The 1126167-nt window shown below is 43.7% G+C and overlaps 23 protein-coding genes, 5 long non-coding RNA genes, 1 other non-coding gene and 8 pseudogenes across 79 annotated transcripts; 17 read left to right on the forward strand and 20 right to left on the reverse strand.

Moving 5' to 3' along the window:
* The first annotated feature begins 25453 nt into the window (after positions 1-25453).
* Positions 25454-54311, forward strand: BNC1 (basonuclin zinc finger protein 1). 3 transcript variants are annotated; one of them, XM_034939295.4, is made up of 5 exons: positions 25454-25588; positions 41924-42023; positions 43087-43322; positions 45376-47240; positions 52064-54311. In XM_034939295.4, exons 1-5 carry the CDS (start codon positions 25490-25492, stop codon positions 52746-52748), a joined length of 2985 nt encoding a protein of 994 aa, XP_034795186.2. In that variant the 5' UTR covers positions 25454-25489; the 3' UTR covers positions 52749-54311. The 3 variants fall into 3 exon arrangements, with proteins under 3 accessions (XP_034795186.2, XP_008966475.3, XP_034795187.2); XM_008968227.5 differs by lacking the exon at positions 25454-25588 and adding an exon at positions 26689-26990; XM_034939296.3 differs by lacking the exons at positions 25454-25588; positions 41924-42023; positions 43087-43322 and adding an exon at positions 44033-44282 and having other exon boundaries at positions 52064-54305.
* A 52644-nt stretch (positions 54312-106955) lies between these two features.
* On the forward strand, positions 106956-201043 carry HDGFL3 (HDGF like 3). Of its 2 annotated transcripts, none has more exons than XM_034939302.3 (6): positions 106956-107505; positions 150611-150687; positions 156649-156787; positions 157117-157275; positions 163325-163471; positions 198917-201043. In XM_034939302.3, the coding sequence occupies exons 1-6, from the start codon at positions 107422-107424 to the stop codon at positions 198947-198949; spliced, it is 639 nt and encodes a 212-aa protein (XP_034795193.1). In that variant the 5' UTR covers positions 106956-107421; the 3' UTR covers positions 198950-201043. The 2 variants fall into 2 exon arrangements, with proteins under 2 accessions (XP_034795193.1, XP_034795194.1); XM_034939303.4 differs by lacking the exon at positions 198917-201043 and adding an exon at positions 175385-176482 and having other exon boundaries at positions 106959-107505.
* TM6SF1 (transmembrane 6 superfamily member 1) lies at positions 177295-207112 on the reverse strand. 7 transcript variants are annotated; one of them, XM_003815291.6, is made up of 10 exons: positions 206840-207102; positions 201750-201853; positions 198716-198813; positions 194955-195058; positions 192643-192725; positions 191784-191905; positions 189892-189996; positions 187821-187913; positions 187189-187308; positions 177295-178172 (listed from the first exon to the last, which is right to left on the reverse strand). In XM_003815291.6, exons 1-10 carry the CDS (start codon positions 206929-206931, stop codon positions 177981-177983), a joined length of 1113 nt encoding a protein of 370 aa, XP_003815339.3. In that variant the 5' UTR covers positions 206932-207102; the 3' UTR covers positions 177295-177980. The 7 variants fall into 7 exon arrangements, with proteins under 7 accessions (XP_003815339.3, XP_034795188.2, XP_008966477.3 ...); XM_034939297.3 differs by having other exon boundaries at positions 206726-206861; XM_008968229.6 differs by lacking the exon at positions 206840-207102 and adding an exon at positions 202942-203092.
* Positions 207113-218673: 11561 nt separating this feature from the next.
* Positions 218674-218763, reverse strand: LOC112437230 (U7 small nuclear RNA; annotated as a pseudogene).
* A 12825-nt stretch (positions 218764-231588) lies between these two features.
* Positions 231589-232297, forward strand: LOC100990258 (V-type proton ATPase subunit F). The gene has a single exon (XM_008968230.4). It carries the CDS (start codon positions 231628-231630, stop codon positions 231985-231987), a length of 360 nt encoding a protein of 119 aa, XP_008966478.1. The 5' UTR covers positions 231589-231627; the 3' UTR covers positions 231988-232297.
* A 13705-nt stretch (positions 232298-246002) lies between these two features.
* On the forward strand, positions 246003-299790 carry BTBD1 (BTB domain containing 1). 2 transcript variants are annotated; one of them, XM_003815293.6, is made up of 8 exons: positions 246020-246632; positions 259714-259870; positions 266092-266197; positions 274314-274511; positions 285902-286094; positions 295474-295561; positions 297364-297510; positions 297984-299790. In XM_003815293.6, the coding sequence occupies exons 1-8, from the start codon at positions 246226-246228 to the stop codon at positions 298140-298142; spliced, it is 1455 nt and encodes a 484-aa protein (XP_003815341.2). In that variant the 5' UTR covers positions 246020-246225; the 3' UTR covers positions 298143-299790. The 2 variants fall into 2 exon arrangements, with proteins under 2 accessions (XP_034795198.1, XP_003815341.2); XM_034939307.3 differs by lacking the exons at positions 295474-295561; positions 297984-299790 and having other exon boundaries at positions 246003-246632; positions 297364-297466.
* LOC117976083 (fatty acid-binding protein 5-like) lies at positions 271247-274255 on the reverse strand (annotated as a pseudogene).
* Positions 299791-299920: 130 nt separating the features above from the next.
* On the forward strand, positions 299921-324383 carry C16H15orf40 (chromosome 16 C15orf40 homolog). 4 transcript variants are annotated; one of them, XM_057299922.2, is made up of 5 exons: positions 299921-304696; positions 305832-305958; positions 307520-307647; positions 322142-322257; positions 323537-324383. In XM_057299922.2, the coding sequence occupies exons 1-5, from the start codon at positions 304604-304606 to the stop codon at positions 323592-323594; spliced, it is 522 nt and encodes a 173-aa protein (XP_057155905.1). In that variant the 5' UTR covers positions 299921-304603; the 3' UTR covers positions 323595-324383. The 4 variants fall into 4 exon arrangements, with proteins under 4 accessions (XP_057155905.1, XP_057155906.1, XP_003815342.1 ...); XM_057299923.2 differs by having other exon boundaries at positions 322142-322233; positions 323537-323656; XM_003815294.6 differs by lacking the exons at positions 322142-322257; positions 323537-324383 and adding an exon at positions 310501-311558.
* On the reverse strand, positions 323156-327999 carry RAMAC (RNA guanine-7 methyltransferase activating subunit). 2 transcript variants are annotated; one of them, XM_034939312.3, is made up of 5 exons: positions 327839-327976; positions 327012-327107; positions 326824-326872; positions 325012-325190; positions 323156-324319 (listed from the first exon to the last, which is right to left on the reverse strand). In XM_034939312.3, the coding sequence occupies exons 4-5, from the start codon at positions 325179-325181 to the stop codon at positions 324133-324135; spliced, it is 357 nt and encodes a 118-aa protein (XP_034795203.1). In that variant the 5' UTR covers positions 325182-325190; positions 326824-326872; positions 327012-327107; positions 327839-327976; the 3' UTR covers positions 323156-324132. The 2 variants fall into 2 exon arrangements, with proteins under 2 accessions (XP_034795203.1, XP_003815343.1); XM_003815295.6 differs by lacking the exon at positions 327012-327107 and having other exon boundaries at positions 327839-327999.
* A 14-nt stretch (positions 328000-328013) lies between these two features.
* HOMER2 (homer scaffold protein 2) lies at positions 328014-473897 on the forward strand. Of its 10 annotated transcripts, none has more exons than XM_057299918.2 (10): positions 361885-362397; positions 421773-421929; positions 433187-433318; positions 444329-444421; positions 449388-449527; positions 453759-453915; positions 456308-456418; positions 457327-457407; positions 458655-458869; positions 470760-473897. In XM_057299918.2, the coding sequence occupies exons 1-9, from the start codon at positions 362363-362365 to the stop codon at positions 458841-458843; spliced, it is 1095 nt and encodes a 364-aa protein (XP_057155901.2). In that variant the 5' UTR covers positions 361885-362362; the 3' UTR covers positions 458844-458869; positions 470760-473897. The 10 variants fall into 10 exon arrangements, with proteins under 10 accessions (XP_054954856.1, XP_008966484.3, XP_008966485.3 ...); XM_057299919.2 differs by having other exon boundaries at positions 472696-472835; XM_057299920.2 differs by lacking the exon at positions 470760-473897 and adding an exon at positions 461308-464039.
* Position 473898: 1 nt separating this feature from the next.
* On the reverse strand, positions 473899-558040 carry WHAMM (WASP homolog associated with actin, golgi membranes and microtubules). Of its 2 annotated transcripts, XM_034939304.3 has the most exons (14): positions 556025-556504; positions 553792-553947; positions 506654-506924; positions 498261-504501; positions 495316-495489; positions 491770-491920; positions 490522-490691; positions 489783-489833; positions 489124-489289; positions 485334-485521; positions 482088-482174; positions 481738-481833; positions 477481-477979; positions 473899-475331 (listed from the first exon to the last, which is right to left on the reverse strand). In XM_034939304.3, the coding sequence occupies exons 4-14, from the start codon at positions 498867-498869 to the stop codon at positions 475024-475026; spliced, it is 2499 nt and encodes an 832-aa protein (XP_034795195.2). In that variant the 5' UTR covers positions 498870-504501; positions 506654-506924; positions 553792-553947; positions 556025-556504; the 3' UTR covers positions 473899-475023. The 2 variants fall into 2 exon arrangements, with proteins under 2 accessions (XP_034795195.2, XP_014197048.3); XM_014341562.4 differs by lacking the exons at positions 489783-489833; positions 556025-556504 and adding an exon at positions 557732-558040.
* Positions 519145-553786, forward strand: FSD2 (fibronectin type III and SPRY domain containing 2). Its single transcript, XM_008968241.5, has 12 exons — positions 519145-521826; positions 521972-522067; positions 525548-525778; positions 528307-528329; positions 529678-529799; positions 536340-536495; positions 538684-538818; positions 539550-539700; positions 542545-542678; positions 543278-543410; positions 546299-546475; positions 548981-553786. The coding sequence occupies exons 1-12, from the start codon at positions 521188-521190 to the stop codon at positions 549231-549233; spliced, it is 2250 nt and encodes a 749-aa protein (XP_008966489.1). The 5' UTR covers positions 519145-521187; the 3' UTR covers positions 549234-553786.
* LOC112437340 (small Cajal body-specific RNA 15) lies at positions 552503-552629 on the reverse strand. Its single transcript, XR_003025963.1, has one exon. It is a non-coding gene; the product is annotated as a small Cajal body-specific RNA 15 (non-coding RNA).
* Positions 558041-558095: 55 nt separating the features above from the next.
* On the forward strand, positions 558096-579790 carry LOC117976084 (uncharacterized). Of its 2 annotated transcripts, XR_008621197.2 has the most exons (3): positions 558096-568843; positions 569994-570094; positions 577660-579790. It is a non-coding gene; the product is annotated as an uncharacterized LOC117976084 (long non-coding RNA). The 2 variants fall into 2 exon arrangements; XR_010109982.1 differs by lacking the exon at positions 558096-568843 and having other exon boundaries at positions 568874-570094.
* A 6544-nt stretch (positions 579791-586334) lies between these two features.
* Positions 586335-598211, reverse strand: LOC129394019 (uncharacterized). The gene is made up of 3 exons (XR_008621198.3): positions 595860-598211; positions 589064-589110; positions 586335-588423 (listed from the first exon to the last, which is right to left on the reverse strand). It is a non-coding gene; the product is annotated as an uncharacterized LOC129394019 (long non-coding RNA).
* Positions 598212-598743: 532 nt separating this feature from the next.
* AP3B2 (adaptor related protein complex 3 subunit beta 2) lies at positions 598744-649119 on the forward strand. 2 transcript variants are annotated; one of them, XM_034939314.4, is made up of 26 exons: positions 598747-599029; positions 619159-619234; positions 619380-619454; positions 619781-619876; positions 626854-627014; positions 627256-627322; positions 627415-627597; positions 627679-627962; positions 628199-628253; positions 628628-628699; positions 630261-630323; positions 630626-630758; positions 631046-631155; positions 631792-631968; positions 641495-641681; positions 642853-642971; positions 643459-643567; positions 643912-644035; positions 644427-644601; positions 644781-644841; positions 645170-645276; positions 645481-645709; positions 646151-646235; positions 646481-646578; positions 648419-648557; positions 648692-649119. In XM_034939314.4, the coding sequence occupies exons 1-26, from the start codon at positions 598917-598919 to the stop codon at positions 648840-648842; spliced, it is 3249 nt and encodes a 1082-aa protein (XP_034795205.1). In that variant the 5' UTR covers positions 598747-598916; the 3' UTR covers positions 648843-649119. The 2 variants fall into 2 exon arrangements, with proteins under 2 accessions (XP_034795206.1, XP_034795205.1); XM_034939315.3 differs by lacking the exons at positions 645481-645709; positions 646151-646235; positions 646481-646578; positions 648419-648557; positions 648692-649119 and having other exon boundaries at positions 598744-599029; positions 645108-645197.
* Positions 610277-618690, forward strand: LOC129394018 (serine/arginine-rich splicing factor 9-like; annotated as a pseudogene).
* An 802-nt stretch (positions 649120-649921) lies between the features above and the next one.
* LOC117976085 (uncharacterized) lies at positions 649922-659738 on the reverse strand. The gene is made up of 3 exons (XR_004666634.3): positions 659600-659738; positions 658467-658637; positions 649922-658379 (listed from the first exon to the last, which is right to left on the reverse strand). It is a non-coding gene; the product is annotated as an uncharacterized LOC117976085 (long non-coding RNA).
* Positions 659739-659832: 94 nt separating this feature from the next.
* CPEB1 (cytoplasmic polyadenylation element binding protein 1) lies at positions 659833-764325 on the forward strand. Of its 12 annotated transcripts, none has more exons than XM_063596887.1 (14): positions 661028-661270; positions 667551-667759; positions 679916-680108; positions 681104-681278; positions 736034-736222; positions 749576-749802; positions 751440-751692; positions 753571-753684; positions 754005-754094; positions 754945-755081; positions 757896-758094; positions 760297-760391; positions 761013-761093; positions 762835-764325. In XM_063596887.1, exons 3-14 carry the CDS (start codon positions 680013-680015, stop codon positions 762943-762945), a joined length of 1767 nt encoding a protein of 588 aa, XP_063452957.1. In that variant the 5' UTR covers positions 661028-661270; positions 667551-667759; positions 679916-680012; the 3' UTR covers positions 762946-764325. The 12 variants fall into 12 exon arrangements, with proteins under 12 accessions (XP_054954860.1, XP_034795211.1, XP_034795209.1 ...); XM_055098884.2 differs by lacking the exon at positions 661028-661270 and adding an exon at positions 664106-664720; XM_055098882.2 differs by lacking the exons at positions 661028-661270; positions 667551-667759 and adding exons at positions 664115-664720; positions 675219-675268.
* A 2639-nt stretch (positions 764326-766964) lies between these two features.
* On the forward strand, positions 766965-770766 carry RPS17 (ribosomal protein S17). Its single transcript, XM_008968251.5, has 5 exons — positions 766965-767094; positions 767388-767539; positions 768535-768640; positions 769149-769214; positions 770638-770766. Exons 1-5 carry the CDS (start codon positions 767092-767094, stop codon positions 770716-770718), a joined length of 408 nt encoding a protein of 135 aa, XP_008966499.1. The 5' UTR covers positions 766965-767091; the 3' UTR covers positions 770719-770766.
* An 8875-nt stretch (positions 770767-779641) lies between these two features.
* Positions 779642-783909, reverse strand: LOC100969284 (putative golgin subfamily A member 6-like protein 19; annotated as a pseudogene).
* A 273-nt stretch (positions 783910-784182) lies between these two features.
* On the reverse strand, positions 784183-787006 carry LOC134729052 (putative golgin subfamily A member 6-like protein 3). The gene is made up of 4 exons (XM_063596500.1): positions 786904-787006; positions 785959-786161; positions 785010-785090; positions 784183-784345 (listed from the first exon to the last, which is right to left on the reverse strand). The coding sequence occupies exons 1-4, from the start codon at positions 787004-787006 to the stop codon at positions 784238-784240; spliced, it is 495 nt and encodes a 164-aa protein (XP_063452570.1). The 3' UTR covers positions 784183-784237.
* On the reverse strand, positions 786480-788144 carry LOC134729180 (uncharacterized; annotated as a pseudogene).
* Positions 788145-791463: 3319 nt separating this feature from the next.
* LOC117976088 (golgin subfamily A member 2-like) lies at positions 791464-852813 on the forward strand (annotated as a pseudogene).
* Positions 822836-868485, reverse strand: LOC117975951 (chondroitin sulfate proteoglycan 4-like; annotated as a pseudogene).
* A 672-nt stretch (positions 868486-869157) lies between these two features.
* Positions 869158-880075, reverse strand: LOC100975034 (putative ubiquitin-conjugating enzyme E2Q2-like protein). The gene is given in 4 exon segments (XM_063596898.1): positions 869158-869680; positions 877417-877566; positions 878988-879038; positions 879040-880075. Coding segments are annotated over 4 exon segments (396 nt in total). The 5' UTR covers positions 879073-880075; the 3' UTR covers positions 869158-869518.
* Positions 877866-885021, forward strand: LOC129394022 (uncharacterized). Its single transcript, XR_008621200.3, has 3 exons — positions 877866-878634; positions 880084-880208; positions 880477-885021. It is a non-coding gene; the product is annotated as an uncharacterized LOC129394022 (long non-coding RNA).
* Positions 885022-885117: 96 nt separating this feature from the next.
* Positions 885118-916479, reverse strand: LOC117976090 (putative golgin subfamily A member 6-like protein 3). 3 transcript variants are annotated; one of them, XM_063596893.1, is made up of 9 exons: positions 916395-916479; positions 905500-905548; positions 905340-905363; positions 904672-904767; positions 892785-892904; positions 891837-891917; positions 891085-891172; positions 889674-890701; positions 885118-889407 (listed from the first exon to the last, which is right to left on the reverse strand). In XM_063596893.1, exons 8-9 carry the CDS (start codon positions 890568-890570, stop codon positions 889231-889233), a joined length of 1074 nt encoding a protein of 357 aa, XP_063452963.1. In that variant the 5' UTR covers positions 890571-890701; positions 891085-891172; positions 891837-891917; positions 892785-892904; positions 904672-904767; positions 905340-905363; positions 905500-905548; positions 916395-916479; the 3' UTR covers positions 885118-889230. The 3 variants fall into 3 exon arrangements, with proteins under 3 accessions (XP_063452963.1, XP_063452962.1, XP_063452964.1); XM_063596892.1 differs by lacking the exon at positions 916395-916479 and having other exon boundaries at positions 905055-905363; positions 905500-905554; XM_063596894.1 differs by lacking the exons at positions 905340-905363; positions 905500-905548 and having other exon boundaries at positions 885118-890701; positions 916395-916465.
* LOC134729053 (uncharacterized) lies at positions 891065-904665 on the reverse strand (annotated as a pseudogene).
* On the reverse strand, positions 915927-949195 carry LOC117976086 (ubiquitin-conjugating enzyme E2 Q2-like). The gene is made up of 7 exons (XM_063596895.1): positions 948891-949195; positions 947685-947863; positions 932809-932913; positions 924087-924143; positions 920014-920153; positions 917568-917652; positions 915927-916479 (listed from the first exon to the last, which is right to left on the reverse strand). The coding sequence occupies exons 1-7, from the start codon at positions 948937-948939 to the stop codon at positions 916396-916398; spliced, it is 699 nt and encodes a 232-aa protein (XP_063452965.1). The 5' UTR covers positions 948940-949195; the 3' UTR covers positions 915927-916395.
* A 27193-nt stretch (positions 949196-976388) lies between these two features.
* On the reverse strand, positions 976389-985892 carry LOC117976091 (uncharacterized). Its single transcript, XR_010109983.1, has 4 exons — positions 985792-985892; positions 984941-985042; positions 982415-982540; positions 976389-978396 (listed from the first exon to the last, which is right to left on the reverse strand). It is a non-coding gene; the product is annotated as an uncharacterized LOC117976091 (long non-coding RNA).
* ZSCAN2 (zinc finger and SCAN domain containing 2) lies at positions 978447-1002271 on the forward strand. 7 transcript variants are annotated; one of them, XM_034939346.3, is made up of 4 exons: positions 978447-979712; positions 982375-982888; positions 983023-983115; positions 999154-1002271. In XM_034939346.3, the coding sequence occupies exons 2-4, from the start codon at positions 982483-982485 to the stop codon at positions 1000590-1000592; spliced, it is 1938 nt and encodes a 645-aa protein (XP_034795237.1). In that variant the 5' UTR covers positions 978447-979712; positions 982375-982482; the 3' UTR covers positions 1000593-1002271. The 7 variants fall into 7 exon arrangements, with proteins under 7 accessions (XP_034795237.1, XP_034795232.1, XP_063452961.1 ...); XM_034939342.3 differs by lacking the exons at positions 983023-983115; positions 999154-1002271 and adding exons at positions 993206-993378; positions 994858-995159 and having other exon boundaries at positions 978466-979712; XM_034939341.3 differs by lacking the exon at positions 983023-983115 and having other exon boundaries at positions 978448-979765.
* Positions 1002272-1010266: 7995 nt separating this feature from the next.
* LOC134728393 (putative SCAN domain-containing protein SCAND2P) lies at positions 1010267-1011760 on the forward strand. The gene has a single exon (XM_063596897.1). The coding sequence runs from the start codon at positions 1010451-1010453 to the stop codon at positions 1010880-1010882; it is 432 nt and encodes a 143-aa protein (XP_063452967.1). The 5' UTR covers positions 1010267-1010450; the 3' UTR covers positions 1010883-1011760.
* LOC100974697 (egl nine homolog 1) lies at positions 1010715-1019738 on the forward strand. Of its 2 annotated transcripts, XM_055098897.2 has the most exons (5): positions 1010715-1010849; positions 1012378-1012934; positions 1015907-1015980; positions 1016853-1016969; positions 1017994-1019542. In XM_055098897.2, exon 2 carries the CDS (start codon positions 1012428-1012430, stop codon positions 1012896-1012898), a length of 471 nt encoding a protein of 156 aa, XP_054954872.2. In that variant the 5' UTR covers positions 1010715-1010849; positions 1012378-1012427; the 3' UTR covers positions 1012899-1012934; positions 1015907-1015980; positions 1016853-1016969; positions 1017994-1019542. The 2 variants fall into 2 exon arrangements, with proteins under 2 accessions (XP_054954872.2, XP_054954875.2); XM_055098900.2 differs by lacking the exons at positions 1010715-1010849; positions 1017994-1019542 and adding an exon at positions 1019642-1019738 and having other exon boundaries at positions 1012107-1012934.
* On the reverse strand, positions 1017769-1032830 carry WDR73 (WD repeat domain 73). Its single transcript, XM_003807460.6, has 8 exons — positions 1032746-1032830; positions 1032137-1032204; positions 1031197-1031285; positions 1027015-1027103; positions 1026368-1026432; positions 1024662-1024826; positions 1023949-1024314; positions 1017769-1022208 (listed from the first exon to the last, which is right to left on the reverse strand). Exons 1-8 carry the CDS (start codon positions 1032784-1032786, stop codon positions 1021955-1021957), a joined length of 1137 nt encoding a protein of 378 aa, XP_003807508.3. The 5' UTR covers positions 1032787-1032830; the 3' UTR covers positions 1017769-1021954.
* An 810-nt stretch (positions 1032831-1033640) lies between these two features.
* On the reverse strand, positions 1033641-1036801 carry NMB (neuromedin B). 2 transcript variants are annotated; one of them, XM_034939352.4, is made up of 3 exons: positions 1036506-1036801; positions 1035686-1035858; positions 1033641-1033916 (listed from the first exon to the last, which is right to left on the reverse strand). In XM_034939352.4, the coding sequence occupies exons 1-3, from the start codon at positions 1036660-1036662 to the stop codon at positions 1033782-1033784; spliced, it is 465 nt and encodes a 154-aa protein (XP_034795243.1). In that variant the 5' UTR covers positions 1036663-1036801; the 3' UTR covers positions 1033641-1033781. The 2 variants fall into 2 exon arrangements, with proteins under 2 accessions (XP_034795243.1, XP_034795244.1); XM_034939353.4 differs by having other exon boundaries at positions 1033641-1033921; positions 1036506-1036798.
* An 11242-nt stretch (positions 1036802-1048043) lies between these two features.
* SEC11A (SEC11 homolog A, signal peptidase complex subunit) lies at positions 1048044-1119340 on the reverse strand. 4 transcript variants are annotated; one of them, XM_063596896.1, is made up of 9 exons: positions 1119323-1119340; positions 1115181-1115302; positions 1101422-1101539; positions 1094623-1096160; positions 1070135-1070244; positions 1066218-1066367; positions 1059327-1059446; positions 1049222-1049279; positions 1048044-1048569 (listed from the first exon to the last, which is right to left on the reverse strand). In XM_063596896.1, exons 4-9 carry the CDS (start codon positions 1094671-1094673, stop codon positions 1048519-1048521), a joined length of 540 nt encoding a protein of 179 aa, XP_063452966.1. In that variant the 5' UTR covers positions 1094674-1096160; positions 1101422-1101539; positions 1115181-1115302; positions 1119323-1119340; the 3' UTR covers positions 1048044-1048518. The 4 variants fall into 4 exon arrangements, with proteins under 4 accessions (XP_063452966.1, XP_008957833.1, XP_008957834.1 ...); XM_008959585.5 differs by lacking the exons at positions 1101422-1101539; positions 1115181-1115302; positions 1119323-1119340 and adding an exon at positions 1093328-1093463 and having other exon boundaries at positions 1094623-1096142; XM_008959584.5 differs by lacking the exons at positions 1101422-1101539; positions 1115181-1115302; positions 1119323-1119340 and adding an exon at positions 1058547-1058584 and having other exon boundaries at positions 1048479-1048569; positions 1094623-1096142.
* Between the last annotated feature and the right edge of the window lie 6827 nt (positions 1119341-1126167).

Raw genomic sequence — 1126167 nt, forward strand, 5'->3', positions numbered from 1 at the left:
AGAAAGGAAACTAGCTGAAAATCTATGACCCAGGGTGTGTTCCACAAGGCACGCTTTTCTCCAAATTAGCTGTTTCCCTTTACCTGATGCTAGGCCACATGGACAATGGAAGGGGCACCTACTTCACCAAGACCCTCACATTCAACCTACCCTGATGGACTCCAGGCCAAACTCCCCAAACTATCCCTGGTGATTTGGGAGATAATGATCCCTTTTGAAATGATGGGTTAGGGCCATTTTCTAGAGCTTTTAGTAGTTGACAGGTGATTTGGCCACAAGCACAGAGTCAATCATCTTGTATTAGTAGGCATGAGGTGCCTTTTCATTTGATTCATATTAGATTTATAACAACATCATGAAGAAGGTATTACTCTCCCATTTTATAGATGGGAAAATGGTGACACTTAGCTCTGGGGCTATAAAAGCTTTACTGTACACTCAGTAAGTCAGGCTATGGTTGATTTTATTTCAATAAACATTTGGTGGCTGTTATGATGCCTGTGGAGAGCTACATCCCAGAACAGCCCTGACAATTGTTTACAGCCAGCATGTGCTCTGATTGGTCAGTTCCTGTGTCACATTGGATAGTAAATACTTGAATTTAGAGTCATTGGACTTGTATTAGGCACCAGACAGTTTTATCATGTCTTTTATAACTAAAGTGATAAGATGTGGTCCCAGTGCCTCAAGGCTCAAGCATCGAAGGGGAAACAGACACTGAAAACTTTGCAATAGGATGTAACGCATCATAGAAAAAGATGGAAACTGACCAGACGCAGTGGCTCACGCCTGTAATCCCAGCACTTTGGGAGGCTGAGGTGGGCGGATCACCTGAGGTCAGGAGTTCCAGACCAGCCTGACCATCATGGAGAAACCTCGATTCTACTAAAAATACAAAAAAATTAGCCGGGTGCGGTGGCGCATGCCTGTAATCCCAGCTACTGGGGAGGCTGAGGCAGGAGAATCGCTTGAACCCAGGAGGCAGAAGTTGCGGTGAGCCAAGATCGTGCCATTGCACTCCAGCCTAGGCAACAAGAGCGAAACTCCATCTCAGGAAAGAAGGAAGGTAGGAAGGAAGGAAGGAAGGAAGGAAGGAAGGAAGGAAGGAAACTGAGTGTTATGAGAGCATCAAGCATCTATCTCTACCTCTGCAACACCAAAGAAGCCTCCACACAACAAGAGATATTTAGACCTACATCTTGAAGGATGAGTAGGAGTTTCTCAGGCAGAGAAGTGGCTAGGTGGGTGAAGGTACTTGCTGAGCAAAGGCATGGAGGTACACCAACGCACGGCATGTTAGGAAAACTTGGCTTGGAGTCAGGAAAAGAATTGCAGATTCCCTTGAAGGTCAGTTTATCCTGCTTATCTATAAACTTAATGGTTCCGAATGGCCTTAATTATTTTTTCAGTATTTGGACCGTCAGGTCTGTTGTAGATGAGTTTCCCAGCTGCAGAGATAGAACTCACTATTGTGGCAACATCCCTAGTCTTTTACTGAGCACCTTTCTCCTTTCAAATAGCATTCCAGAAATCTGAAAGTGTCCCTTATCTCTAGCAGAAAGCAATCTATTTTTCTCTCCCACTACAGTCAAGAGTACAGTGGCATTGCCAATTATCTTATATTAGCTGGTGCCAATGGCAGCATTATTTTTTTAAAAATCATAGGAAGAGATGGAAATCTCAGAAAAGGAACACACAATGTAACACTAATACTTTGGATATTTCTTTTTTTTTTTTTTTCTTTTGAGATGGAGTCTCGCTCTGTCACCCAGGCTGGAGTGCAGTGGTGCTATCTCGGCTCACTGCAAGCTCCGCGTCCTGGGTTCATGCCATTCTCCTGCCTCAGCCTCCCGAGTTGCTGGGACTACAGGCGCCTGCCACCACACCCAGCTAAATTTTTTTTTTTTTTTGTATTTTTAGTAGAGACGGGTTTTACCGTGTTAGCCAGGATGGTCTCGATCTCCTGACCTCGTGACCTGCCTGCCTCGGCCTCCCAAAGTGCTGGGATTACAGGCGTGAGCCACCGTGCCCGGCCTGGATGTTTCTTTAAAATTTTCTTGAGACGACCATAATCTGTCATTCCACTAACACATTAGTGTCTGTAATTCCTCTTAGCATGTCTTTTAAAATCCATCCTTTGTACCTTACTGTGGACATCTTTTTTAATGCTATGGAATACAGAAATTGTGGATTTTTAATATTCAGACTTAGTGAGTTATCTAAATGAGCTCACAAAAGGCTTTCATTTGATCTAATTATGGTTACACCTTCCAATGCATCATCAGAAGTAGCATTGTCCAAGATCAGCCAAGACGTCTGTGCATGAGCCTGCTCTCCCCTTTTCACGTGCATGTGTTTTAGCCTGGAGTGATGTACATGACTTTGATATTCTTCAATATTTTCAAGCGGGAAGGTCTGTACAAGATTAATTACAAACTTAGGGCCTAGTGTAACCCAGTCTCTCATTATCATTAATGAACCTCTTCTTCTGTACTAAGAAGAGACCTCTAATTGGGTTTATTTCTTAGAGTAGATATAAAGGTGCCCTCGGAAGTTTACTGTGATGACCCATTATGTGAAGTCAACCTGCTAATCTATGCAAACTGGAGGATCCACTGAGAATAATACTTTTTTGTCACATTAGTCTGTTGGGGGAAGCCACAATGAAAATCTACTGCATCATTATATATACTTGGTTGATTAATCTGTAAGTACAACTTGGCTTTAAATTATTCATGATAATAGCCCTTAATATACTAGTTTACTGTGGCATATTTTGTATCAGTAATGGAGATCTCAATCCTTTAAGAACATATTACAATTCTCCACTATTAAACCTTCCCTGAGAGGTGGGGTAAGAGCCTGACCAGGACTTTCATGGGAATGTCATGTTTGCAGCATAATAATCAAGCTTTACTGTTCTGAAGAGACTTTCATCCTAAGGATCTCAAAGCACTTTATGAGCCTTCATTAGTGCCAGGAATACCCTGAAGGCACCAGCGTTTTACTATCTTCATTTTATAGGTGAAGAAACAAGACCGGCTGATGAAGTGACTTGCCCAAGGTCACATACCCTATCAAAAGGACATCTTGGAGGGCACAGGTAGATTTAAGTCGTGACTGTTTTTCTTCAGCCTTACAAGACACTATTCATGTGTCTTTTGAGCTAGAGAACCATGGCCATGACTTTCAACGTTTAGGTGACCTTCATCCATCCTCAATCCCCTTAATAGGCCCTCAGTGCCTGCTGAAGGGAGGAATAAACCATAGTCTTACTGGTGCTTCCAAGTCCAAAAAATTCCTTATTAGTTACTTAAACTCTTTTATTTGAAATTTCTCTCCCACTATGTATGGCTTGAGGAAGACTCTTGTGAAGTATGCTAAATATGCCACTGCTATCACTTTCACATTTGCACTCTCTAAGAAGAATGGAGTGTTTGGGAATGCTTATTCTTAAGAAAAGCGATTTCCATCTCCCATACATATTATTATAGGGTTGTAATAAAGGACTTTTGCTTAAGTTATATTCTGCTGTTACGTTGGAAAGTTCTAAATAATTAAGTGGTAGGTTTCTCCTTATAAATCTGGCTCTTCTTTCTAAACCCTCAAGCTTCAAGAAAACTGAGGAGCTTTTTAAAAATTACTTTTTATTGCTGGTGACATCTATAATATGGGTCCTACTTTGAGGTGGGGGAGGGGATCTTTTTTGTTTGTTTTGCTTTAAATGTGTGTATTTGATCCCAGCTCAGCTTTACATTTAAACATTTTTAAAGTGCATGCACTCCCAATTGTGTGGAATGCCAGGAAACGAGTTCATTCTGCGAGGAATGAGCTTTCAGCTCTGTCCTTTGTGACAGATTCCAGAGCGTCTCTACCTTAAGGCAGGCGGGTCACCGGGCCGCTTCAGTGACCCCCCCCTAACCTGTACCAGGCTGCCGGCAAGCACTCCTGTCAGCTCTGTTTACTCTGGCAAGACTGATGGCATCCAGGTGGATTTCCCAACCCCCGTGCCTCCTCATTCTCCGCCCCCACTTCTCCTCTCCAGCCCACGACCACGGCTGCATTTGCCAATGGAATAGTTAGGCAGTGAGTTGCTGTGCAAAACTCCCATCTGTGAAAGCGGCTTTTCTCCTGAGTTAAATCACTTGCTTTGCATTTAATGTGTGTAGGGCCTCCATCTGATTCCCTCCTATCCCCATCCCCACCCTGAAGTGTCCTCTGAGCTTTAGGAAAATGTGTCCTGGTGCTTGTTACTGCTCCTGCATTTCCCTAGATGAAGTCACTCGCCTGGGAGGGCTGTGCTGTTAGGCAGATAATCCTGTTAAGCATCTGGAGGGCCTGGTCAGGAGATGTTCAGCTCAAGAATGTCAGAAGTAGATAGAATGGTGCTGGAGGTGGGCTCCAGGGGCAGTGCTGAGGGTAAACAGGCTGCTTCCCTGCTGGACATCAGCCTCGGGTCTGCCAGCTTCCCATTGCCAGCGACAAGCTGCTGACCATAAGGAATCGTGATTAGTGGATGACTGTTACATGTTAAGCTAGCCCCTCGGATGTGGCACTAAGCCCTAGAGACTCAGACATGAGTAAGACACGGTTCCCAGGTAATGTGTGTGGAGGTGGGGGAGGAAGCGGTGAAGTGAAAGGGCAAGGTAGCAAATGGGAAATGATGTGTTGCGGAATCCAGAAGGGATGATCCCTGAGGAGTGGAGGGGCTAACTGAAGGAACAAAAGTGATCAAGGCCTGGGGAGAATGGGGGTGTTCCGGACAGGAGAAATTACATAAGCAAAGGTGCTGAGGCAGGAATTAATATGCTGTGTTCAGGGAACAAGAGAGGGAGGGATATGGCTGGTGCAAGAGTTCACACGGGGGAGTAACGGAAGAGTAACTCTGGAGCCAGGGTAGGGCCACATGAAAGGGCCTCAAGTGCCAGGCAGAGAGGTTATTCAGCAAGCAAAACTAAAAAAAAAAAACAAAACAGAAGTTCTAGAAGAACTAGCCAGGAAGGTGGGAGGGTGACATGATCCAGGTGGTGTTCTAGAAAAATTAATCTGGCATTAGCTAGAGACTGAAAGCAGGAAGCTGTTTGACTGTGGTAACCCACATAGGGCTTGATATGGGCTGGGCAGTGGCTGCTTAACTTATTCGTGGTCCCCCTTGCTGTCTAGTGTGTCCTTCAGCCCCTACCCTCTATACCCTTCTGTGGCTAACTTCATTCATTCCTTAGATCTTGGCTGAAATGCCACTTCCTCAGGGGAGCCCTCTCTGACTGACCCCAGATATATTCCTACAGAAGCCCACTTGCTTTCTCATAATACCCCATTGTGTTGTTTTGTGTTTTAATTGTTTAAAAAAAATCATAATCTAAAATTTACCATCTTAAACATTTCTAAGTGTAGTTCAGTAGTGTTAACTGTATTCACATTTTTGTGCAACCAATCTCCAGAGCTCCTTCATCTACACCCATTAAAGCACAACTCCTCATTTCCCCCTCCCTCTAAGCCTCTGGCAGCCATCATTCTACTTTCTCTCACTATGAATTTGATTACTCTAGGGACTCATATAGTATTCGTTTTTTTGTGGGTGACTTATTTCACATAGTTCAATGTCCTCAAGGTTCATTCATCTTTAGCATATGACAGGATTTCCTTCCTTTTAAGGCTGAATAATATTTTGTGGTATGTATATACCACATTTGGTTTATCCATTCATCTGTCAATGGACATTTGCAGACTTTTTTTTTAACAAAACAAACTGCTAGATAGGACAGAACAGAATTAAATTATCAGAGTACCTTCTTGTAATAGGGATAAATATTGAGAGGGAGAGTCACTTGTCAGAACTCCAATATAATAAGATTAGCAAAATAGGGAACAAATTTTATATCATATACCCAGAATTTAGGGACACAAACCAATTCCTTTTTCTATCCTGTATATAGTGCAAGTATCAAGGCAGGTATTGACGAACTTATACATCTAACTCTTCTTACCTTAAACTGCCACAGTAGAAAATGAAAGTGAATTGAGGAGTGAAAGTACTATTTCTCCTGGCCACATTTTCCCAGGCATTTTTCATTCTGTGACATTCACATCCTGGCTAGGTAGGCCCAGTCCTCTTAGCTGTATGACTCTAGAGGCTCTCGGAATCAGAATGCAGTTCTCTGTTACTCAGCTTCATTGACCACTGAAGTCTGGGCTTAATTTCTAATATGAGCCCCAAAGTTCTTTCTTTCCCGATGCCCTTCTGATCTGTGCCCCCAGCATCTTATGTTAAACCTTGGACTGGCATCCTCCCATTAGAGGAAGGGGTCTAAGACAACTCTGTGATAAGTTTTTGCCTTGCAGCTACAAGTATTTAATACATAAGCATGAAGGAGGACACACACATTCATACATACGCACACACACAGAGGCAGACACGCATACAGCCTGGGGCCTGTGAAGCAAAGAGGAGACGTTGCAACTATTCCTTGGTGACTGTGGGAGGGAAAAGAGAAGATATGGGTGACCATCACCTTAAATCTTTCTTCTATTCATTGGCAGAGACATCATTCTTCTCCACCCCACTCCTATACTACCACCTTGTTCTGGCTGTTACACAGATGTTATAGTGGACACAGAATAACAAATGTGCACTGAGGTCCAGAGCCTTTCTGGGTGCAGAGGAAGCCTCTGCTAACTTATTTCTAGCACACTTGATTGGCCCTAGGCCCTGGTACTTTACTGGTCCAGGAGCAAAGTCATCAACAAACATCTCTGCCTGAGAGACTCAACCAAATCTGTATAAACAAGAAGAACTGTGAGCTTGAAATAACTTACAGTGGTAGTTGTTTAATATAATGGTCACATCCCTGGACATACAGTCACAGTTCAAAGATTCATAAGGCATTTAAGTTTATATCTAAGCAGTTGTTGGGGGGATAATGTGTAATATGATTATGCTAATTTTCAATGCAGATAATAATAAAGTCAAAATTAAAGAATTATATCTAATGCTTATTGTAAGTGAATGCTCAAATTGTTATTGGAAATCAGAACATCTTATTGAAATGTAGAGACACTGAAGATATGAAATTGATACTGAAATTTTAATATAAATTATGCATTTGGAAGCAGGAGTTAGTCAAAGCTGAGTTGTTTCTACTCTGAGCCCCTCTCCAACTCTAAACACATGACAGTGATAGATAAAATGTAAAAATAGAATACTAAAAATTTATAGCCATGCTTGAAAGGAAAATAAGCACCTCCATGGACTAGAAACTTATGAGAAATGTAAGCTTATAAGTGGTAAGCAGAGTTGGTAGGTTGAAAATTACTGCATGAGAGATGGAGAATTGAAGCCAGGATTATTGCAGAACTGCACAGATCCAAACACTGGGCAATGAGATGACTTTTCTCAGGTCCTGGATGTAAGGTGAACTTTTCCCCATCTCCATAGGTATGTTACTTTTTAAGAAACCATAGGTTCCGGTGGCACGCTTAGTATTTTTTTTCAGGCTTAATTAGTAGATAAGAATGTCCCACCTTAATCTCAGTTTTACATGGTGATCTTGGGTCTGGTCCCCACTCTTGCATGAAGTTCTAAATCAATAATCAGTAGGTGAATTCATTCCAGTGAAATGACAATAATACAGCTCTCTAAAAATGACATTAAAATACCATTTTAAGGACTTCAAAAAAAGTGAAGAAATAACATTCATAAAATAAAAAGTTATGAAACAAAACAGGCAGAAATTACATAACAGAAATATGAAAAATAATTTATAATAAATCTTAGAAGTAAAAAAAATTCCTTGATGTAAAAAATAATTGGGTCTAATGGACACAAAAAGAAAAGTAGCGGGAGATACCAGAAATTTTTCCAGAATTCAGCACAGAAAGATAAAGATAAAAAATAACCAGCAGCAGTTCAGAAAGCCAGGTAGAGAAGTTCCAGCATATGTCAAGAATAGTTTGGAGTAAGAGGGTAGAGATAATAAGGGAGAGTAATAGTTAAAGAAGTTTTGGCTGAGAATTTTTCCTAATATCGTATAAGCGCACCAAATGCCAATCAGAATAACTCAAAATAAACCATTCCTAAACATATCATTATAAAACTGCAGAAAACCAAGGATATAGAGAAAAACAATAAAGCTATGTAAGAGGCAAGACAGACTACTGGCAACAGAACAATGGTTAGACCAAGAGCAGAGCACTCATCAACAATATCAGAAACCAGAAGATTTTTTTTTTTTTTTTGAGACAGAGTCTCATGCTGTCACCCAGGCTGGAGTGCAATGGCGTGGTCTTGGCTCACCGTAACATCCACCTCCAGGGTTCAAATGATTCTCGCACCTCAGCCTCCCAAGTAGCTGGGACTACAGGTGTGTGCCACCATGCCCAGCTAAGTTTTGTATTTTTAGTAGAGACAGGGTTTCACCACGTTGGCCAGGCTGGTGTCGAACTCCTGACCTCGTGACCCACCTGCCTCGGCCTCCCAAAGTGCTGGGATTACAGGCATAATCCACATCCGGTCTGGAAGAATTTTAATGGAAGAATTGTCTTCATCAGTGTGCTGAAGAAAAAATACCATCAGCCGGGTACGGTTGCTCATGCTTGTAATGTGAGAACAAAATAAAAATCTACTCAGATTTATAAAGTCTAAGGGCATTTGTCATTCACAGATCCTCACTGAAAAGACTACTAAAGGATTTACTTCAGCAAGAAGAAAAGTAAGCCCAGAGGAATGGAATAGGATGTAAGGAAAGACAGAAAGCCCCAAATAAGAAAAAATATATTGACAGATTAACTATTGACTGTACATTTGGACCTGAAGTTACCTGAAGAACCATAAGATAAAAAGTTGAAACATGAGCCAAAACAAAGAAATAATGCATCAGCATTATTAAGAAAGAACTTGGTATGCTCTAGATTCTCTTTGCTCAGCCATGTGGCAGAGAGATGAGTGACCTGCATCTATTGATTGATATACTCCAGTCTTATTCCCAGAAAGATTTAGGTTAGCTAACCTGCAACTGTTCCTAGTCTATCCTTCATTTTCAGAACCAAGTGCTTCCTAGGGGAGTCACTGGCAGCTTTTGATTGAACCTTTGGCACTAGTCCCAGGGAGAGCTCTCCATATTCAAATGAATCATGGGATGTGGGTTCATTTTTTTTTTTCCAACAATTCAGTCCCTCAAGTCTTCCAGACAAATACAGTAAAGACTTTTAGAAAAAAAATATGCAAATGAAAAGGGAGCATGGGATATATGAAAAAATTTTGCAGCATTAAAGAATATGTAAGACTTCCCCAAAGGAAAATTTTCCTCATAAAGTAGGTTAACCTGAAGATAAACCTGCTTTATATTTCAATGAGATATAGGAATTCATCACATCAATCAATGAACAGGTCAGCATAAAAGGAGAATGCAACAAAATTATATTCATAATAGCTGGAATTGGGTCTCCATAAAAAGCAGAATTAAAACTACAGAAAATCTTTTCATCCAAATAAATGATAGTGTCAAGAATGTTATGCCAAACACAAAATAAGTCAATAAAATATTTTAAAAGGAGTAAAAGAAGACAATAGATATGAAGAACAGGACACTGACCTGATAGCCAACCTGTGGATAAAACATTCCTGATAAAGAGAAAACAAATGGTTAAGACTTAATTATCAAAGTTTTCAGAATTAGGGGTCTGGAGGGGGAATCCTGATATTAGAAATCAAGAGGACTTACTGTATCTGAGATAAGAGCAATAAAAAGGGAACAATATTAATATAAATTCTGGTGAATTCTTAAACCCAAGAGATAAAAATACACCTGTAAGTTGGTAAGAGTTTGGGGAGGGTGAACAAGGATTTAAGATCAATCTTGCTGCCTTATATATTTCTTCTGAAACTGTCAATGTTAAACTATTAGTTGGGAAGTTATGATTGAAAAGAAATAGTGATGGTCACTGATATTAAGTTTCAGAAATAAGTATAAAATGCTCATAATGTTTTTACAAGTAACAGGGAAAGAGTATAATTGGTGTCTAAAATAATTAATACAGATATTGGAATAAAAGGAAAATGACTTTGAAAGAATAGAGACAGGAAGTTTTCTACTGTGGTATGCAGCATCTGAGATGGCTCCCAATGATTCCTTCCTCCTGATGTTCACCCTTTGTGAAATCTCCCCTGCAGGGTGGGCTGGACCTACACCCTCTTCTAACAAATAAAATACAGCAAAAGTGATGGGATGTCACTTCTGAGATTTGGTTACAAAAATATTCTGGTTTCTATCTTGCTTACCATCTCTTGCACTCTCTTGCTTGCGCTCTCACTTGCTCTTTTTGTATCTCTTCCTGCTTTCTCTCTTGCTTGCTCTAAGCACTGCCATGTTGTGAGCTCCCCCATGGATAGACCCATGTAACAAGAAGCTGATACCTCTGGCAAACAGCCAGCTAGAACCTGATGCCTTCCTGCCAACAGCCATGTGAGTGAGCTTGGAAGTGGATCTTCTGACGCTGCCAACAGCCACATGAGTGAGCTTGGAAGCAAATCCTCTCCTTGTTGAGCCTTGAGAAGACTGTAGCTCCAGCCAACACCTTGATTGCAGATTTACTAGCGACCCTGGACCAGAGGACCCAGCAAAGCCACATCCCAAGAGATAATAAATGTTTGTTGTTTTAAGCCACTCAGTTTTAGGATAATTTGTTACACAGCAACATATAACTAAAATACCTATTATCTGATTATATTTTAAATTTTAGAAAAATGGGGAAAGGGAGAAAAAGTAGAGGGAAGCCCTGAAGGGCACAATATTTCTTTTTTCCGTGAAAGTGAGCCAAAAGATACCAGTTTTGATTAAGCACAGAATGAAAAATGTCTAAGATGTTTTAAGAAAATTATTACTAGGTTAGCAATATGGTGATTGGCTTCCAAATAGCTAAAAGTAAACAGAATATATTGCATATGCCAGCATAAAAATAGAAAAGAAACACTGAGAGAACAAGTACCAAAATCTCTGAAGTCAGAGCAAGTGAAACAATTAGGCCAGGTACCAAGGAATCTCAGGTTAGTTTTAAAAAGAGGATCCAATGATATTTACTTATTTGATGAGCAAATAACTATTGAGTGACCACTGAGCTAACTGTGGTAAACAAGTCTGATTCAATATGATGGAAAATATAAACAAGCAATTATAACACAGAATAGTAAGTGCAACAAGAGGGAAGTACAGGACAAATGAAAAGTTGATCAATGTAACTTTTCCTATCTTAGTATATTTAACCCCTTTTGTTTTAGACCAAGCTTGTCCCACAAGTGGCCAGGACGGCTTTGAATGTGGCCCAACACAAATTCATAAATTTTCTTGAAACATTATGAGACATTTTGCCTTTTTTTTAAAGTTTATCAGCTATCGTTAATGTAAGTGTATTTTATGTGTGGCCCAAGACAATTCTTCTTCCAATGTGGCCCAGGGAAGCCAAAAGATTAGACACCCCTGTTTTAGATTATGTCCATATCAGCACCCCACTTCCAGGGATCCTTCCAAGATTCCTAAGCCCTAACTATAAAACACACACACACATACACACACAGATGACTGCAGTGAAAGATTTTAATTCATTGTTATTGGGCTGTGTCAGATTAAATAGAGTAAGTACCAAAAAAGAATTAGAGAATATGAACAAAATAATTTTAAGGTACAATTAATAAATTATACTTTATTACTTTATGAACAAGAACTTATATTTTTAAATAAGACTCTCTCAATAAATTCAAACAAGTAGAAATTATATTGGTCATAATTTCTGATCATATGTAATAAAGTGAGAAATCATAAAGCTTAAGACAAAAAAGTCATTAAAAGATTGAAAAGCCTTATACGACATCTGGTTCAAAAAAATAATAATAAAGATATTTTAGAAAAAATGATTACGGAAACATTACATAAGCAAATACAGGAAATGTGGTTAAAGATATACTCAAAATTGAATTTATGAAGTGATTTTTTAAAAATAACTTAGCATTCAATTTAAACTTCTAGAAATAGAACACAAAAGAAATCCTAAGAAAATAAGAGTAGGGAAATAATAAAGATAAAAGAAGCAGACTTGTTGAAAAAACAAATAAAACAAGCAATATAGTAGCCCATCTAAGAGAAAAGAAGGAAGCAAAATTAGAATTTAGAAAATTGATATAACAGTAGCTACAATTTTTTTTTTTTTGAGACAGAGTCTCACTCTGTCACCCAGGCTGGAGTGCAGTGGCGCGATCTCAGCTCACTGCAACCTCCACCTCGCGGGTTCAAGTGATTCTCCTGCCTCAGCCTCCCAAGTAGCTGGGACCACAGGCACATGCCACCACACCCAGCTAATTTTTTGTATTTTTAGCAGAGACAGGGTTTCACCGTGTTATCCAGGATATTCTTGATCTCCTGACCTTGTGATCTGCCTGCCTCGGCCTCCCAAAGTGCTGGGATTACAGGTGTGAGCCACCACGCCCAGCCTTAGAATATCTCTTTAAGTTGGTATATAATTATGAATTTTGAGTTTTGAATTTAAAAATAGCAATTAGGTGATCATTTCTCCCTAAAAATAAAATAATGAAAGTATAAGAAACAGAAAATTTGGAAAAGTGTAATAGAGGAAAACAAATAGAAAAAAAAAACTATTAAAAAAAAGTTAAAAACACTCTATCCCCACTACCAGTATCAGGAATCCAGGTGAGCGCTGTCAAATCTTAGAGAAAGATGATTTCCATGTTTTAAAAACTTTGCCACAGCATTGGGAAAATGGGAGATGCCAAATGATTTTACAAATTAAACAACAAATTAAACATGTCAGTGGACTCCAGGCTTCTTTGACTTGATTATAGACCAATTTCACTTATAAATACAGATACGAAAACCTCAAGTAGGATAGAATTCCACAGGACATTAGAAAGAAAGTCTACAATTCAGTCTTTGAACAATCTTTTCTTGAACAACTATTATTGGGCACAGATGATACACTGAGCACTATGTTAAACCCTGGGAAATAACAAATTAGTAAGATATGGTCCTTGCCCTCAAGGAGTTCAGATTCTATTGGAGAGGGGGACACATAAAAGAACAATTAAAATAGTTAAACACAAATGAAATCTACTCAGAGTACAGCCATGGACTGGAGTCAGTAGCCCATGAAGGAAAGATAAAACAGGGGTCTATTAGCAAAGACTTCTCAGAGAACAGTGTGTTTGAACTAAGTTTAAAGGAGGAACAGGAATTAGCTAAAAGGGAAGTGCAGGGAGCATTGTTCCACCTCAGCAGGTGAGGCTATTGCCAGTAGAGGAGATAGGAGTAAAAGCATGGAGGCAAGAGATTGTTTAGTGCTTACAGAGAACTATTAAGTGTTCACTGACTACAGGCCTAGGACTGTGCCTATTTTTCATACTGTACTCATAGGATCTAAACCAATGCCCAGCACCTAGATTTATGGATCATCAGTTATGGTTGAAATCATACAACAAATGAGATCACCAAGACAGCGTATGAAGTATTTTTTAAAAAAAGAAAAGAAAAAGGTAGCTGAAGATAGAACCTGAGCCTGAGGAACACGAAAAGAGCAAGTGGAGGAAGAGGAGGCCATTAAGGTAATGGAAAATGTCCAGTGAGAGAGAAATGAGGAGAATCAGGAGGCTAGGAGTCATGGAAATCAGGGAAGAAGTCCCCAGAGACTAGTACAGCAGAGAGGGGCAGTGCAAACAGCTGAAGAACGCCTATTAGATTAGAAATTGGGGAATCCAGGCATCATGGATAGACTACTTCCAGGCTGGGCGTGGTGGCTCACGGCTGTAATCCCGGCACTTTGGGAGGCCGAGGCAGGCAGATCACTTGAGGTCAGGAGTTCGAGACCAGCCTGGGCAACATGGTGAGACCCTGCTCCCCCCCACGTCTCTACTAAAAATACAAAAATTAGCTGGGTGTGGTGGAGTGCGCCTGTAGTCCAAGCTACTTGGGAGGCTGAGGCAGGAAAATTGCTTGAACCCAGGAAATGGAGGTTGCAGTGAGCCGAGATGGCGCCATTGCACTCTAGCCAGGGTGACAGACAGAGACTTTGTTTAAAAAAAAAAAAAAAGGATATAGACTATTTCCAGAAGCTTAGCCAAGAACAGATAGAGAGTGAGGTTAAAGGAATGTTGTTTCTTATTTTTAGGATTGCTTCAGTTATCTGCTTCTGCCCAGCAAACCACCCTGAAACATATGACTTTTTAAAACAAAAATTTATTATTTCTCAGAATCCAATCAATTAACTAAGTAGTTTTTCTTCTGGTCTCTCCTTTGGTCACTATTCAGATTACCTTTAGCTGGTAGGCCAACTGTTTGGGCTAGTAGGGACTCGAGGTTTCTTTCCATGTGCTCTCAGAACCTTCCTCTCAAAGTGGTCTCTCACGCTCTGGAGCCGATTCCACATGGCCGTTCTCTCCATCAGGACAGCCTGGACCTCTCACAACATGGTGGCTGGGCTCCAAAGGGTATAATCCAGGAGAGATAAGCTCAGTGTGCAAGCAATTACTAAGCCTCTACTTGCAGCATACCTGCTAATGACCATTAGCCAAAGCAAATTACATGATCACGGCTAGAGTCTACACAGGAAGGAACACAAGGGATGAACTGCAGGGGGGTGGTTGTTTATCCTTTTAATTGTCCACTATATAAGGGTATTTTAGAATTTAAAATGTTTATAGGCTAAGGAACTAATTGAAAGGGAGATGCTGAATGCACAATAAAGAGAGGCTATTACTAAAAGGGTCCCAAAAGGTATGGTGGATGGGAGAGGGGGATGAACACCATCCTCTGAGCCTGGTGGAAGAGAGATTTAAAATGGGTTATGTATGTATTTCAGTTTAATCACTGAGGGGAACAGAAAAGGGAGTTGTTCATGGAAATGTAGCCCTGGGGTAAAGACTTGGAATTTGTGGTAACACCAATTCTGCCATCATTTTGCTTCTCCATCAATACTCAAGTGTGCATGTTGAGGCTGAAAAGCCTGATTACAGCATTGATCCAGGTTTAGACTTTGGTTGGTGGGTGCTGCAGAAGGATAATGGTGCCAGGAATCATGGGTTATTGGCGAGGGTAATTTGATAGAAAATCCAGGAATTGGGTGCAGTGGCACATGCCTGTAGTCCCAGATACTCAAGAGGCTGAGGGGCAGGAAGATGAGACCACAGTCCCAGATGAGGAGAGAACAATGAGATGTTGGCAAACTGGCTAGAATAACACTACAGGACCAGCTTCCTTGGATGTGCCTTGAAAAGACATGCGGTGTATTTCCAATAAGTAAATCCCTCTAGGCATTGAGTACAGGAGTTCAAATCCAGCCTGGGCAACTTAGCAAGACTCCACCTCTAAACAAACAAAAATGAATGTTGTTAAAAAAAATAATAAAATTCAGGAATTAATAAAGGTTGAAGGGGGTTGAGTGTTCTAAGCCAATTCTCAATGACTTCAGTGAATGATGGAAAGTAACCAGGAAGTGATAGTGCTGCTGAAGGGCTGCTCATGAGTACAAGGACTGGGTCCATTGTATCCTCAGATGCAAGTACAGTGCACACAGAAGATACTCAATATTAGGCCAGGCGAGGTGGCTCATGCCTGTAGTCCCAGCACTTTGGGAGGCCGAGGTGGACTAATCACTTGAGGTCAGGAGTTCGAGACCAGCCTGGCCAACATGGTGAAACCCCATCTCTACTAAAAAATACAAAGAAATTAGCCCAGCACGGTGGAGCACACCTGTAGTCCCAGCTACATGAGAGGCTGAGGCAGGAGAATCGCTTGAACCTGGGAGGCAGAGTTTGCAGTGAGCCGAGATTGTGCCACCACACTCCAGCCTGGGCGACAGAGGGAGACTCCATCTCAAAAAATAAATAAACAAAAATAAAAATACAAAAATTAACCGGCATGGTGGTACACACCTGTAGTCCCAGCTACTTGGGAGGCTGAGGCACAAGAATCACTTGAATCTGGGAGGTGGAGGCTACAGTGAGCCGCGATTGTGCCACTGCACTCCAGCCTGGACAACAGAGGAAGACTACGTTTAGAAAAAAAAAAAGTCCCGGCGTGGTGGCTTATGCCTGTAATCCCAGTGCTTTGGGAGGCCGAGGTGAGCAGATCATGAGGTCAGGAGATGGAGACCATCCTGGCTAACATGGTGAAACCCTGTCTCTACTAAAAATACAAAAATTAGCCGGGCGTGGTGGCGGGCGCCTGTAGTCCCAGCTACTTGGGAGGCTGAGGCAGGAGAATGGTGTGAACCCAGGAGGCGGAGCTTGCAGTGAGCTGAGATCGTGCTACTGCACTCCAGCCTGCATGACAGAGCGAGACTCCATCTCAAAAAAAAAAAAAAAAAGAAAGAAAAAAAAGATGCTGTTCAATATTAGTAATAATTTGTGGAATAAACAAATAACTTTAATTCATCTCCCTCATTTTACAGATGAGAAAACTGAGGCCCCCAAAAGGGTAAATGTATTGCTCAGTCACCAAAGCTAGTGTACACCTAGCCAAGGCTTCCTACTTCCTGACAAAACCATACCCAATGTGGAAGTCCTTCTCAACATTCCCAGAGGCAGCTCATTATTTTATTATCTCACAACCATTTAAGTGGCATTTGTCATTGTTTGGTTGATGGGATGAAATATCTTTGAATGAATACAGTTGAATGAATAAAGGGAGTGGTGAAAATGTTCCTTGAGGCCTAGAGGGATTTACTTATTGGAAATACACCACATGTCTTTTCAAGGCACATCCAAGGAATCTGGTCCTGTAGTGTTATTCTAGCCAGTTTGCCAACGTCTCATTGTTCTCTCTTCTTCTGGTACTGTGGTCTCATTTTAAGACTCAGAAAATCGGGAAGAAACACACACACACACACACACACATATCAGCTATCTACCCATAGTCACTATGGATTTTTCCAGACTCCCTAGGATTAAAGAAATTAATGAACTTTCAGCTGAATAGGACAGAGGCTTTTAAAACCTTACCAACTACTATCCTTAAAGAAAAATGGAAACATCTTCCCCAAAGGCTATTGTCAGTTATGGAATTCAACTTAAGGAGGAAGGTGGTGACATGCTCCTCTTTCCCACTGGACCAAAATTTCAAAGCTTCAAATGTGTGGTAAATCCAACCAAAGATAAAGATTTGCAGGTGTTTTTTGCATAAAAGCAAGAAGGGCAGATGTATCTGAAACGTGCTTCTAACCAAATACGACATCTGCAATCCATTAGGGGTGTCCTGATGAAGGAAAGTGAGAGGAGAGGTTCAGGCAGAAAGCCTGCTCTGCACAAACATCAGCCTGAGGATGTGTCCAACCCTCTGTCAGAATCTCAGGACACCAAGGTCCTAAAAAAGGTGACCTTTCCGGGGGAAACTTACATTTCTGCCAAATAACCCAGTTCCTCTTCTTTCTTGCCTTCTATCAAGTTATCTTTGAAATGTCAGTGCTTTCTCTTTACTCAAGTACACCTACATGTTTTAGTATTTAAGACTTGGCAGCCACCTCAGATAAAGAGAACACTCCCTGCTTTGAGTGTGCAGACCTTCCTTTCCCAACACTCACAGAGAGCGATCTGTGTCCTGATTCAGCTACTTACACTCCCACAGAACAAAGCAGAATTGTCACCACGAACATTACTTGCAGGTTACTCAGTGGTTGTTATACGCCTGTCCTGGACTCCCAAGAAAAACCACTAACTTTTATTAAAGTGTTTGTAGCAAAGCCTGTTGCAAAACATCCATGGCTGTGAAAATGACTCCAAGGTATGTGATTCCTAGAATGGACGTTCAGAAGGACCCTCAATTTTGTTCATATATAGGATCCATGGTCAGGGCTTGCTTCAGACCTCCCTTTGCAAGTCTTACCTTGAGCTTCAGCAACTGGGCTCAAATTAAACATAGCGTGTAATTGGAGTGCTCCTTAAATGAATTCTCTCAATGAGCATACCAAGTCTGTTTCCTGTATAATGTCTCTTACTTGCTTACTGGCCTTTTGATAAACCATTAGAGATGGAGCATTTTGTTAATTACTAAACTCCTGGTGACAGACAAAACTGGCCTGTTAAAACTTGTGCTGTAATTTGAGGATTAAAAGCCACACCTCTGGGAAACATCAGTATCAAAACTGATTTGGTGTTGGAGACAAGGTGTAGAAGCCACAGTTTGACAAAGTAGATTTCCAAGCACAGTTAGCAATTACATTTTTAGAAGTCTTCTATTACGCCATTTACAAGAAGGTACTTTTAAGGAGCTACAAGTCAGGAATATGTGTTTAAATCTCTTCATTTATAAATGTATAGGTAAAGCCCACATTTAAGAAGCACCTACAGTGTACAGAAGAGCACTGTGCTAGATACAGCAAAAATCAGTAGTCCTGGGCCGGGTGCGGTGGCTCATGCCTATAATCCCAGCACTTTGGGAGGCCAAGGCAGGCAGATCACTTGAGGCCAGGAGTTAAAGACCAGCCTGGGCAACAGGGTGAAACCCCACTTCTACTAAAAACACAAAAATTAGCTGAGTGTGGTGGCACACACCTGTAATCTCAGCTACGTGGGAGGCTGAGGCATGAGAATCGCTTGAACCCAGGAGGCAGAGGTTGCAGTAAACCAAGATCACACCACTGCACTCCAGCCTGGGTGACAGAGCAAGACTCTGTCTCAAAAAAAAAGGCCGGGCACGGTGGCTTATGCCTGTAATCCCAGCACCCAGCACTCTGGGAGGCCGAGGTGGGCAGATCATGAGGTCAGGAGTTCAAGACCAGCCTGGCCAACATGGTGAAACCCCATCTATACTAAAAACACAAAAATTGGCCGGGTGTGGTGCTGGGCGCCTGTAATACCAGCTACTCCGGAGGCTGAGGCAGAATTACTTGAACCTGGGATACAGAGGTTGCAGTGAGCCCAGATCACACCACTGCACTCCAGCCTGGGTGACAGAGCAAGACTCTGTCTTGGAAAAAAAAAAACAAAACACAGTCCCTAACCTCCTAAATTTCATAATCCAATGAAGAAAATGTTATTAAAAAATCAAAGTATGTGGTCAATGCATTTCTGGAAAATATTTTACTTAATAGTAAGGAAAAAACTAATGATTACAGCATCAATGTACTTTGATTGGAAAAATCTCTTCACTTGACCCAGGGTTTGTGGATTGAAGGTCTGTGTCAGGAGGTTCTCTCCTAATCCTCCATCACCAATGTCATCTAAAAGTGCAAATAATGAACAAAGACTGTAATGACAGAGAACAGTTGGTATGTCACTTATCCTTCATCCAGAATAATCTTCCAGTAAAACTGAAGGTAAGTTTCTATATCAGTTGAGAAGCTTTCTCTTAAAAATAATTTTTAAAAAAACCATCTCAAACTGGCTTAAGTGACAAAAGTGATTTAATTTTTCACAGATCCATGAAGCCCAAAGGCTTCAGGCGTGAATCAGAGCTCCAGCTGAATTTCTCTACAATTCTCTCAGCTCTCATCTCCACATGTCAGCTCTATTCCCAGCCTGATTTCCCTTTATTATTCACAAGATGCCAGGAACAACAGGGATTACATGTTATCCTTCTTCACCCGCTATGGGAAAAAAAGAACTCGGCATTTCATGCCCATCAAACAAAAGTTCTGAGCTTTAAGCTGATTGGACGACCTGGAACCAATTCCTGTGCCCAGGAAAATACCTTGGTGCTGATTGGTTTAGGCATGGGTCACCTGAGCCAATCACCTCTGGGACTGGGGTTGATTACCCAGAGAACATAGCTGCTACACTGTGGAGAAGGAATGAAAGGAAGGGTGAAGAGGCCAGTCACACATCATACTGCCTGCTATAATCTTTTTTCATGCACAGCCTGGATTGCTAATTAATTTTTTTATTCAATATCAGACATAAACTCTATAAAGGGGAATCTGTTTTCTATAAAATTTCTAAGTCAGACATTTAAAGTGGTTTTACTTTTTCAAAAACAACAAAATGGGTAACTCAAATTTTTTTTGCAGAGTTCTCTCTTCCCTTAAGAATATACAAAAATTATCCCCCTAAAAATGTTTTTACCATTTGATATCAGTGAGTGAGAATGATTCAAAATTTGTCCTATAGCCCATCTTCCCTAACCCTTTTATCCTCAGTTTCCGAAAGCAATACGACCTAACCAAATATATCCTCCTTCACCTTGGATAATGGATCATTAAATCTGCAGAAGACACCATGTTCCAAGGCATAATAAACTTTAAAAGTTTTCTGATATATGTTCACCAGCCTCCCAAAACCCATCCAAGCAGGACCTGTCCTGTCCTCATGAAACTCGCCCCAAATTCACCAACTCAATCTGTAAAGTGCCTAGTTTAAGGGATTTTCAACAACTAAGTATTTCTTCCACATGTGTAGTACTAAATCAGGGATGTCCAATCTTTTGGCTTCCCTGGACCACATTGGAAGAAGAATTGTCTTGGGCCACACATCAAATACACTAACACTAATGATAGCTGATGAGCAAAAACCAAAACAAAACAAAAAGCAAAAAAACTCGTAATGTTTTAAGAACGTTTAAGAATTTAAACTTTGAATGTTGGGCTGCATTCAAAGCTGTCCTGGACCACATGTGGCCCACAGAACTTAGATTGGACAAGCTTATTACTAAACAAAGTGTCCAGGGTCAAGTTAACCTGTGGTATTTTCTTCCCACTGCCTTGGTGATGAAAGAATGAGTTGTCTGGAAGGCAAGCCATTGCCTTCTTGTGACTGTTGCTGACTGTTTAAAGGCCATGGACAACAGCCTAAATGAGAAGCTAACTTCACACACCCCAGACATACCAAAACAATGGTAGCCAAACTTTCAATATTTGCTCCAAGCATTCCACTTGAAAAAATCATTATAAACCTTCGTCTGTTTCAGAAATGAGAATTTTCTGGTTGCAGAAGATGCCACTGAGGCTCACAAGTTGCATCACTGGCAGCCACATTCAGGCAAGCAGTAATTACGAATCAGGCCTGGGTTTGTTTTCACTTTGGAATTTACTATTGTATTTATCACTTCCTCGCTGACACCAACTCCCACCACCCCCTTGAGATTTGGCAATCTTTGGCAAAACCCAAAATGCCAGGCACAGTGCATTCGCCTCTGTGTAGCACGACCTGCAGGGTATTTTGCTCCCTTCATCCCCAGGCCTTGTGTGAGAAATTGAGGAACAGGAACAATCTTTTGTCACCAAAACCCTGGGCCACATTTGGGATGGCCTCATGTCCTCTCCCTCAAAAGGGAGCAGCCCTGGAGCTGAAGAGGGGAAATTGTGACACCTGTGCCAGGTTTGTGGCAGGCCAGCCTGTCCCCCAGCAGACAGCTGCGTGGGGGGGCCAGTTTGGCCCAAGTGCTGCTTAGTCAGGCTCTAACACCGAGCCAAGCTGCAGATGTGCCCAGACCTGCCGCCACCAGGTGTATGTCTCTGGGCCGGGAGGTGACGGCACAAATGTGACTCTTGCCTCCTGCTGTTTCCTGACACCTCAGAGGAATGTGGAGGACTCAGGAGAGGACACCACAGAAGGCCACCGACAGGGCCACTGCTCTCTGCCCACCCTGCTATTTTAAAAGGCCTGCCCTGACCCTTTGGCCCTCACCCTGTCTTTCTGCCAACAGCCCCAGGGCTGGCTCCTCCTCCAGGCCGCTGGTGGGCTCAAGTGAGAGGCGGCTACCTCCTTAGGCAGATTACCTGCTTGCCTGACCTGCTGTAGTATCATGATGTTCCCACTGTTAGTGCCCAAACCTCTACAGCTAAAAGGTGCTTTTTTTTCTAATACGATTTCCATGATTAAAAATATTCTTTAAAATTTTTTTCAAGCTCATCTGTCCCCACTGGGGAAAAACTGCTTGTGAGATTTAGTTTCCTAAGAAGAGGCTATTCTGTATTTAACAGAATTATTTATTGACAACCAGAGGGGGTCTTCTAGGGTGTAAATATTAGAAAAGTTTACCTGCCCATTTGCGGACTTCAGATCCAACACAAAAGGTTGTGTCTAATCTCAGTGTGTTTTTCGAGAATTCCATTTAAAACTTAGGGAGGTTATAAGCTGTTCTCCATCAGGAGTGATGTTCACACTACAAATATTTATTGCACGTCTATCATGTGCTACAATCCCAGGCCTCAAGAAGACATCACTATATAGCAGAGTGTGGAAATGAATAGCACATTGGCCAGATTCAGCTCGCAAACATTTTCTTTGACTCATACTGTATTTATCAAAAATTTGAATTGGTTGCCAATTTTTAAACATCAGAACATTTACAGTTTCTCTTGAAAACGCAAGAAATCTGGCAAAACTGAGCCCACATTCCTGGCTGATGACAAGTAGAGTTAACTACTGCCCACTTCAGACAGGCACTGGCTCTGGGTTCACATGGCCCCCCACCTCCCCACTTCCCCCTGACTCAGCCTGCCCAGCCCCTCAGCATCTGTCATTGATTCTCAGGATGGAAAGTGACAACACATTCACTCTGGGAAATGCCTCAGTCAGAGACACAGCAACCCAATCAAGCCCTGCATCTCAGAAGAGCTGATTCTTACCTCCTTATCATCAGGTCACAAAGATTTCATTATTTTGTTATCTTCTCAATCTTTCCAATTTTAATAAAGTTTCTTTTAGTACTTGATAATGTAAAGTTAGGGAAGACAATCTGTTTTTATCACTTGCCAAGACAAGGAACTTGCCACAAAAGAAAATGGCAAGGTTGAAACATAGAAGCAAAACGTGAGGACTTTGCAAGAGCAGGATGGGCTCTCAGAGATGCTCTCATTTGCCAGATGAAAAAGGTGAGGTCTAGAAGAGGGAAAGGCCATACCAGACCCCACTGGTAACCAGCAGGAAAACAGGAAGATGGTCTGGGTAGTCTTTACCCAGCCAGTACCACACTCCTGTCTACAGGCACAGGTGGTTTCTCTGTTCCTGTTTCTACTTACATTTCCAAGGAATGGCAGAGAAGCCCATCAGACCTGAGAAATAAATTTGAGGACTGATTTCAGAGGTCACATGGTACTATCAGGTACATGATTTAAAATGAAACTGCAAAAGATTAATTAGTAATTTTTATCTCGACCTACTGATTCCCTATATGTCGGTCCAAATTGTCACATTTGAAAAAAATGTATCTGTCGATCCCAACGGTACATGTTGGAAGAGGCAGCTTGTTTTCATGTTTTCAAATTATGTACTGCCAGAATCCTTCTTGTGTTTGTAGCCAGGAATAGAGTTACACAGTTGATTCTGATATTTGTTGCTAGCAGAAAGTTTTACTAAAACACATATAATTTAGTTGCAATTAATATAAAGATAATGACCAAAACTTTCAATTGGACAGATTAAAGTTATTTAAGTGGGCCACCGCCTGGGACATAGACATTGTGGTGTATTTATAATAGGCATAGGTGGCATTCAGTAATATTGTCATCAAGGATCTCTCTTGGTTACAATATTACTGTAGGTAACAAATTTAAGTTAATCCAAAAATTGGTTTTAGATGCAGCAGAAAGGAAAGGGGGAGAGGGTTTGCAGAACAGAGACTATTTTATTTAGTCCTACCAATCTGGCCTGAGGCAGGCTTTCATATCTGCTTTTATAGAGAAGAAAAGAGGGGCCAAGAAGGCTGACTTCCTCAGCCAGTTTCCAGTTGCTAGGAATGAGCTATCCCCGGGTCACTATGACTGCAAAACCAGAGGTTTATCTGCTACCGTATCTCATAGCACAGAAGCCACTAAGATGAGTAACGACCAAAGGAATTAAGACAAGCACACATCACAACTAGGCTACAGAATGCTACTGGCACGATGAAAGAGGCAGAAAAAAGTGCCTGGGGGTCACAACAGGGCAAAAGCACATCGAGTGGAGGCTTGGTGGATCAGGGAAGGTTTCTGAGATGTGGTAACATTCCAGAAAGTCCTTCAAAGATGCACTGTGTTACAACAAACAGAGAAGGAGGTGTTAGAAGAAAGGCCTCAATACGGGGGCACGGAGGAATGAGAGGTAAGCAGTTTAGATGCGGAATGAATCTAGCAAAGCTACATCATGAAGTTAGCCACGTGGAAAAAAAAAAAAAAAAGAATCTCCCCCCACGGCAAGGTCCATCACGTGAGGCCAGGAGACTTCAAGCCTACAAGGAAAGGCACCACACATCAGGCCCAGGACACTCACCTGTGTGTCCACCCCAGGAAAGGCAGAAGGACCCGCTGGACCCCAGGACGCCCAGACACCCACACATTCTTCCTCGTACACCCTGTTCCCTCCTTTCCCTTCTCTTCCCCTCAGAAGCCTTCCACCTGCCTGTGCCTTCCATAGCCACAACCAGGCACACTCTGGGTGGCTGAGGGCAACTCACTTCATCTTCCTTTTCCTCTCAGAGAGGGAAGGAAGAGCTTTGTTTCCTTTTCAAGGATCCCCACCAGCAGCAAGGCAGGTGGAAGAAACTGAGGGAAGAGGAAGCAGGACCCCCGCCGCCCCCCCAGTCTACCCTTTACAGACTCCTTTTAAGGAGCTGAAGAGGTTGGGAGAGGCTTGCCCTGCCCCGGGGCAGCAGAAACCCGGACGCTGCTGCAGCAGCTGTGGGCGATCTCCGTCAGCTCCTGGGCTCCAGGATCCTGCGGCCTCAGCCCCTCCGCGTCTGCTCTCGGGGCCACCACCTCCAGTTGGCTTCTCCAGGGCACTTCATTTCATTCCGTCCCTAGCATCCAATAAGACGCGAAAAACTTAATCCCATTTTACAACTGAAGCCACTGAGAGGCCCAGAGAGCAAAGCCATTTGTCCTGGGAAAGTGGTCAAGCTGGGACTTTGACTCTTCAGACCACCCAAGGGAAGGGGTGTGTGTGTGTGTGTGTGTGTGCGTGTGCGGTGGGGGGGGCTTGTTTTGAGTTATTAAGAAAACCTCCTGGCGACCCCCTTCTTCCACATCCCAAGACGCTCGTCCCGCACTTTCTCGGGAATGAGGTTTCTGCAGGCGAGGGCGGCGCGGCCTTCTTCCTCGGCGGCAGTGAGACCCCGAGGGCGCCCCAAGGTAGGAGGGGAGGCCGAATCATCTCCTGAGAAGAGCGCCAGAGAACTTCAGAGCGTTTCGCCCTTCCCCGGGAGAGGCAAACACCGACACGTCTGTGTCTTTTACCAACAAGTGCCTTCAAGCCCGGCGGGGGCAGACACCTCCGCGCCGGCCGCCGGCGAGGTCTCCGCGGTCTGCGGGGGCCACGGCCTCGCCTCAGCTGCGCTGATTTAGGGCGTTATCCGGTCCCGGGGCGGGAGGCGGCCTCCCGGGCGGCGAAGCAGCGCCCGCGGCGTGGGGCGACCGCGCGGTGGGCGGAGGGGCAGAGGGAGGGGCGGAGGGGCGTCCCCGGGGCGCAGGGGGCGGGCGTGCGGGCACACGCGGTGCGCGGCGGGGGCGGCCATCGTGCTGCGCAGCCTGGGCGCTTGGGGAGCCGCCCACTTCGCCGGGTCGCGCCCCGACGGCCGGAGCGTGGATGCGGCGGCGCCCGCCGAGCCGGGGCGGACGCGGGGCGGCCCGGGCCCGGGAGACGCGCCGGCAGCCCCGGCACCGCAGCGGTCACAGGATGGCCGAGGTAAGCGCGGCGCCCTCCGCGGGCGCGGGGATTCTCTGTGCGCGGGGCAGGCGGCCCGGGACGCCGCTGGGCTCCGGCTCCCGTGGGTACCCGAGGGCCACCTCCCGAGGGCCAGCTGGCTACCGGCGCGGCAGCGCGGCCCCGAGGCGCGGCGGGAGGGACCGTGGTCTCCGGCCGGGAGGCGGCGGCGGGGGGGTTGGGGCTCTGGGACCCGTCCCTGCCCGACGTCCCGGAGCTGGCAAACGGTCTCCGCGCCGGATCAGCGGGCGCGTCGGAGGTGCCGGCGGGCCAGCCTGTGGAAATCGGCGGCGGCACTCGGCGGGTACCCTACACGCCACTCTCTGCCGCCCGCACCCCAGACTTCAGCCCAGGACGTTAGGACTTGCTGTTTCCACCTGTGGGGGTCGACTCCTTTTTTTTTTTTTTTTTTTTTCTTTTACCTCAGAATTTGTGAAACAGCTGATATTTCACACTGGCCGTCTTTCTCTCCGGGGATTGTTTCTCTGGAGAACGGGGCGCGCGGCAGCCTCCGGTCACTCCGAGGAGAATTGCGGAGACGGGCGGGTGGCCGTGAGGAGGCTCCCGTCCACTGCGGGACAAATCTTTTGTAGAGCAACAACAACAACAAAAAACAAAACAAACCCACAAGAACAAAAAACCCACGACTGAAAATCGCTATTTAGACAGGTCCGGTCCGAAAGCTTCCGGGACATAGACCGAGCGTTGATCGTGTGCGGGGCAGATTTGACCAGCTTCACTGCGGACCCTGGAGTCCTTGTCGCGGCTCCGCGCGAGGTGGCCCGTCTTTCAGAAAGCGCTGGGACGGGGCTAAGGCGTTTGGGCTCAGGGCGGGAAGCCGGGCCGAGCCGCGTCCGCCGCTCCGAGGTTTTCCTGGAGTGACAGGAAGTGGGCCTGGGCTGCGGAGCCCGCGGCTGCGCCTGCCGCTTCCTTCAGGGGTTTGCATGGGAAGCGCCGGGACGGGAAGCCCCCGGCCCCCGACTTCGAGCTCCCTTAACAGTCCCGCCCAGCCTGGCCTTGGGACCTGCGAGCGCGTGGCTCGCCCGTCTCGGGAGCGCCCCGTCGGTTCCGTGCTGGGAGCCGGGCGGCGGCGGCGAGGCTGGGGGCCGCGGGCGGAGAAGGAGGAGGCCGCTGCGGGGTCTCCCGCTGCTCCTCCGGAGCCGCCGCCCAGACCCGGAGCCCCGCCGCCGCCTGGCTTTGCCGGAGTTCCTCGGGATTTGTCAGCCAGATGTGACAAGATTGTGGCGAGGCGAGTGAAGGAGATCTGATATTAATCAGCGCGTAGCTCCGAGCCAAACTTTCACAAATGCGGTGTAGAAACATGTTCTTCTCATTTAAGGCATCTCTTTGTGGCTGCGGGGCTGCCACCGCTCCCAGTCTGACAGTTAAGTGGAATGCCATCTCCCAGCCTTAATTGTGTGAGTGAGGTTGTGTGTGGTTGGGGGGTGGGGGGCATCAGACGCTCGGGGGTTCAGTAACGTCCCCTGGTTTTATGGCTGTGCTCGCCGCAGTCCTCTGAAGGCCAGGGCATTTAAATCGGCCCAGACGCCTGGTCTCAGCCAGGCCTCTGCTGTTAACACTTAAGGGGCCTAAGAGAGGCCCCACCGGTGTCCTGGGAATCCCTGTCAGGGAGAGAGAGAGTGTGTGTGTGAGGGAGAGAGAACATGTGTTACTGCATAGGACCACAGAGCAGATGTAGCAACAATTTTTTTAAAAATATATTCTTTTCATCAAAGCGACAAGATTTTGGCTTGACAGTAAGTGAATTGAAAAACAGCATTTGGCAGATTTTTTTTCATTCGCTGTTTATTTAATTTGCTATTCGATTTTATGGGATCTCTTGATAAGATTCTAAGTCTTCGACCCTGAGTTTGCAAATACGTGTTTATGTATTGAAACTTTTGTTCAGTGATGGATACACTGACTCTCTTTTCATTGATCCCTTCCCAGATTCGTTGATACATATTAAAACCTTGTTAAAATAGTTTGTCAAAATAAAATTTTGTACATCATATAAAAGAACATTACTTCAGATGTTACAAATTGTACTGGATTTGATTTGCTCTTTAAAGAGGTGTGAAAAGATAGCTTCTCCTTTTGTGATGATGAATTTTGAGAAATAACTATTCTTTTTGGCATACTTTCAGATGGTTAAAGCGAATAAGATACGAGTCATCGTTTGATTTCTCATCTAATAAGTTTGCTAACTAATTTCACCAAGAAACTATTACTATTTCAAGTCAACTGTTGGTTGAACGTGTTCCTGTTGTAGTTAAATGCTGAGAAGAGGTGGTGAAATCTTCACCTAGCACACATGATGCTCACACTTTGGGAACTCGTAATTATGTTCAGGCATCTGCATAATTTAATATGAATATCATCTGTACCTATAGTGTCCCTTCAGACTAGTAAGGATTTAGGGACATTCTCCTCCTTCAGAAAGTGGTTAAAGTTCTTTGGCCATTGATACCTACAGTGATCTGTTTGCTGTGGTTATAATTCTCATTAGAAATATTGACTAACATGAAGTAATTGCTTTGGAAGCATGAGATTTACTAGAGGGCTATTTTATTTTTTATTGCATCTCCCCCATGTAGCAGTTAGGCCTGCATCCCAGGCCCATGCCCACTTTCTGTACCTCAAGATCATCAGATTGGAAAGACGATCCAACCCGATAGATGAGAGAGAAAACCATACAGGTTTCCCTGTGGAACAAAGTAATTGTCCCTAAGCACACATTTGTCATTTATGAATGCCTAGGGATAAGTATAAACGGGGAAACATTTTAAAAGTTCAATTTGTCAGTAAAATTAAACTGCAGCTTATGGAGTGGGGGGCAGAAGTGTCTTTTAGCTTCTGTATGTGGCTTTAGAAGTAATTTTGATGTGGCCATTAAAAGGGATGCCCTGAAGGTTCCACAGGGTAAATTACTTACAGGAGTGTGCTTCACCCCAGGGTGAATTTTCTCCTCTACAGATGTCATTTAGAGTGGGTTACTTTTGTCAGAAACTGTCCTTTTTAGAAAGAACTGAAAATAACTTAGCTAAGGTAAAATCTCAATGATGAGACACCCATCTTTTTAGTATCTAAAATCAAGATTTAGGGAGTTAGTACTTTTCTTTTAATTACGTAATTCCAAGTGTTCTACTGCAGAGTTTTTGTTTCTTTATTTTTGATGACTTCCTGAGAGATGTTAAAGACAACTGGATTCTGCTCAAAAGAAGCATCTGGAAAGCATTTCTTTTTCCTTTTAAACTGGTTTCCACCTGAAAACCTTATTTCTGCATATCTTGTCATTCTTTGAAGTCCTTTTCCTAATTCTGGAAATTCCAAGATTCCACTGTGGCACCATTTCTCTGCACAGACACATGCCTATTTTAGCCGAAGAGGGTGGGTATAAACAGAGAACAGATTTGTTTCTCCAGGGTCCAATTTTGGGCCTTCTCAAACCTCACATAGTTAGTTATCGGCAAACAGACTGTCACTCTTGCCGTCCACACATGGACTTATTATTATAAACCAGCCTAACAAATCACAGGAGGACTCTGCCTTGGGTAAATGATAATTTCATTCAACTAATGTGAAACAAAAGAGAGATGGAGAAATAAAATGTGAGGGTCAGGTCCAAACAGCCCTGTCCATAGGGAAATAGTTGCCTCAGGTAAACTCTTAATTCAGGGTTCTAACATTTTTTCATATAGTTAGATTAGTTTGATTGTCTCCTACAGATTATTTGTGTGATCCTACCAAATACTCAAACCTCAAATTTCTTTTCTAGTTGTACATCAGCTTCCGGAAGTGTTGTCCTTTTTCTGTAGTCCTCTAATTGTTTCTTGCATTATTCATTATGAAGGTAAAATTTTTATACTGTCAACTCTTAACATTTCATGATACTTCACACTGAATTTGAAGCAAGGGATCAGGATGTCATAATTAACTAAGTTTGATCTTTTCTTTTTGAAAACTTAGTTTCAAAAACCTAGTTCTCAATGAGTCCCCAAAAGAATGTTTTACAAAATCTTACTTAGAAATGTTCACAATTTCGTCTTTATTTTGTATCAGCAGCAGTAGTGAAGTTGCATTGCTTATGTAACTTAGGTAAAATTATGCTAAAGTGTAAGTGTTTTGCTCTGTATTTTTTTCCTCAGGCTGATTCAACTATGTTCGGAAAGTTCCCTTTACATGCAATTAATATCTTTTGGTTTTTTGTTATCAAAGGTTTCTAAAGATTACCTCTGAGGTTTCCCAAATTTAGGTTATAAAGGAAAAAATATATCCATATAATTTACATTTCTGTACAGTTCTTAAATTTTTTTAAAGAAGAAATATTTGGCTTGGCTTTTAAGGTAACGTTTGCATGTTTTTCAGCTATTTCATAGATTTTCAGTTTTTGAAACTAATAATTTTAAGAAAAAAAGCTCAGACATTAAATTATTTTGGCACAGAGTTTATACTTTGATTCATAGACATCAAAAGAACAAGTATTTTCCCCATCACAGTCTTTGAACTAAGCAGCTAGAGAACACTACAAATGTGTCATGCATACTTTAAACTCACAGGTAGACTCAGCCCAATCAATATCTGTCACTTGAAGGAGCTCTACCTCCCACCTGCCCTTTCTCTGCCAGACCCTTCTCCATGCCCTCAGTCTTTGGTCTCTCATTTCATCCTCATACTTGCAGTGAGAAACCAGATTTTGTCCATTCTCCTTTAGTGTTGTGTTTATATTGCAAATGCTGACTACCTGGTTTCTGAGGCTCCCCACATCTCCTTTTAACCATGCTTGTGGTAAACAGTGCCTCCCCATTCTTTAGAAAGCCAATGATCCTATGAACCCAATAAAGAGACTCCTGGCTGCTCATCTGGACAGCCCAGGCCCACCTTATTTTGTCTTTCAAGGTAGGTCTCACTGCCCATAACAGAGACCTGTGCTCTGTGGCCCAGGCTCCTTGGCCTGACACATATGTACATGGTAAGCTTTACTTTGTACCTAGGCTTGTGGTATTTCTTGCATGCACTGATGAGAGCATGCCTTCTTCCTGGAGGAAGCCCTCTCTGGCCTCTCTGTACAACCTTGACTTCTCCATTTCTCCTATCCCACTCAAACTATTTAATTTGGGGGAGAGTAGGAGTTTGACTTATTTTTTCACTTTTTATTATAGAAGATTTCAAACAATCAAAATTAGAATGAAACGATGTAATATGTGCTTGGGGATTCAACAGTTACCAACTTTGGGCCAGTCTCATTTCATCTGTATTTCCTACCCATCATAACCAACACTAGATTACTTTAAAGCAAATCCTAGGCATTATATAATTTCATTCATATATATTATAATATGAAGCTCTAAAATACAAAGCCTCTTTTTTAAAAAACCAGGGCAGTATACCATAGAGCACCTAAAAAATTAACAATAACTGTAATGTCATTAAATTTCTAATTGGTGTTCAAATTTCCTTGATTACCTGACAAACTTTATATTACAGTTGGTTTCTTCAAATCAGGATTCAAGTAAGGTCCGTACATTGTCTTTTTTAATATATAGGTTCATACTTTACTTTTTTCCTTGCAATTTATTAGTTGAAAAAGCTGGATCATTTGTCCTGTAGAGTGCTCCCTGGTCTGAATTTCAATGATTATTTCCTTGTAGTATCATTTAAACATTCCTGTATCTCCTGTATATTCTTAAATTGGAGTTGAGTAAGAGGCTTGATCCAATTCAGGTTTGAACTTTTTTATCAAGAACACCAGATGTGTGGTGGTATGTATCCTTCAGTCCAGAGACAAATGGCCTCCTATTTTTCATTAGGAGTTGCGGAATGGTGATACTCTAGTTCTTCATTTATTTGATCCACATTCAGAGATAATCTTTGTCTCATCAATGATTTTTTTACCCTGAAATACAGGTTATATAGCAAAGGATACACACTTGATTTTTTTCCTTTGTTTACCAATTTTCAGAATAGTTAGTTGGTTTCCTAGCATTTTCTAAAAGTGGCCAATGAGTTCTGTTTGTTTTGAGTATATTTTGAATTCCTAGATTTTAACACAGTGAATGACTCATGCTAATTTTTGACAAATCATATTCTCTACTCTGCTGTTTTTGACCAACCCAGTTGTGTGATTTTTTCTTGCAGTCATTCAAGTCTTCCCTAGTGTCAGACACTGGCAATTACTCATCTTTGTATCTCCATGAAGCTCCCCATGGTTACCAAGTACATAGTAGATGCTTTAGAAACAAACAAATAAAAACCTTGTTAAATAAATGATTATCATTTTCTTAAACTATTAGTGGAAGATGATGGCATGATGTGTTGAGTGTCTGCCCCATGTGTGTTTCTCAAGGTCAGCTAAAGTCCGACACTCTCACCTGCAGATAAGCTGCCTCACATTAAAGGACTTAGTGGGCTTCACCTCTCTTCTTCCTGGTTGTCCTTATTACCGATTTGGCAAAGGGTGATACTATTTTTCAGAATCCTAGTTGTACCTCTGTGGGTTTGCATATGTAAGAAAAACAGTGGGAAACTTAAAAAGAAAAAGTGAAAGGAGTGAGTGAAAAGTGAGAGGTGGGAAGGTAAGGAGAAAAAAAAAATCCAGTTCTAATAAGGAAAATAAGAAGTGCAGAGGCAGAGCAGCTCCAAAGAGCAGTGGGGTAGAGAATTAACTCCCACCCTTGAATGATGCAGTTTCCTAAACCAGGAAGGCTAGCTCTGCAGCCACAGAAAGAGTAAGAATGACAATTTCACAACAGGTTAAGTGAAGCCAGGCTCTCCACCTAGACACCAAAGGTAGCCCAGCTGCTTTAAAAGATGTCTTGTTTTATGTGTCCTGATTGGCAGTTTTTGATATGCACGTTAGCAACAATTATCTATATTCAACATTTAAAAAGTACTACTTAGAAAAAACTGGCCAGGCGCGGTGGCTCATGCCTGTAATCCCAGCGCATTGGGAGGCCAAAGTGGGCAGATCATGAGGTCAGGAGATAGAGACCATCCTGACTAACACGGTGAAACCCCATCTCTACTAAAAATACAAAAAGTTAGCCGGGTGTGGTGGTGTACATCTGTAGTCCCAGCTACTCAGGAAGCTGAGGCAGAAGAATCACTTGAACCTGGGAGGCAGAAGTTGTAGTGAGCCAAGATCCCACCACAGCACTCCAGCCTGGGTGACAGAGCCAGACTGTCTCCAAAAAAGAAAAAAAGTGAATCAGGAGTTCAAGACCAGCCTAAGCAACATAGTGAGACCCCCATCTCTATAAAAGCATTTTTTAAAAAATTAGCTGGTTATGGTGGCATGCACCTATGTGGGATTTGGGAGGGCGAATAAAGTGGGAGGATCCCTTGAGCCTGGGAGGTAGAGACTGCTGGGAACAGTGATCACTGTCCTCCAGCCTGGGTGACAGAACAAGACCCTGTCTCAAAAAAAGAAAATCCTGAAGCATTTTTATTGTAAAGCTTGGTGGCTGTTAAAAAGTGATTTGTGGTTTGCCAGACTGGGTTTTTAAATTTCAAGTTGAAGAGTTACGATTTTTTTCCACTGAGAATCTGGCATAGCCTTAGAATCTCACACGTAAGAGAGGACCACAGACTCTAAAACTTAACTTCGGTAATCTCTGCTAGTGAGTCATTTTCCATGTGGTTTTTACATGGCCCTCTCCATAGTCAACTGGAAGATCAGTGTGTAAACTAGAAACTGCGTTTGGCTGCAAATTAAAAGAATTCCTAAATAATAGTTGCTACTCTTTCTTCTCAGCCATCCTTAGGGCATGACCTCGGTATTGCCTCATAGTCACAAAATGGTATCTGAGCTCCTGCCATCAGGTTCTTGTTCCAAGAAAGAGGAAGAGGGAAAGGCAGACAGGTCTTACAGTAGAGTCATCTGCTATTTATGAGGAGTTTTCTACAATACTTCACCCAACAATTTGTATTGTATACCATTGGTCAGTACTTAAGTCACCGGACCACCAACTGAGACTTGGAAATTAAATTTATTTTTACTAAGGCATATTGGGGAAAAAGATAACTGGGGGAAAAAGATTAATAATCAGTAAGCATAGTACAGTTCTCTCATTGATTTGTTCAATCATTCATTTACTTTCTCAGATAATACCAGTGGAGGGCTTACCAAGTATCAGGCCCAGTGCTAGGTGTTGGTTTGGAGTTTTAGTTGTTTCATTGCCTCTTGCAGGAATGATTCATTGTGAAGCAACTTTTTTAGGGGCTTTTACCTTAGATATTTTTGGTAGCTCTGTGCAGAGTCGGACAACCAGAGCCCAGAAGACCGAAGAACTTACTTGTTGTGGGTCTGGCAGCAGTAACAGTCTCACTGTTTTGATTGATTGCTTCAGCTCCCCATCTGTGTATCCACATTAATATGGCTAACAGGCCTCTGAGGTAGGCAGGAGTAGGTTTCCAGCCCACGTGATGGCCAAAGGCACCAAGGCATGGAGCTGAAGTTTTTACATGGCTTAACTGGAAGTAAGACATAGGTTGAGGCCAATCCTAGGTTTTACTACCTCTCAGTGAAAGGTGCCCAGTGAGGTGAACGGGAAGGAGCTCGGGCTCCCCAGCCCTGCAGCCAGAGGTATCTTTTTAACAGGGAGATTATATTCATTTCATACATTAAAAAAAAAAAAAGGCTTACTGTTAAAATCCAGACTCCTTCACCTGCCCCACAAGGTCCTATGCACAGTGGTCTCTGACACCTGTCTTATTCTCATTTTCTGCTAATAACCTCAACAACTTCACTCCAGCTACATTGGCCCCTTAACTGTTCCCTGAACACCCATCTCTATTGTGCCTCAGAGCCTTTGCACTTGCTATGCCTTCTCTCTTAAATACTTCCTCTCTCTCCAGTCTGCACATGACCAACTCCTTGGCATGCCTTGGGACTCAATTCACATGTTACCTCCTCAAAGGCTCTTGATGATGACTCAGTCTAAAACATTCTTACTCCTGTCCCTATCCCTCCATGCCACCCAGTTAAATCATTAGCATAGCTTTCTTCTTAGTTTTTTTTTTTTTTTTTTTTTTTTGAGATGGAGTCTCTGTCGCCCAGGCTGGAGTGCAGTGGCACAATCTCGTCTCACTGCAACTTCCACCTCCCGGGTTCAAGCAGTTCTCCTGCCTCAGCCTCCCAAGTAGCTGGGATTACAGGCATGCGCCACCACGCCTGGCTAATTTTTGTATTTTTAGTAGAGATGGGGTTTCGCCATGTTGGCCAGTCTGGTCCCGAACCCCTGACTTCAGGTTCCCTGCCTCGGCCTTCCAAAGTGCTGGGATTACAGGCGTGAGCCACTGCGCCTGGCCTCTTAGTTCTTTCATAACACTTGCCTTATTCTGAAATGATACTGTTTGTTGTTCATTTCCTGTCTCTGCCCTCTAGAATATAAGCTCCTTGAAGGTAGGGACCTTATCAGTTTTGTTCAACATTTTAATCTGTAGAATTTAGAACAATGCCTGGCTCATAAATGCTCAGTAAATACTTATTCAATGAATGAAATGTCTTTACTGTGTGGAACTTTAATGTCCCCATCTGCAGAATGTGTATGATAATACCTAACTCTGAAAGTGGTTGTAGGAATTAAATGAAACCATAACTGTAGTTAGCACCAAATACTGATATTTCAAGACGTAATCCTCCCCTAGTATCCAAATTTGAGACCATCCCAGTAGCCTGTAAGTTCTTTACCTTCCTCATCTATAAAATCGGGATAGTAATACCTAATCTCCCTGGGTAGTTGTGAGAAAGAAATGAAATAATTCTTGTACACTGATTAGTACAGTGTCTCACATGTAATAAATGCTCAATAAGGCTCACCAACTGCATGACCCTGGGCATGTTACAAATCTTCCATAAATTTAAGTTTCTGAGAAGAATTCTCTCCTCACAGTACTGTAGTGAGGTTTAAAATAGATCACATGTTAAACCACGTCAAAAAGCAGATGCTGGAAGGGTGGCTAATCTACCCACCACTGAACTCAGCCTTGTCCAGTAGAGCTTTCTGTGATGATGGAAATGTTCTGTATCTCCGCTGTCCAATAGAGTAGCCACTATCTACATGTTGCTACTATGCACCTGAAATGTGGCTAGTGTGACCAAGGGGCTGAATTTTACATTTTATTTATTTATTTATTTTGAGATGGAGTCTCACTCTGTCACCCAGGCTGGAGTGCAGTGTGGCGCGATCTCAGCTCACTGCAAGCTCCGCCTCCCAGGTTCACACCATTCTCCTGGCTCAGCCTCCCCTGTAGCTGGGACTACAGGCGCCTGCCTCCACGCCCGGCAAATTTTTTGTATTTTTTAGTAGAGACAGGGTTTTGCCGTGTTAGCCAGGATGGTCTCGATCTCCTGACTTCGTGATCCACCCACCTCGGCCTCCCAAAGTGCTGGGATTACAGGCGTGAGCCACCGCACCTGGCCATTTTATTTAATTTTAATTAACACAAATGACTCCCTTCAAAGGGCCAGTGCTGTGAATCTGGGAACCCCAAAATTCCCTCTTCCCCTTACCAGTTAGTCCCCCAGGAATATCCCCCTGGGTTTATCTTCAGTGAAATGAAAGTATATGCACATACTAGAGATGAAAACAGCCTTGAACTAAACAGTTTTTATTCTGAGCTCAATTCAAATCCCATGAGAGACCTACTCTGTCTGGCACTGAATATCTATGTATATACCCAACTATGTGCCTAGCCTGATCACTGCCAGGAATTCAACTCAGCATCTCCTGACAAGAGGCCTGTGGTAGCATCTCCTCAAGCCAAAGGTAGAAGAGGTGTCCGAGAGACGAAGTGGGTCCAGGAGCATGCCTAAAAACTAGGTCATAACTTTCTATCCCAAGACTGCAAAACCCAATCTTCCATCACATACTAGGTGTGTCAGTAGTTTTTAGATAAATGAGAAAACGATAGTTACAAAAAAGCAAACCAGGATTTTGAATGTTGATTTGTAGCACATCAAAGTGATTAATAACAATTCTGAAAATAGTCTGATTAAGATGAGTGCATTAAAAAGCAATGATCGTGTCTTGATGAGTTCAGAATGTTGTAAACATCTGCTTTATGTTTCTGAAGAATGGAACAAGAATGGATTCCAAAGACTATACATTTTAAGAGTTTTCCATTTTGATTTACATGAGTACTTTTTGTCCTGTAATTAGAATATTTTCGTTTAATTTCATTTTAGAAGTTTTCATTTATCTTTAGATAATGGTGCTGTAATTTTACTATGTCGTGGAGTTCTAAGATGGGTGGAAAAACCCAAGGGCCTTGATATTGGAAGTTTTCTTAGACACTGTAATTAGCTTTTTTAGTTCATAAATAATTCCTCTGAGATTTATTTCCATAGATGTTTAATGAGCTTTATTAAGCCTTATTCAAATGGGCTCATGGAGAACCACAAGAATATTTCTCATAAAGCTGCATTCATTCATTGAATTATAGACAAAATTATTTAAAATTGTCCCGAAACGGAAGCTAAAATTGCCCCCAAACTAAAACTATAGGCCCCAAATGCCCATGGGAGTGGTATAGGCCCCCCCAAGGGCATTTGGCAGTGTCTGGAGACATTTTTGGTGGTCACAACTGGAGGGTAGGGTGTAACTGGCATCTGGTTTGTAGCAGTCAGGGATGCTGATCAGATGTCATACATACAGAACAGCCCCCCACTACAAAGCATTATCCAGCCAAAATGTCAGTAGTGCCAAAGTTGAGAAAACCTGACCTAGGTGACGAGATGCAAAAAATAAGTTTCAGTATTAATCTATGAAATATGCTTGGAATTGTTCCCTCTATGATTTTGCTGTGCTGAACCTGAGACAGTCACCTGGTTTCCTGGGTTGCGTGAGCCTTTTGAGCAGAGTCTTCAGGAAGCATGTGCTTAAGGACATCTCTACTTCTGGTTAAAGCAGGTCTTATTTTCCAAATAAGCAAAATGTGAATTTACTCATATAATTCCAACATCTTGTTTTTAAAGAGTGAATGGGGCCTGGTGCAGTGGCTCACACCTGTAATTCCAGCACTTTGGGAGGCCGAGGCAGGTGGATCATCTAAGGTCAGGAGTTCGAGACCAGCCTGGCCAACATGGCAAAATCCATCTCTACTAAAAATACAAAAAAAAAAAAAAAAAAGCCAGGTGTGGTGGTGCATGCCTGTAATACCAACTACTCAGGAGTCTGAGGCACAAGAATCACTTGAACCTGGGAGGTGGAGGTTGCATTGAGCCGAGATTGTGCCACTGCACTCCAGCCTGGCCAATAGAATGAGACTCCGTCTCAAAATAAATAAAAAATTTTTAAAAAGGAATGGCATTTTGAGGGATATAATCCAAAATAAGAACTTTTCTCCCTTTTAAAATTTTTCTGTAAAATGGTCATATTTATAGAATCAAGATTGTGAAATATTTCAGAGGTTTAGTACTGAGTGTACTGGTGCTATAGAGAATGTAGCAATAATTGGTTCATCCGTGAGCTGATGTTCAGAGGGTTGCAGCCAAGTTTGAGATGCTGAACAACGTTTTAGGTGTATTACAAACTAAGTTAATCGTGCCTTTTAGAATTTTTGTTTTGACAGTGTGTAATGTAAATTCGACCATCACTCACTTGTATCCTTTAACTTACATTCAAGGTAACTATATAATTATGTATATAGGTATACTTACATAGATGTATACTGTTCATGTATTTAATACATTTGTACGTGTATATGCAAGTATAAACTCTGTAACCAAAAAGTAAAATAATTTCTGTCATTAGAACAGTGTTTCTTGATTTTTTTTCATTAACCTCCACACCTAAGGAGATTTTAGACATTTTTTCTTAATTGTGCCTCTCCAAAGAAATTTTAGGATCACACCATTGCGATATAGGTTTATGTATGTATGTACATCTGTGTTTATACATAGAGTAATTCTTTCACCCCCCAAGACCAATTTTTATTCCTTTGGGGATGATAGCATCACCCTTGAGAATGCATGCATTATTAAAGTGAGTGTTAATCACATGGAGTTTTTTGTATTATACTGTACAGTTTACAAGAGCAAAACCTTTTCTCCCACATTTCCTGTTTTTTGGTAGCCTCTTGAATGGATTAGGTAATGCTGTTGCTATTTACTGTACACCTCAGTTTTAAACAGCCCTATTCCGCATCACCTGAAAATGCCTAGCTGCAGCTGTGTTCAAACCCATTCTAGTCCAAAATAAATCGTAGAAGACAGTCAAATCATGAAAAATTTAACCTGTATTTAAGCAGGGTCACTGGTTTTTTTGTTTTGTTTTTTGAGGCAGAGTCTTGCTCTGTTTCCCAGGCTGCAACCCCTACCTCCCAGGTTCAAGCGATTCTCCTGTCTCAGCCTCCTGAGTAGCTGGGTCTGCAGGTGCATGCCACCACACCTGGCTAATTTTTGTATTTTTGGTAGAGACAGGGTTTCACTATGTTGGACAGGCTGGTCTTGAACTCCTGACCTCAGGTGATCTGCCCACCTCGGCCTCCCAGAATGCTAGGATTACAGGCATGAGCCACTGTGCCCAGCCTGTGTTTTAATAATATTTTTATTGAGATGTAATTGACATACCATGAAATTAACTTACAGAGTGTACAGTTGAGTGGCTTTCAGTATATTCATAGAGTTGTGCAGCTATCACTGCTATCTAATTTTAGAACATTTTCATCACCTCAAAAAGAAACCATGGTCAAAATTTGAAACTTCTGTGCTTCAAAGGATACCATCAAGAAAGCGAAGATAACCCAAGGATGGGAGAAAGTGTATGCAAATCATATATCTGGTAATGCACGTATATCTAAAATATATGAGGGTCTTGTATAATTCAATACTAAAAAGGTAAACAACCCAATTTAAAAATAGGCAAAAGATCTGAAGAGACATGTCTCCAGGGAAGACATACAAATGGCCAATAAGCACATGAAGAGATGCTGAGCACCATTCGCCATCAGGGGAATGCAAATCAAAACCACAATGAGATCTCACCCACAGTCACTAGGATGGCTCTGATGAAAAAAACAGACAATAACAAGTGTTGATGAGGATGTGGAGAAATTGGAACCCTCATACGTTGCTGGTGAGAATGTAAAATGATACAGCTGCTTTGGAAAAGTTTGGCAGTTTCTTAAAACATTAAACAAGAGTTACTATGCAATCCAGTAGTTCTAGGACTATACCCAAGAGAAGTGAAAACATGTGTCTACCATATTATTGTACATGTTCCTTTTGGGGAAGATGAAAATGTTCCAAAATTAGATTGTGATGATGGTTGCATAACTCTGTGAATATGCTAAAAATCATTGAATTGTGCACCTTAAATGGGTGAGTTATATGGTATGTGTGAATTGTATCTCGATAAAGCTGTTTTTCTCAAAGATGAAAGCAAACCAAACAAGAACACACTCCCTCCAACTACTACCCACTAGCAGTCACTTCTTATCCATACCCTACTCTCCACAGCCCCAGGTAACTACTAATCTGGTTTCTGCCTTTATCAATTGGCCTGTTCTTGACATTTCATGTAAATGGAATCACACAGTCTGTGACTTTTGTGCCTGGCTTCTCTCACTTAGTACATATTTTCAAAGTTCATCCATGTTGCAGCATGTATCAGTATTTCATTACTTTTTATTGTTCAGTAGTATTCAATTGAGTGGATATATCACATTTCGTTTATCTGTTCATCAGTTGATGGATGTTGGGGTTTTTTCTACTTTTTGGCTATTGTGAATAATCTGCTATGAACATTCATATACAAGTTTTTGTAGACATGTTTTTGGTTATTTTGGGTATATACCTAGAAGTGGAATTTCTGGGTCATATAGTAACTCTATGCTTAACTTTTTGAGGAACTGCCAGAATGTTTTCCAAAGTGGCTGTACCATTTTACAATCCCACCAGCAACCAATTTTTAAGTGGAGACTGATCATATACTCCTTAAAATGAATTTCCCAAGTCTTCAGCTAGATTCTCCTTTCCCTCTCCCCCATGCAGGGCCACATAGTCCCTCAATTGGCAGATTAGAGGTTTAAACCTTAATTGTAAGGCTTTTTTATCCCTCCTCCAGATGCGCGCGCACACACACACACACACACACACACACACACACACACACGCACGCACTTCCCAGTTTCAAGACTCTTGTGAATCATACAAATTCTACCCAGCAGCTCTTCCCAGGAACCTCACTGACAAAGCTGCTTTGAGGGCTTTTTCTGTTTAATAATAGATTATATTCTTCAGGACTGTATCTCCTTTGAGAAACTCGTCTTAAAAATATACGTGAAGCTTTGTGGGTTTTGTCATTGTTGTTTTTGTTTTTTTGAGAGGGAGTCTCGCTCTGTCGCCCAGGCTGGAGTGCAGCGGTGTGATCTTGGCTCACTGCAACCTCAGCCTCCCGGGTTTAAGCGATTCTTCGGCCTTAGCCTCCCGAGTAGCTGGGACTACAGGCCTGTGCCACCATGCCCGGCTAATTTTTGTATTTTTAGTAGAGATAGGGTTTCACCATATTGGCCAGGCTGGTCTTGAACTCCTGACTTCGTGATCCACCCACCTTGGCCTCCCAAAGTGCTGGGATTACAGGCGTGAGCCACCACGCTCAGACAAAGCTTTGTTTTTAATACTAGAACTTTGTTGGACATGTACATCTCTATTTTCAATTTCAGCTATATTTTTGTACATTCTATGCCCCCACATAAAACATGGCACCATAACATGCAAGGGGCATTGATGCAAGGCTTGTTCAGCCTGTGTCTGTCTCTTGACAGTCACATAGTTCAGTGAGTGGCGTCAGGGAATCATCCTCAGTGTAGTCAGCTATTACATGTTCTCAAATCTTATTTGTATTTTCAGCTTCTACCATATCTGTGGGTGGGGGGAAATAAATTTTATATTTAGATTACTCTCAGTTCATATTATTCTCCCTTTTACTTGTTCCAAGACAGCTTCTGTATACTTTCCAGGGTTGCTGCTTTAGTCAACTTAGAAATTTGGTGAAAATATGTTTACCCTTTCTATGAGCTTAATAACAGTGCAGGAGATTTCATTCTAACCCATAATCTTTTCTTATAAAAAGTTCTGATGTTTAAACTGATTCTTGAATGTGGAATATCTGTGTAATGTGTTCACGGTCTCCAGGTGCAGGGGTGGCTGCTCATCTTTCCAGAGTACAACATACACTTCTGGGCCTGGCACACAGTGGGCACATATTGCTCAATAAATGCTGCCGAATGGAGGAATATGTTTTGTTTGAAATACAATGAATGTTTCACACATCACTTACATGCTCCACATACCTGTTTTCTCCTCTTTTTCAGGCTATCAGCTGTACTCTGAACTGTAGTTGCCAAAGTTTCAAACCCGGGAAAATAAACCACCGTCAGTGTGACCAATGCAAGCATGGATGGGTGGCCCACGGTAGCTTTATTTTTCACCCTCTCTTGGCCTGTAGTGTTACCTCTAAGTAACTTAGAGTTATTCAGGAACTGATTTAATATCTTAAGAATGACAACTAACTAGTAAACTAGTAAGTTACTAGCATGCCCCAGGTAACAGGCTAAGATTCAAGGAGTCTTGAATCTTAACTACTCTATATGGGAAGTGTCTTATTAACCTCATTCTAAAGATGTAGAAACTAGTGCTTCATTGCTATCATTCTGTAATGATAGAAGTATTCTGTTCTATCTATTACAGCCTCTAGGCTAGGATTGCCAGATAAAATACAGAACGCTTAGTTAAATTTGAATTTCAGATAAACAACAGATTGTTTTTTAGCCTAGGTATATCCCAATGAATATTTTTAGTATATATATATATCCTACCCATTCATTGTTTATCTCAAATTTACATTTGGATTTAACTGGGCATCTTTTTTTATTTGCCAAATCTGACAACTCTACAGTAGTCACTTGTGGCTACTGAGTACTTGAAATGTGACTAGTGTAACTGAGGAATGGAGTTTTAAATTTTGTTTAATTTTAACTTAATCTAAATGTAAATAGCCATATGTGACTGATGGCTATTACATTGGACAGCGTGGCCTTAGGGGGGTTAATTTGTTAAGCCCCACAACTAGAAAATGTCAAGCCCCACAACTAATGCTCAAACTCAGATCTCTCAGATTCCCAAACCCAGATTCTTTACCCCCAGACTCTATGCTTCCTGATTAGCTATTCTCTTGATTATGCACCTCCCACCTCAGTTTTTACCCCTTTTCCTTATTCCTTCCTTGTTTGTGACTATTTCTTTCCTTAGCAAGGCCACAAGAAAGGGAGAAAAGTCTCAGGCTAGTTCATGTATTTTAGAAGTTCCTGTAAATAATTTGAAGTTTCATAGCTATTAAGGTATTTAATCATTTGTATATTCATGTATTTTCTGTGGAATAAATAACCAAGAATTGGTCCTAACCTACTTTTTTTTGCAGTGTTTCTCTTACAATTAGAACTTTTCAAAATGACATTTCCTCAATTTGATTTTTCAGCTCTAAGTAAGCTAAGGATCCCCCCCATGTATCCAACAAGCCAGGTGGAGATTGTCCAGTCCAATGTAGTGTTTGATATTAGCAGCCTCATGCTCTATGGGACCCAGGCCATCCCCGTTCGCCTAAAAATCCTACTGGACCGGCTCTTCAGTGTGTTGAAGCAAGATGAGGTTCTCCAGATCCTCCATGCCTTGGACTGGACACTTCAGGATTATATCCGTGGATACGTACTGCAGGTACAGTAAACATGAACATTGTCCTCCTAGGGTGTTTTCTGAAATTTGTGCCCATATAACTGACGTAACCCAGTTACCTCCCAATGCTACAGCCCTTGGTGGCCATCTTTCCCTTTAATACTTCTTTTCTAATGGCCTAAGCCCCTACCTCATGTTCTTGGGGGGAGTCCAAGGCTTTCCTCCAAGATACCTATGAAGCTTTAGGAGCATTACATATTCTCTGATTTGGCTTTTACTAAACTACCTCTTCCACAATAAACCATTTGCCCCATTTCAGGTGCTGCCTCCATGTCTTTCATTAGTCCCAAACTACTTACTGACACAAGATGCTGTCTGTATCAGATTTTACTGAGAGTTTGGGATTGAGAAAGGGAACTTACATGAACCACACAGCAAACAACTTATAATTTCATAGCACACCTTCCTGTTCTTTAAAGCCTTCTGCCATCTCACTGATGTTCTTCCTTCCTAGGCTCTATTTTTTATATTTCTGTGTTCATGTATGCATTTGCTCATTCTCAGTCTCTCTCTCTCTATGTGTGTGTGTGTGTGTGTGTGTGTGTGTGTGTGTGTGTATGTGTGTATGTCTCCCTCCTTCCCTCCCTCCCTCCCCACACCCCAGTTTTCTTTTGGCATCTTCATATATTCTCTTCTTTTCTGCAGTATTCCAAGCCCTTCATCCTCTCTGTCCTCTTTATTTTGCAGAGTAGTTTACCTCTGTTCCCAGATCATGCTGAGTGTGTAGGCTTCATGTTTCATTTCCAAAGAGGCTATCAAGGTGTTTTTAGAAGCAAAGAACATGTTTCCTGAGATGAAGCGTCATTCCTTTAAGATATGAAACAGCTACAGCATTGTATTTTCTTGCCATTACACTAGAAAATGTCAAAGTTTGGTAAAAATTTCAATGAAATGGGAGGCGAACATATTTCCAAGACCAACATAGATGTCAGTCTTACTGAGGTAGGCCATGTAATTAAAATGAACACTAAAAACAATTTTATAGACCTAGATCCTCTCCCAATAATCTTAAGCTTAGGCATATTATCCCCATTTTCCAGTCAAAAAACCAGAGACTTAGAGTGCCTCAAAATCATGCTGAAAGTCATTTCACTAGTATGTGGCAGACCCAGAATTTGTACTCACTTCTTTTTAACTCAAAAGACCATAATCTTTCCCTGTAAAAATGTTTGCTCATCTCTAGTGCAGGACCCCCAGCAGACTAGAAACAACCGTTTATGTAGAGTAGCATTATGACCTTACGTTACGACATAGATCAATATTTAATGATCCTAATAATCTTGCTTTCTAGTGTTAGGATTAAAAATATGGAATCAATTACCTTGAACCTCTAGTGCATGAAAAATTTATGATGTTACATTCTTCATCATCTTCAAAACTCTTACATGCACTGTGAAAAATCTCAGTAGGCCATCAAATACATGGTCTGTGATAAAATATTTATTGTAGTTTTGGGAAAAGTTAGGCCTTGCTAGAGTTTGAAAGATCTCCAACACTCCAGTGTAATGACAGCCCTGCTTTGTGAATGTGTGCAGTAGATCAATACAGTTCATTTGTTTTCTGATGTTAGTTGCTTAGGAAGATTATTAAACTTGCAGCAAATGAATACTTGAGCTGCATCTAGGCCTGATTGTTCCATCTATTCTCTTTAGATAAAGAAGTTACTATTGTTCAAATGATACATATTTTAATTTTAGCAGGGAAAATTATTATGTCTAATGCTAGACAAGCAATTGGTCTGAAATGAGGTGAAAAATAATCACTACATTTCCCTGACTTCACTTGAGTAATATGATTTTATTTGTCTCTTTTGCACCAATTGTAGGACTACTGCTAATATTTGTGCAGCTTATGTTCTGCACAAAGCTTCTGGCCTGGGAGAGTAGGGTGAGCAGGGACTAAATTCCCCAAAGCCCTGCATTCATCTTTTTCCTATATGCACAAAAGTTTCCCATAGTCTAGTGGACTACATTTTTAGAGGAAAGGGTAAGGAGTTGTAAATTGATCACACTTCTAACATCTGGTTTGGGTTTAGGATGCATCAGGAAAGGTGTTGGATCACTGGAGCATCATGACCAGTGAGGAAGAAGTGGCCACCTTGCAGCAGTTCCTTCGTTTTGGGGAGACCAAATCTATAGTTGAACTCATGGCAATTCAAGAGAAAGAAGAGCAATCCATCATCATACCACCTTCCACAGCAAATGTAGATATCAGGGCTTTCATCGAGAGCTGCAGTCACAGGAGTTCTAGCCTCCCCACTCCTGTGGACAAAGGAAACCCCAGCAGTATACACCCCTTTGAGAACCTCATAAGCAACATGACTTTCATGCTGCCTTTCCAGTTCTTCAACCCTCTGCCTCCTGCACTGATAGGGTCATTGCCCGAACAATATATGTTGGAGCAGGGTCATGACCAAAGTCAGGACCCCAAACAGGAAGTCCATGGGCCCTTCCCTGACAGCAGCTTCTTAACTTCCAGTTCCACACCATTTCAGGTTGAAAAAGATCAGTGTTTAAACTGTCCGGATGCTATTACTAAAAAAGAAGACAGCACCCATTTAAGTGACTCCAGCTCATACAACATTGTCACTAAGTTTGAAAGGACACAGTTATCCCCTGAGGCCAAAGTGAAGCCTGAGAGGAATAGCCTTGGTACAAAGAAGGGCCGGGTGTTCTGCACTGCATGTGAGAAGACCTTCTATGACAAAGGCACCCTCAAAATCCACTACAATGCCGTCCACTTGAAGATCAAGCATAAGTGCACCATCGAAGGGTGTAACATGGTGTTCAGCTCCCTAAGGAGCCGGAATCGCCATAGCGCCAACCCCAACCCTCGGCTGCACATGCCAATGAACAGAAATAACCGGGACAAAGACCTCAGGAACAGCCTGAACCTGGCCAGCTCTGAGAACTACAAGTGCCCAGGTTTCACAGTGACGTCCCCAGACTGTAGGCCTCCTCCCAGCTACCCTGGTTCAGGAGAGGATTCCAAAGGCCAACCAGCCTTCCCAAACATTGGGCAAAATGGTGTGCTTTTTCCCAACCTAAAGACAGTCCAGCCAGTCCTTCCTTTCTACCGCAGTCCAGCCACGCCTGCCGAGGTAGCAAACACGCCTGGGATACTGCCTTCCCTCCCGCTGTTGTCCTCTTCAATCCCAGAACAGCTCATTTCAAACGAAATGCCATTTGATGCCCTTCCCAAGAAGAAATCCAGGAAGTCCAGTATGCCTATCAAAATAGAGAAAGAAGCTGTGGAAATAGCTAATGAGAAAAGACACAACCTCAGCTCAGATGAAGACATGCCCCTACAGGTGGTCAGTGAAGATGAGCAGGAGGCCTGCGGTCCTCGGTCACACAGAGTATCTGAGGAGCAGCATGTACAGTCAGGAGGCTTAGGGAAGCCTTTCCCTGAAGGGGAGAGGCCCTGCCATCGTGAATCAGTAATTGAGTCCAGTGGAGCCATCAGCCGAACCCCTGAGCAGGCCACACACAATTCAGAGAGGGAGACTGAGCAGACACCAGCATTGATCATGGTGCCAAGGGAGGTCGAGGATGGTGGCCATGAACACTACTTCACACCTGGGATGGAACCCCAAGTTCCTTTTTCTGACTACATGGAACTGCAGCAGCGCCTGCTGGCTGGGGGACTCTTCAGTGCTTTGTCCAACAGGGGAATGGCTTTTCCTTGTCTTGAAGATTCTAAAGAACTGGAGCACGTGGGTCAGCATGCATTAGCAAGGCAGACAGAAGAAAATCGCTTCCAGTGTGACATCTGCAAGAAGACCTTTAAAAATGCTTGTAGTGTGAAAATTCATCACAAGAATATGCATGTCAAAGAAATGCACACATGCACAGTGGAGGGCTGTAATGCTACCTTTCCCTCCCGCAGGAGCAGAGACAGGTAAGGCATCTGTAGGCAATCATTTTTTCTAAGGCAGTGGCTCTTCAAGTTTAACATGCATCAGAATCACCCGGAGAATTGTTAAAACACAGACTTCTGAGCCTCACCCTAGAATTTCCACTTCATTAGATCTAGGGTGAGGCCTGAGAGTTGGCATTTTTAACAAGTTCCCAGATGATGCTGATGTTACTATTCTGGGGGCCACAGTTTGAGAAACACTGTTGTATGAATTTTCATATTACAACATTCATGAATACAAGTTCCCAGATGATGCTGATGTTACTATTCTGGGGGCTACAGTTTGAGAAACCGTTCTATGAATTTTCATATTTCAACATTCATGAATTTTTACTTCCAAAAACCTAACCTAATTTGGCTGCAAAACCTGACCTGAAGTGATGTGAGGCTACTTGTAATCTTCTTTAATCTCCTTTTGTGTGGATTTATAAATACATATATAGTACAAATAGTAATGGATTTATTATAGGGCATTAACAATGTTTCATTATATGCATCATTCTGCCTGTCTGAAGTCTGAGAAATTCTGAACTCAGAAACACATCCGGCCCGAAGGGTGTGGGATAAGAAATCATGAACTATGGCCAGGCGCGGTGGCTCATCCCTGTAATCCCAGCACTTTGGGAGGCCAGGGCGGGCAGATCACAAGGTCAAGAGATCGAGACCATCCTGGCCAACATGGTGAAATCCTGTCTCTACTAAAAATAGAAAAATTAGCTGGGCGTGGTGGCATGCACCTGTAGTCATGTCCCAGCCACTGGGAAGGCAGAGGCAGGAGAAACGTTTGAACCCGAGAGGCAGAGATTGCAGTGAGCTGAGATCATGCCACTGCACTCCAGCCTAGCGACAGAGCGAGACTCTGTCTCAAAAAAAAAAAAAAAAAAAAAAAATCATGAACTAGTTGTCACATTAGCAGGTTGAGTAAAGCGTAAACAACTATTTGAATAAGAGTGAGAAGGGAGCTTTTTAAATTGTCACTATAGCGTCCCAAAACGTGACTCATTTTCATTTGATAATATGAAATCCATAGAATAAAATATTTTCCTTTATTTCTAGTTACCCAGCTACATTTGAAAGGAAGAATCACTGCTTGATTGAAGGTTTTTTAAATATTAAGTTATAAAAGAATAAAGGTGATTGGCAGGTTGTTTCAGGGACTGTGATTTCTGGTTGAAAGATCCTGAGTTTTCATGACACACACATGCAGGCAAACTGTTTACAAAGTCCCCCGCTATAGAGCATATCTCATCACCGTGGGGATAGCACTGGTGTTACTGTCTTGCTTGTGCTTTTCTTCATGAACTTGAGTCACCTAACCACTCTTCAGGTCACCTTCCTCCCCAGCCTATAAATGGAAGAGCAAGCATACCAAAAGATGGCCCCAGGAGGCTTATGGAAAAGATCAGCTGCCTGATGAAATGGAATATGATAAATGTTAAATGGTACACTGAATATTAAAATGCTACATTTGCAGAAACAAGCTTGACTTGAAGCAGTTCAACACCACCACTTGGTCCAAGTTGTAATGCCTAATTTGTTAAGAGGGTGAAAATGTACAGACTCCCACACACATTCCTGGACAGGGCTCATAAGAACATACTTATTGTCTTTAGCAAAGTGGATAGAGCACAGGAGATATTAGTTAAATGTTTATATTAAATCAGTGTTTCTACTGATAGGATGTTGAACCAAACCACCAAGGTACCCTAATTAGTGAACCAGTCCTTCTTCAGCCTCCAAGAGGAGGAGTGTTTGTTCATGAATAAGCTGTTGTTACAGAGACAGTCATGTTGGTCATATTATCTTTGATATTTATGATACTGTTCTATCCTACAATATCTACTAAATTAGAAGGCATATTGGATTCAAGATACTTTTTCATTTGATATTTATTTTTTCATAGATTTAATATTTCCTTATGTTCTGACCTATTTGTATTAATAGATCCGAGCCTTCCCCCACCACAACAGGAAAGCATCTTGCGTTATAAATTAAAACCACTAATTAGTCTAGAACTTGAAATGCATTTTACCTAGAATCTATGATTTAAGTTACAGTATTTTAAATTTGACTTTGTGGGCAGGCCCAGACCTGACACCATTTCTCTCAGTCAGAGATTGAGAACCACATTCCTGTAGGGACATTTAACTTCTCTTTGAGCCACTGCTACTGCCAGCAACAGTTACCAAGACCCATCAGGAAGGGACTGGGACAACACCCTGGATGCTTATTTACCCAGCAAATATTAAGAACTGTCTATGTTAGGTGCTGGGGACATAATCCCTGCCCATAGAGGCCTTCTGTAGTGGAGGAGACAGACCAGAAACAGGCAATTACAGTTGAATGTGATTACTTCTGCAGTGAAGGAAATGTAGGCTGTTGTGGGAGGGCACCTTGAGAAGTTAAGGAAAGCTTCCTGGAAGAAGGGATATGTCTACACCAGTAACTCTGAAACGTTTTGGTCTTATAACCCCTTTACAAATACTTAAAACCTAAGGTTACTCAAGAGCTTTTCTCTATTTGGGTTATATCTATCAAAATTTATCATATTAGAAATTAAAAATTTAAAAATTGTAAAACTTTAAATTATATATTAACATATGTTTATGAAAAAACCCTACATTTTCCAAAGCAAAAATTTAGTGAGATGAGTGGCTTTGTTTTACATTTTTGTAAATCTCATTAATGTCTGACTTCGTAGAAGACAGCTAGATTCTCATATCTGCTTCTGCATATGCTCTGTTGCAAAATTGTGTTACATAGCCTCTGAAAAACTCCACTGTTCACTCATGAGACAATGAAAGTGAAAAAGGCAAATAATATCTTAGTATTATGAAACTTTGACTTCAGGAACCCCCTGAAAGGGCCTCAGAGATCACTAGGGGTGCTCAGACCACACTTTGAGAACCACTGGTCTCAACTAATCAAAATAGAAGCCAAGAGGAAGAGTTGGAGGGGAGAGGTAGAGGTTGTAGGGTTGAAGGGAAGAGATGGAGACATGGGCAGTGAGTACAGGATTAGCAGAGTCCTAGAAACCAAAGCCTGGCACATGATCCAGAGGGTTTTTACAGTTGTAGTAGTTACTGGTCTTAGGGGACATGGCACCTCAGGAAATGTATCTAACCCTCTAAGGCTTGAGAGGAGCGAGAGCCCACAAGTTAGCCATTAGTATGCGTGGAATACTCAGGAGTTGAGTATGAGTCCCAGAGGTTTGCTTTGTTCCAGTAGGGACCTTTCTTTACAAGGTTCCAATAAAAGTGTTTGTCTTTCTTTTTAACCACTTGTATGTACTGGAACCTGTACGTCAACCCAGTGTCTGGTTTTCTGTCGGCACATACCAGCCCCTTCAACCCAGAATGCTGACATAATCACAGGGCAGAGTTGGAGTTAAGAAGGGCTGCTTGCAAAGTGGGTGATCTGGGAGTATAATTCTGATTATGTCCAGAATATATGTGTAAGGGAATAGAAGACAGAAGTTGAACAGTAAATTTTGTACATTTTATAAAACATAAGCTTCCCACACACATCTTTGGGGATTTAAAAAGTTCAATTCTTAGTTATTTTGGTGAAGGTGTTTTCCCAACTTGACTCTGCCATACATTCTGATATGTACTGGGGGAGTGTTTTCTCTATTTGGAATAATTCTCCTATCACCTTTAAGATTGTAACCCCCTTGGTAAGGACTTTTGCTTGTCAAAAGTTAGCAGAGGATTTCTGAGGAAGACCAACATTGATTTACAAGTTAATTCCAAATGATAACATATGACTAAAAGGCATGTGTCATAATGGATACTCATTATCTGTCCTTCGAGAGTAATCATTGGGTAGAAGATTGGTAGTATGCTTATTCTGCTGCATTTGCAAAACTTCTGTCTGGTATAGGATAGTGAAACGTTACAAATATGAACTAAACTACATACACACACAATTCTAGCCAATTGGATTCTCAACCACACTTTTAGAATTTTTGGGATGAAGCGTATGTCAATGCTCTTGACCAGTGCTATCCAATAGAAATACGATGCAAGCTTCATATGAAATTTTAAATATTATAGCCACTGTAAAAAAGCAGATGCAGTAAAATTTAATAACATTTAACTTCAGTATATCCAAAATATTATCCTTTCAACATATGGTACTAGCCACATTTCAGGTGTTCAGTATCCATATATGGCTAGTGGCTATCATTGGACAGTGCAGCCCCAGAAGGTAATGTTTCCTGATTTCATTGAAATAAAGTCCTTTTCTTAGTTCCTTATAGTTTGTGACCAGTTTTCTCCTGGGATCTCCTGGTTCCAGTGTCCTAGTTAAACTGGTCTAGTTGATGTAGTCTAGTCATTCTGGGAGACAGACCAGAAATAGGCAATTACAGTTGAATGTGATGACTTCTACAATGGGGGAAGTGCTGCTGTGGGCACATGGGAGGGCACCATGAGAAGTTAAGGAAAGCTTCCTGGAAGAAGGGGTATGTCTAAACCAGTAGCTCTGAAACAGTGAGCTCATTTACAGAAAGGACATGAGGTACAGAAAGTACATCAAACAGACACTGGAAATCAAAGAAGACTACATATTCTCAGTTTCCAGACTGTCGGCTTTCCTGGTGAACACTAACTTCTGGCAAGCAATGAACAACAGTGGGTCTGTATCCACCAGACAGGTGTTACATCCTATGGGGGCCTACCCCCTTATCATCGGTGCTCCCATACCACATGTTTTTCCTGGTATCTACCAAGTCTCTCCACTCAGAATGATGACTGTTTCTAAAACAGCCCAACCCATTACTAACCATCTTTTCACTCTTGTAGACACAGCTCAAACCTAAACCTCCACCAAAAAGCATTGAGCCAGGAAGCATTGGAGAGTAGTGAAGATCATTTCCGTGCAGCTTACCTTCTGAAAGATGTGGCTAAGGAAGCCTATCAGGATGTGGCTTTTACACAGCAAGCCTCCCAGACATCTGTCATCTTCAAAGGAACAAGTCGAATGGGCAGTCTGGTTTACCCAATAACGCAAGTCCACAGTGCCAGCCTGGAGAGCTACAACTCTGGCCCCTTGAGCGAGGGCACCATCCTGGATTTGAGCACTACCTCGAGCATGAAGTCAGAGAGTAGCAGCCATTCTTCCTGGGACTCTGACGGGGTGAGTGAGGAAGGCACTGTGCTTATGGAGGACAGTGATGGGAACTGTGAAGGGTCGAGCCTTGTCCCTGGGGAAGATGAGTACCCCATCTGTGTCCTGATGGAGAAGGCTGACCAGAGCCTTGCTAGCCTGCCTTCTGGGTTGCCCATAACCTGTCATCTCTGCCAAAAGACATACAGTAACAAAGGGACCTTTAGGGCCCACTACAAAACTGTGCACCTCCGGCAGCTCCACAAATGCAAAGTACCAGGCTGCAACACCATGTTTTCGTCTGTTCGCAGTCGAAACAGACACAGCCAGAATCCCAACCTGCACAAAAGCCTGGCCTCATCTCCAAGTCACCTCCAGTAACAAGATGGCAAACCAAGTATGCTCAGATAAGCTTTTTTCATAATTCAGGAATAAAGTAGTCCATAGAAATGTTTCTGTTTCATATCATTTGGGGCGAGTCAGGCAAAAGTATTTGATTTGACTTTATAGTTTTCCACAGCACAATGAGCAAAAGACAAACCTCGTGGGAAGATGACACTGGGGCAGCCCTTCCTATTATTTTTTTAGCCCAAGAGGTCTTTCACTGATACAAGGAAAACTTGCAGAAATGCGATTTTTCCCAGATTTGTTTACATGTTCCCTGGGACAGATCCAGGTCTGCAGATCGACACCAGTGGGCCCAGGACCTGGGGGTGGCTTTAAATGAGGCTTGCAGTGTTAAGGGTCTTGGATAAGAAGGGTCCTGGGGAAGAAGACTCACTGTGGACAAGATACCAGTCCCAAAAATAGCATTTTCAGTTCCTTCTTCAATTAGTTTGAAATCCAGACCTGAGTTTGGAAGACTGATTTTTTGAGACCATCCCTGTGTTTGGAGTGGATAATTGTCCCTCCCCTCAGCCCTGCACCAAAGGTCTCATATGTTACCCCAGGGAGTTCTCAGAGGATTGGGTTGGCCTCTAACATGTTCCTTGTTAATTCTTGTTCTGTAACATGCATTCAAGAAGCTAGGGGGAAAATATCTCATGCACTTAAATAATGGTCTTCAATTTAATTTAAAAATATTTTGATAATATTTAATTTGTGCTTATGTGGTGTTTGGTGTGAGTGCAGATATTGCACTGTGTCACCTCTGGATCTCTGCTCAGAAGCAGAACAAGTGATGACCTAAATGTCAAAATCACTGCTCGTTTTCATTTGGTGAACTTCAAACTCTTCTTTTTGGTCACCTGTGGAATGAATGCAAGCATGATTTTGGCAGGAACATTTGTACATATTCTGCCATAGATAATGTGGTTCTGATGGTTGTTGTGTATTTTCAGTATCACTGGATCCCTCAGTCTTCACCGTTTTATAAACGTATAAGATTAGGATGAACTTTTGAATTTACTTGGTAGGAAAAAAAGTAGGACATTATTGCCATATTATATGTCTTAATATTTAACTTATTCTGAAATATATTCCACACTGTTACATACATTTTCCATGGTAGAAAGGAAGTTCAGTCAGTCCTGTGGAATGAAACCATCTCCTAAAATTCAGCATTTGCAGTATTCTAAAAGCCTGTGTAGGTACAAGGACATTGATTTTGTATTCGGAATTCAAGTTAACTATCTTTTAAATTCGTGGTTGATGTAAGTAATAAAAAACATTCTTAAAGTTGAGGGTTATAAGAGATATTATTTCTGTGGTCTAAAGGTTAAAAAGCCAACAACCTGTTACCAATTATTTCAACTTTTTTTGTTTTAATAAGTGTGACAACTTAAAACTTGTTTCTATTTAAAGTGAAATGTATCTTTCAACTGTTTAGTTACCCAGCTGTTTAATATTCCAGTCTTCCCAAAGTGAAAAGATTTGTATACAAATGTTTTCTATGATTTAATAAAAATATATGGCACACCTTTTGTTTAAAAAGGCAAACATTTGTAAAAATGGTTTTGTCATATGGGCTGCGTTTTGTACAAGTGTATATCCTTATGCACACACACAGAGATGCATTATGAATTTGACAGAGCTGAAAACCCTGGAGGGTGGGGGAGAGTTTGATGGACAGGGAAGAGTGTCAGTAACTACTGACACATCAAACAAAAGTTGCAGAAATTAATGAGTTCAAAAAGAAATGAAGTGGTTACTTCATTGGGAGGGGGATTTGGGTGTGCTGATCTTTTATCAAGAAAAATACAGCGCGGTCCCGCTGGCTTATGCCCGTAATCCCAGCACTTTGGGAGGCCAAGGCGGGCAGATTACTTGACATCAGGAGTTCGAGACTAGCCTGGCCAACATGGCGAAACCTTGTCTCTACTAAATATACAAAAAATTAGCCGGGCACAGTGGTGCATTCCTGTAATCCCAGCTACTCGGGAGGCTGAGGCATGAGAATCACTTGAACCCGGGAGGCAGAGGTTGCGGTGAGCTGAGATCGCGCCACTGCACTTTTGCCTGGCAACAGAGCAAGACTCCATCTCAAAAAAAAAAAAGTGATTTAAAAAAAAAATACAGTGCTATCAAAGAGAAGTCTCCAAATGCTCCAAATAGAGTGCAGTGAAAAAAATGTTAAGCCTCTTCTTAAAAATGCAGGTTTTTTTAAAAAACAGATTTTTGTAACTTTCAATTTTTTCACCTTTTTTCCTAGTCTTCCAATATATAGATAAGAGTATGATCCTATCTACCCATCCAGCCCCACTCTCAGTTGATGTTCTTGCTTCATATTTCACTGGGAGAAAAGTTATCAGAGGGAAACTAAACACATCTACCATCATCTGTACTGTTCTCCCCCTACTCTAAGCCCTGTCTCCTTTCTGAATGATTGCAGTTGCCTCTTAACTGATCTGTTGTTTCCATTCATACATTCTACAATGGCCAAAGTGGTCCTTCTAAGATGTACAACAGATGATGTAGTGCCTCATCTCAAAACCATCCAGTGGTTTCCCTTAACAGTTAGTATAAAATCCAGTCTCCCAAGGCTTACAGCTTTGTCATTTGGAAGGTTCCCACCCCTGCTACTTCTCCATCCCCTTTTCCCACTAGTCTCCTTACATTTTATCTGTTACCAGCTTTATCTTCCTTCTCCCACAGTTCTTCTAAAACCACTTTGCAAGATCCCACCCCACCAACTCTCCATATTCACAGTAGCTGGCCTCACTGCCTACTCTCGGATAATTGAGAGACCTCCTCCCCCATTGCCCACCACCTCCTTTTCAGTTTGTGTATAATGACACCCATCTTCATGTGGTCATATCTGCCTCAACCTCCTGAAAATCCACCTTATGCCTGGTGGGCCATCACAGTAAGCTGCAAACATCTCTATGAGAAAGTTACCAGGATCCCACCACCACCCATTTTGCTGTCACATTCAGAACCATCATGATCTCCCTGGGCTCAACACCTGTCATTGAGGGATCTGAAATTCCCTGGCTCAGCCTTTCTGGTTTTATCCACTTGCGCCTATAAGGGGCTGTGTTTGGGTCCTCCATGATGCCGATGCCAACAGGGCTAAATGTGCATGGATTTTATTAAGATAAATTACTTTGAGATAAAATAGCCGGGCTGGGCACAGTGGCTCACGCCTGTAATCCCAGCACTTTGGGAGGCCGAGGCAGGTGAATCACAAAGTCAGGAGATCAAGACCATCCTGGCTAACATGGTGAAACCCCGTCTCTACTAAAAATACAAAAAAATTAGCCGGGGGTGGTGGCAGGTGCCTGTAGTCCCAGCTACTTGAGAGGCTGAGGCAGGAGAATGGCATGAACCGGGGAGGCAGAGCTTGCAGTGAGCTGAGATTGCGCCACTGCACTCCAGTCTAGGTGACAGAGCAAGACTCCGTCTAAAAAAATTATATATATATATATATATATATATATATATATATATATATATATATATATGGAGAGAGAGAGAGAGCCAAGGAAAGCTGGGAGAGCCAGCCTGTGCAACAGAGTTTTGGCTCTCAGTGAAGGGGAGAGGGAGGGAAGGTCAGGTGAAAGTATCCAAAGCTGACACAGTCTGAGGAAGTTCAGGAAGGCCATAAGGAGCTCTTGAGCCAAGGTCAACCATCAGAGTAGTCCTGCGTCTCCGGGGAATGGGTTCCCCACAATTATATTCCTGCCATGATCAGTCATTGGCTTTGAGCAGCCCATGGGAAGGGTGCCACAGAGCAAGTGTTAACAGTGGATTTCAGAGTATAGTAGGGGGAGCCCTTGGCCAAATCTTACCTTTCTAAAGCCCCTATATGCTGTTAAAGGTGCATTCAAACCAATACTTAACTTTTCTCTGGACTCAAAAGAAGTTTCTCTATTCTTTCTGAAGCCTGATGCCCTCACTTCACCCCTTTAGCTGCCTCAAGGGTGTGGTGGCAGCCCTTCTTTCCCATTCATTATCAAACTCATCCTTTCCATCTCTCTAGGATGGCTCCATCTCTCTAGTTTATGACATTTGCAGATCTCTCTCATCTTAATGATTAAAAGAAAGAAAAAGACAGCCTTCTGGACCCTGATTACTGATCCCTTCTAGTGATATTCTCTCCTCCTCCTTCTACAGCCAAGGACCTTAGAATAGCAGATTTGCCTCTCCCCTAATCACTGCACTCTTGTTTCTTCCCCTTACCCTTTAGGGTCCCTTACCATTTAGGAAACCAAGGTTCCCAGTGACTTCCTAATGGCCACATCCAAAAAGACACATTTGGTTCTTCGGTGTCCCCTAGTCTTGTTCTTGACCTATTCCTCTCCTCACTCTCATTCTTTCTCCTAGCTTGTCTCATTCATTCCCATGACTTTACTGTCTGTAGGCTGGTGCCTCCTAAGTCTACCCCTCCAACAGAGTCCCTCCATAGCTGCACTCCTGACTAGCACATACCTACTGGATATCACAGAATAATCCACAGCATCTCCAGCCCAACTTGTCCCAAACTCAGTTTGTCATTTCACCACCAATCAACCATTTTCCTCCTCCTGTTTCCTTGGATTGAAGAATGGTGCCACCACCCACCCAGCCAACCCAAACTAAAAACCCAGGGTCAATACCAGGAATGGTTAAGAGCATGGCTCTTCAGGTCGCTGGGGTCAAACCTTGGCTACTCCACATACTAAATGAGTGGCCTTGTCCAAGTCACAGCTTTTTGGGTCTCAGTTTCTTCGTCTGTATAATGAGGATAAAAACAACGCCTGTAATCCCAGCACTTTGGGATGCCGAGGCAGGCAGAACGCTTGAGGCCAGGAGTTTGAGACCAGCCTGGCCAACACAGTGAAATCCTGTCTCTACTAAAAATACAAAAATTAGCTGGGTGTGGTGGCGCACCCCTGTAGTCCCAGCTACTCAGGAGGCTGAGGCACAAGAATCACTTGAACCCCGGAGACAGAGGCTTCAGTGAGCCGAGGTCACACCGCTGCACTCCAGCCTGGACAACAGTGCAAGATTCTGTCTCAAAAAACAAACAAACAAAAACAGTCTCACCCCTCCCCCCCAAAAAGAAAAGGTACTGATCAGAATTAAAACACCCATCAACGATAACAAAATAGTCTGTACTTTAGTGGTTTGTGATGAGGCTCAAATGACAAGGTGTTTATGAAGCACTTAATGCCTGGAACATAAGCACTCAACAGATGTTAACTACAATGTCTTCGTCATCCTCATCATCATCACTATCCTAGGCTTCTTTTATTTCATTCCCTATAGCCAGCAATCAGTTGCCAAATCCCAACAAGTCTACCTACCAAAAAACACTCTAAAACCCCTTTTCATGTGCGTAATCAATGTTAGTTCAACAAGACAATCCTCTCCTTCTTTCTCTTCCTTCTCTAAGGCTATCTCAACAGCCTTTTGACTTACTCTCAAATCCATCCTTCTGATGATGTCCCCAGGGGGTTCTACAGTAACAGAAAATCCTTTGTGACCATACCTGGCCTCAGCAGGCTGACCCCAGCCCTTGCTCCACAGTCTCAGCTGGTCAGCTGCCTATGACCATGCATGTATTGCTGGCTCTGCGGGAGCTGCCTTTGCAGTCCCCCATAACCCTTGAGCCTCCCCTTGAGCCTCAGCTCAGGTATCATCATTTCCAGGAAGCCTCTTTTCACTCCTTCCCCCACAGTGCTGGGCGAGCCTATGGCACCGTGTGATCGAGGTTTGCTTACAGACTTGCTTTACCACCGCCCCCCAACCTCATTTGCAGTCCTACTGTCAGCACTCCCCCGTCAACAAGGGGCTTTACCCGTGGCCTCCAGTTTTCAATCAACAGATCTATTGAGAACCCACCTACTATGTGCCTAGCACTGTTAATCTATGGTGGTAAGTATAATATACACCGTCCCTGCCCTTGTCCACAAGGCTCTGAAAATGTATTTACACCCTACCCTAGCAAGGGTCCAAGAATATATGGGCACAGATATGGCAGATTGTCTATTTTAGGTTGTCTTTTTCCTGAGTGACCTGATTCACTCACATCCTGATTTTGCCTCATTTCTTAAAATCTACCTCTATTAGGAAAGTTTATAAGCCACTGATTCTTTTTTCCTTTATGATAAAATTTGCATAACATAAAATTTACCATTTTAACCATTTTAAAGTATACAGTTCAGTGGCATTTAGTCCATTCACAATGTTGTGCAACCATCACCTCTATCTAGTTAAAAAGCATTCCATCACCCCAAAATAAAACCCTGTACCCATTAAGCAGTTTTCCCCTCGCAGCAGCCCCTAACAACCACTAATCTACTTTCTGCTTCTATGGATATGCTTATACTTGATATTTCCTGTAAGTGGAATCATAAAAGCCAGCCTTTTGCAACTGGCTTCTTTTACTTAGTATAATATTTTCAAGCTTCATTCCAGTTGTAACATATATCATTCCTTCTTATTGCTACATAGTATTTCATCATGTGGATATGACATATCCATTTTAATTTGTTTATCCATTCATCAGCCAATGGACATTGGATAGTTTCCATTTTTTGGCTATTATGAATAATGCTGCTATGAACATTCATGTACAAGTTTTTGTGTGGACATATGTTTTCAGTTCACCTGGGTATATACCTAGGAGTGGAATTGCTGGATCATATGGTAACTGTGTGTTTGACTTTTTGAGAAACTGCCAGACTGTTTTCCTAAGGTCACTGATTCTTAAACATAGCTACACACTGGAATCACCTGGGCAACTTTTAGAAAGTGCTGTTTCCTAGGTCCCACCCTCGGAGGTTCTGATGTAATTGGTCTACTTTGTGGCCTGGGCAGGGGGAGTTTCAAAGTTTCCCAGGTGATTTTCCCCAGCCTGGGTTGAGAATTTCTGATATAGACGAAGGGGACTCAGAGGTGTTGTATGCATCAATAACTCTTGAATCTGCCCTCTGAAGCCAGTGTTTTTAGATCTGTTTGATTGTGAGAATTTTCTGGGACACTTAATAAAAATACGTATTCTGGGCAGGTGCAGTGGCTCATGCTTGTAATCCCAGCACTTTGGGAGGCCAAGGCTGGAGGATTGCTTGAGCCTGGGAGTTTGAGACCACCCTGGGCAATATAGCGAGACCTCATCTCTACAAATAATAAACAAAATTAGCTGGGCATGGTGGCACATGCCCGTAGTCCCAGCCACTCAGGAGGCTGAGGTAGGAAAATCACTTGAGCCTGGGAGGTTGAGGCTGCAGTGAGCCATGATCACACCACTGCACTCCAGCCTGGGCAACAGAGTGAGACCCTGTCTCAAAACAAACAAACAAACAAACAAAAACAACCTAGGCCCTTCTTCTGGAAATGTCCTACGTAGAGGGTCTCAGAAGGGTACTGGGAATCTGAAGGTTCAACATACACTTCAGGTGTATTTTATGATCTGGCAAATTTCAAAGCAATATCTTAGATCCTCCTTGTTTCTTAAAATGTGGGCCCTGACCAGTATCGTCAGTATCACCTGGAGCTTGTAAGCAATGCAAATTCTAACAACAACTAAATCAGAACCTGCATTTTAACAATTCTGCAGTGACTGTAAGCACATTAATAACTTAGAAGCACAGTGTTAGACTACCAGCCTCAAGTAGTATAGTCCCCAAACAAGCGGTTCTCATACTTGAGCATGCCTTAGATTCTCCGAAAGGCTCATTAAAACACAAGTTGCTCCCAGAGCATCTGATTAAGAAGGTCTGAGATGGGGCCCAAAAATTTCCATCTGTAATAAATCCCTGGTGGTGATGATGTGCCATACTGGGGACTACAGTTTGAGAATTTCTGGTCCCTCGTCTGGACCACAATTTCTCAAACTTGGCACTATTGACATTTTTGGACCAGATCATTCTTTCTTGTAGGGAATTGTCCTGTGTTTTGTAAGATGTTCAGCTGCTTCCCTGGTCTCTACCCACTAAATGCCATAGCACCCCCAAAATTATGACAACCAAAAATATCTCCACGCATTGTCAAACATTCCCTGATGGGAGTGGGTGACAAAATAGCCCCCAGTTGAGAATCACTGGTCTAGACTCTTCTTAAAAGGGAAAAGTCCTGCTACTCATTCCGTTCATGGGAAGAAAAGACTCAGTCCCTGACTTGGGCAGCCTCTCTCAGCCTCTCCTCCCACCTCCTCAGATGCTGGGGCATCTACAGAGGAGCTTGAGACCCCTGAGGGAAAACCCCTTTGGACCAGGATTTCCTCATCTGGGGAAATGAGAGCCTGTTCTTAGCTCCCTGGCAATCGTGGGGCTAGAAGAGAAGCGTCTGACTGAGTCTCTGGACACCAGCTGTGCATTCCTAAGCAGGTAGCCCAGCCTGTCACCCCCCTTCTCACCCACAACTCTCTTTTTTTCTTTATTTGTCGGTTCACAATGCCTCCACGTTTATCTATTGAAATGTGTGGGTTGTTCACTGTCCCTATGCTTCTATCTACTTATTGAAATGTGTGCATGTTGGTTCACAGTGTCTCAAAATCTACATATTTATTGAAATGTGTGGTTGGCTCAGTGTGCTTCAACGTCTTTTGCTCTTTCTTCTGCAAGACATGCTCTGGCTGATCATTAAAGCCAGATCAGTCAAGAAAGTTTAAAAGCAGCCACAGGCAAACTGTTTAAAGAACAGAATGCCTATTGGTCACCTGATTCTTTTAAAACTACACCCTAGAAATCTGTGTGATTGGGAATTTTAATTAGTCTGAATTGCTATACTTATGTTCTTTGCAGAGAGCTAAGACTACTGAAAAAAAATTTTTTTTTTTTTAAAGGAGCTTCCTAGCTTTCCAATCTTTGATTCTGGTTAGCATTTCAGATTGTTAGGAAATAGTGCCCTCTGCTGGAATTACTTGGTTATTGCAATAGGCATTGTGCGCTACTTCTGAGTCCTTTCAGACCTCCGAGATGTACTATGTTTGGAAAGTCCCCTGGTGACCCCATGTACCTCTTCCAGTTACAAGGCTAGCTGAAAAGAGGACATATTTTCTGAATGGTCTTAATCCTGCTTCCAGGAATTGAGTGCCTCAGCCTAGAACATTGGATTGGAGTAGGTTTCCCACGGGCTTCCCCCGCAACTCCCGAGATGGCATTTGCCTTCCCGGAGAAGAAGCTGAATCCAGAGCCCCTCCGGGTCACCAGCCACACCACACGCAGAGGACTGATGTGGTGGAAAGAACACGTTTGGGGACTCGAGGGTCCTGGCTTCAGCTTCCACCTCTGCACATCCCTAGCTGTGGGGCCTTAAACATCTCTAATGCTGGAGCCCTCATTTCCCCATCTGTAAAATTGCCGTTTCAGACTGTACTTTGAGGGTTTCTAGGGAACCTCACAGGTGCCTCACAGGCCGTTCTGGAGGGAGAGCTAAAGAGGAGATAAGAAGTAGCTTGGACAGCTCCCAAGCACCACACGAGCTCCTTCCACTTCCATCTGGTTTCATGTACATTTAATATTTTGTTTTGTGTTCTGCGGCTAAAAAAGACTTTCCTCTTGAAAACCATGCAGTAGGTGACCTCTAGAATTCTTCCAGCACTTTCTCTGATTCCTACCATGAGTGTTTCTGTGAGGAGGTGTGTCTGTGTGTTAAGTTGCTCTAACCTGCACCACCCTGCCCTGCTTTTTGAGCCAAGTTAAGGAGAATGGTAAGGGCTGAGGGTGTTCTCTGTCTTCTTCCTGAAGAGCATCCAGCCCAAAGTAAATGTTCAGTATGTGTGATAAAAATGGCTCCTTCAAATTTACAGCCCTAAATGCCCACATCAAAAAGTTAGAAAAATCTCAAATTAACAACCTGACATCACAACTGAAAGAACTAGAGAAGCGAGAGCAAACCAACCTCAGAGCTAGCAGAAGACAAGAAATAACCAAAATCAGAGCTGAACTGAAGGAGATTGAGACATGAAAAACCATTCAAAAGATCAACGAATCCAGGAGCTGGTTTTTTGAAAAAATTAATATGGAAGACTGCTAGCTAGACTAAGAAAGAAGAACCAAATAAACTTTGTCATTTACAGAAATACAAATAACCATCAGAGACTACTATGAACACCTCAATGCAAACAAACTAGAAAAATCTAGAAGTAATGAAGAAATTCCTGGACATATACACCCTCCATAGCTGAACCAGGAAGAAATTGAATCCCTGAATAGACCAATAACAAGCTCCAAAATTGAATCAGTAATAGGTAGCCTGCCAACCAAAAAAACCCCAAGGCTAGACAGATTCACAGCTGAATTTTACCAGATGTACAAAAAAGAGCTGGTACCATTCCTGCTGAAACTATTCCAAAAAATTGAGGAGGAGGGACTCCTCCCTAACTCATTCTGTGACACCAGAATCATCCTGATACCCAAACCTTGTAGACACAACAAAAAAGAAAACTTCAGGCCAATATCCTTGATGAACATTGATGCAAAAATCATCAACAAAATACTAGCAAACCAAATCCAGCAGCACATCAAAAAGCTTACCCACCACAATCAAGTAGGTTTTATCCCTGGGATGCAAGTTTGGTTCAAAATATGCAAATCAATAAATATGATTCATCACATAAACAGAACTAAAGACAAAAACCACATGATTGTCTCAATAAATGCAGAAAAGCCTCAATAAAATTCAACATCCCTTCATGTTAAAAACTCTCAACAAACTGGGTATTGAAGAAACATACCTCAAAATAATAAGAGTCATCTATGACAAACCCACAGCCAACATCACACTGAATGGGCAAAATCTGGAAGCATTCATCTTGAAAACTGGCTCAAGACAAGGATGACTTCTCTTTGCACTCCTATTCAACATAATATTGAAAGTCCTGGCCAGAGCAATCAGGCAAGAGAAAGAAATAAAGGGCATCCAGATAGCAAGAGAGGAAGTCAAACTATCCCTATTTGCAGACAACATGATTCTATATCTAGAAAACCCCACTCGGCCCAAAAGCTCCTTGAACTGATAAACAACTTCAGCAAAGTCTCAGGATACAAAATGAATGTGCAAAAATCACCAGCATTCCTTTACACCAACAACAGTCAAGCTGAGAGCCAAATCAGAAACACAATCCCATTCACAATTGCCACTAAAAGAATAAAATACCTAGGAATACAGCTAACCAGGGAGGTAAAAGATCTTTACAAAGGGAATTCTAAAACATTGCTCAAAGAAATCAGAGATGACACAAACAAATGGAAAAAATTCCATGCTCGTGGACAGGAAGAATCAATATAATTAAAATGGCTATACTGCCCAAGGCAATTTACAGATTCAGTGCTATCCCTATCAAACTACTAATGATATTCTTCGCACAACTAGAAAAAACTATTTTAAAATTCATATGGAACCAAAACAGACCCTGAATTGCCAAGGCAATCCTAAGCAAAAAGAACAAAGCTGTAGGCATCACGCTACCCAACTTCAAACTATATTACAGGGCTACAGTAACCAAAACAGCATGGTATTGGCACAAAACCAGACACATAAGACCAATGCAACAGAATAGAGAGCTCATAAATAAGACCACACATCTACAACCATCTGATCCTCAACAAAACTGATAAAAACAAGCAATGAGGAAGATTCCTTATTCAACAAATGGTGCTGGGAGAACTGCTAGCCATAAGCAGAAGATTAAAACTGGACCCCTTTCTTATACCATATACAAAATCAACTCAAGATTGATTAAAGACTTAAATGTAAAACCTAAAACTATCAAAACCCTAGAAGACAACCTAGGCAATACCATTCTGGACACAGAAACTGGCAAAGATTTCATAATAAACATGCCAAAACCAATTGCAACAAAAGCAAAAATTGACAAATGGGACCTAATTAAGCTAAGGAGTTTCTGCACAGCAAAAGAAACTATCAACAGAGTAAGCAGAAAACCTACAGAATGGGAGAATGTATTTGCAAACTATTCCTCTGACAAAGGTCTAATATCCAGCTCTATAAGGAGCTTAAACAAATTTACAAGAAAAAGTTCCCATTAAAAAGTGGGCAAAGGACACGAACAGGCACTTCTCAAAAGAAGACATACATGTGGCTGACAAGCATATGACAAAAAGCTCAACATCACTGATCATTAGAGAAATGCAAATCAAAACCACAATGAGATACCATCTCACACCAGTCAGAATGGCTATTTTTAAAAAGTCAAAAAATCACAGATGCTGGCAAGGCTGCAGAGAAAAGAGAATGCTTATACACTGTTGGTGAGAGTATAAATTAGTTCAACCATTGTGGAAAGCAGTGCAGCGATTCCTCAAAGAGCTAAAAACAGAACCACCATTCAACCCAGCAATCCTATTACTGGGTATATACTCAAAGGAATATAAATCGTTCTATCATAAAGACACATGCACGCATATGTTCATTGCAGCACCAGTCACCACAGCAAAGACATGGAATCAACCTAAATGCCCATCAATGGTAGAATGGATAAAGAAAATACGGTACCTATGCACCATGGAATACTATGCAGCCATAAAAAATAATGAGATCATGTCCTTTGCAGCAACATGGAAGGAGCTAGAGGCCATTATCCTTAGCAAACTAATGCAGAAACAGAAAACCAAATACCACATGTTCTCACTCATAAGTGGAAGCTAAATGATGAGAACATGTGGACACAAAGAGGGGAAAAGCAACAGACATAGGTCCTATCTGAGGGTGGAGGTTGGCAGGAGGAAGAGAATCAGAAAAAAATAACTATTGGGTACTAGGCTTAGTACCTCTAGCTAACTTTATTATAAGAATACAGTGTCTAATACATGTAACATACAAAATATGTGTTTTAACAACTGTTTATGTTATCTGTAAGTCCTCTGGTCAATTGTAGGCCATTAGTAGTTAAGTTCAGTTCTGGGGAGTCAAAAGTTACACGTGAATTTTCCATGGTGTGGAAGGGGTCAGTGCCCCTAGCCCCTGTGTTGTTTAAGGGTCAACTCTACTTCTTGTTGCTTTATCTTCCATTCTAGGCATCATCTTTTTCTTCCTACTTTAAAAAATGAAGATTTAAGTCTGCTGTTTATGAACAATAACTTTTTAGAAAGTTATCACTATGCCTATTGAAATTCTTTAATTGAATCAATAGTAGCTGCTGGAAAAATCCAATTGTCTTAGTCATGAAAGACCCAAATCTCAATGTTAAATACCTGAGAGGATTCCAAGCAAAAAGTTCGGGGATAAACTGAGCCAACCCCACTGTTTCATTACTAACAATAAACTATCTCGATTAATAAGTCCTTGTAGTCTTGAAAAGTACCATATAGTTTCTATACAGTTCACTTAATGTAGTTAATTTTCACATCAGCCCTGCAAGGGCAGCTCTGTTTTACAGGTCAGCAAGGAACAACTGGGAGAGTTCCCAGGCTTAGCATTTCTCCCGCTATACCACATGACCTCTGGGCTCAGAAAAAAAGGACACACGGGAAGTGAGAGCCCTCAGCTGTCTGCTCTCTCAGCTTTCAGAACCAGTCCCGCTGTCCTTTCCTCCTTCACTTTCCACTCTCCCTCTTCCTGAGCTGGGTCAATGGACCAAAACGTGGAGGCTTGCTTGAGTTTCTGGGTGAGCAGTTCTCCTTGGCTGGTTGGTCATGGGCATTCAACCCAGCCAGGTGCTCTTACTCAGCTCCACTTTCATTGCCCACAGCTCGGACCCCACTCGGTTCTTCCAAAGCTAGTCAAGTGAGGACTCTGCTGGCCGCTGACAGGGACAGCCTGAGGTCAGGATGTGCAGTAGGGTGTACCCTGAATAGCTTCCTGAAGGACAGGGAGAAAAACCTATTGCACAATGCTTGAGTGAAAAAATAAACACGTATGATAGTATGACTTTTGTTAAAGAAGGAAGGAGCTTCTCTGACCCAATATCCAAGCCACCAGAGTAGAGATCTAAGGATATGAAGAAGTGTTAGCTTTTCCTAAATATTGGGAATTTTTTCCTGAATGCAAAAGTAATACGAACTAATGGGAGGTAGGGCGGGAGGAGGTGCATGGAAACAGTAAAAGACAAAGATTAAAAAAAGATCACTCTAATGCTACCACCCTGCCAGCATCCTTCCATCTTCTTCCTTTCTTTTGTTAAAAGAAAAAAAGTGTTTGTTTAATCATCTACTTTTCATTTTTATCTAAGTAATATATGCACGTAATTTTTAAAGTCAACTAGCACCAAAAAGCTTTTACAATAATTGGAATTCCCTGACCCCCACTGCCTCCCTACCCCAGTATAAATTAAGTTTATAATTGTGTACATTTATAGGGAACAAAGTGATGTTATGATTTATGAATACAAAGTGGAATAATTAAATAAGGCTAATTAACATATTCATCACCTAAAATACTTATGTTTTATAGTGAAAACATTTGAAATTTACTCTCCTAGTAATTTTGAAATGTACAAAACACTATTATTAACTATATTCACCATGCTCTGCAATAGATCTCAAAAAAAAAAAAACCTCATTCCTCCTCATTGAGATTTCGTACCCTTTAACCATCATTTCTCCATTTTCCCCTTACCCCACTATTTGGAGTTATGCTTGATTCCATAGCTTGGCCATTGTGGACAGTGCTACAATGACAATGGAAGTCCAGACATCTCTTCAACAAACTGATTTCAAGTATTTTAAGTAAATACCCATAAGTGGGATTGCTGGATCATATAGTAATTCCATTTTTAGTTTTTTGAAGAACATCTATATAGTTTTCCATAATGACTGTACCAATTTACATCCCCACCAACAATGTACAAGGGTCCCTTTTCTCCACATCCTCACCAATACTTGCTATCTTTTGTCTTTTTGATAATAGTCATTCTGACAGGTGTGAAATATCACGTTGTGGTTTCAACTTGCATTTCCCTAGTGATTATCAATATCAAGCATTTTTTCATATACTGTTGGGCATTTGTATGCCTTCTTTTGAGAAATATCTGTTTAAGTCCCTTGCCCATTTTTAAATTATTTTGTTTGTTTGTTTTCTTGCTATTGAGTTGAGTCCCTTATATATTTTGTATATTAACCCCTTATCAGATATGTGGCTTGGAAATATTTTCTCCCACTCTGTAGGTTGTCTCTTCACACTGTCAATTGTTTCCTTAGCTGTGCAGAAGCTTCTTAATTTGACATAATCCCATTGTCTATTTTTGCTTTTGTTGCCTGCCCTTGTGAGGCCAAATTCAGAATATTATTGGCCAGACCAATGTTGTATAGTTTTCCCTCTGTTTTCTTTCAGTAGTTTTACAGTTTCTGATCTTATGTTTCAATCTTTATTCCATTTTGAGTTGATTTTCATATATGGTGTGAGATAAGGATCCAATTTCATTCTTCTGCATATGGATTTCAAGTTTTCTAAAACCATTTGTTGAAGACTATCCTTTTCCAGTTGTGCATTCTTGGCAGCTTTATTTAAAGCCAATTGACTATACATGCATAAGTTCATTTCTGGGCTCCTTATTCTATTGCATTGGTTGATATGCCTATTTTTTGCCAGTACCATACTGTTTTAATTGCTATGGCTCTGTAGTATAGTTTTCAGTTGGGTAGTGTGACACCTCTCCAGCATTGTTCTTTTTGTGCATGATTTTCTTGACTACTCAGGGGGTTTTGTGGTCCCATATGAATTTTAGGTTGCTTTTTTTGTTTCTATGAAAACTGACATTGGAATGTTGATAGAGATTGAATTGAATTTGTAGATTGCTTTGGGTAGCATGGATATTTGAACAATATTAATTCTTCCACTCAATGAACACAGGATATCTTTCTATTTATTTATGTATACCTCAATTTGTTTTTCCTTTTTTTTTTTTTTTTTGAGACAGAGTCTTGCTCTGTCACCTGGCTGGAATGCAGTGGCACAGTCTTGGCTAACTTCAACCTCCGCCTCCTGGATTCAAGAAATTCTCCTGCCTCAGCCTCCCCAGTGGCTGGGACTACAGGCGTGCACCACCATGCACAGCTAATTTTTGTATTTTTAATAGAATTGGGGTTTCACCATGTTGGCCAGAATTGTCTTGATCTCTTGACCTCGTGATTTGTCCACCTTGGCCTCCCAGAGTGCAGGGATTACAGGTTTCTTTTTTTTTTGAGACGGAATCTTGCTCTGTTGCTCAGGCTGGAGTGCAGTGGCGCGATCTTGGCTCACTGCAAGCTCCGCCTCCTGGGTTCATGCCATTCTCCTGCCTCAGCCTCCCAAGTAGCTGGGACTACAGGCACCCGCCGCCATGCCAGACTAATTTTTTTTTTTTTTGTATTTTTAATAGAGATGGGGTTTCACCATGTTAGCCAGGATGGTCTCCATCTCCTGACTTCGTGATCTGCCCACCTTGGCCTCCCAAAGTGCTGGGATTACAGGCGTGAGCCACTGCACCCAGCCCAATTTCTTTTATAGTTTTTTGTATATAGGTTTTTCACCTTCTTGGTAAATTTATTCCTAAGCATTTTATTTATTTTTATAACTATTTAAGTGAAACTATTCTTTTTGGATAGTTCATTATAAGCGTATAGAAATACTACTGATTCTTTTTCTTTTTTTTTTTTTTTTTTTGAGACAGAGTCTCACTCTGTCACTCAGGCTGGAGTGCAGTGGTGAATCTCGGCTCACTGCAACCTCTGTCTCCTGGGGTCAAGCAATTCTCCTGCCTCGGCCTCCTGAGTAACTGGGATAATAGGCACCTGCCATCACGCCTGGCTTATTTTTGTATTTTTAGTAGAGATGGGGTTTCACCATGTTGGCCAGGCTGGTCTCCAATTCCTGACCTCAGGTGATCCACCCACCTCGGCCTCCCAAAGTGCTGGGATTACAAGCAAGAGCCACCATGCCCAGAACGACAATTTCACTTCTTCCTTTGCTATTTGGATGCCTTTCATTTCTTTCTCTTGCCTAACTGCTCTGTCAAGGACTTATACTACCGTGTTGAATAGGAAAGGCAAGAGTGGACATCCTTGTCTTATTCCATGTTTTAGAGGAGAGACTTTCAATTTTTCCCCATTGAGTATAAAGTTAGATGTGGACTTCTTGTACGTGGCTTTTATTGTGTTGAGGTACATTCCTCTATACCTAATTTAATGAGAGTTTTTATCCATGAAAAGATGTTGAATTTTGTCTAAGCCTTTTTCTGCATCTAAGAGATAATCATATAGTTTTTGTTCTTCATTCTGTTAATGCGATGTACCACGTTTATTAATTTGCATATATTGAACCAATATTGCATCCCAGGAATAAATTCCATTTGATCACGGTGGATGAACCTTTTAACGTGTTATTGAATTCAGTTTGCTAGTGTTTTGCTGATAATTTTTGCATCTGTGTTCATCAAGAATGAACAAGGATGTGTTTCTTTCCTTTATTCTGCTGCCTTTGGGCTTAGTTTGTTCTTTTTCTAGTTCCTTAACATTAACTTGTTTGAGTTTTTTTTTCTGATGTAGGCATTTATTGCTATTAACTTTCCTCTTGGAACTGCTTTTGCTATATCCCATAAGATTTTGGTATGGTGTCTTTTTATTAAGATAAAATTATCTCAAGATCTTTTAAGTTTTCTCTTGTAATTTCTTTATTGACCCATTGGTTGTTCAGGAGCATGTTTAATTTCCATGTATTTGTGAATTTTCCAAAATTCCTCCTGTTATTGATTTCTAGTTTCATATGATTGTGGTCAGAAAAAGATACTTTATATGATTTCAATCTTCTTAAATTTTCTAAGGCTTGTTTTGTGCCCTAACATGTGATCTATCCTAGAGAATGTTCCATGTGTGCTTGAGAAGAATGTATATTCTGTTGCTATTGGGTGGAGTGTTCTGTTATGTCTGTTAGGTTCATTTGGTCTAAAGTGATGTCAAGTCCAATATTTTCTGTCTGGATGATCTGTCTGTTGTTGAAGGTGGGATATTAAAGTCCCCTACTATTATTGGACTACAATCTATCTCTCCCTTCAGATCTTTTAGAGGTATCCAATCTTTTGGCTTCTCTGGACCACACTGGAAGAAGAATTGTCTTGGGCCACGTAAAATACACTAACACTAGTGCTAGCTGATGAGCTAAAAAAAAAAATCACAAAAAAATCTTATAATGTTTTAAGAAAGTTTACAAATTTGTGCTAGGCAGCATTCAGGATTCAAAGCTGTCTTGGGCCACATGTGGCCTACAGGGTGTGGGTTAGACAAGTTTGATTTTTTTTTTTTTTTTGAGACAGTTTCTCTCTGTCGCCCAGGCTGGATTGCAGTGGCATGATCTCGGCTCACTGCAACCTCCGCCTCCCGAGTTCAAGCGATTCTTCTGCCTCAGCCTCCCAAGTAGCTGGGATTACAGGCGCCAGCCACCAAACCTGGCTAATATTATATAGTATTTCTAGTAGAGACAGGTTTTCACCATGTTGGCCAGACTGGTTTTGAACTCCTGACCGCAAATGACCCGCCCACCTCGGCCTCCCAAAGTGCTAGGATTACAGGCATGAGCCACCACATACGGCCAAGCTTGCTTTAATTTTTTTAAATATATTTAGGTGCTCTGATGTTGGCTGCATATACATTTATAATTGTTATATCCTGTTGATGAATTGACCCCTTATTATTATATAATGTCCTTCTTTGTCTCTTTTCACAATTTTTTTACTTAAAGCCTATTTTATCTGATAAAAGTAGTTACCCCTGCTCTCGTTTTTTTGTTGTTGTTGTTGTTGTCGTCGTTGTTTTCTGAGATGGAGTCTCACTCTGTTGCCCAGGCTGGAGTGCAGTGGCGCGATCTCGGCTCACTGCAAGCTCTGCCTCCCGAGTTCTTGCCATTCTCCTGCCTCAGCCTCCCAAGTAGCTGGGACTACAGGTGCTGCCACCACCCCAGGCTAATTTTTTGTAGTTTTAGTAGAGATGGGGTTTCACTGTGTTAGCCAGGATGGTCTCTATCTCCTGACCTCGTGATCCGCCCGCCTTGGCCTCCCAAAGTGCTGGGATTACAGGCATGAGCCACTGTGCCGGCCTCTTTTGGTTTTCATTTGCATAGAATATTTTTTTCCATCCCTTTACTTTCAGTCTATGTGTGTCCTTAAGAGTGAAGTAAGTATTATATACATACCACATAGTTGGGTCTTGTTTTTATATCTGTTCAGTCATTGGGTGTCTTTTTATTGGAGAATTTAATTCATTGACATTCAAAGTAATTATTGATAGGTAAGGACTTCCTAGTGCCATTTTGTTAATTGTTTTCTGGTTGTTTTCTGGATGCTTTCTTTCTTTCTTCCTCTCTTGCTGTTTTCTTTGTGGTTTGGTGGTTTTCTTTAGTTATATGCTTTGGATCCTTTCCATTTTGTTTTGTGCTTCTTCTAAAGATTTTTGTTTGTGGTTACCATGAGGCTTACATAGCACATCTTATACTTATAATGGCCTATTTCAAACTTATAACAACTTAATTTTGATTACATATAATAACTCTACACTTTTACTCCCACACAAACATATTTTGTTTTCAATGTCAGAATTTACATCATTTTGTAATTTGTATCCCTTGACAATTTATAGGTCTAGTAGTGATGAACTCTCTTAGATTTTGTTTGTCTGGGAAAGTTTTTATTTCTCCCTCATTTCTGAAAGACACATTTGCTGAGTAAAGAATTCTTGGTTGCCATTTTTCTTTCCTTTGATATTTTGAATATATCATCCCACTCTCCCCTGGCCTGCAAGATTTCTGCTGAGAAATCAAATGATAGTTGTATTGGCATTTCTTCATGATGTGTTTATCTCTTGCTGCTCTTAGAATTTTTTCTTTGCCATTGATTGTTGGTAGTTTATTATATGTCTTGATGAACTCCTCTTTGGGTTGAATTAGATTGGAGACCTCTGTGCTTCCTGTACCTATATGTTGGCATCTATCCCTAGATTAGGGAAGTTTTTAGCCACTATTTCTTTAAATATGCTTTCTAACCCTTTTTGTCTTTCTTCTACTTCTACGATTCCTGTTATGTAAAGGTTTGGTCTCTTGATGGTGTCCCATAATTCCCATAGATTTTCTTCATTTTTTAAAATCTTTTGTCTTTTGCAGCTCTAATGGGATAATTTTAAATGCTGTGTCTTCCAACTCACTGATTTTTTCATTTGCTTGATTGAGTCTGCTGTTGTAGCTTTCTATTGAGTTTTTCAGTGCTTCATCTCCAGGATTTCTATTTGATTAATTTTCATTGTTTCTATCGGTTAAACTCCTCACTTTCTTCATGTATTATTTTCCAAATGTTATTTAATTTTCTATCCAAATATTCTGGTAGTTCACTGAACTTCTTTAAGAGGATTATTCTGAATTCTTTTTTAGTCATTTCATATATCTCCATTTCTTTAATGTCCATAACTGGAGCTTCATTTATTTCTTTTTCTTTTTTTTTTTTTTTTTTTGAGACGGAGTCTCGCTCTTTCACCCAGGCCAGACTGCAGTGGCGCTATCTCGGCTCGCTGCAAACTCCACCTCCCGGGTTCCTCAGCCTCTCAAGTAGCTGGGACTACAGGCGCCCACCACCACGCCTGGATAATTTTTTTTTGTATTTTTAGTAGAGACGGGGTTTCACCATGTTAGCCAGGATGGTCTCGATCTCCTGACCTCGTGATCTGCCTATTTCTTTTTATTGATACATAATTTTGAACATATTATGGGGTACATGTGATATTTGGTTATATGCATAGACTGTGCAATGATCAAGTCATGGTATTTAGGGCATCCATTACTTTCAGTGTATATTATTTCTATGTGTTGTGAACATTTCAAGTCCTCTTTTCCAGCACTTTCAAAGTGTCATTCCTCTCTCCTGGCTACAAGATTTCTGTTGAGAAATCTACTGATAGTCATATGGAGTTCCCTTGTATGTGATGAGTCACTTTTGCTGCTTTCAAAATTATTGCTTTGTCTTTGACTTTTAACAGCTTAATTATAATGTAGTTAAATATCATGTGTCTTAGTGTAGACCTCTTTATGTTTAACTTCTTTGGGGTCCTATGGGCTTCATGAATCTGAATGTCCATTTCCTTCCCCAGATTTGAGAAGTTTTCAGTTATAATTTTTCAAATAAGCTTTCTACCCCTTTCTTCTCTCTCTTTGATAATGCATATATTGGTTTGTGTGCTGGACTCCCATAGATCTTGTGGGCTTTCTTCATTTTTTATTCTTTTTTCTCCTGTGACTGCATAATTTCAAGTTATGTGTGCATTTGAAGACAGTCACCTCTTCCAGCCTTTGTGGATTAGCTTCAGTAATAAAAGACCTTCAATTTCAGGAGAAGGTGTATAGGGGTGCCAACTGGGGGTGGAGGCACTGGAGCATGCTGTGGCATCAGATCTAATGACACAGGACACCAAATTTGGGAGGGTGTGGCAGTTCCTAGTCCAGGGGTATGTGATGATGTATCAGCTCAGGCAGCTGGGTCTGTGACTTCAGCAACTGCGTGGTCTATGGTGGGTCCATGGTGACTGTGAAGGGTCTTAGGGTCCTTAGCAGCACCTCTGAGTCCAGCAACAAGCACTGCTCAGTAGGCAGGGCCAAGGCAGGCAGTGATGGGAGCCAGGGCCAGCATTAAGCATGTATGTCAGGGGCCAGCTGAGGGGTACACACAAGGCAGTGGGGGCCAGCAATGAGGTTTGGGACTGGCTACAGATACACATGCAGTAGCCATGCTGGGCCCTGGGGCCAGGGTGCCTGTGGTAGCACTGACTGGGTTGGCTCCATGTGGGGCAAGGGGCATCTGCTCAGGCAGCTTGGCTCCACAAATGCAAAAAATCTGCAAGGCCTTCAGCAGCAGCAAAAGCTGGAGGGAGTGGGGGATCCATGGTAGCTGTACTGGCTGTTGGTCCTCAGTGGCAAAAGCTGCTGGGGTCCTCTGTGGAACAGGCACTGGGCTCTGTAATGGCAAACACTGCAGGGTCCTCAGCAGTAAAAGCTATAAGGTCCTTGATGGCCAAAAGGGCTGTTGAGGTCCTCAGCAGTGAAGTCATCTGGGCTTCTGTGCAGAGCAGGATATTAGGGACTACAGTGGCACTCATCAGTACCATGGCTGGTACTTTTCTTCTTTGTTCCTAGCTGTCTCCAGATGTCTTGGCTATGCCAGTCTCCCCGGCAATCTGGATGGGGTGAAACCAAAGCAGGTCCTTCAGGCAGTGCCACAAAATGCTGAGGAAGCTGGATGCTCACCCTGTTCTCCCTTTCCCCCATGAACTGTGCCAGCCTAGGGGATGGGATGAAGCAGGCAAAATGAAACTGTCCTTTCTACGCTTTCTCCCTTTCTGTGTGATTATTCTCAGAGTTGTTTCTGTTTTCTTTCTCCACTGTGTTGCTGCAGCTTCTATACTGGACTCCTGAGTTCTCCAAGATCTATTTTCATTCATGCATAGCTAATTGTTGTTTTCTGTGGCAGGATGAAGGCTGCGATCTCCTACTCCACAGTCTTGCTAACATCCTTTACTATCTAGTTTTAAAAGCCATCCAGTACAAAGTGAGCAAAGAATTTACAAAAATTCCTGCCAGAGCAAAACAAACAAGAAAACTGTGGAATGAAGATAATAATAAGCATATACAAACAAAACAATAAAGCAATGACAGACATAACAATTTTTTTTACTGGTAGAAATGAACTTTTATCAACCACATTACAAAGTGTATAGAACAAATGTATTACAATGATCTAAACAGATCTACTAAAAACTCAGTCCCAAAAAAGTCAGATTTGATCAGGAAAAGTATTTGAAATCCAATATCAGTAAAGTTGTGCTGTGAATAAATAAAATAAAGATGATTTGGTCTTAAATGTTGTATAGTCCATTTCTATCTCATCATTTTATATTTTTCTATCTTAATGTGTTTTATCTCTAACATAATTCATAAGCATACCTGTATATAAGTTACAAGGGAATAAAGAAGCATATATTGGATATATCTAAAATATTTTATTCTGTTAGTTATCAGGGGAACCAGCCCCCAACATTTCAATGTAGGTTCTTTCTATTTTCCCTAACTGTCGGCCAGTCTGAGAATAAAGAGAAAGAGTACAAAGAGATGAATTTTACAGCTGGGCCTCCAGGGGTGACATCACATATCGGTAGGTCCGTGATGTCTGCCTGAGCCGCAAAACCAGCAGGTTTTTATTAAGGACTTTAAAAGGGGAGGGGGTGTACGGACAGGGAGCAGGTAACAAATATCACATGCTTTAAAGGGCAATAAAGATCACAAGGCAAAGGGCAAAGCAAAGATCACAGGGCAAAGGGCAAAATTAGAATTACTGATGAGGGTCTATGTTCAGCTGTGCACACATTGTCTTGATAAAAATCTTAAACAACAGAAAACAGGGTTCGAGAGCAGAGAACCGGTCTGACCTCAAATTCATCAGGGCAGGATTTTTTCCCCATCCTAATAAGCCTGAGGGTACTGCAGAAGACCAGGGCGTATTTCAGTCCTTATCTCAACTGCATAAGACAGACACTCCCAGGGCGGCCTTTTATAGACCTCCCCCAAGGAATGTATTCCTTCCCCAGGGTATTAATTATTAATATTCCTTGCTGGGAAAAGAATTCAGCAATATCTCTCCTACTTGCACGTCCGTTTATAGGCTCTCCGCAAGTAGAAAAATATGGCTCTATTCTGCCCGACCCTGCAGGCAGTCAGACCTTTGGTTGTCTTCCCTTGTTCCCTAAAACTGCTGTTATTATGTTCGTTTTCAAGGTGCACTGATTTCATATTGTTCAAACACCCATGTTTTACAATCAGATTTCATATTGTTCAAACACACATGTTCTACAATCAGATTTCATATTGTTCAAACACACATGTTCTACAATCAATTTGTACAATAGTGGTCCTGAGGTGATGTACATTCTCAACTTATGAAGATAACAGGAGTAAGAGATTAAAGTAAAGACAGGCATAAGAAATTATAAGAGTATTATTTGGGAACTGATAAATGTCCATGAAATCTTTACAATTTATGTTCAGAGATTGCAGTAAAGACAGGGGTAAGAAACTATAAAAGTATTAATTTTGGTAACTGATAAATGTCCATGAAATCTTCACAATTTATGTTTCTCTGCCACGGCTCCAGCCAGTCCCTCCATTCTGGGTCTCTGACTTCCCGCAACAGTTAGTGGTTTGGAGCATCTTTTTTTTGTTTTTGTTTTTTGAGACAGAGTCTCACTCTGTCGCCCAGGCTGGAGTGCAGTGGCGAGATCTCGGCTCACTGCAAGATCTGCCTCCCGGGTTCGTGCCATTCTCCTGCCTCAGCCTCCTGAGTAGCTGGGACTATGGACGCCCACCACCACGCCTGGCTAATTTTTTGTATTTTTAGTAGAGATGGGTTTTCACCATGTTAATCAGGATGGTCGCGATCTCCTGACCTCGTGGAGCATCATTTTTAAAAGCCAGTTGGTGGCTGGGCACAGTGGCTCATGCCTGTAATCCCAGCACTTTGGGAGGCCAAGGCAGGCAGATCACCTGAGGTCGGGAGTTCAAGACAAGCCTGCCCAACATGGCGAAACCCCATCTCTACTAAAAATACAAAAAATAACCAGGCGTAGTGGTGGGCACCAGTAATCTCAGCTACTTGGGAGGCTAAGGCAAGAGAATCTCTTGAGCCAAGGAGGCAGAGGTTACAGTGAGCCAAGATTGTGCCACTGCACTCCAGCATGGACAACAGAGCAAGACTCTGTCAAAAAAAAAAAAAAAAAAAAAAAAGCCAGTTGGTCAGAGAATCTGGGAAATCTAGTTTGCAGAGGCCCGCCCCAGTATCACATAGCAAAGCATAGAAAGGGGAATTTGAAGCTAGGAAACAATAGGTAAATAACTGGAACAGTTCTCTCTACTAAGCATTCATACACACTCTTCTGCTCATATTTTAAATTTCCAAGAAAAATAACAACTCCATGCCTCCACCTATCAAGACACAACCAAGAACAACAAAGAAGTTCTCATCCTCTTCCCCAAAAAAATAATAGGTAAACTCATAACAGTCCCCATATCCATCTCTGTGTGATGCTACTTTCTCTTCTAGTTTAGTTGGAATCCCATGAGAATCATTTGGAACCTAATTAGACTAACAGTAACCCTTATCTAAAAAACAAGGGAGAAGTAGGGAGGAAAAATAATATATACAGATGTATATGTACATATCAAGCAAGGAAAAAATATACATAGCTGCTTCACCCCATTTCTGTACGTGGTACTGAAGCTGTAGTTGTTATATAGAGCTTCCTATCTCACTGTACATTTCAACCCCCTTTATCCTCAGCCAGTATCTCAACTGACCCAGATTCTTTGGAGTAGCCCAAACCTTCATTCCTGAAAGATCTGATCCCCATTTGTCTTCATTTAGTTTTTCATTAGCTTTTTTTCTACTGGACATGGTACTAAGAGGTACCCTAGAGAATCTACTGAGCTTTATTATGTCTTAGCAACTAAATTCCCCTATGTAATTGGGATTACTCCAGCCAATACAATAACCTCCTTTGCCTGTTAGTTGAGAGACATACAAAGTCCGAAATGGCCAATGGTAGTCCCAACTCATAAATAAAAAATGTAAATCAATTATGTTCCCTCATGGAAGCATTCCTCCGTGGAGAACTAAGACTTCTAAGCCAGCAGAACCTTATCAAGGATAGGAAACAAAAATTCTGTGAGTGGGGCGTTAGGATATGCTCCCACTTCTGCACCTGCATCCCCAGACTTGAGTATTCTGGCTGTGGAAAAAATAGCACATATGTTGATTACTGGTTACACACACACACACAAACACACACACACACACACACACACACCCTGTAGAATATACCCCAAACCTAGAGTGTTGTCTTCTGATTTATACTGTAATTCTCTTTGGTAGGCTATTTCACTGTTCTCTCAGGCCACTGGTTTCTGGGTGTTTGGATATGTGGTACAACCAGTAAATGACATGGGCATGAGCCTCTGTGACTCTTCTATTTCTGTAAAATGAATTATTTAGTCAAAAGTGATGTATGAAATACTTTGGTGATGAATAAAGCATTCCATAAGTCTAGGGAGGATGGTGCTATCAGAAGCACTGCAGACAGAAAAGATAAGTCCATGTCCATATAACAATTGATTATTCAATGGGAACAAATTATCACCCACTCCACATTGGGGATCAGCACTGGTCTGTGCTGCTGGGAGGTGAGACATGTAGCAATGGTTGCTGGATCATCTTTGGTGAGGGAAAGTCTATGCTGTTATGCCCATCCCTGCCATCATGGCCACTTTGAACATGAGCAATTGAGCAAACATTGGGTGGGAAAGGGGCTGGCTAACCTCCTCAGAGCATGTCTTCCTGTCTACATGATTATTCTATAGTAGGTGCCCTTGGTGAACATCCACATTGGACACAAATATCCTCACACTCTGTGCACTTTTAAATAGGTCCATCCCCATATCTCTTCCCTAGATCCCTTCTCACTGATTTGCCAATCTTATTTTTTCCAATGTCCCTGACCAACTGGCCAATTCTTTAACCCCTGCCCATGGGCCAATACAGATTCTCTCCTCTGAGTATTTCACATTGACCCAGTTGCCAGTGAAATGGACTGCTTGAAGTTCTGCTAGGTGAGACAATTTCTCTTCAACACTGTCTTTCAGGAATCCTTCTGAGGTTGTAATGCTACAGCAGTCTACTTCCTGTTCGTACAAGTATCATTAGGTTTCAGTTTTTCTTCCTAAGCCAATTGGTAATAAGGAATTCACCAGCAAATTATAGGACTACACAGAGGGAGAGGAACAGCGAAGCAGGGGTAGGTGTCATATGTAATTTCTTTGTGCCTTCAGGTTTGCTTAATTTTGATCCCCATTATACAATTTCTATTTAATTAATAATTGGTGCTGTGAGTGCTCACCCTTATTGCTTAATGAATCAGATAACACCTAGTTCATAAGAGGAAACTAAGATTACGTGGTCTCTTGATGTTCCATGGTTAAACAATCTAGCTCTACAGGAACCCAGTCAGAGTTAGTTCTCAATTGGAGAATGGAGCATGACTTTGCTTTCAAATCCTAGAGACCTGCTCTGTTATTCTCCTTCAGGGCTTTTCAGGAGGCCTCACTGAACATCTCTTTGTGCCATAAACCTATCAAATACATCTCGCACAGAAGGTCCAAGTAGCAAAACAGCTTGTTACTACAGCTTGGACCTGATGCAGAGACTTTTCGTGTTTGGAGCCCCCTTCAAAACTATCAAGGTACTGAGTTGGAGCACACTCAAATATACCATACATTGACCTCCAGAAGCAAGTCAAGCATTAAAAAGGAAACCTCTTTTTTAATGGTAGAAAGTGCAATTAGAGTAACATGTCAATCCCTTTGGAAGAGATATTCCAACATGCTTTAGGCCCATGAACTTCCAAAAACCTCTCTAAGTCCCTGAATTTGTGTGGTTTTTATCTCCCACCTTTTGGCACACATGTGTCTTAATATGACATCTAGGATACCTGCTACTTCCTGGTCATCAGAACCAGTCATCATTGTATCATTGATGTAGTGGGCTATTTTTTTTTTTTTTTGAGACGGAGACTCACTCTGTCACCCAGGCTGGAGTGAAGTGGCGTGATCTTGGCTCACCGCAACCTCCACCTCCTGGGTTCAAGCGATTCTCCTGCCTCAGCCTCCCGAGTAGCTGGGATTACAGGTGTATGCCACCACATCCAGCTAATTTTTGTATTTTTAGTAGAGACGGGGTTTCACTGTGTTGGTCAGACTGTTCTCAAACTCCTGACCTCAGGTGATCCGCCCACCTCGGCCTCCCAAAGTGCTGTGATTACAGGTGTGAGCCACCGTGCCCGGCCTTATTTTGATTTTCTGTAAAATGTTAAGACAACCACGATTTCTACTGATTAGGTGATGGTAGAGAGCAGGAGAGTTGACATGGCCTTGAAGCAAATGACGGTGTACCATTATTTCTGCTAGGTGAACATAAACTGCTTCAGGTGACTTTGCAAATTGACATAAAAATGAAAGCATATGTTATATTAATACTAAGTATGAGAAGCTGAGTTGATTTGCTCCAGGAAGGATATTAGATCTGGAACAGCAACTGGCAACTTCACCTGATTAAGCATATGAGAATCAAGTATTTTTTTCCAAGATCAAACCACCTTCTCTTGCAGGCCAAACCAGCAAGGTAAATGGGGATGCAGTATCTTTTAAATCTTTGATGATGGCACTGACCTCTGAAATTCCTCCAGAGATGCTTTTGGTTTACATCCTGGTAGGGAAGGAAAGTTCCAAGGTCTTCTTCCAGTTGGTTCTTCCTGTCATAATAGTCCTCACTCAGTAGATCAGAGGGCCAATGTAGGGATTCTTACAGTTGCTGAATAGGCCTATTTCAATTATACATTCAAGAATCGTGTAAATAACCTAATTTTCTATTAATTTCAGAATGTATTATTGAACAAAACACAACTCACATCTAAAATAAAATGTCTCTGAAAGGCTGAAAGTCAAAGTATGGCCATAGACATAGTAGGCAAATGACAGCATAAAGAATACAATCCTAGCTGGGCACGGTGGCTCATGCCTGTAATCCCAGCACTTTGGGAGGCTGAGGTGGGTGGATTACCTGAGGTCAGGAGTTCGAGACCAGCCTGGCCAACATACTGAAACCTCATCTCTACTAAAAATACAAAAATTAGCCAGGTGAGGTGGCTCACACCTGTAATCCCAGCTACTTGGGAGGCTGATGCAGGAGAATCGTTTGAATCTGGGAGGCAGAGATTGCAGCGAGCTGAGATTGCACCACTGCACTCCAGGCTGGTCCACAGAGCAAGACTCTGTCTCAAAAAAAAAAAAAGAAACAAAGAAAGAATACAGTCCTTAGTGCCCAGATTGTGGTCTCTATATACCTTTACCCACTAAAAAGAATCAGGGCTTCTAGGATAAATGACTGATTCCACATCTGGGACAAGAAAATTAAAAGATGAATCTGAAACATCTGGTACCACAAAGCACAGAATGTCCAAAGACTACTATGATTGTCATGTCAAAAAGACTCATGATATAACTTGAAAGAGCACCCAAAGACCAAATATGGGACAATTTTGGTAGCAGTTTAAAATGATGATTTCCATTTGTTGATTGATGGGCATTTGGGTTGATTCCACAATTTTGGAATTGCAAATTGTGCTGCTATAAACATACGTGTGCAAGTATGTTTTTTGTATAATGGCTTCTTTTCCTCTGGGTAGATACCCAGTAGTGGGATTGCTGGATCAAATGGTAGTTCTACTTTCAGTTCTTTTAGGAATCTCCACACTGTTTTCCATAGTGGCTGTACTAGTTTACATTCGCAATAGCAGTGTAGAAGTATTCCCTGATCACTGCATCCACACCAACATCTACCGTTTTTTGATTTTTTTTTTTATTATGGCCATTATTGAAGGAGTTAAGTGGTTTGATTTGCATTTCCCTGATCATTAGTGATGTTGAGCATTTTTTCATATGTTTGTTGGCCATTTGTATATCTTCTTTTGAGAACTGTCTATTCATGTCCTTAGCCCAATTTTTGATGGAACTGTTTATTTTTTTCTTACTGATTTCTTTGAGTTCCTTGTAGATTCTGGATATTAGTCTTTTGCCAGATGTATAGATTGTGAAGATTTTCTCCCACTCCGTGGGTTGTCTGTTTACTCTGCTGACTGTTCCTTTTCCCATGCAAAAGCTCTTTAGTTTAATGAAGTCCCAACTATTTATCTTTGTTTTTATTGCGTTCGCTTTTGGGTTTTGGTCATGAAATATATAGTATACATACTATATATATAGTATATATACTATATACATACTATATATATAGTATATATACTATATACATACTATATATATAGTATATATACTATATACATACTATATATAGTATATATACTATATACATACTATATATATAGTATATATACTATATACATACTATATATATAGTATATATACTATATACATACTATATATATAGTATATATACTATATACATACTATATATATAGTATATATACTATATACATACTATATATATAGTATATATACTATATACATACTATATATAGTATATATACTATATACATACTATATATATAGTATATATACTATATACATACTATATATATAGTATATATACTATATACATACTATATATAGTATATATACTATATACATACACTATATATAGTATATATACTATATACATACTCTATATAGTATATATACTATATACATACTCTATATAGTATATATACTATATACATACTCTATATAGTATATATACTATATACATACTCTATATAGTATATATACTATATACATACTCTATATAGTATATATACTATATACATACTCTATATAGTATATATACTATATACATACTCTATATAGTATATATACTATATACATACTCTATATATAGTATATATACTATATACATACTCTATATATAGTATATATACTATATACATACTCTATATAGTATATATACTATATACATACTCTATAGATAGTATATATACTATATACATACTCTATAGATAGTATATATACTATATACATACTCTATAGATAGTATATATACTATATACATACTCTATAGATAGTATATATACTATATACATACTATATATAGTATATATACTATATACATACTATATATAGTATATATACTATATACATACTATATATAGTATATATACTATATACATACTATATATAGTATATATACTATATACATACTATATACAGTATATATAGTGTATATATATAGTATATATACTATATACATACTATATACAGTATATATAGTGTATATATATAGTATATATACTATATACAGTATATATACTATATATACTATATACAGTATATATACTATATACAGTATATATACTATATATACTGTATACAGTATATATATACTATATATACTGTATACAGTATATATACTATATATACTGTATACAGTATATATACTATATATACTGTATACAGTATATATACTATATATACTGTATACAGTATATATACTATATATACTATATATACATGTATATATGTATACAGTATATATAGTATATACTACTGTATATAGCATATATAGTGTATATACACTACTATATATACTATATACCGTATATAGCATATATAATATATATACTATATACTATATATGCTATATACCGTATATAGCATATATACTATATATACTATATACCGTATATAGCATATATACTATATATACTCTATACCGTATATAGCATATATACTATATATACTATATATGCTGTATATAGTATATATACTATATACCTTATATATACTGTATATATAGTATATATACTGTATACAATATGTACTATATATAGTATATATACAGTATATATAGTATATATACAGTATATATACTATATATACAGTATATATAGTATATATACAGTATATATAGTATATATACAGTATATACAGTATATATAGTATATATAGTATATATACAGTATATATAGTATATATACTGTATACATAGTATATATACTGTATATATAGTATATATACTGTATACATAGTATATATACTGTATATACAGTATATATAGTATATATACTGTATATAGTATATATACTGTATACATAGTATATATACTGTATACAGTATATATAGTATATATACTGTATACTATATATAGTATATATACTGTATATATAAGGTATATATACTGTATATATAAGGTATATATACTGTATATATAAGGTATATATACAGTATATATAAGGTATATATACTGTATATACAGTATATATACTGTATATGCTGTATATATAGTATATATACTGTATATACAGTATATATACTGTATATACTGTATACATAGTATATATACTATATATAGTATATATAAGGTATATAGTATATATACTATATACAGCATATATAGTATATATAGTATATATGCTATATACGGTATATAGTATATATAGTATATATGCTATATATGGTATATAGTATATATAGTATATATGCTATATACGGTATATAGCGTATATAGTATATAGTATATATATTATATATGCTATATACTGTATATAGTATATATATTATATATGCTATATACTGTATATAGTATATATAGTAGTGTATATATACTATATACCATATATAGTATATATAGTAGTGTATATATACTATATACGGTATATAGTATATATAGTAGTGTATATATACCATATACCGTATATAGTATATATAGTAGTGTATATATATACTATATACCGTATATAGTATATATAGTAGTGTATATATATACTATATACGGTATATAGTATATATAGTAGTGTATATATATACTATATACCATATATAGTATATATAGTAGTGTATATATACTATATACCATATATAGTATATAGTATATATATGCTATATACCATATATAGTATATAGTATATATATACTATATACCATACATAGTATATATAGTAGTGTATATATATACTATATGCCATACATAGTATATACAGTAGTGTATATATATACTATATACCATATATAGTATATACAGTAGTGTGTATATATACTATATACCATATATAGTATGTATAGTAGTGTGTATATATACTATATACCATATATAGTATATACAGTAGTGTGTATATATACTATATACCATATATAGTATGTATAGTAGTGTGTATATATACTATATACCATATATAGTATGTATAGTAGTGTGTATATATACTATATACCATATATAGTATATATAGTAGTGTGTATATATACTATATACCATATATAGTATATATAGTAGTGTGTATATATACTATATACCATATATAGTATATATAGTAGTGTATGTATATACTATATATAGTATATATAGTCGTATATAGTATATATATCATATGTAGTATAGTGTATATATACACTATATACCATATATATATACACCATATATATACACACATATATGATGGAATACTACTGCCATAAAAAGGAATGAATTAATGGCATTTCAGCAACCTGAATGAGATTGGAGACTATTATTCTAAGTGAAGTAACTCAAGAATAGAAAATCAAACATCGTATGTTCTCACTGATATGTGGGAGCTAAGCTATGAGGATGCAAAGCATAAGAATGATACAATGGACTTTAGGGACTTGGGGAGAAGGGTGAGAGGAGCAAAGGATAAAAGACTACAAATAGGGTGCAGTGTACACTGCTCAGGTGATGCATGAACCAAAATCTCACAAATCATCACTAAAAAACTTATTCATGTAACCAAATACCACCTGCATCCCAATAACCTATAAAAAAGATGACTCAAAAAGTAATTCATTCTGATAAAAAATAAATAAATAAAAATGATGATTTCAATGGATTGAAATCTATCAAACATTCTAAATCCATGCATTCCTATAATAACACAAGAAAAAGAGAGAAATTAGTAGTTATCTTTGGTGAATACTAGAGAAACAACTCATTATTCTGCAATTATTATTATTATTATTTTTTGAAATGGAGTTTCACTCTTGTTGCCCAGGCAACAAGGGGCAACACCACCACGGGGATGAACTCTTCAAAATCAAGGCAATGGGAAACTGCAGAGAAATAATCTGATCTCTGACAAATGCATTGCAAGGAAAAGAAATAAATGAAGTGGAAAGCCTATAGTTTAAATTACATAATTACTACGTATGGGCTTTAACTAGCTCATGATTTGAATGAAAAGACCATTAACAAATTTATAAAATAATTAGGTGAATTTGAACTCTGGCTATTTTACTGAATGATGTTAGGGAATTATTGTCAATTTTAAGGATGATAATGGTATTGTAGTTATTGTTAAGGGTCTTTATCTTTTAGAGATACACACTGAAATATTTACAGATGAAATTATATAATATCAGGGATTTGCTTCAAAGTAACCTAGGTATAAAGGATGTGTACAGAATACAAACAAGATTGTCCAACAGTTGATATTTGCTAAAACTGTATAATACAATGTATATCCATTATACTGGTTTCTTTTCATATTTTTGCACGTTTGAAAATTTCCATAATAAAAATCTTTAAAAACTTAGCCAAAAGAATACAAGGATAGTAATATTAAAATTGGGTAAGGTTAAATTAAATTTTAAAAGTAGTTTGCAAAACAGAGAGAGACTTTAAAATGTTAAAGGGAACAATCCACAGTGAAGTAATAGCAGTCATGAATCTTTCTGCAATAAATAAAATTCATAAGACAAAACTGCAGAAAATAATAAGAAGAAATTGCCAAAAACATAATAGCAGTAAGAGACTATAATTCATTTACTCTGCACATGATAGACACAATAGACAAAAAATAAGTAGGCCTATAAAGGCTCTGAATTATATAATCAATAAGGTTGAATTCTATATCCTGAGCATAGTGAATACTTTCAAGTACCAACACATTTATAAAAATCAATCTTTTGTAAGGCCATAAAGAAAACCTACATAAATTCCAAAATGTAGAATAAAATCTGACTCCATTGTGTTTTAATAATACAGTAAAACTAAAAAGCAGGATCCAAAACAATCTTACACATTGCTGATAGGAATATAAAATGATTACAGCCACTGTGCAATATAGCTTGGCAGTTCTTTTTTTTTTTTTGAGACAGAGTCTTGCTCTGTCGCCCAGGCTGGAGTGCAATGGTGCAATCTTGGCTCACTGCAACCTCTGCCTCTCAGGTTCAAGCGATTCTCTTACCTCAGCCTCCTGAGTAGCTAGGACTACAGGCACGTGCCACCACACCTGGCTAATTTTTGTATTTTTAGTAGAGACAGGGTTTCACCGGATTAGCCAGGATGGTCTCTATCTCCTGACCTCGTGATCCGCCCGCCTCAGCCTCCTAAAGTGATGGTATTACAGGCGTGAGCCACCGTGTCCAGCCAGCTTGGCAGTTCTTAATAAGGTAAGCATATATCTATCGCATGACCCAAACATTTCACTTCTAGGGATTTGCCAAATAGAAAAGAAAGCACATGTCCATGCAAATATTTATATAGAAATATTCATAGCAGCTTTATTTTTAATAGCCAAAAACTAGATACCACCCTAAGTCCTTCAGCAGCTGAATGGATAAACAAATTGTGGCATATTCGTACAATGGAATACAGTTCAGCAATGAAAAAAAGTGAATGATGGATACGCAGAACAACATGAATGAATCTCAAAATAATTATGTCGAGTAAAAGAAGTCAGACAAAAAGAGTACATGTTGTATGATTCCATTTACATGAAATTCTAAAAAATGCAAACTAATCTATAGTGACAGAGTAGATCAGTGTTTGCTTGGGGAACTGGTGATTACAAAGGAGTATTAGAAACTTTTGTGTATTATGAGTATATCACCATATTAACTATGTTGGTGCTTTCATAGTTACATACATCTGTCAAAACTTATCAAATTCTATACCTTAAATATGTACAGTTTGTTGAATGTCAGTTATACCTGGTTTTTGAAAATCCTAGGAATAAAGTGAATATATAGGACCTATATAAGCTAAGCATACATCTATCATATGGATGTAAATAAATAAAATCTTTAAAACCTATCAAAAAACAGCATAAAATATGGCAAAGCGTAGTGGCTCATGCCTGTAATCCCAGCACTTTGGGAGGCCGAGGTGGGCAGATCACTTGAGGCCAGGAGTTGGAGACCAGCCTGGCCAACATGGCAAAACCCATCTCTACTAAAAATAGAAAAATTAGCCGGGTGTGGTGGTGGGTGCTTGTAATCCCAGCTACTCAGGAAGTTGAGGTGGGAGGATTGCTTGAGCCCAAGAGGCAGAGGTTGCAGTGAACTGAGATCGCGTCACTGCACTCCAGCCTAGGTGACAGAGTGAGACTCTGTCTCAAAAAATAAAAAAGAAAAGAAAAGAAAAAAAACTTAAAATAGACATGAACCAATACAAAGACAGATTTAATCTTAGATAGAGATGCTCAATTTCATAAATGTGGTGTAATAAAAAAATCAATGAATATTCATTCACTTTTTTATTTAAGTTGAAAATGTTTGCAAAATTATTCTAAAAAACACACACACACACAAAAATGTCCCAGATATCCAGAAATAGAAGAGTAACATTGGTACAGGAATAGATAAATCAATGGAGGAGAATTAAGAGTACAGAAATAAACCCAAGAATAGATAGGAATCTGGGATATGATAAACAGTATTTCAGATCAGTGGGGAGATGACTTAATAATTGAAACTGTACAATGGCCTAACTATTGGAAAGTAGAGGAGTTATATCCATACGCTCTCGCCACCAAAAAACAATTCTAAAGAAATCAAAACTTGTATTTAAAAATGAAACTATCAAAGTACTACAGCTAAACGTGGAGCTGGGGAGGTTCCAAGATGGCTGAACAGGAAGAGCTCCAGTCTGCAGCATTCAGCGTGAGCGACGTAGAAGACGGGTGATTTCTGCATTTCCAACTGAGGTACCGGGTTCATCTCACTGGGGATTGTCAGACAGTAGGTGCAGCCCACGAAGCAGGGTGGGGCATTGCCTCACCTCGGAAGTGCAAGGGGTCAGGGAATTCCCTTTTCTAGCCAAGGGAAGCTGTGACAGACAGTACCTGGAAAATCAGGACACTCCCACCCTAATACTGCGCTTTTCTGCATCTATTGAGATAATCTTGTGGTTTTTGTCTTTGGTTCTGTTTAAATGATGGATTATGTTTATTGATTTGCGTATGTTTAACCAGCCTTGCATCCCAGGGATGAAGCTCACTTGATCTTGGTGGATAAGCTTTTTGATGTGCTGCTGGATGTGGTTTGCCAGTATTTTATTGAGGATTTTTGCATTGATGTTCATCAGGGATATTGGTCTAAAATTCTCTTTTTTTGTTGTGTCTCTGCCAGGCTTTGATATCAGGATGATGCTGGCCTCATAAAATGAGTTAGGGAGGATTCCCTATTTTTCTATCAATTGGAATAGTTTCAGAAGGAATGGTACCAGCTCCTCTTTATACCTCTGGTAGAATTCGGCTGTGAATCCTTCTGGTCCTGGACTTTTTTTGGTGGGTAGGCTATTAATTATTGCCTCAATTTCAGAGCCTGTTATTGGTCTATTCAGGGATTCAACTTCTTTCTGGTTTAGTCTTGGGAGGGTGTATGTGTCCAGGAATTTATCCATTTCTTCTAGATTTTCTAGTTTATTTGCATAGAGGTGTTTATAGTATTCTCTGATGGTAGTTGGTATTTCTGTGGGATCGGTGGTGGTAACCTCGTTATCATTTTTTATTGCATCTATTTGATTCTTCTCTCTTTTCTTCTTTATTAGTCTTGCTAGTGGTTTATCAATTTTGTTGATCTTTTCAAAAAACCAGCTCCTGGATTCATTGATTTTTCGAAGGGTTTTTTGTCTCTGTCTCCTTCATTTCTGCTCTGATCTTAGTTATTTCTTGCCTTCTGCGAGGTTTTGAATGTGTTTGCTCTTGCTTCTCTAGTTCTTTTAATTGTGATTTTAGGGTGTCAATTTTAGATCTTTCCTGCTTTCTCTTGTGAGCGTTTAGTGCTATGAATTTCCCTCTACACACCGCTTTAAACGTGTCCCAGAGATTCTGGTATGTTGTGTCTTTGTTCTCACTGGTTTCAAAGAACATCTTTATTTCTGCCTTCTTTTCGTTATGTACTCAGTAATTCAGGAGTAGGTTGTTCAGTTTCCATGTAGTTGAGCAGTTTTGAGTGAGTTTCTTAATCCTGAGTTCTAGTTTGATTGCACTGTGGTCTGAGAGACAGTTTGTTATAATTTCTGTTCTTTTACATTTGCTGAGGAGTGCTTTACTTCCAACTATGTGGTCAATTTTGGAATAAGTGTGATGTGGTGCTGAGAAGAATGTATATTCTGTTGATTTGGGGTGAAGCATTCTGTAGATGTCTATTAGGTCCACTTGGTGCAGAGCTGAGTTCAATTCCTGGATGTCCTTGTTAACTTTCTGTCTTGTTGATCTGTCTAATGTTGACAGTGGGGTGTTAAAGTCTCCCATTATTACTGTGTGGGAGCCTAAGTCTCTTTGTAGGTCTCTAAGGACTTGCCTTATGAATCTGGGTGCTCCTTTGTTGGATGCATATATATTTAGGATAGTTAGCTCTTCTTGTTGAATTGATCCCTTTACCATTATGTAATAGCCTTCTTTGTCTCTTTTGATCTTTGTTGGTTTAAAGTCTGTTTTATCAGAGACTAGGATTGCATCCCCTGCTTTTTTTTGTTTTCCATTTGCTTGGCAGATCTTCCTCCACCCCTTTATTTTGAGCCTATGTGTGTCTCTGCATGTGAGATGGGTCTTGACTCTTTATCCAATTTGCCAGTCTGTGTCTTTTAATTGGGGCATTTAGCCCATTTACATTTAAGGTTAATATTGTTGTGTGTGAATTTGATCCTGTCATTATGATGTTAGCTGGTGATTTTACTCGTCAGTTGATGCAGTTTCTTCCTAGCCTTGATGGTCTTTACAATTTGGCATGTTTTTGCAGTGGCTGGTACTGGTTGTTCCTTTCCATGTTTAATGCTTCCTTCAGGAGCTCTTTTAGGGCAGGCCTGGTGGTGACAAAATCTCTCAGCATTTGCTTGTCTGTAAAGGATTTTATTTCTCCTTCACTTATGAAGCTTAGTTTGGCTGGATATGAAATTCTGGGTTGAAAATTCTTTCTTTAAGAATGCTGAATTTTGGCCCCCACTCTCTTCTGGCTTGTAGAGTTTCTGCTGAGAGATCCGCTGTTAGTCTGATGGGCTTCCCTTTGTGGGTAACCCAACCTTTCTCTCTGGCTGCCCTTAACATTTTTTCCTTCATTTCAACTTTGGTGAATCTGACAATTATGTGTCTTGGAGTTGCTCTTCTTGAGGAGTATCTTTGTGGCGTTCTCTGTATTTCCTGAATTTGAATGTTGGCCTGCCTTTCTAGGTTGGGCAAGTTCTCCTGGATAATATCCTGCAGAGTGTTTTCCAACTTGGTTCCATTCTCCCCATCACTTTCAGGTACACCAATCACACACAGATTTGGTCTTTTCACATAGTCCCATATTTCTTGGAGGCTTTGTTCATTTCTTTTTACCTTTTTTTCTCTAAGCTTCTCTTCTCACTTCATTTCATTCATTTGATCTTCAAACACTGATACCCTCTCTTCCACTTGATTGAATCGGCTACTGAAGCTTGTGCATGTGTCACGTAGTTTTCGTGCCATGGTTTTCAGCTCCATCAGGTCATTTAAGGACTTCTCTACACTGGTTATTCTAGTTAGCCATTCATCTAATCTTTTTTCAAGGTTTTTAGCTTCTTTGCGATGGGTTCAAACATCCTCCTTTAGCTCGGAGAAGTTTGATTGTCTGAAGCCTTCTTCTCTCAACTTCTCAAAGTCATTCTCTGTCCAGCTTTCTTCTGTTACTGGCGAGCAGCTGCATTCCTTTGGAGGAGAAGAGGCACTCTGATTTTTAGAATTGTCACCTTTTCTATTCTGGTTTCTCCCCATCTTTGTGGTTTTATCTACCTTTGGTCTTTGATGATGGTGACGTACAGATGGGGTTTTGGTGTGGATGTCCTTTCTGTTAGTTTTCCTTCTAACAGACAGGACCCTCAGCTGCAGGTCTGCTGGAGTTTGCTGGAGGTCCACTCCAGACCCTGTTTTCCTGGGTGTCACCAGCAGAGGCTGCAGAACAGCGAATACTGCGGAACAGCAAATGTTGCTGCCTGATCGTTCCTCTAGAAGCTTCATCTCAGAGGGGCACCCAGCCGTGTGAGGTGTCAGTCAGCCCCTACTGGGAGATGCCTCCCAGTTAGGCTACTTGGGGGTCAGGGACCCACTTGAGGAGGCAGTCTGTCTGTTCTCAGATCTCAAACTCCGTGCTGGGAGAACCACTACTCTCTTCAAAGCTGTCAGACAGGGACATTTAAGTCTGCAGAAGTTTCTGCTGCCTTTTGTTCAGCTATGCCCTGCCCCCAGAGGTGAAGTCTACAGAGACAGGTAGGCCTCCTTGTGCTGTGGTGGGCTCCACCCACTTCGAGCTTCCCGGCCTCTTTGTTTACCTACTGAAGCCTCAGCAATGGCGGACGCCCCTCCCCCAGCCTCGCTGCCACCTTGCAGTTCGATCTCAGACTGCTGTGCTAGCAACGAGCAAGGCTCTGTGGGCATGGGACCCTCCGAGCTAGACACAGGATATAATCTCCTGGTGTGCCGTTTGCTAAGACTATTGGAAAAGCACAGTATTAGGGTGGGAGTGACCTGATTTTCCAGGTGCTGTCTGTCACAGCTTCCATTGGCTAGGAAAGGGAATTCCCTGACCCCTTGTTTTTCCCGGGTGAGGCGATGCCTCGCCCTGCTTTGGCTCTCAGTCGGTGGGCTGCACCCACTGTCCTGCACCCACTGTCTGACAAGCCCCAGTGAGACGAACCTGGTACCTCAGTTGGAAATGCAGAAATCACCCATCTTCTGTGTCGCTCATGCTGGGAGCTGTAGACTGGAACTGTTCCTATTTGGCCATCTTGGAACCTCCACAATTGATTTTTTTATACTGACCTTTTGGCCTATGAACTTGCTGAATTTACCTGTTGATTGCAATAGCTTAACTATAATCATTTAGTCTTATATACATAATCATGTCATCTGTAAATAATGGTGTACTTATTATTTTCCAATCTGAACACTTTTTTCTTACCTTATTTTCCAGGCTAAGAACTCTAATACAATCTTGAATAGAACAGGTGATAGCAGATATCCTTGTCTTGTTCACAAGCCTAGAGAAATGTTTCAGCATTTCACCATTAAGTATGTTGTTTTTGTAGATACCCTTTATTTTATTAAGAAAATTCCCATCTATTCCTAGTTTACTGTTTTTTTAATGTATGCTTCATTTTATCACTTTTCCTTAATGTCTAATCATGAGATTTTTCTCCCTTTATCTATTAATGTGGTAAATGACACTGATTGTTTCCTAAATGTTAACTTCTAGATTATATTCAATTTTTCCATATGTTATCTTTTTTATGTATACCAGAATTTGGCTAGCTTATATTTTGGTGGAGATTCTTTAAATCTATGTTATGAGAGAGATTGGTATTTTCCCTTCTTGTGTTTTACTTGTCATGTTTTAGTATTAAGATTGTGCTAGCCTCATAAAACAAGTCAGGGAGTATTCCCTCTTTTTCTATTCTCTGAGTTTGTGTGATATTGGCATTATTTCTTCCTAAAATGTTATGACTTACTAGTGAAGCCATCTGGGCCTGGAATTTTCTTTGGAAGAGTATTTTTTTTATTATGGATGAAATTTACTTTCCTTTCTTTTTAAGAGAACAGGTCTCACTCACTGCAGCCTCAAACTCCTGAGCTCAAGTGATCCTTCTGCCTCAGCTTCCCAAGTAGCTGGGAACACAGGCGTACATCACCACACCTGGTTATCTTTTTAAATTTTTTTATAGAGACAGGGTCTCACTATATTGCCCAGGATGGTCTCAAACTCCTAGGCTCAAGTGATCCTCCCACCTTGGCCTCCCAGGGTGCTGGGACTACAGATGTGAGCCACTGCACCCAGCCAAAACCTATCTCTTTAGTAGCTTTAGGACTGTTCACATTTCTCTTTCTTCTTATGTCAATTTAGTTAAGATGTGTTTTCTTGTCCATTTCATGTATATTTTCAAATGAAACTTAAAATTTTTAATGAAACTCAAAACTTAAAATTATCCACAATGGCCTTTTTGTTATTTTAAATATCTGTAAGATTTGAAATGACGTGCCCTTTTTCACCCTTCATATTTGTTATGTGTGCTTTCTGTACTTCTTTTGATCAGACTTGACAGAGGCTTGTCCAATTTATTTTTTTTTATAAACCAACTTCGGGCATTTTTGATTCTCTCTTTGAAATATTTTTATTGTTTATTAATTTCTGCTCTTCATTCTTTCCTTCTCCTTTGTAAGGTTTAACTTTCTGTTCTTCATCCTTTTTTTCTAATATATGTATTTATGATTCCCTAAACAGCTTTAGCTCATCCCCCAAGTTTAGATACATTGTGTTCCAAATATTATTCATTTTTTAAAGCTACACACAAATTGTATTTGAGATCAATTTATTATTTTTTCCTTTTTTAAATTTTAGTTTTAGGGGTACCTGTGCAGGGTTTTTTTACATGGATATATTGTATGATTCTGAAGTTTGGGATTCAATTGAACCTGATACCCAAATAGTGAACATAGTACCCAATAGGTAGTTTTTCAACCCTTGCCCTGTTCCCTCCCTTCCCCGTTTTCCAGTCCCCAGAGTCTATTTTTCCCATCTTTATGCCTGTGTGTACCCAATGTTTAACTCCTACTTATAAGTGAGAATTTATGGTATTTGATTTTCTGTTTCTGCATTAATTCACTTAGGATAATGGCCTCCAGCTACATTCATGTTGCTGTAGATGACATAATTTTGTTCTTTTTTATGGATCCATACTATTCTGTGTATATGTATCATATTTTCTTTATCCAATCTACTGTTGATGGTGACCTAGGTTGATTCTATGCCTTTACTGTTGTGTATACTGCTGCGATAAACATGAGAGTGCAGGTATCTTTTTGGTAGAATGATTTATTTTCCTTTGGGTATATAACCAGTGAAGAGATTGCCGAATTAAATGGTAGTTCTATTTTTAGTCACTTGAGGAATCTCCAAATTGCTTTCCACAGGGGATGGACTAACTTATAGTCCCACCTATAAGCATTCCCTTTTCTCTGCAACATTGCCAACATCTATTGTTTTTTGACTTTTTAATAATAGCCATTCTGACTGGTGTGATATGGTGTCTCATTGTGGTTTTGGTTTGCATTTCTCTGATGACTAGTGATGATAAGCATTGTTTCATATGTTTCTGGCCTCATGTCTTTTTTTGAGACATGTCCTTTGCCCATTTTTTAATGGGGTTGTTTTTTTCTTGTTGAATTGTTTAAGTTCCCTATAGACTCTGGATATTAGACCTTTGTCAGATGCATAGTTCATGAATATTTTCTCCATTCTGTAGGTGTCTGTTTACTCTGTTGATAGCTTCTTTTCCTGTGCAGAAGCTCTTTAATTAGGTCCCACTTGTCAAATTTTTTGTTTTTACTGCATTTGCTTTTGAGGACTTAGTTATAAATTATTTGCCAAGGCCAATGTCCAGAATAGTAGTTCCTAGGTTTTCTTCTAGGATTTTTATAGTTTTAGGTCTTACATTTAAGTCTTTACTCCATCTTGAATTAATTTTTGTATACAGTGAGAGGTAGGGGTTGACTTTCATTCTTCTGCATATGGTTAGCCAGTTTCCCCAGTACCATTTATGAATAGGGTGTCCTTTCCCCATTGTTTATTTTTGTTGACTTTGTCAAAGATCAGTTGGTTGTAGGTGTGTGACCTTATTTCTGTGTTCTCTGTTCTGTTCCACTGGTGTATGTTTCTATTTTTTGTACCAGCACCATGGTGCTTTGGTTACTGCAGAATTGTAGCATTGTTTGAAGTCAGGTGATGTGATGCCTCTGGCTTTGTTCTTTTTTTCTTTTCTTGATACGGAGTCTTGCTCTGTCACCAGGTTGGAGTGCAGTGGCGCAATCTTGGCTCACTGCAACCTCCACCTCCTGGGTTCAAGCGATTCTCCTGCCTCAGCCTCCCGAGTAGCTGGGACTACAGGTGCACGCCACCACAACCGGCTAATTTTTTTTGTATTTTTAGTAGAGATGGGGTTTCACCATGTTAGCCAGGATGGTCTCGAACTCCTGATCTTGTGATCTGCCCACCTCGGCCTCCCAAAGTACTGGAATTACAGGCGTGAGCCACTGTGCCCGGCCTTGTTCTTTTTTCTTAGGATTGCTTTGGCTGCAATATTATTCAATTCAAAATATATTTTAATTCCCATTGTGATTTCTTCCTTGACTCATAGGTTATCTTAAGTTAGGCAATAAATATATTGTTTAATTTCCAAATATTTGGGAATTTCCTAGTTTTCTTTTTTCTTTCTTTTCTTTTTTTCTTTTCTTTTTTTTTTTTTGAGATGGAGTCTTGCTCTGCTGCCCAGGCTGGAGTGCAATGGCACGATCTCAGCTCACTGCAACCTCTGCCTCCTGGGTTCAAGCGATTCTCCTGCCTCAGCCTCCCAAGTTAGCTGGGATTACAAGCACACGCCCCCATGCCTGACTAATTTTTGTAGTTTTAGTAGAAATGGGGTTTCACCATGTTGGCCAAGCTGGTCACAAACTCCTGACCTGAAGTGATCTGTTTGCCTTGGCCTCCCAAAGTGCTGGGATTACAGGCATGAGCCACCGCGCCAGGCCCTAGTTTTCTTTTTGTTATTGATTTCTAGCTTGATTCCACGGTGGTCAGAGAATATACTATGCCTAATTTTAATAATTTGGAAGCTACTAGGACTTACTCTATTGCCTAGCATATGGACAATTTTGGTAAATGTTCCATGTGTATTTGAAAATAATGTGTATTCTGTAGATGTTTAGTACTTTATTCTAAATATATCAATAAGATTGTATTTATTATTTGTGTTGAGTCATCTATATTCTTACTGATTTTTTGTCTACTTGTTCTATCAGTTCCTGAGAGAACTGTATTGAAACCTCCCACCATAACTGAATTTTTCTTTTCCCCTTTTAATTCTGTCAGGTTTTTTGCTTTATATATTTTGAGGTAATTTTATTAGTGTATATAAATTATTTTATTTTTTCTGGTGAATTGACCCTTTTATTTTTATGTAATGTTTCTTCATCTATAGCAGCATTTTTCAACTGTGCACTATTGACATTTAAGACACGGGCAGGAGAATTCTTTGTTGGGTGGGAGGTGCTGTCCTGTGTACTGCAGAATGTTTAGCAGCATCTTTGTCCTCTACCCATTAGATGGTAGTAGCATCCTCACCACAAGTCGTGACAATCAAAAATATCTCTAGACATTGCCAGAAGTCCATTGGGGGGCAAAATCGCTCCTGGTTGAGAACCACTGATTTGTAGTAATGCTTTATACCATAAAGTCTACTTTATCTGATTTAGCAGAGCCACTTTCTATCGGTATTTCCAAAGTTTTTATTTTTCCATCATTTTACTTTCAACCTTTCAAAATTGTTACTCAAGATATATCTCTTGTAAACAGTATAAAGTTAATTGTCTTTTTAATCAGCCTGACAATCTTTTAATTGTAATTGGATTATATCTTCCATTTACCTATAATGTAGCCACTGATTTATTTGGGTTTAACCCTATCATGTGACCATTTATTTCATATTTAATTAATTATTCCATGTTCTTTCTTCTCCCCTTTCATGCCACTTTGGATTATGTGTTTTTTTCTTATTTTGTTATCACTCCATTAGTTGAGCATTCTTTTATTATTCTTCCACTGGTTATCTTAGAGACCACAACATATATCTTTAACTTATTAAAACGTAATATTCAGTAAACAAAACATCATGGTACTGGCACGAAAATAGACGCATACACAAATGGAATAGGATAGAGAATCCATAAATAAAGCTGCACACCTATTAATACAACCATCTGATCTTTGACAAAGTCAACAATAACAATAACAAGCAATGGGGAAAGGACACTCTATTCAATAAATGGTGCTTGAATAACTGGCTAACCACATGCAGAAGACTGAAACAACCCGTTTGTTTTGCCATATAACTTTTATAAGTTTTAGATCCTTTTGCCATATACAAAACCCAAGAGTTAGTTTTGTCTATGGCAAAAGGATCTAAAACTTATAAAAATCCTAGGAGAAAACCTAGGAACCTAAATGTAAGACCTAAAACTATAAAAATCCTAGAAGAAAACCTGGGAAGTACCATTCTAGACATAGGCCTAGGCAAATAATTTATGACTAAGTCCTCAAAAATAAATGCAATGAAAATAAAAATTGACAAATGAGACCTAATTAAACTAAAGAGTTTCTGCACAGCAAAAGAAACTATCAACAGAGTAAGCGGACAACCTACAGAATGGAGAAAATACTCACAAACTATGCATCTGACAGAGATCTAATATCAGAATCTATAAGGAACTTAACAAGAAAAAAAAACAACCCCATTTAAAAATGTGCCAAGGACATGAACAGACACTTCTCAAAAGAAGACATACATGTGGCCAACAAATATATTTTAAAATGTTCAATATCACTAATCATTAGAGAAATGCAAATCAAAACCACAGTGAGATAACATCTCACACCAATCAAAATGGCTATTACTAAATGGTCAAAAAAACAATAGATGTTGGCAATGTTGAAGAGAAAAGGGAATGCTTATACACTGTTGGGAGGAATGTAAATTAGTTCAGTTTGGGGATTTCTCAAGTAAATTAGAACTACAACTCAACCCAGCAATCCCCTTACTGGGTATATACCCAAAGAAAAATAATTTGTTCTACCAGAAAGACACATGCACTGGTATGTTCATTGCACCACTGTTCACAATAATAAAGACAGAGAATCAATTTAGATGCCCAGCAGCGGTGGACTGGATAAAGAAAATGTGGCACCTATATACCAAGGAATACTATGCAGCCATAAAAAAGAACAAAATCATGTCCTTCCAGCAACATGAATGCCGCTGGGGACCATTATCCTATGCAAATTAACACAGAAACAGAAAACCAAATACTGCATGTTCTCACTTAAAAGAGGGAGCTAAACATTGAGTACATGTGGACACAAAGATGGAAACAATAGACACTGGGACTCCAAAAGAGAAGGGGGAAGGAAGGGGTGAAAACTACCTACCATGTACTATAGTCACTACTTGGGTGACGAGATCATTCATATACCAAACTTTAGCAACACACAATTTACTCATGTAACAAACCCGCACATATAAACTCTGAACCTAAAACAAAAGTTGAAAATAATAATAAAAACTAAAATGTAGTATGTTCATATTTTTGTCACTTTCTGTATTATTCTGGGACCTTAGACCTTTTTATTTCACTTACCTCAATCTCACTACTTGAGTGGGGACAGCCTGTAATCCCAGCACTTTGGGAGGTGGAGGTGGGCCAATCACCTGAGGTCAGGAGTTCGAGACCGCCCTGGCCAACGTGGCGAAATCCCATCTCTACTAAAAATACAAAAATTAGCTGGGCATGGTGGCGTGTGCCTGTAATCTCAGCTACTCGGGAGGCTGAGGCAGGAGAATTGCTTGAACCCAGGAGGCAGAGGTTGCAGTGAGCCAAGATGGCGCCACTGCACTCCAGCCTGGGTGACGCAGTGAGACTGTCTCAAACAACAACAACAACAAAAACACCCTATTTGTAAATTTTTAATTCCCCATATATATAACCCAAGTAAGTGATCATTATGTAATTTTATAGTTTATTTTTCTTTAGATTTTCTCAAATATTTATTCTATCATTCTTCATTTTGTCCTGCATCTTGCTGTTTGTCTGGGATCATTTTCTTTCCACCTGACTAGCTCCCTTTAGTTTTTCATTTAGCGCAAGTCTGCTGCTGATAAATTCTCTAGGTTTATATTTGTCTAAAAATTGTCTTTCTCTTTTATTTGAAAGAAGTTTGCTTTAGAATTTTAGGTTGCTAGTTATTTTCTTTCTGCTGATTAATCGGCTATCATTCTTTGTGCTGTACCTTTGAAGATAATGTGTTTTTGCCTTGGTCTTCTTTTTATATATTCTCATTGTCTATGGGTTTCAACAATTTTACTATTATGGTTGCTGGGTTTTGTTTTGTTTTGTTTTGTTTGAGACAGGGTCTCACTCTGTCACCTAAGCTGAAGTGCAGTAGCACAATCACAGCTCACTGCCGCCTCAACCTCCCAGGCTGACGTGATCCTCCTACCTTAGCCTCCCAATTAGCTGGGACTACAGGTGCATGCCACCACTGCTGGATTTTGTTGTTTTTTTTTTTTGTTAGAGACAGGGGCTCATTATACTGCCCAGGCTGGTCTCAGACTCCTGGGCTCAAGTGATCTTCCTGCCTTGGCCTCCCAAAATGCTGAGATTATAAGCATGAGCCACCACATCCAGCCTACTATTATGTTCTTAGGAGTGGTTTTAAAAAATATGTCATGATTGATGTTCAAAATACTGTTTAATCTATGGCTTGATATCTGTCTCATTTGATTTGGGCTGCTATAGCAAAAATACTGTAGACTGAGTGGTTTAAACAGGCATTTATTTCTAACAGTTCTGGAAGCTGGGAAATCCAAGATCAATGCACCAGCAGAGCTGGTGTCTGGTGAGGGCACAGTTCCTGGTTTGCAAATCACCATCTTCTCACTGTATCCTCATAGGGTAAAGGCAGAGAAAAGAAGCAAGCTCTTGGCCTGACACAGTGACTATGCCTGTAATCCCAGCACTTAGGGAGGCCAAGGTTGGGCAGATCACCTGAGGTCAGGAGTTCAAGGCCAGCCTGGCCAATAAGGTGAAACCTCGTCTCTACTAAAAATACAAAATTAGCTGGGTGTGGTGGTGCACACCTGTAATCCCAGCTATTCGGGAGGCTGAGGCAGGAGAATCACTTGAACCCAGGAGGCGGAGGTTGCAGTGAGCCAAGATCATGCCATTGCTCTCCAGCCTGGGCAAAAAGAGCAAAACTCCATCTCAAAAAAAGAAAAAAGAAGCAACTTCTTTTGTATCTCTTCTTATAAAGGCACTAACCTCATCATGAGAACTCTATTTTCATGACATAATTACCTCCCAAAGGCCCCACCTCCAAATACCATCACACTGGCGATTAGAGTTTCAACAAATGAATCGGGGGTGGGAGGACACAAATATTCAATCCATAGCTGTACTGTTAATCAGTTTTGGCAAATTCATGACCATCACTGCTTCAAATACTGCTTCTATTCCATTCTCTCCCTCTCATCATCTTTTGGGACTTCATATTAGATTTTTCACCATATCTCAGAGAAAAAGAATACTAACTTACAAATACTAGCTAATAGAAAGTTGGTGTGAGTATACTATGTTCTTTTCTGTTTTTTCCTCCCTTTTTTTTCCCTCTGAGCTTCTGTCTGAATATCTTTCCTTTTGATCCATCTTCCAGATCAGTAGCTCACTTCAGCTGTATCTAATCTGCTATTAAACCCTGCTTCTGTTGTTTGTTTCTACATAACAAAACAGCCCCAAATTTTGTGGCTTAAAACAGCTGCCATTATTTACTTGCTCATGGTCTGTGATTTGGGTGAGGCTCAATGATGATAGTTTGTCTCTGCCACATGGTGTTGGCTAGGATAGCTTAACTGAGGTTGGAGGATCCAACATGGTTTTGCTCACATGTCTGGCTTCCAGTCAACAAGAGAGACTGGAAGAGTTGGGGACTGGCTGGGCCTCTCTCTCCTCTCTTTCATTTTTCATTCTCCAAGACCTATCTCTCTCCATGTGCCCCACTCCTCTTCCATACTAGCAAGGTATTTATGATTCTTTACACAGTAGGTCAGCACTTCAAGAGGGTGAAATTAAAGCTACTAGGCCTCTTCATGTCTAAGCCTCAAACTATCAAAGTATCATGTCTCCCACATTGTTCACTCTACATGGTAGCCCTTCAGACGGTTAGCTATAGATACCCTAGCCTCCTGTAACACTACTTCATTTGGCATAGTTTTGATTCCTTCATTATTCCCCATGGGTCCTAGATCTAGAACAATGATGACACATAACCATACTCAACAAATACTTATTCAATAAATGAATGAATGCTAACTAATAATATAATTGTAATCTAATGCTCCCTTCAGCAGCATATACACTACTATTGAAACAATACTAGCATAAATGGTAGGCAAACTTGCAAAACTCTTCAAACCTTTAATATCTTCTACATCTTGAACCCCCTCTCTCCAATTAGCTAGTCATTCAGTAAAATTACCCAGTTTGCTCCTCAGCCTGCAACACAACAGTGAAGGGGTAAGAATGAAAACAACCTAAACTGAAATAGTCCTTAGGCACACAGTCTCATGAGAATTCCTAGGACCTAAAGCAATCCCTATTTCCATCCCCAAATAAGGTCCCAGGTAGCTCAAGCAGTGCCTTCCAAGACCATTAACATTTCTGGGGTTATGATTGAGGTGCTATCTGTATCTCTACTTGGTGACCTAAGTGCAGTTGCTGCTGTTACCCATCCCTACTCAGGCAATTCTGGTTGACCCCAACATTTAACCCTGGACCTCTCCCCTCATGGCCCATGTTGACTCTATGGTGCCTTTTACCAACTTAGAACTGCCCCTGATGCTCACACCAACATGGGAGTTGTCTCTCTCACTACAAGTAGTATGTTACAGTTCTTTTATTTGACTCTCAAGAGGGTGTCAATATCTTACAGACCTTTCTCTTTCAAGGAATGTGAGACCAGTCCCCTGGGATTGGGGTGAAAGACATTTAAGAGATACCTCTAGTGGCAAAAGTAATGGAAATGGACTCTGATGCAAGGCCCAGGGAGCTCTCTTCTAACATGCTGTGTGTGTGTGTGTGTGTGCGTGTGTGTGTGTATGTGTGTGTAACACCAAATTTTCCTGAATCCCTTTCCACAGTTCTTTTCACCACACCATGTAAACAACAAAGATAACAATATCGACTAACATTTAATGAGAATTTACTATGTGCCAGGCACTGTTCTAAGTATCTTGTATGTATCACCTCATATATAACTTGGACAAAGGAACAGATTTTAGGCAATTGAAGCATTATGGAATGGGTGAATTTGGGGGCAAGATTTGAAGGAACTGTTAGAGTTTTACTAGAAAGCTAAGTGAAGATATGAAAGGAGAAAGTGACAACAGGATCACGTCAACAATATACATATATGTGTATGATTGAGAAGAGGATGGCAAAAATACATCAAGAAGCCAAAGGCAAGGAGAAGTACTAGCCTGCAGGGATTTGAGGATGCTGAAATAAAAAGTGATCAAAGAAAGTTGGTATTATCACCATTTGTGAATGGATTTCCTTCTATGTTTCAGAAGTAAAATTAATGTATGCTATTTTGATATAGCAAATAGACCAGCTCCTGGGGCCACACTGACTAAAATAAAATACATCAGACTCTTTTAATGGTCCTAATTATATCTCTAAAGAGTTACATATTATCTGTTAAATATTTGAGTAGAGCGTTGTTCTGGAATAGCCACAGCTTAGTCCTTTGCATAAAGTGGAAGAACCAGTCTGAAAGCTCTGTCTGCAGTGAAAGCCACAGGGCAATGCTTCATCCCCAGTCACAATGTGTTGACAAGGTGGTGTGCATCCATCCTGGCTGCAGAGACAGATGGGCTCTTAGCCAAGAGCATTAGGCGATTCCTGATGACCAGCCAGAGGGAGCCCATGTGGGTGTATTATTAAGTCTGACTTGGTTAGATGAAAGATTGAGAGTCAGGCAAATGATGTGTGCTGAGCAAACCTGAAACCAAAGCCTAGATTGGGAGAAATTTCCACCTTCTCAAAATTACCAAACTCTATCAGTTATGCACTCTACTGGCTACTTCTCCTCATTACAAACTAAAATTTCTCCTAGCTATAAAAACCAGCCAGAAATCACAACAGAATAACTCTCCCTTCATGTTTTTTTAAGAGATGAGGTCTCTGTTGTCCAGGCTGGAGTGCAGTGGTGTGATCACAGCTCACAGCAGCTTCGAACTCCCAGGCTCAAGAAATCCTACAAGCGCACTCCACCATGCCTGGCTCCTTCATCCTTTCTTGCTACTCCTTCTCCACTGCTGGCAATGAGCAATGAGTTGTCTATACTGCCTCCACATTTTCACCTCTTACTCACATCTCAATCCACCACTCTGGTGTCTTCCCAATACCATTCAGTGAAACAGTTCCCAACTGTTTCATCAGTGACTTCTCAATCACCAGGTTTAACAGACTTATCTCCTTCCATATCTCACTTGACCTCCTTGTGGCACCTACCCAGACATTTCCTTCCTTCTGGAAAATCTTTTACTCCTTGGCTCCTATGACACTACGTTCTTCTTCTACCTGACCCTTAGATGTTGGTGTTACCTGGCTCCAAACTTGGGCACTGCTTTTCTCATTCTACAGTTTCCTGGGCATCCTCCGTTATGGTTTCAGTGACCACTTATATACTGATATCACTCAAAAGTCTACATTCTGTCTTGACCACTTTCTCTAAGCTGTGTATTTAGCTGCCCACTAACTAGCTCTCTGGATGGCCCATGGAATCTCAACACATCCCAAACCACTCAAGATCTCATCTCTAAACCTGCCCATTCTTCATGGATTTCTGCACCTTGGTGAGTGTCAAAACTAATCATCCTGTTGCTCCAACCAGAAACCAGGGAATCAGTTTCTACTCTTCCTCCTTCCTACCCACCTACCACCCAAAGAATCAGCAAGCTCTGTCTCAGCCCTTGTCTTATCTCTCCTGGGGAGAGAATATCAATGCAGGTCCTGCCCCAAGCCTCTCACCCTCAAGTCTAGTCCCATGCTGGCCACCAAAGTAATGTCTAAACCTGAACTGTGATCGCATCCCTCCATTGTTTACTGCCCTCCCCTGGTTGGCTTCCAACTGACAACCTTTCCCCTCTCATTTCTCTCCTCTTCCCTATATCCACCCCGTGCCCACAGGGAGGCTGGACTGTAGGGGCAAGCAGGCAACAGCTAGGGCTTTGACAGCTAGTCAGAGGGATGTGAGTTTGACATATGAGGATACAGAAATCATTCTACAGCTTCATGAGCAATGTGTGACATCATGGCAGCTGCATACGGTAGGTTCTAGGAGAGAGAGATGTTAGCAGATCATTACAACTGAGGCAAAGAGGACCTAGACTCATCTTCCACAGTGAGAAAAGAGGAAAAAAACGAACCTGTAGGACAGGTGAGTACAGGTCAATACCAAAAAAAAAAAAAAAAAAGAAAAATCATGAGATGCAAGTAGTAAGGAAATGCATTAGTAAAGTAATGTAAAAGCACTGCTAACAAAGTAAACAATCCACAGGAAATCTAGAGACTTTAAAGCCCCATCATAGGAAGCCCAGCACCACAGAACAAGAGCAGGAGTTAAAACACACACACACCATTCTACAAGGCCAGAGAGGGGGGCGGATGGTGGGGAAAACTGTAGCTTCTGTAAAAGGGAGAGAGAACAGACACAAATGAGAACTGTCCGTGTGACAAGGTGAGGGCCACAGAAAGCAGCATTTAGGAGCTATGCCAGCTGACCCCTTAAAGGAGGTGGGTTACAGCATGATTAAAGAAGCAGCATTCATTCATTGGACAGACTCCAAACGATTCCTTGAATTATTCTACTTACTCCTCACAAAAGAGAGTGTTAGGAAGATTCCTACTCTCAAAATGTCTTTGAAAGCAGCCAGCTAGGGAATTTAGAGTAAAATGGTGGTAAATGAACATGTTCTAGAGCTAATGAACTGTATATGTACATAAATCTCCAGAAAGGGATGCTAATTTCAAAAACGTTGTCCAAAAGGTTGCCAGGATTGGAAACAAGTGACCGGCCAGTGCAAGTCCTTTTCACAAACACTGCAGGCCTAGGAAACGCACACAGAGAGAAACATAACCGCTTATGGACTTTGGACTCATGTGGATACAGGTTCGAATCCCGTCTGTGCCATTCAGCAAATGAGAAAACCTCCCATGACTCCGATTAAATAGCTCGCCCTAGGTGGGTCACACTGCATTGTTAAGGGCAGACCTGGGGCAAGAATCCAATAAGGTCGCTGACTCCGGAGCGGTGCTCTTTCCGGCAGCTTGGTGCCCAGCAGAGGGTCCCCTCGCGCCGCCGTCCCCTAGGCCTGGAGCGCCTTTGTCCCCCACTCACCAGAGAGCAGCCGCGGAAGTGGCTGGCTGGGGGTAGCCAGGAGAGGGTCGAGTCAGCGGGAGGTGGGCGTGGGAGCGGGGGGCGCGAGTGGGGAGAACCCCCAGAGTGGCACGGACGGGAGGGGAAGGGGGCGGCCGGGTGGTGATTGGCTGGGCTGCGGCAGGCAGCTCCGGGCCAAGAACAAAAGAGAGCAGGCGGCGGGCGTCCTCCGGAGTAGGCACTCCCGCCCGCCCGGCGCGGGCTTCGGTGCTGGGGGAGGACGCGCCCACCGCCCGCCCGCCAGCCGAGAAGCCGGGCTGGCGCGCTCGGTTTCTCCGCGAAAGCCGGCCGTGTACCTAGGAATTAACCGGCCGGCGCGGGAGGGAAGGGGAGGGGAGCGGGAAGCGGTAAGCGGGGCGGGGGGGATGCTGAGCGCGCGCGAGAACAATAATAAGATCGTGTTTGCGGTCGCTGCCCGAGAAGGAATTCGGAGCAGACGCGAGGCCCGGCGCTCGCGCCGCGCCCGGGAGCCCGGGAGGGAGACCGGCAGCGGCGGCATGAGGCAGGCGACGCGGCGCTGGTGAGCAGCGCGCGCGGCGGCGGCGGCGGCGGCGGCGGCGGGGACCTTGGCGCGGCCGGACGCGGGCGAGCGCCGAACGGCCGGGGGCTCCCCTCCCCCGCTGCCGGGCCGTGATTTGCCGGGCCTGCTGCGCCCCCCGCCCACCCCTTGCCTCAGCCGCCGCCTCGCCGCTTCCCCTCGTCGGAGCGGCCGCTCGTCCGCCCGGCTTGAGGCCCGCGGGGAGCGCGGCGCAATCCGTCGGCCCGCGGGGGGGCGGCCTCCCGGCATCTTCGCGGCGACCAAGGACTACCAGGAAGGGGAGCGGCTGGGATGGCGCGTCCGCGGCCCCGCGAGTACAAAGCGGGCGACCTGGTCTTCGCCAAGATGAAGGGCTACCCGCACTGGCCGGCCCGGGTGAGTACCGCGGCCGCGCGCGGGCCCGCCCGCCCACCATTTTCCCCTTCATGATGGCGCGCCCGCCCCCTTTCCCCATCGCCTCAGCCCCGAGCCCGCAGCTCGCGGCCGGCTGTGGTGAGGGCTGAGGGCGGCGCGGCACGAAGAAGACGGGGCCGGGGCTGAGGCAAGGGCTCCCGGCCTCGCCCGCACTCCGCCAGGGCGGCCATCCTTCCGCCCACTTTCGAAGGCGGGTCCGGCCCCCGCAGGCCCGACGCTGCCTTCCTCCTGGAAAGCCGGTGCCGACCGGGAAGCGACGCCGCCGGGCAGCGGGCCTGCGACGGAGGCTTCGGCTCCGGGCAGGGTCATTGGTGGATACCCTGGGTCCCGGGCGAACGTCGGGGCAGGCACGGCAGCGGGGTGAACGGCTGTCCGCGAGCCGGCGAGTGCCGGCGGGCAGTAAATCCTGGAAAGTGGTAGTGGTCATCCAGAGGCCAGCGGGAGCCTCTTGGCAGTCATTCATCCATCTCTTTGCCTTCTAGACTTGTTGAGTTTTCCCTGAGCGCGATTCCCGGTGCCCCGCCTGCCCTATCATTGTCCCGGGGTACGTGCCTCTCTGGTGCCCATCGTTCTTTTAAACCGACCTCTGATAGCCGAGAGCTTGCAGCCTACCTCTGACTGGTGGGTCCAGCAAGCTTCTTGTGCCTTTCCACCTCCATATTTGTTTTAGGTAGAATCTCAAACCTTATTCTTGGCCTCCTGCTACAGTCCACAATAGCTCTCTCTTCCTACATAACAAGGTTGTCTTTGGGCTCTTTTTCTAGAAAGCGTCTGCATGTAATACGTAGCATTCACAATTTTTATGAAGCTCTTTGAGGAAGACACACAACACTGCCATGTGTGCTTTGTGTTTTAGAAGAAATCCTTTTTATTTTTATTTTTGTATGGTTGGCAGTTGATTGCTTGAAATAAGAAATCTTGTGAAAAGGAGGGTCAAGGCATTCTAGAGATTATATTGGTATCCTTTAGGAACGGAAACAGGCATGGAGAAAATTGGCATAAATATAGTGTGAGCTCTAAGATGTTGTATTATAGTCAAGTGAAGATAGCAAGATCAAGAAAAAAAAAATACACCCATTCACAAAAGGAAGTGACATCACGAGTGGCCAGACTGAAATTTAGTGAAGTTGAAGTAATGGATGGACATAATCACTTTTTAAATATTTGGTTTGGCATGATTGTCAAATGGAAAGAACACTAGGCCAGGAATTGGGGGACCTGGTGTCTGGTTCAGGCTCTGTTATGGACTAATCATTTCAACTGTCTGCATATCCATTTCTGCAACTATAAAATCATCTCTAGGATCCTTTCCAACACTAACAACCTCAGATATCAAGAGGAAAAAACAGTCTTATTCAGGTTCCAGTAGACTGAAAATAGCTTCGCATCTGAACTGTAGATTGTCCTTAAGATAAGGCAAAGTTTTTAAGGTAGAATAACTGGTTATTTTTTATGCTGTAATACAGTATTGCTTAGAGAGGCAAGATTTGTGACTTTAGGAGTCCCTGAATATATTTGTGACTTCAGAAAATCCCCGAATCTGTTTGCCAAGTAAGAAATGTATAGCTTTAGGGCCATATGTGTATAAACACAGTCAAAGCCAATTAAAGGTTACCGTTACTAGTTGGTCATTTCCTAGTAACATAATGGCTTTTTAAAATCTTCCCTTTGAAAAATATCTTCTGATAGTCAAAAAGAAAATAGACTTAAAATTTCATTAATATGTTGCCTGTACAGGTTTGCCACCTGTAGTAATTTGTGAAACAGAAAAATCCTACGGAAGTGGTCCTAGTTGTATATCTAATTGTACATAAAATTCCTGGAAGTGATAATTCCAAATAAGGCAAAATGGAAAATAAAATGAGGAAACAAAATTAAGTTTTTAGATAAAATAGGTACAAGAAAGAAAAATCTGTATCTATTCACATTTAACGAGCTCCTCAAGAAACAACCTAAGACTCAAAAAAAGAAGTTTTATTTTCTCGTTAGTGGCATGCTGCAATTTCCAAAGGTAAAGGTTAGAAAAAGATTTGAGTCCCCTTTTTTACAGTGCGTATACTTCACATATGTTTTCATTTTTTTTCATCCCAATTCTATGAGGCATTATTCCCATTTTACACCTAGGTATAGCTGTGTAGATGATAATGTTATAAAATGCTAACTGGGAAAAAAAAGTCTTGCTTATTGAAATTTCAAATATTATCACTTGATACGAAGGCCATTCATGTGGGGATTAGATACTGTGGGGCGCCAAGGACTCAAACTTAGGAGGGAAACCAGGAAGAAACAGATTTCAGAGTACATGTTGTAGGAAGGCACTTTGTATTAGAGCTGGTTCATGCAGGAATGGAGAAGCAACTTCCTTGCTCTAGGGAAGATGTTTGGTCCTAGGCAGCCCTTTGTGAGGAATGTAAGTCAAGAGGATTCAGAATTCCTACAGGTTGGATTCAGCTCTTGGCTGGGCTTCACACTGTGACCTTGTGCATGTTCTGTAATCTTTCTAAGTTTCTGTTTACTCGTCTGTAAAATAAAGATAATTCTCACCTCACAAATACAGAGTATCTAGAAGCACCAAGTGATGGTACTTGTATGTTCCTACCTTTTTCCTTTTTGAATTTCTAACTTTCCTTTGTATCACTACACTATTTTAAATTATTGTCAACTTTCAACTCAGATTTATTTTTCCAATATTTTATCCTGAAAAATTTCGAATATATAGATAAGTTTAAAAAATTGAACTGTGAAGACCCATTTATCTACACCTAGATTCTACAATTAAATTTCATTCTACTTGCTCTTTCATGCATCTGTTCGTATATCCATCCCTCTATCTACATAATAGTTCCTCTTGTTTTAATGCATTTCAAGGTAAGTTGCACACATCGCCATAATTTACTCCTAGACACATGCATGCCATTAACCTAGTGGTTAATACTTTGAATGGATCCTTTTCTCTTTTGAGGTAAAATTTACATGGAATGGAATGTACTTACCTTAACTGTACCATTCGGTGAGTTTGACAAATGTATACATTGGTATAATATAAATATAGCTCTCTATATGATATATGTCTGATATATATAAGTATATGTGATACATATATGTAATATAAATACATAAATACATTGGCATAATACCTACCAAGGTATAGAACAGTGCCTCCGAAAGTACTCTCATGCCTCTTTCTGGTAGATTCCTGTCCTCCTCCTTCCTTCTCCCCCATTGTTCAGATGTATTATTCTAACATTAAATAGCAGCTGGCTGTTTCTCATCTAGTATGCCTAATTTTGTGTGGCTTTAAAAATTAGAAGTTCATCTATGTTATGGATTAGCTAGCTTAATGTTAAAAAGTACTGAGGCTAAAACGAGTCTCTGATTGCTTTTGTTTGTGTACCCTGTTGGTAAAATAATTTGAGCATACATCACTAATATATCTAAATTTTCTTTATATATACATGTGCTTTCTGTTACTACTATATACAGCATAAAATAAACACAAAAACTAAAAGGGATGACATGATGAAAACAATATGTTTTAAAATTTTCATTGCACAATATCGTTAACAGTAATAATACTTATTATTACTTATAGGTTAAGTTCATATTTTTTAAAGTCTTAATTTTTGGAATATTTTCTGCCTGCTTCTTGTGAGATTTGACTAGATGGATGGTCATTGTTCTTAACTTCCGAAGAGATTTTCTAAAATAGAAGTGTCAGCTTAGACATTTACCTTGTTGTTTGCTTGCATCTACATTACTAATATTCTTTTTGTGTAGGAATCTTTCTTTTTTTAGCCACCTGTTCATTTGGTGAGAGCTAGTTCAGTTAGAAGTAGATAGTCCATAATCCTGCTCAACCGGGCACACACCAAATGGCAGTAAATCACAGTATACCCAACGTGAATAAACATAACCATCTGAATAAGAATACTATTAATAGTGTCAACTTGCATATAAAATATTAGTAAAATTTACTTTTTAGCTAAAAGAGTAAGAAACTGAAATCGAAATTCTGTTTTCTTCCCATACCCCACCCAAACCTTCCGCTGAGATGTGAGCACTCTGCTTATGTTACCCCCTACTCTAAAAGGTCAGAAAACAATGTAAACAAAAAGCCTCAAAATTCTTGTGCTTTAACTAAAGCACTTTTTTACATTTAAAAACTTTATATGAGAATTATCAAATATTGCTAGTAGAGTGTATTGATAGTTACTTAAGAAAACTGACTTAATCTACATATGCTTACCTTGTGACCTAGCAGTCTCTTCTAGGCATATACCCAAGAGAAATGAGTGTTTATATTCACCAAAATACTGTACAAGAATGCTCATACATAACAACTTTCTTCATGATAGAACAGGAAACAACCCAAATGTCCATCAACAGGAGAATGAGTAAACAAATTTGTAGTATATTCACATAGTGGAGTACTATTTGACAATAAAAAGGAATAAATTACTGATACAGTGGTCACTGGTTTGTAGTGGGTAGAAAGGAGTTATTGAATAGGAGAAGGCACTGGAAATGTTCCCTGTCTTGATCTGGATGGTGTTACATGGATGTGTACATATGTAAAAATGTATCAAGCTGTACATTTAAGATTTGTGCACTATACTGTATGAAAGTTATACCTCAATTAAAAAAACACATTTTATATGAGTTAGGGAGAAAGGAGAACTAATACTTCTACATGGATTAAATTTCACTATTTTTAGCTTTCAGTGAGTTTTTTTTTTCCTTCGAGTCCTCACTCCTACCAAGCTGCATCTTCCTATTCCCTTATGACTTATTATAGAAACTTCATTTTCTACTTTAGAGCATTCTCTTTAGACTTTCTTTGAGTTCTGGTTTCAGCCTGTCTGGTTTGTTTACCTGCATCAGTGTCTTTCTCTTCCTTTAATATTAAATCACTGCTTATCATATTTTTGATCTAGCTTTCTTTAACCTCTCACTTTGTAAAGCATAAGAATAAAGCATTTGACCTTCCTATTTATACAGCTTCAAGAGCTGAGCTCTTACTGAACTTTTGTTGAGCACCTACTGTATGTAAGGCACAGGGGTATAGTTTTTTCATATCTCTAGCAATAGATTAAATTTGCAGCAATTCTAAAACATGATTATGAAGTGTTTCCATACCCTTTATTAATATAAATATTTGTTGGGAATCTTCCTTTTCTGATCCATAGCACTTTCAGGTTTTTTGCATTTGACAATGATCTACTAAGAAGGTGATAAATTTATTTCTGGAGACCAGGCCACATTATTTTCAGAGAATCATTTGGGACTTAAGTTCTTTTTAATCTCAACATAAAGTAAGGTGTTTATAATCTTCATTACTTTGGCCTAAGAAGTACATCAGTTGTTCAGTCCTGGCACAAGCTCACTCAGTCTTTTTCCCAGGGACTACTTTCACTTTGCCAAGGATTTGGCAAATTGTCTCATTTTCTCCCACTTAATCTGGGAGCTAATAGGAACTTTAAACTTTTGATACCAATATGTTCATTTTCCGATGCTCCTGTTTCAACCAGATGAGTCTCTATTCCTGGCACATCCCCTTTGGAATTCTCTAATGACTACTGTTCCTCCATGATTTGGAAAATAATATTAATTCTCGGAAGTCAGTTTTCTACTATTAGAGATTGTATTTGATTCTTTTGGGAAATGACTGATGGTTTAAAATTATGTACAACTTCATTGAAAAGCCTGTTCGCATTAGAAAAGTATTATAGGCTTGTAAGTATAATAAATATAGTAGGAGACTAGCCCGAATATATTTATTTATTGGAGAAAGTTTTCTGTTTCAAAAGTCTCAGATGTTAGATCAGAATCCAACCCACTTGATGTAGTTATTCATCCACTACAAAAAGGTGTTCTAATCACTTGCAGTGCTACTGAAAGCATGTCCTGTGAATGTTACTTGTCAGTGACAAAATAGGTACAGAAATTGAAATAAGAGTTTAGAAATTTTTAGAGCCGTTTGATGGAGTAGCTTTGTGAATCTAATAATTGAGGCTTACATTTTGTATGTCTTTATTTTTCTCATAATTTATTTTTATTTTATAAACATGTCTGTTTGCAACTCATTAGAACTTTAAAAAAAAAAAAAACTAGTCATTCACTCTAGGTAGAGTAGAAGTACTGACTATGAAGGATCTTTAAAGGTCAACAGTGGTCCTAATACGTAAAATAATTTGCTCATATGGTGTATTTAAACTATTGGCAACTATGTAAAAGGGGGAATAGGTTGACCTTCATGTTACAAATATTAATTTCTCCTGCATAAAAATACCCTCATTGAAATAGAGGATAGAGATTGTAAATTATTTTTTTCTGTCTTCTTTTTACCTAGATAAGAATTTACCACAATTAGTCTGGTAAATAACCATCTGTATGGTCACAGAGAGCCACACAGAAGTGGAAAAAAAAAAAAAAGAATAAAGTAATCTAATGATTGGTGAGCACAAGCCTTCAGAATGACATCCTCCAGATTTCTGAGGAAGTCCTGCAATGAAGAGAAAGAATCAGACCAGGGGTTAAAAGACAAGTACTTCATTCCACTACTATCTTGGTTTGTTAGGCTGGGCATCTTTTTTATTGTGAACCTCTTTGTAAAATAGGATGGATGATAATTCTTACTCTTTCCCTTCTTTTTCCTAAGGATCAAATGTTAAAATGTATATGAAAGAACTATTTGCTAATTAAGTTCCAATTAAGTTACTAAATAATTATCTCCCAAGAACACAAAGCTTCTTATTTATACAATGCAGGGAACGTAGTAAAGTCTCAGTAAATGCTTCTGTGGTTTGGAAGGTATGTTTTTCAGCAGCTGCTTTGTGGCTTTATAATAGTGAGTTGGCTCTAGACTCTGGGAATTTGGGGACTTCCCATTGTTACCCATCCTGATTTCTGAGTGTGATAGGCCATTTCTTTTTTTTCTTTTTTTTTTGAGATGGAGTCTTGCTCTGTCATCAAGGCTGGAGTGCAGTGGCGGGATCTCTGCTCACTGCAAGCTCCGCCTCCCGGGTTCCTGCCTCAGCCTCCCGAGTAGCTAGGACTACAGGTGCCCACCACCATGCCGGGCTAATTTTTTTGTATTTTTTTAGTAGAGATGGGGTTTCACTGTGTTAGCCAGGATGGTCTCAATCTCCTGACCTCGTGATCTGCCTGCCTCGGCCTCTCAAAGTGCTGGGATTACAGGTGTAAGCCACCACACCTGGCCTTTTTTTTTTTTTTTTTTTTTGAGATGGAGTTTCGCTTTGTCGCCCAGGCTGGAGTGCAGTGGGACAATCTCGGCTCACTGCATCCTCTGCCTCCTGAGTTTAAGCAGTTCTCTGCCTCAGTCTCCTGAGTAGCTGAGATTACAGGTGCCCACCACCGCGCCCGGCTAATTTTTTTTTTGTATTTTTAGTAGAGACTGGGTTTTACTATCTAGGCCAGGCTGATCTTGAACTCCTGACCTCGTGATCCACCCGCCTCGGCCTCCCAAAGTGCTGGGATTACAGGTGTGAGCCCCTGCACCTGGCTTGTGATAGGCCATTTCTAGAAGTTCCACAGAGCTTCAGGATTTGGGGACAAGATAAACTGGACCACATTAACATACAAAAAGGGTCTAAGAATAAACTATTCTTCTCATTTGATCATTGAAACTCATATTCTGAATAGATTCTCTAAGTCTGAATATAGAGTCTATACAGCTACCCAGAAGTAGAGGTGTCAGTGTAGGGGAGTCAGTGGTAGCTGCCAGGTTGCCTGTATGGGGACTGGAAAATTTCTGATCACATAGTAATAACTTCTCAGTTTCTATTGCAAAATATGAGATGAGAGTGGTTTTAAGTGATAGTTTCAGTAGTGGTTAGCACATATAAAAATGAGTTTCACAGAAGATTAAGGATTTTTTATGATGTAGACAGGTCAGAAAATAAACTTAACTTCAGATCTCTATTTCCTTTTCCTTTGACACTGAAGTAGTACTTTATTATTAATAACATGTTTGATATTGGAGGAAATGCTTGTTCAGAGGGAGTAGTAGTATAAATTCTCAGTTAATCCTTTTAGAGTTACCATATGTTGAATGGATTGAAAATTCCCTCTAGACCACTATTTGATGTTCCAAATGAAACCAACTAATTTAAAACAAGTTATAACTTTTCTTATCTCCTTCCCTGGACTACTACATGATGATGAAGTCAATAATTTTGAAAAAAATATTTAGACTTTGGAAATGAGTTGTTGTTGCTGATTGATTGCAGTCTAACGGCTTTCAGGTTTTTTGACTGTAACCTACAGTGAGAAATAAATATTAATTCCCATCCCAGTACGTGCACATGCATGCACACACACACTCTGCTGAGATTTTTATATGATCCGTTTGTCCCCTCCAAAACTCATGTTGAAATTTTATCCCCAGTGTGGTGGTGTTGGGAGGTGGGTTCTAGCGAGAGGTGTTTGGGTACTGTTGCTGGTCCTGTGGTAGTGAGTTCTCCCTCTCTGGAGACTAGATTAGTTCTCTGAGAATAGATTAGTTCTTGCAAGAGTGAGTTATAAAGCAAGTTTCTTCCTCCTGTTTGGTTGCTTTTCACGTGTCCACTTTCCCTTTGACCTTCTTTGCCATGTTTTGAGTTAGCACGTGGCCCTTACCAGAAGCTGAGCAGATGCTGGTACCATGCTTATACTTTCCAGCCTGCAGAACCATGAGCTAAATAAAGCCTGTTTTCTTTATAAATTACCCAGCCTCATTTATTGTGTTACAGCAACCCAAAATGGACTAAGATGCACCTATAACAAAAAAATTTTCAAGTTGTACTTACTATATGTGATACATTCTGATATTTTTATATTTCATTTTATGTAAAGTCAGGTTGCAACCTGCTAAATGAGTTTCATTACCTACAGTTTGAAAAACACTGGTCTGGTCAGTAGGCCAAAGGGAAAGTAATCTCTGTGAGTTGTATGCGTTTATATAGAACAGAAGTTGGATTTTTGAGAGGATGATTTGTTAACAGTCCTGAGCTTTTTATTCTGCTGTAGCCACAGTCTTACATGAAGGTCACACGAACATAAATTAAAGCAATAGTGTATTAGGTCATTGAACTATCCAGGCCAATATGTCCCCTGATCCCAAAAGGTTAGTTATATAGATTTTAATTCTCATCTTCCTTTTAATCTTTCAACTGCAAATGTATCAACAACTATATATATAATTAATTGGCTTCTTTTTTTTTTGAGACGGAGTCTCTCTCTGTCACCCCAGGCTGGAGTGCAGTAGTGTGTTCTTGGCTCACTGCAAGCTCTACCACCCTCCTCATCACCCCCTCCCCGTCGCCCCCAGGTTCTCCTGCCTCAGCCTCCCAATTAGCTGGGATTACGGGCGCACACAACCACACCCGGCTAATTTTTTAGATGTTTAGTAGAGATGGGGTTTTGCCATGTTGGGCAGGCTGGTCTCGAACTCCTGACCTCAGGTGATCCACCCGCCTTGGCCTCCCAAAGTGCTGGGATTACAGGCGTGAGCCACCGTGCCCGGCCTATAATTGACTTCTTAAAGGTAGTAAGTTCCACACGTTTGCTGACTACCGAGTTATATACAGTGTTTGACAAACTAGTGTTCCGTGGCTGATGATATCGAGGCTGTGGAGTTTTCCTGGTTTGTGGGACTAGACTGTGGAGGTATCAAGCTATCTATGACTGAAGATGATGAGCTTTTGTGAAGTTCAGAAACTCGAAGATAGGGCAGGTTTGTGGTACCCTTTAAAGTGGACGTAAAGTTTTTGCGATTAACATGTTTCTAATGGTTTTGTATTTCCTTTTTAATTATTTTGTCCCATCAAAAAGAGATTGCCTTGCTACTGTGAGATATAGCAGTCTGAGTAGAGAGAACCTGGTATTGATGATAGGAAGGCATTCTTCAATTTTTTAAAAGAAACATTTCTGAAAAGTTACTGTAAGCACAGTTTTATGTCTTACATCTGGCTCACTGACTCACATAAAATATGTAAAATGTTATTAGAAACAGACCCACTATACTATTATAAATGGAAATATTTTGAAGTAAAAGAAATAAGATTAGATTAAATTTTATGATATGCCAGGTGTTCAAGAACTCTGGCTGTTCTCCAGCTCAGCACTGACCCTATCTTATGCTATGTGTGATGTCAGGGGAAGGACAAAGCCTTAGGTAGAGTTATGAAATATCATGGTCTCCATTCTTCGTTTTGAGTACACTCCTGGGATAAAGATTTATTTAACTACAAAGGATCAGGTAACCCAGAACAAATGTGTCCCTTATTTTTATATTGTAAAAGCAAATGACAAAAGTAGTGCAGTTTAACAAGAGTGGGCATGCCCTAGGTCAGTTCCTTGTACATCTTCCTCAGATGTTAGTAGATACATTTACTATTCTCTTCCAGCCTTTCCCCCTCATTTTCAGCAAATTGTTTTACCTTCATACTTCATAGAGAAAATAGATGCCAACAGGCTTTAACTGCACCTTCCTATCTTTTGCTTATAAATGAAAATCATCTCTCTCTAACCTTCTCTAATCTTCTTGGATTTTTGTTTCCCCCTTTTTTGTTAATCAATTCTATTTTTTTCTCTAAATCATTAATTTCTGATCTCATCTTCACTACCTTTCCCCAAGTATATTTTTCCTTTCTTCTATTTCAAACTTAATGAAATAAAGTCTTATTTAATTTCTTTGAAATCTTTTTGAAAATGAAAACTTTTAAAGCTAGTTTTCCTCAGGTCATATTTGGCTTCATGATGTAGATTTGAATAATTGGTGTTTTATAGTCATTTTCAAAATAAGTTTTGTGATTTTCATTTCTGAGTTGGCCCAAGAGATATTTAGGAGAGAATTTTAGGAATTATAACTGGCTAAAGAGTTTGTATGTAATGCTTTATTGTTTTTTAATATGGTTATCTTGTAGTCAGATTATGTATCCTTTTTAACTATTTTAATTCATTTAGTGTTCTTTTCATATGTGATCAACTTTTAAAAAATGGTTTTTGTATTCCTGAAAAGAAAGCTTCTTTAGGAGTCAATAAGTATATTGACTTAATAAATAAGTCAATAAATATAATGGACAAATATAAATATATTGATATTTACTAATATATTTTTTAAAATTCTTAATGTTTATTTTTTGTCAACTACTCTCTCCAAAATGAAGAGGTATATAAATCTAACATATCTATTATATTTCTACATATCTGTCCCTTTTTTTGACTGTTTATTTAATGTCAGGGCTTTATTTGGCACATAAATGTGTATAACTTGTAACTTCAGGATGGAGTCAAAATATAGTGATCTGCTATTCATACTTTCTAGCACATAAGTTATAGTACTTCATTGGATATTAGTTTTGTAACCTGTTTTCATTTTTGCTTTTATTTCACTAATACATCTTTATCCAGAATTTTACTCAAAACTTTTCTGTTTTGTTTTAAGATATAAGTATATGTAACTTAATTTTTTAAACCATTCCTAGGAGATTTTTTTCCCTTTTTTCACTCTTTGCCAAATTTTGTAAGAACCTGGGTTTAAGCATTTAAGCATATAACATTCTTAATTTCTGTCATTGAAACTTTTACTTTTTAAATTTTCAGTTATTTCCATGTGAAGGTAGAACTATGTGAATTGGGTAACATTAATGTTCTACCATTATAATCTCATTAGGTATTTATTGAGTATCTCTTCTGGGTTAGTAACTGTGATAGACTTAGCATTATAAAAATTAATAAGACATGATTTTACCATTAAAGAGCTTGAGATAGATTAAGGAACAGAAACATGTACATAGAGGAATACAAGTGCAATATATGTAGATCTCGATGACAATATTTTTCTTTTATTTTTTTAAAAAGACACATTTATTCAGTATCATGATCAGACTATTACATTTAGCAATCAACAGCATGGGTGCAAAAAAAAATCTACATTAAAAACCCTTTGTTGGAATGTTTTACACTTTCCACATAATAGAAACTAAAATAACCTGTTATACAATTAGTCACAAATACAATCCTCAAGTTTTTTGCCCAATATTTGTCTGAAACATGATGACAGGATTTTTCTATCTTTGCAATTAGACTAAATGAACAAGAATGAACCAAAACTGACTAAGAAAGAGCGTGGAAAAGAGAATACATGGAGACATTTTTAATTGGCAATTTATTACAAAAAGACTGGGTTTCAGCTTTTTTTGTCATACGATATTGAAATGTAGTTTTTAGAACTGTCTACATTATTTGTAATACAACTATATAGTCTTACCATTAGAAAGAGATAACACTGCATCCTGAGTGAGCCCTCCTTTACATTTTGTTCTATTGCTTTTTCCTTCCCTGCAGGCAATTTCAAAGTCTTTAATGAACATTTAAATGATAGTACCTTCTGAGACATAAGATTTAAGATGATTTTCAGTGTTGTTGTTTTCGAAGGGATGAGAAAGCTAAAATGCATTAATCTCTTTTACCAACTGACTTGCTCAGTTACAGAGCAAGTAAGTGGAAGGGAGCTGCACTAAAATTCATTGCTGTCTGCACCCATCTCCATAGGATGCCAGGAGGAAGTGAAAGGAGATAAGGAATTCACACTAACCACTTTGACAATTAGGCAGAAACCCTGAATTTATTTTAGGTAAAGAAAAGGTGAAAACCAGACTTGGAATAAGCTTTTTATGTGCTCATTGTAATTAAAAAAAAAATTTAATTGTAAAAATACATAGAATGTAATTTATACCATCTTAATAATCATTTTAAGTGTATAGTTTATGTAATATTAAGTACATTGTTTTGTAACCATCACCACTCTCTATCTCCAGAACTCTTTTCATCTTGCAAAACAAACTATACCCATTAAAAAATAACTCTACATTCCCTGCCTCCTAGTCCCTGGCAATCACCTCTCCACTTTGTGTCTCTATGAATGGGCTACTCTGGGTACCTCATATAAATGGAATTATATGGTATGTGTTTTTTTGTGACTGGCTTATTTCACTTAGCATAATATCCTTGAGGCTCATGTATGTCCAAATTTTCTTCCTTTTTGAGACTGAATAACACCCCATTGTGTATATGTAAAACATTTTGTTTATTCATCCATTGATGGATACCTGAGCTTTTTTCACCTTTTGGTTATTGTGAATGATGCTGTTATGAACATGAATGTACAACTATCTCTTAAAGACCCTACATTCTGTTCTTTGGAGTAGGTAGCCAGAAGTTGAATTCCTTGTTCATATTGATGCAGGACAGGTGAGCCCCCAAATTGGGGCTTAGCTTGGGAGGGTTCTTGGCTTTGCCCAGGAAAGAATTCATGGGTGGGGTGGTGGTGGTGTGAGTCAGCAACTCTTATTAACGTGGCAGTGTATAGCAGCAGCAGCACAGGTACTGGCCCATGCAGAGTGCAGCTACGCTATAGGCTACCCTGTAGGCAGTGTACCCAGAGTAGCAGTTCAGGGGCAGTTCTGCAGTCATGTTTATATCCACTTTTAATTACATGGAAATTAAGGGACAGATTATGCAGAAATTCCTAGAAAAAGGATTGTAACTTCTGGGTCATTTTGTCTTTGCCATGGAAAGGGGCAATAACTTCCAGATGTTGTGCTGGCAATGGTAAATTGACATGGCACTGGTAGGTGTGTCCTACGGAGAGTTGCTTTCGTATTTTTCCTGTTTCTGCTAGTCTTCAATCTGGTCCAGGGTCTAAGCCCTGCCTTCTACTTCAGTATGGTAATTGTATTTGTAATATTTTGAGGAAACACCGTACTGTTTTCCATAGGGACTGCACCATTTTACATTCTCACCAACAATGCACAAGGGTTCCAATTTCTTTACTTCCTCGCCAATGCTTATTTTCTGTTTTTTTCAAAGTAGGAATCCTAATGAGTGTGAGGTGGTATCTTATGGTTTTGACTTGCACTTCCTTAATGAGCAGTAATGTTGGGCATCTTTTCGTGTGCTTATTGGCCATTTGTATGTCTTCTTTGGAATAATGTCTATTGTCCTTCATCCATTTTTTAATCAGCAAAAAATGGTGGTTGTTGTTGAGTTGTAGGACTTAATCATATGTTCTGGTTGTTAGCTTCTTAGGAGATCTATGATTTGCAAATAATTTTCTCCCATTGCACGGATTGCCTTTTTTTACTCTTGAGTTTTGTGCTTATTGTAATTTATTCAAATAAGCAGAGAACGGGACTCTGGAAGAGATGTCCCATGACAGTGAGTTTTTATGGAAGTCCATATGTGGTAAAGGCAGGAGCAATGAAGTAAGGTCCTGTGGTGACATTGCGTTACATGGAATAGAACAGGAGAGGAAGTTACTGGAAGATAAAGAGCTAAGACTAAAGACAAACCTCAGAAGTTTGCCCAGGCCTGTCCTTAAATGAGGCAATTGGTTAGAATTGAGAACAAAGAAAGTAAGATAGTGTTCAGAAAATGTCTGTGTTTGATTATTTAAATGATTGAATCAGATGTTGTACATATAGGGTGGTCAAGATGGATTGGTTGTGCTACCACTTTTATTTGTTTTTAAAACAGGCATATCTTAAGACTCAAAAAACCCAAAACTTAAGATTTTGTTTTATGCCTAGAATTTTTCAAATTTTCCTGTGATGAATTTCATCCTTGAGACATAAACTCAAGGAGATTATTTCTGAAAAAATTATCCAAAAAATGCTGTCTTTTCTGGACATTTATGTTCCCACAACCAAGTCTTAACCTGTACTTATGGAAATATTACAATTAGCTCATTCATCGTGCCTTTTTTCTTATTTTATTGGGAACTACATTGACTCATCAAAAATTAATGTTAGCTTCCTAATCAAAGTACTCACCATGTCTGCTCTCTTAACTGTGGCATATATTGGTATTTTCTTCCTACTGTTTGCTTTCCATAATTAAATGTTTGTTTAGCAACCCTGTCAGGAGTGCATGTCTATCAAAATTTGTTTTGTTTTGTTTTTTATTTTTAGATTGGAACTTTTGGCAGAAAGTCAAAACTGTCTTCATATCTGTATCCTTAGAAAGAGGTGAGTTACAGTTCAGGCACAGTGGCTCATGCCTGTAATCCCAGCACTTTGGGAGGCCGAGGCAGGTGGATCACCTGAGGTCAGGAGTTCGAGACCAGCCTGGCCAACATGGTGAAACCCCACCTCTACAAAAATACAAAAAATTAGCCAGGCATGGTGGCAGGCATCTCTAACCCCAGCTACTTGGGAGGCTGAGGCAGGAGAATTGCTTGAACCTGGGAGACAGGGGTTGCAGTGAGCTGGGATTGCACTATTGCATTCCAGCCTGGGTGACAAGAGCGAAACTCTGTCTCAAAAAAAAAAAAAAAAAAAAAAAAAAAGGAGAGATAAGTTACAATAGGATGCATTTAACAGATGGTTCAAAATCCTTACAATGTTATTAATGCTACCATAGGTTAAGTTTTTGAGACATTTGATGGATTATCATGCTTGTGCTTTGATTCGGTGATTTTTGCCTTTTGTCTGGTATCAGTCTAGGATATACATCCAAAGATAACAAGCAGAAGAATCAATGTTACTGAAAATAAGTTAGCCAAATAAATGACAGACTTTGAGGAACATATCCAGAGTATAATAAAAGAAAGTTTTCCTCACCTTAATAACAGACATAGTTGGAAATTGACAAGGTTTATAACATGTTAGATTCCAAGACATACTTTAGTTAAAGTCTTAAACTTACAATTTTATATGTTTCCAATAAAAAATTGGGACAAACAGAATTAGCTTGTTGAGATTCACAATTAACTGTTGGAATTTGGATTATATCTTTGGATTAGTATGGGAAGAATTGACATCTTAGAATATTGAGGCTTCTAATCCATGACTGTGGCTTATTTTTATATTTATTTAGGCCTTCTTAAATGTTTTAAAATTGTTTTGTAATTTTCTGTACATATATTTTAGATATATTCTTAGGTATCTTTTAGTCCTTGCTGATTTTATAAATGCGTGTTTAATTGTGTTTTCTTTTTATTTCTGTTCTTTCAAATGCATGTATAAAGACAGCCAAAACAAGACATTTCTGAACAAGGAGAATAAGGTGGTGAGACTTGTCCTATCAGTTATCAACACACAGAATTGTTCAAATAGTAATTAACAGTAAATTAAGACCGCTTTTGGCTCAGGGAGAGATGTATTAACCAGCAGAATAGAAAGTGAATACAGAAACCGGCCCACAGATAGATGGAATTCTTGATATGGAATTCAAGATCAAGGGGAGGAAAGGAGAAACTTTTTTAAAAACACTGATATGATTAGTTATCCATATAGGTTAAATATCCATATGGGTTAACTTTCATAGTATCCATATGAAATTAGATCCTTAATTCACACCATGTACAAAAATCGTTTCTACATAGATAAAAGTGTGGAAGGCTTTCAGGGCCTGTGGGAAAATATCATTGTGTCCCTGGAGTAAGGAAGAATTTCCTGACAAGACATAGAAAGAACTAGCCATAACAGGAAAGATTAATAAAATTGTGTACATTAAAATCAAGTGCTTTTGTTCACTGAAAAACTCTATAATGAAATTGAAAAGATAAGCCACAAAATGGGAGAAGATGCTTACCATACATAGAACCAATAAAGCTTTAGTATACAAAATGAGTCAGTAAGAAAAAGACAAAAGCTCAATGGGAAAATGGGCAAAAGACATGAACAGCCATTTCATAGAAAAAATACATAAGGCCTATAAATATATGAAAAGATGCTCTGCCTCATAAGTAATCGGGAAATGCAAAGTAAGATCAATATGAGACTGCCAAAAATTAAAAGGTTTGCCAGTATCATATGTTAAAGAGGATATGGGTGAACAGAAACTCTTATACAATACTGAAGAAGTATATACTGGTCCAACCCCTTTGGAAAACAATTTCACTTTATGTTGTAAAGTTGGATTTTGCATACTTTCTGACTTAGCATCTCTAATCCTAGTTGTACACTCTAGAGAAATACATATAACAGAAGATATGTACAAGAATTTTACAACAACAGGATTCATAATGGTGAACAAAATTTGGAAATGAGCAAGCTTTTTTTTTTTTTTTTTTTTTTTTTGAGACAGAGTTCAGCTCTGTTGCCCAGGCTGGAGTATAGTGGCACGATCATGGCTCACTGCAGGCTCCCAAGCTCAAGCAGTCCTCTTACCGCAGATTCTGTGCCTAAGTAGCTAGGACTACAGGCACACACCACCACACCCAGCTAATTTTTTTGTTTTGTTTTGTAGAGATGAGGTCTCACTATGTTGCCCAGGCTGGTCTTGAGCTCCTGGGCTCAAGCAATGATCCCACATTGGCCTCCCAAAGTGCTGGAATCATAGAACCCAAGCTTTTTGATGGAGGATGAAAAGTTAAATTGTAGTGTATTGACATAACAGGATATTATGCCGCATTAAATATGAATGAACTACAGCTATACATTGGTTGCTTTCAATGTAGTTAATCAGAGTACCTTTGCAATTATCAGTGTCAAAAATAATAAAGCAATATTTACCCATTATTTTAAAAAAAATGATTGAATTCCCACTGTATGCCAGATTACTGTTCTGAGTGCCAGGGATTTAACAGTGAACAAGAAGGACACATCTTCTGTCTTCATGAAGCTTATATTTTAGTTTAGAGGGGGAGATATGAATTAGTAAGCAAGCAGAGTAATATGTAATTTAATGTAGCCAGGAAAGGTATGGAAAAAGCTGAAGCAAAGTAAGAGGCTAGCATGTATGTGATGTGTGTGTTTCTGTATAATAAAGGAAGACTTTTGTGAAAATGTGACACTTCAGCAGAGTTGGATGTTCTGAGGAAAAGTAGGAATGAGCTCAGCATAATCAAGGAAAAGCAAGAAGGCAAATGAGGCGCAGAGTGAGCGAGCTAGGACCTGGGGGAGAAGGACAGAAGATGAATTCAGGTAGGTAGACAAAGCCATATCATGTAAGGCCTTATAGTTTAGTAACAAGTTTAGAGTTTTTAAAGTAGGATGGAAAGTCATAGGAGAGTTTTAAGCAGGGGAATTACATGATCGGATTTATATTCAGGGACTGAAGAATTGATTGTTGGGGGCAAAGGGAGGGGTGGGGTAGGGGAAGGTAGATTCAAAGGGCCCAGTTGGGAGGCTTTCATAGAAGTTTGGATGATAGTGGAGTAGATAGGGATGGGGTAGAGTAGCAGTGGATGTAGAAAGAAGTGGTTAGTTTGGTGACATGTTTTGGGGTATAATTGAAGGACACAGTGATGAATGAGATATGTCTGTGAGGGGGAGGAATAAATCCATAATGAATTCCAGGTTCTGGTAAGGGCAGCTGGATGGATGGTGATGCCCTTTACTCACATGGAGAATCTTGAAAGCTAAGTAGATTAGGCCACAAGATGTTAAGAGTTCATTTTAGAAATGCCAGTGAGACACCCAATATGTGAGTCTGAAGCTCATATGAGAGGTCTGGAGTTTGAAGATAGAAATATGAGACTCATCAACATACAGGTGGCATTTAAAACCATAGAACCAGATGAAATCACCAAGGGAGTAAGTGTAGGTAGGTAGAGAAGAGAAGAGGGGCTATAAAAGGAGACTCATAAGAAGTGGATGGTAAGATAGGGAAAAAGTATATTACGAGACTATGGCATCCTGGAATCCAAGAAGAAAATACGTCAATGGATACATTACATAATGAATAAATATGCAGTGGAAATTGTACATATCAGATGAGTATATTATACATTAATAGTTGTTTTTAAAAAATACTGTAATCCCAGGTTTTGGGAGGCCAAGGTAGGCGGATCATCTGAGGTCAGGAGTTCAACCTGGCCAACAATGGTGAAACCCCATCTCTACCAAAACATACAAAAATTAGCTGGGTCTAGTGGTGGTGCACACCTGTAGTCCCAGCTACTCAGGAGGCTGAGGCGCGAGAATTGCTTGAACCAGCAGGCAGAGGTTGCAGTGTGCTGAGATCACCACTGCCCTGCAGCCTGGGCGACAGAGTGAAACCCTGTCTCAAAAAATTAAATAAAAATAAATAACCCTGTAGGGAAATGCAGAAATGATATTAATAGGCAGTTCACTGAAAGGCAAATCTTGATGGCCAGTAAACTTATGAAAAGATGCTTAACCTCACCATTAATCAGGGAAATACAAATTTAAAAGAGCAATAATGTCTAATGCTGTCAAAGATTGGAAGGGAAGTCATTTTCATACTTTGGTTGAAATGTAAATTATTATAGCCTTTAAAAAATATGTTCTGGTAATATCTGCTAAAACGGAAAATACCTCTAATCTATGATCCAACAATCTCCTCAAAGTCTATCCCATGTAAATAGAAGCGCCAGTGCATAAAAATGTGTGTTTACTGCAACCTTTTCCTTTTTTTTTTTTTTTTTTTTTTGAGACGGAGTTTCGCTCTTGTTGCCCAGGCCAGAGTGCACTGGCACGATCTCAGCTCACTGCAACCTCCGCCTCCCAGGTCAATCACTTCTCCTGCCTCAGCCTCCCGAGTAGCTGGGATTACAGGCATGTGCCACCATGTCGGGCTAATTTTGTATTTTTATTGGAGACGGGGTTTCTCCATGTTGGTCAGGCTGGTCTCGAACTCCTGACCTTAGGTGATCCGCCCACCTCAGCCTCCCAAAGTGCTGGGATTACAGGCGTGAGCCGCCACGCCCGGCCACTGCAGCCATTTTCTAAGGGGAAAAGCACTGAAAACAAGGTAAATGCCCATCCCTGGGGAAAGGTTAAATAAATTATAGGTTATCCAATCACTGTATTATTATGTGGCCATTAAAAACAAATTAATTAAATTTATGGCAATTGACTGCAAGGACTTTTCATGATGCAGAGAATTTTATAAAGTATGATTCCTGTGTGTGTATTTGTGGTGGTGTGTGTTTGAGAGAGAGACACACACAGAGAGTAGTTCTCCACACACACACACACACACAAAAACTCTGCCCGTGTAACATTTGTATATGATTATGTATATGAACATGGAGAAAAGCATACTTTGTTATAAGTAGTGATTACCTGGGGAAGAGTAAGTCTGGGGGAAGATTTAGCGGTAAGCCTCCACTTACTCAATTAACAAACAAACAATGTCTCTGTTTAAAAAAAAAAAAAAGAATTTCCAAGAAAAGTAGCTTCTGTGACATACAGCCCATTTATGTAAAATATATGTGTGTATATATATGACATGAAAAGATAGTCACCAAAATGAGAATCCTAAAGTATAATTAATTTTTTAAAGTAAAATGCTAATTTGGGATATATTCATCACCATTTTTTTTCTCCTTTCATTGCTGGTTCAGATGGAGAATGCTAATATTGATCAGATAAATCCAATTTACAGATAGAATAAAGATAATTTTGTTTTTAAAAAAATGTATTTATTTACTTATTTTTCAATATCTTTATGGGGTACAAGTGGTTGTTGGTTACATGGATGCATTATATTGCGGTAAAGTCTGGGATTTTAGTGCACCATCACCTGAGTATGCATTGTACCCAGTAGGTAGTTTTTCATCCCTCGCCCCCCTCCCACCCTCTTCCCTTCTGAATCTCCAGTGTCCATTATACCACTCTGTGTGCCTTTGCATACTCATAGGTTAGCTCTCACTCATAAGTAAGAACATGTAGTATTTGGTTTTTTATTCTTGAGTTACTTCACTTAAAATAATGGCCTTCGGTTTCATCCAGGTTGCTGTAGAAGATATTATTTCAGAATACAGAAAATTTTGAAATAAATTTACCGGATTACTATTTTGTGCTCTTCATTAACTTCTATTTGAACATCTATGTTCTTTTGCTGTCTTAGCCTTCCATCTTTAACCAGTAGTTTGAGTATAAACTAAATGAGACTTAGAATGGAAATTACAGTAGGTTAATATCAAATCCATAAGCAGCTAGTAGTGTTCAGTTGAGCGATAAGTCTAACTGAATATCTGAATCATGAACACACTTGTCTGGTATCTCCTGCTTTGTTCTTGAACTCTTTTTGTAGTTTCTTCAGAGCTACTCCATATTAATTATATTTTGCTGTATAACAAGTTGCTCTAAAATTTAATGGCTTAAAACAATACACATTTAGTCACGATTTCTGTGTTTCTGGAATCCAGGCATGGCCGACCTGGATCCTCTGGCTCTGGGTCTCCCACAAGGGCAGTCATCTTAAGGCTTGACTAGAGAGTAGATCCATCTTCAAGCTCACTTAAGTAGTTGTTGATGGGATTCAGTTCTTCATGGGTTGTTGGCCTAAGGGCCTCATTTCTTCATGAGATGTTGGCCAGAGCCTGCCTTAGGCTTCTTGCCATGTAGGCTTCATAGAATAACTGACAACATGGCAGCTGGCTTCCTCAGAGCGGACAAGCAAGAGAGCAAGAGTCAGCAATATAGAAGTCATAGTTTTTTGTAACCTAATCTTAGAAGTGGCATCCAATCCCCTTTGCCATGTTCCATTCATTATAAGTAAGTAACTAGATCCAGCACATACTCAAGGAGAGGGGATTTTATGTAAGGATATGAATATCAAGAGTGGGGATCACACAAGCCATTTTAGAAACAACCTGCCACCTCCATCACCAGTGTTCCTGGGATTATCTCATCTTCACTTCTCAATACAGGCAAATGCATCTCTCTTGAAGTGGTCACTTAAACTCCCTCTTCCCAGGACATCTCATGGTATATTTTCAGCTTTTTTCTGCTATGATCCTCTCGCCTCCGGGTAGCCTCTTTGACGGGATTTAAGACAACCTCACACAGTCTCTAGCTGATGGTCTGTGGAAAACTTACATTCTTTACCACAAGAAACTCTGAGAGTGCAAGCCAATCCCAGTGCAGTCACCCATTTCACTGTGCCATCAGACCAACTAACCAGAAAGTTCTGTGCTCTTAAGATTTCTTGGGCTTGAGTCAAATACCAGCATTCTATGACTTCTAGGCTCTTGAAGACTTATCTTAAGCTCTCCAAGCAGTCTTCTTAAAGCTTCTAGGCCGGGCACACTTTGGGAGGCTGAGACGGGCGGATTGCCTGAGGTCAGGAGTTCGAGACCAGCCTGGCCAACATGGTGAAACCCTGTCTCTACTAAAAATACAAAAGTTAGCTGGGCGTGGTGGTGGGCGCCTGTAATCCCAGCTACTCGGGAGGCTGAGGCAGGAGAATTGCTTGAACCCAGGAGGCAGAGGTTGCAGTGAGCCGAGATTGTGCCACTGCACTCCAGCCTGGGCTACAGAGTGAGACTCCGTCTCAAAAAATAAAAATTTAAAAAAAGGGTGCTGAGACCCACAGCATACACATAGCTTTTACTAAAAATTATCTCCTAATAACCTCCAACTCTCCTCTTGCCTTCTCCAAAACCGTTTGTTGTTGTACGAGAGTGAAAGTTTACAAGGGTCTTTACCACATTCTTTGCAAGTCTGGTAATGGTTACCCACCTCTTAATGGAAATGTATTATCTGTTGTCTTGGATTTTCCCTTGCAACTGACGCTCGAGTAGTTCCATATTGACATCTCATTTCATCTGCCATTTGCCTTCTTCCTGCTCTTTTTTTGAAGACATCTGCCCTGGGTAGTTTCCTGAAGTTATTGTAGCAATAAAAGTGATTACAGTACTACCTAATATATTAAACCAAACAGTGGAACCTAGTAGAGAAGACGGAGGAAAGATTCATAAAGAATGGGAAAGGGAAAGGAAGAGAGGAAAGCACTAAGTACCTTATTTCAGATTAGAATAGATAAAATATTTTATAACAGTAATTATATTATTAACAGTGATTATATTTTATAAGTTGTTTTAATAGTGTTCTTGAAATATCTAATTATAGAATTAAGAATGAGGTGTCTGAATACCTTATTCATAGAATAAAGATAAACATGAAGAGAGAAAACAAGCATAAAAAGCCAGACATCATAGTACAAGCACAAATGGTTTCCTTTTGGACTGATAAATAAAATCCAACAATATGTTGCTTATAAAACACTGACTTAACACAGATAGCAGAAGGCAAAAATTACCTCCAAATTGGAAAGCCCTATTTATCAGACTTGAATAAAACAAAGAGTTGGCAGTATTTATGTAAGAGAAAACAGAATTCAAGGGTAAAAAAGTTGATATCGCATATCATTTTTGTGTTAACAACTTAAAGCCCTCTGAAATTGACACCACAAATAAAAGATGTGCCCAAATTGGCACAACTGTTATGAACTGGATTTACATGTATCTGAATTTAGCTTTTTGTACATGATTATCTTTCTTTAAATTTTTTGGTGGGAGAGGCAAGGCTTGGAAGATCTGGGTAAAGCAGTGAATTCTTTTCCCATTAAAATGAAATATATAAAATCTTGCATATAACTAGGGAAATTTTGCTGGAGGAGGGCCAGCTAAGAGTCATTATTGGGGAGATGGCAAAGGTAAGGTTAAAGTTCTGCAAATAAAGGTTCCTAGAAATTTAAACCAGGTTTAGAACTGGAAACCCCTACCAAACTCTCTTTGCAGTGGGAAAAGATACTTTTTTTTTTTTTTCTTTTTTTTGAGATGGAGTCTCACTCTGTCGCCCAGGCTGGAGTGCATTGGCACAATCTCTGCTTACTGCACTGCAACCTCCGCCTCCGCCTCCTGAGTTCAAGCAATTCTGCCTCAACCTCTGATTACAGGTGCGTGCCACCACAGTCAGCTAATTTTTGTATTTTTAGTGGAGATGAGGTTTCACCATGTTGGCCAGGCTGTTCTCGAATTCCTTACCTCTAGTGATCTGCCTGCCTTGGCCTCCCGAAGTGCAGGGATTACAGGCGTGAGCCACCATGCCCAGCCAAGGTGCTCTTTATATTCAATCAGACAAGGTTCTTGTTGGTTCAGTTTTTTGAGGGCCTGTTAAAGGAGAAGTTGTAGACAGCAGGGCACAATAAATTTAATTGTCCAATTATTTAGCAATAATTTCACTCTACGATTTTTGTTTTTTTGAATGACACTTTTTTCTGGGGCAGGCCCTGTGCATGTATATTATTATTGGTTTCTTTTTGATTTTTATGTCATGGGGGTTTGGTGTACAGATTGTTTTGTCACCCAGGTAATAAACATAGTACCCAATAGCTACTACTGTGGTTTCAATCTGTACAGGGTTTTAAAAATCAACCTCGGCTTGTAATGAAGCATAGTAGTCTCCTGATTTATTGACTAGATAATATCTGTTGACTTTACATTTTAAGAGAAAAGGATATAGCCAATTTGTTAACACTAGTCTCATCCTCTTCTTCCCTCTCTATTTATATCAACGTATTATTTTGAAAATACTCAAATATACACAAAAGTTGAATATCACGGTGAACACCCATACACCCAAGACCTACATTCTATAGTTAGCATTTTGCTAAATTTGTTTTATCACATTTCTGTCCATCTAACAATCTCTGTTCATCCATCAAGCTATCTTATTTTTTATTTATTTTAAAGTGTAAATTGCAGACATTAATTTACTTCATCCCTAAATACTTCAGCATGCATATAACTAACTAGAGTTTAATATTTATTTAAACTTTTGAGGTAAAATTTACATACAGTGAATGCATAGATCTTAAGTGTTAAATTTCATGAGACCTGTATAAAATATTACCGTTACCCCAGAAAATTCTCTAATACCCTTCCCAATCTCCAGAGGTAATCATACTCAGATTTTTTTCACCATAGATTTGCTTTTCCTTTTCTAGAACTTAATATAAGTGGAATCATCCAATACGTACTCTTGTGTAAGTCTTCTTTCAGTTAGCATAGTGTTTTAAAGATTCATTCATGTTATTGTATATATTAGTAGTGTTCCCTTGTATGAATATGCCATAGTTGGTTTGGCCACTTTCATTAGGACACCTGGGCTATTTCCAGATTTAGGCTATTAGGAATAAAGTTGCTATGAACAACCTTGTACAAATCTTTGTGTGGACATACCTTTTCATTTATTTTGAGTAAATACATAAAGCATTATAACACTTTAGTTTGTTAAAAGATATCCACAGAAGATACTACTTCATGCCTACTAGAATGACTAAAATTTAAAAGACTGGCCATAAAAAGCCATAAAAAGACTATGAGAAAAGGGAAATATCTGGTAGAGAGTACAGGGAAAATGTCTGAGATGACTTAAATGTTCTATACTTGATTTAGGTATTCGTTATATAGGTATATGCATTTATCACATTACCAAATAATGAAATACACATTTAAGATCCATGTATTTTACTGCATTTAAGTTTTACCTCAACAAAAGTAAAAATAAACCCTAAAAGCAAGTGTGTTTTATTTTATGCCTGTTCAAAATAGAATCTATGTGGACAATAGCTTTGAAGACCAAGGGGGATTGTGGAGGAGGAGGGTGCAGCGTTGGGGGAATAAGCCAGATCAGACAACTCAATTTAAAATGTGACTATAAAGGCCAGGCATGGTGGCTCACGCCTGTAATCCCAGTACTTCAGGAGGCTGAGGCGGGCAGATCACTTGGGGTCAGGCGTTCAAGACCAGCCTGGCCAACATGGTGAAACCCTTTCTCTACTAAAAATACAAAAATTAGCCGGGCGTGGTGGCACATGTCTGTAATCCCAGCTACTCGGAAGGCTGAGGTAGGAGAACCACTTGAACCCAGGAGGCGGAGGCTGCAGTGAGCCGAGATCGCACCTCTGCACTTCAGCCTGAGCAACAGAGTGAGACTCCATCTCAAAGAAAAAGTGACTACAAGAATTAAAAAGGATAAACCCTGGAGGTTTAAATGAAGATCATAAATCGAAATGCCTCACTTTTAACTATTCGAGCTGTGTTCTTTCAGTTGTCAGAGACTACGCCTCTCCCCAGGTATACTATGAGGCTGAGTCAATGCCCCACATATATTCTTCCTCCAGAATCAGCAGTGTAACATGCTAATGAGAAACCTCAGTAAATCATCTGGCCCATCCCCTTTATACAGCCTGCATACATCCCCTGTACATCTGCTATATACAACTTAGTTAAAAGCACTAAGTTCTAGGTATATCATGACCTCTCAAAATTATTTATAATCATTTTAAAGATTAAAATGACAATGTTTTTAGGGTTTTATTGGGTGAAAAAATGTCTGTAGCTATAAGATTGTTCTATCACTAGTAGATGGTCGTTTTTATATATTTGAAGATAACTCAGCCTGATATTTCATACATTTTTTCAAACTAGTATTTTGGAAGGTGTTTCCATATCATCATGCTTGCAGTTCTTTTAACAGTGTTCTTTTCAAATATTAAATTGCCGGGCATGGTGATTCACGCCTGTAATCCCAGCACTCTCGGAGGCCAAGGTGGGTGGATCACTTGAGGTCAGGAGTTCGAGACCAGCCTAGCCAACATGGCAAAACCCTGTCTCTACTAAAATTAGCCGGCCATGGTGGTGTGTGCTTGTAGGCCCAGCTACTTGGGAGGTTAAAGCAGGAGAATCGCTTGAACCTGGGAAGTAGAGGTTGCAGTGAGCCGACATCATGCCACTCCATTCCAGCCTGGGCAGCAGAGTGAGACTCCGTCTCAAAAAAAAAAAAAAAAAAAATTGTTAAGTTACATGTTTATTAAACCAAACAGACTCTTATTTTTAAAATTCTTTCCCCTTTCTCCTGTATGCATTTCCTTTTTCATACTGTGATTTTCCCTTCTGCCCCTATGGTAAATTTGTTGACTGATTTGCAGACTTCTCTTTATCCAAATCCATTTTTATAACAACATCACATGTTTGGGTTTTTTCCCCTTTTCTAATTTACCACACCTCATAAACTTTTTAATAGCTAAAATGTTTTTTTCTCTACGTTTTTTGTCAGCTAGCCCAAAAAATTCTTCTCATTGGCATGCTCAGAGACAAGTTTGCTTGCCCTTCTTCCATTCTTTTCTTATGCATAGAGACTCCTTTATTCTATAACCTCATAATAATTTTTCTTAGTAATTTGTTATTGAACGTTATTCCACAACTCTCCTTTCTATTCCCCACCACAGCAGGGATTATGGATTCCCTCCATGTGTAAATGTGGGCATCGTCAGATCCGGAGTCAATCAGGACACTTTGGTCTTCCCTATTTTTTTTTTTTCCTTTTCCACTATTGAATCCTGAAATAAATTCCTCAGGCTAGGTTTGGCATCTACTGTTTCAGCTGTAGTCTTGGATTTCCACCCACCACCTCCCTCTGCCCCCCGCCACACACACACACACCCCAAGTGACAATCCTTATACTTCACTCCTTACTTTCTCCCTTTCTCTCTTTCCCTTCACACACAACACACACAAAGAGCTGGCCAGGCCCATAGGACTAGACTTATAACATCATGCATTCAAGGGATATTTATTATGCACCTACCATTTTGTCAGGTACTGCTTTAGGCAGTAGTGCTACAGGGATGAACAAGTCTTCCCCTCATGGAGATTATTCTAATGTCAAGAGACAAACATATACTGAATATTAGAGAAATGCTAAAAATAAAAATCCATCAGAATAAGGGAATAGAAAATAATAGGGAAGGAGGTGCTACTTCAAGTTAGGTTATAAAGGAAGTATCTCTGATGAGATGATATTTAAGCAGAGATTTGATTGGACTAAGGAAGTAGGCCATGAGCACTTTCGAGAGAAGAGGCTTTGCCTATGGAGAACCTTGGTATCCTTGCCTAGCCCTCTGGTTCTTAGGACTTCTCACCCCCAACTACCATCTGGACTCCTACAATGAACAAAACCACTAAGCTACCACACATACAAGTTTGAGCCATGTGGAATTTCCTTGCCTCTGTTTCCTAATTAGATTATCGTCATGTTGGTACCTATCTGTGTTTTAATCACCTCCTATTTACTCTATTGGTAAAGGAGGGATTCCCACCCTGTGGTTATAGGCATGGCTGAACACACAACACCCAACACTGGACAGATGAGACAGACAGCAGTTTATTCGTTACATATACTCACAGCTCAGGAGAGGAGGGCACTGCACGCTACATGGGCCACATGGAAATTGCACTCTGAAACAGAATGCCCCACCAGGGGCAGTGGGAGGCAGGTTTTGTAGTATCAAGAGGGTAAGGTACCACCTGGTTCCTACAGGAGAATGTGATTGGCTTATTTGAATAATTCTACAGACTGGCAGGAAACTGAAGCCTGCTACTTGGGGATAAGTAGGAACTGTGCCTGTTCTGTTTGATAAGGAGGGTTTTTGGCTAGGGGTCTTTATCTATAGAAGATAAATAAGAGTAGGGAGGACAACTTGCAGATAGGCTCTCCTGACAAGACAACACTAATATCAAGCTTTAGGTCTTACACCACAGTAGAAGCCTGATCCATTTCGCAGTGAATACTGTGAACTCAGTGACATTGGAAGAGTTATCAGAGAAGAATTAATCACTGATTTAACGTAGGAGCATAGACATCTGAGAATAATAAATAATGAATTAATTGAAACAACAATATAATGTTTTAAATAGACATAGAAAATGGTAACCCAATTTTTCTAAAAGAAACTTAGCTCTGTGAGAAGTGAGGAACTTTTTTTTTACTTCTTTATTTTTTGAGACAGGGTCTCACTCTGTCACCCAGGCTGGAATGCAGGCATGGCTCACTGCAGCCTTGACCTCCTGGGCTCAGGCAATCCTCCCACTGAAGCCTCCTGTGTATCTGGGACCACAGGCATGCACCACCACACCTGGCTAATTTATTGTTGTTGTAGAGATGGGGTCTGCCTGTGTTGCCCGGGGTAGAAGCGAGGAACTTTTGTTTATTTAAAAACAAACTTAAGAGTATGACAAGAGTCAACACAAAGTTCAGGAGGTTATTCTAGTGAAATATATCATCTCTGCTACTTAGATTATTTAGAGGGTGAAGAGTAACTCTTACTATATCTTTTTAAGATCAGACAGAATTCTCCAAGACCAATTCATTATTTTGACACAGAAAACAAAATTCTAGCTTTGTATTAACAAATATTTGACATTGGTAGATTCAGAAGCTTTCCCTTTTTAATCTTATGAAGAAATTCATTAAAACTGAGCCAACTTCAGCAATTTTAATATTTCATTGTGTGTTTTCGGACTGTTATTTGCAGTTATTATAGTTCAAAGCAAATACATTTTCCTTTCCACAAACCTTCACAGCTTTCAGTATTCATCCAGGTTTTGTCCTTCATTATCCTCTTGCGCATTTTGAAAGAAACCCAGATACTTGATGAACAAAACTAATCTTTTCCCATTAATAAACAAAAATATATCCATCATCTTGCATATGCAGTTGACTTCTGTACCACTATTGTTTTTAATATTGTCTCAATCTTCTTGTTAATTATAACAACCAAAGCAACTAGTTTCTGTTTCACAGAGTTAAGTAACTGAGAAATTACGTCATATGAAATTGTAGCAAACCAGTAAAGTTCATGAACGTGCATAATATACATATTATACATCCTTTCTATATCTTCCTAAAGTGCAAAAATAGCCACTACATAACATATAAAAATTAAAAGCAGACACACACACACACACACACACACACACTCAGTGACCAATGTTTTTATATTTCTATCTTAAAAATTCAAATATGCAAAGATTATCCATTGATTAACATGACAATGTTAGTGTAGGGTCTTGAAGCTAACCAGGAATATTAGAAATTATGTTTAATCTAACAAACTACGGAACATAATTGCTGTTGAAATTTTTTAAAAGTGTGTCAATTCGAAGTTTATATTTTGTAATTCAAGTTTATATTTTTCTTAATCATTAAATGGAAGTAATACTAGCTTAACAGTGGACCTTATATAAGAAGTTCAAAAATGTTATTTGTGTCTTTATGAGCAAACAACCCAAATCTTATTTGAAAAATAAAACATTTGCTTATATTACACACTCCATGGCAATTAAATTCAGACAAGGACAAATAGGTGTTTTAAAACCAAAAATTCATCAAACCAGTCTGATTTGTTCAAGGATTCACTTGGATTATTTGAATTTTGATTCTTATATAAAAATGCAAAATGGCTCATGCCTGTAATCCCAGCACTTCGGGAGGCCGAGGCGGATGGATCATTTGAGGTCAGGAGTTCAAGACCAGCCTGGCCAACATGGTGAAATCCTGTCTCTACTGAAAATACAAAAAATTAGCCAGGCATAGTGACACATGCCTGTAATCCCAGCTACACAGGCGGCTGAGGCAGGAGAATTGCTTGGACCCAGGAGCCGGAGGTTGCAGTGAGCTGAGATTGCACCACTGTACTCGAGCCTGGGTGACAGAGCAAGACTCTGTCTCCAAAAAACAAAACAAAAAAATACCTTCTAAGCTAGTAGTTTTTGTGAGAAGGGGTTTTTAGGATACCACATTTAATATAGTGTAGTTCTTCTTTAATAAAAAATAGGAAATTTGACATTTTGTACTTTTTTTAAAAAGAATTAGGGAAACCAACTTGCACCAATGCATTTTTGCAATCTCAGTGCAAAAATCCTGCCGAGTTTGAGGAGATGCATGTTAATTACAAGAAATGAAAGCAACCCATCCGCAGGAACCACAGCAAGAGGATGAAATCTCTTAAAATATGCATCAAAATCACCTGGAGGCTCCTAAAAACACTGATTCTTCCCCAAAGTCTATAAGCCTTTGTTTTGGACTGAGAATAAGCATTTCTAATGAGTCCCAGTGACACTAATGGTGAAGGTCCAGGGATGAAACTCTGAGAATAAGTTTTCTATGGAAAATGAGGCTGCCTCCCCCCGGGCTCCAGTCCATGGGGCTGCAGATTTGCAGGCTGTAAGGGAAGAGCCTAAATTTCTAATCTGTATATCCCCTTAGTATCTCTGCAATGAGCAAAGCAAGCAAACAACAAAAATGCCACCACATTTTAAGTATTCAAAATTCAGTTTTTTATTTCCTGAAAATTCTTATATTCATTTTATGTTAGATTTCTTAAGTCTTACCGACATCTATAAACCAATTAAAAACAGCTTTTATTTTAAGAGATTTATATCTAATTTGTTAATACCCTTTCCAGTGGTAGGACAATGTTTCAAACTCAAAAAGGGGTAAAGGCTTTCTCAAGTACAGTCACACATTGAGGCTTACCTTCAGGTGTGCAACTTCATATACAAGTGAAAGAAAACACAGGACACACATAGCAATCTAGATCTCAAAGGGCTTTTCTTCTTCCCAGTTGAAGCAAGACATGTTCCTCTACAAGGCAAAAGACTAGTGTATCAGATTCTTTGCCATGCTGCATCCAACAGAGATTAGGTACCTATCATCCCATTATAGGGAATAAACTTACTGTCTGTGCAGAACCAGAATCAGAACCAAACGTGGCTAAATCTGTCTCATCTGTCCAGTGTTGGGTGTTGTGTGTTCAGCCATGAATGTTTTAATGTGTGTTTTTTTTGTTTGTTTTTTGTTTTTAAGACGAAGTCTCGCTCTGTCGCCCAGACTGGAGTGCAGTGGCTTGATCTCAGGTCACTGAAAGCTCTGCCTCCCGGGTTCACACCATTCTCCTGCCTCAGCCTCCCGAGTAGCTGGGACTACAGGTGCCCGCCACCACACCCGGCTAATTTTTTGTATTTTTTAGTAGAGACAGGGTTTCACCGTGTTAGCCAGGATGGTCTCGATCTCCTGACCTCGTGATCCACCCACCTCGGCCTTCCAAAGCGCTGGGATTACAGGCATGAGCCACCGCGCCCAGCCAGCCATGAAGTTTTGTTGCATCCGAACAAAAGTAAAAATACAAAGTCAGGAAAACAGAAATAGTAGAGAAACAAAGTCAATAAAAGTAAAGTTCTGTTGCCACTTGATAATCACTTTAGAAGCTAAGAAAAACTGTGCCTGGGAGGTGTACACTTTAAATGGCTTAGGAAGGTGTAGATACTTGAACATCATGGTGTATTTCCAAAGTTGTCAAAGTATAATTTTCAAAAAAGTTAAAAACAAGACTCATAAAAATATAAAGTGAGTGCATGTCAAAACATTAAATTCATGAGGGAACCAACGTAATGTTAAGGCTGGCTTCTGTTTTTTACAATATTTGTTCCAGGGGGTACAAACTCAAATACTCAAAGGGGCTAAGCAAGCCATATAAATAAGGAAAGAAGAGATTGACAGTGTTAGAGAGTGGTAGAGAGTGTGACAAACTTGAGAGCACATTCTTTGTCTAAAGTGGGCAACTATGGTTGACCATCTTCAGCTAATTGTTACCATGTGGGAATGAAAGCTTAGTGTTGCTAGATTTTTTCACTTTCATATTCTTTTCACAGAAGTCATTAAGCTGGATTTTAATCTGAATCTTCTAGTTTTTAGGTGTTTGTAACTAATTCAAATGTTTAAAAACACTGTATGAGCCAAACAGAACATATCTTCAGGCTGTAAATGGCTTGAGGGCCACCAATTTGCAACCTCTGCAGTAGATATTAGTAGTTATATAGCAGAGGAAGAGCTTAACCAAAGGTTGTTTTTGTTTGAAAGAAGTTTCAAAAGATTATTTTAAACCTTTCACTTTGTTTCTCACAAGAGTAAAATAAGTACATTATGTGATAATGTTTTACCAGCTAGTAATTCAGTGCCTATCACATAACCATATACATACATTTTAAGTTTTATTTTTGGCCATTTAAAGCATGATCATTTTCTGGAGATCTGTTTCACAGTAATGTGAATATACTTAATACTACTAAACTATACATTTTAAAATGGTTAAGTTGATACATTTTATGTCGTGTTTTTTACTACAATTCATATTATATATTCAGATTCATTTTGAGGTTTTTTTTTTTAGGGTGGTGCTCAATGTAACATATACAAGGTTTTTACAGAAGTTTTATAGTAGGTAATGGGAAATCCTGGGAACAAGGAGACATTTTGAAAAACTGTTACAATAGCCTTGCCAAAAGATAAGAACTTGATTTAGAGAACTAAATTTAGTAATGGGAATGGTGCTCACTTTGAGAGACATTTCAGGGGTTAAATTGACAGGATTCAGGGAACAGCGGAATGTGGGGCTCGAGAAAATACTCAGAAGATCAGAGTATGACAATAATTAAAGTAGGAAGAAAAACAGATTCAGAGGAAATTAATTCAATTGTAGACAAACCATGGAATTTCAGGACTTGAAGGAAATCTAGAGGTTACCTAATCCAACCATCTTATTTTACAGATTTGAAACTCAGGGCCCCAAGAGATTGATACCTTCAGTATCACAATTTAAATAAAAAGTAGGCTTACTTTAATAATAAGTTTCTAGACTGAAAGTCCATCTTTTCTTAGTACACCAGAGCATCTTTGCTCTGTGACAGATGGTTCATTCAGTTCAAAGATGACTTTGGGATGGTACTGTAATCCTCAGGCTGTTGCCGTATGTTAGTTAAGAAGGCCTGCAGACTTCTTCAAGAGAATGGATACCAGAGCCTTTTTCTTATTCTTTAAACTATAAGTGTGCCTCCTTTCCTATTTGTAGTCTTTTCTTGGGTTTAAGTTACTTACGGGACCTGTAAAGGAGATGGTTTGTAGATGTTTGTAATTTCATCCCTAGAGTTCAAAGGAAAATTTGAGGCTAGAGGTAGAGATTTGGGAGTCCATAAAAATAATGGCAAAAGTTAAAATCATCTAAGTGAATGGGGTTGCTTGGAAAGAGAACATAATTTCAGAGTAGATGAGATCTGGAAATGAAATCTAGAGAAACATAAAAAATCGCTAGATTAGAAAGAGAAAAACCAGAGTTTTCTCTGGTTTTTACATATTGGTAAAAGTAGCTAGAAAATAAGAGAACCAGACAAGAGTACAGATGTTCCTCAACTTACAAGGGATTATGTCCTGATAAACCCATCTTAAGTTGAAAGTATTTTAGGTCAAAAATGCTTTTAATACACCTAAGCTACCAAGCTTCATAGCTTAGCCTAGCCTGCCTTAAATGTGCTGAGAACACTTACATTAGCCTATAGCTGGACAAAGTCGTCTAACAACACAAAGCCTATTTTATAATAGTATTGAGTATCTCACATAATTTATTGAATAATTCTGTGCTGAAAGCAAGAAATAGAATGGTTGTAAGGGTATTTGAAGTATGGTTTCTACTAAATGTGTATGAATTTAGCAACATTATAAAGTTGAAAAATTTTAAGTCAAACCATTATAAGTCAGAAACCATCTGTAGTACTGTGGAAACCAAGAGAAAAGAAGGTTGTCAAGAATGATAAGGGTTTGTTTTAGGCTGTTTTGTTTTGCTACGACAAAATACATGAAACAATACAGTTGACTCTTGAACAACACAGGATTGAAGTTTGTGGGTCCACTTCTACGTGAATTTTCTTCCACCTCTGCCAATCCTGAGACAGCAAGACAATCCCTTCTTTTACTCCTCCTCCTCAGTCTACTCATTGTGAAGACTACAAAGATGAATACCTTTATGATGATCCACTCCCGCTTGATGAATAGTAAATACAGTTTCTTTTCCTTTTTTTTTTTTTTTTTTTTTGAGCTGGAGTCTATTGCTCTGTCACCCAGGCCGGAGTGCAGTGGCGCGATCTCAGCTCACTGCAGCCTCCGCCTCCTGGATTCAAGCGATTCTTCTGCCTCAGCCTTCTCAGTAGCTTGGATTACAGGCATGAGGTTTTGTATTTTTAGTAGAGACGGAGTTTCACCATGTTGGCCAGGCTGGTGTTGAACTCCTGACCTCAGGTGATCCACCCACCTTGGCCTCCCAAAGTGTTGGGATTACAGGCGTGAGCCACCACACCTGGGCTGATTTTCTTAGTAACATTTACTCTCTAGCTTACTTTACTGTAATAATATATAATACATATATAAAATATTTGTTAATCTACTGTTTGTTATTGGTAAGGCTTCGTAGGCTATTAGTAATTAAGTTTTGGGGGAGTCAAAAGGTATATATGGATTTTCAACTGTGCAGGAGGTGAGTGCCCCAATCCCTGTTGTTCAAGGATGAATTGTGAAATTTATTTCTTCACAGTGCTGGAGGCTAAGTCCAAGAGGAAGGCACTGGCATCTTGTGAGGGCATTCTTGGTGTATCGTTACATGGCCAAAGACAGAAGGGCAAGAGAGAACCAACTTCTTTCTGTCTCTGTCCAGCCCCTTTATTTATAAGCATCAAAATTCATTCATGACAGAGAAGCCCTCAAGGCCTAATCACCTCTGAAAAGTCCCTCCTCTTAATACTATTACATTAACAGCACCTGAATTTTGGAGGGGAGCCCTTCAAGCCATAGCAGAGCCATAGAGAGGGCAAGAGGATATAGACTGGGAAGGGGAATGTTACTGGTGGCCTTTGAGATAATTACTTTAGTATTTTGGTGATAAATTTAAATTGCCATGGATGAGGAGAAAAGGGGAGATAAAAAGAGGAAACCACCATGTTCATACAGTGTTCTTTTTTTCTTTTAATTTTATTTTCAACTTTTATTTTAGATTCAGGAAAACATGTGCAGGTTTGTTATCTTAGTGTATTGTGTGATGCTGAGGTATTAGGTATGAATGATCCCATTACCCAGGTATCCAATGGTTAGGTTTTCATCCCTTGTCCCCCTCCCTCCCATCCCCTTTTGGAGTCCACAGTGTCTACTGTTCTCAACTTTGCGTTCATGCATACTCATTACTTAGCTCCCACTTACAAGTAAGAACATGCGGTATTTTGTTTTTCGTTCCTGCATTAATTTGCTTAAGATAATGGCCTCCAGCTGCATCCATGTTGCTGCAGAGGACATGATTTTGTTCTTTTGTATGACTATGTAGTATTCCTTGGTGTATATGTACCACATTTTATTTATTCCACCACTGATAAGCACCTAGGTTGATTCCACATCTTTGCTATTATAAATAGTGCTGCAGTCAACATGAGGGAGCAGGTATCTTTTTGGTAGAACAATTTGTTTTCTTTTGGATATATACACAGTAATGGGATTGCTGGGTCAAATGGTAGTTCTATTCATAAGTTCTTTGAGAAATCTCCAAACTGCTTTCCACAGTGGCCGAACTAATTTACAGTCCCACTAACAGTGTGTAAACATTGTTTTTTCCACAACCTCATGAAACATACATTGTTTTTTAATTTTTTAATAGTAGCCATTATGAGGTGGGGGGAGGGGGGAGGGATAGCATTAGGAGATAGACCTAATGTAAATGACAAGTTAATGGGCACAGCACACCAACATGGCACATGTATACATATGTAACAAACCTGCACGTTGTGCACATGTACCCTAGAACTTAAAGTGTAATAAAAAGAAAATAGTAGCCATTATGACTGGTGTGAGATAGTATCTCATTGTGGTTTTGATTTGCATTTCTCTGATGATTAATGACAAGTTTTTTCATGTTTCTTGGCTTGTATGTCTTCTTTTGAGACGTGTTTCTTCATATATTTTGCCCATTTTTTAATGAGATTATTTGTTTTTTGTTTTTTTTTTTTTTTTGCTTGTTGAATTCTTTAAATTCCTTATAGATTCTGGATATTACACCTTTGTTGGATGCATAGTTTGCAGATATATTCTCCCATTCAATGTAGGTTGTCAGTTTGCTCTGTTGATAGTTTCTTTTGCTGTGCAGAAGCTCTTTAGTTTAATTAGGTTCACTGGTCAGTTTTTGTTTGTGCTGCAATTGCTTTTAAGGACTTAGTCATAAATTCTTTCCCAAGGCCTGTGTCCAAAATGGTGTTTCTTAGGTTTCCTTCTACGATTCTTATAGTTTGAGGTCTTACATTTAGAACTTTAATTCATCTTGAGTTAGGTTTTCTTATGTGGTGAATGTTACAGGTCCAGTTTCATTCTTCTGCATTTGGCTAGCCAGCTATCCCAGCACCATGTATCAAATAGGGAGTTCTTTCTCCATTGCTTATTTTTGTCCACTTTGTCAAAGATCAGATGGCTGTAGGTATATGGCTTTATTTCTGGGTTCTCTTTTCTATTCTATTGGTCTATGTGTCTGTTTTTGTACCAGTACCATGCTGTTTTGGTTAATGTGGCCTTACAGTATAGTTTGAAGTCAGGTAATGTGATGCCCGTGGCTTTGTTCTTTTTGCTTAGGATTGCTTTGGTTATTCAGGTTCCTTTTTGGTTCCATATGAATTTTAGAGTAGTTTTTTCTAGTTCTGTGAAAAATGATCTTGGTAGTTTGATAGGAACAGCATTGAATCTTTAGTGCTTTGGGTAGTCTGGACATTTGAACAATACTGATTATTCCAGTGCAGGAACATGGAATGTTTTCCCATTTGTTTGTGTCATCGGTGATTTCTTTTAGCAGTGTTTGTAGTTCTCCTTGTAGAGATCTTTCACCTCCTTGGTTAGATGTATTCCTAGGTGTTTTATTTTTTGTGCGGCTATTGTAAACTGGATTGCATTCTTGATTTGGCTCTCAGCTTGGATGTTATTGGTATATAGAAGTGCTACTGATTTTTGTACATTGATTTTGTATCCAGAAACTTTACTGAAGTCATTTGTCAGTTACCAGGAGCCTTTTGACAAAGTCTTTAGGGATTTTTGTTTGTTTGTTTTGAGATGGACTCTTGCTCTGTCGCCCAGGCTGGAGTACAGTGATGCAATCTCGGCTTACTGCAACCTTGCCTCCTGGGTTCAAGTGATTCTCGTGTCTCAGCCTCCCAAGTAGCTGGGATTACAGGCATGAGCCACCACTCCCAGCTAATTTTGGTATTTTTAGTAGAGACGGGGTTTAGCATGTTGGCCAGACTGGTCTCGAACTCCTGACCTCAAGTTACCCTCCCGCCTCGGCCTCCCAAAGTGCTGGGATTACAGGCGTGAGCCACCGTGCCTGGCCTAGGGTTTTTAAGATACAGACTCTATCATCAGCGAAGAGAGATAATTTTGACTTCTTCTTTTCTTATTTGCCTTATTTCTTGAAATTCTTTCTCTTGCCTGATTGTTCTGACTGGCATTCCAGTACTATGTTGAATAGGAGTGGTGAAGGTAGACATCCTTGTCTTGTTTCAATTCTCGAGGGGCATGCTTCCAGTTTTTGCCTGTTTGGTATGATATTGGCTGTGGGTTTATCATATATGGCTCTTATTTTGAGATATGTTCCTTCAATACCTAGTTTCTTGAGGGTTTTGATCACGAAGGGATTTTATCAAAAGCTCTTTCTGAGTCTTTTGAGTTGATCATGTGGCTTTTGTTTTTAATTCTGTTTATGTGGTGAATCACATTTATTGATTTTTATATGTTGAACCAACCTTGCATCCCAGAAATGAAACCTGCTTGATCGTGGTGAATTAACTTTTTGATGTGCTGTTGAATTCAGTTTGCTAGTATTTTGTTGAGGATTTTGCATCTGCTTTCATCAGGGATATTGGCCTGTAGTTTTTTCCTTTTGTTGTGTCTTTGCCAGGTTTTGGTATTAGGATGATGCTGGCTTTGTACAATGAGTGGAAGAGGCATCCCTCCTCAATTTCTGTGATAGTTTCAATAGAATTGGCACAGTTCTTCTTTGTACCTCTGGTAGAATTTGGCTGTGAATCCATCTAGGCTGAGACTTTTTTGGGGTAGGTTTTTATTACTGATTCAACCTAAGGATTCAATATTGGTCTGTTCCGTGTTTCAATTTCTTCCTGATTGAATCTTTCCAGGAATGTACCTGTTTCTTCTAGATTTTCTTGTTTGTGTGCATAGAGGTGTTCATAATAGTCTGAGGATCTTTTGCATTTCTGTGGAATTGGTTATAATGTCACCTTAGTCACTTCCGATTGTGCTTATTTGGATCTTCTCTTTTCTTTGTTAATTTTATTAACGATCTATGGATCTTGTTTATCCTTTCAAAGAACCAGCTTTTGGTTTCATTGATCCTTGCATGGATTTTTGGGTCCAATTTCGTTCAATTCCACTCTGATTTTGGTATTTCTTTTCTTCTTTCAGCTTTGGGGTTAGTTTGTTCTTGTTTTTCTAGTTCCTCCGGGGAAGATGTTAGATCATTATTTTGAGATCTTTCTAGTATTTTAAGGTTGGTGTTTAGCACTGTGAACTTTCCTCTTAACACTGCTTTTGCTGTATCCCTGAGATTTTGGTATGTTACATCTCTGTTTTTATTTATTTCAAAGAACTATTTTATTTCTGCCTTGATTTCATTGTTTACCTAAAAGTCATTCAGGAGCAATTTGTTTAATTTCCATGTAATTTGTGGTTTTGAGAGATCTTCTTGGTATTGATTTCTGTTTTTATTCCACTGTGGCCTGAGAGTATGGTTGATATGATTTTTTGTCTTTTATTTTTTAGTTTATTGAGACTTGCTTTATGGCCAAGCATGTGGTCTATCTTGGAGTATGTTCTGTGTGCAGATGAGAAGGATGAATATTCTGTGGTTGTCTATTAGGTCCAAGTGTTGAGTTTAAATCCAGAATTTCTTTGTTAGTTTTCTACCTTGATGATCTATCTAATGCTGTCATGCTGTCAGTGGGGTGTTGAAGTTTCCCATTATTGTGTGGCTGTCTTTTCATTGGTCTGGAAGTACTTATTTTACGAATCTGGGTGCTCCAATGTTGGGCATGTACATATTTCGAATGGTTAAACCTTCTTGTTGAATTGAATTCTTCATGATGTACTGCCCTTCTTTGTACTTTTTTTTTTTTTTTTTCTTGAGATGGAGTCTCACTTTGCCACCCAGGCCTGGAGGTGCAGTGGTGCAGTCTCGGCTCACTGCAATCTCCGCCTCCTGGGCTCAAGCAATTCTCCTGCCTCAGCCTTCCAGGTAGCTGGGATTACAGGCATCCGCCACCACGCCCAGCTAATTTTTTTGGATTTTTAGTAGAGGCAGGGTTTCACCATCTTGGCCAGGCTGGCCTCGATCTCCTGACCTCAGGTGATCCCCCTGCCTCGGCTTCCCAAAGTGTTGAGATTACAGGGGTGAGCCACCACGCTCAGCCTTCTTTGTCCTTTTTTTACTGTTGTTGACGTAAAGTCTGTTTTATCTAAGTACAGCAACTCCTGCTCTTTTATGTTTTCCATTCACATGGTAGATCTTTTTCCAAACCTTTAGTTCAAGCTTATAGGTGTCGTTACATCTAAGATGGGTCTCTGGAAGACAGGTGACAGATAAGTCTTGTTTTCTTATCCAACCTGCCACTCTGTGCCTTTTAAGTGGGTCATTTAGACCATTTACATTCACTGTTACTATTGATATGCAAGGTTTTGATTCTGTCATGAAGTTGTTGGTTGCTGATATGGTTTGATTTGTGTCCCTGCCCATATGTTGATTTGTCTCATGTCAAATTATAATCCCAGTGTTGGAGGAGGAGCCTGGTGGGAGGTGATTGGATCATGGGGTTAGATTTCCTCTTTGCTGTTCTTGTGATAGTGAGTGGGTTTTCATGAGATCTTCTTTAAAAGTATGTAGCACCTTCCCCCTTTTCTCTCTTCCTCCTGCTCTGGACATGTAAGATGTGCCTCCTTCCTCTTCACCTTCCACCATGATTGTAAGTTTCCTGAGGCATTGTAAGTTTCCTGAGGTCCCCTGAAGCCATGCTTGCTGTACAGCCTGCAGAACCATGAGCCAGTTAAACCTCTCTTCTTTATAAATTACCCTGTCTCGGGTTCTTCTTTATAGCAATGTAGGAACAGACTAATACAGTTGTTTTGTACTTTCTATTGTGTGGTTACTTTATAGGGTCTGCAGGCTCTGTACCCAAGTGTGTTTTTTTGGTAACAGGTATTATTCTTTTGTTTCCGTATTTAGAACTTCCTTAAGGATCTCTTCTAAGGCTGGTCTAGTAGTAACGAATTCCTTTAGCACTTGCTTGTCTGGAAAATATTTTATTTCTCCTTTATTTCTGCTCATGAAATTTAGTTTGGCAGGATATGAAATTTTTGTTTGGAATTTATTTTCTTTTTAGAATGCTGGAAATAGGCCACCAGTCTCTCCTGGCTTGTAAGGTTTCTGCTGAGACATCTGCTGTTAGCCTGCTGGGATTCCCTTTTTACATAATCTGCCCTTTTTCTCTAGCTGCCTTCAATATTTTTTTCTTTAGAGTTGATGTTGGACAGTCTAGTGACTATATGCCTTGGTGATGTTCATTTTGTATAGTATTTTACCAGTATTCTCTGGATTTCTTGCATCTGGATGTCTATTTCTTTACTAAGATTTGGGAAATTTTCTTGAATTATTTCCTCAAATATATTTTCCTGGTTGTTTCCTTTTTCTTATTCTCTCTTAGGAATGTCAGTAATTCTTTGTTTTGGTCATTTTATATAATTCCGTATTTCTCAAAGACTGTTCATTTTTTATAATTCTTTTTCCTTTATTTTTGTCTGCCTGGACTAGTTCAAAAGACCAGTCTTCAAGCTCTGGAATTCTTCCATCTGCTTGGTCAGTCTATTTCTTTCCTTTTTTTTTTTTTTTTTTTTGAGATGGATTCTTGCTCTGTCATCCAGGCTGGAGTGCAGTGGCACAATCTCGGCTCACTGTAAGCTCCGCCTCCCAGGTTCACACCATTCTCCTGCCTCAGCCTCCTGAGTAGCTGGGACTACAGGTGCCCATCACCATGTCCGGCTACTTTTTTGCATTTTTAGTAAAAGAAGTGATTTTTAAAATGTGTCTGCACCCAGCCATGTCATGTAGCTTTACAGGGCAGACAGGAACAATGGGGGAAATTCAGAGAAGTCAGTTGATAAGAGGTGGGTTTTGGAGGGTTTTGTAAGCCACATGGGGAGAGCTGCTCTTTCTCTAGGGGTTCTGATAGCTAATAATAACAGTTAACAACTACCTGGCATTTATTAAGCAACTGGTATGTGCTAGAGATTCTAAACTACCATTCATTTGCCCACAGCAACTCTGTATGCTGAGTGTCTGTAGTTATATGTGACGAGATAAAGAAACTGCAGTTGAGTGACTGGCCCAAGATCACACAGCCAATAAGTGACAGAATTGTACCCAAGACTTGTACATAGATCTTGCTTTGAGAGAGTGACATACAGAGGTGGATTTACAATGAAGCTAATGAAACGTAAATTTCAGGGTTCCCCACTTGCTAGACACCTGTGAATGCTGGGAGTTGTCATGTTTGAGGTAGAGAGGGGAAGCTGGGGTATAACCAGAAAGCATTTCTATGTAAGCATTTCTGGGAACTTGCCTGATGGCGTCTCAGAAGAAAAGTTCTGGCAGTTTTGTTGTGGTTTATTTTCTTCTTGTAAATACTCACTTTTGTAATTGAACATTGTATGTCTGAAAGATGAGAAGTTCAACCATCAGAGAAGGCTACATGAAATAAAATAGCATGCTTATAAACAACTCCATGCAGTTTCACACTGCCGAATCATGGCATGAGGAGAGAAAAGTGACAGGAGTTTAGACTGGTCAAAACCTTTCTTGAAACATTCTAAGGAATAATGTATGTGTAATTATATAGTATTCTAAGGAATTTTGACTTTATCCTATTAGAGATTCTCAACTTCAGCTATAAATAAGAATTGGTAGATCTGAGGAAGGAAGGGCTGAAATATCTTTATTTTTTTAAAGCTCCATAAGTGAGTCAGATGTACAGCTAGGAATGCTGTAAGCAATGAGAAGCTATAGACAGATTTGAAGTAAGGAAGTGACATAATCAGATGTGCATTTTCAAAGGGAATTCTACTTTAAATGGATGGGAGGAGAGACTTGTAGTAGTCCAGGCAAGAGATGATGTCTTTTAATGACTGCATAATAGTTCATCAAGTTAAGTTTTTATAATTCTGTTATGCATTATTTATGTTTCTAGGGATGTATATGTATTCACTGTTACTCAAAAGAATCACATCTTTTTGTATTCTTTTTTTTTTTTTTTTTTTTGGTTACTCTAATTTTTCACTAGGACAGATTCCCTGGAGTAATTCTGTTGAGTCAAAGGAAATGAGTAGTTTTGGCTCCTGCTTATAAATTATTATAATGGTTGTAATCCATTCCTAGAGTTGACTTCCATGTGGTGGGCCAAATAGGAAATTTAGAATCATTTTGTAAAGTTCTAAAAAACTATCTGAGTTTTGATTGATTTTATTTTGAAATTAGCAGTAAATTATCAGAACAATGCTCACATTGTATTTATGATAACCACTCACTCAGTAACTAAATTTATCTTTCATAGATTGATGAACTCCCAGAGGGCGCTGTGAAGCCTCCAGCAAACAAGTATCCTATCTTCTTTTTTGGCACCCATGAAACGTAAGTTAGCAAAAATAGTTTCAACAGCTCTAACTTGACTCTGCTACGCTACATGGTTACGGATGATCTCTGACATCTTACATCTTATTAAAATCATTATAATCAGTTATATAAAATTGCCAAAGTTAATAATGTATTTTTGTTAATGTAAATAGTTTTCATGATAGAAGTCTTTATGACTAAAAGCGTATCTTTGCTTTTGAATGTCATTTGTGTTTCTGCTTAAATGTTGGTCATCACCCACAAGTCTCCTCTAGGACACTTTTAAGTCCTAGAGTGGTTTCTGTACCACTCCCAGTAATTTCTTCTATTGCTCTTATATATTTCCCTTCCAGAGAAGTTTTTTCCATTCATATTTCACAGAACAAAGTTATGTTCTCTCTGGCTCTTTCACCTTGTTGGGCCCTCAAGGAAATATACCACCTTTTTTAGGTTTTCTAACTGTATTTGTTGGTGTACTGACTACACTGATGTAATAAAGGAACCTAAAAATACAATGTCTCAAATAATATAGAAGTTTATTTCTTTCTTTTGAAATAATTCAGAGGTAGGCAGGTAGATTGGGGTGGGTAGACTACTTTGCCCTAGGGACCGGAGCTGCTTCTGTTTCTTGTCCTGTCATTAACCACTAAAACAAAACTGGCTCAGCAGCACATGTGCATCTTGCAGGCAGTGGGAAGGAGGAAAGAGAAGAGGTGAAGAACAAGTAGTTCCTTGTAAGGAAATGACAGGAAGTTACATACAGTAGATCTTCACTTAAGTTGATAGGTTCCTGGAAACTGCAACTTTAAAGGAAACATCAGACAGCAGGCTGTCAACTAACTTCTTTTTGTTCAGTGTTGTCACAGTTTCCAAAAACCTATCGACATTAAGTGTGGACTTACTGTACATCATTTACACTTGCATTCATTCCAGTGACAAGAACTTGGTGATGTGGCCACATCTAGCTACAAGGGAAGCTGAGAAACAGTCTCTAGCTGGGCAACTCTGTATCCTGCTTTAAAAATTGGAAGGAATATTCAGTATAGGAAAAAAGAAGAGCATGAATACTGTGGAATAGTTGGCAATCTTTGACACACTGGGAACGGATATGGTTATTTACAACAAAAAACAAATGGAACAAATTGGAAATGTGGAGAAAAGCTAAAAACTGTCACAAAATTTTTAAGTCTTCAAATTCAGGGTCATCACTTATGTTCATTTGAACGTTAGTAGAGCCTAGCATGAACTTTCTTAGCTTGTTGTCTCTGCCACCCAACATCTTCCTCATTCTTGTCTTGAAAGAGAGTTAGGAGAAGCCTCTCAAGACAGACTTTTTTTCATGAGAGAAATAATTGTAATTTCTCTCAGGAAGTTTTATTTACTTTTGTATTATTTTTATGTAATAGACATTATGGACTATGCAACCGATCATGTTTTCCTCCTTAAGAGAGGTTGCTAGAAAGCTTAGAAATAAGTTTTACCTATAATAAATGTATAGGGCTTTATGATGCATATTTTTGCATTTTCCTTATTCCCGCCCCCATTTTATTTTTGTACCATTGGTTTGATTTTTTTAGAACCCATCTCCAAGTGATCTGGTTGTACAGTAGTCTGTATGTGATTTTTTTGCTGGTTTGATCATCCAGAGGCAGATTTAAAAATACCTGGGGGAGAATTAACTTCAAAAAACCTGTCATAACATTGATTCTACTGAACTTAGTTACTAAGTATTGGGTGTCCCTGAACCTGAGATTATACTTGCCCTGGCAAGTATGAATGTTCACCCTCTCTGAAGGCAGAAATTATGTCAGTGTTTCTTACTCTACTTACACAGTGCTTAACACAGTGCCTGGCCCATGGTAGGTGTTTAAAAAATAGCTATCAATTAAATTAAAATTAGTTAAATGATGCAGGAGAGGTATGTGAAAAGTGAGGTGAGCTTAACAAGAAGGCTACGTTTGGTTCAGCTAAAGGAGTACCCTAGGCACGACCAGAATTTTCCTCAGAACATGACTTTGAATCTGTTCTAATTCTGAGGTAGGTGACTGGAGCCTCAAGTTCTTCTGCTTCTAACATAAACCCAGTAGTTTTAGTCTAGACAATTTTCAAGGAACCCTTAACATGGAAAAATATATCATCCTCAGTTCATTTAGCTTTGAAAAAATGTATTTTCTTTTCTACGCTTAAAAAATTTTAAAACATATAGCAATTAACCAATTGAGAGGGGATTTGATTTACACAATTATCTATAATCCAGAAAAAAACAGGGTTGTTTATCAAAAAATTACAACTTGTTTTAGAACAGTTCATTCAGGCTCCCTCTTGCTGGCAGTAGCTAACATGGCCAGTTGTCAGTTAAAGTCATTCCTGCGGAATGCTAGTAAAAATGTATCATTTATTCATAAAAGAATGCTTCCTGTAACAGGAAGACGTCCATCTCATACATCCAAAAGTGGGACAAGATAAAAATAAAGAGGGCAAAAATTGTTAACTCTTTCATCAAAAAATAATGACCATTAGCCCTGACTCTTGTGGCATTATTACAGTATAGGCAGCTGAGTGCAGTGGTTCATGCCTGTAATACCAGCACTTTGGGAGGCCAAGGCTGGAGGATCACTTTAGCTCAGGAGTTCGGGACTAGCCTGGGCAATATAGTGAGATCCCGTCTCTACAAAAAAATAACATTAGCCAGGCGTGGTGGCTGTAGTCCTAGCTACTCAGGAGGCTGAGGTGGGAGGATCACTTGAGCCTGGAAGCCAAAGCTACAGTGAGAGACCCTTTCTCCCCTGCCCAAAAAAATAAGTATAGGCAAGCCCTGATTAGCATCAAGTAGCTGATGTGAATACCAGGCAGCTTAGCCCACAGTTATTTCTTAAGCATAGAGTCAAAGACTGGGGAAGGTCAAAAGCTAGAGTCTAATAATTCACGACAAATTCTTCTAAAAGTGAAGTTGCCATACACAAAGTCCATTTATTGTGTTCAGTTTATCAAGCAAGACTTTGACTTTTTTTTATTAAGATGTCCAGTAATGTAATAAATTATTTCTGGGTTTAATGAGGTAGAATCATGCTGACTGAGCAATTAAAGGTGAACAATAAGGAAAAGGTTGGTGCTTCTTAAAAGTTTGGTGCTTCTTAAACCGCTCTGGGGTCAGAAAGCTTACCCAGGAGTTTTAATGAACTTGAAGTTTTTGATCAGCTGCACAATGCGAGGGATCAACCCTGAGACCCAGGCAGAAAATGGAATTTACAGAGATCAATAGTAAACTGTTAACCTCTTGTCTGAAAGCTTTCAGTATCTTCTCTTTACTGATAATTTCCAAATTTACATCTCCAGCTTACACATTTCCCCTCTACTCCAGAGTCCTCTCTCCAGCTACGTGACATCTCCACTTGGATGTCTAAACTGGATTTTAAATGTAGCATTCAAAACTGAGTTTTTTGCCCCCAAATATTGTTCCCCCCCAAAATATTTCCATTTCGGTAAATACCAACTCCTTCTTATTTCTCAGTCTAAAACCTTGGAGATGGCCAGGTGTGGTGGCTCATGGCTGTAATCTCAGCACTTTGGGAGGCTGAGGTGGGCGGATCACAAGGTCAGGAGATCAAAACCATCCTGGCCAACATGGTGAAACCCCGTCTCTACCAAAAATACAAAAATTAACTGGGTATGGTGGCGTGTGCCTATAATCCCAGGTCCTCAGGAGGCTGAGGCAGAAGAATCGCTTGAACCAGGGAGTCGGAAGTTGCAGTGAGCCGAGATCGTGCCACTGCACTCCAGCCTGGCGACAAAGTGAGACTCCGTCTCAAAAAAAAAACAAAACCTTAGAGATATCCTCAACTCCTCTACCCTTTCTCACATATGCCATATGCAGCCCATCAACAAATCTTGATGCTCTTTCTTGAGAATGAATTCAGGATCTGACCACTTCTTACCAACAGTACTGCTTACACCCTGGTTCAAGTCACCATCATTACTTCAGAAGCCTTCTAATTAGTCTCCCTGCTTCTACTGTAGTAACTAAGTCTTCAGTCTGTTTTCAGTACAGCAGCCAAAGTTATCCTATTAAGACATAAATTGCCACTTCTCAGAACCTTTAATGGCTTCCCATCTCACTCAAAGCCTTTATAGTGGCCTTCAAGGCCCTAAATAATCTGTGCCCCCACTCTGTTAACCTGTCTTACACCGGTCGTCCTTCACTCATTTCACTCTAGCCACACTGACCTCTTCTGTTTCTCAAACTTATGAGGCACTCTTCCTCTCCCACCTGAGGGACCTTGTACTTGCTCTTCTTCAACTTGTTCTTTTCTTCTCCAGGTAACTGCATGAGTTGTTCCTTCACTTTCTTTGTTCTTTACTTAGCTATTCCCTTTGCCTTCCTTGATCTGTATATCTATAATTATAAAATCCATCTCCTATTCTTCCCATCCTTCTCTGCTTTATTTTTTTTAGCACACATACTATATATTTTATCTTTTTATTGTCCAAACCCCCACCCCTGCCACTAGAACATGTGCTCCAAGAAAACAGAGATGTTTGTCTCTTTGTTCCCTGTAGCTCCTCTGGAATAGTGCCTGGCACATTGTATTAACAAACGTTCAATCAATGTTTGTTGAATGAAGGAATGTGTGAATCTCAGTTTGAGAAGTTAGCTCTAGGGGTGTCAGCCAGAACTGTGGCCTAATGCTAAAGACTCTGATTTGAATGCTCACATCTATTAGCCAGGCTCAGAATTTGTTCTAACTTCTTTTTTTTTCTTGGTTGTGATTAATTTAGGATGTGGTTTAAATTGGATAAAAGTCTATCTGCTTTGTCACTTCTAATTTTTTTCTTAGTGCCTCATTAAACACTAAAATGATTTTTTAATTTATAGAAATAATAGGCTGGGCACGGTGGCTTATGCCTGTAATCCCAACACTTTGGGAGGCCGAGGCAGGTGGATCACCTGAAGTCAGGAGTTCGAGACCAGCCTGACCAATGTGGCGAAACCCCGTCTCTACTAAAAATACAAAATTAGTCAGATGTGATGGAGCATGCCTGTAATCCCCTACTTGGAAGGCTGAGGCAGGAGAATCCCTTGAACCCGGGAGATGGAGGTTGCAGTAAACCGAGATCATACCATTGCACTCCAGCCTGGGCAACAAGAGCAAAACTCTATCTGAAAAAAAAAGAAAGAAATAATAGTGAATAAATATACTAACGTGGTACAGTAGTGCCCCCTTTATCTGTAGGGGATACATTCCAAGACCTCCAGTGGATGCCTAAAACCGTGGATAGTATGAAGCCTATATATACTATGATTTTTCCATCTGATAACAGAGATAGCTATTAAGTAACTAGTGGGAAGGTAGTGCAAATATGATGGATATGCTGGACAAAGGGATGATTCATGTCCCAGGCAGGATGGAGTGGGTGTGAGATTTTATCGCCTACTCAGAGGGGTGTAATATTTAAAACCTATGAATTGTTCATTTTCCACTGGACCACAGTTGACCATGGGTAACTAAAACCACAGCAGGCAAAACCACAGTTAAGTGGGGAATTACTATATAGAGAGTTAAAATCTTTTTTTATTCTAGCATTTATATTTTTACTGTGAATTTCACAAAACCCTTACCTGTGGTAAGATTAACATAGATAAATCTTAGTTTAAGATGATGATTTAAGTGGCCAAAGTAGACATATTTAATTCTACTTATGTAACTAAAAATCAGTTTTTAAATGAAGATATTGATAATTTAAAAGTAAAATCAAAGTAGCGCAATCCAGGTGGCTGGCTTGTATGCTCAGCTATCCATTTTTTCTGCCTTGAAGTATGTGTCTGAAACACCTCGTAATATGTGCCTAACTTGAAGGGTTTATATGTACTTTAGATTTGTTTGCTATAGTATGCTGTGACATCTTCACTGATACTGATATTTAAAATATCTTACCTTTGAAGGTCAGTGTGTCAATTCTATTTCTAATATGTCTCTGCAGTGCATTTCTAGGTCCCAAAGACCTTTTTCCATATAAGGAGTACAAAGACAAGTTTGGAAAGTCAAACAAACGGAAAGGATTTAACGAAGGATTGTGGGAAATAGAAAATAACCCAGGAGTAAAGTTTACTGGCTACCAGGTAATGGTTTACTTCCTTGTCACTTGCTATATCTCATTTCTTTGGTTTTAACGCTTTTTCAAATCTTTCTTATACGTCCTTTCTACTAATAGTTACCTTGAAGTCACAATTCTTTTTGACTCCAGTAGCATTTTGGATTAAATGTACTTCTTAATCAGAAGGGTTCAAATCAAGTGTCCATTGGAAAATTCAGTTTGACAGCCCTTTGTTTTTGAAAATCTTCCGAGTAAGTGGAACCCTTTCAAATGAAAACAGAGTAGTTCTTTTCAGTGTTTGTTCTTTGCTATTTTTTCAAAAATGTAATCAGCTAATATTTTATTATTTCTTAGGCAATTCAGCAACAGAGCTCTTCAGAAACTGAGGGAGAAGGTGGAAATACTGCAGATGCAAGCAGTGAGGAAGAAGGTGATAGAGTAGAAGAAGATGGAAAAGGCAAAAGAAAGAATGAAAAAGCAGGCTCAAAACGGAAAAAGTCATATACTTCAAAGGTTACTAAGAAACTTCTCATTGTTATTAATGTTATATGCATATCCATTAAACATTTTTAGATTATTTTCCATGTGTTTATTGGGTACATAGAAATATACTAAATTCTATGGAGCCTCTGCCTTTAGGGACAAAATACAGCAGAGGGAAGTCAGATAACCTTAGATATTAGAGCAATCTGACTGTTGACTCTTTAGGGCTGATTTGGCCCTGAAAATACCACCTTTTTAGTTGGAGGAGGACTGACTGTTCTTTAGTTAAGGATATATGAGTAGCTTTGCCTCCTACAGTAACCTCCAGACGAGCTCTAAAGAATTGAGAAATGTAGGAGACACAATATAATTCAAGACTATGTCTATGTACTATATGTGTAAATGCATCACATGTAACTTAACTATGGGGTTCTAAGAAATGCATCATGGCTGGGCACGGTGGCTCACACCTTAATCTCAGCAGTTTGGGAGGCTGAGGCAGGCGGATCACAAGGTCAGGAGATTGAGACCATCATGACTAACACGGTGAAACCCCATCTCTACTAACAATATAAAAGCAAAATTAGCTGGGCATGGTGGCGGGCGCCTGTAGTCCCAGCTACTCATGAGGCTGAGGTGGGAGAATGGCATGAACCCAGGAGGCGGAGCTTACAGTGAGCCAAAATCGTGCCACTGCACTCCAGCCTGGGTGACAGAGCGAGACTCCATCTCAAAAAAAAAAAGAAATGCATCATTAGGCAATTTTGTCATTGTACAAACAACATAGAGTATACTTACACAAATGTAGGTGGTACAGCCTACCACACATCAAGGCTTCGTATATGTGGTCTGTCACTGACCAAACATTACTATGTGACATGACTGTAAAAAGATATATTTTTACTTGTCATTCTGCTTCAAAGAATGTGCTTTGGCTGTTTATTTATTCAGTTCTTTTATTTCCTGATCACCTAGTCTATTCCAGACACCAGACTAGGTATACAGCGGTGAGCAACTCCATTCCTGCCTTCACATAAATTATAGTACAACAGAGAGTGGGGGTAGCACACAGTAATCACGTAAATAATAAATTGTGAAAGGGTGTGAAGGAATTGAATGGGAGCAGGGGGACCTAAAATAGGTCCCCTGTTTTAGATAGGGTGGCCAGGGCTTTCTGAAAACGTGTAGTTTATACTGAGACCTCAAAGAAGAGAGTAGGAGGAGAAGCCATATATGGCAGAGGGAAAGGAATGTAGCATCAAAACTCTGAGGCAGGGAAGAGTTTAGCATGTTTTTCCTGTATTGAAAGAAGGTGTGGCTGGAGAATCATGACCAAGGGGGAAAGGCTGGCAAAGGCCTAATTATGCAGACTTGTAGGCCATAATGAGAAATTTGGATTTTATTCCGAATCTAACAATACTTGAAGATTTTAAACAGAGGAATGACATGATCCTAGATTTACAAATTGAAAGTCTAGGTTTTTTCATATGGTAATTCAGAAATACAATGGAAAGAACTCTGAGATTGTGAAAATTATTCACCTTTTAGAAACTGAAAGCAAGATAAATGGATCCTTGAAGACCAAAGATTGGTACAGGTTTCACTATAATTGGTCTGTCACATGATTGAATACCTGGATAAATTACTTCTATTTAAATTCTGGTGTTTAGTGACTGAATACACTTAGGAAACTCTAAAAACAAGTACCTAGAGTTTATTAGATTATCAGCATTTATTTTGGCAGTATATAAAATCTTACCCAACTGGCATACAGGCAGAATTGTGTGAATGCAGCATTGTTTCCTGTGTACCTAATGAAAAACATGTGATTGCCTTGGATGGGGATAAAGTTTGCAAATGACGACAAAGTAATTAGAATTTTTCTTGTCAGACTTTATCTTCCATTGTAATTACTTTTTTAAGCTGAATTTCGTTTAGCATTTTGGACTTCATATAAACACCTACTTGAATTGATTTTACTTAATTTGTGATTGCCTGCTGAGCTTCCACCTAATGTGTTGTGCAACCCTAAATTATCTAAGCTACCTAATGTTGCCTAGGCATTTAATAGTGTGGATATGTGGCTTTTAAATGCCATTATTTTATTGCTTGTTACAAAGACCAAAAGTAATGGGGCTCCACCTGGGTGGACTTAAAATTTAAAGCAGAGAAAGGGTAAAGACACACTTAGCTTACTAATGTTTATCTATTTTAAATTAAGGGATCATTTCCTTTGCTTTCCTTGAAGATTACAACTTCATGATCATTTAATAGCCTTTTGGCTGGGCACAATGGCTCATACCTGTAATCCCAACACTTTGAGTGGCTGAGACAAGTGGATCTCTTGAGCCCAGGAGTTTGAGACCAGCCTGGGCAACATAGTGAGACCTCATCTCCACAAATAATAAAATTAGCCAGGAGTGATTGCTCACACCTGTAGTCCAGCTACTTGGGAGGCTGAGGTGGAAGGATTGCATGAGCCCAGGAGTCCAGGCGAGTACTGAGCCATGATCATGCCATGGCCCTCCAGCCTGGGAAACAGAGTGAGACCCTGTCTCAAAAGGGGGAAAAAAAAAGAATAGCTTTTTATTTTTAATATCAATGAAATAACCTAGCATAATGGTTCTCAAACTGTTACATGTTTTAGAATTACATGGAAGACTTATAAAGACAAGCTTACATTGTTTGACAAGCTTGCCACATTGAATAGTTATACTGTATTTACTAGGAGAACAAAAAGTTTTTCACTTTTACTATCATTCTTGATCTTAACTGGAAACACTCCACATTTGTATCATTAAATCCCTGTTTTCCCTTCTTGTAAAAAGTAAAAATCACCACATTTTAACATGACATTTTAGGTTTGGTTGGTAGTTTCAGTTAAGTAAAATAGAAACATTGTTGAAGCCCATCCCCAGAATTTCTATTTCAGAAGGTCTAGGGTGGGGTCTAGGAATCAAATTTCCAGGTGAGGCTTATCCTGCTGATCTGGGAACCACATTTAGAGAACCGCTCGCCTAGCATAACTTCATTGTTCTCTTTTGCTTCCCAAATGCTTTTTAAAAAACAAATACGGTGATTTTTCCTTTTTTTTTTTTTCTTTGTCTTGAGACAGGGTCTTGCTCTGTCACCCAGGCTGGTGTGCAGTGGTGCAATCTCAGCTCACTGCAACCTCTGCCCCCTGGGCTCAAGCTACCCTCCCACCTCAGCCTCCCCAGTAGCTGGGACCACGGGCGTACATCACCACACGCTGCTTTTTTGCTTTTTTATTTTTGCTTTTTTTTTTTTTTCCAGTAGAGACCGGATTTTATCATGTTGCCCAGGCTGGTCTCAAACTCCTGAGCTCAAACAGTCTGCCCGCCTCAACCTCCCAGAGTGCTGGGATTACAGGTGTGAGCCACTGTGCCCGGCCAGTTTTTATGTCTATTTCTTAAGAGTTGAATAGTCTTCCTTTGCATGGAAAATTAGTGGCTCACAAACTTTTTTTTACTACATTCCAGTTGGGTAGAGGAAAAGGCCCCACACCTGTCTCCTCTACCTCACCTAATTTCAGTTTTCTAAGGAAAACGCTCAGTAATCATAATGAAAAGTCATGCTATAGTAGATTTGAGGGAGATTATATGTCTTCTCTCTTTAGCAGTAAGGCTATGGATTATTCATATTTGAGTCATAGCAGATACTGGAAAATCATAGGTCAAAAATATTTTGCATACAAATTATTTACTATTTACAATAGGACTAATGAGAGCCTCACAATAAACTAAACTGATGTTGATAAACCACCAGTAATTTTAGTTTAAAAAAACAAAGATAGCAAAAATCAAACACATAACCAATTTAGGACCACACTGATAAAACTGAGTCCTTCTCCAAAATTACAGGAGTTTCAGTAATCTGAAAAACTTTTCAAGATTACCAAATAGAGCTTGGCAACCAGATTTCTTCATAGAATACTAAATGTTGTGACTCATTAATAAAACACTAGTAATGCCCTAATTCTATTCTGTATATCCCAAATACATGCCAAATTGTAATACTTATAAACTAATTTATAAGGTTACTCATAAAGATCCTTTATGAGCATTAGAAATTTTAGGGAGTTGTTCATTATTATAAGAACTGCCAGGGGCCAGGCATGGTGGCTCACGCCTGTAATCCCAGCACTTTGGGAGGCCGAGGCGGGCAGATCATGAGGTCAGGAGATCGAGACCATCCTGGCTAACGAGACCATCCTGGCTAACACAGTGAAACCCCATCTCTACTAAAAATACAAAAAAGTTAGCCGGGCGTGGTGGCAGGTACCTGTAGTCCCAGCTACTTGGGAGGCTAAGGCAGGAGAATGGCATGGTGTGAACCCAGGAGGCGGAGCTTGCAGTGAGCCGAGATAGCCCCACGGCACTCCAGCCTGGGCAACAGAGCGAGACTCCGTCTTAAAAAAAAAAAAAAAAAAAAAGAACTGCGTATTGAGGACTGTTATTTGAAAATCACTATATAAAGCAGTTGCTACATTTTAATAATTATACTATAAAGAGAAAGTGTTTCACTTTTACTATTGTCATTCTTGATCGTCACTTGAAATACTCCACATTTGTATTATTAAATCCCTGTTTCCCTTCATGTAAAAAGTAAAAATCACATTTTAAACTGACATTTTGGGCTTGGCTGGTAGTTTCAGTTAAGTAAAATAGAAACAGTTTAATTATATATTCTGCCACACAGCTAGAGGATGTTTTCTCTTTTTTTGTTTTTTTTTTTTTTTTCGAGACAGAGTCTAACTCTGTCACCCAGGCTTGAGTGTCACTGCAACCTCCACCTCCCAGGTTCAAGTGATTCTCCTGCCTCAGCCTCCCAAGTAGCTGGGATTACAGGCCTCTCGTCACCACACCCAGCTAATTTTGTATTTTTAGTAGAGACAGGGTTTCACCATGTTGGCCAGGATGGTCTCAAACCCCTGACCTTAGATGATCTGTCCACCACAGCCTCCCAAAGTGCTGAGATTAAAGGCGTGAGCCACTGCGCCCAGCCCCAGGTAATTTTTGTAGTTTTAGTAGAGACAGGGTTTTGCCATGTTGGCCAAGCTGATCTCAAACTCCTGACCTTACTTAGGTGATCCACCCGCCTCAGCCTCCCAAAGTGCTGGGATTACAGGCGTGAGCCACCATGCCTGGCCTATGTTTTCTCTTTTAAAGTTGCATTTTTAAAAACTGATTATCTGAAGAAGCTTCAGTTTGCTCATTCGTTTCTGGAAGACCAGAAGTAACTTGGCAAAATCAGTTTTGCCTTACCTCTTACTTGCAACGTGCTTGAAGACTCTTAAAATGTCTCAAAGAGGAAGTGTAGAAAAACACTATATTTTACTTTCTTAAGGCGCACAATTGGGGCCAGCTTTCTATAATTTTAATGCAATGCTGCCAAGCAACTCTTGAGGCAAACTAATTGTATTTTCATCTTCCTCTAGAGTTCATCTTGTTTTCAAATGCAAGATGACAAGGAAAAAGGACTGGTTCACCAGTATGGCCTTGAGTTCTTAAATAATGCTCCACAATTGAAAAGATTAGTTTATATCAAACAGTTTTATCAAGATGATTCTGGGTATCCCATTAGCCAAACAGCTTCAAGAGGTGTTCCAGCATGAATATCTATATATTCTCTTGGATAGTTCACCTCACTTCTTTCAATTTCCACTACTATAAAATGATGGGGAGGACAAGATGACCTTTAGGGTACCTTCCAGTTCTGTAGCCTTCTTAAGGTGGTGTCCATCCAGCTGTATTTATTCATTGACAGTGTTCTAGGTACATTAATCTTCATTTTGTGCTTTTAATATCACATTGCTGGAAATAACTAAGAGGTCACCTAGCCCACTTCTGCTTCCTTTCCAGCTAAACTGAGGTCCAATGAGGTGAAATGATTTGTCCAATGTCACCTAGCTCAGCCTTGGCATACTACATGTTGTGTCAGTATATCCTCTATCAACCACTAAAACTAGATAGATACAAGTCAGCTATTTCTGCATCTCTTACTTGTACATTTGGATTTCTGCTTTTGACTATAATATTTAACTTGTCTAAACATTTAGAAATCCTCTAAACAGTCCCGGAAATCTCCAGGAGATGAAGATGACAAAGACTGCAAAGAAGAGGAAAACAAAAGCAGCTCTGAGGGTGGAGATGCGGGCAACGACACAAGAAACACAACTTCAGACTTGCAGAAAACCAGTGAAGGGGTAAGGATGTGCTTATAATTTCTCTTACCTTCTATTAGAAGACATTTTGCTTCAGATTCAGCATCCATATGTCAGCATTAGTAAACATTGTGTTGATAAATGGAGAAGTATTCTCAGCCTATTATATGCATCCACTCAGCCCTTTAATATAATCAAATTCTTAGAGTCTGAACAAAAGAGCCAAGTGAGAATTATACCTGCCTGTCAATTTGGATCTCTATGAACAGGTACATTTTTCTTTATACTAACTTTAGAGTCTTTTTAAAGTACAATGTGAAATACTGAAATTATGAAATGCCACCTCAAAATTCAACAGTTGTATTTCTTTTATCACAAAATCAATGGCATGTTCAAAATAGAGTATTACATACTGCTGCTTCTTTCCCAGAAGCAGTGTGTAATTCAATGTACCCATGAGGACTTTAAATATGCAAGCAATGTTTGAATATTGATATTTAAAGTACCCCTAGGGACAAATTTGTCTACGATGACTCTTCATAACTTTTGTTAACCTTTGTTAACTTCAAAGCACAGGTAAGTCCACCTTTGTAAAAAACTTGGTGAAGGCAAATTTTGCCCCCATGCATTTTCCATGAGTCTTTCCTCTATGAAGACTAGTTAGACAATGTCAAATCATTTAAAAATAATGACCTAAGAAATTTATCTGGTTTCAGCCGAGTTCTTGCCTGTTCATGTCAGTCCTGTTTACCTCTCAACTCTTTTCTTCCTTCCTCCCAGTTATCTATAATTACTCCCAAAGTATTATGATTCTGCCTATTCCTCTCACCCAGCTCAGCCCTACTCTGTCCTCTGCTTATCTTCATCCTCTTGACTTTTCTTTAATAAGTAGTCCTCTATCATTACTTTTGCCAGCAGCCTTCCCAGGGACATATACCTGCTAACAGTCACTGAGAACTTGAACACCTGGCTCACTTGATTTTCTTTCTATTCCACCTGCTACCTTTATGTCAGGTCGCTTCAATATGCAAATAGCAACAACTCCAACAATTTATCTTCCCTTTACTACCAAACTTATTTCTACATGCACTTCTCATGACAAAGGAAGAGTTGTCCTACCCCCTTAATACTCAGAATGTGGTCAGTGAACCAGGAGCATCAACATTAGGTAGGAGCTTGTTAGAAATGCAGAATCTCAGACCTGCCCGAAACTCCAGATTCTGAATCGGAATCTGCATTTTAACTCAACCCCAAGTAATTCATATGCACATGAAAGTCTGAGAAGCACTAATTTACATCTTTCTATTGTCATGGTTCAGAATATTATCTCCTCCTGTTTTCTCCAAAGCACACCCAGTCATTTGTCCCCTTCTTCTATACCACACCTTCTTTTCCACTGGCTCCTTCCCCTCTGCCTATAAACAGCCTAAGGTCTCCCTTAATCTTGATGATACCTCCCTTCAACCTTATATTTTACCCTTTTCACTTTTCCCTTCATCTCTAACTTCGTAAAAAGAATGATCTTTTCTCCCAGTCTCCATTTCCTCTCCTCCTCCTGATGACTTAACCCATTGCACTCTTATTTCTTCTTTGACCACTTCATTGAAATTGCTCTTGTAAAGGTTCCTAGTGATCCTCTCCTTGCCCGATCCAACGTCTCATTTAGTCTTCGTTTTCACCTCTGCAAAATTTAATACTATCAGACATTTCTCCTCCTGACTTTTCCTCCAGGTTACCAATCTGTTCCGCTTCCTCTCCCTGTTCCTTCTTAGTCTCTTTCTAGAGCTCCTTTCTTCAGTCTGACTTGGCACACTTCTACTCTGAAAACATCTTGTGTTCATCTTATCCATTCATATGATTTCAACTTTACTGATTACGTTTTCATTCTATATATCCTATGCATTGTAGATTCATTGTTCTAACCACTAATAAAACCATTTCTTCTTGAAAGCACCTTAGAACATAATAGCTGCTACAGCTAGCACTAGTATCCTGTGTGCCACATATTGTGCGTGCTCTGCATTCATTATCTCATTTAATCCTCATACAAACTTCAGGAGGTAGGTGCAGGTATTGCTTTTGCTTTTTAGTTGGGGAAACTGAGACTGAAAGAATTGGCCTAGGATCACACAGCTAGTAAGAGCTCAAGTGGGAAGCAAGAGCCTATTTTTAATGATATATTTGTTATATACAAAATAATATATATAAATATAAGGTTATAAAGCTATAAAGTGACCCTACCACCGAACCTAAAAACTAGAACATCACAATTAACTTGTATCTATTTACGTATTCTTTCCAGTCCCTCTTCCTACCCAGAGATGAGCACTAATGTTGTATTATTTCCTTTTCTTTTTGAAATGTTTGCCCATGCCTAACATATAGGTGTATAAACAGTATATTGTTTAGTATTACTTATTTTTAGCTTTTTAAAAACTTAAGACATTCACTCAGCACTGTTTTCCCAAGATTCCTTCATGTGGTTATGTGTAGCAGTAGTCTATTTTAACTACTGTATAATATTCAGTTTTATGGGTATACCACAACTTATTTATCCAGTCTCCTATTGATGGGCAGTTGGGTTGTTTCCAGCTTTTTGCAATTATTATTATTATTTTTTTTTTTTTCGAGACGGAGTCTCGCTCTGTCACCCAGGCTGGAGTACAGTGGTGCGATCTCGGCTCACTGCAAGCTCTGCATCCCAGGTTCACACCATTCTCCTGCCTCAGCCTCCCAAGTAGCTGGGACTACAGGCACCCACCACCACGCCTGGCTAATTTTTTTGTATTTTTAGTAGAGACGGGGTTTCACCGTGTTAGCCAGGGTGGTCTCGATGTCCTGACCTCGTGATCTGCCTGCCTCGGCCTCCCAAAGTGCTGGGATTACAGGTGTGAGCCACTGTGCCTGGCCAGCTTTTTGCAATTATTATGAACTGTGTGGCTGTGAGCATTCTCATGCCTGTCTCCTAGTATACGTGTACAAGAGTTTATTTAGGATATGTAACTAGAACTGAAAATACTGAGCCGTGAGTTGATGGATTTTAACTTTACAAGATAATGCCAAATTATTTTCCTTAGTAGTTGGACATTCTCACCAGAGGTGTGGAAGAGTTCCCTGTGATTAACTTGGCATAGTCAGGCTTTTTAATTCTTGCCAATATAGTGAGTATAAAATGGTCATTATAGTGTTAATTTATAATTCTCTGATTAATGATAAGGTTGAGCTGCCTTTCATGTTTATTGACCACCCATGTTTTCTCTTCTGTACAGCGTGTGTTTTGGGTTTTGCCCATTTTCTTATTGGATTTCATTTCTTACTGATTTGTAGGACTTCTCTATATACTCTAGATCCTAACTAACATGGATCATCACATTTCTTGCAGATATCCTCTCCAAGTTTATGGCTTGTCTATTCAATTTCTTTCTGATATTTTTAGCAATCAGACTTTTTAAATTTTATTGTATTGTAGTCAGCTTTATCAGACTTTCCTTTTATGGCTAGCATTTTTCTGTCTTGTTTAAGCATAACCATTTGAACCAGCACCATTTATTGCATAGTCCTTCCTTTTTTCTCTGATCCGCAGTGCATCTGTCGTATATTCATAGGTCTCTCTCTGGGTTCTCTATTCTGTTCTGTTGGTCAATACCACACTCTCTTAATTATAGTAGCTTTATAATGAGTCCTGATATCATGTAGGGCTAATTGAATAGTTTTAGTTTTCAAATATTTAATAGTCATGGTCTGGGATAGAAGTTCAAGGAAGGTCTTTTTTTTTCTTGATGAGAGAATTTACATATGCTAGTAAGAATGATCCAAGTCAGAAATGATCACAAAATGATAATGTAAGAAAGAATTGCTGAAGCAGTGTCCTTTAGAAAGCAAGAAGGTAGGGCCAGGTGCGGTGGCTCACACCTGTAGTCCCAGCACTTTGGGAGGCCGAGGCAGATGGATCACGAGGTCAAGAGATCGAGACCATCCTGGCCAACATGGTGAAAATACACCATACTAAAAATACAAAAATTGGCTGAGTGTGGTGGTGCGCGCCTGTAGTCCCAACTACTCGGGAGGCTGAGGCACTAAAGTCACTTGAACCCGGGAGGTGGAGGTTGCAGTGAGCTGAGATTACATCACTGCACTCCAGCCTGGTGACAGAGCGAGATTCTGTCTCAAAAAAAAAAAGAAAGAAGGTATAAGATCTGGTGCACATCTGGAGGGGCTACCTTGGTTCATCCATTAAATTGGAAGGAAAGGCAGAGTATTTGGGCACGGATACAGGTAAGTAGATACTTGGGGTGAGAGCTTGTAGAAATTCTTACCTGATTGCTTCTATTTTCTTAAGGAACAAGGTTAGCATTTGAGACTGAGAATAGGAAAAAATGTTGGAAGATTCAAGAGAGAGAAAAAGGTACAAAATAGTCATTTAGAAGAATAAGAGAATGAATGAACTTGGGAAATGAAGTTGAATTGCCAGGTAATACTAAAGGCTTGCTTGAGACCAGTGGTCTTGAATTTGAAGTGAGAGGGGTCACAATGGTTGTGTGTTTTTCTCCAGGCATATTCAATTATTCAGTCACAGAGAGGACAGATAATTGAATTTAACTAGAATTAAGGTTTTCGCAGAGAGTAGGGTAAAGAAGATTAGAGGCCAGGGAATCAAGGATGTGTACAAGGATTATAACAATGGACCATGGAATCCAACATATGTTAAGAGGAAAGATGTAAATGAGAAAGGGAGAGAGTCAACAGAGTTTGAGTATGAGCTGGAAATATAAATGGTGATAGAAGAGTGAGGTATTTGAATAGAATCATGGAAAGGTTGCAGTAGTTGCCGATGACAGTGCAGGTGCTACTAGTATTTCCAGTGGGACACTTAATTCTTCATTGTACGAGCACTGTCTACATCACAAGACATTTAGTACCCATGGTCCTGTGCGTTAAATGCCAGTAGAACCCCAGAGTTCTTAGTAATAACCTAAAATGCCTACATAATTTTGCTTTCAAAACAGTGGCTTAAGACAGTATTTACAGTTACTCCCAGTGGTTGTGAATCACTTGTTTTAAGAAAGAACCATGGACTTTGGGAGGCTGAGGTGGGCCGATCACCTGAGGTCAGGAGTTTGAGAGCAGCCTGGCCAATATGGTGAAACCTGTCTCTACTAAAAATGCAAAAATTAGCTGGGCATGGTGGTGCACACCTGTAGTCACAGGTACTCGGGAGGCTGAGGCATGAAAATCGCTTGAACCCGGGAGGCAGAGGTTGCAGTGAGCCAAGATCGAGCCACTGCATTCCAACCTGGGCGGCAGAGTGAGACTCTATCTCAAAAAAAAAAAAAAAAAAAAGAGGAAGAAGAAAGGGAGAGAGAGAGAAAAAAAAGAGAAAGAACAAACCATGGGAGCGAGTGACTGAGGTAGGGTCTTAGAAGACAAGATCTTTGGCAGAGAGGACACCAAGGAACTGAGATACCAGAATGTTAGAAAGATAATCTATGTAGATATTGAAATCACAGGAATTACGATGAATGACAGAGGGCCAGAAGTGAAATCTTTAAAGAGTAAGGAGAATAATCCAGGGAGTCTGTAGATGATTGCAGGAAGGAGGGGAGTAGCTTACACTGAGATTCAAAACTGGGAGGCTTTTATTTTCAGGGAGTGTAGGGCACAGGGGAGAGAATGAATAGCTTATAAATAGTAGGGAGGAGCAAGAAGGACACCTTCTCCACCTCCAGGGCAAGTGGTAGTACAAGAGCTGTGGGAGAGAACAGAGCTACCATTTGAGAGGGTTACAGGGAAAGAGGCAGCACTGCCCTTAGAAGAAAACAGGTTTTAGTTAGAACAAGTTGTTGAGTGGAATTTCTTGGAAATTCAAATTGAGAATATAGGAGTTTTGCTAATGGCTAACTGTGGTTTTCAGGGGGCCCAGTAGAAGAGATTAAAGAATGGGGTTGGGGGTTCTGTTAAGAAATGAGGCCGTAAAAGGACCTGTGCAAAGCTGACTGGGGATATGAGTTCAGGAAGTGATGGGTGCTCTGGAGCCCATCTTGTAGTATCCAGAGTAAGCTAGGATAAAGGGCATAATGATAAAAAGCCTGATGGTCTCAAAGCAGATGATGGGTTGATGTTATGCATATTGTTAAGGGAAAGAAAGAAGAGATTTTTACGAGGGTCCCTTTTTGCTCCCAGAGGCTTTCTGAGTACTTCCTCCCTTCTGCCACTAGCAGAAGGAGACAGAAAGGAGCAGGCGCCCTTATCTAGAATGCTTGGAGTTCCTTCGATTCATATGGATAGAAGGTGAAAGTTACTCATCTGTGGCCAGGAGGACACCATGCACTGATTGGCTTACACCTGCTGTATTAGTTATCTATTGCCATGTAACTGAAACCTAGTGACTTAAAGCAGCATTTATTATCTCATCTTTTCAAGACTCATCAAGAGTCCATTCAGGTGCAACTTGCTAAATCCTCTGTCTCTGGGTCTCTTGCAAAAGGAACTGAGTTACCAAAATGCAGTCCAGGTGTCAGCAGGAACTCAGATCATCTTAAGGCTCAACTGGGGATGGATCCTCTTCTAAGATCACTCAAATTGTTCCTGGCAGGATTCAGCTCCTCACGGTTGTTGGACTGGAGGCCTCAGTTCCTCATGAGTTGTTTCCCAGAGGCCTCCTCTGATGCCTTGCCCCATGGATCTCACCATGAGGCAGCTCACAGCATGGAAGCTGGCTTCATCAGAGTAAGCAGTAAAGTGTCAGTAAGAGAGAGTGCTGGCAAACAGAAGTCAGTCTTTTGTAACCTAATCTCAGAAGTGACATCCCATCACTTTTGCTTCATTCTGTTTATTACAAGCAAGTCACTAGGTCCAGCCCACACTAAAGGGGCGGTGATTACACAAGAATGTGATGTAGAGATACCGGAGGCAGGAATCATTGGAGACTATATCAGAAGGCTACCTATCCCTAAACCAACTACTGATACAAGAGGATTAGAACTGGCTCACACCATTCAGGTTCTCCACACCCCTGGAGCTGGATTCAGGTCGCTAAATCACAAGGTTACCACACAGCTATGGCATCCGCCTGTAGTCCCAACTACTTGGGGGGCTGAGGCGGGAGAATTGCTTGAGCCCAGGAGGGCTGCAGTGAAAGATACTAGTGGTGGGCAGCCTTGTCTGGTGCTAACGATTGCCTGGCAGTCAGTGGAGGGGAAGGTCTGAGAATCGTGCCGTATCGGTAAGTTGGGACTTAAAATTTGTAATTATTCCAATATATTTACTAGAGATTATTTGGAAAACAGACCCTCAAATGACAATAAAGTCTTATATCATTAAAAACAAACAAACAAACAAAACACAAGGCTACCACACAAATGGAGGGAGGGACAGAGGATAAACATTGGAATGATAGCTACAATGTTTACTGTAACGATTTACCATGTGGCCATGCCTTTATTCTTCTGACCCTGAACCCGTTCTTTCTACAATATAGTGGCTGCTGCCTTATATCTCCCCAGTGCCCCACAAGATTAAGTCTGCGTTCCTTGTTCCGTCATACAATGCCTTTCACAGCTGACCCCAGTTTATCTTTGCAGTCTTACCTCTCACCGTTTACTCTCATTTATTCTTGGTCTCAGGACCTCTTTAATACCATTAAAAGTTTGTTTGTTTGAGATGGAGTTTCGCTCTGTCGCCCAGGCTGGAGTGCAGTGGCACGATCTTGGCTCACTGCAACCTCCGCCTCCTGGGTTCAAGCGATCCTCCTGCCTCAGCCTCCTGAGTAGCTGGGATTGCAGGCACGTGCCACCACGCCTGGCCAATTTTGTGTTTTTCGTAGTTAGGATTTCACCACGTTGGCCAGGCTGGTCTCGAACTCCAGACCTCAAGTGATTCGCCTGCCTCAGCCTCCCAAAGTGCTTGGATTACAGGCGTGAGTCACTGCACCTGGCCCCCTTTAAGGGGCCTGTAATCTCAACACTTTGGGAGGCCAAGGTGGGTGGGTCACCTGAGGTCAGGAGTTCAACACCAGCCTGGCCAACATGGTGAAACCCCATCTCTACAAAAAATACAAAATTAGCTGGGCGTGGTGGCATGTGCCCGTAATCCCAGCTACTCAGGAAGCTGAGGCAGAATTGATTAAACCTGGGAGGCGGAGATTGCAGTGAGCTGAGATTGTGCCACTGTACTCCAGCCTGGGTGACAGAGCAAGACTCTGTCTCAAAAAAAAAAGTTATTGAGGGCCCCAAAGAGTTTTGTTTATATATGTGATCGTTAATGATATTTATTTAATTAGAAATAAAAACAAATTTTAAAAATACTTAATTCATTTAATATAATAAATCCATTACTTAAATAGCATTTTTATGAAAATAACATTTCACAGAAAAGTTTGCAGAATGACATTTTTACATTTTTGCAAATCTTTTTAATGTCTGATTTGATAGAAGACAACTAGATCCTCATATCTATTTCTGCATTCTCTTTATTGTAATATGTAATTGTGGTTGAAGGTATATGAAGAAAATCTGGTATTATACAGATATTTAATTGAAAAATGGTGATATGAGTATCTTAACTGTCTTGCTTTTTTTTTAAACTTCAGGGAGTACATGTGCAGATTTATTATTAAAGGTTAACTCATGTCACAGGTGTTTGTTGTTACCCTGGGTTCTAAGCCTAGTATCCAATAGTTACTTTTTCTGATCCTCTCCCTCCTCTCCTTTACCCTCCAGTAGGCCCTAGTGTCCATTGTTCCCCTCTTTGTGTCCATGAGTTCTCATTATTTAGCTTCCACTTATAAGCAAGAACACGTGGTATCTGGTTTTCTGTTCCTGTGTTAGTTTGTTAAGGATAATGGCCTCTAGCTCTATGCATGTTCCCACAAAAGACATGCTCTCACTCTTTTTAATGGCTGCATAGTATTCCATGGTATATATGTACCACATTTTCTTTATCCAATCTGTCATTGATGGGCATTTAGGTTGATTCCATTTCTTTACTATTGTATATAGCGAGTGCTGCAGTGAACATTCTCATGCATGTGTCTTTATGGTAGAATGATTTATATTACTTTGGGTATATAAGCAGTAATGGGATTGCTGGGTTGAATGGTAGTTCTATTTTTAGCTCTTTGAGGAATTGCCCTACTGATTTCCACAATGGTTGAACTAATTTACACTCCCACCAACAGCATATAAGCATTCCCTTTTCTCTGCAACCTTGCCAGCATCTGTTATTTTTTGACTTTTTAGTAATAGCCATTGAGTTGTGTGAAATGGTATGTCACTGCAGTTTTGATTTGCATTTCTCTAATGATCAGCGATACTGAGCTTTTCTTCATATGCCTGTTTGTCTAGCGCTTTGAATAGCTTTCCCCCAGTTAGAAAATATAGGTTTTCTGAATTACTTGGGTCTTCCAAATATTCACTCATTTCAGTACAAAATGTTTTTAATCACATTTTTAATATCACTACCTATCTCATCAGAAAAGTCTTTAAGTATTGGGGCCAAGTTTGGTGGCTCACACCTGTAACCCCAGCACTTTGATAGGCTGAGGCAGGAGGATAGCTTGAGGCCAGGAGTTCAAGGCTGCAGTGAGCTGTGATCACACCGCTACACTTAGCATGGGCACAAGAGCAAGACCCTGTCTCTAAAAAAAAAGTCTTTAAATATTGGAAAACTGTCAGTCATGGAGGATTTGAAATTCTAGTTTTCACTGAACACTCATATTTTATCATTGGCAAAAAACAGTTGTTTTTCTGCAAGTAATAAGTTACTTATTTGTTATAACGTGCCAAATTGCCGAGTCTGCATAGCCATATTGAATATTATCATTCCTTCATATCAAAATGGTACTCCTTGAAAAGATCCTTACGGCTTCTGTTGTTTCATAGCTTCTGCTTACAGTGTTCTGGGTATCCTTCAGTTTTGCTGCCACCCTATAGCCTCTCAGTGTGCCTCACATTTAGATACCTCCAGAGAGAATCCGATTGGATTCTCCAGCCATTATCTAATATAGGGGTGCATGGCAACCAGTGCATAAGGAACCACTTGTGGCTACTTACTCAGAGGAGACTTCAGATCTAGGAGACAGTCAGAGTACCATGTCCAGAATATATACCATGATGAATTAGCAAGATGCAGTTTTCAATACATAGATGCAAAGTGATTATGGTATGAGAATTTTTTAATCTCAGATTTTGTAATTTGCTTTTACAAAGCACCCATTTGACAGCACCTTGTTTAAAGACCACAAAAAGCATGTCCTTAAAACTATAGTCACATTCTTGGTGCTCCCTTCACTTTGTTTGGGGTATTAATACTACTATGAGGCTGCCATGGGACCACCTGTTCCAAAAATATTCTTTGATGTGGATTGAGTAGTTTTTACTGTGATTATTCTACCAAGATAAACATAGAATTTATTGCCTTTCACAGTAATAATAAGAAAACATTGTTAAAGAAGGTTTCGGCCAGGCACGGTGGCTCACGCCTGTAATCCCAGCACTTTGGGAGGCCGCCGAGCCAGGCAGATCACAAGGTCAGGAGTTTGAGACCAGCCTGACCAACGTGGTGAAATCCCATCTCTACTAAAAATACAAAGATTAGCCGGGCATGGTGGCACACACCTGTAATCCCAGCTACTCAGGAGGCTGAGGCAGGAGAATCACTTGAACCAGGGAGGTGGAGGTTGCAGTGAGCTCACATCACGCCATTGTACTCCAGCCTAGGTGACAGAGCGAGACTCTGTCTCAAAAAAAAAAAAGTTTCTTTGGTTGACTAACAATTTTTCATTGTTCTAATGGGTGTCTTCCTCCTTCACAAGGGAGGAAGATCCTCCAAAGTATCTGTGAGTATAATCTTATAACTGGTGTTTTTGTTAAGAAATAATTAGGAGTCACCAGGCACTCCATTTTTTAAGTTCACAAATTTCAAACTTTTTTTTTTAAAGATTTACTTCCTCATTTTAATAGGGACAGAAGGATAAAAAGTATATTTCTGCCATCTTAGGGGGATGGAAGTTTTGGTAACTCTCTCCTTTGAAGGTCCTGGAATCGTTTATTATAATATATACCATTTAGTATACATGTTGGGCTGTCTGAATGAGAACATACCCATCAGTGTGCACATGTGCTTACAAACATGTTCATTCATTTAGTGAAATTAAGAGTGGAAGCAGGCTGTTTTTAGAAAAAATATTTGAGGGCTGAGTTCCCTCTTTCATTCATCCCATGAGGGTATTACTAGGGGGTTTAATATATTTGGGTTAATGATGAGGGGGAAAAAATAGCATCCTTTTGGGGAAATAGAACCAGACACAATTTAAAGTGGGACCCAAATAGAAACATAATTCTTTTATGAAACAAATGTTTTATTTTCTGTTTGTCACACGGATGCCATCTAAATTTTAAAAGAAATCTAGGCTTCCTCTTATCCTTTATGTTTTTTTTAAAAGCAAGAAGTCAGAGACTTTGTACATCGTGATTAACTTCTACATTTGTTTGAGCTATGTGTCACAAGTAATTAAGTTATAAATATTCTGAAGATTAATTGGTGCACACTCTAAGTGCTTTTTAAATTTTACACAGCTTACCTTTCTTTCTGAAGAATGTCCTCACAAAGATAGATTATATCAATTTCTCCACTGATGATGTATTCCAGCAATAAACATAGTCCTAGAATTGTAGAATGTGCACTGCTGCACTCTGTCCTAACAGACAGTAGACAAGGTTTATAATTTTTTTCTATGGGACACTAAAAATACCCTAGTATTTCCTTTAACTTTTTGCACTGACAGGTCTAAAGCAAAGCCACAGAAGCTGCTCTTGCTCAGTAAGTATTGTTAATGCTGCAGTGCATATTAAAATTTCAGAAAACCCAATTATGTACTATCTAGGTGTGGATAGCTCTCATTGTTAGTATCCTAAATCATCTAAAGGCTTGTTTTCTTTCTTTTTTTTTTTTTTACAGACCTAACTACCATAATGAATGCTGCATATTAAGAGAAACCACAAGAAGGTTATATGTTTGGTTGTCTAATATTCTTGGATTTGATATGAACCAACACATAGTCCTTGTTGTCATTGACAGAACCCCAGTTTGTATGTACATTATTCATATTCCTCTCTGTTGTGTTTCGGGGGGAAAAGACATTTTAGCCTTTTTTAAAAGTTACTGATTTAATTTCATGTTATTTGGTTGCATGAAGTTGCCCTTAACCACTAAGGATTATCAAGATTTTTGCGCAGACTTATACATGTCTAGGATCCTTTTATCAAGGCAGTTATGATCATCGTTTTCCTGCCTTGACCCCACCATCATCAAACACTCAGTTAAATATAAATTAACATTTTTTAGATGACCACTCAACATAATGCTTAAGAATGGGATTTCCTCTCTGTGACAGAACCCAGGAATTAATTCCTAAATACATAACGTTGGTATATTGAAGACGAAATTAAAATTGTCCTTCAGTTTTGAGGCCACGTGTAAAGTTTAACCATATTGTAAAATATCTATTCCGTATTAGAAATAGCTAGTTGACAGCTTATACTTCTCAAAATTCATATTGTTATGTACACAAACTAAGTTTCTATATGTGAAGTTAGTGAGTCTTTTTGTGTTACTCCAAAATAAAGGCAATGATTTATTTTTTTCCCAGTGCCAATACAATTTTGAGCTAAGCACTCAAGGTGGATACTTTACATTTTAAAGCTGGAATCAGCAACAGCCCTATGGGAAACCAGACAAAGCATTGACTTTTAAATGTAGACTTTTAAAATAAACTGTTTTCTTTTGGAACTACAATTAGAATAGTTAATATTCATCCTTAAACCATTATTATGTGTACATTATTGTTGCTATTGTGATAATAGAGAATTTTATTTATTTTTATGCCAGCTTATATTGTGAGAACACATTTAGTCAGTTTGGGTTTTATCAATCCTGTTAATGCTTGTCCTTGGAACATCTTTCGCGTATTCAAGGTTTGTAGTTGAAAAGTTTACTGTAAAAAAATCAAAAACAAAAAAATGTATTGTTTTTACAGAATAAATTTATTGGAATGTGTACTGGGAGTAAGATTTGAGGTTGTAAGCAAACTAAGTTAGTGTAATTTGGCTTCATATATGTAACGTGAGGTATTAATGTAATTCATATATTAAAGCAAAAATTGTTCACAGCAAGCTGACAATAGAATCAAGTGCAGGTGAGGGTTTTTCTTTTTCTTTCTTTCTTTTTTTTTTAAACACTCTCTGGGTTTTAGATTATTTGAAAACACTGTAGGGGATGATGGGGAGATGACTACATGATTTGCTTACACTTACATATTTACCAGCCCAGTGGACCCTAGATTTTGTAACTTGATATTATCCATGCATTGATTTGTATCCCATTTTCTTTTGGTTTTCTTGATGAGAGCTAATAAAAACATGAGAAAATGTGAGCAGACCTAAAAGCCTAGGGCCATTAATAATGATGATGGTGATGATGGCAGCTAAGGGTATGAAAGCACCAGTCCATTTATCATTCCAGGGCACAGTGAGGAGGTGGCTGTTTGTATTTTTGGTGTGTTTCTTTCATTTAGTGAATACTGATTTTCTCTAGTATACTCAACATACAATCCCAAACATGAAAAGTTCATAAAAAGATAGTAGGGATGTCAATCTAATACTTCTTCCTTAAAAGGTCCTTTTTAATTTTGAATATTTGAATGTATTTTTTAATTAATGAAATTTAATTCAAAAGACCTCTTCATTGCTCACACTGAAACATAAGGGGAATGTAGATGACATTTTGAATTGGAATATACAACTCACAAATTTTCTTTAAAAGCGTTTTATGTGTATATATGAAATGTTTCAAATTTAATAAGATTTGTCTTTATAAGAGGCCAAAAATAATTTTATTTAAAATATACACAGAAATACAATAGAAATATTTCCAGCCACCAATAAAACAAGTGTTCATTAAGGATAGAGATAAAGTTACTGATCCCTATTTAGCTGTTTAAATTCACACAAAATAGTAAAAGTAATTTTCTTAAAACAGCAGCAAATAATAAACTTTCCTTGGGAAAACATTTTTCAAACAACATTTAAAAATATTCTGATGATTTGCCTTTTATATTGAGTTTAATAATGAAGCATATTCATCTTATTTGCAAAAGTTACTCCTCCAGTCTGCATTCACTGTTTTGAATTTTTTAATATGCACAGGCCGTATTCTCTTTTGAATAGTTTCATTTCATGCTCACTACTGTTGGCACTAAATTGTAATTTTTTACACTTATAATTATTTTATATGTCAAACAATATTGAGATGGATGATCAAGTTTATTCACAAATGATTTTGAATATATTTCTTTAAACAAACTGTTTCTCAAGAATTTCCATTTTCCTTCAAAAAAAATTTACACAATACCATATAGCTCACACATACAGTGCAGAGCAAGAATGTACATATTCTTAAGTACTCACGTATGAGAAGAGAGTGAAATGGGACAAAATATCAGTACCAGTATAACAAAAGTTAGTAATTTAGAAAGGAGGAACATGAAGTAATATTTTTATTCCACTTTTTCTTCTGCCTTTGTTTTTATGAAGAACTCTGGTTTGTAGATACAACGATAGGCCAAGAGCTGAGGAAGAACTCCATATGCTATGTTTAATGCTAAAAAAAGGATTTTTGCTTCTTCAGGGACTCTGTAGACATAAGCAGTTCTAGCATGAAGAGATGCACCAATGTGAGAAAACTGAGCCTGTTGCATTTAAAAAAAAAAAAATTGGGTAAGCATGAAACGTGTTCAGTTGGATGCATGATGAGTTCTGAATGGTTCATTGAGGCTACGTTTCTGTGCCCTCAAAACCAGTCTCACCTGCAGGCAAAATACCTTCAAACAATCCAGAGTCTTTAATGTCAGAGACTTTCATTAAATTTAGTCCTTGATTAAATTTAGGGCCATTCTTGATATGACTGTTCAAATAAAGTAGATATTATTTAGTGTAGTTTTATCATGCCAGTTGTGTTTTTTAACCATCAAGTGCCCCTTACTGAACATTAGTGGCTCAATCTAATAGAAAAATCTGAATAAAATCTCAAATTTTTTTCTGATTTGTGTTCTGGAGATCCTACATACAGACTCAGTTGTGGTTCACAAATTGTGTTCCAATAAAAATGAAGAAAGCGCAGAGTTTTAAAAAACAAATATTTTTAGCATAACAAACTATTGAAAGGGAAGCACTAGGGGGACCTCAGCTTCATTTATCAGTCTTTCATCTACTCCTTGGAGCAAGAGCTCATACCCTTTCCCTATGTGTTTTTTGTTTATTCATTTATTCATGTATTTGTTTTCTGCAGCTTTTAAAATATTAAGGGTTGTTTGTAAGATAAGGTTGTTACCAACTTGGGTGGAGGTAGGAGTACGGTTGCTCTTTGTAAAATGGCAAATGTACATGCAGGCAACCTTTTTAAATCAAATTATAATTTATTTAGAAGTATGACTTGTCAGCATTATCCACATTTGCAAAATGGCCTCCCTCTCTACTTATATACTTGTTCAGAAAACACATTCAGAATGTGCCAATTGGTCTTTTTTGATATTTTTCGCAAGCACAGAGGAAAACTGTATTGGAAAGGGTAAGACAGACCACAGCAGGATTAAAAGCTCCTGTCAGAAAATTTCCTCAGAAGGCTTGTATCATTACAAAATGTACCCCTGGAGTCTGCATTTTCATATCTTGCTGAAATTCAAGATACACATGAATAAAGGATTGGGAATCTAAATGTAATAAGTAGTAAATTATCAGTTCATCAGGATCAAAGAGACAAAAGACTGCACTATAGAGAAGGCATAGAAGTAACAAGAATGAAGAACTAGATAATTTGCTTTAAATACATATAAGTTATTTTACATTTCCTTCCATATGAAACCAATTTATTCTGCTGAGTGATTTCACAGATAAAGGTGTTACTTACTTGACTTCACCATGACAAGAAAAGGACAAGTTTTTTTAAGCAGCATCTTTATGAATTTTTTATCAGTGGCAGATATTTTAATGGGCTGCATTTTTACAAATTCCTGATATATTCTGGAGATCTGTGGTACATTTTTGCTACTCTGGAGATATAAATTAAATTAGCATGATGTATTGCCAAGGACCAGCACGTGGATTGTCTACATTGTGATCCATGAGGCACTGAGAGGACTCGGCCCTCAGATACACCTCCCCTGGGTAGATGCCCAGGCAGACCCCAGCAAATGTATTTGCATCTCTGGGCTCCGAGGACAAAAAAGCCTTGAGAGTAAAGGGCACTTTCAGGGCTGCCCTGAGGAGGTGCTTTCTGGACATTCTAGGAGCTCTGAGCAGGAGCATGGCTCCTGTACTGTTTTTCCTTAGGGCCTGTTTTGAATAATAGTGTTTTTCTGAATATATAACCAAGCATTTTCTTCTGGACTGGAAGCCAAATTTGATCCCTGGTTCTCAGAAATCTGGGTTTGGTGGTTCTGTCTTTATAGATACTTGTACACATCACAAAATCACCAAATTTGGGGAAATGCCAACCATACTTTGAGAGAATAAATATGAGCAGTTGTGCCTACTTGCATAGGGGAGCCTGTGTAAAAAGTCAGTGATTCCGTAGGCTCTTTTCCTGCACTAACCAGTGCAGTTAATACCTCATTTTCATGAACAGCAAACTCATGGCAACATTAAGTGAATCACGGCCGGGCGCAGTGGCTCACGCCTGTAATCCCAGCACTTTGGGAGGCCAAGGCGGGTGGATCACCTGAGGTCAGGAGTTCAAGACCAGCCTGGCCAACATAGTGAAACCCCATCTCTACTAAAAAATACAAAAAATTAGCCGGGCGTGGTGGCAGATGCCTGTAATCTCAGCTGCTCGGGAGGCTGAGGCAGGAGAATTGCTTGAACCCGGGGAGTGGAGGTTGCAGTGAGCCAAGATTGTGCCACTGCACTCCAGCCTGGGTGACAGAGTGAGACTCTGTCTTTAAAAAAAAAAAAAGATTCATGTCCTTAGATTAGATTGTAAGCCCACTGGGCAGGTACTGTGTCTAATGTTTTGTGTGGCACCTGTCACATTGTTAGAGCTCAATAAACGTTCAACAACAATGGACTTGTGACTGTCAAAATACAAAAAGGGTCTACAAAGCATTTCTCTAGTTTTGTATGTATTTTAGTAGGCCTCTTTATTCAGAATTATTAAACAAGGCACAAAAATTTTAACATTCATAATCAAAAGAGGCATTTGTATGTGAGAGAAGAACTCTAAGGCCAGTTGTGTGCAGCTCCTAGTACTGCTCATAGTCCTAATGGATGTACTTATGGTGGCCACACTTCCAGCTGAGTGAGCACCTGACCATAGCTTTCTCCTAAGGCATAGGATGTTAAGTGTTCAGGGTTCTGAAGTTCAGAAAAACAGTCTCACCTGAGGAGTTTTCTCTTCCCAAGCACATAGCTAATAAAGGGCTGCAGGTTTTCTCCTGGGTGATGTTCCCAGCAGCACAAGGCCTCTCATGGCAGGACCTGAAGAGCTCAGCCTGAGCCTGTGCTGGGGTCAGGTGGCTCAGTGAACTCAGTGCTGCTGAATTAACAGGAGGCCCAGGATTACAGATATGAGTTGTTGATCCTAGAAATTTCTCCAGAATTTAGCAATGTGAGGTTGAGTCCCTAATAATTTTTCTTCTGCTTCATTCTAAATCATTTTCACCTTACAGAAATAATTAAGAGATATACTCTGATTTTTTTTTAAGAATGGATGATTGGAATGGCACATGAGACAATAAGGTGAACAAAGGTTAAATTTTAAGAGCTGTTTTCTTACATGTATAGAGACAATCTGTAAAGGATAACTAAAAAAGTTAATCGTGGTTCCAGAAGGAGGAACTGAAAGAGTGTTATATGTCCATGTGAATGTTATAGGCAGAAAACTTAGGTGACCATTGGGATGATAGCCAGGGTCTTTTGCTAATACAGTATAAATAGCTAATCTAGAACTGTGTTATCTTTTCTTAGAGTTTTCTGAGCAACATAGTTCATTGGTTCAGAACACTGACTTTGGAACTAGACATCCAGAGTCAAATCACAGCTCCACCACAAACCAGCCGTATGGCCTTGGGTGAGGTGTGGAACCCACCTCATAGGTTGTTATGAGGGTTCAGTGAGGTGATGTTTGTGACATGCTTAGACAGTGTCAAGCACTTGGGGCTATTCTGTAGACACAAATACAAAACTGAAATACCCATTCATGATCTGGTGCTCGACTCTAGAAAATCTGGGCCCTTTGTTTTTAGATTCTCTTGACCTTTTGACCTTTTTACTGTGAGTGTCTCCATGAAAGGATAAGTACATAAAAGATGTTAAATCAGTATAATTTAATACTAAATAAAGATGTTTAGCAATGAATCACACCAGAAGCAAATGAAGAAAACAAGATTTGCATTAGTATCCCAACTATCCATGTTCTTCCTAAACTGTTACTTTCAGATTTTTCTTAACGTCTCCATGAGGGAAAAACCATATGAAATTTACTTCCAGGCTGAGCGTGGTGGCTCATACCTATAATCCCAGCACTTTGGGACGCCAAGGCAGGAGGGTCACTTGAGTCCAGGAGTTTGAGACCAGCCTGGGCAACATAGCAAGACCCTGTCTCAAGTTAAAAAAAAAAGGATAAAGAAATTTACTTCAGTAGAGTTAACTCTTCACAACCAAATTATTCACACGTAAGTTTCCATATCTCTTTGTGAGAAAAAGACATGACATAGCACCTACATAGCCAGGGAGTTAGAGAGTCTGAGGGCAGCACCTGACTGAAGTAACTGAACCTCCTTCACTGGCTGTGGGATGGCAGGCTCCTTACCAAGCCCATGGTGAGTCTGTCCCAAAGCTTTCACCCAGTTTCTTTGTTTTCTTGGTAATTATATACAATACACTTAATTTAATTAGTTTGTCTTCAGGTTAATCTTCGGAACAACATAAGGCATATCTCCAAATTCTTACTGGGAATCTTCTACCAGTAATAATAGCAACAAAGGGTTACATAGCTGTTATGTGCCAGACACTGTTTTAAGCCCTTTACATATATTACCTCATCCAGCCCTCACAGCAATTCCATGAGAAAGCTACTGTTACTATCCTCACTTTACAGAAGAGGAAACTGAGGATCAGAGAGGTAAAGTAGCCAAGGTCATTGTGCTTATCAGCAACAGGCTAGAATCTGAACCAGTTCACCTCCAGAGCTTATGTTCCTAACTATATGAACTCTACTGGCTTTGGCTTTTTTTCATTTTCATTGATATTTTAGCAGAGAAAATGCTTCAATTGATAGGAAATGCTAATAAGTGGATCTAAGCAGCCTATAATGCCTTTCAGATTACACTTGCAGCTTTAATCCTATGGTTAGCATTTTATATGAAAAGATACCTGGGTTATGAGTAAGTCCCCAGTGGAACTCTTTGGTCTAAAATGTGTCCTGGTTTCATTTTATTCAATCTTCTTTTACTCTTTCCTTGATCTTTTGATTTCTGAAGGCAGCAGATTTGGCAGACTCCTACATGGTCTGAAATCAAGGCCCCAATAACTACTCACTCTTTTTTCTTTCTTTTTTTTGAGACAGTCTTGCTCTGTCACCCAGGCTGCAGTGTAGTGGGCGTGATCTTGGCACACTGCAGCCTCTGCCTCCCAGGTTCAAGCAATTCTCCTGCCTCAGCCTCCCAAGTAGCTGGGATTATAGATGCCCACCACCACACCCAGCTAATTTTTTGTATTTTTAGTAGAGACGGGGTTTCGTCATGTTGGCCAGGCTGGTCTCAAACTCCTGACCTCAGGTGATCCACCTGCCTGGTCCTCCCAAAGTGCTGGGGTTACATGTGTGAGCCACTGCGCCTGGCCACTACTCAATATTTCTTCCATTGGCCTATACTGATCTAGAACTTTTCAAAGGTGGTTTTTTTTCCCTTACTAAGTTGCATAGATTCTTGAGAGTTTACTAGATGTTTCAGTAAAAGTAAGTTTTAGTAAAGTTAGTAGGATCATGAATGCATAAGGCTTCTAAATAAGAATGGCAATTTTAGCAAGCAAAGATGCTGATTAAAGTTACAGAAAAATGCCTATTTTTGTTTTGTTTTGTTTTTTTGTGGTGGTGGGAGAGACAGGGTCTCTCTCTGTCACCTGGGCTGGAGAGTGCAGTGACACAGTCTCGGCTCACTGCAACCTCTGCCTCCTGGTTCAAGCGATCCTCCCACCTCAGCCTTCCTAGTAGCTGGGACTGCAGGCATATGCCATCACGCCAGCCTAATTTTTGTATTTTTTGTAGAGATGGGGTTTTACCATGTTGCCCAGGCTGGTTTCAAACTCCTGACTTCAAGCAATCCACCCACCTCGGGCTCCCAAAGTGCTGGGATTATAGGTGTGAGCCACCGTGCCTTGCTGGAGAGTGCTTTCTGTGATGAATGTGTCAGATACTCCCATAAGATGAGACTCCATTTCATAAGCGAGTATTTGCTAAGTACAAAACAAATAACGTAATTCAGTATTCTGGTCATATCTATTGTTTTGTTGCGGCATGGCTTCTAACTTTTCCTTAGCCTACACACTATAAGTGGGTAGATATTAAAGCTCAGCCAAGAGCTATGGGAATCAGACCCATAATTCTTTACTCAGTCTGTCTTCACCTGCTGGGCTGGGAGAAACATCCTTCTGACATTTACAGGATCTGGTCCTTAGCCTTAGGCTCTGGATCTGGGCATTCACCATCAAGAGAGGGGCTTCAGGCTGCCTTATCAACTGGGCAGTGATGGATAAGCCCCAGGATGCCTGACGTCTGACATGAACGAGGTAATGCCCCTGCGGCTGCCAGCTGCTCTGTAGTCCACACTGCCCTTCTCAGAACCACTTGGCTGGAGTAATAAGTGCCCATCTGCAAGCTTAGCTTCACCAACAGATTAGGGTTTGTCTTATTGCTACAGGCTTACCATGCCCATTTTCCTCTAAGCTATGACCTTCCTAAGCTTCCTGACTGTTGACCCTGGCCATGTGACTAGGCTTTTGCCTAGGTTTTCCTGCTGTTTCCATTTGTCTCCTGAGACTTGACCAGGTCCAACATCTGGTCTCTTTAACCAGCCTGCTGGCTGATGACACTTAGCATTCCTGCATCAGGGACTGGTACCAGGCCGACCAGGCACATGGCAGGCAGAGGAGGCCTGATTGTGCAGGCAAAGCACACAGGTAATAGGTGTCAAACTGAACAGCTGTCAAACTGAACAGTCTAATCCTCTAAAGAAAGGGCTGGCAAGAGTGAAGTGGGTATGCGGCCATCTGTTCTGAAGGATACAGGAGAATAAGGCAGAGGAACCAGGCCAAAAAAAAAGGCAAGGCTTACTCTGCCCTCAGACCTGCTGCATATGCCCACACCTCAGTGTTTCCCTGGGTTATTCCCTGGAGAGGCTCAGCCTAATAAAGCCCCACTTGGCCCTCAGAGTCCAACTCAGAATGTCACTGCCTTCCACCCACAAGGTTCTCCAACACCTCGTACTACATACAGTCTTTTGTGCTGTAGGACTCTGTGCCATAGTTCATTGTTTGCATGGGGTGGGTGAGATAACACAATGGTGAAGAATATGAGCTTTGGAGTCAGACAGGATTTCATAAACCTATTCTGCCATTTAATAACTGTAATCTTAGGCAAATAATTTCAGGTGGACTGAGCCTCAGCTTCCTCATCTTTAAATTGGGGTTTTTTTTTTTCCAGAGCTATTACAAAAGATAATATTATGTGTCCATTGTGCTGTTTATTCTGAGGCAGGCAGGAAGACCACAGTCAGCAGCCTCCCCTCAGTTGACCTGGTGCCAGGCCTGGACCTTGAAAATATCCCACATGATCTTGGCATAAAAAAGAATTAAAATTTTAATTGTGTTAAGCCACTCTGAGTATTTGTTACAGCAGCAGAGCACATAGCCTATCCTTAGACAAATAGGTAAGTAAAACTTTTAACGTGGTTTGCCTGGCATGAAGTAAGGTAATGAGAGCTCAGACTAGTGTAGGGGCAGCGGAGCTGGAAAAAAAAAATGGGTTGGAGAATCACTGGAGTAAAACTAACTGGACCTGGTTGGGTGTGGTGGCTCACACCTATAATCCTACCACTTTGGGAGGCTGAGGCAGGAGGATTACTTGAAGCAGGCATTTGAGAATAACCTGGGCAAAAAAATAAGATCCCACCCATCTCTTTAAAAAATTTAAAAATTAGCTGTGTGCGGTGGTGTATGTCTGTAGTCCCAGCTACTCTAGAGACAGAGGCAGGAGGATTGCTTGAGCCTAGGAGTCTGAGGCGCGGTGAGCTATGACTGTGCCATCACACTCCAGCCTGGGAGATGGAGCAAGACCATGTCTCTTAAAAAAAAAAAAAGGACTTAGTGGTGGTCTAGATGTAGAGGATGAGGAGTGTAAATAATTACTCCAAGTTTCTGGCTTGAGTTGCTGGATGCAGTTGGACTATTTAAACAGATAATGAAAAAATGGAAGGTTGTGGGGAGGATCAGGTCCTATTTTATATATTAAATCTGAGGTGCTAGTGAGGCATGCAAGTAAAAAGACTGAGTTTGGAATGAAATACAGGAGTCTGGGAATGGTGTGGGCCGAAGGTAGAAAACTGGAAGTCATCAGCTTATAGTTGGTATTGAAAGATACAAAGATAAAGACCTAAAATACAGAAATAAACCCCAAGGACTGAGGAATCGGGTATTTAGAGGTCTGCAAAGGAAAAACAACCAGCAAAGAGCAATAAATGTTAGTTCTCTTCCTTCTTAAGCCCCTCAAGAAAAGGACAGGAACCATTACTTCTGGATGCTACATCAACTTTTTCGATACTACTATGCTAATTTTATAATTAAGAATTACCTCAAACTGAAAGGATTTAATGCATTGACCCCTTAAATACTATATTTTTCAACCGTGTGAATTCTAGTATGTCTTGCGATCATGGTTATTATACCATGCATATAATTGACTGTACAAGCCTACAGTTTCTAGATGAACCTCATTCTTATAACTGCTTGAAAAGAACAAGATGAAGCTAATGTTTTTAAATGATAAGTTCATTTGTTTTATTTCTAGTAAGAAAAACAATGAAATTAATTTTCTTCCTTGTTCAGAAGATTGATTTGTTTTGCTAATTATCTTGTAAAAATGTGCTTTATGTTATGTGTGAAGTTCTCCATAGATAATTTCATTTTCAGTTAAACGCAGTAAGCATTCACTGAACACCTACTCTAGGCCAAATATTTGGCAAGGTGCCAGCGGAAAAGGAATGAAACGACAGGCCCAGAACATTTTTTAAATCAGTTTCCCTGGTTCTGTATAGCATAGCGTAGTGGAATTCTGAAGTCTTAAATTTGGATGGACATTTTGAAGGTGACAGCTCTCAATCCTTTTTTAGTAGCCATGGTATTCAGAGATTGTGAAACAGTCCAATAAAACAACAATGCCACATGCTGGGTGTGTAACCTTGGGCAAATCATTTAACTTCACTGGACCACAGATAAATTCCTCATCTGTGTAACTGGATGGCACATCTACCATATAGTTATTGTGAGATTGAAATAAAATGTACTTGCAGAAATGTCTTCTGAAGAACTGCAAAACAAAAGGTGACATGTCTAATAGCTATCTCCTAGTCTAAAACACTGAGCAGAGAAGTTTTTCATATATTCAACAATTGACACCTAGACCACAAGTAAACCTTCACAACAGAATATTCTTAGTACCTGAGCCAGACCTCCAGCATGTATCAATGTGATGTCAGGCATCCAGGAACATCCAGGAACCACTAAGCCATACAGTGCAGTCACAAAGTAAGGAACAGAATAGAACATATATGCCAGCATCTGTATTGAACAGAGAAATAACATCATCAGCAAATTGGCAGTTAACTTGGCCTGACTAAAAAGTACAAAAAAGTAAACATTTTCATCTTTGAAAATATTAATTCCTATTTCCTATATGGGACTCTTTTTTTTTTTACTTTTATTTTTATTTATTTATTTATTATTTTAGGTGGAGTCTCACTCTGTCACTCAGGCTGGAGTGCAGTGGCGCAATCTCGGCTCACTGCAACCTCCACCTCCCGGGTTCAAGCAATTCTCCTGCCTCAGCCTCCTGAGTAGCTGGGATTACAGGCATGTGCCACCATGCCCGGCTAGTTTTTTGTATTTTTTCAGTAGAGATGGGGTTTCACCATGCTGGCCAGGCTGGTTTCAAACTCCTGACCTCGTGATCAACCTGCCTCAGCCTCCCAAAGTGCTGGGATTACAGGCGTGAGCTACCGCACCCAGCTGGGACCCATTTTTTAAAAAGAAAATTAATTTTAGAAAAATCTTAGGCTTCATAACTACTTGACCTGAATTTTCGGATAAGCAGCAGGATCCTTTAGATAGGGCTCTTGAAATTGCGTATATAATCGGCAGAGCTCAGATGGGCAATCCAAAGCAATCTAAGGACAAAAATAAACTCATTATAAAAATACAATCACATCTGGTTCTTAGGTTTGCTGATAAGGCTAAATGTGCCAGGTTTAGTCACAAGCTGCTTTGCTGTTTAACAAAACGTATGCATTGTAGAGGTTCATCAATGATGGAAATATTTTGCAGATTTGTTCTAAGGAGATTAAGCAAAGGTTAATTATGGTGCAGGAAATGGAAACTAATGCCCTATTCTTGGGTATTTTTCAGATATTCAGAGTTTAAGTATCTAGGTTTGGCTAGCCAAAGCACAGCTTGCTTTAAATTATGAGTTTCACTTTTCTTGGAAATAACTTAGCCCACTATTCCCTACAGGAAGAAAAGTATATTTCTACACCAAATTCATCTTACTATGCATTGCAAGATTTGAAAATAGCACCTTCCTGTCTCCAGTGCATCATAGAGTATATGGCCTTTGGAGGCAGTAAAAGATGATTTGAAAGCAGGGTCCTCTTGCCGGAAAGTCTCTTTGGCACTTTACTAGGTCCCCTCTGAGTCACCTTCCTCCCCTCAGGCACCATTCCTCATGTCTTTGGCCATAAATGTTGTCCCACCTAGATGGCATATATGAACACAGGCCAATGGCAGAGTTGGTAAAAATGGCCCCAATCCAAAAGCCCTACCCACCTTGCATGCACCCCCACACATGCACACATTTTTCTCCTGCACAGGGAAGGGGATATGGCCGTGCAAGAATACAGGTGGGGCCCACTATTTTTTGTTGTTTGAACTTTAAGAATTACAACAAACTAACCAAAGAACAGTTTCAGTGGCCCTGTGGTCTAAGCAAAGCTATGGCCTTGCCTTCTTTACTTCTCTTCCCCATGCCCCTCCTCCTGTTAGCCAGCTCTCCTCCAGAAAGTTTCTGACATTTCACAGATAAAGATAACTCTTAAAACAGCTTCTCACCCTGAACCCAGCCTGCTGCACAGGCCCCCAGTAGCCCAAGACCCTGAAATGAGAAAAGTCACCCGCATGGGCTTACACTTGCCACTCTACTGTCCAACTGTTATGCGCGCCAACAGGCTTAGAATAGAAATTGTCACTGAAGCTGAATATAATTAACAATATAATTCTAAACTTCCCAAATTCATTTCTACTAAGAAGAAATCATCAAATTGGGGCATTGTGAAGGATCACTGATCAATAAAAATCCTAACAGTAATCATTTACTATGTATAAGAGCCTCTACCAAGTGTTTGATGTACATTATTTAATCTCCAAAACAATACTGTTAAGGTAGGTAGTGTTATTTTACAGAGAGGAAAACAGAGTCCAAGAGGTTAAGTAGTTTTTCCAAGGCCACACAGCTAGTAAGTGGCCAGGATTCTAACTCCAAAGCCTGTGAGTCTTTTTCCTAACCTCTGCAGTAAAATATTAATAAAGAGAAAATAGAAAACATGAAATGCCCATGTGCCCTTAATGTATTTCAGTCACATCAATACAAAGACTTCAGGCCTGAGATGAATTTACTCAACACTACTCTTACCAGTGAGACATTCCCATGACCCTACATACACGTGAATTGTTGAACTGGTACGCCTTCCTCAACCCCATTGCCCCTCCTCCTGAGAACACAGGGATGCTCTGTGCCACAGTTGTGTTGCAGTCCTAGGGTGCCATCCTTACCAAAGATATTTACATTTAAATCAGAAACATCAAAAGAATAAAAAAGAGAGACTCTGATGGCTGATTTTTTAGATGTCCTAAAACGGGGAGGAAGATGCTTCTGAGTAGAGCTTGATCTAAGGACAGGAGGAGGTGACAGCAGGAGGCTGGGGTTGGGAGCAGCAGGAAGCAGGTCCAGGGCTCCAGGCTTTGATGGGAGGAATGGTTTGTTAGTTTTCTAAGAAGTCTGATGGAAAAACAAAAACATATTTCTAAGTTTTTTTCCATTTGGAAATGTGAGTAGTATCACAATGTTACGTTATTATGATCTGTTATGCTTACCAAGCCTCTGAACAGGCAAAATCCAGTTGCCAGGAGGAGACACACAACCAACATTAAATCAAATGGTCTTCTCAGCAGGTCTTTCGCTTGGGCTTCTTGAATAACCTAAAATAGAGTTTGTACCTAAAGAGCAGGCCCAAAGTGCCAAAGAAGAATCTGAAATCTGAAACATTAAATGTCATGATGATGGATAAGAGAATTTTGAAGATGCACAATTTATATCATAAATCACTGGCCATGGAACTTTAGGAAAATCATTTCCTTCCTCAAGTCTCAATTTCCTTATCTGTGAAATGAAGAATTTGGGCTAAATGATCTCTCGAAGGGCCCTTGTAGCTCTATGAGTCCACTTTTTTTCTTGAAATGACATTTTAATGATAATAAATTTTAAAGGTAAACCATAAACCTGCCACACCACTATTAACCGTTGGTATACTTTTCCAGTAATACATGTAAATAGATACATACACACAACATACATATATACACACACATATATCTACATTTTTCACAAAATTAGGAACAATTTTATATATAAAATTATTCCTGTATATAAACAATTCTGTATTTGTTCTTTTTGCTCTCAACATCTGCCTATATTATAAACACTTTCCCACATGTTTAAAAATTTTCTCAAACTGAATACCATATGGAAACACCACACTTTAGCCATTCTCCCACTGTTGGATATTTAGGCATTTTTCACTGTTATACTTAATGTAATGATGAACAACTTTGTAAATCTTTGGTGGTATCTGTGTGATGATTTCCTGAAGATAGGGCTCTAGGAGCAGAATTATTGGGTTCCAGAATTATTAAGGTTGATAACATTGCCAAATTGCTTTGCAGAGCAATTCTGAATTTATGTTTCTGTCAGCACTGTATGACAATGCCTGCTTGGCCCTGGCTGTCACTGTGTTTTCACATTAAAAATAATGATAAGTAATTCTGCATGCCTCATGGCATACCTACTCTGTTGACACACTGACATGGAACCTTTAAAAGCAGTGGAGCCGGGACTAAGGGTGGACTGACTATTTGCTTTTTCTTTTTAACAGCCACCTCTTTCCTCAGAGGGAAGTTAGTACCAGCTGTCAGTGTGCCAGCCTGAGTTTATATAGAAGGTGTCTAAATGTTTACAAATGAAGTATTTGTCAATTAAAATGTATTTTAATGAATTATACTGAAAATCTTTTGTAAAATGAATAGTCATATTCTGATTATCTCTAGTAATTCATATTTTCATATATCAGTTTTGCTTAAAAGATCTTGCTAAATGATCTAATACCTAGAAAAGTAAAAGAAACAGAGAGAAACTAGCTTAGAAATGAAGGCCTTAACAGAGTATCTGCCAGGCCAGTGTTGTTTCACCTTGACTACCTTGGCTGTGAATGGAAGGGAGGTGTCTCAGATGTCCTGTAGCCAGTCTCTATGGGCCTGGATCTCTGCAGTCAAGATTGTATGGCTGTGTAGACTACCTTGAGGAGCAGTATCCCTCCAGTGTCCTCTTGGGGTAGTAAATGCATAGGTGTCACAGAGGAACCCAGGTGTTCAACGTCCAGGCCATTAACAATCCTAGATGAACCACACACTATGGACTTCACTTGACACACTAATGCAGAATCTGATGGTTAGAGCCAGTGTGACCACTGGCACAGGAAGCTCCCCAAAGTATGGCCTTGCCAACAGAAGCAGATGTATTCAGACAGAAACAGACCTTCTTGCCTACATTAACTAATATGTAAGCTAATGCTACATAATCAAAACAGTCGCACTGTTTGGATGCCCCAAATGCTCCAGTCCACAGAGGCATGGTTCAATTCAGTGGCCAGTGGATGCGAAAGAACCCTATGAGTTTGAGAACAGGGTACATCAAAGCTTAATAAAATCACCTTTGAGGGGTAATTATAATTTTCTGATGGCTGATTATAGATTCTGAAACCAGCCCAGACAGGAAGACAAGTGTATGGTATGCTTAAGAAAAAAGCAGGGCAAATTCGTGTTCCATACTTCCCTATTTAAAAGAGAGAAAGAGAAAGAAGTTACCAAAAGCATATCTAACACAAGTAATATTTAGGATACCTCCCCATCTCAGGTCATCTAAAATTTTGCTATGGGCCAGACAATATTTTTAATGAGGCCAAATTAAAAAGGTCAATTTAAAATACTAGATATGTATTAACAGGCATGTCCTATCTACAGTAATCTGCTTGAGCCCAGGAGATCAAGGCTGCAGTGAGCTATGGCTGTACCACTGCAACCCAGCCTGGGCAACAGAGTGAGATCCTGTCTCAAAAAATACATCTAGATAGGTATCTATATATGTTTGTATATATCTATCTCCCTATATCTATATCTATCTATCTATCCTGATTTCTTGCATACATTAATAATGTACTTGTAATTTCCAAGTACATTTTTGGAGTTCTCATAGTGTGTCAGGAGTTAACATATTTGCACACTAAATATAGCCATAAACACCATACTCACTCCCTCAAGATCCTTCTAAAAAAACAGGAATCCCTGATAACTTGACTGCCAAATTGTTCAATGCACACGTCTGAAAATTGCTCAAAGCACTTCTTAAAAAGTACTTTTTTTAAAGGTAAGAAAAAGGAATTATTCTGCAAAACAGGTTTTTAGTAAGCTTGGAATCACTTGGTTCTATTATAACTAAAAGAGCTTCTCTATTTAAAAACAAGCCCCATTGTTTTAGAAAAGGAAAGTGAACTTTAAGATAAAGTTTCTTACCTACAATGTTTCCTGGCACAAAAACAACAACACTCATAATAATAGATCCAACCCAATATAGGCCAATGGTTCTATACGTTTCCCTGTAACAACAACAACAAAAAAATCTTGACTTGGTATGTTTGTCTTAGAATACTAAGCAAAAAATGATCTTCAATATTATTTTGTATTCAAACTAGTAAAGTACATCAATCAAAACATATTGAATTGAGAGGAATAAATCAAACACAAGGAGCCCTGGTTATGTAACTTCATTGCCATGTGATATACTATAGAACCTTCTTCGTGTCCTTTTAAATAGGAAATTATGCCTGCTATGTCTTCTGTTAAACTACAACATGATCATCCCTGCCACAGGACTCCTGCATTTCCCTATTGTGTGTGAAACTCAACAGCATGAAAGGAAAAAGAAAGTTGAAAGAAGAAATTGGATCCATATTTTTAATCATTATAAGTATGAGTTATACTTACAATGATAATGTTAAATGGACTTTTCCTGGGGTCACAGAATTTTGGCCAAAGCCCCAAAGGTGAAGACAAGTGACATGTACCCCATGTTGCAAAGGAGCTGCTAGACATATACCCCAAATCTTCAATGCTGACAAAAACTTCCTTCAGGCCGAGCATGGTGGCTCATGCCTGTAATCCCAGCACTTTGAGAAGCTGAGGTGGGCAGATCACTTGAGGTCAGGAGTTTGAAACCAGCCTGGCCAACATGGTGAAACACCATCTCTACTAAAAGTACAAAAAAAAAAAAAAAAAAATAGCTGGGCATGGTGGCATGCACCTGTAATTCCAGCTACTCGGGAGGCTGAGGCAGGAGAAATGGTTGAACCTGGGAGGCGGAGGTTACAGCGAGCCAAGATCGCACCACTGCACTCCAGCCTGGGTGACAGAGCGAGACTCCGTCTCAAAATAAAAAAAAAAAAAGTTCCTTCAATTGATAACCCCAATAACCCAAACTCCACACTATGTAACAGGCTATGAGAAATTCAAAAGGAAATTCTCTGAAGGGAAACGAGAATACTGTGTGCGTCCTGCCCCACCCCAGCCCTCAAGCCAAATGTAACCAGACCCCAAGAGGCCCATTCACAATGACTGGGATTGTAAGCAGGAGAACAGATAAGAATGAGCTGGAGCCGGGCACGGTGGTTCACGCCTGTAATCCCAGCACTTTGGGAGGCTCAGGCAGGCAGATCACCAGAGGTCAGGAGTTTGAGACCAGCCTGGCCAACATGGTGAAAAAAATGTTTAGATTTGTGTACTAAAAATACAAACTTTGCGGGTATAGTGACACACGCCTGTAGTCCCAGCTGAGGCATGAGAATCGCTTGAACCTGGGAGGCGGAGATTGCAGTGAGCTGAGATTGTGCCATTGCACTCCAGCCTGTCTCAAAAAAAAAAAAAAAAGAATTAGCTGGAGCTGACCTTGAGTGCATGTTGGGAGTGAGGTAGTTGGGTAAACTACATTTCAACCTTGTATGGGGCAAGAATGCATGACTTTCTGTAACCCAGAAGCAAGTGGAGGCCTGAGAAGATGGCCGGACTTGAAACGTTTGGAAAAGATCCCTCCCCAAAGGGTGTACCTTCTGGGTTACAGGGGCCCCAGCAGAAAAAAAGCTGTGGGTGTGCCACCATGGGCAGAAATTCAGCCCAAGAGCATGTCGTTCACTTCAGGGATTAGTGCAATGCAGAAGCTCCTGTGGTTGGGGTCTCTAAAGAACTCACATGTGTGCCTCCCAAGACCAAGCTAGCATATCATGATGGGGGTACCAATACCCAAAAACCAGCACCTTTCACATAAGACTCTGCTCCTGTTCCTTTAATCCCTTGTACATACACATCCACTGCCAAGGGGCCAGCCGCAGAGTGAGACAGGAGGAGTGAATGGACAAGCCATGTAGCCAAGCCTTAGTGCGAGCCAAGCCGCAGAGCTGTGCCTGATCTGGGGAAGGACAGAAGCTTTGAACCGAAATGAGATTGCTGTTTGGAAATTTTGAAGTTTTGAAATGAAGTTTAAGATGTGCTTAGCTTTAATTGCTGAAAATAAAAATTATTCTTGTAAGACAACATAATCAGAAAGCTTAAAGGGTCTGCCCGAGCTGTCACCATGCTAGGGAGCAATTCAGAGGGACATATTCAAAAGGCAGTGGTACAAGGAGGATAAAGCCACGTCTGACGTGCACCCATGGAACTTATATTCATGTCCAGTATACCTGCTTGTGTATTTGCCTCTATGCATAATGTTTCCTTACATACCCGCTTATCGGTTGCTAAGGTGGCAAAGGCACACACCAGGTGAACTGACTTACTCCCATGCTATGGCTGCCACCATCACCAGGTACATCAGATAATGAGCAGAGCCATCCCAGTAGCAGATCATGTGCCCATATGCAGTGTTCAGATACGGTTCACCCTAAAGAAAGCATTAAAAAGAAGTCCACTTTAAATAAGACCTGTAAATGCAGAACATCAGACCTGTATTGCAAGTAAAATAAAACAGCAGAACTAACTTGTGTTCATCTGCTAAGATGAAACTATTTCTTCAAAATTGGTAGGAACATGAAAATACAACTTTACGCTGGAGCTGCCAAAACCAGGGTCTGGCCACAGAGGATGGAATTAGAGAATGCCTGGCCAATTGGCCCATGATGCATCAACATAGGTTTGTACTGTGATGCGAAGGCAGATGGCATGATAGGCAATCCTGGCTGTATGGCAAACTCATGGAGACCAAGCCAAATCTTTGACACAAGGTGCTTGGCAGTGACCAGAGAGGTGGCCAGGGATGACCCTGCTTTCCAGAACCAGTGGCTAGCCTTAATAATTCATGCTGATCCCGTGGCTTGCTGGGCTGGGCATGGCACAGCACTCATTCCCCACATACTGACACATAGGCAGGCAGGCACCGAACTCGGAGCTTCACACCCAACCCCTCCTTCTACCTTCCCAACAACTCAGTGGGATGGACAGGATTGAGTCCATTTTACAGATGAGGAAACAGATGCTCTGAGAGATTACAAGACTTTCCTAAGGTCACATAGCTAGTATACCTAGCAGAGACCAAGAAGAGCCATACTTCTCCTGGGCAAATGTTAATGTTATGAACACAAGATTATATGACGAACTACATTTCCCTTTTCTAGGTGGTTACATTTCCAGGTGGCTTCTAGAAAGTCACTGTCATCAATTTTCTGTGCATTTTTACTGTTGTTTTGGCCCCACCTTGTTTTCCTTTCCTCTTTCTCCCACGTTCATGCTGTCCTGGCTTGTTTCACGCTGTAAGATGCCTTAAGTCCTTTCTACAACAAGGAAGAGTGCAGATCAACCAGCCCATCAATCAGCCAAGCAAGCAGGGCTTTCTCTTAAGCTTCATGCTCCCCTGGGGCAAGGACTGCTCTGTCATCTCTCCCACAGATCAAATCAAATTAAAATCAGAGAAGCAGGAAACAGAATCAAGGTTCTGCTTCTACACCCATGCCAGGCCCACGTCCCTTCTCTTGGACTTGCTCTGACTGAAGAATACATCCGATTTATGGTTTCAGACTTCCATTGCTAACACACCTGGCTCTCTGAGCCAGTGCTGGCCTCTCCTGGTAGCTTGATGAGCATCTTTAACTGCATGGTGCACAGGCCACAGGTCCCTTCAACTCGCCTGAACTCTTAATTCATCAGCTTCTCCCCTCAACCAGCCTTCCATCTTGCCTCTCTCTCTCTTGCTCTCTCTGTATGTATGTGTGTGTGTGTGTGTGTGTGTGTGTGTGTGTGTGTGTGTGTGTGTGTGTGTGTATAGAGACAGGGTCTCACTCTGTCACCTGGTCTAGAGTGCAGTGGTGATCATTGCTTACTGCAGTCTCAACTCCTGGCGTCAAGCGATCCTCCCGCCTTTGTCTCCCAAAGCACTGAGATTACAGGCATGAGCCACCAGGCCAGCCATGGCCTCTCTATATTAATGGTGAAACCATTCGGCTTACCAAGGTCAAAACCACATGGTCATTTTTTCATTCCTCATTCTCCTATGCAGTCTTTCAGCAAATCTATCAACTTTATTGCTATGATGTCACCCCGGCAATTCTCCCTCTTCTTCACAGCATTAGGTCTAGCCCTCAGTGTCCCTCACTGGACCACAGCTATGTTCCCAAATGGTCTCCCTACCTCTGTCCCCTCCTTCCAACCCATGACACTCCTCCTGCCAGATAAAGATTCTCAAGGCCTGGCTCTTGGCATGTTGCTCCTCTACTCTAAAACTCCCCAAAACTTGTCACAGCCTGCTGGACCAAGCCCCATCTCCTCTCTATCACAGCTGGGTCCCCAGAGCCTGGCCCTGCAGACCTTGCCACCACAGTTACACCCTAGTCCCCCTTCTGATACCCTGTCTGCCCCAATGCTTACCACCCTTGCCAACTCAGCCTCCAGCCCTCTCGTCAGCTGCCTCCTTCCTAAAACCTCCCTCCTCTGGGCTCCATGGCCCCCACTTTCCAGGTTTTCCTTCTGCCTCTTGGCCTGCCCCCCATGGTCCACTTTAGGGGCTTCTCTTCTTCTGGCCATGGTCTCTAAAGTCCCAAGCTCAGCCCTTTTCTCTCTCTACCTTCTCATAGGCAAGCCCCTCTCCTCTCAGACCTTCAGGTACCAACTGCACTGAGATGGCCCGTGACTCTCTCTTCCAGGACTGCTCCTCAGAGCTCAAGACCTGCAAAGCCCTGCCAGCTTCTGAAACTCCACCTCCCCATAGAAACTCAGCCTCATCCTTGCAGATTGGTGCCCCAGGGAGAGGCACATGCTCCTTCTCCTCTCCAAGCCTTTGCCCAAGCTGTCCCTTCTCTCCGGAATTCCCCCTACCTCCCTGGTCCCTCTGGAAATGTCCATCTTCCACTGCCATGACCATTTTTAAAATGCTACAGCAGTGTCACCAACTCAATAAGCCTTCCCCGACTGCACCCAGACTTAATTCCTCCTCTGAGTACTTCTGTGCCTGGAGTGAGTCTCTCACTGTGCCCGGGACAATTCCATCTCCCCACCCTTTCAGGCAGGGAGCTCCCAGGGGGCAGGGAGCAGGTCTTCTGACCACAGAGTCCCCTTCAACAAATGTCTGCAGAAATAAATTCCTCCTGTCATCCCTCTCTGGTGTAAAAACAGCAGCATTCTTCCAAATTCCAAAGCAGGAATCAGGACATTGTCTTAGGCCTCATCCTTCCCATCATTCCCAATTTGTCACCAAGTCTTATTCATTCCAGCCACTCCGATTCTCTAAAGTTCATCCCTCTCTCTACTTCCCATGCGCTGCCTCCATCCAGCCACGTTTATGCCCCTGCTGGTCCCGAGGAAGCCTCCTGACTGGTGCCCCACCTTATGGCATGGACCCTTCCCTGCAAGCCCATCCTTCCCAGAGCTGCCTGTATTCTTCACTGACTTAAAATCTTCCCTCACAGACAGGATAAAACCCAAACTCCCACAGCGTACATACAAAGCTCCCCATTATCTGAACATGGATGAAGAATCTGCTGTGAGCCCTTTTCCTCATTTCCTGTGTCACCTTGAATAAGTCACTTAACCTCTCTGGGGCTGGGTTCAGCCCACCATAAAATAAGAAAATAGGACTAGCTCTCTCGAGTACCAGGTAGTATCAAAGCTATGATTTGGGCAGCGTGGTGGAGAGTGCAAGCCATCACAATCAAATGACTTCATCAAGTGCCTCTGTGTTGGGTACTTTACAAATTTAAGACTGACTTGGGGTTTCTGAGATAGTCATGTATTAACAGACACATAAATACTAAATCCATTTAAGGTACCTTATTTATATTAAATACAAATAAAGGGGAAAAGCAGGTCATGTGTGCGGTCATGAGTGAGAGAAGCCGTGAGAGCTGAATGTTGCAGAGAATTGCCTCCTGTGATCTAACCGTCCTTTCTGCTCCACTTTCCATGTGACTAAGCGACCTAAGGCTATTATAGGAAATGAAAGCCTGCGTATCGTACCTGTTCACACTAAATGAGAGGACTTCTGTCTCTGAGTAATGTGATCTGGGTTGTGGCCTTTTGGTTGAAACCTCATAATCACTAAGTGATCCCATACCTCTCTCAAGTAGTGTGTCATGAACCCGTCAATGATTCCATCTTGCTCCAGTCCTATGATGAGGTTCACCACGCTGGTAAATCCAAAAACTGCATACACTAGAGCAAAGAAAGCAGCAGTTTAAAAAGCAATAGCTCAGGAGACAATTACTACAAGCTTGGCATCAGCTAATAATAATGGAATGTTTTTCATGTTTTCCAGAAGATGCTGTGGACAATTATCGAGATAGACTAACAGAATACCCCTTCTACACACCCAGCTGGACCTCCACCTGTGTTCGCAGCTCTCCCCATCCCTGCCTAAGTACTCTTATCAAGGGAACACTCATCACAGGAGTGGAGAATGATGGTCACTGCCGGCTCAGTCACAGAAGATTCTAGCAGGCCAACTCCACCCATCCTCCACTCCCCTACAAGTGGCTGCCCAGAATCAAACCCACATCCCACATGGGCAGTGGGAGCAAAGCCAGTAACTGAGTGGCCAAGGAAGCATAGAAGTGACCACTAAGTTTAAGACAATGATTCAGGCTGGGCATGGTGGCTCAAGTCTGTAATCCCAGCACTTTGGGAGGCTGAAGCAGGCAGATCACCTGAGGTCAGGAGTTCAAGACCAGCCTGGCCAACATATTGAAACCCCGTCTCTACTAAAAATACAAAAATTTTCTGGGTGTGGTGGTGCACGCCTGTAATCCCAGCTACTCCAGAGGCTGAGACAAGTGAATTGCTTGAACCCAGGAGGCGGAGGTTGCAGTGAGCCGAGATCACGCCACTGCACTCCAGCCTGGGCAACAGAACAAGACTGTCTCAAAAAAAAAAAAAAGACAATGACTTGACAAAGTGATTCATCTCAATGATTCCCAAGCAGGCCACCTCACAGCGTGTCCAGTGTGGTTACCCTATTCCACATGGCGTATCCTAGAGACAGACAGGTGGCTGATGTGCAAGTGACAATGGCTTTCAGAAAAAAGACTAGTGATGTTAAAAATGAATACAAGAGGGTATAATTGAATATGACAGAAGGAAAGCTATACCTGTCAGAGAATCTTACCAGAGTTGTGAGCATCTCCTAAATGGGCTTAAAACTACTAGCACAAATAACTAAGAAATAATACTTTTTAAACAGCAGGTGATCAAATTTAGTGCATGTTAGTTTGTCAAAGCTGCATTTTCAATTTGTAACAGATTGGTGCCTTAGACTATGGGATGGACATGGACAGTAGAAAAATCTGATGGTGAATATAAGAAAAGCTGTGAAAAAAGAAATGGAGAGGAGTGTGGGGATGGTTAATTCACAGAGAAGGGAAGCTGGCCTTGCCTGGAGTCAGCAGCCAGGAGTCCAGCATTCACATTCTCCCCAGAAGGAACAAAAGGCCACATGTGCCCTGTTTTGCAGATGTGCCTTCCCCACGCCTCCATGGGGGCCTTTGGCCCAGTTCTCATTGGCAGTGTCACTTCCTGATACTCATTTTCCAGAAGCCTCCCAGGTGATTAGCCATCATATGTCTCCAAGAAAGGAAGTGTTCGGCACATAATCTGCCAATGATTGCTGATGCCAACACAAGTGTCAGACACTGTGTTAGCAATGACAAGGACATGGTCTCTGCCTTCTAGTACATGAGGAGTCTGGCCTTGAGCCTCACCCTGAGGCTGCAGTGTGCTCAAAGTTGTAACAGACCAGGACAGAGGGCTGAGGGTACAGGAGAAAGGGTGCCCAGCCTTGAAGAGTCAGGAGAGACATCAGTACAGTTAATACAGGCTCCATGGAGTGGGGAGGAACAGGAGGGACAGACAGCAGCAGGAAACTCATCTGGAAAGGTGTGCAAGGGTCAGAGCACAGGCCAGTGGAGAGAGCCAGGAAAAGGGATGTGGGCCTTGAAAGCAGACGGACCCAGCTCATCTAATGACTGGCTGTAAAACCTTAGGCAAATTACATCATTTCTGAAGCTTCAGAGCTTCTTATATGTGGATTGGGAGAAACTAGTTACTCACAATTCTTCTTTCCCACCCCACCTTTCCCAAGGCCCACTGTAGGCAGAGAATGCTCCCTATGCTGTTGCTGATGGGCTTGGCCCTATGCCTCATCTCAGCCATTGGAACATGGGTGGGAGTAAGATGGGGCAGCTCCAAGCCAAGGCCTGAAGAGCCACCACTTTCTTCCTTCTAGCCCCACTGTGCCTCTGTATCTGCCATGAGAAGGGCATGCCTGGGAGCTGCTGGTCCAAGAACAAGGAGTCAGAGAACAGCCCTGAAATCAACCCACAGCCTGATGCAGAGTGGCCCCAACCCACAGACCTGTGAGCAAGAAAAATAAATGTTTATTGCTGTAGGACTTGGGGTGCATTTGATATGCAGCATTACTGAAGCAGAAACTACAGAACAAAATGCCCAGCAAGGTACCTGGCACAGGAAGTGCTCAAAGGCTGGTAGCAGCTTGGCTGGGGCAGCACGCATGATGGAAGGGCATGGGCTTTAGGGGTCAACAGCCACACGACCTTTGCCACATTTCTTAGCATCTCCAAGCCAGCTGCTTCACTTTCAAGTGGAGGGATGGTGAGGATTAGGTGAAAGCCTGCTGCTAAAGTGCTCAGGGTCATACAAGGTGCACTATAGGTGCTTGTCTCTATGGCAGGTTCCATTATTTTCCTCTTCATGCATATGTGCAGACCCAGACACCACACAGTTAAGTTCTGCACTAAGTGGGGGGGACTGCTAGTAGCAGGCTGAAGACAGGAAGCCCAGGAAGGAGCTAGCATGAGAGTCGAGGTCAGAGGTCAAAGCATGCTGGGGTTGGCAGGGTGCCCTGCCTGGCCTGGCAGTAACTCTCCACCGGGATGCCACCTGGGAGAGGGTGGAGTCCACAGCCTGAGAGGCAATAGCCAGAGGCGAGGGCCAGATTGTCCTGAAACACCCCTACACTTGCAGCCACTGTTACCAAAGGGCTCAGAGTATTCACAACCAAGGAGGAATATGTGACTGAGGCCGAAAGTATTGTGTTATTAATCAGATACAAAAGATTTCCCTTTGTGGAGACGTACCATAGAACAGTGGGTCCCGGGGTGGTTTTCTTTTGACGAGGACACGAGCCAGCAGTGCTACCAGGAACAGGATGAGGGCAGCAACCCCTACAATAGTCCAGGAACTGCAACGACCAGAACAGGGAGGTGGTCACTATCAAAATAAACACATTGGTGCCTGGAATTTCCTGACTATTGAATGTATTCGCTCCTAGTGCTGCATAATTCATCCATAATTCTGCCTCTGCCTGCAGCTCACAGCACTGTAGAGTTAGTGAAGTTTATCTGCAGCTCTTTGGCCCATCTGGGCTGCAGCCCATGACTTTCAGGGACCGAAGCCATCAGGTCCTCCTCCTTCTCCTCTTATCCTGTCTCATGTGCACAGATGACACGTCTGGAGCTCCCTCTGCCTCACCCCACCCTGCTGCACGTATGGCCACTGCCCCACTGCCTCCACTTACACGTTCCTCTAACCCCTGCTCCCTAGCAGCTGACAGGCCTCACCACTGACTCTGCCACCTCCCTCAGGGCCAGTCAGAAACCCTCAGACTGAGCTCCAAGGAATATATAGACATTACAACTAAACATGCCTTCCAGGGGACAAGAAAGACCTTATCTTATGTGTATAGTCAAATGGGCCAGAGAATGAGGCCAGGAAATCCATAGAGAAGGAGTCTGGACTAGACCTGAGGCCAGAATGAAGATAGCCCAACACCCCAGAACCAGGGCCAACAGACCAGCATCCAACCCCAAACCACAGAAACCAAGGTGAAGCTTAGTTGAGTACATCCCCTGGATGTTCTACAGGAAAGGGAGTGGCACCAAGGACAGCAGGGACCAAAGCCGCTACTCAGTGGGGCAGCGATAGGGCACGAGGCTTGGTAGAGTTATCAGTCAGGAAACCGGGATCCTGGTACCCATTCTGTTGCTAACTGTGTCACCCTAGGAAAGTCACACCATTGCATCTATCTGTTTATTAATTAATTCAAAAACATAGCAAGCAAAAAAATGTATTCCGCACCCCTATGTGGTAGCCATTGTTGCAGGCCCTAGGAGACTGGATAAATAAGAGAAGTCCCTGCCTACATGGAGGAACCTATCTCAATGGACTCTGAGCTCTACCCACTAGGAGTTCTCTTGCAGTCCAACAGCAATACTCTCCCTCTCACACCTCCAGCACTGACAGGGCTTCCAATTCTAGACAAAATACTACCTGGCCCACTCCAGTGGCCTGCTACACCAGGACCTCTTCAGCTTGGAGCAGCTACAAGCACCACTCCTCAACTGAGACCCCTCCACACCATCACAGCCCAACATCGGGACCTTTGGATAACTATCACCATCCCCTAGGAGAGAGAAAGATAAGAATAGAAGGAGGGAGGGAAGGGGGGAACAAATAGATGATGAATGGATGGATAGATGGATGGATGATGGGTGAATGGATGGATGATGGATGAAAGGATGGATAGATGATGGATGAATGGATAGATGATGGATGAATGGATGGATGGATGACGGGTGAATGGGTGGATGATGGGTGAATAGATGGATGGATGATGGATGAATTGATGGATGATGGAGGATGATGGATAAATGGATGGATGGACGATGGATGAATTGATGGATGATGGAGGATGATGGATAAATGGATGGATAGATGATGAGTGGATGGATGGATTATGGATGAATGTATGGAGGATGGATGGATAAATGATAGATGGATCAATTCTATGATAAGAATGAGGCCGGGCGCAGTGGCTCACACCTGTAATCCAAGCACTTTGGGAGGTCGAGGCGGGTGGATCACCCGAGGTCAGGAGTTGGAGACCAGCCTGGCCAACATGGTGAAACCCTGTCTCTACTAAAAATACAAAAAATTAGCCAGGCGAGGTGGCGGATGCCTGTAATCCCTGCTACTTGGGAGGCTGAGGCAGTAGAATTGCTTGAACCTGGGGGTTGGAGGCTGCAGTGAGCCAAGATTGCGCCACTGCAGTCCCGCTTGGATGACAGAGCAAGAGTCCGTCTCAAAAAATAATAACAATTAATTAAATTTTTAAAAAAAGAATGAGGGTGGCTGTTTCAATGTCCAGGTGAGAAACTGAAAAATAGGAGGTTTCTGGTGATTGCACTTCAGTGGTTGCTCCAGGCTCCTCCTGTGGGGATGAGCTGAAGAAGGAGGAAGCCAATGTGGGTCAAGAGTATGATGCTGGGCTGAAGAATCCCATGAGGGAAGAGGTGGGTGTGCTGGGTCAGCTGACAGGCATTTTAATGGTGAACAGCCTGAGGCAGGTGGTGGTCAGGTGACAACTCCAGTCTTCACTCCTACCAAGGGCCTGCACTCACTGCCAGCAGGATCGCGTGGTTGGTGCTCTTCTGCAGCAGGACAGAGCAGTGTAAACTGGTTCACAGCGTCCTCTCATGCTCTTAGCTCCAGGAGAGGAGGGAAGAATGAAGGGAAACTAGGGCAGCAGATTGTCTCTGACTCTTGGCACTGTCCCCAGAGACCCTCCTACAACAGCCAAGTGCAGGACCTGCTCACCACAGGAAGAAACAGGTCCTGCAGGGACTCAGGGACAGGTAAGGGCTGCGACTAACCCCAGGATGAGAAAGTTGCTAGTCTTGGGGGGTGGGAAGGGCTGCTGATGCCCTTCTATGAACAGACACCTACTGAGAGGGGACATGCAAGGATGAGTGTGAGCAGTGTGTCTCTCTCAGTGAGAGAGGGAGACAGAACACGCTCAATCCTTTCCTGACCTCTCAATCTAATTTTCTTTTTCTGGTTTTCAGAGTTGCATAAAAGGTTTGGTGGGAAGGAAACTCGATTCAACAAAGTCAAACATACCTGAGTGCCTACGATGCACATGGCGCTGGCCTGGGCAGGACAGTACAGAGGGGTGAGCTATAGCCGGGGCAGGTAAGTTCTTACCACAGGAAAGTAACTCTCGGGAGAAAGGTGCAAACAAGGGACTGAGGGAGCTCAAAGGAGAGAGAGGGAGGGTCTGCAGAAGGTAGAAGTGGCCATAAAGTCCAGGTGTGGCTTCAACAGTCTGCGATAGGAGGAAGGCAGCATCCCTGTCAGGGAGCAGCAGGAGTCCGGGCTAGAGGCTGGAGAGGAGGAGGAATGGTCAAGGAGCAAAGGCAGGCTGGTGCGGCAGGAGCACTAGTGCGTGGGCTGGGACTGGGGGGCCGAGGCCGAGAAACACGCAGCGGGGCTGGGCGGCGAGACTTGCACCGGAGCCTTTGCCACAGTCCAGGTCAGAAAGGGCCAGTGCCAGGGAGAACTGAAAGGAGGGAACAGACACTAGAGCCCCAGGACTTGTGGGGAAGCAGACAGTAGGAGGAAGGGAGTGGAGAAAGAAGAGAGGAATCAAAGGCCACGGGGGTTTTAACCTGCAAGAGGACAGGAAGAATGGCTGACACTAATTATTCAAAATGCTGTAGTGCTTGCCAATGCGCTCCATCATGCACAGCAATACATAGTTCAGTCTGTATTCAGTAAATGCCATCACCATCTTCCCAGTGGCTGAGGCCAAAACCTAGGGCTCATCCTCAAATCCTCTGCTGCCATGCAACCCTCTTCAGTAAGCCCCGTCTGTTCACCTTCCAAAATACCTACTACGCCCATCCAATTCCTTCCCCTGCACTGCTCCATTTTCCTGCCCGACAGGCTCCATTCCCAGATCTTCCCATAGCTCAAGTGTTACCTCCTCCTAGAAGCCTTCCCTGGCCACCAGCCCCCTCCCCAGTCACCCTATTTTATTATCTTCATAGCATGTCACTATCGATGTATTAATGTTTGTTGATGTCTATCTCATTACCTGCCTCCACAGCCTCTTCTGGCTTGTTCATAGCTATGTCACCAACACTTGGAACAGTGCCAAACACACAGTAGGCACTCAGTATATCTTCACTGAACTACCCGTAATGCCATTTTTTGGAGCACAGGGTCCCCCATGCACTATATTGACAGGCATGTAATATTGGGTGGCCCAGAGCAGCTGCCTCCAGGGGATGCCTCCAGAGACTGGGCCAGACCAAGGGCAGACACTGCTGGTGCCTGGTGAGCACTCAGTGTGGGTGCTGCCTGGATCAGGCGGCCAGGCAGCTGGAGAGGAGGAAGTTACCACCCTATGTACAGACGCTCCACGGCCTGACCAGCTGAAGGGGGTTTGCAGCCTACAGACTGATGCAATTTCCTTAGCACCAACAGCTGAGAGACATAGCAGGTTACTTCCTCCTCCCTCCAGACAGCAACCAACATCAGCAGGAACAGAGGCTGGCGCCTGTCCCAACACCCGGCGACCCTCAGGCCTTCAGCTGCCCGCTGCAGGTTAGTCCGTGATCCCTGCAGTGGAGTGGGAGGCAGGGCTTCGAACCCAAGCCCTGTCCCCCTCCATCAGCCCCACCCATTTCCTTCACATTGAAGTGTTCTGCCTCTGCTGCCTGTCCCCATCCTACCCCAGCGCAGGCACTGGGAAGCACTTCTCCATTCACAACGCCCCTTCACAAACAGGTCTCCGTGGAACCTTACAATAGGACGCACACAAAGTCCACTTGACCGGAAAACCGAGGCCAGACCACACCGTCAGTGCCAAAGCCAGGCCTAGAACCCACGTCTCTGCCTGTTGGTTCTGGGCTATTTCTGCTAGTCATTCACAACAGTTTCTAAAATTAATAAGAAATGATAAGTATGCGAAAGTCCATACATGGAAACGTTCCCGTGAGATGCAAAAAGAACAAGGCACAAACGAGCTGACACGGCCAGGTTCGTAGTGTCCGTGTTTGTTCCGCTCCCCACCGGCCCCTGGGCCCCTCCAGGGCAGGGGCATGGCCGTATTGACGCCTGTGACCCCGGGCACCTGGCGCGGTGCTGGCACCAACATCCCGAAATGCGCCAGCCTGGGCACCTCAGGGCCCGGCTCCAAGACCCGGCGCGTGCGACCCCTGGGGCGCCCCCCTAGTCTGGCCAGGCGCGGGGAGCCCCTGCGGCCACGAACCTCTGTCCCGCGGCGGACGGTCCCAGCCCCCTCGGAAAAGTTGCGAGGCTCCCGTCGCGCCGAGCCAACTCCCGCCGCCCCTCGGCGCGACCCCCGCCGCGCCGGCTCACTCACTCATGCTGGGCCGCCAGGTGGTTGAAGACATAGGTGACCGGGATGGCCGAGAGGGACAGCACGAAGACCCCGGTGGCCGCAGAGGCACTCATCGCAGCCGCCGCGCCGCTCGCCCTTCACCGCATCCCGCTGGGCGCCCCGCCCCAGCTTCCGGCGGCGCCCGCGCCCCCTTGGCGCTTGCCCTTCGAGGCGCCCCAGCCGCGCCCCCCGCGTGGCGCCCTCAGCGGCGTCCCCTCAGCGGTGTCTCCTCCGCGCGCCCTCCCAGCCCGCAGCCGTCCCCCGCGCCTGGCCCCGTCGCCCCAAGTGCGCAGGGCCGCGGTGCAGTCCCGGGAGGCGTCCTTGCAGTGCTCCTGCCAGGGGCGCCACTGCTCAGCGGCAAGCGCCCGGCGGCGCCGAGGGGCGGCGACACCCCCGCGCGGGGACAGGTGCCCCTGGCGGCGCGCGCTCCGAGGGAGGGCCCGGGGCACGGCCGGGAACCGGTCATCGACGAGCTGGAGAGGCGCGGGGCTGAGCTGCGGTCTGGGAAAGGTGGAACCAGATCCGAGGGTGTCAGAGCAGGAAGGGCCCGCGGGATCGTCTATGGGGGAGCCCACGGCCCAGAAGTGGGAAAGGACAAAATGGCCCTGAAACCTCGGAACCTCTCCGCTCCAGTAGCCATCGGCGGGCTGCTGCACGGAGCCGGCATCCGGTTTTTAAACCTGGCTCTCCACTCACCAGCTGTTGACTTTGGTCAAATTACTTAACCTCTCTGTCTTTTCCCTTATCTGGGAAATGGGGATAACACACTTCATAGTGTGACTGTGGGGTTAACTGAGTTCATACCTACGAAGCGCGTTATCCTGTGCTGCTGACTACACCACCTCCTGCGATTCTTTTTTTTTTTTTTTCTTTAATTGAAATGGACGTAAATGCTGAGACTCTAAGAGACTAGAGCGCCATTCATTGCTATTCCAGGCATTCCTGGAGGCCAGGTTGCCACCAGCCAGCCTGCACTGGGCCCTGCAGGGTACAAAGACTGGAAGATAAGCCTCTTCCTCTGAATGATAGATGCCTACGGGTATGGAAAATATTGTGTGTCAAGTGTTGTGGCTATCTGAAGGGCAGTGAGTTCCAGGAAAACAGCTCAAGCAACTGAGGGAGGTACCGGCATGTACTTACTGTCTTTACAACTTCCAGGGAATTTAAGAGACCATTTATGTGTTTTTGCTGTTGCCATTTGAGGGGTTTATTTTATTTATTTATTTATTTATTATTTTTGTTTTTTTTTTTTTTTTGAGACAGAGTCTCGCTCTGTCACCCAGGCTGGAGTGCAGTGGCGCAATCTTGGCTCACTGCAAGCTCCACCTCCCGGGGTTCACGCCATTCTGCCTCAGCCTCCAGAGTAGCTGGGACTACAGGTGCCCGCCACCGCGCTGGGCTAATTTTTTGTATTTTTAGTAGAGACGGGGTTTCACCGTGGTCTTGATCTCCTGACCTCGTGATCCGCCCGCCTCGGCCTCCCAAAGTGCTGGGATTACAGGCGTGAGCCACCGCGCCCAGCCTATTTTTATTTTTATTTTTTTAAGACAGGGTCTCACTCTGCAAACCAGGCTAGAGGCAGTGGAGAGATGAGGGCTCACTGCAGTCCCCACTTTCCCACGCCAAGCCATCCTCCCAGCTTAGCCTCCTTAGCTGCTGGGACTACAGTCTCACACCACTTCTTTGTAGAGGCAGAGTCTCACTATGTTGCCCAAGCTGGTCTCAAACTCCTGGGCTCAAGTGATCCTCCCTCCTCGGCCTCCCAAAGTGCTGGGATTACAGGTGTGAGCCACCGCACCTAGCCTCTAAAAGACCATTTGGCTCATTTTAGACATGAGGAAAATGAGCTACAAGGAGGCTATGGCCTGCTCCAGGGCCACTCCACTTTTCAAATGCCAGTTCTCCTAATCCTTCATCCTAGTTCTTCTTGAAGGCTTCTCCAAATCTGAGTGCATAACGTTTAAGCCTTGGCCCACACTGTGACATATCCAAAGTTTCTCCAAGAGGTGTCCTCACCTGTTACCTGCACATCACCCTCTTCCACCCCTAACCTTCACCACTCTCCTTAAACTCCTACTTCCTCCCTGACAAGAGACACCTCCTCCTATACCTCTGAGCTCCCAGCCAGGCTCCCAAGCCAGCCCATCCCTTCCATCAACACCCAACCTTGTTGCATCAGTCTCAGAGCTGCTCCCTCAGAGCCCACAAGGGACCCAAGTGACATGGCAAAGTTTCAAGGTATTGTGATATACATATTGGGAATTGCATGATTTTTTTGTTGACAACAGTTTCTCTCTTAATGCTGAAAATATGAGTGGTCAGAATGCTTGTAGTTGGGAAGAGTTTTTCGCAGGAACCTTCCCTGGCTTTTGGGATAAGTGAACCCCTCTGGCTGCCCTGGATCCTTCCGCTCAACCTAGACACATGCTCAAGTAGCTTCCAATTTAGAAATCTGCTCCCTGAACCTGAGTGTCCTGGGTTTTTTTTGTTTGTTTGTTTTTTGTTTGTCTGTTTGTTTTTGAGACAAAGTCTCGCTCTTTCACTCAGGCTGGAGTGAAGTGGCACAATCTCAGCTCACTGCAACCTCTGCCCTGCCCCCCGCCGGGTTCAAGCAATTCTGCCTCAGCCTCCCAAGGAACTGGGATTACAGGTGCCCGCCACCATACCCGGCTAATTTTTGTATTTTTAGTATAGATGGGGTTTCATCATGTTGGCCGGGCTGGTCTCAAACTCCTGAACTCAGGTGATCCACCCGTCTCCATCTCCCAAAGTGCTGGGATTACAGGTGTGAACCACCACACCTGGCCCTGAGTGTCCTCTTTTGCCTACCATCTTCTCTCGTTTCTTTCTCAGACACACTTGGTTTTAATGGCCACATCTATGATGCTAGATCCCAAATAACAAGCCCTGACCTGTTATTCCCTTAGCATGGCTGCCTGGGCATCCCGGTGGCACCTCACAATGTCAAAACAGAGTTCCTCATTTCCTCAAGACACACTCCTGCTTTATTTTATCTGGTGGCACCACAATTCGCCCACTCACCCAAGCCAGAAGCCTGGGAGCCATCAGTTCCCACCTCTCCGGAATTCCTTTTGTTACACAATTCTCCCAGTGTGACTTTCCAAATATCACTCAAGTCTGTTTGCTCCTCCCCATCCGCACCTCCTCTTAGTTTTGGTCTATACTGCCTCTCATCTAAACATGTCCTAGTCTCCTCCCTCTGATTCCTGCCTCTGAGCTCAGTTGACTCAGCTGCTATAGAAGGCCTTACCTGACCACCCTCCTGAACTTTCACCTATCAAGCGCCCTGCTTTATTTGATTCAGAGTACTTTTACTATCTAAAATTATCTGGCTTACGCCTTTGTTTACTGGTCTGGATCTCTCCTCCATGATAATGGAAGCTCCTCGAGGTTGGGAACCTTCTCTGGCTCGTTCATTGTTCCATTCCCATCATCTAGATTAATGCCCAGTACATAGGAGGTGCTCAAGAAATATTTGTAAGCCAGGCGCAGTGCTTCAGCCTGTAATCTCAGCACGTTGGGAGGCCAAGGCAGACAGATCACTTGAGGTCAGGAGTTTGAGACCAGCCTAGGCAACATGGTGAAACCCTATCTCTACTAAAAATACAAAAATTAGTTGGGCATGGTGATGTGTGCCTGTAGTCCCAGCTACTCAGAAGGCTGAGGCACAAGAATCACTTGAACCCAGGAGGCAGAGGTTGCAGTGAGCAGAGATCATGCCACTGCACTCCAGCGTGGGTGATAGAGCAAGACTCTGTCTCAAAAAAAAAAAAAGAGAAAAAGAAAGAAATATTTGTTCAGTGATTGAATGCTCTAGATCATTATTGCTCAACAGAAATATACTGTGAGCCCAAATGTGAGCCGCATGTATTATTTTATTTTTATTTATTAATTTTTTTTCAAGACCTAATCTCACTCTGCTGCCCAGGCTAGAGCGCAGTGGTGCGATCTCGGCTCACTGCAGCCTCCGCCTCCCTGGTTCAAGCAATTCTCGTGCATCAGCCTCCCAAGTAACTGGGATTACAGGTGTGCGCCACCACACCCAGCTAATTTTTTGTATTTTTAGTGAGATGGGGTTTCTCTATGTTGCCCAGGCTGGTCTTGAATTCCTGACCTCAAGTGATCTGCCCAACTCGGCCTCCCAAAGTGCTGGGATTACAGGCGTGAGCCACCGCGCCCAGTCACATGTATAATTTTAAATATTCTTGTAGCCACATCAAAAAGTTTTAAAGAAACAGTAAAATTAATTTATAATATATTTTATTTAGCCCAGTATATCCAAAAGATTATCATTTCAACAAGTTATCAACATGAAATATATTAATGAGATAGTTTATAATCTTTTTCATTCTGAGTCTTCAAAATCCCATGTGTATTTGACATAGCACATCTCAACTCAGACTAGTCTTATTTCAAGTGCCCAACAGCCACATGTGGCTAGTGGCTTCTGTACTGGACATGGCAGCTCTAGACTTACCCCTCCTGTCATACTGACCTGGCTTCAGTTGTGCTCTCTACTATTGTAAAAATAGATATGATAATTACATCACTAATCAATTCATTTTATCAACAAACATCCTCAGACAGTCTGCCGTGTTTCCGTCATTATTCTAAGAAGTGAGCATACAAAGATGAATTACAAATTGCCCAAGAGGACCACAGACTAGTATGAGAAAGACATGTAAACAATTACCATATAATGCAATAAAAAATATATAAGCCAATTGCTATAGGAAACAGCAAATTTGGTCTGAAGGATCCAAGAAAAGCCTCAGAAGGAAGTGAGGCTTTAGACTAGCCTTGAAGAACAAGTAGAAGCTGGCCAAACAGACACAGAAGAGGTTGGGCTTTCCAGGCAACAGAGCCAAAACATGTTAAAGGCAGAAAGAAATGTGTGGGAGAGCTTGCCACTTTATGAAGTGCAAGTAATTTGCGCTGGTTGGAAATACTGGGATGTCGTGTGTGAGTGGGGCTGGCAGGAGGTGAAGATGGAGAGGGATCAGGGGCTCAATCTCAGAAAAGATTATAAATCTTAAATTATTTGTATATGAGGCTGGGCATGGTGGCCAGTACTTTGGGAGGCTGAGGGGGGAGGATCACTTGAGGCCAGGAGTTGGAGACCAGCCTGGGCAACATAATGAGACCCCATCTTTACCCCCCACCCCGCCAAAAAATTAGCCAGGTGTGGTGGCACACATCTATAGTCCCAGCTACTCTGGAGGCTGAGGTGGGAGGATTACTTGAGCCCAGGAGGTCAAGGCTGCAGTGAACCATGATTGTGCTACTGCATTCCAGCTTGGGCAACAGAATGAGACCTCATCTCTGAAAAATAAAAAATAAACCGTATAAGTGGGAGGAGGGATGGACTTGATCAGAGTAGCATCTTTAAAGCTCTGTCTGGTAGCTGGCATGGACCATGGTTTACAAGGAAGGGGGATAGGAGGCAGAAAGAACAATTAGGAGGCTCCTACAATTGTCCTGGCAAGAGAGGATGGGCCCTGAACCAAGGCAATGGCAGTGAGAGGGAAGAGGAGAAGAGGAGGACACAGGTGTGAAAGATCTAGATAGGAATTGGAGACGGCTGGGAGGAGGGCACTAGAGGTGATTTTGGTTGTGGACATGTGGGTTTTTCAGTACCCAGGGGCTTCCAGGAAGAGCTGTCAACTGTTTGGATACTCATCTGTGGCACCAAGAGAGGCACAAGCTACAGAGAGTTTGGGGGTCATTAGCAAGAGGTGGGGCTTAAAACAAAGGAAATGAATCAATGTCCCAGGAAAAGGAGAGAGCCAAAGAGAATGGTGAACAGAAGCCACTTCAGAGGGGTCGGTGAGCCTTGCCACCAGCAGAACAGCCATGGGCATCTGAACTCAATAACAGAAACATCCAACAGCCCAACACTGAGAGCTGCTCCCTTAGAGCCCACAAGGGACCCAAGTGACATGGCAGTGTTTGAGGTATTGTGATGTGCGTATTGGAGACTACATGATTTTTGTTGACAAGTTTCTCTTAACGCTGAAAATATGAGTGGTCGGAAGGCTTGTAGTTGGGAAGAAGTTTTCAGTTTTTACAGGAAACTTCCCTGGGTTTTGGGGTAAGTCATAAACCCAACAAATATAATCCGATTTTGTGACAATATAGTATTCTGTAGATTAAACAGTAATTCCATCAATTCTATCTCCTGTAATCCTCACAACAGCTGTCTGAAGAACATAGAGCCATTTATGGATGAAGAAACTGGGGCTGAAAGAAGACAGATGACTTGCCAAATTCAAATGTCTAAGAAGACACAGGGGAAACTTGAATTCACATCTTCTGACTTAAAGTAGCTAGACTCATGATATCACAGCTGACCCCCAGCAAAGCTCCATGCCCAGCACCTTAGACAATGGTGTTTGGACACGCTTTGATTTGATCATTTGACTCATTGCCCAGGAGATTAAGGTCTGAAGTTCTGCTCAGTGTAGGTCAATTTCAAAATCATTGTTTGAAAAAGGGTTGTATATGGCTTTTTAAAAAGGCATTCAGGCTGGGTGTGGTGGCTCACGCCTGTAACCCCAGCACTTTGGAAGGCCCAGGTGGGCAGATCAGTTGAGGTCAGGAGTTCGAGACCAGCCTGGCCAACATGGTGAAATCCTATCTCTACTAAAAATACAAATATTAGCTGGGCATGGTGGCACACACCTGTAATCCCAGCTACTTGGGAATCTGAGGCATGAAAATAGCTTGAACCCTGGAAGCCAAGGTTGCAGTGAGCCAAGATCATACCCACTGCACACCAAACTGGGCAACAGAGCAAGAAAGACTCCATCTCAAAAGAAAAAAAAAAGTCATTCAAACAATAAAGATGTTTTTTGATTTTTGTTTTCTGCTTTTTAAGGAGCATCAATCTTGCAAGCCATGAAGGCTAATATTGCAGCTGTGACGAAGCATCGAATTTGACTCCAAGCTTCCTGGAAGCAAAAATAGAAACATAGAGGCTGTACAATGCCGATTACCTGAGAAACACACAGTGTTTTGTAATGCAGATTCAAAATCACTGACTTAACTGACTAATCAGGAATTAAATGCAAAGCCCCCACCTTACCATGCCTGTTTCTGCCACAGAGGGGAAGTGAAAGCAGAACTTTGAGGAGCTTGGTCACATTGGAAGCAGGAACAATGGAAGAGTGGGGCTGGGCAGATTAATGATCTTCAGGAAAAGTTAAGTGGAAGTCAGCTTTCATGCTTTAGCCCCCAGCTCCTGAACATTCATCCTCTTCCCTTCATCACGTGCTTCCATTCTCCTTTTTCAAAAAATCTTTTTGATAAAAGTTGTATTTGTGTACTCATGAAAGGCTACCCACTCTAGATGAATGTGCAAGAGGCAATTAAACAGATTGATCTATGGGGTGTATAGGGACAGAACAAATGATCTGAGAGAGACCAGGGCAAGGATGATGTGCTTAGTGTGTAGGTCACTAGAATCCTCTCTGAAGAAGAAACCAGGGAGGGCCCAGCCCACCTGAAAAAAAACTCTGGAAGAATCCCTCGGTGCATGTATCTCCCTAAGTCTTTCCAGCAACCCCAAGTGCTGTGACTAGGGCTGCAATTATTAACGTGGGTTTGAAGGGGGGTGGGGGTAAAGGTGGCTGTGTGTCCAACCCCCAACATGGTGCCAGGCATACAGCAGATGCACAATTAATGTTAACTGAGGAGGGGAAAGGAGAGATGAAGAAAGAAAACGGGGGAAAGGACGGAAGGAAATCGAGAGGGAAGGAAGGAGTTCTAAAGAAAAAGTGATATGAAAATAAAATGACAGGAGAGGTAAAGTTAGCATGTCAAATGTTTTTCAAAGGTCTTGTGCAGTTGCCAGAGGAGGTCTGCAATTTTGTCCTGGGTTTCCTAGCAACCAAAGCAAGGAGGGAAACATAATCAGTTATAACATTCACAGTGTCCATAAGATAAAAACAGATCTGTTGCTCAGAAAAACTCTTCCCTGGCTCTTCTTAAAGGGAACACCATGTCATATAGTTTATCCTCAGCAACATTTCTGCAATAAATATAGAATCAAACTCTGAACAATTGTCTCCCAGAACATCCTCAAGGCAGGTGATTGGCATATTGTCAAGTGCCACTCAGGACACTCAAGTGGTCAAAACAATTACATACAGAAAAGCAACTTTCTGAAGTTCTGGCTTGTTTTCAGTGATACATTTTACAATATCTGGGAAAAGGGATGAAAATGCCTTCCTGGCACCCACACCATCACTTCTAGTCCAAGCCCAGGACAAACATCACCAAATGATCACTGAACTTTTTCCCGTTGAGACTGGACGTTGCCTCATAATCCTTTCCAACCGTACTCATTAATAGGGTTCTTCTCCCATGCCAACTTGAATCTATCTGCCAGCTCTGATCAAAGGGAATTGGTGAATATCCTTCAAGCAATGCTCTATGAATATTATTTCATATAATAAAGCTTGAATACAAATGAGGCAAGAGGAAGTGTGCAGTTACAGTGGCTGGCCAGAAAGAAGAAATATTATGTATTGATAAGTAAGGATAAAATGTAATGGTTTGATAAGCAAAGAAATGGATAATTTGACATTCTGTATGAAAAAAGTGAATTAGAGTAAGAACTAAATCAAAACCCAGTGTTGTTGTAGTATCTAGACTGTTCCTGGGTATGTATCTCTCATACATACACATACATGCACACACACATTTTTTTTTCTTTTAGAGACAGGGTCTTGCTATGTTTACCAGGCTGACCTTGATCTCTTGGGCTCAAGCAATGCTCCTACCTCGGCCTCCTGAGTATCTGGGACTACAGGTGTGCACCACCAATCTCAGCTCTGTTTTATTTTTTAAAGAAGAAAAAACACAGTACTTGAAAACAGGAAAGGGTTCTACTAGTGAACCAGAAAATGTGAAGGATACATAGAATATTGTGCTGTTACTTTGGGTGCCCCTAATAAACAGCATCTCTCCTACCACTTGACTGTGAACTTGGCTATGTAGTTTGTTTTGGCCAGTGAGACATTAGGAAATGTAAGCAGAGGCTTATAAAACTGCTTGTACATTAGGGTTTAATCCTCTTAGAATGCACCTTCTTGGAACCTAAGCCACCATGCTGTCAGGAAGCTCAACCAGCCATGTAGAAAGGCTAACATGGAGAAGAACTAAGGTCCCTGGCTGACAACCTGAATTGAGATCCCAGCCAGTAGGTATCACTAAAAATTAGCCATGGGAGGATGTCATGAACCTTTCAACACCAAATAAAGCAAAACAACTGCATAATCAACCCACATGAGAAATGATACTTTTTTAAATGTTTTAAGCCACTAAATTTTGGGGTGGTTATGCAGCAGTAGATAACTGAAAAATACAAAACAGCAATGGAGAAAGAATAGAGGATTAAGACTGAAGCACCAGAATTCTTCCTAGGGGACATAGGTCCAAGCTCAGAATCAACAAATGCAAAGAGTAGACGGAGACTTTGGATGATCATTCAGGAACAGCACTGAGAATAGCTCAGATAGTCAGCTCTTATCCTCTTCTGTGCATGAACATGTAGTAACTAGAAGCAATGGCTTTCACACTCAAGATTAATCAGGAAAACTGCTTTTTAAAGAAAGTGGGCAAACTTCCTAAGGAGTGTTTTTTGTTGTTTTAGAGACAGGGTCTTGCTCTGTCACCCAGGCTGGAGTACAGTTGTGCAGTCATAGCTCACTGCAGCTTCAAATTTCTGAGTTGAAGTGATCCTCCCACTTCAGCCTCCAGAGTCTTGGACTACAGACTTGCACCACCACACCTGGCTAATTTTTTGTAGAGACGAGATCTTGTTATGTTGCCCAGGGTGGCTCATGGAGTGTTTGAAGCGGGGTATAGGGCTTGAGAATGAAGCAGACCCCAGTTTGAAATACTAAAGAGATCTACCCCTCAGTGGAGGGTAAAGCCCACTTGAACTACTGTGAATGTCTCTAACCTGACTGTTTGCTTCTCCTTCAGACAACCTAAAAGGGTTTCTATCTTTTGATAGGCCCCACCTACTTACAAAGAACCCTCAGATGATTCTGTCAGCCAAGGAAGGGGCCTAACAGTGACTTACACATCTCTGCAAAGACACTCATGGAAACTACCATACTAATGAACATAGTCCTTTATTCATCAATGTAAACAGAAAACCAAAGATTGCAAATATATTAGGAAAACCAACAGCATGGAAGAGAAGATCCAAGTTGGACCAATAGAAAAATTGACCTTGGAGGAAACAGAGATAATTTAGGAAAGAAAGATTTTATAAAAATTGTGGTCACTATCTTCAGAATAATTTGAGAAGATGCTGCATTCAAGAACTGAGAAGAGGTGGCTATGGGAAAGGAACAAGCAAAGAACAAGAAAAGATTCTTGGGAATTAAAAGTGGGATTGCAATAGGGAACACTCAATAAGTGCACAAAATAATAAATTGGATGCAGCGAAAGACCAAGCAGTTGATCTGGAATCAAGGAATCTCAGAATGTAGAGCAAGAAAAACAAAGAGACAGCAAACATAAGAGAGTGCCAAGGACAGACACAGAGATCCAGCATCTGTCTGATTAGGAAAGAACAGAGAAAATGAAAGAGAGAGAATACCCAAAGAAGTCACAGAACAACATTTTCTTAAGCTCAAGAAATATGTGAGTCTTTAAGACTGAAAGTGTTCACTGAACAAAATTAAGGTAAAAGGGTTAAACTCTTAGGCATGGTGGCTCATGCCTATAATCCCAGCACTTTGGGAGGCTAAGGCAGGAGGATCACTTGAGCCCAGAATTTCAAGACTAGCCTGGGCAATATGGTGAGACCCCATCTGTACAAAAAATTTAAAAATTAGCCAGGCGTGATGTCGCACACCTGTAGTCCCAGTTACTCAGAAGGCTGAGGTGGAAGGATCACTCAAATCTGGGAGGTGGAGGCTGCAGTGAACTATGATTGCACCACTGCACTCCAGCCTGGGGCAACACAGTGAGACCCTGCCTCAATAAAAAGAAAAAAATAAGATTAAACCTCCCTCACTAGCATTCTCAGTTCTCCTTACTCTATTTATTCCTTTTTTTGATAGCACTATATAATACTAGCACACTACATAATTGTCTTATGCATTATGCATATTATTTATGACCTGTCTCCCCTGCTAGAATGTAAGTTCCAGGAGGGCAGGAATCTTTGATTTGTTCCCTAATGAAGCCCAGCACCTTGAACAGTGCCTTGCACCCTGGAGCCATCAGTAAAGATACGTCAAATTGAATTAAAATCCAGACACATCTTGGTACAATTTCACAACTCCAAATATAAATGGGAAATCTTAAAATCTTGGGGATTTCCTAGAAAGAAAAAGAAACAGAACTTTCACCTGACATGAACAACATTGGATCCTGGACAACAATGAATAACATAACATCTTCATAGTTAGCAAGGAAGAAAAGCTTGGTACAATCTAAACCCTGCCGAAGTACCAGTTATTTGTAAAGGCAATCGTAGGGCATTTTCAGACATACAAGAACTTGGAACATTTACTGTTCATATTCCTTGGATGACAAAATTATTCAAACATATTTTCCAGCAAAAATTAAAGGAGGGTCCAAGAAAAAGGACAACATGGGATACAAGAAATTGAAACCCCAAAGAAGTGAAAGAAGCCAGCAAGAGATTAAGAGGATTCATCATTTTCAGATGCCCAAAAGGATTTCCTTGGACCAACATTTCAAATGGCATGAGGATTTACATTTATTAATATTCCCTGGCTCCAGTCATATTAATTGGTTCTTTTTTTAATGGGGGTTTTCCAGTAAAAAAAACAAAAAACAAACAAACAAACAAAAAACAGAAAACCTGCTAGACAAATTCTAAAAGAGCTGTAACAATTGGTTATTTAGTTAATAATATTTACATAGTCACAAAGCTGAAATGCTATTTAAAAGTTTTTAATTTTTGAAACAATTATAGGCAAAACATAGAAAACTTACTTGGAGTTACAAAATAAAATGTAAATTGTATAAACGTTTACCCTGTAAGAACAGTAACTGACAAAAATTGAGGTGAGGGCAGGGGGTGAGCAGAAAATATGCTTCTTTTAAAAAAAAACAAAATTGAAATCCCCTCTGCAGTCCTGGTCCTCTCTCTCCATCTGTAGAAGCAATCACTCTCCTGAAACTGGGGCATGATCAACCCGTATTTATATACTTTACCTATAAACAATATATAGTTATTTTATAAAAATTTAAAGTTTATGTAAATAATATCCTTACTTTTTTTTCACTTAAGTTTTTGAAATCCACTGATTTTTATACATTTGGTCACTCATTTTCACTGTTAGAGTATTGACTATACCACAATTTTTCATTCCCCTCACTAATGGGCCACTGAGTTGTTTCACTACTCCAAACCACGTTGTAGTGAATATCCTTGTACTGTTCGCCTTGTGCACATGCTCAGGAGTTTCTCCAGGGCAGCAATGCCTAAAAGTGAAATGGCCAGGTGCTGGGTGTGTGCACGTTATTTGGAGCCTCTTTATACTTGGTCGGTCCATCGCTTCTCTGTGATTTGGCTGAGATCAAGTGTGTACTTGATCAGTCCAGGACCAGCTCCAGCCAGTTCCTTTACTGACCTGCTGAGCTTTGAAAGCAAAGGCCCTTTAAGAGTCACTCAGCTTGGCTTTAATCAAGTGGCCTCAAGTTTTAGTGTGTCCAAGGACTGCTTGGGAAACTTGTTAAAAATGTAGTCTCCCGGATATTCTGATTTGTTAGCTCTAGGGTAAGGCCTAAGAATCTGAATCTTTAACAAGTTCCCCAGAGATTCCAATACAAGTAGTCTGTAGCCTACACTCTGAGAAACATTCTCCTAATCCGCAGCTACAGACAACACCTTTTAACCTAAACCAGACATCCACAAAAGGTGCTATGTGTTGCCAGAAGAATCAGATGGGTAAGGGGAGTCATTGCTTCCAGAATGTGCTGGTAGCAGAAACTCAAATCTCAAACAATGGTATACAATGGCCACAAATTAATAAGCAAGAGTTTTCACCCTACTTTGAGTCCAGGCCAAGACGTATAGTCTTCATTCTTGTCTCCCTGTGTGCAGGGACATTTTTTTGCTAGTTCACCCTTTTATCCCCACATCACCTTTAAAAGCCCCAGCTCTCTGCAGAGATGTCAGTATCCATTTTCTGCATCCAGTAAACTCAAAGCCTGCTCTTCTAACTTGGTGTAAACAAAAACCAAGCTTCTAGGTTACTGAGCTGGCAACCTCCCTAGAGCTGTGCCACGTTGCTCATAGACTCTAGGTCCCAGAGTTTAGTTTTCTCCTAGCCTCTGGGGCTTTTACCTATTTTCTTGGATGCTTGGATGTGTGTTTAAATGATTTTGTTCTATTTTATCCAGCTTTTTTTTTTTTTTTTTTTTGAGACAGAGTCTCGCTCTGTCACCCAGGCTGGAGTGCAGTGGTGCAATCTCGGCTCACTGCAAGCTCTGCCTCCCGGGTTCACGCCATCCTCCTGCCTCAGCCTCCTGAGTAGCTGGGACTACAGGCACACGCTGCCACGCCCGGCTAATTTTTTGTATTTTCAGTAGAGACAGGGTTTCACCGTGTTAGCCAGGATGGTCTCAATCTCCTGACCTTGTGATCCGCCTGCCTCGGCCTCCCAAAGTGCTGGGATTACAGGTGTGAGCCACCGCACCCAGCCTGTATCCAGCATTTTTAGGTGTTTTGTAGTGGAAGTGTTCTCAGATTATCTAATGAAGATAGTTTGAGATTTGAACTTGAAAAATTAAACTATCAGGTAAGAGGAGCAAAAAAAGAAGCATTTTCAGAGATGCAAGATTTCAAAAAAAATCTACCTCCCAAGGGCCTTTACTCCACCAAAACCAGGCAGTACACGATGCAGAGGAAGATGTGGGGTTCAGGAAACAGGAGCTGCAGCCCAGGAGTGAGGCTGAGGGGTCCCCTAGCATTGATGGGGTGACAGCTGTACAGCAAGCCTGGATGACAAACAGTCCTGCTTAGGGCAGGAGGGCTGCCTCCAAAGAAAGATGAAATTATTAGGTTATCTAGTATGTTTGAAGGTCTTAGAGACAAAAACTTTTTCACCAGAGGATTTGAGGCAGAAGTAGTGAGAGGAAATAAAAAACTAAGCAAACAGGCTTATATTCCAAATGAAGACCCAAAGAAACAAGGAAACTTGGCCAAGTGCGATGGCTCACGCCTGTAATCCCAAAACTTTGGGAGGCTGAGACGGGCAGATCATGAGGTCAGGAGATCGAGATCATCTGGGCCAACATGGTGAAACCTCGTCTCTACTAAAAATACAAAAATTAGCTGGGCATGGTGGCGTGGGCCTGTAGTCCCAGCTACTCGAGAGGCTGAGGCAGGAGAATCGCTTGAACCCGGGAGGCAGAGGTTGCAGTGAGCCAAGATCACGCCACTGCACTCCAGCCTGGGTGACAGAGCAAGACTCCGTCTTAAAAAATAAAAAAATTAAAAAAATAAAAGAAAAAGAAAAAAAAAGAAACAAAGAAACTTGCACATTTTTGTGCTAGGTTTAAATTTTTCACTACTATAAACCATGTTGTAGTGAACATCCTTGTACTGCTTGCCTTGTGTACATGCTCAGGAGTTTCTCTGGGGCAATGATGTATAAAAGCAAAAGGGCCAGCTGCTGGGTGTCTGCACGTTGTCTGGAGCCTCCTTATACTTGGTCAGTCCGTCGCTTCTCTGCTCTTTGGCTGAGATCAAGTGTGTACTTATCAGTCCAGGACCAGCCCCAGCCAGTGGGTAGTCATGAGGAAGTATGATTAGACAAAGAGGATGTGATCTAATGGAAAGAAACTGAGGGGAACTCAGCAAGTCCTGTTTGTTCAGATTCTTCTTGGTGTCTCTTCAGGATTAGGATGTTCCTAATGCCCCTTTCCTCTGCACATAGGAAGGCTACTTCTGGAGTGAGGGTTTTATGATTCACTCCAAAGAAGGGCAAGAGGGAGGTGAGAGTGACCTTACTAATTCTGCTGTTTTCTCAAATGCCAAGATGCTATCTTTTGGGGTAACATGTCCTGAACCTCATCAGGAGAGAGTGATTAATTCAGCTAGGGAGGCAGGCTAGTTAGATAGAGACTGTGAACCCTGAAAGACCAGGGCAGAGAGTGCCTTTCAGAAGAAAGGTAGTTAGAGCAGGTAGAATGGCCCAGACGCTATAATCCCACAGCATAATCTAGGAACTCCCAGCCACCTGGCCGGGGGAGGAAGGTTAGTGAAACCATTTTTTTTTTTTTTTTTTTTTTTTGAGATGTAATTTCCCTCTTGTTGCCCAGGCTGGAGTGCAATGGCGTGATCTTGGCTCACTGCAACCTCTGCCTCCCAGGTTCAAGTGACTCTCCTGCCGCAGCGTCCTGAGTAGCTGAGTAGCTGGGATTACAGGCACCTGCCACCATGCCCAGCTAATTTTGTTGTGTTTTGTTTGTTTGTTTGTTTGTTTGTTTGTTTTTGAGACGGAGTCTCACTCTGTTGCCCAAGCTGGAGTGCAGTAGCCTGATCTCGGCTCACTGCAAGCTCCGCCTCCCAGGTTCAAGCGATTCTCCTGCCTCAGCCTCCTGAGTTGCTGGGACTACAGGCAGGCACCACCACACCCAGCTAATTTTTAGTAGAGATAGGGTTTCACCATGTTGGCCAGGATGGTCTCAATCTCCTGACCTTGTGATCCGCCCACCTCAGCCTCCCAAAGTGCTGGGATTACAGGCGTGAGCCACCACACCTGGCCCAGTCTCCTAAATACTTATTGATGGCATTTACAATCAGAAAGATAACAAAAAGCCCTTATTTATGCAATAATTTACCAGGATATAGCTGATCTGTTAGCTGTGTAATTACTGAAGTATAAAACAAAGGTGTTTCCTGACCTCTTTATGTAAGTTATATCCTGCATGCATCACTTAAAAACCTCCTATGTCCATTTTGTGCCAGGGTGCATCCTAATATGGCGAGAGAGGACCGGGAGCTGCACTGGTGGTCCTCAGCATCTCTGTGCTTGGCCCAAGTCTCAATATCATGTGTATCTTTCAAATTCTCAGTAAAGGCCAATAGTGGATAAGATTACTGAGTCCTGTGAGTCTAATTGAACAATCTGATCTTTTATGTTATCCTAGGTAGGTAAACAACAATGTTATTATCCCCATTTGACAGAAGAAGAAATAGAAACCTAGCAAGGTTTAAAACCTTGCCCAGGCCAGGCACAGTGGCTCACGCCTGTAATCCTAGCACTTTGGGAGGCCAAGGCAGCCAGATATCCTGAGGTCAGGAGTTTGAGACCAGCCTGGCCAACATGGTGAAACTCCGTCTCTACTAAAAATACAAAATTAGCTGGGCGTGGTGGCGCACACCTGTAATCCCAGCTCCTTAGGAAGCTGAGGCAGGAGAATCACTTGAACCCAGCAGGCAGAGATTGCAGTGAGCTGAGATTGCGCCACTGCACTCCAGCCTGGGCAACAAGAGAGAAACTCTGTCTCAATTAAAAACAAACAAACAAACAAACAAAAATCCTTGCCCAAATTCACCTAGCTGTTGATGAGTAGACCAGGATAGCAGGATAGCAACCGGGGCTTAGCTAGTTTCTACCACAGCATGTGGCTAACTGGTTGGTGGTGTTATTCCCTGAAATAGGAATGTGATGAAATCTTTCCCCTCATCTCTGGACACAACTGTATGACATAGCTAGCACATTTCTGTCACATTCTTATATAAATGATCTGTTGAGGCCACAGGCTATCGTCAGACAGCCAGACATTCTTCCCGCTTCACTACCAGGATTTTGGCTGGATTTTTTTTAAGGTAGCAGAAATTTGCTTACAAGGAATTGAAAGAGGCTCCAGGGAAGGAGATGTAGTCAGTTCAGTTTGACATGTCTGTAGGACACCAACAGATTTCTAGACGTTTGAATATTCAAAACAAGTATTATGCTAAGAATGATCAGGGCTGGAGATACAGCTTTGGAGATCACCAGCACTAGCTGAAATCATGGGAATCCATGAGATTAAGCAGAAAGTGGGTTGAGAGTAGGAAGTAGACAGCCAAGGATGGAAGCATGGGTAATACCAGTGCCCAAGGTGGGGCAGAAGAGGAGGTTGTGATACAGCAAACTGAAAAGAAAACATTAGAGAAAGACAAGTGTGAAAAATTATAAAACTGTGTTACAAATTCCAGGTAAGGAGAGTTTCAAGGAGTGAATGGTCAACCACCAAGCCCAGTGAGGTCAAATAACATGACAGAAAAAGACTCATGGACTTGGCAGGTAGGAGATCACCAGCCAGTGGCCTTAGAGCCACTCAGGGGAGTGGTGGCCAGAGCCAGACCACAGTGGCATGAAGACTGTGAGGAGATGGAAATGTGGAGTGAAGAAACTTTGATAGGAAGGAAGAAGAAAGGAAGACACTCAGAAGCTGAAGCAGAGGCTTTGAGGAGATGTTTTTCTGTTAGGGAAATTAGTTATGTATTTGTGGATATCAAGGAAAGGAACCAGTGGAAATGGAGACATCAAAGTCACCAGAAACGAAATGGACAGGCCAGGCACGGTGGTTCACGCCTGTAATCCCATCACTTTGGGAGGCTGAGGCGGGTGGATCACCTGAGGTCAGGAGTTCGAGACCAACCTGGCCAACATGGAGAAACCCCATCTCTACTAAAAATACAAAATTAGCCGGGCATGGTGGCGCATGCCTGTAATTGCAGCTACCTAGGAGGCTGAGGCAGGAGAATTGCTTGAACTCGGGAGATGGAGGTTGTGGTGAGCCAAGATCGCACCACTGCACTGCAGTCTGGCCAACAAAAGCAAAACTCCGTCTCAAAAAAAAAAAGAAAAAAAATGGACAGGTAATTTAGCAAGACAGCAAGGGAATAAACTCAACAGCAAAGATGGAAAATTTAGCCTTGAAAAGAAGGGAAATTTCTGAGGCTGGAAGGAAAGAGATAAGCAGACCTACTTATAGCTGGGTTGATTTAGTTTCTGTTGGCTGGGAAATGAGTAAAGATGGGCAAAGTTAAATAAAATGTGTTCACATAATCAGTCTGGTCTATATTTATTTCCCTGTAACCAGAGAGGCAGCATATTCTAGCATCGTAGACTCTGAAACCCAACCTGCTGCTTTGAATTTTACTTCTGGCCATGACATGCTTTTTCGTGGAAGGTCATATTTATATCACTGCAGTAGAATCACAGCAACTGTGCCTAGTCTTCATAGATTATTTAAAAGATTCAGAACATGTGGGACAGATAATTTCAGTCCTTGAAGCCCTATTATTATTTTTATTGACACAACAACAGCCTTGATAATGTGGTATAAACTGGCCTAAATTTAGTTATTTATCTTATATTTGACTGCATCAAAGCAGTGGGTAAGACAGCTAATAATAAAAGCACAATTGGACAGTTAAAATGGATTAAGAAGAAAAACAACTATGACAAAAATGTAAACAATAACAATTACAGAAATGTAAATTTGAAAAATGAGGCATCTTGTGTTAAACAATCAAAAGCGAAGTCAAATTATTAAATCCTTGTAGGGTAGACTTTAGGAAAAGAGTAATACAGAAATTGCCAGCCAGTATTGAAATTGGTTTGGTTCTTTGAATACTTGCTAACATTTGTTGAGCACTTATCCTACATTGGGCACCGTTCTAATATGTATTCATCTCATTTTAATTTAACCCTCTGAGGTAGATCATGTTACTATTATCGTCATTCCTATTTTCCAAGTAAGGAAACTAGGGCACAGAAAGGTTAAGTAAATTGGCCAAGGTCTTATAGCAAATAAGTGGCCCAGCTGCAGTTCAAAACCAGGTAGACTAACTTTACAGCCCTTGCTCTTAACTAATACTCTAGATCTACAGTTCTCAAACGGGTCTCACGGACACTCCACGTTCTTAAAAATTATTGAGGCTTTCTTGATAAAACATTCAGCAAACTAGGAATAGAAGGAGACTATCCTCAACCTGATGAAAAACACAGCTAACATCATACTCAATGGTAAAAAGCAAAATTTTCCTCTTTTTTTTTTTCAGGTGGAGTTTCATTCTTGTTGCCTAGGATAGAGTGCAATGGCGCGATCTCGGCTCATCGCAACCTCTGTCTCCCGGGTTCAAGTGATTCTCCTGCCTCAGCCTCCCAAGTAGCTGGTATTACAGGCATGTGCCACAACACCTGGCTAATTTTGTATTTTTAGTACAGACGGGGGTTTCTACATGTTGGTCAAGCTAGTGTCGAACTCCCAACCTCAGGTGATCCACCTATCTCGGCCTCCCAAAGTGCTGGGATTACAGGCATGAGCCACCGTGCCCGGCCAACTTTTCTCTTAAGATCAGGGATAAGACAAGGATGCCTGTTTTCACCACTGCTATTCAACACTGTACTAGAACTCCTAGATGGAGCAATTAGCCAAGAAAAAGAAAAAAAAAAGCATCCAAATTGGAAGGGAGGAAGTAAAATTATCTTTATTAACAGATGACATGATCCTATATATAGAAAACCACAAAGAATACACACACACACACATACACACACACACACACACACACAAAACCCCTGCAAAAAGGCTGGGTGCAGTGGCTCACGCTTGTAATCCCAACACTTTGGGAGCTCAAGGCGAGCAGATTACCTAAGGTCAGGAGTTCGAGACCAGTCTGGCCAACATGGTGAAACCCCGTCTCTACTGAAAATACAAAAATTAGCTGGGTGTGTTGGCATGCACCTATAATCCCAGCTACTCAGGAGGCTGAGGCAGGAGAATTGCTTGAACCTGGGAGGCAGAGGTTACAGTGAGCTGAGATTGCACCACTGTACTCCAGCCTGGGCAACAGAGTGAGACTCCATCTCAAAAAACAAACAAAAAAAACGAAAACAAAAAACACACAAAAAAACAAACTCTTCAATGTCTGGCTTAATAGGAGACAGCAGGATTCTCTGCTTCTGCATTCCATCTGTTTCAGTATCGCAAGTCAAGTAGCCTTTGGAAAACCCCACTGCACGCTCCTGAGACAATGAGAGTAAAAAAGGCAAAAATGTCTTAGTATTTTTATGAAAATGCTTTTGACCTCACAAATCACTTGAAGGGTCTCCATGATCCTCAGGACCCCAGACCATATTCTAAAAACTTCTACCACCTACTATATAGACAGGGACTGCTTCATGGACATAGGACAGGTGCAGTCTCACAGGGCCCTGTGCTCTGAAGAGCCCCCTATTTGAGGTTTAGTGCTTTGCAGTTGCCATCTTGAAAAATTCTTAGTCATGTTATCTTCTTTTTTTTTGAGACGGAGTCTCGCTCTGTCACCAGGCTGGAGTGCAATGGTGTGATCTTGGCTGACTGCAACCTCTGCCTCCCAGGTTCAAGTGATTCTCCTGCCTCAGTCTCCCAAGTAGCTGGGGCTACAGGTGTGTGCCACCACACCTGGCTAATTTTAGTATTTTTAGTAGAAACGGGGTTTCCCCACATTGGCCAGGCTGGTCTCAAACTTCTGACCTCAAGTGATCCGCCCACCTTGGCCTCCCAAAGTGCAGGATTACAGGTGTGGGCCACTGTGCCTGGCCCTTAGTAATTTGATCTTTGAATCTGTGTGTTGTAAGTGAAGTCTGATGAAACAACAGGGCATGCACTGGAGCTTGCACCCTGGCTCATGGAGGGTCCCACCTCCCGCTGCCTCCCCACTTCCCAGGGACCAACCCAAGCCACTTGCTTCCTACCCCCTGGTGCCTTGGGCCTCACTTGGCCTGTCTCCCCAACTCCTGCCCAGCAACCACTGTCACCCTCCATCTCTGGTGGGAACCTTGGCACAGGAACCAGAAGGTCAGAGTTAGGCACGGGCACCCAGGTTGTAACTCATGGGAAGGCATGGCAGCAACCTACCTCACCCAGACTGGCAATGCCATGAAGTGTTCAGTAGCAACTCTTAAGGTATTTTAACAGATGTACTATACATCTATAGCAACTATAAAGGTATTTTAACAGATGTACTATACATCTATAGCAACTATAAAGGTATTTTAACAGATGTATTAGTTATTAAAATCAAAAATATAAACTAGGCTGGGCGTGGTGGCTCATACCTGTAATCCCAGAACTTTGGGAGGCCAAGGCGGGCGGATCATAAGGTCAAGAGATCGAGACCATCCTGGCCAACATGGTGAAACCTCGTCTCTACTAAAAATACAAAAATTAATTGGGCATGGTGGCGCACGCCTGCAGACCCAGCTACTCGGGAGGCTAAGGCAGGAGAATTGCTTGAACCCAGGAGGTGGAGGTTGCAGTGAGCCGAGATCATGCCACTGCACTCCAGCATGAGCAACAGAGAGAGACTCTGTCTCAAAAATATATATATATATACTAAATGATTGATAATAGAAAAATTTTTCTATTGAAAATAGAAAAATGACCTAGAAAAAGTAGTTTTTTCTTCATCTCCTACTATATCTCCTCACCTAATATTCACCATCTCAGCTCTTATCCATTGAGAAGTCCTGGAAAAAAATCATGAGCACAGAAGAAATGAGCTCCCCTGGGGCCACATTCTGGTTTCTAGATATATTTCCCACTGAAGGGAACAAACGGTCCTGGGAGAAAGGGCTGATTCCAGGTCTAGGAGAGGAGATATACCTCTTGGCATACTACAAATCAAGGAAGTGCTCAAAGACCACTGCCGTTGTGTCAAGAGACTCAGAAATCCAGGACCTAGAACAATGCCTGGTAATTAAAATGCCTAGACACCGAAATTGAAAATAAGCCCATGTGGATGTGTGCAGGAGGGAATAGGGAACAGTGTTTGCTACCTGCTCATTCTCTGTATTCAAAACCTTATGGCAAGGATGGTCTTACTCATCTTCTAGCTGAATACCCGATGCATAGCTCCAACGAAATGGCTATTGCTTGGGTGGGTGGATAGATGATTAGACGATGAATAGAGTGAAAAAGTAAGAGAAATTATAAAAATTGTTTAACTACTAAATAAAATATTGTGGGGAGTTCCAACGCCAGGAGCTTTCTTCTCAAGTTATTCTATTCAAATATATACAAAACTTTCTATCATAAACTACTTTCAACAGTAACAAAAGTCTGCAAGGTGGGAAAATCAAGGAAAAATAAACAAGAGAAAGAAAGAAGGCTGCGAATTTATTCACGCCATACTCAGAAGTGCTGAAGAAATGTTTTATTTCTCTGTAAGTGATCTGATCTTTTCTTTTTTTTTTTTTTTTTTTTGAGACGGAGTCTTGCTCTATTGCCCAGGCTGGAGTGCAGTGGCACGATCTCTGCTCACTGCAAGCTCCGCCTCCTGGGTTCATGCCATTCTTCTGCCTCGGCCTCCTGAGTAGCTGGGACTACAGGCACCGGCCACTACGCCCGGCTAATTTTTTGTATTTTTAGTAGAGATGGGGTTTTGCCATGTTAGCCAGGATGGTCTCAATCTCCTGACCTCGGGATCTGCCGGCCTCGGCCTCCCAAAGTGCTGGGATTACAGGCGTGAGCCACTGTGCCTGGCCAAGTGATCTGATCTTACCAGGTCCCACCCACTAGGTAACAGGGAAAAAATGTATTTCAGTCTATCCCACTGCAATTAGTCAAAGACAAGAATGTAACCAATCCATTTAAGTAAGGCTACCCCATAAGCAAAATGTCTCAGCCTGATTCCTCTCTCCACTTCCAGCTTATCTCTAAGGTAGCATCTGGGTCTACAGAGAAGGGGCCGATGTCACTTTGAGATATTGTGGGTTTAGAAGTCTCCCTTGGCCTCATGTTGGCCCTTTGGTATGTGCAGGCTGGTGATCACTGAGGGGCAGTTGGACCTGGCCCTGGTGTTCTGGGGTCCACAGCTAATCTCTGCAGTTGGTCTAACCAGCTTTGTTCCTCTCGGTCAGAGCCAAAGGGCCACTCTCCAGCTGGCTCAGCCTCACCTTGGCTTTCACTGACCCCATGAGCTCCACTGAATCACTGCCACATTGTCCATCTGGCCCCTGACCAGGAGGTCGAGCAATAGGGTCACCTCACCCTCTCCCAGCAGGTCCATGGCTCTTCATTCTGCATTCCTGGGAGCTAAAAGAGGCTTGGGAGCAAACACCAGCTCTTCTCCCTGGCCACCCTAATGTTAAACCAATCACCTTGATAGGGAAGCCAAATATTCACTCTTTCCTGCTCTGGCAAGATAAGGCTTCTGTCTTATAGGAGGAAAGCTGCGCAGGAATATTAAGAGGGAAATCAAGGCTGGGCGCAGTGGCTCACGACTGTAATCCCAGCACTTTGGGAGGCCAAGGTGGGCGGATCACCTGAGGTCAGGAGTTTGAGACCTGCCTGACCAACATGGAGAAACCCTGTCTGTACTAAAAATATAAAATTAGCCGGGCGTGGTGGCGCATGCCTGTAATCCCCGCTACTCGGGAGGCTGAGGCAGAAGAATCGCTTGAACCCAGGAGGCAGAGGTTGAGGTGAGCTGAGATTGTGCCATTGCACTCCAGCCTGGGCAACAAGAGTGAAACTCCATCTCAAAAAAAAAAAAAGAGGGAAATCAAATACATAATTTATTGTGTGCACAAATATTGTCATCGTTACTCAAGCAAGCAAAAAGTAATTTAAGGACATTGACAGTAAAAAGCAATAAGAGCCTAAGGAATATCTCTTAACCAAATCTTCCAGAAGAAATGCAAGAATTTAAAGAACAAATCTCCAGTTCTTTTTTTGAAACTTCAATAAAGTCTAACATATACACAGAAAGGTGCATGAATCCTGAAGTGTATAGCTCAGTGAATTTGCAAAAGTGGATAGCTCTTGAAAGCACACAAAGAGATGTTGGACATAAGGAGCTGCCTCAGTAGCGATATTCAGACCCCGAAATAGAACAGTAACAGCACCCAGAAGCCCACCTCTTGTCGTTTCCATACCTTGCCTTCTGACACCATAGATTAGGTTCTTGTTTTTGCACTTTATATATATAGTACACACTCTTTGGGATCTGGCTCCTGTTATCCAATATTATGTTTGTGATATTCATCTATGATGTTGCATTTCATGGCTCATTTTCATGGCTGTTTAGTATTCCTCTGTGTGAATATACCACAATTTCTATTTTCTACTGAAGATGAACACTTCAATAGTTTTTAGTTTTTATTACAAATGATACTCTTGTGAACATATTTGGACATGTCTTTTGGTGAACACAGGTGCATATTTCTGTTAGGAATATCCCTCGGTCACAGATTATATTTATGTTCATCTATAGGTGATAATGCCAAACAATTTTCCAAAATGGTTGCACAAATTTATACTCCCACCAGGAGAGTATGAGTGTTCTGATTGTTCTATGTCTTTGACAACACTCGTTATTGTCAGCCATTTAATTTTTAGCTATTGTGGTTCTGGTGTAGTGGTATCTCACTGTGGCTTTAATTTGCATTTCCTTGATGACTCATTATGTTGAAGATCTTTTTGTGTACTTGTTGGCTATTTGAATACCTCTTTAATGAAGTGCTTGTCTTTTGCCCATTTTCTGCTTGATTGGCTTCCTTTCTTTTAACAATTTACACATTCTGGTTGCCAGACTTTTATCAATAAAGGTCTTTTCCAAGACTATGGTATGCCTTTTCCTTCTCTTGATTGACATCTTTGATAAACAGAGGTTCTTCATTTTAATATAGCCTAATTTATAATTTTTTTCTTTTACAGTTAAAGCTTTTTATTTCCTTTTTAAGAAATTTTTGCGGGCTGCAGGGATGGCGGGGAGGGGTAAGCTCATCGCAGTGATCGGAGACGAGGACACGGTGACTGGTTTCCTGCTGGGCGGCATAGGGGAGCTTAACAAGAACCGCCATCCCAATTTCCTGGTGGTGGAGAAGGATACAACCATCAATGAGATCGAAGACACTTTCCGGCAATTTCTAAACCGGGATGACATTGGCATCATCCTCATCAACCAGTACATTGCAGAGATGGTGCGGCATGCCCTGGACGCCCACCAGCAGTCCATCCCCGCTGTCCTGGAGATCCCCTCCAAGGAGCACCCATATGACGCCGCCAAGGACTCCATCCTGCGCAGGGCCAGGGGCATGTTCACTGCCGAAGACCTGCGCTAGGGGACTCCTCATAGCCCTCAGCCCTTCCCTCCTTTCCAGGCCTCTCCCCAGGCTTGCCATCAGCCTTGTTTACTTTTTGAGCCTCTGATTTCCAATTCCCTGCTCCTTCCCACTCCATTAAGAGGCTAGGTGAGGCACTTCTAGGTTGCTGGGGCTCTGCTGTTAAAACCAAAGCTGGTTAAGGAACAGGAAGCCTGACCATCTCCCTCCACTACCTCTTCCCTGTGCTGTCACAGTGTCATTGTTGATGTTAAATTAAAGTCATATTCTTGCTTCTCTCCAAAAAAAAAAAAAAAAAAAAAAAAAGAAATTTTTGCCTACTCCAATGTGTCCTATGATTTTACCTATAAGATTTTTTTATGCCTTTCACATTTGGATTTCTTGTGTGAGGTTCATCATTTATAAAAGAGATAAAGGGAGCATACACCCAAGAGCAATAAGGGCAAGATTTAAAAAAATTTATTATAAAAAAATCTATGATAGACTCTTTAAAGTCATCATTAGAAGTGGAAATCAAAATTGACATGGTAGAAAATCAATCAGCAAAACAAGTCTAATTTGAGAAACATTCAGAAAATGAAAGAAATCTACAAAGAAAAACATACAGTAAAACAAGAAAAATAAAAAAATACTATAGTGTGCAGAATAGCTTATGTGTAGTGTATTTTATGAATTATAAATATATATTTCTTTACATTTTAACATCTCTGAAATTTGAATGAATCTTTTTTTTTTTTTTTTTTTTTTTTTTGAGACAGGATTTTGCTCTGTCTCTCAGACTGGAGTGCAGTGGCATGATCTCAGCTTATTACAACCTCCACCTCCCAGGCTCAAGCAATCTTTTCACCTCAGCCTCCTGGGCTGGGCACGGTGGCTCATGCCTGGAATCCCAGTGCTTTGGGAGGCTGAGGTGGGCGGATCACTTGAGGCCAGGCGTTCAAGACCAGCCTGAGCAACATGGTGAAATCCTGTCTCTACTAAAAATACAAAATTAGCCGGTGTGGTGGTGTGCACCTGTAATCCCAGCTACTCCGGAGGCTGAGGCAGAATGGCTTGAACCTGGGAGGCGGAGGTTGCAGTGAGCTGAGATCGCACAGCTGCACTCCAGCCTGGGTGACAGAGCAAGACTCCGTCTCAAAAAAAAAAAAATGGAATTTTTGAAAGAGAAAGGTGTAAAAAAATAAGTGTAATGTCAAAAGGAGGAGGAGGAAGAAGAGGAGGAGGAGGAGGAGAAGGGATGACCAAAAATAATGACCTCAATACGTTAAGTAAATATGCTTATTGGTATTATTGTTGCTTCTAAATAAGCTGTCCTCAGAGTGTCCTGCCTTCTATTTCCATTTCATTAACAAATCAATCTCCCCTCCACGCTCCTCTTTATGTAACAAGCCGCTGGACATAATTTACTTAAATACGAACCAACATTTAGTTCAGTTCTACTGGTCCAAGCAGAGGCATACTCTCCCAGGGCCAGAAGAAAGGAGGAGAAATTTTGATATAAGATGACACATTCAGGGAGTCCATGAGAGCATCGTGGGATCTGGAGTTTGTAAGAAAAATGGTGGGATGGAAGTAAATATAAACCATGCCTAGAACCCTGGTGCCAGCCAGTGCAACAGATGCTTGGGTTAAGAAACCAAGGCTCTTTGGAAGCTACAAACCTCAGCTTCCTCCAGTCATCCCAAGAAAACTGGATCCGAAGGAACGTTATTGCCTCAAGGAACCTAGGAACAGGAATTTTCCACCTCTTCAATCCAAAAAGATAAAGGGCACAGATAGACAGTATCTCCTGTTCCCACCCACATGTCGAATTCATCAGGGAAAAGGTGCCAAGAATCTGTTTAGGATGGGTAGACGTGTCGCCCATCCTTCAGTTGGGTCACAGACTAAAATTGTGTATCAGCTATTAAATAAATTCTTACTCAAGCCCAGAAGAGTGGCTACCAGGTGAGGCAGAACAGAGATATTTACTCTAACATGCAGATGAGGCATGTCTGAAAAAGAGCTAGCGAACTGAGAGAACCTGAGTGGACCTGGGGAACTGACAGCTCCTTCTTTCCACTCATCTTTTTCTTGAGACGGAGTCTCCTCTGTCGCCCAGGCTAGAGTGTAGTGGCACAATTTTGGCTCACTGCAACCTCCGCCCCCAGGTTAAAGCAATTCTCCTCCCTCAGCCTCCTGAGTAGCTGAGACTATAGGTGTGCACCACCATGTCCAGCTAACTTTTGTATTTTTAGTAGAGACGGGGTTTCGCCATGTTGGCCAGGCTGATCTCGAACTCCTGACCTCCAGTGATCCACCTGCCTCTGCCTCCCAAAGCGCTGGGATTACAGCCGTGAGTCACCGCACCTGGTCCCTTCTTTATCCTCTTCTTGAAGAAAAGGTCTGACCATTGAGTCATGGGAGTGACGTGTAAAGAAGAGAACCTCTCAGAGAAGGATGAAGAAGAGGCAGCAAACTCACTTAGCACTGCCACTCAATGGAGTGTGGCACAGTGGGGGAGCCATCAGTGAATGTGGCTGGGCACAGACAGCTGGGATAGGAGCCTGAGACAGAGGGGATGGGCAAGGGGATGGTCGAAGACAGGACAGCAGAGAAGGAAGGCTGAGCGTCTCTGTGCTGAGCGTGGCAGGCAGATGGTGGGAAATCTGAGATGGGGGGGGTCTGCACCATGGGGAGACGGGGTGGAAAGATGGGGGGATCAAGCTGCTTCACACTAGGGGTGACCCTTTTTCTGTTTGTTTGTTTGTTCGCTTGTTTAATTCCTAGGGCCATGCCTCTGGGAAAGGCTTCTCAGAAACTCTAGATCTTGGAGAAAGAGGGAGTGTTGGGTTTTGGGGCTTAGGTCAAACACATCTTTCTGAAAAGTGTGAATTCTCAGTTGAAAAAAGGTGAAGTATTGGGAGAAATTAACCCTATGGGCTCAGAGATCTTAGAAATCAGACTCTACTGTGTGTTAGTGTTACAGTAAAGTGTGTTGAAGGCTGGGGCGGGTTTTAGATTTATAGGAAGGAGCCGGGCACAGTGGCTCACATCTATAATCCCAGCACTTTGGGAGGCTGAGGTGGGCAGATCACCTCAGGTCAGGAGTTCAAGACCAGTCTGGGCAACATGGTGAAACCCCGTCTCTACTAAAAATACAAAAATTAGCCAGGCTTGGTGACGCGCACCGGCACCGGTGGTCCCAGCTACTTGGGAGGCTGAGGCAGGAGAATCGCTTGAACCTGGGAGGTAGAGGTTGCAGTGAGCTGAGGTCGTGCCACTGTACTCCAGCCTGGGTAACAGAGTGAGACTCCATCTCAAAACAAAACAAAACAAAAAAAGATTTGTAGGAAGGGCAATGTTGGGACCCCTGGCTTTTATCCTGCACTTCTTTCCTGGAGCTCAAAGTCGGGTCATGGGCATAATCGCAGCCTTATGAATAGAGGATATTATTTTACATGCTTATCGGTCTCTGCTGGATGTGTGAGTCTTTTTCTGCCTTTGGCTTCTTGACCTTAGCTTCTATTTATACCTACAATACTCATCCTTTCAAATAGAGGGTAATTCAATAGCAGCTATATTTTCATGCACTCGCTGAAATATAAAAATCCTAAGGGCATAATAATTACCTTTTATGCTTTTTAAATGTCTTATCTTTCTTTGGCATTAAATTATTTTCCAAAATAGATTTCTTCCTTCTTCTTTCTCCTGACTGCCTTTTCTAGAATTTTACTCAATGTTTTTTGCCAATAGGTCTTTTTCTTATAAGTCCTCACATTTGTTCTAATTATAAACTAGCACACATGGTGACATATATTACTTTCCTAGGCTGGATTCCAGAAAGCAATGACAAGCAAAGAAAGAAGAGCTCCAACGTAAGCTGAATTTAGTCTAGGGTATGACAAATTGCCTTTGCTGTTGCATTTTTATTTTTTCAAATCCACCAAACATCAAGAGTTTTATTTCTAGCTGAGCAGGCTCCAGTGGGCTTCCCCCTTTTCTACTAAATTATAAGCTTCTTCAGGGTGAGTAACATGTTCTAGTCATCTTTGGAATCTCACCTCTAACTGCCTTGCAATGAGCATCGAACTGAATTAAATTGCATTTAATCGAATGAAAGGTGAAACCTAACAGCATTTCAGAGGAAGTCAAGGAAACAAACTGTGTTCTATGGCATAGACATGCCTAGAGTCCCTGCTATAGTTGACCAGTTGGATAATTCAAAATTTGTATATAGTCAAATCTCACAGTGTTTTTATTTAAAAAAGAAAAAAAAAACCTCTTTCTCTAAAATAAGAAAAGTAATAGATTTGGAGGCTGAGATGGGCAGATCACGAAGTCAGGAATTCGAGACCAGCCTGGCCAACATAGTGAAACCCCGTCTCTACTAAAAATACAAAAAATTAGCCAGGTGTGGTGGCAGGCACCTGTAATCCCAGCTACTCGGGAGGCTGAGGCAGGAGAATCGCTTGAACCCAGGAGGCGGAGGTTGCAGTGAGCTGAGATTGCACCATTGCGCTCCAGCCCGTGCAACAGTGCAAGACTCCATCTCAAAAAAAAAAAAAAGAAAAGAAAAGTAATAGAAAGTGGGGGAAATCACCCACATTCCCATTATCCTGCAATATATCAAATTCATAACAGTGGTCCTGCTTTGTCTCTTTATACACATATATGTGTGTGTGTATGTGGCATTTAAAACAAAATGGTATACTCCGAGCCCAAAAGACAAAATGGTATGCTACACGTCTCGTTCTGTAGCCTGTTTTTACTTAGCATTATGGGTTGCGAATATTTTTTCACATCAATAGAATTTTTTCAACAGATATTTATCATTCCATCATATGATTGATTGTACCATAATTTAGTTAACCACTGATCTAAGTTGTTTCTATTTTAAAAAATATTATAATGCTTTGATATCTTTGTTATTGTTGCTTTTAACTCTACACCCAGCTCTTATTTCTTTAGGATACCATAGGTAGAATTACTGGAACAAAAGATATGTAGGTTTTAAACTGTGGGCACATTTATGAATTGCTCTTCAGAGAGGTTATATTTCTGTGAGTTCCCTGTTTGTGTCTTTTGTCCATTAAAAAGAAAGAGTATTTGTCCTATTGATTTGTCAAGGCTCTTTATATATTAAGGATATCATGCCTTTGTCATAAATCATGCAAACATTCTTCTCAGTTTGTGTTTCTTTTTAATTTTATTTTGCTTTATTTTCATTTTTACTTTATTTTATGTTTTTCTAATCCCAGCACTTTAGGAGGCTGAGGAGGGCGGATTGCCTGAGCTCAGGAGTTTGAGACCAGCCTGGGCAACATGGTGAAACCTGTCTCTACAAAAATACAAAAAATTAACCAGGTGTGGTGGCACATGCCTGTAGTCCCAGCTATTTGGGAGGCTAAGGCACAAGAATTGCTTGAACCCGGGAGGCAGAGGTTGCAGTGAGCTGAGATTACACCACTGCACTCCAGCCTGGGTGACAGATCGAGACTCTTTCTCCAAAAATATATAAAATAAAAATAAAAATACATAGCACCAGAAGCTAGTCTATGGAAAATCCTTCAAAGTATAAAGTTGTAAACAAAAGATTTGATTCTCATTAACACTTGGTGAAAACAGAAGTCTTCTCCTTTCAGGAACATTCTTGATAATTTATTGATTATAACCATACCCTTGTGTGACAGGAATCACACAAAATAGAACTTATCAGATTCCTTGTTTGTAGGGCACAATAATTTTTTTTTTTTTTTTGAGACAGAGTCTTGCTCTGTCACCCAGGCTGGAGTGCAGTGGCACGATCTCTGCTCACTGCAAGCTCCGCCTCCTGGGTTCACGCCATTCTCCTGCCTCAGCCTCCCGAGTAGCTGGGACTACAGGCACCCGCCACCAAGCCTGGCTAATTTTTTTTGTATTTTTAGTAGAGACGGGGTTTCACTGTGTTAGCCAGGACGGTCTTGATCTCCTGACCTCGTGATCCACCCGCCTCGGCCTCCCAAAGTGCTAGGATTACAGGCGTGAGCCACCACACCCGGCCTGTAGGGCACAAATTTGTAGCAGTTCTCTGAATGTCTGATACAGCTCAGACAGAAAAGAAACACCTGACCTCAGGCGATCTGCCCACCTTGGCCTTCCAAAGTGCTGGAATTACAAGCATGAACCACTGCACTCAGCCTATTCCAATGTTGTATTATCACAAATAATCCTGCACTGTTATCTGCTGTGGTTTGGATGTGGTTTGTTTGGCCCCACCAACTCTTGTGTTGAAATGTGATCCCCAGTGTTGGAGGTGAGGCCTGATGGGAAGTGTTTGGATCACAGGGCAGGTCCCACATAAATGTCTTGGTGCTATTCTCATGGGAGTAAGTGAATTCTCACTCTTAGTTCTCATTAGAACTGATTATTGAAAGAGCCTGGCACCTCCTCCCCTCTCTCTTGCTTCTTCTCTCACCATGTGATCTGTACATGCCAGCTGCCCCCTTTGCCTTCCACCATGAGTAGAAGCAGCCTGCAGAACCAAAAAAACCTCTTTTCTTTATAAATTATGTAGCATCAGGTACTCCTTTATAGCATCACAAATGGACTAGGACAGAAAATTTGTACCAAAGGTCGGAGGTTACTAGGAAGATACCTGAAAATGTGGAAGTGGTTTTAAAACTGAGTAATGGGAAGATGTTGGAAGAGTTTGGAGGGCTCAGAAGAAGACAGGAAGACAAGGGAAAGTTTGAAACTTTGAGACTAGTTAAGTGGTTGTGGGCAAAATGCTGATAGAAACATGAACAATGAAGGCTAGGCTGATGAGGTCTCAGTTGGAAATGAGGCACTTATTGGGAACCGGAGCAAAGGTCACCCTTGTTAAACTATAGCAAATAACATGGCTGCATTGTGTCCATGCACTAGGACTTTGTGGGAGGCTGAACTTCAGAGTGATGACCTAGGGTATCTGGTAGAAGAAATTTCTAAGCAGCAAAGCATCCAAGACATGGTGTGGCTGCTTTTAACAGATTATGAGCAGATATAGGAGTCAAGGCATGATCTAAAATTGGAACTTAAAAGGGAAGCAGAGAGTAAAACTTTGGAAAATTCTCAGCCTGGCCATGTGGTACAGAAGGAAAGAACATTTTCAGGTGAGGAATCCAAGAGCACAGCTGAGCCACCACTTGTTAGAGAGATTATCACAGATAAAAGGGAGGCAGGTGCTCAGGCCAAGCGTGGTGGCTCACGCCTGTAATCCCAGCACTTTGGGAGGCCAAGGTGGGCAGATCACAAGGTCAGGAGTTCAAGACCAGCCTGGCCAACATGGTGAAACCCCATCTCTACTAAAAATACAAAAATTAGCTGGGCATGGTGGCACATGCCTATAATCCCAGCTACTTGGTAGGCTGAGGCAGGAGAATAACCTGAACCCAGGAGGCGGAGGTTGCAGTGAGCCAAGACCGTGCCACTGCACTCCAGCCTGGCAACAGAGCGAGACAGTCTTTAAAAAAAAAAAAAAAAAGGAGGCAGGTGCTAATAGTCAAGACAATGGAAAAAGTCCCTGAAGGCATTTCAGAAATCTTCAAGTCTGTCTCTCCCATCACAGGCCCTGGGGTCTAGGAGGACAGAATGTTTTGGGGGCCAGGCCTGGGGTGCTGCTGCCCTGCAGCCACCTTTGGACTCTGCTTCCTACATTCCAGCCCTGGGTGCTGCTCAGGCTGCCTATCCAGAGGATGCAAGCCATAAGCCTTAGTGGCATCCACGTGGTGTTAAGTCTGCAGATATGCAGAATGCAAGAGTAGCAAAGGCTTACATTTCCTTGTAGTTTGATATATTTCATCAGTATGGAAATTTTCCAGCCAGTATTTTTTTCAAACGCTCTTCTGCCTCATTCTCTATCATCCTTCTATGACTCCATTATACATATGTTAGTCCTTTTCACTTTGTCTCAGGATTAACAGAATTAACAGACATATGTTGTTTCCTATTTATTTATTTATTTTATTGAGACAGGATCTCATTCTGTTGCCCAGGCTGGAGTGCAGTGGCATGATCATGGCTCACTGCAGCCTCCACCTCCTGGGTTCAAGTGATTCTCCTGCATCAGCCAGCTGAGTATCTGGGATTACAGTTGGACACCACTATGCCCAGCTAATTTTTGTATTTTTTGTAAAGGTGGAGCTTTGCCATGTTGCCCAGGCTGGTCTCAAACTCCTGGCCTTAAGCAATCTGCCTGTCTTGGGCTCCTAAAGTGCTGGGATTACAGGTGTGAGCTGCTGCGCCTGGCCTGTTTTCTGTATTTTCTATGCTTTTTTCTCTCTGTGTTTCAATTTAAACATTTTCTACAGGCTTGTCTTCCAGTTACATTAATCCTCTGTTCTGCTATATCTAATTAGCTATTAAACACAAATTAGTTATTAATTTGTTATAGTACTTTTTCAGGTCAAGGATCTCCATTTGACCCTTCTGCACAGATTCCAATTCTCTGGTAAAATTCTTCATCTTTTTTCTATCTTTTTCATACAGTAATTATAGTTATTTTATTTATTATTATTATTATTATTATTATTATTTTTGAGATGGGATCTTGCTCTGTCAGGCCCAGGCTGGAGTGCAGTGGTGCAATCTTGGCTTACTGCGACTTCCGCCTCCCAGGTTCAAGCAATTCTCCCACCTCAGTCTCCCAAATAGCTGGGATTATAGGCACCCACTACCACGCCCAGCTAATTTTTTGTATTTTTAGTAGAGATAAGGTTTCGCCATATCGGCCAGGCTGGTCTCAAACTCCCTACCTCAGGTGATCCACCTGCCTCAGACTCCCAAAGTGCAATCATAGTTATTTTAAAGTCCTTGTCTGATAAATTCAATATCTGAATCCTATAGAACTGATTCCATTATCTTCTCTCTCTCTCCCTCTCTCTCACCTTTTCAATATGCCTCATAATTTTTAATTTTCTTGACAACATTGTAGATGAAAAAGTGTAGGACAACACATATGTCTTCAAACAGATCACCTTGAACCTGTCAAGGATTAGTTTTAAGCTATTGAATTTTGTTCTTACTAGTAAAGTATAATTCTTTTTTCTAGGGCATGTCCCTATGGGATTTCAGCCAAAAGTTTCGTGTTTGCCAAGGCTCTCCCATCCCGGTGGAGCTTGAACCATAGCCTCCATCTCTCCAGCACTGTGCAGCACATAGAAGTCTCTACTTAAATCTTAGTCTCTCAGCTGCCATTGTTTCTCCCTGCACAGGGCAGCTTAGAAGTTATCCAATAGCATGAAGTGAATTTGTTTGCAGATTTTTAGATTTATGTCTCTGCAGTTTCCTCATTTCCAGGACTTTCCCCCAGTTACTTTGGCAGCCTCATACTCTGTCTCCTTATTTCTTTCTGCTTGGGAAACAAGCAACAAATTAGAAAATGCCTTCAGAGGAAAAGTTGGAGTGAATCTCACACACTTCTTTTAAGGATCCTGATCCCTCAAGTCTTATCTGTATCCTTTATTTTTTTTTTTATTTTTTATTTTTGAGACAGAGTCTCACTCTGTCACCTAGGCTGGAGAGCAGTGGCGCGATCTCAGCTCACTGCAATCTCCACCCCCCGGGTTCAAGCAATTCTCCTGCCTCAGCTTCCCAAGTAGCTGGGATTACAGGCGCCTGCCACCACACCCAGCTAATTTTTGTATTTTTAGTAGAGACAGGGTTTCACCATCGTGGCCAGGCTGGTCTTAAATGGCTGACCTCATGATCCACTTGCCTCAGCCTCCCAAAGTGCTGGGATTACAGGTATGAGCCACTGTGCCCGGCCATCTTTTATTCTTTTTTAAAAAATTCATTTATTTATATATTTTTTGAGATGGAGTTTCATTCTTGTTGCCCAGGCTGGAGTGCAATGGCACAGTCTCAGCTCACTATAACCTCCACCTCCCGGGGTCATGCAATTCTCCTGCCTCAGCCTCCCAAGTAGCTGAGATTATAGGCGCCCCCCACCACGCCTGGCTAATTTTTTTGTATTTTTAGTAGACATGGGGTTTCACCATGTTGGCTAGGCTGGTCTCAAACTCCTAACCTCAGGTGATCTGCCCACCTCGGTCTCCCAAAGTGCTGCAATTACAGGCATGAGCCACTGGGCCTGGCCAGCATCTGTTATTCTTTAATATTGACAAAAACTCCCTTGACCAAACTTTTTATTCAGGCTCCTTAGGACTTTTTTCTCAACTAGGCCTCTACCTTGGCCCATATCCTGTCTTTGGCCTGCCCAACCCAGTCTTAGAAAGACTCTCCCCACCCTTAATGCATCATCTTAGTAATTTTCCACCCATTGACCCCCCTTCACTTTGTTCATTGGCTATAAATGCCCAGCTGTTGATGTTGTTCTCAGAACTGTGCCTGATCTCTCTCTACTGTTGCAATGCTTCCACTGCAATCATCTTGAATAAAATCTTTCTTACCATTTTAACTAGTGTCAGAATAATTTCTTTCTTTCTTTTTTTTTTTTTTTGAGATGGAGTCTTGCTCTGTTGCCCAGGCTGGAGTGCAGCGGTGCGATCTTGGCTCCCTGCAACCTCTGCCTCCCAGGTTCAAACGATTCTCCTGCCTCAGCCTCCCAAGTAGCTGGGATTACAGGCGTATGTCACCACACACGGTTAATTTTTGTATTTTTAGTAGACATGGGGTTTCACCATGTTAGCCAGGCTGGTCTCAAACCCTGACCTCAGGTGATCTGCCTGCCTTGTCCTTCCAAAGTGCTGGGATTACAGGCGTGCGCCACTGCAACAGCCCAGAATAATTTTTTTCTTTAACAATGCCTTCAAACAGTTGTTTATATACACACACACACACACACACACACACACACTCCAGCTTGTATAGTTGTTTTTGGTGGGAGGGTTAGACAAGTTGGTACATTATGGCTGAAACTGGAAGTCTACTTACTTCTATAACAAACATGTATTATTTTAAACATTTCCTTTAAAACAATAATAACATGTTTAACGAGCTCATCTGGAACCAGTCTTCCCTGAAGGTTATTATTTTGAAAGTTTTAATGTCCTGTATAGATAATTGAATTGTCCAGGTTTTCTAGACGAGTACATTCCTTTGATATTTTCAAAGCCACTAATAGAATTACTCATATTTTTAAACTCCACAATTATGTTTATATATCCTTTCTTATGTCCAATTCTATGTTTTTTAATCTCTTTCCTTTTAAACTAGCTAGTATAGTATACTATAGAGTGTGATCTATGAAAGGCCTGCATTAGAATACCTGGGATGACACTTAAAAGTAGTAAGTGAATTAATTTTCTGAATCATCAATGGATACTGAAATCAGTAGGTGAAAGCTTTTTGGGGAAACAGACTGGTCAAACAGTCTCAGAGCATCACCCTCATGGATTACTTATTACATAAGAATCATACACCTTCATAATGGAGGGATCTGACAGTCACAGCCTCACCAGGTCATCAAGCTTAGCATCACCAACATACGCTTTCTGAAGTGAGGCAATGAAGTACTTAACATCACCAGCATATTCTTGCCTAAAATGTTTAACCTGGACTCTAACCATGAATCATACAGAATCCTCCAGACAAATCCAGATTGTGGAGCATTATACTCCACAATTCCAGACCTTCAAAGAAGTCAACACAGTCAATAATATGTGAACATTGATTTGATCCTGGATTGGAAAAAAAGTCATCTGTGAAAGATATTTTTGGCCAGGCGCAGTGGCTCATGCCTGTAATCCCAGCACTTTGGGAGGCCGAGGCGGGCAGATCATAAGGTCAGTAGATCGAGACCATCCTGGCTAACACGGTGAAACCCCGTCTCTACTAATGACAGGTGAAGCCAACTGGACTTCTGGGTAGGGTGAGGACTTGAAGAACTTTTCTGTCTTACAAGTGGTTTGTAAAATGTGCCAATCAGTGCTCTGTAAAAACACACCAATCAGCACTCTGTGGCTAGCTAGAGGTTTGTAAGATGGACCAATCAGCACTCTGTAAAGTGGACCAATCAGCACTCTGTAAAATGGACCAATCAGCATTCTGTAAAATGGACCAATCAGCACCCTGTAAAATAGACCAATCAGCACTCTGTAAAGTGCACCAATCAGCATTCTGTAAAATGGACCAATCAGCAGGACATGGGCGGGGACAAATAAGGAAGTAAAAGCTGCCTCCCCCCCCCCCCCCCGCACCCCCCGCCCAGAGGCTGCAACCCCTTGGGGTTCCTTTCCATGACATAAGGGCTTTGTTCTTTTGCTCTTCAGAAGAAGTCTTTGGGTCCCTGCCATCTTAAGAGCTATAAAACTCATCAGGTAGGTCCACGGCTCCATTCTTGAAGTCAGCAAGACCACAAACCCACCAGAAGGAACGAACTCTGGACACACTAAAAATACAAAAAAAAAAAAAAAAAATTAGCGGGCTTGGTGGCAGGTGCCTGTAGTCCCAGCTACTCGGGAGGCTGAGACAGGAGAATGGCGTGAACGTGGGAGGCAGAGCTTGCAGTGAGCGGAGATCATGCCACTGCCCTCTAGCCTGGGCAACAGAGCAAGACTCCGTCTCAGAAAAAAAATTTTTTTGAGACAAGTGGGGAAACAAATATTAACTGTACATTAAATATTATATATAGGACCAGGCATGGTGGCTCATGCCTGTAATCCCAGCACTTTGGGAGGCCGAGGCGGGTGGATCACGAGGTCAGGACTTGGAGAGCAGCCTGGCCAATATGGTGAAACCCCGTCTCTACTAAAAATACAAATAATTAGCTGGATGTGGTGACACGCACCTGTAACCCCAGCTACTCGGGAGGCGGAGGAGGAGAATCGCTTGAGCCCGGAAGGCAGACTTCATGCCATTGCACTCCAGCTTTGGCAACAGAGCGAGACTCCGTCTCAAAAAAAAAAAAATTATATATAGATGATTTGATGATATGGTTAATTTTGTTAGGTGTGATAATGGTATCATTAGTAGCATGATGTCCCTTTGTCTTTAGGAATTGCCGGCTGGCAATGGGGAAGGGGTTGTGCATCCACTATTTCAGTCCCTACTACTTTAAGTCTCTTCCCAAGCTCGTTCCTCTCCCAAAGAAGTTACCATTCTAAATGCCTAACAGCTGGAAGTCCCCTCTGGTGGTTTCACAAGTGGAGTGATTTTACAGGAGAAACCCAGGTTTGGGGTTTACTATTTAGTTGACGGCATTTGTAATCTGTAAGGCTCTTCCTGCAAAGAACAGGTGTTTCCAACTATACGTGCCTGGTCAAGGACTATTTCTTGGGTTTTCTACGTTCTGCTTTTGACAGCTGACTTAACTCAGGGCCTGCCTCACTGAAGGGAGAAAAAGGAAGGCCTCGGTCCCCCAATCATGATGGCCGGGTTGTAAATACTGCCTGGGAAGGGATAATACAGCCTTTTCCATTGTGTGTGTGTTTTAGTTTTTAATTTTTTAAATTTCAAGCTTAGGCAGTGGTTCAGTGCAAGGACTGAAAAGCGCTACAAGAGAAGGTGGCTAAGCACGAGGGGTTTCAAATACAGGGATGGAAGCAGTAGAAGGAAATGTCTCTTAGGCCCGGAGGACGGAACCAAAGGGTCAATTAGAAGGGAAAGGGACCTGCGGACCTGGGGAGAGGTCACTGGGGTTCTAAGCCTTCCACCTCTGCTTCCGGAATTTCCACGGGTTTCGCGGCCTTCTGGAGCGGCGACTTGGCCACGCTTGGGGTACAGGGTTGTGGGAAGTCATGTCATCCCCTCCCCATGTGTTCCCTTGGCCATACTTTCCTGCCTCTCCACTTCCAGGCAAAACACTCCTCGGGACAGGCCTTGGGACATGTCCTAGATACACAATGGGGGCGCTGGACTTGGTGATAAGGGGCCTGCAGGAAGAAAGAGGCAGCCGTGAGAGCCGCCTGCAGATCCACGATGCATCTTAAAATTACAAATTCTGAGGCCCTACCCCAGACCTACTGAGTCAGAATACCCAGGGCACTGAGCCAGGGGGTGGGTGCCCGTAGGCCCGGCAGCACCCAGCCTGCAGAAGCTCCACCTCCGGGAGCGCTGAGCTAGGACCAGCTCCCCACGCCCCTGCCCTGGGGCTGCCGGGAGTCCAGTCCTGTTACACCTCCCGCGGCCGCGCGCGCGGTCAGGGAGGGGCCTGCGGAGGCGCGAGGCCCCCGGAAGCGCCTTTCCCGGAAGGCAGGGAGGCGGCGCCGGCCTCCGGAGGCGGCCTGGGCGATGGCGGCGGAGTTTTGTCCATAACCTGGGCAACCGCGCAGCTGGAGGATGGCCTCACTCGGGCCTGCCGCAGCTGGGGAGCAGGCGTCGGGGGCTGAGGCGGAGCCGGGCCCCGCGGGGCCGCCGCCGCCGCCGCCGCCCTCACCGTCCTCTCTGGGGCCCCTGCTCCCCCTGCAGCGGGAACCTCTCTACAACTGGCAGGCGACCAAGGCGTCGCTGAAGGAGCGCTTCGCCTTCCTCTTCAACTCGGAGCTGCTGAGCGATGTGCGCTTCGTACTGGGCAAGGGTCGCGGCGCCGCCGCCGCGGGGGGCCCGCAGCGCATCCCCGCCCACCGCTTCGTGCTGGCGGCCGGCAGCGCCGTCTTTGACGCCATGTTCAACGGCGGCATGGCCACCACGTCGGCCGAGATCGAGCTGCCGGACGTGGAGCCCGCAGCCTTCCTGGCGCTGCTGAGGTGAGCGGCAGCGCGGGCCGGGCCGGGCTGGGAGATCCCCGGGGCCCGGCCTACTCCGACTCCCGGATGACCTTGGGCTGGGCTCTTCTGACCCGCCCGGGGCCTCAGTTTCCTCCCGAGCCGTTGATGCTCCGGAGGGTCGAAATCGAAATCTGTGAACCAGGACCGCTCAATCGCCAACTAAACGTTAGTGTCTTCATTAGGCAAGCGTGCGTTTTACCGTTGAAAGGCGTTTCGCATTCCAATTATGGATTGTCGCTCAGACTTCAGAATTAGACAAGTGGCAAGGATAGAGGGGCAGATCAGGTTGTCCTGATTGCCCATTTGCGAAGTTTTATGTTTTTGTTTGGGGGAAGAGAGTAGTTGAAAAATCTTGCAGGACTGATGTTTTGGGGTTATTGTCACCCCCCTCCCCCCGCTTTTTTTGAGACAAGGTCTTGCTCTGTCGCCCAGGCTGGAGTGCTGTAGCGCGATCATGGCTCACTGCAGCCTCGACCTCTCCGGGCTCAGGTGATCCTCCGACCTCAGCCTCCCGAGTAGTTGGGACTACAGGCACGCGCCACCACGCCCGGCTAATTTTTTTTTATTTTTATTTTTGGTAGAGAGAGGGTTTCACTATGTTGCCCAGGTTGGTCTCGGACTCCTGGGGTCAAGCGATCCGCCCACCTCGGCCTCCCAAAGTGCTGGGATTACAGGCGTGAACCACCGCGCCTGGCCACTTTTTTGTTTTTGTTTTTCATTAACGTATTAGTTGTCAAGACCCAGGAAAGTAAATACCAAAACAGATAAGTGAGGCTTTACCTGCTTTGTGTTCCTACACACAAGGTCACATTTGCTTATAAATGAATCCCTCCCTTGATGTTAGAATTTGCTTGTTGGTTATTTGAGGATAGTAGATTGACATCTAATGGAAAGATGTGATTGTTTGGCATTACTAGCTTTTAATCACAGCCATCCTGTTAGGGAGGCGTAAGAATTGTTTACCCCAATTTCACAAATGGGACTGAGGCCCAGAAGAGTCAAGTATCTTGCCCAAGGTAACAAACAGCTAACTCACACTGAAGACCATGTCTGTTTCATTATACTAAGATGGTTTTAAATAGCTGCCTGAGTAGAACGTGTTGTTATTAAAGTGGCAGAGTCTTGGGTAGTACTGAAGCAAAAACAGGCAGGTCAGTGGGACAGAATTAGATACAAAGGTTCACAGTTGAATCAGAAAGATCAACAAGAAAATGAATGTAAAGTTCACACAACTAGAAACAAATAATAAGATTCCATTGACAAATGGATAAAGGACAGGATAGATAACTTAGAGAAAGAAAAAATACAACTAATTAACGAATGTTTTACCTGGCTGGTAATTAGGAAGTGCAAATTAAAAGACAGTGGTATTTTTTCCTTCCATTAATCCCACCAAAAAATTTAAAGGTAACATCTGAACAGCATTTTCTGACAAAGATGGTGGTAAAAACCCTTTTGGAAAACAGTTTGGTGCTACAGATTTTCTTTCCACACGTAAGAAGCATTCAAGTATTGCAAATTGCATACAAAAATATTTACAGCTTTATTTATAGTAGTGAGGGAAGTAGTCAGCTGTAGGAAATGGTTAAACAGTGGTAGGTTCACTTGATGAGATATAATGGAGTCACTAAATATGACGGATAGCACTTGAAACTGCACCATGATTACAACGTGAAAAGACATGGAACAAACATATACCTAGAGACCGGGATAAAAGGAAACATACCAAAATGCTAAGCAAAGTCACCTGGAGTAGTGAGATGAAAGTACCTTTTTTTCTTCTTTATTCTTTGTTTCTGATATTTTCTGTAATTTAGTTCAGTTACATTTATAAAGGGGGGGGGACCTCAAAAGCTAAAATCCAGGTAATTTTAGTTTAAAGTTCACCAGGAGGATTGGGTATAGTTCATTTGGATTTTCTAGACTAGAAGTAGTTTTCAAAATGATCTGTGGGCCGTCTGCATTATAATCTTCTGGGGTGCTTATGAAATGTGTAGATCTCATCCTCATTATATACCGTAATATTTCGAGGTGAGACCTTGGTAGCATTTTTAACACTCTCCCTGAGTGATACTTATACAAACTAAATTTGAGAACCACAAATCTAAAACTATTTTGGGGCAATTTTTTACTTTGAAAAAAATATTGAGATTACTAGGATAAGAATGTAGAGGAAAAATACATATTTTAATATTTTCACTGAAGCTGCTAATTAGTGCTTTCCCATCAATAGAAAGTAAGTTAATTTTAGAATGTTTGAAATGTAGGACAATGCAATTTTTTTTTCACATTGTAAAACATTTTTTACATTTTTAAACTTTTTTTTCATTTTTACATTTTCAGTGTGTTTTATTTTCCTGGTATTGTATTTATCCTTCAGGTTCTGGTCATTGTTCTATTTTGAAATTGATATCTGGACTGATTTCTAAATTTAATGTTGGCTGGCTGTGTAACATAGATGTTGTTTTTAGCTAATACGTGACAAAAAGATGCCTGATAGTACTTGCTAAGTTGGAAGAGCAGGTTAGTTTGGGCATACTTGTAAACATCTTGAATTAGTTAAACATTACTTACAGGCTCATGAACTTAAGTTTGAAGCCCTTAAAGAAACTGTGCACTTTGAACTGCCTGACCTTTAAATGATGTTCTTCAGTTGTTTGACAAATACTATATGCCTCCTTTTTGGGGCGCTTGTGAAACAGCGAATGGCTGTTGTAGGTGTTTGGGACACAGCAATAAACAAGAAAAAGTCCTTGCCCTCATGAAGCACATAATCTAGTAAAGGGAAACTAAAGATACAATGTCAAGTACTGATGAATGTTTTGAAGAAAAATAATCAAGTTATGAGAGAAGGAACATTCTCAGCAAGGGAACGCATTGTTTCCGGCACTAAGGATCTCCTGTTGGAGGAACACGAGTGAACCAGTGTGCCTTAAGCACAGTAGAGGGAAGTGGTAGAAAATGAGGTCAAAAAGATAGGCCAGACAGGATGGTGCAGGGCTTTAGAGACTGAGCGAAGACTTTTTCAGCTGGTATTTGATGGAAAGCCTTTGGAGAGTTTTGAATGAGATTGGGGAGGTGGAGGTGGTGGCAGGAGGTTGTGATCTGATTTACATTTAAAAAAAAAAACTCTTTCTGGCAGTGGTTGGAGTAAAATAGGCAGCAAGGTGATAGATGAAGAGGCTTTTGCAGTAGTCCAGGCAAGAGGCGATGGTGAATTGTACCTTGTACCAGGGAGGTAGCAAAGGACATGATGAGACATGGTCAAATTCTGGATATATTTTTGAAGGTACAACCAAGAGGACTTCCAAGACATCCAAGTAGGGTCATAGAGTAGACAGAAATATGAATTTGGAGGTGAGGGAACAGCTTGCTGAACATAAATTTGAAAGTAAGAGTGAATGGTATTTAAATAGATCAAGTGAGATTACCTAGGAAGGCATGTAGACTGTGAAGAGAGGTACAAGGATGAGCTCTGGAATCTTCAAATATGTAGAGATGTAGCAGAGAAAAAGCATAAAATGAAACTGAGAAGCAACTGTCAGTGGAATTAGAAGAGAAAGAAGGAGCATTATATTCTGAAAGTCAAGTCAAAACATTTCAAGAAAGAAGAAGTGGGAAATGTCAACTATGGAAAGTGGAAAGTGGTCAGTTATGCTCAATGCTATTGAGAGTCAGGTATAATGAAGACTTTGAGTTGATTTTTAATCTTGACAAGGTGGAAGCTATCGACAACCCTGCCAAGAGTGATTTCAGCTGATTAGAGTAGGTTAGGCAGAAAATGGGAAGTGAGGAGCTGGAGACAGTATAAACAGTCCTCTCAGGAGTTTTGTTGCAAAGGGGAACAGAGAATGACATGATGGCTGGAAGGGGCACGAGGTAAGTGTTCTTCAGTATTCAGTCCTCAGCTCTCATCCTTTCTCCCATCAACCAAAGTGAGAGCTTTACGCACTCATCCCCCCACATGTGTCTCCAAAGCTCTACTTAGCTCCAGACCCTCATTTCCAACTGGACCATCGCGAAGTAATGTTTTATACCCATGCAGATGGACATGTTATTAATAAAAATATCTGACATTTAATGAGTACTTTTACTGTGTGCCATAGATTGTTCCTAAGCCCCTTTGTGATCTCACTTAAATTTCAGGAAAATCCTTTGAGACAGGCATACTTCTTATCCCCCTGCAATAGCTTTTGCCATATTAGTGCTATAAATAAAGCAACCCCCAAAAAGCAATAATTTATTCTTGCTTATGATTCTGTAGGTCAGCTAGGAAATGACTTCATGGGCTTAGCTCCAAATTGTAGTTTCGTTTCACTCCATTCTACACATTTCTTGTCCATTTTAGACCATTCCTGAAAATTTTACCTGCCTCTCCATTTTTTTCTGCATTGCTTCAACCAAACTACTGCGTTTAGACTTAACTCTCTCCATTCACCCTGTTAACAGTGATCTCTCCAATATTGGTATATGGTCATATAATTCCCCTGAATCTTTTAATGACTTCTTTTTACCTACAGGATGAAGTTTAAACACTTTAGCAGGTACATGAAACCTTTGTGATTTGATCTCTCTTTCTTCATCTCCTCTCCATCCACTCAGTGTTTCAACCCTAATTACTAATGGCCTTTTTCTTGTTTTAGTGCCTGCTTCTAAGGCCTCCTTACCTTTGTACTCCTCAGTCTTTCTGCCAGGGCTCCACACTTAATTACTACTCTTCAGATAATCTTCAGGCTTTACTTCCTCTATAAAAATTCCACCCACAGGCAAAATTGCACACTGGCTCATCTAATTAATCTCTCACAGCATGTTTTGGTTATCTGTTGCTGTGAAACAAATCACTGGAATATGTAGTGACTTAAACAACTTTTATTATCTTTTACAGTTGTGTGGGTTGACTGGAATCACCTAGGTGGTTTGTCGTCTATGTAGCTGTAGTCAGATAGCAGGTGGGGTTGGACTCATCTGGAGGTTTAACTCACAGTCTGGGATGGCTGAGCCTTAAGTCTCAGGTCCTCTTCAAGAGGCTTCTTCAGCTGGTCTCTCCAGCAGGGTAGCTTGACTTCGTGGCTCATGACTCCGAGGAACACAAAAGCAGGAGCTGCCAGGCATCCTTAAGGTGTAGGTCTCAGACTGGTGCAATGTCACTCTGCCACAATCTGTTGGTTCAAGGGGCTCACACAGGGACAACCCAGATTGATCATGGGACAGATCTATGTAAGGGCATGAACACAAGAAAGTATGATTTCTTAGGGCCATCATTAGAGATTAGTTATTAGATATAAGTGCCTAATATATACTTCTGTTATTAGGACATTACTTTTTAATCATTTCAGTACCAGACTATAGTTGCGTGCTGCATAATGGCATTTTGGTGAACAGTGGACTGCAAATAAGATGGTGGACCCATAAGATTATAATACGGTATTTTTACTGTGCATTTTCTATGTTTAGATACACAATACTCACCATTGTTTTAAAGTTGCCTATAGTATTCAGTACAGTAACATCCTGTACTGGTTTGTAGCCCTGAAGCAATAGTCTATACCACATAGCTTAGGTGCGTAGTAGGCTATACCATTGAGATTTATGTGAGTGCAGTCTATGATGTTTGCATGATGATGAAATTGCCAAACAATGCCTTTCTTAGAATGTATCCGCATCATTAAGTAATGCATGACTGACTGTGTAAGGTTTTTATGGGCAAAGCTATCTTACCCATATTTTTATCTCTAGCACTATTACAGTGCCTGCTATATAGTCCCTCAATAAACGTTTTTGAGTAAAATGAACAGATAAGTAGTGATACAAAGTTTCTTACACATATCTTGTGATCATTCTTATATAAAATCAAGTATTCACCTTAGGCTTTTAAAATTTATTTTATTTTATTTTATTTTTTGAGATAGAGTTTCACTCTGTCGCCCAGGCTGGAGTACAGTGGCGCGATCTTGGCTTACCCAATCTCCGCCTGCTGGGTTCAAGCAATTCTCCTGGCTTAGCCTCCCGAATAGCTGGGATTACAGGTGTGTGCCACCACGCCTGGCTAATTTTTGTATTTTTAGTAGAGATGGGGTTTTACCATATTGGCCAGGCTGGTCTCAAACTCCTGACCCCAGGTGATCCACCTGCCTCGGCCTCCCAAAGTGCTGGGATTACAGGTGTGAGCTACCGTGCCCGGCTTTAAATTTTTAGTTAGATTAAATATAACCTAAGTTGTTTTTTTTTTTTGAAAATTATTAATTTGGGGGGAAAAATAGGACTAATTTGAGGACATGTAATAATTTTTCTGTGCTCTCGTCCTTAGAGGTTGTATATGAGAGCTTAAATGGTCACTTTAAAATACGAAGAATTGTGGTAATGTCATGTTTAATCTTTACATTTTAAAAACCTTGGCTTAGTTTTTTTTTAAATATTATAAAAACTAATAATTAAATAGAATGTAAAGGAAATGTATACATATGAATCAAGAGGATTCTTGGATTTTTAAGTAACTTTTTTTTATTAGAAATGAAAATATTTTCCCTTTTGACGTTACATAGAAACCTATGCTGAATTGTCTAGTCAATTAACGTGTATTTATTGAGACTTAAACACATGCCCATAATGTGCCTGGTACTGTTTAAGAAATAAATTAAAAATATAAGATACACAGAGATCCTTTTCTTACTGTTTATTGTCCAGTATTTATTTTTAATTTGCAGTGCACCCAAAAGAACTTAAAATGTCTTATAAGAAACACAAGGGTAAGAAATAAACTAGAGTCAAGGGTGAAGCTAATAGAAAAATGTATGCTGTCAAGCTGGGTACAGTGGCTCAGGCCTATAATCCCAGCACTTGGGGAGGCTGAGGCGGGAGGATTGCTTGAGGCCAGGAGTTTGAAACTAGCCTGGGAAATATAGCAAGACCTGTCTCTACAAAAACATAAAGCATAAAAAAAAATGAGCTGAGCCTAGTGGCATGTACCTGTAGTGTTAGTTACTCTGGAGGCTGAAGCAGGAGATTCACCTGAGCCCAGGAATTTGAAGATACAGTGAGCTATGATCGTGCCACCACTCTCCACCCGGAGTGACAATGAGACCCTGTCTCAAAAATAAACAAAATGTATAAGCTATAAACTTTTGTTGTTGTTGTTGTTGTTGTTGTTTTTGAGACGGAGTCTTGCTCTGTCGCCCAGGCTGGAGTACAATGGCGTGATCTCAGCTAACTGCAACCCCTGCTGCCCGGGTTCAAGTGATTCTCCTGCCTCAGCCTCCTGAGTAGCTGGGATTACAGGCGCCCGCCACCATGCCGGCTAATTTTTGTATTTTTAGTAGAGTCGGGGTTTCACCAGGTTGGGCAGGCTGATCTTGAACTCCTGACCTCAGGTGATCCACCTGCCTTTGCCTCCCAAGGTGCTGGGATTACAGGCGTGAGGCACCACGCCCGGCCAACTTTGTTTTAATTATCTGAGCAGCTAATGCAAAAAGAGAAACCTGGGTGGATGTAATTATTTATAGATTAAAAACAAGGCAACTGCTTAGGAGATGCACAAATCTGATAATTAGATGAGTTTTTAAAAAAATCCTGATGAGATCCCCTCATACAGAAGACATTGCAGTAATGAAGTGTCTTCAATCTGTGTCTTCAGATACATACTTGTTTTAAAAAATGTTCCTTGATAGAAAGCAAAAGTATATTACTGAAGTATAATTTGATAAAAGCAATATGAATGGGAGATCTCACACAAAATAATCTACAAACTTGATTCTCTCTTGTTCCTGGAGTGTACTTCCCACCGTCCTTTTAATCTTTAGATCTAATCTCAAGCAGAAATTTCTCTACAAACCTTTTCCACATCTTCCTAAGTCAAAGCCTGCATTTATAGATTCTCATAGAACCATGTATAGGTTTGCGGCACTTGTCCTGTTAAGTGTGAATCTACTCAAGGGCAAATGGTGATAAAGGCCTCACATTGCTGCTCTGTTTTACAACTCTAGTAATTTTTACCTGACAAAAATACATAAAGGCAGGCATGTAAAGACTTGTAGACTGCTACCTTGTCCTTCAAACAAAAATTTCTTTTTTTTTAATTAAAAAATTTTTTTTTAAAGTCTCACTTTGTTGGCCAGGCTAGAGTGCAGTGGTGCGATCTCCGCTCCCTGCAGCCTCCGCCTCCCAGATTCAAGTGAGTCTCCTGCCTCAGCCTCCCAGATAGCTGGGATGACAGGCATGAGCCACCGTGCCTGGCCTAAAACAAAAATTTCATAGTTTTCTAGTTTAAGAAGGGAATTGAGCATGCTGTTAGCATTCTCTCTCTCTTAATTAAAATGACTATTAAGAAATTTTTAAAAAATAGTAAGTCCATTACAATGAAGAGAAAAAGAGAGGTTGGAAGGGCCAACAGAGTAGAAAGGGACAGAGAAGTTGGAAGCTGGTTGATGGATGAACTAGAGTAGATGAATCTGGAGCCCAGAATCCAGAGCTTTCAAAGCTGCAGCGGAGCTGGAGCGCCTTTCCTGGCAGAACCCCCACAAAGTTCTTGGCTAGCAGTTGGAAGTAAGGAGGGTGGAAATGAGAAGGTAGTGCTAAAATATGGAAATTAATTTAAAGCCTGTGTATAGACCATCCCCTTAGCCAGCTGTCCATGACAATGGACAGGCTTTTTGAGATAAATTGAACAAACTGCCTGAGAAGAACTGGGACTGCTGGGTATGGCTTTGGGACCCCAGGGTTAAGCTCTCTTCCAATGGCTTTGAGGGGTCCCTGCCCTAGGGCTGGCTTCCCACTCTAATGCCAGGTGCCAGTCAGCAAGCCTCCCACATACACAGAGCTCCCAGCCAACATTTCTGTTTTGGAGATAGTATTATCTTGAAAACAGACCAGCTGCTTAGAATAGTGAAGTTGGAGACGGAGTTTAATCATCTGACATATAAGGAAAAGCAGAACGTGAATGACAGAGACCAAGAGAAACACAACAGCGGATCCTCAAGGAAACAGACGAGAACTTTTAAAACTTTGGTTAATGTCATCTTGGAGACTTCAGAAAGTTTTTGCGTTCATAAAACCAGCACATGGTGCTGTGGAGAAAAAAGGAATGATCAAGAAAGAAGCAAGCATTCTTAGAAATTTAAATGTGATTGCTGTAGAGAAAAATAGGAAGGCACCAGAAGATAATGGCAAGGAAATCTTCCAAAATGCAGAGGGAAATAATGATAAAAAATATGAGACAACATACAGATAAATAGCTAATATTTACTGAGGCAATTTTTTTTGTCAGGCGTTATTCAAAATGCTTTGTGTTTTAATTTATGTTAATCCTCACAACCACATTATGAAGTAGGTGCTCTTATTCTCATCTTTTTAGAGAGGCAGACATTGATAATAAGTCACATGGCTCGCAAGTGACAAAACAAGCTCAAACCCAAGCAGTCTATTTCCTCTTGGCCTTACTGTATGGCACTGAAAACAGTCAGAAGCCCTGAAATGGTGTGTTATGGTAAACAGCTCTCTTGTTTCCTCAGCCTTGGTTTTCTTATTAAAATGCAGGGAATAGCACCTTCCTTCTATGTGAGAGGATTAAATGAATTGGCATTTGTCATACGGCAGACACTCAACAAATGGTAGCTTTCTCTCTGGTTTTATTCATTCCCCTCTCTTTGGCCATGAGGGACTGTGCCTTACTTAGCTTTTAATTCCCTGTATTCATCACAGAGTTTGCTACATAATGTCAAGTGAGCATTATGAGGGTGATACAGTTGACTGAGGAGTCTCTAAACGGAGTGTTCAGGGGAAAAAAGTATGTAAGAACAATGTGATCCTGAAATACAGCACCCTTACCTTTGAAAATGAGATATAGGGGAGTATACCTCCACTTGAGATAGTTGTAAAGATAACTGATCAGAGGAGTGCCAGGATTTGGTTAGGGTGGGGAGTGAGGGGGACGTAACAGGCTAGCGTTTTCATTGTGCATTGTGATTATGGCCATAGGAATAAAGTGAGGAAATTGAAAGGTAGAAGGTAGGGACATGAAATAGAACTTAACTTTCATCACTCACCTCAGTGTAATAAGAGTATTCTGAAAGAAGATAATGGGTTTTCTTAAACCTGTATTTTACAACTTGGGTCCTGGAAATACAAATATAGTAAGTGTTCTGGGAGTGCATATCTAAAGCTACTTGGGTCTGAGTCTTCCGGGCAAATGATTTGAAAAAAAATTTTTTTTCTAAAGTGTTCTTATGTCTTTAAGTATCACCAAAATGAAATAATGGTTCTTGCCGGGCGCAGTGGCTCACAGCTGTCATCCCAGCACTTTGGGAGGCCAAGGTGGTCCTGAGGTCAGGAGTTCAAGACCAGCCTAGCCAACATGGTGAAACCCCGTCTCTACTAAAAATACAAAAATTAGCCGGGCATGGTGGCATACTCCTGTAATCCCAGCTACTCAGGAGGCTGAGGCAGGAGAAGCTCTTGTACCCAGGAGGTAAAGGTTGCAGGGAGCAGAGATCACACCAGTGGACTCTAGCCTGGGCGACAGAACAAGACTCTGTCTCAAAAAAAAAAAAAAAAAAAAAAAAAAGGCCAGGCACAGTGGCTCACACCTATAATCCTACCACTTTGGGAGGCCAAGGCTGGTGGATCACCTGAGGTCAGGAGTTCGAGACCAGCCTGTCCAACATAATGAAGCCCCGTCTCTACTAAAAATGCAAAAAATTAGCTAGGTGTGGTGGCGGGCGCCACTCAGGAGGCTAAGGTAGGAGAATTGTTTGAACCTGGGAGGTGGAAGTTGCAGTGAGCCGAGATCACACCATTACACTCCAGCCCGGGCAACAAGAGTGAAACTCCGTCTCAAAAAAAAAAAAAAAAAAAAAAGGAAAAAAAAAGAAAGAATGGTTCTTTTTTTTTTTTTTTTTTTTTTTGAGAAGGAGTCTCGCTCTGTTGCCAGACTGGAGTGCAGTGGCGCAATCTTGGCTCACTACAATCTCTGCCTCCCAGGTTCAAGCGATTCTTCTGCCTCAGTCTCCCGAGCAGCTGGGATTACAGGTGTGCGCCACCACACCTGGCTAATTTTTGTATTTTTAGTAGAGATGGCGTTTCACATGTTGGCCAGGATGATCTCAATCTCCTCACCTCGTGATCCGCCCACCTTGGCCTCCTAAAGTGCTGGGATTACAGGTGTGAGCCACCGCGCCTGGCCGAAATAATGATTCTTAATGCCATACTTCTCCAGGAGCCTCAGCTATCTTAAGTGTAGCTGAGAACTGGGCAGTAAGCACAAGGGTCTCTGAGGAGCCACAAAAAGGGGCCTAAAAGTGATATGTACAAGTTCAAGTATAGTTTAACAAGAACCACCCAGGTCTTCACTGAGAATCTTAGCTTTTTCTCATTTTTTTAAATTTCATTTTATTATTTACTTATTTTTGAGACGGAGTCTAGCTCTGTTGCCCATGCCACCATGCAGTGGCACGATCTTGACTCACAGCAACCTGTGCCTCCCAGATTAAAACGATTCTCCTGCCTCAGCCTCCCGAGTAGCTGGGATTACGGGCATACACCACCACGCCCGGCTAATTTTTGTATTTTTAATAGACTGGGTTTCGCCTTGTTGACCAGGCTGATCTCGAACTCCTGACCTCAGGTGATCCACCTCAGCCTCCCAAAGTGTTGAGATTACAGGCGTGAGCCACCATGCTCGGCCTGTTTTTTTAAATTTTAAGTTCCAGGGTACATGTGCAGGATGTGCAGGTTTGTTACGTAGGTAAAAGTGGCAATGTGGTTTGCTGCACCTATCAACCTGTCACCTGGGCATTAAGCCCAGCATGCATTAGCTATTTATCCTGATGCTCACCCTCCCTCATTTTTCTCAGTTCTGTAAAGCTGATTTATCTCTCGGCCTACCAGTTAGAAGCAGTGAACTAGGAGGAAGGCAACATTGGGCTGCTGGATAATATTTTTAGAGAAAAATTGGACCTAAATACTACAAAGTATGTAGCAAGATGGAGTCATTTAATATAGTATTAAGTTGCTTTATTCCTCCCAAGCCCCAGTACTCTAATCTGTGGTCATTATGCTAATTCTGGGATAACAGTGAAAGGTTAAAAGATGCCCAGAATAAGAAGGTACTATTATCAAGAAATCAATGAATATTTTAACATCTAGAGATGCGACTTTAGCCACCTGCAGATTTACTTAAGTGGACATCTTTTGATGAGGGAAAGATAAGTGAACCACTGTTGTCCTAAGGAGCAGTGGGGTGCTAGAAAGAACTCTGAGGATGGCTTGGAGACATAGATTTGTCTCATGATTAAGTAATAATATTAATAATCCTCAGGATTAAGTAAGAATAAAATGAGATGATGTATGTGCAAATGCCCTGTAGATTGCAAAGGCTGATGCAGATTTATTTTTATTTCAATAGTTTTTTAGGAACAGGTGGTTTTTGATTACATGGATAAGCTCTTTAGTGGTGATTTCTGAAATTTTGGTGCACTTGTCACCTGAGCAGTGTACACTGTACCCAGTATGTAGTCTTTTATCCCTCACTCTTCTCCCACCCTTCCCCCCGTGAGTCCCCAAAGTCCATTATATCATTCTTATGCCTCTGTGTCGTGATACAGATTTCAGAATATTTTTCAGTTTGCTCATTACGTTTTAAAATATTCTCCCAGCACTTTGGGAGGCTGAGGTGGGAGGATAGCTTGAGCCTAGGAGTTCAAGACCAGTCTGGGCAATATGGTGAAACCTGTCTCTACAAAAAATAAAAAATTAGCCAGGTGTGATAGTGCAAACTTGTAGTGCCAGCTACTTAGGGAGCTGAGGTGGGAGGATGGCTTGAGCCAGAGAGGTTGAAGCTGCAGTGAGCCATGCACTCCAGCCTGGAATCGATCAAGACCCTGTCGATGGATGGATGGATGGATGGATGGATGAATGGCTGGGTGGGTGGGTGGGTGGGTGGATGGATGGATGGATGGATGGAAACATAAAATAAAAATATAAGTAAATACTCCTCAGAAATTTAACTGTGATGGATTGCTTATCTAAAACATTACTGACCATGTCTGCAAATATGCCAATTGTTTTCCAGATTTCTATATTCAGATGAAGTTCAAATTGGTCCAGAAACAGTTATGACCACTCTTTATACTGCCAAGAAATACGCAGTCCCAGCCTTGGAAGCACACTGTGTAGAATTTCTCACCAAACATCTTAGGGCAGATAATGCCTTTATGTTACTTACTCAGGTAAGTAAATGTAGCTAAGGTATGTATCATTGTAGTTTTAAAATTGAGTAAACTATATATGGGCATTTAATATTTCCTGGAGAATTCTAGATTATAATTTTAAAGTATATAAAATGATTTTTATAATACAAATCAGGGAAACATGTCAGATATCTAAGATTTTAGAATTGAAAAGTGTATTAGAGGCCATGGATGGTGGTTCACGCCTGTAATTCCAAGACTCTGGAATGCTGAAGCGGGTAGATCACTTGAGGTCAGGAGTTCAAGACCAGCCTGGCCAGCATGACCCCGTCTCTACTAAAAATACAAAAATTAGCCGGCTGTGGTGGCGCGGGCTTGTAATCCCAGCTACTCAAGAGGCTGAGGCAGAAGAATCGCTTGAATTGGGGTGGCGGGGCAGACACCCTGGGAGACAGAGCGAGACTCCATCACAAAAAAAAAGCATGTTAGAGTTAATACGGTGCTGAATCATATAGGTGAAGAAGCTAAAGCCTTATATATATAAGTGGGGTGTTGTGACTCAAGGTTAGATAACTATTTAGAATTGGAGTTGAGATTGAGATCCAGTATTGTTTCTACTTATGATTGAGAGTATGATAGCATGAAATTTTATGAATGTCTTTGTTCTCAAATTTTGCTGGATCTGGAATAAAGATGGAATATTTCAAGTTCTGAAAAGTTCTAAAATTAACGATCTTTGGACCTGTAATCTGGAAACTTGCTGATCTACTCCTGGAGGAGTTAAAGTTTTAGGTTTATGTGAAATATTCTTTTTCTGACATTTTTAAGTTTTCACTAAGTATAGGATCCATATAGAAAACTACATAGATTGTGGCTGGGCAAGGTGGCTCAAGCCTGTAATCCCAGCACTTTGGGAGGCCAGGTGGGCGGATCACTTGAGGCCAATAGTTAGAGACCAGCCTGGCCAACAAGGCAAAACCCAGTCTCTACTAAAAATACAAAAATTAGCCGAGCATGGTGGCACATGCCTGTAACCCCGGCTACTTGGGAGGCTGAGGCAGGAGAATAGTTTGAGCTTGGGAGGTGGAGGTTGCAGTGAGCCGAGATTGCGCCATTGCAGTCCAGCTTGGGTGACAGAGGGAAACGCTGTCTCAAAAAAAGAAAGTACATGTATTCTAAGTGTATAGTCTAATGAATTTTTACAAACCGAACACAACTGTGGAACCTTTAACCAGTCCTTAACATATAGTATTTAGCATTTGTTATATGTGTGTAATCTGAGCTTTATACTTTGTATATCAACGGTTTTTTTCTTTTTAGACAGTGTTGTAATCCTATGTAAAAATTGTTTTTAAAATTCTAAGGTGATAAAATATCCCATTTGACATTAGTACTGGAAATAATTATTGATGGCCCCTAGCTCAACCCTCTCATTTTACAAATGGGAAAATTAAAACCTGGGGTAATTAACTGCCTTTCCAAACCCTCATAGGCTAGGTAGGGCCATGGCCCAGAGCTCTTGTTTTCCAGTTCAGTGTTCATTCTATCATTTAGAAAATGTTTGGTACCAGCCGGGCGCGGTGGCTCATGCCTGTAATCCCAGCCCTTTGGGAGGCGGAGGCGGGCAGATCACGAGGCCAAGAGATGGAGACCATCCTGGCCAACATGGTGAAACCCCGTCTCTACTAAAAATACAAAAATTAGCTGGGCGTGATGGCACGTGCCTGTAGTCCCAGCTACTCAGGAGGCTGAGGCAGGAGAATCGCTTGAACCCGGGAGGCAGAGTTTGCAGTGAGCATAGATCACACCACTGCATTCCAGCCTGGCGACAGAGCGAAACTCCGTCTCAAAAAAAAAAAAAAAAGAAAAAATGTTTGGTACCTTTTAAAAACATCTTCTCTCATGAGGTATTTGTAGTTACAGAAGAAAGAACATTCTGATGTCACCTCTTCTTGGACATAATTATAGAACTCCACGTATGCCAGACCCCAAGCTATCCCCTTTACATATATTATGGCACTTACTCCTCACTATGATGCTGTGATGTAGTTTAATATTATTGTCCCTTTTTTTCTTTTTTCTCTTTTTTTTGAGGCAGATTCTAACTCTGTTGCCCAGCCTGGAGTGCAGTGGTGCAGTTCGGCTCACTGCAACCTCCACCTCTTGGGTTCAAGCAATTCTCCTGCCTCAGCCACCCGAGTAGCTGGGATTACCAGTGCGTACCACCACGCCTGGCTAATTTTTTTATTTTGGTAGGAACGGGGTTTCCCCATGTTGGCCAAGCTGGTCTCGAACTCCTGACCTCAAGTGATCCACCCGCCTTGGCCTCCCAAAGTGGTGGGATTATAGGCGTGAGCCACCGTGCCTCGCCTATTATCTCCTTATCCTCTTTTTAAAGATGAAAAATGGAAGCTTACAGAAGTTAACGTCTTATTACACTAGACAGCAGTGGTAAAACTAAGGTCTCACCTAAAATCGATAGTTGTGAAGGTTTAGTGATACTGATAATAGCAGAATGTACTGGGAGCTGATTGTATGCCAGGCACCTTTCTCAGCACTTTGTGTACATTAATTCATTTAATCCTCACAATAACTTTATGAGGTGTAGGTTTTCAAAGTAAAGGTTTTCTTATTATCACCATTTTTAAGTAAGGAAATTGAGGCACAGAGAGGTGAAGTAACTTGACCAAAGTCATATAACTAATAAGTGATATCTCTGTATTTTTTCTTCTTTTGAATTTGTCATTAAAATCTAATAAATAAGTTGATATTCATAAGATTCTTTATTGTCCAAGGAGTTTTAATGCATGTAGAGACGATCACTTAACTACTTTTATTTTAAAGGTGAGATATAAATTCAGAAACCAATAAACTAAACTTTGGCAATTAAAATGCAGATACTGGTTCAGTAGGACCAGAATAGGGCCTCAGAGTACATTTCTAACAGGCATTCAGATGACACCAGTGTTTCTGGAGTACATGTTGGGTAGCAAGGATTAACAGGTGTCACTATGAGAAAAAAAAAAATTTTTCAGTATCTTATTGGTCTGAGATTCCAGTATTACATTTTTCACTGGTGGGGTCATGTGAATTAGCCCATAAATTGTCATGTGAAACTTCTTGTTCCTGCCAAGTGAGTCATTTGAACTGAGCATGTTCATTTACTTAAGAGGGCGTTTGCCAGCTTCTCTCTAAAGCAAAGTGCCAGTATACTGTACCAGCATGATTTATAGAGGGAAAAACACTTTTTATGAAGTGTTATCAAAGAGAATGCCAAAGTCAAAGTCCGTTTTGAGAAAATTTATTTTACCCTAAATAGCAGCAGTAGATTCCATAGGAAATTTGATATTGCCTGTGTAAGGAGTGACAGACATTTGCTACCCTGAATAAGATAATTTTTATAGAAAATTGTTTTTCCTAGAGTGAAAGATCAATTTTTATATGAACGCCAACTAAAAATATAGTTGAGTTGGCCAATTAAAATGTCTTTTGAGGCTGGGAGTGGTGGCTCACACCTCCCAGCACTTTGGAAGGCGAAGGTGGGCAGATCACGGGGTCAGGAGATCGAGACCATCCTGGCTAACACAGTGAAACCCCGTCTCTACTAAAAAAAAAAAAAAAAAAAAAATTAGCCGGGCGAGGTGGTGGGCGCCTGTAGTCCCAGCTACTCGGGAGGCTGAGGCAGTAGAATGGTGTGAACCCGGGAGGCGGAGCTTGCAATGAGCCGAGATCACGCCACTGCACTCCAGCCTGGGCGACAGAGCGAGACTCCATCTCAAAAAAAAAAAAAAATCTGTTGATATTAGAATTTCACTTTATAAAAATGTACTACTTCATAACTTGAAAATGTATAACTGTGATCCTAGACTAGATGCCGTAGTAGAAGGAAAAATGTTATTAAAAAACGTTGGGGCAAGTGACAAAACTGAAATACAGCCAGTGGATTAGGTAAAGATATTGTATTGATGTTAAATTTATCAAAATTAATTACTATGATTATGTAAGAGAATATCCTTAATCTTAATCTTAGGAAATTTAAGAGTAAAAGCCCTTCAAACCTGATGGCTCACACCAAAAATCCCAGCACTTTGGGAGGCCGAGGTGGGTGGATTGCTTGAGCCCAGAAGTTGGAGACCAGCCTGCACAACATGGTGAAACCTTGTCTCTATTAAAAAATACAAAAGCCAAGCACGGTGGCCCATGCTTGTAATCCCAACACTTTGGGCAGGTGGATCGCTTGAGGTCAGGAGTTGGAGACCAGCCTGGCCAACATGGCGAAACCCTGTCTCTATTAAAAATTCAAAGATTAGGTGGGTGTGGTGGCAGGCGCCTGTGGTCCCAGCTACTCAGGAGGCTGAGGCAGGTGAATCCCTTGAACCTGGGAGGTGGAGGTTGCAGTAAGCCGAGATTGTGCCACTGCACTCCAGCCTAGGTGACAGTGAGACCTTGTCACTAAAAAAGAGAGTAAAAGGCCATGATGTGTGCAACTTACTCTCAAATAGTTTAGTCTCTCCTCCCAGATAGATGTGTGTGTGTGTGTGTGTGTGTATATATATATATATATATATGGAAAAAAAAATAATAAATGAGGCAAAATGTTAAATAATATTTAGATAAATCTGGATAAAGGGTATATGGGTTTTCATTGCACTATCTTTTCAACTTTTCTATAAATTTGAAATTCCAAAGTATTTGTGTGTCTAAACAAAAAAGGTACAGTTAAAAAAAATAAGGAAATTCCAAATGAAAAATAGTTTGAGGGAAAATTGCATGAGATAGATTTAATATTTATTAATACAAATTTTTTATTTAGTGCTAAAATTTATTTAAAATTTGACAAAGCAAATTATTGTAAACAGGCTCAGTGTATAATCTAGGAAGTGCATTTTCAAACATTCGAGTATTCTATACATATTTTATGTTATATGTAAATGTTTTAAACTTAAAAAATATATATATATATAATTTTAAAAATATACTTAAATTTAAAAAATTTAAAGCCAGTGTGTTTAATGTTTTCTTTTCTCCCCCATAAAACACATGATAATTGTTTAGATATTTATCAGTTGTTCAGTAGTATCTGAATTATTGAATACTTTAAAATGAATTTTACTTTAAAATTAAATGAGTCTTCATCATGCCAAATAATTAGTGTCATTTATGATATGGTTAACTAATTGGCAGTATTCTCAGAAAGTTTCTGCCCAAGCCAACATAAATACCTTTGGGCATTTAGTGTTTGCCCATCCTCTAAAATGTGAAGAGAACTAACCCCAGGCCAGAATGAAAGGTTGGTCATTGGCATGCCTATCATCATACCTCCTTTTTCAGTGTTTCAGCTTGTTAAAAATCTTGCTTGAGTTTAACTTGGACTCCCCCTGCTTATAAACTGTTTTTTTTTTTTTTTTGTGGGGGAGGGTTATAACATATGTATTGATAAAGCACATATTGTAAGCTTGACTTCTAACATCTTAAAGCCAAAATTAGTTCTTCTGGAATTCTACAGTACATATTCTTGCTCATTATATATTCTGGCTTTTTTGCTCATCATTAGGTTTGTGTGGTTCATTTATATTGGTTTGTGTAGTTGTAGATTGTTCATTCTCATTGTTGTATAATATTCCGTCATGTGAATTTTATGTATTTGTTCTTGTGTTGTTAGACCTAATTTTGCTTAGGTTTCCAGAGCTGTCATGCTCTAAAATTCTAGTACCCTATTCTCTCCTCAAAATCAAAACAGGCAATGGAAGAGAAAATCTGATATTTGTACTGTTGTGCTTGACAATTGATATTATAATTAGTGAAAAGACTATAAGATTTAAGTACTAGCTTTGCAACATACTTAACTAGATGATCTTAGGCAAGTCACTGTACCTCTCCAAACCTCTGAAAATGGGATAATAATGTAAGCCTTATCTAACATAAAGGGTTCATTAAGGATCAGAATAAGTAATGTATAAGAATATAGGCTGTACACACACACACACACACACGCACACACACACACACAAGCACATAAAAATAACAGGATTGGTATTGGTAATGTGAATTTGTTCTTAGCAGGGCATTTGTATTTTTAGCTTTTCATTTCTGATTGTAGAATGAAAAGTTTTAAGAATATGTAGACATTATCGCGTGTATTTTAAGTAGATATTTTTACATAATTAGCAATTATAACTTGACAATATTAATTTCAAATATGTACAGTCTGAAGGTAAAATAACTATGAAAGTTAAATAACTATCTCTTTATATGTTTAGGCTCGATTATTTGATGAACCTCAGCTTGCTAGTCTTTGTCTAGATACAATAGACAAAAGCACAATGGATGCAATAAGTGCAGAAGGGTTTACTGATATTGATATAGGTAAGTTCGCTATGAAGTAAATTGTTACATTTTAAGTACAGTTAATGCCTTACTTGTCAGCCTTGTTGGAGAAGGGGCTATTTTTAAATCAGTGGCTTTCCCAAATGATTGAAGTCTAAGAGTTTTGCTTTTTTTTGTTTTGGTGAAAATATTTCTAAAAGTCTTAACTAGCTCATTGCCTGTTAAAAGATTTCAAATCAAATAAATATTCATTGAATGCCCATCATATGCATGGCATTATTCTAGGGTCCATAGGAAATATAAAAAATAGTAAGAGATGAGTTGTCTTGTTAAGGAAACGTCTGATTGGAGAATCAAAGAACAAATATTTGAAAATTAAGATTTAAAACGCTAATAGAAGAGAGGGCATTAATACCTGGGTGATGAAATAGTCGGTACAGCAAACCCCGATGACACAAGTTTACCTCTGTGACAAACCTGCACATGTACCCCTGAACTTAAAATAAAAATTAAAAAATAAAAGAGAGGACATATGGTAAAATGTGATTTCTGTCTTTTCTAAATTAGATATGTAGAAAATAATTACTATGCAAATCCGGAAGATGGAGTGATTACTTCAAATTGCAGTAGTGTTAGGAAAATTTTGACAGAGGAGGTTCTGATATGAGCCTTAAAGAATGGATAGCACAGTAGGTCCTTGAATAATGTCGTTTCATTATAATGTTGATAAGAAAAAAATGGACACCTGGCGGGGGCCACGATCTGTAGGGTTTACATGTTCTCCTGTATCTTCGTGGTTTTCTCCAGGCACTCTAGTTTCCTCTCACATCCCAAAGATGTGCATTTAGGTTCTTTCGTGTGTCGAAATGGCCTCAGTCTGAATGAGAGTGTGTGTGAGTATGCCCTGTGATGAAATGATGTACTGTGTGGGATTGGTTCCTGCCTATACCAAGCCACTGGGATAAGCTCTGGCCACCTGAGACTCTGAACTGGAATAAGTGGATTGGAAAATGATTTATCAAGTAAAAATTTGTAAAGTATATGATAATCATACAAATGTTTGATGACGAATGACATAGTATGAAAGCGCTCGGCAAGTCCACTATGTTATTTGCTTTTGAACTGCGTTGTGTGGGAGGTCCTCCTCAAAATGTTCACTTTGTAAACGTTTATTCCTGGATTTAACCCACCACCACTATGACCACTGTCACTCACCGATTCACCAAAAATTGGGTAAATGATTCTCTTTCTTGTCTGTATTAATCTTTCTTAAATGTATGTATAGCTCACATTTATTTCACTGTTCAATTTAGAAGTGCTTTGAGTCTTTATTTAGAAGCTTGGTGGTATTTTTGTGACCAGAAATAGGCCATAGGAACTTAACTCTTGTTTCTATCAGTTAGCTCATGGTAAAGTTGCTTTCGTTAGACACTGTTTCATTTGAAGTCACAGTTTCCAAGAACCCATACGTTGAGGACTTACCGTGTTTGGATAGTGGAGAGGGGAGGGCATTAGCGGCAAGTGGAACCTCAGGAAGAAGTGTATAAGAGGAAGGAGGTGCAAAGCAGGTTAAAGCCAGGTGATAGAGGACCATCTAATGATAGGCTAACAATGTACATTTTGTCTTGTAGGAGAGTAGAGAGATCTAATCCAGGCCCGTGGCTTTAAATACTATCTTTATGATGATAACCCAAAATATGTATCTTCAGTCCCTGTCTTCTTCTGGGCTACAAACTCATATACCCAACTGTCTACTTGACATTCTCATTTGGAGATTTTATAGGCATTTGAAACAGAACAGCTAAAGGAGAACCATTGATTCCTCTCGCTGTCTGTGAGGTCTCTTCTGTTCCTTTCCAACTGTTTTCAGTCTTTCTTAACAACACCACCATGAACCTGATTGCTTGGGCTAAAAACTCCTGTTATTCTTGATTATTCTTTCTCTCATACCCCACATGCAGTCTTATCAGCAGGTGCTCATGGCTCTACTTTGAATATGTATCCTGAATCTGACCACTACTTAACCATATCCGTGGCTACCACCTAGTCTAAGCCACCATTCTCTTTCACCTGGATAATTGCAGTGGTCTCTTGTAGTCTCTCCTTTCATCCAGTCTTGCTCCCATACACTCCATTCTCTACATGGCAGCCAGAATGATCTTTATAGATAAAAAATCAGCCCATATAACTTCCTTGCTTCCAGTGTCTTCCCACATCCATTTGCATAAAATTTAAATTCCTTATAAAAGCTCACAGTAATACAAGGCCTGTGGAGTCAGGCCTTGTATTTGTCAGGCTGTGGTAAGAAATAGACCCAAAAAAGCAGACTGGCTCAAACACAGAAGTTTATTTCACGCTCATATAACAGACCAAGGGAGTATTATAGTCAATAGGTAGTTCTTTCTTGTTGTTCTGTCATGCCCTAGAGCCTAGCTATTATCTGTGTTTTGCTGGCAGATGGGAGAAAGTGTGGATGGGGAAAATACCCACAGATTAAAAGCATTGACCCTGATACAGCACCTACATTTTGGCTGTTATTTTATTGGTCCCATTCAGTTGCAAGATCTCACCTAACTTTGGAGAAGCCAGGAGATGCAGACTAGTCACATCCCAGGAAGAAGAGAAAACATCTTTGGTAAATAGGTAGAAGCCACTACCTACATCTGACTTTGTCTCCTACCATTCTCCCCCTAATTCAATTCCCATATGCGCTGGCCAGGATTATTTATATTCCATTCTTTTGTATTTGCTATTCCTTCTGATTAGGATCCTTCTTCCCCTGAATCTTGGCATCTCAGATTAAAGAAGACCTGAGACTTCAGACCTACTTAATTAGATACCGTGTTCCCCTAAGCAATCCCTGTTCCATTACTCTTGCTCTGATTTATTTTCCTTGTAATACACATTGCTCTCTGAAAGTCTTATCTAGGTATTTGTCTCTGTATATATATGTTGATTGTTTACTTTTCTCTCCTAAATTGTAAACTCCTTGAAGGCAGGGACTTTGTCTTGTGTACAACTCTATCACTAGCACCAAAGACAGAAGAATATAGTACATGTTCAGCTGATATTTGTTGATTAACTGGACTGACTGGCTGTGTCTAGAATAATGCTTTTTCTTCCCATCTTGGCTGGCTCTCACACAGTCTTAAGATCTTGGCTAAAATAACACTTCCATATGACTCATTTTTTGGGAGCTGATACCCCACCCTCGTCCATGATACTTGTTATAGTCCTCTGTTCTAACATCCTGTTGTTAGTTGATGTATTGCACAGTACCTTGGGAACAAATAATACACTGTTTATAATATACTGAAGGACGGGGAGTAAATCAGATTCCTCCCCAGCACCTGCATGTGGTGTCTGTTGAGTACTGGATATTTGAGAGCCCTAAACACTGCCCAAGTTGTTAATGAAACATTGCTTAATCCTAAGATTTCCTCCCTGTTAGGGGCTGTCAGATGCTTCATTTGTTCTTCAGTGTGTTCTCATTTGAAGCATTACTGCCTGCATCTGGGTAACTTACACCTTATAAATTGCTCTTAAATTATGCATGCCGTTGGAGCCTGGGAATCTTGAAGTATGTGCCTTGTACAGGGTAGAAGCCAATAAATATTTGGTCATTTGATTTGACTCACAGTTGTTTATTTGAAAACTCAGTATTGTGTTAATATTTATGAAACAATCTGCTGTGTTTTTCTGATCTTTATTTGGTTCTCAGCTTTAACTTCGTACTTTAACACATCTGCCAGTAGAAGACCTATGTGTTTGTCTTTCTACCCCATAGACTAGTTTGTTTCAAATGTACTTGTTAAAAATTGGTAATTAATTAAAAAACATTTTTTATCAAAGTTATTATTATTATTTTTGTTTTTTTTGGTAGAGACGGGGTTTCGCCATGTTGCCTAGGTAGGTCTCGAACTCCTGTGCTCAAGCCATCTGCCCGCCTCAGCCTCCCAAAGTGCTGGGATTACAGGTGTGAACTATTATGCCTAGCCCCAAAAATTGGTAATCCAAGAGAAGACTGGGAGCTGAAAGAAAGGGCTGGCTTCAGGAGCTTTTTATAGCTGTCTTATATTCTCAGGATGTTTTTTCTCCTCTGGGATTTGAATATGTGTTCTGGAGGAAGAGATACTGTTTCTTACAGCCTTTTGCTAAAGGAAGAAGATAATTTATCACGTTGATAGAACAAAATGAATTTACACCAAGGGTAGTATGATGTGCTTTTTTTTTAGTAATAAAGTTTATGTGTTTATCTCTGCGGAAGTTATTAGCATACCAAGTGGAGACATGTAGGTTCAAAGTCTTCTGGTTTTCCATCAAATGGTTGTGTCATATTGATTGCATTTAATTTACTTGTGAAAGGGCTTCGTGGTGCCATAGTTTATACTCATCTGCTCAGCTACAATAAGAGATACTAAAGTTTGATTTTTAAAAAAAAATTATGTGTAACCAGTTTATTTTTAACATGTTATTAAGCCTCTCCTGTGTTCTTGGGACTATGATACCTTTGCTAGGATATTACTTATGTTTGATATTAAGCAAATATTTGGCTCTTAGCATGTGTAGACCATTGCAGAAAAGTTTTTGTTTGTTTGTTTGTTTTTTGGAGGCAGAGTTTTGCTCTTGTCACTCAGGCTGGAGTGCAATGGCGTGATCTTGACTCACTGCAGCCTCCGCCTCCGGGGTTCAAGCGATTCTCCTGACCCCAGCATCCCAAGTAGCTGGGATTACACAGGCACCTGCCACCACGCCCTGCTAACTTTTGTATTTTTTGTGGAGATGGGGTTTCACCCTGTTGGCCAGGGTGGTCTCGAACTCCTGACCTCAGGTGATCACTGTCCTCGGCCTCCCAAAGTGCTGGGATTACAAGAGTGAGCCACTGTGCCTGCCCATATTGTAGAATAGTATTTAAAGAAATGTTTATCTGATATGTATTTATGGATAATGTAATCATATTTAATGCTTTAATTGATTTCTGCTGTAACTATAGCATACTCATTTTTATTTAAATTTAATTTAAAGTATAACTATTAGATATTTCATAGAAGTGCCTATTTTATCTAGGTTCTTTAGAGATTTTCCTATCCATCTAGAAGTGTCGTTTTTTAGGAACTGGGGTATTTATTATTTTTTTATTAGCACAAACACATTTATTTATTAACCAAAGGGATGATCCTAATTAATCCAAGACACTTTGAAATAGCTGCATGTGAAACGTTTGTGATAAAGATAATTGAACACAGTAATGAAAAAAAACACTATGGAGATTTGCTCATTGAACTGAGCTTGATCATTCTATTAGTTAACTCCTGTCCAAAGCGATGATGGAATTTTTATTCTACTTTTTCATAGATCCGAGTACAGGCGACATTGTTCATGACACAGTACACCACTAATTTCCCATCTTTCAGTTTTCTTGTTATTGTGTTTTCCTTCCCATCCCACTCCTGATGCTGAACCAATGCACCATCTGCAAAGCTGCACACAGTCTGAGTTTTTCTGCCATCAGCTGTGGTTTCTTCAAACTTCTCTCCCAGGGTACAAGAAAACTGTGTTTTCAAAGTGCTCTCGGTTTTTATGGTGAGGTTTTTGCCATCACAAGTGATGATACAATCTGGCTTGGCCATTGCGTCCATTTTTCGCAAAGCAGTTCCCACTCCTCCTCCTTCATGTATTCATCAAAGCGTTTGCTGTCCACCAGGCGCCATCTTCCTCCCAGCTGCTGAACTGTGGCCATGGTGGGCGCGGGCGGGCATATGCAGAGCAGGGTTGCCGTCGGCGTGGGCAGCATGCTGTCGAACTGGGGTATTTATTTTGACCCTTTGAGAAATCTAAAATGTTTTATTTTACCTGCCTATATTAAACAATATGTACTGGATATAATTTAGGATTCTTGTGATTATTAATGCTCACTAAGTATCAGTTACATTATTATTGTACAGTGAAGCCCTCAGGTCTGTGAAGTGTTGTTTTTTTAAAAAACTCTATAAGACCCTTGATAGCTATTCTTTTCAAGTGCTTAACGTCTTCTTTTCACAAATTTCCTCTTTTCTCTATCCCTGTTAGATTGCAGTTTATCATTTCATTCTAGTATATTAGCCTCTAAAGCCCCTTTCTCTTCTGAACTTATTGCTTCTGGGCTGTTAGAACTTAAAAGTAACTGAGCTTATTTTAATTTTGCCTATCATAAGAGGAAAAGGGTTCTGAGTGAGGACCTGAGGTACAGGCATGACGTTTATACTTGGATGTCAAATAGGAATTTCAAACTTAGTATGTCTAAAATGAAACTTCAGCTCTTTCCCCACCCCAAACCTGCACCTCCTGTGGTCTTTCCCATCTTGGTTGATGCCACCCTCATCCCTCCAGTGCATAAGCTATATAAACCTTGCAGTTATTCTTGACTCCTCTCTTTAAATCACACCTCACATCCAATCTGTTAGGAAATCTAATTGAGTCTTCCTTCAGAATATGTTCCAAATATGATCAATTTTCACCACTTCCACTGCTACCCTCCTTGTCCAGGCCACCATCCCTGACCTGGATCGATGCAAGAGCCTCCAACTGATATTGTCTCCACTATAGCCTCTTCTCAACACAGAAGCCAGGGTGATCCTTTCAGAACATAAAATGTGACAACTCAGAATCCTCCAGGCATTCTCCATGTCACTTAGAGTAAAAGCCAAATGATCTACAGGGTGCTGCATGATTGCCCCCTCTCCCCACAGCCTCTGGCCTCCTTGCCTGCTACTCTTCCCTCCTGCTCACTCCACTCCACCACGTTGGCCTCCTTACCATTCCTCAGATATGCCAGGCACACTTTAATATGAGAGCCTTTGTACTTTTAGTCCTGGAATACTATTCCTCTAGGTATCTATTTGGCTTACTCCCCCACTTCCTTCATGTCTTGGCATAAGTGAAGCCTGCCTAAACCACCCGATTTTATTTTATTTTATTATTTTTTGGCACAGTCTCACTCTGTTGCCTGGGCTGGAGTACAGTGGCATGATCATGGCTCACTGCAGCCTGCAACCTCCCAGGCTCGAGTGATCCTGCTGTCTCAGCCTCCTGAGTAGCTGAGACTACAAGTGCATGCCACCATGCCTGGCTAATTTTTAAAAACTTTTTTGTAGAGATGGGGTCTCACTATATTGCCCAGGCTGGCCTGAAACTCCTGGGCTCAAGCCTGTCTCAGCCTCCTAAATTGCTGGGACTACTGGCATGGGTCACCATGCCTGGCCCCTTCCTATTTTAAACTGCATTTCTGATTCTCCTTAACCTGACATATTTGCCCATGTATATCATCTAAGATACTCGAATTTACTTGTGTTTATTTAATCTGTTTCTCCTCATTAGAATGTAAGCTCCATGAGGGCAGGAATTTTTAACTTTTTGTTCAGTGATATATCAGTGCTGGCTGGGCGCGGTGGCTCACGCCTGTAATCCCAGCACTTTGGAAGGCCGAGGCAGGCAGATCACTTCAGGTCGGAAGTTTGAGACCAGACTGGCCAACATGGTGAAACCCTGTCTCTACTAAAAATATAAAAATTAGCCAGGTGTGGTGGCCCGTGCCAGTAATCCAAGCTACTCAGGAGGCTGAGGCAGGAGAATTGCTTGAACCTAGGAGGCAGAGGTTGCATTGAGCCGAGATTGTGCCTCTGCACTCCAGCCTGAGCAACAGAATGAGACTCTATATCCAAAATATATACATACATATCTATATATATATATATAATTGCCTAATAGTACCTGGCACGTAGTGCTTAATAATAAATATTTACTGAATGAACGAATGAATTATAATCTGTAGACTTTAAGAATTTATGTAATTGGAACCTTTTTCTGTGGCTTGTTAATCTTATTCTGGATAGTTGAGTTTACTTGATAAATGGCATAAATATATAAGGAGAGTACCGTATCTTAATATTGCATGTATGGTAAGTAATAAATTGATTGTTAAACTGATTTTTATGGAACACTTTGGAGTTTAAGTCCTTTAATTATTTAGTATTTTAAAGTATAAAGTCTGTAGTTTTAAGTGTCTAACCTATTTTTTGTTGAGATCTGAAAACTTAATATAAGTGTGTCTGTTGGTATTGCTTGGTTAGAGAGCTAAAATATTTCTAATTGGGTTTATTTTGTATTTTGCCTATAGATACACTCTGTGCAGTTCTAGAGAGAGACACACTCAGTATTCGAGAAAGTCGACTTTTTGGAGCTGTTGTACGCTGGGCAGAAGCAGAATGTCAGAGACAACAATTACCTGTGACTTTTGGGAATAAACAAAAAGTTCTAGGAAAAGCACTTTCCTTAATCCGGTTCCCACTGATGACAATTGAGGAATTTGCAGCAGGTAAGGGTATAAATTCACCAAAATCTATTTGAAACTGTTTTAATAGTCTGTCAGGGCTGGGCCTGGTGGCTCACACCTATAATCCCAGCACTTTCGAGAGGCCAAGGCAGGTGGATCACTTGAGGACAGGAGTTCGACACCAGCCTTGTCAACATGGTAAAACCCCGTCTCTACTGAAAGTACAAAAAATTAGGCATGGTGGTGGGCACCTGTAATCTCAGCTACTCAGGAGGCTGAGGCAGGAGAATCGCTTGAACCCAGGAGACGGAGGTTGCAGTGAGCCGAGATCATGCCGTTGCATTCCAGCCCGGGCGACAGAGCGAGATTCCACGAGACTCCATCTCAAAAAAAAAAAAAAAAAATTCTATCAGTCTCCCTGCGCCAGAGAGGAAAAGAAGCTTTTATTCAGTACTAATCACATGACAAACATATATGCGAGTGTATGATTTTAAGCCCTTCAAAATTATATTATCCACATTGTATAGGTTAAGAGAAGTAAAGTTGGGAGAGGTTGAGTGCCTTACCCCAGGTTATGACAGATCTTTTTGGCTTTTTTTTTTTCTTTCTTTTTTTTTTTTTGAGACAAAGTCTTCCTCTGTTGCCCAGGCTGGAGTGCCGTGGCACAAACGCATTTCACTGAAGCCTCCACCTCCCAGGCTCAATCAATCCTCCCACCTCAGCCTCCCAAATAGCAGGGACTATAGGTGCACACTACCATGCTCAGCTAATTTTTAAATTTTTTTTATAGAGACAGGATTTCACCATCCTGTCAGGGCTGGTCTTGAACTCCTGGGCTCAAGCCTCCCAAAGTGCTGGGATTACAGGTGTAAGCCACCACGCCCAGCCTCTGTTTGACTCTTAAGGTCGATGCTTCTGATTAAAATCAGACAGATCTGTTTTGAGTCTCCATGACCACTTCTGACCTGTTTTCATTACCCATGTCATAATTGACTATTATCTGCCTTTAAATCACGGCCAGATTGATTCAAAAGAAAGAAAAGTCTCATGGTTTTTTTTTTGTTTTTTTTTTTTGAGACAGGGTCTCCCTCTGTTGCTCAGGCTGGAGTGCGGTCGTGCCATCTCAGCTCACCGCAACGTCCACCTCCTGGGTTCAAGCGATTCTCACACCTCAGCCTCCTGAGTAGCTGGGATTACAGGCGTGCACCACCACAAACTAATTTTTGTATTTTTAGTAGAGACAGAGTTTCACCATATTTGTCAAGCTGGTCTTGAACTCCTGACCTCAGGTGATCTGCCCACCTCGGGCTCCCAAAGTGCTGGGATTATAGGCATGAGCCACTGTGCCTAGCTCTCATGATTTTTTAAAAAATAATTTCAACTTTTATTTTAAATTCGGGGTAACGTGCAGATTTGTTTCATGTGTATATTGTGTGATGCTGAAGTTTGAGGTACAGTTGATTGCATCACTTAGGCAGTGAGCATAGTGTCCAGTAGTTAGTTTTTTAACTCTTTTCCCCCTTCTGTCCCTTCCTCTTTTCCCCTTTTTAACAGTCCTCAGTGCTTATTGTTTCCATCTTTATGTCCATGTGTATCCAATGTTTAGCTTCCACAAGTGAGAACATATGGTATTTGGTTTACTGTTTCTGCATTAACTCACTTAAGATAATGGCTTCTAGCTGCATCCATGTTGCTGCGAAAGGCATGATTTTGTTCTTTTTTATGGCTTTATAGTATTCTGTGGTGTGTGTGTGTCCGTGTGTGTGTGTGTGTGTCACATTCTCTACCCAGTCTACCACTGATGGGCACCCAGGTTGAGTCAGTGTCGTTGCTGTGATGAACATATGAGTGCATGTGTCTTTTGGTGGAACATTTTCTTTTCTTTTGGATATATAACCAGTAATGGGATTGCTGGGTTGACTGGTAGTTCTATGTTTTTTGGGTTTTTTTGGGGGTTGTTTGTGGTTTTTTTTTTTTTTGAGACAGAGCCTCACTCTGTCACCCAGGCTGGAGTACAGTGGTACAATCTCAGCTTACTGCAACTTCCACCTCCTGGGTTCAAGCAATTCTCCCACCTCAGCCTCCTGAGTAACTGGGACTACATACGCCCGCCACCAAGCTCAGCTAATTTTCGTATTTTTTGGTAGAGATGGGGTTTCACCATGTTGTGCAGGCTGGTCTTGAACTGTTGACCTGAAGTGATCCACCTGCCTCAGCCTCCCAGAGTGCTGGGATTACAGACATGAGCCACTGTGCCCAACCTTGGTAGTTCTGAGTTCTTTAAAAAATCTCCAGACTGCTTCCCACAATGGCTAACCTTATCTACATTCCCACCATCAGTGAATACGAATTCCCTTTTCTTTGTAGCCTTGCCAGCAACTGTTTTTTTTATTTTAATAGGCATTCTGAGGAGTATGAGATGGTATCTCATTGTAGTTTGGATTTGCATTTCTCTGATGATTAGTGATGTTGAGGATTTTTTTCATGTTTGTTGGCTGCTTGTATATCTTCTTTTGAGAAATGTCTGTTCATATTTTTTGGCCCACTTTTTATGAGTTTTTTTTTTCTTATTGAATTGTTAAAATTCCCTGTAGATCCTGGATATTAGACCTTTGTCCAACACATAGTTTGTGAATATTTTCTCCCATTCTATAGGTTGTCCATTTGTTGGGTTGATAGTTTCTTTTACTGTGCAGAAGCTCTTTAGTTTAATTAGGTCCTACTTGTCAGTTTTTGTTTTTGTTGCAATTGCTTTTGAGGACTTTGTCATAAATTCTCTCCCAAGGCCAGTGTCCAGAAAAGTATTTCCTAGGTTTTCTTCTAGGATTCTTATAGTTTGAGGTCTTACTTTAAATCTTTAATCCATCTTGAGTTAATTTTTATGTATGGTGAAAGGTAGGGGTCCAGTTTCATTCTTCAGCATATGGCTAGCCAGCTTTCCCAGCACCCTTTACTGAATAGAGGGATCTTTCCCCATTGCTTATTTTTGTCAACTTTGTCAAAGATGAGGTGCTGTAGGTCTGCAGCTTTATTTCTGCGTTCTCTTTTCTGTTCCATTGGTGTATGTGTCTGTTTTTGTACCAGTAACATGCTGTTTTGGTTATTGTAGCCTTATAGTATAGTTTGAAATCCAGTGGTAATGTGATACCTCCAATTTTGTTCTTTCTGCTTAGGATTGCTTTGGCTATTTAGGCTTTTTTTTTGTTCCATGCGTATTTTAGAATATTTTTCTAGTTCTGTGAAAAATGATGTTGGTAGTTTGATAGAAATAGCATTAAATCTGTAGATTGCTTTGGGCAATATGGTCATTTGAACGATATTGAGTCTTCCAATCCACGAGCATATAATGTTTTTCCATTTGTTTGTGTCATCTGTGATTTCCTCCAGCAGTGTTTTATAGTTCTCCTTGTAGAGATCTTTTACTTGGTAAAAATATATCTAACCAAGATGTATGGATGTAAAAATACCTGGTACAAATACATCTTAGTTAGATGTATTTCTAGGTATTTTATTTTTTGTGTGGACATGGTAAATAGGATTGCATTCATGATTTGGCTCTCAGCTTGAACGTTACTGGCGTATAGAAATGCTGCTGACTTTTGTACATTAATTTTATATTCTGAGGCTTTACTGAAGTTCTTTATCAGTTCCAGGAGCCTTTGGTGGAACTTTTTTTTTTTTTTTTTGAGATGGAGTTTTGCTGTTTGTTGCCTAGGCTGGAGTGCACTGGCACGATCTCAGCTCACTGCAACCTCTGCCTCCTGGGTTCAAGAGATTCTCCTGCCTCAGCCTCCCGAGTAGCTGGGATTACAGGTGCCTGCCACGGTGCCTAGCTAATTTTTGTATTTTTAGTAGAGACGGGGTTTCACCATGTTGGCCAGGCTGGTCTCAAACTCCTGACCTCAGGTGATCCACCCTGTCTTGGCCTCCCAAAGCGCTGGGATTACAGGCGTGAGCCACCGCACCTAGCCTGGTGGAATCTTTAGGGTTCTGTAGGTATAGAAGCATATCATCTGTGAAGAGAGATAGTTTGACTTCTTTTCTTATTTGGGTGCATTTTATTTCTTTTCCTTTCCTGATTGCTCTGGCTGGGACTACCAGTACTATGTTGAATAGGAGTGGTTAGAGTGAGCATCCTTGTCTTTTTCTAATTTCAAAGGGAATGCCTCTAGCTTTTGCCCATTCAGCATGGTGTTAGTTGTGGATTTATCATAGATGGCTGTTGTTATTTTGGGGATATTGTTTTGATGCCTAGTTTGTTGAGGGCTTTTATCATGAAGAGATGCTGGATTTTATTGAATGCTTTTTCATGTCTATTGAGACAGTCATATGGTTTTTATTTTTAACACTATTTCATGATTGTTTTGAATTGTATTACTTTTTATTTTTCGATTTTATTTTAGTTTTAAAGATGAAGTCTTGCCATGTTGCTCAGGCTGGCCGTGAGCTTCTGGGCTCAAGTGATTCTTCCACCTTCACCTCTTAGCCAATGTGCCTGGCTGAATTGTATTTCATTATGCTTATTGGCCTATTTATTTTCCTTTACATTATTCATGTCTTTTGTTGTTCTGTTGGTGTGTTCAAATTTTGTTTTACTGGTTTATCTTACGTTGATTCTTTGTATATTTATTATACCAATTTTTTTTTTCTGACTTATACTTGTTCCAATTTTCTCCAAGATTGTTTTTGTTTTTGCTGATAAGAATCAGTGTTTGGGTTTTTTTTAAATAAACTTTTGAAATTAAAGTTTAACATCCATATAGTAAAATGAACAAATAAAGTGAACATACTTATTTAACCAATTTATCCTACTGTACTAGTACCCCAGAAGCCTTTGTCATGACCCTCTAAGTCACTAATCTCCCTCTGAAAGGTGACTACTTTCTGTCTTCTATAAATTAGTTGTGTCCATATGTAAACTTTATATAAAGGAAATCATATATATGGTGTGTATTCATTTTTGTGTGGCTTCTTTCTCTTAACATTACGCCTGTTAGATTCATCCATGTGGTTGAGTGTGGCAGTAGTTCATTCTTTTTCATTGCTTTATAATATTCTGTTATACAACTGTGCCATGATTTATCCATTTTACTGTTGTTGGATATATGGATTATTTCTGTTTGGGGACCATTGAGGCCATTCTTGTACATGTGATTTGGTATACATACGTAAACATTTCTGTTGGATATATACGAGTGGAATTGCTAAGTCATGGAGTGTGCATATGGTCGGCTTTAGTAGATCCTGCCATCCTGCCAAACAGTCCCTTAAAGTGGTTGTAACAGTTTACACTCATCAACAAAGTGAAGAGACATAAGAGTTCGTTTTGGTTGCCCACATCCTCTCCAATACTTGGTATTGTCAGTTTTTGTAGTTCTAGCCATTTGTGTGGATGTGAGGACGTATTTCATTTTGGTTTTAAATTTCATATCACGGATGATTAATGATGTTGAATATGCCAATAATTTTTTAATCCAGTCTGACAGACTTTGTCTTTTATCTGAACTGTTTTGGTTCACTTGTACTTAATGTAATTACAGATATATTTGGGTTTATGTTTACCATCTTGCAATTTGTTTTCTACTTGTCACATCTTTTTTTTTTTTTTCCTTTCTTGCTTTCTTTTAGAGGAATCAAGCTATTGTTCTTTTTTTTTTTTTTTTTTTTTGGTAATGATACAGTTTTCCCCCTTATTCTGTGAATATAGTGAACTACATTAATTGATTTCCCAATTTAAACCTATTTTGGATTCCTTACGTAAATCAGACTTGGTTGTTATGCATTATCCTTTTTATATATTACTGGATTTAATTTGCTGAATTTTTAATGTATTTTTATGACTACTGAATGAGATAAATTAGTCTATATATATTTTTTTTTCTTGCAATGAAATTGTCAAAATTGTCCTCATACAAAAGTTAGAAATATTTCCTTTTTTTCCCCCAGTGTTCAAGAGTTTGTATTATTAATTTTCTCCTGGAACCAACTTCTGGCTTTATTAATTTTCTCTATTACAGTATGTTTTCCATTTCATTACTTTCTGCCTTTTTCTTTATTACTTTCTTTCCTTTCTTTGCTTTTAATTTGCTGGGGTTATTTATTTTATTAGTCTTTGTGACTTTTTGAGATACTTAGAAGGTCAACCTATATTCTTTTTGAATGCATATATTTAAGTGTATATTTTTTCTCTCAGCATCCTTCCCCCCCACAGTTTTTGATATGTGTATTTTCATTATCATTCGATTAAAAATTTTTAATTTTTGCTTTTTTTTCTTTGACTCATAAATTATAGATAACTTAATTTCCAAATATTTGAGATTTCTTCTTATCTTGCTCTTGCTGATTTCTGGCTTAATTCCAGTATAGTCAGAAAATATATTCTATATCATTTCAATGCTTTGAAATTTGTTGATATCTGCTTTGGCCCAGCATATGGTAGTTTTATTTATTTTTTATTATTTTGTTTTATTTATTTTTGAGACAATGTCTCACTCTGTCACCCAGGCTGGAGTGCAGTGGCATGATCTTGGCTCACTGTAACCTCCGCCTCCTGGGGTCCAACGATTCTCCTGCCTCAGCCTCCCCGGTAGCTGGGATTACAGGCATGCGGTGCCACGCTCGGCTAATTTTTATATTTTTAGTAGAGACAGGGTTTCACCATGTTGGCCAGACTGGTCTCGAACTCCTGACCTCAGGTGATCCACCCACCATGGCCTCCCAAAATGCTAGGATTACAGGCATGAGCCACCATGCCTGGCCCATACGGTAGTTTTAATAAGTATCCATGTATACTTGAGAAGAATGTATTCTTCTTTGTTATGTGCAGAAAAACCTGAATAGTCCTGTATCTGTTCAACAGATTGAATACTATATCTATGAAAGGAATATATACTAATGATCTTCAAATTTTCTATATATCTATCTATTGATTTGCTTTTTGTTCTATCAGTTACTAAAAGAAGTAGATTTAAATCTCAGGGTATGATTGAGAATGTGTTTCCTTTTGGTTCCATCAGTTTTCTTCTTTATTTTAGGTACATTCAAATTTAGGATTTTTTTTATATTGAATTTGCTTCTTTATCTTTACAATCTATCCCATCTTAAATCTAAACTTATTGTGGGTTTTTGTTTTTTATTTTATTTTTTGAGACAGTCTCCCTCTGTCACCCAGGCCGGAGTTCAGTGGCACAATCTTGGCTCACTGCAACGTCCACCTTCTGGGTTCAGGCAATTCTCATGCCTCAGCCTCCTTAGTAGCTGGGACTACATGTGTGCACCACCACACCCTGCTAAATTTTGTGTTTTTAGTAGAGATGGGGTTTTGCCATGTTGGCCAGGCTAGTCTCGAACTCCTGGCCTCAAATGATCAGCTTGCCTCAGTCACCCAACATTCTGGCATGAGCCACCACGCCCGGCCTAAACTTCTTGTTTTAAAGTCTTTGTCTGATATTGGTATAGTTTCTCAAGGTTTTTAAAATTCTATATCTTTCTTATCCTTTTACTTTTAGCCTTACATTATTTTGACCATGTCTCTTGTAAGCTTCATTTTTAAAAAATTCAGTCTGACAGACTTTGCCTTTTATTTGGAATATTTGGTTCACTTTATATTTAATATGATTAATAGTCTATTAAACTTTCTTTTTCTTTTTCTTTTTTTTTTTTTTTTTGGTGTAGACAGTGTCTCCTCTGTCACCCAGGCTGGAATGCAGTGGCATGATCTCAGCTTACTCCAGCGTCAACCTCCTGGGCTCAGGTTATCCTCCCACCTCAGCCTCCCGTATTAAAGATTCTTTTATTATTATTTTAGTGGGTTGCCCTTGTTATTACAAGAATATATCCTTATTGATTTTTAAATCAAATCTTAAAAATTAAATTTTTTAGATGGGGCACAGTGGCTCATGCCTTTAGTCCCAGCACTTTGGGAGGCTGAGGCAGGTAGATTGTTTGAGTCGAGTTCAAGACCAGCCTCGGCAAAATGGCGAAACCCTGTCTTTACAAAAAAAAATTTAAAAATTAGCCTGGAGTGGTGGTACACACCTGTAGTCCCAGCTACCTGGGGGGCTGAGGTGGGGATCACTTGAGCCCAGGAGTTCAAGGCTGCAGTTAGCCGTGATCACACCACTGCACTCCATACCTGGGCAACAGTGAGACCCTGTCTCTAAATAAATAAATAAAATTAAAATTTTTAAATTAAAATTTTCTACACAATATAAAGGCATTATTGATACTTTTGCTATATTTAACCTTCTCTAGCCTTTGGTGCTACTATTTCATGTATTTTAATGTTTCATATGTTATAAAGCCCACAAAACATTATTTTTAAAGTCAATAATCATTTTGATTTGCCTATATATTTGCCCTTTCAGTTATCTTCATTTTTTTCTGTATGACCAGATGTGTGCTTCTATCTGGGCACATTTCTGTTAGCTTGAAGAATTCTCTTCAGTATTTCTTTTAAAACAGGTAGGATACTAACCAGATTCTCTCAACTCCTTTTTTCTTTTGTCTAAAAACATCTTTATCTTACCATTTTTTTTAAAAAAAGAGATGGGGCCCTGCTGTGTTTCCCTGGCTGGAGTACAGTGGCTATTCACAGCTTCAAAATTCTGGCCTCAAACAATCCTCCCACCCCAGCCTCCTGAGTAGCTGGGACTAGAGGGGCACACTGCTGAGCCCAGCTTGCCTTCATTTTTGAAGGATATTTTTCTGGGTAGAAAGCTCAAGGTTGACAGTTATTCCCATCTATCATTTGAATGCAATTCTATTCTTTTTTTTTTTTTTTTTTTTTTTTGAAACAGAGTAAGACTGTCACCCAGCCTGGAGTGCAGTGGCACAATTTCATCTCAGTGCAACCTCCACCTTCCAGGTTCAAGTGATTCTCCTGCCTCAGCCTCCTTAGTAGCTAGGATTACAGGCACCCACCACCGCCCTTGGCTAAATTTTGTGTTTTTAGTAGAGATGGGGTTTCACTATGTTGGGGAATGGTACCAAACATGTAGGCTTTTATCGCTCACCTCCCTCCCACCATTCCCCCCAAGTCCCCAAAGTTCATTATATCATTCTTAGGCCTTTGCCTCCTCATAGTTTCTTAGCTCCCACTTATAAGTAAGACCATATGGTATTTGGTTTTCCATTCCTGAGTTACTTCACTTAGAATAATGGCCTCCAAGTTCATCCAAGTTGCTGCAAAAGCCTTTGTTTCGTTCCATTTTATGGCTGAGTAGTATTCCATGGTGTATGTATACCACATTTTCTTCATCCAGTTGTTGGTTGATGGGCATTTAGGTTGGCTCCATATTTTTGCAGTTGGTAGTGCTGCTATAAACATGTACGTGCAAGTATCTTCTTCATGTAATGACTTATTTTCCTTTGGGTAGGTATCCAGTAGTGGAATTGCTGGATCAAATGGTAGTTCTAATTTTAGTTTCTTTTTTTTTTTTGGAGACAGAGTCTCGCTGTGTTGCCCAGGCTGGAGTGCAGTAGTGCGATCTCGGCTCATTGTAACTTCTGCCTCGCAGGTTCAAGTGATTCTCCTGCCTCAGCCTCCCGAGTAGCTGGGACTACAGGCGCACATCACTGCACCCAGCTAATTTTTGTATTTTTGTTAGAGATGGGGTTTCACCATGTTGGTCAGGCTGGTTTCAAACTCCTGACCTTGGGATCTGCCTGCCTCGGCCTCCCAAAGTGCTGGGATTACAGGCATGAGCCACCACCCCCAGTCCTTTTTAGTTCTTTAAGGAATCTCCATACTGTTTTCCTTAGTGGTTGTACTAGTTTGCATTCCCACCAGCAGTGTAAAAGAGTTCCCTTTTCACCATATTCACGCCAACATCTATTTTTCTTTTTTTATTTTTTAATTATGGCCATTCTTGCAGGAGTAAGGTGGTACCTTATTGTGGTTTTAATTTGCCTATGTATGATAATTAGTGATGAGCATTTTTTCTTATGTGTATTGGCCGCTTGTATATCTTCTTTTTTTTTTTTTAATTATACTTTAAGTTCTAGGGTACATGTGCACAACGTGCAGGTTTGTTACATATGTATACATGTGCCATGTTAGTGTGCTACACCCATTAACTTGTCATTTACATGAGGTATATCTCCTAATGCTATCCCTTCCCCCTCCCGCTGCCCCACAGCAGGCCCCGGTGTGTGATGTTCCCCTTCCTGTGTCCAAGTGTTCTCACTGTTCAGTTCGTACCTATGAGTGAGAACATGCGGTGTTTGGTATTTTGTCCTTGCGATAGTTTACTGAGGATGATGGTCTCCACCTTCATCCATGTCCCTATAAAGGATACGAACTCATCATTTTTTATGGCTGCATAGTATTCCATGGTGTATATGTACCACATTTTCTTAATCCAGTCTATCATTGATGGACATTTGGGTTGGTTCCAAGTCTGCTGGGTGAAGGATATGAACAGACACTTCTCAAAAGAAGACATTTATGCAGCCAACAGACACATGAAAAAGTGCTCATCATCACTGGCCATCAGCAAAATGCAAATCAAAACCACAATGAGATACCGTCTCACACCAGTTAGAATGGTGATCATTAAAAAGTCAGAAAACAACAGGTGCTGGAGAGGATGTGGAGAAATAGGAACACTTTTACAGTGTTGGTGGGGCTGTAAACTAGTTCAACCATTGTGGAAGATAGTGTGGTGATTCCTCAAGGATCTAGAACTAGAAATACCATTTGACCCAGCCGTCCCATTACTGAGTATATACCCAAAGGATTATAAATCATGCTGCTATAAAGACACATGCACACGTATGTATAGCTTCCTTTGAGAATTGTCTCTTCATGTCCTTTGCCCACTTTGTGCTGGGATTATTTGTTTTTTTTTCTTGCTGATTTGAGTTGTAGATTCTGGATATTAGTCCTTTGTTGGATGCATAGTTTGCAAATATTTTCTCCCACTCTGTGGGTTGTCTGTTTGCTCTGCTGATTATTTATTTTGCTATGCAGAAGCTTTTTAGTTTAATTAGGTCTCATTCATTTGTTTTTGTTTTTGTTGCATTTGCTTTTGGGTTCTTAGTCATGAATTCTTTACCTAAGCCAATGTCTTGAAAAGTTTTTTTGATGCTATCTTCTAGAATTTTTATGGTTTCTTAGATTTAAGTCTTTGATCCATCTTGAGTTTTTTTGTATAAGGTGAGAAAGGAGGATTCCTGGCATCCATGAGGAATAGCATTTATTCCTGGATCTAAGTTTTGACTAATTAATGCTTTTAACATTTTAATTAATGTGTTTAACCTCAAATGGATTTATTGAAACCTTAAAATATATGCAAAAATTATATATGCTAAGATTTTTTTTCCCTATTTTTATGTTACGTCCTCTAGATTTGAATTTACGTTAAGTGAATTCCAAAGTTAGGAATTGAAATCAAATTCCTTTTTTTAGGCTTATGTTTTTATTTCCACAGGTCCTGCTCAATCTGGAATTTTGTCAGATCGTGAAGTGGTAAACCTCTTTCTTCATTTTACTGTTAACCCTAAACCCCGAGTTGAATACATTGACCGACCAAGATGCTGTCTCAGGGGAAAGGAATGCTGCATCAATAGATTCCAGCAAGTAGAAAGCCGCTGGGGTTACAGTGGGACGAGTGATCGAATCAGGTATCTGTTATATTGGGGATGCGGGGGTAGAGTGGGGGTAGCAGTTACCATTTGGCCTTTTTTATATATTATGGGAGATAATTAACCAACATTTCATTTTATACTTCATTTAATACACTTTTAAGTTAAGTTAATATAGAAGTCAAGAAGTCACTGAGGCATCCTGCCCTCCTCACTGATTTATGAGTGAGGGTGACTTCTTAAGAAAAAAATAGAGTAAGAAAGGATTGGGTTGGACCTTCTGTTACGTGATTTTTTTGTTTTTCCCCAAGATGGAGTCGCTCTGTCACTCAGGCTGGAGTGCAGTGGCGCGATCTCTCACACTGCAACCTCCGCCTTCTGGGTTCAAGCGATCCTCCCACCTCAGCCTCCTGAGTAACCTGTAAGGCATGCATCACCACGCCCAGCTAATCTTTTTGGATTTTTAGTAGAGACGGGGTTTCACCATGTTGTCCAGGCTGGTCTCGAACTACTGACCTCAAGTGATCCACCTGCTTCAGCCTTCCAAAGTGCTGGGGTTACAGGGGTGAGCCACCACGCCCGGCTGTTACATGATTTTTGTTTGGATCACCACTGCCAGTGGGCTGAGTTCTAGACCTTAATTGATCAAACGTTATTTTTACAGGCTTAGGGCTACAATTAATAAATGTAACCTTACTATGTTTAGTGTGAGTTTTTTCTTTGCATAGATGTTGCAGGGAAAGTATCTCAGTATACATTTATAAAAGCCTTGAGAAAAAAATCAAGAATCTTGAAAAATGCATGCGTATAATCCTGTTGAAGAAATTGTCTTTGCTCTACTGTGTTTCTTTAGGTTGAATGTCAAAATAGAATCAGTGCCGGTTTTCACAAAACATGACTTTCGGATTTTCATTTATTTAATAGCACTTCAGTATAAAACTGGAAATTAACAAGTTTGTTAAAACAGAAAAATCTGGTTGGATGTGGGACTATTATAAATCTTGAGTTAACATGGAAATTAAAAATGTACTTGTAGACTATTTAATAATAATTCACAATAACTATATGCAAAAATTATGGGATGAGGCCAAAGCTGCACACAAAGAAAAAGTAATAATTAACTACTTGTAGTAAATAGAGTAGAAATAAATGATTTAAGCATTCAGCCCAAGTAGCTAGAAAACAAATAGCAAAAGAACTATAAGAAAAGAGAAAGCAAATAGATAAATGTAGAAATTAATGAATTAGAAATAGTAGAATTCATAAATCCATAAGCTGGTTCCTTTAAAAGACCAATAAAATAAATAAACCTCTGGCAAAGGTAATAAACATTCACATTTAGAAGCAAAAATGGGAATATAATTATATGCTGACATTTTTATTTTAATTCTGGGTTTATTCTGTGCTAATAAATTGAACATGTTGATGGAATGGATCATTTTATAGGCAAATATAAATTATCAAAATTGACTGAAGAAGAAAAGCCTGAATAGACCAATTACCATGGAAGGAATTAAAAGTTATCAAAGAACTGTCCCTTCACAAGGTGGTTTTTACAGGTGAGTTTTGTCAAATCCTCAAGGAACAGTTAGTTTCCTTGAGCATTAAAAGAATAAAGTACTACTTGGTTAATTATTGAAGGAAGCATAACCCTTATATAGGAATCAGACAAGACAAAAAAAATTCTAGATCAATCTCAATATAAAGAAGAAATTTTGTGTAAAACATTAGGATATTGAATCTGTACCTTAGAAGAATAACACTATGACCAAACAGAGTTTATTTGGAGATTGAAAGAATGGCTCAGTGTTAGGAAATGTATTAGTATAATTCTCACAACAGATCAATGAAGAAAAACAATTTGATTTCAATAGATGTCAGAAAGGCTTTTGATAAAATTTCACCTTCCTTCCAGATATAATTCTTACTAGATGAGGCCTAGAAGAATACTTGTTTGACATGATAAACTATTGAAACCTCAAGATAGAGATATCCTTGCTGTTTAAAGCAGTGTTATTATAATTCTGATTGATTATTTGCTAATGGCATTATGTACATTAGTAGTTCACAACTCTATCAAACCCAGTTCTCTCTTTTTTTAATAAATATTTTGTAATTCCCACTTTACTAACCTGAAATAAAATTCATAGATAATATGCTTTATACATTTTTTAATTGATAAGTGATCTAGTTATAATATAAAGGGGAATAAATGTAATTGATAGTAAAATATGTAGTTCAATACATAGACTTTGGGCAGGACAACACTGGAAGGCAAACTGAAGTAGTTAGTTGCTGTACATATATGCATCACCATGATGAGACAGTTTCAGCTGCACAGTAGAGGCGTGTTATGTCTTAAATATCATGAGCAGCATTGCTGCCACTTACGTTTTCTTTAAAGGTTCCAGGTAAAAGAGTATATATAGTTGGTCCTACTCATAGTGTCTATTTCTGAACTTGCCTACTGGCTGAAATTTATCTGTAACCTGTAAAGTCAATATTCGGGGCACTTTCTTAGTCGTTTTCAGCAAAGACTTTAGTTGCCAGACCAGCACGTTTCCAGCTGTGGCTGAACAAGGCAAGGCTCTACTTTCCTGGTTCAGCTCTCCTACAGAGGTGGAGAAGGGGAGGGGCAGTGCAGTGGAGTGCAAGAAACTCTGGCTCTTGGGCAGGTTGAATGGGGCTTGAAGGCCAGCTCTGGCACCTCTTAGTGGGGCAACCTCAGACAAGTCACTTAACACTTCCAAACTCTGTTTTCTCTTTTGTGGAATAAAGAAAATAGAATATACTAGGACGAGGTGTTTGTTTGTTTGTTTTGAGATAGAGTTTTGCTCTTGTTGCCCAGGCTGGAGTGCAGTGGTGCGATCCCGGCTCACTGCAACGTCCACCTCCCAGGTTCAAGCGATTCTCCTGCCTCAGGCTCCCAGGTAGCTGGGATTACAGGCATGTGCCACCACACCTGGCTAATTTTGTATTTTTAGTAGAGACGGGGTTTCACCATGTTGGCCAGGCTGGTCCCGAACTCCTGACCTCAGGTGATTCACCAGCATTGGCCTCCCAAAGTGCTGGGTTACAGGTGTGAGCCACCACGCCTGGCTGGATGAATTGTTTTTAGGACTGAAGATTATAATCTATGCAAGGCGTGTGTATGTGTGTATATGTATACATACACACACACACACACACACACGTATTTCCTCTAGGAGCAGTGGTTTAGTATTTGCTAATTCTGTATATTGAATATAACTTCCACAGATAATGAGAATTGACTGTATATTCCTTCTGTTTATATGGTAGTTACCTCTTGTAAAAGTCTGAATATTAAAATTGCACTAAAAGGCTGGGCACAGTGGCTCATGCCTGTAATCCCCACACTTTGGGAGGCCGAGGCGGGCGGATCACCTCAGGTCGGGAGCTCGAGACCAGTCTGACCAACATGGAGAAACCCCGTCTCTACTAAAAATACAAAATTAGCCAGGTGTGGGGGCACATGCCTGTAATACCAGCTACTTGGGAGGCTGAGGCAGGAGAATTGCTTGAACCTGGGAGGTGGAGGTTGTGGTGAGCCAATATCGCACCATTGCACTCCAGCCTGGGCAACAAGAGCAAAACTCCGTCTCAAAAAAAAAAAAAAAAAAAAAAAGCACTAAAAAATCTGGTTTATAAACAAAATGGAATGAGGTTCAAGGCTTGTAGTTATAAACAGATTTTTTACCTACATGGATTCTGGCAAGACACTTAAAAGTTGATTGAGTTATGGGAGACTGTTCTGTGCATTTCAGGAAATCTAGTTTCCCTAGTTCCTTGCCAGTAGTGCCCCCCTAAACCTTTGTGAAATCGAGTATGCCTCCTTGGGGGTGGAACTCGTTTTGAGAACAACTGGTCCACCTAGGTAACCTCAGTATCAAGCTAAAAAACTACTAGAACCAATAAAAGAGAATAGTGGCCACTTATAAAAAGTATATTTAAAAACCATTGGTGTTCCTGTATGTCATCAAAATTCAGTTACAGAGATGAATAATGGTGACAGTTGTACAATGATATGAATGTATTTAGTGCCATTGAACTGTACACTTAAAAATGGTTAAAATGGGCCCGGCGTGGTGGCTCATGCCTGTAATCGATTCTAGCACTTTGGGAGGCTGAGGCGGGTGGATCACAAGGTCAAGAGATCGAGACCATCCTGGCTAACACGGTGAAACCCCGTCTCTACTAAGAATACAAAAAATTAGCCGGGCGTGGTGGCGGGCACCTGTAGTCCCAGCTACTCGGGAGGCTGAGACAGGAGAATTGCGTGAACCTGGGAGGCGGAGCTGGCAGTGAGCCAAGACCACGCCACTGCACTCCAGGCTGGGTGACAGAGTGAGACTCCATCTCCAAAAAAAAAAAAAAAAAATGGTTAAAATGGTACATAACTTTACCACAAAAAAATTATAATGTAAAAGAATTTAGTTATAATTGAGTAAATATCATTAAATATTTTGAGTATTATGTTACTATTACAATATGTTACTGTATTGTAATTTTATATATCACTATATATGTTGAATATTACTGTAGTATTGTGAATAATCCCATTCATAACAGTAACATAATATTAAGTAGTAGGATTAAACCCAGTAAGAACTATAAAGTACATTAGCTTTATGAAGAACTGGAAAAGTTTGAGTAGAATCAGACTTTAATAAGGACAGTGTCTTCCAAATTAACCTATGTATGTTAGAGAATTTCTTTCAGAAGTCACATACTATTTTAGGTAGTGGAGAGTGGCTTGGCAAAATTCTTTTTTTTTTTTTTTTTTTTTTTTTTGTGATGGAGTCTTGTTTTGTTGCCCAGGCTGGAGTGCAATAGTGAGATCTGGGCTCACTGCAACCTCCGCCTCCTGAGTTCAAGTAATTATTCTCCCTGCCTCAGCCTCCCGAGTAGCTGGGATTACAGGCATCTGCCACCATGCCTGGCTAGTTTTTGTATTTTTAATAGAGACTGGGTTTCACCATGTTGGTCAGGCTGGTCATGAACTCCTGACCTCAGGTGATCTGCCCACCTCAGCCTCTCAAAGTACTGGGATTACAGGTGTGAGCAACCGCACCCGGCTGGCAAAATTCTTAACAGTTAATTTGGAAGAGTATATGTTTCTCTTTTAATAAGAGTAATACAGATGACAAGACAAAGTATTGTAAAGCTATAGGAAGTTAGTGTTGTATGGAACAGACTATAGATGTCAGAAACTAACCTAACATAAATGAACATTTAGAAAATGATATGGCCAGGTGTACTGGCTCACGCCTGTAATCCCAGCACTTTGGGAGGCTGAAGTGGGTGGCTTACTTGAGCCCAGGGGTTTGAGAGCAGCCTGCACAACATGGTGAAACTCCATCTCTACAAAAAAATTCAAAAATTCAGCGTGGTGGCATGCACCTGTAATCTCAGCTACTTAAGAGGCTGAGGAAGGAGGCTGTGATCTCACCACTGCACTCCAGCCTGGGCAACAGAGCAAAACCCTGTCTCAAAAACAAAAAAGAATATGATAAAGGTGAGGGAAGGATTAACCACTGGGAAAATTAAGTTATATCCTTACTGATCCCATGTACCTGTATTGATGTAAATTAAAATTTTAACATTAAACAAAACTGAAACCATGAAAGTGCTGGAACAGGTGAATGTTTATGTACTATGAGGATGAGGTAGACCTCTCTAAACTTGGCATGTATCATAATTTTGAAAACAGATAATTGAAAAGTTTTAAGTACAAAATCACCATAAAGTTAAAAGATGAGTGACAAATGGGAAACTTATTACAGTGGATATTACCAACAAAGCATAAATAACTATCATCTCTATATAATGTGATCTTTTGAATCTACATTAAAAAGACAAACACATCTGTAGAGAAAAATGAGAAAAGAACATGAGTTGGGTATTTCATTAGAGAGAAAATCCAGTGGGCAGTAAGAATATGAGCAAATGTTTTACCTCATTAATAATCAAATAAATAGGCTGGGCATGGTGAGTCACACCTGAAATCCACACACTTTGGGAGGCTGAGGCGGGTGGATCTGTTGTGCTCAGGAGTTCCAGACCAGCCTGGGCAACATGGTGAAACCCCATCTCTACAAAAAACTATAAAAATTAGCTGAGCATGGTAGCGTGTGCCTGTAGTCCCAGCTACTTGTGGGGGCTGAGTTGGGAGGATCGCTTGAACCTGGGAGGTTGAGGCTGCAATGAGCCGAGATCGTGCCATTGCACTCCAGACTGGTTGACAAAGTGAGATCCTGTGTCAAATAGTAACAGTAATAATCAAAATATAAATGGAGTTTGTCACTATCGGTTTCTCAAAGGCAAAAGAAAATGAAAAATATTCCTGGTTGATAAGAGTGAGAGAAAAATGATCGTTATACCTTATGGGGTATAAAATGTTATCTTTCCAGAAAGCAACTTGACAATGTTTACCTAAAGCCTTAAGACTGTGCCTTTTAACTGGGTGTGGTGGCTTACACCTGTAATCAAAACATTTTGGGAGGCCAAGGCAGGAGGATCACTTGAGCCCAGGAGTTCAAGATCAGCCTTGGCAACATAGTGAGACCCCGCATCTACAAATAATAATTTTTTAAAAATTAGCAGCATGTAGTGGCATGCACCTGTGGTCCCAGATACTCAGGAGGCTGAGGCAGGAGGGTCGCCTGAGCCCAAGAGATTGAGGCTGCAGTGAGCCATGATTGCACCACTGCTCTCCAGTTCAGGTGACAGAGCAAGACCCTGTCTAAATAAAAAAAATAAAAATTTTTTAAAGAATGTGCCTTTTATTTTCACCAGCAGTTCTAGGAATTTATTCCAAGGAAAATAATTAAGGCTTCTTAAAATGATTTAGCTATAGGATTGTTCCTCATGGCATTATTATATAATAACAAAAACTGCAAATAATCTAGATTATCCAACAAGGCATTCGTTAAATATAGTGAATTGGTAGTTTTTAAAACCATTTTACATGAAAAAGAGGTTACAAATATATATATATATTCTGATATGATTTTTTAAATTACATATATGTTCATAGAAATGTAACTGAAAAAGAAATATAAAGGATTAAAAATTGTAAGGGGTTAGCAAGGGCTGTCTCTGGATTTATGGAAGCTTTAAAATTTTCCTCTTATTTAGCTGCATTTTCTGTTTTTTTTTAAGCACAATATATTATTGATTGATTGATTGATTGAGGTGGAGTCTCACTCTGTTGCCCAGGCTGGAGTGCAGTGGTGCAGTCTTGGCTCACTGCAATCTCTGCCTCCAGGTTCAAGCGATTCTCCTGCTTCAGCCTCCTGAGTAGCTGGGACTACGGTGCACACCACCACACTCAGTTAATTTTTGTATTTTTAGTAAAGACAGGGTTTCACCATGTTGGCCAGAATGGTCTCGATCCCCTGACCTCATGATCCACCTGCCTCAGCCTCCCAAAGTGCTGGGATTACAGGCGTGAGCCACTGTGCCTGGTCTATTTTTTTTTTTTTTTTTCTTTTTGAGATGGAGTCCCGCTCTGTTGCCCAGGCTGGCACCATCTCAGCTCACTGCAACCTCCGCCTCCCGGATTCTAAGCAATTCTCCTGCCTCAGCCTCCCGAATAGCTGGGATTACAGGGGTGTGCCACCACGCCTGGCTAATTTTGTATTTTTAGTAGAGGTGAGGCTTCACCATGTTGGCCAGGCTGGTCTCGAACTCCTGACCTCAGGTGATCCACCCACCTCAGCCTCCCAAAGTGCTGGGTTACAGTCATGAGGCACTGTGCCTGCCCTACTTGTTTATAATAAAAAATTATAAATAACATATTTTAGAGCCAGGAGTGGTAGCTCATGCGTATAATCCCAGCAACTCAGGACAATGAGTTGGGAGTATCATCTGAGACCAGTTCTAGACCAGCCTGGGCAACTTAGTTAGACTCCATCTGTAAAAAAAAAAAAAAAAATTTAAACTAGCCAGGAATGGTGGAGTGTGTCTGCAGCCCAGCTACTTGGGAGGCTGAGGTAGAAGGATCACTTGAGCCCAGGAGTTCAAGCCTGTGGTGAGCCATGATTGTACCACTGTACCCCAGCCTCGGCAATAGAGCAAGACTCCATCTCTTTAAAAAAAATTACATGTTTGTAAGCGTTTAAGGTGATCTTACTGTACCAGATGTTCAAAATAGTACTGTTATCTAGCTTATAGGGCTGTTACGATGACTAAAGGAAATAATTCTGTGAAGAACTGAAGTTCAGTGCCTGGCACACTAGGAAGTACTCATGAAGTGGTATTGATGAGTTAGTAGTATTACTAATAATTGAAGGTGTTGCTGAAAATGTTGAGAGTTACTCAATGTAATTTTGCAATGTAAGACATTATAATTATGTCAGATTTTACAGGCTTTTAGTTCCATATGTATGTATTATTATTATTATTATTATTATTATTTGAGAAGGAGTCTCGCTCTGTCACCCAGGATGGAGTGCCGGGTCACCTGCAACTTCCATCTCCCAGGTTCAAACGATTCTCCTGCCTCAGTCTCTCTAGTAGCTGGGATTACAGGTGCCTGCTATCATGCCCAGCTAATTGTTATATTTTTAGTAAAGACAGGGATTTGCCATGTTGGCCAGGCTGGTCTGAAACTCCTGACCTCAGGTAATCCACCTGGCTCAGCCTCCCAAAGTGCTGGGATTGCAGTGTGAGCCACCACACCCAGCCTCAGTTCCATATGTATTTAATGTCAGTTTTTATTCATTTACAAAATGGAGTAAGATGGGTCAATATTTCTTAACTATTATGACCAAACTGGACTTGTTAATTATTCTAGTTAGGAAACTGCATTCGAATCCTGTCCCATCCCTCTGCTACCAGTATTCTGTTAGAGTAGCCTACTTCCTTCACAGCTCTTGTTACAATTTGTAATTATTTATTTATTCCTTTCTTGTATTATCAGTGTCCTCCATTAGACTGTATGCACAATGCAGGTAGAAACTGTCTTGTTGACCATTACTTCCGCAGTGCCAAGCCTAGTACCTAAATATGATAAGCCCTTAGTAAGTATTTGTTGAATTGATAATTGTCGTAGTTTGAGATGCTGGGCTTCAGTCCTAATGGCTGAGATGTCTGCGTTCATGAAAAAGATGTACAAATATTTGGACTCGTATAGCACTAAAATTATCATTACAACAAAAGTGGGTATTTAGGTTAAATTCTTTTACAAAACCAATTCTTAGGTTCCTCTTAAGTTCAAATCTACTCTAGAAAGCTTTTTGGTAAGCAAACAGATGACATTTCCAAGGATATCTAATTTGTTTTCCTTTTTATAAGCAAAACTGGATGTTCTAGGTTACACTTAAAAAAATTATAACCCTTCAGAATATGAACACATGGGATTAATTATATTTTATTTTTGGCTTCTTTCTCTCAGATTCACAGTTAATAGAAGGATCTCTATAGTTGGATTTGGCTTGTATGGATCTATTCATGGCCCTACAGATTATCAAGTGAATATACAGGTACAGTTTCCTCCCCCACCATATATCATCTTGAAATAACACAAACAGGTAACTTTAAGATATTGTTTTGACAGAATCCAAATTTCAATATAATTGTCAAAGCAATCAGAAGGCCCCTTAGTAGCATTGTAAGCATAAAGAGTTCTGTTTTAGAGTTGATCTAAAAAGTCTGGTTGCAGAAAATTGGGGTCCTTCACAAAAGCAGTAGCATATAAGGAGCTCTTCTTTGTCCAGGAATCCCTTCTATTAGTACTTCCTGCTGTGCAGTCTTAAAACATCCTCCTGCCTTTTTCATGGCCCTTTCAACTCTAGGACTGAAACTAAATTTCTTGTAACTGGTGTGAGCATCCTGTGACTTCCAAGGGGCTGAGCAGACCCTGCTTTATTCTTGGTTACTTTTTTTTGAGACAGGGTCTCACTTGGTCGCCCAGGCTGAAGAGCAGTGGTGCGATCACAGCTCACTTCAGCCTTAATCACCCAGGCTCAAGCAATCCTCCCACCTCAGCCTCCCAAGTAGCTAGGACCACAGGTATGTGCCACCATGCCCAACTAATTTTTCTTTCTCTTTTTTTTTATCTCGCTGTGTTGCCCAGGGTGGTCTTGAACTCCAGGGCTCAAGTGATCTTCCTGCCTTGGCCTCCCAAGGCATTGGGATTACAGGCATTAGGCCCCTGCTTCTTTTTTTTTTTTTTGAGATGGAGTCTTGCTCTGTTGCCCAGGCTGGAGTGCAGTGGCGCGATCTTGGCTCATTGCAAGCTCCGCCTCCCGGGTTCACACAATTCTCCTGCCTCGGCCTCCCAGCACTTTGGGAGGCCAAGGAAGGTGGATCACGAGGTCAGGAGTTTGAGACCAGCCTGGCCAACATGGTGAAACCCCGTCTCTACTAAAAATACAAAAAAATTAGCTGGGCATGGTGGTGCATGCCTGTAATCCCAGCTACTCGGGAGGCTGAGATAGGAGAATTGCTTGAACTGGGACCTGGGAGGCAGATGTTGCAGTGAGCCAAGGTCACGCCACTGCCTTCCAGCCAGGGCTACAGAGTGAGACTCCGTCTCAAAAAAAAAAAAAAAAAAGACACCAGGCTCCTTGTGTACAAACTGTGGGAGGGCATCAGGATTATAGGTACATTAAAATTATGAAGTATAAATACTGTGAGTAAAATAATAGAAACAGTCTGGGCACAGTGGCTCAGATCTATAATCCCAGTACTTTGGGAGGCTGATGTGGGAGGATTGCTTGAGCCCAGGAATTCAAGACCAGCCTGGGCAACAGAACACGATCCCATCTCTACAAAAAAAATGAAAAATTAGGGCTGGGCGCAGTGGCTCACACCAGCACTTTGGGAGGCTGAGGTGGGCAGATCGCTTGAGACCAAGAGTTGGAGATCAGCCTGGCCAACATGATGAAACCCTGTCTCTACTAAAAATACAAAAAAATTAGCCAGGTGTGGTCGCGCACATCTGTAATCCCAGCTACTCAGGAGGCTGAGGCACGAAAATTGCTTCAGCTTGGGAAGTGGAGGTTTCAGTGAGCCGAGACCCCAACACTGCACCCCAGGCTAGGCAACAGAGTGAGAGAGTCTGTCTCAAAAACACACACACACACACACACACACACACACACACACACCCCACCCCACCCCCCCCCCCACCCCCCACCCCCAAGGCTAGGCAACAGAGTGAGAGTCTGTCTCAAAACACACACACACACACACACACACACTGCTAAGGGCTTTATATTATTTTCTATAGTTTGCTTTATTTGGTTTAACTTAAATGTAACTTGTCTCTTAAAAATTACAGATCATTGAATATGAGAAAAAGCAAACCCTGGGACAGAATGATACCGGCTTTAGTTGTGATGGGACAGCTAACACATTCAGGGTCATGTTCAAGGAACCCATAGAGATCCTGCCCAATGTGTGCTACACAGCATGCGCAACACTCAAAGTAAGAGTCATGCACTATGTTCCAGATGGTTTCCTCTTGAATGTTGCAGAATGTGTGTTTTAGAAGCTGAGAGTCACTGACAGCTGAGCCATTTATAAAGAGGGGGGAAAAGAAGCTGGGAGCTAAAATATTCCACTGCCTTCCGAAAAGAAGTACTTCTCCCCACAGCTCTGTTCTGAAAGAAATAGCTCTTCTTAAGAAGTAGCCCTTTGTTTCAGTAAGCAGTTGAATGTTTGGCAGAAAATAAAAGTTATTTTTGTAAAATCTTTTCACTATTCTCTAATAGCTGGGCTGTACATTCAGTATTTTTATTCATTAATTAGTTTTTTGGTAAAAACATTTTTCTCTAAATGACAGCATAAAATTTTATATAGGAATGATAGTGAAATATAATGGAACGTTAATTAAAACACCACATTAAACTGAGTGCTTATTAAATGAAAATTACTAAGGAACCTTTTGTTCTCATTTAGGGTCCAGATTCCCACTATGGCACAAAAGGATTGAAGAAAGTAGTGCATGAGACACCTGCTGCAAGCAAGACTGTTTTTTTCTTTTTTAGTTCCCCTGGCAATAATAATGGCACTTCAATAGAGGATGGACAAATTCCAGAAATCATATTTTATACATAATTTAGCATTATAATACATCTTGGCTAAATAATACCATACAATCTAGTGTCAAAAACATAAATGGCCACAAAAAAGTAGTTTGAGTGTTATGAATATTTAAAATTGTAAGATAAGAAACAGTTTCTTAGAGCAGATAGAAAAATGTTTATTTAAATCTTTGCATGATTTAAAAACAGATTTTCCATTTTCTTACAACTTTAAGAGAACTGGGTTTAATGGTTTAAAAAAAAGCACAGCTTTTTCACCTTCATCTTGTATAATTTCATAGATTGGCTGACTTAGGGTCTTTCAGTAGTTTGGGAATTGAAAGATTCTTGTTATATATAGCTAGTTTGGGTTTGTTTTTGTTTTAACTATTTTGAAGGTTAGGTGAGATGGGCAAATAGGCTTAACTATTTTGAAGGTTGGATGAAAAGAGATGGGTCAGTATTCCTACAGAATTCTTATTAACTCAAATAACTAAATTTCAGAAAATTAAGAAGCTGACTTTATATTTGGTGGTTTGAAGTATCTTGTTGTTAGCATTTGTAATAATGCTAAAAAAGGCCTAATAAAATGCCCAAGAAAATATTCAGTGCATTTATAGAGAAGGATATTTTGTAGTAGTATAGTAATGTGTTATGTAGTACAGTTTTAAAGCTATAAATGGAATTTTGTGTAAATTCACAAAAATGTGATATAAACAGGATCTAAGACTGGATTCCCTGTCACTAAACTGCACCACTATACCTGTCTCTCTGTGTGGGGGACACTGCTGATGATTCCCAAGATTGAGATGATGACGGTGATGACAACTGGGTGAACAGCCATCACTTCAACATTGTGATAATCCTTCACAGCAAGAAACCGAATAAAATACTAACATTTCTAACAACTGCTCTGACATTGTAAAGAGATCCAACAGAATCACTCCTGCTGAAAAATACGCTTTCTGCCACCTACACATTTCTATTTAGGAAGTAAAATTTGCTTCATGGTCATGACCCCATTAGTCACTGTTACAGCTGTGTTGGGGATAGGAAGTATATCTGGCAGATTGACATTTATACACTTTTTTATAAAGCAGATTTTAAAATATAGTAACATCCATTTTTTTCCCTTGGAAGTGATTCTCTTATAAAAAATGAAAGTGGAGTTTAAGGTATATCAAATCGTTGTGGAAGGTGATTAAAAATCAAAATTCTTTTAAATATCAACTTAATTTTTTCTAAATAATAAGATACAAAAATTTTCATCTAAAGTAATATTTCACTTTATATTGTCAAGAAGGTAGGTATATTGGTGTCTGAGGTCTCTTGAAATTGCTAAAGGGAAATTTTTCTATGGTAATGCTCTTATGGATATAAACCTCAGTTAAATGGAATTATCTATGGGATGTGTGGTTCTGGTTAACTAAAAATTAACCAGTAAACACTCTGTAGTAACCATTACAGAAAATACTTCTGCCTTAAAAAATATGATATGCCAGAGATGAGTTAGTGTTTCTTGACATTGGAGACCTTTTAAATGCCTCATCTGTTGTACTGAACAATTGAAACTGCATGCAGCCATAAAAGGGACAAGAAACAGAACTGTTTACTAACTTTGGGACATCCCCTGGAATTTTTAAAAATAAATAAATAAATAAATATATATATATATAAAACTCTTTTATGTCATTTGCCTTTTTCTTCTAAAAGTGAATATAAACAGAATTTTGATTTGTTTTTTGTTTTTTGAGATGAAGTCTCGCTCTGTTGCCAAGGCTGGAGGGCAGTGGTGCAATCTCGGCTCACTGCATCCTCCACCTCCTAGATTCAAGCTATTATGCGGCCTCAGCCTCCAGAGTAGCTGGGATTACAGGTGCCCACCACCACGCCCAGCTAATTTTTGTATTTTTAGTAGAGATGGGGTTTCACTATGTTGGCCAGGCTGGTCTCGAACTCCTGACCTCAGCTGCCTTGGCCTCCCAGAGTGCTGGGATTACAGGCGTGAGCCACCACGCCTGGCTGTAAACACCATTTTGGAACAAAGGTTCTAGTTAATTGAGGTTTAACTTAATGGGAGTAATGCAATACAAAATACAAATACCTCATTGCTGATTTAAAGCAGTTCATAGGAACTGCAGTGATAACTGCCGCAGCCTTTTGTTTCTTGATCACTTCTTGTGGCCTCAGGTTTTTCTCCTGTTCTAATCAGGAGGTGGAGGTTGAAGAATGTGGGAGAATCCAATAAATAATCTTATTTACTGTTAAGAGTGTGACTATCATCTTACAGCTGTTTATTAATAACTACCCAAGTGACTACTATGTACTAGGCTCTGCAATGAGTACTTTACTACATTCTTACTTGTTTCTCACAGCATCAGTATGAGGGAAGTACCCATTTCACAGGCAAAGAAATTAAAAGGTCAGCTAGGCTGGGCATGGTGGCTCACACCTGTAATCCCAGCACTTTGAGAGGCTGAGACAGAAGGATCACTTGAGGCCAGGAGTTCAAGACCAGCCTGGGCAACATAGACCCTGTCTTTGAAAAATAAGAAAATTAGCTGGGTTGTGGTGGCACGTGCCTATAGTTGTAGCTGCTTGGGAGGTTGAGGGGAGGATTGCTTGAGCCCAGGGGTCCAAGATTACAGTGAGTTATGATTGCACCACTGTACTCCAGCCTGGGCGATAAAGCAAGATCCTGTCGGGGCAGGAAAAAAAAAGTTTATTGTGGTGGGAGGTGGAATTTAAACCCATTTACAGAGTTGAGAAAATATTTTGCTGGGTCCAAAAATAACATGTCACTATTCTCAAACTTTGCATTGAGACCCAGAAAGATACTTGACTAATCTATATTTACTGTAAAATATACTATTTTAAGAAAGTGTGATATTCCAGTATCTACCCAACAAATCGAGATTACTTGCATTATCAGAGTGTTGATAGTAGTAACTAGTTTTTTTAAAAATTATTTTTAACCTGGGAATAAACTTGTAAGACATTAAAGAGAGCAAGGTCTTCAATGTGATATGTGCAATGTGTTTAAAACATTGTCCCACTTTTTAGTGCTTCTTCAAACCACTTTCTACTTCCTGTTCTAGTCATCCAGATTCGAGACCTGGAATTGTCCCCCAATTAGAAAAAACACATCCTTCACAAGAAGGATGGTACCATCGCAATCCCAGCCCCAACAACCAGCCCCAGAGCTACACTGTGTATTCACATACACCTAGTTTATATGCTTTTAAAAATCCCTTTTCCTGTTTCTCCATTGCGAGTTTTTAAGTGGAACTCTATTTAAAACAAGATAAAATGAGGCCTGTAGTTGCGCAGCTACTGAGGAAGCTGAGGCAGGAGCATTGCTTGAATCCAAGAGCTTGAGACCAGCCTGAGCAACATGGCGAGATCCTGTCTCAATAAAATGTGAACCACCACAAACATTTACAAGGGGTTTCCTGCCATTTGAATCAGTCCCTGTGTTTTCCCTCACCATTAGGCAATATGTCTTCCCACTCTGCCTCTCTCTCCCTTCAAGAGGCAGGGATGTGGGCAGGAGCAACAAGTCAGGTGCACAGTTTGGTGGCACATGGGGCGGATGGCTTTTCTCCTCCCCACTGGTGCAATGAAGTCCTCATATCCCCTACTCCTGAGTCACGTGTGGGAAAGGCTGAATGGTTCACAGCAGAGCACCTCTTAGCTCTCCTCACCCATCTAGCCAGATGCCATCGTAACTCACCTTCACAGACGTCCCCTTTATTTCCATGACAACTGCCAAACCTCTAATTGAGGCTGACGTGACTTCACCCAAAGCAGATTCTACAAATGACTGCTATATAATGCTGGTTCAGCTTTTGTGCCTCAATTCTTAACTGATTTCAAAGAAGGGAAATATGGTTTTGGTTTAACACCTGCCTCACTTTCTTCTGCTCAAGCCTTTATACTGCATGGCCTCAGTGGCCATGTGGACAACCCAGCTACACCTAGGTTTCCAGTTTCTTCTTTACCTCCAGCAACCTTCACCATTCCTTATCATGGCCACACCATATACCCTATCATGATGTGGAATTGCTCTACATCTGAAATAGGAAATTCAGACATCCCACTCTCTGGCCACAACCTTTGGTGTTTCTTCCAGCTCTCACTCACATTCCAGTTACACCCGTTATTGAACCTAAGACTGCAGCCCCTTGTCCTCTCTGTTCTTTTCTTCTTTACTTCCTTCTTTACCCAGTTAGACTCTACTTTTGGTCTCCCTCAACCCCTCTCCACCTTTGGTCTTTAATAACTTTAACCATTTCATCAATAACCCTCAACCCACTTAAATATACCTGAATCAATCCAGTTGTCTGCCTTATCTTCAACTTCCTGACTGCTTTGGTAGTAGCACTGGGGCCAAAAAAAAAATTTAATTAAAAAAAAAACTTCTTAGCTGGTGAATCCAGGCATTTAAAGTAACGTAACTATAGGCCAGGCGCTAGCTCACGCCTGTAATCCTAGCACTTTGGGAGGCCGAAGTGGGTGGATTGCCTGAGCTCAGGAGTTCGAGACCAGCCTGGGCGAAATGGCGAAACGCCCGTCTCTACTAAAAATACAAAAAATGGGTGTGGTGGCGCGCGCCTGTAGTCCCAGCTACTCTGGAGGCTGAGGCAGGGAGAATTGCTTGAACCTAGGAGGCGGAGGTTGCAGTGAGCCGAGATCCCGCCACTGCACTCCAGCCTGGGCGACAGGCTCTTCCCATTCCCCTGTCTCAAAAATAAACAAAAATAAAATAATGTAACTATAGATTGGGATCATAGATGATTTCATGGTCTCCCTTAACTGTCTACAGCTGGGTGAGTTGCAATAGTCAGCCCTTTGCCATTCTCAAGAGTCCCAATATACCTTCAACACCTCCCCCGCCTTAGTTAATGAAAGAAATTCCACCTCCCATCACCAAACCTACAAACACAGCTACATGTCCACCTAAGCTTTCCCTTAGGAAGGAAGGAGTGTCTAAGGCCTCCTGTAGAGAACTCAATCTCTACTTGAGCTCAGATCCTACCTCTTCAGGAACCGTCCTCTGCTGTAACCTCTCTTCTCCTGGCTCTTTCCTACCAATCTTCAAATATGATAAAAATAAGTCTCTGAATGTCATGTGCCCCTCCAGATACCAATTGCTCCTTCACAGTGAAGTCACTGGATTATTCTCTACAATTATCTCCATTTCCTTCTCTCCACTAAAACTGCTGTAGCCCGGGTCACCAACACCACCCTGATTTCTAAATCTTGTGGCCACTTCTCAGTCGTTACATGTGACATGTTCTCTCCAGAGTGTTCATCACTGTTGATGTTCCCTCTTGAAGCGCCCTTCTTTAGCTGCCGTTACACCGTACTCCTACCTGGTCAGTGTCCTTTGGTGACTTCTCTACCTGCCCTTGCTGTTCTAACCTGGGCCCTCGTGCTCTTTACACACTCTCTCATCCATTTCCATAGCTTCAATTGCCATCTGCTTTCAGAAGATTCCAGAATCTCTATCACCAGCCTTGATTTCGCAAACTCCAGTCACATATATTCAGTTACCCCTTTAATATTTGTATTTGGATGTCCTGTGGGCATCTCAAACTCATTATGTCCAAAGCTGAACTCCTCACCTCGGCCTCCCAAACCTGTTCCTTGGGCCCCAAACCTGGGCATTTCCTTGACTCTTCCCCCTTATTCGCACATGCAGTCATTCCCAAGTTCTGATCATTTCAGTTCCTGAAGATCCTTGAAATGATCAGCGCTCCACCCTCCCTGCGGTTACTCTAGTTCAGGCCACTCTCTCCCATTTAGGGGGCGGATCTCCCTGTCTCTGGCTTTTCCTCTGTCGGCCACAGTGCAGCCGGTGTCTTTCTAAAACCCAACAAATTGGGCTGCTAATCCCTTGCTTGAAAGCCTTCAGTGACTCCATGATCTTGCCTCTGCTGATTTGTTTCATGTCTCGCCGTATCACATGTCGCAGTGTATTTCCTCTTCTTTTACATTGTGGGATCCGCTGCGCCTGGCACAAGGTAGGTGCGCCATCGATACGTGGAAGATTCACAAGGGCCAAGCCACCACGAGGCTCTATATCGACTTGATGGCCACAGGCAGTGCGTGGGACTCTGCATCTGCTGCTTGGCTGTGGGAGCGAGAAGACACCTGGCCCTGTGCACTCCTTGCCGCGCTCTCCAATTCTGAGAAGTGACAATACCTTTCTTTCCCCGATTAGGAAAGAACACCAGAGGTGACACACCTTCCTATCAGCTGAGCAGGGTGGGCCAAGACACGGTGAGGCCTCAGCTCCGCAGCTCCACTTCCTGGAGCTCGGCCCGTTCCAGAACAAAAGAGGCTCGCGCATGTTCTGCGGCCACGAGACTCGCTCCCGCCGGCCTTAAGGTGTCGCCCTCTGGCCAGAGCGGATGTGCCGGGCGCTGGGGCCGCTCCTGCCGGCTACCTGCGCAAGCGCAGAGGGCTCTTCCGGCGCCTTCCCAGGCGGGGATGCTGCGGCACCTCCGGGCAACACCTAATACTCGGGGCTCCGCTCGGCTTCTTCGCGCCGAGATGCCTAAGAAGGCTGGTGCGACGACCAAGGCCAGTAGCAGGTCCCGTGGCGGCAGAGGGGTGGGCCTCAGGGGTACTTGTTGAAGAGCGCGGGAGAAGCGGGGCCCGGGAGTGAGTGGAGGCACTGCCAGCGGCTTGCCGTCTCTCAGTTCCGGGGCTCAGGACAGCCGCCGCCACCCCCAGAGCTGCGGCTCCTGCTGCCGTCGCCCCGCCTCAGTAGGCTGCGCTGCCGTCCACCCGGTGACTTCTGAGCGCTGGGCCCGGCGGCAGCCGAGCTCTCCTTGGGCTGCGTGTGCTGACCTTTGGCCTCCTACCCGCACTCCCAGTCCAGCAATTCATGTTCCCGCAGCGGCATGACCTGCGCTTCCCCAGGAGGCTGTATTCTGCTTTCTCCTCCCTTGCTTTGGCTGATCGCACCCCTTCTGTCAAGAATACAGCACTCCCATTTCCACCATCTTTGTTTGGCCAACCCCAGTCCGTTTCTCAGACTCAGCTCAAGCACTGCCTCCTGCTGGCAGCATTCTCCAGTGCCCCAATGCTGATTTGCCTGTGGGGTAATGTTCTGTGCCTATCTCATCGGTGCACTTAGCACAGTGTATTATAATTTTGTATGTTCTTTCTCCCTCGCAGCAGTCCGAGCTCCTTGAGAGCAAGGACCATGTACCTTTTCATCTTTACATATCCATTGCCTACATATTTGTTGAACCAAAGTTCCTAGTACAGCCCCTGTCCCATAACAGGCCTTTAAATATCAAGCACTATTGTTTTTTCCTCCCTTTCCCGCAACATGCAGACATACACACTTTCACCAACATTTATTAGCTCCGACTGCATGAGATACAATGATGAATAATAAATAATCCCTGCCCCCAAGGAATTGGAAATACAAAGCAGAGGGAGGAACAAGCATTAAGGTTTAGAAGCCAGAGTTAGGTTTTCTTGCAAGGGAGGAAAAAACATTGTTGGGTTGATGGGAACCCTTCGTGGGAAAATTGAGTAGATCCTTGAAGGTTGTGGGAAAAGCGTTCTAGGTGGCCAGAAGTCCCTGGACACCACTGATGAGCCTAGTTTGTCTGTTAAGGGTGAAAGGGGGTAGTGGAAGAATCAAATTAAATGTGTGGGAAAATATTTTGTAACCTGTGAAGTTGTGTGGTTGTCATTTTAGGGTAAAAGCCAGAGCAAGGAACCAGAGAGACCACTTCCTCCCTTAGGTCCTGTGGCAGTTGATCCTAAAGGATGCGTCACCATAGCCATCCATGCAAAACCTGGCTCCAAACAAAATGCTGTAACAGGTATACCTGGATACTGGGGTGGGATTCAAGTGTGAATCAGGTGTCTCCTACAGCCCTCCTTTGCTTTGGTTAGCTGAAAGCTTATTCTATGACAGTTGATTTTTCACATCTGCAGTTAGAGGCTTCTCCATTTTAAAATTCTAGATTCTAATGTAAAGGTGTCTTAAAGTGAATATATCTTTAAATCATGCCAAGTTACACGAAAACCATTGTATATTTTCCTCTTTAAAAATACAGTATTTTAGAAAGGACAGTTATGGAAACTTGTGTGTAGTCTGGATTATTCTTAGTTTGTCCTGTTCCAAAACTGGGGACATTGGCCAGAGAAAGAAGAGACATTTTAGTGTAGTTTAATGATCACTGGCCTAAGGAGAGGGAGAAAACTTGAGATCTGAGACCCGTGATCAGTTCCTGTGCGAATTTGTTTTAAATCAAAACAGTATAAAACATTCATGGGTCCAGTTTTTTCATCTGTCAGATGAGATCGTTGGACTAAGTTAGAGGCTTTCAGGCTATTCTCTGGAGTGCTGGAGGTGCCTCAGGAATCAGCTTTGGGCAAGGAGGAGGCCAGGCAGACAGGGCTCCTGACTAGCTATGTTTACATTTGTTTTACATATTGGGATTCTGGAGAAAATTGGGGGAAGGGATTCTAAAGGAAAAAAAGTTCAAAAACCATTGCTCTAAATTCTTTTGAAGGTCTTTTTCACCTCTAAAGCTCTGTATTTCAAACCATTTTTAGATTTTGAAAGGAAAACCACAACATTGACGTGCTAGACCTGGTTTATGCTGATGACCAAGTTAACTTAGCCATACCCTCCTTGGCCAGCATTTTCTAAGTAGTGGGTGTGGACACTGTCTACGTTGGAGTATTATGTTTCATTAGATCTAAAATGGGAGGCTGGATGCCATGGCTCATTTGTAAAATGGAGATAATAATGGTACTAATATCTTCATAAAGTTATTATAAGGATTAAAGAAGTTAGTATTTGTAAAGCCTTTAACACATTTGTGTGTGCTTAAAATTGGTGTATAGTAAGTGCTCTGTAAATATTTGTTAAGTAAACATTATTAAATTTTAAAAACACTCAAGATATGTGTCACATAAGAGGTGAACCTAGTCCGGGGCTCTCATTTTCCTGTTGAGGAAACCCTGCACAACCTTGTACAATCTAGTAAGCTGCCCTGTCCATGCACTTCTTCAGTGACATTGATGAGGCTGAAGGCCATCTATGACTCCCTGCCTGGGGCTCTTCACATACCAAGGGCAATTTCCAGTTGCCTAAATCCAGGATATTCCCCAGGGCTCTGTAAGCCCATCTTGGTCAGCAAGATTGGGTCAATAACTTTTCTTCTCTGGATTTATTTCCTGTAATGGTAGGGCCATTTTTATCATGTTCATGTTCCTTAAGTGTGATTAGTTTAATCATTCATTTCTTCATTCAACAGTTTTTAATTGAAAATCTATGTGCCAGGCAAATGCAAAAACTCTTTTACAAAATGTCCTTGCTTCATGAAGAAAAAGAACTCCTTAAGGATAAAGTCCACGCTATTTTCATTCCAGATTTGACAGCAGAGGCTGTAAATGTAGCTATTGCAGCACCTCCATCAGAGGGAGAGGCTAATGCTGAGCTCTGTCGGTATCTTTCCAAGGTCCTAGAACTCAGGAAGAGTGATGTGGTTTTGGATAAGGTAGGTCTCGCTCTCTCTTTTTTTTTTTGAGACAAAATCTTGCTCTGTCGCCCAAGCTGGAGTGCAGTGGTGCAGTCTTGGCTCACTGCAACCTCCACCTCCTGGGTTCAAGCTATTCTCCTGCCTCAGCTTCCTGAGTAGCTGGGATTATAGGTGCATGCCACCATGCCTGGCTAATTTTTGTATTTTTAATAGAGACGGAGTTTCACCGTGTTGGTCAGGCTGGTCTTGAACTCCTGACCTCAAATGATCCACCTGCCTTCTCCTCCCGAAGCACTGGGATTAGAGGTATGAGCCAGCATGCCCGGAGGTCTCTCTCTTTTTAAACCTCTTTAATTATTTTCTTTTTTTTTTTTGAGACGGAGTCTCGCTCTGTTGTCCAGCCTGGAGTGCAGTGGTGCAATCTTGATGCACTGCTACCTCTCACTCCTGGATTCAAGCGATTCTCCTGCCTCAGCCTCCTGAGTAGTTGGGATTACAGGCACCCACCACCAGGCCCACCTAATTTTTGTATTTGTAGTAGAGACAGGGTTTCACCACATTGGACAGGCTGGTCTTGAACGCCTGACCTCAGGTGATTGACCCACCCCGGCCTCCCAAAGTGCTGGGATTACAGGCGTGAGCCACTGCGCCTGGCCTTATTTTATTTCTTTTTTGAGATGGAGTCTTGCTCTGTTGCCCAGGCTGGAATGCAGTGGCGTGATCTTGGCTCACTGCAACCTCTGCCTCCCGGGTTCAAGTGATTCTTCAGCCTCAGGCCTCCCAAGTAGCTGGGATTACAGGTGCCCACCACCACACCCAGCTAATTTTTGTATTTTTAGTAGAGACGGGGTTTCATCATGTTGGCCAGGCTGGTCTTGAACTCCTGACCTCAACTGATCTGCCCACCTCAGCCTCCCAAAGTGCTGGGATTACAAACGTGAACCACCATGCCCAGCCATGTTTGATTATTACATATTAATAATGATTCATAAAATACTGATTTTTCTTTGTCTTTTTCAAATAATTGGGAAACCAGTTGTTTATAACTTTTATATTTACTTAATTGCATAAATCTGTAAATTCTTCCTATTTAGTCTCCTTCATGCCTGCTGCCTTAATCCTTACTGAGACTATCCACACTGTGTGCTTATGCTTCTTCACTGCCGCCGTTGCCAGTGTTTTCTCCTTTCTGAATTCATTCCTGAACCTGCTGTCAGATTAATCTTGCTTAGCTCTCTCATCCTTTAAGTCATCACCACGCTAAACAATCTAAAGCAATTCCTATTGTTAGTCATCTCCATGAGGGACTCCGTCAAGTACTTTGTCCTTGCTTGCTAGGAGAAGCTCATTGGGAAGATAGAAGGTTCATATGATGTCATTAATATGGTTTTGCACTAGGGGTGGAGATCAAAATCACCTGGGAATGATTTCTAAATACAGATCCCTGGGTATCACTCCAGGCTTCTTGAAATAGAATCTGCAGGACGGGGGCCCAGCCATGTTTATATTTCTTAAAGCTCTGCTTGTTTTCCAGTGCTATACTATATAGCTCCTATCCAGGTTCCAGCTGGCATTCACAGTCATTGATTAACAGACTGCACCTAAAAATCCATTTGAATGCTCCCCACCTGTGGCAGGTCATTTCTGATTTTTGGCTAGTGCTCATGCGCTGACGTTTGCCTGAAAGATGTTCCTCATTCTTCTGCCTGTTCAAATTCCACTCATCTAAATAAACCCCTTCTCAAATTTTATCTTCTTTAAAGGCTGTGTTTGAAAACAAATCCTTTCTTTTTCTTTTGGGACGGTGTTTTCGCTCTTGTTGCTCAGGCTAGAGTGCGATGGCGCAATCTCGGCTCACTGCAACATCCGCCCTGCACCCCCCACCCTCCCCGGTTTAAATGATTCTCCTGCTTCAGCCTCCCGAGTAGCTGGGATTGGAGGCGCGCGCCAACACGTCTGGCTAATTTTTAGTAGAGACAGGGTTTTGCCACATTGGCCAGGCTGGTCTCGAACTCCTGACCTCAGGTGATCCACCCGCCTCAGCCTCCCAAAGTGCTAGGATTACAGGTGTGAGCCACCACACCTGGCCAACAAATCCTTTTTAAAGTTGTTTTAAGTGGTTGTGAAATCGTGGCACTTGGATATGTGGCTACTTTTTGTTTGGAATTTTCAGAAATGTTTAACAACATAGAGAATAGCAATTTGTTTATAATTATTTTACTACAAAGTTTATATAAAATTGCAATATTTATTTTGGTATTTTAAAGATGATTTTCATTTTTAACTTAATTGCTTGAGACTAGAATATCATTTTTTAGATTTTTTTTTTTTTTGAGATGGAGTCTTGCTCTGTTGCCCAGGCTGGAGTGTAGTGGCGCGATCTCAGCTCACTGCAGCCTCTGCCTCCTGGGTTCCAGCGATTTTCCTGCCTTAGTCTCCTGAGTAGCTGGGATTACAGGCACATGCCACCATGCCTGGCTAATTTTTTGTATTTTTAGTAGAGACGGGGTTTTACCATGTTGGTCAGGCTGGTCTTGAACTCCTGACCTCGTGATCCACCCACCTTGGCCTCCTAAAGTGCTGGGATTACAGGTGTAAGCCACCGCGCCCGGCCCATTTTTGAGATTTTAATGTCCAGCTTTTATTATAGAAATTGATATATGAAGGTAAAAACCCTGGAGAGTTGTTAGTACTAACAAATGTTTAGTAACAAATGGTAGTAAGGAAGAATCTAAGAGATAGTCTTTGGTTAGACCAGAAGTAACCAAGAGAAAGCCATCAGGAGAGCCCATTATACAACGGAGGTCTGCTATCTCTAATAGCATTAGAATGTGCTAAACAGTAAAGTATGTTTTTTCTCTTTTGGTCCAGGGTGGTAAATCTCGTGAAAAGGTGGTGAAGCTTTTGGCTTCTACAACTCCAGAAGAGATCTTGGAGAAATTAAAAAAGGAAGCCAAAAAAACATAAAAGCAAGAAATGAGGCCGGGCGCAGTGGCTCATGCCTGTAATCCCAGCACTTTGGGAGGCCGAGGTGGGCGGATCACCTGAGGTCAGGAGTTCGAGACCAGCCTGACCAACATGGTGAAACCCCATCTCTACGAAAAATACAAAATTAGCCGGATGTGATGGCGCATGCCTGTAATCCCAGTTACTCAGGAGGCTGAGGCAGGAGAATCACTTGAACCTGGGGGGGCGGAGGTTGCAGTAAGCCGAGATCGCGCCGTTGCACTCCAGCCTGGGCAACAAGAGTGAAACTCTCTCCCCCCGAAAAAAAAGAAATAAAAAATACATCCTTGAGAAACTTTTTTATTGCTAATGGTGAAGAGGCTGTTAAATAGAAAAATATACTACATGCACAGAAGAACATGGGGGACATATATATATGTATATATTCGAATAAGACTCCAAAAAGTAGAAATTTAAAAAGTGCTATACATTGCATCAGGTTCTAAAATCCCAAACCCCAAACAGCCTGGAACATGTTACTCTGATTTCATGGCGTTGTAAAATAACAGAGCTGGGAAGAATATTCAAGATGACCTGATTTAACACCTTTCATTCTGTTGGGGGGCCTTTGATTTCCTATATCCAGAAGTTGAGAGACTTACTCAAGATTGTACCATGCAAGCTGGCAACTAGAACCCAAATCCTTGGACTACTTGTTGAATGCAGTTTTTCTAGATTGTAAATTTAAAATCGTATCTCCACAACGGTTCTGGAATTCTGGGGATTGCCTTCTAATCCAGTTTACAAGTGACAGAAAACCTGTTATGCGGCTTTGTAGTCTTACCTTAGATTTTTAAATGCTTATTTAAATGTAAAAAAAAATTTTTTTACATCTTTTAAAGACTATATTTACCATTTTGTGGAAAAAGTAAAGAAAAATCATGACTTATAATTAAATGTGAATTATAATTTTTGTGAAGTCACCGAATTTTCTTCTTCCTCTAATAACTCAAATAATCAGCAAATTCAGTAGTTTTTATGAATCTCCAAAGATCCTTAAAAGAAGAAAGAGGACTTGGAAGCTATTTTTAGTATTTTAAAAGCTTGTCAGAAATTACATCTATATTAAAGTTTCAAAAGCTAATAATATATTTTTACATATTCAGGTCAAGTTATAGTAATTTATTAAAGAAAATAAAATTAATTTCCTTTGCTGATCAGGAGAGCTGATCTGCAGTTGTGCGCTTTGTCCAGCAAGTACACGAGAAAGATGTATTGATGGACCAAATCATTAAAAACAAAATCCACAAGGAAGAACAATAATAAAAATTCCTGATGGTAGCTGGGCTTGGTGGCTCACACCTGTAATCCCAGCGCTTTGGAAGGTTGAGGCAGGAGGAGCACTTGAGCCCAGGAGTTTGAGACCAGCCTGGGCAACGAAGTGAGACCCTGTATCTGTCTCTCTTTATAGATAGATAGATACATATACATAGATAGATTTTATACATAGATATATATATATTTAAATGTAAGATTATATATAAGACCTCATATATAAGAAGTCCAGGCCGGGTGTGGTGGCTCATGCCTGTAATCCCAGCACTTTGGGAGGTCGAGGCGGGTAGATCACCTGAGGTTAGGAGTTTGAGACCAGCCCGGCCAACATAGTAAAACCCCATCTCTACTAAAAATATAAAAACTAGCCAGGCATGGTGGTGGGTGCCTGTAATCTCAGCTACTTGGGAGGCTGAGGCAGGAGAATTGCTTGAACCCAGGAGACGGAAGTTGCAGTGAGCCCACACGGTGCCACTGCACTCCAGCCTTGGTGACAAGAGTGAGACTCCGTCTCAAAATGAAAGAAAAAATCCCAGACAGTGAAAGAGAAGCCACTCGTCTAGTACAACTCTTAACTTGTACCAAATAGGTATCAAGGGCAAGAAAAGGTGGCTTATGTGAGATCACAGTGCACATTAATGGCAGAGCTTGGTTTAAGCCCAGCTGCTTTGTCTTCTAAACTATGCCATATACTGCCTGCAAATGTGCTTCTGTTTTACATGGTCTTAAGAGCTTTTCCCACTCTTTCTCAAGACCATTTCCGTGTGTGCTGTAAAGCCGTTTTACTTGTGGATTTTACATGGATCACTGTTAGAATGTCATAAAATGATATCATAAAAGATCAACTTTCCTGGCCGGGCATGGTAGCTCACACCTGTAATCCCAGCACTTTGGGAGGCCAAGGCAGGTGGATCACCTGAGGTCGGGAATTCGAGGCCAGCCTGACCAACATGGAGAAACCCCATCTCTACTAAAAATACAAAAAATTAGCTGGGCGTGGTGGCACATGCCTGTAATTGCAGCTACTCGGGAGGCTGAGGTAGGAGAATCGCTTGAACCCGGGAGTTGGAGGTTGCGGTGAGCTGAGATCGTGCCATTGCACTCTAGCCTGGGCAACAGGAGCGAAACTCCATCTCAAAAAAAAAAAAAAAAAAAAAGGATCAACTTTCGGTCGGGCGTGTTGGCTTACGCCTGTAATTCCAGCACTTTGGGAGGCCGAGGCAGGCAGATCACGAGGTCAGGAGTTCAAGATCACCCTGGCCAACATGGTGAAACCCCGTCTCTACTAAAAATACAAAAGTTACCTGGGCATGGTGGCACATGCTTGTAATCCCAGCTACTCGGGAGGCTGAGGCAGGAGAATTGCTTGTGAACCGGGACCCTGGAGGCAGAGGTTGCAGTGAGCCAAGATCTCACAACTGCGAACTGCGCTCCAGCGTGGGCTGCAGAGGCAGACTCCGTCTCAAGAAAAAAAAAAAATCAGCTTTCTTTCCTTCCCCTGAATCTTCTGCAGTGCCAGTTTCATCCTCAGGCCCACTTGTTTCATGTAGACAAAAGGCCAACCAGGTTTCATATTCACGTATCAACCCCTGCAGTAGGAGAAAAGGCCACTCCTAGGAGCTCTGGTATTTTCCAGAAGCTTTCAGTCAGCCTTCCCTTGTATCAGCCCAAATCAAGTCACATGAAGTTTCTAAGCCAGCCCCTGTGATCAGGGAATGCCATTCTATAACACAAGTTCCCTAAAGCAGTAACTATAGAAGAAAGAATTACCCTAATTGTTTCAGGCCAATTAAGGCCCATCCTAGAGGTGGAAATGGGGTCAGCATACTCAGAAGCAAAGAAGTAGAGAGAGTTGGATACCTGAATAAAATTGGGAAAAGTTACAAAGAGAGGAATGGATGCTGGAGAGGAACCACCAGTTTCTACTACGATAACCTATTTACTTCATTTTAAACGGTGATATTTTAAACGTGGGAACATTTTGCCTAGTGAGTTTTTTTCTTTGAGAAACGTAGCAGTATCTTGTAACAAAGAAGATATGGGGACACTCTGTCATCAAAAACTACTTTGGGGCCGGGCATGGTGGCTCACACCTGTAATCCCAGCACTTTGGGAGGCCAAGGTGGGTGGATCACCTGAGGTCAGGAGTTCAAGACCAGCCTGGCCACCATGGTGAAACCCCACCTCTACTAAAAATTACAAAAATTAGCTGGGCGTGGTGGTACATGACTGTAATCTCAGCTACTTGGGAGGCTGAAGCAGGAGAATTGCTTGAACCCGGGAATCAGAAGCTGCAGTGAGCCGGGATCACACCACTGCACTCCAGCCTGGGTGACAGAGCAAGGCTCTGTCTCAATAACAACAACAAAAAAACAGAAACAAAACAAAACAAAACAAACTACTGTTGGAGGTAGGAACTGGCCCAGGGGCTGTATTCCCAGAACACGATTCCCTTTTCCCCACTGCAAACGAGATAGTCTACAGCAGCATCACAACTTAATTGTCTCACACAGGACTATTCCTACTGTTAAGAGATCACAGCTAAGGCTTGGGCACCTTGACCTGCTGTAGAAGCTCAGTTAATGTACTTTTCATCATCTGGGCCCTGGTCTTCCCCTGTAAATACTGAAGTAGACCCAGCGACCTAGTGCCCAAGACACAAAATATTCAGCCTTCGTAACATTTGTCTAATGACATGGTTCTAGCTTTGCTCACTTCCATTAATTTCAAGTGAGTACTGGCTAGGCAGTCTATAGTGACTTGATTACACTGTCTTGTCCTGTGCTGTCCTGAGAATCCTGGATTTGAAGCAGCCTATGAATAAGGTTTGAAAAATATTTATCCAACTATGCCGACATATGATGTTCTAGCACTGCATCTGTCATCTATCACCCCCACCTTAATAAATGATAATTACTTGTGCAAACATGATGTATTAATCACTTATTAACTTGGGTGCTTACTTGACAGACACTGCTAGGTGGTTTGCCTATGCTGTACTTCGACAGATCCTGGGAAAGAACAGCCTGGCTCATTATGCCCTGGAGGCAGGAGCAGAGATTTCAGACTTCTGATTTCTGTGAGCCATTCCACACTTTCCTCTCGGTTAGGGGAAGGACAGCAATAACCAGAGGATGAAGGTGGAACCTTTGCAGTGCACACCTAGGCCAGTGCAGTGGCTTATGCCTGTAATCCCAGCACTTTGGGAGGCTGAGGCGGGTGGATCGCTTGAAGTCAGGAGTTTAAGACCAGCCTGACCAATATGGCGAAACCCCGTTTCTACTAAAAATACAAATATTAGCTGGGCATGGCAATGCATGCCTGTAGTCCCAGCTACTTGGGAGGCTGAGGCCTGAGAATTGCTTGAACCCAGGAGGCAGAGGTTGCAGTGAGCCAAGATCATGCCACTGCATTCCAGCCTGGGCGACAGAGATTCCATCTTGAAAAATAAAGTTCCAAACACCTAAATGCTCAAACTTTAGGAGGCAGCTCTCTGGGCTGTGGGCTGTCAGCATCCCCCTCCTAGATTCCAGGGATTTGGTTACATAGTTCTTTAGCTGTAATGCAGAGTATAAATTTTAGAACCCACGTGGCCCCAAATTCAAATTGTTTTAATGCAACTAGTGACTAAAAACTTAGAATTTCAATTTACATCCAAGAGGTGGCACCATAACACAACAGCAAAAAGCCACACAAACTGAAACTCGGTTCCTTTTGTAGTGAACAGCACTATTAGGTAGTCTGCAGTGCCTGACTATGGGCTCACATGCTGTGATCCTTCTCGTTTTCTCAGAGCCATTCCTTAAGCTTAGTCCCCTTGTATCTTAAATTTAGCTCAGGTCGGAGTGTTGTTAACTTGGGGCCAGCTGGGTTCGTGAGAGTCTCAGCCCATTGCCATGGTGGAGTCAGCATGGTCTTGAGTTCCTTCCTTAACTCTGCAGGTTTCAGAAATCCACGTAGCCAGTGTTTCTGAAAATGGATCTAGGCTGGGCAATTGGCAAGGAGCTAATTTCTAATCAAGATGCCAGCTTATTAACTTGAGTGAAGAACACAACTGCCAAATAGACTGTATAGTGGGATCTGCTAGTGAGAACATTCTGTCCCTTTGGGAAATCTCTTTAAGAGAATCATCATTTGAAGGCTGCTTGGAGAGCCTGGAATCACAGCCAGGGAAATTAGGGGCCAGGGTAAGGGAGCTATGACCATCTATAGCTCCCATTTCTGCCGCAGGGATGGACCTATGGTATCAGCCAGCCACAGAAGGTCTTTTGGGACAACACTGGAGATAATGATCCTTCATAGTACAGGAACTCCCTTTTTCTAGGTTGCAGGAAGACCACCTATTTCTACCCACATAGGCATTCCTCAGACAATCCTCATAATTTAGTTATTAAGGGTTTTTGCATTTTATAATCCTGTCTGCCTCAGGGTCCATCGGTCCCCTAGATAGAGTTTGGGGAGGGAAGAATCCCCAAACTTTGCAGCCACAAGTTACATACTCCCTGGTCATTTCTACAGAAAACTAATCTGTGATGTGTTTTTACTATCGCAGTGACGTTCAAACTGTTTCAAAGTCTTAGGTTTCCCCAGAGATGCCTAGGGGGATTGGGGCACTGTGGACAATAAGGGAGTGAGTCAAGTCAACAGAAATGCTAGCTAGCCTTTAGTTCTCTTCTACAGCCGTACTGGGTGGCATGTACACGTGATAGCTGCTCACACCACATGTGGCTATTGAGCACTTGAAATGTGGCTAACATAATTTAAAAGTAAAAGGTAAGGCTGGCCATGTTGGCTCACGCTTGTAATCCCAACACTTTGGGAAGCTGAGGTAGGAGGATAGTTTGTGGCCAGGAGTTTGAGACCAGCCTGGGCGACGTGGTAAGACCCCATTTCTCCAAAAAAAATTTAAAAAATTAACTAGGCATGGTGGTGTGTGCCTGTAGTCTCAGCTACTCGCGAGGCTGAGGCAGGAGGATCACTTGAGCTCAGGAGTTCGACGTTGTAGTGAGCCATGATTGCGCCACTGCACTCCAGCTTGGGTGACAGGGCAAGACCCTGTCTCAAATAAATAAAAATGAAAAACAAAAGCATAATAGAAATAAAGACCATGTTGGAAACAGTGCAACAGAGAAGAGGCTGAAAACGGTATGAAATTTAGAAGGCAAGATAGAGAACAGTGAATAAAGACAGGAAAATAACAGCTATAGAAGTCAGTTAAAAATAATAATAATAATAATTATTATTATTATTATTATTTGAGACGAAGTTTCGCTCTTGTTGCCTAGGCTGGAGTGCAGTGGTTCAATCTTGGCTCACTGCAACCTCCGCCTCCCAGGTTCAAGCGATTCTTCTGCCTCAGCCTTCCAAGTAGCTGGGATTACAGGCCTGAGCCACCATGCCTGGCTAAATTTTGTTGTTGTTGTTGTATTTTTAGTAGAGACGGGGTTTCACCATGTTGGCCAGGCTGGTCTCAGACTCCTGACCTCAGGCGATCCATCCGCCTTGGCCTCCCAAATTGCTGGGATTACAGGCGTGAACCACTGCATCCAGCCAAAATTATTCATTTTTGTATTGTTTCACTTTTTATATTTTTTATTTTATTTTATTTTATTATTTTATTTTATTTTAATTTTATTTTGAGACGGAGTCTCACTCTGTCACCCAGGCTGGAGTGCAGTGTCGCAGTCTCGGCCTACTGCAAGTTCTGCGTCCTGGGTTCACGCCATTCTCCTGCCTCAGCCTCCTGAGTAGCTGGGACTGCAGGTGCCCGCCACCACGCCCGGCTAATTTCTTTTTGTATTTTTAGTAGAGACGGGGTTTCACCGTGTTAGCCAGAATGGCCTCGATCTCCTGACCTCGTGATCCGCCTGCCTCAGCCTCCCAAAGTACTGGGATTACAGGCGTGAGCCACCGCGCCAGCTTTATTATTTTGTAAACACACAAGTTGAGGAAATTTTAAAATGAGAAAAATACACACACAAACAACAAAGCTCTAGCCATTAGCAATTAGAACAGCTTTATTTACCTAATTCAGACAAAGAGACTGGAGATTCTTTAGGGAGTTAAAGGCACGAGCAGTGGAAAAAAACCATGAGATCATCATCACATCATCCCCTGAAGCTGTCTCAGGAGGAGTCACTGAAACCCAGAGAAAATCTAACTGGTAATTAATACATAGGGCTCTCATGTCCCTGAGGGAAAGGAGTGACAACACCAACTGAATTAGCCCATACATGGGGCTGTCTGTGCCCTTTAGGGAGAGGAGTGAAAACAACTGAAATCAGCCCATCAGCCCATGAAGACACTGGTGAAAATTATGCGACTTGTCCTTCTTGCACCTAAGCAGCCCACAGATAACTCACTCTTATATACGAACCTGACTGACTGGGTACCCATTATGTGCCTAGCTGAGTGCTGCATGCTTTATGCTCTCTCTTAATCCTGCAATGGGGCAGTCAAATCACATATTAGCTGTTTTTGTTGCTTGTTTGTTTTTGAGACGGAGTCTCGCTCGGTCACCCAGGCTGGAGTGCAGTGGTGCAATCTCGGCTCACTGCAACCTCTGCCTCCTGGGTTCAAGCGATTCTCCTGCCTCAGCCTCCCGAGTAGCTGGGATTACAGTCATGTACCATCACACCCAGCTAATTTTTGTATTTTTAGTAGAGATGGGGTTTTGCCATGTTGGCCAGGCTGGTCTGGAACTCCTGACCTCAGGTGATCCTTCCACCTCGGCCTCCCAAAGTGATGGGATTACAGGCGTGAGCCACCGTGCCTGGCCAGCTGTTCTGACCGAAGACTTGTCTTCTTCGTTAACCTGCTCCTCCTATTTCATCCTGCAGATCTTTAAATCTGAGGGGTATTATCCACAGCTCATCTCCACTTTTCTAATCTGACAGCACTGATAATTGAATTCCTCAGAAGCAAGATGTTTCTCTGGCACCCGGAGGCCTCAGCAGTGTCACGACAGCTGAAGTGTCACTTATTCCTCATTCTGGGCACACCATGATGTAGTGCAGCCCCACTGATTGGGACCCATGCAGCCAGCCTGGCCCAGGGCCACTCTCTCTCCCAGAATGTGCACAAGTCAAGGGATCTCTACTTCCATCCTTATTTTCCTCAAAAGCTGGTGCCAGCAGTAATCGACCAGACTTCTAGAAAAGAGGAGATAATCTGCTCTCAAGGCTGCTGTGGGCTCCAGTGTTGTAATCTACTACTTGAATCTAGTTGTTTATTTCATTCTATAATAATACAGCAGATGTCAGGAGAAAACTTTGTTTAGATATTATGTCATATCTGGATATATCTGAATCCTGAATGATTAATCTAAATATTAACAATATTCACTTCTGCCAATGTCAAGAGTATTTTCTGCTATTGGGCTTAAATCAATTTTAAAATTTGAGAGTTTTAAAAGCATATCTTTCTGTGTTCATAAATAAACAGAACGAAGATTCTTTGAGTACCTTATATAATTTTTCACACAGAATTAACCAAAGCCTTATTTAATATTTCAAAATCCTCATTTATATATATTAAATATGTGTCTCTGGTTAAAATGCAAGATACTGAAAGAAAAATTCAAATAGGCATTTCAGTGAATAGTTTACATATAATATCTAATTTGTCTGACATTACAAAGTAAGTACTTTCACAACTAACATTTCCAGCTAACTAAAGTCCAATAATAATAGAGGCCACCTTAAACTGGGAGTATTTATTTCCTATATTGCCTAATTTTAAAAAAAAATCCGTTTCACTGTAGATTATTGTGCTAATTAGAAGAAGTCAACAGTCTACGGCATAGATTTCCATACACAGCCAGATCTGTGTTTGGATTGAATGAATCAAATGAAATAGGAAGTCTAGGAAAATTTTTAAGGTATAAAAAATTGTATTTCGGTTTGGCTTGAACTTGTTTAAAATAAATAAAATTTTTAAAAAACATTATATTTAGGAAACAAGTAGAGTTCTTTTATGAGAGTTCAAAATTAGTGCTGTCAATAACCTGATTCAGGGTAAATGATCATTTCCTTCAATTTTAACATTCTAAACTTAAAGCTGACATTTTATTACCCTTAATTCTATTATAAAGTCCTATATTTTTCTTTAGGTGAATAAAATACAAGGGATAATTACATATTTGTCTGTTGAGCATTATAAGGAAAGTGGCTTTGGAAACAAAAACCATGCTAGAAATCTCCCCAGATGTCTTTTTCCTATGTGGTTTCAAGAACCCCAAAACTATTCTCAGAGCAGTGACTCAAGTTTATTACATTCTGTATAACCCCAAGTCCACCTAGCACTCAAAAACAAAACACAAACAAAAAACTCTAAAAGTCCCCAGCATCCTGTTCTCAAAAGGACATTAATCTGATGTGTTCAGTAATTAACATTTGACATTCTAAATTCACTACTAATTTCCAAATGGCAAATGTTAGTAATTTTATTTTAATTTATGTATTTATTTATTTTTGAGATGGAGTCTTGCCCTGTCACTTAGGCTGGAGTGCAGTGGCACAATCTCGGCTCACTGCAACCTCCACCTCCCAGGTTCAAGCAATTCTCCAGCCTCAGCCTCCCTAGTAGCTGGGACTGCACCACCATGCCTGGCTAATTTTTGTATTTTTCATAGAGACGGGGTTTTTGCCATGTTGGCTAGGCTGGTCTCGAACTCCTGACCTCAGATGGTCCACCACCTTGGCCACCCAAAGTGCTGAGATTACTAGCATGAGCCACTGAGCCTGGCCAAATGCTACTAATTTTAGCTCAACTTTTATACAAACCATCTTCCACATTTGAATTGTTTAATTTCTGAATGAGATAACTTGCTTTCCTTTGCTAATTCACATATGAATTAACATAAGGAAACAATCACAAATCCTTAATTCTCAACGTCTCCTGCCCTACCTCATCTTCTGCCTGTTACTCTACATCCTTTATGTCAACACTACGCTTTACAATTTACCAAATACTTCCCTCCCGTTGATTCAACAAATGTTTATGCAGCACCTATTGTGTCCCACTAGGGATTTAATGGTCACAACTCTATATTCTCAAGTTCTTCCTTTGATTATTTATTTTTATAATTCTGTGAGGGTGGCAGGGTGGGTATTGTCCCCATTTTTACAGCTGAGCCAATAAGCTCAGTGTTTACATTATTTTCTCAAGGTCAACATATGTTTTAAGCACAGAACCGGAAGCTAGGACTCCTTGTACCTAATGCCATATGTTATTACAACAGACTACTTGAAATTAATTCTGACACTATTTTATTTGTTCTCACTCTTAAATTATCTTTAAGCTTTTTTTCATGTTATTTTCTGTCTTATGAAGCAGAAACTGTACCTTTTATTTCTTCCTGGTTTTAAGCAGATCAGGGGCAGGGGTACAGTCTGATAGTAACTGCTGTTAAAAAACAAAAACCATAACAACATAGATTATTCATGCAGCATGCAGAATTTACTCATGTTGAAAGGAGGTTTCTTCCCATTTTTTCAAGCAGAGCTGATACTCAGGACACAAGCAGCCTAGCTGTGTTGGGTGTTAAAACATTTAAATACTGTTGGAAAACCACCTCTCTTCTGAGCTTCCTGAGAAGTACTCCTCCAGCGCTGGCCTTGGACCCATACATCTCCCTTTGTGTCAACAGCTGGCACAGCACAGAATCCTGACCTAAAGCTACAATCAGCTATACTGTCCCAACTACTGATCAGTGCCTGTGCTTTCTCAGGAGATGATTTTATAAATCTTTTTTTTTTTTTCTTTGAGAGAGTTTCGCTCTTGTTGCCCAGGCTGGAGTGCAATGGCATGGTCTCAGGTCACTGCCACCTCCACCTCCCAGGTTCAAGTGATTCTCTTAACTCAGTCTCCCGAGTAACTGGGATTACAGGCATCCGCCACCATGCCTGGCTAATTTTCGTATTTTTAATAGAGACAGGATTTCACCATATTGGCCAGGCTGGTCTCGAACTCCTCACCTTGGGTGATCTGCCCATCTCAGCCCCCCAAAGTGCTGGGATTACAAGTGTGAGCCACCGTGCCCAGCCTATAAATCATTACTTTTAAGAGACAGCATCTATCTAGCCCAAACTGGAGTACAGTGCCATGATCCTAGCTCACTGTAGTCTTGAACTCTTCCCGGACTCAAGGGAGCCTCCTGCCTCAGCCTCCTGAGTAGCTAGGACTACAGGCGTGCACCACCACACCCAGCTAATTTTAAAATTTTCTGTAGAGACAGGATCTTGCTACATTGCCCAGGCTGGCCTCGAACTCCTGGCTTCAAGTGATCTTCCCGCCTCGGCCTCCCAGAGTGCTGGATAACAGGTGTGAGCCACCATACCCAACCAGGTGATATTTTTGATAACACTTATGCTTTCAGAGAAGATTCTGGGGTGTAGTCAGGACATTACTATCTAGACTAAATATCTGTAGTATCAAATTCTATCTTTATATAACAGCACTGGCTTCTTGCCTACTGATGTAATTAGGGAGGTTACAGGGAAAACCCTTACTATTAAAATTGTATTTGCATCTTAGTGTGACTGCCCGACTTATTAGGTCATTTCCAATAAAACAGTTACCCGAGAGGATGGCTCTTCAGGAAGGGAGAATAAAAGGGAGAGGTAGATGGAGAGCATGAAGTACCTGGAGAAGTCAACCTCGAGGGCCTAGAGTGGGGTGCTAAGAGAGAAGGCAGTAAAAAACAGGATTACGAAGATGCCCCTTTTTTTTTTTTGAGATGAAGTCTTGCTCTGTTGCCCAGGCTGGAGTGCAGTGGCACGATCTTGGCTCACTGCAACTTCCGCCTCTGGGCTTCAAACGGTTGTCCTGCCTCAGCCTCCCGAGTAGCTGGGATTACAGGCATGTGCCACCACACCCGGCTAATTTTTGTATTTTTAGTAGAGATGGGGTCTCATCATGTTGGTCAGGCTGGTCTCGAACTCCTGACCCCAAGTGATCCACCCACCTCAGCCTCCCAAAGTGCTGGGATTACAGGCGTGAGCCACCATGCCTGGCTGGAAGATGCCTTTTTAAATATATATATTTTTTGTCACTCTAATAAAGTCAGGAAAGTGCCTGTTAATTCCTTTGACCTATGTTGAAATTTGCACTCTTAATGTTACTGTTAAACCAAATAAGCCCTTTTCAACAGATATGAAGGACAGCATAAAAAAACCCAAAAATCTCATTTCACCATATTAATAAATGGGCTAACTGCCAGAACTTGGGAGTGAAGATGCTTAAATATTTTAAAATTTTTATTTGAATGAAATCATTGTAATAATCATTAAAGTGATTTGAAATAGAATGATCTCTGTGAAAGGAAGTTTATAGCATCACTATTTATAGAAGAGAAAGCAGCAGAAGTATGCATCTGGAAGTGAATATAACATTGTAAAATCAGCCCACATTAAATACCAAAAAAGTAAGAACCATCAAAATGCAGCATTATTTACAGGATTAAAAAGTGTGAACAGTACAGAGTTAAACTTCCTTATGTGTGAATTTTGACCTGCTATGTTGTTAGCAAAAAGCCTTAGTGTTTGTATAAAATGATGTGTACCCTTATCCCAACCACCACCAGATCAAGACACAAACTGACAATGATTCCTTCCTTATTTTACAGCTTTATTACTGATTTCCCTCTAAAAAGAGACTCAAGTGTGGAGCTGACTCATCTATAGATTAAGGAATCACAAAGTACCATAGTCACTTAACAAAAGCAAAAAAAAAAAAAAAAAAAAAAGCAATTGTTTTACCTTTCAACTGCTGATGTTATATACAATCTATCACAAAAAGCATAGCTGTGCATTCATGAGCTGATTATATCAACCTCTAGAATTTTAGAAACAAGCACATCTAAGCATATGGATACTCTCTTACCTTACAAAGTAAAAGCATTTTCTATTTTAAAATTTTTATTTCTGTGTAAAACAAAGAATTCCTAGAGGTCAAATAATATACCAAACTTAAAGCACTATTAAGTCATGAAACAAAGAAGATTCTGAGGTAGAAGTCAAGCAATATAATCCACAATTTCAGGTATTCCCAGCAACCATCACATTTCGCAAGTAAGATCTATTTTTTTTAAAGTCTCAACTTCCAAAAAATCAATAATCCATTCTGTAAAATCAGATGTAAAACTATGACCAACAGAAGACACCCAAACTTTTCTCATGGTAACAGAGTAAATGCTTTTACTAAAAGCTGCCAACATTTCTATCAGTAGTAACCGTAAGGAGGCCGCTGGTTGTAACCATAATGTCCATATTGCTGGGGATAGTAAGGTTCTTGTCTGTGTTGCGGGTAATTGTTACCCCAGGATCGTCCATGCCACTGATTGGATCGATTGTCACTTGGCCACCCCCATCTGTTGTCCCTGCCTCTGAACTGTCTGTTGTCTTGCAACCTACAACAATAAAACAAAAAAGATCTTTAAACTTCCCTTGTTAAAAAAAACATATGACAAACCCATAGCAGTGCTTCTGGTTTCTCATTCTAATACACAATAAATAAGACTAAAAAACATTTTTCACAATAGAATGCTATAGTGCCAGTTATTCAAAACTTTCCTAAGATTGAAATCATTCTTCCAGTATTATACTAGGTACACTTTACAGAGACATAGGCAGACTATATAACCAATAGAATAGTTCCAAATTAAAGTGAAATCTATTCAATTGTACAAAAATGGTATGGTAATTTATTCCTTTGACTATTTTGAATTATTAAGTAAAAGTAACTTCCATTTGTAAACTTCTTCCTAAAGTAAAATCGAAACAATATTTTCTTTATGGAATTGAACAAGTTGTAGAAAACTCTAGGTTTTTAAAGTAGATTTGCATTGAAAATATTAGTCTACAGAAAAAACATCTAAAAACAAAAAAACACACGCACTTGAACAGCAAGGAAAAAATACATGGTGCTGAAAAAATATTAAAGCAAATATTTATCAGAAATGATGTACCAGGTACTGTTATTAGGTACTAGGTATGCCATACCCAAAACACTGGTCCCTGCCCTCACTGGCCTTCCAGTCTAGCAGATTAAAGCTATCCTCTGCCAGATCAACTATCTGCATTTATTCTTTTGAATACACACCGATTGCCTCTGTTTCTTTGGTTCCCACCAGCTCTGCTATTCCATTCCTCAACAATTGGAGGAGACTCAGGAGGGCGTTTCAGGTATTCCTGATACTCCTTGTCATTTTCTGTGAATCTACTAGCAAACATCTCTTCAAAATTTGGAACAGCTTCGGCAGTGTCAGTCATTCTGAAAATCTGTACAATTTTAAAGACATTTCCATTAAAAAAAATTTAAAAATTAACACTCTCTCCAAATAATGAAAAACCAAGAAGTAAGCAATTTTTAGGCAGGGTATTCATGGAAGTCTTTGTGTGCTTTCAGACTTGTCATATTTTAGATATTGAATTCAACTTTTTTTTTTTTTTTTTTTTGAGACAGGGTCTCTCACTTTGTCACCCAGGCTGGAGCACAGTGGCACAACCTCGGGTCAGTGCAGCCTTGACTTCCCTGGCTCAAACAATCCTCCCACCTCAGCCTCCCAAGTTGCTGGGACTACAGGTGCATGCCACCCACACCCGGCTAATTTTCGTATTTTTTGAAGAGACGGGGTCTCGCCATGTTGCCTAGGCTGGAAGTCTTGGGCTTCGGTGATCCTCCTGCCTTGGCCTCCCAAAGTGCTGGGATTACAGGCATGAGCCACTGTGCCTGGCCCGAATTATTTTTCTTACTTTATTAACTTCCAATAAAAGGTTTGGGACAAAGAGATGTGACAATGGAAGCTATTGTGATAACTTCTTCATTAGTCTGCCTTTCCTCCAAACATATGCAAATATTTGTAACATTTACACTACCTACTGTAACCCCAACAAAATTAAACCAAAATTATTGTTGCATTGCAAGAAACAATATGTAGATTTTTTCTTTTTCCTTTTCCCCCAGACGGAGTCTTGCTCTGTCACCCAGAGTTGGAGTGCAATGGCGCGATCTCAGCACACTGCAACCTCTGCCTCCCAGGTTCAAGCAATTCTCCTGCCTCAGCCTCCCAAGTAGCTGGGATTACAGGCACGCACCACCACACCCAGCTAATTTTTGCATTTTTAGTAGAGATGGGGTTTTGTTGGCCAGGCTGGTCTTGAACTCCTGACCTCATAATCCGCCCGCTTTGGCCTCCCAAAGTCCTGGGATTACAGGTATGAGCCACTGCGCCCAGCCTTTTTTTTTTTTTTTTTTTTTTTTGAGACGGAGTTTCACTCTTGTTGCCCAGGCTAGAGTGCAATGGCGCGATCTCGGCTCACTGCAATCTCTGCCTCCCGAATTCAAGTGATTCTCCTGTCTCTGCCTCCCGAATAGCTGGGATTACAGGTGCACGCCCACTCGCTAATTTTTGTATTTTTAGTAGAGACGGGGTTTCATCATGTTGGCCAGGCTGATCTTGAACTCCTGACCTCAGGTGATCTGCCTGCCTCAGCCTCCCAAAGTGCTGGGATAACAGGCATAAGCCACCGCGCCCAGCCTGACACTCTTATCTTTCAGGCTATTGCTCTTAGTATGCTTTATCAAATACCAAATATCAGACTTTCAATGTGTCTGGGATTGGCAAACTATGTCAAATTCTCAAATCCAAGGAATGAGTTTTAAATAAATTCAGCTAATTAAAAATCATGCCTAGAATTCTAGTGGGATCACAGAAATCACTAAAAAGATGACCCATACCTAATCCAGATGGGCAGTAAAAATCATAAGGCAAGGAAAAGGTGCTACTCCATTTTTATGTTCTCATATGTTCTCCCACGACTCCCCACCCATACTCATGTAAACAAATATCAACTGTATTATTACTGAGAACGAAATTTAAATAGAATGTTAATCGACCCAAGCTTTACTTACCCCAAAGGTTTGAGGCAGCTGTATTGCTTAATGTTTAGGTTGTTTAAATCTGTGGGAGGAAAAAAACAAACTTGACTTTATTTAAGGAAACTCTCAAAAGGTGTTTGTAGGGGAGGGTGGCGCATAAAAGTCTTATTCAAGGAAAGAATTGGAGTAAAAGTGCTCTAAGGCCGGGCGCGGTGGCTCACCTCTGTAATCCCAACACTTTGGGAGGCCGAGGCGGGCGGATCACGAAGTCAAGAGATCGAGACCAGCCTGGCTAACACGGTGAAACCTCGTCTCTCCTAAAAATAGAAAAAATTAGCCAGGCGTGGTGGCATGTGCCTGTAGTCCCAGCTACTCGGGAGGCTGAGGCAGGAGAATCGCTTGAACTTGGGAGGCGGAGATCGCGCCACTGCACTCCAGCCTGGGCGACAGAGCGAGACTCCGTCTCAAAAAAAAACAAAAAACAAACAAACAAAAACGCTCTAAAGACTTCCAAAGCTAATATTCCAAAGAGGGAACTGGTTCTCAAGAGCAAGAAGCTACAAGATTTGTCCTCTGGGCCTTCAAAAGCAAAACAGTTCAAGTATGAATACAAACTTCATAAAGTATGTATGTTCTTTTAGGGTAAGCCTTTCAGATTTGTACTTGAATACTGCTAATTCATTCACCACAAATATAACCACAAAGAACTTTGGCTGCGGGCGACTAACCCTGGAAATAACCAACCAGAATGGGGTTTCGCTGCCCTGGGAGGTGAGCCCGGGGAACAGACGAAGATGCAGACTGAAAACAACTGCGTTTTCCCGTCCGTCCTCAAGGCACATCACAGCTTGCTTACCAAGGTTCTGGCAGATTTGCTCCCTTCCGAAGCACCTTATACCTCCAGAAGTGAGGGAAATTATGGGCCGTGAGAAGTAAACGGGTTTCGGTCTAGCAAAGAGTACAGATCACCGCACAGGGGGAGGACACCTCGCTGGCCACCCAGCTCGGCCGCCCCGCTCCCTCCTCCCGGGCGTCCGGGGCGACTCACCCGCCAAGGGCTATGTCTATCCAGCTCAGGCCGAACCTCGCCGGCGAGACACTGAGAAGCCCAGGAGAGGTGGCCTCTGGCCCACTACACCGTGGAACTCCAGACCACTCCAGTTCTCCAATGTAACGGAGCGCCTTCCTCTAAAATCCGACAACCACCTGACTTCCGCTTCCGGCGGGCTAAAGTTGAGGGTGCCTGTCAAGTCTCGCGATAACTAAGGCTCTCCGTGTGGATCGCTTTGCAACAGATCGCTTCTTCAAATGCTGGCACAACGCCCAGAGCTCGATGAGGTGTGGGCAAGTAGCTGTCTAAAGGTGGATGATGCCCTCCATGCGCTTTCGGCCTGCCTGGTGGCTGGGCAGTCGAAAACGTCGCCGGCTATTAAGCTCCTTTGATTGGGAGCAGGTGACGGGTAGAGACGGAAGTTCTGGGAATCACCGGAGAAGGGAGGGAAGGGCTCCTTCCGGCCGCCTGCTCCCGGAGTCTTCGTGGGGAAGGTGAGGTGAGAGCAGGCGGTGAAGAGTAGACACGACTGATGACTTCAGGGATGCTACATCTTTCTCTCCTGCCTGGGCAAGCCTCGGTAGTAAGATTTCCGTAGTCCGTTTTGTATGTGGTTTTGCAGAAACATACCCCCTCTCTGTTCCAGCTTCAGTCGTCAGTATCCAGCTACTTCCAAGAGTCTTGCCCATGTCTTCTGGGATGTTCAGCAAATGTATAAACACTTAATATCCCGACAAAGCTTGGCCTCTTCCCTCCCAAATTACTTCCCAGGCTATGCACCCGTTTTTGTTAATACAACCAACTTGGAAACTTTGATGTCAGATTTGATGCCCTTTCTTTCCTTTCCATGCTCCAATCACTTGCCAAGTCCTGTCGATTGTACCCCTACAGTAATTCTGTCATCTTCTTACCCACTGCCCCCACCTAATCAACGTTCTCATTACCATCCCCTGCACGGTGTCAGTGCAGTACCTTTCTCATTGATGTCCTGCCTCTAGCATCACTCTGCTACTAGCCTATCTTACATATACCTGCTATAGGTGTAGCTGTCTTCAAGCACCACCGTGATCCAAAATAGCTGATCCAATGGCTCTCTGTTGCCTGTAGATTAAAGGTCAAGTTTATTAACTTGGATTCAAAACTTTTTTTATTTTCTGCTGTTCCCCTTCCATTCTCCCTCAGTCAGTGGTAAACCAGACCCTGTGAAGTACGTCATGCATAAATTATTACATTTTTATAGATTGCTCATGTCCCTTGCATGAAATACCTGTCTCTCCCCCTCATCTCCAAATGTTGAAATTCTTTCCATTATTTAAAGCTTTAGAAAGTGACATCTCTACCTAGAAATAATTTTTCTTTCTATTGAGAGTCCATCATATTTCTGGAATTTCATGTATTTAGTTATTACCACTTTCTAACTTCGAACTAAAATTATTTACTTGCAAGTCTTTCCCCCTATTAAACTGTAAACAGGCCTTTATCTAATGCATTTCTACATTCTGGAGTGTATAACATTGTGCTTTTTTTGTTTGTTTGTTTGTTTCTTTGACACAGGGTCTCATTCTGTTGCCCAGGCTGGAGTGCAGTGACGTGGTCATGGCATACTGCAGCCTCGACTTCCTGGGCTCAGGCGATCCTCTCAGCTCAGCCTCCGGAGAGCTGGGACTACAGGTGCACACCACCACCCTGCTAATTTTTTGTATTTTTTGTAGAGATGGAATTTTGCAGTTATTTCCCAGTCTGGTCTCGAACTCTGGGCTCAAGCAGTCCACCCACCTTAGCCTCCCAAAGGGCTGGGATTACAGGCCTGAGCTGCGGAGCCCAGCCCCACATTGTGCTTTTTCCATGACGTTAGCACTGAATAAATGTTTGTGGAATGAATGATAGAACTATGAATATTCCAAGTAATGTTTTAGAAACATTAACCTAGCAAAAGTATATAGGATAGTATGGATGAGGGAATAGGATAGTCTTGGTGTTGGGTAGTAAAGGTAAGAGGTGTAACAACCAAGGTTACAATAATTGAATAAAAGGCCGGGTGTGGTGGCTCACGCCTGTAATCCCAGCACTTTGGGAGGTCGAGGCGGGTGAATCATGAGGTCAGGAGATCAAGACCATCCTGGCTAACACGGTGAAACCCTGTCTCTACTAAGTATACAAAAAATTAGCTGGGCGTGGTGGCCGGCGCCTGTAGTCCTAGCTACTCGGGAGGCTGAGGCAGGAGAATGGCGTGAACCCAGAAGGCGGAGCTTGCAGTGAGCAGAGACCGCGCCACTGCACTCCAGCCTGGGTGACAGAGCAAGACTCCATCTCAAAAAATAATAATAATAATAATAATAATAATAATTGAATAGTACTATTCTGGAGCTCCAGTAGTGCAATTGGTTAGCACACAGTACTTATAAATAGTACTATCCTTAGTTACTGAGTGGATTACGAGAGAAAAAGATTGGTAGAAATCAGGGAAGGAGCTGGGTGCAGTGGCTTACTCCTGTAATCCCTGCACTTTGAGAGGCTGAGGCAGGCGGATCACTTGAGGTCAGGAGTTCAAGACCAGCCTGACCAACATGGTGAAATCCTGTCTCTACTAAAAATTCAAAAAAATTAGCCGGGCGTGGGCAGGGGCGCCTGTAATCCCAGCTACTCGGGAAGCTGAGGCAGGGAGAATTGCTTGAACTTGGGAGGCAGAGGTTGCAGTGAGCTGAGATTGCACCACTGCCCTCCAACCTGGGCGACAGAGTGAGACTCCATCTTAAAAAAAAAAAAAAAAAAGAAAAGAAAGAAATCAGGAAAGGCTCCAATTCTTTGAGCCTGGGAAATTGGGGCTGAAAAGGAATATCCATAAGGTAAAGTGGCTTTAAGGGAAAAATGAACTCAGAGCCCAAATACATTTGTAAAATTTGAAACACTGGTGAAATATTCAAGAGAAAATTTCCAGGGAGTTGTTAGAAATACAAGACTAAATCTCAGGAAAGAGAGGCTCTGCCCAGATATGTAAATGTGTGAGTAATTCATGAAGAAACAATAGTTGAAATCACTGGTGTACAGATGCTCCCCGACAGGACTGTTTGACTTAACGATTGTTGTACTTTACAATGGTACCATGTGCATTCAGTAGCAGGGTACTTTGAATACCTATACAAACATTCTGTTTTTCACTTTCCGTACAGTAGTCAATAAATTATATGAGATATTCAACATTTTATTATAAAATAAGCTTTGTGTTAAATGAGCTTGCCCAACTATAGGCTAATGTAAGTGTTCTGAGCATGTTTAAGGTAGGCTAAGCTAAGCTATGATGTTTGGTAGATTAGGTGTACTAACTGCATTTTTGACTTAATGATATTTTCAATTTATGATGGGTTTATCTGGACATAACCCCGTCAAAAATCAAGGAGCAGCAGTATATGATCTTTTCAACAGGGAAAGTATTCATAGAGAAGAGAAGGCGACCAAGGCCTATCCCTCAGGAAATACCCATATTTAGGAGACAAGAACAGGAAATAGAAAACTTGAAGAGGGGCAGTGTGACAATTGAAAAACTAAGAAAAATGCTTCCTCACCTAGTATCAGGAATCAAGAAGGATATTTGGAAAAGGGGCTTCTTGTAGGCTAGTTTGCTTGTTTCCTTGTGACTATTATTGACATTATTTGTAGTATTGAGGACTTACCCAGAAAAGAATATAGAGATTGGGCATCCCTAATCCCCAAATACAAAATGTCCTCAAATCCAAAACTTTTTGAGTGCCAACATGACACTCAAAGGAAATGCTCATTGGAGCATTTTGGATTTCAGATTTTCATAGTAGGGATACTCAACTGGTATTTTCTTTCCTGTAAATTTGTGTGTGACACTTAGGGGCCTCTAGGCCTCTGAGAGTTTCTATGAAGAACTCTAGGTATTCCAGCAGATTTTCAAATTTTCAAATGAAATTTTTTTCTGCCCACCAATGTCTTTTCATTCTCTGATATGTTATCGATTATTATGTCTCATTTTCTGACAACAGGAAATCTGTTTCATGAAGGGGAATTTTCTAGATAACTGACACTCAGACTTTAAGCATCAGAAATTTTTTATTGAAACCATTTTTGATGGAAATGTTTGCAAAATGTGGCTCTTACCTATCTGGTATAACCAGAATATATGGGCCATAATTTAATCTTTGCTGGCAACTAAAAGTCACTGTTAAAGCATCAGTTATATTCTTCTGGATAGTAATATCCTTGGGCCTGTTGATGTGCATGAGAAAGGTTACATCATGAAATTTATAGTGTTTTTTTCTACTAATTGTAGACATTTTGTTTTACTTAAGCAGATATATTTTTCAAATTGTGGTAAAATATATGTAACATAAAAATTACCATTTTAACCATTTTTAAGTGCACAGGTCATTGACAGTAAGTACATTCACATTGTTATGCAACTATCACCACCATCCATCTCCAGAGATTTTTTCATCTTCTCACAGTGAAATTCTGTGCCCATTAAGCCATAACTGTATTTTCCTCTCCCCTCTGCCCCTAGCAACCACCATTCTACTTTATCTTTATGAATTTGACTACTCTAGGTACCTCATGCAAGTGAAATACATTATATGCTGTTTTGTGACTGGCTTCACTTAGCATAAGGTCTTCAAGGTTCATCCACATTGTAGCATGTGTCAGAATTTCCTTCCCTTTTAATGAATAATATTGCATTGTATGTTTACACCATATTTTGTTATCCATTCATCTATTAATGGACACTTGAGTTTCTTCCTCCTTTTGGCTACTATGAATAATGCGTCTGTGATTATAGATACACAAATATCTATTCAAGTCCCTGCTTTCTATTCTTTTGGGTGTATACCCAGAAGTGGAATTGCTGGATCACATGATAATTTTATTATTAATTTTCTGAGGAACCACTGTAGTGTTTTCCATAATGGCTGTGCCATTTTACATTCCCAATAGCAGTGCACAATTACTCATAACTTTAAACCTTAGTTTGACCCAATCATCTACAGGCAAAACACACCAGCAGAAAGTCCTGGGGAATGCTGGCATCAAAAGAACTCCGCTTTCAGAGGCCATTCGTGATCTTGGACAATAACCACTTTAAAGACTAAAGCTGAGGGTCAAGAGGTTATGCAGTTTATCCAGGGGCACAGCTGATAAATGAGCCTGTCAAATGGGACAGGAAGAGGGAGATATTGGGCAGCTTGCAGTTCCCTGTGTCTTTGGCCAGTGCATCCTCTGCTCTTGCAAGTTGTGCCTGCAATTATTCCTTCTCTCTTCTCTGTTTTCAAGTCTCCGTCTTTACTGGCTGCTTCCACCCCACACTTGCTCAAATTTCTTCAGTCTCAAAACAAAACTGATATCCTGCCCTCAATCCTGTATCCTCTTCAGACTATCTCGGATCTCCTTTCTCCCGACATGGGTATTTTACAAAGAATACTCCACATCTGCAGTTTATACTTCTCTATCTTTTCTATTCAATTCAGTCAAGTTTCTGCCCTTGAGTACTCCACTGAAACCACTCTACTAAAACCACCCTGGCAAAGTTCACTAGGGAAAAGTTGTCCCAGGGCCAAATTCAAGACTCTAAAATTGTCGGCATATTTCATATCTGTGCAGTATTTGATGCTTTTATCTCCTTCCTCCTTTAAACCTTCTCACTTTGTTTCCAAGTTTCTCATGATTCTCCACTTCCCTGGGTCACTGTTTTCTTATTGCTCTGTATTATTTTATGTGATGGTCAGTCAGGGGTGGCCACAAAAGGAGATACAGGAGAGGCTCCGAAAAACAAAGTTCATTACACTCACAGGTCCTGGAGATAGGAAGCACAACACGCCACGCAGAGCCACATGGGAAAGACACCAGGGTGGTCAGAGGCAGAACACAGGAGCAAGGGGAAAGCGTTAGGCCGGAGCCTTTATTGGAGTTTCATTAGGAAAGAAAAGGCAGGTCAGGGTAAACATTTTAGGATTGGCTAGTTTGAATAATTTCAGAGGGCTCTGAACTATAGGGATGGTCCCTAGCTGCCTGGTACCTGGCCCTGGGGTGACTGAGACAGGAATATTGTCTTGTGGGGTGTATGGACCATATAGAGGGGGTATGGCTGTTGATTGGTTGGTTTGTGTATCACAGGCATGCTCTTGGCTGGGCTCTTTTTTAAGACATCAAAACATCATAATATATAACTCTTAGTGGTATATAACAAAAAAACATGATTTACGGAAATTTAAATATATATATGTGTATATATATAAACATGCATACATATATATAATACACTTCTCTATCTCTGTCTCTTTGGCTGATTCCCTCTTCCTCTGCCTGCCACTTAAAAGTTGGTATCCCCATAACCTTGCCTGTACTCTCCTTGTGTTGCCTATGCAGACTATCACTTTTGTGGCTTCAGCTTCCATTTCTGTTCTGATGACTCAATGGATATCTCCAGCCATCCATCACATATGAGCTCTAGACTCATAAATACTCCTGCTTGCGAGAAATTTCCATCTGGATGTCCAACAGGCATCTGCAACATGTGTCTAAATGGGAATTCATCTTTCTTCCTGAACCTGTTTATCTACCTCTCTTTCCATTTTCAGAGAATGCTTCCTCGCAGTTTCCCTTGCCAGAAACCTAGCAGCCATCCTGGACTCTTCCATCTCTCTTACTCCAGATACTCAGTGTCTCCCTGAGTCCTGTGAACTTCAGCTTCTGACTGAACTTTCTCTTCTGTTTGTTCACTCCTCTTCATTCCTTCATGTCACCCTCTTAGTTACAGCCCTCATCATTTTTCACACAAACCAAGGTGACAGTCTCTAACTGGTCAGTCCCTGTATCTAGCCTTGCTCCCCTCCAGACCCTTCTCCACTCTGCTAGTAGAGCATCCTTTATCATTGTGAAACATACAGAAAATAATTGATGATAATATAATTAATTGTATATCTATCGGCTAGCTCAGAGTAGCTTGATTATATCTAGGCCTGGATCCATTTACCTTTCAGTGATTCCTAATTTCTTCTAGGATACAATCCAAGCTCCTTAGTTTGGAATGTGCAGCTGATCGAGATTCAACTCTGTCTTATCGGTCCAGTCTCATCTCTTGCCACTCTCCCTGTATTAGTCTGTTCTTATGCTGCTTTATTAATAAAGATATACCCAAGACTAGGTAATTTATAAAGGGAAGAGGTTTAATTGACTCACAGTGCAGCACGGCTGGGGAGGCCTCAGGAAACTTACAATTATGGCAGAAAGGGAAGCAAACACGTCCTTCTTTATATGGCGGCAGGAGAGAGAAAAGTGAGAACCAAGTAAAGGGGGAAGCCCCTTATAAAACTGTCAGATCGTGGCCAGGTGCAGTGGCTTACGCCTGTAATCCCAGCACTTTGGGAGGCCAAGGCGGGTGGATCACGAGGTCAAGAGATCGAGACCATTCTGGCCAACACGGTGAAACCCGGTCTCTACTAAAAATACAAAAATTAGCTGGGTGTGGTGGCACACACCTGTAGTCCCAGCTACTCAGGAGGCTGAGGCAGGAGAATCGCTTGAACCCGGGAGGCAGAGGTTGCAGTGAACTGAGATTGTGCCACTGAACTTCAGCCTGGTGACAGAGTGAGACTCCCTCTCAAAAAAATAAAAAACTGTCAGATCTCATGAGAACTCACCCACTATCACAAGAATAGCATGGGGGAACCTACCCCCATGATTCATTTACCTCCCTCCCACAACACACGGGGATTGTTGGAACTGCGAAATGAGATTTGGGTGGCGGCACAGCCAAACCATATCACTGCCTAAATGAACTAAATGCATACCCATATCAAACTGTTTAAAGTTATTGGAAGACTTCGTACTATGTTGTACACATGCTGTCCCTTCTGTTTGCAGTGCCCTTCCCACTCTGGTCTACCTGGTAAACAGCCTTTTCAGGTGATCTTCCATGATCATCCCACTATTGTCCCCACCTCCAAGTAGAACGGATTATTCTTTATGTCTTTCATATACCTAGTCATGCATTTATCACAGGAAGTGAATTCCTGTGAGGAATTGTAATTTGTTTACATCCACCTAAATTATAAACTCCTTGAGGGTAAGGCCGTGTCTTTCACATCTTTAGCAATGAGCATAGAGTCTGGCAATCTGATACATAGTTGGTGCTCAGTTAATATTTATTGATCTTGCCCCTGCCTTCCTCTCCAGGTTTGTTTGTTTATTTCAATATGGGGTCTCCCTCTGTTGCCCAGGCCGGAGTGCAGAGGCACGATCTCGACTCGCCATAACCTCTGCCTTCCGGGTTCAAGCGATTTTCCTGCCTCAGCCTCCAGAGTAGCTGAGACTACAGGTGCCTGCTTCCATGCCCAGCTAATTTTTGTATTTTTAGTAGAGACGGGGTTTCACCATGTTTGCCAGGCTGGTCTTGAAATCCTGACCTCAAGTCAGGATCCACCTGCTTCAGCCTCCCAAAGTGCTGGGATTATAGGCGTAATCCACCATGCCCGGCCTTCCAGTTTTATTTTTGACTAATTTTTTCCCACTTCCTCTCCCCTCAGTCAACATTCAACCATATATAAAGACTCAGCCCACCTCTTGTACATAACACATTTGTTTCCTGGACTCCCTTTTATCAGATAACCATTCACATTACCTTATTGAATCTGTTTTGATGTTCCTCTTTCCTGCTAGAGTGTAAGTGCTAAGAGTCCGGGGCCATGTGTGATGTCTCTTCATCTCCAGCACCTAGCACTGAGGCTGACACACATCAGGCAATGAAGAGATGTTTATTAACGTAAGAGTGAAGGACTTAGACTTCCCAATTTCTAAGGTCTCCTCCAGCTCTAAAACTGATTTGAGGCCCTGAAAACTGTGACATAATCTAAAAGTTTTCTCTGAGCAGATGGTCACAACAGTTGAAGCACCAATTTAAGCAGTTGGCAAATATGAAGGTAAACATTTAAGAAAGTTAATCAGAATGAAGGTGAATCCTTCAACAAGACTGGAAAATTAACAAAACTGTATATCCAAGTGGTCCCAGGCACCCCGTTTGCACCCATGGTGGGTTCCATATGTTCCCTCAGATAACACATGTGCCTTGGGAGCTTCTCAGAAAGGTGTTTAACAACCTCCCTATGACTAAACCACCATTGGCTAGAAATGAGCTGCAAGCACTTATTTCTCTGCAGCAAAAATTACTTTTTTTTTCAGCATTTTGCTGTAATTTGCTTGATTTTTGTTAATGCAAAGTAAGATCATTTATGTAATATTTGTGTTCAGGTATAATCCTAATCTAAAGATTCTTAGGATTTTTTTTCACCCCAGAAACATTGCTATACAATATATTTCTGGGCTTAGTGTTGGAGGAGTGAGGAGAGTTAAAAAAAAAATGTGGAACACAGCTGGGTGCGGTAGCTCACGCCTGTAATCCCAGCACTTTGGGAGGCCGAGGGGGGCAGATCACCTGAGGTCAGGAGCTTGAGACCAGCCTGGGCAACATGGTGAAACCCCGTCTCTACTAAAAGTACAAAATCAGCCAGGCATGGTGGTGCATGCCTGTAATCCCAGCTACTTGGGAGGCTGAGGCAGGAGAATTGCTTGAACCCTGGAGGCAGAGGTTGCAGTAAGCCAAGATCACGCCATTGTACTCCAGCCTGGGCAACAAGAGCAAAACTCTGTCTCAAAAAAAAAAAAAAAAACCAAAAAACACACACACACAAATCTTAAGATCTAATTGTACTAATTGTAGAGTCAACCAGAAGATAGTTATGATGGTAATATATGCAGTATATAAAATAGTGTGGCCTCACGCCTGTAATCCTAGCACTTTGGGAAGCCGAGGCGGGTGGATCACCTGAGGTCAGGAGTTCGAGACCAGCCTGGCCAACAATGGCAAAACCCTGTGTCTACCAAAAATACAAAAATTAGCTGGGTGTGGTGGTGGGTGACTGTAATTCCAACTACTTGGGAGGCTAAGGCAGGAGCATCGCTTGAACCCGGGGCGCGGAGGTTGCAATGAGCTGAGATTGCATCACTGCACTCCAGCCTGGGCGACAGAGCGGACTCCGTCTCAAAAATAAATAAATAAATAAATAAATAAATAAATAAATAAATAGTGCATGATAATCTAATGGGATGCAGGGAGAGATAATTGCAACTAGATATATAAGTATAGAGGTACTTCAGGGTAAAGGAAGAATAAGAGGAAAGTGAAATTAACCCTGAGAAATTTACTGAAGAAGGTGATTCTGCAACAAGCATATACACGGAGTGCGTGCACACACACACTATATGGATTGCCAGAAGTGAGCTCCTGTGAGGAATATGGATTCTTGGGTGCAGAGGATGCAGACTGACCATTCTTTTTAAATTTATTTTATTTAAAAAAATTTTAATTTTAATTTATATGGGTTCATGGTGTATATATTTATGGGACACAGGAGATGCTTTGATACCGGCACACAAGGCGAAATAAGAACATCGTGGAGAATGGGGTATCTATCCCCTCAAGCATTTATCCTTTGTGTTACAAACAATCCAATTACACTCTTTTAGTTATTTTAAAATGTATGATTAAGTTATTATTTACTGTAGTCACTCTGTTGTGCTATCAAATAGTAGGTCTTACTCATTCTATTTTTGTTGTACTGTTTAACTATCCCCACCTTCCTACCATGCCACTACCCTTCTTAGCCTCTGGTAATCATCCTTCTACTGTTTATCTCCATGAGTTCAATTGTTGTGATTTTTAGATCCTACAAGTAAGTGAGAACATGCAATGTTTGTCTTTCTGTGCCTGGCTTATTTCACTTAACGTAATGACCTCCTGTTCCATCTATGGTGTTGCAAATGACAGGACCTCATTCTTTTTTACGGCTGAATACTACTCCATTGTGTATATGTACCACACTTTGTTTATCCAATTGTCTGTTGATAGACACTTAGATTGCTTCCAAATTTTAGCTATTGTGAACCGTGCTGCAGCAAACATGAGAGTGTAGATATCTCTGATATGCTGATTTCCTTTCTTTTGGGTATATACCTAGCAGTGGGATTGCTGGATCATATGGTAGCTCTGTTTTTAGTTTTTTGAGGAACCTCCAAAATGTTCTCTATAGTGGTTGTACTAATTTACCTTCCCACCAACAATGTGTGAGGCTTCCCTTTTCTCCACATCCTCACCAGCATTTATTACCTGTCTTTTGGATATAAACCATTTTAACTGGGGTGAGATGATACCTCATTGTAGTTCTGATTTGCATTTCTCTGGTGATCAGTGATGTTGAGCACCTTTTCATATGCCTGTTTGCCATTTGTGTGTCTTTTTTTTCTTTTTGAGACAGTCTCTCTCTTGCCCAGGCTGGAGTGCAGTGGTGCGATCTTGGCTCACTGCAATCTCTGCCACCTGGGTTCACGTGATTCTCCTGCCTCAGCCTCCCGAGTAGCTGGGATTACAGGCGCCCACCACCACGCCCAGCTAATTTTTGTATGTTTAGTAGAGACAGGGTTTCACCATGTTTGCCAGGCTGGTGTCGAACTCCTGACCTCAGGCGATCCACCTGCCTCGGCCTCCCGAAGTGCTGGGATTACAGTTATGAGCCACCACGCCTGGCCTGTATGTCTTCTTTTAAGAAATGTCAGCTAGGCACAGTGGCTCACAGTGGGTCCTAATTCTTTTGTAGAATACTCTTCAGAGACAGACTCCAAGACTGCTGCATTTCCCTGTGGGGTGACTCACAGAGCTCTTTACTAGTCTTCTCTCCCAAGTGCCCCCAGGGAGCCCCTGTGCAATATCATCCCAGTCATATTTGGAATATGAACTGTGACCCTTACTCACCTAGGGAAATATGTCTCTCTCCTCAGATTAGAGCATATTCATTCTAATTAGACATTGTCGTGTATTGACTCTGTTTTCACCATGGTAGGTAGAAGTCTGCCCCTCCCATAGGTGAGTGGAGAACCTTTGCTCTATGGAGACCTTTAGTATTTTTTTTTTTTTTGAGATGGAGTTTCGCTCTTGTTGCCCAGGCGGGAGTGCAATGGCGCGATCTTGGCTCACTGCAACCTCCACCTCCCGGGTTCAAGCGATTCTCCTGCCTCAGCCTCCCAAGTGGCTGGGACTACAGACACGTGCCACCACGGCTGGCTAATTTTGTATTTTTAGTAGAGATGGGTTTTCTCCATGTTGGTCATGCTGGTCTCGAACTCCTGACCTCAGGTGATCCACCCGCCTCTGCCTCCCAAAGTGCTGGGATTACAGGTGTGAGCTACCACGACTGGCTGATCTTTAGTATTTTTAAGTGGGAAGGACATTGGCTTAATTTTTTCACCCAGGCTGGAGTGCAGTGGCACGATCTCTGCACACTGCAACCTCTGCATCCTGGGTTCAAGTGACCCTCGTGCCTCAGACTCCTGGGCTCAAGTGATTCTCCTGCCTCAGCCTCCCGAGTAGCTGGGATTACAGGTGTGCACCACCATGCCTGGCTAATTTTTGTATTTTTAGTAGAGACAGTGTTTCAGCATGTTGACCATGCTGGTCTTGAACTTCTGGCCTCATGTGATCCACCCACCTCAGCCTCCCAAAGTGCTGGAATTACAGGCATGAGCCACCACGCCTGGCCAGACATTGGCTTTAGATGGATGCAGATGACCTGAGTGACTTTGCTGAGATCCTTCTCTGAGCCTCAGTTTCCTGATTCCAAAAAGAGATTATAATGATTTTATGAACTATGATGTGTTTTCTATAGCCTAGATGATAAGCATTAGCAAACAGTTGCACTGTTTTCCAAACCAAAATAAAACACTCTAACTTGGCTTGAGAAGGGAGAGGTTCTAATACAAACATTTTGTCATTGTCCTATGAAAACAACCATGTTAAAATGTGAAGACTACTAGCGCTACCATTATGTAGTAAATACTGAGCATTTACTACATGCCAGGCACTGGGCAGAGCTTTATATTTATATTTACTCATTCTCACAACAACCTACCTGGCTACATATTATCCCTCTCTTACAATCCAGGCTTACAGATGACGGGCAGTTATGATAAGCAAGCAGGAGAAATGAGATTTAAAGCCAGTTCTTTTTTCAAAGCCTGTGCCCTGCCCATGGAAGGGATAACTCAGGAACCTACAGAAAAACATATTTGAGCCATATTTCTGAGACATAGGAGCTGGATGGCAGGGTGGTCAAGATTGCTCTGTGGTGAGAGACTAGAATGCAGATGTTTTGTGGTTTTGATTGAAGCAAGGTCTGTTTGCTTTCATATTAGACACTGCTGTAGCCAGAAGTTGGAGCCTGTCAGGGTTCAACAGACAACCTGGACACAGTTTATAGTTCCTTTTACTTTGACTTATTCCTGAAGCTGGAGAAGAGCAGTGCAAGATATAAATGAGACAAGGAGGCAGGGAGGCTCCCTGTTGCCTGCCTCTTTTGTACCTCATGGAGGTATACTCCGAATTTAATGATTCTTGAGAACTCACAGAGAGTAAGATGTCCACCAGGTCCAAAGCATGTAGAACTGTGGGCTCACTGCTTAGCGCCCAGATACAACTTTTACCTCCATATAAAGCATTTTGTTACTCAGAAGGCCACGTCACTTGCGGTTATTATCCATATCTGAGGCTTTGAAATTCCTGCTGTGCCAGCACTTGAGGCAATCTCCATTTTCTTGTACCTCTACTGCAGTGCCTAAGAATTTTCTTTCTTTCTTTTTTTTTTAAGGCAGAGTTTTGCTCTCGTTGCCTAGGCTGGAGTGCAGTGGCGCCATCTCAGCTCACCACAACCTCCGCCTGGGAGGCCGAGGTGGGCAGATCACCTGAGGTCAGGAGTTGGAGACCAGCCTGACCAACATGGACAAACCACATCTCTACTAAAAATACAAAATATTAGCCAGGTGTGGTGGCACATGCCTGTAATCCAGCTACTCAGGAGGCTGAGGCAGGAGAAGAATTTTCTATTTATTTCCACTCGGGTGCTTTCCATGGCCTGCAACAGACACACCAGCATAAAGTTGCATTCTATTGTAAAACTTTAAGAATATAATTTGTATTCTTAGCCAGAAGGGCACCCCACCTTCAGGTAGAGGTGCAGGAGTTCTTGGATGGTTAAGGCCAAAATTTTCTTCAAAAAAGAAGCTCTGATAGAGACATAAAGCAGATTTGTGATTGCCTGGGTTAGGGTAGGATAGGGATTGACTACAAATGAGCATTAAGGATCTTTTTGGGCTAATGGAAACATTCTGAAACTACATAGGGGTGATGGCTGCACACTCCATAAATGTGCTACAAATCATGAATTGTACACTTACAATGGGTGAATTTTATGGTAGGTAAATTATACCTAAGAGCAAAAGAAGGAAGAGAGGATGCTAGCAAGCTAGCTCGAATATACAACCTTGAAGCACTTGGTTGAAACCCCAGGATAATATGGCACAGAGAATAGAAGAGGAGATTTAGGCCTGGAAAACCTTAAGGGCAGGAGTTAATGATTAAAATCTTAGTGTCCAGACATCTACCTTTGAGTAGTCTGTGTCCTGATGTACCTCTTGGAAAGATGACAGTCCTAATATTACTATTGGCTGTGGCAGAAATAGCTAGTTCCCTCCCCCACCCCCATATCAGTTCTGTTCTGTCCTTGCACAGTAAAGGAAGGGTTTTGAAGCGCTGGCCCAGAACTGGACTGATTTTAGCACAGTCAGAGATTAATGGCAAGAGCCATAGTTTCTTGCTTCCAAGAATCCTCTAAAATCTATTTAAAATTTTAAATAAATTCTCCACTGTAAGGTTGTTGCATCTAAAGAGAAATGTCAACGTGAAGCTGGCTATCCATCCAGGCTGGATAGTGACACAATTACTAAAATTTATTTGAAAATGGTGTCAAAGTAGAAAAAAAAATGATACCCTTAGCAGCTCTGCCTCCTCAACAGCTTCTGTTTATCTTTCTCTGTGTGTGTATGTGTGTGTGTGTGTGTGTGTGTGTGTGTATCTGTCTCTCTTGCTGTCTCTCTCGCTATCTCTCTCTCTCTCACCTGATTCAGAATTCTTGAGAAAGGATAGGAATCACCAATGTTAGAAACAAGAGCCATGCCCCAGTGCCCTGTGGAAGTTAGGACTGCAGGAAGGAGCACATGAGCTTCCTCTTCCCTACCCCCCATCATTTTACTTACCTGCACCTATGGCACGATCCAGAGCCCAATCTTTAGCTGAAAACATCCAGAAATCCAGAGCTGCTCATTATCAAGAATTGGGTTACGTTAACCAAGCTCATGATGTTCTCAGTAAACAGGTGCCCGTGTATTAATTTACAATGAGGAATACATCTTCCCTTTGAATGGACTGTTTTCTTCCCATCAATAATTCAGGCAGTCCCTTCCTTATGTCTGGGTATCCAGGAGTTACCAGGGGCCATGGACTATGGCTTTTCACCTCTGTGTCCTCAGCACAGGCTCTGGAACACAGCTGGTGATTAACAAATATCTGCCAAAGGGAATTGAATTTTGCCAGCGATAACGCTTATTTATCTTGGGCCATTTTTAGTCAAACAGGAGCTGGAGATATTTTTACCCACGTATTATTGTAGTCAAAGGCTGTTTCTTAGCCACAACATCCATGCAAAACACAGCATGGCAAGAAGAGGCCATTTTTTTCTTACACAGCTGACTCCATTTTAAAGAAATTTTATCTCAGAGGATTTACCTAGCAAGATATCAATCTACTTCATTTTGTTTGTTCTCTTTTCCTTTACATTCGACATGAATGCTGTAAAGGATTCTACTATGGCACAGGTAATAATAGCAAACACAACTATAGAGTCTCCACTGCCCATCCTTGAAATAGATTATTCAGTAGAAGAAGAGCAGTGCTGTCATTTACTGAGTTGTATGGGAAGTAAGGATCAAAACCAAAGATAAAAAAAGAATTATGAGTCAGTGGAGTCCAATTTCGCCTTGATGGTAATGTGAGGCACGTTATTAGGTCCATTTTCAGGGAAGATTACATTGTTTGGAAGGAAGTGTCCTATCCATTTTTCAGAGACCTGGTGATAAAATCACTGGCGATAAGAAACCTCTCTCAGGCCCCAAAACATAGGCCTCTCCTTCTCTTGGGCCCTCTCAAATCATCTGCTGATCTAGATACTCCTAATAGTCCCCAAGCCCTGCTGACAGCTCTGTCCTCCCCCTGCCTCAGGCAAGAAAAGTTTCTGGTCAGGTTGAGGAGGTCTTGCTCAAAATTCCTCTCATTCTGCATACTCTGCATGTGCAATTATCTATTCCTATGGCTTCAGCTACCACCTATAAGCTGGATGGAGCCTTTGCCCCTCACTTACCATGTATGATCCTCACAGTGTTTAGGCATGAGTTATTTTCCACATGATAATCCTCTTTCACCCCCATCAGATATCCTAGGTCTCTTTTCATCCAGCTGTTGTGTTCGTTTCAGTTAAACAAACATTTATTCCATGGGTGTGGCAGGCATCTTCTGTAGTTGTTGAGGATACAAAGGTTCTATTTAAGTTAATTTTCCTCTATTTCATTTATAGAGTTTTTTATTTTTATTTTTACTATCCAGTAATTGTTGGAATTTCTAAAGTGTTAACTTTCAGTTACTGTTCTCTTTCTATCCCTGCATCTTCCCTAAGTTTATTACTATGGTTTCAATTTCATAAAGATAATTTTCAAATAAAACATCTGGCTCCATGTCTTACCTATCTCATTTACTGTATGCACTTAGATGTCTCTTCGTCTCTTTAAATAAACATTTATTGTAGCTTTAGTTCCTGGATCTCTAAAATGCAGAAGTGAATGAGGAGTGTTCCTTGGTCAGTAGGTGTATGTGAACCTACCCACAAAGGCTGAGGGAGCTTAGAGGCCGAAGAAAGAGGCTGACAAACCCAGCTTTTCAGAGGGAAACATTTCATAGGGACTTATGAACAGAAGTGATGTCTAGGCAGCCATAAGAATCGTAGATCCCCGCATCCGCCCTTTATAAATAGCAAGCTTTTAGGGTAAAGACGTGCAGCTAGTCATGTCTTCAGACTTTCTTCCAAGATTCATGACCACTGGGGAGGTTAGGTAAGCATCTTTATGAGGGTTTATCTGTGTACAGCGTTGCTTCAAGACCTTACTGCAGAATACCTTTGTGTGTGGAGATCAAACATCATGGCAGTTTCGCCCCAAGATGGTGTGACTCTTGCCATGCAGTAGGCTGTTTTCCTACAGGAAGCTATTAAGTTATGGTGTATCAATGCAGTGCAGTTTTAAGCAGCTATTTAACATGCTTACAAACAACTATGGATAATTCTTCTGCCTCTCTATCCACTTTCTGAATTTCCTCAATGAGAATCCCTTTTCTAATCAGAAAAAACATGAGAGGACATAAGTGATGTGATCAATTATGTCTTAGAGAATAAGGTGGAAGAGAGGCAGCAGTTTGCTGTCACCTTTGCCAACATCTGCTAGCCAATCCCCCAGTATTTCTCAGACCACTTTACTTTAGATCTCTTTTTTTCCTTCCAGATAGTCTGGCTGTGAAGGCAGCTGAGATTATGATCAGCCTCGAAGCTGAAACCTATAGTTTGTCTCCACACTCCCTCTCAAAATAAAGTACTTTTTAGACTTTGAGCTGCCTAGGAAAAGGACTATATTTTGTTAATTTCTATAGCCCCAAAGCACTTAACAGTGTGTGAAACACAGTCTGAAATGATGGAATACTATGCACCTGTAAAAGGAAAGCTCTTTTTGTTCTGTTATAGGGTGATCTCTGAGATAAGTGAAGTAATGCCAACTGCAGAACAGTGTGTATAGAATACTACCATCTGGGTAAAGAAAGAGGAATTTTTAATTTCTGGAAAGATGCCTCTGGATAGGGAACTGTGTTGCTGGGGAAGAGGGGTGAGAGGGAGACTTTTCACTGCAGACCCTTTTAAACCTTAAACCTGTGAATGTTTTAGTGATAAAAATAAATACAATTTAAATCTAAACAAATGTGTTGAATGTATTTGAAATATCCAGAATAGGCAAATCCATACAGACAGAAAGCAAATTAGTGGTAGCCAAGGGCTAGGGGAGGAATGAGGACTGACTGACTAACTGGGTTTGAGGTTTCCTTGTGGGGTGATAAAATATTCTGAAACTGTGTAGTGGTGATAGTTGCACAACATTGTGAAAGTACTAAATTCCACTTTGGTTAAAATGGCTGGCCATGGTGGCTCATGCCTGTAATCCCAGCACTTTGGGAAGCTGAGGCGGGAGGATCACTTGAGCCCAGGAGTTTGAGACCAGACTGGGCAACACAGTGAGACTCTACCTCTACAAAAAAGAAATAAAAAATTTAAAAATGATTAAAATGGTAAATTTTATATTATGTGAATTTTGTTACAATATGTTATATATATTTTTGAATGAGTGAATACGTGAATAAAATACCTATTATATTTACACATATACATTAAATGGCCTGCCTGTGCAGTGAGATATCTCTGCTTTGTGGAGTGGTTTTTTGTTTGTTTGTTTGTTTTTTTCCTGAGACAGAGTCTTGCTCTGTCACCCAGGCTGGAGTGCAGTGGTGCGATCTTGGCTCACTGCAACCTCTGCTTTCCGGGTGCGAGTGATTCTCCTGCCTCAGCTTCCTGAGTAACTGAGACTACAGACGCCCGCCACAACGCCCAGCTAATTTTTGTATTTTTAGTAGTAGAGGTGGGGTTTCACCATGTTGGCCAGGCTGGTGTCGAACTCCTGACCTCGTGATCCACCCACCTCAGCCTCCGAAAGTGCTGGGATTACAGGCGTGAGCCCCCGTGCCTGGCCTGCTTTGTGGAGTTTTTAATGGAATATTCCAAACATATGCAGAAGTAGAACAGCATAATAAACCATCACATACCTACCACCTACCTTCAACAATTAGCAACTCATGGCCAAACTAACTCCATTTATACCCTGACCCACTTCCCCACACCCACTGGATTGTTTTGTAGCAAACTGTAGGTATTTCAGCATGTATCTCTCAACACTAAGAGCTCTTTTTTTTTAAAACTTACGTTATCATACCTAAAAAATTATTCCTTAATATAAGCAAAAAATGGTGTTCAATTTTCACAGATTTGAACATCTCACAAACACCTTTTTTATTTTTATTATTTAGTTATTTATTGAGACAGGGTCTCCCTCTGTCACCCAGGCTGGAGTGCAGTGGGACAGTCATAGCTCACTACAGCCTTGAACTAACTCCTGGGCTCAGTTGATCCTCCTGCCTCAGCCTCCCAAGTAGCTGGGACCACAGATGTGTGCCATCATACCCAGCTAATTTTTATTTTTGTAGAGACAAGGTCTCACTATGTTGCTCAGGCTGTTGTTGAACTCGAGCAATCCTCCCACCTTGGCCTCCTAAAGTACTGGGATTACAGGTGTGAGCCACCGTATCCAGCCACAAACATCCTTTTTAGAGTTGACTTGTTGCTTTGTGGTTTTAAAGAGACCAAACTACTTTTCTCAGAACTGACCTAGTAAGTTCATTCTCAGCCATCATGAAATCTTGAGGAAGTTAAAGTTTCTTATCTGAAGATGACTGAAGTTGGACAAGATGCTATTAGTTTCATTCACACTCACGTTTTCTAAAGAGTTTCTGAGAAACAACTTTGCTCACTGTAACCCACAATGCTGTGTGGCAGTAGATGTCAGTCATGAAATGCCAGTGAGACCACTGCAATCCTAATCCAAGAGGTCACAGGTTAACCCTGCAAGTCACCAGGAGGAACCTCTCTATTCTACCTCTTGGCTATTAGTATCTTAACATTTTCCCGCCTTTGTTTTATGCAATTCTGGGTGACTCCTTTTTCTGCTGGAGGCTCCTAGTAAAATTCACTTTTGCACACTGTCCAAACTAGTATCCTAGGTTGTCAACCTCCCTAAGAGTCAGGGAGCAACAGGGTGTGCACTGGAGTCATAGGCTGCAGCTAAGGCTGTCTTAAAGAAATTGTGAAGTTTGACTGTTTTCTTTCCCCCCCCTTTTATTCTGTTTTTATAATATACTTACTGACCTACATAGGCATGTATTTCTATATAATCTGTTACAAGGTTGACTTGATTCTTTTATTTTCCTCTTTCTCCGTGTTTTAGTGAACTTTCCCCTTCACCTTGGGCCTGTTACTCTCACCTGTACCTCCACTTTTCCTCCCACATACTTTGAGCTCCAGCACAATGGCTCCCTTCAGCTTATGCTTACTCCTTGCATTCACCCCTCAATTCTACCATACTCCCAATGCCAACTTTGTTATACCCTCTAAAGTGACCCCTCTTTTTTAGGGGACAGGGTCTCACTCTGTCACCCAGGCTGGAGTGCAATGGCACAATCTTGGCTCACCACAGCCTCGACCTGCTGGGCTGAAGCCATACTCCTGCCTTAACCTCCTCATCCCCCAGTAGCAGGGACTACAGGTGCACGCCACCATGGCTGGCTAATTTTTGTATTTTTTGTAATGATGGGTTTCGCCATATTGCCCAGGTTGGCCTTGAACTCCTGGGCTCAAGCGATCCTCCCATCTCGGCCTCCCAAAGTACTGGAATTACAGGCCTGAGCTACCACAACTGGCCCCATGACCCCTCTTTTATCTGCTGGAAAAAAAAAAAAAAAGGGCTTTGAGGACCCACTTCTCTTCAGGAGCCAATGCACTCTGCTGCTTGATAATAGCCCAATGTGTGCCTTTAATTCTCACCACAGCCTTTGAGAGGAGGTACCAATATTGCCCATTTTACAGCTAGGGAACTTGAGGTACAGGGAAGTTAGGTAACACGTCTGAGGTTAATAAGTATGGGAGGCCAAATACAAATCCAGACAACCTTCTCACTTAACCACTATGCTCTACCCCTTAACCCCAAGAAGTGATTTTTATGGTTTTAGAGAATAGTACCTCAGAGGTAGGAGATATTTACCTGAGATCAAGCAAAGTAGCAACTGCTTACTTCTATTAGGTCAGATTGGCTCTGGGTAACAGTATCTTTTATTTCAGCATTTCCTAAAATGTTCTCTGGAAAACTACCTAAGGTTTAATTGCGAATAAATTCATCTAATTTAGAAAATATAGGCTGGGCACAGTGGCTCATGCCTGTAACATCAGTACTTTGGGAGGCTGAGATGGGAGGATCACTTGAGGCTAGCAGTTAGAGACGAGCCTGGGCAACATAGTGAGACCTCGTCTCTACAAAAAATACAAAAGTTAGCGGGTGTAGTGGTGTGTGCCTGTAGTCCCAGCTAATAGAGAAGCTGAGGCAGGAGGATCCCCTGAGCCCAGGAGTTCAGGACTGCGGTGAGCTAGGATGGCACCACTGCACTCCAGCCTGGACAATGCAGTGAGACCCTGTCTCAAAAAAAAGAAAATATAGTAAATTGTGTTCATTTATTGGAATTTCCTAAGTCTACATTGACATATTAAAGGTCCTAAAAACAAAGAATAAAGAAACTTATTTCACTTTGTTTAGCATAGTATTTCCCAAACCTATGGAGCACGGAACCTTTTCCTGCTGCATAACACTTGTTGACTTCCCATGGAAACACTGCTTTCTGTAAACTTTCTGAAGTGAAGATAAATAGGGATTATTTCAGAAATTTTGTTTTGTTTTGTTTTGTTTTTTTGAGATGGAGTCTCACTTTGTCACCCCGGCCGGAGTGCAGTGGTGCGATCTTGGCTCCAGTGGTGCAACCTCTGCCTCCCCAGTTCAAGCGATTCTCCTGCCTTAGCCTCTCGAGTAGCTGGGATTACAGGTGCAAACCACTGCGCCCGGTTAATTTTCATATTTTTAGTAGACACGGGGTTTTACCATGTTGGCCAGGCTGGTCTCGAACTCCTGACCTCAAGTGATCCGCCCACCTTGGCCTCCCAAAGTGTTGGGATTACAGGCGTGAGCCACCATGCCTAGCAGAAATTGTGTTTTAATTAAAACAAAGCCTAACTGGCTAAATTAATTATAGGTCCAGCTTGACCTATAAGAAATAAGCAGTTGCTTAATTAAAACATCTGAATCTCTAGCCAAATGGCATTCACCAGCCTGTTTTATTGTAACCCTTTCTGATCTGGAGGAGTTTTAGGAAGGGAGTGGTGATGATACAATTGTGCCATATGTAGGCAGGGGGACGCGCTGGAGCAGCCTGAACGTGAATGAACCTCCCAGGCTTCATTCGGCAAGCCTGTATCAGGAGGGCCCCAAGGTTAAATTTCAGCTCTGACAATTATAGTTGGTGTCCAGTGTCTTCCTCTGTAAACACTGACCTCAGATTTGGTAGATATAAACTGCCCAAGTTATTTCCATAAAATGACCCAGCTGGATCTAAAGGTAGAATCTAATGTCACCAGCTATCTGTAGTCATTTCCTAATTAATATCTGGCCAAAGAATACCTGGTTCTTTAGTTCTAAATTAGGACTACATCTCATTGTCAGTGCTCAGTTGTAGGGAAGCAGCCAGGGCATGGGGCTGCCAGAACTTGGGATCATCCAAGGCTTTTGGCAGCAGAGGTGGAAGTAAGAGGCCCTGCATGGAGGATGTTGGAGGAGGAAAGGCCAAATTTGCAGAAGCAGCAGGCCCATAGGAGTTTTGAGGGTTGGTAAAAGTAGCCAGTGGTCTGAGGAGCTCCCAAGATCCCATGATAAGACTGCCTGGGAGCCTTTACCTTCACAGCTCCAGGCAGCTAGGTCAGCCCCTCTTTGCTAATGGAACACTCCAGTTCATTCTTTCCCAAATTTGCCTTTTGTAAGAATCACTCCAGGTGCTTATTAAACATGCATATTCCCACACCCCATCCCAGAAGTATTGAATCGGAATGTTTAATGGATGCCTGTGTGATTCATACGATGAGGCAAGTTTGGGGAAACACTGTTCTTTCTAGTTGCTCAAAGGCTCTTACTCAGTAGTAATGGGCTCAGTCTATTCCTCCTAGTGCTTTTGTTTCCTATCAGCTAATTTTTTAGCCTGACTGGGGACTCCACAAGGGTCCGTGTCATTTCAGAAGAGACGGCAGACCCAGTGCGGTGGCTCATGCCTGTAATCCCAGCATTTCGAGGGGCTGAGGCAGGAGGATCACTTGAGCCTAGGTGTTTGAGACCATCGTGGGCAACATAGGGAGATCCCATATCTACAAAAACTTAAAAAAAAAAATTAGCTAGGCTTGGTGGCATGCACCTGTAATCCCAGCTATTCGGGAGGCTAAGGCAGGAGGATTGCCTGAGCCCAGGTGTTCAAGGCTGCAGTGAGCTATGATTGCACCACTACACGCTAGCCTGGGCAACAACAACAAGAAGACAAGGTTTCACCATGTTGGCCAGGATGGTCTCAATCTCTTGACCTCGTGATCTGCCTGCCTCAGCCTCCCAAAGTGCTAGGATTACAGGTGTGAGCTACTGTGCCCAGCCGGCAAGGCCTCATTCTTATTTTCTTTAGGGTCTTTGGGCTTTTAGCCCCTCTGGGCAAGGTCAAGTCTAGCCTGATGTTGGGTCCCAGCTAGACTAAGTTTATGTTTTCTCCCTTTTCTCTTGGTTAGCTTTACCCCTCTTGTTTTAATAAAAAGTAGTTTAGAAGTGGTTTGATGGACTGATATTGGTGTCACTGTGGTACCTTTTATATTAAACCTCTTATCTGCTTTAATTAGCCAAGAGTATGAGGCATATACTATGTTCAGAATTAGGAACAAAAAGTGAACTAGGCATGTCCCCACTTCCCGGACTTTTTTTTTTGAGACAGAGTCTCACTCTGTTGCCTAGGCTGGAGTGCAATAGCACAATATCGGCTTGCTGCAACCTCCACCTCCCGGGTTCAAGCAATTCTCCTACCTCAGCCTCCTGAGTAACTGGGATTATAGGCGCACGCCACCAAACCCGGCTAATTTTTATATTTTTAGTAGAGACATCATTTCGCCGTGTTGGTCAGGCTGGTCTCAAACTCCTGACTTCAGGTGATCTGCCTGCGTCAGCCTCCCATGGTGCTGCAATTACAGGTGTGAGCCACCATGCCCGTCCTCTGGACTTTTTTTTTTTTTTTTTTTTTTTTGAGACGGAGTCTCGCTCTGTCGCCCAGGCTGGAGCGCAGTGGTGCGATCTCGGCTCACTGCAAGCTCCACCTCCCAGGTTCAAGCCATTCTCCTGCTTCAGCCTCCCGAGTAGCTGGGACTAGCCTGCCACTGCACCCGGCTAATTTTTCGTATTTTTAGTAGAGACAGGGTTTCACCGTGTTAGCCAGGATGGTCTCGATCTCCTGACCTCGTGATCCGCCCGCCTCGGACTCCCAAAGTGCTGGGATTACAGGTGTGAGCCACCGCGCCCGGCCTGGACATTTTTTAAAAGTTTGTGTGGGCTGGGTGCAGTGGCTCACATCTGTAATTCCAGCACTTTGGGAGGCCGAGGTGGGTGGATCACCTGAGGTCACAGGTTTGAGACCAGCCTGGCCAACATGGTGAAACCCCATCTCTACTAAAAATACAAAAATTAGCCAGGTTTGGTGGCAGGCACCTGTAATCCCAGCTACTTGGGAGGCTGAGGCAGGAGAATCGCTTGAGCCAGGGAGGCAGAGGTTGCAGTGAGCCAAGATCGCGCCTCTGCACTCCAGGCTGGGCCACTCTATCTCAAAATAAAAAATAAAAACAAAAACAAAAACTTATGTTGGTTTGGGGTAATGGAGAAGTTCTGGAGATGGATAGTGGTGAGGATTGCACAATAATGTGAATATACTTAGTGCCACTTAAATCTACACTTAAAAAGGATTAAAATGGTAAGTTTTATTGTTATGTATATTTTACCACAATTAAAAAAAAAACTTGTTTAGGAGACAGTATATCCAAGAACCAACTGAGGAAGACATTTTTACAAAGTGATAAACCAGTGAAGCACAGGAATTTAAAGGGATACTTGAGTAAAGTAGATTGAACACTCAGCTTTTGTGATAGTTTTGAAGAAAGTAAAGAATCAGTAGATTGGAGAATTATGCAAATGGAGAGATGGCATGTGCCAAGAGAACAATAAGTCATATGTAATTGAAAGCAAATTTCTAAAAGGAGGGGTCTGTTACAGAGGCAACTCTCATAGTACCCCCCCAACCTGCGCACGGGAAGTGTTTGCTGGGTAGATGAGGGGATGAGGAACCCAAAGAAAATGGTGAAAGAGGAAATCCGTATGAGTAAGTGGGGACTGTGAGAGATTAACCAGCCTCTTGCTTTGTGTGAGTAGAAGTGTATTGTCTTGATTCCAAGTGACTTTCTGGAAACTGTTGTGGTATTGTAGCTCGGAAGTGACAGAAAGGAAACTCCTGGAGACCCTGCGGGGCAAGCAGTTGGAGAGATGGTGGAAATGCCACCTCACTGGTCTGCTCATTTGGGGCCAACAGCCAGATAAGGCATCTCTGCCCTACACAGGAGCTGGGAAAGAGCTGGAGGTGGACCTTGGAGCAGAAGCCAGGTCTTACAGGGAGCCCAGCCCAGGCCAGGGCTTTGTGGAACAGACAAAGTCTAAAGCCTGCTGGGCAGCTGAGGTGAAGGTAGCTTCCTGCAAAGGTGTTCCTCACTATGAGGACCCCAGATTTCCAGAAGACCTCACATAGAGCAACTGGTGGATCAGCTGAAGCAAAGATTCTAGGAACCAGAACTACCACCGAGGCCTCCCAGATGGGGCTGGAGAAGAGAGTAGGAGTGGGGCCGGGTGCCTGATAAGCTAACCATGCCAGCCACACCATCTGTAGCTAGGCTGGCGCATAGTAGGTGTTCAGTAAATATTTGCTACATTTGAATTGAAAACCCACTTGTTTCTATTTTGTATTAATTGCTTTTTGTTTGTTTGTTTTTGTTTGCTCTTAGTATACTGGCAAGGAGTTATCTCGCTTTTTAAAAAGTTGATATTTAATTCAGTGAAATCATGCTGAAGGGGGATTGATCCACATTAGAACAGAATGGCCCCTTGGATACTAACGGCCACTTTGTCATCCTCACAGGCTCACTTTCCTCCCTGGTGATTCCCTCAATATCACCCTCAGCCCCACCTCTGTTCAACACACACTTCCCAGGTTCAGATACTGACTTGCTGATGGCTCCCAAGTCTCCCTTCCAAGCTGTGTACCTATAATATCTAACTGCCCACTGGACATCTCCTCTTATTTGTTCCTCAGATTCCTGCATCTCAGCATGTCCAAAATTGCACTCATTATCTCACTTCTCTGACTTGCTGCTGCTGCTTCTCCCCCTCTTGAGAGGTATCACCCTCTACCCAACGTCTCCGGTTGGAAGCCTCAGCTATATATGACTCCATCATTTTCTTAACTCATCCCTAGTGTTGCTGAGTCTCCCTCAGGCATGGCTGTCAATTCCAGCCTCACCCATCTGAACCTGACCCATGCCAGCTTTCCAGATACACACACAGGCACCTTCTCGTTGTGCTGCTGCCAATCGGAGGCAAATAATCCTTAGAACTCCAGGCTCTCTCAGAGAAAGTTAGGTGACTTCAGAATTAATTCCTTCTGCTATGTGTTCACAGGAGGTACTGCACCTCCCTGGCCTTACAAATTCTTTGGATTTCTTCGTTCTTCTCTGGAACCCTAAATCTCATACAAGCCCAGCCAGTGAGCTGGGTGTCCTCCTTTTTGTTCCACCAGTTCCTAAACTCTTGGGGCTCTGGGTATCACACCTACTTCTCTTTGAACACCAAGACTTGGGCAGTGGTTCTCAACCCTGGCTGTGCATCGGAATCATAATCAGTTTAAAGGATTGCCGATGCCTGGGCACCACCCAAACCAATTAAATCATTCTTACTGGAGGTGGGGCCCTGGCACTGGTATTTTGTCAAGTCTCCAGAAGTGATTTTAATGTTCAGCCAAGGTTGAGAATGACTGGCTTAATGCGTATACTTCCACCATCTATGCCTTGGATCCTCAGAACTGTGCCCACTCTCCAGACCGGCCCTTTCAAGTTCTTCTCCAGGAATTGCTTAACCTGCAATGACTGTGCTCTGCCTTCAACTACCTATTATCCAACAGCCACTCTGTGCATGCCAATGGGAAACAAGTATAACTACATGCTGACAGTGGGCAGTGTTATGTTTTGGCCACCACCCTGAATCTATTTACCTTGATTTTCCTCTAGGTGTCCGCCCCAGTCCTACACCCACTTCATGCCTTCTGTGAGAAGCTGCCTCCACACCTCAGCCCAGACTGAGCCAATCAGGACATTCCATTCCCCTGGCCACAGTGATGGGCTCAGGAATCGGCCTGTGCCCCAAGGCAGGGCAGTCAGACACGGCGAGGCTTAGTTCGGAGACTTTGGCTTGACCTGTTTGGGAATTTGCTAGACTTGAATGTGAGTTGGGAGTTCAGAAGAGAGCTTACCTGAGGATGGAGCCAAACAGAACAAGAAAAACCCAGGAGGGACCCTGCCCTTGAAGACCATAGTCTAGTGGAGGAGACAGCTTTTGATAGGGGTAAGGGTGACAATGAGTGTGATAGCTCAGAGCATGGGGCAGCATAATCAGGATGCCCCTGGGGGCACTTGCAGCTGGCTGGGCTATTCATCTGGTCATTTCTATTTTTGCCTCTTGGAATTGAATTCTGCTGGGAGGCAGCCAGTGAGGTCCAAAGTCCTCTCCTCAAGGTTGTTGGATTGTTTGATGATTGACTCCCTACCCGTTCCCAGCAGCTGCAGCTTCCCAGGCCCTTGCATTGCCAGAGCTCCCTGGCTCTTCTCTCTAATCAGGCTCCCAGCCTCACTGGGGGCTGATTAAGACATTTCCTGTCCTTCCCCAATCTTGGAGTCTTGCTAAGATCCTCCTGACAAGCTTCTCCTGCCTCCAGCCTGCCTTTCCACAACCTTCTCCCATCTGCTGCCGGAGAAGCTAAGACACAAGTCTGATCATGCCACCCTCCTACTTCAAAATCTCCACTAACTCCCTGAGGCCTCAGAATCAAGTCCAAACTCCTAACATGACCCGGAGGTCTTTCACAGAGTGGTCCCAACTTACCTCTTGTTCCTGGCCACTTCCTACCACACTGTTGAGCCAAGCACATGGACATTCTTGTCGTTTCCTGTATAAGTCATGGCCTTTAATGCCTCCGTGTCTCAGCATGTGCTGGTCTCGTTGCTGGACATAGAAATGATCTTCCCTCCTGTACATCCTTGAGGACCCAACTCACACATCCCCTTTTTGAAGTCTTCTGCAGGAAGTACCTTATTCAAACCTCGGTTACATTATATTTAGCTTATTGTTTAAGGACACAGACTGGCTCAAAATAGGTGCTCAGTTAAGATTAAATAAATGGGTAGGCCGGGCTTGGTGGCTCACGCCTATAATTCCAGCACTTTGGGAGGCCAAGGCAGGCGGATCACGAGGTCAGGAGTTCGAGACCAGCCTGGCCAACATGGTGAAACCCCGTCTCTACTAAAAATACAAAAAAGTAGCCGGGCATGGTGGTGCATGCCTCTAATCCGAGCTACTTGGGAGGCTGAGGCAGAAGAATCGCTTGAACCCGGGAGGCAGAGGTTGCAGTGAGTGGAGGTCGCGCCACTGCACTCCAGCCTGGGTGACAGTGTGAGACTCCGTCTTAAATAAATAAAGAAAGAAAAATGGGTAGATGCTATCAAAATCTCTGGAGGCATCCAGGACACATAGACTTAGGAGAGCCCTGGATGGGAGAGGCAGAGGACAGATGGGACTGTTGGAAATCGTTTATAGCTCACCTTCCTAAGGGCAGGCCCTTGGCCTGATTGGAAACAGCAGGGGCTAGGGCTGGTGGTCCCATACTGATCTGGTGTCATCTTAAAGAGACAGCCCATAGTCTTCTCTGATCCTTAGGTGCCCTGTAGAGGGGTCCTGAATCTATGGAGGGCTCTGGATACAGATTGGCAAAGTGTTATCTGGCAGGAAGTACACAAGCTGTTTCCATGGTGGGGGCAGATTGAGAATCCTCAAACTGTACTAAATTTTAAAATGTTGATTATATAAGAACCATTTTGACAATATTAATTCAGTCACAATAAATGAAAATTTCACCCTAGTTCCACCATTATAGCCAGTAATAATAATAATAATACCTGTAATGTATTGAAGATGTACTATACTAGGGACTGAGCTAAGCACTTTACAGATATGATCTCATTCACTCTGTTTTTTTTTTTTTTTTTGAGACGGAGTCTCACTTCTGTTGCCCGTGCTAGAGTGCAGTGACACAGTATCTTGGCTCACTGCAACCTCTGCCTCCTGGGTTCAAGTGATTCTCCTGCCTCAGCCTCCCGAGTAGGTGGGATTACAGGCATGTGCCACCATGCCCAGCTAATTTTTATATTTTCAGTAGAGACAGGGTTTCACCGTGTTGGTCAGGCTGGTCTTGAACTCCTGACCTCAGGTGATCTACCCGGCTCAGCCTCCCAAAGTGCTAGGATTACAGGTGTGTGCCACCACACCTGGCCTCATTCACTCTTCTTAATAGTCCAAAGAGATATCTCCACTTCGTAGATTAGAGCACTGAGGCTCAGAGAAGTTAAAAACTTGCCCGTGGTCACAGATAGTCAATGGTAGATCCAGGACTTAATGCAGGTCTGAGTCTAATACTGATGCCTTTACCCTATATTCCTTCTGCCATCCTAATAAACTTTTTCATTTTCTATACTCCAGGCCTTGTCCATATTTTCTAATTTTACATAATTATACTCATAGCACAGCTGTAATTCAGATTATTTTACAAACTTAACTTTATATCCTAATACACATCCCATCCACCAAGTCTTATTGAGTCTACCTCTAAAATATCTATAATCTGTAATCCACTTCCCTTCATCTCCACCCTTATCTTTTGTCTAGAGCCTCTTAACCAGTCTCCACGTTTTACTCTTGTCCCCTTCTTATCCCCTCTTCTCCCAGGAGTGAGTGATATTTTAACAATATAAACCAGATCACGGCATTCCCCAACCCATCAGTGGGTTCTCACTGCATTTGAATAAATTGCAAATCCTTAATCTAGCCAAAGGGCCCTGCATACTTCACCCATGCTTTGCTAAGCTCACTGCACTCTAACCACACTGGCCTTCTCCCAGCTCTTCAGAACAGCCTGATTCTCTACCACCTCAGGGCCTTTGCAGTTTCCTCTGCTTGGAACCCTCCCCTCATGCTCCCCATGACTGATGCTTCTTTGTCTTCAAGCCTCTTCTTTTTTTTTTTTTTGAGATGGAGTCTCAATCTGTCGCCCAGGCTGGAGTGCAGTGATGCAATCTCAGCTCACTGCAACCTCTGCCTCCTGAGTTCAAGTGATTCTCCTGCCTCAGCCTCCTAATTAGCTGGGATTACAGGCATGTACCACCATGCCTGGCTAGGTTTTGTATTTTTAGTAAAGATGGGGTTTTGCCATGTTGGCCAGGCTGGTCTTGAACTCCTGGCCTCAAGTGATCTGCCTGCCTTGGCCTCCCAAAGTGCTGGGACTACAGTCATGAGCCACCACACCCAGCCATCAGGCCTCTTTTTAAATGTCTCTTCAACAGGCCATTCCTGACCACCCTCCTCAACCTAAATTAGGTCTCCTATTCACACAGATTGTAGCTTATATATTTGTGTGATTATTTGATTAATGCCATTCACACAATCTTATAGTCCTATGACAGAAGGACGTCTGTTTTGCTGAGCACTTTATGCCCAACACAGTACCAGATACACAGCAGGTGATCAACATTTATTGAAAGAATAAATATATTTCTATGTTACTATATAGTCTTCACAAATGTAATGTAATAGCTGCATAATACCCGACAGTTATCCCTTTAATTAATGGCTTTAATAATACATTTGTTTCATATGCAGTTGAAAGAACTGACCTTTTATGGTTAGAAAAAAAAATGTTTGAAGTCCCTGGACCAGCCATACCAGAAATCTGAGCACACTAATAACAACATTATGCATGTACATGGTGAGCCTAATTTTGCTGTTGAAAGTAAAAATACAGGCCGGGCGTGGTGGCTCACGCCTATAATCCCAGCACTTTGGGAGGCCGAGGCAGGCGGATCACAAGGTCTGGAGATCGAGACCATCCTAGCTAACATGGTGAAACCCCATCTCTACTAAAACTACAAAAAAGTAGCCAGGTGTGGTGGCATGCGCTTGTAGCCCCAGCTACTCGGGAGGCTGAGGCAGGAGAATTGCATGAACCCAGGAGGCAGAAGTTGCAGTGAGCCAAGATTGCGCCACTGCACTCCAGCCCGGGCAACAGAGTGAGACTCCGTCTCAAAAAAAAAAAAAAGAAAAAAGAAAAAGAAAGAAAGTAAAAATACGTAGATTATAGGTTTTGAAATCAATTTAGTAGGTTATGAGCAGTACTGCTTTTAAAAATAGAACAGAATGGGCTGGGCACGGTGGCTCACGCCTGTAATCCCAGCACTTCGGGAGGCTGAGGTGGGCCGATCACGAGGTCAAGAGATGGAGACCATCCTGGCCAACATGGTGAAACCCTGTCTCTACTAAAAATACAAAAATTAGCTGGGGTGGTGGTGCGCGCCTGTAGTCCCAGCTACTCGGGAGGCTGAGGCAGGAGAATCGCTTGAACCTGGGAGGCGGAGGTTGTGGTGCCCTGAGATCATGCCACTGCACTCCAGCCTGGTGACAGAGCAAGACTGTGTCTCAACAACAACAACAACAAAACAGAATGATGTCTGAATGCCTGCCTGGCAAGTGAGAGGATAAACATTGTTTTATATAACTTTTTGTTTCTATTTTATATCGATATACCTATAGACATAGTATGTATGTGCTGAAGTATGTACCAGGTTGCAGGTTGTAGTGTAAAATATATTTCTTACTGTGGATTGTAGTTTAAAAAAATGAAAAACTCGGCCAGGCACGGTGGCTCATGCCTGTAGTCCCAGCACTTTGGGAGGCCGAGGCGGGTGGATCACGCGGTCAGGAGATCGAAACATGGTGAAACCCTGTCTCTACTAAAAATACAAAAAAAAAAAAAAAAAAAAGCTGGGCGTGGTGGCATGCGCCTGCAGTCGCAGCTACTGGGGAGGCTGAGGCAGTAGAATCGCTTGAATCTGGGAGGTGGGGGTTGCAGTGAGCCGAGATCGCGCCACTGCCACTGCACTCTAGCCTGGGTGAGCAGAGTGAGACTCCGTCTCAAAAAAAAATAATAAAAATAAAATAAAATAAAAATGAAAAACTCTGATTTCAGTGGCTTGCCTTTGAAGTTATTCGAACACTTCAGAATCCTCAGGTATTACCTGATAAATGACTTGTTCAGTGTTCTACAAGCTCACTTTCCTGATATTGCTGATTACTATGCATGGAGGATTTGGAAACTCCCAAGATTATTTTATTTTTTACAAACTTATTATTTATTTATTTTTTTATTTTTTTGAGACAGTCTGGCGCTTTTCACCAGGCTGGAGTGCAGTGGCATGATCTCGGCTCGCTGCAACCTCTGCCTCCTGGGTTCAAGCGATTCTCCTGCATCAAGCCTCCCGAGTAGCTGGGAGTAGCTGGGACTACAGGAGCACGCCACCACACCCGGCTATTTATGTATTTAATTAATTAATTTATTTATTTTTTGAGACGGAGTCTCGCTCTGTTGCCCAGGCTGGAGTGCAGTGGTGCGATCTCGGCTCACTGCAAGATCCGCCTTCCAGGTTCACGCGGTTCTTGTGCGTCAGCCTCCGGAGTAGCTGGGACTACAGGCGCCTGTCTCCACGCCCGGCTAATTTTGTGTGTGTGTGTGTGTGTATTTTTAGTAGAGACGGGGTTTCACCGTGTTAGCCAGGATGGCCTCGATCTCCAGACCTCGTGATTCGCCCGCCTCGGCCTCCCAAAGTGCTGGGATTACAGGCGTGAGCCACCGCGCCCGGCCAATTTTTGTATTTTTAATAGAGGCGGGGTTTCACCATGTTGGCCAGGCTGGTCGCGAACTCCTGACCTCAAATGATCCACCCACCTCGGTCTTCCAAAGTGCCGGGGTTACAGGCGTGAGCCATCGCGCCCGACCTGTCCCTTGACTTTTTTACTGTCCTGAGATGCCAGGCTTATATGGGCAGTGTGTTCTCAGCAGAAGATGATCCCGTGGAAGTCCCGGGGGATGAAGGTTAGGTTAGTCCCAGTGCCAGCCTTTGGTAGAAACTCAGGACCTGATAGGTAGAAAGGCGACGAAGAAAGCCTGCTCTTCTTCAAGTTCTACTTTTGCCATCCAATTTCCCCTCGCTCTAAGGATAAAACCAAGCTTGATGAAGCCGCCTTAAAACTGCCCCTTCAAGTGGGAGCCCTCATCTCATTTTTATCCAGGAAAGAGCCCAGAGCATCTGCCGCGGCCTGTAGGCTCTTCTCTGCCACGCTGGCTTCCGAAATTTCACGGTGGCGGGTACCTTAAAGCCACTCGGCCGGGCAACTGGCAGGAAGATGAAGGTGGGCTTTAAGGAGGAGCACAGCTATGCCCATCTCAGACTCTGGAGACCCGAACGAACTCTAATCTGAATGTGTGACCTTGGGCAAATCACTTATCCTCCCCAGGCCTCGGTTCCCTTATCTGCAAAGTAAAGGTAGCCCTAAAGTCCCCGCCAGGTGTGAATGGGACTTTAAGTCCATCAGGCAGGATGTTGGTGGCACTGCGCCAGGCCCCCGGGTCGGCGTGGGGCGGGGGCGCGCCAACGCGGGGCCGGCACCGAGGACTGGGTGGCCCGGGAGAAAAGCGGCGACTGCGCGGTTGCGCGGGGGACGGCGCACACACTGCAGCGCCCCCCGCCTCTTGGCTCGCTGCCGCGGCCCGGGGGCCACGAGGTTACGTAAGGAGCCGGGCGGGGGTAGTGGCTGGGGAGGGCGGGGCGGGCACCGCCCCAGCGCGGCCGCCCAGCCCGCGGCGGCCCAGCTCCCGCCCGCCCGCGCCTGGCGGCGGCGGCGGCGGCAGTGGCAGCAGTGGCAGCCGCGCAGCCCCGCGGAATGGAGCGGCGCCGGGGCTGAGCCGGGCGCGCACGGGCCGCCGCATGTGCCGCGCGGGGAGCGGCTGCCGAGCGGGGGGAGAGCGAGCGCGAGAGGCCCCGTCGGAGCGGCCGCCGGAGCAGCGCCGGAGATGGGGTGAGTGAGCCCGCGCCGCGCGCTCTCCGCGCGCCCCTCCGGAGGGACTGCGGGGCCGCGGCTGGCGTCCCCGGGCTCGGAGCCTCCCGTCGGGCCGGCCCCCGCCTCCCCAAGCCGGAGCGAGGGCACACCCTGCGCCCGGGAGCCTCGGGCCACCTGACCCGCGCCCTCCGCCGGGGCACGCGGACACCCAGCAGGGGCACCCTGGCCTGGGCGCGGAGCCCGTGGCCCTTCCCCTCCCATACAGCCCGGGCACGGGGGCACCTGACGGGGACCGGTGCCCTGGCCGGCCTCCTGCCTCGGCCATTTCGCGGTCTCTTCGCCCCTGGGCGCAGTCAACTCCAGGGCCTGTGTGAGTCTAAGCAGTTTGTCGTTCTCCACGTTTGGATTTATTACAAGCAAAATGGAAATCGAAGTTTTCCTGGAAATAATCAAATAATAATAAACCTCCAGCGTAGGAATAGTGGACTTTGGATCTGCTTTGAGATGCTGAAGATGATGGAAGTCTATAAGGAACCTAGGTGAGGCTTCAGTCTTTGAAACAACTGAGTAGATGCTCAGGAGGGAAGTTGAAATACTCTGTCGAAGTGACTAATGCTTCTGAGTATATAAAGTAATTTAAGCTTTCCCCTCGGCGTCTCTCTGAGCAGTAGGCTCTGTGAGTCTGGGAGCCACTGTGCTAATAGCACAATAACTCCTTACATCTGCTCACCCTATTTGGGCACACGTTGACGGTTTGCCATACGTATTCAGGGGACACTTATGTCCACTTTACAGATGAGGAAACTGAGGCCCAAAGTGGTTCGGTGACTTCCCCCAGGCTGTGTAGCTGATGAGCATTTGTGTAGCAGGGGTGGCCTTGCCACTGCCTGACGTGGGCATGGAGGTGGGTAAGTGAACCAGAGTTCCTAAATCTCTCTGTTCCCTGCTGCTGAACCCAGCATTCTTCCAACAGCCCTTCGCAGGACTCAAATGCTTCTGCTCCAAGGGTCTAGAGATCTTGCTTTCCTGTTTGGGATGGGTGGGGCCTGGGAAGGCAAGAGTGCAGTGGAAGGAGCAAGATTGTCCTGGTGCCCTGGCTCAGCCCCCCTGGGTCAGTGGCTTTTTTTGCACCGTACTCCAGGTTAAGTTTCTGGAGTCATTTTGCCTGGTGAGTCTTAGCCATGGGAGCTGCAGAGTGTGTGAGGGGATCAGAGGCAGGCCAAGAGGAATTTTGAGGAACGGAAGTGTGAGGGCTGTGGGCCAACATGAACTGGACATGACAGAGGTGGGTGACAGAGAGGAGGAGGCGAGATGAGCAGCGAGGGCTGAAGAAGTTTGCTTACATTTAGGAGATTTCACATGAACAGCAACTGTGGGTGATTTTACCCAGAGGCACCCAAGTTGGCAGGCCGTATTTCTGTAACATTTCCAGTGAGTCCTCAGTGGACTGTGAAAAGGCTGATCTTTGAGCAGTGAGAGCCTTTGAGGTTCTCAGATTTCATACTTTAAAAAAATGTACAGGGAAAAAGGAGTTGGAAAATGTAAGGTCTCAGAATGGAAGATAAAAGGGATCCGGTAATTTTAACTCTCTTTCTGGCCCTCCCTCCCCCTGGCCAACACAAAACCAATCCACCATACTTGTGTGATCAAAAACAAGTACTGAAACTCTGTGGTTGAGATCAAATAGTTCTGTGAAAATGAAAATGTTTACTCATAAAACCTTAAAGAAAATGTCAAAAAATAATTTTTGTTTGTGGAGAAGCAGGGAGGAGACGCTTGGGGATTTTGTTTAAACACAGAATATGTCTTTCATGTAATTTTAACATCATTCGATAAATGTATATATTACTCACTTCTCGTAGATAAAGGCTGGTTTGTAACTCCTACCTACCTCTGCCATTTTCAATAGATCCATGTCTTCTATTATTTATGTGAAAATACAAGCCATGGTCGTAAATTGAGATGCAGCTAAGGGCTGGGGAAGCAATTCAGACAGGAGGGTGGAGGGAGCCGTTTTAACTGAAAATAGAACCAATGTCATCCTTTCTGAGAGTTGTGTAGGATGGAGGGGGAAGAACTTTTTGAAAGGGCAGCTAGTAGAAAACCTTGCTGCGATCCTACAGCTTCGTCATGGCTCTGCTGTGTAGACAGGACTAGGATTTAAGGGGAAAAAAAACAAACTATCTGAGTTTACCTCCCCCCCACTTGAGATGCTTCTCCTCCCTCAAATGTTCACTACCATTTTCCACTTCTCTTCTGCGAAGTGTTCTGTGTTAAGTGTGGTCTCTCCAGTGAGTTTGTGTTCTTACTCCCTAAGGCAACTATTTCATACCTATTCCCCTTTCCAGACCTCTCCCCTTCCTATGCACACCCCGTGGCTTCCCTTTCAATTGACAAGATAGGCACCTTTGACCAAGGGAATGTCTTCATTTTGCCACCACCTAGTCTAGTATGCAGCTGCTGCTACCTTCTCCTACCTGCCTGCTGTGCTGGATGACCTGTCCCTCATCTCTTCCTACTAGGGGCCCCTTCTTCTGGGGTAGCCTCCATTCCATCCCTTCCTCTTCCCATCTTTTCAGAGATTGTCTCTCCTTCCTAACCACCTTTCTGTCCGGGGTCTTCTCCATCAGTATAGGAGCATACATCTGACCAACAGAACTTTCTGCACTGCTGGAAATGTTCTGTATCTGCGTGGCAGCCACCAGCACATGTGGTTATTGGACACTTGAAATGTGGTTGTTGAGACTGAGGACCTGAATTTTTAACTTAATCTAAATTTAAATAGCCACATGTAGCTAGTGGCCACCATATTGGATAGCATAGCTTTAGTTTCTCTCATCTTAAAAAGGAGCTCTCCCTCCCTCCTACATCCCTCTCCTGTTTCACTTCTTTGCTCTTCTTCACCTGAAAACACCTCAGAAGATACATCCAAACCCACTGGCTCCATTCACTTTCTCCTGCCATTTGTTCACTCTCCATACTCTACAGTCTTGCTTCTGCCTCACCTCTGCACCAAAACTGCCAGGGTCTTGGGTGACCAGGGGGTTGCCAGATCTCAGCCTCACCTCACTTCACCTCTCTCTCAGCAGCATTCCTAACAAATGACCACTCCCTCTCCTCAAAACAACACCCCTCTCAGCTCCTCTGGCCCCACTGTTTCCTGCTTTTCTTCTTACTCCTAATCATGGGGTTGCCCAGGGACTGGTCCTGGTTCCTTTTCTCTGTCCACACTGTCTTCCTAGGTAATACTGTCCCACCTGCAACTCCTCCCCACCCTCCCATGGCTTCAAATGCCATCGATATGCCCATGATGCCCACACTTTAATTTCTAGCTCAGATCTTTCTTGGAGCTTCTGACTCTCGTCAATACATGGAGCTCTTGATATGCCTTCCAGCTCTCACCTTCCTTCCGTCTTCCCCATCCAAGTCAGTGGCCCTACCATGCACTCATTTGCCAAGAGTCATGTTTGAGTCCTCTTCCCAACCTCTCACATGCAGGCTATCAGTTTGTCCTGTGCGTTCTACTTCCGGGATATATCTGGAGTGCATTCACCTCACCCCATAGCCATAGTTCCCACTCTAGCCACCATCACCTCCTTCCTAACAGGCCCCCCAGTATCCACTCTGGGTTGTCTGCAGTCCATTTTTCACACAGAAGCCTAACTGACCAGCTTTTAAAACCATAAATCAGATCATGTCATTCCCCTTTTTAAATACCTCCCGCTGACCAGGCACTGGGCGCAGCTCCCCCTGCCATGCTGCTGTGCCCCTCACTGTGTTCTGCTAACATAGATCTCCTTTCCTTTTCTTGCCTTACCTGAGATCCTTGCACTTGCTGTTTCCCCTGCCTGGAATTCTCTTACCTTCCTCTTTCCTTTCAGACTTTGGCCTCAGGGTCACCCCTTCAGGGTCTTTCCTGCCATCCTGTCTAGAGCACCCACCTCCAGAACTATCTAACCCAGCCCCTTTTCTTTTTTCTTTTGTTGAGACAGAGTCTCCCTGTCACCCAGGCAGGAGTGCAGTGGCACGGTCTCTGCTCACTGCAACCTCTGCCTCCCGGGTTCAAGCGATTCTCATGCCTCAGCTTCCTGAGTAGCTGGTATTATAGGCATGTGCCATCACACCCAGCTAATTCTTTTTTTTTTTTTTTTTGAGATGGAGTCTCTGTCTGTCGCCCAGGCTGGAGTGCAGTGGCGCGATCTCGGCTCACTGCAAGCTCCGCCTCCCGGGTTCACGCCATTCTCCTGCCTCAGCCTCCCGAATAGCTGGGACTACAGGCGCCCGCCACCACGCCCAGCTAATTTTTTGTATTTTTAGTAGAGACGGGGTTTCATCGTGTTAGCCAGGATGATCTCAATCTCCTGACCTCATGATTCGCCTGCCCCGGCCTCCCAAAGTGCTGGGATTACAGGCATCAGCCACCATGCCCGGCCACACCCAGCTAATTCTTTTGTATTTTTAGTAGAGATGGGGTTTTACCATGTTGGCCTGGCTGGTCTTGAACCCTTGGTCTCAAATGATCTGCCAACCTCAGCCTCCCAAAGTGCTGGGCCCCAGCCCTATCTTTGTTTCCTATAATTGCTCACCACAGCATGCCAGTAAGCATGCAGGTGTTAGTTACTTATTTATAATCTGTCTTCCCCCAGTAGCATCCCAAAAGGACAGGGCCTTATCTTTTTCACCAGTGTATTCCAACACCTAGCACAGTGCCTGGCACCAAATAGGCCTCCAGTAAATAATTTTTAATTGAATTAATGCTTGAATGTTGTGGGCAGCCTTGCTTGGATGCTGGCCTGGAAGTTGTGATAATTTTTGGGTTAACTTTTATATAGCTTGCTTAATTGGGAGTTGCAAGGGCCAAGAGAGAAAGAGATCACATTTGGATGCAGCTTTCATTTAACATTAAAGCAAGCTATTTAGCTTTCATTGTGATGTGGGTTAATTTTCGGGCTGTCTGCTGTCATTTGAGTACTGGAGTTGTAAATTACCTTTTTACTCTCCTGCAAAAGACTAACAGAAAAGCCAGCTTGTCTACTGTTGTGACTTTTAGCTGATTTTGTCAGTGTTTACAAATAAGATCTACTGTATTACTGTTTGGCTTCATTTTACACTCACTTATTTTGTTCAGCCAAGATTACCTTGCCATGTACAGGTGCCACAATCTTGGTTATCTAACACCTCAGGCTGCCTTTTGGTACTCTATACCGATTTACTTTCTTTTGATGTTCATTCATTCCTTCTTTAATTTTCCATTCCCTCTGAATCACACCAGACTCTGGAGTTCCAACAAATTATAGGGCTGTTCTTTGGGGTTTGAGTTGACTGCAATAGATACAGTCTTTCAGATATGTTGAGGTGAGTTTGTCTTCTCTTGGTCCTGTGGGTTTGTTAAACTTCACTTTCTAATGTTCCTTCAGTCTGTACATTGGTAAGGCAGTTGGCAAGTGCTGTAGGGATCCAGAGATGAGCAGACCCACTAGTTAGTTCCTGCCCTTGGGGAGCTTATATTTTGAAAAGGGAGATAAACTACATACACAAGTACCAGCTTTATATGTGAAATGCTGTGAGAGTAAACACAATGTTATAGTCCATTGGGTATCACAGGTGGTGGTGGAGGGGTGCCCATCTATTTGGGGAATTGAGGAAAGATGCCGTGGTACATTGTGGGGAGGACAGATGCTGTGGTACACTGATGGTTACACAGCCATCCCTCTTAGTATCCGAACTGGAAGAATACACAGAATTTGGAATGGAGTAGGCACTAAATAAGTAGATATTGAATGAGTGTGTAAATAGGTGTGAATGAATATTCTCTTTCGGTTGACTTTCTTTGTTTTTGTTTTTTTAATAAAATACACAGTTTATTACATAGCAATAGGATAAGGAAGGGGGGGACTAGAGGATGTTGCAGTAGGATAGAGATTTTAGATGGGGATCCAGTTAGAAGACTTCACTGAGAAGGAGGCATTAAAGAGCTGAAAGAAGGAGGAGAGTGAGCCATGGAGGTGTCTGAGGGAAGTGTTCCTGGCAGTGTGAATAGTGCGAACAGCAGGTGTAAAGGCCCTGAGGCAGGGGCATGCCTGGCTTGTTCAAGAAATAGTAAGGAAGCTAGTATGGCTGGAGCAGAGTGAGCCAGAGAGAGCACGAAGGTGAAGAGGTCAGGGAGGTAGCAATGGCCAGACCAGTCTTTGGGTTGACTTTTACTTTGGGAAGATGCCATCATTCTTGTTGGAAACTGCCCTGAAGTTTCTGGTCCAAGGGTTGTTAGGAAAGAATAAAGGCATGTTTGCTGCTCGCACAGTTCGCTGGAAATATCAGGGCCAAGTAATTCTGCTGAAGCGGGACGCTGAGCAGAGCACATGGTTTATTTTTGTCGAATAGACTCAGCGATTTGTGTAAATTATTAGGTTTCTTTTCTGGAATGGCTCCTGAGGAACTTAGAGTTAAATGTGTGGTGACCCTTAGCAGATTTATCAGACCTCATCCATTACCTTTATTTCTAGCTCAGTGTGATGGCCCTACCCTTGTTTTGTCTTTACCCTTTATCATCTACCACTTTTTTTTTTTTAATGTTTTTGAGACAGAGTCTCGCTCTGTTGCCCATGCTGGAGTGCAGTGGTGCGATTTCGGCTCACTGCAACCTCCGCCTCTTGGGTTCAAGCGATTCTCCTACCTTAGCCTCCCGAGTAGCTGGGACTACAGGCACCTGCCACCACACCCGGCTAATTTTTTGTATTTTTAGTAGAGATGGGATTTCACCTTGTTAGCCAGGATGGTCTTCATCTCCTGACCTCTTGATTTGCCTGCCTTGGCCTCCCAAAGTGCTGGGATTACAGGCGTCAGCCACCGCGCCCGGCCATCTACCACTTTTTTTCTTTTTCTTTTTTTTTTTAACAAAAGGAAAATAGCTTTGCTTTTTTCTAATTATAAAAAAACTACATGTTTATACTGAAAAATAACAGCATAAAGAAGGAAGTGAAAATTACTTGTCATCCCACGTCTTAGGGATAACCTCCATCAGCATTTCAATGTCTGCCTTTGTACTTTTTTCCACGTATATATGTCTGAGTGTGTCTAGATGTATGTCTACATAGAGCAAGTCTATTTTTAACAAAATGGAATCATTTTATACATCTGTCTTGTAACATAATTTTTCCAACTTAAAATATCTTGAGTGGACATCTTTACATGCCAATAACTATAAAAATACCTCATCATTTAAATCCACACCTACTTCTAATTTGTCATTTTGCTAAATCTTATACATCTTTGTAAACCTATTTAAATCCTTTCTGGAACAAGACAGGCTCTTTTTTTTTTTTTTTTTTTAAGACATTTTAACAATTTCTTAAAGCAGTTGTTTGCTTTAAATGAATTACTGAAGGAAAGAAATGGTAGAGGAGACCAAGATCACAATTAACATTGGGTAATTTGCAGTGCCTGTGTCATTTGGGTGAGTCACGGCTCCTTAGTGAATCTTGGTAAGAACATCAAGGATTCATCGTTGTTGCTAAGGTTGGTTGGTGGACCGAGACCCAGCTGCTCAAATTGTTTCTCCTTGTTTGGAAATATCAGGGCCGAGTAATTCTGCTTTAAGACTTGGATGAGAAGGCTCTTTGCAAGCAGGAAGCACCCATGCCCATACCTCGAAGGCCCCCTTCTGCTTTGAAGGTTCTTTGGTGTATATCACACCCCCTCCTTCAAAGAGAATTCCCCCAGTGAGCCAGTTGGCAGGGATGTATACAAAAGGAAGGACATTATATTTCCTGCTTTAGTATGAAGGGAAATTAAAAATTTTAAAAAAAAAAAACCGTGGGCAAATCCACTGAAATGTCACCACAGCCTGCACAAACATCTAAAACCTTTGGATAAAGAACTTCTCTTTGATACACGGGGTGGGGCTGAGGGCAGGGACCCCCTTTCCATTTGACAAGAAAAACTTTCTTCACCTTTGTCAAACGTGAACAGCAGTCAAATAGCATATTTACAATAGAGAAAAGGCATTTTTCTGAATGTTAGAAATCTGTGGTATATCAAGTCCTGACTTTATAGATCTTGAGAGTTAGACTTTGTTTGTTCCCCCCAGGGTGAAAATAAATTGAGCAAAAAGAAGCATTGTGAGGAATTGGGGCAAAAAGCTTCTAATTTGCATTGGTTTTGATCCACTGGTCTTTTAAGCACTGCTTGTTATGTGTCTGCATTTTCTAGGTATTGCGCACACAGACTGCCCCCAAGTCGTATTTATAGGTTTGGAGGTGAGAGCTGGCATCATGATCCAGTTTCCTAGCGGGGTGCGTTTTGTGTGGGAAGAACGGCAGGATGGGAGCCTCTGAATGCATGATGAAGACTCCAGTAGTTCTGCCACCGGGGTGCTGTTAGTCATATGGTATCATTCTGGTAGAATTTATTTAAATTATATTTCAAATTAGCTTGTTAGAATAAAAATATGCTTGTGGGGAACACATTTAGACATTTGTCAAAGACTAGAGAGATTAAAAAAAAAATTTTTATTCATAAGCCTGGTTGATAGTCTTATTATTATTCCTCTGAGGAATTGGAGATGGTAGAGTCCCCACCCCTGTGCAGACAAGCTTAGGATGAGGCTTTGCCACTAGCCAGAGGAGTCAGGGTGAGAGCCGTGTATTAAAAAGAAGCTCTTGAGTACACAAGTGGCTCCCAGTCAAAGGAGGGCCGAAGTGAGGGCGGGTCCCAGCTATGCAGGGGCTCTAGGAGGCCCCTTTCTTTGCCCTGCCTGGGGAAATCTCTGTCTAGATCACCAGTGAGGGGCAGGCCAAGTCCAGTCTGCCTTGAGTCCTCCTTTTGTTCTGGGGGTAATCTTGTCTGTGGGTTATGGGGTGGGCGGTATCCACAGGGACCTGATGAGTGAGGAATATTGCAGACCCCACTGCCTGGGCAATGGATCCTTTTTGGGATCTCTAATTGGGAAAGCTTTTAATTGGAGTTTTTAGATAAATGGAAAAACGAAGAGTTGTTTTAGCTTGTGTCCTGTGGGAGCTGGTGACAGAGAGAGTCCTCATGGGGAAAAGGAATGGAGCCTCTTCCAGGATGCTCCAAAGACAAGGAAAAGGAGCTCCCAGTGGAGGTGGCATCAAGACATATTTCAGCTCACTTGGTATGAGGAAGAGCTCTCTAACTCCTCCAAGTGGACTGAGCGTAGACTCAGCTGTCTCAGCTGCATTGTCATGGAGCACCATTGGTTGTGGGAGCTGGGAAGGCTGGTTAAACACATACAGCTCAAGCCCCAGCCCTCCTCACCCTCACTGGCTGTGTGAGCTTAGATGACATATTTTCTCTCTCTAAGCTTCACTGTCCTCATCTATTAAATGATTGAGGTGATTAAATAGAAAATGTGTATAGAGCATTTAGCACAATGCCGGACACATAAATAGTAAATGATGGCCAAGTTTATCATCATTATCATTACCACTGCCATCATTTCTTCTTTGGGTGGGAAGTTGGCCCTTTGGGCACCGTCTGGAGTTAGGTGGTTGGGGATGACATGTGCTTCCATTCCCTCATCCTTAATCCCCTTGGGCACTCTCTGAGTCTTCAGCCACTGTGTGGCTGCCTTCCAGACGACCCAGTCACTCTGCTCCCAGTCCTGAGCAGTGCCAGAGTTGGCTTCCAGTCATCAGGTGACTCAGGCAATCTGAGGCTTACCCTGTGAAATGTTGCCTCATATTGCTAAGCCTCTCAGGTGGTGTGGGTGGAGGAATGTCGCCAGCCAGAGGATCGGGAAGGCCAGGAGAGTGAGCTGACCCATGTATATCAACAAGAAAACCAGTCTGCCAACCCATTGCTTTTACAGGGAGGTGCAAGGGTGGACAAAGTTAAGTGGTTTCTCCCCATTGTGGCATCAGACTAGGGATTTGTGTTGCTGGTCAGGGAGCTCCTCATTGATTATTTGTATATGCATTCGCTCATTCATTCAACAGTGACCTACCTGTGTCAGGCATTGTCGTGGGTGCTTGGAACACAGTGATGGACATCGGTGGCTCTAGGATGCTTACAGGCTAGTGGAGAAGTTGGACATCAAGTAAACACTGCCCAATGGATGGGCATTGGAGGATGTTGTACCAGGGGCCATGTGGACTAGTCAGTAGTTTCAGGGTCCCTGTATGTCTCTGGACTCCCATCCTTACTCGTATGGATCTGAATTCCTTTCTGATCACCCTTCATCAGTTCGTCAGCTCTTTTACCTTTCTTGATCCTTTGGCCAATGACCATCACCTGAATGTTGAGTACCTTCTCTGGGCTAGACACCAGGAAGACAGGTCATAAGACAGAGTCCCTGCCTTCCTGAGGGAGATGGCTGGTGAGCAGGTAATTAGGGCAATGAAATAAGCCTGTTATTAAAATATGAACGTAGATAGATGCTTAACTCTGTACAAAGTTAGAGAAGGCTTCCTGAAGGAGGTGACATCCAAGCTAAATCTTGAAGGATAAAGAGGGGTTTCTCAGGCAGAAAAAATGAGGAACAGGGCATTTAGGCAGAGAGTGTTGCCTAAGGGAAGTAGTGAAGTATGCGGGTCAAGAACAGGGACCTTGGACCCAGTCTTTGCCTGGCCATTCACTGCCTGTGTGACTGGAGCAATGTACTGACCTTCTTTGAGCTTCCATTTCTTCATCTGTGAAATGAGAATAATAATAGTATTATACCAATGTTGTAGGGTTGTTGTAAGGATTGAATGAAACACACATGTTGATTTACATTAGCTATTAATAATAGGCATGGAGATGGAAAAGAATGTGGAGTAGAAGGTGAATGTGGAGAAAGGCTTGGGAAGGTATAGGCATGAAGGAGAGAGCTTTGGGCTAAGGTGTTAGGAGTTAATCCTGTGAGTGGCAGGGAGCCAGCCATAGGTGAGGCTGGAGGTCAGGGGAGCAGCTTGTCCTGGTGTTGAAGAATGAGGCCTGACCTGGGCATCAAGCAGTGGGCTTGGAGAGGAAGAGGTGACTTGGGGTGGGCGGCAGGAACACACTATACTGTATGGACTTCAGTCTGTAGGCAGTAAGGGAACATTTTCAGTTTTGAAGAGAAGAATAATGCTTGTTTTAGGACTTTTTTTTTTTTTTTTTGAGACAGACTCTCACTCTGTCGCCCAGGCTAGAGTGCAGTGGTGTGAACTTGGCTCACCGCAGCCTCTGCCTCCCGGTTCAAGCGATTCTTGTGCCTCAGCCTCCCGAGTAGCTGGGATTACAGGTGTGCACCACCACACCCAGCTAATTTTTGTATTTTTAGTATAGAGGGGGTTTCATCATGTTGGTCAGGCTGGTCTTGAACTCCTGATCTGAAGTGGTCTGCCTGCTTCGGCCTCCCAAAGTGCTGGGATTACAGGTGTGAGCCACTGTACCCAGCCAGGAAAATTATTTTAGAGATAGTAATGAAGGGTAGTATGGAGATTGGAAGGAAAGAGACCTCATAGGAACTGGTCACACTCCAGGCAAGAACTGAAGGGATAGAGAGAGAAAGCTGATATAGCAGATTTATATAATGTAAACCTTGCCTTGCTCTGTAATGGATCTGAGGCAGCTTCTAGGGTTATATGTAATACTGTAAAAGAGGAAAACATGGAAGATTCCAGACTTCTCACTGGGGGTGAGAGTTAGATTTTTTTTTTTTTGGAACAGGGTCTTGCTCTGTCACTCAGGGAGTACACTCCAGTGCAGTGCAATCATAGCTCACTGCAGCCTCGACCTCTGGGCACAAGCGATCCTCCCACCTCAACCTCCTGAGTAGCTGGGGCCACAGGCACATGCCACCATGCACAGCTAATTTTTTTTTTTTTTAAGACAGAGTCTCCCTCTGCCACCCAGGCTAGAGTGCATCTCAGCTCACTGCAAGCTCCACCTCTCAGGTTCACGCCATTCTCCTGCCTCAGCCTCCTGAGTAGCTGGGACTACAGGCACCAGCCAGGCACCAGGCTAATTTTTTGTATTTTTAGTAGAGATGGGGTTTCACTGTGTTAGCCAGGATGGTCTCGATCTCCTGACCTCGTGATCCGCCCGCCTTGGCCTCCCAAAGTGCTGGGATTACAGGCGTGAGCCACCACGCCCAGCCCATGCACAGCTAATTTTTTATGTTTTGTAGAGATAGGGTTGCACTATGTTGCTCAGGCTGGTCTTGATCTCCTGAGCAATCCTCCCGCCTTGCAGTTCTTTCATATATAGTTGTTAAATGAGGACACAATTAAGCTATCATTTAATGAGAACTTGGTAGGTTGGAGTCACTATGCAGAGTGCTGTCTATGCAATATCTCATTTAACTCTCACAACAACCTCCCCATTTTCTTTTTCTTTTTTTTATTATACTTTAAGTTCTAGGGTACATGTGCACAATGTGCAGCTTTGTTACATATGTATACATGTGCCATGTTGGTGTGCTGCACCCATTAACTCGTCATTTACATTAGGTATATCTCCTAATGCTATTCCCTCCCCCCTCCCCCCACCCCACGACAGGCCTCGGTGTGTGATGTTCCCCACCCTGTCTCCAGGTGTTCTCATTGTTCAATTCCCACTTATGAGTGAGAACATGCGGTGTTTGGTTTTCTGTCCTTGCGACAGTTTGCTCAGAATGATGGTTTTTAGCTTCATTCATGTCCCTACAAAGGACATGAACTCATCCTTTTTTATTGCTGCATAGTATTCCATGGTGTATATGTGCCACATTTTCTTAGTCCAGTCTATCATTGATGGACATTTGGACAACCTCCCCATTTTCACAGTTGAAGAAACTGGGCTTAAGAGATTCAGTAGCCTACCAAAGCTGTCAGTCAGGACATGGCAGAGTTGGAAACCAAGCTTGAGCATATCTGAGAGCAAAATTCGCGTTCTTTTTTTTGTTGTTGTTGAGATAGAGTCTTGCTCTTTCGCCCAGGCTGCAGTGCAGTGGTGCAGTCTCAGCTCACTGAAACCTCTGCCTCCCAGGTTCAAGCAATCTTCCTGCCTCAGCCCCCCAAGTAGTTGGGACTACAGGTTTGCACCACCACACCTGGCTAATTTTTTTTTGTATTTTTAGTAGAGACGGGGTTTTGCCATGTTGGCCAGGCTGGTCTCCAACTTCTAGCCACAAGTGATCCGCCCACCTTGCCCTCCCAAAGTGCTGGGATTACAGGCGTGAGCCACCGTGCCCAGCCAAAATTCCTGTTCTTAAGATGCACTTTCTGGAGACCAAAGCTCCCATGAGAGTCATGTGGTGGATGGACTCCACTCTTGGTTGTTAGGATGAGAGAATGCAAGAGGCTGAATTACCATTGACGTGTATGTTTCTAGGCTGTGTGGCTGATAGTGGTGATGTTGACTGAGATTGGGAACGTAAGAGGAGATGCAGTTCTTTTGGGGAAAATGAGAGTTTAGTTTTGGGCGGATATGGTGACTTTTCACTTGTCCAGGCTATCCATAGCAAGTATAAATTCAGCTCTAACACTCAACAGTTCAGATAGAGTCAGAGATACAGATTTGGGAGCCATCACCTCTAAGATGGATTTGACCTTCTAAGGAGAAAGAAAGTCAAGAAGGATAAAGATGGAACTCTGGCCAAGGCCTGCAACTGGAGGGAAGGAAAAGAAGCCGGTGAATGAGCCTGAGAGGTGATGAGACTCAGAGGAAGGCTGGAGGAGAGAGGGGTTGCAGAAGCCAGGGGAGAGGAGGCTGAAAAGGGGAGCATCCTCAACAGGGTCAGAGGCCTCAGCTTAGAGGAGGCGGGAGACTGAGACTGTTAAGTACCCCTGTGGGAGTGGGAGTGTTAGGGCACTGAGGGAGTTTGAGAGCAGCCTCAGCCAAATGTGAAAACACAAATCCATTTGCAGGCAAAATGCATTTAATAAGTGAGTATGTGAGGAGCGGGTGGAGAAGTCTAGCTGATGATGAAGGTAGCTTGAAAGTGAGTCAGGGTAGAAGGACCATTGATGTTTGTTTCATGAGTTGAGGGTGTTGGGAGTCTGAGGGTAAAGAAAAGGGGAGATTGAATATCTTAGAGAAGGATGAGAGGCAGTAAGGTTGGAGGCAGGAGGCAACTAGGGGAAGACCTGAAGAGGAGTGCATCGTCCTCAGAGACCAGGCAAGGTGCAGGTATAGAGGCATTTTGAGGCTGTGGCCAGAAGAGGGGCATGGGAGCTTGATCAGCTGGCATTTTCTTTTTTTGGGGGGGACGGTGTCTTGCTCTGTCGCCCAGGCTGGAGTGCAGTGGCGCGATCTCAACTTACTGCAACCTCCGCCTCCTGGGTTCAAGCAATTCTCCTGTCTCAGCCTCCTGAGTAGCTGGGATTACAGGTGTGTACCACCACGCCCGGTTAATTTTTGTGTTTTTTCAGTAGAGACGGGGTTTCGCCATGTTGGCCAGGCTGGTCTCAAACTCCTGACCTCAGGTGATCCACCCACCTCAGCCTCCCAAAGTGCTGGGATTACAGGCATGAGCCACCATGCCCAGCTGAGCTGGCATTTTCTTCTCTGTGTGAGATAAGGGATTGATCTGAGAACTGGAGGGTAGATCAAGAAGGAAAATGGGTTGATAAAGCTGGTTGTAGGGTTGGGGTGAGGAGTGAGCTGAAGCAAATACTGACTAGAGAACAGCCTTCAGGGACCAGTTGAAGATTGAAGACTGTGACTTTGTAAAGCTGCCAGTGGCCACTGGTAGATGGTGTGCCAACATGCCAAGCAACCAGGGAGTAAGAACAGATGCAAGCAGTCCCAGACCCAGAAGGTGGGTGCACAGGGACAGCCACCCTGATCGGACTCGGAGTGCTTTGCCATCCACAGCCCTGGGCACACCATGTGGGAGGAGGGGGAGCCTGCTCTGTCTCCATCGGTCACCTCTTTGCCCTCACTTCTCTGAGTTGCCAGTCATTGTTCTGTTGTTAATTCTTCCAGACCCTTTCTGAAAAATGCATTAAAATTCTCACCAGCATGACCTCTTTGAGTAATGAGATCTGTAAGTTTATTAACCTCTGTGAGAAGTGGATTTTCTTGCTCCATGGGAGCGGATAATGTCTTGGAGGGAACGAACATTAATGTGCTGACCTGGAGGGCAGAGGCAGTGTGGGGGCAGCTTATCTGTGTCCCTCCCAACTCTCTGACTTAACGTGTGTCTCATGGAACTCAGGGAATATGGGCTGATTGCTTCTGCACATCACTGTCCCTCAGCCCACTCAGTCCAGCAGCAGTCCAGAGTCAGAGAAACCAAACCATAACAAAATCCAAGTTTCTGTCACTGAGTCTCATTCACTAAGTTTGAGAAGGGGAAAGCTGAAGGTGAGAGCATGAAGTCTTATGCAGAGAAGAATGTCTAGACTGTATGTCATTCACAGTGGCCTGGGAACCCATTGGCATTGGGAGGGGCAGCAGGATATTTGCTGTATGACTATGTTGAAACACATCCTCTGTCATCCCAATGTTGGCCTTCAAATGTGCACATGTCATGGATATTTGACATGAGCTAAGTACTGATGATTCATGACTTCATCCTCATTAGTTGGATATTTCAAGCCTGCTATAACCTAACCCAACCTAATAGTCTTGTGTGTACCCTGAATATTTTTGGTCCAGGCCCCTCTATATTGTTTAGCACATAAAACATTTAATTATAATATGAAGTTATAATCTGTTATAATCTGTGACTCCCCCACCCTTGCCTTCCAGACCAGCTCTGTCTAATAGAAATAGGAGAGCTGGCCAGGCATGGTGGCTCACACCTCACACACTTTGGGAGGCGAAGGCAGGCAGATCACTTGAGCTCAGGAGTTCATGGAGAAACCCCATCTCAAAAAAAAAAAAAAATACAAAAATTAGCTAGGCATGGTGGCGTGCACCTACAGTCCCAGCTACTTGTGAGGTTGAGGTGGGAGGATCGCTTGAACCTGGGAGACGGAGGTTGCAGCGAGCTGAGATCACGCCACTGCAGTCCAGTCTGGGTGACAGAGCAAGAGTCTGTCTCAAAAACAAACAAACAAAAGAAATAGGAGAACCATGTATGTAATTTTAAGTTTTCCAGTATCCACATTAAAAGATTGACAAGAAACAAGTGAAATTAAAATTTTAATCCAATATACCAAAAATAGTATCATTTCAACATGTAATCAATGGTGAGCAAAACAGACACCATCCCTCTCTGTGTGGAATTTACATTCTAGTAAGGGAGACAGCTCCACCTGTCCCTGGCCCCTCCCCTGAAAACACAACCTGTAAATGGATCCACAAATAAAATAACCGCAGGTTGTGCTTAGTGCCAGAGGGAAAAAAGCAAGGGCTGAGACCGACTTTAGAATGTGTGGTTGTGAGATGCCCCTCTGAAGAGGTGGTGACATTTAGGCTGCTACCGCATGTGCAGAAAAGGAGCAGAGCGTTCTAGGTGGAGGAAAGAGCAGGTGCAAAGACTGCAAGTAGGAGGGGGATGTCTGGAATGTTTGAGAGACTGAAGTCAGACCAGCAGGGCAGGACTGCAGCAAGTGAGGGGAGGGCACCCTGTCTCAGATTGGAGAAACACGTACGCGAGGACGAAATTGAGCTGAGGCATGGACTGGCAGTTTTATTTGATGGGCAGTATGATTCAATAAAAGTGAAAGGTTTTAGCAGGGCTGCAGCATGATCCTTCTTCAGATTTAAGAAGAGCACACTTCTGCTCTGTGGGGGATGCAGTGGAAGGGGACAACAGTCGAAGGAAGCAAGGAGACCCATCGAAGGTCTCCAGGTCAAAGCGGTTGCTGGCTGAGGCTGAGAAGGTCACAGAGGAGACAGAAGTGGGTGGGTTCTACAGAAGGCTTGCAGATGGATTTGTAAGAACCTTCAGATGGATGAGATATGGCATAAGGAATGAGGGAGAGGGAGAGAATAAAGAAGGCCCCTTTGGTTTTTAGGTTATGCCACTAGGAGATGTAGGGAAGTCTGGAAGAGGAGCAAGTTAGGATGGGGGTGTGGGAGTCAAATTCAGTATCAACAGGTTCAGGTTGAGGGGGTGAGTGGAGGTGGAGCTGGGGAGGAGGTAGGTAATTGTATGAATCTGGGGCTTAGCCGAGAGGTCAGCTGGGAGAAGGCTAGTGAGGTCACCCAGGGAGGGAGGGCAGGCAGAGAAGGAGAGGGCTCAGGATTGAGTGTGTAACACCCATCCTTTAGGTGGCCATAGAGGAGGAAGAGCCAGCAGAGAAGATAGAGGAGGAGTGGCCAGTGAGGTGTGGTGGCCTCAGGGTGGCCAGTGGAGAAGTGTCCTAAGCAGGAGAGTTTGGGCATTGGTTTGAGCACTGCTGAGATGGGTCCAGGAGCCAGGTGGGTTGGAAGGTGAGTGCGAGGCTGGGGAGCAGGGTTGTGTGGACCACATTTTGAAGAAGTTGACTGTTAAGGGAGCAGAGAAATAGGACCATACATGAGAGGGCGCAGGTGCGGAGGGAAGCATTGAAGGCAGGAGATGCAGCAGGCGAGGTGTGAGGGGAGCGCTGCCAGTTGAAGGCGGGGGGCAGAGGAGCCCAGGCCTTGAGAAGATGAGAGGCTGTGGTTCAGAGCCCCAGGGAAGGAGGCCACCATGACAGAGATGCAGGCGGGATTGGTGTGGTGGGAAGACAGAGTTCCCATCTGTGGCTCTTCTTTTCCATCTGAAGTATGAGGCAGGGTCGTCAGCAGAGAGCGTGAGTGGGGGACAGGGTGTGGGAAGCTGGAGGAGAAGGTGATGTGAAATTGTTTTCCGGGAGTGGGCGGCAAGGCTACCAGAGAAACACAGGCCTGTCGGCCACTGCAGAGTGACAGTTTGAGGTCAGAGAACATGAATTTAAAGTGAAACTTGTCCACCCTGTTTTGACCTTGCCCAGTGGCGTGGGTGTGGGTGTGGAGGAAGTAGGTGGCAGAAGGCATCAGGCTGGGGTTCGGCCAGGCAGGGGGGCAGGATCCACCGGGGATTGGTAACCATGAGAGACCATGGGATGGACATGGGCCCTCCCAGGAAGAAAGGGAGGCCAGGAGGTGGCTGGTGGAGTGGGGAAGTAAATCAGTGGCCTGGAGGTCTCTGCGAGATGGGAAATGCATGTGCGGGGAACTGGGAGGATGGGTGGTGTGGGCGGGAAGCCAGGGATCTGCAGCTCATGTTTTAAGGTGATGGAGGATTCCAGGGTATGGCTGTGGGTGAGGGTCACTAAAGGAGCATGGGGAAGGAGGCACTGGAGTGGAAGAGGCTGAGGAACTGAGTCCAGGGTGTTGAGGGTTATCTCTGTGGATGGTGACAGGTGGTGGGCGGAAGAGGAGGCTGGGCCAGGAGCTGAAGCCCTTGGTGGGTGGCAGAAAGTAATGTGGAGGCAGGCGAAGGTGGGTGGGAGCAGGTGGCTGAATGACCTCGCCTCCAGGGCACAGAGGGACTGCATGATGGGGGCCACCAGGATACCCTTCCCCCTCCCTTTCTGTTCTGCATATGTGGGGGGCGGTGGGGAGTGTTGCTCTCAGGGACTCACTGGTTTCCAGTAAGGCATGAAAGTGAAGAGAGTGTTCTGGCCAGGGATGCTGAGGCCTGCTGATTTCCAGAAGGATTTCCTGTGAGTGTGGGAGGATAGGGAGCGGGAAGGACCGGCTCAGATTTGGGAACATCCAGGGCAGGGAGAACTCTGCGTGTTGCTGGGTGGCAGGGAAGTGTGGTGTCCACCCCTTCCCAAGGTAGAGTGATGGCACCTATTCATGTCTTGGGCATGGGGAGTGGGGCGGGTCTTTCGTGAGTGTGAGAGAGACTTGGGGATTTCGAGTGGAAGGTGAGCTCCCTGTGAGTCAGCCCTGGTGATGTGGTTGCCAGGATGCTGCCTCAAACTCTGAAGACCTTAGTGAAGTGTGAAAGCACTGTAGGAAAGGAGGCAGTGGGCCTGCCCCGCTCCCATCTAGAACCCTGCGTTTGGTTCTGGGCACCAGAGGTCCCCTAAGTATAGATGTGTGGAAGGACATTTGGAGGAGAGAATGCAGAGCAGGAGGGGTCTGGGCATGTTTCTGTGAGAATGATGAGAAGGTGGGGTTCTTGGCTGGGTGCAGTGGCTCACACCTGTAAACCTAGCACTTTGGGAGGCTGAGGTGGGAGGATTGCCTGAAGCCACAAGTTCGAGATCAGCCTGGGGTGACGTAGTGAGACCTCTTCCCTACAAGTCGTTTTTTGTGTTGTTGTTTTTTTTTTATTAGCTGGGTGTGGTGGCATGCACCTGTAGTCCCAGCTACGCAGGAGGCTGAGACAGCAGAATTCCTTGAGCCCAGGAGGTCGAGGCTGCAGTGAGCCATGATTGCACCACTGCACTCCATCCTGGATGACAGAGCAAGACCTCATCTCAAGGAAGGGTTCTTAATGTGGGATGTGGGGTCTCTGAACACCCCTGCCCATCCTATGGAGAGTTGTAGATAAGTGTGTGTTTGTCTGGGGAGGGTGTCCATAGTTGTTTTTTTTTTTTTTTTATCAGATTTTCAAAGGGGTCCTTGATCCAAAGGAGATTAGCACCACCTGTTTAAAGGACTTAGGCATACTTAGCCTAGAGAAGGGACAACTTGAGCTGACAGTGAGGGCACGGGGAGGAGAGAGCCGCCCCCCTGTAGATTACCAGCTGCCGTTTGTGGTGGGGAGCTTGCTCTATGTGGACCCACCCAGTGGGGTTCAGATCGGTGGGAGGGAGCCCAGCTTTGGCTCTGTGTGGGCATCTGAGGGAGCCTAAGAGCACCTCTCACAGTTGGGGTGTGCACAGGGCAGGAGGCAGGAGGAGAAGGCCTGTGATGCCGCCAAAAGCTTTGTCCAAACCTTGTTCTGAGGAGTAAACAGCTTTGAACATTGCTGGGTTTTCCTCATCCTCAGAGAGAGTGTCTTGAGGGCCGAGCTTTGCGGGAGTGATGAAGCCCTTGTGGAGGCTCAGGGGTGTGGCTCAGGAGGCAGCCCATTAATTCTCATCTTAGGGAGTGCACCGTCAGCTTGTCTTGGGGCCTCAATTACTCCTCTGTGGTGTGAGAATACTGTTCCGTATGGCATTGCCTTGGGGTGTGGTGGGTAGCTCTTCCCCAGGTCTTTTTTTTTCTTTTTTTTTTTTTGAGACAGAGTCTTGCTGTGTTGCCCAGGCTCAGGCTGGAGTGCAATGGTGTGATCTTGGCTCACTGCAACCTCCAGCTCCCAGGTTCAAGCGATTCTCCTGCCTGAGCCTCCCAAGTAGCTGGGACTACAGGTGCGCACCACCATGCCTGGCTGATTTTTGTGATTTTAGCAGAGACAGGGTTTTGCCATGTTGGCCAGGCTAGTTGCAAACTCCTGACCTCAAGTGATCCACCTTCCTTGGCCTCCCAAAGTGCTGGGATTACAGGCGTGAGCCACCACGCCCGGCCCTCTTCCCTACATCTTACTCGGGGATGAGCTCTCCTGCATAGGCCCTTGCTTGCCCACCTAGATGGTCTCTAGCATTGGGCTGTCTTCCATAATATGGATGGAGCTGGGTGAGAAGAGTGCTGAATTAGGCCCCCCAGGCCTGGGTTTGAGCACAGCTTTATCTCGTAGTAGAAGGAGTCCTGTCTTCCCCTCACCCAGTGTGTTCCTAGTGATGGTTAGGGCTCCTGTCTTTCTTTGGCACTAACAGAATCAGATTCAGTAAATTTAAAGTGACTCCTGTGAGACAGAACTGCTGGTTAATTGAGTTTGACTTTGTGAGAGTGTCCTCTCTTTTTCTTCTGTCAGTTTTGTTTTGTTTTGTTTTGTTTTGTTTTGTTTTTTGAGACGGGGTCTCGCTCTGTCGCCCATGCTGGAGTGCAGTGGCGCGATCTCGGCTCATGGCAACCTCTGCCTTTTGGGTTCAAGAGATTCTCCTGCGTCAGTCTTCTGAGCAGCTGGGACTACAGGTGCATGCCACCACACCCAACTAATTTTTTGTATTTTTAGTAGAGACGGGGTTTCACAGTGTTAGCCAGGATGGTCTCGATCTCCTGACCTCGTGATCTGCCTGCCTCGGCCTCCCAAAGTGCTGGGATTATAGGCATGAGCCACCGCACCTGGCCTTTTTTTTTTTTTTTTTTTAAAGCAGGCATGCTTCACCAAGGATGAAATATTCTGAAAAACTGGAATTGGAATCCCACAGCCTGATTGAAAGCCATATCACTGGCTTCAAGGGAGGGAGCTAAAAAAAGCTACTCCTTGGCTTCTCCCATGAATTTTAAATGTTCTGAAAGCTTTGCCTTGAGAAGGAAACAATGCCTCATGCCTTAAATAATTAAGTGGAGTACACTAAGAATGGCAGTGTCAGCCCAGGCTGGTCACACTGTGGCCCCAGGGGGCCTGTCTCTCAAGGGCAGAGCTCTGTGGGTGCTGGACGAAGTTGTCCTCATAGCAAAAATTGGTACCGCTTCAAATACTGCCTTTTAGGCATTTGGTGAAATAGGCATAACCCTGGAAATGTCATAAAAGAGGATGAAGGTGGCATGCGGTAGAATGCAAGCTTTTTTTTTTTTTTGATACAGAGTCTTGTTCTGTCGTCCAGGCTAGAGTGCAGTGGCTAGATCTTGGCTCTGTATGGACAACTGAGGGAGCCCAAGAGCACCTCTCATAGGCGGGGTGTGCACAGGACAGGAGGTGCACAGGGCACACTGCAACCTCCGCCTCCCGGGTTCAAGTGAGTCTCCTGCCTCAGCCCCCCAAGTAGCTGGGATTACAGGTGCCCGCCACCACACCCGGCTAACTTTGGTATTTTTAGTAGAGATGGGGTTTCATTATGTTGGCCAGGCTGGTCTCAAACTCCAGACCTCAAGTGATCTACCCTCCTCGGCCTCCCAAAGTTCTTGGATTACAGGCATGAGCCACCACACCCAGCCAGAATGCAAGTTTTCTGCTGAAAAGCTGCATCCATCAGCTGTTTGTATCAGACAAACAGTGAATTCTTAGCTGGCCTTAATTTGCCCCTCCACTGCCACATGACTGTCCATGTGGGATGACTGTGGGCCAGGCCCAAGTCTGTATCCTCCCAACAACTATAGTATTGGCAGTGGTTTCTCTGTACACTTGGTGGAAACTTCTGGAGAATCTGTGCAGGGAAAAGGCTACTTTATCTTCAGGCAGAAGACCCTCCCTTCAGGGGCAGTGATGGCATCTCAGAGCTGCTTCCTGGCTGTCTGTGCACTCTGTGATTGCACCGGACGCTTACCTCTGAGGCTGCAGGATGGCATGCTGTACAGACGTCAGGTCATGCCAGGCGGTCCTTGTGGTATCTTACATGGTTTCTGTGGAAGAGTGAGTTCTGCCGGGGTAACTAATACTTATTGACTCCCTTTATACGGTATTTGATTTGAGCTTCACATTTTATGCATAAACTAGAGTTGAGAGAGGTGGAGTGACTTGGTTAAGGTCACACAGCCAGCACACAGAGTGAAGTTGGTGGTTATGTGTGTGGTCCGACCCTGAGGGAAGTCACCCAGAGGGTCACATTTTGTGAGACTTTTATAGTTCCATGAGAAAAACAGCCTTTATTTCAAGAGTACAACTTGAAGTCTAAAACCAAAAGCAGAGATGTGCCTCAGAAAAGCTGTGTTAGGCCGGGCGTGGTGGCTCACGCCTGTAATCCCAGCACTTTGGGAGGCCGAGGCGGACGGATCACCGGAGGTCGGGAGTTCTAGACCAGCCTGACCAACATGGAAAAGCCCCATCTCTACTAAAAATACAAAATTAGCCAGGTGTGGTGGCACATGCCTGTAATCCCAGCTACTCGGGAGGCTGAGGTAGGAGAATCGCTTGAGCCCAGCAGGCGGAGGTTGAGGTGAGCCAAGATCCTGCCCCTACACTTCAGCCTGGGCAACAAGAGCGAAACTCCGTCTCAAAAAAAAAAAAAAAAAAAAAACTGTGTTAGCATACCTGTAACAGGGTGGAGGCTAGTAGCTGAGGCTTCCTTTGATTTTTTTTTTTTTTTTGATAGTCTCACTCTGTCACCCAGGCTGGAGTGTGCAGTGATGCGATCTCGGCTCACTGCAATCTCCGCCTCCTGGGTTCAAGTGATTCTCTTGCCTCAGTCTCCCAAGTAGCTGGGATTACAGTTGTGTACCACTACACCTGGCTAATTTTTGTATTTTTAGTGGAGTCGGGGTTTCTCCATGTTGGGCAGGCTGGTCTTGAACTCCTGACCTCAGGTGTTCCACCCGCCTTGACCTCCCAAAGTGCTGGGATTACGGGCGTGAGCCACCGTGCCTGGCCTCCTATGGATTTCTTTTGCTCAGAACCTGCTAAGCCGTTTTCCTTGTCTTCCCTTTCTCATCCATCTATCTCCCAGCTTCTCCCTGGTCCTTTTTCTCAGGTTTCAGCAGAGGTTCTCAGAATGATTTAGTTCTTTGATCCTGTTGGATTGTATATTACGATCACTTCTATGAAGGCATTATTCAGATTACGTGGTAGGAATCTAAATCTCAAATAAGTTAAGCCTGTTAGGCTGGGTCTATGATCGGTTGTATTGATACTAATCTTGACACACAGCAGGGTTGTAAGCTCCCCAAAGCCCACATTGCTCACCCTCTTTTTGGCCTTGAATCAGAATCTTTTCCATACCCAGCAATGATTCACACTTTAGATGGTCGTCTGCATTGTTGATTGTCTCAAAGATACATGACAGCTTTTTTTTTTTTTTTTAGTTTTTAGTTTTTTGCCAGTTGTTACAGCTGTTTTTTTGTAGCTGGGGCTCTCCTGGCTGTAATAGGATTCATCTGTTGGGAATGTGAGAGGGAAGGTGCTTTGGTGATGTGGTTTTCAGGACTGGTTTCTCAAATCAAACAGCACTTTATCTCCATAGAAGTTGGGAGTTTCAAGCTCCTCTATCCTAGGTGAGAGGTGAGGCTGACTTTGAGAAGTGAAATTTGGTTCTTTATGCATCTTACAAAAATCGGTTGTTTAATTTATTTATATGCCCTTTTTCTTGGAGCAAGTCTACCCATTAAAGGCTAAACTAACCTAGTGAATAACGAATGCAGCTTGATGAAGAAGTTACAGTCTAAAATTATGATCTGAACCTAGATAGGATCTTGTTAAGTATTTATTGCTGGTTATTCATGGTCACGGTCTTCTAGGTAATCTGTTTTTATTTTTTATTTGCTTTTGTTTTCTAACCAAAAGAGAGCTGGAGTAGGTAATCTGTTTTTAGAATGAAGATTTTTAGGAAGTCTTTGGAACTGTTCTTGGTAACAGGTAAAGTCCATTTCCCCCTACATCCATGCAATTAAATATTTGCATGGCGGAAACAGAAACCAGTCTGTGTGCTCAGACCTCTCATGTTCTAAAGGCTTCCAATGTTTTGTGCTTGGGGTTATCAGAATCAACAGCTTTATTTAGGTTACCTGTGTTGCGGTGGCTGCCAGTGGGAAGAGAGCTGCATCCAAGCAGTCCAGGTGGAGGTTACCCTTGCACACAATAGATTTAGCCCAGTAGTGTACTTCTGGCTGGTCTTTAGGCCAGCAGTGCATTTCTAGCAGAGAAACCACTGCCAATACTATAGTGGTTGAGAGGATACAGAGTTGGGCCGGGCCCGCAGTCATCCCACATGGGCAGTCATGCTGCCGTGGAGGGGCAGAAGTAGCCTAGTGGTGCACTTCTTTTTTTTTTTTTTTTTTTTTTTTGAGACGGAGTTTTTGCTCTTGTTGTCCAGGCTGGAATGCACAATGGCACAATCTCAGGTCACTGCAACTTCCGCCTCCCGGTTTCAATCAATTCTCCTTCCTCAGCCTCCGAAGTAGCTGGGATTACAGGCATGCACTACTATGCCCGGCTAATTTTTTGTATTTAGTAGAGATGGGGTTTTACCATGTTGGTTAGGCTGATCTTGAACTCCTGACTTCACGTGATCCACCCACCTTGGCCTCCCAAAGTGCTGGGATTACAGGCGTGAGCCACTGCGCCCAGCCAGCAGTGCACTTCTTACATCCTAACTTTGCTCCTCCATTCACGCAGTTAACTAATATTTACTGAGTACTTGCCCCTGTCCTTGTAGAGCTTACAGTATAGCAAGGAACATGGGAATTGAATATTATAAAAATAATTACTCGATTATGGAATATAAAATATATAAATTGCAGTGTGGTTTCCAGGACTGGTTTCCCAATCAAGCAACACTTTATCGCTATAGAAATTGGGAGTTTCAAGCTCCTCCGTCCTAGGTAAGAGGTGAGTAATTATTACAAAAGTAATTCCTCAATTATAATTCACTCATTCAGTGAGTATTTGTTAAGTATCTAGTGTAGCCTAGGCACTGTTCATGGGAGTGATGATATCCATGAACCAGACAGACAAGAATTCTTGCCTTTTGAAGCTTACATTTTAATGAGACATGCATTAAATGAAAACAACAAATAAGTAAATTTCATGGCATGTTAGAAGGTGGTAAGTGTTGTGGGACACAATAGAGGCAGGTGTCGATGACTGGGAGTATGGGCTGGGCTGGGAGTGGCATCATATGTGCTACAGCCTGAATGTTTGTGTCCCCCACGGATTCATATGTTGAAATCAAATCATGAATGTGATGGTATTAGGAGGCGGGGCCTTTGTTGGGGTGATTAGGTCATAGGAGTAGAGCCCTCATTAAAGGTATTAGTTCCTGTCTTAGTCCATTTTGTGCTGCTGTAACAGAATACTACAGTCTGGGTAATTTGTAATGAACAGAAATTTACTGGCTTACCATTCTGGAGGCTGGGTAGTTTAGTATCAAGGTGCAGGCATTTGGGGAGGGTCTTGCTTGTCATCACATAATGAAAGGGCAAAGAGAGAGAAAAAAGGGTGGAACTCACCCTTGTATAATGGCATCAATCCTCCCCATGAGGGTGAAGCCCTCATGGTCTGATCACCTCTTCAAGGCTCCACCTTTTAATACTGTTACAATGGCAATTACATTTCTTTCTTTCTTTCTTTTTTTTTGAAGACAGTCTTGCTGTGTTGCCCAGGCTGGAGTGCAGTGGCACAATCTCAGCTCACTGCAACCTCCACCTTCTGGGCTCAAGTGATTCTCCTGCCTCAGCCTCCCGAGTAGCTGGGATTACAGGTGTGTGCCAACACGCCCAGCTAATTTTTTTATTTTTAGTAGAGACGAGGTTTCACCATGTTGGCCAGGCTGGTCTCAAACTCCTAAGCTCAGGTGATCTGCCTGCCTCGGCCTCCGAAAGTGCTGGGATTACAAGTGTAAGCCACCCCACCTGGTCGAAATTAAATTTCAACATGAGTTTTGGAGGGGACAGACAAACTAAAGCGGGTCCTTATAAAAGAGGCCTGAGAGAGCTGCCTTGCTGCTTCCATCACATGAGGATACAGTGAGAGTATGCCATCTGTGAGTCAGAAAGTGTGCCCTCACCAGACACCAAATCTACTGGCACCTTGACTTTGGACCTCTCATCAGAACTGTGAGAAATAAATTTCTGTTGTTTATAAGCTATACGCAGCCTCTCGTATTTTGTGATAGCAGCCCGCGTGGACTAGGACAGTGTGTGTCAGTGTCAGGGAGTGGGATATATGACATGAAGATTATAGATGGGTTGGACTTACTGGTAATGAAAGGTTATGACAGGGAGTTGGAGAGGCGAGAGAAGAGAAGGTCAAGAACTGAGCCCAGCTGGAAGAACCATCTATGTGTGTATCGAAATCACAAAGAATCAAGACAAGATTAGTGTAGGAGAGAGGGACTGTGATCTAGAGCTAAAATCATTGAGAAATGAGGGGGAGTATCGTGGGGGTTGGTGGTTGACAGAGTCTGATGATAGGAGATTCAGGGCTGGGGAATTTTAGGGAGGGGGAAGAGAATTATCTAGAAGGGGCAATGAGGAGCCTAGTGGTCCAGCTGTGAAAATGTTCTGAAGGAGAATTATGGGGTGCCATGAAAGCAAATAATAGGTATCTAACCTGGTATGGAGGGGCTGGGAAGGCTTCCCTGAGGAAGTGACATTTGAGAGGGTGGTGGGTCGGGCTAGAGGAGGTCAAAGGGAAGAAGGAACTCTTAAGGGTTACACAGCCAAAGGGAAATTTCTCTGAACAGTTCTGGGGGCTGAATGTGGACAAGGAGCTTGAGAGAAAGAGGATTTCCCAAGGTGGTGCAAACTAACTCCAGCCCATCTATAATCTTCATTTTATGCATGCCACCCTCTGAAACTGACACACATGGTCCTAGGCAGTTCAGCTGCTATCATGGGAGGAAGAGACCTGTTGTGGTAGCTGGTGGCTACAGAGAGACCCAGGGGACCACATGGAGGTTCTGTGTGGCCACCCAGGGAGCTGGCTGTTGAGGCACCAGGTCCTGCCTACTGCCCCATCTTACTGACCCCATGGCTGGTTGATGAACATGGTCTAAACAGGCGTGAGAGGCACCTTCAGGGGCTGTGAAACCTTGGGCTGGAACCTGAAGGTTTTGGGAACTTAAGGAGTATTTTTGGGCTTTCTCCTGAGTGGGACTTTGGGAAAGGCTGTGGAGATCCTATTGATGAGAGGCTTGGGATTTCTGAATCATTCCTTAAGGCCTGAGATGACAGCTTTGGTAAGGGATGGATAAGGATGAACCTGTTTACCCCAAGATCAGCTGAGCACCTCAAGGGCTTCAGCCTAAACATAGTGGTAGGGGGGAGAGGAAAAGGGCTGAGGTGGTCTGGGAGAAGAGTGGGTAGAACAAAGGTGTGGGAAATAACTGATGATATGCACAATGGAACAAAGTAAAGGGACCCTGGAGCATCACGTTGGGCTTAGGTGACTGTCACTGAGTAGCTATGTGTGGCTTTGGACAAGTTACTTAATCTTTTTTTCCTTTCTGTTTTCCTCTGTGAAACAAAGTATAGATGCCGATTTCTCAAGGTTGTTGGGAAAATTGGGTGAGATGTATGTCAGTGCCCAGCATGATGCCCAGCCCACAACAGGTGATCAATAAGCACTAGAACCTCCAGGAAGTACCTTTTCCAAGGTTCTGCTGAGATTGCGGGGAGCGGATCTTAGCAAGCATTGCCGTATGACCATGGAAAGGCATTTTCTGTTTAGAAAACAGATCTCTTAGGAGCAGACTGTGAATTGCCCTGAAGCCCTAAGATGTAAATGTGCATGGAAACATGTCAATCTGAGGATGGAAGCTTGAAGAAGATAAAAGTGAAGTCGGGAGAAGTCTACACACACAAGCCATGTGGCCCTTTGGAGAAGACAAGTGACATGTCCCTGGTGCATGGGAACAAGCAGGGGCTGTTCTGGGGCCAGACTCAAAAAAAAAAAAAAAAAGGGCCAGCACACATGGGCCCCAGCTGTCTAGACACCTGCTGGCAGCCTCATTTTACTAAAAGTCAAGCATTGAACCTTTTCCAAAGGGAGAATAAACTCTAGAAGATCCAGTACCATAGCCCCACATCTGATTGATCTTAACCCGTTACCCACACAGCAGCCAAAGCACTCCAGAGTGACGGGAGAATGTGCCGGTCTTCTGTTAGCTGCTTACTTCTGTGTGCTGAAGACCTACCAATACTCCGTACCTTTTCTTTCCAAACCCAAAGAAGTGTACAAGGAACTTTACTGAGCGCTTGCTCCCATCACCTCTTGTTCTCTCTTTCTCTATCTCTCTATGTCTGCACCCCTCTCTCTCACCTCTTTGTTGACACATTTCCTGGGTGCCAAGCTCTGTCTCAATTCTGGCTGAGACACGGCACATAAGATGTAGTCATGACCCTTAAATTTACCCTGGTACAGCTGTGCTTTACAGCCTCTTTCAGACCAGGCAGGGCGCATTGGGAAGGGTCACTTGTACAACCGACTGGGGAAAATGAAGGAGGTTGATGGTAAGATCAACCATAAGCCAGGGTTCCAGCTGTCAGGCCCTGCCAGGAGCCGAGAGGGTCAGTGTACCTCAGCATACCCTGCGTGAGTGTGGGTGGGTATGTGCACACTTGCATGCGTGCATGGGAGGAAAACATTATCTAGCGGTTCTGCTGTAGAGCATGTTCTCAGCTCCCTGTACTGTCCAACAAAGAGCTGCTGTTTGCTTTTTGGAATTACACAGGGTCCCACTAGGCAGGAGCTGGTCACTCTGAGCCCTCTGAGACTGGGGTTCACTCAAAGCCTCTGGCCACAACATCAAGCACCTTTTTTTTTTTTTTTTTTTGAGACGGACTCTTGCTCTGTCACTCAAGCTGGAGTGCAATGGTGTGATCTCAGCTCACTGCAACCTCCACCTCCCAGGTTCAAGCAATTCTCATGCCTCAGCCTCCTGAGTAGCTGGGACTGCAGGCACGTGTCACCAGACCCCTCTAATTTTTTGTATTTTTAGTAGAGATGGGGTTTCACCATGTTGGCCAGGCTGGTCTCGAACTCCTGACCTCAGGTGATGCCCCTGCCTCAGCCTCCCAAAGTGTTGGGATTATAGGTGTGAGCCACTGCACCTGGCCCAAGCACCTCTTTTATCAAGGCACTACAGGGGCCCCAGAAATGAAAACCTGATCCCTACCCAAGGGGACTTGCAGCCCAATTTGGGGGGAACACATCTCTAGCTACCCAAAGATGAGCCTGAATAACATATGAGGGCCACGAGTGAGGTATAGAGAGAGCTGGTATCCAGGGAGAGAACCCAGTCTGGTGTTGGAGCCAGGTGCCTCTGATGGAAGAGGTGACCAATTTGCACTTTGCCCTGAAGGGTGGTAGGATTCTGACCTGGGGATGGTGGGCTCAGTGCAGTGGTGACATGAGCAGGGGGCATTCTGGAGGAAGGCACAGCTCCTCGGAAAGCACAGGTATGGGGTGAGCAGGGACGTCTGTTAAGCCTGTAGGTTGGGTGCAGGGATTGATAGGGAGGAGATGACAAAGTTAGGTGGAGACAAAGGCTGAGTGAGGACTTGGATTTTGGCTCAGAAGGCTGCCTTCACAACCTGTTTATGAATAGCTGGACAGGCGGACACCTGTGGTTGGTTTGAATGGAGTGCAGTTGGCCCTGTGTAGTACAAGGGAATCAAGCATAAAAAAAGGCTCCCTTCACTTGTGTCTCACTTGTTTGAGGTTCACAAGGGCTAACTTTCTATTGAATGTGGCCTCTCTCGGCTTCTTCCGAGCCAGCATATACCTAGTGCCGCTGGGCTCTGTAAAGCTGTGGACACAAACTATTTTTGTGCTCCTTCAAATGCCCATGTTTATTTTTAAACTTGAGCCTTTGTAAAGCAGGGAGGTATCATGCAGGCTTTACTTTTGAGTAAAAAGGTTCTCTTGGGCTGATAGAACCTGCAAAAAGCGTTCTTGATTTAGAGTTGTGCATTCTCTTAATGCCTCAATGCCTGTAGTCTGGCATTATAGGGAAGGCCATGGAACTCATTTGCTTTAAAACAAATCCTGGAAAGAGGAAACCCCACATATGTTTGCCAGTTCCTTAAAGTGTCCTGGCAGATCTGTGTCAGGGGCAGTGGTGCTCATACAAGGAAGGTCTTTCAGTGTTGGAGGTGGGGTGGGTGTGACAAGCTGGGATGTAAATCTGAATGTGCCAAGCCCACCTCCAATCTCCCACCAATAGGAGCCCTTGGACAAGGAGCTTAGAATAGAATATCTGTTATCTTTTAAGCATATGCAAGTTATAACTGAAAAATGAATGAGATTAACTTAATGTTCAAGATGGAGGATTCAGCACTTGTGCTTATTTATACCTTCTCTCCCCAGAACCCATTAAAATGATAATAAGGAGATTATGAAAAGTATAATCCCAGGACAGCAAAATGAATGGGAGGGAATTATCAGTAGTTGAGAGATTACAATAAATTTCTGGACCATAGAAAGCTAGTGGAGGAAAGGCAGTGTCAGAAATATAGCACAGAGGAGACCAGAGCCCAGAGTCTGAGTGGAGGGGCCACAGGGAGTTGGGGTAGCTGACCAGTCTGCCCTGCACAACCCCAGAGACCCTCTGAACCGAGTCTGCAGGTCCAGCAAGGGCAGGAGTGAGAAGTGGCGCTGAAGCTGGGGCTTTAATTGGAAGTCTCAGGTGATACTAGGTGATACTCCTGCCACAGGGACACTGTGCATATCAGCGGGATGGGGGACGAGTGGACTCCACTGGCAGAGCCAAGACTGGGAGTGTGGATGTTGGCATTCTAGAATAAAGTCTTCCTTGGTCTGGCGTGCATCCAGGGTAGGTGGATGGTATTTGGAAGCATGGTATCAGCTCAGATCAGCGTGGGGAAAGGGGGAAAGTGTGACGTGCTCCAGCACCAAGGAGTCTGGAAGAGGAGGAGGAGTCAGCAGAAGCAGCTTCTCATCAGATAAGATGACAGGAGAAGAGTGGAGCAAGGCCTGCACAGTGGCACATGAGGGAAAACCTGTTTTTTTTGAGATGGAGTCTCACTCTGTCCTCCAGGCTGGAGTGCAGTGGTGCAATCTTGGCTCACTGCAACCTCCGCCTCCCGGGTTCAAGTGATTTTCGTGCCTCAGCTAGCTGGGATTAGAGGTGTGCGCCACCACACCTGGTTAATTTTTTGTATTTTTTGTAGAGATGGGGTTTCCCCATGTTGGCCAGCCTGGTCTTGAACTCCTGACCTCAGGTGATCTGCCCACCTTGGCCTCCCAAAGTGCTGGGATTACAAGTGTGAGCCACCATGCCCGTCTGAAAATCATTTTTTTAAAAGCCATTTAAAACAATTGTTTTAAGCTGAGTGCTGTGGTAGTCGCAGCTCCTAGGGAGGCTGAAGTAAGAGGATTGCTTGAGCCCAAGAATTTGAATCTAGCCTGGGCAACATAGTAAGACTTTGTGTCTTAAAAAAAAAAAAAAAAAAAAAGATTGTTTTACGCCCAGTGTGGTAGGCTAAAAAATGTCTCCCATAGATATATCAGATGCTCATTTCCGAACCTATGTTACTGTATATGTTAAAGGGTCTTTGCAGATATAATAAGTTAAGGACTTTGAGATGGGGAGGTTATCCTGCATTATCCAGGGCCCAGTGTAATCACAAGTGTTCTGAAGAGAGTAGCAGAGGGAGATTTTACTACACACAGAAGAGAGAAGAGGATGTGAGGATTTCTGCAGAGAGCTTTGAAGATGCTTTCCTGCAGGCTTTGAAGATGGAGGAGGAGGCCATGAGCCAAGGAACACAGCTCTAGAAGCTGGGGAAGGTGGGGCAATGGATGCTTCCTTAGAGCTTCCAACCCTAGAGCCTCTGGAGGCAGCATGGCCCTGGCGACACCTTGGTTTCAGCCCAGTCAACTGACTGCGGATTTCTGCCCTCCAGAGCTGTGAGAGAATAAATTCCTGTCATGTAAGCCCCCAAGTTTGTGGGAATTTGATACAGCAGCCCTAGGATACATCCAGCCAAAACCAATCAAGTATAAGGGGGAAAGTAAAGGCCATTCCTGATGTGCAAGGACTTAAAGTTGACCTCCCGCTCATCTTGAGGATCTACAACAGCAAAACAATGGCGAAGACTATGAAGGAGGTCATGGTGGGGGGAAGTGGGCAAAAAGAATTGATGGCTCCTGGGAGTCCGGTGAGAAGAACTTCTGGACAGATGGCTATGAATGGGCCTCAGAAGCATTCACTCCAAATTACACGTGGAAGTTACTGGCTCCAAGAATAATATCTTGAGGACAGAGACTGGAGCAGATTCCAGACAATGGACAGAGTGAACAAGCTGGAAGATACTAGGGTTATGGGAAGACGGGCTGTGTTTCTTTCCTCGATAGAGAAGGCAATAGGAAAACATCACAAAAATTAAAAATTATCACAAGCATGTCATGTTTCAAATATGAAGTGCACCAAAGATACTGCCTGCTTTTGAACAACTGGGAGAGTGCTAGAAAGGAGAAGCTTCTCTCTGACCTTGATACTAGGAATGTTTTCCTGTGAGTAGCACTCTGCTGTTGACATTGGAACTGTACAGAAAGAACTATAATCCTGGCACATTTTTTGCCTCTGCAGGGAACAATATTTATATAGTCATAAGAATGTTCTTTTTTAAAAGGGTTACATAGTACTCTATTGTGTTAATTGATTGACTTGATTCTTCCTGGTACTGGATGTTCCAATTAATTTCTGGTTGACCTTTTTGTAAATAATGCTCGAACCTGAGGTCAGTTTGATCCGTGAAGCCTCTTTGTTGGGAGAGTTGGATAATTGAATTATTATACTAGTAATGTATGATTATGTATGAGAAGGGACTCCACATGCAAGAATGATGACTGAATTCTGCAGGGAGGTGGTTGATGGCTTACCTAATGACTCTCCCTCACTGGGCTGAGCTGTTTGCGCTGGGCGTCTGGCCAACAGGCCAACCTGTCCTTGATCCTGTATGGACGAGCAACCCGTTGTGACTTCCCTGAGTAAGGCCTGAAGGCAGAGAGGGATGTTGGGTAGAGCAGGCATGCTAACTTACATGTCTGGTATAAATGAGAGAGACCTGAGCTTGTTTTTGCCAACAGAAGAGATCCAGAAGCACAGAGGGGCTATTGGTGTAATCTAGGTCAGTGTTTCCCAATCTTTTTAGTGTCACGGACACATGGAAAATATGTTTACGGCACCTAGGCAAATGGACAAAACAGTGCCCAGCCCTGGGACTCCTGTGGTCCAGGCCCTGCTCTGCACCCTGAGGGTTGAGATCCCCTTCTCAGCAGGCTACTTCTTCCCAGGACAAGTGACATCTTTGTACAAATTAGAAAAAAACGCTTCTTTAAGACACCTTCTGGAAATCTGTGATCTGCCAGGCAGTTGATGTAATGAGTCTGCACGTCTTTCATGATTGACACTCAGAGTTGTACCCCGCACAGCCATTTACGGGGCCGAGTTCAACACACCTGTGGCCCATTGGAGGACACTACTAGGTAGGAGGCTGACAGCCTGGGCTGCTGAGGAGAGGACAGCGAGGGAGATGTTCCTGCTGTGTGCTGGGTGTGAGATTCCCAGGTTTCTGCCACAGTGACAGATCCAGTGGTGTGAGTCACTGAAATAGGGGTGCAGGGAGAACAGCAGCAGGGAGGTAAGGTGCAAGCATGGGGTTCAGGAGAGACACCTGGGCTGGAGGTACACATTCAGGTGTCATCACATAGACATGTCCTCAAAGCTGTGGAGGTGAGTGTGGAGGGGAAACCCCATGGAGAAGAACTAAGGGAATGAGCCCCCACCAGACCACCCAGCCTCACCTGCTGAGGTGGGGCCTGATACTCAAGTAGGACACGGAAATGAGGCCCTGGTAGGAGAGAAATCTGAGCACTGTGGTATCCTGTCCCGTGGGCACTGTCCCAACATGATCACACTGTCCTGAGAATAGCATCTGCCTGCTCTAGAGGATCCCTGGCAAAGACCTCTGGCTGTGACACCTGAACCCCAGAGCACCATGGCCTGAGTATCTGTACCCTCAGGTGCTGGAGTTTCTGCACCCAGTACTCATCCTGAGTCACTGCCAGTGAGTGCTGTCCGGGAGGGATGGCGTCTATGTATCTCTGTGTCCCTAGGGTCAAGTGTCAGATTTTTGAAGGATTCTTATGAGAGTAGACACTGGGACTTTGATGAGTGTGTAATGCGGCTCGGGCAATGCTGCCTGCTCTTAGTCCCTAGTTACCTCTGGGCCATTTGCTCCAGATCCTGCTCCGAGCTGCTCCTCGGAGTAGATGGTCCAGCTGAGGAGCAGGCTGACCCAGTCCTGCAGGGCTCTGGTCTCAGCAGCAGTGTCGCCCCTAAACTATAAGGATTTGGGGCCCCCACACCTGTCTTAGACCAAATGAGGTTGATTTCACTTTTGCCCTTGACATTGTGGGAAATAATAGAGATGAGTTTTGCCTTGCTGGGCACATGTGATATAATTTTAAAGCCAAATAATCTAGTTTAGCAAGTATTTTGGGCCTACTGTGTGCATAGGCCTGCAGCATATGAAAGGCTGGTGGGAGGCACACTGTTTCCAAGTGTTTACAGCAAGCTCACCATGGCTGTAGAACAATAGGTTTATTCTTCTTAACTAGTTTTCCTTCCTTGAAGACTTCCCTTAAATGCCTCAATCTCATAATATTCTAAACACGTAACTTCTCCCTCTCACATACACTGGGGTTTGCTGCTGTCCCCACGGGGGCGGATCTTCCCCACTTGCACCTTCCTGCATGTGTCTTTGGTATCATGTGCCATGTCCTTGGGTGCAAAGGAAAGGGCTGTTCCAGCAATTCCCCCTGGGGCCCTGGGAGAGGAGGGACAGGTGCCTGTGCTATTTCCCCAAGATAAAGGGCAGCTGTTCTGCTCTCAGCCTGCTCGAGCTGGTAACATACCTTCACTTGTGGCTGGAATCCTATCAATTCTTGAGGCCACCTTGGTGATATCCTGCAGATTAGAAAACCGTTTGGCGGTTATATGTGACTTCTTAGAGCAATGAAATGAGGAAATAAATTACTTTTTCATAAATTCTGCCTAGAAGGGCAAACTCTTTCAATAATGGGATTTATAGGGAAAACGCAAATCAGAAATGGGTACTTCTTGTTCAGTGGGTTAACTGTGAGTTAGAAAAAAACAAAAATTGTAAAATGAGGGCTCTGGGCTGGGTGTGGTGGCTCACACCTGTAATCCCAGCACTTTGGGAGGCCGAGGCAGGCGAATCACAAGGTCAAGAGATCGAGGCCATCCTGGCCAACATGGTGAAACCCCGTCTCTACTAAAAATACAAAAATTAGCTGGACGTGGTGGCGCGCGCCTGTAATCCCAGCTACTCGGGAGGTTGAGGCAGGATAATCACTTGAACCCAGGGGGTGGAGGTTGCAGTAACCCGAGATCGCGCCATTGCACTCCAGTCTGGCAACAGAGTGAGACTCCGTCTCAAAAAAAAAAAAAAAAAAAAATGAGGGCTCTGGCTCTTTCCAGAGCAGCCCATACTTTGGGCCAAGCAGCTGGCAACTCAGGGCTCAGCTCTCTTAGTGCCAAGTCCCCATCCAGCTTGTGTCATCTTTGTCCCTTTGCCATCTAAAGCTCTTGAGAGTACTTAACCTCTCCCCCTCTGCCGACCCTGGTGTTTGGAGCGCCCTCACACCTGTTCTGTTTGGTCCAGCGGGGTCTGCACTTGACCTTTAGATTGGGAAGCAAGAGACACTGGCCTCTCTCTTGCCTGGATAAGACTTCTCATTGCAGCAAGGCTGTCCGCACGTCACATGCATGCAATAGACCTATTCTCAATCCTGTCGGAAGACCCTCGCTTTAGGGTCACTGTTTTGTACCCCATCCCATGTACACACAGGTGCTCAGACAGACAGGTACCAACCTCCCTGGATTCTGAGGCCATGGCTGTCTTGTTTCCTGGGATATTCTTGGCACCCAGCACAGCTCTCCTTTATAGTTGTGGATTAAATATTTGTTAAGTTAATATATATTTGTACACATATTTATAAGAATGGGAGCAGAGGATGGTGCTGTTTAGCAGCTCGCTCTTTTCACTCCACACTCCGAGTGTTGGCTGAATATTTTTGGAATTCTGAACCCATGAATTCTTTGTTTCCCCCCATTATTTTGTTTCCTCTGAGGCAAGAAGTTTCAAGTGACACTCAAGTCCTTCAAGGTCTGGCTAATTCTATTTGGTAGGGAAGGGGACAGAAAGTTGTAGCTAGGCTGGGACTCAGCAACACTGGGTGGTCTCTTTATTTTGTAACAGTGAAGTATAGAATAAATCAGAATACATAAAGAAAAGAAGACCATCTTTCCATGTGAGCAAATATTTACTTATAATTTTGAAAGGCCAAGTGGTACTTTTTGCACGGATATATCATACTTAATTTAACCAGTCCTCAACTTTGGGGCATTTAGTTTATTTACAGGTTTATTTTTGTTTGTTTGTTTTTGTTTTTAATAAGCAGCTCTTCAGTGACTATCCTTTGGCATAAGTATCTTTGTATATCCTTATTTATCACTTTTGAATAGATTCCAAGAAGTGAAATTGTTAGGTTGAGGAGTATGCAGTTCTAAGGCTTTATTTATCTGTTTATTTAAGACAGGGCAGCTCACTGCAGCCTTGAACTCCCAGGCCTAGGCAATCCTCCCATGTTAGCCTCCCAACAGCTGGGACTACAGGCACGTGCCACCATGCCCGGCAAATTTTGTTTTTTTGTTTGTTTGTTTTTTGTAGCAAAGGGGTCTCCCTGTGTTGCCCAGGCTGGTCTTCAACTCCTAGGCTCAAGTGATCCACTCCTCTCAGCCTCCCAAAGTGCCTGGATTATAGGCATGAGCCACTGCACCTGGCAGTTCTGAGGCTTTTGATGTGTGATGATAAATTGCCTCCCAGCGAATTCTATCAAGGTATAGTACTCCAACAGTGGTGTGGAAGAGGCAGACAGTGGGGTTTTTTTCCAGTCTTTTAAAAAAATTATGGCAAAATTTATATAACATAATATTATGATAACATAAACATTACCATTTTAGCCATGTTACATGTATAGAGTTCAGGGCATTAAGTGCATTCACATTGTTCTACAACCATCATCACTATCTCCAGAATTCTTTCAGCAGTTGATTTTTTTTTTTCATTTAAAAAAAATTGAAAAAATTTTCAATTGAGCCTCGAATTCCTGGGCTCAAGTGATCCTCCTGCCTCAGCCTCCCCAGTAGCTGGGACTACAGGCACACACCATCACACCCAGCTAGTTTTTGTATTTTTTGTCACATTATGTTGCTCAGGCTGATCTCAAACTCTTGGCCTCAAGCATTCCTCCCACTTCGGCTTCCCAAGGTGCTAAGATTACAGGTGTGAGCCACTGTGCCCACCTCCGTCTGTCCTTTAAATGCACACCCTTTGCAGGTTTCTCTTTGGTGCCATTGAGCTGTTCTTCACAGTTGCTCTTCCTCCCTTTGTCCTCCTAAGGACTCAGCCCTGTCATTATCTCTGTGAAGCCATCCCCGACCTCACCAGGAGTTGCTCCCAGCACAGTTTGTTGTTGTTTAGTAAAACACACATAAAATGTACCACCTAAATCATTTGTAAGTGTACAGTTCAGTGGCATTAAGCATATTCACAATGTCGTGTAGCCATCACTACTCTCCATTTCCAGAACTTTTCATCATCCCAAACAGAAACTCTGAACCCATTAAGCAATAACTCCCCATTCCCTCCTCCCCCAGCCACTGGTAATCACTGTTCTACTTTCTGTCTCTATGAATTTGACAATTTGATTCATATAAGTGGACTCATAGAATATTTATTTTGTGACTGGTTTATTTCACTTAGCATATTTCCAAAGTTCATCCATGTTGTAGCATATAGTGGACTTTTTTTTTTTTTTTAAAGATGGAGTCTCACTCTGCCACCCAGGCTGGAGTGCAGTGGCATGATCTTGGCTCACTGCAAGCTCTGCCTTTCTGGTTCACGCTGTTCTCCTGCCTCAGCCTCCCAAGTAGCTGGGACTACAGGTGCCCACCACCATGCCTGGCTAATTTTGTGTGTGTGTGTGTGTGTGTGTGTGTGTGTGTGTATTTTTAGTAGAGATGGGGTTTCACCGTGTTAGCCAGGATGGTCTCGATCTCCTGACCTCGTGATCTGCCCGGCTCAGCCTCCCAAAGTGCTGGGATTACAGGCATAAGCCACCGCGCCTGGCCGACTTTCATTCCTTTTTAAGGCTATTCGATTCTATGTGTATGCCACATTTTGTTTATCCATTTATCTGTTGATAGACTTTGGGTCGTTTCTACTTTGTGGCTGTTGTGAATAATGCTGCTTTGAACCTGGGCATACAAGTAGCTGTTTGGGTCTGCTTTCAATGCTTTTGGGTATATACCTAGAAGAATTGCAGGGCCACGTGGAAATGCTGTATTTAACTTTTTGAGGAAGCACCAGTTTTCCACAGCCCTGTACACGTTTTAAATAAATGACCAGAAAAGAGATGGCACCTGAGAATTCCCAGGGAGCCAGGATGAGGGACTGGCAGTGGGGGATTCTGGAGGAAGGGTCCAGGATGGAGGGACTGCAGCAAGAACATTTCCTAAGGCATGCAAAGCTTGACTGTGTGATCTGCTGTCTACCGTCAATAGTTTACTCTTCTAAGCAGGGGTTTGTGTTGCTTTCAGGAAGATGGCCTGATAGAGTGCTGCTGTTGGGATGAAATTACAGAAGCAAGAACAATAGCAGAAATAGGGGGAGGCAGGCTGTGTGCCCTGGGCCGTAGGCCGTAGGTGGTCAGACTCTCAGGCCCTGCTGGCAGGCACCATTGGTTAGGAACTGCATGGGGTTTCCAGATGCAGAAGAGAAGTTCTAGAAGGATCTGGAGCTCCCCTCTCCATGTAGCTCAGGCTTCTTCAAGATGATCAGACTATATCAGGCAATGTTTGCTGTTAAAAAAAAAAAAATCAGACTAACCTGGAGGCAAAGTAAGAAAAGTGGATGTTCTCCTTGGGCACTGGTGGCTGCTATAACCACCCTCTCCAGGGCACAGGGATGCTGAGCTTTAACTCCATCGTGGCACTTCATACAAGGAGTGAATAGCAGAGTCCAGTATGACATGTTCATCGTCTTTGAAATATGGCCTGCCCACTATCTGCAGGTTTGCTTGTAACTTCCAAGGCTGCACTGCATAAAAACCATTTGCTTTACTGTTACCTAACTCCCTTTTGTCTCTCTACACCCCAGTTTTCTGTGTTTTCAGTATTTCTAAGAGCATTATTTAAAATTTTCCTGTTAATAAGAGACCCTGAAATAGGTAACCTAGTGTGTGAGGTTCCCTCCTTGGGCAGCTGCAACCCAAGGAAGTCATTTGGGGCCCAGAACAGTCACACGCACAGTCCGCCTACTTAGGGTATAGGCTGCCTTCAGATAGGTACACGGTTGTTCCTTTAGAGATGTGCCCAGTATCTGTCATCCTTCACTTCACACCCAGTAGGATGGCTATATCAAAAAGACAGACAATAACAAATGTTGGTGAGAATGTGCACAAATTGGAACGCTTATACATTGCTGGTGGGAACATAAATGGTGCAGCTGCTTTGGAAGCCAGCCTGACGGTTCCTCAAAAGCTAAACATAGAGTTATCCTATGACTTAACAATGCCACTCCTAGGTATATATACCCAAGAGCCAAGAAAACATATGTCCACATAATTATAGTATATGGATATTCATAGCAGCATTATTTGTAATAGCCAAAAGATGGAAACAACCCTAATGTCCATCAGATGAAGAATGGATTTAAAAAAAAGTGATATATCCATACAGTGGGCTATAATACAGCCATAAAAAGAATGAAACACTGATATATATTGACATGGATCAACCTCAGAAATATTACGCTCACTGAAAAGAAAAGCTAGATATAAAAAGCCACATATTGTTTGATTCAATTTATATGAAATGCCTGAAACAGGCAAATTCCGAGAGACAGAAAGTAAGTTAGTGGTTGCTAGGGGCTGGGGGAAGAGGAGAATGATTGCTAATGAGTACGGGGTTTGAGGGGTGCTCTGAAAATGCCCTGAAATTAAGTAGTGGTGATGGTTACACAATTCTGTGAATAAAAAGCCACTGAATTGGGGACTTTAAAAAGGTAGATTTTATGGTGTCCACATTATATCTCAATACAAATAACTTTAAAAATTATTCATTTTTTATGTGAAATTTAAATTCATTTATTTATTTTTTTGGGACAGAGTTTCATTTCACTCTGTTGCCCAGGCTGGAGTGCAGTGGTGCGATCTTGGCTCACTGCAACCTCCGCCTCCTGGGTTCAAGCGATTCTCCTGCCTCAGCCTCCCAAGTGGCTGGGATTACAGGTACTTGCCACCACACCTAGCTAATTTTTGTACTTTTGTAGAGATGGGGGTTTAACCATGTTGACCAGTCTGGTCTCGAACTCCTGACCTCAGGTGAGGTCCTGTCTCGGCCTCCCAAAGTGCTGGAATTACAGGTGTGAACCACCTCACCCGGCCGTGAAATTTAAATTTAGCTGAAAGTCCTGTCTTTTTATCTGCCAAATCTGGCAACTCTATACTTGCCAACTGTTTTTGTAAATAAAGTTTTATTGGAACACACACATATAGCCATTAGCCTGAGAGACCAACTGATAGTGTAAATGAAAACATAAACACTCTTTTGAGGTATGTCTGCACCTTTGGTTTTATGCTTTACACTTTTTGTAATTGACTTGGCAAGTTACCAGCTCTTTACACCATGCAATCTAATTTTAAGCTAAAGTGATTCCTAGGAAAATAAAAACATCTTTTTTTTCCTAAACTTAAATTCAGAGTGGTAGCCGTACATTTACAACGACTGGCTTCTAGAAGTGGTACTAGGGTACTTCTTGCTGCTACCTGGAAACCTGAAAGGGTAGGTACCTGGGAACCATAAAACCAGTTTGCCAAAACTAGAACTAATTTGCAAGTAAAGGAAAAAAACAAGTCCTAGACTTCTAAGTTTTTAAACTTTGAACACTTTTCTTAAGTTATAAAAGCACAGTTATTCTTTTTGAAGATTTCTTTGTTTAATTTGCTGATGGTAATAGGGAGAGAGAGCTAGATTCTCTATGGGCGGGTTGAGCTGTCTAAGGTGGCAAAGGGATTCTCTTCCCTGCAGTGGCGTCTTACACCTATAATCAACATAACATTCCTTTAACAGTCTGCTATTAATAGCAAAAAGGCACTTTGCACATGTTATCACATTTAATCTTAACAAACCCTTGAGGTGGTTATATTAATGTCCCTACCTCACACAGACTGAAGGGACTTAGCCCTGAACCACTTCCTCCCTTACTCCTTAAGAAGAGAAATGGAAAAGTTTTGTGGAGCAGCCTTCCTCTTGTTTAACTTTGACCCTGACAGAAAGAGTCCTGACAGAAACCAGACTTGAAACTAGGCACTGTTACGTTGCTGAGACAAAATGAAGAATGTTTCTGAGGAGAACAAAAATCACCTGGTGACCATTGAACAGGCCCCGGAGACAAAAACTCCCATCTGAGGAATTTAGAAGGGAGCAAAGACCACCTGGTGACCATCAAACACGCCTTCCGAGGCAAACTCCTTATCTGGGAAATCAGAAGTAATTGCACTTCCCTATTATCTAAAGCAGGCATCTGGTTCCAGATTTCTTTCCCCCAAAATTTATAAGTCACTAGGATTTCTATACATCTCCAGAATGCCATGCCAAAACGTACTGTGCAACCCTTGCTGACATTAAGGCACCAGAATTACTACAGATGTAATCATTTATCATGACCTACATGGCTAGTATGGTCCAAATTACCCTCAAGCTCCTGCCTTAGGGTCCATAAATACCCCTAGGGAAAAATCCACCATGAGGTGCTCAGTCCTCTCACCGACTCACCCCACTGGACTCCTCGGCAGCGTTCCTTCTTTCTAATAAAACTTCTTCAAGCCTATATGGTTGTCAGTAAATTCTTACCAACCCATGAGTCAACCACTTTACAATGTGGGGGCTTTGACACCTCACCTGGCAGTATCATCTTTTTAATGTGTATTTGAGATGTCCATCACTTTCTTTACCTTTCTCAGTAAAGGTAGGGAAACAAGTTAGCCTTTTTTTTTTTTTGAGACAGAGTCTTGCTCTGTTACCCAGGCTGGAGTGCAGTAGCATGATCTCAGCTTACTGCAACTTCTACCTCCCAGGTTCAAGCGATTCTCCTGCCTCAGCCTCCTGAGTAGCTGAGATTACAGGCACACACCACCATGCCTGGCTAATTTGTATTTTTAGTAGAGACGGGGTTTCACCATGTTGGCCAGGCTGGTCTCAAACTCCTGACCTCGGGTGATCTATCTGTCCCGGCCTCCCAAAGTGTTGGGATTACAGGCATGAGCCACTGCACCCAGCTGAAACAAGTTAGCTTTTAATATGATATGTAACTGTAGGATACAGTAAAATTCCTCTTCAAAGGTTTTAGCCTGTTAACTTCCTTTAAAATCCAAGAGTGGAAAAGTTGTTAAGTACAATGAGTTCTGAGTTCCTCTTCAAAGAACCAATATGTCAGTATGTTCAGCTCTCTGGTTCTTTGTTCTCCATTTTAAAGTTTAACTTCCTTGTTCTTTAAACCTCCTTGCCCCTAGCTTCAGTAAATGACCCCCTCCTAGCCTCTATTACCTGCTCTGACCTTAGTCATCCTTGGTCACCTGCTCTGTCCTTAGTCATCCTTGGTCACCTGCTCTGTCCTTAGTCATCCTTGGTCACCTGTTCTGTAACCATCCCTCCCGCCAAAACTACTCACCCTACCACTCCAATTTGTACCGCTGTCCTCTTTAAAATAGCCAATCAGAATTAGCTTAGACTGTGCAGTCCAACCCTAGCCAACAGGGGAAAGACACAGCAGTAGGGACTAACTGCGTTAGGAAGAAGACCCCTTTCCCCTCCCTTGTCGAGTGTGCTCTCGCCATTGCTCCATCTGTGAGATGCACCCTTCTATAGAAGTAAATTGCCTTGCTGAGAAAACTTTTGCCTGAGTGCTGTTTTCACTTCGCAGCACCAAGCATTTACTTCCAACATAGCCAAATGGTTTTTTGGAATGATCGATCAACCTGAATGATCTTGAACTTCTTTGAGTTCCAGTTCTCTTTCCTGGCTTTCCCACTGTGTTCCTGGCCCTGTGTTCATCCAAAGATAGTACCTTTTCTTGCCCCTGACATGAGTGCCTCCCTGGTTTGGTTTCCTCTCCTCTTCTCTCTCTGCAGACCTTCCCTGAGTGGTTTCATCCACTGTGATTTCTTCTCATCTGCTGCTGTGGGCTCCCCGGTGTTGTCTTCTAACACTGCAGTCACCCCAAAAAGAAATACCACTCACTTCCCAACATCTCTTCCAGTTGGTTCACAGGCAAGGCACACCCAGCATGACTAAAATCTCCTCTCAGTTGCCCAAGCCAGACAATTTAGAGTCACTGAGTCTTTTTTCTCCTTCATCCTCCATGTTTGATCTTTTTTTTTTTTTAAAAGCAAAACAGCTGACTAAAAGAAAAACTTAAGACAAAATAAATTTAACAGAACAATTACTGAATTGGGCAGCCCTCAGAATCAGAAGAGATTCAGAGAATTCCACCCTACAATGTGGACATTGAGTATGTATGGACAGAAAAGGGCTGAAGAAAGCAGAAACAAGAAAGAACAAAAAGCAGATGGGTTGTTTCAAAGTTACTGTCCCTGTAAAGGTTAAAGTGGAGGGAGCTTCCTTATCATGTCAGATAAAACTGGCCTGTGTGTGGATTTGGCTATTCTCTGTCCTGATTTCTTGAAAGACCAGATAAACCACTTAGTTTTGACATGGTCACCTGGAACTTTAGTATAAGTGACTCCATTTTGGTTTGGTCTGTTGGGACTGAGTGCAGAAGCTCAGTCTGAATCAATGGCCTCCTATAAGTTTAATAAAGCTTTATTGAGATATAATTCACATAATATACAATTCACATAATATACATTCATTATACAATGAATGTATAAATATACATTCATTGATTTTTTTTCTACTGTAATCAGAGACTTTGGAACCATCACCACAATCTAATTTTATAGAACATTTTCATTCCCCCTGAAAGAAAGTCAGAATCCATTAGCAGTCACTCCCAATTTCCTCTACCCTGGCTTCCTGTGCTTGGACAGCCACTCATCTACTTTGTCTTCATAGGTTTTTTGCCTATTCTGGACATTTCATATAAATGGAATCATAGAATGTCTGGCCTTTTGTGACTGCCTTCTTTCACTGAGCACAATGTTTTCAAGGTTCATCCTTGTTATAGCCTGTATCAGTATTTTATTTCTTTTTTATTGCCAAATAATACTCTATTATATGGATACACCACATTTTGTTATCCATTCATCTGTTGATGAACATTTGAGTTGTTTCTACTTTTTGGCCACTCCTATTAATTGATTTCTAGTTTAATTCCATTGTGGTATGAAAACAGAGATTATATAATTTCTATTCTTCTAAATTTGTTGAGGTGTGTTTTATGGCCCAGAATATGGTCTATCTTGAATGTTCCATGTCACTTTGAAAAAGAACATGCAATCTACTCTTCTTGGATCAATAGTCTGTAGGTGCCAGTTATACCCCATTGGTTGATGTCGTGATGTTGAGTTCAACTATGTACTGATTTTCTGCTTCTTTGAATCTGTCCCTTTCTCCCTTTCTCCCTTTCTCTCCCTGTCTCTCTCTTACCTTCCTTCCTTCCTTCTTGCTTTCTTTTTCTTTCCTTTTTCTTTCCTTCCTTTCTCCTTCCTTCCTTCTTTCTTTCTTTCTTTCTTTCTCTTTCTTTCTTTCCTTCTCTTTCTTTCTCTTTCCTTTCCTCTTCTCTTTTCTTTTCTTTCTGATAGGGTCTGGCTCTGTCGCCCAGGCTGGAGTGCAGTGGCACAGTCTTGGCTTGCTACAACCTCTGCCTCCTGGGTTCAAGCGATTCTCATGCCTCAGCCTCCTGATTAGTTGGGACTGCACGCACCCGCCACCATGCCCAGCTAGTTTTTTGTATTTTTAGTAGAGACAGACTTTCACCATGTTGGCCAGCCTAGTCTCAAACTCCCGACTCTCCAGTTATCCATCTGCCTTGGCCTCCCAAAGTGCTGGGATTATAGGCGTGAGCCACCGCACCCAGCCTCGGATCTGTCCATCTCTAACTGAAGGCTGTTGGTATTTCCAACTATAGTAGTGGATTCATTAATTTTTTTCTTGTAGTTCTGTCAGTTTTGGCATGTATTTTGACACTTTGCTGTTAGGCACATACACATTAAGGTTATGTCTTCCTTTAGTATTGGCCCCTTTATTATTAGGTAATGACTCTTTCTCTCTTATAACTTTCCTTGCTCTTAAGTCTGCTCTGTCTGAAAGTGATAGAGCTACTCCTGCTGTCTTTTGACTAGTGTTATATAGTGTATGTTTTTCCATCCCTTTGCTTTTAATCTGTATGTGTCTGTATATTTAAAGTGGGTTTCTTGTGGCTGGGCGCGGTGGCTCACGCCTGTAATCCTAGCACTTTGGGAAGCCAAGGTGGGCACATCATTTGAGGTCGGGAGTTCAAGACCAGCCTGACCAACATGGAGAAACTTCGTTCCTACTAAAAATACAAAAAATTAGCTGGGCATGGTGGCCCATGCCTGTAATCCCAGCTACTCAGGAGGCTGAGGCAGGAGAATCACTTGAACCTGGGAGGCGGAGGTTGCAGTGAGCCGAGATTGAGCCATTGCACTCCAGCCTGCGCAACAAGAGCAAAACTCCATCTCAAAAAAAAAAAAAAAAAAGTGGATTTCTTGTAGTCAGGCCTTATTTTTTAACCCATTCTAATAATCTCTGTCTTTTGTGTGTTTAGAACATTGACATTTAAGGTGATTTGATATCATTGGATTAATATCTGTCATATTTGTTACTGTTTTCTATTTGTTGCCCATGTTCTTTGTTCCAATTTTTTCTTCTACACTTTTTCTGCCTTTTGTAGTTGTAATTGAGCATTTCATATGATTCTATTTCTTCTCCTTTCTTAGCATATCAATTATACTTCTTTTTTTACGCTTTTTTACTGGCTGCCATAGAGTTTGCAGTATACATTTACAATGAATCCAAGCTCACTTTCAGATAACACTATATTGCTTCATGTGTAGTACAAGTAATTTATAATAACAAAATAATCCTAACTCCTCCATCCCATAGCTTATATCATCCTGTCATTCATTTCATTTACATATAAGCATATATATACATACATATTCGAATATATTATTTTGATCATACTGTTATCTGTTAGATCAATTAAGAATAACAAAAAAGTTTTTATGCTACCTTCACTTATTCATTCTCTGATGCTCTTTTTTTATGTAGATTCAAGTTTCTGTCCTATCTCATTTTCCTTCTTTCTGAAACACTTAACATTTCTTGTAAGGCAGGTCTATTGGCAACAAACTGCATCCATTTTTGTATATCTCAGAGTCCTTATTTCTCCTTCACTTTTAAACAATAATTTCTCAGAGTACAAAATTATAGGTTGGTGCGTGCTTTTTTCTCTTAACAGTATGTATTTTACTCCATTCTTCTCACTTGCAGGGCTTCTGAGAAGTTAGATGTCATTCTTGTCTTTGTTCCTTTGTAGGTAAGGTGTTTCTTTCCTCTGGCTTTTTTCAAGATTTTAAATTTATTTTTAATTTTCTGAAGTTTGAATGTGATATGCCTAGGGTATAGTTTTTCTGGGCATTTATCCTGCAGGGTGTTCTCTGAGCTTCCTGGAGCTGTGGTTTGGTGTCTGACATTAATTTGGGGGAAATTCTTAGTCATTGCTTCAAATGTTGCTTCTGATTTTTCTTTCCCTCTTCTCCTTCTAGTATTTTTATTATGCCTATCTTATACCTTTTCCAGTTTTCCCACAGTTCTTGGCTATTCTGTTTTTTGGTGGGTTTTTTTTTTTCAGTCTTTTCTCTTTGCTTTTTAGTTTTGAAAGTTTCAGAACTTCCAATCCCTGAGCCTTCCGAAAGCAGTTTAAGGCTGCCTTGAAGACTGAGAAAGGTTCTTTCCTCAGCCCTGTCCTGTCTACTAATGAACGCATCAAAGGCACTCTTCGTTCTGTTACAGTGTTTTTAATCTGTAGCATTTCTGTTTGATTCTTTCTTAGAATTTCCATCTCCTTACATTATCCATCTGTTCTTGCATGCTGTCTACTTTTTCCATCAAAGCCCTTAGCATATTAATCATTTTAAAAAATTCCTGGTCTGATAATTCCAACATGCCTGCCATATTACAACTCCAGGTTCTCATACTTGTTCAGTCTCTTCAAACTATTTTTTATTTTATTTTTTTACTTTTGGTGTGCTTTGTAATTTTTTGGTGAAAGGTAGACATGCTGTCCTGGGTGAAGGGAACTGCATAAATAGGCCTTTAGTAATGTGGCGATAAGGTCCGGGGGAGGGGAAGCATTCCATAGCCCTGTGACTATGTCTCAGTCTTTAGGTGAGTTTGTGCACCTGGACTGTGAACTTTACCAATGCTTCTCAATTATTTTCTCTCCGCTTAGGTAGGACAGGATGGTTGAAGGGGGCTGGAGTTGGGTATTTCCCTTCCTCTAGCTTAGTTGGGTGCTGATAGTACCCCAGCTGATTGGGCCCTGGTAAATTAGTTTCTCCTGAGGGCAGGCCTTGTTAGGAAGGAACAGGTGCTCTGGTGTATTTTAAAATGGCTGCATTCCCCTCCCCCTGCCTCAAGCACGAGGGGATTTTTCTCTGATGCTCACTGTGAAAACCTGGTAAAACTCCTGGAAGTAAAACTGAAGACAGTGGGCAGGCCCCCCTATGATTGGATCCCTCTGGAGTTTTTAACTCTTGAGACCTACCCCACACTGAGTCTTCAGCAATTCCCCAATTGTAGTTTAGGTTTTCCTGCCCTGGCACTCATTTCCACAGAGGTCTCTGCTTATGGCTTTCTGCTCTGGTAAGTTGTTATTCTCAGTACCTGCTTGTCTCTCTAATTTTGGGGGCAGTGGTTTGCCCTGTGACCTCACTTCTGTGACAGAGCGGAGAAGAGGTGTTGATTTTTCCGTGTTTTTTGTTTTTTTGTTTTGAGCCAGTCTCACTCTGTCGCCCAGGCTGGAGTGCAGTGGTGTGATCTTGGCTCACTGCAGCCTCCACCTCCCGGGCCCAAGCGATCCTCCCACCTCAGCCTCTCGAGTAGCTGAGATTACAGGTGTGGGCCACCACGCCAGGCTAATTTTTGTATTTTTAGTAGAAACGGGGTTTTGCTGTGTTGGCCAGCCTGGTCTCGAACTCCTGGCGTCAACTGATCTGCCTGCCTTGGCCTCCCAAAGTGTTGGGATTACAGGCATGAGCCACCATGCCCAGCCCCCAGCTAATTTTTCTATTTCTAGTAGAGATGGGGTTTCACCATGTTGTGCGAGCTGGTCTCGAATTCCTGGCCTCAAGCCATCTGCCCGCCCTGGCCTCGCAAAGTGCTGGGATTACAAGGCGTGAGCCACTGCGCCCAGTCTTGTTCAGCTTTTTACTTGATGTGGGGTGTGGCGGGTGTGGCGTGTGTGGCGTGTGTGTGTGTGTGTGTGTGTGTGTGTGTTTAGATGGAGTTTCGCTCTTGTTGCCGTGTGTGTGTGTGTGTGTGTGTGTGTGTTTAGATGGAGTTTCGCTCTTGTTGCCGTGTGTGTGTGTGTGTGTGTGTGTGTGTGTGTTTAGATGGAGTTTCGCTCTTGTTGCCGTGTGTGTGTGTGTGTGTGTGTGTGTGTGTTTAGATGGAGTTTCGCTCTTGTTGCCGTGTGTGTGTGTGTGTGTGTTTAGAGGAGTTTCGCTCTTGTTGCCCAGGCTGGAGTGCAATGGCGCAATCTCGGCCAACGGCAACCTCTCTGTCTCCCGAGTTCAAGCGATTCTCCTGCCTCAGCCTCCCGAGTAGCTGGGATTACAAGCATGTGCCACCACGCCTGGCTAATTTTTTTGTATTTTTAGTAGAGACAGGGTTTCTCCATGTTTGTCAGACTGGTCTCAAACTCCCGACCTCAGGTGATCCGCCCACCTTGGCCTCCCAAGGTGTTGAGATTACAGGCGAGAGCCACCGCACCCAGCCTTTTACTTGTTAAAATGGAGTGGCGACTTCCAAGCCCTTCACGTGCTGAACTGGAAACTGGAAATGGTCCCGACGCCATTTTGAAATCTCAGGAACCCACTCCCTTCCTTCGGTCCCTACCGCTCTAGGCCAGGCCCTCATCTCCAGGTGCCTGGATGATTGCGAAATGCCTCAGTAATAGCTTCCGGTCTCTTCCCCCTTCAGCCCATCTTCAATAGAAGTGCCACAGTGATCCCTCTAAATTGTAGTTCTGATTGTGCCACTCCTTTGCTCAGCATTTTCTAAATTTATTTCACTATGGAACAATTTACATTTTGAAACACTAGTGGAAGATCAACCGATCATAAAATATAACAGACTCTTAGGTGGACAGCAAGATATGGTCTCACAGATGAATTAATTGCTGGGAGATTATTCACATTTGTGTGTGAATGCTTTGTAACAGAATAAAACAAAACTATTTTCAGCTTAAGAACAAAGTATGTAAGTAGATATCTAACTTCATTTTTATTGTAGATGAATATAAAAGCCCTCAGTATTTAAAATTGAGAACATTATTTTTCCAGTCCTTTAAAAAAAAACCGTATCTAGTCAATATTAAGAATAATGTTTCCAAGTCATACCCTCATACCAGATATGGCATGACGTCTTCCATAATTTGTTTCATTACAGTGTAATATGAAAATCTTTGCACACAGATGTGTTATAGCAAAAGGAAGAACACAAACTGTTCCTTTGGGAAGATTTTGTGCTCTCTTGAATTCAACTGTCTCAGAAATCATTAATCCTGTGACTTGGGCAGCATACCACCTGGTTTTTTAGAAATCACTTGGATATTGGCTGGGCACAGTGGCTCATGCCTGTAATCCCAGCACTTTGGGAGGCTGAGGTGGGCGGATCACAAGGTCAGGAGTTTGAAACCGGCCTGGTCAATATGGTGAAACCCTGTCTCTACTAAAAATACAAAAATTAGCCGGGAGTGGTGGCAGGTGCCTGTAGTCACAGCTACTCAGGAAGCTGAGGCAGGAGAATCACTTGAACCTGGGAGGCAGAGGTTGCAGTGAGCCGAGACTGCACCACTGCATTACAGCCTGGGTGACAGAGAGAGACTCGGTCTCAAAAAAAAAAAAAAAAAATCACTTGGATGTTTTCCAGTTCTTGGCTTGTGGAGTTCATATGTGAATCGTAAACTCTTTTTGTTTAAAACTTCCTTTGTTCATGATAGATTCAGGTGGGATGAATTTTTATAGTATAAATGTTAACCATACCATCTACAGAATAAAATCACAAATATATGTTGAAATCCTGAGACAAGATTCCTTCTATAGACAGCATACTGTGGATAGAAAGTAACCATCCATGCAGTGGCTGCTTCGTCAGTGCAAGAATACACCTGTGTTGTGGCTAACACGACAGATACCTGTGTATTATGCAGCCCCCAAGCTATTTCCTGGCAGTCTTGGCTTGAGAACACTTCTTGAAGGTGATAGCAGATAATTATGAGAATGACTATCCAAATGCTTTTAATGTTTTTCCTACATGTATGTTTTTTGGAATGTATTTGGAAGAGAAAATAGCTCCACAGAGCACATTAGGGAGATGCTGGCCCCAAGTTAAAGACTGATGTCCTTAGCCTGGTGCTCAGGCTCCATGGCTGTCTGGTTTTGGCCCTCCCTGAGACCTCATCTCCTGCCACCCGCTTCCTGTGCCACACAGTGGCCCTTGCTGATCTCTGAGTGCACCTCTGGTGCCTGAATAGCTGTTTCCTCCCTTATCTGCTAAACCTAGCAGATTTGCTGGGCTCTGGACTGAGGTGGAGGGAGATACATGTGTGGAGGTGGGAGAGGGGTTTCTGTGCAGGGGTTCAGGGGTGCTGTTTGAACATAGGATGGCATTGCTATGTTGCTAGTGAGTTTTATTTTCTCTTCTGTCCCTGTCCTAGACTTCCCCTTCACTTCACTCATCCCTGCCGCCATAATGTTTACCTATCCTGCGTCCTCAGAGAAGCCTTACCTCCCCCTCTGCACCCCTTTGCCTGTATTTGTTTTCCATCTCAGCTTTGCTTCTCCACAACTCTGCCTGTCTCCCTCCTGGCTGTCCAGGTCCTCACCCACTGCCCTGGGCCCATCCAGCCCTTTTGGAGAATCGGGACCCTTTTCCAAAGCACATGAGAATGGATCTGATGGCTCTTCTGGGTAGCCCTCAGCCTGTGACCCAGCCCCAGAACTTAGTCAAACTCACATCTCAGGAGGACCAATAGGAGAATGTATGTTCAAAGCTCCTTAAAAACTGTCAGACACTCTAGGAAATAAGGTAGTGTCATTAATAAAGCCTGTCAGCATTCATCAGGGGCACTTGCCTCATCCATTCCCTGGTGTAAATGTGACCCAAAAAGGGAATTCCTAGTCAGAGGACTAGGAGGATTTATGACAAGTATTTCTTCTATCAGATCACTAATTTATCAGGTTTGTTAATTGGGCAGTTTGGGGGCAGGAAGAAAATAATAGAATGGGGCAGCTGTGACCTCCTTGAAGGGGCTCAGACCAGGCAAGGAGACAGACATCTGGCTAAGGTCCAGCAGATGCAGACTCTTCCTAGGTAGTTGTGCATTGTTGTAACAGGATTTCTGTGTCTCCACTAATGAGCAATACTGCCTGTGTCATGCACTCACTTCTTTAGGCTTCTATTTCTGGACTCTGTGCTCTTCCATTATTTACCTACTTATTTGCTAAGACCTTCTGCCTTGTTTGCTATAACTTTATAATAATACATTTCAATATCTGAGATGGCTAAAACTCTTCATTGCTTTTCATTTTCAGAATATTTTGGCTGTCCTCACATAGAGTTTTCCAATGAATAACCCTGTCTAGTTCTAAAAATAATACTATTTTTATTATGTTAGATTTATATATTAATTTAGGGATAATTGACAGCTTTGTGTTGGCTTTCCCATTTAAGAATATGTCTTATTAAAGTTTTCTTCTGTGTGCTTCAGAAGTTTTTGTTCTTATTGTATTTATTTATTTGGGTTTTTAAAAAAATGGGTCTTGCTATGTTGCCCAGGCTGGAATGCATTAGAAATTCATAGGCCCAATTCTAGTATGTACTAGAGCCTGGTCTCAAGCCATACTCCTGCCTCAGCCTCCTGAGTGGCTGGGACTATAGGGGCACACAATTGTACCTGGCTTGCTTTTGTTTTCTAAACGTAGATCTTGCATGCTTCCTAAATAGAGTCCAAGAAATTGTATCCTTTTGGTTGCTACTGTAAATGGGATTTTTGGCAATCTATTATATATTTTTTATTTTGAGACGGAGTCTCACCTACTGTGTTGCCCAGGCTGAAGTGCGGTTGCATAATCTCGGCTCCCTGCAACCGCCGCCTCCCTGGTTCAAGCGATTCTCCTGCCTCAGCCTCCCAAGTAGCTGGGATTACAGGTGCCCACCACCACACCCAGCTAATTTTTACATTTTTAGTAGAGATGTTTTTTGCCATGTTGGCCAGGCTGGTCTCAAACTCCTGACCTCAAGTGATCCGCCCACCTTGGCCTCTTAAAGTGCTGGGATTACAGGCATGAACCACCTTGCCTGGCCAGACAATCTGTTATATTTTCTATCTGGTTGTTTGTGTATTTAGGAAGGCTACTGATTTTATTTATTAGTGATTTTATACCTAGCCACCTTACTGAATTTTGATTACTCACTTTTTCAGTTGATTTTCTTGGGTGTTCTCTATGTGCAATTCTATTATCTGCAAATAAGAATAACGTTACTGTGTGGATTTTGTATAAAAGAACTCCAATATGCTTATAAGTTAGATTCTTTGCATGGGAGAATGTACAAGAAAAAATTTCTGTCCACATCTCCTTTTTCCTTCAGTTCTCTGTTCTGGGTTCTGAGGATTTGGCCCTGCTGGCTGGCGTAGCCTGTTGACCACCTAGAGTGTGGGTCAGGGGCCAGATGAGCCCATGCTTCCAGTCCCTTGTGATGGGTGACCAGTCAAGGGCCTGTGTCTTCAGAGCACAAATCAGACTTCACAAGATGCTATGACAGTACATGAAGGGACAGTCAAGCGAGGATGTGTTGGGTCCAGTGATGGGCACATGCATTGGCTGGGATGTGTGAAAGTACAGATGATTCAGAAGTTCTAGAAGGAAAGCAGCAGAAGCCCTTCTGGTGAGAGGGCAGGGCCAGGTGGTCAGGGGCCAGCCTGTAATTCATGCAAAGCACTGGGAGCTGGTCCTGTTGGGGACAGAGCCAGGGAAGCCTTTGCAGCTGGGCAGGCAGAGTGTGACCCATCTGGACTAGAGGAAGACCTGTCGGTTGGTGTAGTAGATGGTGTTTGGAGGGGTTTAAGACTCAAGACAGATACAAACTAATTAGGGTACCTTACGAGACTTTGTAATACTGTAAAATAATGTCTGAAGGGTTTGTTTTAATTCAAATCAAATAGAAGTAGGAAAAATAAGAATTTTGATGTTTTGTAGGTTTATGTCAGAAAAAGTGTGGAGCTAAACATTGCAAGTGAAGAATTATAAGTTAAAACATCATTTCTCTCTCTCTCTTGTTTCTTTGCAAAAAGTAGTCATGCTAATTCTTTGCAGAATTATTTCACATGGAGCCAGAAATTGTTCAAAGCAGGAGTGGCCTCTTTGCCGAGTGGTTTTCATATTCCAAACATACATATGTTGCGCAGAGTATCTAATTATTCTTGGGAACAATTACTGTCAGGTTCCAGAATGTGTTCAATGAACAGCAATTGGTGTTTATTCAGTTCTAAAGAGACTATGCAAGGAACGGTAGGTTATATTGTCTGTCTAAAGAAGCGTTCTGCCATCCGGAAACATCTGCTTTCTATTTAAAGCACTGAAGAAGGAATGGGAGTATATTTGAAATTTACTCTCTGAACACTGAACATCAAAGGAAGGAGAATAAATTTGGATATGAAGGTAATTTCTGTCCTCTGATATACTCTCTTCAGCTTTTCCCTGCTGGGAAGGAAATGCAGGTTGGAAAGTTCTGATTCTCTTAAATCTTTCTATTTATATTGATTTGCACACTGGAGGAAATGACTTCTATGTCCTACTTCTAGCTCTTTTGCTTTCTCAAGTGAAGCAGAAGACTCTTTCAAAGTCAGGGTCTGCTTTTCTGAATTTTGTGGTGAGGTCTGTATTTGGATTTTGCCCATAAAGGTGTTAAGATTTGTTGTTCAGTTTGCCTGAAGTGATCCTGTGACCTTTGATTTTCTGTGTGGTGAGCCCTGCCCACTCACAGCCCTGTTGGGAGGATTAAATGAGAATATGTATGGTTTGCTTGGTGTGTAGTAAGCTTTCTGTGAAGGACAGTGTCTCTTCTATTGCTACGTAATAAACTGTCACATACATAGCATCTTAAACCACATTGCTGTGTGTCTGGAGTCTGGTATAGCTTAGTTGGGCCCTTTGCTTCAGGGTCTCTTGCAAGGCTGTAATCAAGGTGTTGACCAGGGTTGGAGTCTCATCTGAAGGCTCACATATGGAAAGATCTGCTTCCAAGCTCATGTGGTTGTTGGCTGAATTTCCATTCCTCCAAGGGAGTTGGACTAAGGGCCTCAGTTCCTGTCTGGCAGTTGGCTGGAGTCTTTCCTCAATTCCTTGTAAGGTGGATCTCCCTAATATGGCAGCTTGCTTCATCAAAACCAGTAAGGTAATTTATTGAGAGAGTCTGGTAGGAGACAGATGTCATAATCCTATGTGACTTAATTACACAAATGACATCCCATCACCTTTGCCATATTCTGTTGGTTAAAAGCAAGTCACAGGTCTCACCCACACTCAAGAGGAGGGGATTCCATAAGGGCATGAACACTAGGAGGTGGGGGTCACCGGGAGCCACATCCGAAGCTGCCTACTACAGACAGCTATTATTATAGGAAGAGAGAATAACATAATGGCTGAGAGGGAGGGTTTTCATGTCACTTAGAAATAACATCAAATCTCTGGGTGCGGTGGCTCACGCCTGTAATCCCAACACTTTGGGAGGCTGAGGCACGTGGATCATGAGGTCAGGAGTTCAAGACCAGCCTGGCCAAGATGGTGAAACCCCGTCTCTACTAAAAATACAAAAATTAGCCGGGCGTGGTGGCAGGCGCCTGTAATCCCAGCTACTTGGGAGGCTGAGGCAGAGAATTGCTTAAACCCAGGAGGTGGAGGTTGCAGTGAGCCAAGATCATGCCACTGCACTCCAGCCTGGGCGACAGAGTGAGACTTCATCTAAAAAAAAAAAAAAAAAAAAAAAAAGAAATGACATCAAATTTCAGACCTGTCATGTACTGCATGACCCAAGTCAGGTTACCTGGCCTCTCTGAGTTCCTGTTTCCCCACCTGTTCAGCCCCTTCCCTGTAGGATTGTTGCAGTTTCAAAGTGGAGAGCGAGCCTAGCAGAATGGTAAGTACTCAGTAAAGGTCAGCTACGAGCTTTTCTTCTCCTTGCCTTTCTTTTTTGCCTTTTTTGGAAATATCATTAGACTTTTTGGATTGTAGAAGAATAGCATGGAACTCCCCAGTGCCCCCAGACTTGGTTATTCATGTGAAATCCCAGAGCGGCGGGTAGTTTCCTGCCAGACTGGCCGTGCAATCCTCCTGTTTGCCCAGGGGCTCGAGGATGAGGAATGCAGGTCTTTGGCCTCTGGAGGGCCATAGCTTCCTGCCATGGTGACTACCTCAGAATGGAGCTGCCAGGATGCCCTGCAGTACCCCTCCCAGGTCTCTGTGCCTCCCCCCACACTGGAGCAGCCACTTGCCCTGCAGAGGGCCTGACCATGTTGACCAAGAGTGTGGCCAGGTGAGCCATTGTGTTCTTCCAACATCGTTGCATTTCTACTTGGGGGTCCCGAGGGCAGCTCACCATGACTTCAGTCCATCCACAGAGCTGAGCAGGCAGATTTGGAGATGGAACCCTTCTTGTCTGCTCACTTTGACACTTGGATCATGCCGAGCAGACAGCTGGCTGCTTTGCCTGTGCCTGGTCAGGAAGCTCTGCCATCTTCTCGGCTCCCTGTGCCTTCCCCTCCATCTCTCCACTTTGCTTTCCTCACTTCCTCCCTCCTGTAGGCCTCAGGGACAGAGAGTGCTTGCGGAAGGCTACTGCTGGGCCACCACAGGCCGCACTCATCTCCACCCTCCTTCCTGACCAGAACAGCTCTGCCTCCCCTTGCCCCTTGCCCCCATCCTTTGCATCCAGAGACCCTGTTCTTGGTCCCCCTGTTGCCCCACCTCCAGCCCCCTCTACAGCTGTGGGAGAACTTTCTGGAGTCTTCCTGTGTCATTCAGTCACCAGTGTTGTTCTGGAGTAGAGATGCTGGCTCTAGGGGCCACTTCTTTTTTTCTTTTTTAGATCATCTGTTTATATCTAATGTGAATGTCTCCCCAGCTTCCTTGAAAGTAAAAATCACCTGGAGTTCTTAAAAATGGAGCCCCTTGGGCCCTTCCTTGGAGAGCCAGGTTCAAGGGGGGCTAGGATGGGGCCTGGGAACATGTATTTTTAGTAAGTGTACCAGCTAATTCCTGTCATGGAGATTTAGGGAACACCCGTCTAAGCATGCCCAAACCCAGACTCAATCCCTCTTTTCTGATGTAGGGAATAGGAGGGAAGATCTGAAAGCCTGGGTCCCTTCCCAGAAAGGCCTTCTCTAACCCGTGGGCCCCCAGCCCAGCCCATTTAGTGCTCTGACAATGAGGCATAATTTGATTCTTCAAAAAATGTTCTGTAGTTACTGCCCTTTAAATTGCTCCTTCCTTTCACATATGTAGGAGAATACTGTGCGTGGAAGTGTTTTCCTTTATGGTGTTGTACTTAGATGATTAGCAAAATATGGTGCTGGGCTGAGAGTGGCACAGCTGGGTGATCCAGACTGCAGACTGGATTATATCACGTGGACGGGGTATGAGGGCTTGCATTGATATGCACACACTCCCTGTCGGCTGGCCTCTCTTGACAGCAGATGCGGGAAATTACAGTGAGAATCTTCCTTTTGTTTCTAACAGCTGTCACCCAGCTGCTGGAAGGGTGTTGGTTTATCATCGAGTGTGTGGGTGAACTTGGTCTCTGTTTGAGGGAATAAAAATGCCCTAGTAATCCACAGCCCCAGAGGCACTTGTCCTGCTCCAGGGGACCTAGAAGGGAAGTTTCAGGGAGCAAGGAATGCTGCTAGCCTCTGTTCTGGAATGCTGGCCTCTGTAAACAGCTGCATTGAAGCAGCATTAATAGCATGCCTGAGGAGAAACAGGCATAAAGAAGATTGCTGCATTTCTTCAAAACCACAGTTGATGGTTGATGCTGCTGGTGTTACTCAGTAGCCCTTATATGAGGCTCAAATGGCAAATTGGTTTTCTAGGAAAAGTTTCTCAAGAGCATTCTTAAAATTTTAATAATGAGTATTCTACATTCAGGATGGATTCAAAGACTGCTTCGCCTAAAATCATTCCATCTAGAGACTGGAACACTTCAAATTCTTTTCTCTTTGATTTTTTTTTTTTTTTTTTTTTTTTGTATCTTGTCTATGTCTCTTTTATTTTATCTCTTTTGACATTGTAAAGATTTAAAAAATTGTCTAAGTTACCTTTTGATTTAATTTTGTGTCTCTAATAAGTACTTATTAAATCTGTAGCATTTTATAAACAATGGGACTTTTTTTTTTTTTTTTTTTTTTTTTTGAGATGGAGTCTTGCTCTGTCGCCCAGGCTGGAGTGCAGTGGTGCAATCTCAGCTCACTGCAAGCTCTGCCTCCCGGGTTCACGCCATTCTTCTGCCTCAGCCTCCCAAGTAGCTGGGACTACAGGCGCCCGCCACCACGCCCAGCTAATTTTTTGTATTTTTAGTAGAGACGGGGCTTCACCGTGTTAGCCAGGATGGTCTCCATCTCCTGACCTCGTGATCCGCAACAATGGGACTATTTTTACACGTTGATGGCTTTTTTTCTATTTGTATCTTATTTTGAACACTTAAAGGATTTTTGAGCCAGTCTGTGTAAAGATGCTTTCTTCAAAAATAAATGTATTTTGTGATAAGTCTGTGCCATTTTGCATTACTTTGGGAAGTAGATAGCTTAGAATACAAAATGCAGTGAAATCCATTACAATTTTTATTCATCTGCCTTGTTTCTAAATGCGTATTGTCAAAATCTAATTCCCCACTCAACAGAAAGAAACATAGGTAATATGCAAATTTGGTGAATCGCATAAAATGCTTTAGGCATGTGGAGTGAAAAAGCAACAATATAGAGGCAAGAATAGCAGAAGGGATGGATTTGATGAATTCTACATAAAACTCAAAAGGTTTATAAGTTGGAAACATCAAATTTGAAGGTTTGGTCAGGTTGTTGAATGGTTCCAGAAGTAGACTGAAGAGATACAGAGATAAAAAATAATTCTATCATATTACCAGGTGCAGTGGTTCATGCCCTATAATGGCTCATGCTGGGATTATATCCCAGCATTTTGAGAGGCTAATGTGGGAGGATCACTTGAGATCAGGAGTTTAAGACTAGCCTGGGCAGCACAGAGAGACCCTGTCTCTACCCCACCACCTCCCAGCAACATTAGCCAAGTGTGGTGTCACGTGCCTGTAGTCCTAGCTACTTGGGAGGCTGAGGCAGAATTGCTTGAGCCTCAGAGATCCAGGCTGCAGTGAGCTATGATTGCATCACTACGCTCCAGCCTGGGCAGCAGTGAGACACTGTCTCTTAAAAAAAAAAAAAAAAAAAAAAAAAGGCGCAGTGGCTTACGCCTATAATCCTAGCACTTTGGGAGCCCGAGGCAGGCGGATCACAAGGTCAGGAGTTCGAGACCAGCCCAGCCAACATAGTGAAACCCCGTCTCTACTATAAATACAAAAATTAGCTGAGCGCAGTGGCACACGCCTGTAATCCCAGCTACCCAGGAGGCTGAGGCAGGAGAATCGCTTGAACCCGGGAGGCGGAGATTGCAGTGAGCCGAGATCATGCCACTGCACTCCAGCTTGGGCAACAGAGCGAGACTCCATATCCAAAAAAAAAAAAAAGATTATATCATTCATAAATTACTGCAAATTTGAGAAGTACTTAATAGAAATATAACATTAAGCTGCAAATAGATTGGAAAATCCTAAAATTGTTGCAGAATCCCCCAAAATTTGTCACAAAATTCTAAAAAGTGAATTGGTTCCAAAATCCTAAAAATGACAACAGGATGTCAGAAAAAGTATAGGACATTTGACAGGGATTCAAAAACACTGAACAAGGAGTTGCCTTTTAAGCAAATTGTTCATTACACCAGTTGCCCTGCAGTCTCGGGATAACAGCTAAGTGGAATGTGGTTTGCAAAAACTACTCACTGGTGTCTTTTTTTTTCTTCTCTCTTTGCTTTTATTTTAATTGTCTTCATGCATATGTATGTTTCCCTATAAGCTATTTAAAATCTTTTGGGGCAGTAGGTGGCCTAGAAATCATAAATTATACATTAAGTCATGTTCTCTCAACTCACACGCCCACTCTCTTATTGCAGAGAACAGCCCATCTTCACCACCCGAGCGCATGTCTTCCAGATTGACCCCAACACCAAGAAGAACTGGATGCCTGCGAGCAAGCAGGCGGTCACCGTTTCCTACTTCTATGATGTCACAAGGAACAGCTATCGGATCATCAGTGTGGACGGAGCCAAGGTACCACCCCCTCAGCTGATTTTAATACTCCCAGTTGCTTATCTTTCATCCAAGATGCACCCAAAATCCTGCCATCTTAACACATAAGTTATTGTTATAATGTCTGTATAACATATTCTGTTCTTTTTGCATTTAAACTTATGGTAAATGGGGAAGAAAAATATTTCTGTTACCACTGTCTTCATAACTAACATTTTAATGCCTGTATAATAATTCTGCCGACGGCCTATAATGCTCTTAATTTCCCCCCTGTGGTTGGATATTTAAGTGGCTTCCAATGTTTTGCTATTATAGATAATGAGCATCTTCATGTACCAAATATCCTCAATTGTTCACATACCATTGCTTTCTTTTGAATAGTCCTTAGGATAGATTCCTAGAATATTATAGGGCAAGATATTAACACTTTATGGCTCTTGATGCATATTGTCAGGTTGTTTTCCAGAAGGGTTCGTTCTTCCAGCCTGTATGAGAGTGTCTGTTGTTGCACCCTTGCCAGCATTGGGTATTGCATCTAGTCGGGTTTTGGTGTTATTAGGCATAGGAGTTGAATTTTATTAAGTGGTTTTGGAGTATTTCTTGAAATACATATATATTTTTGTTATTCTGTCTCCCATGATATTTTTGCCACATTATCATAGGAACAGAATTAAGAAGGGATACCAGCAGAAGTATCACCAAGTCTTTTAAAAAAAAAAAAAATAGACCTGCTGGTTTTCTGTCTTCATCCTGCTGTACATTTTTTACATGGATTATCTGCTGCCACCTGGAATTCAGTGTATCTAAAGCTGAATTCCCCTTTTTGTCCTCTAAACCACCTCTCCATTTTTATTCCCCAATCGTTTGGGCTAATAAAGCGAAACATAGAGTCCTTCTTTAAGTTTGTCAAGTGAATCTGCCTTTGAAGTGTCACCCACTCGTGCCTGCTGTTTTAAGACCATAACTCTTGTCCTATCACAGTCTTGCCTGGACTCCTGCAGTAGCTGCCTCATCTCCCACCTGCAGTCTAGTCTGACTTTTGCCTCTAGATCAGACTTCCTATGCAACAGGAAGCAGGGGAGTGGGGAGTCAGGGGCTGGGCAATAGAATGGGCCCTGGGTAAAGGCTTCTCCCCACACTCCACAAACAGAAGGTGTGGGGAAGCCTCCAGGGAAGCTCTCCCAGGGAAGGCACGAGAGCCTGCTGGTGCCTCCCGATCTCTTCAGGAGATCAGGGCACTTCAGCCCATGTTCTCTAAGTGACTGCTTTTTACCCTTTCTCTGCACTTTGGCAACTGCAGATAAAGGTGGCTTGACCCTGGGATCCTCTTGTTCTCCCTTCCAGTTGCCACAGCCCTTCTTCCTCAGGAAGGGACCCCAGAAGTCCTCATTTTACAGCTGAGATCTAAGGAGAGGCAATGACCTGGCCCAGGTTCACGCCTCTGGGGAGGCTTTGTAGGCCGGGGCGGGTGCCCAGTTATTTGCACACCAGTTCCTGGTTTGTCGGGTTGGAGCAGGCTTCTCCTGGCTGGTAGAGGAGAGTTTCCTGACACCTATCAGGCGGGTAGTGTGTTATCTCCCTCCGCTTCAGAGATGAAGGAACTGGTCTTTCTGCCTAAGCAAGCAGGATGATAGTAGGATGATAGTGCATCCCCAGGATCTGGTGATCTGATGAGCAGTAAGGAAGTGTGCTAGTGCCTGGCACATAGTAGGTAGGCACCTCGTGTTTGATGGGGGAACATCTGAAAGGTGCCTTTATTTTTTTCCTTCTGAGAGACATAGTGATGCCACAGTTGTAATTACCGTTTCTCTCCTCTGTGCTTCTGCGCTGGAATTGCCTGGACTCTTTCCAGGATGTTCTGACAGCAGTGGTGAATCAAGCTGACCTGCTTTCTTTTATCTATAGATTCTGCCAGTTCATCTGCCATCCTTCGATGGGTTTGTACTTTTGTCAGTTGAGTTATCCAAGGATATATCGGGCTTAAATATAGATAAAACGACTTTCTTAGAGCAAGTGCTTTAGTCCTATTAGCTGAGCTTTTAGTAATTCGTCAAAGTGTCAGCCACTGTGTCGTTATGGCTCTGCAGTTCCTGAAGGCTGTGACAATGTGGTGGGGTTCAAGCCAAATATGACAGTTATGAGAAATCAGATGGGTGTGGGAGGGTAGGCTAAGCCCCTGGCTGTGGCACAGCGCTAGTCCAGGCTCAGTGTGGGAGAGTCATCAAGCTATAGACTCACTTACAGGCTGGGAATCCAAAACCTAGGCCATGGGGTGCTGCTGGAACTCAAAGCCAGCCAGAGGATCTTGGACTACCCTTTCTATGGTGCCCAGCCACCTGGTTTTTGTTGTTGTTGTTGTTGTTGTTGTTGTTTTTTGAGACAGGGTCTCACTTTGTCACCTAGGCTGGAGTGCAGTGGCACGATCTCAGCTCACTGCAGCCTCCACCTCCCAGGATCAAGCGATTCTCCCACCTCAGCCACCCAAGTAGGTGGGATTACAGGTACCCACCACTATGCCTGGATAATTTATATATTTTTGATAGAGACAGGTTTTGCCATGTTGGGCAGGCTGGTCTCAAACTCCTGGCCTGAAGTGATCTGCCCCTCGGCCTCCCAAAGTGCTGGGATTACAGGTGTGAGCCACCGCGCCCTGCCGCCACCTCGTGTTCCTCCCTTAGTGCTGTGGCACCAGAGATCCATGACAGAGCCTCGTTCTGCAAAAGGAAGCATCCCATGAGGGAACAGAAGGCCCCAGGAAGTGGGGAGTAGGGTGGACCTCAGTTGTTTAATTACTACAGTTGGCATTCAGGGATTGGGGATGGGAGCACGTATCCTGTCTGGAGAACCTGACCACACTGCACTGGAAAGTTGTCCCAATGCACATTCAGCCCTGCTGGGCCCTCTCTCGACCTGGCAGGCAGCAACCTGTAAACCCAACAGCCTAGGTCTAGATCAGACCCTGTGCCTTCAGCTGTTCCACAAGTCGGGTGGGCATGGAGAGAGAACCCTAGGGTGATAGCAACTGTTGCTGCTGCCTGGTCCCCCGTGGCTTGCCCCTTCCCCGCCCATTACTAAGGTCCTCATCTCCCTGAGCCCAGTCTCGATCCTGCCTGAATACTCCAGATGGATCGCCTGCTGGCTGCAGACTGGAATCAGGTGCAGTGTGTTGAGCTGACTGCTGGGCATCTGTGCTGATGCCAGTGCCTTCTCCTTATGGGCTCTTGTCTGTTGCCCTTGCCCACCCTCACCCCCATCTCTGTTCAGTCGGCTTGGTTCCACTTCTGTTCTTATTCCTGAGCATCTATTCTGGTTCCATGTTCACTGGCTACCCAAGCCTGGAGCCCTGCTCCCTGCCCAGCTGCACATCCCAGTCCTCATGCATGCCGTGGAGCCTCAGGCAGACCACTTAGGAATGGATGCACCTGGGCTGGGGGAGTATGAACACTTCCTGATGTCCTCATTGTGTTCTACCACACTGGGTCAGCCCCACTTTGTTTTAGGCCTTTGATCCCAAATGTTGATCTGAACCATGATGACAGGTGGTCAGATGCGTTTAGCTTTTGGGGCTGTGTCTTAGCTCATGGGCTGCACCTCTGTGACTTTGGGCAGGTCTAGTGCCTGAGTCCTGCCTCTCTCTGTTGGCTGGGCCACATCAAGTATATTACTTTGAGCTTCTGAGTGGTACTTCTGGGCCATTCGTTCCTCTCAAAGCAGGAGGCTGTTGTGGGCTGGAAGGGGAAGCCGCCTCCACTCCTCCCCAGGGAAGGAGTGGATGTGTTTCAGTAAGAAGTGGCTGGTGTAGAATGGACTCAGAGGTCATTTTGAGCAAACGCCACATCAGATTCAGCTTCTGTGTAAACTGTGGGCAGCCAAAGAGCACAGGCTCTTTGAGAAGGAAAGCTGTGGCCAACAGCTTTAGCAGCTGTCATTCCATGGCAGGCACAGCCAGCTCCTCTGCCCTGTCCAAGCATGTGTCACGCTCTACCTGGGGAGGGATGCATGGACAGCCTCTCCTCCTTCTGGAAGCAGTTGGTGCTACTCATCTCAGGAAGATCTGTACTCAGACCTGTTCTTTATTCTTAAAACATGAAGACATTTCCTTCTTCCCTGGGACAATGTTTCATGTGTCAGTTCCAGCTGTTGTCTAAAGACATGAGTGGGTGGGAAAACTTCAGTGTGTTGCCTCAGCATTGCCCAAGCTCTAGGGGATTATGTGGATCCATGTCAGTGTTGGGGCTGCCAGGAGACTGTGAGCTCTTTGAGGATGGCAGCCATGCCTGGCTCATCTTTGGAGTCCCAGCACCAAGCCAGGGTGGGCAACGCCATAGAAGGGGGTGGGGGAATGAGTGGATGATGAGGTCAGGCCTGGCCACCTTCTCTCCAGGCCTGTGGCAGGTATACTGTGTCCACAGAAGGACAGCAGGCAGGGGCAGGGTCACTGCCAAGGGGGGACCCAAGGACCCAAACCTTGGGTTGTCCCTGTTTATAGACACTGGACAGATGGGAGCCACATGAGGGCATCTCCCCACTCCCAGCTTCTCAGAGCACTGCTATAAACCATGTGGCACATGCCAATAGGCATGTGATTTATGGTGAGTTTTTAGGCAGAACGGCCAACTCCATTATAAAGAAACTCCATTTTCAGAGCATTGGTTAATTGAGCCATCACAGCACTTGATTTCATTGTGCTGTTGGCACTCTTTCCAGACTGAGTTAATCACTGCCATCCTTATGAGAAACTGCCTGCCTGTGGACAAGACTTGCCTGAAGCAGGTGCTTCTCCTGGGAGCTCTGGATGACTCTGCTGCCCTTGGTTCTCAGTTATTTTATAGGATCACAGAAACCTGTATTGGAAGAGACCTTAGAGGTCATCCATTCTATAAATATTTAGCCACACCTGTTGTGTTGCGAGTGCGGCCTGATTGTGATGGTTCAGAGGATATCAGTATCCAAAACTCTGACTTATTTGGTATTTTCTTTTGAGAATGTAAAATTACTTTCAGGAACACATTCAGGTTCTGCTCGTCCACTCCTCATTAGAATTCACTCCTTTGAATAAATATAGAGCACCTTCTGTTAAGGGAGCAAGCATAAGGAAGGTTCCGAGCACACAGTAGGTTTTCAGTGAATGTTTCTTTTCTTCGCTGTCTGTGATTTGTTGTTGTTGTTTTAAATTTTTAAAAAGCACCTGTTAATAACTACTCTTGGAGCAGGCAACATGTCTTTTTATTGCTGTAACTCAGTCACAGCCTCTTATGGAAAACTCCCAGGTTCATCCAACTTCATCTCCCTGGATTTGGGAAAGACTTCTCATGAAAGGAATCCGATGGGCCTGTCTCCCCCTGCCTGTTTCATGAGCAGCTTCCTCTGAAATCCAGAGCAGGTGAGACTAGAGACAGGAGAAACTTAGCATTTTGCTGCTTCCAAGCAGCTCTTGATTACCTGTGTTTTGTGCATTTTGTGACAACTTGGTCCCACTGATCTGCAGGACTGGGTCTTTTACTAGGGTGGCTTCTTTCTCTGTGAAAGTTTTAGAGATGACTCACGCAAGAAGAAGGTGTACACAGAGATGGGAGCCCGTATGAAGCTTATGCCTGGGGTGCTTTAGCACAGCCCCTTCTCCCTTCTGGGCTTTGGTTCCTTCCCCCAGATCCGTTCTCCCCTCTCTCCAGGGGTAAACAGTTCTCATTCTGCTAAGTCATTCTGCCGCATTGAGGGCACTCAGCTGTGCCCTCATCCTTCACACGCTCACCCTTGGCTCCCAGGGCTGAATTCTTCCTTGGTTGCCGGCCACCTGTGGCACGTGTACTGCCAACTCCTTCACCTGCTCTTCCTTGGTTGCTTCCTTAAGTCAGCCTTCTGCCCTGGGCCTCTGTTCTTTTCTTCCATCAGATGACACTCTCCACCCGGTGACCCCTTTACTTCTCATCCCCCAGTTTACTCAAGTCTCGTATCTCCTCTGACGCCAGAACCCACAGGTCCAGCCACCTCCTCGGTCCCTAACACAATCTTCCAGTGTCTCCATGGGCGGGAAGGGTACTACCTGCTGTTTTCATAAGCCTCTGCCCACTCTGAAGATTAGCCTCCCTAACAACATTGTTATGGGTTTGTAGACTTTATTTTTAACCATTTGTATTAATAGGTACCATTCAATGTCTAATAATAAAGCAAACCCATATGTACCCACCACCCAGTGGAAGTACGTCTTTCATTAATACCTCAGAAGTCCTTCAATGGGCCTTTCCCTAATTAGATGCTCTCCCATCCACTCCTTAAGAGATCACCACTCTATTAAGAGTGTATTAAGCATTCCCTTGCTTTTCTGCATAGTTTTGCCACATGTGTATATATCGCTAAACCAGAAGTTGGCAAACTTTTTCTCTAAGGGTCAGAGAGTAATTTTTAAAAAAGCTTTTTATTCAGGTTGTACAGTCTCTGCTGCAGATATTTGACTCTTTTGTAGCCAGAAAGCAGCCATAGACCAATATGTAAATGAATGGGCATGGCTGTCTTCCAATAAAACTTTAATTACAAAAATAGGCCATAGGCTAGATTTGGCCTGAGGGTTATAGTTTGCTGACCCCTGCCCTAAATAATCTGTTATTCAGTTTTACCTGTTTTTGACCTTTATATGAATAGAATCATACTAGAGACTCATAATGTATGTGTTCTTTTGTAACTTCCTTCTTTTTTTTTTAATGTTAAATTTTTGTGATTCATCCATGCTGATCAATTTGGTTAGCCTCGGTTAATTTTCCTGCTGGATTAGTATTTCATTGTATGGAAATACTGCAGTGTATTTATCCATTCTGTTGGTAGTGGACATTGTTTTTGCAAGTTCTACTGTAGGTAAAGTGCTGTCAAGTAGCATTGCATGCTACAGAGAAATCTTTTGTGAAAGGAAAAATCAACCAATGCAGCAAATATTGTTGTCTTATTTTAAGAAATTGACACAATGACTCCACCCTTCAGCAACCACCACCCTGATCAGTCAGCAACCATCAGGATCGACACAAGTCCCTCCATCAGCAAAAAGATTACAATTTGCTGAAGGTTCAGATGGTCCTTAGCATTTTTTAGCAATAAAATATTTTAAAATTAAGGTATGCAGATTGTTTTTTTTTTAAGACAATGCTATTGCAAACTATGATTTCTTTATTTTCTTTCTTTCTTTTTTCTTAGAGGTAGGGTCTCACTTTTGTCACCCAGGCTAGAGTACAGTGGCACGATCACGGCTCACTGCAGCCTTGACCTCCCGAGCCCCAGGTAATCCTCCTGCCTCAGCCCCCTGAGTAGCTGGGACTATAGGTGCACAGCACCATGCCCTGCTAATTTTTGTATTTTTAGTCGAGAATGGGGTTTTGCCATGTTGTCCAGGCTGGTCTCGAACTCTTGGGCTTGAGCAATCCATCTGCCTTTGCCTCCCAAAGTGCTGGGATTACAGGCATGAGCCTGCAAACTACGATTAATATATTCAAGGAAACAGAGGGAAAATGGACAAAATAGATGAAAGGAAGGAGAATACTCCCAGAGTCTTAGAATTTTTTTTGAAAGAGCCAAATGGACATTCTAGAACTAAAAAATAACAATGTCTGAAATTAAGATAACAATGGATAGATTTAACAGCAGATTGGAGACATCAGTGGCCAGGATTAGTGACCTGGAAAGCAGATTAATAGAAAATACCCAAATAGAATCAGAGAGTACCAAGAATCAGGGAAAAATAATTGATGAGTGTAAAAAATATTGGGCATGGCCAGCATGGTGGCTCCTGTCTATAATCCCAGCATTTCGGAAGGCTGAGGCAGATGGATTGGTTGAGCCCAGGAGTTTGAGATCAGCCAGGGCAACATGGCGAAACCCCATCTGTACAAGAAATACAAAAATTAGCTGGGCATGGTGGTGCACACCTGTAATCCCAGCTACTTGGGAGGCTGAGACGGGAGGATCACTTTAGCCCAGGAGGTCGAGGCTGCAGTGAGCCATGTTTGTGCCACTTCACTCTAGCCTGGGCAACAGAGCAAGACCCTATCTCAAAGAAAAATGAAAGGCCTAGCATGTCTGTAATTGGAGTCCCAGAAGTAGAAGCAAGGAGAGAGAATAGAGCGGAAGCAATATTCATGGAGAGAATGAGAATTTTCTAAAAACTGATGAGTCTACAGATTTAAGAAGCTGAATGAACCTCCAGCCATCGTAAATAGACTTAGCTCTTGAAATCAGTCCGTTGTTGCTTTGTAAGTAAGACATACATTATATTCTTTTTAGCCACTTATTAGTTTTATGACCTTGAACAGGTCCCTTGACCTTGTTAAGCCTCAGTTTCGCCATCTGAAAAAAATGGGGGTTAAAGACTGTGAAAAAGCGCCCTAGAAACTAAGTTTTAAGGAAATAGCAGGGGGTATCACCATTGTTATTCTAGCTTGACTGCCTCTGGGATAGCCTGTATGGGGTGAGCTTAAGAGCCATATCCTATACTCTGGCCAGCCTCTTTCCACTGCCTTTCAAGGGGACTTGGGGGTGTGGTGACTGACCTAGGGGCATAGGCCTGCAGTGAAGTAGCAGCAAGATTTAAAGTGAATCCAGTTTCTGAATGGATGTAGTCATTGCTTTGTCCTCCCAGGATTCTGGTAATTGAGAGATGACCAGGGTTGGCTTTCTGGGGTCACGTGATCCATCCTGATCCAGCTCCCAGCCACACACCTTCCTTAGGTCTGTCTTGGTTCCACCATATCCGCCCTGCTTGGGGCTGAGCCAGAATCCCCCCACCCTCCAAGGTCCCATAGCTTTCCCCTACACTTGCCAGTAGTTGAGATCTCCATTTTCCATGCCCTGCTTCCCTGCCCCCATCTCTTGATAGTGTCCAGTGACAGTAGGCAGATCTCTTGACTTCTCATGTTGCATTCAGTTTTCCAGATGGAAAACATTTGGTAAAATGTCCTGACTCAGATGGACATTGGCATTATGGAAGGGTTATTATAAAGAAAGGAAAAGTCAGCTGGACCGTAGCACATGAACATCAGTACTTCATAGATGGGGAAAAGAAGAGGGGCAGTAATGTTTCCTTCATCGTGTATAAAATGAGAAGCAACATGATATAGAAGTTTATAGGACAAGTCTTGGAGTCAGACAACTGGGTTTTTATCTCTAGAGTCTCCTACTGGCCAGCTTTAATGTGTTACCTTAAGCAAGTTAGTTTGACCTTTCCCAAATCTCAGCCAGGTGCGGTGGTTCACGACTGTAATTCCACACTTTGGGAGGCCAAGGCGGGCGGATCACCTGAGGTCAGGAGTTTGAGACCAGCCTGGCCAACATCATGAAGCCCCTTCTCTACTAAAAATACAAAAATTAGTCGGGTGTGGTGGCGGGCACCTGTAATCCCAGCTACTCAGGAGACTGAGGCAGGAGAATCGCTTGAACCTAGGAGGCAGAGGTTGCAGTGAGCCTTGATCATGCCGTTGTACTCCAGCCTGGGTGACAGAGCAAGACTCTGTCTCAAAAAAATCAAACAAACAAACAAAAAAACTTTCCCAAATCTCAGTTACTTCTGTGAAATGAAGGAATAGTCGTATGCATAGGCTCGTTGTAAGGTTTAAGTGAACTAATATAAATGAGGCACTCAATAAGTGTTCAACAAATAGTAATTGCTGTTGTTAGTATTCTAAAAATTATTTTACCAGCTAAGCTAAGGTTTTCTCTTGAGCCAGTGGCTTATCAGCAAACTCAATAGTCTGATAGATAGATAAATGTAGATCTAGCAAGAGCAATGATACTTCTGTTACTACTGACAGCTGTCACTTACTGTCTAGATCCCTTTAGTTAAGGCAACGGTTTGTATCTGGAAGGTCTGTCCTTTAGCAAAATAGTAGACTCAGGTTCCTACCACAGAAAGCAAGCCCTATGCCATTCAAACTTTTTTTCTCTTCTCTGTTTTATCAGTTACAAGGAAAGTGTTCTGAGTTGACCATTGAGAATAAACAACCTTAGTAAGTAAAATTGCTGGTAGGTTCACTCTTTAGAATACTTACTTAGATTGCTCTTATTCCCTGTTCAGATCATCTGATGGGGAAGCAGCCAGTGGTTATTGCTACCCTGCCCTTACATAGACACCCAGTAATCCTTTATTTCCAAGAGTATTTTTTCCTGAGTGTTTCTTAGAGTCTTAGGGCTTGCAATGATTTCTACTGAGTAAGCCATTGTTGATATTTTATAACCCTTATCAATTGTTTGATGTCTTTGCCCTCTTCCTGACTACTTGCCATTGAAAGACCAGGAACCTTGACTCATTCATCTTTGTATCTTTGATTAGCAGAATGTCTGGTGTATAGTAAATGTTCAATAAATGTTTGAATGAATAAATGTACCATGTGCTAGATATTATCTTCTTACCCTTCCACCTCAGATTCATCCTCTACCCTTCTTGACACTGCTCTGGTCCCTGAGGGGCTAACTTGCAGACATCAGTGGGCTCCCAAGCCCTCTGGCTTCTAGCTGGGTTTATCCAATGGCAAGTGGAAATCAAAGGGAGAGAGGCGAGGGTGTTTGCTCCCCCAATTCCCCACTCCTGTGAGGTTGCCATGTGCTGACTGCGTCCCCCAACAGGTAGCTTGCTCTACGTGACCCCTCCCCCTCCCAGGGTCTGTAGCCTCTCCATCCCCTCATTCTTTTAGGCCAAGGAGTGGTGACAGCTAGCACTAGGCTGCTGCACCATCCTTACAGATTCCCTGTACCCCACTCACACCCGTATAATTAGTTTCTTTGTCAATTAACCCTCCACAAATTATCCTAATTGGACTGTACCTGCTCCTTCCTGTTGGGAAGCAGCAGGCCTCAATTGCTTATAGAGATTTTCAATTGTTTGAGTTGGACACTGGGGCTCCAGGTGACTCATAAAGCGACATAGTGCAGTTCTTCCGAGAATGTGGGACATGGCTAGCCATTAAGGGCACTCTGATGCGTGGCAGCTTTGGGGAAATAAATAGCAGTTTGGGAAACTATTCTTTGTTTAGGAGAGACTTTCTCCCACGGATAACGTGTAGGATCTTATTTTAGACTGACTGTTAAGTCTCTGAAGTTGCCCCTTTTCATGGTTGTGTATCTGACTCAGCTTGGGTTGTTCATCTGACTCAGCACGGGTTGTTCCAGGAGAACGCGGGACCAAATTTAACAGGGCAAGGGATACAGGCTTGAAGCACTGGCTTTGCCAACAGAAGACTTTCTAAGGAATGACTTTGTCTCATTCAACGTTTAAATTTTCACTCTTTGGGCTGTTTTTCTGCAGGTGATCATAAACAGCACAATCACACCGAATATGACCTTCACCAAAACATCGCAGAAGTTTGGGCAGTGGGCCGACAGCAGAGCCAACACGGTGTTTGGTTTGGGGTTTTCCTCTGAGCAGCAGCTGACAAAGGTAACTTGGTCCTATCCACAGTGCAGTAAATCCCGCATCAGATGCCATTCTCATCAGTGATTGCCCGCCGAGGGATGTGCCCTTGGTGAGCAGGATTCCTTTCTGGTCTTTGGTTTCACTCCTCCTGGCATCACGGGGCTGCCAAAGCAGAGGCCCTTTTGAAATACCAGGTTCACTGAAGTCATCTGGGGAAGGGAAATTCGTATCTAACAAATGCTGCTTTGGGGCCTGAAGTTGCAGTGTGGCCAGTCCATCCTCCCCTCCAGGTGTCAGCCACTGCTCCCTGTGCCCGGCGGTATCAGCGCACAGACTGAGTGCCGGCTTGTGTGCCAAAACCAGATCCATTGGGTTTTCAGGACTCTGAGGATTAGGTGACCTTCCTGTGCGAGGGCACAGTTATCGGAGGGTTGTTACTATAGGACTTCCAAGGAAGAGACTGTGTTCCTGCTGCCAAGAATGCATCTTGATGAAATAAGCATGTTACCCCTTTTGAAGTAAGGCACACTTTGTCTCTGACAGCCATCAACGTCAGTGACTCTGTTTTTGGAGCTCTTGGGGAGTAAGGTGATGCATAATGGAAGCGCTTAGCTTGGACTCCCCACGTGCCTTAAAATGCCACACAGTGGTGTGTGTATGTTACTTTTTTTCTAGGGAGAGGATTCATAGCTCCAAGTCACTTCTCCAAGGGGCCTGGGACAAACTCCTTGGATGGTTAGAAAGGTGTTGAGGAGCAAATCATGGCTGACCACAGACTTGGAGAACCTCAAGAACTGAGGGAATAAACTGATCGCCTCTGAGAGGCCTTACTCAGCAGTTTAAAGGGGCTGAGAGCCGTTTTAGAGACTACATTTCCTTTTAGGGTGGTAGAAGAGCCCTTTGTAAGTATTTAGAATATTTTGGTTTAAGGTAAGACTGACTAGTTTACAAGTCAAAGAAATTTATTGGAAGAATGTTGGAGTCTCTCAAGGAGTGCAGGAGAGAGCTGCAAATCCAGGGAAGGGCCAGAGCCAGACTTACTTCTGGCAGCTTGGCTCTAAGAATTGTTTTTCTCTAGACCCTTGCTGTGAACATCTGACTGACTGGCTGGACAAGTGCTGACCCAGCCTCTGCTCTGCTGACACCATCCTCAGCACTGAGGATGCAGAGATGTGGCCCTTGTTTCAGGGCTTCACAAATTTCCAGATTCTTGGGGAATTGACAGAGTTGCCTAGAACAGACTTGACTGCTTGGGTTACTTGTGTGTATTGAAGACAGTTTTCAAAGAGGGGGAAATTAGGGTGAGTCAGGAAGCCTCCCACAGCAGAGGCCTGCTAACTGGTCCCCTTCCTTTGTCCAGTGTGTGTGCATGTGTGTGTATACTCACATATATGTGTGCACACACACACACTTCTAAGGAGGTCCCCAGCGCACAGATCCGGCCATCCCATACCCAGTCACAAATGAGCGCCCCAGTGGGGATACCCCACAGACTGTCCTCCTCTGCATCCCAAGGTACTTCCACGAAGACTCTGTTTCCTTAGAAGCCTGAGAAGCCCAAAATGGCCTGATGGCACTCTGAGCATCCACCCTTGTGCCGCCCTCTTACAGAAGCATTCTTTCCTGAGTGCTAAAACCTCCAGATCACCAGGGCCTGGAAACATGGACAAAAAGCAAAAATCTCGAGGGCAGGTCATTGGAGATAGTTATGGGAGACGTCCTCTCCGTCCACAATCCCTCACTTCCTGGGCTTGTGTGCTGTGATCCTGGATGTTCAGCAGGCACGAGTGCAGCACAGTTCTGCAAGGCCTGCCACTTCTGGCTGATACGGTACCTGGGAGGAGCTGAGAATCCTATGGCAGTCACTATTGCTTCACTTCATATGCAGAGAAGTGAGTTCTCTGCAGCCTCACTTGGTTTGAAGCAGTGTCATGTGGGACAGAAAGTATTTGGTAAATCTTTGGCTGATAGGGCTGGCAGAGGCATGGCGGTCCGCAGTGTCTATTCTGGTGATGATAAATCAGTCTTCCCTGGAAGAAGGGGCCTAGTGGAATCAGCCTTCACCAGGGAGCTGGCTGGTGCCTAGAGGTGTGATGCTTGGCGTGGGTCACTGTGTTGACAGTAGGATGCTCAGCAGGGCCAGGAGTCAGGGTGGCTGTGGAGAGCAGGAGTATGTGTTTTCAAGGCCATTTGGTGCCTTTTTCCCTGGCACCATGGCCAGTGTGTCCTTAAGTCTTTTGAGCAAGTACCAGGCTGCCTGGAGAAAGTGAATGACTGGGTATCCATAGAACAGCCCCTCCTGCCACCTAGTTCGAAATATTCTGTTTTGCTGTAAAGGCCTCTGAAGAGCATGCATATGGAACATGAGTATTTTCAGGCTCTGGTTCCATTTGGACCCATTGATGTTGCTGTTTCTCAAACCTCTTTGTCACCTTGTTTCTTCCCGGTTCCTCCTCATGCAGCTAGGCCCTTAACCATTCCCACTGAGATGTCAAATCCAGGCCACCTCTGCTGTGCATGTGGCACCATGAGATGTTCGGGGTTTGTCCACAGGGAAGATTTCCCTTTTCCATCGTCTGCCCGACAACAGGATAGCTGGAGGGAAGTCGTGACACTGTGAGGTGTGTGAGGGAAGCTGTGGAGAGTTCACTGTTGATGGAGTGTCCAGGATTTTCGGGTGGGTAAGGCTGCTAAGGTCCAGTCGTGGAAGGCTTTATTGGTCATGCCAGAGCTTCTGGACTTTGTCCTATGGCCTGAGAAGGATTTTAAGACCAGAAGGAAAATGCTCAGATTTGCATTTTAGGTAGAATTTTTTCTGGCAGCAAGTCAGATTAGATTGTTTTAGTCCAGGGTAGAACTGATGAAGGGTTAAGAGTTGGAGAAATTTTAAAAATACCGAGGCACAAATATTGGCAAAACTGGGGTGAATAGAAGAGGAAGAAGAGATTCTGGGGTGATGAGGGATGGAGGGTGGTGAGGCCGTTTTCTGAAATGGGGAAGAGGAACAGGAACAGGTGCTGTGAGGAGCAGAGAGAATTTGTTTAAAGCAGAAGCAAATGTGATGGTGACTTGTTGAAAGAATAATTAGCTGGAACCTCTGTCTGAGGGGGTAATGGGGGTGTATGTCTTTCCCTCCTGAAGTGGTCCTTGGTGAGGAAGGGTGTGTTGGGAACTCCCTTCCCCTCAGCCGAGTGGCCCCTTCCCACACCTGCCTCATATCCAGGCAAATAGGCTTGGGAGCTTCTGTCCAAGACGTGATCCCTGGCAGGCCCATCCTGGTCATGTGCTCCTGTTCCCTCCCAGGGCTGGAAGTTCTTCCCCGAAGCCAAGGATGGTTTGAGAGAATCACTCACAGCTGCCTGGAACAATTTCTTCAATCTTTAAAGGAACCCAAGCAGCTAGGTAGAAAGGGGGAAGGTTTCTATGAAAAGAATCGACAGCAAGAACTCCCCACGAAAACCAGAACACATTGTCCAAGTTAAATGCTCTGTGCCTCTCTGAGAACTGAAGAGACCTTGAGCTGTGCTGGCTTCCAGGGATGGCCACCTCTAATTTTTCCCAGACAGAAGAAAATGTCCTATCATTAAGGAGGAGTGCACCGTCCTGCCAAGCCACTCAGCCTCTGGTGCAGTGCTGGAGTTCTGCTCGGTGCCCACAACCTCCGTCGTCACAAAGACTTGTCAGAGAAGCCCTCAGATAACCCCTTTGTCCAAATGTTTCAAATCAACTTCTTCCCCTGCCCTCTGAAGGAAATGATTAACCACACGCTGATAAATTATCATGAAGTGAGTCTGGCCGTCTCAACAAGTGACAGTTAGCTAGCACAGAGGAACTTGGCCTCCAGGGCTCCCAAGGCGTGTGCTGAGGGGACAGCCAGGCTGAGTATTCCTGACTTCCCAGAGCAACCACCCACAGCCCTGTAGGGAAATGGTAATCAAGCACTATAACTAGGCTAGAGAAAGGAACACCAGTGTGGACATTTTCATCTAAGAACACTTTATACATACTTCCCTCTCTACCCCCCAGAAAGAAAATAGATGCCTTGGTCTTAACTGCTCCATTATAAGGACTATTTCCCAACCACAGTCCAAAAAGTATTATTACAGGGCAATTTCCTGCTCTTTAGATAGGCTGTCCAAAAATAGTAGAAGCTGTGTTTTCTCAGAAGTAAACTGGGACTCGTCTGTCCACCCACTGGAGAGGACATAAAACCCCAGCCTACTGAAGGAAATTGAAAAGGCACTTGCATGTGCTGATAAAAGGAAGAGCTTATGAAAGGAGACAGAAGGAGGAACAAATATAAGAATGAGCCAGTGGTTAAAGTTTAGTTTCTTTCTGGCATTTGACCTCGAGTTGTCACTGTTCTAAGTTTGGTTCCATCTTATTCATTACAGGCAGAAGGAAACATATTCTGCCCTTAATGGGGAGCGACCCAGGATGGCATTGCCAGTGCACCGTGGTTGATCTGGCCAAACCCCGATACGTGCATGGCATTTGCTTTTGACCCACTTCAGTGATTGCATCTGTAATTCAAATTTGTCCCCATGTAGTCACTTTATTCACTCAGTATCGTAAGAACATTATTTTATCTCCTCCCTTTCTGGGTCCTGATTTAACAGCTAATGTTTAAAATGGAGGATATTAATAATTATTTTGACATGTTTTAGGTAGAAAGCTTTTGGCTGCAAGTAACAGGTAACCTAATCACCGTGCTTAAATACATGGGATAATTTCCTCTCATGTGAAGAAGTCCTGAGGCAGGTGGTTGCTAGTACAGTGGCTCCATGATGTTGGGTCTGACGATCTGCATGGATTTCATTTGTTTCTTTTTTCTTTTATCGGCCTTTCCTTTGTGGTGATAAGATGGCTTCTAAAGCTCTACCCATCACACCTGCATTCTTGGCGAGAGGGAGGAGGAAGAGGCTGGTACCACAGCAATCCCCCTGGCAGACTTCTGGGGCCCCATTATCAATGCTGGGTCCCTAGCCCATTCCCCTACCCCACCAAAAACCAGGGAAACGGATTTCCATATTGGCTTAGACTAGCTTTCATTGTCTAGCACCTAGGAAATTTCCTGCTCCAGAAAAACTTGAGACTCTGTTAAGCTATGGGAAAAGAAACAGATTTTGAATAAACAAACAGTAGTGTTTGCCTCAGGTCTTCAATGGCTAAGGCCAAAAGAAGCCACAAATGAAATCAAACAGTAATGGTTTCATTTTCTATCATGATAATGATTTTGTTTAAAATTATTACCACAATTTTAATAAGTACCAAAAAATGACCTTAATGAAGATGTGAGAATTTTGCAATACATTTTGGAAACCTTTGCAATTTGAATATCCTTTGATCCATGGATTTCATTGACAAGAATCTATTCTAAGGAAACAATTGTAACTGAGTATAAGGATATCAGTACAAAGATTGCAGCATCATTTATAACATAAAAAAAATTTAAAAGCCCTAACATTCAGTAGTAGGAAATTGGTTAAACTGCAGTGTATCCTTCAGGGTAATATGTAGCGATCAAGATGTGTAATAGAGGCTGGGCGTGATGGCTCACGCCTGTAATCGGAGCATTTTGGGAGACCCAGGCGGGTGGATCACCTGAGGTCAAGAGTTCGAGACCAGCCTGGCCAACATTGTGAAACCCTGTCTCCTCTAAAAATACAAAAATTAGCCAGGTGTGGTGGCAGGCGTCTGTAATCCCAGCTACTTGGGAGGCTGCAACAGGATAATCACTTGAACCCGGGAGGCAGAGGTTGCAGTGAGCAAGATCACGCCACTGCACTCCAGCCTGGGTGACAGAGTGAGACTCTGTCTCAAAAAAAAAAAAAAAAAAAAGATGTTTAGTAGAAAATCATGTAATTGCATGGAAGTATTAATATCATATTGTTTATTTCAAAAGAGGCCATAAAATGAGATATATAATCTATTTTAAAAGAAATGTAGGTAATGAATGCATATATACAGACAGAAAAATATCAGAAGATTATGTGGTTTGTTCTTATCTTGGATGATGGTGTTGCAGGGCAGGGGAGCTCATAAATTGGGGCTCCACCTGGGAAGGTTCTTGGCTTTGCCCGGGAGGGAATTATGGGGTGAGTTGCTGGTAGAAGAAAACAGCTTTATTGAGGTGGCAGTGTTACAGCCCTGTGGCTGCTCCTGCAGATCAGGGCTACCCTGTAGGCAGTGTGTCGAGAGGAGCAGCTATGCGGCAGTTCTGTGGTCGCATTTATACCTACTTTTAATTACATGCAAATTAAGGGGCAGGTTATTCAAACATTTCCAAAAAAAGTGTGGTAACTTCTAGGTCATTGCCAGGGAATGAGTAAACTGTCATGGCTCTGGTGAGCCCATTAACCAGTCTTCCGTCTAGTCCAGAGTTGAGTCCTGCCTCCTACCTCAATGGGACCGTAGGTCTAAATATATATATATATAGCTGAGCGCAGTGGCTCATGCCTCTAATCCTAGCACTTTGGGAGGCCAAGACAGGCGAATCACCTGAGGTCAGGAGTTTGAGACTAGCCTGGCCAACATGGTGAAGCCCCGTCTCTACTAAAAATACAAAATTAGCCGGGCTTGGTGGCGCATGCCTGTAATCCCAGCTACTCAGTAGGAGGCTGAGGCAGGAGAATCACCTGAGCCCGGGAGGTGGACGTTGCAGTGAGCCAAGATCGTACCACTGCACTCCAGCCTGGGAGATACAGCAAGATTCAGTCTCAAAAGGGAAAAAAAAAAAAAAAATATATATATATATATATATATATATATATAAAATAAATAAGTGATATATATAACTTATGTAACTTAAAAGTTAAAAAATATATTTTTCCAGATCATCTCCCTCCTCCTATCCTCCACCCTCCACCCTCCAATAGGCTTCTGTGTGTGTTGTTCTTCTCTATATGTCCATGTGTTCTCATCATTTAGCTCCTACTTATAAGTGACAAATGGGATCTAATTAACCTAAAGAGCTTCTGTACAGCAAAAGAGACTATCAAAAGAATAAACAGACAACCTACAGAATGGGGGAACATTTTTGCAAACTGTGCATCTGGCAAAGGTCTAATATCCAGCATCTATAAGGAACTTAAATTTACAACAACAACAATAAAAAAACCATTAAAAAGTGGGCAAAGGACATGAACAGACACTTTTCAAAAGAAGACATACATGCAGCCAACAATCATATGAAAAAAAATATTTTTTTCTAAATTGTATTTTCCAAATTTACAAGCATATATATATATTTTTTTAAGAATAAGGGGGAAATATTAGAAAATGCAAGACTTGGAGGGAGGCAATTTTTCACCAAAGGACAATTACTAGGCGGCTCTCATGACTGGCAGTTTTCTTCTGCTAGTTGGAGGCTTTGAGAGGAAGTTTCTCTCTATCATTCTCCTAGGGCCCACTTGGTTGTTTCCAGTGTTCCATTTTTGTAGACAATGCTGGAATTAACATCTTGGTATTGAGGGCCTTTTTCCCCCCCATATTCTCAATTATTTTGGCAGAATGGTTTCCCAGAAGCAGTATCACTGGGTCAGTAGGTATGAATGTTTTTTTCACTAACAAGACATATTTCCAAATAGTTTCTCAGTGGGGCTGCACCAATACACAACACTACCAGAAATATCTTGCCAGCACAGGGAATCTAATTGTCTTTAGTGTTTGCTCATTTCACAGGCAAACAATGATACCTCGTTATTTTGATTTACATTTCCAACAAGGCTGAATGGTGTTTTCTATAAGTTATTATTGCATTTTTTATTCCTGAATTTTGCCATTTATTTACTGGGCTTGTCATACTTTTCAGTTTGTACAAACTCTTGCCATACTAAAGAAAATAGCCCTTTTTCTGTTGTACTAGCTTAGCTATAGATATTTTCCCAAGGCTGTTGTTTCCCTTCTGGTTTAGTTTTTTTTTTTCCTTTTATATTCAAAAGCTTTAAATTATTATGTAGTGAAGTCTGTCACTTTTGTGGGTTTTAAGAAATTTCTTCCAAGTTTAGAAAATTATCCACCCACCTCTCAAGCAGAAGCTTGATACATGCTCAGTTCTGTTTGCATCCAGAATTTTTTTTTCTTCAGAAGCATCCTTATTTTTTAAAGTTTGATTTTCTTTTTCTTGCCCCTTTAACTCATCAATAATTTATCATGCTACAGGTTTGTGGGATTTAAATTCATTTCTCTCAGTTTACTAAAGTTATCTCAATTATATGTTGAATAATCTTCCTCATTAATTTCTGTTTCCCCCTTAGTCATAAGCTAATTTTTTGTATAAAAGTTGAGGCCCATTTCTCACCTGTTTGTTCTGTTCCATCATGCATCTACTAATACCACACCTTTAAAAATGATTATTTATTTAAAATGTATCTGATAGGGTATATTAGTCCATTTTCACGCTGCTGATGAAGATATACTCAAGACTGGGCAATTTACAAAAGAAACAGGCTTATTGGACTTACAGTTCCACGTGGCTGGGAAGGCCTCACAATCATGGCAGAAGGTGAAGAGCATGTCTCACATGGCAGGAGATGAGAGAAAAGAGCTTATGGGAGGAAACTCTCATTTTTAAAACCATCAGATCTCCTGAGACTTATTCACTATCATAAGAAGAGCACAGGAGAGACCCGCCCCGATGATTCAGTTACTCCCACCAGGTTCTTCCCATGACATGTGGGAATTGTGGGAGTTACAATTCAAGATGAGATTTGGTTGGGGACACAGAGCCAAACCATATCTTTCCATCCCCTCCCAAATCTCATGTCATCACATTTCAAAACCAGTCATGCCTTCCCAACAGTCTCCCAAGGTCTTAACTCATTTCAGCATTAACTCAAAAGCCCACAGTCCGGTCTCATCTGAGACAAGGCAAGTCCCTTCTGCCTATGAGCCAGTAAAATAAAAAACAAGTTACTTCCTAGGTACAATGGGGGTAGAGGCATTGGGTAAATACACCTATTCCAAATGGGAGAAATTGACAAAACAAAGGGGCTACAGGCCCCATGCAAGTCCAAAATCCAGCAGGGCAGTCAAATCTTAAAGTTGCAAAATGATCTCCTTTTAATCCATGTCTCACATCCAGGTCACACTGATGCAAGAGGTGGGCTCCCATGGTCTTGGGCAGCTCTGCCCCTGTGGCTTTGCAGGGTACAGGCTCCCTCCTGGCTGCTTTCACGGGCTGGCATTGAATGTCTGTGGCTTTATCCAGGCACATGGTGCAAACTGTCAGTTGATCTACCATTCTGGGGTCTGGAGGATGGTGGCCCTCTTCTCACAGCTCCACTAGACAGTGCCCCAGTAGGGACTCTGTGGGGGACTTCGACCCCACATTTCCCTTCTGCACTGCCCTAGCAGAGTTCTCCATGAGAGCCCCACCCCTACAGCAAACTTCTGCCTGGACATCCACACGTTTCCATACATCCTCTGAAATCTAGGCAGAGGTTCCCAAACCTCAATTCTTGACTTCTGTGTACCTGCAGGCCCAACACCATGTGGAAGCTGCCAAGGCTTTGGGCTTGCACCCTTTGAAGCCATGGCCCGAGCTGTCCCTTGGCCCCTCCTAGTCACAGCTGGAGCTGCTGGGATGCAGGTCACCAAGTCTGTAGACTGCACACAGCATGGGGATCCTGCCAAAGCTCGGGGACACAGCCAAACCATATCATAGGGCTTATCCTATCTCATTATATTTTAAGCTTACTGTCTGAAATTTTCTTTTTGATTCTCACATGTTTGAATGTAAACAAAATCTTTTTGTTAGATACACTTGGAGCTCCTTTGAAGACCAGAACCAAGTCTTTTACATGATTTTTTTTTTCCTAAAGTGGACAGGGCTGTGCAAGCCTAAAACTCGTTCATTCACTGAACAAACTTATTTGTACTGTCCCTGCTTTCTGCCAGGTGTGGGAGGAGGGTGCAGAGAGGAAAGATGTGGACCCTGCCACAAAGGAGTTCATGATAATGATGTTTTTCCTTAAGAGGTCCCCAAAAAGAAAAGGTGAGGGAGGCTTTGTGCATCCCTGCTGGACCTCGTGTTTTAAGCAACAGGTAATGTGATTTTCCTCTGCCAGCATTGCAATAGTTAAATAGGAAGCCTCCCCAGCTGTGGCTTTACTGACAGGGCCTGCAACACAGGCCAGGACAGAAAGACTGACCTTTACTGCTTACCCTAGGGTGCTGGGTTCACCTACATCTGTTATCTGGCAAGGTTTCCTAAAGTAGACCGCTGTTGTCGGCATTGTGAAGATACTCAGAGGATAGCCTGTGCTCAGAAATAAATGAGTTCTCAATAAAACCTGCAGAATTGTTGGTAGCCTTGCAACTTGCTAGTTTTTGTTTTGTCTGCAACCATGTTTAGCTCTTACTTTGTAATACCACCATTATCACAGGCTATTCTCTGTTCAAACAATGAATTTGCTAATTAAAATTGGCCACCTTGTCAGTGGCAATAAGCTAATGGGTGATATGATTGTCCCAGGACTTGAAGAATTGTTTTATTATGGAACTATTAAGATATTAATAAAAAGTGGAGGGCATAGTATAATGAACACCCATATACACATCACCTAGATTTAACAGTTGTTAACATTTTACCACATTTCTTCATCTCTTTTATTGTTTTTGAAGTACTTTAAACTATAAGCATCAAGACATTTCACTCCTAAATACTTAGTATTCATCTAGAAAAAAATGACACTAAGAGGTTTTGGATCTTTTCGGTATGGATTATGAAGTTTTCCGTGGATTTCTTTTGTGGTATAGCCAAATTTCATTTGCCATTTTTGTATTAGTTTGTTTTTAATACATCATCATCAAACTAGCTTCAGTAGCTTAGATATGGGTTCAGAACTGACCTTGCCCAGTGCTGTTTACTGGAATATACATCCTTATATTCATTTAATAGCAAATAAAATTCTTCTGGATTTATACAGAATGTATGGGCCTAAAATGGATGCAAAATAAATAAAGGTGGGTTCTGAATACCAGCCATGAGTGAGGTTAATAAAAGCCTTAATAACTATTCTTCATGTTCAGTTTGCAGAGAAATTCCAGGAGGTGAAAGAAGCTGCCAAGATAGCCAAAGACAAGACGCAAGAGAAAATCGAGACCTCAAGTAATCATTCCCAAGTAAGACTTTAGTCTATGAAGTAAATCCCAGTGGGGTTGGTGATAGGGACTCTTTGTTCCTTGTCACTTCTGGCCAGAAATAGGGAATTTTGACAATAGGTCATTTTGAAGGCTTTTTCAACTATTAGCCTGATCACAGTGACATGTTTTTATGAGACTCTTGAATTTTTTAGGATGTGGTACTGTATTTCTGACAGAAAATGGTTGATGTGATTTGAGTTAATACACATCCTGGCCCAGGAGAGACATTCTGTGGTCACTGTGTTTAAATGCCAGAGGCGAGGCAGCATGTCTCCTGCCTGTGCTGGGAGGTGAGTTTCTGTGTAGGGTACCTTGTGCCCACAAGAGAGAGACTTGATGTCAGACAGCCCTTGTGTTCATCTCCGGTTTTAACAGAGGTCAGGTGGAAGATGTTATTCCAACAGCTCTGTCTTAACAGAGGAGATCTGGCTTGGCCAGGAATTCAGTAGACTGTCTAAAGTGTGATGATTGACTGAAAAGGACCTATTTTAATCTGAAATCAACACACCGACTTTCCTGATGTCTAGATTAGTATATGTGGTGGTGGGGGAAGTCGACCTAGTGACAGGGTTATATGTAGAAAGCCAGGGAAAGGGAGACTTCAGGAGAGAAGACTTAGGGGCAGGAGTAAGTGTGATATACTAGCAAGATAGCCAGGAGTCTGCCTGGTGGCAGCTGAGGTGTGCTGTGGGAGGCGTGGGGATGTGCTTGGAGATACTGTGAAGACCTAGAATTCTTCATTACTGGGTAGTTTATTATTTATTAGCTATTTGTTTAATTATTCTTGAGTAGTTGGTGGACGTTGGAAGTGTGTTGTGACTGTTGAATTGGATTTCACCTGAGAGGGTTGGCTTGCTTGCAGATGGTAAGGCAGGCAGGGAGGGACTGAGGGCAGAAAGATTGTCGAGGGGGCTGTGAAGGAGAGAATAGCTGGGCCAGGGAAGCCCGGGGAGGGGGTTGCAAATGAGGACAGGGTGCAGGAAGAGAACCAGGAGGCCTGGGCAACTTGAGCAGTCAAGATCGATGCTCTAGACTTGACCATCAGCCTCACAGGGGCAGTAGCTGCAGCCTCGGGTGCACAAAGAAGCAGTGGAGAGAGGAGGGCAGATGCTGGAGCCCTAGGAAATAGGCCCAGTTATGAAATGGGAGCCAGCAAAGAAGACAGGGAGGGAGAAATTCCAGCATTGCTGAGCCCCAGGAGGGAGTAAGCCCAATATGTCGATGCTCAGAGAGGAAGGGAGAGAATGCTGACAGGGACCCTGGGTTTGTCAGTGCTGTGGCCGACCCTTGGGACAGGAGATTTGGTGTGGCTCAGGATGTTTCACAAAGGCAGAACCTATGTCTGCCTTGAGTTGTCTTCGCAATACCTTGTTCTGGCCTCATCATATAAAATATGCCCACATGGACCTATGGAAATGCATGTGAATTCGATTTCAGGTAGACAGGAACTTTCCTGAATCTTTCTAAATAATCTTTAATATGATTAAGTGATACCATTAATTTTGTATGCTAATTACTTGATTAATCTCTGAGGACCTATGAAATTCAGCATCTGAAATTGTCCATGGTCTAGAAAGTTTCTAATATACTATCTTTTTCAGAATACCGCATAGTACAGTGATATATTTAAGTTTAATATCTGAATTTCTCCAGATAAGATTTTGTTTTAATATTTACCCCTTCTCAAAAGTATATTTATTTGAGACGGGGTCTTGCTGTGCTGCCCCTGGGCTCGAGTAGTCCTCCTGCCTTGGCCTCCCAGGTAGCTGGGACTACAGGCATAAGCTAAGTATTTTAAACCTTAAAAATACATGTATACCTAATAAGATGTTATTTAACGTATATGTATTATTTAGGAATGACTTTTTGTTTCTAATCTTTAGCAGTATTTATCCTTCCTGATAGTTCCCCAGGTATAGAGGTTATTGTATGTATTTTTTTAAGGCTGGGTACAGTGGCTCACACCTGTAATCTCAGCACTTTGGGAAGCCGAGGCCAGTGGATCACCTGAGCTCATGAGTTCGAGACCAGCCTGGGAATATGGCGAAACCCCATCTCTATTAAAAAAAAAAGAGAGAGAAAGACTATTTTTGTTTTTGTTTTTAAAACAGAGACTCAATCTGTTGCCCAGGCTGGAGTGCAGTGGCGCGATCTCAGCTTGCTGCAACCTCTGCTCACTGCAACCTCTGCCTCCCAAGTTCAAGGGATTCACCTGCCTCAGCCTCTCTAGCTGGGATTACAAGCGTGCGCCACCACACCTGGCTAATTTTTTTGTATTTTTAGTAGAGATGGGGTTTCACCATGTTGGCTCAGGCTGATCTCAAACTTCTGATATCAGGCGATCTGCCTGCCTCGGCCTCCCATAGTGCTGGGATAACAGGTGTGAGCCACTGCACCCGGCCCTTGTATGTTTTTTAAAATTAGTAATCACACAATTACTTGGTTTCCTGAATCTCTTAGAGTATGAACACTTTGATTAAGTTTTCAAAATAGTTGGATTTTTAAGCAGCCTAATTACAAAAACACTTAATGTGGGGCTGTTTTGTGACTATAAATGCAATACATGTTTATTGTATAAAGGAAAAATATACCATACTATAAAGAAGGAAATAAAAATCGTCTACCTTCTCACCACTTGAAGATATTTTATTAGTGTTTTGGTGTGTATCTTTCTAACATAGTTTTCCAGGATATATTTTATATTATACCTTTTAACTTTATGTCATGATTATTCCTTTTCAAAACTGTTTTAATGACTGGACAGCATTCTAGTGTTGGTATCACAGCTTATTTGGTTAACCTATAATTTGGGACATCTGCATTTCTAAAATTTCACTAATATAAATAACACTGTGATGAATGTTCTTGCATGTCTTTGTGCATTTGGTGGTTTCTGCATAACTTCTTGAAATGGAGATATTGGGTTAAAGGTATGGATGTTCTTAAAGCTTGTGATGCATACCACAAACTTAGCCTGCAGAAATATACCATTCTAACTCCCACCTGCAGTGAATAAGGCTCTTTCTTCCCACACCCTCATCAGCAAAACTTTGTTAATTTGACAGATGAAAAGTCTTTCTTTTCTTTTCTCTTCTCTTTTTTTTCTTTTGTTTTCTTTTCTTTCTTTCCTTTCTCTTTCTCTCTCTCTCTCTCTCTCTCATCTTCTATCTTCTGTCTTTGAGACAGAGTCTCGCTGTGTCATCTAGGCTGGAGTGCAGTGGCATGATCTCCGCTCACTGCAACCTCTGCCACCCAGGTTCAAGGGATCCTCCTGCCTCAGCTTCCCCATTAGCTGGGATTACAGGTGCCTGCCACCACGTCTGGCTAATTTTTGTAATTTTAGTAGAGGCAGGGTTTCACCATATTGGCCAGGCTGGTCTTGAACTCTTGACCTCAAGTGATCTGCCTACCTTGGCCTCCCAAAGTGCTGGGATTACAGGTGTGAGCCACCACACCTGGACTTCATTTTGTACTTCTTTACTAGTGAGATTAAATATTTTTATGTTTATCGATTGTATGCTTCTCTTCTTTTGTGAATATCAATTACCTACCCCTTTTTAAGTTAAGGTGTTCATCTTTTGTGGTATTGATTTTCAAGAGCTTTATTTTTAAACACAAAAAAATTTGAACATATGCAAATCTAGGCATAATTGTATAATGGACCTTCCTGTACCCATAGGTCAGCTTTAACAGTTAGGAAATTATGACCAATTGTTTAGTCTGTGCACCTACTCATTCCCTCCCCCCCCATATTTTAAAGCAAATCCCAGATGTTTCATTTCATCCATAAATATTTCAGCATGTAGCTCTAAAAGATGAGGACTCTAAGAGCTTGTCAATATAGGAAAGATACTAATATTTTTTTTTCCTTTTTTTTATTTTGAGATGGAGTTTCCCTCTTGTTGCCCAGGCTGGAGTGCAGTGGCACGATCTCAGCTCACTGCAACCTCCGCCTCCCGGGTCCTGCCTCAGCCTCCCGAGCAGCTGTGATTACAGGTGCATGCCACCACGCCTGGCTAACTTTTGTATTTTTAGTAGAGACAGGGTTTCGCTATGTTGGCCAGGCTGGTGTCAAACTCCTGGCCTCAGGTGATCTGCCCGCCTCAGCCTCCCAAAGTGCTGGGATTACAGGTGTGAGCCACTGCACCCAGCCAACATTTTGTTTTTCATATGTACTGCTGCATATATTCCCATCCCCTCCCCACCCCCTGGGTTTTTGTCTCATTTTAATTTTGTTTATGGCATTTTTTTTTGAAATTCAGAAATTGAAACTTGGATTTATACACCATTCTCTTCTAGTTTCTTCCTTTGCCCATGTACTTATTTGAGGCTAAATAAGATCTTTCTTAGGTCTTATCTAGCACCAGATGAGATTTCACCTCTAAGTGGTATGACTTACGGAAAACACTTGAACATATTCATAACAGCACTAAGTAGTAAGGGAGCCAGGAAACAACAGGACCTGGTTCTTGTCTCTTTAATGAATGTGTTGATGTAACTCTCCATAGCCCCAAGATATTGAAGTTGTCTCCTTTTCTAATATGTGCTTTTTCATTCCTTGTTTCTGAGAGTCCCTCCTCCCTTGTGGCTTCTGCCCTGTGGTATTTCAGGAGACCAGGTCTCCCAAGTTTGCTGGGTTTCTCCATAAGGCGTAAGTAAAAAGGCTCTGAGCGCTGGCCCAGGTGTTCCCTTGTCAGTAAAGCACACAGACTTTATGAACTCCACATGGTCTCTTCAGTGCCTTTTTCTTTGGTCATGATAGTCCTTGTTAGGTTTTGTTTTCTTTTTTGTTTGTTTGTTTAAAAAAAAAAAAAACTTGTTAGTCTTTGCTGCACTCTGGTTGGATGAGTTGGTTCGTCCACACTCGTAAAGTTTCTTATTATGCCTAACTTGCTGCCGATGTGCAGACAAGCAATAACGTGTGAAGATAATTCACTTTGGCCAGGAATCTGGGTGTGAAACCCCATCTTCTACTCAGGCATCCAGTGTCAATGGGACGGACGATGAAAAGGCCTCTCACGCCGGTCCAGCCAACACACACCTGAAGTCTGAGAATGACAAGCTGAAGATTGCCTTGACACAGAGGTAAGGCTGTTTTAAAGTCCAGATCCTATTTTCTCCACCTTCAGCACTTCCCTAGAAGCCTTTCTTGCTGGACAGGGTTTTAGGAAATTGGGAGAGAAAACTGGGACCTGCTTGGAGCATCCACTCTTGTCTCCTGGTGAAAGGAAGGCCAGCTGGCTTCATGGCCCTGCTCTGGCCAACCACATCAGCATCCATTTGTGTGTGTGTGGGAAATAGAAAGTGTGTGTGTGTGAGAGAGATTGTGAGTATGTAAATGTGTGGAGAGAGGGCAAATGTGCATGAGTGTGGTAGTGTCAGAGTGTGTGTATTAGAGTGTGTGTGATTGTGTGAGTGTACATGTGTGGAGAGAGGGTGTGTGTGTGTGAATGCACCCCTGTGCTTGTGCTTTGTTTTGTTTTTGAGGAGGTAAATTTATCATTTATTTATCTATAACATTGACTCTTGGCCAGGCATGGTGGCTCCTGCCTGTAATCCCAACATTTTGGAAGGCCAAGGCAGGTGGATCACTTGAGCCTAGGAGTTCGAGACCAGCCTGGGTAACATGATGAAATCCTGTCTCTAGAAAAAATATTTTAAAAACTAGCCAGCTATGGTGGTGTTTACCTGTAGTCCCAGCTACTCTGGTGGCTCAGTTGGGAGGATTGCTTGAGCCTGGGAGGTGGCAGAGGCTGCAGTGAGCTGAGATTGCACCACCACACTCCAGCTTGGATGACAGAGTGAGACTCTTGTCTCAAAAAAAAGAAAAAAAAAAGAATTTTGAACATCTGAGAAACGCATGTGAAAACATAAACTATTAAAATATGAAATCACACAAAACGCAGTCACCTATATACAAAAAAGTCATGTGGAATACATATTTGAAGAAGAGATCCTTTACAGTATGAACTAGAACCATAAACTACATAGAAATAAACTTAAATATACAAGATCTATGTGAAGCAAACTTTAAAATGATTTCAAGGTTTATAAAATAATTGTTTAATAAATAGCCATTCTGTTGGGAAGTGGCAAAAAGCCTTGATATTTTAAAAGTATCAGTTTCTCCTAAATTGATCTATAAATATAACACAATCCCCATAATGATATCAGTAAGATTTTAATTTACTGCATGAGCGGTGCTTACGATTTTGTATCTTGAGAATGTGGAGCATTCCCCACAGGCTGGGCTGAGCTTCATGGTTTAGGGCGGTCCCATGAGCACACCCAGGGCTTTCTGCTGGCCAGGGGTAGGGGTTCAGCAGGCTTTCCCTCAGACCGAGAAGCCCCCCTCCTCAGAGTTGCCCATTTAAGATCTGTATTGGCCGGGCGTGGTGGCACATGCCTGTAATCCCAATGCTTTGGGAGGCCTAGGTGGCTGGATCACTTGAGGTCAGGAGTTCGAGACCAGCCTGGGCAACACGGTGAAACCCCATCTCTACTAAAAATACAAAAATTGGCCGGGCACGGTGGTACATGCCTGTAATCCCAGCTACTCAGGAGGCTGAGGCAGGAGAATTACTTGAACCCGGGAGGCGGAGGTTGCAGTGAGCCAAGATCACGCCACTGCACTCCAGCCGGTCGACAGAGCAAGACTCTGTCTCAAAAAAAAAAAAAGCTGTGTCATCTTAGAAGCTGTCTTAGCTCAGGCTGCTATAACAAAATACCACGAACTGGGTGGCTTAAACAACAAACCTTTACTTCTCACAGTTCTGGAGGCTAGAAAGTCCAAGATTAAGGCGCTGGCAGATTTGGTGTCTGGTGAGGGCCTGCTTCCTGGTTCATAGACCACAGTCTTCTCCCTGTGTCTTCACAGGTGGGGAGAGAAGGTGAGCTCTCTGAGGACTCTTGTAAAGACCTGGATCCCATTCATAAGGATTCCATCCTCACACCCTCACCTAATCCTAGTTACCTCTCAACACCCGCCCCCCCGCCCCCCCGCCTCCCCGCCTCCCTGCCTCCTAAGACCATCACATTAGGGGTAGGGTTTCAACATAGGAATTTAGGGAGGTCTCAAGCATTGGGTCCATAAGAGAAGCTGTCATTTTGAACTTCCCCCTATTTTACAGATGAGGAAACTGAATTCCAAGTGACAAAGTGACTCCTTGCCCAAGGTCACATGGCTAGTAAACTTTCCATCACCTCACACGGCCCGTGTTCCACTCAAGGCTGCACTCACAGTCTCTTCAGGAGCCTGCCAGAGGCAGCCTGTCCCCTTCCACAGCCAGAGCCGCCACAGAGTTGGCCCCCAGCTCTCCAACTCAGCTGGCCCGGCTGTGATCTGACCTAGGAATTCCAGAAAGCACATGTGACCCTTAGATCCAACCCCCCGCCTTTGGACTGTGACTCTTTGTCAGGTACTTCAAAGGACAGAACTGTGACCAGTCTCTTTTCTTACTCATCAGACAATTATGAGAGCTTTATTTATTTATTTATTTATTTTTTTTTTTTTTGAGGCAGAGTCTCTGTGACCCCAGCTGTAGTGCAGTGGTGTCATCATAGCTTACTACAGCCTTGAACTCCTGGGCTCGAGTGATCCCCCTGCCTCAGCCTCCCAAGTAGCTGGGACCACAGGTGCACACTACCACACCTGGCTGATTTTTATTTTTATTTTTGTAGAGATGAGTTCTTGCTATGTTGCCCAGGCTCGTCTCAAACTCCTGGGCTTATCAAGTTATCCTCCCTTCTTGGCCTCCCAAAGTGCTCGGATTATAGGTGTGAGCCACCACACCCAACTGAGAGCTGTTTTTGGTTGTTTAAGTCACAGTGGGCTGCCTGGGTGAAAATGTTTCGCCCCTAAAAATAAATGTTTTCAAATCTGAGTTTAATGAGCAAGTTACTACAAGAATGGGCAGGAAGCTATTTCCCTAAATTAGTTTAAATTGTCAGTCATCAACTCTAGAATTCACCAGATAATAACATTTTATTATTTCTTCAGTCAGTGGTGTTTGAAAGTGAAAGTACATATTTTCCAAGTCCTCGAGGTCCTTGAGGTTGTGGGATAAAAGATAACACAGATCTATTCAGACGCACCATTGTATTTACTTAAAAAAATTAGGAAGAGCCTTTAGAAAGAGGACTTAGCCAGGCGGAAACCTCCCCATGGGCTTGTCACGTGCAGCTCTGCCCTGTCACCTCCAGTCACATTCAGCGCCACAGATGTGTGGGCTCCTAGCAAGGAAATTGAAGGAGGGTCAGAAGAGAACAATGAGGGAACCTGATTCCAGTTGGGTTTTGTTTTAAACGTCCTCCTCACCAAGCATGTAGAATCAGATGAAACATGAGGCCTTTGTGGTGACAGCGGAGGTGTCCCTCAGATTCCTGGTCTCCTCACACCCCGGGGGGATATGGGCCAGCCAGAGCTCCCTCCAGAACCCCTGTTGTGCCCCCAGGGCACTGATTCCCAGTCACTCTCTCCTGTCTCCAAGCCCTAGGCCCTCAGATCTGGATTCCTTCAAAGGCTCTGAGGAGGCACAGGTTACAGTGGGACCATTATTGCCCGGAGCCAAGCTGTTGGCTTCTTGCTTGTTTAAACCCAGCATCCTGGAGGTCCGTCCATGGCTTTCATACGATTCTTGAAGGTCACCCGGTCCACCCATGAAACTCCTTTCAGGAGGAAGCAGGGGGGCCAGTAAGGAGCAGGGGATGGGCCTTGCCCGCCCTGCAGCCCTCATGCCTAGCTTTGTCTCTTCATTCGTGAAGAATTGTGTTTTCTTTTTTTTTTTGGAGATGCAGTCTCGCTCTGTCGCCAGGCTGGAGTGCAGTGGCGTGATCTTGGCTCACTGCAACCGCCACCTCCTGGGTTCAAGCGATTCTTCTGACTCAGCCTCCTGAGTAGCTGAGACTACAGGCGCCCGCCACCATTTTTTTGTATTTTTAGTAGAGACAGGTTTTCACCATGTTGGCCAGGATGGTCTCGATTTCTTGACCTAGTGATCCGCCCGCCTCGGCCCCCAAAGTGTTAGGATTACAGGCATGAGCCACTGCGTCCGGCCCGAGAATTGTGTTCTCTTCTAAGGTGATTCTTTAAGAAAATAGACCACAGGATGACATGTTCACACCAGAGAGAGGGGCCAGTCCCTCCTGGCCCTGGATCAGGGCAGCCAGACCCACCTGCCAGCTCACTGTGGGGAGAGGGCGTGGGCCCCCCAGGGGTGTGCTGAGGGATGGCGGAGTCCCCTTCCCCACGCGGGCGGAGGCGCAGCCAGACGGGACAGCACCCACCCTGTCGTCACCGCCCGTCCCTGTCCTGCAGCGCAGCCAACGTGAAGAAGTGGGAGATCGAGCTGCAGACCCTTCGGGAGAGCAATGCCCGGCTGACCACAGCACTGCAGGAGTCGGCAGCCAGTGTGGAGCAGTGGAAGAGGCAGTTCTCCATCTGCCGTGATGAGAATGACCGGCTCCGCAACAAGGTGGGTACGGTGGATGCAGTGAGCCCCGAGGGCAGCTGGTGTGGGCAGTGGGAGATGGGGGCACCCACAACCCTTTTTCTCCCTCCCCAACTTTGTCCTTATCCCCATGGCCAGAGGAAGACTTGCTGCCTCTCCCATGGGAACGTCCCTCCCCCTCCCTGCCTTTCTTAGTAGGAATTTAACCACGTACATAATTGACTCATTACTTTTTCTGGTTTTATTTTCTTTCTTTTTTTTTTGAGATGGAGTCTTGCTGTGTCACCCAGGCTGGAGTGCAGTGGCACGATCTCAGCACACTGCAGCCTCCTGTCTCCCAGGTTCAAGTGATTCTCTTGCCTCAGCCTCCGAAGTAGCTGGGATTAGAGGCGCCTGCCACCATGCCTGGCTAATTTTTGTATTTTTAGTAGAGACAGGGTTTCACCAAGTTGGCCAGGCTGGTCTCAAACTCCTGGCCTCAGGTGATACACCCGCCTCAGCCTCCTGGAGTGCCAGGATTACAGGCGTGAACCACTGTGCCTGGCCAGACTCGTTACCTTTTCTGAACCAAGTTTTATAATTCCTCTTACTGAGGAGAAGATAAACTGGAGGTGTCAGCCCTGTCTCTCTCAGAGTGCCCTCCCTCAGCATTTCTGTGGTTCAGTGACCCTCCGTGGAGGAAGGGGACCCAGAGGGTAGGTGAGAAACAGACTTGGGAGATGGTGAGTTGCGCCTGCTTGGAAGTCCTGCTTCCATTCACATTATTGTTTCTAAACATGTAAATTTGGAGTTGAGAAAAGGATTATGGTGTTTGAGGCGTGAGGAGGGTAAACAGGTGCTGACCTGTTGTATGCCCTCTACTCTCCGACCTTGACATCCTGGCATTTTGATTTGTTAGAAAATGCACCTGTAACCTTCCCTGTCATTAGTCACACTCTAGTTCATAAGGTGCTTTTGGGGTGGCCAGAGACCCCCCATTGAGGTCTTGAGGTTTCTCTGCTAACCTTGTTTTGATCGTGGTTAATCCTCCCACTAGAAACACACAGGCTTTGGAGTATGCTCCGTCAGTGCAGGGTTTTAGGGGGACAGGTCCCATTTAGATTGGTGTTCACTCCCCCTTGACCCCCTTTTTTGCCCTGCCCTGCCCGACCTGGAGGGCCCCTGCATCCCAGCCCTCTGTCACACTGTCTTACTTTCATGCTAATGCCACATAAAAGTGTCTCGTGTCATTTTTTCATCTTGGTGCTGACGGTTGGGCACCAGGCCAATTGCTGACTTTGCACGTTCCCACCCGAGGCCTGGCAGATCTGCCTGCCAGAGGGATCGATTGCCCTTTCTTGCATTTTCAAGAAAAGAGCTGAGTTTCTCACTTTGGTCTCAGTCTGATAGCCAGCAGCAGTGCGGGGGGAGTGGAGGAAGAGCATCACGCACAACTCGCTCCCTTGGAGGCGTGTCGACCTCCCTGAGTCGACATCTCACAAGCTTGCCTCCCAGGGTTGGAGGCGGAAGTTGGTGTGGTTTCCAGCAGCAGTAGGGGCTGGGAGTTCGGACCCCAAGGCTTGGTGCACGCTGCCTCTGGGAAGTGTCCTCGGTGCCCTTTCATATCAAGGACTGCTGCTGCCTGTTCGGGGGGACTTCACTACAGTGCTTTTGTGTTGCACGTGGGGTCCACGCCTGCTGTCCACTCTGCACACACATTTTGGCCCCCAGCATTCAATGGCAGTGTGAGAGTGCCAGGCCCTTGCCCCCCTGTTCCACACAGGTAACTGTTTTGAGGGGTCAGCCTTGGAAAGGGAAAGATGCGATGTAGGGATTTGCCATTCAGCCTTGGGGAAGAGGCCCACAGGCCAGGCCCCTTCCACGTGCATTCCCAGGGGAAGGTCACCTTGATTTATAATGTTCGAAATGTCGTTGCTTCCCTTTTCAGCAGCCACTGTACCATGAGGTTGCTTGATTTTCTACCCTGCTGGCTTAAACCCTTGAGATGAAACAGAATAAAGCAGGATGTGATTACAGTGGTGTAACAATCATTCTGGAGAAAAGCAGATCAATTCAGGGGACACTTGGCCCTTGCTTGTGATGGATCCTTAAAGCAAATCTGAATCTACTTCTTCACGGCCATGAGAGGAAACCAGAAGCCCAGAGCATCTTGAAGGCAGCCTTTATTATTTATTTGGCTCTGCTGGTAAGATGCCTCTGGTAAGGCATCATGTGCAAAGCAGGTCCCATGCAAGCGGCGCAGGCAGCCCCATGATGGAGCTGCATGGGGTTTGTTCATAGCCACAAAGAAAATCTTATAAGTGGATTAGTTTAGGGTTTATTTTAAAAGAAAAGAGAAGCATAGCTGTGGTGATCTCTTGCTTAATGACTAACGTTAAGCTGGCATCCCTGCTTTCCTGTGTGGTGTGTGTTGAAGATTGATGAGCTGGAAGAACAATGCAGTGAGATCAACAGAGAGAAGGAGAAGAACACGCAGCTGAAGAGGAGGATCGAGGAGCTGGAGGCAGAGCTCCGAGAAAAGGAGACAGTGAGTAATGGTGCTCCAAGCAGGGCCCCTTGGCGTCCTCTTGGCCTTGCGGGGTGGCACACAGCAGGTGTCTTGGGGCCTATGACTGGCCCTGGCAGCTGCCTGGATAGCAGCACAGAGAGAGAGCTGGGAGCCACAGCAGGGTGCAGACAGGCTGGAGCAAAGGCCTCCCCATGACCTCTGCCGCCTCCCTGTTACCCCTGTTCTATAGCTGGTCGTGCAGATCCACAAGGGAGCTGAACATTTCACAAGACACTCAGATGTGTTTGTCATCTGTCCTCAGAAGTTGAGTTTTGCTGCCAAATTAATGCCGCTAGAGACCCATGATGTAACCACTTATTTTATTTTTTAAAAAAATTTAAAATGTATTTATTTTATTTAAGATGGAGTCATTATGTTGCCCAGGCTGGTCTTGAACTGGGCTGAAGCATTCCGCCCACCTCAGCCTCCTGTGTAGCTGGGACTATAGTCAAACGCCATGAGAGCACCACACACACGTGCCCACCACACCGCAGCCCAGCTCCTGGCGCCAGCCACCTGCACTCACTGCCACCATGCCTGGCCTACAGTCATTTATTTTCTAGGGGGCAGACAGTTAAGTGCACACATGTTGGAGGCCGTGCTCATGTTACCAAACTCTCTAGGCCTCACTTTCTCCACTTATAAAACAGAAATCGGAAAAACATCTGCCTTGTGGTGGTGTGTACAGACTTCACGTGACAAGGCGTGTGACACACTTCGCCCTTGAAATTCCCTGAGATGAAGTATTCGCATGGTCACTATCACTGTCTATGCAAACAGGACAGGTTCCCAAAGCTGCTTCCACGAGCGTGCACACATTGGTGATTGTCAAGAATATATTTTATCTGACTTGCTTTCATGTTCTGTCTCAAATTTTTTTCATGTAGGAGCTGAAAGATCTCCGAAAACAAAGTGAAATCATACCTCAGCTCATGTCAGAGTGCGAATATGTCTCTGAGAAGCTAGAGGTACGTGGGTTGGGGGCACAGCCATCCTGGCTCAGACGAGAAGGCACAAATGTCATGGTACTCATTTTCCTGCTTCCTATCACTTTCACACTGAGAATGCTGAAGGAGAGATTTTCTATTCACAAAAAGCTGGCAGTAACTGCACGCCAGATGGCACCGCATCCACCCCTGCCCTCGGGGCAGACTCAGCAACGTTTGTCTTTTGGTTTTTCAAGTTCTGTGAAGGCCCCTGTGCATCACCACAGTGTAGACGACTGTTTCCTTGCAGATCCCTGGTGGGGGTGAGGAGCGGGGGGGTGGCCTCAGAGCCCAGGGTCAGGGTGTGGGGCCACTTCAGCCACTCCCCTGCCAGTGGCCTTGGGCACTGACCTTGGGCAGGCCTTCCTCCCTATCCTCAGATTTCTGATCACTAAAATGAGGATTTTCAGGGCTTCCTCCACCTCGGAGCGCCTCTTCCCCGCAGGTCCTCTGATACGCACACGGCGCTTCATGTAGTTATATGACCCTGGAATTGGTAACTGGTTCCTGAGCACGTGTTCAGAAAAGTCTCTGTTTATTCCCTCAACATAAAGCTCTTATTTGATATGAAGAGTTAAAGGCTTATGGCTCATTTAAGGACTCACAGCTGTCCTGTCTTTGGGAACCTGCTTGTGATTTACCTAGATGTGCCTCTGTAGGCTTGTGGGGCCCAGCGCCACAGAACATCTCCATGGTAACAGCATCAGAGGGTGCACAGACTGGCTGTCCCTGAGTCATTGGCATGGCCAGTCCTTCCTCTCTGAGGGCCAGAGGCTGTCCTGGGGCTGAGGAGGCCACGCCTCTCTGTGGGACCAGGGGAACGAGCCACTCTCCCATCTGTTCTGTCTCTCAGGATGGAACTGAAATGTGGTCTCTGCTAGCCACTCAGACGGGGATTTCAGACTTTCCCTGCTGGGCCCTGTGTGAGGTCTCCCTCAGGCAGGACTCTGCGTTCTGCCTGCTTTGTTGGGTCTTGGGTTTTCAGGCTGGGTGTTGGTCCCTCTGTGGGAGAGCAGGCAGGAAAGGAGGAGGTCACTGAAGTGCCTGCTGCTTCCCTTCTGATGTCTTGGTCACAGGCTTGTGTGCTGGGGTAGCATGTCTCTAGGCAGCTTAAGCCCTGGCCCAGGCCCTCAGATTGGATGGAGAATGGTTGGTTCAGCTGTAGCAGGTTTTGAAGGATGACTCTCGTCACTCAGTTTTCTAGACCCTTCTCCCTTTTGCTTGGCCAGGCGGCAGAGAGAGACAATCAAAACCTGGAAGACAAAGTGCGTTCCTTAAAGACAGACATTGAGGAGAGCAAATACCGACAGCGCCACCTGAAGGTGGAGTTGAAGAGCTTCCTGGAGGTGCTGGACGGGAAGATTGATGACCTGCATGACTTCCGCCGAGGGCTCTCCAAGCTGGGCACCGATAACTAGGGCTGGCCGAGGCCCAGGCCCCGCCTGTGAGTCCCAAGCGTGTGTGCGAGACCAGATAGCTCTAGGACGTTCTTCTGTGTGCATTGCTTCTGTAAATGCAGGCGCAGTTTGTCGTGTTTCCAAACCAGTTGTGCCGTCCACTCACTCCTTTTCAGAATAGAAATCTCCTCTCGCTTCTCTGGCCTTTTGTGAGGTTGTGGACAACTGGAAGATTCTGACTCAGGAATCCAGAACTAGGTCTACCTTCAACATTTATGCAGTCAGGGCAGGGATGTTTATATCTTTCGTAAGGGCTGTTGCAACCATATGAACTGAAAAAAAACGCATTTTGTAATCCAAATATTGATATTCTTTACACCAAGCCATCAGGCTCCTTTTATCAAATAGCATTCAGAGTATTTGAATGTCCACCAGGCACCAGCCCCGGAGGGCACAGAGAGAACAACATTCCTCTCTGTCAACATCGAGAGGCTTTAAAACAACTGTTTAGTGGAAACTTTCTGAGAGATGGAAAACAAGCTTCTGGTGGGTGCATTTTCTGGCCCGGAGTTGCCTGCATCCACGCTACTGCCCCCCTGCCCCCCAGTTTGTATGGTTGCAACAGTGTTCCTTTTCTTGGTTTTAATTTCTGAGCAGATGATTGTGCTGTGGGAACAGCACACAGTGAGGGTGCCTAGCACAATGTCTGGCACAAAGTAGGTGCTTAATAAATATTTGTTCAATTAAATGTGTACACAGAATTTAGTGTTTTAATCAAACCCCACAGCAGAGCTGGGACCCTGTCGAATGATGCACCATCTTTGCTGTGCTGGGTAGTTATCAGACATGAATACCACTGTCTGGTCAAACCCAAGCTGGGGCTCAGGTGGCCCTGGGGCAGGCAGGGAGAAGGGGAAGCAGCAGGAGCTGTTCTCAGGCCCCTGGAGCCCATCCGTGATGCTCTGCCCCTGGGGCTCTCCAGACCCTTGAATCACCTTCTCCCCTAGGAATGGTGACCCAGGGATTCCAGGTATAGGGGCTGCCCAGGGCTTGGTACCTAGGGTAGGATTGTCTTATGGGTCTGGACAGCTGGGAAGAAATCACAGGCATTTCGGGGGGAGAGAGCAGCTCAGCCGACAAGCCTTGGCCCTCATGACAGAGGTGTTCCACCCAGCTCTGCCTCCTGCCTTTTTCAGTTTCTCCTAGGGAAGGGACTGCAGCCATAAACCTCTCCTCTCTCACAGAGCTGCTCAGTGGGGCCAGCGGGCCTGTGGGTGCTGTTGGCATCCTGCCCTGGGAGATTGCCCGTGTGTGGCAATAATGTCTTGAATCCCTGGCCCCACACATCTCTAAATGCCTTGAGCAGGGGGGAGGCTTTGGTGCCCCCTCACCCCTTTGAGAACCACCTAAGAGGACTACTCCTTCTAGAAACTTTCTCCCATGGACGCAGTTAGACTTTCTCCCTGCTGAATTTGGATTAATGAGCAAACAACCCGAGGAAGGAGGGAGATGGGGTCCGCACGCAGGTGCCCTGGGCCCCAAGGTGAACACATGAGTCCTCCTGCTCTCCTTCCCTTCCCCTCACGGAGACGCCTCTCTGAGCTGGGGAGTCTTGTTTGGGATGTGGATAGAAGGGAAGGCTGGGGATCTGGAGCACCAAGGCACTTTTAGAGGAGCTCCTGCAGGGTGAGTGGGGGCTTTGGTTGAGTACACAGGGCTTTTGGCAGACAGGAAGTGGAAAGCGTGGCCAGCCATCTTTGTGATTCGGGGTAGTCTGCTGCTGGCCCTTCCCTTTCCCCAGAGCTCCAGACGGCTCTCAGGACAGTTGGTAGCAGCTCCCTACTGGCTGCACCAGGAGACCAGAGAGCCGAGCTGGCTATGAGTCAGCCCTGTGGCCCAGCAGCGGGATAAGGGGATTCTCAAGCCAGCCTGGTCTGCCCAGCAGCAGGCTGGGTGTGTGGCTGCCTGGGAGCAGTGGACACTGGGTTCCAAACACCTTCCACTGGGGTCTTCAGATGACCTCTGCCTTTATCAGGTGACTTATGAATCTAGAAAGAGCCTGCTTGACTGACAAGAGAATGCTCAGGTGACATGCATAGAATAGTTACTGAAGCCACTTGTACATTCTGATAGCAGTGACTTTAGAAAACTCCAGAAGTGGCGGTGTAGAAAATGTTGGAAGAGCCATTTCCACAGTGGGCTGCTGTGCAGTCGAGACCCATGATCCCAGTTCACCAAGCACTGAAGACTGTGGTGAGCCTCCTGTGGGCAGCAGGTGAGGAACTTGGATTCCTCCTGCTGTGTGTCCAGCTGTAGAGCTGTTGCAACCCTGGAGCTAAGAGTAGTAAGGACTCCCTTAAAGGGAAAGGTAAGTTGGGCTTGGCCGTGAAAGCACAACAGCTTTTACAAAAGCACTGAACTTTCCATTCCTTCTGCTTTTCTCTGAAGATCTTAGTGTCTTTTCATTTACTTTCTTTTAAAATAGTGGCCCTGGAGCAACCTGGACGGTGTTCCCTTGAGCTGGTGTGACGTGCCCTCGTTTATTCTGACATCCAGCCCAGTCTCAGTACTGTTGTCATAACCTTACGCCAGACTCAGGCAGAATGTAAGCCATTCACTCGTGAGCATCGCAGCCGCTTGTGCTGCCTGGAAGCTGCAGGGCCAGGACTGCATTTTCAGTTTGCAATTGAGGTCTCCTGATTTTGATGTTTCCAAGACTGGCTGCTATACCTTGATAAGCTTTCCTTCTGCCTCCATGAAACCTGGTGTCTAAAAAAGATCAACTAAAACTTGGAACCCTTTAACCAAGAGGACCTTTAAAAATAACCTTTCATTCCAGTCAAGACCCAGCTGGATGCATTTTAAAGTTGGGAGTGGCGAGGAAGCCTTCCTAGTGCCGCCCGGGGAATGTAAAACCACCAGAGCAACAGGTTGGGACAGTATGGTCAGGCCTTGGAGGGAAAGAGAACCAGTATCCACACAAGACCTCGAACTTGTGTGGCCCCTCAGTTTCATCTCTCCTGCCTGCCATCACATTAGACTTTAATTGGGTGAGAGAACAGGGCAGAGACTGTCACCTGCATTTTGCAGATGGGAAGTAGAGACAGAGAAAGTGACACACCCAGGGTCACCCAGCGGTGACCAGCAGCGTGGACTCTGCATCCAGGTCTCCTGGACCTTGATGCAGTATCTTTTGAGACATGCCACTCTAGTCCCTTTGGTGACCCATGGGTGCCAAGAGAAAATAATTCTTATATCCTGATAAGAGCATATTACAATTATATTATTTCAATATGTGTCCACAGCAAAGGACAGTTTACAAAAACGTGAATCCGAATGACATTTAGGAATGTTTGTTATAAATGATAAGTTCCACTTTGGAATGATTCTGGTTTTGCAGGAATCTTTCCAAGAAAGTTGGTTAAAATGATGTCTCTGCCTGTGAGGCCAGTTCTATGGAAAACAAACACACCCTGAGTTCTTTATTGATGGCTTTAGTGGAGGCAGAGCAGTATGTTCAAAACAAGTGGGAGGCCCTGAGATCGCAGGAATGGAAACAGAGTTCTGGCTGGGGGTGGCCTGTCCGCTGCCCGCCCCTTCCTGGAGATGCACTCCTTTCTGGCTTTCTGGGGAGGGAGTAGCCTTGCTCAGCGGTGGGAGCAGCTTGAACGGGACCTGATCAACACCCAGGAAGACTGTGCACAGAGGGCAGTTGGTCTCCAGCCTGCAGGCTCCATGAGCACAGCCTTCATGGTGGTGGGCAGGCGCCTGCCTGCTGTGGACTACATTTGATGCAAAACATCAAGTAGAGGGTGGAGCGTAATACAGTGAATATGCCTCCCAGAAACATCATGCTCTGCCTATTTTAACAGGGCTCTTTTTCTTTAGAAAAGTCTCCTTCTCTATAGAAACCAGGGACAATTTTGGATGAGAGCCAACCACAGGACGCGCTGGGGACGTTATGGTGGGACCTCACATGTGGCCAGGTGCACCTTTGGGAAGAAGGCAGACGTGATGTGACTTAGCACAGGCACTCAAAAGAGGCAGCCACTGGTCTTTGCTAATATCCAGAAGTGGATTGTTTGTTCCATTCATCCTTCTAGAAGCTAAATTCTTTCATTGCCTTGAGACATCACTAGATTTTGAAGCACTTGCAAACTAGAAGCTTGCAAGATCAATGTCCATGTATATTTTTAAATGACATGCATGCTTTAAAAGGACCCTAATTTCTGAGTACATGGCTTCCCCAAAGAAACAGTATATATTCTGGAGATGATGGGGGTTTCGGCATGGAGAGGGACTCCTGTCTAGTCTAGAAGTGTGTGTTACTTACATGCCTCTTCCATGTACCGATCTCAAGAATATGGGTTTTCTAGTTTGGCTTTAAACACTACCCAGGCAGGAAGGTGGCTTTGGTAAGAATTTTGAGCTGGATGAAATGTTCTAGTGAACTTACGACTGTGTGTGTGCGCACACGTGTGTGTGTGTGTGTGTGTATGTGAAGAAACAGCAAAAGGGGAAGTGGGAGAAACAGGAAGCGTTTTTAATTAAAAATATGTATACCTAAGAGGAGACTTTATTTTCTATTTCTGGTGGTGGTGATCTATGTTCTGGAATCCATTTACCAGAAGTTTGTGGATCTTTTGTTTGAAGTGGAATTGTTCAGTGCCCTACTCTCTTTGACGGTGCAGAGCCTTGCGGCAAAGTGTTCTCCTGGGCCCTAGAGACCTCCAGGGCACCTGGCAGGAGCCCATAAACCACTGCAGAGTCCCAAGTGGTGCATGTTCTGGCGAGTGATGGGCAGGACTGATGATTCACAGCTGTGAGGCTGTGCTATTGTTTTTACCCTCGTGTACTGCTTTTAATAGGAAGTCCCGACTTTACGTCAGTTGTGAGAGCAGCGTCTTATGATGTGACAGGCAAGAAGACATTCCTTGCATCAAATATAAGAGTTTAATGAGAAGAGTGGAGTGGATAAGTGAACTCTCCCAAGAGTACTGTTTTTTGTTTCCCTTTTTAAATGCTTTCTTGGTACATAAATAATATAATACTTTTTTTAAAGAAATTCCAGATGAGTGGGAAAAAAACCAATCACCTGTTATTACACTATCTGATTATAACCACTGTTAACATTTCAGTTTTTATCTTTTCCGACTTTTTTCTATGCATCTGTGTGTGTTTTATTACTTTTTCCATGAAATATAATCATATTATACATACTGTTTTATAACTTTTATCTCTTTTAACGCTATATTGTGAATAGATTTCTATATCAGTAAATATGTAATTACATTATTTTTAACCTCTATGTAGGTTGTACCTTGGATACTTAGGTTGTTTCCAATTTTTTTACTGTTGTAGTCAAGGACATAATGAAGTTCTTCTAACATCCTTGCGAACTTTTCAGAATATTGACTTAGGGTAATTTTCTGAAGTTATCACTGGCTCAAAAGTATGCGCCTCCCTATCTGCGGCTCCTTTCCTTCTGAGGCATACAGGACTTCACCCTCCATCCCCCTTGTACTCATTCAGGGTCCTATGACTAATTCTGGCCAATGAAATGTGAGCACAGGTGACACATGAAGCTCCAGACAGACACTGAAATGCCCATGAGCAGTTCCGCAGTGTCTGCCTTCCCTTCCCTCAGCAAATGCTGATGTCCCAGGGACAGAGCCTCTGTCAAGCCTGGATCCCTGAGTGACTATGTGGAGCAGCCCCCTTCTCCCTTCATGTTACCCTCACCTGCCACCCTGCATGGACGTGTAGCATGAATAAAAAAAATAAACCTTAGGTGTTAAACACTGGGGTTTCAGGGTTAATTGGTTAACTGCAGCATAACATATCCTGTTGCAACAATAAAAAAGAATGCACATTTTTAGGACTTGTAATATGTATTGCCTCAAATTGCCTTCCAGAAAGACAGCCCCAATTATACTCCCACTCACAGTGTGTGAGTGTGTACTGCTTCCTCTTTAACACTGGAGTTACCCTGGGGACAGAGAGCTAAAAAAAATATTTTTTTGGTTAAAATGTAACCCTTTAAGGTGTTCAGCAGTATCATTGATTTCTAAGAGGTTTATTTCATAAACATTGTAAAACAAAATTTTAAGTTGCACGTATTTTAAAAAGTTGCAGGCTTTTTAAAAACGTTTAGACATTTAAAAAAACACCTTTTAGTCAAGTTTATCTGTTACTTTTTTTTTTTTTTTTTTTAATGGTTGCTACCTATGCTGTCATGCTTATGCAGGTCTTTCCAATTCTTTTTTTTTTTTTTTTTGAGACGGGGTCCACCCTGGCCCCCAGGCTGGAGTGCAGTGGCGTGATCTCAGCTCACTGCAACCTGCGCCTCCCGGGTTCAAGCGATTCTCGTGTGTCAGCCTCCCTCCCGAGTAGCTGGGACTACAAGTGCATGCCACCACGCCCAGGTAACTTTTTGTTTTTAGTAGAGATGGGTTTCGCCATGTTGCCTAGGCTGGTCTCGAACTCCTGAACTCAGGCAATCCACACGCCTTGGCCTCCCAAAGTGCTGGAATTACAGGTGTGAGCCACCAAGCCCGGCGAGGTCTTCCCAATTCTGATGGCAAGGTTGTATAAATATTCACCACTATCTTATTCTTGTACTTTTATTATTTCTTTCTAAACAGTTAAATCTGTGATCTGGCTGGGCATGTTGGCTCTTGCCTGTAATCCCAACACTTTGGGTCGCCAAGGTGGGAGGATCACTTGAGTCCAGGCATTTGAGGTTACAGTGAGCTTTGATGGCACCGGTGCACTCCAGCCTGGGGAACAGAGCAAGACCCTGTCTCTAAAAAAAATTTTAAAAACCTCTGATCTATCTGGAATGTATTTTCTAAATTACCCCAACACTGTTTATTGGGAAGTCTATCCTTTATTCTATATGAAATCCCATTTTTGCCATACACCTAGCCCTTCTGTTGGGTGCCAGGATAAGCACCCTGGCCTTGAGTGTGCTGTGAACTCTTTATTATGGGTTGTGATCTTCCTGCACATTCTAGCACTGGTACCACATTGTTTGGATCGCCGTAGCTTTGGACTAAACTTCCCCATTAAACTTTTTCAAAACTTGCCTAGTATATTGTGCAGGCCGGGCACGGTGGCTCACGCCTGTAATCCCAGCACTTTGGGAGGCCAAGGTGGATGGATCACCTGAGGTCAGGAGTTCGAGACCAGCCTGGACAACATGGCGAAACCCCATCTCTACTAAAAATACAAAAAAAAAAAAAAAAAAAAAAAATTAGCTGGCTGTGGTGATAGGAACCTGTAATCTCAGCTACTTGGGAGGCTGAGGCAGTGAACCCAGGAGGCGGAGGTTGCAGTGAGCTGAGATAGCACCAGCCTGGGCAACGGAGCGAGACTCTGTCTCAAAAAAAAAAAAAAAAAAAAAAAAAAAAAAAAAAAAAACCTTCCAAAAGAAGTTTGAGATAATTTTATGTTTAGAAAAATTAGAAATTGGATTGAGTAAAATTTACATATTTTACACAAGAGGACTAACATCTTTATAATATTTAACCTTTCAGTAAATTTATGTTTTATGTTTCTCAGCCTATCTTTTCTAGTATAGGTGATTTTTTTAGTGTGGTTACTATTGTAAATGAGATCTTTTCCTACTACTTTAAAAAATGAAAATTAAATCTATCGCTTTTATGACTTTAAAACATTAGACTTATGTAAGTGTAAACATTATTTAAAAACATAATGTAGAAAATTAAAGTCCCCCATAATTAAAATCCCTTTCCCCCAGAAAAACAGTCAACAGCATATTCATCAGTTTTTTCCTAAAGTATGTTTTAGCACTTTGACCATATGAGACAGCCCTTCTGCTGTTAGCATTTTTCTCTTTGCAATAGATCTTCCTATGTCAGTACACATCAATCTACCTCATTCTTACCTCTGCATAAGAGAGTAGTGTGTAGTTGTATAATAGTTTAACTTGGCGATTGGTTATTGATTTTGTAACTAGCCAGTTACTGAATTATTCTAAAGGTTTTGCTGTTGTTATTTCTTTCGCCTTTTTCAGTTGGGTAATAGTTCTGGGTAGGTTGATAATTTTATTCCCATATTTGTAATCTTATTTCACTTTCTCAACTCATCACATTGACTGGTACTTTTAGAACAATGTTAAAAAACACTTACATAATTGTGCTGATATTGTACATTATTTGATATATATATATATATTTTTTACTTAGAAGAGTGTTTCTCCAAAACTATAAATTTGACTCTTAGTGTAAAATAATCTTAATATTTGAATTATACATTAAGGTTATGCCCTCTATTTCTAGTTTGATGAAAATATTATTAGTAATGGATGTTGGGGTTTTATTAAATGGCTTTTTTCCACATCTGTCAAGATGATCAACTGGCTTTTCTCTATTATGACTTTAGATGAATCGTTTTAATAGATTTGCTAATGTTAAGACATCTCTGCATTTCTACAAGAATCTGATGTAGTCATAGTATACTATTCTTTTAATATACATCTCCTTTCAATGTTAACAGTGGTTATTTATGATTGGTTGGTCCATAGTAGATTTTTATTTTGTGTTTCTTATCTGTACTTTCTGATTTTTCTACAAAGATTGTGTATTACTTGTATAATAAAAATAAGAGCTTTAAATTGTGAAATTCTTCTGGATTTGGTTTTCTCATTTTATTATGGAATTTTTCATACCTAAATAAGATGAATAGTTGGGTAATTTTTTTTCTGCTTTGTCAGTTATTGGTGTTTGTTAACTTCTTAAAAAAATTAAAAAGAACTTGGGAAGCTCTGTTTTTCTATGCCCTGGAAACATTTAAATATTTAGAATTTTTTGCTCTTTGAAGTTTTTATAACATGTATGAAACTGTCCAAATCTAGTAGTGCCTTTTTAGGAAATATGGGGTTGGTTTTTTTTTAAATTTTTTTCATGCTCATTATTTTCTTCAAACTTTATTTCTATTCTGTAAGTTTTTGGCAATTTAAATTTTCCTGGCTAAGCACAGTGGCTCATGCTTGTAATCCCAGCACTTCTGGAGGCGGAGGCAGGAAGATTGCTTGAGCCCAGGAGTTCACAATCAGCCTGGGCAACATAGTCGCTACTAAAAATTAGCTAGGCATGGTGGTGTGTGCCTGTAGTCCCAGCTACTCAGGAGGCTGAAGCAGTAGGATCACTTGAGCCCTGGAGGCTGAAGCTGCAGTGAGCTGTGAGCATGCCTGGGACACAGAGCAAGACCCTTTCTCAAAAAAAAATTTTTTTTAATTAAGTGAATTTTCCTAAATAGTGATTCTGTTCTATTTTCAGATTTGTTGGCCTGGAGTTGTAGTATTCTGCTTCCTCATTCCCATGTTGCGTGTGCTTTCCCTTTTTGTTCTCATTGGTTTTTCCAGAATTACTCTGTTTCATTGATCTTTTCAAATAACCAACTCTGAGATTTATATCTTAATTTTACTGTTTTACTATTTCATGATTCTTTTCGTTTTGTTCTTAATTTTTTCCTTTATTATTTTCCCACCTTCTTAAGTTACATGCCATTTTAACTTTTTCTTCCTTAATAAAAGACACAGTTACTAACATTGTAAGGTACGACTTTTCCTCTAAATACATCTTTATCCATATCTCTTAAATTTATATTTAGTGTTCTAAGTTATAAATAATTTATAATTTCAGATTTGACTTTATTTTTTACTGGAGTTTTTTGAAATTATGCTTTTAAATTTCCAGGTAGTTTATTTTGTTGTTGTTTTTTAGCATTTCTTACAAACTTCTAGTTTTATTGCCTTGTCAAAGAGAGTATGGCCTGTACAATTTGTGTGCATTTTGGAGATCATGGATGTTTTCTTGAGACCTAATTTTTAGTTTTAATACATATCCCCAGGAAACTGAAGAAGAAAGCATATTCTCTGAAGGGAACAAAATTCAATCAGATGTATTCATTTGACCTTACAAAGTATAATATTATGGACCTTTAATTTTAATTTACTTGATTCATTAAGGCTAAGAAAGATATGTTCGTCTCCTATTATTGTATTTCTCTCTGTTTCTTTTGTTTCTAACAGTTTTTGCTTTGTTTCTTTTTGATGTTATTTGGCAAATGATCTTTTTATATTTAAGGGAAAAAATATTTTCCTTTAAAGGCTTGTATACCTTTGTGAATTTTACCTGATTTTGTTGTAATAGTTTCTGTAGAAATACATAGTTCAGTAAAATATTTGTGTCTGTTTTTAAGTCAACAGAAATCTTTCAGAAATCCTTTGTATCTTGACAAGTTACTTTGGAAGTTCTTGATCTCCCTAAGTAGGCTAATGTCCTTGCAGGCTACTCCTGAACCAAAGCATAAGTGGAAGTGGGGGCTGGGGCATATTAGGCTTGGGATTTTTTGAGTGTGCCAATGTTTCTGGTTCTTGCTTTGGGGCAACCCCATGCTTAGGGATGTTTAGGGGATGCCTGCCCTTCATCTGGTCATATTCTGCCTCAGTAGGGCCCACACAAAGGCAACCTATGAGGCACTTTTCTTCTGTGGGGACTAGCCTTCTGAGAAGGCAGCAGAATGTAGCTTTATATGCCTGGCTATTGGGGTAAAAGCTAATCTCAGAGACTCATTCCACCAGATAAGATTTTGGTTTTTTTTTCTGTAGAGTCAGAGTCCCGCCATGTTTTCCAGGCTGGTCCTGACTCCTGGGCTCAAATGATCCTCCTGCCTTGGCCTTCCACAATGCCAGAATCGCAGGTGCAAGCCACCATACACAGCCCCCACCAGAAAAGGTTTTTCCAGAGCTGTTGGAACAGGCTATTCACATGGCAAAGTCTGTATCAAACACAGAACTGGCTTTTCCCAAATGTGTAGGAGTGGTGAATCCCAGCCCTCAGCTCAAGAGTAAAAGAAATAGGACCTTCTCTATTTTTCCTTCATTCAAGTGAGTGTTGATTTTTGAGCCCCTGTTCCACCAGGCTCATGCAATTTGACTCAGTCAGCTTCAGCACTCCCCTTTCTCCAGAGGAGAGTCCTTTACAGTTCTGGGGAGCTTACATATTCCAACATGTTAAGGGGAGGGGATCCACGTCTGCTGAGATATCCCCATTTCCTACCCCGCTGGATACCTCATGCCTCCATCCCGTGCTTGGGACATAGGAATTAGCTGTTCTGTGCTGTAGGAATCTCCATGAAGCTGTACTTGGCTCTGCCTGCCTGGGACCTCCCTGTAGCCATGCCCTGTCTGGCGCCACAATGACTTCATTTAACTTGAAGGGACTGCTAGATAAGCCCGATGTGTGTTTGCACGGGAGTCAAGACCACTGAGTGGAAATAATTCTGTGGCTGCCACCAATGCTGTTTGCATTGCCGAGAGCCACAGTTCTTCTACCCCCTACTTCCCAGCAGTGGCCCCGCTGCGCCTGCCAGAGTTGTTACCATCTCTGTGCCCTTTCTCTTGCTTATTGCACAGTAGGTTACACAGTCTTGTGCTTCTCCATCTTGCCATGTCATCTCTTCACTCTACCGCTGCTCTGACCGGCCCATGCCTACCCTGTTCCCGTACCCTCCAGGATCTCCTCCGTTTTCGTATTCCTCTAATGCAGAGCTGCCAGAGGCTTCTTCCTAAAGCATGGACAGATCAGGTCCTAGGACCCTGCAGGCTCTTCCCCTGCCTGCCCAGGCCTTGCTGTGCACTCTCCCTGTGTTCTTCTTGCTTATGCTGTTCCACTCCCTGGAATCCTTTACTGCTCCAACTCCATTCCTCTTTTAGGCCCCAAAGGCCGCAGCCCTCCGGATGAAACTAAACTACTACCAGGGAGGGGGACTTGTGCCTCTTCCATCGTCCTTTTCATACTTACAGCTGTTAAATCATTCATTCATGTTTTCATTTAGCAAATATTTATTGTGCACCCTTATGCCCAGGCCCTGGGAACACCACGGTAAGAAGACTATTACTTTCCCCAGATCTGCTCTGTTCCAGTGGAGGGGTGAGCTGCTCCATTGCAGGTGTTCATGGAACTCAGCTGATGGGGGATTTTGGAGGCTCCCCCACAAGGCAGAGCTCTCATAGGCAGCCGACGACAGAGGCCAGTGTGTACCCCACTTCTCCAGACTTGGGACAACCTGGGACATTCTGAAGACCTCATGAATACCAGGCTTCAGGATCGCTGACCCCAGGAGGAGCCCACGGTGGCTCTAAGTGTACCTGCTTCGCTGTTCCTGCGTCACCAGCCCACTAAGGTCCTCTGACTTTTGTGTAGTAGCATTTTTCTAAGGACAATCTGCAGAGCAGCTGCTTCAGAGCTATTTGTGTTGCCGGCCCATCCCAAAAAAACCTGGATGAGGACCCTTGCATTCTGGGCCTGGAAATCTTCATTCTAGAAAGCTCCTTTTACTAGACAGAATAATGGTCCCCAAAGATGTCCACATCCTAATCCCTGGAACCTGTGGCTATGTTACCATAGTTGGCAAAAGGGCCCTTCAGATGGAGAGATGATCCTGGATTATCCGGGTGGGCCCAGACTAATCACACAAGTTCTCAGCAGCAGAGAACCTTTCCTTGGGTCAGAAAGAGATGTGATGATGGAAGAAGGGTCAGATACAATGCTGCTGGCACTGAAGGTGGAGGAAGGGGCCACAAGCCAAGGAACAGGGGCAACCTCTAGAAACCAGAAAGGGCAAGGAAACGGCTTCTCCCCGGAGCCTTTAGAAGAGAACACAGCCCTGTCAACACCTTGATTTTAGCCCAGTGAGACCCATGTCAGACTTCTGACTACAGAACTGTAAGATAAGAAATTTGTCTTTTAAGCAGCTACTTTTGTGGTGATTTGTTATGGCAGCAACAGAAAACCAATGCACTCTCGTGTGCTTTTACACACCCTATGGTCTGAGAGCCTCTGCCCCATAAATCCACTCAACTACGTGGGTTTCACATGCCATGTGGCCTTTAACCAATAACCTCCTCATTCTGGCTGCCGTTACCACCTGCCTGATTCCCTAGTTCAAATTCTGAAGAGAGAGAATGGACGAACAGATGAATACACAAGTCTGACTGGCCTAGCTCATTGCTTTTCACTCCAGGACAATCCACAGGATTGGCTGTACTAGGAGCAGATGCCAGTCCTCCTTTGTACCAGACTCCCAAGACAAGGTACATGGCTGTATAGGAGAGAGAGGTCAGAGAAGACCTGGCGGAAAAGGCTGTGGGGTTGAGACCTAAGGATGGGCATGGGTTTGCCAGGACATGAAGGGTGCAGGGAGAATTCCAGGCACTTAAGAGAGCAGGCCCTTTGGGGGCAGGCAGGAAGCAGCATGGTATTGCTGGACTAAAACCTGTGGCAGGGGCAGGGGCTGCCCAGGGGAGGCAACCAAGTCTCTGAGGGTTTTGTCTGCCAGGCTGAGGGGCTGCCCTTCCTGTGTGGGCTGGAAAGCCAGGGAGAGGTGAAGACTGGCAGTGCTTTGGAGGCCGACTGGAGAGCTCTGAAGCTAGGCAATAGGAGACACTTGTCCCCACTTCCTTGGCTCTGAATTCCCTGAAGCCAAAGTCTGGATTGACTTCAAGGCTTGGCTGGAAAAAGCAGGAAAAGGGAGAAAGGAAGGAGAGAAGGTTCCAGAGGAGGAAAGGAAGCGTTGATGCACAGAAGACACAATTGGGCCAGGAACTTTTATTGCGAGAACGTTCTTTTGAAAAGGATCCTTTTTTCAAAGGCCTCTTGTGTTTGGCAGCCCTTAGAAAGCAAATTCTGAGAATTATTTTACCCTGATTAAGCTCGCTGGTATCTCAAAATACTGAAATTATAAATACGTAATTACAAACAATGCCAAACTGCAAAATATGCATAAGAAAAGTCCCACAAAGTTCTGATTTTGCTACTTTTTCAATTCCAAATTCTTTCCCTAGGAAGTTTGATGCTGAGCCTGGCCTGTCTGTGGTGGGGAAGGAGGCCTGGGCCACAGCCACTGGACCTGTCTCTGGGATCTGGACCTGATGCCCAGCGAGTAGCCCGCAGGTTGCGTCCCCCACTGGAACACCCCTGGGAACCTGGGTGGGAGCGGCAGGTACAGGGGCCAGTGCAGAGTCAGGGCTTGGCCCATCAGGCCTGGGCCAGCACAGTGAGGCACATTCATTCATACACAGGAGTTGGATTTGGATTCTGAAAAGGTAGCACACATGACAGACAGACCCGTGGGCAACCTGGCAGTGGCTGGGAAACCTGGCAGTGGCCATGCCACAGAGGGAGACCCAGGCTGCAGCTGCTGAAAGGGACTCACGCCCCTCCCAGCTATGCCAACTGAGGCCCCTCAGGCTGCTGTGTGCCAGTTAGTTAAGACACTGGAAGGCCAGGTGTGGTGGCTCACGCCTGTAACCCCAGCATTTGGGAGGCCAAGGTGGGAGGATCACAAGGTCAAGAGATCGAGACCATCCTGCCAACATGGTGAAACCCCATCTCTACTAAAAATATAAAAATTAGCTGGGTGTGGTGGCACACGCCTGTAGTCCCAGCTACTCGAGAGGCTGAGGCAGGAGAATCACTTGAACCCAGGAGGCAGAGGTTGCAGTGAGCTGAGATCATGCCACCGCACTCCAGCCTGGTTGACAGAGCAAGACTCTGTCTCAAAAAAACAAAAACAAAAACAAAAACTGAAGTAGGAAGATTTCTATTCTATATCAGGACTTTCTTTGTAAACGAGGTGCATTCCTTTTGTTCTGTGGAAACCCAGGAGTAACATCACCAGAGTGAGGGTGATGAGGTTAGTAGGGATGCTTGCAGTCTGAGAAATGAATGGACTGCTTTGCATCAATCCCTTCCCCTTTCCTGATTTTAAAAATTTAATTTTAAGGAGAAAATACTTCAGCATGAGACTTCAGTTCCTGAGGAAAATAACACTATTGCTCCATCCTTAGTATTCACTTAAACAAATGTTTAGCTAAAATCTTATTAAAAACTTTAAGCCCACCCAGACACGGAAGGCTTTGCTTTTACAGCAGCTAAGGTATGTTTTCATTACCCCATGAGTGATGCTAATGCATTGTAAATAGTTATTATGAGTTTATGTAGTGCTTGGTGCCTAAAATAAATTTCATTTAAATATTTAAAATAACTCCTGAATATAAGCAATTTATTCTGATTACTGATAAAATAACATTCACATTCAAGCCTACAAATCTGAGAAATCATTATTCCATATGCACAGAAGGCCACAGTCAGTAGTCTAATAGTGCTGCTTACCAGTGTAGTGTAAACTTCTTTCAGAATCAGGGAACAATTCTAGATCAGCCATGGTGAGAAATAAGTGCTCTTCTCTTAGGCCAGCGACACTTCTGATGGGTCTTGACATCCCACCTATGGGCTGGTGTGTGAAACTCTCATCTCTACGTCCCTCCCCAGTTTTAAGAGTCACCGTGTCACATAAAAGCTCCAGCATCAGCCAGGCACAGTGGCTCATGCCTATAATCCCAACACTTTGGGTGGCCAAGGCAGGTGGATCACGAGGTCAGGAGTTCAAGACCAGCCTGGCCAACATAGCGAAACCCTGTCTCTACTTAAATATACAAAAATTAGCTGGGCGTGGTGGTGCATGCCTGTAATCCCAGCTACTCGGGAGGCTGAGGCAGAGAATTGCTTGAACCTGGGAGGTGGAGGTTGCAATAAGCCAAGATCACGCCACTGCGCTCTAGCCTGGATGACAGAGTGAGATTCTGTCTCAAAAGAAAGAAAAAAAAAGGCCGGGCGTGGTGGCTCACACCTGTAATCCCAGCACTTTGGGAGTCTGAGGCAGGCGGATCACGAGGTCAGAAGACCGAGACCATCCTGGCTAACACGGTGAAACCTCGCCTCTACTAAAAAATACAAAAAATTAGTTGGGCATGGTGGTGGCACCTGTAGTCCCAGCTACTCGGGAGGCTGAGGCAGGAGAATGGCATGAACCCAGGAGGCGGAGCTTGCAGTGAGCCAAGATCGCACCACTGCACCCCAGCCTGGGAAGCGGAGCTTGCGGTGAGCCGAAATCGCGCCACTGCACCCCAGCCTGGGCGACAGAGTGAGACTCCATCTCAAAAAAGAAAAAAAAAAAAAAATGCTGCAGCAGCCCACACAAGGCCCTGCTGATCTTCCGGGGTGTTATGTGGCCCATCTATCAGCACCCTGTTAGTATGCTTTTCAATAGGTCTAAGACTCACCTACTTTATTCAAGCCTACTGTGGCAGGTGCTTTTGTCAAACTTGAGCCTAACCGTCCCACTGGCCAGGGTCCTGCTCATCACTGTCCTCCTCAGAGTCAGCAGACACCCTCTTGATTCTCTGGAGCGCAGCCTTGATGCTCCTCTCAAGGTCACTGGTGCGTCTGTTGCTGGTTGGTTTGCTGCTGGGGTTTGGGCCAAGATCAGGGTGAACTTTCTTCAGTTTGACCCCTTGCCTTATGGCAGCCAGAATGTGCTCATTGATTGAGGCGTGGGGAGGGCGCACCGCCGGCACTTCCACCTTCCGGAGAGGAGCTCTGCCATGCCTTAAGGAGGCCAACACTTCATCCATAGATTCTGAAATTGAATAAGCAGAGCTAGTACTATCAATAAAACACTTTCCCTTCCCAGGACATTACTGCTATGAAATTGTGAAATCTCATATCAGTTAACACCATGATTTAAACAAATAATCACTTCATTAAGCAAATGCCTTGATTACGTGCTAACGATAAGCTCCCTGGTTGAATCCAGGACAGCTGAATAGCTCATGTTTTAGCTTAACCACTTCCTTTCTGCTAACTTCTTCAAATCCATAGCAACTGACAGGAACAGGCATGCACTTTTGTTAGAATGACTGTTTTACAAGACAAATGTGATCTGTCCCTCCCATCCTGAAGAGTGTTACGGAGGCCTGGGGTGGAATAGTCTCACCCACTGTGCGTGACCTGGATACCTCTGAAGCTGTATCTCCTTCATTACCCTGTCCAGCTAAAAGAAATCTTTTAAAAAAAAATTTATCCTGCTCAATTTAACTTCAGTCTTGGATATTAGTCAGTGATGACTCATTCTATGACAATGAAGTGAGTAGGTTTCTACACATGAAAAGGCTTAAAATAAAACTTTAACCGGCAACTCAATGAACCGCCACCGGAGGGGTGGTGCTGGCACATTTTTCTGTATATAATGTGTTTAATTCCACCTACATTACCCTGAGGTGGCTTACATACTTTATTTTTGAGGATGTGAAATGCTGTCAAAACACAATTAGATCAGAGCTTCAAGGCACTGGTGAGGAGAAGCTATTTTTCACTCTGGCACCTGGAGACCCCTGAGAGGGTAAAAATCTTTTATCGCCTGCTGGAGACAGGCCTGACTGTGGCCACTAATTTAGAGATCTTCCAGGTAAGGCTTCAAGATTAATAATCAATTCTAGCTCAGGATTGAAAGGCCATGCTGTGGCTAACAAAAGGCTATTTTGCTTTGGATTTAAACTTATACCTTCTTATTACAATTTCTTTCTGGGGGTAATGAGACAGGTTTCACAATCAAGGGCATTCTCTGGTGCAAATTCACACTTTCTTATTCTTTCCTGTGAATTAGCAGCATTTGTGAGTTGAACAGAACTTCCCAAAACCATGTGCATTGAATCTGGGCTGGGAATGTGGCACCCCACAAAGATCTGCCCACTTCCAAAGTCCGATCTAGACATAGCCACGCGAACTCTTTACTTTTCATTCACAGGGCAGTTGTTGCAAACCCCATGGAAACAGGCCATTGGGTCTCCACCTAATATTTGAACATTTTCATTTGTACCTGGTTCTAGGTACAGTGAAGCTCTGAACTCAGAATAGCCAGATTGCTCAATTAACCAGAATCACAGTTGGGAACTGCTATATCATTCATAACACTTATTACAGTAACCTTGCACAGTTTAGGTGGAGGTGCTTAAGCATACTTTTAAAAACAAATTTACATAAATTTTGCTAGGATTTATCTAAAGTGCACACACATACCCCCCAAAGCAGTAGGCTCCAAGTCTAGGCAGATTTAGGCCATTCTCCTCAACACTTAATGTCTAAAGTCAAAATTCAAATTCTGAGTGAGAACTATAGCCCTATTAAAGAAACTGTCAGGAGTATTCAGTGTACTGCACTTGCCAAGACAAGTGGCCCACTTTTTCTTTCTGTCCCATTGCACTTTAGAAAGATTTCCAATAGTAAGGGTCCTCAGTGTGCTAGTCAGTCTGCAAGAACAGCCTTCTACATTCTGGCTAGTATGCCTCTACAGTAATTTCCAACCAGTATTCTGCTTAAAATACAACAACTGGATTCTATAAAGGACTCAGAGATGCAAGAGTAAGCATAATTTAAAACAGTATTGAAAAGTATTCCAATGGCAGAAATCAAATACATACTGAAGTCTTAAGAAACTTCAAATAGATTGATACTTTAACAACCTCAGAAATCCCAAGTCATGCGATCATTAAATGTATAGAGATGGTTTCTTCAAACTGAATTAACATTTATGAAACCAGATTTAGGCTATACTATACTAACTTTCCAATAAAAGAATAATGATACTCAAGGCAGCAAATACTGGAATATTTTAAGGCTATAGAGAATTATAAAAATGATTTCCATTTGAAGATGATGGCTTCTGAAGCTAGAATGCTTCAACAGCTTAACAACTCATGGGGAGCAGGGACAGAATTCCAGTGGATTACCTGGACATGAAAAACTTTCCAAGGAGTCACGTGGTCGCTCAGCAGGTGATTCGCACACTAGAGGACGTGGCTGGTCATCTTTCACTGGAGCCCGGAAGCCTAAGTTCTGATGAGTTGCAGCTTGAGAGGATGAGGACAGAGCACGGAGAGGAGGGGGTGGGGGTGGGGGTGGGGGTGGGGGCGGCGGTGGCGGCGGTGGTGGTGGTGGAGGAGGAGGAGGTGGTGGCAGTGACAATTCCTCACTGGATTTGGAATGTGTTTGATCACCAACTGGAACAAAAACCTGGACAGGGATATTTCCATGACAGTTTTGACACTTGGGGCTTTTCACATTACCAGCTTCCGATAGGGGAACACCTCTAGTTTTCCTAGAGGACGGGTGAATTACTGACACCGCGTGGGAAGCTGGCAAGCACATCTGCTGGGAAAGATCACTTGGCAGGTTTGGAGCCACAGGTTCTGAGCCAGAGGTGTTTCGGACAGATTGAGCTAGGCGTTTCTGAAAATGAAAAACCATGGTGAGCAATCTGCCACAAGTGCAAACCATCAAAATGCTGAAACTTTCTAGAAATCTATAAACACATCCGTTTCTATGCATGGATGGTCTAATTCACAAAGTGACTCCTTGTTTGTACAGCCATCCTTGCTACCGAACCCATTTTTCATGGATTAAAAAAAAGATAAGCATTTGTATCCTTTGATCAAGTATTACCTTCTCTGTAATAAAATGAAGATATGAAAGCATACATATAGAGGAAAATAGTCATCAACTTTTAGTATGGAAAATTAGAAATGCTAAAATACGAATAATAAGATATTTGTTGAAAAAATTATGACAAATCTATTCAAAATATTAAGTAGCCGGCGACAGAGCAAGACTCCGTCTCCAAAAAAAAAAAAAAAAGCCATAAAAAGTGATAAATAGTACAACGCCTGAAACATCAGGAAAAAATCAGATGATAGTGTTCAATGAAAACCAGATATAAAATAATATGTATTATGATTAAAAATGAGAAAAGTTCTATGAAAAATGCCAGCACAGTCGACATCCAAGTGGCAGCTATAACAGAGCCTGTGGATATTTCTTTTCTCTTACTTTTAGGCTTAAGAGTTAATTTCATAATTTAAAAAATGTAAATTGAAAAAGTTCTGGTCTTTCAGGTATTCATTTGATATAGAAAAACCTAGCCCTACAAAGAGCTAATCTTGAGAGGAAGTCCCTAAAGAAGGCACTGATTAGCCAATAAAACATAAAATGTAATACTATGAACTCATTAAAATGAACTAGCTCTATACATATTAACATGAATATATCTCAAAAACCAAAGTTAAAGAAACTGGCAAAGGATGAGTTCAATATGATCCTATCAATGCAAACCTAAACACACACACACACCCCATGCAATCCATGATAAACTCAAGGACACACACACACACACCCCATGCAATCCATGATAAACTCAAGGAGTATTTCTATTTCCCTCACTTTCTGCTCCTTTCAGGACAAATAGCAATGTCATGGCGACAAGCCCCCAAACCTCCCTGATGCAGACACAGCCATGCAGCTGCCGTCCTGCAGCCTTCTGTCAGAGACCATGCCAGCAGAATTAGAATCCCAGAAACTGGGCCAGAGGGCTAAACTCCAGTGGTCATCCAACTGATCTCCATCCAACTGATCAGGTCATCCCTGATGCTGGGGTTCCCTGAACCACCCAAGGATGCCCTCTGTGGCATCCCGGCTGCAGCATGTCACTGTGACTCTGGACTGTTAAGTTCTGCCTTTGTTTTTTTTGTAGAGACGGGGTCTCGCTTTGTTGCCCAGGCTGGTCTCAAACTCCTGGGTTCAAGCAATCCACCTGCCTCACCTTCCTGAAGTGCTGGGATTACAGGCGTGAGCCATGGCGCCTGGCCAAGTTCTGCCTTATATTGCACAGACAGTCTGTCCACCCATGATAAATTAAATCCTTTACCTTGTACAGCCCTTCAGATATTCAAAAAACTTTCTTGATCGCAATAGATATCATGCATCACATGATTTTATTTCTAGTTTTCTCCCTCTCCTACTTCCTCCCTTCCAAATGTGCTCAAATTGGCTATGTCCCCTTCAAGGGTGGCACTTCTTGGTAAACACAGAACTCCCTTATTCTACACAGGATGCCGCTGTCCATACATCCCAAAAGCCCATGAGCTTTCGTCACACAGGTGGCTCATTAAACTGAAGGAAACTGAATTCTTAAATTCTTTTACCCAAAATTTAAGCCACACAGACTTTCCTATCACCCCATGCAAGTGCATACCTCCATATGGGCTTTTTTGGACTAGAAAACCAGTAATTTATCCCAATTTGGGATGAACTTGTTAGCGTTTAACTAATTGTTCCAGTTTCGCTGGGAGCTTAGGAGGCCTGATTCTGTCATTTTAAATCTGCCTACCCCTCCCATTTTCATATCACCCACACATGAAAAAGTAATCTTCTGTATTGCCAAACAATTCCTTGATCTGAGTGAGGGCTGAGGAGATGGGCTGGTTGCCCTTGGATCCCTTCCTCCACACTGACTCCATTCTGTTCATCGAAACTCTCTTGGTGATGGCGACCAGCCAGTTCCTCTCTACCTCACTGGCTCTGCGTTCATCTGGTATTCATGCAGCTCCTTCAATTCATGCTTCCTGCTGCAGTTCACACCCAGGCCCCGATCCAGGGCAATCACATCAGAATTTCTATGGGTGGGGCTGGGCCTTAGTACTTAGAAGAAGCTCTCCAGGGGATGTGGATGTGTTGCCCAGGCTGAGAAGCCCTGTGTGGCTCTGGAGTAAGACCTGGCTTCAATTCCTGCTGTTTAACCTTGAACTAAGTTGTGTAACCAACCATTCTGAACCTTGGTTACTCATTTGTAAAGTGGTGATGAAACTATCCCACAAGGCTGTTTCAAGAACTAAGTGAGAGTGAATGTGAAGTGCCTAGCATGGTGCCTGGTATACAGAAGGCATCTGATACCTATTCCAGAATCTTTTCTGGGATAAAGTGGGTTGTTTTTGGGGGCTACAATAAACTTGGGTCTTTGTGAAGGGGCTGGGGAATGAAAGCAGGTCTATGTTTTACAGTCAGTAAATTCAATGATATTCTTAAATAAGCCCCTATTTACTTTTTTTTTTTTGAGGCAGAAGAGTCTCACTCTGTTGTTCAGGCTGGAGTGCAGTGGCGCAAGTTCAGCTCACTGCAACCTCTGCCTCCCAGGCTCAAGTGATTCTTGTGCCTTAGCCTCCCAAGTAGCTGGGACTACAGGCATGCACCACCATGCCCGGCTAATTTTTGTATTTTTAGTAGAGACAGGGTTTCACCATGTTGCCCAGCCTGGTCTCAAACTCATGACCTCAAGGAATCCGCCCGCCTCAGCCTCCCAAAGTGCTGGGATTACAGGCGTAAGCCACCGTGCCTGACTCCCTATTTACATTGTTTTAAAAAACCTATTTACCTTTAGATGAATGTTTGAGGTGATGGATATGCTAATTACCCTGATTTGATCATTACACATTATATACCTGTATCAAAATATCACACTATACCTCATAAATATGTACAATGATTATGTGTCAATTAAAAATAAAAGCAAAAAATTATTTTTTGAATTTTCATAGCAGCTTTTTTTAAAGGAATTTATCTCTAATAATAAAGTCAACAAATAGAAAAAAATTAGACTCAGGATCTTTTTGTGGAGGAAATACAAATGTAGGCCTAGAACAGAGGACATAAAAAAATAACATTATCCTCGTAAGTATATACTTCAAAAAAAGAAAAAAGAAAGTTGTAGATATCAAACAAAAACCCACTAAATTTTACTTTTAACAGGGCACTTTCACTACACTTATATCACAATGCTGCCTGGATAACATTTTAAAGAATTGTTTATTACAAATGAGGGGAAATGCCAGCTAAAGTCAAGGGAGTTGAACAGTTTTCAGTTTTCCCTGCCAATCTAAACCACCAGTGCCAGTTAGGACTACTCAGTGAGGAGTGCAGAGCAGGAACCCAAGCGTGTTGTGATGTCAAAAACAGCAGTTATTTTGTATCATGGGTTTTGAATCACTGATATTCTATTTTTGTTGTTTTTTTATTGATATACCAGAAATAATGGTATTTTTTAAATGTTTCACGTTCTGAATGACCTGTTCTTAATACTTCATACTTTCATCTTTTTTAGGGTGGTCTTCAGTTATTTCCCCAGAAGTGTAGATGAGGTGATTGTTTATAGAACTTACATCTTTAAATGATCTCAATCGTTGGAGTGTTTTTTGACGTTCTTGGTTGATCCATTCTTTTTTCTTTTGCTCCTCTTCTTTTATCTTGTCTCTTTTCTATATTTAAACAAATGTATATTTGTAAATTGCTCAACATTACAAAAAATGTCTTGGCATACAATAAAAATGTCTCAGCAAAGAAAGAGGCTGTACCCCAACATTACCACCCCAAGGCTGCGCCCAGGCTGCAGACCTGGAGGCTAATGGCTGACAGCTGCAGGTCCAGGGCAGCGCAACTCCAGTTTCCACAAGTCTAGGCCTGCATGTCACGCTACACAAACATAGAACATTTTCCTTCAGAGGAGACTCACCATCTGAATACTGTGATGCTGACGAGAGTATCTTATGCTTTCTTCAGCCTGTTGCAATCTGAGCCGATGATTTTCTTTGCACTGATCCTGGTGGAATAATACAAATCACCTACATGGTTTTTAATATTACCCTGGTATAGCATAAAAGATTAAAAGAAAAAAGCACTGCATTTGGGCTATAGTGTAAGGCATTCATTAATATTAGTTCTGGAGCGGCCCAATGGTACTGTCTCCTCCGCAGTCTATGATGAGTGTTGCCTGGCTACTTATGGAAATAATTTGTTCCCAGCAGAGTGCTTTAAGAGATGAAAAACAATCCGCCAACCATGAGAGGACACATAGGCAGTCGCCATTCTTAAATGGGATGTGTCCCAACAATGTTTTAATGTGACTGTTTAAACACATTTCCCCATAACATTATTAATACTCATCACATTTCCGAGCATACCTACAAAAGCAGAGCAACCTACAAATACCTGAAAAATTAGAACTGTTTCACCTGTGCTTAACCACGCACTATATCAATATATAATATGCAATATGCACATAAAATCCTTCATCTATGTAAAAAATAATACAGTAATACAGATAATACTAACATTTATTGAGTAGGTTTCAGCCTCAAAGCCAAGTACTTTTCATGCCTTATGATAATTTATCCTCACATGAAATTTGTATTATTGCCACTATCATCTTTTTTTTTTTTTTTTTTTTTTTTTTTTTTTTTTTTTTTTGAGACTGAGTTTCGCTCTTGTTGCCCAGGCTGGAGTGCAGTGGCGTGATCTCGGCTCACTGCAACCTCCACCTCCCGGGTTCAAGCTATTCCCCTGCCTCAGCCTCCCGAGTAGCTGGGATTACGGGTGCCGCACCGGCCTATCATCCTCTTTTAACAGATGAGAAAACTGTGGGCTCGAAAGAGATTTAAGTAATTTGCCTAAGGTCACATGGCTACCTAAGAGGCCAAGCTGTGATTTGAACCCAAGTTGATAGCTCACCTCAACTACCATTCTATTAACTGAGTGCCTTCCAAATTCCAACATTTCCAGAATCAGTGGAAAGAGCTCCTCTAAGTGGGGTAGGGAGAGTGATTATATCTTGAGAGTGAAGGTTAATGCTCCAAGTCTGGATAAGAGAAGGCATAGGAGCACTTTATATATATATATAAAAAACACTGCCAAGGAGGTGGAGGCATCTGTTCATCCACAGCACCATGGGAGTGCCAAAGGAGAGTCCTCCTGGGGCTCATGGGTTTTCTGAAATGTGGAGCAAAGGGCAAATGCCTGTATATCTTCAAATCCTCTGAATAACAGTTCCTAAATCCAGAAGTACAATTCTTAAACACAAACATGCAAAGAATATACTCTTCTAACAAAGTTTTTTATTTTTATTTTTTTATTAGAGACAGGGTCTTGTTCTGTCACCCCAGCTGAAGTGCAGTGGTACAATCATAGCTCACTGAAGCCTCAACCTCCTGGCTTCAAGCGATCCTCCTGCCTCAGCCTCTTGAGTAGCTGGGACTATAGGTGCGCACCATAGAGATGAGGTCTCACTGTGTTGTCCCTGGTCTTGAACTTCTGGCCTTAAGTGATTCTCCCACCTCAGCCTCCCAAAGTGCTGGGATTACAGGCATAAGCCATGGCACCTAGCCAAGTTTTTCTTAAGTATTTGTATTTACATGGAAGAGTAATGAACATTTTTATAAGCTACAAAAGTCACAATTTTCATGTTTTCTTAATTCTAATAAGAAAAGTATAGTAGGCTGGGCACAGTGGCTCACGCCTCTAATCCCAGAACTTTGGGAGGCTGAGGCAGGTGGATTGCTTGAGGTCAGGAATTCAAGACCAGTCTGACCAACATGGTGAAACCCCGTCTCTACTAAAAATACAAAAATTAGCCAGGTGTGGCCAGGCGCTGTGACTCATGCCCGTAATCCCAGCACTTTGGGAGGCCGAGGCGGGTGGATCACCTGAGGTCAGGAGTTCAAGACCAGCCTGGCCAACATGGTGAAACCCCGTCTCTACTAAAAATACAAAAATTAGCCAGGGGTGGTGGCACATGCCTGTAATCCCAGCTACTCAGGGGGCTGAGGCAGGCTTGAATCCTGGAGACGGAGGTTGCAGTGAGCCGAGATCGTGCCACTACACTCCAGCCTGGCGACAGAGTGAGACTCCCATCTCAAAAAATATATATATGTATATATTAGCCGGGTGTGGTGGCAGGTGCCTGTAATCCCAGCTACACGGGAGGCTGAGGCAGAAGACTCGCTTGAACCTGGGAGGTGGAGGTTGCAGTGAGCTGAGATTGCGCCACTGCACTCCAGACTGGGAGACAGAGCGAGACTCTGTTTCAAAAAAAAAAAAAACAAAAAAAAGGAGAAAAGTATAGTAAATATGAGTAAATACATATAAAAGTCTGTATAAAAATGATATATAGCGGCTTCCTTTTCTGTCAGAGAAAATTAAATTTCTTAGTGTTATCTTTTTATGTATTCATGGATTTTTAAAAATTAAGAAAAAAAATCACCAAATATAATGTCTGAGGTGAGCTGAATATTGTTATCTGTAATTCTTTTGTGTACTCAATAATTTACAGTAAAATATATTTAGAATTGTTATAGTTGGCTATTAGAAATAGAGTTTCTACCTATTGTGGTTTTTAAAGTACTGTGGTCCAGGGGCGGTGGCTCACACCTGTAATCCCAGCACTTTGGGAGGCCAAGGTGGGCGGATCACTTGAGGTCAGGAGTTCAAGACCAGCCTAGCCAACATGGCGAAACCCCATCTCTACAAAATATACAAAAAGTAGCTGGGCGTGCTGGTGCGTGCCTGTAAACCCAGCTACTTGGCAGGCTAAGGCATGAGGATCGCTTGAACCTAGGAGGCAGAAGTTGCAGTGAGCCAACATCATGCCTCTGCACTCTAGCCTGGGTGACAGAGCAAGACTCTGTCTCAAAAAAATAAAAATAAAGTGCCTGTATGCCTGTGTATGCAATGGGCATTCAACAAATAGTTGTTGAATGAATAAATTAAAACCTTGAGATTTGCTAAATGCTTAAATCCCAAAAGAAAAAAAATATTTTTGAGAAAAATATTTAAAAGCATTTTAACTATAGCCATGGATAAGTACATAAGCACACAAAATGTAATCACTGTGTTGGTAAAAACCTTATTTCAATACCTTTATCCTTCATACAAGAATAAATCTCTGAAAGAGAAAAGAAAAGAAAGCCGCTCTGAGCGTACCTACCTTTCTACTCCGGAGAGAGGCTCTTTTGGCACAGATCCTGCCCCGTTTAGACTCCAGCTGCTGGCACTGCCTTCTGAGTTCTTTCACTTCCAAATTCTTATCATCCTGCAGCCCCACCACACAGTCAATGACTTTAAGTTCCTCTGGATTTTCACATGGATCGTAATAGACAACTTCATCTTGTTTTTCTAAAAATGTATTAATGATTGTTTAAAACATATTTTATTATTTTAAAAAATGCATTGAATTTTTTTAAATGTAAGGAAAATAAAGATCACTTGTAATCCCACCACTGAGAAGCACTATTAACATATATGAAAAATATGTGTATATGTAATATACATGCACACATGTGTATATACATGACTATATACATGTATGTAAGTAGCATGTGTATATACATGTAGTGTATGCATGTATATATACGTGTATATACAGACATGTATATATACACACACACACACACACACATACACATACTACTTACATAGCTACACATATCAATGGAGTTCTAAAAGAACATTTTCCATGGGATGGAAATACATTTTTAGGCCAGGCGCAGGGGCTCACGCCTGTAATCCCAGCACTTTGGGAGGCCAAGGCAGGCGGAACACCTGAGGTCAGGAGTTCAAGACCAGCCTGGCCAACATGGCAAAACCCCGTCTCTACTAAAAATACAAAAATTAGTTAGGCACAGTGGCGCATGCCTATAATCCAAGCTACCTGGCAGGCTGAGGCAGGAGAACAGCATGAACCTGGGAGGCAGAGGTTGCAGTGAGCCAAGATCGTGCCACTGCACTCCAGCCTGGGCAACAGAGCAAGACTCCATCTCCAAAAATAAAAAAAAATTTAAAAAGATAAATTTTAATGGCAGCATAGTATTCTCTAATTTAAGCAGTCCATGTTGTTAGGCTGTTCCAATGTTCCACTATTATTCATTTCACTGTGATGAACATCCCTGTATAAATCTTTGTGTACACTTTTTATCACTTCCTTAGCAGATAAATATTTAAGGATCTTGATACCCACTGACAAATTGCCCTCCAGAAAGGCGACTTATATTCTACCAGCAATATATTATTAAGATGTCTTAGTCATATATAATCTTGATTACATATTGATTTTTTTTAAAGCCATGCTTACTGTAACAAATTCAAACCCTCCAGGAGTACATAAAACAGTGAAATTGTCTTGCTCCTTCCCCAAACCTTCTGAGTCATTCTCAGAGGAAAAACATTATGAACAATCTGGCATGCATCCTTCCAGATTAACTTCTTTTTTTAATGTAATTTTTTTCCTAAATATGTAAAATGCTTATAACCTGAAACTACTGCAAAAAATTCTGAATACTCAGGATTAAACTAAAAGTTCAGGATCTATGTGAAGAAATTTATTAAACTTGGAGGAACTTTAGGAAAAAAGATTTAAATAAATGGAGAGAGACATACCATGTTCTTGGGTAGGAAGATTCAAAATTGCAAAGACCACTATTCTCCCCAAAGTAATCTCTAATTTTAAGCAAAATCACAATCAAAATTCCAACGAGTTTTTGTTTTGAACTTGATTCTAAATTTCATCTGGAAGAATAAAGGAGTGAAAATAGTCAGAAAACTTGTGGAGAAGTAATGGGGGAGGTACTTGCCTTACCAGACCCTAAAATGTGCTTCCAAGGTACAGTCATGGGAACGGTATGGAGCCAGCAGCAGAAGCCACTCACAAACCAATGGAGGAGAACAACACAGAAACAGACCAAAGTCAATCTAATGTTTAACTTGAGAAATGTTAAACATTTAGGGAAAATGTTTTTAAAATCAGTGATTGGGACTGCTTAACAATTTGAGGGAAAGGTTCAATTCCTACGACAATCAAAATAAATTCCACCTGGACTAAAGAATTAAATGTTTTAAAAAGCAACATCATAAACATACGAAAAGAAAACATAAGCATATATTGACATAATTTTGGGATTGGAGAATATTGCCAGACATAATACTAAAAGCAGAAGCCATGGGGAAAAAAATTGATAAACGTGACTTCATAAAAATTAAATATTTCTGAAAGGCAAGAAAACGCAAATGACAAGGAGAGATTATTTGCAACATATGACAGACAATAGAGGATATTATTTTTAATGTGGAAATGAAATATTCCAAAGAAAAATGGACAAAGACTATGAATAGGCATTTCATAAAATAAGTACAAATGGCTCGTAAACATACAAAATTTTGTTCAATATTCACTCATAATTAAATAAATGAAAATTGGAAGACTGCCATTTTCTCTGTCAAGTAAGCAAAAATGCAAAAGAATGGCATGAGTCTGGGAAACATACACACTCATATTCTGCTGATGGGAGCATCTTTTTTCTTTTTTTTTTTTGAGACAGAGTCTTACACTCTGTCGCCCAGGCTGGAGTGCAGTGGCACCATCTCGGCTCACTGCAATCTCCACCTCCCAGGTTCAAGCGATTCTCCTGCCTTAGCCTCACAGGTAGCTGGGATTACAGGCGCCTACCATCATGCCCAGCTAATTTTTGTATTTTTAGTAGAGACAGGGTTTCAACATGTCGGCCAAGCTGGTCTTGAACTCCTGACCTCAAGTGATCTGCCCCACTCAGCCTCCCAAAGTGCTGAAATTACAGGTGTGAGCCACCACACCCAGCCTGGGAGCATCATTTTAAATGTACAACCTATCTAGAGGGTCATTATGTAGCATGAAATTTAGAAATCAGAAAATAATACGGAGGTGAGGAAAAATGTATCTCAGATGATTATTGTACTGTTATGTATCAAAATGTAAAATATACATTGCCCTTGACCCAATAATTCCATCCTTAGAAATTTATTCCAAGGAAATAATCTGTCCTATACTCAAAGACATGTGTAAAGTTCACTACACTACTGTTCAAAACACCTGAAATTTGGAAATCATGGTATATCCGTATAATGGAATACTATGCAGCCATTAAAATTTTGATACTTTTATTATTCACTGAAATAGAAAGACAGTTATGTATTAAATGAAAAAGAGACTATTATGCATTATATGCCTATGTCAAAATATCTCATGTAACCCATAAAAATATATATCTACTATGCACCCATAAAAATTAAAAATTGTTTAAAAAGATGTTACTGAACTGGTTATATAGTTTTGGTTAAAAATTTATATTTTTATATATCAGCATATTTTAAAATCTACGAAGTTATACAGCAAATTGTTACCATGAAGTATCTTTTTTTTTTTTTTTCCTTTTCGAGATGGATCCTCGCCCTGTTGTCCAGGCTAGAGTGGAGTGGCACGATCTTGGCTCACTGAAACTTCCGCCTCCCAGGTTCAAGCCATTCTCCTGCCTCAGCCTCCCAAGCAGCTGGGATTACAGGCACGTGCCACCACACTGGACTTTGTGTTTTTAGTAGAGACAGGGTTTAGTATTTTTGTATTTTTAGTAGAGATGGGGTTTCACCATGTTGGCCAGACTGGTCTGGAACTCCTAATCTCAAGTGATCTGCCCGCCTCGGCCTCCCAAAGTGCTGGGATTATAGGCGTGAGCCACTGTGCCCAGCCAACCACTAAGCATCTCTAGATGATGGGATTGGGGTAATAATCATTTTTCTTTCTTTGTTTTGCTATGTGTTAACAATGAATGTATTATTTGAATAATAAACCACTGAAGGAAAACTTCAGGAAATTTTCAGATGTTATAATTTACAAAAAGTAATTGATAATATGGTCTGTATTTCCTTAAATTTATAATTTAAACATTGCAATCTATATACTTAAATTTTACCTTTTATAAGTCTTTTAAGAGAATCCAACTGTGTAGTAAGCAGTATTTCTTCGTTTTTTAATATCTCAAATTTAACTTCATATAGTTCTAATTGAATTTCATAAAATTGTATTTCTAATTCGTCTACAACATTTGTATTTTTTTCTTGTTCTGGAAGATCTTCCATCTTATTTTCATAGAAAAAAGAAAAATAAGTTAAAATAAATTAGTATATTAAAAACAAACTTTAGAAGCATTCTAGCTATTTTCTATTCCTTGTTCAGTACTAAATATAACAAAGCCAATAGGAAAGAAACACTTTTTCATTTCATCTAGTGATGCAAATACTTTATCTCATCCTTGAAACAGAGGAAAACATTTAGGTTCTGAGAAACATAAATGGCAATGAGGTATTATTATGTACTGCATATTGGTGTCCCCCCCAAAATTCGTATGTTGACACTCTAACTCCCAGTGTGATGTTATTTGGAGGTGGGTCCTTTGGAAGTAATTAAGTTCAGATTATGTCAAAAGGATAGCACCCCCATCATGGGATTAGTGCCTTTATTAGAAGAGAAAGAGAGGGATTACTTTCTTTCTAAACATACACACAGAAGAAAGGCTATATGAGCACTCAGTTAAGAAGGCAGCTGTCTACCAGACAGGAAGAGGATCCTCACCGGACAGTGAATCTGCAGGCACCTTGATCTTGGACTTTCCAGCCTCCAGAACTGTGAGAAATACATGTCCGTTGTTTAAGCCACCCAATCTGTGATATTTAATCTTGTTATAGAAGCCTGAGCCAACTAAGACAGGTGTTTACAGTGTTTTCTGCTTTAAAGTCATAAGATTATAGGAAAAAATTTAAGTGACTATGCAGTGAAGTATCTCTTTGATTATTTTAAAGTTGTAGTGAAAACATTGCTGGGTTGATTTTCAAGTACAGTACCCATTTCAATACTGAGCTCGGTGTTACTATAAAGTGAATCCTACAATATGGTATTTTGAAACATCTTAACCAAAGGAAAACTTTATGTCTAACCTTCCACAGAAGATGGTGTTGGAATAAGCGAAGAAAAGAAGCTCTTTAACGATGCCTGGAAAGAAAAGTGCTATCTAAAAATAAAAGTGTGCTTTACCACATGGTCTCACTTATAAGTGGGAGCTAAGTAATGTGTATACACAGTGTGGAATAATACACACTGGAGACTCAGAAGAGTAAGAGGGTGGGAGGGGGGATGAGAAATATTTAATAGGTACAATTACGTTATACAGGTGTTGATTACACTAAAAGCCCAAACTTCACCACTACACAATATATCCATGGAACAAAACTGCACTTGTATCCTTTATTTATACAAAATGTTTTAAAAATAAAAGTGTATTTTTAAAACAAAGTTATGTTTATCTTTGTCTTACCTTTCCCTGAATTTCAGCTCTTTTGTGATTTAAACACAACTCTTTCGCTCTCATGAGTTGCAGAGTCTCTCGAGCTAGCATTAGCTGAAGTTTTTCCAACCTGGGAATTGCTGTGGCCCAGGCAGCCTGACCAAATCTCTTCGCATCCTGTTCCATTTCTTTCTGCATTCCTGTTGGATTATAAAAATAAAATATAATTACACCTCATTAAAAAGGGAAACATTTATCATGAGCTAATCCTTTTTTTATTGCCTCCATACTACCTGCAGAATATCCTTTTTAAAAGAAATTTTATTAACTTTTTTATTATTATAAAAATAATACATGTTCATTGATATAAAATTTTAGGTATTCCATTTTTAAAAAGACAGTAAGTCATGATCTCACCTAGTTGAGGCAACTGCTTCTTATATTTTGGCACACTTGCTTCCATATTGTTTCTATGTCTAGCTAGACAGACAGGCTCATATGGATAGTTTGACCACAAAACCAGGATCATCATTCTGCTTTATATCTTGTTGATTCTGCACAATATATCAGAAACTCTTGCTACTTATAAAAAAAAAATCAAGAATCATGCTTAACAGCTACGTAGTTTTCTGTTTTATGAAGGTACCATAACTTAACAAACTGACAGACATTAAGTTGTTTCCTACTTGGTGTTTTTATCAACAATTATTTAAGACTAAAAAAAAGTCCTTCACCCAGCCCACAAGCCCCTGCATGGTCTGACCTCTGCCTGTCTGGCCAGCATTTTCCCTCATACCACACTGTCCTGCACTCTCTGCGATCCAGCCCCGCAGGTTTTCTTTAAGCTCCTAATTTGCCAACTTCCCTCAAGGCAGGGGACTTTTGGCAGTGCTATTCCTTCTGCCCGGAATACTCCTCACTTTTTATTTTCTCTCAACTTCCATTTACCCTTCAGATATTGGGGCAAGCGCCACTTCTCAGAGGCCTTCAGTGACCACCACCCTGATCAAGCCCAATTTCTCTCTCACAGACCCTCAGAGCCCATGTCTCTCTTCTTTGTGCCATTTATTGTCACTGCCATTTTCCATGTGCTTCAATGAATAGATAATTAAGATTTCTCTCCCTTCACCAGACTGTACAACGTCTCTTAACGCTTGACACTGAATTCTCAGCACCTAGAAAACATAGTACCTAGTGCGTAAGAGGGACTCAAATGGTATTTGAATAAAATGATAATCAATTACATGTATCTTCGTATAGCATTTTTTAAATTATCACCTGCTAATGCTTTTACTGTCTCCTTAAAATAATTCACTGTGATATCCTGAATAGAGACGACAGCTTCTTCAGCCCGTCTGGTCCATTCTTCAGCTTCTTTCTCCAGGGCAACTACCCTTCTAGGACCTAGGTCATCCTCATCCAAAGACTTCTACAGACAGAAGGGAAAATTGTCTTAGTAAGAGCTAATAGTTATGTAGAGCCATTAGGAAATTGAAAGGAAATTGGTCACATGGATTAATTTAACTACACTACTACTCAGTCAATTAAATTTTCATTCATTCAGCAGTCCCTTACTGCGTATGAATAAGGCTCTAAGCTGAGCACCACCTGTAAGACAAAAGGACACTCTGGGGCATAAAGGGAAAAAAAAACCCACTTTCACTTCACATGCCTAGAATAACTTTTTCTAGAGAGGAATGTTGTCAACTTATGCTTCTATTAATAATAATACACAATTGTTTAAGTGAGTGATCTGTGTTGTCAAGCACTCAGCATAGGGCCTGGAACACAGCACTTAAGTATTAGCTGTTGTTACTGTTTCTTTTAGGAATATGTAATATAATCACCTAAAATATAGTATCTGTATATTCATGCTTATAACATGTACTGGTATTGGACTGAATGTTTGGGTCCCCCCAAAATGCATATGTTGAAGCCTAAATCCCCAGTGTGATCATATTTGAAGATGGGGCCTTTGGGAGGTAATTAGGTCATGAGGGTGGAACCCTCAAGAATGGGATTAATGCCCTTATAAAAAGAAGAGGAGACACAGGATCTCTCTTTCTCTGCTCTTCACCATGCGAAGACACAGCAAGACAGTCATCTACAAATTAAGAAACTGGCCCTCACAAGACAATGGATCTGTGAGCACCTTGATCTCAGACTACCCAGCCTCCAGAACTGTGAAAAAAAAGTTTTGTTGTTTATAAGCCACTAATCTACGGTACTTTGTTATAACAGCCTGAACTAAGACGTGTACTGCTATGTCATCCAATATGCAATTTTTCTTCTACAAAGCCTAAGAAATATGTACAAGTTAGCCGACAAGGAATTACAAATCAAAACCATAACGAGATACCACTTCACACCCACTAGGATGGCTGTAACCAAAGAGACACACAGTAACAAGTGCTGGTGATAATGTGGACAAACCAGAACTCTCATTTACTGCTTTTGGGAATATAAAATATGCACCCACTTTGGAAAACTGTCTGGCAGTCTTTCAAAAGGTTAAACATTGAGTAATCATAGGACCCAGCAACCCTACTCCTTAGTACATACACAAGAGCAATGAAAACATATGTCTACACAGAAACTTACACACAAACATTCACAGCAGAATTATTCATAATAGCCAAAAAGTGGAAACAACCCAAATGTCCATCAACTGATGAATAAAATGTAATATATCCATACAATGAATATTACTCAGCAATAAAAAGAAATGAAATCCTGATATTTGCTCCAACGTGGATTAGCCTTGAAAACATTGTGCTGAGTGAAAGGATCACATATTGAATAATGCTGTTGCTATGTCCAGAGTAGGGAAATCCACAGAGACAGAAAGTAGATTGGTGGTTGCCCAGCGTTGGGAGTGACTAAAGAGTACAGGGTTTCTTTTGGGGGTGAAAATGTCCTGAAATTACATAGTAATGATCACTGCACAACTTTGAATATACTAAAAATCACTGAATTGTACATTATATATATATATAAAATCTGTGAGTGATATCTTAAAACACCTTTTATGAAAAACAGGCCGGGTGCGGTGGCTCACGCCTGTAATCCCAGCACTCTGGGAGGCAGAGGCCGAGACAGGCGGATCACGAGGTCAGGAGATCAAGACCATCCTGGCTAACATGGTGAAACCCCATCTCTACTAAAAATACAAAAAAATTAGCCGGGCATGGTGGCGGGCACCTGTAGTCCCAGCTACTTGGGAGGCTTAGGCAGGAGAATAGCGTGAACCCAGGAGGCAGAGCTTGCAGTGAGCTGAGATTGCACCACTGCACTCCAGCCTGGGCGACAGAGCGAGACTCCGTCTCAAAAAAAAAAAAAAAAAAAAAAGAAAGGAAAAATATAGGCTGGGTGTGGTGGCCCATGTCTGTAATCCCAGCACTTTGGGAGCCCAAGGCGGGCAGATCACCTGAGGTCGGGAGTTCGAGACCAGCCTGACCAACATGAAGAAACCCCATCTCTACTAAAAAAATACAAAATTAGCTGGGCGTGGTGGCACATGCCTGTAATCCCAGCTACTCGGGAGGCTGAGGCAAGAGAATTGCTTGAATCCAGGAGGCAGAGGTTGTGATGAGCTGAGACTGCGCCATTGCACTCCAGCCTAGGTAACAAGAGCAAAACTCTATCTCAAAAAAAAAGAAGAAAGGAAAAATGTATGCAAGAAGTAGACTTTCCAAATAATAGACTTTCAAAATAATGAACAGAACAACTTTATCCACAGGTTAGAGTGGCATGACTCTCATCTAAATGTGATACTATTTTTATAATACAATCATCTGGCAGGGGTCATGAGATTATATGTGGAAAGATGGCCCAGTGCAGGGGGCAGAAACCAAGAGACCTCTTAGGTGTCTTCTGATTCCTGTTGTTGAGACCCAAGGCAAGCTGTTTAACTCCTCTGGACTCTAGATTCATTTGTAACACTGGAATAAGCATGCCTTTTCTGAATGATGTCACAGGGTTGTCTGATGGCTCAATGAAGCAAGAGTGATAACAGCATTTACTAAAATTGAAGTTACTGAATTACAATCTAGAGTCCTGCTATTTAAATTTTCATCTTATTTTAAGAAATCTGCATAAGTCCTTAGAGGAAAACAAGCTGAAGCAAATAAACATCACATCAAAAACAATTCATCAGGCTGGGTGCAGTGGCTCATGCTTGTAATCCCAGCACTTTGGGAGGCTGAGACGGGTAGCTCGCTTGAGGTCAGGAGTTCAAGACCAGCCTGGCCAACATGGTGAAACCCCGTCTCTACTAAAAATACAAAAAAAGTTAGCTGGGCGTGGTGGTACACACCTGTAATCCCAGCTACTCAGGATGCTGAGACAGAAGAGTCGCTTGAACCTGGAGGAGGTTGCAGTGAGCCAAGATCATGCCACTGCACTCCAGCCTGGCTGACAAAGGGAGACCCTGTCTCAAAAAAAAAAAAAAAATTCATCACCAGAAAAAAACATTTAACTCTTTCAAATCTGTAGCAATCTTAAACTATTAAGATGACCAACGTAAATGTCTTCATTTTCTATCAATTTTAAATATACACTCAATATTTACATATAAGGGTAAACTAGGCACATGTAATGCTGTGCTTTGGGAGTCCAAGGTGGACAGACTGCTTGAGCTCAGGAGTTCGAAACCAGCCTGAGCAACATGGCAAAACCTCATCTCTATCAATAAATAAGTAAATAAATAAACATAATGGTAAACCCAAACAAAGTACAAACAGAGATTGAACATTAAGTGTAAATAAAGAAATAATTTATGGCAAATAGTAAATCTGATAAAGTAAAAATTTTAAAAAAACATACCAAAATATCAAGCTTACATAAAGTTGCAACTTCTCGCATAGCCCTAAATGGCTGCAATAAGTACTGGAAGAACATGGTTGCCACGGTAACCAATTCCTGGTATGCTTCATCTTCCTCTTGGTAAACGTTCATTAATGCTACCATGGTGTTGGCTTTTCCGTGTCCTTGAATAACCTAGAAAGCAAATGTGAATAAAGCTCAAGTCAGGACAGTATATTTAATACATACCCAACAAACAAAACTAAAGAAAAGAAACCTTCATGTTCTCAACTTTTAATACGTCAATTTTAAATACTGATTAAATATGAAAATGTTATCATCCTCCATCAAAAATGCCCAATAAAACAAGAATGGTTAAGAAAAGTATGATATATCCATGGCAGAATATTATTACTGTAGTCATTCAGCACTGTGCTTCTGAAGATTGTTTAATAATATGGAGACTTTTGGCCAGGCATGGTGGCTCACACCTGTAATCCCAGCTGCTGGGGAGGCTGAGGCAGAGAATCGCTTGAACCTGGGAGGCAGTGGTTCCAGCCTGGGCAACAAGAACGAAACTCCATTTCAAAAAAAAAAAAGGAGACTTTTATAATATTAAATGGAGAGGCAGAGTGCAAAGTTTAATCTCAACTATGCGCTAAGTATGCAGTGAAAGGGACCCAAAAGAAGGTTTGAGGTTGTGGATATTTTTTCATTTCACTTTTCTGACTGTAAAGGTGTTGTGAGGCTGTATTCCTTTTTAAAGCTCGTAAGGGCCAGGCGTGGTGGCTCACGCCTGTAATCCCAGCACTTTGGGAGGCTGAGGCGGGCGGATCACGAGGTCAGGAGATCGAGACCATCCTGGCTAACACGGTGAAACCCTGTCTGTACTAAAAATACAAAAGATTAGCCGGGCGTGGTGGCGGGCGCCTGCAGTCCCAGCTACTGGAGAGGCTGAGGCAGGAGAATAGCATGAACCCGGGAGGCGGAGGTTGCAGTAAGCCAAGATGGCGCCACTGCACTCCAGCCTGGGCGACAGTGCCAAGACTCCATCTCGAAAAAAATTTTTTAAAAAGACCTCATAAAACATTACAGAGCTGTCTCCAAGTACTTCAGCATGTTGATTCTCTTAATGCCCCAGATTAATATTCCCATGAAGCCCTTAGCAGTCACCTCATTTACAGAGCCTCAACTGTGGTTCCAGTCTCTGCTGGTTACTGCTTCTGTTGCAGGGCAGAAAATAAACTGAACAGTGTATAATCTAGGTGGAATCACTTGGCAGGAAATTATTTTACTCCCAGAAGAAGAGAAATAAAATCAAATAATATAGATTTTTTTCAACCAATACATTCTTAAATTCTCCTATTTCCATCCTTCTGCTTAAGGACAAAGTGATCTACTTTCAGCTATAGTTTTTTATCCAGGTAATAATATTATGGTTTTTTTTTTTTAAGTGAAAGCCTCACTGAACAAAATTAAAACACACACGCAAAAGTAAACTTAAGGCAAGTGATACATTTCAGCCTTATTTCTTAAACTATTCAGAAAAATTCCAGAGTTAAAACATTCAGCTTCATTTTATATATCCTAGCAATACTAGCAATTGGTCTAATTCTAGAATCAATTGCTTTTCCATTCTAAATATTAAAATTATATATTTGAACACGTTTTGAATTTAAGCTTCCTCTCCCAACCCCTCATTTTTAAGTTCCAGATAAATACGTGAACTGCACTAACGGGAACGGCTAGCTCAACAGTATGAACTACATTCATGCTATAGTACCCCAGAGTGAACTTAAATTTGGGAAAACTATAACTTTTCTGATAGTATTTACTACAGTAAAATACATCATAAACATGTTCGATTTTAAGGAGAAACCACCTATCTCTGTGAGAAACCGAGTGTGTAAAAAACAAGTCTGATACAAAATGATATCATTTTTGAAACTCCCCTGTGGGTTCCTCATATCCTAAGGTGAAAACGATAAAGTTGAAGATCAAACGCTGACTGGCCTGAAACTCCCCTGTGGTTTCCTCATATTCTAAAGTGAAATCAACACGAGAAGTGGGTGTGTAGATATTTACACATAAAACCCACAGTACAAAAATGACCCCACTAACGAGCTCCTTTTATAAAACCATTTTAATTTGGAAAGCTTATTCTACATTTAGCTTAGGCTGAATTCTTCTCTTCACTTCCCCTTCCCCAGAAGAATGCACAGAAAAAAATCATTCAGGTTAATAACAGCAGTGAGCCGAGACTCCAGCCTGGCTCTCCTTAATAAACTGTGGGTGTGGATTTAGAAGGCATATTTTCTCCTAAACCCTTCTGTGAACTTGTACTTCCCCCTCCCCTTAGGTTCAGTAAGTTTACCACTCAAATAATTACTCTCTCTCAAACTACCTCTTTCAAGCTTAAAAGGGCACTAATGCGGTCATTCCAAACTGATGAATAAAGTTCACCTTCTGCCGGCTTTCCATTTGACCAAGTATTTATTACTTAAAACAAAACACCCGATCTCCTAAAAGCCATTTCTTCCTCTAAACCATTTTATCCCATTTGCGACGTCCCCTCATACACAGGAATTGCTTACATTTAGTCCGTGTTATTCTTTCCTACATGGATGGGTTGTTTTCAGTCTTGCTTGCAATATTTCTGGCATTTCCTGTTACAACATCCTGCTCTGCCAGCATCTTCAGGGCAAAGGTTGGGGGCCTAGCCCAGCTCCCAGCTGCAAGTACACTAGGCTCTAACTTCGCTTGTCCTCTCTGCAGACCCTCCCGCAGCTCCCGCCGGTTTCCCGCAGCGGTCCCGCGCAGGTGAGGGCACTCGGGAGCCCGCGGCCTTCTCCGCCCGCCGGCTCCTCCCCGTCAGCCGTCAGCCAGGGCTCTCGGCGCCGGGGGAGCCTCCCAGTGTCCCAGGCCGTGGAAGCGCGGACGAACGCCGGCGACCGGGCCTCGCTTACCTGGCGCAGCCGCGCGTCCGCCTCGACCCACCGCGCGCGCAAGGCCCGCTCCCGGAACTCGCGCGGGCTTTCGCAGTCGGCCGCGCCGCCCTCAGCCGGGAAGAGTGCGTCGCGCACTGTGGCGCCGCCGCAGCCGTCGGCCGCCGCGCCCAGATAGCGTTCCAGCTGCCCGCACAGCTCCTGCAGCGCCGCCTCGCCGGGACCCGCGCGCGTCGGCCACAGCAGCGCCCACAGCCCGAGCCCCAGACCCCAGGCCCCGCCGCCGCCCACGTCCAGCTCCGGCGGCAGCCGCGGGAAGCAGCGCTCCAGAGGCGGCCACAGCGCCGCCAACTGCCGGTGCGCGCCGCGGAGCCCCGCGGCCGAGAGCAGGCCGGCCCAGCTGGGCGGGGACACGGCGGCCTCGGGCTTGGGCTCGGGCTCGGGCCCCAACCGGGCCCCCTCGCGCAGCCGCCGCTGCTGCGCGGTACGGTCGTGACAAGTCACAGCGAACTTGCCCTCCGCGCCGTTCCAGGCCACCAGGAAGCGCAGCCGGTGCCTCTCGGGCTCGGCGAAGAGGCCCTCCCGGACCGGCACCCAGCCCTCCAGGCTGTCAGGCTGCTCGTCCTCCATGGCTGTCGGCAGCAGCGGCCCTAGGGCTCGGCGGGCGCGGGCCTGGCCTCCTCGCACCGCCTGTCACGGGACAGTCCGAGCCAAAGCATTTTTCGCTAGAATCGAAACCGCGTCAGTGCCCCAGCAGCACCCTGGGCCCCGGCACTTCTGATTGGCTGGCTGCCGGAGGTGGGGCTTACAAGAGGCATTCGGGGTTGGTTGGGTGATAGACGAGAGGGCCAGCGACAACCAATGAAAAGGTGAGAAGGTCTCCCTCAGGAGTCAATCATCTCGCAACCTGTTCAGGAGTCCGGGAAATACAACTCTTGCCTCACCTTTTCCACCCAATACATACGGACGTTGGAAAAATATCTGTTGAATCGGCGAGTTATTGTATTAGTCTCCCACACTAAACTATGAACTTGAGAACAGGGACCAAGCTGATTTTCTTTTCTATCATCAGGGCCCTATTGAGTACATGGTTCCCGCCCTTAAGAATGTCACAAATGCGCTGGGGAGATGAAACATAAACTCGATAGTCATTTATTGAGGGCCTCTAAGTGCCAAGTACTGGGCAAGAAGCCGCAAATTTATTTTTGTCAATTCAACAAACTTTTATTGAGTGTCGGCTGTGTGTCAGTATTGAGGGGGTGGAGTAAGAGGGGGAATTCAGGGCACTGCAGCTCCCAACCAGGGTGTTTAAATACAATCTGTGTTCTAACTCTTCACTTTAGAGTTAAGGAAACGGAGGCCCAGACAAACTTAAGATACACCGACACTCGGGCTCGACATGCCCACCTGGCTACGGAAGGCCTGTTTAAGGAGATATCAGGAAATCCAGTTTACGTGTCAGGGTGGAGCTAGATCTGTTCATGCAACAAGCACCAAGACGGCCCTAGTCTCTGCCTAGGAAATGTGCAGTGTAGACTGAGAAATACAGTCCATGTCAGCTCCCATCCTGGGAGTGCACTGAGACAGGTGGTGGGAATGGGAGGAGGAAAGGAGGGAGATGCCAGGAAGCTGGGATCAGGAGCCGTTTGCCAAAGCAAGGCCTGTGAGGTGTTGATTCGGGAACAAGTGAAAGTGTTTGTGAAGGTTTTGAGCTGGGAAAAGTTGGAATCAGATTTTGTACTTGCTGTTATCCCCAAGGGTAAACAATAAGCAAACGAAAAAATCAGGGCGAAGCTAAAGCTCTAGTTAGGGCATCTCTCTGCCTTGAAAATGACCTCAAGAAATCTAGGAACCTCTGTGGAATGCAACTTGAAGATGGAAAGGTGCCTTTGGCTGAAGGTCCCTCCCCTTTTATGCCTGCTGCCGGTGTGAGGGTTGGGGATTGGGCCCTGGGACTCAGTCACTCAGTCTTCTTGGAGAGATAAACTTTTAGCTGAAGTGATTGATTTTCCCCTATTTTAATATACTATTTTAACTAGTATGAGTTACTTATGATTTTTAACAGTCTGTTTTAAATATCTTTCTTGTATGTTCCTCACATTATATCTTTTTACTATCTGCTTTATACTGTGTTATTTCTGTTAGTTTTCTTATCTATTTGGTTTTTCAAGAGGAAACTGTCAATCTTTCTAATTATAAAATTGTCGTGGGTGGCTGGGTGCAGTGACTAACACCTGTAATCCCAGCACTTTTGGAGGCCGAGGTGGGCGGATCAGTTGAAGTCAGGAGTTCGAGACCAGCCTGGCCAAAATGGCCAAACCCCGTCTCTACTAAAAATACCAAAAAAAAAAAAAAAGAGAGAGAAAAAGAAAAGTTAGCCGGGCGTGGTGGTGCATGCCCTATAATCCCAACTACTCAGGAGGCTGAGGCATCAGAATTGCTTGAATCCAGGAGGCAGAGGTTACAGTGAGCCGAGATTGCACCACAGCATTCCAGCCTGGGCGAAACAGTGAGACTCTGCCTCAAAAAAAAAAAAAAAGAAAAGAAAAAATAAAATTATCCTCTCTCTATATATTAATATATGTCTTAGTCCATTCAGGCTGCTATATCAGAATACCATTGAGTGGGTGGCTTGTAAACAACAAACATTTATTTCTCATGGTTCTGGAGGCTGGAAAGTCCAAGATTAAAGCACCAGCAGATTCAGTGTCTGGTAAGGAAGGGCTGCTTCTTGGTTCGTAGATACCTGTATTCTTACTGCATCTTCACATGGAAGAGCTCTCTGGGACCCCCAGTGTAATGGCACTAATTTTATTCATGAGGGCTTGCCTTCATGACCTAATCACCTCCCAAAGGCCACATTTCCAAATACCATCACATTGGGGATTTGGTTTCAACATGGGAATTTTAGGGGAATATAAACTGTCTATAGCATATGTATATATATGTATGATGGTTAATTTTAATGTGTCAACTTGATTGGGTCACCAGGTGTTTAGTCAGACATTATTCTGGGTGTGTGTGTGTGATGGTGTTTCTGGATGAGATTAACCTTTGAGTTAGTAGACTGAGTAAAACTGGTTGCCCTCCCTCATGTGAGTGGGCCTCATCCAATCGATTGAAGGTCTGAATAGAACAAAAGCTTGAATAAGAGGGAATTCTTCCTGCCTAACTGCCTTCAAGTGGGAATATGGGTTTTTTTCCTGCCTTCCAACTCAAATGGAAACATTGGCTCTCCAGGGTCTTGAGCCTGCTGGCCTTTGGACTAGAACCACACCATTGGCTCTCCTGGATCTTCCGCTTACTAACTGCAGATCTTGGGACTTTTTGGTCTTCATAATTACATGAGTCAATTCCTTATGATAAATCTGTTTCCATATATGTATACATTCTATTGGTTCTGTTTCTCTGGACAACTCTGACTATTACACTGTGTGTGTGTGTGTGCGTGCGTGCGTGCGTGTGAGAGAGAGGAGAGAGATTATACTGTTATACTGGTCTGTGGGCTCAGCATCAAAGTAGGAATTTTGCAACACACCCACAGTTAACACTCACTTTTTTCCTCAACACCTAGACTCTTTCAATTTCTTAACAGAGTCAGAATTTTGGAAGAAAAGAACATTAACACTAAATTGTCATTTTATAAATTATTAAACTAAAGCTTAGAGAAATAGTCAATCATAGTCCATAAGGAATGTATTGGCTGGATAGTCCCATTTCTATGCCATACCATGGCAAGTAAAAAAAAAAAAAATAATGTTTGCTTAAGGCTTATATGTGAAGTGTGTCCTGTGCTTTGATTAGAAAAGTGCCCCCAAAATGTTTTTTAACCTTGTATGGTTCATGAGCACCTCTGAGAATCTATTGAAACCTGTGAGTTCTCTTCCCGGAAGTGATTCTATAAGGACACAGACATAATTTTGCATATAATTTTAGAAACTCATTCACGTAAAAAAAAAAAAAAGGAATCTTCTTCCTGGTCTTGTCGTGACAGTCCCCAGCCCTCTCCACATGACCAGCCATCTGAGACCCATGGTAGAGCCACAAGTCTAAAACCCCTCACAGCACAGAAAGTAACTCAGAGCACGGCATGTGACCTCTCCTGGTGACACTTGAGTAGTAAGAAGTGGCAACTCAGCCACAGCAGGTCTATATTTGGACCTTCACTCATGGCAGGCCTGTTGCTATTTGTGGCTGCAGCCAGCTCATGTTACCATGCAGCTTTGGTGCCCCACTTGCAGAACTCTGGTGTAAAATAGGCAGGGGTAGCCTGTGGGGCATGCAGAGGTCACTAGGAAGGAAAGCCTGCTGAACACAGATTCAATTTTCTAGCAGAACTCCAGGTCCTCTGAGTTAAAGGAAGCATTTATGGACGCTTAGCAGGCAAGTTTTGGGGTAGTCATATTCTTCCAATGCAAATTATATTATTAGAAACTCAATGCTGCAATATTAATGCAATGTCTTTCCTGTAGGTGGGAAGAGATATCATGATAAATTGCAGATGTTTAAATTACAATAAACAGTGTAAATGTTTTCTGTGCCTTCTTAAAGCAAGAATTCGCATTAACTGAACATGATGTTGGGACAGGATGTGAGAGGCTCTGATGAAGGCAGACAGGGGCTGGTGATTCTTGTAATGTGTCTTTAGGATATCTGTAGTGCTGGGACCCATTAATTAGAACCATTTGCTAGAACAGTTTGGAAATATAGATGTTTAATATCATCTGGCTATACTATTGTGTTGTAAATACATTTTATTTAATCTGTGTGTACATGCTGAAAAATAATAACTTCATGCATTGATTCAAATACTAAAAAACAGCATCGTAATTATTTTTCACTTGTTATGCATACAGCCTCCTCCTACAGAAAGTTTTCAGGTTCGGGCAGTGTCTGCAAAGCTGATTTGAATCATTTCATATCACTGTAACATTTTAAGGCAAGTTTTCTTTCACTGCTGTGGCTCAGGAATTGCCAAGGGCTGCATGGATGAGCTAAAATTATATGCAAAGTTATGTTCCTGCCCTTATGGAATCACTTCTGGGAAGAGAATTCACAGGTTTCAGTAGATTCAGTAGATATGCCCATGACCCATAAAAGGTTAATAAACAAGCCAAGTGAGGTGGCAGATTGCATGAGCCCAGGAGTTCAAGACCAGTCTGGGCAATGTAGCAAGACCCTGTCTCTAAAAAAAAAAAAAAAAAATTCTTGGGGGACTTTTCTAAGTAATGCACAGGGATACACCTCCCATATAAGCCTTAGGCAAACATCTTTTTTATTTTTTTTAACTGCTTCCCTTGGCATAGAGGAAAGGGTATCCAGCAAAGACATTCATAATGGACTATGACTAATTGCTTTACTTCTCTAAGCTTTAGTTTCACCATTTATAAAATGACAGTTTATTGTCAACTTTCCTTTCTCCCCAAATCCTGATTTTGTTAAGAAAGAGTCTAGGTGTTGAGGGGAAAAGTGACTGTTAACTGTAGGGTGTGTTGCAAAATTCCTACTTTGACACTGAGCCAGTTTGTGTTGAGACCACTTTGTGTTGTGTGTTCAAAGGGCAAGTGCCAGCTTGAAAGCATGTGTTCTTATCTGTATTTGCACTAAGTGTTTTCCAGTCTTCTGACAGTTCAACTTGGTGTTTCACATTCCAGCTTCTGGTTGAAATCATTTCTCATGATGATTTATTGGTCATACAGAATCCTGGCTATTTCCCTTTGGGTAGCACATGGGAATGTAAGCATTATTTTAGTGAACTGCTCCTCTGTCTGTAGATGGTGTGATTTAATGGAAACCTGGGTTTGAATCCAAGCTCTTCACCTGACTGGTTGTGTGTCAGGTGAAAAGCTTGGATTCAAGCACAGGGCTAAATACAGAGTAGCCCAGATACATTTTTGTAAAAGAAAATTGGCTATAAGCAAGCCCTTTATCCTCACAAGATCTCAGTTTTGCCATCCTAAAATCAGGAATTTTTTTTAAACATCCATGACCTGCTGAATAAAATCAGGAAATTGAATTAGATGCTCTCCAAGGGACCTCCATCCCTAGAATACCATATCTCTGCCTGGGCCCCCCGGGAGAGGAATGATCTCATAGCTGATGTCTGTGCGTGGTTATGAGGCTGTTCTGCTTGGTGCCTTCTTTCATCATCGGCTGTTTTCAAGGGACAAATATTCCCACAGTAGCCACGGATGATTCCACACTGCTGTGGTCACTCTCCATGAGTGACTAGGTAGAAGGCTTCTAGCCCAGGTGGGAGATACTAAGGTAGGAATCATGATAATGATAGTAAGAACAACAACAATAACAGCAGCTAACACTTACTGAGGACTTACTTTAAGCTATGTACTATGCATAAAGTACATTATGTTATTTCATCTAAATGCCAACCTTATGAGGTAGACACTGTCAATAGAGCTGTTTTATAGTCCATTAAAGTTAGGCCTAGAGAGATGATTTTCCTGAAGTCATACTTCCAGGATGTGGCAGAAACAATGCAAACACAGGACTCTCTGAATCCAGAGGGCAGTGATCTTGGGGAGCAGGGAGAGGGGACAGGAAAAGGGATATTACTTAGAGATTCAAGAGGTAGAGTCAGAATCAGCATGAATTAGTTATTAATTAGATTGGGGGTGTCAAGGATGAGCTTCTGGTCTCTGGTTTGGTGCTGGAGGGGGTGGATGTCATGCTCTCATTCATGGATAGTAGCAATGCAGTGGACTTCATGGAGGGCCATGTTGGATGAGTAGGGGGTTTAAGAAGCAGTGGTGAGATAGGGAAGAGTGGGAGCTCTCAGCAGGCAGGACAGTCTGAGCCAGGGCCTAGGGTGAGTCTCACATGGAAGACCCTGAGCGCGGCCAGAAGGAACAGAGGGTGACCGCTAGGGAAGGTGGGGCTGCTTGGGGAGTATAGAGCTATGGCATGGGGTGGGGGGTCCCTGGTGCCCAGGAGAGTTGGGACTTGCCAGTAATGGAGCCCTCAGAATGCACGATGTGCAGATGTACCACTTCTGCCTGAACAAAGCAACGTATGCTGTATAAGCTATGCTGCTATCCTGGGCAGGGACACCCCTGAGGAAGGACCATGGTGCGCGCAGTCAGCAGACTGTAGAGACAGGAGGGTTTCAAGCAAGATTTCGAGCCACAGAGGGAAATAGTGGGATTTTGGCACAGACTCTGTGCTTTCGGAAGGAGAAGTACTCTGGGGTCCCAGGAAAGAGGGAAAGCAGCGTCTCTGAGAAGTTGTGCATAGCCCCAGATGGGGTAATAATCCCTTAGTCACTTGTCTGGAGCCTCCTTGACACCAGCAACTGTGTCTCATCCATTATACCCCCAGTGCCTAGCCCGATCCTGTTCTCTTGAATTCACACCTCACCAACCCCATGAACATTCAGAGCTGGGGCAATGAATGATGCCCAGCACCACAGACCATGCATGTGGTAAGGTTAGCCAGGGTCACAGAAGGACCTAGTGCTTCACCAGATGACCTCTGCATGGGTGCAGACTTTCCAGGTCATTCCATGTTGCCCCATAACACACTAACTCTGCCATGACCAGGTGGAATCTATAACGCCCCAGGAGCAGAGGCAGCAACCAGGAAACCCGGTGGAGTAGAAATGAGGAACTGCTCCTAAGCTGGGGAGACCTGCTGCTGCTGTTGCTGGCTGATAAGAGGCCCATAGAGAAGAAGCATGACCCTCCCATCCTCTCAGGTTCTATTTCCAGAGGTACTTGTGCTCAGCTTCATTCTCCTACTCTTCCTCCCCCATGATGCCAAGTAAGAGCTCAACCCAGCTGTTAATGATAAGACATTATTTCTATGCAATGTGGGTAATTCTGATTAGCTGGGCAATCTGACATACAGGAGTATGAAGGCAGGATTCAGGGCCTCTTAGGGCAGAAGGCTCTGATTACTTTGTTGAGAATCATCCACTACAACAAGGGATTCAGGATGAGAGAGGAGGCAAAGTGGTGTTTCCATAGCTGGAAGGGAACTTTGACCTTGGGAACCATCGGAGGGAAACATGGGCTAAAGTGCAGGCAATGTGCATGATACCCAGGAGGAGCTAGCAATCCCTTGGGTCTGGTATGTATGGAGGGGGAGACTTGCTGGTCCAGCTCAGCACTGGTTTTGCTGGGATGCAGATTCAGTGTGAGAAGAAGTTGTGCCCTAGTTCACTTGAAGCCACACTTCTCCAGCCCTGTGTACAGGCTGCATTAGTGAGGATGAGCCAGGACTGCCCCAGCCAGAGCCTAATGGTGGACAGGTTTCTTAGTAGTAACCTCCCCATAAAGAAAACTCAATTCTGGAGTCTTCATAAATCATATGAAGGCAAAACACTGGCTGTGGAGGCAAAACACTGGCCCTGGTGCCTGGAAACCACTGGCTTTGCGATGCTGCCTCTGGAAACCTACCTCCACTCATCCTTCTCTCCATCTGGGGTGGACCTGATCCTGTTTGTGGTCCCAGGTGGCATGGACCAAGACATGGTGGAGCTGGTGCCTTGTGTGCTTTAATCCTGCATGGTCATGGTATCTCAGCCTCAGCAGGTGTTACTGAAGTGATATTTACCACTATCTTCCATGTGAAGAGTTTTGGAGCATTGGAGAGTGGGAGAACTCCAAGAGTGATGTTCCCAAGTCTTAGAGTCTCAGGAGTAAGGTTTCCTTATGAGGATCCAGATCTCTGAAACCAATAACATACATGGCATTGGGTTAGGATAGCAGCATCTTTGTCACCTAATGACTGCTGGAAGTCGACCTCTCTGTGTGGTGCTGATACAGTACCTAGAAAAACAGCATCCCATGGACACTTCAGAGTGAAGAGGAGAAGAGAGAAGGTCCCCAGGGGCTCACCAGGGCTGAGTCCAGGTAGTCACACTTCCACATCCCACCTCCCCAACCCGTCTACCATCAGAGAAGGCTGGTTGGTTCTTGTGTTTTTGTCTTGCTGTCAGAAAGAGCCAGGGTGAGCCCATGGAGGGAAATGTGAGGGATTTCGAAGGCAGGGCGTAGCCACGATTAACTGGGGGAGTGATAGTTGGTACGGAGCCCCAGATGAAATGACTAAGGGCCCCTCTGGGTTAAGAGCAGGACATGGTTCCATCACTGTGATCCAGAACCTCCTATTCTTGGATCAAAATGTTTCCAGCATCCTGGGTTCTTGTAATCTCCCAGGATAGGAATCAAGAGAGATCACCAGACACAGCAGCATAGAGAAAGTTTATTTTAGCTTGTGCACAAGGAAGCTGGCACTGAAGAAGAAAAGAATGGGCTGCCCCTTGAGGGCAGTAGTGTGTGGGTTAGTTTTATAAAGGCTTTCTATGGGGAAGGGTTACATTGGGGCAGGTGTAGGAGAGTTTTTCTAGTGCTTGCACAGTGGCTCAACATGCTTCTTCATACATTATATGTAGCATTAGCATTTTAAATCACCACCCCAGGGGTGATTTTAAGCATTAAAATGAAGAAGGGGTAACTATAGGTTGGAGTTTAAATCTAACTGCACATTTGGGTCTCCAAGGAAGTCCCTAGACCCCCGAAATAGGAGCTTATGGTTATAGCAGTTATAGCTTCTTGGGTCTTCTGTTACTGATTGGCTGGGAGTTAGATAAGCAAGAGCCTGACTGAGGGGCTTTTTTTTTTTTTTTTTTTTTTTTTTTGAGACAGAGTCTCGCTCTATCCCCCAGGCTGGAGTGCAGTGGCATGATCTTGGCTCGCTGCAACGTTCGCCTTCCAGGTTCAAGCGATTCTCATGCCTCAGCCTCCCGAGTAGCTGGGATTACAGGCACCCACCACCACACCCAGCTAATTTTTGTATTTTTAGTAGAGATGGGGTTTCACCATGTTGGCCAGGCTGGTCTTGAACTCCTGACCTCAGGTGATCCGCCCACCTCAGCCTCCTAAAGCGCTGAGATTACAGGTGTGAGCCACTGTGTGGGGCCGACTGAGGGGCTTTTATCATTTTCCTCCAGACCATCTTAACATAGGAACCTAGCTAGCCTGCCTGTCTCAAATCCTTCCTAAATGGGCCAGATGTAGAACTGTGTTGGCACCTCTGCTCTCCTCATCATTACTCCTAGCCTTTTCCTGTGCTTGCAGGACAAAACTTGGAGGGCACTGGGGCAGGCAGTGAGCAGAGCCTGGCTGGTTGTCCCCAGGAAGGAAGGGGGAGGTCCAGGCCATAAGGGCAAGGTGTCATCTCTGACCAGAGGCAGAGTTCTTCTTCCTGAGGCCATGGGTAACTTGGCCTCCACAAATAAAGGCTGAGGAAGAGGGATGAAACTGGAGGCTTACAGCAGGAATGTCCAGGGAGGGCAGAGGGAAGGGCAGGCAGTCAGTTCAGGACATCACAGACATTCATGGCCAGAGTGTAGAGAGGCTGAAGAAGGTGGGTTTTCTGGAAGACTGTCCCAACCTCTCACGGGCCAGCTGGGCATCCAGGCATCTTCTACCTTACAAGGTAGACCAGCAGAATAGGCACCATTTAGAGATTTAGAAATGCAGTTTTCCAGACCTCACTCTAGACTTTCTGACTCTACGTTTAACCAGATCCCCAAGGTGACGTGTGTGCAGGAAAGTTTGAGAAACCTTGTTGAGAGGAGGAGTTCTGGCAGGGCTGGTGGGAGGACACCCCACTAACAGGCAGCATGCAGGGGCTGCCGTGGAGGTGACGTCACACCACATGGTGAGTTGGGGAAAGAGAGAGGCAATGAGCTCCATCTGGCGGTGCTGAGTTTCAGGGGGCTGCTGGAGGGGGCTGCTCAAGACAGCAGCTGCACCTCTGAGCCTCTGCCTCTGCATGGGGCACAGGTTAGAGCCAGAGACATGGATTTGGAGCCCTCAGAAAAGACGGGGACGTAGAAGCTGTGAGACTGGATGAGATCACCTAGAGCAAGTGGAGAGTGGGAAGAGGGCCTAGAATGGAGGTTGAGGGGATGCCTGCATATAAAGAGCAGCCAAGGGGAGGAACTTGGCAGAGATTTCAGCAGTCAGTGGCCTAGGGGAAATCCCAGCTGAGCCAGGGGACACAGAAGGGTCAATAGGATTGAATGGCATGGAGCAGTCAGGAGAGCACCAGACAGGGTCCATGAATTTCCAAATTAGGCCATGAGAAAATGTTATATTAAAAGGGCAATCAAAAGCGGAGATAGGCCAGGCGCATTGGCTCACACCTGTAATCCCAACATTTTGGGAGACCAAGGCGGGAGGATTGCTTAAGCAGGAGTTTGAGACCAGCCTGGGCAACATAGTGAGACCGTGTCTCTACAAAAATTACAAAAATTAGCCAGGCGTGGTGGTGCATGCCTGTGATCCCATCTGCTCAGGAGGCTGAGGTGGGAGGATTGTTTGAGCCCAGAAGGTCAAGGCTGCAGTGAGCTGAGATTTCACCACTGCGCTCCAACCTGGGCAACAGAGCAAGACCCTGTCTCAAAAAAAAAAAAAAAAAACAGTGGAGATAGTGGAAAGAAAACTTAATGCCTTTTTAAAAATATAGTTTGGGAAGTGGCTATTAAAAGGACAGTCTATCAGCAGAAGTGACAGTCTATCACTGCAGAAAGTTAAACAGAGCTGATAGGGGAAGCCGATGAACTTGTTGACTTCTGTTTTCTGTGTACAACTGTGGAACAAATAGGGAAGACAAACAGCTGGCTGCTAACTTTGATCACATAAATGGAAGTTAAGGAAAACTGGATCATAAAAGTGATGGATAAGGAAAAAACAGTGCTAAACCATATCTTAAAATATTTTGCTTATTTTTCTCAAAACATTATATATATATGTCATGTTAAAATAGTTTAATAATATTAGTTTTTTTAAAAAAAGCCATTAGATTTACCACAATTTTTTAATGGGGATAGGCATTAGGAACTGGATTGTGATGATGGCTGCACAATTTGGGGAATTTACTAAAAATCATTGAATTGTGCACTTAAAACATGAATTTTCTTCCTTTCGTTCTTCCTTCCTTTCTATCTTCCGACATGGTCTTGCTCTGTCACCCAGGCTGGAGTGCAGTGGCAAGATAATAGCTCACTGCAGTCTCAATCTTCCAAGCTAAAGTGATCCTCCCACCTTAGCATCCCGAGTAGCTGGGACTGCAGGCACACACCACCACGCTGGGCTAGTTTTGTTTTTTGTTTTTTAAATAGAGGTGAGGTTTCTTTTTGTTGCCCAGGCTGGTCTCAAACTCCTAAGCTCAAGTGGTCCTCCCACCTTTGCCTCCCAAAGTGCTTGGATAACGGGTGTCAGCCACTGTACCTGACCTGTAATATTTTTCTGTGCTTGGAAAGTCTTTTGTTGGTCATCTATGATACTTCTCTACAAAAATACAGATGTATAACTTGAGATTAAAGATTTTCTCTTATTCTCCTGGGACCATACATCTCTGAATATTAAACTCTTTTTTTCTTTTGGATGAAGTTACCAATACAACTTTTAGTCACATGTAAGCAAAATAACATAAACATATTACACATTTTGGTAAATAATAATTATTATTATTGTTATTTTTGAGACGGAGTCTCGCTCTGTCGCCCAGGCTGGAGTGCAGTGGCGTGATCTTGGCTCACTGCAACCTCCGCCTCCCAGGTTCAGCCATTCTCCTGCCTCAGCCTCCCAAGTAGCTGGGACTACAGGCGCCCGCCACCACGCCCGGCTAATTTTTTGTATTTTTAGTAGAGATGGGGTTTCACCGTGTTAGCCAGGACGGTTTCGATCTCCTGACCTCGTGATCTGCCCGCCTCGGCCTCCCAAAGTGTTGGGATTACAGGCGTGAGCCACCGCGCCTGGCCAATAATTGTTAAATGAAAAATAAAATGGAAATGCATCTCTTAATGAGGTAGATGGAGCTTTTTTAAAAAAAGTTTATTTGTGTATCCATTGATGAAAATTACGTATTTTAGACTGCAACAGGAATTAGGGTCAATTGTCTTTCCGCTTTTCATTTTGTTGATGTAAGAACAGAGCAACCTTGCTTAGCTACGTAATCAAACATTGATGGAAATGAAAGTGTTTTATTATAGCAATGTCATTCACATTTTTGAACTCTTTCTGAAATGTGTTTCAAAAAGTACATAGTGATCTATCATGAAAAATTATTTTTAATCATATATTAGCTGACAATTTGATTAGATCAACCTTCAACTTTATTGAAAGCAAAGAACTGGAAACCACTTAGCTTGAAAACAAATTTTTTCTTATGCATTCATTAATGTCATTCACCCTCCACCATTGATAGCAATACTTCAAATTGTCCTTCCATTTAGTCCCCTGGAGGTTTTTTTTTTTTTTTTCTTTTTTAATTCCCAAGCAATGAAATCTTACAGTGCAATGAAATATTCAGGATAAGTGAGAGGTATAGTTTTACTTTTGTAATAAAGAGAAAAAGGACTATTGTGAAAAAAGAATCTACATGAAGCCTCAAATGCTAGTTCCTTCCCAGGCAGAGCAGCTCTGGGAAAGATTAAATATAAAGTTGAGCATCTGGGAGCTGATCCTCCTGAAGCTATCTATACCATGTACCCCTTGGAAAGTCTTCGTATACAGATTCCATAGCCTGAAGAGTGATGGTGGAAATGCCACCCTTTGATGGAGTCTGGAGAGGGAAAGGGGAGAAAGAGAGAATAGCAGCTAGCAGAGAAAGCTGGGTGGAAAGTTTATTTTTAGTCTGGGACAATGAACTAGTCATCTATTGTGGCATAACAAATTATTTCAAAACTTGACAGCTTAAAACAACAAATATTTATTCTCTTGAATGGTTTCTGAGGGTCAAGAACCTGAGAACAGTTCCTCTGGGTGATTGTGGCTCAGGGTCTCTCATGAGGCCTGGTGACCACTTTCCGTGGGTTCTCCTAATACGTCTTATGCCCGCAGCAATGCTGCCAACTTCTTCGGCTCACCTGCCAGCCAACCTTGGTTCACCTGTGTTTCCATATGTTTTTCTTGCTTTTACAGCCACTGGGGACCAGCTCTGGCCAGGACAATTCCGTTTGCCATGATGTGGGTTGAAATCACAACTTCTCCTGGGCGCAGTGGCTCACGCCTCTAATCCCAGCACTTTGGGAGGCCAAGGTGGGTGGATCACAAAGTCAGGAGTTTGAGACCAGCCTGGACAACATGGTGAAACCCCGTCTCTACTAAAAAATACAAAAATTAGCTGGATGTGGTTGCGGATGCCTGTAATCCCAGCTACTTGGGAGGCTGAGTCAGGAGAATCACTTGAAACCAGAAGGCGGAGGTTGAGTGAGCAGAGATCGCACCACTGCACTCCAGCCTGGGCAACAAGCGCAAAACTCCATCTCAAAAAAAAAAAAAAAAGAAAAGAATAAGAAAAGGAAATCAAAACTTCTTCTATGACATTTGAACTCCCTGTGAAGTTTATCCTGTGTTACAGTTTTTCTCTCAGTCTTAGAGTATCCTTTAGTGTCCTCTTCATAATTACTCTCCTATCATAACTCTCCTATCATCTAATACTTTTTTTTTTTTTGAGATGGAGTCTCGCTCCATCACCCAGGCTGAGGTGAAGGAGTGCAATCTCAGCTCACTACAACCTCCGTCTTCTGGGCTCAAGAGACCCTCCTACCTCAGCCTCCTGAGTAGCTGGGATTACAGGCGTGTGCCACCACGCCTGGCTAATTTTTTTGTATTTTTGGTAGAGATGGGTTTTCACCATATTGCCCAGGCTGGTCTCAGACTCCTGAGCTCAAATGATCTGCCCACCTTAGCCTCCTAAAGTGCTGGGATTACAGGCGTGAGCCACTGAAGCTGGCCTAATACTCCTTTAGAGTGAACTGTCTTCCTCTGATATAGCCATAAATGCCTATATTTAGTTCTGATAGACTTGTAGATGATAATCTTCTTCTAACCTCTGATTTATTATCCTACTAGAAAGTTAAGAATTGGAATGTTCATTCTCAGGTTCTGGGGAGGATTTTCTTTGGGGGCGTGTTATATTATTTTGTGGGAAATGCCATTTTGTTATATGGAAAAAAAAATCATAGCTTGAGCTCCTCCAACAAAGTGTTGTGATTTAGAAATTCTTAGGAAGCTTCTCATAATGAATCAATTAAAAATTAATAACAATATAGCCAACTCTATGTTGTCTACAAGATACACACGTTAGATTCAAAAATACAAATAGATTGAAACTAAAAGGATAGAAAAAGATAAATCATGTAAACAGCAACCACAAGAAAGCTAGAGGGGCTGTACTGACATCCGAAAAAATGGATTTAAAACAAAAAAGTGTTAGTAGAGATAAAGAGGGATACACTGTCATTAGAAAAGAGCCAATCTGCCTGGCGCGGTGGCTCACACCTGTAATCCCAGCACTTTGGGAGGCCCAGGCGGGCGGATCACGAGTTCAGGAGATCGAGACCATCATGGCTAACATGGTGAAACCCCGTCTCTACTAAAAATACAAAAAATTAGCCAGGCGTGGTGGTGGGCGCCTGTAGTCCCAGCTACTTGGGAGGCTGAGGCAGGAGAATGGCGTGAACCTGGGAGGCGGAGCTTGCAGTAAGCCGAGATCGCGCCGCTGAACTCCAACCTGGGTGACAGAGCGAGACTCCTTCTCAAAAAAAAAAAAAAAAAAAGAAAAGAGCCAATCCATCAGAAAGATATGACAATTACATATGTATATGCACCTAACTACAGAATACCAAAATATGTCAAACAAAAACTGACATAAATGAAGGTAGAAATGGAAACTCTAATAATAATAGTTGAAGACTTCAATACTCTGCTTTCAGTAATGGATAGAATGACTAAGCAGAAGATCAACAAGGAAATAGAAGACTTAAATAATACTATAAACCAAATGCACCTAACAGACATCTATATTAACACTCTACTCAACAACAGCAGAAGCAGAATACACATTCTTCCCAAATGCCTATGGAACGTTCTCTAAGACAGACCATATGCTAGCCCATAAAACAAACCTCAATAAATTTAAAAGGACAGAAATAATACAAAATATGTTTTCTGGTCGCAATGGAATGCAAACAGAAATCAATAACACAAGGAAACTTGGAAAACTCACAAATATATGGAAATTAAACAACACACTCCTCAATAACCAACGGGTCAAAGAAGAAATGAAAATGGAAGTTAGAAAATACTTTGAGATGAATAGACATGAAGATAACATGAAAACTTGTAGGGTACAGCAAAAGCAGTGATTAGAGGAAAATTTATAGCTATAAATGCCTATATTTAACAAGAAGAAAGATCTCAAATCAATACATTAAAAAACTGGAAAAAGAAGAGCAAACTAAACAAAATAAGCAGAGGAAGGAAATAATAAGTATTAGAGTGGAAATTAATGAAATAGATAACAGAAAAACAATAGAGAAAATTAAAGAAACCAAAAGCAGATTATTTGAAGTAATCAGCAAAATTGACAAACCTCTAGTCAGAGGTTTGACCAAGAGAAAATGAGAGAAAACTCAAATGACTAGAATCAGAAATGAAAAAGGGGGCATTACTACCAAGCATACAGAAATAAAAAAAGATTAAAAAGAAATACCATGAACAATTGTATTTGAATAAATTAGATAATTTAAATGAAATAGACATTTCCTAGAAAGACACAAAGTCCCAAAACAGACCCAAGAAGAAATAGGCAATCTAAATAGGCCTAAGTAAAGAGATTAAATTAATAATTAAAAAACTAGCTTTTTCCAAAGTGAATTCAGGGCCCCATTGCTACTTACGCTATATTTTGACATACATTTCCTTTCTTATTTTGTAAACTTCCTGGAAAGCCATCTTCACTGTCTCTCCTAGTTTCTGCATGTGTGATTGGTAGTCATGGAAGTGACACACAAAGTAAGCCAGAAGTTTGGTGGAACGTGTGAGAAACTGTTTTGTGCATTTATGGATGTCATACTTGACAATACATGTATAAGTTACTAATACATGAATTGATGCTAAATATATCTTCCATTTGAATTCCTTTTGGATAAAGTTATTTCTTGACGTGAAAAAAAAAACACAAAAAACCAGCCTGGCCAACATGGTGAAACCCCGTCTCTGCTAAAAATACAAAAATTAGCCAGGCGTGGTGGCAGGTACCTGTAATCCCTAATTTTTCCAATGGGATGCTGAGGCAGGAAAATCACATGGACCTGGGAGGTGGAGGTTGCAGTGAGCCGAGATTGTGCCACTGCACTCCAGCCTGGGTGACAGAGTGAGACCCTGTCTCAAAAAAAAATTAATAAGAATATCAATACACCACCCACAAAGAAAAGTCTAGGACCAGGTGGCTTCACTGGTGAATTCTACCAAACGTTGAAACAAGCATTAATAACAATTCTTCACATACTGTTCCAAAAAATAGAAGAATAGGAACATTTCCCAACTCATTCTATGAAACATATTACCCTGATACCAAAACCAGAGAAAGATATCACAAGAAAAAAACCCCAAAACTACAGGCCAATATTTGTTAGGAATATGAATTCAAAATTCCTCAGCAAAATGCTAGCAAACTGAATCTAGTCACATATGACAAAAACTTAGGCCAGACACGGTGGCTCATGCCTGTAATCCCTCTTTAAAAACAACAACAAAAAAGAAAAATATTAAGCATTATGACCAAATGGGATTTATCCCAAATTTGGCAATGGATTATTAGACATGACATCAAAAGCACAAGCAGCAACAACAACAAAAAAATAGATAAACTAGACTTCAGCAAAATTAAAAACTTTTGTGCTTCAGGGGACATCATCAAGAAAATAAAAGGACACCTCACAGAATAGAAGAAAAATATTTGTAATTTACATACCTGACAGTGGACTAGAATCCAGAATACACAAAGAACTCTTAGAGCTCAATAACAAAAAGGCAAATAATCCAATTTAAAAATGGGCAAAAGATTTGGAGAGGCATTTCTTCAAAGCAGGTACACAAATGGCCAATAAATACATGAAAGATAACTAACATCATTATTCATCAGGGACATGCAAATCAAAACCACAATGAGATACCATTTCATAACCACTAGGATGACTGTAATCAAACAGTCAGATAATAACAAGTGCTGACAAGAATGTGGAGAAATCAGAGCTTTCCTACACTGCTGGCAGGAATGTAAAATGGTGTAGACAATTTGGAAAACAGTTTGATGGTTTTTCAGAAAGTTAAACATAAGTTACCATTTGACCCAGTGATCCCACTCTGAGGTGTTTACTCACCCCTGGGTATATACCTGCAAGAGATGAAAACATATTCAAACAAAAACTGGTACAAAAACATCTTTAGCAGCCTTATTTAAAATAGCCAAAAGGTAGAAACAACCCAAATGAAATGGGAAGCCACCCGAATCAACTGATGCATGGACAAACAAAATATGGCATATCCATACAACGGAATACTTTTCTGGTCCTAAAAAGGGAATGAAATACTGATACATGCTACGACATGGATGAATCTTGAAAACAGTATGCTCAGTGAGAGAAGACAGTTACAAAAGATCACATACTATATGATTCCGTTTATAGGAAATGTCCAAACAGGAAAATCAATAGAGACAGATAGTAGATTAGTTGTTGCTTAGGATAGGGGAGATGGGGGAATGCTGGTGGTGATAGCTAAAGGGTACAGTGCTTCTTTTTGAGGTGATAAAAATGCTCTAAAATTACAGCCGGGCGCAGTGGCTCACTCCTGTAATCTCAGCACTTTGGGAGGCTGAGGTGGGCAATCCCTTGAACTCAGGAGTTCAAGACCATCCTGGGCAACATGGCATGACCCCGTCTCTAAAAAAAAAAAATTAAAAAGTTAGCCAGGCATGGCGGCAAGCGCCTGTAGTCCCAGCTACTTGGAAGGCTGAGGTGGGAGGATCACCTGAGCCCGGGAGGCAGAGGTTGCAGTGAGCCAAGATGGTGCTACTGCACTCCAGCCTCCTCCCTCCAGACAGAGGGAGACCATGTCTCAAAAAAATTTTAAAAATTTAAAAATACATGCTGTGAAATTGACTGTGGTGATCACTGCACATATGTGTGAGTATACTAAAAACCACTGAATTGCCGGGTGCGGTGGCTCACGCCTGTAATCCCAGCACTTTGGGAGGCCGAGACGGGCGGACCACAAGGTCAGGAGATCGAGACCATCCTGGCTAACACGGTGAAACCCCATCTCTACTAAAAATACAAAAAATTAGCTGGGCATGGTGGCGGGCGCCTGTAGTCCCAGCTACTGGGGAGGCTGAGGCAGGAGAATGGCGTGAACTCGGGAGGCGGAGCTTGCAGTGAGCTAAGATCGCGCCACTGCACTCCAGCCTGGGTGACAAAGCGAGACTCCGCCTCAAAAAAAGCACCAACAACAAAACAAACAAAAAACGAAACCACTAAAGTATACATTTTTAACAGGTGAATTGTATGGTATATGAATTATACCTCGATAAAACTGTTACAAAAAAGAATTAATAAAACACAATGGGCCGGGCGCGGTGGCTCACGCCTGTAATCCCAGCACTTTGGGAGTCCGAGGTGGGCGGATCACGAGGTCAGGAGATCGAGACCATCCTGGCTAACCCAGTGAAACCCTGTCTCTACTAAAAAAAAAAAAAAAAAAAAAAAAAAATTAGCTGGGCATGGTGGCGGGCGCCTATAGTCCCAGCTACTAGGGAGGCTGAGGCAGGAGGATGGCGTGAACCCGGGAGGCAGAGGTTGCAGTGAGCCGAGATCGCGCCACTGCACTCCAGCCTGGGCGACAGAGTGAGACTCTGTCTCAAACACACACACACACACACACACACACACGCACACACACACACACACACAAAAATGGCAGCTCTGTGCCAGGAAGAAAGCATGGACTTTGGAGTCCAACCAACTGTGTTAATCTGGTTCTCCAAGAAGCAGGCATAAGATGGAAAATAATTTTATTAGAGGAAATACCTGTGTGAGCAATAAAATGGGGAGGCAGCTAGGAAAGGCTGGAAGAGCTGCCAGACCATGATGTAAGTCTGACGCTGGCTGAAGGAGAGCAAGAGGGAAGGTTCAGGGAAGATTCAGGCAAGTATCCTAGACTACCATGCGGTCTAAGAAAGCCTTGGTGAGGCTGTCAGGGAATCCTCCAGCCAACTCCTCTGGCCATCAGAGAACTGTTCGTTTGTTTGTTGTTGTTGTTGTTGTTGTCGTTGTTGTTGTTTGAGACGGAGTCTCGCTCTGTTGTCCAGGCTGGAGTTCAGTGGCATAGTCATGGCTCACTGCAACCTCCGCCTCCCTGGTTCAAGCAATTCTCCTGCCTCAGCCTCCCGAGTAGCTGGGATTACAGGCACCTGCCACCACAACTGGCTAATTTTTTGTGTTTTTAGTAGAGACCGGGTTTCACCACATTGGTCAGGCTGGTCTCGAACTCCTGACCTCATGATCCGCCCATCTTGGCCTCCAAAAGTGCTGGGATTACAGGCACCCAGCCTTCTGTTTGTATTTTAAGAGACAGGGTCTTGCTATGTTGCCCAGGCTGGTCTTGAACTCCTGGCCTCAAGTGATCCTCCCACCTTAGCCTCCTGAGTAATTGGAACTAGAGGAGGGCTCAGAGGAGTTCTGTATCAACCAGAAATGGATCTGCCTTAGAATCCCTGGCTGTGCTTGTCACTGGATGGCAGATGTTTGTGGCAAGCATGCTATGCAGCAATGAACTTCAGAGGGCAACTGAAACCTCCAGTCAATTACACTCCCTGTAGTTGGATATCTGTGAAGCACAGTCTTATAGCTGCCACACCGATTAAGGCTCAAATCCCAGTTCAACAATATACTAACTGTGTGGCCTTGCACAAGATACCCTCCCTGAGACACAGTTGACTCATCTACAAAATGGGGATGATAGCAGTGCCTGCCACATAGGGTCGATGTGAGGATAATGTATATATAAACTGCCTAACACAGAAAAGGCATACGATAAGTGTTCAAGAAGTAGTAGCTATTACTAATACTGTATTTACTACTACTATTATTATTATTATATCCTTCTAGACTTTATGTACTTCATTAAAATAGTGGACATGATATTCTACATATAATGGGCATTCTGTTTATTTTGCTTAACATCATATTGTATGTCTTTTTCCAAGTTATCATTTGCTCTCCATAAACATTTTGAAGGCTGCTTTGTATTCTATGTAGTGTACATCCCCGAGTTTACTTAGCCCTTCTCCTAATCATTAAACCTTTTCAAAAACAAAAGTTTTTGCTACTTAAAAAAATTCTGTAGTGGGCATTTTTACATAAAATAATTTTTTTCCTTGTATTTGGGATTTTTCCTCAAGGTTCCAGAAGAGGATTACTAGGTTAGAGACAGTATGAACAGGCTAGAGAGTATGAACACTTTTTTTTTTTTTTTTTAGACAGAGTCTTGCTCTGTCACCCAGGCTGGAGTACATTGGCGCAATCATGGCTCACTGCCTCAGCCTCCCTAGTAGCTGGGACTATAGGCATGCAACACCACACCTGGCAAATGCTTAATTTTCTTGTAGACATGGGGTTTCACTGTGTTGCCTAGGCTGGTCTCAAACTCCTGGCCTCAAGCAATCCTCCTGCCTTGCCCTCCCAAAGTGCTGGGATTACAGTCATGAGTCACCACACCCTGCTGAAAGTGTGAACATCTTTAAGGTTCCTGACCCAGGTTGCCAAGCTTGCTCTTCAGAAAAATGGGGCCAGTTTACATTCCAGCCAGCAGCATATGAGAGTGCTCACTTCACTGTCCCCTTATCCAGCTGCGGGTATCACTTTTGATATTTTTAAATATTTTCTAACTGAAAAGGCAAAACAGCATCTACTTATTTGTTCTGTCACTTTTTTTTTTTTTTTTTTTTTTGAGACAGGGTCTTGCTCTGTCACCCAGGCTGGAGCGCAGTGGTGTGATTTAGGCTCACTGCAACCTCCACCCCTCAAGGCTCAAGTGATCCTCCCACCCCAGCCTCCCAAGTAGCTGGGACCACACGTGCACACCACTATGCCTGGCTTTTGTTGTTGTTGTTGTTGTATTTTTGGTAGAGACAGAGTCTTGCCATGTTGCCCAGGACGATCTCGAACTCCTGAGCTCAAGCAATCCATCTGCCTCAGCCTCCCAAAGTACTGGGATTATGGGCATGAGCCACCACGCCAGGCCTGTTCTGTTACTTTTAAGTACAGTTTTTTTCAAATGTTTTTGTGCAGGTGCTATCATATACAAAAGTAATTGTTTTGTGAATTGTCTGTGCACATTCATCTATTGAGATGCCACTTTTTCAATTAATTTATACAATTTAAAAATAATAGACTGGGCGCAGTGGTTCATGCCTGTAATTCCAGCACTTTGGGAGGCTGAGGTGGGTGAATCACCTGAGGTCAGGAGTTCCAACATAGTGAAAACCCGTCTCTACCAAAAATACAAAAATAAGCTGGGTGTGGTGGCACATACCTGTAATCCCAGCTAGTTGGGAGTTGGAGGCACAAGAATTGCTTGCACCCTGGAGGCAAAGGCTGCAGTCAGCCGAGATCATGCCACTGCACTCTAGCCTGGGTGACAGAGTGAGACTCCATCTCAAAAATAAATTAATAATAATAATAATAATAATAATAATTGCCTGAGATGCTTCCCATTATTTTGCCTTTTAAGTTTTTTTTTTTAACGTATGAGGGAAGTATTTTGTTGGACATATCTATTAGACATTTCTTTTGTAATTTCTTTTGTCTCTTTTAACCTTAGAAAGCCCATCCTCCCATAGAAAACAAATTTTTTAAAGATGGTTCAAAGTGAAACCACGACTGAACTACACAGATAATTTTTTTAAAGTTCTATATGAGTAGAGCCCAATCTAATGATCATCTACTGCAATGCCCTTCTCCAGAAATGATTTTCCTCCTCCTTTTGTATTCCAGGGCCCAGATATTCACTATTAAGTGTCCAGGAAGGATCTTTCTTATATAAAGGTGCTTCTGAGGACTTCCAGAGTTACAATGGAGGAGGAATCGGGGGAGGAACTGGGGCTGGACAGGTCTACTCCCAAGGATTTCCACTTTTACCACATGGACCTGTATGACTCTGAAGACAGACTGCACCTCTTTCCAGAAGAGAACACTAGGATGAGGAAAGTAGTCCAAGCTGAAATGGCCAATGAGTCAAGAGGAGCAGGGGATGGTAAGGCTCAAAGAGACCTTCAAGAGGAAGTGGATGAACTTGTCCACTTATATGGACTTGAAGATGATCATGAATTAGGGAATGAGTTTGTTGATGAAAACATACCCAGAACAGGGGTTTCAGAATATCCTCCTTATATGATGAAGAGGAGAGACCCAGCCAGGGAGCAGAGAGACTGGAGACTTAGTGGAGAGGCAGCGGAGGCCGAGGACCTGGGCTTCGGAGGGTGGGGCTCAGCAGGCCAGTGCCAGGACTTGCGGGAAGCCTATAGGTACACACACGGCCGTGCCAGCGAGGAGTATGAATGCTATGTCATCCCCGAGGAAGAGGATGAAGAAGAAGCTGCTGATGTCTTCTGTGTCACTTGTAAGACTCCAATAAGAGCTTTTCAGAAGGTTTTTGATGAACATAAGGAGCATGAAGTGATCCCACTCAATGAAGCACTGGAAAGTGCCAAGGTAAATAGGTCTCCTTGGTTCTTCTCTGTCTTGATATTGCTTTGGTATCTCAAGTACATACGCAGGGAATAAATCTAAAATGCCTTCTACAAGAGTGAGAGAAGATGTAACATTAATACCTTCTTTGTGATCCTCTGTTGGATAGGATGAAATTCACAAAAACATGTACAAATTGGAAAAGCAGATAATTGAGATGGAAAACTTTGCAAATCACTTGGAGGAGGTTTTCATCACTGTGGAGGTAAGAGCATACTTGAAGACCTCATCAGACTCACATTTCTTCCATCAATGGCTATGTCAAGCAGCTGTTTCTGGTATGAGCTAGAGAATCTGTTTTCTTAGAATGTGAGGGGTCACCACTCCCCCTCTCTCCTCCCTTCTTTCACTGACCTCCCATAGCACCTGGGCATGGATGTCATGGAACCGATTACCTGTCAGCATTCCCTGCTGAACTATAAGCTCTTGGTGTGAAAGCTGGGTCGTCTGTCTCAATATCCCTAGTCCTACTACATGGTATGTTTCAGAGCAGGCATTTTATACATGTTTGTTACATGAGTAAATAAGGTAGAAATTTCCCAATCACAATCCCTCTCCTTCACTGGCTTCATTTTCTCCTAATCCCCCTTTACCCAAATCACCAATTGTATGTGATTTAGACCCTTATTCGAATTCTTTTTTTAATGTATACTGTTTTCATCATTCAACTTGATAGACCCTTATTCTAACAAAGATGACTTCACGGTGGCATCATCCAGTGAATTCCCTCATTTGAGCCCAGGTGGTGAAGAGGGGACATCCTTTCTTTTGCCCTTGTCTTTTTGGGTTTGTTTATTTGTTTTGGACCTCTTTTTTTGGGGTAGAAGTTCTTACTGAGAATCCCCGGGTTGCTATCTGGTGCATTGGCTGAGAAACCAGAAACAGTGGAGTTCCATGTTGTTCCGTTGGTTTCGGGAGTTGTTAATTTTAGGCTTTTGGGGGTACCTATAATGTTGACTATATAAAGTCAGGTGTAGACTGTCAAACACTTTTTTGTTGTTCTAAGAGGCAAAATACCCACTTCTGCCAATGATCGCTACTCAAACAAAGGAATATTTTTAGCTCTGCATGCATTTAAAAAATAAATTTATGGCTGGGCACGGTGGCTAACGCCTGTAATCCCAGCACTTTGGGAGGCCAAGGCGGGTGGATCACCTGAGGTTAGGAGTTCGAGACCAGCCTGGTCAACATGGTGAAATCCCATTTCTACTACTAATAAAAAATTAGCTGGGTGTGGTGCCATGTGCCTGTAGTCCCAGCTACTTGGGAGGCTGAGGCAGGAGAATTGCTGGAACCCGGGAGGCAGAGGTTGCAGTGAGCCGAGATCACACCACTGCACTCCAACCTGGGCAACACAGCGAGACTCCATCTCAAATAAATAAATAAATAAATAAATAAATAAATAATGTATTGCCTTTGTCTAGTTAGCAATTTCCAGACTTTTCTGAGAGATCAGTAAAAGCTTAGAATTCTAGGATTGGAAAGGAGTTTCTATCCTTTGACAGCCCCTCTCCCTCCCAATCTTGACATGGGTAAGAATGTGAGCCTTGATCCAGATGCCAAGACGACTGAGATAGAAGGTGTGGTGTGGCTCTGTAACTTTTGTCCACTAGTCATATTGGCCCCTAGAGCTACACAGAATAAGACTAGCTCCTCTTTCACGGTTCAGCATTGACAAGGTATTACAGGATACCCATCCCGTTTTTGGTAAGTGTTCTTTTCCTCAGCTGATATCTATTTCTCATAAGATTAATAAGTTTCCATGCCTGTCACCAAACATGCCACAGTCCCCTGTGTGTGCCCTAGTAGATACATGGTAACCACTGTGATGCCAGAGCTCAACCCAACCTTCCAGATGAGGTCAACCAGGACTGAGGAGCTTAGGACTTGCCCTCTCTCTTCTCTTCATGCGGATGCTCTACTTCTATTAATGCAGCTTCGGATGGTACCAACAGGAGGATCTCATATGAATCAACGAAGCCCCAGGCCCATTTCCCATGAAGGTAGACCTTTTCCAGCCCCAATCTTACAAAGGAGGAGAGCTATTGCACTAATCCCCCATGGAAGATACAGAGAAGTGGCAAACCCTTCCACTGCCAAGCATAGGGTAGTGGTAGAAGGGGGTAAGTGTACAACATCCAAGACAAAACTTCTTACATTGGCCGGGCACAGTGGCTGACGCCTGTAATTTCAGCACTTTGGGAGGCCAAGGTGGCAGATCACTTGAGGTCAGGAGTTCGAGACCAGCCTAGCCAAGATGGTGAAACCCCATCTCTATTAAAAATACAAAAAAAATTAGTTGGGCTTGGTGGTGGGTGCCTGTAATCCCAGCTACTTGGGAGGCTGAGACAGGAGAATCACTTGAACCCAGGAGTCAGAGGTTGCAGTGAGCTGAGATCGCTCCACTGCACTCCAACCTGGGTGGCAAAATGAGGCTCCATAAAAAAAAAAAAAAAAAAAAAAAAAAAAAAAAAAAAAAAAACTTCTTACATGCTGCTCTGCCAGCTTACTCTCAGATCAAAGTCCCTTCATCCTCAGTGGCCATCCTTTCATACTCAACACTGGGAAGTTCATCTATTGCCTTTCTCTCTCTTCCACCATTCTGAGCAAGTCCTGTGCACATAGCAGGTGTTCAGTAATTACTCCCTGAATGATTGATAAGATCCTCTTCCTTGGAAATGTCCCCATCATCTGATGAGGATGACATCCATCAGAGCTTGCAGAGCTCTGGGGACAATATAAGCAATATATACTCTATTAATATTAATATTTCTCATCTACTGTGCTCCTGGATTAATATTGTCAGAACCCTCCCTCTGCCCTCTTGCATCTTCTCATCTGTAAGCAGTGCCGCCAGACCACAACCCTTGTTCCTCCTTTGCCTTCATTTCTCCCCTAGTTGATATGATCCTAGTTGATTTAATCTTGATATTTGTATGATCCAAGCACCAGGGAGTGAAGAGGAGCCTCATGAGATGTTAAGAGCTCAGGAGAGAATGATAGATGGGAATCTCTCAGGGAAAATATTTCCACATTAAGGTCCAATATCGGGCAGAATCATCACTGATAATCTCCCTGGTCACTTGTCATGGTGATAGAAGGTAGTTGAAACTGGAACTGGATTGCAAAATGCTGCCAGGAGAGAAAGCAGTGCTTTTGTTTAGATTATTCCTGGAGTCTAGGCCGGAGACACCTATGTTCCAGCACCTCCAGTTTCCATTCCAACTCCCAACAAGAGATGAAAGGACAAAGTAGAGGAACTAAAATAGTTCTGATAGGCACATATTTTCATTTCTCTAATGACTCTAATCAGGCTGGGCGTGGTGGCTCTTGCCTGTAATCCCAACACTTTGGGAGGCTGAGGCAGGCGGATCACTTGAGGTCAGGAGTTCAAGACCAACCTGGCCAACATGGTGAAACCCCATCTCTACTAAAAATACAAAAATTAGCCGGGCATGGTGATGCACACCTGTAATCCCAGCTACTCAGGAGCCTGAAGCAGGAGAATCACTTTAACCTGGGGGGCAGAGGTTGCAATGAGCCAAGATCACACTACTGTACTCCAGCCTGGGCAACACTGCAAGACTGTGTCTCAAAAACAAACAAACAAAAAAACAAAAAACAAAAGACTCTAATCAACACACTACATGCGCTGAAATGATGACTGAGATCAACTGTCTTGCAGGAGAATTTTGGAAAACAAGAACAAAACTTTGAGTCACATTACAACGAGATCTTGGAAACACTTGCTCAAAAATATGAGGAAAAAATACAAGCTCTAGGGGAGAAAAAGAAAGAGAAGCTGGAAGCCTTATATGGACAACTGGTCAGCTGTGGAGAAAACCTAGATACTTGCAAAGAACTGATGGAAACAATAGAGGAGATGTGTCACGAGGAGAAGGTGGATTTCATAAAGGTCAGTAATGAAACAAAATGAAATAATGAACATAATGGAAAGAGATGGAATTATAAACGGAAACGACAGTTATGGTTGAGGTAAGCTAGGTTGTCCTCTTTCCTCCTGGAGGCATTGGAATCGACTTTTATGGCCAGCATCCATTTGATTCCACTGGATGATCGTGATGGGGAAGCTGTGGCCCAATCTCTCTGCATGGCTTCCACGTGAGTGGCCAGGCGGACTCACAGCGCAGACTCTCTCCCTCCCCCAGCGCAGAGGCAGCACCAGTCTTTGTTCCTCTGTTCTGGTCACCCAGATACCTGTTCCCTCATCCCGGAGCTAAGCTGAGCAAAAACCGTGCTCTAAGAGTTTTTTGTTGTTGTTGTTTGTTTTGGTTTGGTTTGGTTTTTTTGAGACGGAGTCTCACTCTGTTGCCCAGGCTGGAGTGCAGTGGCGCGATCTCGGCTCACCGCCAGCTCTGCCTCCTGGGTTCACGCCATTCTCCTGCCTCAGCCTCCCTAGTAGCTGGGACTACAGGCGCTCGCCACCAAGCCCAGCTAATTTTTTTTTTTTGTATTTTTAGTAGAGACAGGGTTTCACTGTGTTAGCCAAGATGGTCTTGATCTCCTGAACTCATGATCCGCCCACCTTGGTCTCCCGAAGTGCTGGGATTACAGGCGTGAGCCACCATGCCCAGCCAAGAGTTTTATTGTTATTATTATTATTATTATTATTGTTGTTATTATTTTGAGATGGAGTCTCGCTCTGTTGCCCAGGCTGGAGTGCAGTGGCATGATCTCGGCTCACTGCAACCTCTTCCTCCCGGGTTCAAGCAATTCTCCTGCCTCAGCCTCCTGAGTAGCTGGGATTACAGGCACCCGCCACCACGCCCAGCTAATTTTTGTATTTTTTTTTTTAGTAGAGACGGGGTTTCACCATGTTGGTCAGGCTGGTCTCGAACCTCTGACCTCGTGATCCACCTGCCTCGGCCTCCCAAAGTGCTGAGATTACAGGCGTGAGCCACCGCGCCCGGCCAAGAGTGCTCTAAGAGTTTTCCAGCCACTTCAGATGGCCTCTTGGAGCTCTGGGGAGAAAGTTGTCAAGGCTGAAAAGGCACCTTAAGTTTCCCAGTTACAAGTGTAGCAATTAAAAATCTTACTTCACGAACTCAGACATGCAAAAAAAATCCATTTCCTAATTTTCTTGAAAACAAATTAAATCTGACCCAACCCTCTACATGGCTAGGCTATGGGAATTTCAATCTCAGTCAGATTTCTTCACAAGGTGCCACAGGAGTAGGGGGAAGATGTGGTGTCCAGGGCGTGGGGGAGGGGCCTTCAGCCTCCAGAGCTTCCTGGTTGCTAAATATGGCCCCCACATTGTCCAAGAGTACAGTCGCCCCTCAAAGCCCAACCATGCCTCCTTTCTGCTGTGCCTGGGGTGAGGGGTCAGCGAATAAAGCTGGAGAGCAATTTGGCAGGCACTGCAAGAACCATCAATGCTCATACCTCTTGAACTAGTGGGCCCACCATATGCAGAACATGGAGAAAGTGATAAACATGAAGGTGGGCTTCTCACTGTTATGTATGATGGTGAAAAGCTGGAAACAACAAAATGTCCAACAAGAGAAGAACCATCAAGTAAATGATGGCGTTTCCATTCATTAACTGTTCACAATTAACTGTTATGCAAGTGTTCAAGCTGATGGCCCAAAAGACCATTTACTACATGGAAAGTGCTTACATAGTGTGGGGTTTTTGTTGTTGGTTTTTCTTTTGAGACAGGGTCTCGCTCTGTTGCTTGGGCTGGAGGAGAGTGGTGTGATCATAGCTCAATGCAGCCTTGAACTCCTGGGCTCAGATGATCCTCCTGCCTCAGCCTCCCAAGGAGCTAGGACCACAGGCACATGACAAAGTTGATGGGGAAAAGCAGTACCGTGGTATGGAAGAAAATGCACAGAAATAAGGGTGGTTTTGTTACGGTATGGGATACAGCTGGGCTTTTTAACTTTTTCCTAATTTCCAAGTTTTCTTCTATGTTTATGTTATTATATATATTATATATAGTTATATCAATTATTATATAACTATCTTATATATATGTGACAATATGTATTATCACATATATAGTTATATCTATCTATCTATTTATAACAATATGTTGGTAAAAGAAATTTATTTCCAGCCAGGCACGGTGGCTCATGCCTGTAACCCTAGCACTTTGGGAGGCCGAGGTGGGCAAATCACAAGGTCAGGGGTTCGAGACCAGCCTGGCCAATATGGCAAAACGCTGTCTCTACTAAAAATACAAAAATTAGCTGGGTGTGGTGGCGTGTGCCTGTAATCTCAGCTACTTGGGAGGCTGAGGCAGGAGAATCCCTTGAACCTGGGAGGCGGAGGTTGCAGTGAGCCGAGATTGTGCCATTGCACTCCAGCCTGGGCGACAGAGTGAGACTCCATTTAAGAAAAAAAAAAAAGAAAGAAAGAAAAAGAAAAAAGAAATTTATTTCCAAAATCAACTTAATATTTTCTCTTTTTCCTTTTTAGGACGCAGTGGCTATGGCTGACAGGTAATACATTTGTTCTAGTATGTATTTCTTTTTTTACTTTTTTCAACTTTAGTTATCCAAATAGACTCAGTTCCATTTGGTTATACGGTTCCAGTTTCAGCTTTTGTGTCAATCCTGATTAAATTAGCACTGGCTTTGGAATGATGGTGTGCAGTCACTAGGAGCATCTAGTATTGAATCTCAGGGCTAGTAGGGAGCGTGTACGGTGAGGCTCAGTCAGCAAGCCTGTGGGCAGCTCTCCTCCACAAGCCCCTCATTTCACCAGAAAGAACTGAGATCTGTGGAGTACCCCCAACATCCCCCCGCTATGCCTGGACCCAGACTGTCCAGTTGCAGAAAGTGTGCACATTTTAGAATCAGACAGATAGCAGTTCAAATCCTGCTACCCTCATGACCTTGAGCAAATCTAATCAGTCTAGAAGACACCTTATCTACAAATGAGGATAGCTTTGTGAGAATCAAATAAAATAAATGTCCATAAAGCAACATGAACATAGAAATTTCATAATGTAATCCCTGCAGGGATTTTGGCAAAGATGGAACTGGTTTCAAATTCTTTTTTTTTTTTTTTGAGACAGTTTTGTTCTTGTTGCCCAGGCTGGAGTGCAATGGCAAGATCTCAGCTCACTGCAACCTCTGCCTCCCAGGTTCAAGTGATTCTCCTGCCTCAGCCTCCCAAATAGCTGGGATTACAGGTGTCCCCCACCATCCTGGCTAATTTTTTTGTATTTTTGGTAGAGACGGAGTTTCACCATGTTGGCCAGGCTGGTCTCGAACTCCTGACTTCAGGTGCTCTGCCTGCCTTGGCCTCCCAAAGTGCTGGAATTACAGGTGTGAGCCATCATGCCTGGCCCTGGTTTCAAATTCTGCCTCTGCCATTTACAAACCTTGTGACTGCCAGGAAGCAGATACAAGGAGACCCCGAGTCCCATGATCAGCAACTTGAGGGCACTTGACCATGTGGAGAGGAAGCCTGGGGAGTCTGGACCCTCAGTACCTCTTGGGCCTGGAGTGACTTGAGAGTGGGAACTCCCAGGTTAGCACCTAAGAGATCTTCCAGAGGGTGTGGTTCTGGATCTTGTTGGCAGATCGCCCTCTACCCACCCTCTGACATGACCTTACCCTTTCTCCTCTCCCTCAAAGGCACAAACCAATCCCACCCATCCCCATTGATGACCCCTAGGTCAATCTCCAAAAAAGATGGTAGATGGCAGCCAGCAGCTGTTTGTAACTAAATGAAAGTTCAGCAAAGAGCCCCTCTTCATTTATGACAGTGACTCAGCACTATATATATACCCTAAGGAGAATGCCCCTCCATTCTAGTCAGCGTGTCTTTTTATACCAACAGACTCGGGAAATTCCTGAAAACAAAAACAGACGTGGAAATCTCAGCACAGCCTGAGTTTGAAGACCAGACCTTGGATTTCTCTGATGTGGAGCAGCTGATGGGATCCATTAACACCATTCCAGGTGCTCACCTGTGTGTGTACTTCGCGGCAGGTTCAGACTACCCAGAGCTTTTTTCTTTCTTGTGATGAGAACACTTAGCATGAGATCTATCCTCTTAACAAATTTTAAAGTGTACAATACAATATTGTTAAATACAGGTACCGTGTTGTACAGCATACCTCTAGAACTTACCCATCTTGTATAACTAATCTTCGTATCCATTGAGCAACAATTCCCCATTTCCCCTTCCCCCAAGCCCCTGGCAACCACAATTCCATTCTCTGCTTCTAAGAATTTGACTGCTTTATATACTGCATGTAAGTGGAATCATGGAGTATCTGTCCTTCTGTGACTGGCTAATGTCACTTAGCATAATGTCCTCAAGATTCATCCATGTTGTCACAGATGGTAAAACTTCATTCTTTGTTAAGGCTGAATAATATTCCATATGTATACACACACATACTTTTTAAAATCCATCCATTGATGGACATTGAGGTTGTTTCCATGTCTTGGTTATTGTGAATAATGCTGCAATGAACATGGAACACAGGTATCTTTGAGATCTTGATTTCAGTTCTGGTGAATACATACGCAGAGTGGTATTACTAGATCATGTAATAGTTATTATAAATAAATATATATATATACATATATATATATATGGTTTTTGTTTTTTTTTTTTCAGAGACAGGGTATTGCTATGTTGCCCAGGCTGGCCTCAAATTCCTGGGCTCACATGATCTTCCCACCTCAGCCTCCTGAGTAGTTAGAACTACAGGCACACACCACCACAACCAGCTTATTTTTAATTTTTTGTGGAACCACTATACTGTTTTCCATGGTGGCTGCATGATTTTACATTCACACCAACAGTATATAAGGGTTCCAGTTCTCCACATTCTCACCATTTGTTACCTTTCACCTTTTTTTTTTTTTTAATTGAGAAAGAGTCTTGCTCTGTCACCCAAGCTGCAGTACAGTGGCACGATCTTGGCTCACTGAAACCTCCACCTCCCAGGTTCAAGTGATTCTCCAGTCTCAGCCTCCTGAGTAGTTGAGATTACAGGCACCCGCCACCACGCTCCACTAATTTTTTGTATTTTCAGTAGAGACAGGGTTTCACCATGTTGGCCAGGCTGGTCTCAAACTCCTGACCTCAAGTGATCTGACTGCCTTAGCTTCCCAAAGTGCTGGGATTACAGGCCTGAGCCACCGCGGTCGGCCTCCTTTCACTTTTTGACAATATCATCCTAGCAGGTATGAGGTGATATCTCATTGTGGTTTTGATGCGCATTTTCCTGATAACTAGAGAGATTGAGCACTCTTTCATATACAAGGTGGCTATTTACATGTCTTCTTTGGGGAAATATCTATTTAAGTTCTTTGCCCATTTTTTAATCGGTTTGGATTTTTGCTATTGAGTTGTAGAAGATTCTTATTTTTTTTGTATACTAGTCTCTTATCAGATAGTTTGCAAATATTTTCTTCTATTCTGCAGGTTGTTTCTTCACTCTGTTAATGGTTTATTTTGCTATGCAAAGGCTATTTTAGTATGATGTAGTGCCATTTGCCTATTTTTTGTTTTGTTGCTTGTGCTTTTGGTGTCAAATCTAAGAAATCATTGCCAAGACCAATGTCAAGAAGCTATTCACCTATGTTTTCTTCAAGAAGTTATACAGTTTCAGGGTTTTACATTTAAGTCTTTAATAATCTATTTTGAGTTTACTTTTGTTCTGGTGTAAGATAGGGATCAAATTTCATTATTCTGCATGTGGATATAGTTTTCTGAATGCCATTTGTTGAAGAGACTATCCTTTCCCCATTGTGTGTTCTTGTCACCCTTAGCAAAGATCATTTGGATGGGTTTATTACTGGGCTCTCAATTCTGTTTCATTGGTCTATGTGTCTGTCCTTATGCCTGTACCATACTGTCTTAATTACTGTAGCTTTGTAATATATTTTGAAATCAGAATGTGTGATGCCTCTAGCTTTGTCTTTCCCAAGATGGCTTTAGCTACTTGGGTTCTTTTGTGGTTCCATATACATTTGGGGATTTTTTTTTTATTTCTGTAAAAAATGCTGTTGGGATTTTGATAGGGATTGCCTTGAATCTGTAGATCATTTGGCATAATATGGACATTTTAACAATATTAATTCTTCCAATCTATGAATGTAGGATACTTTTCCATTATTTTGTGTCTGCTTCAATTTCTTTCATCAGTGTTTTATAGTTTTCAGTATACAAGTCTTTCACCTCCTCAGTTAAGTTCATTTCTAAGTATTTTATTCTTTTTGATGCATTTTAACACTATAGATCAAATGGACCTAACGGACACGTACAGAACATTCCATCCAACAACAGCAGAATACACATTCTTCCCAAGCACACACGTAACATTCTCCAGGCTAGATCACATGTTACGCCACAAAACAAGACTTAACAAATTTAAAAAGAATGAAATCTATCAAGTATCTTTTATTGTTATTATCATTACTATTTTGAAATAGGGTTTCACTCTGTTGCCCAGCCTGGAGTATAGTGGTGTGATCATGGCTCACTGCAAACTCCAACTCCTGGGCTCAAGAAATCCTCCTGCCTCAGCCTTCCAAGTAGCTAGGACTACAGGCCCACACCACCATACCCAGCCAATTTGTTCAATGTTTTTGTAGAGATGAGGTCTCGCTATGTTGCCCAGGCTGTTCTTGAACTTCTGGTGTCAAGTAATCCTCCTACCTCAGCCTCCCAAAGTGCTGAGATTACAGGCCTGAGTCACTCTGCCTGGCCTCAAGTATCTTTTATGACCACAGTGGTATGAAACTAGAAATCAATAACAAGAAAAAATTGGAAAATTCACAGATGTGTGGAAATTACACAACACACTCCTGAGCAATCAAGGGGCCAAAGAAGAAATCAAAAGGGAATTTTAAAAACCTTGAGATAAATGAAAATGAAACACAACATACCAAAACTTATGGGATGCAGCAAAAGGGATGTACTACAAGGGAAATTTATAGCAATAAGTGCCTACATTAAAAAGAAAGAGCTCATATAAACAACCTAACTTTACACCTCCAGAAACTAGAAAAAGAACAAGCTAAGCCCAAATTTTGCAGAAGAAAGGAAATAATAAAGATTAGAGCAAACATTATAAAAAATGTCATATATGACATCCCACAGCTAACATCATACTCAGTGGTGAAAAGTTGAAAGCTTTTCCTCTAAGATCAGAAACAAGACAAAGATGCCCACTCTCAACACTCCAATTCAACGTAGTGCTACAAGACCTTGCCAGAGCAATTAGGCAAGAGAAAGATAGAAAGGCATCCAAACTGAAAAGGAAAAAGGGAAATTGCCTCTGTTTGCAAATTATATGATTTTTTTTTTTTTTGAGACAGTGTCTCACACTGTCACCCAGGTTGGAGTGCAATGGTGCGATCTCAGCTCACTGCAACCTCAGCCTCCTGGGTTCCAGCGATTCTCCTGCCTCAGCCTCCCGAGTAGCTGGGATTACAGGCACCCGCTACCATGCCTGGCTAATTTTTTATATTTTTATTAGACACGGGGTTTCACCATGTTGGCCAGGCTGGTCTCAAACTCCTGACCTCGTGACCCACCTGCCTCGACCTCCCAAAGTGCTGGGATTACAGGCGTGAGCCACCATGGCCAGCCGGATTATATGATTTTATTGTAGAAAACCCTGCAGACCCCCTGAGCTTTGAGTAGGAAACGTCAATGTCTGAAAAAAATAATAAAGATTTAGAAACAAGGCCAGGCGCGGTGGCTCACGCCTGTAATCCCAGCACTTTGGACGGCTGAGGTGGGTGGATCATGAGGTCAGGAGATTGAGACCATCCTGGCCGACATGGTGAAACCCCGTCTCTACTAAAAATACAAAAATTAGCTGGCTGTGGTGGCACGTGCCTGTAATCCCAACTACTCGGGAGGCTGAGGCAGGAGAATGGCTTGAACCCGGGAGGTGGAGATTGCGGTGAGCCGAGATCGCACCACTGCACTCCAAACTGGTGACAGAGCGAGACTCCGTCTCAAAAAAAGAAAAAAAAAAAAAAAGGATTTAGAAACAAGTATTTTTTTCCCTCTAACTTCCTATTTTTGTCTTTAGCTCATAAGTGAGTACAGAGGCTGACCTCTCTGAGGTTCCTCCTGGGTATCTGTTTTTAGCATAGAGGTTAAGAGATGGGCTTTGGAATTCTATGGAGCTCATGAGAATCCCAACTCTGCCACTTCCTAGCAGTGTGACTCTGGACAATTCACCTAACCTCTCTGAGTCTTGGTTTCTTCATCTGTAAAAATGGACATCATAATACCTCATAGGAATATTGTAAGAATTAAATGAGAAAACTTATGTATACCATATTACATGGTGCCAAGTAGCTCTTTAAAGTATTATTGTTGGCCAGACGTGCTGGCTCATGCCTGTGATCCCAGCACTTTGGGAGGCTGAGGTGGGCAGATTGCTAGAGCCCAGGAGTTTGAGACCGGCCTAGGCAAAATAGCAAGACCCTATTTCTACAAAAAAAAAACTTAAAAATTAGCTTGGTGTGGCACTGTACACCTATAGCCCCAGTTACTTGGGAGACTGAAGTGGGAGGATTGCTTGAGCCCAAGAGTGAGGCTGCAGTGAGCTATGACTGCCCCACTGCACTCCAGCCTGGGTGACAGAGTAAGAGCCTGTCTCAAAAAATTGAAATAAAATAAAATATTATTGTGATTACTTATTTATAAGGATAGTCTGTAATTCCTCATTTTTCAACTGCTTGCTTTCCCCTTCTCACCAACACTGAACAACATGATTGTGGACAATGTTGTGTATAGCATTTTAGGTTTTTTCCTTGCACAGTATTTTTGTTATAAAAATTGAGTCATTCTGTTTTGAAATCTGTTTTTTTAGCAAAACAATTTTGATAGATATTTTCTCACCCTGATAAATTCTTTTGCAATATCACTTTAGTGCCTACATATTTTCATTTATTTAATCCTCAATTGTTGGATACTGGGGTGTTTCTAATTTTTTTTTACCATTGTAAACCATACTGTAATGCAAATCTTTAATCATAGATCTTGGGGACCACTCTTAGAATCACTGGGTCAAGGAGAGATTTCACAGAGCTATGACGTCCACTGTATGGTTCTTTTCCCCATCTAGGAATGGTGCTGCCCAAATGATCATTAGTCATTGGGAAGGAAAAGCACTATTGCCCAAATCCGTGCTTGAGAAGCAGTGACATTTTTCTTCACTTTTCTGTGTCCAGATCTCACATAAATCATCACCTTCCTGCCTGCATCTAGTGCTTCCTGAGGGGTTTAAAGTTCCCAGAACCATACATTTTCTTATGCTGCATCTCCAGGTGAAGCTGTATTTGACAGCGTCTAGCAGGGCATCTGTTGTGCACCCTGGACTTTGTCATTGGGGATATAAGTTATTGTCTTCCTCCTCACCTCTGTCACATTATGATCTTTCAGCCCCTGACCAGAAAGCAAAGGATGAACCAAAACTAAGTCAACTCCTTTAAGTTCAGCTGTGCTCTTACATGGGTTGATCAATTTCAACCTTTGAAACTAAGGATATTAAAAGTCTGGGATGGAGATGCTGCCATGGGAGAAGGATTATGGAGGAAAGGACCGGGCACAAGTGGCTCACACCTGTAATCCCAGCACTTTGGGAGGCAGAGTCAGGCAGATCACTTGAGGTCAGGAGTTCGAGACCAGCGTGGCCAAAATGGCGAAGCCCTGTCTCTACTAAAAATACAAAAACTAGCTGGGCGTGGTGGTATGAGCCTGTAGTCCCAGCTACTCAGGAGGCTGAGGCACAAGAATCACTTGAATCGGGATGTGGAGGCTGCAGTGAGCCGAGACTACGTCACTGCACTCCAGCCTGGGTGACAGAGCAAGACTTTGTCTCAAAGACAGAGAAAAAAAAGAATTATGGAGGAAACACACCACTTGTTCTTATTCTTGGTTGTGTGTGTGAGATTGTATAGGGGTGGGGGAGATAGAAGTATTCACCTACAGAGAAGAAAAGAATTAACTTAGTAGATGGACTCTAAAGAAGTTGGTTCTGAAAATCACAATTGGGCCACCCCAATCTTCTCTCATTAATGTGGGAGATGTTCCCTGGATGCCCCCTTTCCCCATACCATCAATGAAAGCAGAGCCTCCTTGCTGAAGGCTTCTTTCTCTCTGCTGAGGCAGCAGTGCTGTGATCCCGGTTGTCCTGCCTCTTTAGGTGCCACGGAAGGGCCAGAGGACCCATAACCTGGAGCAGGACTCGCAATCTATGCCTTGGCCTGAGTCCCTGTCACCGACCCCTGCTCCTTAAGCTCATCTGCACTTGTCAAAGCAAGAATAGATATACTGGTTGTATTTTGCAGACTCATGGTTGAGAGGCTGTATGTCCCCATCCTTGTCTACTCTGGACTTTCTCTTCCATTCCCAAAGGCTGTGGATTCATTGGGGGGATCAATGGTCATGGGAAAGGGGCCACTGTCACCCCACACCTCTATTAGAGGTTCCTCTTCTTTTTTCTTTTCTTTTCCTAGCTCCTTCTGCTCCAGTCATAAATCCACAGGTCCCTAACTCAGCCACAGGTTCCTCAGTCCGAGTGTGCTGGAGCTTATACTCCGACGACACTGTGGAGAGCTATCAGCTGTCCTACCGGCCAGTGCAGGACAGCTCACCTGGGAAGGACCAAGCAGGTGAGGCTCTGCCAGGAACATGCCCGTGCTCATGGGAACAGTTCAGGCCCCTCAGGGGCCTGGGCCCTGTCTTCCTGGCAGTTGGGATGGTAGAGACAGGATGGGTCTACACATGCAAAGGATTGGATGCAGGCAGGTGAACAGGGCAGAAAGGGCTAGCAAGGCACGCTGGGGCCTGACTGGGAAGGACAGCAAGGCCAGGCGAAGGGGTCTGGAGCATATCTACAGCCATTGGGTCAGAGTTGTCCCTGGGACCAGTCTCTGGCTGCCCTGTGTGCAGGAGGGGCCAGGGGTGCCCCTTGTCAAGGAGGCCCTGCTGGGCTGGCTGGGTTCTAGCTTGTCCTGGCATCTGAGGGTCAGGCTGGTGCTCCTCTCATAGCAGCCTTGTGCTGCAGGAGAAACTGGAGGATTCATCTGCAGACCCCATGAGGGGTGAGGGGGACTCTGCAGCCTGGAAGGGCTGCTGGTGATCAGCTCCACATTCCCAGGAGAAGACAACTCCTGAGATGGCCCCCGGCCTCCACTCTGGGCAGCTCTTGGCCAACATCCTTTTCCCTGGAAATGGGACTGGCTGGTGTGGGGTTACAGCTGGGGTAGGGCCCCCCATACTACAATAATCAATAAGCCATTCTTTCTTAAGGAGGGAGGGTCAGACAACAGAAGAGCCCCAGCTGAACATGTGAAGATTTCAAGGGACCAGGGCCAGCCTGACAGCACCTGTCCTGGGCATGTGGGGTTGAAGTGGGATTGCTGGAAAGAGACTTAGAGATCTCCATTTTATGGATGAGGAAACTGAGACTCAGAGAGAAAGAAGCTGTCTGTGAGGACACAGTGAGTTATGGCAGAACAAGGACGTGAATCAGGTGTGTAGGCGTCCTGCCTCAAGTTCTGCTCATTGTACCAGACTATGCAGGTGGAGGGCTGAGTTCCAGAAGCTGAGGATGGTGTTTCTGCCCAGGAAATAAGGGGAATTCTTGAGAAAAGTAAGAGTAAATTTAAGTGATGATGAGGGAGGGTGAGAGTGGTCAGAATAAGGACTAAAGAGGACATGGAGAGGGGCGAGGAGCTTTGAAAAGGGGGGTTGGGGACTAGGAAGTCAGACTTGATTAACCCCAGCTTTTGCCACAAATCAACCCTGTCAGCACCCGCTGCAGATACACAGAAGTCATTGTATTGGGGCTGTGTCATGGCAATCTATAAAGATCTTTCAAACTGACCATTTTTACTATAAAGGAAATGATATCTGAACGTAAATTAAGGAGTTATCACTGCCTTTCAAGATTCTGGGGAAGTCTGGAGTTGTGTCAGTTTTTGCTGCATAACCAAACCCCCTCCCCACCCCCTACAACTTAGTGGCTTAAAATAACAAACACTTATTATTTATTTATTATTATTATTTTTTGAGATGGAGTCTTGCTCTGTCACTCAGGCTGGAGTGTAGTGGCACTATCTCAGCTCACTGCAACCTCCACTTCCCGGGTTCAAGTGATTCTCCTGCCTCGGCCTCCCGAGTAGCTGGGACTACAGGCAAATGCCACCATGCCCAGCTAATTTTTTGTATTTTTAGTAGAGATGAGGTTTCACTGTGTTAGCCAGGATGGTCTCGATCTCCTGACCTAGTGATCCACCTGCCTCAGCCTCCCAAAGTGCTGGGACTATAGGCATGAGCTACCGCGCCCGGCCCTATTATTTCTTGTAATTCTGTGGGCTGGCCAAACAGTTCTATTCTGAACCACCTTGGGTAGGGCTGGTTGGTCTAGGATGGCCTCATTTACTGTTGTCGCAGATAGGATAGCCGGGAGGACTTGGGCAGCTGGGGTCTCTCTCCCTGCGATCTCACATCCTCCAGGAGGCTGGCTTGGGCTTGCTCACGTGGTAGTGGAAGCATCCCCAGCAGCAAGAGGGCTAGCCCCTGTGCACGAGCACTTCCATGCCTCTGCTTGCATCGTTTGCTATTGCCCCATTGACCAAAGCTAGTCACATAGCTAAGCCCAGTTTCAAGGAATAGAGAGAAGGAAGGAAGCTCTGAATGGAAGGAGCAGCAAAGTCATGCTGCAGAGGGAGTGCATACAGGGATGGGAGGAATTTATAGCCAGTTTTGTAATCTACTACTGTGGGATTCGGCATAATGAATTGGAGCCACTTGGCCAGTTTTTAGGGTTGAATTCTTATCTTTTTTTTTCTCCAGAGTTTACAGTGACTGTCAAAGAAACATATTGCTCAGTGACAAACCTTGTGCCAAATACCCAGTATGAATTTTGGGTCACAGCTCACAACAGGGCTGGCCCCAGCCCCTCTAGCGAGCGTGCAGTGTACATGACAGGTAATGGGCTACTCATTTCCTATAGCAGGGCTTTCATTCAAGGGGACACAGGAGTCATGGGTTTCTAGAGATGGCAGGGCTCTTGATTTCATTCAGAAGGGTAGGAAGAGCTGTGTACATTTTTTTCTTTTATTTAACACACAAAATCTACATGCCTAGTTTGACAGTGACATTTTCTTTTTTTTTTTTTTTTTGAGATGAGTCCCGCCCAGGCTGGAGTGTAGTGGCACGATCTCTGCTCACTGCAACCTCTGCCGCCTAGGTTCAAGTGATTCTCCTGCCTCACCCTCCCAAGTAGCTGGGATTACAGGTGTCTGCCACCACATCTGATTTTGTGTGTGTGTGTGTATTTTTAGAAGAGATGGCATTTCGCCATGTTGGCCAGGTTGGTCTCGAACTCCTGACCTCAAGTGATCCACCCGCCTCGGCCTCCCAAAGTGCTGGGATCACAGGCGTGAGCCACTGCACTCAGCCGACAGTGACAGTGACATTTTCTGAGGGTTGGTCTCAAAATATAAAAAACTGCTACTCTCGGTCACACTGACATTTAAACCTTGCAACCATCTTCTACTCCAGGAACATCTGGAAGGGATTCCCTGGTTTGCTTTTTATTGCACTGAATCTCTTTTGTGGGAGGAAGAAGGTGGCTGTGATGTTTGTCCATGGCTCTGAACAAAATGGCTGGAAATGAACACAACAGTTGTTCATCTCTCCCTTTCTCCCACATTTAGCACCTTCTCCCCCCATTATTAAAACCAAAGAGATAAGGAGCTGTGAAGAGGCTGTGCTGATTTGCTGGGAGTCTGGGAACCTGAATCCTGTGGACTCGTACACTGTGGAGCTGACCCAGGCTGAAAGTCCAGAAGCCTCGGGTGTAACTGAGTGAGTCATGAGGGCATTTGCTGGGCACGAGAGCCCTGACACCTGATACAGTGACATGGCTTAGGAAGTATATGGAGTCTGAAGAGAAGGTTGGCATTTTTGATACACAGGAATCTCAATTTTTGGTTGCTTAGTGTTCATGAGAAGTAGCTGGAATGCTATTACTGAAGGTGAATGACAAGTGAATGAATAAGTTGGTTGAACCTCAGGTTTTGTTGTTGTTGTGGTTGTTGTTTTAGCTCAAGTAAGGTTTCCCATTCATTCACTCATTCATTCATTCAACATGCACTGAGTGCCTGGGTGGTGTCAGGTCCTGTGCAAGGCACTGGGAACCAGATGGACAAATTTCCTGCCCTAATGGGGCTGACAGTCTGGTGGGGAAATAGACAAAAGGCAAGAAAACAAACTAATGTGTAAAATATACAGTGCTAGGAAGGAAAAAGAAATGTAATAAAACAGAGAATGGTGGTGGAGGTGAGGATCCACTTTGGATAAAGAAGATGTTTAAACTGAGACCTGAACATATGGGAAAGACTGAGCCCCAAGAACAGCGAATGCAGGGGTGCTTCGGGGGGAGGGGGCTGCATGGACACAGGCCCTGGGGCAGGAGTGAGCTGCTGGAGGAACTAAAAGACCCACCTAGCTAGAATTCAGAGAGGTGAGGGTGAAAGCCATAGGCGAAAACAAAAGAGATTGCAGCTGAATGTACAAAGAATGTTTCATCTATCACAGAAGACTGTCTGGAAGCTCATTTTCACCCCTCATTCTCAGAGAGCTGGAGGGGTTCACAAATTGATAAGGGTTGGACTCAGTGACCACAAGGGCTCGCAGAACCTATGAGTTTACAGCAGCCTATGATGGAGGAAGCATAGGTTTACCTCTGGTTTACAGAAGTTTGTGAAAGGGGATGAACCACCCAGGCAGGCCAGCACCAGCCACCAGGACCAGGGGCTCCCCTGCTGTGGAACACAGGGGTGCACTGACCTGGAGCTGGAGAAATGAAGAGGTGTTGGTGTCAATTGTTAGGGAAGCAGATTCTTCTATGCTAAATGCCAGGGTTGAAATGTGGCCATATGCCACCCATCCATCTGTTCCAGGTGGAATCTGTGTGTCCATGGCCACATGGAGGCTGACTTTGGTAATCCACTCTGGAGATACTCAGGAGTGGGGCAGTGTGTCCAGTGGTTCTGGCCATCCTAATGGTTCAGGTTTCCTTTGCAATTTATGCTGATACTTTAGGAGAACTTGACACCTGGGACCAACTCACAATGATGAGGTCATCAGAGGGCTGGTCAGTAACCTGAGAGATGACCTGAGAGCTGGTGCATATTCTTCCAGTACAAATCCAATCATGGCGACCCATTGCTGAAGAAAAGGCAAAACTCCTTCACAGGCTCTGGCCCCTTCCTGCCTCTCCAGCTCCTCCCACACCAGCTCCCCTCCCTCTCAAGATCCCACCACATTGGTCATGTTTCAGTTCCTCCTACTTTTCATGCTCCTTCCTGCCACAGGGCCGTGGCACATGCTTCTCCTATGTAGGAGACTCCTCTGTCCCTTTTTCATCCAGTTACCTCCTCAGCATTCTTCAGAGCTCTGCTCAAAAGCCATCCTCCCTCCACCATTATACACTACAGCACACTGTCAACTTGTCTTGGTTACCATCTTACATTCCTTCCAGTGATTGCCTGAAGAATGCTGCTCTTCCCATCTAGACTGTAAGTTCTATGAGGGCAGGAACTACATTTGTTTTTTCTGAGGGCCTCCCTATACAGTGCCTGGAACCTAAGGAGTTTAGTTAATATTTATTGAATGCATAAGTAAAAGTGCCCCTCTGGCCCAGAGCTGCAGCCTGAAGATAACCTGGACAACTTGGCCTCATCTGGGTGAGGGTGTTGTATTGGTAAATGGGCATCATCCTAAAGACTTCTCTTGCCCACTGGACTGACATGGGGTTGGCAACCGCAGCAATATAGACAGTGGCAATTATGAGCTTGTATTTCTGTATAGTACAATTTAAATACATTGGATTATTTCCAATAGGCAGCTGTTAGGGGGTTAACAGCAGTTAACACTTTCAGCTCTAGTCAGAATTGTTTGTTCATAAACATAAATCAAGGACCTTTTTTTTTTCTTTTTTGAGACAGTCTCACTCTGTCGCCCAGGAGTGCAGTGGCGTGATGATCTCGGTTCACTGCAACCTCCAACTCCCAGGTTCAAGCAATTCTCCTGCCTCAGCCTCCTGAGTAGCTGGAATTACAGGCACCTGCCACCACACTCGGTTAATTTTTGTATTTTTAGTAGAGACGGGGTTTCACCATGTTGGCTAGGCTGATCTCGAACTCCTGACCTCAAGTGACCCACCCGCCTCAGCCTCCCAAAGTGCTGGAATTACAGGCATGAGCCATTGCACCTGGCTGAATTGACGGCCTTCTATGGGCCCAGTACTGTACTAAGAATAGCGGCACTCAGCCCCTGACCTCAGAGACATTATGATCCTAACAGACGGACAGAGACACACTGGATTCTACTGCATGCACACTCCATGATGCAGTGTTAACCATATGCCAAGCACAGTGCTGGGTGCCTGGGAAACCAGAATGAGGGACTTGGAGAGGAGACAGCCACAAACACAAGAAGTAGCAATGAAGTGAGAAAAGCAGACCAGAGACTGTGGGAGGGAATGCAGAGGGGGAGCCAGCACTCCTGGCTGTGCTGCTGTTAAATGTGGGTCAGAGGACAGGAGTGCAAGAGTGAGTTAAACCTTCCAGCTTTGAAAGGGATGCCTGGTGCTTGGGCCTGGGTGTCCTAGCCCCATTCTGACTGCAGCTCTGCTTCCTTGTACAGGTCTGTTGTGGGCATCCCGACCTGCGAGTCCGTGGTGCAGCTGCAGCCGGGGCGGAGCTACATTATCTATGTGCGAGCCCTCAACATGGGGGGCCCCAGCGTGAGGAGCGAGCCAGCTACAGTCCACACCATAGGTCTGTGCCCCAGCCCACAAAGTCTCTGGGACCCAAAGTGGCCATTCTGTGGCAGACCCAGTGCTGCTATGACTTCACTGGGAAATTGACGAATATGCACAGATGTGGACACGTGGCAAGTCAGGCCAGAAGGAGTTCAAGGGTGTCCCATACTGCCCTAATTGCAAGTCAAATGGATCATTAAGAAGTCCTTCAATTCCTATTTCCCTTGGCAAATAGGTTAGAAATTCTTATCCATATACAGGCATTACAGCTAGAGGTAAAGAGCACAGCCTCTGGAATCAGAGGGGCTTGGGGTTCAAGTTTAAGTTCTATCATTTGCCAGCTGATTTCTTAACCACCTTGTGCCTCTGTTTCCTCATCTACAAAATGGAAATAGTGACACCTGTTTCTAAGGGTCATCGTGAGGACTGAAGGGGATACTAGGCACACAAGACTGCCCGATGAGTGTCAATTGCCATCCTTGTTAACTGGACGCCTATTACTAGGCCAGGTCCAGGCTTAGGTGTATCCCACACGAAGCTAAACCGGTGACCACCGCCCACATGGAGAAAGCAAGTGATTGGTTGCGGGTCTTCTGTGTGTTCCTCCTCCCACAGGAAGCTACTTTCGCCTAAACAAGGACACCTGCCATCCCTGGCTGACCATTTCTGAAGACGGACTTACGGTTGTACGAAGTGAAAGGAGAACCCCCGCCAGGGAGCTGTCACCCAGCGACACTCACTTCACCAGGTACTTTGTCAACCGCTCACAAGGGCGTTCTGTGAACTTCCCGAAGGTGCACTGTTATTCAGGTCAAATCTGAATATGGCACGGAGGCAGCCTCGAGGGAAAAGGAATCCTACAAATGAGTGAGGAGGGAGGAGCCTAATGGGGAGGGGACCCAGAGGAGTGTGGGCAAGAGGGGTCAGGCAGGTGCAGGCAGAAGAGCCCCCTGGGACGGTGAGGTCAGGAGAGGGCGCGGTCCCCTGGGAGGGCATGGTCCCCGGGTCCTAGGCTGCCAGAGCTGGAGCAGCCAGAGGTCATGAGGGTGGGACAGGAATTACTAGTGGAGGGTGTCCAAGTTCTTGGCGTTCTGAACGAAGAATTGGACAAAATGCACAAACAAAGAAAGGAAAGAGGCCAGGCACGGTGGCTCATGCCTGTAATCACAGCACTTTGGGAAGCCGAGGCAGGCAGATCACCTGAGGTCAGGAGTTCGAGACCAGCTTGGTCAACATGCTGAAACCCCATCTCTACTAAAAATATAAAAATTAGCCGGGCGTGGTTGCGGGTGCCTGTAATCCCAGCTACTCGGGAGGCTGAGGCAGAAGAATTGCTTGAACCCGCGGGGCGGAGATGGCGCCGCTACACTCCAGCCTGGGCAACAGAGTGAGACTCCTTCTCAAAAAAAAAAAAAAAAAAAAAGCAAGTAAAGAATGAAGCAACAAGAGCAGAGATTTATTGAAAACGAAAGCACACTCCACAGGGTGGGAGTGGGCCAAGCAAGCGGCTTAAGGGCCGGGTTACAGAATTTTCTGGGGTTTAAATATCCTCTAGAGGTTCCCACTGGTTACTTGGTGTACACCCTATGTATATGAAGTGGCTAAAGTGAAGTTACAAAGTCATTTACTGGGTGTACACCCTATGCAAATGAAGAGGATGTTTCCTGCCATGCTGAAATACAAAGCTATTTACTTGGACTTAGAAGGTTGGGGTTTTTCCGTTTAATTTAGTTCTAGGAAGTCCTTAGGTTCCCTGCCCCCAGACCCTGTTCTCCTCCTTCACAGGGGTCATGCTGTGGGCTAGTGGGAGAACAGAAACAAGGACCCAGGTCTGCCTCCAGTTAGCCCAGTGCTCTCTCTCCTGCACCGTGGTACCTTACAGCAAAACTCCTGATGGAAAACTGGCCATGGAGTGAGTCTGTTCCAAAGTTCAAGGCAGATAATTGCTTTGTACATGTACATACGAAAGAAGCCGGAAAGATCATGTTTGGAGAAATATAAGGAATTTGGTATGTCTGCAGTATAGGATCCATGACGGGAAGAGGTGGAAGATGAGGCAGGAAAGTCGGAGAAAGTCCAGTATACACACAAAAAGTTAGGATTTTATCCTCTATGTGGTGAGAATTATTGGAGGATTTAAAGCAGGGGAACAAGATCAGATTACATTTCAGAAAGATTCCAGTGCATGGTAGAACGTGAGCTGGGGAGGGAGAGGGAAAGGCAAAGGCAGATGGGAAACAAAGAGACCAGAGAGGAGACTATGGAGGGCTTGACTACGCAGTAGCGTGGGTGAGAGGAGCCAGGGGAGTCAACTGCTGTTGAGCACATAAAACCAACAAGGCTAGGTGCTCACCTGTTTAAAGGGCAACAGAGAGGGAGATGAGTCAGGGACTATCATATTGCCATATTTATAGAGTGCTTACCAAGTGCTAAATGTATTTCATCTCATGCAATCATCCTAACAGCCCTGTACTATTACCAATCCCAGTTGACGAATGAGAATACTTAAAACACAGAGAAGTAACTTGCCCAAGAGTATAATGCTATTAAGGGTTGAAGCAGGAATCAAACTAGAAGGTGAGCTTGTAGCCACTACATTATTCCCATCTTAGTTTTCCACCAGGGGGTTACCGGGTAGATAATGACTCTATTAACCAAAATGGAGATGTGAGAAGTATGTACCCCTCCCCACTACACCCCAAACTTTGGTAGATAAGAGGGGTGGGAATATGACTATTTCCATTTGGGACATTCTGAATTTGAAACAAGTGGAAATGTGAGTCTGGAGCTTGAAGCAGAGATGGCCTCATTTTATAGTTGAGGTAACCGAGGTAGAAGTTAACCAACATGCAACCTCCTTCCCAAAGCTTTGCTTGAGCAGTAAGAACTTGGGGTTTTGAAAGTAGAGAGAAAATTTTAAACTGAACAAGTCTTTCTAGGGATGTTGAGGGCTATATATATTTTGGTTAATGTAGGAGTCTCCTGAAGAAGGTAGAATATTCACTTTGGAGATACCAATATAATTTGATTTTCACTGAAAACCTTCCTCTGTTGATACTTTGCTGATGTAGAACAAAACATAACTCTAATCTTTGTCAGTATAATTGTTCCCAGTGCAACCGTGGAGGTAGATTTTAATGATCTGTGAGGAATGTGCTATCTTATTCTTCTTGGGCTGGCCTCTGAATTCCACCAGGAGTCATCCCTAACATGACGGCTACCTCAAAGGCCTTCCATGTTCATTTAGTACCTTAAGCAATGGTGGTGAACTTCAAGCTTATGGTTCCCTTAACCGTGCTGTGTTGTGTATTTTCAACCCTTTTCTTTTTTTATGAACAAGTGAACCAAACCTTTTTCTATAAAAGCCCCAACCATTTTAAAGAGCAAACAAAACTTGTTCTGTTGGTTTAGTGCCTCCTCCTCTCCCATTACCAAGCAGTATCATAATCTCTAATCTTCAGCATCAGCCCACTGAGCTTTGAGAGCTAAGGGTACTTTACAAGTGAAGTGTCCAGAAGCACCTACCACCACGTTCGTAGACCACCGACTGACTGATCCCAGCAACTGGCATCACTGACCTGCACAGCTAGGCTTGGGGCACCCCAGATCACACATGCTTCCACTTTCTAAAACCAGGTGTGTTGCTGTCATGGGAAATCTAATTCCAGTCCGAGGGCACCATTACTGGGAGGTGGAGGTGGATGAGCATTTGGACTACAGAGTTGGTGTGGCCTTTGCAGATGCCCCTAAACAGGAGGATCTGGGAGCAAATTGCCTCTCCTGGTGCATGAGGCACACATTTGCATCATCAAGGTAAAGTAAAATCTGGATACTCACAATTAAAATTTGCTTTTGAAAGATTACAGCAAGACCTTTTCACTAGCAATAATTAAGACACACGTTATATTTTACAAATATTTTAAGATATTTCAGGAGTTGCTGCCAGCCACTTTCCCTAAAGTCCAAGTAAGAGGAGAAAGAGCAGCTTTTCTTGAACTAAAAATAGCTAAAACTTATGGAGAATTATGTGCCAAGTACTCTTACATGCATTATCTCATTTACTTCTCACAATTGTGTTATCTCATTTGAAAAATCAGAATGCTGGGTGCAGTGGTGTGCACCTGTAGTCCCAGCTACTCAGGAGAGTGAGGTGGGAGTATTGTTTGAGCCCTGGACTTCAAAGCCAGCTTGGGCAACATAGCAAGACCCCGTCTCTAAAAAAAAAAAAAAAAAAAAAAAAAAACAAAACAAAATAAAAGAATAAAAATAAGAAGACCACCCCTCACAGCAATTAGATAATCCAAACGACATGGATTTGGAACTTGGATTCAAACTCAAGCAGTCCGGTTCCAAAGATTTCATTCCTAACCACTTAAGTGATAGATTTTTCATTTCTGTTCACCTTTAGTATTAAGCCAATACAGTTTGCTTTGAAGCCCCAGTTCCACCTTTTTAAGTAAATGTGGGCAAGAGGCTTAGTAGTTATGGCTAATTCTGGTTTGCTCCTGCTGCTGGGCACTCTGTCTTTACACATGGAGTAGTTCCATATAGTGGGAAAAAAAGTCTCACGAAGCCCAGGCCAATGAATACACTTTCAGACTTAGAAGGCCATGTTACAACCTTCCTTCACCTCAAAAACTGAAAAACAAGACCCCACACTGCTTTCCTATCACACCTTGTAAAATGGGGCCTCTGACCCTCCTTGATTTGATGAATCCTATTAATGTTCATCCAATGCTCTCTGCCCATGATCCTCTATCATGGTTATTTACACATTATGTGTCATGCCCAAGCATAAGTGGGAAAACCAACTTCCCCTCCGATAACAGATGAAGACTCTAATGAAATCTACTAAACCTCACACCCAGTTTGGGGAATCCAAGAATTACTATACACTGAGGCAGATACTTTATTTGGGGATTCTGCCTGAAGTAAGACTAAAGAGCAAAGTCTCTTCTTTAGAAAGGCAAGAACAAGGGGCAGAGTAAAACTAAGGGAGCATAAAGAAAGCCTAGAAGTCCACGTGTAGGGGGAATAAAGGGGGTAAGAAGACACAATAGAAGAGGGGTGGAAACAGAAGAATGACAAAGGAAGGGCAAAAGCTACAGGCCAACTGCTAGAGCCAAGCCAGTTTCTTACAGATGTAGGGTGTGTGTGTGTGTGCGCGCGCGCACGTGCGCACACGCACACACGTTACAAGTGGAGAATGAAGGTAAGGTATCCTAGGATAAGGTCTCCTAGCAGACTTGCATTTTTGGCTCATAGTATTAGACTCTATTGGTGGTAGCATAGAAAGTAGAAGAAACGACTCATATAGCTTCTGGCAGCTGCTTAGTTAAAATAAGGTGAAATGGGCTAGAGACAGGCAGGCTTCCTCTGACACGTTTAGATCATATTCCAAGTGTTTATCCCAGTAGCCTAGACTAGACTGTTGACACAAAGAGCTCTTCAAATATCTGTAGGTAGCAGGGTTAGGAAATTCCTGTGACAGGTTTTGATTTCTGCATTTTTCAAAGTACACAGGATGCAGAGCATGGATAGTGATATAGTATTGATTGGTAACAGGCCCACTGGCTCCCCACTCAATTTGAAAGTTTAAGAACTGGAGTAACTGTGCATAGAGGAGCTTATACCAAGAGGCCCATTTTATCACATGGAAAATCACAAGGTTCCCTGTTTCAAATGTCTAATCCAAATTTTAAAAACATGTTCTATTCCTATGCTAGTTTAGATGCAAGAGAGTTCAGGATGCTATAGGTAAATTTCTTAGGTTAAGAGGTTGCTAGAGAAAAAATGATGTTTGAAAAATGTTTCGGCCAGAAGCAGTGGCTCACACCTGTAATCCCAGCACTTTGGGAGGCCAAGGCGAGTGGACTGCCTGAGCTCAGGAGTTCGAGACCAGCCTGGGCAACACAGTGAAACCCTGTCTCTACTAAAAATACAAAAATTAGCCGGGCTTGGTGGTGCACGCCTGTAATCCCAGCTACTCAGGAGGCTAAGGTGGGAGAATTGCTTGAACCCAGGAGGCTGAGGTTGCAGTGAGCCGAGATTGCGCCACTGCACTCCAGTCTGGGTGACAGAGCAAGACTCCGTCTAAAAAAAAAAAGAAAAAAAAAAAAAAAGAAAATGTTTCTTAGGACAAATTTTAGAAAAGAGATAGTTTAGAGAATATAGTTTTAGAAATGCCTTGTCACCTTGGTAGTCATTTAATACTAGAAAATAGCAAAATCATAGGACTATGAATAAAATTAGTATGAAATGTTCTATAGTCAATCTATAGAATTACTGAAACTTTATTATGTCAAATTTAATTTTCAGGCATAAGTATGAATTTCTGCACAACAGAACAACTCCAGATATAAGAATAACAGTTCCACCAAAGAAGATTGGCATTTTATTAGACTATGAACATTCAAAGTTGTCATTTTTCAATGTGGACCTTTCTCAGCATCTATATACATTTAGTTGTCAGCTTCACGAATTTGTGCATCCCTGTTTTTCTTTGGAAAAGCCTGGGTGTCTAAAGGTACATAATGGCATTTCAATGCCAAAACATGTCACTTTCTATTAGAACATTCTGATGTCCAGTTTCCTGTCTTCCATGCCTACCCCTCTCGCAGCCACTCACGACTTAGCTGGCTGAACCTGGCATTTAAGCACCATGTGCCCAGCACAATTTATGGCTCATGCTATTACCTGACTGGTGTGCTAGCGCTCATTTCACCCAACCTGGATTCTAGTCCTGTGTGCTGCTACCTGTGTGCTGCTAGGATAGTCATTACCAGGCCCAGCTGTAAAATAAAGGCTCAGACTAAACGAACTCAAAAGTCTTTAAAGCTGTCAAACTATATTCGTGTATGTGCAAAATATCTTGAGTTTCCAAGACCTAGAGAGCTTGGGAGAGGAGGAGGGTAGTCTTAATGGCTCCAGCAGCACCAGTACACCCATGCATTTCATGAGTCAGCCAAGAATACACTTGAGAAGGCGAGAGGCTGTCTGTAGAGAACCAGGGAAGCTGTGTGCCCTTCTCAATGTCTTCTACCCTCGTTTTCCCAATAGTGAGCAGCACTGTGGTGAGGTCCCTTCCACTGTGTACTCTGCATAATACCCTGTTCCACTCCTACACAGTATGCACCACTCTCTAATTTTGAAATTACCTCTATAATGCCTAATTCCATGAAGGGAGGGACAGTGCCTGTTTTGTTCATTGCTAGATCACCAAGGGCTAACACATAACAGCTGTCACCAAGTATTTGTTGAATAAATTAGTATCTTCTTCAGCCACTGCTCTTTGGCCTCTTACTGCTCTCCATGTGAAGGATGGCAGGGCTCTTTCAAAACTACAGCAAAGGACCTATGGCCAAGAAATGGGAAAAAACCTAGAATGGAGGCAGCGTGAAAGAACAGAAGGGCATCTGTGGCATATTAGCAAATGCGCAACAATTTTTTAAAAGAAATTAACAGCCCACCAAAGGGCAAAGCTGAGCACGGGAAGGAAGACTGATCTCTAGCTAGGCAGCTTTCAGGCATCCTGCCTCACTGCCCCCAGGCCATTCTGTGAGCTCAATGCCCAACTCCATCAGCTACATTCCTGGTTCTCCTGTTCAAGTTTCCAGTTGCCACTTAAGCTCTGCACACACAGCATTTTCAAAGCTTGTGAGTGAAGCTGCAGAATAATTCCATTTGTGAAGCAATTACAATTCAGTATCATGTCCCACAGATGCCTCTAAACCCAGATATGCCCTAATCTCATCATTTAAGGTTTTGTGTTTAAAAAAAAAAGTCCACTTTTTTTTTTTCTGGCGAAACCCCGTCTCTACTAAAAATACAAAAAATTAGCCGGGCATGGTGGTGGGCGCCTGTAATCCCAGCTACTCAGGAGGCTGAGGCAGGAGAATTGCTTGAACCCGGGGGCAGAGGCTGCAGTGAGCCGAGATTGTGCCACTGCACTCCAGCCTTGGCAACAAGAGCGCAACTCTGTCTCAAAAACAAACAAACAAACAAACAAAAAACCTCTGATGTTTTCCAGCACATGCAAAGTCTGACAAACTGAAAGACTCTCATCTCCTACTAAACTCTGCCTACTCGTATAAATGGCAGCTCAGATTCCTGAATTAACAATTCACACTGACAATTTAATAACTCGTTATACACACACACACCTATCCTGCCAAGCTGGACTGTCTACTCTGAAACAAGGGACAGCAGATGTAAGCACAGAAATAGTTCCAGTTATAAACAATTAAAAGATACATATCATGTATATTTAAAAATGTTCTCGGCCGGGCGCGGTGGCTCACGCCTGTAATCCCAGCACTTTGGGGGGCCAAGGCGGATGGATCACCAGCTCAGGAGATCGAGACCACCCTGGCTAATACGGTGAAACCCCGTCTCTACTAAAAATACAAAAAAATTAGCCGGGCCTGGTGGCAGGCGCCTGTAGTCCCAGCTACTCGGGAGGCTGAGGCAGGAGAATGGCGTGAACCCGGGAGGTGGAGCTTGCAGTGAGCCGAGATGGCTCACAGATCAAGACTCTATCTCAAAAAAAAAAAAAAAAAAAGTTCTCAGCTACTGAAATAGAAACTACCAAGTAAGAAACAGGATATCACAGAGAAGGCAAGTTTGAATTCAGGGTTCTAATAGGCTTTATGGAATACTACACGTTAGTATGAACACGGATAAATGGATTAAAAACTCAACACCTATAAAGTTTTAATTAAATTTTTATTTGATCAAGAAAAAACTGTCTAGAATTGCCTGACATTTAAAATCCACTTAAAGCAGATTAGCAACTTCAAGCATCACAATTATTCAGCATAAAGAGCCTTTGTTGAAACATCTTTCTCATTTATTTAGAAGAAAACATCTAGAACAGAACCAAGCAAAACTTTTGTATTTTTGTAAAAAATCTCAATTCCTGAAACTACTATAAACAATCTACTGAAACTGTATTCAGCAAGGGACAGATTTACCTCAAGGCCATGTTCACCTGCAACCTGCTGATAAGTCTGTTAAAAAACAAAGCAAAAAAAAGAGTTTTTAAAAATTAGACCACTGTAGCCACAATCCCTAACACTGGACAGTTAAAACAAAAGTTATCAAAATCTGTTCTTTTCTTAGCTTTACCTGTATCACTTTATAACTCCTGAGAAAGTCATTCATACAAGCTGTGGCCTCCCCACCTTAACAAAGGGGAAAAAGAATATGTAAAACCACCACAGAATCTTGGCGTAAACTAACATGGGTTTAGTAATACAGAGTACAGTATTCAGGATTTAAGACACCCTTACAAGTCAGAATTGGAAAGTTGGTTTGAGACTTGCAATCTAAAATGACACTGATTTCTGACAAAATTAAATGACTTTTATTTAGAAAAGTGTGTTTAATAAATTACTTCCTGCTGGTTCAAATGACACACAATCACTTTGTATACTTCCAATAAGATATTTCTGAAGTGTATACTTGGTCAAAAGTAAAAAGCAGAGCAAATGCATGGGCAGTGGGGCCTTCTTCTTAATACTTTTCATCCTCCAAAATCTGTTAAAATCATCATCTTCCACAACTCACACACTGGAAGCTGTCCACAGCACAATTCACTGTGATGTGGCATTCTGTAAATAAGACTACATTGGTCTTGATGCAGGGAGGTTCAGCTACCAGACTGCACTATAAGAAAAGTCCTCTCCTCAACTTACCAAGACAACTTCGCCAATTTCTAGTCACCTTCCTATCAATTAGTAGAGCAAGATTCTCACATGTTCACTATGTCTTTCTCCAGTTTTCTCATCTATAAGTGTACTACTCCTATTTTCTATAGAAAGACGATGGAAAGCGTGTAATTGCTGTTGGTAGATAAGTAGGTCTTGAATTTATTTTGCAAACAAGACCTGTTCTATCTACCTTTTCATTTAGGAGGCTAAAAGCAGAGTCAGCTTGATTTCAAGGACTCTATTTTCTTAGTCTCCAGAAGAACATAACCAAATCCAGCTTTTAAAACACTGTCCTTTAACAAGTCAAGATACTCAAATAAAGATCATGTATAACTTCAAGCTATAGGAGATTAACTCTGTACATATGCTTGTTTCACTGTAACCAATGGTTAATTAATCTAAATGCAAGAGAAAAGTTTGTTATTTGGAAAGAAGACCCCAGCTGGTCAGCATCTTTTCTGTCATCAGGAAGTCCCCTGGAAGGAGTATGACTATGACCTGGGCACAACAACTGCCCCTAAGTTAGTACTTATTTTAGAGTTGCTAATGAACAGGTGGTGGTTCTTGTCAAGTATATCATGTCTGACTACTTTACTGCTTGTTTTCTGCTATCACCAGTTCCAGAAAAAAAAAAAAAAAATTAAGCCCAACTCACTAATTGATTGCTTTTTCATTTTCCCAGACTGTGACAGAATCATGGTTTTTAGCTCTATTTTCACCTTACTCAAATCCTGGAGGAATTAAACTATCATTTATTTGAAATGTTACAAATTAGCCTGCAGCTGATTCAAACAACATGTAGTCACTCAGACATAGCAAATAAAAATGTTTTGGTATATGAACTTGGATTCTAATCTTGCTGTCTCTACTACTCTCATTCCTAAGTATAAATGTTAGGTCTCTTGCTTGAAAGGAATTTAAGAGATGCCCTTGAATTCAAACAGACTGGATCGCAGAAAGGAATATAATCCATTCACTGGGAAAGTACACAGCCAACAAAACTGAGATTTCCCAACTATGCACTGTAACAATGCAGAAACACAGTTTTAGAGATAGCTTTACTGGGTATATACATCGCTCTTGGTAGACCCATCTATTATTCTGCCACCCAGAAAGATTCTTACCCTCCTACTTCCTTCCAAACATTCATTTAATTTAAAGGTGACAGGGACAGGGAGAGGGAAGGAAAAAACAAGAAGCACTATCCAAAAGTAAGAACAGTACTCTGGAGAAAGGTAAAAGATACTCAACACTGTTTTTTGTACCATTTACGATTTATAAATCAGCCACAGAGGCCTAGGCACCCAGAATGGACCTCCCCTTCCTTGTCTACCTAATGCCTGTATAGCTCCAAAATCACCTCTTGGAAACACTGCCTTATTCCTCCCCCTCCCAGGAGAGGTTAAGTGCCACACTCACCTCTTTTAGATTACTTAAGTGGCTATACTGCAATCATTGACTTGTGTCTGCTCCACTTGACTATAAGCAAATTGAAGGCAGGGTTTGTGCCTTCATAATCTCTGAATGATCTGAAGATGGAAATAACTGCTTTGTGCTTTCAGGGAGCTCATATACCTGCAAAGAGAAAAGAGACATCAAATTATCTTCCAAAATCAAAGGAAAAGCCTCTTTATTAGAAAGCAAAGCAGCTTTCAAATTTGTGTGTGCTTGGGGAGTAGAAGGAAACATTAAAAATATGAACCTGCTGGGCATGGTGGCTCACACCTGTAATCCCAACACTTTGGGAGGCCAAGACAGGCAGATCACCTGAGGTCAGGAGTTCGAGACCAGCCTAGCCAACATGATGAAACCCCGTCTCTACTAAAAATACAAAAATTAGCCGGGCATGGTGGTGGGCGCATGTAATCCCAGCTACTCAGGAGGCTGAGGCAGGAGAATTGCTTGAACCAGGGAGGCGGAGATTGTAGTGAGCCAAGATCGCGCCATAGCACTCCAGCCTGGGCAACAAGAGTGAAAACTCTGTCTCAAAAAAAAAACAACAACCCCAAAATATCAACCTTTCTTCTGTTCCAATACACCTTAAAGATCTGATACAGAGTCCCATTACTAATAGTGCTCCATGGTGACTTCTAATCTGGGAAGAGTGGGAGGGGACACAGAACAATCTGGGGATGGGAAAGATGTATGTGGTTTAGAATGCTCTTCCCAACACTGCAAGAGACCTTTGACATGTTTAATATTTATTATAGTTAGACTATACTTAAGAGAGCCCAAAGATCTTCAAAATGTATATTTTAAATGTTCTGAATCATAAATTTGGTTCATATGCCCTGGAGGCTGGTCAGTGAAAGCCGCCCCCTTGGCTACTGAGTAAGCTTAACTGTCAATCCTATATTTATAGCACAACATGAGTATTTGGCTTTCCGCTAGTTTCAGGATCTAAGACTTTATGGAATAAATTATATGCTATAAAGGTAATGTCAAATTAGGGACTTAGAAAGATCAAAGGTGATTCCTTTTCAAATGTCAAGTATCTTTAAAAGTCACTTTTAAAAGTGATACAAAGCAACAAAGTATTATAGCTCAGTACCTAACAACAGCCCCTCTCCCCCAAACAACTTTGGCCAAATTTATATATTATCTGTAGGGTGGAAATCAGATAAACAAACCCCTTGTTTGAAATTTCATCCTTTTCTTATAAAGTGATCGATGGCTAGAATTTTCAAACAGTGGGATCCTATGCTCCAGGGATCATTCTATGGTTCGTTATTGGAAACGTTTCTCTGAACGTGTAGAGCACTGATGAACATATAAAATTTTGACACACACAGGCACACGCAAAAGAAATACACGTTCCCAGCCCTTCAAAGAACCTCAAGCCAACTTCCCAAAAAATAACCACATATAACTATCTACCAAGGATTCCTACAGAAGGCATTTTAAACACCATTTACCTATTTATTATAAACTCAGCAGTGGGTATGTTTCTGTACAGTTATCCATTGAAAACTCATCTTAGTTCTGGAAGAGGGAGAAAAGGGAGATGGAATATAGAGGCTGTCACATGCTACTGGCTACTGGCAGGGGAAGGTGAGCAAGAGATGACTGGCCAAGAGAGTGAGAAGAGAAACTGCCTGTGGCTTGTCCATGTCCAAATCTACTAAATTGGTAGTCTTCTCTTCTTAGCCCATGATTCTCTAGCAGCTGGTCTGAACCACTGTCTGAAACCACTAAAAAAAAAAAAAAAGAAAAAAGAAAGAAAAAGAAAAAAAAAAAGCAACAAGATAAAAATAATACAAAATGGCTGGGTGCAGTTTTGTAGAGATGGGGTTTTGCCCTGTTGCCCAGGCTGGTCTCAAACTCCTGAGCGCAAGTGATCCACCCACCTTGTCCTCCCAAAGTGCTGAGATTACAGGTGTGAACCACCACAGCTGGCTGAGAAAAGTTTAAATCTCAAGTTATATATGTGTATTTTTGTAGAGAAGTATCCTAGCTGATTAATAAACTTTCCAAGCATAGAAAAATATCACAGGCCAGGCACAGTGGCTGACGCCTGTAATTCCAACACTTCAGGAGGCCAAGATGGGAGGATGGCTTGAGCTCAGGAGTTTGAGACCAGTCTGAGCAACACAGAGAGACACTGTCTCTACAAAACATTTTTTTTTTAATTAGCCAGGGTGGTAGCACACACCTGTGGCCCCAGCTACTCAGGAGGCTGAGGTGGAGGAGCTCTTGAGCTCAGGAGGTCGAGGCTGCCAGTGAGCTGTGATTGCACCACTGCACTCCAGCCTGGGTGACAGTGAGGTCCTGTCTCAAAAACAACAAGAAAAGAATTAAAAATGGACATCTGTTTGTGTTCTCTGTGCCTGGAATTATACAGCTACTGGAAATACAAGCTACTGTGCTTGTTGTTGCGTTTTTAAGTTGATACTTCTGCTTATGTCACAATCACAACAGCAGTCATTCCTCTACATAATCTAAAATGTCTTTGAAACATCTGCATAAAGTAGTTCTTAAAAGTTGGTTTCTGTGGGGGCTTCTGAAAGCCCTTCTGGGGGTTAGTGAAGTCAAAACTATTTTCATATGAACAAAAGCTCTTTGGAGTCCTCAATAACTGTTAAGTGGCTCTTGAGACCAACAAGTTTGAAAATTGTTTATATAGGAGTCAGGCACGGTGGCTCACACCTGTAATCCCAGCACTTTGGGAGGCCAAGGTGGGAGGATCACCTGAGGTCAGGAGTTCGAGATCAGCCTGGCCAACATGGTGAGACCCCTGTCTCTACTAAAAATACAAAAATTAGCCGAGCATGGTGGCACGGACCTGTAATCCCAGCTACTCGGGAGGCTGAGGCAGGAAAATCGCTTGAACCCAGGAGAGGGAGGCTATTCATGGCTTCCCCACAATGAACATCCAGTTAAATGAGCTCCTCAGTACTTCAGATACCCCCTATGTGATGTGAACAGTTTTTCAGTATTTGCTAATGTATGGTTTTCTGGGCCTCAGGCTCACTTACTTTCTTCACAGGCTTGCCACTTACCTACAACACATTTCCATTTCATAACATGAGAGAGATGACTGCAATAATGCACAAGACACTTAAGCCACACAAGCACCAAATGTAAGATTACTTAAAACAGCTGAGGTTTGACTGCAGTGCACTCTACAGAATCAGTTTTCTAGGGTGAGCACATAGCTTGCTCAGTGAACCCCAGGCCGCTCTGTGTAAATGTATGTAACAGGCAATGAAAGTTCCTTCTTCACATATTGTTACTACACATCTGTTGCTAAAAGGGAAATGACAGAGCGACGTGACAGACTCATCTCCATCTACAAACTATGGAAGATGTAGATGACTGACACAGTTCTAACTCCTAACACACACGGATTTTGCCTTTCATGGATTTATACTGTATGTAGATGTACATTACCACCCTTTTCACTCCTCCTTGCAACTCCCCGTCAACCTCGTAAAAAAAGACGAATTGTCTAGCAATGCAAAGAAACAGTATGGTGTAGAACAAATAATTCCGGGCTAAAAATGAAGAAATCGCGCTTTCACTCTCGGCTCTGTTATTAACAAGCTGTATAACTTTCGGCCAATCTCCCCTCATCATGCTTCGGTTTAAGCTAAAAGGAGGGAGATGACCAAGATGGCTTTGCTCTGCTTCTGACACCAAATGACCGCCAGCAGATTCAGGAAGCTTAAGAATTACCAACTCCGTGTGTGTGTGTTCTAAAATTAATGCAACAGGTGTTGCTGCCTCCAGCAGGCGTCACCGATTCAGAATGTCTGGGTTCTCGCAGGCCCTTATGGGACACAGGACAGCGCAACCTATGTGAAAACTGTAAACTTTAGTCTGGTGAGTGCATACTTCTCCCTTCCGCATTTATACTAACCTCAGCTCCGTGGGCTACGAAGCTTGTTCTTCAAATGAGGTGGAGAATTGTAAGCGCGATGAATGAGGCCCAAGTCGCTGGTGGCGCTGAACCCCCAAAAGATACACACCGCGACAGATGCAACGACCCCTCACCTCTACTCCCGTTCCCAGCCGCATCCTCTGAAACCTGATACGCCTGCCTGCCTACCAGAACGCTGCTGTCACTGGCTCTGCTCGGTGGCCAGAGACAGTAATCACGCCATGCGGCCGCCCCTCCAACGTCCCACCTTCCTAGTAAATCCACTCTCTTTCCGGCGGAAAAGCCCTTCTCGTTTCCTGCGCGTGAGAGGAAGTCCCGCCCCACGCACAAGCGTGACATTACTGGAAGCGCCGAGGAGCTTCGCGCAGGCTCAGAATCGCTCAGCTGGTTGACGTTATCCAGGAGAATCGCGTTGGACTCAGGGAAGACCTGCACAGGATCCGGTTGTTGCTGGGTCCGAGGGCTGTAGGGAGTGGAGAAAGGGCCGGGAATCGTTCAGCGGGGTCTGGGAGAACGACTTGCAGATTCACATTTCCTCCGCCCGCGGATGTCCTCCGGGGAATTGAGGCTTCCTTCCTCAGCTGCCCTTGTTTCTCTCTTTGCTCCCGCTGCCCCTTGTTGTATTTCGTTTCTTACTATTTATGTAGCCTCATTGCTTGCGGTTATAATGGCCACCACTTTATTGAGCATTCACTGTACAAGCATCTCACAGCAGGCGCTCATAAGCGTCTGGCAATTCTTGGCCACTGCTTGAAGCCCAAACATTCTTTTACCATGGAAGGGATTTGAGAGCCTACATAATCCTGTACTCTAATATCCACATGGTACTCTTGGGGCTAGGAAGATAAAGTAGAAATTGAAATTGCCGTTATATTAGTTTTCTGAAGCTGCCATAACCAAGTACCTCACACTGGATAGCTTAAAACAACAGATATATTTTCTCGCTTTCTGGAGTCTGGAAGTCAGAAATCAAGATGTCAGTGGGGCCTTGCTTCTTCTGAGACTCTGGATAGAATCCTTCCTGCCTCTTCCTAGCTTCTAGTGGGAGCTAGCAATCATTGGTGTACTTTCGCTTGTAGCTGCATTACTCCATTCTCTTCCTCTGTTATCAAATGGTATACTCCCTGTGTGTCTCTGTCTCTGTGTCTTTTATAAGGACACCAGTCCTGTTAGGTAAAAGGTTCACCTTACTCCAGTATGACCTGATCATGACTAATCACATCTGCAATGACACTCTTTCCAAATAAGGTCACATTTTGAGGTTCCAGGAAGGACATGAATTTTGGGGGCGACACTAACCAACCCAGTACAGCTGTTAAAGTTCTCAAGAAGTAGACAAACGAAGAGTTGACAAATAAATGTAGTACAAGTGGATTCAAATTTAGTTCAGTTTTATCTGAGTGTTCATAGACATTCGGGGTATCCCTTTAAAGGATGGGTAGGGGCCGGGCGTGGTGGCTCACGCCTGTAGTCCCAGCCCTTTGGGAGGCCGAGGTGGGCGGATCAGTTGAGGTCAGGAGTTTGAGCCCAGCCTGGCCAACATGGCGAGACTCCGCCTCTACTAAAAATACAAAAATTAGCCGGGCGTGGTGACAGGTGCCTGTAGTTCCAGCTACTTGGGAGGCTGAGGCAGGAGAATCGCTTGATCACAGGAGGTGGAGGTTGCAGTGAGCTGAGATGGCACCGTTGCACTCCAACCTGGGTGACGAGCGAAAATCCATCTCAAAAAAAAAAAAACTAGTTACGAAAGATTCTCTCTACTTCTATCTTTTGAAAGAGACTATAGATAATTTGCATAATTTCTTCCTTAAATGTTTCATAGAATTCACCAGTTAGACCATCTGGACCTGGTACTTTCTGTTTCTGAAAGTTATCAATTATTGATTCCATTTAAAAAATAGATATAGGCCTATTCAGATTGTTTCTTCTTGTGTGAGTTTTGCCAGATCGTATCTTTCAAGAAATTGGTCCATTTCATTTAGGCTATCAAATTTATGAGCGTAGAGTTTTTTTCTTGTTTTTGTTTTTGGGCATAGAGTTTTTATCACCCTTTTAATCTTCATGGGATCTGTAGTGATGTTCTCCTCTTTCATTTCTAATATTAGTAATTTATGCCTTCTCAATTTTTTTTATAGTTAGATTACTAGAAGTGTTTTGCTTTTATTGCTCTTTTTCAAGAACAAGCTTTTTGGTTTCAATGATTTTTCTCTATTTTCTGTTTTAAATTTCATTGATTTCTGCTCTAATTTTTATTATTTGTTTTCTTCTACTTACTTTGTGTTTAATTAACTCTTCTTTTTCTGTTTTCCTAAGGTGAAAGCTAAAATTGATTTTAGATCTTTCATTTTTTCTAATATATGCATTCAATGGTGTTAATTTCCCTCTAATCACTGTTTTAACTGCTTCCCACAAATTTTGATTATATTTTCACTTTCATTTAATTCAAAATATTTTTAAATTTCTCTTGAAATTTCTTCTTTGGCTCATATGTAAATTAGAAGTATATTGTTTAATCTCCAAATATTTTGGGATTTCTAGGTTATTTTTCCATTATTGATTTCTAGTTAAATTCCATTGTTGTCTGAGAGCAGGCATTGTATAATTTCTATTCTCCTAAGTGGGTTAAAGTGTATTTTATGGCCCAAAATGTAGTCTCTCCTAGTGAATGTTCCCTATGAGCTTAAGAAAAATGTGTATTTTGCTGTTGTTAAATGAAGTCGTCTACAGATGTCAATATTATTCAGTTGATTGATGGTGTTGTTGAGTTCAACTGTGTCTTTACTGATTTTCTTTGTGCTGGATCTGTTTATTTCTGATAGCAATATGTTGAAATCTCCAACTATGACAATGGATTCATCTGTTTTTCTTTGCAGTTCTATCAGTTTTTACCTCACATATTTTGATATTATGTTGCTAGTCACATACACTTTAAGGACTGTTATGTCTTCTTGGAGAAATAACTTCTTAATCATTACATAATGCTTCTCTTTATCCCTGATAACTCTTTTTTTTTTTTTTTTTTTTTGACAGTGTCTTACTCTATTGCTCAGGCTGGAATGCAGTGGTGCAATCACAGCTCATGGCTCATTACAGCCTTGACTTCTGGGGTCTGGTGATCCCCCTACCTCAGCCTCCCGAGTAGCTGGCACCACAGGCATGTGCCACCATGCTCGGCTAATTTTTGTATTTTTGGTAGAGATGGGGTTTTGCCATGTTGCCCAGGCTGGTCTTGAACTCCTGAGCTCAAGTGACTCACCTGCCTTGTCTTCCCAAAGTGCTGAGATTACAGGCCTGACCCACTGTGGCCGGCCTATCCCTGATAACTTTTCCTTCATTGAATTCTGCTCTGTCTGAAATTAATATAGCTATTCCTGCTTTCTTTCTTTCTTTCTCTCTCTCTCTCTCTCCTCTCTCTTTCTTTCTTTCTTTCTTTTTTGAGACGGAGTCTCGCTCTGTCACCCAGGCTGGAGTGCAGTGGCACGATCCGGCTCACTGCAAGCTCCGCCTCCCAGGTTCACGCCATTCTCCTGCCTCAGCCTCCCGAGCAGCTGGGACTACAGGCGCCTGCCACCACGCCCGGCTAATTTTTTGTATTTTGTTTAGTAGAGACGGGGTTTCACTGTGTTAGCCAGGATGGTCTCGATCTCCTGACCTCGTGATCTGCCCGCCTCGGCCTCCCAAAGTGCTGGGATTACAGGCGTGAGCCACCATGCCCGGCCTCTTTCTTTTATTTATTTATTTATTTATTTTACTTGACAGGGACTGCCTGAACATCCCACTGCTTTCTTTTGATTAGTGTTAACATGGTATATCTTTCTCTTTTTTACACATTTCCTCTTAATCTGTATTTGTCTTTAAAGTGTGTTATTTTGTTCACAATGTATAGTTGGATCTTGTTTTTTTTTTTTTAATTTACTCTGACAATCTTTGTCTTTTAGGTGCATTTAAACCACTGATATTCAACGCGATTATTATTATTCTTTTTTGAGACAGTGTCTCACTCCCACTGCCCAGGCTGGAGTGCAGTGACATGATCTTGGCTCCCTGTACCCTTGACTTCCTGGGCTCAGGTGATTTCTGCCACCTCAGCCTCCCAAATAGCTGGGACTACAGGCACACTAAGCCCCACTAATTTTTTGTATTTATTTAGTAGAGACAGGGTTTTGCCATGTGGTCCAGGCTGGTCTCAAACTCCTGGGCTCAAGTGATGCACTTGCCTTAGCCTCCCAAAGTGCTGAGATTACAGGCATGAGCCACCATGTCCGGCCTCACAGTGATATAGTTGAATTAATATCTATCATATTTGTTACTGTTTTCTATTTGTTGCCCTTGTTCTTTTTTTTTTTTTTGAGATGGAGTCTAGCTCTGATGCCCAGACTGCAGTGCAGTGACATGATCTTGGCTCACTGCAACCGCCACCTCCTGGGTTCAAGCAATTCTCCTGTCTCAGCCTCCTGAATAGCTGGGATTACAGGCACGCACCACCACGCCTGGCTAATTTTTGTATTTTTAGTAGGGATGGGGTTTCGCCATGTTGTCTAAGCTGGTCTCGAACTCCTGACCTCAGGTGATCCACCCACCTCGGCCTCCCAAAGTGCTGGGATTATAGGTGTGAGCCACCATGCCTGGCTGCCCTTGTTCTTTATAACTATTTTTGTCTTCTACTTTTTTTCTGCTTTTCATGGCTTTTTTTTTTTTTTTTTTTTTTTTTTTTTTTTTTTTTTTGAGACAGAGTCTTGCTCTGTCACCCAGGCTGGAGTGCAGTGGCCCAATCTTGGCTCACCGCAATCTCCACCTCCCAGGTTCAAGTGATTCTCCTGCCTCAGCCTCCCAAGTAGCTGGGACTACAGGCACACACCATGACACCCGGCTAGTTTTTGTATGTTTAGTGGAGACAGGTTTTCATCATGTTGGCCAGACTAGTCTCAAACTCCTGACCTCAGATGATCCACCTGCCTTGGCCTCCCAAAGTGCTGGGATTATGGGCGTGAACCACCATGCCCGGCCCCTTTTGTGGCTTTAACTGAGCCTTGTATGGAATCCCATTTTTATTCACTTGTTACCATGTCACTTATACTTCTTTTCTTACCTTTTTTTTTTTTTTTTTTGAGACGGAGTCTCGCTCTGTCACCCAGGCTGGAGTTCAGCGGCGCGATCTCAGCTCACTGCAAGCTCCGTCTACCGGGTTCATGCCATTCTCCTGCCTCAGCCTCCTGAGTAGCTGGGACTACAGGTGCCCACCACCACACCTGGCTAATTTTTTGTATTTTTAGTAGAGATGGGGTTTCACCATGTTAGCCAGGATAGTCTCAATCTCCTGACCTCGTGAGCCGCCCACCTCGGCCTCCCAAAGTGCTGGGATTACAGGCGTGACTTTTTTTACTTTTTAAAGGAGTCGCCCTAGAGTTTGCAATGTACATTTACAGCTAATCCAAGCCCAATTTCAAATAACACTATACCATTTCTTGAACAGTGTTCCTTATAATAATGAAATAATCCTAATTCTTCCTTCCCATCCTTGTATCATTGCTGTCATTTATATCACTTACAATATGTAAGCATACATAACCATACATATATAAGCACACATAAGCAAATATATTTGTTAATATTATTTTGCACAAACTATTATCTGTTAGATCAATTAAAAATAAGAAAAAGTTTTTATTTTACTTTCACTTACTACTTCTTTGGTGCTCTTTCTTTATGTGGATCCGAGTTTCTGCCCTGTGTTATTTTCCTTCTCTCTAAATAATTTTTTTTTTTTTTTTGAGATGGAGTCTCTCTCTGTCACCCAGGCTGGAGTGCAGTGGCACGATTTCAGCTTACTGGAACCTCCACCTCCAAGGTTCAAGCAATTCTCCTGCCTCAGCCTCCTGAGTAGCTGGGATTACAGGCATGTGCCACCACACCTGGCTAATTTTTTTTGTATTTTTAGTAGAGATGGGGTTTCACCATGTTGGCCAGGCCGGTCTTGAATTCTTGACCTATGGTGATCTGCCCCAGTTGGCCTCCCAAAGTGTTGGGATTACAGGCGTGAGCCACCATGCCCAACCTCTAAAGAATTCTTTTTTTTTTTTTTTTTTGAGACAGAGTCTCTCTCTGTCGCGCAGGCTGGAGTGCAGTGGCACGATCTCAGCTCACTGCAAGTTTCGCCTCCCGGGTTCACGCCATTCTCCTGCCTCAGCCTCTGGAGTAGTTGGGACTACAGGTGCCCACCACCACGCCTGGCTACTTTTTTTTTTGTATTTTCAGTAGAGGCAGGGTTTCACCATGTTAGCTGGGATAGGATGGTCTTGATCTCCTGACCTCATGATCCGCCCGTCTCGGCCTCCCAAAGTGCTGGGATTACAGGTGTGAGCCACCGTGCCCGGCCTTTTTTTTTTTTTTTGAGATGGAGTCTTACTCTGTCGCCCAGGCTAGAGGGTGGTGGCGCGGTCTTGGCTCACTGCAACCTCCACCTCCCAGCTTCAAGCGATTCTCCTGCCTCAGCCTCCTAGGTAGTTTGGATTACAGGTGCCTGCCACCATGCCTGGCTCATTTTTTGTATTTTTAATAGAGACGGGGTTTCAACATGTTGGCCAGGCTGGTCTTGAACTCCTGACCTCAGATGATCCACCCGCCTTGGCCTCCCAAAGTGCTAAGATTACAGGCGTGAGCTACTGCACCCGGCCCCCTCTAGTTTCTTTCAGGATTTTTTTCTTTATCTTTGATTTTCTGTAGTTTGAAAATTATATGCCTGGTTGCAGTTTTCTGTTTTTGTTTTTTATATTTATCTGCTTAGTGTTCTCTGAGCTTCCTGGATCTGTAGTTTGGTATCTGACATTAATTTGGAGAAACTCTCAAGTCATTATTCTTTCAAACAATATGAATAATTTATTCTATTCCTTTCTTTTCTCTCCTTCTGGTATTCATAATATGCATATGTTATATCTTCTATAGTTGTTCCATAGTTTTTGGATAGTCTCTTCTGTTTTTTGTTTTTTTTTTTGTCTTTGTTCTCTTTTATTGCCAGTTTGAAAGCTTCCTATTGGCTGGACATGGTGGTTTATACCTGTAATCCCAACACTTTGAGAGGCCAAGGCAGGTGGATTGCCTGAGCTCAGGAGTTCAAGACCAGCCTGGGCAACAACGGTGAAATCCCGTCTCTACTAAAATACAAAAAATTAACCGGGTGTGGTGGTGTATGCCCGTAGTCCCAGCCTGGGCAACATGGTGAAACCCCATCTCTACTAAAAATACAAAAAATTAGCCGGGCGTGGCATCATGCGCCTGTAGTCCCGGCTACTTGGGAAGCTGAGGCAGGAGAATTGCTTGAACCTGGGAGGTGGAGGTTGCAGTGAGCTGAGATCACGCCACTTCACTCCAGCCCAGGCAATGAAATGAGACTCCATCTCAAAAATAAATAAATAAATAAATAAAAGGTTTCTGTTGATATATCATCATATATCATGTCTTTCCTCACCATGTCCAGTCTATTAGCCCATCAAAGACATTCGTCATTTTCTATTCACAGTGTTTTTTATCTCTTGCATTTTTTTTGGTTCTTTTTTGTTTTTATTTTATTTTGTTTATTTATTTATTTTGGAGATAGAGCCTCACTGTTACCCAGGCTGGAATGCAGTGGCATGATCTCGGCTCACTGCAACCTCTGTTTCCTGGGTCTGGGTTCAAGAGATTCTTGTGCCTCAGCCTCACAAGAAGCTGGGACTACAGGCACGCACCACCACCCCCTGCTAATTTTTTTGTATTTTTAGTAGAGACAGGGTTTCGCCATGTTGCCCAGGCTGGTCTCGAACTCCTGAGCTCAGGCAATCTGCCCCACTTCGGCCTCTCAAAGTGTTAGGATTATAGGTGTAAGCCACCGCTCCCAGCGTCTTTTTGGTTCTTTCTTAGGATTTCCATCTCTCTGTTTACACTGACCATCTGTTCTTGCATGCTGTCTACTTTACCCATTAAAGCTGTTAGTATATTAATCAAAGTTGTTTAAAATTTCTTGTCTAATAATTCCAACATTCCTGCTATGTCTGGTTCTGATGCTTGCTCTGTCTCTTCAAAATGTGTGTTTTGCCTTTTAGTTTGCCTTGTAATTTTTTCTTCATAGCTGGACAGGATGTACCAGGGAAAAGGAACTGCTGCAAATAGGCCTTTAGTAATGTGGGGGTAAGGTGTGGGGAGAGGGAAAGTATTCCTCTATGAACCCTATGATTAGGTCTCAGTCTTTTAGTGAGCATGTGCTTCTGGAATGTGAACTTTACAAGTGCTTCTCAGTTTTTTTCTTCCCCCTTAGGTGGGACAAGATGGCCAGAGTGGGCTGGCGTTGGGCATTTTTCCCTTCTCCCAGGCCAGTTAGGCTCTGATAAAACTCCAGCCATTTAGGCTCTGATTAAATATTTCTCCCGAGGGCAGACTTTGTTAAGAACAGCATGCTCTGGCATGTTTCGAAATGGTTCTTTTTCTTCTTCTCCTGCTAGAAGCATGACAAGATTTTTCTCTAATATTTATTGTGAGAACCTGGTCAAACTCTTGGAGGTAAAACTCACAGAAGCTTGGGTTCTCCCTCCCCTGTTTCTGGTTTCTTCTGGAATTTTTGACTCTCAGACTTGTCTACACTTGCCTCTGGCAATTCAATTACAGTTCATGTTTTTCTGCCCTGGCATTGGTTCCTTTGTGGAGATTTCTGCTCTGAGTAGCTTGTGACTTTCGTACATACCTGTCTGCCTCTCCAATTTTGGGGATAGTGGTTTGCCCTGTGACCTCACTTTTCTTCTGGATTTAAGAAAAATTATGTCAGTTCGTTAAGCTTTTCTTTCTTTTTTTTTTTTTTTCTGAGACAAAGTCTTGCTCTGTTGCCCAGGGTGGAGTGCAGTGGCGTGATCTCACCCATCTTTATTTCACATTGGAAGTATTCCTCAAATGTCTGGAGTTGGGGGGTCTTGACTGTTTATATTTTTTAATGAAGTAATAAGTGGATTACGAGCTCCCTTGTGTGGAACTTTTCTGCTGGCCAAGATGATGGGACAGGAATGCTGATATTTTACTGTAATGGGTAGAATGCAGAGGATTTTCTACGGAGCCCTTAGATTTATTTCCAGAATAACGTTTCAGCGTGATGTGTGAATGTATGGGAAATTCTGGATGGTCTCTGTTCCTCCTATCACACCTTCACCCTGGGGGTAGATTCTTGGCTGTAAGGCATTCTGCATGCAGAGGTGGAAGGGAAGGAAAACTGTTTCATATGTGGAATCTTGGCCTTATATCTCATTCCTGTACTCAGTTGTCTCTGATATTTCCTGGTTCTGGACCCTTCTAGCATTCCGTAGTGTGAATTGTTTTTTTCCTGGGGTATATCTTCCACCCTCTGCAGTTTCTTCTGCTTCCCCACCCCCCATCAGTATCATTCCTTCATCAGCTATCTTCCAAAATTTCTTTGAAATCTCTGATCTACTAATGATCTTTTCCCCATTCTCTTGTTTAGATCTTTATGTTTCTTTTCCCATTCTCTTATTTATATCTTTATGTCTCTTTTTATTTCTTAAGTATGATTTTAATGAAACTTAGGAGGGTGAGATGATAAATCATGTTTTCAATTTTAACAAGGCAAAAACAAGCTCATCAAGCATTCACTAGTTGGGCGCTGTGGCTCACACCTGTAATCTCAGCACTTTGGGAGGCCGAGGTAGGGCAGATTGCCTGAGCTCAGGAGTTCAAGACCAGCCTGGCCAACATGGTGAAACCCCATCTCTACTAAAAATACAAAAATTAGCCAGGCGTGGTGGCTCACGCCTGTAATCCCAGGACTTTGGGAGGCTGAGGTAGGGCAGATTGCCTGAGCTCAGGAGTTCAAGACCAGCCTGGCCAAGATGGTGAAACCCCATCTCTACTAAAAATACAAAAATTAGCCAGGTGTGGTGTTGGGCGCCTGTAATCTCAGCTACTCGGGAGGCTGAGGCAGGGAGAATGCTTGAACCCGGGAGGTGGAGGTTGCAGTGAGCCTAGATCACACCACTGCGCTCCAGCCTGGGTGTCAGAGTGAGACTGTCTCAAAAAAAAAAAAAAAAAAAAGAGTTCACTGATTAAATTATGCTCTATTCATACAGTAGAATACGAGGCATTCATTTAAAATGATGCAAGCAGGCCGGGCGCGGAGGCTTACACCTGTAATCCCAGCACTTTGGGAGGCCGAGGCAGGTGGATCACCAGAGGTCAGGAGTTCGAGACCAGCCTGACCAACATGGAGAAACGCCATCTCTATTAAAAATACAAAATTAGCCAGGGGTGGTGACGCATGCCTGTAATCCCAGCTACTCGGGAGGCTGAGGCAGGAGAATTGCTTGAACCCAGGAGGCAGAGGTTGTGGTGAGCCGACATTGTGCCATTGCACTCCAGCCTGGGCAACAAAAGTGAAACTCTGTCTCAAAAAAATAAATAAAATAAATAAAATGATGCAAGCAGCTGGGCACAGTGGCTCACACCTGTAATCCTAGCACTTTGGGAGGCCAAGGCAGGTGGATTGCCTGAGCTCAGAAGTTCGAGACCACCCTAGGGAACATGGTGAAACCCGGTCTCTACTAAAAATACAAAAAATTAGCTGGGTGTGGTGTTGTGCATCTGTAATCCTAGCTACTTAGGAGGCTGAGACAGGAGACTCGCTTGAACCCGGGAGGCAGAGGTTGCAGTGAGCCGAGATCATGCCATTGCACTCCAGCCTGGGTGACAGAGCAAGACTCCCTCTCAAAAAAAAAAAAAAAAAAAGGCCGTGCACGGTGGCTCACACCTGTAATCCCAGCACTTTGGGAGGCCAAGGTGGGCAGATCACTTGAGGTCGGGAGTTTGAGACCAACCTGGCCAACATGGAGAAACCCCATCCCTACTAAAAATACAGAAAATTAGCCAGGCATGGTGGCGCACGCCTGTAATCCCAGCTACTTGGGAGGCCGAGGCAGGAAAATTGCTTGAACCCAGGAGGCAGAGGTTGCGGTGAGCTGAGATCACACCATTGCACTCCAGCCTGGGCAACAAGAGTGAGACTCCATCTCAAAAATAAAAAAGATGGAAGCATGTATTTGTATTTTGAGCATCAATAACTAGGTAAGAGAAGTGCATTTTTAAAACCAATGAGTTATAAAAATTCAAATTAGATATATATACGTGACTAAGGGGTAGGGGGGTCCAGTTGTAACAATGGCAGGTTCTAAGAGATAAAATCCTAAGTTCTTTGTTTTTTTTTCTATGGACATCTCTGTGTCTTCTTGACTCTTTTATAAGTAGCATGTTTTTAATAATCAGAATATATATAAATCTATTTTTGAAGTAATATAATGACTAGCCTTGTACATACAATTTTGCATACATCTTGATTTCCTTAGAATTAGTACCCAGGTTTAACTTATTTAGTTAAAAGAATAAATTTTTTTGAAACTTTACATACCTATTTTCAAATTTCCTCTTCAGAAGAAGTGCAAATACATATTTACCAGCAGTGTTGGACAATGCCACTTCCCTAGGCCCTCACTGGAACTTTTTAAATCCTTAGCCAGTTTGATCAGTTAACACCTGTGGTTGCTTCTGACGAGTCATGTCTCATGTGATCAGCATTCAAGAAATTCCTCCTTTCAAACTGGCTGTCCATATTCTCCAAAGTTTTGTTTTTAGCTCTTTCTATTGTGAACGTTTATTGTCTGTCTGGTTTATCTTCTTATAAGCAGTTATCAAAAGAATCAGTTTAATTAATGTTTGGAGTACTTATATACCCAGTCCATAAAAGTGTGACAACTCCTGAACTCAGTTAATCAGGTTTCAAAGTGATTTTTCCTGTGGTTGAGACAATATAGGGAGGGAATTAGGATTTGGGGATTTACAGTCAGAGTGCCTGGGCTCAAATCCTAGCTCTGTGACAACTTACTGATTATAACCTTAGTGTAGTTAATGAACTAGACCCAGTTCCCTCAGCTATATAATGAGGACTAAGTCAACCTCTGCATATAAAAACATGACACAGTGCTGGGACATAACTCTCAAAGGGATACTGCTGAATAGGTACAATGCTATGCAATGAATTGTGACCCCCCAAATTCATGTGTCGAAGCCCTAACCCCCAATATCATGGTATATGAAGATGAAACCTTTGGGAGGTCATTATGTTTAGATGAGATCATAAAGGTGGGGTCTCATAATAGTTTTAGTGCCCTTAAGAGACACCAGAGAACTTGCTTCTCTCTCTCTCTCCCTGCCATGCAAGCACACAGCAAGAAGGAGGCCATCAGCAAACTGGGAAGAGGACCCTCACCAGGAACCACATCTGCCAGCACCTTGATCTTGAACTTCTCAGCCTCCAGAACGGTGAGAAATAAATGTCTGTCATTTAAGACACCCAGTACATGGTACTTTGTTATAGCAGTCTAAGCTAACTAAGATGTACAATTTTGTTATTAGCATTCTTCGTGGGGCCTGAGAGTCTTATGAGAAATAAAAGGGGGGTAATAATAATAGACCATGACAGATGGGTTAGAAATGCAGGTGAAAGTAATAAATACAGAGTGATTGACGTTGATACTTTTTATATATCTATTGGTGTTTACCCTCTAGTGTGTTTCTCTGGCAACTGTCCTCCCTAGCAACAAAAACCTGGTCTGCCTGAATTTGGTGCTAATTTTGCAGAAGATTATGGAGTGAGGTTTCTATATGAGGCTGAGTCATCCTGACTGTAAAATGGAGGTCCTGGAGCATGTATTCTTTTTTTTTTTTTTTTTTTTTTTTTTTTTTGAGGCGGAGTCTTGCTCTGTCTCCCAGGCTGGAAAGCAGTGGCATGATCTCAGATCACTGCAAGATCTGCCTCCTGTGTTCACACCATTCTCCTGCCTCAGCCTCCTAAGTAGCTGGGACTACAGGCACCCGCCACCACGCCCGGCTAATTTTGTTTTTGTATTTTTAGTAGAGACGGGGTTTCACCGTCTTAGCCAGGATGGCCTCAATCTCCTGATCACGTGAGCTGCCCGCCTCAGCCTCCCAAAGTGCTGGGATTACAGGCGTGAGCCACCGCGCCCAGCCGGTCCTGAACTATGTATTCTGTGGCTTTCCTTCTAGATGGTATTTACTGTGTAGGGATTCACTTAATGGATGAGAAAGCTGGAATCTGTATGTATTTAGTAAAAGTTGAATTCTAAATGATTCATTTTTTCTATTGGAATTCTAAGGAAGTTTTTTATCTTCATTATAATCATTATAATGTAAGTTTTTCTTTTCTTTTTCTTTTTCTTTTTTGAGACGGAGTTTTGCTCTTGTTGCCCAGGCCGGAGTGCATGGCACGATCTTGGCTCACTGCAACCTCGGCCTCCCGAGTTCAAGCGATTCTTCTGCCTCAGTCTTCCTGAGTCCTGGGATTACAGGTGCGCGCCACCACACCCAGCTAATTTTGCATTTTTAGTAGAGACGGAGTTTCTCTGTGTTGGTCAGGCTGGTCTTGAACTCCTGATGTCAAGTGATCCACCCGTCTTGGCCTCCCAAAGTGCTGGGATTACAGGCGTGAGCCACCACACCTGGCATAAGTTTTTCTTATCTTTCCAAGAAGACTTGCTGGTTTGTAGGGTTTTCCTTTTGTGTAAAAATACTCCTTTGTTACTAAATCAGAATTAAAGTATTATAAAATTTTCTACCCACAACACCATTAACACCAACTACTTTAAGGTTCATCTGTTCATTTTATACGTGAACAATTTTATTCACTTGTTTATTCATTCAACATTATTTTTAAAACTTATTTTAATATTGCTATTCACTTGTAATAGTCATGTAATATTCCATAGAACCCCACTGTCTCTGACAGGCACATAATAAGCGCACACGTCATATCTCTGACATAACATGTTTGGCTAGTGAATGCCAGGCAGACCTCTCAAACCAGTGCCCAACAGAGCAGGTAGTTTATCTCCCAAAAGATGAGGTCCAGCCTTCAGCATTTTTAGGTTAAGAAGCTCAAGATTTGTAGTATTTAGATATTTTATTTTGATACGTTGATTTAAATTAACCAATTTGACAAGAAAGGCATGAAACTTCTAGAATACAAATGAAATAAGTTATCAATAAATATAACTAGCAGGGAGAGGAGATTTGGAATATATGAACATCTTTTTTAAATTTAATTTTTAGTTGACAAATATTAGTATTTGAACTTTTTTTTTTTTTTGAGACAGGGTCTCGTTCTTTCACCCAGGCTGGAGTGCAGTGGCGTGATCTCGGCTCACTGCAAACTCTGCCTCCCGGGTTCACGCCATTCTCCTGCCTCAGTCTCCCAAGTAGCTGGGACTACAGGCGCCCGCCACCACGCCTGGCTAATTTTTTTGTATTTTTAGTAGAGACAGGGTTTCACCCTGTTAGCCAGGATGGTCTCAATCTCCTGACCTCGTGATCCGCCCGCCTCAGCCTCCCAAAGTGCTGGGATTACAGGCGTGAGCCACTGCGCCCAGCCTAGTATTTGAAAATCTTAATGGATTCATTTTCCTGTGGAAGGAAAATTACTTGGAACTTTGGGTAACTAGATGACCATTCATTTATAACACAGGGAAGGAGTTAAATAATTTTTAACACAGACCATCAGTAACTTTAACATACAAATTAACCTGTTATGAAGACTATTGATCAGAGTTATTTCTGGAGGTACCCTATCCCTCTGCTGTCTGAGATGTGCCCTGGGATTCTTTTGTATTGAGACAGGGTCTCTGTCACCCAGGCTGGAGTGCAGTGGCATGATCATAGTACACTGCAGCCTCAACCTCTCTGGTTCAAGTGACCCTCCCACCTCAGCCTCCTGAGCAGCTAGGACCACAGATGTGCACCACCACACCAGGCTGATTTTATTTTTTATGTTTTTTGTGGAGATGCGGGGGTGGGTCTCACTATGTTGTCGAGACTGGTCTCAAACTCCTGGGCTCAAGCAGTCCTCCTACCTCAGCCTCCCAAAGTACTGGGATTACAGGCATGAGCCACCACACCTGGCCTACATTGGTATTTTTTTTTTTTTTTTTGAGACAGGAGTCTTTGTCACCCAGGCTGGAGTGCAGTGGTGCGATCTCACCTCACTGCAACCTCTGCCTCCTGGGTTCAAGCGATTCTCCTGCCTCAGCCTCCTGAGTGTCTGGGACTACAGGCGTGCACCACCATCCCTGACAAATTTTTTGTATTTTTAGTAGAGATGGGGTTTCGCCATGTTGGCCAGGCTGGTCTTGAACTCCTGGCCTCAAGTTATCTGCCCGCCTTGGCCTCCCAAAGTGCTGGGATTACAGGCATAAGCCACCGCATCCGGCCTGCACTGGGATTCTTAACTGGATCCTGGGCTGATTGTTTTTCCCACAGTAGCAATGGGGTGGGAACTTATTAGCAGATAGACTAAAGAAAAGTATCGCCTGGAACGTGTGCAAATGAGAATTTAGCAAATGTGAAATCTTCTTTCCCAAGAATGCCTTTAAGAGGCTCCAGACTAAGAGCAGAAGGAGAGTGGAAATAGGACTGATATCAAAGGGGTAATTGAAAGACAGTCTATCAAACAAACCACTTTGTGCCAGTTGATGCTGTGACTCTCCCTACTCCAATCTTATATATAAAGTGGCTAGCTGCAGCAGTCACTAAAGGAAAACTAAACTAAAAACCAAAATTGAAGGAGTCACTCTTCCCTAAAGAAAATGATCTGCCTCGGGAACAATCCAGTTTCCAGTGTAGGTAAGCTCTTCTCATTTTGGCAGTCGGAAGGGCCCTCCTTTCTGCCTTCTGCCTGTGTACCCTAAAAAGAAGCCTCCCAGTTGACACATCCACCATATATGTACAAAGTTCACATTATCCCTCCTATTCCAGAGAGAAGTCAGCTATGAAAATTGAACCCACAGCATCAGATGAAACTCCAGCAGCTACCTAGTCATTTATTTATTTATTTTTAGGGACAGGGTTTCGTTCTGTCACCCAGGCTAGAACGCAGTAGCATGATCATAGCTCACTGCAGCCTCAAACTCCTGGGCTCGAGCAATCCTCCTGCCTCAGCCTGCTGAGTAGCTGGGACTACAGGTGCGTACCACCATGCCCAGCTAATTTTTTTTTCTAATTTTTTTTTTTTTTTTTTTGAGATGGAGTCTCACTCTGTCGCCCGGGCTGCAGTGCAGTGGCGCGATCTTGGCTCACTGCAAGCTCCGCCTCCCAGGTTCACGCCATTCTCCTGCCTCAGCCCCCTGAGTAGCTGGGACTACAGGCGCCCACCACCGCGCCCGGCTAATTTTTTGTATTTTTAGTAGAGACGGGGTTTCACCGCGTTAGCCAGGATGGTCTCGATCTCCTGACCTCATGATCCGCCCGCCTCAGCCTCCCAAAGTGCTGGAATTACAGGCGTGAGCCACCGCGCCCAGCCTTTTTTTTTTTTTTTTTTAAGACAAAGACTCCCTCTGTCACCCAGGCTGGAGTGCAGTGGCACAGTCTCGGCTCACTGCAACCTCTGCCTCCCGGGTTCAAGCGATTCTCCTGTCTCAGTCTCCTGAGTAGCTGGGATTGCAGGCACATGCCATCACACCCAGCTGATTTTTGTATTTTTTTTTAGTAGAGACAGGATTTCACCATGTTGGCCAAGCTGGTCTCAAACTCCTGACCTCAGGTCATCCACCCACCTCAGCCTCCCAAAGTGTTGGGATTACAGGCATGAGCCACTGTGCCTGGCCCCAGCTAATTTATTTGTTGAGACGAGGTCTCACTATGTTGGCCAGGCTGGTCTCAAACTCCTGGCCTCAAGCAATCCTCCTGACTGGGTCTCTCAAAGTGTTAAGATTACAGGCATGAGCCATTGCGCCTGGCCCTAGTCCTTTGTTTTTATGCAAATCTTCTTAAATGTTCAACCCGGATTTACTAGACATTTGAAGAAAACTAACAGCAAGTAAGAAAAGGGCGTTATTGAAAAAAGAGAGCTGTTCCCATGGATTACAATTTATACAAGAAACAGAGAAAACTTTGGAAAAAAATTTATGTATCTATGTATACTAAAAAAATTAGTATCTGTGAAGAGATTTGAGGATATTGCATCATAAGTCAAGAATAGGCTGCTATGGAAAAGGAACAATGCAAATAAGAGAACTCTTAGAAATTAAAAACGATTGTCAAAATAAAAATTTAATAGTATTGGGATAACAAACAAAAACATCCTTCCCCAAAAGATAATTGGAAAAAATTATGTTAGCCTAGGATATCTACTAACTACCTAATAGAAGTTAAGAAAAAAAATCAGGAAAAAAATTGAAGCAAAGAAATACTAGGAGAACAAATAGTTCAGGTAACTTAGAGATACATGTTTTTATATTGAAAATGTACCAAGCACAGTAAATTTTAAACACATATATATACACACATATCTGTACACACAGCAAATTTAAACACACACACACACATACATACACAGAAACCTGTTCCCGGAAAGCAGTCCCGATCCAGACCCCAAGAGTGGGTTCTTGGATCTTGCACAAGAAAGAATTCGGGACCAGTCCATAGAGTAAAGTGAAAGCGAGTTTTTTAAGAAGCAGAGGAATAAAAGTTGGCTACTCCAGAGGCAGAGCAGCAGCTTGGGCTGCCCCACTAAGGATACTTATAGTTACGTCTTCATTATATGCTAAACAAGGGGTAGATTATTCACAAGTTTTCCAGGAAAGGAATTTAGTACTTTAGAAAGTACTAAAACTAACTTTAGAAAGTTAGTTTCCCGGAACTAAGCGTTCCTCCCCCTTTTAGACCATATAGGGTCTCCCTGACATTGGCATGATATTTGTAAACTGTCATGGTGCTGGTGGGAGTGTCTCCAAGCGTGCTAATATATTATAATTAGTGTGTAATGAACCGTGAGGACGACCAGAGGTGACTTGTCACCATCTTGGTTTTGGTGGGTTTCAGTCAGCTTCTTTCCTGCAACCTGTTTTATCAGCAAGGTCTTTATGACCAGTATCTTTGCTGACCTCCTATCTCATCCTGTGATTTACAATGCATAACCTCCTGGAAGTGCAGCCCAGTAGGTCTCAGCACCTATTCAAGATGGAGTTGCTCTGGTTCAAATGCCTATGACAAATCCTTCAAGATTTTGGAATAATAAAGATTAAAGGAAGAGCCTAAAAGTTTCCAGAGAAGGAAAACAGAGGTTACCTAAACAAGAATGAGAATTGGATTGGCATCTGTTTTGTCATCAGCAAAAAGGTACACAAGAAAATATTGAAGCAGTACCTTCAAAGTCGGAACAGAAAGTTGTTTGAATCTATAATTCTATACCAGACAAATACATGAAAGAGTAAAATAGATATTTCAGAGATGCAAGAACTCACATTTATTTCACTTCTATATTTTTCTGAAAAAAAAATTTAAGGATATGCATTGGAGAGAATGAAACATGTGAGCTAGTAAAAAGGACCCAACCTAGGAATGCAATGAAAAGAAATTCCAGGATGTTATCTTTGCAGAAAGCCTAGGAAATAATGGATCCTCATTTGAGCAGGATTCCAGAGGGTCAGCAAATGCATTGAAACAAAAAGTAGATTCCAGTTAACAAATAGTTAAGATTAAGAAGCTAGATGATCATCACCAAAAAAGGTAACAGGGTATGTTTCATTTTCTCAAATAAAGAGGTTAATAAAAACACCAAGGAAAGCATAGTTTTATAAGAACATGATAGTCCACATACAAAAATTAGGCCAGGTGTGGTGGCTCACACCTGTAATCCCAGCACTTTGGGAGGCCAAGGTAGGTGGATCACTTAAGGTCAGGAGTTCGAGACCAGCCTGGCCAAGATGGTGAAACACCGTCTCTACTAAAAATACAAAAATTAGCCGGGCGTGGTGGCAGGCACCTCTAATCAAAAAAAAAAAAAAAACAAAAACCTTCTCTAGGAGATATTATTTTTTTAAATTTAGTTTTAATTATCTATAGAATTTTGTGTGATGTGAGATAGGGACCTTTATGTGGTGTGAGATAGGGACCCAGTTTTATTTTTCACTTTGATTTGATAATCAATAGTCCCAGATCTAGTCATTAAATGACTATTCCTTTCCCCTCTGATCTCCAATGCCCCCTCTGTCATATCAAGCTTGCATATGTGTGGGTCTGTTTCTAGGACCTCTAATTTGTTCTGTCAATCATTTTGTTTAATTTTGAACCAATACCAGAGTATCGTAATTACTATAGCTTTGTCATAATGATACAGGAGGTAGAAAGAAATTACTTAGGCAGATAGTGAGGTCAACAGAGTCTTCAGCAGAGCTTCCAGTCTAACAAAAAGCCCAAGAATCTTTTTTTTTTTTTTTTTTGAGACGGAGTCTCGCTCTGTCGCCCAGGCTGGAGTGCAGTGGTGCAATCTTGGCTCACTGCAAGCTCCGCCTGCCGGGTTCACGCCATTCTCCTGCCTCAGCCTCCCGAGTAGCTGGGCCTACAGGCGCCCACCACCACGCCTGACTAATTTTTGTATTTTTAGTAGAGACGGGGTTTCTCCTTGTTAGCCAGGATGGTCTCGATCTCCTGACCTTGTGATCCGCTTGCCTTGGCCTCCCAAAGTTCTGGGATTACAGGCGTGAGCCACCGCGCCCAGCCAAGAATCATTTTTTTCCTAACAAAGAGCAGCCTGACAAATCAAGCTGCAAACATAAATAAGGAAGCTAGAGGCTTGCTGGGGGAATGCCGACAGCTGTGCCAATAGAAAAGGGCTACCTGGGGACCAGGCATGTCCACCCTGGAGGTTTCATCTTCCCTTTTTTTGTTACCATGTGTACAGTAATAGATAAATGGGCAACATGGCACAGCTCAGGCAGAGAACCAGCCAGCATAATAGAAGATTAGAGTGGGGGCTACCAGAAATTCGTGCCCTATGCAAATGGCACACCTGATATAACCAGTTTTTTGCACCCTAGGCAAATCAGACACCGCCTATTCACCAGCTCATCTATAAAACCCTCTGCATTTCACCGCAGAACTGGAACCTATTTTACCAGGACCCCTCTCTGCAGCAGAGAGCTCTTCTCTTTCTTTCGCCTATTAAACTTCCACTCTTAACCTCATTCTTTGTGTGTCCTTGTTCTTGTTCTCCGTGGCCGTGGGACAACGAACCTTGAGTGTTACTCCAGAAAACGAGGCTGTTTCAATAAGACTAGATAGTTGATAGAATAAATCCTCCCACCTTACTCTTCAAGAGTGTCTTGGCCACTCTTGGCCCTTTGCTCTTTTATTTGCATGTTAGAATCTATCAAGCTCCTGGCCAGGCACGGTGGCTGATGCCTCCCGGGTTCAAGCAGTTCTCCTGCCTTAGCCTCCTGAGTAGCTTTACAGGTGCCCGTCACCACACCCGGCTAATTTTTGTATTTTTAGTAGTGACAGGCTTTCACTATGTTGGCCAGATTGATCTTGAACTCCTGACCTCATGATCCACCTGCCTTGGCCTCCCAAAGTGTTGGGATTACAGGTGTGAGCCACCGCACCTGGCCAGCTGTTTTTAAACATAGGGTTGTTATCATTTGGCAGGAGAGCAGCAGGTGCAGCATATAGGCCACATCCTCACTCCCATGATAACAAGCCACTTCAGCCCCTGATTGACTGCTGGTCGGGTCTCGGTTTCAGCCAATCCTTCACGGTGTAGCCAATTGGAGGCCTCTACAGGGCATCAAGGGGTGTTGCTAGGTTCCTTTAGCTTAATAAAAACCGTAATTGAGAAGGCTCTTGAGCTCCTTGCAGGAGCCCACTCCCACTCTGCGAATTGTCTTTAATAAACCTGTGCTTTCGCTCTTTCCTTGCTCCATTCTTTTGTTACTTTGTTCAATTCTTTTTTTTTTTTTATTTTTTTTTTGAGACGGAGTCTTGCTCTGTCACCCGGGCTGGAGTGCAGTGACACGATCTTGGCTCACCGCAGCCTCTGCCCCCCCAGGTTCCAGCGATTCTCCTGCCTCAGCCTCCTGGGTAGCTGGGATGACAGGCACACGCCACCACCCCTGGCTAATTTTTGTATTTTTAGTAGAGATGGGGTTTCGTCGTGTTGGCCAGGCTGGTCTCAAACTCCTGACCTCAGATGATCCACCCACCTCGGCCTCCCAAAGTGCTGGGATTACAGGTGTGAGTCACTGTGCCTGGCCTTGTTCAATTCTTTGTTCAACACACCAAGAACCTCAACAACTCTATCCAGTAACAATACCTTTTCCACTCAAATCCCCAAACATTCTTAATGTGAGTGTTCAGATGTTCCCATACTTGTGTGAGAAGATCCAGGATAGTGATCAGTTCTCTATTTTTCCCGTTGGGACCTCAAACCCACAAATAAAAGCACATGTGGGAATTCCATAGAAGATCACTAAAGGTTCTCCCAAGTTCAACACAGATGAACAAATCCATTTGGACATATATACATTCATGGTTACATATAGAGGAAAATGCATTCTCTTTTGAAGAGGCCAGATAATGGTAATAATCTGTGATATGACACAACTTTAGAGGAAAATTTGTTCTTAATTGCTTAGTCCCTGTTGCTTGGTTGGGAAGGGAGGCATCTGTAGCATTCCCCTGGAGGCAGGAATCAACTATGGAATCAACAGTCCAGAACAGAGGGATAGACAGGTAGGTCCTCTATGCTTTTCCTAGGCTCTAGGAAGCATCAGTAAGTGAAAAACCAGTTTAGCGGGATGCTATAAGAGAAGTCCTGTGTTACTATTGGGGAAGATTGATATGATAATGGCAAGAAAGATAGTGGTGATGACCTTCCTGATTTGAAGATCTCTACATGTATTCTCTCAGAATGGTCCTAAAGAGAGGTAAGAAATGAGACCTTATGAGAACCTGTCAGGACTGAAACTTCATGAAGACGTGTGTCCTGCTCTCTCCACAGCCCCATCAGCCAAACAGACTGAAGTTCGTCTGTGTTGTTACCCACAGGGTTCAACTGCAGAACAGCTGAGTTGTGTGCCCTTTGAACCTTAAAGTTAAGACCCTTAACAGTCATTCTAAAATGGTTGTCTGTACTCTTCTTTTGAGAGGATCAAATAAATCAATATTATAGCACTTTGAAAGAGTCTAAAGTGGTGTTATTTACCAGTGAACGTGAATCAAGAACTAGAGTGGAAGAAACCTTAATCCTTAACCTACTTAAGTTAGGAAGGGAGATCGGAAAGGATGGCTAGGAACAACCCAACTCAAAGGATACTCAAGTGTCAATCACTCTTTTATGTCCCTTCTTTTGTCAATCACCTCAATCACTCTTTTATGTCCTCTTCTTTTTGTTCTTCCCACCACTGCCTTAATGAACACATTCGTCATTTAATTATGCATTTGCCCTCATCCAGCAACCCTAAAAAAACTTGCTTTCTCTGTTTCCAGTTTATCTTTTATACTGGCCCCTCGTTATTCTTTCAAACATATCTAGGCCAGGCGCAGTGGCTCACGCCTGTAATCCCAGCACTTTGGGAGGCCAAGGTGGGCGGATCACCTGAGGTTAGGAGTTCGAGACCAGCCTGGCCAACATGGTCTCTACAGAAATACAAAAAATTTAGCTGGCCATGATGGTGGGTGCCTGTAATCCCAGCTACTCGGGAGGCTGAGGCAGGAGGATTGCTTGAACCTGGGAGCCGGAGGTTGCAGTGAGCCGAGATCGTGCCATTGCACTCCAGCCTGGGTGACAAGAGTTGAGACTCCATCTCAAAAAAAAAAAACTATATATATATATATATATATATATATATACACATACATATATATATACACATACATATATATATATAATTAAACAATTTCTATGGCTTAGACACCTTTATTGGCTCCTTAGGGAACTGCAGGATGGATTAAGTTATCTCCGTGGTATATAAAGTCCCTTCCACTCATATTTCAACCTTATTAAATATTCTGTAAGAAGCAAATATTAACATATAATGGATGCAATCAATAGAGACAAAGCCACATACAAGAAACAATACCTGATTATTAGCTAATCAAGTCTATAAATATCATGAATGGAGGCCAATAACACAAGCTCTAGGGTAACTACCTAGCAGAGCTGGGGACCTTGGGCGGTTGCTTCGCCTTTCTTAATAGGGTCTTCATCTGTAAAATGGGGATACTTTTAGCAGATGATTTTCCACACTACACTCAAACTCATAGAGTAAAAATAAAAATCTCTTTTCCAGTAGTTAAGCCCCACACAGCTGAATCAACAATGCCATGTCTCAACATATTGGCTCCTGAGGCAAATAAAAAAATGTGTGCACCATGCACTTTGTAATATATTCTTAAATTGTTGCTTTTTTCAGAACGCTGAAGTGGTTGAAAAATATAGAAAAACTGAAAAGTGTATTAAAACTCACAATGTTATTTAACCATTTTATTTATACCAAAATAGAATAATGTATTACGATTTTAGGTAAAAATTATTTAAATTTCTCCCTGGCTGGTGCCAGACCACACTCGACATTGTCTCATCATTTCCCCGACAGATCACAATGGAAGCAGAAATCACCTTGCTCATTGTTGACAATAGCTTTGCCATGTGCAAGTCTGCCTTTGCTAGGGACAATGCCCTCAAGTCATGTTCCTCTCCATTGTCAGGCACCCCTGGCACCAGGGCATGATGGTGGGCAGGGGCTAGGACTCCTATGTGGGCGATGAGGCCCAGAGCAAGCAGCATCCTGATCCTGAAGCACCCCATGGAGCAGGCCTCATCACCAACTGGGACCACATGGGGAAGATCTAGCACCATACCTTCCGCAACGGGCTGCACGTGGCCCCTAAGGAGCAACTGGTGCTGCTGACTGAGGCCCCCGAGCCCCAAGGCCAACAGAGAGAAGATGATTCAGATCATGTTTGGGGCCTTCAACACCCCAGTCAAGTACAGGGCCATTCAGGTCACCGTGTCCCTGCATGCCTCTGTCAGTGCCATTGGCACCATGGGGGACTCAGGCGATGGGGTCACCCACACTTGCCCATCTCCAAGGATACAGCCACCCTCCCCCAGTCATCCTGTGTTTGGCCCTGGCTGGCCGGGACCTGGCCGACTACGTGGTGAAGATCCTCGAGGGGCCTGCTACAGCTTCATCACCACAGTGAAGTGGGGGATTGTGCGTGACATCCAGGAAAAGCTATGCTGTGTTGCCTTGGACTTGCAGCAGGAGATGGCCACTGCCGTGTCCTCTTCCTTCCTGGAGAAGAGCTACAAGCTCTCCCACAGCCTGGTGGGCACCATCAGCAATGAGTGGTTCTGGTGTCCAGAGGCGCTGTCCCAGCCCTCCTTCCTGGGCATGGAATCTTGCTGCATCCAGGAGACCATCTTGAGCTCCATCATGAAGTGTGATGTGGATATCTGCAAGGACCTGTACACCAATGTGGTGCTGTCTGGCAGCATTGCCATGGACCCAAGTATCACACACAGGATGTAGAAGGAGATCACTGCCCCAGCACCCAGGACCATGAAGATCAAGATCATGGCAGTCTCTGAGCACAAGTATTCCATGTGGATCAGCAGCTCCATCCTGGCCTCACTGTCCACCTTCCAGCCAATGTGGATCAGCAAGCGGGAGTGCCATCAGTCAGGCCCCTCCACTGTTCACCGCAAATGCTTCTAAATGAACTGTGATGAGATACGTAGCCTGTGCTGCCTGAGTCAATTCAGAAGTACAAATTTGTCCCTGGAAAACGTATACATCTCATGCTAGCCTTAGGAAACTGGAATAAGCCTTTGAAAAGAAATTTGTCAGGCTGGGTGCAGTGGCTCATGCCTGTAATCCCAGCACTTTTGGAGGCCCAGGCGGGCAGATCACCTGAGGTCGGGAGTTTGAGACCAGCCTGACCAACATGGAGAAACCCCGTCTCTACTAAAAATACAAAATTAGCCGAGCATAGTGGCACACGCCTGTAATCCCAGCTACTCGGGAGGCTGAGGCAGGAGAATCGCTTAAACCTGGGAGGCAGAGGTGAGCTGAGATCGCGTCATTGCACTCCAGCCTGGGCAACAAGAGTGAAACTCCGTCTCAAAAAAAAAAAAAAAAAAAAAAGAAAAGAAATTTGTCCTTGAAGCTTGTATCTGATGTCAGCACTGGATTGTAGGATTTGTTGCTGATTTTGACCTTGTATTGAAGTTAAATGTTCCCTTGGTATTTAATACCTTGTACTTATCTTTGATTTAAACCCTTAGTACATGTGGCTCAGTCACTTCATGGCAGAGGTGAGAACATGCTTGTGGAAGAGAAGTCCGTGGCTTGGTGATTCTGCCTGACCTGCAGTCTCTCCATCTGTGCAGGGTACTAATGTGTCGGAGCTCAGTGTTCCAGAATTCGTCTAGAGACCGGCAGGAGCTCCTCCACCAGTTGTCATTTCTGTCTTGCCCGTCTGTCAGGGTTGGAGAAGTCCAAACCTTAGGACCCAGTTTCCTTTCTTTCCTGATGTTTTCCTGCCAGGACACCGGTAGACTGTTACTTGCCTTGAGCTGGAAGAAGTTTGCATTTACACTGTAAATGTATTCATTGTTTTAATTGATGTAAGGTTTTTATGTACAATTCTTAATTCTTTAAGAGATGACAACAAATTTTGGTTTTCCTTTTTTTTTTCTGTGGCGAATCTATTTTTAACAACAATCCCAAGATAATTCAGTGGGGGAAAAGACCATTTCTATAAATGATGCTGGGACAACTGGATATCTACATGCAAAAGAATGAAGTTGGATGCCTACCTCACACCACATAAAAAATTAACTCGAAGTAGATCAAAGGCCTAAAAGTAAGAACTAAAACTAGAAGCTCTTAGGAGAAAACGTAGGTATACATCTTTGTGACTTTAAAGTAGGCAAGTTTCTCAAATATAACATCAAAAGCAAAGCATTGGCAGGGCGTGGTGGCTCACCCCTGTAATCCCAGCATTTTGGGAGGCCAAAGCAGGTGAATCACTTAAAGTCAGGAGTTTGAGACCAGCCTGGCCAACATGGCGAAACCCTGTCTCTATTAAAAATACAAAAATTAGTTGGGCGTGGTGGTCATAGTCTCAGCTACTCAGGAGGCTGAGACACAAGAATCACTTGAACTGGGAAGTGGAGGTTGCAGTGAGCCGAGATTGCGCCACTGCACTCCAGCCTGGGCGACAGAGTGAGATTTCGTCTAAAAAAAAAAAAAAAGAAAGATCTACAAATGGCCAATAGGCACATGAAAAGATACTCGACATCATTACTCATCAGGGAAATGCAAACCCAAACCACAATGAAATATTACTTCACAGTTGCTAGAATGGCCATAATAAAAAATACAGATAAAAACAAGAATTGGTGAGGATGTAGAGAAACTGAAACATTGCTCATGGAAATGTAAAATGGTGCAGTTGCTTTGGCAAGTTTCTTTAAAAAGTTAAGCGAATTTTCATATGACCCAGCAACTGCACTCCTAGGCATATACTCAAGAGAAGTGAAAACATATGTTCAAACAAAAACTTGTACATGAATTGTCATAGTACCATTATTTATAATATTCAAACAGTGGAAACAATCCAAATGCCTATCAACTGATGAATGGATAAACAAAATGTATATACATAAAATGGAATATTATATGTTCATTAAAAGGAATGAAGGCAAGGCTTAGTGGTTCATGCCTGTAATCCCAGTATTTTGGGAGGGTGAGGTGAGAGGACTGTTTGAGCCAGGAGTTTTGAGACCAGCCTGGCTAACACAGTGAGACCCTGTCTCTATTAAAAAAAAAAAAAAATAGCTGGGTATGGTGGCATGTGCCTGTGATCCTAGCTACTTGGGAGGCTGAGGTGGGAGGATTGTGTGAGCCTGGGATGTCAAGGCTGCAGTGAGATGTGATCATGCCACTGCACTCCAGCCTGGGCAACAGCAAAACCCTGTCTCAAAAAAGAAAAAAAAGGAATGAAGTACTGGTACATGGTACAACATGGATGAATCTTGAAAACATGCTCAATGAAAGAAACCAGTCACAAAAGGCCATACATTATATAATTCCATTTATACAAAGTGTCCATAATAGATAAATTCATAGAGACAAAAAGCAGATTTGTGGTTATTAGGAGAGGAGAGAATAGGGGAGTGACTGCCTAATGAATATGAGATATTTTTGGAGGGTGATGAAAATGTTCTGGAATTAGATAGTAGTGATGGGGCCAGGTGAGGTGGCTCATGCCTGTAATCCCAGCACTTTAGGAGGCCAAGGTAGGTGGACAACCTGAGGTCAGGAGTTCAAGACCAGCCTGGCCAACATGGTGAAACTCAGTCTCTATTAAAAATACAAAAATTAGCTGGGCGCAGTGGTGCACACCTGTAATCCCAGCTACTTGGGAGACTGAGGAAAGAGAATCACTTGAACCCAGGAGGTAGAGGTTGAAGTGAGCCGAGATTGCACCACTGCACTTCAGCCTGGGCAACAAAGTGAGACTCTGTCTCAAAAAAAAAACAAAAAAAACACACCAAAGATAGTAGTGATGGTTATACAACCTTGTAAACATACTTTTTAAAACCCCAAATGAATTGTACATTTTTAAATGGTGAATTTGGCCAGGCACGGTGGCTCACACCTATAATCCCAGCACTTTGGGAGGCCAAGGTGGGTGGATCACTTGAAGTCAGGAGTTTGAGACCAGCCTGGCCAACATGGTGAAACCCTGTCTACTAAAAATACAAAAATTAGCCGGTGGTGGTGCATGCCTGTAGTCCCAGCTACTCGGGAGGCTGAGGCAAGAGAATCACTTGAATCTGGGAGGCGGATGTTGCAGTGAGCCAAGATTGTGCCACTGCACTCCAGCCTGGGCTACAGAGAGAGACTCTGTCTCAAAAAAAAAAAAAAAAAAAAATTACATAAATATATAAATAAAATGATGAATTTTATGGCATGTAAACTATATTTCAATACAAATAGCAAAAGATTTGAAGAGATACTTCACCAAAGAGATTATATAGATGGCAGATAAGCACATAAAATATGTTTAACATTAATTAGGGAAATGCAAATTAAAACCATGGTGACAAGAGGAACCCAAAGAGACATGATGACTAAATGTAATATAGTGCTGGGATGGAATCCTGGAACAAGAAAAGGACTATAGCCAAAAACTTAAGGGAAGCTGAATAATGTATGGACCTTAGTTAATAATAATGTATTAACATTGGTTCACCAATTGAGACATGTGGACCATACTAGTATAAGATGTTGAAAAGAGTTAGTTTTGGGGGATGGTAGAACTATTCTGTATCTTGTGATGCATCTATACATATGTTAAAATTCATAGAAATGTACAATTGACATTTACTGAATGTCAATTAAAAAAATAAAATTTAAAAAGCGACATGGAGGAACTAGACAGAATTCAAGAGCCCGTAGAACCTGGAGATTTGACCCCAGAAAAAAGAGAAGTGCACTGAATGAGATCCATGTTTCCAAAGTTTTCTTCTTCTTCTTCTTCTTCTTTTATTTATTGAGATGGAGTCTTGCTCTGTCGCCCAGGCTGGAGTGCAGTGGCCCAACCTCGGCTCACTGCAAGCTCTGCCTCCTGGGTTCAAGCGATTCTCCTGCCTCAAAGTAGCTGGGACTACAGGCGCCCGCCACCACACCCAGCTAATTTTTTGTATTTTTAGTACAGACGGGGTTTCACCATGTTAGCCAGGATGGTCTGGATCTCCTGACCTCATGATCCACCCACCTCAGCCTCCCAAAGTGCTGGGATTACAGGTATGAGCCACCATGCCCGGCCAAAGTTTTCTTCTTAGGGACACCCCAGTTTACACACTGTGAGATGCTAGAACTCATGCACAAAGCTATAGACTTCTCAGCTTAAGATATTGGTGGAGAGGCCAGGCACGGTGGCTCATGCTTGTAATCTCAGCACTTTGGAAGGCTGAGGTGGGTGGATCACGAGGTCAAGAGATTGAGACTATCCTGGCCAACATGGTGAAATCTCGTCTCTACTAAAAATACAAAAATTAGCCGGGCATGGTGGCACATGCCTGTAGTCCCAGCTACTCGGGAGGCTGAGGCAAGAGAATTGCTTGAACCTGGGAGGCGGAGGTTGCAGTGAGCCAAGATCATGCCACTGCACTCCAGCCTGGCTACAGAGCGAGACTCCATCAAAAAAAAAAAAAAAAAAAAATATATATATATATATATATATGTATATGGCTGGGCGCGGTGGCTCACACCTGTAATCCCAGCACTTTGGGAGTCCCAGGCGGGTGGATCACGAGGTCAGGAGATGGAGACCATCCTGGCTAACACGGTGAAACCCCCTCTCTACTAAAAATACAAAAAACTAGCCAGGCGTGGAGGCAGGCGCCTGTAGTCCCAGCTGCTCGGGAGGCTGAGGCAGGAGAATGGCGTGAACCTGGGAGGCGGAGCTTGCAGTGAACCGAGACCGCGCCACTGCACTACAGCCTGGGTGACAGAGTGAGACTCCATCTCAAAAAAAAAAAAAAAAAGATATTGGTGGAGAAAGTTCAGGGTTTCTAGAGCAACTGCAAATTGATGGAGGATATCCCTGAAAGGAGGAATCTTCAGAGACAAGATTCCCAAGACCAATGCATGAAATGTCTTCAAATTCTTGGATAACCCCTTACTACACGTCCATGAAGTGAAACTCCAAGGAGCTCAGTAGAAAGCAGTAGTTGAAAGGCAGAAGGAAAAGGGCAGATATTTCAGTTGCTGCATACTCCAAGGGAGGCAGAATTTGTGGTTCAATTTTCAGAAATTTAAAGGGGCTTGGCAAATGCCTTGGACTGTCTACTGAAATCCCATAGAAGTCACACCTTAAAAGACTATATCCCAGGATGAAGGAATTCATCATAATAATGGGGGTAAAACTTTTAATAGAATCATCATAAAAAAGAGTTAAATTAGGATTCCACAAGTTTGAGGCTTGCTAGTACAAAAATAAACATTCTTCAGGGGAAGCTAAAAGAATCCAGAATCTCTACACTGTATCATACTCAATGTTCATTATACCATTTTTTGGTGGGGGATGGGGGGCTGGAGTGCAGTGGCGTGCTCTTGGCTCACTGCAGCCTCCACTCCCGGGGTCAAACGATTCTCCTACATCTGCCTCCCGAGTAACTAGGATTACATGCGTGTGCCACCATGCCTAGCAAACTTTTATATTTTTAGTATGGACGGGGTTTCACCATGCTGGTCATGCTGGTCTCAAACTGCTGACCTTGAGATCCACCTGCCTCAGCCTCCCAAAGTGCTGGGATTACAGGCGAGAGCCACCTCGCCCGGCCACAATTTTTTTAAATCCTAGGCAAGAAGAAAGAAGAAGGAGAAGGAGAAGAAGAAGAAGAAGAGGAAGAGGAAGAGGAAGAGGAAGAAGAGGGGCAGGGGGAGGGGGAGGGGAGGGGGAGGGGGAGGAAGAGGAAGAAAAGATAAAAACAGAAAGAAAGAAAATGTAGCCTGGGTGCAGTGGCTCACAACTGTAATCCCAGTACGTTGGGAGGCCAAGGTGGGCAGATCACTTGAAGCCATGAGTTCGAGACCAGCCAGGCCAACATGGCAAAACCCCATCTCTACTAAAAATACAAAAATTAGCTGGGCGTGGTGGCTCATACCTGTAATCCCAGCTACTTGGGAGGCTGAGGCACGAGAATCACTTGAGCCCGGGAGGCCAAGGTTGCAGTGAGCCGAGATCACGCCATTGCACTCCAGCCTGGTTGACAGAGGGAGACTCTGTCTCAAAATAAAAGAAAAAGAAAAAAGAAAGAAAATGTAATTGAACAATAAAAATGTCAATGGAAATAGATACCAAGATCACCCAAATGTTGGGGAAAAAAACTTTGAGGCAGATATGGATATTTACAAAAGACTTTAAAGAAGATAGTGATAATGAATACATGGATAGAGAGTTTTAGCAGAGAAAAGAAAATTTGAAAAAATAGAAATTCTAGACCTAAAAATAAATAAAATAATATATTCAATGTGTGAGCTTAACAAGCAAATTGGGGGTGTCGGAAGAATGGGTCAGTGAAATCAAAGAAATACTGAGACACATCTTTCTCTGAAAAAAATTGACCTGTTGAACAATACTAAAGTAGTGGTATTTATTGGAGTTCTAGAAGAAGATGGGAAAGAAAATGGGGCAGAAAAAAACTTTAATGAAATAATGGCCCCAAATACTCAAATTTGGTAAGAGATAAATTTACGGATTCAAAAATCTCAGGGAACCACAGATAAATATGAAGGAAACCACTCCTATTCACATCATAATGAAACTACTGAAAACAAAGATAAAGAGAAAATTTTGAAAGCAGCCAAAGATAACACATGACAATTTGGAGAACAACAACTTGAAGGATCATTGACTTCTCACCTGAAACTATGAAGTACAGATATACTGGAGAAAAATCTTTAAAAGTGCTGAAAGAAAAAGGACAGTTAATACAGAGTTCTATGTCCAATAGGATGATAAATATAAAATAAAGGTATTTTCGGGTAAAACTAAGAAAATTCATTGCCAGCAGATCTACACCACAAGAAGTGCTGAAGGAAATTTTTCAGGCTAAGGAGAAATGCTATCAGAGAAAATCTTAGACCTTCAAGAATGAATGAAATCTTAGATTCGAGAATGAATGAAGGGGATCAGAAATGGTAAATACGTGAGGAAAAGCAAAATACTTTTTTTATTCTCACTCTCTTTAAAATGCACAGGACAGCTTAAAGCAAAAAGTGTAACATTTCTGGGGTTTATAATGTATGTAGTTATAATACATATGACAAATACAGCATAAAAGATGGGGCAGGAGATGGTAGTAAGTGGACCTATACAGTTGCAAGGCTTTTATGTTTTATGTGAAGTCATACAATAATATCTCTAAGTAGACTGTGAAAAGTTAGGTAGTTATATCACAATCTCTAGAGAAACCACTAATATAAGACAAAGAGGTAGAGCTAAATGTCAATAGATAATTAAAATGGAATTCTTTTTTTCTTTTTTTTTTTTTGAGACAGGATCTCTCTCAGTTGCCCAGGCTGGAGTGTAGTGGCAGGAACCTGACGTGGCTCACTGCAGCCTCAACATCCTGGGCTCAAGTGATCCTCTCACCTCAGCCTCCCAAGTAGCTGAGATGATAGGTGTGTGCCACCACACTTGGCTAATTTTTGAAATTTTTTGTCAAGGTGGGGTCTCACCATGTTGCCCAGGCTGGTCTCCAACTCCTGAGCTCAAGTGATCCTCCCTGCCCCACTTCCCAAAGTCCTGGGATTATAAGCATGAACCACCATACCCAGCCAGAATTATTTAAAAAAAAAATTCAAATATGCCAAAAGAAGACAAGAAAGGAAGAACCAAGAAACAAATATCAGAAGGCAAAAGCTGAAAACAAATAAATAATGATAGACCTAAATTCAACCATATCAATTATTACATTAAATATCTATGGACTACACAGCCCAATTAAAAGGCAGAGATTGGCAGGGTGCAGTGGCTCATGCATATAATCCCAGCACTTTGGGAGGCCAAGGCAGGAGGATTGCTTTAGCCCAGGAGTTCAAGTCTAGCCTGGGTAGCACAGCAAGACCCCATCTCTACTAAAAATAAAAAAATGAAAAAATTAGCTGGGCATGGTGGCATTTGCCTGTAGTCCCAGCTGCTTGGGAGGCTGAGGTGGCAGGATCAGTTGAGCCCAGGAATTTGAGGCTGCAGTGCGTTATGATCATGCCACTGCACACACTAGTCTGGGTGACAGAGTAAAAAACTCTCTGTTAAAAAAACAAAAACAAACAAACAAACAAAACACAGAGATTAACAAAATGAAAAAAGCAAGAGATACATTTTAAACATAAAGACATAAATAGATTGACAGTAAATGGATGGTAAAAGATATAGATGCAAATAGTGAGCATAATATCAGATAAAATAGACTTCAAAGCGAAAAGTGTTAGCAGAGATACAGAGGAACATTCATAATGATAAAAGACAACAATCATAAAATATTTAAGGCCAGGCGCAGTGGCTCACGCCTGTAATCCTAGCACTTTGGGAGACCGAGGCAGGTGGATCACAAGGTCAGGAGATCGAGACCATCCTAACATGGTGAAACTCCGTCTCTACTGAAAATACAGAAAAATTAGCTGGGCGTGGTGGTGAGCTCCTGTAGTCCCAGCTACTCAGGAGGCTGAGGCAGGAGAATGGCATGAACCCGGGAGGCAGAGCTTGCAGTGAGCCGAGATTGGGCCACTGCACTCCAGCCTGGGTGACAGAGCAAGACTCCGTCTCAAAAAAAAAAAAAAAAAAAAATTAACATAACAATTTAATCTCAAAATCCACAGAGCAAAAGTTGACAGAATTAATGGGAAAAACAGATGATGCCACAATCATATTTGAAAGTCTTAACATCCCTCTCTTTTTTTTTTTTTAAGATGGAGTCTTGATCTGTTGCCTAGGCTGGGGTGCAGTGGCATGATCTCGGCTCACTGCAACCTCCGTCTCCCGAGTTCAAGCAATTCTCTGCTTCAGCCTCCTGAGTAGCTGTGATTACAGTCGCCCGCCACCACGCCCGGCTAATTTTTGTATTTTTGTGTTTTTTATTTTATTTTATTTTTGAGAAGGAGTATCGGGGGATATTCAGCCAGATATTGGGTGAAATTCACCCCTGATATTTCACGTAGGTTCTTTTCTGTGTTCCCTAAGTGTCGGCCAGTCTGAGAAATAAAGGGACAAGGTACAAAAGAGAGAAATTTTAAAGCTGGATGTCTGGGAGAGACATCACATGTTGGCAGGTTCCGTGATGCCCCCCTGAGCAAGTTTTTATTAGTGATTTTCAAAAGGGGAGAGAGTGTACGAATAGGGTGTGGGTCACAGAGATCACATGCTTCACAAGGTAATAGAATATCACAAGGCAAATGGAGGCAGGGTGAGATCACAGGACTACAGGACCGGGGTGAAATTAAAATTGCTAATGAAGTTTCGGGCACACATTGTCATGATAACATCTTATCAGGAGACGGGGTTTGAGAGCAGACAACCAGTCTGACCAAAAATTTATTAGGCGGGAATTTCCTCATCCTAATAAGCCTGGGAGTGCTAGGGGAGACTGGGGCTTATTTCATCCCTACAGCTCAACCATAAAAGATGGCTGCCCCCCGAAGTGGCCATTTCAGAGGCCTACCCTCAGGGACGCATTTTCTTTCTCAGGGATGTTCCTTGCTGAGAAAAAGAATTCAGTGATATTTCTCCCATTTGCTTTTGAAAGAAGAGAAATATGGCTCTGTTCCACCCGGCTCACCGGCGGTCAGAGTTTAAGGTTATCTCTCTTGTTCCCTGAACATTGCTGTTATCCTGTTCTTTTTTCAAGGTGCCCAGATTTCATATTGTTCAAACACACATGCTCTACAATTTGTGCAGTTAATGCAATCATCACAGGGTCCTGAGGTGACATACATCCTCCTCAGTTTAAGAGATGACGGGATTAAGAGATTAAAGACAGGCATAGGAAATCACAAGGGTATTGATTGGGGAAGTGATAAGTGTCCATGAAATCTTCACAATTTATGTTTAGAGATTGCAGTAAAGACAGGCATAAGAAATTATAAAAGTATTAATTTGGGGAACTAATAAATGTCCATGAAATCTTCACAATCCATGTTCTTCTGCCATGGCTTCAGCCTGTCCCTCAGTTCGGGTCCCTGACTTCCCACAACAAAGGAGTCTCGCTCTGTTGCCCAGGCTGGAGTGCAGTGGTGCAATCTCAGCTCACTGTAACCTCTGCCTCCCGGGTTCAAGCAATTCTCTGCCTCAGCTTCCTGAGTAGCTGGGATTACAGGCACCCACCACCATGCCCAGCTAATTTTCGTATTTTTAGTAGAGACAGGGTTTCACCATCTTGGCCAGGCTGGTCTTGAACTCCTGACCTTGTGATCCACCTGCCTCGGCCTCCCAAAGTGCTGAGATTACAGGCGTGAGCCATGGCACCTGGCCACCATCCCTCTTTTAACAACTGACAGAGAAACTGTGCAAAAAATCAGTGAAGTCATAGATGATCTGAACATTATCAACTACCGTGACCTAATTGATATTTATAGTATACCCTACTCTGCAAAATAAACATTTTCAATTACATATGGTATGTTCACGAGAGTAGACCATATGTTACTCCATAAAGCAAGCCTCAGTAAATTTAAAGGGATTTAAATCATTCACTGTTCTCTGACCACAGTCTGGGGATGTGGCAGGCATCTGAGCACATTGGAGGTCAGTGGAAGGAGAAGAGCCAGGTCAGAGAGGAGGCACAAGCAGGTCTGGGTAGGACTGAACACCAGGAGGATTGAGGAGGGGGTTGTGGGGGCACCAATTACCCACCTGGACCCCAGCCTCAGAGCTGCTAGGAGGAAGGAGTGCTGCTGTCAGACTGGCCTGGGCAGTGATGACGAACAGGGCCCCAGGGCTTCCCTCTTGGTCCCTTTATCTGCCTGAAGGATGGACAGCTTGTCCTTCCTTCTCTAGCCACAGAAGAAGAACATCTAGCAAGGTGTGAGTGTGGCCACTGCAAGGTGAGCTAATTGGGCTGGGGGCTCAGATTCAAGTGGGATTGCTCTGTGCCAAGAGGGAAGGGATAACCAAAGGCTCTGTATGGGAAGGAAGACGGGCTGAAGCAAGCTGTGCTACGGAACTGCCTACTCCCTGATGCTTGATCCCGCTGAAGGTGGGCGGCTAGGAGCAGTGATCCCAAAGCCCTGCCTTCTACAGAGGCACACTTTGTCCAAGGTTAAACTGAAGGGTGAGGAGAGGAGCTGATAATTTAGGTTTGTCACTAAATTGGGTTGACCCCACTGGTTGGGGTCCTGCAGGGGCCCGGTTCCAGGGAAAGGCCCTGGGCTTGAGAAAGACTGCCTGTCACCCTCACGCCCAGCTGCAGGACCACCCTCATTACTTTGCTCTGTTGAAAGCCTCAGTCAGGGTGAGGGGAGGAAGAGCTCAGGCCTCCAGCAAGAAGTCCCCATGGGGTGGGTGGCATGATCAGGCCAGGTGCCCCAGGAGTGGGAGTCTCTGTTCCCTGGGCTCTTACAGCTCCAGGGCCTTGCCCCCTTTTCTTTCTTACAAAGAAAACAGTGGCTTGACTCAGCAAAAACTAAGAAGGGTAGCTGTTTCTCCAGGTCAGGAACGATACGGGGGTCAGCACTTCCTGGCAGTTGAGTCTGGGGAAGGGGGACCTCACATGCCAGCAGCGTGAGAAAGATGATACTGTGCAGTGGTGAAGGACACGGGCACTGGAGCCAGACCACTTGGCCTGAATACTGGTTGTGCCACTTACCAGCTTGTAACCTCTCCAAGCCTCAGTTTCCCCATCTGTAAAATGGGAAGTATAACATCATCTACTTCAAGTCATTATTGTTAGGGCTAAATGATGCTTTAGCACAGCTTTTGGCAATCAATCATTATGGATGGAGCACCATGTGTGGACCTACATCCCCTATCTGAAGGAGCATGTCCTCATCAGACCTTGACTCAAAGTCTAGCGCCTAGCTGATGGTGGCTGAAGTGCCTCCCCACCCCCACCAGCACTGGGGTACTTTCAGAGGGAGAGTCGGGGTGGGGCCCTGCTCCCCAGGGCCTTTCCATCTAGGTGATTCCCTGAGAGCTCTGGGGCAGGGGTCACAGGGAGGCCGCCAGCCTCTGAGGGCCCATTGTTCTTCTTCTCTGAGCTGGGAAAGATGTATTCTCCCCACCCTTCCTCTCCACACCCACATCTGCATGCTTAGGGGCAGACTTTAGATAAACAAACCTTGCCGGCTAGCCTTACCCAGCTCACAGAGAGCTCTTACTGCCTCACAATGGCCCTGTGATGTCCAGCCCTTCGAGCTTATTGTCCCTAGTTCACAGGAAGTTGAGGCCCAGAGAGAGGAAGGGGCTGGTTTGATGTCCCATATAGAGAGGTGGCACAGCCAGGGCTGGGTATCCCAGTCCCGTGTCATGTCCAGCATTTTAGTGCAGACTCACATGCACATCAAATGCACAACCATGCAATGACAGACAAGCAGCTCCACAGGAGGAGTGCACAACCAGAGGGGAGAGGAGAGAGGCTGGACAGCCTCTGTCCTCACCTCCTCAGTGGCCACGTGGTGACGGCTGGGTTTTTTATTTTTTTCTCCCTAGATGAGCTTCACATCTCAGGTAACTGGAGAAGTCTTCAGCTTGTCTTGTCCTCTCCACAGGTGGGGTGCCCACTGCTTCAACAGGGGCCAGAACAGTCTGCCCTCTTCCATAGCTGTAAACCTCTGCTTGGCCCAGCAGGAGTGAGGGTAGAGGGGAGTAGGGCTCAAGGTGCCCTCGCTACCTAGTAGATGGTAGGAGAGCATGACCAAAAGCCAAAGAGCTGTTTACATGACTGGGTTCTCCCTGTGGCCTTCTGAGATTGCAGGAGATGGAAAGGGGGAGACCAGATCCTAGGGGAACCCAATATTCAGGTTTTCCTGGGTTCCTGAGATGCAAGATTTCCAATTTTAAGACATGGGAAGTCGTAGGCAGACTGGGATGAGTTGGTCACCTGGGTCTTCCACAGTTCCCAGTCTGAGAAAATGAGACTCACCCAGTAATAAGCAGAAGATTTGGCTGGGTGAGGTGGTTCATGCCTGTAATCCCAGCACTTTGGGAGGCCGAGACAGGCAGATCACAAGGTCAGGAGTTTGAGACCAGCCTGGCCAAGATGGTGAAACCCCATCTCTACTAAAGATATAAAAATTAGCCGGGCGTGGTGGTGGGTGCCTGTAGTCCCAGCTACTCGGGAGGCTGAGGCAGGAAAATCACTTGAACCCGGGAAGCGGAGGTTGCAGTGAGCCGAGATCGTGCCACTGCACTCCAGCCTGAAGACAGAGCAAGACTCCATCTTAAAAAAAAAATGCAGAAGATACTATGGAATGGGCCAGGAGAAAAAGGAAGGATCAGGGATGGGAGAGACACAGTGAGCCACACAGTAGCTGGCATTCTGCATGGTGGGCCTGGGCAGCCTGGCTCTTCATTTGCATATGGGTCTTTCCCACCCCAGTCAAATCTGCTGGAGCCAATTCTGCTCCCTTCCAACAAAGATGCCCAGACACCTGGCAGTAGTGTGTTACTTCCTGCTCCCAGCTCCTCTAACACCCCTGGAAAGCTCCATGCCCACAGGTCTTACCTTCACCCACTTTCCCAGGCTCTTAGATCAAACATCAGGCACAGTGCAGGCAATGGGGCCATCCTCCCAAGTCCAAAAAGCCTTCTGTTTCCAGTAGAGATGGGAGAAGCCTGAACTAAGCAGGTTTCTCACTTCCTTATGGAGGAAGAAGAGCTAAGAGAGGTGACTGATTTTAGTACAAAGGGCACAGGGCACAGAAACATGCAGGAATACATTAGCTGCGTGCACTCCAGTGATACATAGCCTCTGTAAACCTGTTTCCTTATCCTGAAAATGGGGACATTGTTCCTATCTTGTGATTGTATTAAGGATCAAATGAGCAGCTGCTCAACAGAGGTTGCTGGAGAGGTCCTTCTCCACACAGACTTGGGAGGAGATGCTTGTCCTAGGTCCAAATCTCATCCAGGTTTCCCGATTTTTTCAGGTCTTCTGCTCAACTCAGGTACCAGCTGACACCCACCCAGTCCCTGGTGTTGCCTTCAGGAGCAGTGGCAAGATGGGAGCTGGTTGGGGAAGGGGATCCTAGAGCAGGGGGGAGGAGGAGAGAATGGAATGGCTGGACTTTGAGATGAGAAGACAGTTGGATGAGGAGGAGGCACCATTTGCTGGAACTGAAGGGTTCTCAGTAGGGGCTCGAGGCAGGATGTATCTGTGATATCTGGACCTCTGGAGTCCCTTAAGCACAAGGAGGCAACTGTGTGGCAGTGAAGACATTCTGCCTTGGGCCCAAGCCCAAGACAGGTCTCCCTGAGCCCTGGGCAGACCATCCGACCTATGGTCATTGGAAGGACCCACCTGCTCCCTATCCCGGGCCTGTGTAAACGCCAGGAAGTCAGGTCCCTTTCTCAATGCAGGCCCTGACTGGGGCAGTCAGCACCATTAAGTTCTTCCTCTCTGAGGCTTTCCTGGGTCAACACTTCAAGGCTGTGTAGTTGGAGGGCAGGGAGCCTGAGCCAGGAGACGTCTTCCTGTTCAGGCTGATGCCCCCCACCTGACGCTGGTGCGGGGCCCACGTGGGCATATACTGTGGCCATGGAGAGATCATCCACTTTGAGGGTGAGTGCCTCCAGCAGAAACACAGGCCCAAGTCTGCGGAGAGGCTGCCCAGCCAAGCCACGCCCCACCAGTGAGCTGGCTACTTGGCGATAAAGACTGAAGTCCCAGGCTGGGGGTACGTTTCTCTGAAAATAGGGTTTGGGCACTCAGGGTCCCTGAGGTCTCGGGAAATGGGGGTGCGGGATCACAGGGCATAGGACCTAAGCCTGGCTCTGATCCGCACCCCTCTGGCGATCCCCGCAGGCAAGAACTCAGGAGGCTGTGGGCTCCTGGGAAGTTTCTGGGCTCCTGGAAAGGCATCGTATCCAAACAGGGGCAGCGCCCGCTGCTGCGCTCCTGCTGGCGCGTGCTGCGCAGAGTGAGCGAAGCGATGGACGCGGACCCACCATCCTATCACTCCATGCGCAGCAACTGTGTGCACTTTGCACTGTGTCTGCACTTTGCACTGTGTCTGCTCGTCCCAGGTCCCAGCCTGGACCCCCGGCAAATAGACGGGAGCTCCAGCAGCTCGGTGAGCGTGGCCCAGCTACCTGCACAGGACCCATCCCACCTCCTGAGCAGACTAGCCGAAGCGCCTTATAAACGCGCAACTGCAAAATCCAGGCCCTTCTCTTCCCACTCCCCACCCAGGCCAGTTTTCTCCAAACTCAAGATCCACTTTTCTCTGGCAGGCACAAAGCCACCGGAACCAAGCAGACCCACCCACTTGTCTAGGTTATCCCAACAGAACCTTCTCATTACCCCAATAGAACCTTACCCCAGTAGAATTACCCCCAATAGAACTTTTCTACTGAGCCAAGCTCCACCTTTCTGGGCCCCACTCCTTCCCAGGTAGGCCCGCCAATTCTGGCCATGGAGACTTCGGGATGCTAGTTACAGACCAAGACTCAGGCCTTAGGAACTCCTCCAGTCCCCATGCCCAGCTAAGAGACTCCAGCCACCTAAACTGATGCCCCACACTCGGGCCCAACTGGATCCTACCTCTTCCCCCAGCCCAGTTCACTACTTTCCATCGGATCCAAGCCTTCCTTCCTTGGGCCTAGGGGTCACTCGGGCTAGGGAGCTGAACTGGAGGGCTCACATGACTCAGGAGCCCTGGTGGTCACACCAGACCCTTTCTCTTCCTTTTCAGGTGTCAGTGGACGTGGACGTGTCCCCGGATTAAGCATGACCTTGGCCCTCCTGGGTGGACGTGGAGGCTTCAGAAAGATTCATTAAACTACTTTCCAAAGCTTAATTAGATGTTCACCGTCCTCTGTATCCTGTTCCCCATCTCTTTAAGCCCCCAAGGGCTCCTCGGAGCTCCCTGACCTTAATTCCTTAAATTCCGCCACCTCCAGGAAGCTCCTCGGCTTCCTGCTGCCAAGCCAGATTTTGTAGGAAAGGTGGGGCGGGAAAGGGAGCGTCCTTAGGTATCTGAGGCCGGTCCTCGGGTGCGGTGACCCCTTCCCGCTCTAGAACCCCCAGCCTGCGGGCACAGCCTTCTTTCCAGTTCCCGCTTTCCCTCCACGGCGTGGGTGAGCATCCGCGCCTGAGTCTGGGGAGAGCGGAGCCCCAGAGGCCCGTCCCGCCGAGGCCAGGTGGTCGGGGGTGGGGGCAGGTATTCCACATCCCCTGCAAGACGGTCCCAGCGTCCGTCCAGCAGCCTCGCCCACCTTTAGATCTGGAGACGAGCCAAGTCACTTTAAAGGGCAGAAGACGCCCTGAAGAGGGCATTTCCTAGGGATGGGCGGGGCCAGGCCCTGCCGCACCGCCCCTGTCGCCTCCTCGCGGACACGCCCTCCGCTCGGCTGGCGCCGGTGCCTTTAAGACCTCAGCGCCCGGCCCTGATTGAGAAATCCGCGCGCAGCCTCCGCCGCTGCACACTGCGGCCTCTGCTGAACCCCTGCCGCGCCGCCGCCTTCGCCAGTCCGGACCGGACCGGCCCGCGTTCCCTTCCTCCGCTCCAGCCGGCCTCCGGCCCCGCAACCTCTTCCTCGGCGAAGTCTCCCTGGCCGCCCCATGTCGGCCGCCCCCGCCTACAGCGAAGACAAAGGCGGCTCCGCTGGCCCCGGGGAGCCCGAGTACGGCCACGACCCCGCGAGCGGCGGCATCTTCTCCTCCGACTACAAGCGGTGAGGGAGCCCGCCAGGAAGCTCGCGGGAGGGCTGGGGCCGGGGACGGGGCGAGGCGCGCGGGCACCATGGACAGCGCCCGGCCCCAGCGCCGGCCCCGCCCCGGCCGCGCCGACCGGAAGCCCGCCCAGCCCCCTCCTGCGGCCTGGAGCCCCGGCCCAGCGCAGGCAGCGCGGGCAGCGCTGGCACCCCGGCCCCAGGGGCCGGCCTAGGACGCGGAGGGGGGCAGATAGGGGCTGGCGGGGGATGGGCCAGCTCAGTTTCGAGAGGAGAAACACTCCGGTTCCAGGTGTTTCTCCGGTTTGCGGCGTTGCGTTAGGGGTTCCCCTCCTTTTTCGTGCTAGGCGGGTTGGCTTCCCAAAAATGTGGGGGAGGGGTCTGAGTCAGCGAACTTGAGCTTGAGCCTGGGGCCTCTTCAGGAAGGCGGGCCCTGGATGTACTTGCACAGCCTCCCAGCTTGGCCCTGCTGCAAATTCATTTCCCCTCCCTCTGGTCCCCATCTCCATCTGACCCTCACATCCCTGCTCCTGGCATTGCCCCTGTAGTTCAGCTCCACCTTCACACCCTCCCCCACCTTTGATTCGTTCGTTTGTTTCTTCATTTGTTTATTCGTAAATTCTGCAACAAGCATTTATGAAAAGCCAACTGTGTCGAGTCCTGAACCAGTCACGGAATACAACTGTGAACATGAGACCCTTCTTGTCCTCAGGTTGCTCTAGAGGGGAGCACAGATGAAGAAGCAGTCAGGGACAGTCAAGTGTAATGGGGGCAGTGGGAGCAGGGAGAGGACCTAGTCTCTGGCGCCGGAGAGAAGGAAGACAGGAGCGTGAGGTATGTTCCAGGCAGAGGAAAGGGCTTTCAGGAAGGTTGAGAGCCAGGCCACAATCTGTGTGAGCCACTGGACTGACCAGAAAAGAGGGTGGGGAGGACTCCTGAAGGATTCTAAGCAGGCGACATAATCAGATTTATATTTTAGAAGGACATCAGGCTGCTGCATTGTGGAGAAGAGAATGGAGGTGGGCCAGATTGAGCAAGAGACAAGCGAGGTGGGTCTTGAAGTTCACAGGCCTGGCATGATGGTGGCCTAGACCAGGGGAGAGGCAGAAGATTTGAGGCTATGGAAGAGGTGGAAGCCTCAGACCTGATGATTAATTGGATATTGGGTGGGGGTTTAGAGGGACAGGGGGAGAAGATGAGGATTTTCATGCACGTCCATGTGAAGAGACCACCAAACAGGCTTTGAACAATAAAGCTTTTTAATCACTTGGGTGCAGGCCGGCTGAGTCCGAAAAAAGAGTCAGCGAAGGGAGATGGGGTGGGGCCGTTTTATAGGATTTGGGTAAGTAGTGGAAAATTACAGTCAAAGGGGGTCGTTCTCTGGCGGGCGGGGGACACAGGGTGCTCAGTGGGGGAGCTTTTGAGCCAGGATGAGCCAGGAGAAGGAATTTCACAAGATAATGTCATCAGTTAAGGCAGGCACAGGCCATTTTCACTCTTCAGTTACTTCAGGCCATCTGGATGTATACGTGCAGGTCACAGGGGATATCATGACTTAGCTTGGGCTCAGAGGCCTGACATTCCTGTCTTCTTTTATTAATAAGAAAAATAACATAAAATAGTGTTGAAGTGTTGGGGCAGCAAACATTTTGGCGGGGGGGTGGTATGGAGAGATACTGCTTCTCCATAGCCTTGAAGGGCTGCTTCGAGCAGGATTGGGGTGGCGTGGGAACCTAGAGTGGGAGAGATTAAGCTGAAGGAAGATTCTGTGGTAAGGGGTGATATTGTGGGGTTGTTAGAAGAAACATTTGTTGTATAGGATTATTGGTGATGGCCTGGATACGGTTTTGTATGAATTGAAAAACTAAATGGAATAAGAGAAGGAGAAAAATAGGTATTAAAGGACTAAGAATTGGGAGGACCCAGGACATCCAATTGGAGAGTGCCCAAGGAGGTTCAGCATAGCCCTGCCAGCAAACATTATTTATTTACTTTAAGAGGGAGTTAAGAGTGGCAGTTTGGGGATAGCACCAGGAGATATCAGCTGTAATGGTTTGGAGAAACAGTGTAAACCGGCAGTGTAAACAAGAGCAGGGCATGTATGAGTAGTTGAGTATGGTGAATAGGAGTATGACTAGTCAGAAGATAGTAGGGATGACAAGTTTTTTGGGGCACAGTCCAAGTTGGTCTGGTGTCTGGAATGAGACTGGGGCCTAATAAAAAGGAGCATCTATACAGGAGCTTGAATGGGCTGTACCCTGCAGCATTCCGAGGACAGGCCCAAATTCTGAGAAGGGCAAGTGGTAAAAGTATTGTCCAGTCCTTTTTAAGTTGGAGGCTGAGCTTGGTGAGGTGTGTTTTTAAAAGACCATTAGTCCGTTCTACCTTTTCTGAAGATTGAGGATGGTAAGGGGTATGAAGGTTTCACTGAATACCAAGAGCCTGAGAAACTGCTTGGGTGATTTGACCAGTAAAGGCTGGTCTGTTATTGGACTATATAGAGGCGGGAAGGCCAAACTGAGGAATTATGTCTGACAGAAGGGAAGAAATGACCACAGTGGTCTTCTCAGACCCTGTGGGAAAGGCCTCTACCCATCCAGTGAAAGTATCTACCCAGACCAAGAGGTATTTTAGTTTCCTGACTCGGGGCATGTGAGTAAAGTCAATTTGCCAGTCCTGGGCAGAGGCAAATCCCCAGGCTTGATGTGTACAGAAGGGAGGGGGCCTGAACAATCCCTGAGGAGTAGTAGAATAGCAGATGGAACACTGAGAAGTGATTTCCTTGAGGATAGATTTCCACAGTGGAAAGGAAATGAGAGGTTCTAAGAGGCAGGCTAGCGGCTTGTAACCTACATGGAAGAGGTTATGAAATGACGAAAGAATAGAACGGGCCTGTGAGGCTAGAAGGAGATATTTTCCTTGGTCTGAGAACCATTTGCCTTGTGTGGGAAGAGATTCATAGGTGTAAGTTTCATTGGGGGAGTAGGTGGGAGTGACTGATGAGAAGGAGAAAAACTGGCCATGAGGGACAGAAGTTGGAATGCTAGCTGCTTTTTTAGCTACTTTATCAGCATAAGTGTTGCCCTGAGCGATGGGATCTGACGCCTTTTGATGGCCCTTGCAGTGAATGACTCCAGCTTCCTTTGGAAGTAAAGCGGCCTTGAGAAGAGTTTTTATTAAAGAGGAATTAATGATGGAGGACCCTTGTGTAATGAGGAAACCTTTTTGCCCATATAACAGCATGGTGGTACAGGATATGGAAGGCATATTTAGAGTCAGTATAAATATTGACACATAGTCCTTTTGCAAGACTGAGGGCTCGAGTTAAGGCAATGAGTTTGGCTTTCTGAGAGGTAGTGGAGGGGGGCAGAAAGTATATGTGTCAGGTGTGAGGAAGAAAATAGATTTTGGAAGTTATGAGAACTGTAGAGAGTGAGTTGAGCATAGTTTGTGATTTTGAGGGCCTCTGAAAGTATTAAAGCAGCGGCAGCTGCCGCACGCAGACATGAGGGCTAGGCCAAAACAGTAAGGTCAAGTTGTTCGGACAGAAAGGCTACAGGGCGTGGTCCCAGCTCTTGTGTAAGAATTCCAACTGCACAGCCCTGCACTTTGGCTGTGTGTGATGAAAAAGGGTTGGGATGAGTTAGGGAGACCTAGTGTGAGAGCAGCTTCTACGGCTGTTTTTAAGGAATGGAAAGGAGTGGCAAAAGGATTTAGGATCTGTGGGGTCAGCTAGGTTTGCTTTTGTGAGTTTATATAATGGTTTAGTCAGGATGGTAAAACTAGGTATCCAAAGGTGGAAGTACCTAACCATGCCTAGGAAGGAAAGGAGTTGTTGCTTTGTAGAAGGGATTGGGGTTCGGGAGATTAGCCGGACATGATCAGCAGGGAGAGCACGTGTGTTTTCATGAGAACTATGCCAAGATAGGTAATGGATGAGGAAGAAATTTGGGCTTGACTGAAGTAATGGGGGCTGTCCGTGAAGCCTTGCGGCAGTACAGCCTAGGTAGTTTGCTGAGCCTGATGGGTGTCAGGGTCAGTCCAAGTGAAAGCGAAGAGAGGCTGAGATGAAGGGTGCAAATGAATAGTAAAGAAAGCATGTTTGAAATCCAGAAGAGAATAATGGGTTGTGGAGGGAGGTATTGAGGAGGAGAGTATATGAGTTTGGCACCACGGGGTGGATAGGCAAAACAATTTGGCTGACAAGGCACAGATCCTGAACTAATTGTAAGACTTGTCTGGTTTTTGAACAGGTAAAATGGGGGAATTGTAAGGAGAGTTTATAGGCTTTAAAAGGCCATGCTGTAACAGGCGAGTGATAACAGGCTTTAATCCTTTTAAAGCCTGCTGTGGGATGGGATATTGACATTGAGCACGGTAAGGGTGATTAGGTTTTAATGGGATGGTAAGGGGTGCATGATCAGTCGCCAAGGAGGGAATAGAGGTGTCCTATACTTGAGGATTAAGGTGGGGAGATACAAGGGGAGGATGTGAAGGAGGCTTTGAACTGGGGGAAAAGGTGGCAATGAGGTGTGGCTGTAGCCTAGGAATAGTCAGGGAAGCAGATAATTTAGTTAAAGTGTCTCGGCCTAATAAGGGAACTGCGCAGGTGGGGATAACTGAAAAGGAGTGCATAAAAGAGTATTGTCCAAGTTGGCCCCAGAGTTGGGGAGTTTTGAGAGGTTTAGAAGCCTGGCCATCAATACCCACAACAGTTATGGAGGCAAAGGAAACAGGCCTTTGAAAAGAAGGTAATGTGGAGTTGGTAGCCTCCGTATTGATTAAGAAGGGGACGGACTTACCCTCCACTGTAAGAGTTACCCAAAGCATCTGTGATGGTCCAGGAAGCTTCCAAGGCGATTGGGCAGTGTCAGTCTTCAGCTGCTAAGCCGAGAAGATTTGGGAAGGAGTCAGTCAGGCAGCCTTGGGCCAGAGTTCCAGGGGCTCTGGGAGTGGCTGCCAGGTGAGTTGGACAGTCCGATTTCCAGTGGGGTTCCACACAGATGGGACAAGGCTTAGGAGGAATCCTGGGCTGTGGGCATTCCTTGGCCCAGTGGCCAGATTTCTGGCACTTGAAGCAAGATCCTGATGGAGAAGGTCTTGTAGGAATGCTTGACTGCTGCAGCTTAGGCATTTTGAAGTTCTTGTGTACTGGAGATGTGGCTGGGGTTTCTCTCACAGTGGAGGCAAGGAACTACAATTCAGAAATACATTGCTACTTGGCTGCCTTTACTCTATTATTGTACACCTTGAAGGCGAGGTTAATTAAGTCCTGTTATGGGGTTTGAGGGCTGGAATTTAATTTTTGGAGTTTTATTTAATGTTGGGAGTGGATTGGGTAATAAAATGTATATTGAGAATAAGACTGCCTTTTGACCTTTTAGGGTCTAGGGCTGTAAAGCGTCTCAGGGTTGCTGCCAAACGAGCCATGAACTGGGCTGGGTTTTTATATTTGATGAAAAAGAGCCTAAATGCTAACTGATTTGGCAGAGGTCGGATAAAGGAAAAGGAGCGTTAACCTTCACTATGCCTTTAGCTCCAGCCACCTCTTTAAGAGGAAATTGTTGGGCAGGTTGGGGAGGGCTAGTCGCAAAACAAAACTGTAAGCCAGACTGGGTGTGGGGAGAGGAGGTGATAGAAGGATTATAGTGTGGAGGAGCAGAAGCTGAGGAAGAATTGGAGTCTGATTCAGCCTGGTGGGGAGCGACCTGAGGAGCATTCTGGGGATTAGGTGAGAGGTCAGATGGGTCGGTAGAAAAGGAAGATTGGAAGATTGAAAAGACTCAGCGACACTTGGGGTTGGGACTGAGGGGACAGGCGGGAGGGAAAGAAGGAGGATTTGGGATGAGTCGCATTGGGAACAGAGACTAGGGAGGGACCGATGTGTAAAAGAATGCCTGGACATCAGGCACCTCAGACTGTTTGCCCATTTTACGACAAGAATTATCTAGATCTTGTAGGATGGAAAAATCAAAAGTGCCATTTTCTGGCTATTTGGAACCATTGTTGAGTTTGTATTGGGGTTAAGCGGCATTGCAAAGAAAATAAGGCATTTAGGTTTTAGGTCAGGTGTGAGTTGAAGAGGTTTTAAGTTCTTGAGAACACAGGCTAAGAGAGAAGAAGGAGGAATGGAGGGTGGAATGTTGCCCACAGTGAAGGAGGCAAGCCCAGAGAAAAGAGAGGGTAGAGACACAGAGAGAAGGGGTGGGGGGTGCTTGCCTCCCAGGAAAGTGAAAAGAGAGGGTAGGGACACGGAGAGAAGGGGTGGGGGGTGCTTTGCCCCCCAGGAAAGTGGAGAGAAAAGAGAAGGTAGAGACACAGAGAGGAGTGGGGGGTGCTTGCCCCCCAGGAAAGTGGAGAGAAAAGAGAGGGTAGAAACATGGAGAGAAGGGGTGGGGGGTACTTGCCCCCCAAAAAGTGGTGTTTGCCACTAAGGGTGAAAGATCAAAGCAGGTATCCTCGCGGTGATCAGACAACTCTGAAACGTGGGTGAATAATCAAGCAGGCGTCCCCGCAGTGATTAAACACCAAGGGAAGACTGTCTTCCTGAGTCCGTGATCGGCGCCGGAGTTTTGGGTTCACAGATAAAACGCGTTTCCTGTCTCTACCAGAAAAGGAAAGGAACCGAAATTAAGAGAAGGGAGAGATTGAAAGATGGCACCAAGATTGAAAGGAGAAAGAGGTTGAGGGATAGTGAGAGAGGTTGGAGAAGAGAGTAAAAAGAGGCCGCTTACCTGATTTAAAATTGGTGAGATGTTCCTCAGGCTGGTTGGTCTGAGGACCCGAGGTCATTAGGTGGATCTTTATCAGGGAGCAAAGAGCAGGAGGACAGGGGATTGATCTCCCAAGGGTGGTCCCCCGATCCGAGTCATGGCACCAAATTTCACGCACGTCCATGTGAAGAGACCACCCAACAGGCTTTGTGTGAGCAATAAAGCTTTTTAATCACCTGGTTGCAGGCCGGCTGAGTCTGAAAAAAGAGTCAACGAAAGGAGATAGGGGTGGGGCCATTTTATAGGATTTGGGTAGGTAGTGGACAATTACAGTCAAAGGGGGGTGTTCCTTGGTGGGCAGGGGCGGGGGACACAAGGTGCTCAGTGGGGGAGCTTTTGAGCCAGGATGAGCCAGGAGAAGGAATTTCACAAGGTAATGTCATCAGTTAAGGCAGGAACAGGCCATTTTCACTTCTTTTGTGATTCTTCAATTACTTCAGGCCATCTGGATATATACGGGCAGGTCACAGGGGATATGATGGTTTAGCTTGGGCTCAGAGGCCTGACAAGGATGTTACTCAGGTTACTAGTTCCTGCAACTGGATGGATGATGGTGTTATTCAGTGTAATTGGAAATAAAGATGTTACAAGCAAATTTGTGGAAAATTAATGTTGAGCCCAGCTTTGGACATATTGAGATTGTAAACTCTGAGGGACATATTACCCTATTAGGTAGCTGGATATTACGATTTGGGTTCCAGGAGAGAGATTAGGGAATTATTAACATATGTATGTTAATTAAAGCCACAGAAGTGAAGATAACTCGGGGAGGAGGTATAAAATGAGTTCAGACACTGCACAACTCTGAACCCTGAAGACACCAACATTAGAGGTGACCAGAGAACAGTGGAAAGTGTTTCAAGGTACCCAAGAGGTGAACTAAAGGCTGAAGGAAAACAATGTAATTTCAAGAAGGAGGGAGTGGTCAGTAGTTTCAATGCCCATTAAGGTCAAATCAAACAAGGAAAAAAATCATGACCATTGGTTGACAAAGAAGAGCTCAATTCCTTTCTACTCTATTCCCCACCTCCTGCCGTGGGAGACAAATTCTGGCAAAGTAAGGAGAACAGGAGCTAGATTATTTCTTTCCCAGCATTCTGTTGTGGATGATTTAAAACACAGAAAAATGAAATGAATAATACAATGAACACATGTATATCATCCATCTAGATTCAACTGTCATTGACATCGTACCTTATTTGCTTTATCTAACCATCTATTCGTATACTTTTTTTGGTTGAACCATGTTAAGTTGCAGAGATCATGACCCTTCAACCCCACATTCTAAATCGGCACCTAAAGTCAGATTAAAATGAATAAAGGAGCACACAGGTGGTAAGTAGATAAAACAGTGAATGGGAATTTTGCTTTCAAGAAATTTGACTGTAAAAGAGAAAGTTGCTGGAGGAGAACCTCACTCAGTTCAAGGAAGTTTGTCTATTTTGTTATTTTGGGGTTTTTTTGTTGTTTCCTAAAATGTATGACTCCATATTTTTGTTTATTATTAATATTAGGCGGGAGAGCCTAGAGCAAGTTTAACTGCTGATGGGAAGGAGCGATTGGTGGGAGAGAGGCTGAAGGGAAGAAAGGAAGTACAGAACACTGAGTGATGGGAGGGGAGGCTTACTGAGCTGGGTGGGAGGACTAGCCTGGGAGCAGGGAGGACCAACTCTGCCCAGAGGGAAGAGGGCAGGAGGAGAGGAGAGTATAAATGCACATGGAGACTGGGTACAGTGGCTCATGCCTGTAATCCCAGCACTTTGGGAGGCTGAGGCGGGCAGGTCACTTGAAATCAAGAGTTCAAGACTAACCTGGCCAACATGTCAAAACCCCGTCTCTATAAAAATACAAAAATTAGCCAGTTGTGGTAACGCATGTCTATAATCCCAGCTACTCAGGAGGCTGAGGCAGGAGAACCACTTGAACCCGGGAGGTGGAGATTACAGTGAGCCGAGATGGCAACACTGCACTCCAGCCTGGGCAACGGAGTGAGACTCCATCTCTAAATAAATAAATAAGTAAATAAATGCAGATGGATGGGAGTCTGGGGCAGGGGGCTGCAGGGGATTTCATCTAAAGACTTTCCCTTTTCCGGGAACCAGGTGGTGAAGCCATAAGGGCAAGGCTGGGAATGGGGACTTGAGGGTCAAAGGGGTTTCAAAAACAATGAAGAAAGCCAACCAGGCCGGGCGCGGTGGCTCACGCCTGTAATCCTAGCACTTTGGGAGGCTGAGGCAGGCATATCACCTAAGGTTGGGAGTTTGAGACCAGCCTGACCAACATGGAGAAACCCCGTCTCTACTAAAAATACAAAAATTAGCCGGGTGTGGTGGTGTATGCCTGTAATCTCAGCTACTTGGGAGGCTGAGGCAGGAGAATTGCTTGAACCCAGGAGACGGAGGTTGCAGTGAGCCGAGATCACGCCATTACACTCCAGCCTGGGCAATAAGAGTGAAACTCCATCTGAAAAAAAAAAAAAAAAAGCCACCCACCACTGGCAGGCCAGTGGCATTGGAGACCAGTGGGACAAGAGGGCCAAGGATGTGAGAGCAGTTGGAGGGATAGACACAGGGGTTGCGGGGGAGGGTGCTAGGAGGAAGTAGAGATAAGAGAAGGTTGATGGGAAGGAATAAATCAAGTATTGGCTCTGGAAAGGCAGGTGAGGATTAAGATGCCTAGGGTCAGTGAGAAGAGGATATATGAGATTTCTCAGGAGGCTGCAGTCTAATTGTGGCAGTGGGATTGGAGCTGAAGAGGGCATCTCTCACCTCTCTATCAACTCCACTGACCATCTAGTCCCTTGCCCAGAGACTAGGGGTAGGCTTGGTCTCCTGTCCCTGCCCTTCTTTCCCTGTGGAGGCCTTGTCTCTGAGCAGTGAAGAGGAAACCGGAGCCTCCCTCCCTGCCAGTGTGCGGTTACCAAGTTTTGGGGGCGGGCCATCTGGTGACTGTGACAGGAGCCCCAGCGCCCTGGCCAGCTCAGTCCATTCCTGGAGAAGAACCTGATGCAGCGATTCCTGCAGCTCCCGGCGGCCGTGGTGAGGCCCGGGGTCAGAGGGGCCTGCGGAGCTGATCAAGAGGCTGCTAGCCCTGTGCTGGCTCCCGAAGGTGGGCCCCCCGCCCGGTACCAGGCCTTGGAGCCTGAGGAGCTTCGGTGGCTGCAGGCCCAGGAGGAAGACACGACCCCAGAAGCATCTCTGGAAGGACCTTGCCCAGAGGCCAGCCAGAGCCAGAGCCAGCCACTACGGTATAGAGGAACCCACAGGAACCCCCTACCCACACAGCCAGGAAGGCCAGGGATGGGCAGTTACACTCTCAGCCCAGACCTCTTCAGGTCCCACCTCCTCTGATGGAGGCTTAGGCTGGCATTTAGGGTCCAGGCTGGGCGGAGAAGGTGGTCAGGGGCACAGTATGGGGGCTGAGGGTATGAGTGAGGAGAGATGAGGGGCTTAACTCCCTGGAGGCTCTGAGGGGAGGAGGATAGTAAAATATTTGAGGGTTGAGGTCCCACCTTGACCTCTTTCTCCCCACAGGCCCCCACTGGAGTGGGCTCTGGACGAGGTTTGGGGACAGGATACAGCACAGACAGAGTTTGGCCAGCCACTGCCTGCCAGTGGACTGGAACTTAGGTGGTAAGAGGTGACAGCGAGGTGTATATCAAGGGAGGTGAGCATGACTGACCCCCAGTGCCATGCCAGACCCCCTGGCTGGCTCCAGCCACCCCCAGAAGAGTCCCTCAGGCTAGGTCAGACTAGGGGTCAGGTCAGAGTGAGCGCAGCAGCGTAAGGGGATCTGACTATGGGAGATAATGTTTCATGGCCTTAGGGTGTTGTGCCTTAGTCCCTGCCTCTGCCTCTTGGAAACAGAAGTTGGTGGGAGTGAGGACGAGAGGCCCAGGGCGGTCTCACCTCAGGTGGTGGCTGCGGTCTGTGTCAGTGCATATTCGACAGTCAATCTTGCCTGTGCTGGCTGCTTTAGGCCCAGTGGTCCTGCCCCCTTTCATTCCCCTTCTCCTTCAGGGGCCTGGAATGTACTCACTAGGCTGGGTGGGGAGGATGCCCTGGGGTGTGTGCATTTGACAGGCGCATGTGGCATTTGTGGGTGTGGTGAGGAAGGGAATACCCAGAGTTAAAGGAGATTGGGCAAACTTGGCCCTCCTTCCACGGAAGCCCAGGGAAAAGCCATCCCAGGGTGACTCCTCAGAAGATCAGAGGACCCTTGGGGCTGGATATATTTGATCTTAGAAGCCTACATTTATCATCAAAAATCTCAACTAGGAGTCCACTGACCATTTTGGTGAATGAGACTGGAGAGGCCAAGTTTGGTCCAAGTTATCTGTGTATTAGATGTGATGCGGCGTGTGTGTGTGTGTGTGTAGGGGGACATGTGTGGGGTGTGTGTGTCTCTATGAGGGTGTGGGGGAGCGGGGAGAGGTCTTGTGATATATGTCTGTAGGGGACATGTATGGGATATGTGTGTCTATAAGAGGGTGTGGGAGAGTGGGGAGAGGTCTCCTGGTGGTATATGTCTGGGGGGTTTGTAGGTGTGTAGGTGAGTTGTGTGGGTGGTTTATGTGTGTAGAGTTTTTCTGTGGGAGGTGTCTGTATGTGGGGGAGTGTGTTTCTCTGGGCGTTGTGTGGGCAGGATTTGTGGGTGTGCGTGGGTTTATGTATGGATTCTACTAGTGTCTGCGGGACCTGTAGCTATGTTTGTATGAGCTGTCCGTGAGGTGTAGGTATGTCGGGGGACATGGGAGTGTCTGAGGTATATGTGGGTGGTATCAATGTGTAGTTGTCTGTGGGGTGTGCGTATGGAGGATCCTGACGTGGAGTGTTGTGCATTCATATCTCAGGGAAGCTGGTGCCCAGCTCTGTGTTTTTTCCTAGGCCCTCGGTGCTGCCCAGGCCTACCCAGCTTAATGGTCTGTACCTATGCCCATGCCCCAGGTGTCCTGAGCTCAGCCTCCTACCCACTAAGAAACTCACAGTCTGGTCTGTGTTTGGCAGGGTAAGAGGGTGATTGTCTTCTGGCCCTGGCCTGACCCTGGAAGAGTAGAAGGTGTCCTCTGATTTGGGGGGCATCCCCCCAGTTGGGGGAGTTTCAGATAACATGATGGGGCTGGATATTTTCTTCTGTCCTCACATGACAGATAGCGAGGGCCTTAGATAATGCTGGAAGGCATCATCTTTCTATTTTGCTTTCCATCAAAAATCTCTTTGGGAAAGACAGTTTCTAACATTCTTGGGATAGTGACTTCTTAGTGCCCCTCTTGTTTGACGTCGGATACTCACGCATTTCTGCAGCCCTGTGACTAAGGTGCGTGTTCTGTCTGGTTCTTCTCTTCCTCTCAGCATTCATCACTTGTTTCTCAGCATTAGCAGCAGTCATTTGCCACTTTATGACTGTTATCATGCTCTTTCCTCTCCTAACAGTGCTATCCCCAATTTCTGATTTTCTGTCATTTCTAAATGTTGCATGTCTGTGACTAACTTTGCACACATTGATTTTTTTTTAATTTTTTTATTTTTGAGATGGAGTCTCGTTCTGTTGCCCAGGCTGGAGTGCAGTGGCGCGATCTTGGCTCACTGCAAGCTCCGCCTCCTGGGTTCACGCCATTCTCCTGCCTCAGCCTACTGAGTAGCTAGAACTACAGACGCCCGCCACCACACCCGGCTAATTTTTTAAAAATTTTTTAGTAGAGACGGGGTTTCACCATGTTAGCCAGGATGGTCTCGATCTCCTGGCCTTGTGATCTGCCTGCCTTGGCCTCCCAAAGTGCTGGGATTACAGGCGTGAGCCACCGTGCCCGGCCTGATTTTTAATTTTTATCACTGTGATATTTCTCAAGCTGGGTTCTTGTGCCTGGGTCAAAGCTGTGGGTTATCAGAGTGTCATCTGGGAAATTAGTGTGTGTGAGTCCCCACACACAGCTGCTCACCACATTTTGGAATTGTCTTGGCAACATATGAGTGCATCAGTTTCACACAATTCTATCAGCTATATATAGACACATTTTTGTCATGGGTTTATTAACAATTCTCTGATCACTTCGTGATCACCAGTTCTGCATCCTCTGAGTATGGTTAGCCACATTGTTCACTGCACAAGGGCATCTGGCCAAGGAATACCAGCCCATGCTCCACACACAGAATGGGGAGCAACAGCTCAGGGCTGTGTCTATCTGTAGGGGCATGCAGATTGAAAATGGGCTTGTAGCAGCCCTGACAGTGAATGCTGGAAAGAGACCTTATACATGTATATCAGTTCCTTTTTTAAATTTTTTTGAGATGGAGTCTCACTCTGTCACCCAGGCTGGAGTGCAGTGGCGCGACCTCGGCTCACTGCAATCTCCGCCTCCTGGGTTCAAGCGATTCTCGTTCCTCAGCCTCCTGAGTAGCTGGGATTACAGGTGTGTGCCACCATGCCCGGCTAATTTTTGTAATTTTAGTAGAGATGGGGTTTCACCATGTTGGCCAGGCTAATCTCGAACTCCTGACCTTAAGTGATCTGCCCACCTTGGCCTCCAAAAGTGCTGGAATTACAAGCGTGAGCCACCACACCTGGCCTCTATTTTGAATATTAAACTTTAATTTACCATATCCCAAATATTTTTCCTTTTGTTGCTATTATGGGCTGAATTGTGTCCCTCCAAAATGCATATGTTGAAGTTCTAGCCCCCAGTACCTCAGAATGTTACCTTTGAGGTGATTAAGTTAAAATGAGGTTATTAAGGGGGGCCCTAATCCAATATGACTGATTTCTTTATAAGAAGAGGAAATTTGGATATAGGCACGCAGAAGGAAGACCATGTGAAGACAGAGAAGATGGTTGTAAGAGACAGAAAAACCCAAAGTGTGTTTCTCCTACTCTCATACACACCGCTCACCGGAGAGTGCTTCACCTCTGGCCACAAAAATGGGTGGAGATTTCTCCCCACCAACAACCTGTTCTCCAGCAGACACTAACTGGGTGTTCTCTAATTCAAGTCAATCTAGTGTTAGATTTTTTAGGTTAAGGGCTCAGTGCCACAAGACTGCTCTCTGCTTCAGATGCCAATTCCAAGTGGTAAGTTGTCAGCTATACTTCTGACCAACTGGCTATAAATCAGGGGTTCCCATGCCACCCTCCTTGGGTTCAACTCTGTGAGTGGCTCACAGAACTCAGGGAAACTTTAGTTATATTTACCCATTTATTATAAAGGATAGAGACAAACACCAGATGAAGAGATGCATAGGGAGAGGTATGGAAGGAGGGGTGCAGAGCTCCCATGCCCTCTCCAGGCACCGCACCCTCCAGGCACCTTCACATGTTCCACAGTCTGGAAGCTCTCCAAACCCTATCCTCTTGGGTTTTTATGAAGGCTTCATGATTGATCACATCTTTGGCCATGTGATCAACTCAACCATCAGCCCCACTCCCCATTCCCCAGAGGTCAAATAGTGGGATTGAAAGTTTCAACCCTCAGCTGGGCACAGCAGCTCACGCCTATAATCCCAGAACTTTTGGAGGCCAAGGCGGGTGGATCACTTGAGGTCAGGAGTTCGAGACCAGCCTGACCAACATGATGAAACCCATCTCTATTAAAAATACAAAAATTTGCCAGGTGTGGTGGTGGGCAACTGTAGTCCCAGCTATTTGGAAGGCTGAGGCAGGAGAATTGCTTCAACCCAGAAGACGGAGACTGCAGTGAGCCGAGATTGCCTCACTGCACCACTCCAGCCTGGGCGACAGAGCAAGACTCAGTGTCAAAAAAAAAAGAAAAGAAAAGAAAAAAGAAAGAAAGAAAAAAATTTCCAACCATCTGATAACAAAAGATGCTTCTATCACCCAGGAAATTCCAAGGGATTTCCATGTCAGATGTTCCTCTCACTCAGGAAGTTATAAAGGTCTTAGGATCTCTGCGTGAGGAACTGGGTGGAAGACCAAATATTAGAACAGAAGTTCTCCTAGCATCCCTATCGTCAAGAGTTTTAGGAGCTCTGTCTCAGAAATGGGGTATAGAGACCAAATATATGTTTCTTTACAATATCACAAGAATCATCTACAAGCCAAAGAAAGAGGCTATAGAAGAAACCAACCCTGCTGACACTTTAATCTCAGCCTTCCAGCCTCCAGAACTGTGAGCAAATAAATTTATGTTGTTTAAGCCATCATCTTTAGTACTTCTTGGTTTTTTTTTTTTAGAGACAGGTTCTTGCTCTGTTGCCTAGGCTGGAGTGCAGTAGCACAATCATAGCTCACTGCAGCCTCCAACATCTTGGTGCAAGCGATCCTCCCACTTCAGCCTCCTGAGTAGCTGTGACTACAGGCATGTGCCACCATGCCTGGCTAATTTTTTTTTATTTTTGTAGAAACAGGATCTGACTATGTTGTCCAGGCTAGTCCCAACTCCTGAGCTCAAGCAATCCTTCTGCCTCAGTCTCCCAAAGTGCTGGGATTACAAGTGTGAGCCACCATGCCTGGCCTGTGGTTCTTTGTTATGGTGGTTCTAGGAAGCTAGTATAGTTGCCTTATTTTTCTCATAAATTTAGTTTTTAGATACCAAAGTTTAAAAATTAAACCTAGGCCTGGCACAGTGGCTCACACTTGTAATCCCAGCACTTTGGGAGGCCGAAGGAGGCAAATCACTTGAGTCCAGGAGTTTGAGACCAGCCTGGTCAACATGGTGAAACCCCAACTCTACTAAAAATACAAAAAATTTGCCAGGCATGATGGTGCACACCTGTGATCTCAGCTATTTAGGAGGCTGAGGCATGAGAATCACTTGAACCCAGGAGGTTGAGGCTGCAGTGAGCTGAGATTGCGCCACTGCACTCCAGCCTGGGCAACAGAGCGAGACTTCGTCTCAAACAGAAAAACGAAAAAAAGGCCTGGGCGCAGTGGCTCACACCTGTAATCCCAGCACTTTGGGAGGCTGAGGTGGGCGGATCAACTGAGGTCGGGAGTTTGAGACCAGCCTGACCAACATGGAGAAACCTCGTCTCTACTAAAAATACAAAAATTAGCTGGGCATGGTGGCGCATGCCTGTAATCCCAGCTATTCTGGAGGCTGAGGCAGGAGAATTGCTTGAACCCAGGAGGTGGAGGTTGCGGTGAGCTGAGATGGCGCCATTGCACTCCAGCCTGGGCAACAAGAACGAAACTCTGTCTCAAAAAAACAAAAACATACAAATTAAACCTAGCCATATTGTTGCTGCTAATAATTTTATGACCTTAATAAAATCTTCCCTTCTTTTGTATTTAAAAATAATTAACTGTTAAGCAAATGTGGGATTTATTTTGGGGTGAAATATGTATACAAGTTAAATTATTTGCTGCTGGCCAGGTGCGGTGGCTCACACCTGTAATCTCAGCGCTTTGGGAGGATGAGGCGGGAAGATCACTTGAGGTCAGGAGTTTGAGACCAGCCTGACCAACATGGTGAAACCCCGTCTCTACTAAAAATACAAAAATTACCCGAGCGTGGTGGTGCATGCCTGTAATCCCAGCTACTTGGGAGGCTGAGGCAGGAGAATCACTTGAACCCAGGAGGCAGAGGTTCCAGTGACCCGAGATCGTGCCATTGCACTCCAGCCTGGGCAACGAGAGCAAAATTCCATCTAAAAAAAAAAAAAAAGGTGCTGCAAAGCAGTTGTCCCAATAGCATTTATTTAAGTGGGGTGGGGGCGGGGGGTTCTTATTGGTTTGTAATTTATCAAGTTAGACCTTTTATGAAATTCCCCCCATGACCTTTGACCTTCTGTTTTTAACCTGGTACCAAACAGCTTTTATCATCGTCTCGTGGTTTTATGTTTTGAAGTCCAATAGGGTGAGTTGTCCATGATTGTTTCCTTCTTTTCCCAAAAATATTCTTTGGAGTTCTTACCTACTGATTTTTTTTTTCCAGATGAATTTTGCTGTCACTTAAGTTTGACAAAATGTTCCCTTTGAAATTTCAAATTTTTGAAATGAAGTATGAGATCTAAAAAAAGAAAGAAACCTGTGTATTGGCTCAGCATTACCCTTATTCCTCTCAGCCAAGTGCAAGGGATCACTTACTCAAATCTTTATTCATCCCACTAGAGTTTAATGACTTCCTTGAATGGCTGTTCAATGTTCAGTGACAGGTCTGGCTTTTGTTGTGAGGCCATCTATGGAGTCTCTGGGACCCTTCCAGTCCCTGGAATCAGTTTGGTCTGAGAGGTCAGGACTTGGAAACATACTGGAGGCAGGGCAAGGGCACCCTGCTCTTGTTTTGGCATCTACCTCTTTTCCGCTGGTCCTTCTCATCCATCCAACTAGTCCTTTTCCCTGAGCCAGGTCCATACTTTCCCACCCCAAACCCTTCCTCTTGTTTCCTGGCTCTCTGTTTCTGGCTACATTCATTTCCTACACTCCTGTATCAAAAGTACCACAATTGCTCCTCGTTCCCACAGTGCAGTGCGGCTGAGCGCCTCAGAGCCCGCGGGGACGCTGCGGGGGGATTGCGGGGAGGGGGCGTTGGGAGGTGCCGATGTTGGGCTGGGCGGATGAGCGCATCTACGTGGTGAACCTTCCGACCAACGTGCGCGAGAAGGACGTGGAAGACCTTTTCTACAAGTACGGCCGGATCCGCAAGATCGAGCTTAAGAATGGGCACTGCCTTGTGCCCTTCGCCTTGGTGCGCTTTGAGGACCCCCGAGATGCAGAGGATGCTGTTTATGGAAGAAATAGTTATGATTATGGCCAGTGTCGGCTTCGTGTGGAGTTCTCCAGGACTTACGAAGTCGGGGTGGGTGGCCCCGTGGTGGGAGGAATGGGCCTTCTGCAAGAAGATCTGATTTCCGAGTTCTTGTTTCAGGACTTCCTCAGGCAGCTGGCAGGACCTGAAGGATCACATGCGAGAAGTTGGGGATGTCTGTTATGCCGATGTGCAGAAGGACGGTGTGGGGATGGTTGAGTATCTCAGAAAATAAGACATGGAATATGCCCTGCATAAATTGGATGACACTAAATTCCACTCTCATGATAGTGAAACTTCCTACATCTGAGTTTATCCTGAGAGAAGCACCAGCTATGGCTACTCACGGTCTCGGTTTGGGTCAAGGGGCCGTGACTCTCCATACTAAAGCCGGGGTTCCCCACACCACTTCTCTCCTTTCAGGCCCTACTGAGACAGGTGATGGGAATTTTTTCTTTATTTTTTAGGTTAACTGAGCTGCTTTGTGCTCAGAATCTGCATTCTAGATTGAGGATTTAGCGTCTTAGGAAATTGTTTTAATTTTTTTTTTTTAAAGAAGAAAAAAAAAACTACATACTTTCTACCAGGGCCATATTAGCAGTGAAACATTTTAAACTGCAGAAATTGTGGTTTTGGTTCAGAAACAAGTTGTATATTTTTCACTCCTGATTATGGGTAAAAAATCAGTTCCGTCTTTGTGGGTTGCTCTGCTATGGAGATCAACAGTTACTGTGACTGAGTTGGCCCATTCTGCTCAGAAATATATTTTAAACGTTTAAGAAAAATGCTCATCATCACTGGCCATCAGAGAAATGCAAATCAAAACCACAATGAGGTACCATCTCACACCAGTTAGAATGGCAATCATTAAAAGTCAGGAAACAACAGGTGCTGGAGAGGATGTGGAGAAATAGAAACACTTTTACACTGTTGGTGGGAGTGTAAACTAGTTCACCCATTGTGGAAGACAGTGTGGCGATTCCTCAAGGATCTAGAACTAGAAATACCATTTGACCCAGTGATCCCATTATTGGGTATATACCCAAAGGATTGTAAATCATTCTACTATAAAGACACATGCACACGTACGTTTATTGCGGCACTGTTCACAATAGCAAAGACTTGGAACCAACCCAAATGTCCATCAGTGATAGACTGGATTAAGAACATGTGGCATGGCTGGGTGCAGTGGCTCATGCCTGTAATCCCAGCACTTTGGGAGGCCAAGACGGGTAGATCACGAGGTCAGGAGATCGAGACCATCCTGGCTAACACGGTGAAACCCCGTCTCTACTAAAAATACAAACAATTAGCTGGGCGTGGTGGTGGCGGGTACCTGTAGTCCCAGCTACTCGGTAGGCTGAGGCAGGAGAATGGCATGAACCCAGGAGGTGGAGCTTGCAGTGAGCCGAGATTGCGCCACTGCACTCCAGCCTGGGCGACAGAGCGAGACTCCATCTCACAAAAAAGAAAAAAGAAAATGTGGCACATATACACCATGGAATACTATGCAGCCATAAAAAAGGATGAGTTCGTGTCCTTTGTAGGGACATGGATGAAGCTGGAAACCATCATTCTGAGCAAACTACTGCAAGGACAGAAAACCAAACACTGCAGTTTCTCACTCATAGGTGGGAATTGAACAATGAGAACACTTGAACACAGGGTGGGGAACATCACACACTGGGGCCTGTCGTGGGGTTGGGGGAGGAGGGAGGGATAGCATTAGGAGGAATACCTAATGTAAATGACGAATTAATGGGTGCAGCACACCAACATGGCACATGTATACATATGTAACAAACCTGCACGTTGTGCACATGTACCCTAGAACTTAAAAGTATAATTAAAAAAAAAAAGTTTAGTAATTGAAAAAAAAAAAGTACAACAATTGGGTTGGTTGGAACAGCAGAAATGAATTGTCTCACAGCTCTGGAGGCCAAAAGTCTGAACTCAAGGTGTCGGCAGGACCATGCTCCCTCTGAAACCCATAGGGAAATCCTTCTTTGCCCCTTCTAGCTTCTGGTTGTTTGCTGGCAGTCTCTGGCATTCCCTGGCTTGTAGACGCATCTTTCCAATCGTCTGCCTTCACATGGTAGTCTCCCTGTGTCTGTCTCTTTAAGTGGCTGTCTTTTGTTTTTTTTTTTTTTTAATTTCAATTTAATCTATTTTTTGTAGACACATTGTTTCACCATGTTGCCAGGCTGGTCTCGAACTCCAGGGCTCAAGTGATCCTCCCGTCTCAGCTTCCCAAAGTGCTGGGATTACAGGTGTGGAGCTGCCACACCCAGCCCACATGGCTGTCTTCTTATGGGAAACCAGACATGGGATTAGAGACCCACTCTATTAGAGTAGGATTGCATTTAACTAATTACATCTGCAACAACTCTATTTCCAAATAAGGTTACATTCTGAGGTACTAGGGGTTAAGACTTAAATATATCCTTTTTAGGAAGGACACAGTTCAACCCACAATATTAGCTGGCCACATGTTTCCCCTGATCTGTACTTTACTTGCTCCCCCTGGCTCTGGTCCCTCCTCGGGTCAGGTCCTGCCTGAGCCTCCCCTGGCCATGTCCCTTCTTTGTGCCTGGACCCTCCTGATTAATACCCCATCCCCACCCTTGTGCCCTCAGCTGACCTCTTGTACCTCCCACCAGGCATGATGACCTGAAGGAGATGCTGGACACCAACAAAGATTCTCTCAAGCTGGAGGCCATGAAGAGGATTGTGGCGGTAAGAGGGGAAGGAGGAGGCCTCCCTCCGGGCGGGGCCTGGGTGGCCAAGAGCAGCTCTCCTTAGCTCCTTGTAGACCTTCCCTCTAGTTAGTGCTGTGCCTCTCGCTTTGTCCCTCTTCCCCTACCTTGACCCCACCACCCAGATGATTGCCCGAGGAAAGAATGCTTCAGACCTGTTTCCCGCGGTGGTGAAGAACGTGGCCTGTAAGAACATAGAGGTGAGCACTACCTGGTGAGGGATTGCTTGTCCCCACCTCCCCCAGGACCAAACTCAAGCTTGGGGTGAGGAAGGAAATGATTTAGCCCCTGGGGGCCCGACCTGCTGAGAAATGTCTCTGAGCCAGGAGAAGACACTGTCTCCATGTCCCTGAACTGGATGTGGATCAAGGTAAAGGACCTGGATACACTCAGGGGTGCTCTCCCCCACTGGGAGAGTTTGTCCCCATGGACCGCAGCTGGATGGGGAGATGACATCCCAGGGGTGGCGGGGGGGGCACAGGTGCCTGCTGAGAAGCGTTCTGCTGAGAAATGTGCTCTCCCCAAGGTGAAGAAGCTTGTCTACGTGTACCTGGTACGCTACGCTGAGGAGCAGCAAGACCTGGCCCTGCTGTCCATCTCCACCTTCCAACGTGGCCTAAAGGTCAGGGGTCTCAGTTTGCCTCCCAGGGCCTGGGCCTCGTTGGCGCTGTATCGGAGGAGTAGACCTGGGGAGAGGCCATGAACATGGGAGCGGGCTCTGCAGACCCCTTCCTACCTGCCTAAAGTTGGGAGGGTCACAGTCAGAAGAGGCCAGCCAGACCCTCAGAGAGTGGAAGCTGGGCTCAGAAGGGGCGTAAGAGATGAAGTGGGTACCCAGGGCCCCTGTCTCTCTTCCCAGGAGCCTGTGGTAATGGCTGCTTCTAGTATGAACCACTTGAGCCCCCGGAGAGTGGAGAGTCTCTAGCAATGGAGAACCCCTCAACCCTCACCCCCCTTTGTGTAAAGGTGTGAATTGTGGTCCACAGCCAGGTAGATTTCAACCTTTAGCAGTGGCCTGAATCCCCCACACCATTCTCACCTTTTGTTTCATTTTGCCCAAGGCCTCTAGTTGGATTTACATATGTTAGGTGCATGTATAAGTCTCCCCTAAGGGCTTTTCTGGTTAGTCTAAGACATCTTGAGGGTAAAGACAGCCATTTCAAGGCCATTCTCTCCATATTGGATTTTTCAGCTCTGATTACAACCATTAACTCCCCTATTTTTGCATACCTTTATTTATTTATTTATTTATGAGACAGGTTCTCACTGTGTTGCCCAGGCTGGAGTGCAGTGGTGCAATCATGGCTCACTGGAGCCTCGACTTCCCTGAGCTCAGGTGATTCTCCCACCTCTGTCTCCTGAGTAGCTGCGACTACTCAGCGTGCATCACCATGCTCGGCTAATTTTTTTGTAGTTTTTGTAGAGATGGGGTTTCACCATGTTGCCCGTGCTGGTCTTGGACTCCTGGGCTCAAGTGGCCTCAGCTTCCCAAAGTGCTGGGATTACAGGGATGAGCTAATACTCCTAGCCTGGATACTTTTAGTTCAAATTTCTGTGAGAGAGATTGTGAAAGGTCCGGCTCATCTTTTCATATCCAGAAGTTCTGTAGGTTGCTGGGTAGACAGGATTGCTGCTCAAATCCAGGGCCCACCCCTTGTCCAATCTGCTATGGCCAGCAAGAGGGGTTGACAGTCGGCTTCTTCGGGGTGAGAGTAGAAAGCATGGTCACTTGAATATACAATTCATTCATTTAGCAAATACTTGGGTGTCTCTATGCCACACATTGTGCTAGATTTCTTTTTATAAGTCAAAACCATGGAATCCATCTTAGATTGGCAAGTAATCTTTCGGTTTGAGTAAGGGTTAAGTATAAAAACTAATCTGAAATTGTTGTACAGATTTTCACCTATAGTCTCTACCAACTGACCCTGTCCCCCTTTTAGAAAACCAGAGCTCATTTAGTCCAACTCAATGTGATAATTTCTTTCTGCAAAGTGCCAAATAGTATTTTAGGTTTTGTAGGCCTTATAGTCTCAACTATGCAACTACTCAATTTTGCCCTTATGGTGCAAATGCAGCCATTGACAAGTGGGTGTGGCCGTGTTCCAATAAATCTATATAAAAAACAGGCAATAGACAGATTTTATCCAAGGGCTGTAGCATGCCAGCCTTTGCTCTAGAACATGTCTAACAGGTCATCTTTTCTGATAGGGACTTCACTCCTTCATAAGGCAACTTGCTCCATCTCAAGACAACTACCACTATTTGGGGTGTTTTTTAAACCATTCTATTTTGTTGAAACCTCCACAACTATAATTTTTAAAAATTGATTTCAGGCTGGGTGTGGTGGCTCATGCCTGTAATCCCAGCACTTTGGGAGGCCGAAGCAGGCAAATCACAAGGTCAGGAGTTCAAGACCAGCCTGGCCAACATGGTGAAACCCCATCTCTACTAAAAATACAAAAAATTAGCTGGGCATGGTGGCGGGTGCCCATAATCCCAGCTACTCAGGAGGCTGAGGCAGGAGAATGGCTTGAACCCGGGAGGCAGAGGTTGCAATGAGCCAAGAACGTGCCGCTGCAGTCCAGCCCAGGCGACAGTGTGAGATCCATCTCAAAAAAAAAAAAAAAAAAAAAAAATTGATTTCAGGCTGTACTGCATTATGACTGCACCTGTGAATAGCCACTGTACTCCAGCCTGGGCAACATAGGGAGACCCTCTATCTAAAAAATAAAATAAAATTTACTACAGGTTCACAAAAGGCATAAAGAATAATATAATGAATATCCATAAGAAATGACACATTTCTCAAATAGCCAAAGCCTCCTATATATCTTCTCTTGTTTATCATTCATAGGTATGTATTTATTCCTGTGCTAGTAATTTGCATATTGTTAAGCAATATAAAATGTTTTGTAAATGGTGTCATCGTACTATATATGTATTCCTTTAAAACTTGTTTTCTTTTTTGTTGTCACTGGCTTTTGGTCTCTCCTGCATGTTGGAACCAATCATTTCAATCCAGCCTTCTCCCTTCTTTCAATCCTAGCCCAGGCTAGGGCCGTGTTCACTTTCTTAGGAGATCCCTCATGGAATCAAACCTCTGACTGGCAAGCAGATAATCCAGGTCTCCCTACATCCTGTCTTTGTACAGTTGGTCCCTTGAACTCCCTATGAAACCCTACTCTATTTCATTTTATCAGTTTAGCACAGGGTCTAAACCAGGGTGATTCTGAATCTTAATTATGTCCCTCCTGATTTTGTGTCTTCTTTCAAGATACTGATAAGCTATTTGGACCAGGGCAAAAGACTGAGGCATAGCATGTTTCCAGGTTGACACTGATCTGTTAATAAACCTTCTCCAAGTATATTTCACCACGTTGTAGACCCACCCGACTGTACAGACAGCTGGCATTTTTCTATCTTGTTAGGAAGGATCTTATTCAATAGCAATAAATAAATAAATAAATAACACCTTTCATGTGCAAAGGGTTGTGGGTGACACAGAGATAAAACAGATGTGAATTCTGCTCTTAAAAATGCTTGGCTATTAGGTGAAACAAAAGGCCTACCTAAAAAATAGCAATGCAGGAAATGCTATGAGACTTCCACAAACATATCACTGAAATCAAGATACTAATATCCACCGGCCTAGTTACCCCATCAAAAAGGAAAACACATTTTTTTGATAACTTTCTGTGAATCTATAATCATTTCCCAAATAAAATGCTCACACACAAAAAAGGAAAACAGGTTTTAGCAGCTGATGTGACTATTTGTCTCTAAGAAAACAGAGACTCCTTCCTTTTCAATAAATGTTTCTAACCCATCTGTTTAAAAGTCAATTCCAGAATTTTGTCAGGAATTAGCATCAATTTTACCTGCAATTGTGAGGATCTTGTCTTGTCTTTTTCCATTTCAGAAAGTCAGGGTAATATCTACCCTTCTTTAGTGTTCTATTCCCGTCATTCTCTAAGAGTAATAGTACAGGCACACCTCATTGTATTGCACTTTGCAGATATTGCCAGATATTGCACTTTTTACAAATTGAGGGTTTGTGGCAACCCTACATCAATCAAGTCTATCAGTGCCATTTTTCCAACAGTATGTGCTCACATTGTGCCTCTGTCACATTCTGGTAATTCTCACAATATTCCAAACTTTTTAATGATTATTATATGTTATGGTGATCAGTGATCTTTGATGTTACTATTGTAATTGTTTTGGGGTGCCACAAACCATGCTCAGACATGAAAGTGAAATTAATCAATAAATGTTGTGTGTGTTCTGACTGTTCCCCCATCTCCTTCACCTTGGGCCTCTTCATTCCCTGAGACACAACAATATTGAAATTAGATCAACTAATAACTCTACAATGGCCTCTAAGTGTTCAAGTGAAAGGAAGAACCACACATCTCTCACTTTAAATCAAAAGCTAGAAATGGTTAGGCTTAGTGAGGAAGGCATGTTAAAAGCTGTGATAGGCTGAAAGCTAGGCCACTTGCTCCAAACATTTAGCCAAGTTGTGAATGCAAAGTAAAAGTTCTTGAAGGAAATTAAAAGTGCTACTCCAGGCTGGGCGTGGTGGCTCACACCTGTAATCCCAGCACTTTGGGAGGCCGAGGCAGGAGGATCACTTGAGACCAGGGGTTCAAGACCATCTCTACAAAAAAATTTTTTAAGTTAGCCTGATGTGGTGGTACGCACCTGTAGTCTTAGCTACTTGGGAGGCTGAGGTGGGAGGATCGCTTGAACCCAGAAGTTTGAGGTGCTTCTCCAGTAAACACATGAATGATAAAGAAAGCAAGACAGGATTATTGCTGATATAGGAAAATTTAAGTGGTCTGGATAGACGATCAAACCAGCTACCACATTCCCTTAAGCCAAAGCCTAATTCATAAGCAGGTCTTAAATCTCTCCAATTCTGTGATGGCTGAGAGAGGTGAGGAAGCTACAGAAGAAAAGACAGAAGCTAGTAGAGGTTGGTTCATGAAGTTTAAGTACAGAAGCCATCTCCATAACAAAAAAATGCAAGGTGAAGCAAAAGTGCTGATGGAGAAGCTGCAGCAAGTTGTCCAGAAGATCTAGCTAAGATCATTGATGGAAGTGACTATGTTCAACAAGAGATGCTCAATGTAAATGAAACAGCCTCTTACTGGAAGAAGATGCCATCTAGCACTTTCCTACCTAGAGAGAAGTCAATGCCTGGCTTTAAAAAACAGGCTGGCTCTTGTTAGGGGCCAATGCAGCTAGTGACTTTAAGAAGATTCCTTTCATAATATTACTGCTCATTGACAATGCATTTGTTCACTCAAGAGCTCTGATGGAGAGGTACAAGGAGATTAATGATTTCATGCCTGCTAACACAAGATCAGTTCTGCAGCCTATGGATCAATGAGTAATTTTGACTTTTAAGTCTTATTATTTAAGAAATACATCTCGCAAGGCTAGAGCTGCCATAGATAGTGATTCCTCTCATGGATCTGGACAAAGTAAATTGAAAACCTCCTGGAAAGGTTTATAGAAACCTTCTGGAAAGGTTTACCATTATAGATGCCATTAGGAACATTCATGATTCATGGGAGGAGGTCAAAATATTAACATGAACAGGAGTTTGGAAGAAGTTGATTCTAAACTCCATGGATGACTTTGAGGGGTTCACTACTTCAGTGGAGGAAGTAACTACATATGTGGTGGAATTCTACCTAGAAGTAGAAGTAGAATTAAAAGTGGAGCCTGAAGATGTGACTGAATTGCTGCAATCTCATGATAAAACTTGAATGGATGAGGACTTGCTTCTTATGAGTGAACAAAGAAAGTCCTTTCTTAAAATGGAATCTGCCGGGTGCAGTGGCTCACGCCTGTAATCCCAGCATTTTGGGTGGCCGAGGCGGGTGGATCACGAGGTCAGGAGATCGAGACCATCCTGGCTAACACAGTGAAACCCCATCTCTACTAAAAACAGAAAAAATTAGCCAGGCATGGTGGCGGGCACCTGTAGTCCCAGCTACTCGGGAGGCTGAGGCAGGAGAATGGTGTGAACCTGGGAGGTGGAGCTTGCAGTGACCCGAGATCTCGCCACTGCATTCCAGCCTGGGTGACAGAGCGAGACTCCGTTACAAAAAAAAAAAAAACAACTCCTGGTGCAGATGCTGTGAACATTGTTGAAATGACAACAAAGGATTTAGAATATTACATAAACTTAGTTGATAAAGCAGAGGCAGAGTTTAAGAGGACTGACTTCAATTTTTTTGTGTGTGTGTGGAGACTGGGGTCTCCCTATGTTGCCCAGGCTGGTCTTGAACTCCTAGGCTCAAGCAATCCTCCTACCTCAGCCTCCCAAAGTGTTGGGATTACAGGCACAAGCCATCACGCCCAGCCTACATTGTTTTTTTTAAGACATAATGCTATTGCATGCTTAGTAGACTACAGTATATTGTAAACATAACTTTTTTTTTTTTTTGGAGATAGGATCTCACTCTGTTGCTCAGTCTGGAGTGCAGTGGCATGAACATATGTAGCTCACTTCAGCCTCCAACTCCCTGGGCTCAAGTGATTCTCCCACCTCAGCTTCCCAAGCAGCTGTAACTATAAGCATAACTTGTATGCACCAGGAAACAAAAAATTTATGTGACTCGTTTTAGTGCGATATTTGCTTTATTGTTGAGGTCTAGAATCAAACCCACAATATCTCCGAGGTATGCCTGTAATATATAGCTGCTGCTGCTGATAGTGGGAAGACAGTCCTGAGCCCCATGATCACAATACAGTGTAATGAATGCTTTTATACGTTCTGTATAGGATGCAGTAGGAATAAAGAAGAAGGGCTTGGGGCCGGGCGTGGTGGCTCACGTCTGTAATCCCAGTACTTTGGGAGGCCGAGGTGGGCGGATCACTTGCGGCCAGGAGTTTGAGACCAGCCTGGCCAACACGGCGAAACCTAATCTCCACTAAAAATACAAAAAATTAGCTGGGTGTGGTGGTGCGCGCCTGTAGTCCCATCTACTTGGGAGGCTGAGGCAGGAGAATCGCTTGAACCCAGGAGGTGGAGGTTGCAGTGAGCCGAGATTGCACCACCGCACTCCAGCCTGGCGACAGAGCGAGACTCCATCTCAAAAAAAAAAAAAAAAAAGGAAGGGCCTACACCCCTATTTTGTTTTAAACACTGTGGAAGAACAGCAGCTTTTGCAATGATTTCTGGGAGAAAGGAGTGTAAGGTTGAACTCCGGAAGGGAGACCAGCTTGCATCTGCTGGGCGGTCACCTCAGGCATTAAAACAGGCACCTCCAAAAAAACCCTTACAAGGAACAGGAAATGTTTCAGGTGTTTCAGCAATTTTAGGTGTTCTGAAAGTTTTTCAGTGTTTCTGGAAGTGAAGCTACCCATTGCAACACCTGTTCAGGTGTCAGATTTCTGCAACCAGAGCCAAAATTAAGTGTCCCCCAGATACCCATCACTGGCACACCATCCAGGCTCCAGTCAAGCGGCAGGGAAGCAAGAGCTAGTGGTCGCTGGGGACAGTGACTTCCAAAGGTGTGGCCTCCCCCCATCAGGGCACCTGGTGCCCTTTCATAGCTCTGCCTCCACCTCTGCCTTTAGGATCCCAACCAGCTGATTCGTGCCAGTGCCCTCCGTGTCCTCTCTAGCATCCGTGTGCCCATCATAGTGCCCATCATGATGCTAGCTATCAAGGAAGCCGCCTCGGACATGTCACCCTATGTGCGGAAAACAGCTGCCCACGCCATCCCTAAACTCTACAGGTATGCCCCAGCCCTGTCCCACGCTCCCCAGGAGGCTGGTTCCTAAGTTCTCAACCCACCCCTGGCCTTTCCTAAGTCTTGCCTGCTGCTTCTCAGAGGGTTTGAGGAGGGTAGTTTGGGGGACTGACAGAGATGGAGGAGAACAATAAGGTTGGGGTGCAGGAGGTGAGCATGGCTTGGACAGATACTGGGAAGGCTGGGGCTGAGAGTGGCAAATTCCCCTCACCGATTTCTCCCTCAGTTTGGACTCTGACCAGAAGGATCAGCTGATAGAAGTCATTGAGAAGCTTCTGGCTGACAAGACCACGGTGCGTGTATAGGGACGCTCCGGGAGGGGTGGTGACCGGCAGCCGGCCTTCCACCCTTCGCGTTCACCCTCTCGTCTTTGTTCTTTCCCCAGCTGGTGGCGGGCAGTGTGGTGATGGCCTTTGAAGAGGTCTGCCCGGAGCGCATCGACCTGATTCACAAAAACTACCGGAAACTCTGTAACCTGCTGATCGACGTGGAGGAGTGGGGCCAGGTGGTCATCATCAGCATGCTCACCCGCTACGCCCGCACGCAGTTCCTGAGCCCCACCCAGAACGTGAGTGGGCCCAGCCCAGGCAGAGCGGGCGGAAGTGTGTCCCGGGGAGGCGCCCACAGACCCGTCGGTCTCCCCGTCCAGGAATCCCTACTAGAGGAGAACGCGGAAAAAGCCTTCTACGGCTCAGAGGAGGACGAGGCCAAGGGCGCGGGGTCTGAGGAGACGGCCGCCGCGGCCGCCCCCGCCCGAAAGCCCTATGTCATGGACCCCGACCACCGGCTGCTGCTGCGCAACACCAAACCCCTGCTGCAGAGCCGCAGCGCCGCGGTGGTCATGGCGGTGGCGCAGCTCTACTTCCACCTGGCGCCCAAGGCGGAAGTGGGCGTCATCGCCAAGGCGCTCGTGCGCCTGCTGCGCAGCCACAGGTGCGCTCCGGCCCCGCCCCCTCCCTCGCCTCACGCCCCGCCCCACGGGCTGCCCGGCTCCGCCCCCTCACGCCCACCAGCCGCTTCCACCTCTGCCCACCCGCTCCACACTGACCGTAGTCCTGCCCTCCGCACTGGTCCTCTCCCCGCAACGACTTGCCCCACCTTTTCCCCTCATCCGCTGACCCTTGCCCCAACCGAGGGGCCCGGGGTGCTCTGACCCGTCCTCTCCGCAGTGAGGTGCAGTACGTTGTGCTCCAGAACGTGGCCACCATGTCCATCAAGCGCCGGGTGAGCCTGCGACGGCGGGCTGTCCTCGCTGTCCGAGGACCGCTTCTGCGGGCACTGGAGGCGTTGTCGGGGCTGGGACCGGGGCCGGGGAAAGGGAAGATGGAGGAATACCCTGGCTGTGCAGAGGATGGGGCAGGGGAGGCTCCAAATACAGATAGGGAGCAGGGCCTGGATCCTGAGGGGCCGCTGAGGGGATGTCCAGTGGAAAAAGAGCTAGTCAGATCTGAGATGGACGAGGGAAGACTTGAGGAGTGGAGGGCAGTGGTGAGGAGGCAAGGATCCTGGGCGCTGGGTCAGGATAGGAGAGGTGTCTCTGGGCAGCGAGGCAGGCCTGGGGCTTCGGTGGAGCTCCCTAGCTGCCTCTCTTGTGCCAGGGTATGTTTGAGCCCTACCTGAAGAGCTTCTACATCAGGTCTACCGACCCCACCCAGATTAAGATCCTGAAGGTGAGTGAGGGACAGAAGTGCATGTGCTTCCCAGCCCTCCCCACCCCATGTACCCACTCAAATAACTCACAATGGCCCCCCTGGTGCCTGCCTATTCCTAGGGCTGAGCCCAGGAGCCCATGACTGCCCCAGCTGGAGCTGTTTGTTCAGGGAGCTGGGCTAAGGAGGGTCAGGGGGAGAAGGAAACTGCTCTTTGCCTAGTACCTGGTATACACCTGCTACTCTTCATAAATGAAGTAACCTGATATCACCTCATAATAATCCCAGGATGTGTACATTATATTCCTTTTATAAAAATATAGACTCTGGCCAGGCACAGTCGCTCACGCCTAATCCCAGCACTTTGGGAGGCCGAGACAGGCAGATCGCCTGAGGTCAGGAGTTCAAGACCAGCCTGGCCAACATAGCAAAACCTTGTCTCAACGAAAAATACAAAAATTAGCCAGGCGTGGTGGCAGGTGCCTGTAATCCCAGCTACTCGAGAGGCTGAGGCTGGAGAATCGCCTGAACCTGGGAGACAGAGGTTGCAGTGAGCTGAGATTGTGCCATTGCACTCCAGCCTGGGTGACAAGAGCGAAACTCCATCTCAATCTAAGAAAAAGAAAAAAAGACACTGGGAGGTAACTGCCCCAGGTCACATAATTCTGCTGACTCCAAGGTTCACACCTTTCTCTCCCACCCACGGTGTTATGGCCCCCACACACCTGCCCCCTCAGGCTCTCCTGCAAACATTCACGGACAAGGAAAGTGGCGGGAGCCCATACCTCCATTTGATTCCTGCTCTGCTGCCTCATTATTGAGTGATTTCCTTCAGCAACAGTTAATCTTCCTAACCCTTGTGAACATCCACTATGTTCTAGGGGTACATGATGAGCAAACTAATCAGGGACCCTGCCTTTGTGGAGCTTACAGATGTGGGGAGGAGGAGACATTAAGCAGTTAATCACAAGGCAAATGTAAAAGTCCACTTACAAAATATGGAAGGAAGTGTGGAGAGCTATAAGGGCATAAAATAGGGAGACCTCATCTAGTCTGGTGCCAGGGAAGTTTTCCTGGAGGATATGAGACTTGAGCTGAAGCCTGAGAGATGAACATGAATTATGCAGGGACAGAAATGGGAAGAACTGCTCCACGCAGAGGAAACAGCATCTGCGAAGACCCTGGGTTAGGAAGTGGAGTGGGATTGGGGCCTGGAAGACAAGGGGGACAGTGATGGGAGATGGGAGGTAGACAGCAAGCAGATCATTCAGGGACTTACAGACCATGGTGAATACGATGGTCTCCATCCTGAAAGCAATAGGAAGCTTTAAGTTTTCAATGCAGTAGGGAGGTGACATGGTCATACTGTAAGCATACTGTGTAGGGAATCCACTTAAGAGGCAAACTGGTCCTCTTGCTTTTTAGACAAGTTTCATAACCTGTCAATTCCCTCATCAGTCTGAGGATGATGCAGGGCTGTCATGAGGATTGTTTTCTGGTCTGTGAAGTGTATTTGGAATGAAAGCACAGAAAGTCCACTGGCCAACCCACCTATTTTCTGCCTCTTCAACCCTCCCTGCAGCTGGAAGTGCTGACCAACCTGGCCAATGAGACCAACATTCCTACTGTCCTACGGGAATTCCAGGTACAGGCCAGCTCCCAGCCAGAAGGGCCTGGGAGAGGGGCCCATCAGATCCTTGTGCCCTGGTGGGTAAACCTCCTCTTATGAGCCCAAGGCTGGAGAAACTATTATCTTACATTCCCGTTCCAATGTGTTTGGCTGGCTTTGGGCCAAGGAATCACTGGATTGTTGGGTGGAGTTGTCACCCCCTTTCCCAAGTCTTAGTCACCGGCATGATAAGCCATAAAATGAAGGGCCACAGCCTTCTTGAAGGTCACCCTCAAGCCTGCAGAGTCACTGAGGGATTTCTTTGTCATATCCCACAGACCTATATTCGCAGCATGGACAAGGACTTTGTGGCAGCCACAATCCAGGCCATTGGACGCTGTGCAACTAACATCGGCCGAGTCCGTGACACCTGCCTCAATGGCCTGGTGCAGCTGCTGTCCAACCGTGATGGTCAGTGTTTCCCTGAGCGTCTAACCGTGATGATCAGAGGGTGTCTTCCTGCAGGTCTGACTCTGCTGGCCACTGGATATCCACCAGTCTGCCTAGACACAATGTGTATCCATTGGTCTGTCTGTCTTGATCAGGGCCCAAGTGTTCCTACACCTCTGAGGGCTGCTAGAGAACTGAAGGGGGTTGAGAGAAAGAGCCAAGGGCCTGGGGCACTGCAGGTGTGTCTGTCCACCTGAGTGTGGCCATCTGACTGTCTTGGGGTCCACACACTCATTTTTGTTCTGTAGAGCTTGTGGTTGCAGAGTCAGTGGTCGTCATTAAGAAATTGCTACAGATGCAGCCAGCACAACATGGAGAGATCATCAAACACTTGGCAAAGCTTACAGACAACATCCAGGTGAGGGAGAAGCCATATTTTCACTCCCCACTTCAAGGTCCTCCCCATGATTTCAAGACTGTATAATTACATATGCTAGCCTTATCAAAAGTAACTTCCAAACCTTAGGTCTTCAGGTGGAAGGAGCAGAGACACTGGACCATGTGACCCTGACCTTGTTACCCCTGATTTGCTTTCCCTTTGGAGACCCTCAATGAGCACGATGGACTTTACTACTACTCTTGTTTTCTCTCTAAAGCTCTAGCCAACCATGGTTGAGTGACAAATCTTGTGTTTTTCTATTGCACTGCTAAGCTGAAACATCTAAACAAGGCATTCCCAAAGATTCTGGAGAGTAACATGGAAATAAAGCACTGAGGGTACAATGAATCCAGAAAATCAATCTTTTACATCATGACTGACTTAGGGTCTTGAAAGCTCTATGCTAATGAAGCCCTAGGGAAGAGGGGAAATGCTGTCCAGGAAATGTCTACCTTTTAACCTCTCTCTCTCTCACCACCCCCAACTCCCATTTCCAGAGAACCCATAATACAATAGGCCAGCACAGATGAGGAGTGCTGTTTCCCTGGAAGTCCACAATCCTACCCACCCACTTTCCCGTATTTACCCATCTTCACTCCTCTCCCACAACCACAGGTGCCCATGGCCCGAGCCAGCATCCTGTGGCTCATTGGAGAGTACTGTGAGCATGTCCCCAGGATTGCACCTGATGTCTTAAGAAAAATGGCCAAGTCATTCACAGCAGAGGAGGATATTGTCAAGCTGCAGGTCATCAACCTGGCAGCCAAGCTCTACCTGACCAACTCTAAACAGGTAAAGATTAAGAGATGACCCCCCAGATACTCTGGTCCCCAGAAACTCCCTAGACAGTATTCTTTTGGCCCTCCCTAGGCAGGGCTGAACTCTAGCTCCTATTTTGGAAAAGAAGAATCAGGGAAGGTGGCTGGTCTGCCCACATAACTAATGCTACCCCAGTGCCCACAGCTATTCTGGGGACTCAAAGACCTTGTAGTGCTGGTGGTCACTGTTGAAGAGACTCTCCTATGAAGCTGTGACCTCCAGTCTGCTAGTACAAGAGTCCTGTCTGCCACCTTGGAACTCTGGGGCTGTGAAGAACCACAGTTGATTGGGATAAGGGAAGGGCCCAACAGTGGCAGGTACTGATGGAAGAACATGCATCCCAGATGTGGTCTGTGCTTCTTTCCAAAGCTTGACAATGCTTGGCCAGTCTGTGCCAAAGATAAGGGGGTGAGTCTCTGCTTGGGCTTGGGTGGTGCTGGTGGCCACTGTCATTCCCAAGGTGAAAGGTTATAAGAGATACACAGCCAAGGATGAGGCTCAACTAAGTTGTAGTATCAGGGTGGTCAGAGCCTCCTAGCTGTCTGGCATCTCCTGAGATGGTTCCAGGAGATTCTCCTAAAATGAAGCATAATGTGCTGAGCTTTTCAAGGTGTCAGGGACATCAAACACCATGACGATTTCCACACTCTCCCACTCAGTTAAGCAGGACAGAGATTGGCAAACTACTGCCCATAGGCTGAATTTGGCCTATTCCTGTTTTTGTAATAAAGTTTTGTTGGAACACAGCCCTGCTCATTCATTTACAAATTACCTATGGCTGCTTTTGTGCCACAACAGCAGGGTTAACTAGTTGCAACAGACTGTATTGCCCACAAAGCCTAGAATAGTTATTCTCTGGCCCTTTTATAAAAAGACTCTGCTAATCCTTGAAGCAAAACCTCTGGCTAGGTGGCTGGGGTCTACAGATTTATAGCAGGGATATCCCCTGGAGACTGTAGCATCCCTGCCACGTCCACTGTGCGTGGGAGTCTTTAGATGGTGGCACTTGTCTTTTTCAGTGGCTTCTTTGATCCATTGTGGCCAGAGTGAGCCCCAGAGGCTCAAGGTGAGGTAGGCAGGGCGACCGAGCGCTGTGACTGTAATCAGGAGTCAAAGGACAGCAGCAACATGTGGAGGCAACTGAGTCTGTATAATTAAATATGCTAGCCTTATCAAAAGTAACTTCCAAACCTTAGGTCTTCAGGTGGAAGGAGGAGAGACACTGGACCATGTGACCCTGAGCTTGTTATCAGTGTTGTGGGCAAAGCAGATTGGAGAGAGAGAAGTTAGAGGGAGAGAGAGCACCATGGGGAAGCGTTCAATCGTTGAACAAATATTTGTATACTTCCTTTGTTCAGGTGGGAGGCAGGAGCAAGTGGGAGGAATGTTTGAAAAGATGAAGCAGCCTGGGTGGGGAGCCACCCAGGTAGGTGGGAGTCTTGACATGCTCAGCAATGAGCCAGAGTCCTAAACCCCAGGATGGTGAGGTTGGCATGTTTTCATAAGCCTGGGCCTGTCCACATGTCATTTCCCCCAAGTTGTCACTGTGAGCTACATGTGCATTTGTTCATTTATTTAACATATATGTAGGTGGGAGTCTGACATCCTCAGCACTGAGCCAGAGTCCTAAACCCCAGGATGGTGAGGTTGGCATGTTTTCATAAGCCTGGGCCTGTCCACATGTCATTTCCCCCAAGTTGTTACTGTGAGCTACATGTGCATTTGTTCATTTATTTAACATATAGGCCTACTATTTGCCTGGTACTATGCTGCGTCCTGAGGATATGACAATGAGTGAGACACATTTACAGGTCTCCAGATACTCACAGCCAAGTAGGAGAAACAGGACAAAAATAAACATTTTAAACACAGCAGTAACAGCTGTCATCAGGGTTGGCACAGCGAGCTGTGGGTATATACAGCTGAACCCTCCCCTAGGAAGGACCCCTGTCAGGGAACCCAGAGTAGGCTGTTCAGGCAAATGGACACTCACCTCCAGGGCGCCCTTCACCTGAAAGTGAGTTTTTGCAGGCCCCTTAGAATGGTTATTTGATTCAATAAAGATTTTTGTCCTCCCTTTCTTTCTCCTTTCTTCCCAGCCTCTTCTGGGAGTGGTAAAGAAGGGGGAGTCCTTGGGGTACTAGGAGGGAGGTGGTTTGGATGCGCACATGACCATGCTTGCAAAACAGTAGTGATGCTTCCCATCCTGGGACCATGAGTGGCAATCTGCCCAGCTAAAAGGCCACAGTAATCTCAGTCATTCTCTCCAATTTGGACATGGGCCCACGGCATGCCAGATCCTGGCCCAGGATGAGGCCAAGGAAAGGACCAAGATGAGGCCTCTGCCCTGCTATTGATCAGCAGATAATCAGATACTAGACCAGAGGCCACAAAGGCATAACATGCAGGCTTAAGCAGGCAGCGGGGGATGGGGGGGTTGGTAATCAAAGTGGCTATTACATCCACCTGGATATAGACCCTGGGGAAACTGCCTAGCAGGCTAGTTTGCTTTTATGTGTCAGGTGAGATGTGTGGCAGGAGGGTCTGCCAGGGGCACAGTGGGATCTACAACCCTCCCATGTGACCGCCTTTACAGTGAATGGAAGATTCTGACAAATTTTGCAGAATTGCTTTTAAAAACGTAAACTTTTTTTAATATGCTAAAGGTAATACATGCTTATCATAGAACATTTGGAAAACTCAGAAAATTATAAGTTTAAACTATTAATAAGTCCACCACTTAGAAGACCACCATTAATTATATATTTCCTTATTTTTTATTCCTATATATAGTCATTCAGAAGTTGTACATTTGTCTATTGTCCAATATTTTAAACTTTTCTGCTTCTTTTCAATGCTTTCATATTTAATACTTTTTTTTCCCCATTCACATTTCAATTAAAATTTTCACTTAGAATTTTCTCCAGGCTGGGTTCAGTGGCTCACACCTGTAATCCCAGCACTTTGGGAGCCCAAGGTGGGTGGGTCATTTGAGGTCATGAATTCAAGACCAGCCTGACCAACATGGCAAAACCCTGTCTCTACTAAAAGTACAAAAAAATTAGCTGGGTGTGGTGGTGCGCTGAAATCTCAGCTACTTGGGAGGCTGTGGCAGGAGAATTGCTTGAACCCAGGAGGTGGAGGTTACAGTGAGCTGAGATGGCACCACCACACTCCAGCCTGGGCCACAGGGCAAGATCCATCTCAAACATAAATAAAAATTAAAAAGAATTTCCTCCAAATTTTTTTCTACTTTCACATTTTTAAATCAATTGTATTAGTTTTCTGCTACATAATAAATTACTATAAATTTGGTGGCTTCAAACAACACATGTTTATTTTCTCAGTGTCTATGGGTCGAGAATTCAGGTATGGCTTAGTTGGATCTTATGCAAGGCTACAACTGAGGTGTCAGCCAAGGCTGAGTTTTTATCTGGAGGCTGTACTGGGGAAAGGTCCACTTCCAAGTCACATGGTGCCACGATCCACTTCCTTGCAGTTGTAGGACTGTGGCCCTGGCTTCTTGCTGGCTGTCAGCTGGGGACTGCCCTTGCCTTCTAGAGGCCGTCCTTAGCTCATTGCCATAGGGGCCTCCCAACACGGATGCTTAATTTCTCCAAAGCCACAAGGGAGAAAGTCTCTAGAGCCAGTCTGCTAGCAAGACCGTCTTCTTTTTATTTTTTAATTTTTATGGGTACATAGTAGGTGTATATATTTATGGGGTACGTGAGATATTTTGATACAGGCATATAATGCATAACAATCACATCAGGGAATGGGGTATCCATCCTCTCAAGCATTTATCTTTTGTGTTACAAACAATCAAATTACACTCTCTTAGTTATTTATAAATGTATAATAAATTATTGTTGACTGTAGTCACCCTGTTGTGCTGTCAAATACTAGATCTTACACATTCTATCTAACTATAATTTTGTACCCATTAACTATCCCCACTTCCCCCACCCACTACCCTTCTTAGCCTCTGGTAACCATTATTCTACTCTCCAACTCCATGAGCTCAATTCTTTTAATTTTTAGCCCTCACAAATAAGTGAGAACATGTGAAGTTTGTTTTTCTGTGCTTGGCTTATTTCACTTAAAATAATGACCTCTAGTTCTATCCATGTTGTTGCAAATGACAGATCTCATTCTTTTTTATTCTTTTTTTATAGTACTGCATTGTGCATATGTACCATATTTTCTTTATCTATTTGTCTGTTGATAGACACTTAAGTTGCTTTCAAATCTTGGCTATGGTGAACAGTGCTGCAATAAACGTAGGCGTGCAGATATAACTTCAGTATGTTGATTTCCTTACTTTTGGGTATATACGTAGCATTGGGATTGCTGGATCATATGGTAGCACTATTTTTAGTTTTTGTTTGTTTGTTTGAGATGGAGTCTTGCACTGTCGCCCAGGCTGGAGTGCAATGGCATGATCTCAGCTCACTGCAACCTCCGCCTCCCAGGTTCAAACGATTCTCCTGCCTCAGCCTCCCAAGTAGCTGGGATTACAGGCGCCCGCCACCAAGTCTGGCTAATTTTCATATTTTTAGTAGAGATGGGGTTTCACCATGTTGGCCAGGCTGGTCTTGAACTCCTGGCCGCAAGTGATCCGCCCGACTCGGCCTCCCAAAGTGCTGGGATTACAGGCGTGAGCCACTGCACCTGGCCTATTTGTAGTGTTTTTTTTTTTGAGATGGTGTTTCACTCTTTTTTCCCAGGCTGGAGTGCAATGGCGTGATCTTGCCTCACTGCAACCTCCGCCTCCTGGGTGCAAGTGATTCTTCTTCTGCCTCAGCCTCCCAAGTAGCTGAGATTACAGGTGCCTGCCACCACGCCTAGCTAATTTTTTGTATTTTTAGTAGAGACAGGGTTTCACCATGTTGGCCAGGATGGTCTTGATCTCTTGACCTCGTGATCCACCCACCTCGGCCTCCCAAAGTGCTGGGATTACAGGTGTGAGCCACCGTGCCCGGCCTATGTTTAGTTTTTTAAGGAACCTCCAAACTGTTCTCCAGACATTTCCACTAACAGTGTACAAGGGTTGCCTTTTCTCCATGTTCTTGTCAGCATTTGTTATTGCCTATCTTTTGGATATAAGCCTACTTGGGGTGAGATGATATATCTTTTTTTGTTTTGTTTTGTTTTTTGAGACGGAGTCTTGCTCTGTCACCCAGGCTGGAGTGTGCAGTGGTGCGATCTTGGCTCACTGCAACCTCTGCCTCTGTGGTTCAAGTGATTCTCCTGCCTCAGCCTCCCGAGTAGCTGGGACTACAGGCGTGCATCACCACGCCCCGTTAATTTCTGTACTTTTAGTAAAGATGGGGTTTCGCCATGTTGGTCAGGCTGGTCTCAACTCCTGATCTCAGGTGATCCGCCTGCCTCAGCCTCCCAAAGTACTGGGATTACAGGCATGAGCCACCCGTGCCTGGCCTTTCATTGTAGTTTTGATTTGCATTTCTCTGATGCTCAGTGATGTTGATCACCTTTTCATATACGTGTTTGCTATCTGTATGTCCTCTTTTGAGAAATGTCTATTCAGCTCTTTTGCCCATTTTTAAATTGGATTATTGAATTTTTTTTCCTATTGAGTTATTTGATCTCCTTACATATTCTGGTTATTAATCCCTTGTCAGATGGGTAGTTTGCAAATTTTTTTCTCCTATTCTGTGGCTTGTCTCTTTGTTGATTCCTTTGCTGTGCAGAACCTTTGTAACTTGATGTGATCCCATTTGTCTACTTTTGCTTTGGTTGCCTGTGCTTGTGGGGTATCACTCAAGAAATCTTTGCCCAGTACAATGTCCTGGAGAATTTCTCTAATGTTTTCTTTTAGCAGTTTCATAGTTTGAAGTGTTAGATTTAAGTTTTTAATCCACTATGATTTGATTTTTGCATATGGTGAGAGATAGGGGTCTGGTTTTATTGTTCTGCATGTGGATATCCCGTTTTCCCAGCGCCGTTTATTGAAGAGACTCTCCTTTCCCTAATGTATGTTCTTGATACCTTTGTCAAAAATGAATTCACAGCCAGGCGTGGTGGCTCATGCCTGTAATCCCAGCATCTTGGGAGGCCGAGGCTGGTGGATCACCTGAAGTCAGGAGTTCAAGACCAGCCTGGCCAACATGGCGAAACCCTGTCTCTACTAAAAATACAAAAATTAGCTGGGCATGGTGGCGGGTGCCTGTAATCCCAGCTACTTGGGAGGCTGAGGCAGGAGAATTGCTTGAACCCGGGAGGCGGAGGTTGCAGTGAGCCAAGATCGCGCCATTGCACTCCAGCCTAGGGGACAAGAGCGAGACTTCATCTTCGTCCCCCCCCCAAAAAAAATGCCACTGAATTTTTTTTTTTTTTTTTTTTTTTGGAGACGGAGTTTTGCTCTTGTTGCCCAGGCTGGAGTGCAATGGGTTTTTTTTTTTTTTTTTTGAGATGGAGTTCTTGCTCTGTTGCCCAGGCTCTGGACTGCAGTGACGCGATCTCCACTCACCACAACCTCTGCCTCCCGGGTTCAAGCAATTCTCCTGCCTCAGCCTCCCGAGTAGCTGGGATTACAGGCATGCACCACCATGCCCAGCTAATTTTGTATCTTTAGTAGAGACAGGGTTTCTCCATGTTGGTCAGACTGGTCTCGAACTCCTGACCTCAGGCATTCTGCCTGCCTCAGCCTCCCAAAGTGCTTGCTAGGATTACAGGTGTGAGCCACCGTGCCTGGCCAATGCTACTGATTTTTCTTTTTTTTGAAACAGAGTCTCGCTCTGTCACCAGGCTGGAGTGCAGTGGCGCCATCTTGGCTCACTGCAACCTTCACCTCCCGGGTTCAAGCGGTTCTCCTGCCTCAGCCTCCTGAGTAGCTGGGACTACAGGTGTGCATCACCACATCCAGCTAATTTTTGTATTTTTAGTAGAGACAGGATTTCACCATGTTGGCCACGATGGTCTCAATCTCTTGATCTCACGATCCGCCTGCCTTGGCCTTCCAAAGTGCTGGGATTACAGGCATCAGCCACTGCACCCGGCCAATGCTACTGATTTTTATGTGGATTTTGTATCCTGCGACTTTACTGAATTTATTAGTTCTAATAGTTTTTTGGTGGAATCCTTAAGATTTTTTAAATATAAGATCATATCATCTGCAAACAAGGATAATTTGAATTCTTTTCCAATTTGGATACCCTTTATTTCTTTCTCCTGTCTGATTGCTCTAGATAGAACTTCCAATACAGAGTCTTCTTAATAAAACATAATCATAGGATCATATATAGTCATATACCACCTTTGCCATATCCTGTTGGTTAGAAGCAAGTCTCAGGTTTTGCCCATACCCAAGGTGAGGGATTGCACAAAGGCATGAACACCAGGAGGCAGCTACTGGTGGGGAAGACCTTAGAATCTGTCTGCCACATCCATCTAGAGCTTAAACTTACTCATGTGTAATGTGTGAATTGAGGATATATTTCAATTTTTTTTAACAGCCAGTTTTCTAAGCATGATTAGCAGGCAGCTTCAAGGTAGCATGTATGTTGGCATAGGTTATGGAAAGGAAGTCAGTGTTTCCCGCTTAAAATTCCTCTCTGACAACTGGAGCCTGTTGGTGAGGGGGAGCCTTGTTCTGTTCTTGGCATACTGGAGTGTATCTCAGAGGCCTTCTTGAACAGCCTGTAATTCCTGCACATCCTGGCTAGATGAGGTGGGGGTCTTGGTGGTGCACACAGGATGCCACAATCCACAGGGAATGGCCCCTTAGGGTGGAGAAGGGTAATGAATTATTATAGGCAAATCCTGCAGTGTTGAGGTGGTGGGCCAGCCCCTTCCTGTGTTGGTTGTTAACATACAGTTAAGGCTGTGGACAGATGGATCCAAATACCAAACAGTTCTTTCTAGAACTAGGCAAGGACTTGAAGGAGGGAGTCTGTGATCAGCCAGCTGGGAAATCTGTGGAGGAAGACATTGTCCAAACCAAAAGAGGGATCAGCAGCCTCTTGATAATTGACTATGTTGGTAAGGGCATCCACTAGCCCTGGCCATTTAGATGGTGTCTGGCCAAGAGAGGGGCAGGTTGGTGATGAAATCTGTTGTGATGGCATCTTATTTTCATATTTTTAAGTCTATTCTATTAGCGGTGCATGGGATTGGGATTGCTTATCTGTGACTATAACAGATTGGAGGTGCTGCTTTGCTGGAAGGGACTGAGCTGAAGAGGGCCTGTGGGCCAGATTGGAGGTAGGAATGTGGAATCATAGTGGCTCTCTAGAGTGGTGTGGGGCAATTCTGCCAAAGCAGCTGCTCCGACTCTGGGTCAGCATCTGAGGGGCTTTGCCCCTTATGGACATCTGCTTGATGTCCCTGCCAGATTAGCTGGGTTAACCATGTCCAAGGCTACATGTAACAGTATGTCACCATAAACCTCAGGAAGAACAGAGTCAGTTCCAGGCTCCCTCCTGCCGGCCCCTGATGCCCTTGGGCATTCTGCTTGTTGACCACTTGGTGGTTTTGATCTTGGTCACAAGCGATGGAAACATGGAGACCTGGGCCAGGGCAGGCTCCTTATGTCAGCAGGTAGGCAGTGAAGGGAAGCAGATGGGGTGCAGCTCCAGCAGATGCAGGCCTAGGTGCAGTACTGATGGGCTCCTTGGCCTGGGAAAAGCCCCTTAATGATCCTGCTTCTTTTCTGTAAAATGGGGGCAATAATGCCTACTTCTCAGAAGGCTTGGGGAGATTAGATGAGCTAGTGTGGAGCACCTAGCACAGAGTTGGTGCCAGAAGGCACTTGATAAGTGATGGCTGCTACTGCTGTTGCCATGTTAAGGCAGGTTAGATTAGGCCAAGATCATGGCAGAAATGGAGATATTTTAGGTCTGCAGTTGTAGCTTCCCTGACTGCAGACTGTGAACCCTACATGACCTTGGCAAATGCATGGGCAGCTGCAGTTTGCCCTGATGTCATTAGAAGCTTCCAGGGAAGGATAAAGACCTCTGAGACCCCTGGGCTGCTCAGAATCTACTAAGTGGGTGGATAGGGCATGAGGGTGGCCCCTGCCAAAGGGACCCCTGTTTATCTGCCCTGTCTTTTTGTTGTCTAATTCCCCCTGGGTGGTGGAGCCTGGAAACTGTGAGGTCCAGCAGAGCATTCCATACTTCCACATACCCTGCTGCCCTAGAGTAAAGAGGCTGGACAGGCCTGGAGTGGTAGGGACCACAAACCTAGGGAAGAATGGAGTCCAGAGCCAGGAGTGGGGAAAGTCCAAAAGGAAAACCTCTTTTGTTGGCCCAAGGCAGTTGTCAAAGTTGGGATCATCAGGAGGCATGGCCAGAGAGATGAGAGAAAATTCTGAGCCCAGAACAAGGGCAGGTGGAGAGGGACAGCTGGGTGAAAGCAGCCGTTCCTAAGCAGGGAGAGGAGACGTTCTGCCTGAAAGTGTCGGCTTAAAGAATCTGTTTCTGAGCCTCCTGTGTCCCCACCCCCCCGTCAGCTGACCCACCTCTTCCTGTTCCTCCAGACCAAGCTGCTGACCCAGTATGTGCTGAGTCTGGCCAAATATGACCAGAACTATGATATTCGTGACCGGGCGCGCTTCACCCGGCAGCTCATCGTCCCTTCCGAGCAGGGTGGGGCCCTCAGCCGCCATGCCAAGAAGCTCTTCCTGGCACCCAAACCAGCTCCAGTCTTGGAGTCATCCTTCAAAGGTGGGAGCTGAAATCAAGGGTAACCTTCCTAGGGGAATGGAAAGGAACTGGCCAGAGTCTCTGCCCCAGACCTTCCTGAGGCCCCTAGCCAGGCACCAGGCTTCTGTGGACAGTCCTGCTCCCTGGCTCACTCCTTTTGTCCCTCCTGTGGCACCAGGAATTACTCTTTCACCCTCCCACAACCACTGCCAGCATCATCTCACCTGAGGGTCTGCCTTCCTGGCGAGGATGGACTTGTGCCTCCTCTCCTCTCAGGCTCCCTTTTCCATCTCCCTCCCTGAGCAGACACTAGGCTTTGGAATACATACCAAGATCTTAAATACCAAGGACCCAGGAAGGCAGAAAGCAAAACAACACACGAAGGAGAGGTGTATATTTTTATAAAGGTCCTGAGAAAGCAGTTGCCTGCATTCTGTGAGCTTAGTCACTACAGTCAGTCCAAATCCCAGGCCCCAGGGCTTCAGCCTTGCCTCTGTTCCTGTGCTTGGCCCTTAAGGCCTCTTTTCCCAAGACAACGGCCTTGAGATGGGCCTGGGAGGGAAGGGTCCTCCCGCTGCTTCTCTGGGCCCCAGGAGTGGAAGCCAGGAACCTACACAGAAGAGAGCCTCCTTCACAAAGCTCAGTTCTTCTGCATATCTTTTCGTTCTTTTTCTCTTCCCTGGACCTCACGAATGGGGAGATTCTGAGGGTGGGCACAGCTTTGAAATTCTCCCAGGAAGAAGGCAACAGTCCCTTTCTCCCCGACACCATCCTCACTCACAGGCCTGTGCTGCCCTCCTCCAGCAGTGCCTGACCTCTGATCCAGACTTCTACACACTCATGCTCTGACTGTTCATCCCTCCCCGCTGAGTCCAGAGCCTGACTAGACGTGCTTCCTGAGCAGACAGGCCGGCAGCATCTGTGGGCCCAGAGTCTCCTCCTACCCACCTCTGTAGGCTGCCTTTCCCTGGCCCTCAGTCCCTGCTCTGGCCTGGCCAGACAGCCTTTTCTTCCAGCATGTGGGCCTAAAGGTGCAGTCAGGGTGGAAGAGCCATTAGGGCACACATCCATCTCCTTCCCCTACCCACCTGGGAAGTCCCGACCAGAATCACCACCCAGCCCCACCTGGAAAACAGCTCCCAGAGCTTTCCCTCACTGCTGCTACCTGCCTGACCTCTAAACCTATCCCTAGACCGGGACCACTTCCAGCTGGGCTCACTGTCCCATCTGCTCAATGCCAAGGCCACAGGCTACCAGGAGCTCCCAGACTGGCCGGAGGAAGCCCCAGACCCATCTGTGCGCAACGTGGAGGTCAGCGGGGTGGAGGGTTGATGTGTGTGTGTGTGTGTGTGTGTGTGTGTGTGTTGGTGGGGGCAGACAGTAGGGAGCCCTGGCAGTGCCGGCCCAGCCCTCCTAACACCCTCCCCCACACACACAGGAAGAAGAACTCTCCCTTATTGAGACTCACGTGGGCCTGTTGGGCGAATACACTGAGGTCCCACCTTCGTGTGCCGTGTGCTCTCTCCCCTGCCCTGTCTGTGTCCCTCTGCTTCCCCTGTGTGCTGTGCTCCTGGGCCTTCCCATACTCTGTTTCCACCTTGGTTTGGCAGTGCTCCTCTGTGAGCAGCATTCCCTCCCCTCCATGGACAGTGCCCCTTTCTTCCTCCTCTGTTATTCCCTTTGTGGGACAGACCAGGTAGGGCCTCACGAAGAGGTGGAATAAAGGGTAAGGGCTTGTGCCTGCCTTCCTTCTCCCCAACCATGATGAAATGACCCTGCACCCTACCCCCATCTCCAGGTACCTGAATGGACCAAGTGCTCAAATCGGGAGAAGAGAAAGGAGAAGGAAAAACCCTTCTACTCGGACTCTGAGGGGGAGTCAGGCCCCACGGAGTCCGCAGACAGTGGTGAGCAGATGGCAGAGCTGGGGTCCTCTGTGCTCTGTCCATGCATCTGTGTGACTGACTATATGAGGGGTATATGTATATGGTTGTGTGTCTAGGGGTGTGCACCTGCTTGTGAATTGTTTGTGCACCTGAGGGATTCATGTTCCAGGTGTGTGTGCTTGTGCAGGTTTCTATCCATGGAGTCCATCTGTGTTTCTGTCAGTTCCAGCTGGCATGTAGGGCTGGGGGCAGGTCAGAGAGGTTTGAGGGTTCAGTACTGAATGTGAAGGTGGAACCCAGGTGTCTGCTCCAGACCCAAGGAGGCCTGCTTATGAGGGAGGAGGCCTCATATTGTTCCTCCACAGACCCTGAGTCTGAGAGTGAATCGGACAGTAAGAGCAGCAGTGAGAGCGGCTCTGGGGAGTCCAGCAGTGAGTCCGACAATGAAGACCAGGATGAGGATGAGGAGAAAGGGAGAGGCAGTGAGAGGTGAGAAGGGAGCTAGCCAGATGGCTGGTGGGGTTCAGGGGGCTTTCCTGGAAAGAGGGCTAGCACTGAGCTTTAGCCAGTCTCCTAAGAGCCCTTGAGCCCCTCGTGAGCTGGGTGGGGCTGTCAGCTCACATGATGACTACTTTCGCTGGCTGCAGGAGATCTCTGAGGCCTCATGGGCTGGTGTGGAGAAGCAACCAGGGTCCTAGAGCCTGAGCTGGCACAAGCTGGCTTCAAGCTCTCACGGGGTCCCTGCTATAGGACCTCAGATGTGAACCCTCCTGGCTCAGGCTCCCCACACCACTCCAGCTTTTCAGCATTTCTCCTGCTTCTGTGAAGCAAGGAGGGAGTGTCCAGGCCAGGCCTGAGCCCACCTTTCCCACTCCTTCAGTGAACAGAGTGAGGAGGATGGTAAGAGGAAGACAAAGAAGAAGGTGCCAGAGAGAAAAGGAGAAGCGTCATCCTCTGATGAGGGCAGCGATTCCAGCAGTAGCTCATCAGAGTCCGAGATGACATCGGAGTCCGAGGAGGAGCAGTTGGAACCTGCCTCCTGGAGCAGGAAAACAGTGAGAGCCTTGGGGCAGAGTCAGGGTGTGCTCATGGGCCAGGGCCCTCCCAACCTCTGGGCCAGGCCCAGACATCTATCTCCCTACCATCCAGAACAGAACATGACATCTTCTACCCAACCCAGAACATGCCAAGGTGCTCCCCTTCCCCACACCCACATCCCATTTTTCTCTTTCAGCCTCCCAGCAGCAAAAGTGCTCCTGCAACCAAGGAGATCTCCCTGCTTGATCTAGAGGATTGTGAGTTTGGGTGGTAAAAAGTCACAGGGGAAAGGAGGCCTGGGGAGCATGAATTAGAACAGCCCATAGGGACTCTGGATCGGGTTCCTCAGGTCTTGTGGGAGCAGGGGAGCAGACAGAACATATCTTCAGGCCTGAGAGGGCAGCAGGGCTGACCTCCCCAGGTCTGGGGTTGAGGTCTAGGGATGGGTATTTTGCGAGAGCCTCCAGGCAGCCATGTGCCCCCGCTGTCCATGGTGCTGAAATGCGTGCTCCTTGATCCCTAGGCTCCCTGCTCAACCCAAGCCACCTCCACTTTGCCTCCTCATAGTCTTATCTACTCCCACAGTCACCCCTCCCAGTGTCCAGCCTGTGTCTCCCCCAGCAATTGTGTCTACCAGTCTGGCTGCTGACCTGGAGGGCCTGACACTCACAGACTCCACCCTGGTACCGTCGGTGAGTGGGATGGATGAGGGGACCGGGCTGGGGCAGGGACACATCCCTGTGCTGCATCCTATGGTGTGGATGTGTGTGGGGGGTGGGTGTGATGGAGGATGTGATAGCTTTGAGTCCCAGCTGCTGGATGGCCCTAGGGGACAATGCTGGGACAGGCTCTCTCCATCTTGCTCAGTTCTGTCCTTCCTTACCCCTCCACTCTAGCTTCTGAGTCCAGTATCGGGTGTTGGGCGGCAGGAGCTGCTGCACCGGGTAGCTGGCGAGGGGCTGGCTGTGGACTACACCTTCAGCCGCCAACCTTTCTCCGGGGATCCCCACATGGTGTCCGTGCACATCCACTTCTCCAACAGCTCTGATACCCCCATCAAGGGCCTGCATGTGGGCACTCCCAAACTGCCTGCTGGCATCAGCATCCAAGAATTTCCCGAAATTGGTGCGAAGGGCTTTGGATGGGGTGGAGGAGGAGGCTCCTGGGCAGAGTCAGTCTTTCTGTGGTTGCTGATACCCTCCTTGTGCCAGGCCAGGGGCCAAGCTATAGGGGCACAGAGATAGCATCTAACATGATCAACACTCTGGTGGACAAGACAGATGATGAAATAAGCAAGTTCACATCAGGGCGGGAGGTGCTTGCAGCAGCCGATTTGGGCCTTGGTTGTTTCAGGACTAACTTAAATGCGGTGAGGGTGAGTGGGGGAAAGGGTGCTTAGAGTTCAGGAGGAAACCAGGAACAGTCTCCAGCAGCCAAGAAAGCCAAGATTCTGTAGAGGGCTGGTCAGCTGTGACAGTGGAGGAGAGAGTAGGGCTAGGCTGGGTTCTAGACCTATCAGGTGATGGTGGCCCTCCCTCTCCCCTTTACTGCCTTATACCACTTCAGAGTCCCTGGCACCTGGAGAATCTGCCACTGCTGTAATGGGCATTAATTTCTGTGACTCAACCCAGGCAGCCAACTTCCAGCTGTGGTATGTGCCCAACTCGAGGTGGGGGTGAGAGGATGGGCTGGAAAGGGACAGGGTAACAATGAACTGGAAATGGAGGTGGTGCTTAGTGGGGATACATCATGATTGGGTGGGTCTGGAAGCCATCTCAGGCCCTCATTCCTGACCTCACTCTTTCACTGCCTCCAAGCTGTGCCTCTACACAGGGTGGGAGGTGAGGGGAGAGATGACAGCCTTAATTCTTCTCCATTTCCTCCCACCCCTCCCAGCACCCAGACCCGACAGTTCTACGTCTCCATTCAGCCACCTGTTGGGGAGCTGATGGCCCCTGTGTTCATGAGTGAAAATGAGTTTAAGAAGGAACAGGGTGAGTGCTCCCTGGGAGTGGGCAGAGAGGGAAGTATAGAAGCTGACTCCAGAATGTCCAGCTTGGATGGTAGGGAGAATGGTGGTGTCCTTCATCTAGACCAGGGGTCAGCAAACTTTCTGTAACGGGCCAAAGATAAATGTTTTAGGCTTTGAGAATCATGTGGTCTCTGTTGCAGTTACAACACGACTGTGGCTGTTGAAACATAGAATCATCCACAGACAGTATGTAAATGAACGAGTATGGCTGTGTTCCAAGAAATTTCCATTTATATTTATAGATACTGAAGTTTAAATTTCATGTAATTTTCATGTGTCATGAAATATTAATCTTTTGATTGCTCCCCCAACACTTAAAAAATATTAAAAACATTGTGGGCCATATAGGTGGTGGGCTGGATTTGGTCTGGAGGCTGTAATTTGCAAAACCTCTGGCCTAGAAGAAAGAAGAGTGGCTTGGGCAAGGGAGGAGGGAAGATCATGGTTAGTTTTGGATAAGCTGATTTTGAAATGCATTTGGGAAATTCAGGAGGAGCTATTTAGTATGCAACTGAAAATATGGGTCGATGCCCAGGAAACACTTTGAAGCTGGAGTCATGAACATAGAGGTGGTAATGGAAGCTGTGAATATGAATGAGATCACTCTGGGAGGTGGGAGAAAATAGGAAGGCCAAGGACAGAACCTTGGGGGAAAACCTGAATTCTGCAGAAGAAAGAGGAGGGGAGGGATAAGAGAAGGAGCACAGGGAGAGGTGGGAGGAGAACCAGGAGAGACAACAAGGCAGAAGGTGTCTGCAAACCACAGTTACCTAAGACCTTCAGAGTCAGCATATAAAAGGCTACTGCCAACCTGAGGGAGAGAGGGTCATTGCTAAAGGAGGGACAGAGGCCAACTGCAGTGGGTTGAGGGAGACCACAGCTCAAGTACATGCAGTCCTCTTTGGAGGACTTTAGCCATGAATGAGGAGGGAGACAGGGCATTGGCACGATGAAGATCTCACTTCTGGAAAGGATTTTTTGGAGACGGGGACACTTGAACATGAACAGATTGAAGGAACAAAAACAAGAAAATGTTATTAGTCATGAATGAAGGGGATGGAAGAAACAGGACAGGGATGTCAGTTTCTAAAAGGAGGTGAAGAATAGGGGAAGCAGTGGAGGGAGGAAAGAGGCTGAAGAGAAGACTGCTGGTGTGCAGGAGGGCAGACGGAGGAGCTCCCATGGGGGGCCTAGATCATGTGAGTGGAGAGAAGTCAGCCTTGCAGAATGAGGAGTTCTGGGGGTGCTGTGAAGGTTTCGAGGCTTCAGGAGCCCTGGCTAGGTCTGGAGCTGCTACTGCAGAGGTACAATTAAAAATGTACCTGTGAATGCTGCATGTGACTACTGGATTCTGGCTGAGAGATCACAGCAGCCACCTGTGATCTTTTTGTGAGGGCTTAGCCTCCAGGAGCTGAGTGGGAGTTGAATGTGGGTTGGAGGGCCCCCCAGGAAAGATCAAAGGGTGTGAGGTTCAGGATGGGCGAACCTCTTAAGAACTGACTGGCCACTCTCAAGGGGCTGGTAGCCCAGATGTCTGATGGAGGAAGCGCCAAATCAGTCTTTGGTAACAACATGGATAAAGGCCTGGGTGGGAGGGGTAGAGAGGCTGACAAAGGCTTCCTGAGGGAGGGCCCAGTCTGAGAGGGAAGTACCTTCTCCCCAAGACTGATGATTTAAATTCTGACCTGCCCTTTGCATGATACCTTCCCAGCCTGGGAGAACTTGTTGCTCAGTAAGCAGACCCAGGTGCTGGCCTCTGTACCCACCATGGCCTCTGCCCTCATCACCACCTTTACCCCCAGGAAAGCTGATGGGCATGAATGAGATCACAGAGAAACTCATGCTGCCAGACACCTGTCGGAGTGACCACATTGTGGTGCAGAAAGTGACTGCCACTGCCAACCTGGGTCGTGTTCCTTGTGGGACATCTGATGAGTACAGGTACTAGGCCACCAGTAGAGGGGAAATGATGAGCATGGGGGCCCTGGTTTGAAGGAGGAGCCCCAGCCGCTGATCCCCTTCCAAACACAGTCACCCTTAGCAGCTCTTCCTCACCCCTTCTATTCCCACCTCAGGTTTGCAGGGAGGACACTGACCGGTGGAAGCCTCGTTCTGCTGACCCTGGATGCCCGGCCAGCTGGAGCTGCCCAGCTGACTGTCAACAGCGAGAAAATGGTGATTGGCACCATGCTGGTAAAGGATGTGATACAGGCTCTGACCCAGTGACTTCCAAACGCTGTGACCTGTTTGGCTCCCATCTATACCTCCCCATGACACCTGGGCTGTCAGTCTCTCTCATCTTTCTCTCTCTCTCATCATCCTCCTCATGCCAGATAGCATTCAGGGTGTCCTCTCTCCCTCTGGAGGACCAAGCCCTCCCCTAATGCCCTCCCCATGGATTCCTTAGTGATCTGTGCAGAGGGAGATGGCAGCCACTCCCTTCAGTCCTCCCAGATTTCTGTAGCTATTTATGTAGCAGGCTCAATAAAATGTCTTCTCTCTAGCTGCTGGCTCACCTTTCCTTCTAGGGGTTTGTCAGGAACAACTCTCGTTGAATCCCCAAGGTAACCATCTCTGGGTCAGGATGCCTAGGAGTCTGCAGGCATCTCTGTGGAAGAGACATCTGGGCTGGGGTGGCAAGGCAGAGCTGGAAGAGCACCTTGGTCCTTTTTATAGCCTCTGCAAAAACAAGTCCTCTTCAATGGCTGGCAGACCCCCTTAGTTCTTCTTATGGTCCCTTGGGAAGGAAGGACTCATAACATGGGAACTTCCCCAAACACAGGTGCTCAGTTCAACATATGTCAACTACTCCAGTTAGGGGGCCTGGAGGCCCCACCTGACTGGGGTACTGACCCACTGGTCATCTTAGTGGAAGAATAGAAGATGCATAACTGTACTTCTCAAACCACTTTGTGGCAAGTCACCTGGGGATCCCATCACATGCAGATTCTATTAGTAGGTCTAGGGTGGGGTCTGAAATTCTGCATTTTTTTTTTTAAGTGAAAGCAGCCGGGCGTGGTGGCTCACACCTGTAATCCCAGCACTTTGGGAGGCTGAGGTGGGCCAATCACGAGGTCAAGACCAACCTGGCCAACATGGTGAAATCCCATCTCTACTACAGATACAAAAAATTAGCTGGGCATGGTGGTGCGCACCTGTAATCCCAGCTACTTGGGAGGCTGAGGCAGGAGAATCGCTTGAACCCAGGAGGCAGAGGTTGCAGTGAGCTGAGATCGTGCCATTACACTCTAGCCTGGACGACAGGGTGAGACTCTGTCTCAAGATAATAATAACAATAATAATAATAATGTGAAAGCAAGTTTATTAAGTAAAGAAACAACAGAATGGCGACTCCATAGGCACAGCAGCAGATTCTGTATTTGTAACAAGACACCAGCATCTGCTCACACCTGGAACAAACCTGGTGGGTGCAGTGGGGGTCAGGGCTCTCCCTGACATCTTTTCTGGTGAAGAAAGAGGCTGAGTGAGCAGTGGTTCTAAAACGTATAAAAGGTGTTCCATTAGGATGTGTTCTGTACCCTCCCGCCCCCTGCAAAGTCTATGATCAAATAAGTTTAGGAATCTTGGATTTAAGTGAAATAAGTTCATTTCCCACAGGTCTTCTCAGAACTTTTACTATGCTAATGTACACTGTGACCACCTCTCAGCCTGCAGTGTTACTCAAACTTGGTTTTGATTTTGGAACACTTTCCTCACAACATCTTGATTGACTGGGTTACAAGGAACACACTCCAGTTAGTTTGAGATGTTGAACCTCAACCTCTGATCCTCTGTGACCAAGACTTTAGGCCCTTGGCCATACTGTCCCTCAGCCCTGCCACTTAGGCATCCCTGAGCATGTCTGTTCATGGGTAAGATGGGGTGAAGCAGGTGTGGCTGTCCTCTCACAGAAGGAGAACAAAGGCAGTGCCAGGGGACAGCCCTGCCTCTGGCTCCAGGGACTTGCTGGGCACTATGACACCAGAGAGCTGCTGGAGCTGCTGCTTCCCTGAGAGCCTGGGGCCCCAAAGTCTCCCTGGGATCATTGTTTTTGTCATTGCAGATTCTGAGATGGTCCTCCAGTCAAAAGTAAGATTCAGTCTTACTTTTGCCTCTGAATCAGCACTACCCACAGCACTGAGAGAGGGTGAGGGTGATTTTCTAAGAAATTTGAACAAGGACCATCAGAGAATCCCTTACCCACCTTTATTCTATATCAAAAGCCCCAGAGTAGAGCTGGGCATGTGTCTGTAGTCCCAGCTACTCAGAAGGCTGAGACTGGAGAACTGCTTGAGGCCAGGAGTTCAGGGCTGTATTGCACTATTATTACACCTGTGAATAGCACTCTATCCTGGACAACCTAGCAAGACCCTACCTCTAAAAAAAAAAATCCCCTTTTAAAAAAATGGGATTCTGTAGGAACCAGAAGTGCAAAAGGCAAGTCCCATAACATTCCTCAAGTACAGTCCAGGTTCCCAGAACCTCTTGGAAAGGGCACTGGGATTTCCAACCCTGAGAGTCCAGAGAGTTGGAACCTTCACGGCTCTGTGTTGGTGTCTCTGGAATGTGTCCCAGGCTTTGGCATTAGCAGTAGCAACTCTTCATAAGGAAATGGTTCTGGTGTTTGACCAAAGAGAGAGGCAGGAAGCAGGTGAGCAAGGTGTGGGCAGGGGAGAGTATGACTGCAGAAGGAGCCCAGCGGGGAGTGGTGTGCTGCTGGTGAAGGCTGGGCTAGGAGATTGGTGGGGCAGCAATTTCCCACCCAGGAGGAGCATGGGGCCTGTTCTGTGCTGAGTGAACGGTCTGGAGTGAGAGAATCTCAGTCACAGAGGAAGGGGGAGTGGTTGCCCCAGCTCTCATTCCAGCCTAGCCCATCTCTTCCAAGGCCATACCTCCCACAACCCTACCACATAAGCATCCCTGAGCGAGTGTGCAGGGATAAGATGGGGGCCTGCCCAGCACACACAGGTGGAAGCAGGTCAGACCTGCAGGGGCTGGGGGCCCCCACATCCCCCGGGGGCATTTTCCCCAACCCATATCGTATTCTGTATTTTATCACTGGCCCAAGTCTTTGCCACTGTGGTGACACTTTGTCCCCAGGTTATTAGGGGCCTGGTCACAGAGTGTCTGGATCTCAGTTGGCAGGGAAAATGCTTCCCATGAACAGCCTTTTTTTTTTTTCTTTTTTTTTGGGAGACAGAGTCTTGCTCTGTTGCCCAGGTTGGAGTGCGGTGGCACAATCTTGGCTCACTGCAACCTCCGCCTCCTGGGTTCAAGCAATTCTCGTGCCTCAGCCTCCTGAGTAGCTGGGATTAGGGATTACAGGCGTGTGCCACCACGTTTGGCTAATTTTTATATTTTTAGTAGAGACGGGGTTTCGCCATGTTGGTCAGGCTGGTCTCGAACTCCTGACTCGTGATCTGCCTGCCTCGGCCTCCCAAAGTGCTGGGATTATAGGCGTGAGACACTGCACTCAGCCTAATTTTTTGTATTTTTAGTAGAGATGGGGTTTTGCCATGTTGGCCAGGCTTGTCTGAAACTCCTGAGCTCAGGCAAAACACCTGCCTCGGCCTCCCAAGTGCTAGGATTATAGGCATGAACCACCATGGCTGGCCAGTCATGAATAGTTTTGATGGGACAACCAGGGAACTAGCCCAGGGCTGTGGGATTCAGGTGGGGCCCAGGACCACAGGACGGACTGGGAAGCACTCTTAGGACTCTGCTGGTGCAAAGGAAGGGCTGCCGAAAGTGGCCTGGAAGCGGATAGAAGCACAGGGACTGGCACAGAGGCAGTGACAAGGATGGGGTAGTGCATCAGTGGGGATCTAGGTCTGAGCCTGACCACAGGCCTTGATGGGTCAGAGGACAATGAGCTCACAGAGGGGCTGGGAACTGGAATCTAGTCCAGGATGGCTTCAAAACAATGCCCAGGCAAATGGGCAAGAGAGACAGCTCGTTTCCAGCCAGGCTGCATCACCTGGCTAGCTGCAGTGGCTGGTGACCAGGGGGAATAGATCCATTTAGAGATACCAAGGAAGCCACTACAAGGACCCTGGAGTTGCGACATTAGCTGTGCCCATGCTTGAACTCCCATCTGTCTGGTGACTAAGGCAAACCCCTGCACTAGTTCAGCCTATTCTGCTTGGCATCTTGAGAGTCACCTCCCAATAGTGTATCTTCCACATCAAAAGGATGGGTGTTGAGGGTGGAACTCAGAGTGGGAGGACTTTCCCTGTCCTGGCTTGGAAAGGAAAGGGAAAACTGGAAAATTCTGACCCACCCGAGGACCTCAGCCTGAGTCTTCCTTCTGTCACCACCTGGTCTTTTGGCTCCCAGAGTCAAGAGAAGGATGGTGAATTGGTCCCTGGGAGGGTGGAGCCCAGGTTGGGATATGGAGAATAAGGATTAAAAGTGGCGTATCCTCAAGGAAAAGAAGCAGTATGTACCTTTTTGGGTCTTTGACTTGATGGCTCTGGTTTGACCCCAGTCTCTCTCCCTGCATCCCCAATCCCACTGACCTGTCCAGAAGAAAGCACTTAGGGCTGAACTTTTTGATCCTGACCTTTGGGAACCCCCATTATTTTCCCATTACCAACTGCCCCCTTGCTGCAGAAGATGCTATGGTGTCACTGAGGCTTTGCTTCCCTATGGCATCTGGAGAACAGAAAGAATGCTTCTCTCTGTCCAGGCCCCAAATACATTACGCCCCTGGCTTTGGAAATTTTTTTTTTTAAAAATCTAAAGTTTCAGTATTTAAATTTATGAATCTGTAAACTTATATAATTTATAAATTTATGAATATTTAAGTATAGTATTCCTACATAAAATTGTACAGATCACAAGTGCTCAACTTGATGCGTTTTCATAGACTGAATAACCCATGTAAACAGCATCCAGCAAGAAAAAGCGTGGCAGCACAACTTCCTCATGTCTGCTTCCAGTTTGGGGCAGTGTTTCATTTTGCTGAGAGATTACAGAGTCCTGAAACAGTTTGACACCAGGCTCCAAGTGGCAGTGGGATTTCAGAAGGCCAACATGGATTTGTGTCCAGCAATGCCAACACAGTGGCAGATGCTTCTCTTTGGGGCTATTAGGGATGTGTTAACAACAGCCTCTGTGGGAGGGGCAGGGTATGTGGAAATAGGAGGGTTGTCTTGTTTTGGCTGTGAAGAATGTAAGGAAACAGCTATGGAGGAAGAGGAATTCTTGAGAGCTTGGGCAAGGTGACCTTGACCTTGGATGTGCTAAGACCCCAGCATCTGTACCTTCAGAGGGAAGTCAGGGAGGGAGAGGTGGGGTTGGTGTTTCTCATGGGTACCAAGGCAAGACCAAGACCCTGGACTCCTGACCCTCACCAAGAAAAGCTGCATACTCTCAAGTAAATCTCTGAATGTCTCAATTTCCCCAGCTGCAAAACAAAGGGGATGGCCTCTCCGATTCCCATGTCTCTGGGCATCCACTAACCCATTACAAGCATCTCAGGACAACCAGCACTCACCTTCAACCTCCAAGATACTCCCCAATGATCTTTGCTACCTGATATCTGTATCCTTGTGTCATTCCCTCCCACATATTATCAATGTTGGTGTTATGTGAATAATAGGATACAAATGATGGTATGTCATTTCTCAGATTAGGTTATAAAATTCTTTGAACCTCCATCTTGGTTGTTCTCTTCCTCCCTCTCAAGCCAGCTACCATGTCTTGAGCAGCACTATGGAGAGGTCCATGTGACAAGGAACTGAGGCTTTTGCTGGCACCCACTTGAGTGAGCTTGGAAGCTGATCTTCCAGCCCAAGGCAGAGCTTCAAGTGACTGCAGTTCTGGCTGACATCATGACTACAAACTCATGAGAGATTCTGAGCCAGAACCAGCCAGCTAAGCCATTCTCTGATTCCTGACTCCCAGAAATTGTGCAAGATAATAAATATTTGTTGTTTTAAGCTGCTTAGCTTTAGGGGTAACTTAATAGCAATAAATAACTAATACAATCCAGCCTTCCACCCATCTCCTAGGTTGTTGGGAAAGCCCTCAGGGAGCCTGGATCCCTGAGTCTGGCCTTCAGAGCACTCTGCTCCCACATTCAGTGTCTGAGTGGTGTGCCTGAGTTGGCTTCTCCTGGCTCATGAGGGCTGACTGTTATTACACATTCAGGAATTCTGTGAGCCAGATGATGTCACACTGACAATTTGAAATCAGCCGTGGTGGGAGTTTTTATGCCATGGAAAGAGACAAATGCTACAAATCACTTCCCTCCCCCAGCCAATTGTCAAACATTTACCAGCACATCACGGCCCTTAATTATCCCCATCTCTGTCTCTTTAAAATATTATTATGTATTTCAAGTTTAGAGACTATCATAACCACCTGTCTACTAATCATCCAACTTGAGAACTGAAGCACTCATCAGTTCAGTGCTCATCAATCCAATGTCCCCCACACCCCTCATTTCATGACTGCTTCCTTTCCCACCTGAAGCAAATCATCATTCTGAATTTTCTGTTTATCAATAACATCCTTTTTTTTGTACTTTTACTATAGATAGACGTGTTCCTAAACAATATATAGTACCATACTTTGTGATGGTGGTGCGTACTACAAGTTTTCAAATTTTATATAAATGGCATCTGAGAGTATGTTTTCTCCTACATCCTGCTTTTTCACTCAATATTGTTTGTAAGTCATGTTGATGTGAGCTGCTGTATTTCATTTACTTTTACTTATATATAGAATTCCATTGTATGACTACACCATAATTTATTGATCCACTCTCCTGTTGGTGGGCATTTAGGATTATTTTATTTTGTTTTGTTTTCGTAACTATTAACAAAACAGCTACAGACATTTTTACTCATGTTTCTTAACACATATGAAAGTTTCTCTAACATATTTTCCTAGGAATGGAATTGCTGGGTCATAGAGTATACACTTTTTCAAGTTAACTAGAGAATCCAAATTGCTCACCAGAGTTGCTATACTTCACATCAACAATATTTCTAGCAGCTTTATTCATAATAGTCCCCGAAGTGGAAAGAATTCAAATTCCAATCAATAGGAGAATGCAGAAATAAATTATGGTGTATCTACACAATGGAATACTACTTAGCAATACAAAGGAACAAACTACTCCTACATGCCAACAACATGGATGGATCTAACAGGTATGTTGAATTAAAGAAACCAAAAATTATATGAAGTCTAGAACAGGTTAAACGAATCTGTAATGAAAAGAATAAGGTAACAGTACCTTGAGGAGGGAGGTATAAAGTGGGAAGGGGCAGGAAGGAACCCAGTGGGGGTTCTGGAGAGATTCCATGTCTCCATGCGGGTGGTGGTTACCTCGGTATATACTTAAGATTTGTGCACTCTGGCCGGGCGTGGTGGCTCACGCCTGTAATCCCAGCACTTTGGGAGGCCGAGACAGGTGGATCACAAGGTCAAGAGATCGAGACCATCCTGGCTAACAGGGTGAAACCCCGTCTCTACTAAAAATACAAAAAATTAGCCGGGCGTGGTGGCGGGCGCCTGTAGTCCCAGCTACTCAGGAGGCTGAGGCAGGAGAATGGCATGAACCCAGGAGGCAGAGCTTTCAATGAGCCGAGATCTCGCCACTGCACTCCAGCCTGGGCGACAGAGCGAGACTCCATCTCAAAATAAATAAATAAATAAATAAATAAAAAAGATTTGTGCACTCTATGCATTGCCTTCTCTCCATTAAAAGATGTGAAACATAAAAGCACACACCAAAGTAGCTGAACCAGTTTACGCCCTCACTGGCAGTGATCCTGCTACTGGGACAGTGAAACTTGATCATTTTTTTCCATTTGAAAAGTGTGGCATGGCATCTGATTGTGGTTTCATTTGCATTTCCCTGGTTACTGATGAGGGTGGGCATCTACTGATGTTTATTGGCCATTTGGATTTTCACTTGTGTCAACTGTCCATTCTCATCTTTTGCCCATTTTTCTGTGGAGTTGTGTTTTTTCCTCATTGATTATAGAACTTCTTATATAGTCTGGAAACTAGTTCTTTGTAAATACATGGATTGGAGATACCTTCTTCCAGTCTATGGCTTGTCTTTTCAAGCTTTAAACAATATCTTTAGCTAGGCGGTGGCTCACGCCTCATCCCAACACTTTGGGAGGCCGAGGCGGGCGGATCACGAGGTCAGGAGTTCGAGACCAGCCTGGGCAACATGGTGAAACCCCGTCTCCACTAAAAATACAAAAATTAGCCGGGTGCGGTGGCAGGTGTCTGTAATCCCAGCTACTCTGGAGGCTGAGGCAGAAGAATTGCTTGAACCCGGGAGGCTGAGATTGCAGTGAGCCGAGATCGTGCCACTGCACTCCAGCCTGGGCGACAGAGCAAGACTCCACCTCAAAACAAACAAACTCTTTTAGTAAACCAAAGTTTTTAATTCCAGTGTGGTCAAATGTATTGTCTTCCTTTATATCCTGTGCTTATTGTTCCAATCTTATTTTTCCAAGTTTACAAAATTCATCCACGGGCTGAGGTAAAAAAAAAAATCTCCTATATTTTCTTCTGAAAAAATTCTAAGTAAAGCTTTTCAGAATTGTATTTTTAACTTACTTTTGTGTACGATGAAAGGTGGGGCCAATCCACTCTTTTTTTTTTTTTTTTTTTTTGAGATGGAGTCTCGCTCTGTCACCCAGGATGTAGTGCAGTGGTGAGATCTCGGCTCACTCCAAGCTCCCCCTCCTGGGTTCCTGCCATTCTCCTGCCTCAGCCTCCCAAGTAGCTGGGACCACAGGCGCCCACCACCATGCCCAGCTAATTTTTTGTGTGTATTTTTAGTAGAGACGGGGTTTCACCATGTTAGCCAGGATGGTCTCGATCTCCTGACCTCATGATCTGCCTGCCTAGGCCTCCCAAAGTGCTGGGATTACAGGCATGAGCCACCGCGCCTGGCCCCAATCCACTTTTTTATCCCACTTAAAAGGAACTTGAAAAAACAAAGAACATGGTTTCTTCTGTACAGAGCTTGGCAAAACTTGAGCAGAGACTGTGTGTGTCTACCTTGTGGTCTTGAGTTCCTGAGTGAATTCCTTTTCTTATCTTTTGCAACCAGGAAATTATTTTCTCCCATCAAACTTCTCTCTTCTTTTAGCTCTCTGCCTCCTGCAGAAGCACTGAACACTTGAGCATATAAAAGACTATAGGGTCCCTCCTGTCTCCCTAGTACATATATTTAAAATGTAGTCCAGCTAATTATATAGTTGGACTTAAAATCAGTATTGTAAGTCTGGGGCTTGACTGCAGAGACAGTGCCAGGCATAGCTGGGCTCAAAGGCTGTTTGTTGACTGGGAGAATAGATAATGCTGCCTATTTGTTTCTGCTGCTTCTGCCAGTGACCAGCTGTGGGGACTTGACCAAGTCATTTAATAAATTCACCTCTGTCACTTTCCACACCCTGCCCTGTGGATTATGGTCACCTTCAGAGGGACTGTTCTTCCTGTATGACATGCAGGCCTAGCCAAGTCCAGGTAGGGAGCAAGGACTTGCCCACACCTGAGGTCATGACTGCATTTGGTCAAAGTTACCTCTTCTCTCAACATCTGCAGTCAGCTCTGGGGTCATTCACAGATAAGCACACACATAAGCATGCTGGAAGTTTTATTCTCACCTGGTTAAGACTTCAGGCTCTGAAACCAGAAGACTGCCTTGGTTTGAGTCTTTGCTCTCACACTTTTAGCTGGGAGTCTTTTGGCAAGTTACTTAACTTCTTTGAGCTTCAGTCTCATCTGCAAAATGAGATAACATAGGTAAAGCACTCAAAACTTTCCCACGCGCACAGTAAGTGGTCAGTGAAGACGAGCTATTATTATTACCTGCAACAGAAAGTTTAGGGAGAGAGATTTTAGGCAGCAGAAGTTTCTGTTCCAAGTCTCTTGAAAGATGCCTTCATTATCTTATGGTTGACAGTTTTGAAATACGAAAGGGCCTCCAGACACCCGCTCCCTTGGGCACTATTCTGGGTTTCAGGTTCTTATCTTGCTCAGCTTTTGGGTCAGAGAGGAGGAAAGGATGTCAGGGATCACAAACTGGCAGCCAGTGAGCTGCATGGGGCCCCTGGACATGCTGGGCTTGGCTCTTTTCATTTGAATTAATAACCAACATTAAAATTCACATTCAAGATTTCACTTAAAAAAGTACTTCCAGCTTTTCTTGAAAGATGACTGGGCTGGGACCTCGTTTCTACATGGTGCTCACCAGCTAACAGCCCTTTTGGGTGTGCCTTGGGCCTTCAGTGCTGTCGCCCACCCTCACTTGGCTCCTGTGCTGTAGGCATCTGGGTGTGCCACCCTCTCAGAAGCAGCCGTCCTACGCTGCTTGTGGGCCAGGACAAGACTCAAGTAGGCTACTCCTGGAGAAAGCATGGCTCAAGAGGTAGGGGTCCCAGCGAAGTTGCTCCTGCCTTGTCCCTGTAGTCATCACCCTTTCTGCCCATGACCTCAGCAACCCAAAGAAGCTCCTGTAAGTAGACCAAGTGGATGGAGACTGGCCAACTCCCACTGTCACTCACCCCCTCGTGGACTTCTACTCTTACGCTCACCACCCTTCCCCCCTTAATCCTTCTGAAACACTAGACTATACTATCAGCTTCCTCTTTCTCCATCACCTCAGGCAGAAACTGACGGTTACCTGTCCCTCTCCCCTTAGCCATTAGCTCAAGCCCAGGAAGAGGGCAGCACCATCCTTCCTAAGTGCCAGGAGAGGACCGGAGCATAGTTAGTGCTTATTAAATAGTATCATGATAACATGACACATGTAAAACACTTAGCAATGTTCAATAAACTCTGGTCCCTTTCCTCCCCACTCCAGTCCCTTGTTTTCCCCCTTTTCTGTCCAACCTCTTCTATGTCTCCAGCAACACCTTAAAACAGACCCGACAACTGCCAACCCCTTTTACAATTCTCTAATAGTTTTCCTGCTGTCTGCAGAATAAAGGCCCCTTACAAACCGGGCCCAGGCTTCCCTCCGGCGGTATCAGGTCGCATCATCCTCAGTCCTGGTCAGAGGGAGCCGCTCGGTGCCGTCCTCCCTCTCTGCCTTTGCTTGATCTCCCGCCTGGAACGCCATCTCCGCCTCTGCGTTTGCCCGGGGTTTCCGGTCCGCCCCTGCGCCAGGTGCCCTAGGACGCCTGCCCTGGAGCCCTCGCCCTATCCCTTGCCCTATTTCTGTGAAACTTTCTATCTCAGTGTGTCAGGAGCGCCGGAAGCGGTTTCTTCGGAGAACTCCGGTCCAAAGAGGACCAGTGATGTCTTTGGAACTTTCTGGAACGTCCTGACTCTCGCGGCCCCCTCTGCAGCGCACGGAGCAGTGGGTCTAAAGTGAGTGCGCCTCCTGGAGCCCAGGGGCTACGGTTCCGACCAAGAATGCAGGGCAGGCTCTCGCCCTGGAGAGATCACTGGAAGAGAAGGAGCGCGGACACGAGGCTGTACTGACGAAGCGATCGCCGCCGCTCGCAGGGGCTTGTAAATCGTGCCCTCTTTCGTTAAGAGGGAAACTGAGGCCCAGGGCAGACAGTGACTCGGCAAGGGTCACTTAGGTGATGGCGCGCTCAGGCTTAGGTCTCTGGCCCCCCAGGGGGCAGCTGTGGCTAGCAGCGGCGGCAGTCCCCGCCGGGTTCCGGGTGGGCGGCGGAGCCCTCCTGGACTCGGCCTGCTAGGAGGGGCGGGGCGCGAGGGGGCGGAGGCGAGGGCCCGGGCGGGGCCGACACAGGTGCTCCGCATCCGGCCGGGGGGCGGCTCCGAGGAGCGGCTCGTAGGAGCTTCATAAGCTGCCGGGGTGCGGGGCTGCGCGCGGCCCGCTGCAAAAATAGTGCCCACGTGCGTGCGCGTCTCTCGCCCGCCGGCTGGCCGGTCAGCCCGTCAGCCCCGCAGGGCCACACCGGCCCCATGGCGTTCCCGCTGGTAAGAGCCGCCCGCCGCTCGCCTGGGCGGGGCCGCGTCCCGGCCGCAGTAGCTAACGGTCCGCGCGCAGCCGGGTCCGGCGCCGCGGTACCCCCATCCCCCGCCCCGTGCGGGCGAGTCCCGGGCGGGGCGCGGTCACGTGCCCGCGGGCGTGGGGCCTCGTGGAGGGGTGGAGGGCGAGGGGGGCAGGGAGCCTCCTCGTGACTCAGGGCCTTTGGGCTTAAAGGCGCCGCAGCCCTGCGGGGGCGGCCGGTGGGGCCTCCGAGCCGCACTGCGGCCTCCGGGCGGCCTCGAGCGTCTGTCCAGACGGGAGCTGACCGGACATAAAGGAGCACCGGCGCCCGGAACGTTTCTTTCTCACACTGCCGTCGCACGGGAGACCCGAAGCCGCTGGCGCTGGAAGCTGACGCCCCCTGCGGGTGTCTTTAGCACCCGGCGCGCGGTGGGGGGGACCGGGCGGGACGGGGCGGGGCTGCTGACGGCGTAGACCCCGTGCTCTGTGGAGAGCCCCACGACGGCGGCGGGCGCGGCCCCTTTAAGGTGGAGGGCTCAAGCCCCTCGTGCGGCTTCCCAATCCTGGGCAGGTCACGTGGCTTCACACCTTCGCTTGGCGCCGGAGAGGGAGTCTCGGGGGCGGGGCTGGCCGGGTAGTGTGGCGCGAGGGCGGAAGACTGGCGGGGCTTCGTGCCCGGGAGACCCGCGGGGCTGGCGGCATTGAGGTGGGTCCTGGTCATGGGCGGGAGAGGGGTAGGCTTGCAGGCCGCGGAGGTGGCGTAGGCGGGGAGCGACCCGAGCCCACTCTGGGCTGTGCTGTTCGGACCCTCAGCCTGGCGAGCGGGTGCATGTGGCCTGGCGTTCTGGTCATTCTCCTCAGTGCCGGACGAGGCCAGGTGCCCAGACTCAGGGGCGGCCTCAGGTTTGGCGGAGCAGCGGCTGGGGCCCTGGACGAGTCGCCCCCCGTGATGACGAGCTGGTTGGGCGGGCCTGTGCCCGCCTGGAGTCACCTGAGTGTGGGGGGACTCACCCACAAAGGGGTCCTCACCTTGGGGTGTCCCACCCGGCGTCATTCCCCGAGGCTTTTTCATGTCATGGGTTCCTCAGCGGTCGAGTCGACCGAGGCTTTGCTGCCTCATTCCTAGAGGACCCAGGGAGACCAGAAGGCTCTGTGAGCGGCCCCGCGTTGACCCCGTGACCGAGAAAAGCCAGGCAGACGCCTGGGCTCTTGGGCGCTTTCGTGGGCGCGCGCTTATTTTTCGGGGGCACTTTGCTCCCTGCAGCCCTGGCCCCTTGCACCGTGCTCTCAGCTGGGGGAAGAGAGTCGGGAGCCGAATTCGCTCTTAGAAGCCGGGGTGCCTCCCGCCAGGCCCGCCTGGGAGGAGGCCGCGTCTCTCCTCCCCCGCCCCGCGCCTGCAGCCCCGGCCCTGACTGACGCCGCATTTCTCTGGCAACCGCTTCCCTTGGTCTCCCTGGCTACCGCCCAGCCTCCCCGCGCTCTCTCCTGGCACCTGAGTCAACTACTGGGCTGTGTCGTTGGTGGGGAAGAGGGGCAAGTGGGTGGGGTTCCTATTCTGGAAGGCACAGGTGCACCGCCCGCCTCTTGGCTGCCCCTCAGGTGACGGTGCGGTCCCTTGCTAGCGGGAAGAGTGTCTGCTAAGGACAGTTTGCACCCTGAGGCTCATGTTCCCTTTGAGTGTAGGGACACATGCTGGGTTAAAAAATAAAAATAAATTCAAACAGGACCCAACCTTGGAAACCTCAAGTTGGTGATTGTTTTCCTGGTTGGTTTTTTGCATAGTTAGAAAAGCTTGTGGAGCTCAGTGGGGCTGCTGGCTGTCGGAAAACCCTGGGGACGGTGTTTTGGGGACTCATCACTGGTCTTTTATTTGTCCCCATTGAGCTGGCTTGGAGCTGAACTGTATTCCCAGAGCACGTTGCTGTAGGAGTTTGGCTTTTTATTTTTTAATATTTATTTATTTATTTATTTTGAGAGGGAGTCTTGCCCTGTCACCCAGGCTGGAATGCAGTCTCGCGATCTCGGCTCACTGCAGCCTCCGCCTCCCGGGTTCAAGCGATTCTCCTGCCTCAGCCTCCTCTGTAGCTAGGATTACAAGCTCACGCCACCACGCGCGGCTGATTTTTGTATTTTTAGTAGAGATGGGGTTTCAGCATGTTAGCCAGGATGGTCTCGAACTCCTGACCTCGTGATCCGCCCACCTCGGCCTCCCAAAGGGCTGGAATTACAGGCGTGAGCCCCCTCGCCTGGCTGAGTTTCACTTTTTAAATTTTTTGTCACGGCGATTTAAACTTTGGGTGGCCTGGTAGTGCCTGCTCAGTTTATAGAAGTAGGATTTGGAAGTTGACTACTCTGTGTGTAAGTCAACCTTTGTAATAAAAAAGTACGGCCCGGCGCCATGACTCACGCCTTTAATCCCAGCACTTTGGGAGGCCCAGGCGGGCAGATCACCTGAGGTCAGAAGTTCAAGACCAGCCTGGCCAACAAGGTGAAATCCTGTCTCTCCTAAAAATACAAAAATTAGCCGGGCGTGGTGGTGGGCGCCTATAATCGAAGCTACTTGGGAGGCTGAGGCAGGAGAATCGCTTAAACCCAGGAAGTGGAAGTTGCAGTGAGCCGAGATCGGCCACTGCACTCCAGCCTGAGCGACAGAGCGAGACTCCGTCTCAAAAAACAAAACAAAACTTGATTTCCCCCTTCCGAACCGTTTGTCTTGTAAACTGGTCTAGGCTCACAGGTGTGGGAGGGAGGTTGTGCCAGCCTGTGCAGCACATCAGAGGTTGGAGAGCTGATGCCTGTGGTGCATAATCATGGAAACGTTTGCAGTTTGGGTTAGGCCATAGGCGTTTGATACAGGAATGGTTCTATGGGCTTTTCTTTCACTGTAGTGCACAAACCAGTGCCCGTGAAGTAAAAAGTGGAGGAGGAAGATAAAGTAGTAAGACTCCAGGCTCAGCACCAAACTTAACTAGTGACCTAATGATAATAGCTGCCTTAATAAGCATTTTCACTGAGCACAACCATTAGTTTTATTCTTAGTCTTCAAAATGGGTTGCAAACTCAAACCCTGTGGGGGCCAGAGGTAACATAAATGAGCAAAGGAGGAGGAAAGAAAGGTAATGGCTTCTGAACTACAGAGTATATGCCTCTTTGAAAGGAGCAGCCACTAGCTGATTGTTGCTCAGCAAAAATGTGGGCTCAGAGTCGGTGGATCTTTGACTTGCTTCTAAACTGGCTATCTCTATTTTGATGGATCTCCTGACTTTTAAATGTAGCATTAAAAAAATTTTAAACACTATAGACCAAATGTAACATGTCTTTAATGTTGGATTCAACCTGAAGGCTAGTTTGGAATCTGTCTTAAAACATCCGTTTTGGATTTCCCCGCTGTTTTGCAGAAAAGGAAACAGGCTTTAGAAATCAAGTCACAAGGCTGTTAAGTGATGGAATTGTGTGAACCTAGGTCCTTCTGGTGCCGTAGCCCAGCCTATTATGTGTCTTCTGTTATGTCAGAGGATCAAGGGGTTATTGGTGGCGTACATTCTAGAAAAAAGGTGGTGGTCTGGGAGCTGGTCACATTTATAGGCAAAGTGAACCTTAACTGCATTGGCAGGAATCCCAGTTGCTGTAGAAGTCAGTGTGGGTCTTCTGAGTGTTAGTACAGCAGTGCTGATGTTAGGAGGAATGTGCTGTGTCTATCATTCCACAATGTATGTCAGAGCAGTTAGCTGATCCTGAGAGCGGGAGGTCTGGGGAAGGCAGGCTCCTCCCACTGTGGGGGTGACCCTCCCAACCCTCTGCACAAAAGGCTCCTTTTTTTCAGGACAGTTAAAATTTCAGTACTAACTTTTTCTGTCTGAGGCAAGGCAAATTTGAAATTATATAATTGTTTTAAGACCTGTAAAAGTAACATGGAGCTTACAAAATCTCACCTTGTCTGTCTTAGCTAGGATTCCCATAATGCTGTCTCTTAGATTTCCAGGAAGAATTAATAAAGGTTAAAAAAAATTTTTTTAAAGCAGTCTGTGGTAAAATCTGAGATAAGCTCCCGGGGCATAAAATAGCCCTGCCCCAGAAATGAGGGGCTGGGATTTCAATTCTGGATAAAACTTAGAATCCCAGCATTGTACACAGCCACACTTATGGATGTAAAGGGGTATGTACATTTTTTTTTCCTATATTTCATTTTCAAGGATTTTTTTTTTTTTTGAGATGGAGACTCACTCTGTTGCCCAAGCTGGAGTGCAGTGGCACAATCTCGGCTCACTGCAACCTCCGTCTCTGGGGTTCAAGCAATTCTTCTGCCTCAGCCTCCCAAGTAGTGGGGACTATAGGCACGCGCCACCACGCCCGGCTAATTTTTGTATTTTTACTAGAGATGGGGTTTCACCATATTGGCCAGGCTGGTCTCGAACTCCTGACCTCGTGATCTGTCCGTCTCAGCCTCCCACAGTGCTGGGATTACAGGTGTGAGCCACCGTGCCCAGCCTCATTCCCAAGGATTTAAAGGAGTAAAAAGCATATTCAGAGCTTTTGCCAAAGAATTTTTTTCTGTGAGAATGTAAACTCAGACACAAGCTAGATAGCTTTCTTACCTGTATCCTGGAAAGTTTTTGGAAAGATGAAAACTTTAAAATGTTACCTGCCTCTAGCTGCTTCTTAGCAACCTTTACCAGCAAGGCACTCAGCTATGAGTTCAGTGTTTGTGGATTTGGGGGTGTGGAGTGTGCTGGGGAGGGGAAGGGTGAGGTGACTAAAGTAGCTCTCTGCTGGTGTTATTTTTGCATTTATAATGTTAGGTGTTGTCTGTGCAAGCTTTCTCATTCATTGGTTTCAGGTCCCTTAGCTAAATGATTATTTTCTAAAGTTATGTTTATTTTAAGGGAAAATTAGAGTATTAGTACTTTTGGCTTACAGTTTGAGACAGAAATGCACACCAAACCTAAATATTAATGTTTACACTGTTTTTAGTAGCTAGTATTGGAGGCAGTAAAAGAATCATGGGATCAAATAACAAATTATTTTCTCTGCTATGGAGAAGTTGTGCTAATCTCATCCTGTTCTGCAAATCTGCTTTTCCTAGGCGGTATATAAACTGTACTGACTCTGGGGAGAATTTGCCAGAAAGCCCCTGAGGCTAAAGGGTAGGACGTGTTTTGCACCTAGAAGTTATGGTAGAGGAGGTTATGTAAGAATTTTGCTTCTCTTGTTTGAATTAAGACCCAGAAGCACTGATTGCACCCTTTACCGTTTCTTAAGCCTTTTAAGATTTTATTATTAAGGTTTTTTTTTGAGACAAGGTCTCACTGTGTCACCCAGGCTGGCGGGCAGTGGTGCAATCACAGCTTACTGCAGTCTCAAAGCTCCCTGGCTTAAGGGATCCTTCAGCCTCAGCCTCCGAAGTAGCTGGGACTACAGCCATTCAACATGCTTGGCTACTTTTTAAAAAATTTTTTCTTTGAGATGGGGTTTCACTATGTTGGCCAGGCTTATTCTCGGCTCAAGCCATCCTCCTGCCTCAGCCTCCCAGAGTATTGGGATTACAGGTATGAGCCACCATGCAGGCTCTTAAAGCCTTTTGGTCACCATGAACTTTGCTTCCTTTGCACCCAACATTGCAGTTTTGGAAATGCCCTTAGTTTTTTCCTGCCGTTGTTGCAGCCTGCTTTAGAGCGTCTCATCTTCTGTGAGCACAGATTCCGTAGAAAGTTTTTATGTTGAAGATAGGACCCGCCCCAACAGTGCATTTCTCAATTATAGTAAACTAGCTGAAAAAGATTGAACTAAAACATGTATGATGTAATATTTCATATTTTCATAGGAAAATTATCTGACTTGCTGTAAAAAGTTAGTATCCAAATTTCAGAGTGCTAAATTCACATTGTAGATGTAATTTCCAATGAATTTTATTAGGTGTCATTTTAAGCCCAATGTTAGGGATTATTTTGCCACCCTAATATATAATGTGGTTTTGATTAACTTGGACCTGGGAGGATTTCTGACTGAATGGGGTTGAGCTTTACTTTCAGTAGTTCAGGAGAACACTTAGGCATGGATAACCTTTGAATTCTTTTTTTTTTTTTTTGTATTCTTGAATGGTGGAACAGTCCTTTTAAATTACAGTGAGTTAACACTCTTTGTTTTGATTTATTTAAGGCATTAGTGATGAGTTGCCTTGAGGTAACAGGAGAATCCCCAGAGGGCAGGTGTAAAGGTTGGTTTGTATGCTAAAAACGGGTCTTGGTTGCAAGTAGCTATTGATTTTAGGAGTAACTTGACTAATAGTGTTACTTGTTTCTTTATTCTTGGCCAGCATAATATGCTGCTTTATGTACCATCCTGACAGATTTAGCCCCACTTCCTACAATCCCCTTTGATAAAAGTGTGGGAGTAGCTCTCTGTTGGAAGAGAACAGTTACTGTGAGGGGCAGGTTGGTTTTTTTGTGTCTTTTTACAGAACACTTAATCTCTTACTACTTAACACCTGTGCTCTCTGCATTCTGGCTTTGTGCTCCTGGGTTCTGGCCCTGACACCATCTGTCTGTCTCCCACGTGTCTGCCCTTTCTCCTGAGGCTTTTTGTTTTTGTTTTTTTTTAAGCTGTAATCTTGGAATTGTTTTGAAGCTCGAAAGGTGTTAGAGACCTGTCTCCTACATATAACTTGGAGTTGACACCAAAGCCAGATATAATCTCTGACATCCTCTTTTCATGGACTAGGAGAATTAAGTTTAGAATGGAAAGTGATTACTCTAATTTTATACTGTGAGCAGGGAATAGAGACAGAACTTGAATCCAGGTTTTCTCATTTCTAGACTAGTACTATTTGTAAAATTCATACACTGCTGTGTTGAATTTGTAAAATTCATACCTCTGCTGTGTTGGTCTCTTATTGTAGTTGAAATGTCCATTTGGTTTGTAAGACTATGGCTTCCTTTTTTTTTTTTTTTTCTTATCTGATCAATCTTGTCTTGTCTTGGTACTTGCAGGCTTCCTTTTCTCCCCAAATGCCACATTCTTCACAGTTCAACCCTGTTGGATCATTCCTGTCTCCTTATATATACAGGAGGCCCATGTGTTCCTATAGAAGCACCAGTTGACTGTTGTGTGCCCAAGTTTTAGATTGAGCTCTTTAGCCTTGGTTGTTCTGAAGACTTATACTTCTGATTGGACTACCGAATGCATGTATCTATCTGAGGTATGTTAAACCCAGCAGATATAAAAACAGAACCAATTTCTTCCTTTTCCTCATCAGAAATAACATCAGAAGTAGGCAGGTAAAAGATTTAAAGGTAATTGCCAAAACAGGCATAGTGTAGGGAGTGGGAAGGACATTCTAGGCAAAAGGAACAACATGTATAAGGACAAGGAGATATGAAACAGGGCTGTTTTTAGGCAACTAGAAGTACAGTATTGCTAGAATTTTAAGCGCAAGGGGTACTAGCTTATGACCTGGTAGTCCACTTGTGTTCCTATGTGCAAGAGAAATGAGCACATGTGAGTATAAAAAGGCATGCACTAGAATATTCACAGCAGTTTTATTCATAATATTCAAAATCTGAAGAAAAAGCAAGCCAGTTGTGGCACCTGTAGTACCAGCTACCGGGGAGGCTGAGGCAGGAGAATCCCTTGAGCCTAGGAGTTCATTTCTGGTCTGGACCACATATCCAGACCCTGTCCCTAAAAATAGGACAAAACAACAAACGCCTGTTACGTCTGGTCCCCCAAGACAGTGCCTAAATTAGATGATTGACTAGGAAGATTCACAGGAGTCAGCATATAGTGGTTCTCATAACTAAGCTTACAGCTAAAGGATATGGAGAAAAACCATCAAAGGGAAAAGGCACGTGGGGTGAAATCTGGTACAGGCTTCCAATGTTCTTTTCCCGGGAGAGTTAAACAGGACATAGTTTAATTCCCCTACAGCTGACAACATATGTAAAATGTTGCCAGCCAGAATAGCTTGTTAGAATCTGGGCACCCAGAGAGAGAGAGACAGAGAGAGAGTGTTTGCACGTGTGTGTCTGAGGACTGGTTGAATAGGTAGCCTCTGCCTGAAATGTACCAAAATTTCAGACTCCAGGAGGAAAGCCGATGTTCAGCATAAACCATATTGTTTGTTCATTTGGGTATAGTAAGTCACTCAGTTCTGGGAATGGTGGGAACTCAAAATTTAGGTTCCCGGATGGTAGCTAAAAGACACCAGTCAGACCTGTTACTTTAAATCTTTTCTGTACACCCTTGAGCAGGAATATGGATAAATACATATATCCACATCTATTAATATGTAGCACAGTGATAAAAACCACTGTTCTATACTTTAATGTGTAGACATGTCAGATACTAAGTTAAGTGGGGGGGAAAAAAAAAGCCAGACCCAAAAGAATATCCACATGATTGCATTTATAAGAGGTTCAAAAATGGGCAAAACTAACTGGTAACAACAGAAGCCTGAATAGTAAACTCTTTGGGGGATAGTGTGGGAAAGGGCACAGGGGAACCTTATAGATTGTTGGAAATGTTCTGTGTCTTGCTGTGTGTGGTGGTTGCTCCGGTATGTACAGATAAGTGAATGTTGATCAAGATACACACTTATAACTATTGTCCTTTTATTGAGAGGGAACACACAACAGAATAAAGTAGGAATAGACCAGGAGGGACTTAACTTGGCCACTAAGCTGAAGGCGGACCATGAAGGGTTTTATATGCTATTGATAAGGAACTTGGCCTTTACTCTGTGGCAGCAGTTCTCCAAGCTAGGTCCATGCCTGCCTAGTGGTCACCAAAACCCTTTAAGAGGCTATAAAGTCAGAAGTATTTTTATAATTCTAAGACATGGTTGATTTCTGCTCCCCCACCCCACTGTGTTGACATTTGTACCGATAGTGCAAAAGCAATGGGGGTGAGTAAAACGGCTGGCACTTACTTAGCAGGAATCAGGGCAATGCCATTAAACTGTAGTAGCAGTCATTGTATTCTTCATGGTACACATTCCCAGAAAAGCCAGTGTCACTTACAAATGTCCTTGAGGAAGCAGTAAAATTAATTTCATTACATCTCAGCCGTTGAATATATGCCTTTAATATTCTGTGTGACAAATGAGAAGTCAGTATAAAGTACTTTTGCTTCATATCCAAGTATGATGATTGTCTCAAGGAAATGTGACTGAGTTTCAAGAATAAGCCTCTTTTTTTCGTTTGAACACCTTTTTTTTCTTTACCAGAAGAACAACTAACAAACTATGGTTATTCAACTTTGGGTATTTGGCAGACATTTTCTTGAAAATCAACCAAGTAAGCCAGTCACTTCATAAGAAATAGCTCACTTTATTTGTTGCCAGTGATACAATTTGAGCACTGAAGAAGAAAATAAGAATTTTGGAAGACCTTTATCTGCCACCACATGAGCTTGACACTTGCCCCAATACTTGAAGTCCCCTGGTGAGATTGGTGGTACTATTTACTATTAACTAGTGTGTCAACGTTTGTTATATTTGCATAATTCAAGCCAATATTTGTCAAATGACTAACAGATAGGAGTAAAAGATCCATCCAAAATGCAAGATTGACCCATGTATTTTAATGTAACAGCATATGAAGAGTACATACGGTTTCAGATTCCATACTGTAACTAATCTTTAAGAAGTTACCATTTGTTGAGAATTTTGGTGTAGTATTAATAGCCACAGTTGTCTGACAATGATATTAAAATACTCCTTTTTCCAACTATGTATCTGTGTGAGGCTGGATTTTCTTCATATACTTCAACCAGAATAACACATGACAACACATTAAATACAGAAACAGACCAGAAAATCCCGCTATCTTATATTAAACCAGATACTAAAGAGATCTGCAAAAATGTCAATGCCACTCCATAAATTTTTTTTGTCTTGGAAAATCATTGTGTTAATATGTAATAGGTTTTTTTAATGGTTAATAAATCTACCCCTTTTTAATTTCTAATGGGTGAATATTGATATGACCTACTTACACAAAAAGCTCTTGAGTAATTAAAATTAAAAGTACTTAAAATTACCTCAGTAATTTTTAAGAGTATAAAGGAGTCCTCAGACCAAAAAGTTTGTGGACCACTGCCCTCTGGAGTAGGTGATTAGATTTGTACTTTCCAGAGATCCTGTAAGAATATCCAGGCAGGAATGAAGACCTCTTAAAAGGCTCAGGAAATGTCCATAGGATTTGATAAGGCACAGTGAACTTGGTTTGAAAAAAAGTGTTTCAGAATAGCATGTGTGGAAAGGGAGAGAAGCATCTGATGCTTGCCTTCGAGGGTTAAAGAGATGAGTAAAGGCCGTAGAGATGGGGTACTCTGTACGGAGGGCTGATGGGGATGCTAGGGAAAGACAGGCTGGCTACTAGAGGGAAGAGCAGGGTTAAGAAAAGTTCTAAACATGGGAGAGACCTGATGATGTTTACAAAGGTGTGAGAGCTGTGGCAGGTATAACCAAGAGGCCCTGTGGGTATGAGAAAAAATGGACTCCAAAATTGCTTTTTAAATAGGAAGAAGGATACCTTGTCAGTAAGTGCAGAAAAAGGATAGTAATGGAAGCTGTGTCAAATTGGTGAGGGCAAGAGTAGGGTCATGTAGACCAACTGTCCAGAGCCTTTAGTTTCTTTTATTCCTCAGGAGAATTTATGAGACTCTGTCATTCTCACATTACAAATAAAAAGACCTGCTTAGAGAAATTGAAAATCTTGGTCAAAGTTCCCTAGTTAATGGAGCACTGGGGCTTAAATCGGAATCCCAGACTCCAAGTTCCCTCTTCTGCATCAAGGCAGCCAGAGAAGCATTATATGGAGAGGTGATGGAGACCAGGTCCAAGAACAGCTTTGAGACAACTCTGGAGCCTTTGTTTTTTTATTGATGAAGAATGGTCTGTGGTCCAAACCTAAAAGCCCAAATCCCAAAATGACTTTAGTGGTTGAGAATTTTGACAGGGAGAAGAGGTAGAATTCATGAATATTTCTCTTGATGTATCTAGAATCTTAAGAAAGGAGTCACTACCATTTATGAAGGTTATGAGTGAGGTGGTAAAAATACCTGTGACAGGAGTGTGGTACGGGTCTGCCTTTCATGTAGTATCTGTATTGAGTGCCTGCAAATGCAGCAGATACTATTCTGGGGCAGTGCTGAGATACAGGTTGTGAGGGACCTTTATAGTTTATCAGATTGGTGACCTTACAGTCCATACAGTTAGCAGTGTGACAGGTAAGTGATGAGAGTTAAAATTATAGTGACCATGTGCTTTCAATATTCTTGAGGTGTTTTGGTATGAAATATTCTCTAATGTTCTCATAAACCTGTCCTGGAAATTGTAGTATTTCCTCTTCCACACTGAGTTAAGAGAGCAAAAAGAACACTGGACAATAGATGTACCCTATGAAAAATGAAGAATAACCAGAGATGGAAAGGGAGAGCCAGGAGAAAGTGATTCCTGACTTGAGTGGAGAATAGCTGAAGGGTCAGATCCTACAAAGATGCAGAGTAAGATAGACTTGAAGTATCAGTTGGATTTGGCAGCTATGAAGGCATTAATTTGGGAGCAGTTGTTTAGTGTCTTTTTGGGGAAGGGGAGAGATCAGTGCTGGCAGGACATTGTGGATTGAGAGGATGAACAGGAAGTTAAATAAAGATCATATATTTTCAAGAAGGTTGATAGTATAGCAGAAGAAATTGGCAGTGAATTGGGAGGATATTTTAAATCAAGGAAGGTGTGGTGGTTTTTTAAGGTGAAAGAGTCTTGAACATACTGACAAACTGAAGGGGAGCCAGTGGAGAAGAGAGGAAAGTCAGGTGATGCAGGGAGAGGAGATCTTGTATCTGTTGATGGATTTATCTTTCCGACACAGGAAGGAGGTTAGGACCTGTAGCTTTATCTCGTTTATTCCTGGTGAGCCTTCCTGTCCAGTCCTGTTGGACTACTTTGTTTTCTTGAATTTACTGTGTTCTGTATCCTCTCTGTGCTTGTTCTCTGTGTGTTAATGCTTTTTCTCATGCCTGCTTATTGAAATTCTGCATTTTCATTATTCTCTATCCAAAACATCTGAGTTGTGAAACCATTTTAGATACCCTACTTTATTCCTCTCTTCTATAGCATTTTATGCTTGATCTCCACTTAGCTAACTAGATTTGTTTCTTTTTCCTACCTGAATAATTCTCCTGAGGGCAAGGAGTATGTTTTATATATACATATCTGTAATCTCAACATCTAACCTAGTGGGTTGTCAGCATTTACGAAATAATATTAGGTTGAACTATGTGAAATTGCCATTTTGTTGGTTGAAAAAGGTAAAATACTGACAATTTCATATGGACCAACCTGATAAATTTTTATTCCTGACATTGTTGCATAGAAGACTTGAGGTGTAGGACCAAGGAGAAATTTAAACACAGAGAAGCATCTCTCAGCAAACTATAGAGTCATTAAAGTAGAGCCAAAATCTGGCTTTGAGTGAGCTGGTGACTAAAGTAAATAGAGAAATTTGGCTAGAAGGCTTACATTCTTCCATAAGGAAAATGTATTCTTCATGGGAATCTGTAGCATTTCCTGATCTGTGGTCTGAATGACATTTCTCTAAATGAGTGTTCATATAAGGGCTCTTCAAAATCGTAATAGAATATGCCTAAAATCCTGAGTATCCATGCAATAGAAATTTTGTTTAGCTTTATTATTGGTATAAAACTAAAGGCAGGCCAGGCATATGGCTCATGCCTGTAATCCCAGCACTTTGGGAGGCTGAGGCGGGTGGATCACCTGAGGTCAGGAGTTTGAGACCAGCCTGGCCAACATGGCGAAACCCCATCTCTACTAAAAATATAAAAAATTAGCTGGGTGTGGTGACACATGCCTGTAGTCCCAGCTACTCAGGAGGCATAGGCACCAGAATTGCTTGAACCCAGGAGGCGGAGGTTGTGGTGAGCCGAAATTGTACCACTGCACTCCTGGGCGACAGAGCGAGACTCTGTTTCAAAAATAAAAATAGAAAAAAAAATAAAGGCAAATTGCCAGAGTACGTCTCAGCAGAACCAGTTATTTGGGACATCTAAGTATATTACTTTCTGCTACTCTGGCTTAATTAAAAAACAAAGTCTAAATGTTCAAGACCAATGCATTTAAAAACCATCTGATTAAATGGAGGAAAAATACTTCAGAAAAATTTTTAGTGTGAACGCATTTTTGTCAGGAGGATTACTACATTCCAATCCATGGGACCCCAGTTTTAGAACTCTCTCTGGAGGACTGAGTAAACCTTGGGCCCTTCAAACAGTCTTCTATAAATTTCTCAACTGGCTATTAATCCATTGTACATGATTAATAGTAATAGTCTTGAAGGGTCTTCAGCATTGGTATTATGTTGTCGATTAAAGGCAAACTGAGTAAAAACCCAGAGATGGTAGTTGGCATTCATTTACGACAGGTGAGTATCCCCAAATAAAGATTTTGAGCTGCCAGAATGGCCATCCTATCACAATGCTGGGTCTGGGGAGTATGATATTTAAAGGCAGGGCGAAGGTTTCCAAATTAGACAATTGTTCATTTCTTCTATACAAATAAATATAAAATTTGGGGATCTTTAGCAAACATATCTACAAAGTGTGGTTCAGATTTTTAAAGAAAAAGTTATGAGTGATACTTCCGAACCACAGATGGAAAAAAAAAAAACCCCAGTTATATGCTAAAACAAGTAAATAAGCTTCTTGATGAACTTGGCTAGGATGAATAAGTTGAAACCATACCTCTGAGTAACAGTGATATAATTTAATAACTGGTGTGTAATTGGACATCTGCCACTAAAAGTATTTATTGAGCATATCCATGTACTTTATGTATTTCTGACTACTACGAAGTCTGCAAAGTAGGTGCTACCCTCTTTTTTTTTTTTTTTTTTATACCTTTAGGTAACCAAGGCTCAGAGTGATACCTAAGTGGTAGACCTGGTGTTTGTATTGCAAAGCCTGTGTTCTTTCTGCTTTTCGAAACAATGATTCCCACTTTTAAGGAGGAGGAGGAGGATTTTCCTTTGTGGAGGAGGGAAATGCTTTTCTTCAGACTATTTCCCTCACCTTTGTTGTCCTAGTTGATGATCATGGCTATAGGAAAACAGTTTCATGATAGGAGTGTCAGCTCTTATCTATTGGAGAGGAGAAAATTGAGGCCTGATCTAAAATAACTTGGATTAGGGCCAGGCGCTGTGGCTCATGCCTATAATCCCAGCGCTTTGGGAGGCTGAGGCAGGCAGATCACCTCAGGTCAGGAGTTTGAGACCAGCCTGGCCAACATGGTGAAACCTTGTCTCTACCAAAAGTACAAAAATTAGCCAGGCGTGGTGGCACATGCCTGTAATCCCAGCTACTCGGGAGGCTGAGGCAGGAGAATCACTTGAACCCGGGAGGCAGAGGTTACAGAGAGCGGAGATTGAGCCATTGCGCTCCAGCGTGGGCGACAAGAGCAAAACTCTGTCTCAAATAAAATAACTTGTATTAGGTGAGTTTCCTCAAAAGCCATTCTTTCTAACAATAGGTAGATAGGTAGAACTAGTTTTATCTTGAGGGTATTTGTCTCTATATCATTAGCATTAAACAAAGAATTGTTTTTAAATTAATTTTTTAATTAAAGAATTGTTTTTGTTTTACAGCATTGCCAAGTAATTCTTCCTGTTGACTCCTGATTTTTGGTAGTATTAAGGTTTGCACTCTATTAAGTCTCTGATTTATCTTAAAGCCTTCTTTCCCGTTGGCAGTAGAAGACCAACTAAAGGTCAAAAAAAAGCTACAAATGACCTCACTTTATGGCAAAATATGCTAAAAATAAGGGCAGGAACTGTCAGGCAATAGTAGAATAACCAAGAGAAAAATATTTTTTATCATGGTAAAACATTGGTCTGAATGCAGATCTGTACATTGATGAAAGTTCAGATGGACTACACAAAGTAAATGGGTCTGTGAGTATGGGGTGGATAGTAGGTTTCTGTTTTGAAAATGAGGAACTATGAATTCATATAACTGGACGGTTTAAAAGGATCAGTATTGGCTAGATGTGGTAGCTCATGCCTGTAATCCCAGCACTTTGAGAGGCTGAGGCAGGAGCAGCGCTTGAGCCCGGGAATTCAAGATCAGCCTGGGCAACATAGCGAGACCTTTTCTCTGAGGGGAAAAAAAAAAAAGTTAAAAAAAAAAATTAGCTGGGCATGGTGGCGCATGTCTGTAGTCCAGCTACTTGGGAGGCTGAGGCAGGAAGATTGCTTGAGCCCAGGAGATCAAGGCTGCAGTGAGCTGTGATTGCAGCACTGTGCTCCAACCTAGGGGACAGAACAAGACCCCATCTCTTAAAAAATGTGTGTGTGTGTGGTGCGTGTGTGAATATACACAGTACACATGTCGAGCAGCCCTAATCTGAAATGCTCCAAAATCTGAAACTTTTGGAACACCAGTATGTCACAAGTAGAAATTAGACACCTGAATTCATGATGGGTGACAGTTAAAACAGTCAAAATTTAATTTCATGTACAGAATTACTAAAAATATTGTATAAAATTAACTTCAGGCTATGTGTATGAAGTATATATAAAAAATAAATGAATTTGGCCGGTCGCAGTGGCTCACGCCTGTAATCCCAGCACTTTGGGAGGCCAAGGTGGGCGGATCATGAGGTCAGGAGATCAAGACCATCCTGACTAACGTGGTGAAACCCCATCTCTACTAAAAATACAAAAAAATTAGCCGGGCGTGGTGGTGGGCGCATGTAGTCCTAGCTACTCCAGAGGCTGAGGCGAGAGAATCCTGTGAACCCGGGAGGCGGAGCTTGCAGTGAGCCGAGATCACACCATTGCACTCCAGCCTGGGCGACAGAACGAGACTCCGTCTCAAAAAAAAAAAAAAAAAAAAAAAAAGAAAAAAATAAATGAATTCTGTGTTTAGACTTGGGCCCTATCCCTAAGATAGGTCATTATGTATATGCAAATGTTCCAGCTTCCAAAAAAAAAAAATCCAAATCTGAAACACTTCTTTGTCATCTCAGCATTTCTGATGAGGGATACTGAACCTGTAGTGGATTCAGCCCTTAGGTCTATTTGAATCATATCTCTTGCCTTTTAATTAAGGATTTTAAGTCAAACGATTAAGAGGAAGAGTTAGGGGGTACCAGGAATAGAAGGGCCTGGAGTCTTCAGAGAAATAGTTGCCATAGGTCTTTGGTTCACTTAATGAGCCAATAGATCCTTCCTCAAGGATCCCTGTGGTGGCCTCTGAATAATAATAATGATACGACTGATAGACAGTATTCGTTGGTTCAGCACATAATTACATGTCAGGCCCTATGCTAAGTACTTTATGTGCATTAATTCACAAAAAGCCTTATGAGATAGTATTACTTTTATCCCTATTGTACACAAAGGAGAGTAGTAGATCTGTTCGCCATGTGACAGTCCTGGCTTTGATTTTTTTTTTTTTTCCTTCCAAATTGGTTAAGGCAAACATTGGTAACTATAAGATGAAACAGTTTGGAATATACATTGAACACCTCATTCACTTTTATTATAATGTCATCTTAAGCTAGAGCTCTGGCTTGATGTATGTGAGAGAAGGGGAGGGAGGCATGTCAGATATCATTTGCCTTGATTTGGGAAGGTGTGTATGTTCCTAACAGGATTAGGAGTGGGGCAGGGTGACCAGACACATTCCTAAATTAGATTTTTTTTTCAGACTCCTTGAAATAGTAAGATTTCCTTCCTCTCCTAAGGAATACCTTTCTCCCAGACTCCCAAGTCTGCATCTGTTCCCTAGACTACTATGGTACTTTCTCACTAATCCTTCTGCCACTTATCTGTCATGTAGTTGCTGGTGGTCTCCTTCTAAGACTCACTTTGTTATTTACTTGCCTTTAGATGTGGCCAGGATCTGGAATCCATGTAGTCCATATATATATAGTACTTTTATTACAGTAATTAAAAGCTAGGTTAATTTTTGTGTGTTGAAAAGACACAATTTTGTTTATTGAAAGACAATGCTGACTCCTTAATTTGGCATATGAGGCTTTTCCAATTTTCTCTCCTATACCTAATGCTGTACCACACTGGACCACTTTTGATAATGCCTCTCTACTCTCTTGTGTTCTTTAGAACTTCCTCTTTACCCCCATTTCCAGGCACATTCTGTCCCTCCAAGCCACCTTGGCTTGGAGGACAATGTACGTTTACAGCACGTTGTAGTCTGTGTTGTGGATGTTTACAGGATCGGGTCTTAGTTCTTTTTCTTTTTCTTTCTTTTCCTTTTTTTTTTTTTTGAGACAGGGTCTTGCTCTGTCACCCATGCTGGAGTGTGGTGGCACAATCTCTGCTCACTGCAACCTCTGCCTCCTGGGTTCAAGCATTCCTCCTACCTCAGCTTCCTGAGTAGCTGGGGCTACAGGCATGTACCATCATACCTGTCTAATGTTTTGTATTTTTTGTAGAAACAGGGTTTCGCCATGTTGCCCAGGCTGGTTTTGAGCTCCTGCCTGCCAAAAGTTCTTTTCCAGACTTCAAAACTTTATTTTGGTTTAGTCTGTGTCTAATCTGCTGCCCCTTGGGGTGCTCACTATAGAGAGCAGGCAGTCGGCTAATGTTTATTAGGCAGTGAAGAATGAAGCATGTAACCTTAAGATAATGCAGATTGTGCTAGGCAATGGCACGTGCCTGTAGTCTCAGCTACTCAGGAGGCCAAGGTGGGAGGAGCACTTGAGCCCAAGAGTTTCAAGTTCAGCCTGGGCAATACAGCGAGACCTCCTCTCTGCAGGTTATAAATCTTTGCATCTTAGCCTTCATGAAGTTGCCTTCCTGAAATTGAGAATCAGCTTAGAAATCTACAGTTGTGAAAAGGGCCTTGTGTGTCACTGGATTTAACAGTTCTCAATGGCACCACTCTAGAGAGCTTGGGAAAACAACCTTGTAGGATTGTGTATTTTGGTCTTCTTCACAGTTTGCAGAGGGTACCACCAGTCTTCAAGAACTTGAGGCTGACGTGAGGCTCAAGTTTGTCCCTTTAAGGTCATCCTGCAGAGTTGGTAAAACTGTAAATGCTCTTGGTCATTCTCATGCTCACTTGGATTTTAGTAGGCCAAACAAAATGACATCGGGCCTCTTCTTGTTTTGTTTTGATGTGACCAGCTTATGAGATATTAAGTGCCAGTTTCCTTACTTGGTCTGTTTTTGTTTTCCGCAAGATAATTGAGGATAATAGAACTGATGAGGCAGGCTCCCCTTAAAAAACTCAATCTGTCAACCAATATTTCATTGCTTCTTATGTTGGGCATTGGCTGTGGAGAGTGAGGGAGACCGGAGTGAAGAATGGTACCTACATTTCTGCTTTGGGCATCTGGTGGATGGTAGTGTTATTTACCGAGATAGGGAATACCAAAAGAATAGTTTTTGTGTAAGGGTTCATGATTTTTTATATATATATATAGGAGTTCTTTTTTCATTCGGTAATGTCTTACCCATCTTCTCATGCCAGTTAATAAAGTTGTATGTACTAATAATGACCACATAGAGTTGTATAACTTAATCAGTTTGGGTGGTTTTACCACTGTTGGTACTTACCTCTCTTGTATTCAATAATTAGTGTTTGCAGATACAAATTAGCAGCTACTGTATGCCATGCAAAATGCTTTACATATGTCATCAAAAAGTTGGTATCCTTTTTCCATTTCACAAATGGGGAAACTGAGGCATAGAGGTTAAGTAACTGTGATATCACACAGCCAATAAATGGCAGAATGAAAATTTTTAAACAGCTGTATTGACATAAAATCTACATACCCTAAAGTTCACCTTTAATGTACAGTTCATTGGTTTTTAGTCCAGTTGACTCTTGGACAGTGTGGGAGTTAGGAGGACCACCCCCCAGAGTCAAATATCTATGTATAACTTTGACTCCCCCAAAACTTGAGTAATAGCCTGCTGTTGACTGGAAGCCTTACCAATAACATAAACAGTTGATAACATGTTTTGTATGTTACATGTATTTTATACCGTATTCTTACGATAAAGTAAGCTAGAGAAAAAATGTTACTAGAAAATCATAAGAGAAAATATATTTACTGTTCATTAAGTGGAAGTGAATCATAAAGATCTTCATATTTACTGTCTTCACATTGAGCAGGCTGAGGAAGAGGAAGGATTGATTGGTCTTGCTCTCTCAGGGGTGGCAAAGGTGGAAGGATGTGGAGCGGATGTAAGGAGAAGCAGGCACAGTCAGTGTAACTTTACAGAAATAATTTCTGGCTGACTTTTTGCTTTTTCATTTCTGTAAAAATGTTTCTATATGGTACCAATCTTAATTCCACCATTTGCGTTAGTTTCAGTGCCTGTGTAATAGAAGGGTCTGTATTGTAAAAGAAGTCAAAAGCAGCCTTGAATAATCGGAACCCTTTTGCCAGATCATCTAATGTCAATATGTTTTCTGGCATTGCTACTTCAACATCGTCTTCCGTGTCTGGCACTGGTTTGGAGCACTCATCTCTATCAAATTGTCTTCTGCTAATTCCTCTGGTATGTTAACTCTTGGATTTCTCCAAGGTCCATGTCTTGGAAATCTTCACTCCCAACCTTTTTTGTCATATCTACAGTTTTTTTCATGATTTCCTGTATTGGCTCTGTGGTAAATCTGTGAAGTCATGTACAACATCTGGAAACGGTTTTTTTAAGCAGGAATTTATTATTTTGGGCATGATGGCTTTCATGGATTTTTCTGTAACAATGATGGCATTGTCACTGGTGTAATTCTTCTAGACTTTCATGACCTTCTCTCTATTGGGGTTCTCTTCCACAGCATTAACGATCCTTTCTGTAGAGTAGCATGTGTAATGAGCCTTAAAGGTCTTTATGACCCCTTGATCTGGAGGCTGACTTAGAGATGTTGTATTTGGGGGCATGTATACCTCTTTGTTGTTGAATTCATGGCATTCTGGGTGGCCAGGGGCATTGTCCAGTATTAAAAGAACTTCTGAGTACCTTGTTCATCATAAACACTCATTAAGTGTTTTAATATATTTTTAAAAGTCCTTTACTGGCAAGGTACTTTCTGACTCCAGGAACAAAATATCAATTGAACCAATTCAGAAAAAGAGTTCTTGTCCAGACCTTCTTGTTGTACAACCGAAAGACTGGCAGCTGGTGTTTACCTTTTCCCTTAAGGCCCAGAGGTTAGCAGCTTTATAGATAAAGGCAATCCTAATCATAAACCTGACTATATTTGTAGAAAACTAGTAGAGTTAGCCTACCCCTTTTTGCCTTAAATCCTGGTGCTTGATTCTCTTCCTTAATAGTATCCTTTGTGGAAATTTTTCCACGAATTGGCCAAGAATATTTTGGTATTTTTTTCTTACAGTTCCGAGTACTTAGCTCATAGTAAACGCTCATTAAGTGTTTTAATGTATAAAGAAGATACTTAAGTCCTTCCTACTTTATCTAATTCGTAATGTGGAGAGAAAGGGGGTCATAAAGGAGTGTAGAAAACCTAAATATCTTTTTTTTTCTGTGTCTAGGAAGAAGAAGCAGGAAGGATAAAAGATTGCTGGGACAACCAGGAAGCACCTGCTCTCTCCACGTGTAGTAATGCCAATATCTTTCGAAGGATAAATGCCATATTGGATAATTCTCTGGATTTCAGTAGAGTCTGCACTACACCTGTAAACCGAGGAATTCATGATCATTTGCCAGGTGATTTAGGTTTGAAAACTTGAACGTGGTAGGCATCTGTACAGATCTGCTTCTAAGTAGTGCATGTAAGAGGTCTTCCTTGGAAAGCTTGTGAAGAACAATGTTGAGTTGCTGGCAATACTTGCCTTTTTGTGGTTTAGTTTATGGATTGAATCCCTCTCTGGGTGAAGACTGCCTTTGATTAGGATGTGTAAACCTACTTTATGATACACAGAAAGGTTGGGGAAAAAAGAAAAGGTCACAGATTACACAAGTATTTATATAAAGAGATATAATGTGGATCACATATGTTACAGATTTTTCTGGTAGCCATGTTAAAATTAAGATACAGATGAAATTAATATTTTATTTAACCCAATATATTATAATATGACAACATTTAATTAATATGAAAACTATTAATGAGATTTTTTTTGTTAGTACTACGACTTCAAAATCCAGTGTGGATTTTACAAGCATATCTCAACATGGACATTTCAGGTGTTTAGTGGCTACTGCACTGGACAGTGTAGCTCTCGAATGTTTTAACAGCTTTTAAACATGAGTCAGCACGCATTTAGTTTCTGTATCTATTGGATACTCCAAGGAATAGTGGAGATAGAGGGCAGCATCTCCTGAAGTTGACTCTTTCCAAGAGGTGTGGATGTCCTAATGGTGTTTCATTTTGTGGGAGTTGCAACCCATTATAAGAATGTTGAAGTGTTTTGGGTTTGAGTTATTTATTTTATTTTATATTTTCTTTTTCTTTCTTTCTTTCTTTTTTTTTGGGGGGACGGAGTCTCACTCTGTTGCCAGGCTGGAGTGCAGTGTGGTGTGATCTCGGCTCACTGCAACCTCCGACTCCCTGGTTCAAGCGGTTATCCTGCCTCAGCCTCCCTAGTAGCTGGGATTACAGGCACGCGCCACCACACCCAGCTAATTTTTGTATTTTTAGTAGAGATGGGGTTTCATCATGTTGGCCAGGATGGTCTCGATGTCCTGACCTTGTGATCTGCCTGCCTTGGCCTCCCAAAGTGCTGGGATTACAGGTGTGAGCCACTGCACCTGGCCTTTATTTTATATTTTGTTTTTCTTTCTTTCTTTTTTTTTGAGACAGAGTCTAGCTCTTTCGCCCAGGTTGGAATGCAGTGGTGCGATCTCAGCTCACTGTAACCTCTGCCTCCTGGGTTCAAGCAATTCTCCTGCCTCAGTCTCCCAAGTAGCTGGGATTACAGGCACCCGCCACCACACCTGGCTAATTTTTTGTATTTTTAGTAGAGATGGGGTTTCACCATGTTGGCCAGGCTGGTCTCAAACGCCTGACGTCAGGTGATCCACCCACCTCGGCCTCCCAAAGTGCTGGGATTACAGGCGCGAGCCACTGTGCCTGGCCTGTTTCAGTTGTTTTAGATGAAAGAATATATGTTTAATTTTTAAAAATGGACCTTGAAAACAATTAGCCACAATGGGGATTCTCAAAACAAGGACTGATAATTACAGTCAACCCTTGAACAACACTACGTTGGACTGTGCAGGTCCACTTATATGCAGATGTTTTTCAACCAAAGCTGGAAAATGTGGTATTCAAGGGATGTAAAACCCACACATATGGAGGGCTGACTTTTCTGGTATAGGTAGGTTCCTCAGGACCAACTGCAAGACTTGAGTATGTGCGGATTTTGGTATACTCTGGGGGTCCTGGAACCAATTCCCTACATATACCAAAGGACAACTACTGTTTTTAGTTGTAAATTCTTTTATTTATTTTTTAACTTGGCGTTAGAAATAATTCCCACAAAAATGCAGGAGTATGTGAGCATTAAATAGCGTAATGTTTGAGGGAGAGGCATATTAAGGGAGTGACTAACTTGTGGCATTTGCTTCTGTCGTACAGGAAGGCAAATGAGAGAAGGGCATACTTGGGGGTGGGGGTGGTTTTTGTCTCTTCTGACTTGTACAAAAGAAAAATGTAAGTCATGAGCTAGCCCAATTCTCTTTTAGTTTACGCTGAGTTAAAAGTTCAGGGAGTCATCTTTCTTAGTTCTAATACATGTTCTGTTTTTCTCCTTTGAGAAAATTGCATGTATTATGTCCCAGTAAGAATGACAGGCCAGGCATGGTGACTTAAGCCTGTAATTAAGGCTGGAGCAGGTGGATCACTTGAAGCCAGGAGTTTGAGACCAGCCTGGGCAACATGGTGAAATCCCGTTTACAAAAAAATAGAAAAATTAGCCAGATGTGGGGTGTGCACCTAGTTGCAGCTACTTGGAGGGTGTGAAGTGGGAGGATCAGTTGAGCCTGGGAGGTCGAGGCTGCAGTGAACTGTGGTCGTGGCACTGTACTACAGCCTGGGTGACAGAGCAGGACCCCTGCCCACCTCTGCCAAAAAAAAGTATGACACTCAACAATTCAACAATGACTTAAACCTCACTGGGTTGTTTCAGAGATGCTGGAAACTTTTCTAGTTTACAGGAAAATATTTTTCAGCTAATACTAGGTGTTGGACTTCAGGGAAAGGACCCATGATTGGTGGGAGAGGAGCTTTCCAGAGTGTGTGTTTGCAGCTGTCCAGGGAGCCCAGTGACTTCACTGGTAAGATGCCAGGGTCTGGTGACGATGTTGTTACCATTATACTCTGCCCAGGGTCAGTAGCCGAAGTACAAGTTAAAGACTTCTCGGGCTCTTCAGCTCCTTCTCAGCCTCTTAGAACCTTCTAAGAGAAGCAGGAGGAAGATCTTGAGGAAATTTGGAAACCTGGGTTCTAAGCTTGACCCTGGGCAGTGAGATAAAGAGGTCAGTTTTCTCAGCTGCAGGACAGAATGGTACCTGCTCAACCTGCCTCACAGGTTTCTTATGGGGCTCAGATGTTAAGACAATACTGCAGATTTAAGGGAACTCAAGGAATTCTAGGAAAGGTTTCTGTCAAAGGTAGCTGATGTTCTTGAGCCCTTCACGTATACCCAGCCCCTCCCTTGTGTGGTGAACTCTCTCTGCTTTCCACTTGTGATTCAGCTCAGGGCTGTGGGCCTGTATTCTCGAATGGTGAAACAAGGATGCCTGGCCTACAGCAGAGAGCATTTTTTCTGTGGTCACCAGCAAAAACACCAACCTTGTGATTAATGAGAAAGTAAACTAGGATATATATTTTTCTATGAAGAACCTTAAGAAATAACCCAAACTTGTAGCTTCTGATCAAAAGTAGTTTTGTTCCTTGAAGGAAATAATCAGAATTATGAAAACCTAAGATTGTTTATGGACAGCATTATAAATAGGGACAATTTGGCAACAGAATGTTAAGTAAATGATAGGAGAGCTATACCATGGAATATCATGTACCATAAAATATAATGTTTATAGAAGACTACTTAATGGCAAAGAAAGATAACTACAGTGTCTGAAATGAAAAAAAGCGAAGTGTAAGACAGGTGTAAAAAAGCAAAGTGTAAAAAGAATGGCCTTAAATATATATGCATAGAAAAACACTGGAATGATATAAATGTGACAGTGAAGGTAGGTAATAGCAGAAAAAAATTATGGGTAATTTTTGTTTCCTGAGACGGAGTCCCGCTCTGTTGTCCAGGCTGGAGTGCAGTGGCGTGATCTCGGCTCACTGCAACCTCCAACTCCCGGGTCCAAGTGAGTCTCCTGCCTCAGTCTCCTGAGTAACTGGGATTACGGGTATGCCCCACCACGCCTGGCTAATTTTTGTATTAGTAGAGATGGGGGTTTCACCACATTGGCCAGGCTGGTCTTGAACTCCTGACCTCAAGTGATCCACCTGCCTTGGCCTCCCAAACTGCTGGGATTACAGGCGTGAGCCACCGCACCTGGCTGGGTAGTTTTTTTCTGTATGCTTTTCCCCACTAGTTCTTCTAAAACAAACATTTTGTAATAAATTTTCAAATGGTGTGTTTCCTAACACAGTGTTTCACATTGCTAGTTGCATGCATAACCCAGTTGATAAAGCATCATTGGAAAAGTGCTGTGATAGGGTCAGGAAGAGGTTGGTTTGGTTTGAGACCTAGGAAATACTTCTGGTTAAAGCAGCATTTGAAATAGGCTTTGAAGAGAATTAAAATTACTTTAGTCTTAACTGGATGTTGAGTAGATTATTTTTTTTCTGTTGCTCCAGAATTGGCCATTAGGGCCCAAAGCTGAGACTAAAGAGCTGTTAAATGACCTGTGGTGTAATGAGAATCCCTAAGAGGTGAGACGAGATACCTCCCGCCAGGGCTTACCAAAAGGTCACAGAGCTGTCCCTCCTACCACAAACATTAGCTCAACCCTTCCCTGGCTTATAAAGAGGATCACATAAGGAGGGGGTAGCATTTGAAGTGATTCCATCCCCGTCCGTGGAGGAGGTTGGGGTAGGATGTGGCTTTGTCATTTAAGCCAAGCAAGAGGGTCTTCCAAGAGAAGTATTTGTATAGATGGAGAATGCTTCCAAGAAAGAAGACAAGGTTGAACCCCTGGTTAGACAACTGACTTGCTGTCTGTCCCTGACTGAATAGAAATTAATGAAGAAGAGATGTGGGCTGGGTGCAGTGACTCATGCCTGTAGTAATCTCAGCACTTTGGGAGGCCGAGGTGGGCAGATCACTTGAGGTCAGGAGTTTGAGACCAGCCTGACCAACATGGCGAAACCTTGTCTCTATTAAAAATAGAAAAATTAACCGGGCATGATGGTGCGTGCCTGTAGTCCGGGAGGCTGAGGCAGGAGAATTGCTTGAACCCGGGAGTTGGAGGTTGCAGTGAGCCGAGGTTGCACTCTGTATTCCAGCCTGGGTGATAGAGTGCGACTCTGGAGAGAGATGTGGCGGGGCGGGGAAAGAGTACCTGGAGCATCTGAATTCCCCGTTTGTATACAAGAAAGTTATGACTTGCTGTGGTTTAAGAGGGTTTTGCAAAGGCCTGAGCTTTTGGGCTAGTACCCCACCAAGAAGGCCCTTGTTGCATGATGGGGGTGGTAGGAGCTAGGGTGGGGCTGGAAGGTCAGGCCAGAGCTGGATTTCCTACCCCAACAGCTGTCTAGTGGAGATGACAGGGATGTCTGCCACCTAGAGGGCCCTCTCCACATTCCCTAGTCCTTTAAGCCATAGACCTTTTGGAATCTGTGAGGAATGGAGAAAATGGGCTGCAAATGGACATGTGATTTAAGCATTAATGCATTGAGTTGTTAGTAACGGTGTCTGTAAAGATGTGAAAAGTGGTGAAACATCATTAAGGGATGTCTTAACTGCTATATGGGCAGGGAGACTTAATATTTAGGATGGAGGCAATGATTGGAGGAGCAGTTTCATATTAATTCACTGAGATGCCATTTCTCAATAATTAGTTAAAATAGCTTGGAGGTTTAGAAAGGAATTGACTAGCCAAAGCAGTCCTAAGTAAGGTTTAGCACTGATATGTTTATTTAACAGTTTTTAAAAACTGAAATATAATACACATACAGGAAAGTACATGCTGTATCATAGGCGAAGAGCTCCAACTTTCCCAAACTGAACATAACCATGTAACCAGCTCCCAGACCTAAATAGACTGCTGACTTTTAATGTAGGACCAAAGAATTGTATGGTTGTAGCCTGATGTTAGATTTTTTTTTTTTTTTTCTGAGATGGAGTTTCACTCTTGTTTCCCAGGCTGGAGTGCAATGGCGGGATCTTGGCTCACCGCAACCTCTGCCCGGGTTCAAGTGAGTCTCCTGCCTCAGCCTCCTGAGTAGCTGGTATTACAGGCATGTGCCACCACCCCTGGCTAATTTTGTATTTTTAGTAGAGACGGGGTTTCTCCATATTGGTCAGGCTGGTCTTGAACTCCTGGCCTCAGGTGATCCGCCTGCCTCGGCCTCCCAAAGTGCTGGGATTACAGGCGTGGGCCACTGCACCTGGCCTGGATTTTTTTTTTTTTTTTAAGAGACATGGTGTCACTGTGTTGCCCAGGCTGGTCTCAGACTCCTGGCCTCAAGCCATCCTCCTGCCTCAGCCTCCCAAGTTGCTGGGATTACTGGCATGACTAATGTTGAATTTTTGACTGAGATGGTTTCACTTCTTATTGTACTGGATCATAAACCGTATCGTCACTAAATTGTCTGAAAAGCTATTCCAAAACAAAGTTTAATACATTCAGTCCCATCTTGCAGGAAATGATTGAAATTACTCTCATGAAGTCTTGTTTCCCACAAAATAAACTTTTATGGAACCTTACTGTGTGGCTGTAACAGTTAAGTGGCAACGATTTAACTTGTGTTGTTGAAGTTAACTTACAGAAAAGTATGAGTGTACTATTCACTGAATTTTTATATACTGAACACATCTTGTATAACTAGTCACATGTAGAGGCAAAAATTAAGAATACACCAAAATTCCCCTTGCAGTCCTTTCAGTCTCTAGTTTACAAAGGGCAGTTGTTATGCTAACTTTTTATTTTTCTGAGATGGGGTATCACTGTCACCCAGGCTGCAGCACAGTTGTATGATCATAGCTCGCTGCAGCCTTGAACTCCTGGGCTCAAGTGATCCTCTTGCCTCAGCCTTCTGAGTAGATGGGACTGCAATCATGCGCCACCATGCCCAACTAATTTTTTTTTTAAGTTTTTGTAGAGACAGAATCTTGCTGTGTTGACCAGGCTGGTCTTGGACTCTTGGGCTTAAGCAAATTCCTTGCCTTGGCTTCCGAAAGTGTTGGGATTATAGGCATGAGCCACCACACCCAGTTCATGCTGACTTTTAATTGCATACATAAATTGTACCTGATTTTGAATTTACATAAATGGAATCACAGATATGTACACTTTTTTTTTTTTTTTTGAGACAGAGTCTTGCTCTGTCGCCCAGACTACAGTGCAGTGGTGTGATCTTGGCTCCCTGCATCCTTCGCCTCCCAGGTCCAAGGGATTCTTCTCCCTCAGCCTCCCAAGTAGCTGGGACTACAGGCACACGCCACCACACCCGGCTAATTTTTGTATTTTTAGTAGAGACATAGTAGAGACATACTGGCCATATTCACCATATTGGCAAGGCTGGTCTCAAACTCCTGACCTCGTGATCCGCCTGCCTTGGCCTCCCAAAGTGCTGAGATTATAGGGGTGAGCAACCGCACCCGGCCCAGATATGTACTCTTTAGCTGTGAGTTTCATCCATGTTGCAACTGGTTGTGGGTCATTGATTCCTGTTGCTTTACAGTATTCCATTGTATGAATGTACCAGTGCTTATTCATTATACTGTTAATAGGCATTTGAGTTGTTTCCAGTTTGGGGCCATTGCGAATAGTGCTGCTATTATCTTTTGGTGAATTAATTTCCCTTGGTTATCTTCCTAGGAGAGGGATTGTTGGGTCATAGAGTATACGTATGTTTATCTTTGAGATGCTGCCAGTTTTTCTCAGTGGTTATACCAGTTTACACTTCCAGTGGTGTACGATGGTTTGGGTTGTTTCATATCCTCATCAATAATTGTATTGTCTTTCATTTTAGCCATTTTGGGGTGTATGTAGCAGTATCTGTTGTGGTTTTAATGTTCATGTCCTTAGTGACTGATGAAGTTGAGCACATTTTCATGTTTACTGGCCTTTGGATATCCTTTTTCTTGAAGTGTCTCTTCAGGCCTTATACTCATTTTTCTTAGGGTTATCTACCTTTTTCTTGTTTACTTGTAGCAGTTCTTTATATAGGCCACATATGAGTTCTTTGTCTGAAATATGTATTAAAATTATTTTCTTTGAGTCTGTGATTTGTCTTTGTACTCTTAATTGGCATCTTTTGAATAACAGAAAACTTAAATTGTAATGAAGTATAATTTACTGACTTTATTCCATTGTGTTTAATGCTTGTGGCCTGTTTAAGAAATATTTGCCTATTCCAAGGTCATGAAGGTAGTATATGTTTCTTTTCTAAAGTTGTTTTACCTTTCACACTTAGATTTGCAACCCATCTGGAATTTTGTTTTGTACATGGTATAAGATAGAAGGGGAAGATTAATTTTGTTCTGTGTGGATAGCCAGTTGACTCAGCATCATTTTGGTGAAAGAAAATTCTTTTAAATTGTATTGCCATGTTGCCTTTCTCATAAATCAGGCATCCATAGTATATGTACAGATCCGTTTCTGGATACTCTCTTCTCTTCCATTGATCTATTTATCTGTCCTTGTGTCTTAATTATTGTAGCTTTATAATAGGCTTTGATAGTTGGTAGTGAAGTCCTTCAACTTTGTCTTTTTGGATTCTTGGCTTTTCTTGGATCTTCACATTTCTATATAAATTATAGATTCAGCTCATCAGTCCAAGCTCCACCCCCTGCCCCACATACACAAAGTTCTACTGGGATTTTGATTGGGATTGCATTGAACCTATGAATCAAGTTCTGGATAATGGATATGTTGACAAGTCTTCCAATTCAAGAAGTTGATATATCCCTTTGCTTATCTGGTCTTTAAAAATTTTCTTAGTGTTTGTAGATGTCTTGCAGATTCTTTAAGTTTATCTCTAGGTTTTGATGGTATTTAATGCTATTGTAAAGGAGTTTTTTGTTTGTTTGTTTTTTAGTGCCATTTTCTGTTTGTTTGCTGCTGTGACAGCCCTATCTAGTGTTGGCTCCAGAAGTAGATATTTCAGGTTTTGGACATTTAAGTCCTTCTTATGTGCAAATTGTTTGAGGTAACCTGTCTCCCAAATAGTCTATAGTTTTGAGATGTGAGTTTTATTGCTTTTGTTCATCTGTGAGTTTTAGAGGATATATGGAGAGATTTGGATCTAGGCAACTGCCAGTTTGCTATAGGAACCAGGAAGTCTGATTTTGCTGATCTTGTTTGAAGAATATACATATTCTGTCCCATATATACATACATACGTATTGTGCATTTGTCAAAGTGTATATGAGAGAGAATATACATATGTGTATATATGTGTGTTTTCAATGTATATATTGACAAAATATACACAAAAAGTGTTTTTGCCTCTTAGAATGTCTAAAATTGAGAAGACTGATCTTACCAAGAATTGGCAGGGATGTTGAATAACTGAAACTGTCAAACTGCTGGTAGGAATGCAAAATGGTACAACTATTTGGAAAACAGTTTGGCAGGTTCCTAAAAGGTTAAATGTTTACCTACCATAAGACCCAGTGGTTCCACTCTTTTTTTTTTTAATAAGCTTACATTTTAGAATAGCTTTCAATTAATAGAAAAGTTACAAAGAAGTTACAAAAGTTAATAAAATTAAAAACTTTAATAGAATTAATAACAATTAATAGAAAAGTTACAAAGCTAGCATAGAGAATTCCTGTATATCCTGTACCTAATTTCCCCTATTTTGCTAACATCTTACATTATTATTGTGCATTTGTCACACCTAATGAAGCAATATTGATACTGTAGTCTGTATTTTATTTGGATTTTCTTAGTTTTTACCTAATGTGCTTTTTCTGTACCAGGATACCACCCAGGATATCACATTAGTCATCATGTGGGCTCCTCCAGACTGTGGCAGTTTCTCAGACTTCCCTTATTTTCGATTATGTTGACAGTTTTGAGTAGTATTGGTCACACTCAAGAGAAATGAAACCATTTATCCGTATACAAACTTAACACAAATGTTCATAGCCTCTTTATATATAATAGCCAAAACCTGGAAACAACCCAGATGTCCATCAATAGATGAATGGATAAACAAATGCAAAGGAATACTGCTCAGCAGTAAAGAGGAATAAACTATTGTTGCTACTACAACATGGATGAATTTCAGGATAATTATGTTCAGTGAAACAAGCCAGACAAAAGAGTATATACCACATAATTCTGTTGGCACAGAATTCTATCAAATGCCAACTAACCTCCAGTGACAGCAGGGAGATCGGTGGTTGCCTGGGCAAGAGGACTCAGAGGTAGGTAGGAAAGGATTTAAAAAGGGCATTAAACTTTTGGGGCAGAACTTGAGGATAAATGGTCAAATAATGAAATAAATAAACTTTTGGGGAAGATGGATATGTTTATTACCTTGACTTTTGGTGATGGTTTCGTGGGTATGTATACATAGGTTGAAACATAACAAATTCTACACTTTGAATACATGCAGTTTATATGTCAGTTATGTCTCAAAGCTGTTAACCTTTGTAAACATAGTTATCTCTGAATGGTAGGATTTAAATGCATATATTTGCTTTTATAGGGTTTTTTGCTTTTAAAAATTTTAACCAGCCTGGCCAACATGGTGAAACCCTGTCTCTACTAAAAATACAAAAATTAGCCGGGCGTGGTGCCATGCACCTGTAATCCCAACTACTTGGGAGGCTGAGGCAGGATAATCACTTGAACCCGGGAGGTGGAGGCTGCAGTGAGCTGAGATCATGCCACTGCACTCCAGCCTGGGCGATGACAAGAGCGAAACTCCGTCTCAAAAAAAAAAAAAAAATTTAAAAAGAGGAATGTAAAATAATGTATTTACCACCGATCTTTAACAAATGTTAAGATTTTGATGTGTTTGATTCAGACCTTTATTCAGACAATATAAACATCAAATAAAAGTTTTGCACTTAAGTGTACTCTTTTCCTCATTTTCCTAGAGATAACTCTCCTGAAGTTGGTGTATTTCCTTCCCATCCGTGTTTTTATACTTCTCTGTGTATGTCCATAAACATCGTTTTACATTTTTATGTAAATAAAACATACACTGAGGAAAATGCACAGTTTAAAGTATATAACTGGGTAAATTGTCACAAAACAAATACACTCATGCTCTCAAGCTCAAATCAAGAAATAGAATGATATAAGCAACTAAGAAGACCCCTCATGCCGCCTCCTGATTGTCATATGTTTTAAATCTTTATGCAAAGAATATGACATTATCTTCCTGGCATTTGCTTTTTTCCATGTGTCATATTTATAATGTGTGCATATTGATAGTTATTTGTAAGTAAAATCAATACATTTTAATTGCTTTGTAGTAATATTTTACATAAATATATACAATATTCCTCTTGGTAAATGTTTAGGTGTATATTTTTTGCTGTATTTAGGTAAATATATATTTTTTGCTATTATAAACAGTATTTTGGTGAACATCCTTGTTTATGTCTCCTGTGCCCACATCACAAGAGCTTCCTTGAGTATGTACCTAGAAGTTAATTGCAGAGTTTGGTATATTGTCTTCACGCTTCAAGTTGCTGGGTACTTTTTCAAAGTGCATTTACCAGTTTATAATCCTGCTAGGATTTCATGAGTTTTCAGTCACGTTCCATGTAGACTCTAGATATTGTCATACTTCAAAATTCCAGTTGATATAGCTGTAAATCCAACTTGATTTTGTTTTCTTCATATTATAAAATATTTTCTGAAGTTAAAATAATACGTGTAGCATATATGATCTGGCATCAACCCAGAGTAAGTTTCTAGAATTGTGTCCCAGGGTTCTTCCCTTTATGCCATTCTGTCTGCTGTTTCTTGACATTCCATGCATATTATATAATTAAAATCACTGACAGATGAAGTTGTGCAATGAATGCTCTTCTGCTACATAATTGACAACTAAATTGACTGTCTTCCTAGAAAAAATTATTTTATTCAAAGTTGGTTTGGTTGTCACTTCAGAAACTTTATAACACTGTCCTGCCTCCAGTGTTCTGTAGTCTGTCAATCCGTGAGATGAAGCAAGGTCCTTCTTGGCTCTTCGTGTTTATTTGTGGATCCATCATGTAGTGTTGTAAACATATACATTCTTAAAATGGGAGGATAGGGTACAGTTTTGAAAAAACATTGTTTGTCCGTTTCATAATAAACCCAAACAAAGATAGGGTACAGGCTCTGAATGCAGATGACCTGAGAACAAATTCTGGTCGTGCTACTTACTTGCTGTGACCTTGGCTTACACTTTGAGTTTAAATTTCCTCTTTAGACACATAGGTAGAAATAGTACCCATTTGTAGGGGTTTTGTGAAGCTTAAATAAGATTTGTATTGAATACTATCTACAATGATGCACATAACTGCACTTACTAAATGGTGATAGTGATTGTGATAGTGTGGGTATATAAAGATGCAGTTGTGAGAGCATTGGCTGAGGTCATATATATATATATATATATATATATATATACACAAACACACACACACACTTATATTTTAAAGAGTTGAACTAGGTTTTCTGTTTATACTGTAAGTCTCTTGAAGAATATGTAAGGACTAGGTCTTAAATATCCTTGGGTTTCTTTTCTTTTCTTTCTTTCTTTTTTTTAAAGATCTTTTGAAATCCTTGGATTTCTAATCCTCAGTATTGGGCCTGGTGCATGTTAGGTAACATTATATAATTGCTTAATGAATACATTCTCTCAAACTGGGTGCCTAAGCTGAAAAAGGCCCTCATTTTGTGTTCAAATTGTACTCCCCCCCCCACATTTGGTACTGATAATATCTAGGAATTTACTTGCAGTTTTGTGTGTATGTATGTGTTCACAATCAGTATTTATTTAGACTTCAGTAAATTTTAGTGATTACTTAGATTATCATTGTGTTTTGTTTAATTCTTGGACTAGTTTGGTGGACTTTTCCAAATTGTTAAACATAGAATATATGGAAACTTGCATAAAACACCTGTATATTTTAATCAGTTATACAGCAGACACCCACATAACCACTACCCGGGTCAAGAAATAGAATATTACAGCTGGGTGCAGTGGCTCGTGCCTGTAATCCCAGCACTTTGGGAGGTTAAGGTGAGAGGGTCACTTGAGCCCAGGAGTTCGAGGCTGCAGTGAGCTGTGATAATGCTGCTGCACTCCAGCCTGGGAGCAAGACCCATATTTTTATGTGGTTAGGAGTGACGAAGAGGACGCTGGGAGCCTCCCGAGGAGGCCAGTCCCTTTCCAGCAGCCCCTGGGGCCGTCCCAGGGTAGGGGGTCTTAGAGCCCCAGGGTCCCACCCAGGGTGTGTATCTCTCTCCCGGTGGGCTTCCCCAGGCATCAGCAAGGCCACCGCTTGGCGGAGGCTTGCCGGCAGGGACTCAGAAGCAGCGAGGCTGAAGAGGATCCTGGGAGCCTCCCAAGGAGGCCAGTCCCTTCCTGGCAGCCTCCTGGGCTGTCCAGGGGGGCGTTGAGGGGGTAGCGGGGCGGGGTGGTAGAGTTCCAGGCTCCCATCCAGGGTGAGTGTCTCTCTCCCCGGGGGGAGCTTGTTTCCAGTCTTAGGGGAGGGGTTGTGAGTGAACTTCTTAGCGTTTCTCCTTTAAATATGCTGAAGTTGTGAATGTTTTTTATCTGATTAAGAAAGTTCTTTTCAGACTTTGCCAAGAGGCTTTTAAAAAAAGAAAATCTGCAGGATGCAGTGGCTCATGTCTATAATCCCAGCACTTGGGGAGGTTGAGGTGGTCAGATCACTTGAACCCAGGACTTAGAGACCAGCCTGGGCAATGTAGTGAAACCCCATCTGTACAAAAGTATGAAAAGCCGGGTGTGGTGGCACGTACCTGTAGTCCCAGTTACTTGGGGCTGAGGTGGGAGGATCGCTGGAGCTCAGGAGGTGGAGATTGCAGTGAGCCAAGATCGTGCCACTGCACTCCAGCCTGGGTGACACAGCCAGACACTGTCTCCAAAAAACAAAACAAAACAAAAAAAACCCCAAGAAAACAAACATAAAATCATGAATGTTACTAAATTATATCAGCTTTTCTGCATCTATTCATTTAACCTTTCTCCTTTATTCTATAGATATAGGAATAACATTCAGGAAAGAATACCAGAGTAAAGCCAACTTCGCATTCCTGGAATTAACTCAAGTTGTTCATAATATATTTTATTTAGTATATTGTTTGGATTTCATTTGTAAATGTTGTCTTCAGGATTTTTGTATTCATGCACATAAGAGATAAGCTTGTAATTTTCTTTCCTTAAAATATCCCTGGTGTCAGAGTCGTTAGCTTCTTGAAGCAAATCATTAGCTTCTTGAAAAGTTTTTTTTTTCCTCGCTGTTCTTGAGAAGAGCTTGTGTGAAATTTATAATAGTCTTCCTTAAATTTTGATATAATTCATTGCTGAAGCCACTTGGGCCTGGAGTGTGTTTTTGTTTGTTTTTGTTTTTTTGAGGAACAGTTTTTAAAATGTGGATTCAGTTTTTTGTTTGTTGGTTTGTTTTGTTTGTTGGTTTGTTTTTTCTTTTTTTTTGAGACAGAGTCTCACTATGTTGCCCAGGCTGGAGTGCAGTGGTGCAGTCTTGGCTTACTGCAACCTCCGCCCCCCAGGTTCAAGCGATTCTCCTGCCTCAGCCTCCTGAGTAGCTGGGATTACAGGCGCCTGCCACCTGCCCAGCTAATTTTTGTATTTTTTAGTAGAGATGGGGTTTCACCATCTTGGCCAGGCTGATCTTGAACTTCTGACCTCATGACCCACCCGCCTTGGACTCCCAAAGTGCTGGGATTACAGGTGTGAGCCACCTTGCCTGACCCAGTTTTTAAAATACAATTATTCAAATTTCTGTGTGGTTTTTTTTTTTTTTTTTGGACAGACTCTCGCTCTGTTACCCAGGCTGGAATGCAATAGTATGATCTCAGCTCACTACAACCTCTGCCTCCCGGGCTCAAGCGATTCTCCTGCCTCAGCCTCCAAGTAGCTGGGACTGCAGGGGTGCTCCACCATGGCTGGCTAATTTTTGTATTTTTAGTAGAGATGGGGTTTCACCATGTTAGCCAGGCTGGTCTCGAACTCCTGACCTCAGGCAATCCACCCGCCTCAGCTTTCCAAAGTGCTGGGATTATAGGCATGAGCCACCGCACCTGGCTCAAATTTCTATTCCGTCTTCTAAGTTTTGCTAAGTTGTGTTTTTCTAGGAATTTCTGTTTCATTTAAATTTTCAAATTCATGGGCATAAATGTTTATGTAAAAGCTTCTTCTGATGTTTTAGAATTTCCAGTTTTTATTTTATTTTATCCTATTTTTTTGTATTTTTTTTTTAATGGAGACAGGGTTTCACCGTGTTAGCCAGGATGGTCTCGATCTCCTGACCTCATGATCTGCCCACCTTGGCTTCCCAAAGTGCTGGGATTACAAAATTTCCAGTATTTCTTAACATTACGTTTGCTTTTTTTTGTCTGTGTTACTGATCTTTTTTTTTAAATAAACTTTTGGCTTTGATCCCCCCCTCCCCCGATTCTGTTATACATTTCTTTTATGTGTCATTTTTTTTTTCCTATTGTTTTCTTTGGGTTTGATTTACTGTGTGTTTTTTTTAAACTTAATGAGATGAAAATTATTAGATCATTGTGTTTTTGTTTTTTGGGGTTTTCTTTTTTTTGAGACACGATCTCTTGGGCTCAAGTGATCTTCCTGCCTCAGCCTCTTGAGTATCAGGGACTGCAGGTGTGTGCCACTGTGGCTGCTGGCTAATTTTTATTTTTATTTTTTTGTAGAGATGGGGTCTTGCTATGTTGGCCAGGCTGGTCTTGAACTCCTGGCCTCAAAGGGTCCTCCTGCCTCAGCCTCCCAAAGCGTTGAGATTATAAGCATGAGCCACTGTGCCTGGCCTACTATTGCCATCTTAACAATATTAAGTCTTCTAATGCATGAATTGGGGATTTTTTGTTTTAATTTATTTCAGTGATTTCTTATAGTTTTCAGTGTCCAAGTCTTGCAATTTATTCATAAGTATATTTATTTTTCATGCTATTGTAAGTCAAACTGTTAATTTTATTTTCAGATTGTTCATTGCTAGTGTATAGAAATAGAGCTGGTTTTTGTACATGGATTTTTGTGTGTGTGATTTCTTAGGATTTTTTACATCTAAGATCATGCCTTCTGGGTGTATCATCTATAAAGATAGTTTTACTTTTTTTTCCATCTAGATGCCTTTTGTTTCATTTTCCTTCCTAATTGTGCTGGCTAAAATCTTCAGTACAGTTTTGAATAGAAGTGAAGAGAGCAGACTTCATTCACCATTAAATATGATGTTAGATGTGGGTGTTTTTGTAGGAGCCCTTTATCAAGTTGAGGATTTTTTTTTTCTTTTTTTCTTTTTTTTTTTTTTTTTTTTTGAGACTGGAGTCTCACTCTGTCCCCAAGGCTGAAGTGCAGTGGCGTGATCTTGGCTCACTACAACCTCTGCCTCCCGGGTTCAAGCAATTCTCCTGCCTCAGCCTCCAGAGTAGCTGGGATTACAGGTGCGTGCCACCATGCCAGGCTAATTTTTGTATTTTTAGTAGAGATGGGATTTCATGATGTTGGTCAGGCTGGACTCGAACTCCTGACCTCAGGTGATCCACCGGCCTTGGCCTCCCAAAGTGCTGGGATTACAGGCGTGAGTGACCGGGCCCGGCCTGAGGATGTTTTTTTCTATTCCTAGTTTATTGAATATTTTTATCATAAAAGGGTATTGGATTTTCATCAAATACTTGTCTGTGTCCATTGAGATGATCATGTGATTTTTTTTTACTTTTGTTCTATTAATAATATATTTTATTGATTTTTTTTTTCTTATAATGAACCAACCTTGTCTTCTTAGGATAAACCCCATTTGGTCATAGTGTGTAATCCATCTTAGATGCCACTGCATTTAGATTAATAAACAGATAGGTCTATGATTTTGTTTTCTTGTGGTCTCTGCCTGATTTTGGTATCAGGGAAATGCTTGCTTCATGACTGAGTTGTAAAGTGTTCCCTCCTCGTCTGCTTTTTGAAAAAGTACATGTGAATAATTGGTATTTATTCTTTTTTAGGTTTTTGGTAGAATTCACCAGCGAAGCTTTCTTGTCTTGGACTATTCTCTGGGAAGTTTGTTGATGACTAATACAGGCTTTTTGTTCATTAAAAGCGTATGCAGCTTGTCTGTTTCTTTGAGTTAGTTTTGGTAATTTCTGGCTGTAGAATTTATTTCACCTATCTTTTCTAATTTGCATGCATATAATTATTCATAGTAATTTTTTTTTTTTTTTTTTTTTTTTGCCACGGAGTTTTGCTCTTGTTGCCTAGGCTGGAGTGCAGTGGGGCGATCTCGGCTCACCGCAACCTCCACCTCCCAGGTTCAAGCGATTCTCCCGCCTCAGCCTCCCAAGTAGCTGATATTACAGGCATGCGCCACCATGCCTGGCTAATTTTGTATTTTTAGTAGAGACGGAGTTTTTCCATGTTAGTTGGGCTGATCTCGAACTCCCAACCTCAGGTGATCCACCCACCTCAGCCTCCCAAAGTGCTGGGATTACAGGCATGAGCCATTGCAGCCAGCCCATAGTAATTTATATTCTTTTTTTCTTTCTGTAAGGTTGGTAGTATTGTACCCACTTTCATTTCTTCTTGGTTAATCTAGCTCAAGGTTTATCAGTTTTGCAGATGTTTTTCAAAGAACCAACTTCTGTTTTTTTTTAATAGTTTTTCTAGACATTATTTCGACTTTAATCTTTGTTGCTTCCTCTACTTGCTTTGTGTTTATTTTTTCTAGTTTCTTTAGGTAGAATGTTAGGTTATTGATATTTAATTACTATTGTTATTTTTTTTTTTTTCTGAGACAGGCTCGCTCTGTTGCCCAGGCTGGAGTGCAGTGGCGTGATCACAGCTCACTGCAGCCGCGACCTCCCAGGCTCAAACAATCCTCCCACCTCAGCCTCTTCAGCAGCTGGGACTACAGTTGTGCACCACCATGCCTAGCTAATTTATATTTTTTTTGTAGAGGCGGGGCCTCTCACTATGTTGCCTGGGCTGTCTCAAACTCCTGGGCTCAAGTGATCCTCCTACCTCAGCCTCCTAAAGTTCTGGGATTACAGGTGTGAGCTACGACATTTGGCATAATCTTTAACATAGGATTTTACAACTTTCCAAGTATTATTTTCATTGCATGCCGTAAGTTTTAGTATGGTGTGTTTCTTTATCTCAAAGTATTTTCTCATTGCCCTGTGATTTCTTCTTCGATCCATTGATGAAGAGTATGTTGTTTAATTTCCACGTTTTGAGAATTTTCCAGTATTCCTTCTGTTACTGACTTCTAATTCTGTTCTTTTGTGGTTGCAGAATGTACTTTGTATGATTTCAGCCATTTCACATTTATTGAGACTTCATGGCCTAACTAACATATGGTCTGTCCTGGAGAATATTTCATATACACTTAAGATTGTGTATTCTTCTTTTGTTGATTGAAATATCTTGTGTCTGTTCTAGTTGGTTTATAGTGTTCAAGTATACAGTTTCCTTCCTGATACTGTCATCTTGTTCTATACATTAAATAAATAAATGAAAATAAAATCAGTGATCAGGGTAATATTAGTGAAATGGCAGAATAAGGACCTCTGAAATTCTTCCTACATAAAAACCAATGAGAACACTAGCAAAAAATTGTCACAATAAACTTTGTCAGAACTCTGGAAATTAAACCAAAAGCTTGCAGAAATCTGGAGAGTATTTGTTTAAAAAATAAAAACAAGATAGCTGAATCTTGGTAAGAACAACATTCTTAGTGGCCTTTTAATTTGTATTATTTTCATACCTTCCTCCCTAGCTCTACTACAACCCTGAAAACCAGCAACCTGCATCACAGCAAAAATTAGCAGCCTGGAAGCCACTGAAAGGACAAAACAGTTGGAGCTCAAGCCCCATCCTCAACGAATTGTCATTACTTGACCTTTTACATGGTTACACACAAGGCCCCACTTACGTGGTTGTATTTGACCTACCTCCGAGCTCACCAAGTACAGCCAGCCATTTCCCATTTCCCAGGGAAAGTTTGTTTAAAAAAAAAATCAGAGGCAATTATTAAATATCCCAGGTGCCTGAGGCATTAGGCAACAGTTTAGGAACTCAACAGGCTAACCAAAAAAGCTTAAAAGGCTGGGGAATTAAATATGAGGCTTTATAAAAAACTCAATATATTCCTGGGAATCTAGGCTAACCTGCCTGCTTGAAAGAAAGCATTAGATTAGAAGGCCCTAAGCTCTCTCTCCTGGTTAACCTTGAGGCTCTGTACAAACAGGAAGTGAAGAATACAAGAATACTGCAGAGTTGTAAACTGTCTGGCTCAGTGTGGAGGGCATACTGGGCCCCTTGTCAAAGACTGGGAAACTTACTAGTTCTAAGCATGTAAGGCAGTTTCTGTCCATCATTGCTGAAAGTGCGCTATTGATGTTTCCAACAATAGTGTTACTGTTGAAGTATCTGTTTCTCCTATCATTTCTGTCAGTTTTTGTTGCATATATTTTGGTGGTCTGTGTTAGGTTCATTGGTGTTTATAATTGTTAAATTTTTTTTGATAGATTAACCCTTTTATTATAAAATGTCCTCCTTTATCTCTAGTAACAATTTTTGTCTTAATGTCTGTTTTGTCTGGTAATAGGTACAGTTATTCTACCTCTCATTTGGTTATTATTTGCAGGATATACTTTTTTCCATCCTTTCAACCTATTTGTGTCTTTTGTGTCTTTGTTTTTTTCCTTGAGACTTGAGTCTCGCTCTGTCATCCAGGCTGGAGTGCAGTGGTGTGATCTTGGCTCACTGCAACCTCTGCCTCCCAGTTCAAGCAATTCTCCTGTCTCAGCCTCCCGAGTAGCTGAGACTACAGGCACACACCACCACACCTGGGTAATTTTTGTATTTTTAGTAGAGACGGGGTTTCACCATGTTGGCCAGGCTGGTCTCGAACTCCTGACCTCAGGTGATCCACCTGCCTCAGCCTCCCAAAATGCTGGGATTACAGGCGTGAGCCACCGTGCCCAGCCCTATTTGTGTCTTTGAGTCTTAAAGTGTGTCTCCTGTTGTGCAGTATATATTTGGATCATGCTTTTAAAAAGTCCATTCTGTCAGTGTGTCATTTATTCAAGGGTTTGATCCATCTACATTTAATATAATTACTGATAAGATAAGATATACACCTGCCATTTTTCTGTTTGTTTTCCATATGTCTTGTGTCTTTTCTCCCTATTCTTCCATTACTGCTTTCTTTTGTGTTAAGATATTTTCTGGTATAAAATCCTATGACATTTTAATTTCCTTGTTTCTTTAATTTCCTTGTCTCTTTAATTTCCTTGTCATTCTTATATATATGTTTCTTGTTTTTTTAAAGAGACAAAGTCTTGCTCTATCACCCAGGCTGGTGTCAAACTCCTGGCCTTAAGTGATCTTCCCACCTTGGCTTCCCAAAGTGCTGGGATTGCAGGCATGAGCTACTATGCCTGGCCTCTTTTACTATGTATTTTTAAGTTATTTGCTTAGCGCATGTGCTGAGAACTAGCTTTTTTTTTTTTTTTTTTTTTTTTTTTTGAGACGGAGTCTCCCTGTGTCACCCAGGTTGGAGTGCAGTGGTGCCATCTCGGGTCACTGTAACCCCTCAGCTCCTGGGTTCAAGCAGTTCTCCTCCCTCAGCCTCCTGAGTAGCTGGGATACCAGGTACCCATCACCATGCCCGGCTAATTTTTTTGGTATTTTTAGTTAGAGACAAGGTTTCGCCATGTTGGCCAGGCTGGTCTCAAACCCCTGAACTCAAGTGATCTGCCTGCCTCGGCCTCCCAAAGTGCTGGGATTACAGGCATGAGCCACCATGCCCAGCCGGAACTAGCACCTTAATTTATATTAACAATCTAGGTCAAATAATAACCAATTTTATTTTCAGTAGTATACAGAAACTTTGCACCAGTATCGCTTTATTTTCTCCTCCTCTTGTGCTGTTAATGTATTACAAATATGTCGTTTTTTTTTTGAGGTGGAGTTTTGCTCTTGTTGCCCAGGCTGGAGTACAATGGCGCGATCTCGGCTCACCACAACCTCTGCCTCCTGGGTTCAAGCGATTCTCCTCTCCCAGCCTCGCGGGTAACGGGGATTACAGACATGCGGCATCACACCTGGCTAATTTTGTATTTTTAGTAGAGACAGGGATTCTTCATGTTGGTCAGGCTAGTCTCGAACTCCCGACCTCAGGTGATCCGCCCACCTCAGCCTCCCAAAGTGCTAGGATTACAGGCATGAGCCACTGTGCCCGGCCACAAATAGGTGTTTATACATGGTGTGCCTATCAATACAGATTTATAATTAACTTTAGCTATCTTTTATCTTCTTCCTAGCTTTAAGATATAATTGACAAATGAGAACTTTATGGTGTACAGTGTGATGTTCTGATATATGTATACATTGTGAAATGATTAAAGCTAATATATTCATTACCTCACATACTTATATTTTTGTGGTGAGAACATCTAAAATCTCAGCAAGTACAACTATAGAATACATTGTATAGTTGTATACAACTATACAACTATAGTTACCGTCATTCTATACAATGGCTCTTCAGAACTTTTTCATCCTGGTCAAAACTTTGTACCCTTTGACCAATACCTTCTTATCCCGCCCCCATTTGGTTATCTTTTAAATCTGATAGGAGAAAAAAAAGACAAAAATATACTCTCTATTATATTTACCTATGTAGTTATCTTTTTTGGTCTTCTTTATTCATGTGGATTAAAGTAACTGTCTAGCATTCTTTCACTTCACTGGGAAAGATGCTCTTTAGTATTTGTTGTAGGGGAGGTCTGCTAGTGACAAACTCCCTTTTTGTCTAGGAATGTCTTAATTTCTCCATTTTTGAAGGATCGTGTTGCTGATAAAAAATTCTTGGTTGAGTTTCTTCTTTTAACTCCCTCAGTATGTCATCCTACTGCCTTCTGGCTCCACAATTTCTGGTAAGAAATCAGCTATTAATGTTATTGAAAATCCCTTGTATGTCATATATGATGATTGCTTCTCTCTTGCAGTTTTGCCCTTTCTATGTCTCCGGCTTTTGACAGTTTAATGTGTCTTGGTGTAGGTCTCTTTGAGCTTATGCAGTTCATTGGATTTTTTGAATATGTAGATTAATGTTTTTCATCAACGTTTTCTGCCATTATTTCTTCACATATTCTGTCTCTTTCCCTCATCTGCTTTGGGACTTCTAATATGTGTATCTTGGTATACTTGACTGTATCCCAGATGTATCTGTGGCTCTGTAGTTTCTTGTCCTCAGACTGGATAATCTCCATGTCTGTATCTTCAGCCTTGCTGATTGTTTTTCTTTTTAAATCTGCTGTTGAGCCCCTGTAGTGAATTTTTCATTGCGGTTATTATACCTTTCAGCTCTAGAATTTCTAATTGGTTCTTTTTTATATGTAATTTCTGTCTCTTTAGTAATATTCTCTATTTGGTGAGACATTATTCTCATACTTTAGTTCCTTGGATATGGTTTCTTGTTTCTGTCTTTTTTTTTTTTTTTTTTTTTGAGATGGAGTCTTGCTCTGTCACCCAGGCTGGAGTGTAGTGGCGCGATCAATCTCGGCTCACTGCAAGCTCCGCCTCCTGGGTTCTCACCATTCTCTTGCATCAGCCTCCTGAGTAGCTGGGACTACAGGTGCCCACTACCATGCCCAGCTAATTTTTTGTATTATAGTAGAGACAGGGTTTCACCCTGTTAGCCAGGATGCTCTCAATCTCCTGACCTTGTGATCCACCTGCCTCGGCCTCCCAAAGTGCTGGGATTACAGGTGTGAGCCACCGCACGCGGCCCGTTGTTTTGTTTTTTGTAGCAATGGAGCCTTGCTATGTTGCCCAGGCTTGGCTTGAACTCCTGGCCTCAAGTGATCCTTCGTTCTGGGCCTCTCAAAGTGCTGGGATTACAGAGTCATTGTCCACAGCCAGATATGGTATCCTTTAGCTCTTCATACATATTGAAAATAGCTAGAGTATTTGTCTAATACATGTAATGTCTGCCCTTTGTCAGGGACCATTTTTAGTGATTTTTTTCCCCATGAATGGGCCATACTTGTTTCTTTGAATGTCTTATAAATTTTGTCTTGTAAATTGGACATTGAAAATAATGTAGCAAGTCTGGAAATCGGGTTATCCGTCCTCCACAGGCTGAAGGGTTCTTGTTTGTTTTGTTCATTTAGTGGCTTTTCTCAGCTAGTTCTGTAAACTTCGCATTTTTTTAATATGTGGCCACTGAAGTCTCTGCTTGGTTATCTTAGTAGTTGGCTAATGATGGACAGAAACTGCCTTACATGCTTAGAACCAGTAAGTTTCCTAGTCTTTGACAAGGGGCCCAGTATGCCCTCCACACTGAGCCAGACAGTTTACAACTCTGCAGTATTCTTGTATTCTTCACTTCCTGTTTGTACAGAGCCTCAAGGTTAACCAGGAGAGAGAGCTTAGGGCCTTCTAATCTAATGCTTTCTTTCCAGCATGCAGGTTAGCCTAGATTCCCAGGAATATATTGAGTTTTTTATAAAGCCTCATATTTAATTCCCCAGCCTTTTAAGCTTTTTTGGTTAGCCTGTTGAGTTCCTAAACTGTTGCCTAATGCCTCAGGCACCTGGGATATTTAATAATTGCCTCTGATTTTTTTTTTTAAACAAACTTTCCCTGGGAAATGGGAAATGGCTGGCTGTACTTGGTGAGCTCGGAGGTAGGTCAAATACAACCACGTAAGTGGGGCCTTGTGTGTAACCATGTAAAAGGTCAAGTAATGACAATTCATTGAGGATGGGGCTTGAGCTCCAACTGTTTTGTCCTTTCAGTGGCTTCCAGGCTGCTAATTTTTGCTGTGATGCAGGTTGCTGGTTTTCAGGGTTGTAGTAGAGCTAGGGAGGAAGGTATGAAAATAATACAAATTAAAAGGCCACAAAGAATGTTGTTCTTACCAAGATTCAGCTATCTTGTTTTTATTTTTTAAACAAATACTCCCCAGATTTCTGCAAGCTTTTGGTTTAATTTCCAGAGTTCTGACAAAGTTTATTGTGACAATTTTTTGCTAGTGTTCTCATTGGTTTTTATGTAGGAAGAATTGTCAGAGGTCCTTATTCGCCATTTCACTAATATTACCCTGATCATTGATTTTATTTTATTTATTTTTATTTATTTAGTTTTTGAGATGAAGGGTTGCTCTGTTGCCCAGGCTGGAGTGCCATGCATGATCTCGGCTCACTGTAACCTCCGCCTCCCGGGTTCAAGCGATTCTTCTGTCTCAGCCTCCTGAGTAGCTGGGATTACAGGCACCTGCCACCATGCCCAGCTAATTTTTGTATTTTTAGTAGAGACGGGTTTTCACCATGTTGGCCAGGCTGGTCTCAAACTCCTGACCTCAAGTGATCCATTCGCCTCGGCCTCCCAAAGTGCTGGGATTACAGGTGTGAGCCACCGCGCCCGGCCGATTTTATATACATATATTTCTGGATGCAGGATCTTGCCCTGTCACTAAGGTAGTGGCACAATCATACCTCACTGTAACCTCAAACTCCTGGGCTCAAGTGATCCTCCCATCTGAGCCTCCCAAAGCACTTGTATAACAGGCATGAGTCACCATTCTTGGCCCATGGTTTTTAATCTTTTTAATACATTACCAAAGACTATAAATTTCCCGCTCAGCATGGATTTAAGTGCATTTTATGAGTTGTGAAGTCTTTTTAATTATCATTTAGTTGACTATTTTCTAATTTCCATTGGATGTCTTGTTGGTCCCTGAGGAAGTCTAGTACAGCTTTCAGGTATTTGGGACTTTCTAGTTGTCTTTTTGTTATGAATTTTTATCTTAATTTCACTATGGTCATAGAACATCCTCTAACATAATTTTAGTCTTCAAATTTGTTGAGGCTTGCTTTATAGTCTAACATATGCTCTACTTTGTTAAATGTTCTAGATATACTTATAAAGACAGTGTACTGAGCAGATGTTGCATGCAGTGTTCTGTTTATGTCTGTTAGGTCAAATTTACTAATTTGATGTTTCAGATTTTCTATATTCTTTTTTGCAGGGGGAATATATGCTTATTCTATCAATTACTAAGAGAAATGTGTTAAAATCTCTAGCTTTCATTATCTCAATTATCTCTCCTTTTAGGGTTGTTGTTCGGCTTTATTGATTTTTGTATGCTTTTATTAAGTTTTAGAATTATATCTTCTTTGTAGATTGATCTCTCGATACTTATGAAATACATTTCTTTCTCATGTTTTTGCCTTAAAGTTTACTTTGATACCCATTTGGTTACAACAGCATTTTTGGTGCTTGAATGGCATATCTTCTCTCATGTTTTTCAACCTGTCAATCAGTGACCTTATATTATAAGACATGACCCTGGAAAGCAGCATATAGTTGGGATATTGGTTTTTAATCCATTCTGCAAATCTTTATTTATAGTTCTGAAATAGAAAAAAAATTTTTTTTGTGGGGGGAGGGGACAGGGTGTCACTCTGTTGCCCAGGCTGGAGTGCAGTGGCGTGATCTCAGGTCACTGCAACCTCCGCCTCCTGGTTTCAAGCGATTGTCCTGTCTCAGACTCCTGAGTAGCTGGGGTTACAGGCACCTGCCACCACGCCTGGCTAATTTTTGTATTTTTAGTAGAAACGGGGTTTAGTCATGTTGGCCTGGCTGGTCTTGGACTCCTGACCTCAGGTCCACCCGCCTTGGCCTCCCAAAGTGCTGGGATTACAGGCGTGAGCCACCGTGCCCAGTGTAAAAATCTTTTTTTTTTTTTTTTTTTTAAGAAAACCACATTAGAAGTGACAAGTTGTACCCCCAAGCACGGTGACTCATGCCTGTAATCCCAGCACTTTGGGAGGTGGAGGCGGGGGCGGATCACCTGAGGCCAGGAGTTCGAGACCAGCCTGACCAACATGACGAAACCCTGTCTCTACTAAAAAATATAAAAATTAGCTCGGTGTGGTGGCACGCACCTGTAATCCCAGCTACTCGGGAGGCTGAGGGTGGAGAATTGCTTGAACTCGGGAGGTGGAGGTTGCAGTGAGCGGAGGTTGCGCCACTGCACTCTAGCCTGGGCAATAGAGCAAAACTTTGTCTCCAAAAAAAAAAAAAAAAAAGACAAGTTCTGGGTTCTTTAAAAAAGTAGTTTATGATGAGAGAGGATGAAGAACCCACCCAACCTCCCCCCGTCCAAACCCATGTCGTTTTGTTATGCTTAAACCTATCATCTTTACTGAGTCTTCTTTGTTCTTCACGTTCTATTCCTTTTTCTTTCTTCCATGGCCTCTTGGGCAAACATATATTTACTGATCTTTTTGTGGCTACACCTAGGGATTACAACATGTTATCATTGACTTACTAGCGTCTAAGAAATTAGTGCTTTCATCACATCCTAGAAAATGCAAGGACCTTACAGAACTTGTTATCCTGTCCCCACTTCTTTTGTGCTGTTGCTACTATACATTTCAATTGTGTGTATATTTGAACCCCAGAAGAAAGTATCTTATATAGTCATTATTTACTTAGACTTAGATGTGTCCTCTTTTCATTGTTTTTTTTTTTTTCTCTGAATTTCTGTTCTTCCATGTGGGTTCACTTTCCTTCTGCTCAAGGAGCATATTTAATGTTAAAGATGAATATTTTTATTGTGAGTCTGCTGGCAGTGAATGATCTTTATCTTCCTTGAAAATCTCTTTCTCACGTTCATTTCTTAGGATGTATTTGGTGGTTACACAATTCTTGATTGGCATTTATCATTTCACTCTCCATATACTGAACATGTTCAGGCTTCAGTGGTTTTCAAAAGTCGGTCACTCTCTTTTGAAACCTTTTTCTCTCTTTTGTTCCTTGTTTGTTTTAATTATCCCTTTGCTTTCTGATGTTTCACTCTTAGTTTAAATATGGTTATCTTTTTTCTTCCTTGGGAGTTCTTGGGTTTCTTGTATGTATAGACTGGTATCTTTCATTACTCAATTTACAACCATTATCTCCTCATATATTTCCTGTGCCTCATTTTTCTTTCTCTTCTTTTGGGACTCTGTAATTAAATATTTATTCTACTTTCTCATTCTCTCTTTTGTGTCTTTGGTATTTTCTACTTTTTTGTGTCTCCCTTACGTATTGTATACATTTTGGTTCTATATTCTAGTTCACTGCTTTTCCCCTATTGTACCTCATTTGGCTGTTAAACTCCATCTTTGAGGTTTTAAATTTTAGAGATCACAGCAGGAGATTTTGGGCCCTGGTTTTATTCTGATTGTAGGTACTCTGGGGGGTCCCAGCTTAATGTGGATAGACTGTCCTATTCATTTCCCTTCTTGGGTATGTTTTGAACCTTGACTTCTTTTCCTTTGCTTCTTGGGGCCATAAAACCGTCTTTGCTGAGATGGGCAAAGAGATTCCATCATAGACTAAAAATGACTTTTGTGTTCTGGTATTGTGCTTTTTTGAGGTGGGGAGAGGGTTTCCTGGTTTCTGCTTGTTGTTGTTTGTTTTTGTTTTAAAGAATTTGGACTAGTAGTTCTATCCTGTAAGATTTCAGATGCTTTTAAGATGATGTCCCTCTTTATTGTTAGCATTTTTTTTCAGGAAGAAGGTTAGTTTGAATAACTTTGCCAGCCTTTATTGGAGGTGGAACTCAAATAGTTTAAAATTCTGTTGTATTTCAATATTTCAATATTTTAATTATCCTCTAGTACTAGTACCTATCGTGAAGGGTTACTGTAAAGATTAGTGTGATGGTATGAGTGAAGAGCCTAGGAACGTGTCCAGTTAAGTAGTAGTGAGGAGTGTTTCCAATCTTCTTGTATTTTTCAACGTTTTTATTGTCGTGCATAATATTTTAAGAGAACTGCTTTTTCTTTCCACCTCATTATTAAGTTTTTCATTTGTGAACATTCTACCAATCAGACCATTTGTCAGCTTTATTTAATCAAATTTTAACTTCCAAGGTCTCCAATGGATCGTCTGGTATCTTTGGGGGAATTATTATTTATTTTAAAACTTTGTTCTCTTGGCTTTATTATCCTTCATTTCCTCAGATATAAGAGTTAAAATTTTTTTACTTTTAATTTTTATGGGTACACAGTAGGTGTATATATTTATGGGAAAGGTATAGGTTTTATGTTAAGGTTGCTGCCACATTGAATCTCTTGGTTTTCTGAAAATATTTGGTCAATATTGGTTATAATTTGTATTTTTAAATGGCCTTTGGTTTTTTTTGTTTGTTTTTGTTTTTCAGATGGAGTCTCGCTCTGTCACCCAGACTGGAGTGCAGTGGCATGATCTTGGGTCACTGTAACCTCCACCTCCTGGGTTCAAAAGATTCTCCTGCCTCAGCCTCCCAAGTAGTTGGGATTACAGGCACCCACCACCACGCCCAGCTAATTTTTGTATTTTTAGTAGAGACAGGGTTTCACCATGTTGGTCAGGCTGGTCTCGAACTCCTGACCTCAGGCGATCCACTCACCTCCGCCTCCCAAAATACTGGGATTATAGGCGTGAACCACCGCGCCCAGCCTGTTTTTTTTTTTGGAGACAGAGTTTTGCTCTGTCACTCAGGCTGGAGTGGTGCAATCTCAGCTCACTGCAACCTCCGCCTCCCACGTTCAAGCGATTCTCCTGCTTCAGCCTCCCTAGTAGCTGGGATTACAGGTGTGCACCACCATGCCCGGGTAATTTTTGTATTTTTAGTAGAGATGAGGTTTCACCATGTTGGCCAGGCTAGTTTTGAATTCCTGACCTCAGGTGATCCACCCACCTCAGCCTCCCAAAGTACTAGGATTACAGGCATGAGCCACCGCACCTAGCCTAAATGACATTTGTTTTTGAAATGCCTGAGAAATCTTGTGTGCACATGCTGTGTAGGTTTATGCTAGCCTGCTCTCAGGGTGGGAAATTACAAGGGAGAGATGTAATAGTAGCTAAACTTCTGGATATGTAGTCTCATCATGCCACCTGGATGTCATCAGGTTCCTGGTTCACAGGTGAAGTAGTAGAACCAGCCTGTCTGCTTCTACTGGGCTCCTCCAACTCAGTCATTGTCAATAGTCCTATAGGTAACTCCTTTTATACACCTCTCAAGCTTTGTAATATCTGGAGCAGCTCTCCTATTTTGTTAAGTCTTCTTTCAACATCTCCTCCTTCCACTTTGAGTCCATCTGTCTTGCTGGTTTTTGTTTTTTGAGACAGGATCTCATTCTTGTCATGCAGGCTGGAGTCGAGTGGTGTTGGAACAGGAATTAAAAGAAATTTAAAAATGTTAAGCAGAAACTCAGTTGTATGTAAGAAAACCCAATTCCCCCTGAAAAAGAGAAAGAGCTGGAGTTCTTTAAAAATTAACTGCCTGTTTTTCTGTGGCTAGTGAGCCTTGTCTCTCCTCCTTTCCCAAGCATTGTGAAGACCCTGTTTCTCTATCTGTGCAGCTGAAAGTTCACTAGACAGATAAACTCAAGCTGTAAAACATGTTTTTCCTTGGAAAGTAAGAAATGATTTAATGCATGTCTCAATTAGTTAAATAACTGTCTTTGTTTCTTGCTTCTGTAATATGCTTCCCCCTGCACAGATCTCCCCTGCCCCACGAAATGCTTAAAAGGTAACTTAACTCTTCGTTCAGGGCTCAGTCCTTTGGATGTAAATCCAACTGGGCCGGTGCACCTAATTAATAAATATACTCCTAAACCCCATCAGTCTCTCTGATTCCTTAAGAAATCCTGCTACATTTTGATAACTGCTCATTGCAGCCTCGACCTTCCAGGCCCAATTGATCCTCCCACTTTAGTGTCCCAAGTAGCTGGGACTACAAGCATGTGCCACTACACCCTCTTAACTTTTTCATTTTTTTGTAGAGATAGGGTCTCCCTGTGTTGCCCAGTCTGAGCTTGAACTCCTGGGCTCAAGCGATCCCACCTGCCTCAGCCTCCAAAAGCACTGGGATTACAGGCGTGAGCCAACGTGCCCAGCCTATATTTCTTGTTTTTAGGATTCTTTGTGATTTTGGCACACCAAGGATATCCTTTTTTGTTTTCTAATATGGTTACAGATTCTTTAAAATTGGCATTTTAGCATTGGAGGATGAAGGGGAAGCTATAGCATGTATTCATCCTGGTATCTTAAGCCTGTCATGAGTATTTTTGCTTGTTGCTAGATTGTCTTCCATATTAATGACTTAAATATGTCAAGAGGATGTATCAAAAGTACTTAGCAGTTCATATCCTCTTCTTGCCATGTAAACAAAACTACATGCTTCTTGGGTATCTTCTTGCTATAAATAATAGTGTAATGAACTTTTTTTTTTTTTTTTTTTTTTTTTTTGAGACAGAGTCTCCCTCTGTTGCCCAGGTTGGAGTGCAGTGGCATAATCTCTGCTCACTGTAACCTCTGCCTCCGGGGTTCAAGTGATTCTCATGCCTCAGCCTCCCGAGTAGCTGGGATTACAGGTGTGCGCCACCATGCCCAGCTAATTTTTTGTATTTTAGTAGAGACGGGGTTTTGCCATGTTGGAGTTTCAACTCCTGGCCTCAAGTGATCTGCCTGCCTCAGTCTCCCAAAGTGCTGGGATTACATGTATGAGCTGCAGCGCCTGTCCTGTAATGAACATTTTAATGAACTTTTTAGTACATATGTTTTCCAAATTGGGCTTTTTTTTCTCAGATGGAAAGCTTATTAATACTTGCATTTGCAGGTTAAATCTTCTCATGTCAGAAGTTTATTTGCAAATGAATTCGGTCAGAATATTATGCCATCAAGAGAATAAATCAGTCCAAGTTTCACCACATGCTTGTCTTAACTGCTTTATTTTTCGTGAGCTTTAGTAAAAATTAGACCTAATTGTGTTTTGAATCCTTTAGGAATAGCATTGTGATTCTGTGATTGTTAGGATTGTGATTATGTCTCAAGTTGCTTTTAGGCTAGGATTGCTTTCTTCATCTGCCCTCTGCTATAAATTTTTTGAGAAAAGTAGGTCATGTGTTCTATGGAATTATCTGCAGTACAGATTTTACTGACTGCATTCCCATGGCAGTACTTCACATGTCCCTCGGCCCCCTGTAGTTTCTGTTAATTGGTGATTATAGCTAGAGACTTGAGCAGACTTAGGTTTGACTTTCTTAGCAAGAATACTTAGTAGGTGATACTGAGTACTTCTTTTCTAGTGATATCATCAGGCATTGATGGTCACTACCTAGATACATTAGGGGTTGCCAAATAGCAGTTTTCTAATTCTCTGTTTTTCGTTTATTAGTTGATATGCTTTTTAAAAAATAAACTTAATTTCATGAACTATTTGGTAAACCAGAAGAGAACGTTTCTTCAAATAATCAAGCACAATTAAATGCTTATTTTTCTTTACTTTCTTTCATAATATTGAGCTGATTGTCTAGGATTCTCCAAAGTTGACCAGTAAGTTGTTTTTTAGTATCATTGTGAACTCATAGATTTAATGTGTTTGATGTGTCTTGATCCATTGCAGTTACCCTTTTTTGTTTAGATGGTCCAATCTTTGAACAGTGGAGCCTCTTTACGCCTGGTAGAATGCCTGTAGCAAAAAGGCAGTAACAATTGTTGATCAGGATGTAGAAAAAGTGAAACTCTTATACATTGCTAATGTGAAATGTTGCAGCTGTTTTGGAAAACAATTTGGCGGTTACTCAAGGTTAATCACCATGTGACCCAGAAATTCACTCCTTAAGAGAAATGAAAACGTATGTTCATACAAAAACTTATAGGTGGGCATTTGTAACAGTGTCGTTCATAATATCCCAAATGTGGAAACAATCCAAATGTCTATTAACTGGTGATGAATGGATGAACAGAATGTAGTACAGGCATACCTCATATTATTGTGCTTTATTTTATCACACCTCACAGATACAGCGTTTTATACAAATTGAAGGTTTGTGGTAATCCTGTGTTGAACAAGTCTGTTGGTGCCATTTTTCAAAAAGTATGTGCTTACTTCATGTTTCTGTGCCACATTCTGGTAATTCTTCCAATATTTCCAACTTTTTTTTACTGTTGCTTTGCTGCTATTGTAATTGTTTTGGCATGCCACAAACCATTCCCATGCAAGATAGTGAACTTAATTGATAAACTTTGTGTATGCTGTGACTGCTCCACCAGTCGGCCGTTCTCCTGTCTCTCTCCCACTTTTCTTGGGCCTCCCTCTTTCCTGACACACAACAAAATTGAAATTAGGAAAATTAATAACCCTACAATGGCCTCTAAGTGTTCAAGTGAAGGGAAGAGTCACATGTGTCTCAGTTTACATCAAAAACTAGAAATGATGAAGCTTAGTGAGGAAGGCATGTCGAAAGCTGTGGTAGGCCGAAAGTTAGGCCTCTTGTTCCAAATAGTCAAGTTGTGAATGCAAAGCACAAGTTCCTGCAGTAAACTAAAAGGGCTACTCAGGTAAGCACATGAATGATAAAAAAGCAAGACAGGCTTTTTGCTGATATGGGAAAGTTTGAGTAGTCGAGATAGAAGATCAGATCAGCCACAACATTCCCTTAAGCCAAAACTTAATCCAGAGGAAGGCCCTAACACTCTTCTGAGAAGGCTGAGAGAGGTGAGGAAGCTGCACAAGAAAATTTGGAAGCTAGCAGAGGTTGGTTCATGAGGTTTTTCTTTTTCTTTTCTTTTCTTTTTTTTTTTTTTTTGGTTCATGAGGTTTAAGGGAAGAAGCTGTCTCCGTAACATAAATGTGCAAGATGAAGCAGCAAGTGCTGATGGAGAAGCTGCAGCAAGTTACCCAGAAGATCTAGCTAAGATCATTGGTAAGATGGCTACACTCAACAACAGATTCTCAATGTAGATGAAAACAGCCTTCTCTTGGAAGAAGATGCCATCTAGGACTTTCCTAGCTAGAGAGGAAAAGTCAGTTTCTGGCTTCAAAGCTTTGAAGAACAGGCTGATTCTCTTGTTACAGGCTAATGAAACTGGTAACTTTAAAGTTGAGGCCAGTGCTTACTGACCATTCTGAAGATTCTAGGGCCCTTAAGAAACATGCTAAATCTACTCTGCCTGTGCTCTATAAATGGAAAATAAAGTCATGACAGCACATCTGTTTGCACTATGGCTAACTGAATGTTTAAAGCCCACTGTTGAGACTTACTGCACAGACAAAAAGGGATTCCTTTCATAATATTACTGCTCATTAACAATGCACTTGGTCACTCGAGCTTTGATGGAGATGTACAAGGAGATTAATGATTTCATGCCTGCTGACACAAGATCAGTTTTGCAGCCTATGGATCAAGGAGTAATTTTTACTTTCAAGTCTTATTATTTAAGAAATACATTTCATAAGGCTAGAGCTGCCATTGATAGTTATTCCTTTGATGGATCTGGGAAAACCTTCTGAAAAGGATTCATTATTCTAGATACTGTTAAGAACATTTGTGATGCATGGGAGGAGGTTAAAATATTAACATGAATAGGAATTTGGAAGAAGTTGATTCCAAACTTCATAGATGACTTTGAGGGGTTCTCACTGCTTCAGTGGAGGAAGTAACTACACTGGTGGTGGAAATAGCAAGAGAAGCAGGATTAAAAGTGGATCCTGAAGATGTGACTGAATTTGCTGCAATCTCATGATAAAACTTGGGATGAATTGCTTCTTACAGATGAATGGTTTATTGATAGAATCTACTCCTGGTGCAGATGCTGTGAACATTTTTGTTGAAGACAACAAAGGATTTAGAATTTCCACATAAAGTTAGTTGATAAAGCAGAGGCAGAGTTTGAGAGGATTGACTCCAATTTTGAAAGTTCTCCTATGGTATGTAAAATGTTATCAAACAGCATCACATGATACAGAGAAATCTTTCATGAAAGGAAGAATCGAACTATGCGGCAAACATCATGGTTGTCTTATTTTAAGAAATTGCCACAGTTAACCCAGCCTTCAGCAACCACCGCCCTTATGTCAGCAGCCATGCACATTGAGGCAAGACCCCTCCACCAGCAATAAGATTATGACTCACTGAAGTCTCTGATAATTGTTAAGTTTCTTTTTTCTTTTTTTGAGACGGAGTATCGCTCTGTTGTCCAGGATGGAGTGTAGCAGCACAATCTTGGCTCACTGCAACCTCCGCCTCCCAGGTTCAGGTGATTCTCCTGCCTCAGCCTCCCGAGTAGCTGGGACCACAGGCATGTGCCACCATGCCCAGCTAATTTTTTTGTATTTTTAGTAGAGACAGGGTTTCACCATGTTAGGCCGGATGGTCTCGATCTCCTGACCTTGTAATCTGCCCACCTTGGCACTTTGGCCACCTTCCAAAGTGCTCGGATTACAGGCGTGAACCACCGCGCCCGGCCCAATTGTTAGGATTCTTTAGCAATGAAGTGTTTTAAAATTATGATATGTACTTCTTAAAAAGATATCAATGCTATTACACATTTAATAGACTATAATACAAAAATTAACTTTTTTTTTTTGAGACAATATCTGGCTCTGTCATCCAGGCTGGAGTGCAGTAGTGTAATCTTGGCTCACTGCAACTTCTGCCTCCCAGGCTCAAGCCATCCTCCCACCTCAGGCTCCTAGGTAGCTGGGATTACAGGCATGCCGTACCAGTCCCTGTATTTTTGGTAGAGATGGGGTTTCACCATGTAGCCTAGGCTGGTCTCAAACTCATGAGCTCAAGTGATCCGCCCATCTCGGCCTCCCAAAGTGCTAGGAATACAGGCGTGAGCCACCATGCCTGGCCTAAAAACAACTTCCATATGCACTGGGAAACCAAAAAGGTTGTGACTCTATTGCAATATTCACTTTGAGGTGGTCTGGAACTGAACCTGCAGTGTCTCCAGGGTATACCCATATATATATCCATTCAATAAAATGTTATTTGGCAATAAAAATAACTGAAGTTCTGGCTGGGCGTGGTGGCTCCTGCTTGTAATCCAAGCACTTTGGGAGGCTGAGGCGGGCAGATCAATTGAGCCAGAGTTTGAGACCAGCCTGGGAAATATGGCAAAACCCTATCTCTACAAAAAATACAAAAATTAGCCGGATGTGGTGGCACACGCCTGTAGCTTCAGCTAATTAGAAGGGTGAGGTGGGAGGATGGCTTGAACCTGGGAAGTGGAGGTTGCAGTGAGCCAAGATAGTGCCACTTGCACTCCAGCCTGGGTGACAGATTAAGACCCTGTCTTTAAAAAAAAAAAAAAAGTTCTGATACAAACTAAAACAATGATGAATCTTAAAAACATGCTAAGTGAAAAAAATTTTAAATATTGTATGATCTAATTTATGTGCAATATCCAGAATAGGTAAATCTGTAGAGACAGAAAATAGATTCATGGTTGCTTAGGGGTGGGAGAGGTTAGAGGGAAATGATAGTGTCCTGAAAAGGACATGAATAGACACTTTTCAAAAGAAGACATACATATGGACAACAAGCATATGAAAAAAGCTTTATAACTGATCATTGGAGAGAGAAAATCAAGCTGGGCACAGTGACTCATGCCTATAATCCCAGCACTTTGGGAGGCCGAGGTGGGCGGATCACCTGAGGTCAGGAGTTTGAGACCAGCCTGGCCAAACATAGTGAAGCCCTGTCTCTACTAAAAATTACAAAAATTAGCTGGGCATGGTGGCAGGCGCCTGTAGTAATTTCAGCTACTCGGGAGGCTGAGGCATGAGAATCATTTGAACCTGGGAGGCAGAGGTTGCGGTGAGCCGAGATTGTGCCACTGCACTCCAGCCTGGGTGACAGAGCAAGACTTCATGTCACAACACAACAAAACAAAAAACAAATGAAAATCAAAACCACAGTAAGTTACTACCTCACACCAGTCAGGATGGCTACAATTAAAAAGTTAAATAATAGATGCTGGTAAGATTGTGGCGGGGGGGAAAGGGAACGCTTACACACTGTTGGTGGGAATGTAAATTAGTTCAGCCATTGTGGAAAATAGTGTAGTGATTCTTCAAAGAGCTAAAAACACAACTTCCATTCAACCCAGCAATCCCATTGCTGAGTATGTACCAAAAGGAATATAAATCGTTTTACCATAAAAACACATGCACACATATGTTCATTGCAGTGCTATTCACAATAGCAAAAACATGGAATCAACCTAAATGCCTGTCAATGATAGGCTGGATAAAGAAAATGTGGTATGTATACACCATGGAATACTACACACAGCCGTGAAGAAGGAGATCATGTCCTTTGCAGGAACATGGGTGGAGCTGGAGGCCATAATCCTTAGCAAACTAACACAGGATCACAAAATCAAATACCACATGTTCTCACAACTGGGAGCTAAATGATAAGGACATATGGACACAAAGAAGGGAACAATAGACACTGGTGCCCATTTGAGGGTGTTGGGTGCCCATTTGAGGATGTTGGGTGGGAGAAGGGAGAGGATCAGAAAAAACAAGCATTGGGTACTGGACTTGACACCTGGGTGATAAAATAATCTGTACAACAAATTCACGAGTTTACTCATATAACAAACCTGCACATGTATCGCTGAACTTAAAAAAAATCCCCAGAGAGTGACTGCTGAAAGGATACAGGTTTCTGTCTATAGCCATACCACCCTGAGTGTGCCTGATCTTGTCTGAAAGGATACAGGTTTCTTTTGGGGATGATGGAATGCTCTAAAATTGTAACAATTGCAGAATTCTAGATGTATTAAAAACCATTGAATTATATAATTTAAATATATGACCAAGGAGGAAAAAGTATGTGTAATGGGTAACAGAAGGTTAACTTTCTTGAATTACAGAGTTTTCTTAGGAATTAATGAGACTAACAACTGTTTTTTTTTTTTTTTTTTTTGTCAAACGGATAAGGGGACACATAGGAAAAGACTATTCTGCACTTCTTTTAGTCAACACTGATAAACTCTTCTAGATGTTGTGAATACAGATGTGAAAAGTGCAGATACTGTGTCTGCTCTCCTGTAGAAAAGCTATGAAGAAATATGGTGGAGTAGAAACAAAAGTTGTCCCTAGTTATCTTTAGGGAATCCAGGACCTCCTGTGCATAACCCAAATCCACAAATGCCGAAGTCCCTGATGTAAAATGGTACAGTATTTGCATCTAACCCATGCATGTCCTCCTTTATATATACTTTATCTCTAGATTACTTATACCTAATGCAGTGTAAATAGTTATACTGTATTGTTTCGGGAATACTGACAAATCTGTACATGTTTAATATGGACACATTTTAAAAAATACTTCTGATCTGCGGTTGGTTGAATCCAAAGATGTGGAACCCACAGGTAGGGAGTGCCAACTGTAATACAATTTTTTTTTTTTTGGAGTTGGAGTCTTGCTCTATTGCCCAGGTTGGAGTACAGTGGTGCAATCTCGGCTCACTGCAACCTCTCCTGCCTCGGCCTCCCGAGTAGCTGGGACTATGGGCATGTGCCACTATGTCTGGTTAATTTTTGTATTTTTGGTAGAGACAGGGTTTCACCATGTTGGCCGGGCTGGTCCTAAACTCCTGACTTGAGGTGATCCACCCGCCTCTGCCTCCCAAAGTGCTAGGATTACAGGCAGGAGCTACCATGCCTGGCCACAATTTCAAATTATACTCAGCAATATGAAGACTAAGCAATGGGATGTGATAAGGAATGATTAGGATGGGGGCAGGGGTTAGTGATTAAATTGCCGCCCCACATACAATTGAGGTCTCTCTCTCAGAAAGTAGCATTTAAGCTGAAGACTGAATAACAAGTAGTCAGCCATGTAGAGAAACTGGGTTAAGGCCAGAGCAGGAGTATTAAGCAGAACAAACAGCAGGGCCTTGGCGTGGGCCTGAACTTGGGATGTTTAAGAGGTACAGGGCTTTCCAGGGGATGGGAAGTGTTGAATGGTAAAGCACAGATAACATAGGAGGCTATAGCAGTAGTTCAGGTGAGAAGTGTGTTGGCTTGGACTAGTATGGTAATAATAGAGACAAAATAAGTGGACAGATTTTGTGTAAATTTCAAGGTTAGGTTCAACAAGACGATTGCGGGGAATGGGGGAGAGAGGAGTCATTTTGTCTTGCACACTAATGTGGATCTGTTTTCTAAGATGGGGAACGTGATGGGGAAAAGAGGGACAATTAACATGAAAGATACTCAATCTTAAGAACATATGGTAGACTCCTTGTCCTTCAGCTCAGAATCCCATCATTGATTTAAACAATGGATTCTGTTGTTTACCTGTCAGGTTCATAAAAAGTAAAATTTGGTAAGGGTACAAAGAAATAGTTCCCATATCGTTGGGAATTTAAATGGGTGTGGTTCTTGGGGCAATTTTGACCAACAGCTATCAATTTTAAATGTACTGGATTGTAAGGTGTATGCATTTAACAAGTATGCTTGCCCAAGTAAGTCAAGATCAATGTTGAGGGATGTTCATTGCCTTATTTGTAGAAGAAATAAAAACTACTAGAAGCAGCCTGAATGCTCATCAGTAGAGAAATGGTTAGATACATCATGTTCATGGAATGGACTGCCATGCTGCCATAAAATAATGAAGCTGATTTCTTTATACAGATGTGGAAAGAACTCTTAAAATACTTGAAAAAAGATGTGAAATGGTATATTTGACCATTTGTGCATATATCTTTTAAAAGCTATGTGTATACATGGTTGTATACATAAAAATCTTTGAAAGCTATCTCTGGGGTAGGGAATTAGGTGGAGATAATTCTTCATATCCTCCTTGTTTGAAGTTGTACATGCTATTATTTTATTAACTCTTAATGTGGGGATGAACTTCCACATTAAGAAAACCTTTGGGCTGGATGCGGTGACTCACACCTGTAATTCCACATTTTGGGAGGCCAAGGCAGGTGGATCTCTTGAGCCCAGGAGTTCGAGACCAGCCTGGGCAATATGACAAAACCCTGTTTCTACAAAAAAAAATACAAAAAAAAAAAAAAACACCTAGTTGGATGTGGTGGCATGTGCCTGTAGTCCTGGCTGCTCCAGGGGCTGAGGTGGGAGGATCGCTTGAGCCTGGGAGGCAGAGGTTGCAGTGAGATGAGATCACACCACTGCATTCCAGCCTGTGTGACAGAGCCAGAGCCTGTCTCAAAACAAAAACAAAACAAAACAAAATTTGGCCGTTATCCTCATAGTAGAATCTTAGAAGTACTGAACTACTTCTCAATGTTTGCACTTAGGTATAAACATACTCTTAAAACGTATGACCAGATAGCATCCCAGAAAGGTTTTTTACTGAATTATTTTCTTAAGACAGCTCATCTTTCTTTAAATATACTATTTTAAATATATATTGTGAATTTCTCTGTCAGAGAGCCATACCCAGATTTTAATTTCTTAAAATTATCTGAATTTTTTTCTGAGTAGTTTACATTTGCTATAAACAATTTGAAAATTTCAGTAAAGATTTATACGTGCTACTACCTGTAGTCTACTTCAGTTGTTTTTGATGACTTTGAGTTCTCTCCGTATTTCTGAATATCTTCATGCAGCTGTCGTCTTGTATACAACTTACTCTCTTTCCCCAACCACTTAAGTGTTCTCCTTTGTCATATGCTGAGGTATGTATTTTAATGGCTAAGTTCGTAGTCCATTTTGACAGAATAGTTATTTTCAGTTTTCGCAATTGATTGCATTGTGACAGGCATCTTTGTAGGTAAATCTTTCTTAGCATTTATGAGTATTTAGAGAGATTCTTATAATACAGTTACCAAGTTAAAGAGTTTTGATATTTTAAAAATTCTTGATGGTTAAATTCTCGATGGAGATACTGTCCTTCTGTGATTCTCTCAGCAGTTGGAGAGTCCTGTCTCACCATATACATAGAGAAGAAAAAATTACCTAAATGGCTCATCACCATTGAATATTGTAACTGTAATTTTTCAGTTTTGGTAAGCAGAATTCTCATTTTAATTCCCATTTTCTTTATAAGTAGAACAGTTATTTTTTCTGTTAGTCTTTTAAATCTTTTCCTATGTTGAATTTCCTGATAATCTTTTTTACAACTAGGGGGTGGCAACTATTGAAACTGTCTTAAAGACAATTGCAATTCCTTCTCTGTTGCAAAGTTAAAAGATATGTAGTGTGTTAATTCATTGTCATCTAGTTCCTAATGAATAAAATCCCTTGGGGAAAATGCTATAAGTCAGGCTTAGGGCAGCAGACATCCTTACTAGCAACTTTTAACTCTTTAAAATGTTAACAAAGGCTAGGAATAGTAATCGTCTTGAATTCACACCTGTGCAATTCCATGTCGCTAAGTATAGAGGGGAGTGTATGTGCACCGTATGTGTGAATCTAAATTTAGAATAGCTGTGAAACCAGCCTGAACCTACAACTTCTTTAGATTCTTTCCCGATGAACACAGAAATACAAACTAACGGTAGGTGGTCTACTCATTTTCATGCAGATTGATTGAAGTTAGTTTTTACCAGCAATGTGGCTGACCTGGACAAAAATGTAGCTTAGGTAACTTTTGGTTCTGACCAAAAACACAGAGAAGGAGAGATCAAATTTATTTTATGTAATTTTTTTTTAAAGGGAAATAACATTTAAAACTATAGGCCTCTGTAAATAGTCTAGAGTTTAAAGCACTTTAAACATAGTGCTTAGAAAAGTATAACAAAATTATTTTTAGAGTATTCTTTCTTTTAGGGTATTTCTCTTTCTAGAGGACAGTAAGTACTGGCTTATTGATGTAAAGGAAAAGCCACAGTATAAAAACTCATTCTTAAAGAGGGCAAAGGATATAAACTGAAAATTGATAGCTAGTGGCTTTTTTTTTTTGTATCTGAAAAAAATGCTTCAACCTTCCAATCAAATTAGATTAACATTCCAAATGAGGTTAACAAATATCTGAAAGGCATACTTACCCAAGGAAATTCTAACTACTGTTCCTCCATTAGGCCAGAAACCACCTTACATACTTTTGTATCCTGATGTCTGTTTCCTTCCTAGCACCTCGCTCACAATTATACTTTATCACTTATACCATTATCAGGTTTTTCTCTACCATTACAATAGTAAACCCAAAAAGACAAGAGCTGTAACTTTTTTTTTTTTTCTTCACTTATATCCTGGTTGCCTAGCTAGTGCCTGACACTCAAGATTCTCATTTATTAAGTAGTGTATTTTTTAACCTATCATATTGGCAGAACTTAAAGTTGAATAGTACCAGTGTTGGTAACAGTGTTCACAAATGCATAGGAAATGGTACAAAAGGAATATCTCAAACTGTTCATTCAAAGAAGAGAGTAGGATTGAGGACAAGGAACGCTGCCGAGATGTGAAAGTGATCATCTTTTACTTATTACTTGTATGCTATTTTAAAAAACAAAATGGAATTTTACAATATAATTGTATAAAGGGCATGGTGGGGGAAGGGCTTGGGTTTTGAATGAGATGAATGCTTAGCTTGGTCAAATTGCTTCACCTGTTTTGTGCCATGGCTTTAATGCTTGTAAAAGGGATGTAATGCCTGTCTTCTCCATGGGGTTGTTTTGAGGAATGTGGTGATAGTTGTAAGTTGCCTAGTTCTTCCTGAACTTCAAAAATAAGTTTTCTGCTCTTTTTCTCCCTTGAAAAGTAGAGAATGTGATGTTTCATTTAAATTTTGAAAGTCTTATTCTGCATGGTACCACCCCCATCTGCTGGAATGTCCAGACTTTGCCGCTGAAAGCTTAACTGTTGGTTGTGTCTTGATTACAGTCTGGATTACTTCCACTTTGGAGAATGTGGTCTAGTTTCCAAACGTAGATATGTTGCATCATTTTGTCTGGAGAATAAATGAGTACATTTATGGGGGTAGAGGGAACTATGCAGAGATCAGCACTTAAGGCTTCTGGAATTAGTACTGGGGGGAGGGTCTTTCTACTGTGAAATAAAGGGCTTCCGCTAAATGCCCTCCAAAGTCCCTCTTATTTTTAATGTTTTGTGGCTTATTTAAATTTATGATCCTAATATCATTTTGTCATTGAACTCCTGATGTCAAATTTGAAATCTAATACGGGCTTTTATCTGCAAAAACGACTCAAGTTTATTTAGGGGATGTTGTCACCTTACCCAGTTTAATAGCTTGCATTTTTTTTCTTGTTACAATGTGTTCACTGTAAAAAAAAAAAACAGGAAAAAAAAATTATGTCATCTTACTACCGAGAAATAACTATTGTTAACATTTTGGTGTATCTCTCCAGTTTTTTTTTTCAAACGTGTATATTAAATATTTTGAACACACTATTTGCCTCTTTTATCTTTCTGTGTTAATTTTTTATATCCCTTTTCAAGGCTACATAGCATTTTACTGTGTAGATAGATGCATTATGGGATTTTTTTTTTTTTTTTTTTTTGATGTAGTCTCGCTCTGTCTTGCCCAGCCTGGAGTGCAGTGGCGTGATCTTGGCTCACTGTAACCTCCTCCTCCCAGGTTCAAGCGATTCTCCTGCCTCAGCCTCTAGAGTAGCTGAGATTACAGGTGCCCACCACCACGCCTGACTAATTTTTGTATTTTTAGTAGAGATGGGGTTTCACCATGTTGGCCAGGCTGGTCTTGAACTGCTGACCTCAAGTGATCCACCTACCTTTGCCTCCCAAAGTGCTGGGATTACAGGTGTGAGCCACCGCACCCAGCCTGCATTATGGGATTCTTAACCTGGGTACATGGATAGAATTCAGGGGGTCCAATAATTTAGACAGGTAAAAACTTGTATCTTCATGTTCAGTGATGTTTAACTGAAACGTAGGTTGTTTTTTTTTTTTTTTTTTTTTTTTTTTTTTTTTGAGACGGAGTCTCGCTGTGTCACCCAGGCTGGAGTGCAAGTGGTGCGATCTCCACTCACTGCGAGCTCTGCCTGCCGGGTTCACGCCATTCTCCTGCCTCAGCTTCCTGAGTAGCTGGGACTGCAGGCGCCCACCGCCATGCCTGGCTAATTTTTTGTATTTTTAATAGAGACTGGGTTTCACATTGTTAGCCAGGATGGTCTCTATCTCCTGACCTTGTGATCCGCCTGCCTCGACCTCCCAAAGTGCTGGGATTACAGGTGTGAGCCACCAAGCCCAGCTGCATTTCTTTTAACTGTAAGTTTAGGCAACAAGTCACAATATTAGCAGGACCTAATAATTTGGTATCAATAGGATGATCAGACAATTCATATTGATTCCTTTACAGGCATTGTACATATCTTGATATTTATTTACTATTTCAGTATTATTACTATTTTATATGTTTTGAAACATTTTTCTTAGAAGGTTTATTGGTGTTAGCAGACTGCCAAATGGTTCATGATACAAAAAAGGTTAACCTCTGGCATTCAGTTTTTGTATTTTGGAGTTTGTTTAAATAGGTGCCTATTTTATACACTTACAAGAAGTACCTGAAGTTAAAGCTTTTGCCTGCATCTGTGATTATTTGGACATAGGATAAATTTCTAAAAGTAGTATTTCTTTATCAAAGAATAAATATCTTTTGAAGCTTTCAATGTTTTTGTCAGATTGCTCTCCAGAATGTTGTACCAATTTACCCTCTATATGGAAATACCCTGCCTTCCTGTTTTAAATAACTGGCTTTTATATTATGTAGATGCAATCGTGATTGGCACTGTAAAGGGTCTCCAATTTGATGTACTGTTTAAGGAACTTCTGTAGACCCCAATTTGAACAGTGTAGTGTCAGGTAAAGTAATGTTTCATTGTGTTTTGGTTATACTAGTTTTACTAAAACTAGTTGTTACCTACAACCTAGATGGCATGTTGTATTCAAGGACTCTGAACCAGAGTCTTCAGGATGGCGTGCTTCAGAACTCCCCCATACCATAAGCAGTAGATTGGATGATGCTAGCCTTGAATCAGCAGTCGTCTTTTTTGCTCTCCATGGGTAAGAAGTAAAATTATCACCTTTGAAAATAATATATGCACATAGCAGCGAAATCTTAGAAACACCCGAATGTGAAATTGACTTTCTGCTGAATAAGTAACAGATTGTGGAGAGAGTAGTGGGGAGGGTGAGGGAGTTAGTGTTAAGAATTAAACTCCTACAGCATTTTGGGAGGCCGAGGTGGGCGGATCACAAGGTCAGGAGATCGAGACCATCCTGGTTAACATGATGAAACCCCATCTCTACTAAAAATACAAAAAATTAGCTGTCGTGGTGGCCAGTGTCTGTTGTCCGAGCTACTCAGGGAGGCTGAGGCAGGAGAATGGCGTGAACCCGGGAGGCGGAGCTTGCGGTGAGTCCAGATCGCGCCACTGCACTCCAGCCGGGGCAACAGAGTGAGACTGTGTCTCAAAAAAAAAAAAAAAAAAAAAAAAAAGAACTCCTAGTATGATGGGATAGGTTTAGTACACAGTATGGGGACCTGAGTGCAGAAAAGGGATCCTTTGCTAACTTAATGATAAAACAGGTCTGAGTAGGGTTATTATGTATGAGTGTAGACCTGGGTCTAGAAAGTGTCCCATTGTGGGAGAGAGGTCAGGGGATCAGTTAGTCCCTGTATTTGAGACCAACAAATCGAGATTTGGATCTTACTTCTGCCTTTTAGTAGCTTTGTCGCTTATGGCCATCTCTGAGCCTTGTGTGCTTTCTAGTAAAAAAAAGACGGGATGGCGAGGAATTTGACAAGGTGGTCTTTAAGCTTCTTTCCTGCTTGCTTTTGTGGCTGACTTTCTTAGCTGGTGCCAGGATATTAAGGGCTTTTGTCCCAGAGATTTTTATCCTGCATGCAGTAGTTACTTGTTTGGTCTATCCTTGCTAAAGGGCCTGAATTACGCAGAACACTCTCATTTGTGAAAAATCAAACACCAAATTAGAACTTACTTTAGTAAAATGTGGGGTATGTTGGAACGCTGTTGATACAAAGCTCATAGAATAGGAAGGAATCACTGGAAAGCTAGGGATACTGAATCTGTGGCCTCCAATTTTGTCTATTTCTGTCTTTCCTCTGCTCATTTCCCAGTGTGAGTTTCATTATCTCCTTTTGCAGAGTTGCCAGTTATGAGAAAGGGTATATGCTCACATCCTTTGGCATCATGGACAATCAGGAAATAGTTCTTTTTCCGTTATATACAGTTAGAAAAATCTCAAGGAAAGATACCCAGCTAGCTTGGCTTAAGTCATACCCATACCTGGACTGGTCTCTGTAGTCATGGGGATGGGTAATTCTTGCCCAGCTTGAGTCAGATACTTACCTATGGGACCATCACTGTAACCAGTGAGGTAGAATGCTGCAAGAAGATGCCATTGTCTTTAGGACCACTTGGATGGCAATTCAACAAAAACCTGGTGTCGGGGAGATTTTTAAAAACATTGGGGATTCATGAATTAGGCAACAGCAATCTTCAAACATTTGGGTACAACCTAATTTTAAAAAAAAATGTACACCACAATGAGATACCAGTTTGCACTTGTTAGGATGGCCATTATTAAAATGTAAATTGTCGGCAAGGATATGGAGAAATTAGAAAATTTGTGCATTGCTGGTGGGAATGTAAAATGGTACTGCTGCTGGAGAAAAGAGTGTGGTGCTTCCAAAAAAAATTAAACATAGTATTACCATATGATCCAGCAATTCTCCTTCTAGGTATACACACAAAAGAATTGAAAGCGAGGACTTGAACACATATTTGTATGCTAGTGTTCATAACAGTACTATTTACAATAGTCAAAAGGTAGAAACAGGAAACAACCCAGGTGTCCATCAGTGGATGAATTGGATGGATGAACAAAATGTTGTGTACGATGCAAAATTAGGAGTTTTAAAAAGGAAACCTGGCACAGTAGTGCACACCTGTAGTCCCAGCTACTCGAGAGGGTGAGGCAAGGAAGGATCATTTGAGCCCAGGAGTTTGGGGCCAGCCTGGGCAACATAGCAAAATCCTATCAGTGAATGAATGAATGCATGCATGCCAGGCATTGGCTCATGCCTGTAATTCCAGCACTTTGGGAGGCCTAGGTGGGTGGATCGCTTGAGCCCAGAAGTTGAGCAACAGCCTGGGCAACATGGGGAGACTTCCATCTCTAAAAATTCAGCCAGGCTGGTGACATGCACCTGTGGTCCCATCTACTTTAGAGGCTGAGGTGAGAGGATTGCTTGATCCTGGGAGGCTGAGGCTGTAGTGAGCCATTATTGCATCATTGCATCCCAACCTGGGTGACAGAAGGAGACCCTGTCTCAAAAAAAAAAAAAAAGAAAAGAAAAGAAATTGGGGATGTACTGCAACATGGAGGAACCTTGAAGACATTATGCTAAGTAAAATAAGCCCGATACAAAGGAAAAATATTGTATAATTCCACTTACGAGGTCCCTACAATAGTCAAATTCATAGAGACAAAGTAAAATAATGGTAACCAGGGGCTAGGAGGAGAGGGTAGTGGGGAATTAGTGTCTAATGGTACAAAATTTTAGCTTAGGGTAAAAAAAGCTCTAGAGGTGAAGAGTAGTGATGCTTGCACAAAAATATGAATGTACTAATGCCTCTGAATTGTATGCTCAAAAATGGTTAGAGTGGTAAATTTCATGTATATTTTACCACAACAAAATTTTTAGTACAGGGTACCCCTTGCATATTTAACTTGGTATCTACGTTCTTATTATAAGTGAAACTGTAGATTTACAATAGTAGAGAGATTTGAGACCTATTATCTATTTTAAAATATTTAAACCAGTTCTTTAACAGGGGGAAACTTTTCATTATTTCTTTTTTCTTCTTCTTCTTCTTCTTTTTTTTTTTTTTAAGACAGAGTCTTGCTCTGTCTCCAGGCTGGAGTGCAGTGGCGTGATCTCAGCTCACTGCAACCTCCGCCTCCCAGTTTCAAGCGATTCTTCTGCCTCAGCCTCTCGAGCAACTGGGACTACAGGCACGTGGCACCATGCCCAGCTAATTTTTAGTATTTTTAGTAGAGAAGAGGTTTCACCATGTTGGCCAGGATGGTCTCGATCTCTTGACCTCATTATCCGCCCGCCTTGGCCTCCCAATGTGCTGGGATTACAGGCGTGAGCCACCGCGCCTGGCCCATTATTTCTTTTCTCCTAGTATTTGTAGTCCACTTCTCCCGCTGAGTTTTATCTTAATGTAATATTTTGTGCTTGAGAGTCTTTTGTTGATCACATGTCATCCTTCTCTGTAACAACAAAAGTACATAAACTGAAATTTTAAATTATTTCCTGTGTCTCAAAGGTGATGATGATTGGTAGGGCAATTAAGACAATCTAAATGTTATAAATCTTGATAAAGTTTTATTCTTTAATAATTGTTTATTGGAAATGCTTGTTTTGTTTTTTGTTTGAGACAAGGTACCTGTCGCCTAAGCCAGAGTGCAGTGGCGCAATCATGGTTCATCGTAGCCTCAACCTCCTCAGTAGCTGGGACCACAGACACACGCCACCATGTCCAGCTATTTGTCTTACTTTTTGTAGAAACGGGGTCTCCCTGTGTTGCCCAGGCAGTCTTGAACTCCTGGGCTCAAGTGATCTTCCTGCTTTAGCCCCCTAAAGTGTTGGGATTACAGATGTGAGCCACCACACCTAGCCTGGAAATAGTTTTTAATGACATAAATTGAGGTCTTTTAAAATCTCATGTAATTTTAAGGCTGGGCACGGTGGTTCATGCCTGTGATCCTAGCACTTTGGAAGGCCGAGGTGGATAGATCACATGAGGTCAGGAGTTCAAGACCAGCCTGGCCAACATGGTGAAACCCTGTCTCTACTAAAGTTCAAAAATTAGCTGGGCGTGGTGGTGCATGTGTATAATCCCAGCTACTCGGGAGGCTGGAGCAGGAGAATTTTCTGAGCCTAGGACGTGGAGGTTGTAGTAAGCCAAGATTTTGCCATTGCACTCAGGACGACAGAGTGAGACTCTGTCTCAAAAAAACAAAACAAAACAAAAAAACATGTAATTTTGTATGACTGACTTATTGTTGGAATGACTTGGGGTTTTTTTTGTTTGTTTGTTTTTTTGAGACAGAATCTTGCTCTGTTGCCCAGGCTGGAGTGCAGTGGCATGATCTTGGCTCACTGCAACCTCCGCCTCTTGGGTTCAAGTGATTCTCCTGCCTCAGCCTCCTGAGTAGCTGGGACTACAGGTGCACGCCACCACACCCAGCTAATTTTTGTATTTTTTAGTTGAGATGGGGTTTTGCCATGTCTGGTCTCGAGCTCCTGAACTCCAGTGATCCACCTGCCTCGGCTTCCCAAAGTGCTGGGATTACAGGTGTGAACCACTGTGCCCACCAACTTGGGATTTTCAACACTGTATATATACATTTTGTTTCCATAGGTTTGTGCCCTGAGTAAACTTGTTCACATAAAATAAGTAGATGGGGAATGAACTAGTTTATACAATTTTTTGATTTAGTTCTGTGCAAAAAATTAGTCATGTATTATTATTTTTAGTCATCTACTGGCTGATAGTTGTGTTCATTCCTCCTTCATATTTGTTGAAAAGAAAGAACTGAAAACCAGCTAATTTGTTAAAAGACGTTTTACCTAGTCATACCAGACATGGAATTACTCAGTTTCCTAACTATACCAATAATGCTTTATCAGTGTAGCTTTTTTATTTTTTATTTTTTTTTGAGACGGAGTCTCGCTCTGTCGCCCAGGCTGGAGTACAGTGGCGCGATCTCGGCTCACTGCAAGCTCCGCCTCCTGGGTTCACGCCATTCTTCTGCCTCAGCCTCCCGATTAGCTGGGACTGCAGGCACCTGCCACCATGCCTGGCTAATTTTTTGTATTTTTATTAGAGATGGGGTTTCACCGTGTTAGCCAGGATGGTCTCGATCTCCTGACCTCGTGATCCACCTGCCTCAGCCTCCCAAAGTGCTGGGATTACAGGCGTGAGCCACCGTGCCTGGCCCAATATAGCTTTATCAATGCTATATTTTTCAGATGAGGCTGAATGGCTCACACCTGTAATCCCAGCACTTTGTGAGGCTGGGGCAGGCAGATCACTTGAGCTCAAGAGTCTGAGAACAGCCTGGGCAACATAGCAAGACCCTGTCTTTACAAAAATATACCCCCCCAAAAAATTAGCCAGGTATGGTGGCATGCACCTGTAGTCCCAGCTACTTGGGAGGCTGAGGTAGGAAAATCTCTTAAACCTGGAAGTCTAGTCTGCAGTGAATTGTGTTTATGCCACTGCATTCCCGCCTGACAGAGCAAGATTCTGTTTCTAAAAATCCATCTCAAAAAATAAAAACAGATTTGAGATTACTACTATGTCTGTCCTTCACTTAGACACACCTTAATTCAGTATACTTAAAAGATTGAGAAAACTTAAAATAGTTTTTGTGCAACATTTGTAGGAAATTAAAAAAAAAAATTTTAAGTTAGTTTAAAAATACACCTTTGCAGTCAGGCACAGTAGCTCACACATGTAATCCCAGCACTTTGAGAGCCTGAGGTGGGAGGATCCCTTGAGCCCAGGAGTTCGAGACCAGCCTGGCCAACATAGTGAGACTCTGTCTCTACAAAACAATAAAAATAGTTGGACATAGTGGTGTGCCTATAGCCTCAGCTGCAAAAACAAAACAAAACACACCTTTGCCAACATGCTATTTAAAAATGATTTAATCTTACCATTTGCTTTAAGTATGTTTTGTCAAAGCCATGGGCCTATAGATTTAACTTTATTTACAGAAAAAAATTTCTACTATAATGCCTCATTTAATGGAGTCAGTTCTGTTTTTGGAGACAGGGTCTCACTCTGTCACCCAGGCTGGAGTGCAGTGGCATGATCTCAGCTCACTGCATCCTCCGCCTCCTAGGCTCAAGCAATCCTTCCACCTCAGCCACCCAAGTAGCTGTGACTACAAGTGTGCACCCACCATGCCCGGCTGATTTTTTGTATTTTTATTACAGATGGGGTTTTGCCATGTTGCCCAGGCTGGTCTCAAACTCATTGGCTCAAGCTATCCACCTGCGTTGGCCTCACAAAGTGCTGGGACTACACGTGTGAGCCACCACACCCAGCCTGGAGTCAGTTCTTATTGTCAAATCAATTAGTTCAGTCAGACTTTCATTTTTTCAGAAAAAGTCTGACTTTATTTTTTTCTCAACATTTTAGTAACATTTTCAAGCATACATAAAAGCTAAAAGAATTACAAAGTGAACACCTGTAATACCACCTAGATTGAACAGTGAACATCTTGTCATATTTGCCTTATCACATATCTTTAAATTGTAGACATTGCTACAGTTTACCCCAAAATCCTTCACCATGCATATCATTAACTAGTATTCAATACTATATTTGTTTATAACTTTTTTGAGGTAAAATTTATATGCAGTGAGGAGCACAAATTCTAAATGTGTCATTAGATCCGTTCTGACTGATGTATCCTCACTCTCATCAAAATATACACACTGTTAGCATCACCTCAGCTACTTTCCTTGTACCCCTTCCTAATCTACCTGCCTACTTCCTGCCAGAGGCAACCACCTGATTTTTTTCACCATTTATTAGTTTTGTCTGCTCTAAAAATTCAAATAAGTGGAATTATATACATATGTAACTTATGAACGGCTTTTTCCACTCACCATAATTATCTTATTGTTGCCTGTATTATTCCTTTTTATTGCTGAATAATAGTATGGTATATGCATGTACTACATTTTGTTCTGTTGATTCTCACATGGACTGAATCCACGTTTGGGTGATTATGAATAAAGCTGCTATGACTATTCTTGCACAGGTGTTTTATTAGACATACACTTTTACTCCTCTTAGTTGAATTCCTAGGAGTAGAATTTCTGGGTCATAAGATAATATGTGTTAGTTGTGTAAGAAATGGGCAGACCATTTTTCAAAGTGGATGTACCTTTTCTCCCATTGAAAAGGAAGAACATATATAAGCGTTTTCATAAGTACAAGGTGGATGTACCATTTACGGTAACGAAGCTTTGATTGACAACATCAAATGTCGGCAAGATGTGGTACAGTCTTTTAAATTTTAGCCATCTAGTAGGTGTGCAGTAGTGTCTCACTGTGGTTTTAACTTGGATTTCTTTGACTAATGATGTTGAGCACTTTTTGAAGTTCTTATTGGCCATTTATATAATCCTTGTGAAGTGCTTTTCAGATTTTGTGCCTTTTAACAATTGAGATTTTGTTACTTTTCAGTTAAGATTTCTTTTACTGATTTGTCAGATATGGTTGTGGGTATTTTCTCACATATTGTGGCTTGTGTAATTATTTTTTTAGTGGTATCTTGATGAGCAGAAGTTTTTCGTTGTGATAAGGTCAGCTTATCAACTTTCTCCATAATCATTGCTTTCTGTACTCTACATAAAGAAACCCTTGCTTCTATGTACTCCCTCTCCCCTACCAAGTTACAAAGATAGGTTCTTAGAGAGGCTTTGTAGTTTATACTTAGCTTTCACTTTTACGTCTCTGATATCTACTAAATTAATGTTTGTATATAGGTCAGAGTTTATTCCCTCCTCCCATATGGTGTTCCAGTGCCATTTGTTAAAAAGTTTTTCCCCAATGAATTGCTTTAAGTCTGGTATATTGGGATTACACAGATGTGCAGATGGCCCCAGACTTAGGATGGTTCAACTTAGGTTTTTGACATGATGATGGTGTGAAAATGATACGCATTCAGTTGAAATTGTACCTTGATTATCCATACGACCTTTCTGTTTTTATTTTCATTACAGTATTCAATAAATTACATGAGGTGTTTATCACTTTATTATAAAACAAGTTTTGTGTTAAATTATTTTGCCCTACTGTAGGCTAGTGTCAGTTTTCTGAGCACAGTTAAGGTATGCTAGGCTAAGCTATAATGTGCAGTAAATTAGATGTATTTAAATGCATTTTCCGTTTATAATATTTTCAACTTACAATGGGTTTATCAGACCATAATAACCCCACTGTAGTTGAGGAACATCTGTATATTAATTTTGTGGGTATCACTTTTTAGCACTGTTGAGTCTTCCAGTACATGAACATGGTTTATGATTTTTTTTTGTTTTTTTGTTTTTTTTTTTGAGACCGAGTTTAGCTCTGTTGCCCAGGCTGGAGTGCAGTGGCACGATCTCGGCTCACTGCAACCTCTTTCCTTCCTGGGCTCAAGCAATTCTCCTGCCTCAGCCTCCTAAGTAGCCGGGACTGCAGGCGTGTGCCACTGTGCCTGGCTAATGTTTTTTGTATTTTTAGTAGAGACAGGTTTTCACCACGTTGGCCAGACTGGTCTTGAACTCCTGACCTCAAGCGATCTGCCTGCCTCGGCCTCCCAAAGTGCTGGGATTACAGACTTGAGCCACTGCACCTGGCCTCAAATATTTTCTTTAATCCTCACAAAACACCTAAAAGATGGCTACTGTTGCATCTTTAAAGAAGAAAAGATGCTCAGAAAGACACAGTGGCAGACCTGGTGAGCAGAGCAAGGTCTGTCAGTCATCTAAAGCTGTTGACTTTTCCAGCCTGCCACACTAATGGTTTTAACAGGTATGGCCTGCATTGAGTTGGAGCTAGTGAAGAAATCTTACAATGGTAGTGAAAATCTTTATCTGGAAGAAACAACAGATTGAGGAATGTCTGGATAAGGAGGAAGGTGAGGTCTGTGGTGGGGGTTGTAGGGGTGAGGGTAGAGTTATACTGTGTGTAGAACTCCAAGCTCCTGGATGCATGTAGCCATTTGGTCTTAAATGGGTTTAACAGACCTGTTGCTCAGGCCTGGGGTCTTTCAGCTTGGGGTAGGAAGATTGTGTTAGTTGTACACATCAGTACTGTTCAAACTTTTGAGATGGGAACTACTTTGTCGCCCAGGCTGGAGTACAGTGGTGCAGTCATGGCTCTCACTGCTGCCTTGAACTCCTGGGCTCAAGCAATCTTCCCAAAGTTCTGGGATTATAGGCATGAGCCACCACACCCGACTGCTCAAACTTTTTTTGCATACATACATATTAACTGGGGATCTTGTTAAAATGCAGATCTCAATTCTGTCAGTCTTGGGTGGGGCCTGAGACTCAGTATTTATAACAAGCTCCTGGTGATGCTCATATTGCTGGTCTGCCACACTGTATTTTGAGTAGCAAGAGCATAGTTGATTCTCTCCTCGTGAGGGATGGGGGTAATCATATGCACAGTCACCCTGATTTTAATGGGTAGAGAATGGCTGCTTCTAGACATAGATGCCCTCAGATTGGGGTATGAGGGGATTATATAGATATTTGGCGTAGGGGGGAATAGATACTTAAACATGGATGTTTTTGAAGGAAGCATTGTGTTTTGGTAACTAATATGTATGGGTGAAGTCTAAAGTATATCCTTAGCTTGAGGGAAGGGTGAACATAGAGAAGCAGGAGGGGAGTAGTCAGGGGTAGGGGCAGCACCAGTATGGGTGATTTTTGCTAGGCCTTTGCCGTGATGAACAAGGCTTTGACAAACACAGATAGGGAGCAAGCAGAATATCTACAGCCAGCAGGAATAACGTGGATGGATGACACAGCAGCAAAGCTTTAAAAAAAAAAAAATCTCCAAAGGAAGGAGACTGATAATTTTCCCTTCTAGGCTATGCCTGAGTGCCTGTGGACACAGGGTGTACTGCAGGAAGTTCTGAACAGCTATTTCTGTGGCAGCATTATTCTCTCGACCCTGCCATGGGAGGTCCCAGGTGGGCATGCTTCCCGTATCTGCTTGCTTCTCCTTGCAACAGGGGAGAACAAGCAGGTGGAGTGCTACCAGCTGAGTCCAGGTTTGAGCAGCCTGCCTGGTGAGTCTGGGCCTGTTGCCCTACCCTCCTTTATGAGGAAGAAGCCCAGTGACCCTGGGCTCATGTTGGAAAAGGACCGATGTGGGAGGAGATGGCAAAGAGGAAATGGCGGAAGCTCCAGAAGCTGAATTTTCTTAGTCTTTGTTGCTGGAGCTGTGAGTGGCCACAGAAATAAAGCATTGGTCTTGTGCAGCACCTCTGAGAGAGGGCCTGGGTGTTAGAGGCATCAGTGGCCCTCATGGCTGCCCTGTATCATGCTCAGGGCTCCTGGAAGGGCAAGAGAAGCAATATTGACAGAGCTAGGTGATTAAGTTTCAGAGTTTGGTGTTTCTAATAGGGCGTAACGATACTTCAGAGACTGTTTCTCTTGGTTTGTCAGATGCTGCTTTGAGAGTGTTTCCTCAGTCTGTGCCTACAGTTGCAGGAGGGAGGGGAGGAGCTGAGCCGCTATATCTGTTCATGACTAATACCCATCTTGTTGGGATGAGGGAACCTGGGCACAGGGATTATCCTAGTCAGGGCAGGTCTCACTCTGGCATGTGGGTTGTGGGCCATGTCCTTTGAGGTGTACCTGGAACAGCCCAGTGACTCTCCCCCACTCTGCCAACGCTTACCCCCTTTCTCTGTGATAAGCTGCTCTAGACAAGCCTGGAACACCAGGTGTTGTTCCCCAGGGTCCAAGTGTACAGTATTTTTCTGAAGGTTATCTTCTTCCTCAGTGGTAAACACTGCTGTGTCAGGGTGCTGCTCAGGGGCCACTTGGAGCACAGATTTTTGCTAGCAGGACTGTGAAGCTTTGCATTGGGCTGCAAAGCCAGGGCTTGAGCCAGCAGCTGGAGAGAGTCCAGGACTAGAGTGTTTTTGGGTTTGGGGGTGGAGAGCAGGGGGAGGGAAAGGGAGGGGCAGGAGGGCAGAGCCACACGAGCAGGCAGTTGGCTGCTTTGGCGGAGAGGACTTCAGTCGTGCGTGAGGGCTGCTTGGCCACCATTGCTGGAGACCGGAGGGCGCTGCCTTGCAACCCAGACTTACCGGCACTGCACCGGGACTATTCCAAGTAGCTGTTGTGCTGTCTTTCCCTGGGAGGCAAGTCTCCTCCCTGTCGTCCCCTCCTGCTCCTCCCCCGTTCTGTGAGGGATGATGCCGCTCTCTATTGCACGGCTCAGCCGGCTGATGTCACTGGCAGCGGGAAGCATCAGCAGCCTGATCACATGCTGGCCCAGTCTGTAATGCAGACGGGATAGGGGTGTGTGTGTGAGGGGAGGGGGCCTGTATGGCAACTGCTCTTGCTCCAGCGTCCCCAAAAGTGCAGAGGCAGCGGCTGCAGCATCCAGCCAGCTTGGATGTCTGGCCTGTGAGCCTGGGGAAACTATTATTAATAATATTTACTGTTGATAATATTGGGGAAAACAGCCCTTAACTCTGAGGTTTCTGCTGTGCTCCTGTCCAAAACAGACTTCCAGGACTCTGAAGAAACAGTTACAAGCAGGATGCTTTTCCCAACCTCTGCGCAAGAATCTTCCCGTGGCCTCCCAGATGCAAATGACCTGTGCCTTGGCCTGCAGTCCCTCAGTCTGACAGGCTGGGACCGACCCTGGAGCACCCAGGACTCAGATTCCTCAGCCCAGAGCAGCACACACTCGGGTGAGTGCCAGAGAATGAGTTGGCTGGGGTAAGGGGATGCATGGGGGTGGTGAACGAAGATATCCACAGCAACAGTTGTTCTGTTCCCCTTTGCATCACTCCCCACCATACACACATACAACATGGAGCTGTTTTGCAAGAGATGGAAATGCAAGCTGTGAGTGTGGCAGGACAGATGGCTCCGCGTAAAGGCAGGCATGGCTCTTCCACTTACCCTGATAAATTCCCTGGAGTTGTTAGTCTGCACCTGGAGTGGCCCTGAGGAGGGTCCCCAAGGTGTGGTGGCCTTGTGCAGAAAAGATCCAGCTAACCCCCTGGTGCCCAGGCCTGTCTTGGAGATGATGAAGCAAAACACTTTTAGGTGGGGGAGGGGAGTTAAGGGGTTGATTACTGGATGACCAGAATTATTCAGTGGTTTTAAAAACCAGGGAGTTATATGAAGAGTGAGTGGTCTCTGAATCATGGCAAGGGAAGGATTTTAACCTCAGATGAGGCTGGATAATGCACTGAGATATTTGGAATTGACTTAACATAGGGTTCAGAGCATTGATCCTGGAAAGGGGTAGGCAGGGTGAGTGGGGTGGGGTAACTCCCAGCTAGAGAATCTTTTTTTTTTTTTCCCTTTGTGTTGAGAGTGACCAGCTGGATAAAAGAAGAGCCACTCCCCTTTAGGATCCCTTGTCTTCTTGGTAGGGTTCAGTGGGGACAAACTAAAGGGACTTCTTGGCAGCCCCCCCTTAAATTGCTTCTGCTTATACCTTCTGTTACCTGTTTATTTCCCTCTTGTGGTACAAGGAGGAGGGTTGCCCAAATACAAGTCTTGGAGTATTCAGGAAGAAATGTGAACTTAAACACTACAGGTATACTTACAAGCTACATATTTTGCTTTATGTAAATTATAATAAAGAGGTATTGGCAGCAGATACTCTAGGAAAATGAAAAGGTGGTAAGGGGCGGGGGGGAGGGGGTGGTACAGCCATTCGCTGTTGGTACTGACAGTGGGAAACACCAAGCCTGCTGTCCTTCCCTTCCCTCCCTGGTCCAGGAACCGGCAGCCATGGCAGCAAGGTACTGTCTTGTTGATTTCTGTGGCCTCCACCCTGTTTGGCGCAGGTCTTTTTTTAGAATGCTTTGCAGAGCCTGGGCCCGTTGTGTCTGTTAGGCATTTTAATGCCCAGTTGTTTTGGTAAAACCCCATTTAGGAGAGGGGTATTGAAATTGTGTTTTATGTGGATGTGGATGGGGAGAGCTTTACCTTAAGTAACTATCTCTGGGTTAAGATAGGGTTTCTTGAAGTACTGGCCTTCTGCTGACTCAGGTTTTTCCAGAAAGGTCAGCAACTACCCTGTTCCCCTGGGCAAGGAAGTATGGTGTCACTGTTTGGTATTCTATGCCTGGAGACCACGGTACTTTGTTTTGTGTGTTCTTGACGCCAACCTTGGGGGCCTATGAAGCCAGCCTCCCCTGGCCTCACTTCCACCGTATCTGAGCAAAAGATAGAATAACTCACACAGGAGATGGGCACCTGTCTGTGGGTGATCAGTGTTTGACCAAGGCACTGTCTTTCATTGGCATCAGGTTGAAGTATAGCCCTTCTTTGGCTCTCATTCTCTAAGCTACAATGCTCTTTCTGAAATACATTATAACATTGGGCCCATAGAAATGCAGGTGTGCCCCACTGGGGGCTTGGAGAGCTTGGTCTGAAAGTTACTATGAAATTCAGCTATTAAAAGTAGCTTGGATCTAGTCATAATATCCACAGCTTCTCCACCACCTGAAAGGCCTGTGCTTGTAGCTGTTTGTCTCTGAAATAGAAATGGTTTTTCTTTTCCACTTTCCATCCCAAGCACTTTAGTGATAAATATTACATGATTTTGTGGACCAGGGAGGGACTGCAGCCTGAGCCTCAGAATTCATAAGGACCAGAACCAGAGTTGCCCCAGCAGTATGATCTGGCTGTGTAGGCAGGTTAGTGTGGGTATGTTTTCCTTTCTGAGGGTTGAGGACACACCCATCCCTAATCGTCATGTTGCCTTTGGTTTTGGAGCTGTGGTGACAGCCATTGCTCTTCTTTCCCTGGGCTCTGGGCCTTCTTGGAAAGCCCACATGAGGGTACTACCTCCTGGAGTAGGATGCAGCCCTCCCACCAGCCAGCTGCAGTGCCAGATCGTGTACCCTCACCAGCAATGCGGGAACATGCAGCCCACATTCCAGTGCCTACACTGCCTTTCCGTCTGAAAACCAGCCAGCTCAGTTGCTTCAGTGAGGGAGGAGGCTTTCAACAGCTCTGGGCATTTTCGGAGTTATCCTTGCAGATACCCTGTTACACTGTTGTCTCTGTGTAGAGACCAAGATGCAAGCTTATTCCTTGAGCTCTGTTTGGTGATATATTGCCCAAGGCAGCTATGGCATCACATCTGACCATCTTCTACCACTCTTAAGTAATGAGCAAGGTTGGAGATAGTAGGGCTGTTGGCTAAATTCATCTGGCAAACATCGAGCATTCGTTGTGTGCAGCACTGGAAGTACAACATTGATTAAGATAAAATTGTTACCTTTAAGAATCTCCGTGGCTATCAAAGGAAAACAAATGAGGAGGTATACCGAGTGCTGCATCTGCTATGATAGGGGCTTTCATTTTTTCCCCTAAGGATTTTCTTCATTGTAACAACCTTTCATTGGATTCTTAGCTTGAGGCTGGTACATGGATACCATTCTCCAGGGGCCAGAGTACTTCTGCTATCTAGATTTCCTTGGCCTCAGAGTCCTGCAAGAAGACCCTGGGATAGAGTCTGTTTTTGAGAATTGTACCTGCAAGGCCTGCATGGGCTTGGATGTAACACTTTGTGGGGTCCTTCTCTTCTAGACTGTGCCTACCCTGAGGCACCACCCCTTGATGGGGAGGAAGACTTTGGGGGCAAGATGAGTGTTATAAGTGCGTTTTTCTCATACCCCAGTGCTACCCTTTCTCATGTCCAGGGCTACCCTTGTCCTGCTTGCAATGTCTTAAGATCCGTAGTGGAACAGAAGGGCTGTGGAAACTGTCCTCAGTATCCTGGAATGGGGCATGGAGTGACTAATAACCACCATTTATCGACTAATTTTTGTGCTAAGTACATCACATGATTTTAATGCTTGTACAGATGAGGAAATAGGCTCATGGAGGTTACAAAGTGCCCAAAGTGACACAACTCCTGGAAGACTCAGAATTCTAACCCAGGTCTCTGGTTACAAAACTCATATGCTTCCTGTTACACCTGTGGTCCTGTTAGCAGAACTCTAACATATTGGGTGAGAAAACTTAAAGTAACCATATACTACTCTAGGGGCTATTCAGCTAGAGGTGATGTGCTCCCTTGATGAGATCTCTGAAGGTGAGGGCATATGGTAGACAGTTCCAGCCCCATCTTGATCCCTGAGTCTCAGCTTATCAGCTGTACCACCCACTGGATTTGTCTTCCTGCCTTCCCCCTTGCGACTCTTTTGTGTGCAGCATTATGCAGCAGAAGAGTGAGGTGACTGAGACTACTGTGGGGGACCTGGAAACAAGGACTCTCTTAATGATGCCTTGTACAGAAGCCCAGTGGGCAGACCAGATGTGCAGTCTAAGGATGCCAGATGGCATGTCTGTTTTTTCCCACTCCCCTTTAGAAGTCTCTTGAGGACTAACCTGTTCACACTCTGGTTTTCTTTTCTTTTTTTTTTTTTTTTGAGATGGAGTCTCACTCTGTCGACCAAGCTGGAGTACAGTGGTGCAATCTTGGCTCACTGCAACCGCTGCCTCCCGGGTTCAAGCAATCCTCTGCCTCAGCCTCCTGAGTAGCTGGGATTAGAGGTGCCCACCACCACACCGAGCTAATTTTTTTTTTTTTTTAAGTAGAGACGGGGTTTCGCCATCTTGGCCAGGCGGGTCTTGAACTCCTGACCTTGTGATCCACCCGCCTCGGGCTCCCAAAATGCTGGGATTACAGATGTGAGCCACCGTGCCTGGCCCACACTCTGGTTTTCTACCCTAACTGCTAATCAGTGAATGGAATGTTCCCTGTGCTGTGTCACTTGCAGGCTCCCCATTGATCTGCAGGCTAGATCAACCTAAGATGAGTGGGGAGTCTTAAGCAATTTTCATCTGAAGCATCTTCCAAACAACCATTCTGAGGCGACATTCAGAACGGGATTAGGTCTCTCTCATGTGGAACATGGACTTCCTCGGCCCAACCAGGTCTCTTGTAAATCTTCCTCAACTCCCAGTTCTCCAATACTGTATTCCCAGCAGTACAACAGTGCTTGGCTAATGGCTGTCTAATACATATTTTTTGAATGAATGATGAGTGCTGAGCCACTGTGTTTATCCTGGTTGTTTTTTAACTGCAGAGTTCAGACAAGGTCTCTCCCATCCTTCTGCCTCCTGCTTGTGTTGATTTAGCTGGATGGACAGATTCTTCAAAGATCAGTATCTTGGGCCCTGTAACTTCTAGGGGACGGTGATGTAATTATACAAAGTTTTCATCATACAGTGGAGCATGAGCTGTATTGTGGACTCAAGTAGTCTATTTGGGAAAGCTTTTAGTGCAGAGAGGAGGGAGAACCTGGGAAGCAGTGTGGCCAGGGAGGCCTCCTAGGTGAGAAAGAAGTTGAGGTGGTTAGTGACAGGGGCAGGATGTGTGCTGACCTTACAAGGGACATGAATATGTCTTTTCTACAGGTAATGGAACTTGCCTGATGATCAAGACTGGGAGTTATACTGGGGAGAAGGGCTGTGTTTGTCACTAACTTGAACTTGTGGGATCCACAGTCGGGGGGAAGTCCACACTCTGATTACCGCCACAGTAGAGATAGGGTATAGAGTTGCAGATTTGGGGTCACAGGCAGAGTGGTCTGTTTTCATACATGGAATGAATGCTACTCTCCCCCCTTCCTATTCCTTCAGAGAGATCCTGAGTAAGCAACCTAGAACCAAGGATGGTGATAGGGAAGAAGGGTTCCAGGTATACGGCCTTATATCACAGGCTAGAAATAATGGCTCCTGGTCTGGATTTTCCCCGTTAGATTTTTTTCCCCATTAGACTATTCCCATTAGATAACAAATATCTGACCATCATGTCTTGGGGCTAGTCTCTCCTTCAGCTAAGCTCAAGCTCAGATGGTCTTATAATGCAGGCATTCAGTGCCAGGCTCTTGTTGCCATTGCTAATGCTGCCATCACACTCCAGGTGCCTTTGTACTCTTGGGGAAGGCTTCCAAAAATTTGAACAGTGACTCAGCTGTAAAACCGACAGGAGCTAGCATAGAAGGGTGAAAGTAGAGAAAATTAACAATCAGTCTAAAAATATTACTGCTGATTTGGTCTCTTATACCCTCTGAGGTAGCATTAATGAACTGGAACCCTCTGCCAGGTCCTCTCCTCCCCATGACTTCCCTGAGAGATGTCTGTAGCTGATTTCCTGCCAGCATGTGAATGGGGATGGGTACGTCTGTTCTAGGAAGAGCACAATGTCTTACCCATTTTTAGAAGATAGGAATTTGCTGGACACTTGGACACCAGAGCTGGAGGCACTTGGTAAACCTCAGACTTTCCATGATCCCTTGTGTTCTGGAGGCCAGGAAAGAACAGAGCAAAGAGGTCAGGGCCTTGGCCGTTATTGGAGATTGACTCTAGGACTTCTCACCACCCCTCCCTCTCCTCTAATCCATCTAGGTTAATACTTGACATTTGGAATTATGAAGTTGTGTGCCCCATGATGGGGAGTGGACTTTGAGATGAGACACTGGCCTGCATTATAAGGGACCTGTCATTTCCACTGGATTTTAGTTTGTGTGGCTTAAAGAGAATGCCTTTCCAGTTAGGTATGCTCGTGGCTTTGAATATAAATGGGAACAGTCTAACGCTAGCTATTTTGCTCCTTTCCTTCTGATTCCCAGCTGGTGGAAATCGGTGCTGCGTACTCAGCAACCTTACATAGGGCAGGTATGGTCTCATGAGCTGGGAGCAAGACAGGTTTTCTTTCTTGAAATGAGGTCCCCCCACTTCCCTTTGTCTTTGCTGCTTTGCTGCTTTCTTTCCATTGTCTTTGCTGCTTTCCTTCCTTTGATCTGTAGACACTCAGAGAACTGCCTGGCCAGACCCTATAGAGGTACAATTAGGTCACTCTAGGGCATCTGACCATGGGTGGCAGTTTCCACAAAATTCACTTGTTCTGTGGGTTGAAGGAAATATCAAACCAGCTGGCAAGTTCTAGGCCTCTTGTCTTCTTGGTATCTTCTAGTCAAATTTACAGTATATCCCTTCTGATTTAATATTTGCAGGAAACTGATGCATGGAGATGCTGACATCCCACGTGTTAATTCTGGGGCACCCTGATCCTATTCTCTAGGATGGCATTGCCCCTTTCTGAGCCATCAATCCAAGTCCTTTCCCCGTTTTTCTATGTGGTTGGTATATAATTCAGTGAGACACTCTTTCTTGCTCCTGTACTTGAATGTAGGAGTGTATTGCAGTGGCCCTGAAGATCCCAGTAGAGTCTGGGGAGGGTTGATTAGGACAGAGTGATTTCCACCCTGCCCCTCCTCAAGCAGAGGAGCTTTCTTCAACCTTTTTCTCTTTGAAGAAATTGAGACTCAGGGAAGAAGTATTGTTGCAGATGTGATGCGGTGAGTCACTGGTTTTTAAACCTCTGTTTTGGCGATGGGCTGGGTAGGGATGAGTTAAGGTTTATTCCCCTAAATCTGTATTACACTCTAAGTCAACATTGTGTCCTTAGGCTGGGCGCAGTGGCTCACGCCTGTAATTCCAGCCCTTTGGGAGGCTGAGGCGGGTGGATCACAAGGTCAGGAGATCAAGACCATCCTGGCTAACACGGTGAAACCCCGTCTCTGCTAAAAACACACACACACAAAATTAGCCGGGTGTGGTGGCAGGTGCCTGTAGTCCCAGCTACTCGGGAGGCTGAGGCAGGAGAATGGCGTGAACCCGGGAGGCAGAGCTTGCAGTGAGCTGAGATCACGCCACCGCACTCCAGCCTGGGCAACAGAGCGAGACTCCGTCTCAAAAAAAAACAAAACAAAAAAACAAAAAAAACCATTGTATCCTTAAATTGAATATCCTTGATAGAAAAGGGTAGGGCCTTAGCGTACTGGCTCTATGGAATACGTACTCTCTGTCTTTCAGTAGAATTCAGCAGTCATTGTTCACCTGCTTTTTGCCAGATGTTGAGCTAGTTGCTATTGGAGTAGGGTGGTAAAGATTGGTCTTGGTATGCTTGGTTGAGAAGGCACAACTTTTTACACATGTGGGCCTGCAAATATCTATGCAGATTTTTTTGAGACTTTAAAAAGCATGTTTAAAAGAAGATTATTTCTTCTAATAGAGACTCCAAAAGTACTCAATTACTATCTTATCCTCTGGGATCCTAGTTCCTATTACTTGTGCTTGATTTCCCTCTGCTGATTAGATAAGTTACCTTGAAAGAGGCAAAGAAAGCCAAATGGGAATTGACTTGTTTTTCTTCCTGTCATTAAAAAAAAAATGGAAATAATTTCAAATTTATAGAAGTTATACAAATAAAATTATACAAAGAATATTTGTAATCCTTTTTATCCAGAACCTCCTATTGTTCGTGTTCATTTTACCCCATTTGCTTTATCATTTGCACATTCTCTCTCCATGTATCAATACGTAATTGTTTTCTGAATCATTAAGAGGAGAGATAATTGGCCCAGGCACGGAGGCTCACACCTGTGATCTGAGTACTTTGGGAGGCTGAGGCAGGAGGATTGCTTGAGCCCAGGAGTTCGAGACCAGCCTGGGCAACAGAGTGAGATCCTGCCTCTACCAAAAAAAAAAAAAAAAATTAGTCAGACATGGTGGCATGCCGCTAGCTACTTTGGAGGCTGAGGTGGGAGGTTGAGACTGCAGTGAGCTGTAATTGTGCGCCTGCGCTCTAGCCTGGGTTACAGAGGGAGAACCTTGCTCAAAAAAAAAAAAAAAAAAAAAAAAAAGAATAGAGATGATCTTACAAACATTCATATGTAACAAAACAGTTAACTTTAGTCAATTTAAAGTTGATAACACTACTTTGATTAAACTGTCATTCATATTCCAGTTTTGTCAAGTGACCCAGTAATGTCCTTAAATCCTTAATAACATTTTTCTCTTTCTGCTCTAAGTAGGCCCTTGCTCCTTTTGGTTTTGCTCCGTGTGAGCTTACAAAGTCCCTTGGGTTGTCTTGAATGTTTTTCACAGTGATCAGCTTGTTCTAGCCATCACTTTTCCTGAAACTATGATAATCCTTACCATTCTTTTTTTATATTCTTATTTGTTCATGGTTACTGTGTCTGTCTTGCCTCTCTGTGTTGTCCTCCACTCCCACCCAGTGTTTTCAGAGAGAAGGAACTCTTAAGTAAATGTCCTATATAGTCTGATGCCTTTTTTTTTTCTCTTAGGTATTTACCATTTTAGTGTGAGAACTGTATTTAAATTATAACCTCCAGTCTTTTTTTTTTTTGAGACAGGATTTTGCCCTGTTGCCCAGTCTGGAGTGCAGTGGCACGATCATGGCCCACTGCAGCCTCAACCTCTTAGGCTCAAGTGATCCTCCTGCCTCAGCCTCCTGAGTAACTGGGACTATCAGTGCATGCCATAATGCCTGGCTGATTTATTTTTTTTAGAGACAGGCCTTGCTATGTTGTCCAGGGTGGTCTTGAACTCCTGGTCTCAAGCAGTCCTCCTGCCTCAGTCCCCCAAGGTGCTGGTATTACAGGCGTGAACCACTGCACTTGGCCATAACCTCCAGTCTTTAAGTCAGAGGAAATAATTATATATGAAAGATGTTTGGGTATGATAAGGCAATTGATTAGGAATTTGAAGTAGCAAGCCTCGGGTTTGTATGGATCAGTGCTTCTAAAACTTAATGTGTATACACATCTCCTGGGGATCTTTTAAAAATGCAGATTCTGATTCAGGTCTGGGGTGGGACCCAAAGTGCATTTTTAATGAGTTCCTGTAGTGGCAAGGCCCTAGATAGATTGAAGACCCAAATACTCTAGGTCCTAAAGCAGGGACTTCTGGTAGGGAAGATCAGTAGTCTGTAGTTGATGGTCTTAAAGGATTCAGACAAAGGAAAAGTGCTGAGGAATGTGAAGACAAACAGATGTGAAGTCCTAAAGATTAAAAAAAAAAAAAAAAAAAGTAGCTAGTGAATGGTACTTGGAGTGGGAAAGAATCCAGTCTCTGTCACTCATTAGCTGTTACTTTTACAAACTGACTGCCCCAAGTCTTGGTTTCCTTTTGTTAAGATGCAGTAGTAACAGCCACTTCTTAGGATTTGGTGAAGACTGTTTACCTAAAGTGCTTCTAACACAGTGTTTGACATGTGCTAGACGTTCAGTAAGTTGTTAGAAGCTTAACTGAACCTGGTCCAGATTGCGGAACAGATGAATGACCATGAACTGTGAGCACTTAACGAAGTAGAGTTCGTTAGTGACCAACGTGGGTTTTCATGCCATTTTCTACTTAGGTTTATTGCCAGATTAGAGGATCACTACAGAGATAATTCCTAGCTTTGTACAGGAATTTGACAAAGCCTCAAGATACCTTTGTAGGCACAGTAGAGAACTTTCAAGTTAGCGGAGGTAGATGGGTTTGTGGCTGGTAAAACAGGTGTACCAACACAATAGTGAATACAAATGATGTGAATGAGGAAAGGGGTCTGTAGTGCTTACCATGTTGCTTTTTTGACTCTTTCCAAAATACCTTTTAAAAAAAACCTTGGGTGAGGACAGTTACCAGAGCCCATACTTGCCATCTTTGGTGTTTTCAGATACAAGCCTTTGGGGCAGCATCCCCTCTTGAGTATTTTTTCTGGCGTTCTGCTTTATGCTGTTTCTCCCTTGACAACTCTCAGAGCTCTCTGCTGTGCCACTTGAAACTCCCCTTTTCCAGGGTTAACAAACTGGCTTTCTTCTTTTTACTGGTGAATGCTCCCCCCATCTTCTGCTTTAGCTGAAGACTTTTCCTTTAAGATGCTGCTATGCCAAGTAGAGCCTACTCATTGTCCCAGGTCTCTGAAAATCTCATTGTTTAACTCCAGGCCCAGTTATCACCATCGGTCTTTTTAGTGTCCACATGAATGACTTATCTAATATTTCAGACTTCTCACATTCTGAGTCAGCCACCTCTACCATACTCTGGACCTTGCCATCCTCAGAGCTCTTAATCTTCAATGTCCCACCTCTTCGTGTTTATATTGTCTGCCACCCTCATTCCTCTTATAGCTATCAGCCTATTGAAATCACTGGTTTTCCATTTATTTGCTCCTAATTTATTGACTTTGTTCTGTCTTTAGCCTATAATGCACGACCCATTCTTCATTTCCTTTGTTGCTGTTATCATCAATTCTGTTGTCACATTTATTCCTTCATACCCCCTTGGGGGAACAAAATCATAGCTCTGTATGGCTCCAAATGTCCATCCAGGTATCTGAGCTCTGCTGGAGAAAATCCTTTAAGTCCAACTTAGTTTTCCTCTTTGCTGGACACTGGTTCCTACTGGTACTTTTCCTTAGTTTCCCTGGTCAGCCTTCTTTGCTATCCACACAACAGCTCTGCAGATCCCCTTTTCCATGTCTCTCAGTTACCCTTAAGATAAAATCAAGCTGGGTGCAGTGGCTCATGCCTGTAATCCTAGGACTTTGTGAGGCTGAGGTAAGAGGATTGCTTGAGCTCAGGAGTTCGAGACCAGCCTGGGCAACATAGATGCTACCTCTACTAAAAATTTTTTTTAAATCAGGCAGATGTGGTAGATACCACATGCCTGTAGTCCCAGCTGTTCTAGAGGCTGAGGTGGGAAGATCGCTTGAGCCCGGGAAGATTGAGGTTGAAGTGAGCCACTGCACTCCAGCCTGGGCAACAGAACTAGGCCCTGTCTCAAAAAAAAAAAAAAAAAAAACAAATGACAATAAGATAAAAACTATTTAACCTAGTTGTCAGGGTTCTTTGTGATTTGAATTGTTACCTCATTGTTCATTACCCTAACTTGTTTTTGTGAAATGTGGAAAAGGATGAGGCCCTCCAGGGCATCGGTACCACTTTTAAGACCAATGCATGTGATCTGTTGATTTTTCACAGTGCCTCTTTGCCAGGCTTTGCAGCATTAGGGTGGAACCTTGAATAAAATCTTCACATATTCTGCCTTCTCAGGGCATGGACTCTACAGGCTTTGATTTTGGATTTCTATCAGGCAGGAGTTTGTCAAGGAACTTTTTTTTTTCAGAGTCTTGCTCTATCGCCCAGGCTGGAGTGTAGTGGCGCAATCTCGGCTCACTGCAACTTCTGCCTCCTGGGTTCAGGCAATTCTTGTGCCTCAGCTTCCCGAGTAGCTGGGATTACAGGCGTGCACTTTCACGCTTGGCTAATTTTTGTATTTTCAGTAGAGACGGGGTTTTGCCATGTTAGGCAGGCTGGTTTCAAACTCCTGACCTCAGGTGATCTACCTGTCTCAACCTCCCAAAGTGCTGGGATTACAGGCGTGAGCCACCACACCCGACCAAAGGATTATTTGAGAAGTTTGTCAGGGATTATTTCTGATGGTTATCAATCCAAGCATTTTGAGACACTTAGTTTTAGCATACAGTTAAATGTTAGAGCTTTGAAAACTGCTTCAAAAGGCAATTTCAAAGTTAGGAATGTTTCCTTGAAAAACAAAATGCTAAACTAACTCCTTGCTGGATGTGCTGTGGCTCCACCCCACCCACATCCCACAACATACATACATATTAGACTGGCTAGATATAAAAAGATTGATCAAACCAGGTGTTGGCCAGGTTGTAGAGGGACTGAAACTCTCATCACTGCCGGTGGGAATGTAAAATGGTATAGTTCCATCTACTTGGAAAACAGTATTATGACAGTCTCTTTAAAAATTAAAGCTATTTTTACTACAAAATAATAACTAGATAAATAGATATATCTACAGTTTCCCCTGTGTTAAATGTTAAGGATACACCTACCATGTCTTATCCAAAAGGGGAGGTCATATACCTAAAGGAGCGTGGGCTGGTCTGGTCCCATATTAACAGATGTTTGGGATCTTGTGTATATGTTCCATCAATGGCATGTGTGTCTGGTACCCTGAAAGCATGCACTGATTTTGATTTCAGTCTTGAGGGGTTTATTCCTGCTTCTTGGGACTCCAGCTCCAGACAAGCATTCAAACTGACTTAGAGGCCTGGGAGGAAACCAGCTCTGGGTGACCTGTGTTTCATTTCATTGCTAGTCAGGGCTGAAGTGGGGCCAATCACAGCCAGTTATTCAGCACTTACACGTATTATTTTGGTTTTACCTCAGCCATTTTGAGGTGAATGTTCTCATTCTTCAGATGAAAAAAAAAAAAACTTCAAATTAAGGCTTCTTTCCTAGATTTAGCACACCCATAGCTCCATGGCAAAGCCCTCTTATTCCTTATTCTCATAGATAGAGGGTGTGCTTTGCTTAGGTTCCCCCAGGCCAAGTGTGGAAAACGTTGCTCTTTTTTTGTTTCCTATTTAAATATTTATTGTGTGCTGGGTGCTACTGTGCTGAGCTCTTTCCATCTGGTATCTAATTATTGAGCTGTCCTAACAATGTCATGAAATAGTTGATACTCCACCCTAAATGCCAGTGAGAAAACAGAGGGTCAGAGAAGCTAAGTGAGCTTCCCAGAGCTCACAGACATATACAAGAGGTGTCAGACACAGGGTTTCATCCTAAGTTTAAGTCAAAGAATGGGCTTAACCATGTCATTCTGCTTCCATCCTAAACATTTCAAGTTCAGGGGTACATTGAAGAGAATCTGTATATGCTAGAAGTTTGCATAAGTGAACCTCTCACATGAGGTGGTATGCTTATGCTATACCAGATTTCTGGGGTGTGGCCTGAAATTCTATATTATAGCATTAGAAAGGTGAGAATTCTTCTAATAAACAAATCGTCAGGCAGTAAAGATGAAGTATGGTTTGGGATTTCTAAGTGTGCTGTAGGTGTATCCAGGCATTAATAGCAGCTGTGACCAGGGTCCCCAGTGACAGTTTCCCAAGTAATGGCATTGACCTTTTAAGCCTGGGTAGCAGAACCCAGCAGTTTTGCTGCTATTGTAACAGCAGGAACTCTGGTCTTCAGTCAGCTTGTAACTTCCTCTAACAGGGCCCTTGCGGCCAGGTCTCAGAGCTGGATATATATCTGTTCATTATATTGTGTTTTGCTGGCACGCTTTTAGTTGTCTTGCCTTTGGTATCTCTTGTTGGGTGGCTGTAGGAGAAGAAAGAGGCTGTTGGCTGCAAAGAAAACTAAGAGGTCATGAGGTTTCCTTTTTTGTCCTCCTAGTACTGAGCATGCTCCATAACCCACTGGGAAATGTCCTAGGAAAACCCCCCTTGAGCTTCCTGCCTCTGGATCCCCTTGGGTCTGACTTGGTGGACAAGTTTCCAGCACCCCCAGTTAGAGGATCACGCCTGGACACCCGGCCCATCCTGGACTCTCGATCTAGCAGCCCCTCTGACTCAGACACCAGTGGCTTCAGCTCTGGATCAGATCATCTCTCAGATTTGATTGTATGTAACTCATTTGGGAAAGGGGAGTTGTGGGTGGAGTTGCCTGTGTGTGTCCAAGGGGAAGGAGGGTACAATATCTATGGGATGCCTGTCCCCTGGAATGCAGGCTGGGAGATGGGATGAGGGGAGGAGTGGAGATCATTGTGGACATTTGTAGAGTTCTCATCCTTAACAGGATAGAGGATGCTTTGAAGACCCATTGAGCAATACATTGCAGGACCTGAGCTCAGGACTCTCATTTTACTAGCTACTCCAAGAGTACTGGAAAACACTTAATTTCAAAAGTAAACGTGAGGGCCCTGGCAGTGTTCTGTTTCTTTACCTACACGGGGTGCTTTCTTTAGCCCTTAAACAGTGTCATTTATGTACTTTGATGTATGATATCTCACAATTAAGTAATAACGTAAAAAATTTTTAAGTAGTAATTAGCAGAGATAGGATTTTAATCCAGATCTGACTGTAGCTCCTGTATTTTTTCCACTGACCCGTGTCAGCTTTCAATTCATGCCATGATGAATCTATGAAACGTTGCCTCAGTTAATTTTTGCATTTCACGTTCCTTATCTACAGCCATGTATGATGCGTGTGGTCTTCATGCTAAGTGGAGTTGGCAAATGAATTAGAATAGGTAGGGGATATTATAGATAGATTAGTACAGATAATATAGATAGGAGATAGTAGAAGTAAATACAGGTGGGATTGGCAGTGAGAAATTACCCCAAAATAAGAATACAGTTTCAGATGCTTTATAAGCATTTTTGTGGCCAAATCTCCCGAGCTGAATGTGCAGTGAATAGAATTACTTATTTTACCACCTTCTTCTCTTCCCCATACCCAGGACTGGCAACTTTGGTTGTGATCGCCTGTCAGCCTGTCCTAGAATATGGAAGTTGGCGATGGTGTTCTCACTGACCATTGGTTTTATCTGTTAAGGCTGCATTTCTAAAAGGGCAGTCACATGCGGGTCTCTTTGCTTCTCTGGGCTGCAGTTACCTCTTCTGTAAAATGGGGTCAGATACAGTGCTGGTAGTTCTGTCTATATTACTTAGATTGGACTCAGTCTTGGAAATTTATCTCATGACTGATTAATATTTGGGGATTTTAAAATATTCTGTCAACGAGTTATTTTGATAATGTATCATTTCACACACGTAAATTAGAATTTAAAGGTTTGACACAGCTTATGGTGTTCTGATACATTTATGATACAATGCAGAGCTCTCATAGATAGCATTTTTGGCATTCGGCTTTCTAGGAATCTGACCAAAGAAAACACAAAATATGAAGAAGCTACATCTTAATTTTTATTTATGGTTCTGAAAACTTGGAAAGTATATATATAACAGGAAGAGTATGGGTCAGTGAGATGCACCTTGTTCCCTAAATAGAATATGATAAATGCATTTTAAATGGTTATAAAGACTGGCAATATGGAAAAGTTGAATGAGGAGAGAAGGAGCATTTGTTTAAATTATAGTATAACTAGAACTAATCAAAATTGCTCAGGAAGAAAGTCTAAAAGAATATATGTCAAATGCTAAATGTCTATTGGATGTTTTTAATAATTTCTATAATGTGATTATTACTTTATAACAAAACTAGCCTTTAAAACTCTGTCTTCCTTTTTCCTCCCCTAGTCAAGCCTTCGCATTTCTCCACCTCTGCCCTTCCTGTCTCTGTCAGGGGGTGGTCCCAGAGACCCTTTAAAGATGGGGGTAGGGTCTCGGATGGACCAAGAGCAAGCTGCTCTTGCTGCAGTCACTCCCTCCCCAACCAGTGCTTCAAAGAGATGGCCAGGAGCTTCTGTGTGGCCATCCTGGGACCTCCTCGAAACTCCCAAAGACCCCTTCAGCATAGAGAGAGAGGCCAGGCTGCACCGACAAGCTGCAGGTGAGTGTGCCGTAAGCATGTGTGAGGCCTGAGGCCTCATTTTGGGAGCAGAGAGGAAGTGACCTTAGTTCACACACTTGTGAACTGTCTAGAGGAGGCTTGGTTGCATGGTGAAGTCTCCATATCTGCAAAGAATTATCTTTCTGTGGAGTAAATACTAATGGGAACAGACTCAGGAACTTCTTGAGGCTGAGTGGAGAGGAAAGAGGCAGGTTATCTGGCACACGCATGTGCCACAGCACAAGGAGCTGGCTCCATCTCTCACTTGTGCCGTTCCGTGGAGACTGGCTGTGTGCTGCTCTTGCTTTTACTTTTTCCACGGGTGGATGTCCTCAAGAGAAACTCTGGAAGGGATGCCCAGAATTTTGTCTACCCTCCCCACATTCTAATTCAAAGACCATCAGACACAACTCATGCTGGAGCTTTCTTCCCTGAGGCTTTCTGATCGGTATACTCAGGGATGCACTGGGGAAGGAGGGGTCCATTTGTCAACCTCTAAGGTAAGGAATGTCACCAGATGTCCTGGTCTCTTAGGAATCCTTAAGGTTCTGACATTTAAATTTAATCTTAGGCTGGCCTGGGTGGCTCAGCACTTAAGCAGAGGCAGCAGGATGGCTTGAGCCGAGGAGTTGCCCAGCCTGGGAAACATAGCAAGACCCCATCTCTATATATTTTAAAAGGTTTAAAAAATAAATTATCCTAAATATGTATTAAATATGTTTTTCATCTTTGTCTAGTACTGCTTCAGGGAGATATTCATTAACCACTGGCTCTTCAGAGGTCCTGAATTTGATGACTAAGTTAGTGTTAGTTTCTGCATTCCATTTGTTTCCATAGGCTTCAGTGTGTCTGTTTGCTCACAGAGTTGGGCTGGATCTCATTCTCCTCTGATAGTGCTGTGCCCTGTTCACCTAATGATTTTGGCAACCCATCTTTGTACTTTCTCTGGTGCCATTGTTTTCCTGTGAAATGACATTACCATGCTTTTGGATGAGACCATTATATTCTGTTTTTGTCGTAAAAGATTGCTGACATTGCCCAGTTTCTTGCTGTAGCAACACGTTGGGCCTATTCCTTTTAGGAAATATCCTTCCACATCTTTGTCCTGAATGAAAATGATAGTTCCTTTCATTGGCTGTCTGCCTCTCTGCTGAAAGAGGAGGGTGAAATAAATGGGCAAGAACTAGCTAGTCCTCACTAAGGTCAGTCTCTGATTTGGAAAGGTACAAACAGTGGGGACAGGATTGAAGACTGATTCATTACGTTACCATGCTGGCATCAAGGAAGGCCCATTGTCTATTTGGGTGCTATAAAGATGAGTCTGGCTTGGAACAGTTGTGACATTCTTGTCTTACTGGGTTGCCAGTGCTGGTTTTTATTGGCAGTGTCCTAACTTCTGTGATTCATGAGTTCAGAGCCAAGACAAGGAAACAGAATAGAATGTTTCTCATTTGAACATTGGGGAGAAGGCCCATTTGTACCAGTAAGCCTGCAAGATGTTGTATTGCTCTGTTTATTTTCAAGTAATTATGAATTAGTACTGTAAGCAATAACAGGATAAAACTGCTTTGTGGTTAGCATATTAGTTGAATGTTTGAAAATAACATGGGGTGTAAATTTTTACCCTACACATCTGGTTTGGTATTCCTTTCAATTTTAGTGGGGACAGAATTAGCAAAGTAGGATTATCATACTTGACTGAGTGGATTGGTGAGACATAGATTTCTTGCTTTTCAGAATAATCATGGATATTCTCTCAGGCATCTGGGCAAGGATTGTGGCCAGTCAGGTTCTTACTGGACAAGTTCACCCCAGGGAAGAGTGTGGCTTTGTTGATTCTCTAACCTCCCCTGTTTATCTCTTTGCCATCTACCAAAGCTGTGAATGAAGCCACCTGTACCTGGAGTGGCCAGCTTCCTCCCCGGAACTATAAGAACCCCATCTACTCTTGCAAGGTGTTTCTAGGAGGTGTTCCTTGGGATATTACAGAAGGTGAGCTGTCTCTAAGACCTGCTTTAAGAGTTGAAGGGTGGGGCATGTCTTTCAGGAGCATGAAACTTGGAATTGAGGCCAGGGGCTGAATGCCCTGCCTGAGCTCAGGGTATTACATGAGTGTCTGAGGGGAGAGGTGCATTTCATAGACCCCCATAGTGCTCCTATGTCGGGAGCTTACACCGGAGATCAGCATTCGTTTCTGAGTTGTTTGTCAGTGGGGATGAGCCAGGGAGGAGAATGCTGGTGATTCTGTGTTTGTGTCTTTACTGGGAAAGATGGTTCCTCAGCTTCTGCCATTCTTTTCTGTCTCTTTGCAGCTGGATTAGTTAACACCTTCCGTGTTTTTGGCTCTTTGAGTGTGGAGTGGCCTGGTAAGGATGGCAAGCATCCCCGGTGTCCTCCCAAAGGTAATATGCCTAAAGGTAATAAAGACATGGTAGGAGCTTTTTTTTCCCTTCCCTAGTACATAACTGCACCTAGGGGTGCTGGGATGTCACAGCTGCATGTTGGTAACATGGTGGGCACTCCAGGGCACAGACCTGCCATCTGTCAGCACTTTCTCTTCAACCTAACATGTCCCTCTGTTTCTTCTGAGCTAATGTTCCATCTGTCCAGACTTACACAGCAGTGGGAGTTGCCTCTGAAACCCCTTCCTTGTACACTTCTCTCTAAACCTGAACCCAAGCAGCACCTTTCCTCTCAAAATAAGGCGTTTGAAAAGCTTTCCCTTGCCGGCCTGTCCTGCCCAGTTACGTTGTTGCCTGACCTAATTCTGAAGTCCCTTTGGAGTTGGCAGGAATGAGGACCAAGCATCTGATTCCTCACTGGTCTGAAATGAGATCCCTTCCCTGTAGAAAGGAGCAGGTGCTATTTTCACCCTGCCCCATCTTCATTGAACTGAACTAATGGTTTAAGTAGGTGTTTAAAGCAATACCTGCCATCCTTCCTGCCCCCAGGAAAGCCTGGCTCTGCTGACCTGAACATGCTCTGTGTTCTTGCATAGAGAGCTGTGGTAATGGTGGGATCCTCTGTCTCAGCTTGCCAGTCCTTTCCTTCACCAGGGTGGGAGGGAGGCCCACAACCCAGGGCATCTGCATAGCAAATGCTTCCACTCAACAAGACTTTTCAGGAGTAAAACAAAAATGTATCTTATACACAAGACCTTCTTTCTTGGAAGAAACGCCCTGCTGCAAAGCCAAGGCTGAGGAGTGGCCACCTAAGGGATATTAATGCGATTTTTCCTCTCATTGGGAATAGGGTATGTGTATCTGGTCTTCGAACTAGAGAAGTCTGTCCGATCCTTGCTTCAGGCTTGCTCTCATGACCCGCTGAGCCCAGATGGCCTGAGTGAATATTATTTCAAGATGTCCAGCCGAAGGATGCGCTGCAAGGAGGTGAGTTAGCGTGATGTCCTTTCTGGATCGAGGGTCTTGGAATATTGAGGCACTGGATTTTCTTGTGGTAGGTGGATAGGCAGGCTGCAGGCAAGGAGTATTCCTGCTGAGGCAAGAAGGCTCTTCTTGTCCCACAATAAAATAGCAGTATCCTCTCAATTACATTAAAAAAAAAAAAAAGCAACCTTTGGGACTTAATGGGGTGTGTGCATGCACACATGCGCATGCCTGCTCATGGTAATCAAATGGTCTGCCCGTCTTTATTCTGCTCTTCTTTCTTGTAGCCAACACTTTGGTTTCAAACCTCTTGTCTTAGAAATGAAATTGAGAACAGCAAACTTCTCTACTTGGACTTAACTGATAAACCTACAGCTGTTTTTCCCTGGTCCTGCCCTTCCTGTGCCTTGTGACCTCCCAGTCTGTGGGGGTGAATTCCTCTTTAGCCCACACCCACCTGTGGGTCACTTCTTCATTCTTATTCAGGGCTTTATTTAGTTTTGTGGGGTTTCCCCACAAGATTCTCTCTTCCTACGCTTTTTCTAATATCAGCCTTATGTATCCTTGGCAGCATGGGTCTCTAACGAGTTTATCTCACCTGGGGATCTCATTGCACATTCTTGGGCCTTATCCCAGACTTACTGAATCACTCTGGGTGGAATTTAGGAATCTCCAACTGAATAAAGATCCCCAGGTGGTTCTAGTGGGTAGTGTTTGAGAACCACTTGTCAAAGCAAGTTTTGAGCTCAGGAATCAGTGCGGTGGTAAAATCGGATTTGAGAGCACACAACTTTTGTGACATTGGACTAGATATTTAATATCTCTGAAACTTTGTTTCCTCTTCTCTTCTATAAGATGGGAAACTAAAATGCCTATTTTAGTAAAAAAGATCAGTGGTTGCCAGGGGTTTAGCAGGAAGGGATGAAGAGACATAGCACAGAGGATTTTTAGGGCAGTGAAACTATTCTGTATTTGGTGGATACATGTCATTATACTTTGGTCCAAACCCATAGAAGGTAAAACAAACACCAGGAGTGAACTCTGATGCAAACCATGGACTTTGGGTGGGGATGATGGGTCAGTATAAAAAAATGTTCCACTCTCATGCGGGATCCTGATAGTGGGGAAGTCACACAAGTGTGGGGGCAGAGAGTATTTGGAGAATCCCTGTACTTTCTGCTCAGATTTGCTGTGAACCTTAAAGCTTCTCTAAAAAAATCTATAGGGTAAGAGGAGAAATGCCTATTTTATTGGGATGGTCACGTTAGATTTAAAATAAATCCATGTAACAAAGCTGGCTCTTGTTCTGCGTTAGTGAGAGGGCAGGCTCATCCTCTGGCTGCCCACAGTGACACACAGCTTCCCTACCTTCTCTGCTTCTTTACTCTCTGGAGCTTGTGTAGTCTTCCCACCTTAGTATGTTCTAGGACTTAATTAACATGCTCCTTTTTCCTCCCCTCCTGCTTTCACAACCAGAGATGGCCATATGCATATCACAGAGCCCTTCCCCTTCCTCAGTGCCCCTGTAGACACCATCCTGTCTCCCATTCCCTCCTCATCACCTTACAGGGATTTAATCTTTCTTTGATTCACTGGCTACAGGCTGATGCAGTTCTCCTTCCTCTCTTCTTTTTCCTTTGTGTTCCTCTCCCCGCCAGCACCAATATAGCCAATATAGCCAATCTTTGACTCCCTTCTTCGTTTCTAGTTCAGATAAATGACTCACTTTGTGGCTTCTCTCACCTTTAGACCCAGATTCACCTTTCTAGCCTCATGTCCTACCTGAGCCTCACCTTCCTGTGGTATCCTTCTTCGGGATGTCCTGTAATCCCAAACTCTTTTGTGGGCAAAATTGGCTTTTTCATCTTCCAGTGAAATTGGCTCCCCTCTTGTAACTTCTGCCAGGTCCTCTCATCCCAAGACCGTGTAGGCCCAGCACCTACCAGGCCTGATTCTTCCTTGCTTGCCCATCCTGCTTATGCCGTCTGAGTACTGCAGACTCTTGTGTTGAAGAATCTCTTTGGTCTTGGCCTGTTCTCTGCTCGTTGCCACCAGCCTTGTCCAAGTCTTAATCACCTGTCCTTTGAAACTACTGTTTTTGCCTCCTTGCTGGTTTCTGCCTCAGATCTCTTCCTGCTTCAAGACATATTTTTAGATCTTCACTTCATTCTGGACAACTCCACCTGCTCTACAAGGTTTTGTTCCAGGTTCAGGAGATTCAGAGGCAAAGGACATGGTCAGCCCCAGCCCTTTAAGACTCCAGGGATCTTGTATGTGACTTTCTACCCAACCTCTCGCCAGTCATTTCCACTGCTCTGGCACAAACCCTCTGAAGGCTAGGTTGGGCCAGTAACCATCTCATACAAATATCGTAAGCACTCCCACCCCTCTGTCCTTCAGGATCCTAGCCTTTCATTTCTCTGTGAGTCCTTCCTTTCTTGAGGACTTCAGATTATGCTCTTTTCATCAGTGTCCACAGCCCTTTGTTGGAACTACACAGTTGGAGGTTGAAATAGAATGCTGGGCTCCTGGGTTTGGCCATGTGGTACTTTTTTGCTTACTTTCCAGCATGAGTGAGTACTGTGTCCACTTCTACCATTCTGGACACATGGACTCAGTAAAATTCAACTCCAGTTGGGGTGGAGTCAGGGTGGTTTATTGGACGCCTGTGTGCCTGAGATTGGGCAACGGCACCTTTTCACCCCTGTAAGGGCCTTAGCTCAGCTTCAGTATCTCCAGAGCATGTACCTTGCCATGCAAGCACCTCTCTCTCTGTGGCTCTCTGCCAGGGCTGATACACCTTTGGGTGGTTTTCAGGTGCAGGTGATCCCCTGGGTATTAGCCGACAGTAACTTTGTCCGGAGCCCATCTCAGAGGCTTGACCCCAGCAGGACGGTGTTTGTCGGTGCTCTGCATGGAATGCTAAATGCTGAGGCCCTGGCAGCCATCTTGAACGACCTATTTGGTGGAGTGGTGTATGCCGGGATTGACACAGATAAGCACAAGTATCCCATTGGTAAGTGTCCCACTTCTGTGTGCGAAAGCTTGGTTGGCCCCTGGGAGTAGACCAAGATTGTGATACTTCCCCATGGGAGTGAGGAGAGAGGCCTGACCCAGGTCTGCAGATCAGCATATACCAGCACCATACTATCTTTTTCTAGACAAGTCACGAGTACTGGCCCTTCTGTATCTAGCCCTCTACCCACCATCTCCCACGCAGTGGGAGAAAAAGCAATTGGAGACTACAGGAGGTGATAAGAAGTGAGAGTGAGGTAGGAACTTTGTTGGAAGCTCCGAGTTCACAGCAAAACCAGTTTGGAACAGACAACAGGTACTATTTCATGAAAAGGCTGCAATTCTCTGAACTTGCCTGGAGTTTTTTATTAAAAGTTCTTGAAAAGCTCTGGCATTGTCTAAGGTCAGAGACCAGGTCAGGCTGGAGGAGGACTTTCTGAGTGAGTCAGGCAACAGAGTGTGGCCTGTGCTTTCCTAACTCAGAAGTCTGTGGGCCTAACCACTAGGTTTTGATCAGCTCCTCTGAGAAAGGAGGTCAATTCGCCAGTCCTGGCAAAATGTCAATGATGAGGTATGGAGGTGGAGCAGAGCCTGACCTCTGTGATTAACATGTGGCTAACCCACCTCCCCAAATGCTTAGTCTTCACACCCACACTGAATCTGGTCAGGAAGGAGCACCATGTACTCACCAATACTGTGCAGCAGATTGAGAACAGGGACTTCAGAAGCCGCAGGAGCGGAGGAGGAACTTGGCAGGATGGGGCTTCTTCCAGCTCTCTTAATAGGTCTCCAGAGTGCCTAAGGGCTAGGAGAGGTTCAGTTCAACTGCTGGGCTTACCCTTCAGACAAGTGTTCTATCTGCATCTTGGCTTCCACTCTGAATCCTTTAACCTTAACCTATGCTCTATCTTCCCTTCCCATCTTGATCTGCAAATTCTTCCCCCATTCCTGAATGGTTCACGCTAACATGATCTCCACTGTCAAATATGGTACGAATATGGTAGCCACCAGCTAAATGTGGCCCCATTGAGTTTTGGAAACACAGCTGTTGTCACATTTGGAAATAATATTATTAACATATAGGGTTAAATAAAAATTTTTTTTGAGATGGAGTCTCACTCTGTTGCCGTGCTGGAGTGCAGTGGTGCTATCTCAGCTCACTGCAACTTCTGCCTCCTGGGTTCAAGTGATTCTCCTGCCTCAGCCTCCTGAGTAGCTGGGACTACAGGTGTGCGCCACCACGCTCAGCTAATTTTTGTATTTTTAGTAGAGACGGGGTTTCACCATGTTAGCCAGGATGGTCTCCATCTCTTGACCTCATGATCCGCCCACCTTGGCCTCCCAAAGTGCTGGGTTTACAGGTGTGAGCCACCGTGCCCGGCCAATAAAATATATTATTAAAATTAATGTCACCACTGTTTTAAAATTTCAGTGTGACTACTAGAAAATTTAAAGTTACATAAGGGCTGACCGTGATGGCTTATACCTATAATCCTGGCACTTTGGGAGGCCGAGCTGGGGCAGATCGTTTGAGTCCAGGAGTTCAAGACCAGCCTGGACAATATGGTGAAACCCCGTCTCTACAAAAAAATACAAAAATTAGCCAGGCATGGTGGCTCATGCTTGTAGTCCCAGCTACTTGGGAGGCTGAGGCAGGAGATTGTTTGAGCCTGGGATGCAGAGGTTGCAGTGAGCTGAGATCACGCCGTTACACTCCAGCCTGAGTGACAGAGGGAGACCCTGTCTCAAAAAATAAATAAAGTTACATAGTAGCTCACATTATATTTCTGTCGGACAGCACTAGTATCGTAAAGGGTTTCCTGCATTTTAAAAGGGTAGCATTAGGGCAGGCTCGGTGGCTCACGCCTGTAATCCCAGCACTTTGGGAGGCTGAGGCGGGCGGGTCACGAGGTCAGGAGATCAAGACCATGCTGGCTAATGGTGAAACCCGATCTCTACTAAAAATACAAAAAATTAGCTGGGTGTGGTGGCAGATGCCTGTAGTCCCAGCTACTCGGGAGGCTGAGGCAGGAGAATGGTGTGAAACCGGGAGGCAGAGCTTGCAGTGAGCAGAGATTGCGCCACTGCACACCAGCCTGGGCGAAAGAGCGAGACTCCGTCTCAAAAAAAAAAAAAAAAAAAAAAAAAAAAGTAGCATTTGGGAGAATTTGGTTAGAAGGGAAGCTTGTGTCTGTTGTCCTAGGTTCTGGTCGTGTGACTTTCAATAACCAACGGAGTTACCTGAAAGCAGTCAGCGCTGCTTTTGTGGAGATCAAAACCACCAAGTTCACAAAGAAGGTGAGTTGGCTGGTTTATGCCCTTACTCTGGGGTATATGAGAGGGGTTTGGGCAGTTACTACCCAGGGCAGGCCTGAGACCTGAAGCTGTTTGTGCTGGGTGTGTTTAGGGAAGTGAGCCAAATTCCTGAGAATTAACATTGAGGTTAGGGTTTGGGAGTGGGCTTGGTCTTTGTACGCCGAGGAGGAAGGGAACTGGGACTGTTGAGCCTCTTCAGTGTGTAGGGTGCCTTCCCTCACTGTGGTATTTCTTTGGCATTGCTAAGTAGCCTGACTTCCTATTTTCCAACCTTTTGGGAATCCTCCGAACACTTGCCTATACTGCTAATTGATAGAGGGCTGAGGTACAGTTTGCCTAGAAGACCAGGCATTAAGGTGTGTGGTTGCCTGAATCCCAGAGGCATCCAGCCTGACTGTGCATGGTGTATGAGTCTGTCCTCTAGAACTCCTTTCTGTACTTCAGGCCCATAATTCTCTCCAAGCCTCCTTTAAAACAGGCAAATATCCTGCATTCCAATATCCCACATTCCTGTGTGTGGCCAATAATGTGCCCTTCTTCTATAGCCTATCGAGCCTCCTGGTAAGAAGAGCCACTTCATCTTCTTATTTTGCCTTTGTGCAGGTTCAGATTGACCCCTACCTAGAAGATTCTCTGTGTCATATCTGCAGTTCTCAGCCTGGTCCTTTCTTCTGTCGAGATCAGGTGGGTCCGATGTCTATGAAGTCCCTGCCCTCTATTAAAAATTGTTGGCTGGGCGCGGTGGTTCACACCTGTAATCCCAGCACTTTGGGATGCCAAGGTGGGCGGATCAGGAGGACCAGCCTGGCCAACATGGTGAGACCCCGTCTCTATTAAAAATACAACAATTAGCCTGGCGTGGTGGCAGGCGCCTGTAATCCCAGCTACTTGGGAGGCTGAGGCAGGCGAATAGCTTGAACCCAGGAGGCGGAGGTTGCAGTGAGTCGAGATCACGCCACTGCACTTCAGCCTGGGACAGAGGGAGATTCCGTGTCAAAAAAAAAAAAAAATTGTTATGCCAAGTTCATGACATTGAATGTTGGAGTTCTGAGGTACCCTGTGGTGTCTGAGAGCATAGAGGAGGCAGCAGTAATGTTTGCTGAAGGTCAGACCAGGGACAGACATACTTTAGATAGCTTGATCCAGAACTCTTAAGAAAATATGTTGAATTGAGTCTTTATACTTTGGTCTTTTTCTTGCCTGGGATATTGCTATGCAGTATGCCACTATTGCTGAGAGGTGGTTTTGTAGATGATAGAAGCCTGGCTGGGTGTGGTCAGCAGCATGTGGGAGCCAGGCTCAGCTGCCTAACCCTGAGGCCTTCTAAGCTGATTTTTCTGTACTCAAGGGCCTCGTCCTCCTTTACATCTGAACTTCTGGACGACTTTGATATTTGCATCTGGGCTGTACCCACAGGTGTCAGCGACAGGCAGAAAGCAGCGAGGTGGCTTTCTATTGAATGTTCCTGGGTGATGGAATGTGGATCTGGATGGGTTTGGCAGTGCTTCTCAAACCTTAATTACAGACACATCACCTGAGGATCTTAGATTCTGATTCAGTGGGTTTGGGGCGGACCCTGAGATTCCATGTGTCCAACAAGTATCCAAGTGGTGTCAATGCTGCTAGTCAGTATCATCCTTTGACAGGTGTTAGGGGAAGTTTGGGACCTCTTAGGACACCAGCAGCAGTCCTTCCATGCTTAGTGGGTGCTTTTTAAATTTTATTTAAAAATTTGTTGCAGTGATGCCATTGATCAGATTTGGAGTCTCTGAATATGGTTAAACTGAGGCTCTGAAGTGAGAGTTTGAAGTTAAGTTTGAATTGTTAGCTAAAGCCTGAGACCAAGTATCTCTCTGATCAGCCTCATCTGCGAGGCTTTTATGGATCTGGATCTTTCACAGATAATCTCCATAGTCAGATAATTGCTCAGAGATTAGTGGCTTGCCTGACGTTACACAGCAACCAAGAGATGGGACTAGACTGAGAAACCCAGTCACCTCTCCTCACTTAATGGGAAGAAAGCAGGATGTTGCCTAGCATTAGAATTTTTAGTCAGTATCTTTATACATTCTCCACGTTAGCAGCCATGTGATACAACTACTCTGTAGGAGGTGAGAAGGGCAGGGGAATAGGTGAGCAGCTGTCATGGTTAGAGGGGTTAAGAGAAACTAGCATGGTCTCTGCACACACTACGAGCCCAACATGTTTAAGTAAGGGGACCTGTAACAAGGATGGTGGGTTTGCCATAGTTAATCAGGCTTCTGTGTTGGGGTGAGAGCATTCCTAGGGACCATCTCTTCTAACCCACAGAGGCCATCGGGAGTCTCCCACCCCTTCTCCAAACAGAACAAGCAGCTCGTGCAACAGCTCCTGTGTCTGGTGCTGACACAGGCATGGCATCCTCCTTTTTGTTCCCCCAACCCAGGTCTGCTTCAAATACTTCTGCCGGAGCTGCTGGCACTGGCGGCACAGCATGGAGGGCCTGCGCCACCACAGCCCCCTGATGCGGAACCAGAAGAACCGAGATTCCAGCTAGAGGAGCTGGCCTTGCCCAGTGGCCTGTGGCGCCCAAAGCTGGCAGGTCAGGCAAACAGCCTGCACCACCCTGCCACTGGCGACCAGGGAGCTGGCTTCCCAAGGACAAGGGAAAATTGTAGTCACCTTTGCACTTGCTGAATCTGTCTTTGTTTCTGCACTAATTAATGCACATTGAGTTTTGTCAGGTTTTGTTTTCAGGGGGTATACCAAGGGCAAGGACCCTCTGGCTTACCCTCCAAGCGACTCTGTAGTTTTCCCAGATTTTAGTTCCTCATTTTGCAGATGAAAAGCGGGAAAAAAAAAAAAAAGAAAAAAAGAACTACGTGTCCAGAAGGTATTGAGGTATTGACACGGATGCCTACACCTAGGTTTATTTATTAAAAGCGCTTTTTTACATTCCTTGCAATACTGATGGTGATGATGCGCAGGTCTCATTGGTTTCATTCTTGCAGTTGCCATACAGTGCCTTTCCATTTATTTAACCCCCACCTGAACGGCATAAACTGAGTGTTCAGCTGGTGTTTTTTACTGTAAACAATAAGGAGACTTTGCTCTTCATTTAAACCAAAATCATATTTCATATTTTACGCTCGAGGGTTTTTACCGGTTCCTTTTTACACTCCTTAAAACAGTTTTTAAGTCGTTTGGAACAAGATATTTTTTCTTTCCTGGCAGCTTTTAACATTATAGCAAATTTGTGTCTGGGGGACTGCTGGTCACTGTTTCTCACAGTTGCAAATCAAGGCATTTGCAACCAAGAAAAAAAAATATTTTTGTTTTATTTGAAACTGGACCGGATAAACGGTGTTTGAGCGGCTGCTGTATATAGTTTTAAATGGTTTATTGCACCTCCTTAAGTTGCACTTATGTGGGGGGGGTGGGGTTGATAGAAGTTTTTAATCACAAAGTCACAGGACTTTTTTCTTTTGTAACTGAGCTAAAAAGGGCTGCTTTTCGGTGGGGGCAGATGAAGGCTCACAGGAGCCCTTTCTCTTAGAGGGGGCAAGTACCCTTCCCTTGTATCTTTAATTTGAGGAATGTATGAGATAACAGTTGCAGTTGACTGAAATTTGAAAACTTGACTTTTTTTTCTTTCCCTTTTTTTTTTTTTTTAAAAAAAAAAAAAGAAAAAACCCACAAAAACTACTTGCCCCTCCTAGGGAAGCTGTGTGCCAAAGAACCAGTGTCATAACCCCTCCCTCCTGCTGAGCTGACGTTGCATTGTTGCATATCCCAGCTACTCTGTGGGTTTTGTGAAGCTGTGTGTGAAGTCTCTACCTCATTGTAGTATATGCAGGCAAGACTGCACTCTCCTACAGATGTGTGGAGTAAGCTGTGGTGTAGTTTTTTTGGCACATAATAAACACGTTGCAGCAGAGTTCTGGTTTTGTCTCTGTGTTTGAGGTCTGGGAGCAAGGGGCTAATGGGAGGGAGTAAGGGGGTAATGGCACAGCCACAGCTTGTTTCCTTGGATTTCTGTGATGGGATCCTGGCCCAGGATAATGGTGGGACCATGTGGGAGACCTGCCCTGTGAGTACTTCTTGGTCCCTTCCATCGTCAAATATACTTTGGAGATGCTTCTCCAGTGGATGGGTGCTTCTAGCCCAAATATAAAAAGTCCTCATATCTTAGCTTCTCGGGGGTCCTCACAGCCTCCAGGCCCAGCTTAGAGAATGCTGGAGGCACAGCTGCTCACATGCCAGCAGAAGCCACTTGTTCTCAGCTTCTCCTGGAAGTCTTGGCCTATTACTTCTTCGGAGGCTGCTCATCCTCTTGGACCCACCTACGATGATGCAGTTCCTTTCTGAGAGGGAGTGATTGGGTTTTTGCTGTTCAGAGAGCCCTATCAACGGAACTTTCTCAGAGCTCACAGGATTTGTGGCAAGGTCTGCTGATTTTTTTTTTCAGTCGAGTTGGCCTGGGCCCAGCTCTTGGACCGATTCTTTGGGAACCTCCAATTTAGTCTGAGGTGGAGGGAACCCTGCATACTGAAGCTGTCTCTTCTGAGAGAGGTGCAAGAACTATTGGGCAAGGTGGGGGAGTCTCCTCACGAAAGGAGAGGCCTGGCTGGGCGCGGTGGCTCACGCCTGTAATCCCAGCACATCGGGAGGCCAAGGTGGGCGGATCACGAGGTCAGGATTTTGAGACCAGCCTTGCCAACATAGTGAAACCCCTTCTCTACTGAAAATACAAAAAATTAGCCAGGTGGTAGTTGCAGGCACCTCTAATCCCAGCTACCCAAGAGGCTCAGGCAGGAGAATCTCTTGAACCCGGGAGGTGGAGGTTGCGGTGAGCCAAGACCATGCCACTGCACTCCAGCCTGGGCAACAGAGTGAGACTGTCTCTAAATAAATAAATAAATAAAGGAGAGGCCAGACTGGGCACAGTGGCTCATGCTTACAATCAGCACTGTGGGAGGCTGAGGCAAGAGGATTGCTTGAGCCCCAGGGGTTTGAGACCAGCCTGAGCAACATAGGAGACCCCATTTCTACAAAAAAAAAAAAAAAAATTAGGCATGGTGGCCTGTGGTTCCAGCTGCTAGGGAGACTGAGGTAGCAGGATCATGTGAGCCCAGGAAATCGAGGCTGCAGTGAGCTGTTACCATATCACTTCACTGAAGCCTGGGCAACTGAGCAAGACTCTATCTCAAAAAAAAAGGCTGGCTGGGTGCAATGGCTCACTCCTGTAATCCCAGCACTTTGGGAGGACAAGGTGGGTGGATCACCTGAGGTCAGAAGTTGGAGACCAGCCTGGCCAACATGGCAAAACCCAATCTCTACTAAAAAAAAAAAAAAAAACAAAAATTAGCCAGGCGTGGTGGCGCACGCCTGTAATCCCAGCTACTTGGGAGGCTGAGGCAGGAGAATCGCTTGAACTTGGGAGGCAGAGGTTGCAGTGAGCCGAGATCGCGCCACTGCACTCCAGCCTGGGCGACAGCAAGACTCCGTCTCAAAAACAAAAACAAAAACAGAAAAAACCCTGATCTTTCACTTCGGGCCTGACAGCAGCTTGACTGGAAGTTTGCTCCCGCAGTTCTGAGATTCTGGCCTTTTCTTTTGTCCCATTGCTACTTTTTGCTGCCAGGGTTTCCTGTCCTTCAGGTTTCCATCCCCAATCAGTTGAGAGTCCGACTGGAGTACCCAAGGTGCGTTGAGGAATGAGGCACAGCCCTGGGTTTAACTCACCCAGCCTGGCCAGCTCAGCCTTCCCCTGTCAGGTGGGAGCCTAGGATTGCTGTCAGCCCAGGGAGCAGAGTTGGAAGAAGGGGGCAGGGCCCTACCTAGGCTGCGGCCCATCGGGGCAGCCTGCGCTGGTGGCTTCGGAAGGCCCTGGTTTGAGGATGGGTGTGGCAGGAACAGCCTGAAGATAGTGGATGGAGAAGGTGCCTGAGGTGTTGGGAGCTCTGCTGGTGAGCTGGGCCCTTCACGTCAATGTTAGAGGTTGTTACGTGCTAGGCGCTGTTCAAGCACTGGGAATTAGCTAAACAAAATGACCATTACTGTCATGGAGCTCACCCCTAGTTGAGAAAAATAAGCCGAATCACACGGCAAGTGCTAGGAAATATAAGCAGGGATAGTGAGGGAGTTATTTTACCTAAGTTTGAAGGGAAAGCCCTCTGATAAGGCGACATTTGAGCAAAGGCCCGGAAGAAATGAGATACGTCTCGCCCAGTCGCACCCTGTCTCTACCTGACAAGTCTCCGGCCCGCGGACTGAGTGGGGGACCTGGGCGGCCGCCATCCCCCACTTCCTCATTGTTCCACGGCCCTGGATCGCCTTCGTTTCTCGGTCCTCCCGAGGACCGGACGCTTCTCCTCTCCCTGGCGTGTGTGGAAGAGATGGACGCTACGCTAGAGCACATGGCACAGGCGGTCCCATTAAAAATCAGATGGGGGTGAGAAGCGAGCCCAAGTCCACCGAGGAGAGCGGGGAGCGGAAAGGGAGGAGCCGTCGGGGGCGGGACAGACACCGGCCCACCGGAGGGGCGCGCCGCCGCCGCCCCGCTCCACTCCGCCAGGGGGCGCTGTGTGGCTCCCGAGTAGGCTCAGAGCGACCGTGGCCGGGCGGAAGCGGCTTTCTGGCCTAAGCTTTAACAGACTTCGCCTGTGCTTCCTGTTTCCTCTTTTACCAGGAACCCGCCAACATGGTAGGTGTTGTGGCTCGAGGCCGCCATCCTCCACAATCGTCCCCCATCTGCAGCTTCCCGCGGTCCTCAGCCCACAGAGAGGCCCTGGGCCGGGAAGGCGCAGAGCCCTGTCAGGCTGGAGCGCAACGGGCCGGCGGCTTCCGCATTAAGCCCGGCGCCCGGCACTGTTTAGCCGGGCCCTCTCCGGCTCAGCGCAGCCGGCGGTCCCCAACCACACCGGCCGGGGCTCGGCGCCGCACTCTTCCCAGAAGGTTGCGCTGGCTCGTGAGTGATCCTGTCCTCTCCACCCGCAGGGCCGCGTTCGCACCAAAACCGTGAAGAAGGCGGCCCGGGTCATCATAGAAAAGTACTACACGCGCCTGGGCAACGACTTCCACACGAACAAGCGCGTGTGCGAGGAGATCGCCATTATCCCCAGCAAAAAGCTCCGCAACAAGATAGCAGGGTGAGTCGGGCCTTCCTCGGCCTCCGGGGCTCCGCGGTCTGTTTGTGTGCTCTGCCGCCCTCCGACTCGGGAAGAGACGGTGCCTTGGTGGTTTAGTTAGCCTGAGACTCCCTGGTGTCCCGGAGAAGGGCTAGAGCTTTGCGTGTGCAGGATTTCTCTTGTGAACCTAGGCTTGTGTCATGACTGGCCGCGGTGACCCTGGGTCGAAGGTAGCCACCGTCAGACCTCTTGCTTTGAAGCTACGTTGCTTTTAGTTGTCAACTTTTTTCTTTCTTTTTTTTTTCTTTTTTTTGAGACGGAATCTTGCCCTGGCGCCCAGGCTAGAGTGCAGTGGCGCCATCTCGGCTCACTGCAACCTCCGTCTCCCGGGTTCAAGCGATTGTCATGCCTCAGCCTTCCCAGTAGCTGGGATTAGAGGCACGTGCTACCACACTTGGCTAATTTTTGTATTTTTAGTAGACAACAGGGTTTCACAATGTTGACCAGGCTGGTCTCGAACACCTGACCTCAAGCGATCCGCCCGCCTCGGCCTCCCAAATTGCTGGGATTACAGGCGTGAGCCACCTCGCCCGGCTGGATGTCAACTTCTAATGCTTACTTCACAGTTGCAGTTACTGTTCGAGAGATTTATAGGCATATGGCCTGGAAGAATAGTGCCAAAGTCAACGTATTAATTGCCAAGTTATGTGAATTTGAAATTGGAAGAAAATGAAGGCTGTGAAGGGTCGTGAAACTGCGGGGCGGGGCGGGGCGAGTGGGGGGTGGGGCGCTTGATCATCATGAAGGAGAGTTTGAATAGAGAGTGAGAAACCAAAGGGAAGGAATGCTCAGGCCAGTGGAGGTTCTATGTGTAGGAGGTCCCAGGATAGTGAGTGCTCTTCCTTCTCACTGTGGAAAAGAACTAAAGCGGGTATTTATATATCCACATGTGCTCAGTACCAGGTGGGAGTTGATTTGTCTTCTCACTGTTCTCTTTGGCTGTGTGTGCTTTGTAGCTATGTCACGCATCTGATGAAGCGAATTCAGAGAGGCCCAGTAAGAGGTATCTCCATCAAGCTGCAGGAGGAGGAGAGAGAAAGGAGAGACAATTATGTTCCTGAGGTAAACTTTCTGGATATTTGGGCTTCTGGCTAATCCTCAAATGATAAAGCTATGGGTTCTTGGCTTCCAAAGGGACCTCAGCTGAATCTGAGACCTTTTATCCATACATTCCATAACCAGCTGTGGGTGCCCATAGGCCCCCTACCAGTTTCTTAGCCTCCATTCTGCTCTTCTGGAACCAGTTAAGTCTATTCCATATTTCATGGGAGCCCTTAATGTTGATTTGATGACTGCTGTCGTGGCTTGATTGTTTGCCCCTAATATAGTATTCTTTGGTGTAAACACAGACTTCAAGTGTTCTGAATACTGAATGAGGGCATGGGAAGGTAAGACCAGAAGAACAGGTCATCGGGGTCTGTAATACTGTAAGAGACTGCTCACCTTGTGAGAGGAATGCTATCCTTGTGCAGCTCCTCTTCCCCATATTTAAGAACCTGGGGAGAGGAGGAGGAGAGGTGAGTGATAATCTCATTGATTGGTATTTTGACCCTACCTCGTTTCCTTGTAGGTCTCAGCCTTGGATCAGGAGATAATTGAAGTAGATCCTGACACTAAGGAAATGCTGAAGCTTTTGGTAAGTGTTTGCTGGATTCCTAAAGTGGTATTTTCCTGGTCAAAAACCATCAGTAGGTCTTATTATCCAAGGTCACCCAGCTAGTAAGTGGCAGAGTTGGGAATCCCATCTAAACTTCTAGCCACTAAACTGGACTGCTTTCATAAGGGGTGTAGCGGAAGTTGTGTGCATTGAGTTTGTTCGCCACAAGATCATGATTCCCAAATCTAGTGGCTTCCAGGACACCTTTTCTCTCTTGGCTGCTTCTGTTCTTGCTCTTATAGCTGGCTTACGTTGCCCCCTTTGTGTCAGCCCTGGCTGAATCTGCCTGCTTTTCTTCTGTGAAGGCATTCCTTTGGTGTCTCCATGCTAACCACTCAGAAATGAGCTTTGGTCCATTTCCAGGTACATACAAGGCACTGCTTAGGTAGTTCACGAGTATCTTCATTGCACTTTGATGTTTTTTCTATGGCTTATCTTAGTCCTTTTGCATACTTGGGTGAAAACATGGGCTTCATGGGCGGTTGGTGATTTTGAACAACTTCATTTTTCCTATTTTTATGGTCATTAAATGTTTAAGACACTCAAAAAGGTAGTAGCAAAATGAACTCACATGTACTTTCCCAGCTTCAGAAAAACATCACCAGTACAGCTACAGCCCCGCTGTGGGTCTTTTCTTCCTGAAATAACCACTGCGCTGAATGCAGCTTTTTTGTTGAAACTAAATGGGTTTCTGAGGACCAAATAGGACATGAAGTTCCAGGTATAAGTTGGGCCCTTGGCTTCTTGCCCTGCCTACCAGCCTGAACTTGTTTGAGGGCAGGGTCTGCTCTTGCCTCCCTCCCTTCTGCTTGATGCCTTGTGTACTTGGGCCCTTCACAAATGTTGATTAGATTAGTAATAGGTCTTACCCAGGGCTGGTCCTGGAAAGCAAGTGGCACTGTGTATTCTCAAAGGGACAGAGTTTTGCTTTAGAGGACATTTGGCAATGTCCAGACACATTTTTCGTTCTCATAGCCAGGGGATACCTGCTAACTTCTAATGGGTAGAGGCCAAGGATGTTGCTAAACTTTCTGCAATACACAGTACAGCTGCCTATAACAAAGAATGTCCAGCCCAGGATGTCTACGTTGCCAAGATTGAGAAACGGTGTTTTAGAGTGATTGATAGGAAGGGGTTGTGAAAACAGATACAAATGGCATGGTACATTGGGTAAAAGTCATAGAGTTGTAAATGGGGATACCACATGGTCAGGTGTGTGTTGAAGGAAGATCACTCTGGAAAAGTGGGAGGCATTGAGAACCCTGTTGGCTCTTAAAGGGTCCTTCAGGTCGCCTCTGGACCCCCTTGAGAGTGCTGTGGCTCTAGGGGCCTGTGTTTTCTTCTGGGGTCCACCCACAGATCTCACCAGTAACTGCTCACTGAATCCATTTTCTCGTTCCAGGACTTCGGCAGTCTGTCCAACCTTCAGGTCACTCAGCCTACAGTTGGGATGAATTTCAAAACGCCTCGGGGACCTGTTTGAATTTTTTCTGTAGTGCTGTATTATTTTCAATAAATCTGGGACAACAGCCTTGCCTGTGTCATCTTTGCAGTTGTGTGTGGGTAGAGGAAAGGCAGGAGCTCTTGAGGCAACAGATCAGCTGGCACTTATCTGGGATTCAGGTGCTGCTGCATCTGGTTTATGGGGAGTGGGTTCACCAGAGTTTAGTAAAGGAGCAAGGGCAAGCCTGAACGTGTTGAGAGTGGTCTGCAGTATGAGCCTGGAAAGCTGCTTTGGCAGCTCCGCCCTGCTTCCCTGGGTCTTCAGCCCCTGCTGGGTGCATACAATTTGGACCAACTTGCCCACGTTCAGAAGGTAGCAACAGGATTATCGTGTATCAGAGGTTGACTTTTCTTTCAGTGGGAGTTAGGATGAATGGTGTCTTTGTGTCCAATGTTGAGCCCAATGCCTAGAATATAGGAGATCTCAACAAATGTGAATAAATGTGTATGGGAGGATTGATACTGGGATGCTTCAGCCTAACCGGAGGCAGAGCTCACCAGCTGCAACCTGGGTAGACTACCCTGGACTCTGAGCTTTAGGCTCTCTGTCGCTGTCAGTTAACCACGTGTGTGTGTGTCTCACAGGAGCTGGGCTGCACTTGGTTGGTTCATGCCCTTGCATATGAGGAAAGCTGTGGGCTCTTTTTCTCCAGTGGGACAAGGAGCTGTTGCAGAGCCAAGCTTAGCCGGCTGCATGTCCAGGAGAACAGGCAGGCATGGTGGCTCACACCTGTAATCCCAGTACTTCAGGAGACTGAGGTGGGAGGGATTGCTTGAGCCTGAGAGTTGGAGACCAGCCTGGGCAATACCAAGACCTCCTCTCTACTAAAAAGGTAGAAAATAAGCTGGGCATGGTGATGTGCATGTGTAGTCCAGCTACACATGCTTAGGCGGTCGGAGGGCTGCCTAAGCCTTGGAGGTGGAGGTTGCGATGAGCCGAGATCATGCCACTGCACTACAATCTAGGCGACGAAGTGAGACCCTGTCTCCAAACAAAAAGCAGCCAGCAAGTGGGAAAGCTCTAGCCTTAAAGTAATTCTTGCATATCTATTTCTGTCAAGCAGATAAATACAGCAGACATTTTTAATGTGTTTTGTAACTTAATTTTTGTATAATTTCAAACTTACAGAGAAGTTGCAAGAATAGTACAAAGAACACCCAGGTTTACCAGTTCACATTTTGCCTCAATGGCTTTATTTTTGGGGGGGGGGAGATGAAGTCTCACTCTGTCACCCAGGCTGGAGTGCAGTGGCACAATCTTGGCTCACTGCAACCTCCATCTCCCAAGTTCAAGTGATTGTCCTGCCTCAGCCTCCCGAGTAGCTGGGATTACAGACGCTCACCGCCACACAAAGCTAATTTTTTTTTTCTTTTTTGAGACAGAGTTTCGCTCTTGTGGCCCAGGCTGGAGTGCAATGGCACGATCTTGGCTCACTGCAACCTCCACCTTCCAGGTTCAGGTGATTCTCCTGTCTCAGCCTCCCAAGTAGCTGGGATTACAGGCATGTACCACCACGCCTGGCTGATTTTGTATTATTAGTAGAGACAGGGTTTCTCCATGTTGGTCAGGCTGGTCTTGAACTCCCGACCTCAGGTGATCCACCTGCATCACCCTCCCAAGTGCTGGGATTATAGGTGTGAGCCACTGCACCAGGCCATATATTCTTTATATATATATATACACACACACACACACAACTTTTTATATTCAAGAAAGTCTATTACATTTATTTTTTATTTTAACGATTTATTTTCTTTAATTATTATTGTTATACTTTAAGTTCTAGGGTACATGTGCACAACGTGCAGGTTTGTTACATATGTATACATGTGCCATGTTGGTGTGCTCCACCCGTTAACTTATCATTTATATTAGGTCTATCTCCTAATGCTATCCCTCCCCTAACCCCATGACAGGCCCCAGTGTGCGATGTTCCCCATCCTGTGTCCCAGGTGTTCTCATTGTTCAGTTCCCACCTATGAGTGAGAACATGCGGTGTTTGGTTTTCTGTCCTTGTGATAGTTTGCTCAGAATGATGGTTTCTAGCTTCATCCATGTCCCTACAAAGGACATGAACTCATCCTTTTTTATGGCTGCATAGTATTCCATGGACACACACAACTTTTTTTCCGCTCCACTTGAAGTTAAGTTGGAGATGTGCCCATTTACTCCCAAATATTTCAGTGTTACTTCCAGAACAAGAACATTATTTTATATAACCACAATACAATGATCAAAATCAGGAAATGTAACTGATGTAATACTATGTAATTCAGTCAGTCCTTGGTCACATTTTGGTCACATTCACAAAATGTGAAAAGTCATGGTTGATTTATTTTGTCTTGCAATTTGGGTTTTAGTAGCCGGGACCACAGGTATGGACCACCATGCCTAGCTAATTTTTAAATTTTTTGTAGACATAATACCTCCTGTGTTACCCAGGCTGGCCGTGCACTCCTGGCCTCAAGTGATCCTCCCCCCTCAGCCTCCCAGAGAGCTAGGATTACACTAGTGTGTGAGCCACTGCATTCAGCCATGTACTCTTATATCTGTTAATCTGTTAGCCAACCTTTGGCTACCTCCTCCCCCTTCCTCACCTCTAGTAAACACTATTCTAAGCAAATAGATCTTAAAGGAGACCACCCAGAACCTGGTAGACTCCTATACGGCCATTGTCAACAAGACAGTGTGGGACCTCATGGTTGGTCTCCTGCCCAGGACCATCATGCACCTCATAATCAACAATGTTCATGCACTGCCCCATGGTGGCAGGGGCGACTGTGGCACTGGGGATGGAGGTGGCCATGCTGGCCTGGGAGAGATGCCGACCAGCCCTATGGGACCAGGTCCAGGGAGGGAGGCATGGTCAAGACCAGAGCTGTCCCATAGAAATATAACATGGGACTGGGCACAGTGGCCCATCCCTGTAATCCCAGCACTTTGGGAGGCCAAGGCAGGAGGATCGCTTGAGCACAGGAGTTTGAGACCAGCCTGGGCAACATAGTGAGACCTGGTCTGTACATAAAAATTTTTAAAATGCTGGGCTTGGTGGTGGCACATGCCTGTAGTCCTAGCTACTCAACAGGCTGATGTTGGAGGATCACTTTGAGCCCAGGAGGTTGAGGCTGCAATAAGCAGTGATCTCACCCACTGTACTCCAGCCTGGCAACAGAGTGAGATCCTATCTCCAAAAAATTTTTAAAAACCGAGTAGACAGGTGTCCTGGTGGCATGATAGGTCCTGGGTCCCCTTCCAGATCTGTAACCTTGGACAGGTGACTTTTCCTCTGGACCTCAGTGTCCCCATCTGAGTGAGAAAAGGCGGTGGGGAGGCAGATCTTCGAGTCTTAAGTGGTGTAGAAGCTGTGCCTGAAAAGCCGTACTTGGGGCTCCAAGCCCAGCGCACAGTCCTAGCAGGGCCCGGCAGGGCAGCCAGGGCAGCACAGGCATCAGGTTGCACCCTCCTTCCCTCTTTGCCCACTCTCAGACCAAGGAATTCATCATCTCGGAGCTGCTATCCAACCTGTACTCGCATGGGGACCAGAACACGCTGATGGAGGAGTCTGCAGAGCAGGTACAGCGGGGCGATGAGATGCTGTGCATGCACCACATGCTGACAGAGGTGCTCAGCAGCATCAGCGACATCAACATGATCACCATCAGCATGCCCATGGGGGCCCGTGGATGACTCTTGCCTGCAGGTGCAGAGCATCCTGGCTGGACGCAGATACCAGGGCCGGCTCCCACGGTCCCAAAGTCCCCCAGCCTCCATGACTGAGCCTGGGGAGTCTTGGAATGGGCTCCATGCCGAAGATGGCAGATGTGGGTGCTCTCTGGAGCCATCAGAGAGGGCAGAGAGCTTGTGGTTTATGGTGTAGGGGCTTGGAGCTTGGAGGGGGGTGTGTGTTGGCCTGGATTCTGAGGCAGCCAGAGGCCTGGGCACATCATCCTGGGCACGCCGTACCTGTTGTGCAGTCTGAGTCATGCTGCCAGGGCAGGTATCCAGCTCCCAGCCTGGGAGTGCCGAGAGCCAAATCCACTGCAGATTAGGGGTGATAGTCAGGGTCCCACGTCCTCTATCTGTCAGCAATCCAGTGGTGATCTAGGATAAAAGCCTGAGAGTCCAATACACACGGTCATCCCACAACACACTTCACAGGCCAGGCAGGGACACACAGACCCCATCTCTCCCTCCCAGATACCATCACAGCTGCTAGTGTGTGACCGAAGGCAGGGTCCCTGGCCCCCGCTGAAGCACTACTGCCAGCCAGTGGGCTCATGCACCTTGGCCTGTTGCTCCTAGGGGTCACCTGTGCTATTCAGCCAAGGAGACCACAGTGCCTGCTGGCCCAGCTGAGCTCTGTCCAGTGAGCCTGCCCGCCTCTCCTGCCACAGACTCTCCCTCTTCTGCTTTTCCCTGCAGGAAGGGCCCAGCCTCACCTATGTGACCTGCAGTCCCCCAACAAGCTGAGGCTCCCCTCTTAGACTTATAAGTCTATGGCCAGTGGCATCTGGCTGCCTGCCCTCCCTGCCTCCCCCAGGGTCCTCTCAGAGGGTTCTGGGCTTTCTGATGGCCCAAAGGGGCCTCCAGTGCTCACTCCAACCATCCATCCCTTTTAGCTTCATCATCCTGGTTCAAGCAGTGTTCCTTCCCTATCAGGCCTGGTGGCTGTTGCTTGGGGCTCCCCAAGGCGAGGGGTGGCCCTGGGCCAGTGGGTTGGAAGACAGGGTGACCAGAGAAAAGGGAAGCCTGAGGGGGCTGAGCATTGGTCTGAACTGTGGGTACACTGCCTGGATGCCATGGGAGAGGCGAGTGTGGGGTGTGGAGGGCCGCTGCAGCCCCCAGGCACTACCTGTGAAGCTCCGGCTTCCCCCTCCATCCTCCTCCCCTTTCCCTTCCAGCCCCTTTTCCAGGAACCTTACTACACACCCGCACATGTGCCCTCCCCTCCCCAGCCCTCCCACAGCTGCTGTGTCACTCCCATGCTCTGCACTTGCCTCACCAGCAATCCGCTCGCTTTTCTCTCTCCTGTTTTCTCTTGGCTTTCTCTCCACTTGCCAGCTGATCGGGTCAGGCAAGTCCATCCCGTCCTGAGAGCCCCAGGCCCCACTTTGACTTCTAAACAGATTCCTCCTCTACTTGGAGACCTCCCTTTCCAAGCCTGCCTGAGCAGGTGTACTATGACTTGACAGTGGCTCTCCAGCCCCAAAGCCAGCCCCCTTCATCTGTGACTTAGTCTGTTGTAGTGGTGAGCTGACACATCCAGGTGTGACCGTTGCTGAAAACTTGTGCCCCCTTTGTGGTATGCCCCTGCCCTGTTCTATAAACAGCCATATATATATATATATATATATATATATATATATATATATATATATATACACACACACACACAGTTACACATGGCCGACCGCCTCGCCTCTAGCACTAAGAATAAGTCCCTGTGCTGTCCTTTTGGAGTCTTGTGGTCCAGCAAGAGAGAGCTGTCCCCTGACATCGCCCCTCCAAAGTGTGCCACCTCCAGTGAGACTCCCTGTCATGCCCAGCCTGTGGACAGCCAGCCCCCGCCATCCCTCCCACCCTCCACCAAGCATGGGGGTGCTGTGCAGGCAGCCATGTGGCCTGACAGTCTCTACCAGTCCTGCTGTCCCTCGGCTGAGAATCAAACCCATTTCCGGATGACGGAGAATGTGTCCTCTGCTGGCTGTGTTCTCTGTGGAGCTCAGGGGAGGGGAAAGGCCAAGCCATGTTTAGGGTGCTGTTGGGAGCAAGTGAAAAGACCACATCCTTTCCAAGGGACACTTTTCCTGGAAAGTCCCTGGAGCTTAGCTGGCTTTTATCCTGTGAAGCCAGCTCCGGCCACTAGGGGTCAGGGTCATGATCTCAGCCTGGAGGGAGACTGAGGGGCAGCCAGCATTCTGGAGGGACAGACAGAACAGGCCACCCAGTGCAGACAGGAGAAGGAGGCAAGGGGACGGAAGGGAAGATGCCTGGGGTGGATGGAAGTCAGTGCCCTTGGGTGCTGGTATCTGTCTTCCTGGCCACTGCTAGATCAGGCTTCTGAGCCTGTTGGCTGTCAGGGCCGTACTGTGCTCCATAGGTGCTATGGCAGTCCCCATGAAATCCACCAGGTGTCACCAGGCAGCATACAGGTAACAGGCCTGGAAGGTCCCCAACAGCCCAGCTGGACATGCTCAGACACTCTGGGGCTCCTCATTCAGTGGGACAAACTCCAGGACCCAGTGAAGGAAACGGGAACACACCAGGCTGAGCAGTATGGCTAAATCCATTTATTCCAAAATGAAAAGCAAAATAAACAGGAGTCGCATCACCAAGGGAGCCACGACCCCATCCCCGCCTCCTTCCTCTGTCCTATGCTAGCAATAAATACGTTTCCCAGATGCAAATAATTGTTAGATCCTCCTCCCCATATGCCAGCTCCAACCTCCACTAGGTACGATACAGGGGCAGCCCCACTCCCCAGAATATACAAAATGTTATGCAGATACAATATATACACTGGGGAAGGGGGGGTCACCCCAGCAGCCCATGCCCTTGCCTGGTCTACTGTTAGCCCCACTGTCCTGCCTCTCTGAATAAGAAGATGGGAGCTCCCCTGAGGGAAAAGTTGCTTTGGCAAGAGTAGAGAGGCCATCAGGCCTACTCCAAACAAACCAACTCCACCAGCCTCTGGCTCTTAAATAACAAGCATCATCGTCCAGAAATTTAAGGACTCAGCCCTGGTCAAGGTGGCAAAGGGTCTGTCTCCCCCCATTAGACAGGGGTCTTGCTACCCTAATGGTAAAGAGGTGACTGGGAAGGGGTGGTAGGGACATGGTGGGGGCGGAGAGTCCAGACCCACTTCTCCAGGCTTATGCTGGAAGGGGCCTGCTTTTATTTATTTTTATTTATATCCCGTGACTTTTTTTAATCCCATAACTTCTTTTCCATAACTTTTTAAATAACTTTTCATACAATTTTTTCGACTTTTTTTGACACACTTTTCCACATTTTCTATCCCGTAACTCTTTCATCCCATAACTTTGTTTGTTCTTTTAATAAACACACTTACATAGTTACAATTTTGTAACAATAAAAACAGATTATCTCATGCCAAGCGTGCCCATTATTTGCATGCTATAGTATTTAATACTGTAGTTCTCAAGACATATGAAATTTTAAGGCAAAAACAGCACTTTGCAACAATTTAATTTATTACATTACAGTAACATCACAGCAGTCAACAATGCCACTTTAGGCAAAAGTCAGTATTTCCATTATACATTCTGTTTGTAAGAATTCATAAATAGGTAAAAGTCATTCTAAGAAAACTTGGCAAATAAAGCTTTGGACTGGAATTGGCATTTCTTTCTCTACTTTTCCTTCCCCTGGTTTCTTTCTTTTAAACTGCAGTATTCATATTTAAAATGTTTTAACTTATTTCAAAACATTAAGATAGCAGTTACATTTTTTAACAGTTATATTATTTTAAAATGACAGATACAGTTTTAGAGAAATTATATTATGGATAGGGCTGGTTTACATTTTCACATTTTCAAAAAATCATCTTTGGTTTTAGAACTGATTTTTTTCATTTCGAGAAAACCTATCCGGTTTAATCAAATACTTTAAAAATAATTATTATATATTGCCATCTTTAGATAGGTATTTTGATTCTTTACTTCCTATAGAAATTCACATTTATTCAGTTGAACTCATATTTTAAAATTCCGTTTCTGATGAACTCTAACCTTCTAATGTTGCCTTCTAAGCAAATTGAAAGCTGCCTTATACTGAATGAGGAAGAGAACAAATACTTGGCTGAATGAGGTACTGCAAAAGACTGCATGCACTTTGAAGGAAGACTTAAGTTATTGTCACATGATTTCCATTCTTTTTAGCTTTTTCTTAAACATATGACAAAATACCTACATAAAGAGTGGTATTTGAGTTAATATTAGTACATTTATTTTTCAGACTGACATTCAGCTTAAATATGCCAGTATGTGATTTAATCCATAGGTACCTGATGAACACATTATTGTCAGATTGGTTACAGATGCTAAACGCTATCTGAAGGTCATTCCTAGTCATTTATACGTGTCAGGGTAAAAGTGAAGTGACTTGAACTATAAAAATACCTTTGAAATAATTTATCAATGTATTAGGTAAACCCAGTTTCAGAATGATAAAGAAAAACTCTTAGATCAAATAATGTGGCTAATTAACAGTGGTACGACTTCTAGCCTGAGGGTTTAAAATGGACTTAAAGTAACTGTCTTTAAACTGAACTCAAAGAATGCAAAAGCAGCAAGTTCAGAAAATAAAAGGCAAGAACAGGACCTTAAGTCCATTTTAAACCCTTGGGCTGGAAATCCTACCACTGGTAATTAGCCACATTATTTGGTCTAACAGTTTTTCTTTATCATTCTGAAACTGAGTTTATCTAATACATTGATAAATTCATACAATCTGGAAGAGTCAGTTGAAGTCACAAGGGCTCAATATTTGCAATCTTTAAGTGAATGCAGGCAATTCTCTTATTCAATCTGTAAAATCGTATTATTGATCTCCTATTAATGTCATATTTATAAAAGTATCATGAGGATGCCCAATGCTAAAAGCGGAGATGGTCTAGTAACTAGAAATGCCCACCCCAGGGAGCGCAGATACATCTCTCCCTACATCCTAATGATATGATGTATTTTGGAACACAGACATTAGAACTTCATGAAGTTTTAGCTGTTGATTCTTCCCCAAGCATCATCCAGTTATGATATAGGCAACATATGACTGAAATAATTCATTGATCATGCACATTAACATAAATATTACACAAAATATGCCTCTAACTGAAACCAAAAGGTATAAAAACATATTTCACTCTTCATAAAGAACTTTGTGAGGAAATATAACTCCGTGATTGTATAGACACTTTGCTCATGACACTTTGACATTCACAAACAGTAGATTATGCTGCAGTTTGTAAACATTTTAAGTTGCATAAACTGCTCCTTGATTTTCAAATGTAGTATAATACTGTCTACTAAAATTCCTTTTTGTTTCAACTAAGTACTCTCACATATATTTGTTTATAATAATGTTTGTTATTATTTTTAAAGTCTTTTCCATTCAAGAAAAAGAATTCCTCTGTCAGATGGTTGAAGACTAGGTATTAGCCAGAGAGGTCTAGATGGTAAAATCCATCTTCTAGCCTCAAATAAGCTCCATGAACATAGAGGAATGCCAGGTGTCACGCAGCTTTCCTTCACTCGAATTCATTCTTGACTAGAGCCTGTATATGCCTGTTCCAGGGACATTTAAACTCTTAAAGGATTTCTTCTGATCTTTACGAAATACATTAAGGAGAATGCCAACCAGTGCCCTTTTGTGTACTGGGACATGTAGTCATGTGATTAAAACAGGGAACATGAACTCTGACTTTAAAATGTATTGTAGATATAAATGCTCTCAGCTAGAAAAGGTTTTCCACATCCACAGTCATGATGGGAGCCTTTCATTCCTCAGAAATAATCCCTTTTCAGGTCGTCAAAAAAGAGTACAACTGCCACAGCTCATGATGCAATATCTTCATGAGCCCAGAGCACATGCAAATCCTAAGGGAACTACCGTAGTACAGCGCTCATTCTTGGCACCGGAACAAATGAAACATATTCTATCCTGCACACACCTGCCAGAGCAGGCCACTTTCCTCTTCTGGGAGATTTAAAAAGCTCCCCAAAATGTTATTACTCCCATCCCCAATACACAGAAAAAGGGGGAAAGGCTGTTTCCAGCGCTCCACCTTTAAACAACTGTAAATGTCAGTACTCACAGTGGCATATTACAAAGTAATAGACCGCGCACTTGAGGGCAAACCACATATTGAGCTAATGAAGAGCTCACTGTGATTAGGATTCGATCAAACATAACAGCAGAACATAAGGAAATTTTATTTGAATTCCGTAATGAATATACAGGCTGTACTAACATTAAAAAAGCATGGCAGCCTATCCCAAACCAGCAAGAACAGTTGTGTGCATATAGTGGGTCTTTGTGTGTTTGAACTCCCATCACATAAGGGCAAACTCGATATGCATGCTAGCGTCCTATAATTATCAAATTTAAAAAATGCTAAAGGATGCCAGAGTGAACATGAGGGAAAGACCCACTCTCATTTAACTTTTTACAAATAAATTTAAACTATAAATTAGAAACACAAATAAATTTAAACTATAAATTAGAAACACAAATAAATTTAAACTATAAATTAGAAACACAAATAAACATAAGTGGCTCTAACATTCAAATGAAGTAAATGAATTGTGTAGGATATTAACCCCTTAAACGTTTTTTTTTTTTTTTTAATTTCTTGACCCGCTCTTAGATGATGGTGATGTTTAGCTCTCTGTTCTCGGCGGCCCGAAAAGAATGGCATGCAGCCTCTCCTGCTCCTCCTGCCGCCTCTCCTGTACCAACAGCTTCTCCACTCAAGCCTGGGTGCTCCTGGGGAGTCCTGCATTAGAGGAAGCAGCTGCTGGATCTGCTGTGCAGTGGGGTTGTCATGGGGGAGAACCCTCCCTGTCCTCTCCCGGTGCAGCCTCCATGCTATCAGTGAGGCTCAGCTCACTAAGATCTTCAGAGAGAGGGAGGGGGGTGGGAATCTGAGCACAGTGCGAGCCTCCCCTGCTCCTGCCTGCCCACCCCGCCTGAGGGCTCTACTCACCACCCTGCTTGTCCGCACACCCAAGCTCCTGTGGGACTGGGGCTCCAGGTACTGGTCTGGCTGCTGCTGCAGACTCGGAGCCTCTTGGCTCTTCAGCTCCACCTGCCGGAAGACCCTGGGCATGAGGACATGTGGTGGCTGGCTTCCAGATTCCTGGCCCATTAATAGGGTAGCGAGGGCACTGTGGGGCTCTGTGGCCTGCCCAGGCCCCTGGCCCCTTGCTCCAGGCCTAAGAGACTGGCTCCCTTGCCTAGAACCCCATGCCTCCTTCCCTAGCATCAAATCTCACGTCCTTTCTCCCAGCATTTAAACTGTAGGCCACAGACTGGTGGAAAAGCAGGCGGAGCCAACCACCATCTGCTAAGTGTGCTACATGCCTAATGTTTCCACGTATTATCTCATTTAATCCTCAGCACCTCTGCAAGGAAAAGGCTAACTTCCTTTTGAAGTTAAAGAAACAGAGACTTAGAGATGCAAAGTAGTTGAATTATGACCAGTGGAACCGAGGCCGGAATCCAGTTTGAATCTAAGGAGTCTTTTTTGTTTTTCTGTTTTGTTTTGTTTTGAGAGAGTGTCACTCTGTGTCCCAGGCTGGAGTGCAGTGGTGCAATCTCAGCTCACTGCAACCTTCACCTCCCGGGCTCAAGTGATTCTCGTGTCTCAGCCTCCCGAGTAGCTGGGATTACAGGCATGCACCACCAGGCCCGGCTAATTATTATTATTATTATTTTTAAGTTTAGTAGAGATGAGCTTTCACCATGTTGGCCATGTTGGTCTCAAACTCCTGACCTCAAGTGATTGTCCTGCCTCAGACTCCCAAAGTGCTGGGATTGCAGGCGTGAGCCACCACACCCGACATAAGGAGCCTCTTATACCACTGTCTCTTCCTCTGTGATTGGGGGGCTCCATGCCTCTAGCTGGGATGATGATGTCCAGACCTGGGAGGACCCCAGGGCTACCCACCTCTAAAAGTCAGAGGGCAGGAAGCAAGAAACAGTCATAGGACTGCCCCGGAGGGTGCTGGGGTCACCTGTCCCCAGGCTGCAGCTGCCTGTGGCCTGGCACCTCCCCTCCCCAGAGGCTGGTGCCCGCCTCCCACATCTTCTTGGATGGGTCGGAGGTTACAGTCTCTTTCAGCTCACCCGACTTCTTCAGCTCCTTTACTTGCTGCTCCGGCTGCAGTGTGCTCTTGTTCTCGTTGTTCTGGACAGAGAGAAGCAATCAGTGGCCACCCACTAAAACTGGAGACCCCAGAACTTAGTGTCTGCCTCCCATGGCACCGGGAAGGGTGGAGGCAGGTTAGAAAAATATCCCCTCTCTCCCACAGCCATCAGAGCAGGGCTCTGGCTCACAGATGCCTTTAGAAGTACCATTTCATGTGAAGGCTACAATGCCCCATTTTACAGGTGGGGAAACAAAGGCCTTGAGGGCTAGGGAAGAGGGCAGCCTCCCCAGGTGGGGCAACGCACCAGCACCTCGAAGCCGCTGCGTGGCTCGGCCCGCTGCTCGTAGAGGGCTTCCCACCCCAGCTCCAGCATCCTCTCCAGCTCCCGCAGCCTCTCCAGCTCCTGCAGAGTCTCCTGCTGCCACAGCCTCTCATCCTCTTGCCGAAGCCTCTCCTGCTCCAGGAGCTTCTCCACCTCGTCCAGCAGCCTCTCCCTCTCCAGCAGCCTCTCCTGCTCCTCCTGCCGCCTCTCCTGTTCTAACAGCTTCTCCACCTCTTCCAGCAGCCTCTCCTGCCCTGGCAGCTTCTGTTCACACAGCCTCTCCTCCTGTTCACGTAGCCTCTCCTCCTGTTCACTCAGCCTCTCCTCCTGTTCATGTAGCCTCTCCTCCTGTTCATGTAGCCTCTCCTCCTGTTCACACAGCCTCTCCTCCTGTTCACGTAGCCTCTCCTCCTGTTCATGTAGCCTCTCCTCCTGTTCATGTAGCCTCTCCTCCTGTTCACACAGCCTCTCCTCCTGTTCACGTAGCCTCTCCTCCTGTTCATGTAGCCTCTCCTCCTGTTCATGTAGCCTCTCCTCCTGTTCACACAGCCTCTCCTCCTGTTCATGTAGCCTCTCCTCCTGTTCACACAGCCTCTCCTCCTGTTCACTCAGCCTCTCCTCCTGTTCATGTAGCCTCTCCTCCTGTTCATGTAGCCTCTCCTCCTGTTCACACAGCCTCTCCTCCTGTTCATGTAGCCTCTCCTCCTGTTCACGTAGCCTCTCCTCCTGTTCACGTAGCCTCTCCTCCTGTTCACGTAGCCTCTCCTCCTGTCTCCTGTTCAGGAGACTCAACATCTGATTGTTTTCCACCTCAGCCTGGAGCTGTCTTCCCACACTCTCTAGCTCCTTCCGTAGGTGGTTGGTCTCATCTTGTAGCTGCTCCACCTTAGATGGCCCTGCTGGGGTCTCTGGGGCCAGGGGTTCAGCTGAGAAAGGAAGCAGACAATAAGGGCCTCTGGATTCTCAAAAAAAAAAAAATCCTCCCTTCGGTGCACAGCTCTTCCTCTCAGGCTTCCCAAACTTGGCCTCACTGCTAATGACTCCTCACACCCGGATGGTAGCCAATCTTCCAAGTCACTTTCAGATAGAGAGCACTGTGGGTGGTGGACAATGGGCACTCCTCCCTCTTTACTGATGGGGACACTGAGGCTCATGGAGATGACAAGACTTGTCCTCCCATGGCACAGACCTCTTTCCCTCTGCCTCAAAGCCCTTCCATCCACCCACCTCCCTGGGGCATTCTAACTCACCCCCACAGCCCTCTAATGCCAGTCCTGCTGCCAGGTCATGCCAGCCCCATCTTACCCGTCTGCTTTTTGAATTTGAACAAGCTCCTCCCAAGCTTCTGTACCCGATGTGTCTTATGCTTCTTCTCCTCCTTAGATGTGCGAACCTGCCCAAAGCAAAGGGGGAAAAGGGCCCTGGAGGGAGGGGCTGGTGAACCTCTAGAGACAGAGTTTGAGAAAGGCCCACCCCCCTTCTGCCAGTTTGTGATTTGGAAACGTGCATTCATTCAACAAACATTTACTGAGCATGTACAGGCCAGGTACAGTTCTTCATAGCAGAGATATAAAACAGCAAAGGACAGACAGGAGCCCTTGGCCCTGAGGTTTCCATTCTAGGGGCCTTTAAATCTCTGACTTTCAGAGCTAACCGAGACCTTTGATACTCTCTACCTCCTCCAGAAACACGAGCATAAAGAGGAGAGATGGCTTGTCCAGACTCAAAAAGCAAATTAGGGACTGAGGCAGGGCAGAAATATGGACCCCTGACAACCAGTCAGGCTAGTGCTTCCCGGAGAGGTGACAACCCCAGGGCATGTGTGGCAAGGACTAGAGCAGAGGTGTCTGGAGAAGAGAGAGTCAGCAAAGAGGGCAGTGCAGAAGAGCCATGCTGCATGTTCTGTGCTCTGGGGTCCCTCCAGGTGAGACCTGGGTGCCCAGCTCCCCATTTGCCCTTGGCATCAGGGGCCCCTAGCCCCTTTCTTCAGGGCCCCAAGAGGAAACTGGAGTCCGGGATTGACCAGCTGTAATCAGGGGACCCCACTGGACTCTTACCGGTGAATTGATGTTTTCAGTGAGTTGACTGATTATTGCGGAGCTTGAATCCAGGGCCACTGCTAGTTCTTGGTACTGGCTCTGAGGTACATGCAGAGAGAAGGAGTTGGAGGAAGATTGTGGGGAGGGGTAGAGAGAATAATCATTAGGGCTGGTGGGGGGTGTGTGGGCTGCCTCAGCTGGCAGAGGGGCAACAAGCCCCTGCTGTGGGAGGAGGTTGGAGGGCTGGCCTGCAGGGTCACTGCATCTCGGCCCAGGGCCTCTGACCTCCAGATCCTCCAGGGTAGCAGAGGATGCACGGCCCTCCCCGTAGATACCTGTTGCTGACTGCAAGAGATGAGAGTGCACATGGAGATGTTCTGTCCCCCCTCACTGTCTAAGCCCTCTGACTTCCTTTCTTCCCCCATCAACTGGCAAAAGCTTCTTTTCTGTCTATCTTGGACCCTTTTTCCCATAACTCATTTGTGCCAACTTCTCTCGTGGTTCTTATCTCCCCACCATCCCACCCTGGGGCCCTTTCAGTGACTCCTAAAGGGACAGCCTGATGGCAAGTGGCTCTTCTCATTGGCCTGGCTTCCCCTTGAGACTGGGGATCAGGAAAATCAAACAGCAACGACCATTTCCTCGGTGTCCTGGGTGTTTGCAGCAGGCCATGTACTAAGGATTCACATAAAAGCAACAATAACGAATCTCATTTAAACTTCACAAATGGAAGTCAAAAAATACCACCTCTATTATACAGATGTGAAAAGAGAGGCCCAAAGACCTCAAGCAACTTGCCCTAAATCATATGCTAATCAATCCCAAATCAATCCTTAGCAGACGGAGAGGCAGGATTCAAATCCAGAATTCTTAACCAGTACCCAACAGTCCATCTACAATCTTAACAATTACCCTCTACTGCCCCTTGGACCCCCTGTCCCCAGGACCCTGGCCCGCCGAGACTCACATCCCCAGGTGAGTGGTAACCACCAGAAGTGGCTGTGTCAGGGCTACTGCCATTGATGTTCTTTTTCCTGTTAGCTCCTGCTGGAATGCCAGGGCTCTTCCTCTGCCAATATGCTTTTAACTGTGGGAAAGAAGAGCAGTAACACTCATGAGAATGATCAGCCCCTACAGCCACATCCTCCTTTACAGTTTTGACAAAATACTCTTATATACCATCTGATGTAATGCCACCAACAACTGTACAAGGTGTTGTCACAATCACTTAGTGACTGAGAGGGATTGATATCATGGATAGAAAAAAAAAAAAAGAAAGATCAAAAAAGGCAATACTGGAACTTAAACTCAGTCCTCTGACTCCAAGCTCTGGGGTTTTGCCATGAATCAGCAGCTGCGAGGGACCAAAACCAGGGGCAGAGGTAGAAAAGTAAACATGAAGCAGGCAGGAACTGTAGGCCGTGTGGTTTAGAGTCACACATCCTCACAGGTCTGCTAGCGTGAAGAAGCGCACCAGTACCTCTCACACTTTCGTATCAATGTGTCCTCATGGCAGAAGGCAGCTTTTCTATTAAATCCGGGAATTTATCAGAAAGAGGACAACCCAAGCCTCATTTCAGAGCGAAGTCTGGTATACGCTTGGAAACCTATGTGTCTGTCATCCCTAAGTACATTAATGCATTTTCTCAAGAGAATCAAGGGAAAATGATGCTTCAGAAAGATGTCCCACATTTATCCTGTGGCACTCAAAGTACCCCAGGTTGAGACGATATGAGGAAGATTCAAGCTGTCAAGTTCAGTTTCCCAAGATCTATTCCACAGAAGATGAGCAAATCTCACTTCAGAGGCAACTCACTGAAGGGCAGTCTGGTCCCAGAACCGTGGAGAACTCAGAAAAAAATGTGAAAGTCTCTCTGGAAAGTAGAAGCCTGGGAAAAAAACCAAACCAAACCCATTCTCCCATTGCCACCCAGAGATACTGTGAACATTTTGAGCTCACAGGGGAAGTGTAGGCTTTTCCCACTGTCAATGTCTATGTGAAGGGAGTAAGGCATCCTGAAACCTCTTGCTCCTAGGTCCCATAGTCTCCACTCCCCTTCCAGCTGGAAATTTGTGCTGCAACCAGAGGAAGCAGAAATGGGGTGAGAAAACTTAGGGGACTGGGTTGTACGATCAAAGGCCGGTCTTGCAGCAGTAATGACAGTTCCTAGGGGCACTGTGACATCATTGCATTCCACTCCTCCCAGGGGAGGGGACCACATCAGCGCGATGCCCGAGTCGCTGCTCCACGATGGGGGAGGGAAACACACGGTTTCGACCCAGGTCCCCAGAGACGCCAGCCCAAGAAGCCTAGGGAGGTCGAGCTTGGGGCAGCAGGAGGGGAGGGCAGAGTCTGCAGTAGGGAGCCCCGGGAGTCACCAGCCCAAAGCCACCCAGGGATGACTGGTGAGGGCAGGGCCTGGGGCTGGGGGACCCAGGTCCTGGGAGACGCAAGCCCAAAGAGCCCAGGGAGGTTGGGCTTGGGGTGGCAGGAGGTGAGGGCTGATTATGGAGCAGGGAGCCCCAGGAGTCACCTGCCCAAAGTCACCCTGGGGTGATTGGCAAGGGCAGGGACTGGGCTGCTTGCTGAAGGCGTGGGGCTGACTGACTAGGCTTTGGTTGGGGGAGCCCAGAGGGGCTGGGGTTGGGGGGCCCCATCTGGTATGCCTCAGGAGTGGTATGGACTCTGGCACCGGTCTTGTCATCGGAGGGGATCTGTGGCTAGGTTGGGGGCCATGACCTGGTGTGTTTTACCTTTTTCTTGGCTGCGGCCAATTTCCCCTGTTGTGTTTTTTCTGACATCGCGGGGTGGGGAGGGAGGCGGGGTTGGGGCCACATCAGCGAAATACCAGTGAGCACTGCTCAATGCCTCCAGTCACCTACCAGGCAGCTGTGCAACTGAGCCACAGGTGGCGTAACCAGGGCACCAATGGAACGCAGAATAGGGGCGTGGCCTTAATGCTCCAAGCCCATTGGTCAGTGAGAAAGATGAAAGGGAAAGGAGGCGTGGCCAGGCAGCAGCATGTCCAGAGGGACCTGTGGCATCATAAGGAAAGCTGCCCAGGCAACCGCTGTCCCCGCCCACTCAGAGAAAGGGGAGGGGCCGCCCACTCTGGGAGAGGGGAAGGGCTGGGTTTTGCTTTAAAACTTTTAAAACTGTAAAAAATAAACTTTAAAAAATATATGTGTATATACTTTATATATATGTGTGTCTGTGTGTGTGTATCTATGTGTTCCTCCAGAGCTGTCTTCATTATGCAGCTTCTGTGCAAAGTCTGTGATTTTGGCCTATATTTTTCATCTTCAAATGGAGTACAAGAATTACCAGTATTACCTTAACTGAGATATAGATCCTATAAAAATGGAAAATCCATAGCATGCTTGATGATTAAGGAAGCCGACTATAGTATCCGACATTCCAATAAGACAAAATAATAACAACAATTTCTCTTTTTTGGAAAAATGTTTGTCTTATTCTCCTACATTGTTAAGATTTCTTTTAAAAACAAGAAACATGTCTAATATCTTTAAAAACACAAAGCTTTTGGGCCGGGTGCGGTGGCTCACGCCTGTAATGCCATCACTTTGGGAGGCCGAGGTGGGTGGATTGCCTGAGGTCAGGAGTTCGAGACCAGCCTGGCCAACATGAAGAAACCCTGTCTCTACTAAAAATAGAAAAACTAGCCAGGCGTGGTTGCGGGTGCCTGTAATCCCAGCTATTTGGGAGGCTGAGGCAGGAGAATCACTGGAGCCCAGGAGATGGAGGTTGCAGTGAGCCAAGCTCACGCCACTGCACTCCAGCCTGGGCGACAGAGCAAGACTCCATCTCAAAAGAAATAAAATAAAATACAAAATAAGTAAGAACACAAAGCTTTCAATTTAATAACCACTTAAAGCTCTTTACTGGTTTAAGAGAAATACAAGGCCCATTTTTCTAGAATCACCTGGCCTCTCTAAGCCTTGCAAATGAAACTGAATTTCTCACTTGATACTTGGCTATCACTTGCAGTCATGAAAACCAAGAATTTGTTATGTCACTGTGTATTGCTTGTTACCTGAAATCCACACTAGGCTGGGATCAAGGGTTGAATCTTTCATGATTTTCTCCATAACCTGTGTGCTTCTTATCCCACACCAAACTAAGCTTTTTTTCTAGAGCTCTGCAATTTACAGTTAGTATATGAGAGCAGTTCTCAAAAATGTAGTCTCTGGACTAGCAGCTCCAGCAGCACCTGGGAACTTCTTATAAATACACATTCTCAGGCCCCACCCTGGACCTGATGAATCAGAAACTCTGGAGTAGGGCTCAGCAATCTGTGCTGCAGTAATCCCTCCAGGTGTTCAAGAACCTCTGGCATACAGCAGGTAGAAAAATGTGTTTCCTTCTGTAGGTCCAAAACCAGGGATACTATATGTTCTGTCTCTATATGAAACAATGACATGCAATTAAAAGACATAAATCTCCTTCCTGCTCCCACCTTCCAGCCAATGTGTTTTATTTTTATGAGTTAAATAAGAAAACAATCAGAGATTTCGTCTAAATCGCACATTTACAGGTATCAGTTCTCATCCAGCCTGATCTTATCCAATATCATTTATATTCTCTTACATGTGAAGTTTTAGAGAAGGATCTTCACAATGTAAGACTCAGGCACACTAGGAGTTCTATAATAAAACACCAAGTAGATCAGAATGTCCAAACTTACTGGAGAAGAAAAGTGGAATCATTGGCTATATTTTCAAATGGCAATAAACAGGAAATTAAAGTTTTGAATTTTTTTCACCTTCATCCTTCCAAGTTAATAGAATTAAGCCAAAATACTTGTCTTCCAAAGCCTCTAGCCAGGCCAAATTTTACTATATTACTTCTTGCTTTTCAATGGCTATAAACAGACTCCTGGTAGGCACATTTGGTATACCTGCAAAGATGAAGAACTAAACAGTTCCATCTGTTCAATACTGAAACAAAAGTCCTGCAAACCTCGGATGGTGAGTGTAATACTTCAGCACTAGCACCAAAGCCTCAAATATGAAAAGATACCAAGAACACCACTAGCAAACAAAACTAAACTCTCGGCTGGGAGCTCTAGTTCATGCCGTAATCCCAGCACTTTGGCAAGCAAAGGCGGGAGGATTACTTGAAGCCAGGAATTCAAGAGCAGCCTTGGCAGCATAGTGAATTCACACCTCTACAGAAAGTTTTTAAAATTAGCTGGGTGTGGCAGCACACTTCCTGGGGCTGCTGTGCCATTGCTGGAAACTTCTCTGTGGAGAGTACCAAGTACTTCTACCTGTAGCATTTTCCCTGGCTGGAATCCTGCAATTATCACAGTAGCCTGAGATCCAAGAAGGCAGGGCAGGAGCATCGTGTCCCCTTCCCAGCAGGTGCAAGGGAGGCTGGGGGGTGAGGCACAAGCCAGTGGGAGGGTGAGGAGCAGGAGGGATGCATGGTGAGCCTCTGTTGACTGCTTGCTGCCTCAGCTGGAAGGTCAGGACCCAATGTCTATTACAGGTTAAATTACAGAAGTATTTCAGATTTTGGATTTTTTTCAGATTTTGGAATTCGAAAATCTGAAATCCAAAAGGCTCCAATGAGCATTTCCTTTGAATCTGGCCTTCGAACATCATGTCAGCACTCAAACAGTTTTGGATTTTGAAGCATTTCAGATTTTGGATTTTCGGATGAGGGATGCTGTATTATCTTCTGAATGAGGCCACTCCTTCAGGAAAGCCCAGAGCTTGGGGACATGGAGCTGCAGACCAAAGACGTGATTTCTGTAGTGGCTTTCAGTGCGGAAGGGCCTGCAAAGTGGTTTAAAGCAAGCCACAAAATAGGAAACCCAATATTTAGCTAATGGAACTCTGATAAAACCTGCTCAAGATGTCTGTCTCTACTAATTCAGATGGAGCCAAGCCAAAGCATCATTATTATTTTAAAAAGGCACCAATCCCTCTGCAAAAGCACTGAATTATATCATGATACAATTATCAATTGTACCATGAATCACCGACAGTGGCGGTCTTTTAGGGATATGAAGAAGGGGTTTTCACAATACATCGCATGACACACCACCTTCCAAATCTCTAAACATTTCTCTCCACAGCCCAGTCCTCTCCATAGTTGTCCAAATCCCTCCCTCTTTTCTCTTGTTGTCTCCAAAACTCAAAATCATGCTCTGACTTTCTATATCCCACCCTCCCCTTCTTGGACCACCTGGGAAGCCCCCCGCTTCCCCGGGGTGTCCCCTCCTCCCCTTCTGGGTTCACTCATCTTTCCTCAGATGGACCAGTTCGGCCTCTCTTAGTTTCTCCAACTCTGCATCTCAACCTTTCTCCCTTCACTACGCAATAATGTCCAGGAGGCAAAGAGTCCACAAACCTGGGAACCTCCCTTTCCAGAAGGGAGGAGAGAGGTGACTACAAATATTTGGTTATGATTTTCTTCCCTGCCATGCCTGTTTTCATGGGCAGTGCTGAGCCCCAGTCCTGGCAGAGCTCAGAACCAGGCTCTCATGAGCTGGGGCAAGTGGGGCCTAGGGAGCCTCTGGGTTGAGGACCTTGCACCCCACTCTGCAGCTGCCCTGCTGATTTGGCTCATGCAACCTCTCCTCCCGGGCTCAAGCGATCCTTCTACATCGGTCTCCCAAGTGGCTGGGATTTGGGCTACCACGTTTGGCTAATTTTTGTATCTTTTAGTACAGATGGGGTTTCACCTGTAGCCCAGGCTGGTCTCGAACTCCTGGGCTCTAGTGATCTACCCTCCTCAGCCTCCCAAAGTGCTGGGATTACAGATTTGAGCCACTGCGCCCGGCCTTGTGCCAGCTTTTAAATATCAACAAGGACAGATTAGAGAACAGTGGAAGAGGGTGAGCAGCATGATGAGGTGATACAGAAATAATTTCACATGAAGAACTGGGCATGCTTGGACTTTTTTTTTTTTGTCTTTTTTTAAGCCATTCTGGGTTGGGTGCTGAGGCTCACACCTGTAAGCCTGTAATCCCAGCACTTTGGGAGGCCGAGGTGGGTGGATCACCTGAAGTCAGGAGTTCAAGACCAGCCTGGCCAACATGGTGAAACCCTGTCTCTACTAAAAATATAAAAAATTAGCTGGACGTGGTGGCATGTGCCTGTAATTCCAGCTACTCGGGCAGCTGAGGCAGGAGAATCGCTTGAACCTGGGAGGCGGAGGTTGCAGTGAGCTGATACCGTGCCATTGCACTCCAGCCTGGGCAACAAGAGTGAAACTCTGCCTCAAAAAAAAAAGAAAAAAAAGAAAGAAAGAAAGAAAAAAGAAAAGAAAATATATCTATGCACCAGAGCTCAACACTAGGTTAGGAGCATTTCTGAGATTTGGAGCTATTCAACTATGGAAGTTCCTGGCACATACATCAGGTATTCACAATACCCTTTCTCAGGTGTTTGGTCACTGCTAGTGAGCCTGCCTGGATCAGTGTTTCCTAAATGGCAGTCATTTGCATCTTTGCATTTTTGGGGGGGGGGTTGTGGGGGTATATCCCATACCAGATTTTTAAAAAATTGACATTAAAAATACATGTATAAAATGTGTAAAGTGCACTAATCTAAAGTGCACTGGATGTATTTTTTATTGATGTACATAATTTTGTTATCCATCACCCAGGTCAAAATACAGAATCAGCACCACAGAGGGTTCCCTCCTCCTCCTTCCCAGCCAATAATCTTCTCCTCCTACCTAACCAACTGTTCTTACTTCAATCACTGTCAACTAGTATTTTACATTCTTGAACTGCATATAAAGTGTCTCAAGTTTTACTTAACACTTTTCTTGAAAAACACTTGTTTTTTGCCACTTTTTATTTGACCTAAGAAGTAACATTAATGAAACAATGATTTGACGTGATAGGCATTTCCCTCCTAATGAGCACTAAAACACTTAACTATTTGAAAAAAGAAGTTTCTCCGTGTACCAACTAATATATTCTCGTCGGCCGCCGTTGGTACACGGACCACATTTTGTTTCTCAAAGCAATCCGATGATTTCTGAGGTCCTTTGCAGCTTGAACGCGGAACGACTGTGGTGATCGAGTAGCCAAAAGTTCACGGAATGCACTGTCACAATTGTGATTCCGCCATAGCGCCGTGCATCCATCCAACACTTGTTTAATACCTATATTTAATACCTAATACCTTAGACTGTCCTAGGCTGTGGACGCAGAAGACTCAACCCCACTTCCTGAGTTGAAGTGGGGGAAATAGAGGAGTAAATCATTTCACGATGTGTGGTTAAATGCTACAGCTCAGGTAACCACGAGCACACAGAGAAAGGGCAGTTTCTAGAAACAGGGCGGAGAGGAGACCGTGAGTGGGCATTTCCCAGAGCAGTCTCTGCCAGCCACCCTGCTGTGATCACTTTGCCACAGAGCAGCCCCGGCGGTCAACCTCAGCCTCCCTGAGCAACCTGAGCGCCCCGCCCAGGTGCCTTACTATTGGTCTCGTGGAGCGGGATGGGCAGCTCTGCCGTGCAATCCCAGCTCGCAGCCCTTGCTCCGCGTGTACTCACGGGAGGACTCGCAGACGTTACTGCCCTCTTGCGTGCCCCGGCCACCCCCGGGCAGCTTGTAGCCGGTGCGCGGGGTGGCTGGGGCTAGGTGCAGAGCTGTCGCGGAGCCGGAGCAGCAGCGGTGAAGCCCCTCGGCTCGGCCGAGACCGCCGTGCCCATCGCTCGCCTCGGTTGCCGCCGCTTTAGCCGCAGCCGCTGCTGCCGCCGCCGGGGGAGAGGCAGCCTATTGTCTTTCTCCGCGGCGAAGGTGAGGAGCTGTCTCGGCTGGGCCCGCGGGGGAGCCCCGGGAGCCGCACGGTGAGAGCGCAACTTAGTTGGCGGAGTTGGGGGAAGTTTTGTGATTTGAGGAGGGGTCGGGGTGCGGAGCGCGGCCCGTCCCCTGCGGCCGCTCGGTGGGGCGGGCCCCAGAGGAGGGTCGGGGGCTGCGCGGGGCTTCAGGGGCGGGCGGAACGGATGGGTAGCCGGGCGGCGCGGGGACCTCAGCTTTGCGGACCCCTCCTCCCTGCGCATCACCCTTCTCCCGCATTGTCTGCTTGGGGCTCGGCGCGCCTCCCACTCCGCAGCCCAACTTGGGGGCCGTCGCCGCTTTCCGGATGGGGGGCGCGCCCGGCCGCGGATGGCCCCGAACCCTTGCCCCGGGTCCCCGGGTTGGCGCCGCTGGGGCGGACTCAGTCCTCCCCTGGGGCGGGCGGCCGCGGTGTGGAGTCCGCGCCGCGAACAAGTGCTGCGGGCGCGAGGGAGCGGCTCCCCGGGGCCGACGCGGACGGTAAACCTGTCCGGCGGCGCCCGCCTGCTGGGGCCTCTCCGCTGTTTCTCGCGGGCGCGGCCCGGCTGAAACTGCGACCGTCGGAGGCGAGCGGCCCTCTGGGACCCGTGCAGCCGGTCCACCTTGCAGCTATACTTTGAGACTAAACAATTTTTTTTTTTTTTTTTTTGCAAAGGCAAACCGGTATGTGAAGTTGAAAAAAGCAAAAACCCTCAAATTTTCCTTCTTTCTTTCTTTTTTTTTTTTAATCAAGAAAGGGGGTAGATAGGTTTGTTTTGTTTTGGAAATAGTTTTTATAGCAGAGTGATACCGTCACATTTAATGATCCTACTGTGAATTCAAGAATTCACGATGAAAGTTGGATTGAGCGGTATTTTGGTGTTCATTCTTTGCTGATACTCATTAATGAAGTTAGTTGGAGAGTTTATTGCTTCAGTACAGTAAAAACCAGTGTGCCTTTTTTTTTGTTACTACTCCCCCCTCCCCGCGTTGTTTTATTTTTCGAAGAAGCAATTTATTCAGTTTTTCTAAGCCACGGGATTGCCCAGATGAGGACAAACGGTGCAGTTCTTGAAAGGTCATTATTGGCAAGTTTGTGAGGGAGCTAAGATGAGTTGAGATAAACCAGTGTTACTGTTCTTGTATTCTGTCGTGGACTCTTGGGGATTTGCAGGCTGCATTCAGTACAAGTCTGGTCCAGTTTTGGGTGCACGTATTCCACTGAATTTGGTTCGTGTGGCTTATTATATGAACATGATTCTGTTTCACTTCCCCAGATGGAACTAGCTTAAATGTCTATCATTTATAGTGACAAATGATCAAAATGGCTAGAGTGTCATTTATTAACTTCAGTTGTATTCCTTTACCTTACCTTCTGCTAAATGAAAAAGAAAAATTAGACAAATACTGTGTGCGTCAGTTTGCTCTGAGTGATTTCTCGTGCTAAGTGAGTCCTGTGGAGAAGCGTTCCTGGGCTTTTCTGGTTTGGTGGGCCTTGTGTTATAAAACCAATTTTCTTCACCTGATGAAGCTAAAGACAAATTTTCTTCAGGCACAGGCATTGCCCTTTTAAACTACAGAGCCACTTGTAGGATTCACAATACTCACTCAATGGCTTCCCTTCCTGGCAGTGTGGTTTTGTGTGTGTGTGTGATTGTGGGGAAGGAGGTTGACAGAGGTTGGAAGGGATTGTCAGGGAGGGACATCATGTAAGCAAGTACTAACAACATAACGTGACGAGGGCACCAGTTGCTTTCCTTCTGTGGGCGGTGATGGCATGTTATACTGTAGGTACTATTGTTGTAGGATTTCCCACAGTTCGTTTGCCTTGACTAAATGGTAACTGCACACATACTATACTATAAATGGACTCCTCCTCTAGTCCTTTAACTCCTTGAGGGCTGTGATAGACCTTATTTAACTTTGTACCCTCTTTGCCAGTGGTCTTAACATAGTGCAGGCACGGTATGTGTTTGAATTGGGTAAATTACTTTTACTGCCTAGTGGTAGCTGGTGTACACAGGAGAGGGCCACCAACTCTGGGGACTTGTCCAAAATGACAGTTCCCTTGCAGATCTCTGATGAAATTTACTTTAAAAGGATTTCTAACCTTTTTTTTAATCTGTCGGTTATTTTTTGAAAAGAAGTGGGGCTTAACTAGTGCTCTAAGGATTTTAACAAGAGATTCCGATTTAGAAATCTGTCCCCCCTTTTGGTGAAATTATTATTTTTTTAGAGTCGGAATCTTCACTGTTGCCCAATTGTCTCCCGGGGTCCCAAGCCGTCCTCCCACCTCAGCCTCCCACAGTATTGGAATTACAGACGTGAGCCACCCCACCCAGCTGGCGAAATTATTAAAATTGTAGTGAAAACTCTGCCTCCATTGTGAAATTGGAAAAAAATTAGAAATTTTAGAAGAAAGTACGCCCTTTGGAGCTAGGTAGAGTTCAGATCCCCACATTTCCATTGAGTAGTTGCATAGCCTCTCAGAGCTTCAGCTTCCTACTCCTTAAGGGTTAGTAACATGCTTTGCAGTGTTGTTAGGAATCAGTGAAACTGTGTGAGATACTTAACTGCAGTATCTAACATGGAGTAGGTAGCTATTTCCTGGTAGCTGTAATGATAATAATTTTGATACGTTTTTACATGACTTAAGCATTCTGAAAAGTCTGATGCTTCTGAGTATGGAGGCTTAGCTATTTCTTTCATAAAGAAGGGGCCCTGAGACTTGTGAGTCTTATCCAAATGCATTTCTTCACAGGTGTCAGATGAACTGAAGGATAATGGAAACAATAGCAAATTTATCTTCTCAGTCACCTGTGAGTCTTCCTTTGCGAGTGGGACTTGCAGAGTACTTGGTAGGGTAGAGCTCTTTGTGACTATGCTATTTAGGAAATGGTGAGAGATGGATTGTTTTCAGTACATCAGTCATAAGAGGATATGAGTTAGTTCCAACTTTCCTTATTTTACCTTAGTCTTGACAAATAACAAGTATGGATTATGTCTGTATTTCTGAGACTTGTTTAAGGTAGAACTGGACTGGGTGTTAACAGTGTTAGTTCAGTAGAGACATGAGCAAATCACTCACTTCCCCTTCAAGATAACACTTTCAAGGTGCCACCATTTGCAGAAGAAAGCAGTGATTTAAAGCAGCTATACTAGCACAGTTTAGAATACTTACACTACCTGATGGAGTAGATACATTCTAGAAATATTTACCTGTAGTGGGAGTTGAACAGTGAGAACACACGGACACAGGGAGGGGGGAACATGACACACTGGGGCCTGTTGGGGGGCTGGGGGAGGGATAGCATTAGGAGACATACCTAGTGTAGATGACGAGTTGATGGGTGCAGCAAACCACCATGGCACGTGTGTACCTATGCAACAAACCGGCACGTTCTGCACATATACCCCAGAACTTAAAGTATAATAATAAGAAAGAAAAATAAATATTTACCTGTTAAGGACATTTCTGTGTATTTTATTCCATCTTTCCAATAGTTTTCTTATGAAGAGATTATAGTAAACCTTTGAACTTAACAGATTGAGGGTAAACCTTTAAAAAATATGTTTGGTAACACTTACAGATTGAGGGTAAAAACATTCCTGACAAAGCTAGGCGAAGACACTTGGACTTTTTTTTTTTTTTTTGAGACGGAGTCTCGCTCTGTCACCCAGGCTGGAGTGCAGTAGCACGATCTTGGCTCACTGCAACCTCTGCTTCCCCGGTTGAAGCGAATCTTCTGCCTCTCCCGAGTAGCTGGGACTACAGGCACACGCCACCATGCCTGACTAATTTTTGTATTTTTAGTAGAGACGGGGTTTCACCATATTGACCAGGCTGGTCTTGAACTCCTGACCTCGTGATCCACCCGCCTCAGCCTCCTAAAGTGCTGGGATTACAGGCATGAGCCACTGCACCCGGCCGAAACTTGGACTTTTGATGTTTCCTTCTTTTAAAGTTAACATCTAGCACTTGAATAGACTTGGTTATTACTGATGGGGACAGGCATCCATTTGGAAGTAGCTTCCCTCTCTCTCTCTTTCCCAGGTTAGGCTGTCTTACTGCTGTAAATGGGGAGAGAAGAGAAAGCCGTGGGTGGAAGAAAGTGTTTCATGGCCTGGTGCGGTGGCTCATGCCTGTAATCCCAGCACTTTGGGAGGCCGAGGCGAGTGGATCACTTGAGTTCAGGAGTTCAAGACCAGCCTGGCCAACATGGTGAAACCCCGTTTCTACTAAAAACAGAAAAATTAGCTGGGCATGGTGGCGGGCACCTGTAATCCCAGCTACTTGGGAGGCTGAGGCAGGAGAATCACTTGAACCCAGGAGATGGAGGTTGCAGTGAGCCGAGATTGCACCCCTTCACTCCAGCCTGGTCGACAGAGCGAGACCTTGTCTCAAAAAAAAAAAAAAAAAAAAAAAGGGTCCCACTCAGTTGCCCAGGCTGAAACGCAGTGGCAGGATCACTGCTCACTGCAGCCTTGAACCAAGTGGTTATCCCACCTCAGCCTCCCAGGTAGCTGGGATCACATGCATGCACCGCCATGCCTGGCTAATTTTTTTATTTTTGTAGAGACAGGGTCTCTCTATGTTGCCCAGCCTGGTCTCAAACTCCCGGGATGAAGCAATCCTCCCACCATGGTCTCCCAAAGTGTAGGGCTTAAAGGCATGAGAGCCACCATGCCCAGCCTGCTGGGGTTTTTGATTGACATTGCATTGAAACTGGAAATCAGTTAGGAGGCAACTGACATTTTAATAATGAGCCATGAACATGGTATATCTATTTATTTAGACCTTGTTAGATTTTTCGTCAGTGTTTTGTAGTTTTTAGCAGTTGGATCTTGCTTGTATTTTGTAATCTTACACATTTATTTCATGTTTGTGGTACTGTTGTGAATGATACTTCTCAATTTCCAGTTGGTGATTGCTAGTATATAGGAAGATGATTTTATGTTATATGCTGACGTTGGATTCTACAACCTTGCTAAACTCATTTTTAGTACTAGGAGCTTTTTTGTAGATTTTTGGAATTTTGTGCATAGACAGTAATGTCACTGGCAAATAAGGGCAGTTTAATTTCTTTGTTTTCACTTTGTATACTTTTATTTCCTTTTTTATTTTTGAGACGGAGTTTCTCTCTTGTTGCCCAGGCTGGAGTGCAATGGCGTGATCTAGGCTCGCTGCAACCTCTGCCTCCTGGGTTCAAGCGATTCTCGTGCTTCAGCCTCCCCAGTAATTGGCATTACAGGCGCCCGCCACCACGCCTGGCTAATTTTTGTATTTTTAGTAGAAATAGGGTTTCACCATGTTGGCCAGGATGGTCTCAAACTCCTGACCTCAGGTGATCTCCCCGCCTCGGCCTCCCAAGATGCTGGGATTATAGGTGTGAGCCACCGCTTCCGGCCTAAGAGGACACAGTTTCTTTGGCTTATTAAGAGGTATTTGGTTAGTGTTAGACCGGGGGTTGGTACATTAGAGCTTGCTGACTGGATGTACCATGCTGCCTCTTTTTATAAATGAAGTTTTATTGGAACACGGCCACACCCATTCATTTACATATTGTTTAACAGAGACCATATGACCTACAGACCCTAAAATATTTACCACTTTGCGCTTCGCAGGCATTTTGCTGGCTACTGCTGTGGACACCAATTTTAATTTAGGTAGATAAACTTTTTTGTAGCTTCTGAGGTTTTGCATTAATTTGCTCAGGCATATAGGTTGGTGGAAGTGCTTTCCGTTCCTTCTCCCAAACCAATCACACAGCCATATAACTTCATGCCTGAGTTTCTGTGTGGTCCTCTATAGTGAGTGAGTTTTTACATACTTCTTTGCAGCAGCATGAATTTCAAAAATGTCAACGCTTTTGCTCTTGCTAATCTTTGTAAACTTTGCACACCCAGTGCTGGTACATTCTGATGATAGTGTCCACACTGCACTGTATGAAGAAAAGACTGATGATTATTTATATTAAAATGCAGGAAGAGAATTGTAGCGGCAACTTTTGCTTCTCTAATCAGCAGCATCATAAGAGACTTACTATGTGTGGGCAAGGGGGGAGAATGTTAATTTATACATTGAGATAGTTGTATTAAAATTGAGTGACTCTTACTGTGACATAAAGTGAATGTGTCTCTCTTATACAGCAGAAAACTATTAAATTTGTTTTTTCTCAGCAGTATAAAATAAAGTGGAAAATGTGGGAAGAATACAAATCCTTAACTTCTGTGCTTCTGCTTATTTCACACCCCTCAAATTTCTGATTCCTTTCAACTGTAGCTGGCCTTACTACTGAGTGGTGAAATTGCTGAACATACTTAAAACTACATCATTTAAGACTTTGAATTTTGACATCTCCTCCTCTTCACAGTCTTTCAAATACTAGGCAACCTGTAGGGTTCCGCTGTGTCTGTCATGTATTGTCCCTGTGTTACATGAAAGCAGCCCCAGTGAACTTGTGAATTTGCTGAGTCATTTCACTGGCTACTGGGTGAGGAAGAAGTAGGATTTTCTCTCTTAAAATTCCTTGGTGAAATCATTGGGTGGGCATGGTGTGTTTCTTTAATTTTCCTTTTGGTCAAAAATCTGACAAAGCAAAGACTTTCAGTTGTTCTTGGTCTTTCAATAGGTTTAGTTTTTAAGTGTGTTTACTCTGACCAAAAACTGCCTTCCTGTAATATGCTCCTTCCTTTAGAACACAGTTCTTAAGTAGAGTTTGTTTGTTTAAATGTATAAAAATAAGTTAATGCATTATATGCAGCGAGGTTTTGCATCAGAACCCTGAGTTCTCAATGTGGCAGGTTTAAGTGTCTAGAACACCTTTTACCTGTTTTTTCTATTACTTGCTTTTTTATTTTTGGGGTAAATGAGATCTTTCTCAGGGAGGCCTTCCCTCAGCACCATGTTTAAAAGGGCATCTCCCTCATTTGCTATTCCTTCTTCTGTTTTATTTTGCTATATGGAATTTGCTACTATGTGAAAACTATTTTAATGTTTTATTTACCTGTGTTACCCCTAGAATAATATCTATGAAGGTAGGGATTTTTATCTGTTCCTTCTGTGCCTACAGAGTGTTGAGGAGTATGGTGTCTGGCACGTTGTAGGTGCACAGTGACAGCTGAATTAATAACATCAGGGAGAGTTTGTAGGATGGGGCTCAAGGTGTAGGGCAAGTCAGTTTTTAGATTTGAGGTTATTAGCAGGAGACGATGTGGGGGGAAAACGCATGTTTTAATGTCAGACTGGGTTTGAATCTGGTCTCTCCAACTTACCCTTTGACCTTGGTGTTAAATAATTTAACCTTTGAAAGATCAACTTTGTCACTAGTGAAACGGGAAATAGTATCTTTTTAATGGGGATTAAATGTAATATCAAATATAATGCTCTGTCAATGTTAGTTTTGTCTTTCCCCTTGTGTGCCAGCATTGTGGAAGTCTGAAAGCAACCTGAATTTACCAGTCTGTTTCTGGAGCCTTCTGGGGTCATTACTTTGATTACTTTTGACAGATACATTCTTTTCAGCAGCCTGCATTGCCAGCATAACAATGACCTGTCCCTTTGACCAGTGTGGGGGACAGACACTTTGTCATCCCTCTTTAATCCGTGTATCAGAACAACTCTTACGAGTTCTGGTTTTGAAACATGTTTAGAGGAGTTTATAATTCCGAACAGTTCAGATGACATCAGCCCTTTCTTAGAGTCCTCTGAGTTTGCTCAGCTTCCTCATTCCAGTGTGGCGGGAACCCTTCAGTTAAATTGATGTTTGTGGTCTTTACACATAGTCATCCTAAGTTTCTTGCGAATCATGAGAGATCAGAGGGCTACTAAGTCACTGGTTTGTCTCTGTAGATTTCTCTAATCCAAGCTTGTCCAACCGCGGCCTGCAGGCTGCATGCAGCCTGTGAAGGCTTTGAATGTGGCCCAATACAAATTTGTAAACGTTCTTAAAACATTGGCCAGGCACAGTGGCTCACACCTGTAATCCCAGCACTTTGGGAGGCCGAGGTGGGTGGATCACCTGAGGTCAGGAGTTTGAGACCAGCCTGGCCAACATGGTGAAACCCCGTCTCTACTAAAAATACGAAAATTAGCTGGGCATGGTGGCACGCGCCTATCATCTCAGCTACTCGGGAGGCTGAGGCAGGAGAATCGCTTGAACCCAGGAGGCAGAAGTTGCAGTGAGCCAAGATGGTGCCACTGCACTCCAGCCTGGGTGACAGAGTGAGGCTCCATCTCACAACAAACAAAAAATTATGAGATTTTCTTTTTTTGCAATTTTCTTAAAGCTTAGCAGCTATTATTAGTGTTAGTGTATTTTATGTGTGGCGCAAGACAATTCTTCTTCCAGCGTGGCCCAGGGAAGCCAGAAGATTGGATCCCGCTCCTTTAAGTTTTATGGATTAACAAGGGGTTAATTCCTGTATCAGTTTCACTGATGTTTCTTCTGCTTGATGCAGGAACACTTGACAAGTTAGTTAAGGTAGATTGGTCCATAAATTTATAGGTTCTTTCATTCCCATGTCCTAGGCAAGTCTGAGCAGGACCTGGAAAGCTGATTAAAAGGCCAGTGAGCACAGTGAGCTTAATTGTAAATTAAATGGATATTTAATACATTAAGAAGGCACTCAAGCCTTTCAATCTTTCATTTTCATCCATGCTTGCTATTTGAATCTGATGGGCTTGAAATTGACCTTGTTGTTCTTGTAAAAATGTTGGTTATTGCTGCCTTTCTCAAGCTTGGTTTTCAGTGTGGATTTCTGCAGATAATTTTTGCACCTAAAAGTACAAAGTCATTAAGTGAAGGCCGTCAGGAAGGAAAGAGTGCCCTGAGCCAGGAGGTCTGTTACAGCACATGGGGTGGACAAGAAAATGAATGGACATGGGCATGGAGGTGGTTCAGTCAGTGTGGGAAGGCCACCTGCTTGTCAGCTTTCTACTGCGTTGTCCAGCAGAACACGTTGAAGCTTGGGGCCTGCAACTCGTGTAGAGATGATTGCATTTAGGAGGCTGAGGTAGATTTTTTCCCTCTTAAGTGTGTGCTCACTGCTTTTTGGCGAAGTCTTGACCCGAGACATACACAGCTTGATCTGTGAGGATTTTAACATCGAGATGGTTCTATTATTTGAGTTAGGCATGGCTAGGCTACCAAGGCATTGCTTTTCGGTCCGAACATTTGGTCATTTCAATTTATTGTTAGTGAGGTTTTTGCGATTTGTTAGAACACAGAGTTTGGGATTTTGTCTGTTTTTTGCATGTGTGAATGACACTTGATATTGTTGTTTATATTGCTGGTTAGTATGTGCCTTCATTTACCTATTGTGAGTAAGAAACTTCCTCAGATCAAATTATAGTGAAGTCGCTTGGTTCTGTTTCTCTGACTCTTAAGAGGATGAGATCACTTTATACACAAACTCAAGCTGTTTGGTAAAGGACCTACCATTCTGAGCATTCATAGCCTAGATGAAGTCCTGGTCCAATCACCAAGTTAAACTTTTAAAAAACATGCTGTTCTTAATGTTCAGGAATTCAACCCTGGAAGCCTTCTCTAAATCTTAATGAGAGTTTTATGAGAATTCATTTAGTGAAACTATGTATCAGGGAATCCAGCTATTAACTTTGAGGAGGGTGATGCCTTTTAGTGGTTAGAGAGGCAAGCTGTAGCCTCCCTTCTCAGAGAAGGGGAATTGAGGAAGAGAGTTCTAGTGGTCCCTTGCAATCCTCCCCTCACTTTCCAGGTTCCCTAGTAAGACTGGAAGAAGTCCCTGAGCAAACAGCATTTTGTGAGTTTGAGGGACTGTGTAAAAATGTAAGTGAACATACAGTGGTTTTGCTTTGATAACTGTTTTAAATATCCTGTTGGTTGTTGAAACTTCTGTGACAGTGAAGCCTTTTTTGTCTTTATTTTTCAATCGGAAGATCTTTCTTCCCCACTTGAAAAGATTGAGTCTGGGGTCAATCCCTGACCCCGCTTCCTTCCTAAATGTCTTAGTGTATAGCATACAGCTGGGCATATGGTAATCTCAGGCAGGGGATTGTACTCATAGAGCTATGCTTGACACCTAGGACTTTAGGTGGCTTATGTATTTTTGATGACAACTTTTAATTTTATTCTCATTTATTCCATTTCTGTTTCAGTGTCCTGGGTCATGAAACTTAATCCACAACAAGCTCCCTTATATGCGAGTAAATCATGCGATTTCTTTTCATTTTGTATTTATTTGTTCTGTTTACTTGTTGTAATAAGCCACACTCTCACATGATAGATCCTCAAGGAAAATTTTAACCATATGTGCATGAATATATTGGTGTAAGACACTTCAGAAATTGAGTTTGATTTAGTAAGTACTAAATGGCTAATCTGTGCATGGAACTGAAAACAAATAATACCTGTAAGACTTGAGAGTTAATTTAGTCAGGGCGATAGTATGCACGTATGAAACAAATTGTCCTGCCAAACAGTACTGTAGCTTCTTATTTTTTACCTGCAGTGCATTCCTGTAAAAGTAGTGTAGAGATCCTCCTACTGCCACTGTGATTTACCTTACGTTGCCACTAGGTGGCACTATGTCATTGGCAAGAGTGCTGTTTTCTTTAGGACTCTGGGTGAAAGCTGATATATCATCTCCCTGAAGTGAGGGACTTTGAAGATAAAATTGATAAATGATTGAATCAAGGCTGGAAAAGGTAGGCTGTAGGCAACTATTCTTTATTATTGTAAGAGTGAATTAATTGAATTTGGGTGGTGAAAAGTACCCGTTTGATGAGAAGCCAGTTTAGGGTTGTGGATGGTTAGAGCTGTGAGAGGCCAGTAGATGCTGGGTTGCTATGCTCTGGAGAGGGTGAGAAAATATATTTGTAATAGGACTTGATTCCAGCCTTCAAGAATATGGATCATTTATTTGGACAGAACGTCCCCAGAATTAGTTGAAGACAAAAGGCAAATGGTCAGGAATGGGAGGCAGTGAACATGGTGTTGGATGAATAGTGGGGGGATGGTCAGTGGAAACTCTGGCCCACCCAAGTTTGTGTCAGGTAATAATGGGAGATCAGCCTGAAAAGGTGGATAAAGCTCAATTGTGAAGGAAGACAAAGGTGTGAGGATTTTGTTTTGTGACCACCGAGGAGCCATTGATGGTGTTTATTTTAAGGATGCTTTTCCTTTTATGCATTTGTACATAAAAACATAAATGTACTTAACCATTCTGTATTAATAATAGTCATTTACCTTTCCAACATAAAATGTTCATGTAACTTCTGCATAGCTGATTTTTACGTTAAATGTAACATGTAAAGAAATATATGTGTGTTTTTAGAAGACGTCTTATGTGCTCATTTTCTTTCTAGATTACTTGGAGATAATTTATGTTTACCAGTGGTTTTGCATGTGAACTGAGTACCTTGGGTTATTTATTATTATTATTATTATTTAGAAAACGGGTCTCGCACTGTCATCCTTGTTGGAGTGCAGTGGAGCGATCATAGCTCGCTGCAGCCTTGAAGTCCTGGGCTCTAAGCAGTCCTGCTTCAGCCTCCTGAGTAACTGGGAGTACAGGCGCATGCCACCATGCCGAGCTAAATTCTCCCTTTTAAAGTGTGTGATTCTTTGGTTTTTCGTGTGTATACAGTTTCGTAATTGCCATTGTCTGACCAGAACATTTTCATCACCCCCCAAAAAAAGTGCCATATCCATTAGCAGTCACTCACCATTCCCTGCTCCTCTCAGCCTGTGGCAGCCACTTGTACACTTCCTGTCTTTATTGATATACCTATTCTGGAAAGTTCATATATATATATGATATATATATGATGTATATATGATGTATGTATGATGTATGTATGATGTATGTATGATGTATGTATGATGTATGTGGTATATATATCATATATCATATATATGATATATGATATATAATTTTGCAAATATATATGATATATATGAAAAATATATATATCATATATGATATATAATTATATATATTTATATAGATAAATTTATATATATAAAATTATATATATAAATATATATAATTATATATACATAAAAGTGCATGTATATATAAAATCATGCAATACATGGCCTTTTGTGACTGGCTTAATTTAGGATAGTGTTTTCAAGATTCACTCATGTTAGAACATGGATCAGTACCTTGTTCTTTTTATTAATGAATGACAGTCCAATGACTGGTTACATCACATTTTACTTATCCATTCACCAGTTGATGGGCAGTTGAGTTGTTTCCACTTTTGGTCTATTATGCATAATGCTGCTGTGAACAGCAAGTTCTGGTGAAGACATATGTTTTCATTTCTCTTGGGTATATACCTAAGAGTAGAATTGCTTGGGTGTATGATAACTGTGTTTAACATTTTGAGAAATTTCCACAGTGGCTGCACCATTTTACATTCCTACCAGCAGTGTATAAGGACTTGAGTGTTTCCATGTGCTTGCCAACACATGTTATCTGACTTTCTGATCTATAGCCACCCTAATGGGCGTGAAGTGATACCTCATTGTGGTTTTGATTGCATTTCCCAAATGGCAAATGATTTTGAGCATCTTTTTCTGTGCTTATTGGCCGTTTTTCTGTATCTTTGGAGAAATGCCTATTCACATCCTTTGCGTGTTTTTAAATTGGGTTGTCTTATTGAATTGTAAGGGTTCTTTGTATATTCTGACTACAGGTCCCTTATCAGATACATGATTTGCAAAAATTATCTCTCATTCTGTGGGTTGTCATTTCACTTCCTTGATGCTATCCTTTCAAGCAAAATTTTCAGTTTTGATAATGTTCTGTTGTTGATTTTTTTTGACATCATATCTAAGAACAATTCTTTGCCTAACCCAGAGTCACAGAGATTTACTCCTATGTTTTCTTCTAGAAATTTTATAGGTTTAGCTCTTACATTTAGGTATGTAATGTGAGAGTTCATTTTTGTGTATTTTGTAAGGGAAGAGTCCAACTTTTTTCTTTTGCATGTGGATCTCTAGATGTTCCAGAAGCATTTGTTGAAAAGACTATTCTTTCCCCAATTGAATTGTCTTGGGCATCGTTGTTGAAATTGATCATAAATGTGAGGAATTTTTTCTGGATGCTGAATTTGATTCCTTTCATTTAGGTTGTCTTTGATTTCTTTCAACAGTGTTTTGTAGTGTTCATTGTATAAACTTGGTACTTTCTTGAAATTTGTTGCTTATGATTTTATTCATTTTGATGCGATTGTTAATTTTGTTATCTTAATTGTTCAGTTTTTGATTGTTCATTGATTATATATAGAAATACTATTGATTTTTGCATACCGGTCTCTGAAACTGTAGCCTTGTTTCAGAGGTCAATTATAGACTATAATCTGGCTTGTTTGTTTGGCAACAGCTCTTAAGTGGATGCCTTAGGATTTTCTATGTACAGGATGAAGTAGTTGGAGATCGTTTTCTTCCTTTCCAATCTGGATGCCTTTTATTTCTTTTTCTTGCCTAATCACCCTGAGAAGCATCTCTGGTACAACATTGAATAGAAGTGGTGAGCGCAAACATCCTTGTCTTGCTACTGATCTTAAAGAGAAAGCATCCAAGCTTTCACCATTAAGTATGATGTTGTCAGGTGTGGGTTTTTCACAGGTACCTTTTGTTAGATGAGGACGTTGCCTTCTATTCCTACTTTGACCATTTTTATGATGAAAACGTGTTGGATTTTGTCAGGTGATTGAAGATGCTACACTGCTGGCTTAGAACATGGAGGAAGGAGCCCGTGAGCCACAGAATGCAGCTCTAGAAGCTGGAAATAGCAAAAGAACACTTTCTCCACATAGAGACTCTAGAAGGAACACAGCCCTGCTGGCACTTTGATTTTTAAACAAGTGAAAGTCATTTTGGACTTTTGACTTCCAGAAATGATAATATGATAATAAATTTGTGTTGTCTTAAGCCACTGAGTTTGTGATAATTTGTTGTTAACAGCAATAGGAAACTAATAGAGTAGTAGTTTGGGGAAATTAGTGATAAAGGATAATTGGGAAGGAGAGGATAAATGTAGTTAGGTCAGTTTGAGTTCTCTGTATGTTTCACTGTGTGTGTTTTGTAACATTTTAGTTTTTCCTAAAACCGAAGGATTAATTGACCTTCAAAAGGCAGCTACTTTTTGATTTTAGTCCGTAACCTTTTATCAAATCAATATTTTCCCCAAATAGGGTTGACAAGAAGCATTCTAAATTATCTCCTAATAAGTTGTTTTGACTTCAGATATTGAAATTGCAGGCCCATCTCCCACCCATCTCTGTTTTCTCACCTTTTTTGTACGTTTTATAATAAGCCTTACATTGAAGTGTATGTGTCTGTCTGTCCCTCCCTCCTTCCCCCCACCCCCTCCCTCTCCTTCCCCACTCTGTGTGTGTGTGTGTGTGTGTGTGTGCGTGTGTGTGTGTGTGTAATTACAAAGAAGTTGTAAAGGCCTTTTAAAGTAGTTATGATGTGGTTTCCCCTCCTTTTAAAAAATAAAATATGTTAAGCATAAGTATTAACATCTTAGAGGGCAGGTAGGTGGAGACTTTGACTTTCTACTTTATTTTTGAATCGCTTAAATGTTTACAGTGAGCGTGTTATTTTTATGGTACATAGTAATTTTTGATGAAAACATTTTGAAGGCTGAAAAGACTGTCCTGTCTTTTGAAAATAAACCCATCTTTTTGTGCTAATTAACGCTGGAGGCCAGCCAAAGCTTTATAATAAAATATTGCATTCAAAATACCTATGAAAGTGGCTAGTTGAAGACTATAATTTGCTTTGAAACGTAGCTTGAAATGGAAATACATTTCTAATAATGAAAGGTGTTGCTTTAGTAATAAATGAAAATAAAATATCCCATTATTATCCCTTCATAGAAAACAAATACAACCCTAAATGACATTTTAATTAACCAGTGATTTTCCTCTAAAGCTGAGATTTGTTTTTTTAATATGTAGGTAGGATTGGCAAATAGCGTACAGAAATCTGGACATCCTTTGAAGATAATTGTTGGGGTGGAATGGGGGCATAGAGTACTGTTTTATTGTGTTCATTTTTATTAATGAAACTGAATTTAGACCAAGCAGTGATTTCAAAGTGGAAGATGGAACAGGATGTTTAGTAGGTTTTGTATACTGTTTTTGTAAAAGGCTTTGGTGCAGAACCTTTCATAAAATGAAATATTTTTTCAGCATGTCTGTTACTTACTTTTAGAATTCAGAGCAAGGGTTCTTGTTTGAAGAACTACAAACCTTTATTGACTCCAGATTTGACTCAGCTCTTTTATATTTTCTTTCTCACTGATAAGGGAAGGTACTTTATAAAGTAGATTTGTCATTAAAAAAGAAAAAAAGACTACATTTACCTGGTCAGAAGTTCTTTTGGGTTTAAAGAAAAAGATTGCAGCCCAGGTTGCAACAAATGGTCTGACAGTTATAATATGTTCCATCTTTCTTTCTTTCTTTTTTTTTTTGTTTTGTTTTGAGACAGAGTCTCACTCTTTTGTCCAGGCTGAAGTGCAGTGGCACAATCACAGCTTAGTGCAGCCTTGACCTCCCAGGCTCCAGTGATCCTTCTACCTCAGCCTCACAAGTAGCACTCACCATCATGGTGGCTAATTTTTTTTTTTTTTTTTTTTTTTGGAGAGACGGTGTCTCCCTGTGTTTCCCAGGCTGGTCTCGAACTCCTGGGCTAAGTGATCCTTCTGTCTCCACAAAGTGTTGGGATTACAGGTGTGAGCCACCATGCCTAGCTTCAACAAAAGTTGAACTATGTATTGTAGCCACCCTCAACAGTGATAAACTTTTGGCAAATCTTATTTCATTTATACTCCACTTTGGATTATTTTGAAGCAGATTCCGGACAGATCACTTCATCTGTAAATATTTCTGTTTGTATCTCTTGAAGGTAAAGACTCTTTTAACCACGGATGAGTGTCTTGATCAAATCAACATGGCTTGTTCATGTCGATACCATTTGCTCAGAGGGGAAAGATTAAGGGAAAAATGGGGTTGGATTTCAAATGCCAGGACCTGTCTACTGGGTTTGTGATTTGTTGTTCTCTAAAGTTGTAGCTCTTAAAACAACGGAGTGAGTTTGGCCTATTCATTAACTTTTCCTCTTTAGACAGTTCAAATGTTTATTGAGTTCTTCTACAAGCCAGGCCCTGCCTTCTTCTTGCTTACCAAGAAGCATTTTTATGCGGTTTCTCTAATGTTTGGGTGAACGGTACCTCACTAAGTTGTTTTTCACACACATGCGTGCTCGTTCCTGAAGAGTCCTGTCCAGGTGCTCTGCCCGCTTTTCCTTTCAGGCTTCTGTATCAGCTGCTGTTTCCCTATAGAATGTGCCCTGACCTCCACCCCTTAACCCTACCCAATTTGTCTTTACATGTCTGACCATCCATGAAGGCTCTTCTGGGTCGTATTCAGTTCATGTTGATATTTCCCCTTCCTCCCCTCTTTAGTCCTTACTATTTTTGCTTTGGTCATGTTTTCTTACGCTGTATTCTGTAAGCCTGTTCAATTTTTTTATGGTGGCAGGGGAAAATATTTTATAATTATGCTTTGTGCTTTTTATCTTCCACTCAATAAATGCTTGGTAAATATTTGTTTTATTGAGTATATGACACTAGTCTAGCTATATTGTGCTTGAACAAAAATCTTAACTGCCTTGTAAGTTAACTGCTAAGAATTTGTCAAAAGTGCAGAGATAACATCAAGAGCTTGTCATGGATAGTACAAAAAGGTCTCTAAGGGCTTGATGGAAGTCTGTAAATTGACTTCCTATGAAAGAGAGTGTAAGAAGTGAAAAAAAGCAAAACAGAGTAGATGTTTTACTCTGTTTGCCAAGGGATTTGTACTATTTTTTTTCCTGTTTTATAAATTTGTCCTAATCTTAAATAATGAAGGGAAAAGAGCACTCTTTTTCAACCTCAAGGAATCCTTTTTATACTTCTTTTCTATGAAGCCATGTTATGAAAGATTGTTATACCAACTTAAGTATAGTTTTTCCATCTTCAGTAACAGACGTGATTGCCATCTAGTTACTGGTTCTGATCACCCCAAAATGCAAAGCAGCTTGTTCTAATAACTTATGCAGGCCTATTGGGAGCTAGTATATGGCTTTGAGTCCTTTTGAAGTATTTAACATAATTTGGCAATTCCATTACTCCTTTTATGGACTTCTTGGCATCTGTGAACTCTTGGTAGGGAATCACTGTTTTAGAATGAAAAATATCTCCCAGGAAGTAAATTAGCCGGTAAACAAATGAAACTTCATTTTTTATGTGACTTGTAGAGCCTAAATTATTACTCTTTCTGCATAAGTGGCTGCTTTCTAGGCTGCTTTTAGCGAGATTGTTAGAAACAAATGATCGGTGCTGTGAGGAAGAAGCAGCACTCAGGCAAAAAAGTTTTCTCAGCAAGACAATTTGCTTCTGCAAGTATGCTGCTTGCATTAGTCATGATTGCAAGAGCACACCAAACGGGGTGGAGCAGGGGTTCTTATCCCTAACACAGTCCCAACCTCTGTGTCATTCCAACATGGGCTGGGGTAGGACTGCACAATCTTAGCTGACTCAGTTGGATATTGTGAATATTTTCTCTAATAAGAAAGGGAGGGGGAATGTGAGTTACAGATTGGGACTGGTAGGAAGAGTTGTTTACAAGGCAGGTTACTAAGCAGGTAACTAAGCTGGCAAGTAGGGTCGAGAAGGTACAGGGAAATTGTTCTTAGGAACAAAGAACAAGGAAGTTGAACAAGTTAAACCTTTGAAGAGGAACTTACTGTACCTAACAATTCCCCCCTCTTAATTTTTGTAATTCTTCCTCTTCAAACTTTTTTAGCATGTCTTTGCTTTGCTGTTCTGCTTGGTTTTCTAGAAGGAAAAGCTTATCTGAATAGGGTGGAGGAGAGTTAGGAGAGGTTTTGGTAAGTTCTGTGTCTATGAGTCTTTGCAGTAGTCCACGAATGTATGGTATGATACAGCATCCAACAAGAATAAGCACACTTATAACGACTGCAAGAGAAGTAAATATTGAGGACGTTGTCTTTCCATTTTCCAGACCATTTCTCCATTAAACTTGTAAAGGGATCATTTATGCCAGAATTGCTTGCTAACTCATTGGATAAGGAGGTTAGGCCCTGCAAAGCTTTTGTTACTGTTCCGTCAGGGGCTGTGTTATTAGGAATAAAAGTACATCATTGGACTCCAATCATGACACAGACACCACCTTTTTCTGCTAGCATCGTATCTAGGGCTATCCTGTTTTCCCAGACTATTTGGTTAGTGGGACCTAATTGGTCGGCTGTTCCCTTAATAGCATGTCTTGTGTAGTTAACAAACCTTTGTTGGTTGTAATAAATGTAGTTTATCCAATCTACATTTTTGTTTACAGTTGACCACCAAAACAGCACAGATTCAAATCCTGCAGCTGTTTGATTTCGGGCCTTAAATTTATCTGGTACTCCTCGTGGAACTCCAATAGCACCTATATAAATGTGGGAGTCAAAGGACCCATGAAGGGCACTTCTTCTCTTATGATTTTCCCTTCTATTATGTTAATGGAATGCTAGGGTGAAAGGGATGGCCAGTTGGACTAGAGCACAAGTACTACTCCAGTTACTTGGCGGAGTGTCCAGTAAGGGTCCACCACAATACCACCATACGTATGCTCGAGGATGAACAAGGGCAGACTGACTGGTAAGCTCTTGGGAGCGTTTAAGTTCACCACATCCCTTTAGGTCTCCATGAAATGCCAAGTTTTCCCCTTGTTGTGAGAGACCCGAGGTAAAAATTGGTGTCAGTAGACGGAGGCTGGATGGCTGTCAGGGGCTGACCTGCAGGGTGTTGGACTTTAGGGAATAGCAGAGAGAGAACTTGGCAGGATTCATTACCCCAGGCTGTGGGGTCTTGGAGAAGAGCTACCATACAGCTCATGCCCAGTTGGCTGGAAGACCATCCGAGTGGAAAGGGGACAACCTGGGCCTCTGGCTTACTGTGCACACAAGTGTAACAATTGCTTTTGTTTAGAGTGCGGACAGAATATTTAATCCATTCTAACCAAGCATTCGCATCTTGGTACCCTGTCTCAATTGCTATGGTTGGTTTCAAATTTTTAACTTCTACAGTGGCTACCTTGATTTTATCCTTGGTTGGAGGAAGAACAGCAGTTTCGTTCGGAGAGAGTGTAGAAGGAGGTGGAGGAGGTGAGAAAGTAATGAAACACATTTCAAAGGATTCTATAAGATGTGTCCCTGCTATTTTGGCTCCCATGCCGTATAAGTGACTTAAAGTAGGTTTAGGGTTGGCAGAAGTGGGGATAAGAATAGAAATTTGCACTGGATTACATTGGTTATACTGGCAGTTGGGGGGGCGGGGGATGTTTCCTTTAACAAAGCAAACATGGTTTTAGGGACTTACAACTGCCTGTTGACAAGGTCCAGCCCTGATGTTCAGTTGTCCACATAATATCATTCCAGCTATGGCAGGCCTGTTTCCCTACATTTCTTAAGGAACAAGAGTCGTAATGGGGGAGTCTTTTGTCTGAAAGGGGCAGAGATACTTCTCTGAGGCTGAGAGTTGCTTTTGACTTTGGAGATCTCCACAGGGTATAACAAGGCAAGCATCAAAGGTAATAGTTTGGGGTGAGCTCGACCTAGTTACATTAATAACGAGAGGACTAGCAATAGAAGGGGAAAAGAAATACAGCATAAGAGGATCAAGCCCGTTTTAGCTTTAACTTGGTTGGAGTTGGCCCTGAAATAGCTGTCCATGCTTCTGGAGTGGGTGGTGCTCTTTTGACTCAGGTATGGTGAGTCCATTCTTTTTCGGTGGTGTGGAAGACTGTCTCAGTCATTAGAAACACTGGATAAGGTCCCTCCCAGGTGGGCTTGAGCTTCCCTTCTTTCTAACCTTTGATGAGAATGTGGTCTCTGTCCGGGCTGGTGGTGGTGAACTGGAAATTCAAGGGGTGGTGTATGTGCTAAGAGGCCTTTAGTCCTAAGGAAAGAGAAAGTGGAGGATAGACCAAGTATATAGTTCTTGAGAAACAGATCTTTTGTTTCGAACGAGGAATGTCAGCAGTGGAGTGTAGATAAGGCAACTCATAGAGCATTTCATAAGGAGGTAAGCCGACATCTTTCCTAGGGGCAGTTCGGAATCTTCACAAGCCAATGGGGAGGCATTTAGTCCATGGCAACCGAGTCTCTAGGACTAATTTGGTTAGGTGGTTTTTCGGAGTCTGATTCATTCTTTCTACTCTTCCTGATGAAGGTGGCTGCCAGGGGTTATGGTAGTCCCATGTTATATCTAGTACTTGGGCTAGTTTCTTAACGACATGTACAGTGAAATGAGTCCCATTGTCTAAATCAACATTTTCTATTAATCCAAACCTGGGTATAATATTTTCAACTAATGCCTTGAGTACATTACTAGCAGTTGCACTTGAAAAGGGAATAGTTTATACCCAATGAGTAAGGTGACCTATCACTAATAAATATTTTAAGTGACCAATTGGGGGCATTTCGGTGTAATCAATTTGGACACTTTGGAACAGCCTTAATCCTGGATTTCTCCCTCCAACAGGTGGTTTTCTGAGGATCTGCTTATTAGTCTTCTTACATACTAGGCAACTATCTGTAACTTGTCTTGCCAAAATATAAATTCCTATATATCTGTAGACCCCGAGGACTGCATCACACATAGCTTGAGGTCCCTAATGAGTCCCGTGATGCAGATGAGAGAGAATTTCCCTCATGAGGGGTTTGGATAACATTTCTCTTTGGTCTGGTGACACCCATTTCCCTTCTGAATTTTCTTTGGCTCCTATTTTTGTTAATTTTTCCTTTTCAGCGAGAGAAAAGATGGGGACTGCAGTCGGGGGAGGAAGGCAAGGGGCTAAGTGAAAAACAGGCATTTTCAGAGGAAATGGCAGTGTGTTTGGCTATTTGATCTGCTAGGTTATTCCTTCCGCTTTGAAAAGAAAGACCTTTCTGATGTCCTGGAACATGGACAATAGCTATTCTGGCAGCTGCAGGTTATCTAATTCTTGGGTGATTAATTCTTTGTGGCCCAGGTCTTGGCCTTTGCTATTAATAAGATCTCGTTCAGTCCAAACTTTTCCAAAGGTGTGAGCTACCCCAAAGGCGTACTTGGAATCAGTATAAATAGTCCCTTCTTGGTTTTGCAAGTGCTTTAAGGCTTGATTTAATGCAAACAATTCACATGTTTGGGCAGACCAATTATTTGGCAGTCTTCTGGACTCTGCTTCTTCAAGTGCCTCCCCATCTACTACTGAGTACCTATTATGCCTTTTTCCTTCAATTACTTGGGAAGAGCCATCTATAAGTCCTGCCCCGTTTTGTAAAGGGTCTCTCTTAAATCAGGCCTAACTTTTGTATGATAATTACATCTAAACACTTATGCTCAGGTCTCTTTAGATTGGGATCTCCAGTCAGGAAACCTCTGGGTTAAGTGAATTATCATTAGTGTTAAATCATCTCTTTCTAACAGGATAGCTTCATACTTTAAAATTCTCAAGTCAGTAAGCCACCTTCCTGGCTTTTAATTTAAGATGGTTCTAACCTGATGGGGCGTGCTTACAGCTAACTTTCCCCCAAAGGTTAGTTTTCTGCTTTCTTTAGTTAACAAGGCGATAGCTGCAATGGATTGAAACATTCAGGCCATCCACAGGTTACTGGATCTAAAACTTTTGATAGGAGATCCATGGGTTGCTGGTGACCTCCGTGTTCTTGGGTAAGGACCCCTAAAGCTAGCCCCTTATTTATGTTAACAGAAAGGTAAAATGGCTTTTCTAGGGAAGGCAAAGCTAAAACAGAGGCAGTTATAAGCAGATGTTTTAGCTCCTCAACCTGGTGGAGTTCTTCAGAAGTCCACAGGAGAGGGTCACGCTTTTCTTGGGTGAGTTTTAGGTAGAGAGGCTTTGTGACTAGGGCATATTAGTCAGTCTATAAGTGGCAATCTCCAGCTATCCCTAGGAATTTTCTGAGTTCTTGTTTAGTCTTAGGCAAAGGTATGGATACAATCCCTTCCACCCTCTCAGGCCCTGTCCTTCGTTTGCCGTTACTTATAAAGTGTCCTAGGTATTTAACTTCAGGCTCTATGAATTGAAGCTTTCTCTTTGAAACCCATAGTCCCTCTCCTTACAAATGGTTAAGGATATGGATGGAGAGAGCAGATACCTTTTCTATAGCCTAACCGGATATTAATAAGTCATCTACGTACTGGAGCAGACATATACATTTTGGGGTATAAACTTGTTCTAACACTTGTTCTAGAATTTGACCAAAGAGATTAGGGGAATCTGTGAAGCCTTGGGGTAGAACTATCGATACTGTTGCTGTCATCCAGAATGGGGATCTTCCCATTCAAAAGCAAAAATGTCTCAGCTGTCCTCATCCAAGGAACATGCTCAAAAGGCATCTTTTAAACCTATTACTGTAAACCATTGATGTTCATATGGAATTTTACTGAGAATGGTTGAAGGATTAGGGACAACAGGATGGGTAGTCTAGACTGTCTGGTTGATGGCCCAGAGGTCTTATGCCAGTCAATATGACCTATCTGGTTTCTTCACAGGCAGTATTGGGGTGTTATAAGGGGACATCGAGGGTTCAAGGAGCCCATCCTTGATGAGGCTTTCAATTATAGGTTTCAGGCTTATTCTGCCTTCTAAAGGAATAGGGTATTGCTTTCTTCTTACTATTTCTCCAGGGGTTTTTAACTTTATATGTATAGGGGGCATTTGGAGTTTTCCCCAATTTCCTTCCCTTGCCCAAACATCAGGATGAATGTATGTTTTCTTCTGCAGTGGCGAGCAGGTTTAATGAAGTGTAGAATCCTTCTGAGCCAATACGTAAACCTATACCTAATTTTAACATTAAGTCTCTTCCTAATAGATTAGTTCCTGGAATTAACAAAAATTCAACATTAGCTGAGCAGTTTTTACATCTAATTTCTGTTTCTTCTAAAATTTTTCGTTTGATTCCCTCTCCTTTTACCCCTGAGACTACAAGCTCCTCTGAGGACCAGGTTATATTGTGGGGAAGGTAACAAACAGGAGCAGGCTGCTCCTGAGTCTACTAAAAAGGTCGTAAGCTCAGATTTGGGTCCCACTTGTAAATTTATCAAGGGCTCTTGGTGGGATTCAAGGTAAAAGAGAGAGAGCCCCTAACCCCCTATTCCTCCTCAAAGGTCGTAAGTGGGACGACTTCTCTTTCTGATTTTAATTCGGGACAATACCTCTTGAAGTGGCCTACTTTCTCACAATTGAAGCATTGATTCTGTCTCATTTATTTTTGGGTTTCTCGGCTTTGCCTCCTTACGTTCTTTATATGGCTTAGGAAGTGGGGGCCTAGGATCTTTATAGGTTTTGGCTCTCGGGAGGCTTTGTTTGGGAGTGTGTGGGTCTCCGGGTAACAGAGAGTAATACTGGTGTGTTTTATCCTTTGGGGCCCCTTGTTGGAAGGTGGATAACATCGTTTTCATTTTTTCTTTTTGCTTCTCCTCATCCCTCCTTACACACACTTTTTGAGCTTCTCTAAGAAGTTCGTTCATGGGACGGTCGTTCCAATTTTCTATCTTTTGTAATTTCCTTGTGATATCTGGCTGTTAGTAACAAAATGAAGCTTTAACATTCACTGCCTAAGAGGATCTTCTAAATCTAGAACAGCATATTTTCTCATTTGTTCTTTCAAGCTGTCTAAAAGTTCGATAGGCCCTTCATCTTTCCTTTGTTGTATGTCGAATGCTCGAGTAAGATTTTGGGTTCAGAGTACTGACTCCTGAATCCCTTTTATTATCATTTCCCTAAGTTCTTGCATATCCTCTTCAGTGGGCTGCGTTATTATTGTCCCACCGGGGGTCTTGGTTGGGGAATTTTTGATCTGCTGCATGAATGTGTTTTGGCCAGGAGGGTGTTCATGTTCCCAGGCTACCATAGCAGCTCTACAGATCATGCTTCTTTCTTCCCCTGAGAAAAGGATGCCTAGGATGGACATTAACTCAGCCCAAGTATATATAACTGTGGTCCTAGAAATTGGTTAATTTGATCTGCTGTTCCACAGGAGTTGTCTAATAGTGCGGCTTGAACTCTGTTTTTAGGTTTTGGACCTCCGAGCTGGTTAAAGGAGCATTTACAAAGCGAATACTTCCTCCACCTAGGGACACCTGTCTTAAGGGGAAGAGAGGTGGAGCTAATTCTCCCGAGGTAGAGGGGAAGGGGAAGTTCTGAATATCCCTTTTACATTGCTCTATCTCACATTGAAATCCTTTCAGGGAAGAGTACTTAGGGTGGTAGTGAGCAGGCTCTTGGGACGATTCCCAGGAGGCAGGGTTATACAGAGGGGGAACAATGTGGGTAGGAGAAGGGTCTGGGACAACTGCCTCTGCTTGAGGGGGAGGGAGGTTAGGGTTAGGGGTATTGGACGGAGGAAGGCGGTGGAGGAGGTTCCATGTGTTGGTGAGCTGTCTAGGAACAGGGACCTTATCTTTCTCAGAGGAGTTAATTTCTGACTTGCTTTTCAGGATTGATTCCTGAGTCCAAATGAAACAACAATATTTTATCATTTGCTGCTTTTTCTTGTATTGAGTCCTTTCATTCTCTTTCCAATATTTTAGCATAAGCCGTAGGGGACTATCAGGAGGAATGTTATTGTCAACTTGTACAAAGGAAAGAAACAAACCTTGATTCAGGAGCCTAGGACTTTTTCTTTGGTTTGCCCTCCTGGGACAGATTACCTTTCCAAATTGAATTTGTGGAGGAGCATTGGGAAATATCAGAACTGTCATATTAAGCACCTAAGTGGTACTTTTAATAGAGGAGTTATTCAGAAATTATACTAGGCAGATAGAGAGGGTAAGGAGGCCTCAGTAAGGCTTTCGCTTTTAATAGAAACAACTCCAGAAACATTTCTTTTTCTTTTCTTTTTATCTTTTTTTTGGAGACGGAGTCTCGCTCTGTCACCCAGGCTGGAGTGCAGTGGTGTGATCTCAGCTCACTGCAGCCTCTGCCTCCCAGGTTCAAGTGAATCTCCTGCCTCAGCCTCCTGAGTAGCTGGGACTACAGGCTGCCAAGCTTTGATATGCAAATACCAGCGCTTAGAAACTGTGTCCATTCAACATGGTGATTGCCACCCTCTTCTTCTAGTCACCACCTCAAGGTGACACCTCCAGATGACCCCACGTGTGCAGGACAACATGGTGACCTACATTTGCATATTAAAAGGCTAGGGTGAGAGGGCCACGTTTTTCTCGGGCTGCATGAATGACATGCCTGGTCAAACCAATGCCCTGGTCCCTGTGCAAATCAGACACCACCTCCTCCAGCCTCCCAATATAACCAAGTACTGTTCTGCCACACACGGGGCTTTTTCTCTGTTCGGAGCCCCCCTTTTTCTGTACAGCGGGGAGCCTTTCTTCTTTCTTGCCTATTAAACTTTCTGCTCCTTAAAACCACTCCTGTGTGTCCATGTCTTTTAACTGACGTGACACAAAGGACCCCGATGTTTCTCCAGTCATCAGAGCCATATCACTTTGAGTCCAGAGGAATTATTGTTTTCATTTATCTGAATTTATAATATAGAGTCAAATTCCTAGTGGTTATCCTCTCTCATCCCCATTTTTATAGGCTTCCTTGAAAGGAACAGGTATATGAAGAGGAGACAGGTTTCCCTTAGTATCTTGATTTTTTTTTGGTGGGAGTCGGGGGAGTTAAACTTACTTAGACCTGGTAAAGGGCAGTATTTGATACATGTCAGCTAGTTTAGGGTTAGGGAATTGAGTTGAATGGAGATAGTCACTGCCAAATGTAAAGCATGACTGGAGAGCCAGAGTGATGAAGCCAGGGTCCCTTTCTCCAGATCCTTTGTAACAGTGTTATGTGATCTCTTCTAGAAGATCGTTCTGAAAGATAATGCCAACTCGGAACCTAGGAAACCATCCAGTGGGTTTCTGCAGCTTAGGTGTTTCAAATCCTCATCAGCACGTTTGTTTTCTCTGCCTCAGTTTGCTTACAATGATGTTCTCAGTAGCTGTAATTGCTGTCTGTCTTTGAATACTTAAGCATTTTATTTTAGCTCACAGGGGTATGTATGCATTTTTCTTTTACCAAGTGTTAGAACTTTGACTCTGCTTTTGTGGGCTCTGGGTTAGCAACTTGGTTGTTTAGTTGTAAAATGATTAGGGAAAACCGTGTGTGTGTGTGTGTGTGTGTGTGTATGTGTATGTGTATTTTAAGTTTCTTTTGTTGTCAGAGCACTTCGAATTTTATGTGGAAATTCTGTCAGTTTACTTGATTCTCCACCCCACAGTTATTGAACAGGAAAGTGTGAAGGTAACGCGTCCCATAACCAGCCTTCAGAAGAATTACAGCTGCTGTATCTCTGAACTTTCAAGAAGTTTGTGCATCAATTTTCAAAAAATTATGAAATCCCTGAAGATAGCTGTGTTCTACATTTGGAAAGATACAAAAACTGAACCTTCTAGCGGGCAGTTTTGCTTGCTGGTGCTTGAGATAGAGCCACACACTGGTCTCAGTGGATTTGTGGAGAAAAGTAGGTACAGAAAGTTATTTCTAAATAAGACCAAAAAATCCTTTTCTTAAGCAGTGACAGGTAAAGAGGTTGTCTTGGCTAACCTTGAATTGTGTTGCCCTTGATAGAGACAGTTTTATGGTGGGGATGGTAGTGATGATAAACTTGTTGGAAATTTGTCCACCTATAGTAACCTTTGTGGTAGCTGTCACAGACAACTTCATCCTCACAGGCCCTAAAATTACTATAAAACTAATAGAATGGAGGAGAAACAAAGGACCTGAATAATTAGATGCTTGGATAATTGTTCTGTGTTTTCATAACAAGTGAAAAAGAGCAGTGTTAGAAGTACTTAAACATTCCATGTAAGGAACACTGCCTGAATTTATATTGTGATTTTAGAGCATCATTCACTGTTTAAAAACAGGCATATTGTAGGTAATATTTTAAAGACAATAAAGCTTAACCTTATCAAAATTACAAAATGTAAAGCATACGATTGAAAAATATTAATGCATAGGTTTAAATATTGGTCATCATTTTAGATGTCTTTCAAAGTAGGTTGTCTCTTAAATATTAAACTGAACAAACATTGAACTTGTTGTAGAGTTTGTGCTCAAGGTTAAGTTTCCTGGGGTGATGGATATTTTATAATATGGATAACAAAAAGTTCTTATTTTAAGAAATTTAGAAAGTTTTTAGGCAAAGCTAGAAAATAATACCAATAATTCCACCACTCAGAATGTACCACTGTCAGAATTTTGTATCTTTCAGTCATCTGCTCATCTCTTTTCTCCTTTGCTTGTATGTGTTCCCTCTCCCTTAAAAAATCAGATTTTTTTTGGCCGGGTGCGGTGGCTCACGCCTGTAATCCCAGCACTTTGGGAGGCCGAGGCGGGCGGATCACGAGGTCAGGAGATCGAGACCATCCTGGCTAACACGGTGAAACCCCGTCTCTACTAAAAATAGAAAAAATTAGCCGGGCATGGTGGCGGGCGCCTGTAGTCCCAGCTGTTCGGGAGGCTGAGGCAGGAGAATGGCGTGAACCCGGGAGGCGGAGCTTGCAGTGAGCCGAGATCGCGCCACTGCACTCCAGCCTGGGCGACAGAGCGAGACTCCGTCTCAAAAAAAAAAAAAATCAGATTTTTTTTTATAATCTGCATTTTCACTCAACAATATTGTAGATCTGTGTCATAAGTTACTCCTCTACAGTGCCTTCAGTTATTGTGTGCTTTGTGTTGGATAACTATACCATCTAGTCTTTCGTGTTTCCTGGTACTGACTACATAAGGGTGAGAGAGAGAGAGAGAGAGAGAGAGAGAGAGAGAGTGTGTGTGTGTATTTTTTTCCTACCTTAACTAATGCTTTGGACATCAACAGGTAGAGCTAAATCCTTGAAACCTTCCAAGTGGTGGCTTTCAGTTATTGCTGAATTGGTTTTTGGAGATGGAACAAATTATATTGTATGGAAACTTTTTTTTTTTTTTTTGAGACAAAGTCTCACCTTGTCGCCCAGGCTGGAGAGCAATGGCATGATCTTGGCTCACTACAATCTCTGCCTCCCAGGTTCAAGTGATTCTCTTGCCTCAGCCTCCCGAGTAGTTGGGATTACAGGTGCTTGCCACCATGCCCAGCTGATTTTTGTGTTTTTACTAGAGATGGGGTTTCATCATGTTGGCCAGGCTTGTCTCGAACTCCTGACCTCAGGTGATCCACTCACCTTGGCCTCCCAAAGTACTGGGATTACAGGCATAAGCCACCATACCCAGCCTTTTTTTCTTCTAGGTACCAGCTTTTATTTATCAGATTGGTAAAAATGTTAGAAAGTGTGCAATGAAATGGGCATTCTCACAGTCGTGGCAGGAAGTATAATTATCTTTGACTTTCTAGAAAGCAGTCTGGCATTCTAGAAACTTGCCTAACGTCTTCCCATTTAGGCAAGATGAATTCTCACTACCCGTAGGTGGCCAACCTTGTCCTCGTGATTCCATATCTTCCAGAAAGAGAGGTCTAGTCTCAGGGAAAACCCAGATTTTCTTGGCTTAGCCCACCTGACAGCTAATCACTGGAAATGAGGTGGGCCGGTAGAGTCCTTTGGTCAGGTTTTGTGTCAAGAGAGGAATGTGGAAAGATGGGAGGGAGGTAGCAAAACTGGCCTCAATGGAACTATGTAAGTTAACATAGAATGACAAAGGAATGTTTCTTCCAGGGAAGAAATTCTAGGGAAGGAAGAAAGTGGAGGGGAAGGCAGCAGTTCTCAAAGTTTTGGGGTCAGGATTCCTTTACACTCTTAAAAGTATATTGAGGGCCCAAGGAGCTTTTGTGTATGTAGGTTATATCTATTGGTATTTATCACTAGAAATTAAATCAGAAATACTTAAAATATTCCTTAAAAGCTCACCAAATTTTGTTATAAATGCTTTTATGTGTTATAGGTGGTTAAATGATTATAGTACTATGTAATATTCATGGTGGCTGGCAGTAATGTACGAAATACATAGCGGTTATAGTGAATGAGCCAATACTTGGGTGGCACTTAAATTTGCTTCCCCATGAAAGAACAGAGAATAGTTTAAATTAGAATCTTAGCTTTGGGTGCTGATGGTGGAGTTAAAGACTTTTTCTCTGATTTGTCCTTGGAATAAAGTTTTCGTTTCCGGTTTACAAGACCGGTGTATTAGCTTATACTACAAGGGCAGGCTCATTTGAGTATTTTGTTTTCGATTAGGGAGATAATTGGTATTAGGATTAGGATTGTTGTGAAGTATAATACGGATGCTACTTGCCCGATGGTGATGAAGGGGTAGCTTACTGGTTGTCCTCCGATTCAGGTTAGGATAAGGAGGTCTGCGGCTAGGAGTCAGTAAAGCAGTTGGCTTAGTGGGCGAAATACTATGCTTTGTTGTTTGGATGTATGGAGGATAGGGATTGCTGCTAGGATGAGGATAGATAGTAGTAGGGCGAGAACACCTCCTAGTTTGTTGGGGATGGATCGGAGAATTGTGTAGGCAAATAGAAAATACCACTCAGGCTTAATGTGGGGTGGGGTGATTAGGGGGTTGGCTAGGGTGTAATTGTCTGGATCGCCTAGGAGGTCTGGTGAAAATAGTGTTAATACTATTAGGGCGAGGAGGAAAAGGAATAAACCAAGGATATCTTTGATTGTGTAGTAGGGGTGGAAGGTAATTTTGTCGGAGTGGGAGGTGATTCCTAGGGGGTTATTTGATCCTGTTTCGTGTAAGAATAGGAGATGAAGTGTTGTTAGGGCTGTGATAATGAAGGGTAGGATAAAGTGGAGGGTGAAGAATCGTGTAAGGGTAGGGCTGTCTACTGAGTAGCCTCCTCAGACTCATTGGACCAGGTCTGTTCCGATGTATGGGATGGCGGAGAATTGTAAGGGTTCTTTGTATATTCTGACTACAGGTCCCTTATCAGATACATGATTTGCAAAAATTATCTCTCATTCTGTGGGTTGTCATTTCACTTCCTTGATGCTATCCTTTCAAGCAAAATTTTCAGTTTTGATAATGTTCTGTTGTTGATTTTTTTTTGACATCATATCTAAGAACAATTCTTTGCCTAACCCAGAGTCACAGAGATTTACTCCTATGTTTTCTTCTAGAAATTTTATAGGTTTAGCTCTTACATTTAGGTATGTAATGTGAGAGTTCATTTTTGTGTATTTTGTAAGGGAAGAGTCCAACTTTTTTCTTTTGCATGTGGATCTCTAGATGTTCCAGAAGCATTTGTTGAAAAGACTATTCTTTCCCCAATTGAATTGTCTTGGGCATCGTTGTTGAAATTGATCATAAATGTGAGGAATTTTTTCTGGATGCTGAATTTGATTCCTTTCATTTAGGTTGTCTTTGATTTCTTTCAACAGTGTTTTGTAGTGTTCATTGTATAAACTTGGTACTTTCTTGAAATTTGTTGCTTATGATTTTATTCATTTTGATGCGATTGTTAATTTTGTTATCTTAATTGTTCAGTTTTTGATTGTTCATTGATTATATATAGAAATACTATTGATTTTTGCATACCGGTCTCTGAAACTGTAGCCTTGTTTCAGAGGTCAATTATAGACTATAATCTGGCTTGTTTGTTTGGCAACAGCTCTTAAGTGGATGCCTTAGGATTTTCTATGTACAGGATGAAGTAGTTGGAGATCGTTTTCTTCCTTTCCAATCTGGATGCCTTTTATTTCTTTTTCTTGCCTAATCACCCTGAGAAGCATCTCTGGTACAACATTGAATAGAAGTGGTGAGCGCAAACATCCTTGTCTTGCTACTGATCTTAAAGAGAAAGCATCCAAGCTTTCACCATTAAGTATGATGTTGTCAGGTGTGGGTTTTTCACAGGTACCTTTTGTTAGATGAGGACGTTGCCTTCTATTCCTACTTTGACCATTTTTATGATGAAAACGTGTTGGATTTTGTCAGGTGATTGAAGATGCTACACTGCTGGCTTAGAACATGGAGGAAGGAGCCCGTGAGCCACAGAATGCAGCTCTAGAAGCTGGAAATAGCAAAAGAACACTTTCTCCACATAGAGACTCTAGAAGGAACACAGCCCTGCTGGCACTTTGATTTTTAAACAAGTGAAAGTCATTTTGGACTTTTGACTTCCAGAAATGATAATATGATAATAAATTTGTGTTGTCTTAAGCCACTGAGTTTGTGATAATTTGTTGTTAACAGCAATAGGAAACTAATAGAGTAGTAGTTTGGGGAAATTAGTGATAAAGGATAATTGGGAAGGAGAGGATAAATGTAGTTAGGTCAGTTTGAGTTCTCTGTATGTTTCACTGTGTGTGTTTTGTAACATTTTAGTTTTTCCTAAAACCGAAGGATTAATTGACCTTCAAAAGGCAGCTACTTTTTGATTTTAGTCCGTAACCTTTTATCAAATCAATATTTTCCCCAAATAGGGTTGACAAGAAGCATTCTAAATTATCTCCTAATAAGTTGTTTTGACTTCAGATATTGAAATTGCAGGCCCATCTCCCACCCATCTCTGTTTTCTCACCTTTTTTGTACGTTTTATAATAAGCCTTACATTGAAGTGTATGTGTCTGTCTGTCCCTCCCTCCTTCCCCCCACCCCCTCCCTCTCCTTCCCCACTCTGTGTGTGTGTGTGTGTGTGTGTGTGTGTGTGCGTGTGTGTGTGTGTAATTACAAAGAAGTTGTAAAGGCCTTTTAAAGTAGTTATGATGTGGTTTCCCCTCCTTTTAAAAAATAAAATATGTTAAGCATAAGTATTAACATCTTAGAGGGCAGGTAGGTGGAGACTTTGACTTTCTACTTTATTTTTGAATCGCTTAAATGTTTACAGTGAGCGTGTTATTTTTATGGTACATAGTAATTTTTGATGAAAACATTTTGAAGGCTGAAAAGACTGTCCTGTCTTTTGAAAATAAACCCATCTTTTTGTGCTAATTAACGCTGGAGGCCAGCCAAAGCTTTATAATAAAATATTGCATTCAAAATACCTATGAAAGTGGCTAGTTGAAGACTATAATTTGCTTTGAAACGTAGCTTGAAATGGAAATACATTTCTAATAATGAAAGGTGTTGCTTTAGTAATAAATGAAAATAAAATATCCCATTATTATCCCTTCATAGAAAACAAATACAACCCTAAATGACATTTTAATTAACCAGTGATTTTCCTCTAAAGCTGAGATTTGTTTTTTTAATATGTAGGTAGGATTGGCAAATAGCGTACAGAAATCTGGACATCCTTTGAAGATAATTGTTGGGGTGGAATGGGGGCATAGAGTACTGTTTTATTGTGTTCATTTTTATTAATGAAACTGAATTTAGACCAAGCAGTGATTTCAAAGTGGAAGATGGAACAGGATGTTTAGTAGGTTTTGTATACTGTTTTTGTAAAAGGCTTTGGTGCAGAACCTTTCATAAAATGAAATATTTTTTCAGCATGTCTGTTACTTACTTTTAGAATTCAGAGCAAGGGTTCTTGTTTGAAGAACTACAAACCTTTATTGACTCCAGATTTGACTCAGCTCTTTTATATTTTCTTTCTCACTGATAAGGGAAGGTACTTTATAAAGTAGATTTGTCATTAAAAAAGAAAAAAAGACTACATTTACCTGGTCAGAAGTTCTTTTGGGTTTAAAGAAAAAGATTGCAGCCCAGGTTGCAACAAATGGTCTGACAGTTATAATATGTTCCATCTTTCTTTCTTTCTTTTTTTTTTTTTTTTTGTTTTGAGACAGAGTCTCACTCTTTTGTCCAGGCTGAAGTGCAGTGGCACAATCACAGCTTAGTGCAGCCTTGACCTCCCAGGCTCCAGTGATCCTTCTACCTCAGCCTCACAAGTAGCACTCACCATCATGGTGGCTAATTTTTTTTTTTTTTTTTTTTTTTTTTTTGAGAGACGGTGTCTCCCTGTGTTTCCCAGGCTGGTCTCGAACTCCTGGGCTAAGTGATCCTTCTGCCTCCACTTCACAAAGTGTTGGGATTACAGGTGTGAGCCACCATGCCTGGCCTCAACAAAAGTTGAACTATGTACTGTAGCCACCCTCAACAATGATAAACTTTTGGCAAATCTTATTTCATTTATACTCCACTTTGGATTATTTTGAAGCAGATTCCGGACAGATCACTTCATCTGTAAATATTTCTGTTTGTATCTCTTGAAGGTAAAGACTCTTTTAACCACGGATGAGTGTCTTGATCAAATCAACATGGCTTGTTCATGTCGATACCATTTGCTCAGAGGGGAAAGATTAAGGGAAAAATGGGGTTGGATTTCAAATGCCAGGACCTGTCTACTGGGTTTGTGATTTGTTGTTCTCTAAAGTTGTAGCTCTTAAAACAAAGAAAGGAGTGAGTTTGGCCTATTCATTAACTTTTCCTCTTTAGACAGTTCAAATGTTTATTGAGTTCTTCTACAAGCCAGGCCCTGCCTTCTTCTTGCTTACCAAGCAGCATTTTTACGCGGTTTCTCTAATGTTTGGGTGAACGGTACCTCACTAAGTCGTTTTTCACGCACGTGCGTGCTCGTTCCTGAAGAGTCCTGTCCAGGTGCTCTGCCCGCTTTTCCTTTCAGGCTTCTGTATCAGCTGCTGTTTCCCTATAGAATGTGCCCTGACCTCCACCCCTTAACCCTAACCAATTTGCCTTTACATGTCTGACCATCCATCAAGGCTCTTCTGGGTCGTATTCAGTCCATGTTGATATTTCCCCTTCCGCCCTTCTTTAGTCCTTACTATTTTTGCTTTGGTCATGTTTTCTTACGCTGTATTCTGTAAGCCTGTTTAATTTTTTTATGGTGGCAGGGGAAAATATTTTATAATTATGCTTTTTGCTTTTTATCTTCCACTCAATAAATGCTTGGTAAATATTTGTTTTATTGAATGTGTGAGCCTATTCTAGCTATATTGTGCTTGAACAAAAATCTTAACTGCCTTGTAAGTTAACTGCTAAGAATTTGTCAAAAGTGCAGAGATAACATCAAGAGCTTGTCATGGATAGTACAAAAAGGTCTCTAAGGGCTTGATGGAAGTCTGTAAATTGACTTCCTATGAAAGAGAGTGTAAGAAGTGAAAAAAAGCAAAACAGAGTAGATGTTTTACTCTGTTTGCCAAGGGATTTGTGCTATTTTTCTCCTGTTTTATAAATTTGTCCTAATCTTAAATAATGAAGGGAAAAGAGCACTCTTTTTCAACCAAGGAATCCTTTTTATACTTCTTTTCTATGAAGCCATGTTATGAAAGATTGTTATACAAACTTAAGTGTAGTTTTTCCATCTTCAGTAACAGACCTGATTGCCATCTAGTTACTGGTTCTGATCACATAAGAATGCAAAGCAGCTTGTTCTAATAACTTGTGCAGGCCTATTGGGAGCTAGTATATGGCTTTGAGTCCTTTTGAAGTATTTAACATAATTTGGCAATTCCATTACTCCTTTTATGGACTTCTTGGCATCTATGAACTCTTGGTAGGGAATCACTGTTTTAGAATGAAAAATGTCTCCCAGGAAGTAAATTAGCCGGTAAACAAATGAAACTTCATTTTTTATATGACTTGTAGAGCCTAAATTATTACTCTTTCTGCATAAGTGGCTGCTTTCTAGGCTGCTTTTAGCGAGATTGTTAGAAACAAATGATCGGTGCTGTGAGGAAGAAGCAGCACTCAGGCAAAAAAGTTTTCTCAGCAAGACAATTTGCTTCTGCAAGTATGCTGCTTGCATTAGTCATGATTGCAAGAGCACACCAAACGGGGTGGAGCAGGGGTTCTTATCCCTAATGCACTCCCTACCTCTGTGTCATTCCAACATGGGCTAGGGTAGGACTGCACAATCTTAGCTGACTCAGCTGGATATTGTGAATATTTTCTCTAATAAGAAAGGGAGGGGGAATGTGAGTTACAGATTGGGACTGGTAGGAAGAGTTGTTTACAAGGCAGGTTACTAAGCAGGTAACTAAGCTGGTAAGTAGGGTCGAGAAGGTACAGGGAAATTGTTCTTAGGAACAAAGAACAAGGAAGTTGAACAAGTTAAACCTTTGAAGAGGAACTTACTGTACCTAACAATTCCCCCCTCTTAATTTTTGTAATTCTTCCTCTTCAAACTTTTTTAGCATGTCTTTGCTTTGCTGTTCTGCTTGGTTTTCTAGAAGGAAAAGCTTATCTGAATAGGGTGGTGGAGAGCTAAGAGAGGTTTTGGTAAGTTCTGTGTCTATGAGTCTTTGCAGTAGTCCACAAATGTATGGTATGATACAGCATCCAACAAGAATAAGCACACCTATAACGATTGCAAGAGAAGTAAATATTGAGGACATTAAGCCTTTCCATTTTCCAGACCATTTCTCCATTAAACTTGTAAAGGGATCATTTATTCCAGAATTGCTTGCTAACTCATTGGATAAGGAGGTTAGGTCCTGCAAAGCTTTTGTTACTGTTCCGTCAGGGGCTGTGTTTTTAGGAATAAAAGTACATCATTGGACTCCAATCATGACACAGACACCACCTTTTTCTGCTAGCATCGTATCTAGGGCTATCCTGTTTTCCCAGACTATTTAGTTAATGGGACCTAATTGGTCGGCTGTTCCCTTAATAGCATGTCTTGTGTAGTTAACAAACCTTTGTTGGTTGTAATAAATGTAGTTTATCCAATCTACATTTTTATTTACAGTTGACCACCAAAACAGCACAGATTCAAATCCTGAAGCTGTTTGATTTCGGGCCTTAAATTTATCTGGTACCCCTCGTAGAACTCCAGTAGCATCTATATAAACGTGGGAGTCAAAGGACCCATGAAGGTCACTTCTTCTCTTCTGATTTTCTCTTCTATTATGTTAATGGAATGCTAGGGTGAAAGGGATGGCCAGTTGGACTAGAGCACAAGTACCACTCCAGTTACTTGGCAGAGTGTCCAGTAAGGGTCCACCACAATACCACCATACGTATGCTCGAGGATGAACAAGGGCAGACTGACTGGTAAGCTCTTGGGAGCGTTTAAGTTCACCACATCCCTTTAGGTCTTCATGAAATGCCAAGTTTTCCCCTTGTTGTGAGAGACCCGAGGTAAAAATTGGTGTCAATAGATGGAGGCTGGATGGCCCTCAGGGACTGACCTGCAGGATGTTGGACTTTAGGGAATAGCAGAGAGAGAGCTTGGCAAGATTCATTACCCCAGGCTGTGGGGTCTTGGAGAAGAGCTACCATACAGCTCATGCCCAGTTGGCTGGAAGACCATCCGAGTGGAAAGGGGACAACCTGGGCCTCTGGCCTACTGTGCGCACAAGTGTAACAGTTGCTTTTGTTTAGAATGCGGACAGAATATTTAATCCATTCTAACCAAGCATTTGCGTCTTGGTACCCTGTCTCAGTTGCTATGGTTTGTTTCAAATTTTTAACTTCTACAATGGCTTACCTTGATTTTATCCTTGGTTGGAGGAAGAACAGCGGTTTCGTTGAGAGAGAGTGTAGAAGGAGGTGGAAGAGGTGAGAAAGTAATGAAATGCATTTCAAAGGATTCTATAAGATGTGTCCCTGCTATTTTGGCTCCTATGCCGTATAAGCGACTTAAAGTAGGTTTAGGGTTGGCAGAAGTGGGGATAAGAATAGAAATTTGCACTGGCAGTCAGGGGGTGGGGAATGTTTCCTTTAACAAAGCAAACATGGTTTTAGAGACTTACAACTGCCTGTTGACAAAGCCCTGATGTTCAGTTGTCCACATAATATCATTCCAGCTGTGGCAGGCCTGTTTCCCTACATTTCTTAAAGAACAAGAGTCGTAATGGGGGAGGCTTTTGTCTGAAAGGGACGGAGATACTTCTCTGAGGCTGAGAGTTGCTTTTGACTTTGGAGATCTCCACAGGATATAACAAGGCAAGCATCAAAGGTAATAGTTTGGGGTGAGCTTGACCTAGTTACATTAATAACGAGAGGACTAGCAATAGAAGGGGAAAAGAAATATAGCATAAGAGGATCAAACCCGTTTTAGCTTTAACGTGGTTGGAATTGGCCCTGAAATAGCTGTCCATGATTCTGGAGTGGGTGGTGCTCTTTTGACTCAGGTATGGTGAGTCCATTCTTTTTCAGTGGTGTGGACGGCTGTCTCAGTCATTAGAAACACTAGATAATGTCCCTCCCAGGTGGGCTTGAGCTTCCTTTCTTTCTGACCTTTGATGAGAATGTGGTCACTGTCCGGGCTGGTGGTGGTGAACTGGAAATTCAAGGGGTGGTGTATGTGCCAAGAGGCCTTTAGTCCTAAGGAAAGAGAAAGTGGAGGATAGACCAAGTATATAGTTCTTGAGAAACAGATCTTTTGTTTTGAATGAGGAATGTCAGCAGTGGAGTGTAGATAAGGCAACTCATAGAGCATTTCATAAGGAGGTAAGCCGACATCTTTCCTAGGGGCAGTTCGGAATCTTCACAAGGCCATGGGGAGGCATTTAGTCCATGGCAACCGAGTCTCTAGGACTAATTTGGTTAGGTGGTTTTTCAGAGTCTGATTCATTCTTTCTACTCTTCCTGATGAAGGTGGGTGTCAGGGGTTATGGTAGTCCCATGTTATATCTAGTACTTGGGCTAGTTTCTTAAGAACATGTGCAGTGAAATGAGTCCTATTGTCTGAATCAGCATTTTCTATTAATCCAAACCTGGGTATAATATTTTCAACTAATGCCTTGAGTACATTACTAGCAGTTGCACTTGAAAAGCGAATAGCTTCTACCCAATGAGTAAGGTGACCTATCACTAATAAATATTTTAAGTGACCAATTGGGGGCATTTCGGTGTAATCAATTTGGACACTTTGGAACAGCCTTAATCCTGGATTTCTCCCTCCAACAGGTGGTTTTCTGAGGATCTGCTTATTAGTCTTCTTACATACTAGGCAACTATCTGTAACTTGTCTTGCCAAAATATAAATTCCTATATATCTGTAGACCCCGAGGACTGCATCACACTTAGCTTGAGGTCCCTAATGAGTCCCTTGATGCAGATGAGAGAGAATTTCCCTCATGAGGGGTTTGGATAACATTTCTCTTTGGTCTGGTGACACCCATTTCCCTTCTGAATTTTCTTTGGCTCCTATTTTTATTAATTTTTCCTTTTCAGCGGGAGAAAAGATGGGGACTGCAGTCGAGGGAGGAAGGCAAGGGGCTAAGTGAAAAACAGGCATTTTCAGAGGAAACGGCAGTGTGTTTGGCTATTTGATCTGCTAGGTTATTCCTTCCGCTTTGAAAAGAAAGACCTTTCTGATGTCCTGGAACATGGACAATAGCTATTCTGGCAGCTGCAGGTTATCTAATACTTGGGTGATTAATTCTTTGTGGCCCAGGTCTTGGCCTTTGCTATTAATAAGATCTCGTTCAGTCCAAATTTTTCCAAAGGTGTGAGCTACCCCAAAGGCATACTTGGAATCAGTATAAATAGTCCGTTCTTGGTTTTGCAAGTGCTTTAAGGCTTGATTTAATGCAAACAATTCATTCACATGTTTGGGCAGACCAATTATTTGGCAGTCTTCCTGACTCTACTTCTTCAAGTGCCTCCCCATCTACTACTGAGTACCTATTACGCCTTTTTCCTTCAATTACTTGGGAAGAGCCATCTATCAATAAGTCCTGCCCCGTTTTGTAAGGGGTCTCTCTTAAATCAGGCCTAACTTTTGTATGATCATTAAATCTAAACACTCATGCTCAGGTCTCTTTAGATTTGGATCTCCAGTCAGGAAACCTCTGGGTTAAGTGAATTATCAGTGGTTAGTGTTAAATCATCTCTTTGTAACACGATAGCTTCATACTTTAAAATTCTCAAGTCAGTAAGCCACCTTCCTGCCTTTTAATTTAAGATGGTTCTAACCTGATGGGGCATGCTTACAACTAACTTTCCCCCAAAGGTTAGTTTTCTGCTTTCTTTAGTTAACAAGGTGATAGCTGCAATGGATTGAAACATTCAGGCCATCCACAGGTTACTGGATCTAAAACTTTTGATAGGAGATCCATGGGTTGCTGGTGACCTCCGTGTTCTTTGGTAAGGACCCCTAAAGCTACTCCCTTATTTATGTTAACAGAAAGGTGAAATGGCTTTTCTAGGGAAGGCAAAGCTAAAACCGAGGCAGTTATAAGCAGATGTTTTAGCTCCTCAACCTGGTGGAGTTCTTCAGAAGTCCAGAGGAGAGGGTCAGGCTTTTCTTGGGTGATTTTTAGGTAGAGAGGCTTTATGACAAGGGCATATGAGTCAATCCATAAGCGGCAATATCCGGCTATCCCTAGGAATTTTCTGAGTTCTTGTTTAGTCTTAGGCAAAGGTATGGATACAATCCCTTCAACCCTCTCAGGCCCTATCCTTCGTTTGCCGTTACTTATTAAGTGTCCTAGCTATTTAACTTCAGGCTCTATGAATTGAAGCTTTCTCTTTGAAACCCATAGCCCCTCTCCTTACAAATGGTTAAGGATATGGATGGAGAAAGCAGATACCTTTTCTATAGCCTAACCGGATATTAATAAGTCATCTACGTACTGGAGCAGACATATACATTTTGGGGTATAAACTTGTTCTAACACTTGTTCTAGAATTTGACCAAAGAGATTAGGGGAATCTGTGAAGCCTTGGGGTAGAACTGTCTATCGATACTGTTGCTGTCATCCAGAATGGGGATCTTCCCATTCGAAAGCAAAAATGTCTCAGCTGTCCTCATCCAAGGAGCATGCTCAAAAGGCATCTTTTAAACCTATTACTGTAAGCCATTGATGTTCATATGGAATTTTACTGAGAATGGTTGAAGGATTAGGGACAACAGGATGGGTAGTCTACACTGTCTGGTTGATGGCCCAGAGGTCTTATGCTAGTCGACATGACCTATCTGGTTTCTTCACAGGCAGTATTGGGGTGTTACAAGGGGACATACAGGGTTCAAGGAGCCCATCCTTGATGAGGCTTTCAATTACAGGTTTCAGGCCTATTCTGCCTTCTAAAGGAATAGGATATTGCTTTCTTCTTACTATTTCTCCAGGGGTTTTTAACTTTATATGTATAGGGGGAATTTGGAGTTTTCCCCAATTTCCTTCCCTTGCCCAAACATCAGGATGAATGTATGTTTCTTCTGCAGTGGTGAGCAGGTTTAATGAAGTGTAGAATCCTTCTGAGCCAATACGTAAACCTATACCTAGTTTTAACATTAAGTTTCTTCCTAATAGATTAGTTCCTGCCTCTGAAATTAACAAAAATTCAACATTAGCTGAGCAGTTTTTACATCTAATTTCTGTTTCTTCTAAAATTTTTAGTTTGATTCCCTCTCCTTTTACCCCTGAGACTACAAGCTCCTCTGAGGACCAGGTTATATTGTGGGGGAAGGTAACAAACAGAGGAGCAGGCTGCTCCTGAGTCTACTAAAAAGGTCATAAGCTCAGATTTGGGTTCCACTTCTAAATTTATCAAGGGCTCTTGGTGGGATTCAAGGTAAAAGAGACAGAGCCCCTAACCCCCCTATTCCTCCTCAAAGGTCGTAAGTGGGACGACTTCTCTTTCTGATTTTAATTCGGGACAATACCTCTTGAAGTGGCCTACTTTCTCACAATTGAAGCATTGATTCTGTCTCTTCTCTCTATTTTTGGGTTTCTCGGCTTTGCCTCCTTATGTTCTTTATATGGCTTAGGAAGTGGGGGCCTAGGATCTTTATAGGTTTTGGCTCTCGGGAGGCTTTGTTTGGGAGTGTGTGGGTCTCTGGGTAACAGAGAGTAATACTGGTGTGTTTTATCCTTTGGGGCCCCCTGTTGGAAGGTGGATAACATAATTTTCATTTTTTATTTTTGCTTCTCCTCATCCCTCCTTACATACACTTTCTGAGCTTCTCTAAGAAGCTCGTTCATGGGATGGTCCTTCCAATTTCCTATCTTTTGTAATTTCCTTGTGATATCTGGCTGTTAGTAACAAAATGAAGCTTTAACATTCACTGCCTAAGAGGATCTTCTAAATCTAGGCCAGCATATTTTCTCATTTGTTCTTTCAACCTGTCTAAAAGTTCAATAGGCCCTTCATCTTTCCTTTGTTGTATGTCGAATGCTCGAGTAAGATTTTGGGTTCGGAGTACTGACTCCCGAATCTCTTTTATTATCATTTCCCTAAGTTCTTGCATATCCTCTTCAGTGGGCTGCGTTATTATTGTCCCACCAGGGGTCTTGGTTGGGGAATTTTTGATCCGCTGCATGAATGTTTTGGCCAGGAGGGTGTTCATGTTCCCAGGCTACCATAGCAGCTCTACAGATCATGCTTCTTTCTTCCCCTGAGAAAAGGATGCCTAGGATGGACATTAACTCAGCCCAAGTATATATAACTGTGGTCCTAGAAATTGGTTAATTCGATCTGCTATTCCACTGGAGTTGTCTAATAGTGTGGCTTGAACTCTGTTTTTAGGTTTTGGACCTCCGAGCTGGTTAAAGGAGCATTTACAAAGGGAATACCTCCTCCTCGTAGGGACACCTCTCTTCAGGGGAAGAGAGGTGGAGCTAATTCTCCCGAGGTAGAGGGGAAGGGGAAGTTCTGAATATCCCTTTTACATTGCTCTATCTCACATTGAAGTCCTTTCAGGGAAGAGTACTTAGGGTGGTAGTGAGCAGGCTGTTGGGACAATTCCCAAGAGGCAGGGTTATAAAGAGGGGGAACAATGTGGGTAGGAGAAGGGTCTGGGACAACTGCCTCTGCTTGAGGTGGAGGGAGGTTAGGGGTATTGGACGGGGGAAGGTGGTGGAGGAGGTTCCATGTGTTGGTGAGCTGTCTAGGAACAGGGACCTTATCTTTCTCAGAGGAGTTAATTTCTGACTTGCTTTTCAGGATTGATTCCTGAGTCCAAATGAAACAACAATATTTTATCATTTGCTGCTTTTTCTTGTATTTAGTCCTTTCATTCTCTTTCCAATATTTTAGCATAAGCCCTAGGGGACTATCAGGAGGAATGTTATTGTTGCTAGCTTTATCCTTTTTCTCCCCTGCATTACTTGAGGTATTTCCCATCTTGAAAAGGGATTGGGGTGAGGCTCAATTTCCCCTACTAGAAATTTCTTCCCAGTTACGAGAGGTTTGTATAAGGCTCAACCTCTCCTACTGGAGATTTCTCACCTTTCCTTTCCTTTCCTAGAGGCTCAACCCCCCTGCTGGAGGTTTCTTGCACTTTTCTCCTTTTGCTTCGTCCTTCTCTGGCTGCTTCCCTCACGGGAACGTTGGTTTCCTCTTAGCAATGGCTGTTTCAGTAGAAACCCCGACCCAGACTCCTTTACAGAAGGGCTGCCTTAAGCTTTATAAGGTGACCACAGAACTGCAGATCTGGACTGAACACTTGCTTTGCACTCAATTGTGTGTCTCAACACACACTTTCAATCTCCAAGATTTCCCAACCACCAAGAAAATACTTTGTCGCTCTTGTGATGTTTGTTACGTTGGTCTGTGCACATAGTTACCTGGTCACCATGGTATGTGAGGATCCTTTTCTCTTAACTTGTTGGTCTGTTCCTTTCCAGACTGCTGAGAGTCCGGGTTTATTCATCACACTGGGTGGGTCCTGATCCCTCACCATGAGGCCACCTCAATGAGGCAGTGGGATGCTTCTCCTCACTATTGGTGACTGGAGACCCTTTTCTCAGAGGAGAATGGGAATTCCGGACGAGCCCCCAGATTGTTAGAAACAAATGATCAGGCTGGGCGAAGTGGCTCGCCCCTGTAATCCCAGCACTTTGGGAGGCCAAGGCGGGCGGATCATGAAGTCAGGAGATCGAGACCATCCTGGCTAACATGGTGAAACCCCGTCTCTACTAAAAAAAAAAAAAAACAAAAAAATTAGCTGGGCGCAGTGGTGGGTGCCTGTAGTCCCAGCTACTCAGGAGGCTGAGGCAGGAGAATGGCGTGAACCTGGGAGGCGGAGCTTGCAGTGAGCTGAGATCAAGCCACTGTGCTCCACCCTGGGTGACAGAGCGAAACTCTGTCTCAAAAAAAAAAAAAAAGAAAGAAAAAAGAAACAAATGATCAGTGCTGCAAGGAAGAACCAGCACTCAGGAAAAAAAGTTTTCTCAGCAAGACAACTTACTTCTGCAAAAGAGTGCTGTTTGCATTAGTCACGAATGCAAGAGCACACCGAGCGGGATAGAGCAGGAGTTTATATCCCTAATGCAGTCCCTACCTCTCTGTCATTCCCACATGGGCTGGGGTCGGACTACACAATCTAAGCAGACCTGATTTGCTATGGCGAATATTCTCCCTAATAAGGAAGGGAGAGGGAATGTGAGTTACAGGTTGGGACTGATGGGAAGAGTTGTTTACAAGGCAGGTAACTGAGCAGATAACTAAGCAGGTAAATAGGGGTGAGAAGGTACAGGGAAATTGTTCTTAGGAACAAAGAACAAGGAAGTTGAACAGGTTAAACCTTTGAAGAGGAACTTACTGTACCTAATAAGTTTTTTTGATTGGCTAATTAAATGTCTATTCATTATTGCCAAAAAGTGCCTACCCCAACAACAAGATACCAAATTTTAGAAAATGTTGGAGCTCTCTCTGAATCTAGGAGGAAGTGAGTAGTTTAGCTTTTATTTAGTAGTTAGGACCTTAAGTAAATCACTTTTTTATTGTGTTTCTGTATAACATAGATAATATTTTTTGCCCTGCAAGAGAGCATATAGAGGAAAGCTCTTTGGCAGTGATACTGTGCCCTATGAATAAAAAAGTGATGGTGTCATTTGTGGCTGAATAACAGTTTATTTTGAGAATGCTTTATGACAGCTTTTCATGGGAAATAAAGCAATGCTGTTAACTTCATCTTGCATTTTTCTCATTTTTACTATGATTAAAAAGTAGTCAGCTTGTACAAAGGAAAGAAACAAACCTTGACTCAGGAGCCTAGGACTTTTTCTTTGGTTTGCCCTCCTGGAACAGATTACCTTTCCAAATTGAATTTGTGGAGGAGCATTGGGAAATATCAGAAATGTCATATTAAGCACCTCAGTGGTACTTTTAATAGAGGAGTTATTCAGAAATTATACTAGGCAGATAGAGAGGGTAAGGAGGCCTCAGTAAGGCTTTCCTTTTTAATAGAAACAACTCCAGAAACATTTCTTTTTCTTTTCTTTTTATCTTTTTTTTGGAGACGGAGTCTCGCTCTGTCACCCAGGCTGGAGTGCAGTGGTGTGATCTCAGCTCACTGCAGCCTCTGCCTCCCAGGTTCAAGTGAATCTCCTGCCTCAGCCTCCTGAGTAGCTGGGACTACAGGCTGCCAAGCTTTGATATGCAAATACCAGTGCTTAGAAACTGTGTCCATTCAACATGGAGATTCCCACCCTCTTCTTCTAGTCACCACCTCAAGGTGACACCTCCAGATGACCCCACGTGTGCAGGACAACATGGTGACCTACATTTGCATATTAAAAGGCTAGGGTGGGAGGGCCACGTTTTTCTCGGGCTACATGAATGACCTGCCTGGTCAAACCAATGCCCTGGGCCCTGTGCACATCAGACACCACCTCCTCCAGCCTCCCAATATAACCGAGTACTGTTCTGCCACACAAGGGGCTTTTTCTCTGTTCAGACCCCCCTTTTTCTGTACTGCAGGGAGCCTTTCTTCTTTCTTGCCTATTAAACTTTCTGCTCCTTAAAACCACTCCTGTGTGTCCATGTCGTTTAACTGGCGTGAGACAAAGGACCCCGATGTTTCTCCCGTTTTCAGAGCCATATCACTTTGAGTCCAGAGGAATTATTTTCATTTATCTGACCAATTTATAATATAGAGTCAAATTCCTAGTGGTTATCCTCCCTCATCCCCATTTTTATAGCCTTCCTTGAAAGGAACAGGTATATGAAGAGGACACAGGTTTCCCTTTTGTGAATAGTATATCCCTTAGTATCTTGATTTTTTTTGGTGGGAGTCGGGGGAGTTAAACTTACTTAGACCTGGTAAAGGGCAGTATTTGATACATGTCAGCTAGTTTAGGGTTAGGGAATTGAGTTGAATGGAGATAGTCACTGCCAAATGTAAAGCATGACTGGAGAGCCACAGTGATGAAGCCAGGGTCCCTTTCTCCAGATCCTTTGTAACAGTATTATGTGATCTCTTCTAGAAGATTGTTCTGAAAGATAATGCCAACTCGGAACCTAGGAAACCATCCAGTGGGTTTCTGCAGCTTAGGTGGTTCAAATCCTCATCAGCACGTTTGTTTTCTCTGCCTCAGTTTGCTTACAGTGATGTTCTCAGTAGCTGTAATTGCTGTCTTTGAATACTTAAGCATTTTTTTTTTTAGCTCACAGGGGTATGTGTGCATTTTTCTTTTACCAAGTGTTAGAACTTTGACTCTGCTTTTGTGGGCTCTGGTTTAGCAACTTGGTTGTTTAGTTATAAAATGATTAGTAGGGAAAACCGTGGTGTGTGTGTGTGTGTGTGTGTGTGTGTATGTGTGTGTGTGTGTGTGTATTTTAAGTTTCTTTTGTTCTCAGAGCACTTAGAATTTTATATGGAAATTCTATCAATTTACTTGATTCTCCACCCCACATTTCTTGAACAGCAAAGTATGAAGGTAATGCGTCCCATAACCAGCCTTCAGAAGAATTACAGCTGCTGTATCTCTGAACTTCCAAGAAGAAGTTTGTGCATCAATTTTCAAAAAATTATGAAATCCCTGAAGATAGCTGTGTTCTACATTTGGAAAGATACAAAAACTGAACCTTCTAGCAGGCAGTTTTGCTTGCTGGTGCTTGAGATAGAGCCACACATTGGTCTCAGTGGATTTGTGGAGAAAAATAGGTACAGAAAGTTATTTCTAAATGAGACCAAAAATCCTTTTCTTAAGCAGTGACAGGTAAAGGGGTTGTCTTGGCTAATATTGAATTGTGTTGCCCTTGATTGAGACAGTTTTATGGTGGGGATGGTAGTGGTGATAAACTTGTTTGAAATTTGTCCACCTATAGTAAGCTTTGTGGTAGCTGTCACAGACAGCTTCATCCTCACAGGCCCTAAAATTACTATAAAACTAATAGAATGGAGGAGAAACAAAGGACCTGAATAATTAGATGCTTAGATAATTGTTCTGTGTTTTCATAACAAGTGAAAAAGAGCAGTGTTAGAAGTACTTAAACATTCCATGTAAGGAGCACTGCCTGAATTTATATTGTGATTTTAGAGCATCATTCACTGTTTAAAAACAGGCATATTGTGGGTCGTATTTTAAAGACAAATAGAAAACTTATCTTTTCAAGATGGATCTAAAGCTTAACCTTATCAAAATTACAAAATGTGAAGGATATGATTGAAAAATATTAATGCATAGGTTTAAATATTGGTCATCATTTTAGATGTCTTTCAAAATAGGTTGTCTCTTAAATATTAAACTGAACAAACATTGAACTTGTTGTAGAGTTTGTGCTCAAGGTTAAGTTTCCTGGGGTGATGGATATTTGATAATATGGATAACAAAAAGTTCTTAAGAAATTTAGAAAATTTTTAGGCAAAACTAGAAAATAATACTGATAATTCTACCACTCAGAATGTACCACTGTCAGAATTTTGTATCTTTCAGTCATCTGCTCATCTCTTTTCTCCTTTGCTTGTATGTGTTCCCTCTCCCTTAAAAAATCAGATTTTTTTTTGTAATCTGCATTTTCACTCAACAATATTGTAGATCTGTGTCATAAGTTACTCCTCTACAGTGCCTTCAGTTATTGTGTGCTTTGTGTTGGATGACTGTACCATCTAGTCTTTCGTGTTTCCTGGTACAGACTACATAGGGGTGAGAGTGTGTGTGTGTGTGTGTATTTTTTTTCTACCTTAACTAATGCTTCGGACATCAACAGGTAGAGCTAAATCCTTGAAACCTTCCAAGTGGTGGCTTTCAGTTATTGCTGAATTGGTTTTTAGAGATGGAACAAATTATATTGTATGGAAACTTTTTTTTTTTTTTTTGAGACAAAGTCTCACCTTGTCACCCAGGCTGGAGGGCAATGGCATGATCTTGGCTCACTACAACCTCCACCTCCCAGGTTCAAGTGATTCTCTTGCCTCAGCCTCCCGAGTAGTTGGGATTACAGGGGCCTGCCACCATGCCCGGCTAATGTTTGTGTTTTTACTAGAGATGGGGTTTCATCATGTTGGCCAGGCTTGTCTCGAACTCCTGACCTCAGGTGATCCACTCACCTTGGTCTCCCAAAGTACTGGGATTACAGGCATGAGCCACCATACCCAGCCTTTTTTTCTTCTAGGTACCAGCTTTTATTTATCAGATTGGTAAAAATGTTAGAAAGCGTGCAATGAAATGGGCATTTTCACAGTCGTGGCAGAAAGTATAATTATCTTTGACTTTCTAGAAAGCAGTCTGGCATTCTAGAAACTTGCCTAACCTCTTCCCATTTAGACAAGATGAATTCTGACAGGGCCAGCCTTGTCCCTGTGATTCCATATCTCCCAGAAAGAGAGGTCTAGTCTCAGGGAAAACCCAGATTTTCTTGGCTTAGCCCACCTGACAGCTAATCACTGGAAATGGGGTGGGCCGGTAGAGTCCTTTGGTCAGGTTTTGTGTCAAGAGAGGGATGTGGAAAGATGGGAGAGAGGTAGCAAAACTGGCCTCAATGGAACTATGTAAGTTAACATAGAATGGCAAAGGAATGTTTCTTCCAAGGAAGAAATTCTAGGGAAGGAATAAAGTAGAGGGGAAGGCAGCAGTTCTCAAAGTTTTGGGGTCAGGATTCCTTTACACTCTTAAAAGTATATTGAGGGCCCAAGGAGCTTTTGTGAATGTAGGTTATATCTATTGGTATTTATCACTAGAAATTAAATCAGAAATACTTAAAATATTCCTTAAAAGCTCACAAAATATTGTTATAAATGCTTTTATGATAAGAAAATTTCTAAACCCAAGGTAGTACAGTCTTACATCTTTTGCAAATTTCTTTGATGTTTGATATGTCATTTGTACCTGCATTCAATTTATTGTGTGATATTTGCTTGAAAAATTGTGAACAAAGGACAGTCTTATACAGATAGGCATTTCAGATCATTATGGATATTTCTTTTTTCTTTCTTTCTTTTTTTTCTTTTTTTTTTGAGATGGGGTCTTTCTGTGTCTCCCAGGCTGGAATGCAGTGCTATGATCACGGCTCACTGGAGCCTCATTCTCTGGGGACTCAGGTGCTCCTCCCACCTCAGCCTCCAGAGTAGCTGGGACTACAGGTGTGTACTACCCCACCTTGCTAATTTTTTGTATTTTTTGTAGAGATAGGGTTTTGCCATAGGTATTCAAATAGAAAGTTTTGTTTTTGTTTTAGTATATAAAGAAATATAACTTTCCATGTTGGAAAAATTTTTAAAACCTTTTTTTAATTATAAAACTCATAAGCAACCATTGTTGAGAAAATTGGTAAAGTACAGAAAAGATAAAAGAAAAAAATTAAAGTCTCCCATAATTTCTCTATCTAATATAACCACTATTGACTGTTGACATGATGGCCATTTTCTACCAGTATATATGTTTTCTTTGCTGTTAAAATACATAACCCTTACACATATGTTTAAATAGTTGAGGTCATATTCCCTATAGTTTTATATTCTTTTTTTTTTTTTTTTTTTTGAGACAGAGTCTCGCTCTGTCACCCAGGCTGGAGTGCAGTGCCGTGATCTCGGCTCACTGCAAGCTCCACCTCCTGGGTTCCCACCATTCTCCTGCCTCAGCCTCCCCAGTAGCTGGGACTACAGGCGCCCGCCACCATTCCCGGCTATTTTTTTGTATTTTTTAGTAGAGATGGGGTTTCACCGTGTTAGCCAGGATGGTCTCGATCTCCTGACCTCATGGTCTGCCCACCTTGGCCTCCCAAAGTGCTGGGATTACAGGCGTGAGCCACTGTGCCTGGCCCTTTTATATTCTTTTAAAAAGTATTTACTGTATTTTCCTGTGATGTCATAGTCTTTATAGAAAAATAATCATTATTTTCAGTTGACATGATTGTTTACCTAAAAATATCCAAAGGAACCAACTGAGAAAAACAATTTTTAAGATTACTGGTTAAAAGTTCTTTTATATAAAAATCAATAGCCTTCCCCAATGTTAGCTATAATCACATAGAAGATATAGTGATGAAGTATTTTTTCAGGTATTTCAGCAAAAATTAAATACCTAGGAATAAACTTAGATGTGCAGGACTTTTATCAAGGACAGGACAAAATTTTGCTGAGTGGAATGAAAGATTTGCATTCTATGTTCCTGGATGAGCAGATTTCATGTTATAAATATGTTAGTTATCACCATGTCTTCATATTAATTTGTAAATGTAATTTCTGCTGGGCACAGTGGCTCATACCTGTAATCCAAACAGTTTGGGAAGCTGAGGCGGGTAGATGACAATTAGCTGGGTGTCTGTGGCACACACTTGTATTTCCAACTACTCCTGAGGCTGAGGTGGGAGGAGCACTTGAGCCTGGGAGGCAGAGGTTGCAGTGAGCCGAGATCATGCCTGTGAACTCCAGCCTAGGTGACAGAGTGAGACCCTGTCTCAAAAAAAAAAAAAAAAAAAGAAAAATGTGTGTGTATATACATATATTTCATATTTTATAAATATTTATATATATAAATTATATATATACATTTTATATTTTATATATAGTGTGTGTATATATATATACACACACACAAATTTCAGTACAAATTCTGGCAGATTTATTTTTGACACTTGACAAAACGACTCTAAAATTTGTTTAGAAGAATAAATAATAAAAATTAATAAAGTATAGACTCTTTCAACCAGATAGTAGTAAAATATTGTGGACTATTCCTGGGCCAGACAGATAAAGGCAATGGAAGTTTAGAACCAGAGTCATGCAAACGAGAATTTAGTATAAGGAAAAGGTGGTATTTTAACTTAATACTGAAAAGATAGATTATTCCGTAAATGGTTTTAGGAGAACTATTTGAGGAAGTCTGAGTCTTAACTCCAATTTTTGTCAAAATAAGTTACAGTTGGTTTAAACACATCTATTCTTAAAAATTAGAACAGAAGAATATTGGTTTGAAGATATTTTAAGAGTTAAGGCTGAGGCTGGGCACAGTGGTTCACGCCTGTAATCCCAGCACTTTGCGAGGCCAAGGTGGGAGGATTGCTTGAGCCCAGGAGTTTGAGATCAGCCTGAGCAACATAGCAAGACTCTTTCTCTCTCTCTCTCTCTCGATATAGATATACATATAAATATACATATACAAATAGAAAAAAAAAGAGTTAAGTTTTGTATGGAGAGCCATGAAGATAAGAGGTAAAAATTAAAGGCTTGATGGACACATGTTTACATCTCCAGCAAGGGGGTTGATGGGAAAGACTGATAGACATAGCTCCATTACTGCTACCTCCTTTTAGGAAGTTGCTTCTGAACATCTAAAGATATCAGTTTTATAATAGAAATGAGTTATTTTTCAGTGTCTAAAACATCACATGAGATACATACATACATGCATACATACATAAATATGTTTATAAAGTTAAATGAAATAGGATATAAAATTGGGCCTAGTGTTTAAAAGGTAAATATATTTACATGAAGGAGAAAACAACTCACCTCCCACTCTTAGAGCCTCTGCCAGTTTATCATAGCCTAGTTTCTTGAGAGAATAAGCTACATGTCTTCACCTTTTTTCACTGAGCTCATTATAATCTGGATTCTGCCTTCATCGTTGCACTAAAATTTATCTCCTAGTTGTCAAATCCAGTGGCTCCCCTCTTAGTCCCCAAATTGACCCCTCTGCAGTATTTTGATACTGTTGATCCTTTGTTGAAACATTCCTCCATTCTTAATGTCCACCAATAAAGAGTTGGTTAAATAAAAATTATAGTGTACCGTTTTATAATAGAATATTCTGTTGTTCTGTTGTGGACCAAAAAATGCAGCCAGTCTTTCCATAAGAGCATGTGCAAACTTCTAAGATATATTAAGTAAAAAAGTAAGGCATAAAATATTGTGTATAATCTGACCCCTTTAGTACACAGTGTAAAAACATCTGTGTCTGTGCTTCTTTATACTTACTTTTTTCTCCCCTGGTGAATACAGGAAACTGTGAATAGTACAACACAATTAAAAAAAAAAAACTGTGTGTCTGCTGCACCAGGACCTGTGATAATTGGGTATAAAAGACATGTCCCTGTCCTCTGGGAAGGGACATGATAATCAAATGAGACTTCTGTCGGATTCTTTTCTCCTGTTTTGATCTTATCACCCTGCCTTGGTCTCCTCCGATCTCTTCTTCCTTGTCCTACTTCTTTCTTCTCTTCTCATTCTGTGCTTTCTCTGAGTAATCTTTGACTCCCGTTACTTAAGTCATGACCTGTGTTGCAGGGACTCCTAAATTTGTATTCATCTCCAGAGTTTCAAACCCATATATCTGTCTGTATATCATATATTTAGGGAATCTCACTTGGAGTGACATGGGTGTTCAAAATGATGATATTTAAATTTTCACGTATCCATCTCCTAGCACTCTATCTAGTCACATATGCCTAAACCTGGGAACTGTCTTAATATTCTTTTATATACACCTGTTCTGACCCCCCCCAAACTAGTAAATTTCTGAGACCTGTCCTTCTGAATGTCTCTTACAATTTTCCCTGTGATCTCAGTTTCTTCCTCCCATCCCTCAAATGCGTTGTGTGTGTGTGTGGTGGGGGAAGAGAGTAAAATTGAAATTTGTGGAAAACGTACTAGCCTGTCTGTCTTTCTTTCGAGGTGAAGTCTCCCTCTTGTCCCCCTGGCTGGAGTGCAATGGCACAATCTTGGCTCACTGCAACCTCCATCTCCTGGGTTCAAGCAGTTCTCCTGCCTCAGCCTCCTGAGTAGCTGGGATTACAGGCACCTGCCACCATGCCCAGCTAATTTTTGTGTTTTTAGTAGAGACGGGGTTTCATCATGTTGGCCAGGCTGGTCTCGAACTCCTGACCTCAGGTGATCCACCCGCCTTGGCCTCCCAAATTGCTGGGATTACAGGTGTGAGCCACCATGCCTGGCCACTACCCTGTCTTGTTGCTTGGTATGACTCCACTACCCTGCTGCCTCTCTCCCCGTACAGCAGCATAATTTAGGAATCAGAGAGACTGAGGAGGATATATATTATTTAGGTGCACCGGCCCAGTCAGATTAACATCTAAAGGACTGAGCCCTGAACAAAGAGTCAGGTTACCTTTTAAGCATTTTGTGTCGGTCATTATGCCGACAAGGTGTCCGCACTAAGTTCAGTATCAGTATGGTGACCTCCTGGGAACAGGGGGCCATCGGGTTGCCTAAGGGTGAGAGAACTGGCTCAGGTCAGAAGGGGAGCAGGTCAGAATTCCTGCACCAATCGGTAGTGGGACTGTGCCTGGGCAATATAGCAAGATCTTGGTTCTTAAAATTCAAAATAAAGAACAGCTCATTCCCCTCTGGGGAGGGGCTGGCTCAAGATTACACAGTGAGTGTAGGGGCAGAGGTGGGCCCACTGTACCTCCCTTGTTGGGTTGTCTGAGGACCCCTCTGGCCACCCCCCACAGGAGATGGAGGAGGACATCTGGACAGTGAGCAGGAGGCGCCTCGGCCCATGCCGAACATCCCAGGGGACCTGGAGAGCCGGGAGGCCATGGTGAGCCTGACTTTCCCTGCCCCTACTTGGCCACCTTCCTCTGTGGTCCCTCCGAAACCCCCTTATGTTCTTGGTTTCCCCGCCTTCTGATTTCTGTGGACTTTCACTCCTTCCGGGAGCCAGTGGTCAGACACCATTTCACCTGTGACCAACAGGTGCACTCTGTGAGGCCCGAAAGGAAGGGGCTATGCTCCATCTCCCTGCCCCAGTTGTTATGTGTATACCCCTACAAGAATACTCACCTCTTGTCTTCAGGTGGCATTTTTCAACTCCGCTGGAGCCAGTGCCCAGGAGGAACAAAGGGTGTGCTGCCAGCCCCTGGCTCACCCAGTGGCCTCGTCCCAGAAAAAGCCAGAGGTAGCGGCCCCAGCCCCAGAGTGGGGGTGAGTCTGTGTTTGGGGAGACCCACCGGGCCCTGCAGGGGGCCATGGAGAAGCTGCAGGTGAGTAGGTCCTGGCATGGGCCAACAAGGGGGGCGGGGGGGCAGGACAAGGCAGGTGACTCCCGACATGTGACCCCATTATTTTGGCTCCACAGCGACTTTATGGAAGGAGAAGGTGGACCTGAAGGAGCGGGTAGAGAAACTAGAGCTTCAATTCATCCACCTCTCAGGACAGACAGACACCATAGTGAGCGAGAGGCTAGGGCACCGCTGGGGGAGCTGCCAGGCCGTCCGAGGGGCCCCAGCATCTGAGCCATGTCCTCCTGCAGGAAAGTACATCAGCCAGGGGGCAGTGTCAGAGACGCAGCACTGGGAGAGGAGGACATCGTCAGGCTGGCCCAGGACCAGGAGGAGATGAAGGTAGGGTGTGCAACATCTCTGTGGGGGTGGGGGTGGGGGTGGGGGTGGGGGTGGGGGTAAACGTGAACGTGGGTGCCGGCACCGGCATGGCAGCTAACACCCCTTCCTCCAGGTGAACCTGCTGGAGCTGCGGGGCAGGTGTTGCAGTTTGTGGGCGACCACAAGGAGGGGCATGGCAAATTCTGACCATTGCCCAGAACCCTGCTGATGAGCCCACTCTAGGAGCCCCAATAGCCCAGGAGCTTGGGTGTGCTGACAAGCAGGGTGGTAGAGTAGAGCCCTCAGGTGGGGTAGGCATATAGGAGCAGGGGAGGATCGAACTGTGCTCAGATTCCCACCCCCCTCCCTCTCTCTGAAGATCTTTGTGAGGTGAGCCTCACTGATAGCGTGGAGGCTGCACCAGGAGAGGACAGGGAGGGTTCTCCCCACGACAACCCCACTGCACAGCAGATCCAGCAGCTGCTTCCTGTAATGCAGGACTCCCCAGGAGCACCCAGGCATCGGCAGCAACCCCTGCATGCCATTCTTTTTGGGCTCCCAAGAACAGGGAGATAAACACCACCATCATCTAAGAGCCGGGGAGGGGAAGGCGTAGGTGTGGGCGTGGCAAGGTTCCTGGAAAAGAGGGGCTGGAAGGGAAAGGGGAGGAAGATGGAGGGAGAAGCTGGAGCTTCATAGGTAGTGCCTGGGGGCTGCGGCGGCCCTCCCCACCCCACACACATTGGCCTCTCTCATGGCACCCAGGCAGTCCACCCACAGTTCAGACCAATGCTCAACCCCCCCGGCTTCCCTCTTCTCTGGTCACCCCATCTTCCAACCCACTGGCCCAGGGCCACCTCTTGCTTGGGGAGCCCCACCCAACAGCCACCAAGCCTGACAGAAGGAACACTGCTTGAACCAAAATGGTGAAGCTATAAGGGATGGCTGGCTGGAGTGAGTGCCAGAGGCCCCTCTCTGGGCAGTCAGAAAGCCCAGGGTCCACTGAAGGGACCCTGGGGAAGGCAGGGAGGGCAGGTAGCTAGATGCCACTGGCCATAGACTTATAAGTCTAAGAGGGGAGCCTCAACTGGTTGGCGGGGGGCTGCAGGTTGCATAGGTGAGGCTGGGCCCTTCCTGCTGGGAAAAGCAGAAGAGGGAGACTCCGTGGCAGGAAAGGCAGGTGGGCTCGCTAGGCGGAGCTCAGCTGGGCCAGCAGGCACTGTGGTCCCCTTGGCTGAATAGCACAGGTGACCCCTAGGAGCAACAGGCCAAGGTCCGTGAGCCTGCTGGCTGGCAGTAGTGCTTCAGTAGTGCTGGCCAGGGACCCAGCCTTCAGTCACACGCTAGCAGCTGTGATGGTACCTGGGAGGGAGGGAAGGGGGCTGTGTGTCCTTGCATGGCCTATGAAGTGTGTTGTGGGATAACCGTGTGTATTGGACTCTCAGGCTTTTATCCTAGATCACCACTGGATTGCTGACAGATAGAGGAGGTGGGACCCTGACTATCACCCCTAATCTGCAGTGGATTTGGCTCTCGGCACTCCCAGGCTGGGAGCTGGATACCTGCCCTGGCAGCATGGCTCAGACAGCATGACAGGTACGGCGTGCCCAGGATGATGTGCCCAGGCCTCTGGCTGCCTGAGTCCAGCCCCCCACACAACCCCCTCCAAGCTCCCAGCCCCTACACCATAAACCATGAGCTCTGTGCCCTCTCTGATGGTTCCACATCTGCCACCTTGGGCATGGAGCCTGTTGTAGGAGCCCCCAGGCTCAGCCATGGAGACCTTGAGCAGTGGCACTGAGTCCTGTGGCTGGCAGCGAGGGAAGTGAGACAGCCAGCAGCACAAGGACAGAAAGAGGAAAGAGCAAGTCTGCAGCTCTAGAAGGGAGGGGCAGGCAGCCTGGCTCTGAGGCTCCAGGTATGCCCCCTGTGTGGAGCTGGGGCAGCAGGGCAGGCAGACTATTCATGCAGCAGGCAGTGAGGCATGTACCTACCATGGCTGATGCTCCTCAGGGGCCATTGATAGTGATTCTGAAAGACAGCATCAAATCACATGGCAGGTCACATGCATGGGTGGGGCAGGCCTGGGGGTGGCGGACACACGCACACGCCAGATTGTGCACACACATGCTGTGAGGCCCCACGGCCCGCATGCACACTCTTAACACATGCCCACAAACAACACGCATACGTCGCCCTCCCCGCCACCTCCCAATGCCCAGCACTCCCACCGGCCAGCACGTGCCGCATGGATCTGGGGCGTGCAGCCACTCGGCACACTGAAGTACATGCGTGGGCAGAGTCACAACACAGATGCTCACCCGCACACAGAGGCATTTGCACCAACTCCCTGCACACTCGTGCCTGGCGTGCTCAGAGGACCACCCATGCTGCTCAGGGAGACAGGGCTTGCTCACTAATGTCCAGCTGTCATTTCTCCACCTAAGAGCCTTCCATGGCTCCCTACTGCCTACAGCGTTGAATCCCAACAAGTCATACTCTTTGGACTTTGAAGGTTCTCCACCCTGTGCCCCACCCTCCCCACAGAGCTCTTCCTCATTCTGTCCCTGTTCCCTGCTTTGGCCAGTGGCTATCCTCAATGTGACCCACACTACACCTCTGCCCACACTGCAGCTCTTTACCCAGTTACCCTCCAGTTGCTCGCCACATATGCCTATCTCAGTCATGCCCCGGACTGCATTGAAGCCAGGCTGCCTTGAAGAAGCTCTCCCAGACAGCCCTTTTCCCCAAGGCAGGGTCATGATTTGCAAAAGGTTTCATGTGTGTGTTAGCAAGACTGGAGTCAGAGCAGGCATCAAACTTTACATCCCATATGTCACACCTCACCATAGACCTGGGTGCCAAATAGCCTGAAGAGTCTGAACTCACGTTGGCAGTTAGGAAAGTGCTCCTACAGCCGCATCTGCGGTTAACATAGCATCCCTAGGGCCACTGTCTCCCTTGATCCCCACAGCCATCCTAGGAGAAAGGCAGAATGTCATAATTTGCTAAAAGGGATGCTGAGGCTCTGGGAGGGAAAGGGACTTGCCTAAAGCCCCAGGGTGAAGCAGCATCTCTGGACTCCCAGTCCAGTGATCTTGCCCAATACTTTGCTGCTTGCCTATACCCCTCTAACTTGGTCAACAGCACATCACAGGGCAAGCCCCAATCCCTGCTTCATTTTTATATATGGGCGCTGGTCCCACAGCCCCACTCTCCAGCCATTTGGAAACAAAAACAGATGCTATTGTTCTTCGTTAGAGAACGTGGCCAGTGGAGACAGGGCACACTGGAAATCAGAGTGAATGTTCTTGAAAGAGGGTCATGGGTCAACAAGGCCCAGCCAAAGGATGCAGTAGAACCATTTTCCTTAGAAATCTTTGGGAGTGAAGTAGGCTTCAGCCACTCCCATCCCTGCCCTTGCAGCTACCACTACCCCATTAGTTTAGACAGGGTCGGGCGGGGAGGAGTGTGGAGAAGAAATGAGCTTGCCTGTGGCCCCCAGGCTCCTTCTATCCTAGCTCAGGTCTGGGTGCCATTCTTACACTCGTGTGCTCGCTCACGCACACATCACACACCTTGCTGGTCACACAGTCACAGACTCACCTCTGCTCCTGTGGTCCAGTGGCTGGACACCCCCTGGGATGGCTCAAAGGAGTCAGGACTTGGAAGTGGGGACATCAGGGTAGCCGAAGGAAATCCACACACCCAGAGCATCTCGGAGTTCAGACTCTCAGACCTGCAGTAGGCGCCCCCGGGACTGGGCTAGGAGTTGGACGGAATGGAGGATGGAGGACAGCGAGAAGAAAGGAAGAGAAATGCAAAGTGTGGGCAGCCGCCAAGAGTGAAAATAGAGGGAAGTGTCATGCAAGTGCTGGACAGAAGGCGGCAGGTGGGACGAGCCCCACAGCCCCCTCCTCAAAAACGACCACCTCCAGGACTCAGTGCTCCCTGGGGGGCAGGCTCTGCCAGCCCTCGGCCACACGTGGCTCCGGCACCCATGGTCCCAGTGCCTTGGATGGAGACGGCCAGTTCTGGTGGCCAGATGTGGTGCTCTGGAATCCAGTCCCATTTCCTTCCTGGCCACGCCTGTCCAGCGGCCTCTTCGGCCGCATTCAGCCCCTACTTACCTGGGGACCCCGGCTGGGGCACGAGAGCACCAGGGGGGTAGGGCCCAAAGGGATCAGGGGAAGCCTCTGGCCTGGAGGGTACAGGGCACGCTTCCCCAAGGGCGGACCTGGCAGGAGGAAGCCCAGGAGCTGGGCCCTGCCACCCAGGCCGGGCTAGGGACATGGCAGGGCCTGGGCATCCTGGGGCTGGACTTGGGCGACCTGGGAGGCACAGGGGAGAGATGGGCGGCCCCGTCCCAGCGCAGTGCCGGCCACACCCATGCACCGAAGCTCCTCCCTGCCACACCCCAAGGCGGTTGCCGGAGCTTAAGCCCCACCCCCAGTGGCGAGAACATCCCAGCTCCACCCCGCCCCGCAGCCAGTGCTCCTTGTCAAGCTCCCCCCGTCACTCCAGGTGGGAGCCACCCCGGTGAGGGGGGTGTGCCACTTGCCCCCAGGGCGCTCCTCTGGGCATCCCGGGTGGGGGATTTTGGGGCCGTGGGGGGCAGTCTCTGGTACCTGTGTTCGTCAGGGATGCTCTGCACCTGCAACCAGGTGTCGTCCACGGGCGGGGGCATGGGCATGGTGACAGTGGTCCTGTTGATGTCACTGATGATGCTGAGCGCCTCCTTCAGCGCGTGGTGCGTGTGCAGCATCTCGTCGTGCTGCTGTGCCTGCTCTGCCAACTCCTCCATCAGTGTGTTCTGGTTCCCACACGAGTACATATTGGCCAGTGGCTCCGAGATGATGAACTCCGGGGTCTGAGAGTGGGCAAACAGGGAAGAAGGTTGGGACCTGGTGCCTGTGCCGCCCTGGCTGCCTTGCTGGGCCCTTCTGGGACTGTGCGCTGGACTTGGAGCCCCTTGGAGTATGGCTTTTCACACGGGCTTCTATATCGCTTCGACTGGAAGATCCACCTCCCCACTGCCTTTTCTCACTCAGATGGGGACACCGAGGTCTAGAGGAAAAGACACCTGTCAAATGTCACAGATCTGGGAGGGGACTTAAGACCTATCACGCCAAGAGGACACCTGTCTACTCAGTTTTTTTTTGGCGGGGCGGGGGGCGGTGATAGGGTCTCGCTCTGTCACCAGGCTGGAGTACAGTGATGACTGCTCACTGCAGCCTCCACCTCCTGGGCTCAAAGTGATCCTCCAACGTCAGCCTCTCGAGTAGCTAGGACTACAGGCCCATGCCACCACCAAGCCCAGCTATTTTTAAATTTTTTGTGTGGAGACAAGGTCTCACTATGTGGCCCAGGCTGGTCTCGAACTCCTGGGCTCAAGTGATCCTCCTGCCTCGGCCTCCAGGAGTGGGAGTTGGAGTTGATGCCTGGATACAGGAGCTCTGTGGGTGGGGGTGAGACAAAACACAGGGTCCTGAGCTCTGGGGACCAAGCAGTGTCCTCTGGTGAAAAAAATCCTGGACTTGCTGGCAGAAGTTTTGCCTCTTACTCGCCATGTGCTCTGAATACATTTACCTGCCCTCCAGGAGCTTCAGTTTTCTTACCTGAAAAATGAGGACACCTGACCCCTTCCCTGCCCAGTTCAGTGTTGTGCGACAGGGTTGCTGTCAAGACAATACCCAGTCCTGCCCTCCTCCCTGAGTGGGCCAGGTAGCCCATGTAGCCTCTTCCCGGCTTTCTTGGGTGGCACTGCCAGCCTGGCCCCCTGGTGCCCATTCAATCTAGTCCTTCATCTTGCTGGAGCATGGGGAAGCTCTGAGTAACATGGGACTATAGAGTGCAAGAGGGTTGCTGATGGTCTGGTCTTGTGCCCTCCTCATTCCTGGGCATTCTTGACAAAGGCTCCCAGCAACTGAGGGTACGCAGCAGCTGTAGACACCAGCCTGATGAATATCTCATTGTGGGGAGGGCGCCATAGCAGGAGTGGAGCTCCAGGGAAATACAGAACCGAGGCCTGGGAGGTGCTGATGTGAGAGGCCCAAGAAACCTCGGCTTTGCACTTGCTGAGTACCATCTGCACCTCTCAGGAGGGAGAGCGCCAGGCTCAGGAGGTCCTTGCCGAAGCAAGGGAGCTTGAAAAGGGGGCTGGGGTGGGCTCTGCCATTTTCAAGGGCTGACAGGGGTCCCCTCTGGAGGTACTTGGGGCAGTGCTGCGTGCCGTGGCTCCTGAGTGACAGAGTCAGCTCTGCGCCCCACAAGACCGCTCCCTGCCCAGAACTCACTGTGATCATGTGCTGGGTCCAGATGCTCAGGCAGCCTCCTGATGGGAGCATCAGGTGTGCTGCCTGCCCAGGACGGCCCACAAAAGAGTCTGCCCTGCCCTGCCCTGCTATGGAACAACTCCCATTCTGCCTTTGGGGAGAGGTGTTCATTTAAACGATGACTGGGCTGGCCCCCATGGCACAATTACCACAGAGAGTCTGCCACTACCCGTGGCTGAGAGCTCTAGTTCTTCTCTGAAGCTACCAGGACAGATGAACAGTGGCTTCCCCCTTTTGGCCGACTCAGCTGCCTTTCATCAGCTCATCTGCTCCTAGGATCCACTCTTCCTCTGGCTGGCACCTGATCTGAGCCCGAGGCTCACACCTCTGCCCACAGGCCCCAGCAGCTGCTTCACCTCCGACTCCATCCCCCACCAAGCACTGCCCCTCACCAGCTACTGGGGTGCCACTAGTGCCCCTACATGGTTCTCCCTCTCCAGACCCTCGGGTCCAGCTCTAGCTTCCTTCGGGAAGCCACACCCCAAGACCCCAGCCCTGCTCTAGGGCCCTGTATCCCCGACTTCCTGCATTCTTCTCCCTCCTTCTGGGAACATGAACTTGCCCTGCCAGCCTGATGACTCCTAGAGGGCAGGACACCAGGTCCTGGACCATGGCAGGCCTGGGAGTGTCTGCTGCCAGTGATGCTGGAGCTGGTGCCCATGTCCACATGATGTCCATGGCACAGTGGCCACCTGAGGCTGGGCGAATCTGAGTGGTGGCTGCAGAGTGGGGCCCTTACCTCTACCTGAGTGAAGTTCACCAGGTCCTCCCCTGTGCTGTCATGCTGGGCGTGGAAGAGCCGGCCTAGCTGGAGGCCCCGCACCACATGGTAGAGCAGGAGCTGGGGGTCGGTGCCTGCTGGCTCTGAGGCTCTGGCTGCTGAGTGGCTGGACGGACTCTGCCAGAGGCAAAAGGGGCCATCAGCCTTTGTGATCCAGGCCGAGGCCTGTGGCTGCAGAGAGGCAGTGTGACCCTGGCATGCCACCCTCAGCTCTGCCCCAGCCCCCCGCACCCAGGAACGCCCACAATCAGCACACCCATCTGGGCAGTCAGTGTCCGGCTGCCCTCCAGCGAGTGAAGCACTTGCTTCTGGGCCGTCACTCAGAAGCTAAGTGTCTGGAGGAAGTATGTTCACCGTCAGAGAGGCCAAAGTGGATGCCTCCATCCAGGGCTCCTGGGGACAAGGGTGTTGGGTCCAGCTGGCCTGAACTGGCTCCCCACCTCAGGGTGCCCCTGTGGGCAGCAGAAACCTGGGGTTCGGCCCTCAGCACCCACCTCTGTGTGAGAACAGCACGAGCCCACCATCCAGCTGGGTCTGCATGAAGCTGCGCACCTCATTGCCCGGCACCACCCACCGCACTACCCACCCATTGCTGGGCTGCTTAATGGTGTACACCAGGTCCTTGGGCCCAGAGTAACCATCCATGCTCCTCAGAGCCTCTGTAGGGATGGGCACGGTGGCCCCCTCCCACATCTGGGGACACAGGCCTGTGAAGGTTCTGCCCTGCCACACTTACCCACCCCTTCCTCCCCAGCCCTGGGCTGCCACCAGGGCTCCAACCCCACTGAGGCTCAGGCCCTCAGGTGGCATCAAGGCTGGCGCTGCTGTGGCTCCCCTGCACAAATGGCCTCCCTGCATTCACCTTCCCTGTCACCCCAGGGTAGGCCACCCTCCAGGCCCAGCATCCCTGCTCTTCATCTGTCCTAGTCCTGTGTGTCCCTCAAGACCAGCTTGTGTACCCAACCCAGGAAGGCCCTAGCTCTTACCCTCACCAAGTTCTCACCCCCAGAAACCCCCAACGCTGACCAACAGTGCTCCTTAATCTGTCTCACTGGTGGGGCAGCAGTCTCCTTTCAGACCCTCCATGTGTGCCTGGCAGGGGCTGGGCACAGGTAGGAACAGTGATTTTAGAAACGAGCACTCCTTCCAGCTAAGGGAGGGGTGGGAGGCGCAGAGAGCTGAAGCCTGATGGTTGGCACTGTCCTGCAGCACAGAAGCAGTGCTGGGATGGGCCCAGGTGCTTCCAGAGCAGTTACGGGCCCTCCTCGTGTTGGGCAAAGGGGGCCCCTTTTCAGGCCTCCCACTAGCAAGCAGAACAGGCACCTGTTCCTGAGGTCCTGGTACCAATCTTGCTGGGTCAATTACTTGTGGGCAGTGCTGCAGTGGGACTCACATGCCCAGAAAGCAGCCCTCTGGCATTCCTGGGCTTCCTCCCCTGGCCGCAGGGAGCCCTCAGGCCGAGCCTTGGCAAGAGGGGCCATACTGTGGGAGGCAGGGCCCCATCACTGGGCTCCCGGAACAAACACGGGTAGATGGCACCACCTGGTGGCCGCACTGCCACACAGCCATCCCAGCCTGTGGTTCCAGGGTGCTGTGTCCCACTCTTCTGTGGCCTCCGCACCATGAGGCCACCCCCTACAGGCACATCCTAGACCACCAAAGCCCCCCGGTGCCCCATGTCAGAGACAGCCCAAGTCAGCCCTCTTGCGGAACCTTCAGTGGCTTCTGCTGACTGGGGAGGACGCACCCCAGAAACTGGTGTTCAAAGCCCTGCCATGTGGGCTTAGTAAACCCATGCCCTTTCTGTTCCACCAGAACTACTTTTGCAATCATGGAGAAGTTCCATCCCATGTCTGGGCCTCAACTTCCACCTTTGCCAAATGGGGGCCCTGCTCTGCTGTGGACAAGGGGCAGGAGTTTGGGAAGCCAAGCTGAGGCCTTCACTTGCTGGGGTGAAGGTGGGAAGCTTAACGGTCCCACCCTGACGCCAGCCCTTAAGGGCTTGTAAGTGATTGTTTCAGGTGTTCTGGTCCTAAGCCACAGGAGAAGGAACAACAGAGCCACCCATGGCTGCTCAGAAGTCTGCCTACCGTACTTGCAAATGTCCAATAACAAAACCTCCCACCTGTGTTCTATTTCGGCACAATCTCACATCTCTCCTTCCAACAACTGCGTGAGGCACACAGTAGTGTCCTCATTTTGCAGAGGAGGAAACTGAGGCTCAGAGAGGGGGAGATCTGTGCCGGGAAGTAGGGGACATTGGCCTCTTTCTCAAAGCAGACATGGGGGGTGGTCCCAGGAATATGCTCACCTGCAGGCCTGAGTTTGTATGAGGTCGGGGGTTGGCCATTGACGGCAGGATGGTGACAGTGAAGGCCACAGGATGGCTCTGGCGGTCCATCTCAGAGGCATTAGCCATCAGGACAAAACCATCAGTGTCTTGCTCCCATCGTGCAGGTACTGGATCAGATGCTCTTCCACCTAGGGGCAGGCCCAGGGCTGGCAGTCAGGCCCCAGCAGCACCCTTCATGTTCTGCCTTTGGGTGCAGGAAGAGACTGACCCTTTTAGGGCCTCAGCTTCCATTGGTGGAAAATGGGGACCATAAGTTCTGGTTCCCAGAGGAGTTGTGAGGAAGAAAGGGGATATTTTATTTTATTTTGAGACAGAGTCTCTCGCTCTGTTGCCCAGGCTGGAGTGCAGTGGTGTGATCTCGGCTCACTGCAACCTCTGCCTCCCAGATTCAAGCGATTCTCCTGCCTCAGCCTCCTGAGTAGCTGGGACTACAGGTGCGGGCCACCACACCCGGCTAATTTTTTGCATTTTTAGTAGAAACAGGGTTTCACCGTGTTAGCCAGGATGGTCTTGATCTCCTGACCTCCTGATCTGCCCACCTTGGCCTCCCAAAGTCCTGGAATTACAGGCATGAGCCACAGCGCCCAGCCCGAAATACAGCATCTAAAGCATAGGTCTTTCTGAAATGTGACTCCCTGTCTCCTCTCTGTATAACCCCTGGACTGGGAGTCCCCGGGCTTCCTCCACTCTGCCCCCAGAGCTGGGCTGCAGCCCCTGGGCCTCTCTCACAGCCGTACCTCTCTGCAGCAGAAGGTGCTGAGGGTCCTGGCTTGAGGCCCATCCTCCTTCTGCAGGGCCCCATGCCGGGGTGGCTCCAGCACCTGCAGGCTAAGGCCCGGGAGAGTGGGGAAGTAGGACCTGGCAACGCGGAGCAGTGGAGGGGCCAGGGTGCAGCTGCCACTGTGCCCCCTCTACTGCTGAAGTTTTGTGCCCCCAGTGGGGATGACAGCAGGCAGCACCTCCAGCTCCACGTGACGTCCTCAAGGGGAGCACCCAGGCCGAGGCCACATCCAGCAAGAAGGCATGGCTTCAGGCCTCAGGGCGGGAGTGCAGGTAGAGGATCCTGCCTGTGTCCACTGCCTCTTGGGAGAAGCTCTGCACGGGGTCCAGGCTGGGTGGCTCATCTGCCAAGATGCCACGCAGCACCATCACCAGGTAGCCGGCACTCAGTGGGCTCTTCACTGAGAAAACGATGTCTGCTGGCGGCACTGCCTCCTGGGCTACCTGGTTAACAGAGGTCATGAGGACTCACAAGGGAATGCAGAGGAGTCTCAGAGGGGCCCACTGTGGCCCTAAGCAGCCAGAACAGCCTTGATCTTGCTCCACTTATTTCCCCAGATACCACTGCTCATTTAGTGACACACACACATGTGGGTTCACACACACAGCAGCCAGACATGCAGCTGGTCACATTTTTTGTTTTTTTGAGACAGGGTCTCACTCTGTCACCCAGGCTGGAGTGCTGTGGTGTGATCACAGCTCCCTGCAGCCTCAACCTCCTAGGCTCAAGGGCTCAGCCTCCCAAGTAGCTGGGACCACAGTCATGTGCCACCATGCCTGGCTAATTTTCAAATTTTTTGTGTAGAGATGGGGTTTCACTGGGTTGCCCCAGCTGGTCACATGTTAATACCCACCCCACACATGGTTACGGGGTGTCGGTCACACAGCTTGAGATGCACTCCCTCAGGGAAGTGCATAATCACATGTCCCCAGACTCAGTGACACAGACATATGAGTTCATCAGATGCTGATGCAGTCACACAGGTACAGGTACACATGCGTGTGTGCACACGCACACACAGGCCCCCTGCTCAGGATCTGTTCAGGCCTGTGGCTGGTTTGCTGGCAGCATCCTCCCCAACCCCTGCTATTACCACCCAGGACCATCAGAGGGTGCCCTGCCCCACCCCACCCCACCCCTCCTAGAGGCACAGGCACCCCCAGCACAGGCCCTACAGAGCTCACACCCCAAAGGCCACATGGGCTCCCTCACCTGATGGGCCATCCACAAGAGGCTAAACTGCCTCCAAACTCACATTCCTGTTTTGTGCCTTCGGCTGGAATGTTCCTTTTGGAATACCACTCCCCATTCTCTGCTCCTAATGGCCTGTACTCTTCAGAGCCCGGCCCAAACACTGCCTCCTCCCATGAGGCCTTCCTGATGCCAGATCTGCTGGCTCACCATGGGCCCCAAGCTCCAGATGCAGACCAGAAGGGTCTCCGAAATAAGCAGTGTGGAAGAGTAAGGCTGAGAGCGGGCAAGGACTGGCCTGAGGTCACAGGGCATGTCAGATCTCTGGAAGGCCCGTGGCTGCTCTGTGGGGTTCCTGGGTAAGCAAAAGCCCTTGGCAGACCCTCCTGGTCCTGGTCTGGGCTCTGAGAAGAGAGCAGGCTACACAGGGGTCTGAGAGGCAGCGGTCTGTCTCCACGGCCAGCAATCCCAAAAGTTCAGGACCTGTGATGCCCTCCCAGGGAACTGACTGCAATGCAGATTCTCGGGCTCCACTTCAGAGATTCTGTAGGGCTGGGTGGCGTCCAGGAATCTGCATGCTCAGCCATGCCATGGACATGAGTGGACACCAGCTCTAGAGGCACACACAACTCCCAGGAGGATGGGTGTACAGCAAGCTCCCCAGAAACTCTTGGGAACACAACATATATGGGAGCACATCTGAGGCACGTGCACACACGCAACCTGGGACCACCACAGGTACAGCCTAAGTCACATGTGTTCCCGGCATGGAGGCTGGGAGGAAGGCCCTCTACCTGGTCCACACCCCGCTCACCACCTCCAGCTCCTCACCTCCAGCTGGTCCCTTCTGATCTCAGCTGCCTCTCCCTGGAAGATGTAGATTTTCTTGTGCTGGGCCAGCTTCAGTGGGGCTACTGGGCCCTCTAGGGCAATGGTCACTTGTAGGGTGGCATCTGTGTGTGGTCCCACATCCATTGAGAAGGCCAGGGTGTTGCGGGAGCTGAGGCTGCCATTGTGGCCATAGAGAACAGCCCCAACCAGCAGGTCCTGCTGAGAGAAGGCTGTGGCTGGCTGAGTGGCTTGGAGCAACTGTCCCCAGTGAGGGCTGTCTGTGACATGGTAGTGGGCCTCATCCCTACTGCAGATGTTGAGGTTGGTGCCCAGGTGGAGCTCGGCCATGTTGATGGTACCCTGGCCTCCTTGAGGAACCATGAGGCCGGAGCCATTGGCCACACAGAGGTAAGGCTCCAAGGCCTGCACCTCCAGCACCGTGATGGCCTGGTGCTGCCCATCGGACACCTGCAGCGGGATCCAGCCGTGGTCAGCCTGAGTGTGTGAACAGGACTCGCCTCTTCCTGAGGCCCCTCCTGGATGAAGCGGCAGATGGGCTGCATGGGCTCATCCGTGGCCATGATACTGCCAGAGAGGAGGTCCTGGTGGGTCAGCACCAGCTGGGCCTCAGCAAAGCCCGAATCAGCATTGCTGAAGGCCATGTTGTCTGTAGTCAGCAGCTGCCACCTACCCCAGGCCACATGGAAGACGCAGCTGATGGTCTGCATAGGGGCGTGGTCATTCACAGGCTGGATGGCCACTCAGAAGACACCCCATACCTCCTCCCAGGCCACGTCACCACTGCTCTGGTCCTGGTGGCAGCAGGAAATGGGATATCATCTTCTGTGATCTCGGAGTCATCATGCTGCTAGACCAGCTGGCCATGCATCAGGTCTCCATTGGTGAAGGATGTCACCATAGTGATCTTGTCTTGTGTCCCACGCCAAGTCAACCTCCCATGGCGGGGCTGCTCCATGACCTCATAGAGGTACCTGGCACTGTTGAGACTCTTGATGAAGAGCTGGTCAGCAGAGAGGACACACTCACCACCCTCGGGCACCACGAGGACAGGCATGTCTGGGTCACCACCAATATGGATGGAGAAGGTACAGAGTGGGGAGAAATATGGTGGAGCTGTGACATGGAAACAGAAGGTGTCCTCCACTGCAACTGAGGCATGTGCCATGGCCCCATAGGTCACCTCTGCAGCCTGTACGTCATCCTGGGTGAAGCCCTGACCGTCTGACATCATCGTGCCCTGTAGTTGAAGGTTGCCTTTCCTGGGAGCCTGAACCACCTCACAGTGGAAGGTTGGGGGGCTTGGGCCTGCCTCCTCCAGGGTGGCCTCCAGGTGGGCTGTGGTGAGGGCCTCCTGCTGGGTGTTCTGAGTGTGCAGTGGCTCCAGCTGCAGCATCCACACAGTGGCTCTCTGGATGGTCACTAGGAAGGACAGATTGCTCAGGATTTCCCAGCTCACCTGCACCTGCAGATCCAGGTTCTCCACGGTGTCCTCGGTGTAGTGCTGTGGGTCAGTGCTCAGGTACCTCACGTGGCCCTGCTCCACATCCTGCTGGTGGAACGCCTGTGTGGCCCACCACTCAGCATCCTCCACCCCACCAGCCCCCTGCTTCTGCAGCTCCCTGAACGGCAGGCCTCCGGTGACACGGAACAGCACAGTCACATCCTGCCCCACGGCGTTGGTCTCCACCAACAGGTTGGTAGGCAAGATGGGCATGGCAGAGCCCTGGGCCAGATGCAGCCCTGTGCTGCGGTGGATTTGTATGGCCGGCTGGACAGCCACCACCTTCAGCATGGCCGGGGGGCTGGCCTGCAGTCCATTGCTGACGCGGAATGTCAAGTCCTGTGTAGGGCCACCGCAGTGGACATAGACTAGGCTGTTGGCCTCCAACTCCCAGCAGGAGAACTCAGTCACCAGCTCCCCAGGCTGGTCTCGGTGCTCCACGGGGAGGCCAGAGGGGGTGCCAAGGAGCTGGAAGGCGAGGCCCTCACAGGCAGAGTCCAGGTCATAGGCGTGGAGAACCTCAGGCCCCAGAGGCTTCTGTGTGTTCCAGGATCACCATAAGGCTGCCATGTGGGAAGATGATGTGGGGTGGGTCATTGACAGGGTTGACCTGGATGGGCAGGAGGTCTGTTTGGCCCCTCCACAGGCATGAGGGCTTGGGCACCCAAGCCATCACTGACACCTCCAGCACCAGCTGGTCAGAGGTGTCCTCAGGGCCATCGTGGATGAAGCGGGCCTTGCAGTTCACCACGTCCAGGAGGGTGAACATTTTTCATGCCTGGGCACCCAAGACATCCAGCTCGAGCTCGCTGTAGTGTGCCCCTCAGGTCACGCTGAACAGCACCTGGGATTTACACAGTTCAGCCTCCATCAGCGCCAGCATGGGCTGCACATGCCACCACTCAAGCCAGGCTGTGCCACCCTCGGTCACCACCACTGCGCTGATAGCAGCTGGATGAAATTGGCAAAGACAGGAGGTAGCCCTGGCTCAGGCACGCATGGCTCAGCTAGCTCCACGGACAGCCAAGCCTCGGGAGCCAGGGTGGAGAAAGCTTCATAATGGCCGTAGGCATTGTCCTCATACTCCTCCACCTCCTCCAGTCTGCAGCCAGCCACCATGTTGTGCGTCAGCAAGGCTTCCCACAGCCCCTGCCTCTAACCATTGACACTGAGGTCTTCCACGCAGCCAGCCCAGCAGGGAGGCATTGGCAGCCCCTGGTGTCAGGCCTGAGCGGTGTTCCTGGAGGTGACGAGAGGCCTCTGCAACCAGCTCCCCAAGAAGGAGACTGTCACGTGGCTCCAGGTAGCTGAGGACTCCTTGGTTCAAAGTACGTGTGGGGTACTGGTCCATGGAGATTTCTAGCTGGTGAGTGTTGATGTGGATGCTGACCTTGTGGGGCTGTGCGTCAGCCACAGGCACACTGTTGAGGAGCAATACAGTACCCTGGCCCTTCTCAACCATGGACCACAGGTGGCCCTCAAATATGTCCACATGGATGAAGTTCCCATGCCAGCCTGCTGCCTGGAAGGCCAAGGGTGCCTGCCAGCTCTGTGTGGTGAGTGTAAACTCCAGGGTTCCTTCATCCTGAGTGCCCCAGGCAGGGAAGGCAGCCAGAGAGTGGGGCCCAGAGAAGCCCAGGGCCACATCGTCATTGGCAGAAAACTCTTCAGCACAGCCCTCATGCTTATTGGGGGTCAGAGGCTGGAGGAGTCTGCGGCCATTGAGAGCGGCTGCATGGAGGCAACCCCTCAGGGGATGGCTGGTTCCCCTCAGGTAGGGCAGGCCAAGTCTCCCAGTGCTCCCAACAAAGAGCCCATAGGGGACTTCTAGGGGGGCTCCCAGGACTACAGAGGAGGCATTCAGAAACCCATTGACTGACAATGTGGGCCAGTCCTCTGAGACAGTCAGAACTGTAGTGTGGGGGACGGAGTCACTCAGTAGAATTTCTGCTGGGGTCTGCAGCCTCAGCTCCTCCTGGCCCAGGACAAGCCTGACCTGAGGAGAGACGGGGAATGGGAGATGGGGGGCAGCACTTTGAATCCATCATTTCCCTTATAAAAGCACAGTGGGTTCCCCACAGGGGGCCCCAGAGCAGAAAACCTAGGACAAGGGCCTCTGGTGCCACTCCTCTTGCCTTCCTGCCATCTCTTTATTCATCCTCCAAACACTCACCAAAGGAAACTCTGGGCCAGGCCTGGATGGGCTCTGGGGACCCTGGTGTGAATCAGATGTGGTCCTTGCCCACAAGGAACTGACATATAGCAAGATGCTCTTCTAGAAACCCAACCTGTATTTTTAAATTCTCCTCCTCTTTCCTTGAGTGAGAAGCACCAGAAATATTGTCTTGGAATCTAGATTTCACCCCTGGAATAATGGGTAACTGAGAATCCCTTGATCAGTCCCCCTAAGTTTGGCAAAGTTTCTCGAGGTCACTGAAGGAAGCCAGGCTAACTGTTCAGGGACAGGGAGCCCAGGCAGATGCTCTGTGTTCTGAAAAAAAAAAAAAAAAAAAAAGCTGCCTGACCTGTGGTGGAGGAATATCTCAAGGAGAGATGAAGGACATAGTTCTGTCACCATGACATTGACACAAGAAATGGCTCTGGTATGGTGCTCCCAGATGCTAGAATAGGTGATGGCAGAGTATGGGAACTGCAGAACCAGAACACTAAGAACCATGATCTTGGAGTCCTGGTATGGTGCATCTCTGTAGGGATGTGGCATCACTACCTGCAGAGCTCAACAGCCATCAGCACCAGACTGCACCACATAGGTGTTCAACAGTGACACCTTGTGGCAATGAGCAGCAATGACAGCAGCAGACTGACCAAGCCCTAGTCCTCTTCCCACTGGGGTGTGGTAAGAGATGGCTGCCCCAAATTTGTTAATTTGTTTTTTTTTTTTTTCCTTCTAAAATAGAGATGGGGTCTCATTGTGTGGCTCAGGCCAGTCTTGAACACCTAGGCTCAAGTGATCTTTCCACCTTGGTCTCCCAAAGTGGTGGGATTATAGGCATAAGCCACTGCACCCAGCCTGCCCCAAATTTGGACTAAGACCCTGGGTTCTTAAACTCTTCCTGGTATGGGGTAAGACTCAAGTAGGAGCCACAAGACTCCTTGATAATAAAGCTTGTGGTGTCTTGAAGGATGAAATGGAAAAATGAAGCTGAGGCAGTACTGGTGCTGTTACTGTCATGGACAGACAGTGGTGCTGCAGATAAATTGGTGCAGTGCCACCAGGATGCGCAGGGGTCATGGGGGCCCAGGAGGGGGTCTCGCCGAGGAGGAGGGGATGCCCACACTGAAACTTCAAGGAGAGACTAGAGTTCGGCAGGTGCAGGGAATGGGTGGGTCACACACCTGGCAGGAGGAGTGTGATGACCAAAGGCCTGGCAGCAAGTGACCATAAGATGGCCAGGAACTGAAAGCAGTTCTGTGCAGTCAGAGCACAAAGGGCCAGTGAGGGCTTGTGGTGGGAAACATGGTTGGAAGGAGCTGGTGGGCAGAGCCAGTTCATGAAGGATTTACCATTTCTGAGCTGCTGCTGCCCATCCCACAGTGGAGAACTTGAGACCCCAAGAAAGGTGACTTACACAAGGTCAACAGCCAGCTGGGGTTCACTCAAAGCTAGACAAGGAATCTCGCCCCAATCCCAGGGGGACGTCACTCACCTGCAGGTGTCCAGAGTAGAGCTGCAGCAGGAGGTGGTCAGCTGGGCCTGCTGCCAGGAGAAGGAGGGCTTCGGGTTGGGACGTGGAGAACTGCAGCTGCAGGTCTATGTCAGTCAGAGCCATGGCCATAGTCACCTCCAGGTGGTTCTAACCGAAGAAGGAAGCTGTGTGAGAGAGGGAGCTGTGGTCAAGGCTCAGATTCTTACCTGTAGGAGGCGAGGTGCTGCAGAGAGGGATGGGTAGGTTGCAGAAAGGGGTCCGTGCTGGTGCACCCTCATGGTTCTGCCATACGGTACTGCCTCTGAGCACTGCCCAGATCCCAGCATTTCCTTGGTCCTGGCACCAGAAGGCACAGCCTCACCTTGTGTCCAGCCCAGACCCTGACTTGGCAGGAGGTCAGACCCAGAAATTCCCAGCAACTCAGGTCTCCTCCTTGGAGGTTCCTGGAGCCAGAGGCCTCTGCCAGCTCTGACTCACCTCCCCTGGGCCCCAGAGGAGTCTCCCTCCCAGGTCTGGCTCCCCGACCTGGTCCAAAGGGAAACATCACTGGCCTGATCACCTGGCTTGGTGGTCACAGCCCCGAGGAATGGAGTTTCTGGAGAATCACCCCCAGGCCAGATCGATCCCTGCTCAGATTCCTTCTCCTAAGTGCCCTTGTGCTTGGGCTCCTGTGCAGCACCTGCCGTGCCATGCCCCACCTCCATGGGTTGGCTGGGGCCACGGCTGGGATCTGGGGGTGATGTCAGTGCAGCCCACCTATCCTTGCTTCTCCCTCAGGCCATTCTTCCAGCTGCCATTGAGGGTGGGGGCAGGAGCTTATTGGCCTGAGTTTGCTAAGGAGTAAAGGCTCTGAGGCCAGATGGGGACCATATGCAGTGTCAAACCAAAGTGGGCCCACACTTCCTCCACTACCCCTGCTGTTGCTTCCTGCTGGAGAGCTATTCACAGTCCCCGCTGAGCAGTCATATCCAGCCCCATTGTTTCCACCGTGGCCAAGGAACCAGGGATGAGAACAGCTGAGCTCCCAACCTCCCCAGGCCGCCACTCAGTCTGAGGCTGAAGACAGGGCCTAGAAGGGGCTGAGGATCTGCTGAGCAGGCCAAAGAGGGCCTCCCCAGGCAGAAGGCCATGTCTGGGCTTGCCTGGGATTAGTGGTTCTTATGCAGGGCCTGTTCTGTCCCACACTGGGACTCCTCCTCTTTTGAGTTGCTGCTTCCTCCAGGCAGTTTCCCCAAATTAGCTTCCCTGACTTCCAAACCGATGCCATAATTTCTAGTCTATGCCTTTTGCGGTGATAAGAGCCAAATATAACTTTAACTTTGCCTGCAGATGTCCAGGGCTGGGGGGCAGACAAACACAGGTTAAAAACTGTGATTCATCCCTGTTGGGTTTCCCTCAAACCCCAAGAACAAGCACAGGCTGATGGCCTTGATGGGGTGATCCAGCACCGATCTCACATGCACTGGTCCCTAGCCAGCCTGAGCCAGCTGCCAGCTGCCATCTGCTCGAGGAAGTAGCTTCAGCCATTGGAGGAGTTGGAGGTTTGTACACCCTCAGGGCAGCCAGCCTCATCTGGAGGGATATCCAGGAAAGATCCCGTAAGAGCCCCTCGGGTTGAGTTAAATCCCCTCTAGTTATCCCCTCCTCCTGCCAGCACTGCTGGCAACACCAGCACCTTGGCTGGGAAGCTAAGGGAATCAAGCAAGCCCCGCAGACCATATGCGCGGGGGTGGCCCAGCAGGCTCAGCAGGCACAGCACAGCTTGGTGCCAGCAAGAGACAGACCAGGAAACTGCAGGTGGCGGCCAGCTACTGGGGTGCCTTATCTGCAAAGACATTGATTCCTAAGAGCAAAACACAGCACACTAAAGTGAGGGAGGCCATAGCACAAGGGGTGGGGGCACATGGCCCTGCAGGATGGAGCCACCACAGTCACCGGCTGGAACGGCTCACAGCAGCTGCCAGAAGCCAACTGTTGAATTTTCAGGAATTTTGAGAGGCAGGTGATACTGCCAACAGTGGGAATATTTATACCAGGAAAAGAGGCAAATACTGAAAATCAGGGTTCCCTCTCCCCAAGAAAGCCCATTGCGAAACATTTACCTACCCAGCACCCACGGGGAAGGGGGCACATCTCCCTGTGCCTACCCACCTGTGTTAATCAGGGTTCCCTAGAGGGACAGAACTAATAGGAGATATAGACAGATATAGATATAGATATATAGATATAGATATAGATATAGATATAGATAGATATATAAAGGGGAGTTTATGAAGTATTAACTTACACAATCACAAGGTCCCACAATAGGCTGTCTGCAAGTTTGAGGAGCAAGGAGAGCCAATCTGAGTCTCAGAACTGAAGAACTTGGAGTCCAATGTTAGAGGGCAGGAAGTGTCCAGCATGGAAGAAAGATGTAGGCTGGGAAGCTAGGCCCATCTTACCTTTTCATGTTTTTCTGCCTGCTTTATATTCGCTAGCAGCTGATTAGAAAGATGGTACCCACCAGTATTAAAGGTGGGTCTGCCTTCCCCAGCCCACTGACTCAAATGTTTATCTCCTTTTACAATGCCCTCACAGACACTTCCAGTAGGTCAATACTTTGCAGCCTTCAACCCAGTCAAGTTGACACTCAGTATTAACTGTCACACCACCCTTGCACTAAAGGTATACATACACCCACTAGGGCATGGTCAACGTCAGAGATCTGGGCCAGACAGGAACTGAAGTAGATGGTTGGCCCTAACCACTGAACCACCTGCCTGCGGCCTCCTGCCATCAGAAGAGAGTAGAGCCTGTTTGGCCAGAGTGGAATGGTGGCAGGAAGCAGAGGTACTTTCCAGAGCGCTGGGGTCTGAATGGGTCCATTGAGGCCGGGCCCTGCTGCTTCCTGTAGGGCTGAGTGGGAGAGGCTCACAGAGGCTGCCTTGTACAGCTGGAGCGCATAGCCAGGGAAGCCCCCACCCCAACAGAGGCCTCTGATGCCCTGCTGGCCAGGGCTTTGGAAACTCTGACAGCACTGCTTCCCCTACCTCCTGATCTCCTTTTTCTGTCCCTCTTACACTCTCTGAGGGGCTGCAGTTGCAAGAACCCAGAATCTCTGTCTTAGAGGTAGTGGGGGGTGGGCAGTTGAAGAAGGGCTTTGAATGGAGAGGGTCTGCACAATAAAGATGTAATAAGCTAGGAGTCAATCCAGAGGACTTCCTGGAGGAGGTGATGGTGGTGTAGAGTCACAGAGAGGGAGGAATAGGCAGTCTCAGAGGACAGCAGCAAGGCCAAGTGAGAGACTGGCAGAGGTATACAGGTCCCCGTTGGCTGGGGTGAGGAGGGTTTCTGCTCCCTCACCCCGCAGAGCCTCTGGCTTATCACAGGATAAGAGCCAGCTAAGCTCCAGGGGCTTTCCAGGAAAAGTGTCTCTTGGAAAGGGTGTGACCTTTTCATCGGTCCTGACAGCACCCTAGAAATAGCTTGGCCTTTTCCCTCCCCTGAGCTCCACAGAGAACACAGCCAGCAGAAGACACATTCCCTGTCATCCAGAAATGGGTTTGATTCTCAGCTGAGGGACAGCAGGACTGGTAGAGACTGTCAGGCCACACAGCTACCTACAGAGCACCCCCATGCTTGGTCGGGGGTGGGAGGGATGGCAGGGTCTGGCTGTCCACAGGCCGGGCATGACAGTGGGGTGCACTGGAAGTGGCGCACTTTGGAGGGGCAATGTCAGGGGAGAGCTTCCTCTTGTTGGGCCACAAGACTCCACAAGGACAGCACGGTGACTGATTCCCAATGCTAGACGCGAGGCAATCGGTCATGTGTAGGGGTGTGTGTGTGTGTGTGTGTGTGTGTGTCTATATACACACACATGTGTATATATATATATGAGGGTGTGTGTATGTGTGTGTATACATAATTTATTTATTTAGATGGAGTCTTGCTCTGCCACCCAGGCTGGACCTCAGTGGTGCGATCTCGACTCACTGAAACCTCTGCCTCCTGGGTTCAAGCAATTCTCCTGCCTCAGCCTGCCGAGTAGCTGGGACTACAGTCACCTGCCACCATACCGGGCTAATTTTTATATTTTTAGTAGAGATGAGGTTTCACCATATTGGCCAGGCTGGTCTCAAACTCCTGACCTTGTGATCTGCCTGCCTCGGCCTCCCAAAGTGCTGGGATTACAGGTGTGAGCCACAGCACCCAGCTATTTATAGATATTTATAGAATATGACCTCAACTATTTAAACATATCTGTAAGGGTATAAGTACTTTGATAACAAAGAAGCAATACATACTGATAGAAACTAGCTATCATGTCAACAGTAGTTATATTAGGTAGAGAAATTATGTGAGATTTTTATTTTTTTATATTTTACTAATCTTCTCAATAATGGTTGCTTATAAGTTTTATAATCAAGAAAAAAGATTTCTAAAGTTTTTGCAAAATGGAAAGTTATGCTTCTTTATATACTAAAGACAAAAACAAAACTTCCTATTTGAATACCTTTGACTTTTACTGCAGACTTACAGACCCTTGAAAGAAAAGGCAATCCCCTCCCACTAGTTCTGGTGTCATTCTCCCCATCTCTCCCTTCACTTCCACCTTGGTCTTCTTTCTACTTCCCACCTTGGCTAGTGGTCTCCACCCAAAGTGCTTGCTTGGCTTAATGGTTAGAATTCAGGGAAAAAGAGATCCCGAATTGCTAATCTAAACTAAGGTTATATATGTGGGAAATAATAAAGAGAAACCAGGTAGTAAGTAAGATTTGGAGGACTTAAAATACCCACACTTTAATTCCTCTAAGATTATAGTTATTAATCATGTTTTTATATAATATTATCACTTAACATTTAATTTCTAAATATAATGTTCATGAGGAAAAGAGAAAATAGCTTGGTTTCTTTCCTCACCGAACTGTTGTCCTTAGTATCTTCTAGACGTTCCAGAACTGATGTCAGATTTGGCTCATCAGAGTCCACAGACCATATCGGTGAAGAAGATGTATAGGATTCCTGTTTAACCCAGAGACACCTATGTTAAATGTTTACATACAGACTAACCCAAATATGCAATTAAACCACACCACTAAATGGCAAGATGACCATGGATTGAAACAAAATGTATGGGGGAAAAGGCAACACGTTTAAACCCATGTGAGGAGCTGGACTTCTGAGACAGCCATTCTCCTTGCATAGCACTGTCTGCTGCTACAGCTCATAGAAGTCAACAATTTTCTTTAACACTGGTAGGCAGCCTCTACATGGCCCTGATCACCCTCACCTACTGCCATTCACACCCTTGTAAAATTCCACCCCTGGACCTAGTGACTTACTTCTAACAAAGAGAATACAGCAAAAGTAACATCGCTTCTGAGGTGAGGCTACAAGGAGACTACGATGCCTGCCTTCGTCACCCTTCTCCTGCTCTTTCCATTGCTCCCTCTGATGGAAGCCAGTTGCCATGTGATGAGGTGCCCTATGGAGAGGCCCACGTGACAAGGTATTGTAAAAGGCCTCTGACCAACAGCCATCTAGAAACGGAGGCCCAGTCCAGCAGCCTCTGAGATGGATCCTGCCAACCTAAGCTTGGAGACAGATTCTCTCCCTATCCTGCCTTGGGATGATCACAGCCACCACCAACACCTTCACTGCCTGGTGAGAGGCCAAGCCAGTGAACCCAAGGTAAACTGGACAGAATCCTGACCCACAGAAACTGAGATAATGTTTGTTATTTTAAGCTGCTCAATTTGTTACAGAGCAATAGATAACTAACTCAAACACCATAAAATTCTAATATTTTATTCTATCACAAAAACCAAGTAATACCAAGTAAATGCCATTACTATACATATATTTTTGTAACACAATTACATGTGATTTTTTAAAAAAGCTAATGAACTATGCATTATGTGCTTTCACCCACTAACAGACGTTCCCGCTGTTACTTTGTACTGTTGTCTATTATAAATTGGGGAAAAACCATTATTATTATATATTAGCTTCAGAATAACTAAGTTCAAGTCACAGAAAACAATTTTGCACAAACAACTTTAGGCAACACTGCTTTGAAAACTGTAATCTGAGTTAAAGCTGAAGCCGCAGAAACCAAATATTTACTGAAGTTTCCTTTTTAAGAAAAGCAAGATGGGCCGGGCACGGTGGCTCGCGCCTCTAATCTCAGCACTTTGGGAGGCCGAGGTGGGCGGATCACGAGGTCAGGAGATCGAGACCATCCTGGCTAACACAGAGAAATCCCATCTCTACTAAAAGAATACAAAAAAATTAGCTGGGCGCGCTGGCGGGTGCCTGTAGTCCCAGCTACTCAGGAGGCTGAGGCAGGGGAATCACTTGAACCCGGGAGGCAGAGGTTTCAGTGGGCTGAGATGTCCACTGCACTCCAGCCTGGCGATAGAGCAAGACTCCATCTCAAAAAACAAACAAAAAAAAAAGAAAAACAAGTTGTATTGATGGAGGACATCATTAACAGTATATCTCTTCAATAATGGTTTATTTTACTATTCTCATTCTTCTCATTCCTCTCTTACTGTGTTCCAAATCTCTTTACAGGCTAAAAGAAACTCTTCAGAATTACTCCTATTCTTTTTTTTCTTTTTTTGTTTTTTTTTTGAGACCGAGTTTCGCTCTTGTTGCCCAGGCTGGAGTGCAGTGGCACGATCTCAGCTCATCACAACCTCCACCTCCCGGGTTCAAGCAATTCTCCTGCCTCAGCCTTCCTGAGTAGCTGGGATTACAAGCATGTGCCATCATGCCCCACTAATTTTGTATTTTTAGTAGAGACGGGGTTTCTCCATGTTGGTCAGGCTGGTCTCGAACCCCTAATCTCAGATGATCCGCCCACCTCGGCCTCCCAAAGTGTTGGGATTACAGGCATGAGCCACCGCGCCCAGCCAATCCTATTCTTAAAGAACACCACTTACTGAGTATTGCATTTTCTTCTATAAATTCTTCAGCATACACTGAGAATACACCATATGGACTATTTTTACGCTTTTAATTTTGGGTTTTTTTTCTTTTGGCTAAGGAAATTGCAATTAGATTTAGGACTTCATTCTGTTAGGTTAGTATTTGTCTAATAAACTTCAGCATAAGCAAAATAAAATATGTGTTGTTGCTCTGGACTGAAACCCCTCAAAACCATATTTTAAAAATTACAAAAAAAAATTAACTGAAATCAAGTTTTTAAAAACCTTGTAGATGAAAAGATATGATATCTAGTATGTCTAAGTACCTATTTCAATGGTTCCCAAAGTGCGGCCCTCAGACCCCCAAGTCCAAACTATTTTGACAGGAATACTAACATGGTGACATTTGCTGTAAGTGTGCAAATACAATGGTGGGTAAAAATGCTGGTACTTTAGCACAAACAAAGGCAGTAACACCAAACTACTAGTAGTCATGGTATTCTTCACTATGCACAGGAAAGGTTTAAAAAGGAAGGGCGGGTGGGGCATGGTGGCCTATGCCTGTAATCCCAGTGCTTTGGGAGGCTGAGGTAGACGGATCACCTAAGGTCAGGAGTTTGAGACCAGCTTGGCCAACATGGTGAAACCCCATCTCTACTAAAAATACAAAAATTAGCTCAGTGTGGTGGTGCATGCCTGTATTCCCAAATACTTAGGAGGCTGAGGCAGGAGAATCACTTGAACCTGGGAGGCAGAGGTTGCCTTGAGCTGAAATTGCACCTATGTAACTCCAGACTGGGCAACAGAGCAAAACTCCGTCTCCAAAAATAAAAATAAAAAAGAAGGGCAACAAAAGGTCAGTTTCATTTAAGAATGTCTATGATAAGGTTGGGAATTTTGGCTCATGTCTATAATTCCAGCACTTTGGAAGGCCCAGGCAGGGGGATCACTTGAGCCCGGGAGTTCAAGACCTGCATGGGCAACCTGGTGAAACCTCATCTCTACAAAAAATACAAAAATTAGCTGAACACAGTGGCTGCATGCCTGTAGTCCCAGCATCTTGGAAGGCTGAGGCAGGAGGATTGACTGAACCCAGAAAGTTGAGGCTGCAGTGAGCTGTGATCACGCTACTGCACTCCAGCCTCGGCGACAGAACAAGGCCATATCTCAAAAATTAAAAAAAAAAAAGAATGTCTATGATGAAGCAGTGAATATTTTACTATATCTAAATCCTTGAATATATCTTTTTAATATTTCAAGTGATGAAATGGGAAGTATACATGAGCATTCCTACAGGCTGCCTGAGAAAAAAACCCTTGAGTGACTAAGTCATGAAGTGAATTAACCACTTTAATGGAATACCATTTTTACGTGAAAGGCTGACTGACAAAAAATGTTATTTTAACTCACATTTCTGGCAGATATTTTCTCAAAAAATGAGATTCTGTCATTTCAAGGAAAACAACAGACAGGCTCTAATAAAATTCAATAACAAAATTACTAATAAAATTCAAGCTTTTGAACAAAAAATTAGAATTTTAGAAAACTTATGTCCACCATCACTTTCCAAAAGTATTCTGATGAGATTGATGGTGGTATTGATGAATGTATTTTGATACTGTACAATCAAATGTATCAACATGTAGAAGATCTTAGTGAACCACTATTTTATAAGTGACCAATGCACAATGTTGTAATATCATGCAAGGGTGGAAGATCCAAAGTTCAAGAAAAACCAAGATTTGATGGAGTATCAAAAAAGAAGCCTAGGCAACATGGCAAAACCCTGTCTCTACAAAAAATACAAAAAGTTAGCCAAGTGTGGTGGTACACACCTGTAGTCCCAGCTACTCTGGAGGCTGAGGTGGGAGGATCACCTGAGTCCCCGGAGACTGAGGCTGCAGTGAGCTGTGATCACACCACTACCTTCCAGCCTGGGCAACAGGGCAAGACCTCATCTCAAAAAATATATATATATTCACAATGATCTAAAATGTTATCTGTATGAGATTGGCCTTTGTTCACATTTTTTCAAGAAAATATCACACAATAAATTGAATGCAGAAGCAAACTGACATATCAATTTGCTAATGACATGTCAAACATCATGCAAATGACATATCAAACATCAAAAAAATTTGCAAAAGATGTAAGATTGCACTACTTTGGGTTTAGAAATTTTCTTTTCATAAAAGCATTTATAACAATATGTGGTGAGCTTTTAAAGAATATTTTAAATATTTCTGATTTAATTTCTAGTGATGAATACCAATAGATATACCCTACATAAACCAAAGCTCCTTGGGCCCTCAATGTATTTTTAAGAGTGTAAAGGAATCCTGACCCAAAAACTTGGAGAACTGCTGCCTTCCCCTCCACTTTCTTCCTTCCCTAGAATTTCTTCCTTGGAAGAAATATCCTTTTGCCATTCTATATTAACTTACATAGTTCCACTGAGGCAAGTTTTGCTACCTCCCTCCCATCTTTCCACCTCTCTCTCAACACAAAGCCTGACCAAAGGATTCTACCAGCCCACCCCATTTCCAGTGATTAGCTGTCAGGTGGGCTAAGCCAAACAAATCTGGGTTTTCCCTGAGACTAGACCTCTCTTTCTGGGAGAGATGGAATCACGGGGACAAGGTTGGCCACCTTGGGGTAGTGAGAATTCATCCTGCCTAAACAGGGAGAATTCAAACAAGTTTCTAGAAAGCCAAACTACTTTCTAGAAAGTCAAAGATAATTATATTTTTTGCCATGACTGTAAGAATGCCCATTTCATTGCACACTTTCTAACATTTTTACCAATCTGATAAATAAAAGCTGGTACTGAGATGAAAAAAAGGCTGGGCACAGTGGCTCACACCTGTATTCCCAACACTTTGGGAGGCTGAAGTGGGCAAATCACCTGAGGTCAGGAGTTCAAGACCAGCCTGGCCAACATGGTGAAACTCCGTCTCTACTAAAAATACAAAAATTAGCCAGGCATGGTGGCATGCGCCTGTAATCTCAGCTACTCGGGAGGCTGAGGCAGGAGAATTGCTTGAACCCAGGAGGTGGAGGTTGCAGTGAGATCACGCCATTGCACTCCAGCCTGGGCGACAAGAACAAGACTTCATCTCAAAAAAAAGAGAAAAAAAAAAGTTCCCATACAATATAATTTCTTCCATCTCTGGAAACAAATTCAGCAATGAGAACTGAAAGTCACCACGTGGAAGGTTTCAAGGATTTAGGTCTACCTACTGATGTCTAAAGCATTAGTTAAGTTACAAAAAAATACACACACACACGTGCACGCACACACACACATACCCGTATGTATTCAGTACCAGAAAACATGACTGACTACATGGTAAAGTCATCCAACAGAAAGCACACAATAACTGAAGGCAATGTAGAGGAGTAAGTTATAACATGGATCTACAATACTGTTGAGTGAAAAAGCAGATTACAAACAAATATCTGATTTTTAAGGGAGAGGAAACATATACAAGCACAGGAGAAAAGAGGTGAGCAGATGACTAGAAAGATACAAATTTCTGACAGTGGCACTTTCTGAGTGCCTAAAAGTTTTCTAAATTTCTTAAAATAAGAAGGTTTTGTTTTCCATATTACAAAATATCCATCACCCCAGGAAATTTAACCTTCGGCACAAACTCTACAACATGTTCAAAGTTTGTTCAGTTTAATATTTAAGAGACAATCTATTTTGAAAGACATTTAAAATGACCAATATTTAAACCTATGCATTAATATTTTTCAATCACGTTTTAAATTTTGTAACTTTGATAAGTTTTAGATCCATCTTGAAAAGATAAATTTTCTGTTTGTCTTTAAAATATTACCTACAATATGCCTGTTTTTATACAGTTAATGGTGCTCAAAAATCACAATATAAATTCAGGCAGTGTTCCTTCTATAGAATGTGTAAGTGCTTCTAATACTGCTCTTTTTCACCAGTTATGAAAACACAGAACAATTATCTAAGCATCTAATTATTCAGGTCCTTTGTTTCTCCTCCATTCTGTTAGTTTTATACTAATTTCAAGGCCTGTGAGGATGAAGTTGTCTGTGACAGCTACCACAAAGGTTACTATAAGCAGACAAATTTCCAGCAAGTTTATCACCACTACCATCCCACCATAAAACTGTCTCAATCAAGGGCAACACAATTCAAGGTTAGTCAAGACAACCTCTTTACCTGTCACTGCTTAAGAAAAGGATTTTTTGGTCTTATTTAGAAATAACTTTATCTATTTTTCTCCATAATTCCACTGAAACCAATGTGTGCCTCTATCTCAAGCACCAGCAAGCAAAACTGCCTGCCAGTATGTTCAGTTTTTGTATCTTTCCAAATGTAGGGCACAGCTATCTTTTGATATCATAATTTTTTGAAAACCGATGCACAAACTTCTTCTTGAAAGTTCAGCCAGGTGCGGTAGCTCACACCTGTAATCCCAGCACTTTGGGAGGCTGAGGCAGGCAGATCACGAGGTCAGGAATTCAAGACCAGCCTGGCCAACATGGTGAAACCTGTCTCTACTAAAGCTACAAAAATTAGCCAGGTGCGGTGGCAGGTGCCTGTAATCCCAGCTACTCAGGAGGCTGAGGCAGGAGAATTGCTTGAACCTGGGCAGCAGAGGTTCCAGTGAGGCAAGATCGCACCACTGTACTCCAGCTTGGGTGACAGAGTGAGACTCCATCTCAAAATAAAAAATAAAAAAAAAGAATTTCAGATATACAGCAGTTGTAATTCTTCTGAAGGCTGCTTACGGGACACATTACTTTCATACTTTGCTGTTCAATAAATGTGGGGTGGAGAATAAAGTAAATTGACAGAATTACCATATAAAATAAAATTCGAAGTCCTCTGACAACAAAAGAAACTTAAAACACACACACACACACACAGAGCTTTCCCTGCTAATCATTTTACAACAACCAAGTAGCTAACCCAGAGCCCACAAAAGCAGAGTAAAAATTCTAACACTTGGTAAAATAAAAATACACATATATCCCTGTCATCTAAAAAAAATGCTTACGTATTCAAAGACAGACAGCAATTGTAGCTACTGACAACATCATTGTAAGCAAACTGAGGCAGAGAAAACAAACGTGCTGATGAGGATTTGAAACACCTAAGCTGCAGAAACCCACTGGATGGTTTCCTAGGTTCCGAGTTGGCATTATCTTTCAGAACGATCTTCTAGAAGAGATCACATAACACTGTTACAAAGGATCTGGAGAAGGGGACCCTGGCTTCATCACTCTGGCTCTCCAGTCATGCTTTACATTTTCACTTCTTACACTCTCTTTCATAGGAAGTCAATTTACAGGCTTCCACCAAGCCCTTAAGAGACCTTTTTGTACTATCCATGACAAGTTATTGATGTTATGTCTGCACTTTTGACAAATTCTTAGCAGTTAACTTACTAGGCAGTTAAGATTTTTGTTCAAGCACAATATAGCTAGAATAGGGTCATATATTCAATAAAACAAATATTTACCAAGCATTTATTGAGTGGAAGATAAAAAGCACAAAGCATAATTATAAAACATTCTCCCCTGCCACCATAAAAAATTTTTTAAAGCCTTACAGAATACAGCATAACATAACCAAAGCAAAAATAGTGAGGACTAAAGAGGGGAGGAAGGGGAAATATCAGCATGAATTAAATATGACCCAGAAGAGCGCTGATGGTCAGACACGTAAAGACAAATTGGGTAGGGTTAGGGGGTGGCTGTCAGGGGCACATTCTACAGGGGAAAAACAGCTGATACAGAAGCCTGAAAGGAAAAGCGGGCAGAGCACCTGGACAGGACTCTTACCTGCTGCATCCAGGGTACAATGCGCCTTTCCAGAACACAGCAGCGACCCGGGATAGAGGGATCGCTCAAACAGCACCAGAGGCTGCATTCCAACTTTTCCTCCATCAACGAGTCCGTTTTCATTGTTAGTTTCTCCTTAAACACGATTGGCTGAACATGCGGGAACAAGGAAAACCTGACTGAAGAACGAGGCATTTAAGCTTAAGGGCCTTGGATCTGGGCGCGGTGGCTCAGGCCTGTAATCCCAGAACTCTGGGAGGCAGAGATGGGTCATTTGAGGTCAGGAGTTCGAGACCAGCCTGGCCAACACGGTGAAACCCTGTCTCTACTAAACAACACAAAAGTTAGCCAGGCGTGGTGTCAGGAGCCTGTAATCCCAGCTACTCGGGAGGCTGAGGCAGGAGAATCGCTTGAACCCACAGACTGTCAAGAGATGGAGGCTGCAGTATGCCGAGATCGCCCCACTGCACTCCAGCCTGGGCGACAGAGTGAGACTCCATCTCAAGAAGCGCCTGCCACCATGCCCGGCTAATTTTTGTATTTTTAGTAGAGACAGGGTTTTACCATGTTGGCCAGGCTGGTCTAGAACTCCTGACCTCAGGAGATCCAGCTGCCTCAGTCTCCCATAGTGCTGGGATTACAGGAATGAGCACTGCGCCCGGCCAAAAAACCGAAAATCTTAAAGGCCATTCCCTTCCCTCACTGGGCTCAAACAACAGCGGGAGCCGCCCTGCCACGCCCCGTCGCGGTCCAGGGGAGCAGGCTAGCTGACTGAGGGCGATCATGGGCCCCAAAAGGGCTGCGGGCGACGCGAGCTCCCACCTCGGGGCGCGGTGACTGGGGCGAGAGGTGCCGGCAGCCCCCAAGCCAGCCCCGCGGCAAGGAGCCAGAGAGACGCGCCCTCCCCCTCCTCCCACGCAAGCCTCACGCAGCGGGGCGGGCCAGTCGCGGGAGAAAGGGGCGCGCTCGCCCCGCCTGGGGAACTGGGGCCTCTCCCGGGCAGGCTCCCCTTTGTCCCGGGACTCTGGGCGCCTCCTCTCCGCCCTCGCCCTGCCCCGTGAGGCCGCCACTGGGCGCCTCACCGTGATGTTGCAGTGGAGCGTGAGCTGCGGCGGCGGCTCCTGGTTCTTGTGGAAGATAAAGGCCAACAACTTCAGCTTGGCCTTGAACCCTCACACGGACATTTTACTCTCACCTCTGGCGGGAGGGGCGCGGAAGGTGAGCCAGTCGGGAGCCGCTGTCACGGCCGCAACCACCCGCGGGACCTCTCGGCGGCGCTCTCCCAGCTCCGCCTCTCCCCGCTGCCTCAACTCTAGTCGGAGTAGGGCTGGAAAATGGCAAGGAGCACCGCGGCCTCTGCGGGGAGCTGTGTGGCGGCCTGGGCGGCTGCTCCCCTTGTAACAGACTCCACCGACAGGAGGCGCTGCTCCTGTCAAGCCGCAGCTTAAAAGGGCAACAGCACCACCGCCCCCGCTACCGCCTGGGAAAGGGCTGCCCCCACCCCGCTCCCGTCCCTCTCGCCCCTCACACCCGTCGCCCCTCACCCCTCAATCCGCGCGCCCCCTGCGCACCCGTTTCGGCGGCTGCAGGAGTCCAGAGCATGCGCGCGCTTCCGGCTGCCCCCTCCTCGCCTTGACCCAGCACTGTTGGACCCATCTGGTCCGTTCTTCACACTCGCGGACTGGAGGCTCCGGGCAGCACAACCACCAACTCGTGTGTGTGTTGGGGTGGGGGTGGGGGGCAGAAAACCACCAACTCGTGTGTGTGTGTGTGTGCGTGTGTGTGTGTGTCTCCCAAGGGAACAGCACTGCTGAGTTCAGGCTATCAGCTCATGGACTGTCAGCAAAATACAGTCACAAGAAGGCTATGTGCTGTTTTGTCTCTTGCAGTGACGTCATGTTGCTCATGTTTTATGTTTTTCAGAGTTCATTAGTTTCTGTTTGCTCTCAGTTAATATCCAGCTCAATAGATTGTGTAAGGAGAATACTCCCAAACTGAAAGTCACCTACATAAAATATAGTGAAAAATACGTCACCCACTTAAATTATAGTTGAAAATATGTACTCATTAGTTTTGTGTAGCCAACACTGGATAATGGGTAAGGGGAAAGGATCCCAGGGCTAGACTGCCTGGGTTCAAGTTCCGATTTCCTGCTGGCTGTGAAATACTTGACAGCGTTCAGCCTCTGTTTCTTTTCTTTTTTTTTTTTTTTTAGCTTAATCCCAAATGTGATAGTAAGTCTCAGTTTCTTGATCTGAAAAACAGAAATTATTCAATGACAGTCTATGTGAAAACTTTAAAGTTTTCAAAGCCACTATCTAGCTTAGGAAAGTCCTCAGCTTTAGGGGTTAAAGTTTTTAAAACCACTGCCTGGTTCAGGAAAGCCCTCAGCTGTAGCCATTATTAGCTATGATTATTATTGTGGTGGCTACACATACATTAATGAGGCAGGAAAATGCTCAAGGATAACAACCAAGTATCCAGATTATCTCATCAGACCGAGACAGATGCATATGCGTGCATGATCATGTTTTAGCTCAGAGCCATTTGTCTAAAAGGCTCTTGAACTCAGAGGCCCAGGAGTATCAACTTTGCTTTGCAGTGGAGCCATCGCTTTTGTTAATCAATGAAATTGACATAACGCTCTTCTTTTTTTTTCCTTTTTAGCACCAACCATGTGCCTAGAGCTAACTGTGTTAAGAAGAGCATGCTTCAAGTGGCTGGAGTGAGCAATTCAACTTGTGGAGGAATGAGAAGTGACAGTGTTGAGACAAGCAACATAAAACTCCAGGGTAAGGTAGAAATCACTGAAAGTCAGGCAAAGGAACTGGCGTCCAGTAATGAGTCAGGCTTTGCCAGCCTCTGGCCCTACAGATGGCTCTTTGCAGAGGAAAAAATTAAGCCAGGCCCGAGGGCACAGATCCTAAGGGAATGATGGCAGCTCTAGGCTGTCTATGAGAGTCCAAAGATGCTGCTTCACCCTGGGGCTTTAGGCAAGTCCCCTTCCCTCCCAGAGACTCAGCATCCCTTCTAGCAAATGACGTTCTGCCTTTCTCCTAGGATGGCTGTGGGGATCAAGGGAGACACTGGCCATAGGGATACTATGTTAACTGCAGATGCGGCTGTAGGAGCACTTTGCTAACTTCCAACGTGAGTTCAGACTCTTCAGGCTATTTGGCACCCAGATCTATGGTGAGGTGTGACATATGGGATGTAAAGTTTGATCCCTGCTCTGACTCCAGTCTTGCTAACACACACGAAACCTTTGGCAAATCATGACCCTGCCTTGGGGAAAAGGGCAGTCTGGGAGAGCTTCTTCAAGGCAGCCTGGCTTCAATGCAGTCCGGGGCATGACTGAGATAGGCATACGTGGTGAGGAACTGGAGGGTAACTGGGTAAAGAGCTGCAGTGTGGGCAGAGGTGTAGTGTGGGTCACATCGCGGATAGCCACTGGCCAAAGCAGGGAACAGAGACAGAATGAGGAAGAGCTCTGTGGGGAGGGTGGGGCACAGGGTGGAGAACCTTCAAAGTCCAAAGAGTATGACTTGTGGGATTCAACGCTGTAGGCAGTAGGGAGCCATGGAAGGCTCTTAGGTGGAGAAATGACAGCTGGACATTAGTGAGCAAGCCCTGTCTCCCTGAGCAGCATGGGTGGTCCTCTGAGCACACCAGGCACGAGTGTGCAGGGAGCTGGTGCAAATGCCTCTGTGTGCGGGTGAGCATCTGTGTTGTGACTCTGCCCACGCATGTACTTCAGTGTGCCGAGTTGCTGCACGCCCCAGATCCATGCGGCACGTGCCGGCCGGTGAGGGTGCTGGGCACCGGGAGGTGGCGGAGAGGGCGACGTATGCGTGTTGTTTGTGGGCATGTGTGTTAGCGTGTGCATGCGGGCCGTGGGGCCTCACAGCATGTGTGTGCACACTCTGGCATGTGCGTGTGTGTGTCCCCCACCCCCAGGCCTGCCCCACCCATGCATGTGACCTGCCATGTGATTTGAAGCTGTCTTTCAGAATCACTATCAGTGGCCCTTGAGGAGCGTCAGCCATGGTAGGTACATGTCTCGCTGCCTGCTGCATGAATGGTCTGCCTGCCCCGCTGCCCCAGCTCCACACAGGGGGCATGCCTGGAGCCTCAGAGCCAGGCTCCCTGCCCCTCCCTTCTGCAGCTGCAGACTTGCTCTTTCCTTTTTCTGTCCTTGTGCTGCTGGCTGTCTCACTTTGCTCCCTGTGAGCCACGGGACTCAGTGCCACTGCTCAAGGTCTCCATGGCAGAGCCTGGGGGCTCTTACAACAGGCTCCATGCCCAAGGTGGCAGATGTGGAACCATCAGAGAGGGCACAGAGCTCATGGTTTATGGTATGGGGGCTGGGAGCTTGGAGGGGGTTGTGTGTGGGGCTAGACTCAGGCGGCCAGAGGCCTGGGAACATCATCCTGGGCACGCCGTACCTGTCATGCAGTCTGAGTCATGCTGCCAGGGCAGGTATCCAGCTCCCAGCCTGGGAGTGCCAAGAGCCAAATCCACTGCAAATTAGGGGTGATAGTCACGGTCCCACGTCCTCTATCTGTCAGCAATCCAGTGGTGATCTAGGATAAAAGCCTGAGAGTCCTATACACGCGGTCATCCCACAACACACTTCATAGGCCATGGAAGGACACACAGCCCCCTTCCCTCCCTCCCAGGTACCATGATAGCTGCTAGCGTGCGACTGAAGGCAGGGTCCCTGGCACCTGCTGAAGCACTACTGCTGGCCAGCAGGCTCACGCACCTTGGCCTGTTGCTTCTAGGGGTCGCCTGTGCTATTCAGCCAAGGGGACCACAGTGCATGCTGGCCCAGCTGAGCTCCGCCTAGAGAGCTCACTTCCCTTTCCTGCCACGGAGTCTCCCTCTTCTGCTTTTCCCAGCAGGAAGGGCCCAGCCTCACCTATGTAACCTGCAGCCCCCCGCCAACCAGTTGAGGCTCCCCTGTTAGACTTAGAAGTCTATGGCCAATGGCATCCAGCTACCTGCCCTCCCTGCCTTCCCCAGGGTCCCTCAGAGGACCCTGGGCTTTCTGATGGCCCAGAGGGGCCTCTGGCATTCACTCCAGCCAGCCATCCCTTATAGCTCCACCATTTTGGTTCAATCAGTGTTCCTTCTCTATCAGGTCTGGTGGCTGTTGGATGGGGCTCTCCAAGCAAGAGGTGGCCCTGGGCCAGTGGGTTGGAAGACATGGGGACCACAGAAGAGGGAAGCCCGAGGGAGCTGGCATTGGTCTGAACTGTGGGTGGATGGGTGGATTGCCTGGGTTCCATGAGACAGGCCAGCGTGTGTGAGCTGGGGAGGGCCGCCGCAGTCCCCAGGCACTACCTATGAAGCTCTGGCTTCTCCCTCCATCTTCCTCCCCTTTCCTTTCCAGCCCCTCTTTTCCAGGAACCTTGCCATGCCCACACCTACGCCCTCCCCTCCCCGGCCCTCCCACAGCTGCTGCAGCGCACCCATACTCTGCACTTGCCTCACCAGCTCTGGCTTTTCTCTAACCTGTTTTCTCTCTGCTTTCTCTCCAACTGCCAGCTGATCGGGTCAGGCAAGTCCATCCCGTCCTGAGAGCCCCAGGCCCCACTTCGACCTCTAAACAGATTCCTCCTCTTCTCAGAGACCTCCCTTTCCAAGCCTGCCTGGGTGGGTGTCCTGTGACTTGACAGTGGCTCCCCCAGCCCCAAAGCCAGCCCCCTTCATCTGTGACTTAGTCTGTTGTAGTGGTGAGCTGACACGTCCAGGTGTGACCGTTGCTGAAAACTTGTGCCCCCTCTGTGGTATGCCCCTGCCCTGTTCTATAAATAGCTATAAATTCTCTCTCTCACATACATACACACACACACACACACACACACACACACACACACACACATATACATATAAATACGTGGCCAACTGCCTCACCTCTAGCACTGGGAATCAGTCCCCGTGCTGTGCTTGTGGAGTCTTGTAGACCAGCAAGAGGAAGCTGTCTCCTGACATCGCCCCTCCAAAGTGCACCACCTCCAGTGAGCTTCCGGGACATGCGCGGCCTGTGGACAGCCAGCCCCCGCCATCCCTCCGGCCCTTCTGGCCAAGCATGGCGGTGCTCTGCAGGCAGCTGTGTGGCCTGACAGTCTCTACCAGTCCTGCTGTCCCTCGGCTGAGAAACCCATTTCTGGATGACAGAGAATGTGTCCTCTGCTGGCTGTGTTCTCTATGGAGCTCAGGGGATGGAAAAGCCCAAGCCATTTTTAGGGTGTTGTTGGGAGCAGTGAAAAGGTCACACCCTTTTCAAGGGACACTTTTCCTGGAAAGTCCCTGGAGCTTAGCTGGCTCTTACCCTGTGAAGCCAGCTCTGGCCACTAGGGGACAGGGCCCTGAACTCAACCTGGAGGGAACCTGCGGGGCAGCCGGCACTCCGGAGGGACAGACAGGCCACCCGGTGCAGACAGGAGAGGGAGGCAGGGGGACAGAACGGAAGACACCTGGGGTGGATGGAAGTCAGTGCCCTTGGGCACTGGTATCTGTCTTCCCTGCCACAGCTAGATCAGGCTTCTCAACCAGTTGGCTGTCAGGGCCAGAGTGTACTCCGTAGGCACCATGGCAGTCCCCATGAAATCCACCAGGTGTCACCAGGCAGCATACAGGTAACAGGCCTGGAAGGTCCCCAACAGCCCAGCTGGACATGCTGAGACACTCTGGGGCTCCTCATTCAGTGGGACAAACTGCAGGACCCAGTGAGGGAAATGGGAACATAACAGGCTGAGCAGTATGGCTAAATCCATTTATTCCAAAATCAAAAGCAAAAAAAAAAAAAAAAAAAACAGGAGTCCCATCACCAGGCAGCCATGACCCCATCCCCGCCTCCTTCCTCACTCCTATGCTAGCAATAAATAAGTTTCCCAGCCGCGAATAATTATAAGAACCTCTTCCTCATATGCCAGCTGCAACCTCCGCTAGGTACGATACAGAATGTTACACAGCTACAGTATGTACACGGGGGAAGAGGGGCCACCCCCAGCAGCCTGTGCCCTGGCCTGGTCTACAGTTAACTCCACTGTCCCGCCTCAGCTGCCTCTCTGATTAAGAATATGGGAGCCCCCCTGAGGGAAAAGTTGCTTTGGTGAGAGTAAGAAGGCCGTCAGACCTCCTCCAAACAAACCAACTCCACCAACCTCTGGCTCTTAAATAACAAACATCATCATCCAGAAATGTAAGGACTCAGCCTTGGTCAAGGTGGTAAAGGGTCTGTTTGTCTCCCTCCATTAGACAAGGGTCTTGTCTTGCTACCCTAATGGTAAAGGGCTTTGTAGGGACATGGTGGGGGTGAAGACTCCAGACCCACTTCTCCAGGCTTATGCTGACAGGGGCCTGCTTTTATTTATTTTTATTTTTATCCCATGACTTTTTTTAAATCCTGTAACTTCTTTTTCATAACTTTTTAAAATAACTTTTCATAAAACTTTTTTTTTTACTTTTTTTCCACAACTTTTTTTTGCCACTTTTCCATGGTATTTTTTTATCCTGTAACTTTTTCATCCCACAACTTTAATTTCTGTAACTTTTTTAGTTTGTGTTCTTTTAATAAACACACTTACATAGTTACAATTTTGTAAGAATAAAAACCGATTACCTCATGCCAAGCATGCCGAGAATTTGCAGAGTCTCAATACCCAATACTATAGTTTTCAAGACACACAAAAATTTTAGGCAAAACAGCACCTTGAAACAATTTAATAATGTATTACATTATAGTAGCATCACAGAAGCAGTCAATAATGCCACTTTAGACAAAAATCAGTATTTCCATTATGCATTATGTGTATAAGAATTCATAAATCGGTAAAAGTCATTCTAAGAAAACTTGGCAAATACAGCTTTGGACTGGAATTGGCATTTCTTTGTCTACTTTTCCTTCCCCTAGATTCTTTGTTTTAAACTACAGTATTCATATTTTAAAATGTTTTAAATTATTTTAAGACGTTAATATAGCAGTTACATTTTTGAATAGTTATTTGAAAGTGACTGTAAGATAAAGTTTTAGAGAATCTATTATGGATAGGGTTGACTTACATTTTCACATTTTCTAAAAATCAGCTTTGGTTTTAGAACTGACTGTTTTTCATTTTGGGAAAACCTACCAGGTTTAATCAATTACTTTAAAAATAATTATCATATTTTGCAGTCTTTAAATAGGTGTTTTGATTCTTTACTCCCTACAGAAATTCAAATTTATTCAGTTGAAGTCACATTTTAAAATTCTGTGTTCCTGCTGAACTCTAACCTTCTAATGTTGCCGTCTAAGCAAATTAAAGGCTGCCTTATACTGAATGAGGTAGAGAACAAATACTTGGCTGAATGAGGTACTGCAAAAGACTGCATGCACTTTGAAGAAAGACTTGAGTTATTGTCATAGGATTTCCATCCTCTTTAGCTTTTTCTTAAACATATGACAAAATACCTACACAAAGAGTCATATTTGAATTAATATAGTATATTTATTTTTCAGACTGGCATTCATCTTAAATATGCCAGTATGTGATTTAATCCACAGGTACCTGATGAACACATTATTGTCAGATTGGTTACAGTTGCTAAACGCTATCTGAAGGTCATTCCTAGTCATTTATACGTGTCAGGGTAAAAGTGAAGCGATTTGAACTATAAAAATACCTTTGAAATAATTTATCAATGTATTAGATAAGCTCAGTTTCAGAATGATAAACAAAAACTGTTAGACCAAATAACGTGGCTAATTAACAGTGGTACAATTTCTAGCCCGAGGGTTTAAAATGGAGTTAAAGTAAGTGTCTTTAAACTGAACTCAAAGAATGCAAAAGCGGCAAGTTCAGAAAAGGCAAGAACAGGACCTGTAGTCCATTTTAAGCCATAAATATTACACAAAATATGCCTCTAACTGAAACTGAGAGGTATAAAAACATATTTCACTCTTCGTAAAGAACTTTGTGAGGAAATATAACTCCGTGATTGTATAGACACTTGCCTTATGACACTCTGACATTCACAAACAGTAGATTGCGCTGCAGTTTGTAAACATTTTACGTTGCATAAACTGCTCCTTGATTTTCAAATGTAGTATAATACTGTCTACTAAAACTCCTTTTTGTTTCAACTAAGTACTCTCACATATATTAGTTTATAATAATGTTTGTTATTATTTTTAAAGTGTTCTCCATTCAAGGAAAAGAAGTAAATTCCTATGTCAGATGGTTGAAGACTAGCTATTAGCCAGAGAGGTCTAGATGGTAAAATCCATCTTCTAGCCTCAAATAAGCTCCATGAACATAGAGGAATGCCAGGTGTCACACAGCTTTCCTTCACTCGAATTCATTCTTGACTAGAGCCTGTATGCCTGTTCCAGGGACATTTAAACTCTTAAAGGATTTCTTCTGATCTTTACTAAATACATTAAGGAGAATGCCAACCAGTGCCCTTTTGTGTACTGGGACATGTAGTCATGTGATTAAAACAGGGAACATGAACTCTGACTTTAAAATGTATTGTAGATATAAATGCTCTCAGCTAGAAAAGGTTTTCCACATCCACAGTCATGATGGGAGCCTTTCATTCCTCAGAAATAATCCCTTTTCAGGTCGTCAAAAAAGAGTACAACTGCCACAGCTCATGATGCAATATCTTCATGAGCCCAGAGCACATGCAAATCCTAAGGGAACTACCGTAGTACAGTTCTCATTCTTGGCACCAGAACAAATGAAACATATTCTATCCTGCACACACCTGCCAGAGCAGGCCACTTTCCTCTTCTGGGAGATTTAAAAAGCTCCCCAAAATGTTATTACTCCCATCCCCAATACACAGAAAAAGGGGGAAAGGCTGTTTCCAGTGCTCCACCTTTAAACAACTGTAAATGTCAGTACTCACAGTGGCATATTACAAAGTAATAGACCGCGCACTTGAGGGCAAACCACATATTGAGCTAATGAAGAGCTCACTGTGATTAGGATTCGATCAAACATAACAGCAGAACATAAGGAAATTTTATCTGAATTCCGTAATGAATATACAGGCTGTACTAACATTAAAAAAGCATGGCAGCCTATCCCAAACCAGCAAGAACAGTTGTGTGCATACAGTGGGTCTTTGTGTGTTTGAACTCCCACCACATAAGGGCAAACTCGATATGCATGCTAGCGTCCTATAATTATCAAATTTAAAAAATGCTAAAGGATGCCAGAGTGAACATGAGGGAAAGACCCACTCTCATTTAACTTTTTACAAATAAATTTAAACTATAAATTAGAAACACAAATAAATTTAAACTATAAATTAGAAACACAAATAAATTTAAACTATAAATTAGAAACACAAATAAACATAAGTGGCTCTAACATTCAAATGAAGTAAATGAATTGTGTAGGATATTAACCCCTTAAATGTTTTGTTTGTTTTTTTAAATTTCTTGACCCGCTCTTAGATGATGGTGATGTTTATCTCCCTGTTCTCGGCAGCCCGAAAAGAATGGCATGCAGCCTCTCCTGCTCCTCCTGCCGCCTCTCCTGTACCAACAGCTTCTCCACCCAAGCCTGGGTGCTCCTGGGGAGTCCTGCATTAGAGGAAGCAGCTGCTGGATCTACTGTGCAGTGGGGTTGTCATGGGGGAGAACCCTCCCTGTCCTCTCCCGGTGCAGCCTCCATGCTATCAGTGAGGCTCACTAAGATCTTCAGAGAGAGGGAGGGGGGTGGGAATCTGAGCACAGTGCGAGCCTCCCCTGCTCCTGCCTGCCCACCCCGCCTGAGGGCTCTACTCATCACTCTGCTTGTCCGCACACCCAAGCTCCTGTGGGACTGGGGCTCAGATACTGGTCTGGCTGCTGCTGCAGACTGGGAGCCTCTTGGCTCTTCAGCTCCACCTGCCGGAAGACCCTGGGCATGAGGACATGTGGTGGCTGGCTTCCAGATTCCTGGCCCATTAATAGGGTAGCGAGGGCACTGTGGGGCTCTGTGGCCTGCCCAGGCCCCTGGCCCCTTGCTCCATGCCTAAGAGACTGGCTCCCTTGCCTAGAACCCCATGCCTCCTTCCCTAGCATCAAATCTCACGTCCTTTTTCCCAGCATTTAAACTGTAGGCCACAGACTGGTGGAAAAGCAGGCGGAGCCAACCACCATCTGCTAAGTGTGCTACATGCCTAATGTTTCCACGTATTATCTCATTTAATCCTCAGGACCTCTGCAAGGAAAAGGCTAACTTCCTTTTGAAGTTAAAGAAACAGAGACTTAGAGATGCAAAGTAGTTGAATTATGACCAGTGGAACCGAGGCCGGAATCCAGTTTGAATCTAAGGAGTCTTTTTTGTTTTTCTGTTTTGTTTTGTTTTGTTTTGAGAGAGTGTCACTCTGTGTCCCAGGCTGCAGTGCAGTGGTGCAATCTCAGCTCACTGCAACCTTCACCTCCCGGGCTCAAGTGATTCTCGTGTCTCAGCCTCCCGAGTAGCTGGGATTACAGGCATGCACCACCAGGCCCGGCTAATTATTATTATTATTTTTAATTTTAGTAGAGATGAGCTTTCACCATGTTGGCCATGTTGGTCTCAAACTCCTGACCTCAAGTGATTGTCCTGCTTCAGACTCCCAAAGTGCTGGGATTGCAGGCGTGAGCCACCACACCCGACATAAGGAGCCTCTTATACCACTGTCTCTTCCTCTGTGATTGGGGGGCTCCATGCCTCTAGCTGGGATGATGATGTCCAGACCTGGGAGGACCCCAGGGCTACCCACCTCTAAAAGTCAGAGGGCAGGAAGCAAGAAACAGTCATAGGACTGCCCCGGAGGGTGCTGGGGTCACCTGTCCCCAGGCTGCAGCTGCCTGTGGCCTGGCACCTCCCCTCCCCAGAGGCTGGTGCCCGCCTCCCACATCTTCTTGGATGGGTCGGAGGTTACAGTCTCTTTCAGCTCACCCGACTTCTTCAGCTCCTTTACTTGCTGCTCCGGCTGCAGTGTGCTCTTGTTCTCGTTGTTCTGGACAGAGAGAAGCAATCAGTGGCCACCCACTAAAACTGGAGACCCCAGAACTTAGTGTCTGCCTCCCATGGCACCGGGAAGGGTGGAGGCAGGTTAGAAAAATATCCCCTCTCTCCCACAGCCATCAGAGCAGGGCTCTGGCTCACAGATGCCTTTAGAAGTACCATTTCATGTGAAGGCTACAATGCCCCATTTTACAGGTGGGGAAACAAAGGCCTTGAGGGCTAGGGAAGAGGGCAGCCTCCCCAGGTGGGGCAACGCACCAGCTCCTCGAAGCCGCTGCGTGGCTCGGCCCGCTGCTCGTAGAGGGCTTCCCACCCCAGCTCCAGCATCCTCTCCAGCTCCCGCAGCCTCTCCAGCTCCTGCAGAGTCTCCTGCTGCCACAGCCTCTCATCCTCTTGCCGAAGCCTCTCCTGCTCCAGGAGCTTCTCCACCTCGTCCAGCAGCCTCTCCCTCTCCAGCAGCCTCTCCTGCTCCTCCTGCCGCCTCTCCTGTTCTAACAGCTTCTCCACCTCTTCCAGCAGCCTCTCCTGCCCTGGCAGCTTCTGTTCACACAGCCTCTCCTCCTGTTCATGTAGCCTCTCCTCCTGTTCATGTAGCCTCTCCTCCTGTTCACGTAGCCTCTCCTCCTGTTCACGTAGCCTCTCCTCCTGTTCATGTAGCCTCTCCTCCTGTTCACACAGCCTCTCCTCCTGTTCACGTAGCCTCTCCTCCTGTTCATGTAGCCTCTCCTCCTGTTCATGTAGCCTCTCCTCCTGTTCATGTAGCCTCTCCTCCTGTTCACACAGCCTCTCCTCCTGTTCACGTAGCCTCTCCTCCTGTTCATGTAGCCTCTCCTCCTGTTCACGTAGCCTCTCCTCCTGTTCATGTAGCCTCTCCTCCTGTTCATGTAGCCTCTCCTCCTGTTCATGTAGCCTCTCCTCCTGTTCATGTAGCCTCTCCTCCTGTTCACACAGCCTCTCCTCCTGTTCATGTAGCCTCTCCTCCTGTTCATGTAGCCTCTCCTCCTGTTCATGTAGCCTCTCCTCCTGTTCACGTAGCCTCTCCTCCTGTTCATGTAGCCTCTCCTCCTGTTCACGTAGCCTCTCCTCCTGTTCATGTAGCCTCTCCTCCTGTTCATGTAGCCTCTCCTCCTGTCTCCTGTTCAGGAGACTCAACATCTGATTGTTTTCCACCTCAGCCTGGAGCTGTCTTCCCACACTCTCTAGCTCCTTCCTTAGGTGGTTGGTCTCATCTTGTAGCTGCTCCACCTTAGATGGCCCTGCTGGGGGCTCTGGGGCCAGGGGTTCAGCTGAGAAAGGAAGCAGACAATAAGGGCCTCTAGATTAAAAAAAAAAAAAAAAAAAATCCTCCCTTTGGTGCACAGCTCCTCCTCTCAGGCTTCCCAAACTTGGCCTCACTGCTAATGACTCCTCACACCGAGATGGTAGCCAATCTTCCAAGTCACTTTCAGATAGAGAGCACTGTGGGTGGCTGACAATGGGCACTCCTCCCACTTTACTGATGGGGACACTGAGGCTCATGGAGATGACAAGACTTGTCCTCCCCTGGCACAGACCTCTTTCCCTCTGCCTCAAAGCCCTTCCATCCACCCACCTCCCTGGGGCATTCTAAGTCACCCCCACAGCCCTCTAATGCCAGTCCTGCTGCCAGGTCATGCCAGCCCCATCTTACCCGTCTGGTTTTTGAGTTTGAACAAGCTCCTCCCAAGCTTCTGTACCCGATGTATCTCATGCTTCTTCTCCTCCTTAGATGTGCGAACCTGCCCAAAGCAAAGGGGGAAAAGGGCCCTGGAGGGAGGGGCTGGTGAACCTCTAGAGACAGAGTTTGAGAAAGGCCCACCCCCCTTCTGCCAGTTTGTGATTTAGAAACGTGCATTCATTCAACAAACATTTACTGAGCATGTACAGGCCAGGTACAGTTCTTCATAGCAGAGATATAAAACAGCAAAGGACAGACAGGAGCCCTTGGCCCTGAGGTTTCCATTCTAGGGGCCTTTAAATCTCTGACTTTCAGAGCTAACCGAGACCTTTGATACTCTCTACCTCCTCCAGAAACACGAGCATAAAGAGGAGAGATGACTTGTCCAGACTCAAAAAGCAAATTAGGGACTGAGGCAGGGCAGAAATATGGACCCCTGACAACCAGTCAGGCTAGTGCTTCCCGGAAAGGTGACAACCCCAGGGCATGTGTGGCAAGGACTAGAGCAGGGGTGTCTGGAGAAGAGAGAGTCAGCAAAGAGGGCAGTGCAGAAGAGCCATGCTGCATGTTCTGTGCTCTGGGGTCCCTCCAGGTGAGACCTGGGTGCCCAGCTCCCCATTTGCCCTTGGCATCAGGGGCCCCTAGCCCCTTTCTTCAGGGCCCCAAGAGGAAACTGGAGTCCGGGATTGACCAGCTGTAATCAGGGGACCCCACTGGACTCTTACCGGTGAATTGATGTTTTCAGTGAGTTGACTGATTATTGCGGAGCTTGAATCCAGGGCCACTGCTAGTTCTTGGTACTGGCTCTGAGGTGCATGCAGAGAGAAGGAGTTGGAGGAAGATTGTGGGGAGGGGTAGAGAGAATAATCATTAGGGCTGGTGGGGGTGTGTGGGCTGCCTCAGCTGGCAGAGGGGCAACAAGCCCCTGCTGTGGGAGGAGGTTGGAGGGCTGGCCTGCAGGGTCACTGCATCTCAGCCCAGGGCCTCTGACCTCCAGATCCTCCAGGGTAGCAGAGGATGCACGGCCCTCCCCGTAGATACCTGTTGCTGACTGCAAGAGATGAGAGTGCACATGGAGATGTTCTGTCCCCCCTCACTGTCTAAGCCCTCTGACTTCCTTTCTTCCCCCATCAACTGGCAAAAGCTTCTTTTCTGTCTATCTTGGACCCTTTTTCCCATAACTCATTTGTGCCAACTTCTCTCGTGGTTCTTATCTCCCCACCATCCCACCCTGGGGCCCTTTCAGTGACTCCTAAAGGGACAGCCTGATGGCAAGTGGCTCTTCTCATTGGCCTGGCTTCCCCTTGAGACTGGGGATCAGGAAAATCAAACAGCAACGACCATTTCCTCGGTGTCCTGGGTGTTTGCAGCAGGCCATGTACTAAGGATTCACATAAAAGCAACAATAACGAATCTCATTTAAACTTCACAAATGGAAGTCAAAAAATACCACCTCTATTATACAGATGTGAAAAGAGAGGCCCAAAGACCTCAAGCAACTTGCCGTAAATCATATGCAAATCAATCCCTAATCAATCCTTAGCAGACGGAGAGGTAGGATTCAAATCCAGAATTCTTAACCAGTACCCAACAGTCCATCTACAATCTTAACAATTACCCTCTACTGCCCCTTGGGCCCCCTGTCCCCAGGACCCTGGCCCGCCGAGACTCACATCCCCAGGTGAGTGGTAACCACCAGAAATGGCTGTGTCAGGGCTACTGCCATTGATTTTCTTTTTCCTGTTAGCTCCTGCTGGAATGCCAGGGCTCTTCCTCTGCCAATATGCTTTTAACTGTGGGAAAGAAGAGCAGTAACACTCATGAGAATGATCAGCCCCTACGGCCACATCCTCCTTTACAGTTTTGACAAAATACCCTTATATACCATCTGATGTAATGCCACCAACAACTGTACAAGGTGTTGTCACAATCACTTAGTGACTGAGAGGGATTGATATCATGGATAGAAAAAAAAAAAAAGAAAGATCAAAAAAGGCAATACTGGAACTTAAACTCAGTCCTCTGACTCCAAGCTCTGGGGTTTTGCCATGAATCAGCAGCTGCCAGGGACCAAAACCAGGGGCAGAGGTAGAAAAGTAAACATGAAGCAGGCAGGAACTGTAGGCTGTGTGGTTTAGAGTCACACATCCTCACAGGTCTGCTAGCGTGAAGAAGCGCAACAGTACCTCTCACACTTTCATATCAATGTGTCCTCATGGCAGAAGGCAGCTTTTCTATTAAATCCGGGAATTTATCAGAAAGAGGACAACCCAAGCCTCATTTCAGAGCGAAGTCTGGTATACGCTTGGAAACCTATGTGTCTGTCATCCCTAAGTACATTAATGCATTTTCTCAAGAGAATCAAGGGAAAATGATGCTTCAGAAAGATGTCCCACATTTATCCTGTGGCACTCAAAGTACCCCAGGTTGAGACGATATGAGGAAGATTCAAGCTGTCAAGTTCAGTTTCCCAAGATCTATTCCACAGAAGATGAGCAAATCTCACTTCAGAGGCCACTGACTGAAGGGCAGTCTGGTCCCAGAACCGTGGAGAACTCAGAAAAAAATGTTAAAATCTCTCTGGAAAGTAGAAGCCTGGGAAAAAACCAAACCAAACCCATTCTTCCATTGCCACCCAGAGATACTGTGAACATTTTGAGCTCACAGGGGAAGTGTAGGCTTTTCCCACTGTCAATGTCTATGTGAAGGGAGTAAGACAGCCTGAAACCTCTTGCTCCTAGGTCCCATAGTCTCCACTCCCCTTCCAGCTGGAAATTTGTGCTGCAACCAGAGGAAGCAGAAATGGGGTGAGAAAACTTAGGGGACTGGGTTGTACGATCAAAGGCCGGTCTTGCAGCAGTAATGACAGTTCCTAGGGGCACTGTGACATCATTGCATTCCACTCCTCCCAGGGGAGGGGACCACATCAGCGCGATGCCCGAGTCGCTGCTCCACGATGGGGGAGGGACACACACGGTTTCGACCCAGGTCCCCAGAGACGCCAGCCCAAGAAGCCTAGGGAGGTCGAGCTTGGGGCAGCAGGAGGGGAGGGCAGAGTCTGCAGTAGGGAGCCCCGGGAGTCACCAGCCCAAAGCCACCCAGGGATGACTGGTGAGGGCAGGGCCTGGGGCTGGGGGACCCAGGTCCTGGGAGACGCAAGCCCAAAGAGCCCAGGGAGGTTGGGCTTGGGGTGGCAGGAGGTGAGGGCTGATTATGGAGCAGGGAGCCCCAGGAGTCACCTGCCCAAAGTCACCCTGGGGTGATTGGCAAGGGCAAGGACTGGGCTGCTTGCTGAAGGCGTGGGGCTGACTGACTAGGCTTTGGTTGGGGGAGCCCAGAGGGGCTGGGGTTGGGGGGGCCCCATCTGGTATGCCTCAGGAGTGGTATGGACTCTGGCACCAGTCTTGTCATCGGAGGGGATCTGTGGCTGGGTTGGGGGCCATGACCTGGTGTGTTTTACCTTTTTCTTGGCTGCGGCCAATTTCCCCTGTTGTGTTTTTTCTGACATCGCGGGGTGGGGAGGGAGGCGGGGTTGGGGCCACATCAGCGAAATACCAGTGAGCGCTGCTCAATGCCTCCAGTCACCTACCAGGCAGCTGTGCAACTGAGCCACAGGTGGCGTAACCAGGGCACCAATGGAACGCAGAATAGGGGCGTGGCCTTAATGCTCCAAGCCCATTGGTCAGTGAGAAAGATGAAAGGGAAAGGAGGTGTGGCCAGGCAGCAGCATGTCCAGAGGGACCTGTGGCATCATAAGGAAAGCTGCCCATGCAACTGCTGTCCCCGCCCACTAAGAGAGAGGGGAGGGGCCGCCCACTCTGGGAGAGGGGAGGGGCTGGCTTTTGCTTTAAAAGCTTTAAAACTGTAAAAAATAAACTTTAAAAAATATATGTGTGCATACTTTATATATGTGTGTCTTTGTGTATCTATGTGTTCCTCCAGAGCTGTCTTCATTATCCAGCTTCTATGCAAAGTCTATGATTTTGGCCTATATTTTTCATCTTCAAATGGAGCACAAGAATTACCAATATTACCTTAACTGAGATATAGATCCTATAAAAATGGAAAATCCATAGCATTCTTGATGATTAATGAAGCCGACTATAGTATCCGACATTCCAATAACAGAAAATAATCACAAGGATTTCTCTTTTTTGGAAAAATGTTTGTCTTATTCTCGTACATTATTGTTAAGATTTCTTTTAAAAACAAGAAACATGTCTAATATCTTTAAAAACACAAAGCTTTTGGGCCGGGTGCGGTGGCTCACGCCTGTAATGCCATCACTTTGGGAGGCCGAGGTGGGTGGATTGCCTGAGGTCAGGAATTCGAGACCAGCCTGGCCAACATGAAGAAACCCTGTCTCTACTAAAAATACAAAAACTAGCCAGGTGTGGTGGTGGGTGCCTGTAATCCCAGCTATTTGGGAGGCTGAGGCAGGAGAATCACTTGAACCCAGGAGATGGAGGTTGCAGTGAGCCAAGCTCATGCCACTGCAGTCCAGCCTGGGCGACACAGCAAGACTCCATCTCAAAATAAAATAAAATAAAATAAAATAAGATACAAAATAAGTAGGAACACAAAACTTCCAATTTAATAAGCACTTAAAGCTCTTTACTGGTTTAAAACAAATACAAGGCCCATTTTTCTAGAATCACCAGCCTCTCTAAGCCTTGCAAATGAAACTGAATTTCTCACTTGATACCTGGCTATGACTTGCAATCATGAAAACCAAGAATTGTGTTATGTCACTGTGTACTGCTTGTTACCTGAAATCCACACTAGGCTGGGATCAAGGGTTGAATCTTTCATGATTTTCTCCATAACCTGTGTGCTTCTTATCCCAGACCGAACTAAGCTTTTTTCTAGAGTTCTACAATTTACACTTAATAGACAAGAGTGGTTCTCAAAATGTAGTCTATGGACTAGCAGCACCAGCAGCACCTGAGACCTTTTTATAAGTGCAAACTCTCAGGCCCCACCCTGGACCTGGTGAATCAGAACCCTGGAGTAGGGTTCAGCAATCTGTGCTGCAGTAATCCCTCCAAGTGTTCAAGAACCTCTGGCATACAGCAGGTAGTAAAATGTGTTTCCTTCTGTACGTCCAAAGCCAGGGTTACCATATGTTCTGCCTTGTTATGAAACAATGACATGCAATTAAAAGACAAGAATCTCCTTCCTACTCGCACCCTCCATCCAATGTGTTTTATTTGTATGAGTTCCATAAGAAAAACAAGCGGCAATCGGAGATTTAGTCTAAAAAGTATGTTTACAAGTGTCCGTTCTCATCCAGCCTCATCTCCTACAAAACCATTTACATCCTCTTACATCTCAAGTTTTAAAAAAGTATCTTCACAATGTAAGACTCAAGCACACTAGCAGTTCTATAATAAAACACCAAGTAGATCAGAATGTCCAACCTTACTAGAGAAGAAAAGTGGAATCATTGGCTATATTTTCAAATTGCATTCAACAGGAAATTTAAGTTTTGAATTTTTTTCACCTTCATACTTCCAAAGTAATAGAATTAAACCAGAATACGCCATTCTTTCAAAGCCTCAAGCCAGGCAAAGTTTTACTGTATTATTTCTTGCTTTCAATGGATATAAAGCAGATTCCTGGTAGGCACATTCTGTATACCTGCAAAGATGCAGAACTAAACAGTTCCATCTGTTCAATATTAAACCAAAAGTCCTGTAGACCTCGGGTGGTGAGTGTAATACTTCAGCACTAGCCCAAAACCTCAAATATGAAAAGATACCAAGAACACCACTAGCAAACAAAACTAAACTCTCGGTCAGGAGCAGTAGCTGACACCTGTAATCCCAGCACTTTGGCAAGCCGAGGTGGGAGGATTACTTGAAGTCAGGAGTTCAAGACTAGCCTGGGCAGCATAGAGAATTCACATCTCCACAAAAATTTTTAAACATTAGCTGGGTGTGGTGGCACACAGCTGTAGTCCTAGCTACTTGGCAGGTTGAGGTGGGAAAATTGCTTGAGGCGAGGAGTTCAAGGCTGCAGTAGCTATGATTATGGCACTGCACTCCAGTCTGGGTGACAAAGCGAGACTTAGATAATTACATTTTCTCCTGCTCCTGTTTACACTAAAATCACGAAGTTAAAAGGCTTTCAAATTTGGCAGGATAAAAATTAAGTGAAATGTGACTTTGGAGCTTGGCTAGTGAAAGAAAGAAAGAAAAAAAAGGAAAGAAGGAGGAAAGGAGGGAACAAAGAGAAAGAAAGGAAAGGAAGAAAGAGAGAGAGGGAAAGAAGAAAGAAAAAGAGAGAGAAAGAAAAAGAGAAAAAGAAAGAGAGGGAGGGAGGGAAAAGAAAAGAAAGTAAGAACGGAAAGCAAGAAAGAAAAGGAAAGCAAGGAAGGAAGAAGAAGAAGAAAGAAAGAAACAAGGAAAAGAAAGAAAAAGAGAAAGAAAGAAAGAAAGGGAAAGGAAAGGAAAAAGAAGAAAAAATGAAATGACAAATTACTTACTGGGAGAAAGTTTTTGTAACCTCAATGACAGATAAAAGGCTTGCATCCTTAGTCTATAAAGAAATCTTTAAAATTACTGAGAAAAAAAACAAATGATTTTCAACCGAAAATGGGCAATGGAGAAACTGGCACTTCTCACAAGAATAAAAATGGCCAATGGCATATACAAAGATTCAAAAGCACAAGAAATCAAAGAAATGTCATGAAAACAATGAGATTTTCTGTATAAAGGCAGGAAAGATGACAAATGGAAAGGGGAACCTGGAGCTCTGTCCTTGTTGGTGGGAGTATAACCGGAGTCACTTTTCCTGGAGAATGATTTGAAAATTTCTATTAAAAACCCTAAAAATTATTTTCCTCCAGAAATTCTACTTCTATGAATTCAGTCCAAAAATGTTTGCTCAAGCCCATTAAAATGTATGTATAAGAAAATTCACCACTGGGGTGGCAGTGATTAACTTAATATACATCCAGCTATTAAAAATGATGATGCCAGGATATATTTACTGCCACAGAAATATGCCCAAAATATAGTAAGTGACAAAAGACTACATATTACGATTCTACTTTTTAAAAGGTTTATGTGCATAAAAACGTATAAAAAGCAACAAACCACCGTGTTTTGAGTGGCAAATTAAAGATTTTTCTTAATATTTGTCATCCAAATTATTACAAAAAGAATTATTTCCTTTATAATGAGGGAGAATTGTTATTTTCATTTATTTATATTTAAATCTCTTTTCTTTTTCTGATTTTGTTTTCTCCTGTATGTATCCCATGTAGGCTAGAATCCCTGCCTCTTGAGGTAAATCAGCCCATTTTTGGGAAGTGCGCTACAGAAAGCTGCCCCAGCTTCCTTTTAAGAGATCTGGAGACATTTTTTATTTCAAATTGTTTTATCATTCTCAGATTATTTTGTTTAATATATGAAATTGAGGAAAAGACAAAGGAAAGGCTGACTCCCTACCCTCCTGGGGCTACTCTTCCAATTTTTGCTGCTATTGTTATATATTAATATTCGCTGGGTACTAAAAAGATGGGCAGCCCCTTAGATCCTTTGTTCTTATCTCTTTCTCATAATCCTACTTCATTCCTTCATTCACTAATTTTTAAAAAGGTCATGTGTACAAACACATGGTTCAGAAAATTTTTAAATATAACTACCTATAAAAGTATGTGGCCAAATCCCATTCACAGTCTTATTCTCCTTCTACAGCCAAACACTTTTAATTGGTTTCTTATATATCATTTCAGAATTTATCTTTGCAAATACACACGTATATTCTTATTCTACTCTTCTCTCTCAACACAAAAAGTAGCATACCATACATACTATACCATTCCTTGTTCCTCTTAAAACACACACAATATATGTGAGTTCTTCTACATGAGTACAGAGGTCTTTGTCATTCTTCTTTACAACCGCACAGTATTCATCGTTTGGATGTACCACAGTTTACTTAACCAGTTCCCTGTTGGTGGACACTGAAGTCATCCCTATCATACTATTACAAACAATAATGCCAAGCATAACCACCCACACACCAAGTTCATTTCTGAATCTGCCTTTGATGAAGCCTCTATTTGAATCACCACAAGGTCACAAGGCTGAAAAGTTAGCCAATTTTTTAGTTTTCATTATGTACAGCAGTATGTAGCAAAAGACTCCCTTGGGCAAAGCAAATGTGCTCTTTGGGGATTTACTGCATAACAGTAAATGGATTAACACCAAGGAGAAATATTTCTATTTAACCATGCATATGTATGTATATAATACATGCATATGCATAGATAGTATACAATAAATCCATCAAAGCATTAAGCATTGTCTCAGTATGGTGGATCTATGGAGTGCTTTGTAGACAGCCCTCCTTGCCTATCAATTCTTTCTAGTTTCAAAACAGTGAATATGTACTATTTTTGCAATATAAAATTTCAATAAATGTTAACTCAAGCCAGATACATTCCTTCAGTCTGTCCTATATTTGTATGGTGCTCCAGAGTGCTCAAATATCATTTCATTAAAATAATTTACTTATTTTTTTTCAAATACAGAAACAGGCAGGGCTTTGCTCTGTTGACCAGGCTGGTCTTGAACTCCTAGATCCTCCTGGATCCTCCCACTTCCACCTCCCAAAGTGCCGGTATTACAAGTGGGAGCCATCCGGCCCGGCCGGCTTCATTTGAGAAATATTTCCCCAGAACTCCATATATTATGAATAATTCCTTTCTTCTTGTTTAGATACCATCTTAGTCATATCTCTGTTACCTCACTTGTCACATGATAATCAGTTGCTCACCCATCCATCTCCCTTGATTGCTCGAGAAGAGTCTGATTTTCAGCACCTTGAACAGTGTGCAATACATACATGCTTCATACGCAGAGAAGGAAATGATATCACTACAGTGTAATTATTCCCAGAATTCAATGCTCGTATTTGTAAATTGTTCCAGATACTCTGCCAACAACCTGAGAATGTTATGTGTTTTCCCTAAAACTTCCATCCATTACTGAGTGTCTACGGTCATAGTTAACTCAGTTGCGATGTGACCTCTGGCCAAGCCCATTCATAGTTTGTATTTTAGGTGATTTTTAATTTTAATTTTTGATTTTGATAGTTTCCTTTTTGTTTTTTTAATCTAGCAGTGTTTGGTAAACTTCAACATCTCTATATCCCTGTGTCTTTGCACCTACTGGTCTCTGCTTGGAATAATAGCTCAAGGTTTTATTCACCTGGAAAAAATTTCTACTTACCCTTAAAGAATCAGCTTAAATAAGCCGGGCATGGTGGCTCATGCCTGTAATCCCAGCACTTTGGGAGGCCAAGGTGGGTGGATCACCTCAGATCAGTAGTTTGAGACTAGCCTGGCCAACATGGTGAAACCTCGTCTTTACTAAAAATACAAAAAATAGCTGGGTGTGGTGGTGGATGCCTGTAATCCCAGCTACTCGGGAGACTGAGGCAGAAGAATCACTTGAACCTGGCAAGCAGAGGTTGCAGTGAGCTGAGATCACGCCATTGCACTCCATCTTGGGTGACAGAGTGAGACGTCATCTCAAAAACAAAAACAAAATCAGCTTAAATAATACCGTCTCTGAGAAGCCTTTATATCTTCCTATTCTTTCAGTAAGAGTTGAAAATTCCTCAACTCTTAAAACATTTGTGCCTCTATTATTATGTATCAGGCACTGAACTGAGTGCCTAGGATAGAAAGATGAAACTGTAGACCCTGCCCTCATGGAGTTCATGGTCTAGTAAGGAAAACAGCCATATGAACAAATAACCACACTGTAGGTCTTCAGAGCTCAAACCCTATCCTAAATACTGCTAAATTAATATTCTGTGAGGTTTTGAAATTACTAGGGCCAGAGACAATATCGCTGTTTGGATGACTTTCCATCCAAGTTAACATTCGGCCCTCATCATCAAAGGTGATATGTGTGTACCTCTTCCTTGCAACCCACCAGGGCCTAACACATCATATACCCACTTTTGAAATTAGGAAACAGCCTCAGAAGTCCAAGAGCTTGACCAAAGTAACTCAGCTGTTAGGTAGCAGAACCAGGTCGGTATGATTCTTCTTCAATATCCTCCAAGTTATATGGGCAAGTGGCCTCAAAATCAACAAAAGACAAGTAGAGGTTGACATGCATCAATGGAGAGAGGCTCAAAAGGAAGAGTTTATACACAAGAACAGAACAGAAATGTTCTAGAAGTATGTCTGGGGATGTGAAGTAGGAGGGGGCACACCAGGTTTCACCTTGGTCAAGTGAATCTATAATTCCAACCTGGGCCTCACCCCTGAGCTCCAGACTTAGCTATCTGTTTTTCTCACTCTAATATAAAATCCATAGGGCAGGACTTAATCTCTAGGTTGTTCATCACAAATTAAAGCAGAGTCTGGTTTATAGTAAGTACTTAATAAATAAGTAAACAAACTATCAAAGAAGCTAAAGAAACATTCTACACTCTTGGGGGAAGGGATTACCATGAAATGCCATCTGTCTTTTTGCTACTTTTCAGTATTTGGGGTGTTCTTCATTGAAAAAGATTAGCTTCTTGAATGTTCCAGATAGGAAGAGAGAGGGAGAGGGAGAGAGAGAGGAATAGAGAGAAGTTTCATATTTTAACTATGGTTCAATTCTAAGCATTCTAAAATTGTATTGAGTTTTTTAAACCATGAATTACAAGGGTGTTTAATTTCCAAATTCATGTAGCTTTTTGTTAATCTCTTCATTATTGCCTTCTAACCTTAATTGCTTCATATTTAAATTATAAATTATATGGTGTGGATGGTACCAATTGTTTTTAAATCTTCTGACTTGCTTTATGAATTAATATATAATTAATGTTTCTCCCACAGTCCACATATGCTTGAGAAGAATATAGAATATCTAATTATTGGGTACAAAGGTCTATATTTGTCCATTACACCATGTCCATTCACTGGTTATTCAAATCTACATATGGGCATTCTGTGTAACTTACTTATGGTAAGCAGGGTATGGTGAAATCTCCAAATATGCTGGCAGACTTGTCAATTTCTCCCTGTGGTTTTATCAGTTTTTCTCCTGCATTTTGAGGCTATTTTGACAGGTACATAAAATATGAAAATTGCTACATCCTCCTAATTAACAGTCAGCATCAAGTTTCTTACTAATGCTTTCTGTTCCAAAATCCTTTTTTGATACTGAAGCTCCATCACTTGTTTTTGGTTAATGTATACTGCCATATCTTTATTACTCTCTCTCCTTTATAAAAACTTTCAATCTTCTCATATCCTTATATTTTAAATATGATGGATTAAAACAGCTGGATATTCTTTTATTAGTTCCACCTAACTGGTAACTTTAGTCCATTTACATTTGTTGTGACTGATTTATGTGGACTTCCTTCTATCGCCTTTAGAACTTCTATTTCTCTCACTTTCTAATATAATTTTAATATCTCCTCCTGGGATTCCACTAAGACATATTTTAGACCTCATTCTGATCTCCCTCCCCCTACAACCCCACCAACTTCTGCCCTATCATCTATCCTCATGTCTCTCTGTGTAACACACTGACTCACTTTTGGGAGATAATTGTCTAACCAATTAATTCTTTCTTCTGATGTCTAATCCATCCACTGAGTTTTTTATTTCAACAATTACATTTTTTATTTCTTTATTTCATTTTATTCTGAGACGGAGTCTCACTCTGTCACCCAGGCTGGACTGCAGTGGCATGCACGTGCAGCCCTTGCCTCCTGAGCTCAAGTGATTCTCCCTCCTCAGCCACCTGACTAGCTAGGACTATAGACACGTGCCCCATACCCAGCTACTTTTTTTTTTTTTTTTTTTTTGGTGGTGTTGGGGTATTTTTTACAGAAACGAGTTCTCACCATGTTGCCCAGGCTTGTCTCCCCAACTCCTGGGCTCATACCATCCTCCCACCTCGGCCTCCCAAACAGTGCTGGGATTACAGGTGTGAGCCACCAGACCCAGCTATATATTTTATTTCTGTAAGTTCTAGTTCATCCATTTTCTTTTCAGGTCCTCCTCATCATTCCTGGTGGCCTTTCTGTTGCTCAATTTAATGAGTCCATCTTTCTTTTATATTAGGTTTGACATGTAACTATTTTCTCACAATTCTAATATTTGAAGTCTGTGTTCTGTATCTGATAATTCCAAAACCTAGTCTTTGGGAAACATATTCATTGTTTCTAACAATTCTCAAATATGTTGGGTTGAGACTACTTGAATGCTATGATTTGACTGAATTCATATTTGCCTGCTTTTAATCTTTGGGAATCATACAGGCTTAAGTTAGAGATGTTTTCCTACAAAAAGTATCTGTGTCTGCTTCTGATGAGAGCTGTGGGTACAACTAACATGAGACCACTTTACCACCATGCATAATCTTGACATCCTCTTGGATTCTCTTGGAGCATCTCAGCATTACACAAGGTTCTCAGATCTGGCTCCCCACCCTTGCTCATTTATACACAGAAGACTAGACTGCTTAGTATAGGTGGTGACTCACTTCCTGCTACCCTGGAAAAAACAAAACGGATCTCTCATCTGAATGTGATCACAGACTAGGAAATTCTGAAGGTGAATAACTAGAGGCTGTGGGCAGCAGGCAAAGATAGGTGTCTTTCCTGACCATAGAAATAGGTCAGAAGCTGCCCTAAAGGCTGTGTGCTACAGCATTTCACTATTTAGCTCAACTACCATTCCCTCCATAAGTGTGAGTGGAAGTTTCTTAGAGCACCATATTGCCTTTAAACAAAACCAAATTTTTGCTCAAAAGTCATGGTCATGGAAAACAAAACAAAACAAAACAAAAAAAACCCCTCTGGCTTTGGAAGGCTTTCTCAGTAATGTCCTGGAATTAAGGTTACAGCCTACATTTCATGTTAACTGAACAGAAAACCAGCCTCCAACATCCTTCTGCCCCGTGGCTTGCTCTCAGCTCCTCTTGGTTGGGCCTAGGGCAGTCAGACTGTCTGGTTCCAATCCTTGCTCTGCCACCTGTGACTCTGGACAAGTTACCTACCTTCAGTTGCCTCATCCATAAAATGCAGATATTAATAATACCCTCTTTTAAAGTTATTAAGAGGATTGAAAGAGCTAATAAAAAGTAAAAAATAAAAAGACTTGGTAAGCATAGGCACAGAGGGAAACAAAAAAAGTAAAAATAAGTAAATAAAAAGACTAGTGCCTAGCACATAAAAGTTCATCAGGAATTAATTTTATAACATGAACTCAATTTTGCAAAACTTCAAAGTACATATAACTTTTACTATGGTATACATAACAATAATAAATTTACAACTGTAGACATGTTTCTCTACAGTAAATATAACAAAGACTAAACAATCAGATACTAAATCATTAAGTGATTATCAGTTAGTAACTTTAATTTTCTTATACTTCTATATGTTCTATAGATCATCTTTGTAACAAAAAGAAAACAAACCAAATGAAAATGAAATGAATTCTCTCAAAAAGAATTAAGATAGGAAGAAGGCTCACAAAGTAGCATAAAATATATCTTATGGTTTATGTAAAATTCTTAATAAAAGTACCTTCTTTGCTCCAAGCTGCACTCTGGCTTTGCCTTTGACTCAGGTGGCTTTTATTTGCATGATGACTGATTCTATCGAGTAGGCACTGCTTCAGCCCTACAGGAAGAACAAAACATCTCTAGAGCACAGCAGCGTTCCTGATTCCCACTTGAGAAGGCCTAACAAAATGGCATACAACTTAACAGTAGCAGACCAGTGTTAAAAAGTCTGGAGTCAAGGGGAAAAGGTAAAATTGGAATGTTTCCAGAATCTCACAAAAAAAACAACAAACCGATGTTCTAAGTGCCCAACATGAACAAATTAGAACCTTAAATAAAGGTCAGTGTTAATGCCAATACTAGCATAGGTTCAGCACCAAGCACAATGTTATTTTACTGGTTTACCTTTTTCATTCTTTTTTTTTTTTTTTTGAGATGGAGTCTCACTCTGTCACCCAGGCTGGAGTGCAGTGGCACCATCTCAGCTCACTGCAAGCTCTGCCTCCCGGGTTCACGCCATTCTCCTGCCTCAGCCTCCCGAGTAGCTGGGACTACAGTCGCCCGCCATCACGCCTGGCTAATTTTTTTGTATTTTTTAGCAAAGACGGGGTTTCACCGTGTTAGCCAGGATGGTCTCGATCTCCTGACCTCGTGATCCGCCCGCCTCAGCCTCCCAAACTGCTGGGATACCTTTTTCATTCTTGAAAGTAGGAGCTACAGAAAAAAGCAAAACAAAACAAACAAAAAACCACTAAAATGTCTTTAAGAGAGCCATCTACTTACGATCTAACTTACATAATCAAAACACTCTATTCAGGGTGAAAATTGAGTATAATAAGAAAATAATCACCTGTTTTGTGAGAGGTTCCATATATAATGCTCCTCCACCCAACACATACCTTAAAAAGAAAAAAGGAAACATACAAAATTATCTTGAGGAGTATTCCTGCTTAAACAATTTCCATGTGGCATTATTAAGAAAGTAGGCACACAGTAAAGATAAGAAGAGAACACGTAAGCATGAACATACTTGTTAGGCATATAGGACTATGGGTAATTTAAAAATTCTAATGGTATTACTCTCATGTAATTGCTCTGAAATTCTAGTCAATTGTTTGAAACGGCAATCAGAACAGAATACTTTAAAATTTTTATGTCAAAAACTAAGAACTTGGCCCTAAATATTCCAAAGAATAGGGGCAGAAGAACCCATTTCCTTAAATGGCATTTGAGTATTCTTTACAATGGAAACTTTCTCTCCCATCCTGTGATGGCCAAGAGTTTTTCCTCTGACAATGGCACTGACCCTACCCTATCCAAAATATGAACATCTTCATGGTTTCATGGTTCAAATTGTTTTTATCCATTCTGTTGTGAGAATCGAATGGTTCACACCATGCGGCTCCTCTCTGGGACTCCTCAAGTCCTTTCTAGGTCTGAAGACTGTTCTCTGAACCAAAGACAACTTCTGGGGGTGTACCAAATCTCCCATTAGAAAATTATTTAGCTCAAGATGCTTTAACCTTTTAACTCCTCAAACAAAATAATTTCATTTCTCCTCTAATGTTATTTTAAATTTCAAAATACACAGATAGCATGCCTAAAGTAAAATCAAGGGAATGATAGTTTTAGAACAAAAACTGTGGTAATTTTGAAAACACGAAAGCTAAGACCACTGATTAGATCTATGTGGACACCAAGTCCATCACAAACTGTTCTGTCCTCCGGGGCTCTGCCCACACCTTTCCCTTGCTTGAGATTCCTTCTGCTTCCTACCCATCCAAATGCTGTATTTCCCCCCAGAAGACTTGCCAAGACCACTCTAGCCTGCACATCTTCCATTCCAGCTAACCAAAGGCATCCTTGCATTGACTAAACCAAATTATTTTGCAGAGAAGGCATCTAAAAACTTCTACTGTAGACCATTCACCTTAATAATTGTTTTCATGACATTATTCAATAATAAAATGAGGGAAAGAAGTCTTCTTTAACTCCCTTGCCCTGGAGAATCCAAGCAAGTGTCTTTCCCACTTGCTTTGCCCAAACCCTGGGAACTTTCAAAGTGAAAGTTTAATGGAAGGAAGAGAAAATCTAAAAGAAAAACTCTCCAAAAAATTAAACTCAGGTAAAGAATCATGGGATTAAAAATTTTTATTCTTTGTGTATTTGATTTCTGAAACATAGAAATCTATCTCTCACTCCTTAAATCTGCCACTGGGCTAAGAGAGTATTGTATATAATGTGCACTCACTGATTTAACAGAATTAGAACATCCAGGCACTCACTCAGATTTTGGTTCCACAACTGCTCAAAGTCTAGTCATTAGTTAATGAGTTAACACCACACTTGATCTTCAAATTTTGGAGATGCTGATGGTAGACAGGAACTTGTTTTGGGAAAAGGAAGTATATTGTAGACATTGTCACCCATTATCCAACCATCACCACCTTTCCTTTAAAGTACCCCACTCTTCCTTTAAGGTTGCAGAGTCTCAGAAAGTGGGAAGAAAGGAAGTTTTTGCATTTTCAGGTCAAAAGACAGTACATTTGTACAACCGCATAATACCTATGCAAATGTTTGTTGAAATCTAAACAGAAGACAGAAGTAGTTCTAGTACCTTCACCAGATAAGTAAGATAAGTAAACTTTTCCTTAATATACACTTTCAGCAGCGTTGACGCCTAAAAGTGGTCGACTCTACTACTGTATTAAATGACATTCATTTTGTCAATATGTGTTCCAAATTCTTACTGCTCTTTGTCTCCAAAGGGGGGTTCCTACTGAATATTGAGACAGTTCAAGAATACTAGGGAAAAAAATTCTAATAATTGAAGTAAGGGTCATCTAAGGATAATATGCCACATATACAGACACAGTAATATTTTCAACTTAAAAAAATTCAGTTATCAAAGCTGTACAGCAAACACTATCCTAAGCTTTGCCTCTTCAGGCATTTGCTTTATAATCACTTCAAAGAAAAGTCAGTCACAAAATGCCACATTTTGTTTGATTCTATTTATATGAAATATCCAGGATAGGCAAATCTACAGAGACAGAAATTAGATCAGAGGTTGCCAGGATGAACGGTGGGGGAGACAAGCACACAGAGCGACTGCTAATGGGTATGGGGTTTCTTTTTGGGGAGAAGAAAAGGTTCTGAAATTAGCTAATGGTAATGGCTGCATAACTCTGAATATACTAAAAACCACTGAACTGTACACTTCAAAGGGTGAGGCTTATCATATAAAAGCTGTATCACAATAGTTTAAAAAATGTTTGGGTATGTAAAGAAATAAACAATAGGATCATAGCTCAAAGATATGGGATATAAAATATATGGAACAAAACTGCTCAATAATCTATCTAGAATCACACAACGCTTAAGCTTTACCCTGACTAAAATTGCAAGCCTGGTGTTTTATTGGTATTTCACATTTTTTACTTCTTCCTAAGTCAGCCAATAATTCCTCCTCCTTACTTAATATTTGACTATGAAGACCAAGCCATTTTGATTCTGCCTCCAATGAGCTTTCACATTACATTCCTCCTTCCACTCCCATGACTACCACACCAATGTAAGTTCTCCTCACTTCACTCTAAGACAACAGCATGGCCCTCAACTACTGTCACACTCTTCTAGGCTCTGTGAGCACAATGTGTCTCATATTCTCTTCTGCTGTCACCAGATTTATTCGAAAACAGTTTCTTTACTCTTCCTCCCATTTCTCAACCAGTTACATAGAAAGATGAATATCCAGGGGTAATAGTTTACTTACCTGAAAAAAAAAAATCTGTCACCAATCCACAGAACTGTTTGAGTACAAAATATTACATCCGCAATATTTCCTACAACTCTTCTACATGAATCCTACCCTCCTTGTGTTATAGCTCAAATTGGTTTCGTATACTCTGAATTCCTCATTCTCTTTCCTAGATACCTGATTGTGTTTACTCTTCACCTACGTAAATAATTTTCCTGCAGCCTCCACCAGCTGACCAAACCCCACTCACATTTCACTGCCCAGCTGAGATCTCACCTACTTCATGAAGAGCAACTCTTTGCAGCTTTAAACCTCAGAGAAATTAAGTCCATGCTTAGCTTTTCTTTTTCTTTTTTGTTCAGATGCAGTTTATCTTTGTCACCCAGGCTGGAGCGCAGTGGCACGATCTCAGCTCACTGCAATCTCCACCTCCCGAGTTCAAGCGATTCTCCTGACTCAGCCTCCTGAGTAGCTGGGATTACCAGTATGCACCACCACATCTGGCAATTTTTGGATTTTTGGTAGAGATGGGGTTTCACCATCTTGGCCAGGCTGGTCTTGAACTCCTGACCTCAAGTGATCCACCCGCCTCAGCTTCCCAAAGTGCTGGGATTATAGGTGTGTGCCACCGTGCCTGGCCCATGGTTAGCATATGATAATCAACGCGGAACTTACAGTTCGTAGTACTTTTAATCTCCTCTTATATAGCTGGCATTTCATATAATGAAAAACACTTTACTAGGAATCAGAAGATTTATTTAGGTAAGTCACAAGCTGACTTATTATTCAAATTATTCATCCAAATAATGAGGACCATAACACACTGTGGCAAAAAAGAATCAATGAAGAAACTATGTAACAGATTTTAAAACTGAAAATGGCATGATTCATAACCTCATGTATTTGTCTCGATTCTAGGTGGTATACCAAGATCATAAACTTACATTCTTGGGATTCTTACAACCAAATGTTGAAAAGCTATACTGGTCTATTTTATAATCACATTTTAAAATGTTTTCATACATTTATCCTGAATTTGCAGATTTTTATGCAAATCTTTTCTTTGATCATTTTTTTTTTCTAAAATAAGATTCTGAACAAAAAATGACCTGTTTTCCTTTCACTATGCTTATGGGGATATTGAGTCAACATACACAATTTTATAAACCAGCAAATAAAACTAAAGCACAATACTTATGTCGTCCTTTCTCCCCAATCAGGAAGGGCTTCATTAAAAAGACATTTTGAAATTCAACTATGACAAACAAAAGAACTATGGCTTGGTGGCTAGTTAAAGGCTGCTGTAGTGAGCAAGAGACACAAAGGTTAAACATTTACTATTTTTCAGTCTTGTGTTTATTTTGTATACGTAAGTATTTGGCTGGGTTACCTAACACTGAACTTCCAAAACTGACCATTAGGTTGTATGCCAAGAGAAGTACTTTTTATAGCAATTTTACTGCCAAAACCAAAACAGCCTAGAAAAGATTTAAAGGTAACAAAATAGTACACAATTCTAAACAACTCTGCTTCACACCCAACCTGGGACTTCCACTCCCCATAATAGTATATTTGTGATCAACTTTGTAACAAGCTGTCAAAGGGAGACCTCTGACATCTGCTCACGAAGGAATCACTTCAGCATGTCCTGCTCTGCAGCAGAAAACGCATGGGGATCACTTAGAATTCCAGATTTCCAACAGAGCAGCATTTCCCAGAGTAAGCCAGAAGACACCATCCTCTGAGATGTCAGGAACACTAATAAACAAATTTGGGAAAAATAGAAAATGGCATTAAGGCTCCAAGAAGTCCTTTGGTAAAAGACATTTTGAAGCTGCCTTCCCCAAAACCTTGCAATCCCCACAAAACAAATATCTATTACCATACCACTATATTAGCACTCACAGAACATTTGGGGAGATATGGCAAAGATTAGGCTGCAGGCGTCAGGTAAGTAAACTCTTAAAACACAAAATTGAAAAAAATAGAAATTTAAAAATTAAAACAGAAAAGCAAAAGATAAGTAAATAAATAAAAAATTTTAACAAACAACATTGGGCTGGGCAAAGTGGCTCAGACCCATAATCCTAATACTTTGTCAGTCTCAGCAGGGTGGATCGCTTTAGCCTGGGAGTTCAAGACCAACATGAGCAACATGGTGAAACCCTGTCTCTATCAAAAATACAAAAATTAGCTTGGTATGCTGGCATACGCCTGCAGTCCCAGCTTCTCAGGAGGCTGAGGTGGCAGGATGGCTTGAGCCCGGGAGGCAGAGGTTGCAGTGAGCTGTGATTGCACCACTCACTCCAGCCTGGGGCAACAGAGAAAGACCCCGTCTCAATAAAATTAAGTAATTAAATAATAAAACCAATATTCCTTTACTGTGTGGAGAAATTCAAAATGAGCTCAGCACATCCACATGTAATACTAAGGTTTTTTTTTTAAACCCACACTTCTTGTTTCTCTGAACTTTTACACACGGATATCATGTCCAGACAACTATTCCGTAGTATCAGCACCACAGTTAATATGTATTCTGATTATGCAGAATGATTCTTAACAGGATCTTAGCCCCCAAAACACATACATAAGTATGTAAAGCAAATACAACTAAAAATAACTGTAGCAACAAAGCTCTTCTGGAGAAAAGTTCTGAAGTCTGAAGTAGTCACTCATATTTTTACCCTAAATGCAACTATTACTATCTCAACCATAGAAATGATCAAAGTAAGGGCTGGAGATATTTAGATTTTAATCACCATAAGGTGGATTATGTCACGTAATGGAATTAGTCAGCTGAGTGTTTGAAAATCCTCAAGTTACTTTAAATTGCTCATACTTTAAGGGTCTACAGAACATTTCATAACTAACCTAGCAAACTGTGACTTTTCCCCACTTCTGTAAGACTTCCAATCACAAAAAAGAAGCAATACAAATTTCAGTAAAACAGCATGACAATTACCATTTGATTCTACTACACTGCAACTATCACCTCTAGAAGTAATCAGCCAGCTCCATAGGTCCATGAGATTTCCCATGATTATTCCTAGAAGTACTAATTAGGATCACAGGTATGTGGGGACCACTCTGTAATCATAACATTCTCTAAACCTTCAATCACAATTTACATTTGAAAAACCTTTGGTTTTTATGATAAAAAAGTATGTATGAATATATATATATGTGTGTGTATATGTGTAAATATGTGTGTGTGTATATATATGTGTATATATGCATATATATAACACTAAAATCTCTACCTATCAACAACATAATGCTTTATAACCAGTGGTTCCAGATGTAGGCCCCAGAACAACAGTATCAGTTTCACCTGGGAACTTCTTAAAAATGTAAATGCTCAGGCAACACCACAGACCTACTGAATCTGAAACCCTGGGACTAGCTCTCCAAATGATTCTGGTGCACACTATATTAAAAAAAAAAAAATGTAGCCCAGGCACAGCAGCTCATGCCTGTCATCCCAGCACCTTGGGAGGGCAAGGTGGGAGGATCACTTGAGCCCAGGAGTTCAAGAACAGCCAGAGCAACATAGTGAGACCTCATCTCTACAAAAAATTTTTTAAACTAAAAAAAAAAAAAAAGCATTTAAAGTAATCACTTAATCACTTAAACTTATGCTACTGAGAGAACAGGTAATACCACTCAAACAAATGGAGGATCAAATGGAAAGTTATCCTAAGAAGCAAATAAGCAAGTTTAATTAATTTTAAGAACATCGTTAATACTATATACTATTTAGAAGATTTTAAAAGAATCTATAAAAGAATATGTACATTTATTATCAGATAATGGGTGAGAGTCATAAAGGTAAAATTAGTACAGAAAAAATGAAATGAAAACCAAAGCAAATAAAAATGAAGTTAAAATCAGGCCCAAACAGAACAGTGTTATGGTAAACTTATGTAACATATGAAGGGGTTTCACTTCACTAGAACTATATAAAGGAACCATTGCAATAATGACAGAGTAGGTAACTTAGATCAATCCTCTCACTGAGAACTAGAAAGGTGGACAAAATGTAATGATTACAGGGCTGAGAAAAGGGAATACCAGAGAACAGGGTCTTCTTTTTTACCCCTTGGGTTTTCCTCCAATGACAGCAGAGAAGAAGAGGTTAACAAGCTGAGCTAGAACTCACAGCCTCACAGAGCTCACAGGGAGATAAACATTGGAGCTCAGCATCCACCGAGGAGAGGCCCTGTTAAGTCTCCCACTCCTTAGGTTGGGAACCTGAAGAACAAACTGCAAATTGCCCCGACAGGGAATGATGGCCAGCTTTAATCATCTCAATCCCTGATTGTTAATTTCCAAGCCCCTGGCAGGGGAAATGTAAATCCTCTCTGGAGAAGAATATCATCCAAGGCTTCAAATTAGCTCTATAATTTTTCCATATATAATGTCTATCACTAAAAATAGAAAGCCACATGAGACTTAAAGATGACATAACAGAAAACAAGAGAAGCAAACAACAGACACAAAACCACAAGGGATCGAGATAACAGAGTTAGCAGACACACTTCAAAATAACTGCTGAACATGAGCAAGGAAAGATGGGACAAGACTGAAAACCTGGCAGAGAAACACAAATTATAAAATGAACCATATGAAATTCTGCAATTTAGAACTACCAAAACTGAAATTAATAACATAATGGATAAGCTTAACCACAGCAGTAACCTAGCAGAAGACAGATTCAGTAAACTGCAAAAATGTCAGAAAGACAAAAAGGTGGAAAATTGAGAAAATAAAAGACAACATATTGAAAAGTTTATCACATACGTAGAGCACTGGAAGAAAAACAAGAATGGGACAGAAGCAAGAGCTGAAGATATGGTTGTGGAGAATTTCCCAAAACTGATCAAAGACTTCACAAGATTTAACCACCATAAACACTTCAAGAGAAACAATGGAAGCTGGCATAAGAGAATGATATCTGCGAAGTGCTGAAAGAAGGAAACTGCCCATCTAGAGACTTACGCTCAATGAAGATACTCTTCAATGATGAAATAAAAAGCAAGGATTTTTTCTATCTGCAGACTCACACTAAAGGAAATACTAAAGGATATTTTCAGACAGGAGAAAGAGGATCCTCTACATCAAAACCTGGGGACTCTATTCCATAAGCTCTGTACCCTGGAACTCAGGAATCAAGATTTTACAGAAATAAAAAGAGTTCTTCAGGGAGGGGAAAATAAAGGTTGAGGGTGACTGGTAAAATTAAGTTTGAGTTACCTTAGTATATTTTAACTCAGAACCAGACTCTCAGGCTCTACAAGGATCTCATGAAGTTATCTGATTTCCCATTTGACATCTCAGCCTTCTAAGTTATTCTTAAAGATGAAGAACATTCTAGTTTTCAAAGACTACATCACCAGATGGGTCTAAATAGTTACAAGTCACTTCCTTACATTGAGTTGAAAATCACCTCTTTGTAATTTGACTTACTAGTTCTAGTTTTATTCCCTGTCTTCACCAAAAACGAATAAAAACTAATGCTTCCATATACATACTCTTTCAAATAGTTGAAGACAATCTATCATGAACCAGAACCCCCATGTTTTCCTCTCCAAATCCACAATTTCACCAGCTATCCTAGGACATGGAAAAGAATCTCTTCCCAATCCTGGCTATTATTCTCTAAATGAACCTAACCTTATCTAAGTAGACCTTTCTTAAAGTGCTACCTCAGAATTCAATTCAGTAATTCTGATGTTGCCTGTAACATCAGAAAACGACTTCCTTAAAAGTACAGAAAGTTGGATTTACCAAGTTGCTGACCAGGGCACATTCCCTCCTGCAGTCACTCCCATCTTTGTGTTATACTTTATCTCAAGTTCAATTTTGCTTATTATTCACGACTCTCAAGTTGTCACTGTGGACATCAGAGGCCATAAACATATTGTTCTGGCTCTTTCCTGTAAATCTTTCTGAGTCATACCTGCTAATCTCCAAAGTCTGTGAATCCCAATACTAATAACTTGGCAATTCAGTTTAAGGTCCTCTTCAGAAGGTCAGTTAGCTCAAGGCAATCACATTCTTCCCAGGCCTCTTAAGAAATACTCCAACCCCAGAAAAGGCCCTTCTGTCTGGTATCAGGAGCCATGGGCCACAAACACAAATCCAATAGCATTTCAGCCATTTACCTCCCAAATCATCCCCTCCCTGAAGTTCTAACTAGAGCAGGAAAAAATAATGAAAACACCACCTGCAGTCACAAATCCTCCAGTTTCCTGGCCAAGATTTCATATTCCCTTCAAGATACCTCCCAAAGAGGACATGACAAGGGAGGGGCACAGAGGGTGCTATAGGTACTGATAAGGTTCTATTTCTTTTTTATTTTTATTTTTTGAGATGGCGTTTCACTCTTCTCACCCAGGCTGGAGTGCAATGATGCAATCTTGGCTCACTGCAACCTCTGCCTCCTAGGTTCAAGTGATTCTCCCACCTCAGCCTCCCAAGTAGCTGGGATTACAGGCACCTGCCACCACACCTGGCTGATTTTTGTATTTTTAGTAGAGATGGGGCTTCGCCATGCTGGCTGGGCTGGTCTCAAACTCCTGTCCTCAGGTGATCCACCTGCCTCGGCCTCCCAAAGAGCTGGGATTACGGACGTGAGCCAGCACGCCCAGCCAAAGGTTCTATTTCTGAAGTTTGGTGTTGCGCATATGTTCATATGATTTAATGTTTTTTTAAAAAAATGGTATCTTCCTGTTTAGTGTGTGTGTGTTTTTTTTTGTTGTAGGCCCATGTGCTTCATTCGTTCACCCATATGAATCCGTAAAGAAGTAGCCATTAGCAACTTCAGTCAATATATACTGGATTCATACTTCAGGAAGACAACTCAGTTGACAACCACAACAGTTTCTATGATAACAAAATTGAGAGAAAATACTAACATTAGGGTCATTTCAAGAAAGTTCAATCGTAAGATATATCCCCAAGCAAAGATACACACATGAAAAAGCTAAGTAAGAAGCTTTTAGAAAACTACTACCATCCTTAAAGTACAACAAAGTATTCTTTTATGTCTGTGTGCTTCATCAAAATACTTCATATAGCCATAGATTTTAAAACATTACATCTTATCTAGATTCCATATTAGATCATTAACATTTTTTCTAGATTCCATTCTTATTCTTTTGTAACCTTTTAGTATCTTAAAAGTACTTTATTAAATATAACACATTCAGAAAAGTACACAAAGTATACCTTAAGGTAGGCCTTAACAAGTTATTCTAAATTATTTGCCCATGTAACCACCAACCTGGTCCAGAAATATATTACAGCCAGTATCCAAGAAGCCCACAGATGTACTTTTCAGTTCACACCTCCCTACCTTCCACCTAGATGGACTCCTTACCCTACCCTGTGTGTAATCGCCTCTTTTTTCTTGATAGTTTTACTGCCCAAGTATGAACCCATAAAGAAGTGTTCCTCAGTTTTCTTTTATGTTCTATGGCTGTTTGGAGGGCAGCAGACCATTATAATAGGTCAAATTTTCTTTCACTCTGAGGACCAATTTTCACTCCACTGCAGGCGATATTGCCTCCGCTAAGAATGTATGCCCTAACCAACATTAGTTTTGCCTATTTTTGAACTCTATATAGAGGAAATTGTACAAAATAGGTTTTGGGGGTCTGGTCTCTTTTGCTTAACATAGTGTTCAAGATTCGCTCATCTTGTCCCACATGACTGTAAGCCATTTTATGAATACCACAATTCTCCATTTTATTGGAATGAACATTTGGGTTATTTTCTGTTTGGGGTTATTATAAACGATGCTGCTCTGAACATTCCTGTGTCTCCTGGCACATATGTACTCATTTCTTGTGGAGTATATATCCACGAGATTCCTGAACCATAGGGTATGAGTATCTTCCACTTTACCAAACTGTTTTCCAAAACACTTGTACAAATATATACCCCCATTCATAGGATATAGAGTCTCATAAAAATTTTCTTACCTTAAAACATAAGCAAAATGTCTCCTATCTCTTCTTTTTCTTTTAAGATCTGAAGATCACTGTGCAAAGGACTATCAGGGTCAACCTTGAGAATTCCAAAACAAAAAACAATTCAAACAAAAAGATTATTATTATTATTTGTATTAATTTTACTAACTCAAAAATGAACCAATCTGAAAGCTAAAATACAGCACCTAGGGTAATTTCCGGAAAGAGGAGACCTTAAGCTGCTTTATATCCCCAGGAAAACTAGAGGCCACTATAGCTTCCAGCTCCTTTAGAATAAATGTCCCAAAGAGATTATAATAGCCTAAATCTAATCTAATAAGGGGGTTCAGAGTTTGCAGTCATTCTAAAGGAAAACAGTCGCATGTATATAATTTTCTCAAGAATTCAAAAAAAGTTTAATATGCTTTCCTAAACTTGTATTACTAGTCGAGTTGTTCAAGGAGAAAAATTTGCCATGGACAGAGCTGTCAAAAAAGTTAAATCACCAAAAAATTGGTATTTTTCTACAACTGTCCTATATATACATATATAAATATGTATCCCACCTCCCACTCTCCCTTTTTTTTGTTTTATGACACAGGGTGTCTCACTCTGTCACCCAGGCTGGAATATAATGGTGCAATCACGGCTCATTGCAGCCTTGACTTTTCCAAGCTCAAAAGATCTTCCTGCCTCAGTCTCCTACCACCCTAGTAGCTGGGACTATAAGTGTACTCCACCTATATATTTTAAAAGTAATAACATAACTACCTCCACAATAAGAGTTGATTATGTTGCTTTCAAAACTGGGGGAAAAAAATCACAAAATCAACTTGGCAATCATTCTCTGTATATTGAAATGTATTATTTGTATTAAATTATCAAGCAATATTGCTCAAGCTTTTTGCCAGAAGATAAAAATCATGCAAATATTCACTCTATCAGGAAGATGGCAAAATAAAATTCCAATGGACCTATAAAAACAATTTCTTTAATTCCAAAAAACAAGCAAACTCATCCTATCTTACTCCCTACATCTTTTGGAACTTGATTACATTTGAGTTTCACAAAATAAAGCTAGTAAACATTTCCATTTCTGTCCAGTTTTAAGAAACAACATTTATAATCTGACAACAGAAAAGAACAAAAGAATGATAAGAAGAGCAGGGATTTGGAGATCCTTACCTGTCTTATAACTCTGTGATCTGTATAAGTCCCTGAACTCTTTCTTAAGTCTATCTGAAGCTTGCACTGACCCAGACACTGCAGCCTGAAACACAAAAGCTGCTGTTTACCAGGGTCTACTGAGCCAACTAATTTAAAGATTTAAGGTATTTCAACCTGTTCTAAAAGATTACAGTAGCCAGGCACGGTGGCTCACACCTGTAATCCCAGCACTTTGGGAGGCTGAGGGGCGCGGATCACTTGAGGCCAAGAGTTTGAAACCAGCCTGGCCATCAGGATGAAACCCCATCTCCACTAAAAAAATACAAAAGTTGGCCGGGCATGGTTGCACGTGCCTGTAGTCCCAGCTACTGGAGAAGCTGAGGCAAGATAATTACTTGAACCTGGGAGGTGGAGATAGTAGTGAGTTCAGATGGTGCCACCGCACTCTGGCCTGGGCCACAGAGCGAGACTCCATCTCAAAAGAAAAGAAAAGAAAAGAAAAGAAAAAGATTACAACAAAAATGGATCATCACTCAACAATTTAAGAAGTAAAAGAAAAAAGTCCAATTAAATGAAGCATTATGAAGTTTCAAGGGAATATAAAACTAGACACAAGTCTGGTTCATTTCCATTTTCCTATCACCTAAAAAACTCTAGCCAACATGTTCATACCACCATGGACTCCACGATAGCATAGAATTCAGTATGAGTCTATTTCAAACCCCAGCAATATTTGAAAATACTCAAGGTGACACAATATTAAGTAAAATAGGCTTCCATTCATAAGACTACAAGCAAGAATATTACACAGATGGTCTAGTTCACACATGAAGACACTGAGAACCATGTGTGCCTACATGCAAGTGGTTTCAGTTTTTCAGTGCAGGGACTTCTCTAAAGATGAAAACACATCGATATCTTATCCTAAGACTAAATAAAAATGGAACTACTTTTTGGTCATGTGAAACTAAAGCTTTTAAAGACTGCACTAGACTTTGAAGGGGAAAAAAAATCAAGTTTATAAAAATATTGCCTCCTAGCTATATAATCCTGAACTCATTTCATATCTATAAAATATGAGTTTTTCCTATCTCTAAAGTATAAATAGCACCTATTTCACACAGTGGCTATGATGACTAAATGAAAAGATCTATAAAGTATTAAGTATAAAGTATTTAGCATAGTATTGGTCATACAAAATTATTCAATAATTTTTACTTGTTTTGAAGATAACTCAAACTGGACTTGATCACAAGACACAGAAAGTACAGTAACATTAATTCAAATGCTACAATCTTAGTTTTTTAAATAATCAAGATATGGGGATTAACTAAATTTCTTTGCTGTATGAAAAATTACCAATTAAATTAATATACAAATAAGATTGAAGGAGGGAGAGTTATCTATCTGATTGCAACACTTGACATCTGCTTGCCTAACAATTCATTCCCTGTTTTGGAGAACTTGTGCCCAAGACAAAGTAACTGGTCCTCGGATATTGTGGAGTTGGTAAATAGCTCTAATACAAGGCAGGAAGCAGTAAGTGTTCAGACAATCATTTGATGTTTCCCTACTCTGTCTAAGCATTTTATGTGTAACATGCATCATTTTAATTTATTTTTCATAGCAACCATCCAAAAGATATGTACTGTCTATCCATATTTTAGAGTTGTGTAAAGTGAAACCATAAAAGGTGTGTCTGTCACCAAACTCAGTGTTCCTTTCCCATCCTGCCGCTTCACATAAAAGAGATGTTAAGTCAAAAGAGAAACCCTACTTTTGGTTTGGTCAGAGCAGGATGGATCAAAGTCAGCTTCATGAAGGAGAAATAATTTGAGTTGTGTTTTGTAGGAGAGAATGAACTTGAATATACAGATGCCACAGAAGGAAGGTAAGCAGACAACACAGCATAGACAAGCTGGAAAGGGGCATATACAGGGATCAGCAGGTGGTTCCAGGATGTGAAGAGCAGATCAACAGGGTAAAAAGTGGCTATTCATGGATGAGAAAGATAACCTTGGGCAACAAAGCGTATGAGTGTGGCTAGGCATGGTGGCTCATGTCTGTAATCCCAGCACTTGGGCAGGCCAAGGTAGTAGGACTGCTTGAACTCAGGTGTTCAAGACCAGCATGGTCAACATAGTGAGGCCTCATCTCTACTAAAAATCAAAAAAATTAGCCTGGTGTGGTGGGACATGACGATAGTCTGAGACACTTGGGAGGCTGAGGTAGGAGGACCACTGGAGCCTGAGAGATAAAGGCTACAGTGAACTATGATTGTGCCACTGCACACTAGCCCAGGTGACAGAGCAAGACCCTATATCAAAACCAATAAACATATGACCGAATCCACCACTAAGGCAGGAATGGAGGAGGAGAGCAGCTGAGATCAGCATGTTCATGAATTGCCTGGTATTAACTACAATTACTTCACCAAAAAGTACAGATATTTATACACACTTACACATTTAAATGGCCTTGCCTTTCAGTCTTCCTAATTTTCTCTAATATTGCCCAATTTTCTTTTTCAGTTCCTTCATCCTCCAACTTCTTCTCACTAGTAGGCTCTTCTTTCATCTCATAGTGACCTAAGTCTTCTATATCCTGCAAAAAGAAGAAAAATATTAGCCGATTCAACCCACTTTCCTTCAGCAGTTTCTTATGCCAAAACTTAAATTATTCTTGACTCGGTGGGGGACAGGAAACAGAATATATCTATCCTATGGGGAGAGAGAAAAAGCCCCCACATTGCATTCAAGAGGCTCCCACCTTTTATATCCTGTATTTTATTTAAAAGCTAGACTCTGGGGAAAGCAGATTTAAAAGCTTTACAGAGTCACAACTATTATGAAATAAGCCATCATTTATTTATTTACTTCTTTAATTTATTTTATTTTTTTTTGTACGATAGAGTCTCACTCTGTCATTTAGGCAGGAGTATAGTGGGGCAATCTCTGCTCACTGCAACCTCTGCCTCCCAGGTTCAAGTGATTCTCATGCCTCAGTCTCCTGAGTAGCTGGGATTACAGACGTACACTGCCACACCCAGCTAATTTCTTTGTATGTTTAATAGAGACAGGGTTTCAACATGTTGGCCAGGCTGGTCTCAAACTTATGACGTCAAGTGATCTGCCCACCTCAGCCTCCCAAAGTGCTGGGATTACTGGCATCAGACACCACGCCCAGCCAAGCCATCTTTTAAATCTCCTCTTAAGAGGAACCTTTGAAACAGTTTAGCAGCAGGTGTCAAGAACCTTAAGTGTTCATAGTTTGTTCCAGACACTCGACCTCTAGAACTGTATTACAAGAAACTAGTCTAAGATGTAAACACAAATTTAGGCATAAGGATACCTATTTCAACCTTGCAACCACAAAAACAAACACAAAATCTGCATGTGCAAAAATAGCAAAACAGTTAACTCAATTCCATGAACTATTAAGAAGCCACTGAAATATCAACACGGCATAATTTCTCCTGTATCGAAAAACTTTGAAATGAAAAATGGATTACACAAAGGAATAGAAAGAATTTCAATTATGCTGAAATAAGCACAGAAAAAGACCAGAACAACTTACATTGAAATGTTAATTTCAATTAATTTTAGTTGTTATCTCTGGAGACATTTGGTGCTTTCCCCTAATTTCCAAGTTTATGGTTTTATGTAGTAAGCACCTATTGATGCTAATAACTTAAAAATAAGTTAGAAAAAGAATTTGATGTCAGGTGCTCAGGAGGCTGAAATAGAAGCATTGTTTGGGCCCGGGAGTTTGAGGCTGCAGTAAGCTATGATCATGCCACTGCACTCCACCCTGGGTGACAGCAACCCTATCTCAAAAACTAATAATAATTTCAAAAGAATTTGAATAATACCCCACAGAATAACATCTTTATTCACATCATTCTGCTCCCTCCCTTCCCATACTATCTGTTCTTACATATATACAAACATATGCAGAATTGTTTAAATCCTAACTTTTTTCAATTACCTTATATTTCTACTTCAATTGCCAAAATCTCTAAAGGGGTAGTTTATATTTATCTCGATTTTTTTTCCCAAGCCAGCTAATTCACCGATTTCTAGACCAGACTACTGACTACCTTCACTCAAACTCTGCCCATGAGTCTGTACTTCATGGAGCTCCCTTCTCCCTGTGTGCACCTTTCAGCCCTGATCTTCTACCCACATTTGTTTTCCCCACAATGCTCACAAATGCCTTTGGCCTGTATTTCCACCTGTACCTTCAACCTCAGTCATGTTCCCATCCACAAAACTTCTCCACCTAAGTATTAATCAGCACATCCGAAACAGAATTCAACATATCTTTCTAAAACAATATTCTCAGCACATGATTCCCTGCTTAAGGCCTTCTTATCAACAAACATACCAAATAGAAACATGCCTGTCTCAAATTCAAGACTTCTGTCCATCTGTCTTTTCTGGACAATCTTGCTTTCCATGACTTCAACACATCAACCTTCCTTCTCAAAAGAAAAGCATCCAGTGCACCCAAACACACCATGTCCAAAGTTGCTCTGGGCCTGTTCCCACATTATTTTAGGAGCCTAGAATATCTGCTTTTCACCTGTCTTAATCTGACAACTCCAAAGTCCAGTCTCCTACCTTTCTAGATTTCCCTCAGAGTTGCGGTCCCTTGTTTTTTATCTTGTGAAGGGAAAATGAAAGGGTTCATGAACTTTAGTACAATGGCTGCCTGACCTATGGAAAAGGTTTAATGTTTTCATGCAGTTTATTCCACCTAAGCTAAACTGCATAAAAACATTAAAACAGACTTTCATTCTAATTGGACAATTTTAAGAAGTATTTTACTCCCAGACTCATAAAATAAGCCTACAGCCAGGCACAGTGGCACACACCTGTAATCCCAGCACTTTGGGAGGCTGAGGTGGTGGATCACTTGAGGTCAGGAGTTCAAGACCAGCCTGGGCAACAGAGTGAGACTCAAACGCTAAAATAAAAAATAAAAATAAAATAAAATAAAAATTAGCTGGACGTGGGGCACCGGCCTGTAGTCCCAGCTACTCAGGAGGATCACTTGAACCCAGGAGTTCAAGGTTACAGTGAGCCATGCCGGCGCTACTGCACTCCAGCCTGGGTGACAGTGAAACCCTGTCTCAAAAAACAAACAAAAGCAAGCCTACAACACTACTTTTTTAGTTCTGAAGCACTCTAAAGTACATTTTAGATTAATAATTTCCAGACCAAGAAAATGAAAGCCTAAATTAATTATAAGACCTCAAACAGAAAAAAATCTTTTAAAACAATCGATACCATGGAATTCACATACATTCTATTTGGTCAATGCAGAGACATAGATCTTTGTTCTGAAGTTCAAATTTAAATGCAAGGCTTCAGAGCCAGAAAACATCTAAAATTATACCCATGACTGACAACTGGCCTAGGCTCAATGTCTTTGGAATTTGCTCCACTAAATTTGCTACTGTTTGAATGTATTCCCTCCAAAATTCAAGTGTTGCCAATGTGATGATATTAAGAGGTAGGACTTTTAAGAGGTGATTAGGCCAAGAGGGCTCCTTTCTCCTTCATAGGATTAAGGCCCTTATGAATGAGGCTTCACACATTGGACCAGCTTGCTCTCCTGCCCTTCTGCCTGCTACCATGTGAGGATAAAACAAGAAGGTCCTGAGACACCAAATGTTGATATTTTCATCTTGGATTTCCCAGACTCCAGAACTGTCAGAAAATAAATGACTGCTCTTCATAAATTACTCACTCTCTCTTATTCTGTCACAATACTATAAAACAGACTAAGACAAATTTCTTTGAATGATTTTTCAGCAAGAGACAGTTTCACTACTTCTGGCAGGTAGTCTCTAAAATATTCTGAAATTCTCCTTTTATGCAAACATAAAATTTTTTAAACTCAGTAGTTTCTCTTCCAAAAAATAACCAAATACAGGTTAAGTACTGATTAGTATTAAATATAATTTTAGTGTTAAAACTTAAGAGCTTTTGTTTTCCAGAAAATAAAATCCAAGAATTCAGATAAAACAATTTGCTCAAAGGCATATCATGAGTTAGAGGTAAAGCCAGAATTTATAAATTACATTCCATTCCAAATACGATGTGCTTTCAATTATTCCATATTAATAGTTATTTATGAAGGAGATTAGAGAATTACTCAAATGTCCAAAACAAAAGATATTTATGATATATATATATATATATTTTTTTTTTTTTTTTTTTGAGACAGAGTCTTGCTCGTCACTCAGGCAGGAGTGCAGTGGCACGACCTTGGCTCACTGCAACCTCCACCTCCCGGATTCAAGCAATTCTCCTGCCTCAGCCTCCTGAGTAGCTGAGATTACATGTGCCTACCACCACGCCCGGCTAATTTTTGTACTTTTAGTAGAGACAGAGTTTCGCCATGTTGGCCAGGCTGGTCTCAAACTCCTGTCCTCAGGTGATCCACCCGCCATGGCCTCCCATAGTGCTGGGGTTACAGGCATGAGTCACCTCACCTGGCCAAAATGTTATTCTTATATAAAATACCCACTTCATCCATCTCTTCTTCTTCCTCTTCTTTTGAAGTCACTTCTTCTGTTGTCCCATTCTGAAATAGAGAAAGAATCTGCCAGAACTACACAGAACAAATATGCACCTTAGAAGACTGGTGTCATAGCTTTAGTGACAAACTCCCAACCATCTGTCACTGCAGTCCCACTACCAGAGAGCTTATTAAAGTTAAAATGTGCATTTTTAAATCCAACTTTGATTTGACAAACAACAGTTCTCAGCTTTTAAAAATGAAACAATTTTGAACAATTCAACTTAATGAATGCCTTAGGAATAAAGAAAAGCAATCAGTCAAATATAAAGCAAAACTGAAAAAAATTTTAAAACATAATCTAATTTAAAATAAGAAAACATTTTACTTGTACGGCTATGTGCATAAGATCAAAGGATTATTTTGTTTAAAATAAATACACCAAACTATCAATTCCTCAAAACAGCTACATTTTTAACTTTGAAAAGCCTGAATCATTACATAAATTCAATTTCCTTACATTTTAAGAGGTCAGGTGTGTTACTTATAATAGACACTTCCCAAAACTAAGAGTATGAATTGATTACCACCTCACTATAAAGCAAATTGTCTTTTTAAAAACATGTAATTTACTATCAAATATCTCTCTATAAGACACAATTTACCAATTAACACAAATTACAATTATCGAGTTCAGAAATTAATCTAATGAATTTTTAGGAGGGGCCTTCGTACCCAGTTTGGGCAAAGGTCAAAAGACAAGCTTCCTGGCCAGGACACAGTATATATATGCAGCTTTAACCATAAAGGCCAGTTCAGGTTAGAACCCAGAATATGTAAAAGATCAAGAAACTAGGATCCAGAAATGAAGACCAACAAAGGTCTCAGCAGTATCTAAGCAGCAGCTTCCAAAATGTAATTCACCCCTTCTTCATTTCCCTAAATTCTTATATTCCAAAGCCAATTATTCTGGGTATCTAAAGAATATATACCTAGCCTCAAAGTCCCAAAGAATTTGGTTGCATCAGTGGTTGAAAGAGCATTTTTGCAGAAGAATCTGTTTTGCAAAAGCTCTCTGAGGTGATTCTCACATGCATCTGGGTCTGTCACCACTAGCCCAGTTACTAGCCTTAATTTTACATGAGATAGCTGAGCCCCTACCCCATCAAAAAGGGGAAGTAATTTAATCAAAACAAAAAGTGAGTTAGGGCTGTGAAATCCTAAGATTAATTTCATTTCAGGACGTGACTTGGCCCTCTTTCTAAAACCCCACTGAAATGACAGAACTTTATAAAGAGAGTAAGTCGGCTGCAGCAGCAGCAAAACAACAAATACAAAAAGAATACCCTTAGTGAACCAAAACTGTAAGGACATGCTAGAAGATACAAAGCAGATGGAATCAGACTGCTGGGCTCAAGAAAGCCACAAACACAATCCAAATAATGGAGGGACCACTTTTGTTTGAAGGATCAAATATTCTTCACTGTACTGTCCCAACTATAGTTGGTAAGGATCACTCTGGTAATAGGAAGCCTGTCTTGATGGTCTCTCACTATCAGTGTCAAAACCAGAGAGAAAAGACAGAATGCTTTTTCAATGTAACTCAATGCAGCATCAAAATCTTATAACAGGCTCTGCCTCTTCCTTTTAGCTCAAAATCTGGAAAGCTCACCAGCCAGCACCTCCCCATCCTCATGCCACAGGAAGAGCACAGGTCTGCCAACAAGGAGGGGGAGGCCACAGCAGAAAAGAGTGACAATTCTGAAGACACTCATAACAACTCATACTGATCAAAGGTATACCTCACCTATAAATGAACAGATAACCATGTATCATCAGAGAGTTGAAGAAAATTAGCAACCTGAAAGGAAGGTACCAAGTCAAAGAAGCACGAATGACCTGAAGCACTGCTAATGAAGGAAATAAGCAGAATTTTAAAACCTAATTGGAATCTTTAGCAGTAATTGAGAAGATACTGTATCCACAAAATACAAAACAGATTACTATGCAAAAGACAATTCTAGGAGGTAAAAATAAGACCCCTAAACCAAAAAAAAAAAAAAACAAAACAAAACACCAGTTGCAGAAGGGCCAGGACACAATGGACATGACTCAGCAAAACATTAAGGTGGCTCACATCTGTAATCCCAGCACTTTGACAGATCAAGGCAGGCAGATCACAAGGTCAGCAGATCGAGACCATCCTGGCTAACATGGTGAAACCCTATCTCTACTAATAATACAAAATTTAGCCGGGCATGGTGGTACATGCCTGTAGTCCCAGCTACTCAGGAGGCTGAGGTGGGAGTATCATTTGAACCTGAGAGGTGGAGGTTGCAATGATCCAAGATAGCACCACTGCACTCCAGCCTGGGTGACACAGTGAGACTCTGTTTCAAAAAAAAAAAAAAAAAAGTAAAACCCCCACACTTTACAGTTACACAGAAAATCATACTAACTATCAGAAAGAACTAAGAATCAGATAGGCATCAGACTTTTCATCTACAACAATATCAGAACATAAAAGTATAAAGACCTGGAAAGAAACTCAATTATGATCTCAGAATTCTATATCTAGCTCCCTCAAGACAGGAAGCATATCTGTGTATGTTTGCCTCTGGATTCTCCACACCGATATGGATGGAGTACTTTATACAGAGTCAAATATTTGTTGAACAAATGATAACAGACAGCAAGTGCACAGAACACACTCCATACACATCCCCACAAACCCTTTCTAGGAAAAAAAAAAAAACCAGGATATTATTCAGGGATATACTTGAGGGGCAGGGAGCAGGAGACATAATACAAGAAGAGCAATAAGCAAAGGCAACAGTAACACCAATAGTGAAGTCTAAATGATTGCTGAAAATCTCACTGAAAGGTCACAGGCCATATTCTCTGACCATATTGATGCACGAAAAATACCTCAAAAGCCACCTGAAAATGCTTTTTAACTTTTTTTGTTCTAGATAACTCTTGGGTAAAAGAAGAAATTGATCCTCATGCCTCAGTCATCCAACTCCTAAGTATGAGCCCCAGAGAAATGCTGGCACAAGGGTACCATGAAATACAGACAAGAATGACCACAGCAGCAATCGCTGTTCCTAATAACACTGGAAACCACCCACATGTCTGTATCTAGTCAAGGGGATAAATGGTATGGTGTATTCAAACAATGGAGTAAATACAGCAATGCAAAAGAACTATAGCTACACACAATAGGAACAAATTTCACACACAACGTTGAGCACAACGAAGATATGAAAAAATACATATACTGTGATTTTCAAAAGTCCAAATAATAGGCAACACTACACCGTATTGTTGAAGGATGCATATATGAGTGATAACACTAGAGAAACATAAGGCAAGATGAGCGTACAGAGGCATGGTGATCAGGAAGCAGCCTGCAGAAGGTTTCTGTAGTGCAAGCAGTGTGCCTTCTCTTCACCTTGGTGCTGGCTAGGCATTAGTTCCCAAGTACTCGCTCTAACTATATGTTACACTAAGCTTATGTTTTACATAATTTCAATACATGTCATTTTTTTTTTGAGGTGGAGTTTTGCTCTTGTTGCCCAGGCTGGAGTGCAGTGGCATGATCTCAGCTCACTGCAACCTCTGTCTCCCGGGTTCAAGCGATTCTCCTGCCTCAGCCTCCCAAGTAGCTGGGATTACAGGCGTGCACCACCATGCCCAGCTAATTTTTGTATTTTTAGTAGAGACGGGCTCTCTCCATGTTGGTCAGGCTGGTCTCGAACTCCCAACCTCAGGTCATCCACCTGCCTTGGCCTCCCAAAGTGCTGGGATTACAGGCATAAGCCACCATGCCAGGCAAATAAAAAGTTTTAATAGTAAGAGCAATGTGAACAGAGGATGCAATAAAATGACTTGGAAAATACAAACTATTTAGAAAATAGATTTTAAAACTTGTGCAATAAAGTCAAACAGCACCCAAAGAAAATGTATACCCTTACATGTTTGTTTAAAAAGCAGTTTAAATTACACTGATCCACTAAACTAGAAAAAGCAAAATAAACAAAAAGGGGAAATAATTAAGACATAAGGAAAATGTGAAAACAACCCACTAAATTAAAAAAATAAAACTAAAGGAGGATTCTTTCAAAAGCCTAAGATAATAAAACAGTCACGCCTCTGATAAGTGATCAAGATAAAGAAAACTTTGAAGACAAAAGGGCATATAGCCACATGTGAATATGATGCAAAAAGTGAAAACTTTACACATCTTTACAACACCTCAGAAGTACGGATGAAGTGTTCATTTCTTTTAAGAATCTACACTTACGAAAACTAACTGAAGAAACGGAAAATCTGGAGACCAATACGCAGAAGAAGGAAAAAGACAAAGACTCATCCTCCAAATTGGACATTTATTTAAACCAGGGTTTGTCAGCCTCAGCAATACTGATATCTTGGGCCAGACAATTCTTTGTAAGGGTTCTCCTGGTGTGTTGTGGGACATTTAGTAACATCCCCTCTACCCACAGAATTCCAATAAGACCTCCCGACCGTGACCAGTTGTGACCACAAAAATGTCTCCAGATATTTCCAAATGTCCCATGGGAGGCAAAATATTCCTGCAGTTGAAAATTACTGTGTAAACTAGATCTACATCCTAGGTCTTAGAAAAAAGATGTAAAGCTTCCCGAGTTAGCCCTGCATGCCCTTGATACTGAAATGAAATAAGAGCCTTAAAAGAAACAAACAAAACTATAATCTTATTTTATACAGAAGTAAAAATGCAAAAATAAAATATTAACATAGCCATTCTAACAGTGTTTATTATAGGAATGCAAGGATGATTCAAAATTAGGAAAATCTCATCAGGTAATTCACAAATTATATTTCACCATAGAATTGTAGGCACAATCATGAAAAACAAGGTAGCTCTATATGCATTAAGTCCATGTGATATTCAGTGAAAAACACAAGTTGCAGTCTTACAGAAAAAAAACTGAACACTGAACACATATTTCCACCATCTGCTCTTTGTCCTGAGGCTCCACTAGAAATACAGTGAAGAATAAACATTATATAAACACACAATTACAAAAAAAAGAAATGGGGTTACCCACAGAAGAGAATTCACCTCCATTAGAAAATGACAGTAAATGGAAAATGGTTAATTAATGGAGCCAGCAAACAAAAGTGGAGGTCAGGGGGATACCAATAAGAAGGAAGCTAATTTGTCCCACAGCAACCTGGAAAGGTTCTAGACTCAGACACCAGGTACCCCCGAGAGTGGGACTGATAGGCAAGACTGAAAACAGAGATCAACCAAAAGCCTATATAGAGAACATTTTCCAGGCCCTGAAACACACTGCTCTCCTCCATCTCCTTAAGCAGAATCCAAGCAAACACATCCACCTCAGGCAAGAGAATGTAGATTTCACCTCCAGAGGAATGGAGTAGTTCCAGCCATCATTTATGATTGCACCGGGAGATAAGATAGAGGGGTAGAGGATGACAATTAGGAATCAGCATATGTTCCCCTCTAAAAGCTATCAGTTGCCAAGTCTTGGCCATGAAGAACTCCCAATCAATTTTTTATTTTTAATTTTTATTTTATTTATTTATTTATTTATTTATTTATTTGAGAAAGGATCTTGCTCCTTCACCCAGGCTGGAATGCAGGAATGCAGCAGCATCATCACAACTCACTTTAGCCTCAACATCCTGGGCTCAAGCGATCCTCCTGCCTCAGCCTCCCAAGTAGTTGGGGCTACAGGTCACCACACCTGGCTATTTTTTTTAATTTATTTTTTTAAAGATGGGGTCTCACAATATTGCCCAAACTAGTCTTGAGCTCCTGGGCTCAAGTGATCCTCTCACGTCAGTCTCCCAAAGCACTGAGATTGTAGGTATGAGCCACCACTCCCAGCCTCCCAGTCTTTTAGTACCTCTCTCAAATATGAATGAACAAAAAAGAGAATTAAAAAACAAAGAATACATGCCAGGCACAGTGGTTCACGTCTTTAATCCCAGCACTTTGGGAGGCCAAGGTGGACAGATCACATGAGGTCAGGAATTCGAAACCAGCCTGACCAACATGGAGAAACCCCTTCTCTACTAAAAATACAAAAATTAGCCAGGCATGGTGGCACATGCCTGTAATCCCAGCTACTCAGGAGGCTGAGGCAGGAGAATCGCTTGAACCCAGGAGGCAAAGGTTGTGGTGAGCCAAGATCACACCATTGCACTCCATCCTGGGCAACAAGTGTGAAACTCTGTCTCAAAAAAGACTACAAATGATAAGCAACATAGAATAGATACTTAAGGAAAGGTTTTAAGAAGAAAAATAAGACCAAAATAAACTAAGAAAAAAATTTATTAAAGAACAAAGAGATGCTAGGGAGAAGACAAAAGAGTATCAAAATCACTTCATAAAGACACTTGTGAATATATTACAAGAATAAAACAAAAATAGAATATGAATAAGGAATAATCAGAGAAGAAAAAGTTCTTAGAACTCAGGGTTCATCTTGGGAGTTGGTCCCCAATGAGCCATACCTCCTGTTATCATGTTCTTGGACAGGCCCATCCCACAGTGAATCTGGGTTGGCCTCAAGACTCACTTTAACCTATAGAATTTGGTAGAAATGACACTGGACCTGTTCCAGGTCTAAGCCTTAAGAACACTGGCAGCTCCACTTCTGTGCTTCTAGTAGCCCAAATAAGTACCGACTATCCTCTTGGCGAAAGAGAAACCACTTGAAGAGGCCTGAAAGGATGAGATGCTATGCAGAGAGGAAGGCCACATGAAGAAACACCAAGGCAGCAGACCTGTGGGTGAAGTAGCCGTCTCAGACATTCCACTGCAGCTGAGAATCCAAATGACCAGTCCCTGACACCATCTAACCGCACAGTGAGAGATGCCAAATGAGACCAGCAGAAAAACTGTCCAGCTAGCCCCAGTTAACCCATACAGTAGTGACAGACAGGCAAATGTGTAGTTTTATGCCATTAAGTTTTGGGAAAATTGGTTAAGCAACAATAAATAACCAAAACAAAACTTAAAGTTAAGACTGTCCAAATAAAATTTCCTAAAAGTCAAAAAATAAGAAAAATATTCCAGAACTTAAAATTTAAAAAAAATTAGAAATGACATGAGATACAAGACTCAAACAAGAGGACTAAAATCCAATTAACAGACACTTCAAAATGAACAAATAAAATGGAAAGGAGAAAGTTAACAAAAATATGACAAGATTCAAGATTCCAACATTGAAAGAGCCTATCCATAGGCCTATCGATTCAGTGTGCCCAGCACAGTGAATGAAAAAAGACACACACTAAGTACAATGTTGTGCTATTTCAGCTCACCAAGGAAAAGACAAACTCCTAAAAGCTTCCAGAGAGAAAGTCATGCATAAATGAGTGAAACTCAGGGTGACATGAGGCTTCACCACCATGACTGGTTAGAAGACAACAGCACAGACTTTGAAATTCTAAGGTAAAATTATCCTCAACCTAGAAGTATATAATCAACCAAACTATCAATCAAGTGTGAGGGTAGACTATGACAAAAGTGAATAGTGATGGAGATGTGCTAAGCACCAGGCACTGTTCTAAATGGTTTACATGTACCAACTCATTTAATCCTCACAGCTCCCTAGAAACATAGGTACTAATACTATTACCGGTTCCCCCATTTTGCAAATGGAAATTGATGCATAGAGCAATTATGGAATCAGCCCAAGGGCATACAGCTAAGAAGTAGTAGAACCAAGATTCAAACCTATCTCAGACTGGCTCCAAAACCCAAACTCTGCATTGTATTTTTTCAGAAGCCAGAGATCAGAAAATATACCACTCCATGCTTTCTTAGGGTTTTACTTGAGGACATAGTCAGGTAAAATGACAAAGGGAAAGCCAAGAAAGATGACATGGGATCCAGGAAACAATGGATGTACTCTAGGAGAGCAGATGAGAAAAACCTCAAGATGACATGTGCACAGCCAACCCGAAGAACAACCTGCCAAAATGGGCACACAGGAGCCAAAGGCTTTGGAAGAGAAGATGATCTCACAGAAAGGGCTACAACAGAATTTTTTTAATTAAAAATTACTGTTATGAGAAGACATTGCAAAACAAAAAGCAGCACCAAGAAAAGAAATATTCTATCCTAAATATTCTAGAAAATTTGGCTTCTCGAAGTCCTAATGATAATTAGTGATTACTTATATCACTAAAGATAATATCTGAGGAAGGCAAAGTGGGTGGTATAAGAGCTAAATTCTCATGTATTATACTAAAAAGTCAATAGCTGATGCCTAAATAGGTAAATCCAGGAAGAAGTTACAGGTAGTGGTGAGCTAGTGGAGATTTCTGTTGCTTGCAGGAGATAACATTTGGGTGAGTCCTTAAGAAGCATAGACAGATTTAAGGAGATGGCATTTCTAGGTGAAGGCAAGTCAATGAGCAAAGACAAACAATGAAAGAAGCAAGAACATTTATGGACCCCAGGAATATTCACAACAAAAAGCTGGTGTTAGGGAAAAGGGCAATTGTTTGCCTGCCATACTAAATACCAGCAGTTCCAAAGAATGAAAATGTTATTTTTAGTATCTAAAACAGAACAAACAATTCAATAGGAACAGAAAAACTAACTTCTAAATAAGTTGAATAATTTTTAAAAAATCATCCTAGTTTGACTTTTGTTTGAGACAATTTATTTTAGCTCTTGAACACTACAGAATTTTTACTTTACCTGACCCATGGGTAGTGGTTGATCTGGCATCTCAACATTCGGGTGCTTAGGAAAGTTATATAATCTGCAGAGTCCACATATCAACCACTTCCATTGCTGATGAAGCTACAAAACACATTTCAGTAAATAAGCATTATGTTAAAGAGCACTGAGAAGACATCAATAATGGTATGACTACTGCAATCAATCCAGTAGGAAATAAAAAAGTTTGTTACTGCTCAACTGCAGCTTACAGATATTTTTAAAAACTCTTTGAAATATTTTCAGGAGCCTCTAGTTTAAGAAAGTTACTATGGCTTGGGGTATAATCACTACAACTGATACCTAATGGAATGACAACAATAAAGGCAGAGGAAGGAAGTTCCAGACATTGTCCAATTTCTCATTGCTACCTTATTTTCTTAGAAACTTACAACTTCAAACAAGAGAACATTACTGCATTAATGAGGTGACCCAAAAAGAAAAAAGAAAAAAAACCACACACAGGCAGTATTGTTACACATGGATTATAAAATTATATATTCCAGTCATAGTTAAAAGTACAAAAGGAAATGTGATCCAGCAGACAGAGCCTGGAAATCTAGATGACCTTGGATATCATATCTAATTCCTTGAGTTTGAGTCTACTCATCTGTAAAACAAGGAAATGAAAACTTTCCCGGAATAGTAAAGATTAAATGAAACCTGTAAAACACTTGATACTTAGTAGGCTCTTAAGTGTCTGTCTAAAAAATAATCATTCACTAGGAAACTGCAAAAAATAACTGTAAGTCTCCATGTTTAAGTCCAAATTGTATTGTAAGATTGTTTACTTTAAGGAAATAAGCAAGGTAAACTATGTGCACAAGTGTGGTTTTCATTGTTTAAAATGTTTTTTAATGTATAAGGTGACTCATATGGGATCTAATAAGGACTCACTTCACTTGGTCAGGAACAATTTTCTGGGTGTCTCTGACCAAGAAAAGAGATGAAGAGAAAGAAGCAGGTTTACAAAGGACAAAGAAAGAAGACACAGGATTAGAATGGGTTAACAAAGCAAAGAATAAGCCTTCCCAAAGTGAACAATGAAGCAAGTGGAAACAGGAAGGTTGAACCGTAAATTAGGATCCACCAAAAATCCTCATGCTTAAAAGGAAGCCAAGCCCTAGTGTGGATTCATTATGCACCCAATGTGCTCTGTTTTGTGCTAAGTATATAATGAAGATGAGGCAGGGTGATCTGGACACAGACCTGGACACTCTGACCTCTGGCACAGAAGGGGCTACAGGAGTGCTGGGGTGAAACAGGAATTAAAAGAAATTAAAGAATGTGAAACTACCATCAGAGTGAACAGGCAACCTACAGAATGGGAGAAAATTTTTGCAATCTTCCCCTCTGACAAAGGACTAATATCCAGAATCTACAAAGAACTTAAACAAATTTACAAGAAAAAAATCAAACAACCCCATCAACAGAGACTTCTCAAAAGAAGACATTTATGCAGCCAACAGACACATGAAAAAACACCCATCATCACTGGCCATCAGAGCAATGCAAATCAAAACCACAATGAGATACCATCTCACACCAGTTAGAATGGCAACCATTAAAAAGTCAGGAAACAACAAGCGCTGGAGAGGATGTGGAGAAATAGGAACACTTTTACACTGTTGGTGGAACTGTAAACTAGTTCAACCATTGTGGAAGACAGTGTGGCAATTCCTCAAGGATCTAGAACTAGAAATACCATTTGACCCAGCCATCCCATTACTGGGTATATACCCAAAGGATTATAAATCATGCTGCTATAAAGACACATGCACACATATGTTTAGTGCGGCACTATTCACAATAGCAAAGACTTGGAACCAACCCAAATGTCCATCAATGATAGACTGGATTAAGAAAATGTGGCACATACACACCATGGAATACTATGCAGCCATAAAAAATGATGAGTTCATGTCCTTTGTAGGGACATGGATGAAGCTGGAAACCATCATTCTCAGCAAACTATCGCAAGGACAGAAAACCAAACACCACATGTTCTCACTCATAGGTGGGAACTGAACAATGAAAACACTTGGACACAGGATGGGGAACATCATGCACTGGGGCCTGTTGTGGGGTGGGGGGAGGTGAGAGGTATACCTAATGTAAATGATGAGTTAATGGGTACAGCATACCAACATGGCACGTGTATACATATGTAAAAAACCTCCACATTATGCATATGTATCCTAGAACTTAAAGTATAAAAATAATAATAATAAAAAAGAATGTGTAAGCAAACACTGTTTGTAAAAAAAAAAAAAAACCGAATCCCCCCTAAGAAAGAAAAAGAGGTGGAGTCCTTTAAAAATTAACTGCCTGTTTTTCTGAGGCTAGTGAACCTCATCTCTCCTCCTCTCCCAGGCATTGTGAAGACCCTGTTTCTCTAGCTGTGCAGCTGCAAGGTCACTAGACAGATAAACTCAAGTTGTAAAACATGTTTTTCCTTGAAAAGTAAGAAATAATGTAATGCACGTCTCAACTGAATAACTGTCTTTGTTTCTTGCTTCTGTAATATGCTTCCCCTTGCACAGATCTTCCCCGAACCCACAAAATGCTTAAAAGGTAACCTGACTCTTTGTTCAGGGCTCAGTCCTTTAGATGTTAATTTGACTGGGCCGGTGCACCTAAATAATAATATATATCCTCCTCAACCCCTCAGTCTCTCGGATTCCTAAATTATCCCACTGCAGTGGGAGAGAGGCAGCAGGTTAGTGAGTCATACCAAGCAACAAGAAAGACAGGGTAGTGGCCAGGCACAGTGGCTCACACCTGTAATCCCAGCAATTTGGGAGGCCGAGGTGGGTGGATCACCTGAGGTCAGGAGTTTGAGACCAGCCTGGCCAACATGATGAAACCTCATCTCTACTAAAAATACAAAAATTAGCTGGGCATGGTGGCAGATGCCTGTAATCCCAGCTACTCAGGAGGTTGAGGCACGAGAATCACTTGAACCCAGGAGGTGGAGGTTGCAGTGAGCCGAGATTGTGCCATTGTACTCCAGCCTGGGTGACCAGAGTGAGGCGAGACTTCACTGCAAGAAAAGAAAGAAAGAAGAGAGAGAGAGACAGAGAGAGAGAGACAGAGAGAAAGAAAGAAAGAAAGACAGGGTAGTACATTTTCCATGAATTTCAATTTTACTCCCTTCACCACCACGCACACACACAAAAAGCATTTGAGGGATGGGAAGAAGAAACTGAGATCACAGGGAAAATAGTAAGAACATTCAGAAGGACAGGTCTTAGAAATTTACTAATTTGGGGGGATAAGAGAACAGTAGCATATAAAAGAACGCTAAGACAGTTCCCAGGTTTAGGCATGGGTGACTACTTTGATTATTTCATTTTGTCCCACTCACAATGACAAGGAGAATTATTGATGGAACACATGATGGGGCTGATAGGGTGCTAGGAGGTGGATACATGAAAATTTAAATATCATTTTGAACACCCATGTCATGCCAAGTGAGATTCCCTAACATATATGATATACAGACAGATATATGGGTATGAAACTCTGGAGATGAATACAGATTTAGGAATCCCTGGAACACAGGTCATGACTTAAGTAATAGGAGTCAAAGATTACTCAGAGAAAGCACAGAATGAGAAGAGAAGAAAGAAGTAGGCCAAGGAAGAAGAGCTCAGAGGAGACTAAGGCAGGGTGATAAGATCAAAACAGGAGAAAATAATCTGATAAAAGTCCCACTTGATTATCACGTCCCTTCCCAGAGGATAGGGAAATACCTTTTTTGTCTTTTATACCCAATTATCACAGGTCCTGGCACAGAAGCCACACAGTCTTTTTTAATTGTGTTCTACTATTCACAGTTTCCTGTATCCAACAGGGGAGAAAAAAGCAAGTATAAACTAGCACAGACATAGATTTTTTTTTTTTTTTTTTTTTTTTTTTTTTTTTTTTTTTTTTGAGACGGAGTCTCGCTCTGTCGCCCAGGCTAGAGTGCAGTGGCGCGATCTCGGCTCACTGCAAGCTCCGCCTCCCGGGTTCACGCCATTCTCCTGCCTCAGCCTCCCGAGTAGCTGGGACTACAGGCGCCCGCTACCACGCCCGGCTAATTTTTTGTATTTTTAGTAGAGACGGGGTTTCACCGTGTTAGCCAGGATGGTCTTGATCTCCTGACCTCGTGATCCGCCCGCCTCGGCCTCCCAAAGTGCTGGGATTACAGGCGTGAGCCACCGCGCCCGGCCGACATAGATGTTTTTACACTGTATACTAAAGGGGTCAGATTATATACAATATTTTATGCCTTACTTTTTTACTTAATATATCTTAGAAGTTTGCACATGCTCTTATGGAAAGACTGGCTGCATTTTTTTTTTGGTCTACAACAGAATATTCTATTATAAAACTGTACACTATAATTTTTATTTAACCAACTCTTTATTGGTGGACATTAAGAACGGAGGAATGTTTCAACAAGGGAACAATCAACATTAACAAAATACTGCAGAGGGGTCAATTTGGGGACTAAGAGGGGAGCCACTGGATTTGGCAACTAGGAGATAAATTTTAGTGCAACGATGAAGGCAGAATCCAGATTATAATGAGCTCAGTGAAAAAAGGTGAAGACATGTAGCTTATTCTCTCAAGAAACTAGGTTATGATAAACTGGCAGAGGCTGTAAGACTGGGAGGTGAGTTGTTTTCTCCTTCATGTAAATACATTTATTTTTTTAAACACTAGGCCCAAATTTATATCCTACTTCATTTAAGTTTTGAACATGTTTATGTTGTATGTATGTTATGTAATATTTTAGACACTGAAAAAAACCTCATTTCTGCTATTATAAAACTGTTATCTTTAGATACTCAGAAGCAGCTTCCTAAAAGGAGGTAGCAGTAATGGAGCTATGTCTATCATTCTTTCCCATCAACCCCCTTGCTGGAGATGTAAACATGTGTCCATCAAGCCTTTAATTTTTACCTCTTATCTTCATGGCTCTCCATACAAAACTTAACTCTATTTTGTATGTGTATGTGTGTTTATATGTATATGTATATCTAGAAAGAGAGAGAGAGAGAGAGAGTCTTGTTATGTTGCCCAGGCTGATCTCAAACTCCTGAGCTCAAGCAATCTTCCCACCTTGGCCTTGAAAGTGCTGGGATTACAGGTGTGAACCACTGTGCCCAGCCTCAGCCTTAACTCTTAAAATATCTTCAAACCAATGTTCTTCTGTTCTAATTTTTAAGAATAGATGTGTTTAAACCTACTACAACTTATTTTGACAAAAATTGAAGTTAAGACTCAAACTTCCTCAAATGGCCAGTTCTCCTAAAACTATTTATAGAATAATCTATCTTTTCACTAGTAAGTTAAAACACCACCTTTTCCTTATAGTAAATTCTCATTTGCATGACTCTGGTTTTAAACTTCCATTACCTTTATCTGTCTGGCCCAGGGCTAGTCCACAATATTTTATTTAATATCTGGTTGAAAGAGTCTATACTTTATTATTTTTTATTATTTACTCTTCTAAACAAATTTTAGAGTCATTTTGTCAAGTGCCAAAAATAAATCTGCTGGAATTTCTACTGAAATTTGTATATATACACATACATACACAATTTATATATATAAAATACAAAATGCGTATATATACACACACTTTTTTTTCTTTTTTCTTTTTTCTTTTTTTTTGAGACAGGGTCTTACTCTGTCACCTAGGCTGGAGTTCACAGGCATGATCTCGGCTCACTGCAACCTCTGCCTCCCAGGCTCAAGTGATCCTCCCTCCTCAGCCTCAGGAGTAGTTGGAAATACAAGTGTGTGCCACAGACACCCAGCTAATTGTCATCTACCCACCTCAGCTTCCCAAACTGTTTGGATTACAGGTATGAGCCACTGTGCCCAGCAGAAATTACATTTATAAATTAATATGAAGACACGGTGATAACTAACATATTTATAACATGAAATCTGCTCATCCAGGAACATAAAATGCAAATCTCTCATTCCACTCAGCAAAATTTTGTCCTGTCCTTGATAAAAGCCCTGCACATCTAAGTTTATTCCTAGGTATTTAATTTTTGCTGAAATACCTGAAAAAATACTTCATCACTATATCTTCTATGTGATTATAGCTAACATTGGGGAAGGCTATTGATTTTTATATAAAAGAACTTTTAACCAGTAATCTTAAAATTTTTTTTTCAGTTGGTTCCTTTGGATATTTTTAGGTAAACAATCATGTCAACTGAAAATAATGATTGTTATTTTTCTATAAAGACTATGACATCATGGGAAAATACAGTAAATACTTTTTAAAAGAATATAAAATGGCTGGGCACAGTGGTTCATGCCTGTAAATCCCAGCATTTTGGGAGGCCAAGGTGGGCAGATTACGAGGTCAGGAGATCGAGACCATCCTGGCTAACATGGTGAAACCCCATCTCTACTAAAAAATACAAAAAATTAGCCGGGCATGGTGGTGGGCACCTGTAGTCCCAGCTACTGGGGAGGCTGAGGCAGGAGAATGGTGGGAACCCAGGAGGTAGAGCTTGCAGTGAGCTGAGATCATGCCACTGCACTCCAGCCTGGGTGACAGAGTGAGACTCTGTCACAAAAAAAAAAGAAAAAGAATATAAAACTATAGAGAATATGACCTCAACTATTTAAACATATGTATAAGGGTTATGTATTTTACTAGCAAAGAAAAAATATATACTGGCAGAAAATGGCCATCATGTCAACTGTCAATAGTGGTTATATTAGGTAGATAAATTATGGGAGACTTTAATTTTTTTCTTTTCTCTTTTCTGTACTTTACTAATTTTCTCAACAATGGTTGCTTATGAGTTTTATAATTTAAAAAAGGTTTTTAAAATTTTTCCAACATGGAAAGTTGTACTTCTTTATATACTAAAACAAGAACAAAACTTCCTATTTGAATACCTTTGACTTTTACTGCAGACTTACAGACCCTTGAAAGAAAAGGCAATCCCCTCCCACTAGTTCTGGTGTCATTCTCCCCTTCTCTCCTTTCACTTCCACCTTGGTCTTTTTTCTACTTCCCACCTTGGCTAGTGGTCACTACCCAAAATGCTTGCTTGGCTTAATGGTTAGAATTCAGGGAAAAAGAGATCCTGAATTCCTAATCTAAACTAAGGTTATACATGTGGGAAATAATAAAGAGAATCCAGGTAGTAAGTAAGATTGGAAGGACTTACAATACCCAGACTTTAATTCCTCTAATATTACAGTCATTAATCATGCTTTTGTTTTTATCATATCTTAATATTTAATTTCTAAATATAATGTTCATGAGGAAAAGAGAAAATAGCTTGGCTTCTTTCCTCACTGAATTGTTGTTCTTAGCATCTCCTAGACATTCCAGAACTGATGTCAGATTTGGCTCATCATAGTCCACAAACCATATTGGTAAAGAAAATGAAGAGGATTCCTGTTTAACACAGAGACACCTATGTTAAACATTACATACAGACTAACCCAAATATGCAATTAAACCACACCACTAAATGGCAAGATGACAATGGATTTAAACAAAATGTATGGGGGAAAAGGCAACACATTAAATTCATGTGAGGAGCTGGACTTCTGAAACAGCAATTCTCCTTGCATAGCACTGTCTGCTGCTACAGCTCATAGAAGTCAACAATTTTCTTCAACACTGGTAGGCAGCCTCTAAATGGCCCTGATCACCCTCACCCTCCTGCCATTCACACCCTTGTAAAATTCCACCCCTGGACCTAGTGACTCACTTCTAACAAAGAGAATACAGCAAAAGTAATAACATCACTTCTGAGATGAGGCTACAAGGAGACTACGATGCCTGCCTTGGTCACCCTTCTCCTGCTCTTTCCATTGCTCCCTCTGATGGAAGCCAGTTGCCATGTGATGAGATGCCCTATGGAGAGGCCCACATGGCAAGGTATTGTAAAAGGCCTCTGACCAATAGCCATCTAGAAACGGAGGCCCAGTCCAGCAGCCTCTGAGGTGAATCCTGCCAGTGTGAGCTTGGAGACAGATTCTCTCCCTATCCTGCCTTGGGATGATCACAGCCGCCATCAACACCTTCACTGCCTGGTGAGAGACCAAGCCAGTGAACCCAAGATAAACTGCACAGAATTCTGACCCACAGAAACTGTGAGATAATGTTTGTTGTTTTAAGCTGCTAAATTTGTTACAGAGCAATAGATAACTAATTCAAACAGCATAAAATTCTAATATTTTATTCTATCACACAAACCAAGTAATACCAAAAATGCCATTACTATACATGTATTTTCAGAACACAATTACGTGTGATTTTTTTTAAAAGCTAATGAACTAAGCATTATGGGCTTTCACCCACTAATAGACATTTACTCTGTTGTAGGATTTTCCATTATAAATTGGGGAAAAGTCATTATTATTATATATTAGCTTCAGAAGAACTAGGTTCAAGTCATGCAAAACCATTTCGCACAAACAACTTTAGGAAATATTGCTTTAAAAACTGTAATCTGAATGATAGCTGAAGCCACAGAAACCAAATATTTACCAAAGGTTCTTTTAAGAAAACCAAGTTGGCCGGGTGTGGTGGCTCACACCTGTAATCCCGGCACTTTGGGAGGCCGAGGTGGGCGGATCACGAGGTCAGGAGATCGAGACATCCCAGCCAACATGGTGAAACCCCGTCTCTACTCAAATAATAACAATTAGCCAGGTGTGGTGGCATGTGCCAGTAGTTCCAACTACTCAGGAGGCTGAGGCAGGGTAAGAGCTTGAACCCAGCTTTCAGTGAGCTGAGAAGCGCCACTGCACTCCAGCCTGGTGACAGAGCAAGACTCCATCTCAAAAAAAAAAAAAAAGAAAGAAAGAAAAGAAAAACAAGTTGTATTGAAGGAGCATATCATTAACAGTATATCTATTCAATAATGATTTTACTATTCTCATTCTTCTCATTCCTCTCTTATAGTGTCCCAAATCTCTTTACAGTCTAAAAGAAACTCCTCAGAATTAATCCTATTCTTTTTTTTTTTTTTTTTTGAAACGGAGTCTTGCTCTGTCACCCAGAGGCTGGATGCAGTAGTGCGATCTCAGCTCACTGCAAGCTCCGCCTCCCGGGTTCACGCCATTCTCCTGCATCAGCCTCTGGAGTAGCTGGGACTTTAGGCACCCACCACCATGCATGGCTAAGTTTTTGTATTTTTAGTAGAGACGAGGTTTCACCGTGTTAGCCAGGGTGGTCTCGATCTCCTGATCTCGTGATCCGCCCACCTCGGCCTCCCAAAGTGCTGGGATTACAGGTGTGAGCCTCCATGCCTGTCCCAATCCTATTCTTAAAGAATACCACTTATTGACTATTGCATTTTCATCTCCAAATTCTTCAGCATACATTGGGAATACAACATATGGACCATTTTCACATTTTTAGTTTTGGGGGGTTTTGTTTGTTTGTTTTGGCTAAAGAAACTGCAACTAGATTTAGGACCTCATTCTATTAGGTTAGTATCTGTCTACTAAACTTCAGCATAAGCAAAATAAAATACGTGTTGTTGCTCTGGACTGAAACCCCTCAAAACCAAATTTTAAAAATTACAAAAACATTAACTGAAATCAAGTTTTTAAAAATCTTGTAGATGAAAAGATATGATATATAGTAGGTTTAAGTACCTATTTCAATGGTTCACAAAGTTTGGCCCTCAGACCCCCAGGTCCAAACTGTTTTGACAGGAATACTAACATGGTGACATTTGCTTTAAGGGTGCAGATGCAATGGTGGGTAAAAATGCTGGTACTTTAGCATAAATAAAGGCAGTAACACCAAACTACTAGTAGTCATGGTATGACTACTATGCACAGGAAAGGTTTAAAGGTGTAAAAAGGAAGGGAGGGCCAGGCACGGTGTCTCATGCCTGTAATCCCAGCACTTTGGAAGGCCAAGGTGGGCAGATCACCTGAGGTCAAGAGTTTGAGACCAGCCTGGCCAACACGGTGAAATCCCGTCTCTACTAAAAATATAAAACTTAGCTGGACATGGTGGTTGCATGCTTGTAGTCCCAGCTACTTGGCAGGCTGAGGCAGGAGGATTGATTGAGCCCAGAAGGTTGAGGCTACAGTGAGCTGTGATCATGCTACTGCACTCCAGCCTGGGTGACAGAACAAGGCCCTGTCTCAAAAATAAAAAGAATGTCTATGATGAAGCAGTGAAAATTTTACATCTTAATCCTTGAATATATCTTTTTAATATTTCAAGTGATGAAATGGGAAGTATACATGAGCATTCCTACAGACTGCCTAAGAAAAAACCCTCATGTGACTAAGTTATGAAGTGAATTAACCACTTTAATGGAATATCATTTTTACTTCAAATGATGACTGAAAAAATTTTATTTCAGCTTGGGTTTTGGGAGACATTTTCTCAAAAAAAAAGGAGATTCTGTTATTTCAAGGAAAACAACAGACAGGCCATAATAAAATTAAACAATAAAATTGCTAATACTAAAACTCAAGCTTTTGAACAAAAAAATTAGAATTTTAGAAAACTTATATCCACCATCACTTTCCAGAAGTATTCTGATGAGATTGATGGTGATATTGATGAGTGTATTTTGATATCATATAATCAAACATATCAATATATAGAAGATCTCAGTGAACCATTATTTTCGAACTGAACAATGCATGATGTTATAATATCATGCAAGGGTAAAAGATCCAAAGTTCAAGAAAAATCAAGTTTTGATGGAGTATCAAAAAAGAAGCCAAGGCAACATGGCAAAACCCTGTCTCTACAAAAAATACAAACAATTAGCTAGGTGGGGTAGTATACACCTGTAGTCCCAGCTACTCTGGAGGCTGAGGTGGGAGGAGCACCTGAGTCCCCAGATACTGAGGGTCCAGTGAGCCGTGATCATAGCACTGCATTCCAGCCTGGGCAACAGAGCAAGACCCAATCTCAAAAAAAAAGAAAAAGAAAAAGAAATATCCACAATGATCTAAAATGCCTATCTGTATGAGATTAGCCTTTGTTCACATTTTTTCAAGCAAATATCACACAATAAATTGAATGCAGGTACAAATGACATATCAAACATCAAAGAAATTTGCAAAAGATGTAAGATTGTACTACTTTGAGTTTAGAAATTTTCTTTTCATAAAAGCATTTATAACAATATTTGGTGAGCTTTTAAAGAATATTTTAAGTATTTCTGATTTAATTTCTAGTGATAAATACCAATAGATATAACCTACATACACAAAAGCTCCTTGGGCCCTCAATATACTTTTAAGAGTGTAAAAGAATCCTGACCCCAAAACTTTGAGAACTGCTGCCTTCCCCTCCACTTTCTTCCTTCCCTAGAATTTCTTCCTTGGAAGAAACATTCCTTTGCCATTCTACGTTAACTTACATAGTTCCATTGAGGCCAGTTTTGCTAACTCTCTCCCATCTTTCCACATCCCTCTCTTGACACAAAACCTAACCAAAGGACTCTACTGGCCCACCCCATTTCCAGTGATTAGCTGTCAGGTGGGCTAAGCCAAGAAAACCTGGGTTTTCACTGAGACTAGACCTCTCCTTTTGGGAGATATGGAATCACAGGGACAAGGCTGGCCACCTAGGGGTAGTCAGAATCCATCTTGCCTAAATGGGAAGAGGTTAGGCAAGTTTCTAGAAAGCCAAAATGCTTTCTAGAAAGTCAAGATAATTATACTTTCTGCCACGACTGTGAGAATGCCCATTTCATTGCACACTTTCTAACATTTTTACCAATCTGATAAATAAAAGCTGGTACCTAGAAGAAAAAAAGGCTGGGTGTGGTGGCTCATGCCTATAATCCCAGTACTTTGGGAGGCCAAGGTGAGTGGATCACCTGAGGTCAGGAGTTCGAGACAAGCCTGGCCAACATAATGAAACCCCATCTCTAGTAAAAACACAAAAATTAGCCAGGCATGGTGGCAGGCACCTGTAATCCCAACTACTCGGGAGGCTGAGGCAAGAGAATCACTTGAACCTGGGAGGTGGAGGTTGTAGTGAGCCAAGATCATGCCACTGCCCTCCAGCCTGGGTGACAAGGTGAGACTTTGTCTCAAAAAAAAAAAGTTTCCATACAATATAATTTGTTCCATCTCTAGAAACCAATGCAGCAATAACTGAAAGCCACCACTTGGAAGGTTTCAAGGATTTAGCTCTACCTGTTGATGTCCAAAGCATTAGTTAAGGTAGAAAACACACACACACACACACACACACACACACACACTCTCTCTCTCTCTCTCTCTCTCTCACCCCTATGTAGTCAGTACCAGGAAACATGAAAGACTAGATGGTACAGTCATCCAACACAAAGCACACAATAACTGAAGGCACTGTAGAGGAGTAACTTATGACACAAATCTACAATATTGTTGAGTGAACATGCAGATTACAAAAAAAAAATCTGATTTTTTAAGGGAGAGGGAACACATACAAGCAAAGGAGAAAAGAGATGAGCAGATGACTGAAAGATACAAAATTCTGATAGTGGTACATTCTGAGTGGTAGAATTATCGGTATTACTTTCTAGTTTTGCCTAAAAATTTTCTAAATTTCTTAAAGTAAAAACTTTTTGTTATCCATATTATAAAATATCCATCACCCCAGGAAACTTAACCTTGAGCGCAAACTCTACAACATGTTCAATGTTTGTTCAGTTTAATATTTAAGAGACAACCTATTTTGAAAGAAATCTAAAATGATGACCAATATTTAAACCTATGCATTAATATTTTTCAATCATATCCTTTACATTTTGTAATTTTGATAAGGTTAAGCTTTAGATCCATCTTGAAAAGATAAGTTTTCTATTTGTCTTTAAAATACGACCCACAATATGCCTGTTTTTAAACAGTGAATGATGCTCAAAAATCACAATATAAATTCAGGCAGTGCTCCTTACATGGAATGTTTAAGTACTTCTAACACTGCTCTTTTTCACCGGTTATGAAAACACAGAACAATTATCTAAGCATCTAATTATTCAGGTCCTTTGTTTCTCCTCCATTCTATTAGTTTTATAGTAATTTTAGGGCCTGTGAGGATGAAGCTGTCTGTGACAGCTACCACAAAGCTTACTATAAGCAGACAAATTTCAAACAAGTTTATCACCACTACCAACCCCACCATAAAACTGTCTCAATCAAGGGCAATACAATTCAAGGTTAGCCAAGACAACCTCTTTACCTGTCGCTGCTTAAGAAAAGGATTTTTTGGTCTTAATTAGAAACAATATTCTCTATCTATTTTTCTCCATAAATCCACTGAGACCAATGTGTGGCTCTATCTCAAGCACCAGCAAGCAAAACTGCCTGCCGGTATGTTCAGTTTTTGTATCTTTCCAAATGTAGGGCACAGCTATCTTTTGATATAATTTTTTGAAAACTGATGCACATATTTTTCTTGCAAGTTCAGCCAGGCACGGTAGCTCATGCCTGTAATCCCAGCACTTTGGGAGGCCAAGGCAGGCAGATTATGAGGTCAGGAGTTCAAGACCAACCTGGCCAACATGGTGAAACCCGAGTCTACTAAAATTACAAAAATTAGACAGGTGCAGTGGCAGATGCCTGTAATCCCAGCTACTCAGGAGGCTGAGGCAGGAGAATCGATTGAACCTGGGCGGCAGAGTTTCCAGTAAGCCGAGATCGTGCCACTGCACTCCAGCCTGGGTGATAGAGTGAGACTCCTTCTCAAAATCAAAAAAAGAAAAAAAGAATTTCAGATATACAGCAGTTGTAACTTTTCTGAAGGCTGGTTATGGGACACGTTACTTTCATACTTTGCTGTTCAATAAATGTGGGGTGGAGAATAAAGTAAATTGACAGAATTACCATATAAAATAAAATTCTAAGTCCTCTGACAACAAAAGAAAGTTATAACACATACACACACACACACACACACACACACACACACACACACACACACACAGAGTTTTCCTTGCTAATCATTTTACATCTAAACAACCAAGTAGCTAACCCAGAGCCCACAAAAGCAGAGTAAAAATTCTAACACTTGGTAAAATTAAAATGCACATATATCCCTGTCATCTAAAAAAATGCTTAAGTATTCAAAGACAGCAATTACAGCTACTGAGAACATCATTGTTAGCAAACTGAGGCAGAGAAAACAAAGGTGCTGATGAGGATTTGAACCACCTAAGCTGCAGAAACCCACTAGGTGGTTTCCTAGGTTCCGAGTTGGCATTATCTTTCAGAACGATCTTCTAGAAGAGATCACATAACACTGTTACAAAGGATCTGGAGAAGGGGACCCTGGCTTCATCACTCTGGCTCTCCAGTCATGCTTTACATTTTCACTTCTTACACTCTCTTTCATAGGAAGTCAATTTACAGGCCTCCATCAAGCCCTTAGAGACCTTTTTGTACTATCCATGACAAGTTATTGATGTTATGTCTGCACTTTTGACAAATTCTTAGCAGTTAACTTACTAGGCAGTTAAGATTTTTGTTCAAGCACAATATAGCTAGAATAGGGTAATACATTCAATAAAACAAATATTTACCAAGCATTTATTGAGTAGAAGATAAAAAGCACAAAGCATAATTATAAAATATTCTCCCCTGCCATCATAAAAAAAATTAAAAAACCTTACAGAATACAGCATAACATGACCAAAACAAAAATAGTGAGGACTAAAGAGGGGAGGAAGGGGAAATATCAGCATGAACTGAATATGACCCAGAAGAGCCTTGATGGTCAGACATGTAAAAACAAATTGGGTAGGGTTAGGGGGTGGCTGTCAGGGGCACATTCTACAGGGGAAAAATAGATGATACAGAAGCCTGAAAGGAAAGCGGGCAGAGCACCTGGACAGGACTCTTACCTGCTGCATCCAGGGTACAATGCGCCTTTCCAGAACACAGCAGCGACCCGGGATAGAGAGATCGCTCAAACAGCACCAGAGGCTGCATTCCAACTTTTCCTCCATCAACGAGTCCGTTTTCATTGTTAGTTTCTCCTTAAACACGATTGGCTGAACATGCGGGAACAAGGAAAACCTGACTGAAGAACGAGGCATTTAAGCTTAAGGGCCTTGGATCCGGGCGCGGTGGCTCAGGCCTGTAATCCCAGAACTCTGGGAGGCAGAGATGGGTCATTTGAGGTCAGGAGTTCGAGACCAGCCTGGTCAACACGGTGAAACCCTGTCTCTACTAAACAACACAAAAGTTAGCCAGGCGTGGTGTCAGGAGCCTGTAATCCCAGCTACTCGGGAGGCTGAGGCAGGAGAATCGCTTGAACCCATGGACTGTCAAGAGACGGAGGCTGCAGTAAGCCGAGATCACCCCACTGCACTCCAGCCTGGGCGACAGAGTGAGACTCCATCTCAACAAGTGCCTGCCACCATGCCCGGCTAATTTTTGTATTTTTAGTAGAGACAGGGTTTTACCACGTTGGCCGGGCTAGTCTAGAACTCCTGACCTCAGGCGATCCAGCTGCGTCAGCCTCCCAAAGTACTGTGATTACAGGAACGAGCACTGCGCCCGGCCAAAAACCCGAAAATCTTAAAGGCCATTCCCTTCCCCGCCCGGGCTCAAACAACAGCCGGAGACGCCCTGCCACGCCCCGTCGCGGTCCCGGGGAGCAGGCTGGCTGACTGAGGGCGACCATGGGCCCCGAAAGGGCTGCGGGCGACGCGGGCTCCCACCTCGGGGCGCGGTGACTGGGGCGAGAGGTGCCGGCAGCCCCCAAGCCAGCCCCGCGGCAAGGAGCCAGAGAGACGCGCCCTCCCCCTCCTCCCACCCAAGCCTCACGCAGTCCCGGCGATCGGGGCCAGGCCAGTCGCGGGAGAAAGGGGCGCGCTCACCCGGCCCGGGGAACGGGGGCCTCTCCTGGGCAGGTTCCCCTTTGTCCCGGGACTCCGGGCTCTTCCTCTCCGCCCTCGCCCTGCCGTGTGAAGCCGCCGCTGGGCGCCTCACCGTGATGTGGCAGTGGAGCGTGAGCTGCGGCGGCGGCTCCTGGTTCTTGTGGAAGATAGAGGCCAACAACTTCAGCTTGGCCTTGAACCCTCACACGGACATTTTACTCTCACCTCTGGCGGGAGGGGCGCGGAAGGTGAGCCGGTCGGAAGCCGCTGTCATGGCCGCGACCACCCGCGGGACCTCTCGGCGGCGCTCTCGCGGCTCCGCCTCTCCCCGCTGCCTGGACTCTAGTCGGAGTAGGGCTGGAAAATGGCAAGGAGCACCGACGCCTCTGCGGGGAGCTGTGTGGCGGCCTGGGCGGCTGCTCCCCTTGTAACAGACTCCACCGACAGGAGGCGCTGCTCCTGTCAAGCCGCAGCTTAAAAGGGCAACAGCACCACCGCCCCCGCTACCGCCTGGGAAAGGGCTGCCCCCACCCCGCTCCCGTCCCTCTCGCCCCTCACCCCTCACCCCTCACCTCTCACCCCCGCGCGCCCGGTGCGCACCCGTTTCGGCGGGTGCACGAGTCCAGAGCATGTGCGCGCTTCCGGCTGCCCCCTCCTGGCCTTGACCCAGCACTGCTGGACCCATCTAGTCCGTTCCTCACACTCGTGGACTGGAGGCTCCAGGCTGCACAACCACCAACTGGTGTGTGTGTTTTTAGGGGCGGGGGGAGGTACAAAACCACCAACTCGTGTGTGTGTGTGTGTGTGTGTGTGTGTGTGTGTGTGTGTGTGTGTGTGTGTCTCCCAAGGGAACAGCACTGCTGAGTTCAGGCTATCAGCTCATGGACTGTCAGCAAAATACAGTCACAAGAAGGCTATGTGCTGTTTTGTCTTTTGCAGTGATGTCATGTTGCTCATGTTTTATGTTTTTCAGAGTTCATTAGTTTCTTTTTGTTCTCAGTAATATCCAGCTCAATAGATTGTGTAAGTAGAATACTCCCAAACTGAAAGTCACCTACATAAAATATAGTGAAAAATATGTCACCCACTTAAACTATAGTTGAAAATATGTACTCATTAGTTTTGTGTAACCAACACTGGATAATGGGTAAGGAAGGGCACAGGATCCCAGGGCTAGACTGCCTGGGTTCAAGTTCCGATTTAGCCGCTTGCTGGCTGTGAAATGCTTGACAGCTTTAAGCCTCAGTTTCTTTTTTTTTTTTTAACTTAATCCCAAATGTGATAGTCTCAGTTTCTTGATCTGAAAAACAGAAATTATTCAATAAGAGTCCATGTGAAAACTTTAAAGTTTTAAAGCCACTTTCTGGCTCAGGAAAGTCCTCAGCTTTAGCTGTTACAGTTTTAAAAGCCACTTTAAAGTTTTAAAGCCACTGCCTGGCTCAGGAAAGCCCTCAGCTTTAGCCATTATTAGCTATGATTATTATTGTGCTGGCTACACATGCATTAATGAGGCAGGAAAATGCTCAAGGATAACAACCAAGTATCCAAATTATCTCCTCAGACCGAGACAGATGCATATGTTTGCATGCTCATGTTTTAGCTCAGAGCCATTTGTCTAAAAGACTCTTGAACTCAGGGGCCCAGGCAGTATCAACTTTACTTTGCAGTGAAGCCATCACGTTTGTTAATCAATGAAAATGACATAATGCTCTTTTTTTTTTTTTTTTTTTTTAGCACCAACCATGTGCCTAAAGCTAACTGTGTCAAAAAGAGCATGCTTCGAGGGGCTGGAGTGAGCAATTCAACTTGTGGAGAAATAAGAAATAATAGTGTTGAGACAAGAAACATAAAACCGCAGGGTAAGGTAGGAATCACTGAAGGTCAGGCAAAGGAACTGGCATCCAGTAATGAGTCAGGCTTTGACGGCCTCTGGCCCTACAGATGGCTCTTTGGAGAGGAAAAAATTAAGCCAGGCCTGAGGCCACAGATCCTAAGGGACTGCTGGCAGCTCTAGGCTGTCTATGGAAGAGAAGCAGAGGGTGGCACCTGGTTGAAAGAGGGAGCTGGGGGGCATGGCTTGAGCCCGCATTTACAGATAGAGTCCCCTGATTCCTGCAACTGGGGAAGAAGAGCATGCCTGGATCAGGGGACCTCAAATCAGAACTCTTCCCACCCACACCCCTTCTTTTCAGGGCATCTTTCACTGCAAACAACAGATAAACTAGTTAGAAAGCTCAGCAGATTCTCAGCATGGTGCCTAGCAGGCAGGGCCTAGCTACCCTTTGACAGTGACTGAGGGTGATGCCACAGGCCCGTAAGCACACATTGGAAAATCTTTACATCCATGGACACGCCATGCCCCACAGAGACAGCTGTGCAGGGTTCTTTAGGTTTGGGGTGCTCTGCTGGCAGTTGCCTTATAAATATGTAGGATTAAAATGGGATGTCCTGGAGCTTAGCTAACCTTTACACCCCACTCTAAAAGGAACGGACTGCTAGTTTTGTCTGCTTTTTAAAAGATGGATCTGTCATTGTTTTTAGAACTTTTGGAGAAAGATTTCTTGGGAGGAAGCTATCCTGAACGCTTAGAGACTTTTCTCATTTACTGGCACACCAGCTTTAGAGTCCTAGGTCTTCATCCTGGCTCAGCCACCCTCCAGCTGTGTGACCTTTGAGAAGTTGCTTGACTACACTGAGTCTCGTTGTCACTATGAGTGGAGGTTGCTACATTGCTACTGTGTGGAGCACCTACCCCCAAGCACTCTTATAGGGTGATGGTGAAGATTAAATGAAATAATACGGCTGAAGGGGGAGGATCACTTGAAGCCAGGAGTTTGAGACTAGCCTGGGCAACAAAGCCAGACCTCATTTCTATGAAAATGTTTTTTGTTTTCTTTTGTTTTGCTTTTTGAGATGGAGTCTCGCTCTGTTGCCCAGGCTGGAGTGCAGTGGCATGATCTCAGCTCACTGCAAGCTCTGCCTCCTGGGTTCATGCCATTCTCCTGCGTCAGCCTCTGGGGTAGCTGGGACTACAGGCGCCCGCCACCACACCCAGCTAATTTTTTGCATTTTTAGTAGAAACGGGGTTTCACCATGTTAGCCAGGATGGTCTCGATATCCTCACCTTGTGATCCACCTGCCTCGGCCTCCCAAAGTGCTGGGATTACAGGCATGAGCCACCTGCCCGGCCCGAAAATGTTTTTTAAAAAATTAGCTGGACTTGATGGTTTATGCCTGTATTCCCAGCTACTCGGGAGGCTGAGGTGAGATCATTTGAGCCCAGGAGTTTGAGGCTGCAGTGAGCCATGATCGCGCCACTGCACTCCAGCCCAGGCAACAGAGAGAGACCCTATCTCAAATCAATGAATAAGTAAGTAAATAAATAAATAAATGAAATAATGCACACAATTACTACACTAGTACATGATCAGGCACATGATAAATGCTCAATAAATGGTAGCCCCAATAAGCTTTGTAATGTTTTGGGAAAGGGTGTCCTTTGGACTCAGCCCAGTGACAGAAGCATTTGAAAAGACTGATTTGTATGATGGCTATTTCCTCCAGGTACAAACCTGTACCTCCAGGGACCCAGGGCATTGGCTCAGTGGGGGACCTTGTTCTATTTTCTCTTGTTTTGGGCAGCATTGATTGCCCTAGGGCTAATCAGGACTGCCACCCCAGACTCCATTGCCAAGAGTATCCCCCTCCCCAAGCTAGCCATGGGAAAGCCACTTGCATCCTAAGACTACTGGAAATCAAAGGGAATAAAAAGCACAATTTAGTCACTCACTCTCCAGTTGATGGGAAATAGGTTTTTGCTATTTTGAACAGAGCTGTTAGGAACATTCCTTGTCCACATCCCCTGTTTTATATTGTTTTATCTAGGCAAGAATTTCTCTTGGATGTAGAGTAGAATTGCTGAGCTGGGAGGAGTATGAGTATTCAGCCTTATGAGATGGAGCCAAACTGTTTTCCAAAGTGGTTATACCAGTGTATACTCCCAGCAGCAGTTCTTAAGAGATCTCAGGATCTCTATCTTCTGGTGATGTCACAACATACAAAAAGAATGAATGCCAGCTATAAACAACAATAAGGATGAATCTTAGCAATATAATATTAAGTGAAAAAAAACAAGTTCCAGAAGGATGCATACAGCATCCTCTATATAGCTTGGAAAAGAAAATGTGGGCATAGTGGCTCATGCCTGTAATCCCAGCACTTTGGGAGGCCAAGGCAGGAGGATTGCTTTAGGCCAGGAATTCAAGACCAGCCTAGGCAACATAGCAAAACTCTGTCTCTACAAAAACTAGAAAAATTAACTGGGTGTGGTGGTGCAGGCGTGTAGTCCCAGCTACTCAGGAGGCTGAGGTGGAAGGATCTCTTGAGTCTAGGTGATCAAGGTTACAGTGAGCCATGACTGCACCACTGCACTCAGAGACAGTAAGTAACTTGTCTAAGGTGGCCTCATTAGAAGTTAGCTGCGGCCAGGCGCAGTGGCTCACACCTGTAATCCCAGCACTTTGGAAGGCTGAGGTGGGCGGATCATGAGGTCAGGAGATCGAGACCATCCTGGCTAACACAGTGAACCCCCGTCTCTACTGAAAATACAAAAAAAAAATTAGCCGGGCATGGTGGCAGGCGCCTGTAGTCCCAGCTACTTGGGAGGCTGAGGCAGGAGAATGGCGTGAACCCGGGAGGCAGAGCTTGCAATGAGCCAAGATCGGGCCACTGCACTCCAGCCTGGGCAACACAGTGAGACTCCATCTCAAAAAAAAAAAAAAAAGAAGTTAGCTGTGGTGGCTGGGTGCAGTGGCTCATGCCTATAATCCCAAAACTCAGGGAGGCCAAGGCAGGAGGATCACCTAAGATCAGGAATGTGAGACCAGCCAGGCCAACATGGTGAAATCCTGTCTTTACTAAAAATACAAACATTAGCCAGGTGTGGTGGTGGATACCTGTAATCCCAGCTACTCGGGAGGCTGAGGCAAGAGAATAGCTTGAACCCAAGAGGCAGACATTGCAGTGAGCTGAGACTGCACCACTACACTCCAGCCTGGATGACAGAGCAAGACTCCGTCTCAAAAAAAAAAAAAAAAGATTCAAAAGCATTAGAAACCAAATAAATGTAATGAAAACAATCAGATTTTCTGCTTAAAGACCAGCGAAGAGGACAAATGGGAGGGGGAAACTGGAGCTCTGCCCCTGTTGGTGGGAGTATAAACTGAACCAATTTTTCTGCAGGATAATTTGAAAATTTATATTAAAAACCCTAAAACTGTTGTACGTTATTTTCCTCCAGAAATTCTACTTCTATGAATTCAATCCAAAAATGCTTGCTCTAATCCACTAAAAATATATATATAAGAAAATTTACTTCTGGGGTGGCAATGATTAAGTTAATATACATCGAGCTATTAAAAATGATGATGCCAAGGATAGATTTACTGCCATAGAAATATGCCCAAAACATAGTGACAAAAGACTATATAATGATTCTACTTTTTAAAATGTGTATATGCATAAAAAAGTATAAAAAGCAACAAGGCAGAATGTTTTGAGTGGCAAAATTAAAGACTTTTCTTCATATTTTGTCTTCCAAATTATTAGAAAAAGAATATGATTTTCTTTATAATCAGGGAGAAGTATTATTTTCATTTATTTCTATTTAAATTTATTTTCTTTTCCTTATTTTTTCTCATCTATGTATCACATATAGTCTAGAAAGCTTGAATCCCTGCCTCTTGAGATAAATCAGCCCATTTCTTTCTCTATAAATTTGCCTTTTTTGGACATTTCAAATCAATGGAATTATACAATATGTGGTCTCGTGTCTGGCTTTTTTACTTAGCTAATGTTTTTGAGGTTGGTCCATGACATATTGTAGCAGGATGAGCTGCAGACAAAACTCCTCAGACACCAGGTTAAAAAAGGAAGGAGCTTTATTCAGCTGGGAGCTTCTGCAGACTTGCATCTCAAAAGCCAAGCTCCCCAAGTAAGCAATGACTGTCCCTTTTAAGGGCTTACAACTCTAAGGGGGTCTGTGTGAGAGGGTCATGATCAATTGAGGAAGCAGGGGGTATGTGATTGGGGGCTGCATGCACCAGTAATTGGAATGGAACAGAACAGGACAGGGATTTTCACAATGCTTTTCCATACAATGTCTGGAATCTATAGATAACACAAGCAGTTAGGTCAGGGGTTGATTTTTAACTACCAGGCCCCCCATTTTTTTTTTTTGAGATGGAGTCTCACTCTGTTGCCCAGGCTGGAATGCAGTGGTGGGATCTCGGCTCACTGCAAGCTCCGCCTTCCAGGTTCATGCCATTCTTTTGCCTCAGCCTTCTGAGTAGCTGGGACTACAGGTGCCTGCCACCACGCCCAGCTAATTTTTTGTATTTTTAGTAGAGTCGGGGTTTCACCCTGTTAGCCAAGGTGGTCTTGATCTCCTGACCTTGTGATCTGCCCACCTCAGCCTCCCGAAGTGCTGGGATTACAGGCATGAGCTACCACACCCGGCTGATATTGAAATTAACGTTTTGCTTTCTTCTTGCATCTATTTTTCACTTCTCTGACATTTTGATGGATAAAGTTTCATTTGGAAGGATTTTTATTTCAAAATAGAAATAGCATATAACATGAGAATGGGAACTCTGAAAGGTTCAACTATCTAGTCATTAGTTTCCTAAGATTGTCATGAAAGCCACATATAGTCAATCATGATTGGCCTGTATTAAAAGTGAGATAACATCATGTACAACTTAAGCACTGTACTTTCTATCAGATATAGAAAAATAGGTGGTGTGTTTGGAAAAGTATTGGGCTAGGAGTCAGGAAGCTTGACTGTTAGTCCCAACCCTCCTTCTTCAGCTGAGCACCCCTAGGCAATAATTCAGCAGCTATTTCTTAAATACCTAATGAGTTTCAGGCTTTGTAGTTGGGCTGGGAATAAAGACATAGATATTGCTTTCATGATTCTCCAAGGCTCCCCTCCTCACCCCAGCTCACAGTGAGCTTTCTTATGCATTGTGTAAATTTGTCTCCTAACAGGTCCCAACTCTCTCTCCAACCTGCTTCCCAGGGAAGCTGTGAGGATCAACTGAGAGAGAATATGTATGAAAGCAAATTCTAAATGATTTTAAAATGCAATAAAATATGACCTATGGAAAATTATTTAAAGATCCTTAGAATTTTAAATAAACAGTACATTAACCTGAGTTCTCTATGGTTTTTATTTTAAATAGATATGAAAGTTTTACAATGAACCACTGATATGGTTGAAAATCTTAGCTTGATTATTCTCCGAGAAAATGATACAGTGGTTTGTCTGGTGAATTTTCTAAAATTGCCAGCCGGCCGGGCGCGGTGGCTCACGCCTGTAATCCCAGCACTTTGGGAGGCCGAGGCGGGTGGATCACGAGGTCAGGAGATCGAGACCATCCTGGCTAACACGGTGAAACCCCGTCTCTACTAAAAATACAAAAAATTAGCCGGGCGTGGTGGCGGGCGCCTGTAGTCCCAGCTACTCGGGAGGCTGAGGCAGGAGAATGGCGTGAACCCGGGAGGCGGAGCTTGCGGTGAGCCGAGATCGCGCCACTGCACTCCAGCCTGGGCGACAGAGCGAGACTCCGTCTCAAAAAAAAAAAAAAAAAAAATTGCCAGCCAAATAAAACCAAAACCTCTTTTGAGTTGAGTGACTGGATCAGTCAAAGGAACATTGACTGTGTAATGGAGAAATGTTTTCTGTGTTCACTGACAGCTTGCCGTTGTTTGATTCCAGCTGCAGCATATCATGAGTGATGAGATCTGTGTACAGGTGACTGACCTTTACCTGGCAGAAAATAATAATGGGGTCACCGGAGGCCAGCCGAACACACAGAACTCAAGAAGCCTCCTGGAGTCAACGTATCCACAGAAAGCCAAGCAGCTAATGTCAGATGAGAAATGCTCTAAGGTGAGAGTTGCTCATGTAGTCAAAGACCTTGCTGGTGACAATGTAAGTTGTTAGGATTCTCTGAATCGGAAGTTATAGCCAGGGTACTTTGACCCCATGATTCTACTCCTGGAACTTTTTAGAGTTCCTAATGAGTTCACCAGAGAAATACAAAGTGGAAGAAACCATCTTCCTGGACAATCTATTTTGTTTCTTTCTTGCCTTAAAAAAAAAACTAGTTATATATGATTTTTACAATTTTGTATTCTTCTTTTTCCCTGAACATTTTTCATAATATGCTTTGTATCTCTTATTGTTAAAAACAAAAAAGTTGGTACATGAAACCCATGGTCGTGGTCATTATAGAAAAAAAAAGTAGGCCTGGCACACTTGGCTCACACTTGTAATCCCAGCACTCTGGGAGGCCGAGATGGGTAGATCGCTTGAGCCCCAGCTTGGGCAATGGAGCAAAACCCCATCTTTGCAAAAAATACAAGAATACAAAAATTAGCCAGGTGTGGTGGCATGCGCCTGTAGTCCCAGCTACTCAGGAGATGGAGGTGGGAGAATTGCTTAAGCCTGGGAGGTCAAGGTTGCAGTGACCCCTGATCACATCACTATATTCCAGCCTGGGTGACAGAGTAAGACCCTATCTCAAAAAAACAAAACAAAACAAAAAATGCAGATAACCAAAAAAAGTCACCTTATAATTCTTTCCTGAAATTACCATTGATGACATTTCTAGACTTTCCTGTGCTTGAGTATATATTTTGAAAGAGTTTATACTGGACAAATCGTCTTTCACTTTATTTATTTATTTATTTATTTATTTAGAGACAGGGTCAGGCTCTGTTGCACAGGCTGGAGTGCAGTGGTATGATCCTGGCTCACTGCAACCGTGCCTCCTGGGTTCAAGTGATCATCGTGCCTCAGCCACCCTAGTAGTTGGAATTACATGGGCCACCACACTGGCTAATTTTTGTATTTTTAGCAGAGATGTGTGTCAGATCCCAGGGTCCAGGTCCAGCCCATGGTGAAGTCTGAGGGGAGTGGGTGGGTGAACAGAAAGAACACTTGGGGGGCCATAGGCAGATGAAAGATAGTTTTATTCAGCGGCAGCTCTCATTAACAGCTTTCTTACACTAGCTCTCTTATTAACAGCTTACTCTTCCACTGTTCGCCTGTCTCAGCAGCTTGAGCCAGCTGCCCCTACACATAGCTGCGCAGCCAGCTCTCTCTTGCCTTCAGGGTCAGCAGCTTAACTCCTTCTCTCTCTGGGCATGAGCAAGCCCAGCTGTGTCCTGGCTCCCTCCCATCTGCCTGCAAGATGGACAGCTTTGGCTCTCTCTTTCTCTGGGTGCCAGTGTGCTCGTCATGTCAAGCCATGTTAAGCCAAACTGAGCCAAGCCCCGAAGAGCCATGTCTCTTATGCACAGCATCAACAGGGCAGTTATACCTTTTACAGACAATAGTGGCATAAAGCCAGGAATGAACTTACACAAACAGGTTATATTACAAGTGGAGCTGTGTGCTTGCACGCCAAACTCGTGAGTCACGCAGGCCTAGATATCCACCTCGGCCTATTCCTTGACCAAAGCACATCTATGTACCTTACTATGTGGTTTTGTATGTTGGCCAGGCTGGTCTCAAACTCCTGAACTCAAGTGATCTGCCCGCTTCAGCCTCCAAGTGCTGGGATTACAGGTGTGAGCCACTGCATCTGACCGGAAAGGGTGTATTTTTGCTCAATTAGCAACACTTCTGGGTCTTTAATGTCTTTTCTATGGCTATTTGATATTCACTTTATAGAGAATTAATGCCTGTATTGTTGGACATTTAAGTTGTTTCCAAGTTTTCACCATTATAACTGTATTTGTGTGTATATATTATATTCTTGCCAGGCTGTAAGCTTTACTAGCAGAGAGGAAATTTTAAAGCTTTAAAAGAACGCTGAGCTAGATCTAGCTTCTGGCTCTGTGTGTTTATTGACCAGTGGTGTGCCTTGAGAAACCAGAACTCTCTGAATTTCAGTTTTGTCTCTGTGTAAATGAAGAAGGTTGAAATAAAAAAAATCTCACGTTTCCTTCCAGGCTCTGATCTTCTCCATGTGATTCTGATAGTTACCTCCTCTGCAGAAAGCCATTAGGGTAACGGCACTGAGGATCTCAGGGTTCTGAAAGGGGAGATCCACGTGCCGTCACCATTGATAGTTGTTTTGTGCAAAACATGTTTTGCTTGCCTCTATTGGTGTGTTGCTTTTAAGTATTGATTTTTTTTTTTTTTTTTTTATCACCAGGCAGCCCCTGCAACATTTTTGGCAAAAAAAATCATTCTCCCATAGCAGATTGTGCTTGTGACTTCGGGCCATGATGAGGCCGTAGTCTGGTGTCAATGTGGGGCAGCAATAATGACACACCTCATCCTGCTGTAAGGCCTTGTTGGAAGCTCTTTGCCTAGTCTCCAGGCAAGGGGCAGCTGCCCTTCTCTTAGCAAGGAAAGAGGGCTACTTCTTTTAGCCCAGAGCATTCCGTGGAAACTGGAGGCTCAAAGTTCTCAGATGTATCCACTTAAGTTTCCCCATACCAGCTATCAGGATCCTATTCCTCTCGTCTCCTCCCCTCCCCTCACTTCCCCTCCCTTCCCCTCCCCTCCCCTTTATTTTCTTTTCTCTTTTTCTTTTTCTCTCTTCCTTTCTCTCTTTCTTTCTTTTTGAGATGGGATCTCATTCTGTCGCCCAGGCTGCAGTGCAGTGACGTGATCTCAGTTCACTGCAATCTGTGCCTCCTGGGCTCAGGCGATCCTCCCACCTCAGTCTCCTGGGTAGCTGGGACCACAGGCACACGCTACAACATCTGGCTAATTTTTGTATTTTTTATAGAGATGGGGTTTCACCATGTTGCCCAGGCTGGTCTCAAACTCCCGGGCTCAAGTGATCCTCCTGCCTCAGCCTCCCAAAGTGCTGGGATTACAGGTATGAGCCACTGCACTCAGCTCTCCTTTTTCTTAAGTAATTCTAAATAAAAACAAGACTAAATCATAAAATAAAATGTGTGTTTTTGGGGAAATGACACAAAACTTCCATGACACCTGACATTAAAATAGTTTATTTCTCAATTTCCTGCTGTGTGCATGTGTGTGTGTGCACACTTGTCATTGGTTGACGCCCTATGTGTGTACTTGCTATAGCTACTGGGTCAATCTGCACAATGTCTGACTCCACAGTTTCCAGCAAACAAAAACTCTATATGGCCTAATTTTCAAGCAGTTGAGATTGAAGCAGCAGTCTCCTTCTGGATTTAATTTGAATTAAACTGCCAGGCTGTACTTGTGTGGGAAACTGACAATTTTCAGCAAGAAATTTCCAGGTGAGGCCTGTCACCCTCCAGTGTAACTCTAGGGCGTGCATGGCAGGGAGACTGGCTTTGGCTGGAGGCTGGGTCAAAAGGCCTCTCCTGGAATGGCACATTCCCATCCCAGGGAGAGAGCTCTGTTGGGAGCAAGAGATGGACCAAGAAGACCCATCCATTAGGAAAGTGGCCCTTGGTCTGTGCAATTTTAATAGAGTGGGGAGCTTGGTGCAATAACCACTTCTGATGAGGAAACTAGTTGGAGACATGGGCACTCATTGTCTTTCCCATGTGTGCCCCATTGGGGCCCAAACTTGAGGGGTGAAAAGTTCCAGGAGACAGATCAAGAGTGGTGTACATGTCACAACTGCCCAGGCTGGGCTTCTCCCACCACCCATCGGTCCTGCCCTCTGGAACCCCGGGCAGGCGGGCAGGAACGCTTTTTGTGGTCTGGGCTTCTGGCCAGGATGTCTATGGCTTCCTAACACCCATGTGGGGCAGCCTAGTGTAAAGATCCTGAAAGTAGGAGAACAGCAATTGATCAAGTGAACCCAAGATATGACTAAAACTGTCTCTGATGGCAAAGCCTTTGATGCTGAAGAGTCTGGCCCATAGAAAGATGGCCTTGAGCATGGCACCTCTGACCAAATCCCTCACTCTGACCTACTGAGCATATGAACCCAGCCCTGCTCACAGTCAGGGCTGGAGGAAGACCTCATGGAGTTTATGTGATAACTGCACTTCCTGTGTGCCTGTTACAGCTGATTCCACCCACACTGTCCTCTGCCCTGGCCAGCCCAGCCCTGCCATGCCCTGCCATTGCAGTCAGGGCTCTTTGGGTGTGAGTGACAGAAAATTCACTCGAGTTGGCTTAGGCAAGAAGGGAAGTTCATTGCTCAGTAAGTTAGCCACGGGCAGGGCAGGGAACAGCTGGGCCTCAGGAATACCTGGACTCAGAGTCACCAGCACTGTCAAGATTTGCAGGCTCCTTCCCTTGTCTCTGCCTCCACCTCAGTCCGCAGATCAGTTTTGTGCTCTCAGAGCAACTTTCTTCACAAGGTTGGAATCAGGCTGTTGGCAGCATGAGGCTTCCATCTTCCTGGCTTTGCCCCTAAGAAAGGATGGGGCTCCTCTCCATTAGTTCCTATTCAGAAAATTCCAGAAGAAAGTTTCTGCTTGGTCTGGTCTGGATTGGCTGGGTAGCTGGGACACTAGAACTGCCAAGCCCTCTAGTGTCATGTGGTTGAAGTAGGGCAGGGAGATGTATTAGTCACTTCAGGGTGCCATGCCCAAATACCACAGACTGGGTGGCTTAAGCCACAAACATTTATTTCTCACAGTTCTAGAGGCTGGGAAATCCAAGACCAAAGTGTCAGCAAGGTAGGTTTCATTCTGTGGCCTCTCCTCTTGACCTGTAGGTGGCTGCCATATTGTATGCTCACATGACCTCTTCTTTGTATTTGTGAGGAGAGAGAGAGTGAGTGAACTCTCTGGTGTCTCATCTTATAAGGACACTAATCCTACTGAATCAGGGCCCCACCCTTAGGACCTCATTTAACCTTAATGACTTCCTGAGAGGACTTATCTCCAAATGCAGCCACAGAGAGGGTTAGGGCTGGATTTGGAAGAGACAGAGACATTTAGTCCATGATGGAAAGAAAAACTATTCATGAAAAAACGGGTGCAGTAGCCAGAAAAGGGGAGACAAAACTACAGATGGTCTCCCCATTTCCCCCAATACACAATACACACACACACACACCCCTGCCTTTGCCTCTTCCCCACAAGGCCACTCCCCACCCCATGATTATTTACCTCCCTCCTGTCCTGCTCTCTGGAGCTGCCCCTTCCCCTAAGTTGTCCTGTGGCTCACTGAATGCTGCATGCAGGTAGGTGCATGTAAATGCAGCCCGGAACTGGGGGCCTCCTGGACCATGTGTGTCCTGAGCCCCACCATGGGACTGGGCAGGAAGTGGGTCTCACCCATGTCTCCTGTCCTCAGGCAGAGCCTAGCCCTGGGACATGAGCTCAGTGGGTGCTGCAGCTTTGTTGGATTCACCTCAGGCCCCCTTTCCCCATCCACTTATAAGGTACTCAGGGCCTTGATACCTCTGTCCTTGGAAGAAAAGAATGAGATTACCCAGCTCACATGAACCTGCTGGTGGCTTCCCACAATAGAAGGATATAATTTTCCAGTTCAAAGAGTCTACCGAGTGACTAGCATAGTGAATGAAGAAAGACCTACAACAAGGCACATCATTGGGAAATTCCAGCAAACCAAGGATAGAGAGAAAATCCTAAAATCTTATAGAGAGAAAAGAGGTCATATATAAAGAGCCAAGACTCAGCATGACACTGACTTCTTCCCAACAACACTGGGAACTAGAAAATAATAGAGCAATATTTCCCAATGTAAGGAGAAGTTATGTTTAAATTAGAGCATTATTTCCAGCCAAACTATTAATCAGGAGTTGGAGTAGAACAATGACATTTTAAAATATGTGGGGTCAGAAACCTTGGCTTCCATTCACTCTGTCTCAGGAAGCCACTGGAAGATGTGCTGCAACACAGTGAGAGGATAAACCAAGGAAAAAGAAGATCTGGGGCCAGGGAACAGGAGATGCACACAGAAGAGGCAGCAGGAAATTCACACGATGGTGCAGAGACATGCCAGGATGCCAGCTGTGCCATGGGCTGAGAGCTGAGTCCAGTTTGGAGCAGAAGGATGGAGTTCAAGGGAGAGAGAGAAGCCTCCAGGAAAATAATGGGGCTGATAGAGTATCCAGTGTATCTTAGTTTTTGGATAATTATCACTAGGCATTTGATAGATTGGTTGAAGCATCTGAAAAAATTGGTAGGTAATTGGTAAAAAATAAAAATAAAAACATAAATGAAGGGAAAAAGTCTAAAGCAATTATTAACTCTGGGGGAATAAAGGAAAGAAATGAAACAATTTCAGTGTGGAACTTGGGTTAGGGAACAATATTTACATAGCTATAAGAATGTAAATGCTTTTGATTTCATAAAATTGTGATCCAGTCAAATTGGTGTAATGGAGGCAAGGAAATTAAGACCTCATAAGGAAGGTAAGCCCTATACTGTGCTATGCCAGGAATTGACAGATACTGAAGAAAACAAATCAAGAAATAGCAACATAAACATTCTTTAGAAATACAATGATAGTCCGGGCATTTTGGCTCACACCTGTAATCCCACCATTTTGGGAGGCCAAGGTGGGCGGATCACCTGAGGTCGGGAGTTCAAGGCCAGCCTGACCAACATGGAAAAAACCCATCTCTACTAAAAATACAAAATTAGCCAGGTGTAGTGGTGCATGCCTGTAATCCCAGCTACTCGGGAGACTGAGGCAGGAGAATCGCTTGAACCTGGGGGGTGGAGGTTGTGGTGAGTGGAAATCACACCATTGCACTCCAGCCTGGGCAACAAGAGCAAATCTCCATCTCAAAAAAAAAAAAAAAAAAAAAAAGATAAATACCAGAGGAAGTAGCAAAATCAGCTTAAAGAGATGGCCTCTGGGAATTAGAACTCAAAGGCAAGAAAGGAAAGGGAAGAGTAAATGGTTTTTGATATAAGCCTTTTATTATCATTTTGTTCTTTTTTCTTCTTTTCTTGTTTTACTGAGGATTTCTTGATCCAGATACCATTTTGTTCTTAACTCTGTGTATCTAGTACTTTGATCAGAATTAAATATAATGTTATTAGTTCTGGAGACCTGTTGTACAGCATGATGACTATAGTTAATAATAACATGCTTGAAAATTGCTAAGAAAGTAGATTTTTCGCTTTTATTATTTTTTTTTCTTTTTTTTTGAGACGGAGTCTCGCTCTGTCACCCAGGCTGGCGTGCAGTGGTACAATTTCGGCTCACTGCAACCTCCGCCTCCCGGGTTCAAGCAAGTCTCTGCCTCAGCCTCCCAAGTAGCTGGGATTACAGGCATCTGCCAGCAGGCCTGGCCAATTTTTGTATTTTTAGTAGAGACGGGTTTTCACCATTTTGGCCAGGCTGGTCCTGAATTCCTGACCTCATGATCCACCTGCCTCAGCCTCCCAAAGTGCTGGCATTATAGGTGTGAGCCACCACGCCCGGCTATTTTTATTTTATTTACTATTTTTTTTGACATGGAGTCTCACTCTTTCACCCAGGCTAGAGTGCAGTGGCACGATCTCAGCTCACTGCAACCTCTGCCTCCCGGGTTCAAGTGATTCTCCTGCCTCAGCCTCCTGAGTAGCTGGGACTACAGGCCCATGCCACCACACCTGGCTAATTTTTGGTATTTTTAGTAGAGACGGGGTTTCACCATGTTAGCTGGGATGGTCTCCATCTCCTGACCTTGTGATCCACCTGCCTCAGCCTCCCAAAGTGCTGAGATTACAGGAATGAGCCGCTGTGCCCAGCCTGCTTTTATTATTTTTAATCAACACATAGTTGTATATATTTATGGGGTATAATATTTTATACATGTATACAATGTGTAATGATCAAATCATAATTAGCATCTCCACCACCTCAAACATTTATCATTTCTTTGTTCTGGTAGCATTCAAAATCCACTCTTCTAGCTATTCAAAACTATATAATAAATTGTCATTAATTACAGTCACCCTATAGTGCTAAAGACACTAGAACTATTCTTCCTATCTAGCTGTACTCTTTGTTTTTGTTTTTGTTTTTGTTTGTCCCCCAGACAGGGTCTCATTCTGTCTCTAAGGCTGGAATGCAGTGATGCAGTCACAACTCACTGTAGCCTTAACCTCTTGGACCCAAGTGATCCTTCCACCTCAGCTGCCCAAGTAGCTGGGACCACAGGCGTGCACCACCATTCCTGGCTAATTTTTAAATTTTTTGTAGAGAGTGGATCTCCCTATGTTGCCCAGCCTGGTCTCAAACTCCTGGCTCAAGTGAGCCTCCCAAAGTGCTAGGATTACAGGCGTGAGCCACTTCACTCAGCCATGTACTCTTGTATCTGTTAACCTGTTAGCCAACCCTTGGTTACCCCCTCCCCCTTACCCTTCCTCACCTCTAGTAAACACTATTCTAAGCAAAGAGATCTTAAATGTTCTTACCACAAAAATAATAATAAAAGTATGTGAGGTGATTAAAATGTTAATTAACTTGATTTAATCATTTCACAATGTATGCATATATCAAAACATCACACTGAACACTGTAAATGTACACAATTTTTATTTGCCAAATATACTTTAATAAAGATGGGGGAAGAATTGAATATGATGTTAAAACAAAAACAATAGCAAAACCTAAAGAAAATTAATAAGCTAGTTCAGACCAGCCTTTTACAGATGAGGTCACTGAAGTGCAGAGAGCTGAACTGACTTGTCTGATCTTACACAGCAAGTCACCGGCAGAACTTGGCCTGAAATCCAAAGCCAAGCATTTTCTAATACCTCCAGCTCCTTCAGTCCAGCCCTCCTGGGGCTCTGCTTGGGGAATTGGTATTGGTGACAAAGGGAATAGAGAGAAACATGCGTGGCGTTCTCCATTTAGATTAACATATTCACACTGTGCCAGGGCGTCGGCTGGAAACAGTGCAAACTCCAAGAGTGCTCCCCCGACCCTTTTCCCCTCCCCATCCTCTCTCATAATCAACTTCAGCTAAAAGGACTGAGAAGAAAAGGGAATCTTAGATGACTCTCACTAGGGTATAAATGGCTCCCACCATGATTTTTATTTTATTGAGACATAAATCTAAAAACAGTTTGACGGATAGGATGCCAGGCAGTAGAATGAAGACAGATGGGGAAACTGCCTAGGGTCATGAAAAATGTGGAGGCACTGAGGTCCTGAGTAATTTCATAAACAACACCTTAGGAAATGTCCAGCACCATGGTTTTTTACCTTCACTCAGGACCCACAAGGCCCCACGTTCTGACAGATTTTGTTTATCAGACAAATTTCACTCAGTCATGCTTCATTCATGTTCCCTGGAGAGTTCCCAGGTTACACAGAATTGAGATAATCTCCCCCCTCCCCGTCACCCCCACGAAGACACTCCATCTTTCTGTTTGCAATACAATCTTATACGGATCAATATTAGATTTTCATGGCGCTCTTTGCATTTTGCAACTATTGCTCAAGCTGGATACCCAAAAAGAGCACTAGCTTTAGAGTCAAAGACCCCTGGGTTCCAGTTTCAGCTGAGAGACTGTGAGCACATCACTAGCCCACTCTAATCCTGTATCCCAGTTGTATAATCACCTGTTTCCCATCAATTGCAAGGCTGGAGAGAAAAGTGCCCACTCTGTGACCAGTACACAGTAGGAGCTTAGTACGCTTATCTTGCTTCCCCACTATCCTAGTGTGTTAGGGGAAAGACAGAGATGTGGGGAATGGCACCTGGGAGGCTCCAGCTGTATGCTTCATAATACTACCGAAGAAAAATCTGAATTAGGCTTCAGTTTCCCATCTAAAAAATGAGACAGGACAGGAGTGGGTAGGAAGAGGAGGAGCTGGGCTTTGTTGGTTTAAGCTGGGCCCGTCTGATTCTGTAACGTGGACTTCACTGGCGGATCCAGCCCACTCCCCAGCCGGAGCTTCGCGTGCTCTGAATGTCTTTTGGCCAAGTCCAAGGCTGTCCAGGGTCGGGGTGGGGAGGCGGGGTGGTGGGTAGCGGGGTGGGGAGAAGCAGTTCCCACACATAACCTGTAGGTGGCACCAGAGCAGCGCAAGAGCCAAGGGTTCCGCTTCAGCCTTCCTGGAGACCCGGGCAGGGCGGGGTAGGGCTAGGCAGAGGTGGTGCACACCGCTCAGCTGGGCAGCGCCACCAGCGCGGCTGCGGATGGATCCACACCGTTTGAAATAGACACATAGGTCTTCTGGCTAATTTCCTGTCTTTAATAGGGTGATCATATGCTTTATCATCCAAATCCAGACACTTCGGAGAGTGAAAGGGGACACTAATAATTGCACCGGGACAGCAGACATAACCTTAGCTGTACCTTGCAAACCAGAACGAACATATGGTTGCCCTACCCTCTGGTCACTTTTTCTTCCTTGTTTCCATTCTTTTTATTTTTATTTTTTTCTTCTTAAACACACAGCATTCTTTTTCCCCGAGCGCCATTGTCTTTTAAAATGCCCTTGCAATCAGGATATTTCCGACCATGCAACATCGGCTTTCGCATCTTGAGTCTGAACAGTCTCTCTGAACCCACCCCAAAGGCTGGTTTTAGCTTCCAGTCAGAAGACTCTGTTCCTGGCTTACTATCCCCATGACTCAGGAATTAAAGATGTCAGACGTGGAACAGTGGGCCTTATCTCAACTTTGGTGCCTCTTTGCTAAATTTGTTCCTGAATTATTATTATTATTTTTTTTCTGAGATGGAGTCTCACTCTGTCGCCCAGGATCCAGTGCAGTGGCGCGATCTCAGCTCACTGTAACCTCCGCCTCCCGGGTTCAAGTGATTCTCCTTCCTCAGCCTTCCAAGTAGCTGGTACTATAGGCGCCCACCCCCATGCCCAGCTACTTTTTGTATTTTTAGTAGAGACAGGGTTTCACCACTTTGGCCAGGCTTGTCAGAAACTCCTGACCTCCGGTGGTCCGCCCGCCTCAGCCTCCCAAATTGCTGGGATTACAGGCGTGAGCCACCGCGCTTGGCCCTGTTCCTGTAATTTTGTTCTGAGTGCTCATGTCCTTTGTCTCTTTGAATTTACGTATATTGATTTATTGAATTGCAAGTAGACAAGCCCCATTAAGCAAGATTTTTATATTTGCAAGATCATCCCATTACGCCATTCAACCCCAAATTATCATGCCATTTATCCCCTTGTTTCTGAACCCTCTTCACTTAATAGTCTCGGAAACATCCATTGCAAAACGGACTCAAACTTTGCTCACTTCCATTTTTAGTTATCCAAGTAATGATTTGTCTGGGGGAGTCATTAGTAGAGAATTGTGCCCTTAAATGTATTTTTATAGTTGGATTCTGCTAGTTAATCTCTCTCTCTGTCATTCTCACATTGCAAACAACGACTGTGGGTTTCTGTCTTAACCTAAAATCTAGGTTAGAAATTTGGTTTTATCTGAATAGGATATTAATAGATAATGTGAGAAAAAAATTTAATTTACTGAAACTTTTCTCAGCTAAGAATGATACTCATGGTCACAAATATGTATGCAAGCAAGCAGAAAATTGGGCTGTAAATATATAAACTCTTTGTTTGAAATGGAGCCTCACTGTGTCACCCAGGCTGGAGTGCAGTGGTGCGACCTCAGCTCACTGCAACCTCCGCCTCCCAGGTTCAAGCAATTCTCCTGCCTCAGCCTCCTGAGTAGCTGGGATTACAGGCATCCGCCACCACATCTGGAAAATTTTTTTGTATTTTTAGTAGAGATGGGGTTTCACCATGTTGGCCAGGCTGGTTTTAAACTCCTGATCTCAAGTTATCTGCCCGCCTCGGCCTCCCAGAGTGCTAGGATTACAGGCGTGAGCCACCATGCCTGGCCTAAACTCTTAAAATATTATGTTTAGAGGCAAGATTTTCCTTTTTTTCTTCTTTTTTAGTAAAGTATATTTGCTATGGTTGGAATGATTGTGTCTCCTCCAAAATTCATGCTGGAATTTAAGACCCAATGTGATAGTATTAAGAGGTGGAGTGTTTAGGAGATGACTAAGTAGTGAGGGAGAAGCCCCCTCATGAATGGGATTAGTTACCTTATGGAAGGGCTTGAGGGAGGTACCCAGCTCAGTTTTGGTCTTTTGCTTTTCTGTCCTTCCCACCATGTTAGACACAGCCTTCCTCATCCCTGGAGGACTCAGCATTCAACGTGCCTTCTTTGAAGCAGAGAGCAGCCCTCACTAGGCTACAAATCTGCTGGCACCTTGATCTTGGACTTCCCAGCCACCAGAACTGTGAGAAATACATTTTTGTTTTTTATACATTACCCAGTTTCAGCTATTTTGTTACAGCAGCACAAATGGACTAAGACAGTATCTTACATACAGTGAGGTGCATATACCTTAAGTTACAACTCCATACTATTTACATATGTGCACACTCACGTGACCATCATTCAGTTCAAGATACAGAATGCTTGCATCACCACAGAGGACTCCCTCTTGCCCCTTCTCAGTTGCTATTCTTCTCAAAGTTAACCACGATACTGACCTCTGTCACCATGGAATACTTTTGCCTGTTCTTGAACATCATATAAATGGAATCATACAGTATGTGCACATTTGTGGCTGGCTTCTTTCATTCAACATCATCCTATGAGATTTAGCCATGTTTTGGGTACTGGTAGTTGTTTATTTTTCTGCTTGTGTGGTTTCCCATATTTTATTTATTACCCTTCCTTTTATTGTTTTTTGGTTTTTTGAGACAGAGTCTCGCTCTGTTACCCAGGCAGGAGTGCAGTGGCATGATCTCGGCTCACTGCAACCTCCACCTCCTGGGTTCAAGCAATTCTCCTGCCTCGGCCTCCTGAATAGCTGGGATTACAGGCACGCACCAGCATGCCCAGCTAATTTTTGTGTTTTTAGTAGAGATGGGGTTTCACCATGCTGGCCAGGCTGGTCTTGAACTCCAGACCTCGTGATCTGCCCGCCTCGGCCTCCCAAAGTGCTGGGATTACAGGCATGAGCCACCATACCTGGCTATTTATTACCCTTCCATTTTTATGTCTAACTCAGTGTCTTGTGGGGTCTATTGGTACCTTTTAGCTGGATTGATATTAAAAATCTTCTTATCGATGGAGCTTAGGAAATTTTTAGAAGACAAAAACCTAATAAACCCAAGCCCCCCAATCTTAAGCCAACTTTCCTTCTCATGACTGCTTCAGTTGCTCTTCTTTGTGTGGTATTTTTTTCCTTACAAAGCTGATGGAAAACCAAGGAACACAGAAGCCCTTCATCATGTTATCAGCTTACAGACACTTGTCATCTGAATAACAGGGTAGATATTTATAACCTGAAATGTTAAAATAACAATAGCACACACTTACATACCACTAACTGCTGTTCAAAGTGGCTTCACATATATTATTTTTCTCACAACACCTCTGTGAAATAGACACTATTATTGTCATCCCCACATTTTAAATGGGGAAATTGAGGCAGAGAGAGACCATGTAACTTTCCCAAGGTGGTAGAGCCAGGGCTTGAACCTGTGTTTTCTGGTTTTAGAAGCTACACACTTCACCACCATACCATATTGTGTAGCCTGATGCTTCCTGTAGTTACAGTATTTTCTTTTATTAGCTTGGGAGCATTTTCTGAATAATACAAATCTTATAAATTTCCTTGAAAGAATACGAGTAAATTGAAATGGAAGATCTAATATAGAATGTGTGGCATTCGTGAATAAGTTATAGGACTCTCTGGTTTTAAATAATAATTATTTGCTTATCTTGTGACTTTTGTCACACAGGGCTGTAATGCGCTAGCCTCATTTTCCTTCTCTTCAAAAGGAGGAGATGGACTCAGAGACAGGCACAATTTATCCTAAAGTCTCATCACACTTTCCCTCACCATCTGGAAGCTGGAGACAGGTTCATGAAATCTTGATTGAGAACTAGTTGAATGCCACTTGTAGCATAGCAAGTCTAAGAAAGAAAGATGGTTTTACTTGCCAGTTCTGTTGCACAGGGTCCTGCAAGTTTTGGCAGTTAACATATGTGACCAACAGTTTTCTCACAAAGATTATCAGGGTTCTAGAGGAAATTATCTTCCAGTTTTATTCTGCTGCTGAAGTGCTATATTTCTTTTCTTTTCCTTTCTTTTTTTTTTTTTTTTTTTTTTTTTTTTTGACAGAATCTTGCTCTGTTGCCAGGCTGGAGTGCAGTGGTGCAATCTTGGCTCACTGCAACCTCCACCTCCCGGGTTCAAGCGATTCCCCTGCCTCAGCCTCCCGAGTAGCTGGGACTACAGGCGCGCCACCACACCCAGCTAATTTTTTGTATTTTAGTAGAGATGGGGTTTCACCATGTTGACCAGGATGGTCTCGATCTCCCGACCTCGTGATCTGCCTCCCTCGGCCTCCCAAAGTGCTGGGATTACAGACATGAGCCACCACACCCGGCCAGTGCTGTATTTCTTTATAAATGAACTAATTAATTATTGGTCACTTGTTTTTCATTAGACATTTCTTTTCCTCTTTATGCTGTTTTATGTCTCTTTATGCCCAGCCCCAGGTTTTTCCTTCTAACAGCAAGAAGATTATTGAAATTTTCTCTGTCAAACTCCCAGGCTTGAGTGATCCTCCCCCGTCTGCCTCCCGTGTAGCTGGCATTACAGGTGTGCACCATTGCGCCCTGCTGATTTTCTCTTTAACCTTCCCCCTGAGCATGTGTACGCATACACACAAACATGAATATAGATACCCACACATCCACATGTATACACAAACATACACACAGAAACATACACATATCTACATGTACTTATTAGATATACATTTATAAACACAAACACACATGTGCACACACATATGTACACATCTTCCATCTTCTTCTCAAGACTCAGGGTTCTCAGAGAGTGGAAAGAGCGTTATACCATGAGTCAAGAATCAACTGTGCAACTTTGCTCAAGTGTCTTTCCTTTCAACATATTGTTTATAATAATAAACATCCTTACCCACCAATTAGGGTTATTTTGAAGATAAAACAGAAAGGAAGGATAACAGAATGATGGTATGTTGTATAGCTAAAAAAAAATTAATCTTGACCCAAAAGAGGTCTGGCCTTTGTCCTCGACTCCTAGGAGGTAATCTCCAACATGTAATGCCTGACAGGAATATCTTTGCCTGTGGATCTCGGGTCTTGATGGAGAGTCTAGTAGAAAGATTTAGGGTGGGGACCAGCCAGGCCAGGAGAACCAACTATGTGATTTAGAGTCCAGGCTTTGTGTCACCCCTGGAATCATGGGAGACTCGAAACTAAGAGCAACCACGTGGACAATCAAGCATGCCTCTGTGATGAAGTTCCAGTTAAAACCCTGAACACTGAGGCTTGAGGGAGCCTCACTGGCTGGGAATACTCCATGTGTATTGGCACATAGCAAAGTCAGGAGGGTAATGCACTCTGACTGCATGGGGAAGGGATAATGGACACTCCATGTCTGGTGCCCTCCTGGACTCAGCCCTATACCTTTCTTCCCCTGGCTGATTTTAATCTATATCCTTTCCCTGTAATCAAACCATAACTGTGAGTATAACAGTTTTCTGTGAGTTCTGGCCAGTTCTTAGAGGTAAGCAAGCAGAGCTCATCTACTGCTTGCTGAAAAATCTATTTTAAAATCCCTAAACCAAAGAAGGCCAGAGTTCTCATGAATCTGACCCAACAGATTTTGAAGCCAAAGCTGAGGGCATTTGAAGCCAAAGCCAGGCTACACAGAGATGAGGCTCCTGGGAGGGAACAGGTGCAGTCCTGCTCAGGCTGCAGTGTCCCTGGGCTACAGCTGGACAAGGGCTCCCTCTGGGTCACAGCCTCTAGGGACAGAGTTTGGGGCAGGTTGACTGTCTGATTTGTAGGACTCTGGTTATGAGCTCAGCTGGGAAACTGTGTGGTAATGGGAAGAGAATGGTTTTGCTTTTCCAAATCATCCACCCTCTGCATGCTTTGATCCATACTGGAACTCAGTGTGGAAACAGTGCCTTTGAACAGCCTAAGCCTAAACTCTGGGCTGTGTGTCCAGTTTCCTGGCCTCCAGCTTTGTTCACTCCTTACCCCGCCCATCACTGATACCAGATCCATCCTCCCAAATATCCTTTCATCATGTTACCTCCCTACCACCTCATGGCACCTTCTACACAACAGGAAATGTCTCCAACCTCAGCCTGGTATTCAAGGTTCTTTCTGATGTGGCCCACCTCTCACCACTCCACCACATCTCCCTGTGGGCCCTGCCAAACTGGATCATTTTTTTTCTATCCATGAGCTGTGAACTTTCCCACCTCCAAATTGTTGCTTATACTGTGTCCTTCCTCTGAATGTTCTCTTCCTCCCTCTCCCCAGGTCCAAATGCTATAGACTGAATTGGGTCTCCCCAAAATTCATACATTGGAGCTCTGATCTGCTATGTGATTGTATTTGGAAATAGAGCTCTTAGGAGATAATTAAAGTTCGGTGAGGGAGGAGGAGCAGATCAAGATGGCTGAATAGCAGCCTCCACCAATGATTCTCCTTGCAGGAAAATCAAATTTAACAACTGTCCACAGCAAAAAAGCATCTTCATAAGAACCAAAAATCAGGTGAGGACTCAAAGTACCTGGCTTTAACTTCATATCGCTGAAAGAGGCACTGAGGAGGGTGGGAAAGACAGTCTTGAAACACTGATGTCACCCCTCCCCCATCCCTCAGCAGTGGCCGCTGTGGTGCTGAGAGAATCTGTGCACTTGGGAGAGGGAGAATGCAGCAACTGTGGGACTTTGCACTGAACTCAGTGCTGCCCTGTCACAGCAGAAAGCAAAACCAGGTGGAACTCTCATGACACCTGCCCTGTCACAGCAGAAAGCAAAACCAGGTGGAACTCTCATGACACCTGCCCTGTCACAGCAGAAAGCAAAACCAGGTGGAGCTCTCATGACACCTGCCCATGGAGGGAGCATTTAGACCAGCCCTACCCAGAGGACTTCACCCATCCCAGTAGTTAGGAGGCTTGAGGCTTGGGTTTTGACAAGCCTTGGCATGGCAGGCTATCATGCTCTGGGGCCCTAAATAAACTTTCAAGCCAGTCTAGACCATAAGGACTTCAACTCCTAGGCAATTCCTAATGCCATGCTGGGCTCAGAGCCAGTGGACTCGGGGCACACGACCTAGAGAGACACCAGGCAAGGGAGCCAAGGGAGGGTTTGCACCACCCCTCCCCCAACCCCAGGCAGCACAGCTTGCAGCAACAAAAGTGACTTCTTCCTTTTGCTTGAGGAGAGGAGGGGGAAGAGTAAAGAGGACTTTATCTTACATCTTGGATACCAGCTCAGCCACAGTAGGATAGAGCACTAGTCAGTGTTGAGAGGCCCCCATTCCAGGACGTAGCTCCTGAATTACATTTCTAGATACACCCTGGGCCAGAAGGGAATCTGCTGCCTTGAAGGAAAGAACCCAGTCCTGGCAGGATTCATCATCTGCTGACTCTAGAGCCCTTTTGACCCAAATAACCTGCAGTGATACCCAGGTAGTATGCTATGGGCCTGGAGTAAGACTCTGAGGCATGCTGGCTTCGGGTGAGACCCAGCATATTCCCAGCTATGGTGGCTGTGGTGAGAGACTTCTTCTGCTTGAGAAAAGCAGAGAGAAACGTACAAAGGACTCTGTCTTGCAGCTTAGGTACCTGCCTGGCCACAATGTGGTAGAGCATCAAATGGGCTCTTGTGGTCACTGATTCTAGGCCTTGGCTCTTAGACAGCATTTCTGGACCTGCTCTGACCTCACCCTGAAGGGTGAGTCCCAGGCCTGGAAGCATTCACCACAAGCGACTGAAGAGCCCTTGGGCCCTAAGTGAACATAGGCAGTAGCTTGGCAGTACTCCCTGTGGGCCTGTGGGGGTGGCCACAGGGTGAGGCTCCTCTGCCTGTGGAAAGGGGAAGGAAGAATGGGAAGGACTTTTTCACATGGTTTCAGTGCCAGTTCAGCCACCATAGACTAAAGCACCAGGTAAATTTCTGAGGTTTTTGACTCCAGTCCCTGGCTCCCAGACAGCATCTCTGGACCCGCCAGGGCCTGAGGGAACTCATTGCCCTGAAGGGAAGGACACAAACATGGCTGGCTTTGCCACCTGCTGACTGTAGAGCCCTAGGCCTTGAGTGAACATAGGGGATAGCCAGGTAGTGTTTACAGCAGGCTTTGAGTGAGACCCAGTGCTTTGCTGGCTTTAGGTCTGATCCATTGCAGTCCCAGTGGTGGTGGCCATAGGGATGTTGAGTCAGCCCACCCCTAGCTCCAAGTGGCTCAGCAGAGAGAGAGAGACTGAGACTGTTTGTTTGGGAGAAATGATAGGTAGAGGATAAGAATCTCTGCCTGGTAGTCCAGAGAATTCTAGATCTTACCCAAGACCACCAAGGCAGTACCTCTATGAGTCTGCAAGAAACATAGCATTACTGGGTTTGGCGTGTCCCCTAATGCAGATACAGTTTAGATCACAAGACCCACATCCTTCAAATACCTGGAGAGCCTTCCCAAGGATGGGTACAAACAACCCCAGACTGAGAAGACTACAATAAATACATAAATCTTGAATGCTAAGGCACTGACAAACAACTGCAAGCATCAAGACCATCCAGGAAAACATGACCTCACCAAACAAACTAGAGGGGCGAATCCTAGAGAAGCAGAGATAAGTGACCTCCAGACAGATAATTTAAAATAGCAGTTTTGGGGAAACTCAGAGAAATTAAAGATAACACAGAAAGGATTCAGAATTCTATAAGATAAATTTAACAATGAGATTGAAATAAAAAGAATCAAGCAGAAATTCTGGAGTTGAAAAATGCAATTGACATAATGAAGAATGCATCAGTCTCTTAATTGTGGAATTGATCAAGCAGAAGAAAAAATTAGTGAGCTTGAAGACAAGCTATTTGAAAATATACAGTTAGAGAAGACAAAAAAAATTTTTTTTTAATGAAGCATGCCCACGAAATCTAGAAAACAGCCTCAGAAGGGCAAAGCCAAGAGTTATTGGCCTTAAAGAGGAAACAGAGAAATAGAAAGTTTATTCAAAGGGATAATAACAGAGAACTTTCCAAACCTAGAGAAAGCTATAAATATTCAAGTACAAGAAGATTATAGAATACCAAGCAGATTTAACCCAAAGAAGACTACCTGAAGACATTTAATACTCAAACTCCCAAAGGTCAAGGATAAAGAAAGGATCCTAAAGCAGCAAGAGAAAAGAAACAAATAACATACAATGGGACTCCAATACGCCTGGCAGCAGACTTTCTGTGAAAACCTTACATGCCAGGAGAGAGCAGCATGACATATTTTAAGAGCTGAAGGAAAAAAACTTTTACCCTAGAATAACATATCCAGTGAAAATATCCTTTGAACATGAAGGAGAAATAGACTTTCCCAGACAAACAAAAGCTGAGGGATTTCATCAACACCAGACCTATCCTACAGGAAATGCTAAAGGGACGTCTTCAATCAGAAACGAAAGGACATTAATGAGCAATAAGACATCATCTGAAGTTACAAAACTCACTGGTAATAGTAAGTACACAGAAAAACACAGAGTATTATAACACTGCAATTGTGCAAACAACTCTTAAGTAGAACGACAAAAAGATGAACCAAACAAAAATAGTAATAACTACAACACCTTTTCAAGACATAGTACAATAAGATGTAAGTAGAAATAGCAAAAAGTTAAAAAGCAGGACAAATTAAAATAGAGTTTTTATTAGTTTTCTTTTTATTTGTTTTATTGTTTGTTTGTTCCTTTGTGCAAGCAGTGCAAAGTTGTCATCAGTTTAAATAATGGGTTATAAGATGGTATTTCCAAGCCTCATGGTAATCTCAAATTTAAAAATATGCAATAAATACACAAAACACAAAAAGCAAGAAATTAAATCATACTACCAGAGAAAATCACCTTCACAAAAAGGAAGACAGAAAGAAAAGAAGAAAGAGAAGACCACAGCAACCAGAAAACAAAATGGCAAGAATAAGTCAATAATAACATTGAATGTTAATGGACTAAACTCTCCAATCAAAACTGTTACGGAAAGAACTGTTATGGAGCAGTTCTCCCCGTTCCCACCCACATCATTTTTCATCAACTCTAGATGAGCTAAGGGCCCCCAAATGCCTTAGGCTGAGCATTCCTTGGGGTGAGGTCCCTTCTTGCTCAGAGCCTAAAGACAAGTAGTGATATTGTTTCTGCCTGTTCAGTGTTTCCTAACAGGCCTTCAGTCTCCAGAGTGGAGAATCTGCCTTTGTGTGGGGTATTAGTAAGAAAATCTAGGAGCCACATCCAATCCTCTCTCACCCTGCTGCATCCAGGGAATGTGCATGTGACTTAGACTTAACCAACCAAATGCTCTTTCCTTGCATGGGAGAATTTGTGTGAGAAAGGCGGAGAAACAGAGATGGCTGTAGTACCACCAGAGGTCATGGGATGGGCAAGCTGAACTTTTTCTGCTCAGAGACTGTTATTGTGGTTTTTGGGGACTTCCTCTTTGTCTCTTGGCTCCTAACTGTTCTCAAGCCTGATTCGTCAGCTCCCTTCTACTCTGTCAGTTCCCTGACAGTCTTTCAGTAAGTCCCTTTTACTTAAGTTAGCCAGATTAGTTCTTAAGCTTTTAACCAAGAATGCTTTCTGGTGGAACAGAGCCTCTCTCATCCTTGTGGTTTGGCCAATGGAGAAAGGACTCTCTTGGGGGAGCAACCTTGAACTTGGCTGTGTTTCCAGCCTTGCTTCGATGTAGCAGGCTGGTCTTAGGGTACTGGCTTGGCTACCAGGGCCCTTCTCAGTAGGATCATTATGCCATGAATTGGTCTTAAATGTGACTTTCTCTCTGTCTCATGTAGGATAGTTGACACTGGCAAGGACCAGCTTCCCAGAATCAGACACAGAGGAGACAGCTTCTCTAGGACTCTCCAGTGACAAGCTAGTGCCAGTTCTGTGGTCAAGGGTTGACATGGGTTAGGAACAGAGGTAAATAAACGCTTGAGCTGCTGGAAAGTTCCATCTGTGCATCCCCAGCCTCCCCTGCATCTTTTCCTTTTTGTGTAAATTTCCATTCCTGGTAAGGATGGACACATGGAGAAACCCATCTTTTTTAATACAATGTCATCCCGAAAAAAATCACTTGGAGGGGTGGTGGCCCAGAATTCTGCATCCAGGGGCTTAGTGCAGACTTCTTAGGCTGGCCTGGAGGTGGTGCTATTTGCATGTGGTCAGTCTGGGATAATAAAGATGCTACCAGGGTATTGGATAAGAATCACTAGCTGAACTTCACTTTGCATCTCTGTAATTGGATTCAAGAGGTTAATTAGTGAAAAACAGGTGAATTTCACATAATCTTTGGAGTGGTGCAGAGGACTTTCTAACACAAAACTCACAGGCTGTAAAAAGATAAGATTAACAAATTTGACTGCAAAAAAATTTCAAATTTCTATATTTAATAAACCAGCAGAAAACAAACAGCAAACTGAGAAAGAGTAGCAACTGCTGTGACAAAGGGATAATTTTCTTAATATACAAAGAGCTCTTACAAATAAATCCAATTTAAAAATGGGAAAAGGACCGGGCACGTGGCTCATGCCTGTAATCTCAGCACTTTGGGAGGCCAAGACGGCTGGATCACCTGAGGTCAGGAATTCAAGACCAGCCTGATCAACATGGTGAAATCTCTGTCTCTACTAAAAACACGCAAAATTAGCCAGGTGTGGTGGCGCACGCCGGTAATCCCAGCTACTTGGGAGGCTGAGGCAGGAGAATCACTTGATCCGAGATCGTGTCACTGCACTCCAGCCTGGGCGACAGAGGAGGGAAAAAAAAGCAGTCATTTCATTGCAGGTGCCTCCAGTAATTGCTCAGTGCAAACATACATAACTATTCTATCACAGACCATTAAGGGTGTCTCTCTCCATTTTTAGATTTTCCGCTTGAGTTTCCAGGTAGTTTCTCACCTGTTTTCAAGCAGGGTTGGGGCAGCCGTTTCTTCAACAGCGCCAGCCGTAGAAACACAAAGATGGAGGCCAACCTCCCACACCCGGGCACCCTCCCTTCCCCTATACTGAGATTGACAAGTAAGCAACCCGGTGATCAGTACTAAAATGGAGACGTCAGCCAGGTGCGGTGGCTCACACCTGTAATTCCAGCACTTTGGGAGGCTGAGGAGGAAGGACCGCTTGAGCCCAGGGGTTCGAGGTCAGCCTGGGCAACATATGGAAACCCTGTCTCTATGAAATGTAGATCCTGTCTGTGTGTGTGTGTGTGTATAAATAAATAAATATATATATATACAAATACATACATATATATTTAAAAAATAAAATGGGGACGTCCAACACTTGTACTAGGGGCGGTGTCTCGGCCTGGGGAGGTGGTGATGACAGGGCAGGCTCCACCCAGGAGAAGCTGGAAGAATGGGAGTTCCGCGGCAGAGGAGGCGGGGCAGGGCGTTCCTCCAAACACAGGAATACCACGTGCGAAAACAAAGGGGTGTGCGAAGACCGGGTGCATGTGTACAGCTGCAAACTGGGGGAAAGGCGCCAGGCTTGGGCGATGAGGATTTGTTCCCCCATGGATTCCCTTCCTGCCCAGGGTCCGCTCTCGCCGGTCGAGGGTGCCTAACAATACTCCTTGCCGCAAGGTTCGCAGCCGAAAAGGTCCTTCAAGTCCGGCCATCCAACTTTCACTTTTTATAGACAAATATACAGAGGCCTTAGATAAGTGAAACGGCTTGTCTCGGGTTACAGCTCTGGCCAACACAGGGTTTCTGACGGTCAGTCTGCGGATTTTCCTGCCTCTGGTCCGCAGGCACTGCCCAGGCTGTCAGCCCCAAACCCTACTCCGGGGACCGCGGACGGACTACATCTCCCACAATGCCTTGGGCCCAGCCTCCCTCCTGCCGCCCGGCTGGGTGCCGTCTCCACCAACAGAAAGGCAGAATTTCCAGGGCCGTTCTCGGCAGCCAATGAGCGCGGCGGTGGGCGGGCCTCTCCCGTCCATTGTTCTCAGTGCCCCACGGGCTTGAGCCGGGGTGAATCTGGAGGGGCCGGGCCGAACCCGGGGGCGCTTTCGCACGCGAAGCAGCCGCTAGAGCAGAACCTGGTCTCCCGAGAGGTGAGCCGGAGAGGCAGGCCTGGAGCCGCGCGGACCCCGGGCAGTAGCCCGAGGTGAGGGAATAGTGGGCCTGGAGCCAGCTGCCGGCAGCTCTGCTGGGGGAGGGGCGTCGGGGTCGCGCTCCGTGTCCTGCGGGCCTTGCAGCCCGGATTTACGCGCCGGCTCCGCTCCGCGAACCGTCCCGGACGCGTCTCCCTGGCGGAGAGCTCCTTGCCTCTCCTACCGAGAAGCGCAGGCTTTGGACGGAAAGGGGCATTCGACGACATCCCGCGCAGCGTACACGTTTTACAGATGGGGAAACTGAGGTTCAGAGGGGGCGTGTCGTGCCCCAAGTCAGACCGCAAATTAGCTGACCTGGCACACTTTTCCCAGGCTCCCAAGTAGGAAGAGTTCTCTTACACCATATGCCAGTGTTTCTTCTAGTCATTTGAGTAAATACACGTTGAGAGCTTCGGTTTTCCCACTAGCTTTTATTTTTTGTCCTTTTTTTTTTTTTAAGCTTTTGTCAGCTTTTCTCCCCTTTTCATTGAGGGAGGGTTGTTAGTTGAGTCTTTATGATGTAGTAATGATTTTTTTTAAATTTTTTTATTTTTGTAGAGACTGGGTCTCACTCTGTTGCCCAGGTTGGTCATGAACTCCCGGCCTCAAGCCATCTTCCCTCCTCGGCCTCCCAAAGTGCTGGAATTACAGGCGTGAGCTACAGCGCTTGGGCTAAAAATAATTTTATATTGCTTTTATAATATTTTAAGTCGTTTGCAATTCCACTGCTTTCAATATTTTGTAGGTGCCGTCCCGTTCTTTTTTCCTGTGAGTTCTTTTTTTTTTTTTTTTTGAGACGGAGTTTTGCTTTTGTTGCCCAGGCTGGAGTGCAATGGCCTGATCTCCGCTCACCGCATCCTCTGCCTCCCGGGTTCAAGCGATTCTCCTGCCTCAGCCTCCGGAGTAGCTGGAATTACGGGCATGCGCCACCACGCCTGGCTAATTTTGTTTTTAGTAGAGACGAGGTTTCTCCGTGTTGGTCAGGCTGGTCTCGATCTTCCGACCTCAGGTGATCCGCCCGCCTCAACCTGCCAAAGTGCTAGGATTACAGGTCTGAGCCACTGCGCCCGGCTGTGAGTTCATTTTAAAGGGAATTGAGGACTTACTGTGTCTATGGTTTTTCTGCCCTGCTGATTTTGTGTTTATCCAGTATTTTCATATCAGAAGGATTATCTTAAATCATTAATGATTAATCTTTGTCAGTATAATTTTTAAAATATTAAAAACATACAGCGTAATGTGCAGATCTTAAATTTCATATGTTTGCTCTTGTGCCGCCATTGCCAAATGAAGATATTGAAAATTTCCGTCATCCCAGAAGGCTCCTTTGAGCCCCTTTCCTGTCATTACCACCCAAAGGTAGCCATTATTATAGCACAGTTTCTTTTCTTTTTTTTTTTTTTTTTTTTTTTGAGACAGAGTCTGGCTCTTTCGCCCAGACTGGAGTGCAGTGGCACGATCTCGGCTCACTGCAACCTCCTCCTCCCAGGTTCGGGCAATTCTCCTGCCTCAGCCTCCTGAGTAGCTGGGATTACAGGCGCCCGTCACCATGCCTGGCTAATTTTTGTATTTTTGGTAGAGACGGGGTTTCACTATATTGGCCAGGCTGGTCTCGAACTCCTGACCTCAAGTGATCCGCCTGCCGAGGCCTCCCAAAGTGCTGGAATTACAGGCAACCACGTCAAGCCTATAGCACAGTTTCTAATACATGCTGCTATATGGGTGTGTCATAGTTTATTAGCCATTCCCTGCTGCTAGATTTTTAAGGACTCGATTTTTTGGTTATTTTTTTAAGATAAAGTACTGAGGGGCCGAGGCTGGATTGGAGAGTATATGCATGTTTTAAACTTCATACTTAAAGTATGGTAATAATGCAGTTGAGATATTGCCTTTCTTCCAAAGAAGCTCAGAGTGCTTTGACATCTGATCCATTGCTGATCCTTAAGATGCCACCATAAAAACAGAAACATGAGTGTTATTATCTTTATTAGGTGGTCACCGAGTTTGGTGACTAAGTTGTATGTTAGGTCAAGGTCACACAGTGCAAGTCGAAACTGACTTAGGAGAGTCCTCAGTATTTCAGTCATGGGTTTTTCCCGGGGACTTTGCATTTCTGATACTCATTCTTTGGTGTTTTGGAAGGAACAATGCTGTATTTTTTGTGCTTGGGATACTTTTTTTTTTTTTTTTTTTGAGACGGAGTCTCACTCTGTTGCCTGGGCTGGAGTGCAGTGGCGAGATCTCTGCTCACTGCAGCCTCCGCCTCCTGGGTTCAAGAGATTCTCCTGCCTCAGCCTCCCAAGTAGCAGGAACTACAGGCCCCCACCACCACGCCCGGCTAATTTTTGTATTTTTAATAGAAATGGGGTTTCACCATACCTCAGGTGATCCGCCCACCTCGGCCTCCCAAAGTGCTGGGATTACAGGCATGAGACACTGCACCCAGCCTTTTACCACAGAGAGATGTTTTCAGGAATAAGCCATTTTTTCTTTAAGAAGAACAGGAAACGTCTGTTGGTTTGCATATGTAAGGACCACTTGGTGGTCTGACCTGGGCTTTTGTGAGTTAGATTGCTTTAGGACAGTCTACCTATGGATTATGGTTCTCTTTTTTGTTTCTCAGCGGGACTACTTGTTGATATTTGAGGAGGGAAGTGTCTTACCTGAGAGCCTGGCTGGAGAAGACTGAGGTCCAAGGCTTGAAGCCTAAGTGATTGCCCCAGGACTGTGGATGATGGCTGCAGACATCCCGAGAGTGACCACTCCGCTGAGCTCCTTGGTCCAGGTGCCTCAAGAGGAAGATAGACAGGAGGAGGAGGTCACCACCATGATCCTGGAGGATGACTCCTGGGTGCAAGAAGCTGTGCTGCAGGAGGATGGCCCTGAGTCTGAGCCCTTTCCCCAGAGTGCTGGCAAGGGCGGCCCCCAGGAGGAGGTGACCAGGGGACCACAGGGTGCACTCGGCCGCCTCCGAGAGCTCTGCCGGCGCTGGCTGAGACCAGAGGTACACACCAAGGAGCAGATGTTAACCATGCTGCCAAAGGAAATTCAGGCTTGGCTGCAACAGCATCGGCCTGAAAGCAGTGAGGAGGCAGCGGCCCTGGTGGAAGACTTGACCCAGACCCTTCAGGACAGTGGTGAGACACAGAACCTCATAGGGAGAGGGCGGGAGCACCCTTCCAAGGTAGAGGAGTGTGGTGTTTCGGAGGAGGAGAAGGTGGTGTCCAAGGCAGAGTGGGGGGCCAGCGCCATCCCTTTGCTCTGTCTGCAGGCAGTCAGCGTGTTCATCAGCCTTTTAGTGTCCTCACTGTGTGCAAAGTCAGCTCCAGAAGTGCTAGGAGGGCCTTAGAGCTACATTTGAATTGTAAGCACAGTTTTTACTTCTGTGTTTATTTGGAGTGGTTGGGAAGGTGATGGAAGTTAAACGGGAGGAGATGGAGACCCCTGGCACCTTCACGTGGTTGTGCAAGAAACATCCAAATGGTTCTTGCAATTAGAGAAAACAATCTGATATTTTCAACATGACTTTTTTTTCTTTTTTCTTTTTTTTTTTTCTTGAAACGGAGTCTCGCTCTGTCACCCAGGCTGGGGTGCAGTGGCACAATCTTGGCTCACTGCAACCTCCGTCTTCTGGGTTCAAGCAGTTCTCCTGCCTCAGCCTTTTGAGTAGCTGGAATTACAGGCGCACGCCACCACGCCCGGCTAATTTTTGTATTTTTCGTAGAGATGGGGCTTCACCATGTTCGCCAGACTGGTCTCAAGCTCCTAACCTCGTGATCCGCCCACCTCAGCCTCCGAAAGTGCTGGGATTACAGGCGTGAGTCACCACGCCTGGCCCCAAAGTGGTTATTTTTATGAAACCAAGAGAAATGACAAGTAAACCAGCTAATAACTAGGGACTTTCTGTGGTATAAAGTAATCCTAGGCTCTTAAAATCGTAATTTCAAACTTGAGCTCTTTGCAATAGTTACTCTATTTTTTTCCGGTGTTACTAATAAGTATTGGGATTCTGGCTTGCCGTTTAACCGCTGTCTCCCTCCTGGTTTTCCATTGTAACGTGGACTCACTTGATGACCAAATGTTTACTTCAGATGTACCTGTGCCTTGAGGGCTGTCTCAGGGCTCGAAGGATATGGCTGCCTTTGTGCTGATGAAAACTACGGAAGTTCAGAGAAGGGAGCGGAAGTTCAGAGAAGGGAGCGTGGAGAGGAAAGGTCAGGTGAGAGAAGCCTTCCTGGAGGAGGTGACACCTAAGCAGGAGGTTGTAGAAGGGAGTAGGGTGTGGCAGCTGAGAGGAGCTGTGCTGAGCAGAGGCTTGGAAGGGCAGAGCCACGGTAGTTTATACCTTTGGGTGACAGGAGAGCTGGCAGATTGGAGTGGCAAGTGTGTTTTTAGGAAGTGGTAGGAAGTAGAGTTTGGGGGAAGGGTGGGTGAGGGCTTGGACTGAATGTTTTGCCTCAGCGGGTTCTTGAACTAGACCCCCAAGGGGCATGGGAGGAAGCGGAGTTTGGCAACAGGATGTAGGTTTGATTAGGGTAGTGAGAGGCTAGGGGCAGGAGAGCAGCCAGGAAGCTCCCTTGTCTTCAGGTGTGCAGTGATGGGGGTCTGCCCCAGATGGGGCACGTGTGAGAAAGAACTGATAGTCACCATGGCTAGCACTTTCCAAGCTCTTTCTGCAAGCCAGGAAATATGCTTAGCATCTAATATGGAAAACTCATGTAATCTTCACCACCCTGGAAGATAAGCAGGATTATCATCACCAGAGATCCCTTAAGATCATGTGCCTTTGTACCAGGCAGAACCAAGATTTGAACTTATGTGTGTGAGGACATAGCCCATGTTTTTAAGCGTTGTCATATGTATGATTCTAAGAGACACTTCCTAGTGGGTGTTGGAAGTTGGGGATGCAGATGGAATTAAGACAGTGACTACAGAGCATCTGGCCTGGAGGATTCAGAGGACTGGGAAGAGAAGAGAAGGAAACTGAAGTGGATTTGGGGCAGAGACTATCACAAACTCCAGGGACTGGGTGAATGAGTAGAGCTGTCCTCTGGAGAAAGGGACTGACGCCGAAGGTCTGCAGTGACCCAGCCCTGCCCTGGGCACCTTCATGCCTGTCTCACTAAGAATCCTGTGAGTGGCTGGCATTGTCATTTCACAGATAGGAAATATAAGTGCAGGAAACTCACATGGCTGTTGAGTGGTGGAGCCAGGATTCAAACCCAGACCTGTCTCTTTCTGCATGGAGATCTCAGTTTTGCTTGAAGCAAAGTGCTTGATTTTCTTTGGCCCTGAAAAAATAACTGCATTTTATTCCTTCTATTAAAATAGCAAACCTGTCTCCCTATTTTACAGCTGTCTTTGCTTCCCTTCCGGTGGAGGTGACCAGTTTGTAATGAACTTCTGGATCTCCAGTCAGATACTATGGAGGAGAGAGTGATGGAGGGCTGAGGAGAGGCCTCAGGTTGTTATTTGGTTGGGGAGGCACAGAGCAGAGGTTCAGGTCTCAGCAGGTGTCAGAGGTGATTACAGCCCTTCCCATCCACCTTGCAGCAGGGGCTTTGTGCCTTTCATCTTTAACTGGGCACCTGAGATGGGAACCAATGGGGACCATCCCAGACACATGGGTTTGTCTGTCCCTGACTTCTGCCTCTGAGATTGTCTTTGTTGGTCTTTGTTTAATAAACGCCCCGGACCTTCCTCATGATTGCTCACAGGAGTCCCTGCGTTTGTCTTCATCCCTTCTCAAACATTTACTCGACATAAGGCCGTGTGACCTCTATTCTGTTTGTCCAGCTTATGACCTTTGGACACATTCACCCAGCACAGGACATTTCTAGGCCTGGTTAGTCAGTGGCGGTTTAATGTTTTTCTAACAGGAACCTCTGGGCACTCACAATTCAAGTACCTTCTAATTCTAATGAAGAGCGGACCTATATTAATAGATTAAGTGGCAGAGCTTATGTCTCTCTGTGACTGTTTCCTGAGGACATTTTACTCTCCATACCCAGCCCTAATCCAGATGCCTGGAGTTTCTCACCTGAATTCTTGGAGCAGCTGCCAAACTGAACCTGTCTTCAGCTTCTGCCCCTTCATCGCAGCTCTTCCACTTCTACCAGAGTGATGGGGCACTCCTGCTTAAAAACCTTCATGAGCTTCCCAGTATCTACCAAATCAAGCATGACCTCCGTGTTCTGCTTGGAATCCGTGGCTCTGTGGGACCTGGCCCAGACCTCCCCTGCAGTCTTTTCCCACCCCTGACCCCCCATGCTCTATCCCCACTCCATTCAGACCAGATCTTGCTCTTTCTTGAACACAGCCTGTGCTTTAGTTTTTGTTTTTGTTTTTTTGAGACGGTCTTTCTCTGTCCCCCAGGCTGGAGTGCAGTGGTGCCATCTGGGCTCACTGCAACCTCCACCTCCTGGGTTCAAGTGATTCTCCTGCCTCAGCCTCCCAAGTAGCTGGGATTACAGGTGCGTGCTACCATGCCCAGCTAATTTTTGTATTTTTAGTAGAGACAGGGTTTCACCACATTGGTCAGACTGGTCTCGAACTCCTGACCTCAGGTGATCCACCCACCTTGGCTTCCCAAAGTGCTGGGATTACAGGCGTGAGCCACCACGCCTGGCTTTTGCTCCTGGATTTTTGGCTTGGAATAGCCTTGTCCCATCTCTGTGATAAAATCTCAGTTGTTCTTTGAGTGCCCACCCGTGGAGACCCTCTTCATAAAGCTGCTCTTAAACCCTGTCCCTTTTCCCCATCCCCAGTTCCACATACCTGGGAGCACCTCTAATCACCTCTGCTAGAAGTCGTCTCCCCCAGAACATTTGGATTCTCTCTCTTGGCTTTTTATCATAGTTCACCTTCTTTTCTGTTTATATGAATACTTGTCTTATTTCTTGTAGGAACCTGTAAAATCCTAGAAGACAAGGAACCTGTCTTTTTCCTTTCTCTTTCATTCCCCCTCTTCCCTCTCTTCCACCCTACTCCCTCTTCCTTTCCCTCTCCCTTCAGTATCATGAACCTCGGAGCCCCACCCTAGAACTCCTGAATCAGACACTTTGAGGGTGGCTGGGCGAGATGGCTCACGGCTGTAATCCCAGCACTTGGTGAGGCCGAGGCGGGTGGATCACTCGAGGCCAGGAGTTCGAGACCAGCCTGGCCAACATAGTGAAACCCCGTCTCTGCTAAAAATACAAAAAAAATCAGCCAGGCGTGATGGCATGTGCCTGTAATCCCAGCTACTTGGGAGGCTGAGGCAGGAGAATCGCTTGAACCTGGGAGGCGGAGGTTGTAGTGAGCTGAGATTGCGCCATTGCACTCCAGCCTGGGTGACAGCAAGACTCTGTCTCAAAAAAAAAAAAGAAACTGAGGGCGATGCCCAGCATTCTAAGTGATCCTGATTCAAACTCCAATTTGAGAACCTCTGCACTAGACCTCTGTAGACCTCTGGTTCTCAAACTCAGCCGCACATTAGAATTACCTGGGGGCCTGGAGCCTACTCCAGGGATCCTAATTTTCTGATTTAATTGGTATGGGGTATGGCCTGGGCAAGGGAGTTTTGAAAGTGCCCAGGTAGTTCTATTACGCTGCAAAGTGTAAAGAGCACTGCCATAGAGCTTTGTTCTTCGGGGGGTGGTCAGTGGGCCAGCAGCATCAGCTCACCTGGGAGTTTGTTAGACTAGGACTGTCAATCTCACCCAGCCCCGCTGAAGCAAATTTGCATTTGACAAGATCTCCAGGTGATTCCTATGCTCTTTGAAGTTTGAAAAGCACTACCCAGGAGAGGAATAGAGGTTATCAACTTCAAGCCTACTCTTGTCCAACAGTTGAGTGAAAGAGTCACAGCTGACCTCTCCAGCCATCCTCAGCATCATCTGGCTTTCAGCCATCAGAGGCAACAGGTGATTTGTTTTGAGCTTGCTGCCCCAGCAAAATGCTCCCTTAATGACCACAAATGAACACATACATTCATTTGTCTCAGCCAGAAAGGGAGTGGAGAGTGTTACAGCTTATGTCTTTTTAAAGCTACAATTCTTAGCTTCAAAACAAAATTACTTTTATATATATATATACACATATATATCTATGATATATATCATATATGATATATGAGATATATATCTCATATGATATATATATGAGAGAGAGAGACAAAGCCTCACTCTGTCAACCCAGGCTGGAGTGCACTGGTGTGATCATAGCTCACTATAACCTCGAACTCTTGGCCTCAAGTGATCCTCCTGTTTCAGCCACCCAAAGCACTGCGATAACAGGAATGAGCCACTGTGCCCAGCCCAAAAATTACCTTTAATTTACTCAAATGTTTGAAAAGTATACCGGACAGAATTCTTAGGGAGCGGCAACGTTATACCTATGAAATGTTTAGCATTCATGTATTTCACCTGATAACAGTCCATTGCTGTTTTTATCAGCAGTTAGTCTTTCAAGCAGCCAGAGTTCAGGGGGAACAATGCTCCCAGTCCCACTGGGCTTGCCAGGGCAGCGCTCTAATGCAGAGAGCCCTAGTGAGAATGGAGCTGGGCATATCCTATATCGGAACCACTTCTCTATTTTAGACCAGTGGCTGAAACACAGGGGTAGGTCACAATCAGGCAGGAAGGGGCTGGAGAAGAATTTTGAGCCAAACACACACCAAAGCACCAAAGACTGTGACCAGTTTATTTCATTGTTACAGCAAAGTCAGGTCTATCCCCTATTGACATGAGTCTTCCCCATGTTCATTCTGGTATGCTCTGTGGTGCGGGAGAGAAAGAGGAGGCCTGTGGCCAGGCGAGGACATGCAGGGCCCTGTGAACGGCCACAGGAATTTGTGCTGTGCACGTGAGGCCAGAGCCCACGTGGCAAGTGCGAGAAATACAAGGACCGTCGGCTGAGATCGAGCTACGGCGGCAGCTTTTGTCCACTGACAGATAAGGGGAGAGGTCCTGTGGCCCTTCAGGGACTATTCCAGTGAATGATTTTTGGACAGTGGTCAAATCATTTTGAAAAAACTAAAATTGGATACCTACTTTGCAGCTTACAAAGAAATAGATCCCTGCTTTACAAGTTACACAAAAATAGGTCCCAGATGGATTACAGATCTGTAATAGACAGGATCTGAAATGACATGTGAGAGAATATTTTTGTAATCTTAGCATGCGGGAAGGACTTTCATGTTTGTTTGACAGGAACCTCTAGGCACTCACAATTCAGGTATGAAGTGTGAATAAGCAATACAGAAGTCATCAAAGCTAGATTGGACTCAAAACAGAAGTCTTTCTTTCTTTTTTTTTTTTTTTTGAGATGGAGTCTCACCCTGTTGCCCAGGCTGGAGTGCAGTGGCGCCATCTCGGCACTGCAACCTCCACCTCCAGGGTTCAAGTGATTCTCCTGCCTCAGCCTCCCGAGTAGGCGGGATTACAGGCACCCACCACCACTCCCGGCTAATTTTTGTATTTTTAGAAGAGATGAGGTTTCACCATGTTGGTCGGGCTGGTCTCAATCTCCTGAACTCAGGCAATCCGCCCGCCTCTGCCTCCCAAAGTGCAGGGATTACAGGCGTGAGCCACTGCACCCAGCCAAAACAGAAGTGTTTCATATAAAAAACGATACTGTGAATCAAAAGACAGCATACACATTAGGAGGAAATATTTGCATCCAAGTCTCATGTAGCAGATCATGAGTCAAAATCCTTGATCTACAAGAGCCTCTGCAAATTCATAAGAAAAGTCAACCAAATAGAATAAAAGGTAAAAGATATAAACAATTTAGAAATGAAGAATTAAAAATTATGAAAATATGTTCTGGCCAGGCGTGGTGGCTCACGCCTGTTATCCCAGCACTTTGGGAGGCCAAGGTGGGCGGATCACGAGGTCAGGAGTTCAAGACCAGCCTGGCCAACATGGTGAAACCCCATCTCTACGAAAAATACAAAAAAAATTAGCCAGGCATGTGGTGGTGTGCACCTGTAATCCCAGCTACTGGGGAGGCTAAGTTAGGAGAATTGCTTGAACCCAGGAGACAGAGATCATGCCACTGCACTCCAGCCTGGGTGACAGAGCAAGACTCCGTCTCCAAAAAAAAAAATTTTTCTTTTTAATTAGCCAGGCATGGTGGCACACACCTATAGTCCCAACTACTTGGGGGCTGAGGTGGGAGGATCACTTGAGCCTGGGAGGTCAAGACTTAAGTGAGCCAAGATCCCACCACTGCACTCCAGCCTGGGAGACAGTGATATACTGTCTCAAAAAACAACAACAGGCCAGTCGTGGTGGCTCACACTGTCATCCCAGCACTTTGGGAGGCTGAGGCGGGTGGATCACCTGAGGTCAGGAGTTTGAGACCAACCTGGCCAACACGGTGAAACCTCATCTCTACTAAAAATACAAAAATTAGCTGGGAGTGATGGCGGGCGCCTGTAATCCCAGCTACTCAGGAGGCTGAGGCAGGAGAATCGCTTGAACCTGGGAGGCAGAGGTTGCCAAGATCGCGCCACTGCACTCCAGCCTAGGCGACAGAGCGAGACTGTCTCAAAAAACACAAAACAAAACAGAAAAACAAGAACAACAAAAAAGTGGATGTCTGGGCCATCCAGCCTCTTACTCATAAGCCTGCTTCCTCAGAAGCCGCCTCCCTACATCTGCTCATATCCACAGAATGTGCTCCTCTTGGCATCCTGGAGTAGCCAAAGCCATTGCTATCAGTAAAAAAAATTTTTTTTAATTCCCAGCTGCCACCATCTCCTCTCATCTCCATTCACAACGTGGTAAGAATATTATTTTTGTATCTGACCAAAACCAGTTTCTGAGTTTTCATTTTCTTAATTGGCCCCCAATAAATAAAGGAGGGACTCGCCTGCCCTTGAACGTGCTCTGCTGTGTGCTCTGGATCTCATAGGGGCCAGCCTTTCTCAGGGGGCCTGGAGAGGGCCAGGGATCCCTTATTCTTCTCAGCTCAGTGACTTTTTCCCATTTTGGAGGCCCTTGTCAGTCAGATCACCTGAAGGGCCACTCTTTTCTGTCCTGTAGAATGACTCCTGTGTCTCTCTGGTCTTAGAGGGCAACTTGTGAAGAACTGCCAACCTTCCTTTGGTCTTTGCTGGATAGCAGCGGTGTTTGTAAAGATAGGACTGGTCTTTGAGCAGTACAGTGAAGGAGTTATTGGGCCTGGATTCTACTCAGAGGGACCTCCTTAGTGAGGTTTATGATATTTATGTTATACAGCAGTGTAGAAATGACCTTCTAAAGGCCAGGAGCGGTAGCTCATGCCTGTAATCCCAGCACTTTGGGAGGCCGAGGCAGGTGGATCACGAGGTCAGGAGATCGAGACCATCCTGGCTAACATGGTGAAACCCTGTCTCTACTAAAAATACAAAAAAAATTAGCCGGACGTGGTGGCGGGCGCCTGTAGTCCCAGCTACTCGGGAGGCTGAGGCAGGAGAATGGCGTGAACCCGGTAGGCGGAGCTTGCAGTGAGCCGAGATCATGCCACTGTACTCCGGCCTGGAAGACAGAGTGAGACTGCATCTCAAAAGAAAAAAAAAAGGGGGAAATGACATTGTAACCAAAATTGGGGTTGGGAGGAATAAGGTGGTTTTATAAGATATGTTTTTTGATTGTCTTGTATGTAATACCTGGGAGTTTAAAGACTTGACATTTAAAAGAAGATAGCCCCATAAATTATCACACTTAAAGGCTGCCAGATTTTAAAGAAATTCTTTCATATGTTCATCTAATAGTTTGATGCTGCTATTTGGGTTTTTTGTTTTAACATTTAAATCTTAGATCCATTTGGGATTTGTCCATTTCTGGGTCCAGCTTGAATTTTTCCATTTGAATTGAATTTTTCCAGTTTTCTGTAACTAGTTCTTCCAGCATCATTTATTGTATGTTGTGTCTCTTCTCCATGGATTTAAGAAGCCAACCATATTGTATGCTAAATTTTCACAGTCATTATACAGATTATCTTTTCTGTTCTCCTGGCCTGTCTATTTCTGTTCCACTTGTATAAAATTCTGAACTTACATATCTATTGAATCTATTTCTGGAGTTTTTATTTTGTTTATTTGGTCTGATTGTCTATTAATGTTTTAATTATTGAGATTTCATAATGTTTTTGTTTTTGTTTTTGAGACAGAGTCTCGCTCTGTTGCCCAGGCTGGAATGCAGTGGCACGATCTCGGTACACTGCAACCTCTGCCTCCTGGGTTCAAGCAATTCTCCTGCCTCAGCCTCCCAAGTAGGTGGGATTACAGGCGCCCGCCACCACACCCAGCTAATTTTTGTATGGGGTTTCACCATGTTGGCCAGGGTAGTCTAGAACTCCTGACCTCAGGTGATTCACTTGCCTCGGCCTCCCAAAGTTTTGGGATTACAGGCGTGAGCCACTGCACCCGGCCAAGATTTCATAATGTTTTAACATCTGACAGAGATAGTCCCTCTCCCCTCCAATTTTAGTCAATAATCTTTCTTTTTTTTTTTTTTTTTTTTTTTGAGATAGAATCTCGGTCTGTCACCCAGGCTGGAGTGCAGTGGCACGGTCTCTGCTCACTGCAACCTCCACCTCCTGGGTTCAACGATTCAACGATTCTCCTGCCTTAGCCTCCCAACTAGCTGGGATTACAGGCATGTACCACCATGCCCAGCTCATTTTTGTATTTTTAGTAGAGATGGGGTTTCACCATGTTGGCCAGGCTGGTCTCAAACTCCTGAGCTTGCGATCCGCCCACCTCTGCCTCCCAAAGTGCTGAGATTACAGGTGTGAGCCACTGCTCCTGGCCTCTTTTTTTTTTTTTTTTTTTTTTCAGAGACAGAGTCTCACTCTGTCACCCAGGCTGGAATGCAGTAGCATGATCATAGCTTACTATAATCTCAAACTCCTGGCCTCAAGCAATCCTCCCACCTCAGGTTCCTGAGTAGCTGGGACTACAGGCAAGTGCCAACACACCCGGCTAATTTTGGTTTTTTTTTGTAGAGATGAGGTCTTGGCTGTGTTGCTCAGGCTGGTCTTGAACTCCTGGCCTCATGCAATCCTCTCACCTCAGCCACCCAGAGTGCTGGGATTGCAAGCAATAATCTTATCTTTTTTAGTGTTTATTTTTGCAAACCTCTACTTAGCTGCATGCTTTACCAGTTTTAAATGTGAATTCTTTGAACTCCCAGGTTATTACAGATGAGGCAATCAACGAACATATCCTATAAACCACCTTATTTCTCCCAACCCCAGTTTTGGTTAGAATGTCATTTCTTCACTGCCGCATAACATTCACAAGCTCTTTAATCACCCCAGTTGCCATGGTAGTTTTAGTCTTCATTCTAAAGTTAAATTTATTAGGTGTTCACCCCCCTAGCAGTCCATTAATTTGTGTATGTTCAAAGCTGTTTGCCTGTAGGTTTATACTTGAAGGACAGTTTTGTCGAATATAGAGAAATCTTTTTTTTTTCCTGAGATAGAGTCGCCCAGGCTGGAGTGCAGTGGCGCGATCTCAGCTCACCACGACCTCCACCTCCTGGGTTCAAGCAGTTCTCCTGCCTCAGCCTCCGGAGTAGTTGGGATTACAGTCACGTGCCACCACACCCAGCCTGAATATAGAGAAATCTGAAACCAGTTGATTTTCTTTCCCCTTGTAAGTGATTTGATCCTTTTGCTGTTGTCCACTGGTCTTACTGTTAGCCACCCTGGGTTAGTTTTTGTTGGCCCACCGTGTAGCTTTCACATGTTCTTATATCCTTATAGGTTATATCTTTAAGTATTAGTTCTTTTTTTTTTGAGACGGAGTCTCACTGTGTCGCCCAGGCTGGAGTGCAGTGGTGTGATCTCAGCTCACTGTAACCTCCGCCTCCCGGGTTCAAGCGATTCTCCTGCCTCAGCCTCCTGGGTAGCTGGGACTACAGGCATCTGTCACCACACCCAGCCGATTTTTGTATTTTTTTAGTAGAGACGGGGTTTCACCATATTGGCCAGGCTGGTCGCGAACTGCCGACCTTGTGATCCGCCTGCCTCGGCCTCCCAAAGTCCTGGGATTACAGGCGTGAGCCACCACGCCTGGCCTTTAAGTACTAGTTCTATTGCTTTGTTTTTTTGAGAACTCCAGTTATGTTTACTGATTCTCCTTTTGCCTAACTTCTGTTTCTATCTTTTTGTTTAAGATAGGGTCTCACTCTGTCACCCGGGCTGGAGTCCAGTGGTGCAAACATGGCTCACTGCAGCCTCTGCCTCCTGGCCTCAAGCAATCGTCCTGCCTTGGCCTCTTAAGTAGCTGGGTCTAAAGTGTGTACAGCCACACCTGGCTAATTTTTGTATTTTTTGTAGAGATGGGGTGTTGCCATGTTTCCTAAGTTGTCCCAAACTGCTGGGCTCAAGCGATCCACCTGTCTTGGCCTCCGAAAGTGCTGGGATTACAGACCTGAGCCAACGCGCCTGGCCCTCTGTCATTCTTTTTAATCCTTTTAACCTATTCCTTTGTTTCCATTTCCTGTCATTGCTTTCTTATTTTGGTCCTCTTTTTCCCATTCTTGGAATGGTGCTTTCCAAGATGCCTATTCCCATTGCGCTCCTTTTCCTGTTGTCTTCATTTCTCTGGCTGATTTTCCCTCCTTTCCTGAGTTCTTCTAGTGTACATTTAATCTCTTCCTGTTGTCTCACCATCCCTTCTTCAAGCTCTTCTCTGTGGTATTCCTTTATAAAGGCAGTTGCCTCATTTAATTATTTTTATGGATGGAAATGGTCACTTTTCTCAGTAATAGTAATTCCTTGGGCTGGGCTCCAGCCTATAATCCCAATACTTTGGGAGGCCGAGGCAGTTGGATCACTTGAGGTCAGGAGTTCGAGACCAGCCTGGCCAACATGGCGACACCTGATCTCTATTAAAAATACAAAAACAATGAGCCGGGGGTGGTGGTGTGCACCTGTAATTCCAGCTTGTCAGGAGGCTGAGGCAGGAGAATCGCTTGAACCCGGGAGGCAGAGGTTGCAGTGAGCCAAGATTGTGCCACTGCACTCCAGCCTGGGTGACAGAGTGAGACTTCATCTCAAAAAAATAAATAAATAAATACCTTGGATTAATGTGCGTGGGTCAAAGGCTCTTTCCTTCTCTGCTTTCCAGAAACAGCTTCCTGCGTACTTGGCTGCCCTGTGTGATTCCGGTTGCAGCCTCACCTCCTTTGCCTCTCTGAACCAAAGAAGCCAGCCCTGCTTACCCCAGTTCCCAAACACAGGAAGTGATTTTCTGCCTGAGCTTTCTGAGTTCTGTTCCCTCCCACCCCAGGGCTTTCCATGCTTATTCATTCCATTTCCTTCCTCATTGCTTTTACCCAGTCTGCTGTTTTGGGAAGCCCTGACATGTATTTTGGTGCCTACATATTTTATCTTCTGATCTCACTGAAAATAAAATTAGATTTTACTTGTTTTCCTTGTTGCTTCCAAGCTCATTGGAGAGCTAACCAGTTCTGATTTTAAAACAGCAAAAACAGCCTTATTAGCTAATGTTACCTATTCAATTACTAAAATCACCCAAAAAAATGTTTTTGGTCATGTTAGTTTGCTAAAAATTAATCAGGGCCTTGGCCTGCAGGTTCTTCTAGAAGAGAGATACTGGCAGGGCTCTGTGCTCAAAACTTGCCAAAAAACTGTCTTCCGGCCAGACATGGTGGCTCACGCCTATAATCCCAGCACTCTAGGAGGCGGAGGTGGGCAAATCACCTGAGGTTGGAAGTTCGAGACCTGCCTGACCAACATGGAGAAACCCTGTCTCTACTAAAAATACAAAATTAGCCAGCCGTGGTGGCACATGCCTGTAATCCCAGTTACTTGGGAGGCTGAAGCAGGAGAATTGCTTGAACCCGGGAAACAGAGGTTGCAGTGAGCCAGGATCGCGCCACTGCACTCCAGCCTGGGCAACAAGAGCGAAACTCTGTCTCAAAAAAGAAAAAAAAAAAAAAACTGTCTTCCATGGCCAGGCGCAGTGGCTCACGCCTCTAATCCCAGCACTTTGGGAGGCCAAGGCGGGCGGCTCACTTGAGGTCAGGAGTTTGAGACCAGCCTGGCCAACGTGGTTAAACCCTATCTCTACTAAAAATACAAAAATTAGCCAGGCGTGTTGGCGTGCGCCTGTAGTACCAGCTACTCAGGAGGCCGAGACAGGAGAATTGCTTGAACCTGGGAGGCGGAGCTTGCCCTGAGCCAGGATCGCGCCACTGCACTCCAGCCTGGGTGACAGAATGAGACTCCAGAAAAAAAGACTGTCTTGCAGGAAGTTGAGGAAACACAGAATTCCTGGTTCTGCTGAGTCAGAGTATACCTTGTGCCCCTTGTGCCTGTATCTGTCCCCTAATGATACGAGGGGTGGGGCTGGAGGGCAATTCTGTGAACCCACAGATTACCAGCAGCATGTGTGTCAGTGTAAGCATGGAGTGTAATTATATGCCTGTTTTCAACTTTAAAGGTGATCTTATGGCCAGGCGTGGTGGCTCATGCCTATCATCCCAGCACTTTGGGAGGCCAAGGCAGGAGGATCACTCAAGCCCAGGACTTTGAGACTAGCCTGGGCAACATAGCAAAACCCCATCTCTACAAAAATACAAAAAAATTAGCTGGGTGTGGTGGCATACACCTGTATAATCCCAGCTACCTGCAAGGCTAAGGTGGGAGCATCACCTGAGCCCAGGAAGTTGAGGCTACAGTGAGCTGCGATCTCGCTACTGTACTACCGCCTCGGTGACAGACTAAGACCTTGTCTCAAAAAAATAAAAAATAAAAATAAATGTGATCTTAAATTGACTGAAGGCAAGAGTGGAGCCCAGGTCCTGCCTGAGAGGGGGATGTCCAATTTTATCATGTTCATATGTGAGAGTTTATATTAACTTACAGAAAATTAATTGAGCATCTAACCTTAAATAAAGTTTTTTAGCTTTAATAATAGAAATGTCACTAGGAGTTCGAGTGCGATAGCTCACACCTGTAATCCCAGCACCTTAGGAGGCCCAGGTGGGCGGATCACCTGAGGTCAGGAGTTTGAGACCAGCCTGGCCAACATAGTGAAACCCCATCTCTACTAAAAATACAAAAATTAGCTGGGCGTGGTGGTGTGCGCCTGTAGTCCCAGCTACTCTGGAGGCTGAGGCAGGAGAATCTCTTGAACTCAGGAGGCTGAGGTTGCAGTGAGCCTAGATCTCGCCACTGCAGTCCAGGCTGGGTGACCAAGTGAGACTCTGTCTCAAAAAAATAGAAAAAAGTGCAGCTTTTTTTAGGATTGAGGTCAAGAGGGAAATTTCCTCCTCAGGCTCATCAAGAGGACATTGTGTGGTATAAACAATGTCATCAACAACTTCCTGGCAGCATTAATGTTCCCAACAGCCATTAATTTTTTTTTTTTTTTTTCGAGACAGAGTCTTGGCTCTGTTGCCCAGGCTGGAGTGCAGTGGCGTGATCTCGGCTCACCAAAGCGTCCACCTCCTGGGTTCTAGTGATTCTCCTGCCTCAGCCTCCCAAGTAGCTGGGATTACAGGTGCCTACCACCATGCCCGGCTAATTTTTTTGTATTTTTATTAGAGACGGGGTTTCACCATGTTGGTCACGCTGGTCTCAAACTCCTGATCTCAGATAATCTACCCACCTTGGCCTCCCAAAGTGCTAGGATTACAGGCATGAGCCACCATGCCCGGTGTCAGCCATTAATTTCTAATGACACTTCTTAGGGTGTCAGCCAGGGCTGTGAAGCCAACACACTGTTCAGTAAACACAGTTCTGCCGGGGGTCAGAACAGTGTGATCCAGGCTCAGCTCTCTGCTGCTTTGGCTTCATCCTCGGGTAGATTTTACAGTCCCTCATCTAAGGAAGGGGCTATGTTCTTCTAGCAGTCCTCCCTAATGATTTCTTTTACTCAAATATTTGGGCAGTGGAAGGTTTAACAAGTTCCTGGAAGACATATTACCAAATAAAGATCTATTCATGGCTGGGCACGGTGGCTCACGCCTGTAATCCCAGCACTTTGGGAGGCCAAGGTGGGCGGATCGAAAGGTCAGGAGATCGAAACCATCCTGGCTAACATGGTGAAACCCCGTCTCTACTAAAAATACAAAAAATTAGCCGGGTGTGGTGGTGGGCGCCTGTAGTCCCAGCTACTCGGGAGGCTGAGGCAGGAGAATGGCGTGAACCCGGTAGGCGGAGCTTGCAGTGAGCCGAGATCGCGCCACTGCACTCCAGCCTGGGCCACACAGCGAGACTCCGTCTCAAAAAAAAAAAAAAAAAAATCTATTCATAAGCTCCCACTGCAGACAAATTTGAGGGCTCTTTTAACAATCCAGTTAACTTGCTTCTAGTCATTGGTATACACACCTAGGGTCCTTATTGCACGGGCTCTGTCATCTTTCCTGTGTCTAAATACAAAGTAATGCGGTCATAAACACCAGATACATGTTAATACAAGAAATTATTATATAAGCTCCTTTTGAAAGGAGACTGAGCTTTAGGGAAATGTCTATGGTACCAATAAAAAAACTCATTCATGCACTCATTACATTGAATCAAGCACCAGGCATTATGGTGAGTGTGGGGGTAATTGGGTAGGTACCCTGTTTATGTCCTTTAAAATTCCCACCTGACCTCATTTTCAGATGAAGACACAGGTAGTGGGGACATGGAACCCAAATCTTTAAGGCTTTGAAATTCTGGGTGATTGCCACAAAGATTACGAGGCCTGACAACCAGTCAGAATGAAATAAGCCTGGGTTGTTGTTTTTGTTTTTTTTCCATCAGCTTTTAAGTTCAGGGGTACATGTGCAGGATGTGCAGGTTTGCTACAAAGGTAAATGCGTGCCATGGTGGTTTACTGCACAGGTCATCCCACCACCTAGGTATTAAGCCCAGCATCCATTAGCTATTCTTCCTGATGCTCTCCCTCCCCCTCCCCCACAGGCCCCAGGGTGTGTTATTCCCCTCCATGTGCTCATGTGTTCTCTTCATTCAGCTCCTGCTTATAAGAGAAAAGATGCAGTGTTTGGTTTTCTGTTCCTATGTTAGTTTGCTGAGGATAATGGCTTCCAATTCCATTCATGTCCCTGCAAAAGATATGATCTCATTCTTTTTTTTGGCTGCATAGTATACCATGGTGTATATGTACTACATTTTCTTCATCCAATCTATCATTGATGGGCATTTGGGTTGATTCTATGTCTTTGCTATTGTGAATAGTGCAGCATTGAACGTGTGTGCATGTATCTTTATAATAGAATGATTTATATTCCTTTGGGTATATTAAACCTGATTATTAAAGCCTTTGAGGATTTCCTAGCCTCTTTGTGTTCACTGGAAGTTTAATTTTTATAAATTTCCCCCTTCGTTTTCTTTTGTCATCATGACAGGGAGTTGAGTAGACATTGTATGTTTTTCTTCATTGTTTCAGATTTTGAGATACAGAGTGAAAATGGGGAGAACTGTAATCAAGACATGTTTGAGAATGAATCACATAAGATATTCTCGGAAATGCCTGAAGGTGAAAGTGCTCAGCACTCCGATGGGGAAAGTGACTTTGAGAGAGATGGTGGCATCCAGAGGCCCCAGGGACACACCCCAGGTGAGGACCACGGGGAGGTGGTTTCTCAGGACAGGGAAGTTGGCCAGCTCATAGGCCTGCAGGGCACCTACCTAGGGGAGAAGCCCTACGAATGTCCCCAGTGTGGGAAGACCTTCAGCCGGAAATCCCACCTCATCACACACGAGAGGACCCACACAGGAGAGAAATACTACAAATGTGATGAATGTGGAAAAAGCTTTAGTGATGGTTCAAATTTTAGTAGACACCAAACCACTCACACCGGGGAGAAGCCCTACAAATGCAGAGACTGTGGGAAGAGCTTTAGCCGGAGTGCCAACCTCATAACCCACCAGAGGATCCACACGGGGGAAAAGCCCTTCCAGTGTGCCGAGTGTGGCAAGAGCTTCAGCAGGAGTCCCAACCTCATTGCACATCAGCGCACCCACACGGGAGAGAAACCCTACTCGTGCCCCGAGTGTGGAAAGAGCTTTGGCAACCGATCCAGCCTTAACACGCATCAGGGGATCCACACTGGAGAAAAGCCTTACGAATGTAAAGAATGCGGCGAAAGCTTTAGTTACAACTCCAACCTAATCAGACACCAGAGAATCCACACAGGAGAGAAACCCTACAAATGTACCGACTGTGGGCAGAGGTTCAGCCAGAGTTCAGCCCTCATCACCCACCGGAGAACCCACACAGGAGAGAAACCCTACCAGTGCAGCGAGTGTGGGAAAAGCTTCAGCCGCAGCTCTAACCTGGCCACACACCGGAGAACCCACATGGTGGAGAAGCCCTATAAGTGTGGGGTGTGCGGGAAGAGCTTCAGCCAGAGCTCCAGTCTGATTGCACACCAGGGCATGCACACAGGGGAGAAACCCTACGAGTGCCTGACATGTGGGGAGAGCTTCAGCTGGAGCTCCAACCTCCTCAAGCACCAGAGGATCCACACGGGAGAGAAACCCTACAAATGCAGCGAGTGTGGGAAATGCTTCAGCCAGCGCTCCCAGCTCGTAGTGCACCAGCGGACCCACACGGGCGAGAAGCCCTACAAATGCCTCATGTGCGGCAAGAGCTTCAGCCGGGGCTCCATTCTGGTCATGCACCAGAGAGCCCATTTGGGAGACAAGCCCTACAGGTGCCCTGAGTGTGGGAAAGGCTTTAGCTGGAACTCAGTCCTCATTATACATCAGCGAATCCACACTGGGGAGAAGCCCTACAAATGCCCCGAGTGTGGCAAAGGCTTCAGCAACAGCTCTAACTTTATCACACATCAGAGAACTCACATGAAAGAGAAACTTTATTGAAGTGGCAAAGAGTGAAAGTGAGGGACTGGCCTGGAGTGGGAGTTGCCACACTGCCCCAACAGTGATTCCCTTTCAAAGAGCTGTGCTTCCTAAACATTCTGGGGGGTTTTGCCAGAGTCTTCCCCTTGCTCATCCTCATTTCCAGGACACTGTCATTTTAGTGGTCTGAGTCAAGTCCCGTATACATTCAAGAACAGGGCATAGGCGTGGAAGGTCTGGAAAGTTGGGTCTTTTTCCCTTACATTGGGTGACTTGATTGGCCCCCTCTCATGATTCCTCTGTGCCTCAGTTTCCTCTTTGGTAAAATGGGGGGAAATGTTTCTCCATGTGGAATGGAAGACAGCATGGCCCACAACGTGGGCCGAGTCCTCAGAGAAATACTGGAAATCATTGGTGTGGTTCTGGTTGTTTTGTTGTTTTGCTGCCACGTTGTTGGGCTAAGGTGCCTTCACCCCAAGCTGTTAGTGTTCCAGGGCACCCCAAGCTGTCAATTAGAATCTGCTCTTCTGGCTTTGGTGTCTTGGGCTTTGATTTCAGGTCAAGATGGAGGGGCTTCTCCAGTTCTGAGTCACCCACGTGAAGGAAAAGCCCCTTTCTATTTCCAGAAAGTGTCAGGAGCACAGAAACTTGAGGAAGTACAGCCTGGAGCCAGTGTCCCAGTGTCCTTTCCATTGGTAAGAGTTGGACAGGGCCTTCAGGAAAGGGGTAAACCGAGGACATTTCAGTGCTTGCTTTTGTCTCTGCCTACTGTCCTGTGGTAGGTCAGCTACCAGGGGAACATATTTGTTCTCGTGGGGTTTTGTCCTGGAGAGTGTAGTGAAGTCCGAGAGCCCCAGCTGCCAACCCATGGTGGATGGTAACTTCTGTCTCATCAAGAGTAAAACAGTCCTGCACGCAGCAGGGTGGGTTTGTGCCTTTGGCCCAACGGGTACATAGCCCCATAATTTCTGAATTATTCTATGCACTTGTTTCCCTCTTCTTTTATTTTTTATTTGATATATGCCGACCTAGAATCCTGTTGGGTAGCTTTTGTATACTAAGAACATTATTATTATTATTATTATTTTTGAGACGGAGTCTCACTGTGTCGCCCAGGCTGGAGTGCAGTGGTGCCATCTCAGCTCACTGCAAGCTCTGCCTCCCGGGTTCACGCCATTCTCCTGCCTCAGCCTCCCGAGTAGCTGGGACTACAGGTGCCCACCACCACACCCAGCTAATTTCTTTTTTTGTATTTTTAGTAGAGACGGGGTTTCACCGCGTTAGCCAGGATGGTTTCGATCTCCTGTCCTCGTGATCTGCCCGCCTTGGCCTCCCGAAGTGCTGGGATTACAGGCGTGAGCCAGCGCACCCGGCCAAGAACATTATTTTTAAAGAAGTGTTAACTTTGAGGACATATCTGTTCCCTGGAGATATTTGGGCTTGAATCAGGAGTTTGTCCTACAGGTGTTGCCCTTGAGCTCAGGATGCTACCAGGGCTTTGTTCTCGGGATCCTCGCACCTGGAGAGTGAAGACGGGCATGACGGCAGGTGAAGGGGTTTGCTGTGAAGGAAGAGGAGATAAGGCATTTCCAGGAAATGGGAAACTGCCTTCTCCTACACATGGGGCCTGTGCTCAGAATGGGCTTAGTTCTTATGGGATGGATGCTCAGTATTCCTTAATAAAGTAGAGTTCCATTCTTTTCCTGAGTCTGTCTTTTACTGTGTTAAAAACCTGAACTAGGCTGGGCGTGGTGGCTCACACCTGTAATCCCAACACTTTGGGAGGCTGAGGCGGGTGGATCACGAGGTCAGGAGATCAAGACCATCCTGGCTAACACGGTGAAACCCCGTCTACTAAAAATACAAAAAATTAGCCGGGTGTGGTGGTGGGCACCTGTAGTCCCAGCTACTTGGGAGGCTCAGGCAGGAGAATGGCATGAACCCAGGAGGCGGAGCTTGCAGTGAGCTGAGATCGCACCACTGCACTGCAGCCTGGGTGACAGAGCAAGACTCCATCTCAAAAAAAAAAAGTCTACAATAAATGGTAAAAAGAGCTGGCACAGTGGCTCACACCTGCAATCCCAACACTTTGGGAGGCCAAGGTGGGTGGCTTGCCTGAGCTCAGGAGTTCGAGACCTCCCTGGGCAACATGGCAAAACCTCATCTCTACAAAAAATACAAAAAGTAGCTGGGCGTGGTGGCAGGCGCCTGTAGTTCCAGCTACTCTGGAGGCTGAGACAGGAGAATCGCTTGAACCCGGGAGGCAGGGGTTGCAGTGAGCTGAGGTCGCCCCGCTGCACTCCAACCTGGGTGACAGAGCAAGATTCTGTCTTCAAAAGGAAAAGAAAAAGAGAAAAAAAAAAAAAAGGAAAAGATAACCAAAAACACAATCGCTTCACCCTCAACATGGCCCTCTGGTCCACCTCTGCAAGTCTTTTACCTGACTTTCGTCACTTCCCTTTCCCAGTCCCCACAATGGCTGTGTACCCTTCGGCCATTCTCAGAATGTCAGCTCCCAGGCTCAGCTCACATCTGAGAACCCTGAACCCGTCAGGTGTGAACTCCCCCTGTTTCCCACCTCCAGGCCAACAAACTCTCTGCGCTCCCTCAGCCTCTCACCCCTACGCTCAGCCTGGAGCTATGCTTTCAGCTTCATAGTAACCTCCACCCGGAGCTTCCCCTCCACTTCTCCAGGATCAAGACCTTGCCCCATCAGCTCTTTCCTGTCTTGATTTCAAGTCTCTCTTGGCTTCTTCCTGCCACCTACTCACCTGCTGAAGTTGTTCCTGGAATCTCAAACTCAGCATGTCCCCTGACTGCTTCTCCTTGCCTTTCCTCTTTGTGAGTAGCACCGCCACCTATCGTGCCTCACCCAATCCCAAAACCTGGGATCATCCAAGACGCCTTCCTCCCTCAGAGCCATTCATTCGGGAACCACAGCGTGCACATTCTGCCTCCCTACTCAGCATTCCCAGCCTCAAAGCCCCTGGCAGAGTTCAGACCTTTGCCTGGCAGCTGCCACAGCCCTTCCTGGTTGCTTCCCGGCAATTTTACTTCCGTTTCCTGCCTCAGCCTCTTGAGTATCTGGGATTACAGGCATGCGCCACCACTACTTCCTTCCTGGTTGCTTCCCGGCAATTCTACTTCCATTTCCCGTATGGCTGTGGGATATTTTATCAAGAGGGTGAAAAAGGAAAAAGGACAAAAGTGAGATTTTGTCCAAAGATCTGAAATAGCTTAACTGGGCCAGGGAGCAGGGAGGCTAGAACCGCCCTCCATTTGGTAATCTCCAAGGCCATCTGTGAGAGACTATGGAGACTATGGGTACAGCAAACCCAGGACATGGGGCCCCTGCTGAACTTTCTGGTTATGAGACAGGACACCCTTCAGGGATAAAGGGCCAGGAAGGACAATCACAAGTCACATGTAAGGAATGACCAGTTACAGTTGTGGATTGTCCTGACACTAGCTAGAGAGAAGACTAAACATTGTAGCTAATATATCTTTCTTTTTTTTTTTTTTGAGCCGGTGCTCTGTCGCCCAGGCTGGAGTGTAGTGGCACCATCTCAGGTCACTGCAACCTCCGCCTCCTGGGTTCAAGCGATCCTCCTGTCTTTCAGCTTCATTGTAACCTCCACCTCCCTATGCCTGCCTCTCCATGTTGCAGCTAGAGTGAGCATTCTTTCACAGCAGAACTGAGCCGGCTACCACGTAGCTTAAGCCCTGAGGGGCTCCCCATCACCTACAGAAAGGCCATACTACTCAACAGCAGATGAGGCCTTCCCATAGGGAACCTCTGTGGAACCTCATCACATTCATTCCTTGCCTTGCCCTGGTCATCACAGCTCTGTGCCCTTGACCATTCTTATCCCCAGCCAGCTCCCGATCACTATGCACAGCTGAGCCTTGCCTCAGTGCCCCTGCTCACCCTGCTCCCTTTTCTGGAACGCCGGGCCTCCCTGTTTGCCAGGGCCCGCCTGCCCATTTTTGAAGATGCAGCTTGGGCACCACCTCCTCCAGGAGGCCTCCTCCCTGCACTTCCCTGGCAGACTTGACCCTGCCTGTGGGCCCTTGCACTCTCAGCTCAGTGCCATGACTCTCGTTACGTTGATCTGTTACACGTCCTCCCTACTTCATCCTGCCCCCTCCCTCCCTTCCATTTTTTATGTTCATACCCATCCTGAGGTTCCCAGCTCCAGGAACCTCCAGCTCTAGTACCCAGCTCAGTGCTTGTGATGGGAACTCAGGAAATATTTGCCAGTTGGTTCTCTTCATAGAAATGCAAGAAGCAGTCTGGGCGTGGTGGCTCACACCTGTAATCCCAGCATTTTGGGAGGCCAAAGCAGGCGGATCAGCTGAGGTCAGGAGTTCAAGACCAGCCTGGCCAACATGACAAAACCCCATCTCTACTAAAAATACAAAATTAGCTAGGCATGGTGGCACATGCCTGTAATCCCAGCTACTCGAGAGGCTGAGGCAGGAGAATTGCTCGAACCCAGGAGGCAGAGGTTGCAGTGAGCCAAGATCACGCCGCCATTGCACTCCAGCCTGGGCAACAAGAGCGAAACTCTGTCTAAAAAAAAAAGAAATGCAAGAGACAGATGAAGCCCATGATTCTGGCCTGGATAGTGGATTAGGTTTCCTACGCGTTCCTTGGTCAGATGATAAATGTTAGTTTTTACTTCAGTGCCCTCTTAGTATTTACCTATGTAAGTTATGCACACAGATGAAGACATTTGTAAAAACCAACCCACCAATATTCTAATGAAACAACTTATAGTTTTGAAATGTCACAGATAATCAAAAGCCCATGGAAAACCATGCATATTGTAGCCAAATCTGTAGTACACAATTTATTTTTTTTAATAGAGACAGGATCTCCCTATGTTGCCCAGGCTGGTCTTGAACTCCTGGGCTCAGGCAATCCACTCACCTCAGACTCCCAAAGTGCTGAGATCGCAGGTGTGAGCCACTGCGCCCGGTCTTTTTTTTTTTTTTTTTTTTTTTTTTTAATAGAGACAGGTTCTCTTACTGTGTTGCTCAGGCTTGTCTCAAACTTCTGGGCTCAAGCGATCCTCTCACCTTGGCCTCCCAAAGTGCTGGGATAACAGGCATGAGCCACCACTCAGCTCACAATTTTTTTTTTCTGTTTTTTCTGTTTGGACAAGCGGTGAACCCTCAGAGACTTTATCTTACTCTTATCCTTTAATACAGTGAATCTACATAACTATATCCAGAGACAGTTCCCTTTGTTTTAAATTGTTATTGGGCCGGGCATGGCGGCTCACACCTGTAAACCCAGCACTTTAGGAGGCCAAGGTGGGCAGATCATTTGAGGTCGGGAGTTCGAGAGCAGCCTGGCCAACACAGTGAAACCCCATCTCTACTAAAAATACAAAAATTAGCTGGGCATGGTGGCGGGCACCTGTAGTCCCAGATACTTGGGAGGCTGAGGCAAGAGAATCACTTGAATCCGGGAGGTTGAGGTTGCAGTGAGCCAAGATCGCACCACTGCACTCCAGCCTGGGTGACAGAGCAAGACTTGGTCTCAAAAATAAATACATAAATTGTTATTAATATATAGCAGACAAGTGTACACAAATGTACAGCTCATTGAATTTTTACAAACTGCACACACTTGTGTAACCAGCACCCAGATCAAGAAACTACTTACCAGGGCCAGGCGCTCCTGCCTATAATCCTAACTCTTTGGGAGGCCGAGGTGGGTGATCACTTGAGGTCAGAAGTTCAAGACCAGCCTGGCCAACATGGTGAAACCCCACCTCTACTAAAAATAAAAAAATTAGCCAGGTGTGGTGGCGCCTACCTGTTGTCTCAGCTACTCAAGAGGCTGAGGCAAGACAATCACTTGAACCCAGGAGGTGGAGCTTGCAGTGAGCTGAGATGGCGCCACTGCACTCCAGCCTGGACAACAGAACAAGACTCTATCTCAAAAAAAAAAAAAAAAAAATCGCTTACCAGGACCCCAGAAGGTATTCCCCTTCCAGGCAGTACCTTGTCTCCCTCTTAACCCTGTCCTGAAGTTTGTGACATAGTAGAGAGTATTGAGCACTGGACAGATCTAGTTGTAGACAAACTTCTGCCACTAACTACATACCTTCATTTTTATTAGAGATTTTATAATTTGAGGCAAGTTATAATGAGATGACTTTTTTTATTCATGGAATTTTGCTTCACTTGGGTTGCATTATATACTTTACAATAAACCAGAAGAGCTTATAGTGACAAAATGGACAGAGCAGTTACCATGCGCCAGGCACTGTGCTAAGGTCTTTACCTGCCATCTCATTTAATCCTGACAGCCCTAGGAGGGAGGTAAGTATCCTCACTCTACAGGTAAGAAAATGGAGGCTCAGAGGAGAGGTTTGGTCAGTTACCTGCCCCACACCTGTTACTTAACCATGACTCCTGAAGTCCACTGTTAAAGCCATGAGAAATACCTAATAGGAACAAATGGATAAAAGAACAAAACATTAAGATAAAAATGATACATTAGTGGCCAGGCACAGTGGGCTCACTCCTGTAATCTCAGAACTTTGGGAGGCCAAAGTGGGTGGGTCACTTGAGGTGAGGAGTTCGAGAGCAGCCTGACCAACATAGGGAAACCCCATCTCTACTAAAAATACAAAAAAATAGCTGAGCATGGTGGTGTGCACCTGTAGTCCCAGCTACTCAGGAAGCTGAGGCAGGAGGATCACTTGAACTCGGGAGGCAGAGGTTGTAGTGACCTGAGATGGTGCCACTGCACTCCAGCCCGGGCAACAGAGCAAAGACTCCATCTCAAAAAAAAAAAAAGATATATTAGCTACAATGTTTAGTCTTCTCTCTTCATTGACAATAATTTGGCATCTGAACACATGGGGCCTCAGAGAGGACTCAGAACCCTGAAGTAGTTGCCTGAATTTGGAGCTAAGGTACCAGTAGGGGTCCTTGAAAGCCCTCCCTGCAGATTACTTGAGCCCAGGAGTTCAAGACCAGCCTTGGCAACATGGCCAAACCTCATCTCTACAAAACGTACAAAAATTAGCCTGGCATGGTGGTGCGGGCCTATAGTCCCAGCTCTTCGGAGGTTGAGGCAGGAAGATTGCCTGAGTTCAGGGAGGCCAGGGCTGCAGTGAGCGATGATCAGGCCCAGGATCCAGCCGGGCAACAGAGAGAGACCCTGTCTCAAAAATAAATAAATAAATAAATAAAGGCCTCACCGACTTTCAGCTTCTCCTCCTAGTAAGTCCTCCTGAGCCCTGGACCTCTCGTTTGGTTGATGGTCCTTGGTTTATTGTGAGCTGTTGCTTTTTTTTTTTTTCTCCTAGGAAGAGGTTGTTTAGGATCCTAATTGTAGTTCGGAGTTTCATTCTAAAGGTTCTTCTCGATTCCCTTTTTCTCAAGACAAGGAGAACGACCCCCTTGCAGGCACCCCGTTTGGTTTCTAGTTTGGAAGTGCATTCTAAAGGGTCTTCTCCATGGCTTTTTCTCCCAAATTAAGTTCAGTGGGTTTGTCTGCACTGAGACTTTTTGTTGACACTAAGTTAAGAGGGATAGAAGGAATTTCCATGGCCCTGCTTCGCAACTGATTCTCTAGAAAGCCCTTCCTGTTATCCTGTCCTTCCCTCACCTAACCACAGGCTGCTCCTACTGTGGGGGCAAGCATAGCTCTCCCCACCTTCATTGAATTTGAACCTTTTATCTGTTAAATAAGAAGTGAAACCTACAATGCCGGGTTCCAGGTTTCCTTCTCAGAACCAAACCAGATAAAATGTGTAAAGTAGGTCCTTTCCCTGAGGCTGCACCATTCTGGGCTCTCCCAGCCCTTCCTTGGTTTTTTTTTTTTTTTTTGAAACAGTCTCCCTCTGTCACCCAGGCTGGAGTTCAGTGGCATGATTTCAGCTCACTACAATCTCTGCCTCCCCGGTTCAAGCGATTCTCCTGCTTCAGCCTCCTGAGTAGCTGGGATTACAGGCGCCCACCACCACACCAAGCTAATTTTTTTGTATTTTTACTAGATTTGGGGTTTCACCATGTTGGCCAGGCTGGTCTCGAACTCCTGACCTCAAGTGACCGGCCCGCCTTGGCATCCCAAAGTGCTGGGATTACAGGCGTGAGCCACTGCACCGGTCCGTCCCTGGTATTTCTATCAAGTCATTTCCTTTGAACACACCTCCATTTAGCACGTAGCATTTCGCAAAGCATTTAATAGCACTGCATTGGAGTTATTTGGGTTGCACATAACTCCGTGGCAGCGTTTTAGAAAATGCACCCTCCGCTGCATTGCATTCCTTAAGAGGAAGGAGTGTCTCCTTTTTTCTTCTCCCACCACAGCACACTCGCTGCCTGGTGCTTGGCCCGAATTGCTCCCCAACTGTTGAATGAAAGTCAATGGTATTAATCTCGAATGACCCAGGACTGTGCAAGCAGGAAATGAGGAATTGTGTGAGTGGTAAGTGAGGGGGGGAGGAACAGAGTGGTAAAGCATTACCACAGCTACCAACCATGCCAGAGAAAAGCGCTTTAAGTGGCAGAAAACCTTAACTGGAGTCCCAGCTTCATAAGGGCAGAGACCTCAGTCCCAAGCTGTCTCGATATATTCATCTGCATAGTAAGGATAAATAGGGACTAACAGGGTTAAACAGCTGCCCTCGGCCCTAAGTGAAAATACTTTATAAACTGGCGTGGCAGCTCATGCCTATAATCCCAGCACTTTGAGAGGCCCACGAGTTCAAAACCAGCCTGGGCAACATAGTTAGACCTCGTCTCTATTAAAAACAAAACAAAGGCCGGGCGCGGTGGCTCGCGCCTGTAATCCCAGCACTTTGGGAGGCCAAGGCAGGTGGATCATGAGGTCAGGAGCTCAAGACCAGCCTGGCCAAAATGGTGAAACGCCGTCGCTACTAAAAATACAAAAAAAAAAAAAAAAAAAAATCAGCCGGGAGTGGTGGTGGGTGCCTTGTAATCCCAGCTACTCGGGAGGCTGAGGCAGAGAACTGCTCGCACCCGGGAGGCGGAAGTTGCAGTGAGCCGAGATCGCGCCACTGCACTCCAGCCTGGGCGACAGAGCGAGACTCCGCTTCAAAATAAATAAGTAAATAAAAAATAAAAAACAAAACAAAACAAAAAATTTTTGTAAAGACCCCTCTCGCTCATACCACCAGGGCCGCGCAGGGCGAGAGATCTCCACCTCCCCTGGGAGGCAAGACCCACACCCTCCCAGGTGCGCGAGTTGTGGCTGCGGTTCGCGACCCCGCCCCACTTACCCAGCTGGTAGAAAAGTCCCACCTGTCATCAATGATTCGTCTGAAACGAATAGGCGCCTGAGATATTCTCCCATTTTATTGGCTAACGCTGCTGTCTGTCTTCGGGCGGCGGCCTCTGGGAAATGTAGTTCCGGAGAACACGGAGTCCTTCTGGGGCTAGGTTTTCCGCTTCCGGTGCTCAGTGGCTAGCCGAATAGCCGTGTTTGGGGCCTGGGCTCGGGCTTCTTGCGTCCCCGCGAAGAACATGTCACGGGGCCGAATCGTCCGTATTCTCTCAGCTTCAAGCTCCTCTACTTTTCAACCAGGTCACTAGCCCTTGACTGCTCTCATCAAACTTCCGGAACTGCCACCCCACCACTGACTCCACAGGCACCAGGGCATGCAACAGGGCTGGGACAGGAAGGCTCTCTTCTTCACCTCAAGCCTGCTGGGCTAACACTTGCGATTTTTACTAGAGTTAACTTTGTAACGTATGTCTCTGACTCTAGAATTTCAAGAGAAGTTCCACTTAGTGACTCCTAAGTGGAAGTTCTAAGATGGCTTCCCAGTGAGGTGATGAAGAGGTTTGAGCTTTAGAGTGCAGTTGCAAGGCTCTTCTCTGACCTGAACAATGGCTGTAGCTGTGGACCAACAAATCCAGACTCCTTCAGTACAAGATCTCCAAATAGTTAAACTGGAAGAAGATTCCCACTGGGAGCAGGAAATTTCCCTTCAAGGGAATTACTCTGGACCAGAGACATCCTGCCAGAGCTTTTGGCATTTCCGTTACCAAGAAGCATCACGACCCCGAGAGGCCCTCCTCCAGCTCCAGAAGCTCTGTTGTCAGTGGCTAAGGCCAGAGAAGTGTACAAAAGAGCAGATCCTGGAGTTGCTGGTCCTAGAACAGTTCCCGGCTGTCCTTCTCCAGGACATCCAGATCTGGGTCAGACAGCAGCATCCGGAGAGTGGAGAGGAGGCAGTGGCCCTGGTGGAAGACTTGCAGAAAGAACCTGGAAGACAGAGGCTGGAGGTGAGCTATAAAAACATAGTTCCGAACAGTTAAAATAGAGGTATGTGAGAGAGAGAGCTGCCTTGGGTTGCTAGCAGTGTGGGCATACTTCACTATTGATGTTAAACTGGAATTTGCTTATTTCGTGGTCATGGTATCTGCAACTTTCCTTCCAAGTTCAGGCTGACTCTTCAGAGAATGCACAACATTGGCTGCTCTGAGTGTCCGTCCCTGCCATTAAATAAGAAAATTGCTTAAAATGGTATGAGCCTCACTCTGATCAGGGAGGAGCACATGTGACAGGGATGTCTTTTTGGAGAACAGCTCTCACTCTGTAGCAGCCAGCCAGAGGCAAGCGGCTTCGGTGGTCTTTGTCGACATCATTGAGCCTATTGCAAAACACCTGAATTATCCTATGTCTTTTTGCCTAGGGGTTGGCAAGGCAGGTAGGAGCAGTCCCCAGAGAGCTGGGTGGCCAGGATGCAGTGGTCCATGGCCTTATCTCCATAAAGCCTTCCACATGTCCGCCGTCTTTACTGCTGTTGCAGGCTTTTGCATAAGACTGGCTTTTTCCTCTGCTTTTTTTTTTTTTTTTTTTTTTTTTGGAGAGGGAGTCTCGCTCTGTCACCCAGGCTGGAGTGCAGTGGTGCCATCTCGGGTCATTGCAACCTCCGCCAACCGGGTTCAAGCGAGTCTCCTGCCTCAGCCTCCCTAGTAGCTGGGACTACAGGCGCCCACCACCACGCCCGGCTAATTTTTGTATTTTTAGTAGAGACGGGGTTTCACCATATTGGCCAGGCTGGCCTCGAACTCCTGACCTTGTGATCCACCCGCCTCGGCCTCCCAAAGTGTTGGGATTACAGGCGTGAGCCACTGCACCCAACCTTGCCTCTGCTTTTTTATGTTTGGGATGTTTAAGTTTTAGTCCCTACAGAATTTTGACCACTTCCAGTCCTTGAAGAGGGACAGGATGTGCTCTCAAAGAAGGAGCCCTCAGGATCAGTACTGAGTTCTCTGAACATCCATCCGAAGCAAGCACAGACAGAATCTGTCTGTTCCAGGCAATGGTGAAGTTCACAGCAGAACCAGAGGAACAGTTGAAGCACAGCCCCAAAATAGAACGAACTCTAGCCCGTCCACAAGAGTGATAAGAAATCGCAGTGTGGGCCCACGCGCGCCGCACGGCCGGGTCGCCGCCGTACCGTGGTGTACGTGCAGAATGCGCAGAGCGAGCGGCACCCGCTTACCCTGCGCTCCTCCACAGCCTGGGCCGGGCCGCCCGGGACGCTGAGGCGGTGGCGGCGGCCGAGGGGGCCGGTCTTGCGCTCCGCAGGCTCGCGCGCCCGAGCCCGGGTTGCCGTTCGCCGCACAGGCCGCGTTCTCTCAGCCCACGGCGGCGATGAGGCGCTGAGGCGGCCGCCGGCGCTGCGCCGGAGCCTAGGACTCGGAAGCGACCCGGCCGAGGGCCCTGGGTGCCAGCCTCCTTGAGTCAAGGGTAGCGGGTGCATGGCGCAGTGACGGCCCCTATCTCTCTCTCTCCGCTCCCCAGCCTCGGGCGAGGCCGTCCGGCCGCACCCCTCCTGCTCAGCTGCAGTCGCCATGGCCAATGACAGCTGCGGGCCCGGCGAGCCGAGCTCGAGCGAGCGAGACCGGCAGTACTGCGAGCTGTGCGGGAAGATGGAGAACCTGGGGCGCTGCAGCCGCAGCTCCTTCTGCTGCAAGGAGCGCCAGCGCCAGGACTGGAAGAAGCACAAGCTCGTGTGCCAGGGCAGCGAGGGCGCCCTCGGCCACGGAGGGGGCCCTCACCAGGACTCCGGCCCCGCGCCGCCGGCTGCAGCGCCGCCGTCCAGGGACCGGGCCCTGGAGGCCAGGAAGGCAGCGAGGCGCCGGGACAGCGCCTCCGAGGACGCAGCTAAGGCAAAGGCCAAGTCCGCGGCCGACCCCGCGGCGGCCGCGTCCCCACCTCGCGCGTCCCCGGGCCGGACAAAAGCCATGGCTGCTTGTTACCGGTCAATGGAACGGGTTATGTACGTCATGTTGATAATCCAAATGGAGACGGAAGACGTGTGAAATGTATTACATTACGTTAAAGAACGGGATGCCAAGGTAAGTGGAGGTATACTTCGAATTTTTCTAGAAGGTAAAGCCTAGTTTGCTGACATTGAACCCAAATTTGATAGACTGCTGTTTTTCTGGTCTGACCATCGCAACCCTCATGAAGTACAACCAGCATATGCTACAAGGTACGCAATAACTGTTTGGTATTTGATGCAGACGAGAGAGCACGAGCTAAAGTAAAATATCTAACAGGTGAAAAAGGTGTGAGGATTGAACTCAATAAACCTTCAGATTCAGTCAGTAAAGACGTCTTATAGAGCCTTTGATCCAGCAATACCCCACTTCACCTACAATATTTGTTGACGCTATTTGTTAATTTGTGAATACGAATAAATGGGATAAAGAAAAATAGACAACCAGTTCGCATTTTAGTAAGGAAACAGAAACAACTTTGTGTGTTGCATCAAACAGAAGATTCTGACTGCTGTGACTTTGTACCGCATGATCAACTTAGAATCTGTGATTGCTTACAGGAAGAAGATAAGCTACTAATAGAAAATGTTTTTACCTCTGGATATGAAATAAGTGCCCTGTGTAGAATTTTTTTCATTCTTATATTTTGCCAGATCTGTTACCTAGCTGAGTTAATTTCATCTCTACTTTTTAAATATATGTCAAGTTTGAATTGGGATAATTTTTCTATGATTAGGTACAATTTATCAAAACTGAATTGAGAAAAAATTACAGTATTTCTCAAAATAACGTCAATCTATTTTTGTAAACCTCTTCATACTATTAAATTTTGCCCTAAAAGACCTCTTAATAATGATTGTTGCCAGTGACTGATTAATTTTATTTTACTTAAAATAAGAAAAGGAGCACTTTAATTACAACTGAAAAATCAGATTGTTTTGCAGTCCTTCCTATCTTACACTAATTTGAACTCTTAAAGATTGATGCTTTTTTTTGATATTGTCAATAATGAAACCCAATTGTAAAACAGTCACCATTTACTACCAGTAACTTTTAGTTAATGTCTTACAAGGAAAAAGACACAATAAGAAGAGTTTATTTTTTTATTTTTTTATTTTTTTTGAGTCTTGCTCTGTTACCCAGGCTGGAGTGCAGTGGTGCATTCTCAGCTCACTGCAACCCCACTGTCTCCCAGGTTCAAGCAATCCTCCCGCCTCAGCCTCACAACTAGCTGGGACTACAGGCACATACCACCATGCCTGGCTAATTTTTGTATTTTTAGTAGAGACTGGGTTTACCATGTTGCCTAGGCTGGGGTTTAAATTAAATTTTTTTAAAAACTAAAGTGACTGGCACTAAGTGAACTTGAGATTATCCTCAGCTTCAAGTTCCTAAGATAAGGGCTTTCTTAAGCTTTCAGATACATGTATCCTCTAGATGTAGACAATAATGTCCCATTTCTAAGTCTTTTCCTTTGCTTCTCCTTAAGTTGATTGTACTTCCAAATTTGCTGTTATAGGTTTTTCCTAATACTGTGATTTATTTGATCTACAGACAGGAACCTTGTCTCTGTTGAAGAGCATCAAGGGAAGATTACATACGCCTTGAAACCGAAGTGTGTTGTTACCAACTTAATGTGCAGTAACTCCTCAGATATCTGTTAAGGCACTTCCCAGATGTGATGCCAGTCTTCTTACCTGTACTGAAAGATGTTTAGCTTAGAAAAAAAAAAAAAAGTGCAAAATCAGATTAAAAAAAAAAAAAAGTAGCAGCAGTGTGGGGAGGAAGGAAGTACCCTTCTGTGGGGAGGGCATAGAAGTACTCTGTGAGTGCAGAAAGTGGGGTAGAAGGTACAGCTCTCTTCTACTTAGAAGATTGGTGTGTTGACCTCAGGCTGACCGCATGAATTTCTGGGATCCTAAATGGGCACCTCCAAAGTGAAGAAGGACCTCGGTTGGCATGTTTTGTAAAACAACATAGGGGAGCCTGTAGCACCTTTCCTTATGTGAGTCAGAGATTACCAGTCCCAATAGGTTACAGTTGGAGACAGATTTTAGGTCTGGTTGGTGGGAAGGGCAAAAGGGTAGGGTTAAACTAAGGTGCAGTAATCCTTAAAACAGTTAAGTGTCCCCAGACCAATTTAGATGACTCAGGTGTGTTATCAAAACTGAAAAACAAGGCCAGTTATGGTGGCTCATGCTTGTAATTCCAGTACTTTGGAGGCTGAGGTGGGTGGATTGCTTGAGCCCAGGAGTTCGAGATGAGCCTGGGCAATATGGTGAAACTCAGTCTCCTCTAAAAATACAAAAAAAAAAAATTAGCTGGGCATGGTGGCAGGCACCTGTAGTCCCAGCTACTCAGAAGGCTGAGGTGGGAGGATCACCTGAGCCCAGGAGGTTAAGGCTGCGGTAAGCCAAGGTCACGCCACTGCACTCCAGCCTGGGCGACAGATCGAGGCCCTGTCTCAAAAAAAACAAAAAGCAAACAAAAAACCTAAAAAACAAAATCATAAAACCCTGACAGTCAGTACCTAGATGGATATGGAGGGGAAAACCTAAAACTTTCATTTTAGAAACGTTTCATTTTGGCCGGGCACGGTGGCTCACGCCTGTATAATCCCAGCACTTTGGGAGGCAGAGGCAGGCGGATCATGAGGTCAGGAGATCGAGACCATCCTGGCTAACACAGTGAAACCCCGTCTCTACTAAAAATACAAAAAATTAGCCGGGTGTGGTGGTGGGCACCTGTAGTCCCAGCTACTCAGGAGGCTGAGGCAGGAGAATGGCATGAACCTGGGAGGCGGAGCTTGCAGTGAGCTGAGATTGTGCCACTGCACTCCAGCCTGCGCGACAGAGCGAGACTCCGTCTCAAAAAAAAAAAAAAAAAAAGAAATGTTTCATTTTGGTTTTTCACCAACCTTCCTTTGATAGGACAAAGCAGATACTAAGAGGGGGAGGAAAGGCTGTTCTGTGTCTGAACCCAGTTGGGCTAGTCCCCAAGAGGAGCTGAGAGCCATGTACTCTAATGCCTCCCTTTTCTTCCCCCAGCCCTGCCTGATGTGGCTCTGGGAATTCCTGCAGAGAAGAGCAGGGGTGGCCAGGAGATAGTGAGCAGCTCCCAGGTGAGTCAGCCATTTCTCTTATATAGATCACCTTTTCTCTCTCTCTTTTTTTTTAATAGAAATATAACTCTTGAGGCACAGCTCAGTTTTCTCCTTTTGGGAAAACGATTAAGTCATTTGTCTTTACAGATTATATTTCTTTTTTTTAAATTTTCTCTATTTTTATTATACTTTAAGTGCTGGGGTACATGTGCAGAACGTGCAGGTTTGTTACATAGGTACACACGTGCCATGGTGGTTTGCTGCACCCACCAACCCATCGTCTACATTAGGTATTTCTCCTAATGCTCTCCCTCCCCTAGCCCCCAACCCCCCTCAGGTCACCTTTTACTACCCGAGTGGGGCTCCTGCAGCCAACTCCCTTGCCGCTCAGAAATTCCAAAAGAATTTTGCCCAGCAGGGAGGCCCAGTAACTTTACAATTTAGGCTCCAAAATTTCATCAGCCTGCAAAAGGTTGCCCAAATCTCCTTACCCATATGAGGCCAGTGCCATGGCTGTGGTAATGAGGGATTGCATTAAAATTATTCTTTTCTTTGACCCTGAAATCATCAGATTCTCCTGATCTGCTTGTTTGCCTTAAAGATACTGGTTACTTCATTCTGTGTCAGGATCTTGCTCACATGGCATGCAGTACTGTGTAGTGGAGGAAAAAAAACAAAAACCAAAAGCTTCAGAGTCCAACAGCCTTGAGTTGAATTCCCAGCCATACCCTGGACTTGCTGTGTAACTCTGGGCAAGTCTGAGAAGCTTCTGGCTCAGTGCATAATGTCAGCTTGTTTCTTTTCTGTCTCCTCCTGCCCGCTTGATTGCATTTAAAAGCCAAAATAATCACTGTTTCATTTCTTCTGTTTTGTCACTTGCCCTGACTCAGGCATTAGAGAGGCATCGGCTGTGTATATCTCCTAGGAGGCATGGAGGGATCCAGAACCTGGACTGAAGAACCACCTAGAAATAACTCAGCAGAATTCTGAAAATGAGGTCACGCTGGGTAAGAATGCCTTTTTTTTTTTCATAGTCAAAGTTAGCTATGGAGTTTCTGTAGTATTCACTACTCCAGACCTTTTTCAAGTTGAATTTTTTTTCTTTTTCCCTATGTCTGTTCTTACCTATTTTTTTTAAACTTTTATTTCAGTAGTGTTTGGGGAACAAGTAGTGTTTGGTTGCATGGAAAAGTTCTTCAGTGGTGATTTCTGAGATTTTGGTGCACCCATCACCCAAGGGTAGTCTTTTTTATCCATCAAGTCTGTACCCAATGTGTAGTCTTTGTTTTTTTCTGAGACTGAGTCTCATTCTATCACCCAGGCTGGAGTGGAGTGGTATGATCTTGACTCACTGCAACATCTGCCTCCCGGGTTCAAGTGATTCTCCTGCCTCAGCCTCCTGAGTAGCTGGGATTACAGAGATGTGCCACCACGCCCAGCTAATTTTTGTTTTTTTTTTTTTTTTTTTTTTTTTTTGGCAGAGATGGGGTTTCACCATGTTGGCCAGGCTGGTCTTGAACTCCTGACCTTAAGTAATCTGCCTGCCTCGGCCTCCCAAAGTGCTGGGATTACAGGCCTGAGCCACCACGGGGCCCCAGTGTGCAGTCTTTTATCCCCTCAGTCTGTACCCAGTGTGTAGTCTTTTATCCCTCACCCCCCTGCTCCCATCCTTTCCCCCTGGCTTGAATATTTCAAATCTATTTCTTCCTTAAATCTTACTCAAAGGAAATCCAATACCATAGTCAGTTTCACCAAGGATGAATTTCTTGACCCAGAAAGGAAAGCTCATTTTAGGGAGATGGTCAGTTTAGGTATGTGTCTGAATTTTATTTAAGATAGATGAACATGGATATATAGTTATGCATTTGGGCCTGAATTTTTTTTTCTAGTTGTTCTTTTCACTGAGCTTTCCCAAGAATCCCCCCAGAATTAAAAAAAAAAAAAATTACTATCTCCTCTCCCTGGCATATAAAATGGTTGGGATTAGATTTACCAAACCATTACATCTCCCTTTTGTCTGCCTGCAAACAGATTTTCCAATCCATAGGCCCAAAGTGAACTCCCACGTGGAGTAGGATGAAAACCCACAGCATCTAGATCTTCAAATTCTGGAGAAAAAGAGAGTGTGAAAGACTGCTCAGTGGCTGGGGTGAGAGTCAAGTCTGGCCAGGTGCTAATCTGGAGAAAAGCCAAGACCTGGAGCGAGCTGGAGTGGCAGGCCCTGGAGGATGAGAAGGTGGCAGGAGTGCACTGGGGATACAAAGAAACCAAGATTTTTCTGGGAATTCTCAGAGGCCTGGATCCACGAAAAACTCCGCACCTGCCATCGAAACCACCAGGTGTACCGGATTATGGCTGAGCAGCTGTGAGAACATGGCTTCCTGTGGACCCTGGAGCAATGTTGCTATCGGTTCAAAAACCTCCTGACCGACTACTGCAAAGCCAGGAGCACCTACACACCAGGCACCAGTGTCTTCTATGATGAGATGGATGCCCTGATGAGTCTTGGGGCACTTTCTAACACCTTTGATGCCTTAGAGGTGGTAGGAGGCCTTCTTTGGGATTGAGAGGATTCCAAAGGGAACCAGGGCATAGCACTAGAAGATGTGGTGGGATGGTAATGAAATAGTGGAGGAGTCTCAAGAGGAATCCTGGAGGCTTGGTCCCCAGGCCTTGAGGTGGAATCCCAGTGGCAACTCTCCCCCACAATGGACCTCAGAGCAGTGGGAGCGACGCAGTCCTGTGGGAAGCATTCAGGCTCAGAATCAGATGTGATTATTGTCCTGGCTCTGTTATGACTAATTTGGGTCTGGAATGGCCTCATCGGGGGAAAAATTGGTGACAACTTTAAGAAATACCGTTTATATCCCGTCCTCAAATATTGCTTGACTCAACCCTCTACTGAACCAGTAGTCCAGGGTGGCTCACAAAGACCACTTTGAGGCTCTTGCCCTGCTCTTTAGCCAAGGAGTCTCCCTTCCTGCCTTCAGTAACAACATTACAGGAAGAGAGGAGAGAAAGGTAGGAGTTAAAGATCCAGTCATTTGTTTCCATCTAAAGTGCCCTATAAGCCGGGCATGGTGGCGCAAGCCTGTAGTCCCAGCTACTCGGGAGGCTGGGGCAGGAGAATCACTTGAGCCCAGGAGTTGGAGGCCGCAGTGAGCTGTGATCATGCCACTGCATTCCAGCCTGGGCGACAGAGTGAGACCCAGACTCAGCTGAAAAATAATAATAATATTAAAAGAATTTAAAACAAAGTTTTCCATAGATGTGAACCCTGCGTAGATAATACACACCAGTCTGCCATTTAAAAGGTTTGTTGTTCTTGGGCAACCTCTTTAAATACCCTTAGCCTCCATTTTCTCATCTAGACAGTGGACATTGTGATGGTTTCTACCTCCCTGGGCTGTTATGAGGATCCTGACACAGTATTAGCACTTGGCAAATGTTAGTTTTCATTATCATCATCATTATAATTATTATGAAAATAGATAAGTGCATTATCCTGTACCCTCAAAGGAGTAAAAGGGGGAAAATGTCTGAGTCATTAAACTTTCCCTTCTGGGAACTAGACCTTCTTGAGAGGCGCCATCATTCTCATTTCACCTGTCACTTCCAGACATGGGAGCAGAAAGTGAATTTCAGAACTCCATGTCCCCTCCTGCTTTTCTCTGAGCAGGACTTCCAGTTCCCCAGCCAGATGGGGTCACAATGCTGCAGAAAAGTGAAGAGCTTTGGAATGAAGATCTCCCGGACTTCAAGGAGATTCAGAAAACGTCCAGTGCAGGTGGGAAATGAATGGGAGCTAGCATTCCACCAACAAAGTCAGCCCTGGGATTCTAAACTCGGACAAGCCAGCACTGGGCAAGGGCTGAGGGGAACCAGGCACTCAGTGCACCCAGTTTACTATTCTATGGTGTGGAAAGCACGGGACTTGAGAAGCAGGTGGCACCCAGGAAAGCCTGTTCCCCTAAGTAAGTTTGAACTTTAGTTACTTGAAAAAAGGTATAACTGAATTATGAGTGTTTATGATTTTATTTTATTTTTTTTGAGATGGAGTCTCACCCTGTCACCCAGGCTGGAATGCAGTGGCACAATCTCGGTTCACTGCAGCCTCTACCTCTCAGGTTCAAGCAATTCTCCTGCCTCACCCTCCTGAGTAGCGGGGATTACAGGTGTGCCACCACCATGCCCGTCTCTAATTTTTATATTTTTAGTAGAGACGGGGTTTCACCATGTTGGCCAGTCTGGTCTTGAACTCCTGACCTCAAGTGATCCACCCACCTTGGCCCCCCACAAAGCGCTGGGATTACAGGCGTGAGCCAGTGTGCCTGGTCTATCTTTAAATTCCTATCTGAATTTGTTTAGGTTTTTTAAATAAAAATCTTTCTTTTTTTTTAGAGACGGGTTCACCATGGTGCCCAGGCTGATCTCGAACTCCTCCTGGACTCAAGCTATCCTCCCACCTCAGCCTCCCAAAGTACTGGGATTACAGGCATGAGCCACATGCTTGACCTGAATTTTAACTGCAGTTAATTATCACTTAACCAGCGAATTCACACAGGAGAAATCCCCTGGCTGGGCGCGGTGGCTCACACCTGTAATCCCAGCACTTCGGGAGGCCGAGGTGGGTAGATCACAAGGTCAAGAGATCAAGACCATTCTGGTCAACATGGTGAAACTCCGTCTGTACCAAAAATACAAAAATTACCTGGGCATGGTGGTGCGTGCCTGTAATCCCAGCTACTTGGCAGGCTGAGGCAGGAGCATTGCTTGAACCCGCGAGGTGGAGGTTGCAGTGAGCCGAGATCACGCCACTGCACTCAAGCCTGGGTGACAGAGCAAGACTCCATCTCTACTACAAAAAAAAAAAAAAAAAAAAAATTCAACCACCTTAGGAAGCCTCTCATTTACGTATTTCTAGCGTGTAATTAGTGTTGCACATGGGAAGGGCTAATAGATGCTGACAGAGTGAACAACTTATTTATCTGTTTTGTGTGTTTGTGTGTAACAGGGTCTCACTCTGTTGCCCAGGCTGGAATACAGTGGCATGATCACAGCTCACTGCAAACTTCAACTGCCAGGCTCAGGCAACCCTCCCACCTCAGCCTCTTGAATAGCTGGGACTGCAGGCTCACACCACCACAACCAGCTAACTTGTATTTTTAGTAGAGACAAGGTTTCGCCATGTTGCTCAGGCTAGTCTCGAACTCCTGGACTCAAGTGATCCACCTGTCTTGGCTGCCTACATTGCTGGGATTACAGGCATGAGCCACCATGCCCAGCCAAATTTTTTTTTTTTTGAAGGGAAGGGATCTTGCTATGTTGCCCAGGCTGGTCTCAAACTCCTCAGCTCAAGCAATCTGCCCACCTCAGCCTCTGAAAGTGCTGGGATTACAGGCATGAGCCACCATGTCCAGCACACTTTAATATTCACTATGGGCCCTCAAAAGGAAATGTTTGTGGGGCCACCAAAAGTAAATGTCTCTTGAACCTAGTCACCTGGGGGGACAAGTGTGGGAAAGTGCACCTGTGTTCCCATGAGAACCACTCAAGAGGAGCAGAAATCTTGTTTTGCTATTTCCTTAATTGCTACTAGGGCTGGGATTTTTTTCATGTTTATTGGCCCCTCTACATTTTTTTCTTTAAAAAAATTCACAAAGCATGTTTATATTTGTTAGCTCTTTTGATTCTCCCTATGATAGTGTGAAGACAGGGACAAAACGCTACCATTTCACACTCCCAGATCTAACAATAGCTACCAAGTAATTATGCCATGCGTTTCTTCTAACCTTCGCAATATCACTACGAGGTAGTTCTTACTATCCTCATTTTACAGATAAGGAAACTGAGGCTAAGTGACGCTGGTAGACTTGCCCAAGGCCACACAGCTGGTAACAGGGACTGGTAGTCACTTGAGTCCTACATCAGCACCCTTGCTACTACAGCAGCTCCTCCCCTTTCTAGAGGCCTAGATGGAAAGATGCTGGTGTCAGCGGGGGGCACAAAGGTCCACCCAGTCCCACACATGCAGAGAGGCATCATTTGTTGCTGATAACAAAGTCCTTGGTCTGCAGGGATGCCAGGTGTGGGTGGTGACCAAAGGAGCAGGGTCCATCCCATTTCCATCTAGGAAGATGTGACCTCTGTGAGTGAAGAGAGGTTCTACTTGGCTCCGTGTTCCATCTTGGCTCCGTGTTCCATCCCAAGATGTGGCATCATAGACCTGGACTGTACCATCAAAACCTGAGAATACAGAAAAGAGAGGCTTGACAATGAATCCCTAATTTTATTTGAAAATAATTTTCTTTCTATTTTTAATAGAGATGGGGTTTCACCATGTTGACCAGGATGGTCTTGAACTCCTGGCCTCAAGCGATCCTCCCATCTCAGCCTCCCAAAATGCTGGGATTACAGGCACCCAGCCCCTAAAATACTTTTTATAATTTGTTCTATGGTACCAAAACAGGCTATTGGATGAGGAATCAAGGCACTTAAAAGGCTAACCACGGGCAAGTAGCATCTGCCCTCAGTGTTGGCAGCTGATGACTCCGTGGGGCATGTAACCATGAGCATCCGTTGTGCACCTGTTATGCGTGAGGCTCGAAGGCTAATTCTGGACAAGTATTAGCTCTTTTAATCCTCAGAACTGTATGACACAGATACTGTTATTTTCCCCAGGAAACTGAGGCTTAAGAGACTTCTTCAAACCTTTTCAAGTTGCCCCAGAGTCCAGTCCCCTACCTCTGCGTCCCTTTCAGCAGATGGCCTTGTCTCCTACTCGATGGGGGAAACAGAAGCCTTTGGAGAGAAATACCTTCACGTCCCTGCATGATCTAGCTGCACGCACACTCATCCCATCCTGCCATCTTCCTGGTACTGAAGAGCCAGCCCCTCTACCTGAGCTTGGCTCTTCTGTTCTTTCTGGATCCTGGCATTTCCAATCATCCTTTCTTGCTCTCTTAATGATTTTTTTCAACCCCCACCTGCCTCGACGGATCCTTCCTGTTGGCTTTTAGATACCCACATTAAGTACCGCAAGCAACTAGCTACCACCAGACCAGAACCAGGGGCCTGCTGACCTAGCTGGCTTGCTATTTTTTTTTTTTTTTTTTGAGACAGAGTCTTGCTCTGTCGCCAGTCTGGAGTGCAGTGGCGTCATCTCAGCTCACTGCAACCTCTGACTCCCGGGTTCAAGCGATTCCCCTGCCTCAGCCTCCCGAGTAGGTGGGACTACAGGCGTGCACCAAAACACCCGGCTAATTTTTTTTATTTTCATAGAGACGGGGTTTCACCATGTTGGCCACGATGGTCTCGATCTCCTGACCTTGTGATCCACCCGCCTTGACCTCCCAAAGTGCTGGGAATATAGGTGTGAGCCACCGCGCCCGGCCAACTTGCTACATTTCAAAAGGCAAGTAGGCTGAGAAGTACCCTTGAGGTGCTGTCCCTGCTGCTTTTTTTTTTTTCTTTTTTTTTTCTTTTTGAGACAGTCTCGCTCTGTCGCCCAGGCTGGAGTGCAGTGGTGCAATCTCAGCTCACTGCAAGCTCCGCCTCCCAGGTTCACGCCATTCTTCTGCCTCAGCCTCCTAAGTAGCTGGGACTACAGGCGCCTGCCACCATGCCTGGCTAATTTTTTGTATTTTTAGTAGGGACGGGGTTTCACTGTGTTAGCCACTGTCCCCTTTTCTTTCTGACCCAGCCCGATGTCTGTCCCAGTGTCTTACTGTCTGCAGGCCCCTCCACCAACCTGAGACCTGAATTCCTGCTAGGCTAGGAAAGGCCTGCTGCCAATGTGTGGAAGTTTAGTAGCCAGGGTAGGAAAAGGCCTGCCACTGAAGAACCTGGAGAGTTCGAATTTCTCTGTGAGCAACTTTAACTCCTGGAGCCAGGTTTATCATGGTGCTGGAGGCTCCTTCCTGAGCACCCAACAGTCTCCTGGAAGAAAGAGATCAGATAACAAGACGAAATCCTGCTCGGCAGTACCTGAGATGGCCAAGCAATTCTTCAGGCCTGGGGCCCAAGTCACTCGCAGCAGCTCTGGGTCAGGGCTCGGTACGGATACTGGGCACTGGACTGAGCTCACAGGATGGCAGAGATCCCGGGGGTCAAGAAGACAAAGACGCCCATCTGAGCCAAGGCTGGCAATGCTGGGCCCAGGGCCCTGGCCCCAGCTCCCAACTTCAGCACACCATCTCTCTCCACCAGACCCAGGGCCAGGGCTGCGATTCTCCAATGGTGCCCACTTCTGGCGGGTGTCAACAAGCCCCAGCCGGCCCGAAGCACAGCAGAAGGCAAAGGTGTCTGCATCTAGGACCTGCAGGCTACTCAGCTCCTCACTGTCACTGACATCTGGAAGACCGACAGCAAAGGAGACAAGCGGCTGGAGGCAGATGGGTCTGGCAATTTGGCAGGGCTGGCTGGTCACAGGTCCCTTCCCACCAGTCCCAGGCAGAATAAATCACATCTCCCTTCCCACTCATCTCACCATTGTCTGCTCAGCTGGTTGGGTGCTGGTCCCTGGGACTGCCTAATCCTGCCCCAGCATAGGAGCCCTTAGAGGCCAGGGCTTACCTCTTATTCACTGTATATCCCCAACACCTGGCACAGAGAGTTGAACTCAGTTTTTATAGTGGCTGAGTTGGGCTGGTGGGTGATGCCGGCTGGAGCAGCAAGCAAGGGACAAAGTACCATGGTACCTGAGGTGTACGTGGTCTTCCGGGACTCCAGATCAATGACCTGCAGACTGCGGAGCCTCGCCCCATGGAGGACTCCGGGTGCCAATGTGGAGAAGACGGCCACCCTAGGCCAGAGACTCTCCTCTTTCTCATGCACAGCAATGGTGCTGACAGCTTTAATGACATCTAGGGGAAAACGAAGAGGCCAAAATCCAGAACTTTAATGAAGGTTTGAAACATGACAGGCCGCCAGCTGTCTTCCCCTGTACATTTAGAAGATCAAGGAAGAAAAGGAGCTGCCGGCTGGCAAGAGATGATGTTGAGACATAACTACTCTGGCTTATGTTTACATTTTTGAAACCATCAGAAACATTTCAATTTCTTTATTATTTGTCTTATAAACTGTTTTTTGCAAATGGAAGACAATGCCATCTCAAAACCCAAAAAGCAATTCTGGCTTTTTATACTTTTGTGGAGAACAGGTAGAAGACAAGAAAAGGAATGAACATGCTGCTGATGTCACTTACCCCTTCAGCGACAAGAAACAGGTACAGAATTCATGAACTGATATTATTTCTTCAAAAACATGTTCCATGACCTCGAGTGACTTGCTAAAGCCTAGCAAGTACAGGTCACATTACAGATGTCATTGTCTTGTAAGGTGGACAAGAAAGTCCACATCTTTTTTACACTGAATGGAACATCCTTGGCTTTGAGTCAAGTTTTGTTTTGGTTCTTTTGTTTTTTTGAGACAGAATCTCACTCTGTTGCCCAGGCTGGAGTCCAGTGGCACAACCTCAGCTCACTGCAGCCTCCGCCTCTCAGGTTCAAGAAATTCTTCTGCCTCAGCCTCCTGAGTAGCTGGAATTACAGATGTGCACCCTCATGCCCAGCTAATTTTTTTGTATTTTTAGTAGAGACGGGGTTTCGCCATGTTGCTCGGGCTGGGCTCAAACTCCTGGTCAGGTGACCCACCTACCTTGGCCTCCCAAAGTGCTGGGATTACAGGCATGAGCCACTGCGCCCAGCCAAGTTTTAGTTTTTATTTGGTTGTCTCCACCTGCTTGGTTAGCAGGCAGGTTCTCCTCTCTGTATTCTACATCTGAGGCTTCTCTTAATATATGCTTAATGCTGCCAAAGAGGTGAGCTCACCTGAGCAGCCTAAGCTCTGCCCTTGCCACTGCCCCTGCCTAGGGAGAGTAGTTCTCTGGATGAACTCAATTCCAGGAGCAGGTTACAGGAAGCTCCATTTGGGGCTTGGATGCCATGCTATGGTTGCTAATTCACCTTGTCTGCATTAAAGTAGATTAATTCCCACCTGGCTCTGAGTCTACTACTTCTTTTTTTTTTGGAGACGGAGTTTTGCTCTTGTTGCCCAGGCTGGAGTGCAGTGGCATGATCTCGGCTCACTGTAACCTCCGCCTCCCGGGTTCAAGCAATTCTCCTGCCTCAGTCTCCCCAGTAGCAGGGATTACAGGTGCCTACCACCATGCCCGGCTAATTTTTTGTATTTTTAATAGAGACAGGTTTCACCATGTTGTACAGGGTGGTCTTCAACTTCTGAATTCAAGTGATCCACCCAGCTCAGCCTCCCAAAGTGCTACAATTACAGGCATGAGACTGTCCCCAGCCTGAGTCTACTTCTTAACTGGCTCAGATTAGGGGACAGGGGTGTATGAGTCACACTTTCCTAGAACCCCAAACCCCATCAAGTCAAATTCACTCACCACTGTCCTCTGCAACCTGCCACACCTGCAGATAACAACCTGGAAGGCCACTGGTAACCAGCAATCTATTCAGAAAAGACAAAATCAGTCCAGACCATGGGGAGCTTATCCACACAGGTCCCTTCCCCTTTCCAGCACACTTAGCTTGGGACTCCACTTCCCATATCAGGACATCTTACTGCAAGATCATCAAGGCCAACCACCCTCATTTCACAGATAAGGAGCAGGCTCAATCAACTTTAGGGAGACTGAGCCCAAGCTTCCATGTGTCATGATGGTCACCTACAGAGGACACAAGTATGGGGCCAAACACAACCTGACCCAGAGACTCTTGGCCTCTCCCAACTGAGCAATTATCACCCAAGAGCAACAGAAGAGCATCTTTCTGTCCCGTATCTATTCCCTGGAGCAACTCTGGTAGAACTGTTACTTACATTAGTCCAAGGGCTCTGGGGGGCTATGAAGCCACAGCAGTGGTTTCTTTGTATTCTAAATCTGTGTGTATCTGTGTGCACACACTTGTGCACTCACATGTGCCTGTGTGCTGAGGGGGTGGGAATGGAGATGAGGAGGCAGAATACCCCCAGGCATTTGCAGCCATCCCATCCCATCCTGTGTGGATGGCTGGATCACAAAATTGACCATACCTGGTATGTGGCACATGCTTTAGATCAAAGATAGACCTGTCTGAAAATCCTCCATGGCGCACTTTGAAATCTCTTTCTGGGAATAAGCCCTAAAATACAAAGGAGTAGCCAATCAGAGCCAGCTCTTCAAATGAACATTTCAGAGGAACTCTAAGTGAGGAGTCAGGTCCTAGCCTGGCAGGAGGCCATGGAAGCCACTCAGCTGGTGAAAGGGCGTTGGTGTCCTGGTATTTGGCAATGTTGGTCTCAGCTGCCTACACGTACAGCTTCCTTTTTCCTTTGCACATCCAAAACCCTTCTCCTAGCCTTTCACTAGCCCCTTTTACTACAGCACAAGCATTATACTCCAGGCCTTCCTAGAGAAGCCAGAGAAGCTTAACAGCTTCATCAAAGAGAGCAATGGACACATCCCCATTTCTCCCTCCATTCTCCCGCTGGAAGTCAGGTGGATTCCTCTAACGATAAAAATTAACAATTACAACTTATCAGTATTCACTGTGTCAGGCGCAGTGTTTAGGGCTTTATCACATTTAATTCTTACAACCTCCTATGATATAGGTACTATAATTATCCCTATTCTACAAATGACACAACTAAGGCACAAGGAGCTTCAGCCACTTATATAAGGTCATACAAGTATTAAGTTGTGAATTTGAACCAAAGTCTGTCTAACCCAAGTCCACACTGTTAGCCACTAGGCTCTACTATCTCCATGTAAGGAACCAGAGGCAAGGGAAAAGGAGGTGGCCATAGAAGAAACAAGGCAAAGCTGGTGGTGAGCGGGGAGGTAAATCAGTTCTCACAGCTAGGCTCAGTCTGGGTGAACCCCTGACTCAAGCCTGACTGGAGATGGGGAAGATGAAGAACACTAGGTGCTACCCTATAGCTTCTGTAGCCTCTGGGTTTTATGAGTACAAATTTGGCTTTTTTTTTTTTTAACTTTTTTTTGAGACAGAGAGTCTCACTCTGTAGCCCAGGCTGGAGGGCAGTGGCGTGATCTTGGCTCACTGCAACCTCTGTCTCCCCAGTTTAAGCTATTCTCCTGCCTCAGCCTCCTGAGTAGCTGGGACTACAGGTGTGCACCACCACACCCAGTTAATTTTTGTATTTTTAGTAGAGACGGGGTTTCGCCATGTTGCCCAGGCTGGTCTCGAACTTCCAACCTCAGGTGATCCGCCTGCCTCAGCCTCCCAAAGTGCTGGGATTACAGACATAAGCCACCACACCTGGTCTTTTTTAACTTTTTAAATTTTGTGAAGAGATGGGCTTGCCATGTTGTCCAGGCTGGACTTGAACTCCTAGGCTCAAGGAGTCCACCGCCTCAGCTTCAAAAAGTGCTGGGATTATAGGTGTGAGTCACCATGTCAGTCTACAAACTTGGCATTTTTCCTAAGCGTTCCCTCTTGAGATTATAATTCAGTATGTTTGGGAAGTATGCTAGGAATATGCATTTTAGCCAGCACTCCTAATGGCCCTGGTAGGGTGGTCCTCAGGCTACTTTGATAAAAACTGGGCCACATCTGCATGGGATCTAGCCTCTCCCAGGCTGAACAATGTTTTTCTATGTCCTTGTCTAGCCTCTTAGCCTCTTCTCTTCTAAACAATTAGACTCAACTCCATAACATGGTGAGGCCCTAAGATAAATTTATTTACTTATTTTTGTGAGACGGAGTGTCACGCTGTTACCTAGGCTGGAAGTGCAGTGGTGCCATCTCAGGTCACTGCAACTTCTGCCTCCTGGGTTTAAGGGATTCTCTGGTGCCTCAGCCTCCCCTGAGTAGCTGGGATTAAAGGCATATACCACCACACCCGGCTAATTTTCTTTTTCTTTTTTTTTGAGACGGAGTCTCACTCTGTCACCCAGGCTGGATGCAGTGGCTTGATCTTGGCTCACTGCAAGCTCCACCTCCCAGGTTCAAGCAATTCTTCTGCCTCAGCCTCCTGAGTAGCTGGGACTACAGGCGCACGCCACCACACCCGGCTAATTTTTGTATTATTAGTAGAGATGGGGTTTCACCATATTGGCCAGACTGGTCTCGAACTCCTGAACTTGTGATCCGCCCACCTCGGCCTCCCAAAGTGCTGGGATTACAGGCGTGAGCCATGCGCCTGGCCAAATTTGTTTTATTTTTAGTAGAGATGGGGTTTCACCATGTTGGCCAGGCTGGTCTTGAACTTCTGGCCTCTAGTGATCTGCCCACGTTGGTCTCCCGCTCCCAAGGTGCTGGGATTACAGGCATGAGTCACCGCGCTCGGATTGTTTCTTATTTCATTAAATAATTTAAAACAAAACAAAATAAAAAAGGCCAAGTGCGGTGGTTCACACCTGGAATCCCAGCACTTTGGGAGGCAGGAGGATTGCTTGGGCTCAGGAGTTTGAGAACAGCTTGGCAAGACCCCATCCCTACCAAAAAATACAAAAATTAACCAGGTGTGGTGGCACATGCCTGTGGTCCCAACTACTCGGGATGCTGAAGTGGGAGGATGGCTTGAGCCCAGGAGGCAGAGGTTGCAGTGAGCTGAGATCGCGCCACTGCACTCCAGCCTAGGTGACAGAGTGAGACCTCAAAAAAAAAAAAAAAAAAATTTTTTTTTAAGAAGTTTGGGGCCAGGAGTGATGGCTCATGCCAGTAATCCCAGCACTTTGGGAGGCCAAAGCAGGCGGATCACTTGAAGCCAAGTGTTCGAGACCAGCCTGGCCAACACAGTGAAACCTCATCTCTACAAAAAAATTTAACAATTAGCCAAGCATGGTGGCACATGCCTGTAGTCCCAGCTACTTGGGAGGCTGAGGCGGGAGGATCACTTGAGCCTGGGAGGTTTAGACTGTAGTGAGCCAGGGATCACGCCACTGCACTCCAGCCTGGGTGACAGAGCAAGCCCTTGTCTCAAAACAAAAAGGAATTCAGGAGCAAACACTCAAATTCCTGCCCCCACATGGCCCTTCAAGGTCATCTGCCTGCATGCCTCACTCCTCCCTTGTCCTCTGATGACTAATACCATCCCCTGGACTCCTGATCTATCCTCACCTTCTATTCCTGGAAGCAGGAGCGTGTTCCCTGTGATATTCCCTCATTTTCACCCTCTCCCTCTTCAAGGGTTACTTTCCCATAGCTTGTAACTCTGCTCAAGCCTCTGTGTTTAGGAAACCTTCCCTCAGATCTGTGTTTCCGACTAGTTGCTGCTTTAGCTTCTTCCCTCCCTACATTTCGTAACTCTGCTTCCTCTTCATTTTTAGTCTTTGGGCCTGACCACCACCAGCAAAAATCCTGTAGCAGAGGTCACCAAGAGTTTCCCAATTGCCAGTCTTATGAATGAACTCAATTCCTCATCTGAATGATTTTTTTTTTTTTTTTGAGATGCAGTCTTGCTGTTGCCCAGGCTGGAGTGCAGTGGCACGATCTCAGCTCACTACAACCTCCGCCTCCCGGGTTCAAGCAATTCTCCTGCCTCAGCCTCCTGAGTAGCTGGGATTACAAGTGTGCGCCACCACGCCTGGCTAATTTTTGTATTTTTAGTAGAGACGGGGTTTCACCATGTTGGTCAGGATGGTCCGGAACTCCTGACCTCATGATCCGCCCAACTCGGCCTCCCAAAGTGCTGGGATTACAGGCGTAAGCCACTGCACCTGGCCTTCAATTCTTCTCTCAATGATTTTATTGGAACTCTAGACAGCTACTAACTCTTTTTTTCTTGAGAAGTTCTCTTCTCTTGGCTTCAGAAACATTGACCTTTTCTGAGATTCCTCCTACCGCAGAGGCTGTTCTTTCTTAGTATTCTTTGGGGAGGGGGGGTGCATCTTCCTGTACTCATCCCTTAAATGTGTTCCCTGAGGTTCCGTCCTCACTATATTCTCCTCACTCCTTATATACCACACATTCACTAGGTGACTTTAACCACTCTACGCATTTCAACTGCCCTCTATATCCTTAATCGCTCCCTAAATCTATTTCTGATAAAGTATAACTGACCTCCTCCTCTGATAGCCCTCTGTAAACCACGAGACATTCTACAGCATTTATCTCTGTGCATATGTGCCTCCCTTTGTTAGACTAGAAGGGCAGGCCTAGCGCTTTCTCTCTTTCTAGTATCCAGGACAATACCTGGTAGATAACAGGAGCTCCACAAATGTTTAATAAATAAATAAAAGTTGACATACTCAGCATTTATATTTTAAGTTACCTTGTTTTCCTTTACAGAAAGTCTGAGAGGTAATTTCAGATGAAGAATTTCATTCTTTTTCAGGCTTTCATAGCCAGCAACAAAGACTCCTGGAAAAAGAAGCAGAGGTAGCTGTCACAAATTGTTAGAAAGATTGCAGACCATGGATAGGTCTACAAACTCTCACCCAATCCCCCGAAGTAAGGATACATTCCTTCACTGTGCATCCTTGTATGGAGGAATTGAGTACCTGGTTGTGTCTTTTTCAGACAAGGTCTCGCTGTGTCAGCCAGGCTGGAGTGCAGTGGTCCGATCACAGCTCACTGCAGCCTCAACCTGCCAGGTTCAAGTGATCCTCCCACCACAGCCTTCAGAGTAGCTGGGATTATAGGCGTGAGCCACCATGCTCGGCTAATTTTTGTATTTTTTGTAGAGACAGGGTTTCCTTGCTTAGGTTAGTCTCAAATTCCTGGGATCAAGCAGTCTGCCCGCTGCCTCAGCCTCCTGAAGTGCCCAGCCTGAAGACTTTTTTTGTTAGCCACGCTGGAATACAGTGTCGTGATCTCAGCTCACTGCAACCTCCACCTCCTGGGTTCAAGTGATTCTCCTGCCTCAGCCTCCCCAGTAGCTGCTGGTACACAAGTGTGCACCACCTCGTCCGGCTAATTTTTGTATTTTCAGTAGAGACGGGGTTTCACCATGTTGGCCAGACTGGTCTCGAACTCCTGACCTCAGGTGATCCGCCTGCCTCGGCCTCCCAAAGTGCTGGGATTACAGGCGTGAACCACTGCTCCTGGTCAGAGATCTTAATAAGAGGAATATTAGTGCTGATGGGGCATCAAATTGCTACAAGTGACTCTCAGGTGCCCAGAAGAGTCGGTTGGGTCCCTCTAGGCTTAGCTCCTGAAACCCAGCTCAGGAGTGAGATTCCCTCTCCTTCAGGGCTAGGAAGGTATACCACCTTTGTCATCAATCCATTCAAGGACTCGAGTGGCTCCTGACAGGTCGAATGCATAGAAATCCTGGTACCTGCACAAAAGGGACACAGAATCACACGATGCACAGCACTTCACAGCTCAAAGAACTCCAAGATGGCAGCCGCATGGTTCAGTGGCCCAAACTCTGGAGTCAGGCAGACGTGGGACTGAGTTTACTTCCCATTTTACTCCCTGTTTCTGGGACCAGGCCAGTCCCTTGATGTCCCTGAGCCTCGGTCCTCATGTGTGGACGTCCCAGGGTACCCAAATTTCCCAAGGTTGACGTGAGGAATCAATGAGATCATCTGTGTTCTGAGCTGAACTCAGAAGCTGGCGCAAACTAACTGGGCACTGCGTCTTCACAAGCGCGGCTCTTACTAGTAATCTCACAACGCGCGCACGCAGGAAGGAGCCATTTCCTAGAGATGGGGGCCTAGGCCCAGGCGGAGTCCTCCACGGTGGCGAGCCCCGAGGCCACAGCTGGCCCACTCTGCACCAGGATCCCCAACGTGCCTCCACCCACACCCATCCGCCCGCCAGGCAAGCTCCAGGCCCAGCTCCCATCTCCCATCTCCCAGCCCCGTACGATTTACAAGCGCAAGGATTCCACCAGCCAGTCGTCCCCAGGATCCATGGCAACGACCGCTTCCGGCGTCTCACTTCCGCCTGCGAGCCTTCGGGGGCCGCGCGGCTCTCGCGAGATGTGGGCAGGGCCTCCCGTTAGGGGCGGGGTTAAGAGGCTGAGCTGCGGCCCGGCATGGGTGGGTTACGGGTTTTCTCCGCGAAAGCTCCGGGAAAAGTGACCTGAAATCGGGACTTACCCGCTGTCAGCTCCAAGCAGGACCTGAGGACCAAATGATCGCCCGTTTTAGGGCCAGGTGTTTGCAGCCCAAGAGAGGGGCAATGAATGCTCCAAGGCCAGAAATAATACAGGACCGCCCGGTTAAATTAGAATTTCAGAAAAACGGTGAATAATTTCTTTCTTACGAGTATGTTCATGCAATATTTGGTACATTTTATTAGATAAAATTATTGTTTATCTGAAATTCGAATTTAACTGGGTGTCCAGTATTTTTATTTGCTAACGCTGGCAACCCTTCTGACGGCCAGAGAAGAGAGGAAGCGGCCGGCAGGGTCTGGATCCCAACTCGGCGCTCCCCTCCAAGTCCGGCGGGGGGATTGAGTAAAGTCCGGCAGTGTAGTGTCTGCAGCCCCCTTTTACTAGCGAGGAAACTAGTGACACTTGCCTGCGCCAGTAGGTGGCAGAAATGAGAGTAGAACCCCGCGCCTGGCACGAAGCCTGGCATGCAACAGGCGTTATTTGCTTGCTGAATGAATGGGTAGGAGGCCAGAGTCAGTGCCAGGCTGGTGCCATGGCATGGGGTATTCTGGACTTTTTGAGCCAGCCCCATCTCACTGAACACTCTGCCCTCCAGCCCCCTTTTCCTCCCATCCCCTAAAAGACGGGTGAAAGGAGAGGACCAGGCATTGTATGTAGAGAGCAAGGTTTTATTCACCAATTCAACAGGGAAGCAGGAAATACAGCAGGAACATAATCTGTGTCTGCATCAGCGATATTTCTGGTGACCCAACCAGAAATCACAGTAATGGAGTAACAGAGATTTGAGCTCAGGATTTACATCCAGATGGGGCCATCACCAGGGTCCCATTCAGCACCTTCCCTGGGTGGGCACAATCTAAGCCACGCTGTTGTGTCTGCCCCATTATTGGTGTCATTTCTGCAGTATTTGTACCAGCAGCCTCCTGTACTGAAGAGAAACATACAGAAGAATTGAGCCAGGGAGGGGCTCCTGATAAAGATAGGGGCATCCTGCCATTCCTAAGTGCCAGATGTCTGCAGAGGTGGGCACCAGCAGGCTGTCAGCTGAGGCAGGCCCCAGAGCACCCTGAATTGCCTTGGAGGGGTCGGGGCAGTAGTTTTCTCAGAACACAGCCCCAACCACCCAGGGTGGTCATGACAGTCAAAGAAGATCGTGGAAGAAAATCCAAATACAGTGCCTGGTGCTGGGCTAGTGTCAGCGTCCTCACTTCCCCACCCCAGCTCTGCCCCAGACCTCACTCTGAAGCCCCAGACCTAGGCACTGCTGCTTCTGAGATTCTCTAGTTGGTCTGCATGTGTCAGAGCTTCAAAACCAAGGGCACTAGAGGTGACATTGTTTCCCTTCAGACTCAGCCAGCCCAAGCTCCTAGGCCTTACATCTGAGGTCCTCAGGGGCTGCTGGTTCTGTGCTTCAGGAAGTCAGGGATGTTGGTTGAGGCTGGGTTGGACCTTTTCTAGGGAATGCCTCTCCCTTCAAAATGCACACACTATATGCTAGGCACAGTGGGGGATATGAAGGCGAGTCTACAACAGGTCCGCCAGGGAGCTCACAGACTGATAAGAGCTCCCATCTACTAAGGGCTGTCTATGAGCCAGGCACCATGCTGAGCATTTGACATAAATGGTCTCATTTAATGGGAGATGGGCCTTATTATCTTCATTTTATGGGTGAAGAATATTGAGGCTTTAGAGAAGTTAAGGGACATTTCTAAGGTCATACAGCTACTAAGTAGCTAGGTTATGAGCCCAGCACGTTGTAGTCAGAACCCACATTCTACCACATCACACTGCCTTCTGCACACAGCAGCAGGACCAGGGAGCGTGGTGTGCAGTAAGGACAGCACCAGGAGCAGGGAATGAAGGAGTTGCCACTCAGCGGGGCTATACCTTGAGGCTGGCTTGGCTCCAGCTTTGGAGTCTTGAATCCCATAGATCAGTGACTGACAACCAATAATGATTTGGGGCCCTCTCCCCCAGCAGACATCTGGTGATGTCTGGAGGTCTTTTCAGTTGTCACAACTTGATGGGGGGGAAGATGCTACTGGCATCTAGTATGTAGAGACCAGGGATGCTGCTAAACATCCCATGATGCACACGTCAGCCCTCACAAGAAACAATGATTCAGCCTAGAATGTCAAATGTACTGAAGTTGCTAAACCCTACCACTGGATACTGAGGCAGATGAGAGAATGGGAAGAGCTCCAGTCCAGGTGAATAAGGTCCAGACTCTGTCTTGGCTGCTGACTTCTCTTTCCCTCTCTGGGCCTCAGGGTCCCATTCCGGCCACAAGCATACACAGGACACAGCAAAGGTGGACTTGACTAATGCAGCAGGGAACAGCACGGGTGGGACAAGACTGTGTAGACTGGGGGAGAAAGGTCCTGCTCCAAAAGGCTGATGATCCCAGTCTGTTACTTTAGACTGGGTGATGAGTCAGGGGAACTTCTTTCCCTACTTCTTGCCCCATGGGGTCTGCTGGGAAGGTCAGCTTCCTTCCTTTGGACTGTTCCTCCTTTGAGCTCTGCCTCAAGAGGGAAAAGCCTGGAAACCTGGCTTTCTGGGGTCCACACCCATAATGTCCTAGTCAGACAGTCACACCCTAATACAGTACTGGGTGGTAATTCCTCCCATGCAGGATCCGGGAATGGCCCCAGCTGGGCCCTCCTGACATTGGAGCAGGGGCCCGGCTCACCTGGATTTGGGGTGTGGGGCGGCTGAGGCTCACGCCCAGAGCCTTCTTTAGCAGGAGGATCCCGAGCAGATCATGACTCAGCTGCAGTCGCTGGTCCCTCAGGGAGGTGTGGGGAGCTGTCCCCAATGGGGATGGGCTGGAAGGCTCCAGACTCTTCTTGCCCATGAAGTGACCTGGAAAGGAGGTGTCCAGGCACAAGGAAGTCAAGCAGCCAGGATCCTACCTCAGGGGAAAAGTTCCTCATCTCTCCCACGTTTCCGTTCTTGTGGCGGGAAGATACTTAACCTTCCTCCTCTTGGTGCTTCCACCTCACCAAGGAGCCACAAAGGTGTCTGGGTGGTGGCAAAGCCTGCTCCCTCAGCTTTTCCTGAACAGGTAGAGAGGATGGCACAGCTGGCAGGAAGGTGGGATGGTCCAGGGCCAGGGAGAAACTCTGCTAGTTGTGTGGGCTGCTTGGACAAGGGACGAAAAAGGGCAGGGTAGGAAGTGGAGAGTGAAGAGGTGCCTGGAAAGTGGAGGTGCAGCAAAAACACACCAGCGGTTAGAAGATTCGGTTAAGTCTCGCCTAAGGTAAGGGGCACCGGCTGGCAGTGGGATTTAGGATCTAGCCCAGCCCTGTCTTAAACTGGCTGCGCGACCTTAGCCAAGTCACTGACCTGTCCGGGTCTCAAGTACATATCTATTAAATTAGATGAGCCCCAGGGTTTTCCACCTGCTCCGACACTAGTGTCCGTGGCTGAGGAGCGGCCAGAGGGTTGAGAAGGAAATGGGGTCTGAACTGCATGAGGGGCGCTTGCTTGCTCCGTCCCCAAAGACTTACCGGTAGCCCAGAGGTTGCCTCGCGAGTGCACTCGGATCTTGCTGGCTCGGCTGCGGGGCTCCGGGAGATCCCAGCTCAGCGGGGCGACGCCGGCAGCGAGCAGGGCGAAGAGCAGGAGGCTGCCGAACATCCGAGCGCCCCCCGCCCGCCGGGCCATGGCTGTGCCCGGGCCGCGGCTTCGTTCGGGCGCGCTTCCCGGCCGCTGGGCTCCGGGGCTGCCTTCGATCCTTTTAAATCCGCGCCCCTGGGGGCGGAGCCTGCCCTGAGCAGCGGAGCCGTGCCCCGCGCCCGCCGCCCTCCCCGCCGTCCCCACCCTCCCGCTAGGTTACCAGGCAGGGGCACCCCCTTTGGGCCGCCCAGAGACCTGCACACCCACACTCTGGCCCGCACGCGGGCACCGCTTCCGCCAGGGGCTTCTGGCGGAAGCCCACCACCTTCAGGCTAAGGACCGGGCACCGGCCAAACAGGGGCCCGGCCCCGGCGGCGGAGCCGCTTCCCCTGGCCCTGCCTTGCCACCCTGCCACGGCTTTCGGCCAAATAGGCACTTCAGCCCTCTGAGCCTCTTTTCATGAGGGTAGAGGTCGGGCGAGGAGCTCTCCTCCCGGGTAACAGCCTTTTTTTTTTTTTTTTCTGAGACAGGATCTGGCAGTATCGCGCAGGTTGGAGTGCGGTGGCGCGATCACGGCTCACTGCAAACTCAACCTCCAGGGCTGGGCTCAAGCCTCAGCCTCCCCAGAAGCTGGGACCACAGGCACACGCCTTCATGCCTGGCTTTTTTTTTTTTTTTTCTTTCCAAGAGACTGGATGTCGCTAGGTTTCCCAGGCTAACAGAGGCATTTTTACAGTATCCAGCCAAGTGCTAGGCACCAAAGGACTTCCATAAACTAATCCCCATCACCTCCGCCCTTTGGGGGAATCTGACCCGTGTTCACCTTGCTCTCTGCCCTCTCACAGCCAGCATCACAGTCTGGAAATGTTCTGGCACACAGTAGGTGCTCAGGATGGGAATGCAGAATGATGGAGGGTGGGACAAAGGGCCGCTTCTGAGGAACGGGCATCCAGCTGGAGGGCCTGGCTTATGGGCAGGAAGCAGACCTCTGGGTCAAGAAAGTGGAAAGAGCACTGCACCCAGGACTGCACTGCACCCAGGAGTCCATGTACAAGCTGTGACCCGGCTGAACCTCACTTTCTTCAACTGTAAAATGGTAATAACCACACTGCCCTAATTTTAATACTTTTACATGTTTTAGCATAAGTACTCTGTGGCCGGAAGCAGCAATTTTGTAGGACCTGCCCTCTCACACCTGGCACTTTGTTCTCCCCAGGAGCTGTCTGGACTTTCTTGGAAAGAACTTCTGGATAAGTGGTATCATATAATGAGCAGAGGAAAACACTGTGCTCCAGAAGAATACATTTATGTTTGCTTAATTAACTGAAACCCATTGTTCAGAGCACTACACTAGACACAAGAAGAGGGGCGACAGATAATTCCTTGCTCCCAAGGGAGTTAACCATCTCATTGGAGAGACAAGTACACAAAGGAGAGAGTGATGGAGGAGCGGGGGTGCAGACCACCCCTTGGACTCTGGATACCTCTGGAACACGGAACAGAGTGGCTGTACCAGAACCTACTCCCATCTGGCTTGATAATGGGACCTGCTTCTAGGACTCTTGCTTAGTATCTAGCTCAGCAAGGTTGCTAGCTCTGTGGATCCCCATCCTAGAAGGGGAAGCTCACATGAAAAACTGGCTGTCATACCCAGCTGGAGGCCCAGCTTCCAGGAGCATGACACACAGGACAGGGACGTTTCATTTCTGGCCCTGGCTTTCCCCCCAATCTCCTTGCTTCTCACCTCCCACCCTGGCATTTACACCTCTCTGCTTTCTTGTCACAGCTTAGCCATGGTGTACAGATATAGCTCTTATCACCTCCCGGTAATCATTCCTTTGTGACCCCCCTCCCTCTCCTCTGCATCCATCAAACCCCCATCCTATCTTCTCTAGTCCATGGATAATAGAAATTAGCGTGAACACACAGAAGCTGGTACTGATTGAGTGCTGCATCACTTAAATGCTTGAAGGAATCTTATTTGGTAGGTTTCTGTCTCCTCATTTTTATAGGTGGGAACAGGCTAAGAGGTTTAGCCACTTTCCCAGATGTCCCACTGGAATCAGATTTCAGGTCTGTCTGGACCACTGCATCAGGCCCCCAAATCTATGCAGGGCAGATACAACTCTCCCTAAACCACACCCACTCCCATTGTACCATCTCAAATTTCAACACCAAGTTGTGTTTATGTATATCTCAGGAGGGAGAGGGAGTGGGCACTGCATTTCGAGTTTCACCTCTCTTCCACAGGTGACTGGACCTTGAGTTCTGCTAAGGTTATTTATACTTAAGCCAAGCTTCCTCTGACACAGCCTGGGTTCACAGCTGCAGCCACAGCTCTGAGGCTGGCCCCAGGCACCCTTGGGACCATTTGCTCTGTCAGCCTACTATAGAAAAAAAAAGGGGGGGCCTCTGAGGACCCTGGAGAAAACAGCAGGGGAGCACCTCCACAGACTTAGGAGCACTCACCTTAGGGAAAAAAATGGGAGGCACAGGGGAGAAGGTGGCTTGCTCAAGGGAGTGCTAGGCTCTAAGCTTAGCATGAGGACCTCAAATGCCAACTGCCTGTTCCCTAAGTCCACTCTGGTGGCAAGAGAAGTCCAAAGGCCTCCACTCCATGGGGAAAGGCTAGCATTGAATTGAATGGAGGTACGTGGGGAAGCTCTTCAGAACCCACTCTCGACCCTCCTAGGATTCTACAACATTCAAGGACATGCACAGAAAATGTGAGGCAGGTTCACAAAACAACCCATGGGGTAACTAAAAGGGTGAAAGATACATGGCAAATCCTATCATAGCTAACACCAGGAAAATATTTAAAGTACACCAAGTTTTTTAATTAAAAAATTGCTTCATCAAAAATAGCGATTAAGAATGGATATTACAGCCGGGAGCCAGGGCTCGCACCTATAATCTTAGCACTTTGGGAGGCTGAGATGGGCGGATCACCTGAGGCAGGAGTTCGAGACCAACCTGGCCAACATGGTGAAACCTCATCTCTACTAAAAATACAAAAATTAGCCGGGCATGATGACAACGCACCTGTAATCCCAGGTACTCAGGAGGCCGAGGAAGGAGAATCACTTGAACCTGGGAGGTGAGGGCCGCAGTGAGCCAAGATCGCACTACTGCACTCCAGCCTGGGCAACAAGTGCAAAACTCCGCCTCAAAAAAAAAAAAAAAAAAAAAAAAAGAAAGAAAAAGAAAATAAATGATGGGAAACCTAGAGTTGTCACAACAGGATGTGTAAAACAGGGGTGTTCAATCTTTTGGCTTCCCTGGGCCACACTGGAAGAGGAATTGTCTTGGGCCACACATAAAATACACTAACATTAATGATAGCCGATGAGCTTAAAAAAAAAAAAAAAAGTCACACACAAAATAATCTCTTACTGCTTTAGGAAAGCTTACGAATGTGTGTTGGGCTACATCCAAAGCTACTGGGCTGTGGCCGGATGTGGTGGCTCACGCCTGTAATCTCAGCACTTTGGGAGGCTGAGGCGGGTGGATCACGAGGTCAGGAGATCGAGACCATCCTGGCTAACATGGTGAAACCCCGTCTCTACTAAAAATACAAAAAATTAGCCGGGTGTGGTGGCGGGTGCCTGTAGTCCCAGCTACTCGGGAGGCTGAGGCAGGAGAATCTCTTGAACCCAGGAGGCGGAGATTGCAGTGAGCCGAGATCGTGCCATTGCACTCCAACCTGGGCAAAAAGAGAGAAACTCCGTCTCAAAAAAAAAAAAAAAAAAAAAACCTACTGGGCCGCATGTGGCCCGAGGGCCGCGGGTTGGACAGGCTTGGTGTAAAATCTCTATTTTGGCAAATCTTTTGAGCACAATCTCCAACTGTATGGGCTGGGGAGATGAAGAGAAACATCCTGGGATATCTCAGGCCCTACTCTTTACTTTCAGAGTGAAGAAGGGACCAGAGAACCAGGAAAACAGCAGAATCTTTAAGGGAAAATCAGGGATATTGGATACAATTTCTTAAACTCAGAGGGAATGCATAGGGATTACCTATAAAATCAGAACAGTAACCTCAAGAAGGAAATCTTTCGTAAATCAAAATTGCCAAAATACAAAAGTTTTTTTTTTTTAATTTTTATTTATTTATTTATTTTTGAGACAAGGTCTTGCTCTGTTGCCCAGGCTGGAGTGCAATGGCATGATTTCAGCTCACTGCAACCTCTACCTCTCAGGCTCAAGCAATTCTCCTGTCTCAGCTTCCACTGCGCCCGGCTAACAAAATGTTTTCTTAAAGGCAATATTTGAAAAAAAGAAAATACCTACACCTAATGAGAACGTGATCATGACTCCAATGGTGGCTAAAAAACAAAGGCTGCTGATCAGCTAACTGATGCAGTACTCAGGAAAGCTATGAAAACCTAAGGAAGTGAGAAGCCCCAGGCCCAGCATTCTTAATTATTTGGGAGTAATATTCACATATGTTAGGGGACATTTCTGTAACTGGAATGAATACTCTTTAATCTCCAAAGAGGTTTAAATGCTTGGAAATCTGCCACAGAATCTCACTATTTCTAAGAGACTAATAATCTGAGCAATTCTGCACAAGAAAAACCTAGAGCCTCTAAAGAAGAATTCCCAAGGGCTTTGCAACTGTGGAATTTATTGCAAATAAAATAATTTCAATAGACTTTACAAAGGTAAAAGGACTGGGTTATGACATCCAGCATTGTGACATGGTAAAAGCAACAGACTTCAAATCTGGCTCTGCCATGCATGGACCAGAAGACTCTGGACAAATCCCTGAACTTCTCCTGGTTTCTCTCTTTTATAAAATGAAGGTCATTTAGAAGGTTCATTAAATAGAGAAGGTAAAAGTTTGTTATAAACTATAAAGCACTTAGAAGAGCTCCTGGCATATTCTAAATACTCACTATTATTAGCTCGACCTGGGAAAAGCAAAGCCTGCTTTAAATATGAAGCCCATCTCAGAGGGGGAAAAAGTTCCCTGGATAACAGCCATGGTGTTGACACAACAGTGCCTGGCTCTGGCAAAAATGCCTATTACATCAAAAATTGATAAACTAAAATGTCAGCCCATCTACCTCAACTCTTGACCAATTCCAAGAAAAAGGATTCTACACAGCATTCTATTTTGGCTTAAATAAGTTGTCAGGCTGAGAGCTTTGATCAAAGCTTGATGCTAGCCAATTTACTTACTTGCCTGACATTAAGTCTAGTATAAATTCTTCTAACTAGACTCCTTGAATTAAATCTGGAATACAGCTTACCAATCTAAGTAGACAGGCCAATTAAAGTAACAGTTTTAGAGAAATGATTCTTAATAAGAGTAGGTTGGGGCCGGGCACAGTGGCTCACGCCTGTAATCCCAGGACTTTGGGAGGCCGAGGTGGGCGGATCACCTGAGGTCAGGAGTTCAAGACCACCCTGGCCAACATGGTGAAACCCCGTCTCTAGTAAAAATAACAAAAATTAGCTGGGCATGGTGGTGAGCGTCTGAATCCCAGCTACTTGGGAGGCTGAGACAGGAGAACTGCTTTAACCCAGGAAGCGGAGGTTGCAGTGAGTGGAGATTGCTCCATGGCACTCCAGCCTAGGCAAAGTGCGGAGTCTCACACAAAAAAAAAAAAAAAAAAAAAAAAAGGAGTAGGTGGAATTTGGGCGCAGTGGCCCATACCTGTAATCCTCACACTTTGGGAGGCCTAGGCGGGTGGATCACCTGAGCTCAGGAGTTTGAGACCAGCCTGGCCAACATGGTGAAACCCTGTCTCTACTAAAAATACCAAAAACTTAGCTGGGTGTGGTGGCAGATGCCTGTATTCCCAGCTACTTGGGAGGCTGAGGCAGGAGAATCACTCGAACCCAGGAGACAGAGGTTACAGTAAGCCAAGATTGCTCCATCACACTCCAGCCTGGGCGACAAGAGTGAAACTCCGTGTCAAAAAAAAAAAAAAGAGTAGGTGGAATTTCAGAAATGCCTAAGATTGGTAGAACAAGGATAGGATATACAGTTTGAAAGTCATATTCAATATAATAATAACTGTATATGGGAAAGAAGTTATTATCGTTTCTATAATACAAACTTAAGAGAAAGCAAGATCAAATACTCTTGGCTGATGAGGATAAGAGGTTGGATATTATAGACTGGCGCAGTGGAAGGGTGTTTCTCAGAATGAAGAGGAGGTATGAGATTTTTGTTTCCCAAAAGAGGCCATGAGTTTTAAGATTAAGGAACGCTGTTCTACAGGAAAGTTGAAGATTCCTGGTTTAGATGGGTAGATGGTCTTTTGTGAAGTAGCTTTTTTGCAAAAGTTGCCAAACTATACCTACACTGGAACATTCGCTGAAATAGCTCTATCATTAGACTAAGTAGTACAGGGGTTATTGTAAAAAAAAAGTCACGCAGCACAGTTAAGAAATTTCTTGGTTTTCAGATACATTATAAGTTTTTTCTTTTAATTTCATTTTATACCCCTTCCATAAAGCACATAAATGACTAGTTCCGAACCTCTTTGCATTAGCAGCTAAGGACTGAGAGCCAAAGCTGTGGATCTATTCCAGTAGACAACAGAATCTTTTGATATGTCCTGTAGGTACTAACCTCACCTCTGATTTCTTTCTTTACTTTCTTTTTCTTTTTTTTTTTTTTGAGATGGACTCTTGCTCTGTCGCCCACACTGGAGTGCAGTGGTGCGATCTTGGCTCACTGCAACTTCCGCCCCCCAGGTTCAAGAGATTCTCCTGCCTCAGCGTCCCAAGTAGCTGGGATTACAAGTGATGGCTACCACGCCTGGCTAATTTTTGTATTTTTAGTAGAAACGGCATTTCACTGTGTTGCCCAGGATGGTCTTGAACTCCTGACCTCAAGTGTTCTGCCTGCCTCAACCTCCCAAAGTGCTGGGATTACAGGTGTGAGCCACTGTGCCCGGCCTCCTCACCTCTGATTTCATCCTTTTCTTCTCCCACATTTCTCTCAACCTGAATTCTTCAATTATTTTCTATTTCATCACATAGTACTGGAGGTATCTTTATGGAACAAGAGAGTATAAATAAGTTTAAAATATGCAAAGCACTGCAATAGGGACTAGCAGATATCAAAGGATGAATCAGAGGCTGACTCTGTCTTAATGCCCTCCAGGAGCCGACCCTCTGGTGGGGGAGACACACATAAGGCAAACCACTCTGAGGGCAATGTTCGAGAGGAGCACGAACAAAGTACGGGACAGTGCAGAGCAGGAAGTATGACATGGGCTCAGAAGCTCCATCCGGAGTAAGAAACACTCCTCTCTGGAGCTCCCTGAGCATCTCTATCATTGCACTTATTTTTATTTATTTACTTATTTTTTTGTGATTGCGGGAAGAATATAATTATACTTAAGATCCTATGTGGAAAAATCTGTTAATGTTCATTGCCCCTGTTAAGGTACTGAGCAGGAGGGACATGGTCTTATCCATCATCTTGGTATCCCCAGGGCCTAGCCCAAAATCTGGCACAGAGCAGATGCTCAATAAATGTCTGCTAAATGAATGAGAAAGCTTTCAGTAGGTAGGGAAGTGACCAGGCACTCCAGGCAGAGTGACCAGCATAAACAAAGACAGAATGTCTGTACCGTAAGACCAACGTCCAGGGTGCAAGAATGTGATGTCTGGTGAGAGTGCAGCTGGAAAAATCCTTAGGACCTAGAATGACACATGGAAGGCAACATCTTCACCATTTTTTGGTAAGCCCTGCGCATTCTAGTTTTGATAATGTTTTTTGGTTACACAGCATTCTTTCTATATCCAGAGAGGTTTTATTTGCTAATTGAATGGCAATAACTATGGTGGCTTCACACCCACCATAGTTGTGTGTGAAGGGTCATATTTGCTATTTTACTTCTGAAAGCCTACCTTGTATTACTTACTGTTCTAGCAAGAGACAGTAGTGGTGAAGATATACCTGGCTACAAAACAACCTGAACAGGCCGTCCTGAGTGAAAGAGCTGCTTGATGAAGGTAGACATCCATTTACCTAGCTAGAACCAGCTGGGTCATCTCTGAAGTTTAACAGTGGAAAATGTCATAAGAAGAGGCCCAGCCCTCAGATTCTGAAATCAGCCTCCATGCCACGTTCTGAGAGGTTAGCTAGACTTGGTAAAAGGCTTATGCAAATACTAAGAAATGCACTCAGGATAACAGAGAATTTCTCTATTCCAAGCCCTGGGTCTCTAAGAAGGAAGCCTGTGATTCCTTAAAGAAAAATGATACATGCCAATACTTCTCCCATCAAGAAAGAAGACACAACAGCCTAAGCCTAAGGACACACACAAAAAAGAAGGAAGCAGGATTAACAGTTAAAAATCTGGGAAGGGTACATGCTGTTTAAATGGAACCATGGAGAGAGAAAGTTTTCAGATTCAAATTTGGCAAGACCAAGAAAATGTACTTACTAAATAACAGGAAAGTACAGATCACTTTAATGATTCATATGCTCTGCCTCCAAATAACAGCTCAACAACAATGCTAACTGAAGCTACTGCCTCTGACTACAATGCATGATCGTACTGAACATTTAATAGATGCTGTTTCAGGCTACTGAGGAAAGACAGAACAGTGTCTATGAAATGGGGCTCCTGTCCTGGAGGAGCTTACAATCTGCCAAGGACCTCGAGGCCATATCCACAAATTTAAACAAACAGTGTAAGGGTGCAAATGCTGAGTGACAGCAGAACTTGTGAAGACGGTAAGACTCAGATAAACAGAAATAAGATGACATAATACAAGTGGAAACACTCAGCAGAGGAGGAAAAATAATACTTTTACACAACTGGTTGTGAATGAAATTTTTTTTTTTTTTTTTTTTTTTTCTGAGATAGAGTCTCTGTCACCCAGGGTGGAATGCAGTGGCACAATCTGCAACCTCTGCCTTCCAGGTTCAAGCCATTCCCCTGCCTCCACCTCCCAAGTAGCTGGGATTACAGGCACATGCCATCAGGGCCAGCTAATTTTTGTATTTTTAGTAGACACAGGGTTTCACCATGTTGGCCAGGCTGGTCTCAAACTGCTGACATCAAGTGATCCACCCACCTCGGCCTCCCAAAGCGCTGGGATTACAGGCATGACCCACCACGCCCAGCCCGAGTGAGTAAAGTATTAATGTCTTCCTCCCAATAAGTGTATAAGGAGGAGGGATTGGATAGATGAGGACATAAGTACAAGGATGTTTGCACTCATAAGGATGCTTACTGTTGGTGGAATTCAAAGTTTGAATTCAATGTAGGGAAAGGGTAGTATGAACACAAAATTTATGGTCCAAACAAGAAGCATTTCTGAAAGTAAAAGGCAGGCTAAAACTAAGTATTAATAACAGGTGGTAATTATCCAAAACAGGCACAGACTGGCACACTGCAGGGTGACCAGTACACAAGCAACAGGGAGCCACTGAATAAGTATTTCTGGATTCAGGTGATGGCAATGAGAATGGAATGATGGGGTAAATGGAGGACTTAGTACGTGGCTAGATATGGTAGGGAAATGACAAATCTAGGTGAATATTCCTTCACAGAAAACATGAAATATGGAGGGGAAGTTTTCAGGAACTTGAGTTTAAAGACGGGACAATCAAGTGGAAGTGTCCAGAGGAAAGGGAGACATGGAACTAGAACTGAGGACAGACATTGGAAATAATTTAAAAAGATTGATTAGCAATATTGATTAGCGGTATAAGAGCAGACAAGTAACAGCCAAAGAGATAATCCCATTATCAATTTCTCATTTGAAGTTTGATCAATTTTCATACTCTTCTTCAATTCCTTTCACTCACAATGGTTGAGCCCTCCCAATTCTCCACTTGCCCTACCAAATCTCAAAGAGCTTATCACACCATTCAATTAGCAAATAAAACCTCTCTGGCATTTCTTACATTTGCAAAGAGCTTTTAGGATATATTTGCTAATAAAATCTCCCATTTTAAGTCTTATGTTTAGCACTAAACTAGACAAGATAAAAATTGGGAATATAATACCCCTCCCCACAAGTAATCTTTTTATTTTTGGCTAATGGAGTGATTCAAATATTATTAAATGATTTGATTACCTTTTCAGAGAAACTTAGTTGTTGCTTGCAACTACAGCATCCAGGAAAGGAGGAAAAATAATACTTATATAAAACTGGTTGCGAATATATGCAAGGGAAAAAAGTATTAATGTTTTCCTCCCAATACATTTATAAGGAGAAATCTGGAGTAGATGAAGATACAAGTACAAGGATGTTTACATTCAGGCAAGCTAGGATCACAGAGAACCCTAGGATCCCAACCTTGGCCAGCAAAGCACACTGCTTCTCCCCTAGAGTAGTCCTAGAAAGGCTGGTACAAAAACCAGTGTACTGATTAGGCTGAGCAGTGAACTGCATCTTCCACAGGTGATGAGGGGGGAAAAAATGGAATAAATGGCAATTTCCTGCTATTCCACACAGGGAATGTTCAGCTTCTGGTTCATGAGAAAATATAAGTACTATATACGCCTCACAGACAGGTTCAAAAAAGCATTTGTTAGCAGTGATTTGCCAAGTTTCATACTCTGTTGAGAATATTAAGAGCCCATATCCAAAGTTGGAAGGCTAAAGCCTGGTTAATGGGTTTAGGAAGGTACTATTCTCCACAGGGGAGGGCTTCAGAAGAGTAATTGTCCCTGTTCTCATGCCATTAGCATTACGGCATAGACTGATTTCCACTGCAGTTGAACAAATAATAGAAACTGTTCAAGTAGCCTAACACAGAAAACTCACTTTAAGATTTCACATTAATACAACAAGAGAACAGATAGAATTAAGAGTATTTTGTGCTCAAAAGATATTGGTTTACTCTATACTCCCTATTTCCCTCACTGCCTTGATATTAAAAGAAAACATACAATTGGGTTGTACACTCACTACTTTAAACTGCTTGCTTTAAGTCTGCATTAGAGAAATGCAAAGTCAGGCACTTGAGAGAACAGGTTCAGACAAATGAGACTTTAAAGACGCCAAGCAGAATGCTTGTCCTCCAGCCCTTTCCTCTGCCTCTAGATGCTAATGCACACTGCCTTGGTGTAGAAAGGACTGAAAATGTCTCAAGTGTAGAAAGGGTTATGACTTTTTATAACCAAGTGAGATTTTCTGAACCTCTCAGCAACACCAGCTGGGTTTTATACACATCTGAGTCATGGGAAGAATCAATTTTATGACTAAGAGATTTCCTATGACTGTCAGTGGCTACTTTTGCTTCACACACACATACACACACACACACACACACACACACGCAAAACAGACAAACAAAAAAACTAGTTGTTAGTATCAGAGCAACCTTCTTAGCTGAAGGACTGTTCACACCAAGCCTTTATATCCCCCAAGGGGTACTAAGAACCAGCCAAGGAAGGCAAATTTCAGAAGCTTTCCCGACAAACACAATTCAGGGATAAGGGGTTCAATGTGCAAAGTCTTTTATTTAAAATTTTAAAAGTTAAGACTTACGACCACCTCAGTATATGCCATTCCTAATAGAAGGAGGTATGACGGTTTCAAACTCGTGCAGAGCTGCATTTTCATTTACAAGTCTCTGTAGGCACTTTAGAAGTGAAGCTTGGCTTCAAAATACAAACACTGGGGGCTTTGGCTCAACCTTTTAATATAAAAAAATTCACTGATGTACAAAAATTTGAAAGTGTGACAATGACAATTATGAAATCCTGTGACTGAAAGTCCCCTCGAGTGCACTCTGTGGTGCACATGTGCCCGCCCACACAAACTCTGGCGTGGAAACATAAACTAATGCAAACCAGTGCTACCCAGAAGCACCAACACGTGTGTTCTCCATTCCACCAATCACAGACCAGTATCTACTCCAAACATCCAGTAATGAAAACTATGGCATCTTCCCAGGAACAGCAAGGCAGGCTTCTTACTCACGATGAACCAGCACGAATAAACCCAGCAAAAAGAGCACTGCATACTAGAAAATAAACACAGAACCACAAGTCAGAGAAGCGTTGAAAAGTTCAGAGGTTCTAAGAGTTAATTAACAAATTGGTCTTTGTGAATATATCGCTAAACTACCCAATTATTCTTTCATCTTTTAACTGTAATCCATTTAAAAGTTTCCAATACTAAGCAAAAGATCACATTTCTTTAAATAATTTTCTTTTTTTTTTTTTTGAGACAGTCTCACTTTGTCACCCAGGCTGGAGTGCAGCAGCAACCTCCACCTATCATATTCAAGCAATTCTCGTGCCTCAGCCTCCCCAGTAGCTGGGATTACAGGTGTGTACCACCATTCCTGGCTAATTTTTTTGTATTTTTAGTAAAGACAGGGTTTTGTCATATTGACCAGGCTGTTCTCGAACTCCTGACCTCAGGTGATCTGCCTGCCTCAGCCTCCCAAAGTGCTGGGATTACAGGCGTGAGCCACTGCGCCCAGGCTAATAATTTTTTTTTTTTTTAATAGAGACGGGGTTTCGCTATGTTGCCCAGGCTGGTCTTGAACTCCTGGGCTCAAGCGATCCACTCACCTCGGCCTCCCAGAGTGCTGGGATTACAGGCATGAGCCACTGTACCTGGCCCAAAAGATTACATTTTTTAATAAAACAAATAATACAGACTCTTACCTTAAATTTAGGATAGTCATTCATGAGGATCGTCACAATTCCAATATAAGGAACAAATCTAAAACAAACAAAAAACTGATTATCACAGAATTTCCGATGTAAAGCAGCTGTTGTCATTCACTGAATATTATCAATATCTTCTATAGAATACTAATTTTCAATTCACAAAGTCCATTTCTATATACAGCCCTATTTGATCCTTGCAAAAGCCCAAGTGATAGGAAAGTTAGGAATATCACCATTTTAGAGATGAGGAAACAGATGATCATGCCCAAGGTACATGGTTTCTGTGTGGCAGAACCAGCACCAGATAGAGCCAAGGTCTTAGATCTCCAGGTGGTGACTCTAATGCTACATGTTGATACAGTGCTAGGGGCTAGGTTTATCATCATAACCTTCAGGAAGCTGTCAATCTAGCTGGGGAGACAAAGCAAGCATAGCCAGAATATTACGAAGTACTTCATGTTAAGTGGCCAAAAAGTGAGTGTAAGAGCTCATTATAGTACTTAGGATTTCACCACCTTCTCATTTTTTAATCACCTGTAAGCTGTGTTTGGTCCTATTAACTTGAAACTTTTCTAGAACAGTTTTCATCACCATATGTAGCAAACCAGTCTCAACTCCCATCTTCCTTTCCATCTTGGCAGCATTTGACTTTCATGACCACAAATATGCTCTGGAAATTCCTCCTTCTTGGTTTCTTAATGTACCACAAATTTGTTTCTTCACCTAACTCTTTGGCTGCTACACTTTCTTTTCACTAGCTCTTTCTAATTCCTCATGCCCCTAAAGTTTTTCCCCTCAAACTAAGCAAAACCACCTGTTAAATTATCTTACAGCACCTGATACATTTCCTTTGAGGTCTTTATAATAATTATCATACTTTTACTTAAATAATTAGTTGTACAACAGATTCGATACATGTCTGTCTCCCCTACCAAACCAGAAGCTCTATAAAGGCAACAAGGATGCCTATCTTGTTCCCCCTGTATCCTCAAGGTCAACATAGTGCCTTACACATAGGAGATATCCAGTATATCCTGCCTGATTGAATGTCTGAATGTCCGGGCCTCTTCTTTTTGCTCTCTCTTGGGGAAATCCTATTTTCTCCCAGGGCTTAAATTCCTCTCCATGCAAAAGACTACTTTGACATCATAAGCATTCACGGCAGAAAGAGAAAATTAGCAGGGTACCATCGATGTGGGCGGAATAGGTGGTTAGCAAATGTAAAACTTTCTTCTTTATCCTCCTCTTCTATCGCTGGACTCCAGAGCGGACTGGCAATATTGTACTAAGCTAGAGCCTGTCATAGGGACGCTGAGCTGAAGTGGAGGCTGACCTTTGCACACTTTAAAACAGCCCAGACCATGCCAAAGACAGCACAAACAGAAATTACCTCCCACATAATATCTACGCCATCAAAGCCTCAGGCAAACTTGAAGAACACACATTTTGTTTTTGACACATTTCACTTCCCTTTAAGAACTCGCCTCTGCCTCTGCCTCTGCCTCTACCCCTGCCCCTGCCCCTGCCCCTGCCTCTGCCTCTCCCCACGGTCTCCCTCTCCTTCTCTTTCCACGGTCTCCCTCTGATGCCGAGTCGAAGCTGGACTGTACTGCTGCCATCTCGGCTCACTGCAACCTCCCTACCTGATTCTCCTGCCTCAGCCTGCCGAGTGCCTGCGATTGCAGGTGCGCGCCGCCACGCCTGACTGGTTTTCGTATTTTTTTGGTGGAGACGGGGTTTCGCTGTGTTGGCCCGGCTGGTCTCCAGCTCCTAACCGCGAGTGATCCGCCAGCCTCGGCCTCCCGAGGTGCCGGGATTGCAGACGGAGTCTCGTTCACTCAGTGCTCAATGGTGCCCAGGCTGGAATGCAGTGGCATGATCTCGGCTCGCTACAACCACCTCCCAGCCGCCTGCCTTGGCCTCCCAAAGAGCCGAGATTGCAGCCTCTGCCCGGCCGCCACCCCGTCTGGGAAGTGAGGAGCGTCTCTGCCTGGCTGCCCATCGTCTGGGATGTGAGGAGCCCCTCTGCCTGGCTGCCCAGTCTGGAAAGAGGACTGTCTCTGCCCGGCCGCCATCCCATCTAGGAAATGAGGAGCGTCTCTGCCCGGCCGCCCATCGTCTGAGATGTGGGAAGCGCCTCTGCCCCGCCGCCCCGTCTGGGATGTGAGGAGCGCCTCTGCCCGGCCGCGACCCCGCCTGGGAGGTGAGGAGCGTCTCTGCCCGGCCTCCCCGTCTGAGAAGTGAGGAGACCCTCTGCCTGGCAACCGCCCCGTCTGAGAAGTGAGGAGTCCCTCCGCCCGGCAGCCACCCCGTCTGGGAAGTGAGGAGCGTCTCCGCCCGGCAGCCACCCCGTCCGGGAGGGAGGTGGGGGTCAGCCCCCGCCAGGCCAGCCGCCCCGTCCGGGAGGGAGGTGGGGGGGTCAGCCCCCCGCCCGGCCAGCCGCCCCGTCCGGGAGGGAGGTGGGGGGGTCAGCCCCACGTCCGGCCAGCCGCCCCGTCCGGGAGGGAGGTGGGGGGGTCAGCCCCCTGCCCGGCCAGCCGCCCCGTCCGGGAGGTGAGGGGCGGCGCCTCTGCCCGGCCGCCCCTACTGGGAAGTGAGGAGCCCCTCTGCCCGGCCACCACCCAGTCTGGGAGGAGTACCCAACAGCTCTCTGGGAGGAGTACCCAACAGCTCACTGAGAACGGGCCATGATGACAATGGCGGTTTTGTGGAATAGAAAGGGCGGAAAGGTGGGGAAAAGATTGAGAAATCGGATGGTTGCTGTGTCTGTGTAGAAAGAAGTAGACATGGGAGACTTTTCATTTTGTTCTGTACTAAGAAAAATTCTTCTGCCTTGGGGAAAAAAAAAAAAAAAAAAGAACTCCCCTCACTTCCTGTCTCTTGTCTTCACCCCTCTCTGTCCTCTCCCTTCTGGCAGGATCACTGAGACCTGTCTCTCTTGCCCCATCCCCAAACTCCCATTCCATACACTGGTGTTTCTTAAAGCCTAGACCTCCTCTGTCACAACCGCTTGAGGGCTTGTTAAAAATGCAGATTCTTGGCTGGGCACGGTGGCTCACGCCTGTAATCCCAGCACTTTGGGAGGCTGAGGCGGGTGGATTATGAGGTCAGGAGATCGAGACCATCCTGACCAACATGGTGAAACCCTGTCACTACCAAAAATATAAAAATTAGCTGGGCATGGTGGTGCACGTCTGTAATCCCAGCTACTCAGGAGGTTGTGGCAGCAGAATCGCTTGAACCCGGGAGGTGGAGGTTGCACTGAGCCAAGATTGTGCCACTGCATGCCAGCCTGGCGACAGGGCGAGACTCTGTCTCAAAAATAAATAAATAAATAAATAAATAAATAAATAAATAAAAATGCAGATTCTTGTATCTTTCCCAGACCAACTAAGCCAGGGAATTTCTGAAAGGTGGGGCCCAAATAATGCTCCTGTACATCAAAATTCAAGAAGTACAATTTTAGTGTGAGATGCACATATAGGTGTGTGATGGCAAATAATATCCCTTCTTAGGGTTCATGCTTTCATCTCAACCCCTGGGATCTCCAAGAGCTGAAAAGTAACAGTCGTTAAAGAATGGCACAGCTAGGCTCTAAGAGGATGGATAGAGGTTTTCTACATTTTATATATATTTATATATATATATTATTTTTCCTTTTTAATGCAGTAACTGTTATTTCTTTTGTCTCATTTTTAACACTTCCATAAAAGCAATAGCTTTCAGTAAATCACCTAATTTAAGAACATAAAGGCAAATGCCTCACAGTAAAGTACAGATTAAGAGCTATAAAAGCATCTGTGATTTCTACTAAAACATTAAGCTGCTAATTCTGATCTGATGATCAATAAGCAGCCATTCTAATACACAGAGACTCTGTTACCTCCATGCAATGATATCTATGCCCAAAGAACCACAATCCTCAGCTCCCAGCAATCACATAGCCTGCTTGTGAATAATCCATGGAATTTAAAAAAAAAAATTTTTTTTTGATACATGATCTTACTCTGGCACCCAGGCTAGAATGCAGTGGTGTGATCATAGCTCACTACAGCCTTGAACTCCTGGGCTCAAGCAATCCTCCCACCTCAGCCTCGCAAGGAGCTGGGACTACAAGTGCACGCCACCATGCCTGGCTAATTTTTAAATTTTTTTGTAGAGACAGCATCTCACTACATTGCTCAGGCTGGTCTCAAACTCCTGGGCTCCAGCGGTTCTCCCATCTTGGCCTCTTAAAGTGCTGAGATTACAAGCGTGAGCCACCACACACAACCTGAAACTTTTTTTAAAAGGTTGGCTTTTCTTTGCCCACTGTAAGTGAAATGAAAGCAACTTGGTCTTTAGGAGTAATATAAGCAAGATCTAAGGATCCCAGAATATGATGAGGCAGTCCAAAGTCAAACAAAAGATTTAATTGTCTGTACCACTGTTACCCTCCATGGACAGAGATAAGCAAAGAGCTGATAATCAAGTGTATAATGCTGCTATCATCAGTCATCTTAAATTCAAACCATTTGCACTTTTTGCCTATTTTGCTCAGATAAACTCATGTGCTAAAGCAGAGTTGCTAATAAGCAGGAGGTTTAAAGTAAGTAAAATGAATGCCATCCACAAAGCCAACTCCAACACTAGCCTGTGCCAAGTTAATATCTAGAAGGTAAAATGCATTTCATATAGTTAAATACATTTCCGTGGGAATTCTTGGGATCAAAGGTACTGCTGAGGAAGAAAGCACTGTCTCCTGATGCTCATAGAGATCATTAGACAAAAGGCCAAACAAACAGTAAAGAAAAGATGCCACAAAAATTAAGAAGAGACCCCAGCACAATTCTGTCAAATATCAAAAGGGGTCTGTATCTGGGAAGTCTGAAATCCAGCAGCAACTAAATGAGAGAGTAAGAGAATATGCGATGACCAGAAAAGGATCATCTTGTTTCTAGAATGACTTGTTTCAAGGAAGAAGTACATTCAAAAAGTCTTATCCATAAAACTGATTTCAGTTAACAGAGAGCTCAATTACTCTACTCCTTCCTTATATATTTTTAATTCTTCTTTCCATTTTCAACATTTCTGTTCCCCGATCCTCTGCCAATCTTTCACTCTTTTCACCTGCTGCTTTCTATTCCTTCTTAACTAATGGGTGCTCTTGAATTTTTCAACTTCCTGAGTTTAGAAAGAAATCACCTTTATTAATACTTAATTGGTTCAGTATTAGTTTCATTTTCTAAAATTGTTTTTATTACATGCTACGACATGAATAAGCCTTAAAAACATTATGCTAGGTGAAAGAAGCTGGACACAAAAGACTACGCATTGTATGATTCTGCTTATATGAAAAGTCCAGAATAGGGAAATGCACAAAGACAGAAAGCAGATTAGTGGCTGTCCGGGGCTGCAGGAAGTAGAGGATGGGGAGTGACTGCTAATGAGTACTGAGTTTTATTTTTGGGGTGATAGAAATGTTCTGGAATTAGATATTGGTGATGGTTGCACAATCTTGTGAATATACTGAAACCCACTGAATTGTACTCTTTAAGATGGTGAATTTTATATTCTAATATATGTGAATTATATCTCAATAAAAGTTTTTTTAAATTATTTTAATTTAGAGCCTTAGGCTTCAACATAAAATTTTTTTAGTGTGCAGCTATTAAAAAAAAAGAGAGAGACCAGCCTGGCCAACATGGTGAAACTCCATCTCTACTAAAAATACAAAAAATTAGGTGGGCATGGTGGCACATGCCTGTAATCCCAGCTAATTGGGAGGCTGAGGCAGGAGAATTGTTTGAACCTGGGAGGTGGGGGTTGCCGTGATCCTGCTGTTGCATGGGCAACAAGAGTGAAACTCTGTCGCAAAAAAAAAAAAAATTTTTTTTTTTTTAATGCATAAAGGAGGCGGAGTGCAGTGGCTCACATCTGTAATCCCAGCACTTTGGGAGGCCGAGGCGGGCAGATCACCTGATGTCAGGAGTTCGAGACCGCCTGGCTAACATGGTGAAACCCTGTTTCTACTGAAAATACAAAAAATTAGCTGGGCATGGCTAATCCCAGCTACTCAGGAAGCTGTAATCCCAGCTACTCAGGAAGCTGAGGCAGGAGAATCCCTTGAACCTGGGAGGCAGAGGTTGCAGTGAGCTAAGATCGCACCATTGCACTCCAGCTTGGGCAACAAGAGCAAAACTCCATCTCAAAAAAAAAAAAAAGCATAAAGGAAGCCAGGCACAGTGGCTCACACCTGTAACCCCAGGACTTTGGGAGGCCAAGGTGGAGGACTGCTTGAGCCCAGGAGTTCAAGACCAGCCTGGGCAACACAAGGAGAGCCAATCTCTACAAAAATTAAAAAAATTAGCCAGGTGTGATAGCATGCACCTGTGATCCTAGCTACTGAGAAGGCTGAGGTGGGAGGATTGCTTGGGCCTGGGAGGTGGAGGTTGCAGTGAGCCATGATTCTGCCACTGCACTCCAGCCTGGGTGATAGAGTGAGACTCTGTCTCAAGAAAAAAAAAAGCATGAAGACGTATGTACTACAGTAACAGACTTGCCTGTGGAAAAGCTCTATTCTTAAGATTTGTGTACATCCTGACTTTGAAATACCAGTTTAGTGTTTTATAAACACAACTTCCACAAAAGAAAGTGTTATGTTCCATTACGTGTCAAGCTCAGTAGAGGTACAATCAATGGAAAGTAAATTTATATAGTTAAGATTCTGTGCTTCTGCTGTTCATGTCTTAGGTTTTTTTTTTCTACAGAAACTTCCTTAATGCAGAGAGTACTAGACTATTACATTTTTTTAAGTAAAAGCTCAAAATGGTCTATAGTTTCTATGTTGGGATTTTAAAAATAGCATTAAATAGTGTGGAATTTTTTCTTTTCTTTTTCTTTCTTTTTTTTTTTTTAAGACAGAGTGCCGCTCTGTCGCTCAGGCTGGAGTGCAGTGGCATGATCTCGGCTCACTGCAAGCTCCACCTCCCGGGTTCACGCCATTCTCCTGCCTCAGCCTCCAGAGTCACTGGGACTACAGGCGCCCGCCACCATGCCCAGCTAATTTTTTTGTATTTTTAGTAGAGACGGGGTTTCACTGTGTTAGCCAGGATGGTCTCGATCTCCTGACCTTGTGATCCGCCCGCCTCAGCCGCCCAAAGTGCTGGGATTGCAGGCGTGAGCCACCGCACCCAGCCCAGAATTTTTTCAAAAATTGTCCAGAAGACAAGTTACTTGAGTGAAAGCTCCCCTAACCTTTCGTAGGATGATGCATCTTTTACCCAACCAATGGGCCAGAGTGAGCAGACAGAGCTGTAATAAACACTTAAGAATCAAGACCCAGGCCAGATGTGGTGGCTCATGCCTGTGGTCCCAGCACTTTAGGAGACCACGGTAGGCCGGCCACTTGAAGCCAGGGGTTCCAGACCAGCCTGGCCAACATGGTGAAAACCCATCTCTACTAAAAATATAAAAAATTAGCCAGGAGTTGTGGCACACACCTGTAATCCCAACTACTTGGGTGGCTGAGACATGAGAATCATTTGAACCTGAGAGGCAGAGGTTGCAATAAGCTGAGATTGCTCCACTGCACTCCAGCCTGGGCAACAGAGCAAGACTCTGCCTCAAAAAAAAGAAAAGAAAAAAAAAAAGAAGACCCAGATAAAGGAACACTCAGTTGTACTAGCAGGAGTATAAATGAAACAGGCTTGGCAAAATTTGTCAAAAGCCTTAACATATGAGTATGCTTCACCCAGTAATTCCACTTCTAGGAATTTACTCTGAAGAATGATTGGGCAGAAATGCTGAGATATACATAATAAGGATATTTATCATAACATTGTTCACAATAAAAAAGCTGGAAATAATCAGAATACCTAACAACAGGAGACTGACTGAATAAAATCTATATGTTCTATCCATAGGATAGAGTATATGGTCTTTCCATACAGTGGAATAGCATACAGCTTTGAAAATGATGATATGATGATAAATACATTGATTTGTAAATATGCTAGTAATTTTTTGGGTAAAAAAGGGGTTATAAGATAGTGTGACCATTCTCCTTTCACACACAAAATGCGTTTTATGTTTGTATAAATATGTACATACTAGGGCTGGGTGCCGTGGCTCATGCCTGTAATCTCAGCACTTTGAGAGGCCAAGACAGGTGGATCATTTGAAGCTGGGAGTTTGAGACTAGCCTGGGCAACATATCGAGACCCCATCTCTACTAAAAATACAAAAAATTAGCTGGGTGTGGTGACACACACCTGTAATCCCAGCTACTCAGGAGGCTGAGGCACAAGAATCTTTTAAGCCCAGGAGGCAGAGGTTGCAGTGAGCTGAGATCATGCCACCCACACTCTAGCCTGGGTGACAGAGCAAGACTGTCTCCAAAAAAAAAAAAAAAGGCAAAAAAAAGTACTCATTAATATTTTTATCTCTACACATAAAGGCTAATATAAACCAAAAAGTTAATAGTAAATATTTATGGAGATCAAGAAAAAGGAGACAAGAAGTGACTTTGCTTTTTGATTATTGATATTTTCTTATGTTTCTACATGAATCTGTACATTTATAATTTGAGGAAAAACAAAGACTCAGAGAGACTGGAGAGTTTAAATAATCACATTAGCAGCATCTTGGGAACTGAGGAAGATGGGGACTAGTATTTCTCAGAAGCACTGATGACCTAATTTGGATTATAAAAGTATTTTTAGCTCCATCAAAGGAAAAGTTCCTTAAAGCGGGGACATATTAAAACAACAATAACAACCACAGCTCTGCAGCAGGCAAAGCACAATGATACCTGTTCTGATCTGATCTCTTTGGCCCCAAACTGAGCATCTCTCGTGCTATAACTGAGGAAGCCTTCACTTAGCAACTCATACTTCCTTCTCTATGGGAACTGCGTATCTCAGACCTGCTTACTGGTGTAATAACTCTGTATCCATACAGTCTGTTCTAGGTCAAAAGGAGCAGAGGTTCTGACAGTGGCAAAAGTGCCATGTGGCATCTAACTAGTGAGAATTAGCAACTATCCATTTCAGAAATGTTACGCTAGTAATTTTTGTATGATGGTTAAGGTGGACTATGCAGTCAGCCACTTACGATCATCAGTATAATCTTAGATACATAACCTAACTCATTTATGTTTCCTCATCTGTAGAATGGGAATATTAGGGTTGTTCTGAGGTTAAAATGTGGTAATACTTGTAAAGCACTTAGAATGAGTCTCTGGTACACAATAAGCCCTAATAAACGTGAGTTATTGTTAATACTATTAATTACATTAAGGGAGCAACAATGCCATACTTCCTTAATACCAACAACTTACAATTCCTGTCCTCCACTGAACTGTTCTCCTGATAAAATCTGAAACAAACAGGCTTAATATAACTTTTTAATTTCATTCAACCTCATCAATTTCAAGACTAGAAATATTATGGATTAAATTAACATGATAAAACTAATTTGGATGAACACTTTTGAGTTATTGACTTAGTACTTCTTAAGAAATATAAATATAACCCCATCTCTACTAAAAAAAAAAAAAAATTAGCCGGGCATGGTTGTGGGCGCCTGTAATCCCAGCTGCTCGGGAGGCTGAGGCAGGAGAATCGCTTGAACCCAGGAGGCGGAGGCTGCAGTGAGCTGAGATCGTGCTGTTGCACTCCAGCCTGGGTGACAGAGCAAGACTCCATCTCAAAAAAAAGAAAAAAAAAAAGAAATGTAACTTTCATGAGGCAGGATTAATAGTGCTCTAGACCCCCAGAGGCTAGCATAGTGTGGACGTAAGAGCACATGGAAGGTGCCCACTATTTCTTGAGTGAACCAAATAAGTGAACACATTTTTTAAAATTGTCACATCCAATTCACCATTTCATCACTAGTATTCTATTCTTTTATTGCACCCCACCCAGTTCCTCACCTTTGGAGTAGTATACCTGAAATTTTAGACACTTTTTAAGAAGCAAAATTTTCAAAGGACACAAGGGTGATTTGGTGGAACCAGAACCAAATCTCTATATTCAACTGTGTATGATCAAATAATATGATTGAGAGGGCCACACTTCAAGTGATATAAAAAGTTTGAGATGCTCCCCTCTATACTTACCCCCTGGCTCTCCCCACAACATCTTTTTTCTCTAGCCAATGTTGTCCTTGTTTATAGAGGCCTCGGTCATCAACCGCATTATTATCTCCTTTGGTCAAAAACTTGATATGCCCATTTTGCCTTAAAAGAGTAAAGGAAACCCAAGTCATCAAATACCTTCATGGCATTTAAAGCACAAAATCTGTTCTTGTTAACCAAAAATGTTTGTGGCACTGGGGTATCTTTTCACCATTCTAGTGTCGAAATAATTATTTATGGAGCTACAAGAATGTTAATAGCTGTGTTGTTTATAAATGACTAAAAACAAACTAAAGATCCAATATTAAGGAGCTCAAATATTATGTAAACATTAAAATAATGGTATAGAAGAATGACAAGATTGTACAAATTTTATTAAGTGAAGAAAAGAATACAAAATAGCATGTACAGTACAATCTCATTTTTATATTAAAATAAATACACACTACCAATTTTCTGGAAACACAAAGAACAAAGGAACACAATAAACTATCTCACAGGATATAATTGGCAAGATACAGACTATGGGAAACTACAGAATAACCCAGTTTCTCCAACTAATGACTTGCAAGGAACAAAGAAAGTTAGGGAAGTAACCTACAGATTAAACAAGAGACGGCCAGGCGCGGTGGCTCACGCCTGTAATCCCAGCACTTTGGGAGGCCGAGGTGGGCGGATCACCTGAGGTCAGAAGTTCGAGACCAGCCTGGCCAACATGGCGAAACCCTGTCTTTACTAAAAATACAAAAATAAGCTGGGCATGGTGGTGGGTGCCTGTAGTCCCAGCTACTCAGGAGGCTGAGGCAGGAGAATCACTTGAACCCAGGAGGCGGAGGTTGCAGTGAGCCGAGATCACGCCACTGCACTCAAGCCTGGGCGACAGAGCGAGACTCCATCCCAAAACGAAAAAAACAAAAAAACAAGAGAGTATAAAGCCACATCAACTAATTGCAGCTGAGAACTTTATCTGGGTCCAGATTCAAACAAATTGTTTAAGAAAGTTATGACACAATTGGGGATTTGAACAAATATCAAAAACTTGATGATACTAAAGAATTGTTTGGCCAGGGGCAGTGGCTCACTCCTGTAATCCTAGCATTTTAAGAGGCCAAGGTGGGTGGGTGGATCACTTGAGCCCAGGAGTTCAAGACCAACCTGGGCAACATGGCAAAGCAAAAAATACAAAAAAATTAGCCAAGCATGATGGTGTGCGCCTGTGGTCCCAGCTGAGGTAAGAGGATCACCTAAGCCCTGGGAGATTGAGGCTGCGGTGAGCTGTGATCGCGTCACTGCACTCTAGCCTTGGAGACAGAGTGAGACACTGTCTTGAATAACAAATAATAATAACAGGAAGGGGAAGAGGTGGGAGTAGAGATGGAGCAGAATTGGCTATATATTAATCATCACTGGGACAGGGATGATAGATACATGGGGGTTCCTCATACCCTTCGGTACATGTCAGAAACTCCCCAAATTCAGAAAATAAAAGCAAAAAAAAGGTATTAGACAAGATCTAAAATAATACAGACCAATGGATAAACAGACCAATGGATAAACAGTGGCTATCTATGGCTTTCTTTAGATTACCTTTATATTCTTTTTTCTCTAACAAACATGAATTACTTTTATATTAGGAAAAAATGTTAGCTTTCAAAGAAGAAATACCTCAATTCTTCAGATATGCCAGGGTTTACAGGAACAGTATTTTGTTTTTTTGTTTTGTTTTGTTTTGTTTTGAGACAGAGTCTCACACTGTCGCCCAGGCTGGAGTGCAATGGCGTGATCTCGGCTCACTGCAACCTCCGCTTCCTGGGTTCAAGCGATTCTCCTGCCTCAGCCTCCCAAGTAGCTAGGATTACAAGCGCCCGCCACCACACCCAGCTATTTTTTTTGTATTTTTAGTAGAGACAGGGTTTCACCATGTTGGCCAGGCTGGTCTGGAACTCCTGACCTCATGATCTGCCCACCTCGGCCTCCCAAAGTGCTAGGATTACAGGCATGAGCCACCGTGCCCAGCCAGGAACAGCATTTTGTTGATCAGAAAATTATTAGTTTAATTCTACTAAAGAACCATGAAGTTTCTAGTAATTTTAAAATTTAATTGAAAGCAAAGTATATTTTACAGTTGATAAAGACTAGCTGAAAATTAATTCAAAGTGCATTTGGATTGACCACTGTAGTAGAAAGAAGAAAAATTAGCTTCAGGTTTCTACGGGCTAATATCCACTTAGATTCTAAGTCGGAAACTGGCTCACTAGATGTTAAATCTGCAGAGGAAACTAAATTGGGAGGTGTTGCAAACACCAAAGATGGTTAAGTGCAAACAGTCACATTAAAAATAAGATGCCAGTTAGAAAAAATGCGAATATATACAGAGAAAAATAATCTGTAGCTGACAATTCAGTAAGTGAAAAAAGGAAAAATTCTGAAGGGTAAAAGAGGACAGGTGCTAGGAGGGGCTCACTGCAAGAGTGAAAGTCAGGAACAGCAGGAAGGAAAACTGAATTCAACCCAGAGAACAATATCAACTCCACACATGCAGAAAAGGCAAATCAGATATGAGGAGATAAAATCCAGGAAAAGGGGAACTCCCCAGAAAAAGGAAAGGGTGCTAGAGAGATCTGGACTATTACCAAAGACTTGATTTGCTGGCAAAACAAACAAACAAACAAACAAACAAACATACTAACACACCCAATTTCCCCTTCTGGGATGTAATCAGGAGTTATCACTATAGTTTTTTTGAAAAAGCATAGATATTCTTCATCTACTTAGTAGTGAAACAAATATTCTCTGGTAGCAACCGGCTCTTATTAGACCTATTTTTTTTTTTGAGACGGAGTTTTGCACTTGTCACCCAGGCTGGAGTGCAATGACGCAATCTTGGCTCACTGCAACCTCAGCCTCCCGAGCAGCTGGGATTAAAGGCGTGCACCACCATGCCCAGTTAATTTTTGTATTATTAGTAGAGACAGGGTTTCACCATGTTGGTCAGGCTGGTCTGGAACTCCTGACCTCAGGTGATCCGCCCTCCTTGGCCTCCCAAAGTGCTGGGATAACAGGCGTGAGCCACCGCACCTGATCTTACTAGACCTATTAAGTCCTACTCCAGCATTTCACAAGTCATAGGGTCAAAATACTGAGTGAAGGCATATTTACATAGGATTTTTCCCTTGCTGGAACAAGGACCAAATATTTAATATTATCTACTTCTAGGGAGATCAAAGAGTTTAGAATTTAATTCACCCATCACAATACTGTGAAATTAGGAAGAAGGAAATAACCACTTTACAGATGAGAAAAAAATTAGACCCCAAAAGCTAAATGAGTACAGAATAATGTATCCATCTACATGGGAAAAGCAAAGCTAAGGATTAAGTCACCCAATGGTAAAATTTCTCTTTCCAAATACTTAATCACATGCCAGTGTTCAGTATCATCCAATTATAATATCTCCTGATATGGTTTGGCTGTGGTCCCTACCCAAATCTCATCTTGAACTGTAGTTCCCATAATTACCACGGGTCATGGGAGGTACCCAGTGGGAGGTAATTGAGTCATGGGGGCAGGTCTTTCCCAAGCTGTTCTCATGATAGTGAATAAGTCTCATGAGATCCAATGGTTTTATAAATGGGAGATCCCCTGCACATGATCTCTTGCCTGCCGACATGTACAACATGGATTTGCTTCTTCTTTGCCTTCTGATTGTGAGGCCTCCCCAGCCATGTGGAACTGTGAGTCCATTAAACCTCTTTCCTTTATAAATTACCCAGTCTCAGGTATGTCTTTATTAGCAGCATGAGAACAGACTAATATACCTCCTATAGGATGAACCTACTAAATACATACATTTCGAATATTATTTGTCCCCATATTTAAGAACAATGTTAATACTATTAAACCAAATGGGGCTAGGTGCAGTGGGTCATGCCTGTAATCTCTGCACTTTGGGAGGCAGAGGTGGGTGAATCATTTGAGGTCCGGAGTTCAAGACCAGTCTGGCCAACATGGTGAAACCCTGCCTCTACTAAAAATACAAAAATTAGCTGGGCGTGGTGGCAGGCGCCTGTAGTCCCAGCTACTTGGGAGGCTGAGGCAGGAGAATTGCTTGAACCCGGGAGGCAGAGGTTGCAGTGAGCCAAACTCGCACCATGAACTCCAGCCTGGGCGAAAGAGCGAGACTCCGTCTCAAAACAAAAAACAAAAAACCAAAAACCCAAATGGTAATCCTGACCAGATATTTCAGTCTCCCCAAAAGAAAAAAGAAAATTGAAAATTTCTGAATATTAACAGGGTCTGTTATCTACACAGGCCTGCAAGTTGAAGGTATCTCAAGAGTCTGAAATAAATCACCAAAAACCCCAGATTACAAGTACCATATTTAAAATCATCAGAATTCTGTACAAAATTATTTTAAAAATTTAAGGATTTTCCAATTAATATATTCTCTGTCTATGAATCTGCCCAGAAGCAGTTTTAAACTGAAGTCTATGACTCATTCAATTTCTTTTTCTTTTCTTTTTTCTTTTTTTGAGATACAGTCTCACTCTGTTGCCCAGGATAGAATAAAGTGGCATGATCTCGGCTCTCTGCAGCCTCAACCTCCTGGGCTCAAGTGATCCTCCTACCTCAGCCTCTTGAGCAGCTGGGACTACAAGTGCACACCACCGTGCCTGACTCATTTTTTTTTTTTTTTGTATTTGTAGAGACAGGGTTTCACCATCTGGTCTAGACGCCCAGGCTGGTCTAGAGCTCCTGCGCTCAAGCACTCCACCCGCCTCAGCCTCCCAAAGGGCTGGGATTACAGGCATGAGTCACCACACCCAGCCAAACTCACTCAATTTCAAAGGATCACAAATTAAAATGGAGAAATTTTCCTCCAGCTTAAACAAGGCCTGAGCTCAATTTGATTCTCTCTGATATATTTAGGGGAAAGTTGGTTCAGCTTTGTTCACAACAGGCATTGCTGAGAATGAACAACACAAATCCACTTTCAGAATCTGGAAAACACTATCCATGCTGAATAAACCTCTGTAATTCCAAAATAAATTTCTTTCTTTTTTTTTTTTTTTTTTTGAGATGGAGTCTCAGTCTGTCATTCAGGCTGGAATGCAGTGGCGTGATCTCAGCTCACTGCAACCTTAGCCTCCCAGGTTCAAGTGATTCTCCTGCCTTAGCCTCCTGAGTAGCTGGAATTACAGGTGCCCACCACCACGCCTGGCTAATTTTTGTACTTCTAGTAGAGATGGGTTTTGCCATGTTGGCAAGGCTGGTCTTGAACTCCTGAGCTCAGGTGATCTGCCCGCCTCAGCCTCCCAAAGTGCTGAGATTACAGGCATGAGCCACTGCTCCCGGCCCCAAACAATTTCTAAAAATTTAAGTTATTCCTTCCCAGTCAATAATATAATGTCACTTTAAATTATAGTATTTCCACATACATACTGATATCTGATTTTATTTAAAAAAAATAAGCAGTCATATCTTTATTTCACCAATGAAGAACTCTTCTAAACTAGAATGTTTATAGGAATTTCAAAAAGCAACGGTTGACAGTTTCCTCTTCTTTCAAGAACTGAAATCCACCAGGTGCAATGGCTCATGCCTGTAATCCCAGCACTTTGGGAGGCCAAGGCAGGCGGATCACTTGAGGCCAGGGGTTCGAGACTAGCCTAGCCAACAAGGTGAAACCCTGTCTCTACTAAAAATACAAAAATTAGCTGGGCATGGTGGCACATGCCTATAATCCCAGCTACTCAGAAGGCTGAGGCATTAGAATCACTTGAGCCCGGGAGGTGGAGGTTGCAGTGAGCCGAGATAGCGCCACTGCATTCCAGCCTGGGTAACAGAGGGAAACTGTCTCAAAAAACAAACAAACAAAAAAAGAACCGAAATCATGCCTACTCTTTCACTTCTCGTCTGTGTGTCATACAGGATGCCTCCCTTTTCTTTCATTTCTTTCTTTTTTGAGACAGGGTCTCACTCGGTCGCCCAGGCTGGAGTGCAGTGGCACAAACACGACTCACTGCAGCCTCAAACTCCTGGGCTCACACAATCCTCCCACCTCAGTCCTCCAATTAGCTGGGACTACAGGCACATGCCACTACGCCCAGCTATTTATTTATTTATTTATTTATTTATTTTTTGAGACGGAGTCTGGCTCTGTCGCCCAGGTTGGAGTGCAGTGGTGCAATCTTGGCTCACTGCAACCTCCACCTCCCAGGTTCATGCAATTCGCCTGCCTCAGCCTCCCAAGTAGCTGGGATTACAGGCGCCCACCACCACACCTGGCTAATTTTTATATTTTAGTAGAGACAGGGTTTCACGATGTCAGCCAGGCTGGTCTCAAACTCCTGACCTCAGGTGATCCACCCACCTCGGCCTCCCAAAGTGCTGGGATTACAGGCGTGAGCTACCATGCCTGCCCTTTTTTGGTTTTGTTTTGTTTTAATAGAGAAGGAGTCTCACCATGTTGCCCAGGCTGACCTCAAACTCCTGAGCTCAAGCCATTCTCTCACCTTGGCCTCCCAAAGTACTGGGATTGTAGGCGTGAGCCACTGTGCCCAACCAGAAGATTCTATTTAGGATCTATCTTTATGTCATAGTTTTTTGGAATTATATACAGAGTCACTGACAGGTTGGGAAGTAAAACGGAACCAAGAAAAACCTCTGGAAAAACCTTCAGGGAAAGAAATGAACTAATAAATAATTATTTACAGTTTTCAAAATGTTCACTAAACTTTCCAGCATTCATAAAAATGGACTGGAAGAAGGCCTAGAGGTTCCTCACTGTTTTACAATCTTTAGGCTATCAAAACTAAATACCACAAACACTTAAAAGCACTTAGAAACAAAGATGCTATACTTTGCACATACTTTTCATGAATCTTCAAGACTCGGTGAACTATAGGAATCTCTCTTCCTTCTATCCTAAAAACAACAATTTCTCCCACTCGTATGGGATCTTCAACTCGATTTGTTAGAAAGAGAAGATCTCCTCTATGAAATGCAGGTTCCATGCTGCCACTGGAAGGGAAAGAAGAATATAACAGCAAAAACAAAGTATGAGATTAAATGTACTTTCCAAATTAGATATTCAACAAAATAAAAAATATCACTTTTGGAGTATACTCAATACCCTAACAACTATATCAACAGAAATGTGTATTGTTCTCAAAATATGGTTTCCTCAGACTAAAAAGTTACGCCAAAGGATTTTTGTTTTAGTTATTAACCTTCACTAACTAGTTCCATTTCAAGTATCACTAGTCAAAGAAGCTTAAATCTTGAAAAGGTCAGTGTTACTAATTCCTTAACCTTTTAAAATTTCAAATGACAAACAGAATATAAAAGAATGAACTTTAAAACAATGCCCTTATTCTCACTTCATCTGAAAACACTAAACATATTCAGATATGCAAATGAGAACTGGATCATCTTCCTCTGCCATTTATAAAGATAACAGCCAAGATGACCTTATATGTTCAACTCATTTAGAAGGAAAAATGGCTCATCAAGTCAAGGAACAGCCAGCTACAGAGATAATGCTTGTGTTATCAATTTACTTATTTTAAAAAGAGAAAAAAAGAAAACCAAGGAATAAGCAGAGATTTTTGCCTAAGAATTTCCGAAGCCAGGAAAAGATTCAATTCCATGGTAACAAGTAAGACTAACTTCTACAGAGTATCTTCTTACCTCTTACCTCTTCCATCCTACGCCAAGTGCTAAAAAGGTCCTAAGATATTTGCACTAATTTATGAACCCCTTTTTATCTATAAAGAAGTAGCCCATCAGTCTTTTTCAGAAACTCAAGCTCCGGTTTTCTATAACAACAGCTTAAGTAAGAATAGAAAGACAAGAAATAAAGTTCAATGCAGGAATAAGTACAAACTCCAAACACTTTTGTTTAAAGACTCTCTTCCCTCTATGTAAAGGGATATGGCAGTGGGTCTCAAATTTTGCTGCACATTGGAATGACCTGAGGGACTTTTAAAAAATCTCAGCCAGGTGCAGTGGCTCACACCTGTAATTCCAGCACTCGGGAGGCCGAGGTGGGCAGGTGACCTGAGGTCAGGAGTTCGTGACCAGCCTGACCAACACAGTGAAACCCAGTCTCAACTAAAAATACAAAAATTAGGTGAGCATGGTGGCGCACGCCTGTAATCCCAGCTACTCAGGAGGCTGACGCAGAAGAATCACTTGAACCCAGGAGGCGGAGGTTGAATGGGCTGAGATTGCGCCATTGCACTCCAGCCTGGGCAATACAGTGAGACTCTGTCTCAAAAAAGAAAAAAAAAAAAAAGAAGAAGAAGAAAAGAAAGAAAAGAAAAGAAAAGAAAAGAAACTGGGGGCCAGGCACGGTGGTTCAAGCCTATCATCCCAGCACTTGGGAGGTTGAGTGGGGAGGATCACTTGAGATCAGGAGTTCAAGACTCAGTCTCTGTAAAAAAAAAATTAGCCAAGTGTGATGGCACACTCCAGTCTGGGCGATGGAGGGAGGCCCTGTGTTAAATGTTCTTATCACAAAAACATAGAAAGGGAAGAAACTTTTGAAAGTGATGAATATATTCACTTGCTTGATTGTGATGATGGTTTCACAGGAATATACTTACCTGCAAATTGATCAAGTTGTATACATTAAATATGTACAGCTTTTTGTATGTCAATCATATCTCGATAATTTGGTTAAAAAAGAGTAATCTAAGTACTATTACTTAGGTTCTAGATAATGTTAATGCACTATTACTTAGATTCTAGATAATATTAATAATTCCATTTATTTTAAATATGCACTCCATTATCTCCAGAAAAGATTTGGGCTTACAAAATTAAGCCCAAAATATGACAAAACTGTAATGTTTCTTTTCTTTTTTTTTTTTTTTTTTTGAGACAAAATTTCAATCGTCACCCAGGCTGGAGTGCAATGGAGCGATCTCCGCTCACTGCAATCTCCGCCTCCTAGGTTCAAGCAATTCTCCTGCCTCAGCCTCCTGAGTAGCTGGGACTACAGGCGCCTGCCACCACGCCCAGCTAATTTTTGTATTTTTAGTAGAGATGGGGTTTCAACATGCTGGCCAGGCTGGTCTCGAACTCCTGGCCTCAAGTGATCTGCCCGCCTTGGCCTTCCAAAGTGCTGGGATTACAGGTGTGAGCCACCACACCCAGCCTATAATGTTTCAGTCAAACAACCAAGTGGTAATTCTCTAAAAACGAGTTACTAAATTAGGTTTTAAAATCACTAAGAGTGGTTGCGCATGGTGGCTCATGCTTGTAATCCCAGCATGTTGGGAGGCCAAGGTGGGAGGATCCTTGAACCCAGGAGTTCAAGACCAGACTGGGCAACACAGTGAGATCCTATCTGCTACGGTTTGGCTGTGTCCCCACCCAAATCTCATCTTGAATTCCCACGTGTTTTGGGAGGGACCCAGCAGGAGGTAACTGAATCATGGGGCAGGTTTTTCCTGTGCTGTTCTAGTAACAGTGAATAAGTCTCACGAGATCTGATGGTTTTAAAAAGGGGAGTTCCCCTGCAAAAGCTCTCTTCTCTTGTCTGCTGCCATGTGAGACCTGCCTTTCACCTTCTGCCATGATTGTGGGGCCTCCCCACTCACGTGGAACTGTAAGTCCAGTAAACCTCTTTCTTTCGTAAATTGCCCAGTCTTGGGTACGTCTTTATCAGCAGCATGAAAATGGACTAATACACCGTCTCTACAAAAAAATTAAAAAATTAACCAGGCATGGTGGGGCAGGCCTGCAGTCCCACCTGCTCAGGAGGCTAAAATGGAAGGATCCCTTGAGACCAGTAGGTGGAGTCTGCAGTGAGTTATGACGGCGCCACTGCACTCTATCCTGGGTAACAGAGCGAGACTCCATCTTTAAAAAAAATATTCACTAAGAGTATGAGTGCAAAGATAGGGAAGGAAGCAGAGTGGAAAAAAAAAATTCAGTACTATTTGTCACCATACCATTGAAGGCATGGTATTAATGCCTTCAAAATTCCTGGAGTCTAGTTTAGAAGCGATATTTAAAGGTCAGCAGGAAACTTGGAAATAATTAGTGATGATTCTATCCTGACATTGAGAACATGCTACAGAAAAACTCTTAATTTGTGGAAGTACTATAACATCTAATGAACTAACAACTAAATATCAGGCCTGGTGTATCAAAATGAGGAGTATAAAAAGACAGAAGAATTTCAGGAAAATAAAGTACAACGAGACACTTTATTAAGGGATGTGACAAAAACAAACCTTAACATGGTAACCTTTTTGTAGAAAGGTCATGAGCCCTTTGGAGTTCTGAATGGAAATGCCTAACAAAGTAAGAATTTCTTTTCTCTCTTTTTTTTTGGAGACAGGGTCTCGCTCTGTCACCCAGGCTGAAGTGCAGTGGTGCAATCACAACTCACTGCAGGCCTCAACCTCTAGGGCTTAGGTGATCCTCCCACCTCAGCCTCCCGAGTAGCTGAGACTACAGGTCCATGCCACCACACCCGCTAATTTTTGTATTTTTTGTGGAGACAGGGTTTCACCATGTTGCCCAAGCTAGTCTCAAATTCCATAGCTCAAGCAATCCGCCTGCCTCAGCCTCCCAAATTGGTGGGATTACAGGCATAAGCCACCGTGCCCAGCCTGAGAATTTCTTACAACTGATAAGTAGTGACTAATTTTCTTCCAGGCCCTTTTCTGGAAAAGAGTAGTTTCTAAAAGAATGATATGCCAGTTATTTCATATCTCAATTTTTCTCCCAAGTAATGCCATGCAATTCCATGCCTTGAAAGGAAAAACTGTTACCTGAGCACCACTACAATTGGACTTTCACTTCCAGTTATTACCATTAACCCCTTCCAGATCATTAGTGCCGATGAGACAATCATTCCAAAATTTAGGACTTGATAATAGAGCTGCAAGAACAAAAGAGAAGAGATCAGATCCACCATTATCCCCACTTCGGAAAGCAACTGAAAGCAGTAACAATTTGAAAGTTTCAAGCAGTACTATTAGGACAACTACAGTTCTGAGACATTCTTTAATACATTATAATAATTATGGCATCAGCATATCAAAACAGGCCCCCCTTCTTTCACCCAAAGCACCCTGCTCCATTTTGTTTGGTAAAACATCAGTTACATTTATATAACACCATATTATTTTAAGAACATTTCACACAAGTTATTTCATTTGGGCTCCATAATCATTCAGCTTAAATTTATCACTCATGCTACTTACCAGCCAAGAGTAATCTGTCTCTGCTTCTGAACTCCTCTATTACTTTTTCTTTTTCTTTTTTTTTTTTTTTTTGAGATGGAGCCTCGCTCTTGCTCAGTCACCCAGGCTGGAGTACAGTGGTGCCATCTCAGCTCACTGCAACCTCCATCTCCTGGGTTCAAGAAATTCTCCTGCCTCAGCCTCCCGAGTCACTGGGACTACAGGCATGCGTCATCACGCCCAGCTAATTTTTTTGAATTTTTAGTAGAAACTGGGTTTCACCAGGTTGATCAGGCTGGTCTCGAACTCTTGACCTCAAATGATCTGCCCACCTCCACCTCCTAAAGGGCTGGGATTACAGGCATGAGTCACCACACCCGGCCCTCTTACTTTTCTACTATACTTATCCCTTGATAATCATGGGAATAGTTAATGACATTTAACTCTACCTTCTCATTTTACAGTTAAGGAAACTGTCTTGAAAAGAGGAGACTTCACCAAGTCCTAAGCTTATCAGTCACATAGTCAAGACTTGAAGGTCAGCCTTCTTACTAAATTTCCAGTACTCCAACAAATTCTAAAATTCTGTGACTTGAATAAACAGATAAAACACCAGACGGGATTTCAATTTCAAATAAAGAAAATTCAGAACACGTGGAAAAAGGCAAAAAAATTACAAAATCAGATAAGATAAATAATATGAGCTAACTGTTTTGGGCCAAGGCTGGAAAAAGTATAGAGAGGATGACTAGACACCATGGCAAATAGTTCAAGGAAAAAGCTGGTACTGGAAAGTACTGGGAGAAATCTGAAAAAGCATATATTAAGGTCCAACTATGAAGAAACTTAAACACAGGACTGAAACTGTGGATCTAACAAAATATTAGTAATATAAAGTGAAAAAACAGAAGTTTCAAAAGGTCTTACTCTGTTGCCCAGGCTGGAGTGCAGTGGCACAATCACAGCTCACCGCAGCCTCCAACTCCTGGGCTCAAGCAATCCTCCCACTTCAGCCTCCCGAGTAGCCAGACGTGGTAATTTTTGTATGTTTTGTAGGGATGAGGTTTCGCCATATTGCCCAGGCTGATCTTGAACTCCTGGGCTCAAGCAATCCGCCTACTTCAGCCTCCCAAAGGGCTGGGATTACAGGTATGAGCCACCATGCCTGGTCACTTTTGTTAATATTTGCTTGTGGACATTCTACACAACTGTCCTAGTCTCTTCAAAAATCCAATGTCATTCAATGTCATGGAAAAAAAGGTGGAAGACTGTTCTAGATTAAAAAGTACTAAAGAGATATAACAACCAAATGTAACGCACAAACTTTGGTTTCTTTGCTGTTTTTTTCTTCTCATTCAGTTCTAATAATGCACAAACTTTGGCTGGATCTTGGTTCAAAAAAAAAGAGCATAAGAAAAAATCTGAACTATAAAAGATATTTTGGGGTGAACTGGGGAAACTCAAAATATGATTTGAATATTAAATGACATTAGGAAATTCATGTTTTCCTTTTTTTCTCTTCTTTTTTTTTTTTTGAGACAGGGTCTTGCTCTATCACACAGGCTGGAGTGCAGTGACATGATCTCAGCTCACTGCAACCTCTACCTCTCAAGTTCAAGTGACTCTCGTGCCATAGCCTCCCAAGTAGCTGGGATTACAACGGGCATGCATCATCACGCCCGGCCAATTTTTGTATTTTTAGTAGAGACGGGGTTTCACCATGCTGGCCAGACTGGTCTCAAACTCCTGGCCTCAAGCAATCCACCCGCCTTGACGTCCCAAAGTGCTGGGATGACCGATGTGAGCCACTGTACCCGGCCTCTAATTTTCTTAAATTATGTGATAATGGTGTTGTGGTTATGTGGAATACTATCCTTATCACAGGAGATGCATATTAGTAGTAGTTAGCTAGTAGTTGTAGTTTCATATCTGCAACTCATTTTCAAGTGATTCAGCAAAAAAAAAATTCTATATATGCACACACACATAAGTATACATAGAACAAATATGGCCAAAATGCTAATAATTGTTGGATCTGTGCGACAGATTACAGGTGTTCCCTGTACTGCTTTTTCAATTTTTTCTGAAAAATTCCAAAAAATGCATAGAAAAAATGGAAGAAGCCAGGTGCAGTGGCTCACATCTGTAATCCCAGCAATTTGGGAGGCTGAGGTGGGTGGATCACTTGAGGCCAGAAGTAGGAGACCAGCCTGGCCAACATGGCGAAACCCCATCTCTACTAAAAACACAAAAATTAGCTGGGTGTGGTGGGACATGCCTGTAATCCTAGCTACTCAAAAGGCTGAAGCACAAGAATCACTTGAACCCAGGAGACGGGGGTTGCAGTAAGCTGAGATCGCACCACTGCACTCCAGCCTGGGCAACTGAGCAAGACTCTCTCAAAAAAAAAAAAAAAAGGAAGAAAATAAAATAAATGTTAGTTGTTATATTTGGGGGTGTAATACTAGGCAATTCTTATTTATTTCATTTTGATCATCTACATTTTCTACTTCTTCCCTTTTTAAATCAATTGTTATTTTTAATCAAAACATTATACACACATACATACAAGAATATGTAAAAAAAGCAATATCCTAGCCATGGCAGGCCACCTACATCAACCATTTTCATCTCTTCTAGCTATTCATTCTGGCGTTTACCCCAACCACTCTAAAAACTGTTTGTTTACTTTCATACTAGGGTGTTAATGCATGATGTTCAAAATGTACAATGAGGGGCTAGGCACAGACTCATGCCTGTAATCCCAACACTTTGGGAGGCTGAGGTGGGAGGATCACTTGAGCCTAGGAGTTCGAGACCAGAAAGCAAGACCTTTATCTCTACAAAAAAAAAAAATACAAAAAAAGGCCGAGTGCAGTGGCTCACGCCTGTAATCCCAGCACTTTGAGAGGCCGAGGCAGGCGGATCACAAGGTCAGGAGTTCCAGACCAGCCTGGCCAACATGGTGAAACCCCATCTCTACTAAAAATACAAAAATTAGCCAGGCGCAGTGGCGTGTGCCTGTAATCCCAGCTACTCGGGAGGCTGAGGCAGGAGAATTGCTTGAACCCGGGAGGTAGAGGTTGCAGTGAGCTGAGATCGCACCATTGCATTCCAGCCTGGGCGACAGAGCAAGACTCCATCTAAAAAAAAAAAAAAAAAGAAGGTAGAGGAAAATTTAGCACACTAAATAGAGATGTGGATGATTAAAAAAAAATATCCAGAGGCTGGGCTCGGTGGCTCACGCATGTAATCCCAGCACTTTGGGAGGCCAAGGCGAGCAGATCACCTGAGGTTGGGAGTTCGAGACTAGCCTGCCCAACATGGAGAAACCCCCGTGTCTACTAAAAATACAAAATTAGCTGGGCTTGGTGGCACATGCCTGTAATCTCAGATACTCGGGAGGCTGAGGTGGGAGAATCGCTTGAACCTGGGAGGCGGAGGTTGCAGTGGGCCGAGATCGCACCATTGCACTCCAGCCTGGGCAACAAGGGCGAAACTCCATCTCAAAATAAAAAAAAGAAAAATTAGCTGGGTGTGGTGGTGCATGCCTGTAGTCCCAGCTCCTTGGAGGCTGAGGCAGGAGAATCACTTGAACCCAGGACGTAGAGGCTGCAGTGAGCTACGATTGCCCCACTGCATTCTAGCCCAGGTGCCAGAGCAAGACTGTGTCTCAAAAAATAAATACAATTGTGATGAGGAATCCAGCTCTCTTGTACCATTTTCTATTTTCTCCCTACGATTAACCTGTTTTTCCTGCATACTTTTCAAAAACGTTTCAAGTTTCATATTCTTCACACTTGATCTTAGCCAAAAGGCCGAGAAGCGATCAAGTTTCATATTCTTATAAATGCACAGTTAATCTCTGAAAAGACAGACAAGAAACTGGAGAAAAGGAACCAGGAGTCAAGGTGGAAGAAAAATATTTTCTGATATACATACTTCACGTTTTTACAGTTTTTACTATATGCAAGTATCACCTGTTCAAAACTAAACTGTTTTGGTTTATTTTTTTAAGTCCATGCTAATGGCCAGAACACTATTTTTCTAGCATTCCAATGAAGCACGGTGTACTCAATCAATGTAATTAATCAATTTCCACAAAAGGAAATATGAACATTTTCACAGAGACAATTAGAAATATTTGCTGTTCTTTCAGTAATAGAGTGATGTGAGCACACGGATAATCTGAAACCTACTTTGACACTCACATTTACAGGTAAGGAAACTGAGGCACAGAGAAGCTAAGCGACATGCTCATGGCTGCTTATCTACTGGTTGGCAGAGTAGCACTATTAGAACTCTGGCCTCCTAAATTCTACGTTTTCAAGATGGTGGCTTTTTAAAAGACAAAATGGGTCTTCTTATTCTGAAGGCTGAATTGAAGACGTGGAGTGGGACATGATAGAAGTAGGAAAACTAGCTTCTAAGACACAATTATGTCAACCAGAAGATAAACAGTGAGGAATTCAGTTAAGACTCAAATTTCCAACTTTCTGCACTAAAAATATCACCTACAGTACTGGTTAGGACAATAGATTCTGGGCCCTAATTCAGAACCTCTGAGGAAGGGGTTGTAGGATTCTACAATGTATATAGCTCCACAATCCCTTACTCAAAACCCTTGGGGGTCAGATGTGTTCCAGGATTCAGAATGGCTGTGATTTTGAAAAGGTAATACTTGCATGTACCCTATGTTACATATACTCTTAGCAGGGTTTATGGCAATATCCCAATATCAAACACATTAAGATTTTGGCAGCAAAACAAAAATTCACACTGAAGTAAATAAAAACTAAAAACAAAACAAAACAAAAAAAACCCCGCATTTCACATCTATTTTGTTGAGGAAAAAAAATTTCCATTTTCAAAAGGGCTCGGTTATAGAGTTGCAGAAGTTACCTAATTAGACATTTAATAAGATAACTGCTATTTAAAAGAAAAATGCCCACCGGGTGCAATGGCTTATGCCTATAATCCCAGCACTTTGGGAGGTCAAGGTGGGAGGACTGCTTGAGCCCAGGAGTTCGAGTTCAGCCTGGGCAACATAGTGAGATCCCTATCTCTAAAAAAAAATAACAAAATTTAAAAATTAAGAAAAAAAAAAGTGCCAGCCAAGGCAACATAGCAAGACCCTGTCTCTTAAAAAAAAAAAAAATTAATTAGCTGAGTGTGGTGGCACACACCTGTAGTCCCAACTACTTAAGAAGCTGAGGTAGGAGGATTGCTTGAGCCCAGGAGGTTGAGGCTGTAGTGAGCTGTGACAGCACCACTGCATTCTAGCATGGGCAACAGTGTGAGATCTTGTCTCAAAAAATAATAATACAATAAAAATGAACAAGTTAAAATATATAATTTCCTATGTTCTTGCAAGAAAGGTCACTATCCCAGCCATAATTATCCTTCTCCTTTTTCTCAGACATATAATACTTTTATTATGGAATTATTATTGTGAAATGTAGCTAATCATCAAGATCATCTTCCTCATTTTTGTTAGAGAAAGAGGTTAAAGTTCCTGATTATGTATAACTGGTATGTTCCTTAAAAGGTACCTATTTGTATACTGCTAAGTCAATCTGCAAGCCAAAACCTAGACAGAAGCACACTATTTGCTAAAACAAACATTGTATCTGAGCAAAAGATTGAAAAGTGTCATACTCTTCTCCCTTTCTTTTTACCCTCTCTTTTCCTGCCAACAGTCTTTACTCAAAAGTCAAACATATTGCCTCCCTAGCCCCTACTTTCTTTATCACTATGTCTGAATGCTTAGGAATGTATATAATTGGAAAAAAAGTGTTGCCTCTTTCTGTATTGGCAGAAATAAGGTGGCAGCTACCTAACCTCATATCATCTGACCACATCAAGCTAACTATTAATAAAGATATTGCAACATATGTAGAATAATAACCACAGAATTGAATAGCCTTATTATTTTTTTCTAAGAAATGACCAGAACAATATTTCTTCAATGCTCAAGGTGAAACTAGAAAAGAATGATATCAAAGTTCTATATAATATCTCTCAGCAGCTGTGATATAGGGATTTGTGTTTACTATTCTTTTTTTTCTTTTTAGGAAGTATTGTGTAGAGCCTTCCCCCAAACTTCTGTGACTAGAATAAGCCACAAGACAATTTATAATCCACTCTAAGTAATATATAATAAGAAATTAAGAAAAACCTAACACAGAAAATTCAGCAAGATAAAAGTTGATAATAATTTTAAATACTATAATTTAATGGGCTACCATCTAGAAGCTACATCCTGTGTATTTACTGATCACAATGATCAAATACACCATTGTGCTTCCTATTCTTGTAAGAGATATTTGAAGTTCAACATATAAGATATGTTCATAGAAATCAGAAGCAAAAATGTGTCTTAGAGCTACAAAATAGCAGTTGGCCTAAGTCTTAAATTCCATTTATCTTAAGACCTCAAATTAAGGGACTCATTAATCCATAATCACAATTCTCCTGCTTTCTAACTCATGAAAGGAGAAATCAGAAGCTAGATATTACAGAAGGTATACTGATAGCAGCTAGAAGTGAAATTGACGGTGCTGAAAAAATTCAAATATCTTCAAATGGACACTATTATTGTGACCCAATAAAATCAATGCAAGACCTGGAATGAATCTTAAATGATAATTTTTTAAATTCCTAATAGTCTAAATAAGCATACCATCATTAAAACAATTTTCACTTTAAAAATCTGTTAAATCTTTTAAAATCTGACAAGTGAAAACATATTTAACATATACAAACACATGTACAGCAGCTTCCCTCATAATAGCCTCAAACCGGAAATAACTCAAATGCCCATCAACAGATGAATTCAGGCTCACTGGAACATTTTGGATTTTGGATATTTCAGATTTGGGATGTTCAACCGGTAAAATGCAAATAGAAGTATTCCAAAATAAAAAAAAAGTCCAAAATACTTCTGGCCCCAAGCATTTCAGATAACAGATACTCAACCTGTACATAAATCGTAGTATTTCCACAAAATGGAATACTACTCAGGAATACAAAGGAATTAACTATTGACACATGCAACATAGGTGAATTTCCAAAATATGCTGTCCTGGCCAGGAGTGGTGGCTCATGCCTATACTCCCAGCACTTTGCGAGGCCAAGGAGGGCAGATCACTTGAGGCCAGGAGTTTGAGACCAGCCTGGCCAACATGGCGAAACCCCGTCTCTACCAAAAATACAAAATTTAGCCAGGCGTGGTGGCACGTGCCTGTGGTCCCAGCTGCTCGGGAGGTTGAGGTGGGAGGGTGACTTGAACCTGGGAGGCAGAGGTTGCAGTGAGCTGAGATCACACCACTGCACTCCAGCCTGGGCAACAGAGCAAGACTCTTGTCTCCAAAAAAAAAAACAGGAAACAAAAAAAACAAAATATGCTGTTCCAGCCAAAATGAGTTAAAGAGACCAAATTTACCTTCCTGCCTGAAATAACTAAAACACTGGACAAAATATATGAAACAAGGGTTTTCGGACATTGGCTATATGACTGTGTTCAGGTAGTAAGGACTGTGATTACTTAGAAAGGGGAAACAAAGAAGGTGAGACCTACAACTGCCTCAACTTGTAGATCGGAGAATTTCCAGACCACAGGGCAAAGGAGAAATGCAGACAGAGCCTAGCAGTCTCCCTGACTTGAGGATAAAGAACTGGGGAGTTCAGCCAGGCACGGTGGCTCATGCCTGTAATCCCAGCTCCTTAGGGAGGCAGAGGCAGGAGGATAGCTTGAGCCCAGGAGTTCAAGACATGCCTGGGCAATACAGCAAGATCCCCGTTCTCCACGGAAAAAGAAAAAAACAAAGACACACACACACACAAAAAAGAACTGGGAGTTCAGGGAGGCAAAAGCAATGATCAGTGCATGCATGTGAGGGGACTCCTGAGGATGGAAAAACAACCACCTAAAAGCAGCGGATGGAACAATTCTCACAGCTCTTATGGCGTAAGAATAGTTTGTTTCTACCAGACAGAGTGGAAATCTTCACGGGGCTTTGGATTAGAGTACTCAGAAAGGTATTACTCACTTGTAGTGCAAAATTAACCACAGACTAAAGGCTGCTCTGGATCCATCTAACAAAGCTTCACAAGAGCTTGAGAAGACCAAACTGTTTCCAACTAACTTGCCTGTAACCCAGAATAAAGCTCAAGAATATTTATGCAAATCCAAAAATATCCAGCACCCAAAAAGGTAAAATTCACAAAGTCTGGCAACCAGTAAAAAACTACCAGACATGCAAAGAGGCAAGAAAATATGACCTATAATGAGAAAAATCAATAAACAGAAACAGACCCAGAAATGGCAGAAATTATAGGATTAGTAGAAAGGGATATTTGCTGGGCGAGGTGGCTTATGCCTGTAATCCCAGCACTTTAGGAGGCCAAGGCGGGCAGATCACATGGTCAGGAGTTCTAGACTGGCCTGGCCAACATGGTAAAACCCCATCTCTACTAAAAATACAAAAATTAGCCAGGCATGGTGGCGCATGCCTGTAGTCCTAGCTAATCAGGAGGCTGAGGCAGGAGAATTGCTTGAACCCAGGAGGTGGAGGTTGCAGTGAGCCGAGATCACACCACTGCATTCGAGCCTGGGTGACAGAGGAAGACTCTGTCTCAAAAAAAAAAAAAAAAAAAAAAAAGGTAGGGGAAAAGTTAGCACATTAAGTAGAGATGTGGATGATAGAAAAAATATCCAGAGGCCAGGCGCGGTGGCTCACACCTGTAATCCCAGCACTTTGGGAAGCCGAGGCAGGCAGATAACCTGAGGTTGGGAATTTGAGACCAGCCTGACCAACATGGAGAAACTCTGTCTCTACTAAAAATACAAAATTAGCCAGGCGTGGTGGCGCATGCCTGTAATCCCAGCTACTAGGGAGGCTGAGGTAGCAGAGTCACTTGAACCCAGAAGGCAGAGGTTGCAGTAAGCCGACATCATGCCATTGCATGTACTCCTACCTGGGCAACAAGAGCGAAACTCCATATCAAAAAAAAAAAAAAAAAAAAAAATCCAAGACCTAAATCAAACTTCTAGAGACAAAAAATAACAATGTCCGAAATAAACAGCAGACAGGTGAAAATAACAGCTGACTAGGCACCTCAGAAGAAAAGTTTAGCAAACTTGAAGTCATAACAATAGAAATTATCTCAAATGAAAAAGCAAATAGGAAAAAAAAAAAAAAAAAAGACTGAGCCAGGCATGGTGGCATGCACTTATAGTCCCAGCTACTCAGCAAGAGGCTGTAGTGGGAGGATCACTTGAGCCTATGAGTTTGAGACCAGCCTGGGCAACATAGCAAGACTCCATCTCAATAACAATAATAATAATAATATTTTTTTTGAGATGGAGTTTTGCTCTTGTTGCCTAGGGTGGAGTGCAATGGCATGATCCCAGCTCACTGCAACCTCCACCTCCCGGGTTCAAGCAATTCTCCTGCCTCAGCCTCCCAAGTAGCTGGGATTACAGGCATAATAGATACTTATATTTTATACTTATTGAGATCATGCCACTGCACTCCAGCCTGGGCAACAAAGCAAGACTCTGTTTCAAGAAAAAAAAATGTAAATGATCTAAATACTATACTTAGAAGTTAAATATTGTCCACTTGGATAAATAAAACAACGTTCAATTATATGCTGCCTACAAAAAATGCACTTTAAATATAAAGACACAAATATTGTGAAAGAAAAAAAGAGAAAAACACATATCATGCTTACATTAATCAAAAGAAAATTGAAGAAAAAAAAAGCAAGCTGGAGTGGTTGCATTAATATCATACAAAGTAGATTTTGGCCGGGCACAGTGGCTCATGCCTGTAATCCCAGCACATTGGGAGGCCGAGGTGGGCGGATCACAGGTCAAGAGATCGAGACCATCCTGGCCAACATGGTGAAACCCCATCTTCACTAAAAATACACAAATTAGCTGGGTGTGGTGGCGTGCGGCTGTAGTCTCAGCTACTTGGGAGGCTGAGGCAGGAGAATTGCTTGAACCCGGGAGGCGGAGGTGGCAGTGAACCGAGATCGTGCCACTGCACTCCAGCCTGGAGACACAGAGAGACTCTGTCTCAATAACAATGATAATGATAATAATAATAATAATAATAATAAGGAGGTAAGTTCATCATGAGAATGTAAAAATTCTAAACATTTCTGCAACTAATAACCCAGCTAATTTTTTCAAAAATTTTTGGCTGGGTGCAGTGGCTCACACCTGTAATCCCAGCACTTTGGGAGGCCGAGGTAGGCAGATCGCCTGAGATCAGGAGTTTGAGACCAGCCTGGCCAACATGGTGAAACCCCATCTCTACTAAAAATACAAAAATTAGCTGGGCGTGGTGGCGGGCACCCGTAATCCCAGCTACTCGGGAGGCTGAGGCAGGAGAATCACTTGAACCCGGGAGGCTCACTGCAACAGTGAGCCAAGATCGCATGCACCACTGCACTCCAGCCTGGGCAGCAAAAGCGAAACTCCGTTTCAAAAAAAAAAAAAAAAAAATTTTAGAGATGAGGTCTTGCTATGTTGCCCAGGCTGGTTTCAAACTCCTGGGCTCAACAATCGTCCTGCCTCAGCCTCCTGAGCAGCTGAGATTACAGACACAAGCAACAGTGCCCAGTTTATAAATATATTTATACCAATATATTACACAACTTTACATATTAAACAACTTTGATGAAGTAAGTCAATTCCTTGATACCAACTACCAAAATTCACTCAAGAAGAAATAGACAACCTGAATAGACCTACATATAATTTGAATTTATGGATTTAAAATCTTCCCACAAAGAAAACTCCAGGCTCAGATAATATTCACTGGCAAATTCCACCAGACATTTAAGGAAAACAATTCTAACAATTCTACACACTAACTCTTCCAGAAAATTGCAGAAAAGTGAATACTCCCCAACTTACTCTATTTATTTAGTAAGCCCATTTTAAGCCAGTTTTAAGTAAGGTTCCGCAACAGGTCCAAGCTTTGAAAGCTGTACTAGTACCTGGGATTACAGTAGTACCCACGTGACTCAGAAGATTTCATGATGACCGGTGTGTCTGTAATGGATAGGGATGCTATATGGAGCCTTCAGCAGTCCTTTATAAGTAAATGACAGGCAAGACCTTTGGGATTGGGGACAAAGCTATACTGTCCTTTGGAGAATTATTCTCCTCTTGAGTAACAGCTTTTAGTTTGCTAATGAGTTCTTGTAGAGACTAACAACTTGACCATGGGCCAAGTTACCATGTGACCTGAACTCCCTGACATGCACCGGATGCCTGGACGCTGTCAGATTCACCAAGCCATAAAATAGGGCATGCACAGCAGTAAGTACTCCATCATTAAGTGTAAGTGGTATACAGAAGACTGGGCTCAAGCATGTCCTGAAGACACGAGTAAATATGAGCAAGTGACTCAGATACCCATGGCTCCTAACGATGCTACCCTGCTTCCTCTCTCATCTTGCATTTACTGCCTCATGAGGAGCTCCCTCTGACAGCTGACTAAGGAAGACTTTAGGCCTGATTTGTGATGGTTCAACATAAACCCTCTAGCACTAACTGAAAGCAGACAGCTATAGCATTACAATCTCATGCAGGGTTGATCATGAAGGATTGTGAGGAAGAGAAATCCTCCCAATGGGCAGCTTCAAGCGATACAGCAGTTGTTCATTTTGCCTGGATGGAGAGATGACTACAGATGTAGATTTACATTGATTCAAAAATGACTAGCAGTTTGGCTGGATGGACAGCGACTTGGAAGGGACATCACTGGAAAGTTGAGACAAGAAGTCTGAGGAAGAGATATGTGGATGGAGCACTCCAAATATGTATATAGAATATGAAGATAATTGTGTGCCATATAAGTGCTCATCACAGAATTACCTCAGCAGAAGCTCTTAATAATCAGGTGAACAAAAATGACTTCTTCTGTGGATGTCAGTCAGCCTATTTCCCCAGCCACCTGTCTTACCCAACGGACTCATGACCAAAGTGGCTGCAGCAGCCAAAATAAAGGTTAGCAACATGGACTTCCACTCACCAAGACCTATTAGGTTCTAGCCAACACTGAGTGACTACCCTGCCAACCGCAAAAAACCAACACTGCCACCAATCCTGATGGCACGCTGATCATACTGGATCATTTCAATCATGAAAGGAACAGCAATTTCTTCTTGCTAGACTAAACTCCGGATATAGATTGGTCTTCCTTGTCCTTAGTATTTCTGTAAAAAAGCACCATCCATGATCTTACAGAATGCCTTATTCCTCATTGTGGTATCCCATACAACATTGCTTCTGACAGGGGGACTTACTTTATAGCAACTAAAACACAGCAGTGGGCAAGCAGTCATGGAATTCACTAGTCTTACTATGTCCCTCATCACCTTGAAGTAGCTGGCCTGAAATAATAGAATAGTAGGCCAGTTTTCGATTTATTGTCTCTCAACTCCAAATCCACCCTCCTTCCTTGTGTTACTCAAGCTGAATCCTATAAACACAAATCCTCTGCCAGCTAGCTTAATGTTAGGTTTAATTAATAAAGGGTATTGAAAGGCCACTGCAAAGCAACAGAGGGCTTCCCTTCCTGGTTTCAACATGATTTTATTCCACCTGATACCCAGTGGGTCTGTGTGTTGGAAGCCTGATAGTGCTCACCTCAGGGACCATCAAGGTTGACTCCAGCCCACACTCACTCTCTGCCAAATTTCTTAACCTTCCAGTAATTCACGACTATAAACCAGCTCCTGGTCACTACTCTGGCAAATGGTATTGCCATGATAGGTTGCATGTTCCTGTGGCAGCCAAACCCTCACCAAAAGGTCTGAATCTCAGGCTTGGGAGGGGTTTGGGGTAAGGTGCTTTCTTAGTTCTTTCTTTGTTCACTCTTCCTCGTCCTGGAGGATAGTAGCTGTTTTCTGCATATGCTACTTCTGGAGTCTTTTTTTTTTCTCTCTCTTTTTAAAGAGAAAGGGTCTCATTCTGTTGCCCAGGCTGGAGTACAGTAGCATGATCATAGCTCACTGCAGGCTCAAACTTCTGGGCTCAAGTGATTCTCCCACCTCAGCCTACCGAGTAGCTAGGACTACAGGTGAGTACCACCATGCCTGGCTAATACTTTAATTTCTTGTAGAGACGGGGTCTCACTATATTGCCCAGGCTGGTCTTGAACTCCTGGCCTCAAGTGATCCTCCTGTCCAGGCTTCCCAAAGTGCTGGGATTATAGGCCTGAGCCACTGAGCCCAGCCAAGAGTCCTCTTTTATCCCTTTTTAGTAGTTTAGCATCTTTTAGTAGTTAACAGTTACTTATATTAGATTTTCCCTGTTCAATTACTGCTACAGTTACTGTCTTCTGCGTGACAGAAATGGCCTTTTCAGAATGCAGTTATGGCACCAGCTAGGTGGCAACACTTTGTGGGGCTGGGGTAATGTCTAATGTTCTCCAGTATGTTGTATATGATCTGAACTGACAACCAACATTTGGTGCTGTTTTTTCTATAGCTAGGATTCACTAGTCCAGGAATTAAAGGATAGGAATGGGTGTGACTCCTCTCATTATTACCCCTAATGATCTGGTAGTGAAATTTCTGCTTCCAGACCAGGCGCAGTGGCTCACACCTGTAATCCCAGCACTTTGGGAGGCCGAGGCAGGTGGATTACCTGAGGTCATGAGTTCGAGACTAGCCTGGTCAACATGGTGAAACCCCGTCTCTACTAAAAATACAAAAATTAGCCAGGCGTGGTGGTGTGCACCTGTAGTCCCAGCTACTCAGGAGACTGAGGCAGGAGAACCGCTTGAACCCAGGAGGCAGAAGTCGCAGTGAGCCGAGATCGCACCACTGCACTCCAGCCTGGGCAAGAGAGCGAGATTTCATCAAAAAAAAAAAATTATGCTTCCCATCCTTACAACTTTTAAATCTGCTGATTTAAAGGTTTTATTTATTTATTTATTTTGAGATGGAGTCTCGCTCTTGTCACCCAGGCTGGAGTGCAGTGGCACAATCTCAGCTCACTGCAACCTCTGCTTCCTGGGTTCATGCGATTCTCCTGCCTCTACTGAGTAGCTGGGAATACAGGTGCCCGCCACAATGTCCAAAATTTTTTTTATTTTTAGTGGAGACGGGGTTTCACCTTGTTGGCTAGGCTGGTCTCAAACTCCTGACCTCAGGTGATCCACCTGCCTCAGCCTCCCAAAGTACTGGGATTACAGGCGTGAGCCACCATACCTGGCCTGATTTAAAAGTTTTAATTCACAAAGGTTTTAATCCATCCATTAAGGGACATAATGGTTACATTAAACTGAATGTTAAGACTGCTACTTGGTCACTTCGGGCTCCTCATTCTAGAGAACCAAAATGCAGCAGGGTTATAATTGGCTAGCGTGATTGATCCTGACCATCAGAGAGAAATAGGGTTGCTACTACACCATGAGGGAAGCAAATGTAACTGGAATATAGGGGATCTCTGGGGCCCCTCAGTACTCCCATCTAAAAGTCAGTGAAAACTCCAACAACCCAATTCAGGTAGGACTTCTTATGACAACCCTTCAATAAAGAAGGGTAGGTCACCCCATCAGGCAAGAAATTATGACCAATTTAGGTTCTTGCTGAGAGCAGAGAAAGAAAACAGCTATGATCATGTGACCAATTACAGAAACAAAGGATAGTTATAACAGAAACGTAACTTTTGTTTTATCTTTATTCGAAAGCTAACATGATAAAAACAGGTGTGTATAGATGCCAAGTTGACAAAGGGTAGAATCTAACAGTTTTGTACTTTATCAACTTGGTTAAGCTAGAAGTAGGTTTCCCCAAATCCCCTTCCCTGTATGGTTCTGGGTTAGAGTTAGCCAAAAGGAAATCTGCCCAAGATTTGGAAGGTGAAAGTGCAGTAGCTGCAATTACGCAGAAGGTCACTGTAGTTAGAGATGGTAAGACAGACACTGAGGGGCTAGCAGAATTCAGCTCTTCTGGCTGACTCAGAGACTAGACAGACAGTCAATGGCCTCCCGCGGATCCTTCCATCTGCTCTCCTTTGCAGTCTCACTCCAGCAGCTGGATGTGGAATCCTGTCCCACACTCCATGGCAAGCTTAGATCTGTCCACCCAAACCAGTGCTTCAGAAGAGCTGCTTAGTGACATTCCTCTGGGTCTCTAACCCACTTTTAGACTCTTACTTATCCAGCTTCTCCTACAATTGTGTGAGACTTTTTTTTTTTTTTTGAGATGGAGTCTTGCTCTGTCGCCAGCCTGGAGTGCAGTGGCGCAATCTCAGCTCACTGTGACCTCTGCCTCCCAGGTTCAAGCAATTCTCCTGCCTCAGCCTCCCGAGTAGCTGGGAATACAGGCATGCGCCACCAGCCTCAGCTAATTTTTGTATTTTTAGTAGAGAAAGGGTTTCACCATGTTGGCCAGGATGGTCTCGATCTCTTGGCCTCATGATCCACCCACCTCGGCCTCCCAAAGTGCTGGGATTACAGGCGTGAACCACCGCGCCCGGCTGAGGTTTTATTACTATAATAAATCCATTATTCAATAATATTCATAGTAGTTCTTCTTCCCAGACCAAACCCTGACTGATAAACCATGTTTTTTGGACAAAATTTTGGACAAAATTTTCCAGTTAAGGAGTAGACACCTTAAGTGTTTGGATTCTACATCTCACTTTCTTCCTTGAGCAGAAAAGATAACCCTTCTGAAGAAGAGTTAAAACCACAGTTTCTCCTAAGGGGAGCTCATCTTTACTGTTATAGGCTTGTGCCATCTGGCTGTGGAAAAGAATAATCATCCTTGTCTTTACGTCATTTGTGGAGAGAATGTTATGAAAAAATTAACAGATGTAAAATATCAAGGAATGGTAGCAAGAAAATATCTTTGTTACTATGGTACTGTATTCTGGATTTTGCTCAGTTACATGGAATAAAGAATAATTTCTGGCTGTTCAAAAGAATATACCAGCCGGGCATAGTGGCTCACATCTGTAATCCCAGCACTTTGGGAGGCCAAGGCTGGTGAATCACTTGAGGTCAGGAGTTCAAGACCAGCCTGGCCAACATGGTGAAACCCCATCTTTACTAAAAAAATACAAAAAATTAGCCAGGCGTGGTGGCACACGCCTGTAATCCCAGTTACTCAGGAGACTGAGGCAAGATAATTGCTTGAACCCAGGAGGCAGAGGTTGCAGTGAGATGGCACCACTGCACTTCAGCCTGGGTGACAGAGTGAGACTCTGTCTCAAAAAAAAAAAAAAAAAAAGAATATACCTGTTGATGTTAATTGCAGTTTACAATAAAATTTTACTTGTGATGTTCTTGTGTATGTAATGGGGACTGATATCAATATTTCTACATTGAAACTTGGCAATTCATTAATAAATGTTGATACCCTGCCAGTAATAAAGATTTTCCTGATCCTAAATAAGACCAGATTACTTTTCCACAATCAAAAAAAGTAGTGGCTTTACCCTCTGTGTTGGATACACCTCCTATTTGCTTCACACTTATTCATATTAGGTCTATATCTAAGAAAAATTTCCTAGGTTTCTGTATGTTTCACTAGAGCGACAACTCGTTAAAAAAAAAAAAAGTATCAAAGATACCTAGGCAACAGGGCGAAATCTCAACTCTACAAAAAATACAAAATTAATCAGGTATGAAATGGAGTCTCACTATGGTACCTGGTGTACACCTGTAGTCCCAGCTACTTGGGAGGCTGAGGTGGGGGGATAGCTTGGACCCAGGAGGTTGAGACTGCAGTGAGCTGTAATCGCATCACTGGACTCCAGCCTAGGTGACAGAGCGAGACCTTATCTCAGGAAAAAAAAAAATGAAAAGAAAAGAAAAAGCTATCTAGAAATCGTTAAGATATCACTGCAATAACAGTTAAGAGTTGGGTGATACTAAGAGATAGGAAGATAAAAAGAATGAAGGATCCTATTAAGTCTCAAGGACTTTACATTTAGGCAGGAAGGCATACAGATAATTAAAACCCAGAGAAATGCAAATTCAATCAAGCAATATAAGTGGCCTGCGGGGAGCTAAGCACACATTTATGGGAGTCTGCTTAGTCCCTTCAGGGCTCAGACAGGGATCTAGTCACATCCTGGTCAATAAAAAAAATCTCAGCAAGCAGAGAAGTCAATTCTAAAAATTACATGTGACATACATGTAACATAGAAATAATTTGGCATAACATACTTATTTTATTAGTGAGTAAATATCTTTTTTTTTTTTTAAGAAATGGGGCCTCACTATGTTGACCAGGCTAGACTTGAACTCCTTGGGCTCAAGCAATCATCCTGCCTCAGCCTCCCTGAGCAGCTGGTACTACAGGTGCACCACCGCACCTAGCTATCATTTTTATCCCCAGAATGATTTATAATTAAAAATAGAATGTTTAAGGGAAAGCGTGCATAGTGTTAATATTCTTATGTTAAGAACTCTGTTCGTATTTGTTTTTGTTTTTGGTATTGTTTTGTTTTTTGAGATGGAGTCTCGCTCTGTCACCCAGACTGGAGTGCAGTGGTGTGATCTTGGCTCACTACGACCACTGTCTCCTGGGTTCAAGCGATTCTTCTGCCTCAGCCTCCCGAGTAGCTGGGATTACAGGTGCACACCACCACACCCCACTAATTTTTGTATTTTTAGTAGAGACGGGGCTTCACTACGTTGGCCAGGCTGGTTTCGAACTCCTGACCTCAAGTGATCTGCCGGCCTCAGCCTCCCAAAGTGCTGGGATTACAAGCGTGAGCCACTGCACCTGGCCTCTTCTGTTCGTTTTTTTGAGACAGGGTCTCACACTGTCACCCAGGCTGGAGTGCAGTGGCACAATCTTGGTTCACTGCAACCTCCGCCTTCCAGGTTCAAGTGATTCTTGTGCCTCAGCCACCTGAGTAGCTGGGATTACAGGCGTGTGCCACCACACCTGGCTAATTTTTGTATTTTTAGTAGAAATGGGGTTTTGCTATGTTGCCCAGACTGGTCTCAAACTCCTGGGCTCAAGCGATTCATCCATCTTGGCCTCCACCATTACAGGCGTGAGCCACTGCACCCAGCTATATTTGGTATTTTAACTTTTGTAAAATTTAAGAGAATTTGGCCTAGTGAAGTAATAAGTCAGCCTTAAAAATTCAGTTTAAAATGTGTAATCAGTTGTTTTAGATTTATTATGTGAATCAGAAAGCTTCCTATTTATATACAGTGCTGAAACATTTTAAGAGAACTTAAGAAGTCTCAGATCTATAAAAATTATATAAGTAGTCCATGTTTGTTGAATAATCAAAGTTCTTTAAAATATTTTTTTAATTTATAAAGTTTAATCATTTTAAGATGTTTAACTTTGAAATTAAACCAAACATAGGCTCTTAAAGGTGATTGTTGGCTGAGTGCAGTGGCTCACACCTGTAATCCCAACACTTTGGGAGGCCAAGGCAGGCGGATCACTTGAGGTCAGGAGTTCGAGACCAGCCTGGTCAACATGGTGAAACCTCGTCTCTACTAAAAAAAATACAAAAATTAGCCAGGAGTGGTGGTGCACGCCTATAATCCCAGCTACTTTGGAGGCTGTGGCAGGGGAATTGTGTGAACCTAGGAGGCAGAGGTTGCAGAGAGCCGAGATGGTGCCACCACACTCCAGCCTGGGCGACAGAGCAAGATTCTGTCTCAAATAAAAAAGTGATTGTTAAAATTTGCTACACTTTAAATAGGATAAAAATTTGTAAACAAATTCTAAAAGTTTAAGAAAGAATTTAGTTTTAAAATTTTAGGTTTTATAATTATTAGAACTAAAGATAACTCTAAATAGGTTTTTCTGCACACAAAAACCATCTCAATGTGCATTGAAAAACACACATATCTTTGGGAGGCCGAGGTGGGCAGATCACGAGGTCAGGAGATCAAGACCATCCTGGCTAACACAGTGAAACCCCGTCTCTACTAAAAATACAAAAAATTAGCGTGTGATCACACGCACCTATAGTCCCAGCTACTTGGGAAGCTGAGGCAGGAGAATCGCTTGAACCCGGGGGGCGGAGGTTCTAGTGAGCCGAGGTCGAGCCATTGCACTCTAGCCTGCAAAACAGCAAGACTCCATCTCAAAAAAAAAAAAAAAAATGCTCATATTAAGGCTGGGCGCAGTGACTCACACCTATATTCAATCCCAGCTCTTTGGGAGGCTGAGGTGGGCAGATGGCTGAGCTCAGGAGTTCACAACCAGCCTGGGCAACCTGGTGAAACCCAGACTCTACAAAAAACACAAAAATTAGCCAGGTGTGGTGTCGCTGGCCCATAGTCCCAGCTACTCCAGAGGCTGAGGTGGGAGAATCACTTGATCCCGGAAGGAGGAGGTTGCAGGGAGCCAAGATCCTGCCACTGTACTCCAGCCTGGTCAACAGAGTGAGACCCTGTCTCAAAACAAAGAAACAAACAAAAATTAAAAAAAAAAAAAAAAAACCTCTCATACTAATCAGTGGTGTGCTGGAACAAGCTTCCTAAATTTTCAGCAATTCTGCAAGCTGGTTGTTAAACACAGTGCTGTTAAAAAACTAGAATAATAAATTATATTAAAGGCCAGGCACAGTGGCTCATGCCTGTAACCCCAGCACTTTAGCAGCCTGAGGCGATCAGATCACTTGAGGTCAGGAGTTCAAGACAAGCCTGGCCAACATGGTGAAACCCCCATCTCTACTAAAAATACAAAAATTAGCCAGACGTGGTGGCGCACACCTGTAATCCCAGCTACTTGGTTGCGGTGAGCCGAGATCACGTCACTGCACTCCAGCCTGGGTGACAGAATACAGCGAGACTCTATCTCAAAAAAAAAAAAAAAAAAGAAGCCGTACTCCAAACAAAGGTAAGAATACAAATAAAATAGTATATGACTATTAGCTAAAAGGACCTTAAAGATCACCTAATATTCTAGGGTGGTACCCAGAGACTAAGAAAGAATACAAGCAGCACTGTTAAAAATCAATTAATTTAAACAACTTGGCTGGGTGTGGTGGCTCACATCTGTAATTCCAGCAGTTTGAGGATCCGAGGTGGGAGGATCACTCGAGCCCAGGAATTTGAGACCAGCTTGGGCAGAATAGCGAGACTCCATCTCTACAAAAAATACAAAAATTAGCCAGGCATGGTGGCACACATCCATAGTCCCAACTACTCAGGAGGCTAAGGTGGGAGGATTGCCTGAGCCCAGGAGTTCAAGGCTGCAGTAAGCTGTGATTATGCTACTGCACTCCAGCCTGGGCAACAGAGAGAGACCTTGTCTTAAAAAAAAAAAAAAATTCTAAGAAACCCAACATACCTCTACCTCTATTACAAAGCCCAGAATCCAGTACACTGACAACATGAAATACTGGGGAGGATGTGGAGCAACAGGAACTCTCATTCATTGCTGGTGAAAGGCAAAACAGTACAGCCATTCTGAAAGTGTTTTATGGTTTCTTACAAAACTGAAACATACTCTTTTCTTTTTTTTCTTTTTTTTTTTTTCTTTTGAGATAGAGCCTTGCTCTGTCGCCCAGGCTGGAGTGCAGTGGTGCGATCTGGGCTCACTGCAACCTCTGCCTCCCAGGTTGAAGCAATTCTCCTGCCTCAGCCTCCTGAGTAGCTGGGATTACAGGTGCGCACCACCATGCTCGGCTAATTTTTGTATTTTTAGTAGAGACAGGGTTTCACCATGTTGGCCAGGCTGGTCTTGAACTCCTGAGCTCAGGCAATCCAGCTGCTCGGCCTCCCAAAGTGCTGGATTACAGGCATGAGCCACTGCGTCCAGCCTAAAAACTGATTAAAACTCCGAAGAATACATACTCTATGATTCCATTTATATAAAATGCATACCCCTCTATACTGACAAAAAGCACATTAGAGGTGGGACAGAACGGGTCTTGTAGGTGATATATATGTTCTATATCTTGATTGTGATCAGTATACGTAAGTATAAAAACTTATCAGCTGGGAGCAGTGGCTCACGCCTGTAATCCTAGCATTTTGGAAGGCCGAGGCAGGCGGATCACGAGGTCAGGAGATCAAGACCATGGTGAAACCCTGTCTCTACTAAAAATACAAAAAATTAGCCGGGTGTGGTGGCGCACGCCTGTAGTCCCAGCTACTTGGGAGGCTGAGGCAGGAGAATGGCGTGAACCTGGGAGGTGGAGCTTGCAGTGAGCCAAGATTGCACTACTGCACTCCAGCCTGGGCAACAGAGTGAGACTCCGTCTCAAAAAAAAAAAAAAAAAAAAAAAAAAACACTTATCAAATGGTACACTTTAAATGGATGGAGTTCATTTACTAAAGTATTCCTCTGTGGATCTGATAAGAAAAAAAAACAAAACTCAAAGCAATCAGACATTTAACATATATGTAATATGTAATTAGGTATAAGCAGAGAAGTTATGCAAATAATAGCAACTTTTAGAGAAATAAAACAAAATTCTAGTTTCCCTCTTTCGTCTGATTCTCAGTATCTACATGTATTGTCAATTCTTCCTCCTAGATATTATGTACAGATAAAGACCTCATTTCATAACTCTCCCTCACCCCATGTTATCCAATCCCTCCTATCCATTCCTAACAACCTCTGGGAGGCCAGGGAGGATAATTTAACCATTTAAACTTCCACTAACCCTGAATGTCCTAGATGCAATGAATTCTGAACCACAATCACTCCATATTAGAGAAACACAGGGCAGAGTAGCCTACTCATTGTATCTTCATGTTTCTGTTCTTTCTTCCTGTCTATTTTATTAGAGCAGGAAGAGTACCTTATATATCTCTATGCTTTAGAGCCTATCTAGCAGGTTTGCAAGTGCTGAGTGAATTCCTTCCCTTTTGATTATTGGAATGCTAACCAACCCAGGTTAAAGATGAAGCTATTAAGGTCTTTCAAGATCCAGCTTAAATGCTAGTTTCTCCTTGAAGCTGTTCGTAATGCCCTGTCTGGAATCTCTCAAAATTTTCCTACCACTGCTAGAACAGGTCATATCCTTCTTTATCCAAGTGTTCAGGCTTTAAAGTAAGACCTGAGATCAAATCCACATCCTGCCATATACCTTCTTTTTTTTTTTTTTTTTTTTTTTGAGACGGAGTCTCACTCTGTCACCAGGCTGGAGTGCAGTGGCACGATCTCAGCTCACTGCAATCTCCACCTCCCAGGTGATTCTCCTGCCTCAGCCTCCTGAGTAGCTGGGACTACAGGCGTGCGCCACCAGGCCCAGCTAATATCTGTATTTTTAGTAGAGAGGGGGTTTCACCATGTTGGCCAGGATGGTCTCAATCTCTTGACCTTGTGATCCGCCCGCCTCAGCCTGCCAAAGTGCTGGGATTACAGGCGTGAGCCACCGCACCCAGTCTACCTTCTATCTTAAGCAAATCACTAAAGCTCTCTAACAATGACATCGACCACAGTACGACTGTACTCACCATGTGCCAGACACTCTTCTGAGGGCTTTATATGAATTAACTCATTTAATCTTCATAGCGACCCTACGTTTGCACAACATAGTGAATGCAACTAATGTCAGTGAAGTATACACGTAAAAACGGTTGAAATGGAATATTTTATGTTGCAAATCTTTTTACAACAATAAAAGTAAACATAGGCACAGACAGGTTAAGTAATCTGCTCAAAGTCACACAGCCAGTAAGTAGCAGAGCTACTTCAAACCTCTGAAATCTAGCTTTAGAGTCCATATTCTTAACTTCTATACTGTATTGCTTCTCACAAAGTCTCATTTTCTTCATGTTTAATAAGAACAACGTTACCTACCTTACAGGTGTATAAAGTGCTTCACACATGGCAAGAGCTCAAAAAAGTTATTGTTTTGCCTTAGTCCTTTTCTACACATTTAGGCTCCTTGAAGGCCGAGTCTTTCTTAACTATCTTTGCATTTCTCTCATTGTACCTAGCATAGAGTACAATAAATATCAGACTCAAAATAAATACTTTCCTCAGAGAAATATCTGTGGCATCTAGAAATCCAAATATGGATTAAAAAAAGACAACACTATACAAGTAAAAATTTGAAGTGTTGTCATAAAGACATAAAGTAACGTTTGCGCAATTTTTATAGAATGCTCAATTCTGACCGACAGAATTGACACTGAGCTAGCTAAGGCCTGAAGGGGAGTAAGGAAAGGTTGTGTATCTACTTCCCTAAGTGGCAGTTATAAGTACAAAAAATGCAAGTCCAAGGGAAAAAAAATCCTTAATGGTGACATCAGGATAATCATAACAGTAAAATACTGTTTAAAACAAAAAAAAAGTCCGATGCAGCAAAACTAGGCTCTACAGACACACTAGGCGCAAAAGATAAAACAGAGCAACCTTTTCTAAGGACTAAATAATTACAACAATATTCTCAGTACTATTTGGCATACGATCTAGAAAATCAAAGTAAAGTGTAAGGACAAAATCGGGAGACCTACATTTCCAGATCCCCGTGGCACTGATATTGGACTGTAAAACCATAGATTCCGAGGGCTGCCGCCTTAGTGCTAAGCGGACGCAAGGGCAAGTAGTGTAACTGTTCCAACTCGGAGCCCAGAGTGGTCCAAGTCAAAGTCGGTGCAGCCCGCTACGGTTCAGCTCTACTAAAGGGTTGCAAGGAGCTGAAAGCAGCAAAACGGTTTTTGTGGGGCCTACAATCGCCTTCCTGAGCGCCCCAGAAACCGGCTAAACCTCGTCTCTCCCGAAACCACCTGGAGTCGCTCCGACTGGAGAAATCAAGAGTCCGCCGCCTTAAAATGACTAAAACAATAAGCAACCCCAACTCCCACTTCAAGTGCGTACGGTTTCCATTTGCTCCCCTGCCTCAGTGGGAGGAATGGAACGTGAAGACACCGCTTCCCGCCCCGCCCCAGGTAGGCCCCGAATCAGTTCGGGGTTAAAAATAATGAGGCGGACAAGGCGGCCTCTGGCCACAGTCTCCAAAGAAAGGGAATGACCCGGGTATCAGACCAGCTCAGACCCTCACACCAGAACCCTGGGGTCCGCCGGGCCCCGCAGCAGCAGCCTCGAAGAGACAAGAAGAGCCAGGAGAAAAAGAGGACGGACAAGCTCACCTGCCGCTTGTTCATCCTCCGCACATCGTCCAAAAAGTCTAGAGACAGCATGGCGGGGACGGCGAGCAGGACACCGGCAGGGGAAAGGGCGCGATGACCAGCGGGCGGAACTACTGGAGCTCGGGTCGGGCTCACACTGGACAGGACCCCGCAGTGCTTGCACTTCCGCTTCCGGGGCGGGAGCTGGCACGGTCGGGCACGGTCCCCGCCCCCCGCGCCCCTTCGCTGCGGAGAGCTGACAGAGAGACTCACGACCTTGCTAGTCCAGTCTCAGGGCTTGGCCTCGCCGTGGGAGGGTTCTCACGCTCTGGCTCTCGCCTGCCAAAAACCGACTGGACGCCACTTCCCGCGCTCGGCCCCGCGGCCCTTCACCGAGGCGGCGACCCAGGCTTAGTTGGGGAGGCTGCTCTGCCACCTTCGGAAGGCGGGCCTCTGTGCCCGCCCGGCCAATCGCGCGCAACCTCTCCGGTGTGGGCGGGTAGAAGCGGTTCCGCGTCCCGGCTTGGGTATGGGTGTGGCAGTGGATGTGTCGTCTGACCGTAGGTTCTCTGGTCGAGCAAGTCTCCTGCGCTATGGGAAGCTGAGGAGGTGCTTTCTTTCTTTTTGTCTCTGTCTCTCTTTCTTTACGTCTCTGTCTCTGTTGAGGTGCTTGCTTGCTTGCTTGCTTGCTTGCTTGCTTGCTTGCTTGCTTGCTTGCTGTCTGTCTCTTTCTCTTTTTCTTTCTCTTTCTCTCTTTCCTTTCTTTCTCACTGTGTCGCCCAGGCTGGAGTGCAGTGGCGCAATCTCAGCTCACTGCAACCTCCGCCTCGCGGGTTCAGGCGATTCTCCTGCCTCAGGCTCCCAAGTAGCTGGGACTACAGGCGCGCGCCACCAAACCTGGCTAATTTTTGTATTTTTAGTAGAGACAGGGTTTCACTATGTTGGCCAGGCTGGTCTCGAACTCTTGAGCTCAGGTGATCCGCCCGCCTTGGCGTCCCAAAGTGCTGGGATTACAGTCGTGAGCCACCGCGCCCGGCCATCGAGGTGCTTTCAATAAGTGCTTTTCGCGTAAGGTTGGACCGTGTGAGAGACCTTCAGAGCACTGCCTGAGCCTGCCAGGAGTTTACAGTCCAATTGGAGAGAAAACAGCCCGGGAGAATTAGAAAACATCCAAATGGTGCAACAGCGTGATGAGACCACCAGTGGTGTGGGTCGTTAGGAAGTGGCTTCCTTTCTGACCTTGACTTTGCTGACAGGATTTGACATGGTCTCCTTGAATTCTACCTCCTGGTTTTCTTAACTTGGACACCTTGAAGTGACTATCTTTTCGCTACCTTTTGCTTTGACTGGCCAAAGCTCCTAATACCCACTTCAGTCAACAAAGACTAAAGCTGGATTACTTGGTATCATTTCTCTTTTTTTTTTTTTTTTCAAAATAATCCTTCTCTCCCATTAGGGAAAGATGAATGAAGGATATACTGGAACTCTTTGTAGTATCCTCGAAATTCTTTAAATGGAAAGTCATTCCAAAATAAAAACTTGAATTTATTGGAGGATGGCTGTAATAAAAAAGACAAATAATAATAAGTTTAGGGGAAGATGTGAAGAAACTGGAACCCTCAGATACTGCTGGTGGGAATGTAAAATGGTGCAGCCACTTTGGGAAATAGCTGCAGTTACTCAAAAGGTTAAAGATGTGCCATCTGCAATGGCTCATGCCTGTAATCCCAGCACTTTGGGAGGCTGAGGCAGGCAGATCACCTGAGGTCAGGAGTTCCAGACTAGCCTGGCCAACATGGTGAAAACCCGTCTTTACTAAAAATACAAAAATTAGGCGGGTGTGGTGGTGGGCACCTGTAATCTCAGCTACTGGGGAGGCTGAGGCAGGAGAATCGCTTGAACCCAGGAGGCAGAGTTTGCGGTGAGCCGAGATCGTGCCACTGCACTCCAACCTGGGCGACAAAGTGAGACCCTATCTCAAAACACACAAACAAAAAAAGGTTAAAGATGGAATCACCATATTAACCAGCAATTCCACTGCTAGGTATATACCCAAGAAAATTGAAAACGTTTGTCCACACAGAAACTTGTACATGAATGTTCACAGCAGCATTATTCATAATAGCTAAAAAGTGGAAATAACTGAAATGTTTATCAACTAATGAAGGGATAAATAAATGTGGTATATTGGAATAATGTACTAATAATTCCGCTGGTACAATGGAATATTAATCTGGCAACAAAAGGAAATACTACAACATGAATGACCCTTGAAACAGATTTAGTGAAAGGATCCAGTCACAAAAGACAAAGCATTGCATGATTCCATTTAGGTGAAATATCTAGAATAGACAAATCCACAGAGATGGAAATCAGTGGTTGCCTAGGGCTGGGAGAGTTGGGGAAAATGGGGAGTGGCTGCTAATGGGTATGGAGTTTCTTTTAGGGGATGCTAGTTCTACAACTATGTGAATATACTCAAAACCATTAAATTGTACACTTTACATTGGTGAATTGTATGGTATGTGTATTATATCACGATAAAGCTATTATGAGAAAGAAAAAGAAACCACTGGTGTCTGGCTCACTGTTAAATTCCTAGTGGTGAACACATAGCCTAGCACATGTTATACCCAATAAATACTTGTTGAATTTAAAAGTGTGTGTGTGTGTGTGTGTGTGTGTGTATTTTTGTCACCTCCAAAAACTGCTGCCTCTAGGCACCCCACACTTATTGAGTTGAAAAAAAATTCCTAATTTATCCAATTTAGGAAGACTTGTGGAAGAAAATACATGTGAACTCCATGAGGACAGGGACATTGTCTTGTCCACCCCTTTATCTCCAGCTTCCATAAGAGTACCAGACATGTAGCAGACACTCAATACGTATTTGTTAATAAATGTTAAATATGGGTTCTAGTCTAAATTCTGGCTAGTAGAACCCTTGGCCTATGCCTATTAATGTTGAATTCAAATCTAAAAGTGAGCGCCAGCAACTATTTAAATGAGTATCAATCTTGTAATGTGTAGAAAAGAGCCCTAAGAGAGGCGTAAAGTCCTGTGGGGTTTCAGATGTGGCAAAAGTCAGTTCAGTTGGGGAGGCTTGTGGGGAGCTTAAAAAGGGTGTCAGGCCAGGCACGGTGGCTCACGCCTGTAATCCCAGCACTTTGAGAAGCCAAGGGGGAAAGATCCCTTGGGCCCAGGAGTTCAAGACCAGCCTGGACAACAAAGTGAGACCTCTGCTCTACTAAAACTAAAAATTAGGCCAGGCACGGTGGCTCATGTCTGTAATCCCAGCACTTTGGGAGGCCGAGGCAGATGGATCACCTGAGGTTGAGTTCGAGACCAGCCTGGCCAACATGGGGAAACCCTGTCTCTACTAAAAATACAAAACTTAGCCAGGCATGGTGGCAGGTGCCTGTAGTCCCAGCTACTCGGAGGCTGAGGCGGAAAATCGCTTGAACCTGGGGGGCAGAGGTTGCAGTGAGCCAAGATCACACCATTGCACTCCAGCCTGAGCAATGGAGTGAGACTCTGTCTTAAAAAAAAAAAAAGAATGCATGAGAAAGGAACAGGACCAGGGGAGAGTGATATAAACTAGGAGGATCTGCAAAGGCTTAATGAGGTTTCTTGTACTGCTCGGTGTCTCTTATGAAAATAATTCAGATATAGGACAGGTGATCCCAGACTTGATATAGATATAAAGCCTAAGGAATTCAATTTTCCAAATGTGGGACTCTGACTTGCTATTTTCTCTGCCAACTGGGATGGCAATCTTTCTGACACATAAGTCTTTTGGGCCCTGTCAATCACAGTGTTATGTCTGGCATTTTCCTTTACAGAGAGCCTGCTGGCCCCGCTGAAGGAAGCATCTTAGTATAGAAGTTAAGTTAGACCCACTTGGCTTTGAATCACAGATCAATTGCCAGCTGTTTGATCTTGGACCAATTAGTTAACTTTTTCCAAAAAAATTTATTTAATTTAATGTTTCTACAGACAGAGTCTCACTCTGTCACCCAGGCTGGAGTGCAGTGATGTGATCACTCTTCACTGCAGCCTAGACCCCCCAGGCTCAAGCAATCCTCCCACTCAGCCTCCCAAGTAGCTGGGACTGCAGGCGCATGCCACCATGCCCAACTCAGTTAGCAATTTTTTAATCCCTAGTTTTCTGGTGTGTAAAGTAGGAATAGAAAAGAATTTATGTCATTTGAGGATTTAACAAAATAGTACATGTAAATAAGGCTGTTGGGGGCTGGGCATGGTGGCTGACGCCTGTAATCCCAATACTTTGAGAGGCCAAGGTGGGCAGATTACTCGAGCCCAGGAGTTCGAGACCAACCTGGGCAACATAGTGGAAGCCTCATCTCTACAGAAAATTTTAAAAATTAGCCAGGTATGGGGACACATGCCTGTAGTTCCAGCTACTCGGGAGGCTGAGTCAGGAGGATCGATTGAGTCCTGAAAGTTGATCCCTTAGTGAGCCATAATTGTGCTACTGCACTCCAGTCTTGGCGACAAAGAGAGACTCTATCTCAAAAAATAAATAAAATAAATAAATAAATAAAGCTGTTGTCACAATGGATGACAAATGGTAAGTGGACAAAGAATTTAATAATTATTGAAAACAAGAAGTGGGTTCAAACTGATACACAAATTCTAGGCTAAGAAGGTCTGTCATTATGGTTGAGCCCTGGTTAACCAATTCTGTACAAATCAAGGGTCTCTACCAGCAGAAGCAAAGTAGACGTCATGTGGGGTTTTTTGTTGTTGTTGTTGTTGTTGCCCAGGCTGGAGTGGAGTGCAATGGTGTAATCTCGGCTCACCGCAACCTCTGCCTCCCGGACTCAAGTGATTCTCCTGCCTCAGCCTCCCAAGTAGCTGGAATTACAGGCATGCGCAACCACGCCCGGCTATTTTTTATTTATTTATTTATTTATTTTTTATTTTTTATTTTTAGTAGAGACAGGGTTTCCGCATGTTGGTCAGGCTGGTCTCGAACTCCCAACATCAGGTGATCTGCCCCCCTCGGCCTCCCAAAGTGTTGGAATTACAAGCATGAGCCACCGCGCCCGGCCTGACTTCATGTTTTTAAAACTCTATTAAAAATAATTATTATCTTACCAGTTTCTCCTTCACCTTCTCAATGTAGGAAGTGGTGGGTAGAAGCAGAAGGTCCTCTATGACCCTGCCAGAAAAGGAAGTGGCCCAGGCATATCACAGCAAGCTGGTGCATAGGCCACACTGGAGATGTGGCTCTTCCCTGGTGCAATCTCCCACAAGGATCTATCGATCTATCTCAGCTTGCTGGGGGTTGCCTGAGGTCAGGTCAGGCGGATGCAGAGATGGGAACTTTCTGCCTACCAACCCAGTGGCTATGGACATCAGAGACCAAGGTTTTAAAAGATGTAGCAGCTCTGTATAGCATGGGATGACAGAAATATCATTCTCAAAAATCAAAGGCACCTTCTGTGCAGAGAGATTACTGGAGTCACCCAAGTCTCCCTGGAAGATTTTTGGAAAGCTCTCTTTAAAAAGTCCCAGACAGCTGCAGGGACAGCTGTAAGAGGGAAGCACCAGCCTTCTGGGTTGGTATGTGCATATATGTGATGGGGGTTGGGGAGGACCCATCAATTTCCTGCTTGGCTATACTGCTTTAGCTGAAGAAGAAAGGGGCCCTGATGTTTGTTTTGTGAGTCCTTAGAGAGGAGAGATCCCTGTTGTGAATGTGGATGTCGTGTGGGTAGAGGATCAAGAGTGGGGACACCCTTACCCTCTTCCCTCTAACTGGGCCTGCACCTCCTCCCTCTTGGAAAAGTTGCCTTTTGAGCTCTTGGATCTCATAGTTAATGACAGGGAATTGGCTCTTGATATCCCTCTTGATAGGTTAAGGGATCCTATAGGAATCTGTTGAGGCAGTGAATCACCACTGGAAATATGGCTTGTGTAAATCTGGATATGGATATCCAGAATCACATTCATTAGCAATCATTTATATATACATTCAAGTACTTTAAAATATTTACCTAAAGTCTCCTAAGAGCCTCTCTTCAAGGTACTCACGCTGAATCTGTGGGATTTGGCTACTGCCTCCTCTCCTCTCTTCTCCTCTCCTCTCCTCTCCTCTCCTTTTCTTTTAGTCACCCAGGTTGGAGGGCAGTGGCATGATCTCAGCTCACTGCAACCTCCACCTCCCAGGTTCAAGCGATTCTTGTGCCTCAGCCTCCCGAGTGGCTGGGATTACAGATGTGCACCACCATACCTAGCTAATTTTTGTATTTTTAGTAGAGATAGGGTTTCACCATGTTGGTAAGGCTGGTCTCAAACCCCTGACCTCAGGTGATCCACCTGTCTTGGCCTCTCAAAGTGCTGGGGATTACAGGCGTGAGCCACTGCGTCCAGCAGGCTACTGCCTCTTTCATCAACTTGATATCTGACGTTCCTTGCCAACTTGTTACCCTATAGTCCAGACATACTCAACCACCTATACTCCAGCATATGTCATAGGAATTAAAGAAGTGATCTCTGGAGCCAAACTGCTCTAACCCTTACTGTGTGACTCTAGATGAGTTACTTTACCTCTATATGCCTCCATTTCTTCATCTGTAAACAGATATTTTAGCACTCAGGGTTTTTTAAATTATTATTATTAGAATTAAGTGAGCTAGTCTGGGTGCAGTGGCTGATGCGTACAATCCTAGCACTTTGGGAGGTCAAGGTAGGTGGATTGCTGAGGCCAGGAGTTTGAGACCAGCCTGGGCAACATGGTGAAACCCTGTCTCTACAAAAAACGCAAAAATTAGTTAGGCATGTTGGTACACACCTGAAGTCCCAACTACTCAGGAAGCTGAGGTGAGAAGATCCATTGAGCCCGGGAGGTTGAGGCTACAGTGAGCCATGGTTGCACTACTGCACTCCAGCCTGGGAGATAGAGCAAGACCCTGTCTCAAAAAAAAAAAAAAAAAAAAAAAAAGGATTAAGTGAGCTAATGAATAAAACCCACTAGAGCCAGGTGCAGTGTCTTACACCTGTAATCCCAGCACTTTGAGAGGCCCTGGCAGGAGGATCAGTTAAGCCCAGGAGTGCAAAGTCACAGTGAGCTATGATCCAACCACTTGCATTCCAGCCTGGGTGACAGAACAAGACCCCTGTCTCTCTAAAAACAAACCAAACAGTGGGTGTGGTGGCTCACGCCTGTAATCCCAGCACTTTGGGAGGCTGAGGTGAGCAGATCACAAGGTCAGGAGTTCAAGACCAGCCTGGCCAATATGGTGAAACCTCGTCTCTACTAAAAATACCAAAAAAAAAAAAAAAAAAAAAATTAGTCGGGCATGGTGGTATGCACCTGTAATCCCAGCTACTTGGGAGGCTGAGGCAGGAAAATCATTTGAACTTGGGAGGCAGAGGTTGAAGTAAGCCAAGATCGTGCCATTGCACTCCAGCCTGGGCGACAGAGTGAGACTCCATCTCAAAAAAAAAACAAAACAAAACAATATACCACCAGAACAGTGCCTGACACTTAGTAAATCAGTAAATCATGGTTATTATCAGAATGTCCTCCCACTTAGAGGGCTGACAAACTCCTGCTTCTCTTCCAGACCCTGTCTAGGTGTCATATCCTACGTGAAGCCTGTCCAGACCACCCCAAGTCAGAGTTAATTGCCTTTTCATTAGTTCCTCACCTGTTTCTTTTTTTTCTTTTTTCTTTTTTTTTTTTTGAGACAGGGTCTCCCTCTGTCACCCAGGCTGGAGTGCAGTGGTGTGATCACAGCTCACTGCAGCCTCTACCTCCTGGGTTCAAGCAATCCTCTCACCTCAGCCTCCTGAATAGCTGACACTAGAGGCAGGTGCCACGGCACCTGGTTAATGTTTTTATTTTTTGTAGAGATGGGTTCTTGCTATGTTGCCCAGACTGATCTTGAACTCCTGGGTTCAAGCAATCCTCCCACCTCAGCATCCCAAGGTGTTGGGATTATAAGTGTGAGCCATTGTGCCCAGCCATATCTTTCTATCTATCTATTTTTTTTTTTTTGAGATGGAGTTTTCACTCTTGTTGCCCAGGCTAGAGTGCAGTGACTTGATCTTGGCTCGCTGCAACCTCTGCCTCCCGGGTTCAAGCGATTTTCCTGCCTCAGCCTCCTGAGCTGGGATTACAGGCGCCAGCCACCACATCCGGCTAATTTTTTATATTTTTAGTAGAGATGGGGTTTCATCATGTTGGCCAGGCTGGTCTCAAACTCCTGACCTCAGGTGATCCACCCGCTTCGACCTCCCAAGGTGCTGGGATTACAGGCGTGAGGCACCGCGCCTGGCCCCCATACCTATATTTTATATGTACTTTTTTTTTTTTTGAGACAGAGTCTCACTCTGTCACTTAGGCTGGGGTGCAGTGGCTCGATCCCAGCTCACTGCAACCTCCTCCCCCTGGATTCTAAGCAATTCTCCTGCCTCAGCCTCCCGAGTAGCTGGGATTACAGGCACCTGCCACCATGCCTGGCTAATTTTTGTATTTTTAGTAGAGACGGGGTTTCACCATGTTGGCCAGGCTGGTCTTGAACTCCTGATCTCAGGTGATCTGCCCGCCTCGGCCTCCCAAAGTGCTGGGATTACAGGCATGAGCCACCGCACCCGGCCTATACATATTTTTTTTTTAGACGGAGTCTCGCTCTGTCGCCCAGACTGGAGTGCAGTGGCGCCATCTCGGCTCACTGCAAGCTCCACCTCCTGGGTTCACGCCATTCTTCTGCCTCAGCCTTCCCAGTAGCTGGGACTACAGGCACCCGCCACCAGGCCAGCTAAGTTTTTGTATTTTTAGTAGAGACAGGATTTCACCGTGTTAGCCAGGATGGTCTCGATCTCCTGACCTCGTGATCCGCCCGTCTTGGCCTCCCAAAGTGCTAGGATTACAGGTATAAGCCACCGCGCCCGGCCAGTATTTTTATATGTCCCTTATTACATGGAACTTCTATCATGTTCAATCTTCTGAATCTAAAATAAGGTGTCAGTGCCTCACCAGAGATTCTTGCTGTCCTAAAGAAAAGCTCATTAACACATTTGGGTCTATAACTGGTGAACTCGAACTGAACTGGTGAACGAATATTTTTGGGGTGGAGCACTTCCTGTGTTGGGCCTGCCTAGTCCAGATTTGTCAACATCCTGCCTCCCAACTCCCACTGTTAACTAGGCTGCCCAGAGAAGAATGCACAATACCAGCCTCACCCCTCACCCTGGAGGCCCTAACCACACATAACTTCTTTCAGTTCCCCAAAAGGCTCTGGGCATTCCTTAAAGCCACTCTTTCTGGCATTCTCTAGCCCTTATTTCTCCCCTTTGCTTAGCCATTCTTTACTTAATCTTTAGGTTCCATCTTAGACATCATTCCCTCCACCCCCAACCACCAAAGCCTTCTCTTATCTCCCAAAATGGCTTAAATTATTCTCCCAGGCAGCCACTGAGCCCTTCATTCTTCCCCTATCACAACACTTATCACATTTTATTGTCATTACTTGTCTGGCTCTTCTGGTAAATTGTAGGCTTCACAAGCCAGGCAACATGTCTGTAAAGCTATCCCAAGTTACAGTCCCTGGCCCATAGTTGATGTCCAGTAACTGCTGTTAGGAGAAAAAATGGGTCAGGTGTAATGGCTCATGCCTGTAATCCCAGCACTTTGGGAGGCTGAGGCAGGAGGATTGCTGGAGCCCAGGAGTTCAAGACCAGCCTGGACAACATAGGGAGGACCATCTCTACAAAAAATGAGAAAAAAAATAGCTATGTGTACTAAAGCCTGGGCAACAGAGTGAGACCCTGTCTCAAAAAATAAAAAATAAAAAGAGAGAGAAAAGAAATGAACAAATGAATAAAAGGAAATGAGTGTTCAACAGCAGCAACTGCAACACATTCTCCTGCCTTTTTTCTTTTTCTTTTAGATGGAGTCTCGCTCTGCGGCCCAGGCTGGAGTGCTGTGGTGTAATCTCGGCTCACTGCAACATCCGCCTCCCAAGTTCAAGCAATTCTCCTGCCCCAGCCTCCCGAGTAGCTGGGACTACAGGCACGCGCCAGCACACCAAGTTAAGTTTTGTATTTTTAGTAGAGGCAAGGTTTTACCATGTTGGCCAGGATGGTCTCGATCTCTTGAATTTGTGATCCCAAAGTGCTGGGATTACAGGCATGAGCCACCACGTCTGGCTTCTCCTGCCTTTTTATCTTCCCAAAAGAATCTGTGCACCTAGTTTTGTTTTGTTTTGTTTTTTCGAGATGGAGTCTCTCACTATTGCCCAGGCTGGAGTGCAGTAGTGCGATCTCAGCTCACTGCAACTTCTGCCTCCCGGGTTCAAGCGATTCTCCTCCCTCAGCCTCCCAAGTAGCTGGGAGTACAGGCGTGTGCCACTACGGCCAGCTAATTTTTGTATCTTTAGTAGAGAAGTGGTTTCACAGTGTTGGCCAGGATGGTCTCCATCTCTTGACCTCATGATCCGCCCACCTCGGCCTCCCAAAGTGCTGGGATTCCAGGCGTGAGCCACCAGTACCCGGTCACACCTGAGTTTTTAAAAACAAACAAACAGCAGGGCACGGTGGCTCAAGCCTGTAATCCCAGCACTTTGGTAGGCCAACATGGGCAGATCACTTGAGCTCAAGAGTTTGAAACCAGCCTGGGCAACATAGTGAAATGCCGTATCTACAAAAAATACAAAAATTAGCCGGGTGTGGTGGCACACATATGTAGTCCCAGATATTTGGGAGGCTGAGGTGGGAGGATCGCTTGAGCCAGGAGGTCAAGGCTGCAGTGAGCCAAGATTGCACCACTGCACTCCGGCCTGGGTGACAGAGCCCGACCCCATCTTAAAAAAGTAAAAATAGGGCCAGGCATGGTGGCTCATGCCTGTAATCCCAGCACTTTGGGAGGCTGAGGCAGGCGGATCACCTGAGGTCAGGAGCTCAAGACCAGCCTGGCCAACATGGTGAAACCCCGTCTCTACAAAATACAAAAATTAGCCGGACATGGTGGCGTGCACCTGTAATCCCAGCTACTCAGGAGGCAGAGGCAGGAGAATTGCCTGAACCTGGGAGGCAGAGGTTGCAGTGAGATGAGATTGTGCCACTGCACTCCAGCCTGGGTGACAGAGCAGAACTCTGTCACAAAAAACAAACAAACAAACAAAAACACTTAAAAACAAATAAACAAAGGAGAGTTGTACTGGAAACACTTAAAATTTAAAACTAGAGACTCTCAGAATATGAATTTTCCTCACTTCCTTCAAAATCCAGCTTACCCAATTAAACATGTTTTCAAAGAAAAAAAGAAGGAAGGAAGAAAAGAGAAAAAAAGTACAAAGAAAATACTCTAATGCTGAAATGCTAAGAGTGGTTTCTATGTCTGAACTGTCCAACACAATAGCCACTCGCCACATGGGGCTCGTGAGTACTTGAAATGAGGCTTAGTCCAAATTGAGATGTACTGCAATTGATAAATACATCCTAGATATGGAAGACTTGGTATGAAAAAAGAATATAAACTACCAATTACACTGATTTCAAGAAGGGATGATCATACTTTTTTTTTTTTTGAAGCAAGATCTCTCTTGACTAGGCTGGAGTGCCGTGGCTGGATCATAGCTCCCCGCAGCCTCAAACTCCAACTCTTGGGATCTAGCGATCCTCCCACCTCAGCCTGCAGAGTAGCCAGGACTACAGGCACATGCCATCATGCCTGGTATATTAGTCAGGGTTCTCTAGATGGACAGTACTAATAGCATAGATGTATATATGAAAGGGAGTTTATTAAGGAGTACTGGGCCAGGCGCGGTGGCTCATGCCTATAATCCCAGCAGTTTGGGAGACTGAGGTGGGCTGATCACCTGAAGTCAGGGGTTTGAGACCAGTCTGGCCAACATGGTGAAAACTCGTCTCTACTAAAAATACAAGATTAGTCGGACATGGTGATGCATGCCTGTAGTCCCAGCTACTTGGGAAGCTGAGGTAGGAGAATTGCCTGAACCCGGGAGGCGGAGATTGCAGTGAGCCGAGATTGTGCCATTGCACTCCAGCCTAGGTGACAAGAGCAAAACTCCAGCTCAAAAAAAAAAAAAAGGAGTATTGGCTCACACGATCACAAGGTGAAGTCCCATAACAGGCCGCTTGCAAGCTGAGGAGCAAGAAAACCATCCTGAGTCCCAAAACCTCAAAAGTAGAAAAGCTGCAGCTTCAGTCTGTGGCAGAAGGCACAAGAGCCCCTGGCAAACCACTGACGTAAGTCCAGGAGTCCAAAAGCTGAGGTGTCCGAGGGCAGGAAGCATTCAGCACTGGAGAAAGATGGAGGTCAGGAGACTCAGCAAGTCTGTTCATTCCACTTTCTTCCGCTTTTTCTTTTTCTTTTTCTTTTCTCTTCTCCTCTCCTCTTTCTTTCTTTTTTTTGACAGAATCTTGCTCTGTTGCTCAGGCTGGAGTGCAGTGGCACGATCTCGGCTCACTGCAACCTCTGCTTCCCGGGTTCAAGCGATTCTCCTGCCTCAGCCTCCGGAGTAGCTGGGACTGCAGACGCCCACCACCACGCCTGGCTGATTTTTGTATTTTTAGTAGACACGAGGGTTTCACCATATTGGCCAGGCTTGTCTCAAACTCCTGACTTTGTGATCTGCTCGCCTCGGCCTCTCTAAGTGCTAGGATTACAGGTGTCAGCCACTGCGTCCGGCCCTCTTCTGCTTTTTCTAGCTGTGCTGGCAGCCAAGGTGATGGTGCCCACTCAGATTAAGGGTGGGTCTTCCTCTCCCAGTCCACTGACTCAAGTGTTAACCTCCTTTGGCAACGCCCTCACAGACATACCAAGGAATGATACTTTGCATCCTTCAATCCAATCAAGATGACGCTCAATATTAACCATCACACCTGGCTAATTTATAGACAAGGTCTTGGTATGTTGCCCAAGCAGGTCTTGAACTCATGGCCTCAAGCAGTCCTCCTGCCCTGGCCTCCTAAAGTGCAAGGACTATAGGCGCGAGCCACTGCACCCAGCAGTACTTTTTTGTTTTTTAAATACAAAACAAAAAGAACACATGGCATTGGTCACATGACATGGGCTTATGCTAGTGGACTGCTCTAAAACCATCAATTTAGAAAAACAATGCTCATTAACTACTATTCTCAAGTACACCTCTGTTCCTCTTCTTTTACTATAGATTCAAGGAATACATGTATGGGTTTGTTACATGGATATATTGCATAATGGAGAGGTTTAGGATGCTAGTGTACCCATCACCCAAATAGTAAACATGGTCCCAGTAGGTAGTTTTTCAACTCTCATCTCCCTTCCTCATTTTTCTCATCTCTCCCCGCTTTTAGAGGCTCCATTGTCTATTATTTCCATCTTTCTATCCGTGTATGCCCATTGTTCAGTTCCCACTTGTAAATGAGAACATTTACTATTTGATTTTCTGTTTCTGAGTTATTTCACTTAGTATAATCCTCCCAAAGTGCTGGGATTACAGGTGTGAGCCACTGTGCCCAGCCAATTAAATTTATTTTTTGTTGAGATGGGGTCTCCCTGTGTTGCCCAGGATGATCTCAAACTCCTGGGCTTAAGCAATCCTCTCACCTCAGCCTCCCAAAGTGCTGGGATTACAGGCATGAGCCACCATGCCTGGCTTAATAATATCCATTCTGACTGGTGTAAGATGGTATCTCATTGTGGTTTTAATTAGCATTTTTCTGATGATTGGTGATGTAGAGTATTTTTTCATATGTTGTTGGTTGCTTGTGTGTCTTCTTTTGAGAAATGTTTGTTTGTGTTCTTTGCCTACTTTTTAAGGAGGTTATTTGTTTTTGTCGTTGAGTTGTTTGAGTTCCTTATAGTCTCTGGATATTAGTCCTTTGTCAGATGAATAATTTGCAAATATTTTCTCCCATTCTGTAGGTTGTTTGTTTACTCTGTTGATTATTTCTTTTGCTGTGCAGGTAATACTTTTGATATATTGAGAAAAGTATATTATCAAAATTAACTTCATTTGTTTTTTATATTACATATTTATTTATTTTTTAGAGACAGAGTCTAACTCTGTTGCCCAGGCTGAAGTGCAGTGATGTGATTAAAGCTCATTGCAGCCTCAGGCCCAGCCTCCCAAATAGCTGGGTCTACAGGCACATGCCACCAGGTCCAACGAGTTAAAATAAATTTTTTTTTTTTTTAGACAGGGTCTTGCTCTATTGCATAGGCTGGAGTGCGGTGGTGCAATCACAGCTCACTGCAGTCAATCTCCCGGGCTCAAGAAATCCCAAGTAGCTGGGACTACAGGTGCGCACCACCACACCTAGGTAATTTTTTGTATTTTTTGTAGAGATGGGTTTTCCCCATGTTGCCCAGGCTGCTTTTGAACTCCTGAGCTCAGTTAATCCACCTGCCTTGGCCTCAAAAAGTGGCGGAATTACAGGTGTGAACCATTATGCCTGACCTAATTTTTAATTTTAATTTAATTTAATTTAATTTTTTTTTTTTTTGAGACAGAGTTTTGCTCTTGTTGCCCAGGCTGGAGTGCAATGGTGCGGTCTCAGCTCACTGCAGCCTCAGCCTCCTGGGTTCAAGTGATTCTTCTGGCTCAGCCTCTTGAGTAGCTGGGATTACAGACATGTGCCACCACATGGGCTAATTTGTGTATTTTTAGTAGAGACAGGGTTTCACCATGTTGGTCAGGCTGTTCTTGAACTCCTGATCTCAGGTGATCCACCCGCCTTGGCCTCCCAAAGTGCTGGGATTACAGCCACGAGCCATGCCCGGCCAATTTTTTTTTTTTTAAAGATGGAGTCTCATTCTGTTGCCCAGGTTGGAGTGCAGTGACATGATCTCGGCTCACTGCAACCTCTGCCTCCCAGGTTCAAGCAACTCTCCTGCTTCAGCCTCCTGAGTAGCTGGGACTACAGGCATGCCCCACCATATCTGGCTAATTTTTTGTACTTTTGGTAGAGATGGAGTTTCCCATCTTGGCCAGGCTGGTCTCGAACTCCTCCCCTCAGGTGATCTGCCCACCTTGGCCTCCCAAAGTGCTGGGATTACAGGCGTGAGTCACGGCACCTGGCCTCACATTCATCATATTTTTATACCAAGTATGTTGTGATAAACAGGATTTTCCTGAGAAATAGGTGGGCTTGGCATGTAGAGGTTGATTTGCAAGCTGAGTCAGATGGCCACCTCCTTTTTGCTCAGATCTGCTTTTCCAGTACTTTCCTGGTCTACTAGATGCCCTTGAACCTTGGCATTTTTTCAACACCTTTTGGTGTCACCGCTGGGGTTAGAGCATTGGTATAGCAGCAGGAGTGACCCCTCACCATGTCCTAGTCCTTGGGTCCTGTTTGTCCAATTTGCTCACCATGGCTGTCAGTTTTTATGTCTCTGGTTCTAGCCTGTGACCTGCCCACGAAACTGTACAGTTCCCTTTGCTTTATGATTTGGTTTTGTTTTTTTCTGCATTTTTTGCATGTGAGAGTTTGGCAAATATAAATGAGGTCTGTTCTTTTTTTTTTTTTTTTTTTTTTTGTGAGACGGAGTCTTGCTTTGTTGCCCAGGCTCGAGGGCAGTGGCGCAATCTCAGCTCACTGCAAACTCTGCCTCCCGGGTTCACGCCATTCTCCTGCTTCAGCCTCCCGAATAGCTGGGACTACAGGCACCCGCCACCACGCCCAGCTAATTTTTGTATTTTTAGTAGAGATGAGGTTTCATCATGTTGGCCAGGCTGGTCTCAAACTCCTGACCTCAGGTGATCCACCCACCTCGGCCTCCCAAAGTGCTGGGATTACAGGCGTGAGCCACCGCGCCCGGCCTAGGTCTGTTCTTTAGACAGATATTTTGAAATCACTCATCAGAAAATATTGATAGATGAGACATACATCACAAAAATCCTTGTAGTTGCAATAAACAACTTGCCAATATATGCAAACTATTTTCCCCTCCATTCTCTTGAATTAAGGGAGTATTTAAGGGAGGATTGATTCTTCTATGAAGCAACCATTTGGATAGAGGACTGGGTGAATCAATTAGCCACACCACTGTTCTAAATACTCAGCTTTAACATTCTTGGCCATGTCCAGTTCATTCTCTGACCACAAAAGTTCAGCTTGGTTCTTTGCCTGAATTTTCTTCTATGTAAAGTCAGACTTCCTGTATCATGCCAATTTTTTGCATTGGGTTTTTTTTTTTTTCTTTTTCTTTTGGAGACAGAGTCTCGCTTTATTGCCCAGACTGGAGTGCAGTGGCACAATCTCAGCTCACTGCAACCTCTGCCTCCCGGGCTCAAGCAATTCTCCTGCCTCAGCCTCCCACACAGCTGGGATTACAGGCATCTGCCACCACGCCTGGCTATTTTTTTGTACATATATACATATATTCCTTGAAATGGAGTTTCACTCTTGTTGCCCAGGCTGGAGTGCAATGTCATGGTCTCGGCTCAGTGCAACCTCTGCCTCCCGGGTTCAAGTGATTCTTCTGCCTCAGCCTCCCAAGTAGCTGGGATTACAGGCACCTGCCACCACACCCAGCTAATTTTTAAAATTTTTTTATTTTTAGTAGTGACAGGGGTTTCACTACATTGACCAGGCTAGTCTTGAACTCTTGACCTCAAAGTGATCCATCCACCTCAGCCTCCAAAAGTGCTGGGATTACAGGCATGAGCCATCATCCCCAGCCTGCCTTTTTTTTTTTTTAAAAGGTGCTTGGTCATGTAAACCGATCATGCCAACTTAAAAAAAATCTATATGCTTTCAGCCAAGCATGGTGGCTCACGCCTGTAATCCCAGCACTTTGGGAGGCTGAGGTGGGAAGATCTTTTGAGCTCAGGAGTTCAAGACTCTCCTGAGCAACATAGTGAGACCCCATCTCTACTAAAAATGTCAAAAATTAGCTTGGTGTGGTGGTACACATTGGTAGTCTCAGCTACTTGGGAGGCTGAGGCAGGAGGATCACTTGAGCCCAGTAGTCTGAGGTGGCAGTGAGCTGTGTTTGCACCACTGCACTCCAGCCTGGGTGACAGAGCAAGACCCTGTCTCAAAAGAAATTTAAAAAATTGGCCAGGCGTGGTGGCTCACCCATGTAATCTCAGCACTTTGGGAGGCCAAGGTGGGTGGACCACTTGAGGTCAGGAGTTCGTGACCAGCCTAGCCAACATGGTGAAACTCCGTCTCTATTAAAAATGCAAAAAAATTAGCCGCTCATGGTGATGGGTGTCTGTAATCCCAGCTTTTCGGGAGGCTGAGGCATGAGAATCACTTGAACCTGGGAGGCAGAGGTTGCGGTGAGCTGAGATCGCGCCATTGCACTCCAGCCTGGGCAACAGAGTGAGACTCCATCTCAAAAACAAAACAAAAAACAAATAAATCAAAAGAAATTTTTAAAAATCTATATGCTTATATATTCGTGTGGGAAGGAGAATAATTCTAAATAATAAATGAACATAAATCATTAGTATATGTTTCTTCCAATCCTTTCTTCCTTCCTCGGTGTGGACAGAAGTATCCCCTCTCCCTCAAAGTGCTAACATTTCTGCTTGTCTCTGGTATTAGGCAGGCAAGCTTTGGTGTTTTGGAGTCATATGACCTGGGCTCAAATCCTAACTCTGCCATTGACTAGCAGTGTGATCTTGGGCGAATGACTTAGCTTCTCTGAGCCTCAGTTTCCTCCTCTGTAAATTGGGAATAACATATTCTTATGGAAAATGTCTGGCCCACAGAAGCTAATTACAATAGTATTATGCTGGCATCATACTCCAGTTGACTTTTTTTTTTTTTTTTTCGAGATAGCGTCTTGCTCTGTCACCCAGTCTGGAGTCCAGTGCCCAGCTAATTTTTGTTTTGTTTTGTTTTGTTTTTTGTATTTTTAGTAGATGCGGTTTTGCCATGTTGGCCAGGCTGGTCTTGAACTCCTGGCCTCAAGTGATCAGCCCACCTTGGCCTCCCAAAGTGCTGGAATTATAGGTGTTAGCCACTGCTCATGGCCTCCAGCTAAGTTTTTGAAGCCCTATTCCTCCCTCTCCTGCCAGCTCTACAACTGCTGCCTTTACCTTAGAAGAAGGAAGAAGGAAGAAGAGAAGGAAAAGGAGAAGGAGGAGAAGGGGAAGGAGAAGGAGAAGGAGAAAGAAGAAGAAGAAGAAGAAGAAGAAGAAGAAGAAGAAGAAGAAGAAGAAGAGGAAGCAGCAGCAGCAGCAGTAGTAGTACAGCTTTTCTGACCTTTAGAAAGAAATATACCTCATTTCACTCTGTTATTCTTTCTGGTTAATGTCTTACTTTTCCCTTTCATTGCAAAGTCAGTGTTCTCAGATTGCATGTGGTTTACTGCCTCACCGTTCTTTCTCCCTTTTCTTCTCTGCCATGAGTCACCTGCTGTGACACTTTAGTGACCCTTAAGATACTTCAGTAAAGACCAGTGGGTTGGCAAATCCAGCAAATCCCCCCCCCCTTTTTTTTTTCTGAAACAGAGTCTCACTCTGTTGCCCAGTCTGGAGTGCAGTGGCGTGATCTTGGCTCACTGCACCCTCTGCCCCCCAGGTTCAAGCAATTCTCCCTGCCTCAGCTTCCTAAATAGCTGGGATTATAGGTGCCTACCACCATGCCCCGCTAATTTTTGTATTTTTTAGTAGAGATAGGGTTTCACCACATTGGCCAGGCTGGTCTTGAACTCCTGGGCTCCAGCAATCCACCTGCCTTGACCTCCCAAAGTGTTTGGATTACAGGCGTGAGCCACAATGGCCAGCCTCCCCTGTCTCTATTCTTCCGGATTTCACCACTGTGACATTCTGCACTCACCACTTCCCCCACCCCACCTTTTTTTTTTTTTAATGCTTTTCTCCTGTAGCTCCCGTGACCACCAGAAGTTACCCAACCAGGCAGATCAGTATCCCTTATCAGCTCACCAGTCCTGAATAATCCCTGACATTTGCATCTTCCTAGATCCCCTCTTTGAGACAGTGTGTTACAACTTTTCCTTTTTCCTCACCCCTCCCCCTTTGGTGACATTCCTTCCCTCTTGCCTGCGGTTACTTCAGAGTCAGCACCTGCACCCACACTTGACTCCTCCCCTCCAGCTCACAAGCGGAAGTATCTTCCTAGCTAAAGCCAGCCTCTCTGCGTTTGCTCTCGATCTCTCCCCTCCCACCATTTGGCCCCCCTTAGGGGACAGAACAGATCATGACTGATGCACCTTCAGCCTCTCCTGCTTTACTTTAAAATCTTGTCATCCTTTAAAATTCTTCCTTGCCCTCATCCCCCCTCCGCATAGTTACTGCCCTCTCTCTCCTCCCTCATTTCTGCCATCAAGCCCAAGCTCTCATGAAGCATTCATTTAATCTTCACAGCAGCCCATGAGGATGGTGTCAGTATTGTCCCTATAAAACAGAAGTGGAGTACAGTTGCTTTATTAAACAAGGTCACCCGGCAGGGGTTTGAAGGCAGAGAACTGGGCTTAGGGTCTGTGCCCTTGACCACTATGTCATATCATAATGCATGCCTCATACTGGATGGTGTCTGTTCCCAGCACTCAGCTCAGTGCCTTGCACATACATAGTAGGGGATTAATAAATATGTCTGACTAAATAAATACATGCTGCAAGTTCTTATTCTTTCACTCTTAGAATGACTCACTAGGCTGGGCACAGTGGCTCACGCCTGTAATCCCAGTACTTTGGGAGGCTGAGGCGGGCGGATCACGAGGTCAGATTGAGACCTTCCCGGCCAACATGGTGAAACCCTGCCTCTACTAAAAATACAAAAATTAGCTGGGTGTGGTGGCATGTGCCTGTAATCCCAACTACTCGGGAGGCTGAGACATGAGAATCGCTTGAACCCAAGAAGCGGAGGTTGCAGTGAGCTATCATGCCACTGCACTGTAGCCTGGCGACAGAGCAAGACTCTGTCTTAAAAAAAAAAAAAAGACACTAATCCAGGGATTCTCGAAAAATGTAGGGGCTTAGGTTTATAGCTACTTTTCTGAAAGAAGCCACAGTTCTCATGAGTTTGTCATAGGAGTCTGTGTCCATACCAAGTTAATAACTTTTTTTTTTTTTTTTTTTTTTTTGAGACAGGGTCTCACTCGGTCAACCTCCTGGGCTCAAAGGATTCTCCCAAGTAGCTGGGACTACAGCTGTGCGCCACCACACCTGGCTAATTTTTTTTTTTTTTTTTTGTATTTTTTTGTAGAGATGCGGTTTTGCCATGTTGCCCAAGCTGGTCTTGAACTCCTGGCCTCAAGTGATCTGCCTGTTTTGGTTTCTCAAAGTGCTAGGACTACAGGTGTGAGCCACCGCGTTCGGCCACAACTGCTTGATTCATTCATTTTTCTGTCTCCAGTTTCATTTTCCCCCTTCTCCTCCGCCTTACATCCTGTACAATGCCAGTAGATGACTAGATTGTCAATGTCTCATTTTAATTCTGTTGCTGGTAAAAACATAAGAATAGGCCAGGTGGCACAGTGGCTCATGCCTGTAATCCCAGCACTTTGGTAGGCTGAGGCGGCAGATCACCTGCAGTCAGGAGTTCAAGACCAGCCTGACCAACATGGTGAAACCCTATCTCTACTAAAAATACAAAAATTAGCCAGGTGCAGTTGCACTCACTTGTAATCCCAGCTGGTAGGAAGGCTCGGGTGGGAGGATCACTTGAAGCTGGGAGGCAGAGGTTTCAGTGGGCCAAAATCACATCACTGCACTCCAGCCTGGGCAACAGAGTGAGACTCTGTCTAAAACAAACAAACAAACAAATATATATATATAAATATGAATAATTCATACATATATGAATAAATAATTTTCTCTACCTAAAAAGTCTTGAATGCCCTCACCCCACTGCCTCCAACATAAAAATCAAACACTCTGGCCCAACAGCCAAGGCTTTCAGTAATCAAAGCCCAACACACTTTACTAGTACTCCCATTTTTCTCCTGCTTGAATTCTCTGCCCCAGGCAAACCAAAGTCTTCTAACTTCAAAGCCTATGTTCTAACTCGTCTTTCAGCAGTTCATTCAACAATAATGTATTTCATTCCTGATCTGAACCAGGCATTATGCTACTGGTGGGACTACACAAATGAATACAATACAGTCTTTACCCTCGAGAGACTATCAATCTAATTTGGGAGAGAGATGTGAAAACAAAAATCTAAAAACATGGAATGACAAATTGTCCATGGGAGTTATTCTTGCCTGGAGGTGGGGTGGAGCTGAGAGTAAAGGAGACTTTTCTTTCTATGTTCAACATGTCTGCACTCTTTACCTGTTTCTTTTATAACATGCATGCTTTACTTTTGTAACCAGGGAAAAAAAATCACATTACATGAAAATTATGATTAATTCAATTCTGAACACTTGAGTTCAAAGAAAAAGCCCATAACTGTCAAAAACATAGTAAAATTAAGGAAGAAAGGACAATGAACCAATAGAAAAAAGTGGACAAAGCTATGAAAAGGCATTTCTCAGAATATGAAACATTTATGGTCAACAAACATATAAAGATATATTCAACTTCATTAATCATCAGAGAGGTACAAGTCAAAACCACAGTGAGATTCCATTTGATGTCTATTTGAGTGGCAAAAATGAAGAAATCTGACAATAGCTTGCATTGGAGAGGATGTGGATCAAGAGAATCTCATATACAATGTTGTTAGAAGTGTAAATTGGTTTAAAAAAATCAAACCAGAACAAAACAAAACCCCAAAACCACTTTGGTAAACAACTGGAAATTATCTTGTGAAGCTGAACATTCACAATAGAATTGTGACCACCAATTCTATTTCTATGTAAATAAGAAAAAGAAATTCTCGCATTTGAGCAGCGTTGGGTTTTACATGAAAGTTTTTGGTAGCACTTTTGCAATAACAGAAATCTGCAGCAACCCAATGCTCAATATCGGGAAATCAGGTGTATTAGTTTGGGTTCCCCAAAAGCAGAGCCTGAGACAAGGACTTGGGTGCAGGTTGTGTATTTGGGAATTGATGATGTGTGTGGAGGACAGCAGGTCTAACGGAGAGGAACGAGTGAGGTAGGGTAGGAGGGAAAGCCAGCGCAGGGGCGTGATTGATTTTTGGAGTCCTCTGAAAAGTGTAAAAAATGCCTCCCAGAATTGTCCATCTGAAGGATAGGAGACTGGGGCATTTATTTCTTGGCTCATACCTGCCAGTGGTTGAAGGCTGTGTTAATTCTCTTTACTTTCAGACTACGCCTGTGAGAGGGCTGAGTAGGCTCTTATGGCTTTGAAAAGGCCTTGAAACAGAAATTGGAGAGGCCCAAGACCTGACACTTGCAGCGGAAATTGTAAGCGAAGGCTCCCATGAAACTGGCCACCATATATTCAGGGCTAAGAGGCCAAGGATAAGAATACAGGCCACCAAGAGTTTCTGTTGCATGGGAAAAATGAAAGTTAGTATAGTCACACATTAGAATTGTCTATAGCAGCCACGAGAAATAAATGCAACTATATGCATCAAGCCTGAGATGAATTTTAACAATATAACACAAAAAGTGAAAAAGAAACCCCAGGATATTACATAGGAAATGACACTGTTTTAGTAAAGAAAACAAGAACTAAAATTAACGATATATGTTTTGGGAACATGTATGCATGTATCTGTGTGTGTGTGTGTGTGTGTGTGTGTATGTATACAAATATATATGACTTACTGTACCCAACTGGTTTTTTAGTTTTCAAAAATTTATAATATGTGTGTGTATGTATATATACACACGTATACAAATACTGCTGGAATGCAATGGTGTGCTCACAGGCCTTTTAATTTTTTTTTTTAAGAGATGGAGGGGGTCACATTTTGTTGCCCAGGCTGGACTTGAACTCTTGGTCTCAAGTGATTCTCCTGTCTCAGCTTTCCAAGTAACGGAGATTATAGGCATATGCCACTGTGCCCATTTTATTTATTTATTTATTTTTTGAGACAGAGTCTAGCTCTGTCATCCAGGCTGGAGTACAGTGGCGCGATCTCGGCTCATGGCAACCTCCGTCTCCTGGGTTCAAGCAATTCTCCTGCCTCAGCCTCCCATGAAGCTGGGATTACAGGTGTGCACCACCATGCCCAGCTAATTTTTGTATTTTTAGTAAAGATCACATTGGCTAGGCTGGTTTCAAACTCCTGACCTCAGGTGATCCACCTGCTTGGGCCTCCCAAAGTGCTGGGATTACAAGCATGAGCCACTGTGCCTATTCCCCATTTTACAATTTTTTATTTTTATTTTATTTATTTTATTTTTTATTTTTTGAGATGGAGTTTCTCTCTTGTTGCCCAGGCTGAAGTGCAATGGCGCGATCTCGGCTCACCACAACCTCTGCCTCCCGGGCTCAAGCGATTCTCCTTCCTCAGCCTGTAATACCGAGTAGCTGGTATTACAGATATGTGCCACCACACCCGGCTAATTTTGTATTTTTAGTAGAGATGGGGTTTCTCCTTGTTGGTCAGGCTGGGCTCAAACTCCTGACTTCAGGTGATCCGCCTGCCTCGGCCTCCCAAAGAGCTGGGATTACAGGTGTGAGCCACCACACCTGGCCTATTTTACAATTTTAAATAAAATTTTTAAATAAAAGTATTTTTGCTGGGTACAGTAAGCTCACACCTATAATCCCAGCACTTTGAGAGGCCAAGGCAGGAGGATTGTTTGAGGCCAGGAATTTGAGACCAGCCTGGGCAACATTTTTGTGGAGAGAACTGTCTCTACAAAAATAAAATTTAAAATGAATAAATTTAAAGACAAACAAACAAGAATTAGCTGTGCATGGTGATGCAAGCCTGTGGTTCCAGCTACTCGGGAGACTGAGGTGGGAGGATCACCTGAGCCTGGGAGGTTGAGGCTGCAGTAAGCCATGATTGCACCATTGCACTCCAGCCTGGGTGACAGAGCAAGACATTGTCTCTAAATACATAAATACACACACACACACACACACGTATAAATACATTAAGAACAAGAAAATGATAAACACAAGATTAGGCACTGGGTAGGGGGATATGTATAAGTAGTCAATTCAGCCACTGCAGCCTTGAACTCCTGGGCTCAAGCAATCCTCCTGCTTCATCCTCCCAAGGACCACAGGCATGTGCCCCTATGCCTAGGTTTTTTGTTTGTTTGTTTGTTTGTTTGTTTGTTTTTTGTAGAGACAGGGTCTCTATGTTGCCCAGGCTGGTCTCAAACTCCTGGCCGCCAGCAATCCTCCTGCCTTGGTGTCCCAAAGTGCAGAGATTACAGGCATTAGCCACTGTGCCTGGCCAAGGAGGTTAATTTTGTTCCCTCCTAAATCCCCAGGGCCTAACAGTTCCTGGCACATGACAGGCACCAAACATTTATTTGTGTAATGCACGTAGTTTAGCTAGGAAGAAGAAATACAGGCTAAGAGCCAATTATGGAAGAATTTTTAATGCTCCAGTTCAACTCAACTCAGACATATGTCCTCTTAATTTCTTCCCTAGCTCAGACTCCAGCTCATATTTAACCAAACAATAAAATGGTCTCATTTCTGGCCCATTTCTGGCCCTCGTCCTCATCAGTTACTCTTTTCTGCCCCTTCCACCTGTCTTACTTGCCCTCTTGCTACCTTAGCTTTTTATCTCTAGAAGCCTTGGTTTTCCAGGTTCCCTTAAGGCCCTTGGCTACATGCTTTGGCAGTTTCCACACTGTCAGATGATCACACACCTGCTAGGTATTCTTGCCTTTGCTCCTACCAATCCACCCTTCACCCTTTTGCACTCTGCTCTTTACCTGCAGAGGTGGACTTTGAAAGCAGCACCATCTGGGCTCCTTGCTTGTAGGCTTCCTGCTGGCTCAGCCAGTGGGAGGTACTGAAGGAGACCTGAGAGAAAGAAGAGAAGTATGGCTCTTCTTTCCTCCAAGCTCCTGTTGGCTGTCCTTCTCCTACACAAGGACTGGTAACTGTTCCATCTCTTTGCCCCTTCGGGCCAGTGGTTGATAATGGCTTCCCAGTAGATGCTAGACCTGGGGTGCTTCACTGTCCCTTTTTGGTTTCCCTCAACCCTGCTTACATTTCTGTACACTGTCCCTTTACTAACTCTCCTCGGATACACATTTTGAGCAGTTCATCTGTTCCCTGCTGATCTTAGTTGATACAAAAGCAAAAATATACAATAGTATCTTTTTAAGAAAATTGATTCACAAAACTCACCCCTTTAAAGCATACAATTTAGTGGTTCTTAGCATGTGCCAGCAAATTGTATCTTTTTTCATTTCATATGTAATCAAATGTTTCTTCGTGTCAATAAATTATACGTTTCACATCACCAGTTACTTAACCATTCATAATGTTTCTAAATTTTCACTATCATTCTATAAGTACTATGGTAAATATTGTTGTGTGTGTGGCTGTTTTCTTTTGGGGAGTAGTATTTCTCTTTTTTTTTTGTCTTTTTTTTTTGAGGCGGAGTCTCTCTCTGTCGCCCGGGCTGGAGTGCAGTGGCATGATCTCAGCTCACTGCAACCTCTGCCTCACAGGATCAAATGATTCTCCTGCCTCAGCCTCCCTAGTAGCTGGGATTACAGACATGCGCCACCATGCTCAGCTAATTTTTTTATTTTTTATTTTTTGGTAGAAACAGGATTTCACCATGTTGGCCAGGCTGGTCTTGCACTCCTGACCTCAGGTGATCCACCCGCCTCAGCCTCCCAAAGTGCTGGGATTATAGGCATGAGCCACCGCGCCCGGCCTCAAATTGCTTTTTTAAAGGATAGCAATTTACCCTGCCACAGTTTTCTCTTGACTGTACCAATTGCATTATCTCTTTAGCATTGAAAGTACATAAGGTATGTATACTTTGCTAATGTAGTAAGTAGTCTTAACATTTGAACTTCTTTGATAGCCATACCAATTCTAAACCATTTAAAGCTGTTTTTAGCTAAATGGGACTGGAGGGTCAGTGATTTTGAGGGCGTGGGGTGGAGAGAAGGTTAGAAGGATTTGCTCTCCTACTTTCTTCCTTCTTTTTTCCAGACTCTTCACCTTGTTTATACATCAGTTTCCTCCTCTTCATTAAGCTATGCCTCTTCAGGGCCTAGCATAGTGTCTGGCACTGTCCAGAATATCAATAAACATTTATGAAATGGATAAATGATGGAAGAAGAAAGTTATGAAATATGCACAGTGTTGGTCATCCTAGCATTAGAGCATTAACTGTGCATTAACTGCTCTCCTTCTAATGGACTCTCCGGAACCAACACTTTTCATTCCCTTCTAATAAATATATTGCTAATGCTCAAGGACAGTTAAATGCTTTGGACTAGTGGGTTACTTTCTGGAATACCTACATACTCATTCCTGCCAGTTGAGCTACATGCCTAATAACAGTCTGCTGTGTTTGGTCCTAAACCTATTTATGGTAGCTATATGCCAGAGTTTAATAAACTGATGAATTATCCATCAGTTTATTAAAATTACATAAATAGATTAAACATAAGCATGAAAAGAGCTGTCTCTATGACATGTCAGTTGCATGCTTTGAAAATATTAGCTAAAGACCAGTTGAAATTACTACTAAACCAGATGTGAGCAAGAGAACTACAAAAGGTTTTTTTTTAAAGCCTCTACTTATACTGCTTTGTAAGAAGTTTTAAGTACACAGTCAACTTGGAAGCCAGGTTTTATATATATATATGTATTTGTAAATAGCCAAGCATGGTGGTGCACGCCTGCAGTCCCAGCTACTCAGGAGGCTGAGGTGGGAGGATCATTTGTACCTAGGAGGTTGAGGCTGCAGTGAGTCATTATCGCACCACTGTACTCTTAACACTCTAGCCTAGGTGACTGACAAAAAAAAAAAAAAAGGATAGGAAAGCATAGAAAATGCATCGTGGATATGATTGATGTAAGAAAGGCAGCTCAAGAACAATAATCAAAAAAGGTTTGGTCCTAGGTCTAAAGATTGGCAAGGCAAGTGGGTGTTCTTTATAGTTTTGAAGTTAAAATGAAATATTAGGGTGTATATTTACCATTTGTTGTTATTCACTGCTTAAATATTCTTTTCCAATTAAAGGATGAACTATTGGGCCAGGTCTAATTTTTTGGGCATCAGGAGTCGGGAAGGCGATGTAAATCCTTATCCTTATCCTCTAAATCCTTTTGTTTCCATAGAAGGGCAGGTAGGAGTGAAGTTGTTGATTCTTCCAGCAGAGACTTACCTAACTGCTGAATTCAGACCTGCCTGACCTAAGAGAGGGTGCAATCTTCTCTAATTAGACATGGTTAATATTGTTAGGCCTCTGCAAAGGGGAGAATGGAGGTTTTGGGAAAATAATTTTATTTTTTATTTTTTCCTTTTTATGGAGAACAGGGTCTTGCTATGTTGCCCAGGCTGGTCTTTAACTCCTGGGTTCAAGCAATCCTCCCACCTCTGCCTCCCTAAGTGCTGGAATTACAGGTGTGAGCAACCATGCCTGGCTGGAAATAATTTTAATTCAGGGAAAAATATTAAAAAGCTTATTGGCCACCATCTAAGCCACATTCTTCAGTTCAGCTTTATTGGTAATAAAGCTGATATTTTCACCTTTCCATTGCTTCCAAACTTATAAGGAAGAGATTAAACTTATTGCCCTTATAATACTCCAACAGTGTTAGATAAGATGGCTTCAATGTATTGTCACAACTAAGGTAACAGTTACAATCAAGACATTATTTTTCCTTTTATTTTAGTCCACCATTCTATTCATTCAAATAAAAAATTGTCTCTGGTCTACCTTGTTTGAAGTTCAATCTGTATCTTGAGCTGGACAAAGAAGAAAATGTTTATAGCCCCTGAGAAATATTGATATTAGGAAATATATACTGAGAAGGGAAGAGAAACCCAAACATGGCTCCTGTCAATCCTTCCATCCCACCCCTCCACAGCATCTTAGAAGAGTCTCGTCTGTCCCGTTGATTTCTGGGACATGTAAACATGGCAAGCTTAAGGGTGCAGGCTATCTGGCTATAGTTGAGCCTCTTTTCAATGTCCTTTGTGACCCAGCAGTGGGTTATGGAATCAATGTAGTAGGTCCTGATCAGCATTTAAAAAGAATAAGATTAATCAGTTGAAAATATCAGAGTGCATTTCATAAAATAAGGGTAGTATTTCATGAAACTTCTGTTTTACGGGGTGTGTGTGTGTGTGTGTGTGCGTGTGTGTAGGCATGCGTATGTTCTGGGTTGAGGTGTAAAATACATTTCTTATGGAGGATTGCAGTCAAAAAAGTTTTCAAAGTACTAGTTTAAGGTGCACATTTCTTTTTCCTTTCCATTTTACTCTTTGCTAATTTGTTCTCGCTCTGAAACTGTGCTGGTGAATAGAAATTGTAGTCATTAATAGCCAGAGAAGCAAGGCCCAACTTTCAGTCTGTAAACAGCTGTAATGCAAAGACTGTTGCCCCTAACTCATTGCTCTGAGTCAATTAGATGTCCCAATATTAGGACTGATGGGTTGAGACCTCAAACCTCATTAAGTAAGAAGTTACAGGACAATTTATTTGCAAATTTATTACCTGCACTGTTCAAGCCTCAGTGGTTCTTCCTGACATGCAAAAGACACAGGGTTCAGCTTGGCATTCAGGACCATTTTTGATATAGTCATTATTTTTCCTTTTCTTTTAGTCCATGAAACCCCATTTCCTACCTTACCTTTCCACATTGATTCCCCTACTTTTCTTCTACACCAGTCCTGTGCTCCAGCCAAATGGATTTCTTGGTGCTCCCCTCTGAACACTCCATCTATTTCCCACTGTGGGTTCTTGGTTGTACTGTTCCTTCTGCCTGGGACAGTCTCCTTACTCAGCCCATCTCTATTTGCTAAAGTCCCATCTACACTTCAAAGATTCATTTCCAAATTCCTTTCCAGAGTCCTAATATATTTTTCTTTTTCTTTTGAGACAGATTCTCACTCTGTTGCCCAGACTGGAGTGCAGTGGTGCAATCTCAGCTCACTGCAACCTCCACCTCCTGGGTTCAAGTGATTCTCATGCTTCAGCCACCCAAGTAGCTGGGACTACAGGCGTGCCACCATGCCTGTACTTTTAGTAGAGATGGGGTTTCACCATGTTGGCCAGGCTGGTCCCATACTCCTGACCTCAGGTGATCCACCAGCCTCGGCCTTCCAAGTAGCTGGGATTACAGGCGTGAGCCATCATGCCCAGCCCTAATATTTTTTTCTTTCGAACCCCATAAATATCTTTTAAAAAACACCTTTCTTAAAAATACTTTTAAAAGCTACTTAAAGATACCATTTCCCTGCTTCCAGGAGAAATATACATGCACTATAAAAATAAGAAAATATAGATGTCACAGAAGAAAAGTCTCGTTTTAAAATCTACGCGTTATACTTATTTATGTATATTTATATATTGCCATCTGCTATATCACCTTATAATGTGCTTTTAATTATAAAGATTTCCCACATCATTAAATCTTTTTATTTACCATGATTTTTAATGGCCACAAACTCTAGTTTATTTAACAATCATATAACTATAATACAATAATATTGGACATTTTTCCTGCTTATAGGTAGGGTGCAATATTTTGAGGTAATATAAATGGACTAATATCTGGGATATGGTGACAAATCTTCCAAAGAGCACAATATTTTTTGCAAACAAGAAATTAGGGCCTGAGATAATTAGGAGAAATGTAAGTTCCCAATGAAACTCTGGAGATATTGGCAGGTATGCTGGGTTTCTTAAGTGGTACACAGGTTTGGAGTCAATTGTACTTAAATTTTAAAGGACAGTGACCCCAGCTGCCCTAAGGATGATTGTAGAGGGTAATCCAGGCAGCTGATCCATGGAAGCATGCATGCCTCCCTACCTCAAAATATTTCAATCTTTATGCACTCTTTAAATCTTGTAGGAAGAGGCGGACTTCTCTGACTTTTTGCTCACCCCTTTCCCCCTTCCCCCTTCTCATCTACTTTTCCTTTTCTGGTTTCTTGCACCATCAATTATCCTATATCTATCTGCCATTCTCCCCTCTCAGCTCCTTTAGTTAAGGTCTCCCCACTCAAGTTAGGAAAAAAAAAAAAAAAAAAAAAAAATCACCGGCCAGGCGTGGTGGCTCATGCCTGTAATTCCAGCACTTTGGGAGGCTAAGGCAGGTGGATCACCTTAGGTCAGGAGTTCGAGACCAGCCTGGCCAACATGGCGAACCCCCATCTCTACTAAAAATACAAAAGTTAGGGCCGGGTGCGGTGGCTCATGCATGTAATCCCAGCACTTTCAGAGGCCGAGGCGGGTGGATGACCTGAGTTCAGGAGTTTGAGACCAGCCTGACCAACATGTTGAAACCCCATTTCCACTAAAAATACAAAATTAGTCGGGCATGGTGGCGCATGCCTGTAATCCCAGCTACTCGGGAGGCTGAGGCAGGAGAATCGGTTGAAGCCAGGAGGCAGAGGTTGCAGTGAGCCGAGATTGTGCCATTGCACTGCAGCCTGGGCAACAAGAGCGAAACTCTCTCTCAAAAAAAAAAAAAAAAAAAAGCCAGGCATGGTGGCGTGCGCCTGTAATTCCAGCTACTTTGAAGGCTGAGGCTGGATTATCACTGGAACTCTGGAGGTAGAGGTTGCAGTGAGCCGAGACCACGCAATTGCACTACAGCCTGGGCTGCAAGACCGAAACTCCGTCTCAAAAGAAAAAAAAAACAAAAAACAAAAAACAATCAACTTTTCCCTTTACTCTTTTGCAGAGAGGGAGGGTCTCGCTATGTTGCCCAGGCTGAACTCAAACTTCTCGGCTTAAGGGATGCTTTTGCCTCAGCTTCCACAGTAGGACCCAACTTTCTCCTTTACTCTTGGTACTTCTTGAGCTCCAGGCCTACTTTTCTCTCTCTCACTGCCGAACATTTGAAATCATCACCCTTTATTAACTCCATTGCTTCATCGGCTAACATACTCTTTAGACGAGCTCTTCAGCTCAGTTCTGTGCCTGGTGCACAGCAGGCTCCGGCTGCATGTTAGTTCCAGCCATCTTGCAAATTTGCATCTCCTTCCTGGAGAAGGAATTTCTCCATGGTTAGCAGTGTGTGCTCACTCCTAGTCACCAGGGCCTCATCTCCGTGTTCCCACACCCTGACCTTGCTGCCGCCCTGATGCTGCGGACCCAGTTTCCAGGTACGCCGGGTTCTTGGAAGGTCCTGCCGGTCACCCTCCCAGCCTTCTGCCAGACTCACTGAGTTCTCACCCTGCACAGTCATCGTTTCCCCAGTAACCCTGAGAGATCTCCCAGTCTACCTCTTCGAGGCACCCGTTGCCAGTCCTCCATCTCTGTTTGCCGCGCGTCCCTCGGTTACCCCAGAGGCAACACGTCAGGCTGCCCCGCACCTCCAAGCCTGCGCGAATGTCCTTGTAGCCAGCTATGACCAAACATTTAGGGCGCACCTGAGCGCCAGGCCCACGCCACCCCTGCTTGCTTTCACTTAACAGCCTCGACTAGGCCCCCTATGCGCCAGGTCTCAGTGAAGAGGACGCAGTCCCGGGTCCTGGGCGCTCTTTGCCGGGCGAGACAGCTGCGTAGGCAGATCCTGTTCCTCTAGTGGGCGGCCTCGGCCCCTGCCCCGAGGCGCGTCAGAGGACAAG

Source organism: Pan paniscus, chromosome 16 (genome assembly GCF_029289425.2).
Source record: "Pan paniscus chromosome 16, NHGRI_mPanPan1-v2.0_pri, whole genome shotgun sequence".
Classification (NCBI taxonomy): domain Eukaryota; kingdom Metazoa; phylum Chordata; class Mammalia; order Primates; family Hominidae; genus Pan; species Pan paniscus.

What these genes read in the sequence shown, in the direction of transcription:
- BNC1 (XM_034939295.4), top strand. Translation starts at nt 25,490, where the DNA reads ATGCGGCGGCGCCCGCCGAGCCGGGGCGGACGCGGGGCGGCCCGGGCC. An exon ending in GCATGGATGGGTGGCCCACG is followed by an intron (nt 42,024 to 43,086) that starts GTAGCTTTATTT and finishes TTGATTTTTCAG; the next exon opens with CTCTAAGTAAGCTAAGGATC. An exon ending in TCCGTGGATACGTACTGCAG is followed by an intron (nt 43,323 to 45,375) that starts GTACAGTAAACA and finishes GTTTGGGTTTAG; the next exon opens with GATGCATCAGGAAAGGTGTT.
- HDGFL3 (XM_034939302.3), top strand. Translation starts at nt 107,422, where the DNA reads ATGGCGCGTCCGCGGCCCCGCGAGTACAAAGCGGGCGACCTGGTCTTC. An exon ending in ACCCGCACTGGCCGGCCCGG is followed by an intron (nt 107,506 to 150,610) that starts GTGAGTACCGCG and finishes TATCTTTCATAG; the next exon opens with ATTGATGAACTCCCAGAGGG. An exon ending in TAAAGTTTACTGGCTACCAG is followed by an intron (nt 156,788 to 157,116) that starts GTAATGGTTTAC and finishes ATTATTTCTTAG; the next exon opens with GCAATTCAGCAACAGAGCTC.
- TM6SF1 (XM_008968229.6), bottom strand. Translation starts at nt 203,045, where the DNA reads ATGTTGGGCTGTGATGGTGTGGAGGGGTCTCAGTTGAGGAGTGGTGCT. An exon ending in TGACACACTACTTGAGAGAG is followed by an intron (nt 195,059 to 198,715) that starts GTATGGGATCAC and finishes TGCTTTCTTTAG; the next exon opens with GGTGAACCGTATCTGAACAC. An exon ending in TGTGCCAGGAAACATTGTAG is followed by an intron (nt 191,906 to 192,642) that starts GTAAGAAACTTT and finishes TCTTTTAAATAG; the next exon opens with GGAAGTATGGAACACGAATT.
- LOC100990258 (XM_008968230.4), top strand. Translation starts at nt 231,628, where the DNA reads ATGGCGGGGAGGGGTAAGCTCATCGCAGTGATCGGAGACGAGGACACG.
- BTBD1 (XM_003815293.6), top strand. Translation starts at nt 246,226, where the DNA reads ATGGCCTCACTCGGGCCTGCCGCAGCTGGGGAGCAGGCGTCGGGGGCT. An exon ending in CCTTTATGTTACTTACTCAG is followed by an intron (nt 259,871 to 266,091) that starts GTAAGTAAATGT and finishes TTATATGTTTAG; the next exon opens with GCTCGATTATTTGATGAACC. An exon ending in AATTGAGGAATTTGCAGCAG is followed by an intron (nt 274,512 to 285,901) that starts GTAAGGGTATAA and finishes TTATTTCCACAG; the next exon opens with GTCCTGCTCAATCTGGAATT.
- C16H15orf40 (XM_057299922.2), top strand. Translation starts at nt 304,604, where the DNA reads ATGCTGCGGCACCTCCGGGCAACACCTAATACTCGGGGCTCCGCTCGG. An exon ending in CAAACAAAATGCTGTAACAG is followed by an intron (nt 305,959 to 307,519) that starts GTATACCTGGAT and finishes TTTTCATTCCAG; the next exon opens with ATTTGACAGCAGAGGCTGTA. An exon ending in GAGCCACCATACCCAACCAG is followed by an intron (nt 322,258 to 323,536) that starts GTGATATTTTTG and finishes CTTATTTTACAG; the next exon opens with CTTTATTACTGATTTCCCTC.
- RAMAC (XM_003815295.6), bottom strand. Translation starts at nt 325,181, where the DNA reads ATGACTGACACTGCCGAAGCTGTTCCAAATTTTGAAGAGATGTTTGCT. An exon ending in CAAAGAAACAGAGGCAATCG is followed by an intron (nt 324,320 to 325,011) that starts GTGTGTATTCAA and finishes TTATTGTTGTAG; the next exon opens with GTTGCAAGACAACAGACAGT.
- HOMER2 (XM_057299918.2), top strand. Translation starts at nt 362,363, where the DNA reads ATGCTGAAGATGATGGAAGTCTATAAGGAACCTAG. An exon ending in TCAGTGTGGACGGAGCCAAG is followed by an intron (nt 421,930 to 433,186) that starts GTACCACCCCCT and finishes GTTTTTCTGCAG; the next exon opens with GTGATCATAAACAGCACAAT. An exon ending in AGCTCCGAGAAAAGGAGACA is followed by an intron (nt 456,419 to 457,326) that starts GTGAGTAATGGT and finishes TTTTTCATGTAG; the next exon opens with GAGCTGAAAGATCTCCGAAA.
- WHAMM (XM_034939304.3), bottom strand. Translation starts at nt 498,869, where the DNA reads ATGGAGGACGAGCAGCCTGACAGCCTGGAGGGCTGGGTGCCGGTCCGG. An exon ending in CGGACGCGCGGCTGCGCCAG is followed by an intron (nt 495,490 to 498,260) that starts GTAAGCGAGGCC and finishes TTTGCTTTCTAG; the next exon opens with GTTATTCAAGGACACGGAAA. An exon ending in GCCTGCAGATTCACTGTCCG is followed by an intron (nt 489,290 to 489,782) that starts GTGAGGATCCTC and finishes TATGAAAATAAG; the next exon opens with ATGGAAGATCTTCCAGAACA.
- FSD2 (XM_008968241.5), top strand. Translation starts at nt 521,188, where the DNA reads ATGGAGGAGGAATCGGGGGAGGAACTGGGGCTGGACAGGTCTACTCCC. An exon ending in ACCTGGGAAGGACCAAGCAG is followed by an intron (nt 536,496 to 538,683) that starts GTGAGGCTCTGC and finishes TTTTTTCTCCAG; the next exon opens with AGTTTACAGTGACTGTCAAA. An exon ending in GAAGCCTCGGGTGTAACTGA is followed by an intron (nt 539,701 to 542,544) that starts GTGAGTCATGAG and finishes TTCCTTGTACAG; the next exon opens with GTCTGTTGTGGGCATCCCGA.
- AP3B2 (XM_034939314.4), top strand. Translation starts at nt 598,917, where the DNA reads ATGTCGGCCGCCCCCGCCTACAGCGAAGACAAAGGCGGCTCCGCTGGC. An exon ending in ACTCCACCCTGGTACCGTCG is followed by an intron (nt 645,277 to 645,480) that starts GTGAGTGGGATG and finishes CCTCCACTCTAG; the next exon opens with CTTCTGAGTCCAGTATCGGG. An exon ending in TGAGTTTAAGAAGGAACAGG is followed by an intron (nt 646,579 to 648,418) that starts GTGAGTGCTCCC and finishes CTTTACCCCCAG; the next exon opens with GAAAGCTGATGGGCATGAAT.
- CPEB1 (XM_034939316.4), top strand. Translation starts at nt 680,013, where the DNA reads ATGTTTTCTGGCATTGCTACTTCAACATCGTCTTCCGTGTCTGGCACT. An exon ending in GTCTTCTGCTAATTCCTCTG is followed by an intron (nt 680,109 to 681,103) that starts GTATGTTAACTC and finishes TTCTGTGTCTAG; the next exon opens with GAAGAAGAAGCAGGAAGGAT. An exon ending in TCCTTGGGATATTACAGAAG is followed by an intron (nt 753,685 to 754,004) that starts GTGAGCTGTCTC and finishes GTCTCTTTGCAG; the next exon opens with CTGGATTAGTTAACACCTTC.
- RPS17 (XM_008968251.5), top strand. An exon ending in GAGACAATTATGTTCCTGAG is followed by an intron (nt 768,641 to 769,148) that starts GTAAACTTTCTG and finishes GTTTCCTTGTAG; the next exon opens with GTCTCAGCCTTGGATCAGGA. An exon ending in AGGAAATGCTGAAGCTTTTG is followed by an intron (nt 769,215 to 770,637) that starts GTAAGTGTTTGC and finishes TTCTCGTTCCAG; the next exon opens with GACTTCGGCAGTCTGTCCAA.
- LOC134729052 (XM_063596500.1), bottom strand. Translation starts at nt 787,006, where the DNA reads ATGCCTTACTCCCTTCACATAGACATTGACAGTGGGAAAAGCCTACAC. An exon ending in GTTACCACTCACCTGGGGAT is followed by an intron (nt 785,091 to 785,958) that starts GTGAGTCTCGGC and finishes CATGTACCTCAG; the next exon opens with AGCCAGTACCAAGAACTAGC. An exon ending in CTGAAAACATCAATTCACCG is followed by an intron (nt 784,346 to 785,009) that starts GTAAGAGTCCAG and finishes TGCTTTGGGCAG; the next exon opens with GTTCGCACATCTAAGGAGGA.
- LOC117976090 (XM_063596893.1), bottom strand. Translation starts at nt 890,570, where the DNA reads ATGTTGAGTCTCCTGAACAGGAGACAGGAGGAGAGGCTACATGAACAG. An exon ending in GCAGCGGCTTCGAGGAGCTG is followed by an intron (nt 889,408 to 889,673) that starts GTGCGTTGCCCC and finishes CTCTCTGTCCAG; the next exon opens with AACAACGAGAACAAGAGCAC.
- LOC117976086 (XM_063596895.1), bottom strand. Translation starts at nt 948,939, where the DNA reads ATGACAGCGGCTTCCGACCGGCTCACCTTCCGCGCCCCTCCCGCCAGA. An exon ending in TTGTACCCTGGATGCAGCAG is followed by an intron (nt 932,914 to 947,684) that starts GTAAGAGTCCTG and finishes TGTGTTTTGTAG; the next exon opens with CTTCATCAGCAATGGAAGTG. An exon ending in AGGCAAGGCCATTTAAATGT is followed by an intron (nt 917,653 to 920,013) that starts GTAAGTGTGTAT and finishes TTTGTGTTTCAG; the next exon opens with GCTGCAGTGTCTGGGTCAGT.
- ZSCAN2 (XM_034939346.3), top strand. Translation starts at nt 982,483, where the DNA reads ATGATGGCTGCAGACATCCCGAGAGTGACCACTCCGCTGAGCTCCTTG. An exon ending in CCAGACCCTTCAGGACAGTG is followed by an intron (nt 982,889 to 983,022) that starts GTGAGACACAGA and finishes CTCTGTCTGCAG; the next exon opens with GCAGTCAGCGTGTTCATCAG. An exon ending in CTTAGAGCTACATTTGAATT is followed by an intron (nt 983,116 to 999,153) that starts GTAAGCACAGTT and finishes TCATTGTTTCAG; the next exon opens with ATTTTGAGATACAGAGTGAA.
- LOC134728393 (XM_063596897.1), top strand. Translation starts at nt 1,010,451, where the DNA reads ATGGCTGTAGCTGTGGACCAACAAATCCAGACTCCTTCAGTACAAGAT.
- LOC100974697 (XM_055098897.2), top strand. Translation starts at nt 1,012,428, where the DNA reads ATGGCCAATGACAGCTGCGGGCCCGGCGAGCCGAGCTCGAGCGAGCGA.
- WDR73 (XM_003807460.6), bottom strand. Translation starts at nt 1,032,786, where the DNA reads ATGGATCCTGGGGACGACTGGCTGGTGGAATCCTTGCGCTT. An exon ending in TGAATGGATTGATGACAAAG is followed by an intron (nt 1,031,286 to 1,032,136) that starts GTGGTATACCTT and finishes TTCTTTTTCCAG; the next exon opens with GAGTCTTTGTTGCTGGCTAT. An exon ending in GAAGACCACGTACACCTCAG is followed by an intron (nt 1,024,315 to 1,024,661) that starts GTACCATGGTAC and finishes TCGGTCTTCCAG; the next exon opens with ATGTCAGTGACAGTGAGGAG.
- NMB (XM_034939352.4), bottom strand. Translation starts at nt 1,036,662, where the DNA reads ATGGCCCGGCGGGCGGGGGGCGCTCGGATGTTCGGCAGCCTCCTGCTC. An exon ending in AGGCAACCTCTGGGCTACCG is followed by an intron (nt 1,035,859 to 1,036,505) that starts GTAAGTCTTTGG and finishes CCTCCTTTCCAG; the next exon opens with GTCACTTCATGGGCAAGAAG. An exon ending in GCCCCACACCCCAAATCCAG is followed by an intron (nt 1,033,917 to 1,035,685) that starts GTGAGCCGGGCC and finishes TCTTCAGTACAG; the next exon opens with GAGGCTGCTGGTACAAATAC.
- SEC11A (XM_063596896.1), bottom strand. Translation starts at nt 1,094,673, where the DNA reads ATGCTGTCTCTAGACTTTTTGGACGATGTGCGGAGGATGAACAAGCGG. An exon ending in GGAGGATGAACAAGCGGCAG is followed by an intron (nt 1,070,245 to 1,094,622) that starts GTGAGCTTGTCC and finishes TTGTTCTTGCAG; the next exon opens with CTCTATTATCAAGTCCTAAA. An exon ending in CCAATTGTAGTGGTGCTCAG is followed by an intron (nt 1,066,368 to 1,070,134) that starts GTAACAGTTTTT and finishes TTTCCCTTCCAG; the next exon opens with TGGCAGCATGGAACCTGCAT.